The sequence below is a fragment of the Symphalangus syndactylus genome, chromosome 14 (genome assembly GCF_028878055.3).
Source record: "Symphalangus syndactylus isolate Jambi chromosome 14, NHGRI_mSymSyn1-v2.1_pri, whole genome shotgun sequence".
In the NCBI taxonomy this organism is placed as follows: domain Eukaryota; kingdom Metazoa; phylum Chordata; class Mammalia; order Primates; family Hylobatidae; genus Symphalangus; species Symphalangus syndactylus.
Window position 1 is genome coordinate 103,398,270 of NC_072436.2, and position 1,038,519 is coordinate 104,436,788.

A 1,038,519-nucleotide genomic window follows, 5' to 3' on the forward strand; every position below is an offset into this window, starting at 1 on the left:
GTGTAGCCTGCTTAGAACTGTACCCTAGGCCTGTAGTCCCCATGCAAACATAGCCTCTCATAGTATATCTCATAGTATACCATTTCCCGCTGCATTTGATTAGGCAAAGCTGAAATCTCTCAACCAAGATGTGACCTAAATTTCTTTATTTACAAGGAAATCACTGGTTAGAAAATTCCTTAGCCTTGGCAATTAGTCAGTCAAGTTCATTAGCACAGGTTGACATATTTCCAGGACTGGTGAAATTTTAATTGGGTAGCAAGGAGGGGAATACTCAAGCTTTAAGGAAATTCTCATTGAAAATGTTCTAAGCTTCCAGCTTCTCCTACATTTTCCTTAAATCTAACTTAGGGGGATAATCGAGACCATACACACATGAATTCAGCCTGGATGTGGCATTTTGGAGGAAAACCCCAGCTGAGTACACACGAATGTGTTTCAGCTTTGCCAGAAGAAAAATAGTTATGCATTATACATGGACTATACAGACATTTTTTGTAAGCCTTACTTTAAAATGTTCGAATTTTCAAACTTAAAATGTTCCATGTGTTTAGTATTTCTTGTTTCATTAGACTAGAGAGAAGTGGTTGAAAATTCAGTCTCAGCAAACATGTGGTATATTCCAAGAATGTTTCATATATTATGATTTCGTAGCTATAGAGTTTGTAAACATGGCTTTTACACTCATTACTGGTTGTAGTTAAAAGATCATTTATTCAATGAACATTTATTGAGTACCTACTGTATGCCAGGCCCTGTTCTAGGCACAGGAGATACAGCAGCAAATAAAGTTCATACATTTAAGGAAACAGGCCATAAATGAATTTGTAAATAAATATAATGCAAGTAGTGAAGCAATTGTTCTTCCTGTTTTATTTAGGGAAAGGGAATGTGGGAGGGGCTGCTATTTTAGAAAGAAAGCCTCTCCCTTTTAGTCTCATTTGAATAAAGATCTTAACTAGCCTTTTGCTAATTTGGGGAAGAATTGCCCCACGCAGACAGACTGGGCCAGGCTCTGTTGTCGGGAGCGCCTGGAACAGCCTGAAGGCCAATGTGGCTGGGGCAGAGTGAGAGGTGAGCAAAGTAGTAGGAAATGAGATCTTATGTGAAACCCCCATGTCATAGGGTTCTTGCACACCCAAAGTGGAATGACTGCTGAGTCCACAGTCTGGCTTCATTTTCCGGATGTTCAAGTGATGATAAGGAATTGCAAGGAAAGCCTGCTATCAAACAACAATCTCCTCATTAAGTTTCACATGAACACATACAAAAAAGGACATTCTCTGTTTTCCCTCTCAGGACCATTTACCTTTGCATTTCAATAGCTTCAAATGCTCTTCTTTACTCCTCTTCCTATCAAATTCCCCAGGTTTAATTTAAGCTCTGCCCCCTGTGAGAATCTTCTCTTAACTCCTCCAGCTGACACTGAGTCAATCTTCTTTGTGACTTCTTTGTGACTAGGGGGTCTTAACCTAGGACTTCCCTGGCATATGATTATTTACAATAACTTGTAATAGATTATTTACAGTAACTCTGAAACTGCATATGAAAAATTTTGTGTATCAATCAATATGCTTTTCCAAGGGTGCTCATAAATCCCATGAGATTTTCAAATGAGTTTGTAGCTTTGAAAGGTGGAGAACCACCAAGCACTCATGGACGGTGCTTCTCAAACATTAAATCTGCATGCAAACTATCCACATTTCATTAGACTGAAGATTCCAATTTGGTAGCCCTGGAGTGAAGCTTGGTGCTGCCGGTCCTGGGACCATACTTCGTAGCAAGAGACTAGAATGTGGTCAGCATTTGCTTGTGTACACTGGCAAGGCGCTCTCTGCACTTAGGTAGATCACAGGTTTCTGGACAGTAAGGGCACTGACAATACTACTTGGCTTTTCTCCCAAGTAGGGACTAATAGAAAAACAGCCCACTGTTGGGCCTGACAGGTGTTCTACAGATACCAGGCTTCTAAGGTTACCACCAAATGTTTAAGGCTAAACCTTTCCAAAATTCACAGCAGAATCTCAAAACCCCTAAAATCTTCCTGAAGCAAAGCTTTTTCCTCTCTTCCGGTAGTAGAGTCCCATAACATATTGAAACCTAAATCCATCAACTCTACAAGCTATCATAGTTAGTTAGCACAGGAAATGCACTCATTTGGAAGAATAATTCACTATATGAGGGACAGTTACTCACTGAAGACGTTCAATACAAAGAAATAACGTAAGGCACAGGGCGTGGTGGCTCATGCCTGTAATCCCAGCACTTTCCGAGGCTGAGGCAGAAGGATCACTTGAGGCCAGGAGTTTGAGATCCTGGGGAAAAAAAAAAAAAGGAAAGGAAGGGGGGAGGGAAGGGCAGGGGAGGGGTGGGGAGGGGAGGGGAGAGGAGGGGTGGGGAGGGGAGCCTAAAGGCACCAAGATAAATCAAACCACCAGGCCCTTGAATGAGCAGGTCCTGGATAACTGTTTAGAATCTAGTAGTGAAGTCTCATTTAAAAATGGCAGAGGGAGAGAAAGCCTCTGAAAGGCAAGGGATACTGTAGAAAAGTAAAAATAGGTTTTAGAATAAAACTGCCACTTCAGGCAACCTGCCACTCTATATTTGCACAAACTGTAAAAAGTTATTTATTTAGCCATGTGGAAATAAAGTGCTTTTAACAGCAGCTAACAATAGATCACGTGAAAAAAAATTGCATAGAAGACGTGTGTCAGGAATGTCTTCATGTGTTCAAAAGGAATTTTTCATGTGGTATTTTATATATATATATACACACATATTTGGACTTATAAAATACCACATGTAATGAAAACTATGCATAAATATTTATAAAAATACCTTTTTCTAAGTAGGCCAGGAACATTTAATATTTTTCAATAAATTAATATATAAAATATATACATTAGTGCCAAATGGAACATATATTTTGAAATATGACACCCAAGTAAAATGCTCAGGAATCTGGAGTAGAATCCAGGTATCTGCCAAAGGAAACTTTGGACGAGTTGTCTTTTGAAGAAGGGAAACAATGCTGGGTCTCTTATCTTCACGGACTGTTTTGCTTGTCAAACTTCTAACATCACTTCAGCCGAGTTTCGTATTTGACTTCCAACCTCATGGCCATTTGACCTGCCAACTATTATTTTTCTTTGAGGCTTTTAACACCCCACCCAAGTATTTTGCTTTCCAGATTGTGTGCGTTTCCTTTTCACTTCACCTTAAAGTCAGCCTGGGTTTACAACATCGGCTTAAGGTGCACCCTCTAAGGTTTCAGAGAGACCCAGGGCACCGCGATGATGACCTGAAGCTGATACCTCTCGGCAAGGCCAAGGTGCCGGGAGGTTCTCCGCGTTGTGCCAGGATTTCCATCCAACCCGAGAGTCTCAGGGCAGAGGCCAGGCCCCCAGCGTCCGACTCCCAGGGGTCCCAGCCCCCTCCCCTGGCTGACCTTGCGGGCTGGGACCTCCTAGCCGGAAAACACCGCCCTTTCCTGTCGCCTACTCCTTACCCAGGCCGACGACTCGCGGAGGAGGAAGAGACGGAGGCCGATTAAGAAAATTAGCATTCATTAACCCGGTTCACGCTCGGGCCCCGGCGGAGGGGAGGGGCGCGCCGGGCGGCGGCGCTGGCGGTGGCCGGGTGACCGGCGGGCGCAGGTGCCACCGCGGGCGGAATTTTACGCTCTCGGGACAGCAGCTGCGCCACTTGCGCCTCGTCGTGCGTCTGGGGCAGCCGCCACCGGCTTGCCCCAGCTTTAGGCAAATCCTTTTGAAAGACCCTGAGGGAGAAGAAACGCCTCCCTCTGGATGGGAGAACCTGTAGCGTCTGCTGTTCGTCGCGTGTCCAGTTGCTCAGCCGGGAGCTCCGGCACCTTCAGGGCGCTAAGTCCACTCTCCGGGTTTTGGCTGCAGCTCCAAGGGGCGCGAGCTGGAAACTGACAGAACGCGACCCTCCCCCTCCGCGCGCACCGGAGCCCGGGCTGCGAGGGACCTGGGGAGCTGCGGCCTGGCCGGGGCGGCGCACTCAGGTGGCCTCGCTTCCCTGCGGGTCACCGCCCGCCACGCCGGAACCTCGCACAGCTAGGTCGGCCTGTTGGGATCGGGAGAGGTGGGCGCACGAGCTTGAGTGCGGGAGTCCGGGGTGCGGGCGGAGTCCTATTGTCCCCGTGCACCCGGGCGGCAGCACCTCTGGGTCCCTCTTTAAACTGAGCGTCCGGCGACCTTTCTTTGTGCTTAGGGAGTCGAAAGCGGCATCTACTCCGAGAGAAGTCGCCTACTGGGGGGTGGCGCTGGAGAGGTAACAATGGGCGCCCATTGTCCTCCGAGGGTCCAACGGTGACCCCCCCCCGGCGCGCTCCTAGCCGCCGATTGGCCCCGGGCCAGGGCACAGGTACCGCGGCCAGGAGGGTCGGCCCTGCTGCCCGCGCCCTCCGCCCCGCCCCAGCCAGTCCCCGCGCCGCCGGCCCCGCCCCGCGCCGCCCCGCCCTCCGCAGGTTCAGTCCTCGCGTCCGGCTGCCTGGCGCTCAGTCGCGCGCACCTTCTCTCGCGGCCGAGGGGCCGCAGCGCGGGGCTAGCCCGGAGACCCGGCCACCGGCCTGGGGCGCCTTCACGCCGTCTCGGAGCGGATAATGCGGTGAGCAGGCAGACTCGGCTGGATCTGCGCACACCGACAGGGATTGCGTGCGCCCGCGGGAGGCTCGGGGCAGCGCTGGGATCCTCAGCAGCGGCGGGTGAGTCGGGGCAGCCCAGGGCTCCTTCCTCTCTACCTGTCTGTGAGTCTGTCCCGCCCGCGGCCGTGGCCGCTTCCGCCGTGCGCTGGTGTTAGGCTGGGAAACCAGCAGGGAGAGTCGGGATACCCAGGGCATCGCTTTCCCATCTAGTGTCCAACGGAACGAAGGGGACATAAAGCAAGCCAGGTGGGGGTCGGACGGCACGACCAGGACTCAGAGCTCCACCATTTGTGCCCACCACTTTTCAGGGTGGGGCCGCGCGGCCACATTGCACCCTCCGAGCTATTGACAGAGCCATTCTGGGCGCGTATAGCATTTTTCCATCTGAGAACAAGCCGCACTTGGCTACCGCGCCCCTCGCGTCATGGATTGGTACCAGGGCCGCACATGGGTGCATCGCACAGCTCTGCCGTGGCATCGCCTGCCCGGTGCCCTCCTCTTTCTTAATGGAGGACATTGCTAGTAGGGCGCCAACCTGCAGATCTGGATATTGATTTTTTTTGTTTTTTGACGTTGAACAGCTGAGACGTTTACAAGGTTTTTTGTTTTTTGTTTTCCTCCCTTTCTCCTTGAAACTAAGTGGCTTGACACAGACAAGTATCAGACATGTGAGGACGAATGGATCTGGCCATTTTTTCGTTATGAATTATTATACTGTATCCCCCTCTCGACTTTGGGAGCATGTGTTTCATCTTATAAATAGAAAGTAACATATTTTTTGGCAGGATCTCCTTTATACTGTGCAGTCTAGGAGAGGTCAGTTTAAAAATAAATATGCACTTGAATGTTACATTACCGAGAGCCAGGCTGTGGCTGGGACAAGCTGCGTGGACAGCAGCATCAAAGCCGGGAGCGCAGCTGTGTTGAAAGGAGTAAAAGCCCCAGAGTGCAGCCGAGGCTGACAGTCAAGTAATTACATTTTGTTTAAAAAAAAAAAAAAAGTGAGCGAATTAAAATGAGGAATTTCAGGAGGGTATTGCAACATGAATCTTTCCAGCCCTGGCGTATTTGGAGGAGTGGGCTGCTGCTGTGTGCTGAGGGTGTAGGGGGGCTCTAGGGAGGGAACTGATGAATGTGTTAGGGAGACAAAGATTCCATCCCCATCTCCCAGATCTTAGTTCTCACAATATCCAAGAGTTTCTTGGGAGTACTGCCTTTTAAAAAGAACAAAAATTAGGAGAGCAGCAGATGTCTGTATTTTAATAGCAAAGCCAGTTTTAGGGACTTCCTCTTAACATCACAGGGAGAAAAAAGACTCGGCAGGAACCAGCGATGCTGCCCCAGAGGTATCCCTAAGACAATTTAAAAGCCTCCTGTAATGTTCTAATTTACACAAGATCTTTCATCTTAAAACCAGGAAATGTACCTTCTCTTCTTTTCTGGACAGTTGCAGAAATCTATTCTTTCATACCCCCTGCAATTTGTGTGAGCTGTTATTGGTAGTTAATAAGCTACACAGGTATGTGTGTGATGCATACCCTTTTCAGAATAGATTTAGACACTCAGAAATAAGTTGGAGTAGTTGTGAAATATTTAGCATTTTCATGTGTGAAATAAATGATAAAGGCCCTTTATATAGTCAAGGAATGGTTGAAATTCTTCATAAAGTCTCCCAAAGAATGCGGGTTTCCCAGTGGGCCTCACCCATTTGAATAAAACAGCACCAACCTCTGGGCTCACAGATAAGAACTTTAGGGGAGAAATTTGGAACCGTTTCTGGATCCATGGCAGTTTCTGTTTTCCAATGGTATCATCTGCTAGAGATTTACATGATGAATTCTATGATTAGAACATGGTGCTGAGGCTGTGGCAGCAGCTACAGGCTTCAAATAAGATGAGCTCCTCTTTCCCTCAATCTGAGCAGTGAAATTGTTTCGCATATCTCTATGGAACAAGTAAAAGCAGCTAGAATAATAAGTATTGCACACTTTTTGCTTTTTATTGCACATTTAAGTGTGGTGCAAGATGAATACATACAAAGCTGTAACATTGATTGCAGAAGGGCTCACGTGAGTTCATTTGCCCTGTCTGCGCTTCAGCCTTTCCTTTAATGTAGCGTTTTGTTTTATGTCCAGCATGCTCACAAAAGCTATGCTTTTTCATGTATAAAGTTCCTGGTATTCAACAGTGTTGGGGATAAAATTGCTTTAACCTATATCACCCAAAGATTTTTTTTTTTTTTAGCCAGGCCATAGATTTTTCACAAATTCTTTGCCCATTAACTGTAACATTTATCCAGTGGGTGGAATATAATTCACAACCTAAAAACCTCCAAGAAGACTGCTCTGATCGTATTATTATTATTATTATTCAGATTCTTGCTTTCAGTCTGATTTTATCTAGGCCCAGTCTCATTTCTTACGAAGCAGAATCCTGTGAACCTGTTTTTCTTTTCATTGACTGAATGAGAAATCTATTTTTAAATGCAGTGTGTTTGCCAGAGAACAAGGATAGCCATTTGAAAATACTGGATTCAGCCAGCCACAAAATCTTGTGTGCCTCACCAAGCCATAGAAGACCAAGAATTTTCCTAATATATTGCATCGTTCATTACTTTGGATTTCAAAAGCACTTCCTAAGTGGAGCCTGTCCTATGTGTCAAGCACTCTTCTCAGCCTTTTGTCTTGATTATCTTACTTGTTTCTAGCAATCATCTTATGAAAGAACTGTTTGTATCCCCATTTTGCTGGTGTAGAGACTGAGGATAGACCAGTTATATAACTTACCCAAAGTTGTGCAATAAGCAAAACCTAAACATGCATGTGCAGTTTAACAACACAATATGTGCAGGCATGAGTGGCTAATCCTATGTGAAAGTCAGCAGCTCTTTGGGTTAAGGGGATGGGGAAAAAAAAAAAAAAAATGAACTTCTGAAGCCTCCAAGTCAGGCTGCCTGGGCACATGTCCTAGTTCTGGCACTTAACACCTGTGTGACTTTGGGCAAGTTACCTCACCTTTACCTCAGTTTATCCTTTGTAAAATGGAGATAATATTATTTCCCTGAGGATTAAAGGAGTTAAAAAAGATTATGTACTCAGAACAGTGCCTGGCCCAGAGTAGCCACAATAAAAGGTTGAGGTTTTCAATGTTGCTTTTGTTTTTTTCCTAGGTACTTAATAGTGGTTCTGTCATGTAATATTCATAACTATTCTTTGAGAGAGACAGTACAGTGGTCCCCACTTACCCGTGGTTTTCCTTTCCAGGGTTTCAGTTACCCACAGTCAACCATGGTCTGAAAATAGGTGAATATGGGACATTTTAAGAGAGAAAGAGACCATATTCATATAATTTTTATTACATTGTTATAATTGTTCTATTGTTAATCTCTTACTGTGCCTACTTTACAAATTAAACTTTATAACAGGTATGTATGTATAAAAAACAACATAGTATATATGGGGTTCACTACTGTCCAAGGCTCAGGCATCCACTGGGGGGTCTTGGAACATATCCTTTGAGGATAAGGCAGACTATTATATTGTTCTTCTTTTCCACATGAGAACACAGGCTCAGAAAGGTTTAGTAACGCGGCCAAGGTCACACAGCTAAATAGCAGAAGCAGGGTTTGAACTCAGGTCTTTTTGACTTTATACTAAATACCACACCCCCACCAACAGGGAGGAGGGGCAGAGAAGTTGTTAAATCTGATTTTTATTATGACTTTTGGCCTCTGGCAAGGAAATAATTTCATATCACCCTGTATCTCACAGTTGAAGATGACAGTAATTGCCAACCTTGAGGAACACTATGTAAATTATTTTATTATTAAAGATGATTCAATCCCACATATATGGCATGAAAGTAGATCTAGCATGAACACTGCTAGGGTTAACATAAGCAGTTTAATTTATGCCATAAACGAAGAGATTTACTAGGTGAAAATGTGGGACTCTATGGTGAGAAAGCAAGCCAAGCCACAGCCAGGGACAAGGACTTCTGGTGGTTGGGGATGAAGTGAAGCTCTAGTGTAGACCGTGTGCTCGCTTCAAAATTCTGGGGAGCCAGGGATTGCAGAGTCCAGTAACCACCTCTGGACAATCCCCTCCTTGAAGGCAGGAACCACACTACCTGGGCCTTCGGTCCCGGCACTCAGTGGGCGTTTTAGTCCATGTTTGTTGATGATGTTGCTGCAAGAACTCAGCAGAAGAGGAGCTACAGGTAAGGTGAACAGAAAGGCACTAGGCTCTGTCCATGGCAGAAGTCAAGCCCTGTTACAGTTCGGCATATGCCCTGGGCCCTGCTAGATAAGAAACACAGAACAAGGAAACCTTTGAAACCTAGTCCTTACTGCTTTCCCCGGAAAACCCACAGGGCCTGCCTTGGCCTCCACTGCTTTGATGCTCTGGGTTTGTGATTAGCTGTGGGGATCAGCTCCAGAGACTTCTCAGATGGAAACAGGGTTCTGGAAAGGACAGTCCGAAGTAACTCAGGTAGCCTCAAAGCCGGTGGTTACAGTCTTGGAGCTGTCCAATTCCATTTGAAATCTTCTGTCCCCACCCCTTAAAGGCTACAAAACAAAACAATACCCCACAAACCAGAATAAGTAGCCATGTAGTTCTAAAGCAACAGTCAGGTACGTTTCTTTCCTTAAAAAAAAAAAAAAAAAAAAAAGCCTTCGCCTTGATATACTTCAGTGCCAAGTTTCATCAGAGTCACGTGATGATGGACTGAATTTGACAATACCTCTGGTAGAAAAGTAGTTTTCAAATTTTAACCATACAGTTTTATAATACAAAGCATGATGCTGAGATTTAAAAGATTACTATTTCTAAATAGCCAAGTAAACTGTGTGAAAGCTGTTGAGTTCCAAACTAGTGTTTGCTTAGTCCTTACTGCTTGCCTAAGTCATGAATTAATAGAATTCTAGAATGCCAAATTTAAAACTTTTTAAAAAGGATTTTCAGTGGATTGGGTTTTATTTCCATATTGGATAAAGTTATTATTAGTCTTCTAGCCTTTGGCCCTTTGTTAAACCATGTTTCAGAGATCACACACCTGCAACTAGGTAACAGGGTACTGCCTAAAGTATACCTCAAGCCATGAATGGTATAAAAGTATTCTGTGAGACCCCAGTTTGATGAAGGTCCCTTTCTGCAGGACTTTTCAGAACATTTAAAAAGCCAGTGTATACAGTGAATCTCCACAGGGAGGTAGTGTCCAGAGTTTCTCAAATAGTTTTGCCCACTGAGCAGCTGCAGGACCAGCCTGGCAGGAAACACACTCTGGGAAACGCAGAACAGAAGCTACATAACCGCAGTATGTCCTATAGAGCTGAAGCAACCTAGGGACATTTTAGTTAGAGAACCACAGGCGTTACAGGAAGAGAGCCATGATGATGTACCAGGAGATCCTGGCAAACACTGATAAAACTAATGGAGAATTAAGTGAGGGCAATCAAAAGGGGTGTCTGTGTGTGTCTGTGTGTAGAAATAGAGATTTAAAAAAATACCAATTCTGGTCTTAGCTCTGACCCAAATTGTATAACCTTGACCTCTTGGGGTTTTCTTGTTCTCATCACTAAAACGTGGCATTTGGCGAGAGATGATCTCAGATAATCTCTGGCTCCAGAATCAGTGAGCCAGGATCAGTGACACCTATTAGCATAACTATCTTACTACTAATAATGTAAGACTCTGGGTTGAAAAACAGACCCGTACAGATCTCTGGCAGAGCAGCCTGAGCAAGCGTGGAAGGCAGGGAACTTCAAGTCAGGCCTGTATTTAGACAGCTTCCACATTTGGGAATCCGTCATGTTCTGGTGACAACCTGAAGGTCCTATTTGTAGACACATCATGCCAATGATAGATCGTTGTCATGAGTTTAGTTGAAAAAGAGCTTTTCTGTCCAAGTACATCATAATCATTTAGGCTACATACATTTTTTAAAACAAGCAGAGGCATTTTTGGTGAAATGTGGCTTTGCCATTCAGAATGTGTTTGACTTCTCAACCTTTTTATTTATTTTTTAAACTTTTGTTTTGCCAAGGGCCAGTTCAGACTTAAAACATTGATTTTAACACAGCGGGAGATGAGGCTCTAAGCCTTTGGCTGACCAGCTAGTCAGAAAACAAATCCTTAACCTTCTCTGGGCAGGCTCCATTCCATCACCTCTGAAAAAAATGGCAGAGTGGGAGGGTGGGGATGGGAAGGGAGGCCAGAGAAGTGTGCGGATGTTCTCCAGGCCCTCTCCTGGCCCTAAACTGTGATTCTGTTCCTCTTTTTTCTTGTATCAGAGGCATTTCTATAGTGTCTTGTATCTTCTCCTATTGTAACATTACATTTAAATTATCTTTATATATATATATATAAAGGGGAGTTTATTAAGGAGTGTTGACTCACATGATCATAAGGTGAAATCCAATAATAGGCCTAACTTTTAGGTTCAGGGCTACATGTGCAGGTTTGTTTTGTAGGTAAACTTATGTCACGGGTACAGATTATTTCATCACCCAGGTACTAAGCATAGTACCTGATCGTTATTCTTTCTGATCCTCTCCCTCCTCCCGCCCTTCCTCCTCAAGTAGGCCCCAGTGTCTGTTGTTTCCCTCTCTGTGTCCATTTGTTCTCATTTAGCTCCCACTTATAAGTGAGCACATGTGGTATTTGGTTTTCTGCTCCTGCATCAGTTTGCTAAGGATAATGGCCTCCAACTCCATCCATGTTCCTGATTGACACAAGTGGCTGCCTAATTAGACTACTGGCTCCTCAAGGGTAGGGACTGAATCTCATTTATCTTGTCATTCATCTTTGCTGCAATAGGACTTAATGACAAAGTGGGCAGTGTAGCCCTTGCTATACTATCTGATTATTTCTGTAGCATATCTCCTCAGTTGCTGTCAGGTCAGAAATCTTTGTCACTTACTTGTTGTATTAGTCAGGGTTCTCTAGAGGGACAAGACTAATAGGATAGATGTATATATAAAGGGGAGTTTATTAAGGAGTATTGACTCACATGATCATAAGGTGAAATCCCATAATAGGCCATCTGCAAGCTGAGGAGCAAGGAAGTTAGTCCAAGTCCCAAAACCTCAAAAGTAGGGAAGCCAATAGTGCAGCCTTCAGTCTGTGACCAAAGGCCTGAGAGCATTCTGGCAAACCACTGGTGTAAGTCCAGGTCCAAAAACTGAAGAACTTGGAGTCTGATGTGTGAGGGCAGGAAGCATCCAGCAGAGGAGAAAAATGAAGGCCAGAAGACTCGATGAAGGCCAGAAGACTCAGAAAGTCTAGTCCTTCCACGTTCCTCTGCCTGCTTTTTTTTTTTTTTTTTTTTTTTTTTTTTTTGAGACAGAGTCTTGCTCTGTCGCCCAGGCTGGAGTGCAGTGGCGCAATCTCGGCTCACTGCAAGCTCCGCCTCCCAGGTTCACACCACTCTCCTGCCTCAGCCTCCCGAGTAGCTGGGACTACAGGCGCCCTCCACAACGCCTGGCTAATTTTTTGTATTTTTAATAGAGATGGGGTTTCACCGCCTTAGCCAGGATGGTCTCGATCTCCTGACCTCGTGATCCACCTGCCTCGGCCTCCCAAAGTGCTGGGATTACAGGCGTGAGCCACCGCACCCGGCCTCCTCTGCCTGCTTTTATCCTAGCCACGCTGGCAGCTGATTAGATGGTGCCCACCCAAATTGAGGATGGGTCTGTGTCTCCCAATTCACCAACTCAAATGTTAATCTCCTTTGGCAACACCCTCACAGACACACCCAGGAACAATACTTTGCATCCTTCAATCAAGTTGACACTCAGTATTAACCATCACACTAGCTTATTTTTAAGTCCTGCTGTAGTAAAGTTACTCCTTCCCATGCTACAGAACATTCAAATGCAAGGGGAGTCACCCCAGTCATTTGGTTGTGGTGATAGAGATCATCTGAGGGCCCTGTGGAAATAGGTCAAGCCCCTGCTGGAACCTTCTCAAGATCTCAGCGGAGAGATTGGCAACCCCCACCAATGCTTTCTCATGCCCTGGGAGTGACTGAGGCAACTTGGCACCCACGTGTCCACTTAGAGCACAGAGTAAGGGTCCTTGTATGTCCTAGTGCTGCCTAGACCTCTCGCCAGCCATTAACGAATAAATAAACGTGAGCCATTTATTTATTTGTTATATTAGTGTCAGTCTCTCCACAGTGGAGTGCATCATTGCTGCAGCCTCAACTTCTAGAATAGTGCCTGGCACTTAGTAGTCCCTCCGTGGATGTTTGTTGTTGAATACATGAGGGACCAGCCAGGGGCTGGGGAGACACATGGAAGGTTTTTGTTTTTTTTTCTTTGAGACTGAGTTTGACTCACTGAGTTGCCCAGGCCGGAGTGCAGTGGCACAGTCTCGGCTTAACTGCAACCTCTGCCTCCTGGGTTCAAGAGAGTCTCCTGCCTCAGCCTCGTGAGTAGCTGGGATTACAGGCACCCGCCACTACACTGAGCTAATTTTTGTATCTTTAGTAGATACTGGGTTTCACCGTGTTGGCCAGACCGGTCACGAACTCCTGACCTCAGGTGATCCACCCGCCTCAGCCTCCCAAAGTGCTGGGATTACAGGTGTGAGCCACCGCGCCTGACTGTGAAAGGCTTTCTAAAGCCAGCTTCTCATGGGCTGAACTGGTGAGAGGCACATGGGTCACTCTGTGCATGTCGCAGCACCAACTGGAGCCTGTTTACTTGCTCTCAGATGGCTTCAGAATGAAACATCTTCCAAACGAGTGATTTTTGGCCTTCTATTAAGTTTAGTATAAGTTGATGCTGGTGATGGGGATTTGTTGTGTATTCCCTGTGGGCTCACCCTGCGATGGTGGTGCTTCACTTGCCAGCCTGGGGGAGTGAGCTTCAGAGAGAGGTCTCTCAGGGCGGTGCAGGGAGTGAAGCAGGGACTTCTTTCAAATTCCGTTCTTTTTTCAGAATGGGGAATTAGACTGTTGAACCCAGAACATTTGGGAGTTTTTCACACTATATTTAAAACAATCAGTTTAGGCAGCCAGATCCCAAGGTCTAAAAGGAGTAAGGTTGGAAGGAATCCCCACCATGAGCTTCCAGCTCATGTTCTTCCTTATGCAGCTCCAACTTTTTGGAGTAATTTATAATGAACATCACCCCTTCCATTGATTTGGGCTCATTGCCTGCCAGGTGCTTTGCCAAGCACTTTATGCTCGTTGTTACCCAAGAAGACTCCCACCGTTGCCGTTTGCACTTCACAGATGGGGAAACTGAAGCTCCCAAAGGGAGTCACTAGCATGGCTCAGGACCCTTAATTTAATACCAGGAAGGATGGGAAAGGGTGATGAAAATTGTATTCGCTGGTAAAAAGTATTTTGATTCTAAGGGTGGTCTTACTTTCATTGAAAACATTACTTTTTTTTTTTTTTGGAAACTTCCTAGAAGCTAGATGTTTCTGCAAATAGAATCACAGAGCACTACCATTCGACAGATGGAAGGGACCTTATCTCAGCCCCAGTCTCATTCTGACATGATAAAACCAAGGCCTTAAGTGTTTAAGTGACACAGAGCATGAGTCTTCCTCCTAGGCCCAGCTCTGTCAAACTTTTTTTTTTAAGCCAAGGAAAAGAAAATCTTAAGCCTGATATATAAGCAGATAAGAACATAATTTCTTTGGTTAAAAAGGAGAGAGATTGGCCCTACTTATCAAGTATTTGAGAAAACAACAATATGCCCTTTTGTTTTTTCTCTTCTCTTATACATCACCAATTCTGGTGGGGTCTGTCCAGAGACCCTCAGATGGCTATGACTTTTTCAGCCACCTCCTCGTGCTGTCAGCTCCCGGTAGCCTTGCCGTCCAGTTTATAAGCGCCAGCAGCCAGAGCCTGCACCGTTCTGCGCAAATGGGATTATATAATTAATTTTGACCCAAAAGCAGGACTTCTATTCATCATCATTCAGTTCATTCCTGTGGGCTTCATCCAGCCCCAGCTCTCGGTCCAGGTAATTCTGGACCCCAGTTAGCCATTGGCACATTGAGCCTCCCTCTACATCTCCTGTTTATCTTTAGATTTGATAAGCACATCTCCTGTGTCTTCCAAGTCACTTGCCCTATTAATAAGATCCCTTTAAGGCTTGGCTAAAATTGGCAGATTACAAGTAATCGACCCATCTAGCAACTGTGTCATGTATGTAAGCAAGTGAGGTGCCAGTGAACTTTTTATCAGTGCCTACTGGGCATGTATCTCCTAAGTGTTCAAAACCCAGACCTTTACTGAAGATACGTGTGATAGTAGTCACAAGTAATTGTCTCTTCTTTTTGGAAAATCAAATCATTTGCCTGTGTGTATATATATATATATATATACACACACACACTATATATATATACACACACTCACACACTATACACACACTAGATATAATATACATACATACATATACATACATACATACTACCCCCTATAGTTTTTCAAAAGGTTTTCATAAATGGTTTCATGATCAAAAGGAGACAAGTGATTTCAGGACCTTAGGCTCTTCCTTACTCATCAAGCCTGGAAATCTGGACTCCCATATGGTAGGAAGTCCCTTCCAATGATTACTGCTCCACTCTGACCTTCCGTTTCCCTTTGACAGGGTTAGTTGTGCCCACTCCCTAACCCTACACCCTCCAGATCCCATCATTTCCAGGTCTGCCACTTTGAGGTTCATTCCATTTACTTTTTTTTTTTTTTTTTTAAACCTTAAGGTAGAGGCAAAATAGAAGTTGAATAAATCAGAGAAGGTAATATTCCCCTTTGGTCTCACCTTCCTTTTTCCTTAGAAAGTAAAACCAAATGAACTTAAAATGAACTTTAAATTGAAGTAAAAGCATTTTCCTCTTAAAATCATCCATAAGATAAAGTAAGTAGGTCACCAGAGAATTTAGGAGAAAAAAAAATGTTAGATTGTTTGTATTTATTTATGTCTTAAGGTCAGGGGCTAATATAAGAGATCCCAAGTTGGTATTAAAACACCACTTTTATCTGACCTATATAGCAGTTGTTGTAATTTTCCCAACTCAGGGACGTTTTATTTGTTCCCAAGGCTGGTAGAGCCCCAACTGGAGATAAGTGATGCGTGTAGATGTGAATGAGAAGATAGCCCCAGCGCTATGTCCCATTGACAGGGGAATTAACTTCTGATCAAGCCGGTGGTAGGACTCCCTTCCAATTGTGGAGACTGTCCCCAGGATCAATAGGAACCATTTTAGCCTCATCTGCAACAATTTTATTAATGAGTGATACAGGCGAAATTTAAGGAGAAAATAGAAGTGTTTATTTTGGCAATGTGAATAGTTTCCCCTCCACCCGGTATTTCAGTAGATAGTCTGGTCTCATTTGGGGAAAAGATAATGCCTTGTGTTTACATAGCACTGTAGATTTTAACACTCAGCTCTGACACCTGTGGTTATTAAAAAGTTTGGGATGAGTATCTCCATTTTACATGAAGGTAACTGGTACCCAGTGTATCAGGGCTTCTGCGTCTTACAGGGCTGGCTCATAGTTTTGGTCCATCTCTTTCCCGGCTAAGGCCAGGAACAGCAGTGAGACAGCTGTTTGGTTGGCCCATACAGTCGGTGTTTCATTTGGTTTGGTTTGGCAAATGTTTTGATAGGTTTATTTTTCCTCACGTATCTGATCTGTGCCAGTCACACATTGATCTTCCAAACAAGCATTTTCTATAGACTGTCCATTATAGTTTCTTGAGGCTCCCTTGTACATTTTAGGCCAAATGAGCCAAGTTCTCCCTTAACACACCTCCTTTTGAAAAGAGAAAAGAGCAAGTTCATTGTCTCTCCAGGGCCTCATTCTTTAAGTTTGATTTAAGTAGAATCACTGAGTTTGAATTCAGAGGACTGTATTGTCAAATTTTCTTTGAGTCTTACCTAAGACACTATTTGCACATTGCATTCAGGGATAGGAGTCATATCTCTTTCAAACAGCATGTCCACAAATATTTGCCTTAAGATCTATATTTTTTATCTGTATATTTGCCAAAGATCTGTATGATCCTGTAGAATTACTCTGGCTTGCATTGATACACTGTTAAATTATTACCCTGCATGGATAGAGGAAGGTTAAAATGGCTTACAGATGGAAAAATGAAAGATAACCTTTGCCACAAGAAAAGAGGAGACAGCTTCTTGTTACATGTTTGTTTTCTTCTGTAAGAATCATAGATTCCATCTTGCATTTTCAATAGAGCAGGCAGGGTTGAAGAGGAAGAGGCACAGCAATGTCTTTCAAGCTTTCTCATTTGTTTATCCATTCAACATTTTTTTCAATACCTGCTATGAATAAGATCTCCGTTTTCTCTCCCAGATTATAGCCTGATTGGGGAAGAGTTAAATAAGTAGTGATAACAATCCAGTGTGATAGTTGCTAGGTTTGAGGTGTACACAGGATGCTATGGGAGCTTAGGATGCCATGGGGAACTGGAAGGAGATTCAGCTGCAAGTGTGGCAGGCCCCCCAGATTGCTGAAGTGGGCTTCACAAGCTATTTTATCTTATCTCCAAGCTGTAGCCTTAAAACCCTTGAAGGGTTTTAAAGCAGAGAATGATAAGGTTACATGAGGATTCTAGGTACCTCACTCTGGTGTAGATTGGAAGATAAGGTGGAGGGACCGGGGAGGCAGGGAGGTAGGTGAAAGGCAAATGTCCTTGTGCAGGAGAAAGATCATGGGGGCCAGGAGTAAGGCTGATGGAGCAGGGATGAAAGAGGAGAGACAGTCCAGACAGACTGATAGGACTACAGGACTTGATGTAGAGATGGAGGCGGGGAGAAGGGTTGGGATGATAGCCAGGTTTTGGAATTGAGTAACTTCTGCCATTTACCAAGAAAGCATAGTTTGGAAGGCAGATGCCTAAGGCAGGCAAGGGGAAGAAAGATGGCAAATCCCACCTGGGACAAGGTTTATGAGTATTATATGGGACAAGGGAAGCAAAGTAAAGAAGTCTGGAATATAAGGGAAGGGAAAGGCCAATCAATGCTTTTCAAACTCCCTGGGAAAGGCCACTGTCTTTTTGTTTCCATTTCCAATCCATTGTACAATACTACTGTGCACAAGGAATATGGAGCATGGGCCACACACAACCCCCATGCAAGCTCAACAGCATACAGCTCCCAAACTTGTCAATAGCCTGTTCAGTAAGAAAAAAATCTGTTCGTCACATGCTTGATGTTATGGCAATGTCAAAAAGATCTTGCTTTCAACTTCTGTTCTTATCTCATCATGGACTGTATGAACCCACTTTGAGTAGCACTGGTCTGGACTTAAGTAGATGCATGTGGGTTGAAGGTACTGACTTGGAAGTTATCCCTCGAGGTGGTATGTGATTGCTGGGGGAATTGTTGAGGAGCGGAGGATGGGCAGCAGCCATCCAACCCTATGAAAATGCCAACATTTAAGACAGGGGTTCAGACTTCTTCTGTAAGGGTAAGCTTTGGGCTTAATACTTAAAGTTAATACTTTGGGCTTTGAGAGCCACATACAGTCTCTCTCTGTCACAGGCTACTCAACTCTGACCTGATAGAGCAAAAGCATCTTTACTGGGATTTCTCAACTTCAGCACTACCGAGATTTGAGGCCAGATAATTCTTTGCTTTGGGGAGTTGTCCTGTGCACTGCAGGATGTTTAGCAGCATTCCTGGCGTCTACCCACTAGATGCCAGGTGCACACCACCCCCAGTCACGAAAATCAACAATATTCCCAGACATTGCCAAATATCACGTAGGGAACACATATCACCCTCAGTTGAGAACCCCACTGAGCTGTAGACAGTACATAAATGAATAGGCATAGGTGTGTTCTAATAAAACTTTATCTATAAAAACAGGCAGGGGGCCGGATTTGGCCCGCCTGTAGTTTGTAGACCCTTGACTTAAGGGATGGTCAGAAAGAAAACTAGAAGAGCTTATTCAGTAAGATTTGAGGGCCTTCTGTGTCCCTAGCTCAAGAGGAGGCTTTGTAAGTGATTCAGCATAAAAAGAAGGAGAGTTTTCTCAACAGTAACACTTGTTTATAGCCCTTTTGCTTACCTTATTCTTTTTGAGCTCACCAGCCACCTGGAAATATCAGGCATTAAAACCGCAAAACAGGAAAACAACAAATCACGTAATACAAGCCCTCCACAACCCCTAAGAAAACCCCCAAGCAAAGCAGTAGCAAGGCTGGATTACGTGAGGTGCATTCGAGTAGACTTCCTCCAGGAAGGAAGTGAGTCTGGAGCAGGTCTCAGAGGATGTTGTGAATAGAGGCTGATGGTAAGAAGGTGGGAGAGCTTTCCATGTAGGGAACACAAGGTTCTTAGTTTCAGGTTAGGAGGGAAATGAAGTGTCAGTTAGGAAGCTAGGGAGCTATTGTCCCCAGTGAAAGCCTGTGATTGTTCACTGTCCCATGCAATGGGCTTCCTCTGGAAAAAGAATGAACAGCACTTAACACGATTTTCTAAGAACAGGATGTTTGTTTTTCTCCTCGAGGATCAGGGGGTCTTTGTTACTTTACAATTCAAATCTTTTGACGTTTACCACAAAGTCAAATCCCTTTTGAGATTCTTTTTGACAATAGCAAAAATACTGAAAAGTCCTAGTGAGTTAGAGATGGAGGGACCAGTGTCTAGGACCCTTTCTACTCATTTTTGGCTTCTGACAAGGTCAGGTTAGCATCTCCACCTCTCATCAGTGTTGCGCTCTTGGTGTGTCATTTCCTCTTGGTGCTGTCAGACTTCAAGATACATAGTCTTCAGATTGGCAGTCCTTGAGTTATCAAATCGGCAGTGGCTACAGAATGCAGCTATGGCTGGAATCCTAGCTCCTCCACCTTTTGGGTGATTGACCGGAGACACAGGCTTCATCTAAGACTGCTTCCTAAGAGGTATGCTCTGAGCATTACATGCCTGCCTGGCCCACAGAAAGCACTCATGCTAGCTATTACTCTTCACAGGTGTAAATTCTTTAGAGAACAAAGCATTTCAGATTTGTCACTTTCCAGAGAGCATCTGTAGACTTGCTCTAGGATTGGGCCCCCGGGAGCAAGTCAGCCTGGCTCTCATGATGGAAAGTCTAGCAGGGGTTATGGATTTAACACTTGTGAATTTGAAGTTCACTGTGGGCCATGTGTTGTGGGAGGCAAAAGATGAATAAGCTCATGCTCACAGAAGAGCTTTCAGCCTAGTTAGAGGGAAATCATTCAACAAATATATTTGTACTAACACATATACAAATAATGCAAGGATGTTGGCAGTGGAAGTAGATTGAGAGTAGAATGACGACTACCAGATTCCACGTATAGCCAGTGCTGGTATCATACAGAAAAGCCATGTTTCAGCCCATCCAAGGAACATGGATTATTGTAGACAGCCCTAGCAGGGTGGCAGAATAGCATGGAAGTCCTGTATTTGTCCCTTCACCCCATCAGAGAACTTGAGAATGTGGCATAAAGGCAAATGGCTAGGAACTTTGCCCTCCAAGATAGTATGGGTCAAATGACCATAATCTGAATTTGTGGACAGTGTCAGCTTATTATTTGGGATCATTTGAAATTACCATTACCAGAACTGGAGTACTGCATAGAATAATTGCTGACTTACATATTAGTATTTTGTGAACAACTGAGAGCAAGTTCCTTGCTTTTGAGCAGAGATTAGAATGAATATCCTGGCTGAATATTGTTGAAAACTTCAGAGTCAAGTTCTCTTCCTGTATTGATATTGTCCTTGCAGCATCACAGACCAAGTCAGATCCATTAGTTATGGAAACACGTGAGCAGTTCACAGCAATGGCCTTATCAGAGATTCACATCCATGAAACTAGAGTGCCTGCCTGAGTGCTTCTGACCAGGCCTGGTGCCATGTTAAATGCGTCCTGATAAATGAACCAGGCATGAGAGGACTTGCCCTCCTCCTGCCTTGTTGTAAGTGCCAGAGATCTATGTCCACATTGAGTCTTCCCCAGTAACTCATTTTTATGGGAAAAAAGGCCCTAATGGCCTCTGTTCAAAAGCGCAGACTTGGTACTGTGTGGGGTGGACCTTCTGTTTTCCAATTTTGCTTCTAAAAGATCTTCCAAATTAGATCACATAAAAATGAGACGTGTACACAAATTAGCACTGAGTCTCACATATGGTATTTGTGGGTCTGTATATAATCAGGGTTGTAAAAGAACAATAAATTCAAGCTGTAGCTGAATCACAAATGAAAGCTCCTTTAAAATAATGGAAGGTGAGATGTATCAGACTTTGAATGGGTCTGTAAAATACCGCCTGCTCATTCTGGCTAAGTTCATTTGCATAACAGAGCTCAGCAGCTGGGGAGCCAGCTAATAGAGTTTCATAGTCTTGAAGCTTAGAGCTATGTCCTCAGTTTAGATGATATGGCGAGAGGGTAAGAATCTAAAAATAGAAAAGGCATCTTCTTATCTTCTCAAATGGGTGGAGTTAAACAGACTGAAAATATGAAAAGCATCCCCTTCGGGTTACTGGGTGCTTCTAGTTACACTGATTTCCGCCTTAGAAATTCAGCATTGAACTTAAATGAAAATCTAACACTATGGGGTTTTTTTCCCCTTCAATTTTCAAATTATTCGGAGAAGCACTCCTACAGAGGTTTGTAAAAGGATTGACATGAGCGCCCACATTGTAGTAATATTTTAGTGTTTCTGATCCCAAAGAAAGATTGGCTGGTCCTTTCTATATTAGTAAGAAGACTGCCGTGTTCAAACAGAAAGCCTCTTCAAGGGAAAGTCTGTGTGCGTTTTTCTATGGGAAAGTGACATGGGACCATAAGGAAATTGGCAGTGATCATGTTCCCATACAGGAAACTCAGAATAAATGGGAACGTGAACACCTCCCTTCACGCGCTATCAGGGAGGCGCAGGGTAACCGCCCTCCCCTCTGTGAGAGCCTCATCCCATGGCCATACTTGCTGTCGCCTCCCCACCCCAGCCCATTCCATCTTTTGAGAAACTTGAGTTGTTACTTGGAGGAGCCAGAATCTTTCCTTGTAGTTTCTGCTAGGTAGCTCTAGGGCCTCCCAGAACAAGTTAATTCCTTTTTCATTACAATTAAATGAATCCTTCAGATCCCTTAAGATTAGTTTTCTCTATGAGTTCTCTTTAAGCTGCTCTATTCCTTCAGCCTCTTCTCACATGTCCTGACCGAGCTCCTTCACTTCCTCCCATTTGCCTCCCTCTGAACATGCGGGGACATGTTCCAAGTAGCCTTTATCCCTTCTAAATGTGGAGCCCAGGATCGTGTTCTGGGTGCTTGGCACAGTGGAATTATTAATCTTCTGGTTGGCAGCAGAGAGACATAGCCCACAGATGGTTGGGGGTAGGGAGGTGGCGGAGGGTACTTGGCCGAGTCATCATCCTCCCCTAGGACTGTTGGTTCCAACATGTGGGAGGAGTCACTGGATACTCTGGCATGGGGCTCAGATGGTGCAGTAGTGCAGTGGTGCCGTGACTGGCCGCATCGTGCGACTGTGCTGAGGCAAAGCGAAAAGTGATCAGAAGCTGGAATGTCCTTGAAGCATATGACAGCCGAGCCAGAAAGGGGAAGTCGGATGCAGGCTCAGTTCCTGCAAGGAGGAGAAAAGAACAGAGCCGCAGGTCCCTGGGGACAGTAGCACCCGTCAACCCACCTGCCCGTTTTTATACACGTGTGTTTTAAATTAACACTGCAACCTGTTTTGCAGGATGCAAATGTTTTTTTTTTTTTACTTTTTCTCTCCACTAAGAATTAATCTAAAAACAATTAGTAGGCAAACCAAACATTCCTTTAAAATAAATGGAATTTTAAAAATATCCCAACCCCTTGGTTCTTTTCAGAGTCCTGTAAGTTGCCAATGCATCAACTCTAAGTAACTCAGGAGCTGATTTTTCTGTCTGCCATTTTTTAAAACCCCTTGATTTTCCCTTCGTCCTGTCTGCTGCCCTGTTTTGGTATTTTCAGCATCATTCTGTTTGCCAAAAAGATGGTAAGAAATGAAGCAAAGCACCACTTCAGTTTTTTTCTTAACCGATTTATTACTGCTGTGATGATTTCTATTATCACTGTCATTTACGCTTCAGTCAGTCACAAGAAACTAGAATTGTCTAGCCTAGTGCAACCCGGCTCTCTTCCTTCCTTATGAAAACCATGGCCATAGCTTCCTCTCAGGTCCTTTTGTGTATTGAAACTCTTGGATTTCTCTCACAACCTGTAAGGGAGCATGTCCGTTCTCAGCAGCACTGTGCCCACCGGTCTGCCTGCCACATGTTCTCTCTGACCTGCCACATGACTGACTGGCAAGCTGGACCCTTTTGTTGGCAAATCTTTTCTCTCTAGTGCCCCAGCAACTAGAGCATTTGTTTTCAAAGGAATCTAACTTCTGAGATGAATATGGTCTCCAGTGTCATCTACAAGGGGAAAGAGGAACAAACCATGATCCAAGAACTAGGAGAAAGTTTGTGGAACTAGGAAGAAACCAGGAATAATTGTGGAAAGTTCAAATTTCAGGGTCAAGGTTTTTGAGAAAGGGCTAACTATAAGAACCTTTGTCTGTCTTTTGAGATTTAGGTAAGATGGTGGGAGTAGAGAAATGCAAGAAAACTAGAGAGCCAGGCATGGTGAGGCTCATCTGTAAGCCTAGCTGCTCGGGAGGCTGATGCAGGAGGATCACTTGAGGCCAGGAGTTCAAGACCAGCCTGGGCAACATGGCAAGACCCCGTGTTCTAAAAAAAAAAAAAAAAAAAAAAAAAAAAAAAAAAAAAATTGTTTTTAATTAGCTGGGAATGGTGTTGTGCACCTGTAGTCTCAGCTACTCAGGATGCTGGGGCAGGAGGATGACTTGAGCCCAGGGGTTCGACGCTGCAGTGAGCTGTGATCATGCCACTGCACTCCAGCCTGGGTGACCACATGACTTGACCCTTGGTTGCAGGAAAGGGGTTCAAGGCGAGGAAAGGACAGACACGAGTGAGTGTGCCCAGCACCCTTGGATGGCTCAGTGCCCACAGGTTAATGCTGGTGTTAAGAGTTTTGACTGAGAAAGAAAGCTAAAATTCTCTCATCTGGGTTGTGGAACACCCAGGAGGGCCCGCTCCCTAGTTGTAGTCTGGTAATTCGCTTCCGGCCTGTAAGCCCTTCCTGTTTAGCTCCTTCTTTTCTCTTTTCCCAACATCCCTTCCTCCAAGCAGATCCTTCTTCCTTCTGGGCAGAACGCAAAGCCCTGGGGTTCCCCTGACTCACGCTGACTGTTCTGATGTGTTGGTCATCCATCAGCAGTCTCCTGGAACCCAGGTGTCTTTTTTTTTTTTTTTTTTTTTTTTGAGACAGAGTCTTGCTCTGTCGCCCAGGCTGGAGTGCAGTGGTGCAATCTCGGCTCACTGCAGGCCCCGCCTCCTGGGTTCATGCCATTCTCCTGCCTCAGCCTCCCGAGTAGCTGGGACTACAGGTGCCCGCCACCAGGCCCGGCTAATTTTTTGTATTTTTAGTAGAGACGGGGTTTCACCGTGTTAGCCAGGATGGTCTTGGTCTCCTGAGCTTGTGATCTGCCCGCCTCGGCCTCCCAAAGTGCTGGGATTACAGGCTTGAGCCACCGCGCCCGGCCCCAGGTGTATTCTTAAAATGATGAGGAGGGATAGGATTTCAAGTCATGGCATATAGGCCCATTCCATCATCAAAGGTTATCTATGTGTGTCACTAGTCACCCTTGTACAAGGAGCTGTCCTCACCGGCCCAGGCGATTCCACCTGCCTGCACTTCCCTCCTCGCTCATGCCCTGGCCGGCAGCTCCTCCTGCATCCTCTCCCACCTGTTGAATTTTCTCACTTTCCTTTCCGACTACAAATGTCTCTCTTCTGAGATCTCTTCCCTTTTACAAAGTACAGATCCATGCTGCCTCTTTGGTGAAGGCCTGATCGCAGAAGGAAAAAGTGATCTGTCCCATAGCCAAGGTCAGGGGAGACGTGGCTCAGGCCTTTTGTGAAGTCTTCATATATATACCCACACACTGCCATTGCAGATGCTGCCTTTGGACACATTTTCCTGATGTTTGTGTTACGATCAGTAACTCATAATATCAGGACCTAACAGCCATGTATAAAATCAGCTCTCCAAGAAAGCCTAATCTGAGCCCTGCATACACATTTATATATTTGTAATTAAAAAAAAATAGCCAGTTCATTAACATGATTTGAAAATCCAAAATCATAAAAGGATAGTGAAATTTCTTTGCCACCCTGTTCCCCTTCCATCTACTTCCCCTCTCTGTGGACAGTCACTATTATTACTTGTGTGTTTCCAGAAACACTTTATAGATAAGCCAGTACAAATATAAATACATGCATTTGCACCTTTTTTTTCCTTTGATGATGTACATCTTTGGGCTCTTCTCGGATGAGCATATGAAGCGCTTCTTCATCCTTTGTTAGAGCTGAATAGTATTCATTTGTATGGATGCGCTTAATTGAACCAGTCCTCCATAGGTGGACACTTAGGTCGTTTCCAACTCTTGACTATTATAAACTGTGCTGGTTTGAACAGCCTTGTTATTTCTATGTGAGTTGGGTAAATCCCTATAAGTGCAATCTGAGGTCAGAGGGCATATAATTTGCAGTTTTGATAGATATTGCCCCACTGCCTCTACTGAGTTTGGACCTGTTCGTACTTCAACTGTCAGTGTATGCAGGGCCTCTTTCCCATCCTCATCAGCCCAGAACATTGCCACACATTTGTGTTTTAAACAGGCTTTGGAATGCACCCCTTTCATAATTAGGGAGCAGACAGAATTCCCAGGGAGGGTGCTCATTAAATGTCGTGTCAAGACCTCAAAGCTCAGAACCCAGCCACGTGGCTTCGTGCTTGGTAGCCATGCAGCTTTGGCAGAGTGGCTGGACATCAGTTCCTCAGTAGTGATCCATTTGTAAAATGGGGATAGTCACAGTAACAGCCTCATGGCTTCCTCAGCTAGTCCATGTCAAGGGTTGGAACAATGCTCGGTACATAGAGAAGCCCTCAAATATTGACTTGTATCAAGTGCTGCTGGTACCCAGGAAATGCTCATACCCTCCCCAGGAGCAGCCACTTCTTGCTAGGGAAGAAGCCATCCCATTAGCTTTCTGCATAAGTAATTGGCAAACATTTTGAAAGAGCGGTGAGCCCAGGAAGCAGAAGGGGAAACTGATCAAGCTGCATAGACTTAGCCCAGAATGTTCAGAAAGGAGAGGAGGAAGTGGTCAGTTCAAGAAATTATGGGCATTGGATTATCAGCGTTGGATTGCCTCTCCTGGGACCAATCATGGTTGCCCCTGAGCTGGGGAGGAAAGAGAACAGATGCAATAGAGGGACTAGATCAGAGCTGCCAGATACTTTCCCAGCAGCACAAACGTCAACTTATCTAGAGTTGTAAAACTGACATTTTGCCCAAAATTCTTTAACTTTCAAAGTATTTGGGAGCTGTTAGGATTGGCACATAGTAGAAAATCAATTCAAATTATTTTTTTCTACAGTCCTAGAAGCCTGTGCCCCATTATACAGTAAACATAATGTAAATATTTGTAGAAAGAAAGCAAAATGCCTCTGAAGGTATCTTCTCTAGTATCTCCCACTCACCAGAATCTCACTACAGCTTAGGTAGCCTCCCCACCAACCCTTTTCTTACCTTTTTTTTGCTGCTTCCCTCCAACCTTTGCCTCCATGCCACCGACTTGAAGCCCCATGAAGCCCAACGTCAAGCAGGACGAGCAAGCCTCTGGTTGGAGGCCCCCGGTGCTAGTGCCTGTGGCTGGGCAAGGACTGACCAAAGGCTGGGGCTTGACCAGCATCTTGCTCCTTGGTGGGTGCCCAGCCAGGAAGCCTACAGACTGGGCCCTCCTCCCCGCACCCTCAGCAGCACGCATTTTCTCCCCCTTTGCTCTTCCTCCTCACTGTCCCAAATCCTTGTTTAATTCAAGGGTGTATGTGAATGATCCAGTCAGAGTGGCAGGGAACTGCTCTCCAGCTACATTTTCATGGGATTTTATTTTATTTTTTTTGAGACAGGGCCTTGCTAGGCTGTAGTGCAGTGGTACAATCATAGCTCTCCGCAGCCTTGAATTCCTGGGATCAACCAGTTCTTCCACCTCAGCCTCCCAAGTAGCTAAGACTACAGGTGTGTGCTACCATGCTCAGCTAACTTTTTAAGGAAGTGTTTGTAGAGATGAGGCCCCATTATGTTGCCCAGGCTGGTTTCAAACTCCTGGACTCGACTCAGGCAATCCTCCTGCTTCGGCCTCCTGAGTAGCTGGGACTACTGGCAGGCACCCCCATGCCCGGCTAATTTTTTTTTTCCATAGAGACGGGGTCTTGCTATGTTGCCAGGGTGACCTCAAACTCCAGGCCTTAAGTGATCGATTTTTTTTTTTTTTTCAATAATTGGAACACCCTGCCTTGGGACCTGGCCTTGCCTAACCCTGCCTCCATCAGCTGACCCCAGGCAGCCCTGGCATGCCTTTGAGTTGTGGTGGACACACTGTATCTTTCCATGGCAGCTGCCTTCCTGGCCATGTGTGCTGAGGACACCACTCCTGTAGGCAGCTGTTCCTCAGGCCACCCAGCTGCTCCTGCAGGCAGTCAGCCACACTGTGCCCAAAGGGCAGGAAGGCCACCTCTGAACAGCAGGGGGCCCTAGGCCAGGACTAGGCATTGTACACCCATACAGGAAGGAAGTTCTGATGTTTTAACAGGAAGAACATGGGCTTCAACCTTTGTTACCACAACAAGACCCAAATTAGAGCTAAAACTATGAGAACGAGTGTCAGGACCCACGATCATGTCATTGCTGGCAGCCCCATGGTCAGCCCACTCTGCGTGAGTACAAACCTCCTCGTACTTCCTCTGCCTCCTCCCCACACCCAAAGCCAGAGTGGGGCTGGCTCTCTCCAGTGCATTGTTCTCAGCCTTCTCAGGCCTGGGTTGCTGGCCAGCATGCTGACACGCTGAGCTAGCTGCTTCCCAAATTGAGTTAGCTGTTACTGAGCCAGTGGGTGGTAGAGCACAGTTCTTGTCACCTGCCACTGGTAAATGAATTTAAAACTCTTGCTGAAAGGAAAGAAATATGGGTCAGATGCAGACAGCCTCCAGCTGCTACAAAGCAAATGTGGCTCCCTTCAAAACACCAGCTAACCCACCCAGCCCTTCGAGTATTTATTTGCAGGCTCTGCAGCCAGCGGGAGGAGCTCCTGAGGGAAGAGGTCATGGCAGAGCCATTTGGGGAGTTCCTGCAGTGGGGAAGGGTTTAGCTTCTCTGTGTCAGCATCAGAGGTGGAGGATTATTTTCAAAAGATAAGAGCATCTCATTGGCAAAAGAGGACATTACATCCCCAATACCTTCTTGTAGCTCATCCCTCCTTATCTTACCATATAGTACATGCAGGGAGGATGTGTTGCTTTCTACACTGGTAACAAACGACCACAAACTTGAGGGCTTACAACATTTACCATCTCACAGGTTCTGTGGGTCAGGAATCTCGGCAGGGCTGAGTTCCAGCATCTCACTGAGTTGTGATTCAGTGTGGGTCAGGGTGGTGGTCTCATCAGAGGCTCAACTGGGGAAAAGATCTACTTCCAAGCTCCCCAACATTGTTGGCAGATTTCATTTCCATAGGCCCTTGCACATTGTAACTGCTCACCTCTCCACAGCCAGCAAAGGGAGTCAGGGAGTCTTCTCCCTTGTCAGCTCAGATGAAATCTCCTATGATGTAACCTAATCAGGGACCTATTGCCTTTGCCATGTTCCCTTGGTTAGAAGCCAGTCACAGGTTCTACTCACAAAGGCATTAACACCAGGAGGCAGATCATGGGGGCTCCCTTCGAATTCTGCCTACTGCAGGGAGGATATAGCCTTATCAGTAATGTTTCAGAAGTGTTCCCAAGTGAAGGCCCAGCCTATAATAGAGATTCACAATGTTTTCTCTTTGAAGTGAATCAGTTTTGTTCATTTCCTCTCATCTCACAATGCCTTCAGATCCTGACATCCTCAACAGCCCAATACTTTGCCACAACCTGATTCCAACTCTAGCTCTCTTGTTTATTGGCTATATGTTATTGAGAAAAGGTAACTTTCTGGGGGAAGGGCTTATCCTGAATCTCCGTTTTCTTATCTGTAAGAATGTATTCCACTAATATTTTGTAGGACAGTAGCATATAATAGTTATTGTCACTTATTAAATAATTCCAGCACCTTTCCTTTAGGACTATTCATTTTATTGCATTAACTTATGTACATATGGAACTCAACAATGAAATATTAGTCTTGCTAGTATGCACATCAAAGCAAAAGGAAAATGCATTTTAAAACAAATCCAGTTGTATTTAAGGAGCTGAAATCACTGATCCTATGCTTACAGCAATTCTTAGAGGAAAATGACTAAAACCATAGACATGTCCAGAAGATGTGTCCATGGCTATGCCTAAAAAGTACTGGTGTCCTAGATTTGGGGTTTTTAGGTGTTTCTCTTTCCTGTTTTCTCTAAGATGAAAATTTTTATCCACTTACTAGAAGGAAACAATAAGATAAGTTCAGCATTAATTGGAACTGGCCCCACCATTATTTACAGGCTCTTGTGAAAAGGGAGGCCCTAGGGCACCCAAAAGGGTCTTTAGATTATAACCTGCTTTGGTTTCTTCTGCAGGTTTCTCCTAGTTGTGGTCAAGACTGGATGATGTAACTGGCTCTCTAGGAAGCCTCACTTGGCCGTAACCTCAGGAAGGTTCTCTTTGACCCCATCTCATTTCGAAGCCACTTCTGAAGCCACTTGACAAAAATGATGTGACAGTTCCTATCAAAAAGGATTCAGAAACATATACCATCTGTGAAGAAAGTGGCCCTTTTTCCCACTTGCAAAATAGACATTCTCAAATTCCAAAATGCCAGCCAAGACCCCAATTTACCTGAAAGCAGCCAATAACAAGAAAGGAAAGAAATTTAAACTGAGGGACATTCTGTCTCCTGATATGATCAGTCCCCCGCTTGGAGACTTTCGCCACACCATCCACATTGGCAAAGAGGGCCAGCACGATGTCTTTGGAGATATTTCCTTTCTTCAAGGGAACTACGAGCTTTTACCTGGAAACCAGGAGAAAGCACACCTGGGCCAGTTCCCTGGGCATAATGAGTTCTTCCGGGCCAACAGCACCTCAGACTCTGTGTTCACAGAAACACCCTCCCCGGTGCTCAAAAATGCCATCTCCCTCCCGACCATTGGAGGATCCCAAGCTCTCATGTTGCCCTTATTGTCACCGGTGACATTTAATTCCAAACAGGAGTCCTTTGGGCCAGCAAAGCTGCCCAGGCTTAGCTGCGAGCCCGTCCTGGAGGAAAAAGCTCAGGAGAAAAGCAGTCTGTTGGAGAACGGGACAGTCCACCAGGGAGACACCTCATGGGGCTCGAGTGGTTCTGCATCTCAGTCCAGCCAAGGCAGGGACAGCCACTCCTCCAGCCTGTCCGAACAGTACCCCGACTGGCCAGCCGAGGACATGTTTGACCATCCCACCCCATGCGAGCTCATCAAGGGAAAGACTAAGTCAGAGGAGTCCCTCTCTGACCTTACAGGTTCCCTCCTCTCCCTGCAGCTTGATCTTGGGCCCTCACTTTTGGATGAGGTGCTGAATGTAATGGATAAAAATAAGTAACAAGATGCCAACTTTTTTCCTTTGGGGTGAAAGGTACAAAAACAAACTAACAGTTGAAGAGAAGGGCTTTCCGGAGCTGTATTTGCAGTTTTGTGATGGGTTTTCTAAAATAATATTCTTACAAAGTATTTTTTTACCTGTTATGCCCTGTTTGCAAAAACAATTTAGAAAAAAGCAACAAAGCAAAACCTAACTTGGCAAAAAGAGGAAGTGAGTCAGAGCCCATTTTCAGCAAGCATTGGTGATGTTCGGCTCACATATTGTTTGCAGACACACAAGAAATCTGGCTTGGCCAGGATTGGCACTAGCTATGAAGGGCTGAGCGAGTCACATTAAGGAACTTCACGGAACTTTATAGCACTCCGCCATTTTCTGAGCAAGAGGAAGTCAAAATTTATTTAACACCTAAGCCTTTTTGTAGACTCTTTTCTATATATTGCTTGGGCTCACCATAGCGAATTCTCCAGTGTTAAAACTTTTCTGTTTTCACATTTGAACTTTATGGGTTTTGGGGATTTTCTTGTAGTTCTTACATATCCCTATACATTATATCTATATTGCAGAATTTCAACTGTCAGCTACATGTTGGTAAGACACAGGCAAAGTATTACTGTAACTAAGTTATTTTTAAAGTTAAAATATATTTTTACGTGCCTTTGGCTTTTTATTGCAGAGTCTACATTTTATAGATTCTACATCAGATGTTGTCACTTGTTTCCATTGGGGTTCCATTGTAAGCTGTGTATGTGTGTGTTTGGAAAAGTGTATTCATACTTAGTTTTTTTTTTTCTTCATCTGTTATACTTTTAACAGCAACCAATAATGGATTGTAAAGTGTAAAGGCACAGGTTACTCATGATGCTTCTGCAGAGACTGTGGGCTACACCACATATGTTATTTGGAAATATAGGTATTTTAGTACAGTACATACTTGCATTACATAGGTACTTCAAACAACACAATAAAGAGTAAATGATAAAGTGAACTTGCTTGTTTATAGTAATAAACAAGACCATAAGAGAATAAGTGTAGCTAGAGAAATTGCTTCTCTGAAATGTACATGAGCCCTTAAGGTAAGAGATGATTTCCGTCTACTCTCATTTTGATTACTTCCTTATGGTTTGAGAGGCTAGAAACTGAGCCTCTCTACTTTAGGAAAGATGAACATGTGAGGTCAGATTTTTTTTTTTTTTTTAAGTCAACACTGATGCCACCCTCTCAGTGCTCATTTCTGAGCATCTTCCTGACTTGAACACCTTCTACAGCAAACTCCTGCAAGTCCAGTTTCATCCCTGTAAGGCAAATGTCTGTTCACACAGAAAGCGCCATATAGACAAGATTAAGGCAGCTAAAGTGAGGGCAGTAGGGAGCACTTACCCGACCCCAAGGTGCCAGAGATGCCCTGAGGATGGTGGTTAAGGAAACAGGAGCAGGAAATGTACACACAGATTCCTGTCCCTTTGCCAACCACTCCTTCCCCATCAAAGAAAAACACTTGCACACAGTAACTACCAGCTCCTTCTCTCAAACTTGTATTTCTCCTGGAAATATATCTCAGAAATGACCTCCTCTCCCAACCACTTCAACGATTCTTTCTTTGGGTTTGGGGTTCTTGCAATTCTATCATCTAAAATAACCTTTGGACTGCAGGTGAAATGCAGTTAGGACAACTAACCAAGTAGACGAAACAAGTTCCCCTAGACAGGGGTGTCCAATATTTTAGCCTCCCTGGACTGCATTGGAAGAATTTTCTTGGGCTACATGTAAAATACACTAACACTAACCATAGTTGATGAGCTTAAAAAATAAAAATAGAAAATTGCAACAACAAAAAAAAATCTCAGACTGTTTTAAGAAAGTTTAAAAATTTGTGTTGAGCTTCATACGGGCCACAGGTTGGACAAGCTTGCCATAGGGCATTGCGTGCTTTCCTTAACTTCTCACTTGTATTTCATTACCCATGACTCTCCAGTGTTTTTTCTGTTGGACCACACCCATCACAGTTCACAGTTCCAAATAGAAATTTCCCAGCCTATTCTAAATCTTGTTAGTGACGAAGAGTCTAATGTATCTCATTATTTGTAGCCAATTTTAGACTCTTTCAATACCTCCCCCCCATTTTAATTAGTATTGATCATATTCAGTCTTTCATTTTACTCTTCATCTATAGCATGACCTCAAGGTGAAGATGAAACTATTTCGTGAATGGTGGAGGAGTATGGCTGTGCATTAGCTCTGCTCCCTCTGGGGAAAGTACTGGGGAGAGAACAGCCCTGCCAGTATTGGGTTTGATAGAGTCTAAATATTAATCACACATCCTGCCTACAGTTAGCCATTTTAGTTTCTGGGAGTCCTTTCATGTACATTTTCTTCCATTAATTGAATTAGGTGTAATTGAGATGGCAATAAATATGCCCATATTAGAAAGAGGAAACAAAGCTACATCCAGCTTATGATTTTGTTGAGTCACTTCTCCCAAGGCAGCCTTTCCAATGCCTGGTCCCTTCGCTGGAGAGCAGGTGGACAGCTGGTGGTGGCTTTCTTTCCTGTAGAGAGGCACTTTAGACCCACACCTGCTGTGAGCTGAATTGATGTTCTCATCCTGTGAACCTTCTCCCACTTTAAGCTAATTTATCTTTACTTGTTTAAAGATAAGGAAACCCAAGATGTACTTTATTTGCAAATGGTGAGCCACCTGTGACCCAATAACCAGAAAAGAAACCATGCCATTTGTATAAGTAGAGACCCTTCTTGTTGAGGTAGGCAAGGCTCTTGTGAGCAATTTTTTTTCCCCTAGTGAGACCTAACAAAAGACAAGCTATATTATTTCTGCCTGAAATTATCTGCTTGAAAAGATCAAAATATCAGTATACTTAGCTCTTCACAAATATGAAGTCATTATCACATTTCACTGAGCCAGAAATCACTGTTAACAGCACACACAAAAGACTACACTGGTTGAACAGCAAAGAGAAACCCAGGTCTCCAGAATCACAGTTTAGTCCTTCTATATTACTGCAAGTGACCTGTTTTTTCTGAAGGCTCCCCACAAATGAAGTCCTGGAATGGAAAAAATCCATAAGTCCATAAGTTAACTTGATAAATATTTTAGAACAGACAAAAGAAAATACTCGGTGATGCAGTTCTAATCCTACTTCCAATATGGAACCTGGCAAGACTGAATCATTTTACTGTGAAATATATAAACACGATAGAATGAGCCAACATGATGGCTTCTCTCCAGTAAGAGTTTTTCTTTTGGAAATGAGGTTAACCTAGGCCCAAATCTAGCAATTCTCCTAAAATCCGATTTTAGAATTAGCCTGCCAGATTAATCTGAATGATTGACTTATTTTTTCTTAGGCAAGTCAAGCCAGCCACCCACTAGAAAGCCATATCCAGCAAAATGAGAGAAGCTTCCAGATGCCAAATGATAAGCTACCATCAACCCAGAGGGGAAGCCTTCTGGTTGGTTTTGACTGTATGAGATTCAGGAAGGCCAGAATACCCCAAATTATTCACATGACATTAACTTATTGGTACTGGCTAAGCAATACATGTATTTCCTAAAGGAGGAGATGGTCTTTTGGTAGATTTATGGACACACTTGTTTCATCTGACTGTAAATATATTGCATGCTTTATTCTGATGGTGCACTATTTCATCCAGCAAGCTTTTCATCTGAGAATGTTTAATGTTGACCTTATTCTTAGAGCAAGTAGATCTAAATATTTTTCAGCTGAGTTATTAGGGAGTCATTATTCTGTGGTACAATGCTGCAAAAAGCATCATGTGGAAGAACGGGAACTATGCTTACTTTATGAAGTGATGTATAACACAATGAAATCTGTTTTACAACTACTGTGCTGCATTTAATTATCTTCCATTTTTGCTGTTAAAAAAAAAAAAATCCGTTAATGATGTCACTTCCATTGGCTCCCGGGAGGTCAGTAATCCATCCTCTGAAGGTCAGCCAAATTTCCCTCATGGAAAGCAGATCGACACGGGTGATAGATAAAAACATCTGCCCAAAGCAAAGCCATCATGCGGAATAGAGTTAATATTCCAGAGACTCATCACGCAGACAGAGATGTCTGCCATACATCAAAATGAGCACAGCTGAGTCAGTGAAGTGGGTATTATGCTCACCATAAAGTGATTATTGGAGTATGTCACAAAGTATGCACGTGATTCATTGCCAAAAGGATCACTGCGGGAAAAAAGAGCTTTGAGTCCTGGGGAGGGAGAGATCTGGGGCAGTTTTGTGGAAGAGAAGGACCCAAAAGGTACCTTGAGGGTCTGCTGAGATCATTTTAGGAAGAGGGGGCATTCTTGGAAGGAAAAGAATATTATGAGCAAACCAAAGGATACACTCACATCCTAGTAGTGCTTCTATTCAAAACAGTCCAGAAACAGGGATTGGAGTAAAAAATGCCTACTTCTAGGTCTGCAAGATTGGGATCCACTCCTAAGACTCCAGTAGAAGAAGAAAAGAGTCTAGAATCAGACTGCTGAACAGGTGGTTCCCAGGATAGATATTTGTATAAAATTAGCCAGCATTTTGTGAAAGCTCATGCCCAGTCTATAGTGCCCATTCAGAGACCTGAAGGCCAGAGTAGGGACACCTCAATAGTGAGGCTGACGTGAGGTGCTCAGGGGAAGTCATTTAGGAAGGTGAAGGAAGTGAGATGGGCTAAGTGTCTCCTGAAACAACTCCAGATGAAGCAAGCTGGTATTACAGTCCGTGGGCTGAACACACTGGGCAGTTGTCCCACCAGCTATATCCCCAGGAACTTTTTGAGACAGAGTCTCACTGTCACCTAAGCTGGAGTGCAGTAGCGCAATCAGCTCACTGCAACCTCCGCCTCCTGGTTTCAACCGATTCTCCTACCTCAGCTTCCCAAGTAGCTGGGACTACAGGTGCTCACCACCATGCCTGGCTAATTTTTGTATTTAGTACAGGCGGGGTTTCACCATGTTGGCCAGGCTGGTCTCAAACTCCTGACCTCAAATGATCCACTCACCTTGGCCTCCCAAAGTGCTGGGATTACAGGCACGAGCCACTGTGCCCAGTCCCAGGAACTTTTTTTTTTTTTTGAGACGGAATCTTGCTCTGTCACCCAGGCTGGAGTGCAGTGGCACCATCTCGATTCACTGCAAGCTCCGCTTCCCAGGTTCACGCCATTCTCCTGCCTCAGCCTCCCTAGCAGCTGGGACTGCAGGTGCCCATCACCATGCCCAGCTAATTTTTTTTGTATTTTTAGTAGAGACAGGGTTTCACCCTGTTAGCCAGGATGGTCTTGATCTCCTAAACTCGTGATCCTCCCGCCTCAGAACTTCTTTTAATCCATCTTTTCCCAGGTTGGCTTACACTTTGAGTATCCCCAAGATTAAGGAAGAAAGCTCCCCAGGAAACAGAATCCAAATGTCATTGAAGAGTCTCCTGGGTCATTAGAACCCAAGAGAGCCAGGAGTTCTGGCTTACAAAGTAGGAAAAACAATTGAGTAGAAACAGCCCTGGAAGTTCTCTCAAACTCCTTGAAGTCCAGACTCATAAAACTGAGGCTCAGAGAGGAGCAGAAGCCCCAGATTTCTGAGGACCTGCCTCTTCCCAGAGGTGATGTCTGTACTGTCCACCCCTCAGGGAAACTCACACTCTCTCCCAGGGTGAGTCCTTACCCTACAAGGCACATCAGCAAGATGGTCATTATCAGCATAACACATGGACCCCAACGTTTGCACCACAAATACCCACACAAGTACAGATGGTTCCCAAGTTAGGATGGTTCCTAATTGAAAACACATTTTCTACTTACATTTTTTAACTTACAATGGGCTTATCAGGACGTAACCCCCATCATAAGTCAAGGATCATCTATAGTGAAAAGATTCTTTCATTAAATTTGGGTCTTGAAAATCCCAGCAAAGAAACCCTTTGAGGTACTGTGTCCATAGAAAATTCCCATCTTTAAGTCCCAGGAAATGTGCATTAAAACTCCAAAGAATGTCATCCTTATACCCACAGGCAGCATTGTTACAAGTGAAATAGGCAGAACTTGTGTGACCCTAGAAAAACAGTACTGCTCAAAACAATTTCTTCTACACTCAGCTGCCCCAGGGCTAGAAAAATCTACCCTTGGAGGTGGGTTCCTTTTTGGGTGAGGCTTTCTATTAGGCATGGAGTCCCCTTAGAATAATTCCAGGAGTAACAACATCTACAAGCCACCAACAATGAAAAGTGAACTCACTTTTTATCAGGTGCCCACTGTGGGAGCACAAGTCTCTAGCAACTGGCCTGGGACAAGGTAGCAAGAGAGACCAGGAAAAGCATGAAGAGTGAGTTCATGTAATGCATAATTTTGCCTGAGACCAAAGAAAAATGGGCAGTGATGAGCTTTTCTAAGAGATTTACCTGAGAGCAAATGTGGCCTTCACCAGAAGAGATAATGAAGGTTATTGTTGGCTGGTTTCCCTAGTGCCAGAAGAGTACTTGCAATTACACCTAATTTTGAATCAACCAAATTAGATGGTACAGGAGATTAATATAAAACTCTCCATAACTGACATGTTTCTATACACCCTACAGGCCAGAAGGCTTCAAGACAGTAATGCCTTCGATGCCAAATGCTCATGTTTCTAAGTCACTGTCTGGTCTTTCCTCTGCCTCATCCCCCACTCTTAACAATAGCATCTTAATGACATGATTGCATTGAGGAGATTATTATTTTCTCCTGACATCTCCTTTATAAGTTCTTTCTGCGCTCTAAGGTAAACCATTAGCAATGCCCCAGAAACAGATGAAACTTCAAAAGGCTTGAAACGACATTAAAAATTACATATTGAGTTTTTCAGAATAAGCAGTAATGTTCAGACACAACTTTGTACAGTAAGCAGGGGAATTGTTCAAAGTAGGAAAAGGAAATTGGTAATTATCTTCCAAACCTGACTCCCATTGCATGAAAATGAAATTGGGATGGGACTAGAAACAAGAAACAAAACACTTGTGGTACTCTGGAAGGTTTTTCACCATAAATGGCAAGAAGGGAGAACAGACAAACACAATCTTAGATTAGCAGCCAATAAAGTCCTCCCATCCTAGTACCAGATCATGGCTCCTATGACTAAATAAAGCACTGTTTGTGAAGCTTCAGTAATCGCCCTCTTTTTTAAAAAAAAATAATAAAGTGGTAGGTTCACCGTTGATTAAAATTGCTCATTTTCAATACATCTGGCACTCTGGACTTCATCAACATGTTGAATATTCATCAGGCACCTTAGGTAATTGACAGGAAAAATTGAAAAAGTGTGACGATAGCAAAATACAAGAAGCAGACCTGGTTGTATAAGACCAGGGAAAATGGGACCTTCTTACCAGAGCCCACACTCCTGGAGACTCTTCTAACCAGAAGTAAACAAAGTATTCAAAGTGAAATGGCTTCTGGGAGTGGGATGCCCACCCCTCTAACCAGCCATGAGATAAAAATGCATGGGAGAAACTTCTTCCAACCCCTGGATCATCTGAAACCTCACCTCCCCAGGGAGATTCCTTGGCTCCCTAGTCCCCAGCCCCTCCCCTCAGGCGAAGGTCACGTGGGAGGACAGAGCCAAGGGTCTAGATTATGGTATGAAGGGTGTAATCTTGTCTGAACACACCCAGCAAAAACATCTTTGTGTCTCCTGCCCTGGCAACAAGGGCTCTTCTTGTAGGTCAGCTGTTAAACATCAAATGATATATTATCATTTGTTAAAACATCAAATGATATATTATGAACAATGCTCCTGTGGCTAGTGGAATAATGGCCCCCAAGATAGGAGATTCTAATGTCTGGAACCTAAAAAATTCACCTTATTTGGTAAAAGGAACCTTACAGATATGATTAAGTTAAGGATCTTGAGATGGGGTATTATTCTGGATTATCTGGGTGGACCCTAAATGCAATCACGATTGTCCCTATAAGAGACGGGCAAAGGGAAATTTGACCAGAAGAGGAGTAGACAATGTGACCACAGAGGATGGATTGATGAATCCAGAAATCAAGGAATGCTGCCAGCCACCAAAAAGCGAAAAAGGCAAGGGACAGATTTCCCCCCAGAGCCTCTGGAGGGAGTACAGCCTTGCTGACAGCTTGATTTCGGCCTAGTGACACCGATTTCAGAATTCTGGCCTCTAGAACTGTGAGACAATAAATTTCTGTTGTTTTTAGCCACCAAGTTTTTAGTAATTTGCTAAAGCAATTGTAGGAAACTGATGCAATATCCAAGCACTGGAGAGAATACAGAAAAATGGAGAACGTTAAGGATAATGAGGTGGACTGAACTGTGTTCCCTTAAAATTCATATGTTGAAGCCCTAACCCTCAGTGTGACTGTATTTGGAGCTAAAGCCTTTGAAGAAGTAATTAAGGCTGAATGAGCTCATAAGGGTGGGACCCTAATTGGATAGGACTCACGTCCTTATAAAAAGAGGAAGAAACATTAGGGATGCATACACACAGATGAAAGGCCGTGGGAGGACACAGCAAGAAGGTGGCCATCTGCAAGCCAAAGAAAGAGGTCTCAGGAGAAACCAAACCTGCTGGCACCTTGACCTTGATCTCCAAAACTGTGAGAAAATTAGTTTCTGTTGTTTTAAGTCAGCCAGTTCATGGTACTGGCAACTGCAGCCCTAGCCAACTAATACAGAGGGTTAACAGGGAAGACCCCCTTGAAGAGTTAGGTTCTTTAAGGAGATAAGGCCAGGATGACCCCACTTCCCAGGACTTTAGTCTTCCCTTAAGGAGTTTACACTGATTTAGTGGTGCTCTGGCTGGTGACAAGGAAGAGGAGAACATTCCAGGCAAAGGATCAGCAGAAGGAAAGTCTAGCCCCGCATTAACATTACAAGAAAGCATCTCCCACTACGAGAGCACAAGAGAAAGCTGCTTTCATGTGGCACACGTTCAAGCAGGGTAACAGTGTCTAATCAGACACAGGTGTGTTGCCTGAGCCCAGAGGCTAAGTAGACTACCTTTAGGAGGGTCACTGTCACTCGCAATTGATCGCTGGGGGATAATTTTAATCAAGCATATGCATGGTGGGCAGACTTAGGGGAGATGGGGGGAAATAAATTATTTAAAACATGTTTTGAGGCTTGTTTCCAGCCCCAGACAGCATTTAATATGGGCAGAGGCCAGATTCAATCCCTGTCATCCAGATAACAACAAAAGAGAAGCAGAAAAGACTGTAGAGAGGATGCTTCGTTGTTGCTAGGGAGATTGTCTTCCAGGAGCTCTTTGCCTAAGAAGTGCTTCTTCCACACAGATGCCAGGCAAAGTTAAATAGCCTTTCCCAGTATGCAGAGGGCAAATTGAAGAAGAGGCCAGAGAGTTTGCTGAGACCCAACAGTGATGCGGGGTGCATTTAAATACCATTCAGGAAGCCAAGTGACAGACAGCCAATGTGCTGGAGGTGGGGCCCCATCAGGCAGTGCTTCCCACATCACGACAAAGAAAATTACGACATTGGGACAGCAACCATGGGGAAATGAAAGGACTGTTGTGGCTGGCCTGGGCCCCACCTACCTGCCACAGGTGCTGAAAGTACAATGCCTCAGTGTCCTCATAGCACATTTGACACCTAAGGTTTGTACTGTACTGTGGGAAGCCTCTCCTCAGAGTACATCATCTCACTGGCCCCTGGCTATTTACGGGACTACGCTGCAGCTCTCCTGAGGGCTCCGAGTCCTCTCTGAAGGCACAAATGGGTGAAGGAGTGGGGATACCAAATGTCGCACCATGTGAGACATGACTGCCCTGGTGGCAGTAGGGCTGGCAGTGACAGGGGCACAGCAAATCCTCCACCTCTAACAGGGGTGATGTGGTTTGGCTACATCCCCAGCCAAATCTCATCTTGAATTGTAGTTCCCATAATCCCCACGTGTCATGGGAGGGACCCAGCAGGAGGTAATTGAATCATGGGGGCAGTTACCCTCATGTTGTTCTCACGATAGTGAGTTCTCACAAGATTTCATGATTTTATATAAGGGGTTTTCCCCCTTTGCACTTTTCTCTCCTGCCGCCATGTGAAGGACATGTTTGCTTCCCCTTCTGCCAATGACCATAAGTTTCCTGAGGCCACCCGAGTCCTGCAGAACTGTGAGTCAATTAAACCTTTTTCCTTTATAAATTACCCAGTTTCGGGTATTGCTTCATAGCAGCATGAGAACAGACTTAACACAAGAGGTGAACAAACCCAGAGCAAGCCCAGAAAGGCCTGGGAGCCCCAGGAGCCAACTGGTGATTTAAGAAAGAGCAAAAGTATTCAATGTGACAGAGACAAGAGAAGGAGTAGAACTGAGACTCTGCCTCTGACTACATGACAACAGTCTTTACCAGTCTCACTGCCTGACCGGGCTTCTGCAGAGAATATGCTCAAGTCCCTACTTCTGAAAAACAAACCCAGCCCTGCCTCAAAAACGTGAGCCGCTTCCACAACCTCAAGAGGGGCGTTTACACCGATGTCTCCATTTGCCCACCTCACATTCACTGAGTCACTTTCCTCCAGATCTACTGCCACCGTTCACTGAAGCTGCGCTCAGCAGTCACCAATGAACCACTTTCCTAAAGTCACAGATGTTCCCCACCCTACACCTCCCTTTCTTCTCTGCAGCACTTGACTCTCCAGGGCACTGCTCCTCCTCTCACTCCCTTCTCTCTGGTTTTCCTTCTCTCCCCCCAACTACACCACTGTGAATCCTTCCCGGTTCTTCTTCTGCTACTGACGCCATTGCTGCCACGCACTCTAGGGTCACTCTTATTCTTCTGTTTGGTGATGTCTTGTTTCAGAGCTTCAACTGCCATCTATTTTCTGATGACTCCCACATCTCTGTCTCCTGCCCAGATACAACTCCTGGGCTTCAGACCTGAATATCCAGATGAGCCCTGGACATCTCTGCTTGTTTGGCCTGCCAGAACCCCAAATTTACCATATTTCAAATCAAGCTCACCACCAACAAAAATATGCTTCCATCCTCCTTCTCCTGTGCTTGTGAGTGACAATACCATCCAGCCAGCTTCTCAGGACAAAACCTGGGAAGTGACTCCTTTCTCCGTACACCCCTCTTCTTTTGCCTCTTAAATATTTCTCATGTCCAATCTCTTTTCTCCAATCCCACTGCCACTGACTTCATTCAGGTCCTCATTATACCTTGCTTCTATTATATACCAACAGCTTCCTAACTATTTCACTGTCTTTAGTATGACCCCTGCCAATGTTTTTCCTTTTTAATTTTGTGAGCGATGGGCTCTAAAAATATTTTTAGATGCTTTATTTTAAAAAGATTTTAAGCTTCTCTAACTGAACATCTAAACCCATAAAGTCCCAAATTAACAACCTTCAGAAACTCTCCTTTACCATACAAAGCCCAAACTCCTAAACAGGTATACAAGGCCCTCCATGAACTGTCTGTGCTAGTGGCACAACCTGGATGTAAAATCCAATGAATAAATGAAAGTCAAATACTCACTCTGCCCAACACCCTAATATGAATTAGGAATTCAATTCCACAAAGAAGGTGGAATTGAATCTATGCTGCTAAGGGTAAAGTGGGTTAGCTGTATTAGTCTGTTCTCACGCTGCTAATAAAGACATAACAGAGACTAGATAGTTTATTAAATATACAGGAAAGAGGTTTAACTGACTCACACTTCTGCAGGGCTGGGGAGGCCTCAGGAAACAGAATCATGGCAGAAATGGAAGCAAACACATCCTTCTTCACATGGTGGCAGCAAGAAGAAGTGCAGAGAGAAGGAGGGGGAAAGCCCCTTATAAAACCATCAGATCTTGTGAGAACTTACTATCATGAGAACAGCATGCAGGTAAACACCACCATGATTCGATTACCTCCCACTGGGTCCCTCCCATGACACAGAGAGATTATGGGAACTACAATTCAAGATAAGATTTGGGTAGGGACACAGCCAAACCATATCAGAGGAGGAAAGAAGATAAGCATCCTTGCTCCTGATTGGGGTACTTCATTCAGAAGTTCTTCCTTTAAAGTTCAACTTTCTTAGAACAGAGATCACGTCTCTCTTTTCCCTTCCTAGCAGCTGATAGGATAAGATTGGATGGAGGCCTCCTTATGGTTGGAAAGCAGCATCCTCTTTTTTCCCTCTGTTAGAAAACCAAGCAGGAACCAGGTAGAGTCCAGGAGAGAGCGTCCAAAGATGGATGTCATCTCAATTGCTTCCAAGTTCAGAGGAGGCAAAGGCTTCTTACATCTTGCCCACAGATTGACCCAGGTTCATGACCTGGAATAGGCACTTTTGTGAGGTGTCAAGGACAAAGCCCTAGCTGGTAATAAATAGCATGTTCTTATCCTGGAGTATTCCTCAGGAAATTACTGTGGTAGCAGGAAACGAGACAGGATTTGGGTTTTTAAGATCTTGCCTATCTTATCTTTGTAGATGTGACTAACCAGTAGGTCTTCAAACTGCCCCCAAGTAGACATTAACCTTTGGGTCACCCAACATTATACTGGCTTTCCTAAAAAAATCATGTTATGTAGCCCTAATAACCTAGAGCTCCATGGGGACTGATCTCAGTGCAGTTACAGTGAAAAAACAAACAAATCAAGATGTAGCAACAAAGAAGAATTAAAGCATTTAGAATATTTATATTCTTCTCTTAAAGAACTCCAAAGGAAATCCAACTCATAATCCATAGCTCTGCTAGAATTTTCCTGGGGGATATGGGGAAGAAAAGGAAGAGGGGCTATGAAGACTTATGCATTAATCTTTTTTATCTATTGTATTGCATAATAAATTTGTCTATGATCACAAAGAAGGTCTTTGCCTTAAGTCCTTATTCCCCCTCACAGTTATCGTAAGAGCCTCTGATTCCAATAGTGTCCACTCTTAAGTCACCACCCTGACTAAAGGTCCTTATGAGGTCTCCATAGCTAGGAGGCAAAGTCTTGAAAATGGCACTCAAGTCCCTTCACCTTCTGGCCTCAATCTACGCATCCCACCTTACTTATGCCACCAGCCACACACATTTAGCTTCTCCTTCATTTACCATTGCAGAACTCCCCAAATACCAGTCTTTTCAGCCTTTCTGTCTTTGCATGAACTCCTCTTTTCCTAACCCGTTAAAACCTCTGTCACCTTCTCTGTGAAGCCTGTGTTAGAATCAGTCGTTCTCTCCTCTTGGGCTGCACTGCACTTTGCAGAGGCCCTTCTATTCAGTGGGTCCACCACAGTGATACAATCAAGTCCATCCTCCTGGTGAGAGGGCACATTCCTCCAACCTGACTCCCAGCCCAGCACAGAAGCTGTTGTTGAATGAAGGATGAAAGAATGAATAAACAGATAAAAAGCAGAGACTAAAATTAATGCTTACCAAACATGAATTTTTTTTATTAGTCCACAAGAAATGGCTTATCAGTAGTCTTTACTGGGTACAAGAAACACCATAAATTCTGAAAAAGAGTTTTGAGAAAAGAACAAAGTACTATGCATTTTGCCAGTGTATTAAAATGATAGAGACTAATAGGACTGAAACATTTTTAAAAAATATATACTTATAAATATGTCTATGGATCTGGATTGTTTTTCCATATTTACAAGTTTTAGTTATTTACCTTAGAAAAGAAAATAGCCCTACAGAAAGTTATTATCGTTTGCTTCAATAAGATACAGCCATTACAGGCTTTTAAAATGTTGTTGGCTTAAAGGACGAGAACGTGATTAGGATCCTGCAAGCACTTAAGAGTTCTGAACAAGCCTAAACAAACATTTTTAATCAGTGTTAGTGCTTTAAGAAATTTTTAATCTGCCACTTAAGAGACACTAATGTACAAATTGGCAAAAAAGAAAATAAAAACCTGTCACCTTTCCCACAGATTATCTAAATGTGCTAAAGCAAATGCACTTCAGATACCCTGCCCTGCTGTGCATAAACACATAATAGGATAGGACGTCATCAGCAACTGAGCGTATATCCTAACTGGTGTCATCAGCTATTTCTAGGACAGCCAAATACTATCAGAGATAAAGAAATATAAATTATCTGTGAAAACAAAGAGGTACGACATATAAAAATTGGCTGTAGTGCCTCCTGATCCAAAACAAAAAATGGATCTTAGGCTACCCAAATATTTTTAAATGATATAAAATGTTATTTTAGGTCAATAGCTTTCTATAGTCAGAATGTGGACATATGGGGATGAATTATGCCTAGAACCCCCAGTTATCTCATCCAATGCTGCAGCTATCACAAAACACAGGACACTTGATCTATAGGCCAGTAAAGAATCAAGTTCTAACCACAGACACTCAAGAGCACACAACAAGGCATCTAAAAGAATTTTCACTTGTGCCATCCTGGGCATCTCGGTGTCCTTAGCATACCGTAACCTGATTATCCAGACAAGATTGAGAATGAAAGCAAGTAATCCTGGACTGACTCTCCTGTGTCAGATATGTAGCCCTCTATTTGGTGAGTATAGTTACTAAAGCCAAGGACAAATTTTGTGTAAACATGCTGCTTGTACATTAAAACAAAATGTTTATCAGTTGTGTGTATATGTGATATGTGTGTATGTATAGAGTGTGTGTGCGCATGCGTGTGTGTATTAGAGTGTGAGAATGTCTGAAAGGCTAAGACAGGCAGATGACCAAAGAGACAGAAAGGCAAAATTACCTGCTTGGAAAGAAGTTGAGGGCTACAAATATTACAAAGCATAAAGTGATTTTTGAAAAGAAGGAAAGAACACCCTAAATGAGAAAAAAAAAAAAAAAAAAAAAAAACATGGGAAAGCACCAATGTGAAGAAAGACAGGAGAAACTGCAAGTGAAAGCAAGAGTGACTTCATAGAAAAGAAAATGAGGTGATACCAAGCAGGGCATCTTTATGGTATGTGTCCCCGGAAAATATTTTCTGCCAAGTCCCTGTCTGTATAAAGAATTTGATTTAATGTTTTACAAAATTCGTAGGCCTGAGTCATGATTTACCAATGAAGATTTAGAATAATAGATAAAGAATAGGTATTTTTGTATTTTCTTATTGTTCAATCAGTGCAAGGGAAGATTTTTTTATAGTGTCTAGGCACCATCACTTTCTCTGCAGATGCCAGAATCCTCTTTGTGTTTTTTATTGTTAGATGTGCTAATTCCACATTTCTCGCTGGGAGAAAAGGGTAGCAATGCTGTTATTACAACACTGGCTCTTCAGCATTTGTTTGTATTGAAATAACAGATTTTCTAGCCTCTGGATTTCCTTAATATCATTTATTTAATGCTGGTTATATCATCAATCATGATGTTGTGTCATCCCTGCCGCCACCCATGAATCCTAGCTTCCAATGATGCTCTCAAGGGAGGGCGGTTACTGTGTTTTGGAGATGATGACCACAAAGTCAAGTCTTGCCCAGAATATGCAAGAAAATGTGAATGTTAATTCACTTTCTGAGAATGTTAAATTCACTGTTTGAAATTTTGTAGCATAAATACAGAAGAGCACATTTTCTGAGCACATATCTTCTCTTGAACTCCCTACGGTAATTCCTGCATTCCTAGAATGTGATTTCTTTTAATGTTGACAGCACTTTTGCCTTCCACACACTATCACCATGGGGGGAGGTGGGGGCAACCCATGGGTAGAAAAAGAAGAGTGGTCCTATTTGTGCAAGAAATGTCCACCTCTCCCCAACATGGCTTAAGCACAGAGGGTTCATGTCAACACATTGACACAGGCAACACATTGATTGGAGGGCCTCAAGCAGAAGGGTCTGCTAGCATTGTAGAGCAAGTGTCAAATGTTCTTTGGGGACAGACAATGCTCTGGAAGAATGCTCAGGGACGGGGTTTGACTTTCCTGGTGCTAGTGATGGGAGGGGTACAGAGGAGAGGGTAAGTGATACCACCTTCACTGCCTTGGGGTGCTATAGAATGGAAGCCGCTATTTATTCGGACATGGAGCGGTGAGACCTGACACATGGACCCCACATATGGCTCTACTCAAGGGCTGGCAGTGGGCCATAAGAACCTCAGAGCCCTGAACTTATGGGTTTTATGTAAGTGAGAGTCATCAAAATCAACATGTCTGCACTTGCCTGGTGACTCAGGAAAAACTGGGCTATTCAGGAGAGCAGTGGCTCATCAGGTCACCCACCCAGAATCAGGGCCAGGTCAATGACCCCAAAATAAACCCACAGATATGAGTCCTGGAGCTCCTTGGGGCATCAGGTCAGCCCCACATGAGGGTTTGGAAGTAGAGATCAGAGCAATCCAAAGGGCAGAAATGGGGACCAGGATACTTACTGGTCCCAGCTCAGGGCACCCTGCCCAGATGGCACTGCTACTCCAGCTGTTCCCAAAGGAACTTTGAGAATGTTGAAGGAGGCATTCCAAAGCATGGGAGGCCCTGAGATGCGGGCCTGGGACAGACAGCTGGGGTCCAAGGCCTGTACTGACGTGAAGGATGACCAGCCACATCTATTACCAATGGGAAGAGTTATGGAGGAATCCGAGGTACAGGGCAATTAAGCAAACTGTTCAATATGCAGTTACTAAATGGTAGAATCTGATTTGAACCCAAACAGTCTGACTCTAGGGCCTGTGCTCTGTGCTATAAATCTATCTAAAAAGATGATAGACTTTATAGTTAGACAGTTCAGGATTTGAATCACTACCATGACAATTACCATTCTGTGACCTTGGGGTAAAGCAGACATAAGAGTACCTACTCCACGGGATTGTTTTGCGGGGATCAACTAACTTCTTCTGTAAAGGGCCAGATGGCAAATTCTTCAGGCTCTGTAGTCCACACAGTCTCTGCCACTACAGCTCAATTCTGTAGCATAAAAGTAGCCATAGACAATGCATAATTGAATGAGTGTTGCTGTGTTCCAATAAAACTCTGTACGAAAACAGAAGGTGGGCCGAGTTTGGCCCACAGGCCTTAGTTTGCCAACTATTTGTTTTGAGAACTAATTCAGATCATGCCAATAAAGGTTCTATAATAGTTACCTGCACTTGGTAAACATTCAATACATATTAATGCTATTATTATACCAACAAAATGTCTATACTTTAAATTTGTTGGTTTAAGGTTCTGGTGTGCCTGCCATTTTTTAGTCTAATTATTTTATAGTTATATTGTACATACTTGAAGGAAAATGAGTGAATAAAGGTTTCATTACTCAAATCAAATTCTTCCTTATTACTGTTATTTTCAGAACCCTTTAGCATTATTTTCCACTGAAAACCATCTTTGTTTTTGAAATACGTGAGTCAAAGGAGCTAATGTCTTAGTTTAACTTTATGTTTTTAAAATAAAATGTTTCCATTCCTTCATATTTCTATTTCAGTAATATAATGAAATTTTATATGCTACAAATCAATTTTTTCAAATCTAAATAACATTTATGTAATGCATAATCAGCTTTATCATCACTTATTAGTGATTCCCAGAGTCATTTACAGATAATATTGTTTACTGGGAATCTATACAGCACCTTTCTTTCGTGAACAGCATTTCTTGTCTTTGGAAGATGATTTTTCCTCCATTTTATTCCTGTGGTTTAAAAGAGCTACTATCAGTGTCAACTGGTCCTGGGGCTGAGCACTGGGCCCAAGCTGTGAGCAATGAGGGTTGGTTGCTTCTGCTGGTCTTGTTTTCAGCTGTCAGGAGGATGTCGGTCAGACAGAATGGAATCAACAAGTACAGAAAAGCAGAGACCGGGGATGGGGAGACAAAGGCTTAGGATCATTGACTCCTCATCCAGATTATTCCTAAGGTCCAGCCACAACCCTATGCTCCCATGGTTTGGTTATGAGAGACAAGAATTCCTTTTCTGCCTAAGCAAGTTTCCTTTTCTGACTATGGCGTCACCCTTGAGTGATGTGAATCACCTCCACTTGGGTTATCCCAAGGGAAACTTCCTCATCTGCTTCTCACCAGATGTGTGGGTTTGGCATCACAGAAAGTAACTTCTGGAGAACAAAGCTCACTCGAGGGCAGAACTCAGCTCAATGTCTTATACTTCTTTCATCCAGAAGACCAGATGGAACCAACTGGTTCAAGAAGAAGATGACTTTAAATGACCAGGCATGGTTTTTGCAATTATCTTTTATAACTAATATAACTGGGAATATTGTATTCAATTAGAAAAAAAAAGGAATACTCTAAGTTGTTATAACTGAGCTAAGAGATATCATGGATCATCTCGTAGCATGTGGTCTACACTCAGGGTTTTGTAGTAAAACATAATTTTAGGGAAACCTAGTAAAAAAGAAGTCACAGAACTTTATGATTTTTTTTTAATTTGTAGTTCTCCCATGGTTTTCAGGGATTCATCACATGGTCATTTGGTAAGCAGATAAATATGACTACACATTTGGGACAATGGTTCTAGTTCTCCCTGTATCCCCTGAGCAGATCGCTGATTTTTAGAGATTAATTTACTATGTTTCCTTAAAGGTGAGAAGAATCCAAATGTATTTCTATCTGCTGTTAGGCAGCAGGTGTCAGGGAATTATCAAGACCTCTTGGGGCCAGAGATGTGGGTTCAATCTCTGCCTAGACTATTTAAGTAGGCTACTCAAAATGTTCTGAGCCTCAGTTTCCTTTTCTGTACATTGAGATGATGAGATTATCTGCTTCACAAGGATGAACAAGATAATATATGCAAAAGGAAGGATATAGAATATTCTTAACCACTTGGCTTTAAACAATCTTCTACAGTGAACAACTACCTTGATTTTCTAGCCATCCAAGGGCAACAATCATTCACATATTAGTATGAGTTCACCAACTTGTATGCTCCTTCTGGGATTAGCCCTCAGGAAATAAATGGACACTCTGACGAGGTGGGGGTTGGGATTATTTTTTGAGGTGGAGTACAGAAAAAGAGAGGAAGAATTTGATGGCATTCCAAAGGAAGATAAAATTGGACATTTAGAGAGTAGGAAACAGGCATCTATCAACAGCAAGAATGAGGGGGTTGTAGAGGAAAGAGCCCCGAATGAATATGGGAGAAAAAGTTGGAGTTCAAAGAACAGCTTCATAGTTTTCTCAGAATGAACTCTGGGGACTCTGCTCCTGGCACTCCAAAAAGCCCATTACACTCTCTATGCTTCCCTCATGACCCAAAGGCAGGCAAGAATTCCTGTCATAACCACCAATCATCAGTGCATCTATGGCAGGAAAAAGAACAGAGATTAGAGGGTCTTACCTGGCTGAGATCCGTCTCACCACAGCCACACCTGACCCAGAAAATTAGTAGGCCATGCTCAGGGCCAGAGCTGCGGTCTTCCAAGCTGCAGAACAGATGCAGTGGGCACAGGGTTTCCTGCAAAGCACCATTGTACCTCTCTGCCAGGAAGTGCCTTTGAAAGGCAAAGAAACAGACCAGACACCTAAGTTCATAACTAACAAGTGTCTAATCCTCGCAGTGGCTTGCTTGTACAGCTGGAGTGGGTGCGTGTGACATCTCCCCCACCCACATGCTTGCCAACCGTAATACTCAAGGAGAACTGTTTCATGAAGGACGCAGAAGGGAGCCAAATACCACCAGGGACTTTTTACAAAAACGATTTGAGCATGCCCTTCCTCTCGGGAGTGCTTGGTCCAGATACATTTATCTTGCTAATATTCCTCTGTCAGACTAAATTTCAGACGACAGAACTCTACTTTCCAGAATCTTCCACATTGTAACTGCCTATTAATTACCTCTGCTTTGTCAGCTGGCCTCACACACAGGGCCTAAATGTTTAGTCTGCAGTTTGTATAATCATTCTTCTGCCTCATAATTACTCTCCAGAATTACTGAGCTCTGAGGGCACCACCACAAAGTCTGTGCTTTTCATTTTCTCATAATGGCTCATTATCAGGTCTGCATCCATAACGCCTTGCTCAGGGTTTGAAATGAATCTTTATATAGTACTGGTCCTTTGGGCAAGCTCCCAGTTTTATAACTGCTTCTCAGGCCCCTCGGCCAGGAGCCAGGAGAGTGGGTTCTGGGAGTAGTAAAGGATCAGAGATGCCCTCTCTGTTTCTACTGTATACATGGAAGGAGCTTCCACACATCCTGAGGCAACAGGATGTCACCACTCCATTTTCCAAACAGACCCTGACCAAACTGGAGTAATGATGAGCTTGGAGAAGTCTGCACCATGGCCCTGCACACTCACCTACCAGGCCTCATCTTGTGCTGGATTTCAGGAAGGATGGGCCTGCCCATTGGGAATGGACTCCTGGCTTCAAGGGAAAAGCAGAGAGGGAAGCCTAAGATGACTCAGCGGGAAAGGGAGATGCAAAGATTTTCACCGTGTCAAAGCAGGTCTTTCATGGTGCATGGGGAAGCTCCTATCCTACCAATTAGGACCCTCTGGAGTCCAATGCAGTAGCTATTTCCAGCACAGTCTCCAATTATTCACCATCCCAAAACCTCACATCAGCCAGCCTGGCTTACTCATCTCACTCTCTTGGATCTTTCACCACCTCTGTGATTCCACTCATGCCTTCTGCCTGCCTAGAATGCTCCTTTCAATACTCAGATCTACCTCCTCCAGGGAGACTGTTTCCAGGAAGACTCAGAGAGGCAAATAATTTCTTGCCTCTCTGAAACAACTTCATACATTCCATGTATAAATTAACCATGCTCAGCTTTCTCCCTCCCTTCTACTGTTAAAGTATCGTTCAAAATTTTATGATTACTTGACTTTGCATTGTTGATATATTTTCTTCACAAATATAAGTTCCTTGAAGGCAAGGTTTGTCTTATTTTTCTCATCTCTCCCAGCATCAACAATACTCAAATAACATCTCTGATTTAGTTCATTTGCTCCATTATACTCTGAATTTACATGTTCGTTGCCCCTCTAGCAAAAACCAGAGTAAGAAACAGTGGATCTGTGATTCAGTCACTTTAGCAACATTTAGATGTTTAGTTCATTTATTAATCTGTACTATAATTTTAAGAGTCGCATTTGTTTTCTTACTCCTGTATTCTAACCACATGCCTACTACCAGAAGTATAAGAAAACTTTTTTTTTTTTCTTTTTCTGGCTAGATCAAGAGCCAACTTGCTCTTCACCCTGTGAAAAGGGGAATTAGTCATGGGTACTGAAAAAAGGAGAACATATTCAAAGTAAATATTGGTGCATGAGATTGCTTTTCACTCAGAATCTGAACACCCACAGGAGCCTGAATTTGCAAATATTTACTGTCACTTATGTTAAAAAATACTGACTTCCTAAGCTATATTGCTACCAAAATATTTCTTTCTCACATGCCTACCCAGAGTTTTGGCCTACAGCTGGCAACATATCCTCTGCCTTAGGTTAACCTCATAGGAAGGGTGAAGCTTTAAGTGTACTTATGTAGTGAGAGAGAGAGAAACTTGAAAAAATAAAAATGGCAACATAGCTAATGATAAAAGCAGTATTTCTAATAGTGTCTGAAGTCTACTATACGAGTTAAAAGTGAAACATCAGCCTAACTAATGCAAAAGCTTTATAGAGTCTGAGCAAGGATGACTAATCTCCAAAGCTGACAGTTTCACAGCTTACACAGGCTTCGTTCTGCTCAAGTGTGGGGAACACCCACCATCCCCACCATAGTCCAGGACATTATGGCGTTGTATAATCATTCTCAGAACTTCACAGGGAGGATTACGGCAAAACTGGAATTCTCACCGAGGACACACCACTCTGAGCCCAGTTATCCACTGTCCCTGCTTCCATCCCCCCACCCCTGTCTTCTGGCTCCTTGAGCCTGCATGAACAATGTTTATTTTCATGTTGAATCAACCTGGGTTCAGAACTTTGAACTCCATAAAGAAATCCACTAACAAAACCATAAGAAACAATATCTTCACTGAAGATGCTATGGAAGAGTGGGGAAGAGTGAGGTAGGTTACACTGCCTATCTCATGACCACTATTTATCCCGTCAAGTGCTTCTGGTCTCCCTGAAGTCACCTCCTAGGCCACTTGACCACTGTGAGTTATTCTCAGAGCCTAGCCTCTAGGTATTACCCAGTTCCAAAGCTGCTTCCACATTTTCAGGTATTTCTTACTAGCAATAGCCCCTCTCCTCAGTATCAATTTTCTGTCTTAGTTCATGTTCTGTTGCTATAACAAAATACCACAGACTGAGTAATTTATAAAGAAAAGACATTGATTTCTCACCTTCACATGGTGAGAGGGCAAGAGCATGCCAGCTCAGGTCTCTCTTCCTCTTCCTATTAAGCTACTAGTCCCATCATGGGAACTCCAACCCTGATGACCTTATCTAATCCTAATTACTTCCAAAAGGCCCTACCTCCAATCAACATATGAATTTGGAGATTAAGTTTCCAACACATGAAATCTGGGGACATTATCAAAACCATAGTATCTCCCCAGCTCCCCCTTACTGTGACCTAACTAAAACTTTTTACTTTCTGAAAAGCTAATTCTTCTTCCTTGTTCCAGTGGAATAAAAAGAGCCAAGACTTTCTAAGTAACAAGAGAAGCCCTTCTGGTTGGATTGGAGGCAGGGGCTCCTGAGATGACTAAGAGGATTCAGTCTTGCTCCCTGCCTCTCTACCTGGTCCTTCTATTTCTACCTCCCAGCCCAGCTTGAATCCTTGCAATAGCAGTTGGATATGGCCATATAATTTGTAGGGCTCAGTGTAAAGGGGAAATGTGGGGTGGGTCCCCTTGTCAAAAATTATGAGCAATTTCAAGACAGCAGCCACAGCACATTAAACCAAACATGGGGCCCTATTGAGCAAGGGGACCCTGTGGGACTAGATAGGTCATATGCTCATGAAGCTAGCCCTAATAGGAAAAGTCACAGGAATTGCAGCCATTTACATGAAATGTGTGCCATTTTTGACCAATTACTGTGCAGCAGTCACAGTTGTGCATTTCATAATTATGTAAGTGAAAATATGTAATCATTACATAAACACTGCCTTGTAATAATACAATGCAAGGTATTGTTTTTACTAACTATGGGGTTCATTTTGTTGAATGGCATATTGACTACAAAACCAAACCCTGTTCATATGCAGATAGCCTTCGGGGGACCTGTGGCAGTGCATCTACTCACAAATTTTAATTTGAAGAGGCTATGAATGATGTGACTCAAAAAGGAATTGCCTTAAAAAACCACACCAACCATGACCACCAGTAATGAATTCAGGAACTGAAAATAAATCTTCCATTTAATTCAGGGCAAATTAGCTAACTGAAATTATACTATGGGCCATATTAAAAGAGGTGGTTCTTCAAATTTTGGATTTTATAGACCAATAAAATCTCTAAGAAATTTAGAAAATGAACACGAAGTTGACACATTTTAATTTTGCCATGTAAAGACATCAAAAGCCATCAATTCATTTAAAAACGAACAATTATGTCAGAAAAGTAACATTTTGAAATATAGTTCTGTAAGTTAAATGAATTTAGTATTATGAACAACTCACATTGTCAGTGTTTAGGTGAAAACTCTTCCTCCATCAGCATGCTGGGTAGACTGACATTTATAAACTATAGGTCTAGGGGGCAGTAGCTACAGGAATGTTTATATAGAGGATTGAAGTATTATTTTGCTTTAACTTGGATGATTCCTTAAGACCCATGGCCAATTCTCTGCTTTGGAGATGCAACTCATTTGGATATTATCATCCAGATATCAGCTTCCCCTTTTCTTTGCTCCTCAGCTCCAATCCTGAGAGATTTGGTTAAACCTGGCCCAAACCCAAAATCTATGTCTTTGAACCCTGAGAAGGCCACATCGTGTTCTCTGAATAGCTGTGCCTTGGTTCCCTCTTTGTCTCCATGTTCCTATATTTACATGGAATGGATAATTTGAGTCCATTCATTGTTTCCATTTTTTAAAAAATCCATTCAGTTCAAGCACTTCAGGATTTAGCCAACGTCATTGAGATTTGCTGGGTGTGTGGTCTTCAGCCATCGTCTTCAATCCACCTCCATTCTCCCTTTCCTCATCCTTATTTCTTAGAACAATAGCTAAATGCTCTTCCTCTTATGGTACAGTTTTGCCCCTAAGCAGATGCCTTGAGTATTCAGCATCTACCACAGTGTGCCTTCCAAATTAACAGGATTTTCTCCCTGAAGGAATTCTGGTGGGTTTAATGATTTCCCCATTCATCACTTATCATTAAGCAATTCCACATACAGAAACTTTCCCTGATTCCTTTAGTTTTCAAAGGTATCCTGCTTCTCTGAATTCATGCAATGCTAAGGGTTTGCGCCTACATCACAGAATCCTTTTTCCTGTTTATTTTGCTAGTGTTTCATGTCTATTTGTCATGATCCTCGATTAGGTTGTAATGTGTATGAGGGTCAGGACAATAATTCTTACACCTCTAGTCATGCATTCATTGAGCAAGCCTTTGGATGTCCACTATGTACCAGGCACACTTAATACAGATGGCAGCCATCTCCTTGAGAAGCTTATAGCTTAGGAAAGAGCAGAAGCATATATATAAACAGATGAATTATAACACACTGTAGGAAATGCTATAAGAGTTGTGAACAAAATGCATGGGCACCTAGAAGAGGAAAAACTACCCAATAGAGCTGAAAAGAGCCTCTGAAAGATGCATAAGAGATCATAGGAGAGGGGTATTATGCACAAGCACAGAGATATGAGAAAGCAAATCGTGTAAGGACAAATTAAAAAGTTCAGTGTGACTAGGGCTTGGAGCTTCTTGAGCAGATGGAAAATAATTAAAGAGGTTGTCAGGCAGGCTATAAAAAAGCCTTCTGAATTTCTCCTAGCTCCTAGTCTATTGTTGTGCCTAATAAATAATAGCTTGTGCCTAAGAAATAGTATATCATGGTAGAGCACTGTACCATCTTCAGAGAACTTTTACACTTAAGATTTTTGGTCTTAACTCTATAAATAAATGATATCTCCTTCAAATTTACAGATAATAAAATTGAGGTTCAGAGAATTTTAGTGATGTGCTTCAAGTCACCCAGCTAAGTAATATCGGGTGAGACTCTAATCTAATCCAATTACCTCTTCTAATTCGAAATCCAAAACTCTTCACCACCCAGATCATGAGTGAGCAGGTCCATGACTATCATCATTACACAGCCTTATAGAGTGAGATGCTGTATTACTTAACGAAAAGAGAATGAGCTTTAGAGACATAATTTCCAAGTTCAACTCACTTACAACCTGTGTGACCTTTGGAAAGTGACAGAATCTGAGCCTCTGTTCTGTCACTATCAACATTACATGTCAAGGCTTCTTTATAGAACCATTGATGAGATCAAAGCATACAATCCCTCCACAAATTCACAATATGAATATTACAAACCTATTTTAAGTGACTATTTCACAGAGGAAACTTTAATTACATATTACCTTTCAAAAAAATAAATATACTTATTTTAAGTCTACCAAATATTTTAATTTTGGCCTAAGTAGTCTGGTGTGCCCTTAAAGCCACTCATTCTTTCTTATTTTTCCTGGAATGTCATTTACAGGCTCAGCTTTATTTCTAAAATGAATTATAAACCCATCTACATATGAATCATTTGCTGTCCTCATTTCACACCACAAGTTCTATTTTGGGGGGTGGAGTGGGAGAATGGGCAGCCATTACAAGCTCCTGTAAGAATTTGCTGTTTGCTCAGATAAAATGCCTCCTTCCTCCATGGCTTCCCTTTGAAAGAAACTGGTTGAGAAACACTTTTTTCCAGGATCTTTGTATCATTAAACCACTGCCACTAGGGTGATTAAGGGTGGCAGGGGTGGGGGGACACAGGGAAATACCATGCAAATGTCAGTCAGATCTGTCAACACCCACCCCAGCATTTCTGCAGGCCCTCCAAATCAGCCTTTTCTCCGAGTGTTGACTTCCAGAAAAATCATGCAATCAGCTTAAAATTAAAAATTACCTCAAAGACCAAAACAATGGTGGAGTAAACAGTGAAAATAAAATAGGGACCCCATGATGCACCAAAAATCCCATGATCAAACGTTATATTCCTCCAAAACCCCCTCCCCAAACAACTGAGCTCTTCAATTAGTGCCATCTAGCATGGAAAGGGCAAGAAAAAAAATACTCACAGCTTACAGCCGATATTTTCCACTGAGCCAGCCACCCTCCCTTTTTTTCTTCCCTGAAGTTAATAGTGAAAGCTCTGTTTGTTTCACAATGCATTAATTCTTGCTGCTTGCAAGAAATTATTTTTGGAGGTATCATATTTTAATATAAGTTTCCATGAATCTTTCCACATGATTCCCTTGCATTGAAGCACTGCCCTCCCAGCCAAGCTCACCCAACAATGCCCACACTTCATATACCCGTAGGCCTGGGACAGGCCAAACACTGTGCTCACCGCCTGGACCACAGCCCTCGGTGCTGTTGGGGAAGGAGAGAACGTTTGCAACTGATCTCAGGTGTCATGGTGGTTTTCAGCTGGCAAAAGCATCTGAACATAGTTGTATTTTTCATGCTCATGAAGGGATTTTCCAAAAATCTAAGCTATGTTTTGAAATCTGCATCATTATAGGGTATAGATCCTTCCTGTTCGTTCCTTCTCCAGCTCACTGCTTCCAAAACGGTTTGGAGCAGAACTTTTTGAAAACGCAGCCAGAGGAAAGACCAGCTCATTTTGCCAAAGATTAAAACAAGAGGCTGATTAAAAGAAAAGTTACACTATATTATTTCATGTTTTGATTAGCCTAATTATACCTAGTTTTGTTTACTGACTCTTCTCTATTCAAAATACCAGAATTAGAAAGGCTGGCTGCAAATACAAGAGAGTCAAGTCTTGAGGCAGGAAGGCCCCTAAACATGCTATCTACTTAGCATGAAAGTCATTGACTAGTACCTTTATTTTTTTCCTTATGAATTCCAAGGGCTATCATTACACGAAAAAAAAAATGTTTTTTCATTTTCTGTATACTTAGTCTGAGCTTCAGTTTCCTCTCCTATAACATGGGAATAAAACCAAGCTGACAGGTTGGGCTACTATGATGATTAAAATAATTTTGTAAAGCCTATAACACACTGACTAGCACATGGTAAGTGCTCAATAAATGAAAGATATCATTACTATTATTACTAATGAGATAGACTGTTCTATTGTGGCTTCCCCAATGAATGACACTTCCTGATATTTACCCCTGGTAAAGTTCTCTCCTGCGTTGAAGCTGGGCTTGATTATGTGACTTGATTTGGCTAATGAGACTTTAGCAAAAGAGGCTTAATATAAGCAATTGGAAAAGGGGTTTGTTTTCTTGGGTAAGCTCCCTCTTGGATCCCAGCTGCCATGTTGTGAGGAAGACTAGGCTGTTCTGCTGGAGAGAAGCCATGTGGAGATGCCCTGGAGGATGAGACACCACTCACAGAGGACACCTGGAGGAGAGCTCAGGTGCCCCAGCTAAGCTCCCACTTATGCAGTCAACACCACAGAGAGCACAGGAACAGCCCACGGAATTGTGAAAATCATTGTGATAACAAACACCTGGGAAGGGAAAACCCACCAACCCCTGCCACCGACACACACACAAACTTAGAAGTTACCTTCTACTCAACTGATGAAGACAGGCAGGCAATACTAAGTAAAAGCATGGACTTCGGAGTCACAACAGCCATGGGTTGACTCAATTACAAACTATATGACTGTGGGCAGATTCTCTCTAAGCCTCTGTTTTATCATCTATTCATGAAAATAGCAGCTACTTCATACGGTTACTGTGAGGAGTTTAATCAAGATAATCCATATAAATATTTAGTTCTGTGCTGGATGCATGGCTAGTGCTTAAGAAGTATAAGTGATATCATTGTTTTCATTAAGGTAGAAATAGAAGCATAGCAATGCTGTTCAAAATATTAGGATATCTCGTTAAAAACAAGTTGGCAGAGGCCACTGCCCAACTTTTCGACCTGAACGATGCGCTGAGCAGCTGAAGCCAATCATTGATATTCAGGTCATTTCTCCTATGGTAGCTAACTTAAACCATGATTGTGTACACTCCTTTCACAGGTGCTTTCGATTTAATCACTGGGGCCTTTATGCAACCACCTGTCCTTGTTTTTCTTTTCCATGGTGAAGAAGTAATGCTAAACTCCTGCAAACCTGATTTTAGCTCCAGAAATCCAACCCAGGAGAGAAAGGACATGAATTGCCCTTCAACGCACGTATTCCTCTGTTCTCACACTGCTGTAAAGAACTGCCCGAGACTGGGAAATTTTATAAAGGAAAGAGGTTCAATTGACTCACAGTTCAGTGTGGCTGGGGAGGCTTCAGGAAACTTACAATCATGGTAGAAAGCGAAGGGAAAGCAAGACGCCTTCTTCACAAGGTGGCAAGAAGGAGAGGTGCCTAGCAAAGGAGGAAGAGTCCCTTATAAAATCATCAGATCTCGTGAGAACTCACTCACCATCACTAGAACCGCATGGGGAAAACCACCCCCACGATTCAGTTACCTTCACCTGGTCTCTCCCTTGACACATGGGGTTTATGGGGATTACAATTCAAGATGAGATTTGGGTGGGGACACAAAGCCTAACCATATCAACCCATAATGAGAAAAGTTCATCAGAGCAAACACATCAAAACCCAAGTTGGGGGATACTTAATTTGCCATGTACCATTAGGGCAGTAGGCACAGTTTCAGCCCTAATCAAAGGCCAGGATTTTACTAAAATCCAAGCATTCCTGGAACCGCATAGTCAAAAGGAACGGGAATTAAGAGACTGTGTTAAGACAGAGGCCTCCAGCAAATGCAGTCAGTGCATATTAGAAGGCACCTGAAAGATACTACTTGTTTAAGAAATCAGGCTTAAGTAGAGGTAGTCATAAACCTCAAACATCTGTTCCATGGCTCATAATCTTGCACATCTTTAGGGAAAAGCCAGTGTTAGCACTGCTGGAGGCATAAGCCTGCTGATAAGGAATGACTGAATGTTTTTCAGGCAAATACACTATTCTCTGAGTGATTTGGAAACTTTTTGTAGGGAATTCGTAAAATGGGTTTTTCCAAAATCCTACAACAGGAAGGATTATTGAGTCGATATTCACAGCCCTTATTGTTTTGCTTGGAATGTTTAAATGCTTTAGAACTTACTCCCTCTGTGTAATTCTTGTCTATCACAATTGGGCCATTTGCTGAACCCTGTGGACTCCTGGCAGGCAGATCCTGTGTTTCTCTAAGGCAGCTCCTCCCTTCTCCCATCCTCTTGGTAGCTTCTGTCCTGCCCTGGCTCCTTCTGCCCAGCAGACCCTTTCTTATGTCTGCATGTCAGCTCACATGAACTTCCTGAAGTCCCAATCAATATCCCTGGGTACACAGATTGCCAAGGCAACCTCTGCTCAATTCAAAGTCACCCAGAATACTCTCAGTCTTTTTTTTTTTTTTTTTTTTTTGAGACGGAGTCTCGCTCTGTCACCCAGGCTGGAGTGCAGTGGCGCAATCTCGGCTCACTGCAAGCTCCGCCTCCTGGGTTCACGCCATTCTCTTGCCTCAGCCTCTCCGAGTAGCTGGGACTACAGGCACCCGCCACCACGCCCGGCTAATTTTTTTTGTATTTTTAGTAGAGACGGGGTTTCACCGTGGTCTCGATCTTCTGACCTCGTGATCCGCTTGCCTCGGCCTCCCAAAGTGCTGGGATTACAAGCAAGAGCCACCGCGCCCGGCCCAGAATACTCTCAGTCTAGCAAGTGAAAGGGGAAGATGTGGCTGGATTAGAACAAAAATAACAGAAAGGCTGGTACCACCAAGAAGTCAAAAATCCTACAAAAAAAAAAGGAAAAGATGATGTGGATGTTGTGACTGCAAAGAAGAAGGCAAGGCCTGAGAGGTGCAAGGGAAAAGTGGACAGCCAACAGCAAGGAACAGGAGCAGGAAAGAGAGAGGCTGTCACAAGCTGAGAGAGGGCAAGGCCCACATTTCCACCCACTTCCTCCTCCAAAACCCCGGCAGCATCTCACCAGCAAAACCTCTGCCAGCTCCACACTCTAGCAGCCAGCCACACCCAGGCCACCAACCCTTTGCCACTAGTTGCAAGAGGATGTTAGCTGAAGCCTCCTCTGATTTAAATGCCAGGCCACTGGCATGTGACTCCAAGATGTGTAACTCATAGTAGGACTGTCAACTGAGTCATTTAAAAGGTGACCCCCACTCAGGAGTACCTTCTGGAAATAGTATAGTGACCTCAGCTGAAAAGGCTAGAAGCTGTAGTTAGTGGGACCCAGCAAAAGAATCTCTTAAGGACCCATAGCCAGAGGAGACCAGCACCAGACCATCAAGCAAGAACTTTCCCTATCGCTTCTTGTTCCCCTGCCTCAGCCCTGGGTCATCCAAGACAACCTAGTAAGTAAAGGAGAATGGTAAATGTGCTCCATAGAAATACAGAAAGTAGGTATGCCTCCCCTCCCCGACTTCATACAAGTTTCTAGGAGAAAGCCAGCCTGCACGGAGGATAACAGGGCTTCTACTCTAAATGTTACTATTATATGGGCCTGGACATTTTTATTACAAATAAGATATATATTTTTTGTGGCTAGATGTAACTAGAGGACTTTTTCATTATTATCTAAGAATAACCAAAAAGAGGATGTCTTTGTGAGATTTCATCCAAAGGCAAGAGTCAGCAGAAAGGAGCCAAGATGGCATTTGCTGGAGCAGCGATGAGAAAAACATGACTTCATGATCATACCAGATTAAGCTCTACTTGTTCAATATATCAGTTAGATGTTCACTGGCCCAGGCACTCTCTCGTTAGCATCTCTCTGAATCAGATCTGGCCAGGGAGAGAGGACATGGAGAGGCTGCTCAAGCTGGAAGATCAAGTTGGTGAAGTTTGGTCACACAGACGTCTGTGACTGCTGGGGTACGGTGACCCTTTCCTTGTCTGCTCCACTTCTGTCCCTTCATTTCTCCAAGATCTCTTGCCTGCTGATGTCAACCAGCTCTTATGACCCTAAATATTGTTAACCACCCACAGGGCCTGAGATCAGATTGTCTTAAGATTTTTCAAACTAGAAGAGCCCTTTCTTCAGAAGAAATTGTTGGAATTTTAGAAGACCAATACAAAGCACTCCTGCCTTACTGGCCTATGTTCAGAACCAATAGAAAGAAGTGGAGATCAAAACATCAGTATTATTACTGGTAAAGCTACTAGAGACTGTGACTTAGATGTGAGGACCAAATGAGCATGCCAGCATTACATCCCCAAATTAAGTGTATCCACAGCAGCACTGGACAGCTGGAAGTCTCCCATGAAGGAGTCCTCTCAGGGAAAACTACAGTACAAAGGAATCAAAGAGACCAGAATACATGGCCTCTGAAGCAGGCTGTTCCCAAAGCTCGAGGGCAGAGGAGGAGACTGAGCCCACATTCTCAAGCATCGCTCTCAAGTTCCCCAATCAGGAAAGCCACTCCTCCTCTGGAGAGGAGGGAATGAGGGGTCAGAAATGTAAAAACTGCCAAGTTCCTCTTACAGGGAAACAAGAGGAATAGTGACTTAGTGTGTACTTGTTGCTGCCACATGTCTTACTATTAAGCAGGTCATTGCTGTACTTCTCTGGTTGGAGAGGAGGAGGAAAGCAATGGCGCATGTACTCTGTGCCCCTTACCCTATGGTGCATCCTTAGCCAGCTCAGGAGACTCACTCTAAGCATCTTTGGAAAACACTGTCTTGGGTCTCCTGGCAACAGCACTGTGCATGGACTCAGAACATGCTGCAGGTGTGACTCATTGATACTCTGGTAGATTTCATTTCCGTGGCTTGATCCAGCTCCCTGAGTGTCATGGGTGCCCACTGCTGCCTCCAGCCCAGAATCCTGCTGCCCCATCAACTCCTATCCACAGCCTAGCCCAGCATAATCAGTAGGCATCTTTGTGCCTAGGAGCTGCACCCTGCCTGTTACTCAGGCCTCCTTGGGGGAAACCAGTGAGGGAAAGGGTGAAGCAAGTCGGCTCCCCCTGCCTCAGCTTCATTCAGAAGCAAGATTCACCTGCCGAGCTCTAATCTCCCCCAGATCATAATTGAACTGTGGGACTTCTTTGGTATCTAAAACCAGTGAGTTGTGCCTTGCTTTGAACTGGCTCCACATATAGCAATTCATCTGCTTGCTTGGTCAGAAGAACAATTCCTAAGAGGCCAAAAATAAATGACAATGATGTTTACCGACTGGGGAGGAAGAATTGAAGGTAGAGCTGTATGCACTCCTATTCTTGGATATTTACTTCCAGGTCCCTTTAAACCAGTAATTTTTAACTTTGGGTCTGGGGATGGGGCAAGAGAAGGGTCATAAATTCTTCAGATAAACTAATGAAAGTTAGGGATGCTCTGTCTCCAAAAGTGCATACACACACACACACACACATGCACACACACAGTGTATATATATACGTGTATGTATATACATATATAATATTTAATATATATGTTACATATAAAGTATATATATGTGTGTGTGCATATATGTGTGTATATATACATATAAATTATATAAATTATAGACTCCCTTGAGGTATGTACATACAGACACACACACACACACACACACACACGCCAGAGTAAGAACCCCTGCTTTAAATCATGCAGAGTTTTAGAACTATATGGGGCATTAAGTACAGTTTGGTACAAAACAGGGATTTCAATTGAACTAAAAAAATATTTTTCTTTTCATAAATTGATATCCTCTACTCTTTTAAAGGTTTAAATAAAGATAATAAAGACAACAGAAACCGCATAAAAGATAGGGAGAATTAATTGTATCCGCAACAAGGTTGTTACTCTAAGTAGACTCATATTTGAGTCTGAGCTTCTGGGCAGCCAAGATAAACAGAGAAACATCAAGTAAAGCAACCAATTATTAAGAACTGTGTGTTAAGCTTTTAAAGAACATGGTCCTTCTCATTAAGGAGGAAAGAGCGATTTTTATTAAAATATTCAGAGGCTGAAGGCCAGGGCAAGGATACGTGATGGGCTGCGTGTTCCATGCTATAAATGGAGGTTAGGTTCTACAGGCGGCACTTAGTATTTGCGATACAGAAATACATAACATTGCTAATAGGGAAACACAACTAAGATTCAGGAAAAACATTACAAATGATCTCTGGGGAAAATCTGGTTTGTCAGATGGGGGGTTGCCATCACAAGTCATTGTTTCAATAGATTAATTGGGTATATCCAGGAAGAGTCCCAGTCCTCAAGGGAGCCTTCTGGAAGACAACTGAATGCTCTTGGTCAAGTTTTGTCTTGTTGAGGAGGATTTCTTAAGAGCACAAAGATATTACAGCTAAAATGCACTCTCAACTCTTTAGAAGAATCAATGCTGCTGGTTCTGGAGCCACATCTTGAGAATGAGCTGCCGGATTTACATTTCCCTCAGGACCTTAAAACATCCAGTTTCATTCCAGCTGATCTCTCACATTCTTCAAGGGAATCCCTGGGAATGTACTTTCAAGAAACAAGGCTCCGTCTGCTAACACTGGGATTCAGCTGTGCTGCTGAGAAGAGACTATTTCCTCGCCACCTTCTCTGAAAGCCACTGAAACACAGCTGGCCTGCTTTTTCCTATGACCTGATTTAGCCACCTCCACATTTCCACCAGGAGTAAACATGTCAGAAATTACAAATAGGAGACAAACCCTACAGACTGTGAAATTACCTACAGTTGTTCATAGTTTTCCCCATAAAAATAGTATCCTTCCAGAAATTTGCCTGCAGATAGGATAGTCTTTCTAGTAGAAATTCCTACCTGCGAGGGTTGCTGGTCCATTGGCATAACAGGACTTCAGGGTACCAGCCAGGAGATCACAAGATGCTTCTTCAAGTGTCTGCTGCAGTAAAAAATAACACCTACTGAATATCATCCAAGACGCACATCTCTTTAGAACAAGAGTACATCAACATGTTTATTTCACAAGCACTATGTAGTGTTTCCCATATACCAGGCCCTGTTCACATGTCACTCTTTTGCCCCTTTTAACAACCTTCTGTGGAGACAACCATTATTATCCCCATTTGGCAGAGGGAGACATTGAGGCCCAGAAAAGCTTAGTTGCCTATGTTACTCTGCAAGTAACAGAGGCAAGATTTGAACCCAGGCAGTCTAGTTCCAGGGACATGTTCTTATTCACTATCCTAGTGGTTATGTAACTTCAGCCTGTATCAGAATCCCCTGAAAGGCTTGGTAAAATGCAGAAACCGGGGCCCCATCCCTGGAGATTCTGGTTCAGTAGGTGTAGGGTCGGGGTCTGAGAATTTGCATTGCCAACAAGGTCCCAGGTGATGCAGATGCTGCTGGTTCTGGAACCACATTTTGAGAACTACTGCTTATGCTCCCTAAGTCATCAGTTGAACACCTCCTGAGCCTTTGCACACTCTACCTGCATTGTTCTTAGTGAATCCTGATCATCAGTAGTTCTTTGAATTTTCTCCAGGTGATGCTAACGTGTAGCTAGGATGAGAATCCCTGCTCTGCTTAAAGCCACTGGTTCTCAATATTGGCTGCACACTGGAATCATCTGGGGGATTTTCAGATCTGCTGCCTGGGGTCCTAGACTCAGATATTCTGTTTTAATTGGTATGGCCCTTAAAAGTCCCTGTACCTCATGTTTTAAAAGATTTTACAAGTGATTGTAATGTACAGCAACCATTTGAAGATCACTGCTCTCAACTCTTTTCACTTTTAGAAGCCACCAGTTTGCTGATGATCAATTTCCAGGATCCTCAGGGATCTTCAGTTATCCTCCCTAAAGCGTAATGACAAAGTTAGCCCAGGCCAGAAATTAGCTGCTGCTATGAGACCAGCTGACTTCTAGTAAATGTTTCTAATTAGGGCTACAGATTTTTTTAAAAACAAGTTAGTCTTCTCACTAAAGGGCCAAGTTATTCAGATAATAACTTGATTTTGGCAGAATGTTGAAATTCTCTGGCATTGCCTTCTCCCAAATTTGGAGTGGTTTGCTTTACAAGAGGATTCTCTATTTTATGAAGGAATTCCTGGCAAGTTTTCTTGAAAGGACACTTAAAAATAATATCTGATTTGCACTCGCTCATAAATTAAGGCTGGAGCCTTTAAAAGATTCTACAGCCCTTGACAGTGGCAGAATCATCTTTCAAGACATTGCTTTGCTCTCACTCTAAGGTCTGATCACTTCCCCTCTGAGTTCCTGTGTTAATTCCGCTGTCCATAAAGCTGAGGTGAGAGAGAACACTTTCAGACATCACTCAGCTGTTTGACCAGCTCTCTGTTACAAAAACAGACATGGACAACACTAAGAGAACAATTCAGGTGATAGTTTCTTTTGCTAGGGAAAACCTACTCCAAGTTATTCATTCATTAGCCTTCGCAAATGTTTCTTAATACAATAAAATGGATTTTACTCATCAGATTATGCTAGCAGAGTTCAATTCACTTGCATGATTTTTGAACTCACAGTGACGTATTTTCCTAGCACAAACCTGCAACAGATTACTTGGGAGAAAATTTAATAGATGGCAGCTTATCCTTTTTCCCCCTCAGCTTTATTGAGGTATAATTGGCAAAAAAATTACATATAGTTAACGTGTTCATCATGATGTTTTGATATATGTATATATTGTGAAATAATTACCACAATCAAACTAATTTGTCTATCACCGCATATAAAGTTACCTTTTCATTTTTTTAGTGAGAACACTTAAGATCTACTCTCTTAGAAAATTTCAAGTATACAATGCGCCACTAACTATAGCCACCATGCTGCACATCACATCTCCAGAACTTATTCATCCTGCAAAACTGAAACCCTGTACCCTTTGACTAGCATCTCCCTACCACCACCCCCAAAGCCCCTGTATTAGGTTCCAGTCCAAGATGAGGTCCGAGGGGAGTCGCTGGGGTGGCAGGTAGCTGAAAGAACACTCGAGAGACCACAGGTAGGTGAGACATGGCTTTATTCAGCAGCTCGCTGACACTGTTGGTGCTGCATTTATGCACCTCACAGACAACAGTGGCTCAGAGCCAGGTGATGAACCTTCCCATGTTATGGCTACATAGCTATGATTATATAATGCATGGGGTTGCATGTCTGCACTCCAATCCCACTGTGTCATGCTGTGCCAGATGTGCACCTCGGCCTATACTTGACTGCAATGCAGCCATTGTCCTTACACCCTGGGAACCACCATTCTACTCTCTGCTTTTCTTAGTTCAACTTTTAAAAATTCCACATATAAGTGAGATCATACAGCATTTGTCCTTCTGTGTCTGGCTTATTTCACTTAGCATAATATCCTACAGATTCATCCATGTTTTAGCAAATGGCAGGATTTCGTTCTTTTTAAAGGTTGAATATTCCATTTTATATATCTGTGTGTGTGTATATATATATATATGTATGTGTGTATATATACACATACACACCATATAAAGTATGAGATATATATATTTATATACATACACCATACTTTATCAATTTATCCATTGACATAGACATAGGTTGTTTCCATCTCTTGGCTTGTCTTTGAATGAGAAATGTCTAATAAAGGTCTTTTGCCCATTTTTAAAATCAAGTTATCTAGTTTTTTTTTTTTTTTTACTATTGAGTTGTTTGTGTTTCTTATATATTTTGAATATTAAGGCTTTACCAGATATGTGGTTTGCAAATGTTTTCTACCATTATATAGATCGATTGTCTCTTCACTCTGTTGATTGTTTCCTTTGCTGTGCAGAAGCCTTTTAGTTTGATGCAATCCCACTTGTCTATTTTTGCTTTTGTTGCCTGTGCATTTGGGGTCATATAAAAAAAATTATTGCCCAGACCAATGTCAAGAAGCTTTCGTCCTATATTTTCTTCTAGTAGTTTCATGGTTTCAGGTCTTATATTTAAGTCTTTAATCCACATTGATTTTAATCCATATTATTTTAGCTGTGGGCTTGTCATATGTGGCCTTTATTATGCTGAAGTACATTCCTTCTATACGTAATTTGTTGGGTTTTTATCATGCAAGAATGTTGAATTTTGTCAAATGCTTTTTCTGCATTTATTGAGATGATCATATTATTTTTATTCTTCATTCTGTTAATGTGTTATATTACATTGATTGATTTTTGTATGTTGGACCAACCTTGCATTCCAGGAATAAATCTCACTTGATCATGGTATGTATGCTTTCAATATGCTGCTGAATTTGGTTTGCTCATATTTTGTTGAGACTCTTTGAATCTTATGTTCATCAGGGATATCGGCCTGTAATTTTCTTCTCTTGTAGCATCCTTTTCTGTCTTTGGTATCAGAGTAATGCTGGCCTTGTAAAATGAGTTTGGAAGTGTTTCCTCCTCTTCAATTTTGTGAAGAGTTTGAGAAGGCTTAGTTTTAGTTCTTCTTTAAATGTTTGGTAGAATTCATCTGTGAAGCCATCTGGTCCTGTGCTTTCCTTTGTTGGGAGACTTTTTTAAAATTACTGATTCAATATCCTTGCTCATTATTGGCCTGTTCAGATTTTCTATTTCTTAATGATTCAGTCTTGATAAGTGATATGTTTTAAAATTTACTATTTAAGTTACCCAATTTGTTGGTGTATAATTGTTGCTAATAATTTCTTATGATCCTCTGTATATCTGTGGTATCAGTTGTAATATCTCTTTCACTTGTAATTTTACTTATTCATGTCTTCTCTCTTTTTTTCTTGGTTAGTATAACTAAAGGTTTTTCAATGTTTTTATCTTTTCAAAAAGCCAACTTATTTTTGTTTTTCTAGTCTCTACTTCATTTATTTATGCTCTAATCTTTACTTCTTTTCTTCTGTTAAATTTTAGCTTAGTTTGTTCTTTTGCTTTTTTCCAGTTTCTTGAGGTATAACATTAAAGTTGTTTATTTTAGATCTTTCTTTTTTCTTAAAATAGGTGTTTATCACTATAAACATTCCTTTTGGAACTGCTTTTGCTGAATCTCATAAGTTTTGCTGTGTTGTATTTCCAAGTTCATTTATCTCCAGTACTTTTTTTCTTTTAATTTCTTTTTCGACCCATTGGTTTTTCAGAAGGGTGTCACTCAAATTCCACATATTTGTGAATTTTACAATTTTCCTTCTGTTATTTATTTGTAGTTCCATATCACTGTATTCAGAAAAGATACTTGATATGATTTCTGTCTTCTCAAATTTGTTAAGACTTGTTTTGTGGCTCAGCATTCTCTTAGAGACTCTTAGAGATTGTCCCATGTATTCTTGAGAAGAATGTTGAATAGAATGTTCTGTGTATGTCTGTTAAGTTCTGCTGCTATCAAATAGAATGTTCTGTATGCTGCTGCTGCTGCTGTTAAACAGAATGTTCTGTATACATCCATTTGATCTATGGTGTTATTTAAGTTTACTCTTTCCTTGCCGATTTTCTGTCTGGATGATCTATCCATTGTTGAAAATGGAGTATTGAAATCCCTTACTATTATTACATTGCTGTCTATATCACCTTTCAGTTCGGTTAATGTTTACTTTATCTACTTACATGCTCTGATGTTGGGTGCATATACACTTACAATTGTTATAGTCTCTTGATAAGTTGACCCTGTGATCACTATATATTAAATAATAACCTTCTTTGTCTCTTGTGACAGTTATGATTTAAGTCTACTTTGACTGATGTAAGTACAGTCATCCCTGCTCTCTTTTGCATGAAATACCTTTTTCCATTCTTTCATTTTCAGCCTATGTGTGTTCTTAAAGCTAAAGTGAGTTTCTTGCAGGTAGCGTATTCTTGGATTTTTTTTAAAAAAAATCTACATAGCCACTCTATGTCTTTTGATTGGAGAATTCAATTTGTTTACATTTAAAATAATTATTGATAGACAAGACTTACTAATGCCATTTAGTTCATTATTTCTTTGTTTTCCTTCAATTATTTCTTCTCTTGCTTTCTTCCTTTTTGTTTTGATTATACTTTGTAGAGGTAAGCTTTAATTCCTTTTTCTCTGTCTTTTGTGTATATATTAGCGCCTGTGTGTTTGTGTGGGGTGGGGGTTACCATGCAGCTTACATAAAACATCTTATAGTTTTAACAGTCTATTTTAAGCTGATAATTTAAACTCCAAATGCATTCAAAAGCTCTACACTTTTACTTCTCCACCCCACCTATTTTATGTTAGGGATGTCAAAATTTCCATGTTTTTATATTGTGTATCTATTAACCTATTATAGCTATATAGTTAAAATTGTCCCTTGAACAACACAAATTTGAACTGCATAGGTCTACTTAAATGAGGATTTTTTTTCAACAAAAGTAACACTCAGTGTGCCTGCCTCTTCCACCTCTTTCTCCTCTCCCACGTCTAAGACACCAAGACCAACCTCTCTTCTTCCTCCTCCTCCTTAGGCTACTCAACATGAAGACAACAAGGATGAAAAGACATTTATGCTGATACACTTTTACTTAATGAATAGTAAATATAGTTTCCCTTTCTTATGATTTTCTTATTAATATTTTCTTTTTTCTAGCTTACTTTATCATAAGAATGCAGCATATAGTACACATAAAATATGTTACCAGTAAAGCTTTCAGTCAACAGTAGGCTATTAGTAGTTAAGTTTTGGGGAAGTCAAAAATTATATGCAAATTTTTGACAACATGGGGGAAGAGTTAGTGCCCTTAACCTCTGCATTCTCCAAAGGTCAACTGCATTTTTTAATATTGCCTTTATTGAATGAATACAACCTTTCTTTGTCCAGGATTTTTTATCTGCCAGGATTATTGATACCATGATTTGTGTATGATCAATCTCCCTTAGGAATGGGATTAATATGTAGTAGTATTAACATAAGTATGGACCAGCATCACCTGGGGGTTTATTGGCAATATAGAATGTGGGACCCACCCCAGAACTTCTGAGTCAGAGCCTGCATTTTAACAAGACTCCAGAATGCACCCATCTTCTGAATTTTTCCTTGCTTTTATGGATGGGAAAACAGACCAGGAAAGTTAAAGAACTCATCCAATATAGGAAAAGAGTATCTAGTAGAGGAAAAAGACAGAAACAGGCCTCCCTGTCTAAGACTTTCTATTCTATCAGACTATATTTCTGAACTGCTGTCTAAGCTTTTGTTTTATTTTGTTTGAACATAAGGAAGCACTTCCTCTTTACAGAGCAATTTCTTCAGACAATAGGTCAACTGCATTAATACTTTGTCTTCTAACTTTTATACTAGAAAAGTGATTTATGTGTCACCATTGCAATCTTACAGCATCCTAAATTTGACTATAAACTTACTTTCACCAGTGAGTAAACATATGAACACTTTTATACGTTTTTGTGTTACTAATTAGCATCCTTTTCTTTAAGCTTTAAGAACTCCTTTTAGCATTTCTTGTGAGGCAAGTGTAGTAGCAAAGCTGAGGAAGCCCAGCTTTTGTTTGCTTGGGAAAGTCTATCTCTCCTTCAGTTCTGAAGGATAGGATTTCCAGGTATAGTATTCTTGATTGGCAGGGTTTTTCTTTTTTTCTCCTTTAGCATTTTGAATATTTCATCCTACTCTGTCCTGGCCTGCAGGCTTTCTGCTGAGATATCTACTCATAGCCTTGTGGAGGTTCCCGTGAATGTTGCAACCTGCTTCTCTCTTGCTGCCTTCAAAATTCTAGCTTTGACTTTTGATAATTTTGTTATAATGTGATGTGTCTCATTATAATCTTCTTTGGGTTTTCCTGTTTGGGGATTTTTGAGCTTCATGAACCAAGATGTTCATATCCCTCTCAAAATTTGGGAAGTTTTCAGCCATTTTTTCTTTAAGTAAACTTTTGTCCCCTTTTTCTATCTCTCTTTCATAATGTATATATTAATTCATTTACTTGATGAAGTCCAATAAATCTAATCAGCTTCACTCTTTATTGTTATTTTTTCTCCTTTAACTGGAAATTTTTATCTAATCTGTCTGTGCTCACAGATTTTTTCTTCTGCTTAAGTCTGCTGCTGAAGCTCCTTATTGAATTTTTCATTTAATTATATTATTCAGTTCCAGAATTTCTGCTTGTATCTTTTTTATAATTTCTATCACTTTATTGAACTTCTAATTTTGTTCATGTATTTTTTCTGAGTTCACTGAGTTGTCTGTTTTCTCATGTAGTTTGCTGGGGTTCCTTAGAACAATTATTTTGAATCCTTCATCAGGCAATTTATAGATCTCCATTTCTTTGGGGTGGTTGCTGATATATTATTGTGTTCCTTTAGTGAAGTCATGTTTCCTTGATTTTTTGCATTCTTTGAAGTCTTTCACTACTATCTTCACATTTGAAAAAGTAGTTACCTCTTCCAGTCTTTACTGACTAACTTCAAAAGAGAAACACTTTCACTAGTCAGCTTAAATAGAGATTGTGGTGGTCTCTCAGAACTTTTCTATAGATGCATATGCTCCACTTCCCTTGTTCCCTCTTGAATGGGGTAGACAAGTGTCAAGATTATATTAATACATTGTCTTATTCTGTGGTGCTATAACAAACAAAATACCTGAGACTGTGTAATTTATAAGCAATAACAATTTATTTCTTATTATTTTGGAGCTGGGAGGTCCAAGATCAAGGCTCCAGAAGGACTGATGCCTGATGAGAGCTGTTCTCTGCTTCAAGATGGTATTTTCTTGCTGCATTCTCCATAGGAGAAGTCTCATGTGGCAGAAGGGATGGAAGGGCAAAAGAGAACTCCCATAAACCTTGACCTCTTTTCTGAGTGCTCATCCCACTCAAGTGAGAAGAGTCATCATGACTTAATCACCTCCCAAAGGTTAGACTTCTTAGTACTATTGCATTGAGGATGCAGCTTCAACATAAATTTTAAATTTTCATTCAAATTACAGCATATTCCTTCTCTTGATCTTGCAAAAGTCAGGCCAGGTGCAATGTAAGCCTCCTGTTTATCTTCCCTAGGAAGTGCCTTGAAAAATTCAAGATTAATCACTTCCCTCCGATCCCGAATCAAGTTAGTTATCTTCATGTTCTCATGCACAATCTGCAGAAGCTTGTAGATGCTATCCGTGGGGGTGCATTCAGGGTGCCAGCTACATGGGGGAAGGGCATGCAGAAGGTTGGAAGCACACATGGGCTAGTCAGGGGATCTGCAGGTTATACATCCTATGCAGTTTGTGGCTGGCCCTCTTGATGGAATTTGGGAGGTAGTTAATAGAAACCGTGGCTCTTTGCTGAATTCCATACCCAAGTTGCTGTGAGTTCTGCCCCTTTTCCCTGCTCCTAGCTACCCCCAGATTATTCAGCCATACTGATTCCCTCAGGGTTCTGAACTGGGTGAGGCAGAACTGGGTCTCTGCTACAGCATCCTACAGCTGAGGAAATTGGGCACTCACTGTTCTCATTTTCCCCTGTGGAAGAAATTGGGCTGAAGTGGTCTCTCTTGGCACTGAGCTGTGCCACAATGGAGGAGGGGTGACACGGGTAAAGTAAAACTGTTCTTACCTTCTTTAATGCATCTAGTCTTGTATTTATTTATTTATTTATAATTTTTTATTTTTTTGGTCCAAACAGGTGCTAGGATCTCTCTGCTGGACGTCTGCGCTCCCACAAAGGTTCTCTAGCCTGTGGGTGATTGGCAAAATTAGTGTTTCTGTGGGAGGGATGAAGGTTGACTATGCCTCCATTGACTATGCCCATTCTACCATCTTGCTGATGTCACCTGTAGCATTATTTCTTAGAAATGCCAAGATGCCCCCATACATTCAAAATTACAATGTGGCAACTGAAGCCTCAGTTTTGGTCATATCTGTGCACGATGTTAGTCTATAAAGCTTCTGCATTAAAAAAATTCTTCACTTGCCAACTATCTATCTATATCTATGTTCATATCTATATACTCTCTACACACTTTAGTTTCTTAATCCTGCTTTTTCAGCTTAGTATAGGATTGACAGATCTAGCAAACAGAATTAAGAATGCCCAGTTAAATTTGCATTTCATATAAATAATGAATAACTTTTATTATAAGTATGTCCCAAATGTTACATGTATTTTATCTGACAACCCTAGCCAAGAACCCTTTCTGAAGGCTAGAGTACTCATGCTTTATTTTGCCCTTCCTCAGCCAGATTTTCCTTCATATTACTGGTGTTTACATTAAGTTCCTATCCCTTTCTTTCCCTTTATTCATTCATCCAACTGGCTCATGGTATTTATGTTTGGGCTGGATCTTAGGGTTCTAGACTTAGAAAAGATATGAGACTCAGAGATCGAGAGCCTCAGAACTTGGAGTTGGGAGAGTTTATGGCTCATGCTGTGATAGCACTTCAAATAGGTAATAACTTTTGTAGGCTTGCCTGAGAATTCACCAATTGTTTAGAACACAGTTTCTCAAAGAAAGTAAATTTTGAGTTCCAAATTGAAATAGTAACCTAGTAGTAGAGATATAGGGGAGGGGAGAATTAGAGAAATATTTAGATGGTAAAATAGAATTTGGTGATTACTTGTATACAGACAATGAAGGAGGAATGAAAGATGGCACCCAGATTCCTAGTTTGGATAACTGGATTGATAATGAAATAATGAAGCACATATTAAGAAAATACAAAAAAAGAAAACAGCTCAAGTGTGTGTGTGTGTGTGTGTGTGTTTGAAGTAGAGAGCTACCAACGCAGCCAGAACTTGAAGGGCCAAGATTTTAAAAAGAAGAGAAGAATATTGAGGTGACCCAGACAATCAGTGATACTTTTCACCCAAGGCATTTGTCATTTCATAAGCATTGGTAGAGACATTGAGAAGATAAATAGCACTTTTCGGAATTTCAAAAGACTGGGGAGACAAATAATAGAACTTCAGAGCTCACCAGGATGGAAGATCCTGGATAAATCAATAAACCCAGGCTTTCAGAAATGACCTCTGAAGGACTTCACCTTAGGAATAAAGGTGAAACTAGAAATAGACTGGACCTTAGTCATGCCAAAACCTTGCTTCAAATCAGAATGGTGCCAAACTAGATTAAGTTGATCACTTCCTGTTCTAAACCCTCACTGGAGGAAGGAAACCTTATTGTGAGCCTCCACTTTCAACTTGTCCCTTTAATTTTATCATATATAATGTGTGGACTCAATCAACACTTATAAAACAAACCATAATATCAGACTAGTGTCTGAAAAAGCAGAGGGAAAAAGACAAAACTAATTCAGATATTAGAATTATCAGGCACAAACATCAAAACAACTGTGATTAATATGTTTAAATTGCCAAACATGTTTTTCCATTTTTTTCAAATCCCAGGTATATCTTGTTACCACAATATTAGGAGTAGTTTAAAAAATACACTGAGAAGGATGTAGAAAAAGAAATAAGTTACAAAGCAGGTAGAAATGTTCCTTGTCTTGATGGCAACATATGGTACCTTGATTATGTTGGTTTCACAGGAATACACGTTTGTCAAAACTCATCAAATTGCATTTTTTAAATGAGTAAAGTTTATTGGTTGTTTGTAAGTCTTACCTCAGTATAGCTTTAAATTCAATCTCAAACACTAAATTCAAAAAACTTTTTAATCAAATATTCATAAATGCTGATTCAAAATGAATGTAATCTTGAGACACACCTACCATGTCAAAGAAGGAAAATATGTCAGACAGTTTGGTGACATCAAAGGAATAAGATGTGCATTCTCTTCCTCTCTCTTTCCCTTTCTGTTTCTCTGTCTCTATCCACACAGCCAGAAGTATCATATCTTATTATTGCAGGTTTTCTATCTCACAGTTGATACTTCCCATAGTTAAGATACAATAAAGTTGACAGAAAACAAGCCATCTCAGGTTTCACTCCTCCTTAATAGGCACGGATTTTCAGTCCACATTTTTCCTGTTCTCTGTGGCTCTACTGGCTGCTGACTTTTACCTAGACACTTGACTGTCTTCTTTGTGCAGTTTCCATAAAATCCCTTAGTAGATGTTTTCAAGCCATTTGGGTCCCCAACCCCACCTTTTTCCTGCACCCAGTATCTGGTCCCACTTCTCTCCCTGATTCTGACTCCATTACCACCCTAACCATTTCCTCCCTCCCAATGTTTAGCTGTTCACTGCTTTCTTAGTACTCTCTAATGCTACAGTCTATGATACAGGAGAGCAGGAACTTTCAGAATAGTTGGCACATTGGTCAACGAATCTCAGATTACAAAATAAATTTTAAAATCCAAGTCATTGCTTCAAACATCTGTTAAGATTTCAAGGTTACATAGAAAAATAAGACTTTATTTCAAACATAAACTTTAAAGTTTTAGAATAAAAACAACCAAACTATTTCCCAGAACAGGAAGGATTGTTTTTCAAAAGTTGAAAAGCCTACCAGATTTTCAAAGCACAGTGATAATGCATTACCAACACCAATGCCCTCAGTCTAAAAAGATAATATTACCAACCAAAGCATCATCAGAACCAACTGAATTTTCCTCTTTTTAAATTATTTCACTCTCTTCTCTGTTATTCTTTTATTCTCTTGATTTTTTTTATTATAGTCTCTCAAATTCTCATCATATTTCTCCTTCCGACTCCCTCCCTTTTAACTGGTTATGATATGGAATTTACAACTAAATTATCTGTTGTATTTCTTGAATATAATTTTTGGCATATCCTGCCTTCACTTTAAGATTGCAGATTAAAACTGAGTCACAGTATTTCCCTTTCCAGTATCTAACAAAATGGAAGAGAGGGGAATTTTTAAAAATTATAAAACCTAAAAGCTAAAGGAGAAGTCACTAGCAGCCACAAAACAAGAAAAGGGGGGTTGCTTAATGCATAAACTCCAAAAACTGGCAAATAAGGAAAGATACTGAAGACTGTGAAATGAAACAGAGAGGGTGCACAGCCTTGCTTTTACTTGTGCCCAAACCCCCAGAAGTTGTACCTCTGAATTGATGAACTGAAACCTCAAAAGAAATTAACTGAGTCATTATCTTTTTCCTTTCCAAATGAGGAATTGGGAGAGAAGATACTGGTGGGGAAAAGAGAATGAAATAGGGACTGACTCTACAGAAAAGAAAGCTCCACAGCTATACAGTCTAAGGAGCCAAGGCTACATTTCCACAAGAAAGGAAAATATCCCTCAAGTAGGTCTTGACACAGGACCATCAACAAAGTTCCAGAAAATGAGCAGGGCTCAATTCTTTAACAAAGACTGGAAATAACCTAACCCAGCTGAGCTTTCTCCTTCTGTTGCTATTCTCTTGGTGTATAAAAGAATGGGTAGAACACAAGGATACTCAGGCACCAACCTATAGCTCTGAGGAGCAAACAAAATTGTCATATATAATGTTTTAAAATATCAAGAAATAACCCTCTGTACATCAGAGCAAATAGAATGCCTAGACAGAACCACCCAAACTTTAAAAAAAAAAGTAGTGATATGGCAGGCAATTATATAAGTTTTATGTGATAAGGAAGAAAGAGAGAAAAGGAAGGACAAAGAACTAAATAATAATAAAACATCAAGTACCCAAAGGAAAACTGCTTCACACTATAGAATAACTTACCAAGTACTTGATCTGCTAAAACAGACTCAGACTGGTTCCAAGATGGCTGAATAGGAACAGCTCTGGTCTGCAGCTCCCAGCATGATCGATGCAGAAGATGGGTGATTTCTGCATTTCCAACTGAGGTACCTGGTTCATTTCATTGAGACTGGTTGGACAGTGGGTACAGCCCACGGAGGGTGAGCTGAAGCAGTGTGGGGCGTTGCCTCACCGGGGAAGTGCAAGGGGTCAGGGGATTTCCCTTTTCTAGCCAAGGGAGGCTATGACAGACCATACGTGGAAAAATGGGACACTCTCACCCAAATACTGCACTTTTCCAAAGGTCTTAGCAACCAGCAGACAAAGAGATTCTCTCCTGTGCCTGGCTTGGCGGGTTCCATGCCCACGGAGCCTTGCCCACTGCTAGCACAGCAGTCTGAGATTGAACTGCAAGGTGGCAGCCTGGCTGGGGGAGGGGCGTACGCCATTGCTGAGGCTTGAGTAGGTAAGCAAAGCGACCAGGAAGCTCGAACTGGGCGGAGCCCACCACATCTCAGCAAGGCCTAATACCTCTATAGACTCCACCTCTGTGGTCATGGCATAGCTGAACAAAAGGCAGCAGACAACTTCTACAGACTTAAATGTCCCTGTCTGACAGCTCTGAAGACTGCAGTGGTTCTCCCAGGATGGTGTTTGAACTCTGAGAACGGACAAGCTGCCTCCTCAAGTGGGTCCCTGACTCCCACGTAGCCTAACTGGGAGACACCTCCCAGTAGGGGCCAAAAGATACCTCATATAGGCGGGTGCCCCTCTGGGACAAAGCTTCCAGAGGAAGGATCAGGCAGCAATATTTGCTGTTCTGCAATATTTGCTGTTCTGCAGCCTCCACTGGTGATACCCAGGTAAACAGGGTCTGGAGTGGACCTCCAGCAAATTCCAACAGGCCTTCAGCTAAGGGACCTGACTGTTAGAAGGAAAACTAACAAACAGAAAGGTATAGCATCAACATCAACAAAAAGGACATCCACGCCAAAACCTGATCTGTAGGTCACCAACATCAAAGACCAAAGGTAGAAAAAACCACAAAGATGGAGAGAAACCAGAGCAGAAAAGCTGAAAATTCTAAAACCTAGAGTGCCTCTTCTCCTCCAAAGGATCGCAGCTCCTTGCCAGCAATGGAACAAAGCTGGACGGAGAATGACTTTGACGAGCTCACCTAAGTAGGCTTCAGAAGGTCGGTAATAACAAACTTCTCTGAGCTAAAGGAGCACATTCAAACCCATCACAAGGAAGCTAAAAACCTGAAAAAAGGTTAGACAAACGGCTAACTAGAATAAACAGTGTAGAGAAGACCTTAAATGATGGAGCTGAAAACCATGGCACGAGAACTTTATGATTCATGCACAAGCTTCAAAAGCCGATTCGCTCAAGTGGAAGAAAGGGTATCTGTAATTGAAGATCAAATTAATGAAATAAAGTGAGAAGACAAGGTTAGAGGAAAAAGAGTAAAAAGAAATGAACAAAGCCTCCAAGAAATATGGGACTATGTGAAAAGACAAAATCTACATTTGACTGGTGTACCTGAAAGTGATGGGGAGAATGGAACCAAGTTGGAAAACACTCTTCAGGATATTAAACAGGAGAACTTCCCCAACCTAGCAAGGCAGGCCAACATTCAAATTCAAGAAATACAGAGAACACCACAAATATACTCCTTGAGAAGAGCAACCCCAAGACACATAATTGTCAGATTCACTAAGGTTGAAATGAAGGAAAAAATGTTAAGGGCAGCCAGAGAGAAAGGTCGGGTTACCCACAAAGGGAAGCCCATCAGACTAACAGCAGACCCCTGGCAGAAACCCTACAAGCCAAAAGAGAGTGGGGGCCAATATTCAACATTCTTAAAGAAAAGAATTTTCAACCCAGAATCTCATATCCAGCCAAATTAAGCTTCATAAGTGAAGGAGAAATAAGATCCTTTACAGAGAAGCAAATGCTGAGAGATTTTGTCACCACCAGGCCTGCCCTAAAAGAGCTCCTGAAGGAAGCTCTAAACATGGCAAGGAACAACTGGTACCAGCCACTGCAAAATCATGACAAATTGTAAAGACTATCGAGGGTATAAAGAAACTGCATCAATTAACAGGCAAAATAACCAGCAAACATCATAATGACAGGATCAAATTCACACATAACAATATTAACCTTAAATGTAAATGGGCTAAATGCCCCAATTAAAGACACAGACTGGCAAATTGGCTAAAGAGTCAAGACACATCAGTGTGCTATATTAAGGAGACCCATCTCACGTGCAGAGATGCACATAGGCTCAAAATGAAGGGATGGAGGAAGATCTACCAAGCAAATGGAAAGCAAAAAAAAGCAGGGGTTGCAACCCTAGTCTCTGATAAAACAGACTTTAAACCAACAAAGATCAAAAGAGACAAAGAAGGCAATTACATAATGGTAAAGGGATCAATTCAACAAGAAGAGCTAACTATCCTAAATATATATGTACCCAATACAGGAGCACCCAGATTCATAAAGCAAGTCCTTAGAGACCTACAAAGAGACTTAGACTCCCGCACAATAATATTGGGAGACTTCAACACCCCACTGTCAATATTAGACAGATCAACGAGGCAGAAGGTTAACAAGGATATCCAGGACTTGAACTCAGCTCTGCACCAAGCAGACTTAATAGATATCTACAGAACTCTCCACCCCAAATCAATAGAATATACATTCTTCTCAGTACTACATAACACTTATTCTAAAACTGACCACATAATTGGAAGTAAAACACTCCTCAGCAAATGTAAAGGAACAGAAATCACAACAAACTGTCTCTCAGACCACACTACAATCAAATTAGAACTCAGGATTAAGAAACTCACTGAAAACCGCACAACTACATGGAAACTGAACAACCTGCTCCTGAATGACTACTGGGTAAATAACGAAATGAAGGCAGAAATAGACGTTCTCTGAAACCAATGAGAACAAAAACACAACATACCAGAATCTGGGACACATTTAAAGCAGTGTGTAGAGGGAAATTTATACACTAAATGCCCCCAAGAGAAAGCAGGAAAGATCTAAAATTGACACCCTAACATCACAATTAAAAGAACTAGAGAAGCAAGAGCAAACAAATTCAAAAGCTACCAGAAGGCAAGAAATAACTAAGATCAGAGCAGAACTGAAGGAGATAGAGGCACAAAAAAAGCCTTCAAAAAATCAATGAATCCAGGAGCTGGTTTTTTGAAAACATTAACAAAATTAATAGACCACTAACAAGAATAATAAAGAAGAAAAGAGAGAAGAATCAAATAGATGCAATAAAAAATGATAAAAGGGGTATCACTACTGATCCCACAGAAATACAAACTACCATCAGAGAATACTATAAGCACCTCTATGCAAATAAACTAGAAAATCTAGAAGAAATGGATAAATTCCTGGACACATACACCCTCCCAAGACTAAACCAGGAAGAAGTTGAATCTCTGAATAGACCAATAGCAGGCTCTGAAATTGAGGCAATAATTATAGCCTACCAACCAAAAAAAGTCCAGGACCAGACGGATTCATAGCTGAATTCTACCAGAGGTACAAAGAAGAGCTGGTACCATTCCTTCTGAAATTATTCCAATCAATAGAAAAAGAAGGAATCCTCCCTAACTCATTTTATGAGGCCAGCATCATCCTGATACCAAAGCCTCACAGAGACACAACAAAAAAAAAGAGAATTTTAGACCAATATCCCTGATGAACATCAATGCGAAAATCCTCAATAAAATACTGGCAAACCAAATTCCACAGCAGATCAAAAAGCTTATCCACCACGATCAAGTCGGCTTCATCCCTGGGATGCAAGGCTGGTTCAACATACGCAAATCAATAAATGATCCATCACATAAACAGAACCAATGACAAAAACCACATGATTATCTCAATAGATGCAGAAAAGGCCTTCAACAAAATTCAACAGATCTTCATGCTAAAAAATTCTCAATAAACTAGGTATTGATGGAACGTTTCTCAAAATAATAAGAGCTATTTATGACAAACCCCCAGCCAATATTATACTGAACGGGCAAAAACTGGAAGTATTACCTTTGAAAACTGGCACAAGAAAAGGATGCCCTCTCTCACCACTCCTATTCAACAGTGTTGGAAGTGCTGGCCAGGGCAATCAGGCAAGAGAAAGAAATAAAGGGTATTCAATTAGGAAAAGAGGAAGTCAAATTGTCCCTGTTTGCAGATGACATGATTGTATATTTAAAAAACCCCATCATCTCAGCCCAAAATCTCCTTAAGCTGATAAGCAACTGCAGCAAAGTCTCCAGATATAAAATCAATGTGCAAAAATCACAAGCATTCTTATACACCAATAACAGACAAACAGAGAGCCAAATTATGAGTGAACTCTCATTCACAATTGCTACAAAGAGAATAAAATACCTAGGAATCCAACTTACAAGGGACATGAAGGACTTCTTCAAGGAGAACTACAAACCACTGCTCAATGAAATAAAAGAGGACACAAACAAATGAAAGAACATTCCATGCTCATGGGTAGGAAGAATCAATAGATTCAATGTCATCCCCATCAAGCTACCAATGACTTTCTTCACAGAATTGGAAAAAACTATTTTAAAGTTCATATAAAACCAAAAAAGAGCCTGCATTGCCAAGACAATCCTAAGCAAAAAGAACAAAGCTGGAGGCATCATGCTACCTGACTTCAAGCTATACTACAAGGCTACAGTAACCACAACAACATGGTACTGGTACCAAAACAGATATGTAGACCAATGGAACAGAACAGAGCCCTCAGAAATAACACCACACATCTACAGATGATCTTTGACAAAAACAAGAAATGGGGAAAGAGTTTCCTATTTAATAAATGGTGGTAGGAAAACTGGCTAGCCATATGTAGAAAGCTGAAACTGGATCCCTTCATTACACCTTGTACAAAAATTAATTCAAGATGGATTAAAGACTTAAATGTTAGACCTAAAACCATAAAAACCCTAGAAGAAAACCTAGGCAATACCATTCAGGACATAGGCATGGGCAAGGACTTCATGACTAAAACACCAAAAGCAATGGCAACAAAAGCCAAAATTGACAAATGGGATCTAATTAAACTAAAGAGCTTCTTCACAGCAAAAGAAACTACCATCAGATGAACCGGCAACCTACAGAATGGGAGAAAATTTTTGCAATCTACCCATCTGACAAAGGGCTAATATCCAGAATCTACAATGAACTCAAACAAATTTACAAGAAAAAAACAAACAACCCCATCAACAAGTGGGCGAAGGATATGAACAGACACTTCTCAAAAGAAGACATTTATGCAGCCAAAAGACACATGAAAAAATGCTTATAATCAGTGGTCATCAGAGAAATGCAAATCAAAACCACAATGAGATACCATTTCACACCAATTAGAATGGTGATCATTAAAAAATCAGGAAACAACAGATGCTGGAGAGGATGTGGAGAAATAGGAATGCTTTTACACTGTTGGTGGGAGTGTAAATTAGTTCAACCATTGTGGAGGACAGTGTGGCAATTCCTCAACATCTAGAACTAGAAATACCATTTGACCTAGCAATCCCATTACTGGGTATATACCCAAAGGATTATAAATCATGCTACTATAAAGACATGCACACATATGTTTATTTTGGCACTATTCACAATAGCAAAGACTTGGAACCAATCCAAATATCCATCAATGATAGACTGGATTAAGAAAATGTGGCACATATACACCATGGAATACTATGCAGCCATAAAAAAGGATAAGTTCATGTCTTTTGCAGGGACATAGATGAAGCTGGAAACCATCATTCTCGGCAAACTATCACAAAGACAGAAAACCAAACACCGCATGTTCTCACTCTTAGGTGGGAATTGAACAATGAGAACACTTGGACACAGGGTAGGGAACATCACACACTGGGACCTGTTGGGGGGTAGGGGGCTGGCAGAGGGATAGCATTAGGAGAAATACCTAATGTAAATAACAAGTTGACAGGTGCCACAAACCAACGTGGCACATATATACCTATGTATCAAACCTGCACATTTGATACCTATGTATCAAACCTATCCTATAACTCAAAGTATTTTTTAAAAAAGAATTAAAATATCAAAAGCAAACAAACAAAAAAAAAAACAAAGACTCAAAGGCCTGATGTTAACAACAACCTACCAAGATGTAAAAAGTGATTGCACACCCGAGGAAGCAATCAGGGTCCCAAACAACCTCATATAAAAGTAATTAATATTTTAGAAACAATATGAAACACAGTGGCTATTGCTGTAAATACAATTACTGACATAGCAGAAAGACTTGAACTAATCATGGTGAATAACATTTAAAAAAGAAATTAAAGCATTTAGGAATGATGTAATAGATATGGTAGAGAGAAAAATGTGATCTAAAACAAGGCTAATTGGTGCCCTCAAAGTAACAAACCCAACAAATAAACAGAAATAAAGGCAAACACATAGTGCAAGAGACCTTTCCTGAAGCAAAGAGTTAAAAATACCACTGAAGACCAGGCGTGGTGGCTCATGCCTGTAATCCCAGTACTTTGGGAGGCCGAGGCAGGCAAGTCACGAGGTCAAGAGATCGAGACCATCCTGGCCAACATGATGAAACCCCATCTCTACTAAAAATACAAAAATTAGCTGGGCGTGGTGGCGTGTGCCTGTAGTCCCAGCTACTCAGGAGGCTGCAGCAGGAGAATTGCTTGAACCCAGGAGGCGGAGGTTGCAGTGGACCAATATCGCGCCACTGCATTCCAGCCTGATGACAGAGCAAAATCAAAAAATAAATAAATTAAAAATAATGCCTGCATATGCAGCTGTTTTTTCCTGTAGTTTCCAGAAAAGTTTGATACAGAACACTCTACTCTGAGCATAGCCAAGTTACATTATTAAAATTCAAAGATAAAGAAATAATTCTTGAAGTAATAAGCCAGAAAAGAAAATCACGTACACTGGGAAAGAAATCAGGATTCCTCATGACAGTAAATGCCAAAGACAAAGGAGTAATGCTCACAATTTTCTGAAGCAAAGAAGGTATGATCCAAGAACATCGTACCCAGCTAGAATGCCATTTGACTAGAGGAGAACAATAGGCAGACTTTCTCAAACATGAGAGAATTTAGGAAATACAACATTCATAAGCGTCTCTTGGGGAAAAATATTAAAATATTAATCAAAATAAAGAGCGCAGAAATAAAATCATCCAAGTTTTAAAAAGCTGATAGGCATTAAATCCATTTATATATTGAGCTAAATACTGAACTATTCAAACTAAGAGAATTTGGGTTACAGAAAAATACATAAAAGTTACATTTTTAGACAATATAAAAATATTAACAAAATTTGGGAAGCAGTAGGAGAAAGTTTGAGAATCCTAAGATTGAAATGTATAGCTGAAGAATTATCATTGTTTTTTAAATTTCTTTTTTAATCTGAAAGAAAACTTTTAGGAAATAATAGATCTTGTCTATTCTTTTTTTTTGTTTTTCCTTTGAGACTGAGTCTTGCTCTGTCACCCAGGCTGGAGTGCAGTGACGTGATCTCGGCTCACAGCAACCTCTGCCTCCCAGATTCAAGCGATTCTCCTGCGTCAGCTTCCCAAGTAGCTGGGACTACAGGCTCGTGCCACCACCCCTGGTTAATTTTTTTGTATTTTTAGTAGAGACGGGGTTTTACCATGTTGGCCAGATTGGTCTCGATCTCCTGACCTCATGATCCACCTGCTTCAGCCTCCCAAAGTGCTGGGATTGCAGGCGTGAGCCACCGCACCGGGCCAATCTTGTCTATTCTAAGGAAATATTTATTTAGAGTTCAACAATCCTCTCAGTTTCTTCTTCTATTAAATTTAAGTAAAATTATACTTTTTGCATTAAAGTGTCTTCTGTAATAAGTCTCCATCTTAATAAAAGTATTTCTAATTAACCTGTGTGTGTGCATGTGTGTGTATTATATGTTAGAATGCTTTGTGTTGCTATAAAGGAATACCTTTATGTATATATACCTTTATATAAAGACACTGGGTAATTTTTAAAGAACAGAGGTTTATTTAGCTCAGGGTTCTACAAACTATACAAGAAGAATAGCATGAGCATCTGCTTCTAGTAAAGGCCTCAAGCTGCGTCCACTCATGGTGGAAGATGAAGGGGAACCATTGTAATTTTGCAGAGATGACATGGTGAGGGAGGAAGCAAGAGAGCATGGGGGGAGGAGCCAGGCTCTTTTTAACAACCAGCTTTTGTAGGAACTAACAGAGTGAGAACTCTCTCACTCTCTCCCAGGAAGGGCACTAATCTATTTATGAGGGATCTGCCCCCAAGACCCAAAGACCTCCCATTAAGCACCACCTCCAACACCAGGGACCAAATTTCAACTTGAGTTTCGGAGGAGTCAAACAGTATATATGCATAAAAAGATGGACTCTAAAATGATGTTCCTCTCATGATAACAGTGAATTTTTTCTGAGCAGTAGGATTCAGAGTGATTTTTTTGTCTTTTGAATTTGTTATAATAAGCACGTTTCTACAAAAATAATAGATTATTTTGCAGATATGGGGTCTTGCTATGTTGCCCAGGCTGGTCTAGAATCCCTGGCCTTCAAGCGATCCTCCTGCTTCAGCCTTCCAAAGCACTGGGATTACAGAAGTAAGCTACTGCACCCAGCCTAGTATCTTTTTTAAGCACAAGAATATATCAAGGTAAATATTTAATATTGGGAACTGAAAATATGGATGCTTGCTATTTTTGGTACATTTCTGTGTTGTTTACATTAAAAAATGCATTAATAAACTAGTTTCTAGTTTTCTTCTTTATTTTCTTGATTTTTCAGAGGGGGGTGTTCTTATTTGATATTTCCTCTATGGTTTTCTGGGTTTCAACAGAAAAATTGTTGCCCATTTCTAGTTTAGATAGGGATTCATTTAGGAGGGAAAAGAAGCAACATCTGAAAATTGCTGGTTAATAATCAGTCAACTATACGCTACTTAGTTTACATTAGCAAAAAGAAAACAATGGGTTCTGGAAAGCTGATACCTGGAAAAATATCATTTTATTAAGAACTAAATTGTAATTGGACACATAAAACAAAGAAATTCTTCCAGTGAACAGATAGACTACATAAGAAGCATTTCCCAGATACTTGGTTTCAATATAGGTTAATGGGATTCTGCACCATGAATCTAGTCCCTTTCCCTAAAAGGAAAATGTTTATTGGCACCAAAAATTTACTATGTTCTATGTAAGGAGAAGTACCAAGGCAGATGAAATTAAAGCACATGTTTCTAGTTGATATAATGTAAACTTATTTTTAAAAGCATTGCAAAAAGGAAAAAAAAAGGTGGGGGAATACTAGAAATATTCAAGGTGGGTTAAGCATACCCTCAAAATCAAAGAGAAACCCTCAAATTAAGGAGTTAAAAATTAAATACTTTGTAGCATTATATGTAGCAAGTATATGTAATTTTTCCAAAACCAACTCAGAGTAGCATAACTTCAGTTTATCGGTTCAAATCGTGAATTTATACACAGAACATGTGTTACGAACTTGGTCAGACTGAAAGCTCACATATGTGCTTTATACCATCCCTTCTGACCTTAGTATTTGGTTTTCCATCATTTTAGAATATTGCATTTGTTAGGGTTTTATATCTTGTTGGAACAATTTTAGAAGGCAGAGAGGGGAGGAGTTGGGTTTTGTGGTTAGGCCAGTCTATAACATTGTCAAAATCGTTGTTCTCTCTCAAAGTGTGATTTGCTGCCAAATGGAGCAACCAAGATGTCAACAGTATTTCACAACGTTAAAGCTTCTCTTCATGAATCTCTGGATCCTGACAACTTGTTTACTATATCCTCAGAGAAGCTCAGGAATGCAGCTTAGGGTCCAAGTGGTCATTGGGTTCTTTTCTGGGAGATGGGACACCATGTTCCTCTGCGCAGACAGGGTGTATTAAGTTTTCTTTCATGTACAATCCCGGCTATACCACACAGACAGCGAAGACAGAACAGGAGAAGTTCAGATGCCAAACAGTTACAGGGATTCTGCAGGAAGCAATTAAACTACCACAAAAATGTCCTTGGGCCTCTCCCTTACAGACCCATGCTGATCCCTGAGGTATTCTCTGCACAGCTTCCTAACAGTATTTCTAGCTGGCCCATCTTCTCATTAGATGACCATTACACTTCTTAGCTTCTCTCTCTCTCACTCCCTCTCTCTCTTTCTCTCTCTTTCTTCACTTCCAACACTGTAACCGAATCTATTCTAATGTTAATGCTTTCAACACCTCATTTTAGAAATGGGAACTGCTTTTGCTTTTAGTTTATTTCCATTAATTATTTTTTTAAAAAGAAATAAAAAGCCTTATGCAGAGAAAAATTTCATACCCATCTGAACAAATTTCACACTCAGATATTCATCAGAGAAAGCCATAAGGAGCCCTTCCTTTAACAAATAACCTGCATAATGAGATAATTTGCAGGAGAACCCAGTAATTTTGTTCCTAAATTCATCATATTATACATGCCCAAATATACAACATCTTTGGAAAAGTATCCTATGTTCTGTGTATATACCCATATGGTTGTTTAAGCATAAATAAGAAGTTACTGTTTCTTTCTAGGTGCATGAGGAATTATCAAGTGTTCCTAAGGCTTAGAAATCAAAGCAGAACCAAGGCCCAAAGCAGGGGATGGACAGTGAGGGGAGAGAAGAAGTTTTGGTTTAGAGTAAGAAAGCCTGTCACAGGTACTCAGCTCTGCCACTGTAATACAAAAGTAGCCATAACCAAAAAAATGAGCATGACTAATCATTACTCAATAAATCTATGGCCACTGAAATTTGAATTTCGTACAATCTGCATTTGTACATTTTATTGTATCCAACTACCTAAAAATCTAAAAGCCATTCTTAACTCGTGGGTGGTACAAAAACAGGAGGTGGTCTGGATTTGGCCTGTAGGTCACAGTTCACCAAACCCTCGTATAAAGGAAACTGCAGACCAAAAAGTAGGCAAGCCCTCCCCTCCTATCTTACACAGGTGTAGTGATTTCCGTCAGCAAGTTTTTTCTCATATCCTGTGCCTGTAATCCTCATCACAATGTGGGAGATACATATTAGTTTCATATAAGGAATGAGGAAGCTGAGGTTCAGAGAAGAATCAAATAATCTTTAATTCATTTAACAAATATTTGAATCCATTATAGTGGGGCTTGCATTAAGGCCTCAGGATATGGCAATGACTAAGGCACTGTTTCTAGTTTCTTTGAGCCAACTGGGGCAAACCAGTACAGGACAGGAATTATTAATGCAACACAACGTACAGGCTAAAGGGAAACATACAGGAAGCATTTAACTCAGTTTGGGGGATCAAAGAAAGCATTCTGGAGGGTGACATCCAGTTTGGATGAGAAAGAAATTGATAGGTGAAAAGAAGACAGGGAGGAAAAAGTCTGTTCCAGTTATAAGGAACAGCATGAGCAAAGATGTAGAGGTGAGAGAGATCATAACACATAGAGCAGCTTCACATTATTCAGAGAGTATGCATCCCAGCCTACGGTGTGTATGGTGGGGGCAGGGAAAGAGTAAAGAAAATGCCACTCAAGAAAGGTGAGCAAGGATGACCATATGTCATGCTAAAGAGGGAGGCTTTATCCTAGACATCACGCGGAGCCAACGAACAGGTGGATGCAAAGGAGTGACATGGATCAGATTCACATTTCAGAAAGATCACTCTGGATAGAGAGTGGACAACGGATTGGAGGGAAGCAAGTCCAACCTTCTCATGTCACAATAAAAAAAGTAACTCCCTTATAAATGACTTGCTCAGGCTCACTTAGCTGGTGAGTCACCAAACCAGTTCTGTGATCCCATATGTAGTTATTAATTATAACAACCTCTCTTATAACCGTAAGCATTTACACGGTACTATATTACTACTGTTATTGCTATTGTTATTTACACAAGGTTACAAAAACTAAATAATAATAGAACTAGAACTAGACTCTATGTTCTAGGCCTAAACTCACACTCAACACCTTTTTTCACTTTAACAGTAACTTTCAAGCTATGTCCCATAAAGTCTTTGGTGTCTGTGGAGATGCCTAAAGGAGAAACTGGAAAGACAGAGCTTCAGACTCTCCATCCTTACTTTTCTATCTTTTATATTTCTACGAAGCAAGAGCTCCACTACTTAAAAAAAAAAAAAAAGAAAGAAAACCATTGTAAGCCATGATATCCACCATGCAATCATTAAGAATGAAATCAGGTCAGACACTGTGACTCACACCTGTAATCCTAGCATTGTGGGAGACTGAGGCAGGAGGATCGCTCAAGGTCAGGAGTCTTTTACTAGTCTGGGCAACATAGCAAGACCCCCATCTCTACAAAAAAAATTTTTTTTAATTAGCCAGGTGTGGTAGCTACAGTCCTAGCTACTCAGGAGGCTGAGGTGGATGCCATCACTTGAGCCCAGGAGGTCATGGCGGTAATGAGCTATGATTGCACCACTCTACTCCAGCCTGGGTAACACAGCAAGATTCTGTCTCAACAAAACAAAACAAAACCCAAAGAATGAATCAGTGACAAACAAAGGATAGGACCATATACCCAAGGCCCTCGGTATCAGTGGTTCCCCATCTGCTGATTCAATCAACTGTTCATAGAAATATATGTGGGGAGGAAAGGACAATAAAAAATAACACAAATCAAAAACAATATACTACAACAACCATTTACATAGCATTTACATGGTATTAGGTATTATTAGTAATCTAGAGATGATTTTAAACATGTGGGAGGATATACGTAGTTTGTATGCAAATATTATGCCATTTTCTACCAGGGACTTGAGCATCCCAGGATTTTGGTATCCTCTGGAGCCTTGGAACAAATTCCCTGCATGACTGCACCTTGATCTTAAAAATAGGGGTAGAAAATAGCTTATGAGAAGTGAAGCAATGCGTTTGAAATAAATTTAGCAAGTCCTGTCTCCTTTTCTATTGACAGGCTTTCTGCCCTGCCCCCCCATCCCAGGAAGCTCGGGAAAGCTTAGTGAGACAGCAGGAAATCTAAAACACAGAATTTGTCCTCAGCAAAACTGAATAGTTTTCAACCTTCACAACACCCACTTTCACCACCTCTCACCATGGAAGCTTGGCCACCTTCCTTACTGAAATGAAGTAGACCTGACTGCATCAACTACATAATGTTTATTCCCTGAGTGTCTACAAGTGCTATTGTCCCAGATGTCGACCGTGGAATATCTCATCCCACTCTGGAATTTGCATCTGGAAAAGTTGAAATTCTGGGAGAGGCCAATTGTTAATCCACAAGTGGAATTTCATGTCCCTTTGTGTCTTTGACTTGTCAGTCTCTAATTTATTGCTCACATAAAGATAATTTCATTCTCTGGACTCAGAGAGGCAGAAAACAAGGAGGGGATATGAATGTGTTCGTCAAAGTAAATAAGCAGATGATTTTTGTGATAGGCTAAATTGAACTATCATAGCCTCATGATTTTGAAAAGCTCTTTCCAAAGCTGAATTTACCTGCAGAGTGGTGTTTAGAAACCCCCTTATGGTTTATAGTTCAATCATGCTCCTATCTCCCCCCTTCAAAGTAACATTCTGGATCTGCTGCCCCTGTGTAACCAATTCTCATACTTAAAGTATAAAACTAGGAAAGATTTTATCCTCCATTCTGAAAATTAATCTTTCACCTTAGGAAAAGATTTATACTTCTGAGTCATAGAAAAGCCAACACCCTCCAGCACTTAGAAGCAACCTCAGAAAAAGGAATGAAAACAGTGAATCAATTTCCCTTTCCACACAGATCTGAGAGATGAGATAGTTCTCGTGTCTGCCAAGGGGCTTCCGGCTCTGACAAGTTGAGTCAGCATGCTGCAAATTGTTCTAGATGATTTTTGGACCACATGTGATAGCTAGAAGAAACTAAACTGGGTCAGGCTAACTTTTGCAAGGTGCCTTAGGATTTTAAGAGCTAAAGGGAAACTATAACTCAGTTTTGTGGCTCTTGTGATCATCTACGATGTGAGGGTAAATGGTAGCAATGTGACCAGGCGTGCTGCCCTCTCTTGCCTTTTTTAAGTGTCGTTAATATTATAATGAGACTCATGGGTGTGGCATCCATGAGGAGGTGCTGCTCAGATCTCCCTTTAAGAGAGAATCTGCTCGACTGTAGTGATCATTTCAGTGTGTATATGCGTATCAAAATATGTTGTACACCTTAAACATAAACAATAAAATACATTTAAAAATATAAACAACTTTTAAAAAGAGAATCTTTAGTGAGAAGTGTAGTTATCTGCCAGCCTACAGCTGTCACAACTGTGGGATCCATTACAGCATTCATACCAGGGCCACGCCTCTCCAGAGCTGCTCCTAGCCAATGATTGAGCATGGGGAGAGGGGACAGAGGTAGGGTTCTGCTAGGGCTGGGCATACCTGCTCTACTGGGAAACTGTTGCTTTGGATGTCCCTATCAGCCTAGCCAAGACTTTCCCAGAGCTGCCCTGCAGGCTGAAACTCTACCTGCCTGATTCTTCTTCCTTCCTGCTCCCCCTTTACAGATGTGAGACTTGCATCATGGTCTGAGCCTTGTCCCACCTGTTCCTGCTCCCTCGCCCTTTATCCTTCATGGGCATCACCCCGTAGTCAGAGTTTTGCATTCCTGACTCCATCTTGGTGTCTGCTTCCTGAAGGAACTGAGCAGAGGCAGGTGGAAAGAGGCAGGTCTTTCTTCTCTCACCCCATCTCTAACCTCTCCTCCTCATGTTGCCTTAACTTTCCAGCCAGCCCACGCCTTCCCCCTTAAGCAGCAGCTGTGGCCTTCAGCAGTGTTTACCCTTGGCAGTCATGTGGTCCTTTTGCCATTTACTTTCCCAACAGAAACACCAACCCTAAGCAGATTGGAAACAGCACATGTGTCTTTATAAACTGAAAGTAAATATGAAAAGCCAAAGAGGTGCTGAGATACTAGGGCCAAGTCTGTTCCACCTGAAGATTTGAGGAGTGTGTGTGTGCTTGTGTGTGTGTGTGTGTGTGTGTGTGTGTTTATTATCACTTGGGGGAGGAGGTGGCAGATATCCCCAAATTAGAAATAATCTTCTCCTCATGATTTTGAGAAAGAATGAATACAAATGTATCATTCTACCTTTTCAATACCATTGCCTACCCCAAAGTTACCAGATCACTTAGCAAACAGTAGAATGAATTCACCTGTTTTCTTCTTTTTCCCTCTCTACTTTCATAAATCAGTAAGACAGTCAAAAGTTGGCAGGGAGGAAAGTCAGGGAGAATAAATATGAATGAATTGAATAAGCCACAAACTATTCAATCAATGTTTAATCAAGCAATTGTACAACTTAGAATGAACATTGTCCTGTTTTAATTTTTTCAACTAATCTATCCAAGTGATTGTGTCATTTTAATTGTGCAAATGAAAAAGACCTAGGAAATCAAGAAGACAGTGAGTAAAAAGGAACAGCTGGGTGTGACTGAGTTGCCTGCTTGGAGGCGAGCAGAAAGATGTAAAGTTTTTGAAAATTCCTTCCACCATCGGATTATAAGGTGAGGAAATTAATTTTTAAAATTAAAACACAGACCTAAATCCTGTCTACTGACACCTGCTAAGTGTATGGACTCTGTTCACTTTCACTTGAAATATAAAAGATGGGTTATCTCAGTTAAATTTTGTCTACCCCATAGGGATTTCATTCTCAGCATGCCAGAAACATTTAATCCTTTCTCTCTCTCTCTCTCTCTCTCTCTCTTCTCTTCTCTTTTTGCTTCTCTCTTCTCTCTCTCTCCTTCTCTTCTATAATTTTCCCAAAGCCTACAAGGACACCCTATGTGCAGCACTTTGTTGAATTAGAGTTTACACCATCGGCACTAACAAATACTTTAAGATTTCTTATCACCTTCGACCTTATCACTCCCAGCCCCTCACCAACAAAGGGGTGAAATTCATATTAAATTATCTGGGCTGAGTATCATGGCAAATGTGTACACCCTGCCTTCCCTGATTCCTTCCATCTGTGTATGCCCTAAACAGCTGACTGGGACAGTCTTTCATCTTTAATCTAATCAACTAACTTTCCCATGGGAAACAGCCAATGAAGCCCAAATCTACGTACCAAACTCTTTTTAGCCCAGGCAGCTCACCACGTCTGACATTCCAAAAAAAAAAAATCAGTAAAAGTGGCTGCTATGAGTCACAAAAGACAAACAGCATTCCTGAAAGAAAGGAACAATCTCTAGAAGAAACACATTAGTGCTTGCTTTGGGAACCCTATAGGTCTCTATAGATCGAATGGTATTTAGGCCTGAATTCTCTGCATCTCTAGGATACCTTCTATTTGCTGTTTAGTTTTCTGTAAACATAACTGTCTCCTCTCCATTTTTTAATTGTAACAAACTAGCATCTGAAATACTTCTAATAATTAGCATATTCCTTAATATTCTCTTTTCAATCATTGCTACCAACTTAAAGAGTGGTTAACTATAATTTGCTGTATACCACTGGCTTTCCATTTGGCAGGCCAAGACCTGCATATTACATCACAAGCTAGTACAAACACACACACACATGCACGCACACACACCAAAGCAAAAATACAGTGGCAGAAGAGACTAAGGAAAGGAGATATCAGAACTAAATGTAATGTGGGGCCCAGGATCAGATGTCCTGGAACAGAAAAGCACGTTAGTTACAACTACGGAACTCCCGATAAAGTATGAACTTTAGATAATCATAATATGTCAATATGAGTTCATTAAAGAGAAAAATGGACCACAGTGATGTAAGATGTTATCAGCAGGGTAAACTGGGAGTCGGGTATATAGAAACGCTCTCCACTATCTTTGTAACCTTTTTGTATATCTAAAAATCTTCTCTTTAAAAAGTTTCTTAGGACAACAACAGAAAGGTAGTAGCTGACATCACGAGGACTGCATTTGACAATCAGGCTTTCTTCACAAGCTCCATTTCCCCGCAACTGTAAAATGCTGATGGTGATGAGTCCCTTTTCCAAGCTCACAGATAGCGTAAAAAGCCGTGTGATGATGAAGATCACGCACTTGGTGATGTGCACAGAAGAGCAGCTGGGTAATGAAAGCATGGTGATTAAGCTGAGCCCTGCATCTCGCTGTTCTCTAACGGGGGTCCAGAGGGAGCCAATAAAGCTCTCTGTGAAATGTACTCAGAAATCTGAAATGTGTCCAAATCACAAGTTGCCAACTAACCTGCCCAAAATCTGACAGGAAATTCAAACCAGAACGTTTTCCTGTTTTAAGAGAGGTGCAGTTTTGCAGCTTCTTTTCTTTTCTCATTTTTCCCCCCTTAAGAACAACGATGAGTGGGTAATAAAACATTTGAATCAGATGGAAGGAATAAAACTCGGGATAAAATGGCACAAAACCAAACAAATCCCTGGAGCTGAAGAAAATCCTGGCTGTGATAGGAATTCAGGCCTTTCCAATATGCATCTGAATGAAGCAGACCTCAAAGCCACATGTATGGGTGTGAAACGTTATAAAATGAACGTGTAGGGATGTAAGTGTTCTTGAATGTAAGCTGATTAATTTTCCAAAACTCCGCCGAGCACAGTGTTTCAGGTCAACTGAAGCTTCAGTTGGTGCTGACTCAGGGCTCAAACCAAAAATAATACAGATGTGATGAAAACGCTCCCTTTTCTGTAATAGGTTTGCTCCTCCCTGAGGTCCATGACACTCTCTCTTTGGATTTTGTGAAAATATCCTGTCTAGCTCCCGGCTTTAGTGGAAGATGGTTACGATCCTTGAGGGTACTTTCGCCTGAGCCAAGGGAGCATGCTATGTGAATCCGATGCTTCTCAAACGTTTTTTTCAGAAGAGGAATTCTTATATGAAAGAATCTTACTTGGGCCCTCCAATATAGAATCAATTAAAATCACAGCTGCTCCAGATGATGACGAAGAGAGAGCAGTTATTTCATTTTATTGAATATATATAAATATATACAGACTCATTTTAAGTGCATAAAGTTTCATCACTTATAGAAACATGCTCAAAAATTGCCCCAATATTTAGTATTCAGCTGACTGGTACAAAGAAATACAATTTTATTATAAATTATAATAATATGATAATTTTACTTTATATTTGTATAATTGGTGGACATAATTCCTTGTCCCAGGGAACCCTCAGGGACCAAAGTGTTTTGAAACAGAGTTAAAGATGAGAGGAGGGAAAGCTCTAAGGTGAATAATACTAGACACGGCACAAGTTGCTCAGATGCCCATTCATCCACTTTCTTCCTTCCAGGAACAGAGGAATACCATATATTCCCATTGCCCTTGTGGACAAAATTAGGGAGATGCGATTGCATTCTGGCCAATGGTACGTGAGTAGAAATAATATGTCTCTCTTCCAGGCCTGGTCTCTAAGGTGTCTCATGCAATCCTCCCCACCCTCTCATCCTCTCTCTTTTATCTGCATGCTGGAAAGGACGGATTTCCAGTTGGCAGAATTAGAGTTACAAGGTGGAAGGAGAACAGATCACCGAGTTTCTATTTAAATGAGAGTGACCCAGGAAATCCTTGTTACCAGCATCACACTATGATGTGAGCAACAAATAAAAATTTCCTGGGTTGAGCCACTGAGATTTGAAGATCTGTTATCACAGCAAGACTCAGTCTGTTCTGATTAACACAGAAAACATGAACTTCTAAAATGTATTTAACCTCATTTAAGCATTTTAAAATTTTGTTTAGAGGACCAGTGTCAGCCTGAGTCTCACCAATGCTATAGATTCCTTTTTAAATTTATTACTAGAAAAAGGCTGTCCTTCCTGAAGAACTGGCATGCTTTATACAAGTAGATAAGAATTTTGTCACCTCTTATGCCACCATTTTTGCCCTGGATACCAGAAATCCTGGGACAAAAATAAATGTTTAATTACAATAATTGGTTTTGCCCTCTTGGCTAACATATGTGTTTCTGATTCATTTGCATGGGTTTGATTTTTTTCAGTCTTTGTTAACAGTTTTTCACTGTTTGAACCACTTGATCCATTTTGAAAAGGTGTAGTGTAAATGAGTAAGTCTTTCAAGAGAAATGACACTAGCAAACCAAATGAAACAAATGTCAGGAATTTTCTTCAAAGTAACATTTCACTTGCATGATGTTAAAGGTTTTCCATCGATGTGACTATTTAAATGGATGTCGCAGCACAATTAAATGGAGATGGTCGTGGAGGAATTCAGGCTTGAACTCTGATTGTGCTTCAGTTGATGGCAGGACACTTAGCCAGTATTACAACCACTTTCTTACATGGTCCAAATGTTTGAAGAGCATGAGCAATGAACAAATTTCTATTTTATAAAAATTAGAATCAGATATTTAAAAATAGACTTTAGTTTAAATATTTTTTCTATAAAATCCTAAATAATCCTCCATAATCATAAATGTGATGCTGAGACCAACAAGATTTCTCTTTGCAGCCATCACTGTTATCATTTAATATTTTGTAAGTTTCCACTGGACTATTAGTACAGTATTCTTCCTTTCTGGTGACCAAATGAATAAAAGCTGTTTTATAGAAGGCATTGCTTCCACTTGCCGAAGAGTGACGTCCACTAAAACCTCAACATCACAGGCATAAGAAAGGCAAAGGACAATGTGTGAAGACTTGGTTCACCTGCCTAGTGTGAACTAACTTCACATTATGAAAACAGTCACAAATGTAAAAACCAAATGGGAACACATTCCCTTCCTCCCTCCTGTCACGCCAAGGCTGAGTTTCGTTTTTAAATATCAACCAGGCAGATGAACAAAGGCATTTTAACGCCTCCAAATCACAGTTTTCTTTTCTGTAAAATTGAGGTAATAAAAATACAACATCAGTTGCCCACATGAAATTAGTTAAGAATCATAGACTTTCGGACGGACTTGGAATGGCTTTTAGCAACTATGTGGCTAGTCCATTTTCACATTGCTGATAAAGACCTACCAGAGACTGGAAAATTCACATACAAAAAAGAGGTTTATTGGACTTACAGTTCCACATGGCTGAGGAGGCCTCACAATCATGGTGGAAGGCAAGGAGGAGCAAGTCACATCTTATGTGGATGGCAGCAGGCAAAGAGAGAGAGAGCTTGTGCAGGGCAACTCCAATTTTTTTTAAACCATCAGATCTTGTGAAACTTATTCACTCTCATGAGGACAGCACAGGAAAGACCCACGTCCATGATTCAGTTATCTCCCACTGGGTCCCTCCCACAAACGTGGGAATTATGGGAGCTACAAGATAAGATTTGGGTGAGGACACAGAGCCAAACCATATTACATGGGGTTGCTAGGGAGGACAGGGATCCCATACTCCTTCTCCAATGATAACAGCTCCATATTTGTCTGTTCAATATATGGGATTATGCTTTCAATTTCACCTTAAAGGAAGGTTCTGACACCAAAACCTTTTAAAACTCCTTGAATGAATATAGTGGTCACAAAGACTTAGGTTCAAAATCCAGGCCTGCCACTTACAAGACTTGGACAAGTTAGTTAACCTGGTCTACTCTCACTTTCCTCCTTATAAGATGGGGTTGAATATAAACACTGGTCCCCATACATCAGAAGGCTAATGTAAGGAAGAGATGATCAAACAAGATGACAGATACGTCAGCACTATGTAAACATAAAGTGTCATAGAACAAAGTGCTATCTTAGCATTATTTATTGTATAATACCAGCAGTTTGAGTATGGCATTGGCACTGGAAATAGATGAAAAAATTAGGTGAAGACAGGCACAGGAAATTCCAGAGAGATGTCAGTCAGCATGTGTTCTGTCTGCATGGTGCCCCATGGAGATGAGCAATGCTGAGGCCCAGCTAAGTCCAGGCACAATGCTGCATCACCTCTGACCCAGCTCCCTGGCACAGGGGCTTAGCTGCGGGGAAGTGGGGAAGTGGGCACATGGGTTGCATGGTCTGAATGTTTATGTTGAAATCTAATTCCCAATGTGTTGGCATTAAAAGGTAGGCCTTTGGGAGGTGACTAGGTCATGAGGGTGGAGTCCTAATGAATGGGATTAGTGCCCTTATAAAGAGGACTGAGGAAGCTTTTCCCCTTTTGCCATGTGAGGACCCAGCAAGACGACTCCATCTATGAGGAATGGGCCCTCACCAGACACTGAACCTGCCATCACCTTAATCTTGGACATCCCAGCCTCCAGAAATGTGACAAATAAATTTCTGTTGTTTATAAATTACCCAGCCTGTGGTATTTTGTTGTAGCAGCCCAAACAGACTAAGACGTGGGTGAATTTAAATAGCTGCACCATTGTGAGCACATGAGGCAATTTTGACATGGGATAACTATTTTATAGTGGTGGTTATGGGGTCCTCCAGCCCAAGAGGGTGTATCTAAGTTCTTATCCTGGCAAGGAGTTAGGAGCAAGAAGAGTAACTCGGGTGGGAACACTGTGCCGTGGCAGCAGGTGGTCAAAGGCATCCCTCATGCTGCCTGGTTTCTACTGCAATAACAGGCCTCCAGCCATGGTGGCAGCAACAGTCACATGGTGGATATTTCTGAAATATGTGGTCCTCCAAACTGAGTCCTCTAGCCTCAAAGAGAAGTTCCTGGGTTCCCACTCCAATAAAAGCATGAGACTGGAGCAACCGCCTTGTGGCTGCATTAAGTGTTTAGGGTTCTTTTATAGGAGGAAGCACTCTGGTAATGAACAATGTTTGTGCAATAGTGGGACAGGACTCAGGGTCCTTTTAATTTAAATATTTAAAGAGATGTGACCTTATTATATTCAAGATGGTGAAGTACACAGCAAGTGCAAATATAAAGATATCTTCCTATTCCAAAAGGAGATATTTATAAAGATTTTTAACATAATCCTTCATGCTAACCAGCAAATAAAATTCAGTTGAGATGAATTAGGTCCACCTAACACTTATTTATTAATAATGTTAATATTATGTAATAGTAATAATATTAGGTACTAGGCTATTTGCTAGGTATATAAAGATGAATAATACATGTTTCCTGTTCTTGAGAAGCTGATGGTCTCTGGTCACCATCTGACTACTGGGAATGTTTACCACTGGTATCACCTGGCCAAAATACTTTGCCCAAGGCCTGTCACCAACTTATGAGGCAAGCCTCTGAATGAAATTGTTTTTAAAAGATTCAACAAGTGTTGTCATAATTGCAACATGATGCCAACAATGGTAAAAAATGGTACCAACATCACATCCTTGCTTGTTAACTAGGTACTTTGGTAAAACCAAAGGTTCTATTAGTCTTGCCTCACTTTCTCTTTCAACTAAAACAGCCTCAGTATTGGATAAGGGGGAAGCCACGGACATAAGACAGAGAGATTCTAGATCAAGGAGAGACATTTAAATTCTAAAGTCAAGCATCCTGGTCACTGGCTGGTACAGGTAGGATAGGTGACAGCTTTCTTACTTCCTTTCTTTTAGGTCAGGTGTTTACAACCTGGAGTACTGAGAACACTGAACTTCCTAGGGTCATATACAATATTGTATGGGGATGGGATATTTTATTGAGTCATTAATGTCTGCCTTATTTAGTTTTTGTCTGTAGATGAATAAAAGGGCACTTTTCCCTTCCTCCTTCTAGAGAGATAGCCATTCTTCACTTTTCAGTGCTCCTTGGACTCAGTTCTGCCCTGGAGACTACCTCTATCTATTTCTTTGCTGGGGGCAGAGGGCGGACATGGAATTGCCCTGGAAGAGGGAAGACAAAGGGAATATGGCTGGTTTGTAGGGGTGAGGTAGCTTCATGAAGCTACTACAGGGTGGTTCCTGAAAACAGATCTGGGGTAGAGACTGAGGCTAGAGGTGCTGTCCATGTAAGATCTGGTGGTGGGGCTCACACAGAGGACAGCAGACGTATTAAGTCCTCATCTAAGTTGAGTGTGTGCTTCCTGCTATGCACCTGGAGAGTCTGAATGCTAGTGCTGCAGTCTGAGGGCCTCAGCACAGATCCCTGAGCAGAACCACACATCATCAACAGTACCCCCAAGTGAAGAACAAAAACCCAAGAGTATGGAACAAAATCCTGCTGCCCTTCCCAGCATTTCTGGACCAGATTTCCTGTATGATCCCAAGTGAAGAGTGAGGAAGAATGAGAAAGGCCCTCCTTGGATTTCTCAACCACCTGGTGGGTGGAAGGCTGAGTCAGATATAATTTGCAAAAATCAAGGATGAGGCTTGTCTTATACTTCTAAGACTATAGAACAAATGCAAACCAATTATAAGCATGTGCACTTTTTTGTTGCTGTTTTTTGAGACAGGGTCTCACTGTGTTGCCCAGGCTGGAGTGGAGTGGCACAATCATAGCTCACTGCAGCCTTGAACTCCTGGGCTCAAGTGATCCTCCTGCCTCAGCCTCCCAAAGTGCTGGAATTACAGGCATGAGCCACTGTGCCTAGCAGTACTTATTTTTAAAAAAGAGGAAAACTGCTCAGACCTTTTATCAGATACTTAAATGTATCTATGACCTAAAAAGGGTTAAAAGCCTCCACTTCAGGAGATAGAGGGTGATTTTAGGTTGGGTTCCCTGAGATGTGGATTCGGGATTTGTAAGCAAGTGATTTATTAAGACTGCTTCTCAGGACTCCCATTCGACCCAGCAATCCCATTACTGAGTATATACCCAGAAGAATATAAAGCATTCCACCATAAAGACACATGCATGCAAATGTTCATTGCAGCACTCCTCACACTAGCAAAGACATGGAAGCAACATAAATGCCAATCAATGACAGACTGGATAAATAAAATGTGGTACATATACACTGTGGAATATTATGCAGCCACAAAAAAGAACAAGATCATGTCTTTTGTGGGAATATGGATGGAGCTGGAGCCTATCATCCTTAGCAAACTAACACAGAAACAGAAAACCAAATACTGCATGTTCTCACTTACAAGCAGGCGCTGAATGACAAGAACTTATGAACACAAAGAAGGAAACAACAGACACTGGAGTCTACCTGAGAGGGGAGGGTGGGAGGAGGAAGAGGAGCAGAAAATATAACTATTGGGTACTGAGCTTAATATCTGAGTGATGAAATAATACGTACAACAAACCCCTGTGACACCCGTTTATCTATGTAACAAACCTTCACATGTACCCCCAAACCTAAAATAAAAATTTAAGTCAGGGAGGACAGCAGGAAGGGGAGGAAGCCAAGCAAGGGTGTCGTTGCAGGCAAGTCCTACAGAGGGTAGTCTTTGTCTGATCCTGCAGGGGACCTTTGGAGTCTAAGTTATGCCTCCAATTTGTACCAGAGTCAAGAAAAGCAAGAGCACTGGGCTTTCATACCTACCTCACTTGTAGGCCATTCATCAAGGCCACAAGTGGGGTGGAGAGAATAAATGCCCAGGGGCTTTGGCTGGAGGGGCTCTCTGCACAGGCCCTGGCAACCTGAAAGCAATTCTCGAAAGAGCTTCAGAAGCCGTGAGTTAGAAGCAAATGCACAGCAAAGGGGTATATGAGTGTACATGAAAATGGTAAAGAAAAAAAGATCACCCGGGCACAGTGGCTTATGCCTCTAATCCCAACACTTTGGGAGGCCAAGATGGGTGGATCACGAGGTCAGGAGTTCGAGACCGACCTGACCAACATGGTGAAACTCCATCTCTACTAAAAATACAAAACTCATCCAGGAGTGGTGGTGCATGCCTGTAATCCCAGCTACTCAGGAGGCTGAGGCTGAGGCAGGAGAATCACTCGAACCCACGAGGCAGAGGTTGCAGTGAGCTGAGATGGCGCCACTGCACACCAGCCTAGGCAACAGAGGGAGACTCCACCTCAAAAAGAAAAAAGATCTTGGGAGGTCTGATTGGGAGCACCAATGTCATACACTGCTCCTTCTGAAAAGAGTTGTTCTTAAAAATGCAATTTCCATTGGGAGGCCAAGGCGGGTGGATCATGAGGTCAGGAGATCAAGACCATCCTGGCCAACATGGTGAAACCCTGTCTCTACTAAAAATACAAAAATTAGCTGGGTGTGGTGGCACATGCCTGTAATCCTAGCTACTTGGGAGGCTGAGGCAGGATAATCACTTGAACCCAGGATACAGAGTTTGCAGTGAGCCGAGATTACGCCACTGCACTCCAGCCTAGTAACAGAGTGAGACTCCGTCTCAAAAAAAAAAAAAAAAAAACGCAATTGCAATTGCAACTGGAGAGCCAAGGACTTGGCACCCCAAGCATAGCCATGACGACACTAAGGAAAGAGAAAATCTAGCAGACAGCAGGGCCTAGAAGAGGGAGACAAAGTGCGTTAGGAAGAGAGCCCAAATCCAGCACAAATATGTCTATTAGTCCAGTGGATCTGCTCCCAGTCTATCAGGAAAATGTCTCCTCACCAGACATCAGTTGTCCCTGTTTTGGGATGGAGTCTTGTTCTGTTGCTAGGCTGAAGTGCAATGGCGTGATCTCAGCTCACTGCACCCTCTGTCTCCCGGGTTCAAGCAATTCCCCTGCCTCGGCATCCAGAGTAGCTGGGACCACAGGCACGTGCCACCACATCCAGCTAATTTTTGTATTTTTTGTAGAGTCGGTATTTCACCATTTGTCCAGACTAGTCTCAAACTCCCAGGCCCAAATGACCCACTTGCACGTCACCTTCCCAAAGTGTTGGGATTGCAGGTGCGAGCCAATGCACCTAGACCTATTTATTCTTTATTCACATTCCTCCTGTGTAGCATTTTCCCCACTTGCTTTATCCCCTCACTCAGAGCTTTCCCATCACTCAGAGCTTCTCAGTGTCTATTTATTTCTTCATTCAAGTCCCAGCCTCTGGTTATTTTTTACTGGGCCTTGCCTCCCCCGTCTCCTCCTGCTCATAGCCCCTTCTCAAGCATCTCTCTCCTCCTGGGTCACCTCATCGGTATCTTTTTCTTCTATAATGTAGAGAAACATATTCCTTTTTGTTTCAGTCCTAGCCCAGTCAAGCTATGGTCAGTAGGTCTCATTTTCATAACCAAACATGCCCATATAAGGTGTGTTCTGAAGCAAAGGCAGTTCTCTTCCTGAGTCTGCAGTTAGTACTTCTTGTGACTTCTCCCCTCCCCATTACATACAGTATATATAAATATATATGTAATATGTACACACACATACTCATGCATATGGAAACTGAGGCCCAAAGAGATGGCAACTTGCCTGAGGCTGCTTAACTGGCTAGTGACAGAACCATGACAAGAACTTAAATTCTTAACTCCTTTTTCAGTGTTCATTGCCTCTGAACACACTGCCTTCTGAGCGTTCAAGCATTTTATATCAATGGTAATAAACAAAAAATAGTTTATTGGGAAAGGCAATTTAAGCTAAGTGCCAAATGCATTCCATAGATATATAATTTATTTTCTGAATCTATAGGGGGCTAAGGCACATAGTATAAATATGGGGAAACTGAAATTAGCATAAATCTTGAAATAAAGTTGCCTTTCCATTACATATAGTAACATGATTCGACAGGGCTCAGAGAGACTGTTTAGGGGGACTATTCATTTGAAAACCTTGTAGTATCAGTAAAAATACTTTCTGTGCTCAATATTTTCTTACTGATTTCATCACAAACATGAAATCATGAATCATAAAGCTGGAGGGTATTTCAGTTAGATAATCTGATTCACTTCTCCACCTTCAAACAGAATGGGGTATCCTTATCTCCATTTCCAGAGGAATTAGATAGTTGCCAGAAGTACTACTATTGGCTTAAGGGCAACTTAGAGTCCTGTTTCTCTACTGCTTCATTTTCCAGAAGCCACATCTAATGTGGCCATTTGCAAATTACAAACCACTTTTCACACATTTTACTTGTGATAATCCTCATAGCAACCTTATATGACAGGTCAATTATTACCTCATTTTTACAGGTCGGGAAACTAAAGCTCGGAGAGATTAAGTCACTTGCCTCAAATCACCCCACTAGTATGTAACGGTTAAAACTGAAATCCAAATCTTCCATCTCCAAATCCCATGCTCTTTCTTTGCAATTCTGTTCAGACTGTGAGTACTAGAGGAGGTGGTTTGTGTTGGCACACTGGTTTGGACATCACAGACAATAAGAAAACATGGCTGAACTGTCAGTCACTGCAAGACAGATCTTATTTTTATCTAATAGGAGGTCTTGGCTGGACAGCAACTGAGTCTTAAATACTTCCAGTGACTGGGTGGTAACTCCATGTCAGACTGTGTCCTAAGTGTCCAGGATAGATCAGTGACCAACACAGAAAGGTCTCTGGCCCCTGGAATTTACATTCTAGTGGATGAGACAGATGTGAAACAAATAACGAAATATAAAATATGTCAAGTGATGTTAAGTGCTATGGAAAAACTAAAACAGAATAAAGAGATGTGTGTGTGTGTGTGTGTGTGTGTGTGAGAGTGTGTAAGGAGAATAGGAATTACATTTTATATATAAGGTGTTTAGGAAATTTCATCAGATAAGGTCACATTTGAGAAGGTCCGTAAAATAAGTGAAGGAGCAAATTTCATGGAGATCTGGGAAAACATATTCTGCATAGAGAAAAATCACAAATGCAAAGACCCTAGAGTATGAGTTTAGTGAATCTGAGGAACAGGAAGAAGGCCAGTGTGTCTGGGAAGGTTTAGCCACCACGTACTTGCCTTCATTGAGCAAAAACATCCATAAGAGAAAAAAAAAAGTGCACGTCTTTGAAACATAAAAAATAACACAGGGTAAAATTGAGTGTTATAAAGAGGCATAAATCAAGTACTATGGGATTTCAGAGAAAGTAAAGGAGGCTTGGAATCACAGAGAACCAGCACTTAATTCTCTATTCCAAGGTTTTCCTGCTTGTCTGAACTGTAAAATATACCATTTTCAAACTATATCTTATGTGGATTGCCAATACGAAAACAAATGAAATCAGAATACTCTAGTGAAGTGCAGGGGTGGAGGAGGTTTAGCCTTCCCAACTCGGCCTTACTCTTTCTCATCACCAGCCACAGAAGAACCTTCGTGGAACCCTGGGGCCTAGGAAACAAAGTTTGCCAGTAACGGATCTAGTCAAACTAGCTCATTTTACAAAAGAGGAATCTGAAGCCGATAGTGGGACTCTTCTTCTGGCCTCTACTGGCGTGAGGTCTGCCTGGTCTTCTGGGCTGGCCTCTGCTGCTAATGACCATAGAACCTGCTTCAGCTTCCAGTCTGAAGTTCCCACCTCCTGTGTTGAACCTTGGCCTGACTGACTTGGAACTCCATTCTCTCTGCCTGTGGACCAATGCATTCACCTATGGGACCCATGAATTCATCATTTCTAGGGGCAGTTTGAGACCGTTGAAACAAAGAGGTCATTGCTCAGATTTGCATTGCAAATTGGATTTTGAGTCCAAAGTAAGACAATGGTCTTGAAAATTAGATTGGGAGAATACATCTCTTGAACACACAGAGATAATGACAATGAAACTGCTCTATGCTTATACCCTGAAAATGGCAAGCACATCCTTGACATCATCCTTCACATATGATGCACTTCTTTGCTTAAAATAGCCTCCTTTTTGATAAATTCTACTCATCTTTCCAGGAAGCTAAATTCTCTTTCCCTGTGATGCGTTCTCAGACTTTCCCAAGCAGAATCAATCAACCCTCCATTTGTGTTCCTGTAGCACTTTTTTTCATACATTTATTATAGCCCTCATCTTATTGCATTAGAAAAACGTGTTTACATATTTTTCTTCCACTGACGCTGAGCTTCTGTCGTGAATAAGAAATATGTCTCACTCATATTGATGCCTCAGCTGCTGCTAACACAATGTTCTGGTGTTTGATACATTTGCTGATTGACATTGCAATTCAGTACTGGCTGAGGTTTATGAGAAATGAGTGTCCTTCTCAACCACAGAATTTTTGAGAAGTTGCCAACCAGTGACAAACCATTATTAATTATTTGCTTGGCAACTTGATAAGTTATTGAAAAGTAAAATGACTGTGTGAATATCCTGTTGTTGATCATTGAAAGTTTCTGATGGACAGTCCCAGCACTCACCTTTGGTCTGTTTCAGTCACAAGCCTTCTTACACATTTTTCTGTTTGCTCGTCCATGCTGGATCTCTTCTGAGGCAGACACGTTGCTATGACCAACACAGCCAGCAATGACACATTCTCCCTCATGCCTGGCCACAGCCCCTGGTAACTGTCAGCCTTGCAGATATGACTGACAAGAGTAGAAAGCAAAATCTGTGGGAAAAAATACGAAATCAGGTTCCAGTTCTCACTCCCTCACTACGTAAAAATGATACCATGTTTAGTGAGTGTTGTGTGGTGAATCTCACATGATCCTGAGACAAAAGGGGCTTTACCAGGGGAGAACTGATTTTTCTGACAGATACATGATCCTGGGTAATGGTGCCATTCAGCACTGAAAGGCAAACTTAAGTTCCCTTTGCCAAATTCAAATTCACACTGCACATCGAAGCTGCAGGGAAGGGTCAGTCCTTTTCAACAACTGCAACGTAACTAAAGCCACTTAATTTGCAGGAGTTTATAAAAACTAGATTATCCCAGATCCATTTTCCTAAGTCAAGAACAAAACAACCTCAGTAGTAGAAAATGTCAGCTCTCACATGTCCACAGATCTTTGCCTCGTCATCTAAGACGTTTTAGATTTTGTGTTGAAATACAACTTCCCCTACCAACAGGTCTCCTGCCCAATCATTTTTAGCCCAACTTTATAGTTAACAGTTCAAAGTACAATATTCTTGCTTTCATGTATAAGCATTTATTTGATCACATGCGATTTACCACGTTTATTGTCAAACAATTGATCTTTTCTTCTTAAATTCCTCTAGGATTTCCAACTAGTTGATGTGGCTTTCACGTTTCTAACAGAAACAGCAAATAAGAACACAAGAGAGAAATGTTTGTATCTTGTTGAAATGTGGAGTATTCAGGGTTATCACTAAAAGGCATTTGAGACATGACCACACAGAAAAGAGAATCCAAGGAACTGTTTGGGAAGACAAATCACATTAAGGGTGTTTATTTGGATTTCTAAAATTTCCCTTTCTCTGGCTTTATTTACATTTCATTAATATGAAGTGATTCAACCTGAGTAACATTTTGTCCTACATAGCTTACTGATTTGACTTTTGCAAGCAGCCGGACACCAAGAGTGGTCCTAAACAAGTTCTTGGTTGATGCAAAGCTCCACACTTATTGAATCAGATAACTGTAAATGAAAATTGCCCTTTAAATGTAATCTCTCAAAATCACTAGAGTTCATTTCCCCTAGAGAAGCAGATAGCTTATGCACATTCCCTTAGGAAGGGGATCAAGTTTGTTACCTATAAAACTAAGAAGGCAGAACTGCTGTCAAGAGCAGGAGTTGAACTGTACAGTTTTAATTCCTAAACTGGACCCAATTCAATGGGCTTTGGTCTTGATCTTTTCCAATTTATGTTAATTAAGTCCTAATTAAGCAGAGTTCATTTTAAAGAAGTCAGACGCCAAGTCTTGTCTTCTCTACCTAGACTTTCAATATTGCAGAGCTTTTTCTTAATTAAGGTGAAGAATTCCTTTTGGCTTTCACAGCCAGAATTTTCCACTTGTTCCACTTAGAGTGCCAGTTGGCTTTCACGCTCTGCAACCATGTGCCTCTGGCACAGCTGGAAAATTTATGAACTTCTGTGGGATTAAAAAGGTGCTATATCCTTGGGAAACGTTCCTAATAACCTGAATTCCTATTTCTTCTCATCAGTGATCAATCTTTTCCAAGTAATAACTAACAAGTGAGCGGTAAAAGCAGGGAACAATGAGATGTCAGCAGCAATGTTCCCAGAGAGGTGTCCTCTCTCCCTAAGTCCAGAGCTTGAATCCAACAAAGACTGATATGGGCAGTCTTTAGCCAGAGCTCTGGCTCCTATTTTGGTACCCAGGGGCAACTTGCAGATAAAGGAGAGATGGATCCTAGGCTGCCCTTATGGCTGCGTAGGTTGTGTGAGGGCCCAGTAGGAATGGCATCCCTTAAAGATTGCTAGGCACTGGAGCTAGAAGCAGAAGACCCAGTTCTAGATCCTCTTCTCCCACTGTATAATTATGAGAACTTGAAACAGCTCTCAGAATACTTCTCCAAGCCTTGGTTGTCTCACCTGTAAATAGAGAGAATATGACTAGACCACTGCTTCTCAAACTAAATGTGTAATGAGGGAACACATTTTTCCTTTCTTCCCCCCACCCCAATCTATTGTAGACTGTTTTTTTGTGAAATACAATAAAAAAATGAATTACCAGAAGAATGATGTTTGGAAGGTGCAGCAATGTCAAATTTCTATAAGAATTCTAAATGCTTACCCATACTTTCTGTACGTATCTGGCCATAAAAAGGTAACAGTGTCTGGGCCAGCAGCAGTGCAAGGACCACACTTCGTGGAGCAATCAATGAGATGATATCTTAGGCACCTCCTGGCTCTCATAGTTTGCATTTCCCGTAGCCTGCCTGCCTCTCCACTAGATTTGCCCAGGCAGCCAAATGCTAATCTTGGTGACAAGACCAAAATTTTGCTTCCGGGGTGACTTAGTCTGTTAGAGCTTCTTTTACAACATACTGTAAATTGGGTTACCTATAAACAACAAATGTATTTCTCACAGTTCTGGAGGCTGAGAAGTCCAAGATCAGGATGCCAGAGAATTTGACATCTGATGAGGGACTTCTTCCTAGTTCACAGATGGCCGTCATCTCACTGTGTTCTCACATGGTGGAAGAAGTGAGGGGTCTCTAATTCCATTCAAGACGGCTTCACCTTCATGACCTAATCATCTCCAAGGGCTCCAAATACCATCATCTTAGGGGCGAGAATTTTAATCTGTAAATTTGGCGTTGGGGTGGTGACACAAATATTCGGTCTGTAGTATGAAGTTGTCAACAAAGATCAAAATAACCCCTTGAACAACTAATAGTATTTCTATATCTGTGTTTCTTTCCCTATCAACCTCCCTGAACCATGATCTAGAATCCCAGCTCCACTACTTGGTGTCAGGAGGCCAAAAGCAAGTTACTTAACTTCTCTGTGCCTCAGTTTTTTCATCTCTAAAATGAGAATAACATCTTCTTCATAGGGGTACTTTTGTTAAGTGTTTATTTCGATATAATTTCAAACTTAGAGCTAGATTAGTACAAAGAAATCCTATTTCCTCATTTTTATTCTTTAATTTTTTTTTGGAGACAGGGTCTCACTCTGTTGCCCAGGTTGGAGAGTAGTGATACAATCTCGGCTCACTGAAGCCTCAACATTTGGGGCTCAAGCAATCCTCCCACCTCAGCATCCAGAGTAGCTGGGACCAGAGGCACATGCCACCACATCCAGCTAATTTTTGTATTTTTTGTAGAGTTGGGCTTTCACCATTTGTCCAGACTAGTCTCAAACTTCCAGGCTCAAGTGACTCACCTGCGCATCACCTTCCCAAAGTGTTGGGATTGCAGGTGCAAGCCAATGCACCCAGCCCTATTTATTCTTTATTCACATTCCTCCTGTGTAGCATTTTCCCCACTTGCTTTATCCTTCTCTTTCTTTCCCTCTCTCTGTTTTTTAAATTTTTTTTTCTGAATGATTTGAGAGTAACTTGCATCCACCGTGCTTATAGAATTGTTTTGAGGATTAAAGGAATTAATACATGGAAAATACTCAAAATGGTACCTGGCTCACATAGTAAGCTCTCATAAAATAGTTCTTATGCTTGATTTTCAAAGGCCTTTCCAGACATGCAAAAGGAACCTCAAATTCTAGTGACTTGGGGACCATTCCATGTGAAACCTCCAACAAACTGGAGGTCCATCCCTATGGCTTTGCCCTTCTCAGAGATTTATAGCTGATTCACTTATTTTCCAACTTAAAAAATATTTTCCATGCCATATGTAGCTAGCCTTGAACACTGGTATTAAATGTATCTGCTCTAAATTACTATATGTTATTAAATCCAAAGAACTCTGGGATTTTTCTTCCTTTTTTTTGCAAAACAGCTGTACTACTGTTACCATGGTATTAAATTGATCAGTAATGACTAGGAGGCCAAATCCTCACTGTGTTCTTTGGGAAAATGATAGGAACTCTGATTTCTAAGAAATTCAAATATGACCTTAGAACAAAATTCCCCTAAGCAGCTCAAATGTCTCCTATCTCTGTTACCCAAAATGTCTCTGTCTCTGATTCAGAAATAAAATGCTGATTTACACAATGCCCCATCTAACCCTTGTGTTGGTTTAACTTTAAGCTGAACCAGAACTTTCGTCTCTCACATTCACCCTGGGTTCCTTTGCTTCCTCATTTCCTGCCTCATCCAGATCCTGCTGTGCTGAATTGAATTAAGTGTAGAAAAAGTACTGATTCAGCTTCATCTCCATGTGCCCAGATTCAGCTGCAGAAAAGGACAGAAACACTGTTTGGTCCACAGCAATTTTTAAAATCATTCCATGTGAGTCATATACCAAAAAGAAATCAAATCATGGAGGCATCTGGTGTCCAGAAAAGCCCACTTTTTTCTATGGCCAGAGTCTAGAAGGTCGGGTGACTCGCCCAGGGGACACATTGCTCTTCATAGAACATTGGAACAAGGCCCATATGCCTTCCAGGCCCTCTTGCTCAAAATTACCATGTGATCAAAACAAATCCTATCGTTGTCCCAGCAGGGTTCATTGGTCTTATGAATTTGGGGACAGACAGTGCCTGGGGGAGGAAAAGGAAGCAAAGTATATGCTTCTTCCATTCCAAGATGAATCACATATGTACAATTAGACCCAGTTTAGTTTCAGATTACCCTTTCCTGGAGGAAACTATGAATATGGGACCCCCACATATATTCACAGCCCACACTGAATGCTCTGTTCCCTAGAAAACCTATAATCTGTACTATACAACTTGATATTTGGTTAAGACATTTTTGCAGGACATGTGTATCTGGTTCCCAGGGCTAAGCCATCCAGTCCTAGAGAGCCAAGGTCATTGTGTTATACTTCTTTGTACCCTTCAGAGCAATCACACGGTGTGCGGCATACATAGTAGGTACAAAATGTATTTCTCTGGATTGGCTGATGTTTTGTTTTTAAAAAATGGGAAAATCGGCTAGGCATAGTGGCTCATGCCTATAATCCCAGCACTTTGGGAGGCCAAGGCGGGCAGATCACCTGAGGTCAAGAGTTTGAGACCAGCCTGGCCAACATGGTAAAAGCCATCACTACTAAAATTACAAAAATTGGCCGGGCATGGTGGCTTATGCCTGTAATCCTAGCTACTTGGGAGGCTGAGGCAGGAGAATTGCTTGAACCTGGGAGGTGGAAGTTGCAGTGAGCCAAGATTGTGCCACTGTACTCCAGCCTGTTTGAAAGAGCAAGACTCTGTCAAAGAAAAAAGAAAAGGAAAAATCAGTCATCCCACCCATCAAATCATTGTCTCCATCCCCACTGGCTAGTGGCAGATGTGCCTGCTCCTTGGCTGCAACATGGATATGCTTCCCTCCCAAAAAGAAACCAGTATCTCTGCTGCTGTCATAGACTCAGACACCTGCAGGGACAGTTCCCACTCACTGCATTCCACAAACCACTTGGTCTATACATTTTTCTACTATCACCATCTTCTTCCCAAAGAATTCAGATTTTTTACAGAGATGAGAAGACACACTGATACTCACCTGATTTATTTAAAAATCTGATGGATAGTTCCTTCAAAAGTTAAACATAGAGTTACCATTTATACTGCAATTTCTCTTCCAGGCATATACCCAAGAGAATGGAAAAACATATGCTCACACAAAAACTTGTGCATGAATAATTGTAGCACCATCACTCATAAGAGCCAAAAAGTAGAAACAAGCCCAATGTCCATCAGCTGATGAATGGATAAACAAAATGGGGTCTATCCATATGATGGAATATTATTTGGCCATAAAAAGGAATAAAATATTGATACATGTGACAACATGGATGAACCTCAAAAACGTTATTCTATGTCAATTAAGCCAAACACAAAATACCACATATTAGATAATTCCATTTACATGAAACTCCCGAATAGGCAAATCCATAGAGATAGAAAGTATATTCAGGTTGCCAGGGTCTGGGGGAAAATGATGGTTAATGAGTACAGGCTTTCCTTTTGGGGTGATGGAAAGGATATTCTGGAAAGAGAGTGATACTTGCACATATCTATGAAAATACTAAAAACCACTGAATTGTACATTTCAACAGATGAAGTTTATGGTATGTGAATTATATGCCAATTTTTAAAAATTGATTAAGGAATAAAATAGGACACAAAACTTAAAGAACATTAAAAACTACGTTGTGAATTAAAATGAATTCCAGGGCCAATGCTGGCCTGTTGATTTTAGTGTTGCCAGCTGGACTTGCCTTTCTTTCTCTTTGTTTCACTCACATTTGGAACTGCAAACATAGGCTTTTCTAAAATACATTGTGTGCCTTTGCGGCTCACATCCAATGCCCAAATCAGGTCCGTCACCCAGGCTATTGGGCCTCCTCTCAAGTGGGTTTTGATATGGCCCTAATTCTATAGACAGTGTGAGCCTCAGGGATCTGGCTTCCCCATTTCCACATTGTGAGTGGTGATCGTTTCTGTCAGAAATAATCATCTATCTTTCATTGTAGTGCAGATGATACCCAAATGTTACCCTCATCCATCAAACTGTCAGGTTAATTGTTTATAAAACATCCGGAGCTGGTTGTCACAGAACATCAGCAAACTCAGACCAAATAAAACAGAATGCTCTGGTTGGATACGGCCGCTGTGTGAAGAAGAGCCCTGATGACATTTATGGAAACAAAGATTCACAAACACCTTCCTTAATCCAATGACCATCAGAAACCTAGGGGTGGCGTTACTGTCCTGAGACACTGAGCAAAACTGCTCTCGAATAACTTAGTTTTTCTCTTCCTAGAATGTTTTTTGATCATTTGAAAACTACTTCCAGTCCTAAAAGACTGAAGACAGGTGAAGTTTATGTTATGTGAATTATATATCGATGTTGGCTTTAAATTCAGCTTTTAATTTGGCTTTGTTGGCTTTAAATTTCTGCCATGGTCCAGCATGATGATGGACAATGCAGTTTCCCTGCCTGCCTTGGCTACAATCATGACTCTCAGATAAATATAAAAAGAATACTCATTAAATATTTTATTTAATTTACTAATTAATAAGGTAAACAGTAAGATGTTAGGACTCATTTTTTAAAACAAATTTGAGAAGCTGGGTATCTATTTAAAAAAAAACAACTGGTCCATGTCTTACCAGGCAAGAAACTTTTCAGGGATGATTATTCCATGAGACAGAAATTTTTTGCATCTTCTTTTGGAAAAAATCCACAAGTTAATCTTGTCTGCATAGTTTTTAAATAGGCAACCCATGGAAAGGTAAACCTAGTACTTCACTGAAGAACACTCAGGACTCTCTTTTGGCTGTTTTGAAGTTTCTAGTAACTTCCTGAGAGGCCACTGCTGCCAGAACTAGGAACCAACTCAGGGAGGCTTGTGGGAACTAAGTCTTTATCATCTAGTGCTAAAAAATAAACAGAACCGTTTATCGATAAATACACACAACTATCCTCAAAGCAGTGGTGCAATGGCCACTATCTCCCTCCTTCCCACAGCCCTCGGACACTCTGTGGTCCAATTTCTTTACCTTAAATGTAACCCACTGTTGTTTAATGGGAAGAAGAAAGAGGAAAACAAACCTGCTAAGAAAGTAGACCAGACAAATCCAAGTCAAGAATTCCCACCCTACAAGTGTGCAGAATGAAAATACTCAAAGAGGTCTTCAATTTTTGGATGCCATGACTCCTTGAAACAGACAAATGCAATTTTGAGAGTAGTTTGAATGATTTTAGAACCTACCAGGAATATTTATCATAAGATATAAAAGGCATCAACGTTCATTTCCCCTCCTGCCACCTCCATTCCCTGCTCTCCACCAGAGCTCCTCAAAGCTCAGGAAAGCAAGGCAAACAACAAAATGAAACAACAACAACAAAATCAAGCTTATAAAAATTATATTATTTATGGTAGGTAAAACTAATGACACAGCATAGTTGGGGTTTCTTACAGAATCAGTGTGCATTGCACAAGACTATTTTAAATTATGTCCTGACATGGTGGCTCATACCTGTAATCCCAGCACTTTGGGAGGCCAAGGCGGCTGGATCACTTGAGATCAGGAGTTCGAGACCAGCCTGGCCAACATAGTGAAACCCCATCTCTACTAAAAATACAAAAATTAGCTGGTTGTGGTGGCGCATGCCTGTAATCCCAGGTACTCAGGAGGCTGAGGCAGGAGAATCACTTGAAGCCGGGAGGTGAAGGTTGCAGTGAGCTGAGATTGTACCACTGTACTCCAGCCTGGGTTACAAAGTGAGACTCTGTCTCAAAAAAATAAAAGACTTTTAAATTATAATGAAATTTTATAGCTGTTGAATTTCTATTTTATAAATATATCTATTCTCACATAAAATTGTTTCTCTATAACACCTACAGGTTATATGTATGATTGTTAGGTTTATTTGCTACTTAGTCCTTGATCAGAAACGCAACTCTCAAATATAATATAGTAGGCCCCCTTACCCACAGTTTCAGTTACCTGAGGTCAACTGTGGTCCAAAACTATTAAATGGAAAATTCCAGAAATAAATAATTCATAAATTTTAAATTGCATGCTGCTGTGAGTAGCTTGATGAAATCTCCAGCCATCCTGCTCCGTCCCACCAAGGATGTGAATCATCCCTTTGTTCAGGGGATCCGTGCTGTTTGCCTCCCCACCCATTAGTCACTTTGTAGCCATCTAAATTATCAGATCAACTGTCACTGTACTGCAGTGCTTGTCTTCAAGGAATCCTTATTTTACTCAATAATGGCCCCAAAGCACAAGAGTGATTATGGTAGCATATTGTTATAATTGTTCTATTTTATTAGTTTTTAATCTCTGTGCCTAATTTATAAATTAAACTTTATCATAGGTAGGTATGTATAGGAAAAAAACATAGCATATACAGGGTTGGGTACCATCCATGGTTTCAAGCATTCACAGGGGGTCTTGGAATGTATCCCCCAGAGATGAGGGGGGACTACTGTATTCGTCATGTAGTATTTTTGTGAGACTATTCTTTTTGTGTTTTAGCATGAGGTTATCAGGAACTTGTCACTCCCGCATGGGCTCAGTTACATGGGGGAAAAATAATCCCAGAATTTCACTGGCCTCAAACAACAAAGCTATATTGCTCATTCATGCTACATGATCACCTTGGGTTGGTAGGGACTCTACTTCCCTGGCCCTTACTGAGGGGTTCAAGCCAATGCAATAGCCACTATCACGAGCCTTTCTGGATATAACAGCAGAAAGAAAGAAAGTGTGACTCATAGCACACTCATGCATAAAGTTTTCACCCAGGACTGACACCTGACACTTTCTCTCACATTTCATTGGCCAAAGCAAGCCATGTGGCCATGCCTAATCTCAAAGAGGCAGGAAGTGCAATCCTGAAGAAGAGAGATAAAATTTGTAACTAACACTAGTGACCACCAAAACTTGTTTTGGAAAGTAGAGCCGCCTCCTGTTTTTAAACAAGTTTTATTCTTTTAGCTACATTAAATTAGCTACTAACCAGCCACATCTTTATGGTGTTAGAATTCTAAGTATGGATTTTGATCTGTTAGTTTAAACTTCCATTCATCTGAAACATCAACCAAATACAGATTTTTTGTGTGTGCCCCTCATTTTAGGCAAAATGCCATAAAAATTAATAAGACAAAATCCTACAAGCAGATCCCAGGTTGGGTAATTTGGTCTTGTGCCAGAAGGCACAGCTTTCTTTTCTGGAAAGGGCCCAGGTTTGGGATTGGCTATAGTTCCTCTTTCCATAAGGTCTGAATCTGTCAACCTCCACAGCACAGAGGATTCATTTGTCACACCTGGCATTCATCTGAGGAATGAATTAACACTGGTGTTTTAAGGAAATTTCATTTTAGCAAATTTTGGTTAGCAGGTGATTTTGTGGTTTCAACTTTATTTCCATATAATTAATTTCCAACAGCCAGCTTAGAGTTGCTGAATCCAGACTTCAAAGCATAAAATCCCCCTGACATGGCAGGGTTAGGTGCATGTGGAACAAAAGTAGACACTGCCAAGGATCTTAGGAGGTCAGAGGCCAGGTTCAAGGCCTTTGTGGAATGTGTACAGCGTCAGCTCGACAAAAGTCCAATAAGGAAAGTGGTTCAGAGTCCACTCTGGCAACAAAACTGAAAATAATCTCCTCTAATCAAAAGGTCTTGAAAGAAGGTTATGGGAGCACTTGCTGTCAAATAATACAAAAAGCAAAAGTAAGCCGGTCGTATAATTCTAAGATGTGGATAGAAGTAGAAAGCAAATACTTTCTACATAATAAAACTATGAACCAGATTAGGTTATTTCATTGCAGTTTCTGGATCTTTCAGTAATGTAATTGGCTCCTTCCTGTGTCAATTAGGATCCTGGCAGGAAAGAAACAGCACATTCAGCTGGGATTTTGAAGGACATTTTTAGTGGTGGGATCCTTCACAGAGGTGTGGGCAGGATTAAGGGAACCACAGTGGATGTTGAGGAACCCAAAAACTACCAGTGGCAAGAAGCCACTACTATCACTAGGCCTAAAGAGGCAGGGGACAGGAAATAATATTATCAGAGCTTGGTAAGAGCAGCCACCATAGAAGAAGAAAGCCCACCAGACTCTGTGACCATAGAGGAACATGGCTGCTCTTAAGACAGTGCCAGGGCAAGGGGGTGTGACAATAAGTGGCCATGTGACCTTCCTCCACTAGCCAAATCCAACTGCAAACCAAAGTGCAAGGGATCTTGGCAATAGAGTCCAATGAGGCCAGTCTCTTGGGGCACAGAGCAGAGGAGGACAGAGAATGCATTGGGCTGGCTTACCACCTCACCTAATTAAAAGATGCCATCTGTAACTGTGTAAATGTTTTCTCTTTTCTCCTCTATTTCGTGAGGCTAGTTATGTTCTGTTTACTTTTTCCTAAGTACTCCCCCTCAGAGATTTCAATTCTCTTTACTTTCATTGCTGAATCCAAATGAATTCAATAGTAAGATAAGCTTCTTTCTCTTTGTTCTCTAGGGATATTACAAATTTATTACGTATTTAGTAACTCATCCCATATACAGAAAAGAAGAGAGAGATCTTAATTTATTTTTATGGTTTTATTTTATTTTATATTTTAATTTTGTCTTGAGACAGGGTCTCGCTCTATCACCCAGACTGGAGTACAGTGGTGTGATCGCGGCTCACTGCAACATCAAACTCACAGACTCAAGAGATCCTCCCACCTCAGCCTCCTGAGTAGCTGGGACTACAAGCACAAGCCACCATGCCTGGCTAATTTTTTTTTATTTTTTGTAGAGGCAGGGATTCACCATGTTGCCGAAGCTGGTCTGGAACTCCTAGGCTGAAGCGACCCACCCATGTCAGCCTCCCAAAGTGCTGGTATTACAGGCTTAAGCCACTGTGCTCAGCTATGGCTTTATTTTTTAGAGCAGTTTTAGGTTTACAGCAAAACTGAGCAGAAAGTACAGAGAGTCCACATGTACTCCCTGCCCCCACACACGCACAGCCTATCAAAACCCTACACCAGAGTGGTACATTTATTACAACTGATAGACCTGCATCAATTATCACTCAAAGCCCATAATTTTCACTGGGGTTCACTCTTGGTATTGTACAGCTTGTGGGTTTTGAAAAATTTATAATTACTTGTATCCACCATTACAGCATCATACAGAGAAGTTTCACTGCTTTAAACATCCTCTGTGCACTCATTCATCCAGATTTTAATTTGTAAACATTATGTTAAAAATCCCAAGAGATTGTATCCTGAACTTTAAAGAATTCTGGTATGTTCCTGGTACATAAACAAAATAAAGAATAATACAGTAAATTATTGCCTAAAATTATTGGAAAATGGAATGATATAGTTAGGAATATTGCTATAGACAGCATAACTAATCTACCACTTTTCAAAGACTCAAAATATATTTGTAACCAGCATGTCAAACAACACAGTTAGCGATATATTAAAACACAACTTTACTTTAAATATATCCTCAGTGGGATTGATTTTCCTCAGTCCCTGAAAGAAAGCACTGGCTTTTCTGGTCATTTTAAGTCACAAAAGGCAAGCTCAATTCACAAGCAGAAATTGGCCAGCCCCAAATATTAATATCTAAACTGAAGTTAGAGCAAAATCTTCTTCCCTTCCTCATCTGGGAGCTGCTTTAAGCAGACCCCTTATAGAAGGGCCCAGGGGTGTGGTTGCCACCTACTCACTTCCTCTTTGTTTCTTCTCCTTTGCTGACCAGGGCCTCAGCCCCTCCGAGGGTGGTATGAGGGATGAAGGAAGGAAAAGAGGGCCAAGGGAAGTCTTCTTTGCGGATGGCTTTGCTCTTTTTGAGCCTGATACATGTTACAATCCATCATTTCTCTCATGGGTGCCTCTAAGAGCTCATCGGAGGCTCCTCTGCTTGGGCTTTCTTGACATGAGTGACACGTTCTGTCCCCCTCACTGCTGTTTCCCACTCTGTACTGGTTATTGAGTTGTCCACTCTACACAGACTCTTACTGTTAGAGCTTCCTCATTCCCCAGGGTGTCCTTTTAGATAGGAATTTGTATTCATTAGCTATGGCTGGATAACAAATTACCATACTATTAATACTTCAGGCTTAAAACAATCAGCCAGGCCCAGTGGCTCATCCCTGTAATCCCAACACTTTGGAAGGCCAAGGCAGGAGGATCTCTTGAGCCCAGGAGTTTGAGACCAGCCTGGGCAACAGATCAGGGTCTCATTTCTAGTATTATATTTTTAAAAAATTAAAATTAGCTGGGTGTGGTGGCACATGCCTATAGTCCCAGCTACTCAGTAGGCTGAGGTGTGAGGATCACCTGAGCCTGGGATTACAAGGCTGTAGTAAGTCATGATTGTGCCACTGCACTCCAGTTTGAGTGACAGAGCAAGACTATGTCTCAATCAATCAATCAATAAAATAAAACAATCCACACTTATTATCTCACAGTTTCTATAGGCCAAGAATCTAGGCCTGGCTTAGCTACGTCCTCCCCTTCAGGGTATGTTACAAAGCCGGGGCCACAGTCATCACGAGGCTGAGCTGAAAAGGAGCTGCTTCCCCGTTCACTCACATAGTTGATATCAGGATTCAGCTCCTCACAGACTACTGGACAGAGGGCCTTAGCTCCTCCTGGCTTTTGGCTGGAGGTCGCCCTCAGTTCTGTGCCAGGTAGGCCTCTCCAACATGGCAGCTTGCTTCACCAAAGCATGCGAGCTGAGAAGGGAATAGAGTGCCCAGCAAGATGGAAGTCAGTCTTTTGTAACCTAACTGTGAAAGAGACATCCCATCACTTTTGTCATATTCTTTTGGTTAGAAAGAAGCCACTAGGTCCAGCATACACTCCAAGGAAGGAGATTGCACAAGGGCATGCATACCAGAAGACAGAATCATGGTAGGCCATTTTTGAAAGCTGCCTATCACAGACTTAAAACAGTTTGGCCTCATCTCTCTCTACATATGGTCCACAGGAAACTTGTGTTTCCCGCCTACTGACAAACGCTGAGACAAAGTGACCACCTCCTTCTAGCTGCCACTGGCCTCCTTAGCTTTCCCAGCAACCAGTCCCTGACCCCTCCAACTGCAGTTCCCTGCAAGGGGGTATACAGAAAACTCGCCAAATGACCTCATGAAGCTCCCTCTCCTGCAACCTGACATTAGAAGACAGCCCCTCCACACCTCTCTTTTCCTGTAGGGAAGAGAGGTGGAAACTCACAGACAGCCATAATTCTCTCCCTAGAAAATCAGCTGATAATGTCCCCTCCTGTCTCCTCTTTCTTTACACTTTTACATTCTCAAAGGAAATTAAGCACTCAAGAGTTTCAAAGTTATGAAACTGTTCTTTGAGCATTCCTTTTGTAAAGTCTGTTTCACACCCATTTTGGTGTCTGATGTCTATCATATTGTTGCCTCACTTGAAATTGAGAGATGAAAAGACCCATTTAGCATTTTCTACACGTTTAAAATAATCTTTTGATTATCCAGAAGGCTGTCACTAATTTATAGTATTTATCATTTTGATCATCCATTTTCATTTTCCTGGGAAAAATTGCATAGGAACCCAGTTTATGAAGAAATCAGTTTCACAATAAAAAATCATAGCTGTGAATGAATCACATAAAATCTGCTAAAGTACACTAACATATCTTTCTGTCTAATGCATTGATATAATTTTTAAGCTTTGTTTTGAAATGAGAACATCACCTTTTCTTTTTCTGATTTTCTCATTAGGCAGATTCTATAACAAAATCTCCTTGTCGAGAAAGAAAGGGATAGTGTGGAGTGACATACATATACCAGATACAGTGGATTTTTGTCCAAGCTCATTTATACTAATGTCTGTAGTACACCCTTTGAAAGCACCTAATAAACCCATTTTATTTTCTAACTATTTTGGTTAGTTTCCAAGAATACAATTTCCTCTAACTTAAAATGCTCCATTATCAGTAGACTTGGATGTTTCATTCTGAAGTTCTAAGAGCCAGATTCTTATTGTGTGTAACTGAAGGAAGACATTCCTAGGAGGACATTATCCTGGTTCACAGAGTGACCGTATTTCATTTATTATTTCCAAGTCCTTTATCATCAATGTCATTAGGTTTGGCCAGAGACAAGGAGGTTAGAATTCCCCACCACCACCACGAGTATGAAACAAACTTAAAAAGATGAAATATTCATTCTCTGGTTGTGAGGCAATGAGTTCTTGAGATGGAATATCCCAAGAAGTAGGTGTAGAGCAGACATCATCTAATCCAAAACTTGCAACCTGCTAATAGAGAACTAGAACAAAATACCAAAATGAGAGGTGAAAAAATCAACATAAAAATTCCAAGAGACATAATCCCTAAAGCCTCAATAAGACAAAGAGGGCAGCAGAGAGATCATTTCTCCAGGCAAGGGCATCCCAGACGCTACTCAAAGTAAGAGGCACCTGAAACTGTGGAGAAGGATCTACAGAAGTTCATTCGTCTCTGAAGGCTTCTCTGATGGCCCAGAAAGACATAGGTGTCCTCCTGTTGAGGATCTCAACAGAACTTATACTGAATCCCCCTACACCACTTTTCACAGTCCAGTCAGGGGGAAAGCTTGTTCATGGGTCTTCCAATTTCTACTTTAAACAGCATCGCTTGAGGCCAAGGATGCTGTCTTTCCATCTGTATATCTACTACTTAACGCGTAGTGAATGTTCAACAACCACTTCTTAATGCGTATGAATGTTCAACAAGCATTTTTTGAATAAATAAGTGAATAAACAAATTGAAAATGAGATAGTGGATAGTCCAAACAGCAAAGATCAAAGAGAAACTAGGTGAGAGGAGAGAAGTTTTAGTCAGTGCCCTCAGGGAGCAAAAGCCCATGGGTCTTTGGTTTCTACCCAACCATGGCCACCAGCCTGGCATCTATTGCTGAAGTGTTTCTGCTCTAGCAACCTCAAAACTTAACTTTCTCCCCGCTGTCAAGATCTAGACTTCTGCACATTCATCCTCCTTTTGCACGTGTTCAGTTGCCTGTCTCTTAATCTCATCTCCTCTATTTCCTCTCACGTCTTCTTTCTCAGATCAACACTCAAATACTCTTTATTCCTGAAACCTGATGTCTGAATCCCCTCCAACTCCCACATTTAGAACACTGCAACAGCTTCTTTCTTTCCCTACCAATACTCCTGTTATTCAGGAGCTCTTCTGTCCCTAGAACAAATAATCACCTACAGATGATAGGGCAAATTATCTTAGATGAGAAAGTCTGTCTTGGATATATTAGAGAAAGTGTTTCCACTAAAAGCAACTATAGGATGTGAATTACATAGTTGAATTTTTAAATTTCCCATTGGTCTTAAAAATTTGGGGAGTCTCCAAAGAAGAGTAAGGAGGAGGGGAGGGTTAGGAGGAGGAGGGAATGAAGAGGAAGAAAAAGATTAAGGAGAAAGAAGAGATGGTAGAGGAGAAAGAAAAGGAGAAGAAACACTGCCTTGTTATGATAGGCAGCATAACTCCCTTCCCCAGAAAAAAACTCACAGAAAAAGAGCCTAATTGCTCAATTCATTGGCTACTTCTCAGTGTAACTTACTTGTTGCCCACCCCTTCCTGCAAGTCTCTTTCCTCAGCCTCCATGACACCTCTGGTTCTGACTGATTCTCAGTCATCTTTATGGTCCCCTCTTTCTAGCCACAGCCCTTATGTTTATTGGTCCTCAAGGTCCTCTTCTATGTGCTTTGCTATTCTCCCATCAACCCTTGGTTTCAGCCACCAGTGGGATGGTGCTGATGATTTCAGAGGCCATGTCTTCAGCTCAGATCTCTTCTTTGTGATTTATGTATCCAGCAGCCTTTTGGACATTTCAACCTTCATGTGCCACAAGCACTTGGAATAAAACATACCGAACTCATCACACCACTCCCAACTCTGTTTTTCTTGTGTAATTTATAACTGAGATTGGTACCACCAACAATCTTATTTCTCAAGTCAGAATCTGGCCTCATACCTCCCCCCATACACACATACTTACTTAATAAATTCCTGTTAATTTCACTGCCTACATTTCTCTTGAATCCTTCCAATTATTGCCTCCATTCCTTCTCCTAAGCTCCTGCAACATGGGTGCACCTACTCTTGAACTCTCCAATTCATTCTCATGTGGCAGCTGTGATCTTTCTAAAACCCAAATCTGATTGCATCCATGTCTTAATTAAAGGATTTTAATGTCTTTCCATTGTGCACTGTCAGGTTTCTCTAATGCCATCTCAAAGGATTTTATCATCTGATCCTTGCTTATCTGTAGCCCTTTATGTTTCCTGTGCTCCAACAGCTGCTTTTAGTTGCCCAAATTTACCATGTTTTTCTCATATGCCAGCCTATCCCATGCTTTCCCTGAGCCCAGCACAGAGAGGCCCTGAAAAAAAACTGTTGGATGAACAAATGTGTGAATATGAAAGAATCTACAATTGCTGGTGACTGATTTAAAACAAACTAACAAGCCAAAGAAACAAATAAAAAATCTCTGTAGCTCAATTTTTGCTTTTACCCAGGAATATATAAATTAATATCATACAAGAAAAGATAAACAGTGTCTTTTCTGCAGCAAGAGACTTTAATTCTTTTAGCATAATTTGATTTTGCCTTTTGAAAAAATTAAACTGCATTTATTATACAGAGGCTTTTATGGTTCCCTAAATATATGCCTGCTGGTCTCTCTGCAAATTGTATTTTCCAAATGTCTGTTCTTCCTAGAACTATTTGCTTATTAGAAGCCAGTTATTATTTTTCCAGGAATGGCAGCATAAAGCTCGAGTATTTGTTTGTAGTAGGGCAATCCTAGAGATTTTGGATTTGTTTATGTTTCCCCAGATTCTTGTTTCATCATAATGTAGCATTCTGATTTTGACCAAACCTCAGGGCTTTTGCCTGTGGTCCAATAAATGGGTGTGCACACACATTGTTCAAATAAGTAAAATATGCTGGTGGTGTCCAATCCGTCTCTTGGCTACTTCTTAAACTGCTAAGTGCCTGCAGAAGCTCATGACTATTTTATCACAGGAGCTAGTTTTCTCTGTTCAAAATGCAGTTACCTAACTTCGATATAACAACTGCCAAGAATAAAACTTCTTTTTTTCTTATGTTTAGGTTTAATTATACAATTCATTGGCAAAATAATCATATAGCAGTATTGGCAAAGTAATCATATAGCAGCACTGCAAATGAAACTGGCTTCAGAGGATTTAAGCAGAACAAGAATTTTTAAAAAGGATACAGGGCAGCTTAAGAATTGTCAGGAAGGCTGGACAACCACATAAACTCATGCCATTTCCCCAGGGGTCTGATATCCCTTTTGATTTATAATTTTTCTGTGAAGGAGTTTCAGAGGTTTTTCATTGCCCTTTCCTACCATAGTGGCTCTTACCATAGGTCAGGGAGCTGATGTGGAAATTCTGCCAGATGTTGACTACTCCTAATCCAGTTATACCCTAAAGAACTAGATTCTCCCCTTCTCCCCTCCCCTGTGCCTACTATGGGGTGCGCTTGACTAAAAATTCCATTTATTACAAGACCAAAGAAATCCTTACTCCTTGACTAAGGGAAATACAGCAGCATTCCAAGTCCCCAGGAATCATCCGTTAGGTCAGGGCCAGAACCATGGGGATCCTGAGATCCCTTTTGAGACCAAGAAGCCATTTCAAAGACAACATCTTTCACCTGTATCACCAGCCTCCAGAGAGCAATCATCAAGGAGAGGAAGAGTTACAGAACCAGGAGAAAACTCTAGGAAACTAGTGTCTTTTCACTGTCTTTAGCTCCAACCAGGCTACATTAGCTATCTCTGATTCCCCCACTGCAGTGCTTTTTAAAGGTGCTAGGATGGCCCTCAAAGCTTTGGTAAAGGGAGTGCCTTGCAGGCCACCTTGAGGGCCGTTAGTTGGGGAACAGCAAAACAGGTTGCTATGATAAACTCTTTACAACATTCCTATCTTTCTAGGTCTTTGGGCTCCTTCGTCTACATTAAATTTTAAAATATCTGTCATCTCAAATACAATTAGTGTGAGTCACCAACACAACTGGGCAGGTAGAAAACCAAATTTACTCATGAAGCACTGCTTCCTGTGGACTCTCCTAGTCTCAATATCTGTTCCATTGGTGTTCACTGTTTCATGCGAATGACTCTCACTGATTAAAGAAGATTGAGAAGCTTTTAAAGGAGATTGAGTGGCTCACAGCATTTCCAAGGTAGCTGGAGAAGCAAATTGAGAGGCCACACAACCTCAGAAGACTCAGATCATCAACTCAGGCCAAAAACGGGTGCTGCCTCTACTACCCACCCTAGGCACTTGCCCAGTGCTCCCGCTTCAGCGACGGCCACCCTAAGAACTCTGTCTGTGACAGCTAGTGCCACCCCTAGAGAGGATTCCCTGAAGAACCTGCTTGACTGAGGCACCAGTTTCCAATTTATAGTCTAGGATGGTGTAAACATATCTATGACTCAGCTTCAAAGGAGGCTGGGGAAGCAAGTATCTGCCACGGTTAGCTTCAGCGGTGGGAAAGCATCTCAATGTGCCACAAGATATCACAGATAGGAAATTCCCCAAACATAGGAATCCATTTCTGATGCTGAGCAGGCAAAATATGATATATGCCTATTGCAGAGTGTTTCCAGACTAAAGCTTCATCAAAACTTTTTGAGATGTCATGCCTACAACATTTGTGATTTGGTCACCCTAATTTCCTTTTCACTAGCTTGCTGATGAAATGGAAATTGAGGCAGCAGCAATATCATAATCCATCGAACTTAGCATGCCATCAATTGCAAGTCATGCCATTATTTTCTGTATCACTAAAGAAATGCTGCCAAGCGTCCTATGATTTGTTAAAAGAAGAACAAAACTCTCATGAAAATTTAAAGTAAGCACATCAAAGATTTTATTCAACTTGTTAATTATTGAGAGAACAAGCATAATGTTAAATGAGTCCAAATAGGATTTGAGAAGCTGGGTGTATATAGAGGTGATTTCCTAGGTTGTTGGGTTAAATTTGAAGAAAACAAAGCAAAAATCTGACTAATATCAGACAAAGCTATAGCCATATGATTGGGCTTACCCATTTCATGGGATAGAAATGATTTGCATTTCTACTGGACTAAATCTACAATCTAAACTCTACCTCTATAATGTTATAAAATAGCCAAGTAAATAGAAAATCAAACCTAGCACCGAACTAAAAATAAAACTTTCTTGTCTATTTCCAAGACAGAAATATTTGGGATAATATTTTGATAGCCTCAATGTTTTCATATTACTTAAAGCTCTTTTGGGCTTATTTAGAATAGACTTTTAGCATATGTCAGTCTTGTGCATGTATAAAACATACACTAAATAGAGAATTCTATAGATCTACATTCAAAGTCTTATAATTTATTTTTCAACTCAGAATCATTAAAGTTTATAATTTTTCTGTGTATTTCTGTTCTTCATGCTATCAAGAGCATTGGTGATGCAGCATTTCTTTTGAGCATTCCTCTCTTTTCTCTGGAATTTTCTTCCAAGAAGCTGACACCCATTCTGCAACTTTTGATGCTGGAACATCCTTGATTTTTTTTCAGGTGTCAACAGAAGATTACAAGGAAAGGCCAACACTCATATTCCTTTCTCAAATGGCCTTTAAATGTTTGGGGTTTTTTCGCACCTGTGGAGAGCTTATCATTTAAATGGCTAAGTTTATGAATGTGCAGGCAATGACAACCACACCATTACTGCTTTCTGGTTGGCAGAGACCATAAGACACCATCAACTGTGAAGAGACATTCCAATTTGAGAGCTGAGCTGCTATAGTGTAAAACATGTGTTAGAATTGATGAAATATAGATAGCTCTAGATAGATAGATCTAAATATATAGATAGGTTATGGTTTGACTTTGTATTATGTGAATGGATTTTTCTTACCTGTGCAGGTATCAAAATATAGTGCTAGATGAGGCAGAGATTGCTAAATATTCCCAAGATACGTTTTCCCCTTCTTCATTTTAATAAGGGAGCACTCCTCCCACTGGATTTTAGCAGGACAGTGGCTACCCAGCTAAATGTACATTTCACAGCATCCCTTGCATGAAGGGGTGGCCTTATAACTATATTTTGGCAAAAGGATAGAAGCAGAAATGATATGTGCAACTTCCACATCTCATTTTTCAAAGAAAGCTTTCACTCCCCACTTCTTTTTTTGCCATTTCCTGTGTGTGTGAGCTGGAATAGAGACTTGGTGCTCCACATGGGTGGTGAGGGGAGGATGCAATAGAAGAAATTATGTGACTGGATTAACCCATGGGGAAAAGCTTCCACTTACTTGCCTTATTGCACAGGACAGGAATATATTGTTTGAGTCAGCAGCCCAGCCCATACACTACATTAATACCTGAGGTCCTAGAGGGATGGTGGTTTTTCTACAATAGTTTGACTTATCTTCTTGACTCAAGGGAAGGGACTGGGTAATTTTAGACTGAGGCAGATCTGAGGATTTCTGGTGATTAGAAGTCCATACAACTTCACCGGCCAAGTCAGCTCAAACTTGAAGTCAACTCAACTTAACCCGAATAATCCTTAAGCCCACCAGCCGTTAGTGCTGGAGAAAGGTTTTGTTTTGTTGTGTTTTGTTTTGTTGTTTTGTTTTACATTTGTCCTCAATTTTACCATTCCAGTGGGCATATGCCATGTGATAGGAGCCCCAGGAAGGGCTTATGCTTACTAGTCCTCAATTTTCAGTTCTCATTCCAGAAGGGTGCTCTGGTCTCTTCACCAATCCCATTTACAGCTTAATCACAATACACTAACCCTCTCCTGTCCATTTAATCCCAACAAGTGGGCTCATGTGCTGCCTTTATTCCCTGCAGCTTAGCTTGGCCATTATGAGAAAGAGGGAATACATTATGGTTTTAAGAGAAGAAAAACAAGCCTTACTGGTCACAAGATTCCAAAACATATTATAAAATTAGGGGTCTTGGTGAAAAAATAGGTGGTGGATTGTGGAAAAGAATAGGGAGTCCAAAACAGACTCTTGAATTATGGAGACTTAGAATGATAAAGGTAAAATTCAAATTGGCCAATAAAGGATCTTGGGATATCCATTTCAAAAGAAGCTGACTTAAATTTCAATTTCCAATTGGATCCTAAAATAAATTTCAGTTGGACTTTAAGTTCTAATACTATAAAAAATTAAAAGTATGACAATTATTTTAAATAATATCATGGTAGAGGAAAGTTTCCAAATCCCCAAAGCCAAAAACATAAAAGATTGAAAGATTTGATGGTTCAGAAATTCAAAATTTTTATGACAAAATATACTGTGTGCAAATTTTAAGAGGTATCAGACTAAATATATATCTTTGATAAAGAGTTATATATATATTTTATGAAAATGCATTCCTACAAATCAATAAGAAATAAAAAATAGGGATCAAGCATGGTGGCTCATGCCTGTAATCCCAGCACTCTGGGAGATTGGGGTGGGCAGATTGCTTAAGCCCAGGAGTTTGAGACCAGCCTGGGAAAAATGGCAAAACTCTTTCTCTATAAAAAAAGGAAAAGGAACAGGAAAAGGAAGAAAGAAAGGAAGGAAGGAAGGAAGGAAGGAAGGAAGGAAGGAAGGAAAGAAGGAAGGAAGGGAGAAAGAGAGAGAGAAAGAAAGAAAGAAAGAAAGAAAGAAAGAAAGAAAGAAAGAAAGAAAGAGGGGGGAGGGAGAGCGAGAGGGAAGGAGGGAGAGAGGAGAGGAGAGGAGAGGAGAGGAGAGGAGAGGAGAGGAGAGGAGAAGAGAAGAGAGAAGAGAAGGCAAAGCAGGTATTACAAAGGAAGAAATACAAATAGCCAAAAGACATATGAAAAGACTCTCAATCTCACTGGTAAACAGGAGAATGAAAAATAAAATAATAATGACATATAACCTTTACTCATCAAATGGACAAAAGTTAAAAGATGTATGTTAATATGTTGTCTATACTAGAGTTTCTCACCCATGATTGGGTGAGAAACAAATGGGTTGCAGGTGCTGAGACATTTCTCCCTCCACTTTGGAGCAATGAGGAGGAGCCTGCGGCCCAGAGAGCTCCCAGACAGTTGCTTCCTACTGCAGAAACATCTTCTATTTATACCAGGGTGCTGTACAAATATCATTTATATGAATGTCACGTTGTGATAAAGTCTGGGTAGGGCTGGTCTAGGGTTTGGGAAAATGAGACAGTGCCACCTTCATGAAGGACAGTTTAGTAGATTTCTCAAATTTAAAATAGTCATGACTTTTGTATCAGAAGTTTCACTTTGGAGAATCTACATGGCAGAAGCATTTTTACTTGTATATATAGACAAAAAACAGGGGCGGAGCCAAGATGGCAGAATAGGAACAGCTCGAGTCTACAGCTCCCAGCATGAGCGACGCAGAAGACGGGTGATTTCTGCATTTCCATCTGAGGTACCGGGTTCATCTCACCAGGGAGTGCCAAACAGTGGGTGCAGGACCGTCGGTGCAGCGCACTATGCGCAAGCCGAAGCAGGGCAAGGCATTGCCTCACTCAGGAAGTGCAAGGGGTCAGGGAGTTCCCTTTCCTAGTCAAAGAAAGGGGTGACAGACGGCACCTGGAAAATTGGGTCACTCCCACTCTAATATTGCGCTTTTCCAACGGGCTTGGAAAAGGGCACACCAGGAGATTGTGTCCCACACATGGCTTGGAAGGTCCTACACCAACGGAGTCTTGCTGATTGCTAGCACAGCAGTCTGAGATCAAACTGCAAGGCGGCAGCGAGGCTGGGGGAGGGGTGCCCGCCATTGCCCAGGCTTGCTTAGGTAAACAAAGCAGCCAGGAAGCTCGAACTGGGTGGAGCCCACCACAGCTCAAGGAGGCCTGCCTGCCTCTGTAGGCTCCACCTCTGGGGGCAGGGCACAGACAAACAGTCAGCAGGAACCTCTGCAGACCTAAATGTCCCTGTCTGACAGCTTTGAAGAGAGTAGTGGTTCTCCCAGCACACAGCTGGAGATCTGAGAATGGGCAGACTGCCTCCTAAAGTGGGTCCCTGACCCTAAGCAGCCTAAATGGGAGGCACCCCCCAGTAGAGACAGACTGACGCCTCACTCAGCCGGGTACTCCTCTGAGACAAAACTTCCAGAGGAACTATCAGACAGCTGAATTTGTGGTTCACAAAAATCTGCTGTTCTGCAGCCACCGCTGCTGACACCCAGCCAAACAGGGTCTCGAGTGGACCTCTAGCAAACTCCAACAGACCTGCAGCTGAGGGTCCTGTCTGTTAGAAGGAAAACTAACAAACAGAAAGGACACCCACACTAAAAACCAATCTGTACATCACCATAATCAAAGACAAAAAGAAGAAAAAACTACAAAGATGGGGAGAAAACAGCCGAAAAACTGGAAACTCTGAAAAGCAGAGCACCTCTTCTCCTCCAAAGGAACACAGTTCCTCACCAGCAACAGAACAAAGCTGGACGGAGAATGACTTTGACAAGTTGAGAGAAGAAGGCTTCAGACGATCAAACTACTCCGAGCTACAGGAGAAAATTCAAACCAATGGCAAAGAAGTTAAAAACTTTGAAAAAAAATTAGACGAATGTATAACTAAAATAACCAATGCAGAGAAGTGCTTGAAGGAGCTGATGGAGCTGAAAGCCAAGTTTCGAGAACTACGTGAAGAATACAGAAGCCTCAGGAGCTGATGCGATCAACTGGAAGAAAGGATATCAGTGATGGAAGGTGAAATGAATGAAATGAAGTGAGAAGGGAAGTTTAGAGAAAAAAGAAAAAAACGAAACGAACAAAGCCTCCAAGAAATTTGGGACTATGTGAAAAGACCAAACCTACATCTGATTGGTGTACCTGAAAGTGACGGGGAGAATGGAACCAAGTTGGAAAACACTCTGCAGGATATTATCCAGGAGAACGTCCCCAATCTAGCAAGGCAGGCCAACATTCAGATTCAGGAAACACAGAGAACGCCACAAAGATACTCCTCGAGAAGAGCAACTCCAAGACACATAATTGTCAGATTCACCAAAGTTGAAATGAAGGAAAAAATGTTAAGGGCAGCCAGAGAGAAAGGTCGGGTTACTCACAAAGGGAAGCCCATCAGACTAACAGCTGATCTCTCAGCAGAAACTCTACAAGCCAGAAGAGAGTGGGGGCCAATATTCAACATTCTTAAAGAATTTTCAACCCAGAATTTCATATCCAGCCAAACTAAGCTTCATAAGTGAAGGAGAAATAAAATACTTTACAGACAAGCAAATGCTGAGAGATTTTGTCACCACCAGGCCTGCCCTAAAAGAGCTCCTGAAGGAAGCTCTAAACATGGAAAGGAACAACCGGTACCAGCCACTGCAAAAACATGCCAAATTGTAAAGACCATCAAGGCTAGGAAGAAACTGCATCAACTAACGAGCAAAATAACCAGCTAACATCATAATGACAGGATCAAATTCACACACAACAATATTAACTTTAAATGTAAATGGGCTAAATGCTCCAATTAAAAGACACAGACTGGCAAACTGGATAAGGAGTCAAGACCCATCAGTGTGCTGTATTCAGGAAACCCATCTCACGTGCAGAGACACACATAGGCTCAAAATAAAGGGATGGAGGAAGATCTACCATGCAAATGGAAAACAAAAAAAGGCAGGGGTTGCAATCCTAATCTCTGATAAAATAGACTTTAAACCAACAAAGATCAAAAGAGACAAAGAAGGCCATTACATAATGGTAAAGGGATCAATTCAACAAGAAGAGCTAACTATCCTTAATATATATGCACCGAATACAGGAGCACCCATATTTATAAAGCAAGTCCTGAGTGACCCACAAAGAGACTTGGACTCCCACACAATAATAATGGGAGATTTTAACACCCCACTGTCAACATTAGACAGAACAAAAGACAGAAAGTTAACAAGGATACCCAGGAATTTAACTCAGCTCTGCACCAAGCAGACCTAATAGACATCTACAGAACTCTCCACCCCAAATCAACAGAATATACATTTTTTTCAGCACCACACCACACCTATTCGAAAATTGACCATATAATTGGAAGTAAAGCACTCTTCAGCAAATGTAAAAGAACAGAAATTATAACAAACTGTCTCTCAGACCACAGGGCAATCAAACTAGAACTGAGGATTAAGACGCTCACTCAAAACCACTGAACTACATGGAAACTGAACAACCTGCTCCTGAATGACTACTGGGTACATAACGAAATGAAGGCAGAAATAAAGATGTTCCTTGAAACCAACGAGAACAAAGACACAACATACCAGAATCTCTGGGACACATTCAAAGCAGTGTGTAGAGGGAAATTTATAGCACTAAATGCTCAGAAGAGAAAGCAGGAAAGATCCAAAATTGACACCCTAACATCACAATCAAAAGAACTAGAAAAGCAAGAGCAAACACATTCAACAGCTAGCAGAAGGCAAGAAATAACTAAAATCAGAGCAGAACTGAAGGAAATAGAGACACAAAAAACCCTTCAAAAAATTAATGAATCCAGAAGCTGGTTTTTTGAAAAGATCAACAAAATTGATAGACCACTAGCAAGACTAATAAAGAAGAAAAGAGAGAAGAATCAAATAGATGCAATAAAAAATGATAAAGGGGATATCACCACCAATCCCACAGAAATACAATCTACCATCAGAGAATACTACAAACACCTCTATGCAAATAAACTAGAAAATCTAGAAGAAATGGATAAATTCCTGGACACATACACCTTCCCAAGACTAAACCAGGAAGAAATTGAATCTCTGAATAAACCAATAACAGGCTCTGAAATTGAGGCAATAATCAATAGCTTACCAACCAAAAAGAGTCCAGGACCTGATGGATTCACAGCTGAATTCTAACAGAGGTACAAGGAGGAACGGGTACCATTCCTTCTGAAACTATTCCAATCGATAGAAAAAGAGGGAATCCTCCCTAACACATTTTATGAGGCCAGCATCATCCTGATACCAAAGCCTGGCAGAGACACAACCAAAAAACAGAATTTCAGACCAATATCCTTGATGAATATTGATGCAAAAATCCTCAATAAAATACTGGCAAACCGAATCCAGCAGCACATCAAAAAGCTTATCCACCATGATCAAGTGGGCTTCATCCCTGGGATGCAAAACTGGTTTAACATACGCAAATCAATAAATGTAATCCAGCATATAAACAGAACCAAAGACAAAAACCACATGATTATCTCAATAGATGCAGAAAAGGCCTTTGACAAAATTCAACAATGCTTCATGCTAAAAACTCTCAATAAAGTAGGTATTGATGCAACGTATCTCAAAATAATAAGAGCTATCTATGACAAACCCACAGCCAATATCATACTAAATGGGCAAAAACTGGCAACATTCCCTTTGAAAACTGGCACAAGGCAGGGATGCCCTCTCTTACCACTCCTATTCAACATAGTGTTGGAAGTTCTGGCCAGGGCAATCAGGCAGGAGAAGGAAATAAAGGGTATTCAATTAGGAAAAGAGGAAGTCAAATTGTCCCTGTTTGCAGATGACATGATTGTATATCTAGAAAACCCCACTGTCTCAGCCCAAAATCTCCTTAAGCTGATAAGCAACTTCAGCAAAGTCTCAGGATACAAAATCAATGCACAAAAATCACAAGCATTCTTGTACACCAGTCACAGACAAACAGCCAAATCATGAGTGAACTCCCATTCACAATTGCTCCAAAGAGAATAAAATACCTAGGAATCCAACTTACAAGGGACATGAAGGACCTCTTCAAGGTGAACTACAAACCACTGCTCAATGAAATAAAAGAGGATACCAACAAATGGAAGAACATTCCATGCTCATGGGTAGGAAGAATCAATATCGTGAAAATGGCCATACTGCCCAAGGTAATTTATAGATTCAATGCCATCCCCATCAAGCTACCAACGACTTTCTTCACAGAATTGGAAAAAACTACTTTAAAGTTCATATGGAACCAAAAAAGAGCCCGCATCACCAAGTCAATCCTAAGCCAAAAGAACAAAGCTGGAGGCATCATGCTACCTGACTTCAAACTATACTACAAGGCTACAGTAACCAAAACAGCATGGTACTGGTACCAAAACAGAGACATAGATCAATGGAACAGAACAGAGCTTTCAGAAATAATGCCGCATATCTACAACTATCTGATCTTTGACAAACTGGACAAAAACAAGAAATGGGGAAAGGATTCCCTATTTAATAAATGGTGCTGGGAAAACTGGCTAGCCATTTCTAGAAAGCTGAAACTGGACCCCTTCCTTACACCTTATAAAAAAATTAATTCAAGATGGATTAAAGACTTACATGTTAGACCTAAAACCATAAAAACCCTAGAAGAAAACCTAGGCATTACCATTCAGGACATAGGCATGGGCAAGGACTTCATGTCTAAAACACCAAAAGCAATGGCAACAAAAGCCAAAATTGACAAATGGAATCTAATTAAACTAAAGAGCTTCTGCACAGCAAAAGAAACTACCATCAGAGTGAACAGGCAACCTACAAAATGGGAGAAAATCTTCATAACCTACTCATCTGACAAAGGGCTAATATCCAGAATCTTCAATGAACTCACACAAATCTACAAGAAAAAAACAAACAGCCCCATCAAAAAGTGGGTGAAGGATATGAACAGACACTTCTCAAAAGAAGACATTTATGCAGCCAAAAGACACATGAAAAGATGCTTATCGTCACTAGCCATCAGAGAAATGCAAATCAAAACCACAATGAGATACCATCTCACACCAGTTAGAATGGCCATCATTAAAAAGTCAGGAAACAACAGGTGCTAGAGACGATGTGGAGAAATAGGAACACTTTTACACTGTTGGTGGAACTGTAAAGTAGTTCAGTGTGGCGATTAGTTCAGTGTGGAAGTCAGTGTGGTGATTCCTCAGGGATCTAGAACTAGAAATACCATTTGACCCAGCCGTCCCATTACTGGGTATATACCCAAAGGATTATAAATCATGCTGCTATAAAGACACATGCACAAGTATGTTGATTGCAGCACTATTCACAATAGCAAAGACTTGGAACCAACCAAGATGTCCAACAACGATAGACTGGATTAAGAATATGTGGCACATATACACCACGGAATACTATGCAGCCATAAAAAATGATGAGTTCGTGTCCTTTGTAGGGACATGGATGAAACTGGAAACCATCATTCTCAGTAAACTATCGCAAGGACAAAAAAAAACAAACACTGCATGTTCTCACTCATAGGTGGGAATTGAACAATGAGAACACATGGACACAGGAAGGGGAACACCACACTCCAGGGACTGTTGTGGGGTGTGGGAAGTGGGGAGGGACAGCATTAGGAGATATACCTCATGCTAAATGACGAGTTAATGGGTGCAGCACACCAACATGGCACATGGATACATATGTAACAAACCTGCACATTGTGCACATGTACCCTAAAAGTTAAAATATAATAATAATAAAAAAAGGAAAAAAAAGAAAAAACATACGTATATACACAAGTACACACTCAAAATATGTATTCCTTATTAGCATAGTTTTTAATTGCAAAGCATTCAAAACAACCTAAGTGTTGACAAATAAAGCAATAATTAAACAAATTATATTATATGAATATCAAGGAATATTATGTTAGAAATAAAGGAAAGAAGAGAAGAAGATGCACTAAATGAATGTATATTATTATAATAAATTGGACAATATGTATAACATAATTCCATTTATTTTAAGACTATATATACATGTATTTTGTGTGCATGTGTAAATGTACGGACAAAGGTCTAGAAAGATAGACTCCAAAACTTTTTAAATGGTTATGTTAAACTTCTGGCCAAAATACCTCTGTAAGCTACATATGCTGCCCTCCCCTTAAAATAAATCCACACAGTGTTAATAGATAAATACTTTTAATGCACTAAAAAAACATGGCTACACTCAAAGACAGAATAAACATTCCTGTGGTGCAGGAAAGAGACAGAAATACAAAAAGGTGAGAAAGGCTTCCCAACAAGAAATGGTCAAAGCAGGCAAGAACTCAAGTCAGGCTATGGAAAGGAGAAGCAGTCAGTGAGAAACGAGAGTTGAGAAGGACTCCTCTGATAATGAAAACAGATCATTATAGAGCTGTAATTCGTGCTCTAACTCACCCAGCACACAGCTGCCGTCCAGGGTGGCTAAAGGAAACATGGACAGTCAGCCCACAGTGAATTGAGCTAAGATGCCCAATGGCTCACAAATAGGATCTGCAGGAGAACCTCAAGTCACCAGTGGGAGACCTTATTCACCACAGGGAACCCAGGTGGGTCATGTGGAAATAGGATACACACACACACACAGATCTGATTCAGGACGTTTGCTACTGAAATATAGAAATCAATTGGCCATTTATCTGACCAAATAATTTCACTTTTAGCTGTATGTCCTAGAGGAAATCTCGCATGTGTGTTCAGAGTCATGCAGATAAATATGTTCACTGTACCTTTGCTTATAACAGTTACAATGACAGTTACAAATAATCTAATTGTCCATCAATAGGGAACGCTTAAACAAAATTTGTAATATTAATACAATAGATTACTACATAGAAGTTAAAATGAATGAGGTTTTTTATATTAACAAAGATCTCAAAAGCATAGCAACGAGTAAAAATAAATTTGCAGAACAAAACACATAGCATATAACTTATATAAATAAATAATATGTACGGTTTGCTGGTTAATGCATAGTTAAAAAAACAAAAAGGATATATACCAACTTCATGACAGTAATTGCCTTCAGGAAGAGGTATATGATGTGGTTTGGGATGAACAAAGAGATTTCAACTTTCTCTATAATGTTATATTCCTTTTATTTTGAAAATTGGGAGAAAATGGGAAAATATGCTACATTTGGTCATTCTGAGTAGTAGTGGGTAATCGGTACACCAGGGCCTGCTATGTTACTTTCTGCATTGTTTAGTTCTTTCAAAGCTTTTTAGAAAAGTAAGTTAGTAAAGGAGGTAAGATTGGGAGTGTGTGTGAAGAAGGAGAATTTCAGCTTTTGCTCTGATATTTTTGTAATAGGATGTTGAATGGGATGTAACTGCTATTTTAAAATCCATAACTTAGGCCTAAAGCTGAGTAAGTACCAAGAAGTGCTAATGACCTTATTTTCTATGGAGAACAATCAACTTTGAAGGTCCAGATTCATCCTCTAGGGTATACAGAGAGGCAGACCAGCCCCACCTCAGTTTGCCCCTCCTTTCTACCCAGCAGATAATGAGAGAAGCTCGAGCAAGTGGCAGATGGCTTGGGGGAAGTGCTGAGGCTGTCCCCTCCCTTGTCCTTCAACCTTTATCACCCAGGCAATGTGATGGGGGTTTGGACTGGAAGAACCTGCCAAAACTGGAAACTGGCATCTCCGTCTGCTTGAGCACTGAACTTGGATATACTGAGCCCATCCCAAGTGTGGCAGAGGAGAATTAGAGGAGAGGCACAGGAGGACTCTGGCATTTTGTCCTTTCTCAGCTAAGCTCAGTTCTCTGTTGCTGCCCCACCAGCTCTTTTCCCTTGGATTATTTTCCTCTTGTTCCTGGTTACAAATCACAGCCAACTGGCTCCCAGGACCCTTTGCCCTGTTCAAAGACACAGGTCCTTTCCATTAACTAGTATTGGTGATATGGTTTGGCTGTGTCCCCACCCAAATCTCATCTTGAATTCCCATGTGTTGTGGGAGGACCCGGTGGGAGGTAATTGAATCATGGGGGCAAGTCTTTCCCATGCTATTCTCATGATAGTGAATAAGTCTCATGAGATCTGATGGTTTTAAAAAGAGGAGTTCCTCTGCACAAGCTCTCTTTTCTCTTGTCCGCTGCCATGTGAAACGTGTCTTTCACCTTCCACCACGACTGTGAGGCCTTCCCAGCCATGTGGAACCATAAGTCCAATAAATCTCCTTCTTTTGTAAATTGCCAGTCTCAGGTATGTCTTTATCAGCAGCGTGAAAATGGACTAATACAGTAAATTGGTACCAGTAGAGTGGGGCACTGCTGAAAAGATGCCCAAAAATGTGGGAGCGACTTTGGAACTGGGTAACAGGCAGAGATTGGAACAGTTTGGAGGGCTCAGAAGACAGGAAAATGTGGGAAAGTTTGGAACTTCCTAGAGACTCATTGGATAGCTTTGACAAAAATGCTGATAGTGATATGAACAATAAGGTTCAGGCTGAGGTGGCCTCAGATGGAGATGAGGAACTTATTGGGAACTGGAGCAAAAGTGACTATTGTTATGTTTTAGCAAAGAGACTGGTGGCATTTTGCTCTGCCCTAGAGATTTGTAGAATTTATGAACTTGAGAGAGATGATTTAGAGTATCTAGCGGAAGAAATTTCTAAGCAGCAAAAGCACTCAAGAGGTGACTTAAGTGCTGTTGAGGGCATTCAGTTTTAAAAGGGAAACAGAGCATAAAAGTTTGGAAATTTTGCAGCCTGACAATGCAATAGAAAAGAAAATCCCATTTTCTGAGGAGAAATTCAAGCCAGCTGCAGAAATTTGCATAAGTAACAAGGAGCTGAATGTTAATCACCAAGACAATGGAAAAAAGGCCTCCAAGGCATGTCGGAGACCTTTGTGGCAGCCCCTCCCATCACAGGCCTGCAGGTTTAGGAGGAAAATATGGTTTCATGGGCCAGGCCCAGGGTCCCTCTGTTTTGTGTAGCCTAGAGACTTGGTGCCCTGCATCCCAGCTGCCCCAGTTATGGCTAAAACGGCCCAAGGTACAACTTGGGCTGTTACTTCAGAGGGTGGAAGCCCCAAGCATTGGCAGCTTCCATGTGGTGTTGAGCCTGCAGGTACACAGAAGTCAAGAACTGAAGTTTGAGAACCTCCACCTAGATTTCAGAAGATGTATGGAAACACCTGGATGCCCAGGCAGAAGTTTGCTGCAGGGGCGAGGCCCTCATGGAGAACCTCTGCTAGGGCAGTACAGAAGGGAAATGTGGGGTTGGAGCCCCCATACAGAGTCCCTACTGGGGCACCACCTAGTGGAGCTGTGAGAAGAGGGACACTGTCCTCCAGACCCCAGAATGGTAGATCCACTGACAGCTTGTACCATGTGCCAGGAAAAGCCGCAGACACTCAATGCCAGCCCATGAAAGCAGCAGGGAGGGAGGCTGCACCCTGCAAAGCCACAGGAGTGGAGCTGCCCAAGACCATGGGAACCCACCTCTTGCATCAGCTTAACCTGGATGTGAGACAGAGTCAAAGGACATCATTTTGGGGCTTTAAGATTTGACTGTCCTGCTGGATTTCAGACTTGCATGGGGCCTGTGGCCCCTTTGTTTTGGCCAATGTTCCTATTTAGAATGGCTGTATTTATCCAATGCCCATACCCCCCATTGTATCTAGGAAGTAACTAACTTGCATTTGATTTTACAGGCTCATCGGTGGAAGGGACTTGCCTTGTCTCAGATGAGACTTTGAACTACGGACTTTTGAGTTAATACTAAAATGAGTTAAGAATCTGGGGGACTGTTGGGAAGGCATGATAGGTTTTAAAATGTGAGGATGTGAGATTTGGGAGAGGCCAGGGGTGGAATGTTATGGTTTGGCTGTGCCCCCACCCAAATCTCATCTTGAATTCCCACATGTTGTGGGAAGGAACCAATGGGAGGTAATTGAATCATGGAGGCAAGTCTTTCCCATGCTACTCTCATGATAGTGAATAAGTCTCAACAGATCTGATGGTTTTAAAAAGAGGAATTCCCACGAAGCTTGCAGTGAGCTGAGATCGTGTCACTGCACTCCAGCCTGGGCGACAGAGCAAGACTCTGTCTCAAAAAAAAAAAAAAAAAGAGGAGTTCCCCTACACAAGCTCTCTTTTCACTTGTCTGCTACCATGTGAGATGTGCCTTTCACATTCCACCATGATTGTGAGGCTGGCTCAGCCATGTGGAATTGTAAGTCCAATAAACCTCTTTCTTTTATAAATTTTCCAGTCGGGGGTATGTCTTTATAAGCAGCATGAAAATGGACTGATACAGTTGGAAAGTTACCAAATCTGCAGAATCTACAAAGTTTGGATTGGTGCAGTCCCTGGTCTGGAGAAGACCACTGGGAGTCCCCTTGTACTGCCTTTACTTCTTGTGGGTGAGAATGGGGTTTACTAATCTCAACACATCATTGATTGGCTCTCCATGGCCCAGCATGCCTCCACTAAGATTTATTTCCAATAAAGTAGTGCTTGTCTACTTCTTGTGTGGATATTGACAGTCTTTGGTGAATCAACCAAAGCCAATTTGGTCAACACTCTTAGATTTTTTTTTTTTACGGTAAATCACAGAAGCCACCAAAGAAGTCTGTGGTGGAGAGGGTTGGCTAGCTACCATCAACCTCACTAGTAGGTTATAATTAAATCAAGGCTCAGATCTAGTATGCCAGACAGAGATGGTCTACACAAGAATCCATAAACATAGCAGGCGCAAACTAATCAGATGACCTACTCTGCAACTTGGGAAGTGAAGCTATCCTTTAGGTTCTCCATCCCCGTGTGACACATTCCTGCAGGAAGGTGGCCACACACCCTAGGCAGGATTCTATTTCTTCTCGTCAGGATTATTCAAGCAGAAATCCTCTTAAACAAGTGGTTTTCAACTGGGGTGACTTTGCTCCCAGGGGATATTTGGCAATGTCTGGAAACATTTTTCATTGACATGGGGAGAAAAAGGCAGTATGCTACTGGTGTCTAGTGGGTAGAGGCCAGAAATGCTGTTAAACATCCTACAAGGCACAGGACAACGCCCTTGCAACAAACAATTATCTAGCCCAAAATGTCAGTAGTGCTGAGGTTGAGAAACCCTATCCAAAACCAATGGCTGGACACAGAAACAAGGAGCAAGCCTTTGGCACCATCTCAAAGGGGACAGGACAAACCTTGCCAGATTCTGAAACTCTGTTCATGGAAGGGTAGAGACAGTGTCTTTAAAGTATTTTAGCCACTCTACATATATTGAATACTTTTAATTTCACCAGTAAGCCCCCTTTTCCATCATTTGTTATGCTAATTAACAAGTCACCAGTTTCACCAATTAAAAAAAATTTTTGACATTAGTGTGCTAGTTAGTAAAGCTTCATTGTTGATTAAGTTATGGATAGCAGCAGGCATGGGATACATTTAGAAAGTAGGAAATACTTTAGCCAAAATGTCAGGCCCCTGCAGGGAGGTCTCAGAACATAAGACTAGAGAGGTAGAATAGAGTAAGAAAAGGAGGCCTTTAAATGTGCTCCTGGATCGCTTTTGCACGAATTCTCCATAGAGGCCATGAGCATGCAGTGAGCGTTAAGTATTAAGTGTGGTTAACCCTTCCCTTTGTGGCTCACTCGGATGGGTTTGAAATGCCAGCAGAAAGAGGCACATTTTGCCCCACGTCGTCATCCTAACTAGAATTAGACATATCTCACCTACTTTTTTAGAGCCGAATGATTCATTTCCTAAGTAGTTTATGTGATACTCTATTCTTTATTTGGCCAAATTCTACCTGAAGGCCTTCAAGAAAACATACATTTCTAAATCACTAAAAATTTTATGCATTCTTCTACAGAACAAGCATTGAGTTTTACATATCCTGTAAAGGAACTTGAGACAAAATGTATATTTCTGTATTTAGACATGTAGGTATTACATTACAAATATATAAATGTGAAATATATACATTTTAGCTTATTTTTCTAAGTTGATAATAAAGGGACCAAAGCTGGTTATTAAATAAAGTTATTTAATCAGGGTTGGAAAACCAGCATAGAAGAATGAAAGTTGGAACATATAAACAGTTTTTGAAAGTCAGACAAGAAATATGCTTCACATAAAAGTTGAAATTGATATTACTTAATCAGAAAAAATCAGAACTTTCTAGCACATAAACTTACTAATCACTTTGTAAATAAGGGCTATAAATCATATACAACCTAGGGAATAAAAGTGAAATCATTCTGTTATAATTCAAATATATATCAGTGGGGAAGATTTTTAAAAGCCTTATACTAAACATTATTGTTTTCTGTAAGAATGAGAATGGTATCACTTATTTAAAAAAAATTTTTTTAAGACAATGTATTCAAAAGCCAGACCAAATGAAGATTATAAAAACATTTTCAAAAGTTATAATTCATAAACACCATTGAGGATTTAGTGAGCTACAATTAAAGTGATTAAACAATTTAAAGAGTTTACTAATGAGGAATGCACCAAATGATTAAATACATTTTATGTGCTTCATAAACACCTGAGGCTATAAATTCTGATCATTCAATTATGATAATTATAATGACTGAACATAAGAGATGGTATATACAAAATGGAGACAAGGGTTCTCTGAGGAACACAGATATTATTTTTTAAGAATAATCATTTAACAAATAGGTGGTGCTTACTCTCAAAGCCTTTCACAAATATTGACTCATTCATTCTTGATAATCACTTGATTATATAAAACACTATTATTATTTCCTTTTTAAAGATAAGGAAATCAAGGTTAAGCAAATTGTCTAAGGTCACAGAATAAAGTTGTCACAAATCTCTGAGAAGCATTAAGTAGCTAAGAGTTCTAGAAAATGTCAAACTATGTTTAGATTAAGTAGAACATAATAGGTCTTCAATCTACTAGGGAATATATTTTAATGTAAACAGATTACATAAGAAGACAATTACTTCATTCACTTTGGCTTTATCTTTTCCATCAAGAATGATCTTCCATCTGACAGAGCGAACAAACATAATTAGTGGGGAACTGAAGACCTAGATGCAAGGTAAATTTGAAAGGAAGCACCTAATCATGCTAAATGGATTCAGTTCTCTACATCCAGGTTAATTCCATTTCAGTAGGCTTAAAATAACACTCAGGTGTGATTACGATAAGCCTGAGAAATCTGAAGAGTAAGACATCAAGAACAAAACCGAAGATGAGCAGACGTCCTGACTTTCAACAATAAGGAAAAAGAACTATTGCATCTTAGTAACTAACCTGGTAAATGTTAGTAAACAGGATCCATAAACAGAAGTTTATGAGCACTCGGAAAGGACACAGTGCCAGAAGTCAGCATGAGTTTCCAAAGAAAAAGACATGCCAAACTAACCCCATTCCTATTAGGATCAGGGAAATGGAGGCAGGTCTTATGCATCCATAATCCCTATCTATGTCACTTAGGACAGGAAATGTCTTGGAAAAGATAAGTGATGTATTCCGTGGCATGTCATGAGCAAACAGCAAGAGCATCTTCCCACCTGCACTTCTGATTGGAAAGCCAGATTTCTAAACTAGGTCATATTGCTTGAAAATTTCCTCCCACACTTGTAGCCCTCCAAATAGCCAAATTCAACACGATAGCCAATACAAGGAAAAATCAAGCTTGTGTGGGTGAGTAGGGGGAACAAGAGATAACAGGTGGTGTAGTCAGCACAAAGCAATATATTGTCTCCAAATAAACACAACCTCAGAATCTGGGGACCAATCGAGAGGGTGATAGCCTATAAAACTAAAGCTAGTAGAACCAACTTAAAAATAAAATGTCATCTGCTGAAGAACTTCATCCAAATAGAGTTTGCAAATGTGTTTTTTTTTTTTAAATCTAAAGAGAGGATCAAAACTGATTAAGAAGCCAAAATGTCTCACACATAATCAAGGTTACCTGCTGATATCACTAATGGAAAGAGAGAGGTAATCAAATTAAATTTATTATCATCTGATGGAGGAAATTATGAGTTAACAGAAGGGTGGCAAGCCACATGGTGTCGAGAGAAAACAGAGCCAGAGAATAAGGATTTGGCTGGGTTTATCCAACATGGTCCAAAATAGAGCGATATTGTCTCTGGCACTGATGATAATTTTTTGATAATATTTTGATGACTCTCCCTCTAGTCTTTTTTGTAAAGCATATTGCAAATACTTACATATTATCCTTTTGCTTAGCCTTACGATATAAGCATTTTCCCATATTATTAAAAACTGCTCACAGAAAGAATCATATTGGCATAATATTCCGTCATGTGGAGATGCTATAATTTATTCAACTATTGCCTAAGTTCTTAGTCGTTTGTAATTTTTTATGATTGCCAATATTCTGCAAAAAATGCAAAACATTTGCTCGCTTTGTATTATTTTCTCAGGATAATTTCTGGAAATCAAATTACAGGGCCAATGGATACTGACATTTTAAAGCTCCTGACAAATATTACCAAACTGCTTTCCTCTGCTCTCTCTCTCATCAGTACCATTAGTCTTCAAAATGATTAAATCTTTGATAATTTAGAAGGTAAAGTTATACCTCATTTTAATTCATATCACTTAATGAGGCTGAACATTTTTCCATGTTTATTTGCCATTTGATTTTTCTCTTTTGTGAATTGTGTGTTTATGCCTTCTGTCTAGTTAGTTTTAGCAATTTTTCTTATGAATTTAAATGATCTCTATTTGGTAAAGAAATTAAGCATTATTTGTCACACATATTGCCAATTATTTTTACCAGTTTTTCCTCTTAATTGCGTAAGCTGTTTATGTTTTATATTTCTACATAACAAAAACATTTTTCTTTTCCTATGTTATCTCTTCTATGACTTTTTAATTTAAAAGCTTTCCTAATCCTCACATTTAAAATATTCTATTTTAGTCTAGATTTGTTATAGTTTTTAAAGTAATAATGAATTCCCATAGGATATATTTTGAGACATGGCATGAAATGCAGATCTGAATCTTTTTTTCTACTTTCTTGTATTTTTAGCAATGTAGGTACATGCAAGTAGCATTTACAAATAAGTCCTCTTCTCCTTTATGATTTGTGATGTTTCCTTAAGAATATATTCAGTTCTTTTGCATAACAGACAAAAGGGAGCTAGCTATTCTTTCCTGTTCATCTTTCAATTTACTTTATACCAGCCTTATACTGTTCTAATTATTAGAGCATTTTAATAAAATATAAATAAATAGGGCTATAAACTCTCCATTTTCAAAAAGTTTGTTTATTGTCTCTAGTTTGTTATTCTAATTAACCTCTGAAGTAACTTTTCAGGTTCAAAACATCCAAATGGAATATTAATCATACTCTGCTTCATAAGAATTAGTATTGAAATACCAATAGCCAGGCATAGTATATATTGGAAGAAAAATAATTCTCAGTGTTCTTCCTGAAACCATCAAATTACCTTGGTTTTGAGGCTTTGTCCAATAAAAACTTTTGACTATGAACTAGTTTCCAGAATGCCTTGATGTTAGTAAAATGATGCTCTAAAAAAGTAGACCTAAGTGAGCGTACTTCCTGAAAAAAAATGTATTGCCTATTAAAAATAAATACATGTACATTCTAGCTAATCAAAATATTGTAAGTCTTTTTACCAAATAAGAAAAACAGCAAATATTGTTTTTTCTTAACTGAAAAGATAAAAAGCTGAGAATCGGCTGGGCATGGTGGGTCACACCTGTAATCCCAGCACTTTGGGAGTCCGAGGCAGGCAGATCACGAGGTCAAGAGATCCAGACCATCCTGGCCAACATGGTGAAACCTCGTCTCTACTAAAAATACAAAAATTAGCCGGACGTGGTGGCGTGCACCTGTAGTCCCAGCTACTCAGTAGGCTGAGGCAAGAGAATCCCTTGAACCCAGGAGGTGGAGGTTGCAGCAAGCCGAGATCATGCCACTGCACTCCAGCCTGGCGACAGAGAGAGACTCCATAATAAGCTGAGAATCAGAATCTTAATCAGTGTTGATCCCACCAACCTTCCAAACTGTAAGTATGGCCTAAAGTAGTTAACTATTCTGTGTTATTCTCTGCAGTAAAAGAACCAAAAGATCGAAAAAGATATTTAAAGTTCAACTCATGATTTACAATCCATCCTATCATTGAAACTCCTTGACAACATCCCTACCAAGTGGTATTTAGATAATGCTTAATATAATAATAGAAAGCCCACTACCTCCTGAGATTTTTCATTTTAGAAATCTCTGATTTTTAGAAATTCTTACATAGAACAAAATTAATGTCCTGTAACTTCCCAGGTGTATTAGTCTGTTCTCATACTGCTAATAAAGACATACCTGAGACTGGGTAATTTATAAATGAAAGAGGTTTAATTGACTCACAGTTCCACATGACTGGGGAGTCTCACAATCATGGCAGAAGGCAAATGAAGAGCAAAGTCATGTCTTACATGGTGGCCAGCAAGAGAGCATGTGCAGGGGAGCTGCCCTTTTATAAAACCATCAGTTATTGAGACAGTTATTCACTATCAGGAGAACAGCATGGGGAAAACCCACCCCCATGATGCAATTACCTCCCACCGAGTCCCTCCCATGACATCTGGGAATTATGGGAGCTATAATTAAAGATGAGATTTGGGTGGGGACACAGCCAAACCATATCACCAGAAAACAAATTCTAATCCTTATGCTACCTAAAAATGCATCATACATTTGAATCTTTTATTCTCCAGGCTAAGCATATTCAATACTCTACTAAATGTCTCCATCCATGATGAAGCTTCTAATCTTATCATTAGTTTATCTAGCAACCCTAACTAGTTTCTCTAATTTTATTGGGTTGGGGGATTAGACCTTTTTAATATTGCCTTTAAAACACAGCACCAGAACTGACAACAACAACCCAGTTGAATTGGAGAATCCCATTCACATAACCCAAGGACAATACGCTTTGAAATAAAACAGTTGAAAGTATGTTTAATTGGACTTATGGTTGTGTTGTGCTAAAACTGGAGACTGGAACTCATAACTGAAAACAAGACTCCGCCATTCTAGAGTTACCAAATATAAGCATCCAATACCCAGCCTCCCTCACCCCTTCTTCTCAAGGACTTCAGAGAGGCAGAGAGACACCAAAGAGGCTTTGGGGAATACAACCAAGTGGGCTAAGGAAGACTTAAAAGCTCAAGCAAAAGCTAGATTCCCCTCTCAAGAAACTGTGATTGTGGGGGCCCCAGCCATGATCGCCACAGAAAACCAGCTTTGGAACAAGTTCCACTTATAAAAAGCAAAACCATCAGAGAGAAGATGATATCCACATTATCCAGGGGAAAAGAAAAACAACATCTTCCCTTTTATTGTAGTCTTCCCTCTTCACATAAGAGCTGAGCTATTGTAGCCTAGAAGAGGGAGGCAGAGGAGGTGGCCCTGACAGAGATTGGGCCAATGCTGGAATGCCATGAGGAGGGAGTGAGCAGAGCATGCCCCATACCCAGACCAGCCCTAGGAGCCATGGCAAAGCCTGCACTGGGAGGAGGCAGCGAGGGGAGACTTTCACAGGACTGAGATTGGAGCTTTTACAAAAGATAACTGGAAAGTTACAGAATTTGCCTAAGATATCATCAAATGATGGGAAAAGAAATTCAGTGGAGCATGGATAAAGTCAGTGCTAGAACAAAATCATTTTGTATTTATACTCCACTTAGGGGCAATTTCTCAATCAACCAGTTATAAAGCCACATCTTGCTTTGCTTTGATATTTCAAGGTGAATATAGGAAAATACTAAGGCTGATTAGGACCAGTTCCAAGTGGCTCCACGATGATTGATTTTCCCCTGTACAATCCTTGAAATTAACTAGATATCTATTGTGTTCCAAGATACTTTTAAATGAGGCCCCAAACACCTACAATCTGAAACGGCATCTGTACAGCTCCTAGCACCAACTCTGCATAGTTGCTTTACTGCCAAAAATACTCCCCTTAAAGAACGTGAAGCAGAGTGGAGAAAACTCTTTATACTTCAGGACAACTTTGGGTTCTCCTAGTAGCAATTGTTTGATATCAAAAGTTCTGATTATTCAACTAATCTAAATACTAAATATTCCATGCTCCATCATGCTATCTTTTGTATAGCATACCATTCTACATTTTGAGTCCTTTGTCCCAACTGTTTTCTCTGCCTTCAGAGTCTGCCCTTGCATTCTGTACGGAGCTCTCTGAGTTGTCTTTCAAGACTATCAAATGGTACCATGATCCCCAATCTCTCTTCTGGCTAGTTGTTTCCACAGGCCTTTCCCAATACCTCTGTTAGCACTTAACCCACCATTGCATATCACTCTATCTGGTTCTTTTTATTTCTTTCTTTTTTTTTTTCTTTTTGGTGATTTTTATAAAGACCGAGTCTCACTCTGTCACTCAGGCTGGAGTGCAGTAGTGTAATCACAGTTCACTGCAGCCTTGACCTCCCAGGCTCAGCCAATCCTCCCACCTCAGCTTCCCAAGTAGCTGGGACTACAGGCAGATGCCCCTTTCTATATTTTGACTGTGAGCTCCACGAGGACAGAAGCTGTATTTTATCTCTTCTTCATAACACTACCATCTAACATGATTGAAGCACATAATTAGTGCTCAGTAATTTTTTAAATAAATGAATATATTCTCCTATTTATGGATAAAAACAACTAACAAACATGAGAAGGGAGAACAACTGAGTAAAGTAGCATGAATAACAATGATATGTGATTCTGTGAGTTGCTAGATCTGACCAGCTCTACTGGTTAGGACTTTTTGATTACAAGTCACAGAAATTCAATTCAAAATAGCTTAAGCGAAAAAAAATTATAAACAAATAAATGGAGGAAGTTATTACTGATTCACATACCAGGGGATGATGGGGGCAAATGTGGCCTAGGGAACACCAGAATTCATGGACTCAAGCCATCTTGTCAGGTCTCCTTCTCCATGTGTCTCTCATCTTGTTTTTCTCTGCTCAGCTTCATTGTCTGCTATGCAAACAGGCTTTCAAAGGACGCAATCACTTGCAGATTGAAAAGCCCATCCTTGCAGTTCAAGATGCAAGAAAAGGAGAATATTTTTCTCTTTCCTAGTGTTCTTTCTAAAATCCCACAGAAGGACTCGGCTTGGCCTGCTTAAATCACATCCCCATCCCTGGACCATTCACTGCAGATAGGAAGTTAGGACTAAAATAATTGGCCTAAATCCAAATCAGAAAGTTTTTAACTCATCATTTTGTACTTCCAGGAATCTTTTAATTCTTCTATTTTCTTCCTAAGGATATTTTAACCAGTTTATTGAGGAAAGTTGTACATAAAAATCTAAAAATGCAAAATAAAATCCATGAGTCAAACAACTCATGGTAACACTTGCTACTGTCTAAACATGGAAAAAATTTACATCTAAAATTTCTGGTTCTGGCAATACAGCATACTAGGGATCCTGACATACAAGGGTGCTAGATAATATATATTTTCTATAAAATAATTTTTTAAAGTTTATTCCAAACTGTTACACAAATCTGTAAGAATGAAAGGAAAATTCAATAAGATCAGGAACAACAGACCAGATAGACAATTGAGAATTCAAACTATGGGCCGTCTGTGTGCATGTGTGAATCCAGAGGAATTAGGTCTTGGCCTGTAGAAGGCGCTGAAAAAAAAAAACAGCCTTCAAACAGGGCAGGAAGAGGCGCCATAAGTAAGATTACTATACACAAAAAGTGAGACCCAGGAAGAAATATGCCTTCAGAGAAAGGTGGAACAAGGTGGAAAACCCCTTCATGCACAAGCAGACAATAAGGAATATTGCCTGGGACCTAGAGGTGGGAGGAGTTTTGTTTTGTTTTTTTAATCCCCTGTGAATACATGGCCACAAGCCAGCCTTCATATACATGTTAGATCTATACTATTTGCAATAATTCTGAAAATTAAAAATAGAGACATACAATTTAAGATGGACCATGCTTTAATGCCTAATTTAAAATGGACTCAGATTTAATGCCCATAGGTGCCTTGCAGAAGCAACAAAAATCCTTCCTAGGAGAATGTATGCCCAAATTCAGCCTCAAAAATTTCCCACTGATAGAATTACAGCCAATATGAGCTCACAATAAAAAATCACAAAACAGAAATAGAAGTAAAACACCATAAGTAAGAGTCAGAGAAAAATAAAACAGGATGAGATATGCAAATTCATTACTTCATTACCTAGTAGAATTATAATACAACATATAAATATGGTTTTAATATTTTAAAAAATAAAAGGGAATTAAAAATATAGTGAGAAAAAGCTTCGATACATATCCGTACACAGAAGGAATTTCCTGCTTTCTATCATATTTATCACTTCCTTAAAAATGTAATAAATCTGGCTAAACATTATATTGCTTCATAATAAATTAAGTAACATGAAACAGAATATTGATTTATCTTTTTCTTATAAGATAGAAACTAATTATAGTGACCTACAGCAGTTTAATCTTGACATGATATTTGTCATCTACATGATAAATATATAATTTATTGTTTGGTATATTTTATAAAATATGAAATACAATAAATTTATCACTATATTGCAATAAAAATGAAATATAACTTTTTCTAACATAAAGTAAGTCCAGATTGGTTAATTTATTTAACAAAGGGAACTAGTTTTGGCAATTAGGGCAAATGGAAGATGTGTTTCATAAATTGAATAAGCTAAATGTTTTCATTCTATATTTCTAAAACATGTGAGAAGTCAAAAGCATTTGAAAAAATACTATATTGGTAAAATTGTATTGAAATGAACACTATTTCTATTTTCCAACACTTTCTAAACATATTGGATTAAAAGAATGCCTTTAAGTTTAAGAGTACCAGATAAAATTAATAGTCATTTCATACTAGATGAAGACTTCAAGGATAAGGATGATTTTTTAATATTTTCCCAGAAACCAAAAAATGAATAATTCTACTGACTGCATAACACATCCCTTTGATAGGCAGGGTTGTTTTAAATTTTTTGCTTTCAACAAAATTAAACCTGAGTTATCAGCTACTAGATCATTAAAAACAATTTTTAATTTTATAGATACATGGGGATGTATCCTTATGTAATTTTGGTTATATAAGCCAGAAATAGTCAAAAGATTTGGATGATATTACAATAAGAAAACTCATATTAACACCTATCTGTTTATGAGAACAAGATTTCTTAGCACAGACATTCATAAAAATGAAAAATAGGTACAAAATTAATGCTAAACTCTCTGGCAGTAAGTCATTTTCATCTAATGAAAACACAAGCTAAAAAGAGTAAAAGCGCTACTCATCTCATTTACATATGCAATTCCAATAAAACTTTGCTTTTTCTTTAGTAGTTATCAGTATTTATGTTTATAATATTTTGATCAATTGTATACTAATAATACTTGTTATAACTGAATTCAGACCAAAATTTTAACATGGAGAGCTTTGAACTACAGAAAATAAAAGTAATCCTATGATTTCAATTTATATACATATTTTTCTGGCAGAGAACTATGATAGGGTTATGGGGAAAATGTTTTCAGTAAAAAATAGTTTTTAATAAGATAATATTTTCTGGGTGAAGTGAAGTGGAAAACTAAGTTAAAGAGAAAAAAGATACAATTACCAAAAGTTAAAAAGGCTTATTCATGTGTTTTTAACTGGAGATAATGAATATCAAATAATTGTGTTACTTAGATTCCATTGAATACATTTAAAAGAGAAGTGTAATCATTTGCTTTCAAATGTCAATATTTGTTATATATCATAATTATATTCTTTAATATGTTTTAAACTTATAGTACAATTTTTCTGATGTTAAATTTAAAATGTGTAAGGGAGGGTGTGTAGATTTTCAAAATTCTTTTGGTTTCAGAGTAAAAATGTAGGAGACTATGGCTTAAGGATTCAAGGCTAGTGCTTCTAAACCACTCCCTGATGAAGGACACTTCTCTTTTTTTCATTTGTTTTTGTTTTTTAGGGACCACTTCTTACATTTTCTCAACTTTTGTAGAGTAATAAGTGGTCCATATGCCCATGACTACTTTATAGTCACACCACGTGTCTCATTGTGCAAGTTCCACAACACACGAATTTGTCTAGACCTTGCTCAACAAAACACATATTTTGAGTTGGCATTAAAATATGTCCACAATTTTTTTGACACTCCTCTCTTCAAAAGGTGGAGACAAACTTCCTTCCCCTTGAGTGGTGACTGCACTTAGTTCCTTGCTTCTAACAAATGGAATATGACGGAAGCCACTGTGCATGACTTCTGAGGCTAGTGAGGCAGGAGAATGGCATGAACCCGGGAGGCGGAGTTTGCAGTGAGCTGAGATTGCGCCACTGCACTCCAGCCTGGGCGACAGAGCGAGACTTCGTCTCAGAAAAAAAAAAAGCACTGTAGCCTCTTTCTTGTCCTCTCTCTCTCTCTCGGATTACTCACTCTGGAAAAGTCAGCCATCATATTGTGAGAATACTCACGCACCTTAATGGAAGGGTCTATGTGGAAAAGCACTGAGGTCTCCCACCATCTGGCATCTGAATGAGTCACCTTGAAAGTGAACATCCCGTCTGCCCCAGCCCCTCACCTCAGCCTACCCTTCAGATGGCTGCAGCCCCAGCCAGCGACTTGACTGAAATCTCAGAAGAGATCCTTAGCCAGAAACAACCAACTAAGCAGATCCTGAATTCCTGAACTACAGAGATTGTGTGAAATCATAAGTTTATTGTTGTTTAAAGCCACTACGTTTCGGGATAATTTCTTTTGCATCAATAGATCCCTAATATAGCTATTAGCCATGTGCTTGGATGTTCTGACAATGCTCAATCACTACAAATATTTCTAAACTCTTCATTTCCGTTTCAGTACTTTGCCTTTTCAAATACCTGTAACAAACAGTCCGTGGTTTGGCCCAGACTTATGGATCATGCTTTGGACAGCAGTGCCCTTAACATCTTGCTGCCTCAAACACAGTTGGCTATTGCTTCCGAGGTACATCTTCCACTCATACTCCCCAAACAAATGGATTGATTTTCACCTTCTTTCTAAACAGTTGCCTTTGAGTTTGGCAGTAATCCCTGATCTAGGCAGTTGTGGCCAGGGTTACAAAGTCACGTGGCATGAAGCATGGAAAGGCTGTGTGGAAATCTAAGTGCCATCCAAGGAGGATGGAGCACATGGCAGCCACTTCAATTTTCATGGACTCTCTAATATATTCTTCAAAGGCCACATGGGTCTTACTTCTTCCTTGAAGTCCCCTAAATCATTTTAATCTGAGTCCAGTCATGGTTGGGCTTCATGACCCCTTCCCCCCACACACCTCCAGCCACTGCCCTGCATGCACTTCTGCTAAAGCTGAGCTGCTCTCCACCATACTAGTCACCAATACCAAACTGTAGACTGCCCAGTCTATTGTTCTGGACTGTGTTCAGCGCTCTCTTTCCCGTTACACTGTAAGCTCCCCATCGGTCTTTATCTCTATATTCCCAGTGCTTAAGTATAGTACCTGGCTGGAATTTACTATAGCATATGTTTGCTTTTTAAAATACAAATGCATTATTATAAATTGATTCTTTGGATTAAAAAATAATTCATTTTTTAAAGGAAAACTCTGAGAAAATGCTTTTGCCACATGAATTATCATACATACATACACACACATACACTAAACAAGCACCAATATATATACTTGACACGTCTGGATTTTGAAAGCAAAGCACACTAGCTGGAAGCTGTATGGTGTCGGAGTTAGAATAAGTGCTTTGGGGGCAGACCTGCCTAAATAAATGTAACCCTGTTACTTAATAGCTCTGTGATTCTATGCAAGATAATTAACATCTCTCTGCCTCGATGCCTTCATTATAAATGGAGATAGTAACAGAACCTAGCTCCAAGAATTAAATCAGTTAATGCATGCGTCCAGTGAATGTTGGCCATTATTAGGGGTTCTTCGATCACTTGCATGTAATGAATGTCTTTGCCTTCTTGCCTCTGTTTGTGTGTGTCAATTGCAGAGACTACAATTCCTGCGTCTTTGCATTTCCCTATTGTGCTAATCCAGCAGTCAGCTCAAAGTGGGATCCGTGGACTATTTGTCTCAGAATCATCTATGAGCCTTGTTTAACAAGCTCATTCTTTTTTTTTTTTTTTTTTTTTTTTTTTTGGAGACAGAGTCTCACTCTGTTGTCCAGGCTGGAGTGTAGTGGCACAATCTCAGCTCACTGCAACCACTGCCTCTCAGGTCAAGCAATTCTGCTGTCTCAGCCTCCCCAATAGCTGGGACTACAGGTGCACACCACCATGCCCGGCTAATTTTGATATATATATTTTTTAAAGTAGAGACACTGTTTCACCATATTGTTCAGGCTGGTCTCGAACTCCTGACCTCAGGTGATCCACCCACCTCGGCCTCCCAAAGTGCTGGGATTACCGGCATGAGCCACCATGCCCAGCCAACATGCTCATTTTTTAACCCTACTCTAGGCCTGAAACAAAATATCTGCATTTTGAAGCCCAGAAAGCTGCACTATAAATAAACACAGCCTGCCTCAGTTCGTTCAGGTTGCTGTAACAAAATACTTTAGGCAATTGAAAAATAATAGAAATGTATTGCTCATAGTTCTGAAGGCTGGCAAGTCCAAGATCAAGTTATCAGCAAATGTAATGTCTAGTGAAGCCCATTTCTCACAGATGGCAACTTATATGTGTCCTCACATGGCAGAAGGGGCAAGCAGGCCTCCTCAATCCTCTTTTATAAGGGTATTAATCCCATCCATGAGGGCAGAGCCCTCATGACCTAATCACCTCCTAAGACCCACCTTTTATTACCACTGCAATGGGGATTAGGTTTCAACATGAATTTTGGAGGGACACAAATATTCAATCCATACCACCACCCAAGGAATTACGATGTAGTCTATGAATTTTGAGGATACACTCCATAAAGATGTCCACGGGGGTGTATTCAGCAGCTCCACAGGTAAAGCAAAGGCAAAGATTGGAGGCTCCAAAGGCTTTACAAATCAGCCACAGCCATTCTCTGCAGATTTCTGCACATGCGTGTGTCACTATATAGCAAACGAGTGTCAGAAAGGTAAAGCTGCTGTGATGTAATTTTAATACAACATGGTGGCTATAATATTGCCTGTGAAGAGAAATAAAAACACATAGTCTATTCAGGGATGATTTTGTCCTACAGTCAGAGAAATATGAAGGCTCTACTGAAATAAAATGCTGAAACACTCAGCTTTGGTCATGTTGAATATTTACATGGTCATAACTTTAAGAAAAAAATTATATGGTCACATATTCCCCAGAGCAGGTTGGCCTTGTCAGATTCTTGTAGGTTGCCACTCTAGCACTATGGACTTTAGAAAGTGCAATCACATTGCTGTGCCACATCTGCAAGAAATTGAAAACAAATTGCAGCAGAATTTATCTTGCAAGGTAGCAGTTTCCAGCTGCACATCATTTGTTTTCTTTTGTTTAAAATAGTTCTAAATCGCATGCCAGCTACTGTAGGCTCCAGATTCTATTAATGAGGGATGGAAAACTACAGCAGCTGCTTGTCCTCTGAAAGCTTGTGCCAGGGAGCTTCTAAAACCCTGCCATGGGTCTCTGCAGTCTCATCAGAGGCTTCCAGCTAATGGGGTGGTTTTTCTAAGACAGTGTTTCTCGAGGTGTAATCCAAGAATGACTTGCTCAGAGATCACTTGGGAACCTTATTTAAAATGCAGTTTTCTAGCCCCAGCCCTGAACTCACTAAATCTGAATCTCCAGGGGTGGGTGCAAACATCTGCATTTTAAACACATTCTCTTTTTTTTAATTGCAATGTATTTATTACACTTTACAGATTAGTTAAGTGACATATACACACAAATACAATTTTAACTGTAAAATCACAACAAACTAGTTACATTTAAATCCTTGGCTCTGTAGAAGACAATTTAGAAATTTTCTAGTCCCCTAACATTACCTTCCTTAAATTATAAAAAAAAAAATCTGATAGTTTTAACTTCAAGTTAAAAGACAATTTAGAAATTTTCTAGTCCCCTAACATTACCTTCCTTAAATTATAAAAAAAAAATCTGATAGTTTTAACTTCAAGTTAAAGATGAAGGGGTGATATCACATTTCATCACTCAGAAATGGAAATTTTACCCGTCTATACAAAGCCATTGACACTTAAAGTACCATGACATGACTTTAAATGTGTAAAATATTTAATTAAAACCTTCAAGGATTTTAAGATTGTGGGTGTTTAACTTGGTTCTAATAACTAGAATGGGGAATGAAACTTGTTTTTTTCTCCTTCGGTCCAATTTTAAAATAGTCCTTTCTGTCCTTCTCATCACCATCTGATCTCTTCTAAAGGAGGATAATATAGGGCAGAGTCCTTAACGAAGCTTTTACTCATTTGGTAGTGAGGTTGGAATCCCATGCGGAACAATTTTCCAAAATCCAATAAAAGATGTCCCATTATCTTCAAATACACAGAGATGCTAGATTTCAGAAACACAAAACACAACATAAGTCTCTGAAACAAAATGCTTCGGTCTGGTTTTGAAAGAATGCCTATATGTTGTCAAAAAGCTTTTTCAAGGCAAATGATGCTGGCTTTCCAACTGACATAGCTAGTGTTTGAAATAAGCCTGTTTTCATGGTATTATACCAGACTCTGTAAATGCAATCCCTATAATTACCTAAAGTAGAGGTGCATAAAACACATAAAATAAGGACTCTGCAAAAATTTGACCAACTTTTATGGTGTCTCACTCTCAGTGTGTTTAAGTATGAATATATAAACATTGGAGGCAGGTCTTAGAACAAACCAGATAAAAATAAAATAATGACCAGGAAGGTTATAAACTGAGGTAATAACTCTGCAAACACTTCTAATGAAAAAATTCAAAATTAAGAGGTCACCTATTCTACTTGTTTTCCATTACCTGTGACAGGAGACACATGGAGTAAAAGCAGACCATTAAGGAGGTGGTTAACAACCCCTCAACCTAACCTACGCACACCATATAAAGCTAACCAAATAAACCAAACACAACCAGTCAGTGTAAAGACTTTCATTCAAAAGTAAACTTTGGGCTAAAGATATCAAGACTTTCTAGTTGTTAACCTGTAGTTGTATCCTTTCCTGAAAGTACAGGCCTTGCCATTACTTCTCTCATTACTAGAATAGTAGAAAACAAGCCTGGATATTGACCAAAGTTTATATTTTACATTTCAAACTTGAAAACTCAGAACTGCCCATTTCCAAGTTGATAGTGACGTGACATCTGGACAGGTTTTTAAAGTGACGGTTTTGAGGCATGATATTCACAAACACTGGTTTTCTGTTGAGAGTATATATACCCACACCAAATTATCCTGAAATGTCTCTTATTTTCTTCCTAGGAAAATTCTAGGCTTTTAAGTTTAAAAAAATAAACTCCTATGATGCAATTATTACTTTCTAGAGTTAAGCACATTCTTATGCACAGCAAGATTTGAGGACTTCCATAATCTAGAAACTACTCTAAAATGAATCATTTCCCCTAAAATCAAGTGGAATTTTCCTCAACCAGAAACCTCAGTCTGCCTTTCCTAATTTTCTCCCAGCAGTATTTTTTATTCAAAGTTGGTGACTCATGCCTGTAATCATGGGAGGCCAAGACAGGCGGATTGCTTGAGCCCAGCAGTTCAAGACCAGCCTGGGCAACATGGTGAAACCACGTCTCTACAAAAAATACAAAAATTAGCTGGGCTTGGTGGCACGTGCCTGTAATCCCAGCTAGTCAGGAGGCTGAGGTGGAAGGATCACCTGAGTTTGGAGGTGTCGAGGCTGCAGTGAGCAGTGCAATGATCATGCCACTACATTCGAGCCTGGAGACCCTATCTCGAAAAAAAAAAAAAAACAGAGTTGAATAAATTCTTGCCTGCTTAAGTATTCCCGTTACCAATTATGGTGAAACTCAGTTTAAAAGATTTTACTTTCACTAGTCAGTAAAGTCCAGATATAAAATATCTCACCACTTTTTGAATATGGCCCTTATAGGAGTCAGATCGTATCCCTGATTCATTGTGAGAGAGAATGCATCTCTCCCTAGAATATAAAAAGCTCCCAGAACAGGCTTGATGGGTAAATAAGAGTTACCATGGCATCCTGCTCCTCTGTGGACTCCCCTCGTTACAGATTTAGTTGTAAATATAATTCTTGGCTAAGTTCCTCATTCGTATGACTCTGTGATTTGTCAAGTGTGAACTAATATGAACCCTCCTTTCGTATATTTAACGTGTTGACACTGATCCTGACATTAGAATAAAATGGTACACCTCCCCCAACCAGTTCACCTGGCAGATAACAGGTCCTTGATAAATATGTGTGGAATGAATGACCAGCTGGATACCACTGCTCTGGTATCTCACCACATAAACATTGGAGGTAGTTCTTAGAACAAATCAGATAAAAATAAAATAATGACCAGGTCAACCATTAGAATATCAAAAGCTCCCAGAACAGGCGTGATGAGTAAATAAGAGTTACCATGGCATCCTGCTCCTCTGTGGCCTCCCAGAGGTTAATAAACCTCCCATGGTTAATAAACCTGCTGAGAATCTACTCGAATAAGTCTCATGGGCTCTCTCCTAACCCATAACAGATATGCCTTACCCAATTACTAAGTCATTCATTAATTTATAACTATTTATTGAGCACCTATTATGTGTCAGGCACTGTTCAAGCTGCTGGGGATGCAGAAATTAACACAAAATTTCTGTCCTAGTGGAAACTATTTCAGCGAAAGATGATAGACAATAAACAAATAAACAGATCAATGAGAGAAATAAAGATAGGGGTAACTATTATGAAGAAAATGAAATAGATGTGATAGAGAATGTATTGTTTAGGGTATGCCTGAATTTCAGTAACAGAGAGATTGAAAATATGGTGCTTAAAGAAGATAAAAGTGTATTTTTTTCTCCTAAAGGTGACCTGTCCAGGGGTGGAAGGTGCTGCATCTACAGGGGTCCCCAAGGACCAAGGTGCTATCCATCTCCCTGTTCATATCCCAGAGTGGTATACTCATCCAGTGCACTCATCTGGAGCAATTCACATGCACCATGTCTACATTCCAGCCAAGCAAGAAAGGATGACCAGGACACACGGTGCATCAATAAGAAGATGACTGTAAGTGTTGTGTTTTCATTCCTCTCACTTCCCATTGGCCCAAACTTAGTCACGTGACCACAACAATTACAAGGCCATCTGGGAAGTGTAGTATCTATTTGAGCAGTTGGGTATCTGGCTACAAATTGGAGCATTCTGTTATTTTAAGAACAAAGGAATAAAAGACACACACTGTGGTCTTCTGCCATAATTGTCCAGTTGTTCTCTGGACTAGAGGTGAAGATTTTTTAGCTGGGGGTTTTGTTAAACTAGTCAGAAAGACCTCTGAGGAGGGACAATTGATATGAGATGGAAAGACACAAAGGATGCAGTCATGGAATATATGTGAGAATTAGAACATCAGCAACCATGAGTAAAGATGACAGTGGATCTGTGTATGTTTCAAACTAAAGTTTTAATTGTTTTTTTAATTTTTAAATTTATTTTTATTTTCTTTTATTTCATTTTATTTATCTTTAGATGGAGGTCTTGCTATATTGCTCAGGCTGGTCTCAAGCTCCTGAACTCAAACAATCCTCCTGCTTCAGTCTCCCAAATAGCTGGGACTATAGGTGCTTTCCGCCACACCCAGCTTTTGGTTTTGTTTTTTAATCATTACAATATGTAATTATTTAAGACAATCTCAATAAAAGAGCACGTCATGAGATATACAGATAAAACATACATTTTATCTATATCTATTTTTAACTGGTAAGATTGTCAATTCTGTTTCCATACCATACCTGGATGCTTTTGATACATTGGACACATAGTCACAGGGAAAATTTATATAGATGATTGTTTGGTAGAAACGAAATTCTGGAAGCCTGATTTTTTTTCCATTCATTTTTCCAATTATCTCAGATTTCCCAGTGGAAAATCTTTGCAATCCCTCCCATAACCTAAGCTACCATGCAGCCCCATGGACAGGCTAACAGGGTGTAGAATGGAGAAATCTTGCTCTAAAGTAAACTGAGAGGAACTTCTAAGTTTTGGGCTCAGTTACTAGCCAGATGGATTGTATACAAAGCAAGAAGTGTTTTGACATTGATTATGAGGACAGAAAATGCCTCCTGGAAAGGCGGCTTGTCCTTGCCCCATTCTGGGCATTTGCCATGCACTTGATAGATTCAGGTCTAATTGAAACCATAAGAAACACCACCTGAGGCAGACCAATAGTCCATCTGGCCCACTGCTCCGGCTCAGACAGAAGCATCCGAGGACTCTGGGTGAGGAGGTCCATGCCTCATCGGATTTCAGCCACGAGAAGGTAGAAACATACCCTGAAGAGCCCTCACTTTCCTCTGCCAAAGTAAGGGATTGTGAGTGAGGCTGTGCTGCTGTTCCTCTCCCAAGTCTCTCGCTTCCTCTCAGGGGAGCTGCCATCTGCTTCCAAGTCCATGAGTGTTCATTTATTAAACAACAGACCTAGCTCCTGACAATGCTTGCAGGGAATGTATACCTCACAATACTGAGCCTCAGACACTGGGGACAAAAATGATCAGAAACACCATTTTCCCAGGTAATTTATCCACTTGGCAAACCCTGGGCTTGTGAAGACATGGCCTGCTTCTTCTTCAGTGAAATTAGATAATTGTTTCTGAAGAGTAAAGTTTTGTATTTTAGATCGTTGAGGTCATATCCCCTTCTTTCTACGGGCTCCCCAGGTAATGAGTTTCATTAAATACTTTCTTTGCTGTGAAATTTCCCTCACAACAGCACCCATCCCTTGGGCTAACCAAAAACTTTAAGGCACACTCTAACCACATGATTTTCAGAGAAAATCTTTATTTAAATTGTGTGTGTGTGTGTGTGTGTGTGTGTGTGTGTGTGTGTATAAATATAGCATGAGTATATGGCATATGAAAGCTGAAAAATCTCTGATGCTGTCCACATCTCCATCTTTCCACCTGTCCCCCACCTGGCTGGCATGGGCTGGAGGGGCAGGTAGTGTTCTGGTGGCAGCCTCCTGTGACCTAAATGGCCTTTGTTACATACCTCAGAGCTGCTTAACACCCCTGACATGTTCTTAGCTATGAGCTCAGCTCCCGGATTCTTCCAAAATCTGTAGCTCACACTTTTCTTACCTTTCAAATCCTCAAACTATGAAACCTGAAATATAAAGTGCATATAAAGGAGAAGGATGCAGACTGAAACCCTGAGTGCTTGGGAGCTTCCAGGAGTACTTTGCACTCACTAACTAGAGGATGTAAAAGTACCCATAGCCACAGCACACCAGTCGCACAAAGGCATAGAAGTGTTCTTTGATCTAAAAGGATCGGGGAAGCTCTGAGTCACCACGTGCTACCACTTCCCTAGCTGGACAATGCTTTGGAAAACAACTGGATGCATGATTGCATCTTAATTCTAACCCTCCTCCATTTGAAAAATGAGGATACTGGGCCCCAGAGGGATTTGGGGACTTGCCTCAGGTCACAGAGTCAGGGAAGGGCAAGCAGTAACTGGAAGCAGGAATCCAGTGTCCTTTTCATTCCACCAGTGTTTGTTGGAAAGAGTATATTTCTGCTTGTGAGGCAATCTTCAGTCTGCAGAGCCGCAGTGTAACGTTTTGGCATGGAGTAGCAGTGTCGTAATCTTCCTCTAACACTTCCCCAGTCCTAAAAACCATATAAGGAATTTGAATCTCTATCATGGTTCCCAATTAACTTTGACAAACTTGATGTCTTGCCAACCAGTAAACTACATCACACCCACTGATTCCAACAGGGCAAATCATTCTATCAAACACCAAGACTTAATATCTCAGCTAAAAACGACCATCTGTTCACACTTAATTACCATCTTCCCCAAACATATTTATTTGACAATCTTAAAGAAAACTCCAGTTGCAGAGAGGACCGAGGATTTGAAGGTTTTGCATTTCTGCCTAAGAGCTGTCAGTTAAACTTAAAATTATCTCAGACCTGGTTCAAGTACTACTGGAAATAGAAACACACATTTTTCAGATGGTTCCAAAAACGTTCTTGCACTTATTTTCTAAAAAGAAAACTTCAAGAACAAATCATGAAAAAAATAAACTAAAATGAGCCGCCTTGCTTTTTCTTTCCCTTTTCTTTCTTTCTAGCTTTCTTAAACATACTTGTTCTCGAAAGAAAAAAAAGGGAAGGAAAATACTCAGATGCCAGGTGTACCTTTATTAATTGGCTTAACATGCTAGTCAAGAAACCAGCTAGCTACACTAACCACCATCATCATCTCTCTGTGCCTCTCAAAGGAGACTGCTGGGTTTCAATCACTGTACATAAGCAGTTTTTTATTCTCGTGTCACCCCTGTAGAGATCTAATTTACATGTGATCACTTAAAGCCTCTTTTGAATGTTTTAAATAGTCAGAATCTCAATAGCTCTCAACTTTTCAGAAGGGGCTTTAGCTTTAATTGTATTGTACATCAGGTATTTTTACAAAGTTAAACAGACACTAACCTCAAGAAATTTATAGTAAAGAAAGGAATTCTTTGTCAAGCAAATAAAAAAAAAGCTGATAGCCAAAACATTCATAACCAAGACATTTTTTTTTTTGGCTTAACAATTAGCCACCCCACAAGGCAAAATATCCCTATCCCTAAATTTTGAACATATTCTATTTGGGGAGTTATTTTTTTGGAGTAAAGAAGAATGAGTTGGACCACCTCTGGCCATCTGTGTGTTTTTTCATTTTTGTAGCCTTTGCTTATTGAAATGCACTCTGGTATCTTGGACTGTCTTGGGGAAAAATAAGCAATTAAGAAGCTTTCCAGAGACCGACAGTTGTATAGGAATGACTTGCAAACAACATTTCATCACTCAGGGAATAAACATTATTGCTTATGGTGTACCAATTTCTCTGCTAATATCTGGGAATACAACTGTAAGCCGGATAAACAAGTTTGTTGTCTTCCTGGAGCTTCCAGTCTAGAGAGAGAGAGATACTAAGAATGCTGCTTAAATAACAACATACATAGAAGAAAAATGATCTGTCAAAAAAAAGTCTGGCTTTTTAAAAGTAATTTTCAAAAAACAGTAAATATACTGTTTCAATATTTTGAATACTGACCTTTAAAAAAATGAAGGAATTAGCATCTATTTCATTGCTACTATATGCAAAGGGCTTTCCATATATTTTTATCTAATTTTTACAAAGATCTTTGTAAGTAGATATCAAGAACACTGACGCTCAAAAGTTGAAGTGTCCAAAACGAAAACATGGTCTGTAAGGGATAAAGCCCAGTAATACCATCCACATTCATCTAATTCAAAAGTCCATGCATTTTCCCCCATGCCTCCTGATTTCCTTGACTAATTTTTGGCACCTTAGCTGAAAAGCTCACATTGCTTCAGACTTCTCTTTCAACAGTGTACAAGGAGGCACACAGGTTCTCTAGCTGATATATTTATCTCTGATTCAAATAATTATCTGCAAGTCCAAAAAATTCGTTTTAACCTTAAGTAAAATCTTCAGACAACCCCACCCCCCATCTCCAGTAGCAACACAGTCTGATGTTTCATAATTCCTCAAGCATGCTAGCACTGAATGAACTTCAACTTGCTTAGCAAATTTTCATTGCAGACCAAGTTTCTGTGCTAATCTGGAATTGATACCTTATAAGAATACAGCCCAAATTGGGAAGTTGAAGAATTTATGTATCTCAACATTCATTAGTCATAAAATAATGAACTAGCAACAAAAAGGTCTGCCTTCCTAAAGCATATTACAATCTGATTGCACAAGTCTTTTATTCAAACACCTATAAAGGGAAGTGGATGGTCCTACTGGAATCCTACTAGACATACAAATCAAAAATTTTATATTACATTTTGTAAAGAGTTTATTTCCCTTCAATATTTAAGGGAATCACCTGGTAACATTGGCCAATAAGCAACCCACATTTACCTACAGAATCATTTTTAAATATTTTACTTTTTTTAAAAAGTACACATTTTGCTTCCACTATGTAGCACCAAAGGCCTGCTCCAGAGCATCCCTCCCACTGAATAAACTAAAACCTCTCAAAAACAAAAATATAGAATGAAAGTAATGGGAAAGGTAGATTCAAGAATCTTTAACAAAATATTAGCACATTGAGTTCAACAATATACGGATAATACCTCTTAACTATGTAGAATTTATTCCAAGGAACTAATGTTGGTTTTAGCATTTGAACACCAATCAAACATAATTCACTCATTAACAGATTAAAGGAGAATATTCACATTATCATTTCAATAGATGGGTAAAAGGCATTTGACAAAATTCAGCACTCATTTGTGATTTTTTAAGAACTCTCAGCAAACTAAAAATATTAGGAAATTTTCTCAAACTGACAATAGTCATCCATGCAAAACCTACAGCTAACATCATACTTGACATTAGCACCCTAAGATTGGTAAAAATTCAAGGGGACCTACTTTCACTGCTTCTATTCAATGTTATACTGGGAGTCTAAACCCCTGTAATAATTTTTAAAAGAGGGAGAGGGAAGTAAAATGAAAAAGATGGGAAAGAAATAAAAAGAATAAAGATCAATAAGAAAGTAAAATAATATTTACAGGCAATAGAATTATTTATGTAGGAAATCTCAGGGAATCCACAAAATAATTACTAGAACTAATAAATAAGTTTAGTAAGATACACGGATGATATTTTTAAGCCACTGTATTCCAGTATATAAGCAGCAACAATTCAAAACTGAACTTTAAAAAAATTCCATTTACAATAGCAATAAAAAAATTGTTTTAAGCAAGTCAAATATGTCTACACCAAAAACTACGGAATACTGCTGAGAGAAAGTAAAGAAAACCTAAATAAAAGGGAAGATAGACCATATTCATAGATTTAAAGACTCAGTGTATTAGTCAGCGTTCTCCAGAGGACATATATAAGAGGAAATTTACCATGGGAATTGGCTCACTTAAGTATGGAGGCTGAGAATTCCCATGATATGCTGTCTACAAGCTGAAAACCCAGGAAAATCATTGGTGTAATTCAGTCTGAACCTGAAGGTCTGAGAACCAGAGGAAGGGTGATGGCCCTGGTATAAGTCCCAGAATCCAAAAGCCCAAGAACCCAAGCTTCAATATCCAAGGGCCAAAGAAAATGGGTATCCTAGCTCAAGGAGAGAGAGAATTCACCTTCCTCCACCTTTTGGTTCTATTCGCTCCCTCAATGGATTGCATGATGCCTACCAGTGTTGGTGGGGTGGATCTTCCATACTCAGTCTGCTGTTTCAAACACTAATCTCTTCCAGAAACACTATCACAGATACATCCAGAAATGATGTTGTTTACCAGCTATCTGGGCATCCCTTAAACCAATCAAGCTGACACATAAAAATAACTATCACATTCAATATCATTAAGATGATGATTTTCCCCAAAGTGATCTATACTTTCAATGCATTATCAATTTTTTAGAAATTGAAATGCTGATTCTAATACATATATATGTATGTATATGAAAACACACACACACGTGTGTGTGTGTGTGTGTGTGTGTGCGTGTGTGAAAACATGAAAGACCAAAGCACTCTGTGAAAAGAAGAACAAGGTTGGGACACTTACCTGATTTCAAAAAATATTTTGTAAAACTCCAGTAATAAAAACAATATAGGCTGGGTGCAGTGGCTTATGCCTGTAATCCCAGCGCTTTAGGAGGCCAAGGCAGGAAGATCACTTGAGGCCAAGAGTTTGACACCATCCTGGGCAACATAGCAAGACCCTGTCTCTACAGAAAAAGTTTTGCTTTAAATTAGCCAAGCAAGGTGGTACATGCCACCTTAAGTAGCTATTCCTAGCTACTCAGGAGACTAAAGCAGGAGGATAACTTGAGCCCAGGAGTTCAAGGTTACAACGAGCTATGATTGCACCACTGCACTCCAGCCTGGGTGACAGAGTGAGACCCTGTCTCTAAAAACAAATAAATAATAAATAAAATAATATAAAATAAAAGACATTATGATACTGGTGAAAAGACAGACATATACATTTATAGAATGGAAAATAAACCACATACGTATGGTTGATTTTTTTTTTTTTAAATACTAACGCAATTTGATGGGGAAAGGAAAGTATTTTCAACAAATGATGTTGGACACACTGTTCAGAAAAAAAAAATTAATATGGACCTTTCCCTCACGCCATCCACAAAAATTAACTCAAAATGATCATAGTCCTGAATCTGAAACATAAAACTCTAAAATTTTTTACAAAAAGCACAGGAGAATTACATCTTGGGGTAGGCAAACATTTCTTGGCTACAACACAAAAAGCATGAACCATAAAAGAAAAAAAATAACTGATCTTCGACTAAATTTTAAGTGTTTTACTATTTGAAAGACACCACTAAGAAAACAAAACAGCAAGCCACAGACCTGGGATAATATTTAGTAAATATATATCAGGCAAGTTCTTGCACATAGAATATATTTGAAAATTGCATCACTCAACAGTAAGAAAACAATCTAACTTTTAAAATAAGTAAAACATTTAAATACTATACCTAAAAGGACCTATATTTGGCTCAGAAGCATATGAAAAGAGCTCATATTGTTAGTCATCAGAAGTGCAAATTAAAACTACAATGAGACAATACTATCGACCTATTATTCCATATATATGATATATATTCTAGAATATCTTATAAATATACTTTAACATTCTAATATTAGAATATTCTAATATTCTAGAATATATCCTATAAATATATTTTAATATTCTATGTTAGACTATTCTAGAATATATATTCTAATATTAAAATATTCCAGTATTCTAGAATACATATCCTATATCTATTCTAATAATCTATATATTAGAATATTCTAGAATACATCAGATTATTCTTGAATGTATATTATATATTCTAATATTCTAGAAAATATATTCTTATATATTATATTATATAAGAATATATATATTCTAGATATAAGATAAATATATTCTTATATTTAGAATATAATCTAATATATTCTAGAATATTATTCTTATATTCTAGAATAATATATAATATTCTAGAATATATATAAAATATTCTAGAATATATTACAATATATTCTAATATATTCTAGATATGTGAGAATATATATTCTAGGATATATATATTCTAGAATATATATATCCTAGAATATATGTTCTAGAATATATATCCAAGAATATATATTCTAGAATATATTGTAATACATATAGAATATAGAATATGTCATAGAATATGGAATATATATTCTAGAATATTCCATATAGAATATTCTAGTGTATATATACTATATATACACTATATATACTATATATTCCATATATATATACTATATATATAGAATATATATAGATTCTATACATTCTATATAGTATATATATCTTATATATATATATTTTAAACTAGCACTACCAAGCATTGGTGAGGATGTGGACAATTGCTGCTGAGAATGTAAAGCACAACCATTTTGGAAAACTGGCAAGTTCTTTAAAATACAAAATATACAAAATTTATATAAAATATATCATAGGATATATATTCCTAGTTTTTTACCCAAGAGAAATGAAAGCATATATCCACACTAAGACTTACACACAAATGTTCATAGCAATTTTATTTGTAATCGCCAAAAACTGAAAACAGCTTCAATGTCCACTAACATAATTTGTGGTACATCCATATACTGCAAAACTACTCAGCAATAAAAAGGAACACATTACCAATATGCTCAGCAAATTAAGATTTCAGAGGAATCTCAGAATTATTATGCTGATTGAAAGAAGCATGGTCCCAAGGAGCATATACTGTATGATTCTATTTATATGAAATTCTTTAACAGTTGATCAAATGTTTTAATGTTCATTATGTAACTTACAGACAACTTTTAATGACAATGAAAAACTTTTTTTATTATTATTATACTTTAAGTTTTAGGGTACATGTGCACAACATGCAGATTTTTTACATATGTATACATGTGCCATGTTGGTGTGCTGCACCCATTAACTCGTCATTTAACATTAGGTATATCTCCTAATGCTATCCCTCCCCCCTTCCCCCCACCCCACAACAGGCCCTGGTGTGTGGTGTTCCCCTTCCTGTATCCATGTGTTCTCATTGTTCAATTCCCACTTATGAGTGAGAACATGCAGTGTTTGGTTTTTTGTCCTTGTGATAGTTTGCTGACAATGATGGTTTCCAGCTTCATCCATGTCCCTACAAAGGACATGAACTCATCATTTTTTATGGCTGCACAGTATTCCATGGTGTATATGTGCCACATTTTCTTAATCCAGTTTATCATTGTTGGACATTTGGGTTGGTTCCAAGTCTTTGCTATTGTGAATAGTGCCGCAATAAACATACGTGTGCATGTGTCTCTATAGCAGCATGATTTATAATCCTTTGGGTGTATACCCAGTAATGAGATGGCTGAGTCAAATGATATTTCTAGTTCTAGATCCCTGAGTAATTGCCACACTGACTTCCACAGTGGTTGAACTAGTTTACAGTCCCACCAACAGTGTAAAAGTGTTCCTATTTCTCCACATCCTCTCCAGCACCTGTTGTTTCCTGACTTTTGAATGATGGCCATTCTAATTGGTGTGAGATGGGATCTCATTGTGGATTTGATTTGCATTTCTCTGATGGCCAGTGATGATGAGCATTTTTTCATGTGTCTTTTGGCTGCATAAATGTCTTCTTTTGAGAAGTGTCTGTTCATATCCTTCACCCACATTTTGATGGGGCTGTTTTTTTTTTCTTGTAGATTTCTGTGAGTTCATTGTAGATTCTGGATATTAGCCCTTTGTCAGATGGGTAGATTGCAAAAATTTTCTCCCATTCTGTAGGTTGCCTGTTCACTCTGATGGTAGTGCAGAAGCTCTTTAGTTTAGTTAGATCCCATTTGTCAATTCTGGCTTTTATTGCCATTGCTTTTGGTGTTTTAGACATGAAGTCCTTGCCCATGCCTATGTCCTGAATGATATTGCCTAGGTATTTTTGTAGGGTTTTGATGGTTTTAGGTCAAACATTTTAGTCTTTAATCCATCTTGAATTAATTTTTGTATAAGGTGTAAGGAAGGGATCCAGTTTCAGCTTTCTACATATGGCTAGCCAGTTTTTCCAGCACCATTTATTAAATAGGGAATCCTTTCCCCATTTCTTGTTTTTGTCAGGTTTGTCAAAGATCAGATAGTTGTAGATGTGTGGTATTATTTCTGAGGGCTCTGTTCTGTTCCATTGGTCTATATCTCTGTTTTGGTACCAGTACCATGCTGTTTTGGTTACTGTAGCCTTGTAGTATAGTTTGAAGTCAGGTAGCATGATGCCTCCAGCTTTGTTCTTTTGGCTTAGGATTGACTTGGCAATGCGGGCTCTTTTTTGATTCCATATGAACTTTAAAGTAGTTTTTCCCAATTCTGTGAAGAAAGTCATTGGTAGCTTGATGGGGATGGTGTTGAATCTATAAATTACCTCGGGCAGTATGGCTATTTTCACAATATTGATTCTTCCTACCCATGAGCATGGAATGTTCTTCCATTTGTTTGTATCCTCTTTGATTTCATTGAGCAGTGGTTTGTAGTTCTCCTTGAAGAGGTCCTTCACATGCCTTGTAAGTTGGATTCCTAGGTGTTTTATTCTCTTTGAAGCAATTGTGAATGGTAGTTCACTCATGGTTTGGCTCTCTGTTTGTCTGTTATTGGTGTATAAGAATGCTTGTGATTTTTGCACATTGATTTTGTATTCTGAGACTTTGCTGAAGTTGTTTATCAGCTTAAGGAGATTTTGGGCTGAGACAGGGTTTTCTAGATATACAATCATGTCATCTGCAAACAGGGACAATTTGACTTCCTCTTTTCCTAACTGAATTCCCTTTATTTCCTTCTTCTGCCTGATTGCCCTGGCCAGAACTTCCAACACTATGTTGAATAGGAGTGGTGCAAGAGAGGGCATCCCTGTCTTTTGCCAGTTTTCAAAGGGAATGCTTCCAGTTTTTGCCCATTCAGTATGATATAGGCTGTGGGTTTGTCATAGATAGCTCTTATTATTTTGAGATACGTCCCATCAATACCTAATTTATTGAGAGTTTTTAGCATGAAGCGTTGTTGAATTTTGTCAAAGGCCCTTTCTGCATCTATTGAGATAATCATGTGATTTTTGTCTTTGGTTCTGTTTATATGTTGGATTACATTTATTGATTTGCGTATGTTGAACCAGCCTTGCATCCCAGGGATGAAGCCCACTTGATCATGGTGGATAAGCTTCTTTATGTGCTGCTGGATTCGGTTTGACAGTATTTTATTGAGGATTTTTGCATCAATGTTCATCAAGGATATTGGTCTAAAATTCTCTTTTTTTGTGTGTCTCTGCCAGGCTTTGGTATCAGAATGAGGCTGGCTTCATAAAATGAGTTAGGGAGGATTCCCTCTTTTTCTATCGATTGGAATAGTTTCAGAAGGAATGGTAGCAGCTCTTCCTTGTACCTCTGGTAGAATTCGGCTGTGAATCCATCAGGTCCTGGACTTTTTTTGGTTGGTAAGCTATTAATTATTGCCTCAATTTCAGAGCCTGTTATTGGTCTATTCAGAGATTCAACTTCTTCCTGCTTTAGTCTTCGGAGGGTGTATGTGTCAAGGAATTTATCCATTTCTTCTAGATTTTCTAGTTTATTTGCATAGAGGTGTTTGTAGTATTCTCTGATGGTAGTTTGTATTTCTGTGGGATCCGTGGTGATATCCCCTTTGTCATTTGTTATTGTATCTATTTGATTCTTCTCTCTTTTCTTCTTTATTAGTCTTGCTAGCAGTCTATCAATTTTATTGATCTTTTCAAAAAAGCAGCTCCTGGATTCATTGATTTTTTGAAGGGTTTTTTGTGTCTCTATTTCCTTCAGTTCTGCTCTGATCTTAGTTATTTCTTGCCTTCTGCTAGCTTTTGAATGTGTTTGCTCTTGCTTTTCTAGTTCTTTTAATTGTGATGTTAGGGTGTCAATTTTGGATCTTTCCTGCTTTCTCTTGTGGGCATTTAGTGCTATAAATTTCCCTCTACACACTGCTTTGAATGTGTCCCAGAGATTCTGGTATGTTGTGTCTTTGTTCTCATTGGTTTCAAAGAACAACTTTATTTCTGCCTTCATTTCATTATGTACCCAGTAGTCATTCAGGAGCAGGTTGTTCAGTTTCCATGTAGTTGAGCGGTTTTCAGTGAGTTTCTTAATCCTCAGTTCTAGTTTGATTGCACTGTGGTCTGAGAGACAGTTTGTTATAATTTCTGATCTTTTACATTTGCTGAGGAGTGCTTTACTTCCAACTATGTGGTCAGTTTTGGAATAGGTGTGGTGTGGTGCTGAAAAGAATGCATATTCTGTTGATTTGGGGTGGAGAGTTCTGTAGATGTCTATTAGGTCTGCTTGGTGCAGAGCTGAGTTCAATTCCTGGATATCCTTGTTAACTTTCTGTCTCACTGATCTGTCTAATGTTGACATTGGGGTGTTAAACTCTCCCATTATTATTGTGTGGGAGTCTAGGTCTCTTTGTAGGTCACTAAGGACTTGCTTTATGAATCTGGATGCTCCTGTGTTGGGTGCATATATATTTAGGATAGTTAGCTCTTCTTGTTGAATTGATCCCTTTACCATTATGTAATGGCCTTCTTTGTCTCTTTTGATCTTTGTTGGTTTCAAGTCTGTTTTATCAGAGACTAGGATTGCAACCCCTGCCTTTTTTTGTTTTCCATTTGCTTGGTAGATCTTCCTCCATCCCTTTATTTTGAGCCTATGTGTGTCTCTGCACGTGAGATACGTTTCCTGAATACAGCACACTGATGGGTCTTGACTCCTTATCCAATTTGCCAGTCTGTGCCTTTTAATTGGAGTATTTAGCCCATTTACATTTAAAGTTAGTATTGTTATGTGTGAATATGATCCTGTCATTATGATGTTAGCTGGTTATTTTGCTCGTTAGTTGATGCAGTTTCTTCCTAGCCTCAATGGTCTTCACAATTTGGCATGTTTTTGCAGTGGCTGGTACCGGTTGTTCCTTTCCATGTTTAGTGCTTCCTTCAGGAGCTCTTTTAGGGCAGGCCTGGTGGTAACAAAATCTCTCAGCATTTGCTTGTCTGTAAAGGATTTTATCTCTCCTTCACTTGTGAAGCTTAGTTTGGCTGGATATGAAATTCTGGGTTGAAAATTCTTTTCTTTAAGAATGTTGAATATTGGCCCCCACTCTCTTCTGGCTTGTAGAGTTTCTGCTGAGAGATCAGCTGTTAGTCTGATGGGCTTCCCTTTGTGAGTAACACGACCTTTCTCTCTGGCTGCCCTTAACATTTTTTCCTTCATTTCAACTTTGGTGAATCTGACAATTATGTGTCTTGGAGTTGCTCTTCTCGAGGAGTATCTTTGTGGCGTTCTCTGTGTTTCCTGAATCTGAATGTTGGCCTGCCTTGCTAGATTGGGGACGTTCTCCTGGATAATATCCTGCAGAGTGTTTTCCAACTCGGTTCCATTCTCCCCATCACTTTCAGGTACACCAATCAGACGTAGATTTGGTCTTTTCACATAGTCCCATACTTCTTGGAGGCTTTGTTCATTTCTTTTTATTCTTTTTTCTCTAAACTTCTCACTTCATTTCATTCATTTCGTCTTCCATCACTGATACCCTTTCTTCCAGTTGATCACATCAGCTACTGAGGCTTGTGCATTCGTCACGTAGTTCTCGTGCCATGGTTTTCAGCTCCATCAGGTCCTTTAAGGACTTCTCTGCATTGGTTTTCTACTTAGCCATTCATCTAATTTTTTTTCAAGGTTTTTAACTTGTTTGCCATTGGTTTGAACTTCCTCCTTTAGCTTGGAGTAGTTTGATCTTCTGAAGCCTTCTTCTCTCAACTCATCAAAGTCATTCTCCGTCCAGCTTTGTTCCATTGCTGGTGAGGAGCTGTGTTCCTTTGGAGGAGGAGAGGCGCTCTGATTTTTAGAGTTTCTGGTTTTTCTGCTCTGTTTTTTCCCCATCTTTGTGGTTTTATCTACCTTTGGTCTTTGACGATGGTGATGTACAGATGGGTTTTTGGTGTGGATGTCCTTTCTGTTTGTTAGTTTTCCTTCTAACAGTCAGGACCCTCAGCTGCAGGTCTGTTGTAGTTTCCTGGAGGTCCACTCCAGACCCTGTTTGCCTGGGTATCAGCAACAGTGGCTGCAGAACAGTGGATATTGGTGAACCGCAAATGCTGCTGCCCGATCGTTCCTCTGGAAGTTTTGTCTCAGAGGAGTACCCAGCCGTGTGAAGTGTCAGTCCACCCCTACTGGAGGGTGCCTCCCAGTTAGGCCACTTGGGGGTCAGGGACCCACCTGAGGAGGCAGTCTGCCCGTTCTCAGATTTCAAGCTGTCCGCTGTGAGAACACTACTCTCTTCAAAGCTGTCAGACAGGGACATTTAAGTCTGCAGAGGTTACTGCTGCCTTTTGTTTGTCTGTGCCCTACCCCCAGAGGTGGAGTCTACAGAGGCAGAGAGGCCTCCTTGAGCTGTGGTGGGCTCCACCCAGTTCGAGCTTCCCAGCTGCTTTGTTTACCTACTCAAGCCTAGGCAATGGTGGGTACCCCTCCCCCAGCCTCGCTGCCACCTTGCAGTTTGATCTCAGACTGCTGTGCTAGCAATGAGCAAGGCTCCGTGGGCGTAGGGACCCTCCGAGCCAGGTGCGGGATGTAATCTCCTGGTGTGCCATTTGTTAAGCCCGTTGGAAAAGCCCAGTATTAGGGTGGGAGTGACCCGATTTTCCAGGTGCCGTCTGTCACCCCTTTCTTTGACTAGGAAAGGGAATTCTCTGACCCCTTGTGCCTCCCGGTTGAGGTGATGCCTCACCCTGCTTCGGCTCATGCATGGTGCACTGCACCCACTGTCCTGCACCCACTGTCCGGCACTCCCCAGTGAGATGAACCCGGTACCTCAGTTGGAAATGCAGAAATCACCCATCTTCTGCGTTGCTCACACTGGGAGCTGTAGACTGGAGCTGTTCCTATTTGGCCATCTTGGCTCCACCCCCTGAAATTCTTAAAAATGTAAATGAACCTATAGTGACAGAAAGCAGATCAGTAGTTGCCTGTGAATCTTTGCAGAGGGAGGGGTAGATTTATAAAGGAGTTGGAAAAAAATTTTAGGAGAGAGAAATAATTGTTAACTTGATTATGGTGATGGTTTCATGGGTGTATACGTTTGTCAAAACCAATAAAATTATACTTCAAAACATTGTATTTCAATTATACCTCAATAAAACTGTTAAATAAATTAATATAATTTTTCTACTTGACCTAAATACATGGACTATGTATCTGACATAGCCCATGCTCCTGGGCCAAGTTCCCAAGTTTGACTACATGAGATTATGGTGTAATAAAATACTGTTTTGAAAATGTGGAAAGTATTCATTAACACAGAGAAATGATAGGTGATGATTAAGAATAAGATCTCAGAGTTAAACATATCCAAGTTTGTATCTCAGTTCTCTCTCTCACTTTCAAAGTGACCTCGCATGAAACTAATTTTTTTGCGTCTCAGTTTCCTCATCTGTAAAATGGAGATAATAGTACGACTTATTCCATTATGTTATTTTGGATATTCAATAAGAACACACGCCCAGTAGGTTCCTAATAAATTAAAACACTGCTGTAACACTCAAATGGTATCCCAAATATTCTAATTCTTTTAAAAAATTACTGCAAGTTTAAGGAAATTACCCAAGCAAGTCTGCATAGCTAGGTGGGGCATATTCAAGGGGCCAATCATTGATTATATCTTGTTCAAATTTGCTTAATTGTTGGGTGTGTTTTCATGGGTACTTTATTGCAATAAAACTATAACCAAGTTTTATCTTTTCCCATCCATATCCTCTTGTTCATAGTCATATCAAAATTCTTTTATGAGGTGATTAGATCTAAAATACTGGATATAGATGTTCCCCCAGGAAGTCTGTTAACTATTTCTGTTTATAAGTGGATTGAACTTGTTTATATCTTGTCCTTCAACTATGATAGTGACCTGGTCCAATTTGGAACTAACTCCATCTAGTACACAGTTGGAACTCAATAAATACTAATATCTTTATTTCTCTAATTCAAGATTTAGGTCTATTAACATAGCTGAAGTGCACATGATAAGATAGAAATCTCATAGGACTATTGGGTTCAGAGATAGATTCCATATTAGGCTAATGAGGGTTTCAATGAAATACAAGTGTAGCAAATCCATCCTTTTAATATTACAACTGCTTCTGATCCTAAGTTGATAACAGCATTCTATTTTTACTATTTCAAAGCAGAGTGGATGTTCACTTCATTGACCCATAAAGAGACAGGGATCTACATAAATAGGTGCCCACTACATGCCAGCCATTGTGCTATTAATAGAAACTTTCTATATCATTTCTATAAATTCTCATGATAAGCCACTTCTGTGTTACACATGAGATTATTGAGGCTTGACTTGCTCAAGGTTATACATGTAGTGTGGGCTAATGGAACCAGGATATGAAGCTATACAGGATTTTAAGTATATAACCTATGTTCTGTACATTGTGTCATATCACTTCTCAACATCTGTGAATTTAGAAAGGATGACTTTACAATTTATCTTCCAGCTGGAGATACTGCTAAGAGTACAAGTTGCAGAGAGCCCTTTAATAATTATGCCAGAGTTGGGCACAGTGGCTCACACCTGTAATCCCAGCATTTTTGGAGGCCAAGATGCAAGGATCACTTGAGCCCAGGAGTTTAAGACCAACCTCGGCAATATAGTGAGAACTGGTCTCTACAAAAAATTTTAAAGATTAGCCCAACATGGTGGCACGTGCCTGTAGTCCCAGCTGTTTGTGAGGCTGAGGTGTGAGGATTGCTTGAGCCTGGGAAATAGACACCCTGTCTCAAGAAATAATAATAACTATTATTATTATTAATATGCCAGAACAATAGGTATAAACTAGGACCTGCTGGGCAAACCAAAGTGAATAATCACAGATCTGAGTCATCAGCTGTTCAAGTAAAATATTTTGAAGCAAAGAGATATCAAGCAAGGAGGTGAGAATAGTTTGTCACATGCTGAACACTGGCCAAATAGGCTCTCTACAAAGGAAGACGTGACTCCCATTTTAGGGAAAATATTTCAGGGCCTGATCAAGTTCTTCACCACTCATCACATGGTCTGCAGACCAGCAGCAGTACCAGGGAGCTTGTTTAAGATGCAGGATTTTGAACCTACCTCAGAGCTACTGAATCAGAATCTGCATTTTAACAAGACACTCCAGTGATTCATACACATATGCTTTGGATTTGTGTCCCCTCCCAAATCTCAAGCCAAATTGTAATCCTCAATGTTGGAGAAGGGGCCTGGTGGGAGGCATTGGATCATGGGGGTAGACTTCCCCCTTGCTATTCTTGTGATAGTGAGTGAGTTCTCATGAGATCTGGTTGTTTAAAAATGTGTAGCACCTCCCCCATCTCTCTCTTCCTCCTTCTCTGGCTGTGTAAGACGTCCCTGCTTCCCCTTCACCTTCCACTATGATTGTAAGTTTCCTGAGGCCTCACCAGCCATGCTTCCTGTACAGTCTGCAGAACTGTGAGTCAACTAAATCTCTTGTCTTTATAAATTACCCAGTCCCAGGTAGTTCTTTATAGCAATGTGAGAATGGACTAATACACACATACACAGTAAAATTTGAGAACAACTTGTCTAAAGTTCTACAAACTTGCTTACCATCTGAGTAACTCGTACAGCTTTTTAAAAAATAGAGATTCCAAGGGCCCATTCGCCAGAGATCATGATTCTGTGGATTTTGGGTAGACCTAGGAATCTACATTTTAAACTAGCTCTCCAGGAAATCTTGGGGACAGCCAGGTTTGGGGCCAACTTATCTGGAGTGTCCACTGTGAGGGCACTCAACTTTTCATCAGGAACCAAACAGAGTGGTGAAGAGAAGGCAGCTTGAAATACTCTGAGATTCACTATCTTTACATTTTTATCAAGAAATTTATCCATTTTTACCCACAAAAATCCTCTAGGAGTTAGATTCCATAATCGAAATTTATGTTAGCCAGGGAATTTTCAATGAAATGAAGCAAAGCATAATTCTTACAAGGAAGGCCTTCCAGTTCCTGGAGCAAACCCACATAGCCATAAGTGTACCCAGACACAGACACAAACATCAAATGAGACCAAATACTGCTCTCCAAATACATTCACAGCACTGTGACCATATTGCTTGGTCTTTGTGAGTCCATCTGTCCCCTTCAACATCATCCCTGGGCCCAGAGAGTCATGTGAACTGTTTCTATGTCACTGCACACAACAGAAGCTAAGGCCTGAACAATAAGAGATGGCTTGTTATGTTATATCCGCTGTTCCACCTTTATTTATTTTTGGCAGTAAATTTGTTGTTAAGCATCTAGTGAATCTCTAGTGAAGCAATGTGGAGGCAGTAAGGTTCAACGACTAGGATGACACTAAAAACCTACATCTCAATCTGTGGTGAAAAAGATATAGCATCAGATTCATCAACAATGTAGTTCAGAATTGGACAAAAAGTCAAGATCATGAACTCAGAAGTTCACATTCAGGGGCCAGACACGGTGGCTCATGCCTGTAATCCCAGCATTTGGAAAGGCCAGGGCAGACAGATCACTTGAGGCCAGGAGATCGAGACCAGCCTGGCCAACATGGTGAAACCCTCTCTCCACTAACAAATACAAAAATTAGCCAAGCATGGGGGCATGCACCTGTAGTCCCAGCTACCCGGGAGGCTGAGGCACAAGATCCCTTGAACCTGGGAGACAGAGGTTGCAGTGAACTGAGATGGTGCCACTACACTCCAGCGTGGGCAACAGAGAGAGACTCTGTCTCAAAAAAAAATAAAATAAAATAAAAAAGAAAAAAGAAAAAGAAAAGAAGTTCACATTTAAACTCTGAAACAGGAACTGTCTTGAGAAGTAAAATAAGACAGAAGGCAAGAAGAGGGTGCTTATGACTTAGCCTTCTGAACCACGTCTAGCAGTAGTCCCCTGCAGCTACCAACCCAAAGTTGATCCTTTTAAAGGAATTCTGGAAATTGTAAATATCTCAGGTACAGCATTTCCAGACTTTATAGTCTCTGCCCTTTGACATAATATCTAATTACTTCTACTGCTTACTTTTTCAATACTTTATAATAAAAGAAAAGGACCGTAAACACCCTGGTAACCATAGTCTAGATTCAACAATTGTAACATTTTGCCTTATTTGCCCTATTATCTAAATTTTCATTGAGCCATTTTCAAGTGAGTTGCAGACATCATGACACACTACTAAATATTTTAACTCCTTTCTCCTAAGAATAAGCTCTCACATATAACCATAATACTACTAAAACACCAAAGAAAACTGATAAAAATAATTCTCAAATATCACATAATATCTAGTCCTTATTGAACTTCCCTGAATAGTCCCCAAAATGTTTTTACCCCAACATTTTATTGGGACAATTTTCAAAGAACAAGGTTGAAAGCATTTTACAGTGCACATTCATATACCCACCACCCAGACAATATCGTTTATTTTTTACTATGCTTGTTTTGCTACATGTCTTTACACCTTTTTTTTTTTTTTTTTTTTTGACAGAGTCTTACTCTGTCGCCCAGGGTGCAGTGCAGTGGTGCAACCTCGGCTCATTGCAACCTCCTGGGTTCCAGTGATTCTCATACCTCAGCCTCCTGAGTAGCTGGAACTATAAGCATGCACCACCTTGCCCAGCTAATTTTTGTATTTTTAGTAGAGCCAGGTTTTCACCATGTTGCTCAGGCTGGTCTCGAACTTTTGGCCTCAAGTGATCCACTCACCTTGGCCTCCCAAAGTGCTAGGATTACAGGCATAAGCCACTGTGCCTGGTCATTCCTTTACATCTATTCATATATATACTTTATTCATCAATCTGTCTTACTTTTTGGTATATCTCAAAGGAAAGTACAACAGTACAGTTGCCCTTAAATATTTTGTATGCAAATCATTAGAGTTCAATATTTCTTTACAATTTTTTCTTTTGATGGAAAATTTACATACAATGAGATGTACAAATTCTAAATTATACTTGTTAAGTTTTAACAAATGTATACATCTGTGTAACCCAAGTTCAAGTCAAGAAACAGAACATTACCAGGGAGTTATTTCATGACCCACCCCAGTCAATCCCCTCTGCCACTCCACATCTTCAAGAGGCAAGCACTATTCTGACTTTTTCACCATAAATTTCACCTATTCTAGAACCTCATATAAATAGAATTATACAATATATACCCTTTTGGTCTTGGCTTCTGCCACTCAAAATAATGCTTTTGAGAATCAGCCTATCATTATAGTTCATACCTATCATTGCTGAGAAGTATTCCATTTTAAGAAAATACCACAACTTGTTTTTCCATTCTCTTAATAATGGACACCTGGATTATTTCTAGGCTTTGGTTATTATGAATGAAACATTCATGAAAATTCCTGTACAAGTGTTTTTTGCCAATACAGTTGACCCTTGAACATCTTGGGGGTTAGAGGTGCCCAACCCTCCACGCAGTTGAAAATTTGCATATAACTTTTGACTCTCTAAAAACTTAACTACTGATAGCTTACTGTTGACTGGAAGCCTTACTGATAACATATACACTCTATTAACACATATTTTTTATGTCATATGTGTCATATACTATATTCTCACCATAAAGTAAGCTAGAGAAAAGAAAATGTTATTAAGAAAATTATAAGGAAGAAAAAATAGATTTACTATTAAGTGGAAGTGGATCATCACGAAGGCCTTCATCCTCATCGTCTTTACATTGAGTAGGCTGAGGAGAGGAGGAAGAGAAAGGGGCTGGTCTTGCTGTCTCAGAACTGACAGAGGTGAAAAAGGTAGAGAGGTAGAGGGAAGGCAGGAACACTTGGTGTAACTTTTATTGAAAAAAATCCACCTGTAAGTGGACCTGCGCAGTTTAAACTCATGTTGTTAAAGGGTCAACAGTATATATTTTCATTTCTTTTGGATAAATACCCAGAAGAGGAATTGCCGGGTCCTAGGGTAGGTATATATTTCATTTTATGAGAAACTTCCAGACCTTTTTCCAGAGTGAATATACCATTTACACTTTCACCAACAATGTATAAGCTTTCCAATTGCTGTGTTTCCTTTTTTTACTATTATTATTTCTGCTCTTATCTTTCTAAATTCCTTTCTTCTACTTTACTTTGGGTTTCCTTCACTCTTCCTAGCTTCTTAAAGTATATCCTCAGCTACTGATTTTAGGCTTTTTGTTTTTAATATAAGCATTTAAAGCTATAAATTTCCCTCTGAGCATTGCTTTAGCTGCTTCCTGCAAATTTTGATATATTGTATTTTTATTTGCTTTTAGTTTAAAATATTTTCTAATTTATTTTATGATTTATTTCACCCATAAATTATTTAGATGTGTTTAATCCAAACTGTTGACGGTTTCCTAGATACTTTATTGTTATTAATTTACAAGTAAATGCCATTATGATCAAAGAATACACTCTATATAATTTCAATCTTTTTTAAATTATTGAGGCTTGTTTTATGGTTCAACATGCGGTGTATCCTGATGAACATACCTTGTATACTTCAAAAGAATGTTTACTGATCAGTATTGAGGTATAATGTTTTATAAATATCAATTAGATCAAGATGCTTGATAGCCTTGTTTAGATTCCCTATACCTTTACTGATATTTTGCAGTGTTTTTTTAATTATTGAAAGAGAAGTGTTTGTTTGTTTGTTTTAGAGAAAAGATCTTGCTCTGTCACCCGGGATGGAGTGCAGTGCAGTGGTGCAACCATAGCTCACTGTAGCCTCAAACTCCTGGACTGAAGCAATCTTCCCTCAAGAGTGGGGTTTTAAACCTTCAACTATAATTTTAGAATTACCTACTTTTCCTTACTTATTTCAATTTTTTCTTCATGTATTTTGAAGTATAATTTTAGAATCACCCATTTTTCCCTTACTTATGTCAAATTTTACTTCATGTATTTTGAAGTTCCAGAATGTGTTTTGTAACTTTTTGTTTTCCAAAATGGATATAATCGAGTATTCTTACCCAAATGTTTAACCTGAACCTTATTCAAGCCTTTAGATCTACCTAATTTCCTACCCTTAAGAGGAACAAGTTAAACAACAGCATGCAGGAACAATCAGTCACATCCAGAATAAGAAATGCTCTATGAGATAATTGGCCTGATATTTTCAGAACATCAATGTCATAAAAAGGGAGAAATTAGGACTACTGCTCTACCTTACAAAACTTAGGAGATATGTCAAGTACATGTAAGCTCTCTTCTTTAGGCAGCTGATCATTTTTGCATATAGAACCAAGACTTGAAAGACAGTGATATAAATGTTTCACTTTGAATATTAGAGAATTCAATACTAGAGAGAAAATGTAACCAGATTATATAGTACTGAGTGTACAAAGAAGACAGGCTCATTGAAGGCAGGAAGATCAACCAGATCCTAGAAGGGATCCTTTAGCAATTTCCCTGCTAGAATCCCTTAAGCTAGACTACAGCATCAGAGTGTATTGGAACTTTGTGTAGTGGGCTGGAAGTAAAGAAAAGGAATTCTCACTGTACTCATCCATGCCATAATTCTGGCTTCATTGGAAGCCACCAACCATAGAAGAAAGCAAACTTGTTCACATTTGCTGCTCCTAGCTTGGTTTTGCTAATGTATGTTGTGATGTGCTGCCCCGATCCCCACTTCAGGAATGAAAAATTGCTTTCCACCTGCTGGGAAGATTGTAAGATGACAGCCCTCTGCAGAGGGCCTTCTCCAGGAACTGCCCCAGCTGAAGGCAGCCTGTATTCAATGACTGGATAAAGATCTTGTCCCTAACTCCAAGTTGGTACAACTCTAAAGGAGCCTCAGAGCTCCCCATGGGGTGGCTGAGCCTTTATTACATGGAAGCACAGCCAATCCCTCGCCTGCCATGTCCTCATTGTCCCATGCCTTCCACACTTGTTGATTCCAAGAATACTCTCTGGTACCCTTCCTGTGAGCTGATCGCCATCTCAGAATCAGCTTTCTGGAGAATCCAAGCCTGCAGAAAGATTATATACCAATTACTTTTGGAGAGCTCACAATGCTTTCATCATTATTTCTATAGCAACTGAATTTACTCTGATTTTGCAGTAGGGGAAATTGAGGCGCAAAATTTCTGTGACTTGCCTGAGATCATCTGAGATGTCAATATTGTGCAAAGGCAGTGTGCCAAGGCATTCTCAAGAACCATGTAAGTATGCTGCCAAGTTTTCATCTATGTATAAAGTTTATTTTTACTACAACAGAGTAAAACACATCCTTCCAGCAATGCGTGCCAGATGGAATGTGGGTTTGTGGGGTCGGGTACAGCACAGGGTATAACAAATTTAGAATGTGTTAAGAAGCACAGTACTTAAAGAAAGATAGTATGTTTACTAGAAATGTGATATGCTCGCCTCATGCGCATATAAGAGAATGTGGGCAGGACAGTAAATCTACTGAAACAGCAACACCATGCTGAAGGGAGACAGTGACTATTGCAATAACTGCGCATGGTTTAAGGAACACTGCAAAATATGATCTTACCATAGGAGTAGTTACATTGACGTTTTAGCTGCCCAGTGTGTTTGGGGGTTTGCTATCAAAATGTCGAGTACTCAAAGATCTGCACTGAATACAAAAAATGTTTGAAGAACCTGAGCTAGGGATTCGAATTTAGAAAATCTGGGCTCCCATGAATCCTATCTTTACCCAATTATGTTAAAACAGAGACTAAATATCACTTGTTATACCCCAAGTTGAAAAGCCTGTGCTGTTTTCTCATAAAATTAAGCATATTAGAATTTGAATCACGTTAAACATAGGATTGCTAATCAGAAGAGAAGATAAATGAAAGGGGAATGTTTACGTAAAATACAAAGCCAGCATGTTGATGTCCCTGGATCTGCTCAACATAAAGATGCACGCCCAGAGTGTGAATAAAAGCACGGCACCTCATTTTGACAGGGTCTACACTGGCTTTCTATTTTCTTTTCTCTTTAAGTTTGTGGCATATTCTCTGCCAACCACATTCCTCCAGCAGATCCTCTCAGCTCAGCAGCACAAAGCCTTCTTTGTGCCCCTGAGAGTGAAATATTGATAAGCCTGCAAGAGTCAGATGATAAAGGTTTCTGGTTTGTTTGGGCTTCAGTGAGATCCCATTTTCAAAATGTCCATGGCTAGGCCTCCAGAGTCAAATATGAACTGCTGTATTTTATAATTTAGGGGCAAATCTGAAACCGTTTTCTCACACACTCAAGCAGAAAGTCTGCTCTCCAGCATCAAGAAGGGTTGTGGTAATGATCCTGAATTCATCACATAACCACACAACCCCTTATTTCATGCAAGCTAGTGAAAAGCCACAAAACTCACTTTCAGGTCTTGCTTTTAAAAATATTTAAAACCAAAGGAACTATTTTAAGTCTGAAGCCAAAAGTTAAGGAGCATTTTAATTCTCTCACTTCTTATCGGCAGCACCTCCTGGTTATTCTTCTGCTAACAGGCTCATAATTTTCATTAACGAGGCTGGCAACTCTGACTTTGCCTGGAGGGGAATGTAACCCAGAGCAGCTGACAAGATCTTGAAATTCTCTGGTTTTTGTCACTTGCTATTAGAATCACAGCCTTTTCTAAATTTAGGATAGTGAGTCATATTAAACGGTGACCTGATTGCAAAGCCTCATCAAGTTTGTCTGGGGCTGCAATCAACAACACATCGGACTGTAAAGGTCAACAATGTTAACATTTCAGAGCCTCTTCCTGGTTCAACACTACAAAAGAAATTGGCATTGTCAAGTAGGCTTTATTCACAGGACAGTATACAGATGGGTGTTCATATGGATTTTTTAGCTTCCTTTTCCACTGCACACAGTATAGTTTATGGATTCATAGCATATACATATGTCAACTTGTGGCTCTCAAGGATTAATTTCACTTTATCCAATATGTTTCTAAACCTCTTAGGGAATTTGTGGTTTAGTGCAATGGGCTGACATAGCACTAATTTAATTCAGATTCTGTTTTCATACTGTCACAATTTTAACTATTGCAGCATTGTTTGTGGAAATTCAGATACGGTTAAAAAATGAAAGAAAAGTGACAAAGAAGACACTCTTTTGGTATCTTTGATTACAGCCTAGCCCTCACCCTTCATATCCAGCAGGTCATCAAGATCCAGAAGATCCTAGTTCAATCCAGCAGCTGCCATCTCCACCCCCTCTCACCGCTGTGACCTTAATCCAGATCTCTTAAGCGTTCCTCAGGGTTCTTACAGTACCTTGCTCCCTCCTCCCTTCTGCCAGAATCTCTCTGCCTTGCAATCATGATTCTTTCTAAACTGATCTCTTCATTTACTACCTTAAAAACCTTCCTCTAGGCATCCTTTGCCTATAAAAGAAAAAAAAAAAGCATGGCTTCATGGAAAGTGCAAAGAAGTTCGGGCTTCATAATGCTACTTGAATGAGTGAATTCACTGCAGTCTACAGCCTTGTCCTCAGATTCATAGGCTCAGAAATTTGATCAGTATCACAGCAGCGGACTCACATAATCTAAGCCTGCAAAAGTCATGTAAGAACCAAAATTGTCAGCATATTAATTTTCATGGAAAAGTACCTGCTAAACAAGTCCTAATCCTCATCTTGGCCTGAGCCTCATATTCCTTCTCCAGAAGAAGTTACATGAGTAACCCCTTTATAATAAGATTCTTTATGGCCACAGAATTAGCTCAAGGAGAGTTAGTTGTTTGGCCATTTGGGGCCTTGAGAATCATGGTTCGGGCTGTGATGAACAGGTACATGCAGCACATACAAAGAATGCTCTCTCATGACACTAATTCATTGGTCTTCTATTTTCTACAATCCAGGCTGACCAGTTCTCTTCTGTTGGCCAAAACAGTGGATCGAGTTCCCATGTTTTGCACAGAATCCACGTCACCTCCCTGAGATTGCATATACCTTGGAATTCTGGGAATTCCTAAGCTCTTCAGTAACAAACTCCCTGATGGGCCCAACTGGCTTTTGCTTTATTTTCTCAGTTAGCTGAACACATTCCATCTATGTCCTCCCAGTGAACATCTTTATTCCCCAGTTCTTTTCCTGCTGCCCTTTAAAACCTGGCCCCAAACTGCCTTATCCTCACTGTTCCCACACATACCATTCCCCTCAGCCACACCGAATTCTTCGCCTTTCTCCTTTCATGCTGGATAAGTAGACTCCTTATGTTGTAAGCCACAGAAACTAGCTCTGGCTAACTTCAGCAGAGAAGGGATTTACTGGGAGTAGATGGAGTAGCTTACAGCATTGGAGGCAAAACTGAAAAACCAGTTTTTCGAAAGGATAGAAACCAGGGCAGATCTGAGGACTTAACAGGAACAGCTGGACATCTCTTCAGAAAGACACCATGAGATGAATCTTGTCCTATCATTTTCTATCCTGCTTAAGGATAGGAATTCCACATCCCACACTTTATCTTAAGAAAAGCAAGGCACCTTTATGGACAGACACCCAAGACAATGCAGAATGAGAGATAAATACTTCTCAAAAAAAAAAAGTCAGGATCCTGGGACTAATATATCACAGCAAAGGATATGGGGAGCCAATTGATTGAAAATGCATAAACTGTGGAACCAAAGCATGAAGTGGGGCCTAAAGACCCAGAGTGCAGAAATGCTCAAGTGTACAAGGAATCTGAAGGCGAATCAAGTGCATGAGGAATTTGAAGGTCAAAAGAGAAAATGCCTAGAGAGGCAGCACACTGTAAAGAAAGAAGAAGGGAGAAATGAAAAGAGAGAAAAGAATGAACATTTTAGTGTATGAAAGTGATTTGTAGAAATCTTACATAGTAGTAAGAAAAGTATAAGAATGCATAATACATAAACACTTCATAACAAAAAAAATTGGAAGATTGAGTGGATTTAAAGGAGTCCTATACAAATTCAAAGAATTAATGTTTGCAGCTGTGTCTAAAGTCCCAGCTCTGCCTAAACAACTTCACAACACAAAATCCAGCCTGGCTATTCCACCAGACACTAGCTTTCCATGCTTCAGCAATGTAAGCCTGTTTTTATTTTCTCAAACACCAGCTCCCTCCTGCCTCAAGGACTTTGTAACTTTGCATGTATGGCTCCTACATGGTTCTTTCTGCTAACATCTTCTTCCCCTCCTGTATTAGTTAAGGTTCTCCAGAAAAATAGAATCAATGGGGGATATAGATACATCTATATCTCTCTGGCTCTATCTACCTATGGAGAGAGAGGGGAGGGAGGGATGAGGAAGAGAGAGAAAGAGAGAGATTTATTTTAAGAAAATTGTACGGGCTGGCAAGCTGCAATCCACAATGCAGGCTGGAAACACCAGCAAGAGTTGATATTCCAGTCTTGAGTCTGAAGCAAAGGCTGGAAACTCAAGCAGAATTTCTGTGCTGCAGTCTTGAGGCAAATTCAAGTTCCTTTCTCTTTAGGGGGTGAGGAGGGAACCTCAGTCTTTGTTCTCAAGGCCTTCACTTGATTGCATGGAGTTGACCCACATTATAGAGGTTAATCTGCTTTACTCAAAGTCTACTGATTTAAATATTTTTTGGCTTCTGGTTTTTTTCTGAGACAGTGTCTTGCTCTGTCGCCCAGGCTAGAGTACAGTGGCATGATCTCGGCTCACTGCAACCTCTGCCTCCCAGCTCCAAGCAATTCTCCTGCCTCAGCCTCCCAAATAGCTGGGATTACAGGCACCTGCCACCACATCTGGCTATTTTTTTTTTTTTTTTTTGTATTTTTAGTAGAGACGGTTTCACCATGTTGGCCAGACTAGTCTCAAACTCCTGACCTTGTGATTCGCCTGCCTCAGCCTCCCAAAGTGCTGGGATTACAGGTGTGAGCCCCTGCGCCCAGCCTACTGATTTAAATGTTAATCACATCTAAAAAAATGAAAAACCTACAACATCTAGACTGGTGTTTGACCAAACAACTGGGCACCATTGCCTACCAAGTTGACTCATAAAATTAACCATTACACCTCTTCTTCCTGTCTCCTTACCCACCCACATCTGCATTGGGCTTGATTAACACCACCTCCTTCATGTCTCACCTCAAACCTGAGTCCCCCAAGGAAGACAGGTAAATATATTCTAGCTCTGTTATTCCTTTTATTCCTAACCTCAAGCACAGTAAAATTAAGAAGGTCTATTTTGGGTATAAAGAACTTCCTCGCAGTGGTGAACAGACATCAGTGGGGTCAGCAGGCAGAGATTCTGTGACGGACTGAAGCGCTCAAGAAAACATCTTAAAACATGTGGAATGGAGAATGCTATTACCCTAGGAATCATCTAAATACATACAGCTTTTCACGGATAATGGATTTGTTAAGCATGCTTGGAATATTCTCCATCTTAAATATCTATGCATAATTGCAATATTCATAAATTACTATACATTAGCAGACTAAGCAGACATGCTGCAGTCAAATTAACTCATTAACCCTTTCCAGAACTCTGATCTTATAAGGTTGAGACCCAGGAAAACTGAATTGATATATCCATAAGCATAAATCAAAAAACATAATAAGGTTCCTTCCCAAACAAAATACCACCAACCTTCTTTTTCTTGTGATGATTTTATTTGATTACGCAAAAGACACTCTAGGACAAAGATAAAGAAGCAAATATGTACATATCATATGGTTAGAAGAATCTTTTATCCCTTTTAGTGTCTTCCACATATCCTCCCAGCCCATCCTTGACTTTCTTAAGGTAAGTTTTTACAATCTCTCCATTTTCTCCTGCTGTCTTTGTCCAACTTTCCCTCTCTGATTTTAGATAATAGGAAGGCAAGGTATCAAGAGTCAAGCAAGGCATAGACAATATATTGCTTATGCTATATTTAAATAGTACACCTGAAAATTTATTTTGGACACCATTATTAATAAATAAATGCTTAATATGCACTATAATAGTCATTTGAAAACAAAGGCACACTAGACACAGATGAGACAATGGACAAAATACATAAACAGACATGGACAGTAGAGTACTTTTTCTTGTGATGCCAAAGAAATAAAAGCCTGTCTCTATCTCTACAATCCCTCTTGGAGTTGGAGATAGGAGAAGACAACCAGCAATTAGATTGGGATTGCTAGAAATCCAAGACAATATATGAGACTATTCATTGTGTGCACAGATTGATTTCTAATCTCAAGGATGTCTTACGTCAGTGGAAATGGACATGACAACTTCTTGTAGGGGGTTCAGAGGAGAATGACCAGTCAAGTCAAAGGAAATTTTTAGATGCGGATGTCAGAAGAGAGCTACAGATGACAGTGTTGAGCTAGAAGGAAGAAGAGAATCAGACAAAGTGTGAGGCTGATACCAGGGCTGTCCTTACATACCTAGCTGCAGAGAAAACACATTGCTAGGATGACCAGAGAGGGAAGTATAAGAAATTCAGGTGTGGAGGGTCTTGATTTTCCGAGTGTTTAAATGAAATCTAATGAGCAGGAGCACACGAGCCTGGGTTGTAATGAAAATTGCTGTCAGGGAAGTCAACAGTGGAATAAATTAAAGATCCTTTACTCTGTCTCTTACTACTTTTTGACTCAGAAAAAGAAAAAAAAATAAAGGAAAAAAAAAGAGCTTTAGAAGTAGCCACTGACTTAGGACCATAATGAACCAGTTTTTTTAATGTGGGTTTTACCAGCATCTGTGGAGTACAGACTGCAGCTTGGAGAAGTGGGATGTGGTCTGGTGAAACAAATATTTACCAGTAAATTATCTGTGCTTATTTTCAAGGGTAATTACATATTTTATGCATGCTTTCAAGGGATTCAGATTATCCTCATTTGATACATGATGGTGATGAACTGTATCTAAAGATTTACCCAAGTGATTTCTAAAATCAAGAACATAAAGTGAACAGCTGTTTGAAAGAAATGCCCCATCGTGGAGAGGTTGCATGGCACCGTGGAATTGAACCCTTCTTCAAGAGCCTTTAGAACAATAAAGCATGATGGTCTAATGCAAACCAGAAATTCACAAGCACAGGCTTTCTGCAGTTGACACACACTCTGTTAACAGCTGGAAATCTAGCATTTCAAAAGTCAGAGTGGATAGTTCCAGTTGGAAAAGCCTCTGTTCTAAACAGCAAAAGAAGGTATGGGGAGCAGGGGAACCGTAAAATGACATTGCAAAGACAATTAAAGGAATTAGACAAGGCAGTATGAATAAAACAACAATTGATATTTAAGTTTCCCTTGCCCAAATTTGAAAACCAAATTTATTTCACTAAATGCTGGATTAGAAAGAGGAGCTATTAGCCAAGCACAGCTAGAGCTAAAATTTGAACTTAGTTTTCTAGGGTTCACTCCTAAAGAGATTGAAATGTCCAAAAAGAAAGACTTTTTTTTTTTTGGTAGAATCACCAGCTTAGATAGATTGCTTACTTTTTCAGGAGAAAAAATAAATTTCCTTTCCCAAACGGATGATAGAAACTGTCTCAAAAATCAGTATGTTGGTAAGAGCTATACTTTAGGTTCTTTGAGTATGTTTTCATGCAGAATATATGCATATTTAATTACAATGGCTAACACTGAATGCTTACTACATGGGAGGCACATGCTTTTTATGTATTTTCTAATTCTCCCAACTACCCAATGAGAGCAATGCTGTTATTGTCTCCAAAATGAGACACTGAAGCAACTTTGCCAAAGGTAACCACACAATGAGGCAGAGCTGGGATTTGAACACAGACAGTATCCCTAACCACTGCATTAGCTGTCTTTGGGAGAGGGTTTCAAAATAACTTCTATAAAATCCTAATAAGAATGCAATTCTCTAAGTTTAGAAATAGGAATTAGCTATACCAACTGGCAAGTAGAGTGTCAAAAAATATTTGACTAGTCATGCACTATGAATTTGATGTATTAAATAGTTACTGTAAAGAGTTGAAATAAGCAAAGTGTCAAGAAGACTCAATATGACTCAATTGTTAGATTGTTCATCTCTTGAATGAAGTAATTGCCTACTCATCCCAAAGTTTATGTTAAAATGATCTGATGATGCTTTAGGGCTGGCCTCATGTAGACCACATAAGGAAATGAGAGTACACTTGGCCACAGAGATGGTTGACTTGCCTTCCCTCCAGCTTTACTTCAATCTCCCCTAAAGTTTTTGGGTTCAGCCAGACAAAGAGGCTTTAACAGAAGGTAAGCCCAATGGTCGCTCTTTTTTTTAAGGGCTAAATGTTTGCCAATTTCAAAAGCTGTGAAGAAAATCAGATATTTATTAGTTAGAATCCTGTTTATATTTCTTTTACCAATTATTTAAATGAGCCCTATATTTTAAATGCACTAACATGCGTGAATTCTCACTTGTTAGTAGGTTCCTTGTCATAGTTGGTTCCTAAACTCAGGTAACATCTTCAAGTATCAGCTCACATAATCAAGTTACTAATTTTTCCTAAGCTGTCAAACTATTCTCACAACAAACAAAGCAGTTCTGGTGTGAAATTATCTGAGTTTATTGACTGCCCCATACTTTTTGAAATGAGTTTCTACATTAATGCAAAATAAAAACGTATGAGTAATAAATATTCAAAACAAAGGAGAGGGGATCCATATTAACTTGAGTGTATCAACTAGTATTTGGGGCCTTCAGTAGACAGGCACTCTGGCCAACCAAAAGAAATCTCATCTATTCCCAAGAAAATCTTCATCCTGTCAAAGAGAATCAGGCCTAGAGTGGAAAAAAAAATTTGTTCTTTAGGAAATAAATTCTTATTATTTTCTATGTGGGGAAAGAAGCCCATTTCTATATTTAGAACTCAGTGAAAAAGCACAGAAGTACAAAGCTTGTCAATCTATCAAAATGCCAAAACTCATCATTTTGGACATACAACACCGTGCACGTCACTTTGAGCTTCTTGGGCTTACACTGCCCAACAGGCTCCAGTTGATTTTGGTCCAGAGAATTAATAGTGGTGTAAATCTCAATATTCCCATAAATCAGCAGTAAATGAAATTACATTATTTCCTTGAAGCCAAGACTCTTTCTTTTTTCCAAGACTCTATGACAGCCTTAGAATAGAACCATAATTCATACTTAGATGTCTCCTTTCTAAGTGAACTCAATTTAAAATAATTATGTCTAGCCTACTTTAAGAAAACCCAATACATAAAAAGTTATTTACAAGAATAATTATTTTTTAAATGATAGTTTACAGCACAAGATAAGAACTTTCTCTAAATTGCATTTGTAAAATTCTACACTGGTAATACCAATAAGTTTGCCTGATCAGACAGTACATCCTTTCCTTCTCTCGGAAAATTAGAAATTTTATAATGTAACCAAAACCATTCTTAATATATGGCCGATCTCAAAGGAGAATTACAGAAATGAACAGTTACTCAAAACTAGAGTAGCAAGCATGTAAGCAGAGGTCTCAGTCACTCAGGGGGTATCCTGGTTGGGGCTGGAATTTCAACATCTTCCCAGGAACATAAGGCACTTTTTTGATCCCCTGAGAGGCTGAGAGGAAAGAAGCTAGAATTGAATTTCCTGCAAAACTAGGACTCCAGAAAGGTAACCTCTCACAGTTCAGGCAAGCAGTAGGAGATCTTGTAATCTATAAGGGCTCTGGAAAGGAAAGAAAGTTCATGTGAAAAAAAATAAAAATCTCAGACCTGTGACAGGTAAATGTAGGGGGTCAGATTTATACTACCAGTATGATAAATAATGAACTGAGAAATTAACATAAAAACAGGTCTTGCACTATTGAAACCCTGGGGCTTCTGGTAGAAATAAATGCAAAATACCCTAAAGAGAAATGTTCAAACCTCACAGGAGGCCCATGCAAAATGTCAAACTGAAGATGAGCTCACAATTGAAAATACAGCCAATGCTTAGAAATTACTTGCAACAAAACAAAACGAACAGACATGACAACAGGCTCAATTAGGAACTAGAAGTAGATTTAAAAAAAAGAAAGGGAAATCTAAAAGAGTCAAAATAACAGCATTAAACTGATTATAAAATGTAATAAAATTAACGACCAACAACTACAAGGTCAAAATATGCATTTAGAAATACACAAACATGCCTCTAAATCATTTGCAATTAATGGAGAAATAATAATGGAAATGTTTAATACCTGCAACTAAATAAGAATGAAAACATAACATAAAATGTGTGAGACGTAGTGTAAGTATGCTTTAAAACAAAATATATATACCTTTAAATGCATGTGTTGGGGGAAAAAAAGACAGAAAAGTAACAAGCCCAGGAACTCAAGAAGTGAGAAGAACAACAGTGTAAGTAAGTTTAGAGGAAATGTTAAATAGAAAGTAAGCTGGAAACAATGGCATACATCTGTAATCCCAGCTACTCAGGAGGCTAAGGGGGAGGATTGCTTGAGACCAGGAGTTCAGGACCAGCCTGGGCAATATAGTGAGACTTCCACTTCTAAAAAAAAAACTAAAATAAAATAAAAATAAATAAATAAATATAAAAGCAGAAGAGAAAACAAAGACAGAATTAATCAGTAAAACAAAAAACTGATTCTTTGGAGAAAAAACACACAAAGGAAATACACATCTCCGGAAAATTGATTAAGGAAAAAAGGAATATATAAACAATACTAGGAACAAAAAAGGGATATAACTATAGATAGAATGGGGATTTTTTAAAAAATTAGTATATTGTGTAAAACTTTATGTCAATAAAGGTGAAATTTAAATGAAAATTCTAGAAAAATATAAATTGCCAACACTGGCTAATGAAAAAATATAAAACCAGTAAAATCCTATATAAAGTTTCAAATTGATCAGTAAAGATCTAGCCACAAGAAAAATGCCCCAAAAGCTTTAAAGCACACTTTATCAAACCTTTAAATAGCAGATAATTCATATTTTATACATAGTTCAGAGTTACAAATAGAGTGAAAGTTTTTCACCTAGGAAAAGACAGACAACTGCACAATAATAGTACGGGACATCAATCCCCCACTGACAGCATTAGCCAGATCATTGAGGCATAAAACTAACAAAGAAATTCTAGACTTAAATTCAACATTCAACCAATTGAACCTAATAAACATCTACATAATACTCCAGCCAACAAGCACAGAATATATATTCTTCTCGTCTACACATGGAACATACTCTAAGATTGACCATATGTTTGGTCACAAAATTAAGTTTTAATAAATTCAGAAAAATCAAAATCATACCAAGCATATTCTCAGCCTACAGTGGAATAAAAACAGAAATCGATACCAAGAGGAACTCTCAAAACCACACAATGCCGTGGAAACTAATCAACTTGCTCCTGCATGACTTTTGGGTAAACAGCAAAATTAAGGCAGAAGTCAAAAAAATCTTTAAAACGAGTGAAAACAGAGATACAACAAACTAATGTCTCTGGGATGCAGCAAAAGCTGTGTCAAGGGGAAAGGTTATAGCGCTAAATGCTGGATCAACAAGATAGACATATCTCAAATTAACAATCTAACATTGCACCTAAAAAAATTAGAAAAACAAGGAACAAACTAATCCCAAACCTAGCAGAAGATGAGGAGAAAAAGGAACCCTCATACACTGTTGGTGGGAAGGTAAATTAGTACAAAAACTATAGAAAACAATTTGGAGGAGTTTCCTCAAAAAGCTAAAAATAGAGCTACCATACGATCCAGCAATCCCATTCCTAGGCACATACCCAAAAGAAAGGAAATCAGTGTATCAAGGAGATATCTGCACTCCCATGTTTATTGCAGCACTATTCAATAGCCAAGATTTGGAAGCAACCTAAGTATTAATCAACAGATGAATGAATAAAGAAAATGTAGTACATATACACAATGGAGTAGTATTTGGCCATAAAAAAAGAACAAGATCCTGTCATTTGCAATAACATGGATAGAACTGGAGGTCATGGTGTTAAGTGAAATAAGCCAGACATAGAAAGACAAACTTCACGTGTTCTCACTTACTTATGGGAGCTAAAAATTAAAACAATTGAACTCATGGAGATAGAGAATAGAAGGATGGTTACCAGAGGCTGGGAAGTGTAGTAGAGGCCTGAGGGAAACGTGGAGATGGTTAATGTGTACAAAAAAATAGAAAGAATGAACAAGACCTCATAAGGTGACTATAGTAAAAAAGATATTAATTATACATTTTTGAATAACTAAAATAGTATATTTGGATTGTTTGTACCACAAAGGATAAATACATGAGGTGATGGATAACCCCCCAAGAAAGAGTCACTTAAGTTTTTATTTAAGCCAGCAGAAGAAAATAAATAACTAAAATCAGAGAAGAACCAAGCGAAATTGAGATCCAAAGAACCAAACAGGATCAACAAAATGAAAAATTGATTCTTTGAAAGAATAAACAAGAGTGATGGATTGCTAGCCAGATTAAAAAGGAAAAAAAGAAAGGAGATCCAAATAAGCACAATTAGAAATGACAAAGGTGACATTACAGCCAATCCTACAAAAATACAAAAGATCCTCAAAGACTATTATGAACACTTCTATGCACACACACTAAAAAATATAGAGGAAATGGACAAATTCCTGAAATCACACAAACTCCCAAGATTGAATTATGGAGAAATTAAATCTTGAACAGACCAATAATGAGTTCTGAAATTGAATTATAATAATTTTTAAAAACTACCAATCAATAAAAAGCCCTTGACCAGATTGATTCACAGCCGAATTCTACCCTACAGGCAAGGAAGATCTAGTACCAATCCTGCTGAAACTATTCCCAAAACATAAAGAAGGGACTCCTTCCTAACTCATTCTTTGAAACTGGTATCATCCTCACACCAAAATCTGGCAAAAGAACAACAAATAAAGGAAACTACAGGCCGGTATCCCTGATGAACATAGATACAAAAATTCTCAACAAAATACCAGCAAACTGAATACAGTAGCACTTGAAAAAGTTAATTTACCATGATCAAGTGTGCTTCATTCCTGGGATGCAAGGTTGGTTCAACATACACGAATCAATAAATGTGATTCAACACATAAACATAATTAAAAACAAAAACCATACGATCAGCTCAATATACACAGAAAAAGCTTTTTGTTGAAATCCAACATCCTTTCGTGACAAACACCCTCAAGAAAGTAGGCATCAAAGGACATACCTTAAAATAATAAGAGCCATGTATAACAAACCCACAGACTATCATACTGAATGGGCAAAGCTGGAAGCATTCTCCTTAAGAATTGAAACAAGACAAGGATGGAAGTCCACTCTCACCACCCCTATTCAACATAGTACTGGAAGTCCGAGCCAGAGCAATCAGGCCAGAGAAAGAAATAAAAGGTATCTAAATAGGAAAAGAGGGAGTCAAATTATCTCTCTTCACTGATTATATGATTCTATGCCTAGGAAACCCTAAAGAGTCCAACAAAAGGCTCATAGACCTGATAAACAACTTTAGTAAAGTTTTAGGTTACAAAATCCATAAACAAAAATTAGCATTTCTTTTTACCAATGATACTCAAGCTGAGACCTAAATCAAAAACACAATCCCATTTACAATATCCCAAAAAGAATAAAATATCTAGGAATACATTCAACCGAGAAGGTGAAAGATCTCTACAAGGAGAGCTACAAAACATTGCTAAAAGAAACCAGAGATGACACAACCAAATGGAAAAGGATTTCATGCTCATAGATTGGAAGAATTAATATCATTAAAATGGCCATACTGTCCAAAGCAATCTACAGATTCAATGCTATTCATATCAAATTATGATATTCAATGCTATTTATATCAAGTGCTATTCATATCAAAATGTCATTTTTCACCAAATTAGAAAAAAAATTCTAAAATTCATGTAGAACCAAAAAAGAGTATGAATGGTCAAGCCAATCCTAAGCAAACAGAACAAAGCCGAGGTATCACATTACCTGACTTCAAACTATACTACAAGGCTACAGCAACCAAAAAAGCATAGTACTAGTATAAAAATAGACATGTAGACCACTGGAATGGAATAGAGAACCTAGACATACAGCTGCACACCTCCAACCAACTGATCTTTGACAAAGTCAACAAAATAAGCCACAGAGAAAGAACTCCCTATTCAATAAATGGTGCTGGGAAAACTGGCTAACCGAGAATGAAACTGGACCCCTACCTATCATCATATACAAAAAATTAACTTGAGATGGATTAAATATGAATGTATAACCTCAAATTATAAAAATTCTAGAAGAAAACCTAGGAAATACCCTTCTGGACATCAGCCTAAGCAAAGAATTTATGACTAAGCCCTCAAAAGCAATTGCAACAAAAATAAAAATTGACAAGTGGAACCTAATTAAACTAAAGAGCTTCTACACAGCAAAAGAAACTATCAACAGAATAAACAACCTACAAAATGCGGGAAAATATTCACAAACTGTGCATCTGACAAAGGACTAATACCCAGAACCTATAAGGACCTTAAAGAAATCAACTAATAACCCCATTAAAAAGTGGGCAAAGACGTGAACAAATATTTTTCAAAAGAACACATACATGTAGCTATCAAGCATATGAAAAATAGTTCAACATCACTGATCATTAGAGAATTGCAAATCAAAACCACAATGAGATACCATCTCACACCATTCAGAATGGCTATGATTAAAAAGTCAAAAAATAACAGATGCTACTGAGGTTGCAGAGAAAAAGGAACCCTTATACGCTGTTGGTGGGAGTGTAAAATTAGTTCAACCATTGTGGAAACCAGTGTAGTGATTCCTCAAAGACTTAAAAACAGAACTACCATGTGACCTAGCAATCCCATTACTGAGTATATACCCCAAAGAATATAAATCATTCTATCATAAAGACACATGCACATGTATGTTCTTTGCAGCACTATTCACAATAGCAAAGACATGGAATCAAGCTAAATGTCCGTCAATGGTAGACTGGATAAAGAAAATATGATACATATATACTTTGGAATACTATGCAGCCATAAAAAGGAGATAATGTCATTTGGAGGAACATGGATGGAGCTGGAAGCCATTACCCTTAGCAAACTAACAAAGATACAGAAAACCAAATACCACATGTTCTCGCTTATAAGTAGGAGCTAAATGATGAGAACACATGGACACATAAAGGGTAACAACAGACACTAGGGCCTACCAAAGATTGCAGGATGGGAAGAGGGAAAGGATCAGGAAAAATAACTAGTGGGTACTTGGTCTAATACTGGGTAATGAAATTATCAGTACAACAAACTCTCATGACACAAGTTTACCTATATAACAAACTTGCATGTGTGCTCCTGAACTTAAAACAGGAGTTTTAAACTTTAAAACAAAAGTTTATAGAAACTTGTAAAAAACAATATCTGTCCAAAGAAAGAGAAAATAAACCAGTAAAATAGAAGAGAATGCTCAGGGTAAAAAAAAAAAAAAAAAAAAAAATCACATGAATACAAGATGTCATCAGAAGTCAGTGGGAAAGAATGGACTGCATAATACACGTCACTGCAACTAAGGTTGTCCATATGCAAAAAAAAATAAAATGTACAACTGATCCCAACCTCACTACATGGACACACTAAAATCCTAAGTGTAAATATTAGAATTTTGAAAGAATGGGAAAAGAATATTTTTGTGATAATGGAGAAGTGAATTCTTTCCTAAAAGAGAAGCCAGGGGCACAAATCATAAAGGAAATGGTTGATTTGCATTTTTTATTATAATAGAATGTTATATTAAAATTAAAAATTATATAAGATGACACAAACTAAGTTAAAATGCAAACTACATACTTTGTATAAGCTATGTGTCACACATATAACTGAAAAAGGTATAGTACCCCTTATAAATATATTTTAAAATAAATAAAATTAACAATCAGTAAGAAAAATACAAAGAATACAATAATAAAATGGGCAAAGGATATGAACTGACAATTTACACAAGAGAAAACTGGAACACCTGAAAATTTCTCAGCCTCACTAGCTAAAATGAAGTTAATGTGAGATACCACTTCAGAAAAAGAAGATATCTAAAATACTAATTGTTGGGAGGCAGATAGGGGGAAATTGAAACTCTCATACGGCTACTACAAATACTTCAATGAGTAATTTGGCAATATCTAGCAAAACTGAAGAGGTACATCCCTGTGGCCCATAATTTTACTCCTAAATGCAAAGCCTATTCATTGCAACCTTGTATGAATAGAAAAAAAATTTTAAAAGCTCAAGCTTTTTTACTGGTGAAATAAATAATTACATATAATGAGATACTAGATAGTAGTTTAAATGAATATACTGCTTATTAATGGAGCAACACCGCTAAATCTCAAAATCAGTGTTGCATGAAAGACAATTGCAAAAAGATTTGGAACTATTCCATTTATGTAAGCACGTAAAACTTACAAAACAATGCTATATAATGTTTAGGGATACATACACATACAAAAATAGGGATGCGGCCGGGCGCGGTGGCTCACGCCTGTAAATCCCAGCACTTTGGGAGGCTGAAGCAGGTGGATCACTTGAGGTCAGGAGTTCGAGACCAGCCTGGCCAACATGGTGAAACCCTGTCTCTACTAAAAATACAAAAATTAGCCTGACGTGGTGGCGGGCACCTGTAATCCCAGCTACTCGGAGGCTGAGGCAGGAGACTTGCTTGATCCTGGGAGGTGGAGGTTGCAGTGAGCAGAGATCATGCCACTGCACTCCAGCCTGGGCAAAAGAGTGAAATTCCATCGCAAAAATGAATAAATAAATAAACACAAAAATATGAATGGTAAAGATACAACTTCAGAATAGTGGTTATATCTGTGAAAGAAGGAAAAAGGATGGGATAAGAAACCGTCAGCTGTATTGTAATATTTGATTTCTAAAAAAAGAAAAGGGAAGAATAAGGCAGATGTTACTTTTAAATATAGTGGTTGGTGCATGGGTACCTGTTAAATTATTCTCCATATTTTTCAGTTTTATAAGTTTTAAAAAATAATAAGCAAATCCCTTATCTATTCATTAACTCATTTTAATAGAACCTCCCCAATAAGATTTTATTAGTACATGTTAATTTTATAGGTGAGAAGACAGATTCCTTAAGGTTATATCCCTTAACAACATTTACAAAGCCATAAGGGGTGGAGCTGGAATTCCAGCTCAAGTCACTTGAATCAACATGCTTCTCCAAGAAATCCTGATCTTGCAAAATGATTATTCATAGAGTTCTATATAGATCAAGCTCCATTATTGCATTGAGTATTTATTTTAATTTACCTTAATTTGACTGCCAATCAACTTTTCAGGAGAACATTGAATTGTTTCATATATCAGTGCCTACCTGCATTCATGGAGGTGGAAGTCACTGTCTGGGTTCAGTTGGCATTACATTAGAGCATCTGGGACCCTGCACAGCTCAGTTCTAAAATCACCCTTTCTCTTTGCCCAATATTTCCAAAGACAAGAGCTCGGGGTAGAAGAAAGCCACCAACAAACTCCTATCTGTATGGCTTTAAGTCTTCTTGAGATTACTGAAAAAAATCTGTGACTTGGCAGTTACACTGACTGACAAGCTCAGTTTAAAAATATATGTTATAACAGTTAAGCAGCTGTTATTTCTCCTTCCTTTGCCAACTGATTATGTATAGCAAGTTTTGTCATTTTTCCATTATTCACGACTCTTGGGTTATCAGTCTTTTGAATAAACGATAACACACTTCATTGGAAGACAAACCATTTGAAGGTGGAGTTGGAAAATAAGTTATCTAGGGCAACTGAGAAGGGATTTTGTGCATCAGATGGTTTTAATTAAAGGAATGATATCAAATCTGCTTCTACTTACAGAGGCGAGACACCTCCCAGAGCTTGAGATTAAAACCTGTTAGTCTTTTCGACCAAAACTCTTCCTAGGTCTCTAGAAGTTTTCTTTTTTCCCATTAAATACTAGAGAATCTTTCATATATAATCATGGAAAGTCATGGGGAAAAAGGCTAATGCAGTGGTTTTCCCAGAGAGAGAGAGAATTTTCTTTTCTGTTTGTTTCTGATTTGTTTATCATGTTATTGCAAAATCATTAGTATCTAGAATTCCTTAGTATAGAAGACGTACTTATCTCCCATTTTGCCTATTTATTCTCCAGCAATAGCAGTCTCTCTGCACAGTTCTCCATTCCAACCCCTCTACTAGCAGGCAATGCGCTGAGCACCCTGCGATGTATGATCAAGATCCTCTCAATGTTCTAGAAGGATGTTGAGGACCCCATGTCATTTTTATAACTGTAAGGGCCTCCCACATTGACAATTTTTGTCTAAGAACCTTGACTTCGCCTATTACAGAGTCCCATGTGAATGCTTAACAAGTGTCCTACTTTCACTCAACAGATTGTGGGGTTTTCCTCAGTTCCTTTACAATAACATTTGAAAAAACATATTTCAACGTAAAATAATCTTTAATCAACCATTTTACTGCTACTTCACACTGCCTTTGATCCACAGCTGTAGTGACAGGAAGAGATTCATTTTAAAATTCAAATTTGAATATTGGCTGGCCTGCTCCTTACAAAAAGTACAATTCAGTCACATCTCTATTATCCCAGAAAAAGAGAAAAAAGCTCATAAAGATATAAGTTAAAAAGTAATGCTAAAACCTTTTTCTTAAGTCTAACCACCTAAGCAGTTACATGATATTCTAATAGTAAAATTGGCTTAAAATTGGCTTAATTAAAAGTTTATCTCTTTCTCATTTCCTTTTTTTTTTTTTTTTTGGTTTTTTTTTTTTTTTTTTTTTTTTGAGACAGAGTCTCGCTCTGTCACCCAGGCTGGAGTGCAGTGGCACAATCTCAGCTCACTGCAACCTCCGCCTCCCAGATTCAAGCGATTCTCCTGCCTCAGCCTCCTGAGTAGCTGGGATTATAGGCACATGCCACAAACACCCAGCTAATTTTTGTATTTTTAGTAGAGATGGGGTTTCACCATGTTGGCCAGGATGGTCTCAATCTCTTGACCTCATGATCCGCCCGCCTAAGTGCTGGGATTACAGGTGGGAGCCACCGTGCCCAGCCAAAATATAATCTCTAAAAAAGGTTTTCAGAAGCACACGACATAATGCGTTAGACTTTCAGGAAAAAAAAAAAAAAGTACACCCTTGCCCCACAGCTCCCTAAGTAGTGCTGTTTAGGCAAATCAGCCTTGACCTCCAAGCAGATTCTGGGTAAGTAGGGCTACGTCACCACGGGAACTTGAAAAATGGAGAGGAAACAGTCTTATTTTTTCTTTTTTTCTCAGAAATGACCACATGGCCCAACACATAGTCAGTTCACAATAAACGAGTATGGAACAGACAAGCAAACCTCCTCCCTGTAACCCATTGTTAATTCAGGTGGACTTCCTCTAAGATTCATCCATTTATTTATTCATTCATTCAACAAATATTTATGGAGCAACAACATAGGCGCTGGGGACTCAGCAGTAACAACAACAACAACCCTGCCCTCAGGGAACTTATATTTTAGTGGAGGGAGTCAGGAGATTAATAAAATAAATAAGGCTGGGTGCAATGGCTCCTGCCTATAATCCCAGCGCTGAGGCAGGCCAAGGCAGGGGGATCACCTTAGGTCAGGAGCTCAAAACCAACCTAGGCAACACAGCAAGACCCTTTCTCTACGAAAATTTTAAAAAATTAGCCAGGTATGGTGGTGCATTTCAGTAATCCCTGCTACTCAGGAGGCTAAGGTGGGAGAATCACCTGAGCCCAGTGATTTGAGGCTGCAGTGAGCTAGGATTGCACCACTGTACTCCACTGGGTAATGGAGTGAGACCCCTTCTCTAAAAAGATAAAAATTTAAAAATAAATAAGTAAAATGCATGATATGTTAGGTGCTAGTAAGTGCTATGGAAGGAAAATCAATCAAGGAAGGGGGATAGACAGTTTTGTGGAATGAGTTAGTCCAATCATAATATAGTAGTCAGGGAAGCCTTCACTGAGAAGCTCTGATATCAGAAGGGAGAAGATTTCAGGCAAAGGACAAAAAACACAAGGTCCCTGGGGAAGGGCAAGGAGGTCATATGGTTACAGCAGATTGAGGGAAGGAGAGAGAGAGACCAGCCATGAGCCCAGAGACATAATGAACTTACATAGTTCCTTACCAGGGTCTTACCCTAAGGCAACTGAGAAGCCACTGAGATTTTAGAGATTGAGACATGACATAGTGGGTGTGTTAACAGCATCACTCTGAGTACTGTATGAAGAATAGGCTATAGAGGACAAGGGCAAAAACAGAAAGACCAGTAAGGAGGTTACTGCAATAATTTAGGTGAGAGTGAATGGTGGCTTGGACCTCAGTGGTAGAAAGGGATGTGTTGAATGTGGTTGGATTCTGGATATATCTTAAAAGTAGAGTCAAAAATTTTTGCAGACAGGCTGGATATGGTGTGTATAAGAGAGTCCTCAAGAATGACTCCAAGTTGCTTGGCCTGAGCAACTGAAAAGATAAAGTGCCACCAACTGAGATGGAAAAGGCTAGAGAGTGGGCAGGTCTTTTAGAGAAGTTTGGGGGTCACATCAAGTCTGGAATGCCTACAAGACATCCAGGTGATGAGGTTGAGTAAGCAGTTGGAGTCCTGACTTCAATGAAGTCATCTGGGCTGGACAAACAAATTTGAAAGTCATTAAGCATATAGATGCTATTTAAATTTGGGAGAATAAACGATAGCCCAAAGAGAGTGAGTATAATAAGAGAAGAGGAGAGATGCATGCAGGACCAAATCCTGGGACCTCCAACATTAAAGGGTTAGGAAGAATAAAAGGAACCAGCAAAGACAAGAGCAGTCACTGAGGAGGAGGAAAACAGGAATGTGTGTATCCTGGAAGCCAAATGAATGAAGTGTCCTAACAAAGAGGAAGCCATTAACTCTACCAAATGCTTCAGATAAGTTAAAGGAGGACTGTCTTACCAGTGGGGCTAATGGAGTGTAATCACCATAAGGAGAGAAGTTTTGTCTTATTCATAGCTGTATCCCAAGTGCCTGGAACAGTGCCTGCTCATGGTAAACACTCGGTAAATATTTAATGAATTTTTAAAGTATGAACAGGGTATGACTCTTAAATCACAAGCTCAACTGTGCAAGAAATGGAAGAGCTCTTGCTTCCATAGACAATTTCATTTCTATTTTGAGCCTCATCCCAAAATGATGAGAGGAAACAACCTCAGTCATTTTCAGGCCTCTACCTCTATCCCAAAAGTTGTCTCAAGTCTGAAAGACTTTCGGGCATTTAAGCATTGGGGGTGGACACCCAATCCTTATCCTAACTGTCCACACAAGTGCTGGTGAGCTACATGGTTGGAGCTCTGCTGTTGCTGATCCATACCTAGGGCACAGGAGTTTTCTGAGAGGCTGCTCAGACCAGGCTTCAAGGCTATACGTGAGCAAGGCCAGATGGTGAAGGGGACTGTGGGAATCAGGTGCACTGGTGCCCCACTCATCTGAAGGGAACAGCAACTATTTACTCCCTGTGAGGGTTTCCACGCAGGAGTGTGGCTGGCAATACCGGATCTTCCAGATTTTTTCAAGAGAAGGTAGATATTTGGATTTGTATGTGAAATCTCTTAAGTTTCAAATGATGGAGATTTCAAGAAGAATAAGGAGGAGGAGGAGGAAGGAAGAAGAAGGACGAAGAGAAGGAGGAGGAAGGAGGAATAAGGAGAAGGAGAAGGAACAACAGCTAAGTAGTGTAAAAAACAAAGGCTGAGTGCCATTCCTGCCAGTGGCTGCCAGAGTCAGGCTCAAGCCTGAATGCTCCTACAGACAATGCTTTCTGGTCTCAGGAAGCAGTGCCTGTAGAAGCATTTGTTTTGCTCTGCCTGGAAGCAGGGTGCAATCTCCCAGGCAGCCCCTGTCTCCCTCCCCACTCTGGGGAACTCATTCCTAAAACTGGAAAGAAGTCCCACTCTCTCTCTCTTGCTGCTTCTATGCCTGAGAATTCTCTCCCATCTCTGGGCTTTCATCTTTTAAAAACAAAACCCAGAAAGACAGGCATTCTGCTACTGCCTGTGCACAATCATCCCTATCTTCTCCCCTTGTACCTTCCCTGAGGTCATGTGAACTACAGATCTGCCTAATAGGGGATCAGAAAACGGAGGGACAGGAAAGTACAGTGATAGGAAAGGGAAAAATACTAGGAGGCAAAAAACAGTTAAGCACTCAAAATATTATCCAGGCATGCATGAACCAGGAGAGTGTGCAAATCCCTTCTGGGAAAATAAAGCAGTTCGAGGAATGGTCCCTGCCCTCCAGAAACTTACAATTGAGATGACAATAAATACATATACTTAAGAAATTCAAGTACCATGTTAAGAATCAATTCTGGCTGGAGTTACTAAGAAAAGAAGTTATGGAAAGTTTAATTTAAACTCAGACTTGAAGAGTAAATAGATTTTTAAGTACAAATCATCACTCTTGGCAGGAGTATAAATTAGATTTCTAGAAGGCAATCTGCAACATTTACCAAAAGCCTTGAAAATGTGCATTCTGGCCGAACATGATGGTTCACACCTGTAATCTCAGCACTCTGGGAGGCCAAGGGGGCAGATTGCTTGAGCCCAGGAGTTGGTGACCAAACTAGGCAACATGGTGAAACCCCATCTCTACAAAAAATAAAAAAATAAAAAAAATTAGCCGGGCATTGTAGTCCCAGCTACTCAGGAGGCTGAGATGGGAGGATCACCTGAGCCTGGGAGGTTGAGGCTTCAGTGAGCCTTGATTGCACCGCTGCACTCCAGCATGGGTGATCAAGTGAGACCTTGTCTCAAAAAAAAGTGCATTCTGAATGCTCCAGTGATTTTATTTCTAGTAATTTATCTAAATGATGTATTCAATGACATATGAACAAAGATGTTCATGGCAGGACTATTTATAATAGAAAGAAGGAAAGAGAACAGCCTACATATCCATGAATAGAGGGACAGGTTAGAGAAATTATGATGTATCTATAAAGTAGAATATTATGTATTCAAATGAAAATGTAAGAATTCTAAATGAACAGTTAAGAATAAAGATATTGCCCTAGAAAAATGTCTACCAAAAAAATTTTAAGAAAATAATTTTGGCTGGGTGTGGTGGCTCATGCGTCTGTAAACCCAGCACTTTGGGAGGCCAGGGCAGGCAGATAACTTGAACCCAGAAGTTCGAGACCAGCTTGGGCAACAGGGTGAAACCCTGTTCTCTACAAAAAATACAAAAATTAGCCAGGCATGGTGGTGCACACCTGTGCTCCCACCTACTCAGGAGGCTGAAGTGGGAGGATCACCCGACCTGGGAGGTCGAGGCTGCTGTGAGCTTTGATCATGCCACAGCACTGCAGCCTGGGTGACAGAGACATTATCTCAAGAGAAAAAAGTAATTTTACAGCATGTGTCATTTCATTTTTTAAAAGTATGCATGTGTATATGTAGGCATGCTCTTGCATATTGAAAAGTCTGTAAGGATATGTACACCAAAATGCTACCTGTGGTTGTGGTAGATAATTCTCCTCTCCTGCCAAGCAGGTGTACTGCCCTGACCCAGTCATGCTGGGCTTGGCCGTGACTTGCTTTGTCAATGCAACATGCACAGGTGTGTCCTATGCTGACCCACACTAATGTTTTAAATGTGACGGGTGGTTTGGTTCAGCCTCTCCTCTTCCCTTCCTGTGAGTAGAGGAATGTCACAGAGCAGGGCCCTTCCTTTAGCCTGAGATCCAGAATGAGAAGTTATGAGGAGCAGATCCCAGGACCTGCAGCACATCCATAGCCAAGCCCTCTGGTAACGTGAAGGAATGATAAATGTTTGCTATTGCAAGTCACCATGATCGTGTGTCATTTTGTTACCAGAGCAAACTTGAGAAATACAGTGGCTACCACTAGGTAATTTTTTAAATTGAAATTATGGATGAATTTCACTTTTTATAGATTTTTCATACATTTCTATAGTCTAAAATTTTAACAATTGGTATAGATTAACTTTATTATTAGAAAGGGCAATAAGGATAGAAAAAAATCAGAAAAAAGTTTTTCTGATTACAAAAGTAAGGCATGATCATATAAAAAATATCAACAACACTAAAAAGTGTAAAAAAAAAAAAAAAAAACTAAAAGTAGCCCATAATCCTACTACCCAGGTATAACTTTTGTTTTGGAATATGAATTTCTAGGGTTCTTTTTTCTCTGTTTTTTTAATGGTTGAGCTAATACTGTCACAGGATTCTTGGGGTGTCACTTTGCCAGCTGGAAACCTCTGTGGCCAGTGGCAACTTTGAATAAATTTTTCTCTGGCCCACTGGGCTCTTTCTACCCACTCAGCCTGACAGGCTGTGCTCAGCTCAAGCTACCAGCCTTGATCCCATGCATGCCAAGAGTGAGCCAGGTGCAGAGCAGCAAGGGGTGTGTGAGCAAGCATGGGGTCCAGCCTCTGCACACAGCTGGCATGCCTGCTGCAATGTGGCAGGCAGCTCCAGGGGCCGGCACAGGCACCAGCTCCCGGCAAGGCTGCAGCTGGACCAGGTGTACTGCAAGCAGTTTCCATCGCTGGCACCAAGGAATGCAGTGGCACCTGGAAGCTTGGAGACACCAGGAACCACAGAGCCCCAAAGACGGAGTCACAGCCCTGGCTTGGGGAGCTCCTATATCTGAGCCCCTCGAAAGACCACAGTTCTGCTCTCCTTCTCTCTTCTCTGCTTCTTGTCACCTGCAACGTGGCAAGCAAGGGGCATGTTTCAGCCCTGTCTTTGTTATAGCTGTTTCAGCCCCACCATTCAGCAGGTCCTGAATTCTTGTCCTATGTCCAGGAAGAATGAGGTATGTGGACAAGTGGAGGGTGAGTAAGGTGAAGAGATTTATTGAGCGACAGAACAGCTCAGAGCAGACCTTCATTGGGTAGCTCCTCTCCACAGGCAGGGTATCCTGACAAGTGTTAAGCTCTCAGCAGAGACCCTGGAGTGGGTAGCTCCTCTCCACAGCTGATCATCCTATCATCTCTCTTCAGCTCTCAGCAGAGAAGAGACCCTGGGGTGGGTAGCTCCTCTCCACAGCTGGTTGTCTCATATCTCTCTTCAGCTCTCAGCAAAGAGGAGACCCTGAGGTGGGTAGCTCCTCTCTGCAGATGTTCGTCCAGTCATCTCTCTTTGAGTCTGGCTGAGTCCAAGGGATTTTATGGACCTCAGAGGGAAGGAAGTGTGTGCTGATTGTTCCATGGGCAGCCATGGGTGAGCCCAGAAAAAACACCACAGGTTCCCACTCCAGTCTGCGGGACCAGCAGCCTGGGCCCCAGGCTTCGGGCCCTCCCCAGCTTGAAGGTGGGGCTTCACCAGGGACCTGCCTCCTTCCACCCAAGAGTCTGTCTGCCTCTTGTCACTATTCATGGCACCCAGGCTGTTTGCGCCAAGGGGTGCCTACAGGCCAGTGCCAAGCTGCCCTCAGCCTCACCTTGGCCTCCCTCCCATGCTTATGGACACCCAAAGTCCTGAGGGGGCCAAGGTGGTAGGAGGCTGGTGTGTCAGTGCTGCCCCAAGCATGTGCATACCCAGCAAGGCTGCGACAGCACCTGGGCTCAGCCCCAACCTCTCTCCCAGACTGGAGTGGGTGCCAGGAATGGGGAGAAGCCAGGCAGTGGGAGCAGACACCTCCAAGCCTACAGGGGCAGGGAGTACAGAGATGCCCAGGTCACAACTGCAGCAAGGGAGGCTGCAGCTGCGCCCAGGAGGGCAGGACTCCTGCCTGCCGCAGGTTCCCACCAGCTCCGTGGTGCATGCAGCCCAGCTGTGCCTCCCCCGCTGCAGTCAGCATCTTGGCAACAGCTGCTCCAGGCAGGCCACTGCTGCCTTCAATACTGTATATAGAGTTTAGTATTTTTCCTCTCTTCTTGAAACATAAATAAAGTCATGAGCCACATAATGATGTTTTGGTCAGTGATGGACCACATATAGATGGCGATCCTATAAGATTATAATGGAGTCAGAAAATTCCTGTCACCTAGTGACATTGTAGCTGCCATAACATCCTAGTGCAACATATTACTCACACGTTTATGGTGATGCTGGTGTAAACAAACCTACTGCATATAAAAGCAAAGCACATACAATCATGTACAGTACATAATACTTAATAATGATAATAAACAACTATGTTACTAGCTTATGTATTTACTATACATTTTATCATTATTTTAGAGTGTACTCCTTCTACTTATTGAAAAAAACAGTTAACTGGAAAACAGTCTCAGGTGGGTCCTTCAGGAAGTACACCAGAAGAAGGCATTGTTATCTTAGAAGATGACAGCTCCATGCATGTTTTTGTCCCTAAAGGCCTTCTTAGTGGGACAAGATGTGGAGGTGGAAGATAGAGATATTGGTGATCCTGAACCTGTGTAGGACTAGGCTAACATATGTATTTCTGTCTTCATTTTTAACAAAAAAGTTTAAAAAGTAAAAAAATCAAAAATAAAACATTTTTAAAATAAGAAAAAGCTTACAGAGTGAAGATATAAAGGCTGGGAATAGTGGCTCACACCTGTAATCCCAACAATTTGGGGAGCCAAGGTGGGAAGATAAGTTGAGGCCAGAAGTTTGAGACCAGCCTGAGCAACATAACAACACCCTGTCTCTACAAAAAAAAAAAAATTTTAAATTAGTCAGGTGTGGTGGCATGCACCTGTAGTCCCAGCTACTCAAGAGGCTGAGATAGGAGGATTGCTTGAGTCCAGAAATTCAAGCTCAGCAGTGAGCTATGATCACACTACTGCACACTCCAGCCTGGACAACAAAGTGAGACCCTGTCTCTTAAAAAAAAAAAAAAAAAAAAAAAAAAAAAAAGAACAAGAATATAAAAAAAGAAAATAGTTTTGTATAACTATACAACGTGTTTCTGTTTTAAACTGTTATTACAAGAGTCAAGAGTTTAAAAATTTTTAAGTTTGTAAAGTTAAAAAGTTACAGTAAGCTAAGGTTAATTTATTATTAAAGAAAGAAAAATACTTAAATTTAGTGTAGCCTAAGTGTGCAGTACTTATAAAGTCTACAGTAGTGTACAGTAATATCCTAGGCCCTCACTTTCACTCACCACTCACTCACTGACTCACTCAGAGCAACCTCTAGTCCAGAAAGCTCCATTCATGGTAAGTGCAATATATGTATGCCATTTTTTTATTTTTTATATCTTATTTTTACTGTACCTTTTCTATGTTTAGATCCACAAATGCATACCATTGTGTTACCAACAGAATTGAGTACAGTAATATGCTGTACAGGTTTGTAGCCTAGGAGCAATAGGGAGTACTATAGGGTCGTGTACCTTTATAGTAGGCTGTAACATCTAGGTTTGTGTAAGTACACTGTATGATGTTCACACAACAATGAAATCACCTAATGATGCATTTCTCAGAGCATATCCCCTTCATTAAGTGATGTGTGAATGTACTTCCTATGCTAACAAACTTATTGTACACATCATTTTTAATGTCTAAGTTTTATAAGCTGCGCCACACTTAACTTTCCTTGGCAGAATATTTAGGTTGTTTGTGACTTTTGATTATATAAATAACTGCAATGACCATCTTTATACACTGAACTTTTTTCTATATTAAGAATTATTTCCCCAGGAATAGGAGAAATTTTAAGACCCACTACATATTGTCAAATTGTTTGATGGATAAACCTTGATCCAAAAAAAAAAAAAAAAAGAGTGTAAATAAAATTCAGGGCTGGGCCAGGCACAGCGGCTCATTCCTGTAATCCCAGCACTTTGGGAGGCTGAGCCAGGCAGATCACTCGAGACCTGGAGTTCGAGACCAAGCTGGCCAACATGGCGAAACCCCATCTCTACTAAAAATATGAAAATTAGCCAAGTAGGTGCCTGTAGTCCCAGCTACTCAGGAGGCTGAGGTACAAGAATCATTTTAAATCAAGAGGCAGAGTTTGCAGTGAGCCAAGATAGCACCTTTGCACTCCAGCTGGGGAGAAAGAGCAAGACCCTATCTCAAAACATAAATGAATAGAAATAAATAAATAAGTGAAGGGCCATACTCAGTTGGGCTGAAGTAGAACAAGTATGCTCACATCACTACACAGAACAAGACATTTCAACATGATAAGGCTGACAATGGGGAGCCATTGCAGGTCATTGCAAAAGGATTAACAGGATATTTGGGGAGATTTTTCAGCTAGTGCTAGACCCGCTGTGAACTGGAAGAAGCCAGAGGTTGGAGGCCAGAGACCAGCAAGAAAGTTGTTATAGTTATATTGTCTTTGGTATAAGACAATGAGGGTCTCGATTAAGATGAGGCAGCAGGAATAGTGCAAGGACATCTGAGGCACAGCAATATATGGTACATGACCAATTAGCAGTACTGGTACATACAAATTTATTATCAGCAGATTTATTAAGTAAGCTTCTCTACAACTTGGCTCTGGTACACAGGGAGTCTTTCGATTGGTTTATCATCTATCCATTCATTCCTTCAACAAAAAGGAGGACCAGAAATACACTTCTGCTTAACATTTGATCACCCCAAAAGCTAACTAGGAATATCTTCCAATTATCTCCAGCATAACCTGTTTGTTGTTTTAATGACTTAGAGTGAAACAGCGGTCTATAAACCCTGAAATCCCACCAAGTTACCACTATGTCAGAAAATCATCACATGGAAATAACACAATATGAGACCATTTACAAAATTGTCCAGAGTAAGCCTATCGTCTGCATGAATCTGAGATCAGCTTGCTTTTTTATAGGCATAATAGCCATTTGTACTGGAGATTTGAGAATTCTGGATTTGAAGGAACACAATGAAAGAAACTAGTCCTTGAACAGAAAGAGAGAGATTAAAATAATGTTATTGGATTGTTTTTCACTGAAACCTATACTACATGAAATTCTAATTTCATTCACATGCAATCATTATGCTGAAACACAAAAAAGAGAAGGGACAGTTGAAGAGTCACTAATGACAGCTCAGAGGACACTTCTGGGTTTCAAGGCTTAATGTATGACTAGAGGATGAAGACAAAGCCAACAGCATGTTTCCTGAAATGCACACTGAGTTCACAGATGTTACATAATCACTTTTAAATTGGTGAAATAATCTTTTCAAAATGCTTGTCTCCTCAAGTTTTAGAACTGCAATATGTCAGCCAAACATATACCAAGTGAAACCTCATTTCAAAGGATAAACATAAGTTCTTCTTGAGGTGTTTCATGACTGGGATATTGCACTCTTTCATTTGAAGCTTTGGAGAATATGGAATTGGCCTGAAGAAATGGCTTTCAAATTTATCTAATAAAAATGTCAAAGCACTGACAGCCAGAATACTCTCCATTTACCCATGTAAAAATAATGGGGGGAAAAGGCAAATTAAAAGCAATGAATATAAATCAAAGATAATCAGAATAGACCTTAGCTACAAAATGTTTCATCCCCCTGCCTGGAAGACCTGACCTCCACACAGAGTCCCAGAGATGATTCAATTAAAACATATTTATAAAAACAAAGAGTCCTTCTTTCCTCAAAAATGCATTCTGAAGTTTAAAGCTAGCCTCAGATTTCTTCTAAATCATTCCTAAACCTTGGTCAATGGAAAAAATCACTCCATAATTTTTAAGTTTAAAAATATCTTCCATTGCCTTAATTATTTATACATTTCATAGATTACCTCAAACTTCGTTCCCAAGAGGAAAGCTTGAATTCAATACAATAGGTAGACACTGCTGTGTCTAAGCTAAATTCACAAGAATCAGTAAATATTTCTACAGCTAGTTCAAAGTGTAAATATTTGGTTCTTGAAGAATCTCTATTATTGCCTGAAGACTAATCTTGTCTAATAAACTTCTTCAAATAAAGCAAAACTATGTTGGGAGAGAACTTTACTTGGTACACACCCCCTTCCAAATTTAAAAAAAAAAAAAAGCAGTAGTTTCTCTCCCCACCTGCCCAGTTATCGAAGCAGAGGGATGTATGGTTCAAAAGTTTAACAGGGTATTTTTATTCCCAGCCACACCAAAAAATAACATTCTTTAGTGCTGTTTCAGAAATTTAGAAGCACCATTCAAATACATCAAGTTATTTGCTAAAGAACATATTCTAAAGCCCTGGAATTGAACTTTAAAGTCCATCCTAAAACACAGACCAAAGATTGGGGGTTTTCCAAGCAAAATCAATGTATGATTTAAATCTCACTAAGATTAGTTCTTATATTTTAACAAGGAAAAAATATTTTTGGTATTTTTACATGGCCAAGAGCTTCCAGAAATAGCAGCTCTGGGTACCTGTCATCTGGTGAGTTTGCAGCAGCCTGATAGCAAACCTCCAGGGAAAAACATGCAAAAGTGAAAAGGGTTTCTAAAAGTAGGTGAAGGGTCAGCAATGTAAGTTCTAGCAAATACCTTGCTTTCTGGTCACACGTGCAGCTAAAAAATCAGGAGTTCAAGTTTGAATCCATTCATCCTAGATTCAGAATCTACCAGGACCCAATCCTAGAAACTTCTGACTTTCTTTCTAAATGGAAGGTGTGTTTTGACAGGAGAAAGAATAATCCATGCTTCCCACAAGGCAATGCACAGTGAGACAGCGACGGCTGGAGACCTCAGGACGGGTAGATGCCTCCCCATGGCAAAAACACTGGGCAGGGCCTCAGCCACCACCTGCACTTGGGTGCCTCTGCCTTCTCCTGACTGCTTCATTTCCTCCTTAACCACCCCTAAGGCTGTGTGTTTCTTTCATTATTACATCCCCTCCCTTACAAAACTTAGTCAAATTCAGCACTTCCCAGAACTTGGGATACACAGATGCTCACAGGTGCTCCTCCCCTAAATGGTTCCATGATCCAATACTTTTAGGAAACTCTGACTTAAGGCAGGTTTAAAATGTTTCCTTTGCTGAAGGATTTCTCCAAGCCATCAATATTCTAATGTGTGTTGAGAAAGGCTCATTTTCTAAATTCTTTGGATGTGGATCGCTTTTGTGGTGTCATACTTATTAATATCTCACTAAAGAGTTTTAGTGAGTGAAACCCTTTTTAAGTTCAGCAAGAGTCTAATTGGAGGCTACTTGACACAGATCCCAAACCTGGAATATTAAACAATACCTTTAATAAGGCCACACTTTTTGCCCTGCCTCCAATTCACCTTCTCATGGTCCTAAACTGTGGGGAGATGTCTATTGCCCCTTCCCTCCAATCTGATTCCCTATCATGCATGTTTGAACTAATAATCAGAAGCAGAGAAATGCTAAAAGCCTTAAAATTGATCCCAAGGTCCTTTGCACAGCCCCTTTGGCCATAAGACTTAGGGATCGGACTTACTGGCAAGCAGTGTTCTGAGTATGCCAAGAGTATCCCACACCTCCTTAGACAAATGTATAAGACACAAATAGCTGGAGTTGATGTACTAACGGAGATAATGGACATAATAGCATTCGCTGTAATAAAATATAAGGAATTATTATTTGCACATCATTAAGTCAGTCCCTTTTATATATCACCATGCACAACTAAGCACTTAATAAATACTTTTTAGTATTGTAATAATAAAACTGAGTAAACCCAATCCATGCAATTTCAGTTTGCAATTAAGTTTCTGAAACACAGAGATATGGAATGACATATGGCCCAAGTGGGGAGAGATGAGAGCAAAAGAACGGTATTGAAGTGAGTAATGAAGTAAATGAGGCTGTGACCCAGCAGGACTGGTTTGACAGGTTGAGATTTATCCCCACAGGACCCAGAGATGATATCATGGGAATCCATATAAGACCAGCAATGAGGTTATGTGGCTGACAATCCCCAAACCCATCTGAAAAGTATGGGTGTATATTATTGACCCAATGCTCCACATATGCAAAGACGGAATATTCTAGATAAGCCAGAAATGTGAACATTGATGGGAAAAGGGGGACAATGTAAGAGGAAAGAACAGGAATGAGGAGATAAAACAGCAGAGATAATCTCCAATTCAGTACCCACCAGAATTTCTGCTCTCTGAAAAGACAAAGGCATTTGCACTGAGTGTAGCTTCTGTGAATCTCATTGCATCATATAAAGGGTACCTCAGGCTCTACCGGCTCAAGAAGAGGCAACCAAGCATCATCAACCCCAAAGCACCAGCTGATTTTGCCAACTCCCACTCCATCTGTAGACCCCACTGAAAGGAAATAAGAACCTGGGACCCAGAAGACAAGAAGTGGCTCAGACTATCCCAAGGAAGAGAGCTTGGGAGGCAGGTGCTTAAGTCTTATTCTCACTCCCCACCCCAACTCCCCAACCAATTTTAATTCAAGGTAAAAATTAGGGTTAACATTTCCTAGATAAGTTAATAACCTTTTGTAAGATGCAATCTTCTAAGAGAGGCAATCAATAAAAAAAAAAAAGCAGGGGCCAAGGGACCAGATCTAGTCCTGCTGCTAATTGGCTCTGGGAATTTAAAGATATTTCTGCTCTCAGTCCTTCAATGATCACATCTGTAAGACAGGAGGAGCAAAAGATATCATGAAAGTGAAGGTGCCTTGAAAGTGTAATGCACCACGGCATGCGAAAGGCCTGTCCTAGATGAGCTATGCAGGGCCTTTCTAATGGGCCTTACTTTTGATTGGCTGCAGCCACCATCAAGTAACTTAATGGAACCCATTTTCCTCTTTGGTCCCCGAGAAATGCCAAAACCAACCTGGGTTTAATCAAGGGACCTACATTTCCCCAACATACTTAGCTCAGGAAGATTGTCCATGGGACCCCAATGCCTTCTCCTTTTCTCTGTGTATCCATTTGTATTTTCTCAGTTATGTTTTTACTTTCTATATGTGTCCAATTTTATTTTCAATGATTGACCTGGATTTTAGGTTTAATAGCCTAAATATCAAATTCTGTTAGTTCAGCTGTAGAGTTAAAATGCTTTTACTCTTTTGCCCTTAATTAATGGATACCATTCAACAATGAAGAGTTCTGTTTAATCTTTTTTTCTCTAATGAGATTTAAATTATTCTTTGTTTGCACATGGCCCAGGAGAGGTTTTTCTGGGGGGCTGGTTGAAGAAGTCATGCAAGTTGGCCTCCCTTAGCAGAAAAAGATTCACTGTGACTGTAAAATCAAGAGCTTCCCCACCTGGTAGTTATTTAGGAAGCTGATTTTTTAACTTAATCACAGGATTTTTACACTTATATTAAATTCCACTTTTGTTAGTTTTGACCTAGCAATTCATCCTGGACATCCGTTTTTAAATTAAGCTTTTATTGTGTGTTTTTTTTAATGATTTTTTAAAGCAAAGACTTAACAAAGTCAAAGGAAGACCCAGTCTTCTCCTTTCCCCAGACCCCACTGTGCCATGGTCAGAAAACAGAGTGTGTAATACTGAATGGCTATTTACTCCATACACAGTTTGGAAAAATGCATGGGAGCAATACCTCTCAAAGACCGCCAACATTGTGTATCCAGATACAATATTATCCTGCAAATAACCCAAAAAGCCAGCTATTGTTTTGACTTTAGGACACGCATGTCTCTAAGATGATGAAGACATCAAATAGAGTCCAAATCCCAAACACACACCTTGAGCTCTACTATAAAAATGTATCAGGTGAGCCAACTTGAAATTACTGGTAAATTCTTCAGCTGGCAATGTTCTTGGTCTCCATCAGGGACAAGCTGCATTGAAATAAGACCCTTGAAAGGGGTTACTCCAGACCCTTAGGGAGAGGAGCTTGTCAACTGCCAAGTAATTTCAAGAGAGAATTCAGTTGCTCTGGAAACAGGTTTTGACAATGGCTGTGTGTGCCAAAGGGTTGAGCAGGCAGAGGGCACTGGGTTCCCGCCCCTTGCATGATACTTGAGGCTTTGCTCTCCAAACAGATGACTTCATTCCCAAAACAATGCTTTTTTTTCTGAGAAGCTGCCAGTTCGTACACATTTTAAAATAAATTCTCTCATTGACATCGGAGTGGCAGAAACTGCAAACACTGCCTTTAAAAGCATGTGAGTTGGAAAAGGTAAGCCGGAAAAAGAAAAGAATTTCTCCCCAAAAAAGAATTTGTGGTAACTATGAAAACTAAACACCTAATCAGCAATCACTTTCTCAGCTACAGTATTGATTAAGGAGGTATATGGAGCTATGCACAGGTACTTTACCTCTGTCTGAATACAGTGTCTTGAGGAATGGGTTCTAGTAATGTCTAAGTCTTCTCTTCCCTTAGCTTCTCAGAAAACCACCTTAATTAAAGGAAGAAAAAAACCAACAGATAATCTGTCCTTACTCAAAGCCTCATTGTTTTGTTTTGTTTTTTAACATTCCATGTCCCCCATCTCCCAAGGGGTACCAGAGGGGAACAGAGATACAGACAAGGAGGACTCACTGAATGTCATTATTCTCCTTTCAGTGCAAACAGTGAGGCAGGAGAAGAGACACCTTCTCCCCAGTGATGCTCGGCCTGAGCGCACATGAGCCTGAGCCATGGCTGTAAACACACTTGGAAGACATAGAGAAAAGGAGAGTTTGCACAGGATAAATCTATTCCATTATTTATACCCACCCCCAAACCTTTGGATTTCTTTCTCTATACCAAGGGTCCTCAAACTTTTTCTGTAAATATCCAGAGACTGTATATTTTAGGCTTTGTGGACCATATAGGCTTTCTGTCTCCTTTCTCCTTCTCTTCTCCCTCCTCCTCCTTCTCTCCTCCTTCTTCTTTAAATTATGAAAACTGTTCCTAGCTCATAGACTTGACCCATGGGCCATAATTTGTTGACTCATACTCTACATTATGCCACAGAAGTTGTGACATCTCAGCCTCATAGAATGTAGGCCATCATTTAGCCCAAGTTTCAGTCAACTCATCACACTGTCAGGACCACCTCCAGCTAGTTATGCTGACACATTCAATCCAGAATCTCTGGTAAGTGCACCCATATCAATAAATTCAGGCTGACCTCATATTATATTCTATTCTCTTTGGTCTAATACACTTAGAATTTATTCTCACAATACTCCGTACTACTCAGATGTTTGCTGTTAACTAAATCATGCAATTCTCTGGGAGTCTATGCTATTTCTTTCCTGTGCCTGAGGATATCTGACTTGACATACAAGACCTGAGGCAATGAAGAATGGATCTTGATGGGGGTAGGAGAATAAGACACTCTCACAAGACAACAGCATAAGATGAAATTAAGAGTTTTCATCCAAGGAAGAGATAACCTCAGATATGGAAGAAGGAGCTTGTTCTACTAGCAAGGAAAGTTTAGGGCTGCTTGCAAAGTTCAAAATTTTTGGCTTTTTCTGAGTCCATTCAGAATGCCCTTATTTCAAATATCAAGGTCCCACTTCTTCCCAATCTGTTCTCTAACTTACACACACATAAGAATTTGGTGAGTCTGTGATTTCAGTTTACATTATAATTCTGCAATCCACACAAATTTGGAGTTCGGCTTTCAGTGATATTTGTTCCACAGCTACAGGAAATATAATGGTCTTTTATAGGGTAACCATAGAAGTTCTCTGCCTTTCTGACTGACACTTAAGCTGAGAATTTAAAACCCCAAACTTGTTCTTTTCTTTTTACTATTCCTCCAGTACAGACAAAAAAAAAGCCATCTCATGCCACAGTCCTTGTAGCCATTTTTACTACATAAGAGTCAGGTGCAGTAGTCATTTGGTGCCCCAAGAAACTTACTTTATCAGGAAATTTAACAGAAACTTTATCCTAGGTGACCATAGTTGATAATTTAATTATTATGCCACTGCATACCATGGACTAAGAGTATCCCATTTTTCCTTTGGAAAGGAGCTCAGGGTTGCATTCAAAACCAAGGTCATAACAGAATCAATATACAAATATCATCATGTATAGTCTGTCCAATAGGACTATTCTTATTAGAAAAATTCTATCCATTGAAAGAAGAAAGAAAGAAGGGAAGGAAAGAGGAAGAGAGAAGAGAGGAAGGGAAGGGAAGAAAGAATTATACCAAATATCTAAATTGAAAAGATTTAATACAGTAATCTCCCCTTATCCATGGGCATGTGTTCCAAGACCCCCAGTGGAGACATGAAATGGCAAATAGGACTGAACCCTGTGTATACTATGTTTTTTCCATCTAAAGCTGCTAAGTGACTAGGCAGGAAGGTAGCATCTCCAGTGTGGATATGCTGAACAAAGGGATGATTCCCGTCCCAGGCAGTCCAGAGTGGGACCCAGAGGGACAGCACACATTTCATCACACTACTGAGAATGGTACCCACTTTAAAATGTATGAGTTGTTTATTTCTGGAATTTCCATTTAATATTTTCAGACACAGCTGACCATGGATAACTGAAACCACAGAAAGCAAAACCATGGATAAGGGAGGACTACTGTATAAGAAATTGTTTTCACAGGTGTTAGAAAAATGAAAGAACAAAAGGAAAGCATTAAAATAACCCAGAGATAAGAATCTACAACCCTTAGGACTAGGTAAATAAAAGAGAAGTGGTTGGGATTATCAAAACCTAGAAGCTCAAAAGAGGGATATCCACTAACCTAGGGCTTAGCCCTCTGAGGAGATAGTACTGTACTTCCCAGCTGCTGATAGAATCTCAGAATCTCAGAGGACCCACCCCATGGAGCTGGGGCTCAGATCTCTGAGAAAGAATGAACGCCTGGCTCCCAACAATATCCCTGAGCGGGTAAGATGAAGCTGGTTCTGGCAATGCCAAAAGAAGGCAAAGAGAAGAGTAAACTTTCACTGACAAGACCAATGAGAAATAGGAAGGAAGCTCCTACCTTCCAGTCTTCTTCCAATGACAGAAATTAGCAGAACCCAATAGGAAGTCATCTGGCAAAACAGTCTGGGATATGTGATTGGCAGAGCTCTAAACCTAGCACCACAGAGCAGAGTATACAATTGTGGTGTTGGGGCTGAGAGTCAATAGGCAAGCTATCAGCACAGATAGTGGCATGTTTCTCAGTGTCTTTCTGTTTAAAATAGGCCTGGTGGCATCTACAATACCTTTAACATTCTATAACTACACTCTTAATACTTTATTTTTTTCTTAATTTTTAATTTCCATAGGTTATTGGGGAACAGTTGGTGTTTGGTTACATGACTATGTTCTTTAGTGGTGATTTGTGAGATTTTGGTGCACCCATCACCCAAGCAGTATACACTGAACCCTATTTGTAGTCTTTTATCCCTCACCCCCCTTCCCACACTTTCCCCCTGAGTCCCCAAAGTCCATAGTTGTGTCGTTCTTATGCCTTTGCATCCTCATAGCTTAGCTCCCACTTAAGTGAGAACATACGATGTTTGGTTTTCCATTCCTTAGTTACTTTACTTAGAATAATAGCCTCCAATCTCATCCAGGTTGCTGCAAATGTCATTAATTCATTCCTTTCTATGACGGAGTAGTAGTCCATCATATATATATATCACAGTTTCTTTATCCACTTGTTGATTGATGGGCATTTGGGTTGGTTCCACATTTTTGCAATTGCGAATTGTACTGCTATCTTAATACTTTAAAATTATTCTTGTCTGTCACACCCAAATCCAAGTCTCAGACAGGAGAACCATGCCTGAAAAATGAGAAGTCTGCTTCTTCACACAACGTCTGTGAATTACCACAATTTAACTTGAATTTTCTTATCTCAGTTCTCTTCATGGTTTTGGCAGATAAAGCTGAACACTGAAGTAGATTCAAGGCCAAGGTCATAACCAAATAAATCTATGAATATCATTATTTATAGTCTAATAGGACTATTCTTATTAGAAAGATTCTATCCATTGAAAGAAGAAAGAAAGAAAGAAGGGAAGGGAAGTGGATGACAGGAAGAGAAGGGGAGGGGAGGTAGGGGAGAGCAGGGCAGGGCAGAGCAGGGCAGGGCAGGGCAGGGCAGGGCAGGGCAGGGAAATGTGTTTCCTAAAGTATATGTTAAAAAGAGGATACAGATTAACATCACCAAAAAGCTGAAACAGAGCCATAGAGGAGCCAAGCTCAAGCATACTCTATAGAATAAGTCCTGGAGTAACCAAGAAGCACTACCTTCCATCTATAATGTAAAACAATAATAACAGTAGTAAAAATGTATTGAGCTAAGGCACTATGTACTAGGTATTATTTACACATACAAATTCATTGTATCTTCCTATCCTATGCAGTACAAATTAATATTATTCTTTTATTGCAGATGAGGGACTGAGAAACTAACCTGCATTAATTTCATCTATATATTAAAACAACATGTAAACTAGAAATATAATATATACAGCTATAGCATGTATATTTAGATAGGTAGATACATGATTGATGATGGATGGATAGATAGATAGATAGATAGATAGATAGATAGATAGATAGACAGACAGACAGACAGACAGACTGATTTAACTCTTCCTAGGCCCACCCATTTGAAGAACCCAATGCCTTAACAAACACAGTCGCATTGTACGATGGATGTTTGACACAGAAAGAGCCTTTGGCAGTTTCTTTGGTCTATTTCCAGTGAAAATAGAGAGCAATAAACTCATTCCAGATTCAGATTCCAGAACTTTCAGAGGCTGGAGATAGTGGTGACCTGTCTGTGAGGCCTCCATGTGTATCATTTCTCAGAAGCCAGCTAGCAGACCAGGCCACCTGCCAGAAAATGGTTAGCACATTTATGTCAGCTGGTTTGTCAGCCAGGTACCATGGCTTTTTCTAAGTCATGGCTTCCAAACCATGGGAACATAAAACCACAACGGCAGCCAAGATAGCAATAAGAACCCTTTCTTTGTATGCCGCACTAGTGGCTCTGCAAAAAAGTATGTGACATACTTTTGTGAAGTGTAACTGGCAGTTCAGAGCAGCAAATCCCTTCTGACCTGATGTGTCTCCTCTCCAGCTGTTTTGAATTCACTTTCTGTAGACAAAAGTAGAGTGAGTGAGAAAATGAAGGATACTTTGATATTTGTTAGGAGAGACTACAGCCAAGTTCTCTCCCAAATCATTTTGGAGCCCCGTCCAATGGTCAAAAGACACATCAAATTAACTCAACTCTAAGAGTCTAGTTCTCTTATTGGAAATTCTTAACTTCTCAGTATTGTACTAAAGGGAGTTTTTTTTCAGTTAACCAGTCATCAGATAAAATTATATATGCCTACAAAGAGTAATGAAAAAAGACTGTTCCACTTTGACTTAAAATGCGATTTTATAACTTCTAGTCACAGTATATGATACAGTAACCGGTACTAGACTTACTTGCCCACTATAAACTATTTTTTCAAAAGGAAAGGATTTATGAAACAACTCTTTTCAAACATAAGCTGCAGACTGCACAGAAATTGATCCCCAAAAGAAAAGAAACAAACAAGGTAAGCCCTAAAACTGTCCCAGCTTTCTACCCGGAGACTAGAGCATATAAAAGCACCCAGCCGGGCACGGAGGCTCATGCCTGCAATCCCAGCACTTTGGGAGGCAGAGGCAGGTGGGTCACCTGAGGTCAGGAGATCGAGACCAGCCTGGCTAATATGGCGAAACCCTGTCTCAACTAAAAATACAAAAATTAGCTGGGCATGGTGGCACGCACCTGTAGTTCCAGCTACTTGGGAGGCTGAGGCAGGAGAATTGCTTGAACCCAGGAGGCGGACGTTATGGTGAGCCGAAATTGTACCACTGCACTCCAGCCTGGGTGACAGAGCAAGACTCTGTCTCAAAAATAAATTAATTAATTAATGAAAAGAAAAGTGGAACCCACATAAATCTCATGGAGTTAAAGATACAATGTTGGAGTTAGAGGAGGCTTGGGCAGCTGGAATTTGCAAGGCAGAGTTCCAAAGGGAAGAAAATCACACAAAGAGCGAGCTTCAGAAAGCTGCATAGGTGGTCCCTTGAGTCTTCAGCAGCATACCCTTTTCTGCATATATGTGGTAAGACACCACGAAACCAGGAAAAAAAAAAAAAAAAAAAACTATGAGTGAAAGAACTAAGAAGGAGCTGTAAGCTGAACAATTCCCATAACTCATACGAGCCTGGGAGTCATCCAAGTTCTTACCAATTGTGGTGTAGAAATCTCAGAACAAGCAGGGCATTCAGAAAAGACCCCGGAAGTATTAGGGCTAGACTGAGGCTACTGCAGACCTGTGCTAAAAACAAACCTCAAAAGAATCAAGTTGGTCTAAAAGTAGCTAAACCGTCTGCCAAAATAAAATCCAAATATCTGTAAAAGAAGATTCCAAAGTCTACTCAACAAAGTGATATTTACAATGGCCAGTATCCTATCAAAAAAGAGTAACCCTGAAAAAAAGCAGTAAAATGGGACCTGTGGCCAGAAGGGAAAGATCAGTCAATAGAAACATACACAGAAATGACACAGATGACGATTCACAGACAAAGATTTTTAAAGTGATATTTACATATATTCAAAGATTTAAAAGAAATAGAGAAATTGAAGACATAAAAGAGAACCAAATGAAACTTATGGAGCTAAAAAGCATACCATCTGAAGTGAAAATTTTGTTGACTGAGATCAACAGCAGCGTATACACTGGAAAAGAGAGGATCAGTGAACTCAAAGACATAGGAATAGAAATATGAAATAATGGCTAAATTTTTCAAATTTTTATAAAAAGCATAAACCTCTAGACCCCAGAGTATTAATACAACTCACATAGTATAAACGCAAATAAAAACACATTATGGCACACCATATTAAAATTGCTGAAAACTAGAAACAGAGAGAGAAAAGGTAGCCAGAGGCAGGGGGAAACATATTTGTTACAAAAAAACAAAGATAAGAAAATCAATGGCTTCATATGAGAAACAAAGTCAGCCAAAAGACAATTGAATGATATGTTTTAAAGTACCAAAAGGGGACAAAAAGTAAACCTAGACTTTTATATCCATCAAATATATTGTTAAAAATAAAAACAAAATGGAGACATTTTCACATAAACAAAAGCTGGGATAACTTATGATCATCTAACCTGTACTACAATAAATGTAAAAGGAAGTTCTTCAAGCTGAAGGAAAATAACAGATGAAACCTCAGCTCTTCAACAGTAACAAAGAGCTCCAGAAATGGCAAGTACATGAGCAACAAATATAAAAGAATTTTTTTCATTTTAAGCTTATTTAAAACATAATTATGGCTTGAAACAAAAATTAGAACAATGTATTATGAAATTTATAATTTATGCATAAGTAAATGGTATGATAACAATAGCACAAAAAATGAGAGCAGAGAAATGGAATTGTATGTTAATATTCTTATATTATACATGAAATGGTAGTATGTTACTTGAAGGTAGACTATGATGACTTAAGATGCATATTTTAAACACTATAATAACCATGAATTAAAAAGTATAAAGATTAGCCAATATTAGAAATAAAATAAAATGCTAAAATACTCAATATAAAATAAATCAGGAAAAGAGAAAAACTGAGAAAATAAAGTATGTAATGAATAGAAAGTAAGTAGCAAGATGATAAACTTAAATTTAAGCATACTGATATTACATTAACCACAAACAGCCTAAGCACTATAATTTGAACAACAAAAATTGTCACAAAAAAAACACTCACGGAGATTATCACATTTTCAAAAAACAAGACCCATTATATACTGTCTAGGAGAAATGCACTTCAAACATTTTGAAACAGAGAAGATAACTGTTATAAAAGGATAGAAAAATATATACCATTTGGACACTAATCATAAAAAGTTGGAGAGTATATAAAGTTTGAACAAAGTACCTATCAAGATAAGAAAGATTAACAGACAGAAAGAGATATAGTTTCTTATTGATAAAAACGATAAATATTCATGAAGACATAACAATCCGAAATGTGTATTCATTCAATTACAGGACTTCAAGATACATGAAGAAAAACTGATAGAACAGAGAGGAAAAATAAACAAGCCAACAGGGAAATGAAGATTTCAACACTCCTCTACCAGTAACTGATAAAACAAGTATATTTTTAAAAAGTCAGTAAAGATATAGAAGACATGGAAAACTCAATCAACCAACATGACTTAATTGGTATTTTTAAAACACTACATGTAACATGGACAAATACACATTCTTTTCAAGTACAAATAAAACACTTACTGTGGTAGACCTATGCTGGATCATAAAAGAGGTAGAAATACATTTTTTAAATTGAAATTATGCATAGGATATTCTCTTATTACAATGGAAATAAATTAGAAATGGATAAGAAAAATATAACTGTAGGATCCTTACTTTTTTTAAATTAAGTAAAAACACTTTCAAATAGTCCATAAGCCATAAGCCAAAGAAGAAATTTCAAGAGAAACTTTTAAGTATTTTAAATGATGGAAATACCCAGTACATCAGAATGTATAGGATGCAACTCAAGCAGGTTTAAAGAGAAATCTGTACCTTTAAATGCTTACATGAGAAAGAATACATTTTAAAAATCAACAATCTAATATTCCTACTCAATAAGCTAAAAAAGAAGACCAAAAGTGAGCACTAAGTGAATACAAGGAAGGAAATAATAAAAGCAGAAGTCAATGAAATAGAAAACAGAAAAATAAAAGTCTCCTTCAGTCTCTCTCACTCTCACTCTGGCTCTTTTTCTCTTTTCTCCTCCCTCCCTGACAACATACCCAATCACTCACTCTGCGGGAATCTAGCTGTCACATTGAGAAAACAGGTTCACCGGTAAAGAAAGATCTGCTGCCAAACACAGTCATGCGACTTTTAGCAGGAAGTTTCCTAGAAGCAGAAACTTTCCACCAGACAAAGCTTCAGATAACTTCAATCCTAGCCAATGTCTTTACTGCGACCTCAAGATAGACACTCCATTGATAGACACTGCAAGAAGATAATACATCATGACCAAATGGGAGTTGCCTCAGGAATGCAAGTTGGTTTGCCATTAGAGAATAATTAATGCAATACACTATATCAATAGAATCAAGCAGAAAAACTCTATAACCATTCCAATAGATACATAAAAATCACTGGGAAATTCAAAAACTGGCATAATTATTTTTAAATCCCTCAGCAAACTGAGAGTAAAAGGGAATTTCCTCAACCCAATAAAAGGCATCTACCAAAAAAAAGAAAAATGTACAGCTAACATCACACTTCATGTCAGATTGAGTGTTTTCCCTCTAATATCAAGGCAAGGATGCATGCTCTTATCACTTCCATTCAAAGATGTATTGGAGGTCCTGACCAATGCAATAAGGCAAGGAAAAGATAATAAAAGGCAAACAGATTAGAAAGGAAGATGTAAAACTTCTTTTGTTCACAGATGACATGATTGTACATATTGAAAACCCTAAAGAATCCATAATAAAAACTATTACAACTAATAGATGAATACAGTAAGGTTGCAAGATACAGGATTAATATAAAAACCATTTTTACCTCTGTATACTAGCACAATGAATAATTTCAAAATGAAACTTAAAACAATGTTATTTACAACAGGATCAAAACATAAAATTAGCATATATCTAACAAAAACTGTGTAAGAGATAAATTTTTAAAATCCTAAATAAATGAAGAGGTATACTATGTTCATGAATCAAAAGATTCAACATTATAAATAGATAAATTTCCCTGAAGTGATCTATAGATTCAATGCAATTCTAATAAAAATCCCAGGAAGCTTTTTAAAAGAAATTGACAGGGTGTTTTTGAAATTTATGGTGATATAATGCAAAGAACCAAGATTGGTAGAAGCGATTTTAGAAAGGAATTTGAGACTTTCTATAAAGCTATAGAAATGGAGACAGTGTGATATTTACATAAGGATAGACATACAAATAAATGGAACACAATAGGCAGTCAAAAAATATAACTACACAATGGTCAATTGATTTTTAACAAGGATGCCAAGATAATTCAATAAGTAAAGGACAGTGTTTTCAACACAGTTCTTGAAAAACCGGATCCCATATTTTAACAAATAAACCTTGACCCTTACCTCACACTATAAACAAAAATTGATCATAGAAATTGAAGCTAAAACTATAAGACTTCTAGAAAAATATGCAGAAGAAAATCTTTGTGACTATGGGGTAGGAAAGATTTTTTTAGACATAACAGATAAAAAGAACAAACCATAAAATGAAAAAGTATAAATGAAACATTATCAAAATTAATGACTTCTAGTCCAAAAACATCATAAAAGAATAAACAGGCAATCCACAGACTGGGAAAAAAAATATTCACCATATACATATCTAACGAAGGTCTTGTACTGAGACTATTTAAAGAACTATAATCCAACAGGAAAAATACGTTTTAAAATGCTTAATGGGCAGAAGATTTGAACAGACAGTTTACAAAAGGAGATATATAAATGTCTAATAAATGAATGAAAATATGCTCAACATCCTGATCATCAGGAAAATGTATATTTAAACCACTACACACTGGATTATCTAAAATTGAAGACTGACATACCTAAGTACAGTGAGGATGTAAAGCTACAGAAACTTTCTTATGTTGTTGGTGAGAATGTAAAATGGAACAATCACTTTGGAAAACAGAATGATAATTTCTCATAAAGTTCAACATAAATTTCCCATATGGCCCAGCAATTCCACTCCTTAGTATTAATCCAGGAGAAATGAAAGGGTATGTCTACATAAGCATTTGTACATGAATATTCATACCACTTTATTCATAATAGCCAAAAACAATAAACAACCCAAATGTCTATCAACTGGAGAATGGATAAACAAATTACAGTATATTTATTCTATGGCATATGACTCAGAAATAATGTTGATTTACATTACATACAACATTACATACAACAAAATGAGTGAATCTCAAAACTATTATGCCGACAAAAGAGTATATGCTGTAAGATTCCGTGAAAATCTAGAACAGGTAAAACTGATCAATAGTAACAGAAAACAACCCAGAAATTGCCTGAGACCAAAGTCAGCAAGGGCTTACTCCATAGGAGCACAAGGGAATTTTGGGCGTGATGAAGTATTCTGTGTTTTGACTGGGGTGGTTGTCACACGAGTGTATACATTTATCAAAATTTATTAAACTGTATATTTAAGATATGTTCATTTTATTGAACGTAAAGTATACCACAATGTAACATTTTACAGTAAAAAAAAAATGATTTCACAGAAAGGTCAGTGCATATTTTACCATTCAAACCGGCATGCAACATTTTGAGATCACAGAACTTCCTGAAAGGACTATTTCCAGTTGGACTATCTTTACTGTGATTATTTTTTCTTGAATAGAGCTATTCCTATGACAAATTGTATCCCCTAAAGATGGCATATGCTATTCTACAATACTACCTTGATATTCCTCCCATCAAAAAGTAGGGTCTATATCCATTTTCCTTATTTCTGAGTACACTGACTTGCTTAGAACCAACAGAAGCCAACAGAATACTACATGATTTCCAAGGCTGTTAGGAAAGTTGATGCCTCCCCCTGGTTCACTGGTGCACTAGCACTGAAACCCTGATTTATCATTTAACAGTCTACCTTCCTGAAGCCACCATGTTGTGAGGAAGCCCAAATTGTCCCAAATGGAAAGATCACATGGAGATACCCTGAGACTACATGGAGACAGAGAGATGCCCAGCCAGATCCAAGCTCCTATAGGTTCCTGCAGGAGACACCCCCTTCCAGAACCACTCACCACAGCCCTTTACAAATTTCTAACCTACAAAAACTATGGGGTGATTTGATATGTAGTAAAAATAAATGGAACAACATCCCCAGCAACATCCTCAATAATACCATGCTTTATGCAGTGCTCAAAATCAGTGGAAGGAGGAGGTGAAGGAGGAGGAGTAGAACCACTCCGCTCCTTTCGGCACATTGCTTCTACACAGAAATCGACACACCTTCCTTTACTTCAAAGACTGACTAAATACATGCATTAAGTGACTCTCCGTTATCCTAGCAGAGTAGCATTAAATTATCCCCATTGAGACAGCTTGGCCTTTTCATGGGGTGGGAGGAGGTGGTGACAGATAAACTGTTAAACCCACAAGCATGATACCCTCCTCTTTTTCTGTATCCTGGACTCACTCTGAGGCTCCTGGAAAAAGAATTTTACCAAAAGTGTATGGGCAAACCTAAGCCAAAGGACACTTCAGAAACCCAGGCTTGTTTCTTTCTCAGTGAAGATTCATGATATACGTTATGTAAAACATGGCACCAGACCAGAGCTGGCCCAAACGAGGCTTTGAAAAATAATTCCTACTCAAAACACATCAATCTTGTTGTATCAGCATTTTGACATGACAAGATGAACTTCAGGGAGGCCTACCGACTGGCAGACGTAAGTCCCACCATGGCAGATAGTGGGCAAACTGCCTTTAACCCTGATCAAAATCCACCCATCCATGTCTGCTAGGTAGCAAGCATGAAATGATGAAATAAGTTGAAGCAAAGCAAAAATAGGGCCACAAAGAAGCATACACACTCACACACACACACACACGAACACGCGCATATGCACACAGACCTTTCTTACTCACTAGTCAGGGAAAGAGTGCAAATAGAAACTAAGTATGTGCATGTGTTTAGTTTAAAGTGGGAGTTTATTTTCCAGTTTCCATGGGAAATAATTGAGCTAATATTATCTTCCCAAAATAAATACCTTTATGCAAAACTCCCTCAAATTGATCCCAGGCCAAGATTCCTGCTGTAGCCTCCTTTTGCCCTCTCGCCTCCAAATTCTCACACTGTGGTCTAAAGCACAGAGGATTACTAACAGAGAGGCATGGCCTTGCTTCTTCCCCCAGCTCTTCTGAAAGTTGAATTGCAGAGTCTTTTGTATCCCTCTTGCCAGATCCTACTGCTTGAGATGGGAGATGAAATCTAATGGGAAACCAGAAATGTGAGGACCCCTGGAATCTGACTTTTTCAGTTCCTCTTGGCCATGGATACTTTATCCAGACCCTTACTGGGTCTTTGCTGGAATTATGTTAAGCCAAGAGGTCTGGAGTTTATTTTTGCTTGTATTTCTGTGGAGCCCTGTGAGTTTTTGTGTTGCCATGTTTTTAACAGTATTTGCCCATATATTGTCTGTTGGGTTCTGTTTACTTGCCTCAGTAAAGGGCTATTATTAATATCCTACTCATCAACAACTCTCTCCTTCATCAACACCACCAATGACCTTTTACTATCATCTGCCTAATCTGAAAAGAACCAGATACTTCAAATGTCAATGTAATTATCACTATGTATTTTTTATCAACAAAGTCTACATTTTCTAGGCAATATCCTTTTGGGAGATGCAGTAAGCTCCTGACATTTTGAGGGTGCAGGTCCAGAGAACTTCTCCAACCCCCAAATCTCAGACACAGGAATGTTTATACAGGCCTCTGGCTCTGAGACAAGAGGCCTGAATTTCCTTTGTATGTCATCACTCTAACCACATGTTGACCCAGATAAATGCGTATAAATGGAGAAAACATGAGCAACTATAGACTCATACACATTTATTAAATTATTGAAGATAAGTATGAAGGGAGACCTTGAGAGGAATCTGAGATTTCTGCTCTTAACAGGAATTAAGCTCATGCATATTAAAGATCAGTTGTTGAAATCATTAGGCTAATTACAGAAACATGACTAAGAATTTTTATCATTACAAAGTGCATATTCTGTTTTTGCTCAGTGTAGTCACTGGAGATGAATTCTAGACTTACTACAAATCTGGAAGCCCTTATGTGTCATTAGAACATAAATGTCATAACACCATACATATCACCCAATGGATACACTTGCAAAGACTGAAAGTCAAATTGCAGTTGAAAGTATTTCGGAAAGTATTCAGAAGGTGATAAGGAAAAATGGAACTCAACCAAAATGTCCAACAAAGGCAAAGCAATAAGAAAAGACTTGTTCATCTATTTCCTGAACTATAATGCAAATACTGAAATTATTAGCATGTAATCATTGCATTGTAGGTGCCACTGACCCAAGGGCCCTGGGTTTGTTAGGGGCCATTACCCCATTCATTTGGCTCAAGCCCTCATCCAGGAAATCATCCTGCTGGATAACTAGGCACACCCTGCTTGCAGGCATTGATTCTATGTATTCATCTATTCAGCAAGTGTCCGGCATGTTGGTACTGGAATGCTAATTTCATGACTGAGCTTAGTCAAGAAATAACATTCTTAATATGATAGCCACCATCTCCAATGATTTACTGACAATTGTTGGCTTAAAATCTCACCTCTACCACTGGTTGTGTGACTTTGGGAAAGACAATTAACCCGACTACTGTTTAGTTTCCTTATTTGCAAATAGAGATAACACCTCTCTTAAAAGTTATTATGAAGATAAAATAGCACTTTGGGAGGCTGAGGCAGGAGGATCACTTGAGCCCAGGAATTTGAGACCAGCCTGGGCAACATAGTGAGACCCCATCTCTACAAAAATAAAAATAAATCAGCTGGGCGTGGTGGCACGTGACTGTGGTTCCAGCTACTCAGGAGGCTGAGGTGGGAGGATTGCTTGAGACCATGAGGTCAGGACTGCAGTGAGCCTGAACATGCCACTGCACTCCAGTGGCAAGACTCTGTCTTTAAAAAATAATAATAAGATATGTAAAGTGTATGGCACAGAGGTAAGGCTCTATTGACAGGTATTATTGTTTGTCTTGTCACTTGAACATAAAGCCATTGTGTCTGCCTGCCATTCAACTATTCAGAAGCATACAAGATTAAAGGCTATTTGCAAGCATAAGAAACACACTGTTTCTCTTCCTTAGATATTTATAATTCATGGTGGAGATTATAAGATCTCCTTTTCCAATGCAGAATTTCAACTAAGACCTTTTATGTGCTTCACATCTCCTTAAACCAGGGTCCTGAGATGTGCCATGTGTCATGTCATTACAAATGGAGAAAGGAATATTTTTCAAAAACCAGTTACATACTAGCCACTGTTTAAGGCATATATATACTCTTTCACGTTGCTATACCCATTTTAAAAATGAAGAAACAGAGGCTTAAAATGCTTAAGTAACTTGCCCTGGATCCCAACAAAGTAAATGACAGACCAGGATTCATATTTGGGCCAGTTCAACTCCAAAGACCATGCGTTTTTCGTTATGTTCAGCTGCCAAGTATAGTTTCTTACCACAATCTCATGAACTATTGTTACAAGAAAATGAGACCGCTGTTTACTATCTGTTGTGGCCAGGTTTTAAATCGAGCCTGAGGATATAAAACTTATGACCTCTAAGTCTCAAATAAAAACCCACTTGAATTAAAACAAAACAATGGAAAATACCTTAGTAATAATATTTGAAAAATCTTCAGAATGTGAGATATCAATTAGCTTTGTTTAGTGGAATGTCCCTGCGCAGAGATGGATGGACTTTGTGGGTGTCAGAGCCGTCAGTGGAATTCGTGAGTCTAGCGCGGTATGTTCTCTCTTCCTGGTCATCAAGCCATAGTTCAAATTTCCCATAATTATCCCTTGCTATGGCTTGTAAACCTACATCCCAGCAAGATTACAAATTCTGACTAGGCTTAATTTTAAATGGAAGAACAAATTAGTTTCATTCTTTCAGTGTATGAGTCATGCAGGCAAAGAAAACTGTCCCTGGCAGTGTCTTTTCCAGTTCCACAATGCTCTGACAATGCACACTTCTCCAGAGAATCGCTACCCAAGGCTGAGCCCCAGAGGGTGTCACGTGTCAAGGGCTAGCTCTTAACCCATCCCCTGGTGCAGCACTTGGCATGGAGGAGCTGTTCAATAAATATTGTTCAATGAATAAATGAATGAAATCCTGTCTGCCTTAAAAAGCAAGAAAACAATATCATTCCTTCCTGATTTCCTTATAGCAAGTCTGGCCTTTCTTTCTACCTAAACCTTCTGCCTACCAATAGACCCCTCCCAACTCACAGGCCAAATGCAGTCTCAGGCTTTCATCTCTAAGGTCATGATACCTTCTATCCCACAGGTCTTGAGAGAATCAAATTGGATGAGGCTGTAGAAGTCTGGGAATCACAGCATATGCCCCACCCCCTTGGAAACGGGGCAGAGGGAGTGTGTCCAATTTTCATCCTTGGCAACATGTTGAAATTGCTTGAGGAGCTTTCAAAAACTAGAGACCCTGAGTCCCACTCCAGTTAAATCAAAATCTCTGGGGATAAGGTGAGCATTAATAGTATTTAAATGTCCCCCTGGTAATTTGAATGTGCAGCAAAGATTGAAGATCACAAGGCTGGAGGAAGCCAGGAAGGGTGCACATCAGCCCCACGCAGGCAGGAAGAAGCATTTGCTGTGCTCCTTGATTGGGAGGGTAAGAAGACAGGAAGCCCAACATGTAACAGCAGCTGCTGCTGTTGGGCAAAATGCCCTTCCCAGCCGTGTAAGTCTTGGCTGCCACCTTGGGTACCTCCATCACCTCCTTCCTACTTCTCTAAATGGTCCTGGAACAGGCTGCAATCTTACCCTGGATAGGGCAATGGGGACCTGCCCCAGGCACCCAATTCTTTTTAAACATAACTAGCTTCCAGGTCATTATCTCCTTAAAACTGAAGATTCCAAGTGACAAGATCTAAATGGGTATGGATGGACTGTGCATAAGACAAGGAGAGCACTGTAGAAAGGATTGCATGTCAGCAAGTCCTAAAGATAAGCTAGGAAAGGAAGAGTAGCCAGAGACCCAAAATGTCAGACCTGTTTATGTCTTCAATGTTAAGAGTGAGTCACAGATTCATCACATTGGGAGAAAATGCCTCTTAGATCTAATATGGTGAAGGAAATACACAAGCACACACACACACACGATTTATTGGCTGAAGCCCCAAGTAGATAGCCCAACTCTTATGCGTTGAGTGTTTGTGTTCCCCAAAAATTCCTATTTTGAAGTCCTAACCTCTCAGCATGGCTCTATTTGGACATGGGGCCTCCCTGGAAGTAAAGTTAAATAAGATCCAAAAGGTGGGGCCCTGGTCACATAGGATTAATGTCCCTATAAGAAGAGATACTAGAGAGCTTGCTCACTCACTCTCCTTCTCCACCATGTGAGGACACAGACAGAAGGTAGCCATCTGCAAGCCAGGAAGAGAACCCTTACCTGGAACCAGCTCCATATGACCTTGATCTGGGACTTTCGGCCTCCAGAACTGTAAAAAAATACATTTTTATTGTTTAAGTAACCCAGTCTGTGGTATTTTATTACAACAGTTCAAGCAGACTATGACACCAACCTTAGACAAATCACAACATCTTTGAGCCTGAGTTTCTTCATCAGTAAGAGAGAGATAAATCCTACCTGTTGATAAACATCAAATGAGATCACATATGTATTAAGTAGGCATTAAATCATTCATTAATCTCCACCTCTGTGCTCTCATACTTTAATCCCTCTGCTAGCTGAGCATTTACCACATTGTATTAGATTGAATTGTTTATATGTCTCTTCTGTCAGGTTTTAAATCCTTATGGCCAGGAGCCAAGTCTCATTCATCTTTGTAGCCGTATGTCAAAACACACAGTCACTGCTCAAGAAAGGTTTATTGAACAATCCCAAGGTGGCATTGGATATGCTTTCTCTGTGTCCCATAACATCTTCCTATATACTTTGATCACTTAGCATCAGGTATTAGAGTTATTAGCTCTTGTGTTTTTCCTACTGTCCTGTAAGCTCCCAGATGGTAGAGACTGCTTGTTATCATTACTATATCCCTAGCAACTAGTACAGTGCTCGGTACCTAGTAGGAACTTAGTGAACGTTGATGAAAAGAAGGGAAATTATTCCTTTCTTGAGGAATTTGCATTGTTGAATTTCATTGTTCAAAGCTGTCCTGTATTCAATTCATCATTTCCAATGGAACAAACTGAAGCTCTCCATTTTACCAAGTCTTTTTTCAAATGGCTTCTAAAAGGTCCTAGCTCTTTTATCCTATTATAGCTGGCAAAGTATCTGAATGCATCATTTTATTGTGCAAGTCAATATCATCCCCCAGAGAACCAAGACTGGTTATTTACGCCAACAGTAGTTGCTATGCAACCACTCTCCAAGCCTTGGTTGAAAGATCCAGAGCTGAGGCAGTGATTTTTCCCACCTGGAAAGGACTATAATTTCTAAGGGGGAAAACACACCATTATGCAGAGTCACTTAATCCTTTTACAAAAGAAAATTTGACCACATCAAAAAAGCATATTTTCTAGGTTTCCTAGACTATGCGTATATAGCCTTTCTATAAATAGACCTGTATATTTAGCCACTGGAACCCAAACACACATATACTACATATATACTTATAAATATGTAGATATGTTTATTAAAGAGTAAACACTCTTTTTATTCCAAAGATGTTCCAAGAGAATTAACCCATTTTATTTCTTTTAACAGAAGTAAACTTGTAAAATGAATTTCTATTTTCTCATGGCAAAAAACATTTTCTTCAGAAAATAGGGGGAAAATTTAAAGAAGAAAATAGAGAAGCCTGTGTCGAATAGCTTAGATCAAACCACTGTTAGCATTTGCTATGTAGCCTTCCAGATGTTTACATATAAGAATATTTACATATTTAAAGTACAAAAATGGGAACATATTATATCCAAAGTTTGGATACCTTGTTTAAAACTTAGCATGCCATGGATGTCTTTCCAAGTCAACCTATAGTCATATCATCTTAAAGTCTGCATTGCATGCCATTGCTTAAATATATCATAATGTATTTAATTATTTTCCTGTTGTGTCCATTTTTTCACCATTATAAATAATAAGCATCTTCATGTACACTTCTTTGAAAACTTATCTGTTTCAGTAAGATTAATTCATGCACCACGTCAAAGATTATGCACTTATTTGAAGGCTTGTAGAACATTTACAAGTAAATAATCTAATATTAAGCATTTGTTCCAAAAAGCTAGATTTTCGGTCAATACAGATTTAGTCAAATTTTGACATAATTTAAAATTTTTTTAAATAAGAATTTAGGCTGGGTGCGGTGGCTCAAGCCTGTAATCACAGCACTTTGGGAGGCCAAGGTGGGCGGATCACCTGAGGTTAGGAGTTCGAGACCAGCCTGGCCAACATGGCAAAACCCCGTCTCTACTAAAAAAAAAAAAAAAAAAAAATACAAAAATTAGCAGGGTGTGGTGGTGCGCATCTGTAGTCCCAGCTACACGGGAGGCTGAGGCAGAAGAATCGCTTGAACCCAGGAGGAGGAGGTTGTAGTGAGCAGGGATTGCACCATTGCACTCCAGACTGGGGGACAACAGTGAGACTCTGTTACCAAAAGAAAAAGAATCCAAGGTTTGTGAGGACACATTATAACAGAATAATTTGAAATTTCCCCTCTTGTTTTACCATATAATCACTCATTCTACACCCTGCTACCGTTTGCCACACAAACCAAGTTGTCTTTCTTGGCTCCCTGTACTTCCTGCCTTCACTCCTCATTGCTCCTCCCTCTTAGCCTTTCCTGTTATCAGCAACATTTTAAAATTGGCTACTGATGACTCTACCCAGGCTCACAGCTGAGCCTGAGGAATAGCTTCAGAATTTCCATGTGGGATCTGGGGTGGGTTCATGATTTATACCCATTATGAAAGCTGGATGTCCCCAAAACATTAAATTGGAAGTATATTGACAGCTGCCTTTCAAAAGACGGGTTAATTTCTGTTAAAACTTATTTATTCATTATGGAAAGCAGTTAAGATCAGTTTCCACCACTTGCAACCTCATCTTGTTCTTCAAAGTCAACATACACTCTTTTGCCATGGTAGTCGTCCTAAATATGCAACTTTGATCTTTTTTTTTGTTTTATTTTTGGAGACAGGGTCTTGTTCTGTTGCCCAAGCTGCAGTGCAGTGGTGTGTTCATGGATCCCTGCAGCCTCAAACTCCTGGGCACAATCAACTCTCTCTTGCTTCAACCTCCTGCGTAGTTGGGACTACAGGTGCGCCACCATACCCGGCTAAATTTTTTTGTATTTTGTAGAGATGGGCTCGATTTCAGATCCTGTTTAAAACATTAAGGCTTCCAACACATATAAAATCCAAGCTCCTAAGAATGACATTCAAGTTCCCTCCAATCTCACCCCAAACCAATCTCATTCCTGTACCAGGCTATCTGCCATTCTGTGAACACATATTTCTACTTCATACATTTGCCCATACTGCTCCTATTTCCCTGCCTTTTCCACTTTCCAGCACAGTTTTAACTTGCCCCAAAAGCTATCCATTCTTCAAAATTTCTTTCTTACGTCCCTTCCTTTTAGAAACCTTCTCCAATTCCTCCAAAGTAGAATCTCTTCAAGGAACCAGAATTAGGAAATACCCAAAATATCCAGGACCAGGTGGCAGAGGTCTGGGTCCACATTTGCTAATAGCATCTGAAAGTTCACTACTTTGGAAATAATAAGCAATAGTCTACTGCATTAAAGCCATTCTCAGCCAGGCATGGTGGTGTGCGCCTGTAGTCCCAGTTACTTGTGAGGCTAAGGCGGGAGGGTAGCTTGAGCCTAGGAGTTGGAGACCAGCCTGGGCAACATAACAAGGCACATCGCTTTGAAAAAAAAAAAAAAAGTCAAACAACAGAAACTAATAATGTCAACTGAAATGAAATTAAGCAAGAGAGAGGATATTAAGACTACAGTATTAGTTCTCAACCCCGTCCGTCTCCTGATAACCACCAACAGTGCCTGACCAAAAAAATAGGGGCAAAGTGTTAACCCCCAGGTGGTGCCAGAACCCTCACTTCCATGCACTTCCCAGATCCCCTCCCTATTCCTTCACTCCCTCTCAATCCTGAGAAGCTGAATATACAAAGGGACAATGGCTAGAATATATATATATAAATAAAACCATAGGCCGGCGCGGTGGCTCACGCCTGTAATCCCAGCACTTTGGGAGGCCGAGGCAGGTGGATCACGAGGTCAGGAGTTCAAGATCAGCCTGTCCAAGATGGTAAAACCTCACCTCTACTAAAAATACAAAAATTAGCCAGGCACGGTGGCAGGAGCCTGTAATCCCAGCTACTTGGGAGATTGAGGCAGGAGAATCCCTTGAACCAGGGTGGCAGAGGTTGCAGTGAGCCGAGATGGAGCCACTGCACTCCAGCCTGGGCAACAGAGTGAGACTCCGTCTCAAAAAGCAACCACAACAACAATAACAAAAATTGTAACCCATAACCTGCAGCAACCAGTGCAGGCAGCCAACCTACTCTTTGTAGTAACCAGTCCAGAAAGCCAGACAATAATCCCTATAGCAATTGATCCAAAAGGGCCAGGACTCGACACTTGATACTCACTGCTTCCCTCATTTTTGTTCCCACTTCCAATTTAGGACCAGCTGGAGAAAACCAAATAAGCACCTTTAAATAATCACATGGGATGCCCACTCCAATTAGCCCACCTGTAACTTCCCCACTAATAGCCTCATCAAGGTGTACTTAAGGTCTTCTCCTTGTTCTACTATGAAACTTTCCTGCTCCTCTGCCTGCCTTGGAGTCTCTGCCAAATATGAGTGGTGGTGACTGACTCCCTCGTGAGAGCGAGTTATGTGTAAGTAGCCTTTGCTTGTTCTAATTTGAGGGGTCTTCATTTATTTTCACAATCCTAACCTAAACCCTGGAGCTGAAAGGTGACTCAAAAAAGTGTTCTAATAAACACATTTAATGATTTTGATTCAACCTGTAGTGAGTGGATCATTGTGACCAAAAGTCAGTTTTTTTTCATTTGAAATGTTAAAGCACAGGAAGTTAGAGTGGCAACCCAGAGAGTCCTAGATTAGAAAAGCCTGGGCCCCCTAGCTGGAAAGCCAAGTCCCCTCTGGCTCTGCCATTAACTTGCTTTATAATTTCAGGCATAAGATCTTAACGTCTCTATGTTTTACTGTCTTATATATATATATAATGGAGATAAATCCTATGTTTGCTCACAGGCTTGGTATAAGAATAAGATAGAACTAGGCACCGTGGCTCACATGTATGACCTCAACACTGTGGGAGATCAAGGCAGGAGGATTACTTGAGCTGAGGATTTTGAGACTAGCCTGGGCAATATAGCAAGACCCTCATCTCTACAAAAAGTAAATAGCCAAGCACAGTGGCATGCACCTGTAGACCCAGCTACTAAGGAGGATTGCCTGAGCTTAGGAGTTTGAGGCTGCAGAGAGCTATGATCGTGTCACTGCCCTGTAGCCTGGGCAAGAGTGAAACCCTGTCAAAAAAAAAAAAAAGAGTAAGAGTACAATATTCGACTATGCTTTAAAATGGTTCCTAATTGTGATAATACAAGATGTTATCTCAGACACATGCAGCCTTTCTTCCAACACCCCTTGGTGCCTCAGACATGGAAGAGATCAAATAGGGATAAAGGAGGCAAAAAAAGATTGGCTCCAGGTACATTAGCCGGATGCAGTGAGCAAGCACGAGCTGCCCAGCCACTGGAGCTAGTTCCTGGTCATGTTATTCTATGCTTTCAAACTCCCACACACACTCCATCCTCCGCCAAAATACATAAACCTCTTTGAATTACACTCCTTCTCTTACAGGAGCAATTGACTACAGTTGGATGTGATACGCCTTTGTTTGTTTTAATTTATGGATAACCAGGAATGCTGCCCTGCCTCCTTTTTTCAAACACCCACCATTCCATCAGAGGTCCTCTTCTGGGGTCTTAGTTTTCTGGTAATTTTTTTTTTTTTTTTTTTTTTTTTTTTTTTACTAAGAATAGTTGTGGTTAGAGGCAGCTCCAAGCACAGCCCCCAGTCGTAAGGTTCATTAAGAACATTCTCCAACGTTCAGACTACAGCAGTAAATCACCAGCTCCAAGAAGGGGAGGTGGGGCGTGGATGGCAACTAGAGATCCTTCAGCTGGCGTCCAGGAAGGAAGGCTGCATCGCTCTCATTCCAGGATGACAGCCCTTATAAAGGTGAAAGGTTTGAGGAATATAAGAAGGAAAATACTGAGACCTATAAACACAGTTTTCATCTCTCAGCCAACACCTGTTATTTTGCAAACTTTGCAAGCAGTCTAAGGAAAGAACTAGCTCTGCTCAAAGATTTCTCAGAAAAGCATCTCAGCTTAGCATTTGTTTTTATTTTTATTTTATTTTTATTTATTTTTTTTTTTTGAGACGGAGTCTTGCTCTGTCGCCCAGGCTGGAGTGCAGTGGCGCGGCGCGATCTTGGCTCACTGCAAGCTCCGCCTCCTGGGTTCACGCCATTCTCCTGCCTCAGCCTCCCGCGTAGCTAGGACTACAGGCGCCCACCATCACGCCCGGCTAATTTTTTGTATTTTTAGTAGAGACGGGGTTTCACCATGTTAGCCAGGATGGTCTCGATCTCCTGACCTTGTGATCCGCCCGCCTCGGCCTCCCAAAGTGCTGGGATTACAGGCTTCAGCCACCGCGCCCGGCCTCGGCTTAGCATTTGTTACTTAAAATCCCCGAGAATGACTTCTGTCACACCCACCTCCCAATTAGAAGGTAACTTTTGACTGAAGTACCCCCAAGAAGGACAAGTTACAGGCTAACATCTCAACCCTAAATACAAAACAGAAGCACTTTTGTTTTTCCTGACTTCAGTATCAATAGAAGACTATACTTCCAGGACGGGCATTTTCCAAAGTTGTTAATATACATATACCCAAAATCAAAAGAATGAGAGTGTGTGAGTTTGGGGAAAGTTGATAGATTCTTTCTCTTGGTCAGAGTGCATGTTAGCATGCTAAAGTTTCTGAGAAGTCCTGCATTGAAGAAACAGGTTTATGTAAAATACAGCATTTTCCAAATTTGCTTTACCACAGAACCCTTTTTTTTGTTCCTAACGCCTATCAATATCCTGCAGAAAACATTGCCCCCAGAAAAGAAAAGCCTGCATTTGGCCATTTCGATTTTGTTTGGTTTGAAGATAAAGGCAAATTTGCCTCCAAAGAAAATCTTCTCAATGCATGATTCCTCGCTAGAGCGATGCCGACGTTTCTGTGAACCTCAGGCCCTGAATCAGGAACAAGTGTTGGTTACTCTCAATGACCCTCCTTATCCTCCACTCCCACCTTCTACCACCTCTCAGTTCTCTTCTGCCACATCTCCCCAGTGAAGATCAGCTGGTAGCTTCACAGAGCCCATTTGGCACAGAGTAAAACAATTTAAATGGACACCAGCCAAAGAAATCTGTGAAGCAGATGATAATGTCAAATATACATTCAGAGCATTTTTATGTGGTTCTTAAATGGAAAGAAAGATTTCTCTTCTTTCAATCCTTCCGTTCATAATTTTTAACAAATGGGCTTCTTGGAATATGCAAATTTAGGGATGGAAGGAAAAGATCCGTATATGGAACTCAAGTTTTAATTAAAGAGAGCATCCAAAAAAATAAAAGCTCCAGGTCATTTGCAAGACCCAGCTGAGGAATGATTTTCTGTCTATCCGTGGAAAACTATTCACAATGTATTGTTGCATGAAAAAGCAAGTTCCAAAACCATATACACACAGTGATTCATTTTGTAAATGCAATTGACTCAATGTTTGTTGAAATATAAATATGCATTAAAAGGAGACTCTAAGAATTTATATCAAATTGACAGTAATGATCTCTGAGTGAAAGTGTTTTCTGTTAAAATTTTAACTTTTCTCATATAAAATGATATTTTAATACAAAAAATAATATTTTGGAAATGTTCTAGTCTACCACTTGTGTTATCTGCAGAGAAATATCCAAGGATGGAGGAAGCACTTTTCCTCATGAAGAGGAAGGATCATGAGGCCAGACTGTGTGGACAGTGAGTAGCCAAGAGCAGGACAACGTCCTCCACAGCACTTAGCGCAGGCTTTTGCACACAGCAGGCATCAAGCACTTGCCATAAGACAAACTAAACTATAAGGTAACAGCCGCAAGTCGTGATTCTAAATACTGGGGACAACCAGTACGTTCCAAGTGAGATCAGCCAATAAGTATAGAGAGGTTACAAATAAAATCCCAGATCTAAATAGTCAATACAAAACCACCCCCAGCCCTGACATCCTCCTCCACCCATACCCACACACCTACTTATTAGCCAGAAGTCCAGTACCTTTTTGAATTTCCTTTTCCCAACCAGCTCGAATTTTCAGGGCTGTAACCCAAATGTCCACCAGTTGGTGGGTCTTTGGATCAATTCCCCTAGAAGTCATAAAGAAAAGTGGAGATTGTCACATATACAATATGGTCTCCACCTGCTTTCTGCTCCCTGCCCTGTTGACCATTTTTACTCCATCACCCACAGGCCATTAACCCCTCCAGGCCAAGTAGTCTCCTCTAAGCTGTGCAGCTTGGCTGCTCTCCGTCTCTAGCTAGTTGGACAACACCTGCTGCCTCTCATCAGAACTCTTGCAGAAGAGCCTGCCACAGCAGAGCTGCTGAACCCCTCTGGTTCTCTCCTCTGTGCACAGCCCCATTCCCCATAGAGTGGATAGAGTGGGCAGGCATTGCAGAGCTGGGAAGGGGGCCTGGTGGTTGTGCAAGGGGATTTGAGGACTAAAGGCCAGGTTGGGTTGTTAAGCACAGTCTCACGTCCTATCTGAACTCTAATATTTAGCCCCTGCTGCTCAGTTTGGCTCAACCTGCCAAAATTCTTCCTCACACAAAGAGATTTTTTTTTAAATAAATGTTTGGTCTCTGTCTTCATTCTGGCTTCCTTTAGACCCACCCACCACCACCCCCGCCCCGCAAGTACCTCAGAAAGTGCAGTACATATTAAAATTCCAAAAATGGACAGAGTTCTCTTGTTTTTCCCACAAGACTCTTGGGCTCCAAGCAAAGCAGAAAATGTGGTTAAGTCTCATTCCCTGATAGTTGAGATGCTAAGAAAAATTCAGTTGCAAAAAAAACCCAAAATAATCCGATTTTAAAATGAGGAAATGATCTGAATAGACAGTTCTCAAAGAAGACATACAAATACCCAACAGATATATATGAGCAAATGCTCAACATCACTAATCATAAGAGAAGGCAAATCAAAACCACAATGAGATGTCATCTCATTGCAGTTAAAATAGCTATTATGAAAAAGACAGAAAGTAACAAGTGCTGGCAAGGATGTAGAGAAAGGGAATGCTCGTACATGATTGGTGGGATTGTAAATTAGTACAGCCATTATGGAACACAGTACAAAGGTTCCTCGAGAAATTAAAAACAGATCTACCATATTTTCCAGCCATCCCACTGCCAGGTATCTATCCAAAAGAAAAGAGATCAAGATACGGAAGACATATCTGCCTTCTATGTTTATTGCAGCACTATTCACAACAGCTAAGAAACAAAACCAGCCTGTGTCCATCAGTGAATAAATGGATAAAGAAAACGTGGTATATGTATACAATTGAATATTATTCAGCCACCTAAAAAAGAATGAACTCCTGTCACTTGCAATAACATGGATAGAACTGAAGGTCATTATGTTAAGTGAAATAAGCCAGGCACAGAAAGACAAATATCAAGTGTTTTCACTCATATGTTAAAGCTAAAAAAAAGTTGATCTCATGGAGGTAGAGAGTAGAATGATAAATACCAGGGGCTGGGAAGGGTAGGAGAGAGGGTGAGATGAAAACAGGTTGGTTAATGGGTACAAAAATACAATTAAATAAAAGGAATACGTTCTAGAGCTCGATAGCACAATAGGGTGACTATTATTGTATATTTTGAAATAGCTAGAAGATTTGGAGTGTCCCTAGCACAAAGAAATAGTAAATGTTCGAGATGACAAATATCCTAATCACCCCGACTTGGTCATTACACATCGTATATATGTATCAAAATATCATATGTACCCCCATAAATATGTATAATTATTATGTATCAATTTATAATTTACTTCTGAAGAAAAAGTGCCTCCCCCAGCCCCTGCACTCTGCCAGCTTCCTAGGATAGAAAACTGATCAGCCTCAAACACAGAGACTCTTTAAGGAGGGCGTTGCTAATTCCAACCCAGTCTCAGCTCTGACTTGGCCATAACACCTGCCACATGTGTGACTGTGCGAAGAAAGATTTTTACTCGAAATCCCCATTCAGAGCTGGAAGAAGCCTTAGTCATCTCCTCTAACCTCCTCATGTTACAGATGAGGACAAACAGGCTCAGGATCACATCAGGCAGGTAACAGTCAAACTTAGGCTGGACTCTAAGCCTCCTGGCTTCTAATCAGTCCAGAGGAATACCAAGCCCCTAGTACAGGAAAACAACAATGGTTATAGCATAGTATACGTTATTAGAAACATTTAACCAACTCAGATTCAAGCTCTATACTAGTTTGTCATTTTCTTTTACAAAGTCAGTCTCTTCACCCTTGATATTATTCTGATTGTACAGATAAATAAATTGAGGCTCAGAAAAGTAACCTTCCCCAAATCATGCAGTTTGGACACAGTACAGCCAGAATTCCAACTGAAGCCGGTATGAACCCAAAGCCCGATTTTTTTTTTCACTACATTAAACTGATTTCATAAAAACCAAAGAAGAGTGGACAAAAGCTTCTCTAAGCATAAAGTGGCGATTTATCAAATGGATTTACAAAGAAAATAAAACTGCCTAGCTGTGTTGAATGGCCCTGAATTCTCACATTAAAAACAGGTTCCAAATCAATGTTCTGTTTCAAAGCATTTTTTAAAACTACTGTGATCTCGTTATTGATTACAAAAAGAATGACAGAGGAGAGCTACTATGAGGAAAAACAATATTATTATTCTAGTCAAGTAACTTTGGGCAGGAAATAGTTCAATGCCTATGTGTTGCCAGGGCATTGCAAACATCAAATAGTAACTCATTTAAAAACACATAAAATGCCTCTTTAATCAATGGATAATCTCCTTTAATTCCTGAAAATACCTAGAATGTAAGAAGGTACAAATTCATTAAAATTTTATAAATTTAGAGCAAAGAAAGATTGCCATATATTTGCAAAATTCTCTTGTACGTACATACTCATACTTTTCAATCTGCCAGATGTAGGCTAAAAAACTGGAAAAAAAAAAGCATAACACTTCCCAAGAGTTTTTGGCCAAGAAACACATAAGTAGATTTGGGGGTGTATATGTGTGTGTAGGGGTTGTATGTGTGTCATGCCATACATGAATGTATAAAGATTTTGTTCCCACTACACCAGTTGGTTAAAATAAATATGATTTATTGGAGTGGGTTCATGTCAATGTTGTTCTGAATGAAAACAAAACAAAATCAGCAAAACTACAAAACAGGAGGCACACCTTCTGTTCCAGAAAACAATTGAATCTTCATCTAGGGTTTCCCTCCAGCGTAGTTCATAGACTCAGTGAAATATTCACCTCAGCCAGAGAGATACAGAAAGGGACCATGTGGACTCCATCTATGTTCTGCTTGCTATCACAGTCTTTCCTTTTTCTTTCCTAGGAGCATTTTCTAAGTAAATTAGTGATAGATTTTAGATATAAACAGTTTATACAATACAGAAGTAAAAACCATTATCATTCAGAGATAATCACAATGAATACTTGGTTCTATATACTTTCTATTTTGAATATACTAAGTATAGTTTTGATTCTGTTTTATCACTTAATATATCTTGTATGTTTTCCTCACATTTAGATATATTTTTTGAAACATGATTTTTAATGGTAGCATAAAATATTATAACATATGTGCTCAATAATTTATTAAGTCACTTTTCTGTTTAATATTTAGATTATTTGCAATGTTTTGGCATTACAAATATGAAAGATGTATTAAATATATGGCACATACATTTTTGTCTGCATATGGGTTGATTTCCTTAATGTCAAAAAGTACTTATCAAAAGTAGAATTATTGAGTCAATTCCATTTTTAAATTTTTCTTTTTTTACTCAACTAATACTTTAAAAAAATTCAAACAACATAGAAAAATATAGAATAAAATGAAAAATCCCTCCTGCCTACCTAATCCTATTCTTAGTCCTGTCACTATTGCAGTCTTGAGTTCAGTTCATTCCATTACTTATTCTTTCCACTAGACTTTTTTTATTTTGACAATCATATTTTTTATTTTCAAAAACCCCTCTGTACTCTGAGTTACTTTTTTATAGCTGCCAATTCTTATTTTGTGAATAGAATAGATACTTTAAATGTTGTTGTTTATATCCAAAGACAGAAAATAAACTTCTTTTGTAACCTTTTTTGTTCTTGATATTTTCTTTCTGTGGTCCAGTGATCTGTTCACTCAGCTTGATCCTTCTCTTTCTAGCTATTGGTTTTCTACATGGCATCTGAGATTCTTAGAATTCCCACTTATCTCTATGAATGAAGACCTGGGAAGATTTATTCCCACTTATCTCTATGAATGAAGACCTGGGAAGCTTTAAGAATTCCCACTTATCTCTATGAATGAAGACCTGGGAAGCTTTATTTAGTTAGGTTTGCAGTTGCAAAGGTCTTTCCTCACCCCCACCCCAAATGGTGTGAACTGAGGGGGGCTGACAGTGTGCTCTCTAGAAGCTTCCACTTCCTAACCAGAAGCCCTGCTGAGGCAGCGGTTGACTCTCTAGTGTGCAAATCTTGGTGTCTTCACCTGGACACTCACCCACCCCTCACCTCTGTGACCTGTGGCTCAGTGTGAGAGGGTTTATGAACCTAACTGGCACCCGTTCAGTAACAATGACCCATCTATTGTCACATGACCCTTTCTGTTCTTTGTTCTCTTGAAATTTCTCAGAATCTGCTCCTATCTACCTAGTTGTTTTCTTTGTGTGTTTTTTCAACCCTTATCAAGTCAATCCCATTATTTTCCATCATCCAGGAAATTTCCTACCATTTCTGATATGTTGATGTTGCCCTTTCTTGTTTTCCATGAAAGTGGTGGGTCTAGTTTTGATAAATACATTTTCTTTTATTTCAACGGATTTAGAAGAAGGCCAGAGGTGGTCAAGTGTGCCTAAACCAACACACAGATCCAATGCACCACACCTTTTTTTCTCTTGTAAGAATGTTATTTTACATTTGATTTTTATTCCCTATCAAAACCATCATCATATTTAATAGTTATTGTCTCAGAAAGGTATTGGATACAAGAATCAGAAAGCACTGATCCAAACTGACTGGAACAGTAAAGCGAATGCATTTACCCATGTACATGAAAATTTCAGAGGTCATATAAGCCTCCGGGCTGGCTTGAATTAGCTGTTCAACATTGATACCACAAACTGCCGTCTGCAGTGTCTTCCTCATCTTAAGGATTTATCTTGTGTTTGGAAGATGGCTACCAAGGGTTTCTGTAACTACATATATCCTCCCTAATATCCAGCAGAAAGAGAGTGTCTTGTCAGGCAGGCTTTTTGCGATTTCAAGAAAATCTCTTTCCCAGAAACCCTTAGAAAATATCTCTCCACAGCTCATTGAACCAAAATGGGCCACATAAGTCAACCACTGTAGATAAAGGAAATAAATGTGCTAATTGGGCTTAAACCAAAATAATTACTGGATTTAAAGTTGGTTGTGGTCTTCTGCTCAAGAAACAGAAGTATATACGGGATGGGAGGCTTGGAAAGTGCAGAGGGGCAAATTCTAAACAGAAATCAGAGTCTACCACAAAAAAAGGGAGAAATAAGCTAAAACAGCAAATGGCCAGCACAGCCATGAAATAATATGAATGTCTACCAAAAAACAGCCATCTAGATGCTGTAGCTGCACATATGGATTACAGAGCTGAGAATCTGCTCTTCCCTAAGTGGTGGTTACACTTGCCCATTGCACAAAGTTTTTTACTTTTAAACCCTTTTCACAGTACATTACTAAGAGATCTCCCACCCCAAGAATTTTCAATAATCATTTTATGATTTTTATACTTTATGTTAAAGATTTTAAACTGAGATATTCACAATGAGTATTCTAAATTGCAAAGTCTTAGGGCACAATCCTCCACAAGACTGCCCTCATTTAAGACACCAGTGTCAAGTTGGGGGATCCCCATGGCCGCACTCATTTCAGACCAGCTGGCTACAATTTTGAGTAGCTCCACAGACTCCTTCAGGTTTAAATAATTCACTAGAATGACACACTGAATTCAGGAAGTGCAATGTTCATAGTTTTATTATAGCAAAAGGAGACAAACTAGAACCAGCCAGAGGAAGAGATGTGGAGGGATAAGTGTAGGAAGTTTCTGTCATCCTCAAAGATGTATTACTCTCCTGGCATCAAAGAGTTACAAAAACCAAAGAGTAATGCTGGCTGGGCATGGTGGCTCACACCTGCAATCCCAGCACTTTGGGAGGTTGAGGCAGGCAAATCACTTGAGCTCAGGAGTTTAAGAGCAGCCTGGGCAACATGATGAAATCCCTTCTCTACAAAAATAAAAAATTTAGCCAGGCATGGTGTTGCATGCCTGTAGTTGCAGCTATTTGGAAGGCTGAGGTGGAAGGATTGCTTGAACCCAGGAGGCAGCGCCAGTGAACAGAGATCATGCCACTGCACACTAGCCCAGGTGACAGAGTGAGACCTCATCTCAGAAAAAAAAGAAGAAGAAAAAGAATAATGCTAATCAAGGAATCTTACTCCACTTCTATGTCCAAAGTTTTTATTGAGGTTTCATTACATAAGCATGATTGGTGAACCATTGTCCATGTAACTCAATATCCAAACTCCTCCCTCCCTAGAAGGTGGACTGATATGGAGTTGGACTGATATCAGGTGGCTCAAAGACCCAACCCCCTCTAATCATGTGGTTGGTCTTTCTGGAGTGGCATGCTCCCATTTTGAGTCACCTCATTAACATAAATTACTAGTTGTGATCTGAGGGACCCACCATGAATAAAAACGATGCACCTGTCACTCAGGAAATTCCAGAGGTTTAGAGGTTACCTCCCAGGAACCAGGAACAAAGGCCAAATTATTTATTACACATATTTCATTTAGAACAGCTTATTACTGAAGTTGTATTAAATAGTTTTATTACCATATTTAATATTTTTAATCAAACATCCATCTGTTCACTATTTGACATTAAATACTTAATTTATTTTAACTTAACTACATAACATAAAATATGATTTCCCAACAAATCGATTTTTTTAATGCAATATATCATGTGTGAATTAGGGTCTAAGTATTTATGAAACTATTGACTAAATTTAACTGTGTGTTCCGGCATAAACACACACACACACACACATGCAATTGTGACTCAACATTTAAGATTCTTATATTTTATGTTTTTTAAAAATTAAAGAATTTATATTGATGATTTTATGTTTTGTTTTTAAAACACATAAAAAGAGAAGATTTTCAACTATTTGGAAACATTTCTCAGCAAATAATCCATTGCAGGGTTTTTAACTTTTATTCCAAATACACAGAAAGTCAATTGGTTATAATTGTCAACATTTTTTAATACTAGAGTTTTTAAATTCATGCTGAGGTTTCTATTATAATATTGGCAGAAATGGTGATTCATTAGTTTAATAGACTATTGCAACACAGTACTTTATAGTATTAATGGTAGTAAATGGAACTGAATTATTATTTAAAAGACTATTACAACGACTCATCTATTTACTCTTTTATAAATTAATTAAAATGCCACTTATACTTCTTGTCAATACCTTCTTTTTCTTGCTTTTAAGAAGCTCTTTTTAAAATTAGCCTTATTGAAGCATAATGAAAATATAATAAACTGCACCTTCTAAAATGTAAGATTGATGACTTTTGACAACACACGTGAAAACACCACTACAATCAAAATACTAAACATTTCCGTCACCTCCCAAAAGATTCTTTGTTTCCTCCACCTCAGACCCAGCCTCCACTAATGTACTTTTCATCACTATAGATTTGTTTGCATTTTCTAGAATTTGATATAGATGGAATCATGCAGTATGCACTCTTTTGTGTCTGGTTTCTTTCACTCAACATAGTGGTTTTTGAAATCCTTGCATGTTACTACATCTATCAGTGGTTCATTCATTTTAATTACTAATTTTTCACTATACTGATATATAATCATGTTTTATTTGTCAATTCAGCAAATATTGATGGACATTTGGGTTATTTGCAGCTTTGGGCTATCATAATTATACTAAAAACATTTGTGTACAAATATTTTTGTGGATGTAAGTTTTCAATCTTCTTCAGTAAATACCTAGAAGAGGTATTCTGGTTTGTAAATTAAGCACGTATTTAATTTTTAAAGAAACTACTACACTCTTCCAAAATAGAAACATTACATTTATATGTGCAAATCTTTTGCCCATTTTTATTTTTATTTTTATTTTTTTTGAGATGGAGTCTCGCTCTGTCGCCCAGGCTGGAATGCAGTGGTGCAATCTCGGCTCACTGCAAGCTCCACCTCCCGGGTTCACGCTATTCTCCTGCCTCAGCCTCTCCGAGTAGCTGGGACTACAGGCGCCCGCCACCACGCCCGGCAAATTTTTTTTTTGTATTTTTAGTAGAGACGGGGTTTCACCATGGTCTCGATCTTCTGACCTCGTGATCCACCTGCCTCGGCCTCCCAAAGTGCTGGGATTACAAGCGTGAGCCACCACGCCCGGCCTTTTGCCCATTTTTAAAACTGAGTTGTGTGTCTCATTAGTTATAAGAAGAATTCTGTATATTTTCTGAAATTGAGTCCTTTGTATGCATCAGATATATGCATTACAAATATTTTTCCCTATTCTGTGGCTTACCTTTTTATATTCTTAATGGTGTCTCTGGATAAGAAGTTTTAAATTTTAATAAAATTCAATTTATCTTTTTTTCTTTTGTGGTTTGTGCCTAATGTGTCATATCTAAGATGGCTACACAAAGCTACAAAATTTTCTCCCATGTTTTCTTTTAAAATTTTTATAATATTGGCTATTATATTTAAGTCTATAATTAATTTTGTGTTAATTTTCTGTACAGAGTAAGATATGGGCTGTTTCCTTATTTCATGTGAATATCTGGTTATTCTAGCACCATTTGTTGAAAATCAACTGAACACATGTATGTACATATATAATACATATGAAATTATTTCTGAACTCTATTCTCTCTTCTATTGATCTATATTGCTTGTATTGATCTGTATGCCTATCTTTTCACAAATATTACAGTCTTAATTACTCTAACTTTATGGTAAGTCATAAAGCCAAGTAATGTAAGTTCTTGAACTTGGTTCTTTTTAAAAATTTCTTGGCTATCTTAGGTCATTTGCATTCTGTGTAAATTTGAGACTAAGCTTTTCAATTTTTATTTTTTCTTTGAGACAATGTCTCGCTCTGTCACCCAGGCTGGAGTGCAGTGGCACAATCATGTTTCACTGCAACCTCAACCTCCTGGGCTCAAGGGATCCTCCCACCCCAGCCTCCTAACTGGGACTACAGATGCACATCACCTCACCCAGCCAAGTTTTGTATTTTTTGTAGCAATGGTGATATCATTTGGCTCTGTGTCCCCACACAAATCTCATCTCCCATAATTTCCACGTGTTGTGGGAGGGAACTGGTGGGAGACAATTGAATCATGGGGGCAGCTTCCCCCATAGTGTAGTGAATAAGTCTCATGAGATCTGATGGTTTTATAAGGGGTTTCCGCTTTTGCTTCTCTCTCATTCTTTCTTGCCACTGCCATGTAAGAAGTGCCTTTTGCCTTCTGCCATGATTGTGAGGCTTCCCCATCCACGTGGAACTGTAAGTCGATTAAACCTATTTTTCTTCCTGGACTCAGGTATGTCTTTATCAGCAGCATGAAAATTGACTAATACAGATGAGGTTTTGCCATGTTGCCCAGGCCAGTCTCATTATTAGACAGAATGTTATTCAGATTTCCTATTTCATCCTACATCAATTTTAGTTGGATTTTTCAAGAAAGTTGTCTATTTCATCAAAGTTATCTCATTTTTGGCATACATTTGTTCACAATATTATCTTACTATTATTTTAATTTCTGTAGGATCTGTAGTGATAAGCCTTCTTTTTTCCCAACATTGGTGATTTATGTCCTTTTTCATTTGTGTCTGTTTTAGTGATATTTTCTCTTGTCTTTGTGATTTCCTTCCTTCCAATTACTTTGTATTTACTTTGCTCTTCTTTTTCTAGTGTCTTGAGGTGGTACCTTACATCACTTTTCTTTGTTCTGTTCTAAATAGGCATTTAAAGCTACAAACTTCTCTCTAAGCATTTCTTCAGCTAAATCCCACAAATTTTGAAATATTTTTATCATCATTAAGTTAAAAATATAATTTATTTGTGTCTTCTCCTTTGGCCTATCAACATTTTAACGTACTTTTTAATTGCCAAATATTTGGGATTTATCTAAATATCAATGATGTTGTTTTCTAATGAATTTCATTGTGATCATAGAACGTAGTCTATACTATTAAAATCTTGTAAATATATTAAGGTTTATTTTCTGGCCCAAAATATGGTGTATATTGGTGAACATACCATATTCACTAAAACAAATGTGTATTACACAAAAAGATGTTCATTTTTCAGTGGTTGAATGAGCCATCCATAATTATTACTTATATCAAGACAGTTGATAATGTGTCCAAATCCTCTGTCTTACACTGATTTTTGGCTAGTTGTCCTCTCAAATCCTGAGAAACAGTGAATAAAAATCTTCCACTAAAATTCTGGAATTTTCTCCCTCTAATTCTGTCATCTTTGTTTCATATATTTTGAGGCTCTGTTTTAGGCCCATACACATTTATGTTTGTTTTGTCTTCTGACGAATTAATAATTTTTGTCATTCCTTTTTATCTCTGGCAATACTCTTTTTCTTGAAGTCTGTTTTATCTGATGTTAATTTAGCCTACTTCAGCCTTCATATGCTATTTTTTGACATAATTCGTTCCATCAATTTATTTTCAAGCTATCTATATCTCTACATTTCTCTCCTAGTCATATGTAGTTGGGTCTAGCAACTTTTACCCATTCTGACCATTCCTGCCTCTTAATTGATGTGTTTAGTCCATTAACATTGCAAATATGCACTCAGCTATTGAGTTACCCCAAAGAAAAAGAACTAAACCTTCCAGTGATGTTGGCTGAGGGATAAACTATGAGTCTTAGCACTAACAACAACCACAAAGACAAACACAGAGCATGTACACTTAGAAAATAAATAAAGGAGATTGCAGTTGACTTCACCAGAATGTTTGAAATCTTAGTAAACTCAAAATAAACCAGCTGTGAGCTTTCCAGAGGATAAAATTCACTTTGTGTTGCAACAGTTTTGACATATTGAACTCCGATGTCATGGTCATAGCCCTATCAGCGTGATGGGTTTACTAGGTTCAGGAACCCTTTCACTACTTAAATATTTTTGTTTTACAACTGATTGATTAAATTGGGGAAATAAATTCCTCATGAAAAATTTCTGAGCCAGAAATTCTAAAGAGACCAGTAAAAAGATCAAAAGCCATTTTTATTCCTGAACTAATGCTATATAGACCAATACATCAAGCAAAGTTCTCTTTTCCTGAAATCCTGTAAGTGAAAGTTGGAAATAAATTAATGGCTCACACTTTTAAAGCTTCTGTTTAAAATGTGAGGTGAATATTTTCTTTTTTTTGTTTGTTTGTTTTTTTTTGAGACAGGGTCTTGCTCTGTTGCCCAGGCTGGAGTGCAGTGATGCAATCACAGCTCACTACAGCCTCGATCTCCCAGGTATGACCAGTCCTCCCATATCAGCCTCCCAAATAGCTGGGACTACAGGTGTGCACAACCATGCCTGGCTAATTTTTGTGTGTGTGTATGTGTGTGTGTGTTTTTGTAGAGACAGTGTTTCGCCGTGTTGCCCAGGCTGGTCTCAAACTCCTAGGCTCAAATGATCCACCCACCTCAGCCTCCCAAAGTGCTGGGATAATTTTCTATTTAAAGATTCATCATAAAAGATAGCTAATTAGTTTAAACAAGAAATATCTAATTCATTTTCTTGTTAATATGCATTTTTCAAAATAAATTGCTAAGAAGTGAATGAATTTTTAAAGGATTTTTTGTGGATTTCTCAGAATCAGTAAAAAAATTCTACCCATAATGTGCTTCATTATGCTTCAGCAGCACATACACTAAAATTGGAATGATACAGCAATTAGCATGGCCCTTGCACAATGATGATGCACAATTTTGTGAAGTGTTCCATATAAAAAATATATAAAATTAAAATTTAAAAATATAAAATAAAAATTTAGAAAGACACATGTCTTTCCTGAACCCTCCAGATTCCTCTAGCCCACAATTCCCTTCCCTTTCATGGAGCTTTTATGTGGCTTTTTGTCTACTCCACTTGTTTTGATACTATGTGGATATTTGACTATGAATCTTGACCATTGATAATTTACTGTAAGAGATGGGCAGCAAATAAACTGATTAAATCTTCCATGACTCTCAGGAAAGAATATAGGTTAGCTCTCAAATGTTATCAAGTCTAAAAGTAATTTTTAAATGGTTATTGCATTTTGCCCAACATTACATTTGATAACAGCAGGAGTTTCCTGTATAGAGTTAATTTCTCAGCAGGTCTCCTTCCCAAGAGAAAGAGAGCTCTGATTCTTAATGGCCAATGCCAGTTACCCAGACAGAATACCTCCAGCAAACAAATATGAACTTTTCGAGGTGATGTAAAAGTAGTCAGAATCGTCAGGACAGGGGTTAGAGGCAGAAGGCATCGTGGCAGATGGAGGCAGGACTAGATTGCAGCTCCAACTCGGACAGACAGAGCAGCGTGTGGAGGCTCACGTCGTGAATTTTTGCTCCAGAATGACTGCAGGAATAAATCAGGAAACCCAAGAGGACCCACATACCATCTGAAGGAAGCAGATTGCACCTGCCGGACTTGGGAGACACCCCAAATACTGTGCTGATATCCACAGTTGAGAGACCCACAGATGGTTCACATCACAGGACTCTGTGCAGACAACCCCCAGTACCAGCCTAGAGCCTGGCAGACTTGCTGGGTGGCTAGATCCAGAAGAGAGAATAATCATTACAGCTTGGCTCTCAGGAAGCCGCATCCATAGGAAAAGGAGGAGAGTATTACATCAAGAGAACACCTTCTGCGGCAAAAGCATCTGAACAACAGCCTTCAGCCCTGGACCTTTCCTCTGATACAGCTACCCAAATGAGAGGGAACTAGAAAACTAACTCTGGTAATATAACTAAACAATGTTCTTTAGCACCCCCCAAAAATTCACACTAGCTTACCAAAAACTGATCCTAACCCAAGAAGAAATCCCCAATTTACCTGAAAAGGAATTCAGGAGAGTGGTTATTAAGCTAATCAGGGAGGCACCAGAGAAAGGTGAAGTCCAATGTAAGGAAATCAAAAAAATGATACAAGAAGTGAAGGGAGAAATATTCAATGAAATAAATAGCATAAATAAAAAACAATCAAAACTTCAGGAAACAATGGACACACAGAAATGCAAAATGATATGGTAAGTCTCAGCAATTGAATCAAACAAGTAGAAGAAACAAACTCAGAATTTGAAGACAAGGTCTTCAAATTAACCCAACCCAACAAAGACAAAGAAAAAAGAATAAGAAAAAATGAGCAAAGCCTCCAAGAAGTCTGGGATTATGTTAAATGACCAATCCTAAGAATAATCAGTGTTCCTGAGGAAGAAGACAATTCTAAAAGCTTGGAAAAATATTCGGGGGAACAATCAAGGAAAACTTCCCCAGCCTTGCTAGAGATCTAGACATCCAAATACAAGAAGCACAAAGAACACCTGGGAAATTCATCACAAAACGATCATTGCCTAGGCACATTGTCATCAGGTTATCTAAAGTTAATAGGTTCTAATTAGTTAATAAGGAAAGAATCTTAAGAGCTGTGAGACAAAAGCACCAGGTAACCTAAAAAGGAAAACCTACCATATTAACAGCGGATTTCTCAGCAGAAACCCTATAAGCTAGAAGGGATTGTGGCCCTATCTTCAGCCTCCTCACACAAAACAATTATCAGCAAAGAATTTTGTATCCAGCAAAACTAAGCTTCATATATGAAGGAAAGATAGTCTTTTTCCAAAAACAAGTGCTGAGAGAATTCACCACTACCAAGCCACCACTACAAGAACTGCTAAAAGGAGCTCTAAGTCTTGAAACAAATACTGGAAACACATCAAATCAGAACCTCTTTAAAGCATAAATCTCACAGGACCTACAAAACAAAAATACAATTTAAAAAACAAAAACAAAAAGTCAAGGTATACAGGCAACAAATAGCATGATGAATGGAATGGTACCTCACATCTCAATACTAACATTGAATATAAGTGACCTAAATGCTCCACTTAAAAGATACACAATTGCAGAATGGATAAGAATTCACCAGACAACTATCTGCTGCCTTCAAGGGACTTACCTAACGCATAAGGACTCACGTAAACTTAAGGTAATGGGATAGAAAAAGACATTTCATGCAAATGGACACCAAAAGCAAGTAGGAGTATCTATTCTTCTCAGACAAAACAAACTTTAAAGCAACAGCAGTAAAAAAGACAAAGAAAGACATTATGTAATGACAAAAGGCATGTCCAACAGGAAAATATCACAATCCTAAACATATATGTGCCTAACACTGGAGGTCCCAAATTTATAAAACAATTACTAATAGACCTAAGAAATGAGATAGACAGTAACACAATAATGGTGGGGGACTTCAATACTCCACTGACAGCACTAGACAGATCATCAAGGCAGAAAGTCAACAAAAAAACACTAGATTTAAACTATACCCTGCAACAAATGGACTTAAGAGATATATACAGAACATTCCATCCAACAACTGCAGAATACACATTCTATTCAACAGTTCATGGAACTTTCTCCAAGATTGACCATATGATAGGCCAGAAAACGAGCCTCAATAAATTTAAGAAAATTGAAATTATATCAAGCACTCTCTCAGACCATAGTGGAATAAAACTGGAAATCAATTCCAAAATGAACCTTTAAAACCATGCAAATACAATGGAAATTAAATAACCTGCTCCTGAACGAGCATTGGGTCAAAAATGAAATCAAGATGGAAATTAAACAAGTCTTCAAACTGAACGACAATAGTGACACAACCTATCAAAACCTCTGGAATATAGCAAAGGCAGTGCTAAGAGGAAAGTTCATAGCCCTAAATGCCTACACTAAAAAGTCTGAAAGAGCACAAACAGACAATCTAAGGTCACACGTCAAGGAACTAGAGAAAAAAGAACAAACCAAACCCAAACCCAGCAGAAGAAAGGAAATAACCAAGATCAGAGCAGAACTAAATGAAATTGAAAAAAAAAATACAAAAGATAAATGAAACAAAAAGCTGGTTCTTTGAAAAGATAAATAAAATTGATAGACCATTCGCAAGATTAACCAAGAAAATAATAGAGAAAATCAAATAAGCTCAATTAGAAATGAAACAGGAGCTATTACAACTGACACCACAGAAATACAAAAGATCATTCAAGGCTGCTGTGAATACCTTTACACGCATAAACTAGAACACCTAGAAGAGATGGATATATTCCTGGAAAGATATAATCCTCCGAGCTTAAATCAGGAAGAATTAGATACCCTGAACAGACCAATAAGAAGAAGTGAGATTGAAAGGGTAATTTAAAAATTACCAAAAAAAAAAAATCCAGGACCAGACAGATACACAGCAGAATTCTACCAGACATTCCAAGAAGAATTGGTACCAATACTATTGACACTATTCCACAAGATAGAGAAAGAGGGAACCCTCCCTAAATCATTCTATGAAGCCAGTATCACCCTAATACCAAAACCAGGGAAGGAAATAACCAAAAAAGAAAACTACAGACCAATATCCCTGATGAACATAAATGCTAAAATCCTTAAAATACTAGCTAGCCGAATCCAACAACATATCAAAAAGATAATCCACCATGATGAAATGAGTTTCAAACCAGGGATGCAGGGACATTTTAACATACACGAGTCAATAAATGTGATACACCACATAAACAGAATTAAAAACAAAAATCACATGATCATCTCAATAGATGCAGAAAAGAATTCATCCCTTTATGATTAAAACTCTCAGCAAAATCGGCCTACAAAGTACATATCTCAGCATAATAAAAGCTATTTATGAGAAACCCACAGCCAACATAATGGAGAACTGTTGAAAGCATTCCCTCTGAGAACTGGAACAAGACAAGGATGCCCACTCTCACCACTCCACTTCAGCGTACTACTGGAAGTCCTATCCAGAGCAATCAGACAAGAGAAGGAAACAAGGAGCAGCCAAATCAGTAAAGAGGAAGTCAAACCGTCGCTGTCTGCTGATGATATAATTGTTTACCCAGAAAACCCTAAAGACTCCTCCAGAAAGGTCCTAGAACTGATAAAAGAATTCAGCAAAGTTTCCAGATACAAAATTAATGTACACAAATTAGTAGCTTTTCTATACATCAACAGTGACCAAGCTGAGAATAAAATCAAAAACTCAACCCCTTTTACAATAGATGCAAAAAAAAAAAAATACTTATGAATATGCGTAATCAAGGAGGTAGAAGACCTCTACAAGAAAAACTGAAAAATACTACTGGAAGAAATTATAGATGACATAAACAAATGGAAACACATTCCATGCTCATGCATGGGCAGAATCAATATTGTGAAAATGACAATACTGCCAAAAGCAACCTACAAATTCAATGCAATTCCCATCAAAGTACCACCATCATTCTTCACAGAATTAGAAAAACCAATCCTAAAGTTCATGTGGAACTAAAAAAGAACCTGAATAGCCAAAGCAAGACTAAGCAAAAAGAACAAATCTGGAGGCATCACAGTACCTGATTTCAACCTATATATAAGGCCATAGTCACCAAAACAGCATGATACTTGTATAAAAATAGGCACATAGACCAATAGAACAGAATAGAGTACCCAGAAATAAACCTAAATACTCACAGCCAACTGATCTTTGACAAAGCAAACAAAAACATCAAATGGGGAAAGGACACCCTTTTCAACAAATGGTGCTGGGATAATTGGGTAGCCACATGTGGGAGAATGAAACTGGATCCTCATCTCTCACCTTATATAAAAATCAACTCAAGATGGATCAAGGGGGCCGGGCACAGTGGCTCACGCCTGTAATCCCAGCACTTTGGGAGGCCAAGGCAGGCCGATCACCTGAGGCCAGGAACTCAAGACCAGCCTGGCCAACATGGCAAAACCCTGTCTCTACTAAAAATTAAAAAAAAGTTAGCTGGGCATGGTAGTGGGAGCCTGTAATCCCAGCTAATCAGGAAGCTGAGGCAGGAGACTCACTTGAACCCAGGAGGTGAAGGCTGCAGTGAGCCGAGATCGCACCATTGCACTCCAGCCTTGGCAATAAGAGCAAAACTCCATCAAAAATAAATAAATAAATAAAAAGAAAAAAAAAGATGGATCAAGGACTTAAATCTAAGACTTGAAACTATAAAATTTCTGGAAGATAATAACATTGGAAAAACCCCTCTGGACATTGGATTACACAAGGATTTCATGACCAAGAACCCAAAAGCAAATGCAATAAAAACAAAGATAAATAGCTAAGACTTAATTAAACTAAAGAGTTTTGCATGGCAAAAGGAACAGTCAGCAGAGTAAACAGACAATCCAACTGGGAGAAAATCTTGACAATCTATACATCTGACAAAGGACTAATATCCAGAATCTACAACAAACTCAAACAAATCAGCAAGATAAAAACAAACAATCCCATCAAAAAGTGGGCTAAAGACATGAATAGACAATTCTCAAAAGAAGATATACAAATGGCCAACAAACATGAAAAAATGCTCATCACTAATGATCAGAGAAATGCAAATCAAAACCACAATAGGATACCTTACTCCTGCAAGAATGGCCATAATCAAAAAAATCAAAAACTATTAAATGTTGGAGTGGATGCAGTGAACAGGGAACCCTTCTACACTGCTGGTGGAAATTAAACTAGTACAACCACTATGGAAAACAGTGTGGAGATTCCTTAAAGAATTAAAAGTAGAACTACCATTTGATCCAGCAATCCCACTTCGTGGGATCTATCCAGAGGAAAAGAAGTCATTATACAAAAAAAGATACTTCCACACGCATGTTTATAGCAGCACAATTCGAGATTGCAAAAATGTGGAACCAACCCAAATGCCCATCAATCAACGAGTGGATAAAGAAACTGTGGTGTATATATGTGATGGAATACTATTCAGCCATAAAAAGGAATGAATTAATGGCATTTGCAGTGACCTAGATGAGACTGGAGACTATTAGTCTAAGTGAGGTAACTCAGGAGTGGAAAACCAAACATCGTATGTTCTCATTCATAAGTGGGAGCTAAGCTATGAGGATGCAAAGGCATAAGAATGACACGATGGACTTTGGGAACTCAGGGGGAAAAGGGGGGAAGAGGGTGAGAGATAAAAGACTACAAATAGGGTACAGTGTATACTGCTCGGGTGATGGGTGCACCAAAATCCCACAAATCACCACTAAACAACTTACTCATGTAACCAAACACCACCTGTTCCCAATAACCTATGGAAATAAAAAAAAATTTAAGTGGATTCTCTAATATTAAGAGAACCCTGACAAAGAGGGCAGGATTCATTTTCTTGTAGAGAGCCTCTGTTTGTTATAGAGATTGACAGTGATATAGCCCGAAGGACATGCTCCTTAATAAATTCAATGTTCTTTGCTCTAATTTCATGCTATTATAGGGACAAAAACGGAGTGATCTTTTTCCTCCCCATCATAAGGGTCACAGCTGATACCCCTATATGTAGCAAAGGACAGGTTAATATGAGAAGAGCATAATAAATTTGTTAATGTTAATAAACAAATTTAAAAAAAAAAAAAGCCAATGCGAGGGAAAGGCAGTCTCCTAGTAGATAGAAAACACCTGAAACTGGTGGTTAGCAGCTTCCCAAAATGATCTCAGGGGTTGGGCGAGTGGGCTACAGCATGCGCATTAAGAGGCAAAATGGCGGAGTTTAACAGTTATATGACCTTCCTCTAGGAATGCTGGACTGGTAAGGGAAGAATGCCTTAAGTGAGCACGCATACAACTCTGGTAAACACACTGCACACACTCCCCCCCTCCAAGCGCTAGTAGGCCACTGCACATGCAGACAGCCCACCCCAAGGGAAGAATCAGGGGAGAAGCAACGCAAGACCCCAGAAGTATGCCAATGTATAAAATCCCAAGTCAGAAGGTCAAACCGTGCACTTGATCACTCAAGTCACCCACTTGACCCCCTTCCAAGTGTACTTTACTTCCTTTCATTCCTGTTCTAAAGCTTTTTAATAAACTTTCACTCCTGCTCTAAAACTTGCCTCAGTCTTTCCTTCTGCCTTATGCCGCTGAGTCCAATTCTTTCTTCTGAGGAGGCAAGAATTGAGATTTCTGCAGGCCCATATGGATACGGATTCAATGCCGATAACACCACTGCTATCACCTTAGCCCCAGCCACCGTCATCTATCATCCTGGCTGTTGCAATAGCCTCTAATTGATCTCCTTACTTCTTACCTCTTCCCACTAGAGTCTTTTCTCAGTACAGCAGCAAGAATTATACTCTTAAAACGAAAGTCAGATCATGCCTTTCCCCTGACCAAACCTGTGGTTGCTCTCTTTCTCCTTCAGAGGAAAAGCTAAGGCCAATCTGGCCTTGCATCACCTCTGACCTCCTCTCCCTCCATTGCCCCCTCTCCCCTGCCCCACTCTGCCCCTAGGCACTGCCCTCCTGGATGTTTCTTGAACATGCTAAATATGCCTTGTCTCAAGGCCTTTGCACTTCACTCTTCTCTGCCAGGAGTGCTCTGAAAATCGTAACTTTTTCCCCGGTCCCAGCAGTCCTCTTCCTCTCTTGCCCTTCATTTTCTCCATCATTCTTATCATCTAACATACTACATATTTATTTATTTATTTATTTATTTATTTATTGTTTTTAAATTTATTTATTGTCTAACATACACAAATGCACACACATATGAAGGTAAGCTCCATGATGGTGAAACCAGCCCAATTGTCCCGTAGAACTAATATTTACAGTTTTTTGAATAAACATTGAAATTGACCCTCCCTGGTCTTAAAACCTGAAATTTATCATTTGTCTTACCTGAGTTCCTGCCTCAGGAAACTGACCCTCAGGCAAGGAACTAAAACTTATCAGATCACCACATCCAGATGAGGCACCAGACCCCTCATCTGTCATTTTTGCTTCCTTACCCCTCCCCAATTCCTGTTTTTCCCACCTTCCCTGCTATATAAACACCCCCAAGTTTAGTGGGTCAGGAAGACGGATTTGAGACTTTATCTCCCATTCTCTCCAGCTGGCATTCTGTGCAGCAAGCAACAGAACCGAGACCAAATCCCTGGCATTTCAGTAACAGGCCTTAAATGTTTGCTCATTGCTATTATCTCCCTTTACTAGAACTGTGCCTGACACATACTGGGTACATAATATTTGCTAAATGAGTGAACCAATGGATTATTCAAGATGAACGGCACACCCCAAATTGTAGGTGAGTAGTTGGGAGAAGTTGGCAACCACCTAAGTCTTCCAATATGCATATCCAGTGTACCTACATTGTCTTCTTGTGTTCACATCCACATGGCGGGCAGCTGAGTGCATTATCATAGATTGCCCATAGCCAATCTGCCCAGTCAGAGGTACCTGTGAACTCTGAAGGAGTTACTTTTATACTTTCAAAGTTTGTGAAGTACACTACTCCTTGAGTCACTATGGGTCTATGGTAATGCAAATGGACCTCTGCAAAAGGCACAGGAGATAAGCCAAGCCCAGCTCATCTGGGAATTCCATAGCTGGGTGAGCCAAGTCTTGTTGGTTCCCAAGGACCCAGCCTGATACCCTCATATCTGGCACATAGCAGGGTCTCTGGGGTCAGAGTCACTTGTTGAATCCATCAGTAATTGATAGATTCAATTTATCTATCCTCCCTAGCTTCAAAGTAAAGTTCATAAAGTAAAATTCATAATTCCTCGCTAGCTTCAAAGTAAAATCTATGTTTTCAAACCAATCTCCACATTTTTTTTAATTTATTTATTATTTTAGAGACAGAGTCTCACTCTGTCACCCAGGCTGGAATGCAGTGACACAATCCTAGCTCACTGCAACCTCAACCTCCTGAGCTGAAGCAATTCTCCCACTTCAGCCTCCTGAGTAGCTGGGACTATAGGCACATGCCATCACACCTGGCTAATGTTTGCTTTCTCCACATCTCACCAAGACAAGAGGCAGCCATGAATGTGGTGAAAGCTTTGCGTGATGCTGGGAGTGTGTGTGGGTTTGGTTTCACATGCAGCTTTGATTTCATCATCTGGGCCATCTTCACACAGCGTGTTAACACCAACGGGATGTTGGCTCAGACTGAAGACTCAGCAGCTGAGATTCATCATTACAATGTCTCCCAGAACAGCAGTCCCCAAACTTTTTGGCGTCAGGGACTGGTTTTGTGGAAGACAAAACCACGGACGGCAGCCTGGGGGTTGTGGGGTGGAAGGATGATTTCCGGATGAAACTGTTCCACCTCAGATCATCAAGCATTAGTTGGATTCTCATAAAGAGCACACACCCCAGATCCATCGCATGCACAGCTCACAATAGGGTTTCTGCTTCTGAGAATCAAATGCCGTGGCTGATCTGACTGGAGGCAGAGCTCAGGTAGTAATGCTGTTTAGCCCGGTTCCTAACAGGAAACTGATCAGTACCAGTCCGCAGCCCAAGGCTTGGGGACCCCTGTTCTAGAAGAGGCATTACCTCCAGCCTTGAGAGTTCTCTGGAGTCAGAGGTGATGTGGTCTGGATGGAATGTGTGTATTGAACAGAGTTTCAAATTTATTTATCATACAAAGTGGGGCTCTTTGTCTTCTCATATGCCGTGATTTAGAATAGGGATCGGGTCTGATTTATCTGTCCCTCCCCTGCGCCTGGTGTGGTGTCTAACACATGGCATTGCTCAGTAAATCTGTCGCACTACACTGACCTGCACGTAGCTCTCAGAAGGATTCTTGTTCCTCCTTTAAAATTAGGCAAAATAACCGTGTGCGTTTTCTTTGTGCTTACCATTTCTAAATTAGTTACAATAAACAGGGATTAATTTTTTACTAAAGGGAAAAAAAAAGAAAGTCATTGTCCCTGCCTTTCTCTGACTCAGGGCCTTCTCTGAAAGCACAGCTCCGCCTCTGTTTCTCTCCAGTCCAGCAAACAAATGTCATTGTACAAGTTTGCATAGAGCAAGGGGATGTGTGGTGTGGTAGAAACAGAGGCAAAAATATTTAAAATACAATTGCATGATATTTAGTCATCTTAACTAAGAGTTTTTAAAGTAGTACTTCCGAAGCAAGAAATTATTCAGAAAGCAACTCCCAAGGAATAAAGATGAATGGTTAAGTGCCAGCCTATGGCATTAGCCATGTTGATTCCAAATCCTGGCCCTGACACTTGTGAACTGTGTGACCCTGGACAAGTTACTCAACCTCCCTGAGTCTCAGCTTCTTCATCTCAGAAGTGGAGATAAAATTGGTGCTTGCTATAGTAGTTGTTATGAAGAGTAAATAAAATAATGCCCATAAACAGCTTATTTGGCACAATGCCTGATAGAGTAACTGCTTATTATGTGTGATGGTTATTAGTGTCATTATTGCTATTAACTGGACCTTCCCACACCTACCCCTTAGCCTTCTCCCTGGGTTTAGCTCCCATCTCATTTAAGGAGTATTATGGTCCTTCCCCATGCTGTGTTCAAGTTCTCATCTCTAAGTACACTGACAGTGTTGCACTCCCACATTCCTTGATCCAGAGGAAATCCTGACATGTTGCAATTTTTCCCCTTACTTTAAGGGTAGGTCCTACTCTCTCTTCAATGTATTCTGAAATTTCTCTTTTTCTTTCTACCCTTAATTCAACTAGAGGGTTAGCTTTAGGACTACAGCTCTTTGCTTAGCCTTCCCACAACATTCTCTCGCCTCTTTTAATTTTTTTAAATTAATAAATTTTATTACAGGGAGGCAGTTTTAGAAAACTTGAGCAGAAAGTACAGAGTTCCCATATATCTCCTGAGTCTGGCTTCCCAGTTTCTCCAATCTTTAACCTCTTAGATTAGTGTAGTGCATCTCTTATAACTGATGAGCCAATCTTGATGTATTAACTAAAGCCCATAGTTTACATTAGGGCTCAGTGTTTGTGTTGTTCTTTCTTGACTCATCTTTTTCTTGTCCATTCTTTCCATGGATCTCTCTACTTCCTGTACTAACCCCACTTTTATTGGATCGTCCTGCCTTGCTGCATCATTTGCCCAGAGCTATATCCAAGTCATTAGTGCCTTTGCATTATTCCTCCCTAGCTTCAACGTAAAATCTATGTTTTCAAACCAATCTCCACATTTTTAAAATTCATTTATTATTTTAGAGACAGAGTCTCACTCTGTCACCCAGGTTGAAATGCAGTGACACGATCCTAGCTCACTGCAACCTCAACCTCCTGAGCTCAGGCAATGCTCTCACTTCAGCCTCCTGAGTAGCTGGGACTACAGGCGCATGCCATCACGCCTGGCTAATGTTTGTGTTTATTTATTTTTTTATTTTTTTTTATTTATTTATTTTGTAAAGATGGGTTCTTACTACATTGCCCAGGCTGGTCTCAAACTTCTGGACTCAGGAGATCTTCCCACCTCAGCCTCTGAAAGTGCTGGGATTACAGGCATGATTGACCATGCCCAGCCTCCACATTTTTAAATCATTAAGTCCCCATATGTACATTTAACACAAGTCTTCCTGGCTGGACCAATACTGTCTTCCCTCTTAGAGTGAGTCTTCCCTCTGAAAACCCCCCTGGGATTCCAGCCTGGGGGGATTCCCCTGGGATTCGTCCCTCCTACATGTGCTTTTGCACACGTCTAGCAGAGGGAAGAATCCACGGGCAGAGCAAAATCCACTGCTTTTCTCAACCTTTCCCGAAAGGTGCTCTCTCTCAACACTCATTCGCTATCACTCCTGTCCTTGTCAGACCAAAGGAACAGAAAATACAATGAATATCAAGAGCCTGTGACCCCCACCTTCCTTCCTTCCCAGACCCTCCTTAAGTAGCTTAACAAATTAGTTAATGAGAGAACATCTGCAAAACCCACTAGGTTTGGAATGAAAGGCCCATCAAGGCAAGGTGTTAGTGGTGGTCCTGTCTTCAGAAGTTGACATTCCCATTCTTCTCAATGTCCCTGTCACCCATGCTATTAACACCCCAGGAGTCTATCCGCAGGCTCAGAGACGTCCTCCTAGCAATGACCCATTCCCTTGGCAACACCTTGACTCGGGTTTGTCACCAACTCCAACAAAACTAGAAATTCAGTACCTGCCAGAGTCATAATGTTAAGAAGCTGATATTTGGGGAATGCTTATTGCTTTATTAAAGACTTTCATGTCCAATTTACTGACTGTGAGTTTCAGGCCAATGGCACATTTAGGCCACATCAATATGAATCAATTTGACTGGATTCAGAATAGTATATGTGCAGATAATTCAATCAGATAACTGCATTTTTTATTAATATGACACTAGTGATAATTGTTTTTTACTCTTCAGTCAGTTGCTTTGACACATATAGTCATAGATTAAATTACCATTCTGTTTTTCTGCTTTATAAGAGCTGAGTTAGGAAAAGAAAAAAACTGTTTTGGCACAATTTTTTAAATGGTATTTTCAAATCACAGAGGGGATTTACCATTTCCTCACAAGCTAAAATGCCTTTAGGATGTGTGTTTAACTGCATTCTCACCCCATCGTGTGCTACACAGGACTTACAAGCCCCAGTGGAGAATCTGGGGCCAGTTTTATCATTAAATAAACTCTGGAATGCCCCAGGCAGGGTCGTTAACTTGTCTCCACTACAGACTATATGTCCAAATAGCCACCTCCCTTCTGTGGGTTCCCACAGGGCGCTGGGTGTGCTCCGTAGCCCGACCCCCTGACATAAGGGGACAATTGGGCCATTATATTTGGACCAACAGCAAGCAGCCAGCTCAGTTCAGCTCTGTACACAGCGATGAAAAAAAAGGGGAACCAAATATAGACCATTGGACAATTTATTTGTCTTAAGAGTGTTTAAGACACACAAGCAAACCCAAGCAGGCTATCAATGGTCAGCTTTGTGCAATAACCACGCAAATCTAAAGAGTATTCTATGTGGATATCATTTAAAAACCATATTGTGGGTCACACCATGTAGGTGGCCTTGGCAAGGGTCTCACTCTTTGTATCCATAACAACCCTGGAGACTAAGAACCCACCCCAACACCCTTATCCACATTGTGTTTTTAAAGATTTGTATCATTGTCTTACTCAAAATATCAGTTTGAAATCCCCATTTTTCCCCAAAAATAAAATATTAGAATGAATGAGACTCTCGAAACTTCCAAAAACTCTTCTTATCCAAATCTCTAATTTTTAGTAGAGGAAACGAGCATCAGCAAAGTTTCTACTCACCAGTTAAGCCAGCTTTATTAGAATTCTGTTAGGTTGGTGCAAAAGTAATTGCAGTCTTTGCCATTACTTTTAATCAACTATCAACTCACTGTCCAATATTTTTTTAGCCTAGGTTACAATAAGAAATCGGCAAAACCGTTGACTGCCACTGAAGCACATACCTGTGGGCTCACAAGCCCGTCAGAAAAAAGAAAAAGGAAGAAAGAAGGAAGGGAGAGAGGGAAAGACTTAAAGCCTGGTTTTCTCATTCATCATTTATAGCAGTGATCCCCAACCTTTTCAGCACCAGGGACTGGTTTTTTGGAAGACAATTTTTCCACAAAGGGAGGGTGGGTATGGTTTTGGGATGAAACTGTTCCATGTCAGATCATCAGGCATTGGATTCTCATAGGGAGCACACAATCTAGGTCCCTCGCATGCGCAGTTCACGATAAGGTTTCTGCTCCTATGAGAATCTAATGCCGCCACTGATCTGACAAGAAGTGGAGCTCAGGTGGTAATTGCTCACCTGCCACTCACCTCCTGCTGTGTGGCCCAGTTCCTAACAGGCCACAGATCAGTATCAGTTCATGGTCCAAGGGTTGGAGACCCCTGATTTATAGTATGTCCTTTGGATAGCAGTGCTGGGAAGTGTTCCCCTCCACCTCCCAGAACCACCCTCTCCACTCTATCAAATCACATTCTATTACATTCATTCATCCATAATTTCCAAGGATTTCAACTAGCTGGTCTGGTGCCTCACTCTCTTCTGGAGAGGTAAATGTGCCATCCCTCCATGTACTTCAGTACTGCATATTGCACAAAGGGACTCCTGGAGACAGTGTCTTAACCCACAGCAGGAGAAGGCCTCCACTACCATGACAAGCTTTGAAGTCCTGGATCATTGCAAGGGTGAAGTCTCCAAGAAAAGGAAGCTGCTGACGGTCAGAAGAATAGAGTGGGGTGTGAATAAGTATAAGGGTTGCATGAGTGACAACTGTGAGCCTCTCTTGAAGACAAGTGTCTGAGAGATAGAAATCTGGACTAGAGGGGAAAAAAAAAAAAAAAGCAAACCTATACATCCATACAAGCACAGGAAAAGATTGTAAGATCATTCAGCTTTGTGTTCCAACACTGTCATGGAGCTAAGCAAAGATGGAAGAAAGGACCTCAAAGCACCTCTCCCCTCCAGGAAGGGATGGCTGTCAACACCCCGTGTTGACAGAGCCAACCAGGGAGTTCCAAAGCCAGGAAGACTCAAAGAGGGTTGCAGAGTGTTTTTGTTCAAGCTGCTCCATCCACTTCAGCTTATTCTACCCAGCACCCAGAGATAGGCCATATCCAATCAGCCCATGATGTAAGCCAGGGTTAAGGTGGCCGCAGCCCACAAGGGCCCAGTGGTAGCAGAATCTGCCAACCAGCAACCTTCCACTGTTTCCTCTGTGCTGAGATCCCCTTATCCCTTTGACTCAGCCCCACCAATGAGCCCCCACCTTTCCTCTTTCTTTCTTGTAGCCTCTACCAGACGCTGCGCCTACAAGATAAAGAAGGGAAACGATCTTGACCAGGAGAAGGAACACCTAGTCTAAGCTTCTTCCTTAATCAGCTGAGAACCAGAACAAGTTCCTTAACTACTCTGACCTCTATCAAATGGCTCCTCGTCTGTCAAGTTGGGATAAAAACCAGGAAGCAGAATAGTTAACTGGTTAAGTGAGCAGCTCTGGGACCAGAGAACTTGAGTCTAAATGGCAGCTCAGCTGCTTCCTAGGTGGATAAACTTGGATAAGTTTCTCGACCTCCCTATGCTTCAATTTCCTCTTCTGCAAAATGAGGGTAACAGAACTCTTGTGTCCATGAATTGAGACAGTGTACAGGAGGGTTAAATGTGATAAGAGAACGTAAAGGCATTGGCACAGTGCCTGGTGTGAAGTGAAATCACAATAAATGTTAACCATTTGCACTGCCATCATCACTGTCCTCTACTAGAATGACAAAAGAGTGTTGACATCTCCCTGAAAGGAATCAGGCGCTACGCATATTATTATCCTTAACACATGGATGGCATCTGGTTTGTTAGTTCCTTCAGCCTATTTCAATAGGTGTGACTAACAGCAAGAGTAGATTTTTTTCACTTTGGAGAATTAATAGGATCTGAGAAACTGACATTTTCACCCTCAATTCTCAATGAATTTAGAACAAAAGAAACCTGCAAAGCTCAGATAAACGTGAAAGAAAAAAATCACCAAGCAATGCTCTAACTTCTTTGAATCTTGTGCATCTCCTAGTGGTGATCTTTCAGAATAACTCTGAAAGCCCATTCAGAATTACTGACTCAGTAAGGAAGAAACTGTGGAGAAGTTATTCAGACTTCCAGGGTAGTCTGGGCCCAACATACCAAGACATTTCACTATTAAAGGGACAGAGAGTAAGTCTCACTTATCTCCAAAGAAGCCTCAGGGAAATCGAGGGCCAGGGAACTCTTTTTTTTTTTTTTTTTTTTTTTTTTTGGCAGAGTCTCTTTATTGCCCAGGCTGGAATGCAATGGCACGATCTCAGCTCACTGCAGCCTCCACCTCCTGGGTTCAAGCAATTCTCATGCCTCAGCTTCCCAAGTAGCTGGGACTACAGGTGTGTACCACCATGCTGGCTATTTTTTGTATTTTTAGTAGAGGTAGGGTTTTGCCATGTTGGCCAGGCTGTTCTCAAATTCCTGGCCTCAAGTGATCCACCTACCTTGGCCTCCCAAAGTGCTGGGATTATACATGTGAGCCACCACACCCGGCCAAGAGCCAGCAAACTCTTACCTCCAGCCTTCTGAGTACAAGAGCCACAAGACACATGTTTTGTGTGGCCCCCCCAAAAAATTGCAAGAAAACATCATTAACTAGCAAATCTCTAGTTTTGCTAGTTTTCCCTTTTGCTGTCTCCTGCCCTAATCCACCCCATCTCCAGCCCCAAGACAAAGCAGCAGCCGACAGGGCTGTATCTACCCCACACCACCCCAAACCCGGGGACTCCTTGGCCTTTTAAGTGTGTCCCACAAGGTAGCAAAGCCTGCAGAATAAAATGAGGGCCACGTGAAGGACCTGGACTGTGGAATCAGCCAGACCCGTGGGTAATGCCAGACCCTGCCACTCCCTGACTGTGACCTTGGGAAAGTCGTTTCACATTTCTAAGCCTCAGGATCCTCCTCCAAAATGGAGATGCCATCCGCTTTGTAGGGCAGTTGTAAAGAATGCACAAGAATAGTCACAAAAGTGCCTAACCGTGCGTCAGGCACATAACAGGCCCTCAGCCTATATGTTCCATTCCCAGACCTCTTCCCAGGCTTGATCGGAGCCCTGTGAGACATTAACTCTGAAAGAGCTAAGAGACTAGCCTACAACATAGGGCTCCCTGCAAGTGGTATTTCCTAAGAGGGCACTGTCTCTAAACAAAGATCCATGTAGTGCCTTCCGGTCTCTATCCCGTCCACACTGCATAAAGATGTCCTTGGCAGTGTTAGCAATTTTGTTGGATAGCAACAATAGGTAAGTGATTATATAAATTACCATAAACTCACAAGATAGACTATTATGCAGCCATTGAAATGTTTATAAAGAACTTGCTATAACATGGAAAGTGTTTATGCTATAACAGAGTTCAAAAAGCAGAGGAAAAACCTGCACATACAGTATAATGACAACTTTGTTAACTATGCGAAGAGAGGAGCCTGGCAAGAAATACAAGACGCTATTAACTGTAGAATTCTCTAGGTGGTAATACTTGGATTAAATTTTTTCTATCTATTTTAAATTTTCAAAAATTTCTCTAATTGCCGTATATTAACTTCATAATCAAAAATAAGAAAATAAAATGTGTTGGGATTTTCAATTCCTTGCTGAATTAACAGGACCAATGATTTGAAGCAAGAGGGATTGGGCAGATCTAGTAAACCATAATGGCTATGTGTTTGTTTGTTTAATTTTAGATTCGGGGGTACCTGTGCCTGTTTATTACATGGGTATATTGCATCTGGTAGGGATTGGGCTTCTAATGTACCCATTACCCAAACAGCAAACTGTACCCAATAGGTAATTTTTCAACCCTTTTAATGGCTATTTGAGTGGAAAAAATTTATACCAACAACTTATTGGAGAATACGACATGCCTGAAAAGCAGAAGTATTCAAAAGTGATCCACTGGTAACTGTGCAAGGAATAAAACTTATCTTATTTCTCTACGATAATTTAATTTATAATTCAAATTACTTCCTAATTATGCCAGATGGTAGAAACTAGATCTTTGTCGATTCAGGGTCCCTTCACACCTTTTCTTTCAAATGTCATCTGAATTACAGGAAGCTTATGTAGTGACAACGCAGTGTTTGAAGGTAGAGGAGGGGTGCGGAGGCAGGGACAGGGGCAGGATCTGCTCTCAGCTGGCCTCACACAGCCCAGCTGGTGTCCCTGAGATACCCCATTCCCGTCCAGCAGGAGTCATTGATCCACAGACACTGTCAAAGCTGGTCCTCCAACCACAAGGTCAACTGTGCTTCGCAGCTCGCTCTCTCTCAGTTGGAACCAGAAAACCACAAGCTCTGTACCCAGTTGAACATAAGCCTAAAACTCTTTTTTTTTTCCTCCACTTACTGCCTTTATCCATGTTCTATCCCTTGATGACACCTTAGGCACATTCTTCAGCTTTTCCATCTCTTTGAGATATGAAAAAGTTTAATCTAGTTTAGTATAAAACATTAACCTTTATGTCCAATTCAAGAATTTTCCTTTGCCCCAGCGCAGGCCCAATCCCTGACCCAAAGGACCTATCCTAGAAGGGATCCCAAGGGCAGGAGTATCGTCCACTCCCTTTGCCTCCCTGCATCCCTGCTTTGCCTCTCCACAGTGCGGAAGGAGGACAGGTGGAGGTTTGTTTTGCTCAGTTCTCCCAGCTGCTTTGGCTGACTGTGCTTTCCTGGAAGCAAGGGTCTCCAAGCTGCCTCCCTTGGCAGGGCACAGGCTCCTACATGTGAGACATCCCCTTGCACAACCTCTCCTGGTCTCCCTGGGCTCCTGCCCCAGGCCCTGTCCCCCCTTTTTACTCCTAGGGCCCTCTGGCCTGCATCAGGCCCTCCTGAGTGGGTTATCCATAAGAAGGCACAAGCTCAAGCTCAGTGCCCACTTGGCCTGCAGGAAATTCAAGAATCATTGATCCAATATAGAGTAGGAATCCACGCTGCCCTACTATAGCTCATCTCTCTTCACTTCCAGTCTCTTCAATTCATTCTCCTCCAGTTCAAACAGGAGCCAAGTGAGGAACACTAATTTGCTACATAAGGGAACTACAACTGGGTGAGAAGGTATCAGCCCTACTTTCTCCTTGGCATCCCACCTCTAGAGTGGCTCTCCTACAATCGTGTGGCTCTCCTGCCCATAGCAGGGCCTCAAGCCCTCCTGTTTGACAATGAACATCAAATCTACATTAAAAATAAAATAAAATAAATGCCTTCCCTTAACCTTGCCCTCCCATCAGGCTACTATGACAATTCCTTTTACCACCACGTTTTTCAAAAACTTGTCTCTAGCTGACTCCTCTTCGTCACTACTTAGAGCTATGATTCCTTTAAATAGCTATTCCCAGGGGTGGGATTCACAAGATTTAACAAATGAAATGGCATCAACCAAACTGGAGCACCCACGAAACAAACCAGCAGCAGCCATGGAGAGCCAGTGTAGCAGTGCCAGGGGTTGGGGAGGCACAAGTGAACAGCCTCCCATACTCACCCACTCTACAAGGTTAAACAAAAACACTCAATTTAATACTAGCATGGTGGCTAGTATAAAATGTCTTTTCCCTAATGCCCCACTGGTATTTTTCCAGGTCTTCAAGTTCTTGACCTGACTTAGAATGTCTAAGGACAGGAATCCCCACACCATTCTTGGCTCCCACCCACGGCCCTGAAATCCAGGCTCACTGCTGCCTCCCTCCATCTCTTTCCTAAGAAACCTCAGACCACTCAGGAGCTGTGGATAGGTTGAATTGCAGCCTCCAAAAGGATTTGCTGAAGCTCTAACACCAAATGTCTCAGAATATGGCCTTATTTGGCAATAGGGTTGCTGCAGATGTAGTTAAGATAGGTCATAGTGGAATAGGGTGGGCCCCTAAACGAATATGACTGGTTCGTTATAAGAAGAGGAAATTTGGACAGAGACAAAAATGGCAGATGGCTACAGGGAGAAAGAGGGTTGGAGTGATGCTGCTATAAGCCAAGAACATCCGGGGCTACCAAAGCGGCAACAGGCAAGGAAGGATACCTCCCTCCGTGTTCAGAGGGTATGTGGCCCTGCCCACACTGTGATTTTGGAGTTCCAGCCTCCAGAACTGTGAGAGAAAAAATTCCTGTCATTTTAAGCCGCCCGGTTGGTGGTACTTTGTTACAGCAGCCCTAGGAAGCTAATACAACAGCCATCTTGAATTCTCTTACTCGCCTCAGCTCACTTGCAGAGCACTTCGAGATTTCAAAAGAAAGGTTGAACCTCACATCTTTTTCTTCCTTTCATGGCCAACTTCTCCTTCCCAATCCTATTATATTACCTTCTCTCTCTGCCGGGAGTTACCTCCAGTCTCCCCGGTGGCCTCTTCCCCACCTAAAAGCTACCTGAGAGAACTTCTCTCTTGTATTTTGAAAACCAAGATAGACTTAAAAATGAAAATCTATTTTTGAATTAGAAGATGATATATTTGGGAATTCTATGTGAACCTCTTAGGAACACCCTTTATCCCACATTGGGATACTTTATTTGAGGAAGCAAGTTTGAACCAGCCAAATGCTATAATTCTACCTTAGAAACTCAATGCTAACGCTTCTGAAGAGATTTAGTCTTTTCTGATTTCTACTCGTGTTCTGTTCAATATTTCCACCATACAATTTAGACATTTTCTGGACATAATTTTACAAAAAACAAAATTAAAAAATTTGAGTAGTAGAAGTTCACTTAAAAGCTATTACTGGCTAAAAATGGTAAATAAACTTCAGAAAACCTTATTACCTACAGTTAGCTTCTGCCTTTATTAAAAATATACTAGAACTGATCTTTTTTTATAATATACATACTTCTTATTCTAATAGCTTTTGGAGTGCAGATGGGTTTTGTTCACATGGTGAAATCTGAGATTTTAGTAAGCCTGTCATCCAAGTAGTGTACATTGTACCCAATACGTAGACTTTTTATGCCTCAACCCCCTCCTACCCTCCACCCAAGGTCCATTATACCACTCTGTATACCTTTGTGTACCCATAGCTTAGCTCCCACTTATAAGGGAGAATATATGGTAATTGGTTTTCCATTCCTGAGTTAATTCACTTAGAACAATGGCCTTCGACTCCATCCAAGTTGCTGTGAAAGACGTTATTTTATTCTTTTTTGTGGGTATTATTCCATGGTGTATATATACCATATTTTCTTTATCCATTCATCAATTGATGGGCACTTAGGCTGGTTCAATATCTTTGCAATTGTGAATTGTGCTGTTATCTTTTTGATAAAATGACTTCTTTTCCTTGGCATAGATACCCAGTAGTGGTCTTGCTGGATTGAATGGTAAATCTACTTTTAGTTTTTTGAGAAATCTTCATACTGCTTTCCATAGAAATTGTAGTAATTTACATCTACAACCATCTGATCTTTCACAAACCTGACAAAAACAAGAAATGGGGAAAGGATTCCCTATTTAATAAATGGTGCTGGGAAAACTGGCTAGCCATATGTAGAAAGCTGAAACTGGATACCTTCCTTACACCTTATACAAAAATTAATTCAAGATGGATTAAAGACATAAATGTTAGACCTAAAACCATAAAAACCCTAGAAGAAAACCTAGGCAATACCACTCAGGACATAGGCGTGGGCAAGGACTTCATGTCTAAAACACCAAAAGCAATGGCAACAAAAGCCAAAATTGACAAATGGGATCTAATTAAACTAAAGAGCTTCTGCACAGCAAAAGAAACTACCATCAGAGTGAACAGGCAACCTACAGAATGGGAAAAAATTTTTGCAATCTACTCATCCCACAAAGGGCTAATATCCAGAATCTACAATGAACTCACACAAATCTACAAGAAAAAACAAACAGCCCCATCAAAAAGTGGGTGAAGGATATGAACAGACACTTCTCAAAAGAAGACATTTATGCAGCCAAAAGTCACATGAAAATATGCTCATCGCCACTGGCCATCAGAGAAATGCAAATCAAAACCACAATGAGATACCATCTCACACCAGTTAGAATGGCAATCATTAAAAAGTCAGGAAATAACAGGTGCTGGAGAGGATGTGGAGAAATAGGAACACTTTTACACTGTTGGTGGGACTGTAAACTAGTTCAACTATTGTGGAAGTCAGCGTGGCGATTCCTCAGGGATCTAGAACTAGACATACCATTTGACCCAGCCATCCCATTACTGGGTATATACCCAAAGTGTTATAAATCATGCTGCTATAAAGACACATGCACACGTATGTTTATTGCAGCACTATTCAAAATAGCAAAGACTTGGAACCAACCCAGATGTCCAACAACGATAGACTGGATTAAGAAAATGTGGCACATATACACCATGGAATACTATGTAGCCATAAAAAATGATGAGTTCATGTCCTTTGTAGGGACATGGATGAAACTGGAAACCATCATTCTCAGTAAACTATTGCAAGGACAAAAAACCAAACACTGCATGTTCTCACTCATAGGTGGGAATTGAACAATGAGAACACATGGACACAGGAAGAGGAACATCACACACTGGGGCCTGCTGTGGGGTGGGCGGAGTGGGGAGGGATAGCATTAGGAGATATACCTAATGTTAAATGACGAATTGATGGGTGCAGCATACCAACATGGCACATGTATACATATGTAACTAACCTGCACGTTGTACACATGTACCCTAAAACTTAAAGTATAATAAAAAAAAAAATCTAATAGAGAAAAAAAAAAGAAATGGTAGTAATTTACATTCCTACTAGTAGTTTATAAGCATTCCCTTTCCACTACATCCATGCCAAGATCTATTGTAGAACTGATAATTTCTAAATCTGCAAATATAGCCTATATCAGTGATGTCCAAATTGTTTTAATTACTCTCCCAGCATAAAAAATTGTGTGCATATACTCACTGTATATGTATATTTATAGAATGCATACCTGTATACTGCCCATTAAAATGCACTAAGCTTAGAATTTTAAAGGATAAAATTGAATCTAAGTATAAACAATAGTTATTTTGTCTTTTACATAGACCTCTTGAGAAGCCCACTTTGGAGACCACTGGCTTACATACTAGTGAATCTAAAAAGTAAAGAGCAAAATCCTGAGTTACTTCAGCAGTTAATAAGGATGATTGGAGGTATTCAAGAAGAATCATAGAACTGAGCTATAGGGAATTCATTTCAGGCCCTATGACTCTTCTTTCATTTATTCAAAACTCTTTCTGCCACCACTGCTCATGTTAGCACATTAACAAAGTATAAAAATGGACAGAACAGAGATCTCACCAACAGATCAACAATAAATAGTTGCAGCCAATGATATACAGAAGAGAAAACCTCAAATTTCAGACTAGTATCAATCTTTACAAATAGAAATAGTAAAATAGCCATGCATTGAGAGGAAACATCATATAATTAAGACTCTGATGTGAGACCAGGTTGAGAGAAGAGGAGTGAGTCAAGAGTTTTGGGTCATTTTCGCCAGGCGCGGTGGCTCATGCCTGTAATCCCAGCACTTTGTGAGGCCAAGTCGGGCGGATCATGAGGTCAAGCGTTCGAGATCATCCTGGCCAATATGGTGAAACCCTGTCTCTACTAAAAATACAAAAATTAGCTGGGTGTGGTGGTGCACGCCTGTAGTCCCAGCTACTCAGAAGGCTGAGGCAGGAGAATCTCCTGAACCCAGGAGGCGGAGGTAGCAATGAGCTGGGATCTCAGCACTGTACTCCAGCCCAGCGACAGAGCCAAACTCCATCAAAAAAAAAAAAAAAAAAAAAAAAAAAAAAAAAAAAAAAAGAGTGTTGGGTCATTTATTAATAAAAAGACACAAACAGGGGGTTCATATGATTTAGAATATGCCATGCAAACCCTATGCCCATCTTTCTGGATTCGGTATGGGCCTTTTCCTGATGCCAGTAAGACCACTGATTAGGGACTTCCATGACTAGATATTATATCGTAGAGTTTTAAGTCTTTACTGTAGCTCCCACTTACTGAGTGCTTGATAAGTACCTTGCAGACATTATCTCACCCAACTTCCCAAGGTCATGTTTCCTCATCTATGAACAGTAATTACAATAACTGCCCCCACGGTATGGTTATTATGATCAAGTAACTCATCCAGGATCACACAGGAATTAGTTGCCAGAGACAGGATTCGGGGCCAGGGCAGTCAAACTTCCATGGGCTCACCACTCCTATACTAATGGTCAGGAATAAAAACCTCTTCATTACACTTGATCAGAGACACGACATCAACTTGCCTTTTCAACAATCCTTGTTACTCCACTGGATCTTCTTTCCTACTCAGCAAATCAGATAGAGGGGGAAAGCACCAATCAATGAGTTATCTGATTCTTGCTCTTTTTTTCCTTCATAGCCTCAGTTGTTAATTATTGGAGTTTGGGAGGACCCAATAAATCATAGTCCCTCCTCTGCCAGAGTTCGTTCTTTATTTATTTATTTATTTATTTACTTATTTGGTTTTTTCTTTTTCTTTTTCTTTTGAGACAGAGTCTTGCTCTGTCCCCCAGCCTGGAGTGCAGTGGCATGAGTCACCTCAGTTCACTGCAACCTTCACCCTTCCAGGTTCAAGTGATTCTTGTGTCTCCACCTCCTGAGTAGCTGGGATTACAGGTATGCACCACCATGCCTGGCTAATTTTTGTATTTTAGTAGAGTCGGGGTTTCACCGTGTTGCCAGACTGGTCTTGAACTCTGAGCTCAGGCAATCTGCCTGCCTTGGCCTCCCAAAATGCTAGGATTACAGGCATGAGCCACCGCACCAGACCTGAGTTCTTAATTTATTGAAAGAGACAAAGGAGTAAAGCAGATGGACAACAGATTAGCACCTCTATTGTTGATAAAGGTTATGTTGTATAGTGACAATTTTGTCCCCAAAAAGCTCTAAATAGGCTATGAGTTCATCAATTAAATGTATCCCAATGCCACCCTTCACCCAAGATTGAAAATTCACTCCCTCTTCTATTTGCCACTTCAAATTAGCCTCATCACATTGTCTAAACTATCAACAGTTCTGCAAAAAACAAACATCATAAAAACACTCTAATGACAGTATCTGATGCCCTATGTATAAATTTAAGCCACTCACTACAAAGTTCCTAGAGAGAAATTGAAACACTCAAATTAATCTCTTTACAAATTTAAGTCTTAAAAAGGGAAAATTCCAAAGGGATTTAAATCTAAAATCAAATTCACTTTCCCTTATGTATTAAAAATCCAAAGAAACCCTCCAAAACTCCTCTTTCTGGCAATAGAGCTGAATAAGCATTATGAAAACCTCTCCTACTAAAGGACACTTAATAACACTGAAAATAATATACAAAGTATTTCTGTAAATGCCCAGCAGTGGAGCTGGCAAGAGAGTAACGGAAATCCTTTATGGTCCAATGTTATTTAAGAAATAAAAATCCAGCAAGATAACTAAACATTGAAGCCAACAGCTACCCCCGGAGACGTACTGATCTCTGGTTGCCTAGACCCTGGGTTTCAATGAGCTGCAAGTAACAAAGCTTATATCCTGAGGAAGGTGAGATGCCAGATGAAAGACTCCTGATAGAGCCTGGACCCCCAAAAGATAATACCCTCAGAAAAAGAAAAAGCAATAACCCCATAAAGATAAACCATAAAGAAACTTGACTCCTTGTTATGGATCAAGAGGGAGAAAGTATATTTTCTGAGAATTAATATCCATAAATTGATCTCCAATTGGGTCTGGGACTGGATTTATAGCATATAAGCATATGGCCAAAAAAACCTTCAAGTTGAATATTTATTTTAAAGTAGTCCCAGATTGGTAGTGCCACTAGTCACGTCAAAGAACCAAATATAAGTTATCTCTGAAGGAATGCAATATAATCCAGTCCTGAGAGAATTTTCACAGATAAAAGTTCTCAGGGACATGAGCTCATACTTTAAAATCACAAAAATAAACACAAAAATGAAACCAAAAAACAAGCCAATATGACTGAGAGTTGACAGGAAAACAAACCATATTAAAAAATTGGGCTAGTCAGGGTGGCTCACCCCTGTAATTCCAGGCCAAAGTGAGTGGATTACTTGAGCTCTCAGAAGTTCAAGACCAGCCTGAGCAACATGATGAAACCCCATCTCTACAAAAAACACAAAATTTAGCTGGGCATGGTGGCACATACCTGTGGTCCCAGCTACTTGGGAGGCTGAGGCGGGAGGCTGAGGCAGGAGGATCATTTGAGCCCAGGAGGTCAAGGCTGCAGTGAGCCAAGATTGTATCATTGCACTCCGGCCTGGGTAACAAAGTGAAACCCTGTCTCAAAAAAAATTGAATAATATTCATCATTAATACAGGTATTGAGATTATCAGATATAAAACTAATTATGTTAAATCTGTTTAATGGAATTAACAAGTTTGAAATTATGACAATGTAAAAAAGTTCAAGCAGGCTTAAAAGTTTGTTAATATAATATTTTAAAATTAAAAATATAGTAATCCAAATTAGAAACTCATGATTAAACATAAACACATCAGATTAAACATAAAGAGAAGAGTCATGTGACATAAAATCTGAATAATTTATTCATAATAAATCACAGAAAGACCAAAAGATGTACAATATAAAAGGTTTAAAGATATGAAGGATGGCATAAGGAGGTGTAATCCAGTGCTTGTCAAATTTTAATGTGTACATTAATCTCCTGGAGAGCTTCTTAAAATGCAGATTCTCATTTAGTAGTCTGGAATGAGATCTGAGATTCTGCACTTTAAACAGACTTCCTGAGCAAGCCAATATTGCTAGTTCACAGACCACACTTGGTTAGCAAGTATGCAATATGTGTCAAATCAAAAATCCAGGAAAGGTCCAGGCGTGGTGGCTCACACCTGTAACCCCAGCACTTTAGGAGGCCGAGGTGGGCAGATCACCTGAGGTCAAGAGTTCTAGACCAGCCTGGTCAACATGGTGAAACTCCATCTCCATTAAAAATACAAAAAAATTAGCCGGGCATCGTGTCACACACTTGTGGTCCCAGCTGCTCGGGAGGCTGAGGCAGGAGAATTACTTGAACCTGGAAGGCAGAAGTTGCAGTTAGCTGAGATCAAACCACTGCACTCCAGCCTGGGCTGCACTCCAGCCTGGGCGACAGTGCAAGACTTCATAAAAAACAAACAAACAAAAATGGCTAGGGAAGAAGACAAAGGAAAATGGAGAAAAATACAAAATTAGAAAGAATATTAGCTGGAAATTTTTCAAAATTATGAGAAAACACAAATCTTTAGAATCAAAGATGCCAATGATTAGCAAACAAGATAAATTCATAAAAAATAAATTTATTAATATTTGAATTTATGAAAGACAAGGAAATTTATACCTAGGTACGCTGTAGTAAAATTACAGAAAGTCAAAGAAAAAGAGGAACTTAAAAAGAAATACATTACCAACAAAAGAATGACAAGTAGACAAGATTCTCAGTGGAATGTGTAACAATGGAAGCTGGAAGACAGCAGAACATATTTTCAAAGGGCTGAAGAAAACACCTGTCAACCTAGATATTTATATCCAGCAAAACCATATAAAAATATTTAAGACAATTGAGTTTTGTACCAACAAATCTAAAGGAATTTCTAAAGGATATACTTCCTTTAGGAAAAAAAGATTCCAGAAGTAGGGTCTGAGATCCAAGGAAAATTGTTGTGCAAAGAAATTGTTATACATGTGAGAAAAATCTAAATAAATGGACTTCATCAAAAGCTAAAACTAGCATCTAATTTATTGTGTTAAAAAATGAGGGAGAACTAAAATACCAGACTAAAAGTAATGTATAAGTAAAAATGTACATATTGAAAGTTCTTTTGGCAATTAGTAAAAATATTAGAAATAGAGTATATAAGTTCCTAACTAACATGGGAAGGCAGGGTGAAGAAATGAGAATAGTCAATCTAAAACAAGAAAGGGGCAAGGAGGAATGAATAGCAGACAAATAGAAGTCACAAAATAAGATGGTGGAAATAAACCCAAACACAGAAGTTACCACAATTAATAAAAATGGTCGCTACACCCCAGTTAAAAGACAAAGATCATCAAATTGGCTGCAAAAACAAAATCTCCTTATATGCCCTTTAATGGAAGCATACCTAAAGTATCAGAGCAAAAAGTTATTGAGAATAAAAGGATGAAAATGTACAAAGTAAAAGTTGATATAACTAAAAAGAGGAGATCAATTCACAGTATAGTGGGAAATTTTAACACACTTCTATCAGTAATTAAATGAAATACACATTTAAAATCAGTAGGGTCATAAAAAATTTAAAATACACAATAAGCAAGCTTGACATAATATAAAAAACTATGCCAGCAACAATCAAACTCATTCTTTTTAAACATTTGAGAACTATGTGCTATATAAAGCAAGCCTTGACAAATTGCAAAGTTTCAGCACATATTCTCTGACTTCAATGTATCAAAGTATAATTTTTTAAAAATTAAAAAACATGACTCATAAAAATATAGAATGAACATGTGCTGAAGAGGCAACTTGTAAAATGGTGAAGTTGGTTCAAAAAGTATTTGAGAAACAGGGTATTTGTAATCATTTTGAAAAAAGAATGTTACAATAAGATTGGTGGATTAACACTTTGGGAGGCCGAGGCAGGCGGATCACCTGAGGTCAGGAGTTCGAGACCAGCCTGGCCAACATAGTGAAACACTGTCTCTACTAAAAACACAAAAATTAGCCAGGCGTGGTGGCATGTGCCTGTAATCTCAGCAACTTGGGAGGCTGAGACAAGTGAATCGCTTGAACCCAGGAGGCAGAGTTTGCAGTGAGCCAAGATCGTGCCACTGCACTCCAGCCTGGGCAACAGAGTGAGACTGTCTCAAAAATAAAAAAATTAAAATAAAAAAAAGATTGCTGGATTAGACACAAAACCAGTTAGTGACCTATAGGGCAATAAAACCATAATTTTTAAAGTTTTCTTCCTTATAGATAAAAATCTACAAACTAACATGTAACTTCACAAAATCTGGGCTTTTGTTCAAGAGTGAATAGCAAGTGAGATAAAGGTGCACTAGTCTAAATAACTAGATAATCCTTGGCCAGTTAAACAATGCTCCAATCTGATATCATAAGAATATGTTACCATCCTTTTATCTTATTTGTAAGTTTCAGGTAATTTTTCTTAACATGTATTAGCTTTGTGTATGGGTTTTCTTCTAAGCAAGGGAAGTTACAATAGTGGGAGTAAAATTATAACCTTCAGTAAAAAAGAAAAAGCCCTCAGTTCCACTGTGGTATTGGCAGTGCTATATTTTAAGACATTTTCAAACAAGTGCCTTTTTCAAGGGTCACCTCTGCTGAGAAGTACAACCCCAGGCTTCTGTGATTCTCGGTTTGTGGAAGGTTTCACTGCCACCCAAGCCCCACCATTATTGCAACCTCAACCCCACTGACCCAAGCTCTGCTTATATCTGGAGCCAGCCCTGCTTTAATTAAAGAGTTGCCAATATTTTCATTCTTTTTAAAATGCATTTTTATATCTCCTGTGGCAGTCCACTTGGACAGACAAAATTATTTCCCTAGAAGCCAGTTATCATTTTTGTGAATGCACTGCTTAGAAAGTTGCCTAGGTTTTGAGGGCTATGCCCCAAACCTGTTTGTCCCATAAACCTATCATTTTAATGTGTAACTTGTATAGTATGCAAGGTTTTCAGACATATATATGCCACATTATAGCAGAAACTATTTTATTTCATAGGGTGCTTGAAATATCAGGAGGCGTTTTTCATACTGCAAGAGGCAAAAAATTGTAGTAGATAAGGGATATACCTAACAGATTGACAGATATTGCCAATCATATCCAATAATTTGTCTACCATTACAGAAAAGAAAACCACATTACTGGTAAGATTATGGCATGCAAGGACATGATTATGGCATGCAACGTATTCTTGTTTAGGAATACAACTTGAAATAGATTTTCAAACTTTTTATTCTGAGTTTATTCGAGTTTAGGTTTCAAATTGTGCAGAAACATCTCTCCAGATGGAGCTACTGCAAAGAAAAGAGACAGCAACCTTTTACTCATATTCATTTTAAACATTAATTTATACTACTATCTTATTCATAAATGCTTTAGTTGCCAAAAAATGAATCCTGATATTCACATGGCATTACCTGTTGCCATTAAATTGTAAATAGTATTGAATCCAGGATATTAAGCTCATGTTTTTAAAAACTGTTGTGTGTGAGGAAGTGCAATCAACTCATATTTAGTGATTGTTCCCTCAGAAGTGACCGTTGCCATGGGGCTATATGTTAACATGCTATTGTTGTCGTTAATATAAAAGTGAAAACAGACTTTTTTCTGAAAGAAAAAAAGTTTGTTAGATGAGTCTGACACTTATGACTGGCTTTGTCACTTGGGTTATATGGTAGGCATTTTCTAAAGGTTGAATGAATTCTGTGTGCAGTGCAAAGATTTTGACAAAAAAAAATTTAGAGCATTTTATGAAAATGTTATATTGGCAAAGGTGCATTGATATTAGCAATATTTGTATTTTCCCAACCACTTCTGAGTATATTCAATTAAACATGGTGAAAGCATAGTAAGTATAATTCATAGTCATTTGATAAGCCTTGGTAATGATGTTTTATTACTTCACAGAAATTTAGAAAGTGAATTATCTAATGACTGAATAAGCATCGTTTTGCAAGATATGTGGCTTCCAAGTTTTTGCTTTCAACAAAATTAAAAATATTAATTAAAAAGGATATAAGATACAAAATAATCTCAATAAATGAATAAAAGCATTTAATAAAATACAATATCCTTTCATGATTTAAATACATACTCAATAAACTAGGAATAGAAAGGAATTTTCTCAACCTGATAAAGGGTATCTGGGAAAAATCTACAGCTAATATGATACTTAAAAGCAAAAGACTGAATATTTACCCAATATTGAGAAAAAGACAACGAATGGTGTCTGCTCTCAAGACTTTTATTCAGCATTGTACTGGAGGTTCTAGTCCAGCCAATTAGTCAAGAAAAACAATAGAAAACATCCATATTGGAAAGGAATAAGTAAAACTATCTGTATCTTATTTGTAGAAAACCCTAAGGAATTCACTTAAAAAACTATTCAGGCCGGGAGCAGTGGCTCACGCCTGTAATCCCAGCACTTTGGGAGGCCGAGGCAGGCGGATCACGAGGTCAGGAGATCAAGACCATCCTGGCTAACACGGTGAAACCCCGTCTCTACTAAAAATATAAAAAATTAACCAGGCGTGGTGGCAGGCGCCTGTAGTCCCAGCTTCTCGGGAGGCTGAGGCAGGAGAATGGCGTGACCCCGGGAGGCAGAGCTTGCAGTGAGCCGAGATCGTACCACTGCACTCCAGCCTGGGTGACAGAGCGAGACTCCGTCTCAAAAAAAAAAAAAACAAAAAAACTATTCAAACTAGTAAACGAATTCGGCAATGTTGCAGGATATAAGATCAATTTACAAAAGTCAATTGCATACATAAACAATGAACAATCCAAAAATAAAATTTTAAAAACAATTTTATTTGAAATAGCATCAGAAAAATAAAATGCTTAGGAATAAATTTAACAACATTGAAAACCACCAGACATTGCTGAAAGAAATTAAGAAGGCTTAACAAATAGAAAGATATCCCACATTCATGGATTGGAAGATTTAATATTGAAAAGATGGACACAGTCCATAAATTGATGTACAGACTCAACATGCCCCCATCAATATCTCATCAGGCCTTTTTACAGAAATTGAGAAGCTGATCCTAAACTTTATATGGAAATCTAAGGGATCCAAAACAGCCAAAGAAATCTTGAAAAAAAAAGATAACTTATACTTCCTCATTTGAAATTTTATTAGAAAGCTATAATAACAAAGAGAGTGCAGTCTAGCATAGGGAGACATATAGGCAATGGATCAGAATTAAGAATCCGAAAACAAATCCTTACATCATGGTCAGTTTATTTTCAACAAGGGTTCCCAAACAATTCAACAGAGAAAAAACAGTCTTTTCAACAAATGGTACTGGACCAACTGATATCCACATGTAAAAGAATGAAGCTGGACCTTCTAACATCATACCACATATACAAATTAATTCCAAATGGATTAAAGACCACTTAATCCAGTTGTGTTTTAGTAAGAGCTAAAAACCATAAAACTCTTAGAAGAAAATATGGAAATAACCCTCATGACCTTGGGTTGGCAATAGATTCTTAGATATGACACTAAAATTCACAAGCAACAAAAGAAAAAATAGATAAATTGAACTTCATCAAAATTAAGAACTTTTCTGCTTCAAAAAATACCATCAAGAAGGTGAAAAGACAACTCATGAAATGGGGAAAAATGCTTGCAAGTCATGTATTAGTTATAGGTCTTGCACTCAGAATATGTAAAGATCTCTTGTTAACTCAATAATAAGAAGCCACATAATGCAATGAAAAAGTAGGCCAAAAAGCTGAATGGACATTTTTTCAAAGAAGTTATATATAAATGGTCAATAAGCATATGAAGATGCTCAACATCATTAGTCATTAGTAAATTGCCAATCAAAACCACAATGAGATTCTATTTCTCACCTATTAGGAGGCTATCACCAAAAAGACAGACACTAACAAGTGTTTGTAAGAATATGGAAAAATTGGAACTCTGATACCTTTCTGATGGGAATGTAAAATAGTACAGCTGCTTTGGAAAATAGTTTGGTCATTTCTCAAAAAATTATATAGAGTTATTATATTACCCAACGATGCTATTCCTAAATATATACCTAAGAGAACTGAAACAATAAACTCACATAAAAACTTGTACTTGAGGCAGGGCGTGATGACTCACACCTGTAATCCCAGTACTTTGGGAGGCCAAGGTGGGCGGATCATGAGGTCAAGAGATCAAGACCGTCCTGGCCAACATGGTGAAACCCCGTCTCTACTAAAAACACAAAAATTAGCTGGGTGTGTTGGTACGCACCTGTAGTCCCAGCTATTCAGAAGGCTGAGGCAGGAGAATTGCTTGAACTTGGGAGGCAGAGAGGTTGCAGTGAGCCAAGATCGCACCACTGCACTCCAGCCTGGTGACAGAGCGAGACTTCATCTCAAAAAAAAAAAAAAAAGCGTGTACTTGAATGTTCATAATAGCATTATTTGTAATAAACAAAAAGTAGAAACAATCCGAATGGCCATCGACGGGTAAAAGGATAAACAACATGTAGTGCAGATACCTCCCAATGTATCCACACAATGGAATATTATTTAGCAAAAAAGATAAAAACTACTGATGCATGCTACAACATGGATGAACCTCAAAAATATTATGCTAAGGAAAGAAGCCAGACATTAAAGATTACTTATTTTATGATCCCTTTTTTTTTTTTTTTTTTTGGGACGGAGTCTCACTCCGTCCCCAGGCTGGAGTGCAGTGGCGCGATCTCCACTCACTGCAAGCTCCGCCTCCCGAGTTCATGCCATTCTCCTGCCTCAGCCTTCCGAGTAGCTGGGACCACAGGCGCCTGCCACCATGCCAGGCTAATTTTTTGTATTTTTAGTAGAGACGGGGTTTCACCTTGTTAGCCAAGATGGTCTCGATCTCCTGACCTCGTGATCCACCCGCCTCAGCCTCCCAAACTGCTGGGATTACAGGCATGAGCCACCGCGCCTGGCTTTACGATTCCATTTATATGAACTGTCCAGAAATGAAACATCTATAGAGACAGAAAGCAGATCAGTGGCTGCCTGGGGCTAAGAGTAAATAATAATTGACCGCAAACAGGCAAGAGGAAGCCTCTGGTGTGAAGGAAGTGTTCCAAAACTGGATTGTGATAATGTTGCACAAGTCAATAAATATAATAGAAATTATCAAACTGTACACTTACAATGGGTGATTTTTATGGTATGCATGTATAATAAATAGACCTCAATAAAGCTGTTTTTAAGTAACTAGAAAAAAGACAGTTACCTAGGTTTAAAATAGCATTTTTTTCTATTAATTTTTTTAAATAACTATTGTTTTTGTCATTTCCTGAACACTTATTATGAGACAGGAGCTGGATATTACATTTTCACTGTTAGTGTCTTATTTATATTCACCTCAACCCTATGAAATGGCTATATTTATTCCCATTTTTCAGAGGAAGTTACTGAGCCTTAGAGCTTTGGCAACCTGGCCAGGATCAGAAAGATGGTAAGTAGCAGAGCTAGAGTTCAAACTCAGGCCTGTCTGACTTTAAAGCACCGGCCTATTCTGTAAGCCACACTGCTGCTCTGCTAAGGAGTGAAAAGGGTTTCAAAGAATCTTTTTTTAGCCAAAGAAAGAGTGGTTACTGAGGCCACAAAACTCTTTATTTCAAAGCATATCGCATGCTCTCTCAAAGCCAGTTCTAGATTATTTAAGACTTTTGTTGCTGACCTAAAATGGAAACTGGACAAGTGATTTAAAGACTCAGACCACCCAAGGTCTACCCAGCCTCTCCCAGCCTCTCATGATTTCTGGTTGGTTCAGCTAGTCGCAGAACAAATGAAATGAATACCTCTGTTTAGTGCACATACAAATCTCCCAAGATGACCATTTAAATGGAAATTCTAGGGTCTCATGCTGAGATATTCTGGTCCAATAGGCCTGGGACGGGGTCTCAGAATTGGCTTTTTTTTTTTTTAATTGAGAGGATCTCACTCTGTCACCCAGGCTGGAGTGCAGTAGTGCAATCACAGCTCACTGCAACCTCTGTCTCCCGGGCTCAAGCAATCCTTTCACTTCAGCCTCCCAAGTAGCTGGGACCACAGGCATGCGCCACCATGCCCAGCTAACTTTTTGTATTTTTGGTAGAGATGGGGTTTACCATGTTGTCCAGGCTGGTCTGGAACTCCTGAGCTCAGCAATCCTCCCGCCTTGGCCTCCCAAAGTGCTGGGATTACAGGGTTAAGCCACCGTGCCCTGCCAGAATCAGCATTTTTAACAAACATAGGAAAATTGTTAAAATCACAGGCTTCACTGATCAATGTACCCAGGTCTGAATACTGCCTTAAGCCATTGGCACCTTAGCATTTAGCAGCATCTCTGAGCCTTAATCCCCTTATCTAGAAAAGAGTGTTGATAATAACTGTCTTTTAAAATTGCTGTGAATTTTTTATTACTAGATGCTTTGAGAAAGCCCCAAGTACGCAGTAGCTTTTTTTACGTGTGTGTGTGTGTGCGCGCGCACGCGTGTGTGTGTGTGTGTGTGTGTTTCCTAGAGAACCTGAGAGGATGGAGTTTTGCCAGCAGTCCAGATTGACTGCTTTTTCTCAGAATCAGCTCAGCAGCAAACACTGCTGGGCTGGCTGGAAGAAATCAACCCAATACAAAAAGCAAAATAACCAGGCCCACAGCCCTCAGGCACTGCCCATTTGTATCCCTGGTAAGAGACTTTTAATATTTGGAGCTGAATCTTATTGACTCACAAATTTATTCTGTTCTTGGCCTTCAAAAAGGATTCTGAAAAAAAAAAATTAAGAGAAATCATGAGGCGAAGGTGACACCTACTGGCAGCACGAGGGCCCTGCAGAGACCTTCCTGTTGCTCAGCCGCCTGGCGGGGATTAATCCTTGAAGTACTCATCCCGCTGCCCTGACAGGCAAAATACTCTCAGTAAGGAAACAAGCAGAGACGTTGCAAAACTTTACAGGCAGAAAGTTTACATCAAGTGTTATTTATCAAAGTGAAATATTGGAAAGAATCTTTAGTGTTCGACAGTAGGAAACGGGTTAAATAAATTTTGGTACATCCATACAATGGAAGTACACAAGAACCATTAAAAGCTTGTTTTTAAGTCATTGTAATAACATGAAGAAATACTCATATTAAAATAAGGGCTAAAAGCAGGTTATAGAACAACACAAATAGGATAATAATTAAGTAAAATTGTTGGATGTATATGCTCGTAGAAAGAAATCTAGAATGAAATGTAGAAAGTGATCATCCATAAGATTAGTGTTTTCTTCTTTACACACGACAGGATTTTTCAATGCTTCCGCAATGGACATGTATAGGGAATATAAAGCAAAAGAATAAAAAATAAATTCTTAATAAAGAAAAAGAATTTCAATGACATTTTAAGACAGAACCAGAACCCCAAAACAGACACTGATAGAACAGTGGAGAATATCAGAGGTGAACAGTAAAGACTCAGATCTCAGGGACTATGATCAGAGAGGCCAATGAGAAACAGAGTCTGATCTATGTGATGACGTTAGCAGAATCAGATACGGCCACTTTGCAGGACAGTGGAACAAAAGAACAAAAATACAAGCCTGCGTCATTATCTAAGAGGCAGAAAGTTTTTTATTTTTCCTGGCCTAATCATCAGACTCTTACAACACCCTCTCTTTTCATCTCTAGAGAATTTTCATACATAAATGACTGATTAAAAGGTCTTCCCTGCTGGCTAAGTGCATACAACCATCTCTGTCTCTTCAATGAATGTCTGATTGATGTACCTCTTATTTCTTCCACAGTATCGGGCGAGGCCCTGGCTCTATCACACACCAATTCTGAAACCAAAGGGAAATCACTTGACTTCTCTGAGCTTCAATTTTCTCATTGATAAAAATAAAGATGACAATAGCCACCCAACTGACCTCCCACAGTTGCAATCTTTACATGAAATAATATACTTTGAAAGCAACCCCGTGGGAATCACATGCAGGGTCATAGTAGCCAGTATCCTTCACTGAGTGATTAGGTGCCAGCCACTTTACAAGGTGTTTTCTTACATATTATTTCATTTAATCTTCATAAAAAGCCTATGAATGAATATAATCTCCATTTTACACATGAGAAAGTTGAACTTACAACCTGATCAAAATTGAACAGGTTTTACATCGCAGAGCCAGGATTTGAATTCAGTTCTATCTCCAAAGGTAAGGCTCTTAAATAATATGCTGTAGTGCTCCACAGACTCTTAAGAGCTCAAAGGGACCCAACAAATCATTAGGCTGAGTCTCTGTAGTTAGATGGGGACACTAAGGCTCAGAAGGGGAACATGACTTGCTGTTACAACTAACAAGAAACCACAAGTGTCTCTTCACAAGACACTAAGATCCATGGCATTGTCTTCCAGCCAATGTGGTTCCTGGTCACTCAAACCTCAGGGAGTGGGCTGGGGTTTCTGTTCTCATTTAGCACCACTTCTCCATTGCTGGTAACCAGAAACTTTTGAATCCACCCTGTTATTCAATGGCCAAATTACATATTCTGAACTGCACTGGGTGAACCTTTGAATTTCTGGGGAAAGTGAACTTCCACATAATCAAGTTTTCGCCATCACCAAAGCCAATGGGAGGGAGCAGAGGGGTGGGAGGCAGAGAGCCCACAAGTTGGAGGAGTCCAAGGTCACCAGCCAAGCTAAGCCCTAGATATAGGGTGCCCCCCACATTTTATCATCTTAACTTGAACTCTTAAGAGTGAAAGGGGATGCTACTGATCATTACAGTCACCATCTCCATAAGGTGCTATTGTCAGAGGCACCATCTTGAAGGAGAAACTAGCAAGAAACAGAGGTACCAGAACCTAAGTCAAAGGTTATGAGACCAGAGGCAGAACGATGAAGCTCGGTTTGAGCATCCCTCAGGTTGTGGTCCTGAAACAGTCAGATGATTTGCTTTTCATCAGTACCAAGGTGTCACTTCTCTGGTGTTGTGCCTTAGCACAGGTAGTGATAGCAGTGACTATAGTATATGCCAGTATCACAAACAATTTAAAAGTCAGCATACCCACTGAGTATGCATGGACATAAGATTCACTACAAAAAAAAGTTCTCTATTTAGCTCCAGCTCTCTTCTCACTCCAGCTGCAATTCTATGAACAAAGCATTTCCCTCTAAAACCTTTCACTTTTCCTATCATTTTTTATGTCCGCATAAAAGAAGAAAAACAGAATCAAGTATCCATTCCCCTTTGCATCATGAAATATGATGTAGCCTCCCAATAACCAAGGCAAGGTAAAAGAGAATAATCTAGAGGTCATGCCTGTTCACGGGGTCTAACTAATAGGATGCCTGATTTTTCTTTTAATCAGATTGGCTTATTCTCAATGACCATGAAACAGACCCCAGTGGACATGTGGATTGACAATTTTCTGGCCCACAGTGTTATCTCCAGTTACAACCTAAAATCTATCTGGTCCTCAACCATAACTAGCCACAACTTAAACTCTGGTGCTCTGTGGATACTTGCCCACCTTTCATTTGCCCTCTCTTGTGAGACTATCCCTGATTCCATCGCTATTTATCCACTCATTTAACAAACTCACCATTGCCAGCCTCTGTTCAAATAAGCAAAACAAAAATCCCTGCCTTTGTGGCACTTATATTTCAATAGGGGAAGGCAAATAATAAAAAAACAAACATTTTTGGGGAACAGGGTCTCACTCTGACGCCCAGGCTGGAGTGCAGTGGCATGATCATAGCTTGCTGTAGCCTCGAACTCCTGGGCTCAAGAAATCCTCTCAGCTCAGCCTCCTGAGTAGCTGGGACTACAGGTACACACTACCACACCTGGCTTTTTTTTATTTTATTTTATTTTTAGTAGAGACAAGATCTCACTATGTTGCCCAGGCTGATCTTGAACTCCTAGGCTCAAGTGATCCTCCTACCTCAGCCTCCCAAAGTGCTGAGATGACAGGTGTAAGCCAACAAGCCCAGCCAAAAAGTAAACATATTAAATAGGTAAATTTTACCATGTTAGAGGGTGATACAGAAATAAGCAGAACAGAGTAAAATAGCTCAAGATTAAAACTTTAAACCGAGGGGAGGGATCAAGGAAGACATCATTGAAAAATTACACTTCAGCAAGGACTGGAATAATATTTTTTTAAAAAATAGCCATGGAGGTATGTGGGGAGAAAATATTCCAGGCAGAGAGAACAGCCTGTGCAAAGGTCCTGAGGTAGGATTAAGACTAACATGTTCAAGAAACAGCAAGTAGGCCACTGTGGCTAAGGAAGAGTGAGCAATGGAGGAGACTAGTCAAAGATGAAGTCAGAATGGTGTTCAAGGACAGATCACAGAGGACCAATCAGACCACTGTAAGGGCATTTATTCTGAATGAGATAAGGAATTATTGCAGGGCTTTGAGTAGAGGAGTGACATGATGGGACCTAATTCCTTAAAGAACCACTCTTCCTGCTGCATGAAGAATAGACTGAAGGGGGAAAGGGTAGAACCAGGAAGGCTTGATAAGAGGCTGTTAAAGTAATCAAGGCAAGAGATAATGGTGGCTTGGACCAGGACAGCAGCAATGGGGGTGGTAAAAGGTGATTGGATTCTGGATGTATTTGGAAGACAGACCTGGCCAGGCTATCTTCTGACTGGGTGCAGGATATGAAATAGAAGAGTCAAGAATGACTCCAAGGCCAGGCATGGCGGCTCACACCTATAATCCCAGGACTTTGGGAGGCCGAGGTAGGTGGATCACTTGAGGTCAGAAGTTCGAGACCAGCCTCGCCAACATGGCAAAACCCTGTCTCTACAAAACATACAAAAATTAGCCGGGCTTGGTGGCGCACCCCTGTAATCCCAACTACTAGGGAGGCTGAGACAGGAGAATTGCTTGAACCCAGGGAGCGGAGGTTGCAGTGAGCCACGATCACGCCACTGCACTCCAGCCTGAGCAACAGAGCGAGATTCTGTCTCAATAAAAAAGGATGACTCCCATGTTTTGGGCTACAGGAAGGTTGGAGCTACTATCATCCAACAATGTCTGAAGCAGACTTGTGGGGAGAACACCAGGAGTTCAGTGAGAACTTGCCGAATCTGACCTTCAAGTAGAACTGTTCAGTAGGCAGTTGTACATACAGGTCTAGAAAACATTTGAGACCTCCAGGAGTTGCCAATGTAACATATACATGGTATTTAAAGACTTGAAGCTGGGTGAGGTCAACAATGGACTGAGATGGAGAAATGAAGAGGAACAAGAACTGAGTCTTAGAGCCTTGCAACCTTGACAAGTCTGAAGATGAAGAGGAATCAGCAAGAGAGGCTGGAAAATAGCCACCAGGGTGTCGGAGGAAAATCTCATACAATTCTAATTTCAGTGGGCACACAGGCCAGAATATTCTATTCTCGAATCTTTTTTCTTTGGTTCCCTGAACCAATGTAAACAAATTCCGTACTTCTGAGTGCTTTTTTCTTTAAACCTGATGCCCAACCATTTCAAGCCCTCTCCCTGGGGTTCCTGTGTAGCTCTGGTAACAGCCAGAGCAGCAGCCATGACATCATGAAATGCTCAGATGGGCAGCCTGTTTCCTGCTCTGATACATCCCATGTCCAGAGGGAGAACTGTGGATCTAAACAGAACCCACAGATGGTGGCCTACCTAACACTATCAAAACACAGAAAGAATGAATGCTCAAACAAGCTCCCTGTCAGGGTGTTGTGCTGCTTTCAGGAGCCCAGCAGCATGTAGAAGATGATGTGCGGAACTCGAGGAAGAGGATAGATAGACTTGAGGGCCCAGAGCATCCTACAACTTGAGACATGTAGCCTGCTACCTCTATGAGAATCTTGCCCTATATCCTTGTAGACCATGTGCTGAAGTTGCCCTTAGGAGGAAGCAATGTCTAAGAATTAACTTCTGAGGTTCTGAGAACACAGAAATATCTTCAAAGCTTCATCTTTACAATTGGATTTACATACTGACTCATGTTTGAAATTCTGCCATTATCAGAGTTTAATCACTTGATTTTAAAATGTTTTTAATCAACTCTGCTGTTCCTTATTCTCAGCTCAAAATGGGAACATAGGGTTTGATAGAGAGGAACGAGGAGAAGAGAGAAGGCATGGGATGATGAGGAGGGAGAAAGTCCCTTCCACTTCTGCCTCACCTCCCAGGAAGGAAACTAGTCCATAACAGGGAGGCAGGAAATGTAACCTCCCACCTGGAGTTTCCCCTGTTGACAGATGGGGGAGGAAGTCATGGGGATGAGTCAGAAACTCTTTGAGGGAGGCTTTGCTTGAGAGCTGCCTATGCAAATTGTCTTGGGCTTCCTTTTCTGCTACAGAGGAAACAGACTAAACCTAAAGGCTTTGCTGGTACACAGAAGCCAAAAGGAGATCAAACGTGACTATTCCAAGGGCAGGTTTCTCACTCGATGCCTGAAGGAGGTTGAACACCCCCTCCTTCCGCTGCCTACTCCTTCTGGCCTTCTGCCCTCCACGCAATTCTCTGTCTCACCCACAAATCTTACCCAATGCAGAAAAGTACTCTATACTGTGGTTCTTCATTTCTCTTGATTTCATATGCATATCTCTCATCTCTCTTCCCTGGGACTTCCTCAAATGTCCTTCTTTTGAAGGAGAGAAATGAGAGGAGGCAAGAGGCATACCTAGGGAATTCCCTGGACTTCAAGTGAAACTTTTTGCAGTTCTTTTTCTAAGTCACCATTTCCCTGAGGGCAGCACTTTCAGAACCTACTGGCAACTGAAGTCTAGATCCCCATCCTGAAGCTCAGAGCCTCCCTTTGGCGGGCCTTGGGAAAGGAGGACAGGAACAGACAGCTTACACCCAGCATCTGGCTCCTGGCTGTGAGCTTGGATCTCTCCCTGCATCTGTTCCCTTGGTGCCTAATTCCAGCCCTGTGGGTAGATTTGGTCTTCAATAGCTGTCTGGTGCTTCAAGCTTTGTTTGTCTAGCTAGAAGCTTCGATTCTTGTTTCTTTTTTTACTTCGAATAACCAGGTACTCCATAACACTTGGAGTGTTCATCTGAAAACTCAAAATGAGTCACTCTGATTTGAAACAGAGATACAGGATTAGCATAATAGAGTGAAAAGGCATTAGACTGGGTGCAAATCCCAGAACCTGACTTCTGGCCCGATCTTCATTATTGTATAAACTTGAACAAGTTGCTGAAGCTCTCTGTATCTGAGTTTGCCCCATTTCCTCCAGGATGAAGCAGGGCAGGCCTTGAATGAGGACAGGGGCCCTGAGAGCTGGAGCTGGGAGGTGTAGATGCTCACGGCAGCCAGTAGAGCCAAGAGGCAGAGGGCAAACCAGGTTCTTAGAGAACACCAAAGGCCCAGACCAAGGATACCAAATCTCTCACCAAAATCAAGAGTAAAAGCCAAGAGATACACTTATATATTTTATATAGGGTGGTTGGAGAAAGCCTGTGATAAAGGGACATTTGAGGCAAGTCCTGAAGCCAGAGAAATAGAAGCTGGATCAGTTCTTGAATATTTGTTTAATCACCAAGTATGTATTAAATCTCTGACACACACAAATATCTCCAAGTTGCTGGGAATACAATGATGAAAAACATAGACATAGTCCTTGCCCTCATGAAACCTACAATTTGTTCATGAAGACAGGCTGCCCCCCACCCATAGTAAAACAATATTGTAATGACAAGTTGTGATAAGAATAAAGAAAGAAATGAGTAGAGTGCTGAGATAGAAATATACAGGGAAGGACCTATTTTGGAAAAGAGGATGTGAGGAAAGGCCTCTGTGAGAAGGCCAAGAAAGAGACAGCAATGTAAATAGGGACTAAAGGAGAATCCCATGTGGAGGATAAGGATGTGCAGAAGCCTCCCTATGGCAGGGGAGAGCTTAGTAAGTTCAAGGAACAAAAGAGGGCCATGGGGTTGCAGCCCAGAGAGGGAAGGAAAGAATGGTAGAATGTTGAGTTTCTGGGCCAGGCGTGGTGGCTCATGCCTATAATCCCAGCACTTTGGAAGGCCGAGGCAGGTGGTCACCTGAGGTTAGGAGTTTGAGACCAGCCTGGCCAACATAGTGAAAACCCTGTCTCTACTAAAAATACAAAAAAATTAGCCAGGCATGATGGTGGGCACCTGTAATCCCAGCTATTCAGGAGGCTGAGACAGGAGAATTGTTTGAACTCAGGTGGCAGAGGTTGAAGTGAGCCGAGACTGCACCACTGCACTCCAGCCTGGGCAACAGAGTGAGACTGTGTCTCAAAAAAAAAAAAAAAAGATTGTTGAGTTTCTGAGTGAGAAGGGCCTTGTAGACCATAGTAAGGAATTCATATTAATTCTCAGTGCAGTGAAAAACCATCACAGGGTTTTATGCAGCATAGCAATGAGACCTGATTAACGTGTTTAAAACATTTTTCTGACTGTTGCATGAAGTCTAGAATGAAGCAGGGTGGAATGCTGCAGGGAGTCCAATTGGGAGGCTGTTGCATATCACAGGTGAGAGAGGAGGAAGCAGAAGCAAGATCAAGAGCAGATTCAAAGCAAGAGATGTCAAAGGATTGCCACAGATGAGTGGGACTCACCAGGTGACTTACAAGTGAACCATCCTGGCTTCAGTGAATCATCCTGGCTTAAGGTCCAGGATTAGGAAAGACGAGTTTCCTCATCGTGAAGTTCATTCGACAAGTATTTAACATGCATCTACCATGTTCCAGGTACTAGGCTGGTCATTGAGGATACAGCAGTAAATGAAACAAAGTCCCTACTCTTCTTCTGGGCTCACATTCTAGAGAGAGAGATAATACACAAATAAGCAAACAGATAACAGTGCCCTAGAAATCAGAGCCTGAAACAAAAGCTCATGGCTAAGACTTTAAGAGAGAAGGTACAATTTAGGGGGAGCAAAAGTGAAGGAAAGTAGGAAGTGAGACAGGAAAGGAAGAATAGCAAATACAAGGGATATGTTACCAAGATGGCCAGCATTGCAACAAATACAGCTTGTTTCTCCATCTCCATCTCTTCCAGAGAGGTCAAACAAAATCACTGCATCTCAAAACAATCCATTGGAGGGAGGAAGGGTAAGCAATTAACCCTCGGTCTCTTCCTATCTCCTGCTTTCCATTGATTTGTCTACTGTGCAGAACATTAATTGTATGTATTTCTGGGTCGTGTCACTGGCCCCCAGGGCAGCTGCTGGGGAAGCCAGAGCTTCCCTGGGTTCAGTCGAGTCAGACCTCGGTATTGCAGCTGCTGCAGCTCCTACCAAAGATAAGTCTAACCCTCATGCCAGGGGGAAGAAGACGCAATCTGTGGCATTACGGGATGAAGTGATTGATGGTGGTGGCTTTACAGCGTAATTTGTCACTAAGACCTCTCCAGGTTGGAAAATGGGCAAGCCCAGGGGACAGGATGAAGGGGTCAGGGAAGGCCCCTCCAATGAAGTATTAGTTGAGCAAAGCCTCAGATGAAATGTGGGCACATCCCACGCAAATATCTCGGGGAAAGCATTCCAGGCAGAGGAGCAGCACATAGAAAGGCAATGATTCAGGACTGTGCTCAGCTTGTTTGGGAAAAGCCAGGAGGCCAATGTGGCCAGGAGAGGTGATGTAGGAAGAGAGCCATAAGAGGAGGGACCAGAAAGATGGAGGAGCCTGGTCACATGGGACCTTGTCAGCCATAGGAATGACACTGGATCTTATTTTGAGAGAAAGGAAAAGCCATTTCAGAGCTGTAATATGATCTGATTGCAAATTTTTTTTTGAGACAGAGTCTCGCTGTGTTGCCCAGGCTGGAGTGCAGTGGTGTGATCTCAGCTCACTGCAACCTCCACCTCCTGGGTTCAAGCAATTTTCCTGCCTCAGCCTCCCGAGTAGCTGGGATTACAGGTGGCATCACCATGCCCAGCTAATCTTTGTATTTTTAGTAGAGACAGGGTTTTGCCATGTTGGCCAGGCTGGTCTAGAACTCCTGACCTCAGGTGATCAGCCCACCTACGCATCCCAAAGTGCTGGGATTACAGGCATAAGCCACCACACCCGGCCCCTGATTCCAATTTAAAGGGATTGTTCTGGCCCCTGTGAGAGGAGACTGCAGAAGCAAGGTGGACGAGGGGGACCCAGGAAGAGATGATGGTGACTTGACCCAGAGTGGGAGCATTGCTCAAAAGGGACAGATTCAGGGTACAAAGGAGAACCTATAGAACTTGATAATGTCCAGAGCTGAGAAAGAAGAGTGAGTACCTGGGTTAAAAAGTGTCCATGTACTAATGTAGGAAGAAGAAGATTTGGGAGGATGCATGGAACTGTGAGTTCAGTTTTGCATTTCATCATATGACGTGTCTTTGGGACACCCCAGTGGAGAGATCTGGAGTTTGGGGAGAGATTGAGACTGGAGATACTAATTTGGAAGTTATCTGCACATAATCTTCGAACCATGGGGCTAGACGTGATCAGCTGGGAAGTGAGTATAGCTGGAGAAGAGGTCCAAGAACTAAGCCCCAGAATATTCTGATTTTTAAGAGTCAGAAAGACAAAAAAAGACACGGCAAGGGAAACAGAAGGAGAGACTAGTAAAGTAGGAGAACCAGGTGAAAGTGGTAACCTAGAACCCAAGGACTGAGTGATCCACCAAGTCATTGCCTCTGAGAACTGAGTAAAAAGAGACTGGAGATTAGATCGGAGCTCCAAGCTAAGCTCTGCAGAGCACCAGGTTACAGGGAGGTGCTGAAGAGTCCCCGGCTGCAGTGGGTCAGAGTGAGTATGCTGGGGGTTTGGATAAGGTTTCGCCAATAAAATTCTAGGCCACTCTCCTTGCTTCAACCAGATCTGCACTGCTTTTATCTTTGGGGTTTTCATGTGAGATATCCTTCAAAGAAAGGACTTTACAACTTAAAATACAAAAACTTTGAAAACTGTTGGAGTACATTCTACCACTGGGAAAGAGGCAAAAACGTGGACAGGGACCGTCCGTGCAGTGCAGACCCAAGGAAGATCTAAAGCTGAGGGTGAAAACCATAGAGTAAATCAAGATTGTCCAACCTACAGCCCACTGGCAGCGTGAGACCCAGGACGGCTTTGAATGTGGCCCAATACAAAACCATGAACTTTCTTAAAACATAATGGGCTGCCTGCAGTGGCTCACATCTGTAATCTCAGTACTTTGGGAGGCTGAGGTGGGCGGATCACCTGAGGTCAGGATTTTGAGACCAGCCTGGCCAATATGGTGAAATCCTGTCTCTACTAAAAATATAAAAATGGCTGACTCTCTTTTTGGACTCAGCCCGCCTGCACCCAGGTGAAATAAACAGCCTTGTTTCTCACACAAAGCCTGTTTGGTGCTCTCTTCACACGGACGCGCATGAAATTTGGTGCCGTGACTCATATCAGGGGACCTCCCTTGGGAGATCAATCCCCTGTCCTCCTGCTCTTTGTTCCGTGAGAAAGATCCACCTACAACCTCTGGTCCTCAGACCAACCAGCCCAAGGAACATCTCACCAATTTTAAATCCGGTAAGCAGCCTCTTTTTACTCTCTTCTCCAACCTCCCTCACTATCCCTCAACCTCTTTCTCCTTTCAATCTTGTAGCCACACTTCAATCTCTCCCTTCTTTTAATTTCAATTTCTTTCATTTTCTGGTAGAGACAAAGGAGACACATTTTATCTGTGGACCCAAAACTCTGGTGCTGGTCACGGACTCTGGAAGGCAGCTTTCCCTTGGTGTTTAATCATTGCAGGGACGCCTCTCTGATTATTCACCCACGTTCCATTGGTGTCTGATCTCCGCGGGGACGCCTGCCTTGATCATTCACCCATGTTCCCTTGGTGGCAAGACAATTGCGGGGACGCCTGCTTTGGCTGCTTACCCACGTTGCAGCCCAGGTCTGCTCCCCACCCCCTTTTCCGTGTCTCTACCCTTTTCTTTAAACTTGCCTCCTTCGCTATAGGCAACCTTCCACCCTCCATTCCTCCTCCTTCTCCCTTAGCCTGTGTTCTTAAGAACTTAAAACCTCTTCAACTCTCGCCTGACCTAAAATCTAAGCACCTTTTCTTCTGCAACACGGCTTAGCCCCAATACAAACTTGACAATGGCTCTAAATAGCCAGAAAACGGCACTTTTGATTTTTCCATCTTACAAGATCTAGATAATTCTTGTCATAAAATGGGCAAACGGTCTGAGGTGCCTGACGTCCAGGCATTCTTTTACATATCGATGCCTCCCTAGTCTCTGTTCCCAATGCAACTCGTCCTGAATCTTCCTTCTTTCCCTCCCGCCTGTCCCCTCAGTCCCAACCCCAAGCATCACTGAGTCTTTCTAATCTTCCTTTTCTACAGACCCATCTGACCTCTCCCCTCCTCGCCAGGCCGAGCTAGGTCCCAATTCTTCCTCAGCCTCTGCTCCTCCACCCTATAATCCTTTTATCACCTCCCCTCCTCATACTGGATCCGGCTTACAGTTTCGTTCTGCGACTAGCCCTCCCCCACCTGCCTAGCAATTTCCTCTTAAAAAGGTGGCTGGAATTAAAGGCATAGTCAAGGTTAATGCTCCTTTTTCTTTATCCGACCTCTCTCAAATCAGTTAGCGTTTAGACTCTTTTTCATCAAATATAAAAAACCCAGCCCAGTTCATGGCCCCTTTAGCAGCAACCCTGAGACGCTTTACAGCCCTAGACCCTAAAAGGTCAAAAGGCCATCTTATTCTCAATATACATTTTATTTTTTACCCAATCTGCTCCCGACATTAAATAAATCTCCAAAAATTAAATTCCGGCCCTCAAACCCCACAACAGGACTTAATTAACCTCACCTTCACGGTGTACAATAACAGAGTAAAGGCAGCCAAGTAGCAACATGTTTCTGAGTTGCAATTCCTTGCCTCCACTGTGAGACAAACCCCAGCCACATCTCCGGCACACAAGAACTTCCAAACACCTGACCGCAGCTGCAAGGGGTTCCTCCAGAACCTTCTCCCCCAAGAGCTTGCTACAAGTGCCGGAAATCTGGCCACTGGGCCAAGCAGTGCCCACAACCCAGGATTCCTCCTAAGCCGTGTTCCATCTGTGCAGGATCCCACGGAAAATCGGATTGTTCAACTCACCTGGCAGCCACTCCGAGAGCCCCTGGAACTCTGGCCCAAGGCTCTCTGACTGACTCCTTCTCAGATCTTCTCGGCTTAGCAGCTGAAGACTGACACTGCCCGATTGCCTCGGAAGCCTACAGGACCATCACAGATGTTCTGGGTAACTCTCACAGTGGAAGGTAAGTCCGTCCCCTTCTTAATCAATACAGAGGCAACCCACTTCACATCATATTCTTTTCAAAGGCCTGTTTTCCTTGCCTCCATAACTGTTGTAGGTACTGATGGCCAGGCTTCTAAACCTCTTAAAACTCCCCAACTCTGGTGCCAACTTACTCTTTTAAGCACTCCTTTTTAGTTATCTCCACCTGCCCAGTTCCCTTATTAGGCCGAGACACTTTAACTAAATTATCTGCTTCCCTGACTATTCCTGGGCTACATGCCGCCTTTTCCCCCAGTTCAAAGCCTCCTTCACATCCTCCCCTTGTATCTCCCCACCTTAGCTCACAAGTATCAGATACTTCTACTCCCTTCTTGGCGACCGATCATGCACCCCTTACCATCTCATTAAAACCTAATCACCGTTACCCCTCTTAACGCCAATATCCCATCCCACAGCATGATTTAAAAGGATTAAAGCCTGTTATCACTTGCCTGCTACAGCATGGCCTTTTAAAACCTATAAACTCCCCTTACAATTCCCCCATTTCACCTATCCTAAAACCAGACAAGGCTTACAGGTTAGTTCAGGATCTGCGCCTTATCAGCCAAATTGTTCTGCCTATCCACCCCATGGTGCCAAACCCATAAACTCTCCTATCCTCAATACCTCCCTCCACAATCCATTATTCTGTTCTAGATCTCAAACATGCTTTCTTTACTATTCCTTTGCACCCTTCATCCCAGCCTCTCTTCGCTTTCACTTGGACTGACCATGATACCCATCAGGCTCAGCAAATTACCTGGGCAGTACTGCCACAAAGCTTCACAGACAGTGCCCATTACTTCAGTCAAGCCCAAATTTCTTCCTCATCTGTTACCTATCGGCATAATTCTCGTAAAAACACACGTGCTCTCCCTGCCAATCGTGTCTGACTGATCCCTCAAACCCCAGCACCTTCTACAAAACAACAACTCCTTTCCTTCCTAGGCATGGTTGATACTTTCGACTTTAGATACCTGGTTTTGCCATCCTAACAAAACCATTATATAAACTCACAAAAAGAAACCTAGCTGACCCCACAGATCCTAAATCCTTTCCCCACTCCTCTTTCCATTCCTTGAAGACAGCTTTAAAGACTGCCCCCAACCTAGCTCTCCCTGACTCATCCCAACCCTTTTCATTACCCACAGCCAAAGTGCAGGGCTGTGCAGTCAGAATTCTTACACAAGGACCAGGATCGCGTCCTGTAGCCTTTTTGTCCAAACAACTTGACCTTACTGTTTTAGGCTGGCCATCATGTCTCCGTGCAGTGGCTGCCACCACCCTAATAGTTTTAGAGGCCCTCAAAATCACAAACTATGCTCAACTCACTCTCTACAGCTCTCATAACTTCCAAAATCTATTTTCTTCCTCACACCTGAGGCATATACGGTCTGCTTCCCAGCTCCTTCAGCTGTACTCACTCTTTGTTGAGTCTCCCACAATTACCATTGTTCCTGGCCCGGACTTCAAACCGGCCTCCCACATTATTCCGGATACCACACCTGACCCTCATGACTGCATCGCTCTGATCCACCTGACATTCACCCCATTTCCCCATATTTGCTTCTTCCCTGTTCCTCACCCTGATCACATTTAGTTTACTGATGACAGTTCCACCTTTCCTACACATGAAGCTCAAGGATTTGCCCCTGCCCAGGACTGGCAAATTGACTTTACTCACATGGCCGAGTCAGAAAACAAAAATACCTCTTAGTCCAGGTAGACACTTTCACTGGATAGGTAGAGGCCTTTCCTACAGAGTCTGAGAAGGCCACCAAGGTCATTTCTTCCCTTCTGTCAGACATAATTCCTCGGTTTAGCCTTCCCACCTCTATACAGTCTGATAACAGACCAGCCTTTACTAGTCAAATCACCCAAGGAGTTTCTCAGGCTCTTAGTATTCAGTAGAACTTTCATATCCCTTACCATCCTCAATCTTCAGGAAAGGTAGAACGGACTAATGGTCTTTAAAGACACACCTCACCAAGCTCAGCCTCCAACTTAAAAAAGATTAGACAGTACTTTTACCTCTTGCCCTTCTCAGAATTCAGGCTTGTCCTCGGAATGCTACAAGGTACAGCCCATTTGAGCTCCTGTATAGATGCTCCTTTTTATTAGGCCCCAGTCTCATCCCAGACATCAGACCAACTTAGACTGCACCCCAAAAAACTTGTCATCCCTACTATTTTCTGTCTAGTCATACTCCATACCATTCTCAATTACTCATACATGCCCTGCTCTTCTTTACACTGCCAGTTTACACTGTTTCTCCAAGCCATCACAGCTGATATTTGCTGGTGCTATCCCCAAACTGCCACTCTTAACTCTTAAAGTAAATAATCTTTGCTGGCAAGGCTATGCTGAATCTCCTTAAGCACTCTCTAATCAGATGTCCTAGGTCCTCCCAATTCCTAGTCCTTTAATATCTGTTTTTCTCCTTCTCTTATTCTATTTAGTTTTTCAATTCATACAAAACCGTATCCAGGCAATCACCAATAATTCTACATGACAAATGTTTCTTCTAACAACCCCACAATATCACCCCTTACCACAAAATCTTCCTTAATCTCTCCCACTCTAGGTTCCCACGCCACCCTAATCCCGTTCAAAGCAGCCCTGAGAAACGTCTCCCATTATCTCTCCATACTACCCCCAAAAATTTTCACCGTCCCAACACTTTACCACTATTTCATTTTATTTTTCTTATTAACATAAGAAGACAGGAATGTCAGGCCTCTGAGCCCAAGCTAAGCCATCATATCCCCTCTGACCTGCACGTACACATCCAGATGGCCGGTTCCTGCCTTAACTGATGATATTCCACCACAAAAGAAGTGAAAATGGCCTGTTCCTGCCTTAACTGATGACATTATCTTGTGAAATCCCTTCTGGCTCATTCTGGCTCAAAAGCTCCCCTACTGAGCACCTTGTGACCCCCACTCCTGCCCGCCAGAGAACAACCCCCCTTTGACTGTAATTTTCCTTTACCTACCCAAATCTTGTAAAACAGCCCCACCCCTGTCTCCCTTCGCTGACTCTCTTTTCGGACTCAGCCCACCTGTACCCAGGTGAAATAAGCAGCCTCGTTGCTCACACAAAGCCTCTTTGGTGGTCTCTTCACACAGACGCGCATGAAAGATTTGATGTATGCAGAGAATATGTATGCAGATTTTGGAGTTTCTACCTTCTGTGGACTTTCTCTTTTCCTGGATTCCCTTTTCAATTCCCAGGCATTGTTGAGAGTGGGGGGAAAACATGTAAATATGGATTGCAACTAGTATATTTCCTTTTTTTTCAATCATTTTATTCCCTCAAGTATCTGCCTGCTTGTCACTATCCTATGCTTTCAAATAACTATTTTATATGTATTGTTTGACATTTATAATTGTTAGTAGCAGAAATGTTAGTATAATAAAATCTGTGCCAACATTATTCAAGGCAAGATGTCCTTAGGAAAACTTTAAAAATAAATTCGTGAAATATAAAACTTAAGCAAAAATAAAATACATATATTCCACAAAAAAAAAATATATATATATATATGTAAATTAGCTGGGTGTTGTGGTGCACACCTGTAATCCCAGCTACTCAGGAGGCTGAGGCAAGAGAATCACCTGAACCAGGGAGGCAGAGTTTGCAGTGTGCTGAGATTGTGCCACTGCACTCCTGCCTGAGCAACAGGCAACAGAGGAAGACCACATCTAAAACACACACACACACAAACACACACATCATGGGACATTTTTGCAATACCTTTAAGTTCACCAGCTATCATTAGCATTAGTATTTTTAGGTGTGGCCCAAGACAACTCTTCATCTTCAATTGTGGCCCAGGGAAGCCAAAAGATTGGATTTCCCTGGAGTAGATGGTTTATAAGGCCTGTTTTAACCTCAGAGTGCTTGGATTCTACTCTCTCGGTCCCAGCCACTGAACAACTATCTCAGTTCAGACTCCACCCCACGGTGTGGTCTGATAATGACCTTGATGGGGACCAATGACCTGGCTGGTCCTCACACATCGGCCTGATAACATTTATCGGCCTCTGAGGAGTGGTGTAAGAAGCTTATATTTGATCAAAGTGCTGCCTTGAACTCTGACTTTGAAGAGAACTGCTGGACTGAAACACTCACGGTGAGTCAACAAACCCTTCCTTCCTTCTGCCGACCTCATCTTCATCCACTTCAAGGTCGGCCTGGCCTCAGGCCATGTCTGGACAAGGTCTTGTCCATGACTGCCAGCCTCTGGCAGCAGAGAAGCTTACTTGTCCTGGTCAATTCCTAAGTAACCTACATTTTTCTTGGTTTCCTACATACTGTAATCTCCCTGCCTTCTATCAAGGTGAAATGTTAACAAGTTTAAATATCCAACGATGCTCTTCCTCCCTTGGATGAAACTTTGTAAGCTCTATCAACTTGTTTATAGGCCTGGGGAAATACAATGATCCTGAAGAAAACCTGATTTTATGTGAAGCAACTTTGTTTTCCTTTGACAAAGTCCCATTTCCAACACCAGAATCCAACTGCAAGGAAATGAAGCATGAACAGCTGAATTTACATATCTTCTAATTCTGATTTTTTTATTTTTGTTTTTGAGACAAAGTTTTGTCCTATGGCCCAGGCTGGAGTGCAATGGTGTGATTATAGCTCACTGCAGCCTCGAACTCCTGGTCTCAAGTGATCCTCCCACCTCAGCCTCCCAAGTAGCTGGGACTACAGGCAAGTTACCATGCCTAGCTACTTTTTTTATTTTTGTAAAGATGGGATCTTGCTATGTTGCCCAGGCTGGTCTCCCACTCCTGGCCTAAACAATCCTCCCACCTTGGCTTCCCAAAGTGCTGGAATTATAGGCATAAGCCACATTCCCAGCCTAATTCATATTTTTAAGCAGGAAGCATAGTCTACCTTATAACTCCTATGCTCTTCTTCCAAAACCTTTACCCTGTAGTTTATGAACTGCGATGAAGGACCAAGTACATCTCCATTCTAACAGCACATTATAATGTCCACACAATATATAAATAAAAGAAAAGCAGGCCGGTCATGGTGGCTCATGCCTGTAATTCCAGCACTTTCAGAAGCCAAAGTGGGTGGATCACTTGAGGCCAGGATTTCAAGACCAGCCTGGCCAACATGGTGAAACCCGGTCTCTACTAAAAATATAAAAATTAGGCCGGGCGTGGTGGCTCACGCTTGTAATCCCAGCACTTTGGGAGGCCGAGGCGGGCGGATCACGAGGTCAGAAGATCGAGACCACAGTGAAACCCCATCTCTACTAAAAATACAAAAAATTAGCCGGGCGTGGTGGCGGGCGCCTGTAGTCCCAGCTACTCGGAGAGGCTGAGGCAGGAGAATGGCGTGAACCCGGGAGGCGGAGCTTGCAGTGAGCCAAGACTGCGCCACTGCACTCCAGCCTGGGCAACAGAGCAAGACTCTGTCTCAAAAAAAAATATATATATATATATAAAAATTAGCCAGGTGGTGGTGGCACATGCCTGTAATTCCAGCTACTTGGGATGCTGAGGCAGGAGAATCACTTGAACCTGGGAGGCAGAAGTTCCAGTGAGCTGAGATCGTGCCACTGCACTCCAGCCTGAGCAACAGAGCGAGACTCCATCTCAAAAAAAATAAAAAGAAAAAAAGAAAGGCAATGTGGTACCATGCCTTAGGATCATACATACATTACCCAACTCGCTTACCTACTGTAATGGACATTTGTTGCTCTTGCTTGTACAGCACTCTTTTTCTAGATCTTCCTTTGGAAAACCACCTCCTCCCTGCCTTCATTCCTGTGGTTTGGTGAAGCTGACACTTCTCCCAGCTATAGGGAGGGGCATGAGCCACAGGCCAAAGTCAATTAGTGCATTCCATCCATCAGCCCAGAGACTGAATCAGCAAAGGTCCCAGAGCCCCACTTGGGCCAATGGCAGTCAGGCCAAGGACTTTGTGGAACTGTTGCTCAGAGGACAGGTACTCTCCTTGCACTGAAACTGGAGTTATGGGGGTATGAACCTGGGGCTACTAACAGCCATCTTGCCCCAGAAGGAAGTACTTATCTAAGTTTAATGCCTACCCAGAAGAGGGCAGAGCAGATAGTTAAGAGACAAGGTTCTTGAGTCAACTGTGTCTGAAGTCAGAGACATGAAATAAATTTCGTTTTTTGCTCAGGTAAGTTTGTATTTTCTGTCACTTGCAAACCAAGGGAATCTTAAGTGATCCACCCTCTCTGGATCTTGATAGCTAAACCTTTAAAATGAGAATGTTGAAAACTATTCAGTGCTGTGGAGGCACCACACTGGCTTTTGGGGTGAGACAGTTCTCTAGTGTGCAAACAGTCCCAAACATTCATTTTTGCCCCTGACCACTAAATTCCAGAAGCACCCCTCAGTCTTCATGACAAACATTCACCACCCATTCCACTACATAAACATAGAAATGCATACCCACGCGCACACACACACACACACACACAACCACATATTTTCAAATGCCCCCATGCCCCCTAGGGGGTAGCTGAAAACCAGTAAGCCAGTGAAGTTGAAAATCTCTAAGGTCCCTTCTAATCTAGCTGAAATCAGCTACGTCATGTATCAGAAATTAAGTTCCCTAGAGTCTTAGCATCAACTGAGAATAATTTAAACTCTGTGTTCACTTATTTGTAAAATGAGGACACCAATACACAGCTCTATGGGTAAACCTATGAAAGGATGATCATAATCAGTTACTTGATATGGAATCATTCTAACATAACCTAAAACGGAGCTTTAACATTCTCGAGGAAAATATCCTAAGTGCTTTTGAATACCATTGTTGCTTATAAATTTCCTCATTAAATAAAGTTTTAAAACTGAAATTTTAAAGTTATCTTTTCCTAGCATTAATTTATCTATTTGTAAAGGATTAAAATCACTTATAAAGCTACTCACTGTAGCCAGCATTTTTCTAGACCTCTCAATAACATCTCCAGAAAGAGCAGTTGGCTTGGAGGAGGGGTTCATTTTTACAAAGAAATGGGGTTTCTCACTTCCCAAGTGTTACTGCAAGGATGACTACAGAACAACAGTGAAATTGATGGCTGGTAGTCAGCTATGCTCGTTTACTTCTCCACGCCAATCTCTTAGCTCGTGTAACTTACTACATGTCATTCTTTGTTAACCAAAACCACAAATGTTAAGTCCATGAGTGCCAAGGACCTCCTGTACCACACAGTGCTCAGTAAGTGTAAGAGAATAAAGTTTCCAGTGCTGTTTATAATTTATGAGTTTTTAAATCTATTTTCATATTACCTTTGTAACCTTTGTGAATTTGGGGTTTTTTTGTTTTGTTTTGTTTTGTTTGCTTTAAGCCATGCTGGTTTCCCTTCTTGGCAATTTTGTGCTCTTGATGTTAATTCTCAAACAAATGGTCTAAACTCTTCACTGGCAAATTCAGATATGTCAGGAGAGTGGGCGCTGTTCCATGCGTTGCCTTTGAAATATGAGCACAATAAGATGACGTCACACTGCGTGCGTACGCCAACCAAATTCCGGCTGAGGAATACAGCCATGACACAAGACAGTCCTTTCATCCCAGCTCTCTATAAAACTGTCGTAAATTATTGCTGCTGGATGTATTGCCAGGAGCCTGGGGCCAATGTTCATGTGTAGGAGCATTTGAGGGGTTTCCTATGCCACCCTACTGGCTCAACCAGCTAACAACCTTTTCTCTCCACCTCAGCCCCTTGGAACACAGCAGTAGCTTTACACAATGCTATCTGCCCCTTGCAACAAAGCAGTAATTTCACTATTTGAGGGATGGAAAAGATGTACCATAAAAGACACAGAAGCAATAGACAAAAGGGAAGTAAGGGGAGGCAGTTAAACCACTTCAAAACTACTTTTAGAATTTCAGGCTGCATAAAAAGTGGCCCTGAAACTGAGAGTGAAACCTCAATCTTTCGTTCATTCATCTTTGAAGCCAAAAGTTAGGGGGAGGCTGGCTGTGAAAGCACAGCCTCATGACTTAAGATGAATAGCAAATTTAAATAATTTCCCCCAAATTTTCTACTTTAGCTTTGCTTTAAATTACTGCAGCTGCCCTGAATAGTCTCCCTCATCTTCTCTTTATTTCTTCTATTCCCCCCTCCTACCTTCGTTCCTCAGATTCAGGTCTTGCACAGAAACTGAACCTTGATTTTCCGCAGAATATACTGTGACCAAGCCTCCTGCAGGGCTGTCTGTACATTAAAGAAATGGAAGCATCTTGAATCGTGTCCATCGTCCCTCCTTTACACAAAGTAATCACCTCCAGCTGGGCCAAGTTGATTGAGGAAACGTTCAGTTTTCACGTGATTTTGCTGCAGCACCATAATGAATGTATTTCTTTGATGGAAGAAAGAAACTTCATGAAATAAACTGCTTAAGGATTTGAAGTTGGAACTGAAAACATGGGCTGCTTTGTTCTTAATGACAACTGCTTTGCCATCTAAAACATTTCTCCATTTTGAAGGATCTGTCTTTTCTCTTCCAGCCACAACCCTCAAGCTACAATAACAGGCTCATGATTTTTTTTAGATGCCAAGGTTATGAATACTCTTTTATGAATATTTTCCTTTGAACTCATTTCTCTTGAAGAAGAAAAATAGCCCTACGTATTGCAGGGTTGACAATAACAGACAAAACGTACAAATTGTTCTCTTAGGGGCAGTAAAATGCTCCAAAATGCACATAGAAAAATTCCAAATGCAACCTGGTGTTTATGGAGCACTGCCTTTGAAGCTATAATTTTTAAAAAGTAATATTTCTGACTGGCATGAATTATACAGAGCATATTTCAGAGATTAATATCAGGTTAATGCCTTAAAATGTCTCCGTTTATGACATCATGGCTGCTTTTCCTTATCAGTGCAAACTCTTAGTGAGTAGAATTTGAGGATATGTCTTTTCAAGGAAGAAAACCTTCACTGAATTAAGCTGCTTATGGTTTTATTTTTTGTTTTATCCCATTTCAACATATCCACCAACCTCCTCTAAAAATAATTCAACTAATGTGAACTCAACAGATTATAGCAGATCTCTTATTAATTTCATTTTGCCTCCAAAGGAGCTTATCATTTAGGCTTATAATTATGTATGCAGTACGGTTGACTAATGTTTAGGTTCCTCATTAAAACTTCATTTCATTCTGTTTTAATATCATCAGTCTGTTAGACCATTTATTTCCTCACGTTAAAAAATATGTGTTTTCCCTGAACTCTTTTCATATGTTTTCTCTCATCCAAAAAATTAATCCAGAAAACTCAGCTCCCTTTAATCCTGCTTTGTGGCTTAGATACTTTAGCCCGGAACCACTCGTGTTGATTTGTATATACCCACACTTATGCAAAAATAGCCTTCACTACGGCAGAGTAATCATTCTGCATGGAAATTATGTGTCTCTGAAGCCTATGTTGTCAGGTGAATCGTGGCAGCAATGACCTAAGAATGCATCCCCAGTTTGAAATGACCTATAAAAATTTCAAGATACAACTATTGCTTTGCATTTGGCATCAGGAATATTCTGCATAGTTCTTTTCATGTAAATGGGCAATATTCTAGAGTGGTTCCCAAGTATAAGCTTTAGAGCTAGACTTCTTGGGTACAAATCCCACTATTACCACTTACTAGTTATGTAATATTGGCGAATACACTTAACTACCCTGAGCATCATAAAGTAAGCTTACTAATACCACCTACCTCACACAATTGTTGTGGGGATTAAGTTAGTAAAATATATAAAGCATATGTGACTCTGTCTGGCACAGAGTTAGCACTCAGTAAGTGTTAGCTCTTAATATCATTAATTCACAAACGCATAGCTTTCATTTACATGACTTTGGAAGGACATGCATGACTTTGGAAGGACATTTGGAAAATAAAAAAGAACCCTAGAAAAATCTAATTCTGTATAATTTACCAACATGAAATTATAGACAGGTAATGTTATATATAAATATATGTAAATGTAATATATATTTATATATGTTATATATAAATATATGTAAATGTAATATATATTTATATATGTTATATATAGCATAAAATATATCTAAGTATACATATATAATTCTGGCTATACTCTTCTATATAATTTACATAGTCAAATAGATGAAATTATTTTTATCATTTTCTTACCTGAAAACTATGTTTTAGCAAGTAAATTACTTTCCCAATGACTTTCATTGTCATTGGGCACATTAATTCACTGAGTATTTACTAAATGTCTGGTCTGAACAGGGAACACACAGAAGACAGTGGCCCCAGCTGACTTCATCTGTATGCCAGGAACGATTTCCTAATTATTTAATTGATCAAGTTTGTATTTCTAGATAATTGTTTCCTATAGCTAAAGACAACTTATGAATGCCTATGTATTTCCAGAAAAAAATGCTCTAACTAACTAACCAAACTGAATACCATATAATCCACCTACACAAAAATTGTCACAACTACTGCAGTACTACTGTGTTACCTTAAAATTGACTCTAGAGTTCACATTCAGCAGTCTTTTTCTGTCCTCACCTCAATCCAAAACCAAAACAGCAAATATATGCCTGGTAATCACATAGTTTAACAGGAAAAAAACAGACCAAAAAAATTGTAATATAGTTTGATTATACCTTTATAAGAAAAATCTGCATTTAAGAAATACGAGGAGGCTGGAAGCAGTGGCTCATGCCTGTAATCCCAGCACTTTGGGAGGCCAAGACAGGAACATTGCTTGAGCCCAGGAGTTCAAGACCACCTTGGGCAACATGGAGAAACCACATCCATATAAAAATACCAAAAAAATTAGCCAGGCAAAAAAATTAGCTAGGTAGTGCATGCCTGTAGTCCCAATCACTCGTGGGGTGGAGGTGAGAGGATCACTTGAGCCCAGGAGGTCAAGGCTGCAGTGAGCCATGATCATGCCACTGCACTCCAGCCTGGGCAACAGAGTGAGACCCTGTCTCAAAAAAAATAAAAATAAAAAGTGAGGAAAAACTAAAAAGCGAACTAATGGTGATTCTGTTAATATAATGGGATTATAGTTTTCTTCTTTTCTCCATTTTCCAAAATTTTTCTTATTGACTATTATTTTTACAATGAGAACGTTAAATTTGCCAAACCCTATAAAAATTGGACTATGCATTAAATTATATCATTATTCTTTTATATATAAAAAAGACATCACAACATAGCACTTAATTCTGATTTTAATTACCATAAAATTAACCCTACAAACATTTCTCAAATAAATCTGACAGCCTTCAAACTATGTTTGTTTTGTATTACATGTAATAGATTCCCACATATGAAAAAATCATAAAATGAAGGCTACATTTTCCAACCACTATTTAAGTACTGTTTAGAAGACTATCATTGAATAAATGAACCTGATTTTGCCTCATCGTGTTTATCTAAAAAAGTTTTTGAAATATATTTATTTTCCATTTTCTTTACACAGTCCCTCTTTTTCAATCTGTAAATAAAAATTAATGAGCAATTTAGGACACAATATCACAACACAATTATTCTATAATTGATCTGATAACCAAAGACACCTAAGAATAGGATGATCTATAGGACAGATGTTTCCACACAGCATTTGTCTGAAATCAGATTATTTTAAATGATGCCTTGACTTTTGAATTCAATTCTAGAACTAATTATCATAAACTAAATCCGAGTATTACAAATGAAGATATTCCAACACAAAGACTTGGAGGATTTTGTTTAGATTGTCAATGGTTGATTCATCCAAATTTTCTTCATTGTCATCCATGGTGTGCCAGACTTCAGGGAAAGGAGATGGTATCAGATGCAGAACTGGAACACCTATTAAGAAAGAACCAACTTGTAACAATGTGCATTACTCCAGTGAGTAAACTAGAAAGGGTCATTCTTCAAGCAGAGGGAGCTCTGTACCATATAAAGACAGCTAATAATTCATCATCATCTGTGTACTTTCTCATATCCCACTGTTGTACTCCAAAATCAGGCTGCGCACGCACACACACACACACACACACACATATTACCTCTTCTTAAAAATGGAATATGGTCATCCTGAATCACACCTCCATAACTGTAATTCTGGAAATACGGCCTCTCCAAAGAGTGATCCTTGAGCAAGCCCAATTCATGAAGTTCATGTTCTGTAGATGACAATTATACAGTAAATGAACAACTATTTTTATCTGATCAAGACTCATAATGTATCCTTATTTAAGGAGTTTGAAATCTTAGCACATGTGTCCGTAATTTGTAAAAGATTATGCAACAGCAAGCATGGCCACACCCATGACAATAAACATCTGGGTTGAACAGGGATGTGTACCTTTTGGAGCAGGAAGAGAGAAGAGTCAAATGTGGCTCTACACTTACAGGTGAGAACCTCCTTAGAGGTAGAAACTCAACAGAACAGTGGAGAGATAGAGAATGAAAAAAACAGAGGACAGGTAGGTGGAAGGGGGGAACACAGGTGCAGGTGTAGATGCTTATAGGTCCAAGATGCTGCATGAAGAATGCCTTAGATGAGATATGGGGCTTAAAAGGGGAATACTCAAACAGAGTAGAGATGAAGTATATCAAGTGGCCACTCTATGGGAAAGGGATACCTAGTGTGACTGACCTACGTCAGTGGTTCTCAAAGTGTGATGTCCGACCAGCAACATCAGCAACACCTAGGAACTTATCAGAAATGCAAATTATCTGGTCCCACCTCAGACTTACAGAAATTCTAGGGCTGGAGTCCAGCTATCTGTGTGGAAGAAGCCCTCTAGGTGATTGTGATGCACTTTAAAGTTTGAGAACCACTGGCCTACATAAGTCAGGTATTGTATGTTACAAGATGACAAGAGATTACATGAATATTATAAGACAACCAAATGAAACTTTCTAGGATAGCTAGGAACTAGCTAGGGTAAAACTAAACCAACTAGTAATCAATCATATGTAATATGATTCTAGGAACATTGAGAAAGCCCTAACTACCACCAAAAACAATATTCTTGTCTGTTTATTGATACTTATAATTCCTTTACCATGAGACACAACTTTTTCTTATACAACTAGAGATAGGGTTTGAAATGTAGATACCAATAGGAGGGGCACAATGGGTTAAAATTGAATGAAGGTGCAAGTTATTGGCATAAGTTCATTCTGGTACAGGACATAATAAAAGTGCACAAAATCCTTGAAAGAAAGCCAAACTCAGTTTCTCAAGGCTACCATCAAAGTAAGGAAAATATGCTGCAAGGAAGAAGCCCAAGAAGTTTATATTAATAACACCATTATAGTAATTCTTTCAAACTAGGAAATGAAATTTGTCAATGATGTGCATCTAAAGTTCAAGCAGAAGTTTCTCTAAGATTCTAGACAAATTCTTTACTCATGGCAAAAGTGTGAGTTATGATGGCAGTGTTTTTCCCACTGCTTAGAAGTAATACAAGTCTATCTTGCTCCAAGAAGTTTCTGTGGCTAATAAGGAATTTCTAGCATGAAATTCTTGCCTTCAAAGCAGCCCCCTGGCCTGGATTCTACAATAAAGATCAATCTCATTTTCATCTTTCCCTGATGCCTGAAGAGTTTGCTTTGTTTTGTTTTGTTTTGTTTTGGGTAGGGTGGTAGTACAAAGTTATTCTCCTTTTCTTTCTCCAAGCCCCAAGCTCCTCTCTTCAGCCATAGATACATACATTTCTTGGGCTGGCCTGGCCTGACCTGGTCTGGCCTAGTCAACTTCCATTTATTTGACTCTAAATCTTAAAGGATCTGGCTTTCTCTTCATCCTGATCTCTTGCTTCTTTGGAAAATTGGCAGAGATTGTACTAGATTTAAGGGAAAATAATATCTGGATAAGGTAGAAAATAGAAGATGGCAAAGACAGAGATGGAAAAGAAAAACTGAAGAATATCTTTTAGTATCATTATAAGGACATCATATTCAGTATTAGCCAACATGCTTTGTTGAGTAAACTTTCCTCTCGAAATGCATTCTACATGCTTCAAACAGGACTCTGGGAAAATATTTTCAAATATTTTCAAACCATTTTTAAGGATGTGCAAACATGAAATATAGTATTTTGTTTCCATTTCAAAATATAGTTTCATGCAGGAAAATAAACTGGGCTTACTACAAAGATGAATAATTAATCAATTAAGCAAGAAAAAAGCCAATAAAGTATATTACACTTTAAATCATACACATAAATTATAATTTTTTTTCTTTTTTGAGATGGAGCCTCACCCTGTCACCCAGGCCGGAGTGCAATGGCACCATCTTGGCTCACTGCAACCTCTGCTTCCCAGGTTCAAGTGATTCTCATGCCTCAGCCTATCAAGTAGCTGGGATTACAGGTGCCCGCCACCACACCCAGCTAATTTTTGTATTTATTTTGTATTTGTTTAGTGAAACTCCATCTCTACTAAACATGAAACCCCCGTTTCATGTTGGCCAGGCTGGTCTCGAACTCCTGACCCTAGCTGATCTGCCTGCCTTGGCCTCCCAAAGTGCTGGGATTACAGGCGTGAGCCACTGTGCCCGCCCAAATTATAAATTTTAAATTTTAAAATGTAGTATCTGTCAGTAGCAAGAAATTATGTTTTATTCATTAATAACAGTGGTGCTTACCAATTGCTTGAAGTCTTTCAAACCATCTGGCTGAGTTTGGAAAAAAATTGGGAAACATTGGGTTTGGAGCTCCAATCAAATCCAATAAGACCAATAAATCCTGAGGGAGAAAAAGTAACGTTTAATCACCATCACCAAAACGCATTTTATATTCATCAATAGGGAAATACGATCAGTCAAAATTAACTGCATTTCAGTAATTGAGAATAATATGGCAAGCTATATGAATGAACCAAAGATTTACTAACATTTTATGCTAATTATTTTGGGGAACTCTTTAAATCTTGCTTATGTAATGTGGAAAAATAGCAAAGTATTGATTATTTGTGTATGAAACTCCAAAAGGATATCACTAAGGATAAATTACAAAGAAGACATTTGGATGAATATTTTGTGAACTTTAAAAGTATACATTTATTTTCAGAAAGGAGTCCAAGCCTATCTGATCTTCTAATCCTCTCTGTTTAGCCATTTTATCCTTAATCTGTAATGATAAAACTCCTAAAGGAAGGCACTTGGATAGTAACTATTTACTGATCAAGTAGTATCTAAGAAAAATTCCTTGTACAGGAGCTATATAACATTGTGTCTCTGGATCTCCATTTCCTTGTGTATCAAATAAGAAGCTCAAACTAGCTGATCTCTAAAGTTTCCTTCTGGTTATAGCTCTCTATCGTCTCATCACGAGGACTCTCTGAAGACTACTCACTAGATTAAGACCTCCTGATTTATCTAAGTAAAATAATGTGTGGATAAATATTTAGCATACATCCTAACACATAGTAGATAAATATTTTCAGAGTCTGTGATCCTAAAGACATAGTATGAATAAATTCATAAATGAAAATTCAATATATTCATCGTAGGAAAAAATAGGCTTCTTTGAAATCACAACATATTCACAAGGTTGGATAATCTATTAAGGGTTTGTTTCTGGAAAAAAAATGATCTTCATTCAACAAATTTATTTATCGATCCAAATATATGAATCACTGTGGCTTCATATATTTGGACCGATAAATAAATAACTTTGTTCTACTACTGATCAACCAGGCCTCTCCTCTTGTGAATATGTTCTGAATGCTTTTTGGGCACTTGGGCACAAGTGAATGAATGAGATGCTGACCACATTCCCCGGCCCATTAGGAGCTGCCAATGGATAACAGGAGGGAGCAAATGCCAACAGGAGGTGTGTTAGGGTCATAGAGGACACAGAATGTGACCATTTGGACTTTTATAGGGTGAAGGTCAGTGATAGGGCAATGGATAGGAATGAGTGGGGGTGCTGGGAATAAGCTATCAGTTCACAGATGGGGTGAGCGTCAGGGAGGGATGAAGGCACTGGGGAGAGTGAAGTCTCAAGGGTAGCATGAGGTTCCAAGCCGGGGTTAGTGAAGACGTGGGGACAGAATGAAGATCGAATATGGGAAGAGAGTCAGAGTCAGGAGAAGATGCAGGAGTCGGGGGAGGGATTAGGGATGGAGTGTGGGCCCAGGAATGGGGATGAAAATGAGGCTGTGTGTTGCACCCATTACTTAGTAATAATAGTAGGGTTTTAAGGCAGCATTAAAATATCCCCACCCCCCATGTCAAAAATGCCACATCAAAACCAACACATCAAACTGTCATAGTCACACTGGAGTCACAGTAATACTTTGAAGCCACCAAGGAAATTCTTCACCCCCACCCCTCTTTTATTCCATTTCCCAAAGCCCCATGTTCTTCAGACTTATAAAGGCCTGAAAGAAGGGGTTTGCTCTCTCCACCTCCATACAGTACTGGGGGAATGTGCTCCCATTGGGCCCAACTGAATCTGATGTTCCTGTAATCCAATTTTTTACATGATTTTATCATTTTAATTAAGCTCAGTCAAACATGGCTTCTAACCAGCAATTTTTCTTTCTTTCTTACTTTTTTTTTTTTTTTTTTAACAGAGTCTCCCTCTGTCTCCCAGGCTGGAGTGCAATGGAGCAATCATAGCTCACTGCAGCCTCGAACTCCTGGGCTCAAACAATCCTCCTGCCTTAGCCTCTTGAGTAGCTAAGATTACAGGCATACACAACACCCAGCTAATTATTTTATTTGTTGTAGAGACGAAGTCCCCCTATTTTGCCCAGTCTGGTCTCGAACTCCTGGGCTCAAGTGATCCTCTCACCTCAACCTCCCAAAATGCTGGGATTACAGATATGAGCCACAGTGCCAGCTCAGAATCATTCTTTTTAGCTCTGGGATTCCTCAAAAACCCAATGCCTGCCAAGGAATGTTCTATCATAAACACTGTGCTCCAAGGATGCTGTGGCATTTTTAGGTCTTTACTTGGCTTTTGCAACCTTTTCCTTGGAGGCAGAGCCTACAGCTACAGTGCCATGGAAATTGCCCAGACTAACCATGCCATGCAGTTGGCTGGTGCCTCTCGCTCCAGGTGGGTGTGGGGTCGATGCCATCTTTGCAGCTAAGTGTCGAGACCCATAGAGAGAATCTTGAGGAGACCAGTGAAGAAAAGCCTCTTCCCCATCAAAGAAGATCAGCTGGAGTGACAAATCTGGCTTGGAGTCTGAAACAGTCTGGTAAAAACAACAATAAAAATATAGCAAAAAAATACAGTGATGATGAAAAATAGCATGATTTTCTATTAATTGGGCAAAAAGATAGATGCCATAAAGAAAGGAAGATACAAAAGCAAGTGAAACTATGGCAAAATTTATTCCACACCACTTCCTCTTCAAAAGTCATCACACCTCCCACAGTCTTCACCCATATAAACCACCTTCTTCCATTCCCTCTGAAAATAGAAGTCTTTTATATTTTTTCTTACTCCTCACAGAATTTTGAAACAATGAAAGTGCTGTGATGAATCGTGTGATACACCACCCACTTCCCCTACAGGAGGGTGTATTGCCTCAGCTGCTGGAAGAGCCGTCAGTCACTTTAGGAACTGCCTCAGCTGCACATCCTGGGAGTGTCCTACATCCAGTGCTGACCTACACGGGTACGGGGGGCTCTCTAAAGAGCCATCATATCTCCAGAGCTCCCCAGGGGTTGGCTGAGGCCGTTGTTGAACCTGCACTGCAGCTCGACTTCTCCCTCCATCCAACACCATTTCTTTCCCCTCCCTGATACCTGTGTTGATCCAAGGCCACTCCCTAATAAGTGACCTGAATGCTAAACTCCGTATCGGAGGGTGCTTCCTGGGGAATCCAACCTGAAACAACTGTAAATCTTTCTTGCTTCTCACCTTATTTAAGTCTTCAATTTTGTACTGAGTCTAGCTTCAAGAGTCTGCCCTAGGAATGCTACAGACACAAAGAATAATAATTACAGTGCTTCCCTTGAAATAGCCTATACTTTAGTTGGGTTGGCGTGAGATAAAACAAATACATGAGCATGGCAAAATGTGCCACCAGCCACAAACGTAACATAAAAGTCCTCTAGAAATTGGACAGAATGAGAAGCAAAATCCTGGGGGTGTCGAGGAAGGCTTTATGAAAAATACAGTATTTGAATGGAACCAAAAAGAGTGACTAGGATTCTAATTTATTTTACACTTTCCTCTGTCTGACAATAACCCCTGTCTTTCAGATTGGTCCTGGTACTCTAAACTCCAAAGTCCTTCAATCCCACTGGAACCCCTAATCTACTGAATGTTTCACCTTTTCACAGTCCTTCACCCCCATAATGTCCTCACTTCACTCTATATTTGGCTTAAATTCCAGTCAATCATGCCAATCACTTACTAGCATACACCCTCAACTCCCTTGCCCCTCTCTGCCTTGGTCAAACTTTCATGGCAAAAACATACTCTACCTACTTTGTGCCAGCACTCATGCAGCTAAACCTCACCAGAGAAAAAAATATATATAACCACACTGTCTGGCCTTGCTTAAAGTTCATGACCACAAACCTCACATTGGCCTTTCATGTTGACTGGCAAGTCATGCTGTATTTTCTTAGTTCAGTCACTCTGGCACTCTTCTAGGATTTCACATTCCTCCTCTCCCTGCCACCTCACCCATCTTCATTCCCAACCAATGACCTTGATTTCTTTCTGTCATGCTCATATCAGATGCCAGTCTCTCTGCTTATGCACAAAATCCTATCCTCTCTCATCTGCTCAAGGACATTGCTCTAGCAAATACCGTTTCTCTCCTACATCATCAATTTTTCTATCTCTGCTGGATAATTCCCATCGGCCAACAAACATGCTGTTGCTTTTCTCATCTTAAAATATTTGACCTCACTATCTCCACCATCTACTGCCCAATTTTGTAATCCCATTTATAGCAAAACCCCTTGAAGGAGTTGTCTATTCACACTGTCTCCTATCCCGCTTCTTAAACTTAGCCCAGTTGGGTTTTATCTCCACCGTGTACTGAAACTGCTCTTGTCAAGAATACCAATGACTCTACATGGCTACATCCAGTGGTCAACTCTCAGTCTTCATCTCTCTTGATTTATTGTCAGCATTCGACACGGTTAATCACTCCCTCCTGGCTACACTTGCTTCATTTGGTTCTTAAGATACCATATTCCTCCTATCTTAGCACTAATGGCTCCCTTCATCTCCCTTCCCTCTTAACACTAGAGACCCTCGGGGGCTTGCTCCATGGTTCTCTTCCCTTCTCTGTCCACACTCACTCACTCTCTTGATATCTCTTCTTGAGGCTTTAAATCATCTATGTGTGGGTATGTGTATATTGTCTTGTGTGTGTGTGTGTGTGTGTGCTGTGTTGTGTGTGTGTATTATTATATATATAGAATTTTTAATATAATTATTTAAAAATAATAATAATATTGTAGAGATGGAGCCTTAGTATGTTGCCCAGGCTGGTCTCTCTCTCTATATATATATTATATGTTATATTGTATTATATTATAATAATACACACACAACACAACACACACGTATGTATCAATTCCAAAAAATATATCTCCAGCCCTGACTTCACTACCGATCTCCAGACTACATATTCAGTTGCCAAATGAAGATCTCCACACAGACGTTAATAGACACCTCGAACAAAGTGTCAAAACTCAACTCCTGAGGTTCCCCCGGAAATCTGTATTGCCAACCAAATGGATGGCAAAACCACCCTTGCAGTTACTCAAACCAAAAACCAGTGGGCATCTGTCTCTTTCTGTCCTTTTCCATATACACAAACATCCCAATCCAGTTCGTCCTGCCTCTGCAAACCTATTTCCCACCATTCCTCACCACAGGCCTCTCTTTCATTTGCTTTGTTTTCTTTGAGCCTAATATGCTTCACCATTATGTGGTCAAGCATTCCAGACGCTATCACACCTTTATTTCTCGTGTGTCTGTCTGGTTTTGTTTTTTAAGAATCAGCCGTTCTGGAGCCCTCTGCTGCCTGCTCCAGCCTGGACCAACCACTAGGCCTGCTGCCCATCTGTTTGTTATCTTAGGGCTCCCCTCACCATCACCCTGCAGATTTCTGCCCCTCCTATATGGGACCCCCAGTGAGCTGAACTCCATGACTCCCTCTTCCTTGATTTCTTTCTTGATTTTTCTGGAGCACAGCTTTAAGCAACTTGTGGGGGGAAAAAACACAAAACATGGGAGTGAAACTTGTTGAGATTTACCTCTGAAAATGTCTTCATTCTATTTTCCTATTTAATTTGTCTGGGTCTGAAGATTCTGGGTTGCAAATTATTTTTATTTAAAATATTTAAGGCATAATTTCATTGTTTTCTAGCTCCCAAAGTTTCTACTGAGAAGTCCAGTGCCATTCTCATTCCCAATACTTTTTATATGACCTACTGGAATTGTTACAATTGTTCTCCAGAAGTCATAATCATCTCCTTTTTGTCATTCCTCTTTCTTAAAAAAGATATTTCTTCTACTTTAGCATCCAACTGTTTTATTGATTTATTTATTTTGAAAATAGAAATTTTAATTTCCAGAAGCTCCTTCTTATTGACCGATTGTTCTGTTATTGCAGCATTCTGGTTTTGTTTCATAGATATAATGTCTCCTCTTATCTCTGTAAGAATATTAGAAAAGTGTCCTTTAAGTCATTTTCTGCTCTATTTCCTCCAACTTCATTTTAAATTTGTATTATTTGTTTTGCTTTCTTTTTTTTTTTTTTACATTTTAAAAAAGTATTTATTTATTTAAGAGACAGGGTCTCACTCTGTTGCCCAGGCTGGAGTGCAGTGGCTCAATGATAGTGCACTGCAGCCTTGAACTCCTGGGCTCAAGCAATCCTCCTGCCTCAGCCTCCCAAGTAGCTAGGACTACAGGTGTGTACCACCATAACCAGCTAATTTTTTTTTTTTTTTTTTTTTTTTTTTTTTTTTTTTTTTTTTGGAGAGGGAGCCTCACTATGTTGCCCAGGCTGGTCTCAAACTCCTGGCCTCAAGCAATCCTCCCACCTCGGCCTCCCAAAGTACTGGGATTACAGACATGAGCCACTGCTCCAGGCCCTTTCTTTCATGCTGGAGTCTGTCCTCAAATGTCTGGTCATCCTTTGTGTTCATTCATGTTAAAGAATAAGATATTAAAATGCTGGTTGGAGACACAGATTGGTTGGCTTCACTGCAGGGCAATCTGGTGTCCAGCCAGTGTTTTCATTGAGGATTACTGAATGTCACCATCTGGGATTTTTCTGCAGGGTGGTTCACACTCTCTGAAGAAGAATCTTCCAGTTTCCTATCTGATGGCTTTCTGGTGCTGAAGATGGGAGAGAGACTATAGATCTCACTGTTCAGTGTGTAGGTTTTCACCTAATCTCCCCAATTTCCATGGGGTGCGTCACTGTCACCCTCCTCTATACTTGCTATTCTCAATTCCATAACCTCCCTGGTTCAACTTCTCTAGAAAAATATTTTCTCGTCTGTGGAAAAGGCACAAGGGGCACTCACCTACCTGCCTGGTGTGGGGTGGGAATCTCTACATCCACCTACTCCTTAGACAGACTTACAGACACTCTCCACTCTAACCCCTTCCTCACTTCTGCCTTCTTCAGCTTATCACATCTCCAATCCCTGAGCCTTTTTAGGATTCTATCAGGGAAACCACTGGCTTCTTCCATTTCTTCCCTCTCCAGGAGAGTGTGACTTCTCTCCACTCTGATATGTCATCTGCCATTTCTCCATCCAACTTCTGTCTTCATATTGTGGTTCCTATTCACAGATGTTCTCTAGTTTCTTCAAAAAATGGAGTTTCCCTGATTGTTTTAACGGTGATTTCAAAGGAGAAAAAAATTGTCTTTATCATCTGAAAACTAAGTTAATTTTGTACACTAATCATTTCATATTGCTCCTTAATTATACCATGAGGAAAGGACAGTTTAATTTGATTTGAATCCTCCATAACTCCTGGAGAGCATTAAGCAGAGGACAGGTTTGTACAATATAAATGCACTCAGGGTTTAATAAGCATTAAATAATTAAACAGATTTTCTCATTGGCAAAAATTGTAAGGTGCTTACTTCAGTAGAGACATTCTAAGCTTCCAGTTGTTTAAAGGGCCTTGAAAGTTCTAGCTTCAAATCAGACAACATAATCACAGAACAAGAGGGCAGAACGGGACCGGTTGGGAAAAGAGGCATTCTGCTCATGCCCAGGGCAGAGGCAAACGGAGATAGTTTTTATCTCTTGCAGGCTTGACAGTTCAAGTACCTCAGTGAAACTTCAACAGCTGGGTGACTCCAATGATCAGTACAATGATTTACTTTCATTCTGTTTGCCTAATATCCATTCATTTAGCCAGCAATAAACTGTTGTGGACATAGAAAAATATTTTCTTATCTGTGGACTTCATCCTGAGTCCCATGAGGCAACCTGCTCTTTTTGCTTCATTTCAGGAATGGCAGAAAAATAGCCATGGCCTTCGCTGCTAGTAACTCAGCCTAGTACCTTGGAGCTAGGAGAATCTGACTGGCCTGATGTATGAAGGTCTTCATGGTAACACTACAAATGCCTAATTACCAGCGTTCACATAGTCAGTGGGTTATCTACAGTCTTTCTCCATTCAAGGCTGTATCAGTTAGCTAACGTTGCAATAACAGAATAGAATAACACCCCATCAACACAGTGGCTTAAAATACCATTATGTATCTTCCTGGGATACATAACCTCTGTTGGTCAGCTAGGGAGCAGCTGATCTAGAATGGGTTTGGCTGGGGCAGCTCTGCTTCACTGTGCAGTCAGTGAGGTTGGTTCTGCTCCAGGTGTCTCATCCTTCTGCTGGGACTGGCAGGCTAGCAAGGGCATGCCATTCTCATGGTTATGGCAAAGACAGGGGAGAGCAAGCCCCATGACACAAGCACACTTCCGGCCTCTGCTTGTGTCACCTCTACTAACATCCCATTGGCTAAGGTAAGTCAAATAACCAAGTCCAGAGTGAAGAGATGAGGAAGTACAACTGGCTACAGTGGGAGGATGCAGCAAAGTTACCAGGAAAAGGATGTGGATGTGTAATGACAGTCCTATTACTTGAGAGAGGTGGGGCTATGAAGAGTTGGGAATAATCCAGTCTACTTATCCAGAGCTCTTTCAGGTCACTTCCCACCACTGTCTACCCAATCCATGACAGCTGAAGAACTTAACTTCTCAATACAAATGTAGTTAAAACATATAACTGGAAGAATAAATCTGATACTCTCAAAGTCTGCATTCAAAAACAGCCTCTTAAAAAAATCTGCCACCTCACCATTTATCTCTAACAGAAAGGATTACTATGAGAATGTATATGTTGATTAGAATTTTTTTAATGATGACTCCAATCCAATAACTCATTCAGACCTTTCTATTAATATTTCTGGTCACCAAAAGCAGATATGAGCTATATGGGAAAAAGCAAAGGAGTTCACTCAGAGAAAATACATCCGTTACACAGAACAATGTCTTCAAGTCATACTTCATTTTGTGTCCTTATACTAGAAGTGCAAATATGAAAAATTAAACTTTTGCATCAGCTTCTGAACACCTTCATCCAATTGCTGGGGAAGGAAACTAGTTAAAAGCAGGGCAAAGCATGGGACAAAGGGATTGTAGAAGGCTCAGAAAACAAAACAAACCAAAAAAAAGAAGTGAAAAGGAGACTGAGAGGGTATAAACAAGTCTTGCTTTCTTCAATTTCAGCATATCCAGCAAAAATAGAACCAAATATCTCTATTACTTCCATTACAAGATAAACCTTTTACTTCTTTACGCCCATTGTATCAAAGGCTGGACCCTTCATAAAGCTCTGAGCAGAGAACAAAGCATTTGTTGCCTGCGAACAAAGTTTTTTGTTTTTGCTTTGTTGTGTTTACTTGGTTATGAGTGATATCAGAACAAAATGTCTTCATCTAGTTTAGCACTTTTTTCCAATATACCCTTAAGAACACCAAGACTGAAATAACATCTGAGAGTCCCAGAAGTATTTTGAGTTGAGAGCATAACAAAAGCTCTGCTATGCTACATAAAATGGAGCTGAGATTCACAGATAATAACAATAATGCATTTCTGCTTCATGCTTTTCATCTTGATAGGTCTGAATTACCCGCTCTCCACTTCAGAACCACTTTGCTGCAACTCCCTCCTCCAACCCAAGAGCCAACATCTCTCAGATCAGAAGGTTGTGATGTTTCATGGCCATAGAAAGAAGAAGAAATAAACATAGTTCATTATAAAACACAATTCTCATACTATACCTGAAACAAACTTTCTCCTTCATTTTTCACAAAGAAATGTTGCATTTAATTTAATGTGCATTCAAGGCCGAGAAATCAGGTGCCAATTAATGAATGCATTGCCACGTATCTTAGGTTTATTGCCCATGGTTGATATTCCCAATCATGCAATCTTTCAATTAATATTCACAATAAAAATGTACCAAAAGTCTCCATTTGTAAATGGCCTTCTCATTCCTCCAAGGATTCTAGAATTCACTCTGAGTTACTGCTAATGTACTTTATCCTAGGAATCAACAAGCGGAAAACAGATACCTTTAAGGAAAGGAGTTTCTTGTCTAAGGCACGAACAAGTTCCAACATCATTGCACATGGCACGGCTGAATCAGTGGCTCCTACAAACACTCTGTTGTTCCAGTGGGAAAAATACTTGGAGTCATAGTGGCAGGCGAGGACCAAATGTCGTTTAGCAGTGGGATTGAGGATGCTGATGATATTTGAGAAAGACCGGTACCCATAGGGCGTCTGACTCAAGAAGGTGTCTATTTCCAAGACCCAGTCAGCCTGAAGCCTCTGAATTCGCTGCATGATGTGCTGATCAAAACAAAAATCAGAACTTTAGATCAAAACAAATAGCTTTCATTTGTTAACTGTGATTCTAAAACTTTAAATAGTGCCTTTCAAATTAAAATTGTAATACATGCTTATTGTATTAATAGCAATATTATTGCAATTAATAATTGCTTTGTATTGTTATTGTAATTAATAGCATTTGTCCTGTTTAAAGGAGAAGCTAATCCTCTTGCCTCTCCCTTAAACTTCCCCTTACTAATCAATCTCAACCAATTGTTAATATTAACCAGTGTTAATAGTTTGATGCAGATCTTTAGACATATCTTCTCCTTGCTTATGCAAACCTACAGTAGCATACAAACACATATATTTGGCAGAGGGGCATATGTTTTTGTAGGAAAAGAATCCTACTTTTTACATTACTCTCCCCTTGCTTTTCTCCTTTAACAATATATTATGGACATGTCTACAAGTCAGGAGACAGAGATGCAGTTCAGTAATAGTAAAGCACACTTTTAATATTTCTAGGAGGCTACAAAGGCATGTTTGAAAAATTAAGTAAACCAGCATCCTACAAGTCTCTATCTCTAAGCTCTTCAAGGACAAGAACTGCAAATGGTAGCTCTTCCTGTCCCAAGTGCATAACATGTGTCCAAGTCCAGCAAATGCTTTATATGTAATGAACACTAATAAAAGATACAAATGCTCACCTGCTAAGGATAATATAGAAAGCTCCCATAGCTAGGGGGTGGTTGGGGTTATTTCAGATCTCCGCTCACTGTAAGAATTAGTAAGCAACCCTGAACTATAATAACACATCAAGTAGCTTTCCCTCTGCACCCAAGGCAGGTTGAGACGCACTGCAAATGCTGGCAAATATAAAAGAGAATCTCTTTCCCCATCTCTGCTGGCCACCTTGAGCCTTATGAGGCAACACAGTGACTGACAGAAGAAAGCAACAGGTGGAGAAAGTAGCATCACTTCAGGAACTAGAAGTATTTTTTTAAAGAACATATTATAGATTTTGTGATGTGAGAATTTATAGGTGAGTTCACTGCTGATTCATTTGCCTTTTTCCATCCTTATTTTATCTTGGCTTCACTTTCCTATGTTCCTCGGTTTTTTGTTTGTTTGCTTGTTTTGTTGTTTTGTTGTTGTTGTTAACAGGGCTTCACTCAGTCACCCAGGCTCAAGTGCAATGGTGCAATCTCAGCTCACTGCAACCTCCGCCTCCTTGCTTCAAGCAATTCTCCTGCCTCAACATCCTGAGTAGCTGGAATAACAGACACATGCCACCATGCCTGACTAACTTTTGTTTTTTTTGTTCTTTTGGTTTTTTGTAGAGATGGAGTTTTGCCATATTGCCCAGGCTGGTTTCAAACTCCTGGGATCAAGTGATCCATCCACCTCGGCCTCCCAAAAAGCTGGCATTACAGGTGTGAACCACCATGCCCAGGCTGTTCCCGTTTTTTTTTTCAAATATCATATACATCATTGTAAATTGCCTTAAATTATTTTTATAGAAAGTCAAATGACAAACTAACATCAAAATAACTGACAATTTGTCCTTCAATTAACATCTAACCAAAAACCAACATTTCAGATCTAACAGTTCAGATCTAGACAGTTTAGATCTGGGATGGACCTTAAAATGATAAATGAATAACTGGAAATGAATGTGAGGGCTTTTATTTTTTTTTTTCCTCCCAAGAAATACAGGATTTTCTATCCTAGCCAAGTCCCATGTGGCCTGCGCTCACTAATGCGACATGACACGTAGGCAAGAGGCTCAAAACAACTGCGGCAGGAAGCTTCCAAGGAAAGGGGAATTTAAATAGTGGGAGGACACTGATCCTACAGTCAGTCCTGCAAAAGCCAACTAAACAAATGATTCCCCAGCTAGAGACTCCTTGCTTTTTATAGTGGGTGGACTTTGTCCTAAATAGCATTGTGTTTGCAGTACCTTAACTTTTCTATTGCAGATTTACATGCTGTCTTATCACATCATCAAAAGAAATGTTTATAACCTTATTTGAAATCAGCATTCATAACTCTCCACAATTTGTAGTACTGTGCTTTGCTCACAGTAGGCTATCAGTAAATATGCGTTCATTCTAACAGTAAATACGAATTGATTTAATGAGAATATATAAAACTATATGATACAAAGCATTAATAGTTTGAATAGAGAGAAATCACTATGCATCTAACATGAGTTTTTCTGCAGACTATGAAAATGAGTTATCCCTAGACTGTAAAAAAAAAAAAAAAAAAATCCATAAAATGGGTCATTTTTAAAAAAAAAAAAAAGCATATACTCCAGAACATCTGGTATCCAGATGATAAAATGCTCCATAAAATGGCTTCTTCAACACCAATTGCAGATTGCAAGCTTACAAAATGAATTGGAATTTTTAAAAATATATCTGTTAGCATTACTCAGAAGTCACACACAAACTTATTTCTCAACTTGTTACCAGGTCTTGATCATAATTTCTGATGACCTCGTTGACACTAAAATCCATAAGAGAATCAGCATATATCCTCAAAAGAGTTTTTCCTGAAGCAACCTTTTTTTTTTTTTTTTTTTTTGAGACGGAGTCTCACTCGGTCGCCAGGCTGTAGTGCAGTGGCACAATCTTGGCTCACTGCAACCTCCAACTCCCTGGTTCAAGCAATTCTCCTGCCTTAGCCTCCTGAGAATCTGGGATCACAGGCACACGCCACCATGCCCAGCTAATTTTTGTATTTTTGGTAGAGACAAAGTTTTACCATGTTGGCCAGGATGGTCTCTATCTCCTGACCTCGTGATCTGCCTGCCTCAGCCTCCCAAAGTGCTGGGATTACAGGCATGAGCCACTGCACCCAGCCCCGCAACTTTTTTGTTCAGTGTAAATATTCTTTGTTTATCTTAGCAGCTAAGATAAATCATTTTTATAAACCACCAAATTGGCTGCATAATCTAATTAGTTCACCAATATCCCTTGTTGTTTTGTTTTCGGCTTTCAGACTTAGTCTACAAGTCCCCACCAGAAGTCTCTAGGGGAACTCCCCAAACTACCACTACTATCATTCAAAAACCCCTAAGCAGGGAGTGCGTGGCTGTGGCAGGGACTCTAAAGCAGCTGCGCTTCCCCAATACCAAAGCAGCAAAGGGCTGGGCCCTCCAGGAGTGCCAAAACGCAATTTAGAATATAGATCACACTTCGGGTTGCTATACATCTATGTTTTAAAATGGAGAGGAGAGAAAAAGGGAGAGAGACAAAGAGTGAGAGAGATGGAGACAGGGATAAAGCAGAGATAGATGGAAACTGAGTAGAGAAAGAAAAAATACAAAGATGAAGACATGAGAGCGAGAGGCTATTACAAGATAGTCTACTTCCAAAGAGTGGTAGGGGGATTTATTCTAGCTTAACACTAGTGAATGATCCTGGGTTTCATTTAATTAAACGTAAATTCTATTTTCCAGGTTCTGAGAAACAATGACATCAGTAGACCAGAGTTGTTTGGAGGAAGCCGATTTTCCAGTATTTGCGCTAAGTCTGCAAACACATCGTCGTCAGGATACTGACTTCTGCCACCCGAAGACTCAGGTACCTCTTTCCTCTTGAGTGCACCCTATATGAGTCCCTCGGGCTCCTCCTCTTGGGGGGCTGGACTGACGGTGCATCTGGGATCTATGTACCTGATGACGTTCAGTTTCGGTGGCTCAGATGCACTGTGCACCTGTGGGGGATTTTACCCCCTGAAGTTTCTAGTTTGCCTCTTTTAGACAAAGGATATTGCTTGCCCATTTGTGAGACTTTATCATCCTAATTTTTAAATTTTTTTATTTCTATCTTATAAATCAACGAAATAGCCCCAAATGTATTATCTCCAAATTATTTATTTTACAAATAACTTATCTCCTCAAAACAAAAATATCTTAATAATCCAATAGGCAGCTTTGGGGTCATTGATCAGAGACCAGGAAAACGCATAATGTGGGACAGGGTTCCCCCAAAATATTCTCTTTCTGTAAAAGAGAATCCATAGTAATGCACGTCTTTACTGGTAACTACAAAAGTTAGTTCACAAACCAATTTTATATCAAGTTTACCCTTTTTTAAATATTTGAGGATCTTCTCTAGTTACAGCCTTGAAACTCTAAATTATAAAACATCTCATCTAGTGTTCAAAAAGGCCTCAGGAGAAAAAAATAAGGTTCAATCATTTTTGTTTCAATTCAGTTCTACATGAAAGGATCTAATCTTAGTCAAATTAAGGCCATTAGTGTAGTTCCCTCATAATTACTCTGTCATGTACCTCACTTTCGAAATTATAATTCCTTTGTCTTCCACAGCTTAGAAGATAGGTCTCTAAAAATTAATGGTAATTTTCTTCTCAAAAAATTCTAAAATGGAATCTAAGTGAAATATCTAACATAGCCATCAGCCAGCCCATGCACAGGCAGCCCAGCAGTAGTTCCCAACACATTCTAAAATACTGTCCATAAATTTCTCATCTGCCTCCACCCCCATATGATGGTGGAGAATGTTACTGAAACTTCAGTAACACTTTTAAATGAATATGTATCTTTTAAACCACAACAGTATCTATTTATATTATTTATCCTATATACTGTATTCTGTTGAAGCTAAAGATTAACTAGCAATGTTTATTGTGTTCATGGATTTCCAGAGCCTGCAGGCGAGGAACCTCAGACCTGAAGTATGCATATCATTTCTGGGTATATACAGAGCTCTGGGCAAATGGTATGGGAAAATAAAAAAGGTTGAGTTGAATGGGAAGAGTAAGCATCATAGACCTAGATTTTTTTCTAACAAGGAACTGAGGCTTTTGGAAAATGCCAATTAAGTGCCCTGGCCTTCTTTTAAGAAAATGCTTGAGAGATAAGGCCCAGGGAACATTATTAAAGTGAATGGTATGTGCCTCACTCTCCAACTTGGGCATGAGAAGATCGAGAGCTGGAGACATTTGAGTGCACGAAGCAGAGCTGATTCCTCCCAGCTCTCCAGTGATAGGATAGAGATCTCAAGCGGATTCTGGCCTCAACACTGGTACAAGTATAACCTTGAGCAAGTTAATTCATATACCTCAACCTCGAATCTTTTTAAATTCCTAACATTGAGATAATAATAGCATCCACACACTGTTCTGAAGGCTGAATGAGATGATCTATGCAAAGAACTCAGTAAAGTGCCTGACCCAGAAAAACTGCTCAGTGAAAGCCATCATTGCTATTATTCTTCGCTCTGCCTAAAGGTTAGACAGAACTAAGGTGCCTGCAGGGTGTCTACCGTCTAATTCCTTGGGAGAAGCCAGAGCTATTCAGATGGAAGCCAAGAGGCTAATGGGGAGACAGACATGGACATCTAGGCTAGCCTGACAGGCAGAGGCTGTACACTGGGCAGAAAGGAAGAGCTCAGCCAGACGCGGTGGCTCACGCCTGTAATCCCAGCACTTTGAGAGGCCGAGGCGGGCGGATCACGAGGTCAGGAGATAGAGACCATCCTGGCCAACGTGGCGAAACCCCGTCTCTACTAAAAATACAAAAATTAGCTGGGCATGGTGGCGTGCGCCTGCAGTCCCAGCTACTCGGGAGGCTGAGGCAGGAGAATAGCGTGAACCCAGGAGGTGGAGGTTGCAGGGAACCGAGATCGCGCCACTGCACTCCAGCCTTGGTGACAGAGGGAGACTCTGAAATCGAAAGGAAGAGCTCAAGAGCTGGGCACCTGCGCCTTGCAGTTCTCACTCTGGGCACAGCAGTGGGCGCCAAGGTCTTTTGCCTGAGGAGTTTCAGAAGACGATGGCAAGGGCCAGTCCCATTCCTTCCCAAGCGGCCCCTTAAAATGGGGCTAGTTTGAAAAAAACAGATATTCAGAGGTGAGGTTTCAGATTGCATAAGAAGACTGACATCAGGGAGGCAAAGAGACATTCAAGGTCTGGCCCAGCTTATTCTACCCTCCACAACAGCGGTAAAATCAATGGGTCTTGAAATCAGTTTAGTGGGTTATGACCAGCATTTTTTAAGAACCAATAAAATAGAACTGACCATATTGCAGTAAAATGCAATAAGAATATTTTTCATGGAAGTTTTGTTTCAGTTAAATATGCCAGTACGTTAGTGTGTATAAAATGTAAAATTCACTTTTTTTTTACTTTGTGTCAGAGTCAGAAGTTTGAGAAGCACTGCCCTGGAGAAATGTAGCTTATCACCAGCCTTAACTCTCCCTCCAGGGAGAATACAATTCCCCTAAGGCGAGTGATGGCCTGACAGTACAATAATACTCTTGACCTAGAACCTTTAAGCAAGGACTCCCTAAGCCTGTTGCTGTTCATTGTTTAGGATTCAAGAAAACTTAGTTGGGAGCCTCGGGGTGTGTTATTGAATGGTCAAGAGTGAAGGACTGTGTAATGTTGTACCCCAAATAGAGATTTCACACACAAACTATTGACATTAACGTGTACCACTTGGGCCGGGCACGGTGGCTCACGCTTGTAATCGCAGCACTTTGGGAGGCCAAGGCGGGCGGATCACGAGGTCAGGAGATCAAGACCACGGTGAAACCCCGTCTCTACTAAAAATACAAAAAATTAGCCGGGCGTGGTGGCAGGCGCCTGTAGTCCCAGCTACTCGGAGAGGCTGAGGCAGGAGAATGGCGTAAACCCGGGAGGCGGAGCTTGCAGTGAGCCGAGATTGCGCCACTGCACTCCAGCCTGCGCGACAGAGCGAGACTCTGTCTCAAAAAAAAAAAAAAAAAAAAAAAAAATGTACCACTTCATTCAGAACAGACATGTACTCTCAGTCATTTGATTTTTCTTGGTTGAGTATTTGGTGAATAAGGAGATGACAGATCTGAGTATTAGACACCTCAGAACTTCAGCCATAACATTATCCCTCATGGGAAAGCAAAGTATTCACACAAGCTTGAGGTTTGTGTCCCATGTTCTCACCTGACGAGCAGCATAGCTTCCAGGGGATCCCGGGTATCGCTCTATCAGCAATGGCTGTAAGTCATTTTGCCACATTTCAGAGATACTGGTGCCTTCTGCAATTTGCCGAAGAGCCGATGAATTCAAAATGGCTGGTTGGTGATAATTCTGAGGATTGAATGAAATCATTTAACTAGCTATGGTTTCATAATATGTTTAAGACTCTGACATGTTTGCAATTAATTGCTTAAAACTTCAAAATAAGGGAGAACTTTATGACAAATGAAGTAAATTAATCTACTCAACTTTAAAATTGGGCTGTTAGGGCCAGGCACAGTGGCTCAAGCCTGTAATCCCAGCACTTTGGGAGGCTGAGGCAAGAGGACTGCTTGAGCCCAGGATTTTGAGACCAGCCATGGCAACATAATGAGACCTTGTCTCTACAAAAAATGAAAAACTTGGGTGGGTGTGGTGACGCATTGGTGCATGCCCGTTGTTCTAGCTACTCAGGAAGGCTGAGGTGGGAGGATTGCTTCAGCCCAGGAGGTCGAGGTTGCAGTGAGCTGTGTTACTGAGCCCTCCAGCTGGGCAACAGAAGGAGACCCTGTCTCAATAAAAATTTTAAAAATAATTTTAAAACCCAACTGTTAGCCTAAGTAAATCTTACACAGTTTAGAGGAAGAGTAGTCAGGGAAGACTTTATAGATGAGCCACAAATTAAGGGGTCCTCGAATTTTAATAGGATTTTAATAGCAAGCCTAATTCAAAATTTTATAATGATTACATGTTGAAATGGTAATTTTTTGACATATTAGGTTAAATGAAGTATATTACTAAAATTAATTTTACTCCTTTTTCACTTTTTTAATGTAGCTACTAGAAAAATTAAAATTACATATGTTTCTTTCATAATCTTTTTTTTTTTTTTTTAAGTTAGGGTTTCTCTCTGTCACCCAGGCTGGAGTGCAGTGGTGCAATCTGGCTCACTGCAACCTCCACCTCCTGGGCTCAAGCAATCCTCCCACCTCAGTCCCCTGAGTAGCTGAGTCATTATTTCTTTTTTTATTATTATTATTTTAGATGGAGTTTCACTCTTGTTGCCCAGGCTGGAGTACAATGGCATGATCTTGGCTCACTGCAACCTCCGCCTCCTGGGTTCAAGCAATTCTCTTGTCTCAACCTCCCGAGTAGCTGGGATTACAGGTGCATGCCACCATGCCCAGCTAATTTTTGTATTTTTAGTAGAGGTGGGGTTTCATCATATTGGTCAGGCTGGTCTCGAACTCCCAACCTCAGTTGATCCACCTGCCTTGGCCTCTGGCCTCCCAAATTGCTGGGATTACAGGTGTGAGCCACCGCACCCAGCCCGAGTCATTATTTCTATTAGACAGTGCCAACTCAGATGATTGTTGCAATTCCTTTCAGCCTGAGCTTGGTGAGTCTATAGCCAACTAAATAGTAAACTTTTTAACTTCAATTAAAATCATTTTTAAATTCCATTAAAGTTCACATAACATTCAAATTTGTATTTTGGATGACTTCACACATACTGTATATTCTTTTGATACTGGTAATGATGAACCATTCACTCATTACATGTTTATCAGGCACCTAATAATGGAATGTGTTACTCCTCCTCAACAGGAAGAGAACAATTGATCAGATGACTTCTTCCCTAAGGGGAAGGATGAAGATGACATAAGAATATTGAATTATTTGGAAGGCAAAACAGAAATTAGGAGAGGCCTATTTTATAGTTCCTTTCAGGACCAGCGTTAGTTGGATACGCTTAAGTAGTAATGCAAGTATTTTCATTCCCTGTGATCCACTCCATGGGACTGGTGTGAAACTGGACTTCAGAGAATGTTTATTGCCTAATTATTTACAATCATCTACACTCTGAGATGGCTGTTTACTTTCCAGTACTTACCATGCAAAGAGCATGGGCTATAGTATCAGACAGACTCTCTCAACTCAGCCTCTCAACTCAGCACCCCACCACCTACTAGCTGTAACTCTTTCCAGGTTACTAAACCTCATTAAGGCTCAATTTCCTCATCTGTAAAACAGAGGTAATAATACCTGAATCCTAGAGTAACTAGAATTAAGTGAACTAACATATGTAAACAGCCATAGTAAGTATTCAATGTGTTAGTTATTATTTCCTTCTATCAAACACTAAAGAGCCATAGAATGAGTTTTAAAGTTGGAAAAGCCACTTAGAGATGCTCTAGTCTCCAACCCCCTTCATTTATATTAGTGGAAATTGAGATTCATAGAAACCAGTTGACTTCCTGAGGTTGAAGGAGAGTTATAGGTAAATCCACAAAAAGATCCCCCCTCTGTGGATTTCCAATCCCGTGCTAGTTTTACTCTGCCTCACTGTCTCATTTATGCACTTCCAGTTTATTCCTGAATATTGATGCTGTGCCTGAACATCAGAAGATTTGTCTTTGTTTATTGGTAGGACATTTTTAAATATATTTCCTTGATAAACTTGTCAGTGCGGGCTTTAAATCCCTTGGTACCTCCAGAATCTAAGTCCTCATGCCAGCTCCCAAACAGCAGGTGGAAAAGAAAGCTGAAGCTGAAAGACAAAGCAATAGAAATGTGCGAGGGGATAAGAAGAATATGGAGGCAAGAGGTCAGAAGACTTCCACGGTTAATTATTACTCAACCCGGCCAACAGAAGCCTGTCTGGTCTCCCCCCTCACCCTTGCTCACCATGCTTCGGTCACTCTGGCATTTGGCCAGGCCCCAAATGCTCTGAGGTTCTGCCCCCATGAGGCTTTGGCATCTGCGGTGCTTTCTGCCTTACAAGCTGTTTCCCTTCCTCTTCACCTGGCTAACTCCTGCTCACTTCAGCTTGCAGCTTGGAGGCCACTTCTTTGTGTGTTTGCTTGTTTAATGTCTGTCTTTCATACAAGACATCAGCTCCATAAGGGCTGGAACTCCCTCTCTCTCTGTTGTTTACCTCTCTCTCCCACACAGGCCACACAGGGCCTGGTTCATCTTGAGCATTTGATAAATATTGGGCAAATTAATCAAAAAAGCAATCAACAGATGAACTATCTTTCTAAAATTATCTTTGCTAAGACTCTATTTATATAATAAGAAAGTAACATGGGCATTTTTCTGCCATTGTAAATAACAAGTCTGTTGAATGCACAAACAAGCATAAAGATAGAAGAGACAGGTGGCTACCTGCTGCAATGGCCAGGAAGTGCTGTGGTTCAATGTTATTGGGCTTTGCTCTTTTTGAATTTCTGACATTCGATGTTTCTGATGATGAAGAGCTGGGTTGACCCAAGCAGTCACTATGACAACAAAAACTGTTGTGTCAAAAGCTGTTTACTCGTGGCTCCTTGTCTATTTACTGTCCAATACTCTATCCCAAAGCCCATCTGGTCACTGTGGATAGAAGCTTTCACTCCATGTCCAGAGTGAAATGAAATCACTTGTGTTTAAATAGCTGGTTTCTAGAGGCTTGAAAGAGCTCTTAAGATATTTAAGAAAAAACAGGAACAAAATAAATGCCCCCTCCCCCAAGCATCTCTAACTACAAGAGATACTGCAGATGAAACCTAATTGGCAAATAGCACCAAAAAATGCTTATTGGATAACTAAAGGGTAAATCCAGCAGACAGGCCAGGCCTATTGATGCTCATGGATCTAGAGACTTACATGTGTTTGCTCCTCAACCTCCTGGGCTCAACCATTTAATTAATATTCTTCAGTAAAGAGCCCTGACTCTCCTCGCCCCTCTGGGGGCAAAGATGCCCCTGTAAAATCGCAGAGCTATAAGCTTCCAGTAACTGAAGGACAGAGAAGAGGAAACAACCAACTACACTCAGTCAATTACTTAAGCCTTCTATTCATTAAAGCCCTGTGTGGAAAAGCATTTAACTTTCCCAACCTAAATAGCATGCATTCAATGTTTAAGGGGTCTTATTCTCAGAACTCAATAAATATACAAATTTAGGTGGAGATGAGATGAATGAGTAAGAGGAAAAAGCTGGAAAGAAAGAGTGAGCTCAGCAGGGGGAAAGTAACTCAGGCAAAAACAAAGTTAAGCCCAATGGTAAATGCAAACCCCAATTTATTGTAGGTTTATCTCAGTTAAAAGACACTTAGACAATTTTCTATTGGTGCAGGTGTTCTCAGAGGAATGAGGCTCTGTTACAGCCCCTGCCTTGTCTTTTCATCCAGACAGAAAGGACAATAAGTCTGCTCTGAGTGGCAAGAATCTTTCAGCCAAAAGTGTGAACCAGATATCCTGAAGCATCTCCTCTAGGCTAATCATGTGGTTTTAAAGAGGGTTTTAATTACATAATTGATAGAGTTGGCCCAGCTTGCAAAGGGTTTTGAGGTTCCAAAAGACTGAATTAAAGGGAGATCATTACAGAAATGCAGCCAATGCAAGTCCAGTTTCTATTCTATATGAGTGTCTCCCAGGCAATTCTCAGATTAACACCTCTGTCTGTCTGCAAAGTCATTTCAATCAGCAGTTATTGAACTCCTTCTGTGTGTGAGATGCCACTGATATTAAAAATTCAGTGGGGGAATAGTTAGGAACTGAACAAGACAACATCTGTCTTTTTTTAAATGCAAGCAGCCCTCTACTTAAAAGCAGAGCAGTGCAGGCTTTAACCACGACAGCTTAGGGTGAAATCTCAGCTCCCTCGCTTATTAGCTGTGACTAGGAAAGAGTCCACATCTGTAAAATGGATCTCATAGTACTTACCAACCAGACGGTAAGGCTCCAAAATGACATTTTGTCTTTCTCTCCCTACCAACACCCAGTCCCCGACTGACTTCCACGTCACTGCCTGAGAGTCTCAATCGTTGCTTCCATTAGAATGCAACAACAACAACAACACACACACACACACACACACACACACACGCAGAGAGAGAGAGAGAGAAATAGAAATAAAAACACCAAAATGGTTAATAGCCATTTTCTCTGAATAGTGGGATTATGGGTGACATTAGTTTTCTTTTTAGTGTATTTTTCTGTATTTTCCAAGTTTTCTAAAATGAGCACGTCAACTTTATAATTAGAAGACTTCAATAGAAGCCAGACTTTTTAGTTTATTGGAACTAATATTTTTTAAAGAACATATAAAGCCCTCAAAAGCCATCAGTCATTTGCACCTAAGGAGGAATGATTTAATGAGGTTCTGTTTAACAGCTGGTTGACAATGTTGTACTAAAGGAATGGGCCTGTACTAAAGGAATAAGACTGGTGACCAAAACACCTGGGGAAGGTTCAGAAGAAGTAACTCTGGAATATGGATCAACACCCAGGATAATGATGACCTTTAAGCTGCACGAGGGAGATCAAGGAAAGGAGAAAATAGGGGGTGTCAGAAGAGAAGGTACCAAAACCAAACTACCTGTTTTGGAATGCCATTTAGGGTCCACCCTGACCCAGAAAGAGAGAGTAAGCTCTTCATCTGGCCCTCCAACTTCCCTGCTAGCCCCACACTTTTGCACTACCTGGGCACTGTTCCGGGTACATCAGCCAGGACTCATCTACCATTAGAAAAGCATAGAAGAAGAAAGGAGAGATCAGGGCTTAAGCCAAACCCTAGCTCTTCAGTTCGCTGCGGTAATAGTTGTCAGGTTTCCTCAACCATAAATTGAGGATGAATGTACCTTCCTCATGGGGGTTGCTGTGAAGTTCAAGTGAGGTGGATATATATATATATATAAAACACACCCCATACCCAGATGCCAGTGTGTCTAAGTACACACGTGTGTGCCCACCTGGGAGTTTAACAATTTAGAATATTGTTACTATGGAAAAATTGTTTCCAGGTTTCAAATATATAATCAAATCATGGTCTCTGAATGCCACCATAAACTAGAGTTGATCTGCTTTTACATATTCAAAGCCACTGAAAGAGACACACCTTTATTTCAAAACGAAGGAAATGGATTTCAAAATCGATGCTTTCTTTACCACACCTCAGCTGTTAGCAGACCAGTGTACCAAAGACATACATCATATGATTAAAATAGTCGAACACCATAAAAAGTAGGAAGGCACATATTTTAGTGTGGGCCAATTCATCACCCAGGCTGCAAGACTTTGTGAAGGGTCTGCAGAATAAGGGGAGGAAGCTAGAAACTGGGAAATGTGATGGCTGATTGTCATTCGCTTTTAATGATTTGAAAACATTCAGTTTCTCAATGGAACGGTGATCAGAAACTTCTTAAAATAAATATAAAAGGGATTCATGCTTTAAAAGAGGTTTCTCAAAAGTTAAATTCTCATTGGTTTAAAATATTTTAAGAATCACAGCACCTTTTCCCACCCATAAATAGCCCCTGCCTACACACACCTACAAATGATCTTTTCAGAGTGGTTTGTTCAGTTTCCATCTCATTTATTCCCTTCCATTTAGATGTACCACAAAGACACATTTGGTGTGGCTCCATATTCTAGTTTGTGATGTTCTCTTCCCAATTTCTGACCGGAAAGGTATTCTCAGTGAAGTCAAAGAGAGGATTTTTTTGTGTGTCGTTCCACGTTCTTCTTCATGGGCCCCCATGGGAAGTTGTTTTCCTTATAATAAAGTTATTCTTATGTTACAGACTTCCCTCACTGCCACCAGGTTCCCTGTGGCCTGTGGTCTCCATGTGTAAGTGGGGCCTGCTGTGACCCCTGAGTGGTGATGACATTAGATCCGAAGAATTGAAATGGGCTATTCATATACGTATGCATGTAGCTGGGTAGGAGTGGGCATTCACCAGTGTGCCCTGTATTTCAAACATTTGAGTAAATACAGGCATACTCTAAGTGTGTAAAAGGTCTGCTCAATAACACTGCCAAAGTTTATAAGGCTTCACTTTGCTGCTTTTCTTAATATTCCTATAACATACTATTTTATGCTGACATCATTAATATTTGCACAATCCCTTAGCAATTTCATGATTTCAAAATTGTTACACAAGAAAAGGAAGTAATTGTGAACCCATATACTTCTTACAGAGAGAACTTGCAAATCACTTTTATCCTAAGTTCCTTATATGCGATTTCTACCTAAAACTAGATCCATTTTCTCTGAAAATAGCAGGTACCCTCTTTTAAGGGGGGGAAAAAAGGCTTTTAAAGTAAGCAGGTCTCCAGTAAAGGTCCTTCCTGCCGAGTTGCTCCTTTTAAAAATCTAAAACAAACAATACACATCCGTCCTGAGACTGTAGGGACACTTCAGAGCCCCAGCAGCATCCTTGCATGAAGCTGCGGGGGAGCTGTGGGCACACCCCCAGGCGCGCCCCGCACCCTGGCGGCCCCGGAGCGCCGGCTCCGTTGCCCTCGCGGGTCCCGAGTGGGCGGTGGCGCAGCGATGCGCCTTCGCCTCCCGGCTCAGCAGCCGCTGGCGAGACACATTTCCTGTGCCTATCAGCACCCCCATCAGACCGCAGCCTAGGGGAGGCCAGTGACATCACCCAGCCCCCCTGGCGTCTCCAGAACAGCCCCGGACCGGCCGAGGCACCCCGGCGAGTAGGCAGAGCCCCGACTCCTCCGGGCGCCGGGTGGGGCGCCGGTGCCTGGGCTGGGGACCGCGGCCCTGCCCCGCCTCCCGCTCTGCCTAGGTAGGGCTGACCGGGCCGGGGGACCCCGCACCGGACCAGAGCCGCTCAAGTACAACTACGCAGAAACAGCCCCTCACCTTCTCCTCTGGCCAGGCTGAGGCACTCGGACTGACCCCCCTGGATGCCCAGGGCAGGGCGGCCACCAGCAGCAGCAGGTGGAGGGTGTCCACGACGCGCCGGTGTCCTCCGCCTGCCATCTCTCCGATGCTGTCTGGGAGCGGGTTCCCCGGGCCGCTGGCGGTCACGAGCCCGGGAACGCGCGTCCTTCGCCTTCCCTCTTCTCCACCCTTGGGTCGACTGCGCCCGCCTTCCCATAGCCTCCGGGTCGCCTCCCGCCGCGTCGCGCAGGCTGCAGCCCTCCTACCCCGGACCTTCGCAAACGCCGGGGCTGGGCGGCCCTAGGTGACAGACACAAGCTTCTGAACCCAAGCTAACAAAGGCGGCCACTTCCTTCTCTTGGAGAAGGTGAAAGGAAGGAAGGAAGAGACATGGAAGAGCCTTTTTATGATCTCCAACGCCAAAACAGGGAATAGAAAAGGGAGGAAGGGTTCACCAGACCCTGGGGAGTTATGAAGTGTTTCCCACAGCTCCTAAAGAAGGGGTGGACAGGGAATCGATGTCTGCTGACCACTGCACCAGGCACCGTCCTTGGTAGGTGTTTGTCCAACCTTCCCGGATTTAATCCACTAATCCTATTTTACAGACGGGGAAACTGAGACACCCCCCCCCCACCCCCCATAGAAAGCCTGGACTGGAACCCACAAGCAAAAGTATGACAGTGCGTCTTTGCCTTTTCTCTTTTTTCTCACAAATAGTTGCCTTGCCTCACATCATACTCTCAAATTGAAAAGGATGGTCAAAGTAATTATCTGAAATAATGAGATCTAAAATATTCACAGCGGCTCTGAAGGAGTCATCTTCTCCAAGGCATGGCCCCAAAAGGAAAAGCCAAACACGATTCTTTTACTTTGTAACATCAAAGGTCATTGTTATCCAGATAATCCTAGGGCAGGAAAACATTTCAGTTTTGTCTGTAAGTTTCTGGTCCAAGTTGTCAGGACAGTGACTTTCACCAGCCTCTTTTGCTTCCACAGTGAGGATCAGGGCTTGGCCTGCTCTCAGTCATCTCCCAGTAACATCTAGTTCCCAGAAAAATCAGAACAATGACACTGAAGCAGAACCATTTCACAGAGAGCAAAGATTTGAAGGTAAGGAGGCTGCCAGAAGGCCTACCCACTCACTCTGTCTTCCCAGTCTTGGCTGTGAGTTTTTAAAGAGAGGGCTTGCCTGGAAATACAGTGTTCTGCCTCCTCTGGAACTGTAGGAGAAGACAGGATGTAAATAACTCCTTTCCTCGTGTACAAATTTGCTAACCCTATTCATGTCTGGGGGTTTTGAGTGACAATTTAAATCTCCAGGCTTAAATAAAATTAAATACACCTTTATTACACCCACAGACAGTTCTGATCATCAGACCCCTTCAGAACTTTCTATTGACTCCAGTTTCAGAATTAAACCACTGTCACATTCCCCAATACAGTTCCTCCCTTGCTGCCTGGGTCAACCTTGAAACAGCGCATTTCCTGAGTGGCTGGGAAATAAAGAGCCTTTTTTTTTTTAACCCTATTACTTTTATGTCTTTTCACAATATGGTTCCTATAAGAAAGAGAACGTGGAAATAGCAAACCTAAATGAAACAAAATGTGAGAGGTACTATCATGCTAAGTATAAGCAATTCAAAACAAGAAATATAGAAATAAGCTAAAATGTTAGCACATAATGTAATGATGATTTTCTGTTTCCTAAGGTTCTCCAGTTTTGGTTATATTTAAGTCAATAAGATGTTCTTACAGTTTGGTATCTACAGGAAGCAGACTCTGAGACAAGAGTTTAACATGCAGGATGTGTATTAGGGAGTGCCCTTGGGACAAACCCCTGTGGGAGGAAGAAGGGGAACAGGAGAGAACAGAGGGAGAAGTTAGCAGCAAAGCGGGCCCAACAACCTCACCCAACTCCATGGGAGTCCTGAAGCTGAAAAAGACGGTCAAAGTTGTTCCATACTGGGCCAAAATGGCTGGGGCCTTATCTCTGCGCCTCCGTGGAGTGATTTCCTGCAAGCGGCTTTCCAGCCAAAAGAGCTTGACTGCTAGAGGCTGTGGGCCAGCCGGCCTCCAACAGCTGGAGCAGGGTCCTTCCCTGGGGGCAGATCTGGGCAGCGCATCTCCTGTATCCACCACAAACGCATCCATGTATTTTATCTGGTACAAATCTAAAACATTCCACATAGCTAGTGAGACGGATTTCAATACATTGGTTTTTTTTATATGTGAGCTTTTCTGACAACTTTCCACGAATCTACAAATCCAACACCACTATGTATGTATCACTTCATTCCTTATGCATATCTTTTCTAGTGTCTTACACATTAAATATCCTTCTCCTTTCCTTCGCTCATTCTTTTCTTTCTTCCTTCATTTGGGAAACTTTTAGAAATCCCTTATATCTGCTATTTTTGCCCTACTTCAACTTTTGCTTTCTTCAAACTCTTCCTATGGAAGATAACTAATGACTTCTCCATTTTAATTAAAGTTTCAGACTCTGTTTTTCGTCATGGAAAAAATGTGTTGTATATATAGTGATAACACTGTTCTCAAGTGGAGAAATTTTTACTTCCATTATATTATAGATTCTATACTGTGATGTGAAGGAAATGAAAGACCCAATTGCCAAAACAGATCTTCTCCATGAAGCTGCCATGGCAGGATGTTCCTACACCCAGTCCCACCTTTAAAGTGATGCCATTAGACCAAAGTAGTAATGACCAGAAGGTTCTATTAAAACAATAGTTTTCAAAAGTGTGGTCCATGGATACTGGGGATTCCCCAAGACCCTCTTGGCTATCTCCAAAGTCAAATCAACTTTTATAATAATACCAAAACAAGATTCACCTTTTCTACTGTATAGACTTTGCACTGATGTTGCAAAAGCAATGATGGGTAAAAATGCTGGCACCTTAGCAACTATCAAGACAGGACACAAAACTGTACTATTGAGGAGGAAAATCTATACTTGTAGTCATTGTATTTTTCTTTTTTTTTTAAGGAGTTTCACTCTTATTTCCCAGGCTAGAGTGCCATGGTGCGATCTCGGCTCCCTACAGCCTCCGCCTCCCAAGTTCAAGCAATTCTCCTATCTCAGCCTCCTGAGTAAATGGGATTACAGGCATGCACCACCATACCCGGCTAATTTTTGTATTTTTAGTAGAGACAGGGTTTCACCATGTTGGTCAGGCTGGTCTCAAACTCCTGACCTCAGGTGATCTACCTGCCTCGGCCTCCCAAAGTGCTGGGATTACAGATGTAAGCCACTGTGCCCAGCCATCATTGTATTTTTCACTGCCATGCATAAAGAAAAAAAAAAAAAGAAGAAGAGAAAGATAAAAGAGCCAGTTTCACTTAAGAATGTCATTGATGAAGTAATAAAATTGTTGTTTTACTGCCTTCTGAAGCTCTCTCTCCATGAAGCTAGATTTTAAATCTAGCAGGACAGAGTACAGGAGGAGAGACAGCTCCTCAAGTCTGCCTTTTCATCTCATGGAGACCACCAGCTCTGTGTGGATTCCTCCTACCTGCACTGCATCCTGGAAACTCTCAAAGCGGTAAGCTGGAGAAAACATCAGGCTCATCTCATTTCATTTTCCCTTTTCTCACCACTTTCCTGTGATACCTCTTTTCCAATATTTGAACATCATTTTAAAAATTTTTATACACTTAGAGAGTACAAGAGCAGTTTTGGTACATGGATATACTGCACAGTGGGGAAGTCTGGGCTTTTAGTGTAAGCATCACCTGAAAACATAGTATACATTTACCCATCAGGTAATTTCTCATCCCTCCTACCCTCCTACCCTTCCAAGTCGCCAATGTCTATTATTCTGCTCTTCATGTCATTGTGTACACATTATTTAGCTTCCACTTACAAGTGAGAACATGTGCTATTTGAGCTATTTCACTAAAGATAATGGCCTCCAGTTCCACCCATGTTGCTACAAAAGAAAAAAATTTATTATTTTTAATTTCTGGGTAGTATTTCAGGGTGTGTGCGTGTGTGTGTGGCATTTTCTTTATCCAATCCATTGTGAATACCATTTTTAATATATTTTAGGTGGGATGACAAATCCAGTTCCATCTTAACTGGAAGCACAAATTGAGAGTATGCAGCTTTTTATACTCACGTGGGAAAATAGGAGGTAGAAATAAAACACTTCTGCCGCACACCAAAGGGCAATTGTCTCAAAGAAAAGCATTTGTACCATTGTTTGAGAAGTATAGTGGGCCTCAGTGGCCCACACCTGTAATCCCAACACTTTGGGAGGACAAAGCAGGTGGATCACTTGAGGTTAGGAGTTCGAGACCAGCCTGGCCAACAGGGTGAAACCCCCATCTCTACTAAAAATACAAAAATTAGCTGGGCGTGGTGGCGGGCACCTGTAGTCACAGCTACTCCAGAGACTGAGGAAGGAGAATCGCTTGAACCTGGGAGACAGAGTTTGCAGTAAGCAGAGATCACACCACTGCACTCCAGCCTGGGCGACAGACAGAGACAGTCTCAAAAAAAGAAAAAGAGAGAGAGAGAGAGAAGCATAGTGAACTTGCTACTTTTTTCATGAAATTCCAATTTAATTGAAAGAACAATGACTGATAAATTATGATTATTCAGACTTGGATATTTGGCAGACATTTGAAAATGAATAAAGTGCGCCTATGCCTTGAAGGAAAATAACTGACACTGTTTGTTGCCAGTGATAAAATTGGATCTTTCAAGTAAAAATTGGAATTTTGGATAACTTGTATCTGCTACCATAAGCTTGACAGTTTCCTGATATGTAACAACTTTTATGACAAAATTGGTGATTTTAACAAATGTGATTATTTATTATATATAATGAAATGCTCAATATTTGGAATATCTGCATAACTCAGTGAAGCAATATTTTCCAAATGCTCAATTCACCATGTTACAGAGTCACAAAGAAAAGTTCCATTCAAAGTATAAGAGACACCCAGTGGATTTTAATGTAATGGAATAAAAACATGTATTTAGAAGCAGATTTTAAGTTTTACCTTTTATGACACTAACATTTGTCATGTTTTGATTTAATAATGAAGAAGATTATCCACAGTTACCTGAAAAGGCTATTCAAATACTCTTCCTTTTTCCTACTACATGTCCGTGTGGGGTCAAATTTTATTCATGTACTTCAACCAAAATAATATATCACAACAGATGGAATGCATAAGCAAATATGGAAATCCGGTTGTCATCTAAAAAGTCAGAAATTAAAGAGACTTTTTTTAAATGCCAATCTTCTCACTAAACTCTTTTTACTTTAGAAAATATATTTTTTCATAAAACATGTTTCTTTAGATGCAATGGCTTTATTCTTTTAAAATAAATCCATAATTAAATATTTGTAAAATGCCTGTTCTAATTTTCAATACAATAAATATTGATAGACATGGTCCACATAAATGAAAGCTGTTTGTGGTCCTCAATTACTGTTACTAATGCGAGGAGTCCTGAGACCAAAACATTTGAGAATCACTATGTTAAAACCATTCTACTTGAGAGAGACAGATGATAATACATTAAACCAATGCTTACAACTGTAGCTACACATGGAAATTATCTAGAAAGCCTTTTTTAAAAAATGGTGCTGTCTGGCTTCCACCCCCAGAGATTCTGATATTATTAGCCTGGTGTGTGGTCTGGGCATCAGATTGCTTAAAAGCTCCCCAGGTGATTCTAACATGCAGCCGTGGCTGAGAATCATTGCATTAAGTCACACACTTTGAGAAATACATCAGCAAAAATCGTATAATCAGATTAACTATAACATTAATAGTCATGTTGCATTGTAGTTATTTCATAAGGCCCTGAGGATAACAGCAAAAAAGATTGGGAAAGTGGCCCAGCCTTAGACAAATTATGAAGTAGGCAGCTTAAATTAAAACCCCCCAACTTTCCCACAACTTTTTGGCCCCATGCAAGTCTAGTACTGAAGCACCCTGCCTTTTGTTCCTTTAATAGTCAGAGAATGTAAAGAGTCTTACATTATATTCTTGTTTGAATCTGTCCGCCACCTCTTTCGATAGCAGAGTGAAAAATTAAAGTATTTGCCTCTGCAGTCCAGAGTCAGATTTTTAGTGTTCCTTAGAAATCTCAGAAATCCAGATTTTCTGTAAATATTCCCAACTTCTTTCACCATATCAGAGGTCAGGTCAAGGTGGCAATAAAAGCTAGGAAAAAACACATTCCTCTTCTCTGGTTTTCTGGCCCTCTCGCTTCCCAGTCCTATTAAATAACATGCAGTGTCCTCTCAAAGAAGGAAAGAGAAACAGTCCCCATAAACCCTGATTCCTTTCACCAACACTAATTATGCCCCTCAAACAACATTCCTTTTATCCTTTAATAATTTATCATGCTTTTGATCAGTTTTTCTCTGAGAGCTCTGAAAACCAAAAGTGTTCAAGATCCAAAGAAATTAATCTCTAGTAAGAAATTTCAGTGCACTCCAGGAGATGAGAAGTAGAATCAAAGATGAGGAGAGTGAAGGTCACCTGGTGACCGTCAAGCCAGCCATCCAGAGGAAAAAACTCCTCGTCTGAGGAATTTAGAAGTAATTAGACTTCCCTGTTATCTAAAGCGGGCATCTGGTTCCAGGCTTCTTTCTCAAAAATTTATGAGTAACTAGAATTTCCATACATCTCCAGAATGTATGTATGTTGAAACTCATTATGCAACACTTGCTGACATCAAGGCACCAAAATGCCTACAAATTTAACCATTTATCATGACCTACGTGGCTAATAGGGTCCAAATTAACATTAAACTCCCGCTTTAAGGTTCATAAACACGCCTAAGGGAAAATCCACCACAATTCCTCCCTTGCTGAGGTGCCCTGCTGCATTCTTCTGCGGCTTTCTTTCTACCTAGTAAAACTTTCCTTTTCAAACCTATACTGTTGTCAGTAAATTCTCACCAATCTGCAAGTCGACCACCTTCTAATGCCGGGGCTCTGACACCTAGCCCACCAAAAGATAAAGACTCACACACAAAATTCATTCCTTACAGCTCACAGAATAGACAGCACTGATCTACACAGTACCTAAACTATGATGTGAAGTTACAAACAATTGATTGTTACAGGAAGTATCTATGCATATAATGTTTAAGTCTGTATATTTATAGAAGCATACAGGTTGACATTTTATTCAAAAAATTTCATCTATGTTTAATTTTTTGCATCTTGTGGGATCAAATAAGATAAAGCACCAATTTCATATATATATATATATATATATATAAATTTTTTTTTTTTTTTTTTTGCGAAACAGTTTCTTGCTCTGTCACCCAGGCTGGAGCATAGTGGCATGATCTTGGCTCAGTGCAACCTCCGCCTCCAGGGTTCAAGTGATTCTCACACCTTAGCCTCTTGAGCAGCTGGGACTACAGGTGTGCGTGCAACACCACACCAAGCTAATTTTTGTATTTTTAGTAGAGACAGGGTTTCACCATGTTAGCCAGGCTGATCTCGATCTTCTGACCTCAAGCAATCCACCCACCTTGGCCTCCCAAAGTGCTGAAATTACAGGTATGAGCCACTACACCCAGCCTTCTGCAACATATTAATGATAGAACATGAAAGGTAAAAGGCTGTTAGTTCAAGAATTTTTCATTCAGAGTTACTAAATTTTTATAGCATAAGTTAAAAATATGATCAGAGATGTTAAGTATGTCAATAATGTGTTTTTGAGACCTACTTCTATAAATAAGTATGATGAGAGATATTATTATTATCCTCATTGTTAATGATAAAAAAGTTAAGGTACAAGGTTAAGTCATCTATTCAAAGCCATGTAAAGCTGATTCAGTTGCAGGCTGTGTACTTTTACTCTACCCTACAGGCTTTTATAGTTTCAGAGGAGAAAATTAAAGTAGCTATTAAAATCTAACTTTCAATAAGCTGAGGAAAGCTTTTACTGAAGTTAAAATCAGATACCATTGAAAGTAATTTTTCTGTAGATTTTAAGCACAGTATTCATTTTTGTATTTTTGTCTCCTTTAATCATATATCTAATATCATATCTATTAGTAGAAGGGGGAAAGGGACATTTTTTTCAAAAAAATTAAATGCCAAATGTAAATTAATATAATCTAAAGTCAAGACGAAGGCACTCAGTTGTCTTTTGCTTTGGGGTCATTTGTGGATTTTCTACGGTGTTATATTCTACTTATCCATGTTTTAAAGATATGAAATTGTGATATCTTCCTACTGATCAGGCTACACAGACTGTTATCAGACAACTGAAAAAGCATCTTTTCTCTCAATCTTATAATGTTAATTGTGCTTGTTAATTCGTCTCTTCCTGGCTTTTCATAAAGAACAATCATTCTAAGAGTAATTTTCAAGTCATACCAAACAAACAACAAAAAAAAAAGTTTGCTTTTAAGACTCAGGTTAGGCCCATCAGTGTCAAGTAAGAGGAAGAAAGGCTCTAAAACCTCTTTCCACAGGGTCCAAAATAGAACATTAATTAAGCAAATAAAAATGACACAGATTCACAAAAAATAGCAACAGTTATTTTAAAAACAAGCTGGCTATGCCACACATAGCTATTAACAATAATAATAGTAGAAAGTTGCAACATAACACCATAACTCAAATTCGGCCCTAAAACCACATATGCTCCTATAAATATCTAATTTTTGCTTAAATTTAGATTGAATTTATGCTGTTTGTTTTATTTTTATATGTGAAAACATTCGCAAAGTATTTTGAATGTTTTAGTAATACTTAGTACAGATTGTGGTCATAAAAAATCCTTTCAACACTACGGTTCATATACATGCTATTGTTCAGATTATAATAAATTAGATGAACTAATCCATCTTCAATTTTAATGTTTGGGAAAGCATTTCAACAGAGCTCATGATTAGTAGCACCAGGCCAAGAGTATACCTAAATTTCCCTAAAAAAGAAGCTTAAATTACTCAGCACAGAATTTCAGTAAGACTAATCCCCTTCTGTTACTGCCCAAACCTTGATCTTTTATGGTTCTCCCTCAGTAAATCACATACCTATTATGCAGAACACTAAAGTTTGAATTTAGAGATCTGTGAGAAAGGAAAAGAGATTAATTGCCTCTTATAATATCTTTGTTTAGTCCTCCAAAAAATTTCCTTCTAACAATATTAGATCTGTATTACAATCAGGAAGAAGCACAGTAGTAATTTTAGAAAGGGGGCCAAAAGGAAATTTCATAAGCAAAAAGGAGGGGCCATAAGAGAACTGTACATCTTCATTCCACTGTAAGGCAAAATGGTCTTCTTTTTATTCTATTATTTGATTAGAGAAAATGACCATCAATCAGAGAAACAAACTAATGTCTCAGGCAGGAAATAAATGACATTCAAGACTAAGCCATAGGCAGGGCATGGTGGCTCACGCCTGTAATCCCAGCACATTGGGAGGCCGAGGCAGGCGAATCATTTGAGGTCAGGAGTTCAAGACCATCGTGGTTAAAACGGTGAGACCCCCGTCTCTACCAAAAATACAAAAATTAGCCGGGTGTAATGGCGCATGCCTATAATCCCAGCTACTCGGGAGGCTGAGGCGGGAGAATCGTTTGAACCTGGGAGACAGAGGCTGTAGTGAGCCAAGATCATGCCACTGCATTCTAGCCTGGGCTACAGAGTGAGACTCCGTCTCAAAAAAAAAAAAAAAAAAAAAAAGATTAAGCCATAGATAAAGAATGCAGTAACAATTATTATTCAGGATTTTTTTTTCTTTTTGAGATGGAGTTTTGCTCTTGTTGCCCAGGCTGGAGTACAATGGCACGATCTCAGCTCACCGCAACCTCCGCCTCCCAGGTTCAAGCGATTCTCCTGTCTCAGCCTCCCAAGTAGCTAGGATTACAGGCATGCGCCACCACACCCTGCTAATTTTGTATTTTTAGTGGAGACAGGGTTTCTCCATGTTAGTCAGGCTGGTCTCGAACTCCTGATCTCAGATGATCTGCTGTCTCGGCCTCCCAGAGTTCTGGGATTATAGGCGTGAGCCACTGTGCCCGGCCTATTCAGGATTTTTAGAGACTGAAAATATGAGGGAAACCTGGTAAAGTGGATAGACGATAGCCTAATTATAAAACTTCTCTGTGTGCTAGGATTACATGTTAATCTTTATTCAATTATGCAGATAGCTATAGAATACTATTATTTTATAGTACACACATGCATACATCTTTAGCATATCCTTTGCAGGTGTAAAAAAAATTATGATAATGTAATCCTTAAATGGCAGGCACCTGGTAGTATAGTAAGTTCTTGAAAAATATTATGTCTAAAAACACATACCTTACGATTATAAAACCTAGTGCCTGCCACAAATATGGAGAAATATTTGATTCATTACAGTATATAATGTACAGCCTAACCAGTAGGCTAACGACAAGCAGACAATGATCTTCCCTTGACCCTGATACCTCCTTTAATTATTACTCTCTTTCCCTTCACTTCCATTTTTTTAATGTAATCTACACCATTAGTTCCCAAATGCTAGTTCCATATTAATGCCTGTCCATGATTATGCTTGGTCAGTTCGTTGCAAAAGGAGAACATTATTTTAAATGTTGTTAATATGACAATTATATTTAATCAAAGTCTGATCTTTGATCTTACATTCTTCCTCCATATTTGGGAATAATCAGTTGTAGGTTCTCGGGTTTGTCTTTTATTGTCTTGCTCTCTTGTTTCATTGTGGTAAAATACATACAACATAAAATTTGCCATCTTAACATTAAATACATTCAGTTCATTAAACACATTTACATTTTTCTGCAACCATCACTACTATCCACCGCTAGAATTATTTTCATCTCGCAAAACTGAAACTGCACCCATTAAACAATAACTTTACATTCTCTCTTCCCCCAAGCCTCTAGCAACCACCATTCTTTCTGTCTCTGTGAATTTGACTATTCTAAGTACATACCTCACATAAGTGGAATTATACAGTATTTGTCTCTCTGAAACTGTCTTATTTCACTTAACATAATGTCTTGAAGGTTCACCCATGGTATAGCATGTCTCAGAATTTCCTTCCTTTTTAAGGCTGAGTAATATTCTGTTTTATGTGTATACCACATTTTGCTTATCCACCCATCCATTGATGGAAACTTGGGTTGCTTCCATCTTTTGGCTATTCTTAATAATGCTTCTATGGAGATTTGTGTATAAATATCTCTTCAAGACCCTGCTTTCAATTCTTTTAGATGTATATCCATAAGTAGAATTGCCAAATCATATGGTAACCCTACTTTGAATTTTTTGAGGAATCACCATAGCGGCTGCACCATTTCACATTCCCACAAACAGTGCCTAAGAGTTTCAATCTCCCTACATCTTTGCTAACACTTGTTGTTTTCTTTTTTTTCACAGTAGCTATCCTTATGAATGTGAGGAGATATCTCACTATGGTTTGGATTTGCATTTCCCTAATGATTAGTGATGCTGAAGTGTTGCTTTGCTTCAGTGTTCTTAATTGGTAAAACAAGAAGTTGGCAACTTGCTTAGTCTCCATTTTTTAACAAATTTATAGGTTATTGATATCTGAAAATCTGAAAATCACCAGTGTACTTTCTATGTCCTCTTCTCACCTAAAAATTACCCCATCAATTCACTGCAGTCTGGCTTTGGCCCTCAATCTTCTCCTGACTTCTCTCACCAGAATTAACAAACTAACTTGTAATTGCCAAGTAGAATGGACCTTCTTCAGTCTTTACATAATTAGTGGAAAGTGCAGAGTCTCTGGGGCCAAACCTAAAGTCCTGCTTCCTTCAGCAGAGTAGGATCTCGACAAATGTAATTCCTGCTCCTGGACTTCCCTAAGGGAAATTTCATCCCTTCCCATAGTTTCATTCTCTACCCTATGCAATGATTCCCAAACCTCTAACACTCAACCATGTCAGTGGAGCATTAATACTGTGCAAGGCACTCTGCAATGGATATATGGATAAATTAACTATGGCTTCGGCGCTCCAGAAGCATGTGGTTTAGTAAGATAAATAGTTGTGCAATACAGTGTCACAGGTGCTATGAAGGAACATGCCAGGAGCACAAAGAAAGGAATAATGATTCCCATATGACCTGGAGTGGACAGGGAAGGTCTTATAGAGGAGAAACTTGAAGTGAATGAATATTGGAAGTACTTACCAGGTAGCAGAGGGGAGACAATTATCGCCACATGTATCAATTCTTAAAATTAACAGAAGAGAATATTTGAGGTAGGAAACCTTAGAACATCATTTCAGTGGACCAGGTGAGGGCTAGTTAAGGCCTGAACTAAGAGACACTGGAAAAGAAGAAAAGAGATACCATACAAGAAACATAATGGTACGAAATTGATGGGACTTGGTCACCAATTAGATCTAGAGAACAAGGGAAAAGAGTTTAGGCTGACTTAGTAGGTTCTGTCTTGGATAAACAGATGGCGGTACCATGCACTAAGATTGGAAATATAGGAAGAGGAACAGGTTACAAGGAAAAGATGAGTTCAATTAGGGACACTTTGAATTTGTGGTCTTTCTGTGGGACATTCAGGTGCTTATAGAAAGATCAAGGATAGAGATGCAGATCTGTAAGACAGACATCGAAGCCCTATGTAGCAAATGCATTAGGTACCCTGCCAGTATCCCTCCATGCTCACCATTCCCATGCATGCCCTTTCAGGGGCTTCCAACAGCAAGCACCTGGGAGCCTTTGCCTGAGGGCTCCCGGCAGAGCCCACTGGGTGGGCCTGCCAACTCCGAGACTAATGGCGTTAACAGGGAGTGTCTGCTAATAGATTTCTTTTTGGAGGTGATGAAGATGTTCTGAAATTACATAGTGGAGATGTGGCACAACTTTGTGAATACACTAAAAACCCAGTCAATTCTACACTTTCAAAAGGTGAATTTTAGTGCTTACTTCGACAGCACATATATTAAAATTGGAATGATATAGAGAAGACTAGCCTGGCCCCTGTGCAAGGATGACATGATAATTCGTGAAGTGTTCCATATTAAAATTATACAAAATAAAATAATAAATAATAAAATAAATAAAAGGTGAATTTTATACTTTTTGATTTTTATCTCCATTTGTAACAATTGTGTGAGAAAAAAATACATATGCTATGGCTCAGCCCAACTGAAGTATTTGGTCCACAAATATGCCCAATGTCTTCACATCTGTGTGCCTTTGCTTGCTCTATTGCTTCCACCTAGAATTTCGAATTTCTCTTTTCTCCCACTCCTCTCCCCCATGTTTCCTAATCCTATTCTTTCTTCCAGGCCCAGCAAAAGTCCTCCTTTTCCGTGCATTCAGTCTTCCCCAGGTCAGGGATTTATCTTGTACTTCCCTGACATCTTCTAACCCTTTATTTTGTTTCCTGCTTTTTTTTTTTTTTAACTCTCTTCTCCATATTATAGATTTTCACATAGCTTAGCTAATAAATTTCAGATTCCTGAGAACAGGAGGTGTTTTACCTGTAGATCCTATCAAATGTCTTGTACATAGGAGCCTCTCAAAAATGTTTAGTGAATCGATACATCAAGGACTATAAAATCTCGAGGGGAGTCTAGGAAAAAAACCAAGCAACCTAATGAAAATCAATTCACCTTCAGCTAAATTAGCCATCGTCATTTAAAGAACATTAAAGGAAACAGTTTAAAATCTAGGGGAATATGGTCAGAATTCTTTCTGGAAATACTTAAGGTTTTGAAATTTGAGGTGTCATGATAAGAGTACAAATTATAGTAAAATGTTCAGGTCATTATATTCTGACTAACTATATTAAAAATAAACAAATATAAACCTATTTAGTGATTTTACCCCTACTATAGAATACTTCAAGCTGTTAGTACAGAAAATGTCATAGTGACAGCTTCTGGTCACTTGAGGACCTGTGCAGTAAGATCTTCCTTTGATGATGTAAAGAGGAACTCATTCTATGACCATAGAAGTTCCTGTTCCTTTCAGTTCTTTATTATCTTTCTAAATTTCCCTCCATAGAATCAAGCTTAGCAACTTTTCTTTCTCTATGCTGCCAAAGGACAGGAGGAGATACAGAAATGTGAAAAGCTCTAATTCTTTAGCATGAATAACAATATTAATAGTTAATCCTTATTGACCATTCTCTGTGTGCCAGGCTTTTTAAAAAGTGTTTTTCAGGTATTATCTCATTTAATCCTTATAATAATTCATGGAGGAAGAATTATTATCATCGTAGTTAACTGACGACAAAGAGACTGAAGCACATAGAGGCTAATTTGCCCCTGGTCACACAGCTTGTTAAATGGTGGAATCCTGGTGTATAACAAGGCAGATGATATTATGTGCATAATACATTACATTTATTTATTTATTTCTCACAACAGCACTGTGGGGTAATTATTCCCCCCTCATTTTACATGTAAGGGAATCAATTTTTATTGAGATTAAGTAGCTCAAAACTACTAAATGGCAGAGCCCAGATTGTACTCTGTCTTTGAAATCACATCCCAACCCTTTTCTTCTAACCGGTTCCTCTGGGCTGGTGCAGTTTCCACGCTCCAAGAAGGGAGTCCCAACTCCTGTTTTGGTCAGTCCTGGTAAGAGTTCTTTTGTTTGTTTGTTTGTTTGTTTGAGACAGGGTCTCCCTCTGTCGCCCAGGCTGGAGTGTAGAGACACGATCCCAGCTTCCTGCAACCTCTGCCTCCCTGATTCAAGCAGTTCTCCCGCCTCAGCCTCCTGAGTAGCTGGGATTACAGATGCGGGCCACCATGCCTGGCTAATTTTTGTATTTCTAGTAGAGACAGGGTTTCACCATGTTGGCCAGACTGGTCTTGAACTCTTAGGGTCAAGACCCCTGGGCTCAAGGGATTCGCCCACCTCAGTCTCCCAAAGTGCTGGGATTCCAGGTGTGAGTTGCCACGTCTGGCTGGATAATTAACTTTAATGCTGGCTTCCTATTCAGGTCAGTAGCATCTTTGTTCTCTTCCTCTGTTGGCTTTTTAAAAATGTTATAACCAATTTAGAGTATTTTAAGAGTTTGTTTGTTTTTGTTGTTGTTGTTGTTTGAGAGTCTTGCTCTGTCGCCCAGGCTGGAGTGCAGTGGCATAATCTTGGCTCACTGCAACCTCTGCCTCCCTGATTCAAGCGATTCTCCTATCTCAGCCTCCTGAGTAGCTGGGACTACAGGAGCGTGCTACCGCATCCAGCCAATGTTTTATTTTTTTTTTTATTTTTTTTTTTGAGACAGTGTCTCCCTCTTGTTGCCCAGGCTGGAGTGCAATGGCGCAATCTCTGCTCACTGCAACCTCCGCCTCCAGGGTTCAAGTGATTCTCCTGCCTCAGCCTTCTGAGTAGCTGGAATTACAGGCGCTCGCCACCACGCCCAGCTAGTTTTTTGTATTTTTAGTAGAGACAGGGTTTCGCCATGTTGACCAGGCTGGTCTCGAAATCCTGACCTCAGGTGATCCGCCCGCCTTGGCCTCCCAAAGTGCTGGGATTACAGGCGTGAGCCACTGCGCCCAGCCTGCATCTAACTAATTTTTGTATAAAACAGAACTTTAAAATTAATACTCAGTTGAATAAAATCTAGAATAAAAGCAATAATCCATAACTCAAGGGAATTTAATGTTAATTCCATTTTAAAATCGATGAGCACATTTATGTATTACCTACTTTTTCCTGGAGAAACTTATTTTGCAGTCACAAAGATAAACAGACATTATTGGAAGTAGTTAAGGTAATTGGTTTTTTACTGCAAATTATCTGAATATTCATTTTTGTTTTTGCAACAGGGTCTTGCTCTGTCACCTAGTGGCACAATCTTAGCTCATTGCAACCTCTGCCTCCCGGGTTCAAGCAATCCTTCTGATCCTCCCACCTCAGACTCCGGAGTAGCTGGGATTACAGGCACGTGCCACCACGTCCAGCTAATTTTTTTTTTTTTTTTTTTTTTGTATTTTTAGTAGAGACAGGGTTTGCCATGTTGGCCAGGCTGGTCTTGAACTCCTGACCTCAAGTGATCTGCCCACTTTGGCCTCCCAAAGTGCTGGAATTATAGGCATGAGCCACCACGCCTGGCCTGAATATACACTTTTAAGAACTGCATATGAAATCCTAGGTGAAACATATGCAGTAACCACTCCCTTTAGTTACCAGATTTTCCTAATCTTTTTAGTCAAGCCATCCTTATCACACCTCTCTTTGATTATATACTATGTTGTAAATATATATACAGATATATATTTACAGATACCACGCAAGAAACATGATGGTATGAAATTGATGGGACTTGATCACCAATTAGATCTGGAGAACAAGGGAAAGGAGTTTAGGCTCACCAAGTAGTTTGTGTCTTGAATGACTAAATAGATGGTGGCACTATGCACTAAGACTGGAAAGATAGGAAATATATATGCAGATATATGAACATAGTAATATAACCAAGTGTAAAATTATATAAAGCTAAATATAAGTGCAAATAAAGGAAAGAGAGGAGTTATATGGAATAGAGAAAGTTACATTAAAAACGAATGAATGCGCCTGGCCCAGAGCTGGTGTTCAATAAACAATAGATATTATTAATAACCTTTATACCCAAGCAGAAGAATTTGGACGTGGTAAGGTAGGTGATAAGGAATGATTGCAGAGTTTATCATGTGGTACTTTAGGACTACTAGACTAACTACTATCATCAAGACATATTGAAAAAATTCACTGATTTAATCAACGTTTATTGAGCACTGTGCTAAATGATGAATAAATTAAAAAAACGGCCAGGTGCAGTGGCTCATGCTTGTAATCCCAGCACTTTGGGAGACTGAGGCTGGTGGATTACTTGAGGACAGGAGTTGGAGACCAGCCTGGACAACACAGTGAAACCCTGTCTCTACTAATAAATTAAATAAATAAATAAATAAAAGATCTGGTCTTCTTCAAGTTCAGAAAAGGGAAGGGCAGATGGCGATCCCAGGAGGATCTGATAAACAATCCACAATAAAATGTGATGAGCCACATGAGAATTATCTCTCAAAGGCTATCAGAACACAGAACAATTATTGATAGCCTGCAAATCAGACAAGACAGTTCCAAGGATGTAACAGTTTGAGCTAGTCTAAGAGACCAGCTAAAAGTCTGTTGTGGTAATCCAGATGTGAGATACGGACTAGGATAATGGCAGTGGAAACTGAGAAAGGACACTTTGAGAACTATATCATCATGTATGTCTCTGCTGATAAAGAAATAGATCCTAAAGCATTTTCTCCCATAACTATTTTACTAACTCTATACTGATACCCAAATGCTTTATTGAATTTTTCAGCTGTGTTTCAAGGTCATGGAAAAAGACACAAACACAAAATAATTTTCCAGTGACTACATTCTATAAATTAAAACCAGCTGAAGTTTTAAAATGATGACAATTTCCTCTAGCTGGAAATTGTTATCAATTTCCCTAGTGAAAAAATTCACTGATTTAATCAATGTTTATTGAGCACTGTGCTAAATGATGAATAAAAATAAGGGCCAGGCGCAGTGGCTCATGCCTGTAATCCCAGCACTTTGGGAGACTGCAGCGGGCAGATCATTTTTTCCCCCTGCATTTAGGTTTCTAAATCAGATGTCTCTGTTATCTCAAGTCACAAGAGTGTTGACTTTCTTTGCTTGCATTAGGTAACATATTTGAATGGCTATGTTGTGTGTCATTAAGTACAAGGAGCCCAATAATGCGGGACAAGTTCTCCAACTGCAGCCATAGAAGAGCAATATTGTAAGCTCGTTTTCATAAAACACCACCAAGAAGAAAAATCCTTTCCATTTTGAGCATTCAGATTATCTTTTCTCTCAAGGATTAAAACATTTCACATGGTAATACACTTATTTATTAAATTCAGTCTTTATCTCTATAATGCTCTTAGAACAGGAATGGAACACCTTGAGGAAACTAGTTCATGTTAAGCAAAAAATTAGATACAAAGATAGTTCTTTGATCAAATGTGCTGAAAGATTTACCCAAAGTGGAGGAGACCGCTTTATTTTTAAAAAGAGAAGCAGAACACTGGAAATAAAATGAAATATATACATTATATATCTCTATTTTCACACATGCACACAAATACTTAAATCTCTGTATAACAGCAGTTTGAATCGTCTGGAAAAGTTACTTCTAGGAAGAGTAACTTCTGTCGCTTTAAGTACTACAGCAGAAAATGGAAGTTAATAGTGAGATAAGACTGGCTGTAAACTGCTCCAATGAGGTCCTGGGAATCTTGCTCAGAGGCAAAATTTGGGGCTGGACTAAAACGTCTGTTGGGAAGTGAAAGGAAGAAAAGGGCAAAGTTAAGCAAGAGAGTCCTTTAAAAAGAAGGCAAACTTGAGTCAATCTACTTTCAATTTTAAAGTAAAAGAATAGCTGAATAGGACTCTAATAACAAAGATATAGTAAGATTGAATTAGATACTGCTGGATGTAAGACATTTAGCAACTTCCAATTCCTGAGAATGTTCGGAAATCTTTTTAAATAGGTTTTAAATAAAGTAATCAAGGTTTTACACAATCTTACCTGCCTTATGTTTAATATAAATTATATTAATATTTTCATTTCTTAACTTTAAATCCAAGGACATCCATTAAGAGTGATGATTTTGTATCAAAAGTAGGGGCTAATTTATGTTTATTTTTCTTTCTATTCTTGAAAACTGCCCTCTTGGCTGGGCGTGGTGGCTCACGACTGTAATCCCAACAATTTGGGGGGCCGAGGCGGGCGGATCTCTTGAGGTCAGGAGACCAGCCTGGGTAACACAGCAAGAGACCTCATCTCTACAAAAACTAACTTAAAAGTTAGTGGGGCGTGGTGGCACACGCCTGTAGTCCCAGCTGCTTGGGAGGCTGAGGCAGGATAATCACTTGAGCTCAGCAGCTCCAGGCTGCAGTGAGCTATGATCGTGTCACTGCACTTCAGCCTGGATGACAGAGTAAAACCTTTTCTAGAAAGAAAGAAGAAAGAGAGAAAGGGAACAAGAAAGAAAAAGAGAGAAGAAAGAAAACTGCCCTCTTGATTGTAGTCCCTCTGATTGTTTCAATATATTTAAGTACTTTTGGGATAAAATGTTGACATAAGGAGAATCATGTGGCTTCTGTGACAATGGCTGTCAGCTTCTCAGGCCTTTCTCTCACATAAGACATCGAAAATTTAAGCACAGTGTATTTTCCCTCTAGATCCTTATGCTGCTGACTCCCACCCCCGCCCCACTCACCCGACACGGTCACACTTTGTCTTGGAGCAAAACAAATGTTAATATTGTGTTTCCAGACACGTGGAAGCCTAGGTTTGGTGATTCTGGACTGCACTCCACTTTGGTGGTAGGGTCACATTCGCGTTTAAAGGCCGACGGGGAGGAAACACCAAGCACCGGGAAAACCCCTGCAGTCACCAGAACGTCGGGTTCGGGACGTGCCGGTTTGGGCGCGGAGCTGCGGTACCGGCGGCCACCCCGGGGGCAGGCAGCAGGGAGGAGCATGCGGGAGGGCTGTGACATCTCAGGGTGGAAGCCGCTCTCTGCTCTGGACGCCTTACAAGTCCCCCGTTCCAACTGTCACCTCTAGCCCATTGTCGCCACCGCCTCCCTCAGAGTGCACGGCAGTAAAGGAAAAGACAGTACCGTCGGCAACAGCGGGATCAAGTACCTCGTGTAACTGATAGAAAGACACGCTCGCGTCTCCCGCGGCGCCCCGCCCCGTGCCCCCGCGCTTACGAAGACGCCCGGAACTCGAGGGTGCGGAACCAGCCCGACTGTACCCGGCGCTCCCGGCGCCCCTTCGCGGTGCAGAGACAACCCCAACCTCCCGCCGCGGCCACCTCCTGGCGGCCGCGGGCCGAGGAACTACAGCTCCCGGCAGGCCCCGCGTCGGCCGCGCGCCCCCGCCCCCCGCGCGCCCCGGCCCCCCGCCCTCCGGCCTCAGGACGGGACGGGGAGGGAGGGGCGCCGGCGGCGGGCGGGATCCTGCGGGGCGCGTGAAGCCTCACTGGCGCCTCGTCCGGGACCCAGACGCTGGCGGGCGCAGTTTCTCACGACGGGCCGAGCCTGCCACTGTAAGTAGTCGCCTCGGGGAGCGCTGAATAGACACCGAAAAAGTTCGCGCCGCCGCTTTGTTCTCCCGGCCCGTCGGGCTGAGGCGGCGGCGGCCCCTCCCCCATCCCCCAACCACCCCCAACTGCACGCGGCGGCGGCAGGACTCGGACCCCGCGCCCGGCTGGGCGGCGTCAGCCGCGCTGGGCGGGAAGTTGGGGGAGCGCTCGGGGGGAGGTGGGCGGCTGAGGGGGAGCAGGGGCGCCGCCGCAGCCACCAGAGGGGGCGAAGTTCCGGCGTCCGCGCGGAGGCCAACTTGGGTTCGCGCACAGCTGGCGACCACCGCGCCCGGCCCATCGGAGGCGATCCGTTCCCGGGTGTCCCAAACTAGTTCCCGAAGCCAGACCCGCGGCGCTCGCAGTGCCGAATTTTGGACGAGCTTTTTCGTTTCATTTCCTCACTTTGCGTTGTAGTCGTCTCAAAGGGGTGAGTAAATGGTGCTAGGAGAATGTAAGCCCCTCGCCCCAGTATCCCGACTGCGTTTGGATTTGCGCGTTGCAGCGTTGCTCCGAGTTGTTCCCTCCTGGGAGGTTTTCCTTAAGCTGAAACACTGAGGAGTACGACTGTTTCTTTGAGCAGTGAAAATGACCATATACTACTGTATTGCCGATTGGGTATTTTATTTCAGGTGAACGCAGTCAGAGGCATAGGCCTTGCCGTCTGCAGGCACACATATAATTCAAGCGACAAGTGTGTGCGCGACCTGCAGACTTTTCCACACACAGATTGATGGCATGGACGTAACTGTGTCTTCAACCACACCCATCCCCACAGGAAATAAGACTATCGGTGTCATCTTTGATTAGGAAGGATAAGTTACACCCTGAACTACTACTTGGTGCGGCACAGCTTTTATGAGACATCGCCACAAATGGAACAAGAACTTTTAAATGCCTTAATTTGTACCCTAGAAAATGTTATTTTATTCCTCTGAAACGTTTTTCTTTTTACCCTTCTACTTAATGTCGTGGTTCTTATATTTTTAGCGATTTTGATTTTCCTTAGCTTTGCTGCAGAAGGCGTCCATAAAGTTCCCCCGACTGAGATGTAGGCCAGTTTTTCCTTTATCAGCGAACCCTTGCTTCCTTCCCTGTTAGATTCCGAATTAAGATCAAGCATGGACATTCAGCCAAGAAGTTAGAAGATTTTCTAAAAGTAGAGTTTGAAACGTGTCACGCAGAAACCGTGGAAGGTTTTTCTTCAGTAGGTAGTAATACAGTTGTGGTGGGCCTGAACGCATGAGCTTGGAGTACTCCTTGACAAGCCAGGTTCCATCCTCGGTTCTATAATTTAGTATATGGCATTTCACATTTCAGGGTGACTCAGGTTCTGTAATTTAATATATAGCATTTCACATTTTAAGAATGTTGACTGATGTGTATCTTAAAACTAATTTTTTAAGCATCCTAGATAATGGTAAGTCTTTTAGAGAAAATTTTAAGCTTTCAGTTTCATCAGATAGCCACTTTAAAATAGAAATTTCTTTCTGTTAGTGGATTTAAACACTGCCACACACACAGAACTTCATAAATAAAACTTTCTGATATTACATTTTTTTAAATTACGAATTGAAAACACCACACACAGAAAAATACGAATAGGTGGTCATTTAAGTGCAGTTTTCTTAAGGGACATTTTGTTCTCATTTTTGAAAGACTCTAAAGTTGAAAATACTATAGTGGAGTTAATTGTTTGTTTTTAAAAGAAACTGCTTGTACAGAGCTTGATATGTAAGGAAATTATTTGCTAGTACAAGTTTTAATTTGATATAATGCTGCTTATAATTCACAGTCTTCTGTGATGATTGTACTTTGAGTCTCACTGATTATGTAATTCAAATCGAACTTGCTATATATATATGTATCTCTTTGAGTAGCCCTCTCAGGAAAAACTTGAGATAATGTGCTTATGAGATATTTTCATTTTAATATAGGAAAAAATTTTTTTCCACTTCTGTGGTTAGTTTATTGTGGCAGTATGTGAGAAATTGCTCATTGGCTGTTAACCAATCAGATTTCTTAGCTACTACTGGTGCAGAGATGAACATCTGTCAAGCTTAACATAGATTCATATTGCATTGCCAGACTGGCAGTCCATAATCTTATTACTGGATAAACTTTTCAGTTCCTGAGCAGAGCAGATATGGTGTGCTCTCTCAGTACTCTCTGACAGTGGAAGGACTGAGATTCAACTGTCACTGGTCCAGATGAGCAGAATTTTAGAGGAAACAATTTAGCAAATGCTGAGCTCTTAGGAAAAATATGTTAATCTAAAGTAATAGGTATTTTTGAAAATATATAAGTCACTGTTGGGATTGCTACAAAATATGATTTTTTAAAAAACCAACGACATAGATACTTGAGTTTTTAAATACAACATACAATATAAAAGCAAGAACAATTATTAAGCAAAGTCAAACCTGTGTCAAAACATGGACATGGACTTTAGGACGCTGGTCAGAATTGCATTGAAAAAGACCACATACTTTTACGTGGTAGAAGAATACTAATATTAATACATGTCAGGAGGCGTGGACACAACCCTCCACAGCATTAGCATTTCTGGTACACAAAACTAAGTTGAACCTGGAAAACTCTTTACTGGGAAGAATTCATGTTATAATAAATATTGTTATTCCAAATAGGAAAAGCATTTTATCTCTTCACTTTAGCCTTTACTGAGTATTGTACAAAAAGAATGATGGCTACACTAAATAATGAGCTTCTTTTTGAAGAATTTAATAACTAGATGCGTTTTGCCTTCCTGGAATCCTTTTGTCTGTCTCTTTGTTTCGTTGACTCTTCCTTATCCAGAGATCTCAGCTTAAATATTTCCTTAAAGGTACCTTTCCTGAGATTCCAGCTGGAATTGAGTCCCCTTAGTATACTCTGCCATATCACTTCTTGCAGTTTATAATTACCCAGCTGTTTGTATGAATGTTATGTCTGTGTCTCATATCACACTTTGAATTTCAGAGAGAGCAGTGGCCATGTCTGTTTTGGTCACTGCTGTATAACTCCAGTGTCTCTCCTAACAGTCTGGGAAATAATAGGTACTCAAGTATTTGTTAAATGGAGATACTGCTGTTAGAGCTTCTCCTAATTAGAGTGTTAAAAATGAGATAATGTGTGCATGGGGGAAGGGGAAGGAGAGGAAGAGGAAGTAGATAAACTTGTGATATTACCATGAGATAATCCTCAAGTAAGTCCTCTCACCTCCAGGGCCTTTGTTTCACCTTGTCTGTAACAATAGAACAGACTGGGTTCAAGATGCCGTTAGTATCCTATCTTTTGATTCCATTAACAATGATGATGGATTATGTAAGCTCATTTGAATGGGATATGTGACAGTTAGCTCCCCAAAAGAATATTTGACATGTTCCAAATAAACATATTAGAAATGCTTGCCAACTAGATGATATTATTTAGAGCCTCGTACCCCTGTTAGAAACAAGCATATATAATTGGTATATAGTTTGTAAATTAATAAGATGTACTATTCTTTCAGTTTTCTAGTTGAAGCGTAAAGACAAAATTAAGCAACATATCAAGGTTCATGTAAGTTACAGTTATTAGGTTTAATATTTAGTCTTAATATTTTGCACCCAACGTCTTGTTGCATCTTCCAGAATAAATCTGGGGTCCATAAACCAAACCAGGAGAGGGAAAATGGAATGAGTGGGCAGAAATCTGACAGCTACTAGGTTTCTTCTATTTGTGTTAATGCTGAGACTTTTAAAAATCATTTTTATATGTAGTGTTTATTATGAATAGTTGTAATTTGTTCTGATAAATTAGTTGTATTAAACACTGTTACTTGGCTAGTATTACTAGGTATAATAAAATGGTATTTAGTGGGAAGACATTCATCAAAGTAGAAGTAGTTAATTTGGGCCAGGTGCAGTGGCTCACACCTGTAATCCCAGCACTTTGGGAGGCCGAGATGGGCAGATCACTTGAGGTCAGGAGTTCGAGACCAGCCTGGCCAACATGATGAAACCCTGTTTCTACTAAAAATCCAAAAATGAGCCAGGTATGGTGATGTGCACCTGTAATCCCAGCTACTGGGGTGGCTGAGGCACGAGAATCGCTTGAACCCGGGAGGTGGAGGCTGCAATCAGTCAAGTTCACGCCACTGTACTCCAGCCTAGGCAACAGAGCAAGTCTCTGTCTCAAAAAAAAAAAAAAAAAAGTCGTTAACTTGCATACAGTTTTATTCATAGATATTTTACTACTTTATTGTGGTAGTTCAGCTTATAAAAACTACTTAAGTCAGATACGTTGTGGAGCTCATTACCTCATGAGACAACCTGTTCCATTGTTAGGTTGTTGGATATGGAATAAAGTAGTAGAAAGAACTTGGGCTTTGGAGTCAGGGAAACTAGTTTGAGTCTCATTTCTATTGCTTACCAGCCATAGTCACAGGCAAGCAACAACTTCTCTAAAATTCTGGTTTCTTTTCTGGAATATAGAGTTAAATCTCTGAAAGTTGTTGCAGGGATTTAATGAAGTATCATATCTCACTTTATGTGTTTAGCATAAAATAAAGGCTTAGTTGTTAATTCCTTCAACTAATTGCTATGAAAATTGCTAAAACTTGCTGAGCACTTACTGTTAGCCAGGTGTTGTTACAGATAGTTTATACCCCGTAGCTCAATCCTTGCAACCTGTGAGGTTAAGTAAGAAGTGCTGTCATCTTAATTTTTCGTCTACCCTCTGCAGTGATACTGAATAAAATCAATTCTATTAACACTTATTCGAGTATTTGAAAACCTCTTATTCTATTTGGTTTTGTTAAGCACATTTTTATCACATGACATTATTTTTACCTTCGCGTGCATGATTTTTTAAAAAAAAAAATCAGTATGGCTCTAAAAATGTTGACCATAGATATAAACATAATAGTGATATAGGCTGAGTAACAAAGAGTATACAGACGGATGCCGATGTGTTCTCAGTGACCTAGGGCATTAGCTTTGCATTAGGTCTTTTAGTCACCCATTATATTAGCAGTTTGAATTAATCTTTTGCGTTGATAAACACCTCTCATATAAACTGCTTACAAGTAAGCATTTCCCCATTTCTGTATTGCACATTTTGGGGAAACTAAATGCAAAGCTTTACACTTACCTTTAAGTTTCAGTTTAATTTTAGTTATTTCTCCTAGATTTCTTCAACCTGAGGATTTTATAAGCATATTCTTTATGCCTTTATTATCTAATAAATAGTGAAAAACAATATAAGGCTGAGGACAGTGTTTCAAGGCAGTTCCATAAAGACTTTCCTCGTCTAAGGTGACGTAGAGCAGCAAACTTAACTACACTAACATCCAACCCACACTCCAGTAACATACTTACAAAGATAGCATCGACAATCATCTTGGATACTATTTTTGTCAGAATAAACTATCTTTTTTTTCTGGCTTTGCTGATTTTGTGGTCTTGGGCAAGTACTTTAATCTCTAAACCTTTGTTTTCTCAACCATATAATGAGTTGCTGTGAGGATTAAATGAGGTAATATGTATAAAGTGCTTAGAACAGTATCTGACAGATAGTAAGAGCTTAATAAATGTAAGCTATTATTATTTTTTTCCAGTTAAGAAGCCTAATAATCATTATTTTCCAAGATGTAAATGTGGTTGACTTCTAGTGATCATTATATTCTTCTCTAGTTATTCACAAACCATTTGCTTCATTATTTTTTATATTTGTAATTTCTGAAATTTGCTTTCCTGCTTCTCCAGCCTCCAGAACTTGAAACTGCTCTACAAATCTCCAGGCCATGATTATATCTGTCTTTTTGAGCTCTTTTCCAAGATTACAGGAGTCAGCTTTGTGATTACATTTGTGAATTGCTTTAGTAGTATGGAATGGATTGCATCTGGACCCAGAGACTCAAACTCATGTAAAGTTGTTATAGTCTTAGTCATTTGTCTCAGGTTTCAGTTCTCAATGCCTTTCTGCAGTTTTAGTTTAAAACTGTGGAGAAGATAAGCAAAATACAAGTTGAGCAGTCTGTCTTTCTGTGTGATTTCTCAACCTTAGCAACATCCTCTGAGCAGTGATTCTTAGTTCCTTGTTCTCTTAGAGAAATAGTGTGTTCTTGTGGAGACAGCACTGGTAAGAAAGTACGAAACCTGGCTTCTGATTCCTGCTCCACCTATTAATAACCATGTGCTGCTGGGCAAGTTGCATTATTGCCTTGTGCTTCAATTTTCTTGCCTACAAAAATGATTTTTACCCTGTCAACTTTCAAAGAGTTATGAGGTAAAGTATGTGAAACATTTATAAACTATCAAGTGTTGTACATTATATAAGATGGAATAATAATCATTTACTTGAAAGTAGCTATAAAAGCTTTCATCTTCAGTTTTTTTTAAAGTCTCAGTTTTTTCCTGAGCTTTCCCATTCCTAATACTATAGTTGTGTGCTTTTGCCCTTCTGTCATGTTCGTCCTAATTTAACTCATTAACTGCTCTGCAGAGAGTTACTCTGCAGCCACACTGGATGCTTTACTCTTTCTCTTCATTGGAATTATTTATGGGTATATAGATGGAACTTAGAAGGAATCGTCAATTATGAGCTGTTTCACGCCTAAGCCATGTGGGGGGGTTGGGTCATACCTTTTTTTTTTTTTTTAACTTTTTGACCTGTGCTTTCCTAAAAATTATGATACATACTCATGCCTACTGTTCTCTTTCTTACTGTTAGAAATGCTTTGTGGTCTACAGCCACACCACCCCAAATGTGCCTGATCTTGTCTGATCTTGGAAGCTAAGCATTGTTGGGCCTAGTTAGGACCTGGATAGGAGAAATCCCTTATGGTGAGATCCCTTTCTCTTATGTTCCTGTGATAAGTATGTCAGCTTTCACACTTATTGATATTTAACTGTTCAGTATATCCCCTCCTGCTTCCTTAGCCTTCTGAAAGGAATGTTTCAACAAAGCAAGTCAAGAGTCATGTTTTGGCAGAATTAGTATTTTAATATTAAAAAAAGAATACTCTTACATTAGGAAAGTATTGTACATCTTTTGAGTGGTGGGGTATTGTATGTCTATGAAAATGTCAGTTTTACTGTTTTTTGTCCCTTCTGTTTTTGGTATAACTCAGTCATGTAATTGTAACATAAAAGTGTTTGGTCTTCATTCATTAAAAATGAAGTAGATTTAAAAAAATGTTTAATGTTTAAGTTTTAGGTATCAGTGTAGAGTGCCAAGGATATTTTTTGAGCCTGTCCCTGAAATTATACCTATAGTAAAAAAAAGTCTTTGCTAACTAGCCAAAAATTGCTACCCATTAAGATTTATTAGTGAATTATAAGCATATGACCAAAAATTGTCATTTTAAAAAGTTACGTTCTTATTTTTAAATTAATGTCAAATGAATATAAAGTATTAAAAACTTTTGAAAAATTTCCTTCCAGGCTGACTGTATGTCAGAAAGCATCAACTTTTCTCAGTGGACCCATTCATCTAATGAAATATGCCTGTGCTATTTTAAAAAGCTTTGTATTTCACCATGGTAAAGTTCATCCCCCCAGAATGAAAATGAGGACATTTGAGAAGGTGATTTAAGGTGTGGACATTTGAGAAGGTGTCCTATAAAATTAGTAAACCAAAGGAAAAGTACTGAATAGATTAATCCAAAACACTTACTGTTTTTTAAACGAAGAGGATTTCATCTTGACAGAAAAACAACTTTTATTCAATATGTATTTCCTGAAATTAAAGAGACAAGAACAGACCGAAAGGAAAATAGATTCGTAAATAAGCTACATCAACTGTATCCTGCTGAGGATAGCTCAGTGATGTTAAATCCTTTACAAATCCCTGGTTGTCTTCCTACAGACAAGACTGCTTTTTGATAGGACTGATACTAAGAGAAATAGGACCTTTTGGGCATTCAACTCCTTGATAAACCTTACAAGTATCAGCATGAATGGCTTAAAAGAAGAAATAAATAAGTTTTCAACTAAATCCAAAATTGCAGTCATTTTCTTTACTGCTGTTATTTTAAAAACCTCTTCATAATCATTGAAAAAGAATCGACAACTATTTTAAAAGATTAAAGAAAGGCAGATGTCTGCAAATAATTCCCCTCCATCAGCCCAGAAGTCTGTATTACCTGCAGCTATTCCTGCTGTGCTTCCAGCTGCTTCTCCGTGTTCAAGTCCTAAGACGGGACTTTCTGCCCGACTCTCTAATGGAAGCTTCAGTGCACCATCACTCACCAACTCCAGAGGCTCAGTGCATACAGTTTCATTTCTACTGCAAATTGGCCTCACACGGGAGAGTGTTACCATTGAAGCCCAGGAACTGTCTTTATCTGCTGTCAAGGATCTTGTGTGCTCCATTGTTTATCAAAAGGTACTGTACGTGCTATTATCAGTAGTAAATAATATTGTTACTGATGTTTTTCTATAAATTATACATGTACCAGTGAGTTAAGACATACTGATCCATCAGTAGTTTATTCTGTGAATTTTTGTAAGAGTTCTAATGGCCTCTGAGGCTAGAGACTGAAATTTCAGAGTCTAGCTAATCGGAACATATATCCCAGATTTAAAATACGTTTATTTGGCTGGGCACAGTGGCTCACGCCTGTAATCCCAGCACTTTGGGAGGCTGAGGCAGGCAGATCACCAGAGGTCAGGAGTTTGAGACCAGCCTGGCCAACATGTTGAAACCCCATCTCTACTAAAAATACAAAAATTAGCCGAACGTGGTGGCAGTCACCTGTAATCCCAGCTACTCATGAGGCTGAGACAAGAGAATCGTGGGGAGCAGGGCAGGTGGCGGAGGTTGCAGTGAGCTGAGATAGCGCTACTGCACTCCAGCCTGGCACGGCAACAGAGTGAGACTCAGTCTGAAAACATAAATAAAATACGTTTATTTTAGCTTTGAAGTATCACTCTTCTGTTTGTCTCTTACGAGCAGGAAAATCTGTATAGAGTCAAGGCAGCATAAGAAATCTCATTTGTTTTCAGAGAAAACAGGAGGTAGAGGGCACAAGGCCCCCTGGGACACAGTAGCTAGCGGCTGAGTCCGATCTCCATACCTTGTTATCTCTAGGTACCTTGTGTTCTGGCCTCTTTTTTTTTTTTTTTTTTTTTTATCCATTTCCTTCTCTTTAGATCTTGATTATTTTTCAGGACGTTGAGAATCTTCCTAAACTGCCATTTAATATAGGACCATGCTCTCTCTCTTTTAAAAAATAGGTAAATTAATTTTGAATATACGACAAAATATTTGAAAATTCAGGGTGGTTTTATGTTGTTTCTCATTCACCCTCCTTCCCTGTACCGTGCTATTTTCTTAAGGAACTTTAGCTAAATAATCTTTAATAATCCCGATTTGATGGATGAGGCTAGCATGTTTTCTGTGTTATCAAAACAGTTTATATGGGTTGTATGAGTTGTTTATATTTTATTTTTAGTAGATTTTAATGGATTTTCAAGCATGTTTCAGATTTGTTTAAACAAATTGTAAACTTTCTATTTGCAAAAATCATCTCTCTCTGGGAATTCAGGCTCTTCATCTTACTGTTTTTGTTGCAGTTCTTTATGCTTTGTATAGTTTATCATTCATTATCTTCTGATGTAAATAATTACCCATCCAAAAGATGTTATACAGTTTGTGAAAATGACCTATGCTGCCTTTGTTTTAACAATGACTTGTAAATGTGGCCTAAGTTATTCCTAAGTAAGAATAACTTTACTTCTGTAGACCTGTAGAACATTGTATCCTTCCGTAGCTTTGCTTTTAGTTTCCCTTCCGTTATCCTTTACAGAGTTTTTTCAAACACTTTTGCAACTAGATTGTAATTTTTTTATTTAAAGATAATTTTTAAACTTAAATACATATTTGTAACTTAAATATAATGTTCCCTTTTTATTTGAAACCATAAAAACTCATAACCAGTGTTTTGATGAGTCTCTATGATTTAGTTTTCAATCTTTGGAAATTTCATTTACTTATTTTTTGCACAGTTTTTTAATTGAGAAAAAATTGCGTATATTTATTAAGTACAATATGTTCTTTTGAAATATGTATATGTGGTGTAATGGCTAAATTGAGCTAATTGATTTACTTCTACAGAGGCTTACCAATTTTCTGCAGGATTATTCTGGAATCAATGTTACTTCGTTAATATAAATGTGAGGAGTGGGTCAGTGGGTGAAATTCTTTGAGAATCAGATTAAAAATCTTGATCTGTGAGCAATAGAGTGATGTCAAAGAAATAGGATATAGCTTAAAAAGGATAATTCAGTGTAAACTTTATACAAATATAAAATAGTTATTGATTGTGGATATAGCAGCATAAAATCGATATAGTAAACTGAATTTTACTGTAGTAAACTGAATTTTCCAATGACTCTTGCAGGAGAATCATTTTTCCTCAAGAGGAACTTTCCCCATTCTCTCGTGTCTTCTACTCTTGTTGAGTGCAGTTTTCTATAAATGTCAGTTGGGTCAATTGGTTGATAATGTTCAAATCTTCTATATCTTTATTGACTTCTTTCTACTTTCTCTTATCTTTTCTCGAGAAAGGACTATTGAAATCTCCCAACTACAATTGTAGATTTGTCTTTCTCCTTTCAGTTTTATCAGTTATTTTCTTTGATTTTTTGGCGCTCTCATTATTTGCAAACACGTTTGGGACTTCTACAACCTTTGATATATTGATCCCTTTTTCAATATAATTTTTCAAGATCTTGTTCTGAAGCTTACAGATGCTCCTTGGCTTACAGTGGCTTACAGTTATGTCCTGATAACCCCATGGCAAGTTGAAAATATTAAGTTGAAGGTGTGTTCTGATATATGATATTTTCAATCTGCTGTGAGTTTATCCTATTGTAAGTTGAGGAGCTCCCTGAACGCGTATCCCTTTTGCAGTATTGTAAAGTCGAAAACTTGTATGTCAAATCATCTTAAGTGAGGGACTGTCTTAAGTGAGGGACTAATACTTGGTGTTAATCATTCTTTTTATAAAAAATTAGTGTTTACATTGTGATATCTTTTCACATGCTTTACTTATGACCTCTCTGTTTTCCTATGTAAAGTAGGGTTTTTGTAGCTTGCATGTATTAATAGTTGGGTATGCTTTTTAGATTCACTCTGTCAACTTCTGCTTTTTAAGTGTTTAGACCATTTCTATTTAATACTGTTTTCCATATAGAAAACATGTGTTTAAATAGATTGTTTGGCTGTTTTCTATTTGTCCCTTCTGTTCTTAGGTCCTTTTCTGCCTTCTTTTGAATTGCATTATATAATTCCATAGTACCTCCACTGCTGGGTAATTATACTCTTTACAGTTTTTATTTTTTTCATCAATTCCTCTAATGCAGGGGTCAGCAATCTGTATCCATAAGCCAAATCTGGCCCACCACCTGTTGTCAATAGAGTTTTATTGGAACACAGGATGCTCAATCCTTCATATCTTGTCTGTGGCTGCTTTTGTTCTGCAGCAGCAGAGTTGAGTAGCTGTGACAGAGACCATATGGCCCACCAAGCCTAAAATACTACTGTTTGGCTTGTTGCAGAAAATGTTTGCAAATCCCTGCTCTAGTTTATATAATATGCATCTTACCAGAGTATCTTCAAACAATATCATACCATTTTATAATGTAATATATACCTTAGAACAGTATATTTCTGTTTTCTTCCTATTGTCATTTTTATATTTTATTTCTACATGCAGTCAATTCTTGTTATTCATAGTAGTTATATTCTGTAAAGTCACTGAGAACACCGAATTAGCTAATAGTGAACCACTGCTCCTAGTAGGACCTAGTGGAACCATTGTTCCTAGTGGGAGGATAGGTTCCTGCAAGCCTCTGGTCACAACATTTTTGTCAACCAATAAATACATAACCTTGTTTTATGTGTTTCTGTTTGAAGACACTTTATTTAATATATATAGTTGATTAATTAACATTGTACTCACAGCCAGCAGCGCTATTACTTATACCTGAATGTTATTGAACACGTGTATTTACTCCATAAAGGACATCGTAAACTTTTTGCACTTGAGAACACTAGACTGCTTCAGCACTGTGCTTGGGAGCCATTTTAAACAGAAGATTCACTAACAAAAGATGAAAAAAATGCAGAAAACATGGCACTAAATAGACTGTGAAAAGGACTCTTATTTACACTATAAGAGCTGGAACAAGAATGCAGAGCTATAACAAGACTTTCACTTGAAGTATGTAGTACGATGGAAAAGCTGTGTTTGCCTCTGAGCTGTGCCATGACAGCATTTGAAATAATACATTGTTTTAAATTTTTTTCACTCCCAGCCTACTGTTGGAAATAAGTTGATGGGGTGTGAACCAAGTTCCCTGTCAAATATTTCCATGATTCAGTAATTTTTGACGAAATAGTTGGTTATAGTCAAATGAACAAACTCATAACATATATTTTGACAAATGCAGGCTTTATTTCTATGTTTGTGTCTATTTTTTCCCAACAAAATCTTAACCAGTCTGCTTTTGAACAGCCCACAAGATTTTCTGATTACTCTTATCATTGAGCATTTCCTGGTTAGCTTTTTTAAAAATTATAGGCAAAAGTTCAAAGCTTGTCTTGTCATATTTATGGAAAAAAAAAAAAACGTAGTTTTAAAAAATCTTTTACCATAGGCCACATGTTACAAGGATCAGGATGTTTACAAACTCCATGCATGTGGTTGCAAGGTTGTATGCATTTTAAATGTGGACTTGATTTGTAACAGTGGTTTTCAACCCAGGCTGCACTAGAGAATAACTAGGAGGTTAAACAGGTCCTTCCTAGACCAATTAAATCAGGTCCTTTGGGAGTGGAGAGTCTGTTTAAGAGTTGTATCTATGATTCTAATGAGAGCCACAGTCTAGAACCTCTAGTCTAATGGAAATTTGATAAGCCTAAGGACCAGATAAGTAACAATCTGAAGATACATTTTTTTCAAATATTGAAATTGTATATTTTGTCCTATGAGTGCCATCTTATTTTCCACATACTGAAAATATACTTTAAAAAAATTCTTAAAATTAAAAATTTCAGAGAGGTCTGCAGCTGATTATAGGTTAATGTGATAATTGCAAATTCTAGATAGATTTTCAGTCTCCCTGGTGGCAGTTTGCAGAGAGCTAGTGTTATACAGTTATCCTACACCTGGGTGCCATTATCTGTTATGGCTTTGCTTCAGTTGAACAAATATTTATGGTGCGCTACTCTTCAGTCACAGTGCTAGATAACTGTGGAAGCTCCCAAGATGAAAACAAATTCCCTGCCCCTGTGATTTATGCTCTAGAAAAGAAGATGAGCAAATGTCAAATTGCCTTAATATAAGGTAGATGTAAGTCCTGAAATAAAGGTATAATATGATAAAATGACTCAGGAAGGAGAACTATCACCTTGTTGGAAATATAAAATCATGTTTTCAATCCTACTTTTTGCTTGCCATCAGCAACTGTAGTACTTCACCTGGAGAAATAAGCTTTTGCTGGTACAATGCCTTGCTACTACTTTGATAGCTTGTAGCATGGATAAAGCAAGATACCTTCAACATCCTCACTAGTCTGTGAGACAGCAGATACTAGTCTCTTTATGCACATATAGAGTCTCCTTTCTTTTGCATGGTCAGACAAAAAGAGTTTTGTGATTCTGCTTCCTAGTGTTGCTCTAAATTTTATTTGTGTTAGAATTAGTTATTCAGTTATTCAAGAAATTCGTGATAATCTCTGCCCTCTTCACTCTGCAGCAGTTAACTGGGCAGATGTGTGTAGTTGCTAGCAATGAGCAGGGGACAGAAATATGTGATTGCTTATGTGTAAGGTATTATTGCAAAATTACTTACAAAATAATGCTGATGAATCTCTGATCTCTGGTCCAGATTCCTTTCCTAAGCTTCAGACATGCCATGTTCTATCTTTTAACTAGCCTTGAACACCCTTTCATTGCCACATCCTCTGCTTAGACTTCCAGCAAGTTTTTTTCTGTATAGATGTTGGCATCTATACAGAAATAGATGTTGGCATCTATACAAAACACATTGTATTTTAACATTCATAATGCTCATTGTAATTGTCCCTTTTCTTGGCTGTATCCACTATAAAACTAAGCTTTATGATGCCAGATATCATGGCCACAGTAGGTGCTCAATGAATATTCTTTGGTTAAATAAATAAAGGAAGGAATTAATATGAAGCAGTATAGTGTTATAGTTAAAACCATGAGTTTTGGGGTTAAACTGGAGTTCATTTCTACCACTTATTAGTTGTGTAATCTTGATTCCTTATCTGAAAAATTAGGTTAAAAATAGCACTCATCTCTCATCATTGTGTGTGTATATTAAATGATATGTTTCTAAAATGCTTAGCCCAATACTTAGCAAATAGTAATCACACAGTATATGCTAGCTTATCAATATTATTATGTATTAATCTGATCTTAGTGGTTTCCAAACCCAAAACAAAACTTGAGCTATTACACTTCGAGGTCCCTCTCTGTTGAAGATTTATTAGAATTAGCCAGTGGTAATCTAGAAATGACTGAAAACTACTATCAATTAAGTTTATGTTAATTTTTTGATTTGTGCTTTATAGAATATATACATATGTCAAAATCCGTTTTCTCTGTAGAAGACAGCTGATTCCTTCCTTGATCTGAATGGGTACTCACAGTTTTCTATTAGCTTTACTAATTCTCCTTTTATTGGTACAGAAAATTAGAGGTTAATGGTATATCAATTCTGTGATTTATCTTCTGTTCTTGGGCTGCATGTGAAAACCTGTGACTTCTATATTAGAATATTTTGGTATAATATATTCCTCAGGGCATAGTGTGCTGCTTTTTTTTTTTTTTTTTTTTTTTTTTTTTGAGACGGAGTCTCGCTCTGTTGCCAGGCTGGAATGCAGTGGCGCGATCTCAGCTCACTGCAACTTCCGACTCACTGGATCAAGGGTTCTCCTGCGTCAGCCTCCCGAGTAGCTGGGATTGTAGGCACACACCACCACTCCCAGCTAATATTTGTATTTTTAGTAGAGACAGGGTTTCACCGTGTTGGCCAGGATGATCTTGATCTCCTGACCTCATGATCCGTCAGCCTTGGCCTCCCAAAGTGCTGGGATTACAGGTGTGATTGGCCACTGCGCTTGGCCAATATGCTTCTTTAGATTAATGGTGATTGCATATGTGACTTAAGAATCTTATAATTTTGAGGTCAACTGATTTAACTAGTCAGTTAATTACCATTGTTGAGCAGTGAGTAAGTAAGCATGCTTTTCTGTATTTCTGTACCCTTAGGCTGTTATTTGAGATATTCTTGCATTGTATACACATGCCCAAGAATTAAACTGCCGGAAAGAGCCTATAGAGTCAACTCTAAAGGGATAGGAGCAGTTAAGTGAAATTGTATAAGATTTTTTGATATCACAAGAGGTACAGGAAAACTAACCAAGAGTGCATAAATATCTCCATTAGAAAAAAATGATTAAAAATATTTAGCAACAATTATCTTAAGAAACGGGTAAGTCTAAATATAAATAAAATTAAAAATTTTTTAAATTTTTTTAAAGCCCTTGTAAAATGAATGTGTCTTCTTATGTTCCTGAAAAAGGAAGACTGATAGTGTGTAATTTTTACTTCTCCAATTAAATTTGTTTCCATTAGAGATTTTTATTGGTATTCTTTTTACTCTGACAATGTTAAAGTTTATCTGGAGGAAAAATAGTCAGGAGCATTAATTTAAAAATCTGAAAAATAGAGAAGAAAAACAAATCTACAATAACTGAAGTTATATACTATCTGAACAGAAATAGATAAGCACAAGGTACTTTTAGGTATGCCAAAGGAGTCATGAGAAATTAAAAGAAATTGTTTTTCAAAAAAAAAAAAACAGCTTAGAAAACTAGTTTTAAGCAGTTGAAGGAACATTAACGTAGACCTTCACTTAATACCTGACACTAGCTGGGCGTGTTGGCTTATGTCTGTGATCCTAGCACTTTGGGAAGCTGAGGTGGGTGGATCACCTGAGGTCAGGAGTTTGAGACCAGCCTGGCCAACATGGCAAAAGCCTGACTCTACGAAAAATAAAATTAGCCAGGTATGGTGGCAGGTGCCTGTAATCCCAGCTACTCGGGAGGCTGAGGCAGGAGAATCGCTTGAACTCCGGGTGGGGAGGGAGGTGGGTGGGGATGGGTGGTGGCAGAGGTTGCAGTGAGCTGAGATTGCGCACTTCACTGCAGCCTGGGGGAAAGAGCAAAACTCTGTCTCAAAAGAAAAATATGACACCAAGGTAAATTTCAGTGATTAAAGGTGAAATGTGGAAACTCAAAATTTATATATAATGGAATTGACTATCAAACCTCTGGACAGCAGGCAGCTCACTTTCAGATCAATAAAAGAAAACATGAAAAGATCAGTTTAGAGATTTTATTAAAAATTATTATGTATACACATGTAAAAGTAAAAGCAACAGGATTGGGAAAATTTTACGGCAAGTATTATATAGGTTAATGTCTTCTTTCTACATAGAGCTCATGTATTGGTAAGAAAAACTGATCTCAACACTTGGTCAAATGATATGAGAGTATGTTTTACAAAAAGATTAAATTAGTAAACAAGCATGCAGGAAGATGTTCAAAACAGTTTTAAAATATAGTTTAGGTATCGTGTTAAGTTGGGGGAAAATGAAATTGGCATTCCCAGTATAGGTGAGAGTATGGTAAAATTTCATAGAAATAGAGAACAATCAATGATTCAAGGCTTATAATTTAAAAACTAGATTAAATTCTAACAAGAATATCACAAAACATATACACTGCGGTTTTTGTCCCAAGAAAATATCTCTAACAGATCATTTACAGTTGAGCTTTGCTTAAAACTTGGATATGACCAAAAGCATTCACTCTTTGAATTTCATCCAGTTTCATTAGGGTGGAGTAGGGTGGAGTTTCTTTTATTGTTGTTGTTGTTGTTAGCATAAGCCAAAACTTAGCTTCCTTTTTTCAAAGCTTTGAAACGCTTCCAACATTTATGATACATTGATTGATGCTGTCTTATTCATCTTTTATCCTCAGAGATGTCTTACATTTAGTAGACATTTGGTAAAGAACACATACCTGCTCTTCTAAAAACATGATACTGGAAATACAGTTTTATTGATGAGATGATTTATAGTTATTAGAGTTGAAAAGAGAGAGAAATGAGCAGATAAGCATCAGTATTCTTTCCCATCTTGTTTCATGTATCCAGTGCATTAGTTGTGCCCAAGCTGATCCCACTAGTTTAGATTGTCAGATAATTAGTTTGTAGAGCTTGTTTTTCCTGGGATTGTGCAGAAGGCCAGGGGTTCTTCTAGAATGCTCTGAAACTTTGAAAGTTATTTATTTCCTGAACTTTTTCCTTATTCCTCATGAGAATGTGGATTAGGACTTTGGACTATTTTACTGGCAAATGTTATAGTCTCAGTATCTGATTTTAATATATAAGATCAAGTTAAATGTTTTCATCTGATGAGATTTTGACCCCCTGGGGACATTTGGCAATGTCTGGAGACGTTTTTGGATGTCACAACTGGAGCAAGGGGGCTTCCAGCATCTAGTAGATAGAGGGCAAGGAAGTTGCTATGATGCACATCGAGAGCTCCATATAACAAAGCATTATCTGGCCCAAAATGTTAATAATGCTGAGGTTGAAAACCCCTGGGTTAAACTGATGGAGTAATAGCATTTCTGAAGTTTGGAGAAATCTACAATGTGTCTCTTTTAGTACTGTTGTAGGGGCTTAGTAAAATAGGGAATATGACTGTCTCCTAGATTAAAATCTTACAAATGTGAATTGCAGCTTGAGGTCTTAAACAGGATTTCTAGTTTTGCCTGGGCGTTTTTGTTTTTGTTTTTTGAGACAGGATCTTGCTCTGTCACCCAGGTTGGGGTGCAATGGAATGATCACAGCTCACTGCAGCCTTGACCTCCTGGGCTCAATTGATCCTCCCACCTCACCCTCCCAAAGTAGCTGGACCACAGACTCTGGCCACCACACTCGGCTAATTTTTTTATTTTTTGTAGAGATGGGGTTTCACCAGGTTGCCCAGGCTGGTCTCGAACTCTCGGGCTCAAGCGATCCCTCCACCTTGGCTTCCCAGAGTGCTGGGATTACATGTGTGAGCCACCACACCTGACCCATTTTTGTTTAAGAGTGCACAGTTTTTATTGTGAGTATGGATATAGTTAATGTGAATTTTTAACCTATATATATAAAAAGTTCCTATATCTTCATATTGTTTTATAAAGCAAAATTAACAACAAACAAGATCTCTGCCTTCTAGAGGTTTATAAGCTGAAGGGAATGTGTTTTTACTGATTAAACCTGAAGAACTAATGGTACTGGGAATCAGGAGAATGCAGAAGGCAGACAAATCTGAGCAGCAGGTAGAACTGGAATTGAGCCATACAGAAATTTCCTGATCAGATTACAGCTGGGAGGCCACTTACGACTGATTACAAGGGAGAAAATTGATATTGAGGGAGTAGGCCAGAAGCTTTGCCCATCTTACAGTGATTGTTCATGCTTGGATTTTCAACCTTGAAATTACATTAACTCTGTTACTGGTGTAATTTTTTTTTTTTTTTTTTTTTTTTTTAAAGAATCCAAGGAAGAGATAACAGAGTATATTATGCCATAGCAGAGTTTTGGAATCAAGGACAGACACCTGGGTTGTAGTTGCTATTCTGCCACTGATGATAGGCCCTTTTCAAGTTACTTCTGACCCTCAGTTTTCTCAGGTGTGAAACTAGTATCATAAAGTCCACCTCTATAGAAGAAGAATGGTGGTTAAATGTAAAGCCCCAGGTAGTGTCTGGCACATACTTAGTGCTCAAAAGTAGTTAATACTCATGATTTCAAAATCTGTTTAGGTGTGGAAAGATCACTGGTCTTGTAGTGATCTTAAAGTCCCAAAGCCTTCATTAGGTAGCCTGCCAACATGCTTACATTGCTTTGCTTTTGCCTTTTGATTTTAGCATTTAACGTATAAAAAAACTATAAAAAATAGAGATAAAGTGTTTATCTTATTAAAGGGCCTGGACTACTTGTTTTAAGAGTTTTGAGGAAATTAAGAGTCTGTAGCAAGTGCTTTGCACAATTTCTGATGCATATTGACTGCACTCAATAGCGCTTCTCCACCTTTTTGCTTTCATATTGCTAAGAAGCTTAGAAGATAACACTATAATGCTCCTGCTACTGTGTTAATTTGTTGAATGAACATAGTAGATATAATTGGAGTGAGAAAGGAATTGGCAGACAGTAATTCATTTTAAGTTATAATGCTGTTTACAGAAATTGGAATTATTCTTACAAAAGCAGATTGTCTGCTTTTAGCTGATTTAAAACATTTGGTTTTAGTTTTGACGATTTATGTGACACTAGACCTGAAGGTTGTTTGCTTATGTAGCCTAATTGAGGAGTTATTTTGGTCTATTCTTTAACTGCATTGTCTCTATAGATACAGATTGGGTATAATTTTCAGGTTATGCCAAAGTAAACTGAAAACCCCAGCTCTATCTTTTGTTGTCAAAAAAAAACCCAATTGTCATTCTATGTTTTTTTTTCTATCTATTCTTTCTACTACAGCTGTGTTGCAGCAGCTTAATGACATCCTACTCTTTATTCTACCCCTACTTTTTTTGTCTAGGCAAAATCAATGTCAGGCAGCCATTACTAATCTGAAGGCTCAACCTGGAAGAAGAAATTTTTTTTAAATTCTACTATTCATCATAAGACCTTGGCTAGAATACAAGATCCTAGATCTTTAATTAGGAAAGTTTGAATTAAAGATAATCAGAACTAATAACAAAACGAGAAAAAATGAAAAAAGATTGCTTTGGTTGGTATCAGAAAGGCAGGTGTTAAATAAAGCAGCTCGTCTGGTATTTCTTTTTTTTTTTTTTTTTTTTTTTTTTTTTGAGACGGAGTTTTGCTTTCACCCAGGCTGGAGTGCAGTGGTGCAATTTTGGCTCGCTGTAACCTCCACCTCCCAGGTTCAAGTGATTCTCCTGCCCCAGCCTCCCAAGTAGCTGGGATTACAGGTGCCCGCCACCATGCCTAGCTAATTTTTTGTATCTTTACTAGAGATGGGGTTTCAGCATGTTGGACAGGCTGATCTCAAACTCCTGTCCTCAGGCGATCCATCTGCCTCAGCCTCCCAAAGTGCTGGGATTACAGGCATGAGCTACCGCGCGTGGCCTCTTATGATATTTCATATCCAAAAAATTCTGGGTTGAGGTTAGTGATGAAAGTTAATAAATTCAAGTCTATGTTGAGTAATTTTCTGATAGACTCAGCTATAGTCCTTCTGTCTGCATTTAGAAACAGATTGAGCTGCTTCTCTCCAATTACATATTTTCCTAAAATTGATGTTAATATTAGATTTGTTTCTGTGTAATTTATTAGTGCTAAATTAGTTGCTCAATAGTCAACACTTTTTTTTTTTTTTAATAAGTACCTGTTAAGTACAAAGTGCTTGGGGATTCAGGAGGAACATGAAAAGAGAATATCCTTTTCTTCATGGAGCTTATTTACTATGATCGAGTTTATGTTTAAAAAGACTTATGAAGATTTATTTGGCATCAAATTTTAAAATGACGTTGGTATTCAATGTCTCAAATGCATTTGAAAAAACTTGTGATGCTGATTTTTAAAATGACGTTGGTATTCAATGTCTGAAATGCATTTGAAGAAACTTGTGATGCTGAAAATATTCTATGTCTTGACCTGAGTGGTGGTTATGTGGGGTGTGTGTATGTTTATAAAACTATCCAGCTTCTAATTAAGATTAGTGCATTTATTATATATCAAGTACATTTTAAAAGTAAATGTATGTTAAACTTCAATCGTTTCCCATTGTATTTAGAATAAAACCTTCATTCTTCTTTTTAAAAAAGTACATACTGGCTGAGCATGGCAGCTCACACCTGTAATCTCAGTGATGTAGGATTTTTTCTTGACCTCTTCATCAGACTTGGGACAGGGTACCCTGTTTACTCAGTCCGCCACACTCAACCTCTTTTGGGAGGGAACATGTGAGCAAACGAGTGCAGGATCTGGCTAGCCGCCTTGAGCGATGGCAGGATCAGACTTCGTGCAAGCCCCACAGTGGCACTCAGGTGGGGGTGCCTGCAACCCCCCAGAGGCCCCAGAAGATATAATACTCTCTTAGGTCTGCCATCCGTGGACAGCAATGTGGGCCCCTTGCCTCATCGTGTGGGGTGGCTGCCCTCCGCCAGCAAGGGGAAAGGGCCTATGTGACAGCCTTTTTTTTGAGTACCGGCACTTGTCGGGTCTCCAGTGCTTGTCTGGCATCTAAGAACAATGAGGTCCCCAGACACTTGAAGGATGGTGAAGGTGGTAAGCGATGGGAAATGGCTCCCAGCGGAGTGGGACGTGGGAAAGGGGACAGGATAGGCAGGTAATCTTCCTCTGAGGTCCAGCGGCTCTTCCCGGTAGTCAGGCCATCCTCCGAAGTCCAGCTGTCCCTCCAATGTCAAGTCACCTCTCTCCAGTCAAGCTGCTTCTCTCTCTCTACTGGCTGAGTCTGGGGTCTTAATAGGCACAGGGCGGGGGTTGGGCCAGGGGGCAGGCCGTAGGTAGTTTTGGAAAAGGCAACATTCAATTGGTAAAAAGACATTCAGAAAGAACCAATCAGGAGAGAGCAGGCAAACAGGGATAGAAGTTCTCACTTTGGGCCACGGGTTTCAGGCTTTTCATCTTGAAGGTGGGGTTTCGCCAGGACCCACCCTTGTCTGCCTAGTATTTCTCTGCCTTCTGTCTCTATCATCAGTACTTTGGGAGGCTTGAGGCAGAATGATTGCTTGAGTTCAGGAGGTGGAGACCACCCTGGGCAATATGGTGAGACCGTGTCTAAAAAAAAAAATTTAAAAGTTCATAGTGATAAATTATTCATTCAGATAATGTTAAATTCAGAAGCCATTGTTAAAGTGCAAAAATTATGTTTGACCAAGTGAAATAACTTGGAAGCTTCCTACCTTGCCTGGCATTTTACTGACAGCATTTTAACGACATTAACTTGAAAGGGTTCACTGTAAATTACTTTCAAAATAAGTGTTGCTTAAAATAATTTTGTTTGCAACTATTGGAACCTTTTACTTAAAAATGTTAAGTTAATGCTGTAAAAAATAACGTCTAAAATGGTTACAGAAAGATAAGATTACTTTTTAAAATTATTGAAGTCATCTTTAATGCAAAAGCAAAGAATGAAGTGAGCTGAGTGCATGAGGGTGGAAATTTCATAACTGTGATATTCTGTTACATTCACATATGGACTGGGAAAATACTTCATTTTGCATAGTCAAGAGGGGTCATTGGCACAGTTTGTAGTAAGCAAATCCAGAAAAGCTGGGGGGATGGAGCAGTTGGAAAGAGGCCAAATTAAAGGCCCATTTTGCTTCTACCATGCTGTGTCTTTACCTATTTCTTTAATTTCCTCTTTGTTTTAATCAAGGATGAGGTAGGCCAGGTAAGGAATTATGGACTTGTCTAGTTTTCAAAGGTTGCCAACTTTTTCGACATTTCCCAGCCTCTTTATTCTCTTGACTCTTATTCCCTAAAGCAGGATTTCTCACCTTCAGCACTATTGACATTTTGGGTGGGATAATTCTTGTGGGGGCTGCCCTCTGTGTTCTACAGCGCTTTACCCACTGAATGCCACTAGCTGAAGTTGTGAAAACCAAAAATGTCTCAGGACATTGTCATATAGCTTCTGTGGGCAAAATCATCCCAGCTGAGGATCATTGCCCTAGAGGAATAAACTAAATAATAGCCATTGACAATTCCTGACAATTACTTAAACGTGTCATCACTTCTGCTGCTTTTCTGAACTTCTTCCCTCTCAGGAGAATAGAATGTTTAGAAGGGATATATATATACACCATTTTATTGGGCAAGAATTGTATTTTGAAGAATATAGAGACAACAGCATTAGTACAGGTTTCTGCCTCCGCCCCTTTTGACTCTGTGAGCATAGCAGAGTCACAAATGTAATTAAGGGCCAGGAAAGGTGACTCGTGCCTATAATCTCAGCACTTTGGGAGGCTGAGGCTGAAGGATTGCTTGAGCCCAGGAGTTTGAGATTGCAGTGAGCCATGATCAAGCCACTACATTGTGGGCAACAGAGGGAGACCCCCACTCAAAAAAAAAATGTAATCCAGAATTGGTTTTAATTAGTTTGCCAAAATATTTTCTCCTTTTCAAATTATACAACCGAAAGAAAAAAAGGCTCTTCTCCTTTGTTCTTTGTTCTCCTGAAGTCTGATTTAGAACAAGAAACTATTATCTTAAACGCTCTCTTAGGTTTCACTGCTGTCAAATCATTTTGAGAAATTCAACATATATACTTTCCAAAGTATTTTTGTTTACGGTTTTTTGATATGTTGTTCAGGACTTACTAAAGGTCTCCACATAATGAAAATCATTCTGAGGAGTAATTGGATTTGGAGTTTTAAAGATGATCAATCCATTAAAAATAAGGAAAAATATGAATCCCTAATTTACAGAAAAGAAAATACAGATTCACTTAAGCATATGAAAAATGTTCAACTTCCTGTAATAAAAGAAATGCAAATTAAAACTACAAAAATACCATTTTTCATCTAAAGTCAACAAGTTTGATAATACACTATAAAAACGTGCCAAAACAAGTACATAATATATTAACTTGCAGAAGTATAAATTGGTTTGACCTCCATAAAGAGCAATTTGGCCGTATCTACAAATTTCAAATAATGCGTTTTCTTTGAGCCAGCAAATCTCCTAGAAAGTTATCTCATATTCATACTCAAAAAGTGGGAAAAGATATGTACATAGGATTACTCATTGGGTATTGCTCATACTCATAAGAGATTGGAATAGCTAAGGTGTATTTAGCTTATCACGAGTTCTAATCTCTTTTATTTCTGTTTTTCTGGATAAAAGTTGTACATATTTATGAGGTACATGTGATATTTTGATACAAGCATACAATGCATAATGATCAAATGAGGGTAATTGGGATATCCATCACCTTAAATATTTATCATTTCTTTGTGTTAGGAACATTCCAATTCTACTCTTCTAGTTATTTTGAAATATACAATAAATTGTTAAGTCTACCTATCATGCTACCAAACACTGGATCTTATTTTTTCTATCTAACTGTAGTTTTGTAATCATTAACCAACCCTTTTATTCCCCCCACCCACTACCCTTCAGAGCCTCTGGTAGTCATCATTCTACTCTCTATCTCCACGAGGTCAATTTTTTTTAAATTTTTCACATACAAGTGAGAACATGTAATACTTGTCTTTCTGTGCCTGGCTTACTTCACCAACCAAAATGTTATTCTCCACTTCTATCCATGATGTTGCCAATTATAGGATTTCATTCTTTTTATGGCTGAATAATATTCCACCATATATGTGTATCACATTTTCTGTATCCATTTATCCATTGATGGACACTTAGGTTGATTCCCTGTTGTGGCTATTGTGAATTTTGCTGCAGTAACCATGGGATTGTGGATATCTTTTTGATATCTTGATTTCTTTTGGGTAGATACCCAGCAGCGAGATTGCTGGATCCTGTGGTAGTTTTATTTTTAGCAACCTCCGTGCTGTTTTTCATAGTGACTGTACTAATTTACATTCCCACCATTAGTGTATAAGCATTCCCCTTTCTTTGCATCCTCACCACCGTCTTTAAATTTTTGTCTTTTTGATAAAAGCCGTTTTGAGATGAGATGATATCTCATTGTGGTTTTGATTTGCATTTCTCTGATATTAGTGATGTTGAGTATCTTTTCATATACCAATCGGGCATTTGTATGTCTTCTTAGAGAAATGTATTATTTAGATCTTTTGCTTATTTTTTAATTGGATTTTCTTTTTTTGTTGTTGTTGAGTCATTTGAGCTCCTTATATATTCTGGTTATTAACCCCTTGTCAGTTGAATAGTTTGCAAGTATTTTCTCCCATTCTGTAGGTTGTTACTGCACTTGTTAATTATTTCCTTGCAGAAGCTTGTGTGTGTGTGCACGTGTGTGTGTGTGTGTGTGTGTGTGTGTATTTTAGTAGAGGTGGGGTTTCACCATGTTGACCAGGCTGGTCTCGAACTCCTGAGCTCTAGCAGTACACTGCCTTGGCCTCCCAGAGTGCTAGGATTACCAGTGTGAGTCACTGTGCCCGACTTTTTAGCTTGATGTGACCCCTTTTGTCCATTTTTGTTTTGGCTACCTTTGCTTTTCAGGTCTTACTCAAGGAATCTTTGCCCAGACCAATGTCCTGGAGTGTTTCCCCATTGTTTTATTCTAGAATATGAGGATGGTTCAGCATACACAAATCATTAAACATAATATGTCACGTCAACAGAATGAAGACCAAAACCCATATGGTCATCTCAATAGATGCCAAAAAAACATTCAATAAAATTCAACACAATGAAAACTTCGCGATAAAAACTGTCAACAAACTAGGTTTAGAAGGAACATACCTCAAAACAGTAAGGGCCATATATGACAAACATGCAGCTGGTATACTGAATGGGAAAAAACTGAAAGCCTTTCCTCTAAGATCTGAAACAAGACAAGGATGCCCACTTTCACAACTTTTATTCGACATAATACTGGAAGTCTTAACTAGAGCAATTAGACAAGAGAAAGAAATCGATGGTATCCAAATTGGAAAGGAAGATGTCAAATTATCCTTTTTTGTAGACGATATGATCTTATATTTAGAAAAACCGAAAGACTCTGCCAAAAAACCATTAGAACTGATAAATGAATTAAGTAAAGATGTAGGATACAAAATCAACATACAGAAATCAGTAGCATTTCTATATGCCAACAATGAACAATCTGGAATAGAAACCAAGAAAATTATCCCATTTACAACAGCTATAAATAAAATAAAATACCTAGGAATAAGCTTAACCAAAGAAGTGAAAGATCTCTACAATGAAAACTATAAAACATTGATGAAAAAAATTGAAAAGGACACTAAGTTCTTTGTGTATATATATATATAGTAACGTATTCTCATGATAATTTTATGAAGTAGGCAAGTAGGCACTATTTTACAGATGGAAAAACTGAGGTTAAGTAACTTGGTGAAGATTATGTACTTAGTGAGATGGATGATTATTTTAACAAAGGCAGTTTGGCATTAGTTTTATTCCTTACCGCGTATCCCGTCAGTAGGGACTGGTGAAAGAAAACTATACATCTGTTTAAAAAAAAAAAAAATAAGAACTTTGTTAATGGAATGATCTCTAAAATATATTGCTAAGTGAAAAAAAAAAAAGCAAGCTGCAGAACAGTGTTTAGAGTGTGCTGCCATTTGTGTAAAATGAAGGAAAGATATATGCATGTTTATTTGGTATGTAAAATATTTTCAGAAGGATTCTGAGAAAACTGGCAACACTGTTGACTACAGGACAGTTAACGAGGCAGCTAGGGCATAGATGTGCCGTCTACTCTTTTTTGCCTTTTTGAATTTTGAATAATTGCCTATTCAAAAATAAATAAAATTATATTTTAAAAGAGTATATATTATATCTGAAAGTATAAAGTAAATATCCATGAGTCTATATTGATATATATAAATGTTGTGAATAAATAAGTGGGGGAAAATAGATAAATCTCCCATTTGGAAGATTTTCAAATAATTTATGTAGATACTGCACCTTCAAGGAAAGGAAACAAACAAACCTTTCCACTTCTTAAGTGCTCTGCTCATAGTGACTTACTTCCAAAGAGTATGTATAGAAAAGGGTGGAGGGAGAGTAGTTTTGCAGTGAAGAAACCTGACAGACACCACCTCAACCAACATCAACGGTGATGTCATGTTGATAGTAGGTGCCCTTGGTAGAGTGCAGTGAGAATGGCACTTTACGTCTGTGGTCTGCCTCCCCAAAACCCATTACCCCAGTAATAATGAAAAGAACATCAGACAAATTCCAGTAGAAAGACATCCTACAATATACCTGACCAGTACTTCTCAAAACAGCCAAGATCGTTAAAATCCAGCAAAGTCTGAGAAACTAACACAGCCCAAAAGGGGCCTATGGGGACATAACAGTTAAAGGTGATATGGTATGGATGGGATTCTTAAACAGAAAAAGGGTATTAGGTAAAAACTAAGGAAATCTGAATAAAGTATGAGCCTTAGTTAATGTATGGATATTGGGTTACTAATTGTAACTAATGTACAATGTTAATAATAGGGGAAACTGGGTATGGGGTAGTATACAGGAACTCTGTACTATTGTCTACATTTTCTATAAATTTTAAACTATTTTTAAAAATAGATTATTTTTTAAAGAGTATATATAATACATACATTGAATAAGATTTTAAAAGTAAATTTAAAATTCAGGTATTCGCCGCCTGTTCCCCAGGAGCTTAACCATAAACCTGAAATGATAGCCTAAGCATCTTTTGTTTTAAGCTCTACAGGTGGTTCTGATGTGTGGCCAGAATTAAGACATTGTTTAGAGATCCACTACTGCGTGAAAACCTATTTTCTCAATTTTTCAAAATCAGGAACAGTAAATCCTTGTATATTGAATTCATTAACAGTTTGGTTTTTGTTTGTTCTGTATAATTCTTCATAATGAATATGTGCTCATTATGAATGAGTGGTGTATTTCTTTTTAGGTGTATATCTTTGATATACACATGTCTCAAGACTTCTCATGTTTTTAGTTCAGACTTTTGAGACAGAGTCTCGCTTTGTCACCCAGGCTGGAGTGCAGTGGTGCGATCTCAGCTCACTACAACCTCCGCCTCCCGGGTTCACGCCATTCTCCTGCCTCAGCCTCCCGAGTAGCTGGGACTACAGGCACCCGCCACCACGCCCGGCTAGTTTTTTGTATATTTTTTAGTAGAGACGGGGTTTCACCGTGTTAGGATAGTCTTGATCTCCTGACCTCGTGATCCGCCCGCCTCGGCCTCTTATGAACTCTAATTTGTCTGTCGTATAGATGAGTATGGTATGAAAACATGTTGAAATGACTTTATTCTTTATCATTACCAACAGCTTTCTAGCCTCTAATATACATATGTCTATTTTAAATATTTTGAAATATCTCACTGTAATTTCTTTACAAGCTTTTAAGTCTCTTAATACCAACTTCATGTTGATATTATTTTTCATTAGGCCATGTGTTTATTCAGAAGGTTATATTTATTTTTTCCAAGTCATACATTAATTATTTTAATGTTGTTTTCCTTCTCTTGGTGTGTTTATTATTTAGGTCTTCAGTTACCATTGTTCAGGACTTCTGGTTTGGTAAAAACAGTATTGATGAGCAATATGATTTACTGAAGATAGTTTCTGGAGAGAAATTTCTTTGTCTCTTTCCATTTACTTGCTATATATAGTTTCTGGAGAGAAAGTTCCTTGTCTCTTTCCATTTACTTGCTATAGTTTCTGGAGAGAAATTTCCTTGTCTTTTTCCATTTACTGGCTATATAATTCAGACTCTGATTCTTTTCTGACTGATAGTGTCACCCTTTCTTCAGGATCTTGCTCTCTGCTCTCGTCCTGTTCCTGTTCCTCTACACAATGCTGTCAGCATTATCTTTTTAAAATACAGATTTAATCGTGTTCCTGCCTTGCTCTGAAACCTTATGTCTCTTCTCCCGTTTAGGTATACATTAGTAATATAAACCACTGGTGTTTATGCATCACAGTGCTGAGACTTTTACAGCCATCAAGTAATTTAATTTTGATAAGAACTCGATAAAGCCAGCCTATAACTCCTATTATCCTCCATTTTATAAACAAGAAACTGATTTAGAGAAGTTAAGCAACTTTTCTAAGGTGCTATAGTTAGTAGGTGGCAAAGTTTGAACATAATAACAGGTTTCTCTGTTAGTATGGTGCCAGTGGGGTTCCCTGTGCTTTTCTGCCCTCTCTCTACTCAGCTTTCCCCCATCTCATTCTTTAGTCTCAAGGCTCCACTTACCTTCTTCCATTTACCTTGTAACTTCTCATTGATGACACTTACACTTTCAACCTGTGGAAACTCTGCTTCTCTTTTTTAGTTCTGCTCAAATATCATACTGAATCCCTCTACTCCACCGTCCCAGTTAACATTTTTTATTCCTCCTTGTTCTGTAATTTTTTTATTTTAATTTTGTTATTTGCCTTATATTGTATATATTTGTGTTTATTTCTGTCTTCCTACTAGATTGTAAGTTCCTGGAAGATAAGGACTACTCTGTCTTTACAAACTGTGGGGCCAGTATCTTGCACTTACCAGACACGCAAGAAGTATGCCTTTTTGAAATCAGTTTTATTTATACAAATAGTAGAGTGAGTGAGTTTGTTTGTTTGTGACGGAGTCTCACTCTGTCACCCAGGCTGGAGTGCAGTTGTGCGATCTTGGCTCACAGCAACCTCCGTCTCCCAGATTCAAGTGATTCTCTTGCCTCAGCCTCCCAAGTAGCTGGGACTACAGGCATGCACCACCACACCTGGCTAATTTTTGTATTTTTATTAGAGACAGGGTTTCACCATGTTGTCCAGGCTGGTCTCGAACTCCTGACCTCAAATGATCTGCCTGCCTTGGCCTTCCAAAGTGCCAGGATTACAGGCGTGAGCCACTGCATCTGGCCTTAGAGTTTTAATGAGGATGGAATATGGAGTCCTTTGTCCTTACAAATTTTTGTAACTAAGTTATGAAGATATTTTATTTTAACTTAATAATTTGATAAAATTTAGTAAAATTTTAATTTTAAAATTTGAAAATTTAATTTTTTGGTTCTGTATTTTTACTTGTAGCTTTTTAATTGAGAATTCTTACACTCTTAGATATATGTCAAAACATACTGTGAGGTTTTACAAATACTGTTGGTGACTCAAAAGGAGAATTAGTATTACAAAAATTCTAAATATTTCTGTATTTTCCCATTATTTACCCTGGTTAAAAAAACTATAAACTTGTAACTTTCTAATTAATCATTGTTTTTAATTTTTTTTAAATTTAACTTTAAAAAAAGATTTGAGAGGCCAATTGTGGTGGCTCATGCCTCTAATCCCAGCACTTTGGGAGGCCGAGGTGGGGGAATCACTTGAGTCTAGAAGTTCAACACCAGCCTGGGCAACACAGCGAGACCCCTGTCTCTACAGAACATAAAAAATTAGCTGGCAGTGGTGGCATGCACCTGTGGCCCCAACTACTTGGGAGGCTGAGGTGGGAGGATCACGAGCCTGGGAGTTTGAGGCTGCAGTGCTGAACTGTGATCACACCACTGTACTCATCCTGGGCAACAGAACAAGACCCTGTCTCAAAAAACAGTTTTGAGAACTCTTTAGAAATATATACAGGAGTTTTCTAATGAGAAAATTAAGGTCAGAAAATGAGATGAAGCTAGGTTAGTGTTTGCACCTAAAACACATTCCATAAGATCCAAGACTGATGGTAAAATTGGGCTACAAATTTGGCTGTGCTTTTTCCGTTTGGCAAAGTAAACAGGAAAACATGTTAACTTACGCAAGCAAATTGTTCATGTTATAAAATCAACTAGATGAAGTTATGTGGGTGGGTCTTCACAGAGAAGGGCTACAATATGAAATAGGTAAACGATATCATCAGCAACGTCTCTGTGACAAATGCATTTAGTTTAGTGAAACTGACTCATATCAGACCATTTGATGCAGGCAGGTGACATGGTGTCATTTATTAAAGGATATTCTATGAGGAGCCCAAATAAGTCAGTGAGCATTTATAATTCTGAGATCTACTGAAGAATTTTGAAATATCTAGAGCAGCGTGTCCCAAGGCGCTGGAACGACTGCTTATCTTTCAGGCTAAGAATAGAGTAGCAGTAAGTTTAAGATTGTATTCTCCATCAGTAACTGAATATAGAAATCCTGTATTTGTAAGAGACATGTATTTTAAAATCATCAATGATTATTTATTTGTAAATTTACTTTTCTATTTTTCTTGAACTTTAAAATTAACCAGGATGCTTGAGTATGTGGATCACCTTTTAGGTATCAATAGAGTTGTTAGCAAATAGTGTTAGGTTAAAACACTATGTTTTAAATTCTTTGATAACATTGAAACGTTTACTTATAAAAATAGAAAGCTGTGGTTATACTGATACAGGACTATTATCCCTCAGTTTCCAGAGTGTGGATTCTTTGGCATGTATGACAAAATTCTTCTCTTTCGCCATGACATGAACTCAGAAAACATTTTGCAGCTGATTACCTCAGCAGATGAAATACATGAAGGAGACCTAGTAGAAGTGGTTCTTTCAGGTAAGTAAGTGGCTTTTTAAATGTTACTGCCTTTTCCACTTCAAGAGCCTAGTTTTCTTTACTAAATGCTGCAATTCAATTATATTTGGTCTTTGTACTATTGTTACTTAATTTCTTTCATCTCTAATAATGGTCACCATATGATTTTTCCTTTCAGGAATGTTATATCACCGTTAAGAAAGAAAAATACCTGGCAACGGTGGCTCACACCTGTAAGCCCAGCACTTTGGGAGGCTGAGGCGGGAGGATTGCTTATCTCAGGAGTTTGAGACCAGCCTGAGCAGCATACCTCGTCTCTACTAAAAATTAAAAAAAAAAAAATTAGCCAGGCATGGTCACATGCAACTGTAGTCTTAGCTACTTGGGAGGATAAGGTGGGAGGATTGCCTGATCCTGGGAGGTTGAGGCTGCAGTGGGCCATGATCACACCACTGCACTTCTGCCTGGACAACAGAGCGAGACTCGTCTCTTAAAAAAAAAAAAAAAAGAAAGGCCCGGTACGGTGCCGGTGCGGTGGCTCACACCTGTAATCCCAGCACTGTGGGAGGCCGAGGTGGGCGGATCACGAGGTCAGGAGATCGAGACCATCCTGGCTAACAAGGTGAAACCCCGTCTGTACTAAAAATACAAAAAAAAATTGGCCAGGCGTGGTGGCGGGCGCCTAGTCCCAGCTACTTGGGAGGCTCAGGCAGGAGAATGGCATGAACTTGGGAGGTGGAGCTTGCAGTGAGCCAAGATCGCGCCACTGCACTCCAGCCTAGGCGACAGAGTGAGACTCTGTCTCAAAAAAAAAAAAAAAAAAAGGAAAAAATCAGGATAGGAAAATAAACTGAATTATATGAATGTTACTAAGCTTAGGAAATTATTTGGTCTGAAAGAAATATACTCTTCTCTGAGTTGAAGAAATAAAACAGGTGCACTGAAATTCTGTTTTTTCCCCTTCCCCCACCCCCATTTCTGTAAAGAGCATAAAAGAAGAAAATTGGGGTTTAGAAAAGAGAATCAGGAAAAAAAGAAGTAATGAAGATATGGAAGAGGAAATTACAATGCTGGTTATTTCTGTGGCTTTAAAATAAGAAATGCTCTTTCCCTTTTTGTCCCACTGGGCTTTTTTCTACCTTTCACTTTTTGACCTCACCCATTCTTGCCATACGTTGTTTTTTAATTCCCAGTGTTTGCCATCTCATCCAGCAGCAATGTGAGCAAGATAATAAGGAGTGAAAAGGAAGAATGAATGCCATAATAATGCACATAGGTCTGCAGTAATTTTTGTTTGGCAAGTAGGAGAACTGATGGAAGAAAGGAAGCAAGCTGGCCAGCCATGGGTCAGAACCCTGCTACCAAGTTCCCTTTTCTCAAATTCACCTTTGAGCCTTTTCTTGAGATCCTGTTTGTCCTTATTAGTCCCCACTCCTCTCATCTTATATTTCTGATTCTCTCATTCATCTCACTCCCTGCTACACTGATCATTCATCTTCTTTACAACAACCCCAAACCATCTCTGTGTTTCCCAATCCTTGCCTTCCTCTTCATTCCTGACGAGTTTCACTCCCTGTCTCATCTGGAAGTCCTGCTCACATCTCTTCCTTCTCTACTCTGGACCCCATCAGACTACTTGCAGGTTGAGGTGAGAGGAAGTTCCTTGGGTCTACCGTCCCGATGTTCACTAAGGGGAAAGGAGTTTCTTTCTCTTATCCACTAGGACTGCGGAGAACAAACAGACAAGTATATCCTGGGATCCTAAGTTAGGACTCTATCTTTTTCCACAGAAACGGTTCCGTAAATTGAAGTTAAGTTCCATAGTACTTTTTACTTTAGTGTTCTATTTCCCACTGTGTAAGTTAAGCATTTTTAATTGGTTAAAGTAGACCTAATGTCTATTTGTAATCTTGTCATTATGAGAAAATGCTGTTGGAGTTCCAAATAAGTAACCTACGACCCACTTCTGGAGCTCAAATGATTAGAAGTAAATGGACTTCCTAAACTAGAGTTTGAAATCACAATATTAAATAATTTACTTTTATGGTCCAGTGAAACTTTCAGAGAAAAAATGTTTCTGTGTACTTTGACATAAGCGAATGTGTGAGCATTCTTAATCTCATCGCAGTTACAAATACAAGGTATATTTTAATACTTTTCTTTTTTAAAGCTTTAGCCACAGTAGAAGATTTCCAGATTCGTCCACATACTCTCTATGTACATTCTTACAAAGCTCCTACTTTCTGTGATTACTGTGGTGAGATGCTCTGGGGATTGGTACGTCAGGGACTGAAATGTGAAGGTATGTGATCTAAAATTTTTGTGGTCATTTGAAATAAGATTCCATATTTGCATTTTTTATTATCAGTGAAAAAGCAAGATGATGAGCTGTTGACTAGGGTGGTAATGAGGATTTAGAATTGGAGAGATCAGGACTCTCATTCTATCTCTGCCACCTACTTCATATTCTTGGGCAAATTACTAAACCTCTTAAGATTAATTTCTCTGTAAAATACATTCTGCCCCACTGGTTTTGTAAAGAGTAAATGGTTAAATCAGGTAATGGGGTTAAATATTTAGTACAAAGTAATGGCTCCATAAATATTCATGTTGTTTTTTGTTTTTAAAAAGTTTTCTTGGCCAGGCGCAGTGGCTCACGCCTGTAATCCTAGCACTTTGGGATGCTGAGGTGGGTGGATCACCTGAGGTCAGAAGTTTGAGACCAGCCTGGCCAACATGACGAAACCCCGTCTCTATTAAAGATACAAAAACTTAGCCGGGCGTGGTGGCGGGTGACTGTAATCCCAGCTACTCGGGAGGCTGAGGCAGGAGTATCGCTTGAACTTGGGAGACGGAGGTTGCAGTGAGCCGAGATTGCACCATTGTGCTCCAGTCTGGGTGAAAGAGCGAAATTCCGTCTCAAAAAAAAAAAAAAAAGTTGTCTCTTACATACAACTAAATTGTCAGATTTGTTCTGAATTAGAATTGCTAAGAGTAGGACATAGGTGCACATTTCTGATGAAGAAACAGTCTTCTAAGGTGGAGGGTCAATAAACTTTTCCTGGAAAGGGACAGAGAGTAAATGTTTTGGACTTTGTTGGCCATATGGTCTCTGTCATGATTTAACTCTGCTATTACAGTATGAAACCAATCATAGACAATATGTAAACAAATAGATATGGTTGTGTTCCAATAAAACTTTATTTAGGAACATTGAAATTTGAGTTTCATAAAATTTTCATGTCACAGCAGGAATTTGGTACAGAGGCCATAGTTTGCTAACTAGTGCTTTAAGGCAGTGGTTCTCAAACTGTATCGTGCATCGTAAAACACACTTTGCTGGGCCTCATCCCCGTAGTTTCTAACTCAGTAGATCTGGGGTGGAGCCTTGTAATTTACATTTCTAACAAATTTCCAGGTGGTTGCCTTAGGGACCACACTTCAAGAACCACTGCTATAGCTGACTTATCCTTTTTACACATTTCCTTTTCTTCTCGAATTCATTAGCTACCACTTAGCCTGCCGTCAGGGTTCTTAATTAGGGTGGATATGGCTAACAGAAAATATGTTAAATAAAAGAAGCAGTGGTTTTTATGTATCACACTTAAATAGTAAAGTTTTTTTAAAATCTTATATTTTACCTTGTAAAATATGTTTAGGCTGTGGATTAAATTACCATAAACGATGTGCCTTCAAGATTCCAAATAACTGTAGTGGAGTAAGAAAGAGACGTCTGTCAAATGTATCTTTACCAGGACCCGGCCTCTCAGTTCCAAGACCCCTACAGCCTGAATATGTAGCCCTTCCCAGTGAAGAGGTACGTATTCTAAGGTAATAGACATTTTAGTAGTAGTTGTTCTCTATGTTTCTACAGGGTGTATGACATAACGCTAGAACATAATTTATATGCTAAAGAATGGTAATGTTCCTACACTTAAGAAACATAAAATGTAGTAATGGAGACAGGACTTACCGGTAGTAATGAATTGCATTTTGTACACCTTGGGATGGTATTATGGCTTGTACCACTGCTTTAGCCTTCTAGCCAGTATCCTGGCTCCTGGTCTCCATTTTTTTTTTTTTTTTTTAATTTTTATTTCTTTTTGAGATGGAGTCTTGCTCTGTCGCCCAGGCTGGAGTGCAGAGGCACGATCTCTGCTCACTGCAACCTCCGCCTCCCGGTTTCAAGCGATTCTCCTGCCTCAGCCTCCCAAGTAGCTGGGATTACAGATGCGTGCCACTACACTCAGCTAATTTTTGTATTTTTAGTAGAGACGGGGTTTCACCATGTTGGCCAGGCTGGTCTTGAATTCCTGACCTCGTGATCTGCCCGCCTCGGCCTCCCAAAGTTCTGGGATTACAGGCATGAGGCACTGCTATCTGCAGATCTGTATACAGATGAGACAGTTGAGACACAGAGCAGTTAAGTGACTTGTGTGAAGTCAGAGAGCAAATTAGTAAGAGATAGTGGAATTAAACCCAGATGTCATTATTAATCAGTGATGTTTTTTCGTAATACAGTGTACCTCTCAAGGGCAAAGGCAGTAGATCCAGGAAAAAAGAAATAACTCTCTTGTACATTTGATAGTATTTGAAATGACTTCCATCCGTAGGTTGTAATCTTATTTAGTTTTTTCTGTAACTTCTCTGATGTTCTGTAAATTAATGGCAAAATCAAGGCCTTGTCTTGGTACTGTGGTCATAATATTTTGCTAAGTTGAGACACCAGAGTAAAAGTTTTTGAAATCCTTTCACAAAAATTCCATCTTCTCTTATTACTTAGCCCTAGTGTGAGATTTTTAAAGGATAAAAAGAGTGCTGTGGCATAAAGGACTGAAAATGAGAGGTTGGTATAAACCTACAGAAGAGCCTGGAAAAGATTGGTAGGAAAAAGTTAGTGCATCTTATACACTGAACTGCACAGAGAACTTACCTAGGAATGAGGACAGTAGAATAGAGGTATGTCAAGAGCCCCACAAATGATGCTGTTATGCCACCTATGCCCAGTTGAGTATTACTAGATTAGGAAATAGCAGAAGGACAGAGCAAGTGGATAAGGTGTTAAATTTTTCATTAGTTTATATTTTATCTTGAACATGAAAGCTCCTTAGAGAAGTATAGGAAGTGCAGTTACATGTCTGAATTGGTTAGATTGTTCAGAGTATTTTTAAACAAGTAGAACTTGTAGCATGGAAGGGCTTTCAAGGTTTACTTTAGTCAGTTCAAGCATAGTCTCAAAAAGAAGAACTTTATTTTCCAATTGTTTGGGTTTTTCTACTGGGTGAACAAAAAGCAAAACTAAAGAAGGCATGAATTAAAAATTTTTGTAACCTGAGGGGTGAGTAGATTTTGTTAACTATGACCCTTTCTATATGAAGGGGATAATCAAACTAAATTATAGATCACCTAGTTCAATGTGGCTCATTCCATTCATTCAACACACATTCACCGATTATTGTATGCCAGGCCCTATTATATACTAGGGACACAAAATTGAATAAAACATAATCCAAGTAAGCACAAAATCCTAATACTCAACTACCATCTAGCTGTATTAACAGATTTTGCTGTACCTGCTTGCATCCTCACTGCCAGAACTGATGTCCTGAGATCTTTCAGATGCCTTCTATAACTAGTAATGTTTGTAACTCAGAGAAGTTGGGTAATTCAACATTAATATGTTCAACCAAGGGAAGGAAAAGAAGTCAGAAAAAAACAAGAGACAGGGAAGTGCAAGGGAGAAGTAAGAGGAGGAGAAAAAAGAAAAAAAAGGGAAGAAAAGGACAAAACAACTGGTTGGAGAAGAGCACTATAAAATGCCTCAGATTGATAGTGTAGGCAGGTATTTTTCTTTTTCTTTTTTCTTTTTTTTTGTCTTTTTTTTTGAGACGGAGTTTCGCTCTTGTTGCCCAGGCTGGAGTGAAATGGCATGATCTCGGCTTACCGCAACCTCCGCCTCCTGGGTTCAAACGATTCTCCTGCCTCAGCCTCCCGAGTAGCTGGGATTACAGGCATGCGCCACCACGCCTGGCTAATTTTGTATTTTTATTAGAGACGGGGTTTCTCCATGTTGGCCAGGCTGGTCTTGAACTCCCAACCTCAGGTGATCCGCCCACCTCGGCCTCCCAAAGTGTTGGGATTACAGGCGTGAGCCACCACTCCTGGCCGGAAGACCAGGCGGAAAACCAACTAGCTAGGTTCTGGAATAGTCTCCAAAATGGGTAAACAAAGTTTACTTCTTCTTAAAGCTGAATTACTGAAACTATTGTTTTAATTAGTTTTGTATCTGCCTTTGTTTATCATTATTAATTAGACTTAAAATGTATGTACATATTTTAGTATTAAGATAAATTTGAAAATCTAAAATGTGTTTCAACATATATTCAGATGTCACATTCAGTAATGCAAAATGAGCAGCAATAATACTTTCTTCATTTATTTGTTTTAAAGTTTGTGTGTTTGATTTGTAAAGTGCTGAAATGTACCTGGCAAATAATAATCAGTGAATATGTACCTGAGAATTAACATATCTTAGATTTTTTTTAAGCATAAATATTAGCAAAAAGAATCTGCATTTTTCTCATTCAAAGATTGGTAAATTAAACATTGCAAAGGAAACTGCTGAGAACAACATTTTTAGAGTTTTTTGGCTTTAGTGTTTGAAATAAATGATTCTTGTGGTTAAGCTCTGCTCCCACTGCTGTGTTTTTAATATTGACTTACACTTACGAAAATTACTTATGTTTTAGTCACATGTCCACCAGGAACCAAGTAAGAGAATTCCTTCTTGGAGTGGTCGCCCAATCTGGATGGAAAAGATGGTAATGTGCAGAGTGAAAGTTCCACACACATTTGCTGTTCACTCTTACACCCGTCCCACGATATGTCAGTACTGCAAGCGGTTACTGAAAGGCCTCTTTCGCCAAGGAATGCAGTGTAAAGGTAGGATTAGGTGTTTTCCCTAATTAAAATTTATGTCTGTTTTTGTTATTATATATAGGCTTCAAATATTTATATTTCAGAAGCATTAGCCAAAGAAATTATTTTAATAATTGTTAACTTATATAAAGGAAAGAGAAATATAAACAAAATATAAATGTGTGTAAACTATTACTACTATCTGCAGTGTGTGTTATTATGTGCCAGGCACTATAGTAAAACAGTAAACAAAACTTTACATGCTCAGTCTTCAAAGCAATTATGTGTGAATTATGCTTTTGTTAGTATACTAGTGGTAATAGGCGTTACTATTACTATTAACTACTAATAGTAATAGGAGTACTAGTAATAGGAGTTAGTAATAATAGGAGTCATTTTTCATTTTATAGACATAGATTAGGTAACTTGCTTAAGATCATGTAGCTAGTAAACAGAAAAACTAGAATGTGGATCTCTGAGGGTGGCTTCTTCACTTGTATGCTTATCACTTCCCAATACAGAATAGCTAGTAGGCAGCAAAGCTGATACTTGGGGTTTTATGTCTTTTTGATTCCAGAGCCAGACACTAAACAAAATAAAAATAACGCTTTCCTCTTTTCATTAAATATTTATTACACACACACATAAGCATACTGCAAGAGTTTTGGTTTATTTGTTTTGTTTTGTTTTTAAGTATGTAGTTAGGAGAATTTGTACAAAAACTGTCATTCCCGAGAATAATCACACTGAAATAGGTAGGATGTAATAAAAGCTACTGAAATTATGATAGGGACCCACCTGTATTTGGATACTAACCCAGCACACTATTACAGTATTCTCAAAACATCTCTTCATGAAACAAGTTTTTAATAGCATACTGGAATAATTATTTGCTTATAGTTATATAATGCTTTTATGCTTTTTAAAGATGATTTTATCTTTTTGTCTCATATCTTCTCAGCAATGCTGTACAGTAGAAACATTTCACAGTAGAGTGAAAACTAAAATAGAATGTAAATGTCTTAGATTATTAGTCATTGAGCCAGGATAGGATATAAGTAGTCTAACTATAATCTTGTATACTTTTTTCATGTAATTAGCAGTTCTTGGTATTGTACTTTTTATATAGTAGAAGTATTTGTGGAATTGAATTATCAAGTGATCTAAATAAAACATTAGGGTTGAGGGTTTTGTAACAAGAAATTCTTGCTTACAAGACAGAGTAAGATAATTGTATATAAGCTTAAGCATGTAAGAAAATAAAGCTTTTCTGAGCGGGGAGGGGTAGCATTAGGAGATATACCTAATGTTAAATGACAAGTTAATGGGTGCAGCACACCAACATGGCACATGTATACATATGTAACTAACCTGCACGTTGTGCACATGTACCCTAAAACTTAAAGTATAATTAAAAAAAAAAGAAAATAAAGCTTTTCTTGACAGTGTATGACAGCACACAAGAACATCAAATGGGGAATAGGTTATACATTTGTTGTCAGGTATTTGATAACTATTAGGCATTATAACATGATGAAATTTTATTTCAACAGCTTGCTTTGAGTATGAGTTACTACCTAAGTTAATACTTTAAAATATCAACCTAAAAATGTATTGGCAAGCAGCCACTGAGAAATGTTTTGGGAAGGAACATTAGTAACAGATGTACAAATTCTAGCCAACAAATAATCTTAATGAAGGTAGTTAATATTCCTGCTCTGCTGAGCAGAACAGAAACATTCTTAAACCATATGCACAAAAGTATAGTATTTTGTAGAGGAACTAAAATAAATACGAATGAATTTTTACATAAACCTGTTAATTCTGCTACTGGGTTATTCAACTTTTTAGGGTTTTGGAAGAAGAATCTTTTATGCTTATATTGGTTCAGAAAATGGTAGGTTTTATTTCAATATAGCTAAGCTATTTCGTTTATTAAAATAATTATAATTCAGTGATTTCCCTATTTTAATAGTATGAATTAAGATACTTAAAAAATAAAAATATTTTCATTTGTCAGTCTATGAAAGAAAAATGATTTTGTTAAGATAAAACCATTATACTGGATCATTTGAGAAAATACACAATTCCAAGAATTCATTAATCTGTTTGTCTTTATTTTCTACTTTGATGTGTAAAAACTTCAAGGTAGCTTAAAAGCATATGTAAAACATAAGAGAGCATAAGCAAATTAATAAAAACATGGGTAAGGACATAGAGAACTAAAACTGCCTGCCTGCCATTCAAACCTACATACTGTGGGTAGTCCACAAATTTGGCTCTGAATTTTTTTTTTTTTTTTTTTTTTTTTGAGACAGAGTCTTGCTCTGTCGCCCAGGCTGGAGTGCTGTGGTGCTGCCACACCCATCTTATTTTTGTATTTTTTTTGTAGAGACAGGGTTTTGCCATGTTGGCCAGGCTGGTGTCAAACTCCTGGCTTCAAGTGATCCACCTGCCTTGGCCTCCCAAAGTGCTGGAATACAGGCGTGAGCCGCTGCACCCGGCCTGAGTTTCAGAGGGAAAATGGAAACCTTGTCGTTTTCACAATTTGCAAAGTTCATGAGATAAAACACAAATCTATTGTTTAAGAGATAGTGCAAGATAATAATATTAATATCACATGAATTTTCCCTAGGGCCTGTCTTAACAAGGATAGTGTTTTAAATAATGTAAATTTTATTCTCTACCAAATTATACATTTCATGGGGCTTATGTCATACAATGATCTTTAGCCTGTGCTGTTGGCGTGATACCCAGGATTTTCTTGACTCACAAGGGTTACAAAAACATTCTAAAGTCAGGACTTAAAGTTATTTTTACCCAGTTATTACTCATAGATGCATTTCAAAGGTGGTATTAGACATAGTTAGACCAGTGGGTCTCAACTTTAGTATGACTTACAGAGCTTAGCCCTACCCTCCCACCCACTAAGAGTTGTTGATATAGTAGGTCTGGGATAGGGCGCAAGAATTCGCATTTCTAACAAGTTTCCTAATGAAGCTGATCTGGGACCACAGTTTCAGAACCACTGTGTTATACAGTAATTTTGGACAGATTGTACCTGACACTGATCTGCAATGCTATCAACTCTGAGGTTTGTTTTAGGCTGAAGAGAACCATTATGTACAAGTGGGAGGCCTTGTGCTAGAGAAACTCAGTCCTTCCTCACAGGGTAGTATGTGAAAGCCCTTACTAGGTTCCTCATAAATGTTTGTTGGATCTCAGTCTCTTTCCTACATATATATTAGGTCCTGATTCTTAGGAATTGAAAGTATGTATCTGACATATGTTGGATAGGAATTTAATCAGCTTGAGAAACTCTCATGGGAGATGTGGAAAGATGAATATGAGATAAGGGAAGGAAATATGGAGCTGCCAGTACATTTCCACGGTGTTGTACACATGGTATTAGTCTCATTATACAAATGAAGAAAATGATGGGGGGGTACAGAGGGGAGCTAAAATGACTTGTAGGTGGTTATTATTTTAATGTCATCATTGCTAATAATATTCTGTTTGTGAGTGATTTAAAGAAAGTCTAACCATATCTGATACTGCTTGACTTTTACATAAATTAATACACTGAATATTTTCATTTTAGATTGCAAATTCAACTGCCATAAACGCTGTGCATCAAAAGTACCAAGAGACTGCCTTGGAGAAGTTACTTTCAATGGAGGTAAAATTCTTTTTCTTAATTTTTGTGAAAGATCAGAAAAGGCCATGATTCTTCGGTGTATTATCTTTGGATAAGGTTCTGTTTTCCTAATTTATTTTGTTTCCTAAAGATTTTCTTCTGATTTAATAATCAAACAGAATACACAGACCACTGACAGTATACATTTATTAGTAATCATGCCTTCCCGTCTTTCCTCTGGCCACCTGTTACTTTGTAGTCTAATATAGCCAGTGGTACTCCGTATCCTCTTTCATTTTTAGACATAAAATAACTTGTTTTAAAACCCTGCTCTTGTCACTATTCTTTCATAGTTCTAATATGTACTAACTGCTTGCTATACTAGGCAGTGTTCTAGACTCTTTAAATATATTGACATTTCAACCTAAGAACAACCCTTTGAGGTAGGTACTAAGAGATGAGTAAGGCCGGGCGCGGTGGCTCACGCTTGTACTCCCAGCACTTTTGGGAGGCCAAGGCGGGCAGATCACGAGGTCAGGAGATTGAGACCACGGTGAAACCCTGTCTCTACTAAAAATACAAAAAAAAATTAGCCAGGTGTGGTAGCAGGCGCTTGTAGTCCCAGCTACTCGGAGAGGCTGAGGCAGGAGAATGGCGTGAACCCGGGAGGCAGAGCTTGCAGTGAGCCGAGATTGCGCCACTGCACTCCAACCTGGGCGACAGAGTGAGACTCTGTCTCCAAAAAAAAAAAAAAGATGAGTAAACTGAGGCACAAATACGTGAAATAACTTGCCCCAGAAATATAGCCAATAGGTGGCAGAGCTGGAAGTTAAACCCGTATGGTCTGGTTCCTTAGTCCCTAGTGATTAGAACACACCATACTGCCTCACTGTCCCTTTCTCTGTCAAATAATCGTTGTCCATTTTCTCTTTGGGGTCTTTTTTTTTCTTTTTAAGATAATACTAAGCAAGGCAGTTACCTTTTTTTGGAAGGAAGCAGTAAGGACTCTAACCTTTCAGCATAATTTTCCTTTAACAATTTACATGACTGGTAAAAATTTTATGTAAGTAGTTCTGTGAAAAGCAAAGCATAAAAAGAATGAAAATTCTCTTTGGGAGAGTTTAATTAACATTTTCTCTTGTAGCATGTTTTCTATGGTTGTTGGTTGTCTTAGTCTGTTTGTGCTGCTATAACAAAATACCATAGGCTGGGTAGCATATAAACAACAGAAGTTTATTTTTCATAGTTCTGGAGACTGGGAAGTCCAAGGCACTGGCAGATTCTGTGTCTGGTGAGGGGGATCCATTTCCTGGTTGATAGCACCTTGTAGTTGCATTCTCACATGGTGGAATGGGAGAAGGAACTGCTATGGGCATATTTTTATAAGGGCACCCATCCCAAAGACTCCACCTTCCAAAGACCCACCACCATCTAATACCCTTGCCTTGGGAGTTAAGATTTTTAAGGAGAACAAACATTCAGACCATAGCACTGATTAACACCCTGACAGAGCATGATTGGTTTTCTCTTTCAGTTAATCTGAATTAGTATAGTTTGTCTATGACTAAAGTCTTTTATAAATTTATACTTCATGTATTTGTGTTTTCGTGCTTTTCTACCTTTTAACAAATAGATACGAAACACAATTTATATTTATCTTAATGTGCATTTGATTACTAGTGAGATGTTCAAACTCAAACTAGTAATCAAAGAAATGCACCATTTTACGTTAGCAGTTTATGAGGATTCTGATTTCTCCACATCCCTACCACCACTTGTTACTGTATATCTTTTTGATTACAACCATCCTAGGTAGTGCAAAGTGATATCTCATTGTAGTTTTCATTTGCACTTCCCTGGTGGCTAATAATATTGAGCATCTTTTCATGTGTTCATTCGCCATTTTTATATATTGTTTGAAAAAAACACCTATTCAGATCCTTTGCCCATTTAAGTTACTTATCTGTTAATTTTTCATTGAGCTGTAAGAATTTTTAAATACCTTGGATACTAGTCCAAGATGTGGTATATGATTTGCATATATTTTCTCCCATTCTATGGGCTTTCATTTCACTTCGTAAAGTGTTGTTTGTAGCACAGAAGTTTTGTATTTTGATGAAATCCAATTTATTTATTTATTTATTTATTTATTTATGTTGTCACTTATCTTTTTGGTGTATTAAGAAAGCTTTGCCTAACCAAGGTCACAAAGATCTACTCTCATGCTTTCTCCTATGAGTTTTATAGTTTTAGCTCTTAGACTTTATGTGATCCACTTTGAGTTAATTTTTATATATGATTTATATCTTCATTCTTTTGCATGTAGATATACAGTTATCCTAGCACCATTTACTTAAAAGACTATTTTTTGCCTGTTGAATTTTCTTGACACTCTTGTCAAAAATCAGTTGACCATAATGGTGGTGGCTTATCTTCATTTATAGTATCTTTTGTCATGTGGAAATTTAAAATTCTAATGTAATCAAATTAATTAACTTTGTGCCTTATGATTTGTGTATTTTGTATCTTCTTTAAGAAATATTTTATCTTAGGCCCGGCGCGGTGGCTCACGCCTGTAATCCCAGCACTTTGGGAGGCCAGAGTGGGTGGATCCCTGAGGTCAGGAGTTCGAGACCAGCCTGGCCAACATGGCGAAACCCCATCTCTACTAAAGATACAAAAATTAGCTGGGCGTGGTGGTGGGCGCCTGTAATCCCAGCTACTCAGGAGGCTGAGGCTGGAGAATTGCTTGAACCCAGAGGTGGAGGTTGCAGTGAGCCAAGATCACACTCCAGCCTGGGTGACAAGAGTGAAACTCTATCTCAAAAAAAAAAAAAAAGAAATACTTAACTCATAAAGATATTTTCTTACATTTTAAGACCCTTAAGACTTTTTGCACATTTAATAGACTTCCTCTATTAATATAAAACTCTGAAATTCATTTAAAATTTTCCCAGAACCTTCCAGTCTGGGAACAGATACAGATATACCAATGGATATTGACAATAATGACATAAATAGTGATAGTAGTCGGGGCTTGGATGACACAGAAGAGCCATCACCCCCAGAAGATAAGATGTTCTTCCTGGATCCATCTGATCTCGATGTGGAAAGAGATGAAGAAACCATTAAAACAATCAGGTAACATATATACATATTACAAGCTACTTCCAGATGCAAGGTCAGTTCAGGATCTCATTAAGAAAAAGCCACGTCTCTTTAAGTGGGACCTTAAAAGTAATTTAAAACCTAAATAAATTGTGGCTAATTCTTTTACATACAATGTAGTATTTCTGAAATAAATTATATCACCCTTGCCATCCACTCAAGATGGGGAGGTATGAGAATCCTTGTTTTTTTGTTTGTTTTTTGTTTTTTGTTTTTTAAAGAAAAATGCTTTAAGTGTGGTCTAGATATAAAACCTAGTTGTGAAACAGCCACTGTAAGGTGTCAGTATTGAACTTTCAGTTAAAGTAACCCATTTTTCACACAGGCAGCTTTAACTAGTAGTAGAAACGGCAATAAAGAATATACTCATGGAGATGTTGCACAAGGATAATGGTGATGAAGTTGAGGGCAGTTTTCATATTGTCACAGTTAATCTGACTATTAGCATTTTGTAAAAATACTATTAGACTGTAAAACCATTCTAAGTATGCCACTATGTTCATAGAAATTCAGTTTTTGTAGCCTAAATGATATACTACCTTGTAGCAAAATGTCCCCATTTTGGCAGGTTTTGTTTTTCATTGGAAACAGAGTTACTTAAAGAAAATGAGTGATTTATTTCAATCTCAGATGGCTGAGTTGTCATTTATTCAGTTTGGCTTATCATTAAATAACAGTTATTACTGTCATTAGCATTATTAACAAAAACTTTGTTTACCCATTTTGGAGACTATTCCAGAACCTAGCTAGTTTTTTTTTTTTTTTTTTTTTTTTTTTTTTTTTTGAGACGGAGTCTTGCTCTGTCACCCAGGCTGGAGTGCAGTGGCACAATCTCCACTCACTGCAACCTCTGCCTCCTGGTTCAAGCGATTCTCCTGCCTCAGCCTCCCAAGTAGCTGGGACTACAGGCGTGCGTCACCACGCCCGGCTAATTTTTGTATTTTTAGTAGAGACGGAGTTTCACCGTGTTGGCCAGGATGGTCTCGATCTCTTGACCTTGTGATCTGCCCACCTCGGTTTCCCAAAGTGGTGGGATTACAGGCGTGAGCCACTGCGCCCGGTGAACCTAGCTAGTTTCTTAATCATGAGTACTTCATAGTTTAAAAAAGAAAGTATTTAACTGTTTGAGGCTCACATTTCAAAACAGTGTATTTTATACATCCCAAATTTTATTGAGCCATGTTTCAGTGCTACCTGATTTGACTCATTACATTTTCTTAATTAGTATCTGTAAATCATTTGCTTTTAAATACCTTCTAGTAGAAGTAGAAGGTATTCATGTTTGCTAACAACATGATTAACTGGATTTGACATTTGAGCCGTGTGAACTCGCGTTATATATACTTGCATTTTGCCTTGTTATGGATTTGCTAGTCCATCATGCCACCTAGGGCAGGAAAACTCTTCAACAGCAAGCCCAAATGAGACCCTCTCCTGGGCTCCAAATATTCCAGTTTGGGAGGGTACTTTCTATTCTGCTCATTGTTTTTTAATATTTTTTTTTTTGTGACCCACCAGAAAACATTCATGACAAGTAAATAGGATTTTAAGATATTAGCTTAAAATAGAATCATTTATATATCATCATAACAGGATTAATTTTTCTTAAGCCATTGTTTATTTTACTAAGATATTTTGAAAAATTTTAGCTCAGTTGTCTTTAAAAAGGCTTCATGTTCCTACAGTATTTATGTGATTTTTTAAAAATCTACACAAACTTACAAATTTTAAATATTTTTTAGTCCATCAACAAGCAATAATATTCCGCTAATGAGGGTTGTACAATCTATCAAGCACACAAAGAGGAAGAGCAGCACCATGGTGAAGGAAGGGTGGATGGTCCATTACACCAGCAGGGATAACCTGGTCAGTAATCAAATACATTTGAATATGTTAGTAAGATTTTGTTATGAGTTTCATTTTGTGCATTTTTTAAATCAAAATGATGAGATATATATTAAGACATTATATACACTGCAGCAATTTGTAAAAGATGCACTGGAATTATAGTTAAATTTGTAAGGAATTTTTAACAGGCAGAATATTTAATGTATTGTCTTTACAAGCTGGTAGAGCAGTCAGTATTCAAAAAGGATCTGGGATTGTTCCACAATAAAAAATAATTAACTCGAAACACAATGGAGCCACAAATAGAGATAGAAGGAACTAAGACTTCATCTAAAAAGTCATCTTATTACCAAAGATAGGAAGGAAGCATGTTTGGTTTTATGTAGACTTTAACTTAGTGTAAATATGTAAGGTTTTTTTTAGATCCAGCAAAGACGAGGAATGATGACCTTCTAGTAGAAAGACAATAGATTTGAAGAATCAGCGTAGTGTAATAACTAAGAACATAGACTTTGGAGCTAGACTGTCTAAGTCTCTCTAACTTACTATAAAACTGTATGAACTTGGGAAAGTTACTTAGTTTCTTTATGCTTTTGTTTCCTTGTGTAAAATTGGCATAATAAATCCAAATCAGTTAATATATGAGAAGATCTTGGAACAGTGTCTGGCATACAGGAACACTTAATAAATGTTAGTAGCTAGTATTTTACTTTTAAAGTTTGCTGAGTAGATTATTGAAACAAGCTTTCTAATAAACCTTTTAAGAATAAAAGGAAGTACCCAATACATTTAGCTGGCCTAAAGTTTTGTATGATGACATAACAGTATAGACTGCAGTGTGTATGTGTTTTATTTATAGTTCATATCCTTGCTAATGTAACTTGAAGTGGTGAGCCTACCTTTGCGAATTTAATGGTATATCACAGGTGCTTTTACATCAAATTAACGGGGAAAGATAGTTAATTCAGTAAATGGTGTTGGGACAACCATGTAGCCATTTTGAAAAAAATAAAGATATATATATATATAATATATAAATATATATATCTCATACATTATACATAATAAACCTAAATGTATCAAAGATTTGAATGTAAAGAAATCAAACAGAAGAAACTTTGGGAGAATTATTTTACAAACTCAATAAAGAATAAAAGATCAATAAATTCAATCTCATTAAAAAATTATATGTGGCAAAATCCAAAAGCAAAGACAAATGAGAAACTGGAAAAAATATTTTCAGCTCATTCTAAACAAGGGTTAATTCCATAAGATGTGAAGAATGCCAACAAATTGATAAGAAAAAGAACATAACACAATAGGAAAATGGACAAAGAATATGAACAGAGAGTTTCACAGGAAATACAAATGACGCTTAAGAACTTGATTTCATGTATAATAAATGGAATATCACTTTAACCTTTCACTGAAATACCAGTTTTTATTTTTCAATATAGCAAAGATCAAAAAGTTAATAACATACTGCATTAATGAGGATGTGAGTAACTAGGGACTCTCATGTTGCTGAAGAGACTGTAAATTGGGTCAAATCTTGTGTAGAATAATATAACACTATCAGGCAAAATTACATGTGCACATGTCTGTTGACCCAGCAAATCAACTTCTAGAAATATAGCCTATAGGTAAATTACATATTTTTATGTGTATGTGTGTTCGTATGTGTGTAATATATATGTATTCATGTGTGCATGTATAAAATTCTCTACAAGGATTCCCAGAAACCTGAGAACATGCTTTGCCTGGAGTAAGGGTGAGGAGTGGGGATGAGTGATGGTGGGAGTGACACTTTTCACCATACATCCTTTTTATATCTTGAGAATTTTGAACCTCATGAATCTTAAAGTTACTCAAAAATACAAATTTATGAATGTAAATGAAGGGAAAAGTTAGGTACAAGCACTTTGGAGGAATCATTTTTGAACCTCACAGTTTTCCAATCTTCATTTTATAGAGAAAGAGGCATTATTGGAGACTTGACAGCAAATGTCTAACATTATTTCAGAATGAATCTGGATCAAAGTATTATAAGGTAAGGATTTTACATTTTAAAAGATATAAGCATTAAGATAGTGTATGTTTTTTTCAGATAATACTCATTAACGGTTATATTTGAATATATATGACTCTAGCTAGTATGGTTTATAGAAGTCACTGTTAGGTCCCTTGTTGGAGCAACTATTTCCCATACCAAATTTCACTCCCCCACAGCAGCTCTCCTACCAGACTGTTGTTGTCGTGTATTTATTTATTTATGGCTTGCCTGTCAGGTTGCTGCTGCTTTCCTTCTGGATACTATGATTTAGATTAGACTGCTTAGAAAGTCCCATCATCATTGCCTGTCCAGAAGAGGTCAGTGAGGTATTTAGTATTTCTCCCACCTTCCACCTTACCTTGGGTTCCAATTCCCAATTGCTTGTTTTGGCTCTTAATCTCCTTTTTACAGTCTTCCTTGCTTGGCTTATTCCACGTTTTGCCACATCACAAACTGAGAGCAAGCAAGATTATAACCAAGCAGTTAGGTCAGTAAGAGAGAATGGGAAGTAATGGCTTGCTTTGAGCAGGTGTTTTTTTGTTTGATTGTTTTTAGTAAGTTTTTTTTTGCCTTAGGAAGTGGACTAAAAACATAATGATTGCTACAGTTTACTCCAGTGGACAGAACCAGAATGGGAGTGGCTTAAACAACCGACCAAGATTCTGCTTTTTCTGCCATTATTTCTGCTTCTTACTTGCTTTGGGGCTATATCTTGTAGACTACAGCCACTAGATAAGTAGTTGTGAAGTTGAATTAATAATGGTTGGAAGTTACAAGTGTTAGATATAGTGGCAGATTACTCTCCTATATCTTCTTCCTTGCATCCTAATGATCTGCTACTGGCTTTGTTATCATAGCCCATGCCCTGCCTCTGGCATTGCTGGACATTGCAGCTCATTCAAGACAGGCCATGTCATAAGACTCAACTGTGTGTTAAATGTTGCATACTTGTGTCCCTCTTAATGGCATTCATTGAAATGCATATCTCTGGCTCTTTAGTGTATTTAAAAATAAAAACAAAAGACGTATTCTTATTTTTCAATGCTTAATTTTTTACTTCAGGAAATTCCACTTTCAGAAATTCTCCGCATATCTTCACCACGAGATTTCACAAACATTTCACAAGGCAGCAATCCACACTGTTTTGAAATCATTACTGATACCATGGTATACTTCGTTGGTGAGAACAATGGGGACAGCTCTCATAATCCTGTTCTTGCTGCCACTGGAGTTGGACTTGATGTAGCACAGAGCTGGGAAAAAGCAATTCGCCAAGCCCTCATGCCTGTTACTCCTCAAGCAAGTGTTTGCACTTCTCCAGGGCAAGGGAAAGATCACAGTAAGCAATAAACTTCTTGATGGCTTTTTCTCCTCTTTAGTTCTTAAGCATTTTGTGGGTATGGGTGTGTTCCTTTGTTCCTTTTAATGTTCATCCTAAGCTTTGTCTTTAGTAACCAATACCATTAGTTAACTTTTATAAAATTATATTGGTTATAGTATATATACGTACATACAATGCCCAGTGCTAGGCCCCAGAGTCAGTTTTCCTACATGAAAATCCTGGCTATACCATCTGTTATATGATCAGGCAAGTATTTTACCTCACTGTAGTAGTAAGTACTTCATAGGGTTGTCAGTATTAAATGAAAGAGAACCTGTAAGATACAGAACAGTGCTTGGCATCCGTAAAGTGTCATTGGATTATGCCTGCTACTGGTATTAATATTTTGCTTTATAGTGGGATATAAACAGGCAATAAAGTATTATGGTTCACATCACACTCATGAACTCTGTGAAGTCAGAAATGCTGTATTAAAACATACAGAAATATTTAAAAATCATTGAAACATGTTTTGCACCAACAAAACTTACATAATTAAACCTAAATGGGATAAAGGTTCAAAAGTAAACAGTTAACAATCAAAAGGTCACTATAATGCCACTTCTCCCCCATTAACATTGTGTTGCTTATGGGGACACATAAGTCATTCATTTGAGAAGTATACTCAAATTGAAATAAGTATCAACAACTTTCCAAATGTAGTTTATTTTAGTTTAGCTGTATTATTTTGTACAACTGTTATGCTAGGCCCTGAGCTAAAATACAAAATAAATACAGAAATCATAAAAGCTCTTTAGGGAGAGATGGGATATATAAAGGTATTAGATGGTAGCATAAAGCAGTACAGTGCAAAAGTGAGGAATACATTACTTAAAAAACTCAGATACAGACAGAAGAGTACACAAGACTTCATAGAAGAACCTGATTTGAACCTCAGGTAGAAATACAGTAGGCAGATCTCAGTGGGAGTGGTGGAGGGGTAACATTATTTAGTTGAGACAAGTGTGATGAGGATCATGACGACTGTGTACATGTTTGGTGTTCAGTACTGATTTTGGGTTGGAATGGGTGTAGGTAGATGGATGTTTCACAGTGGTTCTTAAGTTTTGGAGGTTTTTAGACAGAACTCTATGTCATTCTAATTAAAACTAGGACTGTTTCCTCAGAAAACAATACAGGCACTTACACACTTTTTAAAAGATAAATGAGGTGATTTATTTCAGGCAATAAATGTATTAAAGTACCAAAAAACAACATAAAATTATAAAAATGCAAGCAATTTAGAAGTGTATAAAAACTCTTTGTCCCCCAACCCCACCTCTTCCACTCACCAAAAGTAATCATAGATTTTTGTTTTTAATTTAAGCACTGCTACCCTGCAATTCCCTTGACTCCACTTCCCCCCACTCCCCCCACGAAGAAACAGGGTCTCACTATGTCGCCCAGGTGAGAGTGCAGTGCACAAATCATAACTCGCTGCAACCTCAAACTCCAGGGCTCAGATCCTCCTGTCTCAGCCTCCTGAGTAGCTAGGACTACAGGTGCACACCACTATGCCTGGCTAATTTTAAAACTTTTTGTAGAGATAGGGTATCATGTAGCCCAGGTGGTCTCAAACTCCTGGGCTCAAGTGATCCTCCTGCCTCAGCCTCCTAATGCATTGGGATTACAGTGCAACTTCCCTTTTTAACTCAGTAATAATCATGACTAGCTTTCTGACTTTCTGATTCAGTATTTATAGCCCTATATCATCAATTAAATGTTGAGATAGTATTCTTTTGTATGGATGTATCATATTTTATCTAGTTTCCTGTTGATGGGTTGTATGTGTAGATTTTGTTAGTGTACATAATTGTATTAACTATGTGCTAAACTTTGTAAAGTTTGATATACCATAAGCATTCACGTCAGTAAAGATTAATATTATTGTCATATACTAAATTTTGCCTTTTTTATATTTTACAGAAGATTTGTCTACAAGTATCTCTGTATCTAATTGTCAGATTCAGGAGAATGTGGTAAGTAATCGTTATAGCTAACGTGTAAACTGGGTGATTAAGGAAAATAAAAGGTGAAAATCTGTATTAGAGAAATTGGTTCATCGCCCAAAGTACTAGGCCAGACTTTGCGGTTGATAACTTCCCTAAGGAGTTCTGCTTTATAGAGGAAACTAAGGCAGATTTTTAAAATTAAAAATAAAGCTAACTTTTTCACTAGAAAAAGTTACATTAGAATGTTACAAAGCGATAAGACTGGTTCAAAGAGAAGGCAGACATTACTTCTTGTGGGGTCAGCAGGGGAAGCTTCCTAAAGGAAGTGCAATTTGAGCTATCCCTGAAAGGATGGAATGGATTACTGACAGAAGTGCTGAAGGGATGAGGGTTGGGGAACAACCTTTCACGCAAGTACAGGGGCACCAGGATGAACAAACAGGGAAGCAGGAAATGGACTCTTAAGGAATTATGAATAAATTAAGTTTGGCTGGTGCATATAGGTATGTTTAGGGTTTCATAACAGGTCAGCAACTTTTTCCGTAAACTTTTTAGTAAATATCTTAGGCTTTGTAGACCAGCAGTCCCTAACCTTTTTGGCACCAGGGACTGGTTTTGTGGAAGAGTTTTTCCATGGAGGTGGGGGGTTGGGAGATGGTTTCGGAATGAACCATGTCAGATCATTAGATTCTCATAAGGAATGCACAACCTAGATCCCTCACATGCACAGTTCAGAGCAGGGTTTGCCCTCCTCAGAATCTAATGCCTCTGCTGATATGGCAGGAGGCAGAGCTTGGGCGGTAATGCTTGCTCACCTGCTGCTCACCTGCTGTGCAGCCCGGTTCCTAACAGGCCACAAACAGTTACTAGTCTGTGGCCTGGGTCTTGGGGACCCCTGTTGTAGACCATATACAACTATGCAGCTATGTGGTTGTGACAAGAAGGCAGCTATAGGCAATACATAAGTGAACGGGCATGGCTGTGTTCCAATAAAACTTTATTTATGGACCCTGAAATTGAATTTCATTTAATATTTACATGTCACAGAATATTATTTTGATTTGTCCAGTCATTTAAAGACCATTTTTAGATCAGGGGCCATACGAAGAGAGGCAGCAGGCTGGATTTTGCCCACAAGCTGGAGTTTGCTAACCCCTGGACTAGAGGGAAAACAGGCTAGAAAAGGAAGTCAGAAAATTGTTAAATTGTTATATATAATTTCTCAGATTAAAATCTCTCTTTTCTACTTGGGGCACTTAGCTGTTATAGTTCTCTAACATATAAATGTTGTTTAAGATTTCTAAGATTGCAATGAAGATTAGACTCTAGTAGTGTTATTGGAGATAGAAAATTTCAGAGATACAATCTATGAGTCTCTTGTCCTGTTGGGAGGTAGAATAGACACCATATTCTTGGGGAGAGAAGGAGGAATATCAAAAATCATGAGCGCTTAAATTTTGAATAATCCTATGGGAACTGAGGATATCTCCATCCATGTCATGAGGGAAAAGGGTTCAGAATTGGCTTTTGTTTAACAAATATATATACACATACATACATACACATACACTTTCCTAGCAGTTATTATATATACATTGGATGCCTCCTAATCTGATTAGAACCTAAATGTGGTTAAACAAAAAGTTGACTAAAGTTGGGAGGCTTATAAAAATGGTTCTTACAAACCTTAAAATTTTAATTACAACTTAACATATATACATGCATATTCACTGGCTTTTGTTGCAGGGCTGAGGCTTTGTCTTTGTAAGTGTGGGTCTGCTAAGTGAAGTTCCACTTTGTCTTTCTTTCATCAGTCACACCCGTAATGCAATTTTGACACTAAACATCCCAAATTAGTATATTAGTTCTGTTCTGATAGCAACAAATACTACAAAGAAGAAAAAAAAAGGGAAGGGGGCGAAGAGCAGTGAGGAAAGATAGAGGAATGGATTTGAGTTACAGACTTTCTCTCATACATATTCTTTTCTTCAGTCTCTCAAAGTTAGGCTAATCCCAGTAATATAAACTTTTGAGTTTTTCTTTCACAAATCAAAGAGAGCAAATCTCCTTAAAGGTAAAACAGGTAAAATTTCATTTTTAATTTTTTTTAGGTAAATTTACTTTTATAGATCACTACTTAATAAATACAAGATTTTTTTTTTCTTGAGATGGAGTCTCGCTCTTGTTGCCCAGGCTGGAATGCAGTGGCATAATCTTGGCTTACCACAACCTCTGCCTCCTGGGTTCAAGCGATTCTCCTGCCTCAGCCTCCCGAGTAGCTAGGATTACAGGCATGCACCATCTCACCTGGCTAATCTTGTATTTTTAGTAGAGACGGAGTTTCACCTTGTTGGTCAGGCTGGTCTCGAACACACAACCTCAGGTGATCCGCCTGCCTCAGCCTCCCAAAGTGCTGGGATTACAGGCGTGAACCACCACGCCAAGCCTAAATACAAGATTTTTAAAATGCAAAGCATTTTTTTCCTGAAAGTCTTACACAATACATTATACTTGCACATAAAATTTGGGCTTAACCTCTTACAGAACATAGAAAGCCTATGTTTTCATAAAATAGTTTGCACTTTATGGAAATTAGTTGCTTCTAACATAAACAAAAATGTACTTAAGTATTTGAATGAAGTCAGAGATGTTGATATTGTATTATAGAAATAAATAATCCTAACTGCTTACTTTATCCTACCAGGATATCAGTACTGTTTACCAGATCTTTGCAGATGAGGTGCTTGGTTCAGGCCAGTTTGGCATCGTTTATGGAGGTAAGCAACTACAGCCGTTTGCATATTGTACACATTATTTTAAAAACTGGAAAATGTAAAACATCTGCCAGCTGTTTTGTCATCTCATAGTTTTGTCCAGTGCCCTTTTTTTCAAAGGCTGACTTGTATCTTTCAGCTAAATCCTCCTCACTGTAATTTGAGTATTCTTCCCTTAATGTCATTGCAAACTTTAAAAATTAACAGAATCAGAAAATTTTACAGTACTTTTATCTCTTCTTGTAGCTCAAACATACAGATGTTTGTTGGAGGCAGGGGGGAGATGGTTTGAAGTTTATTTTGGGCTGAGTGGGCTTATTCATTGAAGTATATTCCCTACTAGTTTTCCAACACAAATGGCACCATTTGTCTACTGTTGGCATGATTGTTCTATCACGTCTTGAAAACCTGAACCTGAAATCCAACTTTGCGATTTAGGATATTGATGTCATTTAACCTTACTGTGCGTTAGCATCTTCAACTGTTTAATGGAGCTAATGAAACCTGACCTGTGTAGCTCATAGGGCTTAAATATTAATTAAACTTAATATATGTAAAGGTACTAAGAAAGAAATGTTAAACCCTTGTTATCCCTTGCTAAGACTTGGTATAGTAGTTTCCTAGTTGGCTGTTCTGCCTCCATTCTTACCTTCCTTTCATACAACTCTTGGAGTGAATCTTTCAGAAAATTCACATCTGATATTAGTATTACCTCACATAGAACCCTTAAGTGGTTCATGGTCATCTACAGATTCATAGCCAGTTTTCTAAGCAGAGGATTTCAAGGCTGCTGTGATTTATCCCTGCTTCTCTAGCCTCAGATCTAATTGCAGCTTCCTTTTTGCTTTCTATCTTTCAGTCCTATTTACATGCCTCCATACCCTTTGCCTCTCTGCTCCTTCTCCATCCCTTTGTCTCTCTAGTGAACATTTTTTCATACTTCAGGGCTCAACTAAAGAGCTTCCTCTGGAAATTTCTTGTCCCCATACGTATCTCTCCATCAAGTAAAAACGTTGTTCCCCTTTGGTACTCCTGCTGTCTAACATACTTCTATCACAATATCTATTACCCTTTGGGTTTACATTATTGTCTTCCCACTGAACTTTATTGGAGCGTTGGCTGTGAGATGTCTGGATCTTCTTTGTATGCTTAGCACCTAGTATTGTGACATAAAGCAGTCACCTAGAAAATGTGTTGACTCTGCATGCATATATAGTATCTATGGTTTGCAACTTCAGATTTGTCAGTTTTAAGAGTAGTTACATCTCTGGAGGACTTCCTGTCATCAAAGGAACAAAGAACTGTCTGAGGTACCTTTGGCTTCTTACCAAAAATGCACACATTTGTTCAGTCTTTTCAAGTAGACTTACGATTGTGCCATTGAGACAGATGAGTTAATCTAAAATAAATAGCTATGTAGAGAAGAGCAAGTCACATACATATTTGAAGAACAAATACCAAAAATACACCTGTCATTTTCACTGCTTAATCTGTAGCATCTAAAGGCATACCTAGTACATAATAGGTATAACTAGTTAATTTGAATGAATAAATGAGGGAATGACTGTTCATTATAATAAACTTGTACCTTTTTTAAATATCTAGATTCTAGAATATAGAGACAAATACAGATTTTTTATATCTAGATTCTAGAATATAGAGACACCCAGAGTGTGTGGGTACATGGTTAAATCACTCTGTGCTGACTCATTGAATCTAGAATAAAATTGATTCGTTCATACAGTATTTCCATCTTGACAGAGTCTCTGAAGGACTAGGTCAGGGTAATTAACTATCATTTATTTAACAAGGTAGATTACTTTTCAGCAACAAGTTCATTCAGATTTTCTCCTGTTTAGATAATGCAGCTGACTTTATTAGGGGCAAATATTATGTATGGAGGGAAAAACAATTTTTTCCTAAATTAAAGGTGAGTGAAGGAGTGTGGAGAAAGAATAAAAATGAGCCAAAAAGAAAATTCAAGAATGAATACATACAAATTTCAGTCTGTGGACAACTCCCTAATAAAGCTGTCAGTTTGCTTCATTCGTTCCTATTCTTTTTTTCTTAATAGGAAAACATAGAAAGACTGGGAGGGATGTGGCTATTAAAGTAATTGATAAGATGAGATTCCCCACAAAACAAGAAAGTCAACTCCGTAATGAAGTGGCTATTTTACAGGTAAAAATAAAAAATAAAAAAGTGGTTTATTAAAGAGCCTGGTAAGAATCTGAATTAACTGCTTCTCTTTTTTTTTTTTTAAGGCAAAATTAGATTATGGTAATATAGGCATTATAGGGACTGCCAATATCTTGATTTATGGTAGTAGTTTTAGAACACATTTTCGTGAGTAAAATCTTTTTTAAAAAAGTAAAATTTCATTCTTCATTCATTCCAGGAGCTCAAAATACTTCGGATACTTTGCCACATTTTGTTAGGAGGTTACTGTTTTACCCATCCAGTTTTCACGGGTGACATGCTTGACTGTCATAGCAATTACTGTGCAAATAAAGATTGCTTTAAAATTATGTATCTTTTAACAGCACTTATTTCATTAATTAAAAACTCTAATTTTGTAATGGCTTAGTCAATTGGGGCATATTTTAAAGATACATTGGCAATGATTTCAATTCCATAAATTCCTATGTGTTTTTCATCTAGCATTTTTACCCTTTGGGGGGGTCATCTAGAAGATTAAAATTTAGCTTGATCCTTGGATCATTTCTGAATATCATATAAATAATTTATAATATGCAAATGTCTGTTAGTTATATAGCTTTTGCATATTATTAAAGAAATCATGGTCGTATAATAGCTCATGCTGGCCAGGTGAGGTGGTGTGCACCTATAATCCCAGCACTTTGGGAGGCCAAGGCAGGTGGATCACCTGAGGTCAGGAGTTCGGGACCAGCCTGACTAACATGGTGAGACCCCATCTCTACTAAATACAAAAAAACTAGGCTGGGCACGGTGGCACATGCCCATAATCCCAGCTACTCAGGAGGCTGAGGCAGGAGAATCGCTTGAACCTGGGAGGTGGAGGTTGCAGTAAGCCAAGATTGTGCCATTGCACTCCAGCCTGGGCAACAACAGCGAAATTCCATCTCAAAAAAAAGCCGGGTGTGGTGGCACATGCCTGTAATCCGAGCTACTTGGGAGGCTGAGACAGGAGAATCACTTGTACCTGGGAGGCAAAGGTTGCAGTGAGCTGAGATTGTGCCATTGCACTCCAGCCTGGGCAACAAGAGGGAAACTCCGTCTCAACAACAACAAAAAAATGGTTAATGCTGTCAGAGCCCCATTTGCTTTGGGTGAAATTCAAGAAGACAGCCTCCTTCTGAACTTAAGTTTCCTTGAAGAAGGTAAGAAACTTAAATGATTCATTTTACATTTATTATGTTACTTGTTGCTAATAGTAACATTTGCCTCACTTTTTCAGAGGCATGATAATCAAAAAGCTTGTGGGCAAGTAGGTACCTGTGGTCATATCAAGGCTGTGTCCTCCTATAAAGCTACCTTTAAATAGAATATTAATAGCATTCATACTCTGTTGAATATGAAGAGTATGAATATGCTGTCAGGTATTTTTGCATATCTAATTTTGGAACCCTCATTGTCCAACTAGTAAGCAAAACAATAAAAATTAAGGATATATTCCTATGGATTGATTTCTTCTTGATCACAAACACAGCTCTGAGTAAGCACTGAAGTTTTTTTCCTCTTATCAGCTATGGATCGTAATAACTAAATTTAGGAATAACCAGGTAATGCACAGTGTGAAAAACTTCATTATTTTATCATTTTGGTTATTTTCATCAATACTGCCCAAACTGGGAATAGATTGTTGGATGTCTCTATGCTATTTTCATACTAAATTTAATACAAGACTATCTTTGTTGTAGATTCTCTTCAAATTGTTTATGTAAGATATTTATACTTTTATATTTGGCTTTCCTTGTGTCAGCATTTATACTTAAGTACTTTTTCTCAACATCACCCAGCAGGAAGGCAGATTCAGAGTTTGAATCTAAGTCTGTCTGCAAACCACATGTACTTTCTACTTTACATCACTGGACCCACCCACTCTGTGTGTGTGTGTGTGTGTGTGTGTGTGTGTGTGTGTGTGTGTAGTATAAAGATGAACTTTAGCTAACTTTGTATATGAATATTATATAGAATATTGATATTCTAGAATATTCTGTTAGTACAATCTGAATTCATGTAGGAAATACACTTCTTAAAAGGAAACTTTTTAAAAATCATATCTCATTTACTGAAATTAGTTTCTTAAGATTTAGTTATGTGAGCATCACAGCTAAACTTTTTCACATGGGTTGGAAGTATCCTACTACACTGTTACACGCACTCACGCTACCTTTTGGCTCTCCTCTTCCCCATCCAACTGTATCTCTTTCCTTTTCCATCTTTGCCCCGTGTCATTCTTATCCGTAGTCCTCCCTCATCACACAAACCTGAAAGGCTGTCTGAACTCCTGTAGTTCATCCTGGTGCTGATACCTTTACCTGCATCCCCAAAGGCATCCATAGCTTTTCTTTCCCATGCCCACATACTTAGAGAAAAGATGGGGTGAAGATTGAGCATATTATTATTAAGACTACAGCTTTGGCCTTTCCAGTGGCAAGGAGGAAAAATCACAAGATCATTGATTTAGAAGTGACCTTACAGTTTATCCAGGAGCATCCAACCTCTTGAGCTCTTGGTGACAGGCTTTATAATTCTGTTTAATAGAAATGAGCACATCCCACTTTTAGATACCTGTGATTATTCTTTATGAAACTGAATCAAAATCACTTGAAAGATTCCACTGCAGACAATATACACAACAAACTGAGTCTTTTTTTTTCCCCCAAAAATAGTCATGTTGACTTTCTTGCTATATCTCAAACATGCCAGACATGCTTCTGTCTCAAAAGGCTTTGCATTAGCTGTTTCCTCTGCCTGGAATGCTTTCTCCCTCAAATATCTGCATGTCATACTCCCTTGTCTCCTTCAAGACTTTGCCCAAATATCATTTCCTCAATGAAGCCTCCACATTCTATTCAGCATTAAACTCACCCTCCCACCCCTCCACTCCCCTACCTTAACTCTTTTTCTTTTCTCCATGGCACTTATTACCTTCATACTAGGTAATTTACTATTTTATTTCCCATTGTCTGTCTCACCTTGCTACAATTTATAAGCTCTATGAGACAAGGGATCTTTGTCAGTTTTGTTTAATAATGAATCCAGAATACCTACATAGTACTGGGTACATGGTAAATTCTTATTTAATATTTAATGAATAAATGTATTATGTGGGAAATTACAACACATTGTTAGATTGAAAAAAAGTTTGGAATGACTCCCTTAACTTTTTAAAGTAATGTGTACATTATATATGTCTATATACAGTTATACAGAAAAAGAGCCATGCCTACATAAACTGTCAACTGGCCACATCTAGGGAGGATGTTGTAAGAGCAGGAAAAAAATTGGGGAAGGGAGGTTCTTTTTGTTTCCTAGATTATGTGGTAATGTAAAATGTTTCTTTTGCTGTGTTGCCTGAAGAGGGTAGTAGAGTAGTGGGAGAAAAGGTGTGGTGTTCTCATAGGTAACTATGTAATTAGAAAACGTTATCAAAAACCTAGAGGGAAATTTCTGGTTTGAACATTGTGGTGTAAATTCAGCATTTTCCCGTTCTCATCTTGGAAGCTACCCCAAAGCTATAAGAAAAATGATTAACAGAAGTGAGCATACTTTAACAAAAATAGATGAGAATTCAAAACTATAAAATCATGTAGATTTCCAACAACAGTGAAGATGAAGCAGAGGTGCATGCCTCTGCAGGAAGAGACAACACAGAACTGTTTTTGCTGATTCTTTCTGAAATCTACAGCCCTTATGTCCTCCAAAGTTCCCTTCTCCAAACAAAAAGCCATTTGAGGGTCATGATCTGATAAGATTTAACTCAAGGGAAAACACATTAAATGAAATGAAAGAAGGCCACTTTAACAGTGGAAGAGTGAAAATCATACTACACCAAATAACACCATGAACATTTATAAAGAAAAACTAAAAAGAAGGAGAAACAGACACACATCAGTAGTCCATGAGAAATGGAGTAGACAAAAATAATTAAGAACGTACAAGGTCTAAACAGAGTAAGGTAGATCTAAGCAGATTATACTGAACTCTGTACCCTAAAAACAAAGAATGCCTCATTAATTCTAAAAAGCAGTAGTATAAACAGTATTCTTTGATCTCAATGCGTTAAAGCAGAAATAAATTACAAAATCAGAAAACAAGCTCCTACATGAAAACTTTAAAATATTAATTTTTGACTCAGAGCGAAATCAAAATTTCAGAATATTTAGAAAACCATGAAAATACCGTATATATATATATATATCAGCGCCTTTGTACTGTCTTTCAGAAAAAGCTTTATAACCTCAAATATTAAGCAAGAAAGAATGAAAATAAGTGAATTAAGAATCCAACTCAAGGAGTTGAAGAATGAACAATAAAATAAACCTAAAGAAAGCAGAAAGGAATAACAGATCAAAAATGAAAATTAATAAATACAGAAAAGAAATAATAAAGCCAAAAGCTGGTTCGCTGTGCAGGGGAAGGGAGGAGGTATGTAAAAATAAAATGGCCATCCTAAGCAAAGAAGAAAATACAAAATGATCTTACGGAGATAACCACAAATACGGGGGGTGGGGTGGGGGAAGGAATCTTATGACACTGCTCATCTCTATCAGATACATTTGGAAACTTGGAGAAAATGGGTAATTCTCAATGAAAGTATAACTTACTAAAACATACTCCAGCGGAAATAGAAAATGTAAACCAATAGAGGAAGTTGTTAAGGGAGGAGAATAATGTTACAGCATACTTCTATTTTTGTGTGTCCACGTGTTTTTAAAGGAGGGCGGGGGAAAAAAAGCATAGAGCCAGCCAACTATGGCGTAGCAAAACAGTCACATTTCTACCTCTGTTGATAAAAGTTATAATATTCTGAATCTTACACTGCTTATTGCCATTGTCACACCCCACCACTATGGCGTATTTAAATTTCATTTATCTACTATAAAATGTTGTCATTTTGTATTTTGCTACTTGGAAAATGATCTCATAAAATTGGTTTAAAATGATTAGCAAACAAGTCTATTTTGCATTTGTTATTCTTTCACTTTCTAAACATTTTTGAAAACAGCTATCGTCGTGATGCAGATATTGAGCTAAAATAACTGAAACAATCTGTGCCTCAGAGAGTTTATTAAACAATGGAGTAAAATACACACATTATTACAATACAGTGGAAACTACTGCAGTAGTCCCAAAGAGAGAGAATGTGGGCTAAAATTAAGGCTTCAAAAAACATCTTAGACATGGAACTCAGCCTCACGTAGGCCAAAAACATGTTAGTCCCCCTAGCATAATCAGCTAGCCATATTAAGGAAAAAAGCTAAAGAAAAATGTACAGGATGCTCCTCATTTTGCGACAGGGTCGTATCTCCATAAACCCATCTTAAGTTTGAAAATAACTAAGTAGATAAAAATACCTACTGAACACAACTTAGCCCCGCGTAGCCTACCTTAAGCACAGTCACTTACATTAGCCTACAGTTGGGCAAAATCATCTAACACAAAGCCTATTTTACACTAATGTGTTGAATATCTTACGTAATTTGTGAATACTCAAAAAAAAAATGGAACGGTTGTGCAGGTATTCGAAATACGGTTTTTAGTGAATGAATGCATACCACTTTTGTACCATTCTAAAGTTGAAAAATTGTAAGTTGAACCATTGTAAGTTGGGGAACGTCTGGGTGTTTTTTTTGTTTTTGAGATGGAGTTTCGCTCTTGCTGCCCAGGCTGGAGTGCAATGGCACGATCTCAGCTCACCGCAACCTCCGCCTCCCAGGTTCAAGTGATTATCCTGCCTCAGTCTCCCAAGTAGCTGGGATTACAGGCTTGCGCCACCACACCCGGCTAATTTTGTATTTTTAGTAGAGACTAGGTTTCTCCATGTTGGTCAGGCTGGTCTCGAACTCCCGACCTCAGGTGATCCACCTGCCTTGGCCTCCCAAAATGTTGGGATTACAGGCGTGAGCCATTGCGCCCGGCCTTTTTTTTAATTTGAGACAAAGTCTCGCTCTGTCTCCCAGGCTGGAGTGCAATGGCATGATCTCGGCTAACTGCAGCCTCCGCCTCCCAGGTTCAAGTGATTCTCCTGCCTCAGCCTCCCGAGTAGCTGGGATTACAGATACCTGTCACCACACCTGGTTAATTTTTTTATTTTTAGTAGAGACGAGATTTCACCATGTTTGCTATGCTGGTCTGGAACTCCTGACCTCAAATGATCCACCTGCCTCGGCTTCCAAAAGTGCTGGGATTACAGCCATGAGCCACCGCACCCAGCCTGTATTTTTATTAATAAGGAATAAAAATTGTTTAAGCACTTGGTTCATTCAGTAGAACATATTTAAGATTATATTGGAAGACTGAAACTAGATTATTGAAGATCTTAAAATGTAGACAAAGGAATTTAGATTTGTGTCCAGAAATAAAGAGCCACTGAAGGTGTTTGAGCAAGGCTGACTTCATGAATTTGTTTTTGAGGAAGGATTTTCTGTAGCAGAACACAAGATAAATTGCTTTTTTATAAGCATAAACAGTATGGCATTCATCTTTGTGTATCTCCAACCCTTGTAACCTAGTTGTGATCAAGAAACAGGATAATGCGGGTAGAGATGTTGAGCCTAAAAAGGAAATTAATCATTATAATATTATGAGAATCAAGACTTAGATAAATAACTGCCTTAGAAATAAAACTCTTCAGCAAATACCATCACAAATACAGCCCCCAAGAGTCAAAGGTTTCTGTGTAATTGACTAAAAATTTATGGGCAGTTGGTGCCTATTCAGGGAAAGCATGAAATTAGAGCAGTGTCAGATTTTTCAAGTGAGAAGGAAGAAAAGTAGTAGTAATGGACAAGAGTGATTATATAATCAAATTAGGAGAACATTCTATCCCCTCAGTGCGGCTACTTTCCAGTACACAACTTGGAGAATCAAAACCTAAGATCCTTTTCATTGATTGTAATTTTTATTTTGTTTGCTTTGTTTACTTCTCTAGGCTTTTTTCTTTCTGTGCCATTTCAGACAATCGTAGCACATCTAGATATTAGTAAAACTGTTTCTCTGCTTAAGTTGGTCATGTAAATATCTTGCAACCTCTCTTCAGAATTTGCACCATCCTGGGATTGTAAACCTGGAATGTATGTTTGAAACCCCAGAACGAGTCTTTGTAGTAATGGAAAAGCTGCATGGAGATATGTTGGAAATGATTCTATCCAGTGAGAAAAGTCGGCTTCCAGAACGAATTACTAAATTCATGGTCACACAGGTATTTTAACTCCTTTTTTTTTTTTTTTAACTTGCGATTAAAAACATTTTATTTTTTTAAGACAAGAGTCTTACTCTGTCACCTGGGCTGGAGTGCAGTGGTGCAATCTGGCTCACTGCAACCTCTGCCTCCTGGATTCAAGTGATTCTCATGCCTCAGCCTCCCAAGTATCTAGGATTGCAGATGTGTGCCACCACGCCTGGCTAATTTTTGTATTTTTAGTAGAGCCGGGGTTTCACCATGTTGGCCAGGCTGGTCTCGAACTCCTTGCCTCAAGTGATCCACCTGCCTAGGACTCCCAAAGTGCTGGGATTACAGGCATGAGCCACCATACCCAGCTAAAAACTAAAATAATTAAATAGCAGTGCTTTTACATGTTGGGTGATTGTGGGAATTGTTAACCTTAAGGAGCAGAATAACACACTTTTAGCTAAGTCTTGATGAACTATAGTGGAGTTTTCAAATTAAATCATTCAAGGAGTCACACTGAGGTTTACTTGTGATTTTCCAGACATTGAAAAGAAAATCTTTTTTTATAACAGATACTTGTTGCTTTGAGGAATCTGCATTTTAAGAATATTGTGCACTGTGATTTAAAGCCAGAAAATGTGCTGCTTGCATCAGCAGAGCCATTTCCTCAGGTGAGATATTCTCCAGAACCTTTTAAATGATTCTGGCAACATTTTCAAAGTACCCACATAATAAAAGGCAGTGTACTAAGTACTGTTGGTTAAAAATGCATACCATCTTACAAAAATAGTTTTTAGCCTGTAACTACCAGTGAGGATTAATAACCAAATGAATTCAGATGTTATTAGTTACACTGTTTATATTCAAGACTTTCTAGATTTAACCACATCTAAAAGAATAACTGCACATAGATTCTGCAATTCACCTCTCCCCAGGGGCTGGGAACGAAGTGAGCAAGTATCAACCTTGGTTGATGCCTGGTACTTAGGATAAATACCTCATAAATAAAACAAATGGGGTGTTACTGGAAATGGGAGATAGATTTTGGTTGAGGCAGGCAGGCACCTCCTTTTTCTATTTAGAGTATTGTATTCAAACAACCTATATAAGAATAACATTTCTCATCACCACACATACGATGGCATCGTGCTTCTGTGTCCTCGCTACATGTAGCACTCTCTGATTTTTCTTAATTCAGTTGAGTTTTTTTTTTTTTCAAGTGTTCATCTTGATCCACTAAGTTTATTTCATGACCTATGAGATGGATCATAACCCAAATTCTGAAACAACCATCCTGAGAAACAAGTGGTGGTGGTGGTACCCTGCAGCCATTTTCCGTAATTGGCAAAGATGATTCCTCCAATCAGCTCAAATATCTGTTGCCAAACTTGTTTATATACATTTGAAACATGTACATTTAGACAAATGGCAAGACTAAGGAAAACAGATAGCTGTTTTCACTTGGTAAATATAACTCAAATTGTCTTTTCAAATAAAAAGATATATTAAAAATCGTTCAGCTTTTAAAGTAGTTATCATATTCTTTTTATGTTTATGTAGTTAAAAGTGATTCCCTATCATTTTGAGGTCGAAAGGGTCACCTAATAGTTGGTGCAATGTTTTAAATAAACTGCTTCCATATATTATCTCATTTGATCTTCAAAATAGTAGACAAAAGATGCACACTCCTACAGGTAACATTAAAACTCCCACTTTCTGACCTCTACTTTAGTGATCCACAGTGTTCCAATGAGAAGCAAAGGGAAAATAATGTGATTTACTTGATACTCTTTTTATGCTCAAGTGTTAGCCATGGCTCCACTTCTTTAATCAGTTGCCAAACTTCCAAGTCATCTTTACCTTATCAAGATGTTAGCTGAAATCTGGCATTTAACAACAAAAAAAGAGTTTGTATTTCTTCAGGCTCAGTATTTGTACTCTTCAAAGACACAAATCGAGAAGCAGCCAGATTCAGTAATGATATTGAGCAAATATCATTCATAAAAACGTGTCAGAGTCCACCATCCCAGAAATAGCAGCATTTGATAACTTCACTTCTTTGTTTTCTAGGCACTGTTTGTACCACTGTTTTCTAGAGCTTAAATCTTTTTCCTCTCAATTTATATTCAATGCTTTTGCTAAAGGCATTTTTTAAGTCAGAGCATTTCGTCCAGAAAGTACCTGGCATTTGCTTGTTCAGCATGGATGTGGTCATTAATCCCCCAAATTTGATCCTCTAGAAAAATCCGGGCAGCAAGATAAAGTGTTCTGAGTTCTGCCAAGCTCATCAACTTCTAGAACTCTCTTTTGAGAGGACATGGTAGTGACTATGGCTCCCTTTACATATAACTTTTTTCAAATCTAAACATCTAACTAGAACTAATTTGTTCCACAGTGATAGAAAAGTGTTGCTGTTACTCACTAGGGCAGTCTCCAGCATTATTCCACTGGTGTCCACATGAAAAGTTACCTTTAAATACACCTCAGTTTTATTTACTTGCCAATTTATAACATCCTTAGGAAAAGAGATTCTAGGATTAAGCAAAACAAGGGATGTTTTTAAGTACTGTAAATTTTTTTTTTTTTTTTTTTTTGAGACAGAGTCTTCACTCTGTCGCCCAGGCTGGAGCGCAGCGGCGTAATCTCAACTCACTGCAAGCTCCGCCTCCTGGGTTCACGCCATTCTCCTGCCTCAGCCTCCCGAGTAGCTGGGACTACAGGCACCCGCCACCACGCCAGGCTAATTTCTTTGTATCTTCAGTAGAGACGGGGTTTCACCGCATTAGCCAGGATGGTCTCAATCTCCTGACCTCGTGATCTGCCCGCCTCAGCCTCCCAAAGTGCTGGGATTACAGGCATGAGCCACCACACCTGGCTAATACTGTAACTTATTTTTCCTTCAGCAAACATTGAGTACCTTTATGTGTCCAGGCACTGTGAGGCCACTAAGGATTCAAAAATGAAACAATTCCTGCTCACAGATGATGGAAGAGTGACCTTACAAGACAAATGGTAGAAAGCAGCACACTCCATTTCATAAGAAATCAGAACACTTATAACACCAGTCTGGTATTTGGTATTCTGGTATTTGGTATTCTGGAAGCTAGAACTTTTGAAATACGTACTAGGAAAGCTCTTCATACTGTGTCAGTCAGGATCACAGGGCTATAAATGTGTCTGCCTTTTGAGAAAAGGATATTTTACAATTTCCTTATCTGTGATTGTTTAATATTCATAATCAGTAGAGCTGGCAAGTATGTTGAAATGATACATACAGTGTTATATTTAGGGACAGGTAGTTACATATATAACACTATAATACAAAATTAACATCATCCTTCAATTTCCAGGTGAAGCTGTGTGACTTTGGATTTGCACGCATCATTGGTGAAAAGTCATTCAGGAGATCTGTGGTAGGAACTCCAGCATACTTAGCCCCTGAAGTCCTCCGGAGCAAAGGTTACAACCGTTCCCTAGATATGTGGTCAGTGGGAGTTATCATCTATGTGAGCCTCAGTGGCACATTTCCTTTTAATGAGGATGAAGATATAAATGACCAAATCCAAAATGCTGCATTTATGTACCCACCAAATCCATGGAGAGAAATTTCTGGTGAAGGTAAAAAAAAATAAGTTTTGGCTATGTGTTTGTTTTAAGCCTAAAAAATCTTTCTCATCCCAAATCAGTCTGTCTCTTGCAGCTTATCTTTTTAATAAATCTCCCATTCATCTTCCAAATTCAACTAGTTACCAGTTTTTTGAGCACTCTTCTTTTTACTTTTATCTGTCTTCTGTATAGTTCCCAGGCATAGCACTGACATAGGCCCCAGTGGCCTCATTGTCAAACCACTAAAATATCTTTTTAACTGTCTTACCTGTTAAACTCTTTTCTGGTCTTTCCCAGTCACTACTGCCAAATCTATCTTCAGGAAATATTACTTTCATTTATGGTGCTCCCAAACACTTCTCTTTAACCACCTTACAGGCATAGTTATCTGTGATATGGTCCATGCTTACCTTCTAGCCTCATCTCCCACTACTCCCTACACAAACCTAGTTGTTTACTCTTCTGAACTGTTTTCTGCAATTTGCTTAGGACTGTTTTTCCCTTGTCTACAATCCTTCCTATTAAAATTCGAGGACCCCTTAATTTGTGGCTCATCTATAAAGTTCCCTGACTACTCCTCCTCTACACTGTAAAATTTACTTAGGCTAAAAAACATTTGGGCTTTTTTATTATCTTTTTTTATTTTTATTGAGACAGGGTCTCCCTCTGTCACCCAGGCTGAAGTGTGCACAAACACAGCTCACTGCAGCCTCGACTTCCTGGGCTCAAGTGATCCTCCCACCTCAGCCTCCTGACTAGGTGGGATGACGGGTACACACCATGGGCCACCCACACCTGGCTAATTTTTAAATTTTTTGTAGAGATTGGGTCCCACTATGTTGCCCAGGCTGGTGTCAAACTCTTACACTCAATTGATCTTCCCAACTTGACCTCCCAAAGTGCTGGGATTACAGGCATGAGCCACTGCACCCAGCCCCATTTTTTTCTTAAGTATTCATTCTTTTCATAATTGACTTTTCTAATCTTCAGAACAAGACTGTGAGCTCCTTGAATGAATACCTAGCTCCGGTTCCTTATACCTAGAATGAACTTTATATTCACCAGACACACTGCAGTTTGTTTTCCTGTCTCCTGTGGACCTCTGCTGGGAAGCTGCATACATCTTTTTCCTGCCTAGTGAAGGCTTTTGAATTTGCAACTCCTGGTTCTGTACCCGTCAAGAATAAGTTGGCTGGCCCTCTTTAGTCTACTGATACTGATAGGAAGGACAAGTACACTACTTAAAACATTATTTAACTGCCCCATAGAAGTTAATAGAACCAGTGCTGGAGAATACCCCCATCTGGATTTAACCAACCCATGTAATAGGTAGATCTTTTTTGTTTTTCTGAAAGTACTAGGCTTAATCATAGGATTAACTAATATTCCATTAAACTGGGAAAAGTTTAAGAAACAACATGTGAAGACAGTAGCAGGTTTGCTTGGTAATGAAGAAAGCTAATTGAAGAAGCTCATAAGACATGTTTTTTGATGTTAACCAATGTTATCTCAGACCTCCTGAGGCAGTGTGTTCTGTAGACCTCTTCTATCAGAATCACTTTGCTAGTTTGGTAGTATAGAGACAAGAAATAGAACTAGGATGGTACAAGTCTTTCTATTTGGTTCGTGTCTGGGTCTAGCCTTTTGTTATCAGTATTTCAAATGTACCATTATATAGGGCTGTAGTTAGTATGTAGTTATTGGTTGCCTTGGTTTTGCAGTTGATCCATTCTCCAAATAAGTGAATAAAATATATATGCCAAGAACTCACCATGTACACTAAAACACCCTGAAACCTATTTGTTAAAAGTGTAAACTTTTGGTAGTTAAGTTACCACCTCAATCTGACCATATATAGAGGCAAGGCAGTGCTTTTCCAGACCAAGTCAGGGACTCTAGAGAGCAGCATTGGAGCGGGGTGGGGAGGATCAGAGAGTCTGTTTCATTCATCTTTAAATAATAATAGTTAATACTTAGCACTTAGGTGCTAAGCACTGTTCTAAGCCCTTAACATATGTCAGCAACTTCATGAGGAAACTAAGGCATAGTATAATTTAGTAACTGACCCAATATAACACAGCTAGTAGGTGGCAGAACCAGACTTCAGCCCAGGCAGTCAGGTTCCAGAGTGTACACTTTAACCTGTACTCTATACTGCCTTATAAAGGCAATGAAAATTTGACAGATACACTTAAATCAGTAAACATTTATGATTCATTTTACATGTTAGCTAAAAGTCCACGTCCTTGAGAAGCAAAAATTCCTCAACCCTGTATTTCTGTGGGTTGAACTGCCTTCTAGGCAGTCAGTTTGGGGTGCTCTATGCACCCAAATTCATATATCTTGTTTTGTCTTTTCCCTTAGCAATTGATCTGATAAACAATCTGCTTCAAGTGAAGATGAGAAAACGTTACAGTGTTGACAAATCTCTTAGTCATCCCTGGCTACAGGTAAAAAAAAATGTAATCTCTCTTTGGCAGTCCTCATTTGAGTAGTTCACTCTGATTTGTCCCACCTAATGAGACCACTCATTCTTGTCATCGGTAATGACAAGCAATTAAACTCCCATGAACTGAAAGCAATGACTTAGCCTTTCATAGACCTATGTGTTCATTTCACCTTTTTGTAAGATTAGTATGACATTAATTTATCAAATTTATTGTAAATGTCCACTGAAGGATTTATTTTTGCATTGAACACATTTTTTTAAAATGCCATTTAAAATGTTTGGCTTAATTCTCCCCAGGTTACTTTATAGATTTATCAAAAGATACCCTCCAAACTTCAGAGTAAGGAGGGAAGCTTTAGAACTATTTTAAAGGGAGTGAGAGGTAGAATTAGCTTTAAAACAAATGTAATCTCGTCTACCAGTTACTAAATTATCCTAATAAGCATCCAAGCACTTTCCCCCACTTTGAGTAAGGTTTAGGCCTCACGTTGTATAGAACAAAATGTTTTAGTGATTATTATTAGCCACCTAAGAAGCCTGAAGCGAATTTTTTTAAATTTCAGAAATTAGCTACTTTCATTCATTGGAGACTCTGAGTTTGAAAAATTTCTTTAAATTGCTCATTTAAAATATCACAAGTAGACTTATGAGTAGCGCCTGTCAATTAGTTGACTAGGGCACTAAACAAACAAACAAAAAAAAACACAAAACAAAAACCAGGTTGACAGTATTTTGTTTCTTTTATGTTTCATCATTACAATTTCATTTTCTCCTAGGACTATCAGACTTGGCTTGACCTTAGAGAATTTGAAACTCGCATTGGAGAACGTTACATTACACATGAAAGTGATGATGCTCGCTGGGAAATACATGCATACACACATAACCTTGTATACCCAAAGCACTTCATTATGGCTCCCAATCCAGATGATATGGAAGAAGATCCTTAATGACTGAGCTAACCTAAATAAGGAAGGATTTCATTTTATGGACTGATATTTTGCTGTGTAACTTGTTCTTTGTAGGTTGTCATCTGCAGTGATGCAAAGATATGAGGAAATATGATAAGGAATAAGTGACACCAGTACTGTAGTTCATAAGTAGGTACAGGCAGGAAACTGAGTAAGAAGAAGGCATAATGGAATCAAGGTGAAGCTTTTTATAAACTTTTTTAGCCTAAGCAATAACTGGTTTTGTATTTTTTCTTAATCCTTCACTTTAATACAATAGGCTCACTTAATTTGTCTTCCCTTTTCTGTATATATATATATATATATATAATTTTTTTTTTTTTTTTTTTTTTTTTTTTAAGGAAAAACAAGTCAAGCTAGCATCCAGTTAACTATATAGCTTGGCTAAATTATACAAGACTTACAAGATTGATTACTCGACAGGCTTATATTTAAGAGATAACTGTGAGGTTACCATTATGTGATGTTACTATAAGGACTTTTAACATTGGTTTAACCAACCATAGAGGCATTGAAGGGTTTTTCTTAGATGCCTAGAAAAAGAGCACTGGGCTGTTTTACCTTTTTTTTTTTAGGTCAATCAAGACTCCAAAATAGTGATTCCTAACCTTTTTGGAGTTGCTCTGCTTCTCTGAATATGTTCTATACAGCATAAGGATTGTCACCTTCTGTGTGTTGCAACAGCTTCTAAGATAATTAGGGACAAATGATGTTACAAAAGGAAGAGTACTGCTAGTCTAAGTGCTGAGTTGTATGTCTTTGCATAGCTCCACTCTGCTGCTAAATATGCATGTTCTGACTGACACCATCTTGATGCCAGTACTGGATTCCAGCATTCAGCAGGTGCAGATCTCAGCTTTACACAATTTATCTTTACCTAGGGTTCAGTCAGTCTGCTTTTTAGCAGGGCCAGTGCAGGGTCAGTTAATGCTACAGTTGACTGTATAGCAAACAGTATCCTTTTTTCTCCTTCCCCTAACCTATTGGGCTTTGCAGATATCTGGAGTGTTTTAAAATCAATTATTTTAAGCAGTTTGGGGGGATGGGTAGGAGTGGAGCATGAAACAGTTTATAAGGCTGGGGCTGTATTATCAGCACAGCAAATTAAAGAATGAAAGAAGTACTTCTTTTTACATTTCAGCTCCAGCAGCCAGCTATTTAAAAAATATTTTTAAATATCTTCCCCAAACAAAGTTTAAGATGTGGGACCATCTACTTTTAAGAAACAGTGGCTTATTTCTTCATTTCTCAGTAATCGTTGTAAACTTTTTTTTTTTTTCCTTCTCCACTCTAACAAGAGTAACAGAAGAAAACTTTTGCTGAGGTCTTGGACTCCACTACTTGTTAGTTACGTTGGCCTGGACAGATGGCAGGTCTGTCTGCAGTTCCTCAGTCTGTAAAATGAAGATTATCATTCTTGCCTCTCCCTTTGTCACAGTGTTGTCGTGAAGATCAGATATGTATGAATGTAGTCAAATAAACTAAAAACTAGGAAAGTGTTAACTATCATTGCCCACCGAATTTGAGGTAACAAAAAAAAAAAAGAATGTTCTGGTACATGAACAGACTGAGAAGGCCTTTCGAGATCCCTGAAGCTAGTCTCCTGTCTAGACTAAAAATATCTTGAAAGAATAGTAGCAAACAGTATGCAGTACTCCTATGTCCTAAGCTCTTTTATGTTTTAGTTTACTCTCACAGCAGCCATAGTGTTAAGTCATTGTGAGCTCCATCTTAAAGATAAGAAAACTGAGGCAAGGGGAGGTTAACCTACTGCCAAATTTCAAACAGTTAGTAGTATTTGAGACCAGTAGTATGGCTCTAATCTTACCCTTAGCCCTCCCAACCATTATGCTGTACTATCTACCCATAAATACCTCCAGGAAACATTCCCCTCTTGGTAATTTGTCCTTCCACAGAAGCTTCAAAGATTAAACCAAATTAATTTTCAAAAAAAAAAAAATTTTTTTTTGTAGAAATGTTATTTTCCTTGTGATAGAGGATGACTTCCCAGTTTCACCAAAGTCTGTTTATATCAACACACACAAAATGGAATACTTCTGAGTCGCTAGGCAATCAATCTACTGTGGTTTTACTACGTAAGGTGAAAATTAACTGGAATGATGTTTGCTATACTTACATAATCAAACTTTACAAGCCATGAAATTAATTGCACTCTTTGTATTTGTTGTTAAATGCCTAAGAAGTTTTCTAAAAATTTTGTAAAGGCACTGTCAGAGAATCTGGAGTTGAATAATTACTCTAGATACTGTATAACCTGCATAACTTTTTGTCTTTAAGTCGTGTTTGTATAAGAAGTAATTGCTAGAAACATTTGATAATGTACAAAGTAGTCTATGACTGTTCAGTACATTTTTAATATTTTTTTGGTTACATCCAGCTTTTTGTAAATATACTGGAAGCTTGATAATAAAACGTATTTCCTATCACCATACTTTTCCATGTGAAAACCTGAGCCTATTTCTAGTAGAAGTATCCAAAGAAAAGTTTTACCTGGTTGTGTTATTTTACCAGACCTTGGTAAAAGAACTATTTTGGAAACAGTATTTGTAAATGGAACTAATGCTATATTTAAAAACACTGATTTTTTTTAACCTGTCAAAAATAAAAAAAAAAGCTCATTTTATAATTTTATACTAAATTTGAGGTGATTATCTGGAGGTCTCATTTCTTGTAAAGTTTGAAGTATTGTAACTATAACTTTTTCAGAAACTACCACCAGATTATCCAACTGTTATACTACCAGAAGCCTTTAAAAAGTTAAAAACCTAATATCAAACTTTCTAGGTGTTAAGATATAAGGCATTGCCTGACTCTAGCCCCTTAATTATAAAAACTTTCTAACATATCTGAGAGGAGCCAACTATGGACGTTTTCATCTTTCAAAAATTCTCCCAACCAAGTCTTTGAAAAAAGAAAAACAAATACAGGAATATAGAATAAGAACAACTAGGAGTAGCCCGAGGCTGGGCAGCATCTGAAAAGCAAGGCCTCCGTCTTCCTTTACTTTAGTGCAGGGGTGTCTGATCTTTTAGGTCCTAGCCACATCGGAAGAACTGTCTTGCGCCACACATAAAATACACCAACACTAATGATAGCTAATGAGCTTGAAAAAAAAAATTGCAAAAAAAAGCTTACAAATTTGTGTTGGGCCACATTCAAAGGCTACATGACACGGCCATGTAGTGTGGATAGAATGCTACTCCTGTTAAGCAGAAGCAGCAATAAAAAGCAACAGTTCATCACTCTGCCAATGAACTTCTGATACAGTTAAGCCGTAAATTCAAGACATCAAGGGAAAGTATTCTTTCACTTTAATCTCCCTTGTAAATCTGTGTTGCTAATTAATAATTCTCTAACTCTGTGTTTCCAGTATTAACACACAGCTTCTAAAAACCAAAAAATGAAAACATAATACAGAACTAAAACTTGACATTTATCTGAAAATTATTCCTCCTAGGCAGTGTGTGTGTGTGTGTGTGTCTCTATCGCCCAGGCTAGAGTGCAACGGAGCAATCTCGCCTCACTGCAGCCTCCGCCTCCCGGGTTCAAGCGATTCTTCTGCCTCAGCCTCGTGAGTAGCTGGGATCACAGGCGCCCACCACCACACCAGGCTAATTTTTGTATTTTTAGTAGAGATGGGGTTTCACCCTGTTGGCCAGGCTGGTCTCCAACTCATATTTGAACTACATGTCAAGATTTACTGTTTCTTACCGCAACCTTTATAATTTAAAAAAAAATTCACAGATGTACAATGTAAAAAATTCAAATACCCAGCCACTCCCTGCCCCTCAGACTCGCTTCCAAATTGGGAAAATTGTGCATTCATTCCTTACTTTGTATGCAAGTACATATCACAGGAAACCAGTGTACACTAGTGTATTAGTTTCTATGAAATTACTTGTATTTATTTCGTTTTTCTCCTTCAACAAAAATGGAATCAACTACAAAAACTCTTGCATCCTACTTTTTTTCACTTACTAAATCTTAGAGTTTTCTATGTCAAAACATATTGCCCTAGCTCATTTAAAAAAGTAACACATTTTATCAGTTTTCTGTGAATAGCCATTTAGTCTATTTCCCATTTTTATTAAAACAATCAGTGCCCATGTTTACTTCTTTTTTTTTGAGAGGGAGTTTTGCTCTTGTTGCGCGGGCTGGAGTGCAGTGGCACGATCTCAGCACAACGCAACCTCCACCTCCCAGGTTCAAGTGATTCTCCTGTCTCAGCCTCCTGAGTAGCTGGGATTACATGCCCGGCTAGTTTTGTATTTTTAGTAGAGACGGGGTTTCTCCATTTTGGTCAGGCTGGTCGTTAACTGCTGACCTCAGGTGATATGCCCACCTCAGCCTCCCAAAGTGCTGGGATTATAGGCATGAGCCACTGCGCCTGGCCGCATGTTTAGTTTTTAAAATAAAATAGAAATATGGCAACTAGCTTTATAAGTTAAAGGAAACTCAGTTTCACAATAACTTATTAGCTTGAGCACACATTTGCACCAAAGCCAGTCACAACCCTAAAAGTTCTATAATTTTGGTTGTATTATATGTAACATGGACTGTTTGTTCTTGCTGTGAAAAGATAAAATACTTTGACTTTTGTTACCTGCAGTGTATGAAATATGTTTCCTTTATTTTGATTTCTTGGGCCGACTGAACGGTAAAATGTCCAAGCTGAAATATCACTGCCAAGCAAGTTCACTAAACCCAGCTACAAGGGATGCAAAGGGTTTTGACTGACGTGCATTCCTCCGATGTCTTCCACCTTGAAGTCTCTGATGAGGTAGCAAGGCAAAAAAGTTAAATCTCTCTCCCATCTTCTTTGGATTCATTAACATATCATATCCTTGAAGTAACTGCTGCCTCACTGAAGGCTCATTTGATTTATCTAAAAGAACCTGAAAAGAAAAAAATTCTTAGCAAAAATAACCAGAAAACAGGATTCCTAGTTAATGCAGCAATACTAATGACTCAAATATTCCAATAAAGCAGCGCTCAAAATGTGACTTCTGATTACCTGCCTGAGAATCATAGAGTACTTATTAAAAATGTAGGTTGGTGTGAAACAAACCTAAGGGTTTGCATTTTTAACAAATATCCCCAGGGGGTTTGATCTACAGTAAGGTTTGGGTGTCCTCAGAAGAACAGTTAGAAAATTCATACCCATAAACGCAGTTTTCTTAACAAACAAAAACACTATTTGGAAGTCTTAATGCTACCTCACATGGAGACGCATAAAACTTACCAGACTAGTTACTAAATCCGATACTACCTGAAAAGACTGGAATACCAAGGATTGGCTAACTACAAGGGCATTAAGGCCAGGTGAACATACTATTTAAAGTAATTTTTGAAATACTATGAAAGTACTTAATAACAGTGAAATAAAATAAACCTTACCTTTAGCCGGACATCAATACCCATATTTTTTAAAAATGTGTGTTGTTTTATTGGGCCCAGAGAGGCTACTTTTCCCTGTGCCATTCTTCGCAAATAACTGAAGTCCACATCAGCTGTTAGATCTGCTGTTCCTGGGGCAATTAAGACATCATGAAGCTTGTGGCCACAAAACCCCTTGAACATAAAGAAATCAGATTTTTGCCCTTTTATGGTTATTAAGATTAAAGAAATGCTATCAAAGTTATTTAATATTTACATTAATGCTTGAGGTGACAGAATAGAGCTCTCATTAATTCTCTAGGCAGGGAACACCTAGGCACTGTTTTACGAAGTATATGCATCAACCATGCATCACAATCACCTGAGATACACTACAAACTACTACACAGCCATAAAAAAAATGAAATCACATCCTTTTCAGCAACGTAGACATAGCTGGAGGCCATTATCCTAAGTGAATTAATGCAGGGACAAAACCAAATACCACATGTACATCTCAGTAAGAGCTAAACACTGGGTACACGTGAACATACGGGAACAAACACTGGTGACTACTAGAGGGGAGACAGGAGGAGGGGAACAAGGGCTGAAAATCTATCTACTAAGTACTATGCTTGCCACCTGGGTGACAGGCTCACTTGTACCCCAAACCTCAGAGTCAATGCAATATACCCATGTAACAAATAACAAATCTGCCTCATGTACCCCTTAAATCTAAAATAAAAGTTGAAATTACTTAAAAAAAAAAAAATCACCTGAGAATATATTACTGCCTCTAACAAGACCTGGTTCAGTCAGAATCCTGGAGGTGAGGCTAGAGAATGAGTATTTTCAACAAACTCTGCAGGTTATTTTTAGATAGAATAAAGTTAGAAATTAAGAACCACAGACCTAGAAAATGACTAAGAGCATTTAGTTAAATGTTTTTCAATTAAAGTATATTGAATAGAATTGATCATATTCAAAGATCATAAAGGATGTTTAGGAACTGTAAAAGAATGCATCTGGAAAGGAAAAATGTTGAAAATATGATAGAAAAAGCTAGAACGATTACAGTAGGTAGTTCAAATCTGCAAAGAAGTACCAAAATTTTTCTTGAGTGAAGGGGAGTACAGATAGGTTTAAGAATGTGAAGAAAATCTTTCCATTTGTATTATTAAGCTACTTATTTGGATTTATGTAAACGTAGGTTCTACAACTAAGGAAGAATGTATACAATTCAGATCCTGTTAGAGGGCTGGACAGTACACTCAGTGTTAGCAGTAACAACTAGGGTTAAGGGGAATTACAATAACATGAATTAATGTTAACTATAAAATAATGTAATACAACAATACCAGGCACTGTGGAAATCAAAGCTCTTCAATGGGCTTCAGATCTAACACTGAAATTCTGATAAATCATGTTACTGAATTATACATACTCTCAAGGTATCTGTCTTTGTTCCCTCATGACCATAATCGGCAACCAGTGCAGCACCTCCAGTTAATGCAATGCGTTGAGAAAGTTCCTCAATGATAACACCAGCATCAGGACACACTTCAACATGATCCCTTGTTTCGTCATGCTGGTAAAGGGATCATTGCAAGAGTCAAAATGCATCATTCAAAAGAATTACTTCCTTAGGGTTTTTCAGGTTTTTCCTCAATGAGCATTTCTTAGTTTTAATAAAAATAAATTCTTGAGTATGTTCTCTACATTCAACTTTTCACCTGACTCCCTTTTTATTATACAAAACTCCTTAGTTCTTTGATGCTATCCACTTGATTTACAAAGACATTTTAATCTCTTTTATAAAAAGGCAAATGCCCTCCCAATCCCCGCAGATGGCCTAGAGCATTATCATTTTATTTAATGTAAAATTACTTTTATATCACAAATCATATAAACACATTCCTCTAGGTTGAAAGCATGGGAAAGGGATTTTTTTGTCTGCCTAGAACAGTGCCAGGCACATAACAGTCAATGAAAATATTGTGCTGAAAGAACAAATGGTATAAATCCAATAACACAAAGCAGACCCTATTAGACAATTATATTATCATGCCCTCTGTTGTGCCAGAAAGTATCCCAATGATATGCCCTACATCAAGAAACGTTGGCTTGTAAACTAGTGCCAATGTATTGAAACCATTATTACCCCAAAATGTCCACTTTAAGGGGCCACAATAAGTGTGTACTAGCTTAAAAAGCGAAATCACACTAAGTATTAACACTTGTCAACCTGACTAGTATATACGAAATTTCACTACTTCCTGATCTGATTGAAAATGTGGTATTTCTTTCCCTTCATTATGAAAACATACATTAACTTTACTCCTTCCTAACACCTTATTATAGAAATGCAGTAATGACCTGCCCTGATGTCTGCCCATGGTAACAGGCATAGAGTCAGATGAAGTTAAATCTCAGCTCTTCCTATGCTTACTGGTAGACAAGTTACTTAAACTTTCTGAGTTGTTTTCTTCCTTATAGATATTGTAGGTTTGTTGTGAGGATTAAATATAATAAACCATTTAGCTAATAGTGCAATCAAATTACCGTGGCTTAACCATAAAAACCATGAAGTCAGCCTCATCAGGCATCAGTGCACATGCTGATCATGCTGACATTCTTACTATCTTAGGCTACTCTTCAAGATGACATGTATTACCATTCATCTCATTCAAGTGAAAGAGAATATTCGCTCCCTCCCTTCCTAAGGGAATACTAATTAGGTCAAGAACTAAATGAAATCCCAGGGCCAGGAGGTTAGTTCTTGGTAGTTCTATGAATTTGTCATTCAGGTAAACTTAGGTTGCTATAATATGAAAAAATAGGTGTTCACAAGTGTTCAGTCTGACATTTAAATTTATACTTAACAAAGAAAACTTAATTCATAAATTTAAGTTTAAAAGCTCTTGTGCTTTTAAAACTGATAATTTCTGAGTAGGAAGTTCTCAGTTAAGGTCCAGAAAGTAGAAATCATCTTCTGAGCTGGAAAAAAAGGACTAAAAAAAAAGAGGCAATCTGAAGCCTGGACGTTCCTGAGAAGTACAGGGATTTTTTGTACCTTTAAACAAGCCATGACAGACAGGCTCTTGCGATGATTCCTTGAGATCAACAGAAAGCAGTAGTAATTCTACCATTCTGGATGAATCAAATTGAGATCTGTGTGGAAGCATGGGATAAAAGCCATGCTGTAGCCCAAAGAAGGATAATAATAGAACCTACCTAATACAGTTGCTTTGAGAATTAAATGAGAAAACAGAGTAACACAAAGTACTCAACAAACGTCAGCTGTTATTGTTAATTTACTATAGTCTGTACTACATTGCTTTCACAGATGTAAACTCTTCCTGTGGACAATACCATTACCATTTGACATGAAACTGAGATAAGCAGTGAAAGTAAGAGACTTGGCTGAGTAAGCGGTTACTTACTTTCTCTTACTACATGACGTTAAGGTCACACACTTAAGAAATGACTTTAACCCATGCTCCTGCCTCTAGCTCCTGTGCACTTTCACTGTCAATAAAAAGCACCTCGTATGCTACTAGCAACTCTTCCTGTAAAGGAACTCTAAAACTCTAAAGTAGTAACTCAGAAAATAAGACTTTGAAGACTCTATGAGCGCTATAAAAGAAACTTAAAAAAGCATATTCTTACTTGTATGAAGGCTTCTGCTGGGGTGGCAGAAGGTGCCAAAACAAACCTCAGTTTATCAGAAACCTGTGGATCAATGTCAACAAATACTTCTCGCCATCCCTGTGGTGTTTTCTAAACACAAAATAACACATAAAAACAAATTTTTGCAAGTTTGTTCTCTACATTGCTTCTACCAAAAATAGCTTTTTCTCCTCTTACCATAAGTAACTAACATTTACAGAGCACTTACTATTTAAAATTACTTAAATTCACTACTTCATCGCCTTTGAACAATGAGTAGACCAATCGATGCAAAAGAAACAACAACAGAGATGATGCTGTGGAAGATAAAATGAGCAGCATGGAAAGTACACAAAAAACAGAAATAGACTCAGGAGGAATAGCCAGAAGCTTTATTAACAAATTACTACAGGATCATGAGAGCTGCTCTTCTCCTTACAAATTACCAGTACATATACATTATCACCAAATCTTAAATCTCCTCACAGAAAGAATGAAGAAAAGTTTTGTTTATTTTTTTGAGACAAGGTCTCGCTTTGCTGCCCAAGCTGGAGTGCAGTGGTGCAATCTCAGCTCCTTGCAACCTCCGCCTCCTGGGTTCAAGCGATTCTCATGCCTCAGCCTCCCTAGTAGCTGGGAAGTACAGGCACATGCCACCAAGCCCAGATAATTTTTGTATTTTTAGTAGACACAGGGTTTCATCATGTTGGCCAGGCTGGTATTGAACTCCTGATCTCAAGTGATTCACACACCTCGGCCTCCCAAAGTGCTGAGATTATATGTGTAAGCCACCATGCCTGGCCCAAAAAATTTTAATCTATAATTTTTTAAAATGTGCTAAGGTTGGCTGGGTGCAGTGGTGCACACCTGTAGTCCCAGCTCCTTGGGATGCTGAGGCAGGATGAACACTTGAGCCCTGGAGTTCAAGACCAGCCTGGGCAACATAGCAATACCCTATCTCTTTAAAAAAAAAAAAAAATTTTTTTGCTTAAGTAAATCCTTCATTGCACCATAGCCAGTTACCATCTTACCATTTTTCATTCCCTTACTTCTTCAAATCAGAAGAATTAAGAATTCTTAATAATTATCCCAGGAGAACTAACAATTCTCATTAATATTTCATTTTTTGCTTTTGAATTATGTGTACCAGAATTCCAAATAATAGTTAAAAATAATCTCAACAAGTAAAATTTGTATACTGAATAAACACCAAAAACATTGGCAACACAATGCCTTTTGTATTCAATTATAGACATGACTTTTTTCCCCCCTCAATACCTGAAATTTATGCACAGGAAGAACATCAAAAAATTCATGTGCAAGATAAAAGCTGTATCCTATTTAAAAAGAGGAAAACAAATAATGTTTCCACATTTTACAGGAATTAATTCTTTTGAACATTAACTGTAAAAAAGAAAATGCCTACTTCCTCCATAATCATCACTACCACAGAATTATCTACCTCTTCATGGAAAACTTACACTGCAGAACATATAAAAGAACAATTATTACTATTCTTATTTTACACATAAATGGGGTCAGAATATGGAAATACCTGAAACAGCAGTTAAATCTTTTATTCATCACAAGGCTTGAAAGAAATTAGAAGTCAGAGTTGTTAGCTGGAAGGGAATTTGATTTCATAAAATCGGGCTTCTCAGCCTGAGAAGGCTGAGGCAGGAATGGCTTGAGATCCCTTGCCCAAGATCGTACCCCCACTTTGGCTTTGAGTCAAGACTCAAACTAGTCAATACTAGTCAGTATTCCTGACTAGTACAGGGATTTTCCCGCACACCTTGCTTGTCTTTAGGCAAGTAAGGATTTTTTAAAAGACTCTATAACTGAACTAAACCCACCTACTAACACTGCTTCCATCAGCCCCGGCTGCCTCGGGCTGCTCCGTCATCGGTACGACCCTAGCTATAGGGAAATACTCCAAAGAACAATGGAGATTTACATTTTGTTTGGGATTTTACAAACCTCCATGAAATAAACTACTACTTAATGTCAGGCAACTTTATTTTCTATTACGATGCTCTTTTCTAGAGAAAAGTAGGCTACTCTCTATGGATAAGGGACTTGGCAGCAGTAACTCAATCTATTATATGGCTGTAAAAAGTTACAGTTCCATCAATACTGTGAGGGCTGTGATCAAAATTCTTTCATTAATCCACATAAAGGTAATTACCTTTTGGAACATCGTGCAGATCTCGGTACCAGGAAACTGGAATCCCAGACTTAGTGACACCTTTCATATATACTGGGGATCCAGCATTTCGCTCTAACGGGACCTTCTCTTCAGTCAGTGTCAATGCTTGAATCTCACTTAATTTTTGGCTTACCTCTACCAGATGTACTGAAATGTCACAATTTTTCAGCACAGATCCAAGTTGAGTGAACACCTAAATACCGAAAGAAGAAAAAAAAATACAATGTGTTAAGTAGGTTTTAAGTTTCCTAATCATTTACATCAATGATTTAGTCATGTCACAATAGAAGTAATATTTCAGAGAGATGTGTTCCTTACCCAAGCCACTCTCCAGCAGTCTATAAGAATCATAACCTACTAGTTATTAAGCATAATCTAAATAAGAAATGAACAATGCACAATTTGGTTTCCTAATGATAAATTATGATTAACAAATGAAAATAAAAGATTTGGCATCTGATAAAAACAATGATTCAGATTACGGAGTCTAAAAAAAGACCAAAGAAATAAAATGTAGATAGCCTTGATTTGATAATGTCTCTAGGTCTAGGAAATAATCTCATCTTTGACATGATGAGAACTCTAACCTCAAAGAACCAAATCTGAATGGTACTGAAAACCTGACTGCTTAACTCGGGGGTCTGCCACATTTTCAATCTATATTTAGCTACACATTTTTTCGCTGTTGTAAACATGCAAGGGAAAAAGGAAAATACTAATATTTTACTAATCTTTTAAGGCTAAAAATTCAATAGCAAAAGCATAAAGTGTATCAACATTCTCATTTGAATTTAATTTTTACTGGTGATCTGCCTCCAATTAATACTTTTGAGATATGAATATGCACATCCAGACTGATAATATGAACAAGATGATTTTTCCAAATTTAGTTTTGAGATCGAAATACAAATGGAAAAACTTCCCAGGAGAAATTCCTTCAGAAGGTAACATCAAAAATAAAACAGGTCTGACACTTCTCTGGCTATTTGCTTTACAACCCTTTAAATTCTTTGGCTTTTTCGGAGTTCTTATGACTCCGTCTGGAAAAGCATCCATCATACATTTTAAGGGCTCTGGAATTGACCTTTAAAGTACTTGAACAAGAAAATATGATTTGAGGTCCTTACTAAATATTTTATATTCAAATGACCTTGCTGAAAAACATAAAATAGAGCCCTGGAAATTTAAATTCGTGATTTTGTTTTCTTTCTTCACCCAAATAATCAAGATTCTTATTTGTCATATGTTTATATATTTTTTAAATCCTTCAATTTCTAATTTAAAGCAAAAACCATAAAGCATCAAGAAATTTAAATTTATATTATGTGTTGGTGTTTTTTGGGTTTTTTTTTTTGAGACAGGGTCTCACTTTGTCACTCAGAGGCATAATCACAGCTCACTGCAGCCTCAACCTCCTGGACTCAAGCAATCCTCCCACCTCAGCCCCCCGACTAGCTTCGACCACAGACCCATGCTACCACGCCTGGGTAATTTTTGTATTTTTTGTAGAGATGGAGTTTCACCATGTTGCCCAAGCTGATCTTGAACTTTGGGAGCCTTGGACTCCCAAAGTGCTGGGATTATAGGCATGGGCCACCGCGCCCAGCCATGTTTGTTTTTTACATTGAATTGCCAGGTACATATAAAATAAACTCAAAAAGACTAATGAGTTCCAAAATACTAAAAACTACAGAAGTTTAATAAATACTATTACTTATCAGGTACTATAAACAACTGTCCTCCTTTTTAGCGTTTTCATAAAATAGTACATAGACTGATGGAAAGAATGATACAAGAGAGAATATCTACCATCTGGTTAAAGAAATGGGACATGACCTTATCTCCAATGCCCCTGTGGACTCCCTCTACCCTTGGAAGTCGCCACCATTTTGAATCTTGAGTTAATAATACCCTGACTTTTCTTTATAAATGTTACTAAATATATTTTTATCACCAAATATATATTGTTTAATGTTGACTATTTTTTGGATTTTATATAAATACAATCATATGATATGAACTCTTTTGCAAACTGCTACTTTCACACATCTTGTTTCATGTTGAATACTGTTATATTCCACTGTGATTTCACGCATTCTTGCAGTACTTCATATTCCACTGTATGACTATACCACAATTAACTGATTCATTTACCCACCTGATAGGCATTTGTGTTGTTTGTTTTCCGCTATTTTATACAATGCTGCTATCTTCTTGTATGTGTCTCCTGGTACACATATACACAGTTTCTCTAGGGTGTATCACTAGCAGTAAAATTGCTGGGTCATACAATATAAGAAACTTTGATGTTAATAGATAATGGCCAATAGCTTCTCAAAGTTGTTGTACAAGGCTGGGTATGGTGGCTCATGCCTGTAATCCCAGCACTCTGGGAGGCCGAGGCAGGCGGACCACTTGAGGCCAAGAGTTCAAGATCAGCCTGGCCAGCATGGTAAAACCCCTTCTCTACTAAAAATAAAAAAATTAGCCGGGCATGGTGATCCATGCCTATTATCCCAGCTATTCAGGAGGCTGAGGCACAAGAATCGCTTGAACCTAGGAGGCAGAGGTTGCAGTGAGCCAAGATCGTACCACTGCACTCTAGCCTGAGAGACAAAGTGAGACTCTGTCTCAAAAAAAAAAAAAAAAAAAAAAACCAAAAGAAAAAAGGATGTACTAAATTATACTCTTACAAGCAGTATATGAGAGTTTCCATTGTTCCACATATCCACATCTTCACCAATACTTGCTGTTGACAGACTTTTAGCTTTTTTTCTAATCTGGCGAGGGTTACAGTAGTATCTCATTGTGATTTTAACTTTCATCTCCCTGACTACCAATAAGACTAATCTTTTTTTTTTTTTTGCTTTTTTAGCCGTTTGTATTTTCCTCTTTTATGAATGGACTTGTTCACATCTTTGGCCTGATTTTGTCTTCTTACTGACTTAAAGGAGTTATTTAAATAATTCTAGGGCAGCCAGAGAGAAAGGTCGGGTTACCCACAAAGGGAAGCCCATCAGACTAACAGCTGATCTCTCAGCAGAAACTCTACAAGCCAGAAGAGAGTGGGGGCCGATATTCAACATTCTTAAAGAAAAGAATTTTCAACCCAGAATTTCCTATCCCGCCAAACTAAGCTTCATAAGTGAAGGAGAAATAAAATACTTTACAGACAAGCAAACGCTGAGTGATTTTGTCACCACCAGGCCTGCCCTAAAAGAGCTCCTGAAGGAAGCACTAAACATGGAAAGGAACAACCAGTACCAGCCCCTGCAAAAACATGCCAAATTGTAAAGACCATTGAGGCTAGGAAGAAACTATAGCAACTAACGAGCAAAATAACCAACTAACATCATAATGACAGGATCAGATTCACACATAACAATATTAACGTTAAATGTAAATGGGCTAAATGCTCCAATCAAAAGACACAGACTGGCAAACTGGATAAGGAGTCAGGACCCATCAGTGTGCTGTATTCAGGAAACCCATCTCACGTGCAGAGACACACATAGACTCAAAATAAAGGGACGGAGGAAGATCTATCAAGCAACTGGAAAACAAAAAAAGGCAGGGGTTGCAATCCTAGTCTCTGATAAAATAGACTTTAAACCAACAAAGATCAAAAGAGACAAAGAAGGCCATTACATAATGGTAAAGGGATCAATTCAACAAGAAGAGCTAACTATCCCAAATATATATGCACCCAACACAGGAGCATCCAGATTCATAAAGCAAGTCCTGAGTGACCTACAAAGGGACTTAAACTCCCACACAATAATGGGAGATTTTAACACCCCACTGTCAGCATTAGACAGATCAACAAGACAGAAAGTTAACAAGGATATCCAGGAATTGAACTCAGCTCTACATAAAGTGGACCTAATAGACATCTACAGAACTCTCCACCCCAAATCAACAGAATATACTTTTTTTTCAGCACCACACCACACCTATTCCAAAACTGACCACATAGTTAGAAGTAAAGCTCTTCTCAGCAAATGTAAAAGAACAGAGATTATAACAAACTGTCTCTCAGACCACAGTGCAATCAAACTAGAACTCAGGATTAAGAAACTCAGTCAAAACCGCTCAACTACATGGAAACTGAACAACCTGCTCCTGAATGACTATTGGGTACATAATGAAATGAAGGCAGAAATAAAGATGTTCTTTGAAACCAACGAGAACAAAGACACAACATACCAGAATCTCTGGGACACGTTCAAAGCAGTGTGTAGAGGGAAATTTATAGCACTAAATGCCCACAAGAGAAAGCAGGAAAGATCCAAAATTGACACCCTAACATCACAATTAAAAGAACTAGAAAAGCAAGAGCAAACACATTCAAAAGCTAGCAGAAGGCTAGAAATAACTAAAATCAGAGCAGAACTGAAGGAAATAGAGACACAAAAAACCCTTCAAAAAATTAATGAATCCAGGAGCTGGTTTTTTGAAAAGATCAACAAAATTGATGGACCGCTAGCAAGACTAATAAAGAAGAAAAGAGAGAAGAACCAAATAGATGCAATAAAAAACGAAAAAGGGGATATCACCACCGATCCCACAGAAATACAATCTACCATCAGAGAATACTACAAACACGTCTATGCAAATAAACTAGAAAATCTAGAAGAAATGGATAAATTCCTCGACAAATACACCCTCCCAAGACTAAACCAGGAAGAAGTTGAATCTCTGAATAGACCAATAACAGGTTCTGAAATTGTGGCAATAATCAATAGCTTACCAACCAAAAAGAGTCCAGGACCTGATGGATTCACAGCTGAATTCTACCAGAGGTACAAGGAGGAACTGGTACCATTCCTTCTGAAACTATTCCAATCGATAGAAAAAGAGGGAATCCTCCCTAACACATTTTACGAAGCCAGCATCGTCCTGATACCAAAACCTGGCAGAGACATAACCAAAAAAGAGAATTTCAGACCAATATCCTTGATGAAAATTGATGCAAAAATCCTCAATAAAATACTGGCAAACCGAATCCAGCAGCACATCAAAAAGCTTATCCACCATGATCAAGTGGGCTTCATCCCTGGGATGCAAGGCTGGTTCAACATACGCAAATCAATAAATGTAATCCAGCATATAAACAGAACCAAAGACAAAAACCACATGATTATCTCAATAGATGCAGAAAAGGCCTTTGACAAAATTCAACAACCCTTCATGCTAAAAACTCTCAATAAATTAGGTATTGATGGGACGTATCTCAAAATAATAAGAGCTATCTACAACAAACCCACAGCCAATATCATACTGAATGGGCAAAAACTGGAAGCATTCCCTCTGAAAACTGGCACAAGACAGGGATGCCCTCTCTCACCACTCCTATTCAACATAGTGCTGGAAGTTCTGGCCAGAGCAATCAGGCAGGAGAAGGAAATAAAGGGTATTCAATTAGGAAAAGAGGAAGTCAAATTGTGCCTGTTTGCAGATGACATGATTGTATATCTAGAAAACCCCATTGTCTCAGCCCAAAATCTCCTTAAGCTGATTAGCAACTTCAGCAAAGTCTCAGGATACAAAATTAATGTACAAAAATCACAAGCATTCTTGTACACCAATAACAGACAAACAGAGAGCCAAATCATGAGTGAACTCCCATTCACAATTGCTTCAAAGAGAATAAAATACCTAGGAATCCAACTTACAAGGGATGTGAAGGACCTCTTCAAGGAGAACTACAAACCACTGCTCAGTGAAATAAAAGAGGATACAAACAAATGGAAGAACATTCCATGCTCATGGGTTGGAAGAATCAATATCGTGAAAATGGCCATACTGCCCAAGGTAATTTATAGATTCAATGCCATCCCCATCAAGCTACCAATGACTTTTTTCACAGAATTGGAAAAAACTACTTTCAAGTTCATATGGAACCAAAAAAGAGCCCGCATCGCCAAGTCAATCCTAAGCCAAAAGAACAAAGCTGGAGGCATCACACTACCTGACTTTAAACTATACTACAAGGCTACAGTAACCAAAACAGCATGGTACTGGTACCACAACAGAGACATAGATCAATGGAACAGAACAGAGCCCTCAGAAATGATGCCGCATAGCTACAACTATCTGATCTTTGACAAACCTGACAAAAACAAGAAATGGGGAAAGGATTCCCTATTTAATAAATGGTGCTGGGAAAACTGGCTAGCCATATGTAGAAAGCTGCAACTGGATCCCTTCCTTACACCTTATACAAAAATTAATTCAAGATGGATTAAAGACTTACATGTTAGACCTAAAACCATTAAAATCCTACAAGAAAACCTAGGCAATACCATTCAGGACATAGGCGTGGGCAAGGACTTCATGTCTAAAACACCAAAAGCAATGGCAACAAAAGCCAAAATCGACAAATGGGATCTCATTAAACTAAAGAGCTTCTGCACAGCAAAAGAAACTATCATCAGAGTGAACAGGCAACCTACGCAATGGGAGAAAATTTTTGCAACCTACTCATCTGACAAAGGGCTAATATCCAGAATCTACAATGAACTCAAACAAATTTACAAGAAAAAAACAAACAACCCCATCAAAAAGTGGGCAGAGGACATGAACAGACACTTCTCAAAAGAAGACATTTATGCAGCCAAAAAACACATGAAGAAATGCTCCTCATCACTGGCCATCAGAGAAATGCAAATCAAAACCACAATGAGATACCATCTCACACCAGTTAGAATGGCCATCATTAAAAAATCAGGAAACAACAGGTGCTGGAGAGGATGTGGAGAAATAGGAACACTTTTACACTGTTGGTGGGACTGTAAACTAGTTCAACCATTGTGGAAGTCAGTGTGGCGATTCCTCAGGGATCTAGAACTAGAAATACCATTTGACCCAGCCATCCCATTACTGGGTATATACCCAAAGGACTATAAATCATGCTGCTATAAAGACACATGCACACGTATGTTTATTGCGGCACTATTCACAATAGCAAAGAGTTGGAACCAACCCAAATGTCCAACAACGATAGACTGGATTAAGAAAATGTGGCACATATACACCATGGAATACTATGCAGCCATAAAAAATGATGAGTTCGTGTCCTTTGTAGGGACATGGATGAAACTGGAAAACATCATTCTCAGTAAACTATCACAAGGACAAAAAACCAAACACCGCATGTTCTCACTCATAGGTGGGAATTGAACAATGAGAACTCATGGACACAGGAAGGGGAACATCACGCTCCGGGGACTGTTGTGGGGTGGGGGGAGGGGGGTGGGACAGCATTAGGAGATACACCTAATGCTAAATGACGAGTTAATGGGTGCAGGAAATCAACATGGCACATGGATACATATGTTACAAACCTGCACATTGTGCACATGTACCCTAAAACCCTAAAGTATAATAAAAAAAAATAAATAAAAAAAAATAATTCTAACTACTAGTTCTCTGTTGGTTACGTGTTACAAATAACTTCTCCCACTCTGTGGCTTGTCTAATCACTCTTAATGGGGTCTTTGAAGAACAAAAAGCTGCTAGTTTATTTGTGGAGCAAGAAGTTTTTAATTTTTTTTTTTTTTTTTTTTTTTTGAGACAGAGTCTTGCTCTGTCGCCCGGGCTGGAGTGCAGTGGCGCAATCTCGGCTCACTGCAAGCTCCGCCTCCCGGGTTCACGCCATTCTCCTGCCTCAGCCTCCGAGTAGCTGGGACTACAGGCGCCCGCCACCGCGCCCGGCTAATTTTTTGTATTTTTTAGTAGAGACGGGGTTTCACCGTGGTCTCGATCTCCTGACCTCGTGATCCACCCGCCTCGGCCTCCCAAAGTGCTGGGATTACAAGCGTGAGCCACTGCGCCCGGCCGAAGTTTTTAATTTTAATGTAAGAAATGAAATTATTAATCTTTTGCTTTATGCCTTCTGCTTTTTTTTTTAATATAAAAAGAGACGAGGTCTTGCTTTGTTGGCCAGGTTGGTCTTGAACTCTTGGCCTCAAGCAATCCTCCCACCTTGGCCTCCCAAAGTGCTAGAATTACAGGCATGAGCCACTTTGCCCAGCCTAAACTTTTTTTTTTTTTTTTTTGAGATGGAGTCTCGCTCTGTCACCAGGCTGGAATGCAATGGCGCAATCTCAGCTCACTGCAACCTCTGCCTCCTGGGTTCAAGCGATTCTCCTGCCTCAGCCTCCTGAGTAGCGGGATTACAGATGTGCGCCACCATGCCCGGCTAATTTTTGTATTTTTACTAGAGGCGGGGTTTCACTATGTTGGTCAGGCTGGTCTCAAACTCCTGACCTCGTGATCCGCCCACCCTGGCCTCTCAAAGTGATAGGATTGAGCCACCACGCCTGGCCTAAACTTTTTATAAAATTAAAAAGTTTCCTTCCTGAGAAAACAAATACACTCTCCCATATGTCTTCTAAATGTTTCCTATTTTTAGCTTTCATATTCTCCCCCGCTTCCATTTTTTAAGCTTACAGACAACAGTAAGTAATGACTGATTACATTATTCTGACATTATATTTTAGCTGAGAAATATGAAATTAAGGAACTGAAAACCAATGAAATCAACATGGTTTGCACACTCAGAAGTACTAAAATTCACTTACATGAGACTAAAAGACATTCTTTTATTACCTACCCTCAAAATATCTCCCACGAGGGTTCCCCTACCTGGGCCCAGTTCCACCAGCTGGAAAGCTGTGCTTTTTCCAGTGGCCATCCATTCACTAATGAACCAAATCCCTAGTAGCTGTGAAAAGGGAAAAAAAAAACACATATTAAAGTATTATAAAGTATAAAAGTATACCACAATATAAAATTCCACATAAATATGCACTACATGCCAAAAAGCATAATGTGTATAGCCATATGTATGTTATTTAATACATATGTACATGTACACATAGGAACTTCCTGGGACTATATCATAACATACACCATTTAGGAAGATTAATAGGAAAAAATAAGGCAGCCTCTGCTATAAAAGGTCCCATGACATAGATAAGAGGATATCACTAGCAGAAAGGTATTAGTATTTGAAAACAAATAAACAGATGAAATGTGATTATGCCATTTCTTCATATTTCTATGATTTCAACAATTACATGACTCTTATAATAACTAATGTTTTTCAATACCCACATTCTGCTTCCTCTTATACACTATTTCCTATTTCTAAATTCATAGAAGGTACTTAGTGGAAATGAACTAGAATTCTGTTTATTAAAGGAAGACTTGGCTGGGCGTGGTGGCTCACGCCTGTAATCCCAGCACTTTGGGAGGCTGAGACGGGTGGACCACCTGAGGTCGGGAGTTCAAGACCAGCCTGACCAACATGGAGAAACTCTGTCTCTACTAAAAATACAAAATTAGCCAGGAGTGGTGGCACATGCCTGTAATCGCAGCTACTCGGGAGGCTGAGGCAGGAGAATCAATTGAACCCGGGAAGCGGAGGTTGCGGTGAGCCAAGATTGCGCCACTGCACTCCAGCCTGGGCAATAAGAGCAAAACCCTGGCTCAAAAAATAGATAAGTAAAAGAAGACTCTTACTGTAACTATGGCTAAAATCATGACTGGGAGCTTTAGAGCTTATCTTAATTCCACTAATTCTTCAACGCTCTTTATCTTTTCTCTCTTCCTTCCTGGGCACTCTACCACACTACTTCTTTTGTCTCTCTTCCTTCTTCCATTCTTTTTTTGTTTTGTTTTGTTTTTTAGACGGAGTCTCGCTCTGTCCCCCAGGCTGGAGTGCAGTGGCTCGATCTCGGCTCACTGCAAGCTCCGCCTCCCGAGTTCACACCATGCTCCTGCCTCAGCCTCCCAAGTAGCTGGGACTACAGGTGCCCGCCACCAGGCCCGGCTAATTTTTTGTATTTTTTTTTTTTAGTACAGACTGGGTTTCACCGTGTTAGCCAGGATGGTCTTGATCTCCTGACCTCGTACTCCGGCCGCCTCGGCCTCCCAAAGTGCTGGGATTACAGGCGTGAGCCACTGCGCCCAGCCCCTTCTTCCATTCTCTTATTTCATCTGATTCTCCTTTTTCTGTCCTCTTTATGACCCCCTCCTTTCCTTCTCTTTGTCTTTGTCCCTCTTATCTCTCCATTTCCCTTCCTACAGTGGAGTATAAACTTTTCAAATATTCTCTCTACCATTTTACTCCCCTCCACTGCCTCTCTATTCCCTCAGTACATAAACTACTATAAAGTTAAAACTTTTGATGAATCACAAAAAAAGCTGTAGAACACTACTACAGAATAATACAATTTGATCTGCTCTCAAATGTTTATATTAGCTTCATTCATACTTTACATTGGATATTACCTCCCCAAAGATTTGACTTATTTCAGGTGAAGTAATGAAATCTCCTTTTTCACCTAGCATGTCACGGCACACATAATAACCCTGAGTAAAAAGAGAAAATGAAGAAACAAAATTAATTTTCAAATAAGCCTTTTTAAAATACCCCTCCAAAATCTTAAATAATGTAAAAATGAAATAATTATTTAGTAAGAAAGTTCTCTCCTCTAAATAAGCAAGGGGAGCCAGGCGCAGTGGCTCATGCCTGTAATCCCAGCACTTTGGGAGGCCGAGACGGGCGGATCACGAGGTCAGGAGATTCAGACCATCCTGGCTAACATGGTGAAACCCCGTCTCTACTAAAAACAATACAAAAAAATTAGCCAGGCGTGGTGGAGGGTGCCTGTAGTCCCAGCTACTTGGGAGGCTGAGGCAGGAGAATGGTGTGAACCCGGGAGGCAGAGCTTGCAGTGAGCCGAGATAGCGCCACTGCACTCCACCCTGGGTGACAGAGTGAGACTCCGTCTCAAAAAATAACGTAACGTAACGTAACATAAATAAAATAAAATAAAATAAGCAAGGGAAACATGGTATCTTTACCCAAATTTTACAAAGTAACAGTCATTTTACAAAACTGGTAGAAAAACAATTACAACTTGACCGTAAAGGCAGAAGTCATGTAACATCCATCTCTGCACGCCAGACCCTTCTTCCCCTCCCAGCTCCCGCACCCAACACAGCAAGACCCTGCCTACTCCTCCAGCCTCCTCTCCAAATTCTAACACTTTCTGTCTCACATATGGGCCCTGCCTGCTGGTGATGTTCTGTTTCTTGATCTGGGTGCTGGTTACATGGGAGCATTTGCTTTGTGAAAATTCATTGAGCTGTAAACTTGTGATTTATGAACTTTTCTATATGAATATTCTATCTCCGGAAAAAGGCTTCTTTGTTTTCTTTCTTATTGGCCTTGCTTGTCCAGACATCCATGCCACTGCAAATCCTCACCCTTCTCCCTTTTCAACCCTCCCTGGCAGTCTTATACTCATCGTCAGAATCTGCTCAAATGCCACCTAGCTGACCTCCTCCAGCCCTCCAACCTAAGGCCAAATCTAGTGCCACCTTTTCTGAGCTTATTTGTCTATGTTCTTCACCACAAAGTATAGTTGTTTGCAGAAGATTATGCCTTATTTATCTTCATATCCCAAGTTTTAGCACGATGCCTAACCTTCAAGAAACACTCAAGAATTGTGTTAAAAATTTCTTATGCTTCTCAAGCTCCTATTCTACCACCTTAGTACAGGTGACATGGGCCCCAGTCTCACTCCGGAATTAAAGAATGTTCTAAAATACAACTTCCTCAGCTTCCCATCCCCACCTGGCCTCTAACCTAATCTGGGGACTCCAAGAATGAAATGCCTTCCCCTTCTCCTCTTATCCAAACCTAATCCCTCCGCCTGTGCTCTGGACTGCCATTCCTCATACAACTCCCCTGGGTCCTTTTAGCCGTCCCCCTCTCTCTTCCAGCTTCAACTTTCCCCCTTCAGCATTCAAAATAAATCAAGTCACTCTCATTTTTAAAAACATTTTTTCAATCCACACCACATCTCTCCTTCTAGGCTTTCTAGTTCCATTCATAAGGAAACATTATAGGGGTATTTACACTTTTTTGTGTTATGAACCACTGTGGTAGTCCAGTGACGCCTATAGACCCCTTCACAGAGTGTTTTTAAATGCACAGAACCACAAAGAAATAACTGAAAAATGTGTATCAAATGTTTTAAAAAATGTGATATATACACTTCTTTACTAGTGTATTAAAAAAATACAATCAGGCCAGGCACAGTGGCTCATACCTGTAATCCCAGCACTTTGGGAGGCTGAGACAGGCGGATCATATGAGGCCAGGAGTTTAAGACCAGCCTGGCCAACAAGGCAAAACCCTATCTCCATTGAAAATACAAAAAACCTAGCCAGGCATGGAAGCATACACCTGTAATCCCAGCTACTCGGGAGGCTGAGGCACAAGAATCCTTTGAACCTGGGAGGTGGAGGTTGCAGTGAGCCAAGATTGCACTACTGCACTCCAGCCTGGGTGACAGAATGAGACTCTGTCTCAAAAAGCAAACAAACAAAAAAGCCCATAATCAAGCCAAAGACCCAATAATTAACAACATTTTGAAGTAAGGATGAGCACGATGAAATTCTGAGATGCATGTGATCACTGTAGTGTGATAAGGAAATACCAGTGATTTCCACAGATGACAAAGTCACAAGTATTGCTGATGCTACTGGTTGCTGCGTATGTTCATAATTGAAGAAATGCTAAATTTCAGTGGAAAGTTAGTGAAAATAAAGGTATAATATTTTTTCCATCCAGCTTCATGAAACCCCTGATTTCTATTAAAGGGTCCCTAGGTTAAGAACCTCTAAATTATTTAGAGGTACCCCTACTCTCAATGCTGGGAAAACTTCCTCTCTCAGTATGTTTTCCCTGGTTCCTTGGCTTTAAATATGACCTATATGCTGATGACGAGCAAATGTATATATGCCTGCCCAGTCTTTCTTCTGAACACCAGGCTCTTTTTTATTTTTTTTTTTTTGAGACAGAGTCTCACTCTGTTGCCCAGGCTGGAGTGCAATGACGAAATCTCGGCTCACTGCAACCTCTGCGTCCCGGGTTCAAGCAATTCTCCTGCCTCCTGACTAGCTGTGATTACAGGCACAAGCCACCATGCCCGGCTAATTTTTGTATTTTTAGTAGAGACGGGGTTTCACCATGTTGGTCAGGCTGGTCTCAAACTCCTGACCTCGTGATCCACCCACCTTGGCCTCCCAAAGTGCTAGGATTACAGGCGTGAGCCACCACGTCCAGCCCTGAACGCCAGACTCTTATAGCGAATTGCCTACTTTCTATCTCCACCTGCATGTCACTGCTAACAAAATATGTATAAAATGCAGCTCCTGGTGTAGGCCCTCTCCCCAGTACTCCTCCAAACCTGGTCCTGTCTGTCTTAATCTCAATAAAAGCTACCATCATCACCCAACTGCTCAAGCTAAAACTACGAATCAGCCTTGATTCCTCCGTTCCAACACTCAATCCATCGGCAAATCTGTCAGTCCTTTTCTAAACCACCCTCTTCTATTTCTAGCACCCACCACACTAGTCTAAGCCACCTATCTTGCAGCCCTGCCCACCGGCATTGAAAGAAAGATACCGGCCTTGGGTAAACCTCGACACTTGAGTCACACCACCATATCCAACAGCAATGGCCAAACCAACCCCAGAATTCCACAGAGGTCATATTTCAACCCAGCAAAAGATGAAATATTCTAAAATAAAGGACTATACGCTTTCACCAAATGGCTCTGTAGAACAGACAAGGAAATGTGGGTCAGAAAGCGGTGATTGTGCCTAATCCTTGAACAGTGAAGACCCAGACTGCATTCTCAACTGCACATGTGAGAAAACCCACGTCTCCAATGCCAGCTGAAGCCATTCCAACACAGACGACTTTCCAGGCAGTAATTCCTATTTCCAGTTGCCTGTTGGAGATTTCCACCTAAGAGTCCCACACACTTCAAATTCATATACCAGCCTGAACTCTCCACCCTTCCTCCTCCTGCATTCCTTCTCCCAGAGCAATGAATCCACACCACCTACCATCAGACAAGTAGGAAAGTCATCCTTCCCGCATCATAAATCCAATCAGCTACACTCTGTCTCCTAAACACCCTTGGACCGTGTCCTCTCCTCTTTATTGGCACTGCCTCTAACGTGAGCCAGCCCTGACCAACTGACAAATTATCTGTCCCCAGGTCCTCAGAAATGGCTCTTCCCCTGGGAGGCACCCCCACTGCCTGGGCTGAGGACCTTCGGGCTTCTCCCTCCTGGCTTGCACCTCGCAAATCGGCTTGAGAGGGCCTAGTCCTCGGGCTACCCCACCCATACCTTGGCTGGATTAGTCAACACCTCCTTCATGTACTCGGCCACAGTGATGGGACCAGTAGACTTTATTTTGTAAATAAGATGTCGCAGCATCGGCGTCACCGGGTTTTCTGCAGGCTCATTCCCGGAGCTGAAGTATTTCCCTCTCCAAATAGAAGGAATGGCTGCGAAAAATACGAATTAAACAGACCCCATAATAAATCTGAACATTCACGAGCGCAAGCCGCCTGAGCGTTTTCAAAACGGCTTCGTGAACCCTTAACCTCGCCCCACCGCAGACCGCAGGCTACTGTGCTTAGCACGCCCGCGGGGCGCAGAGACAGCACCCACTTGCCCACGACTACGCAGCCCTATTGCGTTTGTACCGGACCCGTTTCCATCCCAGGGCACCTTCAAGGTGGAAGTGAGCCCCCGAGCCCTTGATCCCCCGGTACCCTCAACTGAAGAGCTGAGGAAGGCGCCCCACGCGGTTTCCACGGCAACCGGGCTTCGAGGGGACTGAAGCTTACCTGCGCGCCCCACGGCACACAACGGCCCCAAACCTGACCTCACCAGTACACTCATGCTGAACTTCGCAAGCTGGCTCGCTCCGCTAGGAGCTGGGGCTTAGGCCATTTCCGGGAGAAGACACGCCCCGACAGGAATTACGCCACGAGCAGAGCGGAAATAGGCTGAGTTTCACGCGCGTATGCTCTGCCAGCCATGGCGGCAGCCAAGGAGCTTTTGGAGTTCCATGCCAAGCGGCCTTGGCGTCCGGAGGAGGCAGTAGAAGATCCGGACGAGGATGATACTAGTGAAGCCAAGAATGGGTTCTCCCTGGAGGAAGTGTTACGGCTCGGAGGCACCAAGGTAACGGCAGCGGGCTCAGGGGAAAGGGATCAGGCGTGGAGAGTCCCGAATGTGGCTAAGCTGACTGCCCCGCGGCTTCCGCGCTGCGTGGAGCGCGGGCGTCCAGGACCGAGATCCCAGCCTCTGAAGCATGTGTTCGGTGCGCTTCCCACGCTGGTTTCCACTGCTGTTTACAAAAGAAAAGTTTCGAATTGAACGTTGTATTCTCTGGCCTTTCTTACGATGTAGGCGATCCTCTGATTTTATTGACGTGGTATAACGATCACATCATCAGATCGGAGAGTGGCTTTCCTTGGTCCTGACCTTGTGGTATGAGTGTTTTGAACACCAGTGGTATTGGAATTTTCATTTCTGTTCTCATAGAGTACATGCACGTGTCACCGTATGCCCCAGAAGTCCTCTTTTTTGGCGCATCCTAATTAAGGGAGAGAAACAGGAAACAAACTTTTAAATACGTAGTACAGCAGACGCGGGGTAGTGCTATAAAAGAAAATAAAACAAGGAAGGACAATAGGGAGTGGGAGCGCGTTAGTATTAAATGAGGTGATCGACAAACACATCACGGAAATATTTGAGAAGAATCCTAAAGGAGAGGAAGGAGTGAGCTGCCATTCCAGTCAGTTGGAACAGCAAATGCAAAGACAGGCAGAAGAGTGCCTAACCTATTCCATGAGCAGCCAAAATGCCAGTGTAGCAGAGGCAGAGTGAGTTAAGGGGAGAATAGTAAGAAACGAGGGCCGAGGGGTAAGAGGGCAGGCTTTTGCTCTGCGTTTGATGCAAAACCACTGGAAGATTTTAAGCAGATAAGGAACAGAAATTAACTTTCTTTTTAATATTCTTTTGTTTGGAGACTGGACTTTCAGTGTAGAGGAGTTGGTTAGAGATAGGCAGATTCACAGTTTGCTCTGTGCTTGTGTATATTTAACTTTTGAATAGGTAATATATACACATGATACACGTGATACAAACTTTAAAAGATACATAGTGAAAAGTCAAGTTGTTTCCACTTTTATCTCAGCCATAACAATTGCCCTGATAGGAAGCAGTTATTTTTACAACTGTATTTTATATCTTTCAGGGATACTATATACCTTTTCAAGCATATACATACTCATTTATGTGTATGAAATACGGGTGTATTATTTTTTACATAAATGGTACCATATATATATATACACCTATCTCTATATTTTGCTTTCTTTTCTGTCTTAGAAATCCTTCTGTATCAGTGCATAAAGTTCTGTGTCATTGATATGGCTGCATAAATCATTTTGTCTGAGGTTGGAGGATCACTTCAGCCTGGGAGGTTGAGGCTGCAGTTCAGCCGTGGTCATGCCACTGTACTCCAGCCTGGACAACAGAGCGAGACCATGTCTCAATCAATTAGTTAATTTTTAGAAATAAAGCTGCTGGGTCAACAGATGTGTGCCTTGTATTCAATAGTTGTGATTGGAGTTGACAAATTGTCCTCCATGGAGGTTGTGTCAGTTTACACTCACATCGACCATGTATGAAAGTGCCGTTTCCCCCACCCCTTCCCCAGCATCACCTGTCATTGTATCTTGCTCGTCTTGCAGTGTATCTTTGCTCATCTGATAAATTAAAAGATGGATGTATCATTGTGGTTTGAATGTGGATTTCTCCAAATCTCAGTGAGGTTGAACATCTTTTCATATTCTTAAAGAACCCTTTTTTTCTATGAACTGTTCATATCCTTTGCACGTTTTTCTTTTGGGTTGTCACTTACTGATGTGTAGAAACTTATAATAAGATACGAATTGCTTGTATTTTTTCTTCCAATTTATAATTTGTATTTTTTTCCTACATCAAAAGGATAGGAATTACTTGTATTTTTTTACTTTGATAGGAATTGCTTGTATTTTTTTTCCAATTTATAATTTGTATTTTTTTCTATATCAAAATAAAAAGTGTATGTGCGTGTGTGTGTGTGTGTGTGTGTGTGTAAAAGAAAGAGAAGGATAAATTTACTTATCCTTTCCTTTGTGGACCCTGAGTTTTATGTCAAATTTGAAAAGATTTTTCCAGTTCTGAAATTATTTTTAAAATTATGTTGTGTTTCCTGTTATTTTATGGTTTTATTCTTCACATCTGTAATGTATTTTTAACTTATGTTTTTAATGCAGCAAGATTACCTTATGCTGGCTACTTTGGATGAGAATGAGGAAGTGATAGATGGAGGCAAAAAAGGAGCAATTGATGACCTTCATCAAGGTGAATTGGAAGCATTTATTCAAAATCTTAATTTGGCGAAGTATACAAAAGCTTGCTTAATTGAAGAAGATGAACCAGCTGAAAAAGAAAATTCCAGTAAAAAAGAAGTAAAAATACCTAAAATAAATAATAAAAACGCAGCAGAAAGTCAAAGGACATCAGTTAATAAGGTGAAAAATAAGAATAGGCCAGAACCACATTCTGATGAGAATGGCAGTACCACACCAAAAGTAAAGAAAGATAAACAGAACACCTTTGAATTTTTTGAGAGACAGACTTTGTTACTTAAGCCTGGAGGCAAATGGTATGATCTGGAGTATAGCAATGAATATTCTTTGAAACCCCAGCCTCAGGATGTTGTATCTAAGTACAAAACCCTTGCTCAGAAGCTGTATGAGCATGAAATCAACTTATTCAAAAGTAAGACGAATAGTCAAAAGGGAGCCTCTTCTACCTGGATGAAGGCAATTGTGTCATCGGGGACACTAGGTGACAGGATGGCAGCCATGATTCTTCTTATTCAGGATGATGCCGTTCACACACTTCAGTTTGTAGAAACTCTTGTGAACCTTGTTAAAAAGAAGGGCAGCAAACAGCAGTGCCTTATGGCCTTGGATACTTTCAAAGAATTGCTTATCACAGACCTTTTGCCAGACAATCGGAAGCTGAGGATTTTCAGCCAGCATCCTTTTGACAAACTGGAACAGTTGTCCAGTGGCAACAAGGACTCAAGAGATAGAAGACTGATAGTATGGTATTTTGAACACCAGCTGAAACACTTAGTGGCTGAATTTGTGCAGGTCTTAGAAACTTTGAGTCATGATACATTAGTAACCACTAAAACTCGAGCCCTTACCGTGGCTCATGAGCTGCTTTGTAACAAGCCTGAGGAAGAAAAGGCTCTTCTTGTGCAAGTGGTAAATAAACTGGGAGATCCTCAGAACAGAATTGCCACAAAAGCATCCCATCTGTTAGAGACATTACTTTGTAAACATCCCAATATGAAAGGAGTTGTGTCTGGTGAAGTAGAAAGGCTACTCTTCCGCTCAAATATCAGCTCCAAAGCTCAATATTACTCAATTTGCTTTTTAAATCAAATGGCTCTGTCCCATGAAGAAAGTGAACTGGCTAACAAATTAATAACTGTTTACTTTTGCTTTTTTCGGACTTGTGTCAAAAAAAAAGATATTGAATCAAAAATGCTTAGTGCCCTTTTAACAGGTGTGAATAGGGCATACCCTTATTCCCAGACTGGTGATGACAAAGTGAGAGAGCAGATTGACACACTGTTTAAAGTGTTGCATATTGTGAATTTTAATACCAGTGTGCAGGCTTTAATGTTGCTTTTCCAAGTAATGAATTCTCAGCAGACAATATCGGATCGATATTACACAGCATTATACAGGTAAGAACATACCCTTCCAATATGAGACATGAAATAATAACTTGATGTAGTACAGCACAAGCAGTGCCCTCTGTGGGGCAAGAGAAAGAGTTAGAAAATTTGGTTTTAGGCCCCCTCAGCAGCTTGCTACCCGCCACCTTCAAGTAAGTCACTTAATCTTTGTTTCCCTGATGGGCACAAATGATATTAGATGCTTCGAATACATTTTTCATTTTGAGAAGTTGTAAAATACAGAAAAATACCCAAAAGAATCATTCATATCTACCACCTAGTATTTCAGAATTAACATTTTGCTATATTTGTTTTAAATCTTTTGGGATATTAAAGAAATAAAATTGCAGATATAATTGCAGTTTCGGTCTTCCCATTCTCCTCAGTCCTATATCTTTTCCCTGCTGTCTTTCACACAGTTGAATGCATTCACGCAGTAACTCATTCAACAAGTATTTTCTGAGTGCCTGCAGTATGGTGCCATGCTCTAGGTGCACAGGAGGCATAGCGAACAGAAATCCCACCCCTGGAGGCGCTCACATTCATACTGGGGGAGGTGGCAGAGAGGGGAGCTGTGGTAAACAAAGTATGTTAAGTAGAGAGTTTTGGGGGGTGCAGGGTGCAGGGTTTTTTTTGTTGTTTTTTCATGGAGATTAAGATTTTCTTTACTGAATTTTGCAACTCACCCATTGAGGCATCATATTTTCAGCAATGTGTAAACAGTTTGGAGCTGTTTAAGAGACAGTCGAACATAGCAACTGTGTTCAAGAAATTAATATATTTCCTTCTGATTCATTTTTATATTTTTACATAGATATATCTTGTGAGAAAATGTAGAGTGGTGGTTAGTATCTTAGGCTTAAGCCACGCCACCTGGGTTTGAGTCCCTGCCATTAGTTTTCTGTGTAATTTTGGGCAAATTACTTGATCCCCACTAAAAACCTATTGGTAGACATAATTCATCCCATGTTATCATCCCTAAGTGGATTTGTCTGTAGGATGGAGAGAAAAGCACCTATCTCATATGATTATTATGAAGATTTTGAAACTTGCACAAGGTTCTACAGCTTTTAAGTGACAGAACTGGGGCTTTAATGAAGGTTGGGAGGTTATGTGTTTTAACCCATGTAATCTTTCTATGTATATTAAGTGCTTAACAGTGCCTAACACATAGTGCTATGTGAAATGTTGGCTGCTAGCCTTATTACTGATACTCATCCATGTTTCTTTAGTTTAATCCTCTTAACAGCTCTCCAATCTGTGAGGTACAATAATTTATGCAAGGTCACACAGATATTAAGAGACCAAGTTAGGTGGCAAGTCCAGGTCCACTTGCTGTAGAGTTCATGACATTTCATAGCACTGATTGCTCTGGTCCACTAAAAAGACTCTCGGAAGCCTTTCCACAACTCTTTGAAGTAACATACTTAACATTGTTAATTTGAAAAGAGTTCCAAGGCTGAAGATGTAGAGGTTTCAGGATCTTGAGTTTTGTTTTTGTTTGTGTTTTTGTTAGTTTGTTTGTTTGTTTTGAAGGGGGGTGGTTTGATTATTTTGAACTTTTGATGGTCATAGGAATTTTTAATTTTTAGAAAGTGTTTGGAATCTATTAGAAAACATTTTTCTGTCTCTATTTAACATCATAGTCTAACATCCTGAGGAAGGGTAAATTTTTAAGTTTTTGAAATTACTATTTGCCAAAAGCTCTCACAGGTGAAGTTTCTTAACAGGCCTTTAGGCCTTCTTAAAGTGTTTGTTTGCTCTTGGTTTTATTAAGAATCCTTCACATTAAGAAAACCCCTAGTTAATTGAGGGATAAAAGAAATGACATGATTTGGTTTTCAAAAACATTTATCAAAACATTAGGAAAATATTTCATGAAATGATAGAGACATGTCTCTAAATTCTTCTCAGATGTTTCTGTTGATGTGAGATGGAATTTATGCCTAAAAATAAATTGCAAAATGGATGGAAATGTTGGAAAATTTAAATGTAAAGAGAGAAAATTGAATAATCCAGAATATCCCAGAATATTACCAAAAGGGTGATATTTCCCAGAGTATTCAGAGGAATAGGAAAGTGCTTCACAAGCTTAAGTATTTTTCATTTCTAGTATTAGTAGGAAAAAATTAATGGAAATGCTTAACACAAAGGAAGTAATGATACCAGGTGTTAATATAGCTAATCTGGAGGATTGTGTTAATTCTGGGTGTCCTAATATCTGCAGGTCTAGACCGGTTGGGGACATGTGTAGGATTCAGCACCTAGGATAGGGAATTTTTAAAGTATCATGAGATCAGAGTAGAGCAGCCTACAGAAGACAGACATTAGGGAGAGACAAGCACATAACAGCTAAATAGGTTCAAGTATTTGGAAAACTGTCATGTAAAAGTATTAACTGCCAGGCACTGGGGTTACAACAGTGAATAACACAGGCATAATCCCTATTTCATTGGACCTTGGGAAAGGCAGGAAAACCAAGTTTGTGAAACTATGAAGAACACAAACGTGGGACTGAGAGACTAATAGAAGAACCAATTTTGGATACTGTGGACATGCAGAGAGTTGGAGAGAAGCACTCTGGGCTGTGAAAATAGCGTGTATGACATTGGACTAGAGTTTCTCTGAAGTCCTTAGAATTTAATTTTCTGCTGTTCATCTATGGTCTTCACTAAAATCATAAAGAGGCAGCCTCTGGTCTCCCTGCTAGTAGGTAGTTATACAAGGACAAAAACCCAAATCTTCTAATGTTCTGCTTTCATGGGTCAGTTTTCACTATCTGGTTTTAGATTAGCTTTTCTGGTGGGGTTCTATAAATACTGTTAGGGCTGTGCCCTGTTGATATAGAAAACAGAAAAACACTTGGAAAAGAGAAGAAAACCACACACTCAAAAATGCTTATTCCTATGGCTGTTGTTGTTGGTTTTTCCTGGTGCCATCATCATCCTTTTCTGGTCATTGACTTCCATCTTACCTCTTAGGGCAGGGTCTCTTGTTCTAAAATAAGCAGCAAAGTTATCCCTGACTAAGATGAAGTTAGTAGCTATTTCTAATATCTGACCATTGGTTGTGGAGATGGTTTTATACATAAATATTTGACTTTGGTTTTGTTTTGCAGGAAGATGTTGGATCCAGGGTTGATGACGTGTTCCAAGCAAGCTATGTTTCTTAACCTTGTCTACAAGTCTCTGAAAGCTGACATTGTGTTGCGCCGGGTGAAGGCTTTTGTGAAGAGGTTACTTCAAGTTACTTGTCAACAGATGCCACCATTTATATGTGGAGCTTTATATCTTGTGTCTGAGATCCTTAAAGCAAAACCAGGTTTAAGAAGCCAACTAGATGATCATCCGGTATATTTTACAACTGCTTTTTAAATTGAGTGGGTGCTGAAATATATTGGTTGTTTTTGTTTTGTTTTTCTTTGCTTCAAATGACAGTAACCTAGTTCTCTGGAGCATATGAGTGTGAGTTCTGGAATAGGACAAACCTAGATTTTAGTACCAGCTGTACAGTTTACTAGGTGGGCATGTTGCTCAACTCTTCTACTTGCAATAAACTGTACTATACTAGAAGCTACCATTATATGTGATTTGGAAGACTATAAAACTTAGTAGACCTCTTAAGTCTTCTTCCTTAACAATGAAATGGAAATAATAATAGTACCTACCTCATAGGGTTACCTACAAGTCAGAAATTTACTTGAGGGCTAATTGTTTTCAAGTATTAGAGTCCCTAAGGCTCAGGGGTTCTTAGCTCAAAACTTAACTGTGTTATGTTCAGAAATAAGGATGTGGTCTCCTCTCTTGTTTAAATACCATTGATAGCCATCATTTTACTTTATTAGAACTTTCACGTTTCACCAGAGTTGCAATAAGTAAAACTACATCACATAATGGAGCACAGACTTTATTGCAACTTCCAGTTGATTTATGTAGATTTATGAAACTATGCTTTTGTTAGGAGTCTGATGAAGAAAATTTTGTTGATGCAAATGATGATGAAGACATGGAAAAATTCACTGATGCAGACAAAGAAACAGAGATAGTGAAAAAACTTGAGACAGAGGGAACAGTTCCTGAAACTGATATAGAAACCAAAAAACCGGAGGTTGCTTCCTGGGTGCACTTTGATAATTTGAAAGGTGAGTTTTTTTCATCTTTATTCTCTTGAATTTTTAAACCAGGGCGTTTGTTTCTCTTTGATTTTCATAGAAACTAGCATTCTACCATTTTATTTACTTATTTGTTTATTTATTTATTTAGATAGAGTCTCACTCTGTTGCCCAGGCTGGAATGCAGAGGCGTGATCTCTGCTCACTGCAACCTCTGCCTCCCAGGTTCAAGTGATTCTCCTGCCTCAGCCTCCCAAGTAGCTGGGATTACAGGCATGTGCCATCACACCTGGCTAATTTTTGTATTTTTAGTAGAGGTGGAGTTTCACCATGTTGGCCAGGCTGGTCTCAAACTCCTGACCTCAGGTGATCTGCCTGCCTCAGCCTCCCAAAGTGCTGGGATTACAGGCGTGAGCCACTGTACCTGGCCCACAGTTTCTTAAAGTAATGTTTTAGGGATAGAAAACTTTCGGTTCAAGATAGAAACTTTAAGTGATTTTCTATACACACACCAAACTAAATTAAAAGTCTATTAATAGAATGTTAGAGTAAAAAAAAATCTTAGAAATGCAGCCTCTTCATTTGAGGCTGTGAAGAAAACACCAGCCTTGAGGTTCGAGAAATGTGGTGCCAGACCCATTTCTTCAACTTGCTTTGGGACTCACAGTCAAATTAATTCACCTACAAATTTCAGTTTGTGAAGTACAAAAGAGAAGTCTGATAGCCGCCAGAAAAGTTTGAGAAGAATCCATCAGTTCCCCTGAAGACTAAACTGAGAATAATCCTTTAGAAGGATGAAGAGCGTGTGTGTTGGAAGGTAGTTAGTTCCTAGTTTGTTCTGAAAATCTTTGTTTAAAATTTTTTTAATCCTGAGTTTCTAAAAACATGAAGATAATGTCAGACCTGTTCCAAGTGAGAATTATTTCTGGGCATACTTTCATAACAAATATTTGAAGCAGTCTAAAGCTCCAAAAGACTTTAGACCTAGTTCATCTTCAGATTATTTCCATCTTAATGTTTCCAACCTCTTTGACCCCAAAATGGGCACCTTTTGTTGCCATTTAGAAAAGGGAGAAGTTTGGGGTTTTTTGGTTTGGTTTTTGTTTTTTTGAGACAGGGTCTCACTATGTCACCCAGGCCAGGCTGGAGTACAGTGGGCCATTATGGCTCACTGCAGCCTCAAACTCCTGTGAACTCAAGCGATCCTCACACCTCAGCCTCCCAGGTAGCCAGGACTACAGGCTCATGCCACCAGGTCTGGCTAGTTGTATTTTTTGTAGAGACGAAATCCCACTCTGTTGCGCAGGCTGGTCTCGAACTCTTGGACTCAAGCAGCCTTTCCACCTTGGCCTCCCAAAGTGCTGGGATTATAGGCATGAGCCATTGTGCCCAGCCAAGGGAGAAGTTTTGAAGAAGTTTTGAAGGGAGCTTTTACTTACTTACTTTTGAGTCAGGGTCGTGCTGTGTCACGAAGGCTGGATCACAATGGCATGATCTTGGTTCACTGCAACTCCCGTCTCCTGGGCTCAAGTTATCCTCCCACCTCAGTCTCCCGAATAGCTGGGACTACAGGCACACACCACCACACCTGGCTAGTTTTTTTGTTGTATTTTTTGTAAGAGATGGGGTTTCACCATTTTGCCCAGGCTGGTCTCGAACTCCTGGACTCAAATGATCCACTGGCCTCAGCCTCCCTAAGTGCTGTGATTACAGGTATGAGCCACTGCACCTGGCCTTAAAGAAAGCTTTTGGTGTTTGGGATAAATATGTTCCCGCTTTATTCAAGAGCAGATGCTAGCTCAAGTACCAAGACAAATTCTTGAGGGAGCTCAGAGTTTTTAATCTAGGTTGCTTGGCCAAGTAAGAATGTTGGAGATATCTGTTGAGAATATTAATGGTGGTGCTTTTAATGACCCCTTGGGCTAGGAAGAAAGCATTTGAGAAATCGTATTTTTTTTTTTGTTATTCCTAGGTGGGAAACAGTTAAATAAATACGATCCATTCAGTAGAAACCCTCTGTTCTGTGGAGCTGAAAATACAAGTCTTTGGGAACTCAAAAAGGTAAAATAATTTCAAATTGTCTTTTATTCATATATGATATGTATATATATATATATTTTTTTTTTTTTTTTTTTTTTTTTTGAGACAGAGTCTTCCTCTGTCACCAGGCTGGAGTGCAGTGGCATGATCTTGGCTCACTGTAACCTCCGCCTCCCAGGTTCAAGCCGTTCTCCTGGCTCAGCCTCCCAAGTAGCTGGGATTACAGGCGCCCACCACCACGCCCAGCTAATTTTTGTATTTTTAGTAGAGACAGGGTTTCACCATGTTGGCCAGGACGGTCTTGATCTCCTGACCTTGTGCTCTGCCCGCCTCGGCCTCCCAAAGTGCTGGGATTACAGGCGTGAGCCACTGTGCCCGGCCTATGCTATATATTTTTGCCCTTGAGGATGTAATGCCTTGAAGTTTTTGTTTTTTTATGATAATTATAAGCATTAATAAACATTAAAAGTCCACATTTGGGGGAAGATACTATGTGAAGTGTTCATTTTGTAGAAAATCTTAAGTGTGCATGTAAAATAAGGATGTTATTATACATGGGTTATAACTGTTGCTTTTTGTAGGTAGATTATTGCATATAGAGTTGAGAAAATGGATGAATTTTGCTTTATTCATTAGATATCTCTGAAAAGTTTTGTAATAAAATTTTTTGCAAATAAAGTTACTTTTCTGAATTTGTAAGAGGAATTCATATTTCTAATAACCTTTCTGTGACTTTTTGTGTAAAGCCAGTAAGTATCTTATGCAGCTATTCTCAAAGTGCGACCAGACCCTTAAGAGTTCCTGATACCTTTTTAGTGAGTCGGCCAGGTCACAGCTCTTTTCATAGTAATACCAGTACATTATTTGTTTTCATCACTGTGTTGACGGTGGCACTGATACCATAAAAGAAATGATAGGTAAAACTGCTGCAGCTTATCCTGAATAAAGACAGCACCAAGCTGCATCAGAAGCCATTATATTCATCACTGCCACATATGTGCAGTTAAAAAAAAAAAGCCAGTATAACTTAAGAATGATGACACAGGGAGAATTATTGATTTTAGTATCTTGACCTTAAAGTAACATGTCTTTTTAGTATTTCGTGTGCATACATAGCAAGTATGCGTAACATACCTCTGCTGCCTCCCTATAGCGTGAAGGTTGTCATGTGTCTCAAGGACAAGTGCTTACCAGTTGTTGCAAGCTCATCTAGCTGCTCTTTCATGAAAGACTGACTGACAAACTAGTTATTCAGGTTTACGTATTTGGGAGATATTTTCTTGAAAATGAATGAAACAAAAAAGCTGGCAGTATTTGTTGTCAGCAATAAAATTCAAAAATAAAGCTTTCGAGCAAAGATTAAAGTTTTAAAAATCTTGTAACCACCACCTTGAGCTTGACAGTTTCTCAATTTGTAAAACTTTACTGATGAAATCAGTGGTTCTAACAATGTGATTTTTGTGGTAAAATATAACGAAATGTGCCAATGTTTGGAAGGACCGCATATGGTATTTTTCCAATGACCAATGCACAATGTTACAAATTCTTTTTTTTTTTTTTTTTTTTTTTTGAGACGAGAAGGTTCTGTCGCCCATACTGGAATGCAGTGGCGTGATCTCGGCTCATTGCAGCCACTACCTCCTGAGTAGCTGGGATTACAGGAGCATGCCACCATGCCCAGCTAATTTTTTTATTTTTAGCACAGACAGTGTTTTGCCATGTTGTCCAGGCTGGTCTCGAACTCCTGACTTCAGGTGGTCCACCTACCTCAGCCTCCCAAAGTGCTGGGATTACAGGCGTGAGCCACTGTGCCACCTGAATGTTACAAATTCTTGAGTGAATAAACGATTGATTCAAAGTAAACCAAATAATTTTAAGTAGCAAGTACCAAAAGCCAATTGAATATGGGTTTCAGATTCCATACTACAACTATCTTTGGTTTTGGTATAGTACTAAAGAAGAAAATTCACAGCTATGTGAAAGACTATTTTCTACACGTGTGAGGCCAGATTGTATATTTCAACATGGAATACAGAAGCAGATGAAATAATCCACTCTCTTCTGCTAAGCCAGACATTAAAGAGATTTGCAAAACTGTAAAATAATACCACTCGCTATATATTTCGTCCTGAAGCATAATTATTTTTCTTTTTTTTTTTTTTTTTTGAGACAGAGTCTCGCTCTGGCTCCCAGGCTGGAGTGTGGTGGCGCGATCTCAGCTCACTGCAAGCTCCGCCTCCCAGGTTCACACCATCCTCCTGCCTCAGCCTCCCTAGTAGCTGGGACTACAGGCGCACACCACCACGCCCGGCTGATTTTGTGTATTTTTAGTAGAGGCAGGGTTTCACCGTGTTAGCCAGGATGGTCTCGATCTCCTGACCTCATGATCTGCCCGCCTTGGCCTCCCAAAATGCTGGGATTACAGGCGTGAGCCACCGTGCCTGGCCGCATAATTATTTTTCATAAATATGCTACTTATTAGTATGTAGTAGCTTTATTGTTTTTTGTTTGTTTGTTTGTTTTGAGATGGAGTCTTGCTCTGTCGCCCAGGCCAGAGTGCAGTGGCACCATCTCAGCTCACTCCAAGTTCCGCCTCCCAGGTTCACGCCATTCTCCTGCCTCAGCCTCCCAAGTAGCTGGGACTACAGGCGCCCGCCACCACACCCAGCTAATTTTTTGTATTTTTAGTGGAGACAGGGTTTCACCGTGTTAGCCAGGATGGTCTTGATCTCCTGACCTTGTGATCCGCCCGCCTCGGCCTCCCAAAGTCCTGGGATTACAGGCATGAGCCACCGCGCCCGGCCACTTTATTGTTATTTTTAATGGACCTATAAGTATTTACAATTTTTCTGTTTATTTTTATAACATAGGTGTCTGTAGATATAAACCTGTTAAATAGAAACTGATGAAATTTTTGGTTTTTAAATGTAGGAAATGGTCCTGAGACCAAAATGTTTTGAGAATCACTTTTTTAATGTATTGGCTTACATTTCAAATTTTTGCATTTTCTTTTTTGTTGTTGTTGAAATAGAGTCTCACTCTGTCACCCAGGCTGGAGTGCAGTGGCGCCATCTCAGCTCACTGCAGCCTCGACCTCCTGGGCCCAGGCAATCCTCCCACTTTAGCCTCCTGAGTAGTTGGGAGTACAGGCGCACACGCACCATCACGCCCTAACGATTTTTGTACTTTTTGTAGACATGGGTTTCGCCATATTGCCCAGCCCAGTCTCAACTTCTGGGCTCAAGCAATCTGACTGCCTGAGCCTCCCAAAGTGCTGGAATTACAGGTGTGAGCCACCACACCCAGCCCAGTTTTCTTAAATAAGCTATAAATATACTAAGAGTCGACCTTAGAAATATTGATATTATTCACATTTTTCTTTTTAGTTATCTGTGCATTTTCATCCCTCCGTGGCCCTTTTTGCAAAGACCATCCTTCAGGTGAGTCTAAAATAAATCCAAAGATGAGAAATAAGAAAAAAAAGTATCATTTTAGATAATCAATAATTGATGATACACTGTTTTCTCTAACAGAGAGAATCTTGTACATTTTACTGCTCGTATAAAGGAGCAGTGACTTGTTTCATACAGAGTAGCAGATAACTTCTCCCACTCTGAGATGGGTAGAAGCAATAAGACATTGAAAGCCACAGCGGTTATTTATTTATTACCTTCTAGCTCCTCTCCTGGAGAAAGACTGCCTCACTTTCCCATTTGCTGTGTTTGCCACTTCAGGGTTTGGTTCCTGATTAATGGTTAGATGGCCTACATTATTAATATTAGTCTATCCATCAAATCAACATTACATCCTAGAATGTGTATGTATATGTATCTGTGTGTTTAATTTTTTAAGTATAATGTACATGAGAGAGATATTTGAAGAGTCATTTATTGCATATTTGTATCTTCAATACAGTGTAATAGAAATTATCTTTTTCTTCTTTTTTCTTACCTGGATGAAACAGATATAATTTGAATTAAGTTTTTAAATCCCCCCTCCACTTTTCAGGGAAACTATATTCAGTATTCAGGGGACCCACTGCAGGATTTCACTCTAATGAGATTTTTGGATCGATTTGTATACCGAAATCCAAAGCCCCATAAAGGCAAAGGTATGCTTCTATTTAGTGAATTATTTCGCTTTCATTTTTAATACATAATAAACAATATGAGCTAATAACTAGGTTTTGCATTATACTGTCATAATTTTACATTTCAGAAAACACAGATAGTGTTGTGATGCAGCCGAAAAGAAAACATTTTATTAAGGATATTCGTCATCTTCCTGGTAAGTATAAAGCTTAGACAGTTGAAACTGAAAACACAATATAAGACAAAGATGCGTAAATTGTGTTATTCTTTGTTCTAATTTATCAGAATAAAACCTGAGCATCAAAGACATTATCCATCTTTTTTTCCAAGAATAGGTATTCTTAAATCTACTGTATCTGACTGGGCCTTTTGTTGTTGTTGTTGTTGTTAACTTTATTACAGCAAATTTGAAACATATCCAAAGTAGACAAAATAGTATGATGAACCCCCCCATTACCATCACCCAGCTTTGACAGTTATCACCATTTTATCATCCATAGCTTCATCAACAACCCCTATGTATATAACTATTATTGCTTACAATTCAGACCATCTTAAAGATCTCTAATATTAGCTTAGCAGCACAAAAACCCACAGCTGGTTTTGTCACAGAGCATCATTTTAAACTTAATAACCTACTTCTATATTTGCTAGCCATCTTCGGAATCTGAGTCTGTTGTTCTATTCAAAGCAGACATTTCTTTGCATACCAGATCTCATCTTCCTTTTGTTCAGAGACTAGGATTACGTTAGACCTTATAGATCATTTAATTTCCAGTGACTTACTTCACAGAGGTCCAGAGACATAAAAGGACTTACCCACAGTTAGTAAGTTAGAATTAAAAGCCAAATCTCCTTTTACTCAGGATGAGTCAGCTATTTTTATTCTGAAGAGGTAAAACTAATTTCTTGTAGTTCGTTATTTCTTAGTTTTCCTCAGTATAAAGGAAAACTCTGTTTGCTTCCTGTTTATTCCCAGAATGGCAAGCATTAATGGCAAGCTTGTCATTTTTTGAGCTGAAAATGACAAGTTTAAAGTGATTATTTATTAAAATAACTCTTTGAATTTTTTGTTTCTCTTGAAAGTTGGGTCCTGGATGCAATTGAACAACAGTAAGAGAACCCTGTTATTTCACTGTAACCGCACTGACAGCTATGTACTGCCTACTTTATGCTGTAGCCAGTGAAGTTTCAAACATTGGGTCTTCTCCAGACTTTTTCAGAGATTGTCCCTTGCACTCCAGGGTCCCTTCTGTCTACCTTCCTCACAATTCTGTGATTTTTAGAATTACAGATTATGCTGTATTTTGTCTTAAGAGCTTGAGTAACATAAAGGGGATTGCTATATTGTTAAAATGTTTAAATTTATTTTTGTAGTGAACAGTAAGGAGTTCCTTGCAAAAGAAGAAAGCCAAATACCAGTGGATGAAGTGTTTTTCCACAGGTACTATACCTAATATAGTTTCATTTGGGGAAACTGCTAAAATTTAAATTTTTAGATTTCATAAAATGCTTTATTTTATGAAATAATCTACTAGTTCAATAATCTACTACTATGTGTTAATAGACCATGGAACATTAGTGGGAGAAGTGGCCTTAGTTTTAAATGCTTCATTTTATGAAATCTAATCAGCATATTTTGAAAAGATGAAAGGATATGTCTATGTTTGTTAAGAAAATTTACGAATCAGTCATTTTGCTAATCTTAATATATCTTAGTAAAACTAAAGTAAATTTGGGAGTTTTGTTAATTTAGCATATAAATTTTGTTTTATGCTTCTGACTTTTTGGAATTTAGCCTTTAATTTCCTTTTATAATAATTTTCTTTATAGGCTTAAAATCTACCTTTAATATAGATTTTAATATAATACTTTAAAATCTAAGTTTAATATAGTGATAACTCATGGGTAATTTATCCAGACCATGGCCCTTAGAATGGATTCAGAAAAATTCAGTGCACTGCTATAGAAATAAGTCCTAAACCAACTAGTATCATAACCTAATGCCTTATGATAGTAAAGTACCTCTTATCTCATCTGGTTGAGTGGTTAATTAGGTTTGATTTGGCTTGTTTTTTAAAATCATTTAGAATGAATAATTTTGAGGGTTTGATTACATCTGTAAATGGCTAAGTTTTGCTGTATTCTAATATAAGAATAGGGCTGATAAAATATTATCTTTGAAATGTATTACACTTAAAAGATTCCAGCTACTTTTTATTGAGTTAAACTGTTTTCTATATATTAGATACAAATTTCAGTCATTTATTTCCAATTGAGTATACTTAAGATTTTACAGTTGTGGTTTGCCACTGGTCATAGGTGCTTTGATTATAGTAAGATTAGACCTTTAATAAAATTGTCAAATATATAACATGAATATTATAGGTATTATAAAAAAGTTGCTGTTAAAGAGAAACAAAAACGGGATGCAGATGAAGAAAGTATAGAAGACGTGGATGATGAAGAATTTGAAGAGCTGATGGGTAATTTGTTTTGTTGACTCTTTGTAAAATAATCTACTACTATGTGTTAATAGACCATGGAACATTAGTGGGAGAAGTGGCCTTAGTTTTAAAAAATCATTTAGCTAAGAATATCATGCAAATCACAGTGGAAGATTAAGAAATATTTGGGGCCAGGCACTGTGGCTCACACCTGTAATCCCAGCACTTTGGCAGGCCGAGGCAGGAAGATCGTTTGAGGTCAGGAGTTCGAGACCAGCCTGGCCAATATGGTAAACCCTGTCTCTACTAAAAACCCAAAAAAATGAGCTGGGCATCGTGGCATGCACCTGTAGTCCCAGCTACGCGAGAAGCAGAGGCACGAGACTCGCTTGAATCCAGGAGTCAGAGGTTGCAGTGAGCCAAGATTACGCCACTGCACTCTAGCCTGGGTGACAGAGTGAAACCCTGTCTCAAAAAAAAAAACAAAGAAATATTTTTATGATATATGGTAATTCACCCACATTTGCACCAGAAAAATACATGATTTGTGCTTTGGATAGTCCATATAAGAAAACCTTTATATTTGCTTAAGTCTATTCATTGTCACAGCCAAATCTCATGTGAAATAGAAATCCTTTTTACTATTCATAATCTATTATAGTATATCAGTACTAATTGATAGCAATAGTCTACTGTTTGATCTTTTTTATCTTTAATCCACAGAGCTAGAGAAATTTTGATTGAAACTTAATAGACTTAAACAAAAAACATGGTAAATTGGAAAGACTTACACTGATTTCACGTTACATATTTTTTTGTTGTTGTTTTTTGGGGTTTTTGTTTGTTTGTTTTGAGACAGGCTCTCTCTGTCTCCCAGGCTGGAGTGCAGTGGCACAGTCACAACTCACTGCAGCCCTGCAGCCTAGACCTTCTGGGCTCAGGCAATTTTCCTGCCTCAGCCCCACCAGTAGCTGGGACTACAGGTACATGCCATGATGCGTGGCTAGTTTGTTTTTGTTTTTTTGTTTGTTTGTTTGTTTGTTTTTCTAATAGAGATAGAGTCTTGCCATGTTGCCCAGGCTGATGATCACTCCACCTCAGCCTCCCAAAGTGCTGGAATTACAAGCATGAGATGTTACATATCGTATCACACCTATTAAAAATTAGCACTTAAGTAGTTCTAATAGAGTAAAAAGGAGCTAAATATCATTTTATTTGATATTGATCCTCATTCCATAAAAGAACTGTAGAAAGAGCCGAAATTAACTGGATCCTTCTTTAGTTTTGGGATTTAACTAAGATCAGTATTTCACAGGTTTGTATACATTACTAAGACACACTAGCAACAGTAACATTTATATTGTTTTGGTGTTCACTTGTCATAAACAGCAGAATCATGACTGTTAGAATAATTGATTCAGATACAAGATGTATGTCAAGCTTGTCACTCTTTGTTGTATCTCACAATTTCTATATTCTCTGGCAGACACATTTGAAGATGATAACTGTTTCAGCTCTGGAAAGGATGATATGGATTTTGCTGGGTAACATACTTCTATCTTCTCCTCCCTATTCTAGCATTTCTCAAATTGTTGTCCCTCAGAACAGTAGACCACAGAACTATATGATAAAGGGGAAATGTATTCAAGTAAGTTTGGGAAGTGGATACAGTACCTTCATCTTTGACCTTTATAAAGCACATTATTATTTACTCTGAGCAGTCTGCAAAGCTTTCTCCTTCTAAGTCATTTAATAGCCTACTGCCCTAGTAGTCAACAAAACACTACTTTAGAAAATACTGCCTCCTCTTGTATTACAAGTTGTGTTTTTTTCCAGCAATGTGAAAAAGAGAACAAAAGGAGCTAAGGATAACACATTAGATGAAGATTCAGAAGGTAGTGATGATGAACTTGGTAACCTGGATGATGATGAAGTTTCTTTAGGAAGTATGGATGATGAAGAATTTGCTGAAGTTGATGAAGATGGAGGAACATTCATGGATGTGTTAGATGATGAAAGTGAGAGCATTCCAGGCAAGCATTTTTTAAAATAAGACATAAACTGTATCTTCCTCACTTTCTTAGCCTTAAGTTTGTTTTTCTGCTAAAGGTTTTTAATATAGCCCTGTGTTTAAATTAATACTCATGTCAGCCAGAAACTTAAAAGGACCTTTTCCCTTCTTGTTTGGAGCTGAAGGGTTTTTATTGTGTGTTACGTGTGTTTTCTTTTAAGCAGCTTTTTGAGTTTTGGACTTTTACTTTAACCAGCAACTAGCTTCTCTGTACAATACATGTTGAGCTGAATGCTGCCATTTTTTAATAGTAATTAGCAGTTTATAAAAGTTAATCAGTATTCATCATAGCCCAGCATAGATGAAGGTGAATATTTTATCTTGTTGTAAATTAGCAAGGAACACCCAGAATTGTCTCTAGACTGTTGTCTGACCTTTCTGTCCTTCCACATACCTCCAGCATGCACATGCCTGCCCAACATTCTTCTACTTATTCTGAACCACAGGAGAAGTTTCTTGTTTTAAGGGGTTTTATATTATTTGGTCTTATTAATGAAGCTATTTAAAAAATTTTGTACTTGCACAAAATATTAGAACTGTGCCAATTCTTAGAGTCTTGCTCTCAGTCTGTCCTCAAGCCTATGCTAGTGGAATTACAAAACCCACATGGAATAGCAGTATAGTGCCTTACCATCAGAATAAAGATTTTAGCATATCTTGGAGTAATATTTTCCAGTCCTATTGTTTTTCAATTGCTTAATAGCAAATTTTTTCGTGTACCAGAGCTTGAAATCCACTCCAAAGTCAGTACTAAGAGAAGCAAGAGAAAAGGTACAGATGATTTTGACTTTGCTGGCTCATTTCAAGGTAAGAAAATGCATTTAATATCTTTTAAAAGCAGTGTCCATGTGAAGGGTGTCATTATCATTTTGGGAAATGAACTCTCCTAAATTTAGTTAATAAAATTCAGGGGTGGTGGGGGTTCTTTTTAAGAAAGATGTTAAGTGGAAATTATTTTCCACATTTTGAATTGTTTCTCGCATTCAAATATCTCTAGATCATCTTTTCATTCACTTTTTTAAAATTTGTTATCATTATTTCAATTGTTTTTGGGGAACAGGTAGGGTGTTTGGTTACCTGGGTAAGTTCTTTAGTAGTGATTTCTGAGATTTTGGTGCACTCATCACTCAAGCAGTACACTGCACCCAATGTGTACTCTTATCCTCCACTGCCTCCCACTCTTCCCCCCAAGTCCCCGGAGTCCATTATATCATTCTTAAGCCTTTGCATCCTCATTGCTTAGCTCCCATTTATAACTGAGAATATAGAATGTTTGGTTTTCCATTCCTGAATTACTTCACTTAGAATAATGGTCTCCAGTTCTATTCAGGTTGCTGCAAATGCCATTATTTCTCTCCTTTTTATGGATGAGTAGCATTCCATGGTATATGTATACCATATTTTCTTTATCTACTCATTAGTTGATGGGCATTTAGGTTGGTTCCATATTTTTGCAGTTGCAGATTGTGCTACTATAAATGTGTGTAAGTGTCTTTTTTATATAATAACTTATTTTCCTCTGGGTAGTACCCAGTGGCGGGATTGCGAGATCAAATGATAGTTCTACTTTCAGTTCCTTAAGGACTCTCCATACTGTTTACCATAGTGGTTGTACTAGTTTACATTCCCACCAGCAGTGTAGAAATGTTCCGTTATTACCACATCCATGCCAACATCTGAAATTTTTTTTATTTTTAAATTACGGCCATTCTTGCAGGAGTAAGGTGGTATTGCACTGTGGCTTTGATTTGCATTTCCCTGATAATTAGGGATGTTGAGCATTTCTTCATGTTTCTTGACCATTTGTATATCTTTTGAGAATTGTCTGTTCATATCTTTAGCCCACTTTTTGATGGGATTGTTTTATTCTTGCTGACTTTTTTGAGTTCCTTATAGATTCTGGACATTAGTCCTTTCTCGGATGCATAGTTTACGAAGATTGTGTCCCACTCTGTGGGTTGTCTGTTTACTCTGCTGATTATTTATTTTGCTATGCAGAAGCTTTTTAGCTTAATTAAGTCCCATCTGTTTTTGTTGCATTTGCATTTAGGTTCTTGGTCTTGAACTCTGCTTAAGCCAATGTCTAGAAGAGTTTTTCCAATATTATCTTCTAGAATTTTTATAGTTTCAGGTCTTAGCTTTAGGTCTTCAATCCCTCTTGAGTTTTCTGCATAAGGTGAGAAATGAGGATCCAGTTTAATTCTCCTACATGTGGCTTGCCAGTTATCCCAGCACCATTGGTTCAATAGGGTGTCCTTTCCCCACTTTGTTTTTGTTTACTTTGTCGAAGATCAGATGGTTCAAAGTATTTGACTTTATTTCTGGGTTCTCTGTTCTGTTCCATTGGTCTACATGCCTGTTTTTGTACAAGTACCATGCTATTTTGGTAACAATAGCCTAGTAGTATAGTTTGAAGTTGGGTAATGAGATGCCTTCAGATTTGTTCTTTTTGTTTAGTCTTGCTTGGCTATGCAGGCTCTTATTTTGTTTCATATGAATTTCAGGATTGTTTTTTCCTAGTTCTGTGAAGAACGATGATGGCATTTTGATGGGAATTACATTAAATTTATAGATTGCTTTTGGCAGTATGGTCATTTTCACAATACTGATTCTACCCATCCATGAATATGGGATGTGTTTCCATTTGTGTGTGTCTGTGGTTTCTTTCAGCGGTGTTTTGTAGTTTTCCTTTTAGAGATCTTTCACCTCCTTGATTAGGTATATTCCTAAGTATTATTATTATTATTATTATTATTATTATTATTATTATTATTATTTTGGCAGGTGTTGTAAGGGGGGTTGAGTAATTGATTTGATTCTCAGCTTGGTTGCTGTTGGTGTATAGCAGTGCTACTGGTTTGCATACATTGATTTTGTATCCTGAAACTTTGCTGAATTTATTTATCAGATCTAGGATCTTTTTGGATGAGTCTTTAGGGTTTTCTAGGTATACTATCATATCATCGGTGAATAGCGACAGTTTGACTTCCTCTTTACTGATATGAATGCCCTTTATTTCTTTCTCTTGTCCAGTTGCACTGGCTAGGATTTCCCGTACTATGTTGAATAGAAGTGGTGAAAGTGGGCATCCTTGTCTTGTTCCAGTTCTCAGGGGGAATGCTTTCAACTTTTCCCTGTTAAGTATAATGTTGGCTATGGGTTTATCACAGATGGCTTTCATTATTTTTAAGGTACGTCCCTTCCATGCCAATTTTGCTGAGGGTTTTAATCATAAAGGATGCTTGATTTTGTCAAATGCTTTTTCTGCATCTATTGAGATGATCATATGATTTTTAATTGTTTATGTGGTGTATCATATTTATGGACTTGGTGTATGTTAAACCAGCCCTAGATCCCTGGCAAGAAACCCACTTGATCATGGTGTATTATCTTTTTGATATGCTGTTGGAGTCGGTTAGCTAGTATTTTGTTGAGGGTTTTTTGCATCTGTGTTCATCAGGAATGTTGGTCTGTAGTTTTCTTTTGTTATGTCATTTCCTGATTTTGGAATTAGGGTGATCTTGGCTTCATTGAATGACTTAGGGAGGATTCCCTCTTTCCCTATCTTTTGGAATAGTTTCAGTAGGATTGGTACCAGTTCTTTGAATGTCTGATAGAATTCAGCTGTGAATCCATCTGGTCCTGGACTTTGTTTTGTTGGCAATTTTTTTATTACTGTTTCAGTCGTGCTACTTGTTATTGGTCCGTTCAGAGTTTCTATTTCTTTCTGGTTTAATCTAGAAGGGTTGTATATTTCCAGGAATTTATCCATTTTTCTCCAGGTTTTCTAGTTTTTGTGCATAAAGGTGTTCATAGTAGCCTTGAATGATCTTTTGTATTTCTGTGGTATCGGTTGTAGTATCTCCCATTTCATCTCTAATTGAGCTTATTCGGATCTTCTCTCTTCTTTTTTTGGTTAATCTTGCTAATAGTCTACCAATTTTCTTTATTTTTCCACAGAACCAGCTTTTTGTTTCATTTATCTTTTGTAGTGTTTCAGTTTTATTTAGTTCTGCTCTGATCTTTGTTATTTCTTTTCTTCTGCTGGGTTTGAGTTTGATGTGTTCTTGTTTCTCTAGTTCCTTGAGGCGTGAGCTTAGATTGTTTATGCTCTTTCAGACTTTTTGATGTAGACATTTAATGCTGTGAACTTACTAAATGTAGTGCCACTTTTGTTGTATCACATAGGTTTTGATGGGTTGTGTCACTATTGTTCAGTTCAAAAAATACTTTAATATCCATCTTGATTTCATTGTTGACACAAAGATCATTCAAGAGCAGATTATTAAATTTCCATGTATTTGTATATAGTTTTGAGGGTTCCTTTTGGAGTTAATTTCATTTTCTTAAGTTTATTGAGACTTGTTTTGTGGCCTACCATATGGTCTATCCTTGAGAATGCTCCGTGTGCTGATGAAAATAATGTATATTCTGCAGTTTTTGGGTAGAATGTTCCATAAGTATCTGTTAAGTCCATTTGTTCTACGGTATAGTTTAAGTCTATTGTTTCTTTGTTGACTTTCTGTCTTGATGACCCTGTCTAGGGCTGTCAGCGGAGTATTGAAGTCACCCACTATTATTGTGTTGCCATCTATCTAATTTCTTAGGTCTAGTAGTAATGGTTTTATAAATTAGGGAGCTCTGGTGGTAGGTGCATATATATTTTGGATTATGATATTTCTTGTTGGACTAATCGTTTTACTAGTATGTAATGTCCCTCTTTTTTTTTTAACGGTTGTTGCTTTAAAGTCTGTTTTGTCTGATATAAGAATAGCTACTCCTGCTTGCTTTTGGTTTCCATTTGCATGGAGTATCTTTTCCCACCCCTTTACCTTAAGTTTATGTGAGTCCTTATGTGTTAGGTGAGTCTCCTGAACACAGCAGATTCTTGGTTGGTGGTCCAATCTGACATTCTGTATCTTTTAAGAGGAGCATTTAGGCCATTTACATCCAACGTTAGTATTTGAGATGTGAGGTACTGTTCCATTCATCATGCTAGTTGTTGCTTGAATACTTTGATTTTGTTGTTTTTTAATTGTGTTATTTTATAGGCCCTGTGAGATTTAGGTTTTCAGAAGGCTCTATTTTGGTGTACTTCAAGGTTTTGTTTCAAGATTTAGAACTCCTAGGCTGAGTGTAGTGGCTCACGCCTGTAATCCCAGCACTTTGGGAGGCCCAGGCGGGCATCACCTGAAGTCAGGAGTTCAAGACCAGCCTGGCCAACATGGCAAAACCCCATCTCTACAAAAAATACAAAAATTAGCCGGGCATGTTGGTAAGCCCCTATAATCCCAGCTACTCAGGAGGCTGAGGTACAAAAATCACTTGAACCCATTAGGCAGAGGTCGCAGTGAGCCAAGATCGTACCACTGCATTCCAGCCTGGGCGACAGAGCAAGATTCTATCTCAAAAAAAGAAAAAACAAAGATTTAGAACTCCTTTCAGCATTTCTTATAGTGCTGGCTTGGTAGTGGCAGAATTCTCAGCATAGATCTCTCTCCTTCATTTATGAAGCTTAGTTTTGTTGGATACCTTTTAAGGAGACTAAACACATCGCCACACGCTGTTCTGTCCATCCATGTGGGAGCTGGACGTTAGTCCTGTCCCCTTATCCGCCATTTTCCTCCTCAGCACAACAGATCAACATGTTTGCCTCTTCTCTGTTTTGTTCTCTCCAGGGCCCCAGCAGATTGGATGGTGCCCACTCACATTTGAATGCATATCTTCCTTACCTAGTCCAGAGATTCACATGCTAATCTCTGCTCATTCATTTTTAAACCATTCAATTATAAAAGCCTTGGAGTTTTCAGACACCTGTTAGCTTTTTCTTTTCTCAACCATTATTTGCCATTTGACCCTTGCAGTAATCCATGCTCCTTTATTATGATATGAACTCTTCTTTCTGCTAATTGTTTTTTAACATTTTTAAAAGTATTATCTTACAAGATTATGCTTCACAGTGTAACACAAGGTGCTAATAAAAGAAAAAAGTGCTGTATCAGGTGACAGTCTTAAGATTTTTGATAAAAATGTAGAAAGCACTATACATACTTTGCCTCCAGTGCCTCTCTGGCTTCTGCTTACTGCTAAATACTGATGACTAAAAATAGATCTGCAAAGTTAAATAATAATAATGTTTTAAAAAGTTTCGTGCGCGTCCGTATGAAGAGACCACCAAACAGGCTTTGTGTGAGCAACAAGGCTATTTCACCTGGGTGCAGGCGGGCTGAGTCTGAAAAGAGTCAGCTAAGGGAGATAGGGGTGGGGCCGTTTTATAGGATTTGGGTAGGTAAAGGAAAATTACAGTCAAAGGGGGTTATTCTTTGCCTGGCAGGAGTGGGGGTCACAAGGTGCTCAGTAGGGGAGCTTTTGAGCCAGGATGAGCCAGGAGAAGGAATTTCACAAGATAATGTCATCAGTTAAGGCAGGAACAGGCCATTTTCACTTCTTTTGTGGTGGAATGTCATCAGTTAAGGCAGGAACCTGCCATCTGGATGTGTATGTGCAGGTCACAGGGGGATATGATGGCTTAGCTTGGGCTCAGAGGCCTGACAAAAAGTTTCATTTACATATTGGTAGTAGTCTTTCAGAGCCTCATGCCTGCAAAATTTTATCAGCTCTTTCAAATACTGCTGTCAATTTCTTAGTCCCCTAATAACTAGATGATTTAACTGATACATATTTAAATTATAACATGTTATCTTCCAGATTTTGTCTTCCCTTGAGTATCTTAAGATCATGTTTTAATATTAGCATAAGATGAGATATGGGCAGTTTTTCTCAAGACCATCCCACAGAAAAGAAGTGCTGCTTTACTTCAAGTTCTACTGAGCCTTTTATTAAAAGATGCTGGTAAAAGGAATTTGAGGAGATGAAAAAAAATGTTTAATGTTAAAAAAGATGCTCCCTCAGCTTGTTTCAAATAGTAAAGTACTGTTTCAGAAGACATTAGCCTGAAAGGATTTCAAATCTCAATTGATAATAGTTTTGGATGCAAATTAAAGAATACCCAACAGAATTGATTGAAACAAAAAGAGGCAAGGAATTTTAAACAGATTTATTAATTCAGATTTATTAATTTACTAATTGATCACCCTACATTTACAGGTGTTAAGAGTAGATAGCCTTAAGAATAAACATACCTTACAGAAACTTTAATCAGCCTGGGCAACACAATGAGACCCCATCTCTACAAAAAATCAAAAATATGGCTGGGCGCAGTGGCTCACGCCTGTAATCCCAGCACTTTGGGAGGCCAAGGTGGGTAGATCACAAGGTCAAGAGATCAAGACCATCCTGGCCAACGTGATGACACCCCATCTCTACTAAAAATACAAAAATTAGCTTGGCGTGGTGGCACGCACTTGTAGGCCCAGCTACTTGGGAGGCTGAGGCAGGAGAATCGCTTGAACCCAGCAGCAGAGGTTACAGTGAGCTGAGATTGTGCCCCTGTACTCCAGCCTGGCAACAAAGCGAGACTCTGTCCAAAAAAAAAAAAAAATCAAAAATTAGCCAGGCATGGTGTTACATACTTGAGGCTTAAGGTTGGGGGTGGGGGCGGGATAAAAGAAACTTTAAGAAACCAGTACAGTACAGAAGTGCCTACTCATTGAGGTCACAGATACATCACTACAGGATGAATAAAACCAAAAAAAACCTTCCTAATGCATGCAAATGTGTATTACACAGCTGTTAAGTAACATATATAGCACCTTAATAAAAATCAAGATGAAATGTTTTAGAAACTATTTTATCAAAAGTGGCTCTGATACAAAGACTTGTACATGATTGTTCATAGCAGCACTATTAATGCCAAAAAGTGGACACAACCTAAATGTCCATTAACTGATAAGCAAAATGTATATCCATACAATGGAATATTATGTAGCCCACAATATGGCATGGAGTACAACAACATGGATGAGCCTCAAAAACGTTATGCTAAATGAAAAAAGTCAGATATAGGAAACCACATGTCATATGATCCCATTTATATGAAATAGCCAGAAAAGGCAAGTCATAGAAACAAGATAGATTGGAGATGGGTTGGAGGACTACAAATGGCACCAGGCATCTTTTGAAGTTGATGGAAATGTTGTAAAATCGGACTGTGTTTGTGGTTGAACAAGTCTGTAAATTTACTAAAATGCGTTAATACACTTAAAACAGCTGAACGTTATGATCGGTATTTAGTAAAGCTCTTTTTAAAACATGGCTCTACTACTGCCAGAGACATTGATATCAAAGATGCAGAGTTTGAATAATTGTTTCAGGAAAAGAGACTTTTCAGGAAAAGTTTATATATTCAGTACTACAGGTAAGTTTTTTTTTAAAGGAGAACTTCTTTCGGTGTTATAAACAGAACTTCATTTATAGCATAATAAACATACTTTCAGTCAATTTCTTTACAATCTAAAGACCCCTGAACTAAATTTTATGTTTTGTCTTAAGTATTTCAAAACCCATCCATGTCAAACTGATAATTTTACTATTGCTTGATACTATGTTATTTCCTTTATGGGTAAACCTCGATCAGTGACCAAATCTGAAAAGCAAGAAGACACTCTTGTCATCTGAACAGTTCTATTAGGATGTTGTTAGCTTTTTGAAAATATTATATACTAACTCTTAAATTATATTTAAATGCCAGCTACCCAATGGTGCTAGAAGATTATTGCAATTGTTTTTACCCAAGTATAATTTTTAAAATAAAATCATGTTGCATTGCATTTTTCTAAAATCATTAGATTTATAATTGAATAATGTAGACTTAAAATTTTTTTTAGGGCCAAGAAAAAAGAAAAGAAACTTAAATGATTCCAGCCTATTTGTATCTGCTGAAGAGGTAAGGCTAACATACTGTTTTAAGAAGCTAGCTATTCTACATTATTTTTAGTTTTCTAATAAATTTATCTTTTTTGTTTAAGTTTGGCCATCTATTGGATGAAAATATGGGATCCAAGTTTGATAACATTGGCATGAATGCCATGGCTAACAAAGATAATGCAAGTAAGTAACTTAAATTTTTTTATTGATGTTCTACAAATAGCTTTGGCTTAGAACTTCAGAAGATAGGAAATTTTTTTTTATTTTATTTATTCATTTATTTATTTTTTTTGAGACAGCGTCTCACTCCCTCGCCCAGGTTGGAATGCAGTGGCATGATCTTGGCTCACTGCAACCTCCATCTCCCAGGTTCAAGCAATTCTCCTGCCTTAGCCTCCCAGGTAGCTGGGATTACAGGCATGCACCACCACGCCCAGCTAATTTTTGTATTTTTAGTAGAGAGGGGGTTTCACCATGTCGGCCAGGCTGGTCTTGAACTCCTGACCTCAGGTGACCCGCCTGCCTTGGCCTCCCAAAGTGCTGAGATTACTGGCGTGAGCCACCATGCCTGGCTGATAGGAATATTTTTGAAAGACCTTTTCATGGTACTTTACAACCTGGAAGGAATGGCTTTTTCTTCTCTCAGGAAAACATGTAAGATTAACCAGTATTTAGACTACAGCAAAAAAAAAAAAAAAACCTTGCAGACTACAAAAATTACTTTTTTTTAGGGAAGTGGGCCATTTTTATACAGCATGAGTTTGCTAAGTAACTTTACCTGTTTATAGACATTTTAACTATTTCTGATATTGATTGTTACTGGTTTTTATTTCACCAGTAAAAGTGCTTGGGGAGAGAAAATCTTTAGAGCATTTGTTTCTTTTCCTTCCTTAGTTATTTCTTTTTGAAACATTAATCTTTGACAATAAATATGATAAGAAAAGCAACAAACAAGCAGTGGGTTTGTATAGTGTGTGGGAAACCGCAGGCCAAGGCAGGTTAGAAGTTCCTGTGACTCCGCAGCATGTTCTGTGGGACCACCAAGAGTCTACAGTGTGGTAGTACACTCCTTTTCTTCTTCTCCCAAAGGTCTCAAACAGCTTAGATGGGAGGCTGAACGTGATGACTGGCTACACAACAGAGATGCAAAAAGTATCATCAAGAAAAAGAAACATTTTAAAAAGAAGAGGATTAAAACCACTCAAAAAACTAAAAAGCAAAGGAAATGAGTTATTAATGTAAATTATAGATTAAAATTCTACTTACATCTAATTTTTGCTGTTCAACCATGTTTTTTGATCTAGCTCTCTGATTCCATACATTCCAGACTTCTCAGTGGATTTGTAATAAACTATAAATAAAAATAGCTCTCATTTATAAAGTCATGTGGAAACATTGTTAAAATTAAATGTATTGAAAAAAACAACTTCTTTTTTCCATATTGCTACATAACAAAATGAAAAAGAGGACAGTAGGATTACAGACTTCACATATAAGTCCTGGCGTCTCTGATGATTGTAATGAGCACTATTTCGTCTAACTACATGATGTCATCTTGTTCAGTCTTTATCTACTTGACAGAGAGAGACAGCTCCAAGAAGTTAGCAAACCTGAGATGATACTGATCTTTTAAAACCAAAGGTTTAAACTGTGGTTTGATTCTATCACCTCATATATGAATGATTCCAGAGTTTACATTCTTAACCACTAGAATTCAGAATCCAGCCCATTACCTAATTCTCCTCTCACTAGAATAGATGAGAATTTATTCTAGTCTCAGAAGAACTAAAATAGATGTGAATAGTATTGTTAGAAATTCCTTGTAAAGAAATTACTACATAATTTATAGGTTACCTGAAGAAGTTGTTTTATACTTATTTTTACTTAAGGAAAAACATACCTTCCAAGATGAAGGGATGTTTCTTGCTCATTGTTTGCCTGAAATCTGATGGAAAAAAGGATGTCTTGAAATTAGATATGAACAGAAATTCATTATATTAACACAGCCACAATTTAATGCTAGCTTTAGGGTCCATATGATGGGAACCATATAGATTAGAAATTTGTTTTAAGGTCTTTCTGGTAATCCAGGAACGATCTCCTTTTGTTTTTTTGAGTCAGGATCTCTCCCTGTTGCCCAGGCTGCAGTACAGTGGCACAATCACAGTCCACCACTGCCTAGACCCCCCTGGGCTGGGCTCAAGGGAGCCTCCTGCCTCAACCTCCCGCATAGCTGGGACTACAGGAGCACACCACCATGCCCAGCCTTTTTTTTTTTTTTCTTAAGATACAGGGTCTTGCTATGTTCAGCCCAGACTGGGCTCAAGCAGTCCTTCCACCTTGGCCTCCCAAAGTGCTGGAATTACAAGTGCGAGCCATCACACCCAGCCATGACCACTTTTTAAAATTGATCCCAAGCTTTAATTTGCTTTTAAATACTGTTGGGATGTTTTTTTAATACCCTTCCTTAGAGCTGAAAAGGGATTTTGTGAGTATCCAGTAGCATCTTGATACAGCGTTCCAACAAAGTACGCTGAAAACTGTGGCAAGTCAAAGATGGCTATCACACCAGGTCTATTCCCTGTTTTAGGGAAAAATCACTTCCTAATTTAAAAAGTTGAGGGCTCTAATATAAAATTTCCCCAAGAAAAATGTTAAAGCACTTTCAGCCATAGCATGTGAAAGTCTTTTAGTGCCCACTGTTGATGACCAGGAAGGATACTATAGCCTGAGAAAACTGGTTACTCAGAAAACAGCAATACCAGTTACTTAGTCTACCAAACAATGAAGTGTAATGGGCAGGCTAAGTTTCCTCCATCTGTGCTCCCAAACTAAGCCAGACCAAGGACACTTGCTCTACCCTCCCCAATAGTAAAACCCATGGAGGTATGAAATTTTTTCCTTGGCCCACAAACAAAATTTTTAAGGGAGAAGTGAGAGTCATCTAGTCCACAATAATGAATACTTTGATTCCTGTTCTGCCCATAAAAATGTCTAATATCTTGAATCTGAAGAACAAATTTCTCCAAAAACGCCATTGCCATTTAACACATAAAATGGATTAGCAAAACTATACCCCTTTAGAAAGCATTAACTTCTGAATTATGATTACCTTGGCTTGCGTGCATCTTGCTAAACAAAAAATATGCTCCAAAAACGCCTACAAGTTCGGCTACCAAAACTCCTTTAAAGATCTTCTTTGCTAGTGGTTCCAAAGTATGGGCCATCCTAAATTTAACAATAACAGATATGTGTAAACCTGAATGAACATATTTAAACTACTATTATCATTTCTCTAATAACTCAAATTCATTCCCACAGTTTGAATGGCTTCTCTGTATGGGAGCAAGACCAATACTATGGTATACTTTTTTGGTTTAGACATCCTACATACCTAGTTTTCAAACTCCATGCCTGAGGGGCATGATGAACCAAAGACAAAACTGGATAAAGCACAGGAAAGAGGTAAAATGCAAGAAAGCATTGTAAAAAGAACAATTTACAGAATTAACATTTTTTAATTGTGCAGGAAAACAGAATGGGGAAGATAAGTTAATTTTTTAGCTGCACTGGGAATTAAGAAATAATCTAAATGGACACAATATGTAAACAGCCCTTTGTAAAGTGCCCTACAAAAGTAAGATCTTTCTCAAGTGGTTCTACACTTTCTAAAGGGCTGGAGTTCATTTATTAATACAACATATACTATTATATATACTATATATGTATATTATAGATAGTATATATATCCTATATACTGATACATACTAATAATACAACATATACTAAACTATTAATACAACATATACTAAACTATTAATACAACATATAGTAAACTGTGCCATAGCTCAGGCATTTGGAGTGCAGTGGTACAATCTCAGCTCACTGGGCTCAAACAATCCTCCCACCTCAGCCTCCCGAGCAGCTGGGACCACTGGCATGCCTGGCTATTTTTTTGTATTTTTTGTATTTTTAGTAGACACAGGTTCTCACCATGTTGCCCAGATTGGTCTCGAACCCATGAGCTCAAGCAATCCGCCCACCTCAGCCTCCCAAAGTGCTGGGATGACAGGCATGAGCCAGTAATCTGCCCTTTCGCAGACCCGCAGTAATTTTTATACAAATGGGGGCAGGGGTTGGAAACTGATTGAGTGATGAACCAATTAAATGGCAAAACTACAGACCCGTTAGATCTTGATTGTCTTCCTTTAAAAGCTAATCAGCAAAAAGCGTTTGTGTCATTATTCTTTTTCAAATTAAAGTAAAAGATAACAAGCTAAGAAAATAGAAGACTTACTGAAGAAATTAATGTAAACCCAAGTTTTTAGTCAGCCTCCTTATAACCTCAAAGTCCAGAAGAGGAGAACCACTTGTTTTTCAGATTTTTCTATTGTCCTATGCGTGCTCTTTTGTCCTCAATCCCAGCTCGCTGCTGTCAGGTGTTTACTCCATTCACTTCCGACCCCTTTTCAATGCCTGAGGGTGGGTGTAATCAAATAACCTTCCTTTTGTAGGATTATTCTGCTAATATCTTACCAGGTGGCCCTCCCCACCACCCCCAAATTCCCTCATTTTGATAATGTGATCATCCTGAGGACCAAATGATTAAAACTGTACTATTCTTATTTAAAAGAAATGAAGCAAAGAAATTTACAAAGTAATTCATATACAACCAAGAGGCAGTTGGACGGTGGGAAGGGACAGTTGTTTTGCTCCATTCACTACAATGCTGTACATGACTGACAGAAAATAAGTCATGCTCAGTACAGATGCCTCTCTTGGGGTTATTTTTATTTTTATTTTTTTTATTTTTGGAGACACGGTCTCGCTCTGTCGCCCAGGCTGGAGTGCAGTGGCACGATCTCGGCTCACTGCAACCTCCGCCTGCCGGGTTCAAGCAATTCTCTTGCCTCGGCCTCCCCTACTGGGAGGCCCAGCTACTGCTGGGAGCTAGGACTCCCGCCACCAGGCCCAGCAAATTTTTTGTATTTTAGTAGAGACGGATTTCACCCTGTTGCCCAGGGTGGTCTCCAACTCCTGAGCTCAGGCAATCCGCAGGCCTCGGCCTCCCAAAGAGCTAGGATTACAGGCGAGGGCCACCACGCCTGGCCTATTTTTATTTTTTTGAGACTGAGTCTTGCTGTCTCCCAGGCAGGAGTGCAGCGGTGCGATCTTTGCTCACTGCAACCTCCGTCTCCCAGGTTCAAGTGATTCTCCTGTCTCAGCCTCCCAAGTAGGTGGGATTATAGGCGTGTGCCACCACGTCTGGCTAATTTTTTGTATGTTTAGTAGAGACGAGGTTTCACCATGTTGGCCAGGCTAACTTCCGACCTCAAGTGATCCTCCCGCCTTGGCCTCCCAAAGTGCTGATATTACAGGCGTGTGCCGCCACACCCGGCCTCTTGAGGTTATTTTTAATGTTCAAGGGATGGACAAAGACCACCTGCAGCCAGTTCCATTATTCAAGGAATCGAAGTAAAATTTTGTTTTAAGAGAGGGTGATGCTAAGAAATAAAGTCCATCTGTAGGTCAGGGTTAAAAGAAAATAAAATAAAGTGCGAATAATACTGTACGGCTGCCTCGGTGTATAGTGGTGAGCATAGCTGCCTCCAAATAACACCGTACAACAAAGTATTTACCTTTCTAAAAATACATATACGTTTTGCACTCCGAAGCTCTCGGCTTCAGGAGGCTGATAAAACTTCAAGTCCCTTTGCTACAGACCACCAGGGACACACCTGTCCACCCACAAAGAAGTGAGGTTTACTAGCTGCGGCAAGAGAAACACAGCAGACCAGCGCCTGCCTTCTCAGCACAGGGACAGGTATCATTTCGGGAAGTTTAGGTGAAGTTTAACACGAAGCCGCCTCTGACAGATTCGGCGCAGGGCTGTATGTCATGCAGTTAACATCGCACGGGGCTGAGAAGCTGACTCGGGGACACAAGCTCAAGCCAAATGTGCAATGCTGGGTCGGAAGCCCCTTATCCCAGGCTGCGCTCCAGGGAATCGGGGCTGCTTCCCTGGGAGGGGCGGCCTCCCAGTTCAGCGTCTGCAGGCTACGCGGTTTCAAGCAGCAACGTCTCTCCCAGTCTAGCTGTGCAGAGGACGACTTCTCAGCAGAGGCCGAAAGCTGGCCGCCTCCGCTCCCCCGGCCCCCGCCGCGGTTCCCACCCAGCTCCCGCTTCCCCCGGTTCCCTGGTGCCCTCGGCTGCCCTCAGCGCTCCCCTAGCCCGCGGAACGCTCGGCCCGGGCCTGCAGGCAACACGCGCGGGCACGCACGGAGCACGGCCCGGCAGCCAGGCCACGGTCGCCCAGCGACCCGGAAACACTCGCCTCCAGTGACTTAAGGCAGTGACACCTGACTGTCCTCCACATGCCCCCAGAACTATGACGAGGCCCCACGCAGAAGCCCGCCCCACTCTCGTCGCACTAGGGACCCCGAAATCCGACCGCCCATGGGAAGCCACTCGCCGAAGTCTCACCTGAGGTGCGTTCAAGGGGGACTGCGCATGCGCAAAGGTTGGCGACGCTCCACCCCTTCCGTTGTCGGCTCCGCCCCCACATTGGTAGTTACAATTAATTGTACTCTGACCGCGACCCGAACCTGACTGCCCGCTATGTGCATTATTTTACGGAATATTCGCAATAACACGTGCAACAGGTGCTGAGTGTATCTCATTTTACGGAGAAAGCAAGAGGCTTACACTGCCCACAATCGCACCATTAGTAAAATCAGAATTCACATTTGAACCCAGGACACTGACTACGTGTAACCTGTTCTGGGTCGTTTTTCTAACACCCTGAAACTTAAAGTGTGATAGTCTCAGAGGACTACCAACATAAGCATCACCTGAAAACTTGTTAGAAATGAAGAACTAGGCCGGGCGCAGTGGCTTACGCCTATAATCCCAGCACTTTGGGAGGCCTAGTTGGGAGGATCACGAGATCAGGAGACCGAGACCATCCTGGCTAACACAGTGAAACCCCATCTCTACTAAAAATACATTTAAAAAAAAAAAATTGCTGGGCGTAGTGGCATGCGCCTGTAATCCCAGCTACTCGGGAGGCTGAGGCAGGAGAATCGCTTGAACCCAGGAGGCGGAGGTTGCAGTGAGCTGAGATCACGCCACTGCACTCCAGCCTGGGCGACAGAGTGAGACTCTGTCTCGAAAAAAAAAAAAAAAATGCAGAACTACTGAATCTGAAACTGCATTTTAGCCAGATCCCTAAATAATTCGTTTGCAAAGTAATACTTGAGAAGGGGCAAAGGGGACAAGGAAACAGAGAAGAGAAAAAAAATATAAAAGTATATTGAAGTACCGTGTACAAGACAAAGCCTGGAACATCCAAAACAGACACAGATCTACCTTCATCAAAGTTCTAGTCTAGTTAGTGGTATTTACCACAAATAACTGATGAAAAGTACACAATGATAAGGGCCTTGCTTCGAATCCGAGGAATCTGTAAATGTTTTAGAGAAGGGGTGATAGCTGGAGCTAACACTGTCCGTGCCAAGTAAAGGAAGTGCCTCTGCAAGGTGCTCTGTGATTGCCCCAGTTTTCCTATCTAACACCCACCCCACCCCTAGTCCAGCCCATGTGGTTCATCTGTGTAACTAAAGCATCATAAATTGTGAAAAATGTGAATGCGTAAACTATATTGATTTAAAGCATGTCATTGTTAGTTAAGATCACTCAGATCTACGCAGATCCAGAACTCTAACCTCTTCCACTATATCGACCTCTCTAGTATCCTCTTAAAGTCTGGGCTTTGTACATTCTCTTGATCTCCTCTATCTGCTCTATAGAAACTGTGTCTGGCTTGAACCTCGGTTCTATTTAATAATATATATTTGACTGTCTCTCAAACTTTTTTCACAAGCTCCCTTTCTGCATTATGTTGCTTTTTATTTTGTCTGTTACTGTTTTCACTGTCATTAACTATTTTTCTCAAAACTTTCAGAACTCTACCCCTATACCACTGAAGTTCCCTTTTCCCCTCCAATTGACACATTCACCATCTTTTTTCTTTTTCTTCTTTTCCTAATCATCAGCCTCCTCATCTTCTTCTTTCTTTCTTCCTCTTCTTCTTCCTCTTCTTCTCCTCCTCCTCCTCCTCTTCTTCTTCTGCTTCTGCTTCTTCTTCTTCTTCTTCTTCCTTCTTCTTCTTCTTCTTCCTTCTTCTTCTTCTTTTCTTTCTTCCTCTTTCTTCACCTTGCTCTGTCACCCAGGCTGGAGTGCAGTGGCACAATCATAGCTCACTGCAGTCTTAAACTCCCAGGCTCAAGTAATCCTACCCTGGCCCCCCCAGCCTCCCAAGTAGCTGGGACTACAGACATTCACCACCACACCTGGCTAATTAAAAAAAAAATTTTTTTTGTAGAGACAGGGTCTCCCTGTGTTGCCCAGGCTAGTCTCCAACTCCTGGGCTCAAGTGATCCTCCCACTTTGGCCTCCCAAGTGTTAGAAATACAGCTGTGAGCCTCTGTGCCTGCCCTTCTTCTTTTTAAAAAAAAAAGAATAGTCAAGTACAGTAGTGAGAAGGGGGAAGGAGTAAGTACATCCATAATCTTTAAAGATTCATCCACGATAGATATTTTCTTATGAAAAGCACCCACCATGACTTCCACGAAACACTTTGTTAAATATCATTTAAGATACTATGCCTTGAGCTTTCAGGCCTATCTTTGTCCACTTGGGCTGCTATAACCAAATGCCATAAACTGATGGGTTATAATCAACAGAAATTTGTTTCTCATGATTCTAAAGACTGGGAAGTCCAAAATCAAGGTGCCACAAGATTCAACATCTGGTAAAGACCAGCTTTCTGGTTTCTGAGATGGTGCCTTCTCACTGTGTCCTTACACGGGGCAAGGGGCAAGGGCCTCTCTGGGGCCTCTTTTAAATCCTTGGCCAGGCGTGGTGGCTCACACCTGTAATCCCAACACTTTGGGAGGCCAAGGTAGTTGGCTCACCTGAGGTCAGGAGTTCAAGACCAGCCCAGACAAAATGGTGAAACTCCATCTCTACTAAAAACACAAAAATTAGCTGGGCATGGTGGCACACACCGGTAGTCTCAGCTACCCAGGAGGCTGAGGCAGGAGAATTGCTTGAACTCAGTAGGCAGAAGTTGCAGCCTGGACTACATAGTGAGACTCCATCTCAAAATAAATAAATAAATAAATGAAAGGGCACTAATACCATTCTTGAGGGCAGAGCCCTCATGACCTAATCACTTCCCAAAGGCCCTGCCTCCTAATACCATCACTTTGGGGATTTCAACATATGAATTTAGGAAGAACAAAAACTTTCAGACCATATAGCAAGGCTCCACTACATTGGTTTGAAATACCAGCATATCAGTGTTAAAAGTACCAGGATGACAAAGCTAGATGAAAAAGCCATTGGGGCTGGGTGCAGTGGCTCACACCTGTAATCCCAGCACTTTGGGAGGCCAAGGCGGGCAGATCACCTGAGGTCAGGAGTTCGAGACCAGCCTGGCCAACAAGGAGAAACCCCATCTCTACTAAAAATACAAAAATTACCTTGGTGAGGTGGAGCACACCTGTAATCCCAGCTATTCGGAAGGCTAAGGCAGGAGAATTGCTTGAACCCAGGAGGCAGAGGTTACAGTGAGCCAAGATCGTGCCACTGCACTCCAGCCTGGACGACAGTGAGACTCTGTCTCAAAAAAGGAAGGAAAGAAGAAGGAAGGAAGGAAGGAAGGAAGGAAGGAAGGAAGGAAGGAAGGAAGGAAGACAGAAAGAAGAAAAGGTCATTGGAATGGTTCAGACTGAAAAAAAGAAAAGAGGGGAAAAAAAGCTTAAAGAAATGATAAAAAGCTTTACCAACTTGGGCCTGGCAGAATGGCTCCTGCAAAGAACAGTGGCAAGAAGAAAATGGACCATTCTGCCATCAACGAGGTGATGACCCGAGAATACACCAACATTCACAAGCACATCCACAGAGTGGGCTTCAAGAAGCATGTCCCTCAGGCACTCAAAGAGATCCGGAAATTAGGCCGGGTGCGGTGGCTCACGCTTGTAATCCCAGCACTTTGGGAGGCCGAGGCGGGCGGATCACGAGGTCAGGAGATCGAGACCACGGTGAAACCCCGTCTCTACTAAAAATACAAAAAAAATTAGCCGGGCGTGGTGGCGGGCGCCTGTAGTCCCAGCTACTCGGAGAGGCTGAGGCAGGAGAATGGCGTGAACCCGGGAGGCGGAGCTTGCAGTGAGCCGAGATCGCGCCACTGCACTCCAGCCTGGGCGACAGAGCGAGACTCTGTCTCAAAAAAAAAAAAAAAAAAAAAAAAAAAAAAGAAATACAACAGACTTCTCATCAGAAACTATGCAAGATAGAAGGCAATAGACTAATATCTTTGAAAGACTGAAAGAAAATCTCTATCCACCTAGAATTTGATATCAGGCAAAAACATCTCTCAGAAAAGAAGATAAATACTTTTTCTGGCCAGGTGCAGTGGCTTACACCTGTAATCCCAGAACTTTGGGAGGCCGAGGAGGGTGGATCACAAGGTCAGGAGATCGAGACCATCCTGGCTAACACAGTGAAACCCCATCTCTACTGCAAATACAAAAAAAAATTTAGCCAGGTGTTGTGGCGGGTGCCTGTAGTCCCAGCTACTCGGGAGGCTGAGGCAGGAGAATGGTGTGAACCCGGGAAGCAGAGCTTGCAGTGAGCCGAGATCATGCCACTGCACTCCAGCCTGGGCAACAGAGCGAGACTCCATCTCAAAAAAAAAAAAAAAAAAGAAGATAAATACTTTTTCTGTCAAATAAAGCCTGAAAAAAATAATTTCCAACAGATATGTACTATAGAAATATTAGAAGTTCTTTAGACAGAAGGAAAATGATGCCAGATGGAAATTTGGGTCTACACAGAGGAATGAAGAGCACCAAAAATGGTGAATGTGTGGGTATATATAAAATATATTTCCCCATGGTCAGGTGTGGTGGCTCATGCCTGTAATCCCAACACTCTGGGAGGCCAAGGCAGGTGGATCACCTGAGATCAGGAGTTTGAGACCAGCCTGACTAACATGGTGAAATCCTGTCTCTACTAAAAATACAAAAATTAGCCAGGTGTGGTGGTGGGCACCTGTAATCCCAGCTACTCAGGAGGCTGAGCCAAGAGAATCACTTGAGCCCAGGAGGCGGAGTGTGCAGTGGGCTGAGATTGCTGCGCCAGTGCACTTCACACTCCAGCCTGGGTAACAGAGTGAGACTCTATCTAAAAAATCTGTCTTTAAACTCTCTTTAAAAGATAATTATCTACCTATTCAAAGCAAAAGTAACAACAATGTATTTTGGGGCTTATATATAGAAGTAAATCTATGAAAACAATGAGACGAAGGATGAGAGAAGAAACAGAAGTTTACTCTTGTACATTTTGGAAAGAAATTTGGTAAAGTCATTTGTGCATATACTTCATAATCCAGCAATTACATTCCTGGGCGTATATCTAAGAGAAACTCTTCCTTATTTGTATAAGGCAACATGAAGGAAAATCTTCATTGCAGCATCGTTTGTAAATAGTGAGAAATTTAAAAACAAAACTAAGAACGGATAAGAAAATTTTGAAATATTAATAGAAATAAATATTCAGTAGTTAAATGAATTAGAGCTATGTATATTAAGTAAATATCTTTTTAAATTTTAATTGTATTTATTATTATTATTTTTGATCACCAGGCTGACCATGGTAAAGTAAACAACTCTTAAAATACATAAGAATTACTTAATAGATATGAGGTTTCTTTCTGGGGTGACGAAATGTTTTGAAACTAGACAGTGGTGATGGTTGCACAATATTGTGAATGTACTAAGTCTCCCTGAATCATATGCTTTAAAAGGGTTAGGCTGGGTGTGGTGGCTCACGCCTGTAATCCCAGCACTTTGGGAGGCTGAGGTGAGCGGATCACCTGAGGTCAGGAGTTCGAGACCAGCCTGCCCAATATGGTGAAACCCTGTCTCTACTAAAAATACGAAAAATTAGCCAGGTGTGGTGGTGGGCACCTGTATTCCCAGCTACTCGGGAGGCTGAGGCAGGAGAATCGCTTGAACTCAGGAAGTGGAGGTTGCAGTGAGCCGAGATCATGCCACTGCACTCCAACCTGGGTGACAAGAGCGAAACTCTGTCTCAAAAAGAAAAAAAAAAGGTTAAAATGGTGAATTTTATGTTATGTGTATTTTACTGCTTTCAGAAAAAAAAGAATATAAAAAGCAAGTTTAAAACATAGAAAGATTTTATTTTTAAAAATGAATGCATACAGAGGTAATACACTTTAAGTCATGAATGTGAATAAACTTAAATGAGTGATTACCTCTGCTGAGAAGAAGAAGAGGAATAGCATCAGGAAGAGGAACACTGGGGCCTTCATCTGTCTCCCAATATTCATTCAACAAGGATTTGTTAAGCAGCATTTGACATAGTGGATTACGCTTTCCTCCCAGAAAAAAATTTTTTTCACTTGGCTTGTAGGATTCCACACCTCTTGGTTTCCCTATTAGCTGCTGCCTCTCAGTGTCCTTGCTAGTTCCACTCCTCCTCCATGGCCGGTCATTATTCTAGAACAAGGATCAGCAAACATTTTTTGTGAAGGGTCAGATAGTAAATATTTTCAGTTTTACTGGTCATGCAGTTTCTGTCACAATGACTCAACACAATTCATCTTAGTGTCAAAGCAGCCATAGACAATATATAAATGAATGAATGTGGTTGTGCACTAGTAAAGCATTATTTACAAAAACAGGCAGCAGCCCAGTTTTGGCCCAGATCTATTCTAGACAATGAAATAATTAGCGAATAAAACAGTCAAAAATCCCTGTCCATGTGACCTTACATGTCAGAGGAAGGAGACAACAAAGACAACAAATCAATAAGTTGTATTATATAATAGAAGGCTTAAGTGCCATGGACGGGAAATAGAATAGAATGAGGGGGATAGGGAGTGACAACAGGGCGACAGTAATGATTGGAACTTAAATAGTGTAGTCAGGGGGCTTCATGAGCAAGTGACATTTCAACAAGATCTGTGAGTTTTGCAAATATCTGAAGGACGAAGTTCCAGGCAAAAGGAAGAGCAAGTATAAAGGCACTGAGACAGTAGTACACCTGGCATTGTTGAAAAACCACAAGGAGGACAATGGAACTAGAGGAGAATGAAAGAGGGGCAGAGAAACAAGATATGAGGTTAAAGTGGCAACCAGGGTGCAAGAAATACAGTGTCTTGTAAGCCCTTGATGACTCTGGGCTTGATTTTTTCTTCTTTCTCTTTCTTTCTTCCTTCCTTTCTCTCTCTCTCTTTCTTTCTTTCTTTCTTTCTTTCTTTCTTTCTTTCTTTCTTTCTTTCTTTCTTTCTTTTCCTTCCTTCCTTCCTTCCTTCCTTCCTTCCTTCCTTCCTTCCTTTCTTTCTTCCCCCTCTCTCTCTTTCTTTCTTTCTTTTTTTTTGAGACAGTCTCGCTCTGTTGCCCAGGCTGGAGTGCAGTGGCACAATCTTGGCTCATTGCAACCTCCGACTCCCTGGTTCAAGTGATTCTCCTGCCTCAGCCTCCCAAGTAGCTGGGATTACAGGCACATGCCACCACGTCCAGCTAATTTTTGTATTTTTAGTAGAGACGGGGTTTCACCATGTTGGCCAGGATGGTCTCAATCTCCTGACCTCATGATCCGCCCGCCTCGGCCTCCCAAAGTGCTGGGATTACAAGCGTGAGCCACCGCGCTCAGCCTCAACTTTCAACTTTCTTCATGTCATCTTTAGACTCATTGCCATGTCTATTTCTTGCTTTCTGTTGCTCTTTTGTTGTGTAAAGCATCTTCCCTCCATCAGATCTTGTCCATATCCTCTTGGGGCACATTGGCATCTGATGCTAGTTCTAGGAGTGAAGGCACAGGTAGAGATAGGGTATTTGGAGAATCAGCACCTCCTTGCAGGGTGACTGTTTCATGCTCTTCAATGTAGGCTGTACCAGCCTTATCAGACAATGGTGGGAAGCCTGTGGAGACACAGCAGAATTTAGGAGGGCAGTGGCACTTGGATTCATTCAAATCCACCCAGATTCCCAGGGCTTCATTCTTTCACAATCAATGCCATCAGTGTTCACAGAAGAGACCTGATGAGGCTGCAAATGAAAATTTATGTTGTAATTCTAGGCTGGGCGTGGTGGATCATGCCTGTAATCCCAGCACTTTGGAAGGCCGAGGCAGGGGAATCACTTGAGGTTAGGAGCTCCAAACCAGGCTGGCCAATGTGGTGAAACCCCTTCTCTACTAAAAATACAAAAATTAGCTGGGTGTGGTGGCACACGCCTGTAATCCCAGCTACTTGGGAGGCTGAGGCAAGGAAATTGCTTGAGCCGGGGAGGCAGAGGTTGTAGTGAGTCAAGATTGTGCCACTGCACTCCAGCCTGGGCGACACAGCGAGACTGTCTCGAAACAATTACATTGTAATTCTGGTACCTGCAGCACCAAGCTTTGCAGCTGAGAGCCCAGACAGTAGGGAATTGGGCTCCTCAGGGAGCCCAATAAGCTCACACTCTGCCCATTCCAAGAGGTTCACCCATATCATATCATTCCCCTAGACCTCATCTCCAACCCTCTGATATCATTCCTTCCGAATCTTTCCCCAGTAGAGAAGGCAGATTTTTACATCACCCCTGAGGCTACCTGAAATAGGGTTTTCTGGTGCAGTCATAAAAGCTTGTGTCCTCTGATCATGCTTAAGCTTGTCATTTTTCATTCTTTAAGCTCTCTTGGGCAGTTCAGGGGCTCAAAAAGTCGGAAAAACTTGTCCTTGCTACTGCCATTGCTGCTGCCACAACCACCCCACACCCACAAAGCTGACAAATGGACACCCAGCACTGTCAGAGTTTTCTTGTCACCTGGAAATGCCACAAAAAGATGGTTCTGCCTCATGTCTACCTTCTAAACCTCCCGCCAGTGCTTTACATAATGGGGGACTTAAGCTATGCCCAGGACCTCAGCTACAAGGAAAGTATAGATTTTAGTTGTTGATACCCTGCAATGCGGGGTTGTTGGGGGATGGAGAAGGGAGGCTGGAGTGGATGCCTGCCTAGGCATAATTTTTTTTTTTTTTTTTGAGATGGAGTCCCACTCTGTCACGCAGGCTGGAGTGTAGTGGCACGATCTCAGCTCACTACAATCTCTGCCTCCCAGGTTCAAGCAATTCTCCCTGCCTCAGCCTCTGGAGTAGCTGGGATTACAGGTGCCTGCCACCACGCCCAGCTAATTTTTGTGTTTTTTAGTAGAGATGGGGTTTTGCCATGTTGGCCAGGCTGGTCCTGAACTCCTGACCTCAGGTGATCCGCGTGCCTCGGCCTCCCAAATTTCTGGGATTACAGGCATGAGCCACCGCGACGGCCTAGGCATAATATTTAATGTATATTTGAGGTCTGTCTTGGGACCACCTTCTTCTCTTATCCCAGCTAAGATATTGAGAGTACAGACTCCTGGTTATAATTCTAACTCCGCTGCTTACTACTTGTGTTAATCTAAATTCTCTGTGCCTCAATACTCATTAGTCACTGTGCCAATGACTCTGGAACTCTGTGTGACTCTGGGAGTGTGTCACAGTCCATCAGGTGAGTAGAATTTCTATAAATCGAGGACCACTGGTGTTGGACTACCGTAGGAAGCTCCCTGGGGTACTGTAGGGAGCAGGTGGCTCTATTTAGCAGCAGGACTGGCCCACAGGTGCTTTTACAGCGGCTGGCAAGTGTCTGCTCATGAATGAATGGAAGGGTGGGAGCGGAGTAAAGGAGATTACGCCCCCAGGCCTCTCACCCCCAGGCTTGTAAAGGTGAGGGGGCAGCGGTGTGGCAAGAGGGGAGGAGTGTTTTGGTGTTTCAAGCCCCGACTTGAACTGAGTCCTGGCTTTGCCACTTACGAGCGGCAGGACCCCTGGGTGAGTTCATTTCCTCGGTTTCCTCTATTGTAGAATGGAGCTGCTAAGACCCATCTTCCCAACCCCAGCCCAAATGTTTGTGTTGAGAGTAAGTGGAACCCTTGATTCCAGAACCTAGTGCGGCCAGCGCCACCTGCCCCAGGAGCCCCGGGGGCGGGGGATGGGGATGCGGGGTCCTGGCCGCGCAGGGGCTGCACGTGGGTGCCAAGCCCGCCCGCCGGTGCCGCCCGCCGGTGCCTCTCGCGCGCACTCTAGATCCAGCGCCAATTTACCCCAATCCCGTAGCAGACGAGGGCTTGTGCGAGAGGGGGCCGGGCGGCTGCAGGGAAGGCGGAGTCCAAGGGGAAAACGAAACTGAGAGCCAGCTCTCCCGAAGCCGCGGGTCTCCGGCCGGCGGCGGCGGCGGCTGCGGCAGCGCAGGTGAGCAGGGTAGGGGGCAGCCGAGGGAGCGCGGGGAGCGGGGGCCGGGGGGCCACGTGAGAGGGGCTGCAGGCCCAGCCGGGGCGGGACTCGCCGATCCTGCGTCCCCAGCTCAGGACGCGGACGCTGATCCGAAGCCCCTGGCCCCGGCTGGGTCAGCACTGGGAGAGCAGGCCCAGGCCCGCAGCCCGGGTGTGGGGCCCTCCCCAAATCCAGGGAAAGGATCGTGGAGCGGGGTAGGGACTGAAAGCCATTTCCTTCCCGCGAAGAATTTTTATCAGTGCAAGTAACAAATATTTCCCAGGCAGCAGTTGTGGGGCGGGGTCTAGTGGAAGACGAATAGGCCTAGTGGCTTGACACATGGAAAATACGGAGGCCTGAAATACTCATAGACTGGCTGAACAATCTTTGGCTAAAAATCTCTTACATGGAGAGTTGCAGTAGTTTCCCAATTGCCTGGACGCAGTTCCTGTTCCCACTCCGTCTCCTCACCCTCGAACCTCCACCCCCTACCTCTTCTCCACACCTCAGCAACTGGAATGTTCCTTTAAGTAAGAACCAGACTCTCCCCTGCTCAGACCTTCCCCGTAGCTTTCCTGTCTCATCAGAATCCTATAAAAGGCTCACAGGCAAGGCCCCTTGCACCCCCTACTCCGGCCACGCTGGCTTCCTTGCTGTTCCTGGTGCACAGCCAAGCATCCTCCAGCCTCTAGGCCTTTGCACTGCCAGTTTCTTCTTTCTGGAAAGCTTCTTCCCCAGATAACTGCATGGGGAAATCCCTCCCTTATCCTGCACTGCTTCCCGTGCCAGCTTATCAGAGCAGCCTTCCTCAAACAACCTGTCTATACAAGAAACCCCACTCTGCCCTTGCTGTTCCCCCTTCCACTACTTCGGTTTTCAACATAGTAGTTATCACCTGGTGACATTTTCTTTCTTTTCTTTTCTGTTTTTTTTTTTTTTTTTGAGACAGATTCTCACTCTGTCGCCAGGCTGGAATGCAGTGGCGCGATCTGGGCTCACTGCAACCTCTGCCTCCCAGGTTCAAGTCATTCTCCTGTCTCAGCCTCCCAAGTAGCTGGGACTACAGGCGCCCGCCACCACAGCCAACTAATTTTTTTATTTTTAGTAGAGACAGGGTTTCACCATGTTGGCCAGGCTGTAGTCTGCTGGAAGGGAAGTGGAGGCATAGCCAAAATAATTTCTGGGCATTAGTAAGATGGACAAATATTATTTTTTAGTGATTATGATGGAGGTTTCTTCCAGATGAGTGAATAAGATGTAGAATCTGCTCCCCAAAGAGCTCACTAATTAGTTTAAAAAGCAGTCAGGGCTGTGATGAAGGTTGGGCAAGGTGGAGTGGCAAGCCCATACTAGCTGACCCTCCAGCATCAAAGAAGGCTGTGTTGATCCTGATAGATGAGTGGATATTGGTGGGTACAGAGAGAATGCAGATATTGCACTGTAAATGCAGAGAAAAGCAGGTGACAAGTCCTGGATGGGGTATCTGGAGATATTTTGGTACTCACTCATTCATTATTGAGCCTGGTCCCTTACCTGTAGTAATTCATGCTCTATTTTGGAAAATAGTTAAATAAGCAATTTTAATAAAGGGGATGATCACTGTGGAAGAGCCTGTGAAGGAGTGTCTAGGATTTTGAGCTGAAATCTGTAGGAAGTAGAAATTGACCAGGCCAAGGCAGCAGAAGGAGTAGAGTCAAGGGCATTTTGGGAGGGAGCAGGTTGGACAGAGGCAGTTGGGAGTTCAGAAGAGAGTCCATGGTGGAGGCGTGCTTTTGAGAACCATCATTGTGTCTGTGGAATTTAAAGCCACAAACCTGGAGGTGATCACCAGGGGAGTGAGTCCAAGTAGAAAAGAGCAAGTCTAAGGACCAGGCCCAGTGATGCTAGAATATTTAGAAAAGGGGAAGCTAGAACCATAGAAAAGGTTAAAAAAAAAAAAAAAAAAAATAGAAGAAAGGAAGTTGAAGATTAACCAGGAAAGAAGACAGAAAAGGAGTAGCTTGTCAGAACAGAAGAAAACCAGGCCTAGGTGCCATGGCTCATGCCTGTAATCGCAGCACTTTGGGAGGCCAAGGTGGGCGGATCACTTGAGGTCAGGAGTTCGAGACCAGCCCGGCCAACATGGGGAAACCCCGTCTCTACTAAAAATATAAAAAATTAGCCGGGCATGGTGGTGTGCGCCTGTAATCCCAGCTACTTGGAATGCTGAGGCAGGAGAATTGCTTGAACCCGGGAGGCAGAGGTTGCAGTGAGCCGAGATGCCACCATCACACTCCAGCCTGGGCAACAAGAGCGAAACTCTGTCTCAAAAGAAGAAAACTAGGAGAGTGGGTGTCTTAAAAGTCCAAGCTAAGACGGGGAGAGGAGGGAGAAGAGGATGCGCAACCACATCAAATGCTGGTTGTAGGTCAAGCAGAAAAGGACTAAGAACTGACTACTGGATTTAGTGATAGGGAAGTCATTGGTAACCTCAACGAAAACAATTTCAGTGGCTTGTGGAGACTGCATGATTGAATTGATGTTTTTTTGTTTGTTTTGTTTTTGGTTTTTTTTTGAGACGGAGTTTTGCTCTTGTTGCCCAGGCTGGAGTGCAATGGCACAATCTCAGCTCACCGCAACCTCCACCTCCTGGGTTGAAGCGATTCTCCTGCCTCAGCATCCCGAGTAGCTGGGACTACAGGCATGTGCCACCACCCTGGCTAATTTTGTATTTTTAGTAGAGATGGGGATTCTCCATGTTGATCAGGCTGATCTTGAAGTCCCGACCTCAGGTGATCCACCCGCCTTGGCCTCCCAAAGTGCTGGGATTACAGGCATGAGCCACTGCACCTGGCCACTGAATTGATGTTTTAAAAAGATCATGATGTGGCTGTATTAAAAAAGAAAACAGATAATAACAAGTGATGGTGAGGATGTGGAGAAATTAGAACTCTCGTGCATTGCTGGTGGAAATGTAACATGGGTGTAACCACTGTGGAAAACAATTTGGTGATTCATCACAAAGTTAAACAGAATTATCATGTGATTCAATTCCACTTATAGGTGTATACCACAAATATTCAGAAGTAGGGACTTAAACAGATATATGTATACCAGTGTTCACAGCATCATGATTCAAGATGGCCAAAAGGTTGAAATAACCAGTGTCTATTCATAAATGAATGCATAAACAAAATGTATATATATACAACGGAATATTATTCAGCCTTAAAAAGGAAAGAAATTCTGACATATACTACAACATAGATGAACCTTGAAGACATTATGCTAAGTGAAATAACCAGACACAAAAGGACAAACACTGTTTGATTCCACTTATATGAGATACCTAGAACAGGCAAATTTATAGAGACAGAGAAGAGATTAGAAAATATAAAAAATTAACCAGGCATGGCGCCTGCACCTATGGTCCCAGCTACTTGGGAGGCTGAGGTGGGAGGATCACTTGAGCCCAGAGTTCAAGGCTGCAGTAAGCTGTGATCACACCACTGCACTCCAGCCTGGGCAACAGAGCGAGACCCTGTCTCAAAAAAAAAAAAAAAAAAAGGGGGTTAACAGAGACTGAAAGGACTGGGAAATGGGGAGTTACTGTTTAATGGGTACACACTTTCTATTTGGAAAGATTAAGAGTTCTGGATGTGGATGTGGTGGCGGCTATACAACATTGTGAATGTACTTAAAGGCAGGGAATTAATACATTGAAAAATAATACATTTTATGTTATGTGTATTTTATCACAATTTTAAAACATAAAAAAAATCACAATGGTTGCAGGGTAGAGAAGGAATTGAAGTAGCTGTCGGAACTGGTTCTGAGATTCTCACAGCAATCCAGGAATGAGGTGGTGGTGGCTTGAACTAGGATGGTAAGTGTAGACATCTTTGAGAAGTAGAAAGATTTTGGTGACAGGACTTAGTTATAGATTAGAAGGCAGGGAGAGGAAATGTCAAAGATGCCTCCCAGATTGATGGCTTTCAGACTTGGATAGATGGTGGAGTCATTTCCTGTGAAAGGAAACTTCAAACCAGCTTGGGAGAAGATCATAAATGCAGTACAGGATATTTTGAGTTTAAAGTTCGTTCAAGATGTTCAGAGGAGAATTTGGATAGAGAGATCTGAAACTCAGAGCGGTTCATAAGGAATATGTAAACTTTAGAGGTAATGGCATATAGATGATCATTGAAATCATGGACATGAAAGAAATCACCTTAAGGAGGAAGTATAGAGTGAAGAGAAGAGGATTGTTGGACCATGCTAGCATTTAGAGCCTACAAAGATTAAGGTGTGTTAAAAAGAGTGGCCTGGTCAGGCGTGGTGGCCCACACCTGTAATTCCAGCACTTTGGGAGGCTGAGGCTGGTGGATCACTGGAGCTCAGGAGTTGGAGACCAGCCTGGCCAACACAGGGAAACCTCAAAAATACAAAAATTAGCCGGGCGTGGTGGTGAGCACCTGTAGTCCCATAGTCCCAGCTACTTGAGAGGCTGCGGCAGGAAAATTGCTTGAACCTGGGAGGCAGATGTTGCAGTGAGCTGAGATCATGTTACTGCACTCCAGCCTGGGCAACAGAATGAGGCCCTGTCTCAAAAACCAAAAACAGAAAGAGTGGCCCTCGAAGAAAGAGGATCAAAAGAGCTTTCCAAGAAGAATTAAGAGGTTTACAGGATCTGATTTCTGTCTTTATAGATTTACCTATTCTGGGAGTTTCATGTAAGTGGGAATCATACAATATGTGTGAAATTTTATGTCTGGATTTTTCATTTTGCATAATGTTTTTGAGGTTTATCCATGTTTTTTTTTTTTTTTTGAGATGGACTCTTTGCTCTGTCGCCCAGGCTGGAATGCAGTGGCGTGATCTCAGCTCACTGCAAGCTCCGCCTCCCGGGTTCAAGCCATTCTCCTGCCTCAGCCTCGCGAGTAGCTGGGACTACAGGCCCCTGCCACCGCGCCCGGCTAATTTTTTGTATTTTTAGTAGAGACAGGGTTTCACCGTGGTTTTGATCTCCTGACCTCGTGATCCGCCCGCCTCAGCCTCCCAAAGTGTTGGGATTACAGGCATGAGCCATGGCGCCTGGCCTATCCATGTTGTAGCATGTATCAGTACTTTATTTCTTTTGTGACTGAATAATATTCCACTGTGTAGATATATTTCACATTTTGTTCACCATTTATCCATTGATGGACACTTGGTTTGTTTCTACCTTTTGGCTATTGTTAACAGTACTGCTATGTACATTCCTGCCTAAGTCTTTGTTTGAAAACTTGTTTTCCAATTCTTTGAAATACCTAGGAATGGAATTGCTAGGTTTTATGATAATTCAAAGTTTACCTTCTAGAGGAACCCCAGCAACCGTATTGTTTTACATTTCTATCAGCAGTGTTTGAGGGGTCCAGTTTCTCCATGTCCTCACCAACACTGATTTTTTATTATTATTTCCTGATTATTATTATTATTGCCATACTAGTGGGTGTGAAATCGTATTTAGTTGTGGTTGTGAATTGCATTTCTTTAATGACTCGTGATGTTGAGTATCTTTTCATGTGCTTATTGGCCATTTACATGTTTTCTTTGGAGAGATGTCTGTTCAAGCCCCTTTGCCTATTTTTTTAATTGGGTGGTTTGTCTTTTTGTTGTTGAGCTGTAAGAATTCTTTATATATCTGGTTACTAAACTCTCATCAGATATATGATTTGTAAATATTCTATTCTGTAGATTGTCATTTTATTTTCTTCATAGTGTCCTTTGATACACAAAAGTTTTTAATTTTGATGAAGCCCAATTTAGCTCTGTTTTTTTTTTTGTTGTTGCTTGTGCTCTTGCTGTCACATCTAAGATTTTATCACCAAATCCAAAGTCATGAAGATCTACCCCGTATTTTCTTCTAAGAGTTATAGTTTTGGCTTGTACATTTATATTTTATATCTTCTAAATTTTGTTTATAATTTAAATCATTGCTATAGACTTGGTCCAGTGACACCTATAAACAGAGGTCTTAATTTACTCAGTGGTTAAATTGTCCTAAAATTGATTTCTGCAAAATTCAGAGAGGAGATTTTTGGGATTTCATAGAGAAATCTATGTCTATACAGTTAAATCCTTCATGATTTCATACACTTCACTTTTTTTTAAGTATTAAAACTTTTTGCCTGCCTGCCTGCCTGCCTGCCTTCCTTCCTTCCTTCCTTCCTCTCTCTCTCTCTCTCTCTCTTTCTTTCTTTCTTTCTTTCTCTTTCCCTCTCTGGCCCAGGCTACAATCTACTCCGCTTGCTCCTGCCCGGGCCGCGGACTGCCTGGGACTGCCGGCGCGCGCGACCGCTGCCTGCCTTTTCTCCTTTCGCTGCAGGCACGCGTTCGCCATCTTGGCCACGCTGGTCGCCAGCTCCTGACGCCGAGTGCTCTGCCCGCCTCAGCCTCCCGAGGTACTGGGACTACAGACGGAGTCTCGCTCACCCGGTGCTCGGTGTTGCCCGGGCTGGAGTGCGGTGGCGTGGTCTGGCCTCGCGGCAGCCTCTGCCCCCCAGCCGCCTGCCTTGGCCTACCAGGGTGCTGGGATTGCAGCCCCTGCCCGGCCGCCGCCCCATCTGGGAGGTGGGGAGCGCCTCTGCCCGGCCGCCCCGTCTGGGAAGTGAGGAGCGCCTCTGCCCAGCCGCCCCGTCTGGGAAGTGAGGAGCGCCTCGGCCCGGCCACCCACCGTCTGGGAAGTGAGGAGCGCCTCGGCCCGGCCACCCACCGTCTGGGAAGTGAGGAGCGCCTCTGCCCCGCCACCCACCGTCTGGGAAGTGAGGAGCGCCTCTGCCCGGCCACCCACCGTCTGGGAAGTGAGGAGCGCCTCTGCCCGGCCACCCACCGTCTGGGAAGTGAGGAGCGCCTCTGCCCGGCCACCCATCGTCTGGGAAGTGAGGAGCGCCTCTGCCCGGCCACCCCGTCCGGGAAGAAGTGAGGAGCGCCTCTGCCTGGCCGCCCCGTCTGGGAAGTGAGGAGCGCCTCTGCCCGGCCGCCCCGTCCGGGAAGAAATGAGGAGCGCCTCTGCCCGGGCGCCCCGTCCGGGAAGAAGTGAGGAGCGCCTCTGCCCGGCCGCCCCATCCGGGAAGAAGTGAGGAGCGCCTCTGCCCGGCCGCCCCATCTGGGAGGTGAGGAGCGCCTCTGCCCGGCCGCCCCATCCGGGAAGAAGTGAGGAGCGCCTCTGCCCGGCCACCCACCGTCTGGGAAGTGAGGAGCGCCTCTGCCCGGCCACCCACCGTCTGGGAAGTGAGGAGCGCCTCTGCCCGGCCGCCCCGTCTGTGAAGTGAGGAGCGCCTCTGCCCGGCCGCCCCGTCTGGGAAGTGAGGAGCGCCTCTGCCCGGCCACCCATCGTCTGGGAAGTGAGCAGCGCCTCTGCCCGGCCGCCCCGTCCGGGAAGAAGTGAGGAGCGCCTCTGCCCGGCCGCCCCGTCCGGGAAGAAGTGAGGAGCGCCTCTGCCTGGCCGCCCCGTCCGGGAAGAAGTGAGGAGCGCCTCTGCCCGGCCGCCCCGTCGGGAAGAAGTGAGGAGCGCCTATGCCCGGCCGCCTCGTCTGGGAAGAAGTGAGGAGCTCCTCTGCCCGGCCGCCCCGTCTGGGAGGTGAGGAGCGCCTCTGCCCGGCCACCCATCGTCTGGGAGGTGAGGAGCGCCTCTGCCCGGCCACCCATCGTCTGGAAAGTGAGGAGCGCCTCTGCCCGGCTGCCCCATCTGGGAAGTGAGGAGTGCCTCTGCCCGGCCACCCATCGTCTGGGAAGTGAGGAGCGCCTCTGCCCGGCCGCCCCGTCTGGGAAGTGAGGAGCGCCTCTGCCCAGCCACCCCGTCCGGGAAGAAGTGAGGAGCGCCTCTGCCCGGCCACCCATCGTCTGGGAAGTGAGCAGCGCCTCTGCCCAGCCACCTATCGTCTGGGAAGAAGTGAGGAGCGTCTCTGCCTGGCCGCCCCGTCTGGGAAGTGAGGAGCCCCTCTGCCCAGCCGCCCCGTGTCTGGGTAGAAGTGAGGAGCTCCTCTGCCTGGCCGCTCCGTCTGGGAGGTCTACCACGGAGGCCAGAAGCAATGTGGGGGCTGGACGTGGTGGCTCACGCCTGTGGTCCCGGCACTCTGGGGGGCGAGGCGGGTTGATCACTTCGGGCTAGGAGTTCAAGACCAGTCTGGCCAACTTGGCGAAACATGAAGAATACAACAGACAAACCAACCAACCAACTCAGTGACAACAAAACAGGTCTACCCTGGAGTCATACTCTAATTTTTTCTATTTTCCTCCCTTTCTGATCCTTTATCCCACTTTCTTTTTCTTCCTCTTCCTTCTCCCTCTTCTTTATCAAATAGAGGTTTGAGTTATTATCACTGATCCATATAAAGTCCCTCTCTCATTTATTTTAACTCCCACCCCCCATTTCTATTCCCCGACTTCCCATGTGCAACCTTCCTAATATGTTTGATATGCGTCTTTTTGTTTGTATGTATTTTTAGAAAATGTTTATTGTTTTTGTATGCAAAAAAAATTAAAAAAAAAATTAAATTAAAAAAATGATGCTGGCAAAAAAAAAAAAATATGTAGAAACAAACACTAAAAAAAAAAAAAAAAAAAAAAAAACTTTTTTATTTGAAGAATAAGTGGGGAGAAGAGAAATATATTTCAGCACTTAGATATGTAGATTATTTCCAAAATAGTTTAGCACTCAACTAGTCAGTTCTGTGTAAATCAGTTTTCCCTGAAGCACGCATTGTTCCCAGCGGTGCTCATTTTGCATGGTACTGTGGGACCATAAAAATGGCCATGCAAAGCAATGGGGAAAATGATGATTGTGCCATGGCCTTTAAAATTCTGCTAAAATATTAAAAACTCTTAAGGTCATTTATAAATGTAGAAAAAATGCAAAAAAGTTTAAAAATATTTAGTATACTGTAATTTAAAACATTAGAAATAGAATTAAAGTGTTTTATTTCATTGTGAAAACTAAGTAGTTTGAATAGGGATTGCCTTTTTTTCTGCCAAGTAACTTATGATACTGATTAAGCATCTTTTCTATTCATAGCAAACTGTCATACTCCTTTTAAGTTTAGGTCAGCTTCCAGCCTTTTATTGCTTGTGCTTTCAATGTTGTGAAGTATTTCTGTATTCACATTAAATATTCTTTAGTGTGAAGTTTTTTTTTTTTTTTTTTTTTTTTTACCTTCACTTCCTCTGGGACATATTTATCTTTATTGCAATCACTTTTCTTATTTGTGTTGGTAAGTTTGCCTTCACTAAGCTCCTATGAATGCACAGCAGCAAGAACAACATTCCCATGATCAGTGACTTCTTCTACAAATCCATTTATGTTTGATTCAAATTTCACTTCCAGTTTATCATTTTTCATTGCTTTGCTGGACTTTCATCTTTGTCGGCCAGTTCTTTCGATTGTTCACTTCTATAAAATGTCAAGTGGAGGACAAAGAGCGTAACTACGTGCTCTGCTGTGAGTGAACTGAATAACAGATGCACAGGCACCAGCCACTGGAAGAATTTGAAAGAAGTAACACGACTGGTCACTGATCATGAAGCATATCTGTTATTTACATCGTGATTTGTAGACTGAAGAACTAGCAGAAAAGTTTGTACTTCCTGTAATTATCAGAGTTATACTGTGCTAACTAAAATTTTAACCTAGGTTTAAACAACACCAGTTTCCTTTCCTTCCTGGTAAGGAAACTGGTATTTAAACTAAATCTAGGTCACTGAAATTTGTGCCCATGGGAACCATGCAAATTGAGTACCTGCCTATACCCTACATGTTTATATTGGTCCAGACAGGCTTAATGCTGACTACTGAGAAACAGGCTATCTGAATTTATATCAAATAGTGAATCTTAAAGCACCCAAGATGAAAAATTCGTGCACATTGAGGTGGTTTTAAAATCTTTGTCATTTGACAATCAAGCTTAAAATGTATCTTAGAGTAACAGAATTTTAGAAATAAAGACCTTTAAAGGTCCCATAGTTTGATACCACAGATTATCCAGCATGTTTATAATGAATTATTTCTCCTCTTTCAATTTCAGTTTGCTCATAAAGCCACTTGCGGTCACAGTGGCATTCAGCTCCACACTTGGTAGAACCACAGGCAGGGCAAGCATAGAAACATCCTAAGCAATCTTCATTGAGGCATCAAGGTCCATCCCACTAAAAATCAGGAGACCCTGGCTATCATAGACCTTAGTCTTTGCTGGTATCACTTGTCTGTCTGAACCAGCGGTTGCATTTTTTTAAGCCTTCTTTTTTCTCTTTTACCAGTTTCTGGAGCAAATTCAGTTTGCCTTCCTGGATTTGTAAATTGTAATGACCTCAAAACTTTAGCAGTTCTTCCATCTGACTCAGGTTTCCTTCTCTGGCGGTCTTCAGAATCAACATCCACACTTCCGTGATTATCTGTGTGCATTTTGGACAAAGCTTCTAACCAGGTACAAGCTGTCTTCTGAATTTTGCACTCAGAAAAGTGGCATCATCTAAGTCAATTACATGCAAATTTTGGGGGGCTGGTTTTTTGTGTATGTTAAATGGGTCACAACACGACTTCTGTAAATCCTCAAATCTGTCAATATAAATTTTTACATGATGAAAGCAAATTGTGTTGTTCCTAGAAAGTGTCATTCCAGTTCTAAGTTGAAGCAAAAGCATATCATTTGATGACAATTCTTGTAAAGTCTTAAAGTTTGTGTGACAAGTATAGTAGGTTTTATGGCACTCATTTGTAGTATGAAGCTGGACTCCAACTATCGATCCATCATTCTTGATTCTAGCATATTTTCCTTGTTTTATTTTGTCTAGAGATCTAGGTCATGGGCTGATCACCCTTAGCTTGAGCTCTCCTCCACCTGGCTTCGGGCAGGATCCGCGTCCACACAGGCAGGCACACTCGCCTGCCCGTTCATTTCCCAGCCTGTCCCCATGCTAGCACTCGACTTCACTTATTATATATACTCTGAACCTTTTTCTTCTCAACATAAAACATTCTATAATCCTGCAGCCTTTTTACTTTTTTAAACAGGTAGGCAAACATGTAGTTGATACTCAGTGAAAGCACAGAGCAGAGTTAAAGAGAAGGGCCGCCTTTCACTGACCAGTTGAGTTTTTCTTCTTTCCTTTATTTTTTAAAACAATTTCGAAATTGAGATGGGGTTTCACCATGTTGTCCAGGCTGGTCTCGAACTCCTGAGCTCAGGTGATCCGCCCGCCTTGGCTGGGATCATAGGCGTGAGCCACCACACCTGGCCAAGTTGAGTTTTTAAAGTAGAAAATTTTGGAGAAATTAACTTTATTGTGCAGTGAATGAGAAAGTAAGAACGGTTTTGAAAGAAAGTCTCTGCATTTATGTGGGACTGAGATGAGTCCTATAAAGGGGAGTCTCCCCAACCCTTCTGTCTCCTAAAGTGCATTGGGAAACTCAGATTAAATATGTTCTGTGAGCATCACGCATTCAAATGTCTCTTCCATTATAGGATACGGGAAGAAGAAATGGCTGGTGATCTTTCAGCAGGTTTCTTCATGGAGGAACTTAATACATACCGTCAGAAGCAGGGAGTAGTACTTAGATATCAAGAACTGCCTAATTCAGGACCTCCACATGATAGGAGGTAAGTTGCTATAAAAAATGATATGGCAGCCATAAAAAATGATGAGTTCATGTCCTTTGTAGGGACATGGATGAAGCTGGAAACCATCATTCTCAGCAAACTATCCCAAGGACAAGAAACCAAACACCGCATGTTCTCACTCATAGGTGGGAATTGAACAATGAGAACACATGGACACAGGAAGGGGAACATCACACACCGGGGCCTGTTGTGGGGTGGGGAGAGGGGGGAGGGACAGCATTAGGAGATATACCTAATGTTAAATGATGAGTTAGTGGGTGCAGCACACCAACATGGCACATGGATACATATGTAACAAACCTGCACATTGTGCACATGTAACCTAAAACTTCAAGTATAATAATAATAAAATTAAAAAAAAAAGAAAAAAAATGATATGACCTTATAAATGTAAGCTGGGGGAATGGCAACTCTGGCACAACTTTGAGGTCAACACTTTTGTTTTGTGAGAGTGCTCTTGGCATAAAGTGGTAACCACTGTGGAGCCACAGATGATTCCAGAGAGAAAAGAGGGTAGAAACCTTTCCATGCTTCAACGAGACATGCTGTTTTACTGTTTGAGGCGACTGCTTAAATTCTATATTGAATGTAGGTTCAAACCCTCAAAGGTAGTCATAGGAGGTAGTGATGACTAGAGCACTTGTTTTTAGATAGTGCATGAGTTGTATAATAGTTTATGAATATTCTCTTTGTAATCAGGTTTACATTTCGAGTTATAATAGATGAAAGAGAATTTCCAGAAGCTGAAGGTAGATCAAAGAAGGAAGCAAAAAATGCTGCAGCCAAATTAGCTGTTGAGATACTTAATAAGGAAAAGAAGGTGAGTGATTGCCATTTTTTCCTAGTAAATGGGAACTTGCAAATACATTTTCTATTTCTCTCTGTGAGAAAATACTTTCATACAGAGTAAAGCCATTCACACGTTCCCTTACATTCAAGAGTTTGGTTCAGTCATTCACCCCATCTTCATTTCTGTGAAACCCTGAGTGAGAGCCACACCTAGGACACTGTGGGCAAAGCTGGATAATAGTTATTTAGAGTGTCAGCAGCAGTTAAATACTCTAAAGTCGAACAAATATGGAAAGGTGAGAAGTGTTCAGTGGGAAATGAGCTGACAAGTTCTGGGAGGAGTCCCTTCCACCTAATTGAGGAAGTACAGTAAAAAAGGAAAAAGAGATGAAAGTGATTGTAGGGAGAATAATGTACAGTGGTCACTCACTGTCTGTGGGGAATTGGTACCAGGACTCCCTGTGGATGCCAAAATTCACTGATGCTCAAGTCCTCTATATAAAATGGCATAGTATTTGCATATAACCTATTTACATCTTCCCATATACAGTTATGCATTGCTTAACAAGGAGAATACATTGTGAGAAATGCACCTTTGGGCAATTTCCTCACTGGGCAAACATCATAGAGGTACTTACACAATCCTAAATGGTATAACCAGTACACACCTAGGCTGTGTAGTATAGCCTATTGCTCCTAGACTACAAACCTCTACAGCATATTATTGTACTGAATACTGTAGCCAATTGTAACACAATGGTTAGTATTCATGTGTCTAAACATATCTAAACATAGAAAAAGTACAGTAAAAATACAGTATAAAAGACAAAAGGCCGGGCACGGTGGCTCACACCTGTAATCCTAGCACTTTGGGAGGCTGAGGCAGGTGGATCACCTGAGGTCAGGAGTTGAAAACCAGCCTGGCCAACATGGTGAAACCCTGTCTCTACTAAAAATACAAAAATTTAGCGAGGCATGGTGGCGGACATCTGTAATCCCAGCTACTTGGGAGGCTGAGGCAGGAGAATTGCTTGAACCCAGGAGACGGAGGTTGCAGTGAGCTGAGGTCGTGCCACTGCACTCCAGCCTGGGGACCCTGTCTCAAAAAAAAAAGAAAAAGAAGACAAGAAAAAGTACACCCATATAGGGCACATACCATGCATAAATAGAGCTTGCAGGACTGGAAGTTGCCCTGAGTGAGTCAGCGAGTGGGTGGTGAGTGAATGAATGCCTAGGGCATTATTGTGTACCACTGTAGACTTTATAAACACTGTATACATAAGCTACATTCATTTTATTAAAAATTTTTTTCTTCAATAATAAATTAACCTTAGCTTACTATAACTCTTTTACTTTATAAACTTATTTTTAACATTTTCACTCTTTCCTAATAATACTTAGCTTAAAATACAAACGCGGCCAGGCACGGTAGCTCATGCCTGTAATCCCAGCACTTTGGAAGGCCAAGGCAGGCAGATCACCTGAGGTCAGGAGTTTGAGACCAGCCTGGCCAACACAGTGAAACCCTGTCTCTACTAAAAATACAAAAATTAGCCGGGCGTGGTGGTGGGCGCCTGTAATCCCGGCTACTTGGGAGGCTGAGGCAGGAGAATTGCTTGAACTCAGGAGGCAGAGGTTGCAGTGAGCCGAGATCGTGCCACTACATTCCAGCCTGGGCGACAAGGCGAGACTCCGTCTCAAAAAAATAATAATAATTAAAAAAAAAAACCCACAAAACCACAAACACATAGTATGGCTGTACAAAAATATTTTGTTTCTTTACATGTTTATTCTATAAGCTTTTTTCTATTTTTAAAATTTTAAACTTTTTTTTTTTAACTTTTGAACTTTGTTGTAAAAAATTAAATCATGGTTGGGCACAGTGGTTCATGCCTGGGATGTCGAGGAGCCATGATTGTGCCACTGTACTCCAGCCTGGGTGACAGAGTGAGACCCTGTCTCAAAGCAAAGCAAAACAAAAAAAAGGCTGGGCGTGGTGGTTCATACCTGTAATCCCAGCACTTTGGTAGGTCAAGGTAGGTGGATCACTTGAATTTGGGAGTTTGAGATTAGCCTAGGCAACATGGTGAAACCCTGTCTGTACTAAAAATAGAAAACATTAGCTGGGCTTGGTGGCGTGTTCCTGTAGTTCCAGCTACTCAGGAGGCTGAGCAGGAGGATCACGTGCCTGAGAGGTCAGGGCTGCAGTGAGCTGTGATCTTCTGACTGCACTCCAGCCTGGGCAACAGAGCAAGACCCTGTCTCACAAAAAAAAAAAAAAGGAAAGAAAAAAATTACAACACAAACACACATGTCAGCCTAGGCCTACACAGCGTCAGGATCATCCACATCACCGTCTTCCACCTCCACATTTTGTCCCTCTGAAAAGTGTTCAGGAGCAGTAACATACATGGAGGTGTCATCTCCTGTTGTAGCAATTCCTTCTTTTGGATTACCTACCGAAGGACCTGCCTGAGGCTGTTTTACAGTTTACTTTTTTTTAAGTAGAAGGAGTACCTTCTAAAATAATGATAAAAAAAGTATAGTAAATATATAAACCAGTAACAGTTACTTATCATTATCCGGTATTATGTACTGTACATAATTGTATGTGCCAAACTTTTTTATAAGACTGTAGAACAGTAGATTTGTTTACAGCAGTGTCACCACAAATATGTGAGTAATGCATTGTGCTGTAAACCAGGAGTTGGAGATTAGCCTGGGCAATATGGTGAAATGCTGTCTGTACTAAAAATACAAAAAATTAGCCATTACAGTGGCTATGACCTCACTAGATGACAGTAATTTTTTAGCTCCATTATAATCTTATGGGACCACCGTCATATATGCATTCCATTGTTGACCAAAATGTCATTATGCAGTACATAATTATCCTTTAGATCATCTCTAGATTACTTATAATATCTCTAATACAATGTAAATGCTATGTAAATAGTTTTTGTTGTTGTTTTTTGAGACAGGGTCGTACTCTGTCACCCAGGCTGGAGTGCAGTGGCATGATCAAGGCTCACTGCCGCCTCAGTCTCCCCAGGCTCAGGTGATCCTCCCACCTGAGCATCCCGACTGGCTGGGACTACAGGCGTGAGCCACCACACCTGGCCAATTTTTGTATTTTTTGTAGAGATGGAGTCTCACTATGTTGCCCAGGCTGGTCTTGAACTCCTGGGCTCAAGCAATCTGCCCACCTCAGCCTCCCAAAGTGCTAGGATTGCAGGCATGAGCCACCACACCCAGCTATAAGTAGTTGTTATGCTGTATTGTTTAGGGAATAGTGACAAGAAAAAAAATCTGAATATATTTAGTATAGATGCAACCATCATTTTTTTCCAAATATTTTTGATCCGTGATTGGTTGAATCCAGGGATTTGAAACCCGTGGATATAGACAGCCAAGTGTTTACAGAGAGCAGATAATGGAGAACCAATATACATGTGACTGGTATCCCTGAAAATAAGAACAGAGGAAATAGTACAGAAGAAAATGATCTGAAAAGATTTCAGCAGAAAATGTTTATGAAATAAAGAGAGACTTGACTGCAGATTAAAACAACTTAATAGGTACAGGAAAATTTAGAACTACCCAGACCAACATTGATTCTTTTTTTTTTTTTTGAGACAGAGTCTTGCTCTGTTGTCCAGACTGGAGTGCAGTGGCACAATCTCGGCTCACTGCAACCTCCACCTCCCGTGTTGAAGCAATTCTCTGCCTCAGCCTCCTGAGTAGCTGAGATTACAGGCACCCACCACCATGGCCAGCTAATTTTTTGGTATTTTTAGTAGAGACAGGGTTTCACTGTGTTAGCCAGGCTGGTGTTTAACTCCTGACCTCGTGATCCACCCGCCTCGGTCTCCCAAAGTGCTGGGATTACAGGCGTGAGCCACTGCACCTGGCCCCAACATTGATTCTTATGAAGGTACTGTGCTCCAGAGATGAGGAAAGAATTTTATAAGCATCTAGAGAGAAGAAGAAAACTATGTAAAATGTAAAAATTTTTAAAGTTTCATGCTGTGCACAGCAACATTATAAACCAGGAGATAGTGTAGCAATGCTTATAAAATGAGACATGAAGTCATTTACATTTAAGACAACAGAGGGCCATTCTCAGATTTGGAACATTTTGGGAAAATTTAGGTTTCAAGATTCTTTCTTGAAAAATCTACTTAAAGATACCATTCTAACCAATTTTTTTTTAAATCAAGCAAAATTACAAATTATAATTATTAATGAGGTAGAAAATTGAGTCAAGAAGTTAGAAAAAAAAACCAGAATGTTTTACCCCCAAAAAGCAGAAGAAAGAAAATAACAATGGTTGAAATTACTATAAAAGAAATAAAAAATAAAAAAAACAAAGATCAATAAAACCAAAAGCTAGTTTTTTGACAAGATTAATAAAATAGCAAAACTCAGCCGGGTGTGGTGGCTCACACCTCTAATCCTAGCATTTTGGAAGGCTGAGGTGGGCAGATAACTTGAGCTTAGGAGTTCCAGAACAGCCTGGGCAGTATGGCCAAACCCTGTCTCTACAAAAAATACAAAAAAATTACCCGGGCGTGGTGGTGTGTGCCTGTAGTTCCAGGTACTTGTGAGGCTGAGACAGGAAGATGGTTTGAACCCAGGAGGTCAAGGCTGCAGGGAGCTAAGGTTGCACCACTGCACTCTAGCCTAGGTGACAAAGTGACACCCTGTCTCAAAAAAATTAAAAAAATAAAATACCAAAACTTTGGACAAGATTTTTGTCGGACTAAGAAAAAAAGGTAGAGATAACAATAGTAGAAATGATGCTGTTATATTCATCTTTTTCATTAAGTTGTGATCCAGTATACAGCTTTACTGTAATATCTCTTGCCTTGTTTTTTGAGATTAGAAAGGATATAACAAGCTAGAAAGTGTTATAATACTTTTCAAGGACGAACAAGAAAAAGTGACTTCTTTCCTATTGTTAAAATCTATCTTCGTAGATTTTTTTCTGGTAGAGGGAGATAGATAGTCACACTTTCGCTCAAGGTAATATAATAGGAAAATATATAACATCCAAGTTGTCTTTCAAATTGCTCATTTAGTAATTTTATTAGAAGAATGATTTTTAAAAGGTTAAATCTTTGTTGTCATTTATATTAAACAGGAATTTTTTTCTTTGTAGGGAGTTAGTCCTTTAGTATTGACAACAACCAGTTCTTCAGAAGGATTATCCATTGGGAATTACATGGGCCTTATCAATAGATTTGCCCAGAAGAAAAGACTAACTGTAAATTATGAACAGTGTGGATGGGGGGTGCATGGGCCAAAAGGGTAAGACATAATTTGGCTTTTCTTTCTGGTACATTGTATCTAAGCAATAAAGTTGGTTTATTTTCATGTCTAATTTTCCAGAAATATGTGTCCTTTTAAGCATTCTATATGCAAGGTTTTACATGATTGATAAGTAATTGGATTTATAATTTGTAATTAAAATGCTTGATTGCTGAAGCCATGGAACCCATTTACCATAATTGATCAAATTAGAGTAATCCTTTATTTCGGAGAAGTAGCTGGATGGTTTAGTCTGTGGAACACCCAAGAGGGTACAGGGTGCCACTGCTCAAAGAATGCAGAAATCTTTTCATCATTGAGGACATGATGGTGGTAACTGTCTGAAAACCTCTCTGCCACATGTATAGAATCACTCTTCACCCTTGTCAGATCAGGGAGCTCTTTGTCCAGGTATTTGTCCTTCAAATTTGATTAAATGAACAAATACCATATATCAGAAGGAATGAGTTTTAGCCCTAGACTATGAGGAGACCGGGATTTGAGGGATCTGATGAGACAGATGGATGAACTAGAGTTTCAAAGTTACTGAGAACATGACCAGTGAGCTAAGATGTGTGGAAATGAGGATAAAGAATGGATTGGAACTGAAAAAAGCAGAAATCAAATGAGTATGAGGTGATTGTTTTTCAACTACAACCAACCAGTTAAAGAGAAAGAAGAAAAAAAAAATATCTACATGGCAAATGGTTCAAATCATCACTTTAGGATACAGTTCTATGAATTGACTCAGCTATTTACAGTCATGGCTTTTGAGCCAAAACCAGGCAGAGAAAAATGTGATAGTATTCATTGGAATGAAATAGTCAAAAGTGAATCTGTGAGTCAATCTCAATAATTAAGAGATGATTTTATTTTCTGTAGCTCACTTTTTTGGTTTCTTTAAATTGTGCTAACATTAGAAAGAAAGAAGAAATCTATTTGCGGGGGGGGCAGTGTCTGAAAAAAATAGGAGCTATAGAAATGATCCAGTCACTCAATCCAGCTATTTAATTCAGGGTCTAGCAGGGAAGACTCACCCTGTTTGGATGTGTTTCTCTCAATGGCTTCCAACAGAAACATAAAGGAAAAGGAGTTCAAATACTGGAATCATTTTGCAGTAATAGATAGTAACTCTGTGATATAAATTGCCATGTCCATTGTTTTATCCCTTAAAAATAGTTCTTACATAATTGTCCAAGTATCCTTGCCTAACCACAAATGTCCTTACATCTAATAGGAGGAGAGTGTGGACTTTAGTATAGGGAATCTGCACTGTGGGGATTTTCTCAAATTTTTGTGCACATGAGCAGATGGCAGACAATGTTGAAGTTAGAGCAGAATCCATGCTTTGCTCTTCCCCTACACTGTAACCTCATAGCTTCTCCTATGGAAGCCTACTTTCTCTGCTGGCTTTTTCCTTCCCATTTGAGCACCTCTGAAAAAATTCACTGGATCTCTTTCTTTCTTTGCTACCTCCATATCTTTTGACCTTTGGGGAATTAAAAAAAAAAAATCACCACTTAGTGCCTTTGTGCCAGATCTTTCAGCAAAGCAACAAAAAATTAGAAATTGCCTGGAAAATGCAAGCTCAGATGTCAGCTGATCCTGGGTATTCAGAGAAATTGGTCAGGCATGTTACTGAGGGTTTAAATTATGCAAGATATGAACTATAAATCTATCTAATAAATTGGTGTTATCTTAAGATCTCTGTTAATACGTTATTTTTTTGAATATAAGTTGGATTTGCTATATTTTTCATGTTTGGATAAGTACCTTCTATGATTTCTCCTAGATTTCATTATAAATGCAAAATGGGACAGAAAGAATATAGTATTGCTACAGGTTCTACTAAACAGGAAGCAAAACAATTGGCCGCTAAACTTGCATATGTTCAGATATTATCAGAAGACACCTCAGTGGTATGTATTGCCTTTGGATTAAATTTTTATGTTTTAAAATTCCCTCTGAAGTTGACTTGAGGTTAGACTATGTTTACATTATGCCAAGACAGCCAGTGATTTTGCAAAATTATTCCTCCATTCTGTGTCGTACTGATGAGCCATGCACCATGGGGCCATGAGGCCTCAGAGGGATAAAATTTCTGGTGGCAACTCAGGGTGGTTTTTAAACTCCAGACCAGGCTGGGTGTGGTGGCTCACACCTGTAATCCCAGCACTTTGGGAGGCCAAGGCAGGTGGATCTCCTGAGCTCAGGAGTTTTGTTTTTTTTTTTTTTGAGATGGAGTCTCGCTCTGTTGCCCAGGCTAGAGTGCAGTGGCACGATCTCGGCTCACTACAACCTCCACCTCCCATGTTCAAGCAATTCTCCTGCCTCAGCCTCCTGAGTAGCTGGGACTACAAGCGCCTACTACCGGGCCCGGCTAATTTTTTATTTTTGGTAGAGACGGGGTTTCAGACGGGGTTTCACTATGTTGGCCAGGCTGGTCTCGAACTCCTGACCTTGTGATCCACCCGCCTCAGCCTCTTAAAGTGCTGGGATTACAGGCTTGAGCCACCGTGCCTGGCCGAGCTCAGGAGTCTGAGACCACCTGGCATCGGCAACACAGCAAAACCATGTCGTTACAAAAAAAAAAAAAAATTAGACGGGTGTGGTGGCATGTACCTGTAGTCCTAGCTACTCGGGAGGCTGAGGCGGGAGGATTGCCTGAGCCTGGGAGATGGAGGTTGCAGTGAGCCAAGATCGTGCCACTGCACTTCAACCTAGACAACAGAGCCAGATCCTGTCTCAAAAGAAACAAACAAACAAAATATCTGCCCTGTGATCCAGAAAAGTGAAATAAAAAATAAAATAAAATCCAGACCAAACATCCAAAAAAATGTTATTAATCTTGTAATTGTTTATGGTTGTGGATTTGGTAAATGTGTTGAAGTAAATGTGATAGTACACAGAAACTGAGCCTCTGTAGAGAAATAATTAGTTGCATTTAAGCCTACTAAGGGATCCTTTTTCTTTCAGAAATCTGACTCCATGTCCTCTGATTCTTTTGCTGCTACTTGTGACTCCCAAAGCAGCTCTTTAGTGACCAGCACACTGTAAGTGTAGACAAACAATTGAGATATTTAACATATTCGTATTTCTGTCTGAAAGACAGATTTTTATGTTTAGGAGAATTTAGGGAAAGAAATAAGTGATAAAAACAGAATTAATGAACTAATAGTTACACCCTTTTCTTCTAGTGCTTCTGCATCATCATCTGAAGGTGACTTCTCAGCAGATACATCAGAGATAAATTCTAACAGTGACAGTTTAAACAATTCTTCGTTGCTTATGGTATCGTATTAGTCTCAAAGCTTCCTACTTAATCTTATTTTTCTGTGCGTTTCCTCATTTAAAAATAACTTCCAGTATTCCACCATAATTTTTATATTTTTTATCTTATGCACTCTTACTAAATGATAATATTCAGTAGACTTTTTTTTTTTTTTTTTTTTTTTTTTTTGAGATGGAGTCTCCCTCTGTCGCCCAGGCTGGAGTGCAGTGGCGAGGTCTTGGCTAATTGCCACCTCCGCCTCCTGGTTCAAGCGATTCTCCTGCCTTAGCCTCCCGAGTAGCTGGGATTACATGCGTGTGTACCACACCCAGCTAATTTTTGTACTTTTAGTAGAGATGGGGTTTCACCATGTTGGTCAGGCTGGTCTCGAACTCCTGACCTCGTGTTCTGCCCACCTCGGACTCCCCAAGTGCTGGGATTACAGGCATGAGCCACCGTGCCCAGCTCAGCAGCTTTTTGACTCTTTTTAAAATTAAGTTCCATTCCTCACCCTTCCACACGTCACTTCTGTCTTTCCTCACTCACCCTTATATTTTAATATATTCCTATGATTTTGCTTTTCTCTCCTACCAATGGGATAATATTTAAAGATTCACTAATATAGTTTGTTTATGTTTTTAAAAATTAGAATTAAACTCAACATTAAAAGTAAACTTGAAATCAGATAATTTTTTAGGCTGGTGCAGTGGCACATGCCTGTACTCTGCAGCACTTGAGAGGCCAAGGTAGGAGGATCGCTTTAGCCCAGGAGTTTGAGAACAGCCTAGGCAATGTAGTGAGACCCCCATCTCAAAAACAAACAAATAAACAAACAAAAACCAGATAATCTTTTTGTGCACATAAGCAGGCAATGTTGAACTTAGAGCAAAATCCATGTTTTTGGTGATGTGTTACAAGAGTATTCTGTTATAAAGAACTACAAATCAATAAGAAAATGGCAAGCAGCTCAGTAGAAAAATGTACAAAGTGTATAAACATATTCAGAGAAGAGATACCCAAATTTGCAACAAATATTAAAAGCTGCTTTACTAGGAATCAGGAAAGTGTAAATCAAAACAATTAGATACTATTTTAAACTCATTAGATTGGCAAAAAGTTAAGTCTTACAATACTAAGTGTTTATACAGGGCTTGATGAGAATACAGACATTGATGGACTAAGAAATTGGTCAGAGAGCCATCTAGAAATACAGGAGGAAGGAAAACAAGAGAAAGGAAGATGACTGAAACTATTTCTTATTTTCTTTTGTTATAGAATGGTCTCAGAAATAATCAAAGGAAGGCAAAAAGGTGAGTATCATTATGCATTGAACATATTTTGATCTGAAGTTTTATTTCAGACTCATTTATTGTTTTTAATACTTGTAGAGTATTGTATACCCTTATTTGAGCAGAGTTTCAGAAGCAGAAAGCTTGAAATCTATAAACAAATAATTTTAGGTGTGTCGAGAAATCTTTGAATATATGCACATGCTACACTGTAAACATAAAGCCCTATGGGGGTATCACTAGAGTAATTAGGTTAAGGGCATTATTTTGTACAAGACTGGCAAGAAATTGCGCTGTTTTCACTGTAGAAGTGTTTTCAAGGGAAGTGTATTATTTTACAGGCAAGTAAGATTAAAATAGCATAAAAACTTGGATTAAAAAAAGGTCAAATGCTATGTCAATTAACTGAAGAGAAAGGCAAAGATGTAAATATAGTCAGAAATGAGAGTAAGATGGCAGTAGGAGCCATTATGAGCCACCAGTATATTCTGAACAGTAGATAGATGTATTGAAGAAACATGATTCTTGATGTGGATGCTTGGATGGAGAGAAGAGAGTTCTGCACATGAGGTGCCCTCAGCCACGATTGCTGTGGCAGTCAGGAGGGATGAGGAGAATGTGTGAGAAAGACTGTAAAGGAAGAGTGGACATGACTTGAGGGAATAGGTTCCCCGTAGCTGAGTGAAAGCATGAAGAAGAGGTAAAGGAGAAAGGATTTGAAGATTGCTTCACTTTGAACAGGATGCAGTCAAGAAGCATGGCACTAATGGTGTTGAGGAAGTTGAGGAGTTAAGGGCTTAGAGAGAAGACAGCAGTTTGGATATGTTTAGTTTTAGGTGGTATTTAAACTTCCATTTGCAGGTGGCTTATCATCAGTAAGGAATAACAGCTAGGATGAGGGTGTAAGGAGATGTACTTCCTGAGGTTTTGAGTCTGGAGGAGGAAGAGGAAAGGTTAGTGACACATCAACAATGAGTGCTCTAAGGTGGAAAAAGGAACCAGAGGAGGGATGAAAAAGTGTTAGAGGCCAGAGGAGAACTGTAAGTATATAGTTTTATAAAGAAAAAAGTTGGCTGGGTGCCGTGGCTTGTGCCTGTAATCCCCAGCACTTTGGGAGGCCAAGGTGGGAGGATGGCTTGGGTCCAGGAGTTCGAGACCAGACTGGGTAACGTGGAGAGACCCTGTCTCTACTAACAATAAAAAGAATTAGCCAGGTATGGTGGCACATGCCTGTAATCCCAGCTACCTGGGAGGCTGAGGTGGGAGGATCTCCTCTGAGCCCAGAATTTCAAAGTTGTAGTGAGCTATGATTACACCACTGCACTCCAGGCTGGGAGATGGGGTGAGACCTTGCCTCTGAAGAAAAAGAAAGAAAAAGGTTAACATTAACACTAAATAAGTTATATTTGATTTCAATTTTATTTGAGTTTTACATTCAACTCTGAATTTTTAGATCTTTGGCACCTACATTTGACCCTCCTGACATGAAAGGAACAAAGTATACTATGGACAAGAGGTAAGATTTTAAGTGCTGAAGAAAGAAGGGGTAACGCTGTCGGCGGATGTTTTTGGGTAGTTGTCTGTGAAATGGCCATGATCCTGTCAGTTAAAAATCTTTGAATAAGGTTAACTAGGCAGGGTAAGAACAATAGTCTTAGGCGTATCATTAGAAGGGGGCCCAGGAATGGGATGACCCATATTATGATTTTGTTCCCAAACCAAGAATCTATTTGGTTGTTTTGATACTCCATTAGATTTTTAGCCCTTTCTTTAAGTTTTTCGTCAACGTCTCTTACTAGGCCCAATTGGTTGAGATAAAAGCAACATTCCTCACCCAATGAGAGGCAGAGGTCCCCTTTTTCAGCCATTATTAGATCTAGTCCCCATCTGTTTTGGAGGACTACTCCAGCCGAGGAGTCTAGTTTGTCTTGGACTCTTATAATGCTTCAGGCTATATCTTATAAAGAACCCTGTAATTCTGTGGAAAGAGCTTTAAAGTATGTTAAGGAAGTGGCCAGTCTGCCTGCTCCCAATCCAAGTCTGGAGGTTATATCCAAGGCAGCCGTTAAAGGAATGACGTGGATGGCCCTCCTCTTCCTAACATATTGGATGGATGGAACGGGCAAAGGTTGGCTAGGAGGAATTAGTCCAATGGAGGGAGAAAGATAAACTAGGGTACAGGTTCCAGTCCAGTTGGTGGGGAGACAAAGATATGTGTTGGTGCCACTCACACAAAAAATAAGCCTTTGTCATAAATACAGGTGGACATACAGAAAGAAAACAAGTGAATTAAAGATGGGGTGTTTTTTCTTTCCTATGGTTCATTACTCCAGGTGGTCAAGGAGGAGGTCAAGGAGACACCCACTATAGTAGCGATATAGGAAGAGTTATTTTTTACACATTTAATGCGATTTGATGTTGCACCATTGATGTTGAGCGCTAGGGACGGCAGAAATTAGGCCAGAGGCATTGGTTGAGGGAGAGGCTGTAAAACGAATGGGTTGCAGAAATGCTCCATTCACTTCAGGTGATACTTGGTAGTCAACTCGGTTAGTTTGATGGTCAGCAGAGTGTTTAACAATGATAATGCGGTTGCATTGGTTAGGTGTTAAGGATCTTACACGGAAATTTCCCTCAGAGGCTGAAAAGCAAAGTGAGGTTTGTTGTAAAAGTGGGGTGTGTTTAATTATGGGCCCTTCAATGGGAGGGTCTTGTGGCTTAAGGCGTTGTAGGGCGTTGTAATAGGTTTGAAATAATTTGTTGGCCTGATTGACCCTGGAAGTGGGATAATTGCCAACCAGAGTGTCAGCTCTTTCAGAAAAGGAAGCTCCTTTTTGGAGTTTATAGATTAGGGTTATGTTTTCTGTTAAAAGGTCACGAAGGGATGTAGGAAGGGATGTATAAGCTGAAGAAGACAGCGATAAACACATCCAGCATTCTGGAGCAAAGGAAGAGTTAGCTTACAGCAAGAGAGATTGTGTAAGGTTTATAGAACGTTCTAGCTTGATAGCAGTGAGGAGTGGTTGTATTGGTGAGGTTGATGTGATTAGAGAATTTAGATAGAAAGAAACAACAAAAGGAGGAAAAAGTTTGGGTAGGAATAAAGTCCTGGAAAGTTCCCTGAAGCCATAAATCCTGTGGAATAGTAAGGAGCTGATCAGGATGTATAATGAGAGTTTCATAAGGATACTACTGAAGGTCTGTAACAAGGCTAGTTAGGAAGCAATGAAAGTTTGGGAGAGAAAGAGACATAGCTGCTTAGGTGAATTTCTCTTCCTTTTCCTCTGGAATTCATGTGAGATGAAGGGAAGTGGATCCTGTGGAGACACAAGAGAGGCTGAAGGTGATTTAGATTTGATTGTTTGGGTGTGTAGTGAAGGGAAGTCTGTTTTCTTGAGAGAAGTATAATAAAACCAGTTGGGGAGTCCCTGGAGCTTTGCTGCTGTGGGTGTAGTAAGGATGATCTGGTAAGGCCCCTTCCATTTCGGTATGGGGAGGGAACTGGGGGTAGGGCTGGGACATTTTACCAGAACCCAGTTTCCTGACTATAGGAAGGGATTAAAGGAGCTGGCGACAGGTTGTGGCAGGTATTTGTCAGCATATTCCCAAATGAAATGGTGGATGGTATGCAGAAGAGGAGAAATGAGAGGGGTTGTTAGAAGTGGGGCTTGACCCTGAGGTGGAACAAAAGGAGCGTGAGTTCAAATACTCATGCTCAAAACTCCCATACATGAGTTCAAAGGGGCTGAGCATTAAAAGTTTACGTGGGAGTGCCTGAATTTTTAGGAAGGCCAAAGCTAAAAGTGTAACCCAGTCTTTATGTGTTTGGAGTGAGTACCTGGTGCGGGTATGTTTTAGAATGCCATTCATTTTTTCAACCTTTCCTGAGATTGGGGTTGATAGGGCATGTGTAGCTTCCACGTGATTCGTAGGGCTTGTGCAAGTGTTTGAGTAATTTGAGAAATGAATTCAGGACCATTATCAGATTGAAAAGAAGGAGGCACCCTAAACCTGGGGATGATTTTTGTTATTAATTTGGAGGTGACAGTCGAAGTTCATTTGTTGGTTGTCAGAAAAGCCTCAACCCATGCCGAAAAGGTATCAACCAGAACCAAAAGAAATCGAACCTTTTTTACTGGGGACATATGGGTAAAATCAATTTCCCAGTCTTGTCTTGGAAGGTGTCCCCTGGCTTGATGGGTTGGAAAAGAAGGGAGTCTAGTGTTGGAGTGGAGTGAAACTTTCTGGCAAATAGAGCATTGATGGAAAATGGCTTTCAACTGTTCCTTTATATCTGGGGTTATGTGTATGTGGGAACTTAAGAAATGTTGTAGAGGGGAATGGCTAGTGTGCAAGAGGTTGTGGATATCCCATAACAAAGTTGTTTTTTGTTTGTTTGTTTGTTTTTTGAGACAGATTCTTGCTCTGTCACCCAGGCTGGAGTGCAGTGGCATGATCTCAGCTCACTGCAATCTCTGCCTTCGGGGTTCAAGCGATTCTCCTGCCTCAGCCTCCTGAGTAGCTGGGATTACAGGCACGCACCACCATGGCTGGCTAATTTTGTGTTTTTAGTAGAGACAGGGTTTCACCATGTTGGTCAGGCTGGTCTCAAACTCCTGACCTCGTGATCCGCCTGCCTTGGCCTCCCAAAGTGTTGGGATTACAGGCGTGAGCGCTTGGCCAAGAGTTGTTTTTTCAGGGTCAGGTAGGACTAATTTGTTTTGTATGACAGTATGGGAGTTTGAATTGTGCCCCCGCTGTGATTAGTTGTTGTATTTGGTGTTTGGGATAAAAGGGGATATGTTGTGTGAGGGGAAATAGATATTAGAAAATTGGATGATTGGTTGAGGTGTGTTTTGCCCAATAGTCAGCCTCACGGTTCCCTAAAGAAATCTGGCTTTTATCTGATTGATGTCCTTTGCAATGGATAACTGCAACCTTTTCTGGAAGTAGAGCTGCCTTTAGTAGATGATGGATTAGTTTTCCATTAATGATAGGAGTTCCCTTAGCTGTGAGATAGCCCCACTTGCTCCAAATTTGGGCATGGGAATGGTTGATGTTATAGGCATATTTAGAATCGGTGGTATATATTAACTTGTGTGTTTTTTGCTAGGGTTAATGCTCTTATTAAGGCAACTAATTCTGCTTGTTGGGAGGATGTGCCCAAAGGCAAGGGGGCAGCCTCTACAACTCTTCTAGGTGGAAGAGAGTGGGTATCATCACGATATCTCTCAGTGACAGCATATCCTGCTTGGAGGGGAGGGTTTTTTGATGTGCTGCCATCTATAAATCAATCTGGGGCTCCCTTTATGTGAGGGGAAGTAAGGTGGTAAAACATGGTGAGAGAACTTTCAGTTAGATCAGAGCATGAGTGTTGGTCAGGGTCCAAAATCAGTGTTGAAGATAAAAGAATAGCAGGATTAGGAGTGAGCATCTGTGAAGAGAGATGGAGTGTTGAAGGAGGGTTGAATGTAGGGCTTGCATGCGAGAGGATGAGATGGAGGTGAGCACCTTATGGCTGAGCATATCTTATAGACTGTGAGAAGAAAATACCTGAAGAGATTTGTAGAATGCGAGTTTGTGCCTCAGGGATGATTAAAGAGGCTGTGGCCAAAATTTTTAAGCAAAGGGGCCAGGTTTTGTAAATGGGGTCTAGTTGTTTTGAAGAATATGCCACTGGTTGGAGGGAATCTCCCATGGATTGGGCTAATAGTCCAAGGGCCTGATTATGAGAACTGTGTAAATATAGATGAAAAGGTCTTAGGGGGTTTGGAAGGCCTAAAGTGGGGGCCTGTAATAAGGCACATTTTAGGTGACAGAAAGCATGATACAGGTCTGGGGTGGGAGTGAGTGGTCGATCAAGATTTCCTCTTGTGTGTTCATAAAGAGGTTTAGTGATAGTGGCAAAATTTGCTATCTATAATCGGAAATAACCCACTAATTTGAGGAAAGAAAATAAGTCCCTTTTTGTCTTAGGAAATGGGATTTGTTGAATGCCTTGCTTTCATGCTAGCGGCATTTCCCCGGTATTTGGAGTTATGAGTAATCCTAGCTATGAAACATTTGGAGAGGTTAATTGGGCCTTCCTTTTGGATACCTGGTACCCACATTCAGCCAAAAAATTTAAAAGCCTGGCTGTGTGTTGAATACAATGTTCTAGAGAGGGGCTGCAAAGAAGTAAATTGTCCACATACTGAAGCAAAACACTGGGTTGTAGAAGTAGTTTGGAAAGATCCAATCAAAGTGCCTGACCAAAATAGTGAGGGCTGTCCCTAAACCCCTGGGGGAGGACAGTCCAGGTGAGTTGTTGGGAGTAGCCTGTGTCAGCGTCAGTCCAAGTGAAAGCAAAAAGGTTTTGAGAGGAGGAATGTAGAGGGATAGTATAAAAGGCATCTTTGAGGTCTAATGCAGAGAAATAGCTAGTATTGGGAAGAATTTGCAATATGAGGATATAGGGGTTTGGGACAACAGGACAAACAGAACAGTAGTAGAGCTGATTTGTTGCAAATCCTGAACCAGTCTATAGGAGCCATCTGGTTTTGTAATTGGGAGAATAGGAGTATTGTGGGGAGAATGGGTGGGGATTAAAATATTGGCAGCCAGGCCAGGTGCGGTGCCTCACGCCTGTAATCCCAGCACTTTGGGAGGCCAAGGTGGGTGGATCACCTGAGGTCAGGAGTTCAAGACCAGTCTGGCCAACGTGGTGAAACCCCATCTCTACCAAAAATACAAAAATTAGTTGGGCTTGGTGGCACACACCTGTAGTCCCAGCTACTCAAGAGGCTGAGGCAGGATAATTACTTGAACCTGGGAGGCAGAGGTTGCAGCGAGCCAAGATTGTGCCATTGAACTCCAGCCTGGGTGACGAGCAAGACTCCATCTCAAAAAAATAAAATAAAATAAAATAATAAAATAAAATATTGGCAGCCAAAAGTTGGGAGATGATGGACTTGAGTCCCCCATAATCCATTAGGGGATATTGTGGGACCACTATTTGGCATTTAGGATCCTTCAGTGAAATTTGAATTGGAGAATGGTGGGTAGCTAACATGGGGGAGTCAGTGTTCCATACTATGGGATTTACAGGGCTGAGGAATTTGGGATTTAAGTCTGTTTGATATGGAATGTCTGAGGAAGCGTTCTGTTCTTGAGATGATAATAAATAGGGGTAGCTTTGGTGTGGGGTTGATAAATGAATGATTCCTCCCAGTTTGTGTAGGATGTCCCTTCCTAGTAAAGGAGTGGGGGAATGAGGAATGACCAAGAAAGAGTGAGTGAGGGTGACTCCCTGAAATGAACAATATAGAGGCAGTGTTTTGTATGGGGTTTCTTGTATGCCCTTCATGCCATCAACAGAAATGAATGAACATTCTAATGGGCCTTGATATTCAGTTAGTGCCAATAGACTTGCCCCAGTATCCAAAAGAAAGGAAATAATCTTACCAGATACCATCCCAATTACCCTGGGTTTTGTGGACTCACTAGATGTGGGGACGAAGGATCCCGCCTACCCTCAGTCTTCCTTGTCAGCACCAGCAGTGAAGAGATTTCCTCCTGTGATGTTTGGGGGGCTTCATTATGAGCGGTACCCGAATGGGGAAGGTGTCCCTGTTGAGGGCATTCCATCGTCCAGTGTCCCCAAAGACTGCAAGTTGGGCATGGTTTGGTGGGAGGCCAGGAGATAGGACAAGCCTTTTCCCAGTGTCCAGCGTTGCCTCATTGAAAACAGACTCCTGGAGAGGTGGGGGAGTTTCCCTTTGGGTTATTAGGAGGCTTTCGTGTAACTGACTTTTGGACAGCAGAGGCAAGCATCTGGTATTTTAAATGGAGATGTTTGTCCTCTTGAATTTTTTGTTCCTCATCTCTGTTGTTAAAGACATGGAAGGTCGCATTTAGGAGCTCCCACCAAGATGTCTGGGGGCCCTCCTTTAATTTTTGTAAGTTTTTCTGGATATCTGGGGTGGATTGGGAAATAAATTGGAGGTAGAGAAAAGTTTGACCTTCTCTAGATTCTGGGTCCAAATTGGTATATTTTAGCATAGCTTCAGTGAGGTGTGGTAAGAAAAGGGCAGGGTTTTCCTGGTGCTCTTGTGTAATTTCTCTGAGGTTTTCATAATTAACTGCCTTATGGGCATTTTTGTCCATGCCCGTGAGGAGACAGGTAATCGTGTGGTCTCTTCACCTGATGCCATTGTCTCCCTGTTGGCAAGTCCAATCTGGGCCTCTATGGGGGACTGCATCATTGGCCACTGGATTTTGTATAGGGGCTTGATTATGGAGTTCATCTGTGTGTGTTTCAGCTGAATGCCAGATGCACTCTTTTTCGTCAGGGGTGAGGGTGGAGGTTAGAATTATATAAATGTCATGCCAAGTTAAGTTAAAGGATTGGATTATGTGCAGGAATTCCCTGTGACAGAGAGATTTTCAGAGAAATATCCTAGACAATGTTTGATCTGTGACAAATCAGACATGGAGAAAAGGACATGAACATGAGCAATGCCTTCAACCCCAGTCCCTTCCCAGAGAGGGAGAATGGCAGAGGTGGTTTGACTGGCTGGGTAATGGGTGGAGAAGGAGGAGGGGTGGGATTTGGCACTAAAGGCTTGGGGGCAGGAGGGGCCAAAGAGATGGAGAGTTTGGATGGGCGAGAAATGGATGCAGGGGTTGAGAGTATGGAGGGGGTTCAACTGCAGGTCAAAAAGGGTTTCAGGAGAAGAGGTTTCAGAGGAAGGAGAGACCCAGGGAGGTTTTCATTAATTAGAAGGATTTCATGAAGGGTGCAAGTTTGACATAAGGAGGGTCGGGATTTAAGGTAGAAGAAAGCCTGAATATAGGGAACCTCTTGCTGTTTGCTGTTCCTCGTTATAAAGTTGTCAAGGTCCCTGAGAATTTGAAAGTCAAAGGTGTCGTTTTCAGGCCATCGGCTGTCATTATCTAATTTGTATTGGGGCCAGGCCGTGTTGCAATAAAAAATTAAACACTTTGGCTTTAGGCTCCCCCATAAGCCAAGTTTGGTGAGGTTGTGAAGGAGACAGTCCAGTGGGGAGGACATAGGAATGTGAGATTGTTTGGCACCCATGTGGACTGATAAGAGGAGGCTGAGAGTGTCTGTTTTTGTTCTAGACATCCCCAGACGAAAGACAGAGACCTGGAATCCTCTTTATAAAGAGGACAGTTAAGCTGAGAAGAAACTGGGTGTCCCCAAGATTTCTTCCAACTTAGTCCCACTGGTCCTCCAAGGACCAGGACAGCAGACCTCACTTTCCTGGGTACTGCAAGAAAGCCAGGGAAGGCAAATCTTACCAGTTGGCTGGATTAGTGTCTGACGTTGGATGTTCTGGTTGGAATCAGCAAAGGGCCTCCTGGACTGGAGCCGCGCGAGGAAGAGAGAGAGAGAAGAGGGAAGAAGAGTGGATAAGGATTAGAGAGCAAAATACCCATTGCAGGCAGTCAGAGGTGGACTCCTGAGACCTGAGGGTTTTGAGAACCCCCTGGGGAGTAGCCCCAGCCTAAGCCTTGCAGTCCCCTTCAGATTAGTTATCCTCCTCATGCAAATTGCTTGAAAAGTGAAGAGAGAGAAAAGATGTGGCAGGTGGCCAGAGACCCTCAGGATCCAGGAGTTAGCTTGGGACGAACTGCCACCGCCCACTGCTTCCTGGGTTGCAAGAGAACCTCTACCCCCAACACCCATCCCGGGTTTTGGCACCAATTGTAAGGGTTGAAGAAATAAGAAGGAAACATGAAAAGCGGCTGACAGTCAAAGACAGGTTTATTTTGAAGAATAAACCTGAGAGGGGCTTCTGGCCAATTTTGGTCAGGAACATTCTCTCTTACAGACTTAGGGTACTTAAGGATTTAGGAAGGGAGAACTTATCACAGGTTCAGAATGTTTCTGAGTGGAGGAGAGTTTTATTGTGAGTTAGAATGTCTCTGGTCAGAGGGGCGGTTATCTCGGGGTTGGTATGTCTCTGGTCGTAGAGGATTTATCAGGTTTGGAAGGTTTCTGGTCAGAGGTGTCATTTGTGGTTTATGGTCATGCTGGCATTAGCCATTAGGCTGATGTTTTTGGGGCTGGATTTAGGCAGTTTTTAATCAAGGGGAACTTAAAATAGTGGTGCTTGTCCAAGATGGCAATGCTCCTGTTCTGTCAAAGATGGAACTGTGAAATAGAATTTGTTTAAAGATGTGTTGTTCATTCAACAGAAGTTTCTTGAGGGCCCATTATAAGGCTAAATTATACTTCCACCCAAACAGTTTAGTTGATGTTGCACTATCCGGCACACAATTGATGGTGTCTCTTGGAGAAGTAATATTTAGACAGATGTAAATGGAATATGGTAATTGTAGATCTTTGTGATGCTTATATGGATTTCTCTGACATCTATACAAGTTATTAATATTGAAAACAAGTACTCCTGTAAATCAGTGATTAAAAAAATACTTCTGCAGGAATTAGAATTGATCCACTTGAATCTGTTTTCTACTTTCTAGCTCCATACCAGATTTCACTTGAAAAAAAAGTCTACTCTGCTGTAGACAATATGTTTGGATTTAAAATGAAATGTCTGAAACAGTGGAGGCCTGTTTGCATTGGGAGGGCGGGGCATTGAATATAAAAGTTTAAAAAACAATACAGAATCAAAAGTTTATTAAGCACCCAATATAGAATTGGCACTATGCTGGGCATCAGGTTTATGGTAGGAACAAACAAAATAGTCACTGTTGTCATGGAGTTTCGTGGGGGATGACCGACTTTAAATAAACAATTACACGAGCAGGCCAAGCACAGTGGCTCATGCCTGTTATCCCAGCACTTTGGGAGGCTGAGGCGGATGGATCACTTGAGGTCAGGAGTTCGAGACCAGCCTGGCCAACATGGTGAAACCCCATCTGTACTAAAAATACAAAAATTAGCAGGTGTTGTGGCATGCACCTGTAGTCTCAGCTACTTTGGAGGCTGAGGCAGGAGAATCACTTGAACCCGGAGGGCGGAGGTTGCAGTGAGCGGAGATCGCACCACTGTATTCCAGCCTGGGTGACAGAATGACACTCTGTCTCAAAAAAAAAAAAAAAAATCTGCAGGAACAAACTATGGTCAGAGCTGTGAAAGGAAAGCAATGGCGTGGAGAGAAATGGAAGCAGGGGTGAGGCGAGGTTTCTCTGGGGTCACAGTTGTGGGGAGGCCTGATGGATGAGTGGGCATAGAGCAGTGGGTGCTAGGTGGAAAGAAGGCCATATGAGAAGGTGAAGGTGGAAAAGGTGATGTGAAAGTTCGAGAACAGACAGAAGAGTGTGTGCTTTGAGTGCAATGAGGAGGGGCACAGTGCCATGAGATGAGGGTGCTGAGGGAGGCAGGGGCCTCCTCATTTGGCACCTTATAGGCCATTTAAGGGCTTTTTGTTTTTGTCGAATGCAAAGATTGGCTATTGGAGGGTTTCGGCAACAAAGAGACATGGCCAGACTCAGTTTTCATCCCTCTGGTTGCTGCGTGGATCATAGATTGGAGTGGGGGAAGAGAGGAAGTGGGGATCCAGTTAACGAGGTACTGCTATGGCCTAATGGAAGCATGGACTGGGGTGAAGATGTCGGAGGCAGAGGAAAGTGGGCAGATACCAGCAATGTGTTTTGGAGGTAGAATTGACAGGTCTTAATGATGGAACACGAAGCTTGAGGGAGAAGAGAAAACCAAGTAGAAACCTAGGCAGGCTTAGAGCGTATGCCCATTTCTCTTATAACAGCTTGGTGATAGTAGCTGTGGAGCACAATATAGCAATTCCTTTGAACATTTTGTATTTGTGGTAGGATTTTTATCATGGCTTTTTTTTTTTTTTTTTCTGTTTTTTTGAGATGGAGTTTCATTCTTGTTGCCCAGGCTGGAGTGCATTGGTGTGATCTTGGCTCACTGCAACCTCTGCCTCCCAGGTTCAAGCAATTCTCCTGCCTCAGCCTCCCGAGTAGCTGGGATTACAGGCACTTGCCACCACACCTGGCTAATTTTTGTATTTTTAGTAGAGACGGGGTTTCACCATGTTGGCCAGGCTGGTCTTGAACTCCTGACTTCAGGTGATCCACCTGCCTTGGCCTCCCAAAGTGCTGGGATTACAGGCATGAGGCATGGCACCTGGACTTATCATGGCTTTTGAAAAGCCAGGAGTTGACTGTGACTGCCAGGGGTGATATGTTATGTTGGACTCGCCCTGGGAGGAGTGAGAGGACTACTCTTCGTGAGTCAAGAGTTTCTGCCAAGTGGATCTTTCTTATTTAGAAGGAGAGAATCATATTTGTTATATTGTCCATTTCACAAGTGACATTAAAGGGAAAGGAGTGGGGAGGCGGGGGGTGGGGGGTGGGGGTTGAACATGAAATGTCAAAATAACAGTGGTTTTTATCTTTAAGGTTTGGCATGGATTTTAAAGAAATAGAATTAATTGGCTCGGGTGGATTTGGCCAAGTTTTCAAAGCAGAACACAGAATTGACAGAAAGACTTACGTTATTAAACGTGTTAAATATAATAGCGAGTAAGTAGTAAATGTTTACATTTTTTTGAATGTCAAGGTACGCTGAATCTGCACTATTCTTTTTTATGCTTCTCTCTTCTTTATTAGGATATCATTTATTTCTTTCTGGTCCTCATTAAACCTTTCATTCTACCAAGAGGAGTTTGGCTTACTCTGAGATGATCTCACTTTACTGTGGTTATTTCAATAAAAATGGATATACCATTGATCATCCTTTTGGTGCTATCTTCAGAACTGAAGCTATAGAGTCATTTGCTTTAAAGTGGCATGCAACTTCATGAACCGCTCCGTATTTTAAAAACCGTGGCACCAGACAGAACCTGTCATTACCCACAAAAAAGGTGATCTTTGAGATGTCCTAGTCTTACCTCATTATTTTATAGATGAGGAGACTAAGATCCAGAGATGTGAAGTGATTTTGTCTAAGATAAAAGCTAGATGGTAATTGTTCTCTGGTTGTCTGTTATTGTATAAGGCACTGCTCCAAAATGCAGTGCTTAAAAACAGCAATTTATTGTTATCTCTAATGGTTCCATGGGTTGATTGTGCTCATCTGGACAATTCTCACTTGGGGTCTCAGAGGAATTTGCAGTCAGTAGTCATCTGAAACCTTGACTACAGCCTATCTTAGGCTGGGTATCCAAGCTGGCTAGCAGTTGACACTGGCTGGGGGCTGGAAGTTCAGCTGGGACTGTGAATCAGAATGCCTCCATGTGGCCTCCCTATGGGGATTGGGCTTCTTACAACTTAGTGGCTGGGTTTCAAGAAGGATCGTCCCCAGAACAAGTCATCCAAGAGACCAGGAGTGAGTGGCAAGGCTTCTTTTGACCTAGTCTGAGGAGTTCCAGAACGTCACTACCATCAAGTTATATTGGTTAAACAAGTCACTGAAGCCAGCTTAGATTCAAGGGGAGGCCAAATAGGCTCTACCTCGTAATTTAAGGAGTGGAAGTGTGTATGAGAAGATAAAGAATTGATCAAGATTATCTTTGGACATGATCTCCTATGTAATAAGGTTGGGATTTACAACTCATCCCCTGGAATGACAATTCAATGTGTTCCCACTGTAACCCGCTGCTTCCAACGTTTGTTTTCTGTATTATCGGCCCTCTCACTCCCACTGGATAGCAGAACTCCTTCAGGAAGGAAAACAAATAGAAAGGAAGTCTTAAATCACATGATCACCAGTTCACCAATCTTGCTTGTTGCACTCTGGCAGTTGTTACTATGTGTAGCTTGGCCAGACCGACCTGATCCCTCAAAGACTAGCAAAGGAGATGGGAAAGGGATCTGGGCTAAGAAAAATGATATGTGCAAAGGAAAGGTAGGTGTGGAGTGCTGGATGTTCTTAGCCCAGTTAAACAAACCTACTTGTTGTCTCATGGATGATGCCTTGCATTTGAAATAGGGTCATTCCTACCCTGTTCATTGTTTTATTTAACAAGAATGAAGGACAGCTGTACTGTTACTCAATTTTAAAAAATAGCAATAATATCCCAGCTACTTGGGAGGCTGAGGCAGGAGGATTGCTTGAGGCCAGGAGTTTGAGACCAGCCCGAGCCACATAGTGAGACCCAGTGTCAAAAAAAAAAAAGAAAAAAAAAATGAGGGCCAGGCGTGGTGGCTCACACCTGTAATCCCAGCACTTTGGGAGGCCGAGGTGGGCAGATTACTTGAGGTCAGGAGTGTGAGACCAGCCTGGCCAACGTGGTGAAAACGTGTCTCTACAAAAATGCAAAAATTAGCCGAGCGTGGTGGCGCACACCTGTAATCCCAGCTGCTTGGGAGGCTGAGGCAGGAGAATTGCTTGAACCTGGGAGGTGCAGGTTGCAGTGAGCCAAGATCGCACAACTGCACTCCAGCCTGGGTGACAAAGTGAGACTCCATCTAAAAAAAAAAAAAAAGATAATTATGTTGATGATGGTCCAGTATCTTGGCCATTTCTAGTAGTTTATACATTGGTACAACATATACATATATATTTTTGAGACAGAGTCTCATTCTGTTGCCCAGGCTGGAGTGTAGTGGTGCATTCTCAGCTCACTGCAACCTCCACCTCCCAGGTTCAAGCAATTCTCTGCCTCAGCCTCCCAAGTAGCTGGGATTACAGGTGCCTACCACCATGCCCAGCTAATTTTTGTATTTTTCGTGGAGACGGGGTTTCACCATATTGGCCAGGCTGGTCTTGAACTCCTGACCTCATGATCTACCAGCCTCGGCCTCCCAGAGTGTTGGGATTACAGGCGAGAGCCACCGTGCCCAGCCTGATACAACGTATTTTAAAATATCTTTGGAAATATTAATCTGGAGCCATAAAATTGTTCGTACACTTTGGCTCAAGGATTTCCTGTTTGGGAACCTGTTCTAAGAATATTATTTAGGGACTGGGTGTGGTGGCTCACGCCTGTAATCCCAGCATTTTGGGAGGCTGTGGCAGGCGGATCACCTGAGGTCAGGAGTTCAAGACCAGCCTGACCAACATGGAGAAACCCCATCTCTACTAAAAATACAAAATTAGCCGGGTGTGATGGTGCATGCCTGTAATCTCAGCTTCTCGAGAGGCTGAGGCAGGAGAATTGCTTGAACCCGGGAGGCGGAGCTTGTGGTGAGCCCAGATCATGCCATTGCACTCCAGCCTGGGCAACAAAAGTGAAACTCCGTCTCAAAAAATGAAAAAAAATAATAATAAAAAGAATACTATTTAGGGAGGCTGAGGTGAGTGGATCACTTCAGCCCAGGAGTTTGAGACTAGCCTGAGGCAACATGGCAAAACTCCATCTCTACAAAAAATACAGTAATTAGGCCGGTGTGGTAGCCACGCCTGTAGTCTCAGCTACCTCAGAACCTAGGTGGGAGGACCATCTGAGCCCAGTAGGTGGAGGCTGCAGTGAGCCATGATCACACCACTGCACTATAGCCTGGGTGACGGAGTGAGACCCTATCTCCAAAAAAAAGAAAAAGAATGTTATTCAAATTATGGATTATATCCAAGAAGATATAAATCATAGTGTCATTCATCAACAGTGAAAAATTAGAACAAACAGAATATCCAGCAGTAAAGAAATGAATATATATATTTTGTTCTGTCTCCTGATCAATGGCTATTTTGCAGCCATTAAAAGTAACTGGCTGGGCTGGGCGTGGTGGGTCACGCCTGTAATCCCTGCACTTTGGGAGGCCAAGGCAGGCAGATCACGAGGTCAAGAGATCGAGGCCATCTGGCCAACATGGTGAAACTCTGTCTCTACTAAAAATACAAAAACTAGCTGGGCATGGTGGCACATGCCTGTAGTCCCAGCTACTTGGGGGGCTGAGGCAGGAGAATCGCTTGAACCCGGGAGGTGGAGGTTGCAGTGAGCCAAGGTCGCGCCATTGCACTCCAGCCTGGGCGACAAAGCAAGACTCTTCTCAAAAACAATGACTGGCTGGGTGCAGTGGCTCAGGCCTGTAATCCCACCACTTTGAGAGGCCAAGGCTGGTGGATCACTTGAGGTCAGGAGTGCGAGACCAACCTGGGCAACATGGCGAAACCCTGTCTCTATAAAAAATATAAAAACTAGCCAAGTGTGATGGTGTGTGCCTGTGATCCTAGCTACTAGGGAGGCTGAGGTGGGAGGATCGCTTGAGCCCTAGGGGTGGAGGTTGCAGTGAGCCAAGATTGCCACTGCACTCCAGCCTGGGTGACAGAGTGAGACCCTGTCTCAAAAAAAAAAAAAAAAAAAAAAGAAAGAAAGAATCTAAAATAACAGATTATTTTAGGATTGTCAAAGTGTCAGTAATTTTTTTTTATTTTTCCAAATTTTATGTCGTATAGTTTAGAACTTTATGCATTAAAAAATAAAATTGTAAAATGATTATCCTTCCTCATCTTTGAAATCTCCAAGTTATTTACTGCACTTAGCATGGAATTGTCTTAGGTCTTGACAACACATTCCTATAAAGCCTCCCACCATCTCACCTTCTCTGCATAAGTTATCCTCTTTGTATATATTTGCCACACATTGAAAATCCTGAATTAGGTACTTCACACTGCCTGGGTTACCTAGCCTTGCTGCCTAAATGTGGTTTGCTTGTAAAATCCAAAGATTTTAACACAAGTCTAAGCAAAACATAATGTATGATTTAGCTATGAAAAATTGCATCGGCTAGGTCCAGTGTCTCATGCTTGCAATCCCAGCACTTTGGGAGGCTGAGGCAGGTGGATTGCTAGATCCCAGGAGTTTGAGACCAGCATGGGCAGCATGGCAAAACCCCATCTCTACAGAAAATAGAAAAAATTAGACGGATGTGATGGTGTGCTCCTGTGGTCCCAGCTACTCAGGAGACTGAGGTGGGAGGATTGAGGCTAGAAGGTTGAGGCTGCAATGAGCCAAGATCGTACCACTGCACTCCAACCTGGGTGACAGAGCAAGACTTTGTCTCAATAAAATAAATAAATTAATTAATTAAAATGACATCACTGGCATTTCAAGAGTACTACAGATGATTTTTAAATTGTCTGATGTTTGGCATTAAGTCGCTGCCTTTTATTTATTTTTTTTTTGAGACAGAATCTTGCTCTGTTGCCCAGGCTGGAGTGCAGTGGTGCAATCTTGGCTAACTGCAACCTCTGCCTCCTTGATTCAAGTGATTCTCCTGCCTCAGCCTCCCAAGTAGCTGGGATTACAGACGTGTGCCACTGTGCCCAGCTAATTTTTTTGTATTTTTAGTAGAGATGGGGTTTCGCCATGTTGGTCAGGCTGGTCTTGAACTCCTGACCTCGTGATCTGCCCACCTTCGCCTCCCAAAGTACTGGGATTGCAGGCATGAGCCACCGCGCCCGGCCGCTGCCTTTTATTTTATCTTGAGAGTGAGAACTGCTATTTTTTTTTCAGTATGTTCACTTTTTCCTTTTGAATGTCCTGGCTTCCATTCTAAAACTATGTGAGAACCACAGCAATGGTTTACTAAGGGAATGTAGACAGTCGTCTATTACATGAGGTGTTTTGTGGTTGTTATGAGGGATGTACACTGACACTGCCATGTTCCCTGTTCCTTTTAACTAGGAAGGTGGAGCGTGAAGTAAAAGCATTGGCAAAACTTGATCATGTAAATATTGTTAAGTACAATGGCTGTTGGGATGGATTTGATTATGATCCTGAGACCAGTTCTTATGATCCTGAGAGCGATGATTATGATCCTGAGAACAGCAAAAATAGTTCAAGGTAACTAAAAATAAATTCTCATAGCCATAATAGGATGGAAGGAAATTGTTATTTACTATGTGTGGGCCACTGGATAAGGCCATTAATCATCACGATTAATAATCACAATTCCCTCTGAGAGACACTGTTATCTCTCTGTTCCGAAGGTAAGGAGAAAGTGAAAATCTCTTCCTTGTCCTCCTCTTGCTGCAAACTTGCTCTCACAACCCTCTGTTACATCCTCAGCTGTCTTCAAAATCTCAGGTTCAGCTTTCCTGACTCCATTGTTTAATGGAGAGCCTTGTTCACGTGCTGGCTTCAGTGCAGGCTGTAAGTGAGGTCTTGTGAAGAGAGTTTTAACATATAGATGCTGCATCTGGGGGCTGCCTCCTCAGCTACCAACACTTTTGTGTCCCTCTCTTAGGCTGTGATTGGTGTGGTGCAGTCAAAGGGTCTCTTTGGAATGTAACTATACCACTTATGCTGGGATGGTGGACAGTGAAAATATTTTTAAGACCACAAGCTGAGATGGGGGCACCCTCATGTTTTATGTCAGTTAAGCCACTGCCAAACAACTGGAGATCCTAAAGAGCTGGCATCTGTCTTTGAAAGTCACCCAACCTATTATGGGGATAGTCTTCTCACTAAAATCCTGAGGCCAATGGGGACCCATTCATTCATTTTCTCCTGCCCCACCTCCATCTCCATGTCGTGTAAGTGAGAACTTTATCATCAGTTCAGGAGTTATTGACCATCAGCATACAGGACTTCAGCTTTCAGCAAATTCTTGGCTACCTCTTCCTGCTTTTAAGCCGACATATATACAAAGAATATAAATGAATATTGAGGCTAACTTAATTCAGAAAAAAAATAAAACATGGTTAGCAAAAAAAAAAAAAAAAACCCTCCAATTTATGTATCTTAGAAATTTGTTGGCACTTCTCCTAGAGTACCTTTCCTATTGTTTTAGGTTTGCTTTCCCTTTACTCTCTCCTATTAGACTATTATCCCCATGATGGCAAGGATAGTGTCTAACTCATTTTCTCATCTCTAGGTGCCTTTCATGCTTAGTAGATCAATGGTGAATTAAAAGGTTTCAAAATTACTTCATATAATAATGAAATTTAGTTTTGTGCAACTCTATTGTATTCATGTTCCTATTTCTTTTTTTTTTTTTTGAAACGGAGTCTCGCTCCGTCACCCGGGCTGCAGTGCAGTGGCGCAATCTCGGCGCACTGCAAGCTCTGCCTCCCGGGTTCACGCCATTCTCCTGCCTCAGCCTCTCCGAGTAGCTGGGACTACAGGCGCCCGCTACCACGCCCGGCTAATTTTTTGTATTTTTTAGTAGAAACGGGGTTTCACCGTGGTCTCGATCTCCTGACCTCGTGATCCTCCCGCCTCGGCCTCCCAAAGTGCTGGGATTACAAGCGTGAGCCACCGCGCCCGGGCCCTATTTCTATCTATTAGCAAAGGTGATTGCAGATCTTCAGCAATAAAGAATGGGTGGCTCTTTTTTTTTCTTCTTCTTTTTTTTTTTTTTTTTTTTTGAGACAGAGTCTCGCTGTGTCGTACAGGCTGGAGTGCAATGGTGCAATCTTGGCTCACCGCAAACTCTGCCTCCTGGGTTCACGCCATTCTCCTGCCTCAGCCTTCTGAGTAGCTGGGACTACAAGTGCCTGCCACCATGCCCGGCTAATTTTTTGTATTTTTAGTAGAGACGGGGTTTCACCGTGTTAGCCAGGATGGTCTTGATCTCCTGACCTCGTGATCCACCCGCCTAGGCCTCCCAAAGTGCTGGGATTACAGGCGTGAGCCACCGTGCCCGGCCTCTTCTTTTTTTTTTTTTTTTTTTTTTGAGACAGAGTGTTACTCTATCGCTCATGCGGGAGCACAATGGCGTGATCTCAGCTCACTGCAACCTCTGCCTTCTGGGTCTGGGTTCAAATGATTCTCATGCCTCATCCTCCCGAGTAGCTGGGACTACAGGTGCCGCACCACCACACCCAGCTAATTTTTGTGTTTTTAGTAGAGATGGGGTTTCGCCATGCTGCCCAGGCTGGTCTCAAACTCCTGAGCTCAAGCAATCCGCCAGTCTCGGCCTCCCAAGGTGCTAGGATTATAGGCATGAGCCACCATGCCCAGCCCAGCTCATATTTTATAAATTAGCTAAACAAATAAAGCTCTGGACATCTGAGAACTTATGATTGAAATAAAAAATGGCCTTTTATATTTTGATTCAAATTTATTATATTTAGATTTCTATTTTGTGACATGTTTTGGGGTTCTTTTTTTTTTTTTTTTTTTTTGAGACGGAGTCTCGCTCTGTCACCCAAGCTGGAGTGCAGTGGCGCGATCTCGGCTCACTGCAAGCTCCGCCTCCCGGGTTCACGCCATTGTCCTGCCCCAGCCTCTCCCGAGTAGCTGGGACTACAGGCGCCCGCCACCATGCCCAGCTAATTTTTTGTATTTTTAGTAGAGACGGGGTTTCACCGTGGTCTCAATCTCCTGACCTCGTGATCCACCCACCTCGGCCTCCCAAAGTGGTTTTGGGGTTCTTAAGAAGATAAGGTATAAGCTTTTAAAAAGTTATTAAAAACTTTAAAAAGTTATTAAAAAATTTTTATGTATTTATATTTATTGTTACTTTTAACATACTGTGAATTTTATACCCAGGTCAAAGACTAAGTGCCTTTTCATCCAAATGGAATTCTGTGATAAAGGGACATTGGAGCAATGGATTGACAATAGAAGAGGCAAGAAACTAGACAAAGTTTTGGCTTTGGAATTCTTTGAACAAATAACAAAAGGGGTGGATTATATACATTCAAAAAAATTAATTCATAGAGATCTTAAGGTAAGTGGAAAATGTACTTTATTAATTGATATATATAATATAGTAATTTTAAAATATATCTTCTCAGCTGGGCACAGTGGCTCACGCCTGTAATCTCAACACTTTAGGAGGCTGAGGCAGGCAGATCATCTGAGGTCATGAGTTTGAAACCAGCCTGGCCAACATGGTGAAACCCTGTCTCTACTAAAAATACAAAAGTTAGCTGGGCATGGTGAAGTGCACCTGTAATCCCAGCTACTCAGGAGGCTGAGGCAGGAGAATCGTTTGAACCTGGGAGGTGGAGGTTGCAGTGAGCCGAGATTGTGCCACTGCAGTCCAGCCTAGGTGAAGAGTGAGACTTGTCTCAAAAAAAAAAAAAATTTATATGTGTATATATATATATATATATATATATATATATTTATATATTATATATATATTTATATGTATTTATATATATTACATATATTTATATGTATTTATATATGTATTTATATATATTTATATGTATTTATATATATATTTATATATATATTTATATATATTTATATATTTATATATATTTATATATTTATATATTTATATATATTTATATATTTATATATTTATATATATTTATATATATTTATATATTTATATGTATTTTTATATATTTATATATTATATATATATTTTATATATATTTATATTATTATATATATTTTATATATATTTATATATTTATATATTTATATATTTATATATATTTATATATTTATATATATTTATATATATTTATATATTTATATATATTTATATATATTTATATATATTTATATATTTATATATATTTATATATATTTATATATTTATATATATTTATATATTTATATATATTTATATATTTTATATATATTTATATATTTTTATATATTTATATATTTTATATATATTTATATATATTTTTATATATTTATATATTTTATATATATTTATATATATTTTTATATATTTATATATTTTATATATATTTATATATATTTTTATATATTTTATATATTTTATATATATTTATATATATTTTATATATATTTATATATATTTTATATATATTTATATATATTTGTATATTTATATATATTTTATATATATTTATATATATTTATATATTTATATATATTTTATATATATTTATATATATTTTTATATATTTATATATATATAAAATAAGATAGATATTTTTTTCTCTAGTTTTAGAATAGTGGTTGATTGATAGTTATGAGAAAATGATATCTGAACATATCCATGCAAATAATTACTGTGACTGGCACAGCCAAATGGCTGCTCTGCCCCTGTTCCTCCTGCCTCCTCTAAGTGACTCAGGCTTATTTGAGAGGCAGAGGGGACTCTGTTGAGTGTGGCTTTAGGAATATGGTTCCCTAATCTCTCAGTCATTACTCTCGAGGGCTGTCACAGCTACTGGGTCCAGAGTCTAATATTGTCTTGGTTAAGCATTTCAACCCCATGATTGGAAAATTGCGGTAATCCCAGACTGGGAAAGTGTATCATCCCTTAGTATTTTCATTTTCCTCTGGCTTTTATGGTCTGGACAAGGAGTTTCCCTATTTTTACTTCTCATTAAAATGACAGAAGGTGAGAGACAGAACAGCCCTTCACAGCCTTTCCTCCATTCCCTATTCCCTGTGACTTGCCTAAGCCTGTCACAAGCTGGCCATCCTGAATCCTGTCCCTGGACCTTTGCTCATGTTCTTCTCTCTCATGGGACACTCTTCTGCCTGTCCCCTTTGGTTGTAATTCCTTTACTGAGCCTTTCCTGATCACTCTGGAACTGCCTTTTTCTGTTCTAGGCAGAAGTACCTTATTTATGTGGCTGTCTGCTTACACCACCCTCTAAAACAGCGAGGAATAAGGAATGAAACAAAAAAATTCCCTGAGAGAAATAAGTTCCCATATACACAGTTGTTTATTGGGCTCAGATAGGAATGAGTAGCCCTTAAAAGGTATTGCTTCCGTGCTGCCCAGGGGCTGGATGTCTGATGCATTGGTGTTCTGAGTCTGTCTGGTTCCAATATGTCTCTTCTACAATATCGGAAGTTGTTCTTTGAAGTTGGAACATTGTCAGAACTATTTCAAAAGGATAAATGTAGAGTTGGTTATGCTTTCACTTTGGGATAAATCATACATATAGTTAAATAACAAATAAGCACAATTATTTCTATATAAAATAATTTGCAAATAAATGCAGAAGTGTAGGCATTAAGTTCTCAGTCCTCAGAATGAATTAGCAAAATTCTGACTGGTGCCTACCCACTTACCTGCCAACTATGCCCCGCACTGTGTGTACCCTGTGTCATGGACTGATCTTTTCTTGTGTCTATTTGCAGAGAATTTTTGCTCTGGCTGCAGTTGCTCAAGGGTCAGACTTTATTATTATTCTTAAATTTTTAATTTTTTTTTTTTTTTTTTGAGACAAGGTCTTGCTCTTTTGCCCAGGCTAGAGTGCAGTGGCACAATCACGGCTCATTACAGCCTTGACCTCCTGGGCTCAAGCAGTCCTCCCACCTCAGCCTCCTGAGTAGCTGGGACCACAGGTGTGCACCACCACACCTGGCAATTTTTTTGCTTTTTTTGTAGAGTCAGGGTCTCACCATGTTTCCGAGGCTGGTCTCAAACTTTTAGACTCAAAGCGATCCTCCTGCCTCAGGCTCCCAAAGTGCTGGCATTCCAGGTGTGCTCCACTGCACCCAGCCTCAAGCTTTGTACTGAGACTTCTTTCATCTTCTATAACTTTTCAGGCTCTGACTACTACAGTTGTTGATTTCTCTCTTCTAAGAAAAGATACAATGAAGGTGTACAATTTTTGGGTTATGTTTTGCAAAATAGCAGCTGTAGGTGGTTTTGCCAGAGAATGGTCTTTACCCAATACAGCCCCTCTTACAAAAGTCTCCAAGTGTTTACCACTTTCTGTTGGAATCTTAGGAACTAGACTGAAGATGCTGGGAAGGGACATAGGGGTTTCTGGAGTGAGGGCTTCTTGTCCAAGCCTGCTTCTCTCTAAAATGTTCAGTCTCCTAAAGCCCAGGCTCTGGTCGTCCTCAGCCTGAGCATCAGCCCTGTTCCTGTGCCTTCTATGTGAAGTTTGCACCCTTTTTTATGATCTACAACCCTATATTTTGTCTAGTCATATTATAACTGATTAGACAAAATGTGGCATTATTGTTTTATTTCTTTTATTTTTTACAAGGTCTCGCTGTGTTGCCCAGGCTGGAGTGCAGTTGTATGATCTCAGCTCACTGCAGCCTCAACCTCCTAGGCTCAAGCAATCCTCCCACCTCGGCCCCCCACATAGCTGGGACTACAGGCGCAGGCTACCAAGGCGGGTTAATTTTTGACATTTTGTAGAGACAGGATTTTGCCATGTTGCTCCGGCTGGTCTCGAACTCCTGAGCTCCAGTGATCTGCCGACCTTGGCTTCCCAAAGTGTTGGGATTACAGGCATGAGCCACCATACCCAGCCTCTTTTTCTTTTCCTTTTTTCTTTGTTGTTGTGTGGTTTTTTTTTGTTGTTTTTTTTTTTTTTTTTTTAGACAGAGTCTCCTCTGTTGCCCAGGCTGGAGTGCAGTGGAGTGATCTTGGCTCACTGCAACCTCTGTCTCCTGGGTTCACGCAATTCTCCTGCCTTAGCTTCCCGAGTAGCTGGGATTACAGGCACCTGCCACGATGCCCAGATAATTTTTTGTATTTTTAGTAGAGACAGGGTTTCACCACGTTGGCAAGGTTGGCCTTGGACTGCTGGGGCCACGCTGTCTGCGCGCTTCAGCCTCCCAAAGTGCTGGGATTACAGGTGTGACTCATCACGCCCTGCCCACTTTTTCTTTTTAATGAACTATAAAAAGTGATCTGATATTTTTACTAGATAGCGTCATCCAGCTTAGATATTTACATGGCTTCATAAATTCAATTTTCTGTTTCTTAGAGTCAGGTGATAGCCTTATGTGGGACAAGCAGTTTCACTTGCAACCCCAACATATTTCTACATTGCAACTTCAACATAGCATAGGAATATTTTGTCTCCACATCCACGCCACATCTGTCTACAGCTTTCCATCTGTATTATTGATGTTAGCCTCCAATCTGACTGTTATTGAATTCTAATCCAACTGCTAATTGCTGCATGAGCCATCATCTCAAGCTGGCTTCTCGGAAGCTCCTCCTTCAGCCTTCCCAGGGCTTATGCTCTCTTCCCTCTCATAAGTGTATTATCCCACAGAGTCTGTGTGTATAGCCTAAGATTGTATTAAAAGTCCAGCCTTTTCAAAAATAGCAAAATATTAATTTTCTCATCAACTACCTTCCTGTTTTTATGGTCTTTAGAATATTGGTCAGTATAGCTGGGCGTCGTGGCCTGTGGTCCCAGCTACTTGGGAGGCTGAGGTGGGAGGATCGCTTGAGCTGAGGAAGTCAAGGCTACAGTGAGCCATGATCATGCCACTGAAATCCATCCTGGACAACAAAATGAGACCCTGTCTCAAAAACAAACAAAAATAATATTGGTCAATACCTCCTATGGGCTGGGCATGGTGGCTCATGCCTGTAATCTCAGCATTTTGGGAGGCCGAGGTGAGCGGATCGCTTGAGGCCAGGAGTTTGAGACCAATCTGGCCAACATGGTGAAAACCTGTCTCTACTAAAAATACAGAAAAATTAGCCAAGCGTTGTGGCACATGCCTGTAATCCCAGCTCCTCGGGAGGCTGAGGCAGGAGAATTGCTTGAACCCAGGAAGCAGAGGTTGTGGTGAGCCGAGATCATGCCACTACACTCCAGTCTGGGCGACAGAGCGAGACTCTGTCTTACAAAACAAAACAAAACACCTCCTATAAAGCCGTTGGAGTCAGAATGACCACTTCTATTCTGTTCTTCCTTAAAAAAAAAAAAAAAAAAAATCTGCTTAAAGAATTGCATGGATAATAATATTTCAGAGCTAGTTACTAGCTTCCAGTTAACTTGGTATGCTTTCACAGTGGAAGGGATATGTTTGTTAAGAAGTTGTCAGAGGCTTGGAGAAAAGACCCCCAAGAGAAATTCTGTACAGGCTAATCTGCAGTATTGTTGGGAATGGACCCATTCCGAGAATCTCAAAATTGGAAGGGATCTTAAGGATGTCTACTTCAGTCCCTATCAGATCATGGACTCATATTTGCAACATTTCCTCAAGTGGTTGTTCAGCCCTATCTTGGGATGGGGAACTGTCTAACTCCCATTCTTTGGACAACACTATTAGGATATTAGGATATTTTAAAGCTAATCTTTAGGTCATTTCCACCCTATAGTCCTGGATGTTTTCCCTTGGACCATGCAGAATGAATCCACCTTGCACATGACAGCTTTTCAGATATTCGAGGGCTGCTGTGCCCAGAGCCACCTCTGGTGTCAGCTAAGAAATCCTTACTTCTGGCCGGGCGTGGTGGCTCATACCTGTAATCCCAGCACTTTGGGAGGCCGAAGCAGGTGGATCATGAGGTCAGGAGATCGAGACCATCCTGGCTAACATGGTGAAACCCTGTCTCTACTAAAAATACAAAAAAAAAAAAAAAATAGCTGGGCATGGTGGTGGGTGCCTGTAGTCCCAGCTACTCGGGAGGCTGAGGCAGGAGAATGGCGTGAACCCAGGAGGCGGAGCTTGCAGTGAGCCAAGATAGCACCACTGCACTCTAGCTTGGGCGACAGAGCGAGACTCCGGCCCCCCCCCAAAAAAAATAAATCCTTACTTCTTTCAGATGTCATTTTAAAGACCAGTGATATTAAATTCCCTGATTTTGGCTACTTGTGCAAGGGTAAAGGTCTTATAAATAATATAAAAATAGCCTTTTCTGTATATAATTAAGACATGTGGTAATAATATGTGAAGTTGGTACATGTAAGTTAAATTTTTTTTTTCATAGCCAAGTAATATATTCTTAGTAGATACAAAACAAATAAAGATTGGAGACTTTGGACTTGTAACATCTCTGAAAACTGATGGAAAGCGATCAAGGAATACAGGAACTTTGCGATACATGAGCCCAGAACAGGTAAGGTCTCTTTCCTGTCTCTCTATATTTTACTTCTTTTATTTTTAAAATTATAAAAAGAGTAGACACTTCTTATATAATTAAAACTGTACAGAAGTATATACTGAAAATTTTCCTTACTATTCTTTTCTACCCCTATTCTTCTTATCAGTTTATTCTTTATCCTTTTAGATAATTTTCTGAGTTATAAAAACATACAAACACAAATATACATCCAGAAATTTTTTTTACGTAAACATATATGTGCATACATTTTTTCAAGGACTTATTTTGTTATTTTGTGACTATATAGCATAATTTCTCCATATTAGTTCAAATAGATCTGCCACATTCTTTTTTTAACAACTGTATTATATTTCAAAATATAGAGATACCATAATTTAACTATTTTTTAAAATTTGGTCTTTTTTTTGTTGTTCTTATTTTGTTTTAGAGACAAGGTCTTGCTCCGTCACCCAGGCTGGAGTGCAGTGGTATGATCATTGCTCACGGCAGTCTCAAAATCTTGGGCTCAAGCAATCTTCGCACCTCAGCCTCCTGAGTAGCTAGGACTCTAGAGGCATATACCACTGTGCCCAGCTAATTATTTTTATTTTTATTATTTATTTCTTTATTTACTTATTTATTGTAGAGACAAGGTCTCACTATGTTTCCCAGGTTGTATTTAACTATTTTCTTTTTTTTTTTTTTTTTTTTTTTGAGACGGAGTCTCGCTCTGTCACCCAGGCTGGAGTGCAGTGGCACGATCTCGGCTCACTGCAACCTCCGCCTCCCGGGTTCACGCCATTCTCCTGCCTCAGCCTCTCCGAGTAGCTGGGACTACAGGCGCCCGCCACCACGCCCGGCTAATTTTTTGTATTTTTAGTAGAGACGGGGTTTCACCGTGGTCTCGATCTCCTGACCTCGTGATCCGCCCGCCTTGGCCTCCCAAAGTGCTGGGATTACAAGCGTGAGCCACCGCGCCCGGCCACTATTTTCTTATTGAAGGGTATTTCTTTAGGTTGTTTACAACTTCATACACTTATAGACATTCCTCCTTATTTTGGGTCCCAAGAACAGATAATTCTATGATAATCTGTGATAGATTTCTTGAGGTAAAGTGATTGAATAGATTGACAAGTGCATTTCAAACTTAATTGCTGTTTAATTGTCATTCTAAAAAAAGTGATTCTAATAATACCCTCCCCTCAAAATGTATGAGAATACTGCATCATCATACTCTCCGGTGGTCAGTTTTGGGTACTGTGTTGGATTAGGAGTGTCTTGCTATTTTAGTTTGTATTTTCCAGATTTTTAGTTAGGTATGCCCTCTTTTCATATATTTACTTATACATTTTCTGCAAATTCTCTACTCATATCCTTTCCCAATATCTCATAATTGAGTTCTCATTTTCTCATGTATCTGTAAGGAATCTTGATATATATTGGGTGTTGATTCCGTATCTGTTAACTATATTATAGAATTTTTCTCCTTGATTGTTACTTCTTTGTTTATAATGCCATTTGTGGTACTGCAGCTTTTTTTTTTTTTTTTGAGATGGAGTTTTGCTCTTGTCACCAAGGCTGGAGTGCAGTGGCATGATCTCAGCTCACTGCAACCTCTGCCTCCTGGATTCAAGCAATTCTGCTGCCTCAGTCTCCCAAGTAGCTGGGATTACAGGCGCCCGCCACCATGCCCAGCTAAGTTTTGTATTTTTAGTAAAGACAGGTTTCACCATGCTGGCCAGGCTGGTCTCCAACTCCTGACCTCAGGTAATCCACCCACCTTGGCCTCCCAAAGTGCTGGGATTACAGATGTGAGCCACCAAACCCAGCACTGCAGCTTTTAAATTGTCATATTTATCAATACGGCTGCTAGGTTTCTCATTTTTATTTTGGAGGCTTCTACTGCAAGATTGTGAAAATACATTTTTTGGTTTTACTAACATAAAAATTAACTCAATTTGAATTAACTCTCGTATATGTATGAGAAAGGAATATAACTTGATTATCCCCACGTGGATATGCAGTTGCTTCATCACTACGTGTTAAGCAGTTCATTATTTAAATGCTATTTTAAGGAAAATTCATAGAGACAGAAAGTGGAACAGAGGTTATGTGGAAGAAGGGAGGAATGGGAACCTCTTGTTTAATGGGTATAGCTTCTGTTTGGGGTGATGAAAAGTTCTGGAAATAGATAGTGGTGATGGTTATACAGCATTGTGAAGGTAGTTAATGCCACTGAATTGTAGGCATAAAAATGGTTAAAAGGGTAAATTTTATGTTATGTCTGTTTTTCCACAATAAAATATTATTTTATCATATATAAAATTCCCACACATTCATAGATGTGTTTCTGGACTTTGTTCTGTTTCATTAATTTATTTTATATTTCTCTCTTTAATATTATGCTATTTAGATTATTGTAGCATTATAAACTAGGCTGTAGTATTTGAACAGCAGGACCTGCCACATTATTCTTCAATTTAAAAATGCTCTTAGCTGTTCACATTTACAATTCCAAATGAACTCTAGAATCACCTTGTCATTTTCCGTAACTGGTTTTGAGGTTTTGATAGCAATTGCATCAAATCTGAGGATTCAGGTGAGGAACATTGATATCTTCATATATTTGAGACTTCTCCAAAATTGGTATTTTCTCTCACTTATTCGAGTCCTCCATCAGTCAGCTTTTGTCAGACTATGCTGTGGTAACAAATGACCCCGGTTTCTTAGTGGTGCAAAAAATACCAAGGGTCTATTTCTTGCTCACATGACAAGTTGGCAGCAGTCTGTCTGGCTGCAGTTTTGCTCTGCGTGTCTCCTTCATTCCAAGACCCAGACTGAAGGAAAAATGCTATCTGAGTCACTGCCGTCCTCAAGGCAGAAAGCAATGGCAGAACCTTGTGATGGCTTTTACATGTTCTGCTCAGCGGTGGCATACATCACTAAACATCATTGCCCAGAGCAAAATGCATGGCCCAGCTCAAGGCAATGAGGGTGGGGAAGAGTAATCCTCTCACTAGGAGGCCAGCGCAGCATTGGGGGCAATCATACAACCTACCTCAAAGCCACTTTTATACTCTTCAAAATATATGTATATATATTTTTTGATTTATTATGCTATGTGTGTATATATATATATATATATATATATATATATTTTTTTTTTTTTTTTTTTTTTTTTTTGAAACAGGGTCTTGCTTTTCACCCAGGCTGGAGTGCAGTGGCACAATCATAGCTCACCACTGCGCAGCCACAACCTCCCTGGCTCAGGTGATCCTTCTGCCTCAGCCCCCTCAGTAGCTGAGACTACAGGCGCAAACCACCAACACCTGGCTAATTTTTTTTTTGTATTTTTTGTAGAGACTGGGTTTCACCGTGTTGCCCAGGCTGATCTCGAACTCCTGGGCTTAAGTGATCCACCTGCCTTGACCTCCCAAAGTGCTAGGATTACAGGAATGAGCCACGGTGCCTGGCCATATTGTTTATATTTTTGAAGCTTTGTCCAGAATCTGTATTGCATTTTGCTATTAAAATGAGATTCCACGCTTGAACCCGGGAGGTGGAGGTTGCAGTGAGCCGAGATCGCGCCATTGCACTGCAGCCTGGGCAACAAGAATGAGACTCCATCTGAAAAAAAAAAAGAAAGAGAAGAAATTCCATATCTCTAATTTGTTATTAGTGTAGCTGTTAATTTAAAAAATATATATCTTTATTTTTAATTGTGGAATAATATACAAACATAAAATTTACCCCCTTCACCATTTTTAAGTGTATAGTTTAGTGGCGTTAAATGTGTTCACATTGTTGTGCTTTCATCACCACCATACATCCACAGATTACTTTTCATTTTGCAAAACTGAAACTTTACATGTGTTAAAGAACTCCTATTCTCCCCTCCTTACAGCCCAATCAACTACCATTCTACTTTCTGTCTGTATATTTGACTATTCTAGATACCTCATATAAGTGGAATCATACAGTATTTACCCTTTTGTTACTGGCTTATTTTACTCAGCATAATATCCTCAAGATTTATCCATGTTGTAACATGTCAGAATTTCTTTTTAAGGCTAATTAATTCCATTGTATGTATACACCACATTTTGTTTGTCCATTTAGCCATCAATGGACACTTAGGTTGCTTCCACCTTTTGACCGTGGTGAATAATGCTGCTGATGAACATGGGTGTACAGCTGTTGATTTTTAAATATTTGTCTTATATATAGTCTTATTATTTGAATGTGATTTTTTGGGGGGTTGATTGCTTTTATTTTTCACCTTTTGGGTTGTTTATCCTATTTTAATTTCTGATTTGTAAATGCCCATTAAAGATTATTTTGCTGACGATACAGCTTTCAAAATACTATTTTGTCATCCAAGAATAAATATACTGAGCTATCTGATGGTTTGAGAGTCTAGAATGGAGAAGGCACGCACTTTTTCCTTTTGGGGAGCCAGTTGGCATAAAAAATATAGAACACAATAGGCCAATGGCTCTCTTTAACCTCCCACTCACTGCATTCAATATCTCCTGCATCCTGTATTGCTGCCCTCCCACTATTTGGTTAAAAACATTCATCATTGTACTTTACTTTCTATTATGGGTGTGTGTGTTTTTTTCCATTTAAAAACCTTGTGTTGGCTGGATGCAGTGGCTCACGCCTGTAATCCCAACACTTTGGGAGGCTGAGGTGGGCAGATCACCTCAGGTCAGGAGCTCGAGACCAGCCTAGCCAACATATTGAAACTCCATCTCCACTAAAAAATAAATACAAATATACAAAAATGAGCCAGTCATGGTGGCATGTGCCTGGAGTCCCAGCTACTCTGGAGGCTGAGGCAGGAGAATTGCTTGAACCTGAGAGGCAGGGGCTGCTGTGAGCTGAGACCACGCCACTGCATTCCAGCCTGGGTGACAGCGAGACTCCATCTCCGAAAAAAAAAAAAAAAAAAAAGCAACATTTTGTTGAGGAACAATTTATACACCATAAAATGCACAGATCTTAAGTGTATATTTTTTCATTTTGACAAATGCATATACCTCTGTAACCTATAAGCCTATAAAGATATAGACATTTTGCTCCTTCAAGCTCCTTTCCAGTCAGTGCCTCCTCCCCACTGATCAGAAGCAACCAGCTCTCTGAGTTCTAACACCATAGCTTAGTTCTTCCCGTTTTTGACCTTCATATGAATGGAATCATACAGTAGGTACTCTTTTGTATTTAATTTCTTCATTCAAAATAATATCTTCTGGAAAAACTTTGTTGCTCATACCAGCAGAGAATTCCTTTTTATTGCTGAGTCGTAGTCCATTGTATGAATATGCCACAATATGTTTATCCATTCTTCTGTTGTGGTCCTTTGAGTTGTTTCTAGTTATGGAATATTGTGAATAAATACGCTATGAATAGTTGCAATGCAAGCCGCCTACTGGGTGCTATTTTAACTGCTTTACCTGCTGCATCTCACTTACCCTCACAATCAAACTCTGTGGTTGATACTGTTGTTATCCTCTTTTTATAACTGAGATTATTCCCATGTCGATCGTTAATTTACACAGAGGATTCAGCTATTCGGCAGTACAGATTTGAACCTAGGCAGTGAGACTCTACAGATCTTGCTAATAAATAGACATTGTTTTGTGATGTAACATGTTTTGGTCAAATAACTTTTTTGGGCTTTAGAAGGCTGGATATTTATGTAAGGAGCATAAGAAAGGTAAATCTATTTTGGTCTCTTTAGATTTCTTTGCAAGACTATGGAAAGGAAGTGGACCTCTACGCTTTGGGGCTAATTCTTGCTGAACTTCTTCATGTATGTGACACTGCTTATGAAACAGCAAAGGTAAAATGATCTCAAAGAAAGAAACAAGAAAAATTATTGACTACCACCTTCAGAGTGCTGCTGCAGACAGTTCTTGTCCTCACGTGGGGATGGGCTTGAGCATATTAGTATCTGACTGCAAATGAAATATGAATTTTCTGCCTTCCAAGGTTTGGCAGAGACAAAACACTTTCTTAAAGACCAAAAATTTTGATCTTCCCTGGAAGGTAGTATATCTCATAAGACTCGTAAGACTTGTCAGTCAGTAACATTTTATTGATTGACTGCTTTGTGTAAGACACTGTGCTAAGTGCTATAAGGGTTGCAAAAATAAACAAGCCTTGGCCGGGCTCGGTGGCTCACGCCTGTAATCCCAGGTTTGAGAGGCCAAGGCGGACCGATCACTTGAATCAGGTGTTCGAGACCAGCCTGGTCAACATGGTGAAATCCCATCTCTACTAAAAATACAAAAATTAGCTGGGTGTGATGGCACACACCTGTAATCCCAACTGCTCACGGGGCTGAGGCAGGAGAATCGCTTGAACCTGGGAGGCGGAGGTTGCAGTGAGACAAGATTACACCACTGCACTCCAGCCTGGGTGACAGAGTGACACTCCATCTCTAAATAAATAAATAAATAAATAAATAAATAAATAAATAAAGCCTTGTTCTCAAGGAGCTTATTTTCTAAAAGGGAAGATAATATAAGAGAATGCCATAAGCATTTTAGGAGAAGACATGAAGTCTGTGGAAGCAGCCGGGAGGGAGATCTTTCTAGCTGTAGGGACGTAGGTTTCATGGAGACATCTAAGCCGGGCTCTGAAGAATCTGTTGGCTTCTAATAGTCCAAAACAGAAAAGGTGATTCTAGCATGGAGGCAGGAATGTACAGAGTGTATTTGAGGACAGCAGGCAGTGTAAGTTGTACTGGAGTATATAAGTTACAAGGAAGTAGTGGTTGGTGAGGCTAGAAAGATAGGTTGGGCTAACTTGAGGAAAAAATGTGGACCTTCTTGCTTAGGCAGTGGGGAGTCACTAAAGGCAGTAGGCAACTGGATATCCTACTCTGTTTTTTTTTTTTGAGATTGAGTTTCACTTTTATTGCCCAGGCTGTAGTGCAATGGCGTGATCTCGGCTCACTGTAACTTCTGCCTCCCAGGTTCAAGCAATTCTCCTGCCTCAGCCTCCCAAGTAACTGCGACTACAGGCGTGCACCACCATGCCTGGTTAATTTTTTTGTATTTAGTAGAGATGGGGTTTCACCGTGTTGGTCAGGCTGGTCTCGAACTCCTGACCTCAGGTGATCCACCCGCCTCGGCCTCCCAAAGTGTTGGGATTACAGGTGTGAGCCACTGCACCCGGCTGGATATCCTACTCTTAAGCTCAGGAAAGGGAACTTTCCTGGAGTCAATAACCTTATACTCTGTAAAACAGTTAGAAATACCTATCACTTAGGGTTCCAAAACGCATGAAGGGAGATTGTGAAGATGATGCACTTAACACTTCATGTCGTAATGCAAGGGTGGTTATTAGATTGGGGGTAGGGTAGGAGAGAGGGAATCCTGCTTGCTTCTTGGATAAAGAGACTTTCCCAAAAATCTGGAAATATCCTACATTCCAGGTGTTCCTCAGCCTTTAGCTCTGTTTTTCCTCCCAAGTAAATAATTTCCTAATATACACGTACCATTTTTTTTTTTTTCAGTTTTTCACAGACCTACGGGATGGCATCATCTCAGATGTATTTGATAAAAAAGAAGTAAGCACTTCAAAATTATCAGAATTTTATTTATTTCAGTGTTTTATTTCTTACTATTGACTCTCACTGTCATTGCAGAAAACTCTTCTGCAGAAATTACTCTCAAAGAAACCTGAGGACCGACCTAACACATCTGAAATACTAAGCACCTTGACTGTGTGGAAGAAAAGCCCAGAGAAAAATGAACGACACACACGTTAGAGCCCTTCTGAAAAAGTATCCTGCTTCTGATATGCAGTTTTCCTTAAATTATCTAAAATCTGCTAGGGAATATCAATAGATATTTACCTTTTATTTTAATGTTTCCTTTAATTTTTTACTATTTTTACTAATCTTTCTGCAGAAACAGAAAGGTTTTCTTCTTTTTGCTTCAAAAACATTCTTACATTTTACTTTTTCCTGGCTCATCTCTTTATTTATTTATTTTTAAGACAGAGTCTTGCTCTGTTGCCCAGGCTGGAGTGCAATGACGCAATCTTGGCTCACTGCAACTTCTGCCTCTTGGGTTCAAGTGATTCTCCTGCCTCAGCCTTCCGAGTAGCTGGATTACAGGCATGTGCCACCCACCCAACTAATTTTTGTATTTTTAGGAGAGACAGGGTTTCACCATGTTGGCCAGGCTGGTCTCAAACTCCTGACCTCAAGTAATCCGCCTGCCTCGGCCTCCCAAAGTGCTGGGATTATAGGGATGAGCCACCGTGCCCAGCCTCATCTCTTTGTTCTAAAGATGGAAAAACCGCCCCCAAATTTTCTTTTTCTACTACTAATGAATCAATCAATTCATACCTATTTATTAAATTTCTACTGCTTTTAGGCCAAAAAAATATAAGATTGTTCTCTGCCTCACATAGCTTACAAGCCAGTTGGAGAAATATGATACTCATAAAAAAAAAAAAAGTGATGTACAACCACTTGGGAAAACAATTTGGTATTATCTAGTAAAGTTGAATCCATGTATACCCACAAAGCCATCAATTCTATTCCTACATACATGCTTACAAGAATGTCCATAAAACCCTGTTTATAATAGCCAAAAGAACAGGGAACAACCATAATGCCCATCAAAAGAAGAATGGATTAAAAAAATTACATTCACACACAGGAGTACTATATAGTATTGAAAACAATTGAATTACAGCTAAATGTAATAACGTAACACAATACAACTCTCGGGAACATAATGTTAAGTGAACAAAGCAGGTTTTCAGAAAATATATGCAGAATAATTCCATTTATATAAAGTTCCAGAGCATGCAAAACTAAATCATTTTGTATAAGAAACCCAACAAATGTGATGAGACAACAATGGGAAGGAAGGGAATGAGAAATAGTAAATTCTGGATGGTGGTTATCTTTGAGGGAGGGGAATGATGTGATTGGGGAAATGGACTTTCAAAGGTAATGGTAACTTCCTTAAGCTGGATGGTAGGTCCACTAGTGTTTGCTGCATAGTTACACATTTTATCTTAAATACATTTTGTATCTATTGTAACAACTGTTTTAAAGAGAACTGTGCTGTAAGGCAGTAGCTAAAAACAGAAAATAGTCCATCGGGAAGGGTGAGATGGCTTTCTGCTGAGCACAGGGCTAGAAGTGACAGCCCAGTGGGCCTTCCAAGTATATGCCAGGGTGTTAGATGAGTAGAGAGGAGACCACCCAGGAAGTCTGGACAAGGGGCCTGGCATGAGCTCTGGAGAAGATATATTTGAGGAACATTGGGTATGTTAGTTTGTTGTCCTGAATTACTGTAGAGAATCTGAAAGATAATTTAAATTGCATCTTAGAAGAAGAGCCTGAGGGTTAATTTCAACTTAGGGCAATTGTTTTAGTTTGTTTCTTATTGGTTTAAATGGATGCTTGAGGCTGGATAATTTATAAGGAAAAGAGATTTATATGACTTACAGTTCTGCAGGCTGTACAAGAAACATGGCACCAGCATCTGCTTCTGCTCCGGCTGCTTCCACTCATGGTGAAAGGTGAAGGGGAGCCAGATGTGCAGAGATCATATGGTAAGAGACAAAGCAAGAGAGCGAGGGAGAAGGTGCCAGGCTCTTTTTTAACAACCAGCTCTTTAGGGAACTGATAGATTGAGAATTCCTGGCTTCCCCTCCCCAGCACACCCCACCCCCAGGGACGGTATTAATCTATTCTAAACACCTCCCATCAGGCCCCACCTCCAACACTGGGATCAAATTTCAACATGAGATTTTGGGGGACAAACATCCAAACTATAGCAGCAACCAACTACCATTTTAAAACTGCCATGTGATTTTAGGATTTTAAAAAGGGGCCAAATTTAGGTTAAGCAAAAAGTGAAAATACAGTAAGAGAAAATACTTTTATAAAGGCTTTAAAAAGTGTTCATAAAAAGCAGTTCATACATTTTTCACATAATGTTCATCAATAGATGCTAAAACTATTGGATGAAAAGCTGTTGTGGAATAGGATCTTCACAAGGATTTAAATATAATCCTACAGAAGATATATCAATTATACAGGGGAAAATGTACCTTTACAAGGGTCACCACAATAACCAAGTGGTTCAATTTAGCATCACCCAAGGTGGAACACCCTAACGTTATGCCCCTCCTGATGTGACTTAAGAATTTTACCTATTTAGTTTTCTTGCACAAAGTGTTAAACTGGAATTTAATCATGAGGGAATTATTAGACAAATCCTGAATGTAGTCATTCTATAAGACGATTGACTTGGGCTTCTCAAAAAGTCAGTGTCATGAAAAAAAAAAAAAAAGAGAGAGAGACTTGTAAGACATAATGACCAAATGCAGTGTTTGAATCTTTATTGTATCCTGGATATTTAAAAAGACAAAAGCTGGACGCAGTAGCTCATGCCTGTTATCCCAGCATTTTGGGAGGTCAAAATGGGAGGATGGCTTGAGCATAGGATTTCGAGACTAGCCTGGGCAACACAGTGAGTTCTCATCTCTACAAAAAATCAGAAAATTAGCTGGGCATGGTAGTATGCATCTGTGGTCCCAGCTACTTGGGAGGGTGAGGTGGGAGGATCACTTGAGCCTAGGAGGTCAAGGCTGCAGTGAGCCATGATCATGTCACTGCATTCCAGCCTGGGTGACAGAGTGAGATCCTATCTGAATAATAATAATAAAAAAAGAAAACAACAACCCAGCAAACAGCTATAAATATATCTTTGGGACAATTGAGAACATTCGAATATAGACTACATATTAGATAACAATGCCAAATAACTGTTTTCTCAGGTGTGATAATAGTATATGTAGAAAATGTTTTCTTGTTTTGCTTTGTTTTGTTTTTGTTTGTTTGTTTTGAAACAGAGTCTCACTCTGTTGCCCAGGCTGGAGTGCAGTGGCATGATCTCGGCTCCCTGCAACCTCTGCCTCCTGGGTTCAAGTGCTTCTCCTGCCTCTGCTTCCTGAGTAGCTGGGATTACAGGTGTCTGCCACCACTCCAGGTTAATTTTTTCTATTTTTAGTAGAGATGAAATTTCACCATGTTGACCCAGCTGGTTTTGAACTCCTGACCTCAGGTAATTCACTTGCCTTGGCCTCCTAAAGTGCTGAGATTACAGGCATGAGTCACCGCGCCTGGCCAAAAATGTTTATTTTTAGGCAATGCATGCACAAATATTTAGAGGCCAAGTGCGTCATGATGTCTGCAACTTTCAATGTTCAGCAAAAATCAACATGGAGAGAGAAAGAGGGCACACGTGGCAAAATATTAGCCATTGAACAATTGGTAAATCTAAACGACAGCACACAGGTGTTTGTTGTATTATTCTTTGAACTTTTCTGTAGATTTGGAAATGTTCTGCATAGAGAGAAATCTTTTTTTAAAAAAACAATATCTGGTTTTGATTAATGAGGCTGTATTCAAAAGAAACACTAAATGATGTGGCCATTTAGTGAGAATGTGGCCTTATCTTTACCTGACCTCATTTTAATATTCCTACTCTGGCTGGGCATGGTGGCTCACGCCTGTAATCCCAGCACTCTGGGAGGCTGAGACGGGTGGATCACCTGAGGTCAGGAGTTCGAGACCAGCCTGGCCAACATGGTGAAACCCCATCTGTACTAAAAATACAAAAATTAGCTGGGTGTGGTGGCAGGCGCCTATAATCCCAGCTACTCAGGAGGCCGCAGCAGGAGAATCACTTGAACCCAGGAGCTGGAGGTTGCAGTGAGCCGAGATCATGCCATTGCACTCCAGCCTGGGTGACAAGAGCAAAACTCAGTCTCAAAAAAAAAAAAGAAAAAAAAAGATATATATATTCCTACTCTTATGAAATGAATATAGCATTTCTTAGCAACTTCTATTTATTTGTGAGTATATATTTTCTTGGCCTCAAAATTAAAGTAAAAAGTATCCTCTTACTCAGAGGAGGACAGGGGCAAGAGCCTGGGACCTTATTTGCTAATTAAAATGCACACATACACACACACACACACACACACACACACACACACACAGAAATTTTGAGAGCCATTTTAATATAACTGCCTCCCTAGAAACATACCTTTTAGGGAATTTTTATCACTAAACCACATATTATTTAAATATGTACGTGTTTAACATAAAGACATACATAAAATTCACATGCATACTTAACACTTATGTTAAATATATTCAATGTATATACATATGTACACAATATATGCATATATACATGTGGGTATGTGGTATGTGTGCATGTGTGTGTATGGCCAGCTACATAATTTGTGGGACTAAGGGCAAAATGAAACTGTAGGGCCCTCGTTCAAAAATTAGGTGTGGGGTGCTTCTAAGCACAGTCTTGTGCAACTGCACAGGTTGCATGTCCATGAAGCCATCCTGTGTGTGTGCATATATGTGTATGAATATATATTTTATATAATATATATGCATGTATGTATCTGAGAAGAAATGTTTAAAAGACTACATACAAGCTTTTCCAGGTCTCTACTATCTGTTAACTAACTAGAGACATAACTCACAACATCCAGTCCCCACAGAGTGTTCACCATAATTTGAGATTCTTGGCATGTTAACTTTTCATTATGGAATATTGAATAATTTCAATATTATTCATACTTAAATTTTTTTTATGTTCAAACATTCACAAAAATAGAATAATGAAACTCTACCCATCACCCAGCTTCAACAAATATCAATACTTTACCATTCTTAATACATCTAACCCCTTACTTTTTGTTTGTTTCTTTTGGTGAAGTATTTAATTGTAGTTTTTTTTTTAAGAGACAGGATCTCACTCTGTCACCCAGGCCAGAGTACAGTGGTATGATCACAGCTCCTTGTAACCTCGAACTCCTAGGCTCAAGTGATCCTCCTGCCTCAGCCGCTTGAGTAGCTGGGACTACATGCATACACCAACACACCCAACTAATTTTTAAATTTTTTGTAGAAATATGGTCTTGCTATGTTTCCCAGGCTGGTCTCAAACTCCTGGCCTTGAGCGATTCCCCTGCCTTGGTCTTCCAAACTGCTGGGATTACAGTGTCCGGCCCTACTGGAATATTTTAAAGTAAATCTCAGGTGTTACATCACTGCACTTGTAAGTACTTTAAAATGTATCTCTAGCAGATAAAGTCTTTTTAACAAAACCACAGCATCATTGTCACACTCAAAAAATTCCCAAGATTTCCTTAATTATCATATAATAGTCTGTATTGTTTCTATCTCAAAAATACAGTTTTCTTGGTTGTTGAAATCTAGATCCAACATTGCATTTGGTTGATGTGTCTCCTTTACTCTGTAACATTTACTCCTGCGTTTTAGTTCTTTTTGGCTTTTATTTGTCCTGTGGAATTTCCTCCATTCAGGATTTGACTGAGGGTATCCCCAGAGTGTCCAGTTAGACCTAGACGCTGGATTTGATCCTGGTTCATTTATTTTCCCCCAAGAATATTCCATAGGTGATGCTATACACTTTCTCTTGCATCATTTCAGGAGGAACATGACATCTGATTGTTCCACTTTCAGTGATTTTAATATTGATCAGTGGGTTCTGGTGGTACCACCTACTCCAAAGTTTCTCATCAATCTTTCACCTGATGGTTTTAGCAGCTATTGATGATTGTTGCCTGGATCCATTATTTCATTTCAGGGGTTGTAAAATAGTGATTTTCTGGTTCTATCAAACCTCTTGCATTTATCATCTATGATTCTTCTTTAAGGAACTTTCTCTAAATCTGAATGGGAAAGATGGGATAAATATTTATCAAATTTTAGAGTGAGTTAGTGCCCTAGCAACCTCCAAAGTTGACAAATGAGTATTTCTTTAAAGCAAGGTATGGCCCAACCAATACTTTGAAACCAGCATGTTTAGAATAGAGCAGGAAGAAACTATATTTGAAAGGTCAGAAAGTGGAAAGATTAAGAGGGCCTGAACAATATGAGGACAGAACCAAGAGGAGTTGGCAACTAATTGGATGTGGGGATTAAGGAAAGGTAAGCATCAAAGATTAGCTCCAAGTTTGTTAGGAAGTGAGTAGCAGGATTCTGATGCCATTAAAGTAAATACAGGTCTCAGTCAGATGAACCCCAAGAGCCACATGTATTTGAGGGGTACTTTGTCTCACACTTTTACCTGTTACATGGTTTTCAGTAATTTAGAATTTAAGCCAGTAGTGGGGCTACTGTACATCTATCAACAAGGTGCGGTAGAGCATGTTTGGGAGGGAAGACGTTGAATCCCATTTGGTGACAGTGAGCTTGAGGTGCTGCCAGAACACTGCACTGAAGATAGGAGACTGTAGGAAATGCAAAATAGGAAAGGTCTCCACTTAAATGTTAACTCTTTCTCTCTAAACAGCCATCCAGGCCTCAATGTCTGCAGTTCTTGATCTGTGATTATGACTTATCCAAATCTTACATTTCTTAAAAATAGTCATAGATGAAGGGATCACAGTTGATAGATGTATGGTGACATCATTGGCTTAAATTCTAAATAACTAGAAACTGTATAATAGGCAAAACTGTGAGGCAAATAAAATGCTTCTCAAATATGTGTGACTCTTATGGGGTTAATTTGATTTGGACCTGTATTAATTTCTTATGGCTGCTATAACTAACAAATTACCACAAACTTGGTGGTTTAAAACAACACACATTTATTCTCTTTCTGTTCTGGAGGCCAGAAGTCTAAAATGAGATTCACTGGGCTGCAGTTCACTGGGCAAGGCCATGGTCCTCTGGAGGCTTCCATGATGCATCCCATATTCAGTGTTTCCTGAGTAAGCCCCACCCATGCAGGTCTGCAGTTTTACCTTAACAGGCTTTTGCACTCAGTGGCTCTCTCCTGTGGTTTCTATCTGAAATTCTCTTCAATTTTTTTTTAATAACAGCTTTATTGAGATATAATTCACATGCCATACAATTCACCTCTACAATATACAATTCAGTAGTGTTTACTACATTCAGAGTTGTGCAACCATCATTTTTCTCACCCCCAAAGAAACCCTATACCCATTAGTATTCACTCTGTTTTCTCACTCCAGGTAACCACTAATCTGCTCTCCATCTCCATAGATTCGCCCAAGCTAGACATTTCATATAAATAGAATCATACATGTGGTCTTCTTCACTGAGTATAATGTTTTCAAGGTGCATCCTACCTGTGGCATGAATCAGCATCTCATTCCTTTTTATTGCCAAATAATATTCTATCATAGGGATATGTCACATTTTATGTATCCATTCATCAGCTGATGGACATTTGGGTTGTTTCTATTTTTTGGCTACTATGAATAATGCTACTATGAACTTTTGTGTACAAATCTTATGTGGACATGTTTTCATTTCTCTTGGATGTATATTCCTAGGAAAATGGCTGGATTATACGGTAACTCTCCTCATAACTTTGCATATCAAAATTATATCCATCTTTCAGAACCCAAATTCAGTGTTATTTCCAAAGTGTTCCAACATCTCCCATTCAAAGCGAATCATCTTCTCCCTAGTACTCCCATTGTTTAGTACCTAATTGTTCTTACCAGTTTGTCTTAGAGCTCAGTCATTCCTACACAGCACTTTTCTTCATTATACTGCTAATTTCATTATACTGTAAGAGTGGGGACAAGCTGTTCCTCTTGTATACCACAAAGCAGTGAGTGCGCTGCTGTGAAGAAAGCAGGAACTCAAAGTTAAGGATTTTGAATGCTTAAGCCTATAAAATGTGTCTAATAAATAATAATGTTCATTTTCAAATTTCAACAATTAAACGTTTAACAAATAACACTTGAAATAAATGTTTGTTAGAAAAACCAATTTGGTATGTTAAAGTATTTATTTTGAATTTCAGAAACTATAGTATTCTGGATTTTTAATTAAGAAAATTAGTCATTTTAGAATTTCTAGATAGGACTTTGAAAATAAACATAGCACAATATACACAAAAGTAAATGACAACATGACATTAAATTTTACATTGTTTTGCAGTTTTTCAAATTTCCTATGAATGTTCTACAACAAATTTTAAAATTCTTTTCAATGTTTTGCTTCCCTTGGTGTTCATTATTGCCTATTTATAAAGTCATAAAAGGCCTAAAAATAAGTTTTTCCTCATATTGAAAGTCTGATTTTTTTTTTCCCTTAAGATGGAGGTCTCTCACTATGTTGCCCAGGCTGGTTTCAAACTCCTGGGCTCAAAGGATTCCCCACCTGAGCCCCCTGGGTAGCTGGGATCAAAGACATGCACCATTGCACCCGGCTGAAAGCCTGTATTTTTATCCTTTGATGGACAACAGAGGGATATCTCCCACTCTCTAAGCTGGTCTAGTTCTAGTCCTAGGCCTGTAAATGTAGACCACAATCCTGGTGAAGTCATGGGTTCCATCAGTGTTATTCTGGTATTCTCAGCATAATTGTCATGAACATATTTAAAATATTTTAGGCCACTGAGCAGGTGTGGGTTGTCCTCATAGTAAGAGGAGAAAGGGAAGCCGATTCCTGTCTAACTCCATTCCATCTGAAATTATCCATTTGGCTTTGGGATTTGACTGAATTTTGGTATGTTGGCTGAAATGACACCAAAGTATTGACTGTAATTGCAAGGGTAAAATGTACTCCTCTGTTTTATTAATAGCTACATATATATATATATATATATTTTTTTTTTTTTTTTTTTTTGAGACAGGGTCTTGCTCTGTCACCTAGGCTGGAGTGCAGCAGCATGATCTCAGCTCACTACAATATCTGCCTCCCAGGTTCAAGCAATTCTCACGCCTCAGCCTTCTGAATAGCTGGGATTACAGGTGAGTGCCACCATGCCCAGCTAATTTTTGTATTTTTAGTAGAGACGGGGTTTCACCATGTTGGCCAGGTTGGTCTTGAACTCCTGGCTTCAAGTGATCTGCCCGCCTTGGCCTCCTAAAGTGCTGGGATTACAGGAATGAGCCACTGCGCTCAGCCAATTTTATAATTTTTTTAAAACAAAAAAGTAAATATTAAACAATAGCATCCAACCATATAAACTTAAATATTTATATATATATATACACACATATTTACATTCATAAAAATAATGATTAGTTTTCTGGATGAAGAACTGAGGCCCAGAAGTTAACTAGATTAGTGGCTCAAGCTAGGCTGCAATTTAGAATCAAGGGCAGTGATGCCCAAGTCACAGTGACTAATGGCATCAGAATCTCTTGGGATGGGACCCTTTTATTATTATTTTGTAAAGCTCCCCAAGTTAAACTTGAAAAGTGAATTAGGTCATATGAGGTCAGAGATTAATACAGGTTGTACTACTGATTATCTTACCCTAGCAAGTGTAGGTTAGTTTTTACGATCTTCTTATGTATGCTGTTTCTAATAAAAGGGGTTGTTCTCTTGCTCAATCTAACTAAAAGGTGAGCTATAAAATCACACAGGTGATCACAACTCTATCCAAAGAATGGTGGTGCTCCATACTTAACCTCAGCGCTGGTTCTTATCCTCAGGTGCTTATCACTCATTCTTGGGACTTCAAAATAAATATATAAGTATCCAGGAACCACCTTAGCCTAGATAAATCAAAATCAATCACTAAGAGAGACACCTGAGCATATGAACTTTTAAAAAGGTTCATGATTTTGATGCCTCACCCTGGATGGAGCTTTCTCCTAGTATGCCACACGGTATGTCCTTAGCTGTATTCAGTAAAATTACAGGGAAGCAGATTTCAGTTTAAGAGAAAACAACGAAAACAATTTAGAGCTACCCAGTAATGGAATGGTTTTAAAGCAGTGAGCTCTCTGTGGCTGGAAGAATAAAAGCAAAGATTGAACTATCACTTGCTGGGAATGCTATCAAGGGATTTCCAAATTCAGTAAGTACTTGGATCACACAATATTTGAGTTTCCTCACAATTCTTAAGTTTCTCTAGCCAAAACTTCCAACAGATCACATATAATGGATATAGACATTGTCATGAAAACTCATGATTTTACCAGAAATTGTCAGTTATTTTGTCTGTAAAATGGATTAGAATTTAGTAGTACTGGTCGAACATTGCCTCTGACATCAGCCTTATTGAGGGGAATACTTTTCCCCTCCTCTTCATGCTTGGATGGAGGGAAGGGAAATTCTCCTTGCTCCTTCAAAGCAAGAAGTGTAGGAAAAAGCTCTCTGAACCCTCATTCATTCCTTCCCAACAGAGAACTGTCTAATCCCATGGGTGATACAAGAAGGAACTGAGCGTGCGTGGTCTAGCCGCTGGTGGTTTCCCTGACCTTGAAAGCTAACTGGTCTCAGAATGCAAAGATGGGCTCTGCCCCAACAAGGCAGAGACCCGCTGTTCTCTCCAACCAGGGAGAAATATTACAGTGTCTGATTGGAGAAAAAGTCAACCTTCTTCTCTATATCAGTTTATTCACTGATAAAGTGGATGTTTTTCTCTTCCTCTGACTCCCATTTCTTATTTCTCAATTTGTTCCAAAGTGAAGAGGGGAATAAGAAGTTACCTGTTGGTGTCCTTAAACCCCTCACGTATCATAATACAGCAATAAATTGTAACTGTCCATCTCTGTGATACTTGTGTCCTGAAATGCCATTGCATTATTTTTTTCAAGTCAATGAACACTCATATTCTAAAGTACAAAAAGAACAAAACATTACATAAAGTCCCTCCTTCTTTACTGGCATAAAAAATTTGGGATTTCCAACTGCTGAAATGTCTATCCCTAGGAAATAATAACATTTTTCAAGTTTCCACTTTATTGGGAATAATCTTAGTCATGATCTGCAGAAGTTGGTCCTGGACAATTTGAAGATATGTCTTCTTTATCTGTAAGTTATGTGAGGGAAATGAAAGATTAATACAACTTCTACAGTAAACTATTTTAGAAAATTATTTCAACATAACATGCATTTTTTGATCTGATGTTTTCTACTTATTCTGCTAAACAAACCAGAAAAGATAAAAACAACAATAACCAAAAATGCTTCACTCTCAAGTACAAAGTTCTTAAATACAAGTTAGCAAAGGTAGCTTGGGCAAAGGTGTTAGAAGGAGAAACACTTGGCTCTGTAAGACACCTGGTAAGTAAACTATTTCTATCCTTACAATGGAAAAAAAAAAGAGAAAGGAATGGATTTCAACAAATCTGACTTTTTGGTTTAGGGGCAATATTCTATCTAACTATATAAAAATTAGCTCTAAAATTTAATATAAATTCTTTCAAATATCTGTAGCCAAGGAAAGAATCTTTAAAAATAAAGCACAAAACATTCATCATCCTTAGGTTATTCTAAAATTGTTTCTTTTGAAACAAAACACTGAAAAATTCCCTTCCACACATTCAGTTTCTGAAAAGTTAAATGCAATTTTAATAAAGCCTCAATTATTTCTATATCCACTATTTAAGACATTGGTCCCACATTACCATTTGAATGGAATAAGAAATTTCCATTGTCAGTGGGAAATGACTTTAACTAAAAATTGGAGAGCATTCATCTATTTTTAAAAAGTATAAAGTATTTTCTTACCTTCATAGGCTGTTCCACACCAAATACAATATAGATGTTCTTCTCTTAAATAACTAGTCAATATTTGTAATTTTTCCAGTACCTAGATATAGGATACAAGCACATTATTAATACTTTACATTGAACAGAACTTTGGTTTTCTGGCTCTTAGATCATGCTGAATTAGCTCAAGGCTGCAAATATTCTGCTATACTCTGGAATAGTTATTAGGAATGTCAAGGGCAGAACTGATATATTCGAATGTGTTCCAGTTCATTAGCCACCCTGAGATTTTCACAAGTCTACCAGACACAATAGAGACTGCTTGTTAACATTGAGAAAATAGTTTTCGGATGGCCTTATTATAATTGGCATCCTTTAAAGGCTTTTTCTACTTTCAAGGCATTTACCTCCCCCAAATAAGGTGAAGGTGAATATTGCCTCCTTTTGCCATAAAAGTTCTCATCAATGGTCTCCCAATTAAGTGGAATATAGGTTTTCCAAATTGTGAATGTTTCCCACAAAATTATTATACTCAAGTAACCATAGGAGTGTATTTTCCTTTATTGAATAATCTCCATTTCCTGGTTTTTTTTTTTTTGAGACAGGGTCTTGTTCTGTCACCTAGGCTGGAGTGCAGTGGTGTGATCTCGGCTCGCTGCAACCTCTGCCTCCCCGGCTCAAGTGATCCTCCTGCCTCAGCCTCCTGAGTAGCTGGGATTATTGGGTGCCCCACACCTGGCTAATTTTTGTATTTTTAGTAGAGACTAAAATACACCACCATGTTGGCCAGGCTGGTCTTGAACTCCTGACCTCAAGTGATCCACCAGTTTTGGTCTCCCAAAGTGTTTGGATTATAGGCGTGAGCCACTGTGCCTGGCCTCCATTTCCTTTTGATTGTGTTTTTTTTTGTTGTTTATGAGTAGGAGAAAAAAGTACACATTAGAATGACTTGTAGAAGTTTCGAAGGAAATAAGGTATAAATTAAAATAATTTACATTTGTTGCTAATTCATCATTCAAACTGAAGCTGAGATGAGAGGACAAATGGAAGCTAAAGGGAAAAATTATATGTAAGTTTTGATTTGGGGTTAATAAAATAATCCTGCAATGCAGTACCTCTCAACCATTTTTTCCTTTCGGGGACATTTAGTAATGTCTGGAGAGGGTTTTGGTTGTCATAAGCAAAAGTGCAACTGGTATCTGGTGGGCAGAGGCCAGAGATGCTGCTAAACATCTTGGAATGCACAAGACAACTCCCCACAACAACGGATTACCACAACTCAAAGTGTTAATGTTGCCAAGGCTGAGACACCCTATGAAGGAAATGGTGCAAAGCATACACTTAAATCTTCACTCTTATATTCATCTTCATCCTGTTCTTTTTCTTCTTCATCTTCTTCAGTCTCCTCTTCAAGCCTCAACCAGTACCATGCTTCCCTGGGAACCTGAATATTCTGAAAATGCAGAAGTATTCTCAATTAAACATACTAAACATAAGAGCATGACAAATATGTTCATGTCAACATGAATTCATTCTTTCCATACATATTCACCGAGTGTGGCTTTACGAGTAAAAACACTGGCCGGGTGTGGTGGCTCACGCCTATAATCCCAGCACTTTGGGAGGCAGAGGTGGGTGGATCACGAGGTCAAGAGATCAAGATCAACCTGGCCAACATGGTGAAACCCCATCTTTACTAAAAATACAAAAATTAGCTGAGCATGGTAGTGCGTGCCTGTTGTCCCAGCTACTCAGGAGGCTGAGGCAGGAGGATCGCTTGAACCCAGGAGGTGGAGGTTGCAGTGAGCCAAAATCACGCCACTGTTCTAGGCTGGCAACAGAGACTCCATCTCAAAAAAAAAAAAAAACAAAAAAAGTAAAAGTAAAAACATTGTACCATGATCTATGGGGATGCAAAGTCCAATTCTTTAGAATTGTCCAGTTGTCTCTAAGTTCCTCCTGTCAGTCTAGCAGGAAAGATAGGCTATGGGTACAAAATAATACATACATGCTACAAAATCATAAGTGCCATAAAATATACTCAAAGTAAAGTAATATGTTAGAACAAGAAAGTGAGAGATTCCTTCCAGTAATCTATATATAAGGGAAATTTTACAAACCTTTTTGAGACTTCAAATGAAGTCGTTTTATTTTTATAGTACTTGAACCACTAAGATAAAAGCAAAGATGGAATTTATTTACTTATTATTATTTTCTTTTTTTGTAGAGATGGGGACTTGCTATGTTGTCCAGGCTGGTCACAAACTCCTGGACTCAAGCAATCCTACAGCCTCGTCCTCTCAAAGTACTGAGATTACAGACATGAGCCACCATGCCCAGCCAGAGACAGAATTTTTAAAAAACCATTCAAATTTGAACTAGATAGCATTCCACCTTTATTTTATTTTATTTTTGAGACAAGGTCTCACTCTGTCACCCAGGCTGGAGTGCAGTGGCATGAACATAGCTAAATGCAACCTCAACCTTCTGGGCTCAAGTGATTCTCCCACTTTAGCCTCCCGAGTAGATGGGACTACAGGTGTGTGCCACCACATGCAGCTAATTTTAAAATGTTTTGTAGAGATGGAGTCTTGAAATGTTATCCAGGCTGGTCTGGAACTCCTAGGCCGAAATAATCATCCTGCCTTTGCCTCCCAAAGTGCTAGGATTACAGGATTGAGCCATCATGCCTGGCCCACCCTGATTTTAATAGTTAGACACATATTAGATACTGAATAGGAACTGAAAATAGGCTATTCTTATTAATCAAATACTATAAAGAACAGAATTTGTGCACATAATAGTCGTAATTGATATTCAAATAAAGAGTACAATTAAATGTAAAATTTTATTTAACCCTTTTTGTTTTACTATAGTTACCGTAAAACTATAAAACCATAGTTACTATAAAACCCAGGGTTTTATAGTAATCCAGACAACTCAGGTTACTATAGTAAATAAGCCATTTTTGTATCAATTATCACAGATCAGAAATGCACATTACATGAAAGCTTTAATGAGTAGATAAACCAGGCTTGGAGTTCTTAGTTTTTTATATATATATATAAATAAATATATAATATGTATAAAAATATATTATATATTATATAAAATATATAATACATATTATATTTATATTATATATAATATATAAATATATTATATATTATAAAAATATATTTATATTATATATAATATATAAATATATTATATATTATAAAAATATATTTATATTATATATAATATATATATTATATATAATATAAATATAATAAATATTATATTAATAAATATATATTATATATACATATATATTATATATAATAAATATTGTATATACATATATAATATATAATATATAATAAATAAATATTGTATATACATATATATTATATATAATAAATAAATATATATATATATATATATATGTAAATATATGGGAAATCACAGTAGGTGCCGAAACACTTTACTGAACTGAAAGCTGATAAAAGGCTTACTTTCTGGGCATCCAATTGTTGACAGGCTCGCTGGCTTCTTCTGAGATCTCCTTCTAGCTTCATTTCATCTTGCTTATTTTTAAGTCGCATTCTAATTGAAAGAAAACATTGTAAACTAAAGGTCTACATTCTCTTTAACCATTTTATATGCCCAAGTACCAGAGAACATACCACAATAAAGAGGAAATAAATCCAAAACCAGCTCAAAAATAGTTTTACCGAAACTGTTCTGCAGCTTTTTCTTCAGCTTGGTTTTTCATGTGAATCTTTTTTCTGTAGCTTTCCAATTTTTCCTCTGCTTTCCTTTTTAATGATGCCTCGTGACCAATGCCACTTTTCCCTATTCAAACAGAAAATTCTGATGAGAAACATACTGACTTTGTGCTTCAAAACAAGACAATTTAACTATGTACAAATTAAATGCAATTCTCATTTGAGTACTATCACTCACAAATCATTTCAGTATACTAATAGTAGAAAACACTAGGGTTTTTTTTAAAGCCCAAAACATAATCCGGTTTTTACAAAGATTATTAATCTCATCTTATAAGATAGTAATACTATAAACAATTTTTCAAATCAGAAAAACAGTATTAGCTGTTACAGTTTTATTTAAATATGATGAATAAAATATATCTTTTTCTCTTGAATTCATCCAAGTATTAAGCAAAACATTTGGTAGATAAATCTGTCTCAGAACACTTTTATTTTATTTTATTTTATTTTTATAGAGACAGGCTGGTATGTAGTGGCACAATCATGGCTCACTGTAACCTTGAACTTGTGGACTCCAGGAATCGTCCCATCTCAGCCTCCTGAGTAGCTAGGACTACAGGTGCGTGACACTATACCCAGCTAATTTTTAAAATTTTTTGCAGAGATGAGGTCTTGCTATGTTGCCCAGGCTGGTCTCAAACTCCTGGCTGCTTTTTTTCTTTGAGATGGAATTTCACTCTTGTTGCCCAGGCTGGAGTGCAATGGCGCAATCTCAGCTCAGTGCAATCTCTGCCTCCTGGGTTCAAGCGATTCTCCTGCCTCGGCCTCCCGAGTAGCTGGGATTACAGGCCATGTGCCACCACGCCCGGCTAATTCTGTATTTTTAGTAGAGATGGAGTTTCTCCATGTTTGTCAGGCTGGTCTTGAACTCCCGACCTCAGGTGATCTGCCCGCCTTGGCTACCCAAAGTGCTGGGATTACAGGCGTGAGCCACTGCGCCCAGCCAACTCTTGGCTTTAAGTATTCCTTCTGCATTGGCCTCCCAGAGCAAAACAGTTTTAAGACATTTCAATGGACAAAAACGGTATTGCACATTCAATGGTTATAATGATTTGTTCTTCCCACATTTGTGTGGTTTAAATTTTATTTTATACTCACTAAAACTTATTTCTTTGCTGGTTCAAGAGGTTTAGAAATTTAACAAAATTTTACTGAACTGTAACAGTATTATCATTAAAAAAAAAGTATTTATTGAGCAAATATATGTGGTAGACCTAAGCTAAGTTATTATTACTGGCAAATATGCTCCAAAATAATTACATACCTGTTTTGATATTGAGAGGAATTGGTTCAACAATACCACCCCCTGAAAGAGAATGAAATACGAACAACTTCAGAAAATTTTCCTCAAACTACAGGACAGTATAAGTATGCAACTTTATAATGCTCTATGCATATGCCCTCCTGTTTCAGTGATATTCAAAACTGAAATCTGAACATCAGTATTCTATATATAATCAATTACCTCCCTTGTCTTCAAATACCTACTCATCAAAAAGGCTGATTCACAGCCTCCTATGCCACCTGAAGGTGGAGTTTTAAGAAGGAACAACACTGATATTATTGGTGCAAGACAGTGACAGCCTTAAGTGAAAGCAAAGCAATTACGATAAAGGAAAGAAAAACTGTTTACAGAGGTTACTATAAATATATAGCATCTCTATCTTAATAAGAAGTTTCACTTCCTAAAAAGAGAGGTGAGAATTGAGCCTCTCCAACTCGACGGTCACTCAGATGGCTGCCACAGGTACAGAGCAGGCAGGGCAAAGTCTTGCCATCATCCTCAGTGTTGTTTCAATGTATTTAGCCATTGCACTTCTTAACCCATCACTTATCACCATTCTTTGCTTCTTCTGTTGTAAGCCACATCCATCTCGGTTGTTAGTGCCTTCAAGGCTAAGCTGGGCTGATAAGCAGCTCTTGATGGCACATGTGGTATCTAAAATGGATGTGGGAATGATGAAAGTTCTCCATAAGGCTTGTTAATACATAATAGACTAAAAAGCCTAAGTTGTTATAATTTCTGGGTAGATAAAGATTAAAGCATCAGCTTTGGTCCTCATCCATAAGTCACAATTAGGTGGTAAGGAATACCTGTCTATTTCCACATGTGACTTACCACTCTTGCCAAGTGCCTGACCACTTTTATAGCCCATCTTTTGGAGCAAGGCAAACCCTTTGTTTTCACAGCCTAGTGCATTCTTCAACCCAATGTCACGTCTTTCTTGTTCTTCTTCTTTTAAACTCTTCTGCCTGTTTTTCAAATTGGCTTCCTGTTGCTTTTCTTCTTTTCGACGGGCTTCTCGGATTTGCCTTAGCATTGGCAATCCTGGTCTGATATCTTCTCTGAATAAGGGAAAAGTTTGTTTTAGATGAGTCCATAAAGTTTTCTTTTCTTTTTTCTTTTTTATTTTTTGAGACGGAGTTTTGCTCTTGTTGCCCAGGCTGGAGTGCAATGGCATGATCTCGGCTCACTGCAACCTCCACCTCCTGTGTTCAACCGATTCTCCTGCCTCAGCCTCCTGAATAACTGAGATTACAGGCGCCCACTACCATGCCCGGCTATTTTTTGTATTTTAGTAGAGACGGGGTTTTGCCATGTTGGCCAGGCTGGTCTTGAACTCCTGACCCCAGGTGATCCGCCTGCCTCGGCCTCTCAAAGTGCTGGGATTACAGGCGTGAGCCTCTACGCCTGGCCAAGTTTTCTCATAACTCTGTCACTTACTCACCTGACAACAGTTAATATGTCGGCGCTACCTCTATGATCAACTTTGTTATTATGATATTAGAACATAATCAGTGACCTCCAAGAATGGCTGTTTTAGTAGAAATGATGAAGGACGGTGCCAGATCGTAGGAAAATAAGGAAAGCACAAAGTTGAAGAAATCAGATACAGTAAGTTTAGACTTACTACGTTTCTAGGATGTTGGCAATAATAAAGAACAAAGTTGTATAGTAGCTAGAAAAGACAATATGATGTAATAAAGGAAAAGGAGTAAATTTCCTTGGAAGAAGGCAATAAAAAGGATCAAGGGCAAAAGTAAAATGGTTAGCATTAAAAGGAGGAAGTAGATTCTAGTATCTTTCTATGGAGACATAGGAGGTATTTCCATAAAGCAAGAAAACTGACTTTCCAACTGCACATTTAAAATCAATGTCAGGCTGGGCACGGTGGCTCATGCCTGTAATCCTAGCACTCTGGGAGGCCAAAGCCGGATTGCCTGAGCCCAGGAGTTGGAGACCAGCCTTGGCAACATAGTGAGACCTTGTCTCTACAAATAATAAAAAAGAAGAGTTAGCCGGGCATGATGGTGCAGGGCTGCAGTCCCAACTACTTGGGAGGCCGAGATGGGAGGATCTCCTGAGCCTGGAGAGTTTGAGTCTGCAGTGAGCTATGATTGTGCCACTGCACTCCAGCCTGGCTAACAGAATGAGACCCTGTCTCAGAAAAATAAAATAAAATGAAATGAAATGAAATGAAAATAAAATAAAATAAAATCAATGTCATTGCTTAATCTACACATCTTATACGTATCATTGCATTGGGTGTGCACATTTACTTACTGGACATTAATGAAGGAATCAGACATATAGTCCTCTTCTTCTGCCATGTTCAACTTCATATGGCTGTAGTATCTACAAATAAAGTAATAATTACTTTTTTTTTTTTAGTTTATCAGAATGGAAATAAACCTTTCTGTATCTGCAGCCATGAGCTGTCTCTAGAGCTCTACTATATATTCAAGTGCCCTTTGGACATCTTTATCTGTGGACATTTCAAACTCAACAATCTAAACAACTCATTTCTTTCCCCTTTCCCCAGCCTTCTACATCCCCTGTATTTCCATGTTAATGTCGTCATTATCTTCTTCTTCCTGACCTCTTATGAAGCTCTGTCATCTTCCTCCATAAAACTCCTCACAGACGTTTTTTCTACAGTTGTGACCACTGCTTTAGTTCAGGCACTTTTTTTGTCTCACCTGAACTATTACAACAGCTTCTATATCAGCGTCTTAGTTGGTCTCCTCTTCCAATCCATCCTCTGCACCCCATCCAGAGGTTTTTTTGTTTATTTGCTTGTTTGTTTTTAAATACAAGTCAGGTCAGGTTACTAGCCTGTTTCAAATCCTTCATTAAACCTGACTCTGTAGGCAGTGGGGGACCAGGAACTTTTGCAAAGCATGAGATGTTGTCCTTCATAATCTGACACAACTGTCCCTAAGGATTCATTATGCAAGCCCCATGGCTCCTCACTGCCCTCTGAACACAGCACAGACATTTCTTCCCTGTAGGCCAAGGCTATCCTCCCTTTAGAAACCTCTCCTGACCACTCCAGGCCTTTCTTTCTCTACAGCACTTTATGTCCAAGCTGCTCATTTGGAACTTGATATAGTTAACAACTCACTTATGTGGAAATATTTTGAGGGACAGTTTCTATCCAAAATAGTTAAAATCATATAATTATTGGCCCTTAAAGGGTTAAAGTAATTATCTACAAAAGTACTTCTCAAACTTTATTGTGTATACAAATTGCACTGAGATCTTCTTAAAATGCAGAATCTGATTCTGGGGCTGGAACCTGAGCTTCTGCATTTCTAACAGGTTCACAGGCAATGTCAGTGTTGCTAGTTCAGTTGCTTAAGACAAAAGTGTAGTCACTTGTTGTGGTGCATATGTACTGTTTTTTCCTGCCTACCATCTTTTCCTTTGGGAACCCAACCCTCTGCCCTTCATGTGGTTCTAGTGGATGGTGGCAATGTCAGTATCCCATATTTCCTTGGGCACAAAGATGGTGAATTATAGTACTCTATGTCCAGCACCAGGGGACGAGATGACCCAGCCAGGGAAATAACCATCTCTTTCCTTACATTATATGAATATACGGGTTGTGGGGGAAAGAAGGTCTTTTATGGGTGTTTCTGAACTGGAAGAATGTGAAGCTGGGCTGTGGATGGCCATCTTCTTGGCCACATGAAGGGATCTTGTCTGAAGAATGAAGCCAGATAGAGAAAATGAGCCTAGTTTCCAAGGCTGTGGATTCTTTGATGCTGCAACTTAGCATTCTACCCCATTACATAGACTAATACATTTCTGCATTACTTAAGCTTGCTGAAGTAGGGGTTCTGTCATCTGCAACCAAGTGTCTAGACAATTACATTGGATGAAAAAAGGATTACTATACTAATTTTTAATGGTTTTCTTGTTTTTTTTGAGACAGAATCTCGCTGTATCGCCCAGGCTGGAGTGCAGTGGTGTGATCTCAGCTCACTGCAACCTCCACCTGCTGAATTCAAGCAATTCTCGTGCCTCAGACTCCCGAGTAGCTGGGATTACAGGCATCCACCACCACACCCAGCTAATTTTTGTGTTTTTAATAGAGACAGGGTTTCACCATGTTGGCCAGGCTGGTCTCAAACTCCTGGCCTCAAGTGATCCACCTGCCTCACTTGGTCTCCCAAAGTGCTGGGATTACAGGCATGAGCCACCACACCTGGCCTGGTTTTTTATATTTTTAACGTATATCTTCTCAACTAGATAATGTATATCTTGTGTTAAACACAAAGACAAGTCCCCTATATCCTCCCTACCTACCACTGCATCCCAAACATAAATGCTTAATAATTGTTTAGCAACAATGAGGATAAAAAGGGTCTTTAATATTTGTAATTTTATAACTTTTTCCAATGTCAACATGTCATTTTAAACACTTTTTAAATAAGTACAGAAAACACATAAAACAAACGTACGACTTAATACATTTTTGTGAGTCAAACATTCTTGTAACCATGCGGTACCCTCCAAAATGGCTCTCAATCATTCTTGCTGTGTGGTTTTCTGCATCCTTAGTGTAGTCTCCTTCCACAGTGAACAGGATTAACCTATGTAACCAATAGGATTTTGTGGAAATGATGGAGTTGATTTTTTGGTCATAACTGCAGCTCTTAGGTCATTCTAACTTTGAAGTTAGATGACTCACTTGAAGGAAGTCAGCTGTCACATAATAAGGATACTCAAGAAGCTCTATGGAGAAAGTCACACGATTGGAACCAAGTCCTCCTATTAAAAGTCACACGATTGGAACCGAGTCCTCCTATTAAAAGTCACACGATTGGAACCCAGTCCTCCTATTAAAAGCCAGCACAAAGTTATGAGCCACAGGAGTGAGCTACCTTGGAAATGGATCCTCTTGCTCCAGTCAGGCCTTCAAATGATTCAGCCTGGGCTGGCATCTTCACTGCAACTTCTTAAGAAAGTCCATGCTAAACTAAGCTAAGCTGCTAACAAATTCCTGACCCATAGAAACTGTGAGATAACAAATGATTACAGTTATCTTAAGCTGCTACATTTGGGGATAATTTGTTATGTAGCAAAAGTTATCAGGAAGTAGAACCTTATCAGGCACCTGGGAGCCCTCTTTGTCCCCTATCCAGTTGCAACTCTCTTTTGGTTCTAAGAATAGTCACTATTCTGTTTTTTATGGCAATCATTTCCTTCATTTTCTTGATAGTTTTGTCATCCACGTGTGCATCTTTAAACATTACAGTTTAGTTTACCTATTTTTATTATAAGTTAAAAACGTGCACTATTATATACAACATTTATGGTAATTCACCCACTTCCTCTAAACCTCAGATTCTTCATTTGTAATAACAGCATTTTTACACATAATGGTTTAACACTTACCCAGTATATCACACATTTTGATCACATTTAACCACCACTAACAACTCTACAAGGTAGGAATAGTTTTTCCTGCTGGAGAAATAAAGGTTCAGTATGGCTAAATGACCATTTCAAAACCACAAAGAATCTGGGTCATAGTGCCTTGCAAATAGGATTTCATTGTTTTTAAGAGACCTACTTAACTTTAAAGTGTCAGGCACATATGAATGGGGTTACAGGTTGCTTTTAAAGCTCTCTTTCTATTGGTAAAATATACTTTAGCATTATCCATTTCCATCAAAGATAAGCATAAACTTCACAAGGCGATACCCTGGCACAGATGATGGAGGCTTGTACCAGAGTGATAGCAATGGAAGTGGTCGCATTTGGGGTACACTTGAAGGTAGAGCTTACAGGATTTGTTGATGTTGTAGGTGGTATGTAAAGAACGATGTCAAGATAACGCTAAGTTTTTGGCCTGAATACATGGAAGAATGGAGTTAACGTTTTTTGAGAGTGGGAAGACTGTAGGAGTAGGTTTGTTTTTGTTTTTTTAGGGGGCGTAGTCGGGAAACAGACATATTGAGAGTCCCATTACACATCCAAGTGGAGAGATGGACCTACAGTATAAATGTGACAAGAAACGTCCCACTCTCAACACTACGCTCAGGAACCACTGATCCCTTCCCTCCCGCGTTCCTCCTGGCTGCAAGCGTCCCACAGACGCAACCACCCACAGATGGAAAAGTGGCTGACGGTGTGATACGGTAGTCATGGCCAGCGCACTCTGCCTTTTATCATTCTACCTGCTGTCCCCTTACCTGACAGCTCTCTACTCGCCCCGGTTCGGCGCCGCGGAGCGCGCGCTGCGCATGCGCCCACCGACCAGCGTCGGACTTCCGGGCCTTGGCTCCCACCAGTTTCCGAGTGCAGACTCTATTGGAAACTTGCGGTGGGTGGGGAAATAGGAGGACGCGGTGACTGCGCTTGCGCAAGACCAGCCCTCCGCGCAAGCGCTCTTCCCTTGTTTCCTGCGGGCAGGATTGCGAGAGGTGGGGCATCCGGGTCTCTTGGTGGCTGCCTCTACTCCCGGAGCTCAGCTGATCAGCCCTTCCAGACTAGGAGGTGAGGTCGCCGAAGCATGCACGTTGACATGCACGGACTCCTGTGCCACGTACATTTTCAGACGGGTGGGGAGGACATTTGGGTTCGTAATGAACATTGTCCCTTTTCTGGCTCCGTGCTCAGTTCCGAGCCGCCGCCTCGTGCTGTTGACAACCTGCGGAACCCCACGGAGGCTTGCGACGGCCTCTTGTGTTTCCCCGGGTCCGCCGCTTGCGGTTCTTGGAGTAGCCAGGTGAAGCCAGACCCCGAGCGCGCGAGGCTTCTCGGGTGCATTCTGGACCGCCCGGTGTTGTCACTGACGCTTCGGCCGCCGGGACCTGGCCGCCCCACCCATCCCGGTAGGAAGAGTCTTGGAGACCTGCAGTTCGGGATGTCTGTGCTGAATGTATTGACCTCAGTCCCCCTGGCCAGGTGCAGCGTGGGAGGGTAAAGGTGCGATGTACCGAGCAGTGGACGAGAAAAAGAGGAGGATGGTTGTCAAGCCCGGCTGGGGTGTTTGATCTTAGTGCTTCAGTTTTCTCATTTATAGAACGGGTAGATGACATATGTGTTGCGGGACATATTTCTTCTGGAATAATGCCTTTTTTTGGCAATAATTTATTTTAATTTTCCTTTCACTCCATGATTCATTCTTCCTTAGCAAGTAGTTTTCTTCTGTTTTTGTATTTTTGTCCTTTAAAAGTATGTTCTCAGGTTTTGCCTCAAAGAACTTGAGTTTTTCCCCAAATGAAATGAGTAGTCATACTTTTCTTAGTGGGTATATTCCATTAAGCTTGACTTTTAACATTAAAAAATACTTACAAGTATTTTTTACTCTGTTAAATTTAAGGTGTGAATTTAAAACTTCAGTAATGGAGTTAGCCCACAGTTTATTGCTAAATGAAGAAGCTTTGGCTCAAATCACCGAAGCAAAAAGACCAGTTTTTATCTTTGAATGGTTGCGATTTCTTGATAAAGTCTTGGTTGCCGCCAACAAGGTATGATATTGCTCTTTTTTCCCAGTTGCATTAACGTAAAGATATTATGTGGTCATGATTCTTAAGAAAACACATGTTATGTTTTGGAAGGTTTGTGGGTCACTTATGGAACTTGAGAATATTACACGAATGGGAATTCAGTGGCAAAACTCAAACCTCGTTTAAGTCCAGCTCATTGCCTACCTTCTTTATGTCTCTACCTGGGCAGCTCATTGTAACTGGAGAAAAACATGGCTGTGTCACTTTAAATTTATTATCACCGGTTGCAAGTGATCTCTCTATGCTGCCTAACAATCCCAGTACCTTCACTTATCTCTTTGAGGAGTCAATAATAGGCTTTTTTTTTTTTTATCTTTGTTTTTTCTTCCTGCATAGCCTTGATCTGCTGAGAGCAGCTCGGTTGGGGAGACCCTAACCCAGCGGTGCTAGAGGAACTAAAGACACACACAGAAATATTGAGGTGTAAAGTGGGAAATCAGGGGTCTCACAGCCTTCAGAGCTGAGAGCCCGGAACAGAGATTTACTCACGTATTTATTAACAGCAAGCCAGTCATTAGCATTGTTTCTACAGATACTCGATTAGCTAAAAGTATCCCTTATGGGAAACGAAGGGGTGTGCGGAAGCAAAGTGGTGGGTCTGGCTAGTTATGTGCAGCAGAAACATGCCCTTAAGGCACATGCTATTGTTTGTGGTTTAAGAACGCCTTTAAGCGGTTTTCGGACCAGGTGTTCCTTGCCCTCATTCGGATTTTGTTATGGCCATCATGAACATGTCACAGTGCTGCAGAGATTTTATTTATGGCCAGTTTGGGGGCCAATTCCCAACATTGATTCAACTTACTTTTTAGTGTCTGTGTATTTCATATTCTGTCTTTAAAAGTAGATATGGCCCGACGTGGTGGCTCATGCCTGTAATCCCAGCACTTTGGGAAGCCGAGGTGGGTGGATCACCTGAGGTCAGGAGTTCCAGACTAGCACCTTTCCCTGTTGGGAACAGTTGGTTTCCAAATACTGTGTTGATTCTTTCTCCTGTTTTCTTTACCCTTTGGATTTGTGCTTTGTTGCTATTGTTCCTGTTGTTGTTGCTACCCTTTAGTATGGTTTTATGGAGTTTCTATAGAAACAGTTAATGCATGACCTAATGTAAATGACGAGTTAATGGGTGCAGCACACCAACATGGCACATGTATACATATGTAACAAGCCTGCACATTGTGCACATGTACCCTAGAATTTAAAGTATATTAAAAAAAAACAGTTAACGCATGGATTCACTTGTAATCGTCAACTAGACGTTTCTGTTTTCTCTTAAATCCTCTACAACTGGGGATTTACTTCCACTCCACTGAAACAGCACTTGTCCAGCCATTAGTGATGACAGATTGCCCAGAACAGTGGTCAGTATTCTGTCTTATTTGATCCATCTCCATCTTTTCACCTTGAAACACTTAAAACATCTTTTGTTGTGAAATTGATAAATACAGGAGTATATAAGACATGAAGCATAATATGAATATCTGTACACCCTCCACCCAAATTAAACAATAAGATTATTATCATTGCTTTGCACAGTTTGTGTGAAGTTTTCTTCCTGTTCGTGGCTTCCCAAGACACTGTTAGGTTTTGGTTCCTCTCCCACTTCACTAACTACTACTACTTGTTCCTTTTTAACTTTTCCTCAGTTCAGGGCATTTTTTTTAAATCTCTACATATTCCTTCAGTGATATCATCTAATTGTGTGATTTTTACTATCATCTATAAAATAATGATTCCCAGGATAATGTTTACTCCACCTCTTTCTTATCTAAGTGGCATCTCAGAGTTAACATACCCAAACCAAATTCTTGATTTCTCCTCCCAAACCTGCCCTTTCCCCCATGTTCTCTATCTCAGGAAATGACCGTTTCATCCTTCTAGTTGCTCAGGGGGAAAACCATAGAGTCATTTTTGACTTCCCTCTTTTTCTCAAATTTCACGTCATATTCACCAGCAAATCCTATGGTTTCATCCACAAACAAATCCAGAGTTTATTTATCATCTCCATGGTTACTGCAATCATCTCTCATCTGGATTATTGCATCTGCTTCCTATTTGCTCATGATGCTTTCCATTTATGGACCTTATAGAGTATTCTTAGAAGTCAGAGTGAGCCTGTTAAAACATTTAGATCATCCTTCTCTGCTTCAAACTTTTACTCAGAGTAACATACAAAGTTCTCTTACTGAGAGTAACATACAGAGTTCTATAGTGGGGTACAAGAGACTACCTCATTTGGTCCCTTTTATCCTTCTGACTTCATCTCTTACTACTTTCTCTTACTCCACTCCAGCCAAACTGGCCTTCTTGCTGTCTTTAAGGATGCTAAGAATGCTCCAACCTCAAGGCCTTTATACGTGTTCCTTCAGCCTGGAATGTTCTTCCCCTGGGTATCTGCATGGCTCACCCCTTCACTTCTTTTCAGAGAGAACCTTTTCTAATTAATCCACATAAAACAGTAATCACCCATACTATTCATTTGTTTGTTTGGTAAACTCTATCCCTCCCCACTAGAATGTAAACTTCATGAGGGCAAGGAGTTGTTTGTCTATTTTGTTCACTGTTGCACCCTAGTACATGGCATACATTAAGTACATAATAAATATTGTTTGAATAAATGGATGAATTCTAGGTATTGATTATGGGTAGAGCTGGGTATTTTTTTTTCCTGTTGCCTAGGGCTCTTCAGTTTCTTTTGGTTTCATTTGCTGACCTGTAACTTTATGAACTACTGACTTCGCTTTTACATAGGAAACCTATTTGGGTTCTGAGACATCCATACACCCAATATTTTGCATCCTTTGGCTGTTGGTTTCTTAGTAAGCTGGTTTCATAACTTTTTGAATCAGAGTCTTCACTTTTATTGGAGCTAACCTTTTGGCTTTGGAGGAGAATGAAGAATATTTAATGTAGGAAAGAATGGCTCATTTCTTACTGAACTTTTCCTTAACTTGAAAATTCTCACGGTTTATGTTTAATACAATATAGATTTTTAATTATTAGAGTGCCTTAAGTGTTAAGTATTTTTTATTTTGATTAAAAGTTAACAAAAATTTTTTAATGATGTTCTTTTAAAATTTTTTTCATAACAGACCGATGTAAAGGAAAAACAGAAAAAACTTGTTGAACAATTAACTGGATTAATAAGTAGTTCACCTGGACCACCTACACGAAAATTATTAGCTAAAAATCTTGCAGCCCTTTATAGCATTGGGGATACTTTTACAGTTTTTCAGACACTTGATAAATGCAATGACATTATCAGAAATAAAGATGACACTGCGGCCTACTTACCAACAAAATTGTAAGTACTTACTTTAACAGAGGCCCTTGAAGTTTTTTATTTTTTCTTTCAAGGAAACTTAGTAGGAGACTATGGACCATAAAAACCCCCAGGGGGGTGGAACCTGCGACATGCTGCTAAGGATGAGAGCTCTAAGTGGATCGAGTTGTGATGGGAAGATAATGAGTTAAATTTTAGGCATGCTGATTCTGGAATACAAATGGGAATATCCAAATGACAGTGTATGATAGGTAGTTGGAAATTCTAGTTGGGATTTTAGAGATGTGTTGGGAATGTAGTTTTGGTGAGTAGGCTGAATCCTCTGATATGAGTAAAGTTACCTAGGAGGAGGAGTATATTTGAGAAGAGGAGATGGCTAGGGATACAACTCTAGAACGTCAACATTCAAGGGACCATGGTTAGTGTAGTAGCTTACAGAGGAAATGGAGAGATTATTCAAAACCTGGATTCTAATTTTTAGGTCTACTTTTAGGTAGTTACCTGGTATCACTAGGTAACCACCTAGATATATTGTGATTAGATTTTTATGTTTTGTTTAGGATAGATGTAGACCTCAAAAGTTTTAGAGGAGATTAGGCAGTACTGGTACTTTCTAGTTTGTTTTGAAATTTGAAGCTGTGTTAATACTTTGATGATTTAGTTCACTGCCACTTAGCAAATACACACATAATTTTATAGTTCTGGTTAAGTAGAATTGATTATACATTCATATGTGTTTCCAGTGGATCCATGGGTCCTATTTAGGAAATCTCTAATGTATGCTGGCATGTGATGCCAGTCATTTTAAATTTATTATCAGCCTACAGGGTGTCAAAAAGCATGAAATTTGGAGTTGAAGAGGTGAAAGTTGATTCCCTGATTCTACTGTTTATTATGTGTTTGATTGTGGGCTAAATTTAGTTAACCTGTCTTATCTGTAAATTACTCAGATCACATAGCTTTTATTTATTTTTATTTGTTGGAGCAGGAGTGGCTCGCCTCATGGTAGACCACCTGCCCACTTCCAAGATCCAACTACACATAGCTATTAGATGGTGGGTTCTAGGATTTAGGCACAGGTCTGCCAGACTCCAAAGCATCCGCTCTTAACCACCATATCCTACTATTGCCTTTAAGCTAAACCCACAGCTATTCACTTACTATTGACCTAAGTGACACTGGGGTCATTTCTTGCTCCTGAAGAAGTGTGTTGCTATTACTTTATTCTTCCAAGTGTTCTGTTAATGTAATTTAGATTAAATTTTACAGGTTTACAAATAGTATAGTATTATTTGTAAATTAAGAGGCAGACACTATGAGCAGTGCAAATGTATGAAATATATTCTGTTTCTGGAGTTTACATTTCCACTGGCAGGACAAGATAGAGACATATAAAATGGCCAAGTTACAGCACAGTAAATGATATAATTTTGTCAAAATGAGTGATTGACATTAAGTGTTATATATAATGAAAGAAGAGAGGGATTGTTGAGGATTGACATAATTTGGAAAGTCTTCATAGAAGCAAAGCTTAGGGGCCGGGCGCTGTGGCTCATGCCTGTAATCCCAACACTTTGGGAGGCCGAGGCAGGCGGATCACCTGAGGTCAGGAGTTCGAGATCAGCCTGGCTAACGTGGTGAAACCCCATCTCTACTGAATATACAAAATGAGCTGGGAATGGTGGCACGCACTTGTAATCCCAGCTACTGAGGAAGCTGAGGCAGGAGAATGGCTTGAACCCAGGAGGCAGAGGTTGCAGTGAGCTGGGACCACGGCACTGCACTCCAGCGTGGGCGACAGAGTGAGACATTGTCTCCTCCCCCCCAAAAAAAAAAGAAAAGCTTGGATTTCTTCCCAAAGAATGGGTATGATTTATTATGTACATATATGGATTCTTTTGTATTCCTAACAAGAATACAATTTAACTATAGTATTTAACAAGAATACAGTGTAAATATAGTATATAGTATTTGTTGCAGTTATGAAGGATAAACAAATTGTTTTTGATAGTTGAAATTAAGGATTATAGCCAAAAGTGTCCTAGACAAATGCAAATTTATTTCTGAAAATGAGAAAAGTGTAATTGTATCATTTACCTGAACAATGACCAGTGAAATTGTCACTTCTTACAGGGCTGCGGTGGCTTGTGTTGGAGCATTTTATGAAAAAATGGGAAGAATGTTGGGCAGCGCATTTCCAGAAACAGTAAATAATCTATTGAAATCTCTGAAAAGTGCAGAGGTAAGTTTTACAACCAATGTTATTTGAATATTTGCTTGTGGCAAGAGTTAGATGTCAGCTAAAATATGTTTGTTTCTTTTTCTGTCACTGTGGTATTCATATTGCTTAGCAAGGAGGTAATTTCAAATTATTACTTGTCCCTTCTTTTAACATATATCAGGGGGAAGGGAAAGAATGCTTTTCTTTGACAAGGAATAGGTTTACCTGTTATTTTTTATTTAGTCCTTTGGTACTTTTGGATTGGCTTTTTTTTTTTCTTTTTTTTTGGTGCCATAGCTAATGTGTTAATTTCCTGGTTGCTGTAATAAATTACCTTAGACTGGGTGGCTTAAAACAACAATGTATTGTCTCACAGTTCTGGAAGCTGGAGGTCTGTGATAAAGTGTCAGCAAGGCCGTGTTTCCACTGAAGGATCTAGGGAAGAATGCTTCCTTTCCTTCTTACCTTCTAGTGGTTGCTGGAAATCTTTGATCTTCCTTGGCTTGTAGATGCATCTCTCCCATCTCTACCTCCTTTGTCACATCACCTTTTTCCTGTCCCTTTGTGTTTTGTGTCTAAATTATTTTCCTGTTCAGTGATACCAGTCATTGGATTAGAATTGGATACCTCTTTTGGGAACTATTTGTCTATTCATTCATTAAAAAAGAATTGAGGACATATTATTTGTCAGGCATTAAACATACAAAGATGGTCCTGACCTCAAAGAACTTACAGTTTAGTGGAAGAGATCTAAGTGTGAATAAGCATTATGATACACTGTGATGAGTATACTATTAGAAATAACAATAAGCGCTATGAGAATATGGATATAAGAGTTTGAGTTAGTCACAAGAAGATTAAGGTTTGCTGTATTTCTGACATTTTTTTTAAATGTGTTGGATGTTTTCTGCTTCCTCTTTTGAATCGTTTATATATTATTTCTTAACTTTTTTACTTAATATTTTACATTCTGAAATATTTTATGTATTGAGATATGATATTGAAGCTTTTGAATCTGTCTTCATGTTTTCATTATATTGTATGTACTTCAGTAAGTCATAGAAATATTGGAATATATTTACTTAAAACCTAATTTTTTAGAAAGATACTATTTAATTGACTATTCTTACTTGCCAGGTACTTTTTAGAATACTTAATTTTATTGTACTTTTCATTATTTACTGTTTATAATTTGGAGGTAAGACCATTAGACCCAAAGAACTTTTGTCTTGGTATGTTCTTGTTTAAATATGGAATTTATTTTACAAAATAGTTTTGTTTTGTATACATGTCTAGTCTCAAGGGCGAAGTGAAATCTTAATGAGTCTACAGAAAGTTCTAAGTGGACTGGGTGGTGCAGCAGCTTCCTCTCATCGTGATATTTATAAGAATGCCAGGTCTCTCTTGACTGATAGGTCAATGGCTGTTCGATGTGCAGTGGCCAAGGTTAGTACTCAACCAATTTAGAATACTGCTCTTTATCCTTCTTGCTCTTAAACAATTATTTTTTTCTTTTAAAATTTTAAATTATGTTTTGTGTTCCAATGGATTAGTTTCATTTTCTAGAATTATATATAATAGTATCACATCATGAGATGTACTTTTGTGTATGTGTATTCTGGCTTCTTTCACTTAGTATAATTATTTTGAAATTCATTTATGTTGTTATATGTATCCATAGTTCATTCCTTTTTATTGCTGAGTAGCATTTCATTGTATGGATATGTCACATTGATTTGTTCACTCACCTGTTATAAACATTTGAGTTACTTCCAGTTTTGATTATTACAAAAAAAGCTGCTGTGAACATCTGTATATAAGTTTTTGCATGAACATATGCTTTCATTTCACTTCAACAAATACCTAGGGATGGAATAGCTGATTGATAGGGCAGATTTAGTTTAACGTTCAGAAAACTACAAAACTTTTCCAAAGTACTTGTGCCATTCTACATTTCTACTAGCAGTATATGAGAATTTCACCTCCTCCGTATCATCACCATTGTTTGTTACTGACAGTCTTTTTAATTTAAGCCATTCTAATGGATACATATCTCATTGTATCTCATATCTCAATGGTATCTCATTGTGGCTTTAATTTGCATTTCCCTAATGACTAATGGTAAGCATATTTTCAGGTGCATATTTGCCATCCATATCTTCTTTGAAGAAGGATGTGCTCAATCTTTTGTCCATTGTTTTCTTGGGTTGTTTTATAATTATTGACTTTTGAGAGTGTTTTATAGGTTTATTACATATTCCTTTATCAGATATGTGATTTACAAATATTTTTCCCAGTGGGTGGCCTGTCTCTTTATTCTCTAAACAGTGCCTTGTAAGGAAAAGACATTTTGAATTTCATCCAATATATCAATTTTTCTTATATGGATTGTGCTTTTGGTGTTGTATTTAAGGAAACATTTCATAAACCAGGGTTTGTCCTATGTTTCCTTCTAGAAGTTTTATAGTTTTATACTTAGATATATGATCCATTTTGAGTTAATTTTTGTATGTGGTGCAAGGTTTGAATCAAAATTTTTTGGTTTTTTTTTCAATATGGGTATCCACTTCTTCCAGTACCATTTCGAAAAGCCTTTTCTTCACTAAACTCCATTTGCACCCTTTGTTGAAAATCAGTTGTGTGTATATGTGTAGATATAATTTTGGACTCTCTATTCTGTTTCATTGATCCATTTGCTATCTTGATGCCAACAACACTTTTCTTCATTACAGTACCTTTGTAATAAGTCTTGATATCAGGCGCTGTTAGCCCTCCAACTTTGTTCTTTTTCAAAATTGTTTTGCCTGTCTAGGTTTGTCAATGTCTACAAAAATCCCATGCTGGGATTTTGATTCAGGTTGCATTGAATTTGGAGAGAATTGCCATCCTAACAATATTAGGTCTTCCATCCTATGGACATGATAGATCTCTCCATTTATTTTGGTCTTTGATTTCTCTTAGCAACATCTTGTAGTGTTAAATGTGCAGATATTGACAGAATACAAATAAGACTTGGGAAATATGACTAAAATCATGAATTCTATCAATGTCAACATCCAGGCTGGGCGTGGTTGCTCATGCCTGTAATCCCAGCACTTTGGGAGGCCGAGACGGGTGGATCACCTGAGGTCAGGAGTTCGAGACCAGCCTGGCCAACATAGCGAAACCCCATCTCTACTAAAAATATAAAAATTAGCCAGGCATCATGGCGCGTGCCTGTCATATCATTTATCAGCATCTATTGAGATAATGATTTGATTTTTCTTTTTTAGTTTGCTAATGTGGTGAATAACATTGATTAGTTTTAGAATTTTAACCAATATTGCATTCCTAGGATAAATCTCACTTGGTCATGATATATTATCATTAAATATATTATTGTATTAGAGTTGCTAGAAGTTTGTTTAGAAATGTGTATCTGTGTTCATGAGGGATATGGGTATGTAGTTTCTTTTTCATGTAGTGTCTTTGTCAGGTTTCAGCATCAAGGTGATACTGACATTATAGGATTAGTTGGAAAGTTCCCTTCAATTTTCTGGAAGAGTTTGTATAGAATTAGTATTATTTCTTACCTGAACATTTTGTTGAATTCACTGGTGTAGCCATCTCCTAGAGTTTTTTTGAGGGAAAGATTTTGAAGTACAGAATCAAATTTTAACATAGATATTGGGCTATTCAGGTTATCTGTTTCTTCTTCAGTGAATTGTCTGTTTCCTCTAAGTTGTCAATTTTATTGGCATAAAGGTTGTTCACATATTCTCTTTAACTTTTTAAAACATGTTAAATCTGTAGTGATTTGACCTCTCTCATTTCTAATTTTGGTAATTTGTATTTTTACTGTTTTTTTTTTTTTCCTGATCAGCCTGACTAGAGATTTATCAAATTTATTAGTCTTCTTAAAGAAGCAGATTTGATTTCATTTCTACTCTTTTTTAGTTTCCTAGTCATTAATTTCCTTTATTATTTCCTTTTTCTGCTTACTTTGTGTTGAATTTGCTCTCCTTCATCTAGTTTTTTAAGGATGAAGCTGAGGTTATTGATTTGAGACTCTTCTTCTTTTCTAATGTGGTGGTTTAGTGTTACATGTTTCTCCCTAACTAGAAGCTCTCTCAAGGCAGTAGGCTGGGACAATTGTAGGGTTCATCTTGTTTTTTCCTCATCTCTTAAGGATACCTTAAGATGCATCACTGCCTGATGTCCAGTGTCTTGAAAACTGTTGTTTCATTTATTTTGTCGAGTTTTTTGGTTATCTCAAGAGAGGTGGTGACTCTGGTTCTTGCTATTCCATTTCTGGAAGCAGATGTTGTAGGATGTTATTTACTTTTTTGTTTTTAATTCCAGTGTCTACTAGAACTACAGAATGAAGCTGTATTTATGTGGACTGCTGAACTAGAAAATATAGCCACTCTCTGCTTTAAGGCTTTGGAAAACTCAAATTATGGGGTACGAGTGGCAGTATCTAAACTTTTAGGAACAGTCATGGCCACAGCATTAATGCCAAAACAGGCAACAGGTATTGTTGTTTGCCCTTGATTTAGACCATAACAGACCTAATTAGTTATTACATATAGGCAACTCACTGTAATGGATTTAAATTTTTAAGTATCTTTGTCTACTTTTTCATAAAATGAAAGAACCTGGCCGGGCGCAGTGGCTCACGCCTGTAATTCCAGCACTTTTGAGAGACCGAGATGGGTGGATCATGAGGTCAGGAGTTCAAGACTAGCCTGACCAAGATGCTGAAACCCCATCTTTACTAAAAATACAAAAATTAGCCAGGCATGGTGGCACGCGCCTGTAATCCCAGCTACTCGGGAGGCGGAGGCAGGAGAATCCCATGAACCCGGGCGGCAGAGGTTGCAGTGAGCCAAGATCGCGCCACTGTACTCAGCCTGGGCGACAGAGCAAGACTGCATCTCAAAAAATAAAAAAAAACAAAACAAAAAAAAAAGCACAAATGGCATTTTCCTTGATATAGTCCCATTTTTTGTGATGATAATGTATAGGATATCTAGTAATTATGCTGGACATATAAGCACATAAGATTTATGAAATGATTTTGGATAATGTATGAGGTACTGGAATCTGGCACTTTATTTGCTGTTTATTTTCAGTCTCTGATGAGTAGATCCCAATTTGTACCACAGTATTAATTTTTAATTTTTCTTGATTATCATTATAAACAGAATCAGAGGCAGCATTGAGTTTTCAGATTACTCTTGCTTTGCTTCACAGTTCCATAGAGCTATCTCAGGGGTGCCTGTGAGCAGATGCTGAGTGAACCCTGCCCTGGTCTTGTCCCCACTTCTACCCCACCTCTGTATCATAGAAAGAGAACCAGATGTTTTAGGTTCAAGTTCTGTCTCTTGTATTTATTAACTGTGAAACTCTATTTCACTTCTTTGAGCTTTGAGTTCTTCATCTTTAATGATAATTATTTCAGTAGATGATGATGATGATGATGATGATGATGATGATGTAATGTTTTAAAGTGCTAACTATGTGCCAGGCACTGAATTAAGTGTATTACAAAATTTAATCCTCATAAAAGCCTTATGAATTATATGTACTGTTTTTACTGTTTTATAGATGAGGAAATTGAGACTTAGAGAGATTCTGTAACTAATTTTCTAAAAACTGTTCTGTGTTGGAAATGAAATTAAAATCCCAGGCAGCCAGATACCAAAGCTTGCATTCTTAGCCATGAGCTTTGTATCTCCTCTCTACAGAATTTTCTTGAGGATTGCATTTGCTACTATATGTAGAAGGACTTCCTAAAATATGAAACTCTGTACCAGGGATGCCGATTCAGTTGCATTCCCAGTAACATTTTAATCTATTGGTAACTACGGTATAGAAAGCACTGTGATGAGAAAAGTTTTTTGTGTCCACCTCAGGCGGGAATGAGAACTGATATCAGTTAGTAGTAGCTGCTTGTGGGTATGCTTTGTCCTTATTGTGTTACACACAGTATTATCATTATTATTAGACTATTTTGCATAGATTTATTGAATTGCTTTTATTTCTAGCTCTTTCCATTTTCTGAGCATTTTTTCTTTTAGAATTGAATTCAGGTTTACAACTACATTGAAAATTTTAAGAAAAAAATTATAAGGAAACTAAACCATTTCCCCACAGTAGTAAAGTATCCTTAAAAATAATTACTTGAATTATTAAGCTAGAGTGCCTCAGAAATATATTTGCTTATACTTTTATTTTTCTTCTTGAAAGTAATGCGTCAGAATGTGAAGCGAGCAACATTTGATGAAGTCTTAGAACTCATGGCCACAGGATTTCTGCGTGGAGGGTCAGGTTTCTTAAAGAGCGGTGGAGAAATGTTAAAAGTTGGAGGGTCTGTTAATCGTGAAGTGAGAGTTGGAGTTACGCAGGTTTGTAACACATATGTATAAAAGAATTTTGTCCAGGCACGGTGGCTCATGCCTGTAATCCCAGCACTTTGGGAGGCCGAGGTGGGCGGATTGCCTGAGGTCAGGAGTTTGAGACCAGCCTGACTAACATGGTGAAACCCCATCTCTACTAAAAACATCAAAAAATTAGCCAAGTGTGGTGGCGCACGCCTGTAGTCCCAGCTTCTCAGGAGGCTGAGGCAGGAGAATCGCTTCAACCAAGGAGGTGGAGGTTGCAGTTAGCCAAGATTGCGCCACTGCACTCCAGCCTGGGTGACAGAGCAAGAGTCCATCTCAAAAAAAAAGAAAAAAGATTTTGTTCATATCACTTGTGGAACTTCTTGGAAAACTGTTACGAAGTAACAGCTCACAGAGACATTTTTAATATTGTCTGGTTTCTTTCTAAATGTTTCTTTTACCAAATGAATGAATTACATTCAGATTCCAAATTACATGCTTATATGGAAATTCAGTAGATATTTAATAATATATAAATAAGCCTATGTCTATTATATTTGTGTAAATATCTTTAAAGTTCCTACATTTTGCTTAACAGAAAATCAGATATAAAATAACTCAGTTTTCACTGAAACGGTATTCAGGTAGCTTAAGCATTTAGATTTTAATATTCTCCAACAACCCTGTAGCTGAAAATATTGGTTAATGCTTTGATTGGATTTTCTATTAGTGTTTAATCACCAATGTAATTATAAGATTATATCTGACTTGGAATTATAATTTCAGAATAACACGGAATAAGGTTATGGTTAATGATCTAATAATTAACACCTAATAAGATGAAATGGTGATCATAGTCAAAATCATTATTTCAGTCAAAATCATAACTGTACCTTGATCCTGAAACAAGTATAAAATATAAGTAAACAATTTTTTAACTCACAGAAAAAGTTGTATGTAAGGGTTTTATAGCTATAAGTCAGTGTTTATTTAGGATGTTAAGGTTTTCTTGTTTCTGTAACCTGTTACCTTCCCGATCACTGGGGTAAATTCAGCCTCCCTTCCCTCTCACTGCTGTCCCTTTGTGTTCTTCATGAAGTTGTTATCTTAAGAACTGTTTTTTAGTCAAAGATACTTCACTAATAATTCGTATTCCAGAAGTAGTAAAAAGACCTCAAGTTTAAATTTTCTCTGTTTTAGCCTCAAATACAATTCATTCTGCATGCTGGTATCAGTTATTTTAGTACTTGCTTTATCTTTGATTTCTGTTCAGTTATGTAAGTGTATCTGAAGTCGTACCTTCCACTATTTACAGGCGTATGTTGTTTTTGTGACAACATTGGGTGGTCAGTGGTTGGAGCGCAGCTTTGCCACGTTCCTGTCCCATGTACTTGATCTGGTTTCCCATCCTCGGGCAACACAAACACATGTGGAGGCTGTGTACTCCAGACGATGTGTTTCCTTTATCCTAAGAGCTACTGTGGGCAGTTTGCTAGGTGAAAAAGCCCAGATTGCAGCTGCCAAAGAAATCTGCCAAGCTATTGGAAAACAAATGAAAGCCGTAGGTAAGAATCGATATCATTATGTGTGTTGATTACCTTAGTCATTTAGTTCTTTATTATTATTCTTAATAAATATCCATAGGACTGATTATCTTTCTGTGTGTTTTCATAGTGATTTTTATTGAGTACTCTTATTTGATATTAAAATCACATAATTACAGTGAAATAGAGTTTTTAAAGATTTGGGTGGTATGTTGGTAAGATTGTGTTTTCTGTTTTATTTCTAGTACCTATACGGATTTTATAACTTTTCTGGCATGCAGCAGCACATTGGTTGCTGTCTTCAGGGAATAATCTATTGTCCTCTTTCTGCTTTTAGAGCCTGTTGTTTTATAAACATATATTTTTATTGTTTCTTTTCCTCCCCTCGTAGGCTTAATATGAAAACTTAGGAAAAATTACAGATGGTTATTAGCCCACTATAAGATGTACTGTGAAACCTCCGTTATACATAATTACAAGAAATTCTTTTCTAAAAAGTATCAATTTTATAAATTTTTCAATTTAACAGATAGTTATTGAGTGTCTTAGATTTGCAGAGCAGTAATTCAGGGTTTAAATAATGAATGAGATAAAATTTCTCCCTTCGTGGAGCTTTTAGTACAGTTATAAACTAAATATAAAAGCAATACTAAAAGCAAGGCAAAATATAAATTCTAAAAGTTTAGTTTTTTCGCTATTATTCACTATTTCACTATACCAACTTTAATAAGGGAAATTATATTGACTAATAGAGGTCTTTTGAAATAAGGATTTAATGAATATCAATAATTTTTTTAGAGATATATGTATTAAATGTTTTATAAAATTAGTAAAAAAACATATAAATAGTTGTAGTTTTTGTTGTTTATAATGGCTTACTTAGTAAACTAGTTTTATTTTTTATTTTATATTATTTTATTTGAGACAGAGTCTAGCTCTGCTGTCCGGGCTGGAGTGCAGTGGTGCGATCTTGGCTCACTACAACCTCTACCTCCCGGGTTCAAATTATTCTCCTGCCTCACCCTCCTGAGTAGCTGTTATTACAGGCGTGTGCCAGCACACACCCTGCTAATTTTTGTATTTTTAGTAGAAACAGGGTTTCACCACATTGGCCAGGCTGGTCTCGAACTTCTGACCTCAAGTGATCCACCTGCCTTGCCTCCCAGAGTGCTGGGATTACAGGTATGAGCCACCACGCCCAGCCAGTAAACTAGTTTTAAATGTATAGAGCTAACTGAAAATTATGAATTGTGAATTAAAGAGTGTTTAAATTAATGAGATATCGTCCCTTAAATATGCTAAAATAATCATCTGTCTTAGATTCACAACTTAAAGAATAATTTGCACATTGATTCATTGAGGAAATGTTTAGTGCCAGAAACACTGCACCAAATGGTGGGAATAAAATAGCAAGCCAGATGCATACAGCACCTGTCCTCAGGGAGCTTAAAGTTTAGCAATCAAAATATGCATTTCCAAGTCCAGAAATACCTAAAAACAAAAGAGTTATTTGGCCAGACATGGTGGCTCATGCCTGTAATCCCAGCACTTTGGGAGGCCAAGATGGGTGGATCACTTGAGGCCAGGAGTTCTTCGAAAACAGCCTGCCCAACATGGCAAAACCCTGTCTCTCCTAAAAAATACAAAAATTAGTCGAGCATGGTGGTGTGCACCTGTAGTCCCAGCTACTCAGGAGGCTGAGTTGGGAGGATTGCTTGAACCCGGGAGGCAGAGGTTGTAGTCAGCTGAGATGGCACTACTGCACTCCAGCTTGGGCAACAGAGCAAGACTCTGTCTCAAAAAAAAAAAAAAAAAAATTTAATTACAGCCCTCAATTTATTAATCTATTATATCCTATTCTGTATTATGTATTTTATAGTCTATTAATTCATAATGAATGCAAAAAAGAAAGTTTTACTATCATTTAAAGGTTCTTAATGTTAAGGTCATAAATTCATTATTTGATTTTTTTTTAAATCCTGAAAGAATTAAATACAATGATACATATTGGGGATTTGTGGGCCAGAATGTATTCTCAATTAGTAATTTGGCAAGGGATCTCTGATTGTCTCTTGTCAAACACGTTTCAATTCTAGTGGAAGCTAAAAGGTTGGGGTAGCAGGCAGCAAGGCTAATTAATGGGAACTTTCAGAAACATTCCAGTAAGAGGTTCTTAAGGCATTTTCCTTATAGATCCATTTTCTGGTCAGTAATTTAACAGATACCTCCAATATATTGGAACACTTAAAGTAGCAATGGTAATAAAGTAATAATAGCTGCTAACATTTATTGAATGTGTATTATGGGCAGCATTGTGTTAAATTCTTTATATGCACTGACTTTTTAATCACCACAGTACCATTTGAAATAGGCATGTAAGCCCATTAACAGATAAGGAAATTGGGACAGAAAAGTTGAACATCTTGCTCAATGTCACATAACTAATATAACTAGTGGAATTGGGATTTGAACCTGAGTCTTGTTTCTGCAGTATCTGTGCTTTTATACACTGGATTGCTGCTGCTTGCTAAAATTAGGTTGTATTCCTGGAAGCAAAGATGTATCTCAGTATATATTTTAGCATTATTATAAAGCTATTAAACAATGTTTTTAAGTCACTTCAGTGTTTAATTCTACAAGTTTTCCACTGAGAAATAACTGCATAGTTTTTAACACTCAGACATCAGCTGGTATGGCTAAAATCATAAATTGTATAGACCAAAAAAATCATACCACAATTCATTTCTCCTATGTCAAAGACATGATTTTGTGTTTCCAGAAGCAGTAGTGAATGACACAAGTGGAGAAAACAAATCTGGCGCAGCAGACATTGCAGCCAGCCAGCATGTGATGGTCTGTGCCCTCCAGGAACTCGGGAGCCTGGTGCAGAGCTTGAATGCCACTGCATCCCCTCTTATTCAAGAAGCATCTATAGGTATGACATTCAGTTACTTGCTAGCATGTTTTTTCACTTTTTTCAGTTGTAAGTGTGATTGATATTTAATTCCTGATTAGTTGCTTATCATCATCATTAGCACTTCAGATCATCAGGTTTTACTTAAATTAATATTCATTGTGATAGGCTGGGCGCGGTGGCTCATACGTGTAATCCTAGCACTTTGGGAGGCCCTGGTGGGTGGATCACTTGAGGTCGGGAGTTCGAGACCATCCTGGTCATCATGGTGAAAGTCTGTCTCTACTAAAAATACAGATATTAGCCAGGCATGGTGACATGTGCCTGTAATCTACTTGGGAGGCTGAGGCAGGAGAATTGCTTGAGCCCAGGAGGCATAGGTTGCAGTGAGCCAAAATCATGTCACTGCACTCCAGCCTGGGGGGCAAAGTGAGTCTCAAAAAAAAAAGAAAAAAAGAAAAAAAAAGATTCCTTGTAAAGAATATTGAATTAAATGGTTAAATAAAGTTTTGGAACAGAAATCAAAAGCAATTGTGGTAGTTTTTTTATAAAAATTGACTAAAATTTGTTGAAGACTTTTATTAAATTTTACATCAACATTGAATATAATTGTACTATGTTCTTCATAGAAAATGTTCCTTTGAAGTACTCTACTGTATGTAGTTTTAGGCAAAGTTGTGGATCTATATGTGTGAAATCTTGGTGATTGTCATTTCAGTTATTGTTTTTTAGATAGTCTTTGAGTTTCTGAAATCATTTGACTTCATCAAAGAGTAATATTTTGAGTATTTCTTTTTTAGGGCTTTTGGAGATTGTGACTTCAGTGCTTCTTCATCCAAGCATGGCTGCCCGACTTGCTGCTGCATGGTGTTTGCGCTGTGTGGCTGTGGCATTACCTTTCCAGCTGACACCATTTCTAGACAGGTGTGCAGAACGGCTCAACAACTTGAAGACCTCACCAGAAGCTGTCAGTGGATATAGTTTTGCAATGGCTGCTTTGTTAGGTGGAGTACATCAGTGTCCTTTGGGCATTCCTCATGCCAAAGGAAAGGTATGATGGAGATCCTAGACTTGGGAATGCTGTCACGTGGGCTTTGGTCTTTATAGGAACACTGCTGTGTTTAATGTTGAACAGGATGGTCAAATAACAGTTGTACTATGTTAACATAAAACATAGTGTTCTTACTATGGGGTTAACAGACCCTAATTACAATTTGATATTTAATTCTGATGTAAGGATAATAGATTTTGTCTAAGTGTACTAACATGTTATAATTTATTTTAGAGGGAAAGAGAAAAAAAACAGCCTAGGCAACATAGTGAGACCCCATCATTACAAAAAATAAAAGAAGTTAGCCAAGCTTCGTGGTCCTAGCTACTGGGGAGGATGGGTTGGAAGGATCACTTGAGCCCAGGAGTTTGAGGTTACAGTGAGCTATGAATATGCCACTGTCCTCCAGCCTAGGTGACAGACCAAGACCTACCCTGTCTCAAAAAAAAAAAAACCCAACCTTATAGTAATTATAATATAGTAATTATTATAATATAGTAATTATTTGAAAGTCAGAGCTTTTCTTTCCGCTTTTAGAAATAAAAGTTCACATTGCTATATATTCAAAGATGTCAGGAGAATATGCTATTGTAATATTTAGCATTTTGATAATGTTTAGTAAAAATTGAGTGATTTTAATAAATCATGGCCAGGCATGGTGGCTTATGCCTATAATCCCAGCACTTTGAGAGGCCGAGGCAGGTGGATCATTTGAGATCAGGAGTTTGACACCAGCCTGGTTGACATGGTAAAACCTTGTCTCTACTAAAAATACAGAAAAATTAGCCGGGCATTGTGGCCCATGCCTGTAATCCCAGCTACTTGGGAGGCTGAGGCAGGAGAATCACTTGAACCCAGGAGGTGGAGGTTGCAGGGAGCTGAGATTGCACCACTGCACTCCAGCCTGGGTAACAGAGAAAGACTCTGTCTCAAAAAATAAAATAAAAAAAAATATGAGTAGCTTTTTTTTTTCTCCTTTCTTTCTATTGTATACTACTATCATGGTTTTCTTCTCAGTAATCTTAGGTGTTTATATAAATATTATTTGAAACTTTACATAGGTAGATTGGGGCTAGAGTTTTAAATTTTGATTTTTTTTCTGGGACATTAAGCCCACGTCCATTCATAGGAATTGCATAGCTACCGATGAAATCCAGACTTCTCTCTCACTTTGTCATATAGTTGCTTCCTCATTCTCATCTTCCTCAGATTTTCCGTCTTCCCCACACTTCCCATCTTCCTTCCACCACTTTCATATTTTACATTTGCCCAGAGACCCTTAGGGACTACCCAGTACTCAGAGAGTAAAATATAATCTCCTTTGTCTGGTAAACTATCTGGTAAATTATCTTATAATTTGACTTCATTCCATCTGTTCATTCTAATTTCCTGTTGCTCTAATTAGACTAGTTATCTTCCTTCTCTGGCCTTTTTCAGCTTCGAAGCCTTTGCTCTGCTAACCTCTTGGAGTTTCATCTCCCCTCTTATTCAGCTGCACCAAATTTAAGTATACTAGCCATTCTGTGTGGATGTTAATACAGCAAAGTACTGAGAACAGTGCTAGCCCGTGTGACCACTAAATAAATGCTGTCATTATTGGCACTGTTATTCCACATTCAAAGATTTGTTGAACTCCTATTATGCATCTACCATTGAGCTAACCTTGCTTGGGCATGGTGGCTCAGACCTGTAATCCCAATGCCTAGGGAGGCCGAGGCTGGAGGATAACTTTAGGTCAGAAGTTTGAGACCAACCTGGGAAACATAGCGAGACCCTGTCACACAAAAAATAAAAAATGAAATTTTTAAAATTAGCCAAGTATGTTGGCATGCTTGTAGTCCTTCCGACTCAGGAGGCTGAGGTAGGAAGATCCCTTGAGCCCAGGAATTCCAGGTTACAAGCTATGATTGTGCCACTGCACCCCAGCCTGGGTGACAGAGTGAGACCCTGTCTCTAAAAAACAGACAAATAAATAAGCTAATCTTTTGGAGCTTACAGTCTTAGAAGACAGATCTGTTGCATGATGAAATGACAAAGTAGTAGCATAGATGCTATATTAACTTACTTTATCCTTGCAAGGCTGAGATAGGCATTCCTATTATTTCTGTTTTACTAGTGATGGAACTAAGCTGTCCTAGATGAGAATGCGAGTAAATGGCAGAGATGGCATTTGGCCCTAGAGCTTGTCCTTAACTACTACGCTGTTCTGGGTCTCTTCAGAGTCATCAGTGCAATCAAGACTGACCAGGTCTTGATGTTGCCTCTTTCAAAACATGCTAATAACACGAAAGGACAACTTCTTTTTTTTTTTTTTTTTTGGAGACTGAGTCTCGTTCTGTCACCCAGGCTGGAGTTCAGTAGTGTGATCTCTGCTCACTGCAACCTCCGCCTCCCCAGTTCAAGCAATTCTCCTGCCTCAGCCTCCCAAAGAGCTGGGACTATAGGTGCCCGCCACCATGCCTGGCTAATTTTTTTGTATTTTTTAGTAGAGACAGGGTTTCACCATGTTGCCCAGGCTGGTTTTGAACTCCTGAGCTCAGGCAATCTGCCCGCCTCATCCTCCCAAAGTGCTAGGATTACAGGTGTGAGCCACCGCATCCGGCCAACAACTTCTTTTAAGTAAAGTATGCTAGTTATCTGTTTCCTTATTTAATTTAACTTGTTTGAATTAAAATCCAATTCTAAACTTTTCTTGCAGATGGTAGTTAGTATTGCTGAAGATCTTTTACGAACTGCTGCCCAAAATAGCAGGCTATCTTTACAGCGCACCCAAGCTGGCTGGCTTTTACTTGGAGCACTTATGACTTTAGGTATAATTATATTTGAGTAGGATTTTTGTCACGCTATAACCGTCAGTAGCCTGTAAAGCAAATTTAATTTAAAAATGTTGAGCTTCACATTCTAGATTTTCATTGAAGTTGTAAAAGTGGTGTAAAGACGTTTTCCTCATCATTTGCTAGTAGATTTCTCTTTTTGGTAATTATTGCTTAAGTACATTTAATGAGAAAGTTGTTAGCAAAGTTTCACCTTTACCATCAGAATAACCTTTGTCTACCTGATGAGTTTAGTGTTTAAAAGAGATGAAAATATGAGGGAAAATTCCATCCCCTAAGTGAAAACCAGCAGTGTGATTTTAGTAGAGTGGTAAAGTCACATTTAATTGGTATTGTTAGTGCTGCTTTTCTGGGGTAACCCTTAATGTGTTTCACTCTTAAGTAGTGTGACAAATCTGCAGTGTAGGCAAAATTTAACATTGTACATAGTACAAAAATACCTATTATTGTGATGGGGTATGTTCACATTTTAGTTCGTATGTTTAGCTGCTGCTGTAAAAAGTGTGTGCATATGTGTACTACAAAGTTATGATACAGATCTAAGCATCTATCTATTGGAAATTATACTTTGACCTACTTTTCTTTTCTGAAGATAACAAAAAGTTGCAACTCATTTCCAGAAGTTTATGTTAAGTATGTTAAGTGGTATGTTAAATGAATTTTTTAGCAATGTGAATATAGATTCCTAGGTCTGAATATATTGCTTCTCCATGAAACTAAATTAACCACATAAATTGCCCCCAAAACTGAGGAATATGTATCTGTATGTGTGTGGGAGTGGGTATATCTGTTTATATACATATGTATATGAAAAAGACCTCATAGAATGTGTCTCAGATATATTTTATTGATAATATACAATCTACCATTCTCAATACAGTTGGGTCATCCTTTAAAAATTGCTTTTTGTGTATTTTATGTTTGGATTCTAAAAATATTGACAGTTTAAGGTGAATTTTATTATGCTTTGATCTATATTTTAATCAGTGAATAAAGGTTGAAAATAATGTAATTTTAGAGATAAAAATAGAGTGAAATAACAGATATTGTTAAACATCAGTATTTTACTCTATTTTCATCTCTAAAATTACATAAAGTTTGTGTTGGGCTCATTTTCCTTGACACTTGTTTGTAAGGTATGTTACATATACATGGTTTTGTATTCTCATTTTCTTGGCTAGGACCATCTGTCGTTCGTTACCATCTGCCCAAGATGTTGTTATTGTGGCGAAATGTTTTCCCACGTTCCTTAAAGGAATTGGAAGCTGAGAAGGCCCGAGGCGATTCTTTTACCTGGCAGGTAACTTTGGAAGGTCGTGCTGGAGCTCTATGTGGTAAGAACTGAAAGGATTGTGCTTCACAATATTATGATATTACTAAAATATTTGTAAAGTAAAAGAAAAATCACTACTTTATAGTTTTTTATTTTACTAGGTAATGATAAATTCATAGGCTTTTAGATTTAAATAGAAACTTTATAAATGATCCACTTCAGTTTGCTAATTTTGTAATAAAAATGAAACCCAGACTCTGAAAAAGTGTTTAGACCTGGTAGTTAGACAGGAACTAGAACCCAGGCCTCTTATTCCCACTTGTTGCTATCTTACCTGTCAAAGAAGCACTGAGTCACCATGTAAAAAAAAAAAAATACCCAACAGCTATTTAAAGAAAAAGAAACTCAGGATTACCAAAGTTATTGCATTTGCAGTTAGTCTTTTCATAATGGAGAAACAGCTGTTTTTTCACATCCTTATCAAATCTCTAAACCTTCATATATTTTTCAGATATCAACATTACAAAAATAACGGATACAGTTGTTTTTGTCTGGGAGTTAACAGCTTACAGGAAACGCTCAGGTTTTGTTCCATTTGAGAACTAGAATGACATTGGATGTCCCAGTTTTTTTTTTGGTTTATCTCAGGGTGAAAACTACTTCTTTTTCCAAACTGGGAGAGAGATACATGTTTAACCACAAGGGCAGCCAGGCAAGAGGGCACGTTTACTCTCACACATCTAAGAGGTGTTTTAGTCTTGGCTCTATTGCTAAGGGGCCAATAAAAATTTTTTTTCTCACTGGACCATTTTTGTTTATATACATATATATTTACACAAATATATGTAAAAATTCAAAATGCAAAAATATATATAGTGGCTGGGTGCTGTGGCTCATGCCTGTAATCCCAGCACTTTGGGAGGCCAAAGTGGGTGGATCACTCTCAGGAGTTCTAGACCAGCCTGACCAATATGGTGAAACCCTGTCTCTACTAAAGATACAAAAGTTAGCCAGGCGTCCTGGCGCTTGCCTGTAGTCCCAGCTACTCAGGAGACTGAGACAGGAGAATTGCTTGACTCTGGGACGTGGACGTTGCAGTGAGCCGAGATCCCGCCACTGCACTCCAGCCTGGTTGACGGAGCGAGACTCTGTCTCAAAAAAAAAAAAAAAAAAACAAAAAAAAATACACACACACATATACATACACATATATACACATATATATCTGTGAAAGTTGCAAAAATATATGTAATATATGTAAAAAATTCATGTAAATTTTAAGGCATTGTTTATACACATAAATGTATATGTTTATAAACAATGCCTTAAAATTTCTTTCTTTGTAGTCATCTGAATTCCTATGAGATCATAGTCCTCTGAATTTCCACCCACAGAAATCTTTCTAACCAGTACCTTCTCTTCCTCCATTTTTCTATCCACCTTTTTTCTAGCCTTTTCCACGATTTTTCTTTGTAGTTGTTGCAAGTTTTTCTTTTGGTTTGACCTGATTTCAGAACCTTATATGTTATAATAATTAAGTATTACAACTGCCTTTATATTTATACAATTTTGTAAATTAATTCATGTTCACAAAAGCTACTCCAAATCTGTCCTTTTAAACATGTAATCTAGCCATGAGGAGCTTTGTTGCACATTGTCCTGAGCTACTAACTGAAGATGTGATTCGAAAATTGATGACCCCTATTGAATGTGCCATGACTATGATGTCACAGTAAGTAAGCAATTAAGACAAGTTCACATCCTATTTTATATATTAATAATATACTTCTCAGCCATATTTTGTGCTTTCTTCTAGAATCATCTAGGAAACATAAAACTTTATTTTTGTAATATAACTTTAAAAATTACAGTGATGGTGTGGATTGAAATACAGTTGTATCTTAAAGTGTTTTTGTTACAGTGAAGATCACAACATAAGCTAAAATGAAAGTGTATACTTATCAATGTACTTTGGCAGTACATTGATACATTGCTAAGAGAAATTTATAAGTAATACTTATTCTAGTAAGCCATTACCAACTATGTTTTTGATATTTTAGCATTCCATCTGTAATGAAAGCCCATGGAGCTCATCTGAAAGCTAGTGCTGCAATGGTCCGTTTAAGACTTTATGATATCTTGGCTTTGTTACCTCCAAAAACTTATGAAGGTAAATTAAAAATTTGTGGTGTCTGATAAAAATTTTTCTTTACAGTTCTTCACCGTATTATAGAGTCTGAGCAAGGCTCTTCCACTGACTTACTGTGCAAAGGAAGGCCACCATTTTATTTTTCTTCATGTAAAGTAGCTGACACTTGTTGACTACTTACTGTGTTCTGGGTCTCGTTTTTGGCCTTTTGTATTAGCTTCTTTGACTCTATTGCAACTTATGAGGCCTTTAGCCCTATTTTATAGATGAAGAATCTCAGATTGAGAGACTTAAAGAAACTTAACTTACCCAAGACTTAGAGCTAGTTAAGTGGCAGAGCTTGGATTCAAATCTAGCTGGCTTATCTTCAAAGTGTGCACTTTTAATTAATACACTGAAATGCTTCCTATATATTGTAATATAGCCAATAATTCAAGGATCTGGAGGGAGAAATCAAATATTATGTAAAATATTAATAGTAAAATAAACCATTGATTTCTTTCCAGTGTAATCATGCCCAAGAATTTTGGTGTGCTGTGATAATCATATCACATTTAATATATTTAAAATAAAGTATCTTTGTTTGTGTGTGTGTTTGAGACAGGGTTTTGCTGTGTTTCAGAGGTTTGTCTCAATCTCTTGGGCTCAAGCAATCCTCCTGCCTCAGCCTGCTGAGTAGCTGGGACTATAAGCATGCTATGGCACCCGCCTCTCTTTCCTCTATTTGAGTTTTTTGGTTATTTTAAATAATTTGGGCTAAAAGACACAATACATGAAAGGAAGTACCATTATTGTATATTAAAACCAGCATTTAAATATAGATTTTTTTAAAGAAGAGAACAGAGACTTAATTACTTTATTCCTGTTGAACATGTTGCAGCTCTTTGTGGGCAATGATTATAATTTTCACAAAAATTATTCTTTTTAATCTGATCTGAAGTTCTGTTTTTTAGGATCTTTTAACGCACTTCTTAGAGAACTGGTAGCGGAATTCACTTTGACTGACAACTCAGCCAACACAACTACTTCCCTCCTCAGATCCCTCTGCCATTATGATGATAGTGTTCTTCTTGGTTCTTGGCTTCAGGAAACTGATCATAAATCAATTGAAGACCAGGTAATAAACCATAGACGGAAATGAAATACTAACTTAATCTGAAACAATGGTCCTATTACACATTGTCACTTAAAAAGAAAACAGTGTATAGAAAGGTTTAATCCCCATTTAGTGTTCTTAGACACTTAAAGATGGCATCCTGGTGGTAGATAGTGAAAAAAGTTAAACAGGAAGAGTGAGAATTTGGCAAATTGTCTTTATTTAATATTCTGTGTATTTAGATACCTTGTGGTGGCTGTGATAAAGATCAGTTTTAACTGGCTTTTTGGTTATTGGTATTTTGTTTTGTTTTAGTTTGTTTTGTTTTGTGACAGGTTGGAGAGGAATGAGTTAGTAGGTTGAAGATTTAGAACTTTTGCCCACTGAATACATTATTTCTTATGTACTGTTTAAAAAGAGTGATTAAAGCCCCATTTAAAATAATTGTTTGTGGGATTAAGATCTTGTGTATATTGTTCACACGATAAGGTGGGTGGTGTAAACATGTTTTCGAATGAATAAAGCTTTTCTTAAAATTTGTATAAGGTGTTACTGATGATTTTTTAATGACCAAATTACATTTTGGTCTGTTTTCAAATGTTCGGATCCAATCATTCTTTTTTTGTTGCCTTTTATCCTTTCTCCTCTGCTGTAATCCTCATTCCCAATGTTTAATAAGTAGATTTCCTAAAGTAGATTTTGAATAATTTTTATTTCACTCTTTTGCAGCTCCAGCCAAACAGTGCCTCTGGAAGTGGGGCTCTGGAGCATGATCCATCCTCTATTTATTTACGGATACCTGCTGGAGAAGCAGTACCTGGTCCCCTCCCTCTCGGAGTCTCAGTCATTGATGCTTCTGTGGCCCTTTTTGGTGTAGTGTTTCCTCATGTTTCTTATAAACACCGGTTAGTATGAAGTCAATCAGGTAATTTTTGTTAAATATATATTAAACAAAGAGTAGATTTTCTCGTCCCAGTTAACTCTGCAATAAAGTGAGTTATTATAATACTTCAACAGTACTCTTACAGATTTACTAATGTGACGCACACATGATAAAAAAAATTGCATGCAAATTGCACATAATTTGAGACTTTATGTAAGATTTGACCCTGTGTACTAGCATCTGATATCCGTTGTATTGTGGACTGTATTTTATAACAAAATTTTCATTATATATGCTAGAATGACAACTGTTGGCAAAAAAAATGCATTATAATAGTTCGTTTGATAGTTCATACATAGGTTTTGACTATATCTTTAATTAAGGACGTCAGTTTGCTAAACCTGTTGACTTTGTTGTTGAAGAAGTAAATGGATGAAAATTCCACTCCCTAATAATGTTTGTGAGATGGTTCAAGTCTAGAACTTGGAAACTAACATAATTGGTTCTTTTTCTAATAGAAGCATTTTGGTTTGGTATATTCTATATCCACAGACACTATTCCTAGCTTTAGTAGGCAGTTTGTATACTGTGATTTTCCCAAAAGGAAAACAGAAATGAATTAATACAAGACCATCAGAGATAACTTAAAAGCTTTACAAAATTCAAATGCCTTAAAAATATTGTTGGGTCTGGTGTGGTGGCTTACGTCTGCAATCCCAGCACTTTGGGAGGCTGAGGCAAGAGAATTGCTTGAGGCCAGGAGTTTGAGACCAGCCTGGGAAACATAGTGAGACACTCATCTCTACAAAAATTACAAAATAAAAAATGTCTTTAATATGTAGGTTGCTTGATTAATTGCTTTTTAATTTGAGGAGAAAAAAGATATCTTTAAATATGTAGGTTACTTGATTAATTGCTTTTTAATTTGAGGAGAAAAAAGTTTAAATATGAAACTTTACTCAAATATCTTTAAGAACATTCGGTTGCCACATAAATGTTAAATGATGTTAAAGGTGGAAGAATCTTATAAAGCATCTATTTCAACATTTTGGTTTTAAATCTTAAGGAAATCCATGTCTAAGAGTTTGGTTTACCCAAGGTTATACAACTAGTTATGAAAGCTATAACTGAAATCCAGGATTATTTTAATTCTATATGATCACTTTTATAGAATAAGATGAAGTATAAATAAATTCTATTAAAAATATAAACATATAATAACATAAATATCCAACAGTAGGAGGATAAGTGAATAAATAATAGAAAGTCCATTTTTGTAAAGACAGTGTTTTGATAGAAGATGCTCATGATACAATGTTAAATTAAAAAGATAAAAAGCAAGAAGTGATCCTACTTTGGTTTTTAACCAGCAGGCTGTGCAACTTAATATATTTACTGCTGTTCTTAGTGCACGAAAGGTACTTACTTTTAAAAGTTTCTTAAAGTACATTAAAATGTGCATGTATACACGTACATCTGAATCTGTATCTTCGTATGAGTTTTGAAGAATGCTTTGACCTGAGACCTGAGACCTGTAGACTAGTATAAATTGATCTTTAAATCCTTACAGCGACCTCAGGGAGATTTTATTACCAACTTGAGGTCATAATTGTCTTATTACTAAATCCAACTTCCTTGGATTCCTTTGTTTCACATCATTTCTTTTTAGAAGAATGCTTTCTCACTCTCTTTTTATCAAAATCTTCTGAAATGGGCCGGGCGTTGTGGCTCACACCTGTAATCCCAGCACTTCGGGAGGCAAAGGTGGGTAGATCACCTGAGGTCAGGAGTTTGAGACCAGCCTGGCCAACATGGTAAAATCCTTCTCTACTAAAAATACAAAATTAGCTGAGTGTAGTGGCGAACACCTGTAGTTCCAGCTACTCGGGAGGCTGAGGCAGGAGAATCATTTGAACCCAGGAGGCAGAGATTGCAGGGAGGTGAGATGTGCACCATTGCGCTCCAGCCTGGGCAATAAGAGTGAAACTCAGTCTCAAAAAAAAAAAAAAAAAAAAAAAAAAAAAAAATGCTGAGCACAGTGGCTCATGCCTGTAATCCCAGCACTTTGGGAGGCCGAGGTGGGCGGATCACCTGAGGTCAGGAGTTCGAGACCAGCCTGACCAACGTGGAGAAACCTGGTCTCTACTAAAAATACAAAATTAGCCAGGTGTGGTGGTGCATGCTACTCGGGAGGCTGAGGCAGGAGAATCACTTGAACCTGGGAGGTGGAGATTGTGGTGAGCCGAGATCATGCTATTGCACTCCAGCCTGGGCAACAAGAGCGAAACTCCATCTCAAAAAAAAAAAGAGAGAAAAATCATCTAAGATGGCCATGGATTTTTTTTTTTCTAAACTGATTCTTTTTTATTAATATAAAAATTCACTTCTGGTTTTTTACATTTAAAAAAATTAGCCAAAGCTAAATCTTTTTTGAACTTTCCCAAAAGCTTCTGAGGCTAGGACATGAGGTACTATTCTAAGAGTATTTTTAAAAAAGGAAAAAGAATTATACTACATTTAAAATCTTCTAACTTAAAAATCTTCCACAGAGATACATAATTAATGATTGTTATCTGTACAAGAAACCTTGAGCATCCACTAGATGCCAGGCGCTTTGTTGGACAGTGCTGTTAATGTTGAAGACCACTGCAATTATGACCTTATTTTGTTAATTGAAACTCTTTTCTTCTTCCATTTAATAACCTCATGTCCATATAATAATTTAGGAGAAGGAGATCTGGTTTGGACTAGCTGTGGGAATGAAATAGAAAAGAGATAGCATGGGGAATTATTTGCTAAACAATTAACTTGTACTCTTCTTACCTGTTTTTGAGCCATATTGGAATAAAATTTGTCACAATGTGATTTTTTTCTTATTGTTATAGATTACAAATGTTGGATCACTTTGCCGAATGTGTTAAACAAGCTAAAGGTGTCCGCCAGCAGGCTGTGCAGCTTAATATATTTACTGCTGTTCTTAGTGCACTAAAGGTATTTACTTTTAATACATACTATTCTGAAATAAGCTTTTAATTAATGCATTTAATAAGCCAGACATAGCAAGATTATTATCATGTTTATACGTATATCACTTGGTAACTATGCCTTTATGTTAGCTTAGTTAAGTTATTTGAAACTTTATGTTAGACTCAGTGTAGTTAAATAAATGTTTTATATTTTAGTGTTGTTAAAGGTTATGTTTCAATTTGAACTTCAGATTTTACAAGTGCCGATAAATTCTTTCAGAATTTTCTTTTTTTTATGGCTTGGAAGCTACTGGTTTCTGTTTTTTTTTTTTTTTTTTTTTCTTTTTATTATACTTTAGGTTTTAGGGTACATGTACACAATGTGCAGGTTTGTTACATATGTATCCATGAATTTTCAAAGATGTTTGATGAATGAAATCTGATATTCTACTGAGGGTTAACTAAATAGAGCTGAAGCTTGATCTGTGGTTTAGGCCACAAATCATGTGAAGCAGTGTTACATAGTTGAAAAAATATTGCATTTAGAGATTGTGTTCTCATTAAGCTACTCTAGGTTTGTGTCCAGAGTAATTTCTTTAAACTTTTTAAACCTTTTTTGAGTTGTAGTTTCTACAGGTATGAAGTAGAATACAGTAGTCCCTTCCTTATCCGCAGTTTTGCTTTCTGCAGTTTCAATTACCAATGGTCAACTGTGGTTTGAAAATATTAAATGGAAATTTCCCGAAATAATTTATAAGTTTTCAATTGTGCACCATTCTGAGTAGCATGATAAAATCTTGTACTGTCCTGTTCCATCTTGCCCTGTCCTGCCTAGGACGAGAATCATCTCTTTGTCCAGTGATTCTACACTTTCTACCCTACCTGTCTGTTAGTCACTTGGTCACCATCTGTCTCAGTTATCAGATGGGCTGCTGTGGTGTGGCAGCACCTATGTTCAGATAACCCTTATTTTACTTCATACTGGCCCCAAAGTGCAAAAGTAGTGATTCTGGCAATTTGGATATGCCAAAGGGAAGCTGTAAAGTGCTTCCTTTAAGTAAAGAAGAGAAAGTTCTCAACTTAAGAAGGAAGGAAATAATATCATATGCTAAAGTTGCTGAGATCTATAGGAAGAACAAATCTTCTGTCTGAAATTGTGAAGAAGGAAAGAGGAATTTGTGTTAGTTTTGCTGTCCCGTCGCAAATTACAAAAATTATGGCCATGGTGTGTGATGAGTGCCTAGTTAAAATTGAAAAGGCATTAAGTTTGTGAGTAGAAGACGTGAACAGAAACAAGTTCCCACTGACAACAATCAGGTTCCTAATCCCATGGTTCAGACATCCAAGGTGGGCCTTGGAATGTGTGCCCTGTGGAAAAGAGGGGACCACTGTACAAATATTTTGCCTATCTCACAGGGTTCATGCATCATACTAGGCACTCTATCACAACGTGTTTGAATACTTTTTATATTATTCAGTGCTAAGCTTAAAGTATTGTTTTAAAATAAAATTGTAGCAAATATGTGTTTGCATGAACATGTCTTAAGTTATGCTTAAGACATGCTTATTAATCAATGCCTACATCCCTTTTCTCTGATGTTTACAAAACCTTTAGTCATGTTTTGTAAACATCAGGGAAACAGGATATATATAGGCATTGATTATAGAAATAAAGGTTTGGGGCCAGGCGTGGTGGCTTATGCCTGTAATCCCAGCACTTTGGGAGGCTGAGGCGGGGGGATCACCTGAGGTCAGGAGTTTGAGACCAGCCTGGCCAACATGATGAAACTCCATCTCTACTAAAAATGCAAAAATTAGCCGGGCATGGTGTCAGGCACCTGTAATCCCAGCTACTAGGGAGGCTGAGGCAGGAGAATCACTTGAACCTGGGAGGCAGAGGTTGTAATGAGCCGAGATCATGCCATTGCACTCCAGCCTGGGGGACAGAGCATGACTCTGTCTCAGAAAAAAAAAAAAAGAGAGAGAAAAAAGAAGAAGAAATACAGGTTTGGACCATTTATATAACCATTAGTATATACTCTATGAAGAGACCATCAACTAATTTGGACCTGTGAGTTTTTTAAAAAAGGAATGGGGTGGTCATGGTCTCCTTCAGTGGTTGGGAGAATAGTGAACCAACTGTAATATTGCTGTACAGGTTACACTTTTCTTCATAGATATGCTAATGCCTCTGTTGTAGTTAACATTTTCCCCACGCAATGTGACATAAATTTTTGGTCTCAAATAAATTAAGTTCCAGGATGGTAAGTACAGCTAGAACAAAGAGAGTGACATTTAATATGATGAACAAACTACTTCAACATTCAGTTACTAATTATTTTTACCTTTTTTTTTTTTTTCTGAGATGGAGTTTCGCCCTGTTGCCAGGCTGGAGTGCAGTGGCACGATCTCGGCTCACTGCAACTTCCGCCTCCCAGGTTCAAGCAATTCTCCTGCCTCAGCCTCCCGAGTAGCTGGGATTACAGGCATGCGCCATCATGCCCAGCTAATTTTTGTATTTTTAGCAGAGACGGGGTTTCACCGTGTTGGCCAGGATGGTCTCAATCTCCTGACCTCATGATCCACCCACCTCAGCTTCCCAAAGTGCTGGGAGTACAGGCGTGAGCCACTGCACCCGGCCACCTCATTTGTTTATTTATTTATTTTTTTTGGAGACGGAGTCTCACTCTGTCGCCAGGCTGGAGTGCAGTGGTGTGATGTCGGCTCACTACAGTCTCATCTCTGCCTCCCGGGTTCAAGTGATTCTCCTGCGTAAGTCTGCTGAGTAGCTGGGATTACAGGCATGTGCAACCACACCCAGCTAATTTTTTTTGTATTTTTAGTAGAGATGGGGTTTTACCATGTTGGCCAGGATGGTCTTGATCTCCTGACCTCGTGATCTCCCCACCTTGGCCTCCCAAAGTGCTGGGATTACAGGTGTAGGCCACTGCACCCGGCCTCATTTTGTTTTTAGATGTATGTTGATTATACTGTTTAAGTCATATAATTGTCTTCTGTGAAATTTTTATATAAACTATTCAAATTTTTATATAAACTTTCATACTCATCAAGAGTATGAAATACTCTTCCAAATATCCTGTTTCCAAATATTTGCCATTGATTCTGAAATCATTTTTTTGTTAAAAGATTTCTTAAAAGATAGAATCAATCCATTTAATGGTTTGTGCTCTGTTTCATAACAGGTGAAATAGGAGAATGTTTCCTTAGAGTGATAAATTTCAATCAGTTAAATAATGGTTGATTTAGTAATACAGTGTCCTTAATATATGGAAGTAACTTTTAAGTACTAGTCTTTGAATAGAGACACTCCCTGCAAGTGTCTCTTAGGGCCAGTCAGACTGGCTATGTTAAAGATCATGTTCTGAAATCGTATTTAGGAAAGTAATTACCGTGAATTGAACAGTTAAAGATTCTAGACATTAGTATATACATGTGAAAACTGGCTGAAGAAAATACCTTATGAAGATGTATGTATATTTTAGAAAGATTGCAGCATGTATTTTTCCTTTATTTAATATGAATCCGAGGCCAGGTGCTCCTGTAATCTCAGCACGTTAGGAGGCTCAGGCAGGAGGATTGCTTTAGCTCAGGAGTTTGAGACCAGCCTGGGCAACATAGTAAGACCCTGTCTCTACAAAAACTTTTTAAAAATTAGCCCAGCAGGGTGGCATGTGCCTGTAGTCCCAGCTACTCAGGAGGCTGAGGTGGGAGGATTGCTTGAGCTCAGAAGGTCGAGGCTGTAGTGAGCAGTGATTGTGCCACTGCACTCCAGCCTGGGCAAGGGAGCAAGACCTTGCCTTAAAAAAAAAAAAAATCATGAATTATGAATTGCTGTCTTTTTTTTTTTTTTTTTTTTTTAATGTAGGGCTTGGCTGAAAACAAAAGTACTTTAGGACCTGAGGAAGTTCGTAAATCTGCTCTGACACTGGTTATGGGTCCTCTGGACAACCCAAACCCCATCTTACGTTGTGCGGCGGGGGAAGCTCTTGGAAGAATGGCTCAGGTGGTTGGAGAAGCAACTTTTATTGCTAGAATGGCCCAATATAGCTTTGACAAGTAAGTGGGTTTCTTTACTAACAAGTTTCATATGTAGGCAGAGATGTCTTTTAAATAATAATTAACTGGAGTGTGTGTTTTCCACATGGTATACAGCATGTGATAATATTTTGTGGGTTTTTTGTAATGATCTCAATTTTTAATTTAGCAGTTGATTCAGCTCTAGAATCTGGGAAAGTTGTAATATGTTAGATACTTTCTGCGTGGAGAGGGCTTCTAATCCGGCTCTTGAATGTTACTTAATGAAATCAAGAAAAATGTTAATAAGAACTTCTCTCAGTTATGTATATTCACTGAAGAGGTGCTCTGAAGTCATTTTCTCTCCTCCCTGCCTTTCCTTGTCCCTCTTTATTCTTTCTGTTAATTATCCACTTTTTGGAATAAGCCATTCTTTTTCTAACCGCTACCAAGTTTATCTCTTAAATTATGACTGAAACAGAATAGTTAAGCATCAGGTTTTAAGGATTTACTTATATATTAATTATAAAGAGTGATCTCAGAGACCCAAATAAGTATCATTAAGATGATGAATTGCAGTTATTAGTGACTATCAACTTGTTAATCAAGTGCATAAGTAGAGAAATTAAAAATCAAGGGTTGTCAAGAACTGACACTTGTGTTATGTAAATTATATCATTCTTAGCTATCATATATATGTATATATATTGAGTATTAAATATAACAAACTATGTCATGATCATTAACAAAAGAGAAAGAGTATGAAGCAGTGGCTATGAAGTAGTAGTACTGAAGAAAATGTATTTTCTGAATTATTGCCTATCTGTAAATAGCTTTCCTTGTCTTGACTTGTAAATGGCAATTTGTTTGGTTATTCGATAATGCCCTAATCCACTAAGAATAATATGAGCAGGCAAAAGCCAGTTAAAATATAACCAGACACTTAATCTTCTGCAGAATGATTGCTGCTATTTTCTAGCAATAGATTAGTTTTCCTCTTTACAAATATTTGTCATTGATTATGAAATAGCTTTTTGTTAAAGATTTATTAAAAGATAGAAACAATCTTAGTTATCCATTTAATGGTTTGTGCTCTGTTCATAACAGGTGAAGTAGGAGTATGTTTCTTTAGAAAGCTCTTGAAGGGTAATTTTTTTTTTTTAATTACAAGGAGTTTTAGTTTATGTGTCCTTGGCCGGGCGCGTTGTCTTTTGCCTGTAATCCCAGCACTTTGGGAGCCTGAGGTGGGTGGATCACTTGAGCCCAAGAATTCTGAATCAGCCTGGGCAACATGGTGAAACCTTGTCTCTACAAAACATACAGAAATTAGCTGGGCATGGTTGCATGTACCTATAGTCCCATCTACTTTGGAGGCTGAGATGGGAGGATCGCTTGAGCCTGGGAGGTGGAGGTTGCAGTGAGCCAAGATCATGCCATTACTCTCCAGCTTGGGTGACAGAGCGAGACTGTCTCAAAAAAAAAAAAAAAAAAAATTATGTGTCTTCAATATCTGTAGGATACTGTATTTATTTTGTACTTTGATGAAACACAAAGACATTTCATTTATTTATACCTGTCCCATTTAGTTGTTTGCAAGTATTATCAGTGCTTGCCTTCATTATCTTTTTCAAATCCTTATGATCTGAAATAATTATTACGAAGATTTTGTTACCCATTTTTTCACATTTTATTTAAAACTGGGATTTTTCTTAAATTCTATATGAAATGTCATAATATTTGGCAGCATTCTAATTCTTTTATACTGCTATGTAAAGTAATGGTACGTTTTTTAAAACGATGGTGTCTTAGATTTGGCAGAATCTGGCTGTATTTTGGAAAAACTTCAGTCTTTCACAGCCTCATTATATTAGACTGTTTTCATCAGCATCATCTCTTGCTGATGTAATATCTGACTGTGAAACGCTAAAATCACCTATAGCTACAGGTCCGTCTTGTATATTTGCACATTGAAATCTTATACTAACTTAGCATTAAGACAGAAATTCACAGAAATTAAGACAGGAATCATTCTGTAAACCATTCTAGGTTAATAGGGAGTACCTTCAATTGCTTAAGACTCAGTTCAGATAAAAATAAAAATCTTTGATAGTTGAATTTATTTCCATTCAATTGAAAGTCACTTTGAGACCTCTGAGAAATGTATATTCTTATATCTAAGATTATTTACTGTGAAGAGATGATTATCACTGTGAACATTGATTCTGCTTTAGGTTCACTAACCTGTTACTTTTTGAGAAATAATAACACAAAGGTAACCTTCTAATCTGTGTAATGTTTTAGAATTCACAGATTGCATTTATTCTTAACTTCTTTATTCCTCAAAACAACTGCTCTTTAGGAATAATAATAATTTCACTTAGATAGAGAAATGGAGGCTTAGAGAGGTAAAGATTACTTATCCAAGGATATAATATGTTAGAAATAATGTTACAGATAGACCTAGTTCACTTCATTCATTGCTACATTTCTTTTTTTTTTTTTTTTTTTTTGATATGGGATCCTGCTGTGTTGCCCAGGCTGGTCTCAAACTCCTCGGCTAAAGCAGCCCTCTCACCTCAGCCTCTTGAGTAGTTGGGATTACAGGAGAGAGACACCACACCCAGCTTCTTTTTTTTTTTTTTTTGAGATGGAGTCTGGTTCTGTTGCAGAGGCACGATCTTGGCTCACTGCAACCTCCACCTCCCAGGTTCAAGTGATTCTCCTTCCTTAGCCTCCCGTGTAGCTGGGATTACAGGTGCAGGCCACCATGCCCAGCTAATTTTTGTATTTTTAGTAGAGACAACGTTTCACCATGTTGGCCAGGCTAGTCTCGAACTCCTGACCTTAGGTGATCCACCCGCCTCAGCCTCCCAAAGTGCTGGGATTACAACCGTGAGCCACTGCACCCAGTCTGCCACATTTCTTAACATCTGTTCTGTGACAGCACTTAGAATTTTCTTTAGTTTGCAATAGGCAGACTGGCCAACTAGAGTCTTGGGGATGATTATTCATCTCTCAATTTTTTTTTTTTTTTTTTTGAGACAGAGTTTCCCTGTTGCTGCCCAGGCTGGAGTGCAGTGGCGCAGTCTTAGCTCACTGCAGCCTCCACGTGCTGGGTTCAAGTGATTCTTGTGCCTCAGCCTCCCGAGTAGCTGGGATTACAGACTCCCGCCACCACGCCCAGCTAATTTTTGTATTTTTAGTAGAGGTGGAGTTTTGCCATGTTGGCCAGGCTGGTCTCAAACTCCTGACTTCAAATGATCCACCCAGGTTGGCCTCCCAAAATTCTGCGATTACAGGCATAAGCCAGTGCACCTGGCCCATCTCTTGACTTTTAATGAGGTTGCCAGAAGTCTGGTTGTGGATAGCTTATTAAGAGTTTTAATAAAGTTTTGAAAATACAACCAAAATTGCTTTTTAGGCTGCTTTGTTAATTTAGGTGCTTTGTTCCTAGTAGTATTTTGTTCTGTTTTCTAATAGTAATTGACTGTATTGGTGCATGATTATGAGTCATAGTATTTTATGGCTTAAAAAAGTATTCCTTCATAGCTTCTTTTATTTGATCCTTTCCATTGTCCAAAATGAAGTTTACATGTTAGCTTCATTTCAAATCTCTACATTACTAGTTAAATATGAACAAAATGATGAAATCTTATTCTTTCAGATAAACATTAAAAGAATGTACAGGACTTTAACTGCCATTAGTGGTGGAGTAACAGGGACTATTTACCCTTGTGTCTTAAACTGCTAGAAAAACAGATAAAATAAATGAAACAACAGTTTCGAGACATTGGACAACAGCCAGCATAGGACAGTGATTCCTAGGAATGGGAAAGAAACAAAGGGAACACTAAAGATGCTCCAGATTACTGCTTTAAGAAAGTTTCCAGGCTTAAGTACAGAAATAGGAAACCCAAACTTGAGGAGAGAGCATTTGCAATTTGGGGAGGCTAGAATGCATAGGGTGGAATAACAGAGAGGAGAGAGCTGCACAGGGAGAGAGCTATGAACAGAAGGGTCATCTAAAGTCTTTGGCTGAATACTGATATGTGCAGAATACAAGGAAACTACCCAAGACCAGGGAAAGAACCACCAAAAGGGAACAGGTGAAACAATCTTCAGAACTCACAGGGCTGAGAATATTTTGTGTTCCCACTATTCAGAATAGAAAGACCTCCTGAGGTGAAGCCCTCAGAACGATATTGCTTCAGTAATGGGAGCAACATCCCTGACCCACCCTAAAAAAGCTTAAAAGCAAGCCTTGAGAAAATGAAGCTGATTCTTAGTAGTAGCTGAACTGTGTCCCAGAACAAAACTCAGCAATATTTAAAGGAATACAATAAATGGAGCAACTCAACATCATACAATTCACAATATCCTGTATTCAATTAAAAATTACTAGACACATAAAGAAGCAGAAAGATAAGACCTGTTACTTGGAGAAAACATCAATCAATAGAAACGGCCCAGAAATGAAAAAAATGATGAAATTAGCAAATAAGAATATTAAAAGAGCTGTTATAAATATGTTTTACATTTTCAAGGAAGTACAGGAAAACCTGAGCATGATATGAGAAAAGGAATTTGTAAAAACAGCCCAAAGGAAACTTCTAGAAATGTAAAATGTGTGTATGAAATGAAAAAATGCACTGGATAGTATTTACAGAAGATTAGACAATGAGGTAGGAAAAACAGGTCAGTCAGCTGTATTTGCTATTGACATCTTACACCAGCTTAGAATTAAGACCGAAATTCACAGAAATTGAGAAAAGAATCATTCCAGTGATGTTGAAGACATAGAAACTATCAAAAATGAGGCATAGAGAGCAAAAGGACTGGAATTAAAAATGAACAGAGTCTCAGTGACTTCTGGGACCAATATATGTAACATGCATATAATTGAAATCTCAGGAAAGGGTAGGTTAGGAACTCTCATACATTGCCAGTAGAAATGCAAAATGTTACAGACACTTTGGAAGATAGTTTGATGGTTTCTTATAAACGTAAATATACGCTTCTCTTTTGCCTACCAGTTCCACTTGTAGGTAGAGAGAAATGAAATGTATGAGAAATGGAATGTAAGAGAAATGAAAATGTATGTGCATACAAACACTTGTACTCAAACTTTTATAGTAGCTTTCTTTATGAGAGCCAAAAACTGGAAAGTATCCACAATTATCGATGGTTGAATAGATAGTGATGTATTCATAAATGGAATATTGCTCAGCTATATAAAAAGAGCAAACTACTTTTACAATAAAGGGTGGATGAATCTTAAAAGCATTGTTCTATGTGAAAGAATCCAGACCCCAAAGAGTAGGTACTGTCTGATTTCATTTGTGTGAAACTATATAAAAGGTAAAACTATAGTGATAGAAGACAGATCAATGGTTGCCAGGATGTTGGAGGAAGGAATATGACAACAATGGGACCTAAAGCAACTTTCTGCGGTGATGAAAATGTCCTATATCTTGTGTTGTCAATATGGCAGCCACTACCCACATATGATTATTGAGCAGTTGAAATGTATCTTGCCCAAATTGATACACGCTTTAAGTGTGTAATACATATTGGATTTTGAAGACTTAGTTCAAAAAAAGAATGTAAAATATCTCGATAATTTGGTATATTTATTACATCTTGATATTTTAATATTTTGGATATATTGAGTTAAATATAATGTATTGAAATTGATTTCAAGGCAGGAGGATCACTTGAGGCCAGGCGTTTGAGACCAGCCTGGACACTAAAACCTTCATTTCTATTTAAAAAATAATAATTTCACCTGTTTCCTTTTTGTCTTCTGGAGTGTGGCGACTAGAATATTTTAAGTTACATATATGGCTTCTATTAGGGACTTCAAAAAGTTCTTGGAATAATAGAATGAAAAGATACAAATAAAAAATATAAACTTTTTTTCTCAACATAAGCTCCATCAGGTTCAAGACACTTTTGTAAGTGATGATGCCAGCCATTTAGTTCATCCCTAAACTGAGAATCCTGGGAATTTAACCATGTCAATGAAGTCTTTTTTGCATTATTAACTGAAGAAAAATGAGCACCCTTTAAATATTTTTTTTAAGATTAGGAAACAACAACAACAAAAAAAAATCATAAGAAGCCAAATCAGGACCGTAGAGTGATTGTCTAATAACTTTCCATTGAAACTCTTGCAGAATTGCCCTTGGAGAAGAACTCTCTAGTGAAGCTTTCCCAGTCATTTTTCTGCTAAAGCTTTGGCTAACTTTCTCAAAATACTTTTATAATGAGCAGATGCTGTTGTTCTTTGGCCCTCCAGAAAGTCAAGCAGCAAAATGTATTAAGCATTCCAAAAAACTGTTGCCATGACCTTTGCTCTTAACTAGTCCACTTTTGCTTTGACTGAGCCACTTTTACCTCTTGGTATCTATTGATTTGATTGTGCTTTGTGTCAGGTTCATACTGTTAAAGCCATGTTCCATCTCCTGTTACAGTTCTTTAAAGAAATGCTTCAGGGTCTTGATCTCACTTGTTTAAAATTACCATTGAAAGCTCTGCCTTGTCTGCAGCTGATTTAGGTAGAACAGTTTTGGCACACATCAAGTGGAAAGTTTGCTCAGCTCTAACTTTTCAGTCAGAATTATGTAAGCTGAACCAGTTGAGATATATATGTTGTTGGCGATTATTTCTGCTGTTAATCATCAATACTCTTCAGTTAGGGCACAGATAAGATGCATTATTTTCTCTCAGATTGATGGGTATCGTCTTCAGCTGTGGACTTCATTTCTCTTCAACATTATCTCATCCCTTCTTTTTTTTTTTGAGACAGAGTATCACTCTGTCGCCCAGGCTGGAGTGCAGTGGCGTGATCTTGGCTCACTACAGCCTCTGCCTCTCTGGTTCAAGTGATTCTCCTGCCTCAGCCTCCAGAGTAGCTGGGATTACAGGAACGTGCCACCACACCCAGCTGATTTTTATATTTTTTCTTTCCTTCTTTTTTTTTTTTTTCTTTTTTGAGACGGAGTCTTGCTCTTGTCGCCCAGGCTGGAGTACAATGGCATGATCTCGGCTCGCTGCAACCTCCACCTCCCAGGTTCAAGCGATTCTCCTGCCTCAGCCTCCCAAGTAGCTGGGATTACAGGCGCCCACCACCATGCCCGGCTAATGTTTGTATTTTTAGTAGAGACAAGGTTTCACCATGTTGGCCAGGCTGGTCTCGAACTGCTGACCTCACGATCCGCCCCTCTTGGCCTCCCAAAGTGCTGGGATTACAGGCGTGAGCCACTGTGCCTGGCCTGATTTTTGTGTTTTTAGTAGAGACGGGGTTTCAATTTCACCATTTTGGCCAGGCTGGTCATGAACTCTTGACCTCGAGTGATCCACCTGCCTTGGCCTCCCAAAGTGCTGGGATTACAGGCATGAGCCACTGTGCCCGGCCTGCCTCATCTCTTCTTAAAATGAGCTATTCATTTGTAAACTGCTGATATCTTTGAGGGCATTGTCCCCACAAACTTTCATAAAGCATCGGTGATTTCACCATTCTTCCACCCAAGCTTCACCATAAATTTGATGTTTGTTCTTACTTCATCTTTAGCAGAATTTATGTTGCTCTGATAGGGGCACTTTTCAAATTGATGTTCTTATCCTTCTTAGTGCCTAAAACTAGGTTCTGTTCAGATATGTTACAACAAGTTAGTACGAGTTTATTTTGGTACCCCAAAATGTTGAAATCCATGTATAGTTCTTGCATAATGTGTAGTTTCCATAAACTTTTTGAAGACCCCTCATATTCATCTTGGACATCTCTGTTCTAATGATTATGTGGTGTTTACATACTGTATACTTATCAAAACTCATTAAATTGTATATTTTAGTATACATTTAAAATTTAATTGTATACCTAAAGTTGGTGAATATTGTATATGAGTCTCAATAAAGCTTATTTTTTAAAGTAATGTTCATCTCTTTTTATGTATTTGAATTCATTTAAAATATATTTCACAAAGAAAAAAGATTGGCCTTTTTTAAAGAGGTTCAAATCATAATTATAGGGTATTTCTTAAGTGTAAAATATTTTATGTAATACTGTGAAAACAAATACCTTTTTACTATTTTTAAAACCAAACATAAAAGTTATTTTGTGTTTTAAAAATATAAAAATATTTCAAATAAGTCTTGGCTTTTCAAGGAATAATTAATATTAAAAGTGAGTTGTCAAATTTTCTCTAAAATTAGAATAGGCTTTATTCAGTCAAATGTATGTTTTTAACCTATTATTATTATTATTATTATTATTATTATTATTGAGACAGGGTCCTGCTCTGTCACCCAGGCTGGAGTGCAGTGGCGTGATCACAGCTCACTGCAGCCTCAACCTGTCAGGCTCAAGCAGTCCTCTCACTTCAGCCTCCCTACTAGCTGGGCCTACAGGCATGCGCTGCCATGGCTGACTAAGTTTTTAATTTTTTTTAGAAATGGGATTTTGCCATGTTAGCCAGACTGGTCTCGAACTCCTGGGCTCAAGTGATCCACCGGCCTCAGCCTCCCAAATGCTGGGATTACAGGCATGAGCCATCACACCCAGCCGTAGTTATTTTAAATTGAAGTTCTAACTCCTGTTAGGGAGTGGAGAAAGAAGTAATTGATTGTAATCTTTTCTTATTTCCCCAATAAATCCCTGTTTTTGTGTGAATTATAAGGTTGTTGTTTTTATAGGGAAATAGCAAAATTAGTTCTTGAAGCATAAGCTTTTTTTCAGGTTGAAATCGGCTCGAGATGTTGTATCTAGGACTGGTCATTCATTGGCTCTTGGTTGTTTGCATCGTTATGTTGGTGGAATAGGCTCAGGACAACATCTGAAGACCAGTGTCAGCATTTTATTGGCTCTAGCACAAGATGGGACATCCCCTGAAGTCCAGGTATAGTATTATTGATTTTTTTATTACAAAAGTTTAGAAAATTTTTTGGAAAATTATTTGCTCTATGAAATAAAAATGACCGTGGTAAGTTGTTAGGATAAACATATTAGGGTTTCTTTTGTAATAGTACATAGCAAGATTTTGTTTATCAGCCTAGTCTTAAAGTCTGTCTTACTTTGAGAATTTCACCCATTCATGTACATTTCTTCAAACATATTTTCTTTTTATTGTGTATTATTCTGTGTACTTTTTTCCTCCTTTTTTTTTTTTTTTTTTTTTTTTGCATTTCTTTAGATTTGTTAGCTTGATCAAGTTTTTTTTTTTTAAATAACTGTTCCTCTCTCTCTTCCTGTAATACCCCAACCTAGGTCCTGGGTCATTGGCTGAATCTTCATGTGGACCCTTTGAATATTTTGTTTTTGTTGTTTCTTTTTAGACATTATTATACATAAGTAAATATAACTACAGTGAAGATGAAGAATGTGTGTGAAAATATCCTACAATCTGGATTTGCTACTTCACATTGATAAGCCTAAAAATATTAAGAGTATACCCATGTAACAATTCAGTATACTCAATTCAGTACATTCGAATTCTTCCTTACAACTAAAATGAAATTATATTTTATTCTAGACTTGGTCTCTTCATTCACTTGCTTTGATAGTGGATTCTAGTGGTCCGATGTATCGTGGCTATGTGGAACCAACATTATCTCTAGTTCTTACCTTGCTGTTGACGGTTCCACCTTCACATACAGAAGTTCATCAGTGTTTGGGTCGGTGCTTGGGTGCTATAATAACTACTGTTGGCCCTGAACTACAAGGTAAGTAAATCATCTCAAATTAAGGAACCTGGATAGATAATCACTATCTTTAAATTTCCTGAATATCACATCACCATCACATTACTTGAAGAAATTTTGTAATAACAATTACTATGTACTGAATACTTGGATTTACTGAAAGCCTGGCACTCAGCTTTTTACATGTGGCATTTTATTTAATCCCTACGAGAAACCTATGACATGACAATGTTTGTTGAAGTTTTGAGCGGAGAAAACATTTTAAATGAAATTTTACTTGGAGTCCCATGAAAACAAAGTTAAAAATGGAGTCCCTTGGCCTAGAGTGCTATCCACATATCTTCACGGACTTTTGCTTCACTTTTTTTGAACTCTAAGGATTAGGAACATAGCTTGAAAAACCACTGTCATAAGGTAAATATTATCTAAATTTTGTTTTCTTTTTGTTAGAGGAAAAAGATATTAGCTAATTTTCTCTGAGGAAGTAAACTGGGAGAAGATAAGTAACTTGCCTAGAGTTAGTCAACTTATGAGTGGCACATTTATGATCCTAAAGCTTATGTTTGTGCCACTTAATTCCACTGAGCTAATTCTAGTAATGGTTAAACTCCGAAGTCAGCAAATTATTGTAAAGATATCCTGAATATATAAACCACTTTCAGAGTTTTCCTTTTTCTCCTTTGTCATTTATTATATATATTTTCAGAAGGTTGAGCTTTTAACATACATTATTTAATTCGGATAACAACCCAGAGACTGATATTATCTCTATTTTATAGATCAAATATTGAAGCTGAGGAGGTTAAGAACTTTTACAAAGTTTTGGAAACTAGTGAGTGGTTGGAGTAAGAAGTGAAGCCCAGGTCAATTTCCGGTGCTTGCATTCTTTTTTTTTTTATTTTGAATGTATTGCCCAGGCTGGAGTGCAGTGGTATGGTCTCAGCTCACTGCAACCTCTGCTTCCTGAGTTCAAGCGAGTCTCCTGCCTCAGCCTCCTGAGTAGCTGGGATTACAGGTGCCTGCCACTACACCCAGCTAATTTCTTGTATTTTTAGTAGAGACGGGGTTTCACCATGTTGGCCAGGCAGGTCTCGAACTCCTGACCTCATGATCCACACCCGCCTCGGCCTCCCAAAGTGCTGGGATTACAGGCGTGAGCCACTGCACCCGGCCTTTTTTTTTTTCCTTTTTAAGAGATGGGGTCTCGCTATGTTGCCGAGGCTGGTCTCAAACTGCTGGCCTCAAGCAATCCTCCCACTCCATCTCGGCCTTGCAAAGTGCTGGAATTACAGGCACGAGCCTCCATGCCCAGCCCGTTACTGGCATTCTTAATCTCTATGCTATGTTGCCTCCATTTTGACAGATATTTTTAAAAAGAGAGGAAAAAGAAAAAGACTTAAAGAAAATGCTAGAAATTGAAAAATATGTGATTTTTTTTTTTTTTTCCCCAGGGAGACAGAGTCTTGCCCTGTCGCCCAGGTTGGAGTGCAGTGGCGTGATCTCGGCTCGCTACAACCTCGGCCTCCTGGGTTCAAGCAATTCTGCCTCAGCTAACTTGTATTTTCAGTAGAGACAGGGGCTCCACTATGTTGGCCAGGCTGGTCTCGAACTCCTGATCTCAAGTGATTCATCCGCCTAGGCCTCCCAAAATGCTGGTATTATAGGGAAAAATAGGTGATTTAAATAAGCTGCTTTCTTAGACCCATTGTCCTCTTTGGGAAAGTGAGGATAGTTCTTCCTGTGAATGTCACAGGGATATGAAGAGGATAAATATGTGCCTTTTATTAAGCATAGGTGTTTATCAAGTATTTTCTAAAGTGATAATGATAAGGCAATGCGTATAAAACTAGAATGTATCTCTTACGTGATTTTTATGATTTCCTTGTTTACATTTAAAGATCAGCATATAGGCCGGGTGCGGTGGCTCATGCCTGTAATCCCAGCACTTTGGGGGGCCAAGGCGGGTGGATCATTTGAGGTCAGAACTTTGAGACCAGCCTGGCCAACATGGTGAAAACTCATCTCTACTAAAAGTACAAAAATCAGCTGGGCGTGGTGGCACATGCTTGTAATCCCAGCTACTTCAGAGGCTGAGGCAGGAGAATTGTTTGAACCCGGGAGGTGGAGGTTGCAGTGAGCCAAGATCGCGCCACTGCCCTCTAGCCTGGGCGACAGAGTGAGACTCCACCTCAAAAACAACAACAACAAAAAACCTGAATAATAATTGGATAGAATGGTTATTTAGAGGACAATTGTTTACTAGGAATATTTTTGGTGGTACTAATAAAATAATTGTATTTTATATTTTCTTTCATTTTGCACCAGGGAATGGAGCAACAACTTCTACAATTCGTTCCTCTTGTTTGGTGGGTTGTGCAATAACACAGGACCATTCAGATTCTCTTGTTCAGGCAGCTGCCATATCTTGCCTTCAGCAGCTTCACATGTTTGCACCACGACATGTCAATCTATCTAGCCTTGTTCCTAGCCTTTGTGTAAGTATAGCGCTATTTCATTCATTGATTTTTAAGTTGTATTTCATTTTACATTTAAAAAAATTTTTATGGGTACATACTAGGTATATATATTTAATGGGGTACTTGGGGTATTTTGATGCAAGCCTACAGTGTATAATAATCACATCAGAGTGAATGTGGTATCCATCACCTCAAGCATTTATTATTTATTTGTATTATAAGTAATCCATAGTTATTTTAAAATGTACAATTAAAATTATTATTGACTATAATCACCCTTTTATGATATCAAATACTAGATCTTTTGTTTGTTTTTTGAACTTCAGTTGTCATTTTATGACGATTCATTTTATTCACTGATTTTCTCTCTTACCTTGTAAGAAATATCTTGATGAACTGTTTATTTCCTCGCTAAGAATATATCACATTTGGGCCAGGTGCTGTGGCTCACACCTGTAATCCCAGCACTTTGGGAGGCTGAGGTGGGCAGATCACGAGGTCAGGAGATCAAGACTAGCCTGGCCAATATGGTGAAACTCCGTCTATACTAAAAATACAAAATTAGCCGGGTGTGGTGGCATGCACCTGTAGTCCCAGCTATTCGGGAGGCTAAGGCAGGAGAATTGCATGAACCCAGGAGGCGGAGGTTGCAGTGAGCCGAGATCACATGACTGCACTCCAGCCTGGGTGACAGAGCAAGACTCCATCTCCAAAATATATATATATATATATATATATATATATCACATTTTTAGTTTTTCCTACTTGGAATTTTATTTCCTAAAGCTTGATTGATACTTCTGAGTATCTGTTGCTATCATTATAATTGTTAATTTATTCATTCATCAAATACTTACTGATAGCCTGTTATATGTCAGGAACCTTGCAACCTACTGGAGATACATTTGTGGGTGAGACAAGATCAAGCCTCTGTCATAGTAAAGTTTATAGTTTACAAAGGAAAATGGAAAAATATTATTTATAAATAAGTGCTATAAAAGCCTGGAAGAGAGCCTGTAACAAGAGGCCTATCATAATCCTGACATTCAGAAAAGATTTTCATTAAAAAATGGTGTTTAAGGTCAGACGCAGTGGCTCATGCCTGTAATACCAGCACTTTGGGAGGCCAAGGCGGGTGGATCACCTGAGGTCAGGAGTTCGAGACCAGCCTGGGCAACGTGGTCAAACCTCGTCTCTACTAAAAATACAAAAATTGGTCTGGGGTGGTGGCAGGCGCCTATAATCTCAGCTACTCGGGAGGCTGAAGCAGGAGAACCACTTGAACCCAGGAGGTGGAGGTTATAGTGAGCCAAGATTGCGCCACTGCACTCCAACCTGGGCAAGAAAAGCGAAACTCTGTCTCAAAAAAAAAAAAGATATTTAAGGTGTGATTTGCAGAATACATAGCAATTAGTTTACAAAGGGCATGATATTGAAGTAGACAGCATTTACTTTTAGACAGGAAGAAAAATATGTGCAAGGCCCTAAACTGGGAAGGGCTGTCATACATTTAAAGAGCCAATTAGTTAGTGTGGTTAAGGCTGAGAGAGAAGACGGAGACGTGGGACCTAGAGGAAATGATGAGACTGGACAACTAACCAGGTGACATATCACGCAGACTTTCTACATACATAAAACCTTTGGACTTTATTCTACAAGCAGTGGGAAACCATTAGAAGGTGTTCTCTGCAGGGGAGTGACATAATCAGATTTGCACTTTTTACATTTTGTTCTTGCTGGATGATAGAGAGTGGACTCTACAGGGTAAGAATTATGGTATTCTCGGAAGAAGATGATAGTGATTTGCTCTAAGTAGTAAGAGAATGGGGAGAAATCAATGGATTTGAATAATATTTAGGATCAAGGATTTGTTCATTAATTGGCTCTTAGTGGGGCATAGTTGGAGAAGAGGGTTAGAAGGATGTGGCCTACGTTTTTGACTTGAGTATAGTAATGTAATTCCCTGAGATTGGCAACATTGGAGGAGGAGGGTTGGGAAGAGTGGATATCATTAATTCAGTTTTAGACACGTGGATAGTTAGTTATATGGGCCTGGAGCTCAGAAAAGAGAGGTCTGGTTAAAGAGGTAAATTTGAGAGGCATACAGATTTATATGGAAAACAGAGACATAGGAGTAGATGAGATCACCAAGGAGAGAGTCCTGATTGAGGAACCCAACTTAAAAATTTTAGAAAAGAGGAAACGAGTCAGCCAGAAATATGTAGAAGCAGTTAAGAGAGATTAAAGAAGAAACAGAGGTTGTGTTGTTCACAGAAGCTAAATGGAGTAGAAGAGTGGTGTGTTTGGAAAAATTGACAAGCTGATTCTAAACTTAATAGGGAAATGCAAAGTGCTTGTAAAGATCAATGAAGTTGGAAGATTTACTATACTTACTATCAAGATTTACCATAAGCTCCAGTAAGAAAGACAGGGTAATATTGCAAGGATACACAAGTAGACAAATGGAACACAATGGAGTGTCCAGAATTGGATTCACACATACACAGTCATATAACTTAGGACTGTGGCACATGGTACCACTACAGTTCAGTGTGGATAGGATTATCTTTTCAATAAATACAGGGATTAAAGATACCATTGATTGTACTTTACAATTCTAATATCACAGATGTTAAAATGAAAAGGGAAAGTACACCTGAGAATAACTGCAGTGGAGTTTTTGAAAACACTTCGTGAAGTGTTTTGTTTCTTTCACTTAGGCTTTGCCAGTCACCATTTGTTGAATGTATTTTCTTAGCTACAATTCTCTGTAATTGTTACCAAATTAAAATGTTGTGATGTTCTCCACGTATGTTTTATCATTTGATTCTTACAGCAGTTGTGTAAGATGGGTGGGTTGGATATTGTCCCCACTGTAAAAATAAAAAGGCAGAAACTTCAAGAGACTAAGTGACTTGTTCTTCCCATTTGATATGACCATGCTTGAGCTTTCTAATTAATTATGGAGTTTTTGAAAGTTCCAAAATGTCTTTATTTTCAGGAAGAGGAATGAATAAAATACTTTGTTGGCTGGGTGCGGTGGCTTACACCTGTAATCCTACTGCTTTGGGAGCAAGGCAGATCACTTGAGTGCAGGAGTTTGACACCAGCCTGGGCAATATAATGAGACCTTGTCTCTATAAAAAAAACAAAAAATGAGGCGAGAGGATCGCTTGAGCCTGAGAGGTTGAGGCTGCAGTAAGCTATGATTGTGCCACTGCACACCAGCCTGGGCAATGTCTTAAAAACAAACAGCCGGACGCGGTGGCTCACGCCTGTAATCCCAGCACTTTGGGAGGCCGAGGCAGGCAGATCACGAGTTCAGGAGATCGAGACCATCCTGACTAACACAGTGAAACCCCATCTCTACTAAAAATACAAAAAATTAGCCGGCTGTGGTGGCGGGCGCCTGTAGTTCCAGCTACTTGGGAGGCTGAGGCAGGAGAATGACGTGAACCCGAGAGTGGAGCTTGCAGTGAGCCGAGATCGTGCCACTGCACTCCAGCCTGGGTAACAGAGTGAGACTCCATCTCAAAAAAAAAAAAAACAACAACAAATAACCAAACTATTTTGTTGATAAAAATCTGTCAGATTTATTTCTCCTCAGTTATAGTTTATTTTATTAATGCTTGGTATAAATTTCATAGGCTATGAATTTTATGCAAGTATATCTTGAGTTATAAATGCTATATTAATAGCCTAAAAATATACTATCTGGCATTATGAAGGGAAGGTGTATTCCATACATGTGTTCTTCTCCATCCCCATCATTTGTGTCTGGGATTCTTTCTAAAAGATTACTTCCTTGCTTAAAAAGCAGCACATGGAACATAATTTAATATTTCCTTCGTGAGTCAGATTTGTACTAATAATTATAATAGCTTACATTTATTGAGCAGTTACCATGTGCCAGCCAGGATTGTAAGCATTTTACTTATTTACACCATATTCCTGTGAAGAGTTAATATTCCCACCTTACATGTGGGCAAATCAAGGCACAGAGGGGCTAAGTAACTTGTGTAAGGTGTCACAGGAATAAGTGACAGAGCCAGGATTCAAACCCAGTCTGGCAGCTGTGCCTGAGTTCTTAACTTTTATGCCATGTTGCATCTTACACTTTTATGTTTTAGAGTGTACTATATTCAGGGACCTTTCAGACAAAAAAAAGTCTGTGGCAAAAGGCCCCATTTTGCAATTTTTTCAGGTGATTATGTTTGCTTGATTTGTTTTTTTCACTTTAATAAATAACCTCCTTTGCTTTCAAATATTATGGTGTGCTCTGCCCCCTAACTTTTCATTCACTACATTTGATCTCTATATACTTAAAAAATTTAGATGACAAAGTTGAGTAGGACCATGTGTAAATGTAAAATAAGATGTGCAGAAGGTCCTTCTGGATTTTTCATTTAAGTATATTGCGTGAGCTTTAGAGCACAGATCTTGGGACAGTTATTTTGGCTACTAACATATTTTTTGTATATTTTATTAGTAGTAGTATTTTGTCAGAATGTCATCATTTGACTATATTTTAAACAACTGAGGTTGTTAAATGAAGAGCATCTTCAGAAGTAAGACGTTAATATATATTCATTAGGGCCAGGCACAGTGGCTCATGCCTGTAATGCCAGCACTTTGGGAGGCCGAGGTGGGCGGATCATGAGGTCAGGAGTTCGAAACCAGCTGGCCAATGTGGTGAAAACCCGACTCTACTAAAAATACAAAAATTAGCCCCGTGTAGTGGCAGACACCTGTAATCCCAGCTACTTGGCAGGCTGAGGCAAGAGAATCGCTTGAAACCAGAAGGTGGAGGTTACAGTGAGATCATGCCACTGTACTCCAGCCTGGGCAACAAGAACAAAACTCTGTCTCAAAATATATATATATATAATATACACATTATATATTATATAATATATATATTTTATATATATATATATTCATTAGGCAAATAAGATTAAAGAATTACAGCTTTTTAAAGAGAAATTGCCTAACATTGTTATGATTTACAGGTTCACTTATGTAGTTCCCATTTGTTACTTCGACGAGCAGCTGTGGCATGTCTTCGGCAACTTGCACAAAGAGAAGCAGCGGAAGTATGTGAATATGCCATGAGCCTGGCAAAAAATGCAGGGGACAAAGAGAGCAGTAGTGCCAGTAAGTTATATTATTGGTCAATATTATTTTATGTTTAAATACTTTCACATTTCAAATAAGTACTATTATCAAACAACATTTTTGTGTTGAAATGTGGCCAGATGTCTTATTCTTTGAAATAAAACCGTTACCACTTTTAAAATTCCAATTTGGTTTTCTTGATAATTTTGCATTTTTGCTTTTTAAAAATGTTTGCAAGTTGGGCACAGTGTTGTGTACCTGTAGTCCTAGCTACTCAAGAGGCTGAGGTGGGAGGATCACTTGAGCCCAAGGGTTCAAGGTTACAGTGAGCTATGGTCATGCCCCTGTGCTCCAATCTGGGTGGTTGAGTAAGACCATGTCTCCTAAAGTAAGGAAGTAAGTAAATAAATAAGTAAAAAGGTGGGTGTGAACAACTGGATTTAGAAAAAAATTATTTGCAGCTTAAAAAAACTGAACAATATTTAGTATCAGAATATTTCTGCCATTTCTTGAGGATGTTTTAGGGGCACTTGAAGGTTTCCAGTTCTGGATGGTAGTTAGCCTCTTGTGATGTAATTTTTCCTCTAAGAAGGTAAGACCAAAGTAGCCAATAAAACTATGAAATGTCAGTAGATGTTTGGTAGCAGAAGGTTGATCTTTGCTTCCTTTAGTTCTTTCTGCTTTTCTGGAGGGTTTTAGGTATAGCTTAAATTCCTAGCTGGTCTTCTGATACCTAAGTGTAGGTGGTTTGGAAACTTTTTAAGAGTTTAATTGACAGAGATATTTCCCCTATTATGAGGGAATATTTTTACTTATAACAGTTTTCTAATGCCTAGAAGCTGCTTGGATACAAAGAAGCAAGATACAAGAATAACTTCAATTTTAGCATAGCATAAGAACTTTATTAACAGACATACAGTATTGTAGAATATTTAAGAAGTTTATTATAAAAATCTAACAGTAGACATTACTGTTTTTTGGAGAGAAAACATCACCAAAAGTAGTTACAGAACTCTTCTGAATACATATAAATTTTCAGAACTTCTACATGTCAGTTGCCATAAACAAAATTGAGACTACTTGGAAGGCTGAGACAGATCACTTGAGCCCAGGAGTTCAAGTCCAACCTGGGCAACATAGTGAGATCCTGTCTCTTTAAAAAAAAAAAAGAAAAGAAAAGAAAAGAAAAACAGAAAGACAGCTAAGATAGGGAAAAATATTTACAAAATATATTTTTATTAACTAATTTTATTTACTAACGTCTGTATTTAATAAAATATAAAAGTGTTTAAAGCTTTTACAAATGAGTATATTTGGAGTCCCCAGGATCACCCCTGGGTTTGATGATTTCCTGGGTGGACTCAGTGTATAGGCATTTTCCTGGCTGTGTTTATTATGACAAAAGGAAGAAAAGGTGTGTAGCATGAAGTTAGAGGAAACCAGGCACAAGCTTCCCAGAACCCTGTCCCCATGTAGTCATAGAGATTGCAACCCAGCAATGGATTATGACAGCATGCGTGTAATGTATTTTCGCAGAGAAGCTTATTAAAGACTTAATGCCCAATGTTTTTATTGGGGGCTGATCCCATAGGCATTGCCTGCCTGGCACATACCAAAAGTTCGGACTCAGAAGGAAAGCAGATGTTCAGCAGAAGCTACAGTTGAGGTACAGCGAGCCACTTTTATCAGGGAATTAATGGTGGGAAACCTCTAGAAACCCAATTCCCAGATGCTAGCCAAGGGCTAACCTTGCAATTAAGTCTTACTAAGGTAGTCTCAGGCCTGCAATGTTAATTCGTTTTTGCACCTTGTAAAAACCACTAGAGCACATTTTATAAAGAAGAAATAATAAATATCTTTAACTCCCAGTGATTTAACAATTACAAGTTACTATAATCATAAAATAGCATTTTTCTTCTATAAAACTGATCAAGATTAAAAACAATAATTATAACCAGTGTTGGGAAAAGTAGGAATAGATATTTCTTGTACTACAGTTAGAAATGTAGAGTCATGCACATTTTCTGGAGGGTTTTTTGGCACTATGTCCTTGAAGTTTTCAAAATGTGCTTACCCTTTGACCTAGAAATTCCCTCTTAAGGAATTTGTCCTCTAATCAATTAATTTTCTTTTAGGGAATTTGTCCTCAGTGATTAATCAATTAATTTTCCCTTAATTTATTGGTTTGCTGCATAGCCGTTAACATTCATACTATAGAAGTATAATTACTGAAATGGGAAAATATTCACTATCTACTGCTAAGTGAAAAAAAAGTCTCTGTGCCTCATCTCTTCCTAATGTTCTCTTTTCTTGGAACCCTTTCGTTTAACTTTTTCTATTGTTTTAGAATTTCACTCACTATGGCTATTTTCTTCAAACCTCGCCTTATTCTGTATTTGGGGTGACACAACAAAAAGTTACCTTTCAACTCCATTCCTCTATCTTACTCCCTTCAGGGTTCAGTGGGCTCTAGACTTCAGAGGGCATAATAATATTCATTCTTAAAGCCACCAGTTATATACTACTGCTGTTTACAAGAATGCAAAGATTTTCCGATGAAGCAAGAAATTTAACCACAATTTCATGACAACATTACTTTTTGGTTGTTGTTACTCTTTGGATTTTCCCAATTTTTATTTATTTGTTTGTTTTTTTTTTTTTGAGACAGAGTCTCTGTTACCCAGGCTGGAGTGCAGTGGCATGATCTCGGCTCACCGCAACCTCCGCCTCCCAGGTTCAAGCGATTCTCCTGCCTCAGCCTCCCCAGTGGCTCGAATTACAGGCACCTGCCACTGCACCTGGCTAATTTTTGTATTTTTAGTGGAGGCAGGATTTCACCATCTTGGCCAGGCTGGTCTTGAACTCCTGACCTTGTGAACCTCCCGCCTCGGCCTCCCAACGTGTTGGGATTACAGGCGTGAGCCACCGTGCCTGATGGAGTTTCACTCTTGTGGTCCAGGCTGGAGTGCAATGGCACAATCTTGGCTCACTGCAACATCCGCCTCCTGGGTTCAAGCGATTCTCCTGCCTCAGCCTTCTGAGTAGCTGGGATTACAGACACCCGCCACCATGCCCAGCTAATTTTTGTATTTTTAGTAGAGACGGGGTTTCGCCATGTTGGCCAGGCTGGTCTCGAACTCCTGATCTCAGGTGATCCACCCACCTCAGCCTCCCAAAGTGCTGGGATTACAGGCGTGAGCCACTGCGCCCAGCCTTGGATTTTCCCAATTTTTAAATGAACTCTTAGGATACAATGCACTTAGGGTTTGTGTTCTGGCTTTATAAAAATTTTAAAATCTGAACTATGAGACTGAATAAGTTTCAATTTATTCTTCTAACAAATACAAGTTTTTTAGTTTGTTAAATATATTTAGCAGTGTATCTCTGTCCCACACTAGAATCAAATATTTATTGAGCATTCCCTGAGATTTGTTTACAATATCTCAGAATAATCAGTTTTACAGTTCAAGGTTTTACTCTAATTGCCATATTAAATTATAATCCCAAAGATATGTAAACTAGAGGCCATAGTTAAATTGTATATAGCTAGCTGGTTTTGTGGCTGTTGTGAATTTGTATGTAAGACTTGGTCTTTATCATTATTGTTACCTATAGCGTACGCCAAAATCCCATATAAATTCATTTGTAAAAATTACCTTTCAGATGTCAATCCTTTTGCACCTGGAGTTAGTTCTCGAAGTGATATCCATTGCCGGCACCAAGGTGTAAATATAACAGAAACTGGTCTTGAGGGACTTCTTTTTGGAATGCTAGACCGGGAGACAGATAGAAAATTATGTTCTGATATTCATGACACTTTGGGACATATGCTTTCTTCGCTGGCAGTAGAAAAACTTTCTCATTGGCTAATGCTTTGTAAAGATGTCCTGGCAGCTTCTAGTGGTAAGTATTTAATGTGCATTCTTAAAATAATGGAAATTGTTTTACTTCTGATATATACATATAGATATATGTATAAAGATATATACATGTAAATTTGAGCTTATATTTAAAAGTAATAACTTTTGATCTACAAATCCCTGTCAAAATGTTGAAAGTTAAATTATGTTATAAACAAATGAGCTTTTTTATATTGTTGGGAAAATGTAGTTCAAAATTTTTTGGAAGTTCAAACTAAATTTTCATGTATAAAAATCCCAAGTTACTCTAGAGTATGACATAGTATGTAAAACTATTGAAATATGTAAATGTAGTTTACATATTTATGTTATCTTTTCGTTGGCTTTTGATTGTTTAAAAAAAAATTCTGCTGGTTTTACTGTTTTCCAGCAAGTAAGAATTTAGTCTTTTTTTAAAATTAAAGAATTTTTAATATTAATAACTTTTTAAAGGATCATTTTTGCTTATATGAGGTTGTTATAATATTCCTTATTCTTGTTACAGATATGAGTACTGCAACTCTCTTAAGTAGTGGAAAAGATGAAGAAGCTGAAAAGAAAGATGAGATGGATGATGATACCATGTTTACCACGTTAGGTGAAGAAGATAAATCAAAGCCCTTTGTGGCCCCTCGCTGGGCCACTCGAGTATTTGCTGCTGATTGCCTGTGTCGAATCATCAATTTGTGTGAGAATGCAGACCAGGCTCACTTTGATCTTGCCTTGGCACGTTCTGCTAAACTTCGAAACCCTACAAGTAAATTTAAAATCAGTACTTCTTTTCCCCAAAGCATTTTTACAGCTTGAGATATTTTACTGCTACGAGATATTTTACTGCGATGGATATAGCGTGCTTTAGAATATGCCATTTATTTATTGTGAGTTCTCTTGCCTTTCATCTTAGTTTTCTGTCCCCTCTGCATACTATTCATCTTCTGATTCCTATTGGGAAGATAAGTTGAAGAAGGTGGTCCACAAGATAGATTGATCTGTGCGTCTGTCTATTTAATCATTTGCCCAAAAGATAACGATGGCAGTTACTTAGGTTTTCTCAGTACATTGTCCTGGATTTTGGCATTTCAGCGGAAAGGAAATGGTAAAATTTTAAGGCATATAAATAAAGTGAGCTTTGCCGTCCCCAGCCATGGAGAGTATCAGAATTCATGAATGCCCTGGTAGATTTCAAACTCTCAAATTTCAGAAGTGCTATTAGGTATTTTTGAAAAGGTGAAAACTGTTTATTATGGAAACAATTTTTATCTCATTATTTTTTATCTTTTGTAAACTTTTTATACCATGTATCCCCTGAATCTGATACTATAGGGAATTTACAAAGAGACCATCAGACCCAGTACCTTCATTTCATAGTTGAAGAGACCCAGAGAAATTGAGAGGTAATAGAGTAACAGATTCCTTATCCTATAGTTTGCTGTCTCTTCATCACCAGGTCATTTTTTAAATATCTGAAGACAAATTGTATGTGTTAACAGTATTGACATCTGTGAATTGAAAATGCCTTTTGGGTTATTTCATTGTGTATAAGAAGCAGCAGAGCTCACATACATATTTTTAAAACAGACAGGCTGGGTGCGGTGGCTCATGCCTATAATTACATCCCAGCACTTTGGGAGGCTGAGGTGGGTGGATCACTTGAGGTCAGGAGTTTGAAACCAGCCTGGCCAACATACTGAAACCCCGTCTCTACTAAAAATTCAAAAAATTAGTGAGCATCCTGGCACATGCCTGTAGTCCCAGCTACTTGGGAGGCTGAGTCAGGAGAATCGCTTGAACCCGGGAGGCGGAGGTAGCAGTGAGCCGAGATCACGCCACCGTACTCCAGCCTGAGCGACAGAGCAAGACTGTCTCAAAAACATACAAAGTGTAAAACAGTAGTACAACATGTATAAAATGAGACTGTGAATATAGGGTATCAGCAAAGCACAATGCATCATGAACACAGTGTTTTTGTTCATGTCATTATTCAGCAAATATTTACTGCATCCTGTTTTTTGGTATACAGTAGGGATACGTAGAAGAAAAAAACATAGTCCATACCCTGGAAGAACTTATAGCCTAGAAGACAGAAAGACAGACTTCTCAGTCTAATTGTTATGGCGTGTCCCAATAGTAGTATGTTAAAGTACTTTGAGGACATTAAAAAACATAGTATTCATTTCCTATAAAGCCAGGGAAGATGTCACAGAAGAGGTTATTTTGAAGATTAGTTTTAAAGGCAGAGAAAGGGTTAGAAGAGACTGGTGGCATTAGTTTTCCATTGCTGCTATAACAAATGCCCACAAACTTGGTTTAAAATCACACAAGTTTATCATCTTACAATTCTGTAGGTCAGAAGTCCAACAAGAGTCTCGCTGGGCTAACATCAAGGCATGGGCAGGGCTGTGTTCCTTTCTGGAGGCTCTAGGGGGCATCCCTTTCCTTTTCTTTCCAGCTTGTATATGCTGCCTGCACTCCTTGGCTCATGGCTCCCTTTCTGTCTCTTCAAAGCCAGCAGCGTTAAATCTCTCTGATGCTTCTTCAGTAGTCACATGTCTCTGACTGCAGCCAGGAAAGGTGCTCTGCTTTTAAGGACTCATGTGATTAGATTGGGTCTGCCTTGATAATTTAGGCCAGTCTCCATGTTTTAGACTCTATAACCTTAATCACATCTGCAAAGTCCCTTTCGCCCTGCAAGGTAACATATTCACAGGTTCTAGGGATAAGGGGTAGAGATTTGGGGGCACCAATATTCTTTTTTTTTTGAGTCAGAGTCTGGCTCTGTCCCCCAGGCTGGAGTGCAGTGGCACCATCTCAGCTCACTGCAAGCTCTGCCTCCCGGGTTCACGCCATTCTCCTGCCTCAGCCTCCCAAGTAGCTGAGACTACAGGCACCCGCCACCAGGCCCTGCTAATTTTTTTGTATTTTTAGTACAGACAGGGTTTCACTATGTTGGCCAGGATGGTCTCGAACTCCTGACTTTGTGATCCGCCCACCTCAGCCTCCTAAAGTGCTAGGATTACAGGCTTGAGCCACCACGCCCGGCCGGGGCACCAATATTCTGTCTACCACACTGGTTTATTAGAAGCGGAGGGGTTCAACATGAAAAAGCTGATTGCCAAAAAATAAATAAAATAAAAAGAATCAGAGGAAGTAAGAGAATTTGTAAAGCCATGGAATCATAAGTGTGCATACTACATTTAGGGAGTAGTGAAAATCCTTAGGTTGGCTTTTCTTTCTTTATAGTTCTTAACTGTTGTTTTTCTTCCTCATTGTATCTTGTCCTTTTTACCTTAGTGCTCAGAGATCCTCACAGGTTTTTTCTTTATAGGTTGATGTTTTGCTTTTTTCTGCCTTCATTAATAATCTTAAGTCTGCTTTAATTTTTTTAATTTTCCTGTAATTTGTCTATGTTTCTCCGACCTCCATTGTATCATATCCTTTTTACTCTCGAAGGTTTTCTGTTTTTATAGCGTAGCAGCCATGGTTCTTTTCATCCTATTGAGGATGCCACATGATTTTTTTTTTTAATTTTATTCTGGTTTTTTTAGAAAATTGTTTCCAGAGATTAGCCATTTCTCTGAATCTTCAAAATTGTTCTTTTCCCTGGTTGCATTTTTCTTTAATAAACTTAATTGTTTATATATTCTTGAAAGAGAAGAGTACTCTCCATATTTGGAATTTTCTCTCAGTTTGGGGGTGGATTGCCCGTGTTCTCTGTTGTTCATGTATTTCCCATCTGTAGTTGGATGGTAAGCTGTTGTAACAGCTCCCACCTAGATTCCAGTGTCTGGCATATTTTGCTCTGGATCCTTTCTAACAGGATGCTTTCTAACATCACCGCCTGCCATTCTGATTCTGAACAGTCATGGCAGAGTATATGAAAAAGTATAGACCCAATAAATGCGCTATTCACGCTCTCCTCTATCATCTTCATCTCTTCATCTTCCTATCTCCTGTGCTTTAGTTGTAGGGAATTACTACTCCCCGAATATAATAAACCCCCAAATTATCTTTCCACTTTGAAGTTTTTCCTCAGTCCCCTTCTCATTCCACCTTTTCAAGTGTTCATTTCCTAGGATTTAGAAAAAAGATGGAGGTCTTGCCTTACCTTGAGGAAGGGTAGACATACAGATGGGCAGAGAAGCAGCAGCACTCTGGTTGTTGGGGAAAGTGGCGCTCTCGTTCCAGAAACAGTTGCCTAGATTTTGGTTTGGTAGATTGATATAGTCCTAGACTTTGTAAATTAGGTGATAGAGTGCAGGAGGAATAATAGGTCTTTTTATTTACTTTTAGGTTGGCATAATATAAGTAGACCCATTTTAATCTACTTCCTACTGCCTTGAGAATTTTCTCCCGAATTTTGGCAATAGTTTATTATACCTCATTCTTGTTTGTTTCTCAATTTTTTGTTGTAGTAAAATACATATAATAATTGCTGTCTTAACTTTTTTAGCTTATCAGATGGGCGAAATTTTTTAATTGACTTAAAAATATATATATCATGTACAACAAGATGTTTTGAAGTATGTATATATTGTAGAATAGTTAAATCTAGCAAATTAACAAATGCATTACCTCACCTAGTTATCATTTTTGTGTGAGACCACTTAACATCTACCATCTTTGCATTTTTCAAGAATACAGTGTATTGTCATTAACTATAGTCACCGTGCTATAGAGTAGATCTCTTACACTTATTCCTTCTATTTAACTGTAATTCCATATACTTTGACCAACATATCCCCATCTTACTCTTAACCATCCAACCTCTGGTAACCACCATTCTACTCTCTACTTCTGTTAGATTAACTTTTTTAGATTTCACATATGAGTGAGATCATGTGGTATTTTTCTGTGCCTGATGTATTTCACTTAACCTAATGCCTCCAAGTTTGTCCATGTTGTCTCAATTAATAGGACTTTATTCTTTTATATGGCTGAATAGTATTCCATTGTGTATTTATACCACATTTTCTTTATCAATTGATAGACACTTAGACTGGTTCCATATCTTGGTTATTGTGAATAGTCCTGGAGTAAACATGAGAGTGCAGATATCTCTTCAACATGCTTAGTTCAAAACCTTGTTTTTACTGGTGGTGTGTTTTTGCTTCCTATAGGTGAGAAAGCACTGCAGGCTTCTAGCCAAATGTTTTGCCTTCTCTGCTTGCCTCCCACCCACAAAGCAACAGATATTCTTTTTATTTTTATTTTATTTATTTATTTTTTTCTGAGACAGAGTCTCGCTCTGTTGCCCAAGGTAGAGTGCAGTGGTGTGATCTCGGCTCACTGCAGCCTCAGCCTCCTGGGTTCAAGCAATTCTCCTGCCTCAGCCTCCCGAGCAGCTGGGATTACAGGCACCCATCACCATGCCCAGCTAATTTTTGTATTTTTAGTAGAGATAAGGTTTCACCATGTTGGCCAGGCTGGTCTCAAACTCCTGGCCTCAACTGATCTGCCTGCCTTGGCCTCCCAAAGTTCTGGGATTGCAAACATGAGTTGGTGCACCTGGCCAGATATTCTTTTTAAACTCAAGATTCTAAAATTAGTTTTTTTGGTAGGCACATGAGAAAATTTGAAGGTACACATCTTGTAACTTTGATGACAACAATAACAACAAAAACTTGTTTAAATAGGAACTGTTTGGGGATCAGGCTGAGCCACAGAATTGTCACTGCTTCAAAAAGACTTTGTGGGTTTTGAAGCCTCCTGAAGAGCTTTATAGACCTTGAGCTTAATAATTTCTTCAGATAATTTGTGTTGCTATGTCTTTTAAGTTCACTGATCTTTAGTATTTAATCTCTATTAATTTTATCCAGTGTAGTTTTCATTTCAGATATTTTACTTTATATCTCTAAATTCCCCTTTGTGATTTTTTCTACCTTTGATTTCTCCCTTCATTATTTTTGTGCTTTTCTTTTCCTTCTTTGAACATAGGAAACATATTGATAACAGCTATGTAAAGTTCCCTGTCTAATTGTCTTATCTTTTTCGTTTCTAGACATGTTTCTATTCACTGATTTTTTTTTCTCTTTCTCTCTTTGTTGTGAGACATTTCCCTACTTCTTTGCATTCTTGGTAATTTTTTATTAGATGTCAGACATTGTAAATTTTATGATATTAGTGCTGGATTTTGGTGTATTCCAAAATAATTTCGGACTTTGTCCTGGGATGTAGTTAAATTACTTGGTATCATTTTAATTATTTTGAGATTTGCTTTTAAACTTTGTTCATACAGATCCAGGACAACTTTTGCTGTAGGGCTAAAAGGAAAAACATTTCCCTTTTCTACATCTTATTCTTATAAAAGTCTTTTCCTTCTTATTTTGTAGATTTAAGTTTCCTGACAAGAGTTTTTCTAAAGTAGAGATTGGCAGACTACAGCCTACAGTCCAAATCCAACCTACAGCCTTTTTTGTAAATAAAGTTTTATTGGAGCACAGCACACTCATTTCTATACATATTGTCTGCGGCTGCTTTTGCACCGTAACAGTGGAGTTGAGTAGTTGCAATGGAGATAATATAGCCTGAGGCCAGGCATGATGGCTCAAGCCTGTTATCCCAGCACTTTGGGAGGCCGAGGTGGGTGAATCATAAGGTCAGGAGTTTGAGACCAGCCTGGTCAACATGGTGAAACCCTGTCTCTACTAAAAATACAACAATTAGCTGGACGTGGTGGTGGGCGCCTGTAATCCCAGCTACTCGGGAGGCTGAGGCAGGAGAATCGCTTGAACCCGTTGGGGGCAGAGTTTGCAGTGAGCCAAGATCACACCACTGCACTCCAGCCTGGGCAACGGAGCAATACTCCATCTCAAAAAAAAAAAAAAAAAAAAAAAAAAAAAGATAAAAAGAGATAATATAGCCTACAAAGTGTGAACCAAAAAGTGACTGAAGCAGATACCAATTGGTAGAGGTTTATTAGCCAAGGTTGAGGACTCACCTGGGAAAAAACACAGGTAACAGGATCATCTGTGACCTGTGTTTTTTCTAAAGGGGGTTTTGGGAACTTCCTTATTTAAAGAAGAAGAACAGCAGGAAGGGAAAAAAAAAAAAGGGAAGGGAGGGTAAGCAGTGAGTCAGATGGTTATTATATTCCTATGAGGCTCTGATTAGCCTCAGTAAATCTTTTTTTTTTTTTTTTTGAGACAGGGTCTCACTTTGTCACACAGGCTGGAGTGCAGTTGCGTGATCTTGGCTCACTGCAGCCTTGACCTCCCAGGTTCAAAGGATCCTCCTACCTCAGCCCCATGAGTAGCTGGGACTACAGGTCCACGCCACCACGCCCAGCTAATTTTTGTATGTTTTGTAGAGATGGAGTTCACCATGTTCCCCAGACTGGTTTCGAACTCTTGAGCTCAAGCTATCCACCCACCTCAGCCTCCCAAAGTGCTAGGTTTACAGGCTGAGCCACCTCGCCCTGCCAAGCCTCAGTAAATCTACATTTTACATGGGAAAAGGGGGAGTACAGGAAAAATTCAGTTATGCATTGGCCTCAGCATAAAGAGAGGGATGATTTCTCATCTTGTCGTTGTCTTACACCTGTGAAAATAAGCTGGTAATTGACATTGTCAGGGTGAGATTCAACAAAACTTGGTTTTAGGGCTAGTTCTTAGCGGGGGGGAGGGTATGTATTGTGAAAGATTCCTCGTGAGCAATTTGTGAGAGGAGGCCATTTGGGAAGATTTTTGGCCTTCTATCATTGTGGGAACCTGGCTTAAAATGAGGCCAGTTGTGAAATTACAGCTACCTGGGAACAAAAGGAAGGCAGTATTGCAAGACTCTGTTCCCAAGCTTCAGTTTCTCTTTGGCATAGTGAGTTTGGGGTCCCAAGATTCTATTTTCTTTCATAAAGCCAAAAATATTAACTATCTAGTTCTTTACCAAAAAAGTCTGCCAAGCCTTTGTTCTTAAAGAATTAGAAACTCATTTTGGGAAAGTTAAGTTAAAAGTATTTTGCATCACATATCATTGTACGTCCTATAACATTATCAACATTACTGTATTGTATATCACTATTCTTGAAAGATTGATATGGAAGTTGTCTTGAAAGAATATAATATCTTTGCTATTTTCAAAGTTGTGAAATATGTGGATTGTGTTTTTTATCAAAAGTTTATTTCATTTCATAGTTTTATGTTATTACACTTATTTTTGGAAAAGTTTTCATTTTTGCATTCTATTTTTATTTTTAGATGACCTCTTGGTACTTCATCTCTCTGACCTCATTCGCATGGCATTCATGGCTGCAACTGATCATAGCAACCAGCTGCGAATGGCTGGGCTCCAGGCGCTTGAAGACATTATCAAGAAGTTTGCGTCTGTGCCTGAGCCAGAATTTCCAGGTCATGTGATACTGGAGCAGTATCAGGCTAATGTGAGATTTTCTATTTATTTAAGAACTTAAAATTGATCTTTTGAAAGACAACTGAAGAAGTGCAGACTTCCCGGAGGACTGCATTTGGAACTGCAGTCTATTTATTTATGTAGAATGCGTCTCTTTATCTCCATTGTCTGTTACCTAGTTTTAGTCACCCCACAAATGAAATAAGTGTCAAACTGTTGTCACTATTTTTAAGTTGTGATAACATATTAGTGATAAAACTAGAATAGAAATTCCAGCTCAGCTTTCCAGTCTTGTATTTAGATATTTAGCCCTGCCCTTTAAGAGATAAAAGGAGCCTTCAAAAGAGTGTTGTGGATTTGCCGCCGTTATTTTTATATGGCAAATCTTTATAAGCATTTTTAGAAATAGATAGCAGTTGCCCCTTCTATAATGAAGGATAAATTAACTCAATAACAACAGTTAAAGGTATTACTGAGGCCGGGCACGGTGGCTCACGCCTGTAATCCCAGCACTTTGGGAGGCTGAAGCAGGCGGATCACGAGGTCAGGAGATTGAGACCATCCTGGCTAACATGGTGAAACCCCGTCTCTACTAAAAATACAAAAAATTAGCTGGACGTGGTGGCACACGCCTGTAGTCCCAGCTACTCGGGAGGCTGAGGCAGGAGAGTTGCTTGAACCCTGGAGGCGGAGGTTGCAGTGAGCCGAGAGCACACCACTGCACTCCAGCCTGGGTGACAGAGCAAGACTCCGTCTCAAAAAAAAAAAAAAAAAAGTATTACTGAAAGAATTAGATACTGTGTCGCCTAGGCTGGAGTGCAGTGGCACAATCTCGGCTCACTGCAAGCTCTGCCTCCCAGGTTCATGCCATTCTCCTGCCTCAGCCTCCTGAGTAGCTGGGACTACAGGCACCCACCACCACGCCCGGCTAATTTTTTTGTATTTTTAGTAGAGACGAGGTTTCACCATGTTAGCCAGGATAGTCTCGATCTCCTGACCTCGTGACCCACCCACCTCGGCTTCCCAAAGTGCTGGGATTACAGGCGTGAGGCACTGTGCCCGACTGATTTTGTTTTTTTTTTATTTCATTCAAAAGAGGGATCTAGTTGCTCCTGAGATTTGTACCTGTACTTATGTTATTCAAATGAGGCACAGTAAACTAATCCTAGCAGTGGGGGATTATATGAAGGATAAAAAAATTTTGTTAACAAGGATATAACAGATTTTTTTTTTCTGTGATTATGGCAAAATCTTCGCTCCAGTGCACCATACCTCATCTAAAAGTTGTACTCAAAGATATAAAAAATTTAAAATGTGAATAATGTATAATCTGTTGTTTTTACATGTTAAGTATAAGTGTAGAAGTTAGAGCTTCTAGCCCAACTGGCTATAGAAAACCTGTATACAATTGTTTACTCCCAAATACTCAACCTATTGGAATGATGGGGTTTTTTTAAACTTTTTATTTAGAAATGATCTTGCCAGCTGGGGGCGGTGGCTCATGCCTGTAATCCCAGCACTTTGGGAGGTCAAGGTGGGCAGATCGCCTGAGGTTGGGAACTGGAGACCATCCTGGCTGGCATGGTGAAACCCCATCTCTACTAAAAATAAAAAAATTAGTTGGGCGTGGTGGCTGGCTCCTATAATCCCAGCTACTCAGGAAGCTGAGGCAGGAGAATTGCTTGAACAAGGGAGGCAGAGGCTGCAGCACAGTGAGACTCCATCTCAAAAAAAAAAGAAAGAAATGCTATTGCTGGGGGCGGTGGCTCATGCCTGTAATCCTAGCACTTTGGGAGGCCAAGGCAGATGGATCACCTGAGGTCAAGAGTTTGAGACCAGCCTAGCCAACAGGGCAAAACCTTGTGTCTACTAAAAATACAAAAATTAGCTGGGCCTGTAATCCCAGCTACTTGGGAGGCTGAGGAAGGAGAATCGCTTGAACCTGGCAGATGGAGGTTGCAGTGAGCTGAGATCGTGCCATTTCACTCCAGCTTGCAGGACAGGAGAGCAAGACTCTATCTCAAAAAAAAAAAAAAAAAGAATGGTATCAAATTTACAGAAAATCTGCAAGAATAATACAAAAAAACTATCTTACACCCCATATTCATATTTGTCAATTGTTAATTTTGCCTCATTTACTTTAACAATGATTCTCTCTCTCTTTCTTCCCCCAACACACAGATTTTTTCCTAAACCATTTAAAAATAAATTATTTAAATCATGTGCTTTTACAAAACCTTGAGCATTTTAGACTGTATTTTCATAGGACAAGAACATTGTCTTATGTGACTACGGAATAGGTAACCTCAAGAAATTTAACAATGATATATACTTTTACACAATCTATCATATTCCAGCTGTGTCAGTCAACCCAGTAACCTATTTCATATAGTATTCTTTCTCTTCCAATACAGAATCCAATACTAGCTCACATATTGTGATCAATTACCATCTGTCTTTAGTCATAGAGAGGGAGTCTCGATTCATTTCCGAACTACTATTGATATACCTGACCAACTGGATGTCTGTGGTAAGAGAAGAATATCTCAACATAGGAGCTGACTACATCTTATTCCTGTATTCAACTTACACTTGTTATATCTAATATAGCTAAGAATCTATGACTGATGTTGGCTTATTTAAAACAAAAGCTCATATTCCTGTACTTATTAATAACAAAAATGCATAAATTAATATTTTTGAGCAGCTTTTTAAAGCATCTCCTTTTGAGGTGAAATGACCTCTAGGGTCGTTGAGTGACCTTGAATCTTTAGTACTACTCAGTTATTTAAATAAATTGATCCAGATATGAGATTCACTCATAAGGTAAATACTGTTAGAAGTAGGTTTAGAAAATTATAGACAGAAAAAAATCTTAACAGCAATTTTTGGTATGTCTGATAACATGTGACTTTGTCAGAAAATCCTGTTTACTATGAAACAAAAACGAGAAGAAAAACAAGATTATTGCCTACTTGATAAAAGATTCATATAGATTTGATAATGATAACCTCCTGGAAAGCAAAAGAAAAAAGATATGATTGAGTTTATTATAAGTGAAAAGAGATAAGGGAGAGGTTATAAAAAGGAAAGGAACATAGAAGTGTTTTTGTGTGTTTTCATCTCCAAACACACAAGAGGCTTTATGTTTACTACTTACCTTTAAAAATAAAATGCTTTGGGCAGGGCATGGTGGCTCACACCTGTAATCCCAGCACTTTGGGAGGCCGAGGTGGGTGGATCATTTGAGGTCAGGTGTTCAAGACCAGCCAGGCCAACATGGTGAAACCCTGTCTCTACTAAAAACACAAAAATTAGCCTGGCAGTAGTGGTGCACGCCTATAATCCCAGCTACTTGGGAGGTTGAGGCAGGAGAATCGCTTGAGCCTGAGAGGCAGAGGTTGCAATGAGCCGAGATCGCACCACTGCACTCCAGCCTGGGTGACAGTAAGACCCTGTCTCAAAAAATAAAAAAAAATAAATAAAATGCTTTATTTATCTTTCTAGGTGGGAGCTGCTCTAAGACCAGCCTTTTCACAGGATACACCATCAGATATAATAGCGAAAGCTTGCCAGGTAAGAAGAAAAATGGGACTTTGTATAGTTATCTTCTATACATTCATAGATATCTTAGAATTTAACTTGTGTGAAAGAAAAGAGAAAAATTTGGGAGACCAACATGGGAGGATTGCTTTAATTCAGGAGTTTGAGATCAGCCCGGGCAACATGGGGAAATCCCATCTCTACAAAAAATACAAAAATTAGCTGGGCATGGCAACATACACCTGTAGTCCAGGCTACTCGGGAGGCTGAGGTTGGTGGATATCTTGAGCCTAGGAGGTCAAGGCTGCAATGACCCAAGATTGCGCCACTGTACTCCAGCCTGGGCAATGGAGCGAGACCCTGTCTCAAAAAAAAGAGAGGAAAAACAAAATAATATTTTTATCTTGGAAATACAACAATGGCAGTTTTCCTTTTTATTCTGTATGAAATGATGAAATAATAATTAGGTAATAAACATTATGGTCAAAACATTGTTTTTGACCACACATTATGAAAACTTTTGCTAGTTTGTGGGTATTAAATCATCCTAAAGAGAATTTCACAATACAGACATTTCATTGGAAAATTAATCCTAGGGAATTATTCTCATCTTATTGTATCTGCAGAGACTCACAAAACCACCAAAAAACGTACATTTTCCTTTTTTTTGGAGACTGAGTCGCGCTCTGTCGCCCAGGCTGGAGTGCAGTGGCGTGCGATCTCTGCTCACTGTAACCTCCACCTCCCGGGTTCAAGCAGTTCTCCTGCCTCAACCTCCTGCGTAGCTGGGATTACAGGCGCCCACCACCATGCCCAGCTAATTTTTGTGTTTTTAATAGAGACAGTGTTTCACCATGTTGGTCAGGCTGGTCTCAAACTCCTGATCTCGTGATCCACCCGCCTTGGCCTCCCAAAGTGCTGGTATTACAGTCATGTGCCACCACACCTGGCCCCAAAAAACGCATATTTTCTTATGCCTTTAATCAGTTTCTCTTTTTCATATGCTTCAGTTTGAAAAATGATTCATGTATTAAACTCTAATCTTTTAGGAAATCAGTTCGTCTGCTTACCTAAAGACAGAAGATAAGCAACTCTCTTCTTCCTAGTTTTCTGGAGTACAGTGCTGTGGTCCATCATTTTGGCTTAGAATCCATGGCCAAGCTTCATGTGGCCTCTATGCAGAGAAGATTCAGCAATAATAGGTTTAAAATTCTGACTTTATCCTCTCTGTAGCTGAATGTGAGTTTGCCCCTTCCTTCCATTTTTGAAATTGATATCTCTGACGCCTGCTGCCTTAATGGCAGTCTTCAGAGAAATTAACTCTTTCCACGGACAGGAGACCAGAGAGAGAAGAAACGTTGTTGATAAGAGATAGGTCTCTGGATCGTGATGCAAACCTTCGACTAGGTAATTTGGTTTGGGATGCTGCCACACAAATATCAAAAAATTACTGTCCATATGTAAATTAAGTGTATCATGATGACGTTTCAGAGCACAGCATTTAAGCAGACAAAATCTCGTACAATGCTCCTGATCATTAGAAAAGCAAAGGCTATTAGAATTTTATCTTGTATATGAGTACTGAATTTGCCTTAAACTTATTTCTTTTGTGGCCCTAGCTGCATTTTTTTTTATAAGAAGTTTCTTTTTTTCTAGTGGCAGGCTTAAATTTGTGACCTCCTTTCCTTCTGTTGCTGGTAGGAAACCTGGTTTCCTAACAGGTAAAGCAGTAGGTTACAAGTTCTTTCCTTTAAGGAAAGTAAGGAGTTGGCTTACATGATATCCCAGCCTGTTTGTTAGAACAAATGCCATGTTAAGAAACTTTAAAATCAGAGTAACTCTTAGATATTATAGGAAGGACCCTCAGATGTCACACCGCTGGATACAGTAATCAGTGGATCAATCAAAAATCATTTAAAGTAGGGTCAGATCATGAACATAATGCATACTTAAATATTTCATTTCAGCATAAAATTTCAAATGTACATTCATTCACCAATCTTTTGATGTAGGGCAAAGTCTTTTCTCTGAATATTATTTTACTAATTCAGTGCTACTTTGTCATTCTTCATAAACAAAATCCATAATGCATTATCTGTGATTCTAGTTTCAGATTCTTTTTTTTTTTTTTGAGACGGAATTTTGCTCTTGTTGCGCAGGCTGGAGTACAGTGGCATGATCTTGGCTCACTGCACCCTGCACCTCCCAGGTTCAAGCGATTCTCCTGCCTCAGCCTCCTGAGTAGCTGGGATTACAGGTGTATGCCACCATGCCCAGCTAATTTTTTGAATTTTTAGTAGAGACGGGGTTGCATCATGTTGGCCAGGCTGGTCTCGAGCTCATGGCCTCAGGTGATCCACCCACCTCAGCCTCCCAAAGTGCTGGGATCACAGGTGTGAGCCACTGCACCTGTCTCTTTTTTTGAGACACAGTCTCCCTCTGTTGCCCAGGCTGTAGTGCAGTGGCATGATCTCAGCTCACTGCAACCTGCGCCTCCCAGGTTCAAGCAATTCTCCTGCTTCAGCCTTCCAAGTATCTGGGATTACAGGTGTGTGCCACCACGCCCAGCTAATTTTTGTATTTTTAATAGAGACGGGGTTTCACCGTGTTGGCCAGGCTGATCTTGAACTCCTGACCTCAGGTGATCCACCCACCTTGGCCTCCCAAAGTGCTGGGATTACAGGCACGAGCCACCGTGCCTGGCCTAGTTTCTGATTCTTTAATGTGAAGAAAGTACTTAGGTTTTTACAAAGAAAGCTTAGTGCCAAATTCCTAATCTTTATCATTTTCCCCAATTTTTTAGTTATATTTCTACCAAATTTCACAGAAATATTTATCAAATCTTTCCCATATTTTCTTTAGTTTCCTTGGAAGTAACAGCTCTTTCTTTTCATATTCATATTTAATTTCTTTTCACTTTAAATTTAATTATTTTTCAGCAGTTTTGACTGGCATTTTAAATTTTGCCATCAGCATGTCTTTAATTGGTAACAATCAGTTAAAAATGTCCTTATTAATTTTATTAAAATTAGTTTTGAATCTTTGAGAATAAAATTTGACATAAATACTTATTCTCCACTTTTAAAATATTTTCAATATAGGAACTCAAGTCCATTAGCCATGATTTGAAATCCAAATGCTGTGAAAACCAAAAGCTTTTTTTATCATTTATTTGGCAGCAAAACCTGAGCTGACTTGTACTCACTTGGCTCTGATGTGAAGCTAAGTGAGAATGTAGCATTGGTTAATCTTTCTTATTGTGATTTGTAATACATTTTGTTGCAGATACATCTGTGTGTTAATTATGGGGTGCTGCCACACATCTTGCTAGGTGTATTCCTTAATGAGGTTCAGGTACCTTATTACCTTTTACCCAAAAGTTGTGAACTCTGAAAAAAATCTTGGTCCAAGGATTTCAGATAAGAAAGTAAGGACATGTGGCCGGGTGTGGTGGCTCACGCCTGTAATCTCAGCACTTTGGGAGGCTGAGGCAGGCAGATTACAAGGTCAGGAGATCGAAACCATCCTGGCTAACATGGTGAAACCCCGTCTCTACTAAAAACACAAAAATTAGCAGGGCGTGGTGGTAGGCGCCTGTAGTCCCAGCTACTCGTGAGGCTGAGGCAGGAGAATGGCACGAACCGGGGAGGTGGAGGTTGCAGTGAGCTGAGATCACGCAACTGCACTCCAACCTGGGCGACAGAGTGAGACTCTGTCTCAAAAAAAAAAAAAAAAAAAAAGAAAGTAAGGACATGTAATTATTGTTGATAAAAGTGACACTCTGAGACCACCTCTTCCTTCTTGAAACTCTTCCCTTGGCTCCATTGTCACTGCACTTGCCTGGTTTTTCTTTTGTTTTTCTGGCATTTTCTTTTCAATTTCTTTCTTTATTCTTATTCTACTTGTGCCTTAATTGTAACTATATTCCATCTAGTCTGGCTTTAAGGCTTTATTTTTTTTTTAAACTTGTCCTTGAAAAAAATGTAATAATACTTTAGTTATCACCTTTGTGTGGGGATTTCTAGGGTTATGTAATTACCCTTGAACTTGCTCCTGAAATCCAGATCCAAGTTTTTAATTGCCTGCTGAATATCTTTCCAGAGGTCTCTTAGTGGCACTTTGAACTCAGCATGTAAATATGTTCAGAATTAAAATCACGCTCTCTCACTTCTCATCTCCACTTAGTTTCCTTTGTTGCCCTATTATACCCGTAAAGCAGTAGTATCACCTTCCTTCCATTCAAGTCAGAAGCTTCAACAATCAGCATTTGGAAATTTTTGATTCCTTCCTCTTTTTGTATCTCCCTTCACCCACCCCCTAAAATAGCTAATTGGTTTCCATATCCTGGGATTTCTAACTACAAGTCTGTCTCAGATGCCTTTCCTTTTTTATTCCATTCCCAGTTTGATCCGTATCATCTCTGTTCTATGGTATTGTAAAAGACACTTAACATATTACTTACTATCTATATACATTTTTTCTTGTACATAAGTACTGGAACAGTTTTCCTAAAGCACAATTCTAATAATGTGATCCCCCTGTCCAGAGGCCATGGAAACTCACAATTGCTTACAGAATGAAGTCTGAATGCATTTTCCATGGAATGTAAATTTAACCTTAATCTAATCCCAATTAACTTTCCTAATCACATCTCTTCCTCATGTAACTCTCCTATGTCTGTATACACAAACCTCCTTGACACCTAAACATTCCCATTTCTCATGCTAGAATTAATCTCTCCCTTGTCTGTTTTTAAGTGTCCCGTATTATAGTCATAGAACATTCCCATGTGTTCATTCAATCTGTGTTTTCTTACTTGAGGGTAGGGACTAGATTTTTTTTTCCTATTCCTTTTTTTTTTTTTTCTTTCTTTTGAGACGAAGTCTCGCTCTGTTGCCAAGCTGGAGTGCAGTGGCGCAATCTCAGCTCACCGCAAGCTCTGGCTCCCTGGTTCTAGCGATTCTCCTGCCTCAGCCTCCCGAGCAGCTGGGATTACAGACACGCGCCACCATGCCCACTCCAGCTAATTTTTGTATTTTTAATAGAGACGGGGTTTCACCATGTTGGCCAGGATGGTCTCAATCTCCTGACCTCGTGATCCGCCTGCCTTGGTCTCCCAAAGTGCTAGGATTACAGGCGTAAGCCACTGCGCCCAGCCTCTTTTTTTTTTTTTTTTTTTTTTTTTTAGTCACCTTTATAGCAGCAAGCATAACCCTTTTCCTGTGGTAAGCAGAAATTTTGTTGAATTGAAGAATTATTCAAGCCTGAACTGCTTTGGGTGGAAAATTATTTCTGGTAACATTTTTGTTAAAGTACACAGTGGAAGCATGTTAAGTAAATACTATTTTGTTTTCTACATAGGAGTACAATAAACTGTATGTTTACCATTGATATAAAAAATAATATTGGCCGGGCGCGGTGGCTCACGCCTGTAATACCAGCACTTTGAGAGGCTGAGGCAGGCAGATCATGAGGTCAGGAGATTAAGACCATCCTGGCTAACACAGTGAAACCCCGTCTCTACTAAAAATATAAAAATTAGCTGGGCGTGGGCATGGTGGCGCATGTCTGTAATCCCAGCTGCTCGGGAGGCTGAGGCAGGAGAATTGCTTGAACCCAGGAGGCGGAGCTTGCAGTGAGCCGAGATCACGCCACTCTATTCTAGCCTGGGTGACAGAGCAAAACTCTGTCTCAAAATAATAATAATAATAATAATAACAATATTATCAAAGCATAGCATTGGGTAGTTTATTTTGTTCTGTTCTTTGGTTTTGTGTTTTATCTTCTAGGAAAAAAGTCATTTATTCCATTTTCTTATACAGTGTTAATTTTTTTTACACAAAACTTTTTGAATTCTCTTTGTCTAGGTATGTAGTACATGGATTGGAAGTGGAGTTGTCAGTGATCTCAATGATCTCCGTCGAGTACACAATCTTCTTGTTTCTTCTCTGGACAAAGTTCAGGCTGGAAAAGGATCTTCCAGCCAGCTGTACCGAGAGAGTGCCACAACCATGGAAAAACTGGCTGTTCTCAAAGCTTGGGCAGAGGTAATGACTAAACCACAACCTATTGTTTTTGACCCATTTCTTCATCCATGAGAAAATGTTCCTCTACTCTTGTTGGTAAAAAAAAATTTTGTTTTTTAAAAACTAACCCTTGATGTGGAATACTTTTGGAAAATATGTTCATCAGTTTACTGAAAACCTCTATATTGAGGAAGGGCTCTCCTACATAATATGAGGAAATTAGGTAGGAAAAACTAAAAAATATAAATAATAGAAAATATTTTATGCCAAAAATCTTTTATTTGATTAAATTTCAGGAGACTTGCCACCTTGATATTGAGGCCATAGGAGTTTTGTTTGTGTTTTTTAAAGGTAGGGTCTTGCTTTGTTGCCCAGCCTGGACTTGAACTCCTGGGCCCAAACAGTCCTCCTGCCACAGCCTTCCGCAGTCCCAGGCACGAACCACAGTGCCCAGCTTGTTTTGTTTTTTAATAGCTAGTTTTACCTTTTTCATTTTCACAGTCACTTTAAAAAATATCTAATTACATTGTTTTAAATTCATTTTTCTAAATTCCTTCTGCCAGTTACTGTTGAATTCTTATCATCTGCCCTCTAGTATTGAAGTAACTAATTCCTTCCTTTACCAGCTCAGTATCTCACTTCCCTATTTTCGTGGTATTCAGCAACAGGTAACTGAAACCACAGTAAGGGAAACCACGTTTAAGGGAAGACTATTGGAGTTATAATTATTTTAAGCTTTTCCACTAATCTAAGACTAAACTTTTCTCATTCCCTTACTTCCCACCCTCTGATTCATTCAACAAAGTGTTATTTAGCTTCAGCTCTGTCAGGTTAGCAATTGAGAATACGGGGGTGAGATATATTACATTTGCTGAGCAACACAAACTGGTAAACAAGTAGATGAACCAAAGGGTAAGGAGCATTATCATAGGAGAAATACAAAGTGTTTTGAAACACATAGCAGAGGCACTTAACAATAGACTGGAGGCTCAGAAGTAGCCTTTTTGGAGAAAGTGATGTTTACATTGAAACATGGAGGATAGGAGGAGGTATCAGTTAGGCATGAGAGTGAGGAGGAGACTGTGTGAAGCTCAGTGCTGTCTACTCTTCCTCTTTGTATCTTCAGCACCTTCCTCTGTACGTCCTCTAAAACTGTGCACATAGGCCAGGTACAGTGGCTCACGCCTGTAATGCCAGCACTTTGGGAGGCTGAGGCAAGTGGATCACCTGAGGTCAGGAGTTCGAGACCAGCCTGGCCAACATGGTGAAACCCTGTCTCTGCTAAAAATACAAAATTAGCCTCGCATGGTGGCGCATGCCTGTAATCCCAGCTACTTGGGAGGTTGAGGCAGGAGAATCGCTTGAACCCGGGAGGCAGAGTTTGCAGTGAGCCAAGATCATGCCATTGCACTCCAGCCTGGGCAACAAGAGCGAGACTCTGTCTCAAAAAAAAAAAAGTTAATTAATTAATTAAAAAACTTGCACATTTGTGCACATTATTCTCAGGAATATTTAAGGATATGCACAAGGGTTCTGCTACAAGGGTATTTGTTATGGTGTTACTATTCACAAAAAAGTGGAAATAACCTAAATGTATTTCTTGATCTTGAAAGATGATGATATTAAGTGACTAGAAAATTGGGGTGGAAATTATACACACATGCACACACACATTATTACATAAAAAACTGTGAGCATGTTTATATAACTGTCTAGACTGTTAACAGCATTGTATCTGAGTAGTAGGATTATGTGTGGTTTTAATTTTCTTCATTTTGCTTATGCTTCTGATTTTCCTCCTTTTTTGTGTAATATCTATAGGAAAAATAAGCCTAAAAATTTATTTTAAAATAGGTCTGAAAGATATATTCTCATATATTACAGGTAGCAATATAAAATATAGAACCTTTTTAGAAAGCATTTGGCAATGTCTATTCTGAGTCATAAAAATATTTGTAAACACTGACCCAGTAATTCCATTTCTGGGCCTGTATTCTAGTGAAAAATATCCAAAATATGGAAAAGAGGTAAGTTTACAAACATGTTTACTTGCAACACTACTTATGATGTGAAGAAATGAATATCTTTTGTCTTTGAAAGCTGTATTTCATCTTTCTAAGATTCCAATGCTAAGTAAAGAATTAGAAGTAAATATAAAATTTCAACTGTAGGAAAACTGGTAGATACATTATGGGTCATCCACTGTGAGTCATTAAAATAATGGTTATGAAAACTGATATTCACATGGGAAAACGCTATGACATGTTTATCAGTAAAACTAAATACAGAATCTCTGTACAGCAAAATTATAACTTACAAAGATAGAATATGAAAACCCAGAAATTGAGGTTATGAGTCATTTTTAACTATTTTCCCAACTTTTTATAGCATAATTATTAAAATATAAGTCGAGGAAAAATACATACATAGACCTTAAAGTCTTACAGTGACACCCTTGCTTCCCCATTGCCTGCAGACTAAAAACTTCAGCTACTTCCAGCTTATAACCTGTGCTCCGTCTATATGAGAAACTTGCACTTTACTTAGATTACCATGCAGTTTCCTATTTTTGTGCTCTTTCTCTGGCTGTTCCCTCTGCCTGTAAGCTCCCTTTCCATCTTTGCCTATGAGTCAGTCAACTTTTGTCCTTAAAAACTGTCTCACCTTTCTCACACTCCCAAGGCTAAGATTCGTTTATCTGTGATGTTCCCTGAGATTCATTCACTCATTGCATAAACTGCCAAGTGTTCATTAGGTACCAGACACTGTCTACGCACTGGGTAGAGTGTACTAGAAGATACAGCATTAAAAAGATTATCTTTGTAGAAGATAAATAATTAAAACCAAATCTTTAAAAGTTTCTTCTCTTAAGCACCTTTTCACTTCCCTCTTATTATAATATTAGCTTGTGAATTCAATGGAAAGCAAAAACTATGTATTATTATTATTATTTTTTTTGCTTCCAGTCCTAGAACGACAACAAATTCAAGGCAAAAGGTGCCTACCTAGTAAGGATTTGATGAATGAATGGCTGGATATACTTAAGAGTGCTTATTGTGACATTTTCTTAAAAATGTTAGTGGCCAGGCACTTAGGGAGGCTGAGAAAGATGGATCACCTGAGGTCAGGAGTTTGAAACCAGCCTGGCCAACATGGTGAAACACTGTCTCTACTAAAAATACAAAAATTAGTCAGGTGTGCTGGTGTGTGCCTGTAATCCCAGCTACCCTGGACCCTGAGACAGGAGAATCACTTGAACCCGGGAGGTGGAGATTGCAGTAAGCTGCGATCGCACCACTGCACTCCAGCCTGGGTTACAGATCGAGACTCCATCTCAAAAGTAAAAAAAAGTGTAATAACAAAGTTAGGGGGGAAACAAGTGTGTAATCACTAGAAGATATGACTATAATATATTCATAACTTGAGATCCAAAGTCCCTATTTTAGAATTTAGTCAATTGCTGTATATTTTCTCTGTGCTGTAAGTCTGCTTGGTGTAGGAATAGGGGTAAGACACAGTGCTTCTCATCAAGAAGCTAGCAGTGTACCTATACAGATACCGTACTTAGGCTTTCTCGTTAGGTACAATGGACGTAACACTGTGGAGGGAAGACAGTTTTCTCAAGATTTTTATCTAGTGTAATTCTTTTCTTGCTTGCTGTCATTCCTTTGTTTTTTGTTTTCTCATTAATACGTTATTCAGCTTTGTATGTGCCAGTAGCCAAAGCCTAAATGTATTACAAAAACAAAGGAAAATAAATATGATTCAACAAAGAAGAATCTTTGCAATTATATTTTAGGAAAGTTGCTTTTATGTCTTTTTGGCTCACAAACTAGAGAGAAAGGATATAGATAATGTGTGTGACTAGCAGATTATATTAGCCAGGCTATCTGTTGTAAATGCTAGATTGCAAAATATCATTTAAGGTCTGTGTAAGAAGGAGTTTAGAAGGATATTTATGGAAATCCTTTCTGATGTCTCTTTTTGACTCTCAGCTGCTTACTTTGAATGGCTGGTTGTCTAATAAGTCTAGGAAGGTGGAGGCAGAAACAGAGTTGTACCCTGTGGCAAAAAAAAAGTGGGGTGGGGGGTGCTTTGTAAAGTAGAATGAGGGAAGCCAGAAGTAACTCTGAGAAGCCTACTCAAGGAACATGCCATCAGAGGAATAGTCAGAAGTCAGATCAGTTTTTTTAGAAAAATGTCTCCAAAGCAAATGGAATTATTCTTTTGTGTTTATCAGGAAATCATGGAGTTGTATATACTTTTTTTTTTTCTTTTTTTGAGACAGGATGTCAAATCTGGTGCCCAAGCTGGAATGCAGTGGCACGATCATAGCTCACTGGAACCTTGAACTCCTGGGCTCAAGCAATCCTTCTGCCTCAGCCTCCCAAGTAGCTGGGACTACAGGCACGTGCCACCATGCCTGGCTAGTATTTTTGTTATTTTTTGTAGAGATGGGGTCTTGCTATATTACCCAGGCTGGTCTTAACTTCTGGCTTCAAGTGATTCTCAGCCTCTCAAAGTGCTGGGATTATAGGCATGAGCCACTGCACCCTATCAAAGTATATACTTTCTTTTTGTTTTGAAATGGAGTCTCTTTTTGTCACCAGGCTGGAGTGCAGTGGTGCGATCTCGGCTCACTGCAACCTCCGCCTCCCTGGTTCAAGCGATTCCCCTGCCTCAGCCTCTGGAGTAGCTAGGACTACAGGCGCCCGCCACCACGCCCGGCTAATTTTTGTATTTTTCGTAGAGACAGGGTTTCACTATGTTGGCCAGGACGGTCTCGATCTCTTGACCTCGTGATCTGCCTGCCTCCGCCTCCCAAAGTCCTGGGATTACAGGCGTGAGCCACCGCACCCGGCCGAAGTGTATACTTTCTAATATCTATACCCAGTTATCTTTGAAGATTTAACTGTATTTTTATAATAACTTAAAATATCTTTTTTTAATCTTATGCCTTACTATTTTGTCCTCTTAAATATCACATTAGGTATATGTGGTTGCTATGAATATTAAAAAGGAAGCAGAGTCAAAACCAAAAAGAGCAATTAAAAATACTGACGATGATGATGACGACTACGGTACCATCGATGAACTGCCACCAGATAGTTTAATAACACTGGTACAACCTGAACTACCAACACTCAGTCGCCTGTGGTTAGCAGCATTAAAAGATTATGCACTCTTGACTTTACCAGCTGAATTTTCTAGTCAGCTTCCTCCAGATGGTGAGTATTACATCCTGAGTTTTACTTTTATGGAGTTCAAAGTAGTAGTTAAACAAAATAGAGATGGTATAGACTAGCAACAACAGTTACCATAGTAACAGTTTAAATTTCTGTGGCTTAAGTTTGATGTTGTCTCAGAGTGTGTACTCTATATTGAATGTGTAGATAGAAGATACAGCATAGAGCTTTTTTGTTGGCTGAAGCAAACATATTAGCAAGCACTGTTACAATAATAGCTGTATGAGCTAGGGTATTCTAAATAGCTATGGATAACAAATCATGATGCATAATCATAGATGTATATTGCTGTACTGTTCAATGTGTGTATTTTCATATTCTATTTCAGATTCGTAGTGTGCCAATAAATTATGTTCCTAAAGTGCTTTGCAAATTGTACTTTAGTTTTCTTATCAAAATCAGTATAGAAATCATCAACATTTTTTTCTGTTTAGAAAGTGTGTTATTAGTTCCTACTCGAAGAACCCATTCTCCTTCCTATATATTAACAATAAGAATAATGGAGTTCCCTCTGCCCTCTTTTTTCCTTCCTTAATCCATCATAACGGCAAAGAGTGATGAGGAAGTCCTCAGTGTTAGTAGTGGAAACAACAGGAGGTGGAGAGGAATAGCAGAAGAAGAAAGAAACAGAGTTCCCTGGTTATGATAGAAAGATAAGATGATAGGGTTTTAGGAGCCACTGGCAACAATGAAGAGGTAAATTCTGTGACAACAGGGTAAGAATACTTAGTGACAGCAGTAGCAGAGGAAAGGCTGGAAAACTAGCATCAGTGAGGAAGAGAAAGTTATTCCAGTTCATCAGCTACAGAAAAGGGGTTACTTTTGGTGGCTTTATAAAGAGGAGAAGCCCTTTGGCTAGATTTCTCTTTTGTATGTAACAGGTATTTTTGTTAGTGGTTCACAAATGAGCGAACATGTATAATAGTAATGTTTTGGCCGGGCGCGGTGGCACGCACCTGTAATCCCAGCACTTTGGGAGGCTGAGGCGGGTGGATCGAGAGTTGGAGACCAGCCTGGCCAGCATGGTGAAACCCCATCGATACTAAAAATACAAAAAATTAGCTGGGTGTTGTGGCACACGCCTGTAGTCCCAGCTTCTGAGGAGGCTGAGGCAGGAGAATTGCTTGAACCCAGCAGGAGGAGGTTGCAGTGAGCCAAGATCGCACCATTGCACTCCAGCCTGGGTGACAGAGCGAGACTTCATCTGGAAAAAAAAAAAAAAAAAGTAATGTTTTTAATTGATTTGATTGCTTTACAGGTGGAGCATTTTATACCCCTGAAACTATTGATACAGCTAGACTTCACTATCGGAATTCCTGGGCCCCAATTCTCCATGCGGTGGCACTTTGGTTAAATAGCATAGGATTTACGTGCTCAGAGTCTACAGAAGCAGCAGCAATATCTGGTTTACAAAAGCGTTCTACATCTGTCAATTTAAACCAGGCATCAGGAGCAGTGGGTAGTGCTAAATCTTTGCCAGAAATTAATAAAGACAGAATGCATCTGATTTTAGGTAGGTCTGTTATATTAATGTATTTCAAGATTATCACTTCTGAAAATTTGTGTCTTTCATTTTAAAGCTATGGAAAGATTTTGTACAGTATAGCACAGTTCACAGAAGGAAAAGTGAAAGGATTTTTCACCTCACCTTATAAATTGTTAATTGAATTTTTAACCTAGAAATTAAATTATTAAAAACTACTGAAACTACTTAACTGTCATGCTCATTCACAGAGCAATATCGAATAATTTTCAGTAAAAAAACTTAATATGTTTTATATTCAACAACAGGTTTTCTTTTTACTTGGCACTTAACCAATTATCCCATTAAGAAAAAAATGTTTAAGCAGATTTCAGTGAATCCTAATGTAAAATTGCTTTATAAATGCTTTTTTGTTTCTTGTTTTTTGTTTTTTGTTTGAGACAGAGTTTCACTCTTGTTGCCCAGGCTGGAGTGCAGTGGCACGATCTCGGCCCATGACAACCTCCGCCTCCTGGGTTCAAGCGATTCTCCTGCCTCAGCCTCCCAAGTAGCTGGGATTATGGGCATGCGCCACCACACCCGGGTAATTTTGTATTTTTAGTAGAGGTGGAGTTTCTCCATGTTGGTCAGGCTGGTCTTGAACTCCTGACCTCAGGTGATCCACCCACCTGGGCTTCCCAAAGTGCTGAGATTATAGGTGTGAGCCACTGCGCCCAGCTATAGATGCTTTTTTAACATTTAAGAATTTATACATTGTAATGAAGCTTTTAGTGATCTTATGTTTTCTGGGAGTGAAAAGGAACACAATAAGGTGTAATTATGGGATTCATCAGTAGATCTGGTAAGTGAAAATGTGAAAAACTTCCAAAACAATGACTTTACCCTTATGTAAATTAAAAGCAGTTGTTTTCTGTGATACCCATTGTGTCTCTGTAACTTGCCATTTAAAAACTTTGTATGCATGAAAAATTATTTGGCTACCATTTAATGAAAAGCAATTTTATAATGTTTGTAAATTTATTTTCTTAATGTATTATTTTAAAAGTCTTAGAAATAAAAACTTAATATCTTCATAATCAACCTAATGGCATGGGAATTCCTTCTTTCACACATAGCTAATTTGAATATTAACCTAATTGCAAAACTACAACCTTATGTTGAGTTTGGCTGCTTAACTTGGAAACCATTTTGAACTCTACTTTAAGGTATTAATAAATACACGTTAAGGTAATCTGTAAAAACATAAATAGAGAAGAAATATGGGATCAAACAACATAAAGTGTTTTATAAGTGAAAAAACATGTTTTTATTTTGTGCATTTCAGGTGTGAGTATACAGTTTCTTTGTTCTCCTAGACCTGAGGAGCCCATTGAACACGTTACAGCATGCTTGCAGGCCTTACATACCTTGCTAGACTCCCCTTATGCTCGAGTCCATATTGCAGAAGATCAGGTACAGTGTATTGCTGTGATAGATACTTGTGTGGTTTTTTTTTTTTTGAGTATTGCTTTACAATGGAAGAAAGGATGGATTTTTTTTCTGCATTGGATCCTATTTTAACATGATATGAGTACACTGCCTCCCTGTATTTATTCACTCAGTTACTTTTACTCTGTGCCTGGTCTGCCCCAAACATGGTTTGAGGTTATAGATAGTGAAAGCAGTTTCACTATGCCTGAATTAGGAGATAAGTACAGTGTGGTAAGTGCTATTTTAGTGCATGTAAAGCTGCAATTAGAATAGAGAGGAGGAGCCCAATGTTGTGATAGGAAAGCAAAGGATGGTTTCTCAGAGTAGGCAATGGTTGAATCAAATCTTCAAGAGGAATTAGTGAGGCAACACAAGCGGAGTGGGTTTTCCTCTCAGAAAGAATAGCAAATACAAGCACTAGGAGGCATGAGAGAACACGGCAAGTTCAAGGGCATAGCCATTTACTGTGGCTGATATGAATGGAACATCAGGTTGTTAGATGAGGCTGGACAACAAGGTGAAGACCAAATCATGAAGGTTTCTTGATGACATGTTAAAGAGTTTGAACCCTATCCTGAAAGTGGTAGGGAATCATTAAAAATGTTCAAGTAGAGGAATGATGTAACTAACTTTATATTTCAGAAGGATCATTCTGTCAACCCGTAGAGGTAGGTTGGTTTGTAAGAGATGGGAAGGGAGACAGGGAGGCCAGTTATGAGGCTTTTTTCATAATTCCAGAGAAATGAGAACACTAGTGTAGGAAGGCTGAATAAAGGAAGAAGAAAGAGGACCACGATTGGAAGCTTGAGGATAAATAACATTTAAAAATTGAGAAGAAGGAAATAAATCAACAGTGGAAACTACTAGAGAAGTTGGAGGAGAACCAAAAGAGAACAGAGTTATCAAAGACAAGGGAGGAGTTTCAAGAAGGGTAGACAGAGTCTCAAAAGAAAGAATCGAGTAAATAAGCACAGAAATGAGTCTAGGGGAGGCTATTGCTGACCTCCTGCAGAGGATTGTTTGAGGTGACTAGTAGCCAGATAGTAGAAGATCGAGGCGTGAATAAGAGAGTAAAGGAAGTGGAAACATCTAGGCTGGGAAAGGAAGGAGCAAGATACATAGAGGAGGACATAGGGTAGATAAAAGGATCTGAAGGCTTTGGGAATAGTGCAGGGGGGACATGAGATAAGAAAGACTTGAGCATTGTCGTTATACTTAGAAGAGTAGCCTAACTAGAGAGAGAAGTTGAAAATATACGAGATATGATCAGAGTCCTTGAAGAATCCCTAGGAAGTCAAATAGGATAGGATAGGAGCACATAAGGAAAGATTAACCTCAGATTAAGCCTCACATAAGAGGCTGAACACATGATCTTAAGGAAAGAGGTAAAGGTGGCTTTGGTTGCAATTAAGTCTTTTCCCCCTCTTTGAAATTTCAGTTAGGTTCATTGGATGGATTTGGTGTGGAAGATTGTGAGTAAGAAGCTTAAAGTGGGTGACGAAAGTTTGTAGTAGTTGCCAAAGTGAATAGAAGAGGAACTCACCAGAGATTTCTATAATCCGTGGTAGGCGGAGGTGGTAGAAATTCTTGGATATTCAGCTCAGGTTAGAAATTATAAATTTTAGCAGCATTGGACTCTACAATACTGTTTAGCCCAATTATTTCCTTCCAATAGCAGAATGATCATCTTTGAATATAAAGTGCACTTAAATATGTAAATAATAAATTGTTTGTTGCTTGAAAATACATCGGGGTAAAATGTGACCATTTCTCAAGATTTTTACAATGTTCTTATTTGTTACGTAGTCCTATATTTTAATTTTAGCTACCTGATTTGTTTTTTAACATAGGTATTTTCTCAGATTTTAACAATATAAATTTATCCTTTGAGATTGAAATTAATTAACTGTATTTGTATTTATTTGTATTAGCTGATAGGTGTTGAGTTGCTGAGTGTTTTGCACCGCCTCCTATTGACCTGGAATCCATCATCTGTCCAGCTGTTGGTTACTGGAGTTGTACAACAGATAGTAAGAGCTGCTCAGGATTATTTGCAAGAAAAAAGAAACACTCTAAGTAAGCACTAGAAATTACACTAACTTGAAGTAAATCTTATTTTATACTCTAATTTTTAAAATATTAATGCCAGGACATATTTCTGTAGTTCTTACTTTATTTTTTAGAGACAGGGTCTCATTCTGTCACCCAAGCTGGAGTGCAATGATGTGATTATAGTTCAGTGTAGTCTCTAATTCCTGGGCTCAAGATCCTCCTGCCTTAGCCTTCTGAGTAGCTGAGATTATAGGCATACTCCACCAAGCCCAGGTAATTTTTTTTTTTTTTTTTTTTTTTTTTTGCGGGCGGGACAGTCTTACTCTCAAGAGCCCAGGCTGGAGTGCAGTGGTGCAATCTCGGCTTACTGCAGCCTCAAACTCCCAGGATCAGGTGATCTTCCCACCTCAGCTTCCAGAGTACCTGGATTTACAGACACACTCCACAATGCCCAGCTAATTTTTTGTATTTTTGGTGGAGACAGGGTTTTGCCATGTTAGGCTGGTCTCGAACCCCTGAGCCCAAGTGATCCGTCCATCTCAGCATCCCAAAGTGCTGAGATTACACGTTTGAGCCACGGCACCTGGCCAGAAGTTATTAATTAAAAAAAAATTAATCATACATTTAGAAGATTTGAAATTGATTTTATTTTCATTAGAAAGGACCGAATGAAATTGCTGAGTCGACTATTTTTCACCTTTTGTCAATTTCATCTGGTTCAACCTAACATATGTGTTACTCCTATTACAAAATATATACCCAATAAAAATACCTGATAAAGATTTTCCAAGTGAAAAATGAACTGTCTGTTACCTTTAAGGACAGATCAATGCACAGAATTCTAGGAAGGCAGAGAATTATACAGAGAAAGACATGTGACATTATTTGACATTTGCTTCTAAATTCTTTTGAAGGAATTTCCTAAATATACTTGTGTTGTTTTACATACTTTTTTTTGGCTGGAAATTTCACCAAATTATCTTTTACCTCAGATGAAGATGATATGGAAAAAGAGGCCTGTACTGTATTGGGAGAAGGAGGTGACAGCGGTGGTCTCATTCCTGGAAAATCTCTTGTGTTTGCAACTATGGAGCTGCTGATGTTCATTTTAGTACGGCATATGCCACATCTCAGTACCAAGGTGTCAGACTCTCCAAGTCACATAGCCACTAAAACTCGACTGTCAGAAGAAAGTGCTCGTTTGGTGGCAGCCACAGTTACCATACTCTCTGATTTACCATCCCTTTGTTCACCTGCTGGTATGGTATTGATCAGTATTTGGAAATGCATTATATTACAGTAGACAAAGATGAGCTTGCCTTTGATTTTAAGCACTGTTATAACTCAGTTTCCTCTTAAATCTCAAGTGAAAAATAAGAAGCTGGTCTTTTTTTTAAGGTTTTGTCTACCTTTAGGAGCCTATGAAGATTAAAGATTCAAGAAGTCAAAAACCTAAGGTGCTCTTTTCAGATGTGTTTCAAATAAGACATGGAACTACAGGTTGAGGAAAGACAGCGTCAGCAGATAGACTTAAAGTGGAATAACTAAACTCTATTTTCCAGTCTGGTTGCCATTCTTGAGTAACACTGAAAAACTCAAGGCCAGGTGCGGTGGCTCACGCCTATAATCCCAGCACTTTGGGAGGCTGAGGCAGGTGGATCACCTGAGCTCAGGAGTTCGTGACCAGCCTGACCAACATGGTGAAACGCCATCTCTACTAAAAATGCAAAAATATAGCTGGGCGTGGTGGCACATGCCTGTAATCCCAGCTACTCAGGAAACTGAGGCAGGAGAATTGCTTGAACCCAGGAGGCAGAGGCTGCAGTGAGCCGAGATCGTGCCCTTGCACTCCAGCCTCAGCGACAGAGCAAGACTCTCAAACAAAAAAAGAAAGAAAGAAAAAGAAAAACTGAAAAAGAATGTCAGAGGAGACTTTTTTTTTTTTAAGCTCATCAGCTGTTGTTAGTGTATTTTATGTGTGGCCCAAGACAATTCTTCTTCCAGTGAGGCTCAGGGAAGCCAAAAGATTAGACATTCCTGGTCTAGAAGGTAAAAATGGTATCAGATAAAGAGATAAATTTCAGCTCAAAACACAGAAGACCTTTCTACCTCTTAGAGTTACCCTGCATATGTGAAAATAATGAATTCTCCATCTTTGGAGTTTTGCAAGCAGAGGCTACGATGGCTGCAGGTCAGAGTGGTGAAGGGAGTTTTTCCTTTTGTGGGAGGTTGAATTTTCATGACCTAGAATTTTCAGTTACAAATTCTAGGATTATTTCATTTCTTCTTTCCTTGCCCCAATAGTCCTTTTACTTTCCTGGCCTGATTAGGCTGACTTTAGTACACCGAGGATTGATTACATGTCTTACAATTACTATAAAACTCATCAAGTTACTCAGATGCTTCTCACAGTATCTGGTATGTTTTTTTTCCTGTTTTTCTGTCTTCCTTTTTCATTTTCATTACACAGGGCATGAAATATTAAATAGGTGAAGTATTAGAAGTAATAAAACAAGGCTAGCTGGAAAAAGAAAGAAAATACCAATTCTGTCTTTGAAATAATATGACACTTTCTTATTTTCTTTTTCAAACATTGAATTATAGTAGCAGTAATACAGTAAATTTTGTATAAAAACAAGGAGAAAAACAATATTAAACCACAATCAAATGCAAAAAATACAAGCAATGGAAACAACTATAATATGGGAACTGAATAGTTATGAGGTAATCTGATTTGTTTTTCTTTCAGGATGTATGACAATCCTGCCCACAATTCTGTTCTTAATTGCAAGAATATTGAAAGACACAGCAATAAAGTCTGCAGATAATCAAGTTCCTCCACCAGTCAGTGCAGCTCTTCAAGGGATTAAAAGTATTGTGACACTTTCAATGGCCAAAACTGAGGCTGGCGTTCAAAAACAATGGACAGCTCTGATTCGTAGCACGCTTGCATGCATCCTGGAATATTCTCAACCAGGTAACCTATCAGTTTTAAACGTTTTAGTCAGTTAGGATATGTGTTCCCTAAGTAATGAATTAGTTGAATAAGCTTATCAGAAAACTGCTGTATAACAATGAATCAACTCAGAGAGGTATGTTAGTCACATCTTTCAGATGTGAACTTTAATACTCTTTTCTGGATTGTTGACTCTAAATGCCCTTGTGTTAATACTTATAAACATGTTGGGGCCAGGCGTGGTGGCCCACGCCTGTAATCCCAGCATTTTGGGAGGCCGAGGTGGGCAGATACCTGAGGTCAGGAGTTTGCGACCAGGCTGATTAACACGGTGAAACCCCGTCTGTACTAAAAATACAGAATTAGCTGGGCATGGTGGCACGTGCCTGTAATCGCAGCTACTTGGGAGGCTGAGGCAGGAGAATCGCTTGAACCTGGGAGGTGTAGGTTGCAGTGAGCCAAGATCACACCACTGCACTCCAGGCTGGGCAAAAAACAGAGTTTTTTGAAACTCTGTCTCAAAAAAATATATATATATATAAATATACTGGGAGGTTTTTTGTTTTTTGGGGTTTTTGTTTGTTTGTTTTGTTTTTTTTGAGACAAAGTCTCGCTTTGTCACCCAGGCTGTAGTGCACTGGCGTGATCTCAGCTCACTGCAACCTCCGCCTCCCGGGTTCAAGTGATTCTCCTGCCTCAGCCTCCCGAGTAGCTGGCATTACAGACGCCCACCAACACACCCGGTTAATTTTTGTATTTTTAATAAAAACATGGTTTCACCATGTTGGTCAGGCTGGTCTCAAACTCCTGATCTCATGATCTGCCCGCCTTGGCCTCCCAAAGTTGCTGGGATTACAGATGTGAGCTACCGCACCCGGCCGGGAGGTTTTAAATATATACATATATATCTCTCTCCAGAATTTTTTTTTTTTTGAGACAGGGTCTCACTGTGTCGCCCAGTCTGGAGTTCAATGGCACGATCTCGCTCACTGCAACCTTCACCTCCCAGATGCAAGTGATTCTCATGCCTCAGCCTCCCAAGTAGCTGAGACTACAGGCATGCGCCACCAGCCCTGGCTAACTTGTGTATTTTTTGGTAGAGATGGAGTTTCACCATGTTGGCCAGGCTAATCTCGAACTCCTGACCTCAAGTGATCTGCCTGCCTCAGCCTCACAAAGTGCTGGGATTACAGGCATGAGCCACCGTGCCCAGCCTCTCTCCAGAATTACATGTGTTAATATATTTATGTTTTCTTCAAGTTGTTGTTTTACAATAAAAGTAATAAAATAGGAGAGAAAATTGAAGTACCTGTCACTACTCCATTGTACCCCCAGATGGAACTACATGTTGATATTATGTTTTTTCGGGTGTTTTTGTTATTTTGTTTTTTGAGACAGAGTCTCGCTCTGTTGCTGAGGCTGGAGTGCAGTGGCTCAATCTTGGCTCACCATAACCTCCGCCTCCCAGGTCCCAGTTCAAGCAATTCTCCTGCCTCAGCCTCCCGAGTAGCTGGGATTACAGGCACGCACCACCACGCCCAGCTAATTTTTGTATTTTTAGTAGAGACGGGGTTTCACCATGTTGGCCAGCCTGGTCTTGAACTCCTGACCTTGTGATCCTCCTGCCTGGCCTCCCAAAGTGCTGGGATTACGGGTGTGACCACCACACTCGGCCTGATTATGTTTTTTCTTAGAAATATCTATCTATATAAATAAGTATGTTTTCTATATGAGTATGTGTCAGTTATATTAAATATATATTTATATATGTGTTATATAGAGAGTAAGATAACTATGAGCAATATATAGTATTTCTGTTTTAAAATTTACATAAATAATGTCATCTCATTCTGTGACTCAACAATAACTTTTTTTACATCTATTAATGTGAATATATAAAACTCTCATTCATTCAACTCCTATATAGTTTGTCATGTTTTCATCAATTATTATTCATTTCCCTGTCAATGATATTTTTGTTGTTTCTAACTTATCCCAGTTACAAAGATTGCTGCAGTTAAGATCCTTACAAATTTCTCATGCATGTGTGCTGTGAGAGATTTTCTAGGATGTACACCTAGAAGTAGAATCGATGGTACATTTCAATGTCATCAGACATTGCCAAATTGACCTCCAACATAGCTACATGAATTTATGCTCTCACCAGCAAAGCATGATAATCTGTATTTTCCCACATTCTCACCAGTATTTGATATTGTTAGACTTTTTAATTTTGATATACTGTCTTACGGTTTTAATTTGCATTCCTCATTTTCTTAGTAAGCATTAACATTTTTCATGTCTATGTTTAATTTTTGGTGAAATGCTTACATTTTTGTGTTTTTCTTCTGATTGACTTTTTATTTCAAGGTTTATTTCTTTTGTAAAGAAAATATAAAATAACTGAAAACAAAGAATAGTAAAGAAAGATTTGTCATCTCACCTATTAAAACATTTCCACATTATCTAAAACTGCGGAGTAGGCCCAAGAATCAGTGGAACAGAACAGATTGCTTTGAAACAGACATTCATCCACGTGAGAATGTAATATATGATAAAATATAATATATGATAAAAGCACATTCATTACACTTCAATATGAAGCGTAATGAATTTATCAGTTAGCTGTTTGAGAAATAAATTTCATTTAGGCTCTCATATCATTAATCAAAACAAATACCAGATAAAATAATAACATAAAGTGTTTTAAACAGGAAAACAAAGAAAATATAGGTGAATGTTTTATGTTAGAATGGCAGAGGACTAACTGTAAGTCAAGGAAAGATGTCGCAGAGGGCAATTTTACTGTTTTGGTCTATATAGAAATTAGATGGGGTGTGGTGGCTGACGCCTATAATCCCAGCCCTTTGGGAGGCTGAGACAGGTAGATCACTTGAGCAGAGGAGTTTGTGACCATTCTGGGCAATATAGTGAGACCCTGTCTCTACAAAATAAAAAATAAATATTTAGCAGGCATGGTGGCACACACATGTGGTCCCAGCTATTTGGGAGGCTGAGGCAGAAGGATCACTTGAGTTCGAGAAATCAAGCCTGCAGTGAGCCATGATGGTGCCACTGCACTCTGGTCTGGGTGAGAGAGTGAGACCCTATCTCAAAAGAAACAAACAAACAAAAAAATTAACTTCTACCCATCAAAACACCTTACATTAAATGGTAGATGAAAAAAAGACAGCTGAAAAACTGACAATAATATTTATGTCTGTGTTGATAATATACAAAGAGTTCTTAGAAAAAATTCACTTACTAACCAATAGGTGAAAGAAGAAGGAGGCCGAACGCAGTGGCTTACGCCTGAATCCCAGCACTTTAGGAGGTCAAGGCGGGTTGATCACTTGAGGTCAGGAGTTCGAGACCAGCCTCAATGGTGAAACCCTGTTTCTACTAAAAATACAAAAATTAGGCCAGGCACGGTGGCTCACGCCTGTAATCCCAGCACTTTGGGAGGCTGAGGCGGGTGGATCACCTGAGGTCAGGAGTTCAAGACCAGCCTGACCAACATGGAGAAACCCTGTCTCTACTAAAAATACAAAATTAGCTGGGCGTGGTGGTACATGCCTGTAATCCCAGCTACTTGGGAGGCTGAGGCAGGAGAATCTCTTGAATCCAGGGATGCAGAGGTTGCGGTGAGCTGAAATCATGCCATTGCACCCCAACCTGGGCAACAAGAGCAAAACTCTGTCTCAAAAAAAAAAAAAAAAAAAAAAAAAAAAAACAAAAATTAGCCAGGCATGGTGGCAGGCACCTGTAATTCCAGCTACTTGGGAGGCCAAGGTGGGAGGATTGCTTGAACTCAGGAGGCAGAGGTTGCAGTGAGCTGAGATCGCGCCACTGCCCTCAAGCTTGGGCAAGATTCCATTTCAAAAGAAAAAAAGAAAGAAAAGAACACACATTTGTATCAAAGAAAATAGAAATGGCCACCAAGCATACATAAAAAAAAACCAGGGCCGAGCGCATTGGCTTGCACCTGTAATCCCAGCACTTTGAGAGGCCAAGGCAGGCAAATCACGAGGTCATGAGTTCAAGACCGGCCTGGCCAACATGGTGAAATCCCTCTCTACTAAAAACAGAAAAAATTAGCTGGGCATGGTAGCAGGTGCCTATAATCCCAGCTACTCAGGAGGCTGAGGCAGAAGAATCACTTGAACCTGGGAGGTGGAGGTTGTAATGAGCTGAGATCGTGCCACTGCACTCCAGCCTGGCGACAGAGCGAGACTCCCTCTCAAAAAAAAAAAAGAATCCATAATTTAGCTGAGCATAGTGACGTGTGCCTGTGGTCCCAGCTACTCAGAAAGCTGAGGTGGGAGGATCACTTGAGCCCAGGAGGCAGAGGCTGCAGTGAGCCCAGATCACACCACTGCACTTCAGCCTGGGCAAAAAAGCAAGACCCTGTCTCCAAAAAATGGAAGCATACTCTTTAGCCTTACTGATCAAAAAATTATGTTCAAGGTTATTTATCACCTATTATATCTATCTTACAACAATGAAAATGTGTGATAACTATATCTGGCAATGGGAAGAATTATAAAGTACATGATAGTATATTCATTTGGATAATATATCCAATATATCTATTAAGTATCATGTTTATAACCAACTATATAAATTAACCCAGACCCGAAGAAATTAAACCAAAACATAGTAATTTAATTTAAACTATTACTGGGTGGTAGAGTTACAAGTTTTACTTTCTCTCCTATACTCTTTTTCTGTTTTAAACAATGAATACATTTAAGTGAATATGTGACTTCTAAAAAATTGTAAGGGATAACTTTAGTTTTATTAATGTTATTAAAATTATTTTAGCTTTATCAAGAGCTGGTATTTTGTTTCTTAAGGTAGATTTTAACAAACTGAAGAAACATTAAAAGCCATATTTATATATGCATATGTGTGTATAGATAAGAATAACAAGGGCTGGCCATGGTAGCTCACACCTGTAATCCCAAAGGAGGCCAAAATGGGCAGATCACGAGGTCAGGAGTTCAAGACCAGCCTGGCCAATATGGTGAAACCCCGTCTCTACTAGAAATAACAAAATTTAGCAGGGTGTGGTGACATGTGCCTGTAATCCCAGCTACTCAGGAGGCTGAGGCAGGAGAATCGCTTGAACCTAGGAGGCAGAGGTTGCAGTGAGCTGAGATCACGCCACTGCATCCCAGCCTGGCCGACAGAGCAAGACTCCATCTCAGAAAAAAAAAAAAAAAAAAAACCACCCAAGGAATAACAAAAAGAAGAAATAGTTAAGAATTTGTGGCTGGGCGCAGTGGCTCACGCATGTAATCCCAGCACTTTGGGAGGCCGAGGTGGGCAGATCATGAGGTCAGGAGATCAACACCATCCTGGCCAACACGGTGAAACCCCGTCTCTATTAAAAATACAAAAAATTAGCCAGGCATGGTGGCAGGCACCTGTAGTCCCAGCTACTCGGGAGGCTGAGGCAGGAGCATGGCGTGAACCCAGGAGGTGGAGCTTGAAGTGAGCTGAGATCGCACCACTGCACTCCAGCCTGGATGACAGAGCGACACTCTGTCTCAAAAAATAAATAAGAATTTGTTTTAAAATAATTAATTTTTGTTGAGGGGGTCTAGAGTCAATATTTTTGAAATTGTTCGTTAAGGGAAAGTTTTGATATGTTATCAAGCTAGTTCATTCATATGAGGTGAATTTAAAGGTCTGATAATAGAATGAACTTGCCTGAGATATTCTGTCTGGAACTGAATTCATAGGAGACACAGTCAGTTATGAAGTAGGGATCAAAGCCACAGGCATATTTGTATATTTGTATATCGAGGCAAGCAGATCCCTTGCTTAACAAGCAAAGTTTTATAATAGAGTATTTCCATTATGGAAATCCTATTTCCTGTTATAAAATCTGGCATCTTTTACTTTAAAAAATATATGTATGCATGTGAACATGTACAAACATGTACAAAAATCTTCTTGGATCTAATGAATCACTCTTGATTGCTGCAACATTGTTTTTCGTTTTTAGACCCTTTGACTTTGAAATAAATTTCAAACTTTAAAAAACGTTGCAAGAATAACAGAAGGAACTCCAGCATACCCTTCTAGATTCACCAGTTGTCAACATTTTGCCACACATGGTTTATTACTTTCTCTGTAATCCACATATCATTATTGTTAATATTATTATTAATTTTGCTGAACCATCTGAGGATATGAAGTCATCATGACTCTGTTCCTACATACTTCATGGATATCCTAAGAACAGGGACATTCCCTTCCATAACCACAGAAGAATTACCAAATTTGGCACTACTTGTCCTAATAATAACTGTCATAGAGCCCTTTTCTTTTTTTTTAGTCATTATATTGCCTTAGTCTCCTTTAATCTGGGGCAATTCCTCAGCCTTTGTCTTTCATAACAATGTTGTTGAAGAATACAGGCTGTCTATTATGTAGAATGTTTCTCAGTTTAGAATTGTCTAAGTTTTTTTTTCCTCTCAGGTTAGATTCAATGTATGCATTTTGGCAGGAATACTGCATAAGTAATGTTATGTCTTAGTACATCATATAACTAAGACATATTGCTTTGTAATGTTGCTTTGTCCCATTATTGGGAATCTTAACTTTAATAACTTCGTTAAGAAATTGTCTGTCGCGTTTCCCCACTATGAAGTTGCCATTTTTCCATTTTATAATTAATAGGTAACCTATGGGGAAATACTTTGAGACTTTCTCATTTGTCTGTTCCCATCACTTTCTTTCTTTTTTTTTTTTTTTTTTTTTTAAACAGAGTCTCACTCTGTTGCCCAGGCTGGAGTGCAATGGTGCGATTTTGGCTCACCGCAACCTCCACCTCCACCTCCTGTGTTCAAGCAGTTCTCCCGCCTCAGCCTCCCAAGTAGCTGGGACTACAGGTGCCCGCCACCGTTCCCGGCTAGTTTTTGTATTTTTAGTAGAGATGGGGTTTTGCCATGTTGGCCAGGCTGGCTTCGAACTCCTGACCTCAGGTGATCTCACCTCGGCCTCCCAAAGTGCTGGGATTGATTACAGGCATGAGCCACCGCGCCCGGCCCATAATTTTTTTTTAATTCAGCGGGTCCCTTACTGTTACTTCAGTGTGGCCCCATTATTTCTTGAGCACTTCCATACTTTCTAGCCCCAAGATGTAGCAGACTGAGTATTTTCCCCCTCACTGTTCTAGAATCAGTCCCTTCTCTAAAAGCCTTGATTCCCTTCAGTAGAAAATCATATTTAGATACCCCATCTTCTTAAAATCACAATTTAAAAATAAAATGGGGCCAGACACCTTGGTTTAAACCTATAGTCCCAGCACTTTGGGAGGCCAAGGTGGGAGCATTGCTTTAGGCCAGAAGTTCGAGACTTTCCTGGGCAATATGGTAAGACGCTGTCTCTATAAAAAAATTTTAAATTCAGCCAGACATGGTGGTGCACGCCTGTAGTCCCACCTCCTCGGGCGGCTGAGGTGGGATGGTTGCTTGAGCCCAGGAGTTCAAGGCTGCAGTGAGTTATGATCAAGGCACTGCACTCCAGCTCTTTCTGGGGGGGGAAAAAAAGTTAATTTTTTAAAAATGAAAATAAAATAATTTTTGACAAAAAATTGCTTGCAGCATTGCCAACTCTGAGTAAGAGATTATATTCTATGTAGAATAAATTTCCTATGATGGGGTTTTCAGGGTTTTTTTGTTTTAGGTTTTTTGTTTGTTTTTGAGGCAGGATCTCACTCTGTCACCCAGGCTGGAGTACGGTGGCATGAATGCAGCTCACTGCCACCTTAACCTCTAGTGCTAAAGTGATCCTCCTGCCTCAGCCTCCCAGGTAGCTGGGACTGCAGGCATGCACCACCATGCCTGGCTAATTTTTTTGTTTTTTGTAGAGACAGGGTCTCACCATATTGCTCAGGCTAGTCTTGAATTCCTGAGCTCAAGCAGTCCTCCCAATTCAGTTTCCCAAAGTGCTGGGATTACAGGAATGAGCTACCTAGTCTGGGTGGGTTCTCAAGTTTTTAACATTTGTGACTCAGGTTATTATAAATTGATTAAATCCTTCAAATTTTACATTTCTTTTGTTTGTTTTTTTGTTTGTTTGTTTTGAGACTGAGTCTCACTCTGTCACCCAGGCTGGAGTGCAGCGGTGCAATCTTGGCTCACTGCAACCTCTGCCTCCCGGGTCCAAGCGATTCTGTAGCCTCAGCCTCCCAAATAGCTGGGATTACAGGCGTGCGCCACCATGCCCAGCTAATTTTTGTATTTTTAGTAGAAATGAGGTTTCACTATGTTGTCCAGTCTGTTCTAGAAATCCCAAAGTGCTGGAATTACAGGCGTGAGCCACCACGCCCAGCCGACATCTCTTTTTTTAAACTTTATTTCTTTACATTAAGTTAATGGACTTTTTCTAGACTATTGTTCTTAACCCTTTATTCCATATTACAAAAAGCTGGTACCCTTATTATGAGATAATGTTAGCATGTCAAATGTATATGTTCATAATCCTACTAAAGTACTGATTTTCACTGGGTATTTACAGTTGCCAAAATAGCTCAAATTTACACAAAAGGTAGGGATCAGTTTTATTGAAGAAATGATAATCACAAAATGTTTGGAACTCGTATTTTATATGTTCAGAAATATTGTTCTTTAGAATAAATGTTCATATTTCTAGTATTTCTAATTACGTACTATATTTCTGTTCAAGTTGTATCTATTCCTGAATAAATGTAATGGCAAGAAATTCCTTAAAATTCTTTAGAACACTGTCTTCAGGAAATTGTCTAAATTTTTTTTTTTTTTTTTTTTTTTTGAGACGGAGTTTCGCTTTTGTTGCCCAGGCTGGAGTGCAATGACACAATCTTGGCTCACTGCAACCTCCACCTCCCTGGTTCAAGTGATTCTCCTGCCTCAGCCTCCCAAGTAGCTGGGATTACAGGCATGCACCACCATGCCTGGCTAATTTTGTGGTCAGGCTGGTCTCGAACTCCCAACCTCAGGTGGTCCGCCTGCCTCGGCCTTCCAAAGTGCTGGGATTACAGGCATTAGCCACTGCACCCAACCGGTTTTTTAAATGATTGTATGGAATTTACAGGTTTTCATATTTACTAAATTGAAAGGAGATACCACTTAAAAATGTACTCTGGATTTTAAAATTACTTAGAATATGTTATAATCATTTAGCATTAAATATGACTGCATACATTTAACTTTATACATTGAACTTCTTATAGTTGTCCGTGGACTGTATTAGATTGAGGCAAGTACTACTATAAATGTTGGGAGGAGAGAGAGATGATTGTTCAAGATTAAAATTTTGGCCAGGCACAGTGGCTGACACCTGTAATCCCAGCACTTTGGGAGGCCAAGGCAGGAGGATCACTTGAGCTCAGGAGTTCAAGACCAGCCTGGACAACATAGCAAGACAACGTCTCTCTCTACAAAAATAAAAAAATAAAATTCCAAAATGTTTTAGAAACAGCACATTTCTTTCATTTTTCATTTTCAGAAGACTCTGTACCTACACCTGATGAAGTAAGCATGCTAACAGCAATTGCACTCTTCCTGTGGTCTGCTAGTAATGAAATAATAGGAGTCCAGTCATTACAGAATGGCTGCATGAACAGATTTAAAAATGCATTAAATTCATGCGACCCATGGGTAAGTTACACTTTACGCAGACATAGATAAAAACATTTCCCTTTATCAGGAAAATGTCAGATTGATTCATTAAAATATGTGATACATAATGAAAAGCTAAGTATTTGCACTATGGCTTTTAAATGGAAAAACTGAAACAAATCACTGGGTTTAAGCACTAGAACACATGTGTATGTTTATTCACATATGTAGAAATTCTTCAATATCTGAAATATTTGATTAACCCCGGGGCATACTGGTAGAGACAAGAGTCTATGATTATGTTTTCCAGTGTTTATTTAAATGATGCTAAGGACATTAAAGGAGAAGTTTATATTATTAGACGTTTTAATGAACCTACTAGAAACTGTAGTTTGTCTAGAAAGTAAGATTTTTTATTTTACAATGTCAGAGTCTAAACTTGTGATTCTCAAGCCTGCTACACGTCAGAAATTTTAAAAAGCAGAAACATTCTTGAAGGCCAGGCGTGGTGGCTCACGCCTGTAATCCCAGCACTTTGGGAGGCCAAGGCAGGCAGAGCAGGAGGTCAGGAGTTCGAGACCAGCCTGTAGTGAAACCCCATCTCTACTAAAAATACAAAAAGAATAGCCAGGTGTGGTGGCAGGTGCCTGTAATCCCAGCTACTTGGGAGGCTGAGGCAGGAGAATCACTTGAACCCAGGAGGTGGAGTGAGTTGAGATTGTGCCATTGCATTCCAGCCCGGGCAACAGTGTGAGACTCCGCCTCAAAAAAAAAAAAAAAAAAAAAAAAGAAACATTCTTGAACTCCACTACTGTCTTCCTGAGTCTCCAGATAGGTGGCTCCAGGATCTGTATATTTAAAATGTTCTTCAGGTTTTTCTTGTGTCTAGCCAGATTTAGCCACTTGTGTTCTACCAAAGCACTGAAATAGTTTTCTTCCACTCTGTCCCATATATTGGTGGGTCTTCCCTCCCTCTCTTCCTTCTTTCCTTAAAAAACTTCAGTTTTTTAAAAAAGTGTTAATCTGAAGCCTTTCTAATATAAAGTGGAGCCAGTAAGACTTTATTTTCTAGGTCTGGAAACCTTACATTGTTAACAGTCATTTCCAGGGAATCAAATGGTTTTGAGATATCTAAGCAATGTATTTTTATAGCTTTGTTTCAGATCATTCAAATATTAACCTTCCTTACTAAATATATTTGGTTAAAATGGGAGGGACAATTGTACATTAAAGGAAGAATTAAAAACAGAAGTGGGAATAACTGATTTCTAACTTATTTCACAGTATAAAAATACGGAAATTGGCCTGGCATGGTGGCTCACACCTGTAATCCCAGCACTTTAGGAGGCCAAAGCGGGCAGATCACAAGGTCAGGAGATTGAGACCATCCTGGCCAACATGGTGAAACCCCGTCTCTACTAAAAATACAAAAATTAGCTGGGTGTGGTGGTGCGCACCTGTAATCCCAGCTACTTGGGAGGCTGAGGCAGGAGAATCGCTTGAACCCGGAAGGCAGAGATTGCAGTGAGCCAAAATGGTGCCACTGCACTCTAGCCTGGCAACAGAGCGAGACTCCATCTCAAAAAAAAAAAAAAGAATTGTATAAGCATGGTGATTTGGTCATTAAAATATATGAACATTTTTGACTAATTTTTGTCAGAAAATTCTATTCTCCATTTCTGTAAGTAGAAAATGTAATTTCCATTTTCATCCTGCAGTATCACTTATTTTCAGTACATAGTAAGATGCAATGTGATTGTAGAGCGAATAAGAACTATACACATGTTAATTGATAATATGTTCTTCTTATATAGGTTCAAGCCAAATGTTACCAGCTTCTCCTCTCAGTCTTCCAACATTCCAATCGTGCCCTTTCAACTCCTTATATTCATTCATTAGCTCCAATAGTGGTTGAAAAACTAAAAGCTGTTGAAAGAAACAGACCAGCCAGTAACATAGAGCTTTTAGCGGTTCAAGAAGGAATAAAAGTTCTTGAAACATTGGTTGCTCTTGGTGAAGAACAAAACAGTAAGTATATTATAAAAAGCTACTAGTTCAAAATGAAGATCTGTATTGTATATAAATCTTATTTGATATTAGAAGCAGGCCTGCTGGGCACGGTGGCTTACACTTTAGGAGTCCCAGCACTCTGGGAGGCCAAGGTGGGTGGATCACGAGGTCAAAAGATCGAGATCATCCTGGCCAACATAGTGAAACCCCATCTCTACTAATAATACAAAAATTATCTGGGCGTGGTGGCGCACGCCTGCTGTCCCAGCTACTCGGGAGGCTGAAGCAGGAGAATCACTTGAACCCGGGAGCTGGAGATTGCAGTGAGCCGAGATTGCACCAGTGCACTCCAGCCTGGCAACAGAGTGAGACTCCATCTCAAAAAAAAAGAAAAGAAAAAAAACAGTCCTTTGCTTATGTTACATAATGTAGTGAGTTGATTTTTTTGTTTGTTTGTTTTTGAGCAGGAAGTTAAAATGAATTGCCAATGGCATTTCAACACAGTGATTTTTTTTTATTTTCTAGGAATGTATGCATCCCTTAAGATCTAGGAAAAATACAGATGTTTAATAGGGTTTTTTTTTTCTTATTTTTTTTTTAGACAGTCTCGCTCTGTCACCCAGGCTGGCATGCAATGGCACCATCTTGGCTCACTGCAACCTCTGCCTCCTGCGCTGAAACAATCCTCCCACCTCGGCCTCCCGAGTAGCTGGGACTACAGGCACGTGCCACCATGCCTGGCTGATTTTTGTATTTTTAGTAGAGATAGGATTTTGCCATGTTGCCCAGGTTGGTCTCTGACTCCTCGTGGACTCAAGCGATCCACCCGCCTTGGCCTTTCAAAGTGCTAGGATTACAGGTGTGAGCTACCGTGCCCATTTCATAGGGTTTTAAAATAATACATTCTAATCTTCATAATAGAGGTATAAAAGCTTTATAACAAATATAACCAGTTAAGTATTAATACCAAACATAATTATTAAAATATCTCAAAACTTATTTAGAATTTTTTTTAATTTAATGAAAAACTACTGCATACATCCATTTAACCAGAGACTTATGCAGTTTAATATATTTTCTTTATTCCCTTAATACTTAAGCTTTGATTTTATCACAGTATTTGTCCTTCAAAATATGATCTTTAATTGTAGAGAGACTGTACTTTTTAAACTAGTATCTTATGATTGAACATTAAGCTGTTTTTAATTTTTCAAGATCACAAATGAAGCTTTTTTTTTTTGAAACAAAGTCTTGCCCAGGCTGGAGTACAGTGGCACGATCTTGGCTCACCGCAACCTCCGCCTCTGAAGTTCAAGTGATTCTCCTGCGTCAGCCTCCTGAGTAGCTGGGATTACAGGCATGCGCCACAATGCCTGGCTCATTTTTGTATTTTGAGTAGAGATGGGGTTTCACCACGTTGGCCAAGCTGGTCTTGAACTCCTCACCTCAAGTAATCCACCTGCCTCAGCCTCCCAAAGTGCTGGGATTACAAGCGTGAGCCACTGCACCTGGCCGAGATGAGCATCTTTATTCCTAAATTATTTCTGTCAGATTCCTAAGAGTGAAATTACTGGAGAGAAGGGAATGCACATTTTAAGACTTTTAATTGGCCAGGTGCAGTGGCTCATGCCTGTAATCCCAACACTTTGGGAGGGCAAGGCGAGCAGATCACTTGAGATCAGGAGTTTAAGACTAGCTTGGCAAACATGGTGGAACCCCATCTCTACTAAAAATAGAAAAAATTAGCTGCGCGCGGTGGCTCCTGCCTGTAATCTCAGCACTTTGGGAGGCCAAGGCAGGAGGATCACCTGCGATCAAGAGTTCGAGACCAACCTGACCAATATGATGAAACCCTGTCTGTACTAAAAGTACAAAAATTAGCCAGGCCTGTTGGTATGCGCCTGTAATCCCAGCTACTCGGGAGGCTGGACGGGAGAATTGCTTGAACCTGGGAGATGGAGGTTGCAGTGAGCTGAGATCGCCCCACTGGGCTCCAGCCTGGGTGACAGAGCGAGACTCCACCTCAAGAAAAAGAAAAAAAGACTTTTAATCTATATTGTCAAATTGCTCTCCACCTACAAACTGTACCTGTTTTTTCTTTTCTGTTAAAAATTTTTTCTTCTTCTCTTAAAAACATTTCACAGAAAATTGGAAAAGTAGTAGAGATTTTTGAAAAGCGATTTCAGTAGCTCCTCTATAAAATAATAATCCAGAACTATGCCAGTAGAAGAAAAGAATGCAGAGGAGAAAGTGGAAGAAAGGTTTATCTGATTTGATGATTAACTGGTTATAGAAGGCAAAAGAAAAGAAGCAAATATTACTATGCTGCATGAAAACATCAAAATTGGGAAAGTCAGAAAAGGCAGTGTTTGGAGAAGTTGATAAATTTAGTTGAAATTAGTAACAATATAGGTTAATTTAGGCAAAAATTTTATGACTGACATGGCCTATGTTTGGCAAATCAAAATAACTTCATTTGTGTTTTTATTTTACTAATTGTAAATTCCATAAAGATAAGGACTGAATCTTACTCACTTTGTAATCCCAGCACTAAGTTTTATTGCGTTCTAGTATTTAAAATATTTTTGAATTGACTCTTGGGATCAATTCCTGTACAGGCACCCTAATTTGGAATTAAATTTAGTATGAGGGCTGGGCGCGGTGGCTCACGCCTGTAATCCCAGCAGTTTGGGAGGCCGAGGTGGGCAGATCACGAGGTCAGGAGATCGAGACCATCCTGGCTAACACGGTGAAACCCCGTCTCTATTAAAAATACAAAAAATTAGCTGGGCGAGGTGGCGGGCGCCTGTAGTCCCAGCTACGCAGGAGGCTGAGGCAGGAGAATGGCGTGAACCCCAGGGGGCGGAGCCTGCAGTGAGCCGAGATGGCGCCATTGCACTCCAGCCTGGGTGAAAGAGCGAGACTCCTTCTCAAAAAAAAAAAAAAAAAAAAAAAAAATTAGCATGAGGACAGATAGGGAAGGGAACTTTTTTTTAAATTCTGTATTGTTTGATTTTTTTGACAGTAAAAATATGTATATCATTTGTATAATTAAATATAGTTTAATAGCTAGTTAGGCTTTAGCAATGTCCTTTAAATAAATAACCCTTTTTCAGTTTAAGATATAAAACAACCAAAGCATTGTAATTTCAACTATCAACTAGACCAATTTGTAGCATTATTAGTGAGGTATAGCAATGATCAGCACCATCGGTCAGGTGTGGTGGCTCACGCTTGTCATCCCAGCACTTTGGGAGACCAAGGCGGGTGGATCACGAGTTCAGGAGTTCAAGACCAGCCTGGCCAATATGGTGAAACCCCATCTAAAAAAAATAAATAAATAATAATAATAATAATAAAAAGCCGGGTGTGGTGGTGCACGCCTGTAGTCCTAGCTACGCAGGAGGCTGAGGCAGGAGAATCGCTTGAACCCAGGAGGCAGAGGTTGCAGTGAGCCGAGATCACGCCACTGCACTCCAGCCTGGGCAACAGAGTGAGACTCTGTCTCAAAAAAAAAAAAAAAAAAAAAAAGGACCATCGTGATTTCTTCATTTTTTTAATGGACTGCTTCACTACTCAGATAACAGATGTTTTGTACTCTAACAAGACTTTTAAGAGGTAAAATAAGCAGTTTGCCTGTTTTTACAATTAAAACTGAATCTAAGACTAAATGCCATGCAAAAACTAAAGGCAAACAAGTCTCATTAGTGAAATAAGATGACATTCATTAGGAGGATACCATCAAATAAATGAATGAATGTAAATCATATTAATTTGATGGCAACATTTTTATACTTCACTTCATATTTTATATAGTTACATGATTCCAAGAGGGTAAATTTTCAGCTTTTGAATTTAAGTCATTCAACTTTTTTCATCCCATTTACAGATGTTAATTTTGTTGTCAACTTTACAGTATCCGGTATAAGAATGGGCAGTATATGTTTTTTCACCCTGCACGACCAAGGTTATAAGCTAAAAATATTAGAATTATATTTGACTCCTTGTTCATCATCTTTATTGAATCTGTTATTCAAATCTTGTCCTATCTCTTTCTGAAATTTCTCTAGGTTTCAAGAGAAACTTGCACCTTATTCTTATATCTAATCACCTCCTAAACAGATAACTATAATAGTTTTCCTAGCTGATATTCCCCATCAAATTTACCTAAAGTAATTTTATCTCTCCTTTGCTTAAGAATTTGGAAAAGTTTACTCTTTCCTTACAGCATCAAGTCTGAACATCTTTGCTTGCTTTTCAAAATATTTTTTCTGCTCCCCAACGTGTACCTAACCTGACCAGACCAGTTTCCTTTCTGTGCTCCTTTTAATCGCTTACATTGTTCATATTATTTTCACTTTCCTCAGTTGTTTTTTCTCTTCTTTTCTTCTTATACAAATCTATTAAACCTACATTAGATCTTTTCTTTGAGAAATATTGCCTAATTACTTAGCTCACTCTGATCTTACCCTTCATAGAATCTATTTGGTATTTGTAACCAACCAAATAAAATCCCAAAGTATTCCTCAGCTTCATGATTCTCTTGGTGAATTCTATACTGAAATGCTACCCACATTTTTTAGCACTTAGTACTCTAATTGTTCTGTGTGCTGTCTACTGTTTTCATTGAGATAATAAAAGAATCCAGGTAGAAACGAATTACATAACATTTCCTATAATGCTTAGCATATTTCTTTTTTTTTTTTGAGACAGAGTTTCACTCTTGTTGCCCAGGCTGGAGTGCAGTGGCTTGATCTTGGCTCACTGCAACCTCCGCCTCCCGAGTTCAAGTGATTCTCCTGCTTCAGCCTCAGGAGTAGCTGGGATTACAGGCGCCCGTCACCATGTCCAGCTAATTTGTTGTATTTTTAGTAGAGATAGGGTTTCACCATGTTGGCCAGGCTGGTCTCGAACTCCTGGCCTCAGGTGATCCACCCGCCTCAGCCTCCCAAAGTGCTGGAATTACAGGCATGTGCCACCACACCCAGCTAATATTTTTGGGTTTTTTTGTTTTGTTTTGTTTTGTTTTTTGAGACAGAGTTTCGCTCTTATTACCCAGGCTGGAGTGCAGTGGCACGATCTCGGCTCACCACAACCTCCACCTTCCGGATTCAAGGGATTCTCCTGCCTCATCCTCCCTAGTAGCTGGGATTATAGGCATGTGCCACCACGCCCAGCTAATTTTTTTTTTTTTTTTTTTTTTTTTGTATTTTTAGTAGAGATAGGGTTTCTCCATGTTGGTCAGGCTAGTCTCAAACTCCTGACCTCAGGTGATCGATCCGTCCGCCTTGGCCTCCCAAAGTGCTGGGATTACAGGCATGAGCCACCGTGCCTAATCAAATTTTTTGTATATTTAGTAGAGACAGGGTTTCGCCCTGTTGGCCAGACTGGTCTCAAACTCCTGACCAGGGGATCCGCCCACCTTGGCCTCCCAAAGTGCTAGGATTACAGGCATGAGCCCACCGCGCCCACCCCTGTAATACTATTAACATTCTACATGAGGGAAATTGAACTAAATCTAGAAGATTGGAAGATTTACCAGGGACTTTAAAAATAAGCTTTTTACCTCTTTTCTGAAAACTTAATATGGAAACAAATCCAATTAATTGGAAACTTCTGGGTAGTTACCAAGAGAAAGAGTGTGTATGTTTATTCATTCAAAGGATAGTTACTGGATGCCTATGTACCAAGTACTGTTCTAGGCATTGAGAATTTAGCATGAAATAAAACAGGCAAAGGTCCCTGATCTTATGGAGCTTACATTTCTTGTAGGAAAACACAGACAATAAACACTTCTTGTCCCCTATACGTGTGTGTGTGTGTATATATATATATATATATCTGTGTCTATTATATGTAGACATGTATCTTTGTACAATTTTATATAGTGATGATGGATATATCAATTTTAGATGTAGATATAACATCTATAGTTAGATGCAGGAATTGATAGGAGCTATGAAGAAAAAAATACAGCAGGGAAAGAAAATAGGGAGTAAGGTCCAGGGTGGGACTGGGATTCTGGAAAGGCTTCACTGATTATTATCACTGTCCTTGCTGACATCAGTGAGTGTCACACATTCTCTACCAGATGCTTCCTGCTGCCTTACAATTGCATCAGTTGTCATTCTACAAAAATTAACAGTAATTAAGGGGGAGAAAGCGTAATTCTCAATGTGGTTATGAGATGTTATACACACACACAATTACATATAAAGGTTAATTGTTAAAAAAAAATCACCTTTAATGAAACTTATATCCCAGGATGGAGTTGTTAATAAGTAAAGACTAACAAAAGGAGATGAAGCCTCCAAATGAATATTTTTTTAAGAACTTGGAATTTATATCAGTCAGACATAGGTTCTTGTTTTTTTAACCCTAAGCTTATGTATTCCCTTAGTTTTGAGGAATTTCCCCTCACTGTGAGTTTTGGGGGATGATGAAATAGGAAAAAAGTTGTATTGTATTTCTACTTAAAGAGGAAAGAAACAACTAGTGTTAGTTAAATAATGGTAAATAGATGCTTTTCAGGTTTCTGTTCCTCACTCCAATCTCCTGATTCTAGAATGCCCGTAAAAATTTTATAATCTTACTCTCAAGATACCTTCTACCAGGTGGCAATTGTAAAGTGTTTTATTACTTTTTAAACTTTGGCCCATTTTTTTTAAGTAAAACAAATTAATATAAATGTAAAATATACAATATTAACAAATCTGGTTTCCAGCTTGGACATTTAGTAAATATTTAATATTAATTATGAGTTATTGAGGTCTAAAGTAGGCTGTGCATGTGTACTTATATTTTATTATGTTCAGTCTTCCATGGCAATTGCCTAGTTTTTAAAGTTTATTATAATCCTTATGTTTGTGATCTTTTTTCATACTTTATTATTTACAGGAGTCCAGCTACTTGCTCTTTTAGTTCCTACTTTGATATCTTACCTGCTGGATGAAAATTCTTTTGCCTCAGCAAGTTCAGCTTCCAAAGATCTTCATGAGTTTGCACTCCAGAATTTAATGCATATTGGACCTCTGTATCCACATGCTTTCAAGACGGTAATGGGGGCTGCTCCTGAGTTGAAAGTGCGTCTAGAAACGGCTGTTCGAGCAAGCCAAGCGAGCAAAGCTAAAGCGGCTGCCAGACAACCAGCCCCTGCCATACATTCTGCACCAACAATTAAGCTAAAAACAAGTTTTTTTTAATTTGTACTTTGATTTATTTGTATTTATATTGTCAACTAGCACCTAATTAGTGATGGCCACTGTATCATTCCAGGCTACCTATGGGTTCTGTTTTATTTGTATATTGGTATTATAGTGCTTCCAGGTAGGTTAAGTGAAATAATGCTCACACCACTTATTGATTTTTTTTTTTTTTTTTTTTTTGAGACGGGGTCTCGCTCTGTCACCCAGGCTGGAGTGCAGTGGCGCGATCTCCGCTCACTGCAAACTCCGCCTCCCGGGTTCACGCCATTCTCCTGCCTCAGCCTCCCAAGTAGCTGGGACTACAGGTGCCTGCCACCACGCCCGGCTAATTTTTTGTATTTTTAGTAGAGACGGGGTTTCAGCGTGTTAGCCAGGATGGTCTTGATCTCCTGACCTCGTGATCCGCCCGCCTCGGCCTCCCAAAGTGCTGGGATTACAGGCGTGAGCTACCGCGCCCGGCCTCACTTACTGATTTTTAAGGAGTGATTTTTTTTATCATGTGGTGAATATGTTTTCATTTTCCTCCTAATAATATTTCTCTTTTGTTAACTTACTTATTTTTCAAACACTGAGCCATAGTCTTAAATTTAAATGCTAAAAACAATTGTATCATGTAGTCGGGCAGCCTATTGATACTGTCAGGGAAAAAAAATGGGTCGGAACTCAGCATCTGTCATGAAAAAAATCAACTGAAAAACAAGCAGATTTTAAATTTTGAAGTAATTAAAATAATGGAAAGTGTCTGTTTGGTGTATATACTATGAGTAAAATCACAGCATTTTCTAAGCATTTCCCAAAATGTCCTTATCTTTCTGATGGATCTTTTAGCTTTCATATCAAATTACTAAATTATGCTATGTATATTTTAGTTGTTAACAGAATTAAAATTCTTATTTAAAGGTTCACTAAAATGTTTAAATGTTATATAATCTGCTTTTTTTAATAGCTAAAATTTGGCTTCAGTTATGTTTTGTAATTACAGAACCTCAAGTGCTGGCTATGATGGTTAGTTTCCTTCATCAAATATTTATTGAATGTCTACTGTTTATAAGGCATCAAGCTAAGTGCTGCAGGGGATACAAAAATGAATTAGGCATAATTACAGTGATGCCATTCTCTCATGTAGTGGGCATTTTACCGTACGAAATAGATAATTCACAAAATGAATATTTGCCACAGCATTTAGCAAATTTTAAACGCCAAGTTTTACCACACAGTGTAACAGACTGAACAAGTATTATCAAAAGCAAGTCACTTTCTGAACATTTTATCTTCTTTTCTCTTTTCCTTTCTTTTCCTTTTTCTTTTAGAGACAGTCTTGCACTGTTGCCCAGACTGGAGTGCAGTCATAGCTCACTACACTTGAACTCTACTCAGCCTTTTAGATACCTGAGATAGGTACTTTGTCTTGCCTGTTTTCTCACTGACTTTTGGGTGTTTTTTCTTTTCTTTCTTTCTTTTTTTTAGATTGAGTCTTGCTCTGTCGCGCCCAGGCTAGAGTGCAGTGGCGCGATCTCGGCTCACTGCAACCTCCGCCTCCTGGGTTCAAGCAATTCTCCTGCCTCAGCCTCCTGAGTAGCTGACATTACAGGCACCTGCCACCACACCCAGCTAATTTTTTGTATTTTTAGTAGAGATGGGGCTTCATGTTGGTCAGGCTGGTCTCAAACCCCTGACCTCAGGTGATCTGCCTGCCTCTCCCTCCCAAAGTGCTGGGATTACAGGGATGAGCCACCGTGCCCAGCTTCTTTTCCTTTTTTTTTTTTGTTTTGAAGCAGGGTCTCACTGTTGCCCAGGCTGGAGTGCAGTGGCACATGACCACGGCTCACAGCAGCCTCAATCTCCCAGGCTTGAATGATCCTCCCACCTTAGCCTGCCAAAGTGCTGAGATTACAGGCCTGAGCCACCACACTTGGCCCTGGTTGTTTTTTCATTTCAGGTTTGCATTGCCACAATTATTCTCCTTGGTTTTTGCTTTTGTTTTTGCTAACAACTTCATGGAGACCCAGTTCACATACCATACAACTCAATTCAGTTTGGGCATGGTGGCTCACACCTGTAATCCCAACACTTTGGGAGGCTGAGGCCAGGAGTTTGAGAGCAGCCTGGGCAACACAGCAAGACCTCATCTCTACGTTAAACAAAAAGAAAGCCAGACGCGGTGGTGCACTCCTGTAGTGCCAGCTACTCAGGAGGCTGAGACAGGAGAATTGCTTGAGCCCAGGAGTTTGAGGCTGCAATAAATTGTGATCATGCCACTGTATCCCAGCAAAGTGTACAGTTCAGTGGTTTTTAGTGGTGCCACCATCACCACAATCAATTATGAACATTACCCCAAAAAGAAACCTTGTGTCCTTTAGCTATCCTCCTACCATCTCCCCATTTCCCCCCAACTTAGGCTACCACTAATCTACTTTCTGTCTCTGGATTTTCCTCTCATGGACGTTTTATATAAATTGAACCACTTAATATGTGGTTTTTTGTGACTGGCTTCTTACTGTAATGTTTTCTGTTTGCTTGTTTTTGAGATGGGATCTTGCCCTGTTGCCCAGGCTGGAGTGCAGTGGTGCAATCTCAGCTCACTGCAGCCTCTACCTCCTGGGCTCAAGCAATCCTCCCACCTCAGGCTCCTGAGTAGCTGGAATTACAGGCGCACACCACCATGCCTTGCTAGTTTTTCATATTTTTGTTAGAGGCAGGGTTTCACCCTGTTGCCCAGGCTGGTCTCAAACTCCTGAGCTCAAGTGATCCATCTGCCTCAGCCTTCCAAAGTTCTGGTATTACAGGCATGAGCCACCAACCCACTGTAATGTTTGTTTGTTTGTTTGTTTTTGAGATGGAGCCTCACTCTGTCACCCAGGCTGGAGTGCAGTGGCACAATCTTGGCTCACTGCAAGCTCCGCCTCCCGGGTTCCAGCGATTCTCCTATCTCAGCCTCCCCAGTAGCTGGGATTACAAGTGCACGCCACCATGCCTGGCTAATTTTTTGTTTCACCGTGTTGGCCAGGCTGGTCTCGAACTCCTGAGCTCAGGCAATCCGCCTTCCTCGGCCTCCCAAAATGCTGGGATTACAGGCGTGAGTCACCACACCCGGCCCACTGTAATTTTTTTTTTTTAAGTCGGAGTCTGGCTCTGTGGCCCAGGCTGGAGTGCAGTGGCACAATCTTGGCTCACTGCAAGCTCCGCCTCCCGGGTTCATGCCATTCTCCTGCCTCAGCCTCTCCGAGTAGCTGGGACTACAGGCGCCCGCCACCACGCCCGGCTAATTTTTTTGTATTTTTAGTACAGACGGGGTTTCACAGTGGTCTCGATCTCCTGACCTCATGATCTGCCCGCCTCTGCCTCCCAAAGTGCTGGGATTACAAGCGTGAGCCACTGCACCCGGCCTGTAATGTTTTTTAAGGTTCATCCATGTCGTAGCATGAATCTGCACTTTATTCCTTTTTATGGCTGCATAATATTCCATTGTATATATACCACATTTTGTGAATCTGTTCATCAGTTGAAGGACATTTGGATTTTTCCATCTTTTTCTTGCCTGTTAGGAATAATGATGCTATGAGCAATTATGTACAAGTTTTGGGGTGGACATATGTTTTAATATCACTTGAGTATATACCTAGGAGTGAACTTGCTCGTTCAAATAAGTCTTTTTCCTTTTTTTTTCTTAAATATGGCCTTTCTGACTCATGTTTAACTTTCTAAGGAACCACCAGACTGTTTCTAATCTCATTTTTTTGCACACATGCATGTACACACATAACCCCTTTTCCCTCATCTATTTATAAAGTATGTTTATTTCTGCCTTGGCTATTTTTTGCTGTTCTTGGCTTCTCCCATCATTTCCCACTTTAGGGTAGACTGCATCATGCATTAGCAATGATCCTCTCCCTCCCTGTCTCCCTCTCTGTCTCAATACATCTTTATGCTTTCTCTAGACCCTTCTGTTTTTGTTTTTTGGTTTTTTTTGAGGCAGAGTTTCACTCTTGTTGCCCAGGCTGGAGTGCAATGGCACGATCTCGGCTCACCTCAACCTCCGCCTTCTGGGTTCAAGTGATTCTCCTGCCTCAGCATCCCAAGTAACTGGGATTACAGGCATGCACCACTGTGACTGGCTAATTTTGTCTTTTTAGTAGAGACAGGGTTTCTCCATGTTGGTCAAGCTGATCTTGAACTCCTGAACTCAGGTGATCCACCCGCCTCGGCCTCCCAAAGTGCTGGGATTACAGGCGTGAGCCACCGTGCCTGGCCTTCTCTAGACCCTTCTAAGTCACTGACAACTTCTAGTTTTCTGTGATCATATCTGTAAAGGGAAGATCTGTTTGAAGATTATTTTTTTTATTTTTTTTTTTTTTGAGACGGAGTCTCGCTCTGTCTCCCAGGCTGGAGTGCAGTGGCACCATCTCGGCTCACTGCAAGCTCTGCCTCCCGGGTTCACGCCATTCTCCTGCCTCAGCCTCTCCGAGTAGCTGGGACTACAGGCGCCCGCCACCACGCCCGGCTAATTTTTTTTGTATTTTTGGTAGAGACGGGGTTTCACCGTGGTTTCGATCTCCTGACCTCGTGATCCGCCCGCCTCGGCCTCCCAAAGTGCTGGGATTACAAGCGTGAGCCACCGCGCCCGGCCTGTTTGAAGATTATTAATTTGTTTTGCTGCCCAACCCATGAGCTTTTTCTCAACCTAAATAATCTTATTTATTTGATTATGAACATCCAGCATCATGAAGCTAAAAGAAGCAACATTATAGCCAGTAATTCTTTCTGAAGCATAATCTGAGCAGTTTTCATAGTTCAAGACAAAGTATCCGATTTGCTAAGTTCTCACTAATCAATATACATTTGAATTATTACTATTTTTTGAGACAGGGTCTTGCCCTGTCACAAGGGCTAGATTGCAGTGTTGTCATCGTAGTTCACTAGAGCCACAAACTCCTGGACTGCAGCGATCCTCCCTCCTCAGCTTCCCAAAGTGGTGGGATTACAGGCATGAGCCACTGCGCCCAGCCTGAATTCTTTTTTTTTTTGAGACGGAGTCTCACTCTGTCGCCCAGGCTGGAGTGCAGTGGCTTGATCTCAGCTCACTGCAACCTCCGTCTCTTGGGTTCAAGCTACTCTCCTGCTTCAGCCTCCCAAGTAGCTGGGATTACAGGCGCCCGCCACAATGCCCTAATAATTTTTGTATTTTTAGTAGAGATGGGGTTTCGCCATGTTGGCCAGGCTGACCTTGAACTTCCGACCTCAGGTGATCTGCCCACCTCGGCCTCCCAACGTGCTGAGATGACAGGCATGAGCCACCGGGCGCCTAGGCCTAAGTTTTTTTGTTTTTTTTTTTTCCGAGACAGAGTCTCGCTCTGTCGCCCAGGCTGGAGTGCATTGGCGCGGATCTCGGCTGACTGCAAGCTCTGCCTCCCAGGTTCATGCCATTCTCCTGCCTCAGCCTCCTGAGTAGCTGGGACTACAGGCGCCCGCCACCACGCCCAGCTAATTTTTTGTATTTTTAGTAGAGACAGGGTTTCACCGTGTTAGCCAGAACGATCTCGATCTCCTGACCTCGTGAGCCGTCCACCTCAGCCTCCCAAGGTGCTGGGATTACAGGCGTGAGCCACTGCGCCCAGACGAGGCCTGATTTCTTAATTAGAGAAAACTCAGCCCTGATGAGGCAAGTATCCCTGTTCTAAATAGGTTCTGTCATCAACTAGGAATAGAAGTTTAGACAACCTGACTCTTTGGGGCTTCAGTTTTCTCATCTATAAAATGAGAAAATTTAGTAAATATCCTCTCTGATCTTTTACACATTAAAAAGAAAAGTACAGATAGCTGAATATTTGTCCTGCTTATTTTTATCAAGAGAATTTTTGGCCAGTCCTTTAGTATTGGTACATAACATTATTTAGTCTGACAAGTAGTCTTTACATGTGTGTAGAACTACTATCACAGTATGACAGTGTAAAATACAGTAAACAAGGCTGGGCATGGTGGCTGATGCCTGTAATCCCAGCTCTTCGGAAGGCTGAGATAGGAGGATTGCTTGAGGCCAGGACTTCGAGCCCATCCTGTATAACATAGCGAGAGCTTGGGAGACTGACACAGGAGACACACTTGAGCCCAGGAGTTCAAGTTTACAGTGAGCTATCATCACGCTACTGCACTCCAGTCTGGGTGACAGAAAGGGACCCTGACTCAAAACAACAGCAACAACAAAAAACAACCCACTAAACATAATCCAGATATAGAAGTTAAAATAGTACAGGTTGGTACTGTCAGAATGACCATTTATGTTGTGTTCGAAGCACTGTTAGACACTTCATACCCATTATTTATTTTCATTTAAACAATGCCGAATGATGGATATAATTATCCCAATATTGAAGACATTTATTTATATGAATTATTATCCCTACATTTTCTTTTTTTCCTCCAGTTTATTTTTGATATTAGAATTCTTAAATCTCAGTTGGAATTTTCAGGTTGATGTCAGACATGGCTAGAGTAGAACTATAAATAAATTTCTTGCCTCAATGCTTTCCACTAGATGGATTATTTTTAAAACCTGATTTAATAATTACAAACTCATTTCCAGTTCTCTCATATCTAAAACCTTATGAAAGTATTATCTATGGGCTTCACAGAATTTTATTAAGAATTTCACATCTTAATCATTTTTTAATTTATTATTTATTTATTATTATTTTTTGAAACAGGGTCTCCCTCCATTGCCCAGCCTGGAGTGCAGTGGCATGATCACAGCTCACTGAGCCTCAGCTTCCTGGGCTCATGTTATCCTCACACTTCAGCTTCCCAAAGTGTTGGGATTACAGACGTGAGCCACAGCGCCCAGCCTGCCTCAGCCTCACAAGTAGCTGGGGCTACAGGCACATGCTACCATGCCTAGCTAAATTTTTTTTTTTTTTGTAGAGACAGGGTTTCACGTGTTGCCTAGGCGGGTCTTGAACTCCTGAACTCAAAACGATCCGTTTGCTTCGGCCTTCCAAAGTGCTGGGATTATAGGCGTCAGACTCGGACCCCGGTCCCTTAATCATAATTTAGAAAAATTATACTGAGCTAAGTTTTGTTTTGTTTTTTTGAGACAGTCTTGCCCTGTCGCTCAGGCTGGAGTGCAGTGGCACAATGTCGGCTCACCGCAACCTCCGCCTCCCGAGTAGCTGGAACTACAGGCGCATGCCTCCACGCCCAACTAATCTTTGTATTTTTAGTAGAGACGGGGTTTTGCCATGTTGGCTGGGCTGGTCTCGAACTCCTGGTCTCAAGTAATCCGCCCACTTCAGCCTCCCAAGGGCTGCAATTACAGGCGTGAGCCACCACCAGTAGGAATCATTTTTTGATGGTTACTTAATAATGGATGTACCATTATTGACTTAGTCAGTATGCTAATCTTAGGTAATTTACTTCCAGTTTATGTATGTATATATAAACTGGAAACTATATTTCCATATTTCCAGTATATATATATATTTATTTTTATATATATATATATAGACACACACACACACACACACACATATGTATATACAAAGCGTGTCTATATATATATATATATAAAGTGTGGGCTGGGCGTGGTAGCTCACTCTTGTAATCCCAGCACTTTGGGAGGCCGAGGTGGGCGGATCATGAGGTCAGGAGATCGAGACCATCCTGGTAACACGGTGAAACCCCATCTCTGCTAAAAGTACAAAAAAAAAAAATTAGCCAGGTGTGGTGGTGGGCGCCTGTAGTCCTAGCTACTCAGGAGGCTGAGGCAGGAGAATGGCATGAACCTGGGAGGCGGAGCTTGAAGTGAGCCAAGATAGCACCACTGCACTCCAGCCTGGGCGACAGAGCAAGACTCCATCTCAAATAATAATAATAATTATTATTAATTATAATAACTATGTTGCATTTGTGTTTTAAAAAATAGAACTTTGTGGCCAGGCACAGTGGCTCACGCCTGTAATCCCATCATTTTGGGAGGCCAAGACGGGTGGATCACCTGAGGTCGGGAGTTCGAGACCAGCCTGACCAACATGGAGAAACCCCATCTCTACTAAAAATACAAAATTAGCCGGGTATGGTGGCGCATGCCAGTAGTCCCAGCTACTTGGGAGGCTGAGGCAAGAGGATCACTTGAACCCAAGAGACAGAGGTTGCAGTGAGCTACGATTATGCCACCTGACTCCAGCCTGGGTGACAGAGCGAAACTCCTTCTCCAAAAAAAAAAAAAAAAAAAGTAATCACTATTATTATTTTTTTTTTTTTTTGAGACGGAGTCTCGCTCTGTCACCCAGGCTGGAGTGCAGTGGCGCAATCTCGGCTCACTGCAAGCTCCGCCTCCCGGGTTCACGCCATTCTCCTGCCTCAGCCTCTCCGAGTAGCTGGGACTACAGGCGCCTGCCACCACGCCCGACTAATTTTTTGTATTTTTAGTAGACGGGGTTTCACCGTGGTCTCGATCTCCTGACCTCGTGATCTGCCGGCCTCGGCCTCCCAAAGTGCTGGGATTACAAGCGTGAGCCACCGCCCCTGGCCACTATTACTTTTATGTTGCTCTTTATGTGCTCGCCATGTTGGAGTTCTTTCAACATATCAAATATACCGTGTACTTTTCTTCCTCAGGGTATTTCAATTTTGCCCAAAATGCTCCCCATCCCACCCTCATCTTCTAGCTTATTTATACTCTTCCTTTTTTAACATTTTAATCTGGCTACATTCTTATAAAGAAAAGTTGCAGCATTAATTTGGTTATTGCCATATACTAAAAACCATGTTATTTAAATTATCTTTTTCCCCTACAATGAATTTTTATGTATTGGCTCCTTAAGCTTGAATACAATCAGTTTGTCAGGAATAATGTTACGTATTAGAGTTCACGTGAAAGTGTATATAAGCTGGTTCCAACCACTCCCACTCTTGTTACTTCATGTCCTGCAGCTGAGGGGAAATCTGGGAAAGAAGATAACATAGATAATGATAGAATTTTCCATTACAGAGAACAACTGCAAGTACTATAATTAACACATATTGAACAACAGTAGTGTATTGAGGGCCTGGAAAGTAGAGGGAGAGAGATATAGTACAAGCGAAATAGGTTAAATCCTGTTATAGAAAATCTAAGGAAAACAGTGTGTTCAAAATGAAACAAAATGTATTGGATTTCTTCAACTTCATTCATTTCTCGTTTTTTTTGCACAGTGCCCAGATTTCGTTCCACCTCCCCCTCGCCCATCATATTTGTAAAAAATATTGTACCACATTTGAATTTTTTCGAGGATCATCTTAATTTATGTCTAAGCACTACCAGGTGGGAGCTTGGGAAGGCAGTACTGTTTTGAGCAATTCAAGCCTAAATGAAAATTGAGTGTCGTCTGGTGAGAAAGTGGCTATACCTGGAAATGAGTGCATCTCAGCTGCAGAGTTGACAGGAATAGCAAGCTCATAAAAAATGTTCTTTTTCTATACAACACACATACACACACAGTTATTTTTATGTAATGAAGTAGACGTTAATTGTTTGAAATTCAGTTTCTGGCTTAGAAATGAGGACACCTTAGTTACTAAAAGAAAACAATCTGTTGAATAGAGCCTACATTCATTGGAAATTTTAAAAGAGAAAAGGAGTAGGGAAGCAAGGCATAGGATTGATGGGGAGAAAGGAAAAGAATGTGTTCAAAAACCAGTTTACCTTTGCTTAGAGAAATAGAATCTGAAGTTGATCACCATTAATATTCCAAGGGAAGTCTTGCTACAGATTCAGAGCTGTATTATCATTTCAATCTCCCCTGTGTTAGATATTTAGATTTGTCAAAGTAATCCTGATTTTAGATTTGAAGTATCTATTTCTCTAAATATCAGTCACTACAAAATTAACTTTAATTTTAAATTTTTATTTCGTTAAACTTATTAAATTTAATGAAATAAAACATCAATTTAGAAATTAAAATTAGGCAACTCCCTAACTTCAATCATACTCTTCCAAAAGAAAATAATAGTAACAATGACAACAACCGATATGAGCAATTTCCTCATCCTATCACAAGACTGGTATAGATGTAATTCTTGGACTCCAAGAAAAATTTTAGATGCTACAATTCCTTCATTCCTAACTTATTACTGGCTGTTTCCCCAACCCAGCCATTACCAGACTTCAAATTTAGGGAGTAAGTTTGGCTGGAATCTGAGAAAGGTAGAAACAGAGACTGGCCCCCTGAAGCAGGGCAGGCAAAAAGGAGAGGTGGGAGAGATTAGGGAGTGAGCAGGTGGTAGAAGAGGTGGATAAACAATGGGTTATTGCATATTTCTATTCCCTGAAGTTCTCTTAATCCTTGGGGAGGCCTTTCTCCTGTCAATCAAGCAGTTCTTTTTTTTTTTTTTTTTTTCCTGGCCATAACTGTAAAAGAGCCATCAAGTTCAACTTAAAGACCTTTCTTTGAGCAGTTAAAGAGTCAGAGCTCCAAATAACTGGTCATTTTGGACAGTTTTAGAAAAATACGCTGGGCACAGTGGCTCACACCTGTAATCCCAGCACTTTGGGAGGCTGAGGTGGGCAGATCACTTGAGCTCAGAAGTTCAAGACTGGCTTGGCCAACATGGCAAAACCCTGTCTCTATGAAAAATACAAAAATTAGCCAGGCATGGTGGTGCCCGCCCCTGTAGTCCCACCTACTTGAGAGGCTAAGGCAGGAGAATCACCTAAATCCATTAAGCAGAGGTTGCAGTGAGCTGATGGCGCCAGTGCACTCCAGCCTGGGCGACAGAGCAAGACCCCGTCTCAAATACAAGCAAACAAACAGAAAACATTACAGTAAGAAACCAGTCACAAAAAAACACATATTAAGTGATTGAATTTATGTGAAATATTTGTCCGTCTAAAAAAAAAAGAACCATTCATTTTAATGACAAACTTCATTTATTTATTCATTTATTTATTTATTTATTTATTATTTTTTTTTTTTTGAGACGGAGTCTCGCTCTGTCGCCCAGGCTGGAGTGCAGTGGCGTAGTCTCGGCTCACTGCAAGCTCCGCCACCCAGGTTCACGCCATTCTCCTGCCTCAGCCTCTCCGAGTAGCTGGGACTACAGGCGCCCGCCACCACGCCCGGCTAATTTTTTGTATTTTTAGTAGAGACGGGGTTTCACTGTGGTCTCGATCTCCTGACCTCGTGATCCGCCCGCCTCGACCTCCCAAAGTGCTGGGATTACAAGCGTGAGCCACCGCGCCCGGCCCATTCATTCATTTATTGAGAAGGACTCTTGCCTTGTCACCAGGCTGGAGTGCAGTTGTGAGATCTCGGCTCACTGTAACCTTGGCTCCCAGGTTCAAGCGATTCTCCTGCCTCAGCCTCCCAAGTAGCTGGGATTATAGGCACGCACCACCATGCCAAGCTAATTTCTATATTTTTAGTAGAGAACAGGGTTTCACGATGTTGGCGAGGCTGGTCTCGAACTCCTGACCTCAAGTAATCAGACTGCCTCTGCCCCACAAAGTGCTGGGATTACAGGCCTGAGCCACTGCACTTGGCCTGACACATTTTTCAAAAGAGCAGGTGAATTGTCATTTTATAGATCTATAATCCTCATCCCACAAAGCATACACATATAAACTGAAAAACAGTAAACACTCGACAGGGCACGGTGGCTCATGCCTGTAATCCGGGCACTTTGGGAGGCCGAGGCGGGCAGATCATGAGGACAGGAGATCGAGACCATCCTAGCCAACATGGTGAAACCCTGTTTCTACTAAAATACAAAAAATTAGCCAGGCGTGGTGGTGTGTGCCTGTAGTCCCAGCTACTGGGGAGGCTGAGGCAGGGGAATCGCTTGAACCTGGGAGGTGGAGATCGCAGTGAACCGAGATCACACCACTGCACTCCAGCCTGGGTGATAGAGCGAGACTCTGTCAAAAAAAAAAAAAAAGCCGAGCGCGCAGTGGCTCACGTCTGTAATTCCAGCACTTTGGGAGGCCAAGGTGGGCAGATCATGAGGTCAAGAGATTGAGACCATCCTGGTCAACATGGTGAAACTCTGTCTCTACTAAAAATACGAAAAATTAGCTGGGCGTGGTAGCGTGTGCCTGTAATCCCAGCTACTCGGGAGGTAGAGGCAGGAGAATCACTTGAACCCGGGAGGTGGAGGTTGGAGTGAGCCAAGATCGTGCCACCACACTCCAGCCTGGCAACAGAGCGAGACTCTGTCTCAAAAAAAAAAAAAAAAAAAAAAACTCCCAGTATCTAAAGAACCTTTCAACATTTCACAATTTTCACTGTAAACTCATTATAGTGATATATAAAATCAGTATTTTGACAATTGTTCTGTGTACTGGGAAAGGAATCCTTATTTTCTGTCATTTTGGCTTTATTATAAAATGATCACAACACGTGGAGATCTGAGGCTTAATGATTAGGCATAGACGTTAGTTTTTTTTTTTGGGCGGGGGGAGTTGTTTTTGTTTTCATGGGTTTTTTTGTTTTTGTTTTTGTTTTTGTTTTTGGAGACGGAGTTTTGCTGTTGTTGCCCAGGCTGCAGTGCAATGGCGCGATCTTGGCTCACTGCAACCTCCGCCTCCTGGTTTCAAGCGATTCACTTGCTTCAGCCTCTAGAGTAGCTGGGACTACAAGCACGCACCACCATGCCTGGCTAATTTTTTTTGTATTTTTGGTAGAGATGGGGTTTTACCATGTTGGCCAGGCTGGTCTCAAACTCCTGACCTCAGGTGATCCACCCACCTCTGCCTCCCAAAGTGCTGGGATTATAGGCGTGAGCCACCGCCGTCCGGCCTGTTTTTTTTTTGAGACGGAGTCTCCCTCTACTGCTCAATCTGGAGGGCAGTGGCACAATCTTAGCTCACTGCAACCTCCTCCTCCCGGGTTCAAGTGATTCTCCTGCCTCAGCTTCTCGAGTAGCTGGGATTACAGGCACCTGCCACTACACCCAGCTAATTTTTTGAATTTTTAGTAGAGACGGGGTTTCCCACGTTGGCCAGGCTGGTCTCGAACTCCTGACCTCGTGATTTGCCCACCTTGGCCTCCCAAAGTGCTGGGATTACAGGCGTGAGCCACCGCACCTGGCCCTGTTTTTGTTTTTTAAAGATTATTTTAACTCTACTAATTTAAAGTTTTGAATAGGGGATGAGAAAGGAGAGAACAATTATTGAGCCCCTAGAATTTACAAGGGACTGTTTCTTTTACATATATTGTTTCAGTTACTCTTGTGAACTCTATTGCAATAATAGCTATCACTATTCCGTAATATACCATATAGTAGGCACTATGAGAGGGGATTTACTTTTTTTCTCTCATTTAACTTCACAGCAACTTTATTAGGTGACTATTATTCCCATATTAAAAAATGAGAGAATTGAGCTGGGATTACAGGCACAAGCTGCCACGCCCAGCTAATTTTTTTTGTATTTTAGTAGAGACGGGGTTTCTCAGTGTTGCCCAGGCTGGTCTTGAACTCCTGAGCTCAGGCAATCCACCCGCCTCGGCCTTCCAAAGTGCTAGGATTACAGGCATGAGCCACCGTGCCAGGCCCAATAAGTGAAAATTGTGGGATTCATAGTCCTATAGTTTTAAGGCAACTTAGGGCACCAGAACTCTTAGGGAAGGCCTTCTTTTAAAAAAAAAATTTTTTTTGAATCAGAGTCTCACTGTATTGCCTAGGCTGGAGTGCAGTGTCATGATCTTGGCTCACTGCAACGTCTGCCTCCTGGGTTCACGCGATTATTGTACCTCAGCCTCCCAAGTAGCTGGGACTACAGGCATGTGCCACCACGCCTGGCTAATTTTTGTATTCTTAGTAGAGACGGGTTTTGCCATGTTGTCCGGGCTGGTCTCCAACTGTTACCGGTGGGGGGTGTCCAGGTTGTTGAAATCTTGAACAAAGAATTGGAAAAAACGCACAAAGCAAGGAAAGAATGAAGCAACAAAAACAGAGATTTGTTGAAAATGAAAGTAGGCTCCACAGGGCGGGGGCAGGCCCAAGCATAGGGGCTCAAGAGTCCCGTTACAGAATTTTCTGGGGTTTGAATACCCTCTAGAGGTTTCCACTGGTTACTTGGTGTACGCCTTATGTAAATGAAGAGGATGAAGTAAAGTTACAACGTCATTTAGTTGGTGTACGCCCTATGTAAATGGAGAGGACATTTCCTGTTATAGCTGAAGTATTTCCATTTGATTCAGTTCTAGGAAGTCAGCATGAATCTACTTTATGTTCTCTGCCTCCAGACTCTATTCTCCTGCCTCCTGCCCACAACTCCCAGGCTCCAGTGATCTACCCGCCTCGGCCTCCCAAAGTGCTGGGATTACAGGCGTGAGCCATGGCGCCCGGCCAAAATGTAAATGAGTCCTCGTAAAGCAAAAAAAAGTATTGTGAGTAATAAAGTTGAACTATGAATTAAAATAGTTTTTGTATATGTGTGGTAGTCCAGATTATCTATAAATTTAATTACATTTTGTGTCTGCTATGAATTGACTTAAAGGAATTGTTGGATATGTCCTGTCACTCAAGGCCTCATTGTTGACAAGTCTCAATTTTTTTGGAATTTAGTCCTTCAGCTGTAAATGGGAAGACTCGGCTGTATCTCAAAGGACACTGACAGCCAAAATAAGTTATGGCACAGGGAATTTGGCCAGGCCTGGATCAATCTTTGATGATAATAAAGAATGAATTCATAAAGCAGAAACATTAATTAACCAAGAGAAGAGAGTTCTCCATCTTTATTTGCAACCAGAGCAGACACAATGTGTTTCCTGTCCTTTCTGCAAGTAGCCATGGGAAAGGGGGGAGGGGAAAGAGGACAGGGACAGGATGTCTTTCCCTGACATGTCACTCAGCAGCCTAGATCTTTACATTTTTTCATGGCCATCAAGTCTGATAACCCACAAGTATGTCCTACAAAACGTAAGAATTCCAGATAACTTGTTAGGGTGACAAAATAAGTGCTTAATTTCATTTGCATTTGTTAAATTGTTTTCAGGGGCCTTCCTTTTTGCCACTGTTGTAGTGTGAATTTATAGTGACGTATTGTCAGACTTCGGAGAAGGCAAATATTTACAGGGAGTAACTTAAAAGGAAAGGACTTTGGTGTACCTTTGGTAGGCGGATGCTGTTGCCAGTTGGCAGGTGAATCGTGAAAGAAACTGGGAACAGGACAAGTGAAAACGGAGGGGCCAGGATATCTAAGACTGCGCTATAGAGCAGAAAGAGAACTTGCTTTTTCAAGGTGGTGTAGCTTTTAAATTAAGGCTTTGTGATATTTGATCATATGCCAATCTTTGATGACAGAAACGATGTCATTTATGTTAATATTCCCAGCGCAGGAGAAAACCGATAATCTAAATATTTGTTCAATTAAGTAGAGTAAATATCAGCGGGAATAAGATAGGAAAAATGAGACCCAAGTAACAGAACATCTGTTATTGGATGCTAAAACTTTTACAGGATTTACTGCAGGTGGACTGCAAAGGGAAAGAAACTTCAACGGAGCAGTTTTTCAGATGGGCTGTCAACAAACCACAATTTGGAAACAGCAGCAGAAAGCTGCGGCATTGTCTTAGAAAGGTGATCGGCGTTCCTTAGAAATGAAAACTGGTCAGGTAACAGGTTTGAGCCCCTCGAGTCAAAAGAGAAAGGCAGGAGCGACAGCGACCCGCAGATTGGCAGAATGGAGGAGCGTCTAGGGTGAGAGAAACTCCGAAGACGGAGCCGAAGCCAGAGCACGCAGGGCAGCTGGCGGGAGAACCCCCGTCCCGCGGCCGCACCGGGTAGCTCGCTTTGAGCCTGTTTTTTCACAGAACGGCCAGGAAGCCTTAAAAGATGTGAAGCTCGGCTGATATCTTGGCGTGATAACTTCCGCGTGTGTGTGTGTGTGTGTGAATGCAACAGGGAGCGCCGCCCGCGAACTTCCGCGTGCGAGGAAAGCTGGAGAGCCGCCCGCCCGCGCTCAGCCGGCGCCAGAGGAAACCCGCGCTCCCCGCCCAGCCGGCCCCTCCGCGGCGAGCCGGGGCGGGGCGGGCCCGAGGCCACGCCCAAGCTGAGGCGCAGCCCTACAGGCCGCCCGGGCCGCGCTCGCCCGCGTCCCGCCCCGCGACTACATTTCCCGGCAAGCCCCGGGCCGCCAGCGCGCCGCAGTTGACCCATTTCCCGGCCCGTCACGGGCTCGGCCGGCCCCCGCGCCCAGGCGGCTGCTCCCTGCTGACTGGGGTGTGGGCGGGAGCGGCGGAGGGAGGAGGAGGCGCTGCTTGCCGCCGCTGTTGCCTCCGCTGCTGGGCGCCGGGGCAGCTCCCCAGGTACTTGCGGCCGCCATGGACGAGCAGGCGGGTCCCGGCGTCTTCTTCAGCAACAACCACCCAGGCGCCGGCGGTGCCAAGGGGCTCGGGCCTCTGGCGGAGGCTGCCGCGGCCGGCGACGGGGCGGCCGCGGCGGGGGCGGCCCGAGCCCAGTACAGTCTCCCGGGGATCCTGCACTTCCTGCAGCACGAGTGGGCCCGCTTCGAGGTGGAGAGAGCCCAGTGGGAGGTGGAGCGGGCGGAGCTGCAGGTAAAGACCCTCCCGGCCTGGCCGTCTTCATCCCGCCTCTTTGCTCCCTTCCGCCCCGCCCCGGACCCTTCTCCCCCTCCCCCAGCCTTCTCGCGTCCCCTCCCCCTTTGCTGCCGCCCATCCCACCCGGAGCCCCGTCCCCTTCTCTTCGCCTTTTGGCTTTCGCTGACCCCACCTCGACCCTGTTCTCACTCCCGCTCCTGGTGCGTTGTTTACCCTCCCCACGCCTGTCTGTCCGCCCCATCCCACTCTTAACTCCCAGGCTCATTTCAACTCTCTGGCCATCCTGCATCTCAGAGCTGCCCTCTCGGTTTACTAATTGGGCTGGCAGTAGTTTTGAGAGACGCGGAGCAAATCGTCCGCTGCCCTGGTGTGCCCCATCCTAGGTCTAGAGACAGTCTCCGCAGAACGTGCCGGCTTTGGCCCCTCTCTTCAAGGAAGGTGATCAAGAAAACAACAGAAGTTGTGTCAGTGAGGCCTTGACTCGAAGCGAGAAGTTGACGTTGGGCAAAAGTGTTATTCGTGTATCAGCTCCATTTTTTATATATGGAACTGTCTCTTCTCTACTTTCTTCCGACCCCCCGGCCCCCTCCCACGTTTCTTTTAGGTATTTCTAATTAATGCATTTTGAATGAAGGACCTAGATGATCGCAGTCAGAGAGAATGGTTAAGAGATGGTTCCTGTTCTCAGAATCTGAAACTTCCCAAGGGTTAATTTTATGTTCAGTGTTTTGGGAGATTTTCTTGTACTTTAAAAGGAACTAAAGGGGCATTGAAGTTAGTTACATTGCCTTGCATAATCTGCAAGATAAAGTATATCCAGGGAGGAGATAACTGTGGGCTCTGAAAAGAATGAAAGTGAGGCTGATACTTGACAGGCCATTCAGAATTGGTGAGTAAGTTTTCAGTGGTTGTTCTTAAAACTTCCAGGGCATACACACCAATTTCAAAAGGAACTTAAAGAACTGTGAATAGTTGTGCCTTACTGTTTTACGGACTAAGCCTGTATACTTATGAAATTTGAGTATAGTTTTAGTTGGCGAAACACTTGAGTTTAAAATGCTACCCAGTGTGTCACTTTTTTTGGTAACATGTATTTTCTTTGGCGCTTAAGAAAAAAAAGAGGAGAAATCTGTTAAATAGAATCATGTCCTGGAACAAGCTCTGTGGTTTAGTGGAAGTGGCTATGGAAAGAGCGAACACACAGGGCTATAGTAGACAAGGTTATAGTAAGGGCTGTGTTTGTTGCTAGCTCTGTGACCTTGAGGAAATCCTTTAACCTCTCTGGGTTTCAGTTTTATCATTTATTTATTCAGCACCTGTGTATTGAGTGCCAGCTATGTGTCTAGGCCCTGTGATTAAAGAAAACCGACCAAGCTTCTGCCTTCATGGAGTTTATATTTTAGTGGAGAGGCAGACAGTCCAGCAAATGCGCCTATAGAATATAATGGCTTATAGTGGCAACTGCTGTGAGGAAGAAATAAGTCAGAGTTCAGGAATAGCCTGTGATAGGGGCAGCTATTTTAGATGGGGTGGTCAGGGGAGGCCTCTGAGAGATGACAAATGAGCAGTTGAATGAAGTTAGGGAGTGACCAATAGTTTCTATGATTCCTTGTAAGTCTGTAGTTATATGTTTATATTATTTGGCAACTTTTTCATCCCTACTGTTATGTTGCCCTAGTATTTAGTCGATCTAGTCTATCTGATATTTGCAAGTCTTCTTTGACCTTGTCTATATAGTTTCCAACAAATTTGAATACTTGTAGATTGATCTTTATTAGCAGTGCATTCTGTAAAAGGTGTGGATTTCAGGATGCAAGGAAATGTTAAAGGCCAAGTTTAACTTTAATTTTGTGCAGTTGTGGGGAATGATTTTTGTATTAGTTACTTAGAATTTAATTTCTTTTCCAGTTTTGGGAATGTAGATAAGTCACACTAATTTGGTAAAAAAACAAAACAAAACACCAGAAAACAATGCTTACCTTTCTACCTGTAGAAGTTGGGGAATTCCAACCCATCCTCCCCCCGTTCACTCCCTCTCCTTGTTTAAACTTTTCAATTTACTGGTAACTGTAGTTGATCTTCAATTTTTATGCACACATCTACAAACACCCCTCCCTGGGTTGTTTGTGGCAAATGTTTATTAACTTCAGGTAGCTTTCCCATAGGTGCTTATCATATTAAAGAGACTACTTTTTTTTTTCCTTTTATTGGAGAGAGGGTCTTGCTCTCTTGCCCAGGCTGGTGTGCAGTGGTGCAGTCTTGGCTCACTGCAGCCTCCGCCTCCCAGGTTTAAGCAATCCTTCTGCCTCAGCCTCCCAAGTAGCTGGGATTACAGGCATGCACCACCATGCCCGGCTAATTTTTGTATTTTTGGTAGAGACGGGATTTCACAATGTTGGCCAGGTTGGTCTTGAACTACTGACCTCAGTGATCTGCCCGCCTCAGCCTCCCAAAGTGCTGGTATTACAGGCGTGAGCCACTGTGCCCGGCCAAGGACACTACTTTTTTGACAATATCTTTTGTTTTGTGTTCAAATTAAAGTTTCCACAGAGAAACTTTAAAAATGTGTCATTTTCCTAACAGAATGAGTATGATATATTTTGGGGGGAAGAGTTTGCAGTAACCTCTGGTCTTTGTCCCCCCTTATTAATGTAATTGGAAAAAAAATTATTTCTTTACATTACCATCATTATATTTGAACCTTCTTTATTTTTCTTTTGCTACTGGAATTTTCTTAGAAACACAATAGGAAGTAAAATAGTTGAATGCATTGTGATGAAATACGGATCAGTTGGTGTCCTCCTTTTAATTTTTAAATCTCTTCCTAAGCCATTAACACCAGAGTCAACACAAATACCTTTAAGATTAAGTCAAATTTGCCTCTTCAAGGACCTGTCAGTCCTGCTCTTTCAGGTTGCCAGGGAAGAGTTGTGAAAGGCAATCCAAGCTCTCATCTGCCTGGCCTGCCTTTACCGCTTCCTCCCTCCTTCAGATCTTGGGAGTAAGGAAACAGCCACATTATAGCAAAAACCTATTTATTTGTCATTTATTTTACTCTTGCCCATCTTATTTGATAAATTCTCTTTTTATTTTTGGTAATGCTCCCCTCCTCACATCCAGTTGAAATTAGGCAGTAGTTCATGGGGGGAAAAAAAGAATGATTAAGATTATTAGTGAGCTTTACATTTGTGAAAGGAATTGGAGAAGGAATACTATTTGAGAAAAATTTCTGGATGTGAGGCGTTGTGACCTCAAAGAAACATGCAGTCTAGTTATTAGTATGATATAACTTATAGAAGAATCAGAGTGTTTATCATTTGGGAAGAAGACAAATTTCTTTAGAATAGTGAAGGAGAGGCCGGGCACGGTGGCTCACACCTGTAATCCCAGCACTTTGGGAGGCCGAGGCAGGCAGATCATGAGGTCAAGAGATAGAGACCGTCCTGGCCAACATGGTGAAACCTTGTCTCTACTAAAAATACAAAAATTAGCTGAGCGTGGTGGTGTGTGGGGGAGGCTGAGGCAGGAGAATCGCTTGAACCTGGGAGGCGAAGGTTGCAGTGAGCTGAGATTGCGCCACTGCACTCTAGCCTGGCGACAGAGTGAGACTCTATCTTAAGAAAAAAAAAGAATAGTGAAGGAGAGAAGAGCTAGCAGTGAATGGGGAGAGTAGCAGGAGGAAAGAACTTTATGAGGTCATAAGAACCTAAGGCTCAGTATTTGAAAATTACTGACTTATGAGAAAGCAGGCATGTAAATAAAAAATAAAATATTGGCCCTAGATTTTCATATGTATGTGGTGTGTGGTGTAGGTGAAGCCCTGATGTTTACCTGGAAGTGTTAGAGTTGTATGAAAAAGGTGGCAAGATCGAGTAGCTTAGGGCATGTGGTGTGGAGGCTGTATGCTGGAGTTTTGGCATGAATAATTTGTATTTTCTGGGTTTTGGTATTAATAATTTGTATTTTCACTGTCAAGCATCTACTTCATGCCAGGCCTTGTTCTAGACACCGGAGATACAACAGCAAAAATACAGATCTTGCCCTTATGAAGCTTAAATTGTTGAGGCAGACAGACAGTGATAAATAAATACATAGAATGTCGGGAAGGAAAATAAGAGGATTTGAGAGGGTGGAATGGGGAAGAAAGGATTCACTGATAAGATGCCATTCGAGCTAAGACCTGAAAAGGTGATCTCTAAGGTGAGGAAAGAGCTTTCTGCACAGAAGGAACAGCTGGGGGAAGGGAGCACGCTTGGTATTTTTAAGGAATATCAAGGAGGTAAAAGTGGCTAGAGTAGAGGAAGAGAATGGAAGAAGTCATGTCAAACAGGTACTAATGGAAGAAGTCATGTCAGACAGGGTCTTGCCCATGGTAAGGACTTTGGCCTTATACCTCAGCAAGATGAGCAGCCGTCGGAATGTTTTAAGCAAAGGAGTGACACCATCTTTAAAAGGGACCCCTTGTAAGGATTCAGAACAGACTTGGAGGGAAAACAAGTAGAAGCAGCAGGGGCACTAGTTAGGAGGCTACTTTAATAAATCCAGGCAGAAGGTGAACTAAGGTGGTAGTGATAAGATATGTGAATATGTATTTTGATACATATTCAAAATAGAGGATTCTGAATACATTTTTGAAGGTAGAGCCAACAAGATGTGCTAAAGGATAGAATGTGGGGTTTGAGAAAAAGGGGAGTCAAAGATGACTTAACAGTATTTAGAGGGCCAGGTGCAGTGGCTCAAAACCTGTAATCGCAGTACTTTCGGAGGCTGAGGCAGGAGGATCACTTGAGTCTAGGAGTTCAAGACCAGCCTGGGCAACATGGCAAAACCCCATCTCCAGAAAAAAAAATTTTTTTTAATTAGCTGGGTGTGATGGTGTTCACCTGTAGTCCCAGCTATTTGGGAGGCTGAGGTGGGAGGATTGCTTGGGCCTGGGAGCTTGAAGCTGCGGTGAGTCACGATCACTCCACTGCACTCCAGCCTGGGCGACAGAAGGAGACCCTGTCTCAGAAAAAAAAAAAAAAAAAGTGCAGCCTGGGCAACATGGTGAAGCCCCATCTCTACCAAAAATTCACAAAGTTAGCTGGGTGCATTGGCATGCGTCTGTGGTCCCAGCTACTCGTGAGGCTGAGGTGGGAGGATTGGTTGAGCCCTGGAGATCAAGGCTGCAGTGCGTTATGATCGCGCCTCTGCACTCTAGCCTGGGTGCCAGAGTGAGGCCCTGTCTCAGAACAAATCAATCAAACAAACAAACAAAAATATATGGATATAGAGAGAATGAGCAGCCTCATAGGACAGCTGAGAAGATTTACTGAGCTTTTTAATGGAAAACATAAATACTTAAAATGAGTTTGTCTTTGTTATTGTGACTGTTATTTATAATTATCACAAAAGGCAATATGGCAGAGACCTGGGTTTAAAATTCTTGCTTTAAAACTTACTATTGTATTTTACGCCTAAAATACATATTTACCATAATTCTGATCTCTCAGAGCCTTAGTTTCCTCATGTGTAAGATAAGGATAATAAATTACCTTGTGAGAATTAAGATAATTTAAAGTACTTAGCAGAGGCATGGTACATAACATAAAGTAAGTGCTTAATAAATAAATGGTTGCAGATACATGATGCTGAACTTTTGCTCTCGGTTATCTCCTCATCCCCAGAGAAAAGCATAATCTTCAGTCATGAACTTTTCTGAGGCTGGAGCATACAAGTGCCATCCTGAGGCCATGCAGTGTAATATTCTGGGTCTGACCCAGGCACTAAGAGATATTTAATGGGAGTGAATGGTTGCCTTCAGTGTCAGCCTCAGAACATTGAGGATATACTTCAAGTGTATTTGCTTTCCTTAATAACCCACTAGGTATCTGTTACCTTGGAATTCATATAAACTTTTCTGAATGTGTTTATCTTAACTTTGCATTACATCATGGGTAACAAATTGTGTAAATTTACTAACCACATTATGAAATGAATCCTACATTTTATTTGGCTCTTTAAACCACTTCCTTTACATTTGGAGCAGGTGAACTCCATTGTGATATGGTAGAATTTTGTCAGCAGGTTCATTTTTCATTCTACTCATATTCTTGATAATTTCATAATCTTTATATTTTAGAAAGGTTATAGAGGCTTTAATCTTTTAAAACGTATCCTATTATTTGTCTCTTCAGTTCAGTGTTTCTCAACCTTAGCTATAATCTTAGAATAATCAGAGGGAATGAATACCAATTCCCTGGACTCTACCCCAGATCAATTAAATCAGAATCTTAGGAATGAGGACCCCTAGCATTAGTATTTTTTGAGCTCCCCAGTATACAGCAAGGATTGAGAACCACTGCTTTGTTTTTTCTGTTTTTACATTATCTATAAAAGTTTGGTGATTTCAACACTTTTATTAGTATTCCATATATGGATGGCTTTTTATAGAATTTGGGATATAATTTCTTTTTCCATTGTTCTTTCTGATGATAGCATTTTATTTTTAGGCAGTAGAATATTATAATTTGAATCACCTCCTTCTGACTGAGATGTAATGACAGAGTAATCTTTGAGCTGGAATGAACTTTGGAAATAATCAGCTCAGTTAGGTAAAGTGAGGTTCAGAGAGAGGCTGAATGACCAAGAATGAAATAGGTTTTGTACAAGCTGTCACTTACATCTCCAGATATCTTTACAGTTTTATTTTTTCATATTTTTGGTCTAGGGGCCAGGCTAATCATCTGTATCATTCCAATTTGAGTATATGTACTGCTACAGCCAGCACTCTTTACAGTTTTCTTTAAAGCCCTTTCAGATACACTGTATCATTTAAACTGTACAACCTTCTGAGGTAAGCAGAGCCACACTGATGTTTATTTATTTTTTTTTTTTAGATAACAGACATAAAGATTTTACTGTGTTTTACTGCTTTCTAGCTTATTTTATTGGTTGCATTTAAGATTTTCTCTGTCTTTGGTGTTCTGTAGTTTCATTATGATGTGTCACAGCATAGATTTCTTTTTGTTTTTTTGAGATGGAGTCTAGCTGTCTCGCCCAGGCTGGAGTGCAGTGGCACTATCTCGGCTCACTGCAACCTCCGCCTCCTGGGTTCAAGCGATTCTCCTGCCTCAGCCTCCCAAGTAGCGGGGACTACAGGCACCCGCCACCACGCCCGGCTAATTTTTTGTATTTTTAGTAGAGATGGGGTTTCACTGTGTCAGCTAGGATGGTCTCAGTCTGACCTTGTGATCTGCCCGCCTCAGCCTCCCGAGTGTTGGGATTACAGGCGTGAGCCACCATGCCCAGCCTATATTTCTTTTTATTTTGTTTGGGACTTCATTAGACTCCTTGAATTTGTGGATTGGCTTCTCATTAGTTATGCAGATTTCTCAGTTGCTATCTTGTTAGGTTTGTCCTCGATTGCATTTTCCTTTCTTCTCCTTTTGGGTTTTTGATGACATGATCTTAGGGCTTCTCCATTATCTGCTCTGTATTTTCCATCTTTTTATCTCTCCGTGCTTTATTCTCAATAATTTATTCTGACTTATTTTCCAGTCTGTGAATGACTTACCTTCTAGTCCATTAATTTTCTCTTCAGTTGAGTCTGCTTTGTTAAAACCATCCACTGAATTTTTAGTTTTGGTTATTATTGAAGTTCATTTTGGTTTCTTTTCAAATCTGCTTGGTCATTTCTTAAAAAAATAGTGTTATCTTCTCTGCAGGTATTTTCAGTGTCATCTTTAATTCTTTAAACGTAGTAAGTAGTTATTTTTTAGTTAGTGTCTTTGAACTTCCTTTATCTGAGGTCTTAGAGGTACCTCTGTGTGGTCTGTTGTCTCTTCTGGTTCTTCCTCATGACGACGTGTTCCCTTGTATCCTTAGTTTATCTTTGTGTGCTGCCTGCTGTCCTTGAAAAACTGAGACTAGACAGTCACAGTGGCTCATGCCTGTAATACGAGCACTTTGGGAGGCTGAGGTGGGCGGATCACCTGAGGTCCGGAGTTCAAGACCAGCTTGGCCAACATGGTGAAACCCCGTCTCTACTAAAAATATAAAAATTAGCTGGGTGTGTTGGCGCATGCCTGTAATCCCAGTTTCTCAGGAGGCTGAGGCAGGAGAATCACTTGAACCCAGGAGGCAGAGCTTGCAGTGAGCCGAGATCATGCCACTGTACTCCAGCCTGGGCAACAGAGCAAGACTCTGTCTCAAAAAAAAAAAAAAAAAAAAAAAAAAAAATAATTAGCCCGGTGTCGTGGTGGGCGCCTGTAATCCCACCTACTCGGGGGGCTGAGGCAGGAGAATCACCTGAACCTGGGAGGCAGAGGTTGCAGTGAGCCGAGATTGCACCACTGCAATCCAGCGTGGGCGACAGAGACTCCATCTCAAAAGAAAAAAAAAAAGATAAAAAGAAGAACTATGAGACTAATCCAAGCTCTCCAATAAAGGTATCTTCTTCAGAAAGGGTTTTTTTTTTTTTTTTACATTTGCTTCTGGTAGATGTCTAGAGTTATTACCAGTCTAGGATCACTTTATTTTTAATTTTTTTTTTTTTTGAGATGGTCTTACTGTCACCCAGGCTGGAGTGCAGTGGTGTGATCTTGGCTCACCGCAACTTCTGCCTTCCAGGTTCAAGCGATTCTCGTGCCTCAGCCTCCGGAGTGGCTGGGACTATAGGTGTGCACCACCACGCCTGGCTAATTTTTGTATTTTTAGTAGAGACGGGGTTTTGCCATGTTGGCCAGGCTTGTCTTGAACCCCTGGCCTCAAGTGATCTGCCCGCCTTGGCCTCCCAAAATGCTGGGATTACAGACGTGAGCCACTGCCCGGCCCAGAATCACTTTAAAGTAAATGCATTACTTAAGATGTTTGGGCCACCCAGCTGATGTGAATTTTGGTTGTGAATACATTTGAGGGCCAATACACTTCTGTTTTATCTTTGCTTTGAAGACATAAGCCCTTTAGGGACCTAGCTAAATGTGAGGTATATCACCTATTAGACTGTCCACTCTGGAGGGGTGGGGTGTTTGATTTTTGCTCCTTGAGTCCTGCAAGGCTGTTCTGATTGGTCAATATCCTAAGGGCAAAAATGGCTTTTTGTTCCCTTACCTCACTGGGTTCCCATTTTCCCTTTTATTTTGGCCAGATAATTCCTTGCTATTTTTGTGTTGCTTTTAAGAAAATTGCGAAAATATTTTGTCCAGAATTTTCGGCTGCGTTCAGTAGAAGCATTCCTGTGGGGCACCATAACTGAAAACTGAATTCTCTTATTTTACTTTCGAAATCTGACAAATAAGAATGGCCCTACTAATTTTTTGGGGAGAAATAATGTTGACAGCACTTCTTTATCAAGAGATGTGCCTATTTAGTCCTGAACTTTATTTCTAAATCTACTTTTCTTTGAATGGTAAAGGGAGACCTACAGTTTTTCTCCAAAATCTTGATAACTGAAGCAGAGTTTAAAACAAACAAAACCCTTTGCTATGCAGTCATTGAAAGGTGTTTGAAAGTTCAGATAATCTGGATAGAGTCCCCTTTGCCAGCTTGCTATCTCCGTGATGTCAGCTATACTTTTGATTTGCTAATGTGTGTAGCATCCAGGTTTCAGTTCTGGGCCATTAGAAATAAAATTGTCCTTGGATCTCTGGAGTTTCTTGCCTCGGTGGCCAATCTGACAAAACAATCTGTTGACCATCATAATTGGACACTGGAAAGTATGGGCGTCAGAGTCAGACATCTCTATCACTTTCAGTTTACAATTTTTCTAGGCCTCATTTTTGAAAATGTGGGTGATAATATCCCTACTAAGCAGGATCGCTATAGGGTTTAAAAAAGATAAAGTATGCAAAATATGTGATATATGATGAGTGTCCAGTAAGTGGTTTGCTTTTTTGTTGGTTGAGATTTCTATGGACAGAAGGCATTAGATTTATTATTTATATAAGTCCTATTGTAGAAGCCAAGAACCAGTTTCAGTGACCTGTTTATCATAGTAGCTACTTACATTCTCTTTGTCCTGTGTACAGGTTGGGCATCCCTAATCCAAAAACCCCAAATTCAAAATGCTTCAAAATCTAAAACTTTTTGAGTGCTGACATGATGTCACAAGTGGAAAAATCCATATCTGACCTCGTGTGGCAGGTTGCAGTGAAAAAGCAGGTGCACAACAGAGTTTATTTAGTATCCCATAGGGAAAAATAAAATTACCTTTAAACTGTGTGTGTAGGGTATATATGAAACATAAATGAATTTTGTGTTTAGACTTGGGTCTCATCCCCAAGACATCTCATTAGGTATATGCAAATATTCCAAAATCTGAAATCTAAAACACTTCTGGTCCCAAGCATTTCATATAAGCGGTACTCAATCTGTAGTGGTTTGAGGACAATGAGTTGTGTGTTGGAGGTAGGGGACAGGCTAGAGATGGCAGAAATAAGTGGTGATAGCTTGTAGACATTAAGGACTGGATGTAGTAAATCGAGGCAGATTTGGAGTTCAGGAGAGAAGCTTGAGGCAAGAGAGAAATTGAGGAAGGGGTTAGAAGGGGAGAAGAGACAGAAGAAGGGAGGGAGGGGGTGGAAAGAGCAGAGGCAGAGGAGAAACTGCTCACGTTAACCTGTTCTTAACTCTACAAGGATGTCTTATCTGTGTTTTTCATTTCGGCACTTTTAATTGTAGAATTCTAGGGCTGACAGGGATACACGCGCATGCATATGCACAAATGCACACATGTGCACTGCTCTCCTCCCTCTCAATTTTCTTTCTTCATTAGACTAAGAATATTTTACCTCAGAGGGACCTTAGAATTTAAGTAATCTCATCCCCCGTTTCATCAATTAGGGCTAGAGAAAGGAAGTGACTTTTCTCAGGTCACTCTATGAATTGGTTTAGTCTTAGTTTAGAACCCAGGAGTCCTAGTACCCAGGCCAGGGCGTTGCTCTCTATGCCATATCCCCACCTTTTTTTGGTCCCTCACTCTGTGTAGCTGCTTCTGACCTGAAGGAGCCAAGTGAATTTTATGATTTAGATGATTAAGTACGGTTTGAATAGCTGTCATAATTTAAATCTTATCACGGATTATTTGAAGTTTTTCTTCAAGTAGAATAATTTAGTGAAACAGTGTAGTAAGAGGTTCAGGGAAGTCTTTAACAATTTGTGTTTCTCAGAAGTGTTTAACAATGTAGTTCTTGGACTGGGCACGGTGGCTTATGCCTTTAATCCTAGCACTTTGGGAGGCTGAGGCAGACGAACTGCCTGAAGTCAGGAGTTTGAGACCAGCCCAGCTAACATGGTGAAACCCCGTTTCTACTAAAAATACAAAAAATTAGATGGGCGTTGTGGCGCACGCCTGCAATCCCAGTTATTCGGGAGGCTGAGGCAGGGAGAATCACTTGAACCCAGGAGGCAGAGGTTGCAATGAGCCAAGATCACGCCGTTTCACTCCACTCCAGCTTGGGCAACAAGAGTGAAACTCTGTCTAAAAAAAAAAAAGTAGTTCTCTCATTTCCTTAAATAATTTTATTTTTGTGTAGGGAATACTGAAATAAAATCCGTATTTCATCTTAAAAAAAATCTGCAAATTTGGAGCTCTTTTTTTTTTTCTGTTTGAGACAGGGTCTTACTCTGTCGCCCAGGCTGGAGTGCAATGGTGCAATCTCAACTCACTGCAACCTCTGCCTACTGGGTTCAAGCAATTCTCCTGCCTCAGCCTCCCAAGTAGCTGGGATTACAGGCACCTAATTAATTTTTTGTATTTTTAGTAGAGACAGGGTTTCGCCATGTTGGCCAGGCTGGTCTTGAACTCCTGGCCTCAAGTGATCCATCTGCTTCAGCCTCCCACAGTGCTGGGATTACAGGTGTGAGCCACCATGCCCGGCCAAATTTGGAGCTTTTTTAGCTTGCTCTGAGGGTAGCTTAACTAAGTTCTGTATATATATTTTAATATAGCTTGTTTATTGATCACATATCAAATATTGTGATCTTTAATATAGCAAAGATCCAGCACTTTTATTTGATTTTAGGTTATTTTTAATTTTTATGTTATTTGGTTAACCTAAAAATTTGATTTTTAGTTTATTTTTAATTTTTATTTTAAAGAGACTGGGTTTCTCTTGCTGTGCTGCCCAGGCTGGAGTGCAGTGACTATTCATAGGCATAATCATAGTTCACTGCAGCCTCACACTCCTGGGCTCAGTTGATCCTCCTGCATCAGCCTCCAGAGTAGCTGGGATTACAGTCTTGACCCACTACATCTGGTTATTAATCTATTTTTAGGCTGTTTTACATATGCTGTGTTAGAACAGAATAATATGTTAACTGTGTATTTGCTCTTATGCAGAAAGTTATTTGACAAAATAAGATCACTTTCTTGGTAGACTTAATGCTGTTTTTTTGTTAAAAGTAAAGTACCTTGGCCGGGCACGGTGGCTCACGTCTCTAATCTCAGCACTTTGGGAGCCCGAGGTGGGTGAATCATGAGGTCAGGAGATCGAGACCATCCTGGCTAACACGGTGAAACCCCATCTCTACTAAAAATACAAAAAATTAGCTGGGTGTGGTGGCGGGTGCCTGTAGTCCCAGGTACTTGGGAGACTGAGGCAGGAGAATGGTGTGAACCCGGGAGGCAGAGCTTGCAGTGAGCTGAGATTGTGCCACTGGACTCCAGCGTGGGTGACAGAGCAAGACTGCGTTTCCAAAAAAAAAAAAAAAAAGAGACCTTATCTGAATAAGATAATGGAATATTAGACTATTAGAAAACATTGATATGTAAGAAGGAAAATTTGTTATAGAATTGACTGGAAGCAGTATAGCAGAAGACAAAAGCAGTAGGTATTTTGTTTTGTAGATGAGATGGAGAGAAAAATAAGGGAGTAGGAACCCTGGAATTAAGGTGAGCTGGGGAAGTATTGAATAAGGTTGGGTGAAATAGGTATTTTGGGTGTGGCAGATATGCATCACTCACCAGAAAGATTCAAGGAAAGGGCCAGGGGGAATGTTTCATTACTGAACACACAGGTTTCATTAGCATTCATTTGAATGTGAGAGAAATCAGATCCAATACCAGTATATCTAGTTAGGAGAAATAAACACCATGTCAAATTCCACAACGGTGATGCCAGTTTCACCTGATGGAAAATTACAGCCTAGTCTGGGATTTGCTCCTTTTTTGTTTATACTTCCTAAATGAGAAGGTTAACCAGTGAACAAAAGAGCTTAAATTATAGGCACAACCAGAACCTGCTCCCTGAGGAATGTGGATTGGTGTAAAGCTGAAAGGAGGGAACAGGAAAGAGCCTGTGATCTGGGTCAGCGCACTTGCTGAACTTGAAAAGTAGTCAGCCAGGGGAGAAGGTATCCATGGCCCTAGTAATTCAACCCAGTACTTTATGTGTTGTTTCTTCCTTCTGTTCTTCTTTATCTGCCAACATTACTAATAGTTTCATTTATTGAGTTTCATTATTGTACCTGTGTGCCAGGTACAATGCTAAGTGCTTTATATCTACAGTCTATTTTAATCCTTGTAAAACTATATTTGGTAGATATTAATCATTCCCAAATGCACAGGTGAGAAATTTGGGAAGAAAGGTTAAATAATTTGCTGTAGAAAAAGGCTGAATGATGGGCCTGGGCATGGTAAGTAGAAGGAAATATTTTGACTTTTTTTTTTTTTCTCTCATGTTTCAGGGTCACTGTGCAGGGCTGAAATGTTTTCCTCTCCCTTGTTTGTCTAGTGAATTTCTAATCATCTTTCAAGATTCCATTAATTCTGGGAAACCTGTCTGACTTCCAGGCACAAGGAAGCTTCGTGCTTCCCTAACAGCTTGTATTATAAAGCAGAAGCATTGTTATCCAGCACCATCCAGACTGGTGGTTGATCAGTTAATCCGAAAAGATGTTAAAATGGTATCTCAAACAATTTGTTTTAGGTTAATAGTATATAGATGTATATAGTCCTTTCCCAGTGTAAGACAGGCCTACCCACCCTTCACATTTTTGTTTCTTAGAATTAGAATGCTAATTCGAGTTTTGTATTGTCATTCTTGAATAAACCACAATTGTGTGTGTGTGTGTGTGTGTGTGTGTATGTGCGCGCGCGCATGTGTATTTTCGGGATGAAATTGTTCCGCCTCCCATCATCAGGTGTTAGATTCTTAGGAGTGCCGCACAACCTAGATCCTTCGCATGGGCAGTTCACAGTAGGATCCGTGCTCCTATGAGAATCAATGTTGCCTCTGATCTGACAGGAAGTGGAGCTCAGGAGGTAATGCTGGCTTGCCTGCTGCTCACCTCCTGCTGTGCCACCCAGTTCCTAACAGGCCATGGACCCATATCGGTCAGTGGCTCAGGGGTTGAGAACCCCTGTCCTATCTCATACTTGGTATAGTTGTTTCCTCAGTAGACTCTGAGTCACCCAAGGGCGTTTTTATTTCTCTAAGGTCAGTAGAGTGACTGGCACATAGTAGCTGCCTAACAAGTGGTTCTTAAATGAATGAATCATATATTAGGTTACACTGTTACTCAATATGTATTAACATGTGTCTATATATGTATATCTTGTCTGTCAGCTAAATCGTGTCCTTAAGGGCAGGACCTGTGTTTCAGACATCTTTGATATTTACCACGTTTGTCATAAATTTAGTGAATGTACAGTGTATTTTGGTTTTAGGGGAGCAGTGTATCTGTCCCTTTTGCTGCTTGCTAGTTCTGCCTTACAACTTCCACTGGAAAGAGCTTTTTAGTGCAAATAGTATCTGCATTTTATCGTATAAAGCATTGCCTAGGCCATACCAAATCATTTTGACAGAGGTCATTTCAGGGATGCCACAGGCTTCATAATTGCTACTTGATGCTAGTTGTAGCAAATTGCACTTGCGTTTTGGTAGTTGTGAGTATAGTGTTGTCTCCTTCCACCCCCCCTTGTGTGTTAATCACTGACTGCCAGGAAATGTCTTTGGCATAACATCCTAAAAAGTTTTTGTTATCAGTAGGGCCCTGTAACATTTTTTTCCCTTTTCTAAAGCTTATGCCTTCAAATTTTTTACAAGTGTCTTATTCCTTCTAAATTGAGAACTAATTGAATATTTTTTCTTGTAGATAGATCTTATTTTAAATATCTAGTTATCATTACTTTGCTTTCTCCTTTTCTGATTTTGTTTATATGTTACATTACCAATATCTTATGATATTTAAACTTTTTTGAACTCTGCTTTTTAAAATAAATAATATAAATGCCTCAATTATCTGGAACTTAGACTGAAACACTGTGATCTTATCTCTGAGCCTGCTTCCCCTCAAAAAATTTAGATTTAGCTTTTCAGATGCTTATAGCTAGCCAAGTAAGTGAGAATAAACACAAAAAGGCTAAAATATGCAAGTTCCAGAGTTGCCAAAGCTTCATGTAAAATGTGTCATCGTGGAATTTTAAAAATTCTACGCTTTTTCATCAAGATTTTTGGTTGGGGCATTAGACACTTCCTGAAATCTGGCATTCTCCTAGGCACTGGGGATACCATGGAGAAGAGGCAGATATGGTCTCAGCTCACATGGAGCATATAATCAAGCAGTAATTCTTAATCTTGAACAGACTTGAGTCTATTATGCCAATGGTCATCTCCACTTTGCCATGCCATTTTAGTTTTCCCTAATTAAAAACCACGCCTGTAATCTTAGCACTTTGGGAGGCCAATGCGGGCGGATCACCTGAGATCAGGAGTTCGAGACCAGCCTGGCCAACATGGTGAAACCTCATCTCTACTAAAAATACAAGCATTAGCTGGGCGTGATGGCGCGTGCCTGTAATCCCAGCTACTCAGGAGGCTGAGGCAGGAGAATCACTTGAACTTGAGAGACAGAGGTTGCAGTGAGCCGAGATCAAGCCACTGCACTCCAGTCTGGGTGATAGAGTGAGACTCAGTTTAAAAAAAAAATAAAAACCAAACCAACCAACAGTAACAACAAAAGAAACCCCTTTCTCAGCTCCGTTATCTATTAGTATTGCCATCCTGTCCCTCATTCTTCATTTCACTCTGAATTTCTCTGAACGACCACATTTACTACCTTCAGTTTTTTTTACTAGTCTCATCGCTGTCTCTCTGTTCCTTTGTTGTCTTTCTCTTTTTCTGTTTTTGGTTACTCATTTCTCAGTCTCTTGTGATCTTGCTTCTGATCCTCTATTCAGATAATTGATTACCAAATTATATATTTTTTTCAGCAGTTACTCTTTGACTGAAGTCCTCCCACTCTATCTAATTCCTTTTCTTTGGATGATTTACAAAATTATCTAACTAGTCTTGATACTTTTTTGCAGTTAAAATTTTACATGTCCAGTTTTTGCTAATGTCTTCACCTGGATGACCTACTGTAACTTGAAACTCGATCATCCTTTCTAAAATCCTTTTCCCAAACCCAGTTGACCCTTTTCGTCAGATCTAGCCCCCAGTTTACCCTTTCTAGAAACCTAGCCTCAGCTTTCACTCAACCTTTCACTTTCTTATAGTCACTCTTCTAGCCATGCATTAGTTTTGTAAAATACGTAGTTTAAAATCCATTTTTAATCATTTAATTACTAGTACTACTTCTTCCCTGGTTACCTCATCACCTCATATCTGGGTGACTAAAGTAGAAGTCTTCCCTAATACTTCACTTCTGGTTTCTCCCTTGGCCAAAGTAGTTTGCATAATATTGCCTCCCAGACTTCTAAAAATTGATTTGTTCAACACATTCTTTTTATTTTTTATTTTTGCCTGTTACAGGTTTTAAATCTCTACGTGATTAGACTGTTTATATTTCCTACATATTAGAGGACAGTCATGAATTACTTAACAGCAGGGATGTGTTCTGAGAAATACATAACGAGATAACTTCACTGTTGTGTGAACATGTAGAGTGTACTTACACAACCCTAGATGGTATAGTCTGCTACATACCTAGGCTATATGGCATAGCCTATTACCCCTAGGCTGCAAACCTGTATAGCATGTTACTATATGGAATACTGTAGGCAGATGTTACACAATGACAAATATTTGTGTATCTAAACATATCCAAGCCATAAATGTAGAGAAGGTACAGTCAAATTATGGTATAACCTTATGGTTATGGTTATGGGACCACCATCATGTATATATGGTTAATCATTGACTGAAATGTTATTATTCAACACATGACTGTACTCTTTCTAAACCAAAATAGCGTTATCTTGCTTTGTACATAAATCATACCTGCTTTTTTTGTCATTGCTCAAAAGATTTATTCTGGACTGTCCTTCTACCACCTTGTAGATTTGTATATTCTTTATTCAAATTTAGCTCAAGTCCCATTTCCAACACTAAGATTTTTGGATACCCTCAGCTTTTAGTGATGTTTCTTTTTTAGTACTTGTTTTATCATTTGGCAATTAGGGTGTGCTACCTTATACTGTTTTTTACTTGCTTCTTATAAATCTGTTCAGTCAATTTAACAAATATTTATTGAGCGTCTACTACATGCAAGTAACTGTTCTAGGAATTGGGGATATAGCAGTCAACAGCACAATCTGTCATCTCTTTAGCAACTTCCTCTGTACCTTTAAAAACAATTATCGCCAACACCTATCACAGTATGTGTTGTTAATGATGTTAAAATTGTGTCCAAATTAACAGACGGCCAAATTTAACATTGAAGTCCAAATTTCTTGGCTAATAATGCAAGTAAAAAAAAATAGATGACACCTTTTGGCTGATCAGAATACACTGATAACTGGCTGGATGCGGTGGATCACGCCTGTAATCCCAGCACTTTGAGAGGCCGAGGTGGGTGGATCACCTGAGGTCAGGAGTTGGAGACCAGCCTGGCCAACATGGTGAAACCCGTCTCTACTAAAATAGAAAAATTAGCTGGGTGTGGTGGCACATGCCTGTAATCCCAGCTACTCAGGTGGCTGAGGCAGGAGAATTGCTTGAATCCAGGAGGCGGAGGTTGCAGTGAGCCCAGATCACATCACTTTACTCCAGCCTGGGCGACAGAGTGAGACTCTGTCACCAAAAAAAAAAAAAAAAAGAGTACACTGATAACTATAGAGGAGAGGATGATCATTCTATAGGATGAAAGGAAATGTTTTGGAAGATGGTTATTTTGTTTTTGATTTAATAATTAACTTTAAAAAAATTAGCCAAAGTAATACTGCCTTGGAAGATGTTACTTTAACTGCATACCCTTAGTGTCCCATGAAAAGGAGACAAGCAGAATGCAAATAAATAGAAATATTTTAAAAAAATACTTATTGTCTTGGGATCAATACTTACCTCAGTTTTCCACATGTCATCTTTAGTTCCATATCATCACAGAATGTTAAACTCTTTAATTTGTAGTTGATGGAACTGAGTTTGCTCAGAAAAGTAACTTTAATAAGATTGCATATATTTGTGAGAGAACCAGGAGTAGGAATTTCCCAACTCCCACTTAGTGCTTTCTCTGTCAAAGGACATAGAATTTTTGTAGAACACAGTTCTACACTGAATTTTGTAAAACACAGTTCAGTGATTTTTATATATCTATATTATATATAAATAATATATATATAATATATAAATAATATATAAAATATATATTATATATAAATAATATATAAAATATATATAATATATAAATAATATATGAAATATATATTATATATATAAATAATATATATTATATATAAATATATGTTCCCGAGTTATCAAGAAAAATTAAGTTATATTCACTGGCTTTTTTTTTGTAATAAAGGTAGGAATTTGTAGGTTCTTAAGATTTAATATACTTAGTGGTTAAATGAATGAATTTATCTTGAATATTTTTACATATATCTAGCATTTTATAGTATTTACTTTGTGATGTCTTTTGTTTTCAGACTGTTTGAATAAAAACTTTGACATTCGATTTAATTTTGTATATTTTTAGCAGGAAGTGAATATTGTGATAGTTGAAATTCAGGTAGTTATTAGCAAAAGTTTGTTTTACTAAAACTTGTCCTTCCTAGTTAAGGAATTTATTTATATTGACTTTTAAAAAAATGTTTTTGTGGCCGGGCATGGTGGCTCATGCCTGTAATCCCAGCACTTTGGGAGGCGGAGGCAGGCGGATCATGAATTCAGGAGATGGAGACCATCCTGGCTAACATGGTGAAACCCTGTCTCTACTAAAAATACAAAAAAATTAGCCAGACGTGGTAGCACGTGCCTGTAGTCCCAGCCACTCGGGAGGCTGAGGCAGGAGAATCACTTGAACTTGGGAGGTGGAGGTTGCAGTGAGCTGAAATCATACCACTGCACTCCAGCCTAGGTGACAGAGCTAGAATCCATCTCAAAAAAAAAAAAAGTTTTTGTAAGTTTGGTATAATGTGAATTAGGGAAAGATTTGGAACATGAATCATTGACTAGACACTATCAACTTTTTTACAAAAAGAAACAGTTTTAGTTCTTATTTGGAATTGAGTTAAATTTAGGTTTTTAGAAACTCTAAATTTTACATTAGAAGAAATGATTTATTTAAAATAAGAATACATGTATATGCAAAAACACAGGATATACAGAAACATATAAAGTAGAAGGTACCCCAGCCTTTCTCCATTCCTTTTTACAAACCTACTAGAGATAAATTCTATTAACAATTTAGTGTATATCACATTTTGTGTATACACACACACATACACACACACGTGGGATTTTTACTGAGCTTGTGTTTACCTTGGTAATAATTGGGATGTTTACATTTCATGTCTTCTCAAACAAGATTTTTCTTAATTCCTTAAGTAGAGACATCCTATACTTAAGTATATACCTGGGAATAAAGTAAATAATTTACAGGTTTTATTACTAGTTTGAGTGGGATCTTTTTTCCATTTTATCTCTAACTGGTTATTTCCAACACATGGGAAAGCTCTGCTGCTGTATGCAAAGTCATTTGGTCACCCTGCAGAAATACTTTATTCTTTATCTCTTTTTTTTTTCTTTCTCATATTTGGATGTTTTAGGTAGAAAAAAATCAACTGGAAATATTTCCGGTATTTATGCCTCTCTTTTTCTAGTATTTTCCAGTATTTATACCTCTCTTTTTCTAGTATTTGGCTGTTAACTCTAGAGCTTTGTATCATGACGGTCATGCTACAGGGTTTTTCCTTAAAAAAAAAAAAAAGTTTATTTTAAAGTTACATGAAAACTGTATAACTGTTAAGTGTAGTATTTATCATTGTTTTCTAAGAATTACTATGTGGCATGTTAAAAATGTTTCTAGTTTTCTAAGAGATGTTAAAACTAATAGATGTTGAATTTTGTGAATTGATTTTTTGCATCTAAGATAGTATGTTGTTTTTTCTCATTTAACTAACTAATGAAATAAAGTTGGTCCTGCAGTATTTCTCTTTTGATATACTGCTGTATTTGCTTTGTTAATATTTTATTTAGGATTTTTACTTCTGCATTCTTTTTTTTTTTTTGAGACCGAGTCTTGCACTGTCACTCGGGCTGGAGTGCAGTGGCGCTATCTCGGCTCACTGCAACCCTGCCTCTGGGTTCAAGTGATTCTCTTGCCTCAGCCTCCTGAGTAGCTGGGATTACAGGCGCATGCCACCACACCCAGCTAATTTTTTGTATTTTTAGTTGAGACAGAGTTTCACTATGTTAGCCAGGCTGGTCTCAAACTCCTGATCTCATGATCCGCCTGCCGCAGCCTCCCAAAGTGCTGGGATTACAGGCGTGAGCCACCATGCCCGGCCTCTGCATTCTTAAATATAAAGTCATTATGTATTTTTGATAATGTTATTTTGAACTCAGGTACAGAGAATTAAGTTCTCCTAGTTAGACATCGCTTGGTCTGCACATGGTCCCTCTGTTGTTTAATTTACTTATCCATTTTTATCTCCATTCCTCTCATGTTTATTTCCCTTTTTTTAAAAAAAAGTATAAAATATTGTTGTTTTTCCTACACGTTTTTTATTTATAAAAATCAAATTGTGCCATTTTTCTCTCATAAAAGATCCAGCTGTGATGTTTTTTATATATTAAACCCATTACTTTGAACTGTTTGATCATTTCTTTGACATATTACTAAATATTGGAATTGCTGGTTTGTCGGCTATATATACACTTGGTTTGACTAAGTACTGCACATTGCTTTCCAGAATGACTGCTCTGGTCTACGTTCCCATTTGCAGTATGTGATCCCATATTGCTGCTAACACTTGGCATTATCTAGCATTCTACTTCTTGCTACTCTGATAAATTTAAAGTTATATCTCCTACTTACATTAATTTGCATTTCTCTGATTACGACTGAATTTAAGCATCTCTTCCGTAGTGTGTTAGCCTTTTGGGTTTCCTCCTCTCTGAACTGCTTGCTTCTATCCTTTGTATTCCATCTAAGAAGCATGGAATGTCTTTCCGTCCATTTATTGAAATCCTCTGCTATGTATATTTACAAGTAGGAACAGTTTTCTTTTTTTGTTCTATAATTTATTTTTGGCAATTTTTCAGGTTAGTGTTAACAGTTTTAACAGAAAACAATGATAATTTTATTAAAGATAAATCTATACTTGTAAGTTAAATGGAGTCATTGAGATTTGTGTTTCTACTAGGAACATTACTTAAAATAACAGACATTGGCTTATGTAATGGATTTAATTTTTAAAGGATATATTTTCTCTATCTTATTCTCTTACACATTATTTTGTTTGTGTGCACAAAAACTTCAATTGTTTATATGAGATTACCAAATATCCTGAAAACTCTTGGAACTGCAGCCATATATTTCCTCCTACCTATGAGGAGTGCCCACCTTGATGGTAAAATCAACAGTGTATGAACTTAGATATCAATCTTTCCTTCTTTATAACGTTTTTTCATTAGATCTGCATTGCTTTTGTGTATTAAGACAAAAACAACTTAATAAAAATTTAACTCTAGCATCTATATTTTCAACTGTCTATTAGTGTGTATATATATGTTTTAAGTATGAGTTTTTTTGTTTTTTTTTTGAGATAGCGTTTCGTTCTTGTTGCCCAGGTTGGAGTGCAATGGCGTGATCTTGGCTCACTGAAACCTCTGCTTCCTGAGTTCAAGCAATTCTCCTGCCCCAGCCTCCCAAGTAGCTGGGATTACAGGCGCCCGCCACCACGCCCAGCTGATTTTTTTTTGTATTTTTAGTGGAGACGGGGTTTCACCATATTGGCCAGGCTGGTCTCGAACTCCTGACCTCAGGTGATCCACCCATCTCTGCCTCCCAAAGTGCTAGGATTACAGGTGTGAGCCACTGTGCTCGGCCAAGTTTGTTTTAGTTTAACTGTTTTGGTTTTTTTTGAGACAGAGTCTCATTCTGTCGCCCATGCTGGAGTGCAGTGGCATGATCTCGGCTCACTACAGCCTCTGCCTCCCAGGTTCAAGTGATTCTCGTGCCTCAGCCTCCCCAGTAGCTGGAACTACAAGCGTGTGCCACCACGCCCGGCTAATTTTTTGTATTTTTAGTAGAGACGGGGTTTCACCATGTTAGCCAGGATGGTCTTGATCTCCTGACCTCGTGATCTACCCGCCTCGGCCTCCCAAAGTGCTGGGATTACAGGTGTGAGCCACTGTGCCTGGCCTATTTTAACTGTTTTATGTCTTCTGTTTTTGTGTGACAATGAACTGAGTTAATTAAATATAATGCTTAGAACAATATAACATAATAAGAGCTTCGTAAAAGTTGTATTAATCTTATATATTTTTATATATGTATAGTTGTAGTCCCTGTACTTATTTTTAATAATTGTATAACCAAAATAGATGTTTTTGTTTATCTTTCTGTCTCTTCGTACAAGAAAGTTGAGAAGGGAATTCAGCAGTCGTTCACACTGATTACCTCTGGGGAGTGGGATGAGGATAGAGAGGTGGATCTCTCAGTTTTTTGCTTTATATGTTTATGTAAAATTTGTTTTTTTTTTCCTTCTATGTTACATTTTTACTAACAAGAATTTTAAAAATCAGTCAAAATATAGTTTACTGAACTCTCTTTTTGAGCATTTGGGTGGTTTTTTGGTAGGGCAGTAATATATGGCAGAATAGTATTATTAATAATAATCATCAAAGAAGCATACATTAAAGCAATATATATTTCTATTAATTAAAAAAATAAATGGCAGGGCATGGTGGCTCACACCTGTAATCCCAGCACTTTGGGAGGCCAAGGCGGGCAGATCACTTGAGGTCAGGAGTTCGACACCACCCTGGCCAACATGGTGAAACTCTTGTCTTTACCAAAAACTCAAAAATCAGCCGGGTGTGGTGGCGCATGCCTGTAATCCCAGCTACTCAGAAGGCTGAGTTGTGAGAATTGCTTGAATCCAGGAGAAGGAGGTTGCAGTGAGCTGAGATCACACCACTGCACTCCAGCCTGGGCAGCAGAGCAAGACTCCATCTCAAAAAAAAAAAAAAATTGATGCTAACACCCAGTACTGGGAGAGATAGATATGTTAGAACTTTACCTTCATACCTTGTTCATGGTATTGTTAATTGGTCAGTATCTATTAAGAGATATGAAATAGTTATATTTGACCTGTCGATCCCACTTATGGTAGTCTATCCCTGGGAAATCTTTTAAAAAAGCATAAAAATTCTATATGCATCAAGAACACCATTGGCAAATGATTTTGTAATAGGGAAAAATTACAAACAAACTAAATATCCAATTATAGTGGAATGAATATCAGGAATGCTTTTGGCTGCTGGTAAACCCTTTTAACAGTGACTTAACAAGTAGAGGTGATATTTTTCTCATTTTTACATGAGAAAAATATGGGTAGTCAAGGACTGGTGCAGTGGCTTAGCAATGACATAAAGAAACTAGGTTTTTTCGTTCTCATCTGCCATCCTTCATTGCCGTTGTCCTTTTTGATACGTTATGATTATAAGATTGCTATAGCTACAGACATTAAGACCACAGTGAAAAGCAACAAAAAGGTCTGTTTGGGTTATTTTTGGAGTAAGTCTCCTTTATCAGTGAGTGATAAGCTTTCCCAGAAGTGCCTTTTCCCCATTCCCAGCAGACATACATGTGTCACTCATTGGTCACATAGCTGTGTTTGGCCACAGTAGAATCTACGAAAGCAGGCCCTTGGTGTTCCAGATTCTGTAGTGGGAAGCTACAAGTTAGAAGGGGCTTGGGAATATGTATTTCGAATAGCCGGCCTGCAACATCTACCACAATGATTAAGTAAGTTATGGTAAATCAACTTGAAGACTTGTAATACAACCAATAAAAATGATAGTATAAAAATAATAGAGAGGGCTGGGCACGGTGGCTAGCACCTGTAGTTCCAGCACTTTGGGAGGCCGAGGTTGGGGGATCACCTGAGGTCAGGAGTTCGAGACCAGCCTGGCCAACATGGTGAAACCTGTCTCTACTAAAAATACAAAAAAAAAAAAAAAAAATTAGCTGGGTGGGGTGGCAGGCGCCTGTAATCCCAACTACTTGGGAGGCTGAGGCAGGAGAATTACCTGAACCCAGGAGGCAGAAGTTGCAGTGAGCCGAGATCATGCCATCGCACTCCAGCCTGGGTGACAAGAACTAGACTCCATCTCAAAAAAAAAAAAAATGTTTACATGAGAAAAAAAGTTATAAAATTTTGCACCATGATTCTGTTCATGTTGAGAAATGCATTGAAAGGCAAATTCAGAGGAAATAATTCAGATGATAAAAATAGAAGCTAAAATAGAGCATGTCATTTAACAGCTTTGAACATTACTTTTTTATGGGGTGGAGAGTGATGTGAAGAAAGGGGCTGCTGGTGTTCTTGGGTTGTATTTTCCAAGGCAAAATGACCAGATCATAGAGTCTGCACATAGCTTTATAGTCCCCTTTTGCAGAAGAGATTGAACTAATTTGCATTGCCACCAACAATATATAAATCTTTATATGTAATTCATCTAGTATCTGTAATTCAACTGCCTGTGAACATTGGGTTTTATCATTTTAATTTACTTTCTTTGTTTTGTTTTGTTTTGAGACAGGGTCTCACCTCTGTTGCTCAGGTTGGAGAGCAATGGCAGGATCAACTGGTCACTGCAGCCTCAGCCTCCCTGCGTTCAAGTCATCCTCCCACCTCAGCCTCCCTAAGTAGCTGGGACTACAGGCATGTGCCACCATATTCGGCTAATTTTTGTATTTTTTGTAGATAGGAGGTTTTGCCATGTTGTCCAGGCAGATCTCAAACTCTTGATCTCCAGTAATCTACCTGCCTTGGCCTCCCAAAGTGCTGGGATTACAGACGTGGGCCATTGTGCCCAGCCTAATTTACTTTTTTTTTTTTGAGACAGAGTCTTGCTCAGTTGCCCAGGCTGGAGTGCAGTGGCGCAATCTTGGCTCACTGCAAGCTCCGCCTCCCGGGTTCACGCCATTTCCTGCCTCAGCCTTCCGAATAGCTGGGACTACAGGCGCCTGCCACCATGCCTGGCTAATTTTTTTTTATTTTATTTTTAGTAGAGATGGCGTTTCACCATGTTAGCCAGGATGGTCTTGATCTCCTGACCTCGTGATCCACCCGCCTCGGCCTCCCAAAGTGCTGGGATTACAGGCGTGAGCCACTGCATCCAGCCCCTGATGTACTTTTTTTAAGACAAAAACGTTTTCAGATTTACAGAAAAGTTTCAAGAGGAATACAGGAAACTTTTTACTCAGCTTCACCAACTATTAATATTTTCAACTGTGATAATTTGTATTTTTTATTACTAATTAGACTGCAGTTTTCCGTGTGATGATTCAGCTCTATATATTCTCATGGTTCTTCATCAGCCTCCTGCCATTTGTTTCTGAGTAGAATCTGGCTATTTTGTTTATTAATATTGACTAATATTCACCTTTTGAGAAGGTAACCTTTTTAAAATTATTTCTTTTATATTTCTTCTATTACTTTTCCTTTGAAGTACATCTTATATAAAATGCCTCATTTGAATATGTTTACTACATATATCTTAACTCTGATTATAATGTTCATTTCTTCAGTAATCAGAAAGCGTTATACTATTTCTACAAGAATGTAAAAAGTACTTTAAAAAATTAAACTATCAGTATTTTATGTAGATTATAAGTTCAGTGAAAAATTGGACTATGTCTATGGTGGGAATATGACCTAAATGCTTAAACAAAGTTTTGGTACATGGTAGGTACTCAGTATAAATGAATAGATTTTATTACAGTATATTGGTTAGAATATGAATGGATTCAAGTTCTTTTCAGAATCATTCCTTTTTGTCCTAAATACTGTATCATGATCTTTCCCTAGTATATTACTTCTGATTTAATATACTTTTAGTTGTTACACTATTTTGAATCACTTTTTAAAACCTGTTTTATTTACTTTTATTCTGTTCAGCAAATGCTTACAGAATAGTGATTTTGTGTCAGAAACTATTTCCACTATTAGGTGGCAAAATGAACTTTAAAAAGACTAGATGCTGGCTGGGTATGGTGGTTCATGCCTGTAATCCTAGCACTTTGGGAGCCTGAGGTGGGAGGATTGCTTGAGCTCAGGAGTTTGGGACCAGTCTGGGCAGCATACTGAGACCCTGTCACTGCCAGAAAAAAAATAGGAATAATAAGGAAAGAATAGATGTTGAATTTTGTTGAATGCCTTTTTTGAATCTATTTTTGATTCCTACCTCTTGTTACTGCTGTGAAGAATTAAGATATATAATGCAAATAAGGTAGGTATATGAAAGTGCTTTGTAAGCCACAGTGGGAAAGCTAGATATTATCATCACTTCTAATTAATGTATCTGAGATAAGGTATGGTGTATGATATATTAGGTAATTGGTCTCTAAAAGCAACGGGAGATCCCTGAGTGGTTTCGGAAAAATAATGTCAGTACAGTGTATCCCATGCAATAGTTTGATTAAAACAAAAAACAGGCCGGGTGCGGTGGCTCACACCTGTAATCCCTGCACTTTGGGAGGCTGAGGCGGGCGGATCACGAGGTCAGGAGATCGAGACCATCCTGGCCAACATGGTGAAACCCCGTCTATACTAAAAATACAAAAAAAAAAAATTAGCTGAGCGTAGGGGCACATGCCTGTAATTCCAGCTACTCAGGAGGCTAAGGCAGGAGAATCACTTGAACCAACAAGTTGGAGGTTGCAGGGAGCCGAGCTCACACACTGCACTCCAGCCTGGCGATAGAGCGAGACTCAGTCTCAAAAAACAAACAAACAAATAAAAAAAAAAAACAACTTGACACACTTAGAAAATGAAGGTTTGTGCTATTGGTTTTCTTTTATTTTAGAAAAATAAAGCATTGTTTAAATATTTCTTACAAGTACAAATATAATTTAAATTTAATAAATGTTCTAAGATATCTGTAATTAAATTTCATTCAGCAGACATATGTTATGTCTAATAGAGAACTTGCTAAGTAGGATATAAAGGATGATTACATGAAAAATCACAAAATTGTCAGAGTCTTAAAAGGCAGTGATAGGACAATAGTTAAAAGATATCAAATATTTATTCTTAAACATTAGACAGGATATTAATAGTTTTAATAACCTTGAAGTTTGACAACACTATAAAAACATTACAGACCACTTTTATTTATGAAAATACATGCAAATAGCAAACACCAGTTGGGCTTAAGGCTGTTACCTTACCAGTAAGTGACAAAGGTGGAATTCAAACCAGGTTTGAGCTATACCAGTACTAACCTTGAAAAGATTTCCTTACATTCAGCTTTCCTTAATTTCTTAAACTCTTTTTTTTAAATTGAGACAGAATCTTGCTCTATTGCCCAGGCTGGAGTGCAGTGACATGATCGTGGCTCACTGCAACCTCTGCCTCCCAGATGCAAGCAATTCTTGTGCCTCAGCCTCCCAAGTAGCTGTGATTACAGGTGTGCATCACCACACCTGGCTAATTTTTGTGCTTTTAGTAGAGGCGGTGTTTTGCCATGTCAGCCAGGCTGATCTTGAACTCCTGACCTCAGGTGATCTGCCCGCCTCGGCCTCCCAAAATGCTGATATTACTAGTGTGAGCCACCATGCCTGGTCAATTTCTTAAACTTTTGATTATACTAAATATGTTCCTTCTGCATGATAACACTATTTTTCCTTTTATAAAATTAATCTCTTAAAATACTTTAAAATTAAAAGTACACTTTTCAGATTCTTTAAAATACTCATTGCCATGTTCATGGCCTTTAGATGTGTGATCATAGCCTATTTGCTTTTCATTGACTTAGTTTCATATTTCTTTGCCTTTTTCCCGCTACTTTTCTTTATAGAACTATTTACTAGTAATGAAATCATTTTAAAGAATACACTTTTTCTTCCTCCTGCTAACTGTTAAGAGAATGTTTTATAATCACCCTGGTCATAGCCTGTAAGTTTATTTTCTAAACTATCTTTTCAGGATACATATTTATTAACTTGCTTTCAAATGAATATGGCCATGTCTATGCAGCAAGTTTCTTTTCTTTCTTCTTTCCTTCTTCTCTTTTTTTTCTTTTCTTTCTTCTTTAAGACAAGATTTCGCTCTGTAGCCCAGGTTGAAGTGCAGTTGTACAAACATGACTCACTGTAGCCTCAACCTCTCTGGCCGAAGTGATCCTCCCACTTCAGCCTCCCAACCAAGTAGCTGGGACTACAGGTGTGCACCACCATGCTCCGCTAAGTTATTTAGTTTTTTGTAGGCATGGATTCTCAGTGTGTTGCCCAGGCTAGTCTTGAACTCCTGGGCTCAAGCCATCTTCTTGCTTTGACCTCCCAAAGTGATAAGATTACAGGCTTGAGCCATTATGCCTGACCTCTTTTTCTTTTTCTTTTTTTTCTTTTTTGAGACAGTCTTGCTCTTGTTGCCCAGGGTGGAGTGCAGTGGCATGATCTTGGCTCACTGCAACCTCCACCTCCCGGGTTCATGCGATTCTCCTGCCTTAGCCTCCCTAGTAGCTGGGATTATAGGCATGTGCCACCACGCCGAGCTAATTTTGTGTTTTTTAGTAGAGACAGAGTTTCTCTATGTTGGTCAGGCTGGTCTCGAACTCCCAACCTCAGGTGATCTGCCCGCCTTGGCCTCCCAAAGTGCTGGGATTACAGGCATGAGCCACTGTTCCCAGCCCTCTTTTTTTTTTTTAACTGAGCTTATTTATCTCTTCCCCAGCTTGAGTCTGGGTCCTACTGTCTTGGTCAGAGTATTTTACTATATTGACCCGGACAATTCTGCCATCATGAACCATATTCCAAACCTAAATATGTAAGAACATAGAAAGATTATTTTAGAAGGAGAATTTTAACACACACTTTTTTCTGAAAATTTAGCAACAGAATGAAAGGTGAGTTGTGATAGTTGATGTATCAACAAATAGAAGAAAGCCTGTAATCTGTTTCGGAATGCTATTTCTGGGGCTGGTAACATCAAAAATACTCAAATTAAATGTTAACTTGCTGACTTATAAGATTTTCTCTAATTTAGAAGTTGGAGAACATATATACTCCTATTACCACTTTCCATCTTTCTCAAATATAGTTTTTATAGTTTTCTGTTGGCCTCATCATATTGAAAGATTATTAATCACTTACATATATGTAGTTTTCTGTTAAGTCCTGTTCAATATATTACAAAATTTTGATCTATGTATGTAATATCAATTAATAAGATGGTGTTAGTTAAATCAGATTACGTGTGCATTCACTTAGTCATTGTTAATACTCCACAGAATATAAATTGTATTCCATGAGCATGAATTTCTCTCTTAATTCCACATAATTGTCTTAAAATTATGCACCATTTATCGTTAGAGTGAAAGATTATGTGTCATTTATTGTAGTGGTAGAAGAAAATAAAACCAAAACAGAATCCATTCCAAAAGCTTAGGTTTTTTTTTTTCTTTTTTCTTTTGAGACAGAGTCTCCCTCTGTCACCCAGGCTGGAGTGCAGTGGCGTGATCTCTGCTCACTGCGAGCTCTGCCTCCCAGGTTCACGCCATTCTTCTGGCTCAGCCTCCCTAGTAGCTGGGACTACAGGCGCCCACCACCATACCCGGCTAATTTTTTGTATTTTTAGTAGAGACGGGGTTTCACCGTGTTAGCCAGGATGGTCTCGATCTCCTGACCTTGTGATCCGCCCGCCTCGGCCTCCCAAAGTGCTGGGATTACAGGCATGAGCCACCACGCCCAGCCGAAAAGCTTAGGTTTTTATTGTTACTAGAGTAATTACATCTTCATATACTAAGGACAGCACACTATTACTGTCCAAGAATGGTGTCTCGGACAACTGGTTGCTTACACTCTTTTCAGAGATGAAATAGGAACATAAGCAAGCAGGAAGATTTTTGTGTAAATATGAAGCAAGAAAGGCTTAAATGTCTTTATTCAGGGGATTAGGCATCATAAGTTTTTTTCAGAGAAATTGTTTTCATGATATTTCCTATCTGTTTTTGTCACTTTGCTTTTGTCTAAGTACGTAATATTTATAATATTTATGAATTCATTATTTACACGTTAATACCAACATTTTTGATTTATTTTGTTTTATTAATACGAGCTCTAATTCACATTTCATAGCCACCTTTGTATAGGCAAAAGAACTGAGAATTAAAAAAATTTTCAAAGGTTAAGGAAAAACAAATTTTCTAGTTTATGGTAATTATTGTTTATACTTTGTACGTTCTTGCCTGTTTTTTTCCATTTACTGTGATTGAACTTTTATCTTTTAAATAACATTGAATAACCACAGTATTACAAGGCACTTTGGGATGGAACAGTTGAGTCTATTTTTATTTAGCTGTTATCCTCGGCAGATTTATAATCTAGTAGAATGCAAAAATCCCCTTTTTGTGTGTCCTCAATACAAGTGGGAAGCACTTAGTAGGCACTTAATTATTTTATGTTGAGTGCGTGAATGAAGCCTTCTGCCTTTAGAGGGCTTATCTGGTTTGGGATGAGATAAATTATGAGCATTTTGAAAATTAAAAGAGAACAAGACAATGATTATGTCATAGTCCTAATTAAATGAGATTAATTATAGAAGGTGTTTGATAGAGTACGTGATACATATTAAGTGTGCCAAAGTCCTTATTTTCTTGCGTTTTTGCTGAACGTTAATATAAGTCATAAAGTGTTAAAATAATATGTACATGCAGAGGTTTTTTTGTTTTGTTTTTAAGTAGAAAATAAGAAATGCTCTTGGAATTCAGAGAAGGGATTACTGTGGTGTGTGTAGGCTCAGACTGAGACATTGGTAGAATCCGAAAATGAAAGGGCATTTGGAGAGGTAGGAGAGAGAAGAGCATAAGCCAAGGCATGGAGCTGGGAAAGTTCAGGTAGTATCTGAAGACTAATTGTCTACTTATTTTTTTTTAAATATAAAATTATGAGTTTCGTTCCTTCCTTTGCCCACCATCCTCCCCTCTGTTGCCCAGGCTAGAGTGCAGTGGTGTAGTCTCAGTTCATTGCAACCTCTGCCTCCCAAGTTCAAGCGATTCTTGTGCCTCAGCCTTCGGAGTAGCTGGGGCTACAGTTTTGAGCCACCATACCTGGCTAATTTTTGTATTTTTAGTAGAGACGGGGTTTCACCATGTTGCCCATGGCTGGACTCAAACTCCTGAGTTCAAGCGATCCATCCATCTAGGCTTCTCAAAGTGCTGGGATTACAGGCGTGAGCCACCACACCCAGCCTAATTGTCTACTTTGATTGGAGCATAGGATGTGTGAGTAGGAATGTGGAAGACAAAGCTAGATAGAGGGGATGGGAACAGATTGTCGTTAGCCTTGTTCCAAGAGTTTGGGCTTTATGTAGTTCCTTAAGATTTATGGATTCATAATTTATACATAAAGACTGAATGTTTTAAATATGAGAAGTGTTGCCTATTGAAGAATACTTCTTTAGAGATTATACACCTATCAACAGATAATCATGTTGGTTTAAAACATGTTAAAAACTCTTTTGGAGCTAACCATAAACAAAATCGTACATTATAGAAGACTTATCATTTGCAAGTAATACTTTCTGAGACCTCTGTAAATCCTCAGATTTTAAGATTGAGACATATTTTTGTGGAATTCTTTATCTAAATTATATTTCCATTGAGAGTAATCTGTTCTGTTGCTTACATGTACGCATATTCTACAAGTTAATATCCTTTTCAACTTTAATGAAGGTTTTATTTCACTTGAATCCTTTTTGCTCGGGTTGGAGCATTTGCTGAATTAGTTCAGTGATTTTTGGTGGGGGAGGTATAGAACATTTCTGTTCTTTTTCTGGTTAAGAGCTGCCATTTTCTTAGTCCTTACATTTTTCTTTCAGAGGGCATTTTACATCAACAGATTTAGGTTTTTTTTCTTTTCTCTTTTTTCTTTTGAGACGGAGTCTCCCTCTGTCACCCAGGCTGGAGTGCAGCGGCGTGATCTCTGCTCACTGCGAGCTCTGCCTCCCAGGTTCACGCCATTCTTCTGGCTCAGCCTCCCGAGTAGCTGGGACTACAGGCGCCCGCCACCATACCCGGCTAATTTTTTTGTATTTTTAGTAGAGACGGGGTTTCGCTGTTAGCCAGGATGATCTCAATCTCCTGACCTCGTGATCCGCCCGCCTCAGCCTCCCAAAGTGCAGGGATTACAAGGTTGAGCCACCGTGCCCAGCCTAGTTTTTTTTCTTAAACTGTTTAGAGTCATTGCCTTTTAACTTTAATACAAATGCTTGGCTGGGCATGGCGGCACACACCTGTGGGCCCAGCTGCTCAAGAGGCTGAAGCAGGAGAATCGCCTGAGCCCAGGAGGTTAAGACTACAGTGAGCTGTGATTGTGCCATTGCATTCCAACCCTGTCTCAAAAAAACTTCCAAAAACAAATGCTTGGTGTCAGGCTAGACTCATGCATTTAGCCCCTAGATTGGGCCTCTAGCTTCTCCATTGCCTTAACAAAGTATCTTCTGAGTAGCTCTCAAAACAGTGGTAACCATGAATGTTAAATCTATGAATGTCATACTGTCTCATACCATAAATCTGCAGAATTCCTCCCTTGATTGATATCTCTTTTCTTCTGCATATGTGTATATGTACATATACAGTTATCTTTCGATGTCTGTAGGGGATTGGTTCCAGGAACTCCCCCATCCAATACAAAAAACTGGATGCTCAAGTTCCAATTTTCTTATATAAGGTGGTATAGTATTAGCATACAAACTATGCACACCCTCCCATATACTTTAAATCATCTCTAGATTATTTATAATACTTAATGTAAATGCTGTGAAAATAGTTGTTATACTATATTTTTTAAATTTTGTATTTATAGTTTATTGAATGTTTTTGATAGATAGTTGAATCTGCAAATGTAGAATTCATGGATATGAAGGGCTAACTGCATATATATATGTATGTGTGTGTGTGTAAGTTTAAAAAAAAAACGGAATTTCTAGCCCTTTGAGCAAACATAAGGAACATTTATAAAGAGTTGAAAGATAGGAAGATGTGCTGAGGGAATTTAACTGACTGATTCGAATTCTGAGGGAGCCTTTGGGATCTCAAGAAACCTACTGATGTACATTTATTTATAAGCTGCCATAAGGTGGTAATGTGGGTGTAATTAATTTAATGCTTTAAGTGAGAATTTGGGCAGTTGAGGGTTTTCTGTATACGAAAATCTATGTTTGTAATCTTACATTTAGGGATGGAGAGATTGCTTTTGAAAGAATATACCAGTATCTCCTATAGCATTTCAGAGGTAAAATGTTATCTAGAAGGATCACTTGAGCCCGGGAGTTCAAGGCTGTAGTGAACTATGATCATGCCACTGCACTCCTAACCTGGCAGCAAAGAGAGACCCTCATCTCTAACAAAACAAAATGAAATTTATCTTTATTTTCAATATAATCATAAGTTCACATCTTATCTTTTTTTGAAATGTAATAATAAATAAATAAAATGGTACAGTAATTTTATTTATTAGGAAAATTTCAGGAGACTCACTAGTTTGTTAAAATGTAAAACTAGGCCGGGTGCGGTGGCTCACGCCTGTAATCCCAGCACTTTGAGAGGCCGAGGCAGGCAGATCACCCGAGGTCAGGAGTTTGAGACCAGCCTGACCAACATGGTGAAACCCTGTCTCTACTAAAAATACAAAAATTAGCCAGACACAGTGGTGGGTGCCTGTAATCCCAGCTACTCTGGAGGCTGACATAGGAGAATTGCTTGAATCCGGGAGGGGGAGGTTGCAGTGAGCCGAGATCATGCCACTGTACTCCAGCCTGGGCAACAGAGCGAGACTGTCTTAAAAAAAAAAAGTAAAACTAGCTGTAGAATAAATACCAGATTAGAATACAGTTTTTATGCTTGGTGCGGTGGCTTATGCATGTAGTTCCAGCACTTTGGGAGGCCAAGGTGAGAGGATTGCTTGAGGCTAGGAGTTCGAGACCAGCCTGGCAACATAGCAAGACCCTGTCTCTACCAAAAAGATTAAAATTAGCTGCATGTGGTGATGTGTGCCTATAGTCCCAGCAACTTGGGAGGCTGAGGCGGGAGAATTGCATGAGTTCAGGATTTCGAGGCTGCGGTGAGCTATGATTGCACTCCAGCCTGGGCAACAGAGTGAGACCCTGTCTCAAATAAATAAACAAATAAATGAATAAGCAAGCAAGCAATTTTTAAGTTGAACATCAGTTCTCTACTTGACTCCAGAGTTAAATAGGCATCCAGTTGCTTTTTGTGTTTATTTTTATATTCACTGCTTTTGCCTGCGACTGTGTTTCTGGTTCTAAGTAAATATAACATATGCTACTGGTACACATACGTCTTAGGCAACATATGTTTCATTCACTGGATTGTTAGCTCTGTTTTGTTTTGTTACTACTTTAGTCCCAGTGCCAATAACTGTGCCAGGCACAAAGTAGGTGTTTAGTTAATATTGTTAAATGAACAAATACAAATATTTGATTTTATCACTTGAATCCTCATTTATTAGTACTGCACTATCTTTTCTTAGCTGTTTTTGTGAACATATGTGTGCTGGTCTTGTACCCTAACTAGATTGGAAGTACATTGTGGGTAGAAACTTGGTTTTATTTGTTTCACCTGTATTCTCCTTTACAGCAGTTTAGAACTGATGGGAAGTACGTATTTCCCAAACATGTGATTGAACTGAAATATATTGGTAGATTTTATTTTATCAGGAGACTTCCAAAAGTATAGTCATAAATAAGGAATTTGGAAGAGAATCAAAAAGCTAGTATATACTCGTCTGTCAGCTTGAAGGCCTGTATAAGACTACATACTTCTGTGGAGTAAAAAGGGTAGGGTTCTGGGGCTGGACGCGGTAGCTCACACCTGTAATCCCAACACTTTAGGAAAAAAAAAAGAGGTAGGGTTCTGGGACTATTCTTTGCTGCTGCTGCTTTTTTTTTTTTTTTTTGAGGCAGTTTTGTTCTGTCTTTCAGGCTAGAGTGCAGTGGCATGATCTCGACTCACCACAACCTCCACCTCTCGGGTTCAAGCAGTTCTCCTGCCTGAGCCTCCTGAGTAGCTGAGATTACAGGCGCTTGCCACCACACCTGGCTAATTTTTTTATATTTTTAGTAGAGATGGGGGTTTTACCATGTTGGCCAGGCTGGTTAAGAACTCCTGACCTCAAGTGATTCGCCCGTCTCGGCCTCCAAAAGTGCTAGGATTACAGGCATGAGCCACTGCGCCCGGCCTCTGGGACTGTTCTTTTCCTTGTTCCTTAACAGACTATTTTCTGCTTTTTGTTTTGTTTTGTTTTGTTTTGCTTTGTTTTTTGTTTTTGGCCTTCTAACTGTGTTACAAATGGTTTAAGTCAGTGGTTCTCCAAGGGTGGTCCCAGATCAGCAGCATTATCACCTTGGTACTTACTAGAAATGAAAATTCTTGGGCCCCACTCCAGATCTACTGAATGAGCAACTCTGAGGGTAGAACCTAAAAAATTGTGTTTTAACAAGTCATCTGGGTGATTCTGATGGTAAAGTTTGATGTCACCAAATGATAATGACACTTTTTTTTTTTTTTTGAGACGGAGTCTTGCTCTGTTGCCCAGTCTGGAGTGCAGTGGCATGATCTTGGCTCACTGCAACTTCCACCTCCCAGGTTCAAGCAATTCTCCTGCCTCAGCCTCCTGAGTAGCTGGGACTACAGGCATATGCCAACATGCCTGGCTAATTTTTGTATTTTTAGTAGAGATGGGGTTTCATCATACTGGTCAGGCTGGTCTCGAACTCCTGACCTCAGGTGATCCACCTTCCTTGGTCTCCCAAAGTGCTGGGATTACAGGCATGAACCACCGCGCCTAGCCTGATAATGACCCTGTCTTTAAGAGAGAGGGCTAGAGGCAGGGATTATGTGCCAGAGAAAACTAGCAGCCTAGATTTAAGAGGATAATAGAATCCAAAGCTTTTCAGAGGGAATAGCTATAGTTTATAGAAGGCATTAAGACATAAAGCAGATTAATGAAACTTCATTGTACACTGTAACCATATAATTGACTTTTATATATTTCCTCTTTTACTTTGTGTTCAAATCAAAAGATGAGAACCTTAAATTAATCAAGCTTTGTGATATTTTATTTTAGATTTTTGTAAAAGTGAATGCTCTTTATATTCTATAGCAAGTAACTGAAAAGCTACTGAAAAGTGTCCAACCCAAGAATTTTGTGTATTTTTCATTTTGAATATACTTCTCAGTGATTTCAATTTTGAATCCTAGCCTTTTTAAATTTTAGAATACAGTGTAGTTTAAAATGGCTTCAATAAGGCCGGGCGTGGTGGCTTGCACCTGTAATCCCAGCGCTTAGGGAGGCCAAGGTGGGTGGATCACGAGGTCAGGAGTTTGAGAACAGCCTGACGAACATGGTAAAACCCTGTCTCTACTAAAAATACAAAAATTAGCTGGGTGTGGTGGTGCGCACCTGTAATCCCAGCTACTCAGGAGGCTGAGGTAGGAGAATTACTTCAACCCCAGGAGGCTGAAGTTGCAGTGAGCCAAAATCGCACCACTGCACTCCAGCCTGGGTGACAGAGCGAGACTCTGTCTCAAAAGAAAAAAAAAAGGTGGGAGGGCTTTAATAAATTAAGTGGTACATTTTAATTGTTTATTAGATATTACGTATGCAGATAAACCTGTTTAAATATAGAAGATTTATATTCCTATTTACATATATCCTTTTGACAAATCAGAATTGAAAATAATATAAAAATAAATTTTCTTTTTGTCATGCAGACTTAAATAGTAAGATATCTTCCTTCTATTATTTTTATCTTTTTTGTTTATAATGGTTAGGAAATGAATATCTAATTTTCTATACCGTGAAAAATACGTATAAAGTACCATGGAAGTTCAACATTCATTTTCCTTGAAGATAATTCCAAGGTTTTTTCTCCAGAAATATATGCTGTTATCATTAGGTTTAGTTGTATGATAAATGGCAGTATGATGATTTGTAATTTTTTAAACATATTTTATTCGTAACACTTTTTTTTTTTTTTTGAGACGGAGTCTCACTCTGTTGCCCGGTCTGGAGTGCAGTGGCATGGTCTCGGCTCACTGCAACCTCCGCCTGCGGGGTTCAAGCAATTCTCTGCCTCAGCCTCCTAAGTAGCTGGGATTACAGGCACCTGCCACCACGCCCGGCTAATTTTTTTTTGTATTTTTAGTAGAGATGGGGTTTCACCATCTTGGCCAGGCTGGTCTTGAACTCCTGACCTTGTGATCCACCCGCCTCGGCCTCCCAAAGTGCTGGGATTACAGGCGTGAGCCATCGTGCGCTGCCTTTTTTTTTTTTTTTTTTTTTTTTTGAGATGGAGTCTCATCATGTCGCCCAGGCTAGAGTACAGTGGTGCGATCTCTGCACACTGCAACCTCCGCCTCCTGGGTTTGAGTGATTCTTCTGTCTCAGCCTTCCGAGTAGCCGGGAATACAGGTGCCTGCCACCATGCCTGGCTAATTTTTGTATGTTTAGTGGAGACAGGGTTTCACCACGTTGGCCAGGCTGGTCTCGAACTCCTGACCTCAAGTGATCCCCCCTGCCTTGGCCTCCCAAAGTTCTGGATTACAGGTGTGAGCCACTGTGTCCGACCTATTTTCCTCTTTTCTTTTTACCTTTTTTCCTTCCCTTTTTTTCTTCCTTTCGCTGTTTTCGTCTTTTGTGTCTCTCACCCTCGCCCTTCCTGAGTTCAGTTCAAAGAGCAATATACTGCCATATCTGGAGAATTTTTAGCTGGAATTTAATCTTTATTTTAAAAGAGTAAGAATTTATACCAATTATTATGTTTTCGACTGAGGTTGTTTTACAGAAGGAATTCGTTTTTATGTAGGATTGTGTTTTAAGACTTTTTGTTTTTGTTTTTTGTTTTTGTTTTGAAACGTCTAAGTTTCATAGAGAAAAAAAGGTAAAAGATTGATATTATTCTAATAGTCTTTTACTCTTTTCTCAAAGGTCTTAGTTCAGGTCCTAATTTTCTTTCAATTATACTCATTTATTTAACCAGTCTCCTTTAGGTGGTCATTTGGGTTGTATACATATTCTTGTCTGTGTTTTATCAGTCATGTATTATATAATTTCACATATGTGCAAATATATATTTGAAGGATAACATTCTAAAATTGCTGAGTTAAAGGGTATATGCATTTACAAACTTGACAGATATTACCAGTTGTCCTCTATAAAGTGAAACTGGTTTATATCACCACAGCTAACATATAAATGTCTGTTTTCTACTATATTATTAAATTACTGAACTTTATCCATCTGATGGAAAAGGAAAAATCTGATTGTACTTTATTTTTTATATTTTTAATTTTTTTATGAGATGTCTTGGTATGTTGGCCACGATGGTCTCAAACTCCAGCCTCAAGCAATCCTCTCACCTCAGTCTCCCAAAGTTCTGGGATTATAGGCATTAGCTACCATGCCTGGCCCTGATTACCACCGCCCCCCCCCACCACCACCCTCCCCCTTTTTTTTTTGAGACAGGGTCTCACTCTGTCACCCATGTTAGAGTGTGGTGGTGTGATCACTGCTCACTGCAGCCTTGGCCTCCTGGGCTGAGGTGATTCTCCTGCCTCAGCTTCCCAAGTAGCTGGGACCACAGACACATGCCACCATGCCTGGCTGATTTTTAAAATTATTTGTAGGGACGTGGTCTGGCTATGTTGCACAGGCTAGGCTCAAACTCCTGAGCTCAAGTTATCCTCCCGCCTCGGCCTCCCAAAGTGCTGTAATTACAGGGCTGAGCCACTGTGCCCAGCCTCTGATTATACTTTTAATTGTAATTTCTCTTATGCTTGAAGTTCAACATATACAGTAAAGACTTTACGGTATTGTAGGCTGAAGTTTCAGAATCATCCAGGACCGATGATGTTAGCAGAAGTGCAAAACTAGCCAAGGAGTATCGAGAGGACAAAATTGATAATTGATATTGTTATTACCTTCAAAGTTTGATTGCATTGATTAGCTTATTATTTTTATTAAAGTCATTTTAAAGAGCATATAAAGTTCTATGCCAAAGCATGTTTGACCTGACAAGTTGGGCTGTCATTTCCTTTTGACAAGACTTTCATTTTTATCGGCTTTAAATGCATGTGTCATTACTATTCTGGTTAGGTAACATAATTATCCCACTGCATAATATGTAATTTCAAAAGTCTTATGGATATTTGATGCCTTTTCCTCTGAAAACAATTCAATTGTTTTCAGACCACTTTTATTTCAGTAAGATAAATGTAATCCTTCCTAATTGTAATGTAAAATTTAAGAGCACATTGAAATGAAAACAAAAGCTTAACACTACCTACATTTTGAAAGTTATAAGGGACTAGATAAGTTGGATTTTATGTTTCTTGTGGTACCGAATAGAAACAAAGCTCATTCAAACTAAGTTTGAATGAGAATTAAGTTTAATGGCTGACTTGCTAAACCTGAGTTGCACAATCCTCACAATTCCTTAGGGATGTGGCAAGGTCATCCTTAAATGTAAAGTTCTTGCTCACTTAATGGAAAGTACTGTAGATACATAAATAACATTGTTACCTGTCTTAGTGGGTCAGTATAATAGACGGGGGTGGTGGTACATATGAGAATAGTGAAATTTATAGCTAGTTTTGAGGCCCTTATGACTTTTAAGAGGTATTATGAGTCACTTTAACAAGTTAGTGTTTGTGACATAGTTTCAATTTCTTATGTGAAAGATAGTATTTCAATTGTAAATGTTCTTTTAATATTCTGGAGAGCTACTCTTTCCTAGCCCCTCTGTTTTACTGACTTTAAAAGTTGTTTACAGTTTGTTTCATGTTCAAATGTAGGGTTTTAGTAATTCCTTGGGGTGGGTGGCAGGAATGGGCAGAAGGCCATTGTCTCTAATTTCCCTTTTCCCAACTTTCACTTTCTTTTTTCTATGGATTACATGTCAAGGTGGGTGAGAAAAATGGTGGAGACTGAGAAAAGGGAGCAATTCATTGTTTGTAGGGGAGGTCCAAAATAAAGTCACTTAAGGAATCTGTCATAAAATTTAAATATGTGATGAAGCTTGTGCAAGGGGATTATAAGAACAGATTTTACTTTAACCCTTCCTGCTTTATTTTTTTATTTTTTATTTTTTGAGACGGAGTCTCGCTCTGTCACCCAGGCTGGAGTGCAGTGGCGCAATCTCGGCTCACTGCAAGCTCCGCCTCCTGGGTTCACGCCATTCTCCTGCCTCAGCCTCTCCGAGTAGCTGGGACTACAGGCGCCCGCCACCACGCCCGGCTAATTTTTTTGTATTTTTTAGTAGAGACGGGGTTTCACCGTGGTCTCGATCTCCTGACCTCGTGATCCATCCGCCTCGGCCTCCCAAAGTGCTGGGATTACAAGCGTGAGCCACCGCGCCCGGCCCCCTTCCTGCTTTATAAAAAGATCTTGTTGATGGCAAAAAGACAAACACCTTAGCAAACTGTACTGTACACCTTGCATTTGTTTGCATTAATATTAGTTGTTTTATTTTATTTTTTGATATGTAGTCTCACTCTGTTACCCAGGATGGAGTGCAGTGGCGTGATCTCGGCTCACTTGCAACCCCTGCCTCCTGGGTTCAAGCAATTCTCCTGCCTCAGCCTCCCGAGTAGCTGGGATTACAGGTGCCACCAGGCCCGGCTAATGTTTGTATTTTTAATAGAGACAGGGTTTCACCATGTTGGCCAGGCTGGTCTTGAACTCTTGACCTCAAGTGATCCACCCGCCTCAGCCTCCCAAAGTGCTGGGATTACAGGTGTGAGCCACTGCACCCGGCAATATTAGTTGTTTTATATTGTAGACTCTTAAATGATGTGGACTATGTGTTGTAAAATCCCTACCCTGAAGTAAAATGCATTTAGATGTCCCCCCCCCCCGCCCTTTTTAACTTAAATCCTTTATCCCCTTTGCAGTCAGTGAATTTTTATATTTGTACGCGTTTTGTGAGAAATGTGTAAAGGAAATATTTTTGCATCTAATTGTTCTAACTTCCAAAGGTTCTTTACTGAGTTAAAAAAAACTTTTTTTAGTTGATGGGTGCAGGAAATCAACATGGCACATAGATACATATGTAACAAACCTGCACATTGTGCACATGTACCCTAAAACCCTAAAGTATAAAAAAAAAAAAAAAAAAGTCTTCTCCAGAATGTGAAGTTTTTGATGGGCTTTTCTGTGAATAAAGATTTATATATTGCTTTACAAAAAAAAAAAAAAAAAAAACTTTTTTTTTTTTTGGTCTAAACTGAATTTTGTCTGTCTTTCCCCTACTCAGGCCCAGATTGCCTTCCTACAGGGAGAAAGGAAGGGCCAAGAAAATTTGAAGAAGGATCTTGTGAGGAGGATCAAAATGTTGGAGTATGCTCTTAAACAGGAAAGGTAATTCAGTAAAATAAAAAGTGGTGCTCTTTTTTGTTTGTTTGTTTTGAGACGGAGTTTCGTTCTTGTTGCCCAGGCTGGGGTGCAATGGTGTGATCTTGGCTCACCGCAACCTCCGCCTCCCGGTTTCAAGCAATTCTCCTGCCTCAGCCTCTCCGGTAGCTGGGATTATAGGCATGCGCCACCAGACCCAGCTAATTTTGTATTTTTAGTAGAGACGGGGGTTTCTCCATGTTGGTCAGGCTGGTCTCGAACTCCTGACCTCAGGTGATCTGCCCACCTTGGCCTCCTAAAGTGCTGGGATTACAGGTGTGAGCCACTGGGCCTGGCCAAAATGGTGGTCTCTTAAATGTTGGAATAATTTTTTCATCATTACTAAAATAAATTTAAATGTTAATACTGCTTGAGTTCAGGTGTATCTGTAGTAAACATTTGTATGAATGGTTGTAATATGTTAATTTTATTATGAATAGTTTAATAATGATCAAAAAACTGATTTATATGATTTCTTAAAAATTAGCAACATTTTTTTCCTACTCTGCCTGTTTTGAAGAAGCAGATGTGCTCCCTGAACTGTTAATACCCATTCATTTTAAAGTTGAAATAGTTTTTAATTTTTAAGGGAAATTTCTATAATGTTTACTCCTTTTCCTGTCATTTAATATTATTCAATTTAATGTATTTTATTTAGAAAAAAATTGTTCCAGCAGACTATGTTAAGATTCTATATAGACTTTTTTTTTTTTGAAACAGAGTCTCGCTCTGTTGCCCATGCTGGAGTGCGGTGGTGCAATCTCGGCTCACTGCAAGCTCCACCTCCCGGGTTCACGCCATTCTCCTGCCTCAGCCTCCCGAGTAGCTGGGACTACAGGTGCCTGCCACCACGCCTGGCTAATTTTTTGTATTTTTAGTAGAGATGGGGTTTCACCGTGTTAGCCAGGATGGTCTCGATCTCCTGACCTCGTGATCCCCCCATCTCGGCCTCCCAAAGTGCTGGGATTACAGGCGTGAGCCACTGCGCCCAGCCTATAGACTTTTTTTGTGTATTTTGTTCCTTTGCTGTCTGTCGTTACAATCTCTCCAGAAGCTTATCTTACGTTTCTATTTTGCTACTGTCTAAGATACTCTAGTAACTAAATTTGGGTCACAAGTAAAGGAAAATAGGTCATGAGTGAGATTTTTGGAAGTTATATGAGTTATTTATTTGCTTTAATGAATGGGCCTTGGATTTTTTTGTCGACAATCTGAGTTCATTTTTTTTAGATAACTGAGTACTTACAGGTGATATTGGAATTATCTGTTTTGCTACTTTTTTGCTTTGTTTTTAATGATGCTCGTTTTGTTTTTCTCTTTTTGAAGTTGGTGAATGGGATATTTGCAATAAAATAGCATTTAGATGCAATTAGATAAATAGATGATATTTATGAATAATGAGAAACATAAAATTTTATTAGAACTTGTGTTCATCATCATGTAGAATCTTTAAATGGCATAAGGGATTGAAAATAGGTTGACCTCTTAGTGAAAAATACATGTTTCTTTTCATACTTTGGGAAAGTTGATGAAAAGCTGTATTAGGGACATGGAAAGAAAAAACATTTTTAAAAGTACATAATTTGGGATTAGTGAGATTTTTTTTTTTTTTTTTTTTTTTTTTTGAGGTGGAGTCGTCCTGCTTTGTTGCCTAGGCTGGAGTGCAGTGGTGTGATCTCGGCTCACTGCAACCTCCGCCTCCTGGGCTCAAGCAATTCTCCTGTCTCAGCCTCCTGAGTTGCTGGGACTACAGGCGCATGCCACCATGCCCAGCTAATTTTTTTGCATTTTTAGTAGAGACAGGGTTTCACCATATTGGTCAGACTGGTCTCGAACTGCTGACCTCAGATAATCCACCGCCTCAGCCTCCCAAAGTGCTGGGATTACAGGCCTGAGCCAATGTACCTGGCCGAGTATTTGAGATTTTTATTTTTTTTTGAGACGGAGTTTTGCTCTGTTGCCAGGCTGGAGTGCAGTGGCACGATCTTGGCTCACTGCAACCTCCACCTCCTGGGTTCAAGCAATTCTCCTGCCTCAGCCTCCCGAGTAGCTGGGATTACATGCGCTCGCCACCATGCCCAGCTAATTTTTGTATTTTCGGTAGAGATGGGGTTTCACCGTGTTGGCTGGGGTGGTCTCGATCTCTTAACTTCGTGATCCGCCTGCCTCAGCCTCCCAAAATGCTGGGTGGCGTGAGCCACCACGCGTGGCCTGGAGTGGTTATTTTCATCTGGAAGATGAAAGTAGAAGGGAGTGCAGAGTAAGAGGAGGTGAGGCTTGAATAGCATCGAATAAGAAGGTGGTTGTCAGACAGACAAGGTGCAGGAAGTAGAGAGAACATGTTTGACATGGAACAAAGCAGTTTTGGTGTGTTCAGAAATTTGTAATCTTTGTGTGTGGAGAGTCGGATGTTGGTTGTGATCCTCCTCTCAGTTGATGACCGATAATGGTAGAGGGGGCAAGAGTCAGATCACAGAGAGCCTAACCAAGGAGTTCAAACTTTTATCTTACATGTAACAGGGAATGTGGGAGATTTAAAATTTTTTTTTTTTTAAACAGGGTCTTGCTTTGTTGCCCAGGCTGTAGTGCAGTGGCACAGTCATGGTTCACTGCGGTGTCAACCTTCTGGGCACAAGTGATCCTCCCACTTCAGCCTCCCGAGTGGCTGGGAATACAGATATACTCCAGTCCACGCAGATAAATTTTTAATTTTTTAGAGAGACAGGGTCCCTCGCCCTGTTGCCAGGGCTGGTCTGGAACTCCTGGGCTCAAGCAGTCCTCCTGCTGTAGCCTCTCAAAGTGCCGTGATTATAAGTGTGAGTCACCACGCCCAGCCAAAAAAATTTTATCTAAAATGATCTCAAACTAATAGAATCTTGTATACCCTGTAGCCAGATTCACCAATTGAAAACGTTTTGCTGTATTTGCTTTATTGTGTTTGCTCTCTCTATAGGTACCATTTTTTCCCCTAAATCATTTGCTAGTTTGTCCCTGACTACCTCTGTGTATATTTCCTAAGAGCAAGGACATTTCCTTATATGATTATAGTACATTACCAAATTAAAGAAATGTAACATTGATATTCTATTATCTGATATAGTCTATATTCAGATGTTCTAAAAATGATCTTTATAGCATTTTTTTTTCCTGGTCCAGGATCCAATCTGGAAATATATACTGCATTTAGTTGTTAAGCACTTGAAAGTTTTAAGCAAGATAGAGTATGAAATACATTTTAGAAAGATCTGACCTCAATGTGGGGGTGGACTGGAAACATCTGTAAGAAAGATTGTAATAGTCTAAGATGAGAAATGATAACACAGTAGCTGCTGAAATAGACACATCAACTATAAAAAATTTTAAGTAGAGTCCATGAAATCTGAAGCTTATATAAAAATTTGGAGATGGGACAGTGGGTGAGAAAGATAATTTGAGAACGACTCCCAGGTTCCTGGCTTGAAGGACTATCCGAATTCTGAGAGACTTTTAGAAGGTATCAAATGAATTAAAAAGAAGAATTAAAGAGCAGATATGTGAGGGGGACGCATGATGAGAAATATATGCTTGGGAATCATCAGTATTATTGTGAGTGAAGTGAAAGGAGTAGTTGATAGAACAAGTATTGTGGAAACAGAAGAGAACTAGAAGGAGTGACAGGAAGTAGAAATATTTGAAGAGAAGGCAGAGGAAGAAGAGCTAACAAAGAAATAGAGAAGGAAGGAGGAGAGAGTAGTATTTTGGAAGTAAGTTAAAGGAGGGAGTTCAATAACTGAAGATGCTAAATAGACTCCAATAAGTTGTACACTGAAAATAGTCTTTGGAGTTACCAGTTGGAAGCTTATTGGTACCCTTACTAAAGCAGCCTCAGTAAGGCCGCAGGAACATGAGCAAGATCACAGAAGATCGAGGGCTGAGAAGGATAAAGTGGGGAGAGATGGAGTTGCTTATTATTGTTATTTTTTTTCTTTGAGACAGAGTCTTGCTCTGTCACCAGGCTAGAGTGCAGTGGCGTGATCTTGGCTCACTGCAACCTCCGCCTCCTGGGTTCAAGCCATATCTCCTGCCTCAGTCTCCTGAGTAGCTGGGACTACAGGCATGTGCCACCACACTGGGCTAATTTTTGTATTTTTAGTAGAGATGGGGTGTCACCATCTTGGCCAGGATGGTCTCGATCCCTTGACCTTGTGATCCGCCTGCCTTGGCCTCCCAAAGTGTTGGGATCACAGACGTGAGCCACCGTGCCTGGCAGAGTTGCTTATTTTTTTAAGAAATTTGACTCTGAAGGACAGTAGAGATAAGGAACTGGCTGAATCCAGGGAAGATTTTTTTCTTCTCTTTCTTAACTAAATGGGATTGCTCCTGGAAAAGAGTCTGCTTTTGTGTCTTTTTTTTTTTTTTTTTTTTTTTGAGACGGAGTTTTGCTCTTGTTGCCCAGGCTGGAGTGCAATGGCACGATCTTGGCTCACTGCAACCTCCACCTCCCGAGTTCAAGCGATTCTCCTGCCTCAGCCTCCCCAGTAGCTGGGATTACAGGCATGCACCACCACACCCAGCTAATTTTGTATTTTTGGTAGAGACGGTGTTTCTCCATGTTGGTCAGACTGGTTTCGAACTCCCAACCCCAGGTGATCCGCCCACCTCGGCCTCCCAAAGTGTTGGGATTACAGGCGTGAGCCACCGCGCCCAGCCTGGTTTTGTATCTTTTGAAGTATATGGAATGATTTGGGATTATTCTTGATGTTATGGCACTATTTGTATAATCTAGGAAATTTTTAAAAAGCATTTATTTGTGGCTTGAATATTAAATTGAATTTTAAAAAAATTTATTGAGGAAAATTTGAAATATACTCATAGAGAAACTAATGTCTTTTATATACAGCCCCAAGTTTTAACAGTTAATGTTTTGTCAGTCTTTTTCACCTTGATCTATTTTAATGCAATTCCAGATACCTTGTCATTTCACCTGTAAATGCCTAAGTAAAAATCATGATTTTACATGATTTTCTTTGCATGATTTTTGCAGATTTTCTAAGTAGTCCCACTTTAGGATCCAAAAATAAAACCGAATTATTAATGTTACAGAAGAATTACTTACCTAGCAGTGGATTTATCAAAGCATTCCTTAATGTGTGATAAAATTTAATATAAACTTTCAAGATTACATAGTGTATAATCTGAGGTTGACAGGAACATCTATGCTGAGGAACCTCAAATACTATATAAATACAATTCTGAAAAATTTCTACTATTTTTAAAATTTCTCTCTATTCACTGCTACTTTTATCTACCCTACTGTCGTAACTTAACTGTCCTCCTTGCTTCTAGTATTTCCATATTTTAATTCATCTTCCATATCCATAGAATTCATTTTCTAAAACACAAATATGATAATTCTGTTATATCCCTGTTTAAAAATATCTAGCTAATTTCAGGTTCTTAGTAAAGTTCTTCACAACCAGGCCCTTTCTGTCCATTCTCTGTCTCCATTCCTTCCATACCTTTTGGGTGTAATTATTCTGTTTGCTGTTTTTTGACACACTGTGTTTTTTTTTTTTTTTCTTCCACTTAAGATGTCCCTTCTGACAGAAATGCCCTCTCCATCAATCCATTTTCTGATTGGAAAACTCCCACTGGTATTTTGAGATTTAGCTAAAATCTCACGTGTTACCTTCTTTTTGGTAGCTTTCTTTGACACCAGTTTTGACCGAATTAGATAATCCCTTATCTGCATTCTTGTAATACTTGCTACTAGCCCTTATAGCTCTTACACAGTATGCTGTATTTACATTCCTGTCTCTTACGCATACCCTCACCTTCCACCCTTACCTAACTACAAGCTGTAGTTTGTCCCAGCAACCAGCACAGTGCCTGTAAATCATAGGAATTCAGTAATAGTTCATTGAAATTAATCAAATTATTTTTAGCATCCACATTTAAGATACAATTGAGATGCTGTTACACTCCTAGCATAATATGTATAATAATAGGCTTTGAAACAAAGCTAAAATTACTCTTCTTTAGTGTATTAAACAATTTTTATGCTATTTTTATCCAATAAAGGTCATTTATGTAGGGCCTACCTGTGTATATCAAACATGGAGTTGCTAGATGTAAGATCTGCTTTTTTATCTTATAGGCAGAATTAGACAGCAAAAGAATAGCAAACAAGAAAGATTGGTTAACACAGTGAGCTGAGTGTTAAAACAGTGGAAAACGGTATGAATGAGAAGGTATTTTCACATATTGACTTACAAAAGGAATGCTATTAAGCACAAGGAGGGTTCTGTGAGAAAAATATATTTTAGTGAATTCAGTAGGGAGACCTTGATTTAAGGAACCATAGCTTGTGATAAACACAACAGTTCTTTACATACAGTTCTTTGCCTTTGTCTAAGTTTTAAAATAAAATGTTCATAATGTGTCACAATTTTTGTTACATTTATTTTTGTAAAATATTTTCTGTTCCCTTTTTGTAGGTTCTGTTGTAGTTTTTCCTGAGACCACTAGAATGCACTATAATGCAGTATTTTGTGTTTGAAAATGTTTTTCTTTTATATATATAAAATATAAACTCCATAACATTTTATTGCTACTATTATTTTAAAAGCTTTAATATAATCTGTCTTCAGACTAGTTACATTCAGTTGCTATTTTGACTTCTAGCAGGTATTACTACTTTGTCTTATGGTAAATGAAGTGTGTTTCTGGAAAAATAAGAGATTGACAGTTACATTTAGAACCTTGTTTACTTTCTGGTAACTGCAAGTTAAATTAATGTCTGTAAACCTTACCTTCTGATGATCAATAGTATTACAAATACATTGAACTAGATTGGCAAACATTTAGTCCAGTGATAAAATGTTTGTGGTTAAGAGACACATTGAGAATAGATGTTCTAAATAATTTGGACCAAACATATTTACTAAAAATTAAGTATATATATAGTTAATTAACCAAATAACAGCAAAAATAGTCTCCCTTCTGCCTCAGTTAATTGATTGCCTTTCCCAAGGAAATCTTATCAACTGATAGCTTACGTATTATGTATCCTTCCAGAAAGATTCATATGCATAGGCTAATGAAATAGATATGTATCTTTTAAAAAATGTATGGAAACATATATAGTATTTTGTACCTTTTACTTTTTGCTTAAGAGATCAGTTCATTGGCATATGAATTTATTTTTTTCCTTCTTAATGTGTAAATGTTACTATAAAACATTTCATACATATGTATAAGATATAAAGACTGTTATAAAAAATACTCATGTACCCATCACCTACCTTAAGAAATAGGACATCAACTGCCTATAATTTTCATAGGTTTTCTTAGAATTCCTCTCTATCTAAAACTTTTTTTCTGTTGTGACTGCAAAATTATTATTATTGCAAAATAAGAAAGATTTCAGTATTTTACACATTTGAGCAAATAATTTTTCATTTCCTTTCTACTTTTCTTTTTCTCTTTTTTTTTTTTTTTTGAAACAGGGTCTCACTATGTCACTCAGGCTGGAGTGCAGTGGCATGATCTTGGCTCACTCACTGCAACCTCTGCAGCCGGGTTTAAGTGATTCTGCCACCTTAGCCTCCCGAGTAACTGGGATTACAGGTGCACCACCATGCCTGGCTAATTTTTGTATTTTTTTTATAGAGACAGGGTTTCACCATGTTAGCCAGGCTGATCTCAAACTCCTGACCTCTGGTGATCCATCTGCCTCAGCCTTCCAAAGTGTTGGGATTATAGGCATGAGCCCCCGTGCCCAGCCACTACTTTTCTTAAATTCTGAAAAAAACTAATGGTAAATGCTCTATTAGGTTTTTATAAAGAAAAAAAAAAAAACTTTCAAATTTGGATGTGTTACACTTTTCTTCCTTTATTACTTTATTATTTTGGTTTCTCAAATTATTGTTGTTTATATTAATATCCCAGTCTTAACACATTGAATATTTATTATAAATGGCCTCAATATTTTAGGGAGCCATCAAGTAAAAATATGCAAATAGATTAAGCAGATATGGCTATTTTTAGTCACCCTTTTAAAAATTTCTACATTATCTGGGTTATTTTTGTAGTCTCATGGTTAAATCCGAGATAGTTAAATCAGATGGTTAAATCCTATTAACCAGAATTATAACATTCTGTCAACTTTGAAAAGAAGATAAGACAGTCTTCCCACTCACAGTTCTTTTTGAGTAAAAGACAAGGGATATCTTGACTAGTTTAAGAAAATTCCTTTCTACTGGAATATCTTATTCAATATTGATGATTTGGGCTGAGGTTTTCCCCCTTGGATTGTGCAGTATAATGCATATTTGGCAAATCATGATTATCTGACAAGGCATATAATATTGTAGATGACTTTTCTTTTTAAAAAGCTCAATTTTTTGAGAAAAGTCTTCTACAAATTTATTTCACATTCCAAACCTTTTTTTTTTTTTTTTAACTGTTTTTGATAGTAAAATTTAGCTTTGGCAATCATCAGGAAAATTTGAATACTACAGAAACTAGGATGTTATATGGTTCATTTTGTTATTACAGAAAGAAGAGTTATGATTCCCAGAGTTATTCCTTTATTTTGTTATAAGGATACTTGATGGTCTAACAACAACAGCAACAACGAAAAAGGCAAGCACTTTTGTATTATAACTTTGACACCATGGAGAGCTATGAGCCTTTGAAAGTTCTAGGAGTGTTCAGCCAGGACTACTGAATTCTTGTGACTACTACTATTGTGTATGTTAAAGTTAATTTAAATATATTTTAAGATGGTCTGTATTTTCTCATTTCTTTGTTAGAGCCAAATACCACAAGTTGAAATACGGGACAGAATTGAATCAGGGAGATATGAAGCCTCCAAGCTATGATTCTGGTAAGCTAATTTTAAAGGAAGTTTAAGTGTTAAAAAGAAGTTAATGTCTAGTATCTTCTAGCAACATTTACAACTGTAAGTTACTTTCTAATTATTTGTATATTAGTTATTTTTTCTGACCTGCTTGTCTTTTGGCACCATTTAGTGTCATTTAGATCATTTTCCACCACCTTCCTTCCTTTTCCCTCTTCCCCTTTCTTTTAGTTCCCCATTTTCTGCTTATGTTCTACACTTACTGGAAGGATCAGAGTTCATGGGGTAACATGCACCAGCATAACCTTGTCTTGCTGGGTCTGCCCAGAGTTAATGGGAACTTTCAGATGTGCAGTACAAAGTACATCATGCTCTTGAAATCCTGAGAAAGATTAGGAAATACGGAGGTAAGAGATTTCTTCTTAAAGCATGGAGGAATTCCTCATCCCAAAAACATAATTCTTCGGTTTCAGGTGGAAAACTGTTTTGGTCTTTCTTGTCCACAGGAGTTTCTGTAACTAGAACATGTTTTAACAGCTGAACCATTTATTATATTTTTGAATTATTTCTTCTTTTTCTTTTTCTTCTTCATACCATCAAACAATATAAAATATTACTTGTAAATAATCAGATATTAAGAAATATAGATATAATTCACTTATTAGTAGGTATTAGGGAAGAATGACAAAAAGTAATCAAAAGTTATCAACCATGTTTCAGGTAGGTACGTTTTTGGCGTAATTTCAGGTTAAATTTCCCAATCAGATATCTGAAGACACTAATGTTCATTTATATCATTTACTGAAATACGTACCTTGTGCTAGAGGCTTTATATATATATGTATATATTCACTTTACATTTTTTTTTTTTTTTTTTTTTTTTTTTTTTTTTTTGTGAGACAGAGTCTCGTTCTGTCACCCAGCCTGGAGGGCAGTGGCACGATCTCGGTTCACTGCAAGCTCTGCCTCCTGGGTTCACGCCATTCTCCTGCCCCAGCCTCCTGAGTAGCTGGGATTACTGGCACCCACCACCAGGCCCGGCTAATTTTTTGTATTTTTAATAGAGACGGGGTTTCACCGTGTTAGCCAGGATGGTCTCGATCTCCTGACCTTGTGATCCGCCCACCTTGGCCTCCCGAAGTGCTGGGATTACAGGCATGAGCCACCACGCCTGGCCGCATATTCACTTTAAATTTTAAAGTAGTTATTTGGTAAAGTATCTTCGGTAAAGATGATATTTATTTGGATTTTACATATGTGAAATTTAAACTCAGAGAAATGGAAAAACTTGCCCAACATCACACAGATATTAAGTAATGATAGAATATGGAGCTGAACCCAGGTCTGTCTGACTCCAAAATTCATATTCTTTCCATTTTATCATGTTGCTTCTGTATTTGACAATGTATGAAAGAACTTCCCAAAATGACTTATAAATGTACTGCCAATTTTATAGTTAATTCAATGTAGTAGTGTATTAATGCATTTCCTCAGCTGAATATTAAATGCTTGAGATCTAGAGCAATGCCAGTTGATCACTGGTGTGTTTTTTTTCCTTTGTTTTTTAATATTCTGTCTTTTACTTGAGTGTCTGTTCTTGTGACCTGAGATGTGCTTAAATTTCAAAATAAATTTTTAAAAAATCTAGGCTGTTTGTTAAAAACTGTTCTAAAACTATATTAACTGACTCAAAGGAGTGATTTTAATTAGTATTGTATTAAAAGGTTTTCATTTCTTAAGTTTTGGATATCAATTTAGGAGAATAGAAGCCTAGATGCAATATATTTTTTAAATGTTTGTAAGTAAACATGGCTGGCTGCAGTGGCTAATGCCTGTAATCCCACTTTGGGAGGGCAAGGTGGGAGGATTGCTTAAGGCTAGGAGTTTGAGACCAGTCTGGGCAACGTAGCAAGACCCTGTCTCTACCAAAAAATTAAAAAATTAGCGGGGATGGTGGCACATGCCTGTAGTCCTAGCTACTGGGGAGGCTGAGGTGAAAGGATCACTTGAGCTCAGGAGTTTGAGGTTAGGTTATAGTGTGCTAAGATTGTGCCACTGCACTCTAGCCTGAGTGACAGAGTGAGATCCTGTCTCTTAAAAAAAATTATAAAGTTTATAAGTAAACAGCGCAGCTCAGTAGAAAGGGCTTGTGCTTTCAGAGCAGACAGATGTAAGTTTGACTCTGCCCCAAAGTTTTAAATTTCCGTGATCCTACTTAATTTCTCTATGGTTACTCCATTCCTGATCTGTAAACTAGGAAATACTCTGGGAATACTTCCTAACTCAAATGTTTATTTTCTTAGTATACAATACCTAGTTATTCTCAGTATATAATACTTAGTACCTAGTATCATTTCATCTATCTTTCCAACCATCCATTCATCTTGTAAATATTATATATATAATGTTTTTCAGACCTAGTACCAAATCCAGTGAGTAAGACAATAATGCCCTGTTGGATTTTTATACAGACAGTTAAAGAAGTGATTACAATAACATATGACATGTATAATGGAGAAATAATAAGTGTTATTGAGTACAGTAGCACAAACCTAGTCAAGTGGTCAAGAAAGGCTCCTTGGAGGAAGTGATGTTTAATTTTGACATCTGAAGGACAAGTAGGAATTAGCCAGGGCAAATAAACTGACTAAATATCTGTTGAATGGGAGGTGGGAGAAAGGCAGAGTATTAGCAGCAGAGCTTCTGAGGTAAGACTATGGCACATTTGAGAAATGGGATACCTGGATAGTAGTGGGAGAGAGGGAAGGAATGTTTCCAGATGTAGATAGAGAGTTAGCTGGGGGGTAAAATAGTTACGAGGGCCTTGTGAAACATGTGAAGTAGTTCACGCTTAGGAATATTCTAAGCACTTGAAGGATCTTAATTAGGGGTTTATGATGAGATTTACTCTTGGATTACGTGGGCTGTAGTGTGGAAGATGGATTAGAGAGGAGCAACGTTGGAGATGGGGCGACTGGTTAGAGGATGTTGCAGAAACCTGGGCAAATGAGTAAGGTTTCCTTGACAAGGGTGTGTTCAGGAAATATTTAGGAAGTAAAATATGCAGGAACTAGTTCTTTTTATATATACATAAATTTGATTTTATGCTGATCTTCTCTGTATTATTCTAATTTTAGTATATGTGCTGCCAAGGCAAGTACAGGAACTACTTCTTGATTGGATGTAGGGGGTGAAAAAAGGATGAGTCAGAAGTGACTCCCACATTTGTAATTTAAACTAGACCAGAAGTAGATTTGGAAAATGGTGGGTTCACTTTTGGATTTATTTCTTAGATAATCAAGTGAAGATGGCTAGTAGACAGTTGACTATATGGGTCTTGAGCTCAAGCCAGAAGTATGGATGTGTTAGAGACATAAATTTGAGAGGCATCAACATATGGTACTGGTGGCACTCACGGCCATTGGAGTTGAAACACTCACCCAGGAGCTGTATGTGAGGTAAGATTACATAAAATGGAGCCCTGAGGAATGACATTTAAAAGACCCGTAGAAGAATGGAAACATGAAAAAGAGTCTGATACAGAGTACATTAACTGTAGGAAGAAAACCAGGAGACCAAGGAAACCAAGAGAAGAGACGGCTTCCAGAAGGAAGGACCGTTCAACACTACTGCTTAATTCCCAGAGGGCTGAAGAATATCTGTAGGACTTTGTGACACATGGGACACTGGGAACTTTAGGAGAGAGGTGAGGGCAGAAACAAAGTGGGTATAGTTAGCTTTCAGGAAGCTTAGGTTGTGAAGGTGAAGGAGAGAGATTAGAGGGCAGTAGCTGGAAGGACACATGGGGTCAAGGAAAGTATGTGTGCGTGTGTGCACACTCGCACACACGTGTGATGTGTGTCTTAGAGGAGTAACCAATAAAAGAGAAAGAGTAGAGATACTCAAAATAGGAAGATAATATGAAGAAGGTGATAGGGATTGGATTCTGAGCATAGCTGGAGAATGGCAGGAGGAGCATGTCTTTTATCATTACCAAGAGAGAATGTAGGAAGTTAGGTTAACAGGTTTATAGATTTGGATTTCTGTTTGGCGGTGGGTATTTGAGGGAATGTCCACAAGTGATAGATAGCTTTATGTATGAGACAGGATTATCTGCTGAGAGTGGGTCAGATGTTTAAGAAAAGTAGAGAAGGTTTAAAATGCTAATGGTAAACAGGAAGACTAACTTTCTAGGGAATAGTAGGATCGAGAAAAGCTAAGGGTTCAGTTGAGGTGTGTGATCATGAGTGTATGTAGAGGCACTGGGCTGCACATTTGGTAGCCTGGGTGAAGTCAAAGAGAATGCAGATAGTTAATAGTTGAATTCACGGAGAGACAAAGGGACAAAAAATTTGGCAAAGGAATGATTGAAGTGATGAGCCGTGAACTAAAACTACAGAAGGAAGGAAGTAAAGACACAAGGAGGCTGGCTAATGGGTAAATTAAAAGTAAGGGGGTAGATTCTGGTCTAGAGCAGGTCAGCAAACTTTTTCTGTAAAGGGCCGGATAGTAAATATTTTCGGTTTTGCAGGCTGTTTGTTGCAGCTACTCAATTTTGCCACTGTAACATGCAAGCGTTCATAGACAGTACATAAATGAATGGATGTGTCTGTACCATAAAAACAGGTGGTAGGCTGGATTTGACATGCAGGCAGTAGTGTGCTGGCCCCTGGCTAGAGGTCCCAGCTAAATTAAAGAACTAGCGAATTTAGGGAAAAAAGAAAGAAAAAAGAACTAATGAATTGGGAGTAATTGAGCCTGACGGGTCTGCTCAGAGATCAGTTTGCATCTATCATAGTTCTTCATGATGACAAGACCTAAGATATGACAGCTAGAGAGGGTGGTGGCTGTGGAGAGGCAGAAGTGGATCTCCTACATGCATATTGATTTCACTCAAGATGATGTAGAAGTTTGGTGGCAGACACATGTGAGCCAGATTTGGAGGGTTATCTTGGGATTTATAGATGACAGTGATAAGGACTAGGAGGTAGCAGAAAGGGTATATTCAAATAGCATAACCATTAAAGAAGCAGGGATTATTTTTCCATTATTTGTTCTTTTATCTATTTACCATATTTTCCTAAAACTGATAATCTAGACATTTTCTGAAACATTTTTCACAAAAATTTACTTTTCTTTTCTAATTTTTTTTTGTCCCACTATCAGACCTTCATATTTCTACTTTAGGAGAATATTGTCTCAAGCTATGTTAAAATGTATTTATTTTTGATATTTCAGGCTCTCCTATTTAATATTAGAAGCCAGGTAGTTATTTAAAGTTGAATATATCCAGTGTGATAAATTCTGTCTTTTAATTGAGAAATTTAGACCATTTGCACTGATGATTCTTGATATGGTTAGGATAATGCTACCACCTTTGTAATTTGTATTGTTCAATATGTTCTTGTTTCTTTTCCTTCTTTTTCAGCCTTCTTTTGAATTATCAAATATTTTTTATGATTCAATTTTATCTCTTTTGCTGACTTATTAGCAGTAATTCTTATTTTAGTAATTGCTTTAGGGCTTACAAGGCACATCGTTAACTTATTACAGTCTGTCTTCAAGTGATAATATACCACTTCATGGATAGTACAATAAGCTTATAATAGTGTACTTCCGTTTCTCCTCTTCCCAGTCTTTGTGCTATTGTTGTCATGTATTTTACTTCTATGTATGTGATAAACCACAGACTCCATTGTTATTTTTTTCCCAGCAGTCTTTTGTCTTTTAAAGATATTTAAATAATAATATGAAAAAAAATTCCCAATACTCATTATTCCTTTGTGTAGATCTGTGTTTCCATATTATTTTCCTTAAACCTTAAAGTCTTCCGCTCAATGTATCTTGTAATATGGAATGCTAGTAATGAATTTTTGCAGCTTTTGTATGTCTGAAAAAGTCTTTTTTTTATTTTCTTATTTTTATTTTATTTTATTATTTTATTTATTTATTTTTTTTTGGAGACGAAGTCTTGCTCTTGTCCCCCAGGCTGGAGTGTGATGGCATGATCTCAGCTCACTGCAACCTCCGCCTCCCAGGTTCAAGCGATTCTCCTGCCTCGGCCCCCCGAGTAGCTGGGATTACAGGTGCCTGCCGCCACGCCTGGATAATTTTTGTATTTTTAGTAGAAATGGGGTTTTACCGTGTTGGCCAGGCTGGTCTAGAACTCCTGACCTCAGGTGATCTGCCCACCTTGGCCTCCCAAAGTGCTGAGATTACAGGTGTGAGTCACTGCGCCCGGCCTGAAAAAGTCTTATTTTGCTCATGGGCGTTATTTCTGATGAGATATCTCCTGTTGCCCTTATTTTTGTTCCTCTGTGTATAATGTGACCTTTTTCTCTGGCAGCTTTTAAGATTTTCTCTTTATCATTGGTTCTAAATGATTTTATTACGATATGCCCTGGTGTAGTTAGCCCTCCCTACATATTTCTTAGGCTTGGGATTTATTGAGTTTCTTGGATCTATGGGTTTATAGTTTTCATGGAATTTGGCACTTTTCAGCCATTATTTCTTCAGATACTGTTTTTGTTCCTCCCTGTGCTATGATCTGGAAACTCTCTCTAGGTGGTGTCTGGGATAATCACGAGGCTTACCTGTTTGCTTCCCCCTTCTCTCAGGTATTACTGTCCTTTTTTACGTGATGTCCAGTGTTTTGAAAACCATTGTTTCATCTGCTTTGTTTTATAGTTGGTTCAGCAGGATGGTAAATCTGGTGTCTGTTACTCTAATTTGACTGGAAATAGCAGTCAAATACTTACGATATTACCGAGAAATTCAACTATTATCTATATTAAAATCCTCACTTTTATATAATGTCACTTTTTGAACTTGACAAGGCAAGAATGAATGTGATAGTTGATGACTACTTACTAACCATGGAAAGAACTGCGAGCTTAGCCTGAATAAGGAAATATAAGAGCTATTTGACTTTGGGTTTCTTTTTTTAACCTGAATTTTTTTTTTTTTTTTTTTTTTTTTTTTTTTTTTTTTTTTTTGAGATGAAGTCTCTAGCTCTGTTGCCCAGGCTGCAGTGCAGTGGTGCAATCTCGATTCACTGCAACCTTCGCCTCCTGGGTTCAAATGATTCTCCTGCCTCAGCCTCCCTAGTAGCTGGGATTACAGGCATGCGCCACCTTGCCCAGCTATTTTTTTTTGGGGGGTGGTCGGGGGTGGGGATAGAGGCTTGCTCTGTCGCCCAGGCTGGAGTGTAGTGATGTGATCTTGGCTCACTGCAACCTCTGCTTCCCAGGTTCATGTGATTCTCCTGCCTCAGCCTCCTGAGTAGTTGGGATTACAGGCATGAGCCACCACGCCCGGCCTCCAACTAACTTTTGTATTTTTAGTAGAGATGAAGTTTCACCATATTGGCCAGGCTGGTCTCAAACTCCTGGATTTGAGTGATCCACCCACCTCGGCCTCCCAAAGTGCTGGTATTACAGGCATGAGCCACTGCGGCCCAGCCATAACCTCAAATGTTACTTAGAGGGTCAGATTTTATCTCAGTGTAAGAATACACTTTTTTTTTTAAGAGGATAGGGTACATTCTTATTTGATTCTTATTAAGATATAATTTACATATCATAAAAGTCACCCTTTTTAGTATTTTCACGAATCTCTCCCTCCCTACGCTAATCCCCTGGCAACCAGTAGTCTGTTTTCCATTTCTATAGTTTTGTCTTTTCTAGAAAGTCATATGAATTCCAGAATCTTACAGATTGTAGCCTTTTGATTCTGGCTTATTCACTTAGAATAATACATTTGAGATTTATGTATGTTTGTGTCAGTAATTCATTCCTTGTTCTTCTTGAGTAGTATTCCATTGATTTGCTGTATCACATTTTTGTAATATCACTGGCTGCCAAAATAGGCAGAAGTAGTTGAGTATATTTGAGAATGGCATAGAAAGGGTTTAGCCCTATTCTGATGGGAGATTTAATGACCTCAGAACTTCATTTAACATCTGAAGTCTTGAAATGGCAATGTAAATGTTTTTACTTGGCAAGTACAGGTTACTCACTTGACTTAAGAAGGGGATATATTGAGACATACTATGTTACCTGCACAGATCCTGAATTTGTGGTCAGTGGAAACAAGATTATTTGTTTTCCCTTAGTTTGGGGACAGCGTTTTTGCTCCCTTCTTTTTTTATTTTTTATTTTATTTTTTAATTTATTTTCTCTTTGAAGTTATCACAAAGTAATTAGCTTCTTTTTGGAGTTAATTTAATTCCCCTTATTTTCTACCTGCCTTTCCAGTCTTCTTCTGTTTCTTTGGTATATCACAGAACTAAGCCTAGTTATTTTCGAGTTCTTTTAGAAGAAAAACAAACTTGGAAGATTTAATTCTTATTTTTATTCATGTATTTCTCTAATTTTCTTATTGTAGTGATAGCATGTGAAGGAGAATGCTGGGGCTCTGGAGTGAAACAGAAATTCAACACTTACAGTTGTGTTTCTAACTAAAAAACCTGAAAATTACCTTCCAAAACTCAGCTTTCTTATCTTTAAAATGAGGCTAAGTACCTATCTTTGAGGTTGTAAGGAATAAAAGAGATAATGTATGTGTTTTTAACACAGTATGTAGTAAATACTTAATTTCTTTCTTTCTTTTTTTTTTTTTTTGAGAGGGAGTCTTGCTCTGTCACCCACGCTGGAGTGCAGTGGCATCATCTCGGCTCACTGCAACCTCCGCCTCCCAGGTGCAAGCGATTCTCCTGCCTCAGCCTCCTGAGTAGCTGGGAAACAGGCATGTGCCACCACACCTGGCTAAGTTTTTGTATTTTTAGTAGAGACAGGATTTCACTGCATTAGCCAGGCTGGTGTCTGTCTCCTGACCTCGTGATCCGCCCACCTTGGCCTCCCAAAGTGCTGGGATTACAGGTGTGAGCCACTGTGCCTGGCCCATAAATACTTAATTTCAAATGTCACCAAATAAATTTTTCCGGTCCCTTTTGTATCTCCACTTGAATAAGATCCTATAAAGATCAGCAGTTTTTTAGAGTTTGATCAAGGGCTGAGGAAAGTATGCACTTTTTTTGTACTGTTAATGTAGAACCGTAGTGTAGCTTGGAGATTGTGCAGTCCAGACTTACCATAGGGAAAGCTCTTTTTATTTTACCACCTTCTAAAAAGGATTCTGCTTTTACCTAATGATGAATTTAAGCTTTAAAATGTTTAGGAGGTTTTCATTCAAAGAATGTCATTAAAAGAATACTTGAGGTTTTTTTTTTTTTGAGATGGAGTCTTGCTCTGTCGCCCACGCTGGAGTGCAATGGCACAATCATCTCGGCTCCCTGCAACCTCTGCTTCTTGGGTTCAAGGGATTGTCCTGCCTCAGCCTCCCGAGTAGTTGGGATTACAGACACCCACCACCACTAATTTTTGTATGTTTAGTAGAGATGAGGTTTTTGCTGTGTTGGTCAGGCTGGTTTCAAACTCCTGACCTCAGGTGATCCACCCGCCTCGGCCTCCCAAGGTGCTGGGATTACAGGTGTGAGCCACCACGCCTGGCCTACCTGAAGTTTTTAAATGTGATAGCTAATGAAGGAAACAGGTTTGGATTGAGGTTGTTATATATCTGCTCTTTACCAAATTGGCTTTTCTACCATCATTCCTCAGTATTTTGTTCTAGTTCTTTTTTTAAAAAAAGTTATTTATTTGTTATTTATTTATTCATTCATTCATTCATTCATTTTTTTGAGACAGAGCCTCCCTGTGTTGCCCAGGCTGGAGTACAGTGGCACGATCACAGCTCACTGCAGCCTCGTCTTCCCAGGCTTAGGTGATTCTCCCACCTAAGCCTCCCTAGTAGCTGGGACCACAGCTGCATGCCACTATGCCCAGATAATTTTTTTTTATAGAGACAGGGTTTACTCCATGTTGCCCAGGCTGGTCTCAAACTCCTTGGTTCTAGAGACCCACCTGCCTTGCCCTCCCAAATTGCTGGGATTATAGGTGTGAGCCACCATGCCCAGTTATTATTTATTTTTTAATTTCTGTGGGTACATAGTAGGTGTATATATTTATGGAGTACATGAGATGTTTTGATAGAAGCATGCAATGTGTACTAGTCACATCATGGAGAATGGGGTATCCATCCCCTCAAGCATTTATCCTTTGTGTTACAAATAATCCAGTTATACCCTTAGTTATTTTTAAATGTTCAATTATTATTATTATTGACTTGTTCTAGTTCTGATGTGCTACTTTATAATACTTTTATTTGACTCTCATTGTGTGACTTGATTGGATAAGTCTTTGTTCTGGAGAAAAATTCTCAGTCTAGTTAAAGATAGGGAAAATGTATTTATTTTAGTTCTGCTACTCTTAGGGAAATCCAGTAGCAATAATTTATATTAGAGTTTTGTTATAGAAATTACAGTTAAAAAACAGAACTTGCATTAGCCTAACACATACCTTACAGTTGCAGTTTTAAATATTCTTAATCTTATAAATGTTTATTGGACGTTGTTAATGAATTAAGATGCCCTCTAATACATAAAACAAGTCAGTTTTATTATGACTTAATGTTTTCTAGATGAAGGTAATGAAACAGAAGTGCAGCCACAACAAAACAGCCAGTTAATGTGGAAACAAGGTCGACAACTACTCAGACAGTAAGTGTCCCATGGTCAAACTTATAAATGGCTGAAAACAAAAAACAGTTTTATGAAGTTATTTTTACTGTGTATTTTCAAGTCAGATGACTATTTTATCTCTCATATGGATGCTTAATTGAATTACTGTTCCTTTTTCATATTAAATACTTTTTCTGTGTGGTAGAACTTACATAGTTAAAAGAATTTTATAACTTTAAAGTTATTCTTTTCATTGCGTATTTTATGTATGAATATGTAACATTTTAATATATGTGCAGTTGGCCAGGCGCAGTAGCTCACGCCTGTAATCCCAGCACTTTGGGAGGTCAAGGTGGATGGATCACTTGAAGTCAGGAGTTTGAGACCAGCCTCACCAACATGGTGAAACCCCATCTCTACTAAAAATACAAAATTGGCCGGGCGTGATGGCACATGCCTGTAATCCCAGCTACTTGGGAGGGTGAGGCAGGAGAATTGCTTGAACCGGGGAGGTGGAGTTTGCAGTGAGCCGAGATCGTGCCTTTGCACTCCAGCCTGGGCAACAAGAGCGAAACTTCATCTCAAAAAAAAAAAAAAAAGTGCAATTGGTGTTTACATGCAATTTTGTTATGTTTTAAAACTTTTAAATAATTGGAGAACTTTTTGAATTCTCCAAATTTGCAAATATTGCCTAACATATATTTCATTCATTCATTCATTCATTCATTCATTCATTTGAGATGGAGTCTCACTCTGTCGCCCAGGCTGGAGTCCAGTGGCACAATCTTGGCTTACAGCAACTGCTGCATCCTGGGCTCAAGTGATTCTCTTGCCTCAGCCTCCCGGGTAGCTGGGACTACAGGTGTGTGCCTCTATGCCTGTCTAATTTTTTTGTATTTTTGTAGAGATGGGGTTTTGCCATGTTCGCCAGGCTGGTCTCGAACTCCTGACTTCGAGTGATCTCCCCACCTCGGCCTCCCAAAGTGCTGGGATTACAGGTGTGAGCCACCACACCCGGTCAACTTTCTTCCATAAAATATTAATATGTATTTGAGACAATAAAGAGTAAACAAAGATGGGTTGAGGTTCTGATATCAAGAGGTAGACTAGACTCACCAGCTCAGTGCCTGGTTCTTGAATACCGCCTTTGAAACTCATATTCAGATTTGTGCCTCAGTAAAATGAAATTTACTACCTGGTTTTTTGGAGGTTGATTATAAGTTGTTTAAACCCAAGGTTTCCAAAGTGGATGTATAGCAGCTATTACTTTTGACTACGGAAAGAGAATCTTAAAATGTCTTTGCATATGTATTTTTTAATCTAGATAGTTACAAGAAAATGAGATATTTTCTGATATTTAATAAGTGAATTTTTACTAATGCCCTCACTTTGATCTTAAATATGACTTATACATCTTCCTTTTTAAAACAGATGTGTTCTTAGAATGTTAATCTTTTTTTAAACAAAAAAATGGTTTCATAATGAGCTATCCAAGAGATATTTTCAAAAACTTCAAAGGACCCATAATCTACTCTTCTGAGTAAAGGTGTCATTTTATCAATGAATGAGGAAGTAACTGTTGAGTAAAACCAGCTTATCTATGGCAAGAGCAGTTTTGAAACAGGTATTTGTAATGTGATTTTGTTGCCAAAGTGAGGTATGTCTCAAATATTATTTGTTAAAAATGGAAAAATATAACATCTTTGAAGCAGTTTTCAAGAACTTTAAATTTAGGAAAGTTGGGAATTTATTATCCAAATTTTAATCGAGACCTTTCTATAAATATTGGATGGGATTGAAAAACGAGCATCTTGATTTGGTAAGATACACTTACTCCCTTTGATCACATATATTTCTGAGATAACTCTTTCAGCTGTAATAACTAAGACCAAATCTTGTTAATAAACTGAACTTAAACTGGTTATCTCGTCAACCTTTGTTTTCTTCTTTCATCCAGTATACTCGGTGCCTGCTTATAAGTAAATGTCTGATGTTTGTCTGTCATGTTTATTAATGGCATTTACCTTTTTCATGGTCCTGTCACTGCCACTTTTGGTCTGTTTTGGTCAACTTTGGTGTTAATAGGTATTGAGTCCTTTGTATATGCCAGGTACAATATTAGGTGTGTCTGTTTTAGGGGATAGAAAACTGAGGTTCAGGAGAATTAAAGTTATGCAAGTAAGTGGCAGAAACAGGACGCAGATCTAGCTCTCCATACAAAGCCTTTGCTCTTTTTTTGTGTTGCTGCCCTTCAGTAATGTACACAAACATGTGTACACACACCTCCTACATTCTACAATTTAATTGCGGTCTATTTTTATTTTAAAGTTGTCTCAGGATAGAAGCTTCAATTCTGTAGAAGTGACTCGAGAAATACTACCTTCTTGTGTGTGATGAAGGAGACGATATATGCTAGGAACATTCTGTCTAGATCACAAACGGTTGATCCATGACAAATTTTAAAAAACTACTGGAATAACTATTATAAAATACTGATTTGGTAGAGTCTGGGAGTGAGCTAGCTCCAATCCAGCCTAAAAGAAAGAATGTGCTATTAGATATATTAAAGACCAGCTGCTTCTTATGGTAAATGTAATGAATGGTGTATTGTATAGTTCTCTCATTTTTCTCAGTGACCGTAGAGGCTGGTACTGCAAGAGACAGCTCCATCTGCAGCTGGAAGATTATTTATTAACAAGTCTTACTAGCATAGTACTGTACTGTTAAGTCTTATGCAGGCGGTGAGTTTAAATAAATACTTTTATTTCCATATTAAATTATAGAATACTGATTCCAGTATGACTGAACTCTAAGGATTCTTTTCACACAGGTATCTACAGGAGGTGGGTTATACAGATACTATTCTAGATGTGAAATCTAAACGAGTGCGAGCTTTGTTGGGCTTTTCAAGTGATGTCACGGACAGGGAAGATGACAAAAATCAGGACTCAGTTGTAAATGGCACAGAGGCTGAAGTTAAAGAGACAGCAATGATTGGGTAAGTATTTTGTCTGGGAAGTGTTTTAGCTATTATTAGTTCTTATTAAATATTTTTGGTTTTATGGACACTACTTGTACTTTTAGGTAGTGACATAGTACTACTTGTACTTTTAGGTAGTGACATAGAAATAGTTTAATTATAACTTATTAAAATTCTAAAATTTTAATTGGTTAGAGGGTAACAAGGATTAGAGTTATTTATGACTATTTTAATTCAAGAATATTATTTGTGATATTTATTTAATACAGATTTTAGTGTATTTGTTTAATAGATTTTAGTATATTGACTTAATCACTGAATAAAACTTCAGAAAAGATTTTATCTAGAAATTCAGTACAAATCTGTAAGAATGACGGTTCATGATTGGTGATCCAGAAATCGTAAAAATACCTCAAATTCTTTAGAAGTAACACTGGTTTTTAACCACTTTTGTTTATCTAATAATGTTGTAATTTATCTTTCTTTTGATATAAAATATCCATTTTAAGTAGCTATTTTGAAGTGACAGCGTGTGAACAATTCAGTAGCTATTTGAAATATTTTGTTTTCCATTTTGGATTATGTATCATACAATTATATATAATTCTACTTAAAATAAGCATAAACAGTTCAATAAAGAGATTCTTATTTATTGGGAAAAAAATTTCTGTGATTGTTAATTGAATAAAAAGCCATAAATTCTGTGAATGTTTAAATATGACTTTTATTTTGACACTTGTTTAGGAAGGAAGAATGGTTTTAATTGAACTCTATAAATTTTCTAGCAAGAAGATAGTTCCTGCTATTTGGAATATAAATTAAAATTATGAGATTAGGTAAAGGTTCACTGTAGGACTTTTATAAACAAAGTTCCTTGGAGCCTTAAAATGTATTCATTAATAATTAAGAATACATTTCCAACTTTGTAGGCTGCGTTAAAAAATACATTAACTTGTATTTGTAAATGTAAGGCATGGTATTTCTCTGTATAGATACAGACTGTATGGACATTATCTTTAGTTCTGTTTTTACGTTCTGGGTTTAATGTAAGTCATCAAGTTAACTTAGATAGTATAAATGGTTTTTTTTTTTTTTTGAGACGGAGTCTCGCTGTGTCACCCAGGCTGGAGTGCAGTGGTGCGATCTCAGCTTACTGCAAACTCTGCCTCCTGGGTTTACGCCATTCTCCTGCCTCAGCCTCCCGAGTAGCTGAGACTACAGGCGCATGCCACCACACCCAGCCAATTTTTTGTATTTTTAGTAGAGATGGGGTTTCACCATGTTGGCTAGGATGGTCTCGATCTCTTGACCTCGTGATCCACCTGCCTCGGCCTCCCAAAGTACTGGGATTACAGGCATGAGCCACCATGCCTGGCCGATAGTATAAATGTTTTTAAGAACTATAATGCATACTTTAATAACCTTCAGTAAAGATTTTCAGGGAAGACCACTCTTGTGTGTTTTGGCCTTGATTTGTCTTTTAAGAATGACAAAGATACTGTTGCTAATCTGTCCGATTTCAGTAGGGATAAAGAGTTAGGGGACGGTGATACCAAACACAAAGCTGTAAGCAGATTTGAAATTTAAGATAGATTTCTTTTGAGAATTTTGTCCATGGTAGTTTCTACTTTTTTTTTTTTTTTTTTTTTTTTTTTTTTTTTTTTTCAGGAAAATGCTCTCTGTCTAAAATATTACCTAATGAACTGGAGATAAATCTTTCTGTTGTGGCCATTGGAATCTTTACTAAATTTATTTATTTATTTATTTATTTATTTAGAGACAGAGTCTCACTCTGTCACCTGGGCTGGAGTGCAGTGGCACGATCTCAGCTCACTGCAACCTCTGCCTCCCGGGTTCAAGTGATTCTCCTGCCTAAGCCTCCCGAGTAGCTGAGACTACAGGCGCCACTACACCCAGCTAATTTTTGTATTTTTGGTAGAGATGGGGTTTCACCATGTTGGTTGGCCAGGATGGTCTCGATCTCTTGACCTCGTGATCCACCTGCCTCAACCTCTCAAAGTGCTGGGATTACAGGTGTGAGCCACCGCGCCCAGCCAATCTTTACTAAATTTATTTTGAGGGAGCTAAATTCAAGTCATATATTTGAAAAGTCAACTATTTCTAAGAGATTAATGGCTTAGTAATCAACAGGGTCAAGTCTATAGCAATGTTAATTTGACTAGTGTATTGCTGTTAGTAACTTTATGTACACATTTTCTCTTTTACTTTAGCTGTTAAACAGAAATACAAGATTGCATCAGAGAAAAATGACATACTTGTTATTTTCTTAGTTGTGTAAACTTATGTAAGAGGTCAAAGGGAGAGTTGCAGAGAGAATAAGAGTAGAGAAAAACAGCGGTAGAGATAATAAAAATATTTTTAAAATGAAATACATTAAGGTTGGTGTAAGGATTAAAATAAAAATAAATCAGGAATGGGAGTTTTTTACGTTAGATTACCACTAATCTAAATAGATATGAATGGCTCACGCCTATAATCCCAGCACTTTGGGAGACTGAGGCTGAGGCGGGCGAATCACTTGGGCTCAGGAATTAGAGATCAGCTTGGGCAACATAGTGGAACCCCATCTCTACTGAAAATACAAAAATTAGCAGGGCGTGATGGCTCACTCCTGTAATCCCAGCTGCTTGGGAGGCTGAAACTGGAGAATTGCATGAACTTGGGAGGCAGAGATTGGAGTGAGTTAGATCATGCTACTGCACTCTACCGTGGGTGACAGAGCCCAGAGACTTTGTCTCCAGGTAGATAGGTAGGTAGGTAGGTAAGTAGATAGATAGATAGGATTACAAAGTACTTAAAGAGTATCCACTTCCTGTATTTTAAATTTGTGGGAGTGTAATTGATAAGAATCAATGTAGATAATGTGATTTGGGATTTATAGTTACCATATAAACAAGTTAATGCAACGTATCATGGGTTACTTCTTATGTCGAAGTTAAAAAGATTAACTAAGCAGGATATACATGTTTTACACCAGAAAATCTGAGTTAACAGATTCTGCCTCCGTGCTGGATAATTTCAAATTCCTTGAAAGTGCAGCTGCAGATTTCAGTGATGAAGATGAAGATGATGACGTTGATGGAAGAGAGAAAAGCATCATTGATACTTCAACAGTGAGTTAGATAACTCATACGATATAAATATTTTAGGGACTATAATACATACCATATAATGCATAAAATAATCCATGTTCTTTAATCTTAACCCCTAGCTTTTTCTTTTTCATGAATTTGGAGACATTTATGAGAGTTTATAATACTGATTTCAAGTTGAGAATATTTTTAATATAGTAGCTTTCTCTTGAAATTCCTCACTGTTTGACTTTTTGTTCATTGAACAAGACAACTTTTCTATGGGGCAGATGAATATAGTAAATATTGTGTGTTATAACAATGCAGGGTTATTGGTTGTTACAAGAGAATAGAATTGACAGACACATCATGGTGCCTGATGGCAACTAGCGTCAGCTCTAATATATGCAGTTTTTGTCTCTCTTGTCAGGATTGTTTTGGTAGGCAAACTTTCAGAACTCTTCCATTAGATTTCTTCAAAATTGTTTAGGATTCTTCTCAACTTTTGTGATGTTTATAAGCTTATTGACTTTCCCATGGCAGTTTCTTGGAATGAGAGATGTCTCGAAGTAGCCGCTTCTTTCTCTTCCCTTCTACATTTTCTTCTCTTCCCTCTTTCCCCCTTTTCCTCTCTCTTCGCTTTTCTCCCCTCTTCCCCTTCTCCCTTCTCTCTCTTCTTCCTTCTTCTTCCTACTCCTTTTCCTTCTTTTTAAAGTAAGATATGAGTACATGTTTCGCTTTGTCTAGGAAAATGTTTGCATTTTCTCTTTCACATTAATTTATGAATAGAGAGGAGGAAAGTAAAGTAATACAAAGCAGATTGGACGTCTAACTAAAAGACTTGGGTTTAAGCTCCAGTTCTGCCACTATTTGTGTTTCTTAATGCTTCAGGCTTAGTTTTTTCATTTGTAAAATGAGGATTGTTATAAATAGCCATCTTAACCATGGAGGATTTTGTGAGGAACAAAGAGACACTATGTGCGAAAATGATCTATTTAACTATAAAGTGCTTTCTAAGTGTAACCTCTGTGTGTATTATCCCTTCTGCTTCTTGAGCTCCATCAGAGACTCAAATTATTACTGCCAGATTATTGTTTTCCATCACCACTATTCACTAGTACTCTACTGGTAAAGCCCTGCCGTGGAAATTATTTGAAATTCAAGTAGTAACTTCCAATTTTTCTTATCCAAACAAGTAGTAATAGCATGTGTCTTAATTTACCATAGTAAAAGGAAAAGCCTAAATTTCTATGACACTTTTTCTATGTCCTGATCATCTGGAAATTGTGTAGTCCCTTGTGATTCCTGTGGGATGCTGGCATTGAGATATTATTTTTCCATCAAAATACTTTATTCATAGCTCAGTATTAAATTATGCCTTGAATCATGATGCTATATATTTCTGTTAGTAATATCAATTTATTTAAAATATTTATAAACTAATTATTAAAACTATTACATATGATCTTACTAGAAATTCCTAACCCATAGACTGTTGTCTTTTTAAGTAAACAACATGATAAATATACTGTCTTCTAATTAGTGCAGATCATAGCAGTTCTGTGCTGTGTGCAGTGGCTTGTGCCTGTAACCCCAGCTACTCAGGAGGCTGAAGTGGGAGGATCACTTGAGGCCAGGAGTTTGGGACCAGCCTAGGCAACATAGCAAGACCCCATATCTAAAAAGAAAAATTTTTTTTTAGTTAGCCATGTGTGATGGCACACACCTGTAGTTCCAACTGCATGGGAGGCTGAGGAAGGAGGATCGCTTGAGCCCAGGAATTTGATGTTGCAGTGAGCCATGATCATGCCACTGCATTCAAAAATTTTTTTAGTTTTGGCTGGGTACGGTGGCTCACACCTGTAATCCCAGCACTTTGGGAGGCCGAGACGGATGGATCACTAGGTCAGGAGATCGAGACCATCCTGGCTAATACGGTGAAACCCCGTCTCTACTGAAAATCCAAAAAAAATTAGCTGGGCGTGGTGGTGAGTGCCTGTAGTCCCAGCTACTCGGGAGGCTGAGGTAGGAGAATGGCGTGAATGAACTCAGGAGGCAGAGCTTGCAGTGAGCCGAGATCGCGCCACTGCACTCCAGCCTGGGTGACAGAGCGAGACTCTGTCTCAAAAAAAAAAAAACAAAAAAAACTTTTTTTTGTTTTTTTTTTTTAGTTTTTTTGGAAAAAAATATTTCTAAGCAAATCACTGGTTTTAACAGTTTTGCTTATTTTTTACATTATATTACATTAATTTTCAGAGCTACACTCAAATAGCTATATGCCGAAAAGGACTTTAACAACCTAATTCTGTGTAGCAGTGAATAAGCATGACTTATTGCATTCTATAGGGAAAGCTGAAAGTTACCCTATTAAAATGTCAAGTAGAACAAGTTTTTAAAATGTTATTTTATTTTATTTTATTTTTTATTTTTTATTTTTTTGAGACGGAGTTTCACTCTTGTTGCCCAGGCTGGAGTGCAATGGTGCAATCTCAGCTGATCGCAACCTCTGCCTCCCGGGTTCAAGCAATTCTCCTGTCTCAGCCTCCCGAGTAGCTGGGATTACAAGCATGCACCACCACACCCGGCTAATGTTGTATTTTTAGTAGAGACGGGGTTTCTCCATGTTGGTCAGGCTAGTCTTGAACTCCTGACCTTAGGCAATCCACCTGCCTTGGCCTCCCAAAGTGCAGGGATTACAGGTGTGAGTCACTGCACTTGGCCCTTATTTTTCTTTGCCATCATTATCAGTATTCTCGTTATCACCAGTTAATAACAACCCTGAGATTATACATGCATGTAAAAAGTGATCAGTTTCAAACTGTGTGAAGCCTAACTTCTGCAGCAGCATTTAGTCTCCACATTCAGGAACTTTAGGAGGAAAAAGAATGGAACTAAGAGCTATTAACTATTTTTTTAGCCACAGTATAAAGAATCCCATGTCCCTTTGTGTCATGGCCCTCCTAATGGTTTTTGAAGTGACAGTTTATTCATTTTTCTAATCTACTTAGGCATCCTATGCAACCCATAACTTCTTTGGTTTTCTCTTAATTTCTTAAATTGATTTATAAGCTCATTGAAGGCAGAAGTGGAGTGGAACCTTCTATGTCAGGAAGAAAAGTAATACATGCTTATTATTACAAACTCTACCCCTTCCTATTCTAATCCTGTTCTCCAGTGGTAAACACAATTCATTTTTCTTCTGTACCTAAACATTAGAAGCAGAGGACTTTTGGTTTATTTATTTAAAGTGGGATACTTAGTAAATAGTAATCTGCAATGACAGTAATAAATGTCATTTACTTTTATTCTTTGTAAGGTTATACTGAGGCAATGAGACTAGAAACAAGTTTTTCCCCCCAAGAGTTCCTTTTATTACTTAATACCATATTTAATGTTGAAAATACATTCATTCTTGCAATTTGAGATTCCACATGCTTCTTATGGATTTTGCCTGCTCTTTTTGTCAGGCAGTGAGCACAGGGACTCTGTCTGTAAGATGTTGGTGATGGTCCGTCTGAATTACAGCTGTCAACTCATCAGAGTCTAGAAAATGGAGGGATTAAGCCTCTAGGGTAAAAGAAGGTAGATTAGGCAATATAGTTATATGTGGAACTCTGAGAATTGGGGTGTCCTGTTGGCATAACTCTTCAGATACACCTTTTTTTTTTTTTTGAGATGGAGTCTCGTACTGTCACCCAGGTTGGAGCGCAGTGGCGCGATATTGGCTCACTGCAAGTTCCACCTCCTGGGTTCACGCCATTCTCCTGCCTCAGCCACCTGAGTAGCTGGGACTACAGGTGCCCATCACCACGCCTGGCTAATTTTTTTTGTTTTTTTTTTTTGTATTTTTAGTAGAGACGGGGTTTTCACCATGTTAGGCAGGATGGTCTCCACCTCCTGACCTCGTGATCCGCCCATCTCGGCCTCCCAAAGTGCTGGGATTACAGGCGTGAGCCACCGTGCATGGCCCAGATATACCTTTCTACCTTAGTCTGGCTACCTAGGGAAAATTAGAACAGATTATTAGAATATGGTTTGTATTTATAAAAGAATACACATTCAGCACGAGTTTTCTGTTCCCAGTCTGCCACACTGATCTTGCTTTTTTTGTTTGTCTAATAGATTTGCTAGATGTTAGATTGGGAGGTGCTGTAAGCATAGAAGTATTTCTTGATTTTAGGAAAATATCCCAAATAGTTAAACAAATTATTCTAGCATCATTAAATAATCCTTTGATTTCTCCTATCCAATTGTGTTTTTTTTTTGTTTTTTTTTTTTTTTTTTGAGATGGAGTCTCGCTCTGTCGCCCAGGCTGGAGTGCAGCGGCGTGATCTTGGCTCACTGCAAGCTCCACCTCCCAGTTTCATGCCATTCTCCTGCCTCAGCCTCCCAAGTAGCTGGGACTACAGGTGCCCAGCACCACGCCTGGCTAATTTTTTGTATTTTTAATAGAGACGGGGTTTCACCGTGTTAGCCAGGATGGTCTCGATCCCCTGACCTCGTGAGCCACCCACCTCGGCCTCCCAAAGTGCTGGGATTACAGGCGTGAGCCACCGCGCCCATCCACTCCTATACAGTTTTTATATGTACCAGGACAGTTAAGGCTAGATAGGATTTATCTATGATGCATGCCATCTTTGTTCTGTTGGTAGTGGCTTCTTGGAGTGCTATGCTGAGAAGGATTTCTGAGGCTGTATCTTGTCTTTGAAGAAGAATGCTGTGATTGATGAATGATACCAATTAACAGCATGGGAACAGGGCCATACAAGTCACGTGTTTGTCATCTCTTGGGGTCTACTTCTCAACTCTCTAGTCTATGCTATTGGTCTGTTTGTAAAACTTTTATAATTTTAAGCCACTCATAAAGCCCAGCTATAACATTTGATCATATCATGTTATTTCTGTTTTGCATGAAGTGAAGAAGCTGAAGTCTAGAGAAACTGAGATATTGAAATTTTATTCAAAGAAAATGCAAACCTAGCATCCTAATTTCTTTAGGCCCATGTTGGTAAAGGTGACTGAGATGGAGACAGTTCATAAAGAGCTTAGGCATGCAGATCCCAAAAATTGTCTCTGCTTGTATTCAGCTTAAGTTTTAGCCCTTCAATTGGATTTGTGATTACAAAGTTATTTCTTTTTTTTTTTTTTTTTTTTTTGAGACGGAGTCTCGCTCTGTTGCCCAGGCTGGAGTGCAGTGGGGCAATCTCGGCTCACTGCAAGCTCTGCCTCCCAGGTTCACACCATTCTCCTGCTTCAGCCTCTCCGAGTAGCTGGGACTACAGGCGCCCGCCACCATGCCCGGCTAATTTTTTGTATTTGTAGTAGAGACGGGGTATCACCGTGGTCTCGATCTCCTGACCTCGTGATCTGCCCACCTCAGCCTCCCAAAGTGCTGGGATTACAAGAGTGAGCCACCGTGCCCGGCGATTCCAGAGTTATTTCTAAATATAGAAAAATGAACCATAACAGCCTTTACCAATTTGTTGTTAAATCTAAGTTAGATGCACTCTGAAAGATCAACATTTTTGGGAAAAAATTAAATACATGGAGAGCTACTAGAGAAAACTGATGCAAGGTTAGGACAGTAGAAGTAATTATGGGAACCTTGTAAATCATCTATCTGTCGTTTCAGTACATGTCTTACATTTCAGTATGTGGTTCCGTTACTTTACTTAAAACAAACAAGCCATAATACCGTTGAGCAAAGTTTAAATTACTGCTTTAAAATTTATAATGTACATCTTTTTTAAAACTGTGATTTTCACTGAGGTGGTACAGTTATTTAACGCAACAAAGGTACACTTTCTAAAGAAAATAATTGAATTTTCTTATTCAGTGGTAAAGGGAAACTATCTCCTTTATTTAATTTAGCATGTTTTTTCATTAGATTGTTAGGAAAAAAGCATTGCCTGACAGCGGTGAAGATCGAGATACAAAAGAAGCTCTAAAGGAGTTTGACTTCTTGGTTACATCAGAGGAAGGAGACAATGAATCTAGAAGTGCAGGCGATGGAACAGACTGGGGTAAGGAAGCATACTGGATCCAACCAGAGATGTTAAGTAAATAAAAGAAATTAATATTTTACCAGGAGGGCAACATCTTAACTATAATGTTGAAATATTGAGCATTCTGTGAACTTATTACTACTATCCCCCTTTATCCAGGGTAAATGTGTATGTATGTTTAAGGAACATTGTATAACTACCTCATTTAAAAAGAAAAAAAAAAACAGCAATACAGTATGAAAAGAATTTGAATTACTATATAGAATATTCTCTGTTTTCTGTTTAGACAGTAGAACTTGCAAATCTAGATTTTCGTGGAAATCGATTATGAGACTTTAGTTAGAGGATTTTTGGAGATCTCGTTGCTGACATCTTACATGCAAAAAGAAGTATGAGTTAAAAAATTGTAGTCAGTCATTCATCGTAGTTTAAGATTTGACAGTTCGTAAAAGGCATAGAATTTTTCTTCTCAAAATGTTCTAAAAAATCAAATATTTTAAACATCTAATAAGAGTTAAAAGAAGTATTTTGGAGAAACTCCGTCTCAAAAAGAAAAGAAAAGGTCGTTTAATTTTTCCTGTAAAAATGTTGTGCATAAATTGTTAAAAGTACTCTTGGGTTTTTTTTTTGCTATTGAAAGCAGTGCCATATTGAAATTACATTTTTAATTGTCTGTAACATATATAAAGAAATCTTACATAGAGTTGTATATTGACTTTTTATACAGGCATTAAGGCTTATAGCCAGGACTGAGTTGCAGCAGCAGGATCTGCCATGTTTATGCTTTATTACTGGCACCTGAAAGTTTTCATTGTTTTTCTTTCTAGCTCAGCAGTCTATTTACTTTTTTTTTTTTTTTTTTATACCGAGTCTCGCTCTGTCACCCAGGCTGGAGTGCAGTGGCGTGATCCTGGCTCACTGCAACTTCCACCTCCCAGGTTCAAGCAATTCTCATGCCTCAGCCTCCTGAGTAGCTGGGACTACAGGTGTGCGCCACCAGGCCCTGCTAATTTTTTGTATTTTTAGTAGTGACAGGGTTTCACCATGTTGGCCAGGCTGGTCTCGAATTCCTGACATCAGGTAATCTGCCCGCCTCGGCCTTCCAAGATGCTGGGATTACAAGCATGAGCCACTGCTCCCAGCCTTGTATTTACTTTTTTGAAGTTAGGTTTTTTTTTTTTTTTTTTTTTTTTTTGAGACGGAGTCTTGCTCTGTCGCCCAGGCTGGAGTGCAGTGGCGCAGTCTCGGCTCACTGCAAGCTCCGCCTCCCGGGTTCACGCCATTCTCCTGCCTCAGCCTCTCCAAGTAGCTGGGACTACAGGCGCCCGCCACCACGCCCGGCTTATTTTTTTTTTTGTATTTTTAGTAGAGACGGGGTTTTACCGTGGTCTCGATCTCCTGACCTCGTGATCCGCCCGCCTCGGCCTCCCAAAGTGCTGGGATTACAAGCGTGAGCCACCGCGCCCGGCCGAAGTTAGGTTTTATATTATGCTCTTCCCAGAAGAGGGTAGGGATCTGTTGGTTTGGGTCCAGACTTTCAGATGTTCGAACTTGAATTCTCCATATGAATTTTAAAATCATTTCTTCATGTTGTGTGAATAACTGAAGATTAGATTTTAGTTTCATATATATGTAAATAATTTGCAGCTAATTGTTATCTTTTCAATATTGAGTGTTCTTCTCAGTAAAAAGATATATGTTCCAAATTATACAGATTACCCTATTTATAAATAGTATTTTTTTGTTTTTTGTTTTTTTCTTTTTCAACTTTCAGTTTTGGGAGTACATTTGCAGGTTTGTTACTTGGGTATATTGCTTGATGATGTAGTTCAGGGTATAAGTGATACTGTCACCCATGTACTGAGCATAGTACCGTTACTTATCAGTTGGTTTTTCAGCCCTTACTGCCCTCCCTGCCTCCTGCCTTTAGTAGTCCCCGGTGTCTTTGTTGCCGTCTTTATGTCCGTAAGTACCTACTATTTAGCTCCCAGTTATAAGTGAGAACATGTAGTATTTGGTTTTCTGTTTCTATGTTAATTTATTTAGGATAAATACAGATTCTAATATACCTTCAAGAACTAGAACACAGGCTATAAAACTGGAACACAGGTATTAATTCTGTCTAAATGTTACTTAGTGTGTTTTGCTTAAAATGAAGAACTTTTTTTACATTTTTAGTTACACACATTAGAAATACTAATTAAATCCCCATTTTTTGGGTATATTTCTTCTCTGAAGGAAAAATAAAAGTTCTAAAGCCAAAATGAAAAAAAGTAAGATACCTTTTCCTTCTGTCATTCATTTAAAAATTTTGTTGAACTTTTTTCTCCTTCATGATTGCTTGGTCATTATATGTAGTGACTGATAAGAAAACTCTCCTAGATAAGTTCAAGGAAAAGGTTTCCTAATGTTTTTAACAACAAAAATAGATTTTTTGTAACCTTTTTTTCATCTGAAACATTTTACAATAAAACTGATTTGTGCTTACCTCAAGGAAATGTTCTTCCTCTGTAAATATTGAACAATCCCAGTAGCAGAAGGTCTAGAAGAGATATTATGTTATGTTGCTAATTTTTCTGCCTTGCGTTCAAAGTAGACTTCAATGCCCCCCCTTACTTATCAGAAACCATTATAATAAGGGCATTTGTTGAATCTTTTTTTTTTTTTTGAGAGTCTTCAACCCCCACTTACTTATCAGAAACCATTATAATAAGGGCATTTGTTGAATCTTTTTTTTTTTTTTTGAGAGTCTTCAACCCCCACTTACTTATCAGAAACCATTTTAATAAGGGCATTTGTTGAATCTCTTTTTTTTTTTTTTTGACAGAGTCTCACTCTGTCGCCCAGGCTAGAGTGCACTGGTGCAATCTTGGCTCACTACAATCTCCGCCTTCTGGATTCAATCAGTTCCCCTGCCTCAGCCTCCGGAGTAGCTGGGATTACAGGCGCCTGCCACCACGCCCGGCAATTTTTTGTATTTTAGTAGAGACAGGGTTTCACCATGTTGGTCAGGCTGGTCTCGAACTCCTGACCTCAAATGATCTGCCTGCCTTGGTCTCCCAAAGCGCTGGGATTACAGGTATGAGTCACCAGGCCCGGCCCATCTGTTGAATCTTTTAATGACTCTTCTTGTTGAGGTGTTAAGTAAGTTACTTAAGTAAGGCTGTCTGTCTATCCCTGATGTGAAATTCAAAATCTGAAATGCTCCAAATTCTGAAACTTTTTGAGCACTGACATGATATTTAAAGAAAATATGCATTGGAGCATTTTGGATTTTGGATTTTTGGATTGGGGGGTGCTGAACCAGTATAATACAAATATTCCAAAATCCAAAATAATTTGAAATCCGAAATACTTCTAGTCCCAAGCATTTCGGGTAAGGGATAGTCACCTGTAGTGTATTATTTTGCATTTATGTTGGAGCTTCCTATGAGAGAAAGAAACTGATTATACTTCTAAGTCCAGCTGACTTCTTCTTGCCCTTAGTATTCAGTTGAAAATTACTTTCTAGAATGATTGGTAGGTTGATTTGCCCAAGAATCATTAAAAAATAGTTTTCTGGGCTGGGCGCAGTGGCTCACACCTGTAATCCCAGCACTTTAGGAGGCCGAGGCGAGTGGATCACCTGAGGTCAGGAGTTCGAGACTAGCCTGGCCAACCTGGTGAAACCCCATCTCTACTAAAAATACAAAAATTAGCTGGGCATTGGGGCGGGTGCCTGAAATCCCAGCTACTCAGGAGGCTGAGGCAGGAGAATCACTTGAACCTGGGAGGCAGAGGTTGCAGTGAGCCGAGATAGCGCCATTGCACTCCAGCCTGGGCGACAGAGCGAGACTCTGTCTCAAAAAAAAAAAAAAAAGTTTTCTGGTGCAGTGATAATATTGACAATAGTAACTTTATAACCATAGCACACAATAAATTTTTCATATGCCTTTACTTTTGCTTAAACCATGTAAATTTGCCATTACCTTCAGGGACCCTGTCATGGTACCAATGGTACTTCTTTTCCTTTTTTTTTGTAGTAAATAAAAGATACTTATTTAGTCATTGAAGAATACAATGGCTACCGAGTGACTGGCTTTTCTTTCAAGAAAACAAGTCTGGAAACCAAGGGGAAGTTAAAGTGAAACAGGCCTTTATTCTGCCTTATTCCCTACTGAGCTTGTGTATCAAGTTACTCATATTTTAGGCAAGTCCACCAACATAGCTGCATCTACTGTGCCACACTGAGGTCTTTCTCTGAGGAATCAGACATCTGCATAGATATAGTTGGTAATTTTAATTGTGAATCATATTGCAAGGGTACCAGAGATTGGTTTTTCTCTGAGGACAGCTGCACTCTTCCTTGTGTGACTTCCTTTACTTTAACGTATGAGTCATAGCTCAGTGTATTATATGATACATGTGTGTACATTTTACCTAGCCTGTTATATGAGTCACATGCATGACTGTTCTCACAACTGAGTTGTCTCCTTCTTTAGTAGTGTGCTGGATAGTTCTCTTAGTGAGCATGAGTAAATGGAATCTTTCAGTTCCCTGGAGGTTTCTTTACCAGTAGTTTGACCTGTATGTTTTAGGATTTTATAATTCAGATACAAAGGGTTCACTTTTAACAAATTAACAAAATTAGATTGCAGATCTTGTCTAGTTGAGTGAACATTTAAACCATTTTAAGGGTTCTCTCCAACTCTCTTCTACTCTACCCACCCCTCCCACCCCCCAAAAAAAGAGGAATATGCTTAGGTTGAGAATCTGGTTAGATTCTGGCAAGCAAAAAGATTTTACCATACATCTTCCATGATTGCTATTGTTTTTATGAGTCTAGTAAGATTATAAGCCTACATTTTAACTTCAAAAACCTGAAGACATTCTGGGGACCCAAAAGCCATCTAGTTTAATTTATTATTATAAGACCTAATTGATGAAAATTAACATTTTTAATTGTTATGTCTGTCTGGGAAAATAATGTTTCTCCTATTGATAGATTATAGTTAAGTATATAAAAATGTTGTTTAAAGTGATTTTTAATAGTATTATATTCAGAGGCCCAGGAAACAGTTTTCTAAACTGGATTGAAACTCAAATTGTTAAAAACAGATTTCTGTTTATTATGATTCACTTTGGTTTACTCGGATCATTCATTCAACAAATATTGACCAAGTGCCTTCTATTTGCTGGGTTTTCTAGGTGAAGATCCTTATTCTTCTGGTGCTTACATTCAAGTAAGAGGATATAGTATGTCAGAAGGTGATAAATGCTATGGAAAGTAGAAAAAGTACAGAGTAAGGGAGATAGAGCTGGGGTCAGTGTGGGGTAGAAAAGGCAGGTTACAATTCAAAATAGAGTGGTTAGCTGGGTGCAGTGGCTCATGCCTGTAATCCCAGCACTTTGGGAAGCTGAGGTGGGAAGACTGCTTGAGCCTAGGAGTTTGAGACCAGCCTGGGCAACATAGTGAGACCTCATCTCTACAAAAAGTTTTTTAAAAATTAGCCGGACGTGGTGATACACACCTGTTGTCCCAGCCACTTGCGGGGCAGAGGTGAGAGGATTGCTTGAGCCCAGGAGGTCAAGGCTGCAGTGAGTTGAGATTGTGACAGTGCGCCCCAGCTGGTTTGATAGAATGAGATTCTGCCTCAAAAATAAATGGATAAATAAGTAAATACACACACACACATATGTATATATAAATAAAAAACCCATAAAATATAGTGGCCATGATAAGCCCCATTGAGAAGGTAACAACTGAGTAAAAGACGTGATGAGGGAATTGGCCATCTGGGGAAGAAGTGTTCAGGAAGAAGAAAGCCAGCACAAATGCCCTAAGGTAGCAGCATCCCTGGCATGCCTGAGAAATTTAAGGGAGCCAGAGTGGCTAGAGCAGAGTGATTCTAGGGAGAATGTAGTAAGAAATGACCAGATCATGTTGGGCCATGTAGACCAGTGGTGAGATGGGGAGCCATGGGAGGGATTTGAGCAAGAAGGGTGACATGATCTTTTATTTTTAAACCATCTCTGGCTGCTACATTGAGAATAGACTACACAGGGAAACCAGTGTTGATAATAGACTTGGGGAAGGGGGAACAATTATTGCAGTAATCCTAGCAAGAGATCATAGTGGTCAGAGTAGTAGTAGATGTGTTGAGAAGCCAGGTTCTGAATATTTGTGAAGATAGAGAAAATAGTTTTCTCTGATATATTTAATGTGGAGTGGGAAAGAATGGGTTTTGCTCTGAGCAAGTGCATGTATGGAATTGTCATCAAATAAGGTGGGGAACCCTTTGGATGGAACAGATTGGATGGGGAGAGAGGTTGGGTGTTTGGTTTTGTATGTTTGCTTGGAGGTATCTGTTAGACTTCCTAATGGAAATGTAGAATGAACAGTTGGATATATCAGTCTTGAGTTCAAGCTAGCATTCTGAGTTAACATTTACATAGCATTATATAATATTTACATTGTTTTATAGTAAATATAAATACATAGCATAGTCTTTAAATTTTCTTCTTGAAATAGTGACAATTGATTATTGATTGTCTTTACTACTAGAAGCTCAGTTTCCTGTTTTAAGAATTTATAAACTAACATCATTTAAGTTGTAAATTTTAAATGAAGGTTGATTAATAAGTTTTAACAAATGCTGTGTATTAATCCTGTAAAATAAAAATTGTCACTTATCAATGAACACATGGCAAAAATATAAAATTCTTTAAAAGATCATTGGAGTTTATTTTGTACAATCCCTAAATAATAATTTTCTCTCATCACATAAATTAATACAAAGTGTCTTTTTGTGTTAGCCCTAGTGGAATTCTGAAAACGAGAAGTTCTGTTTTTTGTTGTTGTTTTTTTTTGAGACAGAGTTTTGCTCTTGTTGCCCAGGCGGGAGTGCAATGGCACAATTTTGGCTCATTGCAACCTCCGCCTCCCGGGTTTAGGCGAGTCTCCTGCCTCAGCTTCCCAAGTAGCTGGGATTACAGGCATGAGGTACCATGCCTGGCTAATTTTGTTTTTTTTTTTTTTTTTTTTTTTACTAGAAATGGGGTTTCACTATGTTGGTCAGGTTGGTCTCGAACTCCTGACCTCATGTGATCCACCTGCCTCGGCCTCCTAAAGTGCTGGAATTACAGGTGTGAGCCACCCCACCTGGCCAAGAAGTTCTTGATTGTAAAGTGGCCTTAATTTACTAAAATTCACTAAAATCTTCCAGGTGTGTGTATGTGTGTGTGTTTGTGTGTGTGTGTGTGTGTGTGTGTGTTTGTGTGTGTGTGTGTGTCTTTCAAGAGAAACTGATTCTAGGAAATTGCACTGATCATTTCTTCTTAGTGATTATATTTTTTTGTGTGACATATGTATATAATGAATAAACTGACTTTTTTTTTAAGTTAGTGATACTATAAAGAAAATGGTTGTTATGTCATTCAGACATACTGACTCAGAGTGTTCAATATTTTATTGAAAAAGGCTGTTTCATTTGTTTCACTCTGTTTAGAAAAGGAAGACCAATGTCTCATGCCTGAAGCCTGGAATGTGGACCAGGGAGTAATTACCAAACTCAAGGAACAATACAAAAAGGAGAGAAAGGGGAAAAAGGGGGTGAAGAGTAAGTGGAAAACATTGTATCTGTAAATCATAAATCTTGCGTCTTTACATCCCCCAGTTTTTTTTTTCAATGTTTTCCTAAAACTACTTACTCTTTTTCATTTCTGCTCCTGACCTCTTTCCTTTTCACCTGCTCTCAGGGGTTGAAATTAAATGATTAGTTATTTAATTATGAACTTAAAAGAAAACAACCCACGTGTACTTATGGAATCATGTATACTATATCCCAATAATAAATCCAGAGCCTCATGAGTGTTGGGCTATGTATTCAAACACAGTGATAATTTGGTTTTTAAAAGTACTTATGCTTAATTATAACAATGTTTTTCTTTTTCAGTGACAATTTATAACTCATTCAGTGTGACCCTCTGGCAGTCCACCAGAATTATTGCTTATAGACATTGGTGGCAGAAAGAAAGTTAATTTCTACCCCTGAATATTCTATGTGTTCATAACATGCAATTCATTTGCTTATACCACTATATGCTATACAGGGCACAGAGTCAAATATATAACTTCTAAAAATATTTATTTTCTATTTAAACGTTTTTGGCCAATTTTATTTATAACATTATTACCAATGACTTTTTTTCCTTTTTAATATGTGCCACATCAAAAACAAAATCCAAAAGGAAATTTCTAGCCCTGTGAATCATATATGTTTAATTATTTCATTATGCAAATTGTTTAGCAATGGATCTAGTTAAGAATGTAAAATGGAAATTTAAAACCTTGCAAACCATTCCTGAAAACAGTCTTAAATCATCTTCTTAGGGGAACAAGGCTAAATTACCTCCTTGTGTTTCTACCCTCATTGACAATATGGGCCTCCCTTTTATGGTAATAGGAATTTGATTATTTGAGATACTAAGGTAGTATAAAGTGAGATTAAAATCTAACTTAGCGAGAAATGTATTTTAAAGTTGCGAAAGACTGGAAAGGTATGCTTTTTCTTTTTCTCTCTCTGTAGTGATGCTAAAGCTTATTAAAGACCAGTCATTCCTGTTAGGACATTCTTTTAAACTTTATTACTTAAAAGCATTTAAACCTTTATTTAAAATATTTTAGAATTTACAGGCATTTAGCTTGATTTGATAAAAAGTCGGTGTCTGTTATTGATGTTAAACCATTACATAATGAGAGATGATGTTGTTTAATGCTATCTCAATATAGATTAAATCAGAATGAGAAAGATTAATATTAAAACATAAGCACATTTCATACCTTTTAGCCAAATATACTTACTGATAGACAATTTAATCTTAACAAGCATAGGGAGATGATTTGTCATGGCTTTTGAGAGTCATGACAAAAAACCAGTTAAACTGAAATTTTGAGGAAAGTTTGAATGTCGGCTGGGCGCGGTGGCTCACGCTTGTAATCCCAGCACTTTGGGAGGCCGAGGCAGGCGGATCACGAGGTCAGGAGATCAAGACCACGGTGAAACCCCGTCTCTACTAAAAATAAAAAAAAATTAGCCAGGCATGGTGGCGGGCGCCTGTAGTCCCAGCTACTCGGAGAGGCTGAGGCAGGAGAATGGCGTGAACCCGGGAAGCGGAGCTTGCAGTGAGCCGAGATTGCCCCACTGCACTCCAGCCTAGGTGAAAAAGAGAGACTCCGTCTCAAAAAAAAAAAAAAGAATGTCATATGTGAGAAATAATTTCCAGATTAACTTAGTGTTGATATATTTCTTTAGGTCATTATGCTACAAAAATGAATGTCTTGAAATTTAAAAGATCCTTTAGTTGGAAAGGTAACAGGACTTACGCACAATCCATCTACTTTTCCATTGATTAGTCAGTTCTTGTCAAATATAAAGGCATTGCTGTAGTTGGAATTTAGCACTTAACTGAAACTGCACCATTTGACTGGAACAATATTCCTACTAATAGAAGCAGTTGGATTTCTTAAATCCGGGGATTACAGTGTGTTCAGACATCTAGCACATGGTTTTTTTAGTATGGTGAAGAAAAATGACACTGTAAGGGAGAAATTTTAACATCTTTCATTGAAGAGAGAGGGACTACACATTTCAGCACATTTTGTTTAATGTCTTCAGTTCATGTTATCTTGATAAAATAGCAGTCTAGGAACAAGTAAAGACTTAGGATAAAAATAGAACTGAAGCCATGCTTTGAATTGATATATAAAGCATTAACTTATAAACCACCATAAAGTTTTTTTTTTTTAACTGAACTAGTACTCACTGGAAAAGTTTGAGTCTTTTTCAGTGTGGCCTAGTAGAGATATTTCCGGTCAAATCATGTACTCCAATCATACCATCTTGAAATACATTTCTAGGCATTAGTTAAAATTGCTTAAAAATAGTTGTATTCTTTGCTGGTATAGGAACAAACCATAACAGACTTTGGGTAAGATTTTCCCATTCTTAATTAAACTTATAACAGGAAAAACTACTGAAGATCTGTTTCAGCCTCTATCCTATATAAAACAGTCAAAACAGGGATGTGGGAGAATGAAGAATCAAAGTTTAGGTAAGTAATCGGTAGGGCATGAGACTTCACCTCGGGTACCATAGCTTCAGGATGTAAGGCAATTAATGCAACTTAATTTAAACAAACAGGGTTGTTATTGTTTAATTCAGTGCACAGTAGGCTCACAATCTGTATCTGGCTGCATTTAGAGCAATATTCAGTGGTTAAAGAATGTTATTTTTCATGGTCTAACTGGACACGAGCATTCTTTTTTATGTAAATAGTGATATCCCGTTTGCTTAATTTAAAAAGTATAATTCAAGAAATAAACTTTTACAATAATTTGAAAACTTGAAAATAATTCTTACTAATCTAGTAGAATATTTTTAAAGGTAAATATTTACGGATGGAAAATAAGGCTTATAATACCATTTTGATGCAGTTGGATAATTCTCTTTTCTCTTTTTTGTCTCCTCCCACCCCACCTTTTTTTGGCTAGGGCCCAATAGGTCAAAACTACAAGATATGCTTGCTAATTTGAGAGATGTTGATGAACTTCCTTCATTGCAGCCATCTGTGGGTTCACCTTCCAGACCCAGCAGCTCCAGGCTTCCTGAACATGAAATTAATAGGGCAGATGAAGGTAAGTATTTAAGATACTCTGGAGCACAAAATTCACTTGGATGTGTATCTTTAAATTCATTCATTAGAAAGGCCTCTCCTATCAGAGAGAATTTTATTCTGCAGATGTTTGATCTGCATAGTTTTCCCCAAATGCAAGCTTTCTTACATTCAAGGGAGTTTGATTCCAACTTCAATCTTCAAGACTTGAGAAGGTGCATACACTTAAGAACCAACCCTAAATTCTGGTTTAAAATATCTGCTGGCCCCACTGATGCCCATGGCCCTATATATACCATTCCAACATTGGGAAAATTAACAGTCTACAAATTGGTAGTAAATGTTTACTTTGAAATATTTAAGCAATTTATTAATGATAATTGAAAAAGGGGATAAAGTCACCTAAAAGTCTAGTCACATATTCTGCTATTTTAACTTGTTCCCTTTCAGTCTTGGTTCACATGTATATACTTTTTTTTTTGTTTTTTGAAATGGAGTCTTGCTCTGTCACCCAGGCTGGAGTGCAGTGGCACGACCTTGGCTCACTACAATCTCCACCTCCCAGGTTCAAGTGATTCTCTTGCCTTAGCCTCCTGAGTAGCTGGGATTACAGGCACCTGCCACCAAGCCTAGCTAATTTTTTTGTATTTTTAGTAGAGACGGGGTTTTGCCATGTTGGCCAAGCTGGCCTCGAATTCCTGACCTCAAGTGATCTGCCCACCTTGGGCTCCCAAAGTGCTGGGATTACAGGCATGAGCCACCATGCCTGGCCTCACATGTATATACTTTTTATACAGGTATAGAATATACCTATATAAAAATATGCATTATTCTACATCATGTATAATAATTCTATTTTGTGTTCTTAAAATCATACAAATGATTTTCATAATCACAATTTTAAGATTGTATATTATAGACTTGATATGAAACTTTTCCTTTTGAATATTTAAGCTATTTTTAGTCTTTTGCAGTGTAATCTTATGGTATATAAATACAGTTCTTTCTTTTAGACACAAAGTCTGATTTATCTATTTATAAATATGTAAAATGCTTGTATGTGGAAATTGATTTTAAAGTACATATTTAAGCTGAGCCTGGTGGTTCCTTGGGAGGCTGAGGTGGGAGGATCACTTGAGTCCAGGAGGTTTGTTTTGTTTTTTGTTTGTTTTTGGAGACAGGCTGTCACTCTGTCACTCAGGTTAGAGTGCAGTGGCATAATCACAGCTCACCACAGCCTTGACCTCTCAGGCTCAGGTGATACTTCCACCTCAGCCTCCTGAGTAGCTAGGACTATAGGCACATGCCACCATGCCCAGATAATTTTTGGTATGCTTTTTGTAGAGACATGGTTTTGCCATGTTGTTCAGGCTGATCTCAAACTCCTGGGCTCAAGTGATCCAACTGCGTCGACCTCCCAAAGTGCTGGGATTACAGGCGTGAGCCACTGCGCCCAGCCCCAGTTCAGGAGTTGGAGACTGTAGTGCGTGATGATTGAGTCAGTGAATAGCTACTGCACTCCAGCCTGGATGACATAGTGAGACCCTGTCTCTTAAAACAATCAAATATTTATATTAGGTGAAAATTCAGCATGACATAAAAGTAATTATGATTAATGTATATTTTAAAATACTTATTTAAAAAAATCAATCCTGAATTTAAATAATATATTTGCACTCTCTTCAAATTATTATTTATTGATCAACACAGCCTGAGAAAAAGCCACAGCATAATCATATGTTTTTTTCTTTTTTTTAATAAATTACATTTTAGAGAGACATAAACTGATATGATTTAGATGTATACAGATTTTCATGATTGGAATACTTTTTCAGTGAAATTTTTGACCAGTACATGGTTAATCATTTGTTAGAGTCAATTATAGCATACTTGGAATTTATTACCCATACAAAGAATCAACACATCACACTCTAGGTGTGAAATTTATTTGATGTCTTTTGAATTACAGATGTGAGGTCATGGTCCTCAGTAGGTATGTTGATCACTGGGAGATGCATTCTGTTGACATTATAGGTATGAGACTTCTAATCAGTTGCATTTATCCCAAGATCAGGTCTAGATAAGGAAAAAAGTTAGTTTTTCTCTTATTCTTGTAATTCAAAAAGTTTATCAGATTTCATCTGGGGTCATACTTGAATTATGCAGAATTCTAATAATAGAGGCAGGATATATACTATTTACTAAATGACAGATGTACAAAAGCATTATGTAAGCCACAGAAGATGTCCTTGATAAAAAACATAGTGAGGAACTTTAAAACTCAAGCACTGAATGTTTGTTTAACTTACTATATGCAGCAGTGGTCATAAGCCTTCCCCCTCAGTGCAGGTTTTTCGGAAATAGAAAAAACATTTAAGAGATAGATTGTATATTTAATTGTCTATAACTGATACTTCTTGGTCTTCAGTCCGCTTTCAGAAAGAACATTCATACGCTGTGCGTGCTTTATAATTTCGTTAGTTTATTTTTATTTTAATAATTCAGAAGGCAGGGCCGAGTGCAGTTTAGTTGCTCACGCCTGTAATCCCAGCACTTCGGAAGGCTGAGGTGGGCAGATCACTTGAGGCCAGAAATTCAAGACCAGCCTGGCCAACATGGCAAAACCCTGTCTCAAATAAAAATACAAAAATTAGCTGGACATGGTGGCGTGTGCCTGTAGTCCCAGCTACTTGGGAGGCTGAGGCAGGAGAATCACTTGAACCCAGGAGGCGGAGGTTGCAGTGAGCTGACATCACACCACTGCACTCCAGTCTGGGTGACAGAGTGAGATTCTGTCTTAAAAAAAAAAAAAAAAATCAGAAGGCAGTGTCACACTTAAAAGGCACAAGGTTTTGTTTTGTTTTGTTTTTTGGTAAAAGCTGATTAGGGCTAGGAAAGTTTAGTTGCCAGATGGAAATGTGACCTATAGTCTTAAGTTCTAAGGCTCCTTAGGAACAATCAGGTAACAGTGATGCTTATTACTGCTCTCCCTCTTCAGTCCTGGAGTGTCCTGGCTGTCCACTGGTATGTAAGGAAGGAGTTGTTATCTTCTTGTTTTCAGGTTTTACTTGGCCATTTGTAGAGCAGTAGTTAGAATTAGCTTACATAATGTATATGGTCTATCCTAGGAATCTTAGTCTTTTACACCTGAACAAAGTTATCTGGAAATGTTAGAAATGAGAACAAATCAAACAAAAAACACCTGGCTGAAGGCCTCCCATCATAGTCTCACATGAGTCATTCAGTTGATATTTTTGACCTGAAAATTGCTGTTCTAACTTAAACAATTCCTATTCTTCATTAGTAAATGTTTAGAGTTGTTTGAACTTCTCGGATTTGATATATGGTATTCTGGGTAAAACCTGTGTTTATTTTTGCTACTGTATTGTATGGTGGTTTGATAATGTCTTAATTTATGCTCTGTTTTGTTCTGATGAGGATTTTAAGAGTTTGTCACTACTGTTTTTAAAAGCAAGTAACTATTTTAAAATTTTTTTTTAAAGACATGATCTTGCTCTGTCGCCTAGGTTGGAGTGCAGTGGTGCAGTCATAGCTCACTGTACCCTCAAACTCCTGGGCTCAAGAGATCCTCCTGCCTCAAGCCTTCCAAGTAGCTAGGACTAGAGGCATGCACCACCGTGCTTGGTTAATTGTTAAAAAAAATTTTGTAGAGGCCAGGCATGATGGCTTACGCCTGTAATCGCAACACTTTGGGAGGCCAAGGCGGGCGGATCGCTTGAGGTCAGGAGTTTGAGACCAGCCTGGCCAACGTGGCAAAACCCCATCTCAACTAAAAATACAAAAATTAGCCACGCATGGTGGCAGGTGCCTGTAATCTCAGCTACTTGGGAGGCTGAGACAGGAGAATTTGCTGAACCTGGGAGGTGTACGTTGCAGTGAGTTGAGATCATACCACTGCACTCCAGCCTGGGTGACAGAGTGACACCCCTGTCTCAGATTTTTTTTTTTTTTAAGAGATAGGGGTCTCGCCCTGTCGCCCAGGCTGGTCTCAGACGCCTGGCCCCAAAGGGTCCTCTCACCTTGGTATCCCAAAACACTAAGATTACAGGCATGAGCCTCCGAGCCCGGCCAATTCTTTCATTTATTCAATGAGTATTTATTATTAGACATGATTGAATATAAAACTGAAAAATGTCTTGTACATGCACTAGTCAATACAGTTGACTTGTTTCTTTTAAGAAAATTAATTTACCCCTTTAGCAGCTAGGGTTTGAACTACTAAATTCATCTCATTGACTCACAAATGTTTGTCATATGTAACCACCTCTAGGAAACTACTCAAAGACCATCTCTGACGTTTGTCAGAACAATTTGCATTTATAAAGAGTGACATTTTGTTATTGACCAAATTAAAATCATTATTTTAATTTGACATTTTGCTTTTAACTGATTTTTCTATGATGGTTGTTGAAGGAATTGGATTGTTATGTTCTAAATGTTACAAATAGGATATTTCAGGTTATTCACAAAGTAAAACTGACATCTTTGAAGCACAGTTCACAGCTAATGAAAGTGTTCCAGTGGACATTTAAAAAAATTTTCTCACCGGGTGCAGTGGCTCACGCCTGTATCCCCAGCACTTTGGGAGGCCAAGGCAGGTGGATCACCTCAGATCAGAATTTCAGATCAGCCTGGTCAACATGGGGAAACCCCGTCTCTACTAAAAATACAAAAATTAGCCAGGCATGGTGGCAGGTGCCTGTTATCCCAGCTACTTGGGAGGCTGAGGTAGGAGAACTGCTTGAACCCAGGAGGCGGAGGTTGCAGTAAGCTGAGATCAAGCCATTGCACTCCAGCCTGGGCCACAGAGCATGACTCCATCTAAAAAACAAAAAAACAAATAAAAAATTTTCTTTACTGGGTGCAGTGGCTCACACCTGTAATCCCAGCACTTTGGGAGGCCAGAGCAGGTGGATCACTTGAGGTCAGGAGTTCACGACCAGCCCGGCCAACATGGTGAAACCCCGTCTCTACTAAAAATACAAAAATTAGCCAGGTGTGGTGGCACGCACCTGTAATCCCAGCTACTCGGGAGGCTGAGGCAGGAGAATTTCTTGAACCCAGGAGGTGGAGGTTGCAGTGAGCCAAGATGTCACCACTGCACTCCAGCCTGGGTGACAGAGCGAGACTCTGTCTCAGAAAAAAAACATTAAAAAAAAAAGAAAAAATATAATCTGAAGTAAACATTTTTAGATGAACTATAATATACCTACAGAAAAGTGCTGATATCATAAGGGTACAGCTCAGTGAATTGTCATCAAGATAAAATTATTACCCTTCCATGTCACCACCCCTTAGATCAACAAGTAGAACATTACCAGGGCCCTGGAAGTCCTGTTGTTGCTTCCTTTCTTTAATCAGTACCCCTCTCCTGCCCGGCATAGGTAATCCTGACTTGTAACACCATATATTGATTTTGTCCCATAAATAGGCACATTTTAGAGTTTGACCCATTTTCATTTGAAATTCTAGGTTATAAAATTAATGAATTATATTTTGAATGAGACCAGTACTTATTACATATATTTAGTAATTAATAGAAATTGTTTAGGTAATTAACATGAAATACCAAATGAGAAAAACTTACTTTCCTATAGTCATTATTTTTCTATATAGTGAAAAGGAAAGGACAGTGGATTCTTAGATTTGTTTCATGTTTTACTTTTCTAATTAGTTGATGCCTTTACCTGTGGTTAAGATATGGAAAAAGCAATAAATTATTAGGATTTTCTGCTCACTGAATTTTATTGTGTTTAAAAGCATTTAAAAACAATTAAGTGTATATGTGCACTTACAAGAAATTTGATGCAAGCAAATGAGACTAAATGTTGGCTCCTTAGAGATTTTTTAATGTTTCCTTTGTCTTCCCTCTTCAGTGGAAGCATTGACATTTCCTCCTTCTTCTGGAAAGTCATTCATCATGGGAGCAGATGAAGCCCTTGAAAGTGAACTGGGACTTGGAGAACTAGCAGGCCTTACGGTGGCCAATGAAGCAGACTCACTAACTTACGATGTAAGTAGTAGTTTTGTTTTTGATGTGTTTACTTGGTTTTTAAAAATAAAAACTTGGGCTGGGTGTGGTGGCTCACGCCTGTAATCCAGCACTTTGGGAGGCCGAGGCGGGCAGATCACTTGAGGTCAGGAGTTCAAAACCAGCCTGGCCAATGTGGAGAAATGCTGTCTCTACAGACAATACAAAAAAGTAGCCAGGCATGGCGGCAGGTGCCTATAATCCCAGCTACTTGGGAGGCTAAAGCAGGAGAATTGCTTGAGCCCAGGAGGCAGAGGTTGCAGTGAGCCAAGATTGCACCACTGCACTCCAGCCTGTGCAACAGAGTGAGATTCCATCTCAAAAAAGTAAAATAAAATAAAAAGTTGATTTTATAGAAAATGAAGGCAATGGTGAAACTTCTTTACAAGTATAGAACTTGGTTCAGTTTTCATTGCAAACTTTGAAAGATACATAAAGAAAAACTAACATTTTTCCATAACCTAGAGATTAAAATTTTGGGCTTTACCTAAATCCATAATTTAGTATGATTTGTTTATTGCTTTTTGATAGGGGAAATAATTCGTTTTTCCATTACCAAATTTGGATTTTGTTTTCTTTTTTAGGGCACCAGCAATTAGTTGTAATTAATGCCTACCTAAACAATATTTGCCTTGCTTCTTTAGTACACTAGTCAATATCCTGTTGCGAAGAGATTTTAATTATTAGTAGGCATGGATGTATACAGTGTGCTTTCCAGATGTTAAGGCTGACCCATCAGAGATTTGGACCAAAATTGAAATCTTTGTACCTTTGGGCATACATTTACTTAATTCCAAACATAATTGTTTTATAAATGTGTTTATAGGGCTGGGTGCGGTGGCTCATGCCTGTAATCCCAGTACTTTGGGAGGCCAAGGCAGGTGGATCACGAGGTCAGGAGATCGGGACCATCTTGGCTCACACGGTGAAACCCTGTCTCTATTAAAAATACAAAAAATTAGCCGGGCGTGGTGGCGGGCGCCTGTAGTCCCAGCTACTCAGGAGGCTGAGGCAGGAGAATGGCGTGAACCTGGGAGGCGGAGCTTGCAGTGAGCCGAGATTTCGCCACTGTACTCCAGCCTGGGCGACAGAGCAAGACTCTGCCTCAAAAAAAAAAAAAAAATTGTGTTTATAATTGCTCATCACAATAAACAATTTATTAGAAAAATAGTTGCTTATGTCATAGGTGAAGTATTTATAACCTGTCTTATTTCATTAAATTCCTCTCACTTTGATAGTTTATGATCTCTGTTGGAAAACACAATGTATCTCTTGCAGCACATGCACCATACAGGGGATGTAGGATAGATGCCTAAGCAAACCATAGGTATGGTAAAGAAGCACTCCAAAGAGTAATTCTTACCACCCACTCCTCTTCATACAGATAAAAAAACTCCCAACCTCTTTGCTAAGCCCATTAGTAAGTCTTTTGGGTTCTACCTCCAAAAACAGTTGAAATCCATATACTACTTTTCACTTTCTATCCTGGTCCATTGTTTTCTTAGCCAGAGCTACTACAATAACCATCTAATCTAAATGGGCTCCTTGCAATCCATTCTCCACAAATATGATACAGATTTACAAAAAAAAAATTTTTTTTTTTAAGGCAGGGTCTCACTCGGTCACCCAGGCTGGAGTGTAGTGGCTTGATCTCAGCTCACTGCACCCTCCGCCCCGCCCCCGAGCTCAAATGATCCTCCCATCTCAGCCTCCCAATTAGCTGGGACCATAGGCACGCACCATCACACCCAGGTACTTTCTTTTATTTTTGGTAGAGACAGGCTTTCGCCATATTGCTCAGGCAGGTCTCAAACTCCTAAGCTCAAGCAGTTCACCTGCCTCAGCCTCCCCCAAAATGCTGGGATTACAGGTGTGAACCACCATGCCTGACCTGATAAAGATTTAAAAAAAATCATTTCTAAGCCAGGCGCGGTAGCTCACGCCTGTAATCCTAGCACTTTGGGAGGCCGAGGCAGGCGGATCACGATCAGGAGATCGAGACCATCCTGGCTAACACAGTGAAACCCTGTCTCTACTAAAAATACAAAAAAATTAGCCGGGCGTTGTGGCAGGCGCCTGTAGTCCCACCTACTCAGGAGGCTGAGGCAGGAGAATGCGGTGAACCCAGGAGGCAGAGTTTGCAGTGAGCCGAGATCATGCCACCGCACTCCAGACTGGGTGACAGAGCGAGACTCCCTCTCAAAAAAGAAAAAATCATTTATATTTCCAATCGTGCCTGGCTGGGGTAGATTATTTTTTATTCAACCTTCCACCTTTCTGCTACTTGGAATTTCTACACTCTTTTGCTACTCTTCAGTGGGTACCCTAGAGAGTATCACATACATCTTTATCAAAATTTTCTATGCAAAGACCTTATAATGCTTTTAATGGTTAATTCCCACCCTTATGTGTCATTCTTGTTACACATTTCTGAATATGTTCATCTTCTAAAAGGAAATTATTGTTTTGTACACTCTATTTTCAGTTAGGATTATTTATTTTACATTATCCTTTACACATTTTGCTTTTTAAAATTCTTTTCTGCATGTCTGACTGTCCATCTGGGATCACTTTCTTTTCACCTGAGAACATTTAGTATTTCTCTTTAGTGAAGGTCTGTTGGTATCCAGTTCTCTCTGTGTCTTGTTTTCTGAAATATCTTTGTTTAGCCTGAGTGGGTGAACTGTTATTGCATATTGAATTCTAGTTGGCAGAGGTGTTGTTTTTTTGTTTTTTTACTCTAAACATAGTATTTTACTGTCTTTGTTTTTATGTTTTCTGCTAAGGTCAACTATCATTTCTGTTGTTGGTCGTTTAATGTTAGTCTGATTTTTTTCACTAATATTATCTGTGTCTTTTTTTTTTAGCCAAGGTTTGTTTTCCTTTTTATTTAAGTTTCTTGAAGTTCTTAAATCTTTATGGCTTGATATATTTTCATCACTTTTGTAAAGTTCTCAGCCATTTCTCTTCGAGTACCACTCTTGCACCTCTCTCTCTCTTTCTCTTCTCTTTTTGGAACATAGTTACATGTGTGTTATACCTTCTTCCTCTTCTTCCTGTGACCTCTGTCTCCTATTCCCATTCTTTATTTTTTTTTATGATTCGTCTTTCAGTTCACTAATTGTCTCTTCAGTAATCTTTAGTCAGTAGTTAAGCCCATCTATTGAGGTCTTACAGTTTTTGCTTTTTATTTATTTTTTTTTTTGAGACACAATTTTGCTCTGTTGCCCAGGCTGTAGTGCAGTGGTGCGATCTCAGCTGACTGCAAGCTCCGCCTCCTGGGTTCATGCCCTTCTCCTGCCTCAGGCTTCCGTGTAGCTGGGACTGCAGGTGCCCGCCACCACGCCCAGCTAATTTTTTTGTTGTTGTTGTATTTTTAGTAGAGATGGGGTTTTCACCGTGTTAGCCAGGATGGTCTTGATCTCCTGACCTTGTGATCCGCCCGCCTCGGCCTCCCAAAGTGCTGGGATTATAGGTGTGAGCCACAGCATCTGGCTGGTTTTTGCTTCTTGAATTTTTTTTCTTTTTTGACGTGGAGTCTTGCTTTGTTGCCAGGCTGGAGTGCAGTGGCGTAATCTCGGCTCACGGCAACCTCCGCCTCCCGGGTTCAAGCAATTCTGCCTCAGCCTCCCAGCTAGCTGAGATTACAGGCACATGCCACCACGCCCAGCTAATTTTTGTATTCTTATTAGAGACAGGGTTTCACCATGTTGGTCAGGATGGTCTTGATCTCCTGACCTCATCATCCACCCACCTCATCCTCCCAGAGTTCTGGGATTACAGGTTTGAGCCACTGCACCTGGCCGAATTCTTTTTTTTAGATTGTTTACAGATTTCTTCCAAAATTTTCAATCTTGTCTTTTATCTCCTTGAACATAATCAACATGATTATTATTATTAATTTTTTTGAGACAGAATCTTACTCTCTTACCCAAGCTGGTGTGCAATGGCATAATCTTGACTCACTGCAACTTCTGCCTTCTGGACTCAGGCTCTCCTCCCATCTCAGCCTCTTGAGTAGCTGGAACTACAGATGTTCACCAGTATGCCCAGCTAAAGCATGATTATTTTAAAGTTGAATTGGAAAGTCTGTAGTTCTGTTACTGTTATGTGTTGTTTCTGCTTATTTTCAGTTATATTGTCTTACATCCTTATGTACATGATTATTTTTATTTTCAAGAAACTGTTATTTGAAAAGTTGTCTGTAGAAATAACTTCAGACGAAAAGCTATAATTTAAATTGCTTTTCTCAGATGTATGCAGCCACTACCTCTGGGATCTGGGATCACTTTATTCCATTTTAAATTTTTACAGTCCCTGCAAGCTTGGCTTTTTCTAGTTTGCCCTTATGTGTAGGATGCCACCCTTTGAAATCATAACCCAAAGCGAAGTGACTTACTGAGCCCCACTGTTGTGGCAGGTTCATCAATTTGTATCCCTATGAGAGCTCAAATCTGTCAGAAAAACTGCTCGGCTTCTCAGCCATCCCCTCTGGAATCAGTAAACAGCGTCTGGGGAAAACAGCCCAAATACTGGGCTCACATTTTAGGCCTCTGTTCTCTGGATTTTGGCCTGGTTTTTCTTCAGTATTTTATTCTCTGTTTTTTATGTTTAATTCTGCTTTTCTACTTGTCCTTAGTGCAGAGGTGGTCCAAATTACCTGATTTGTCATGGCTAGAAGCAGAAGTTCCCATTAGATACTTTTGTTCTCTCTATTCTATCCCCACAGAGTTTATCCAGTATGTAATGGAACTTAGTCCTCTCTCCAGATAAAGCTCATTCTTTTTTCATAGCTTTTAATTGTTAGAAAACTTGGTGTTAGGTCTGTCACTCGGTTTCCAAAAGTAGTTCCTGGTTTCATAATAATACCAGTAACCTATGGCTATGTAACAAATTATGCCAAAACTTAGCAGCTTAAAACAAAAAACATTTATTATCTTCATAGTTTCTGTGGGTCAGGAATACAGAAGCAGTTTAGCCAGGTGATTCTGTCTTAGAGTCTCCAATGTAGTTGCAATCAAGGTGTTGGCCAGAGCTGCAGTATCACCTGAAGACTTGACTTGTGGGGTGGATCTGCTTTCAAGCTCTTCCTGTGGTTGTTGAGAGGCCTTGGTTCTTTGCTGGCTATTGGGGGAGACTTTAGTTCCTCACCACATAGGTCTCTCCATGGGCTTTTCAGCATGGCAGCTAGCTTCCCCCAATGTGAGTGCATGTGAAAAGAGAGAGAGCAAGAACACCCAAGATGGAAGATGTTACAACTTGTTTTCACTTCTGCTATATTCTATTGGTGACAGAGACCAACCCCATAATGGGGGAGGGAACTATATAAGGTTTACCTATAAGGAAGTGGGGCCGATTGGGGCCATCTTAGTGGCTGCCTGCCACATTAAGACGTTCAGAAGGAATTTGATTGCTCTTTCACGTGAAAGCCTTTCAGGTGCTTAAAAAGAGCAGACATGATTCAGCTCAGCTTTTCTTCCAGAATAACCAGCCCCAGTAGTTACAGTAGTTCCTTGAATGATATATTTTATGTTCTCTTATTATCCTAATTTGACATGTTCTATGCATTTTTTTTTCTGCAGATGTTTTATTGAGGGTAACTTCTAAATTCAGACTGCTTGGGTTTGAATCCAGGCCCCTCCACTTACTGGCAGGGTTCTTTGGGCAAGTCACTTAACTTCTCTTTTCCTGATGTGTCTAGCCTGTAAAGTAGAGATACTGTTAATTCCTTCTTCATAGATTTATTTTGAGGATTAAGTGAGTTAATGCACATAAAGTATTTTCAATAATGGTCAAAATAATGAATAATGCCCAAAATAACAGCTGTTGTTAGTATTGCTGTATTTTTGTCATTTGTAAATAAGTAGTATTTCTCCAGTCTTTAAGCAATACAGTCATACATTGCTTAATGATAGGGATACATTCTGAGAAATGGGTTCATTAGGTGATTTCATTGTTGTGCAAACATCATAGAGTGTACTTACAAGCCTAAATGGCATAGGCTTTATAAATCTATACAGCATGTTACTGTACTGTAGGCAACTGTAACACAATGGTAAGTATCTAAACATGTCTAAACATAGAAAAGGTGTGGTAAAAATACAGTGTAAAAGATTTTAAAATGGTACACCTGTGTAGGACACATATCACGAATGGAGCTTGCAGGACTGAAAGTTGCTCTGAATGAGTCAGTGAGTGAGTGATGAGTGAATGTGAAGGTCTAGGACATTACTGCACACTACCATTGACTTTGTAAACACTGTACACCTAAGCTGTGCTAAATTGTATGTAAAAAATTTTCTTCAGTAATAAATTAGACTTTGCTTACTATAATTTTTTACTTTATAAACTGAATTTTTAAAAACATTTTGACACAGCTTAAAACACAAACACATTGTATAGCTGTAGAAAAATATTCTCTTCCTTTATATCCTTATTCTATATGTTTTTTCCTATTTTTAAAATTTTTAATGTTTATTTTACTTTTTAACTTTTTTGTTAGGAATGAATACACATACATGCATATTAACCTAGGCCTATACAGGGTCAGGATCATCAGTATCACTCTCTTCTACCTCCACATCTTGTCCCACTAGAAGGTCTTCGGGGCAGTCACAGTCATGGAGCTGTCATCTTTTGTGATAACAGGGCCTTCTAACCTGTCTAAAGCTGTTTTACAGTTAACTTTTAAAAAATAAGTAGAAGGAATATACTGTAGAGTAAAAATTATAATAAATACATAAACCAGTAACAGCAGTTTATTATCATTATCCAGTATTGTGTTCTGTACATAATTATACATGCTAGACTTTAATACCACTGGCAGCACAAATAGGTTTGTTTATACTAGCATCACCACAAACATGTGAGTAATGTGTTGTGCTACAACATTAAAACAGCTATGATGTTACTATAGGAATTTTTCAGCTCCATTATAATTTTATGGGGCCAGCATCATATATGTGGTCCATCGTTGACCAAAATGTAGTTATGTGGCACATGATTGTACTTTTGCTACCCTTATTTCAACTTAGTCTGATTGCTAGCCTTGGAGTGTGAAGAATTCATACCCTGTGGTGCTAGTGTAAAATCAAATATAATCTACCTCTTTAGCTTTTCTGTTATATAATTGGAATGAAAAAAATAGTGCTTTTTTTTTTTCTTCATTTTTGAGATTGAGTTACCGTGGAGGGAAAGAACATGTGTGTGTTTTACCAGTAGAACGCATTCTTTGTGTTACCTCTTCCATTTTTAACATTTTATGTTTTCAGTTTATAAACTTTGCCTCCAGTTTGATGAAGAAAATTTAGCTATTAGAAAGTATTTAAAATCTCAAAAGTATGATATTTTAAAATGTTGGCAGGTTTAAAGATAACTTAGTTTTTCAACTCTTACCCAAAATTATGCTTGTATACTATAATTTGTATTGAATTACTTGGTCTTATTTATCCTAGTAAGATCTATTTTATATAATTTGATTCACTTTTTATATTGAATTATGTTGTTTTTGTAATACACCTTTCATATTTCTTCAAAGAAAACTAGTGTTGGGTTATTGCTAATTTTGCTTCGTGGTTTGGTTATTTACGTATAAAAATCATATTGTTTTAAAAATTGCAAAGTGATCATTTATTGACAAATCAGCAAGAATTAATGTTGAAATGCAAGTTTTTTCCCCTATCCTTAGCTAAGTGTGTAGATATCTTTGTTTTGTTTCTTTAATAGATAGCAAACAATAAAGATGCATTGAGGAAGACATGGAACCCTAAGTTTACATTGAGAAGTCACTTTGATGGCATCCGAGCCCTTGCTTTCCATCCCATTGAGCCTGTTTTGATAACAGCATCAGAGGATCACACATTAAAAATGTGGAATTTACAGAAAACAGCCCCAGCCAAAAAGTGAGAATATTCTACTTTAACATTATTTGAATATTTTAAGTAACATTTTCAGCAGAAAACTACATATTTTATTATTTCTATTAAATTTCCCAAACATTTCTTCTAGTTCTTTCTTCTATGTCATGTAATTTATTGTGTTTTTCCATTTATACAACCTAATGCTAGGTTAGAAAACTGATGCTTAGGAAGATATGGTATTATCTGTTGGTTTCACCAGGGTTTGTGAATACTGATTACAGTCTTTATACATAACAGTATTTTTAAATGGCTGCCATATTTGGGGAGCCCCTTATCTATACTGAAGGTTTGGACTGTTCTTATAAACAGGTATATGCATCTTTAAAATAACCAAATCTCCACTTCCACCTTGCCCCATTGTTTACTAGATTTAGATTTATGGGATGGAGCAGAGAAAAGCCTCACTGTGATGGGTGGAGGGTCTTGGTCTTGTCTTTTGGCCTTGAGACTTTAGGTACTTTCCATACCCACCAACATGTCTAGACTCAGAGGCTAACTTAACTGCTAGTGCTCGCCTTGGCCCTTTAGTTCCTGTCTAAGCATGGATAGACATGAATTAGTGTAAACCCTTTAAAAGTCACATAGCTAAACCTGATTCTACTTGCTTGGGTCCTTATCGGAGCTCCACTCCTTTGGGTGACATGTCAAAAAAAAAAAAAAGAACCAGCATCTGCCAGCAAAGACCCTTTTGCGGTGTTAGGCACTATGTTATTATAAGAGTCATCACTGAACATCAAATAGAGGAGGTTACAAGAATTTTACTACCAATGGAGGAAATCTGTTGCCTGGCTTAAGAGAGATCAATGTCATTCATGCTGTGTCATACATAGGGTAGATGAAATACTTGATTATCAGTCTGCTTCAGATAGCTCAACCAGATATTGCTAAAACCAGATGGACTTTCACATAGATTAGGTATTTTTAGAAGAGAAAAATAGTTTACTGATTATACATTGTAAGATAACATGTCTGTGCATAACTGCAATACAATGTAGAAAACAGTAAGTACGTGACTTTAAATCCAGTTTCCATCAAAGTCATAGCCAGTATTAGGGTATAGTGTACCTATAATAATGGTGTTCTGAGTAATGAATAAACCGAAATTTGGACAGTCTCTTCAGTATGAAGGATAGACATATTATCCTTATTGGAAAGGCAAGGAAATAAAAGTACCATTTGCTGATATCCCACTATGTGCATGATTGTGTCCTGGGGTGTCTTTTAAATTGTAGAATCCCATTTAATCCTGTGATTATTTGGTGTTATTCTCATTTTTCTGTTTTGTTTTAAATGGAGTAATCTGAAGTTCTGAAAGATTAAATAATTTGCTTAAAGTTAGCCAATTAGTGACAGAACTGGAAATTGAGTTCAGAAATTTATCTCTTCAAAGCTCATGTTGTTTCTCTTGAATGAAGCTGTCTTTCCCTTTAGTCAAATAGATTATGACAGGGCTAAAAATACTGTAACATGATGTTATTACTAAACAAGAATCGTGTTTCTTGATGCCATGAAACTATAATTGGTTTTAAGTAAGCTTTCTTATGTATCATGTAGTTGAGAATGGTATATTCCCATAATGTTTGTATTTTTAAAGGCAGTTTTATGACATATGTTTAATTGTACTGTTTACTGAAACTTAGAATGGTAAAGTCATCTCTCTCTGATTTAGGAGCACTTCTCTTGATGTAGAACCTATCTATACATTCAGAGCCCATAAGTAAGTATATGCTTTTTCTTTATTTAACTGATATCTTTGTAAAATAGTCTGGTTAGGATATTTTATTTTCTTTCACTTACTAGGTATTCTTTGTATTTAGGAGTGTTTTTTTAATTTAAAAGAATTTGGCAGATAATATAATGCTAAAACCAAGTTCATCATTGCCAAATAGGGATTTGTGCTTAAATTAGATTTTATTTACATGATGTTTAAGTGAGGTACATATTTATATCTTTAAACTAGAGCCAACTAGGTTTAAATATTAGAAATTCCAACTTTTTTTCCTCATATAATCTGGATTAAAATATTCAAGTGCCTGCTTTGGTAGTAGATACCCTACAATTGGAAAGATACAGAGATTAGCAAGGCCTCAGTACAGGCTGACACAGATTCACGAAGGGTTCCATATTTTTCTTTATCTTTTCTTTTTTTTTTTTTTTTGAGACGGGGTCTCGCCCTGTTGCCCAGGCTGGAGTGCAGTGGCATGATCCAGTGGAGACAAGGTTTTACACTGTTGGCCAGGGTGGTCTTGAACTCCTGGGCTTGAACTCTTGACCTCAAGTGATCCACCCACCTCAGCCTCCCAAAGTGCTAGGATTACAGGTGCCTGGCCGAAGGGTTTCATGTTTTTCTAAACATGGAAACAAAAGAATATTACCAGCCACCACAAAAACACAATTAGTTACATAGACCATTGACACTTTATAGCAACTACACAATCAAGTATGTGTAATAACCAGCTAACAACATGATGACAGGATCAGATGGGCGCATATCAGTGTTAACCTTGAATGTAAAAGGGCTAAATGCCCCAATTAAAAGGCATACAGTGGAAAGTTGCATAAAGAAGCAAGACCCAACTGTATTCTATCTTTAAGCGACCCACCTTACATGCAGTAACACCCATAGGCTCAAAGCAAAGGGATGAAGAACAATCAACCAAGCAGATGGAAAACAGAAAAAAGCAGGAGTTGCTACTCTAATTTCAGACAAAACAGACTTTAAACCAACAAAGATCAGTAAAGACAAAGAAGGGCATTACATGACAGTAAAGGATTCAATTCAAGAAAAGTCTTAACTATCTTAAATACATATGCACCCAACATAGGAGCACCCAGATTCATAAATTCTTAGAGACTGTCAAAAAGATTTATATAACTATACAATAATAGTGGGAGACTTTAACATCCCACTTATGTATTAGATCATCAAGGCAGAAAACTAAAATATTTGGGAGCTGAACTTGATACTTGACCAAATGGACCTAACATATATCTACAGAACTCTCCACTGCAAAACAACAGAATATACATTCTTCTCATTTGTACATGGCACATATTCTAAAATCAACCACACTCCTGACCATTAAACACTTCTCGGCAAATTTAGAAAAACTGAAATCATACCAACCACACTCTCAGACCAAACACAATAAAAATAGAAGTCAGTGGCTGGGTGCAGGGGCTCATGCTTGTAATCCCAGCACTTTGAGAAGCTGAGGCAGGCAGATTGCATGAGCTCAGAATTTCTGGACCAGCCTGGGCAACATGGCAGAACCCCACCTCTACAAAAAATACAAAAATCAGTCACTATCAGTGACGTGTTCCTGTAGTTTCAGCTCCTTAGGGGGCTGAGGTGGGAGGATAAATTGAGCCCGGGAGGTGGAGTTTGCAGTGAGCTGAGGTCATGCCATTGCACACCAGCCTGGGCAACAGAGCGAGCGATACCCTGTCTCAAATAAATAAATAATAGAAATCAATACCAAGATCGCTGAAAACCATACAATTACCTGGAAATTAACCAGCTCCTGAATGACTTATTGGTAAATAATGAAATTAAGGCAAAAATCAAGAAATCCTTTGAAACTAATGAAACCAAAGCTACAACATACCAGAATCTCTGGGAAATTCTGTGTTGAGAGGGAAATTTATGGTGCTAAACACCCACATCAAAAAATTAGAAAGATCTCGGCCAGTGCAGTGGCTCACACCTGTAATTGCAGCACTTTGGGAGTTGAGGCGGGCGGATCACAAGGTCAGGAGTTTGAGACCAGCCTGGCAAACGTGGTGAAACCCCATCTCTACTAAAAATATAAAAATTAGCTGAGTGCAGTGGCGTGCACCTGTAATCCCAGCTGCTCAGGAGGCTGAGGCAGGAGAATTGCTTGAACCCAGGAGGCAGAGGTTGCAGTGAGCCGATATGTCGCCTCTGCACTCCAACCTGGGCGACAGAGTGAGATTCTATCTCAAAAAATAGTTGGATCTCAAATTAACAACTTAACGTCACACACAAGAGAAAACCAACCCCAAAGCTAGCAGAAGACAAGAAATAACCAAACTCAGAGCTGAACTGAATGAAATTGAGACACAAAAAAACCATATAAAAAATCACTGAAACCAGAAGTTGGTTCTTTGAAAGAATAAGATAGGTAGACCACTAGCTAAACTAATAAAGGAAAAAAGAGAAGATCCAAATAAACACAACCAGAAATGATAAATGTAATATTGCCACCAACCCCACAGAAATACAAAAACCAACCAGAAACTATTATGAACACCTCTATGCACACAAACTAGAAAACGTAGAAGAAATGGATAAATTCCTGGAAACAACATCCCAAGACTAAACCAGGAAGAAATTCTAACTGTGAACAGACCAATAATGAGTTCTGAAATTGAATCAGTAATAAAAAGCTTACCAACAAGAAAAAGCCCAGGTTGAGATGGATTCACAACTGAATTCTACCTAGCGCATAAAGAAGAGCTGGTGCCATTTCTACTAAAACTATTCCAGAAAATTGAGGAGGAGGGGCCAGGTGCAGTGGCTCATGCCTGTAATCCCAGCACTTTGGGAGGCCAAGGTGGGTGGATCACCTGAGATCAGGAGTTTGAGACCAGCCTGGCCAACATGGTGAAACCCCATCTCGGCTGGGCGTGGTGGCAGGTGCTGTAATCCCAGCGACTTAGGAGGCTGAGGCAGGAGAATCACTTGAAACTGGGAGGCAGAGGTTGCAGTAAGCCGAGATTGCACCCATTGCATTCCAGCCTGGGCGACAAGAGTGATGGAGCTCCATCTCAAAAAAAAAAAAAAAAGAGGGACTTTTCCCTAACTCATTCTATGAGGCCAGCATCATCGTGATACCAAAACCTGGCAGAGATACAACAAAAAGGAAAACTTCAGGCCAATATCCTTGATGAACATAGAAGCAAAAATCTTCAACCAAATACTAGCAGAGCAAATCCAACAGCACATCAAAAAGCTAATCCACCACAATCAAGCAGGCTTCATCCCTGGGTTGCAAGGTTAGTTCAGTATACACAAATCAATAAATGTGGTTCATCACATGAACAGAACCGAAAACAAAAATCACATGATCATCTCAATAGATGCAGAAAAGGCTTTCGATAAAATTCAGCATCACTTCATTTTAAAAACCCTGAACAAACTAGGCATTGAAGGAACATACCCCAAAATATTAAAAGCCATCTATGACAAGCTCACAGCCGACATCACACTGAACTGCAAAATCTGGAAGCATTTCTCTTGAGAACTGGAACAAGACAAGGATGCCTACTCTCACCACTCCTATTCAATATAATACTGGAAGTCCTAGCCAGAGTAGTCAGGCAAGAAAAAGAAAAGGCATTCAAATAGGAAGAAAGGCAGTCAAACTGTCTTTGTTTGCAGACAATATAATTTTATACCTAAAAAATGCTATAGTCTCTGCCCAAAAGCTCCCAGATCTGATAAAACAACTACAGCAAATTTCTGGATATAAAATCCATGTATGAAAATCAGTACCATTTCTATACACCAATAATGCCCAAGCTGAGTACCAAATCAAGAATGCAGTCTCATTTACAGTAGCCACAAAAAAGATAAAATAACTAGGAATATAGCTAACCATGGAGGTGAAAGATCTCTACAATGAGAATTACAAAACACTGCTCAAAGAAAATCAGAGATGACACAAAGAAATGGAAAAACATTCTATGCTCATGGATAGAAAGAATCTATTGTTAAAATGGCCATACTGCCCAAAGCAATTTACAAATTCAATGCTATTCCTATCAAACTACCAGTGACATTCTCACAGAATTAGAAAAAATGTTGAAAATTCATATGGAAACCCAAAGAGCCAAGGCAATCCTAAGCAAAAAGAACAAAGCTGGAGGCATCACATTACCTGACTTCAAACTATACTACAGGGCTATAGTAACCAAAACAGCATGGTACTGGTACAAAAACAGAAGGATGGACCAATGAAACAGAATAGAGAGCCCAGAAATAAAGCTGCACACCTACAACCGTCTAATCTTCAACAAAGTTGACAAAAACAAGCAATGGGGAAAGGACTCCCTATTCAATAAATGATGCTGGGATAAATGGCTAGCCATATGCAGAAGATTGAAACTGGACCCCTTCCTTATACCATATATAAAAATCAATTCAAGACAGATTTAAGACTTAAATGCAAAACCTAAAACTAAAAAAAGTTGAAGGAAAACCTAGGGAATACCATTCTAGACATAGGCCCTGGCAAAGATTTCATGATGAAGACACCAAAAGCAATTGCAACAATGACAAAAAAAAAAAAAATGACAAATGGGACCTAGTTTAACTGAAGAGCTTCTGCATACATTAGAAACTATCAACAGAGTAAATAGACAACCCAGAGAATGAGAGAAAATATTTGCGAACTATGAATCTGACAAAGGACCAATATCCAGAACCTATAAGGAACCTAAACAAATTAACAAGCTAAAAACAGGCCGGGCGCGGTGGCTCACGCTTGTAATCCCAGCACTTTGGGAGGCCGAGGTGGGCAGATCACAAGGTCAGGAGATCGAGACCACGGTGAAGCCCCGTCTCTACTAAAAATACAAAAAATCAGCCAGGCGTGGTGGTAGGCGCCTGTAGTCCCAGCTACTCAGGAGGCTGAGGCAGGAGAATGGCGTGAACCCGGGAGGCGGAGCTTGCAGTGAGCCAAGATTGTGCCACTGCACTCCAGCCTGGGTGATGGAGCGAGACTCCGTCTCAAAAAAAATAAAAAAATAAAAACAACCCCATTAAAAAGTGGGCAAAGGACGTGAACAGATAGTTTCCAAAAGAAGACATACATGCAGCCAACAGACATGAAAAAATGCTCATCATCACTTATTACAGAAATGCAAATCAAAAATTAACAAGCAAAAAACAACCCCATTAAAAAGTGGGCAAAGAACATGAACAGATAGTTTCCAGAAGAAGACATACATGTGGCCAACAGACAGGAAAAAATGCTCAACATCACTTATTACAGAAATGCAAATCAAGACCACAATGAGATGCCATGTCACACCAGTCAGAATGGCTGTTATCAAAAGGTCAAAAGATAACAGATGCTGGCAAGGCTGTGGAGAAAAGGGAACACTTAAATGCTGCTGGTAGGAGTGTAAATTAGTTCAGCCACTGTGGAAAGCAGTTTGGTGATTTCTCAGAGAAGTTTGAACTACTAGTCAACCTAGCATTATTAGGTATATACCCAAAGGAATATAAATCATTCTGCTATAAAGAGACATGCATGTGTGTTAATCATAGCACATAGTAGCAAAGACATGGAATCATCCTAAATGCCCATCAGCAGTAAACTGGATAAAGAAAATGTGGTACATATACACCGTGGAATACGATGCACCCATAAAAAAATGAGATTCTGTCCTTTGCAGGAAAATCATGGAACTGAAGACCATCAGCTTAAGCAAACTAATGCAGGAACAGAAAACCAAATACTGCATGTTCTCACTTGTAAGTGAGAACTAAACATTGAGTATACATGGACACAAGAAAGGAACAATAGACACTAGGGCCAACTTGACTGTGGAGGGTGGGAGGAGGGTGAGGATTGAAAAACTACCCATTGTGTACTATGCTTTTTTCCTGAGTGAGGGAATAATAGGTACAGCAAACCGCCAAGGCATGCAATTTATCTATAGAACCAACCTGCACATGTACCCTTGAAACTAAAAGTTAAAAAAGTTTTGTGAGAAGTGTGTGTGTGTGTGTGTGTGTGTATGTGATGATACATTGCATTTTTTTTTCTGTTTCTGTTTAAGAAATGTGCCTTTTCTCTTGATTTAGCACAGATTGGCATACTTTTTATATAAAGAGTCACATAATAAATATCCGACTTAGGCTGTTAGGCTTTTTGAAATATTTTAGGATTTGCTAGTCATATAATTTCTGTTGCATATTCTTGTTTTTTGTTTTGTTTTGTTTTATAACCCTTTAAAAATGTAAAGCCGTTCTTAGCTTGAGGACTGTACAGAAACAGACCAGTGGTTGGATTTGACCTGCAGACCATAATTTACCACCCTCTTAAACCAGAGGAAGAAAAATGAACAGTGCTTTGATAGTACCTGTGTTTTCATTTTTTATAAAAAGCAGAAAAATAGAAAGCCATTTGGGTAATTAAACATTCTTATTTTTAACAAGTCATATTATCAGGTTGGTTTTTGAGAATAGCAGTTGATTTATTTTTTTTAATCTCCCAGAGGTCCAGTGCTTTGTGTGGTAATGAGCAGCAATGGTGAGCAGTGTTACAGTGGTGGTACTGATGGACTGATCCAGGGCTGGAATACCACTAATCCCAACATCGACCCCTATGATTCTTATGGTAGGTGATTTCCCAAAGATCTGAAGGAATAAAATTGGTTTTTTAAACACATTTTTTCATAGAATATAAAAGGAAGAGATAAAGAGATTTTTGAAAATAAATAGGTAAAGAGAACCACATCTTTATTTGGTTAAGAAGGACTTCTGTATTTAGGAATTAACTTGATATACAATGCTAAAAGAAGAAAAGAAAAAAACATTCTTGAAAATACAGTTCCCACTTCTCCAAAGTCTTATTGATTGGAAATACAGGCTTGATTGATGGTTGTTTTCTTATTTTAGGCGTCTGTAGAGTTCTTGATACATTATTACTAATCTGTAATAGTATTTCATCACTGTTCTTGTCAAACAACTTTTAAGGAAAATGAATGTTGGTGCTATTCCTTTGGTCAATTATTGGAGGGCTGTAGAAGCTAATAATTTTTAAAGTCCATGACACCAAAATATATAAAGGGCCTCAAAAGTTAAGAAGTGCCCTTTAGTTTTGGGAACAGTACCATACATCATAAATCATATTATAATCTATCAATGGATATGACCATAGATTCATTTGTAAAAACTATTTAGGAATTGGCTATTTTGGTTTTCTGTTAACTTCTAGAGTAGTTTGAAGTATCACATTTGTCATAAAAGCATTTTAATTTCATCATCATTTTAGATTAATTTTACCACCAAATCAGAGTAAGGATAAGAAATTCAATAAACAAAATTTTTTCCCAGCATGCATTTAATGAGCATTAATATTTTGTGAAAGGTAACCCCACTCTTCCCTAATTCTCTTATAAGTTATCTGTTCCATGTCTTTCCTTACTTCCTGTACCTCTCTGCCAGAGGATCAGCTGTCCCTCTTTCTGTCCTAGGCTAGTCCTTCCCATTTTGACTGTATTCATTTTAGTTTCTTTTGTGACTGTACTCGAATCTCTTTCTGTCTCTTTGCGACTGCATTCTAATCTCTTGCTCTTCTGCTCTCGTTTTCTTGCATCTTAATTAAGCCCTACTCTCCTTGCTCTCTTTCCATCCCCTCAGCAAATAAGTAAATTCGGGTATCTTCCATTCTGGGCAAGGAGAAGCCTTTTCTTGACCTTGTTTCCGTCTCTGCCTTCTGTTTAGTCCCTCTCTTTTCCTCATCATCTGTTTCTTTGATGGTATTGTCTAGAAAACACAATTACCAGTTACTAATTTCATGTTTTTTCTCTGTGCTTCATCCGTCTACATTCTGGCTTCTGGCTACAGCACTTACATATAACAAGATTGTCAGTAACTAATTGCCTGATCCAAGAATATTTTACAGTCTTTTATTTTACTGGATGTATTGGCTGTATCTGAGATTGTTAACAACTCCATCCTTTTTGAAATCTGTCCATTCTATTGGCTTTTTGACACTTTCTGACAATTTCTGTTCCCTGTCCTTCATAAACTGCTTTTGTTTTTCTTGCCTTAAATATTGACATAAAGACCCAGACCCTAACTTTTTGCAGTGTACAAACATTCCTTGAGAGACTGAATCTACATCTGTGCTTTTACATATAGTTGACTCATAAATCTTTAAGCTTCAGATTGACTACAGGAATTTCAGGATGACTGTTTCATTGTCTGTAATTCCTAGCATTTTCTGTGTTTCTTCTCCCGTATATTCTTTTTTAGTTGGTGGCACTATGAGCATCACCCAGACTAGAAACCTAAGAATTACTTCAGATTCCCTGTTCTGTCACACTGTCCCCGCTTACTAATTACCTAGTTTTTTGATAATGACTCCCTAAATATTTCTTGAATTTACTTTTTCTGCTCTGGCCCTCTCACTGCTTCCCGTGGCCTTAGGTTTTTGTCACTTTTTGTCTGCTGAAACAATCCCTTGCCTTTGTCTTGATTCTATCCAGTCTGTCTTCTGTACTACGACCAAGCTTACCTTATTAAATACATACTTGATCCTGCTGCCCCTGGAGACAGATTCCTTGTTGCTTTCAGGATAATTTCCAAGTTCCTTAATACGTAGTAGAAATCACACCGTAAACTAGATGCCCTCATCCCATCTACTTCCTATTTCAAAGTCCACACTCCAGTAATACTGAATTGCTTATACATTTCCTTGCATATCATGCTGTTTCTTTTTTCATGTGGTTTTGTAGGTGCTGCCTCCTTGTCAAGCATGTTCTCCCCCTCTTCTTCAACTGGCTAACGTCTGTAAATTCTAGGTTTCACTCTCCAAGTTTTCACTCATTCCAGTTACTCTCTGTGCTAACTGATGTCTGTCACAATTATTGTACTTTCAGCATTGTCTATTGAGGACTGGGATAGAATTGGGTCTTAATCATATATTTGGCTCCATCATTGAGCATAGCACCTGACACACAGTGTGTCTTCAATATTTTATGGTATGTGTGACACAGGATATAAGACATAATACCATTGACATTTCCAGACTTAACATTTGTGAGTCATCTTGAAAGTACCACTTCATAGAATCATTGTGAAGATTAATAAAGTTTCCAATTTGACTTTTATCATGAGACTGTGCTTAACCTCCCCACTTCCCTCCCTCTTCCCCTGCATACACTATCACCACATCTCAGTTACTGCTGTTTGAGAATTTGGGGATTCCTGTAGATGTCACTTCCTGTCCATTATGAATGCCGTATTTTCAGGAAAAACTGCCATCCATCATATAGTAAGATAAGTGGACAGAAGGAAGTATAGCCAAAGTGCTAAGGGACTTCAGAGAGGGAGAGGACTTCTCTGTTCACTTCCTTGGGGAGTATGAGTTGTGGTTTCTCCAAAGATTAATTAAATTCAAATGATTTTGTATTAACATGCTTTAAAAATATTTAGACAAATGGAAGGACAAAAGGAAGGGGGAGGAAATAGTCAGTTTTTTTAAGGGGAAAAATACGTGCTTTTAACTTTTAATTGAAAATTTTTAAACTTTACATTTGTATATTTCCAAACCTGTTTTGATTTTCTGTAGCCTGTCAGAAGAATAATAGAAACCAAGAATCGTATTTTATACTGTTATCAGGTGCTATTGTTTATATATTTTACTTTCTCTGAAATCTAAGTACCTTTGTGATTTTTTTTTTCCTCCTGATTTTGCATTTTTACTGTTTTGTATAGATCCTTCTGTTTTACGAGGCCCTCTGCTAGGCCACACGGATGCAGTCTGGGGTTTGGCTTATAGTGCAGCACATCAGCGTTTGTTGTCCTGTTCAGCAGATGGCACTCTGCGTTTGTGGAATACAACTGAGGTTGCTCCAGCACTAAGTGTATTTAATGATACTAAAGGTACATACTTTAAAAAATCATTTTGCTGAATCCTCTATAAAACAGTTTATTCTGAAAATAAGCAAGCAGATAAATGATTCTCTGAACTCTTTAAATTTAATTTGAAAGTTTTTGAAGCAACAAAAGTGTATTTGTTTGAATTTCCAACCTATATATAATTTTGTTTTGTTTTGTTTTGTTTTGTTTTTGTTTTTGTTTGTTTTTTTTGAGACGGAGTATCACTCTGTTGCCCAGGCTGGAGTGCAGTGGCGCAATCTCGGCTCACTGCAACCTCCATCTCCCAGGTTCAAGCGATTCTCCTGCCTCAGCCTCCAGCACGCACCACCACGCTCAGCTAATTTTTGTAGTTTTTTAGTTGAGACAGGGTTTCGCTATGTTGGCCAGGCTGGTCTGGAACTCCTGACCTCAAGTGATTCACATGCCTCAGGCTCCCGAAGTGCTGGGATTACAGGCGTGAGCCACTGCACCCGGCCTATAATTTTTAAAAGCATAGTTTTTGGTGAAAGAACACACAGATTTTAGATTTTAAAAAATTAAGATATAATTTATATGTAGTGAAAAACAGATATTAAGGATACATTTCAGTGAGTCTGATAGATGAGTACACCCATGTAACTTATACATCAATCAAGACATAGAGTCCAGGTGTGGTGGCTCACACCTGTAATCCTAGCACTTCGGGAGGCTGAGGCAGGAGGATCACGAGAGGCCAGGAATTTGGGACCAGCTGGGCAACATAGCGAGGCCCTGTCTCTACATTTTCTTTAAAAAAAAAAAAAAAAGACTATATTTGCCCATTCTCGTACCACTATAAAGAAATACCTGAGACTGGGTAATTTGTTTAAAAAAAAAAAAAAAAGGTTTAATTGGCTGACGGTTCTGTACAGGAAGCATAGCAGCTTTTGTTTGGCTTCTGGGGAGGCCTCAAGCAATTTACAATCATGGCAGAAGGCAAAGGGACAGGAGGCATGTTTTACATGGCCGGAGCAGGAGGAAGAAGGGGGTGGGACATACTTTTAAACAACCAAATCTTGTGAGAACTCTATCACGAGAATAGCACCAAAGGGGAAAATCCGCCCACGATCCAGTTACCTCCCGCCAGGCCGTATCTCCAACATTGGGGATTACAGTTTGACATGTGACTTGAGTGGGGACACAGATCCAAACCATATGAAAGATAGAACATTTCCTTTATCTCCCCAAAGTTCCTTCGTGTCTTTCCAAGTCAATCCCCACCTCTCCTTATTCCCAACCAGACGTACCCACTGTTGTGATTTCTTTTATCATAGATTAATCTACTCAAACGTCATGTAAATGGAATAGTACAGTATGTGTTCTTTGTATCTTGCTTTTATTCTTCATTATAATGTTTTTGAAATTCATTTGTGTTATATCAATTATTTCTTTCATTTTTATTTGATAGTATTTTATTAAGCCATAATTTGTCTATTCATTTATATCTTGATGGATATTTGGGTTGTCTCTAGTTTTTTGCTATTTTGAACAAGGCTGCTATGAACATTCATATATTTTCATTATAGGTGTGTAGAGACTTAGAATTGCTGGACTTTCAGGTGGATGTTTATTTTACTTTATGTGAAATTACTAAAAATTTTTCAAAAAAATTTTGTGGTTGTACCATTTTACACCTTTGACAGCAGTGTATGAGCATTCCAGTTGCTCTGCATCCTTACAAACATATGGTATTGTTAGTCTATTTAGCCATTCTGGTGGATGTGTAGTAGTATTTCATCATAGTTTATTTGCATTTCTTTGATGGCTGACTTTGATGAGCATTTCTTTTGTTTGCATATTGGTTATTTGTATATCTTCTGCACTCTACACATTTTTGAACTGTTAGCTTGCTGTAGTTAAATTTTGAGCCAAATGAAAAAAATCAGATTATTATATTCACTTTATATGTTTCCTTCTATTTTTATGTTTATAAATAAGCTGTAAGTTTTCATGTATTCTAGATGGTAAATAAAAATACCTTCTTTATTCTTGAGCTATTATAACTTCTCTCCAGGCTTTGATGAGTTGTCTTCATATGGTATTTGCATGACTCTAACAATAAATAGTAATTTTAAATTTTACTTTTTAATTTCTCTATTTTTGATGAGCTAACATTCCCAATAAGAGATGGGTTTTTTAAAATGAAGAATTCCCACTATGTCTCTCTAAGCTCGAGGTTGGGCGGAAGCAGCAAAATTTGTAATTCATACGTTTTCCATTTGCTTTCTGAATAAAGGCTTGCATTCCATGAATATATCAGTTGAGTAACAGGTAGAAGATCTGCTAAGCAGGTAAGGGAAATAAATAGACTAGGGCTAAAAGTTACAAAGAAATAATCTCCAATGAATAGTTATGAGCTAATTCTTATTCTGATGGTAAGCCTTGTTTACTTCTTAAGGAAACCATGCCATTATTTGTTTTGCTATATTTTAAGCACATTGTCAAGTAGATGGTTTAATTGCCATTCTATTTCAATATGTTCTCTTTCAGAATTGGGAATCCCTGCCTCTGTGGATCTAGTGAGCAGTGACCCGAGCCATATGGTAGCATCATTCAGCAAGGGATATACAAGCATCTTTAACATGGAAACACAACAACGCATTCTCACTTTAGAATCCAATGTAGATACAAGTATGCTACCAATTTTAAATAGTCTGTGTTTATTTTTTTAACTTAATCAAAATTATGGCTACTAGAGTTAGCTGTGAAAAATATTTGTCATTATAAAGCTTTCTGTCTCTTAAATCTCAGAACACAGTTACTTAGAAGGTTGTAATTATTTACCTTTTAAGAATTTGGGTTAAGTTTATGTACATTTATAACTATACTGTTTGAAATAGCATTTGAGCTATTATGGGTCAAGTTTTATTTTATACCAAATGATTAATTTTCAATTCTGTTTGAAGAAAGCCATATTTATTCTGAATAGGAAATAAAATCTATTTTTCATTTCTTGTAATTTCATATTTTAAATCAACTTAATTTTATATTAATAGTATGATTTGGTACAGCTCAATACAGATCATGTTGTGGCACTCAGAATTCCAAACCTGAAGCTTCTCATTGGATGCAGGAAGTCAGGAAATAAATGCTTTTTCAGGTTATGAAGAAGATATTACAGACTCTTTTTTGGTTTTTGGCTTTCTTAACCATTGCTTTCTGTCATTAGCCATAATCCAGACAATAACAGTTTAGGTTGTAGTTGATGAAGAATACCACATACATATACTGTTGTTTTAATCTGAGAACTAGCTTTAAAAGTGATTACATGTTGTGTGTGTGCACATGCTTGTGTGAACATGTACATGCATATGTGTACATATGTTCTTGTGGTGTTCTCACTCTCTCTCTCTCTCTCTCTCAAGAAGTTTCTTTATTCCATTGTGGTTTTCATTATTTTCCCCTCCTAACCTGTTGTTCATTGTTTTCTGCTGATATGCTGAGACTTGTTTGGGGAAGTAAGCATGAATAGAACTTTGAGCTACTTGGATGTAAACGAGAGAGACAGGAAAATAAAAACTCAGATGATAGAATTGGAAAAGGAGAATTTTTTTCAGCAAGAAATTACAGGTTTTAGACTCTCAATAAATTTAAAATCATATTTAAATATATGACCCAAAGCTACAGTAGCAAAATAAAAAACTAATATGAAATTAGAAAGGATGAGAACATTTTTGTAATTAACCTTCAGAGATTATATGGCCAATTCGTGAACATCCTGAGTGGAAATAATGCTTTTTAATGACTGCAGGTTAATAAGATGTCAAGTCTGGTAGATAAGATGGATAAAGAGAACTAGGCGAGTGAGTCCACATTTTCCCCCAAGAGATGTGACCCTAAATTAATAGGACTTTTTACCTGACACTGGAAACATTTTGAGAAAACTTCCAAGAATATTTTTAACAAAGGCAACATTACTGGAATAAATGATCATTGTTTTGAGTTGTAATATGTCCTGACATTTTCTAAACTATGTTTTTTACTTTTAAAGTTGTATAAAGCAAACTTAGTCTCTTACTATGTTTTACTGTGAACTACCCCTTGTTATTTATAATTGATTGTGTTGTTCTGTTTTGGAATTTAGCATTTTTTTAAAAAAAATGAAAGGACCAAACAAGCTTCAAGGTGAAAGTGAGTTTTATATAGAGTTTAAAGTGATGAAGGATGTTTGTTAGAATAGGAATAAATTACCCTTCTTCTCATTGATGTCAATGGTGATTTGACTGTGGTAAAGTCAGAGGTAGTTGAAGCAGATACATCACAAGCCAGGTATGAGTAGTATTCTTTGCATTCTGCCTACTTCTCTTATTTATCATCAAGTGGAGAAGCTTCCTTAAAAGTATTACCAAATAAGAACTTTCTTTTGCCTGTTTCCATGATTTGATTTCAATCATATTTATTTTCTAGCTCTCAAAGCAATTGAGGCTATTCTCTAAAACATCTCTCTCAGAATATATGGGATACTTCACTTAAAGTATTTCTTTTTTTGTTGTTACTGTTTTTCTCTTGCTGGACTTTACAACGGGTATTGCTCAATGGAGTATTATCTATGGAGGAAATAATGCTTAGTCTGAATTTTGTAAATAAACATCCTTTGTTTAGGATCTAAATCAGGTGTAACTGACTAAGAACTTATTCCACATGGTCAAGTGAGTTTTTGTTTTATATATATATTTTTTTGAGACGGAGTCTCACTCTGTTGCCCAGGCTGGAGTGCAATGGTGCGATCTCAGCTCACTGCAACCTCCACCTCCTGAGCTCAAGCGATTCTCCTGCCTCAGCCTCCCGAGTAGCTGGGACCACAGGCGTGTGTCACCATATCTAGTTCATTTTTGTATTTTTCGTAGAGACAGAGTTTCACCATATTGGCCAGGCTGGTCTCGAACTCCTGACCTCAAGTGATCCACCTGCCTTGGCATCCTAAAGTGCTGCGATTACAGGCGTGAGCCACCATGCCCAGCCACATTTTATATTTAAATAACAGGCTGGGTAATTACCTGCCACTAGCACTGGGAAAAGACTGTCTTCAGTTTTTAAGATGTTATATTTCTAGGAGCCACATGAAAATCCTGCAAGATTAGACTATTTTTAGCTGTATTTTCTGTTATGTGAATATAAACTTGTAATACCTATTCTAGGGTTCAAAAAATTTTTTAAACTCTATTTTGAAATAATTTTAAACTTGCAGAAAAGGTACAAAAATAGTATGAGAAGTCCTGGCTACCCTTCACACATATTTAGCAGTTTTTAACGTTTTGTCACATTTGCTTTTTCACTCTATATGTGTGTATAAGTTTTAATTCTGAACCATATGAGAGACGTCATGCTGCTATTCTCCTAGATCCTTTAGCGTGTAATTCTAAGAACAAGGACATTCTCTGATGTAGTGTATTACAATGATCAAAATCAGGAAACTTAACATTGACACAATACTATTATCTGAGTTACTATTTATATTCAAATTTTGAGAGTTGTTCCAGTAATATATTTTACAAGGACATCCCTTCCTCTCCTTGGACCATAATTTAATTTTTAAAACTTTGACATACCTTCAATTAGTGTTTTCTTTATGTCAGTTTTTCTTTTCTCTTAAAAAAAGCTTAACAGAAATCACTGAGGTTTTAAATTACTGATTTCTTTTTAATAAAAGCCTTTCAGAAAGAATGTGTGATCATTTAGGAACCAATTTTGACAGTTGTGTGATCTGCATGAACCGTCAGGTTGGGAGAGAGTCAGAAGTTCGAATAGGTACTGATTTTGTCACCTGATTGTGGAGGAGTCACAACTTTTTCTGAACCTTGATGTGTTCACTGTAATACAGGCTTAATGATATGTGCTTGCCTATCTCGTTGTGTATATAATTGAAGTTTCTTTGGCACTTACTAACACAAAAAATACAGTTAGGATGCTGACTTTCAGGATTCCAAACCTGGTTCTGTCAAATGATGACCATTTCTATTATGATGAGGAAGAGTGAAAAAGGGATTTAAGGATTAAGAAGCCCTCTTTGTCATATATATCTTTAGATGATAACGATGTGATACAGAACTTTGTATGCAAAAAGAGCTGAGATTTAAATTTGAGAATTACCTCCATGTAAGTGATGATAGAACTTACTTAAAGTAGCAAAATCTCACAGAACATTGTAGAATGAACAGTGTTAGTGGCTGTAGACTAAGCCTTAGATGGCACCCACATGTAGCAGGAAATTGTAATTTATAAATATTTCCAGATTTATCAGGCAATTCTCTTTCCTAACATTGAAATTTTGAAAACAATCACAGAATAAATGAACTAAAGACTAATAATGAAAGTCACATTATTACTTTTTCTTTTTTCTTTTCTTTTTTTGAGATAGAGTCTCACTCTGACACCTAGGCTGGAATGCAGTGGCACGATCTCGGCTCACTGCAACTTCCACCTCCTGGGTTCAAGTGATTTTCCTGCCTCAGCCTCCTGAGTAGCTGGGACTACAGGCAGGCACCACCACACTTGGCTAATTTTTGTATTTTTAATAGAGACAGGGTTTCACCATGTTGACCAGGATGGTCTTGATCTCCTGACCTCGTGATCCACCCGCCTTGGCCTCCCAACGTGCTGGGATTACAGGCGTGAGCCACTGTGGCCGGCCTACTTTTTCAGTCTCTTAGGTTGATAATTCAGTTCTCCTTTGTGTGAAAAATATCTTTGACTACATTGTGTTGCTTTTTAATTTTTTCTTTTTAGCAGCCAACTCTTCCTGCCAAATAAATAGAGTCATCAGTCATCCTACTCTTCCGATCAGCATCACTGCTCATGAAGACAGGCACATCAAATTCTATGATAACAATACAGGTAAGAATTTATTAAGAATTGATTTTTATTAAAGCAAAAAAAAAAAAAAAAATCCCTACCACAGGTAGGCTAATTTTGGTGTCTGTTGGTGGTTTCGTAGTCAGGGAATAGGCACTGAAACCCAAATACTCTCCCGGCTCAGTTTCTCTTCACTCTATCCAAATCTGCTAAGACTAGTCTTTATTATACAATACAGAATCATTTTGGTTTATTTAATAGTGAGCAGATGCTGTATGTAGGCTTTAGAGCCAAGGTTATCACTAGGGACACCAGGAAAAGTTCACTCAAATACCAGTAAAAATGATCTTGCTGTGATCTATTGTAGTATTATATATTGGGGAAAAGTAGAAACACTGGAAATAGAGGCATATGGTCATTATATTTTGTTTAAAATTGTTCAATTATTGAATAGCATTATTCAATATTCAATTATTCCGTTATCAAGTAGCCTTTTTTAATGTTGCAGATGGAAAACCTCCAGGTCATTGTATTCGTTTTTCCATGGACTAATCTTTTCTGTGTTATAAAACTGACTAGTTGGTCCTCATTGATTTGAATTGTGCATGGAGATTTGCCCAAGTTTTATTTTATTACGTTTCCCCAGTATAAAGGAAATTTAGGAAGCGTTGTGCTGGGAGGAAAGCACCCTATATTAGCTGCCATATTTACCTAAGTGTCTGCCTTGTTAATATGTTGACTTTTGCTGACTGTTTAGCTGCTGGTGATGAATCATTTAATATTTAAAATTTTTTTGTGTATGTTGTATCCACCAAAATTGTGGCCATGTTTTCTTTCTGTCCCTTTTTCCTTGCCTCATTGTTTTCTCTCTGTGAATTTGAATTCTGTGTTTCCACAACTCATAATTTGCCAGTAGCTAAAGAATGCAAAGTAGGTGATTAATAATGTCTACATTCTAATTAACAAACATAGCCTAAGGGATGTGTGTAGAAATTACTGACTTCCATATTGTGGCTTAAAAGACAAAAGTGTAATCTAAGATTTGAGCTTTTTTGGTTTTCCGTATCATTGCCATGATTAGAGGCAAGAGGGAGGCATGTTGTTGTAGTTGATGGAAAAAGCTATTAATACAGTAAGCACACAGAGAGGGATGACTGGAGAAACCAGCATGACATGGTAACTGGCGTATATTGAAGATGAGCAAAGGCATTAATAAGGAGTAACAATCTCTTTTTCCAAAGGCAAACTGATCCACTCGATGGTAGCCCACCTAGAAGCTGTTACAAGTTTAGCAGTTGATCCTAATGGCCTTTACTTGATGTCTGGCAGTAAGTACCTCAAGTATGGATTATTTATTTGTCCTTACCATTTTCATGTTAATGTAATTTTTCCTTTTAATTTTATTTTGGATATAGGTCATGACTGTTCAATACGTTTATGGAATCTAGAAAGTAAGACGTGTATCCAAGAATTCACAGCTCATCGAAAAAAGTTTGAAGAATCGATTCATGATGTAGCTTTCCACCCATCCAAATGCTATATAGCCAGTGCTGGAGCTGACGCACTGGCTAAAGTCTTTGTATGACGCAATGCATCATCTTCACCTTCTAGCTGTTTGTAAGTAATCAACTGCACAAAAGAGATACAGAAGATGAGGGCAAGCATCTCATCCTGCCCTTTTGTTCTGCTGAAGGAGCACAGAGAACATTTGTTGAAGTATAGTTTTGCAATTCATATACTGTTTTCTAAAACTAAGGTTTGTTCAGGTTGCTGCAAGCTCAGCTGAATCTGTGAGCCTGAGGTCTGTTTCAAATTTCCCCCCAGTAGGCGCCTTTATTTCTGAGGTTGTTCTAATTCGCTAGGCAGGCCTGAGCGAATACAAGTTTAGCTTGCCCCTGTTGAGTAAGTAGGATATGCTACAATGGATAATTTAAAAGCTTGATAGCTGGGACTGAATAGAAGAAAACGGGAAACTTAGACCAAGTTCTCCCCTGAGAAATCTTGTTAAACACATTAAGTAGTCAAAATAGTAATCTTTATCATATCTGCCATATTAACCCCTTTGTATATAATGACCAGGCAGTGTTAAACTGAGTTTTTAATTTGGCTCTCCTTTCAGCTGTTCACATAAAGCACCTGGCAAAGCATTTTACCTGTTAGGGGGAGAAAAATGCAATAATATGTTAAATATATTATTATTCAGAAATGCTAAACAAATAGTTTGCAAGCAGATTTCTATATTGTATTACAGTTTTGAAAATAGATTTGGTATCATTCTAAAGTTTAGCTATCAAGCACTCACCATTGTGAAGAATAGTTGATCGATTCTGCTTTTACTAACAGATTTAACTTACTCGGGTTTGAAATTCTGTTTATTTTTAAGGGTTAACAGGGCATATCTCTTTAATAATTTCTATTTTAAAATTCACTTTATTCATGTGACATTTATATTACCAGAGTGATTATTTCATACCAATGAAATCCTACTTTTCAGTGACTGAAAAGATAGAATTTATTTGCTAATAATCGTTTATCAACACCCACCTAATCATGCTTCAGATGGTCTGTGCTCTTTCTTCTTTGTCACGTTCAAGTTATCTGACATCTACCAAGAACAGTTCATAATTATTAAGAGTCCAAAGAGTATGGTTAACTTCACGCAGCTGCTTTTGCAGAAGTACTAATAAAAACAAATATTTTGTACCCTAGAAGTCCTCTATTAATCTCTGTAAGAATCTCCTGGAAACCTGGATGAAAGAGTTTAATGCCAAATATTGGCTAAAAAGTTCTTTCTCTCTCCCTATTCCTCCCCCATTGTTTAATTGAGATATACATGTTTTAATGGGTAGTGTATCAGTATTGTTTCTGGGGAAATCCACACCTTAAAAGGCCAGGCTTTCCCAGCCCAACTTACCTGTGACCCACCTACATGTGGTCAGCTTTTGGGATTCTGAGGACCCCACTATCTAGACCTAGCCCCTGTCATACAGACCTTATTTCTATAGCAGTTATGTCTCTCTTACTCTTCTTTGTCCCAAATGACAGAGACCAATCTAGAAATTGGAAATAAATTGTTAACGTCCAACTTGCCACCAAAAAATATATAAATAGGCTCTTAGATTTTAAAAATATTAAATCTATAAATATTTTAACCAATTAAAACAATTTCTACATATTCCATTCCCCACATTTTCCATTGTCATAACAATGATGCTTCTCATGATATGTACATCTACTCCTTGAAAAAGTATTCTGATGGTGATGTGGCTAATGATTGACAATATTTCTGTAAAATTTATCTTGTTTGCCTCTAGAATTCTGCATTATACAGGCAAATTTTCTTTAAAGCTAAAGACCTGTGCTAAATTTGCCCGATTTTCATACAGATATGCTGTAGTAACACAGCTACCTTTTCATTTCATCTTCGTGCTTTGGTTAACAAGCAGGCTCAAGAGACTCCTTGGTGTAATTAAATGAATTGACCTAAACATGAGCTATCAGGTGAATACTTAATATTTCCATGCAGATACAGAATTACATATTGTGTTCAGTAAATTTCTTCTGGTTCTTCACAGTGAAGAAAGAATGTTTCTAACCTAACATTTGTAGAAGGATACTGGAAAATTCCTTCCAGGAAGGAAGGAAGGAAGATGCCATTACTTAGTGTATTTATGATAGATGACCACAAAGCTATTGTTCTACCAGTTATTGTTTTAATTACCTTCGAAGATCTTCAGTACCTGCTTTATTAATGTCGCTGAAATTCTAAAAACCAAGACATTCTTCCCCTGTTCATTTTATGCTTCATGGTTGAAATTTTTCTGTCAGTGAGTGGAAAATAACCATGAGATACATAGACTGTAGTGCAAATGAAACTGTTGAAATTTCCTTAGAAAGCCAGTGCTGTGGCGGCCGGGCGCGGTGGCTCACGCTTGTAATCCCAGCACTTTGGGAGGCCGAGGCGGGCGGATCACGAGGTCAGGAGATCGAGACCACGGTGAAACGCCATCTCTACTAAAAAATACAAAAAATTAGCCGGGCGCGGTGGCGGGTGCCTGTAGTCCCAGCTACTCGGAGGCTGAGGCAGGAGAATGGCGTGAACCCGGGAGGCGGAGCTTGCAGTGAGCCGAGATTGCGCCACTGCACTCCAGCCCGGGCGACAGAGCGAGACTCTGTCTCAAAAAAAAAAAAAAAAAAAAAAAAAAAGAAAGCCAGTGCTGTGGCACTGGAGACTACAGAGAGAGTCTTCTCTACCAGCACTGCATGATCTCAGCCTAGAAATGAGCCAAAGCTGTCTTCCAACCAGAGTAGCATATACATGTGTCTGGCTTTTCCCCTAGCCTGTTGAACATTCAATGAAAATTCACAGAATGAACAAATTCAATGTTTAAACAGCCATTGAAATGCTTTCATAGAGCTTCATTTGTAAATATTTTGTTTGAAATGTATTGGAATAGTATGAAAATTAGCAGGAGGTTTGGATCCCTGCCTTATTTTCATATGCTATGGATACATCTCTGGGAGCTTGCAGCACCCTTCTCAAAACTCAACTGTCATATGGAGCTCATTTGCTACTCAAACCATAGACAGATTATTTAACAAAAGTGATATAATGACCTTCAGTATTTTTCTATTGAACAAGTTTAACAACTTTTGCCATTAAACAAATAGTTATGCAAAGTATTTCGCTTTTATAATGATTTTAGTTATGACTAAAAGGGGGGAAATTGAGCTGCATCACTGATGATGAACTTTGTGAGACATTTTTTTTTTAATCTGACTTTCATTCCTTCAGTATTCTTGCTATAAATTTCTTTTGGAGATAATGATGAAGATTTATTTGAAAATGTCTAAAATGTATGTATATTTTATAAATATATATTATATATATTGTAAGAATATATATAATATATAAACTATATATATATATATATAAAAAACCATAGGTGCATTTTACTGTTTTGTATTTTCATTTTTGGAGGTAGTATACACAGCAGATAATGATGAGTATGATGAGTGTTGTGCTGTTTGCTTTTGCAGTATAATATATAGTTCTAAATGTTTAAATTACTGTATATACAATATTCATTATAGGCTAGCATGCTTGTTTTAAAGACTGTCGTTCTAGTGTATTAAAATCTGAATGTAAGAAAACCTGGCTATTCAAATGTGAATTGAAAAATATTTTATTCTCAGTACTGAACTATTTCCATTGAACATTCAGGCTTTTTAACAAAAACAAATATCATCAAGAAGGCAATAGCTAGAAAATGAGAGGTGCCTTTAAAAAAGAAAATGCAGCCTTACAGTGAGGATGAAGATTGAGTTTGGGGAGGGGGTGGGAGGGGGGGCACAGAGAGAGAGAGTTAGTGTGTGTGTGTGCGCATGCATGCGTGTGTGTGTGTGTGTGTGTGTGTGTGTATTTACCAATCTGTGAAGGTCCTGATTTGTGACCATCAATGTCTTTTTAATGTATCTGCTCAACTTCTAGGACTTCAGGGGACATTTCATGCGCTTTGTGCTCTTCTGAGCACCATATATACTTTCCAAGAATTTTGAATGTGAATTCCTAGAAATTTCGGTAGAGAAAACAATAGCTATTCTTTAATTATAGTCAAGTTCAGGTAGAAGGAGAAATTATTTGTTCACCATAATTATGGGATCTCATTAGTGTTGGCTAAGTAAATGTAATTTTTCAAAGGCTCACTTTTTAATACTTCATATATTTCCCTCTTACAAAACAGCATGTCATGAAGTTCTTATGTGGTAAAGATTCAACTAGTAAATATTTTTAGGTTAAATACCTGAACTAGTTAAAATTCCACCTAAGAATAGTCTTAAAATACTTAAATGGCATCTCTCATATCTACCTCTTTGTCATTGCTGCCATTTTAACTGAAGCAAATCTTTATGACATCTGAAATGATGGTTGGATGCAATTAAAAAAAATCTATGTTGGTGCTTTTCTCAGGCTTTGTCATTTAAGTTATATTGTATTAAGATGTCACAAATCAGATTGAAAGGCTTAGAATTAATTTTGTTTTTCTTTGAAAGAATTGCTTAAAATTAACCATCAATGTTTTTAGTGAGTGGAGATAATGAATCTTTGGTTGGTGTATGTCTGTGTGATATTTTCAACCAATAGCCAAATAATTATTGAACTTACATGAAAAAGAGTTCTAAGTATAATTTTATTCAGGTTACTTTATTCTTTGAAAGTGACTACAAGACTATTAAGTACATAATCATTCATTTTATTTACTCAGAAGTTGCTTCTCCATTACTGTTAACTTGTTTAGTAATTTATATAATTGCAGTACTTTAAGTGTTGGACACTGGGATTCAGGTTGTACAAAGTAGTAGCTGACAAAAAATATGTATATTTTTGTGAAATGTATCAAACCCTAAAGTTCATTTTAGAGAAAGGCCCAGAAAACGTATCTGTGTTTAAAAACAAAGGACAAGTCATTCGTCAATAATTTGAATCGTTTTTACTTTTGCCACTACAAATTTTTAGTTGGCAATATCCATCATCCAACTGGATCTTCATGTCAGTGTAAGGGATGCCAGGCTGACAAAGTATTTAACAGATCCTTTCAGTTTTTGTTTTGTTTTGTTTTTTTAATTCTAAAAAAAACCAAATGTTAGGCCAAACAGATCCCTAGATCCCAGTCATTGATTCTGGCAGTATTCCTAAAGTGGTGCTTAGGGGGTCAGAATTTTCTGGATCTTTGCTAATCCAAGCTTTAGATTTAATTTAACCAGGACCACATGCTTGTCATCTCTCTGATGCAAATTTTCAAAATCATTTTAATTTAGATTCTAATGTCTGCCTGGGTTTTTAACAGGCTGTGAACCAGTGAGTGCCTTGTTAATGCAGAATGATTTTTTCCCCCCTGGGTGGGTGTTAGTTAGCTCCTCTCTGAAAATGTCTCAGAGAATGGTATTTTAATTGACTTGTAGAGAGCTGCTAAATTTGTTATTATCAACAATCAGAAAGTCTTTGGTCTACTACACATCTCCCTCCCTGCTATCTCTTCATTGTTTGGCTGAAGTTTGCCTCTTGTGAGAAAACAATACAACTCCCCTTCTCCACACACTTTTTTTCCAGCCCAGATTAATAGGTATCCCCTACCCTCATCCCAACTTTATGATCTAATACCTGTTTTTAGGAGGAACCACTTCTATTTAATATTGAAATCTGCTGGTTACTGTATGTTTTCTCAAGTTCAGTTGACTAGAGCTGACCACAGGGTGTCATCAATTCAGGTTCCTAAAGAACCCTTTCTCTCCACACCCAGTCCTCCAGCTGGTGAGCCCTGGGCCAGATTGTTTGATCTTCAGGTATTTTACATTTTAGTTACATCAATTAATGTAAATTAATCCAAATGCTAATTTTTGTGGTGCAAGAAGTTTCTTATGTAAATTCAGGGTATGGATAAGCTAATTAAGATATCCTTCTTTGGTGGCTCTAAGTGTATTATTTGTTTTTAAATAAAGTGTACAAATATAGATAACGTGCTGTAGGTGTCTCATGAATTGGAATATTTGTCAGATTTGGGATCTAGCTGTCGCTTTACAGTGAATCAGTTAAATTAACATAGTCTGATTTGGGGCTTTTGGGGGAGGAGTTTTAGAGGGGTGCAGAGAAAAGGATATTAGACAAAGTATATGTGAGTCCAAAATTAATGAACCAGTCTTAATTACTGATTGTGAGGAAGGAGGAGAAGTTTATAGAGAATTTGGGCCTCTGAAAAGCCAAATTAAAATACCTTCTAGGATTGGGTCAGTGATACTTTCAGAGACATATGTTTAATGAATAGGTTTTATGTTTTTCAGATGTTCAGTTTAAATGGCTTTTAAAATTTATACACATATATAAATACAATGTTTTTATTTTTTCTTTGGCTACTTAACAGACACACACAAACCTTCCACACCCCCTGCCCCTTCAAATCAACATTATTTTTCAAGGCCTTTGGCCTGCCCAGAACTCACAGTCTCTTTTTTCCAATCTAGATCCACAATACAATATGAAATTTAAAAGGCATCTCTTCTGGTATCCTTGAAACTATCCACCATTGTTTGGTGTTCTGTATGCTGGTATACTAATGAGTATTGTATCCTTTGGTATGTACACACATTTTCAGTAGTGTTGGAAACACCTCTTCTATCTTTTTAATGAGAACTGAGACATGATTAGCTTGAGTAATTTTGGAGTAATCTATCTCAGGAGGTCATTAAGACTCCAAAAATTATTCATGAACCCCCTGGGGTCAGCCTAAGATTGCCAGGTAGTATTCTGACCTCTGGTTTCCCAAGATAACTGATGTTTTGCAGGGTCCCAGCATTGTCCTGGCACATAAAATATTCCCAGAACACCTGGGGAGTCAAGCATACCTTTTAACCTAAACATTATAATCATGGAGCATCCCTCTGCCTGTTACTTCTCAGGATGACCAGAACACTCCAGTTCTCTAAGGAAGCACTGACATACGGCTCTGCAACTCTGAAAATTAGAGTCCGTTTTCTGAAACACAAATTTTAACTCAGTAAGTTTTGTATACCAAACAATTCAAAATCCACCAAACATAAAATGACTCACTTCTATCACTCAAACCCTACAAAACCTAACCCATTCCTTTTTCCTAATTGATATTTCACTAAAGGTAATGGTGATTTCAGTTAGATTGGAAGTCATTATTTGGGTGAGCAAAGTCTGCAATAACCTACTGATAGGAAGGAGCTGTTTCATAGAAAAGTATCTTGTCCTTGGTAATTTAGCCATTCACCTTACATGAAGACTGGTCCAGATGCCAGCTCCACATTGACTTTTTCTGTGTACCTCTAGATAATTAACCCAGTGATGTGAAGGAGAGCCCACAGTAAAACATCTGTTAAACAGCACTTGGAGTACTATAGTATTATTAATTTATGTGCTGTAATTTCTTGACCGTCATAAGATCTAGTGTATGTACCAGGTTCCCAATTTATTGCCTCAAACAAAAGATTTTTAAAAATTCTAATAACATCATCAAATTAATGGTAATGGTAGGGAAACCCATCATCCACAATTAAGTATGCCCAAACTGAAAACTTTAAGAAAAAAAGCACATGGAAAGCAACATCTTACATTAATCGTGAGTTGTAGAAATAAACAGCTTGTGGTTTGTATATGTGCTGAAATGTTAAAGTATACTGGCATCCAACTACTTCCCTTTGGAAATGGGACCAAGACAGTAATTTTTCATGCATAAACAAAATTAACTTAGAGCAAAAGTAATTTTATCAGAAACAGTATATTTTGGGTGCTGGATAACTTGGGTGGGAGTGTGGGGAAAGAAGTACCTTACCAAAAAGGAGAAGCAACTGGCCCTGTGGCCTGAGCCACATTGTCTTCCATTTCAACTTCAGTGGGCTGGCAAGATAACCACTTCTGACCTCAAAGAATGAATGGTTCCAATTCTGGCTTGTCATTGTTATCTAAATTAAACATTTTTAGGAAATATATCAAAAGTATCCTAGAGCCCCCTGGCAAAGTGTCAGAGGGAATAGTTTTCATTATATTTTAAGAAGCTGTGAAAACATAAGCCCAAGTATTTTGTGTCATCTGCATATGTCAGGATGAAGACCAGGCATGTAAGAAATATCCTAAAGTAGCCAAGTGATAATCTCATGAAAAAATATGAGAATCGTTTTTACAGAGTGAGTTCTCTTCGGAATGGTTTTGACTATGCTTTTAAAAACATTTTTTAAATCTACTTAGATCTTTTTCTATAGCCCACATATTTCAGAATATCCTCTTGATAGAATAATATCACTCAGTATGATTTTTAGAAAAAGAAAAACTCAGTGGTCTCATATCTTTTGACAGTTGTTTGTGAATAATACACTCCCCCACAACCTTTCCAGTACTCAACTGCTGTGTAAGAATGCTTTCTTATGTGGTAAATGTCTCAGTATTTTGCTGCCTGGTATTTGTTCAGTTTCCTTGTCTATATCAGGGTCAGAATGAATCAGGCTTTCTCCCAACTCTGAAACATTCAGACTTTCTTTTTGGTCAGCCTTTTAACAAGCAAGACAAATAAACTCCTTTTGTCAGAATCGATTTGATTAAAAAAAAAAAAAAAAGACTATGCTCCTTACTTCTCATTGCTGTAGAATACTTAGGAATACACATCTACTAATTACAATGAAAAAATAAGAGAATCTTTAGAAACATCATTGCTTTCTGGAGGTAGAAATTTTGAACTTGAAGGTTGTAGTTCCAGGCAATTTTGTGCCCCTGAGGTGTCCAATTGATAATATAGCTTGCCTCTGCTAATAAATACACAAAAGTTTTATTTCGTGTGATTTTCAGAAATTATCTTTGGAATACAAAAATTAATAAGGAATACGTGATGTTTATCTCCTGCATTTCAAAATCTTCTGGATTTTTTTTGAGGCATGAGGAGCAGGTAGTGAGATTTTTTTTCCGAATATCTTGATTCTCTCCCTTAACCCAGATTTTGCATATTATGCATTGCTCCTTTGTCACCTACAAAAATAAAGGTTAATGATTATTTGTTTGCTTCTGTCTATATAAGCTCCCTAAGGCACAGACCATGTTTGTTTTTCTTATGTTCGTCTTAGCACTGTGCCTGGTGCCTTGCCGTATAAAAGGTACCCTATAAATACTTGTTGGCTGCATAATCAGAGAACCCATTTCAAAATCTAAATTATCCAAATCATCAAAGACCAAAACAAAAAAAAAATCTCTGACAGTTGATGCTCAAATGCATTTGGTTCTGTGGAGCTTATCCTGAGATTGAGGTCTGCACCTTGACTGGGGAGGAATTTGGACTTTACCTCACAGGTGGCAACAAAATGCCTGAGTAGCAACCTCTTTATACTGCACAGTTCCAGTCCTGCCTTCATGAAAACTGAACAGAGCATGTTGGGGACAGGGAGGTGTCCCTAAACCATGTTGATGACCTCCCATCTATCCCCGCACCCCCATATCTCCTCTGCTCATCCCCTATTCCCCACTGGCCTCTGATCAGTTGAAAGGGAGCTTTTCTAGCCTGGAACCTGAGCCTGCCTTGATTATCCTGGCCTCAGAACAGGTCCACTTCCACACTCTTTCCTTGCAACCTACAGATGGCCCTACTGACTGCTTTTGTCCAGGAGAAAAAGGAACGAACCTCCCAGTGGAATCTTGTCAGGAAAGGCATCCCTCTGGGGAGCTTTCTTTGGAGAGGAAAACTCTGGGACAAAGTTCCTCAGGATGCTCTCAGGCTGGTTTTTGTCTTGAAGATTTTATAGTAATTATACCAATGTTTATTAACTCTCCTAGGAACATCTCTGTCTTTGGTTTTCTGACAGCACTCCAGCAGGGCCCAGGGCTTTAGCTGAACAGTGCAATTGTTTTAGGAATAAAATAGTCAACAAGTTAGAGACCAACTATTTATATTTAATATTCAAATGAATTTAAATCATTAAAAGAATCATCAGGAAATTACGAAATACTCAATGAATAATCTCAACATTAAACATATGCCATGTAAGAACTATCTGTCATTAAAATTACTAAAAACATGATTCCTTTAAGATCAGTTCAACACGGAAGAAAGAGCAGGAATTTGGCCTGGACATAGGACATTTATTGTCTGTTAGATTTTAGACAAGCCAACTCTTCTAAATTGGCTTCTCATCTATGAAATGGGGATAATAGATCTGCCTAATTAGGTTGATTTGAGATAACGGATGTAAAACACCTAATAAAATAAGCATCCAGCAAATAACTATTGTTCACTCTCTGAATACAGACTTCTGGTCATGTAGTTCTGTCACACTCCTGATAGCTTCTAGAACATCAGGGTTTTAGGAGAAATAGGTTAAAATGAACATCAAGAGTAGCAGAAGACTACTTTCCTTAATATTTGAGTGCCAGCTATATGCCAGACAGTTCTAGCTGCTGGCAGTCAGCAGTAAACAAAAACTTCACCTGATGCAGCACATTCCAGGTGGGGGAACAAGTGAAATATATGGAATATTAGTGATAAGTGCAGAGGAAAAAAAAAATAGAGCACAGAAGGGGGATGATTTGATGTTTTTCAGGTTAAGAAAGTGACACAAATGAATTTAAACGCAAAAAATTAACAATAAATGCATAATGGCAAAACTAATCATACCCCTTCATTCCTTCCTCCCTGATATATATCTTTCTAATTATTCATACAAATGTGTATACCCAATTATTACATATGGGGTTTTATTCTACATATTACACTGCACTTGCTTTTTCTAATATGTGTATCATGAGCACCTTACAAATGCATAAAGGTCTCTCAAATTTCTCAGTACACACATACAGTCTAACATTAATGAGAAGATATTTTGGTGGGAAGTTTGCTTTAAATAAATGGGATCATGTACGTTCTCTGCATCTCACGTTTCTCATTTAACAATATATGATGAGAATTTCTCTATCATAGCTCTTATTTCCTTTTTATTATTACAATAAACATTCCTGTGTGTATGTTTGTCACCATGATGGTTTTACGTCTGTGGAATAGATTACCTGGAGTAGGATTGCTGAATTGACGAATATGTATATTTAAATTTTTAAATAAATATTGACAGATTGTTTCCAAAAGTGGCCAGAACAGTTTGTATTTCCATCAGTAAATGTATAAAAACACTTTTCTCTTAATACTCATGGCAATAACTATTTTAACATTAAAAAATACATAGAAAAAAGAAAAAAATCCTGGTGGATGTAGTGATTTTTCAGTGTTATTTTAATTTCCATTTTCTTGACTACTGTAAATGTAGACATCTTTTCAAATGTTTTGGTCATCTGGATTGCACTCATAACTGAATTATCTATTCAAAGTTCTGTAGGTTAGAACTCCAAGGAAACTCAACTGGGCTCTCTGTTCAAGGCCCAACAAGGCTAAAATGAAAGTGTCTTCCAGGGTGGGTACTTAACTAAAGCTCTGAGGAGGAATTCACTTCCAGCCTCATTAAAGTCAGAGGATGGAGGTCCCTGTCTCCTAGCTGACTATCAAATCTGATCTTTAGAGTTTGCTCCGTGGTCCTTGCACGTGGTCCCTTCCATCTTCAAAGCTTGCCAGGGTGCATCAAATTCTTTTTATACTTTGACTCTACTTCTACCAGCCAGAGAAAACTCTGCTTTTAAAGGGCTCTTGTCACTAGTTTAAGCACACCCATTTATGTTAAGGTCAACTGATTAGTAGCTTTAATTACATCTGCTACGTCCCTCTGCCCTGCAATGTAGCATCACCCATGGAAGTAACATGAGGGGCAGAGTTCATGGGGGCCATCTTAGAATTCTGCCTTCCACAAATATTCATAGTTTTACCTTTATATACATTTTTAAATTTTTAATCTTATTTTTGGTCCATATGTTTCTACCGTTTGTCTTTTTAGTTAACTAGTTTGTAAAGGCATTTTGTATATTGTACAATATATATGTTCAGATTTTCTTCTCTTGGATGCAAACATTTTTTTCCAACACTTGTAAGTTGTCTATTGACCACATTCATAAGTGCTTTTTCCAAATAAAACTTTGCCATTTGAATTTCACTTGAGTGAATTGCATATTTGCATTTAAAATGTTTATTTTGTCATTCATTTTCATTAAAATTTTGCCCGTGTTTCCACTGTGTTTTTTGAAATTTGCAGGTGCTCTGTTTATACTACATGTAAACCCTTTTTCTTACTATTTGCCAGTGTTTTTCTCCAAAACTATATTATTTTTGTTGACCATGTTTATAATACCTTTTCTCATTTAAAACTTTATATTAGGGCTGGGCAGGGTGGCTCACACCTGTAATTTCAGCACTTTGGGAGGCTGAGGCAGGAGTATCACTTGAGCCCAGGAGTTTGAGACCGGCCTGGGCAACATAGTGAGACCTCGTCTCTACATAGAATTTTTAAAATACCAGCTAAGCTTGGTGGCACACGCCCATAATCCCAGTTACCCCGCGGAAGCTGAGGTAGGAGAATCGCTTGAGCCCAGCAGGTGGAGTCAAGATCGCTCCACTGCACTCTAGCCTGGGCGACAGTGAGACCATGTCCCAAAAAAACAAAAAAACCTGAAAAACTTTTTACTAGTAGGTCTTCAAGTATACTTAATATATAAAATATAGGCATTTGTGACTATAAACTTTTGGAAGTATTCTGTATTGATTAAGAAGGTTTCCATTCCTGGGTGGCATGTATAGGCCACTAGAATGGCTTCTACATTTTTTGTTTTTTGGTTTTGGTTTTCTACATTTATGTCTTTACTCCATTTGTATTTGTGTGTGTGTGTAGAATGCAAACAGTCAAACTAAATTTTCTTCCAAGTGGGTTGCCAGTGTAGCACTCTATTAAAATAAACAAACTACCTTTCCCAATGAATTGAAACACCAGCATTGTCATATATTAAATTTATATATTTAATGAGGTTTATTTCTCAATATGCCATGCTGTTTCACTTACAATTCTCCTTTCATATGACAATATCATATGGATTCAGTTACTGGTGGCCTTATAATATGGTCAGGAGAGCTTTTCCCCTTCCCAAGCCCTTGCCCACTGTTCTTTTTACTGCCTTTGTTGGCTATCCTCAGCATTTGAAGTTTGTGATAATTTAATCCAATTGAATCCAATTAGGAGTTAAAATTACATTAAATTTACATATTAATTTGGGGAAGTTTGACCCACGATACTGTCTTCCCATCTAAGAACATCATACCATTTTCTGTTTGGATCTTATTTATATCTTTAGTAAGATTTGAGAGTTTAAGTTATTTGCCTTTAAAAATTTTAAGTATGTTCTTATTTTGGTCACTATTGTGACCATTTTCATTTGTAAGAGCTTCTTACAAATAAAGAGAGGGGCCACGTGCATGGCTCATGCCTGTAATCCCAGCACTTTGGGAGGCTGAGGTGGGAGGATTGCTTGAGCCCAGGAGTTCCAGACCAGCCTGGGCAAAATAGCAAAACCCCGTCTCTTGAAAAATAATAATAATAATTAATAAAATACATTTTAAAATACACAGAGAAAATCTGTTTTTGTATGCTTATATACAACAAACATTGTGTATGCTTACTAAATCTCATGAATTCTAGCAGTTTTTCACTAGAGTCTCGAGATTTTTAGAAATACAATTGGGACATTCACAAAAATAATTTGATCTTGTCTTTTTCAATGTTTGACAGATTCTTTTCTGAAATTTTTGTTGTCTAGAAACTCCAATATGGTGTTGAGTCGTAATGGTAAAAGTAGGCCTCCCTGTTATTAACTTTGGTGGAAATGGTTTTGGTATTTGGTTATTTAGAGTATTTTACTTGTTATTTGGTAATCTCTATTTTATTTAAATAGGTTCTTTCCTGTTTTGCCAGGAGATCTTATTTTAAGAATGGCTGCTGAATTTCATCAAGTGCCTTCCTAGCATCTTTTGATGTGATCATGAGTTAATCTTCTTTAAGCTGTTGACTAACTGGATTGTGTGTATGAAGTTGACATTAAAACATGCTTGCCTCCTTGAAATAAAGCCTATTTGGTCATAATATGTTGTTTTCATATAAGTCCTTGTTTCAGTTGCTGATCTTTTATTTGGAGCTTTAGCATGCATATTCATAGATTAGTCTTACCATTTTATTTAAGGGTCTCTACTTTCAACTCTTCTTTATTCCTTCATTTTAAGTGTGTTTGCTATAAACTGCCTATTTCTAGGTCTTCCAGGAAAGAAACTGGCTGGTAGTTTCTTTCAGTGGATGTATTGGGTGTTCACTGATTTTGTTTTATTATGTTCATTATTTTACTTCATTGTTTCTTTTCGTTTTTGCTGGATTGATCAAGTCATTATTCACTTCCTGTCTTTCTCATGTTAATGTGGGATTTCTACTGTGCATTTCTCTTTCAAAATTATCTTCATTCGTAATCAGATATCTTCCTGCTACTCTATGAAAAAACAGAATCACTCTAATCTTCACTAACCCCCTACCAACCTGAAAAAAAAAATGTGATTTTTAGAATACCTTCACTTCCTGTGCCTCTCCAAAATAAGTGATGCTTAAAGATGCTGTTACTTTCCCTTTCTCCATTCTTTGTCTGTGTCTTTGGTTTTGCTGTTATAATTTAATTTCTATACTTTGACTACTTAAATTTCCATTTCAGGTTCTTATATCAATAATGTTAGTATTTTCCTCACATATTTCCATAGTCTGTCATTATTTTGATAGAGAACCAGTCATATCAGTGTTTCTTAAGCATTTTGGCATTTTAAGTGGGACAATTCTTTGTTATGTAGAACTACCTCTCATGCATTTCGTGTCACGTAGAACTGCCTCCCTTCCCCTCCCAACCTCTCACCTTGCCAGATGAGGACACAGCAAGAAGGGAGCTATCTGTAAGCCAGAAAGAGCCTCACCAGAACTCAACCATGGTGGCGCCTTGATCTTGGACTTCTAGCGTTCAGACTGAGAAATAAAATTTATTTAAGTCACCCAGTCTATCATATTTTGTTATGGAAGCCCAAGCTGACTGTATACAGATGACAAAGGAAATCTTCCCAGAGGCCCTCCAGCAGACTTCCCACATATCTCATTGGCCAGAACATTGGCCTCCTCTACATTTAAGGGATGTTGAGAAAAAGTATCTCACTTTTTTGCCTCTATAGGAAATAACAAATACCAGCCAACAAATTCTGTCTGCCACAACTCTCTTTAGTCTTTCATTTCTATTTTGCAATTTCCCTGTTAAAATAATTAACTGGGAGCCATTAGGCTGAGACACCTCCAGCACCTTGGGTTCTTATGTAAGCACAATGTAAACAGTAAAATGAAACTTAACCAATCAGAAACTGCCAACTAACCTCTAATTAGGGACTATCCACTTTAACCAAACAGTTATTTTCTTCATCTTGCTTCCTTGAATACTGTATTAGTCACGATTCTTTTAGAGGGACAGAACTAGTAAGATATATATATGTGTGTGTGTATATATGTGTATATATATTATATATATATTTTATATATGTATATATATGGGAATTTATTAAGTATTAACTCACATGTTCACAAGGTCTCACAATAGGCCATCTGCCAGCTCAGGAGCAAGGAAAGCCAGTCCAAGTTCCAAAACTTGGAGTCCGATATTTGAGGGCAGGAAGCATTCAGCATGGTTGAAAGATGTAGGCTGAGAGGCTAGGCCCATTTTGTCACTTCACGTTTTTCTGCCTGCTTTATATTCGCTGGTGGCTGATTAGATGGTGCCCACCTGATTAAGGGTGGGGCTGCCTTCTCCTGCCCACTGACTCAAATGTTAATCTCCTTTGGCAACACCCTCTCAGACACACCCAGGATCAATATTGCATCCTTAATCCAATCAAGTAGACACTCAATATTAACCATCACAAACACCTTATACCTTTTTACCTCCTCAGTGGAGTGCTGAACTGCTTGCAATCCGGTGCTGCCTGATTTTTGAATTGCTGAATGCTCAAATAAAAAATTTTGACGCACCTAAGTTTATCTTTTAATATCTCCCCCACCTTGATTATAAAAAGTAATAAATGTAGTTTGTAGACCAAGTCCTAATATCCTGACTGTTGAAAACAGTGCTTCACCTACAGAATGGAAGAAAAATTTTGCAATCTGTCCATCTGACGAAGGTCTAGTATCTAGAATCTACAATCAACTTAAACAAATTTACAAGAAAAAAAAACCCCATCAAAAAGTGGGCAAAGGATATGAACAGACACTTCTCAAAAGAAGACATTTATGCAGCCAACAAACATAAAAAAAGATCATCACTGGTCATTAGAGAAAAGCAAATCAAAACCACAATGAGATACCATCTTGCTCCAGTCAGAATGGCGATTATTAAAAAGTCAGGAAACAATAGATGCTGGAAAGGATATGGAGAAATAGGAACGCTTTACACTGTTGGTGGGAGTGTAAACTGGTTCAATCATTGTGGAAGACAGTGTGGCAATTCCTCAAGGATCTAGAACCAGAAAGAAATACAGTTTGACCCAGCAATCCCGTTACTGGATATATACCCAAAGGATTATAAGTCATTCTACTATAAAGACACATGCACACATAGGTTTATTGCAGCACTATTTACAATAGCAAGGACTTGGAACCAACCCAAATGCCCATCAATGATAGATTAAAGAAAAAGTAGCACATATACACCATGGAATATTATGCAGCCATAAAAAAGAATGAGCTCATGTCCTTTGCATGGACATGGATGAAGCTGGAAGCCATCATTCTCAGCAAACTAACGTGGGACAGAAAACCAAACACTGCATGTTCTCACTCATAAGTGGGAGTTGAACAATGAGAACACATGGACACAGGGAGGGGTACAACGCATGCTGGGGCCTGTTGGGGTTGGGGGAAGGGGAAGGATAGCATTAGGACAAATACCTAATTCATGCAGGGCTTAAAACCTAGATGACAGGTTGATGGGTGCGGCAAACCACCAAGGCTCATGTATACCTATACCTATGTAACAAACCTGCACATTGTGCACATGTATCTTGGAACTTAAAGTGAAATTTAAAAAATATATATGGTGTATATATATACCATGGAACACTACTCGCCATAAAAAGGAATGAAATAACGGCATTGCCAGGAGGCTGGATGGAATTAGAGATCATTTTCTAAGTGAAGTAACTCATTTCACTTAGAATGGAAAACCAAACATCGTACGTTCTCGCTCATAAGTGGGAGCTAAGCTATGAGGACACAAAGGCATAAGAATGATACAATGGACTTTTGGGGACTTTGGTGACTCAGCAGAAAGGGTGGGAGGGGAGTGAGGGATAAAAGACTACACATTGGGTACAGCGTATACTGCTCTGGTGATGGGTGAACCAAAATCTCAGAAATCACCACTAAAGAACTTGTTCATGTAACCAAACACCACCTGTTCCCCAAAAATCTATTGAAATAAAAAAAATTTAAGGAAAAAATAATAATAAAATAAAAAACAGTGGCTCAAGTCACCTTCCAAATGCGACATCTGCTTCCTTCATGGTATATCACAATCATTCTAATCTTGTCAATTTTCGGCTTGGAATTCACTCACTACTATTTGAAGAATGATCAAACATCAAGCTCTGGTTAATAGACTTCCTGTTATGCAAATTCTGAAGAACTCTACCTTCCTACTTATAGCCCTGAGTAGTCCCTAAGGTTGTGTTTAAATTTTACTTCAGATGATTCTTCCTGTAATCTTTCTCCTCCAAGTGGATTATCTTTCACACCTTAGAAGAGGATGGGTCACCTTCCTGAAGATGTTGAAAATACTTAAGAAATGTCATGGCCGTGCGCAGCGGCTGACGCATGTAATCCCAGCACTTTGGGAGGCCAAGGCGGGCGGATCACTTGAGGTCAGGAGCTCGAGACCAGCCTGACCAACATGGCAAAACCCCGTCTCTACTAAAAATACAAAAATTAGCTGGGCTTTGTGCCATATGCCTGTAATCCAGCTATACGGGAGGCTAAGGGAGGAGAATCGCTTGAACACAGGAGGCAGAGGTTGCCGTGAGCCGAGATCGCACCATTGCACTCCAGCCTGGGCAACAAGAGCAAAACTCCATCTCAAAAAAAAAAAAAAAGTCATAAAAATAAGCTTCTTTGGGCTAACCAATATAAAAACTCCCACATCTTATATGAAAAGTGGAATTCTTTTGCTCTTAAAGACCAAATTCTGTTTCTGAGCAATATGCAGTAGCAAGGACTAGAATGATCTTCCTCTCTTAAACAATTTTTCATAAAAGAGAGAAAACAGAACAATAGAAGCAGGTTTCAGGCACTGAAAAACAGGTAGCACAAGACAATAGCCCCCGTGAGAGAGGAAACTAATTTCCCAGTCTACTGCTCAGAGAGAGTGTTCATGACTCAGTGCGGGAGGGGACAACCCAGGCAGACTATAGAGGTTTCTGTGAGTTGAGAATACAGAGTTGGGAGTTTGCAAAGGCCAAAATAACTAGTGTTTGCAGGGAAGAATACCACAAGAGAGTTCTGGAGATCTGAACTGGACTCTCCCCTGTCTTCAGCTGAGTACTGATAAGTACAGGATGTGAGGAACCTATCAGAGGCTGGGGAAAGAGTTACCCAAAAGGTGCAGGAAGAACAGTCTCCTTATGTTGCATAGGGCTGAGAATAGTTAATGTTTCCACCAGCTGCAGAGGAAAATCTCATATAACATGAGGCATAATGGTTAAAAATTTCCCAAATATCACAAAAACTATAAATTTACAGATCCAAGATATTCAGTGAACCCCAAACAAAAGAAAAAAAGGAAGAAAGAAAAAATTACATAAAAACACATCATAATAATCAAATTGCTTGAAGCTAGTGAATAAGAGAAAAATTTAAAAACAAAGGAAAAGAAACATGTACAGAAGAAAAAAGATACAAATCATGTCAGGCTTCTCCTCAGAAGCAATGCAAACCAGAAGACAGTGGAGGCACATCTTTAAAGTACTGAATAGAAAAAACAAAACTATCAACTTAAAATTCTATACCCAGTAAAAATATCCTGTGGAAACAAGGGCAAAATAAAGAGCTTTTCAGAAATACAAGAACTGAAAATATTCATCACTATAGATATTTTAAAGGAAGTCCTTCAGGCAGAAGAAAAGTTATACCAGATAGAAATCTGGATCTCCATAAAGAGATGAAGAGCTGTGGGAATGGTAAATATTTGGATAAATAAAAATTAATTTTTCTTACTCTTAAAATCACTTTAAAGGATAATTGACTCTTTAAGGCAAAACTAATAAAAATGTATAGAAGTTTACAAAATGTAGAAATAAAATATATGACAACAACATAAAGGCTGGACAGAGGAGAAATGGGAAGTATACTGTTGTGAAGATCTTATACTACATGTAGACTATAACAAGTTATAGATGTTACTCTTTTTTTTTTTTTTTTCTTTGAGATGGAGTCTCGCTCTGTTGCCCAGGATGGAGTGCAGTGGCGCCATCTTGGCTCACTGCAAGCTCCGCCTCCGGGTTCACACCGTTCTCCCGCCTCAGCCTCCCTAGTACCTGGGACTGCAGGCCCTCGCCATCACACCTGGCTAAATTTTTTTTTGTATTATTAGTAGAGACGGGGTTTCACTGTGTTAGCCAGGATGGTTTCAATTTCCTGACCTCATGATCCACCCACCTTGGCCTCCCAAAGTGCTGGGATTACAGGCGTGAGTCACCGTGCCCGGCCACAAGTTATAGATGTATATGCTTAAACATGAGTAACCATGTTATTATTTTTATTATTTTTTTAATTTTTTTTGAGATGAAGTCTCACTCTGTTGTCCAGACTAGAGTGCAGTAGCACAATCTAGGGTCACTGCAACCTCTGCCTCCCAGGTTCAAGCGATTCTCATGCCTCAGCCTCCCAAGTGGTTGGAATTACAGGCACATGCCAACATGCCCAGCTAATTTTTGTATTTTTAGTAGAGATGGGGTTTCACCATGTTGGCAAGGCTAGTCTCGAACTCCTGACCTTGTGATCCACCCACTTTGGCCTCCCAAAGTGGTGGGATTACAGGTATGAGCCACCGCTCCTGGCCACCTATACTTTTTTAAAGTGGTTGCTTATTGGCTGGGCTGCTAAAAATACACAAATTAGCCAGGCATGGTGGTGCACACCTGTAATCCTAGCTACTCAGGAGGCTGAGGCAGGATAATCGCTTGAACCTGGGAGTTGGAGGTTCCAGTGAGTCGAGATTGCACCACTGCACTACAGCCTGGGCGACAGGGCAAGACTCTGTCTCAAAAAATAAAAAATAAAGCTTCAGTGGCTGTATTAATATCACACAAAATAAATTTTAGAGAAAAGAATACTACCAAGGATAAAAATATTTATTTCAAAATAGAGGTCAATTCATCAAGAGAACATAACAATCCCAAAATTTTATGTGTCTAATAACAGAGACTTCAAATTCATGTAGCAAAAACTGACAGAATTGAAGAGAGAAATAAACTCATAATTACAGCTGGCGACTTCAACATCCCTCTCTCAATAATTTATAGAATAAGTAGACAGGAAATCAGTCAGGATGTAGAAAACTTGAATCAACACTACCAACCGACTTGACCTAATTGATATATATAGACTACTCCATGCAACAACAGCAGAATACACATTTCTCCCCAGTGCCAAGAACAATTACTGCGATAGATCATATTTTAGTCTATAAAAAAGCCTTAATAATTTAAAAACCATTTAAATTATAAAAGGTATGTTCTCTGACCACAGTGAAACTAAATTAGAAGTCAATAAAAGAAAGTTATCTGGAAAATTCCCAAATATTTAAAGCTAACCTACTTCTAAACAAACTAAGGGTCAAATAAAAATCAAAAGAGAAATTTAAAAGTATTTTGAACTGAACAAAAACGAAAGCACAACATGCCAAAATTTGCAAGATGCAGCTAAAGCAATGCTTAAGAGAAATTTCTAACTCTAAACTCCCGTATGACTCTAAATTCTAAACTTCTCTCAATTCAATGACCTCAGTTTCCACCTTAAGAAATTATAAAAAGAAAGGTAAAAATAAAATAAACACAAAGTAAACAGGACAAAGAGAATGATAAAGAACAGAAGTCACTAAATTATAAAATAGGAAAACAAAAGAACAAATCAATGGAAATATAAGCTGTTTTTTTTTGAGAAGATAAATAAAATTTATAGACGTATAGCCAGACCTATCAGGAGCAAAATCAGAAAATACACAAATCAATGAATCAGGAATGAGAAAGGGAACATCATTACATATTTTAGAGACATTAAAAAGTTTATAGAAAATCTTATAAACAACTTAATGCCAATAAATTCAACTTAGATGAAATGGAAACATCCTTAAAAGACAAAGCTCACTAAAGAAGAAATAGATAATCTGAATAGCCCTATAGCTATTAAAGAAATAGAACTGTTTGTTTAAAACCTTCCTGTGAAGAAAACTCCAGACCCAGATAGTTCATTGAGGAATTCTACCAAAGAATGACTAGTAGTAATTCTATACAAACTCCTCTTTAAAATTGAAGGGGGAACATTCCCCAACTTATTCTATGCGGCCCACCTTTATTACCATCTTACCAAAACAAGAAAAAGTCATTGCAAGACAACCATAGGTCAATATCCCTCATGAACGTAGATATAAAAATGTTTAACAAAATTTAGCAAATCAAATCAAACAATATATAAAAAGGATAATACAGCATGACTAAGTGGAGTTTATCCTTGTAAGGGTGTTTCAACATTTGAAAATCAATGTTATTCACCACATCAACAGACTGCAGTAGAAAAACTGCATGCTTATCTTAACAGATACAGAAGAGGATAGTATAATCTAGACACAGAGTATGAGTATTTTCATGAATATATGTGGTTCAGATAAAAGTGAGAGTGAATGTCCCATACTCAGGCTGCTAGGTGCTAGGAATGTGGAGAAATACAAGTTATTGTCAGCTTGACCTCAGTCACCACCTCCCATTTCTGTAAATGGAACTTATCAATAAGTTATTCCTGGTATTTGTTATAGGCTCTCTCCTTTCTGATACATCAGATTGTGTAGCAGTCACTTGTCTGATTTTTAAGAAGGCTTTCTACTGCTTAGAGACACGCTCTTGAAGTCTGTTCTGCAGGCTCTCCAGACGAGCTCCTGTCAGAATAGGTCAAGCAGTGGACTTATAATGCTGCATTTCACCCAGGAAAATTTTTAAAAGAAGTCTGGTTAATGAGAAATGCCTAATTCCTACAAGCTGATGGTGTTGTTTCCAAAAACAAGTAACATCTAATGTGGTTCTTCAGTGAGAAAAGAGTACAAGATTTCTTGCCTCTTCCAAGAAAGTTACTCTAATCAAGTCATTTGAGAAGTTTCTATAAATACTGTTTTGAAAGTTCTAAAACAGTATTTCTTTAATTAATTCTGTATTCCTGACTTCACATTTTAGACATCCTTCTTTCATTTTCACTCTGTTATTCTGAATTTATAAATTTGAGCTGTCTTCTTAACTTCACCTGATTTTGTTCCATGACTTTTAGCTCATTAGTGTCAGGTGTTTTCTTCTATGAGGAGCAAACCTTAAAAAATTGGTGTTACTTTTGCTTCAAAATGTCAGTGTACGATTTTGTTGTATTTACTTAAATAATTTTTCAGAGACAGACTTGGTTTGGAACCTGACATTTAACAGATGTGTTTCTGAATCCAAGATAAACTTTAAAAAAACAAAAACAAACAAAAACAGAGGTGTGGCCCTGGGACAAGTTATTTAACTTCTCTAAGTCTCAGCTTTATCCTTTATGAAATCATGCCTGGAATTCTGCTATTAATTATATATTTAAAACAAAAAAAATCAGTATATCAAAGAGATATCTGCACTCCTATGTTTATTGCAGCACTGTGTACGGTGGCCAAGATATGGAATCAAACTAAGTGTCCATCAACAAATGAATGGATAAAGAAAATGTGGTACATATATGCAATGGAGTACTATTCAGCCATAGAAAAGAATGAAATCTTGTCATTTGCGGCAACGTGGATGAGCTTGAAGGACAGTATAGTAAATGAAATAAGCCAGGCACCGAAAGGTAAATACTGCATGTTCTCATTCATATGTGGAAGCTAAAAAAAGTTAATCTCAAAAAAGCAGAGCATAGAATAGCGGTCACTAGAGGAAAAGAAGGAGCAGGGGCAATAGGGAACAGCCAGAGATTGGCTACTGGATACAAAAGTATGCTAGATATAGGGGTTTTTGTTTGTTTGTTTTCGTTTTTTTGAGACAGAGTCTCGCTCCGTCGCCCAGGCTGGAGTGCAGTGGCGCAATCTCGGCTCACTGCAAGCTCCGCCTCCCGGGTTCACGCCATTCTCCTGCCTCAGCCTCCCGAGTAGCTGGGACTACAGGCACCCACCACCACGCCAGGCTAATGTTTTTTGTATTTTTAGTAGAGATGGGGTTTCACCGTGTTAGCTAGGATGGTCTCGATCTCCTGACCTCGTGATCCACCCGCCTTGGCCTCCCAAAGTGCTGGGATTACGGACATGAACCACTCCCAGCCAGCTATAGGTTTATTATAATTAACGATAGTTTATTACATATTTTCAAATAGCTAGAAGGGTGGATTTTGAATGTTCTCAACATAAAGAAATGATAAACATTTGAGAAGATGATTTGATCATTATGCATTATACACACGTACTGAAACATCACACTATACCTCATAAATGTGTATAATTATTATGTGTCAATTAAAAAAATAATAAAATGGTGCCAGAAGTGTCACTGTGGGAGTTAATTGGGATAACAGATGCAAAGGCAGCCAAGATGGTGCCAGGCACAGAAAACCTCCTTAGGAAGAAACCCACTCAATTCCCTTTCTCCCATCCCAACCCTCTGCAAACCTCAGGCAGTTGTTAACAGTGTCCAGCCTGAAGTGAGAAACTTTACTCTGAAGAATTCTCGACTTGGTAACCAAATGCAACACATTACAAAGACCTCTTGGTTTAGAACCATACATAACCTGAATGTTTCCAGGTGACTTATTTAGAAACCTCCTTAGAAAAGAATCAAACTAAAGGAAACCTAATTTTCTCCATTCCTAATTTTTTCCAGTAAATAAAGAGATCTGTTCAAGAGAATTTATAGGCAATGCCACATTCAGGAAGAAAAGCAAAGAAAGCTCCCTTTTAATTCTCCAAATGTGCTTCTTTAAGATGCTGTTTGCTCCTTTAACCTTAAAGATGAGTAAATCAGCCCGGGCTTGGTGGCTCACACCTGTAATTCCAGCACTTTGGGAGGCTAAGGCAGGCGGATCACGAGGTCAGGAGATCGAGACCATTCTGGCTATCACAGTGAACCCTCATCTCAATTAAAAAATACAAAATATTAGCCAGGTGTGGTGGCACGCACCTGTAGTCCCAGCCACTCAGGAGGCTGAGGCAGGAGAATCGCTTGAACCCGGGAGGCGGAGGTTGAAGTGAGCCAAGATCATGCCCCTGCATTCCAGCCTGCGTGGCAGAGTGAGACGCTGTCTCAAAAAAAAAAAAAAAAAAAAAAAAAAAATGAGTAAATCAGCCAGGTATGGTGGCTCATGCCTGTAATCCCAGCACTTTGGGAGGCTGAGGTGGGAGGATCACTTGAGCCCAGTAGTTCAAGACCAGCTTAGGCAACAAAGTGAGACCATGTCTCTACAAAAAAGTTAAAAAAAAAAAAAGCTTGGCATGATGGCACATGACTGTTGTCCCACCCAGCCACTTGCTAGGCTGAGGTGGGAGGATCACCTGAGCCCAGGAGGTCAAGGCTGCAGTGAGCCATGATTGTGCCATTGCACTCCAGCCGGGGCAACAGAGCGAGACCCTGTCTCAAAAAAAAAAAAGTTGGGTAAATGCCAACTATGAGAATGGACCCTGCCCTATTAGTCTCCCATGACAGACATGGATAATTGATTTTAGCATGTCTTTCTTTAATAGAACCTTAAAGATTCAGAATCTTTCTTCTTATGGTTCTTCAGGCAATCATGATATATCGACCCGCCAAGGCAAAACCTGCATATTATCCCAGCCCATGGGCTTTTAGGGAACGATCCCGAGTGTGGTGAAGGCAGTGTAATTGCAAACATTCATGGATCTGAAGGAAGAATTCTTCATCCTGCTCTTTGCTTCTTAGTGAGAAACAGTTCCCCAGTCACTGGCAGATGATCTGCAGCTGGGATAGGATTCAGCATTGTGATGGATGTGCAGGGGGAGGGGTGTTCAGAAGCCTCCTGGGAGACAATGTGGTATGGAGGGCATCTTCCTAGGGCATCTCAGGAAACAGCTGCTGTCAAGCAGCCCCTAATAAACAGTGATTACTGCTGCAGTGGGCTTGCCACGCTGCCACAGGTTTGGCAGGTAAAGACACGATAGACCCAAATGGATTCAGACAGTGTATCACTTATGTAGTCAGCAAAAGCAAGATCAGCATGATGCTAGCTCCCTCGTCCCACAGGACAGCACTAAAACAAGGAGCCAGGTGATGGACGTCATGTGTGGTGGGGTACCAATTCTAGAGGGCAATGAATGATTTTTTTTTTTTTTTTTTGAGACAGGGTCTTGCTCTGTGACTCAGGCTGGAGTGCAGTGGCGTGATCAATTAACACATTGTAAAGCCTGCAGCTGGGGTGGGTGCGGTGGCTCACGCCTGTAATCCTAGCACTTGGGAAGGCCGAGGTGGGCCGACTGCCTGAGCTCAGGAGTTCAAGACCAGCCTGGGCAACACAGTGAAACCATGTCTCTACTAAAATACAAAAAATCAGCGGGGCATGGCGGCATGTGCCTGTACTCCCAGCTACTCAGGAGGCTGAGGCAGGAGAATTGCTGAACTCCGGGAGGCAGAGGTTGCAGTGAGCCGAGATCGCGCCACTGCACTCTAGCCTCTAGCCTGGGCAACAGAGCAAGACTCAGTCTCAAAAAAAAAAAAAAAAAAAAAAAAAAAAAAAAAAAAAAAAGCCTGCTGCTGTACTCTAAAGAGGAGCGAGGTATAAAGTCCTGGCCTTCACTGAAACCAGGAAAGCTAAAAAGAAAGTGCTTTGGAGAAACCTCCTACAAGATAGAGAGAAAGATGGATGACAGTGGCCTTGGGACAGCTCCCCACAAACTACATGTCTCGCCATGTTCCTGGGATGATATCACAGTATTCCAACAAGACTCAGGTCACACTGCAGTGGAGCCTGGTCCACGTGGCCTACGTGGAGGCATGCAAGGTTGCCAGGGTACCAGGCCACAGCCATTTCCCTAGAGCTGCCACCCGACTGTGCTCTGTGGAAGGAACTGGATATGGGAAAGCTTTTTACCGTGGAGTCTGGATTGGATGGTGCCTGATAGTCCTGCACTGGCTTGCACCCAAGGAAACTCTCCTGAGATAGAACTACAGTTTGGTCAAGAAAAATTTCTCAGATCAACTTGTTTCTAAAATGCTTAGTTTTTTTTTTTTTTTTTGAGACGGAGTCTTGCTCTGTCCCCCAGGCTGGAGTGCAATGGCGCGATCTCGGCTCACTGCAAGCTCCGCCCCCTGGGTTCACGCCATTCTCCTGCCTCAGCCTCCCGAGTAGCTGGGACTACAGGCGCCCGCCACAACGCCCGGCTAAGTTTTTGTATATTTTAGTAGAGACGAGGTTTCACCGTGTTAGCCAGGATGGTCTCGATCTCCTGACCTCGTGATCCACCCGCCTCGGCCTCCCAAAGTGCTGGGATTACAGGCTTGAGCCACCGTGCCTGGCCAAAGTGCTTAGTTTTTAAAAATATTCAGAGTCCCTTGAAATTCAAAGCAATTCATTAATGAAATGACTTTTTTAAAAAATTAAAAGTGACGTTTCCACATTAAGGACTCCTGCTCTTTCTTTTCACCCTTCAGCTACCCAGAGCATGCACAGTCTCTGCCCCTTGTTCTGTATGAAACCATTTTCAGAGCCTGGAGTAACTCTTGAGCTGGTGAGCAACCCTTATGTAATGATCAGGGAAATAAGACAACGGACACGGAGGGCAAAAGGCAACTGACAACCTCTAAGTAACTTTCCAGTCTGCCACTGGAATCCCATGGACCTGGGATTCCATGTTGTAGGGTGAAAAACAGAGTGAAAATATAGGCACAAAATGTGTGAAGCTGAAAAGATGGTTCTCTATTATGTGACTGGAAAGATGGAAGCTGGGGGAAGAGGGAAACAGGGCTGAGAGCAACGTGGCTGATGCAACCAGGGAGGAAAAAGCAGACAGGGCAAAGTGGCTATTCTGTACTGAAGACAGCACTGAATCTGGAGTCAGGAGACCTAGGTTCATGGCCCAGCTCTCCGTCCTACCTGCCCTGTGACCTCGGGCAACTCCTTAATCTCTTTGTGTCTCACTGTTCTCATTGGAAAATTGAATAGTAATTGAGGCTGTAATGAATTACGAAAATATGTTTGGCACATGGCTGACTTCTCATTATGTTTGATTGTCTTTCAAGACCAGTCTGTCCCAAAAGAAGTATGGAAGAAGGATGGTTTTGAAATACGTATTTATTCAACAACATGAATTTTGTGTGTATTCAATGACAAAGTGTATACAGTTGCTAGTTCAGTTCATGGCACATTGGGACTTCATAACTGAGATCAATGATTGGTTTTACTATTGTCACCAAAATTTCCCTAGGCCTTTCAGCCTGTCTGTCCATGAAAACGAAGTTACATGGACAATAACTACTCAGTGATGTTGGCTTGTCTTCACTGGCATACTGTGGGACCAAGTATTTAGGGGGTCCTCTGAGGGATGCCCCTAATCTGCTCATGAACAAGCCTGCAGGCCCCTCTGGGACAGTCTTGGCTGCTGTCCGTGTGGGCAAATCCCTGCTGAGGCTGGCACAACTCCACTAGTATTTTGCTTCCAGAGATCTTTGTTGACTGTCCAGGATTAGAAAGTCTCCAGGATGAAAGGTTGATTTTCTGCCTTAGGAGAATGCCCCCTATCTGAAGGTAGAACAGGCATGTGGGTGTTCCAGGCCTTGCATTTTGGTCATAGGGCTGGAAAGGTCCCCTGCAGTTTCCACACTGCAGTTGTCATCCAGTTCAATGAGGGTGTTTTCTTAGAAGAAAACAAATTACACTGACTCTTTGCCCTTTGGAAAGCTCCGTCTGCTCATTTGTTTTGCTTGGTGTGTATCTTAGACAGTCATTACTAAGTTTGCAACCTTTCGATTTGTCCCTGTTCCCTCTTTGGCTTTAAAATGCTGCACAACCCTCCTATTGAGGTTGGAAAGAAACTCCCTTTCACTATGATTTCAAGGAGAACTTGTAGAGTTACTAACGTCATTAAAAAAAAATCATTATCACGGTATCAGGGTACAGGTTTAAAAATGCCTTGGGGATGTCAGACCAACAACAATTCAATTGGTCTTGGGTCTTGTTTTGGCGTTTGCACAGTTTCTATGGCTTACGAACCCTCCCAGTTTCTGTGCCCTGGACAGTCATGTATGAGCTCTTTATTGAGAACCCAGATTCCAGTTTACCGTTAACCTGAATACACCCTGCTCACCTCAACCAAGTGTGAGGCTAGAGTTGTCACAGAAAGGGGCTATTCAGTGGGGATTGTATTTTTTATAGCAGGATCTCAGCTGCCAAGCTGGATAATTTGCTTACTTGGGCAGCTTATTGCCCGCAGGACATGTTTTTGTAAGAGAAATGGCAGGGATAAAGTTCAGCTCAGTATTTTTCAATTAAAGGACATTAAACAAAAAGCAAAGACTTCCTTGAAACTGTGGTCTTTGAAACTTATTGGTTTTCCATGTGGATGGTTATTTATATAGGACATTTCTCCTCAGTTAAGCCTTTATACTAGAAACAGAAGTGGATCCCAGAAGCATCACATCTGCCGCCCTGACAGTCTGAATAGCTCTTCAGCAGTTAATGGTGTATAACAAGTAACATCTTGTAGTCATTGCAGGCAAGAAAAGTGAAAAGGAGTCTTAGAGAGGCGGTCATTGGCTTTCTATGGTAAAGCTAAGCAAAACAAAGGAAGACTATAGAGCTGGAAGACCATCACTCAGCCTGCATTTGGCTTTCCAGACTAGGAAATTTGAGGACATGCATTTGTTGGTGTTCAAAGCGACTTGATGCTTCAAGGAACTTCAAAACATTGTAGGCGATCAGATAGAAGAATGTGGGTGCTCACCTCCTTTCAGCCACGTCAGCTTGGATTGCTGGGTGGCCCTGCTGAAGGGCCTGCATCGTGGGCTCAGCCCCTAAGGGGAGGGAAGTTTCACTCTATTCCTTCTCTCCAAAGTTGTTCACTTACTTCCAGATGAAGACCATTCTGGAGGAGGGTGGAGTGAGAGGGTTCCTGGCTCTGCTGTCCTGCTCTTGTCCCTCATCCTGTTCCCGAGGCTTTGCTGTCTTCCTGATCCTGGAGTTCATGAGTTATTCCAGTTATCTTCAAACAATTGCCTTTTTGCCTGAGCTACTACAAATTGAGTTTGTGTTCCTTGCAGCCCAGAGAACCTTAACCACCACAGCCTTAGGTGGCCTGGCTCCTGAGTCTCTAACTTCATTTCCTGGCCTCTTGCCTTAAGTTCCATACTGTCATTCTCTCCAGGCCCGACACTGTTTCATACCTCCTTGCCTTTGCTTCTATCATTCGCTCTGCTGGACCACCTTTTCCACTTTTCTTTGCCTGGTAGAAACGGACTCTTCCCAGAAAATCCAGCCCAGGAAGCTTTCCCAAGCTTGCTTGTCACCTATCACATTAGTCACCTGTCACCAGTCACATTATCTGTTTATTTGTGTCTCTCTCATACTAGCCTACAAGTTCTTCTGGTAGGAGCAAGTCTTATTCCTCTTCATATCTCAGTGCCCACCTCAATGCCTGGCATATAATAGCTAAAACATGTTTGTTGAATGAAACTCAGAAAAATAAACAAACAAAAAAAAGGGTTTGTATTTCTGGCTGGGCACGGTGGCTCACACATGTAATCCTAGCACTTTGGGAGGCTGAGGTGGGTGGATCACTTGAGGTCAGGAGTTTGAGACTAGCCTGGCCAACCCCAGCTCTACTAATAATACAAAACAAAATTAGCTGGGTATGGTGGTGTACGCCTGTAACCCTAGCTACTTGGGAGGCTGAGGCATGAGAATCACTTGAACCCGGGAGGCAGAGGTTGCAGTGAGCTGAGATGGTGCCATTGCACTCCAGCCTGGGTGACAGAGTGAAACTGTGCATTAAAAAAAAAAAAAAAAAAAAAAAAAAAGAGTTTGCCTTTCTGCAGGAGAAATGAGAAAAGAAGGTAAGGAACAGAGTTACCCCATGGGTAGATACCAAAGAAGATTCTGGTCCTAGAAAAACCATGATTGTAGCATATAATAAGTAGGAGGGCACTGGGAAGTGTGGTGTAGTCTGGATGGAATGAGAGCCTCTCTTTCTCTTGCCATCATATTCTGTTTCTTTCTTGCTGAAATGTCTGCCTCACATTCTACCAGTACCAATGTATCTGTGGCTGGCGCCATCAGGTGACTTAGGGTCGAAGTTTTCATTTTCTGGATCCCATCTCCTTAATGATGTGTATAGGTTGTGTCTCCTCATGAGAAGGGACCAAGTTTCTGGAGAATAGGTGGGTCAGTGTTCTGTATCCAGAGAGCCTAAGTCTATTTGGAGCCAGGGAAGGCCCCAAAAAGGAAGTAACATTTGGAATGAGACTTGAAGAATGAGTCAGATTTTATCAAGCTAATAGGGGAGCCCAAAGTCTTCAATCATCTACAGAGACTGTTGACTTCAGCTGCAAATCACCCACTTTAAATGAGGGCAGGATGGCTGTCCAGAGAATCAGGATGAGTAATGGGAGAAAGTGGAGTTTGCATTGAATATTTAACAGACTCTGTTCACATTGTACATTTCATAGACCTTGGGAGTACATTTTGTGGAATTATATGTATATTTAAAATTGAGACACTTAATAGAGAACTCCCTATGCAGCCACTTGGGTTATTTTTTGGGCCACTGTTATAAGGAGGCAAGTGGCTGCTGAGTAGATGGAGCCTGGAGTCGGGTTGCCTGAGCTTCCTTTTCGGATCTGCCTCATATCAGTGATAAGACCTTGGGCAAGTTACTGATGTCTCCATGCCTCAGTTGCGGGATGTGTACAGTGAGAATAAGAAGAGCATCTCTGCTATGGTTTGAATGCGTCGCCCAAAGTTTATGTGTTGGAAACTTAATTCCCAATGCAGCTGTGTTGAGAGGTAGGATCTTTGAGAGGTGATTAGATCAGGAGGGCACTGCCCTCATAAACAGATTAATGACGTCACAGGAGCGGGTTTGTTATGGCAGGAGTAGATTCCTGATAAAAGGATGAATTCAGCCTCCTTTCTCTCTCCTGCTCTCTCTCACCATCCTAGTCTTAGGTATTCTGTTATAGCAGCATAAAATGGACTAAGACAATCTTTCTCAGCAAATCATAGGGATAAGTGAGCTAATATATATGAATTCCTTAGAACAGGGCCCAGCATATGACAAACACTCACTGTCAGGCATTATCCCAACTTTATTTCTCATGAGATTGTTTGCAATTGCCAGTCATGCACTTTGTGTATAATCCCATGATAGCAATTGTGTGATTTTAATTATTCATATGTGTGTGGTTTCTTACTGGACTGTGAATTCCTCAAAGGCATTACTTGCATAAATGTCTCTTTTCAAGGTAATTGAATTCGTGCTTTCAAGCATATTTCCTACTTACCACATTTATATATTGCTAATCTAAGGGAAGATCTTCTCTTAGGATTTTGACAGGAAAACATTATTGTTTGGAAATTCATTTTCTTTTTTTTTTTTTTTTTTTTTTTTTTGAGACGGAGTCTCGCTCTGTCGCCCAGGCTGGAGTGCAGTGGCGCAATCTCGGCTCACTGCAAGCTCCGCCTCCCGGGTTCACGCCATTCTCCTGCCTCAGCCTTTCCGAGTAGCTGGGACTACATGGAAATTCATTTTCTAAGCTGGAACATCCTTGGACACAGAAGCATTATCTTGTTGATAAACCCATGCTGGCCCCTTGAGACTGCTGCTGGGAGGCTTTTGCTTTATGGAGGTTTTGTCCTGTTCAAAAGGTTTAAAGAGCCCAGAGAAACCAGAAACTTCTGAACACTGTCGGTTTGGCCAGAAAGTTTTTTAGCAGAGCCTTGTTGCAAAACTTTGAGCCTCAGCAAAGAAAAGTCTGCCAAAGGGGCTTAACTCCTGAGAAGTGGGAAAATTAAGTCAAGTGAAGTTTAGACGTTATATGCACAGAGAAACTGGCCTGATGGCCCTTGTGTGCTTGTGTTGGTTGAGTTTGAGGGGAAAGGGCGTGGAAGAGATTTTTCTATTGAGATGGAGTTGCCTTAGGAGACTGGCTCCACAGTCTGCAGGACCCAGAGAGCTTTGCAAAGGCCAGACGAGAGCCCAGGAGTGTGCAGAGCCAAGTTGGGTGGGGATGGGGATGGGGATGGGGTGGGGGTCTCTGACCCCGACAAAAGTGGTCACATGAGCCAACAGATCAGCAGACAGATCCAAATTCCGGTTCTGTCCCTCCATATCTGCACAACCTTCTTGTGGCCTGGGTTTCCTCTTTTGCAATTTGAGGGATTGACATAGATTGTCTCTAAGGCTCTGTTTCTAGTGTTAAGATCTTAGCCCTGCCTCAGCAACATTAGGCACAGTTTAGTTTGCGGGAGGTGACAGTCATTTCCAAGCCTCTCACTCATCCAACATCCCCAGAAATTTTATCCCCAAACTGCTCTGTGCAAACTCTGATTTGACCTACCCCACTCCCTACCCAGCCTTCCAGCCTTCCCCTTGGGAATCAGGGAGCTCCTCTCTTGTGTCAGCAAGCTCCCAGAAGCCTCAGCCCCTTCACCTTCCTGGCCTGCTTATCTGAAACCAGGCTGTCTCTTGCAAACTCTCAAGTGGAGGCTGTTTTTTATCTCTCACCCGATGTATTTCAGGTCTGGAATGGGGGATAGGTCTGCCCTTCGCTCCACTGCCCCTTCCTCACTGTCCCCTTCCTAGTCCTCCTTCAAAGTCCCAGCTCCCTTGAAGGTCTCGCCTCAGATTGTATTCAGCCCCTCAAACCCATCACGGCTGCCTTCTACCAATCTCTGAGTCACTTCCTCTCATTTGCAGAAGGTGCCAGAGCCTGGCTATATTCTCTCCATCCCGACTCCTGTCATTGTCTTTGGTGACTTGAACATCCATACCGACAATTCTGATGACACCATAGCCTTTGAGTGTCTTACTCCCTATGACCCTTCCTCCCCGCCCCCACAGCATACACTCAATATTTGTTGACAATGCGTGGACAATGGGCTCATTGGAAGAGGTGCCAGTTATCCTCATATTTATAATGCCTATAACTAGGGTGACCATATCATTTATTTTCCTAACTGGGACAGGTTTGTGAGTGAAAGAGGACACCAAAATAATTAAAATTATATTACTTTTGGAAATATTTACTTATTGATGACAAATTGGTTTTTATATTAAGACCCCTATAAAATAACTAAATTCAAAAACCATTTGCCAAAATAAAATATTTCTTTAAAAAATCCAAATAACTTATATGTGGACATGGAAGCAATGTTGAAAAACTCCTTTATGGGGTTTATCTTCACATGCAAAGATGTAGGCGGAATAATCATTCCTAGTCCTTTAAGTTTTTAAATTAGCTTTTTTTTTTTTTTTTGAGACAGAGTCTCAAACTCACTCTGTCACCCAGGCTGGAGTGCAGTGGCACCATCTCGGCTCATGCAACCTCCACCTCCCAGATTCAAGCGATTCTCTTGCCTCAGCCTCTCAAGCAGCTGGGACTACATACATGCACCACCATGCCCAGCTAATTTTGTATTTTGAGTAGAGACGGGGTTTCACTATGTTGGTCAGGCTGCTCTTGAACTCCTGATCTCATGTGATCCACCCGTCTTGGCCTCCCAAAGTGCTGGGATTACAGGCATGAGCCACCATGCCCGGCCTAAATTAGCTTCTTAGATGAGTCTGGCATGAATAGAGTGTCACCAGTATCTTTCTGAAGAATTTCCTTAAAAAAAAAAACACAGATTTATATTTTGAAGTTTTTGGACAAAACTGTAATTGCATTCAAAGTAAATTTTATGGCAAATAAATCTGAAATTGTTGACACCTTTAATTGATTCTTCTCTGTAGACCACAATATTTTCAATTGACAATATACTCTCTCTTCAGCTATTAAGAAATTTGGTAAGCTCAGTGTAAATTCTGCTAACTGAATGATATCCTCGATTCTAATTTTTTATGTAAATATTTTGTCCCAAATATTGACACAATTACTGTTTCTGCTCCCATTCAGAGTAGTATTCTTCACAACATATTTTTATAAAACATAACCTACCAACTAAGTCATCTCTATTTATAATTCTTTTGGACATTTCCCAATTACACATATATTTCACATGCTGATAAGTGAGTCTTTGGAGAAGCTGGAAGTAAAAAGCGAAGTGCAACCAAACTCATCCCAGCCACATGATGCTCTAGGAGCAGCTTATTATTTTAATGCAGCTAGCAATAATATTTGGTTAACAAATGAAAAATCCAAGAGAAATGCTTAACTGGATGGACCCAGGGCAGCAGGTACAAATGGGGCCTCTTTGAGGAAATGTAACACGAACTCCTCAGGGGTAGCTCAGTGCTTCTAGATCATGGCAGCAGATACAAATCCCCAGAGAGCTCTTAAAACATGCTAATGTTCAAGCTCCAATCCCAGGGACTCAGATTTCACTGGTACTGTGGTGGAGCCTGGGAACCAGCACTGCAGTCTCCTAAGTGATTCTAATGCACAGCCTACTGCACCACTTTTGGTTTTGGAGACAGAGTCTCACTCTGTCGCCCAGGCTGGAGTGCAGTGGCACAATCTCGGCTCACTGCAACCTTCACTTACTGGATTCAAGCGATTCTCGTGTCTCAGCCTCTCGAGTAGCTGGGACTACACGTTCATGCCACCATGCCCAGCTAATTTTTGTATTTTTAGTAGAGACGGGGTTTCACCATGTTGGCCAGGCTGTTCTTGAACTCCTGACCTCAGGTGATCCACCTGCTTCAGCCTCCCAAAGTGCTGGGATTACAAGCATGAGCCCCCGCGCCTGGCCTACTGCCCCACTTTTAAGCAAGATCAGCTTGGTCCTCCAGAGCCGGCTGCTCCTAAAGCATCATGTGGCAAGTATTCATTGACTCAGACAATAGCGAGGAGGCACATCAGGAGAAGCAACACCACTGTACATTGTCTCTGAACCTCTGCAGTTGTGTTGTCACCTTAGGCCAGGCATGAGCCCAGAGAAGGTGCTCTGAGAACTGAGGAAAGCAAATGGTGGCCCTGCCACGAACCCTGTGTACACAAGACACAGTCAGAAATATTGCATGTCATCCTTCTAAACATTTAATTCAGCAATTCCTACATTGTCATGACAAAAATGAAACTTGCTGAGGGTTACAGAGTTCTAATGAGAAATAACAACTTAAAAATCTCACAAAAGCTCTATATAAGCCTGTCATAAGGGCTGCACTGTATTCTGAACATTTATTTTGAAAACAATTGTCAAAATGTAAAATCTCCAGCACCCTCAACATGATGTAGCCTTTTGGCTCATTCTATACGTTTGTGATCACCTTTGTAACTCCAAGTTTTGGAGTATGAAAAAGCACGATGGCAAAGAATAACAACAAGACATCTGTTTCTCCACGCCCTGCCCAAGCCTTGATGCACCGTGCGTGCCCCATCAAACGCTGGGGTTGTCCAACATGTCAGTCAGTAAAGCAACAGTTGCTGGTGCTCTGCCTGCTCTGAATTCAGTTCCGAGGCTGTGAGTTGAACTCTGTACAAATGTTCTGGATGATCCTGGGGACATACTGGTAGAGGTTGTCAAACTCGTCCACAAAGAAGGAGTGGTCCCTGGCGGGGTGAGTGGCAATGACTTCTAGCTCCTCCTGGGCAGCCCAGGCAACGCCGATCGCATAGGTGATCACTCCTGTGGGGACAAAGGTTAGAAGAACAAGTGTCCCCAAGTAAACGTGTTGCTAAAGAATCTCTCCTTTCTTGTGGCCCTGTTGGCACAGCCAAATCCAAAATCAGAAATGTGCCCAAATAAAACAAAACCAGAAATACCCTACAGGCCTCTAGGTTTCCAGAATTAAGACTAAGTATGGCCATTCATTCATTCACTAATAAATGCCTTTGAGCATACACTCTGTGCCAACAGCAACAACATTTATATAATTGTTATCTCAGGAGTTTATAGTATTTTAGGAAAAAATGAACAAAATGGAGTAAATAACATGGTAAGAATTTCATGTTCGGGTATAGAAGAGGGGAAGATATTTTGGGACAAGTGAAACTTTTGGGGCCATGCAGATCACAACACATGACACATGCCTGCTCTACCAGTGTGAAGAGCCAAACAAAATCTCAGAGAGCCTTGAATGCCATCAAAAGCTGGTTCAAGATCTTTTAATCTAAAACAGTGGAATGGAGTCACTTTAGGCTTGAGGGTGACTTTACAAACCATTGAATCTAGCCTCATTTCCAGTTCAGGAACCCTTGCCGAAGGTGCCAGAGAGATGGCCCCCAGCATCTGTTCCAACATTGTGATGAAGAAAGGCTTCCAAGATAAAGAAGGGGGTGTCCAACACTGTTGGTTGCTACAGGGCAGTCATGTAAGATGAACATGCAAAAGTGCTCAATGGGTTTTTTGTTTGTTTGTTTGAGACAGAATCTCACTCTGTCACCAAGACTGGAGTGCAATGGCGTGATCTCTACTCACTGCAACCTCCGCTTCCTGGGTTCAAGAGATTTTTGTGCCTCAGCCTCCTGAGTAGCTAGGATTACGGCATGTGCCACTACGCCTGGCTGATTTTTGTATTTTTAGTAGAGACAGGGTTTCACCATGTTGGCCAGGCTGGTCTCGAACTCCTGACCTCGAGTGATCCTCCTGCCTCGGCCTCCCAAAGTGCTGGGATTACAGGCATGAGCCACCTCTCCTGGCCTCACTGGATTTTTAAAAAAGCAAAAACAGGCTGGGTGCCTGTTAATTAGCCAGGGGTGGTGGCACATGCCTGTAGTCCCAGCTACTCGGGAGGCTGAGACAGGAGAATCACTTGAACCTCAGAGGCAGAAGATTGCAGTGAGCCGAGATGGCACTGCTGCACTCCAGCCTGGGTGACAGAGCGAGACTCCATCTCAAAAAAAAAAAAAAAGAAGAAGAAAAAACAAAACCAAGACACTGGTAGTTTGGTGAGAACAGTTTCAGGGGAGAAGATGCCAAAGAAACCAAATGAACTACTGTGAGTTGAGAGTGAAAAAGAAGTGAGCATGTGGGGTCAGCACACACAGCTCCTTTCCTGAAGTTTGGCTGTGAAAGGGAGTCAGTAGGTGGTAACTGGAGCAGAACATGGAGTCACAGAGAATGTTTTATTTATAGGGAGGGAGGAACTTGAGCATGTCTAGGTGCAAAGTGGAAGGAGTATAATAAGACTGAAGGTGTTGGATTGCAGTGGGGAGAAGATGACCCAGGGAGGAGAGGACAGGATTCAGAGACAAGGCATCCATTCTTAGTGGGAAAACTGTGAGACTGCCTGGGGTGGTGGGTCTTGATTTGGGTTGTGGGCAGCTGGTCAGCAGGTGCTAGACCTTACTCTACAATAGCCTGTTCTCACGCCACCTTCAGGCTGGTCTGAGTAGGGTGAGTAAAATGGCCATGAAACAGAGGGCAGAGCCTGGTTGTGGCCTTCCTGCCCTGGCACCTCCCCCCGAGTCCCCCACAGTGTTGTCACTATTTCTAGCATCTTCTGGATGCCTGGGAGAGCCGTGCATACCTCACATGGCTCTGACCTAAGCTGCTTTTTGATTGTGGTCCATTAAATTGCATTTAAGCTGCCAGTCCCCTTTCTCCCTCCTCCAGTTTCTTTTCTCGGAATGGAAGGAGCCAGCTTTGGGCTTTAAAGTGCTGCCAGGTGTCAGTGAGAGCAGCTTTGCTGCAGAGCTGGGTTTAGACAGTCTAAGCCCTCCTTCCTGCTCAAAGATGGAGAGGTTGCCCTTAAAAAACTACACGAACAGTATTAGAAATTTAGCTCTCCGGGCTGGGCATGGTGGCTCACACCTGTAATCCCAGCACTTTGGGAGGCTGAGGCGGGTGGATCACCTGAGGTCAGGAGTTCAAGACCAGCCTAGCCAACATGGTGAAACCCCATCTCCATTAAAAATACAAAAAAAATTAGTTGGGTGTGGTGGCGGGTTCCTGTAATCCCAGCTAGGGAGGCTGAGGCAGTAGAATCTCTTGAACCCAGGAGGCAGAGGTTGCAATGAGCCAAGATTGTGCCATTGCACTCCAGCCTGGGCAACCAGAGCGAAACTCCGTCTCAAAAAAAAAAAGAAAGAAAGAAAGAAAGAAAGAAAGAAAGAAAGAAAGAAAGAAAAGGAAGAAAGAAAAGAAAAGAAATTTAGTTTTCCAGATCTCAAGTCCACTCTTGTTGTAGAGAATCTCCTAGTGGCAATTCTAACAGATGGTCACCCAGCCTTGACTTGGATACTCCCAGGAACACAATGCTCATTACATTTGCAGACAAATCTCGGTGTTAGGCTGAGTCAGAATCTGCCTCCAGGTAATTTGCATCTTTTGGTCCTAGTTCATTAAAGCTGCCCTGAGAGCACCTCAGCCATTTCCCTCAGTCTTCATTTTTCCTGACGAGTAGGCCAAGGATACCCTCTGGTTGAGGCCCAAAAGACGTACATCTAGAAAAATAAGTGATGATGTAGCTGAGCACAAACTGGGGACAGATGTTTGGAGAAAGCAGGAGAGCCTTGGGTTTGCAGTCAAAGCTGGCCCATCTGGCTCTGCCCATTCAATCTGGGAGTTTGGGCCAGTTGCTTCTGAGCCTTAATCCATCTTCACTTTGCTGATATGAGCCTGGTGGACCTCGTGATTGTTGGCATGCAGGCCATCAGCCATCCCACCGTTATGAGGGTGCCCTACAGGCTCCATAAAGGGTAAGTCACCGGGAAGACTCTGTCTGAACCCCATCTCCGGTTACTTTGGATTCTAGAAACCAGCATTGTTGATTCATTAAGGCTTGTTTTAGGAAGAAATGAAAGTAGCTTTCAACCATTCAGAAAATCCTGCAAAATAACTGAAGTTAAATGTAGGCACAGAAGCCAAGTGCAGTGGCTCATGCCTGTGATCCCAGCACTTTGGGAGGCTGAGGTAGGTGGATAGCTACACGTCAGGAGTTCAAGAAAAGCCTGGCCAACGTGGTGAAACCCCGTCTCTACTAAAAATACAAAAATCAGCTGGGCGTGGTGGTGTGTGCCTGTAATGCCAGCTACTCAGGAAGGTGAGCCAGGAGAATCGCTTGAACCTGGGAGGCAGAGGTTGCAGTGAGTAGAGATCGTGCTACTGCACTCCAGTCTGGGTGACAGAGTGAGACACTGCCTCAGAAAAAAAAAAAAAAAAAACTTTAGGCACGGAAGGAGAAATAACAACCACAGCACTGAGTGAGTTGTGTACTTATATTTGTCTACAGGGCATTGGTGTTCATTGACTACTCGGTTTACTTTTATTATTAGTAGTATTATTATTATCACTTGGGGTTTTCTCCAGGCTGTTTATACTCTTGATAACTTATGACACTTTTTGGAACAGTGATTATACATAAATTCTGCAATAAAGGCATAAATGTGGCTGATTTTCCAAACATTTACAGACATATTTTGCTCATTTTTCATATTTTAAAACTTTGTTGCCCTCTTAGAAATTTTTATGTGGACATAGCTCGTTGAACATTTTATTTTTTTGAGACGGAGTTTTGCTTTTGTTGCCCAGGCTGGAGTGCAATGGCGTGATCTCGGCTCACCAGCAAACTCCACCTCTGGGGTTCAAGCAATTCTCCTGCCTCAGCCTCCTGAGTAGCTGGGATTACAGGGATGTGCCTCCTTGCCTGGCCAATTTTGTATTTTTAGTAGAGACGGGGTTTCTCCATGTTGATCAGGCTGATCTCGAACTCCCAACCTCAGGTGATCCACCCGCCTCAGCCTCCCAAAGTGCTGGGATTACAGGCGTGAGCCACTGTGCATGGCCTTTTTTTTTTTTTTTTTTTTTTGGAGACAGGATCTCACTCTGTTGCCCAGGCTGGAGTGTGGTAGTGCAATCATAGATCACTGCAGCCTCCAACTCCAGGGCTCAAGTAATCCTCCCACCTCAGCCTGCCAAGTAGCTGGGATAATAGGCGTGCACCACTACGCCTGGTCTCTTTAAATATTTTGAATTGAAATTCCTTTCAGGTTTCCCTGAAACCCCCCGAATCTGGTTAACAGTTGCTTACAGAAATAGTACTTGTCTTTAAAAACATTATTTTTCCTTAAAAGGTACTAATACATGGCTAGGCACGGTGACTCACGACTGTAATTCTGGCACTTTGGGAGGCCATGGCAGGAGGATCACCTGTCAGGAGTTTGAGACCATCATGACCAACATGGCGAAATCCCATCTCTACTAAAAATACAAAAATTAGCTGGGTGCGGTGGCACATGCCTGTAATCCCAGCTACTTGGGAGGCTGGGGCAGGAGAATTGCTTCAACCCGGGAGGCAGAGGTTGCAGTGATTGCAGATGGCACCATTGCACTACAGCCTGGACGACTGAGAGAGATTCTGTCTCAAAATAAATAAATAAATGAAAATTACTAACACAATTTGGTGGTCTAAGTACCAGTACAATTTGACATATTCAATAGAGATGAAGGTTTGGGGTTTTTTTTTTTTTTTTTTTTTTTGGTGTGTGTGTGTGTGTAGCTTAACTTTAGTACTTTGTAGACATAGCTTTGTAATCACTACCTAGATCAAAAAGTAGAACTTTGGCAGGCACCCCAGAAGCTCTTCCATATGCCCATCTCAGCCACTGCCCTCTCTTCTCCACATTTTATCCTGACTTTTATATTATTTCCTTCCTTGTGTTTCTTTATGGCTTAGTCACCCAATATTCATCTCTAGATGTTAGGGTTTAAACTTGCCCATATAAAACTTGGGTTTTTAAAGCCTCTTATATCTCTTCATGTACTGGGGCCTTTGGAAGGTCACAAACCATTGTCATGTATAAGGTTTTTTTGGCCCTAAAGAACTAATTTTTGCCCCCATGTGGGCGATATTGCCCTCATCCCCCCATTATACATGCCATAATATAAAGAAAAGAAAGGAATGGGGGAAGGCCTATAAGTTAAGGTTTGGTGTTTTTAATAGAGGTAAAGTGATGAGTCAAATTCCCTTTTAATGTATCATGCTCTTGTGGGAAATGCCTCAGGATGCAGAATGCAAAGGAAAGGGTTAATGCGCCCAGTCATCCACAGGCCATGGGTTTGTAATGACACTTAGGAGACCACCTTGCTGCCCCATCCTTGTTCCTTCTCCCTACTCAGAGGGGCTTGCAGTGTTTCTACCCCTAACGCCCTCCCTGTGGCTTTGAACATTTTTATTAAGTCGTAGAAAAAAACAACGCATAAAAAGACAATACCTTCCTTGTCCCACTGGCCCACCAAGCCCCAGAAAGCAGCCTCAGCACCAGGCTGCTTGGCAAGCCCAGCTTACCCTTCAGATGGGCAGCCATGGCTGGGATCCGGACGTCGTCGTAGGACCTCCCGTCGGTGATGAGGATCATTAACTTCCTCTTGTTGGGCTTGGACTTCTTGAAGAGCTGCTCCAGGGCGAAGTTGATGGCAGCCCCTGTGCTTGTGCCACCACTCCAGTAGCCCACCCTCTTGATGGCGCTGAGGATGTCGGGCTTGCTGCTGTACTTGTCGAACCCAAACTCCAGCCGCTGTTCGTAGGTGTACTGCACGGCCCCGATGCGCGTGTCCGTGTCGGAAATCTCAAACTCTTTGGTGAGGTTGGTCACAAACTGGAGAACGGTGCGGAAGTTGCCCGTCCCCACACTGCTGGAGCCGTCGATGACGAAGCCAATGTCAGCCGAGTTCAAGCAGGTCTTGCTGCAGGCCAGGCGGTCGGTGTCGCAGACCCGCTTCACCAGGGGCTGCAGGGTCTTGTGGAGGCCAAACCAGCTCTGCACGTGGAACGAGTAGAAGCCGTTTGTTCTGCACACAGCCTAGAAGACAGAGGGGAGGGACCCACGCCAGGTCAGGGTCAAATCCTCCAGTGTCACCATTAGGCTTGATCCCTGGGGCAGGCGAAGAAGCAAGCAGGTCCTTGTTTTCTGCACTAGCCCTCCTACCGTGTTTTTCCACCTCGGTTCACCCAGCGGCCACTCACTGAGGCGAAGCCCCCGGGTTATCGCTGGACTCAGTCCTACTCCCTCAGCTGGGTCGCTGCCTGCGTTAGTGGAAAGCTATCCGCTAAGCAAATTCATAGTGAGATATTAAATCTCTGGTGTCAGCTTCACATTTATGCTTCTCCAGGCTCCTCCTTTGTACTGGCAGCCAGCCATAAGATTGGCATTTGTGGGCACCATGGCATGAGAGGACTAAAGAAAGCTTTTATTCCAGTTGGGAAAAGAGATGACATACACAGGAAATCGCTATGGAAATGTCTCCAGAGCAGCCCTGTTCTAGGCGGGAAGGGATCCCACAGTTGCTGAATGAGCACATGTTAGGGGTCCCATCAGATGCTCTTGGAATGATTCTCTCATTAAATCCCCACCCTCACCTTACAAGGTGGAATCATAACCCCCTGCCACAAAGGAACAAACCAAGCTATGAGGGGACTTCCCTGAGTCCCTGAGACTGGAACACAAATCTATCCACCTTCAGAACCAGACAACTCCGCCTCCAGGCAAATGAATATTTATTTACCAGTGCCTAAGCTTATTCTAGAAAAAAATAAGGCAGCTGCAAATACACCTTGAGCAAACTGATCGTTGTGCTCCTGGAAGTGGCTGGTATAATCTTCCCAAGGCGTGGTGTTTCTTCCTTGCCCCTGCCTCTGGGTCACAGAAAAAGTCAGACCAGACAACTACCCTTGTATAATTAAAAGATTATTTTAGAACAAGAGATGGCTTCAAACTTTCCTGGAAAATATTTTTCAAAAATTGATTTGTAAAAACCTAAATGGGGTTCACAAAACTTTCCATGGAGCTGATGACATGTGAGGTAAGTGCTGAGCTTGAGCTGAATTCTGGCCAACAGATGGAGGGAGGGATTTCCACCAGGCAGTGAAGTCACAGCAGGAGACAGTGGTGGTGCTGGGTGTGGATGGGAGACCAGCTGACCGGAACACAGGGCTGTGGGGGGTCATAATAGATGGGCCGGGAGAGTAGGTTGGGACTGCACTCCAGAAGTCCTTGAGAGCAATGGGTAGCAATGAAGGATTTGGAGCAAGGACCCCACAGGACTGAGGGAACCCATCAGAAATGTGCGTTGGGCTTCATTGTGAAATCTAAACTAAACTGGGGAGCACCAGGAGGGAGAAGGACCAGATGCAGGGTACCAGCTTGAACTGGGGAGGGGGAGTCAGGCGAGGGAAAGAGGAGGGAGAGAGATCTGTGATGTGGGAGCTGATGAGGAGTTCTGGGGTGACACTGCCCTCTGGGATGGGTGTGTGGTCATTCATGTGAAGTCCAGAGGAGGAAACGGTTTGGTGGGAAAGATGATGAACGTGGCTTGTTACAGGTGGGATTTAAGGTTCTGATAGGACATCAGGTGGAGAAAAGTCAGTCAGCTGAAAATGATGGCTACAGAGCTCAAGAGGTGAAGGTAGGGCCGGGCGCAGTGGCCCACGCCTGTAATCCCAGCACTTTGGGAGGCCGAGGCGGGCGGATCAAGAGGTCAGGAGATCGAGACCATCCTGGCTAACATGGTGAAACCCCATCTCTACTAAAAATACAAAAAAAAAAAAAAAAAATTAGTTGGGCATAGTGGTGTGTGCCTGTAGTCCCAGCTACTTGGGAGGCTGAGGCAGGAGAATTGCTTGAAGCTGGAGACAGAGGTTGCAGTGAGCTGAGATCGTGCCACTGCATTCCAGCCTGGGTGACAGAGTAAGACTCCGTCTGAAAAAAAAAAAAAAAAAAAAAAAAAGAGATGAAGGTGGAAGCTGTGACCCTGGGAGGGATCCTGCTGGGAGAGGGCCTCTTAAAGAGGAGGGTGTAGACCCGGGGAGGTCAACATTGAGGGTAGAAAAAAGGCAAAAGGCAATGAAATAAGAGCCATACAGCATCCTGGAAGTCCAGGGAGAAGGGCATTTCAAGGAGCAGGAAGTGGCCATCAGTTTGAGGTGGTGCAGGAGGTTGAGCTCTGCTGGCTGTGAACACATAGAATATTAAAGCTGGAAGGTCCTCAAAGACAAACCTGTCCAAGGCTTGCTTTCTATTTTAAAGCTGGAGCCTTTTCTTTGGAGGAAGGTTTATGTGGTGTTCCACTGTACAAAGGGAACAGCTTTGGTGGAGTGAGTGAGGGAGGCCTTGCTCCACATCTCCTGCTGGGCAGCTCCACAGAACCCAGGAGGAGCACCTGAAAACGCAATCTCACTGCTGTGGTTCAGTGCCTCCTTTCTCTGGTTTATCAGGTTGATGAATCGGCAATGTGTGTATACAGGAGAAAGCGCGCGCGCGTGTGTGTGTGTGTGTGTGTGTGTGAGAGAGAGAGAGAGAGAGAGTATGTTTGCTTGCATGCATGTGTGAAGGCTCCTTGGGCTGCCTGGGTGAGACCCCCCTGAGGCTGTGGAAGGAGCAAGGGAGAACCTAGCTGAGAATTCGAGGACACTGCTCCTCCACAGCTGCTAGTGGGTGTGGGGTTTTGTTTTGAGAGGGTAATTGCAGGTTCTGGATTGACCAGTCAGTCCCTGCCTGGAGGCCTTACTGCCTAGAAATGAGCTTCATGCACATTTAAAGGCATGGGAAAACCACTGCGACGGCGTTACAATTTTTCAGAGTGCAGAAAGTCCTGTTGTTGGGTAGGTCTCCGGGCAGTCATCTACCTTGTTTGCAAAGTTGGGCTCCACCACATACTGCTTCTCATTTTCAGCAGCACCTTCGATGGTGATGAAGAAAATGTTGATTCCTGACTCTCTCGCAAGTCTTGAAGCCTCCTCCACTTTGTCCGTGGGCCAGCCATCCACCATCACCACCACCACGTTGGGAGCGCCGCTTCTGTTTCCATTGGCTTTGGAAAAGAAGTTCTTGGTCACAAAGGAGATGGCCCGGCCTGGAAGAAAAAGAAAATTCATGCTTGGAGTGATCATGCTGGTTATAAATACAGGAAGCGATCACAGCAGCACAAAGAGGTCCAGAAAAACACACTCATTCCCTCCCTAGTTTTTTCTCCTTTGAGACAGGGTCTTGTTCTGTTGCCCAGGCTGGAATGCAGTGGTGCGATCTCAGCTCACTACAGCCTCAACCTCCTGAGTTTAATCAACCCTCCCACCTCAGCCTCCTGAGTAGATAGGACTACAGGCGTGTGCCACTGTACCTGGTTAATTTTGTATTTTTTTTGTAGAGATGAGGTTTTGCCATGCTGCCTAGGCTGGTCTCAAACTCATGAGCTCAAGTGATCCACCCACCTCAGTCTCCCAAAGTGCTGAGATTACAGGTGTGAGCCACTGCACCCAGCCTGTTTCTTTTTTAAAATCACTTCAACTATTTTCATGTGTACAATTCAGTGGCATTAAGCACATTCACAATGTGCAGCCATTACCACTGTCCATTTTGGTTTCATTTCAAGCCTTCAACTTCTAATTGTCTCTGCTTTGAAGAAAGTTTTAGGGACAGCAAGCAGGTGAGAAAGACTTTCTTTTTTTTTTTTTTTTCCTGAGACAGAGTCTTACTCTGTTGCCAGGCTGGAGTGCAGTGGCACAATCTCGACTCACAGCAACCTCCACCTCCCAGGTTCAAGTGATTCTCCTGCCTCAGCCTCCCAAGTAGCTGGGACTACAGGCACACACCACCACACCCAGCTAATTTTTGTATTTTTAGTAGAGATGGGGTTTCACCATGTTGGCCAGGATGATCTCGATCTCTTGATCTTGTGATCCACCCGCCTCGGCCTCCCAAAGTGCTGGGATTACAGGTTTGAACGACCGTGCCCGGCCAAAGACTTTCAGGAGAACAAAAGTGCCCCTTTTCTGCTGGACCCATACTAAGCCCCTAAGCCAGCCTCATGTTGTTTCCAAGAGTGTAGGGTGGGACGAGTTGACCTGGAGTGACAGTAGCCTCTTCTTGGCCCCCTGCAGCCTGGGGTGAGCCTGAGGCTCTTGATGGCTGTACAGAGTTGTGCTCTGGGGTCAGCAGTGTTTTTCCTCCAGGTCCAGGCCAAGGGCACAGGTCTGGTTGGGCAGGGAAGAGATGCACCCACTAGGAACTGACAGACTGTGTTCTAGCCCTGGCTGTGCTACCTGCTAGCTGTGTGGCCCTAAGTAGGTCACCCTATGTCTCTGGGCCTAGATTTCCATGACAGCAATCTACTTCAGCTGAGTGCAGCAGCCATGAGGTGCTACAAAGCCTCCTGCCATGACTTTTCCAAGTGCATATTTCACACTGAGAAGGGCTTCAGGAAATTTTCAGAGTCAACTAGACAACGACCAATTGTCTCAGTTTGCCAGGACTTTCCCAGTTTTAGTACTGAAAGCCCCAGGTTCTTCTGGGAAAACTGGGATGACCGTTCACCCTAGAGTCAGCATGGCTGTATAGAGTAGGCAGAGCTCTTAACCTGGGCTCTGTGAACCCCAAGGCACTTGAAATTATACACAGTATTTAGTGTATGTAAGTATCTGTCTGGATAGAAGGGCCAGAGCTTTCATGGAATTCTCAAGGGAGTCCTCAATCTCCATAAAAGTTAAGAAGCACCTTCTTTAGACTTTAGGATTAGTAGTATTATACTCAATGCATTTCTGATTTTGGCCAGCATCCTGTCTCCACTAGCTGGTATTATCTTACTTGTCAAATGACAACATCAAATGGTTACATATACAGATGCTGCAGAAATGTCTTGGAAAACCCATGTGAACTGGCTGCACAGAACCCAGTTGCTAAGGGAAAACCTTGGCTGCTAAGAATTGCTTTTATAGCCAATGGACAATTTTTCCCAAGGCACAAAGCACCTGGAAGTCCTCTCTGGCCTAATATTAGGCACCTATAGGCAGAGCACAAGATGCCATGAGAAGATCCCCCCAACCCCACCTAACCTTATATCCGGAGGCCACGGTGTAAAGTGCTCAACACACATTCCATCCACCTTCCAGTGGGTCTTGAAAATAGAGGCTAGAAATCAGAAAACTACATTTGCCAGACTCCCTTGCAGCTAGGGCTTTAGCTTTGTTTTAGTTCCATGAATTGATGCACTTACATGAGATTTAGAAGATAAAAGTGAGGCAGAGGCTGTACTTTTGTTTATATTTCTGCTGACAAATCTCTTTAGTATCTGACTTCTCTGGGATACTGTCCGCAGAGGTGCTTGGGTTTGGTTGCTAGCTTCAGTGGTTTGGGGTGGCAGGGTGTGGAGATCCATGTTGTGGGTGTGAATGGCGCAGGGAGGGCGTGGTTCTGGAGCTGGCAGCTCTAGAAGAAGCTTCCTGATCTCCTGATCATGCTGGCTTCCTGGATAAAGCAGGTTTCTGAAGAGGTTGCCATGGCAGAATTCAGAAGGTGATTTCCTAATCTTGGAAGAAGGAGCAGCTCCCTTGCAGATCCTACTTCTGCAGGAAGCCTTCAGACATCATCTCTTAAAGCTCAGCCTACAGTCTGCTTCTTCAGTTCTTACAGTGATTCTCCAAACTACTTAAGAGCCTGCAGTAAATTCCTTTCTGTTGGAATCAGTTGAATGGATTCTGTTCTCAGAACCCAAACTCTGGACAATACAGAGGCAGAGTCAGAACATGTCAACTGAAAAAGGTATGCTGATTGGATTAAGACCCATCGCTAATCTCGTCAAGGAACGAGAGTGCCTTCTGATGTTTGTCTCCACTGGGATTTTACTAATGTAAGCATTAAGTTATAAACAAATCAGAAATCAACTCTGTCATGTGTGTGATGAAGGTAATACTGCTTTGGGGGCATGGAGAGTGACTTGGCTAGTGTTTATTTAGCATTGTTCAAAGGTGAAAAGCTCTGTATGTGGTAGATACTAATGTTCTGGTCACTATAGAGACATACACTGAAGTGGGAAGGGAAATCATTAATCAGATTTACTGTAACTCTGAGGATGCTCCCTCAAATACAGCTCAATTCCCTGCATGTATTCTAAGCCAAGCAACTGTGGCTCATGTCTCCATTTCTTTGGATTTTGATGACAGGAACACTTTCTCTGAGAGGTGGACAATCAGTCTCCCTCCAGCTCCCCCAAAGCCAATCTTTCACTTACAAATGAATACACTGGCATGGGCTCTTTGACAGTCTTTGAGCTCGGTTAGTGTGAAACTGTTTCCTAATGGCCAATCACCTCTGGATAAACATAAAATGGAATTTCTGGACATGCCCCACTGAGGACTAGACTTTGGATTTCTGATGAGCCCCCAAAGGCTCAGGTACCACAGAAGACCTAGCTTGAAACAGAGAACATGTTTCTCTTTGCACAGTCATCACTACAACGGTAGTTGATTGGAACAAGATTCTCAAGGGGCACTGAGGGGCTTCCTTAACTGGTCACAAAATTTAATGAAACAAGTGATGACTTGTAGGCCAACAAAAAAATAGTCAGGACAGCAGACTTGCTTGCCCTGAAGAATGCTACCCCTTCCTGGAAACCAAGCATGCTGGGACTGTGCAGTGTGTGTGTGTTAAAGATTCTTGCCCTCTGAAGCCATGATAACTCTAGAAAAGATACAGATGTTGCAGGAGTAATTTCTTTTTCTTTTTGTTTTTGAGATGGAGTCTCGCTCTGCCACCCAGGCTGGAGTGCAGTGGCGCCATCTTGGCTCACTGCAACCTCTGCCTCTTCAAGTGATTCTCCCACCTCAGCCTCCCGAGTAGCTGGGATTATAGGCACCTGCCCCTACACCCAGCTAATTTTTGTATTTTTAGTAGAAAGAGGGTTTCACCATGCTCGCCAGGCTGATCCTGAACTCCTGACCTCAAGTAATCTGCTAGCTTCAGCCTCCCAAAGTGCTGGGATAACAGGTGTGAACCACCACGCCTGACCAGAAGTTATTTCTTGAAGGATTATTTTTTTTTTCCTTTTATATACAATGGTTAGAAGACAATCACGTAGAAAGAGAACGATGGTAGCAAGATAGTATAATTTGAATCCGGATCACATACCTACATTAGAAAGTCCTCCTCTCTGGGTAATTTTCTCTATGGCTGTCTTCAGATCTCGAGAATTCATGTGTGTCTTGAGGTTAAAGTGAGTAGCAGGGTTGTCTCTGAAGAGTCAGAACAAGAAATACAAATTAGCTGGAAAGTTAATACCTTTGGAGAAGGGCAGAGATCATGGTTGATTCTTTTATATACAAATAGAAGCTGCTTCAAAGCCTTCTGCTATGGCTTGTAAAATGTCCCATTGTGGACTGGTGTGTGTAGAGAAAAGGAGGCTATTTCAAGGCTCAGAAGGCGTGTGTTGACTGTGCCATTTCCTGGCTGTGTGATCTTGAGGAGACAACTTCTCTGGGCTTCAGATTCCTCATGTAGATGAAAACATCGTTATAACACCCATATTGCTAATGAACGGGACTGTTGTCAAGTGGGATTTTGCAAATGTCAGGATCCCATCTGTGGAGTGCTCAGCGTTCTCAGCCTACCCCAGACCCCCCTCTCCAGAAAGAGAATCTCAGCTGTCAGCCACTCCCTGGGTTACCCTTAACACTGGAATTGCACGTGAATAGTGGTACCAAGGAGACCTCTCTCTGTTTCTCATCCTGCAACCGGGTGACACTACTCAAACTCATCTAGAAGGTCAACATCTATTTTGCTGAAGACTGAAAAAGATTAACTGGGGATTAGTTGGAGTGAATTCAGTGGAAAAACACAATGAGAATCCCTGTCTAGAAATGAATCCCCATGAAGCGGCTGAGTGGAGGGTGTGGAGGCGTGCAGGAGGGCGGGTGTGTGTGCATCGCACCCAAGATGAGGTGTGAGATCATATCTCACAAAGCGCTGACACTCAGCCACAGGCAGTGCTGACTTCGTGGGCGTGAGACCTGCGCAGTCACACAGGGCTCCATGCTGCACAAGAGCCTCAGTCAGAAAGGCCCATGCTGGGCATAGTGCTCTGCTGCTGCCGTCTTGAAATTCTTCATCATTTTTGAACAAGCTGCCCCGCACATTACGTAGTCAGTCCAGGCTAGAGGTTACTGTTTTCTTTTTTCTTTCTTTTTTTAACATGGAGTCTCACTCCGTCACCCAGGCTGGAGTGCATTGGCGCGATCTCAGCTCACTGTAACCTCTGCCTCCCAGGTTCAAGCAATTCTCCTGCCTCAGCCTCCCCAGTAGCTGGGACTACAGGCACCCGCCACCGTGCCTGGCTAATTTTTGTAGTTTTAGTAGAGACAGGGTTTCACCATCTTGGCCAGGCTGGTCTTGAACTCCTGACCTCGTGATCCACCCGCCTCGGCCTCCCAAAGTGCTGGAATTAGAGGCATGAGCCACCGGGCCCAGTCATTTTTTTTTTTTTTTGAGACGGAGCCTCACTGTGTCTCCCAGGCTGTAGTGCACTGGCACAATCTTGGCTCACTGCAACCTCCACCTCCCGGGTTCAAGTGATTCTCCTGCCTCAGTCTCCCAAGTAGCTGGGACTACTGGTGCGTGTCACCACACCCAGCTAATTTTTGTATTTTTAGTAGAGACGGGGTTTTGCCATGTTGGCCAGGCTGGTCTCCAACTCCTGACCTCAGGTGATTTGCCTGCCTCGGCCTCCCAAAGTGCTGGAATTACAGGCATGAGCCACTGTGCCTGGCCATAGAGGCTACTAAGTTTTCAAGAAGGAGAAGACTTTTTTTTTTTTCTTTTTTCAGAGACAGGGTTTTGTTCTGTTGCTCAGCCTGGAGTGCAGTGGCCTCATCTTGGCTCGCTGCAGCCTCAACTTCCTGGGCTCAAGCAATCCTCCCACCTCAGCCTCCCAAGTAGGTGAGACCACAGGTGCACGCCACCACACCCAGCAAATTTTTTCATTTTTTGTAAAGACAAGGTCTTGCTATGTTGCCCCTGGCTGGTCTTAAATGTGTGGACTCAAGCAGCTTATTGTCCTGTTTTGGCCTCCCAAAGTGCCAAGATTACAGATGTGAGCCACCATGCCTGGCCAAGAAAACTTTTTAAAGTAGCCTTTCTACAAACACCGAAGTGGATCCAGGAAAAAGCAGTTGTGGGCAGTTTCAGGTGGGAACCTCAAGGATGCTGACCATGGGTGGATTCTTAGTGAGTCCTTGGGGACCGGGACAAGTGGTGCAGTCACGAGGAAACCAGTCACCAGGACCTGGGAGAGAGGAGAAAGTCTCTGCCTCACCACTTCCTTTCCTCCATCCCTGTTCTCCAAACTGCTCTCTATCTCAAAATGATCTATGTTATCCCCAGAGGGTGGCTTATCTACAAGGCAAGGAATGAAAAACAGAAAGAGTGGACACCTTCTGGGAAGACAGGAAATTTAAAACAAGTTTAACCAAAGTGGGGCACTGGGGAAAAACCCAAATAGATGAAATTTCACCAGAAGAAAACCAAGTTCTATGGTTGGGACTAAACAGAAACAAACAACAACAGAGCAATCAGCAGAATGGGGAGATGTGGGTGTTGAGCTGGCCGTGACCTTCCTATCAACCTACAGTGTGAAGTGGCTTGATCTGAGGCTAAAGTCGCAAATTCAGGGAGGAGGAGTCACACAGAGGAGGAGCACTGTGGCTTTCACTCTGTATTCTTCCCCTTGGGTTCTAGGGCTTATGGGTTCATTTTTTAAAAATTTTATTTATTTATTTTTTTCGAGATGGATTCTTGCTCTGTTGCCCAGGCTGGAGTGCAGTGGCTCGATCTTGGTTCATTGCAACCTCTGCCTCCCGGGTATAAGCAATTCTCCTGCCTCAGCCTCTGGAGTAGCTGGGATTACAGGCACCTTCCACCATGCCTGGCTAATTTTTTTTGTATTTTTAATAGAGACAGGATTTCACTATGTTGGCCAGGCTGGTCTCAAACTCCTGACCTCATGATCCATCTGCCTTGGCCTCCCAAAGTACTGGGATTACAGGCATGAGCCACTGCACCTGGCTGGGTTTATATTTTTACAAAGCAATTTCAGTAAATGCTATGTACACTTTTACTTATACAGCCCATCAGCCCCCATCCCTCAGGTCCTGGCCATTCCTCTGTATACATTTGCTTTTATTCCCTACCCTGTATGTCTACTACAACACCAGGAGTCCCAGCCCCCATGCTTCTGGCTGCCCCTAAGAAATCCTGTGTTGGTCTCTGCAGTGTTAGTTGTGTGGCCATCTGCTAGAGGACCCTTCAGTCCTCAGTTCTGCCTGCAAAATTCCCCTGCTTGGAAATCATCAGAAGTTCCCATTGCTAAACTTGATATTTTGGCTTTCAAAGCATGCATAATTTAATTTCCAACTATCATGTTAAGGCTGTTCTCTTTCTTATTCTCTCTTTCCCTCTCTTTTTTAGGATATTCCGTGTTCTAGCCAAAATGAACTGTTCACCCTTTCCCACTTTTCTAGCTTTGTGCATTTGCTCACTTCTTCCCTCATCTGGAAAGCCCCAATCATGCCCACCCTCCAAGCTCAGCGACCCATCTCCTTTACCCCCAGCCCCAGCTGACAATCTCTCTGCTTGACTCAGCTTTCTCTAACCAACACCTTGCATAATATGTGGCGCCTACAGGGACTCAATTAACAGCATTAACATTTCTTTGTTCTATTTCTGTGCATCTCTAAACCTCTAAACTTTGGTGTTCCCTAGGGAGCTGGCCCCGTCATGCATCTCTTCTTGGCTTATGCACATCCCTGGGAGATTTCATCAACTCCCAGGACTCAGAGACCATTCATGTGCCAAAAGCTGCCTGTGCACTGGTTGATCCCCTTTCTTGAACCTCACATACACATAAAATGGCTTCCATACAGCTTCCTCTGGAAGGCACCTCAGGTTAGATATTTCCAAACCTGAAGTCTTTTATCTTCCAAGTCTGATCCACCCAACCACCCATCTCCCCATCTGCCTTCCTCTCTGACTCACTCAGTCATCCAGCAGTGTGTGTTCCTGACACTCTCCTCATCAAATACCACGTCCTGTCAGACCTACCTCTAAATATCTCTCATATTTCTCCCATCCTTTCCGTCTCCAGGTTTGGGCTTTCATCTCTTTCCTGAATATTGCCAGAATTTCCTACCTGGTCCTAACCAGGGCAGCTTCTGCAGTGGATGTTTTATCCAGTTGGCTCTAAGTGTTTCACAGAAGCAGATTAACTAAGCAGTTATAATGCCTCTTCCAAGAGGTCTAATTGTGTACAGTATTTGTCATTTTGTGATCTTCATCTCAAGAGGGCCCCCAAACTGTATAAGCTGCAGAGTCCTTAAAATCTGGCTCTTCCCCTAGTGACCAAGGGTTATGAACATTTTCAGAGCCAAAAAAAATTGGTTGAAACAAAAAAACATACTGGCTACAAAATGAAAAATTGCAAAATTGACACTGACAATAAATATGTAATTGTCCATCAAACATGTTATTTGTACATTTTTACATTAGTTATAATGTAAAACATTAATAGTAAAATTTTTAATTTATAAAAACTGAATTACATTTGAAAATGATTTGTGGGCTAGATTTTCTCACTTTGCACAATTTCCTGAGGGTGTCTAGTGACTGTCGAGAAATAGTAGCCAATCATAAATTAAACATTGCTCATCGACAAATAATTTAAAAAGCAAAAATACAAAGGTTCCTTTCAAAAGTTTTTACAGGCCAGGCATGGTGGCTCACGCCTGTAATCCTAGCACTTTGAGAGGCCAAGACAGGAGGATCCCTTGAGCCCAGGAGTTGGAGACCAGCCTGGGCAAACAAACACAAACAAACAAACAACAACAAAAAAAACTAAAAAAAAAAGTTTTTACAGAAAAAAGTGTTTAATGTTGAACCTCTTAGTCATTTTCATGATATTCTTAATATTGATCATTAAGGTGCTGTCTTGATGTTGATCACTTTATAGAGCAATTGTCGATTCCCTGTCTCTTTCCCATACCACATACACAGCTGAGTCTTGTTAGTCTTGGCAGTTATGTTCTATAAAGTTGCAGTTGCCATGAGCACTGAATTAGCAAGTACTGAGCCATTCCTTCCAATGGAAATACGAGGTTTGGTTCCTGTGAGCCTCTGGTCACAACATTTTCATCAACAGAACAATATATAACCTTGTTTTACATGTGTTTTTCTTTGAAGACATTGAATTTAATATATGCTTCTTACAAATAATTATATGTGGTATATCTTTATAATAAGATATTAGCTGAGAAGGGTTTACCATTTTCCTGAATTTGGATAACATGACCATAAATTTCTTTGGCTTTTAGCCTTACAACTATGCTGTCCACTATGGTTTTTTTTTTTAATCAGTCATCATCTCATGAATTCATAAGTTTAGCCTCTTTTCTATAGCTTCATCACACCCTTTAGATGTTATTTCAGTACTTTCTGGAGTGGGCTCATATACAGACTAGCAAATTTCCTCTTCTTTTTCTGATGTACCAAATTATTGATTCATTAACATTGAGCTCACAGCCAATAGCATTGTCACTCATGTCTGAACAAAGCTAATTGAACACACTTGTTTTCTCTGCAAGCCACAACCCAGCTTCATGCACTTAAGAAAGCTAGATAGCATTTCAGCACTACATTTGGAGTCCATTTTAAATAGCAAAATCACCAAAGACAAGCACAAAAATGTAAAAAATGTGGCACTAAAAAAAGACTGCAAAAAGGACACTTGAAGAGAGTTGAAACAAGAAGGCAGAGTGGACCGGGCGCCTGTAATCCCAGCACTTTGGGAGGCCAAGGCAGGCAGATCACCTGAGGTCAGGAGTTCGAGACCAGCTTGATCAATATGATGAAACCCAGTCTCTACTAAAAATACAAAAAAATTAGCCGGGCATGGTGGCACGCGCCTATAATCCCAGCTACTCGGGAGGCTGAGACAGGAGAATCGCTTGAACCCGGGAGGCAGAGGTTGCAGTGAGCTGAGGTCACGCCAGGGCAACAAGATCCAGCCTGGGCAACAAGATCCAGCCTGGGCAACAAGTACGAAACTCTGTCTAAAATAATAAATAAAATAAAATAAAATAATAATAAAATAAAATATAAATAAAATAAAATAAAGGCAGAGTGTTGTCTTGTTTGACCTTAGCTGGGAACATGTGCACCAGGTGACTCCATTTTTTTTCTCCACCTCCATACATGTCCAAAAAATGACTGCAAAAGTTTCGGAATTACAAATTTGAGGTTACAAACAAGTTTAAACTTCAAGGAGTAGGCGAATTTGCAAATACAGAATCCAGAGATCATGAGGATCGACTAGTAACCTACTTGAGAACAGGCACTTTCTCCTAGCTTCCAATCCCTAGTGCTTAGCATCCAGGAGGTACTAAATAGTTAATTGTGAAATAAACAAATGGAAGAAAGGAAGCTCAAACGTCCTCTCCTCTCTCGGTTCATCCCCAGTGGAGGTGAACACTCTACTTCTGAGCTCCACACTGACCACCCCTTGCTTCTGTTACATCTCAGATGATGAATCCATCTTCAGAGGCATACAGATGAGCTACTCATATAATGAATGAATAGCTGCTTCTAATTTTTTTAACGGTATTTCTTTTAAAAATATTGCCTCCCTGGATGGATTGTGAGGTCCTAAAGAACAGAACCTCTACCACATTTATTTATTTAAATAGATTGAAAGGTTGGATCAGAGGACCTCTGAAACCCTTCCTGATTGCTAAAATTATAATTAGGGGCAAAGGCATGGAGCTCATCCACCAAGGGAATTAAAGGCAAATGTAATCAAAGCACTTAGATGAATTTTTCATCAGATCCTCCACAAATGACCAATGGCGCAGTACATGGCAAACACTTAATAAATATTTGTTAAATTCTACTCTAATCATAATGATGAATAATAAATCATTAATCTGCAGTCCATGGCAGGTCCCAGGACCAGAGTATATGTGTCCTTTTCCGAGATACATAGGCTGATGGCCTGATTAACTCTAGCCTGGTTACTCTTCAGACTTGGAGACTATTTTAAAAGTTCAAAGAGGTATGCCACTAAATTTTTACGCAAGCAATCTTTTAATTTGTAACTTTATTACAGGTTCTTATTAAATGCGAACACAAAATTTTTTTTCTAGGGAATATCAAAGATTTCCTTTGAAAATAAGAGAAGAAAACATAGAGGTTGATAGCTCAAAAGGAAAATTTGATTGTTCTGTGTTTGGAGGAAGACCTAGGTTTAATGAAGAGGAATGACAGGGAGCCAGAAGTTGGCCGTGCCTAAAAAGGAGGAATTTGTGTAATAGTAAATGGCTACGCTGCAAGGGTTTAAGAAGCACACACCTGTCAGAAATGGGCACAGGTGTTTGATTCCTAGGAAGGCTTGAGGGCTAGGGACAGGGAAATTGGACGGATCATCAGTGTTTCCAGACCTACCTGATGATAAAACTCACCTAAGGCACTTATTAAACTATATAGGTTACCAGTCCTCTCCTTGAAAGAAAAATCCGTGGGGCTGGGAGATCCAGGTGATTCTTATTCTCAGGAAAGTTTGTAAAGCTCCGGATTCTAGAAGGCTTCTGAGGCCCTTTCAGTCCTAAAGTACCTATTCTGTTTAAGCCCCTGGGTCTACTGTTTTACCCCATGACACTCTGAGTCACACAGAATGAGCCTCTCAAATGGATTTTTGTGCCAGTAGAGAAATATTAACTAATCATAATTCCCTCCAACAAGAACTTTTCTAAACTATTTTCTCAAACAAGCCATCAACTTAAGGTTACAATCAAATAACATAGCTATTTAGCCTTTTAATTGTTTTACCAGCTAATATGTGATGCTTTATGGACTTAGTCAATGAGATGGACCATGCCTATAAGATCAGGAGGATGTTTCAGGTCACACGCCAGTGGCTGCAGACTTGTCCCTTGAGGGTATTACCTGGCTCAGATGGAAAATCATTCTGCCCCCATCCCTTCAGACAGCTATGAGCTCTGCTAGAGCAGCTATGACCAGCCCAGGGTGCAGTGGCCTGGGCCAATCTGTTGAGGGACTTTGCACAACTAGCCCTCGATGAATGGGAACTGGTCTTTTCCACATTTCCCAGCATCAGAGAAGGAGGAGCAGGGTCTTATAATCAAATTTCATTTTTAAGTGAGTGGGTTTTTTTTTTCTGCAATTACTATGAGAATTCCTCTCATCTACCAAAAAGGGTAGAAAATTGAGCTGCATGGACCTCTTCCTGCTGGAGTAAATGTGAATCACGTGCAATATGCTGATCTGAGAGCCACTCCTGAACAAACTGGCTCACCAGCTGCTAATCTGCAACCACATCACAGGGCTCAGTGAGTGCTGGGGAAGTGGGGCATCTTGGCAACAGAGCTTCCCAAGCTCAGATGTGCATCTGATGACCTGGGGATCTTGTTAAAATGTAGAGTCTGACTCTGTAGAACCCGAGTGAGGTCTGAGGTTCTGCATTTCTAACAGCCTCCCAGATGATACTGTGGCTCACACTTTGAGTAGCAATGTCTTAGAGGATGCTTTAGTAATAATAATAATAATAAAAATCAGCAATGGGGCTTCCAGTGATAAGAGGAAGGGAGGAAAATAAGAAGTCTAGAGAAGGGAAATGAAAGGCAGAGAAAGGGAGGAGGGTGGAGCTCCCCCAGCCCTCTGGACTGGCCACTGTGGGGGTCAGGGGGCACTGGGGGACTGGGCTTCACTGGAGGACAGCACAGGCCCATGAGAATATTCCAGTCTTCACTCTGGTTGCACCACAGAATCAGCTGGGGAACTCTAAAAAATAATGATACCTGGGCTCCACACTCAGAAAATCGGATTTAACTTATGTGAAGTTTGGTCTGGGCATCTGGAGTTTTAGGAGCTCCCAGGTGGTTCTATTGGGCATCAGGGTGGTCATCTGCTTCTCTGGGGGGAGACTGATCTCAGGGACCCCAGATAAACCCAGTGGATGTGTGAGGAGAGCTGAAAGGGGAGGGGTGGAAGTCAAGCGCTGTTGTTTGTATGTACCTCCAGGAGCCCCGCATGATAGGGAAGAAAAAGCATAGGAGGAAGAAGAAAAACCTCAGAATCTTATGATTCTTGGGCAAATTGTATTCACAGTTCACTTGGCCTTGAGACTCTGTGTTCCTGAGGAGTGTGGCTTGTGGGCCTCACCTGCCTGTCTCTCAGAGAGGAGAGAAGTGGCATGGTGGGGACTTTGTGAGGGGCACTAGGCCCTGGAAAATCGGGCCAGGCAGGTGACGGGGAGCTGTTCTGAGATCTTGAGAATTACAGATTAAAATACCAATCTCTGAGCCTCACCTCCTTGCCAGATTCTGGTTTAATAGGTCTGAGGCGGGACCCAGGCATCAGCATTTAAAAAAGCTCCCCAGATAATGCCAACGTGAAGTCAAGGCCCAGACAGCCCCTTCCTGCTCTGAAGTCTGAGGGTGGGTGCTGTGATTCACATCTGCCAGCCCCCATCCCAGCTGCATTTCATGCCCCAGCCCCTCCCACTCCCGTTTTTTTGGCTGCAGACTCAGAGAATGAGACAGAGTGCTCCTCGATGCCAGTTGTATTCGCTTCCTATTGCTGTTGTAACAAATGATCATAAACTTGGTGGCTTAAACAACACACACTTAGTTGAGAGTTCCGGAGGTCCCAAGTCCGACGTGGGTCTCCACGGCTGAAACCAAGGTGTGGGCAGAGCTGTGCCCTCTCTAGAGGCTCCAGGGAGAATCCGTTTCCTGGTGTTTCCCAGCTTCTAGAGGATGCCTGCACTTCTTGCTCATGGCCCTCCCCTCCATCTTCGAAGCCAGCAATGTCACATCCCTCTGACTATGCTTCCATCGTCACACCTCCCTTTGACTCACAATAGCTGAGAAAGGTTCTCCACTTCGAAGGACTCGTGTGGCTACACTGCAACATCCCTATAGTCCAGGAGAACCCCCCCCATCTCAGAGTTGTTAACTTTAATCACATCTGCAAAGTCCCTTCTGCTGTGTGAGGTAAAATATTCATGGGTTCCAGGGATTTGGACATTGACAACTTCGGGGTCATTATTTTGCCTAACATACCGGACACGGCATTTTGCTTCTTCCCCTCAACTCTGACTGTCCTGCACTTGGTGGCTCAGCTGACCTATGGAAGCTGCTCTGGCCAGCTGAATGCATGACCATGAGTCTTCAGTCCAGGGGCTGAGGTTGGGTGGGCTGAGAAGTGAGAAGACTAAGGAGATGCGGCCGATTCAGAGCCACTCACTAAACCACAGGACAGCTATTATAGACTCATGAGCAAGGGAAAGTCTATTTGATTTTCAAATGAAGAAAAAGCCAACAGTTCCCTTCATCCCACAACTGTTTCCAATTTTGATATCCTAGGGTTGATTACAAAGAACGTGTGCAATTATGTTCCATTTATACTGAGACGGGGGCCTGAAATGAAAGTGTAGTGAAGGTCTGGAGGACATTTAGCACCTGTGGGTCTGGGATGCAGCTCAAATGCAAGGTGTTTGGCCACGTTACTAGAGTTCACCTAATGGCTTGCCCTGGCTATTCTTTCATTGACTCTTTCCGTGTTCCTGTTGGTATTAGGTGCAATTATAAGCCTTTCGGTTGTATAATTTGAACTTAGTATTCATGTGCAAGACAGGGGCTTGATCCTTGGCCTTTTGTCCACACACAATGTCTCAGTCTTTAGGAGGTGAAAAGTAGCAATTTCAGACTCTTTCCTCGCAGATGAGCGAAATCTCTGCTTTCAAGACAATTTTGTTTGACATTTTATGGATTAACCCAAGACTAATATTTGTCCTCTGCCCCGGTCATGCATTTAGCTGTGTGTTCTTGGGAAAATCAGTCAACCTCTCTGACTCTGTATCAAAAGCTGCCTCTATTCCTGGAGGCGTGTGATGAGTGTGGTAGGAATGCAGTGGTTGCTGACAGGTTAATGTGATTGTGGGTTATGGGCCCTGCAGGTGGAGAACATGGGAGAGGGTGCTTGCCCAGTTCCACGGTGGTTGAGACTTCTGTTGGGCCCAGACCAGAGGTAGGAACTCAGCCAGTGCAAAGTGAAGTTATGGAGGAGCAGAAACCAAGAGCCTGGCAGAGGATGCTGGTCAGGTGAGAGAAGATCAGAATGGACAGGCAGAGAAGCGTAGAGATGCAGGCAGAGGAGGGGAAGGGGATGGCCAATGACTCATCAGTCCTGTGAACACTTTCCTTTCCATGAATCTCCCTTCACCTTGGCTACCTGGAGTGGTTTTCTGTTCCTTGTACCCAAAATGTCTTTGAGTAGGAGATTGAGGAGTCAAGATGTGTTGCATTTTGTAAATGAGACCCTTTTTATAGGTCTTATATTTTTCTTTACCTTTTTCCCAGTTAATATTTAGTATGAGTCTTTTAACTTCTAAATTTGTCTTTCAAGTTCTAAATTTAAAAGTCTAAACTCTGACTCAGCTCTCCTAAGGAAAACCCAAGGAAAGAATCTTCCAGGAAGCTGTGTGGACCAGGGGCAGTGGTAACGGAGGGGAGAAGGAAGGGAAGGAGCAGTTCTGAGTTCTCGAGTCCTCCTCCCTTGGCCAGGTCCTTCTCAGCTTGAGTCCCTCTTTCCAGTGCTAGTTCTTGATGAGGCGGTCATTTCTGGTAGGGCCTCTTTCCTCGCTACAACACAAAGAGGTAGAATCAGGTGCTCTCAAGGCCTCAGGCTGTGATTCCAAGAGCACAGGGATGATTTTAAGGGGGAGCAAAGAGGGCGTTAGAATCTGGTGAGAACCCCATTCACCAGGATGCCCCACTCCCTTCCTCTGTATGCACTCATGCATACAGCGGGGGTTGAAGGGGACCACCCAGGAGAGGAAGCTGGGCAAGTGAAACAAACAGCAGTTTCTGCTGAATAAATGTGTCTCCCCCTCAGCCTCTCACTCCCTTCTCAGGCCGCCCTCTCATTTGTTTTGTTTCCCACGTTCCATAGATGGATGTATCACCTCTGTGCAACACATCAATTCATCATTGATGACCCCACCTCCTTGGGACCCTGAGACTGAAAGAAAGGGAAAGGCAGTTATCTGGTCTGTTAGTCCCACATTCATTTACTGGATGTCTTCTGAATACAGAGCTGGTCACTGAATTACAGGATGCCAGGGCTGGCAGAGCCCTAATAAATCACCTGGTCTGACCCTCGTGCTATGCAGATGGCAGCACTTACAAGGAGAGGTTAAGTGACTGGCTTAAGGTCACACAGAAGAGCTAAGGCCCAAATTCAGATCGCCTGTCAGTGGTTCATTGCGCTTTCCACTCCACCCTGTTGCCAGGGGAGGGCGAAGATGATGGATTAGCTTATGTGAGCATAAAACAGTGGAAAACACACACATTTCCCTAAGTGCTCCAAATTAATAAGAACCCCGGGAAAAAGGCAGACACAAGGGATTTTTTTAGATAGTAAAGTTGAAAAGCATGGGGGTAAACTCTCGCTTGTGAATGGCGATCACATTAGGAATATGTGGGGAAAATGTTTTGGGGGAAAGCATCTTTATTTTTCTTCCTTCCCTGCAACATTTGTTCTCTAATCCATGCTCTCATCAGCAACACTATTCTAATGCCATTTTTCTTTTCCTTGACATATTTATCACCTTATTTTCGTATTATACTATAAACCTGGATATATACAAGCTTTTAAAGCAGCTATTTTTAATGCAAGATAACACACCAAGCATTGAGCCCCCCAGTAAAATTGACTAAGGACATTTGGCATTAAAACGCTTACGTTTCCTCTCTAGTAAAACCTGTCATCCATTGGCTATCTGTAAAAAGTAACACAGGAATGAAAATGGGTTGGCATTTTGAAAGCAAAAAATACCCCTTAAAACTGCACTTTTCTTATTTCAACTCAAAAACTTCAAGATAGATCACCTGAGCTTGAGAGGTGACATTTGCAGCAATGGGTTATTTTTATCTAATTGAGTGTGACTACATACAAGTGCCAGTTAACTCATCTATTAATTTTTCCTGACAGGAATAGAAGGTAGTATCAAATGTGTTATCAGAATTAAATTCTAAAAACACAAATGTTGTAGGTTCTTATGAAAATAAAGCATTTTATTTATTTCTCTTGACAACTTAAAAATAAATATTCATCTCTTTGATAGAACAACTTTGGTTAAAATGAAACCTCTGAAGGCGCTGGAGACCCCGTGGGTGTTGTCAGGTATGGATAGTTTTTCTTTTCAGGAGGGTGAGTAAGCTGTGACCGCAGCTTCTGAGCAACAGGCACCAAAGGTTATGATGGTTTCCACTTCCATCACACCTTCCACACCCACTGGTCCTTTGTAGAAGGCATGATACCCATCCTGCTCTCACTGATTCTTGGTCAAAAGGCTACCTATTTAAGATGTGTGTATAAATTTAAGATTATGCACGCTTGTTCTTTTGATTGTTTATCATCAATATCTGTATACCTGTTTCAGTGAGAAACCTATTCATATCTGAAATAAGAGTGATTTATTATGCCAAATAAAAGATTGAGACTGGATGTCAACATGAGCCCTCCATTTCTACCCTAAGTAAAATAATAGAGCAGTTTGGGGAAAGTCATCTAGGTGCTCAGCTGACTGATGGTGGCCATCTCTCTTCCCACCCATTCTTCCCCATTGCCTGGTGAGTTTTTCCAGTGCCAGTGCAGGGGCCTAAGGTTATTTGGAGAAAAGAGAAGATACAACCTAAAGCGCCATGTTCTCTAGGCGTCTAACCTATAGGTGGATAGGTTGTAGCACAGGGTGGAGTCCCTCAAACAAATGCTCTAATAGTCAGGGTTGAAAGCAGATGCAACCTTCTTGATCTACAGATGAGGAAACTGACAGAGAGGTGAAGGCCTAGCCCAAGGCCACACAGCTGGTAATTGGCTAAGTTAACACTCACACCCATCTCTCCTATTTTCCAGATAAATAAATATTCTTGAGTGCAAATGCCATCTACTTACAAGTGTTTTTTAATCTGTCCTTTCCTTCAGGAAGTCTCAGATTTCTTAAAGGCATCTGGATTGCTTCAGTTTTTTTTCATTTACATTTGCATTAGGGAAGAGAACAAATCTATGCTCAAGGACACGTTGGTAATATTTGTGGCATAAAATTAAGCACATGGCATGACTTCCTTTCTGGATTCAGAACATTAACTACACTTACCCATACTGGACAACACCCATCAGTGGACCCCCAGGGCCAATGTCAAGAGCTTGGGCAACTTCAGCCAGGAGCTGCTTCTGGATTCGGAATCGCCGTTTGCCAATGCTGGTGCTCCCATCAATTAAAAACGACAAGTCAATTTTGCAGTCTGCGGAATGGAAAAAGACTGTATTATTCTCATGATCTCTCACTGTGTTTACCTGGGCATCCTCTTGTTCCTCTTCCTCCATCAGAGCCCCCTGAGAAATGAAAAGAAAGGGAAAAAAAGGTAGTAAGATGCAGGGTATATTTATTTACATCCCACAGGGGTTTCCATGAGCACCAGGGTCTTGGACACTTGGGCTAGTCCTTATTTCCATAACTGTTTAAAACTCTATGTATCTGCCACAATTACGGGTTTCAGAAGCAGCGACGTCCTAGCCAAGCTTGGGAAGGCTGTCAATGGTTTCCTAGGCTAAGATCTTGTAAGTGCAGACTCCCCGTTGTGAGAATTCATCAAGACTGAGTCTCAAGAGCATGTGGCTTTTTGCTCTCATCCTAACTTTTTAGAAACAAGTGTTGGATTTTTATAAGGTGTGAGAGATCTGCAAGGCCAGCAGTGAGGGAGGGCAGGAATTATAGAATAAGAAATTGATATCAATCTTCTCCTTCATTTCCCTGGGCGAGGGAACCAAAGAAATTACCCACATATATGTATAGGATGTCAGCCCTTGTTCATGGCTATCATAGATTTTTTCCCTTTCTTTCTTTTAGTTGTGATGAAGACTAGAATAGTTATTCTGGCTTAGGATCTCTGGATCTCTGTGGATATATGAAGGTTATAAGAGAGGTAAAGGGATGGATGGGCTGCAAGCTCTTCTCACCCTTTCAAACATCAAAAGGAACTAGTGAAAAGTCACATAGGCTAATGGAAATTAGTGTTTCCTTTGCTGTACACAGGAATGATATCATCTTAGTATGATAAAACTGACTATTCAATGCTGATCAGAGGTTCTTATTGGGAGCTACAGATCCCTTTGATTAGTAAAAAGTGAAAAATAAATTATTTAACAGTCACAATTTAGAAGACAAAAATGTTTCAAAACAGAGCTCCATATAGGAAAAAAACAAACAAACAAAAAAAAAGAGAGAGTAAAGTTGGAAATTTCTAGGTTGGTGTATCCAAGAGGATACTGAGGCACTGCCTGTTGTGGGTGGGGAGCAGTGGCCAGACAGGCCTGCACCTCTCTAAGCTGCACACAACCACCCATGTTCTGTATGGTGCATTGTTGCCATAGAGCTGGAGTCTTCTCATTCTTCAGGAGGAGAAGCTCTGTAGGTGGAGAGGGTTGTTGCTGGTTTTAAAAAATCATTTTAAAGATGAAAGCAATAAATGAACATGAGTTGACAAAGTTTTGAGCAGAAGAATTGATGAGAAATATTTATTGCTGAGTGCTACTGCAGAACTGTGATTAGGAGAAAAGTTATACCTGAGAATGTGTTTTATTATCTTGCAGTGTTGCATGGCAATCAAAACCAGAGAAGTAGGAGACGACAGGGACCCGTCTGGGACTGGCTGACTTTGCTCCATCTAGAATCAGGGCACCTGTTTGTACCTTGGCTCAGTAGCAAACCTCAGAAGAAAAGCTTTTGCCTCCTGTCTGCCTGGGCATTCAGTGCCTACCAATTCATCCTTTTCAACTGGCTTCCTTTGTCCTTTGCTGTCCCCAAACTGCCTATACCAAAGCATGATCTTGAGATGAAGAATGAAAGAGGCAAATAAAGTCCAGAAGCAGACTTTTAAAATGCCACTAAAACCTGGGGTAAAGGAAAGGAGAAGCAGCGTGTGATTCCCATATGCAGCTTATCATGTTGTTGGTTCCCAAGCAAGGCCAATTCATTTTTTTTCTGGCGGGGCTTGCAGTGTGAATTGTTGCCAGCAGGTGGCAGTGGAGTTCTTTAGGGCTTGCCGCCTACTAGCACCTACAGTTTGCTAGACTCTCAGGCTCCACCCAAACCTATAGAGTCAGATGTGCATTTTAACAAGATCCCCAGGTGATTCCTGTGCACAGTAAAGTTGGAGAAGTAATCCTGAGGTGGAGTTTCCCTTCCAGATGTCAGCAGATTAGTTCAATATGCCTTTTGGAATAAAGTATTTTTGGGAACAAGTGTTAATTAGAGTAAGGGCCAAAGGGGATTTTCTTTTTACATGAATAAAGTACATGGATATTGTAGCATCTATTTTGATTCCTCACAGGCAGTTTTTTTCTCCTTATTTCTTACATCTTGAATTGTTTTCAGGATTAACGTATTCATCTTATAGTTAGGTCTTAAGAAAGTGAGCTGTTTCTCTATTTGCTTAATTCTCTTTACTCACTAGCCTGATGGCTGATACCACGGTTACCTTTGCTCCTCTTTTAAATGACAATGGTTCCAGCTCAGGGCATGTTTTGACTGAGACCCATGGCTTTCTTATATGGAGGTGAAAACATTCTGATCTGAAGATGCCAACATCAATGCTAACAGGTAGAATTGGGTTATGGAATGTTCAGTGTGAGCAATTTATTATGGCTACAGAAGAGGTCAGAGGTTGAAAGTCAAGGAAGAGAAAGTAAGATATAGTATCTATGGGAATCACTCTACCAATGTATTTAATTGCTTTAGTTTCCTTCAACATGGTACCATTTTATAGATTAATGCTTTGTGTTGTCCAATACATCAGGCCAGTGTTTCTTAACTCTGGACACATATCACAGTCATGTATATATCAGGGTTGCTAATGCAGCTTCAACAAATGAAGACTCCTGGGATTCACTCTGGACAGTGCTTCTCAAGGGTAAGTGTGCAAAGGAATCAATCACTATAGAACCAGCAGGTCTGTGTTTCTAACAAGCTCCCTGGTGATGCTGATGCTGATTCTGCTGGTCTCCAGACCACACTTTGGGTAGCAAGGTCTAGGGAGAACCTGATACAGTAGGTATGAGGCAGGAAGGTGGGCATCTTTAATAATGTCTTTAGGTGATTCTCATATGCAGCAAGGTTGAGCCTCACTGTCCATTGGTGGCTGACTAGTAGTGACTTTCTAGAGGAATTTGCAGGTGCTTTCTTTCCATACCTTGCAGGCTACTACTATGTCTTTCTCATTTTCCTTGTTTTTCTCTGGTTCTTCCTTTCTGATATCCTCAGGCGGTTTCTCCTCCACTTAGTGTTGTTCTCCAGGCTTAAGTCTTCTGTATCTTCTTACTTTACTCTGTCTCCCTAAGTCACATTTTCTGTTCTCATAGCCTCGGTTTCAAACCATAGCTCATCGTCTTACAACTCTAAATTTCTGATTGGGCTGTTCCTTCTGAATGTCAGACCTGGGTAGTCTTCTCTCCACCAGATCAAATGTCTCGAAGAAAATGATAGACATAAACCTGCTTCATCCCCAGTGCTCTTCACTGTAGTACCATTTACCTAGTCGCTCAACTCATCTTTAACTTCTCCCTCTCTCGAACCTCCACCTTCAATCTTATAGATTCTCCCTTCTCTGTATCTCTTGAATATGCCCATTTATCTTCGTTTCCACTTCCAACTCTGAGTTCTGGCCACCATCATTTGCACTAGACCATTGCCCCTGCCAACCTGCCCATCTCCTCCTTTTATCCTTCCTTGTCTTTCCATTCCATTCCATTCTTCACCCTGTTGCCATAGCGATGTTAAAACATTTTGATCCTCTCCCCCTCATGCACATAGACAGTTTATAGCCTTCAAAAGCTTCCCTTTCCCCTTAGAACAAGGTGTCAGAAGAGGGGAAATAAATAGATCCACGGTAGGAGAGAGGCAGGTTTGAGTGGGAGTGAGTGGGAAGAGAGGAGAGAGCAGTTCAGATGTCAAAGACACCGTGGGTTTCTAGTTGTCAATTAACTTACTTGGATCTCCCAGGGATACTGGCTCCAAAGACTGTGTGCTCAATTCCTCTTTTGGAACAAGTCCTGGAAAGAGCAGTAAAACTTTTGGTGACTTACAAGGACAGGAAGTAGCCGGCCTTACCCCATGGGAGGGGACATAATGTATATTCACACCCAGCTTGGGGGCTTGGCTTAAAGCTAACTGTGCTTTTCTTTACATTACCCCCATCCTGAGAAAAATAATAAATTAATATTTACTTACAGCCTATCAAAAACATAGTACTCTGCTGGGGGATTTGAAATCAGGAGACTTGAGTTCTGTTCTTGTTAATTTATTCTTTATTCTGAGCCTTAGTTTTGTTATCTGAAAGCGTTAAGCACTTGGCCATTGTAAATTATGTCTCTGTAAAATTCTGAAAATCTTGAGCCACAGAATGTGTCTTGTTCGAATAAACCTCCACCGTGCCAAGATCATGCAGGTCCTCAGTCAACATTTGGTGATTGAGACAATGAACGAAGATGAGTAAGGCACAAGGAGGACAATCTAATGAGGATTGGATGTGGACTGGAGGAAGACAGTTTATTTAAAAGTAACTCAAATAAGGCCGGGCGCGGTGGCTCACGCTTGTAATCCCAGCACTTTGGGAGGCCGAGGCTGGGCAGATCACGAGGTCAGGAGATCGAGACTACGGTGAAACCCCGTCTCTACTAAAACTACAAAAAAAAAAAAATTAGCCGGGCGTGGTGGCGGGCGCCTGTAGTCCCAGCTACTCGGAGAGGCTGAGGCAGGAGAATGGCGTGAACCCGGGAGGCGGAGCTTGCAGTGAGCCAAGATTGCGCCACTGCACTCCAGCCTGGGCTACGGAGCGAGACTCCGTCTCAAAAAAAAAAAAAAAAAAGTAACTCAGATAAGAGGGCTTGGCTTAAAATGCAACTCCTCACTCCCAGGTGTTTGAGACTAGAAGTAGAGATGCAAAAAGGTTTCATGCTCTCAGAAGCTGTGTGTGTGAGTTGCATTTCAGCCTTGGGGAAGGGGGTGTCTTTAGAGCCATTTACATAGGAGCCAAGTTCATAAATATACCATTTAAAGAAATAAAGACAATAAAAGCGAATCCTTTTACGCTTGTTAACACAAATGGGCTTCCCAGGCAGAGCACGCTTACAGCACCGGAAGTGAGTTTCCCCGTTTTTAGAATGCCCGGAAGTTCCGGGATTCCCCGGAGTGGAGGAAGGTGCGGGGGTTTTTGCTCGCGCTTGGCTGCAGTGCGCTTTCTACTGGCTTGTTATTTTTTCCAGTTTGCAGAGCACATGATTTCATCCTTCCGTTAAAGGTCAGCTAGCTCATCCCATTTCCTCACATCATTTTAAACATTCACTTTGGGTGTCTAACAGCATTTCTCAGCCAGGAGCCTGTCGTGGAAACGCCCCAAGACTGCGCTGGAGGAAGGGGAGAAGTAAGTCCAGAGGCGGAGTCCTCTCCTTCACCTCCTTCTTCCCCCTACCAGTACCATCTTCCCTCCCATGAAGAGCTGGAAGGTCTTGTTTGTTGGAGTTTCAAATATTTAATGTAGTAGGCAGCAAACAACACCCATTCTTGTGAAGGGAAAACCTGAAAGCCATTTTGCAAAGGAGGAAATGGAGTTGGAGGAAGTTAAAGTGTGCTGCCAGATGGAGTGAGGGTCCAAACCCATTTCGAGGGTGGGAAACTAGCCCCCTTCTGGCTTTTTGTCTTCACGTTTCCTCTCTCCCTTTTGTTATCCAATATTGCTCCTTACCCCAGGCCTCCCTAGGGAGGGAGTTTCAATGTGCCGTTTGTAGGACCCTTAAATCAGAGGCGGGAGCCATTAGAAATCCTAGGCTAGCGGAGGCGCGGCCGCTCTGCCAGTTGGATTATTAGACTTAGTTCTGCTATCCTGTGCATCTTGATCCACGCGTGGCTGAGAGGTTGGGCTGTATAATTACCTTCATCTAAAAGGACCGATCCAGGTTTCCATGAGTCCATCTCTCCTGATTTTCAAAATTGAAAAGAAACAAACTTGTTACTTAAACCAAACCAGCAGAAACTCTTGAGCGAATTGCCGGGATGATAAGGTTTCCCAATTGTGTCCGAAAGTTCAATAAAGGAACAGAGGGCCAGAATTTTGGATGAAGCAACCTGAAATCTGCATGATTTTTTAAAATCTGAAGCTCTTGAAGTCAAAGGCATAAAATCTTTACCAGTTTCTTTTTCATTATGCACCAGGAATCTTGGAATAATGGGAATCCTCGGATTCAAAAGGAACTAAAAGTTCATCCACTCCAAACCACCTCCCAACCTGTTTTTGCGACATCCCTGGCCCTTGAGTGGCTGGCTAGTGCTTGAATACCTCCAGAGACAGGGGATTCATTACATATTCAACCAAAGTAGTAGATTCCTTCTTGCACTATTGAGACTGAATCTTTTGCCCTAAATCCTTTCCCATCTATCCACACATCCACACTTATTAAGCACTCACTATATGCCTAATATCGTTCTAGGTACATTTCTCCCACCTGTTTGAATTCCCTTCCTTGGAACTACACTGAACAAATATGACCCCTTCAGGTAACAGGCAATCCGCTTATTTCCTGAGATTCTGCTTCTCACTGTGTGACTCAAGCAGAATAAAGGAAAGTAGCACCTGGACCTATATGCAGTAAGATGTTTAATGGCCTTCACCACAAACTGGTGCTAATGAAGTAGAAGGGGTGGAGGGGAGGGGGAGAGTCTTACCCAGTAATCTATGATTTTTTTGGAAAATCATGGCTGAGAAGGGCTCAGGGGCAGCACAGATGTGTCAGGAAGCCTTATAACACAGAAATGGCTGTTTCCCTTTCTTTCTGCCTCTCTCCCTCCTTTCCTCTCTTTTCCATGTCTCCCCTCCCTCCCTCCATCCCACCCTCCCTCCTTCTCTATTTTAGCTCAGAAAGTTGAGAGCATGATCAACTATTTTATTTCTTAAAGGCTATCAGCTTTTCTGCCAGCTGAAATTACTAACACACTGAAAAAAAGGTGATATTTTTCTTTATGTGATGAAGATGCCAGACAGTTTTGAAAGGCAATCTGTTATTGCACATTCTGGTTTAATGGTGAGACCCGAGTTTAATCTAGTTCAGTCATTAAGCAGGTGTGTGACCTTGAGCTAGTCACATACCCTTTGTGAGCCTTAATTTCTTTGTAAGTAATATAAGCAGATTGGGCAAGATAGTCTCCACATTCAAAATATTTATGACATGCTTAAACATTCTGATCAAGAACATTCTGCTTCTTTAGCCTTATTACTTTATCGCCACCTACTGGTGAAAATATGCACTGTACCCTTTTCCTTAAAAAATGTGCTGCTGGCTTCCCTCACTTTTTGCCCAAGGCTTGCTTCCTTTCTTTTCTTCTGATGCATTCTTGAATGTCAGGAAGATTAGGATGCTGGGTGCTCTATTACTTTATCAGGAGATAAACAGTCCCCCAACATCAGGGATTTCCAAGCCTTTTGCTGCTGTCCTAGAAGTCTGTCCTTATATTCATGCCACTTTCAGTTTGTTTGGGACAAGTTTGAACCAAATTACATTCATCCAAAAGCCAAAGGCTGAAAGATATTTGGACAGCTGAGACTTGGTGTTTTTTGGACTCAGTAGTAATGAGAAGTAAATTTATGAGAACATTTGTATTCTGGTGTCAAGGAGGAACAGGGTGGTATCAAGAAAAAAGACGTCAGAAGCCCATCCTGGGTCAACCAAAGACCAACTGGGAGCCTGGGGGGCTCACTTACCTTCTTTCCGGGTTTGCCTCCAGTTTTTTCCAGTGTAGGGTTGTCATAAAGACTTTCCCTACACTGTCACATGGAGGAGACTCGAAGGAGGTAAATGTGTATAAAGTCACTCTGAAAAGGGTCACTCTTAGAAAACCAGGGAATTATTTTTGTGTTTTTGTGACAATTCTTGCTTGGTCATCTCGTAGATACAGTCAGGTCTAAAAGAAGTGTTGGTTCTAATACTGTATGTTCTCACTTACAAGTGGGAGCTGAATGATCAGAACACATGGTGGGGAACAGCACGTGCTGGGGCCTGTTGGAGGGTTGGGAGGTGGGAGGAGGGAGAGCATCAGGAAGAATAGCTAATGGATGCTGGGTTTAATACCTAGGTGATGGGATGATCTGTATAGCAAACCACCATGGCACACATTTACTTACATAACAAATCTGCACCTTTGGCACATGTACCCCTGAACTTAGAATACAAGTTGGAAATTAAAAAAAAAAAAAGGTGTATTATTCTGAATGATTTCTGGGGTAAAAATGTAGAAGCCACTGGTGTTTATGGAGAGCTTGCTTAGTGTCAGGCACTGACTGAGCACTTTCTACGTATTAAGTCACAACCATCCAGTGAGTTAGGTGCAGCTATGATCCCATTTTACAGGTGAGGAAACTCATGCACAGGGAGCGGCAGAACAGAGCTTTAAGCCCAGGCGGGCAGGCTCCAAAGCCTACCCTTAATCACCATCTGTTTATCACACATGAGGAGGAGTCATCATCGCTTCAGCATCTCAGGGTACTTGGTTAGGGCACTGAAGAGCTGGGCCTGGCCCAGCCACCTGCAACTCATGCTAATGTAGTCAAGTCTTCAAAAGGGCCCAGAACCATCCCTGCTCCTAAGACTGTGGTGTGATCTTGGTGCTGGTTCCAGCTCCTTCTGTTCCATCTAGAAGTTACCAACAGGGGACCCAAGCAGGAGCTGCAAACATGGCCCTTCGGGCTCTCAAATTTTATAAGACAGAAGCCCAAGGGTCCCTTCAGCTCCCTCGTTTCTTCCCAGTGACTCCCCTGGGGTGTAGTTTTTAGGAGGAAGTGGCTCTGAAAGGCAGCAGGGATCTGGTCCAGCAGAATTTCTAGGCTTCCCTTCGCTTCGCCTGGCTTCATGTCCCAAGGGCTGCACTTTCCCTGGAGAGCTGCTTCTTGCTGTACTGAAGTGGGGAGCACTAAGAGGGTAGGGTGTTGCAGCTGTGCCCAGGGTGTCGCCATGCTGGTAGCACATCACACAAGGACTCTCAGAGAAGGCTGAGGACAGTCTGGGGTCCTGGGCGTAAGCCATCATGCTAACAAAGCGTCAACAGTCCCAGGTTTATAAATGTGCTACCATCTAAGCTCTGTGTGGGGTATTTTTTGGGAAACCTGGCAGCCTTTTCTCTTGGAAACATTAACTCCATGGTTAGGTTTCCAGACCAGTGAAGCTTCTTTGACTCAAACACAGCTCATGGTACCAAGAAGCCAACCAGCATAAAGATGGTTCTGAGGAAAAGCCACTGGGTTTTAACTTGAATTATCGGGAGCCTACCACCCCTGCCTCCTCCATACACCAGGAGTAGCCTGCCCCAACTCCCAGAACTGTGGTAGGAGGGGTAAGGGCTGGCAGTCGGGGACGCAGTGTGTAGGAGGCAGTGGTGTTGCTGGTGACTCTGGAGTAGGAGAGTGTGGGGCCTGTGAAGGCAAAAGCCCCAGCAGCATAATTCTAGAATTTGAAAATAATTGATTCGTGTTTGTAGCTCTAATGCACAGCACAGTATCTGACATATGGTATGCTCAGTACATTTTTAAAAAATTAAATAACAGATCCCCTCCATATGAGAGCTTCAGCTTAAATGGGGGGTACATGAATTTATATCTGTGGCTGAAGGCATAGTGGGAGAGGGTGGCAGGAATCACTCATGGGTGACAACTGGTGTCCTGTAGGAAGGAGGATGACAGCATCATCAGGTCCACCTGTAGCTGCTTGTGTCTGGGTTGATCTAAACACAAAGGAGGTATTTAGTGCGGATCGCAGAATTTGGTTGCCCCGTGTGATATATTTTTACCAGTAAAGGGAATGGAGACAGGTGGCACGTTTATCCATTTTTCAGATGACACAAAGATTACAAGGATGTTAACACATTAAATGACAGAACTAATACTCAGGAAGATTGCAGCAGACTAAACGAAGGAAGGATTTAATCGAGATATGTGATTTTCCAGTGTGGGCTTCAAAAACTCGGTTGTATCAAGACGGGATTGAGGTGACCTGCTTCTACAGAGATATGTGATAAAAAATCCTGGCGACTTTAGGTATTGCAAGCTCAGTAGGAGATGAGCCAGTGGTGAGACAAGGCTTACCTCAAATGGAAGTTGGGATGTTTTAGCGGGAGCAGAGTATTGAGGACTAGAGAGGCAATTGCCTGGCACACTACCCTGGCAGCACTGTGTTCTGCTCGGGGTGCCCTGGTGTATGAATTATTAATAGTCTATAGCATAGTTAGAGGGTGTACTGCCAAGTCATGGAAAGACCTATTGGAGGGATTAAAGGAATATCCTGGAAAAGATGAGATATAAAAAAAGACATGAAGTGTAGCTTCATGTATTTGAAAGGCTCTCTAATTTAAGGCACTCTCAAAGGTTCTCAGCCTTTTTATGCCCTCAAAAATTGTCAAAGACCCCAAAGAACTTTAGTTTGTATGAGTTATATCTATTAATTTTTATCATTTAGAAATTACAACTATGCATTTTCTCATTTGAAACAGAATACTAACTGGCAATTTATTTAACTATTAATTTACTTTATTTTTACTTATTTTATTTTATTATTTAATTTTAACTTTAATTTTTATTTTTTTGAGACAGAGTCTCGCTCTGTCTCCCAGGCTGGAGTGCAGTGGCGCGATCTCGGCTCACTGCAAGCTCCGCCTTCCAGGCTCACGCCATTCTCCTGCCTCAGCCTCCCAAGTAGCTGGAACTACAGGCGCCCACCACCACGCCCAGCTAATTTTTTGTATTTTTAGTAGAGACGGGGTTTCACCGTGTTAGCCAGGAAGGTCTCCATCTCCTGACCTCGTGATCCGCCTGCCTCGGCCTCCCAAAGTGCTGGGATTACAAACCTGAGCCACTGGGCCCTGCCATTTTATTTTTTTTGAGACGGAGTCTCACTCTGTGACCTAGGTGGGAATGCAGTGGTGCCATCTCAACTTACTGCACCCTCTGCCTCCCAGGTTTAAGTGATTCTCCTGCCTCAGCCTCCAGAGTAACTGGGATTACAGGCACACACAACCGGCTCATTTTTGTATTTTTAGTAGAGATGGGGTCTCACCATGTGGGCCAAACTGGTCTCGAACTCTTGACCTCAAATGATCCACCCACCTTGGCCTCCCAAAGTGCTGGGATTACAGGCATGAACCACCGCACCTGGCTAACTATTAATTTACTTCAAAGTGACAATAGAATTATTATATTTTAACGTAAGTGTTAATTTTTACTGAAAAATAACTGTTTTCTAAAACCAAGGGTTCCGTGAGAAGAGTGGCAAATGTCTCCAATGTCTATCATAATGAAGATAGCTGGAGTCTGTTGTCAGCTCCTGCAGTCAGTTGTGATATGTTGTTTTTGTTGAAATATGTGGAGAAAATCTGTCCTCACAACAACATGTAGTCAGAGAAGGGAAGATGTCACAGAATCTCTGAAAGCAGGGTCTTTGGACCACACTTTGAGAACCACTGGTTTAGACAAATTAGTAATGAGGAGCTGAAGTTCTGAATAGTTACGTCTAAGAGTGCCACCCACCAAATGAAGGGGCTGGGAATTCTCTACCACTTGAAGTTATTCGATACAGGGTAAAGGCCTCTGTCTGGCACACCATAAGTGATTCATTTTTAGGTGAGAAGTTAGACCAGATGTACTTTATACACTTCTTTCCAATTCCATAATCTGACGATTTTATGGCTGAGGAACTGGGCAGCTTGCCTTGTATACATGACTGCATCTGAGATGAGAGTTGGTCGAAGGATATCTAAGAACTCCAGATGTTCTTACCTGCCTTTACTCAGGGTGTGCAAATGGCTTCCTCCCCCTGTAGGAGCCATAGTGGAGCTTCATAGCTAGTCTAGGTCTGAGCCCCTAGAGGGTGTTGGGGGAGTCCTTTAAGTCAGGAAGACTCTGAGAGTTCATGGGAGACTCTGAGGCACTCAGAGCAAAGTTGCAGGGATGATTGTGAGAAGAGAAGCAGCAGAAATTGGGTAGGATTTGAAGGTAAAGGAACATCTGTGTGGGTCGAGACAGACTGGCATTATTGGGAGCATAAAGGAGAATGGAGAAGAAACAGAGAATCCCAGAGCTATAGAATTGGAGGATGGTAAACTCAGAAAAAGGGAATGAGGCCAAATACATTCAGCAGAATACAGCCTTGAAACAAACCCAACATTGTCAGGCAGTAAAAAATCGAAGATGCAAATCAGGTAATGTGCCTCCTTGCCAACGATCCCCCATGCCATATCCGAACCACGTGCTGTATCTGGGTATTTGTGCTTTAACCTGGAGGCCTGTCTGAGGATGGGCCTGGTAGGTGCAGAGAGGTAAAGAGGCTGCTTAGTGGGGGAACCTCTTGAGGAGACATAAAGTAATCACAGCCCTTGGATGTCTTCGTTGACAAAGATTTTCTCTTTGATGCACTGAGAACAGATCGATCAAAGAGACATTTTCTCGAGGTTAAAATATCTTAGCATGCTCCCAAACTCTGGTGACCTGAAGTTGAGCTGCAGAGGCCAAGAACAAGTGTGTGGGGAGGTCCTTATATTTGCAAAGTGCCACAGAGCAAATTCCCAGGGAGCAGAGATGGTAAGCAGTGGGCAGCTTACCCAGGCTGACATCCACTCCAACAGGTTTCTGGAAGGCAGCTCCTGAAGGATCTTGCCTTTGGATACCTGAGGGGATTACACAGGGTCAGCTGATTTACACACAACCAACAGGCTGCTTTCTTTCCTTATTTTGCCCCCTGGTGAAAATTACCTTAGTTCAGATTTTCCTTGGAAGTCGGCCGAGCTCTGTGTGCCTGGCTGTACTTTTGGGGGTTGCAGAGGAGGTGAAAATCTTGGCCAAGGGGACAGGAGGAAACAGTGCCCCACAGCTTGGCCTCCTGAAGAGTCCCACGAGTCTGTAGAGGCCTAAGATGGTTTGGAGTCCTTGCCCTGGCCAGTGTTCTCATTCTCAAGCCTTTTTGTCCAGGACAACAGCATGTGCACTGGCAAAGGTGCAATTGTGAAGCTCATAGAAACTGCTCGCCCTGACCGGAGGAGCCCGTGGGGTCCCTGTTCCTATCCAGTAGCAAGCAAAACAGAAGCTACAGTTTCCAAGAACATGCGGAGAGTGGATGAGTATCCCCCAGCAGGGGGGAGACCTGAACACCCCCTGACTGTGGGTCTTGGCTTCTGATCCTAGTGCCCTGTGGCTTCAGAGGGAATGGTATTCTTCCATCAAGTCTATCAGCTCATAAACCGGGCCATGAGTAGAGTTTGTGGAAACCATCAAACCCTGCTAGATTTTCCTTTCTAATCTCTGCAGGCCTTAACAGTGCTGCAGAGAAGAGAATTTGCTGGATTACTAGTTCTTCGGCCAAACCATACAGAAATGAAGACAGCCAGGGGCATTTCAGAATTCACAGGTGAACTCCCAGGAAGAGAGAATGTATTTCTGTCCCCCGTGGCATAGAATTACTCAGGCAAAAAAGAGGAAAAAAAGGCTCTTTCCTGGGAGATGATACAAATTTCCCTTCGTGTTTTACCGTAGTTCCTCAAAAATAAGCCCCAGAGTGTCCCTTTTCAGGTCTGTAAGAGCCGGGTTACTGAATCCTGAGACATTCCTATCACAACCTCTACAGACTCGCTTCAAGGGAACGGAGAGTGGGTCAGGGCTTTGCTTACTTAACTACTTCTTTACATGTTTTATTACAAGTTGGGCCCTTGAGCGGTATCTTCTGTTGGCCTAAGTAGTTTAATAGTCCTTGTCCAAATCTAAATTAAATGGCGAAGATGTGGAGAGGAACCCCATGTAAACAAGCTTAACTTTCATCAGTGGCTGGAAGGGGAGTTTAAGGTCTTACCTGGATCAGCTCCAGGCCTGTTTTGGCTGCTTGTGTAGGTGGTAGTGGACCAGAGATCTGTAAGGACATTTGACTGGTCAGAGCATGAATTTTATTTTAATTAATTAATTTATTTATTTATTTTTGAGTCAGAGTCTCGCTGTATGCCCAGAGCTGGAGTGCAGTGGCACAATCTCAGCTCACTGCAACCTCCGGGTTCAAGCGATTCTCCCACCTCAGCCTCCCGAGTAGCTGGGATTACAGATGCGTACAACTAGGCTTGACTAATTTTTTATATTTTTAGTAGAGATGGGGTTTCACATGTTGGCCAGGCTGGTCTTGAACTCCTGACCTCAAGTGATCTGCCTGCCTCAGCCTCCCAAGGCATGAGCCACCGCATCCGGCCAATAAATTTTAACTGAACTGTTCTCATTCTTTCCATGATCCAACCTAGCAAGACATTACCAAGGTCGGAAACAAGGTGAAGCTCTATATTTGGGCAGTCTGTACCTGCCTTGGAAGAGGAATTCAAATGGAAAAAAAAAAAAGTATTTAACTTAAAACACCAATTAAAAACTACAGGTAATAATAACCTTCATATTTCACAACTATCAAAGTATCTTTTAGTCAAATGCCATATTTCTTTACACTTCATTATTCTTACAATAATTCTCTACTGTGCCACTCATGGGGAGGTTGAAGTAATCCTTCAGTAGAAATGTCACTTAACATTCAGCAATTTGCTTAAGCTGCATTCACATGGTATTGATGCAAATAGCATTAGCTTTTCGTCATTTTTAGAGGTACACAATGGGTTATCCTTAATTACTCTGTGAGCGAAGGAAACACACTTCAACATTCATTATTTATTGAGCAATTTCTCTAAAGCAAGGTTTTAAAAGGGAGAAGGGAGATAAAGCATTCTGTTAAGAGAAATGCAAAGCCTTTGGAAGGGGAAGAGAGGCACATAAAACCCAGCTGAGGGAAATAACCAAATGTCATGGAGGGGAAGAGCAAGAGGGCATGGAAAAAAATATCAATTTGTCTTAGAACTGAATCTATCCAAAATCAGCTTTTGACTCTTTTTGTCTGTGTTCCAATCATTTGACACAATTTCAAAGTAGGTTTCTTTGTTTGTTTGTTTATTTTTTGTTTTCAGTCAGGCTCTCACTCTGTCCCCCAGGCTGGGATACAGTGGTGTGATCATAGCTCACTGCAGCCTTGAACTCCTGGGCTCAAGTGATCCTCCTGCCTTGGCCTCCCAAAGTGTTGGAATTAGGGAGGCATGAGCCACCACGCCCAGCCTCAAAGCAGCTTTATTTCCTGTTTAATTATACAGATAACATAGGCTTACTGTAAAAATAAGATGATATACTATGCATGGTAAGCAATCACCTTTTATCCTCTAGCCAGCAGTTACTGGTATACACTTCTGGCATACAGACTTGTATCGCTTTTTCTGTGGGATGTTTATGCTGTCAGGTACAGCACACGTTGCAAAAATGAGATTGGTTCCCATGCTGTTTTGTAGCCTCCTTCTTTGACTGAATGATCTGCCCCAGGCCAATTCTCTTGTGGCACTAAGCGCACATATTTCTCAACATTTTACTACCTGTATAGTAACTTCTTTAACCATTCTTCTAGTGATAAACAATTAAATTATCTCCTTTAAAAAATTATGAACAGCATCCGTGTTCATGCTTCTTCTCACCCCGGGTTGATAATTACCTTAGGTTATATTCCCGGAAGTGTGAATTCTGGGTCATTTCTCCACACTCTCATCCAAACTGTGTATTATTGATTTCCAATGAGAGTTGCTGAGAAATGATATTTTGTTGTTTAATTTGTAATTGCTTGATTCCTGGTGAAGCTGAACATCTTTTTTTTTCTTTTTCTTTTTCTTTTTTTTTTTGGGGGGGGACAAAGTCTCACTCTATTACCCAGGCTGGAGTGCAGTGGCACGACCTTGGCTCACTGCAACTTCTGCTGCCCGGGTTCAAGCGGTTCTCCTGGCTCAGCCTCCTGAGTAGCTGGTATTACAGGTGCACACCACCGTGTCTGGCTAATTTTTGTATTTTTAGTAGAGATGGGGTTTCACCATCTTGGCCAGACTGGTCTCGAACTCCTGACCTTGTGATCTGCCCGCCTTGGCCTCCCAAAGTGCTGAGATTACAGGCGTGAGCCACCGGGCCCAGCAAAGCCAAACATCTTTATAACAATGTTTTTTATTGGCCATTTGTAGTTCTTCTACTGTGGCTTGCCTAGTTATGACCTTTCCCCATCTTCCTTTTGGAATATTTGTCTTTTTCTTACTATTTATAAGACTGGATTTTAAGAAAAGCCTTCTCCAGATACCTTAAGGAAGATAAGCGTTCACTGGTGAGATAAGGGTTGGTAAGGGAAACTGTATGTGGAAGGAATGAGCAGTGATAGATGCTGGCCTCTCTTCCTGCCTCCAATTTCACTTTCTCCCGCTTAGCGGCCCTTGATCAGAAGGTGGAGCCCAGGGTAGAAAGGTGAAGGATCTCAGTCATCGCTATTCCCTGCCACTAGGCGGTGCTCTTCTCCCCTCCCTGCTCTACCCTTGGTTGTGGACAAGTTCACTTGGTTGTGGACAAGTTCAATGCTAGCTCAGCTGAGGCAACCATGGCATGTCTTGAAATGAACCTGATTAAGAAAACAAAGGAAGGCACAGCCACTCCACCTCCTTAGCCTGTGGTAGATTCACCCAGACCTATAGCTGAACCTGGAGGGATTTTCCGTCTTTTCCAGAACTCTTTCCTAAGCATGTCTATAGATCTGGCTCTCCCGGCTTCCCCCTCTGTCCCTGGGGATGCCATTGTCCTTGGCCTTTCCCATGAAGAACAGCCTCCTTCCTGCACCTGTAAGAAGTCTCTAGGCCGAGTGCCGTGGCTCACGCTTGTAATCCCAGCACTTTGGGAGGCCAAGGCAGGAGGATCACGAGGTCAGGAGATCGAGACCACAGTGAAACCCCGTCTCTACTAAAAATACAAAAAAATAGCCGGGCATGGTGGCGGGCGCCTGTAGTCCCAGCTACTCCGAGAGGCTGAGGCAGGAGAATGGCGTGAACCCGGGAGGCGGAGCTTGCAGTGAGCCGAGATCGCGCCACTGCACTCCAGCCTGGGCGACAGAGCGAGACTCCATCTCAAAAAAAAAAAAAAAAAAAAAAACAGAAGTCTCTATTGCTATGGCATTCGGCTTCCTTACCCCCAGCCTTGACTCACTCCCTTCTGTCTTGCTGGTGTGTACATTCGTGGGTCAGCTAAGGGGCCATGATGCGGCCTTGGTGTTCAGACCCAACTTCCACCTGCATCAGCTCCTCTGCATGGGCTGGAAGAACCCCTGTCTCTTCCTGCTATGTACTTTCCGCTCTCCCTTGAGCCCTCTCCAAGTTCCCATGTCTTGTCTCAGAGGCAGATCTTGATCCCATTGTGGAGTACAAATGACTCACAGACCCCAAACGCAGGTAGCTCCTGTTTTGGCTACATACTGTTCAGGTGCCCTAAGCTGAAGCGACTTGCTGCAGGGATCTTGATGGGATGTGTTCATCGATGTAGCCCAGATTTAGAACAGTGCCTGACACATAGTGGGCATTCAATAAAACATTTGTTGAATGAATAAGTGAATTAGGTTTTGCTTGAACACCCTGTCCACAACCAGTTCTAGAACCTTTTGCCTACAGCCACATATATAAGAGGAAAAATCTTTAATAAGTGCAATAACAGCAGCTCACTTGTCTATCACAGTATAAGGAGATTTGCTTTCCAATTTTTGGCCCATTTGAAGGAAAAACATGACTTATCTAAATATTATTTAATATAGTTGAGCTGAAATATCACAGCAAATATCTATAGCCTTAAGATAGCATTCATGAAAGTCAATTGGCTGCCTAGTGCTGGGGAGGAGAGGTTAGAGGAAATGAAGAGTAACTGTTTATGAGCACGGGATTTCTTTTGGGGGATGAAAATGTTCTAGAATTGATTGTGGTGATGGTCACACAACCCTATGAATATATGAAAAACCATTGAATTGTACTTTAAATGAGTGAATTGTATGGTTTCTGGAAAGTATCTCATGAATACTTTTATTTTAAGAAGACATAAGCAATTAAATATTAATTTTCACTTCTTTTTAGGCCTTCAGAAACTCCTTTGAGTAGGCAATACAACTTTTAAAAAGCTCTCCCCCCTCCCCCAGTTTGGTTCCTATCCCAGCAATTGTGGTGCATGCTGCATGGATTGCTTGCTCCAAGCATTTGTCTAGCAGTATGTGGATCACCATGGAAGTGGGCGCTGGATGAGGATGAAGAAGGAACAGTGATGGGCCGGGAGGCTGTTGTCCAAAGCTCCTGTTCCCAAGCCAGGAATAATGAAGCTTTGCCAGGTTAGGAGCCACTACTTCAAGTTTCTTAGGTTTTCCACAAGCAGAGCCCAACTTGCAACAGATTTCCAAGCTCCCAGCATAGCCAAATAAATATGCCACATGTTTAATTATATGTGTTATATAAGAATTTAAAGTCCTCTAAGGAGAAAACAGGAGCAAACAACTAACTCAGATACTCAAAAATCTTTGAAAGAATCAAGGCGTCTGAAGTCAAGAACCTGAAATTTTAGAAAGGAGAACTTCTGGCTACAGAACCCCTGTTAACCCTTGCCATCCAGCATCCTTCCTGTTTCTCTTTTGCTGTCAAGTATTGTGCACCTGTGTTAATATTATCCTGAGTTAAACAGGAACAGAATGGTGGAGGAGTGTTTGATGTATTTCAGAACACCAAAAATTCTTTTTGCGGTATTCTTATTTTGGGACTTTATATCGTAGCTTCTTCAATGAGTCATCCATAAAATAGCATAATAATAATTCTTATTTCAAAAAGTTATTGGGAAGATTAAATAAGATAATACATGCAGTACGCCTGGTACATGGAATATATGTACTACATGCATTCTGTTATTTATTATTAATTCAAGAATAAGTCAGCTGTGCTGAGCACCGTTTAATTTTGCCATACCAATTGTGCCAAGATGTGCTCTGCCTGGCCCTGGGGTGTTCATTTTTGGCAGGGATGCTCCCGTGCAAGGAAGAGGAGAGCCAGGCTGCTGGAGTTTGAATTCCAGCCCTGCCACTTCTCAGCTGCTATGTAGGCTGGAACCAGTTTCCTCACTGCCTTACTCCTTGGTTTCCTCATCAATACAATGGATTATTGAAATTGGAAGTCATAAATCTACTTCATAGGGTTGTTATGGAGGATTCAATAGGCTAATAATTGTAAGGTGTTCAGAAGATGGGCTAGCACATTCAAAGTGCTGGTTTGCATTTTTATTTATTTATTTATTGAAACAGAGTCTCTTTCTGTCACCCAGGGTGGAGTGCAGTGGTGCGATCTCGGCTCACTGGAACCTCCATCTCCCAGGTTCAAGTGACTCTCCAGCCTCAGCCTCCCAAGTAGCTGGGACTATAGGCACGTGCCACCACATCTGGCAAATATTTGCATTTTTAGTACAGATGGGGTTTCACCATGTTGGCCAGGCTGGTCTTGAACTCTAGGCCTCAAGTGATCTGCTTGCCTCAGCCTCCCAAAGTGCTGAGATTACAGTCGTGAGCCACCGCGCCTGACCTGATTTGCATTTTTAAAATAAAAAGATGGATAGGTAGGTAGCTGGCCTCTGCTATGGGAGTGGGGAGGGGGAAGGGTCATGCTATGTGGCAGTAGTGACTGGAAGCTGGAGGTGAGCCTGAAAAGAACAAGTCCCATGCACTTCCTCCTGGAAGGAAAAAGTGGCACTAGGTGGGAAATATTCAGAAAACATTGCTAGGACAATAGTGGAACTCCAGCTGCAGAAGTTTTCGCCCCCTTGCTAGAAAAGTTCTAGAAGTGAGATAGATACTTATTAACTTAGGATGGTGTAGATATAAGTCTGTGCAGAAACGAGATCAGATGATCAGATGGGCTCTTTAGGCCCTATTTGATGTAGTAGGAGATGAAGTCCATAAACTGGACCTTGATAAAACCTTCAACATGATTTGAGCAATGGGTAAAAGTAGTAAGACAAAAAGCCATCAGAAAAGGAACAAAAATGTTAGCTATCTGACTTGTCCTAAAGGGATTCTTTTGGTTTTGTTTGCTTTTAATATTTGAAGACTTCCAAGTCTGTACCGTTCGTCACTTAAAAACCAATAACAACAACAATAAACCCCAACAATGTTTACATAGAAATCTACCATCCCTTCAGCTGAGCTTTTGGAGAAATAAGGATTTTGCAATGGGGAAGTATTCTATCTTCAGAAGTACGGTGACAGCAGTCCTATTTTTGAATCTACATCCTCCCTTGAATCTAGGAGGAGGACACAGTCACATACCCCTGGCCCAGTTCTCCAGTGCTCCCCATTCACCCAGCCCAATAGATGCTCAGACAGAGCTGTTATTCTAAAAGCCCAATTTCCCATTTCCTTAGCACAAAGCAACACATGGTCTACCTACTGACCCATCTCCTGGCTCCTGTGGCCCACAGGCTCTGGTCTGGGGATGCTGGTAGTAGAAGCAGCAGAAGGGAATGGCCTTGGCAACATGGTGGTGGGGGTGGCCACAGCTACAGTGACAGCCAGAAGCTGCATCAAAGTGACCGGCTGTGCAGTTGTCTCTGGAATGGGTGGCCTCTGATAGGCTTTTGTGGTCTCACCTGTAAGAAAATGGAATTATACCAGGGCCCACAAAATAACCTGTATGCTCTTATAGAACTAGAAATAAAATAAATGTTGATTGAACACTAGCTATGAGCACAGAGCTGTGCTAGCCATGGTGAAGGGTGAAACCCAGGTAACAGCCACATTCTTGCCTGAAAGAATGTATGCTCTCAGAGCAATCACTCAATCAACCAAAGATTCAATAGCAATAAAATAAATGACAGGTCAAAACTATAGCAACATAGAACATAGACAAGGCAGAACATGATTAATTAATTGCTGAATTAATTTGCCTGGCACCACTAGCAATGGTTTATGTACATATTTTTTTGTTTTTGTTTTTGCTGATTTGATTCGCATTGGCCTTGGAATAGAAGATAGAAGGTACATTTGGGGCTTTCACTATGACTTATTCTCAGAGAATGCATTTCAGATGTTCTAGTTTAGATTGGTTCATGACTGGTCAACTCCTCTGGGCCCCAGTTTCCTCATCTGTAAAATGGGGTAATAGAACTAACTGGATGGTAAGGATCATCCAGATTCTACATTTTTTTTTTCTTTTTTGAGACAGGATCTTGCTCTGTCACCCAGGCTGGAGTGCACTGGCACAGTTATAGCTCGCTGCAGCCTCGAACTTCTGGGGTACAGTGATCCTCCCACCTAACCTCCCAAGTAGCTGGGACTACAGGTGCAAGACACCATACCTGCCTAATTTTTAAATTTTTTTTGTAGAGAAAGTATCTTCCTGTGTTGCCTAGGCTGGTCTTGAACCCCTGGCCTCAAACAATTCTTCCATCTCAGCTTCCCAAAGCTCTGGGATTACAGGTGCAAGCCACTGTGCTCGGCCTAGATACTGCTTCTAAATGGTGCTCTTCATCCATATGTGATGATTTAGATCACTTCTCTCCTTTTAAACACCGCTGTAGTTGGCTCCCTATAAAGCAAGTCTCAGTTTGTTAGTGCTCTGAGAATATCTCTGAAGGTTTAGAGCAAGGGGACAAGTGGCTACCCGCTGGACATTGGAGTTTGTCTTGAGAACTGTGGGTTCTCAGGGAGACACACAATGGCGCCCAAAGTGAACAGCTCCTCAGTCCTGGGAAGGAACAACCCACTGTTGCTTGTGCCTGCTGGGCCCCATTGGGGCATGCCAGCTTCTGTCCCTGTGCACCTGTATCAGCTGCTAGGGCTGCTGTAACAAACTACCACAAACTGGGTGGCTTAAAATGACAGAAATGTATTCTCTCACGGTTCTGGAGGCCAGAAGTCAGACATCAGCATCACTGGGTCAAACTCAAGGTGTCAGCAACACTGAGCTTTCTCAGGAGGCTGTAGGGTAGACTCTGTGTCTTGCCTCTTCTGGTTTCTGCTGACTGCTGGCATTCCTTGGCTTGTGGCCATGCCCCTTTAGTTTTCAAGGCCAGCATCCTCAGTTGTTTCTCTGCCCCGTCATCATATGACCTCTGATATGGCTTGGCTCTGTGTCCCCACCCAAATCTCATCTCAAATTGTAATCCCCATAATCCCCACCTGTCAAGGGAGGGACGAGATGGGAGGTGATTGGATCATGGGGGCGGTGTCCCTCATGCTGTTTTCATGATAGTGAGTGAGTTCTCACAAGCTCTGATGGTTTTATAAGGCAGTTTTTCCTCTCTCTCTCTCTCTCACCTGCTGCCATGTAAGACATGCCTGCTTCCCCTTCTGCCATGATTGTACATTTCCTGAGGCTTCCCCAGCCATGTGGAACTGTGAGTCAACTAAACCGCCTTTGTTTGTAAATTACCCAATCTTGGGTAGTGTCTTTATGGCAGTGTGAGAACGAACTAATACAACCTCCTCCTCTATGGATGTGAAATAATCTCCCTCTGCCTTCCTTTTACAAAGATGCCAGTGATTGCATTTAGAGTCCACCTGGGGAATCCGGAATACCTGCCCCCTCACGATCTCAGGATCCTTAATTTAATCACATTGGCAAAGCCTCCTCACATTTTTTCCGTATAAGGAAACATTCAATGGTTCCAGAGATTAGGACATGGATATCTTTTCGAGGTTGTTTTTCAGCCTACCACAGCATCCTAGCTCTGGCCTTAACTCTGCTTGGGGTTGATACATTTTTGTTACACAGCACAGCAGACCAAGGAGATAACATCTGAAATAAGAAGGTGCTTCTGTCTTGGTGGGAACCATCCACCTTCCCCTTTGACATTGTACAACATCCGGGAATATAGTGCCAGAATCAGTCCTGGACAAGTGATGCAGACAAATGTGTGGTGGGGTGTTTAGACCCACCGCCAACACCAGCACCTGCTCATTTCCCCACCCTGACTCTGTCGTCTTCTGCAGGAATCACAGCACTGACTTAAGACAGCAGGTCAGCAAACCGTATTCCTGGAATCGGGTTGGAATTCAGCCATTCGGTCTGCTCTTGCAGGCATTAGCTGGTCAAGGTAGGAAGCCGATCTTTCAATTGCCTTGTTTCTTGCTAAGTTGGTCACCTTTAAATCTGCCCGTAGCGTGTGCCAGACAAATCACTAAAGAGCTTGGAGCAGCCTCCTTCAAGCCATCCTCAGGCAAAACTGAATCTGCCTGATTTATGACATTTCCATTATATTAAAGAGTTTGAGCTTTCATAACAAGTACTAGGGAAGTTTCTAATTTCTTGAAAGTACTTCTCTGTCTTACCCTCTGGTAAATGCTACCATGCATTATTGCCTCTTTAGGGAGATGCAGACCCAGGTTTGACCTACTTCATCTAGGGAAAAGCCATTTAACAAATCCACTTGTATATTTTATGAAATAGGATGTAATTAATAATTTGGAAAGAAACATACATAAATTGACAATCTGTTTTACTTGTAAATTATTCATGAAACTGCAATGTACTAAAAATAAAACTTCTACTTGCAAATAATGAACACTTTTTGCCACCTAAAACTTATTATATATTGAAAATCTGAATTATCTTTTTGTCACACCATTGGCTGATCCCAAGGCTGCTGACCATCTCAGTCTGCCTTTGCTAAAATTGATTTGCTAGAGAAAGGCTCAAGATCCTGAGTGCAGTCTTCGTATCACTTGCTTATAATGCAGATGCTTTCAAGTGTATCATAAATTCAACTAACAGCCATGGGCTTCCACGGGCTTCCATGGGCTGTTGTTTTTGCCTGCTCTCCTTCATGGATTAGAACTGTCTTTAAGAGGGAAGATACACGCCTGTAATCCCAGCACTTTGGGGGGCCGAGACGGGTGGATTACCTGAGGTCAGGAGTTTGAGACCAACCTGACCAACATGGAGAAACCCCATCCCTACTAAAAATACAAAATTAGGCGGAGGTAGTGGCACATGCCTGTAATCCTAGTTACTCCAGAGGCTGAAGCAGGAGAATGGCTTGAACCCGGGAGGCGGAGGTTGTGGAGAGCCGAGATCATGCCATTGCACTCCAGCCTGGGCAACAAGAGCAAAACTCCCACTTTGGGAGGCTGAGGCTGGCGGATCATGAGGTCAGGAGATGGAGACCACGATGAAACCCTGTCTCTACTAAAAATACAAATATTAGCCGGGTGTGGTGGTGGGCGCCTGTAGTCCCAGCTACTCGGGAGGCTGAGGCAGGAGAATTGCTTGAACCTGGGAGGTGGAGGTTGCAGTGAGCTGAGATCGCGCCACTGCACTCCATCCTGGCAACAGAGTGAAACTCCGTCTCAGAAAAAAAAAAAAAAAAAGAAAATCTAGAATGATGGTTTAGAGAGGGGTTTCTGTTTGATGCAGGGTAATTTATTTAACTTCTCTGTGCTGCATTTTCCTCAGCCAGAGCAATAGTATAGGCCGATGGTGGTCTACCGTGATTAAACGCAATGATCAGGTAAAATTCTTGGAATGATGCCTGGCATACAGCAAATGCTCAATAAATGCTAAGTTCTACTACTATTCTTAAACCATGTTCACCTTAAGTACATGAATAGAACCTGAACTATCAGGCTCATAATGTGTTAGCTAGCCTATCAAGTTTCTGGAAGCAATGCAAAATCCCATTATAAAGTGACTCACAGTTTCTCTTTGTGTGGGAAATCAAAAGACCTCTGGAGACACAATAATGCATAGTACAGTTCTTGATTTAACACAGAAACCTGGAAAAAGGTATTTTCTTGGCCTGAGGTCTACCGACACCCCCTTTTGTGGTTCACTTGGAAGCTGAGTTGGCACAACCTTGTAGACAGTGTTTTTTTGGCCTGGGTTATTTGGATGAGCAGCTTGCTGTTATCACATAAACCACCTCGTTCTCTTTGCTTCTCTTCATTTCATACCTAAGTAGATACAGCCTTTTTCCTTTTAGCTGCCAGGAAACATTTCCGGACAGAATGTCATGTCATTTTCTAAAGTAACAATACAATAAAACTCAAGGCAACAGTCAATCTGAATGAAAATGACACAAATATAGAGACACAATCTCAGAATTGCAAAAACAAAAAATAAAGCTTTCACTCTTCAGCCCCAGCCATCTGATCTCATTGATTTCTGTGCCCATGTTCCTGGCATCTGTTAAAATATTGCCAGAGCCAGTGGAGCTTGACCGGTTAAGATGTTAATTTCTCCACTATCTCCCAAAACACATCGCATGTTTATGGACTCAGAAGGTTTAGATTCAATCACACGTGAGCACTTGCCTGCTTGGGCAACTGGGCTTTTGGATGATGAGTACGTAAGAGCTGATGGGTAGGTTACACCCTTTTTGGGTTTACTCTCTGCAAAAAAAGAAAAAAAAAACGAGATTTATTTCTAGAGCTAGAGGTTTTAGATGGTTCTGTACTAAGTTGACTCCCTCCTTTCAATTTATCTCTCTTCAGTTCAATAAAATCAGTCTCCCTCACGCTGAATTGTTGATTACAACGAGAATGTCAAGTGGCATTTTGTTTTCCTGTACAGCTTGTGTTTTATTACTATTAGAATGGAAGCAACAAAATCTCCATGATTCACAGTTGCTTAACATCAGCAATCCTTCTTTCACAAGATGTGACATGGAAGTGAAGGTTTTCATCTGTGTGGCTTCGAATGTTTAATTATATCAATAGGTGAACGGGAAAGCCTTCCACATGCTGTCCTTTGAGATGATGGAGTGCTCCGGTCATAGGCTCACTTTCACAGACCCTGTGGGATTCATTTGAATTTCATAGCAGTAGAAAAACCTAAAAGTAGGTAAATATAGGTCAACCTTGAAAATAACCATGTATTGCTCACCCGGGAGGAGACACGGTAGCTAGCAGGCAAGGAGGAGGAATGGTAATGTCTATTAGGGAAAAAAAAAAGCATAAAAAAATTGCCAAAGTCTTCTTCTGACCATAAAGGAATGCCTGAAATTCCACCATATGGTCTTTGTCCCACAAGTAAAGTGAGAATGCCCCTGGAATATAGTAAGCCCCCTGAAGATAAGTCATTTGTCTGACTTGGTAACTGTTGAATTTTCAGAGCTCAAAGCAATTTTTTCCTGGCATAAAGTAGTTGCTCAAGAAATATGTATTCAGTGGGGGAATATCTTAAAGCTTAGATCTCTGTTAAAATTAAAATACCTTGGTAGGGGTACTACCTATTAGCCAATATTACATCTAGTAATGAAAGCATTTCTTCTCCCATCTGGAGGGAATACTTTTACAGGATGTGAAGATGGTAAGCAGTGTTGCACAGAGAACCTAGGTGGGTGGAGGAGGATCTAGGGCACTATCTTGCCAACCATCCTGCTGGCACAGGGATCGTAGGGTCATGAAGCAGAAAGAATAGCAGGGTCTAGGGAAGAACCTAGGATTAGGAGTAAGACAATCTACGTTTCTGTTTCTATTTTACCTTTAATTAACTGCCCCAACCTTTGAGGCTCTTGTGTTTTCATTCAGAAAACAGGAATAATGACATAGCCCTACTTACTACACAAAGTTGTACACATATAATGGAAAAAATGTTAAAATGTTTTGGAACTATATATCTCCATAGATATGCAAAAATGTATTCTGGTGTTACCTATAAATGCCACGTGTTTGGGCTTACTTGCATTACTTTACCTCATTAAAATCACCTGGGGAACAGGATTGGCATTTCCAAGTACTCCACCAATGTCGAGGCCTGCTCCAAATGACAATGATTGAGGTTCTTTTAGGCCCAGGGAGGGCCCCATGGCTGTGGGCCACACTTTATCTGCAGAAAGCGAGGAAGAGACATCTTCTCTCTCTATTTATTGATCTAAAACCTGATTTTTTTTTTCTGTTTCTATTCAGAAGGAAAAGGAGCATGAGCTCAGTTCCCTGAAATGTGGATCAAAGAATAAATGGGAAGTATTAGGGGGTCCCTCACTGACATTTCATATTCCTGGACTGTGTAAAGATCATGCGGGCCGTAAACGTACACCTCCTCTTTCGCTCCCCCTCTTAGCTCACCAAAGTGAATTAGTTAAGGAGCTCAGGGGCATATGAAAAATAGAAATAAAAACCTAGAGAAAGATCATGGTGGCCGGGCGCGGTGGCTCATGCTTGTAATCCCAGCACTTTGGGAGGCCGAGGCGGGCGGATCACGAGGTCAGGAGATCGAGACCATCCTGGCTAACACGGTGAAACACCATCTCTACTAAAAATACAAAAAAATAGCCGGGCGTGACTGCAGGCACCTGTAGTCCCAGCTACTTGGGAGGCTGAGGCAGGAGAATGGCGTGAACCTGGGAGGCGGAGCTTGCAGTGAGCCAAGATAGCGCCACTGTACTCCGGCCTGGGCGAAAGAGCGAGACTCCTTCTCAAAAAAAAAAAAAAAAAAAAAAAAAAGAGAAAGATCATGGTGGCACCTGAGCCTTCAGAAGAGGATTCGGACACGATACAGTTAAACTTGCTGGCCATGAACCTCTGAATAATGGGAAGCATTCCTTGGCTGCCGGTCAGTTATCAATCCTTGTGCTGCAGTGAGCTCCTAACTCATCCATTCAAGAGAGGCTTCCAAGCCATTGCAGAAGCACAAATGTTTATTATCATTGGCAAAAAGTATTTTCGGGTAAATGTCACTAGGTCGAATGAGGGGAGATGGAAGTCGAGATTTATAGGGAATAGTATCAGCAGATTGATTTTCACTTAAAAAGACCAAAACATCTCTACTGCCATAGAATTAATTTTTCTTTTAAACCTCTGTTGAGATTCTTGGATTGCAGACTGAGCACTTAAGGCTGAAATGCGCTTATTCAGCCAGGATCTACTTGGTGAACACCTATGCAGAGATTATATTTCTATCTCAACATATTTGTATTCTAGACATTAGCATTTTTATATGGCTCCTGTTGTGAATTTTTTGTTACAAGGCAAAAACCCCACAGTACTGCGGTTGATACCCTTCCACTATCTGACAAAGAAACCAGTCTAATTTGAACTGTGGGCGTGTAGAATTTGGCAGGCAAAAGGAAACACGGATTGCTCAAGTTGAGAAGAATAGTAAAAGGTCTGTTTGTTGTCCTGGTAACGACTCTAATCAGTGGAGGACAGTAGGGGCTTGAGGCATGGGGTACCTAGCAGTGCTAGAAAACCACCCAGATTGGAAGACATACTGTTTTATGAAACATTTCTCTCTTCCCTGTTCAGCTAGTTTTCTGTAAGTGGCTCCTTCTCAGGACAGTCCCAAGGCGCCAATTTTGTTGGGAGGCCAGGAAGTTGGCTACAATCTAGTTTAAAATCCCATGGAACCTCCTTAGAGAAAATGGGAGATTCAGGTCTAGAGTAGGGTAAGTATAAGGTGAGTATAGAACACTGTTAGGCCGGGCGTGGTGGCTCACGCCTGTAATCCCAGCACTTTGGGAGGCTGAGGCAGGCGGATCACCTGAGGTCAGGAGTTCGAGACCAGCCTGACAAACACAGAGAAACCCCGTCTCTACTAAAAATACAAAAATTAGCCAGGCATGGTGGCACATGCCTGTAATCCCAGCTATTCGGGAAGCTGAGGCAGGAAAATCGCTTGAACCCGGGAGGCGGAGGTTGCGGTGAGCTGAGATCGCGTCGTTACACTCCAACCTGGGCAACAAGATTGAAATTCCGTCTCAAAAACAAAACAAAACAAAACAAAACAAAACAAAACAAAACAAAACAAAAACACTGTGTTGTACTCAAGTACTACCGTGAACATGTCAAAAGCTTGAAGGGCTCCCACTGGGCAATCTCAGAAAATACGAGCACCAAAAAGAAAAATGAAGATAATAGATGATAACATTATACTATATTTTTAAAAACAATCTATGAATCCATAGTCCACTTAAAAATAATAGGCGCAGAGAGGGAAAGCAACTTTTCTTTATATAAGAACACTAGCTAACAAATGTGGAAGGAATGACAGAATTAGAAAAAATTATAATTTTGCAATTACTAATGTAATACTTGCTACAGTGAGGATCAGCAATGGACGTTAAAATCATTGGGTGAAATTTGTTGGGGAACAAGCTACTCGAGCATGTTAAAGCATCACCCTACAGATGCTTATTAATTACGAGGTATCTTTGCCACAGAGAGATATGGTAAAATATCCAATGAATCAAACTTAGCATCACCAACAATGGAACAGATTGCCATTATATGCCTCTTGATATGGCCACCGTGTATGACACAATGGATTTGCTGTGACAATACCTATCTATCCACTTACCAGAAATCTCAAGGAATAAGGTTCTAGACATGAGGCACATTTGGCATAACTAAAGGACTGGTTTAAAAACCCAAGCTATTAAATGTAATTAATGTAATTAAAAATCTGATTGGACTTACAGATAACTGCAGTGTAATTAAAACAAGCATGTGGGGCCTTCTAATATTTTCATATATGAGTTTGTGGTGATTTATCATGTAATTCTAATTTATTGTATCACGATTCTAATTATCAGAAAAACGAATGCTTCAGATTTTTATGAAATGAGGCGGGCCATAAACAAAAACCAACAGCACAATGAAAAGAGCACATTTCATCTTGTGGTAGGTTTAGCAGCGTTTCTCCACTGTGTGGTCATACCTAAGACGATAAAGGATTCTCTCCATCGTGGTAGGGATAACGATTGGACACCGTTGGAATAACTCCCTTTGTAACCAGACTGTCCAGCAACCTTCCGAACAAGTATTTTCCCTCCTGAATTATCAAGCACACCACTGTGAAGAGAAAAAATAATTTTTGAGGAAAGAACAGAAATATTTTTTGACGTGATCAACAGACTAGAAAACCAGTCGCCATCTTTATTTAGACATAGGAAAGCAGCGAGGTTAAGCAAAGTTTACCTTGACCTGAAGCCTAGCCCACAAGAATGGTGCCTCTACCACCAGGCCCAGCATCTGAGCTCCCAGGTTCAATGTCCTTCTCTTTCTTCTTACAGGAGCTGATTGTTCTGTCAGTCAGGGATTTCTTTTTGCCACCATACCTCAAATTTCTTTTCCTTGGTTTTCTCATTCCCACTAGCTCTTTTAAGTAAAGCCTCTTTCTTGACGGTTTCCAATTTGGTTTTGTGATGGCACAGAATGAATTTAGTTATTCCAAAGGGTGATATAAAATGATGAAAAGTAAACACTCCTTTTATTTTGGGTCAGGGAGGAAAGGTGTGCAGCTAAGTTAAACTCATTAAAAAAGCATCCCCCAAAGACTGAAAATTGTTTCTTTAAATTTCTAGGATTTTGCCAGGTTTTAGATCCTGAGGGGACGGTGACTGACATATGAATGTCTTTCCTTTGATGTTAGGCAGGGTCTCCATCTGGTTGCTAAATTGCACTTTTACGTTGTCATTTCTTGCCCCAGAGCCGAACATGCATGGGTCCTTTGGGTATCCTTAATTTATGGCACCGGGAGATTGAGATTTCTCCCCATCAACACATTTCCTTCCCTCCAGGAGTGAAAGTTGCCATTTCCTGCCCTCCCACCTTCCTGATGAGTCAACAACGTTCAACCCTCAACCTCCCAATGGCATAGAAGGAAAGAAAGTGGTAATACTACTCAACATGTAAAGCACTTAATTGCTTTAAAACTGTTCTCATACGTGGTGTCCCACTGGGTTCTCCCAGCAAACCTGAGTTGTGGAGTGGAGGGAATGCTGTTATTGCCATTCATTCCGTAGAAACAGGCTGTGTGAGGTTGCATGACTCACCTGGGATTTTCTAACTAGTAAATTGCAAGAGGGATTTAAACCCAGGTTGAACTCGCCTTAAGTCCTCAGTTTGTCCCTCTTGCTTCCATCTACCTCTCAAGAGTTCAAAAGCACAGGCATCTCCCGAAGCCAACTCCTCCTCACTCGCTCTCGTCTCTCGGGGCTCTCTGTGATTGAGTTCCCTCACATCTCCCGATGGCAGGCAGGCTGGTTTCAGCCATTCCCACTCCCATGGCTCTGACAATGCTGCTGTTTCACCCCCAGAAGACCTGGTTGCCTCTGCCTGACCAGGCCTGTGCTGCTGTCAAAGGGCAGTGAGTTTCCAATTTCTCCTTCCCCACAGAGATTCTGACATGACTTTGCTACCTCCTTCCCTCCTTAGAATCTTGTTCTCACAACTTAAACTTTGATTTTGTTCCGTCTTGTACTATTTCCTGAAAATTTCTGGAGTTTATTTTGTCTCCCAATGAAATGGAAATATTTCTCATGGAAAGGACAGCATTTTATGTTTCCACATAAGAAGGTGCCACGGACACCTGCTTTTGAGAGCCAATTTTTTTCTTCTTCAACTTTTATTTGAAGTTCAGGGTACATGTGCCAGATGTGCAGGTTTGTTACATAAGTGAATACATGCTATGGTGTTTTTGCTGCATAGATCATCCCATCACCTGGGTATTCGGCACAGCATCTATTAGTTATTCTTCCTGATGCTCTCCCTCCCCCGCCCCCAACTCTGACAGGCCCCAGTGTATGTTGCTCCCCAACTCATGTGTCCATGTGTTCTCATCAGCAGCCCTCACGTATAGTGAGAACATGCAGTGTTTGGTTTTCTGTCCCTGTGTTAGTATGCTGAGGATAATGCTTTCCAATTTAATCCATGTCCCTGCAAAGGACATGATCTCATTCCTTTTATGGCTGCATAGTATTCCATGGTGTATATGTACCATATTTTCTTTATCCAGTCTATTACTGATGGGTATTTAGGTTGATTCCATGTTTTTGCTATTGTGAATAGTGCTGCAATGAACATATGTATGCATGTATCTTTATAATAGAATGATTTGTATTCCTTTGGGTATGTACCCAGTAATGGGATTGCTGGTTCAAATGGTATTTCTGTTTCTATGTCTTTGAAGAATTGCCACACTGTTTTCCACAATGGTTGAACTAATTCACACTCTGTGAGAGCCAATTGTTATGCTTTCAGGATTGGGGTGAGCTGGTTGACTTGACATTGGTAGCTTGGAATAAACAATGGTGAAAGTATTTGTACAGTGGAAATTGGCAAGTCAAGCCCATCTCCTCCCTGCATTAGAGAGCTTGTTGTTAAATGGCTCACGCTTGTAATCCTAGCACTTTGGGAGGCCGAGGCGGGTGGATCACGAGGTCAGGAGATTGAGACCACGGTGAAACCCCATCTCTACTAAAAATACAAAAAATTAGCCGGGCGTGGTGGTGGGCACCTGTAGTCCCAGCTACTCGGAGAGGCTGAGGCAGGAGAATGATGTGAACCTGGGAGGCGGAGCTTGCAGTGAGCCAAGATTGCACCACTGCACTCCAGCCTGGGCAACAGAGCGAGACTCCATCTCAAAAAAAAAAAAAACATTTACCAGCATACCGCTGACTCAGACTGAAAATTCTAATTATTAAATACATTTTAAAAAACGACCCAATGCTGTCTTTACTTATAATTATGGGAAAAACGGAAATAACTCTTACCGTTTTCTTTTCCCTCAGATAAACTATTCTGTCTTAGATTTACATCCCATTATACCATGAACGTGCACATAACAGTACCTCAGTGAGGGAAGCCCCACACCTACCACCTCCCTCACCTCAGGGGCTGAGCATCCTTCAGGCTGTTTTTAGAGAATGGGGAGGGGATTCTCAAGCTGGACTGGGCTGATGAGGGTTATTTAAGACTGACAACTCGGATTTGGGGACAAGTAGAGATGCAGAACTATTGTGTTCTCATGAGATTTTCCTGTTGGGTCAGAGAGTGAAGCCTCATCTTGGAAGTGGCTGTATCCAGGGCAGATCCCAGGGAAGTCAGTGGTCCTTACACTTCAGGAGGCATCCACAAGGCAAAGAAGCAGGATGCACAGGAGGCTTGACCAATGTAGGAGACACTGGAGGAGGAGGGAGAGAGTCTGAAAAAAGCTGTGGTTCCACTTAGGAGGCAGATGGGGGCTCAGAGCCATGGTAATTTGGAGAATTTATGTAAATACCGCCTCATCATTTGTATCACTCAGATGGAGGCACTTCATAGATATTCTCTGGAAAAGCAAACCCAGTTCCACTTCCTTGCATTCCTCAGGTACCCTGCATGGTGCTTAGCATGGCCCTGATGTTCACCTCCCCCCGATTCCAGTGCCAGGGGACTGGGACAACTGAAGGTCAGTACCTTGGCTCAGAGAGAACGGGTAGTTCACCGCTAGGGCCTGGTGTGGAATGGCTGCTCTTCTGAGGGTGGGCACTGGTCAGAGGTCAGCGTGAAGAGTGTCCTGCATGGAGATGGTCTTTTCATTGCACCTTCTCAGAGAAATCTCTCCTCTCCCCTGCACTTGGCCATGCTTTAAACATAGGAGTTAGTTTAGGATAAGCCTGAGCCAACATATGATGCCTCAAATATGTTCATTATCCCTTTGGTTTGAAGGAATTAAGGGAATTTCTTGTACTAAGACCTCTGATCATGATATAGAATATGAACATTAAACCCTTTAATGCAAATTAATCTGAGTTTCTAAACCAAAGTATACTGTCTCCAGTCTCCCACTTCTGACTGTTGGGACTCTGGCAGGACAATGGTTCTAGATCCCCAATATACTTTCTGCTCATGTTCTCTATATTTTAAATCCTGCCTTCTGAAAACAGATTTGCACTGTTTGTGAAAAACAAAATGGATAGCTTCCAAAATTCCTATCTGTTTCCTCTTAAGACTTTTATTTATCTTCCCTATGAGTAGTGGTACTTCTTTCCAAACAGATTTTCCACTTTATCAGTCACTGGTCTGGGAAGTCACAGTGGCACTCAGTTGCTCAAGCAGCAAATCTTGTTTTTTGCAAAACAAGCAAATCAAGCTCTTCTTTTCTGCCCCTGTCCCCTCATTTATATTTTTCCCACCAAGTTCCTACACTCTAACCCAAATGCTGGAATTATAGACCCTTGGTCCTGTCAATGCCCTTCTTATTTTCTCCACAGGGCACATCCTTCCACCATAAAGCATTTCCCAACTTTCGCTACTGTAAAGTCTACACCTTGCTTGAGTCCTCACTTTGTACACTAAGCAGTGCTGGGACTCCCCAGTTCTTATGTAAATATATCACCTGGGCTCCGGGCTGGAAGTAAGGGGGCATGAGTTTTAATCCTCATTGTGGATCTAACTAGGAATTTATTTATTTATTTCAGACAGGGTCTCACTCTGTCTCACCCAGGCTGGAGTGCAGTGGCGAGATCTCAGCTCACTGAAATCTCCGCCTTCCAAGCTTAAGCGATTCTTGTGCCTCAGCCTCCTGAGTAGCTGGGATTATAGGTGCCCACCACCACACCCAGCTGATTTTCATATTTTTAGTAGAGACGGGGTTTCACCATGTTGGCCAGGCTGGTCTTGAACTCCTGACCTCAGGTGATCCACCCGCGGCCTCCCAAAGTGTTGGGATTACAGGCGTGAGCCACCACACCCAGCTAAATTTTTTTGTATTTAGTAGAGATGGGGTTTTGCCTTGTTGGCCAGGCTGGTCTTGAACTCCTGACCTCAGGTGATCTGCCCACCTTGGCATCCCAAAGTGCCGGGATTACAGGCATGAGCCACTACACCCAGCCTTAACTAGGAATTTAATTAGCTTTTTGATACCTCAGTTTCTTATATAACAAATGAGGATGCTAACAACAACCTCATAAGGGTGAGAGGCTGCTAGAAGGAGAGAATCACAGTGCAAAAGATTACATGTTATTTTTTTTTCTTCTTTTTTTTTGAGACAGAGTCTTGTTCTGTCACCCAGGCTGAAGTGCAATAGCATGATCTTGGCTCACCGCAACCTCCGCCCCCCAGGTTCAAGCGATTCTCCTGCCTCAGCCTCCCGAGTAGCTGGGATTACATGTGTGCACCACCATGCCCAGCTAATTTTTATATTTTTAGTAGAGACGGGATTTCACCATGTTGGACTCGAATTCCTGACCTTGTGATCTGCCCATCTCGTCCTCCCAAAGTGCTGGGATTACAGGCGTGAGCCACCGCACCTAGTGATTACATGTTATTTTAATGTCATCTTTGGTGAGGTCAAATTTACTCTTGTGGCTCTATACTCCCTCGCAAATGTGGAAGTGCAAGAGAGACCCAGCAAGTGCCAGAGGAAGCAAGAACGAATCATCTAGGATCAAAATTGAAAAAATACAGGCAACCTTAAGACAGGCTCACCCTTTGCAGCAGATGTCACTTTCTACACAGACACTGGAGTGTGTACAAAGACATGGACTGGAGAGGGCTGTTGGTGCTGTGGGCTGGAAGTATGTGTGGGAGGCATCCATGGGTGTGCAAACACGTGTGTGTAGATTTGTATAACTTTTCCCTTTTAGTATGAAATTGATTTCAGGGTGAAAGCAAAACATTTCTATTTCATAGTCTGAAGTTATGAAATAGCATTCAGTGATTTTTATTCCATAGTCTGGAGTTATGGAACAGCTTTTGGTGTCGTTTTTCTTTAATGTTTTACTACTTATCCTTAATAGAGCTTTTGTAATCCCATTCCCGTAGAAAAACCAGTTCGCTCCTCGCCCCTCTGCAGTAATGGGGAAAAGATTACTATAGCCAATGAAATCTACTAGTAATTCTTAAACTTCATTTTATGCATAGTTTTTGTCTTACTGCTCCCTCAAATTTCAGAGAGTCTACTAACTAGACACCTTGAAATAGAATGAATTTTATATATTTTCTCTCCCTTGCGGAGGTACAACTGAACAATCAACCCACTTATGTGCAAAAAAGGAAAAGGAAAAAGATAACAGAAGTCTGAATAATTCAGAAACTTTATCCAGCATCCAGTAGCCAAGTGTTGACTCCTGAGTCACATCTCAAAGCTGTCCTGGGCAGCAGCAGTTAGGAGTACAGGTGCTGAAGTCAGCTGGACTTGGGTTTGAGTCCCCACTATGATACTTTTTAATAGTATGGCTTTAGAAAAGTGATTCAACCTACCTTCATCTTTAAGATGTGCATAAGAGTAGTAGAAACTGCATAGAGGAATTATTGCCAGGATTAAATAAGATAAAGAAGGTGAAGTGCTTGGCACATACATGCTAGTCTTAATTCCAAAGATATTAAGTAAGCATGCATTTATCTACGTTTTGACTATAAACGTAAGCAAGAGCGGTACGAGGATTCTGTTATGGTATCTTCATTTAGGTAGTGACTTAGTTCAAAGCATGCCATGCCTTCTGTCTTCCTTCCTGGATCCCAGACCAACAGCTGACCAAGTGGTATTACCTGTCATCCTTCTCCACTTTCCCCAACCCCATTTTTGTCCAACCCATCACCATAGCTGTGATATTTCTTCCTCCAAACTTTTGGGCTTTCCTTGGTTACATCTCCATAATTTCCTTGCTCAGCACATACAGGTAGAAAAAATGAGTTTATATCATCAAGAACTTTGGATTCCTGGTCATGAACATGAAAGAGTAAAATTCTCTTCCTCTCCCCATCAAAGTGTAAAGAGAAGTCAGTTGTCCTTTTTTATGGAGTGCTATGATGAAAGATGCAGGACCATGCATGACTTCCAAGTCATCCCTCCACAGTAAGGTCGATGGAGAAAACACAGGATGCTCAGTTAAGTTTGTACGTTTTCCAGGGAGGGTGACAAGATGATTGACTACACAGCTGGGAAGTGCTTCTCTCACAGAAAAACCAAATATCAAGTAAACCATCACACTTTGAACAGATGTTTTGAGAGAAAACAGTGAAAGTCAATAGAGAGGCAATGCAGACCCAGAGGTGAAAAAAGGAAGAAGCCAGCAACCTTGCACGAAGTTGCTGAGTGCCAGGACCAGCTCTCAGTCCTGAACAGGACCTGATGAAGGTGCTAGTGAAGAAACTAGGGCAAGGAAGCTCAACGAGATTCAGAAGAAAGTTGAAACGCAATCCAAGGAAGCCAATAAAATGATCCAAGACTTGAAAGACCACACAGCCATTTTAAGAAAGAACCGAACTGAACTTCTGGGATTGAAAAATTTATTACAGAAATTTCACAATACATTTGGAAACATTAACAACAGAGTAGGTCAAGCTGAGGAAAGAATTTCCAAGCTTGAAGACCAGTTCTTTGAACCAATGCAGTCAGACAAAAATAAAGAAAAAAGAATTTAAGAAATGAAGAAAACCTCTGAGAAATACGGACTTATGTAAGGTGACGAACCAAAGGAGGCTATGACTCATTGGCCTTCCTGAGAGAGAAGGAGAGAGTGTAAGCAACTTAGAAAAGATATTTGAGGATATATAGTTCGTGAAAATTCCCCCAGTCTCACTGGAGAGGTCAACATACAAATTCAAGAAATTCAGCAAATCTCTGTGAGTGAGATACTATACAAGATGACCACTCTCAAGATAGATACTCATCTGATTCTCCAAGGTCAAAGTGAAAGAAAAAAGTCTTAAAGGTAATCAAAGGGTCAGATCACCTACAAAGGGAGCCCCATCAGGCTAACAGTGGACTTCTCAGCAGAAAGTTTACAAGCCAGAAGAGATTGGGAGCCTATTCTTAGCATCCTTAAAGAAAAGAAATTCCAACAAAAAATTTCATATTCTGCCAAACTAAGCTTTATAAGCAAAGGAGAAATAAAACACTTTTCAGATAAGCAAATGCTAAGGGAATTCATTGCCACTAGATGAGCCTTACAGGACGTCCTTAAGGGAGTTCTGAACATGGAAATGAAAGAACGATATCTGCTACCACAAAAACACACTTAAGTTCATAGCCCAGAGACCCTATAAAGCAACTACACAACCAAGTCTACAAAACAACCAGCTGACAACATTATGACCAGGTCGAAACCTCATATATCAATAGTAACCTTGAATGTAAATGGTCTAATGCCCCACTTAAAAGGCATAGTGTGGCAAGTTGGATTAAGAAACAAGACTCAGCCATTTACTGTCTTCAAGAGACCATCTCACATGTAATAACACCCATAGGCTCAAAGTAAAGGGATGAAGAAAGATCTACAGAGGTCACTATTCTTATATCAGATTTTAAACCAACAACAGTAAACAGACAAAGAAGGGTATTACATAATGATAAAGAGTTCAATTCAACAAGAAAACTATCCTAAATATATACACACCCAATATTGGAGGACCCAGATTCATAAAACAAGTACTTCTAGTCCCATGGAAAGACTTAGACAGCCACACAATAATAGTAGGGGACTTCAACACCCCACTGACAGTGTTAGATCCTTGAGACAGAAAACTGACAAAGAAATTCTGGACTTAAACTCAACACTTGATCAGTTGGCTCTAATAGACATCTATAGAATACTCCACCCAACAACCACAGATATACATTCTTCTCATCTGCACAGGGAACATACTCTATGATTTACCACATGTTTAGCTATAAAGCAAGCCTCAATAAATTTAAAAAATTTGAAATCATACCAATCATACTCTTGGAACACAGTGCAATAAAAATAAAAATCAATAGCAAGAAGATCTCTCAAAGCCACACAATTATACGGAAATTAAACAACCTACTCCTGAATGACTTTTGGGTAAACAATGAAATTAATGTAGAAATAAAAAACTATTGAAAGTAATGAAAATAGAGACACAACATACCAAAATCTCTGGGATGCAGTGAAAGGGTTTTGAGTGGAAATTTTATAGTGCAAAATGGCTATATCAAGAAGTTCTAAATATCTCATATTAACAATCTAATATCTCACATTAGAGGAAATAGAAAAATAAGAACACACTAACATAAAAGCCAATGGGAGAAAAGAAATAACTAAAATTAGAGCAGAATTGAATGAAATTGAATTGTGAAAATCCATATAAAACAGCAGTGAAACCAAAAGTTTGGTTTTTGAAAGGATAAACAAGATTGATAGACCACTAGCTAGATTAACAAAGGAAAAAAGAAAGAAGACCCAAAAATGCACAGTCTGAAATGACAAAGATGACATTACAACCAATCCCACAAAAATACAAAAGATCTTCAGAAACTATTATGAAGACTTCTATGCACACAAACCAGAAAATCTACAGGAAATGCATAAAGTCCTGTAAACACACAACCTCCCAAGATTGAACTAGAAAGAAAATCCTAAACAGACCACTAACAAGTTCCGAAATTGAATTAATAATAAAAAACCTACTAACCAAAAAAAAGCCCTGGACCAGATAGATTCACAGCCAAACTCTACCAGAAGTACAAAGAGCTGGTACCAATACTACTGAAACTATTCCAAAATATCAAGGAGTAAGGAATCCTCCCTAACTCATTTTAAGAAGCCAACATAATCCGAATACCAAAACCTAGTTGAGACATGTGAAAAAAATAAAACTACAGACCAATATCTCTGATGAATATAGATGCAAAAATCCTCAACAGAATACTAGCAAACCAAATCCAGCAGCACATCAAAAAGCTAATTCACCACAATCAAGTAGGCTTTATTCCTAGGATGCAAGGTTGGTTCAACATATGCAAATCAATAAAAATGATTTACCATATAAACAGAATTAAAAACAAAAACCATATGATCATCTCAATAGACACAGAAAAATCTTTTGATAAGATCCAATATCCTTTCATGATAAAAACTCTCAACTGACTAGATATTATAGGAACATAACCTCAAAATAATGAGCTATCTATGACAAATCCACAGCCAACATCACACTGAATGGGCAAAAGCTGGAAGCATTCTCTTTGAGAACTGGAACAAGACAAGATGTTCACTCTCACCACTCCTATTTCACATAATACTAGAAGTCCTAGCCAAAGCAACCAGGCAAGAGAAATACACAAAAGGAATTTAAATAGGAAAAGAAGAAGTCAAGCTATCTCTCTTCACTGACGATATGACTCTATACCTAGAAAACCCTAAAGACTCCACCAAAAGGCTCCTTGAGCTGATAAATGATTTCAGTAAAGTTTCAGAATACAAAACTGATGTATAAAAATCAGTAGCATTTCTATATATAACATTCAAGCTGAGAGCCCTATCAGAACACAATCCCATTTACAGTAGCCACAAGAAGAAGAAAATGCTTAGGAATACATCTAACTGAGGAGGCGAAAGATCTCTACAAGGAGAATTGTAAAATGCTCCCGGAAGAAGCCAGAGATGGCATGAACAAATGGAAAAATATTCCATGCTCATGGAGTGGAAGAATCAATATTGTTAAAATGACCATACTGCCCAAAGCAATGTACAGATTCAACATTATTTTTATCAAACCGCCAATGAAATTTTTCACAGAATTAGAAAAAACTATTCTAAAATTCATGGAACCAAAAAAAAGCCTGAAGAGCCAAAAAAATTCTAAGCAAAAAGAAAAAAGCTGGAGGTATCACATTATCAGACAATACTACAAGGCTACAGCAACCAAAACAACATGGTGTCAGTACAAAAACCAGACACGTAGACAATGGAAAAGAATAGAAAACTCAGGAATAAAGCCATACACCTGCAACTGTCTGATTGTCCACCAAGTTGACACAAATAAGCAATAGGGAAAGGATTCCCTATTCAATAAATGGTGCTGAGGATAACTGGCTATCCATATGCAAAAGAATGAAACTGGATCCCTCCCTATCAACATATACAAAAATTAACTCAAGATGGATTAAAGACTTACATGTAAGACTTCACACTATAGAAATCCTAGAAGAAAACCTAGGAAATCCCCTTCTCGACATTGGTCTTGGCAAATAATTTATGTCTAAGTCCTCAAAAGCAATTGTAACAAAAACAAAAATTGATGAGTGGGATCTAATTAAACTAAAGAGCTCTGCACAGCAAAAGAAGTTATCAGTGGAGTAAACAGAAAACCTATAGAAAGAGAGAAAATATTTGCAAACTATGCATCCAACGAAGGTCTAATATCCAGAATCTATAAGGGACTTAAACAATCAAACAATCAAAAAAACAACCACATTAAAAAGTGGGCAAAGGACGCGAACAGACATTTCTCAAAAGAAAACATACAAGCAGCCAAAAAACATACGAAAAAATACTCATCATCACCAATCATCAGAGAAATGCAAATCAAAACCACAATGAGATACCATCTTACACCAGTCAGAATGGCTTTTGTTAAAAAGCCAAAAAGTAATAGATGTTGGTGGGCTGCAGAGAAAAGGGAATGCTTATACATTGTTGGTGGGAATGTAAATTAGTTCAGCCAATGTGGAGAGCAGTTTGGAGATTTCTCAAAGAACTAATGAACAACCATTTGACCCAGCAATCCCATTGCTGACTATATATACCCATTGCTGGGTATATACCGAAAGGAAAATAAATCCTTCTACCAAAAAGACATATGCACCGGTATGTTCGCTGCAGCACTATTCACAATAGCAAAGACATGGAAGCAACTGAGGTGCCTGTCAGTGGTGGATTGGATAAAGAAAATGTGGTACATATATACCATGGAATACTATGCAGCCATAAAAAAGAACAAATTTTGTCCTTTGCAGCAACATGAATGCATCTGGAGGCCATTATCCTAAGTGAACTAATGCAGAGACAGAACACCAAATATTGCATGTTCTCACTTATAAGCGGGAGCTAAGTATGGAGTACTCATGGATGCAAAGATGGAAACAACAGACACTGGGGAATACAAGAAGCGGGAGGGAGGGAGGCGAAGCCTGAAAAGCTACCTATTTAGTACTATGCTCACTTCCTGGGTGATGGGTTCATTTGTACTCCAAACCCCAGCATCATGTAATACGCCTTTGTAACAAACATGCACATGTACTCCTGGAATCTAAAATAAGAGTTGAAAAAAAAAAAAAAAAGAAGAGCAATGTCTCAGTGACCTGTGGGATAATTTGAAGTAGTGTAACATAAAGTTTCAGAAGGAGAGGCTGGGGCAAGGGCAAAGAATATTTGGAGACAATTGCTTAAAATCCCCAAATTTGATGAACTATTTAAGCTCTATGACTGTCAATCAGGATAACAAAGAAAACTCCACAAGAGCACATTATAACCACATCTTCGAGAACAAATGATAAAGAGAAAACCTTAAAAGTAACCAAAGGAAAATGACGCATTATGCATAGAGGAACAAAGATAAAAAATGAATACAGACTTGTCATCTGAAACTATGCAAGGAGAAAATGAAGCATAATAAAGTGCTGAATGAAAGAAGAAAAAAACAACTGTTGGCTAGATTTCTATATCCAGTAAAAGTACTTTTTAAAAGAAGATTAAATAAAGATTTTGAGCTAAAAAAATTTGTATATTTTTGCTTGCTAAATATGGCAACCTTGCATGGGTGCTCCCTGCCAACACCTGATTCCTAGTTAGTTATTAAGTAGCTCAGAACCACTCACCTGTGTACGGCAGCGCCGCACACACTGGAGTAGGATGCGTACACGTCAGTGCCATAAACATGGTATTTGGGGTCTTGGCATCCTGCCGGACATTTCACAATGAACTCAGGATTGATGATCTTTCCGGCTTTGACATCACAGTTGATCTGAGGCACGGCTGGGAATACAAAATGAGGTCAAAATTACACCTTGTGCTATTAGTTTATCAATGGGGTGACTCTGTTAGGTCTTAACTATTGACTTAATCTCTAAAAGCCAGAGCCTGGGCTGACTCTATATCCCCTCCCTATAATGAAAGCAAAGATGTAATTAGGACATTTCCCAGACCAAAAGAACCACAGTGACCATTCATTGCCTTTAACCTGCTGAGAACAAAAGCAAAAGGCTGATTCCTGTGCTTATTGAAATAACCAATTAACAAAGCAGAGATCTCTGAGAAAAGACCACCCACCTCCAGTGGCCAGAAATGTTATCTTGAGTCAATGGCAGGAGAGTACTGGTCTTTCAGATGCTCTGTAGCTAACCCAGAAAAAAACTCTCATCCAACCTTACAAAAGGGAGGAAAAGTATTCCAGGAAGGGCATACGGTGGGAGCACTGGAGTTAGGAATGACCTGGACAAGGCTGGCTTCCTGGGCGGGGACTCCATTATGGGGCCTGGTGGGAGGATGGTAGATTGGTAGGGATGGAGCCAATTAAGGCTTACATGCTAGTGTTCTATGTAGGATGTGGGAGGCAATGAAAGACTTTGGGACAGGGAAGACAGGTCAAAAACATGATATTTTGTCTTGGTCCTAGAGGATACTCTAGGCTTAGATCTGAAGTCATAATGGGAGAGATCTTTTCTTATCTGCCTGAACACTTGATGGAAAGCTGGGAACTCTCTGGCTGAGCATCCAGGGGAAGCTCATTCATTCTTTCCTCCCTCTGTTTTGGCTTTGCTATTGCTACTGCCAGCCTCGCACTATCCGGTAGGCAAGTCTGCTGAAGCTGAAAGGTTGCCTGGGGATGAGGTGGAGTAGATGCTCTATTGACTGTATCCAAGAAGGGGTAGGACTGCATTTTCCCTGCAAAGATTTTTCCTCAATAACTCTTGAAGGAAAAGGTCCAAGGTCCCCTAGAGGACACTTTACTGGTGCCTTTTGATCTGGGAATATATTCAGTTCTGGCCCCCATTCTTCAGAAGGAACTTTAAAACATGAGCACAGTCCAGAGAGGCAGCAGGCTTGGGAATGGTCTGGAAACTACCAAATGAAAGGGACGGTTTGTAGAAATGGGTCATTTGGGCATGAAGAAGCAAGAATTGGAGGCAATGATAGTTATCTTCACAAGTAGGATTGTTGTGTCCTGTGATGCCAGAGGGTGAGCTAGAACTTAAAGAACAGACTTTCTATAGAGGCAAATTTTGCCAAGAAGAACTTTCTAGGAACTGAAATTGTCCATGAAGGAATGAGCTGCCTCAGGAAGCAGTGAGTGGGGTGTTGGTAGAAGTATGCAAGTGGAGACTGAACAGTTATAGAGAGGATTTCTACATTGGGTGAGAAGTAGAATAAAACCCCTCCCAACGCTAAGAGTCTGTAATTCACAGACTCTTGGATCCAGGAGCTCTGCCAGGCCACCCACCCTCTAACTGGGTTCCTGAGTTGGTCTCAGAGTTGCTAATGGCTTCCAGCTGTATCCAAAAAGCATATTCTTTTTTTAACCCTTCTGTACCTGAATGAGGAGAATTGCATTTCATTCAGGCTGGAGAGAGAACTGAAGTTTTCTGCTCTTTTCTTAAATACCCATCCCAGACAATCTTTGCTACTCAGGGCTGGGCCAACAGGGAACTTCTCCTGGGAACCAAGGGGTTGAGTTTGATCACAGGCTTAAGCAATCTGTGGTTTACATTAAGAAGTAGAGCACTGTGCTTCAAACAGTTTTGTGGTTTCATTCTCCCCATCAAAGGTTGCCTCCTCACCGGCTATTTTCTTTTTACCTTTCATTCTTTTAAACTCTGATACTCAAGGCTGCATTTACTATTTTGAGTCTCAGAGTATTTTTTAAAGGCAAATTTTGGGAAGAAGATGCCAGTGTGGTCTCTCTTCAAATTAGTGAATTGTTTGATTCCTGGATGTAACTGTGTGTTCAACTCTCCTCTTTTCCCCAGATCACTTCCTCACTCCCAAATGCATCTCCTCCCTTAGAGGTAAAGAAAATGAAAGATTTCTTCTTTGTTCTTAATTTTTTGAAATAGGAGGTGACAAGCTGTGTGCATTGAGATTAAATTTTGATGTGACTCTGGCACTGTGAGATTTTGAATCTCCTGTCAGACCAACTAAATATTTTGGGGTTGCATAAACGAGTCTCTATCTGGAAGCTTATTTCATGAGTATTAGACAATGATCAAACATGTTGAAAGACTTCAGGGTGCACATATTACATGCAGTAGGATTTTCCATGAAATAATTGGTTTAAAAGACAAGGGAAAATATCACATTTTACTTCCTGCTAATCAATTTTCCCTCCTTTCTTTAAGGGGGCATTTGTTTTTTGTTTGCTTGTTTGTCTTTTTTTTTCCCTTAGAAATCTCAGGGAAGTACCTTAAATAAGATCTGCTTTATTTGCACCTAACCAGAGTAGCAAAATTGGTAGATTCACTCACTAGTTTGTCCCACAGGGGGAAAAAATGAAATCAGGCACATGTGTTCATCACTTTGAAAAAACAGGGAGCAATGGCAAAGTGTGGCTAAAGGTAAAAAATTTGTTAAATTTGCACAGAAAATTAAGCTGGAGAGAGTGAACTAGTTAAATTTTGCAGACTGATTGCCAAAATTATTAAAAAGTGTAATGTCTGTGTTCAGCCAGGAAAAAGCAGGCATTTGCATCTTTTTGGCAGCTCTTCTTTAAGTATATGGAAACTATGGTTTGTTTCTCTACAGTATTTTCTCAGTTATTTGTGAGGTAGTCTGTTTTCTTGTAACAGTCAAAGAATCTTCCACCTCTCCACTTAAGGCCCAGATGAAACGAATGTTGGCCTTTCCTCTGAATGTCTTTGAACTATTCAGTGCTTGCAGCTTAGGTTTTCCTTTCTTCCTCTTTCTTTGGTTGTTAAGGTTTATTCGTATCTCCCTTCCCCCTTCTCTGAGTTTGATCCTAAAAGTGCAGAAAATCAGATTTCCTTAAGAAGATAAGTTAAAATTAAGGCAGCTCAAGAAGTATCATTTTTAGGTCTAAAGGGAGCAGGAAGACATTTGGCAAATGCCAAAACAGTCAGAGGGGAATGCTGTGTCCCCACAGCTAACCTCAGGTGAAAAATTATTTGTAAGTTCTAAAAAGAGCTTATTCTGGAACAGTTGAAGAAAGCAAGACAAAAGCCTCTTCTATTTCTTCCTGACTGGACAGTTGCTAGCGTCCGTGAGGGAAAGTCCACACCAAAGTCACAGAGAGCCGTGGGGAGCCCAGACCTCTTCAGTGGAACCTTTGCACAGAAACCAGTTGCTTGGCCACCTGCTCTGCTTCTCCCTTCGTGCCCCCACCTACCCACTCTCTCATATGATTCCTTGAGATAATCTTGCCTTCTCATAGACACTCTCACTTTCGTATCAGAAATCACATTAGAGCATCTCAGTATCTGCCAAGGGTTCCTTCCCGAAGGCCCTTGGAACTAGCCACAGGGAAAGGAGAACCACTTGCAAACCAGATCAAATTGTAGGATTACCTTTAGGTCACTGAGGTTCATGTGTCTGCTGTAGTGATCTCACAAGGGTTCCTGGGCAGAAGGTCTCATCTCAGAACAGAAAACTGGTACTATTTGAGTCAATTTTTAGTACAAAATTGGAATCTGAGAGGAAGAACTGCAAATATTTCTGCTGTTGGTTGGGTCTCCTGCCTAGGCTAATAACAGTGATTATTAGATGATGTCACATACAATAAGCTGATTATGTAGTAGGCCAAATCAAACTGTAGATTCCTTATTTTGCCACTCATCTTTTCGGTGATCCCAGGCAAGCCACATTGCTTCTGGAGAACAAGTTTCCTTATCAACAAGCAATCATCGTAAGCTTGCCTCATGCCTGTTAATAAGGAAGAAGTATTATTTTTATTTTTTTAATGAAGAAGAAGAATTATAACATAAAAAAGCACTTATGCATAAAAACTTTTAATATTAAACTTAATTTTGTTGGACTGTGATATTCAGCTAGAGTAAAATACTGTTTTTAAGAGAATTATGCAAAAAGTCCTTAGTTTAATGAAATAAAAATATCATTAATTTGAAGATGAATGCATTGTTCTCCTTGATCCTGACATCTAGGTCATTTTAATTCTTCCTTTGTAGCACCTTCTTTTGCAAAGCATTCTTATCCGTTTTTCTTAAACAGTCTTTGATCACGTTGAATCTTTGCTCAAAAACCACCACTAGGTTTTTGCTGCCATTAGGAAAAATTCCAAAATCCTTAAGGCCTTTCCACAATTTCTTCCATGGAACGTCTGGGCTTGCAAATACTTGCCAATAAAGTCTTTACTTTCTAAATGCATGTTGTCTTGCACACTTAGCTTGAATCATTTCTCACCTCTGAAACCCTTTTTCCTTTCATCTGTTTGAATGTTACTATCTTTTAGGTCCCGGTTCCAGTTAACATCTTCATTCATCTACTAGAATATAAAATTCATGAGGGCAGGGACTTTTGTCTGTTTTGTTCACTGCTGTTCAAGAGAATGTCTGCTGAATGAATAAATGAATGGATGGAGTGATTGGATGACAGAGGGTAACTGGCCTGTGGCAACACAGTTTTGGGGCAGCTGCAGAAGTTTGTGTCTCTAAAAATACATATTTTAGTTTACAAAGGACCCTAATACAGATTCTTTCACTTGGTCCTTACAAAACCCTAAAAGGCATTAGTCCTCATTTTTCAGAGAGGCAAGTTAATTTGTTCAATCAACAATTGAACAATTGTTCAGATATCAAGTGGCAGAACTAAGACCTGAACTCAGGCCTATAAACCCAAAGCTTTGCCAGCTCCACCTGGTTGCCACTTCCCTGACTGAAGGGAAGAAGTTAAACTGCAGCTTCTCTAGTCTAGTCTTACAGGCTTTTCTGAACTTGAAGATTGCTGACAACCACTAGTGGGTGAATGCAGTATATATCTTAAAAATAGGTTGTGTGTATGCGTGTGTGTGTGTGTTTATGTGAATACATGCATGCATCTGTGCATTTACCCCAAATACCTGCAAAGTAACTCTTCTAGCGTAATTTTCCATTGTATTGTTTTCCCGTTATTTCTGAGAATTGCCAGGGTAGAGTCTACTCAACTGAAAATCTGTAACACAGAGAGTCTCTGCCTTCTTTCTCACCCATATATCAGAAGAAGGGCTAGAAAGGTAATCCTCTTTCTTTTTCATGGTCTGAGAAAGGGCCCACATACCAATCTGTGTAGAGAACCAACCAGTGTTGGCGCCAGGTGTCTAAGAAGCAAGAAACACTGGGGATTACTTACAAGTTGCTACACATAAACCTACCCAAGAAGCTGTGTGCATGCTATACCAAATCTTACAACCACGGAGTTGTATTTCTCTTCATCAGTGTCCAATGCATTAAGTAACTAAGTCCCAGAACAATGACCTCTTCATGCCCAAGGCAGTAGGTTCAGGAATCATCTACTCTTTCAAGGTTGATTGCAAAAATCTTTCCATGCCTTACAAGGTATTAAGATTAATTCACTGGAGAGAACTATGTGAATTACATGTACATTTCACCCCAAATTAAGTCTATTTCAACAGACTCCAATGTGAATGGAAATATTTCAGAATGTAGCTCTACTACCTGTGGAGAATATCTTGTTTATCTTACTGATTGTTGTCTTCATCATGCAAATTTCCTGCTTAGAAAACTCTCAGGAGTCCCCACCCTCTAGTGAATGACAAAGAAAAAAGCTTCTCAGATTGGCGTCGCCTGGTGGGTCCTAATCCACCTTCCAGCTGCATTTCCGTGACTCCTCAACACTTAAACCCAACCATGCCATTCACTGCTTCCTGACCTCATCCTCCACCTGTTTCCCATGGTATCTGGGCTTAGTCCACCTAGAAAGCCCTTTCCCAACCTCTGCCTGTAAAAATTCACTTATTTTTCAGGTCTTATCTTGAACGTTCTTTCATAAGACCAGTAGGAGTCCTATTGTAGACTCCTTGTTTGTTATTCTCCTATAGAATTTACCACATTTTGCTTTATTTTATAGTGGCTTTTGTTGTTATTGTTCATTTGTCCATACATCCAACAATTACCTAATGAGCACTAATTGGGTCTTCATGGTACTTTTGGTCTTGCTGGGAAGATAGACTGTATAAAAAAAGCTCTTAGAGTAATACATGGTAAATACAGACAGCCCCTGATTTACAATGGTTTGACTTAAGATTTTTCAACTTTATGAAAGGTTTTTCAGGGTATTAAATGCATTCGTGACTTACTATGGGCTTATCAGAACACAACCCCATTGTAAGTCAAGGAGCATCAGTACTTGACAGAGAAAGTGCAGTGCATACAGGAGGCATCTAACCTACTTCTGAGTGTGTGTTGGGGATAGTGGTTGGGTCCAGCAAGGCTTTCCTTTACATACTTTTGTTTTGCCTTATACAAGATTGATGCTTACTGAGGATACAGACTTTGCAGGATGGGCAACCAGTAACAACGTTGCATGGAATCATCAATGGCTCCCATCTGCATAATGTGATCTCACCTGACACCACTTTGGACTAAGGCCATTGCTTCTGGGGCTCTTCTGCAGCTTCATTATGTGTGAAAAGCCATTGATGAGATTTTACAACTTAAACGCTTTTCTCCCTCTGGCACAGACACTTTGCCAAGCAGGAATTGTTCTAGAGTCTGGTGGACATAATTTATGTGAAAATATATGATGTGTTTATTACAGTATGGACTGAAAGTCTCCTAAGTTAAAGAGTAGGCCTTTTTTGAATGTGTAACCTACACATAAATGAAATTAATCCTTAAAACGTATAAGGTATTATGACTGCCTTAGGAGAAGTCTCTTATGAACACACCTAAGCCCTTCAATCTTTATTTGCAGCCTTAAACAATCAAGAAAAATGCAGCCACATTTTGGTAATATGTTAGAAACTGCTTGAGTAGGTTTATGCTGACTAAACCTACCACTAAGGTGCCTCTGGCTAAGGTTAGATCTATGGCTCTAAGACTTATCAGGAAAATGAGAGCCTTGAAAATGTCACCTCTAAAAATAAAGTGATAAAACTCTCATTACTGCAGTAAGGTAAACTTTACCTTGGATTAAACAGTCCATTAATTTATTAAGTCATTAACTATGTTTCTTCCCATTGCATTTTCTCCCTCTTACTATTCTAAGAAGGTACACAGGCTCATGTTTTCCCACCTCTGGTTCTCAAGGTTGCAGGAGAGAGGGCAGTGTGTCGCAAAGACAACACTCTCTCCAGGCTTTGAAAAGTAGACTCTCCAAATTCCCCTTGTTTCAGGGGATTGGGCTTGTTCAGCCCAAAGAGTGATGGAGACACAGTGATCTTCTAAGACTGGGAAGGTGGGAGTGGCCAAATAGGTTCTAGTAAAGGAAATGTCCCTTGCCCTAGTAGCTGCTTTGAGGAGCACCCACCTCAGGGCAGCATCTGGTGTGATGCACCTTAGGATGGAGATTTAGGTACAGGGCTTCCCCACCTCTGCCAACATCCCATCATCCAGGAAACAGTGGGGTTGCCCACCTTCCAGAGATAACATGGACTTGGACACTGAGTAGCTGAGGGGACCACCCCGAATCTTCTAGACTGCACAAGCTCTCTCTGCTGGAGCAGAGAGGGAAGAAGCCTTTGTAATTAAGGAATTTGAATTCCACCCCCTACCCCAGCAATTGGCAGTTTGGAGTCAGACTTAATTTGATTTAGAAAATAATGTGATAAGCCAAATATGGTGGGATAAAATTGCATCCAATACAACTGAGCACATAAAAGCAAAATATTAGCTTGGAATGAATGGACCTATGGGTTTGTGGAGCAGAACTGTGAGAATCCATCCAATTGCTTTTGTGTATCTTTGTTTTTCTTCTTTGTAAGACCCCCATGCCAGATTACCAGATTATTTTCTTTTTTCTTTTTTTATTTTTCTTTTCTTTTTTTTTTTTTTTTTTTTGAGACAGAGTCTTGCTCTGTTGCCCAGGCTGGAGAGCAGTGGTGCAGTCTTCCCTCACTGCAACCTCTGCCTCCCAGGTTCAAGCAATTCTGCCTCAGCCTCCCAAGTAGCTGGGATTACAGGAGCCTGCCACCATGCCCAGCTAATTTTTATATTTTTAGTAGGTACGGGGTTTCACCATGTTGGCCAGGCTGGTGTCGAACTCCTGACCTCAGGCGATCCGCCCGCCTTGGCCTCCCAAAGTGCTGGGATTATAGGCGTGAGCCACCGCGCCCAGCCTGCCAGATTATTTTCAACATGCTCTTAAGTATTACCTTCTTGGTCCAAAGGGCCCCCCACCAGTGGTGCTAAGTAATATCCATGAGGGGCACTGGAGGCCATGGATAGACGAAAGAAATGCAAAGAAGGAAAAAGGGGTGAGAAGACAAAGAAGTGAAAAAGAAGGGAAAGTGGAGAGGAGAGAAAGAGAACTACCAAAATCAGTGGGAACCCTATGAGTAGGCAGAATAGATGTACTGGAATGGCAGGCATTTTCAAGCCAAGTCCAAGGAAGACAGTTATGCTCTTCTCCTCCTCCCATTTTTCCCATACGTTTTCTACTTTACTTTCTAATTGGTCAGCCTTTGATTATGCAACACCCTTATCTGCTACCAGGCAACAGACACCTCATTCTTTAGTCCCACTCAGCTTGAGAGGAGGCCACTGGGGCAACATCAGGGGTTGAACCTAACCCAGAACTGAGTTTCAAATCCGGCCCTGCCAACTAGTGTCACTGTGCCTCAGGCACTAGATCCTCAAGAGTCTAGGAGAGTGCCCCCTGTCTAGGAGGGGTCAGGAAATTAATCACTGATCAACACTACCAAACTACCTTCTCCTTGTTATTTGACTTAAGACTTCTGGGTTGTTCGCCGGGCGCGGTGGCTCACGCTTGTAATCCCAGCACTTTGGGAGGCAGAGGCGGGCGGATCACGAGGTCAGGAGATCGAGACCACGGTGAAACCCCGTCTCTACTAAAAATACAAAAAAATTAGCCGGGCGTGGTGGCGGGCGCCTGTAGTCCCAGCTACTCAGAGAGGCTGAGGCAGGAGAATGGCGTGAACCCAGCAGTTGGAGCTTGCAGTGAGCCGAGATCGCGCCACTGCACTCCAGCCTGGGCGACAGAGCGAGACTCCGCCTCAAAAAAAAAAAAAAAAAAAAAAAAAAAAAAAAAAAAAAGACTTCTGGGTTGTAAAGATTGTGAATCTTGAAAAAACAGTGGTGAAAATTTAGGGCTTCTAAAAGAGAGGTTAGAGGGCACTAAAAGGAACCTACCTAAATGATTTCACATTCATGTTTGCAAGAAGCCCTTGTCTGGATCCTCCCTCTAGCCTACTGGTTATCACATTTTACAAGTCCTCAGAATCACCTGGAGAGCTGCTTAAAGCACAGATTGCTGGGCCCACCCCTGTAGTTTTTGACTCAGGATGTCTGGGCTGGGTGAGACAAAAGGTCCCGGATGATGCTGATGCTGCCGGTCCAGGAGCCACACACTGAGAACCACTGACCTAGTCCAATCTCACATTAAAGCTGAAGTGATTTGTTTAAAGCCCTGCTTTTATCATTTCACTTTCTGTTTAAAACTCTTCAATAGCATCCTGTAAGATATATTTTGAGGTATCGACGCTAACGGTTAGATGATCAAGCTTTTTTTATTATGAAGAGCGCCACTGCCCCCCACCACCCTGTCCTCTTAGGATGTTTTCTTAAAGACGTAAGACATAAGACGCCAGCCTTTTGATTTTACAATGCGAGGGCTCCGGCCTTCCGTAAGGATCTGTAAGCCCTTACCTCCAGAATGGCCAGAGAAATTGTAATTGCCTGTCTTCCAACTCACTATATAAAATTGTGTGAAATTCTGTCCAGACTTTGTACACACTTTCATGCTATCTGTATATGCACGTAAATCTGTAATGCTTACTCACAAGTTGTGTTCTCTCTCTTCTCTCTTCATATCTTCAAATATTGCTACAAAGGAGTTGTTGTTAATGTTGGCAGGATTGTTTCATTTCCCTAACACAACCTTCCTTAACACTTTACTATTCTCTGAGGACCATGCTCCTTTTATAGGGGTGGACCCCTGCCAGCCTTGCCTGATGCAATTAGATTCTCTCTCCCAGGAATTTGGGATCAGGACTGAGAAACATGGTCTGGAGAGAGAGAGAGAGAGTCAGTGAGAGAGAGAAAGAGAGAGATGCACAGAGAGAAGAAGCAGGGGTGCCGGTTTCTGAGGCCTTTCCATCTGCAGTCCAACCGGAGGGAGTTACAGCTGTATTTCCTGCCTTGGGTTCTGTGAGCTACCCCATGACCTGCCCAAATCCCCCTTTTTGCTTAAGCAGATTGGCCTTGGAGTTCTGCTAATTGCAACCAAAATAACCTACGTGAAGATACTCCCCATTGCCCTCTCGATGAAGTCCAGATCCCCTGAACATGGCAGTAAAGCTCTTCACCATCTGGTGTCTCTTTGCTTTTCATCTTTTTCCTCAACACATTCACCTACTATTCTCTATTTCTGTATGTTGAACTACTTTTTAGCTTTTTCTACCCTTCAGGCTTTGGGCATGATGTGTTCTTTCTGCTTATTACACTCTTTTCTCCTCCTCTTTGCCTGGCCAATCCCTATTTGGCCTTCAGAATCAGTGTGTGTCATTTCCTCCAGGAAGCCCTCCCAGATACACAACTTCTTTTCCTAACTCTCTGCGTACCTCTAGCTCCTCTTGTCCTAACACTTATATGGATACTATCATTGCCTGTTGAGTTGTCTTTCTTCCACCTTAGATTGTGAGCTCTGTGAGGGCATAGATGGAGTCTGGATTGCTGTTGTTTCTGGGTGTCTAACACAGTGCCTGGTACTTGGCCAGGACCCAATAAATACTTATCAAATGAATGAATAATGTGCCTTCTTTGCCATCAGTCACCTCCCCCAGCAGCAAACTGACAGTGTTGAATAGAAAAAAAAAGAAAGAAAATGACTTTGGCCTCAAGCTATAGACTATGATTTGGAAATACTCTGGAGATCAAGAATCAGATATCTCCATGGTTTGGGAATATCCAATTACCTTCATTGTATCTTTTTTTCCCTATTTAATAATTGTGCCAGAGTTTCTAATTAGAGAAAAGACCTCATGCATTTATTGATTCCAATGTGCTGCATCACTAGGGAGATTTTGAGAATAAGGCTAGAATTTAGTATATCAGAAATTCAATCCATTTGAGATCTCTCAAAGAGGTTTGCCCTTGGGTCATTTAGCACAGACTTTCATAGTCACTGCAAACTGTTGTCATGGTAATCATGGAACCTTTCATGATTTTTGTATATGAGTTAATGAAGATACTGGAAACAGCCCAAAGGAATTCATACTTGGGCGTGCATTTGTCTCCATATTAACCTAATCATTGTTTTGAATACACATCTGCCCCAGGGCTGGTCCTCTTGGCTCTTGGTCCTGACAGAAATAAATAAACAACTGATTCCTTTTTAGTATTTCAGCCTTGGAGGCTGTGGATGTTTGCCCTTTTGGTCTCATTTCAACAGGAAATTTCACATGGAAGGTTTAAAAGAGCAGAAGAAAAAAGGAGGCTGTGTGAAGCAAATCTTTCTTTTATTTCAAATGATTAATGTGGCCGATTTCAAGGTACCTAAATTTAATGCCTATAAAGAAAGTTTCAGCTGTGGAGAGCACAGAACATTGACTATAATCTAAAGCCTTTTTTATGGTTCTTTATAAACACACTTTAATTTAAGCTTCCATCAAGCCTACAAATTTGGATACAGATATCCCAGTGTGCTTACAATATCTGAGTGTGAGTTTTCCATCTGTGTCTTCTTTTGTGAGTTATTTCCCAATATCCATTCTTCTCTTTTTTTCCTAGTAGTAATATCCCTTACTTTTAGCGAGGGACATGGATGTTTAAAATCAAGACACGGCCGGGCATGGTGGCTCACGCCTGAAATCCCAGCGCTTTGGGAGGCTGAGGCAGGTGGACCACGAGGTCAAGAGATCGAGACCATCCTGGCCAACATGGTGAAACCCCATCTCTACTAAAAATACAAAAAATTAGCTGGGCGTGGTGGCGGGTGCCTGTAGTCCCAGCTACCCAGGAGGTTGAGGCAGAAGAATCACTTGAACCTGGGAGGTGGAGGTTGCAGTGAGCCGAGATTGCGCCACTGCACTCCACACTGGTGAAAGAGTGAGACTCCGTCTCAAAAAAAAAAAAAAAAAAAAAAAAATCAAGACATTTCCCACTCTCTAATTAAAGACCTCATGCATTTATTGATTCCAATGTGCTGCATCACTAGGGAGTGATGGCCAATAGTACTTAAAGAGAGGAGTTATACTGAACTTTCTGGATGTAGCTTTAAAGAAGCTATTGAGAGCGGTAGGAGGCAGCCAAATGCCTAGGCAGATAGGGGTGGGTCCCTGGTGAAACCCCACCTCCAAGCCAAAGACAGTTTAAAGCCTGAAAGCCAAGCTACAAGTTAAATCCTCAGACTGGATTGAGAACCTGTCTTCCTGTTTGGTGCGCTTTCCTCTGATGGATCCCCACCCTTCACCTATTTTACATATACCTACCCTTTTCCTAATTGGTTTTCTACACTGTCATGCCCACCTTTCAGTGGTGTCTTTGCTGTAATCTTTTTTGCATACTCACAAACCAATCAGCACATAATCCCCATTCTGAGTCCGTAGAAGTCCTCAGACTCAGCCACATTAGGGACTTTCACGCCTTTGGGTAGGGGAACCACCCCTCACGTCCCCCCTCTGCTGAGAGCTGTTCCCTCACTCAATAAAATTCGTCTCGGCCCTCCTCACCCTTCAATGTCCAGCTTATCCTCATTCTTCTTGGGCATGGTACAAGAGCTCAGGAACTGCTGACCATGAGTATAAGCTATAACACATGTGAGCTGGGGCATGCCAGTGTGGCTGAGCAAGGCCCAGGTGAGGCATCACCAGCTGGGGTTCCCTGGCTTGCAAAATGACTGAGAAGAAAAATCCTGCATCACTATTATGTGCCCTTCTTCATCCCTTCCTACTGACTGGAATGTGGACATGATGGATGGAGCTGGGGCAGCCATTTTGGGCAATGAATTGGGAGCCACATTGAAAATGGCAGAATTAGAAGATAGAAGTCTAGGTCCCTGGAGATTGTGGAACTTCCATAAAAGCCAAGACCAGGAGAGAGAAAGAAACTGCAGTCTTAAGTAAGCATCTATTATTCCAGATTTTCTTTTTTCTTTTTTTTTTTTTTTCACACAGTCTCGTTCTGTGGCCCAGGCTGGAGTTCAGTGGTATGATCTGGGCTCACTGCAACCTGCATCTCCCAGGTTCAAGTGATTCTCGTGCCTCAGCCTCCCTAATGGCTGGGATTATAGGCATGCGCCATCAGGCCTGGCTAGTTTTTGAATTTTTAATAGAGACACCATGTTGGCCAGGCTGGTCTGGAACTCCTGACTTCAAGTGATCCACCCGCCTCAGCCTCTCAAAGTGCTGGGATTACAGGCGTGAGCCACCGTCCCTGGCCTTATTCCAGATTTTGTGTCATCCAATCTTAACTGATACACCACTCAAAAGTGAAATTTATTTTTTCTCCTTCCATTGATTGGGTGTGAAATTGCATGGGCTTTTTTGTGAGATTTGCCTTCTGATCCCAGGGTCTGTTGGAAGGTGGGTAGGTTTGCTAGACCTTTGCATTAGCCAAAATAAGTTTTCTGGTATGGGGAATTGAGACAGCATTTCAATGTCAGGGCTAAGCTTATTCTGCTTAGCCACAGAGACATACTGTTTCCTGGTCTTTGTATGTGCATTTGGAGTTTTTCTAGTGTAGGGGAACTACATATCCTTTACCCTAAAGTCAGGGCTCCTGTCTCAAAGACTTTTTGGAATGTGGTAGGGGATAAGACTTATCACGAATTAGTCTGAGTGGAAATTAATTAACATAGAGATAAAAACCAAACCAAAACAAAAATTATCTAAAACAAGTATAATAACCCTCCATGTGGGAAAAACAAGCGTGATGCCAGCAAGGAATTGTGATTTTACTTACTGAACTTGGGCCTTTTAATCTTCTTTGCTGTTTCTTTGTTTGAATGTACTCCAGTCACCAGCAAAACTACATAAGGAAAATTTTAAAAAATTTAATCAATATTATTTTACCTAAATGCTTTCTCTTTTGACTCATATTTACTTTGATCATGCACAAAGTATTCTCATGGGCAGAACTAATTTTCTCTCTTACAGTCATGCATCACTTAATGATGGGGCTACGCTCTGAGACGCGTGTCGATAGGCGATTTCATCATTGTGCCAATATTGTAGAGTGTCCTTACACAAACCTAGATGGTCTACTACACACCTAGGCTGTATGGTATGGTCTATTGCCTCTTAGGTCAAAAACCTGTACAGCATGTTACTGTACTGAATACTGTAAACAATTGTTAACAACTGATAAATATTTATGTATCGAAATATGTCTAAACATAAAAAAGGTACAGTAAAAATACAGCATAAAAGATAAAAAGTGGTACACCTGTAGAGGGCACTTAGCATGAATGGAGCTTGCAGTACTGGAAGTTGCTCTGGGTGAGTCAGTGAGTGAGGGGTGAGTGAGTGTGAAGGCCTAGGATATTACTGTACAAAGCTGTAGATTTTATAACCACTGTATATATCATCTACACGAAATTTATAAAAAATATTTTTTCTTTAATATAATATTAATCTTAGCTTACTGTATCTTTTTCACCTTATAAACTTTTTAATTTTTTAACTTTTTGACTCTTTTGTAATAACGCTTAGATGTACAAAAATATTGTCTTTCCTTATATCCTTATTCCATAAGCTTTTTTCTATTTTTGAGATTTTTAATTTTACTTTTAAAATCTTTTGGTTAAATGTTATGACTACCTTTTTTTAAGTAAGTAAAAGGAGTATACTCTAAAATAATGATAAAAATACAGGATAGAAAATACAGGCTGGACGCAGAGGTTCACGCCTGTAATCCCAGCACTTTGGGAGGCAGGGGTGGGTGGATCACCTGAGGTCAGGAGTTTGAGACGAGTGTGGCCAACATGGCAAAACCCTGTCTCTACTAAAAATACAAAAATATTAGCTGGGAGTGGTGGCACACGCCTGTAATTCCAGCTACTTGGGAGGCTGAGGCAGGAGAATCGCTTGAACCCAGGAGGCAGAGATTGCAGTGAGCCGAGATCACGCCACTGCACCCCAGCCTGGGCGACAGAGTGAGACTTCATCTCAAATGAAAGAAAACACATACGCCAGCAACATAGTTGTTACTTGTTATCAAGTAATCATTATCAAATATTATGTACTGTACATAACGGTATGTGCTATACTTTTATTTGGCAGCTGGCGGCTCAGTAGGTTTGTTTACACAAGCATCACCACACACACATGAATAATGTGTTATACTACATCAATGGCTACAATGTCACTAGGCAATAGGAATTTTTCATCTCCATTATAATCTTATAGGCGGCTGTTGACTGAGACATTGTTATGAAGTGCATGACTGTATTAAGATTGGAGAAATGAGATGTCTAGTTTGTATACTTTTCTCAGCCCCTGCTGAAAGGTCCCTTTAAAGACACCTCTTGGATACTTGTCCTTTGTTTTGCTGTGTTTAAATTTGACCACACCAACCTGACAAATCTCCATTTTCCACAGGAAGGAATGTGGGTCTGGAGAAGTCCACTAATTTGTCTCGTCCCATGAATTAATGATGGAGGTGGGAGGAGCACCCTGGCCCTTCCTGTACTCTGCCCTCCCTTCCACAGCAGGTTTCCAGATGGTCAATTTCCAAATAGCCAGAGAACTGCATGTGCATGTGTGTGCATCTATGTGTGTGCACACTATGTGTGTGTGCACCTACTGTGTGCACCCATGTGTGTGTGCATATGAGTGTGCCTGAGGGAAGGCTGAATGCAGGGAACATATAAAGAGCCTCAGAAGAGAGGCTGTCTGGGAAAGAAAGGCACAGAGAGGGCTAGGGAGAAGAAGGAGACTCATCACAATGTCTGAGAAGTGACCTGAGTATTCCCTCCTAGTCCCCTGGCAGCCCTAGTTCTGTGTCCCATCGAGGCAACTGCAGATAGTTGAGCTTCCTCCTTAGAAACAGGAGCAGAACCTCCCACAGCATTTGGACACCACTCTCCTTCAAGTATATCAATAGGTGAAGAAGGGAGAATTCTGTATCCTTTCTAATTTAAAGTCTGGTTCCTTTTCAAGCACATAAGATGAAATAGAGCTTTCTCGGCCCTTGTGATGAGTCTCTCCTTCTTCTCCCCACCCCCTTTCTCCTTGCCTTTCTTTCCCAGACAGCCTCTCTTCTGAGGCTTTTTTGTTTTTTGTTTTTTTTTTTTTTTTGAGACAGAGTCCTACTCTGTTGCCCATGCTGGTGTGCAGTAGTGCAATTTTGGCTCACTGCAACCTCCGCCTCCCGGGTTCAAGTGATTCTCCTACCTCAGCCTCCTGAGTAGCTGGGATTACAGGCGCCCGTCACCAAGCCCGGCTAATTTTTGTATTTTTAGTAGAGATGGGGTTTCGCCACGCTGGCCAGGCTAGTCTCGAACTCCTGACCTCAGGTGATCCACCCGCCTCGGCATGAGCCATTGCGCCCGGCCTGAGGCTTTTTATATATTCTCTCCATTCATTAAAAAGTGAATGTTGGCTGTTTTCATTATTGAAAAAAATACATGTTCTTTGTAGAAAAACGTAAACAACACAAATGTGGATGAATACAAAAGTATAATATTTTCTAGTCTTTTTTTGTATATATACAGGTATTCACATGAATACCTTTAAACAAACATTTGATCATACTCATGTTGTTTACAATGTCTAATAACTTATTTCTATTTAATGATCTATATCAACATTTTTTCATGTCATTAAATGCTTTTTCTACAGTAATTTTAATTGCCTTCAAAGTATTGCACTATATGGATGTATCATAACTTAACCAAACTTTGATTTAATATAAATAGTGTAATCTTTGCATAGATCCATTATTTCCTTAAAAGAAATTTCCAAATAGAATTTCTTGTCTGAAATGTATGCTCACTTAAAATTTTGATACATGTTGTGAAAATTTCTGATACCATTTTTTTTTTTTTTTTTTTTTGAGACAGAGTCTTGCTCTGTCACCCAGGCTGGAGTGTAGTGGTGCAATCTCGACTCACTGCAACCTCTGCCTCTTGTTCAAGCGATTCTCCTGACCCATCTTCCTGAATAGCTGGGATTATAGGAGGACAGCACCACACCTGGCTAATTTTTGTATATTTAGCAGAGATGGGGTTTCACCATGTTGGCCAGGCTGGTCTTGAACTCCTGACCTCAGGTGATCCTCCTGCCTTGGCCTCTCAAAGTGCTGGAATTACAGGTGTGAGCCACTGCGCCCTGCAGGTGTGTTTGTTTTTAACTGAACACAGATCCTCAATTTAGGTATAAATGGACTTAGGAGTTCTTGGATTGGCAATTATTTTTGAACAAAAACGTGGCAATGCCACCAAGTGTTTAAAAAAACTTTTTATTTATCTTATGATTATCCAGCTACTATGGTCTCAATGTTTGTTTACCCACCCCCTCAGCCCCCAACTAGAATTCCTACATTGACATCCTAACCCCCAGTGTGATGATATTAGAAAGTGGAGCTTTTGGGAGGTCACAGGTCTTGACAGTGAACCCTCATGATGGGATAAGTGCCCTTATAAAAGGGACCCCAGAGAGCTAGTTTGCCTCTTCTGTCATGTGAGGACACAGCAGAAAGATGCCTCTCTAGGAACCAGGAAGCCGACCCTGACCAGACTCTGAATCCATCAGCACCCTGATCTTGGACTTCCCAGCCTCCACACCAGTTAGAAATAAACTTCTGTTTTTCTAAGCCACTCAGTCTGTAGCAGTTTTTTGTAGTAGATTGCATGAACTAAGACACTAGCTAACCTGTTCCAATGATATGGCCATTGAATTATCTCCAATTTTGACTACTAGCACTAGTTGAGGCCTGAGTAATTGACATACCATGTCCTAGGAGAACAGAAACATGAAAGAGAACTGAGTGAGAACCAGAAGTCTAGCCAGGAAGAATGAAGGCAGACATTTTTTAGGTGTATTTACTTCTGGGGTTTGAGTGGGTGTGAGCGTCCCGGAGGTCTAATTTTTATAGTAGCCTCTTGTCAATTAACTGTGCAAAGACCATATTTTCACTTAATGCTCAAAAATAAATATCTATAATCCTATAATATTTTTAAAACAAGCACTAAATACATACATAGAAAAAAAATTGAGCAAGGAGAGGGAGTAAGTGAAATAATAAATTTGGGTATCAATTTTTGTGGAAAACCAAAAACTGTTCTTGGCCTCTCTGCCTGAGGCAAGTGGCTTATAAGTCCTGGTATCATTAGGACTGTAAATATTTTAGTAAGACCACCCCATCATTTGCTTTTGGTTGCCCAAGACCTTTTAGGCTGAAAACATGCATGGCTGGGTTCAGTTGAACAGCAGTAATTAATAAAGTCATTATCTTCGATGGCACACACAGACTCTCCCCTCAGCTTCTGTGCTTATAATTAAAGCTCCTCAGAAACCACTCTTCCAGGGGAGGGCTGGTCAGTAGGGTCTGCAAATGTGCTTGTGCCCTGGAGCAAGTCTTCACTCCTCCCCAGCAATCCCCCTCTTGCTACATTGGAAATGGTAAATTGCATGTTGAAGTTGGGGAAGAGAAAAATCAGTCTTATGTTCGTTTTCCTAGGACGCCTAGCAGAGCACCAGAATGGATGGCTGATGCCCACTTCAAAGTGCAAAGCCGCAGACAGGTCTGAGAGCCAGTCCCTGTGTGAGAGTAGTTAATTATCTGGCAATGGAGGCTGTGCATGTCAAGAAAACTTGAAGAGAGTTAAGTCTGGAACCCCAGATTCCAAGGCAATCATGCAGCAATGCTTCTCAGCAATGCTTTTCAGTCCTTAAAAATCCAGTGTTCTCTGGCCAACATAGTGAAACCCTGTCTCTACTAAAAATACAAAAATTAGTGAGGCATGGTGGCTGGCGCCTGTAATCCCAGCTACTCGGGAGGCTGGAGTAGGAGAATCACTTGAAACCAGAAGGTGAAGGTTGCAATGAGCTGAGATCGTGCCACTGCACCCCAGTCTGGGCAACAAGAGTGAAACTCTGTGCAAAAAAAAAAAAAAAAAAAAAAAGATCCAGTGTTTCAGTTTTGAATAACATAAATAATCCCTCCCCTCCCCTCCCCTCCTTTCCCCTCCCCTCCCCTCCTTTCCCCTCCCCTCCCCTCCCCTCCCCTCCCCTCCCCTCTCCTCTCCTCTCCTTTCCTTTCCTTTTCTTTCTTTTCTTTTCCTTTCCAGTCTTGCCCAGGCTAGAATGCAGTGGTGTGATCACAGCCTACTGCTACCTTGAACTCCTGGGCTCAAGGGATCCTCCTGCCTCGGCCTCCCAAATAGTTGGGCTTACAGACATGTGTGCCACCGTGCCCGGCTACTTTTTTATTTTTTATAGAGACAGAGCCTCGCTATGTTGCCCAGGCTGTCTTTTCTTTCTTTAGTAGTGCTTGAAATGTTAAAGCATATTAAATACTAAAATTTCTCTTTCAGAAAAAAAATTTCTCTCACTTCACTCTCTCCCTCTCTGATGTGACAATCAGGACAGTTAAAATATTGATTTTTAAAATTTATTGTATAATGCATAGAGAAAATATAAATGAATAAGCTTGAAACTATGTTTAATCTTACTAGTGTTAAAAATGCAAGCTAAAGCAAAATGAGGGGGTGTTTTCCCATATCATGCTAGTAAATATGGAACATAAAATTATATTTAATCCTGGCAGGGATTTGAGATTAGGGCTTTCCTGAACACTGTTGGTGAAGTATAAGCAGGCAGGGCCATTCTGGAAAGCAATTTCAAGAGCCTTAAAAACTTATATTCTTTGACCTAGAAAACAAACTCCTAGGAATATATCCCAAGTTATAATCAGAGGTATAGACAAAGATTCATGTAAAAAAATGCTCATTAGAGCATTATTTCTAATGGATCTGGAACTAATAAAATGTTGAAAACGTGCCAACAATGGGAAATCCTAGGCATTTATTACAAATGGTGTGTAGTAGAATATTAAATTACCTGTGAAGTGTTCAGCTCTAACCTTAAGAATGACTCTGACAAGGTTAAAATATATGCAGATAAATAACTGGAACAAATATACTAAAATGTTAATGGAGGAATTATTATTTCCATTTTATGTTTTCTGTATTTTCCCCTTTTACATTTGTATTTAATATAAAATATATATTTTATATAGACATAATTTATATAATTAGAATCTTATATAAATGAGAAATAACTGATATAATTACAAAAAACAATTATTTTTTAGTCTGGTCATATTGAAATCATATAGATTTATAATAATGAAAATTGCTTTCTAAAATTATTGGCATGATTAATCTGTGCGCATGTTTTCCAGTTTTCCTGTCAGTAATGAATTATAATCAGAATCCACATTATGTTCAAGAAAAGACATGAAATACCAGAACATCTGATCAATGATAAAATCAGTGGGTACTTACTGAATATTTGTATACCTAGAACTTTTATAGACATGCCTCATTCTAGCCCATAAACTTCCTGTTAGATCTTTTTGGAGACCCTCTATTTGGTAACATAGGTAGTATCCACAATGCCTTCTTGAAAACCGATTTATAAAGCAGATCATTTAAACATAGTTCAGGTTTCCCTGATGCTTTAATTTAGGATTATATACTCAATGAAACATTTAGCATCAAATAAGTCAGAACTTCATAGCAAAGCCATGACAGCTTATTCTCTGCAATCATGTAAATCATAAAATTATGCTTCAAATCATAAGATATTTAAAGCTAGGAGGAGCTTTGGAGGTCATCCTTTATTTTATAGAAAGGAAACCGGAGCCAGTTTTAACCCCGTGGCTAATGCTGCAGTCATTTGGGGGAAGAAGTTGGAACCAGAAATGCGAGTTTGCCGGCTACAATGTTGGCCTCTTTCCTCCACTTGCTCCCTGTCAGTGCACACGTGGATTATAAACAATATTCCAATGACAATAAGCAGTATAAAACTCTGCTCTATCATGCATTGAAACATATCTAAAGCAAGCATGCTACCTCTTAAATATATTAACTAAACACATTAAACACTTAATTAACATTAATTTAGAGAGCTTTTGAGGGATCCTTGGATGGCTCCAATACCTTAAAAATCCAGCATCCTTAAGGACAATTATTTGTTTAGCAATATTTATTGAGTGCCTATGATATGTGGTGAGCACTAGAGATCCAACACTGAGCATGACACAGCTCCCGCCTTCAGTGAGTTAACAGATAGATTTTGGAGAGCCAGAAAAATGACAAGGCCAATATCTTGCTGCTATGGTGAGAATAAACACAGGACACCAAGGAAGTGCATAGGAAGATGGCCCAACCTAAAGGGGGTGGAGGGAAGCTTCCTGGAGGATAGCATGTTTTGTGGGAGGGGGTGTGGGGATGTCAGTGAGAGGAAGAGCATTCCAGGAAAGGGAACGGCATGTTCAAAGGCTTGTAGGTGAGAAATGATGCATTCCCCAGGGAAATCAGAAGTTCAGTGCCAGAGTAGGGGCTACGGTGAGTGACAAGAGCAGGGGAGGAGAGCAAGAGCCTTATCAGGAAGGCCCCACAAGCAAGGCACTTGAAGAAACTTGCGCTGCATCCTGAAGGCAAAGGGAAAACACTGAGTTTGCATGGAGAGCAACAGAGTGGAGGTCAGATGTGGGCTTTAAGAGATTAATAGGGTTGTGGTAGAAAATGAGGTAAAGGCATAAGGATTTGGGGCAGGGAGGCCATCACAGCACCCAGAGGAGGGGTAGGGGGACTTAAGCAAATGGCCCTGAGGTGGAGACACGTGAGCAGAGGAGAGAGCTGGCAGGGAGGCAGACACGTGAGGACCTAGAGAGGGGACTATGTGAACGCAAGCCTCCTTGTTTTTCATTAATAGAGTGATTTATTATTCTCCCCAGCTTCATTAAGGTATAATCGACAAATAAAAATCGTCTATATTTATGATGTCTTGATATATGTGTACATTGTGAAATGATTCAATCAAGCTAATTAACATAGCCATCACCTCACATACTTAACAATTTTTATGTGTGTGGTGAGTGCATTTTAACTATACTGTCTTAGCAAATTTCAAGTAAACAATGCAGTTTTATAAGCTGTAGTCACTGTGCTGTACATTAGATCACCAGAACATATTCATCTTATAACTGAAAGTTTGAACCTTTTTTTTTTTTTTTGAGATGGAGTCTCACTGTCATTGCCCGGGCTGGAGTGTAATGGCGCAATCTCAGCTCGCTGCAAGCTCTGCCTCCTGGGTTTCAGCAATTCTCCTGCCTCAGCCTCCCAAGTAGCTTAGATTACAGGCGCCCGCTACCATACTTGGCTAATTTTTGTATTTTTAGTAGAGACGGGGATTTCGCCATGTTGGCCAGGCTGGTCTCGAACTCCTGACCTCAGGTGATCCACCCACCTCGGCCTCCCAAAGTGCTGGGATTGCAGGCATGAGGCACCACGTCTGGCCTGAAAGTTTGTACCCTTTGACCAGCATCTCCCTATTTCCCTGGCTCCCCAGCCCCTGGAAACCATTGTTCTACTTTCTGCTTCCATCAGTTTGGCTTTTGTAGATTTGATACAGTATGTAAATGAAATCATACGGTATTTGTCTTTCTGTGCCTGGTTTATTTCACTTAGTATAACATCCTTCGGTACATTTACATTGTAAACGATAGGATTTCTTTTTTTTAAGGCAGAATAATATTCCATTGTGTATGTACAGTGTGAGCTAAGGGCCCAATTACATTCTTCTGCATATGGATATATTATTTTCCCAATAACATTTACTGAAGAGATTGTTCTTTCCCCATTGTGCGTTCTTGTCACCTTTGTTAAAAATCAGTTAACCATAAATGTGTGGGTTTATTTCTGGACTCTTTATTTTGTTCCATGGGTTTATATGTCTGGTTTTATGCCAGTACCATGCTGTTTTGATTACTATAGATTCGTAGTGTATTTGGTGGGTATTTGATGCCTCCACCTTTGTTCTTTTTGCTCAGGATTGCTTTGGCCTTTTGGAATCTTTTCTGTTTCCATATGAATTTAGAATTTTTTTTCCAAATTTCTGTGAAAAATGCCATCAGAATTTCAATAGGGATTACACTGAGAATTGCATTGAAGAATCTGTAGCTTGCTTTGGATAGTATAGGCATTTTAACAATATTAATTCTTCCAATCCATGAACATGGAATATCTTTCCATTTATGTACATCTTCTTTAATTTTCTGCATCTTTTTGTGTGTGTGTGTCAGTCAGGGCCTCACTCTGTCACCCACGCTGGAGTGCAGTGGCATGCTCGTGGCTCACTGTAGCCTCAATCTCCCTGAGCTCAGGTGATCTTCCCACCTCAGACTCCCCAGTAGCTAGGACTACAGTTACATGCCACCACACCTGGATAATTTTTAAAATTTTTTTGTAGATACAGGTTTTCTCCATGCTTTGCAAGCCAGTCTCAAACTCCTGGGCTCAAGTGATCTGCCCACTTCAGCCACGCAAGGTGCTGGGATTACAGGTGTGAGCCACTGTGCCTGGCCTCATCAATGTTTTATAATTTTCAATGCACAGATCTTTCACTTCTATGGTTAAATTTATTCCTAAGTAGTTTTTTTTGATACTGTCGTAAATGAGATTGTTTCTTTGATTTCTTTTTCAGATAGTTCATTGTTAGTGATAGAGGTGCTACAGATTTTTGTACGTTGATTTTGTGTTCTATAACTTTACTGAATTCATTTATTAGTTCTAACAGGCTTTTGGTGGAGTCTTTAGGGCTTTCTGTATATAATATCATATTATCTGCAGAGGAAATTTTATTTCTTTTTCAGTTTGAATGTCTTTATTTCCTTTCCCTGCCTAATTGCTCTGGGTAGGACTTCCAGTACTATGTTGAACAGAAGTAGCAAAGGTGGGCATCCTTGTCTCATTTCTGATCTTAGAGGAAAAGCTTTTAGCTTCTCACTATTGATTACGATATTAGCTGTGGCCCTGTCATACATGGCCTTTATTGTGTTGAGGTACAGGGGTCTCCTTTTTCTACTTTGGTTTCTTGCTATCTGAATAAGCAAGTCAGAAGGGCAAGGGCAGGCTGAGAAAGGCAGGGGACGAAAGACAGCCAGATCTTCCTTTCTTGGTTCTGTGATGCTGGGAACTTGCAGAAGGTGAAATGGCCTCAGAGTTTGTTTGTTTGTTTTATTTGTTTGACTAAAGCCTATTCCTAACCTCTTGTCCCACCCTCAACCCATTCTTGTGTTAGAAACCTACCAGCTTGTATGTTAGAATGAAAAGAGAGGTAGTCTCCCAAAGGGGCAAGGTGGAAATGAAGGACCTTGTGCTTTCAAGTTGTAGTTCCCCAGTGTGCTAGCCCATTTTTTTGTTTGCTAAAGCAAGCCAGGCATATAGAGCAATTGTAGAGGCAGTGCTGGGATGGTTGACCCCTGGAACTTGCCCAGTCTCTGAGGACAATAGCAATGGTTGGGGGAGGGCTCCTGGTCCAGGTACCTAGAAGTTCCTCAGGGCTTCTCATGGCCATCTGACAGGAGCCAAGGAATAGTGCCACTGGCTCCTGAGAGTGCCTGCTATCCTTGAGGACCTATCCAAAGTGAAGAGAGGGCATTGTGTGTGGCCTTTTCTTTGGCTCCAGGAGAAAGTAGCTTACCTGAGAGACAAGTAGCTTGGACAGAGCTGCCCCTAGGTCTCTGGCAGCCGTGTTACATAGGGTTGGGTGATTAATAGCTCAAACATATAATCTGCAGGAAGCTCTGAGAAGATGAGTGACTTGACAAAATTGGCAAGTTGATGGTGGAGTCAGGACTAGAACCCATATCCTCCTTTTGACTCCTGGTCCAATATTCCTTCCACCATGCCTGGAGCCCCCTTGCCTTCCCAGCTGTATTACTTTCTTCTCTTCCAGTCCCCAGTTCTGCCAGGTACACACCCTCTGAACAGACCTTAAGTACTCTCATTATATTATGGGTTGAATTAAGTACCCCCAAATTTATATGTTGAAGTCCTAAGCCCCCGTATCTTAGAATGTGACCTTATTTGGAAATAGGCTCATTGCAGATATAATGTTAAGTTAGGATGAGGTCATAGTGGAGTAGGGTGTGCCTCTAATCCAATATGACTGATGTCATTATAAAAAGGGAAATTGTGCAGACAGACACAACTACAGAGAGAATACCATGTGAAGATGAAGGCAGTGATCAGGGTGATAGATGTACAGGCCAAAAAACATCAAAGATTGCCAACAAACAGCCAGAAGCTAGGAGAGAGACATGGAACAGATTCCTCCCTTGCAGCCCTCTGAAAGAACCAACCCTCTTGAAACTGATGTTGGACTTCTAGTCTCCAGAAGGTGGAGAGAATGGGTTTTTGGTGTCCTAATCCACCCAGATTGTGGTGTTTTGTTACAGCAGCCCTGGTAAACTAACAGGCTGTCTGAAAGGCTTCTGTGCTCCTTCCTGGCAGTAGTTTCACAATGCTCCACAGGGTTACTCTACCTGACAAGGCCATGGCACAGTGGGGCCAAGCTTAATGGAAGACTACCCTTGGGCTTGGCCCTGAACCCCTCAGCACTTCATTTGAGCGCTTCTAGTTGACCTACTGCTCTTCAAGGGCCTATCCAAGATTGCATACTCTGGTGATAATGGGTTTTTTTTAAAAAAATAATCTATGGGCCGGGTGCAGTGGCTCATGCCTGTAATCCCAGCACTTTGGGAGGCCGAGGCGCGTGGATCACAAGGTCAGGAGATCGAGACCATCCTGGCTAACATGGTGAAACCCCGTCTCTACTAAACATACACACACACGCGCGCGCGCGCACACACACACACACACACACACACACACACACACACACACACACAGATTAGCCGGGCGTGGTGGCGGGAGCCTGTAGTCCCAGGCTGAGGCAGGAGAATGGCATGAACCCGGGAGGCAGAGCTTGCAGTGAGCCGAGATTGCGCCACTGCTCTCCAGCCTGGGCAAGAGAGTGATTCTGTCTCAAAAAAAAAAAAAAAAAATCATCTCTGGCCGGACGTGGTGGCTCACGCCTGTAATCCCTGCACTTTGGGAGGCTGAGGCGGGCGGATCACGAGGTCAGGAGTTTGAGACCAGCCTGGCCAGCATGGTGAAACCCAGTTTCTACTAAAAATACAAAAATTAACCTGGCATGGTGGCATGCGCCTGTAATCTCAGCTACTTGGGAGGCTGAGGCGGGAGAATGGCTTGACCCTGGGAGGCAGAGGTTGCAGTGAGCCGAGATCACTCCACTGCACTCCAGCCTGGGCGAGAGAGTGATTCTGTCTCAAAAAAAAGAAAAGAATCATCTCTAAAATCCTGAGTTGCCAATGCTATAGGTAGAGCCATGTCAGCGGTAAGAATTTTTGTTTGTTTTTTTGTGAAATTAAGAAATAAGAAGATCCTTAAATTTAGAATCGGCAAATATGCTGTATCTGAAATACTTGCTAATTGCTGAGGAATACACAAGATATGTGTGTGTATGTGTGTGTGCAATAGGTAATATACCAAGACATATGTGTAATACATATACGGTATTTGCTTTACATAAAAACTTATACATATGCATCCTGAATTTGATCTTTGCTTAACATTCTTACTTAAAACATCTCTTTAAAATGTTTCTTATAAAACGATACACTGTATTGTTTATATGCTCTGTCTTGGTTTAAAACTTTTCTTGGCTGGATTCTTTGGATCTTAGGAAAATGTTAAAACGGTATCCAGATACACACATAAAAGTACTTACCAAGGAACATTTCAATAACAGATGCCTTCATAGTGAGAACAACAGTCCTCATAAATATCAGTATGACACCCTGGAGAGAAAGAAACAATAACATCATCATATTTCAGCCAGGGGTTCTGATTTCGATGCACAGAGTGTGTGGGGATGGGCTGCATCATTTTGCATTGCCCTCTGGAGTCCTACGATTCCAGGCTATAGATTTCCATAAGCAGCACATAGAGATGTCAGTGGCTGACCTTGCTGGTGCCCAGATATGCTATTCTCAGTTAGAAAGCCTATTCTGGCCACCAGCCTCCAATTCTTCAAATATTTGATGTTTACTTAGAACTGAAGAGGAAATAACTCTACAATTTTGAGAATATGTCCAAGAAGTCTTCTAATTAGGATGAAAGCCACATTTATGGCATTCAGAAAACATATTTAGATTACAATTATTAATACTTCACTATTCATTCAATAAATATTTATTAAACTCCTATTATATGGCTACATTTTGTTAGAAAGTGCTAAAAATTGAATTAAAAAACAATTCTCACCCTTGAAAGACTTACAGTTTAATACAGGTGGGAAAACATAAGTGGACACAAATAATCATGTTAAATTGCATAAGAGAAGGTTAAGGCCTCATAAGAGAGTGTAAGGGGAAATTTATAGAGCAATGGTTCTCAAACTTTGCTGCATATTATTTAATAGTATCACCTGGGAGTTTAAAAAAATCCTGATGCCCAGGCTGTACCCCAGACCAATTGAATAAGACTGTCTTGGGTTGGGGTCTAGTTAATTAAGTTTTTAACAACTTCTTGAGTAATTCCAACACGCATCCAAGTTTGAGAAACAGTGGTTTTGAGTCGGGCTTCTTAAATCTTTTTTTTTTTTTTTTTTAGATGTAGTCTCTCTCTGTCACCCAGGCTGGAGTGCAGTGGTGTGATCTTGGCTCACTGCAACCTCTGTCTCCCGAGTTTAAGCAATTCTGTGCCTCAGCCTCCCAAGTAGCTGGGATTACAGGCATGTGCCACCATGCCTGGCTGATTTTTGTATCTTTAGTAGAGACTGGATTTCACCATCTTGGCCATGTGGTCTTGAACTCCTGACCTTGTGATTCACCTGCCTCGGACTCCCAAAGTGCTGGAATTACCAGTGTAAGCCCCCGAGCCCAGCTGGCTTCTTAAATCTTAATGTGTATACTCATCACCTGGGGCTCTTGTTAAAGTGCAGGTTCTAATCCAGTAGGTGTGGGGTAGTGCTAGAGATTCCCCAAGAGCCAGAAATTTTAGGAGAGAGACTATGGCAGCCATGGGAATAAGAGAAAGCCTCATAGAGATGGTAGCAACCGAGTCAACTTTGAAGAATGATCAGACTTTGAACATGCAGAAATAGGAGAGAAGTGGCTCCAAGTGGGGGAACAGTGCCAACACAGACCCAGACGTTGGAGAGTGCAATAGATATGAACATGCTGATGATCTATAAGGGAGTTTCTCATTTTTCTGTTAAGGCTATGAGGACACTGTCAAAGGTTTACTGATACTACTATTAATTGAGTATATTCTGTGCATTCTGTATTGTTTTGAATCCACACCATACGTCACCATGGTAGGTTTTATGATCCTCATTGAACAGATGAGGAAACTAAGACTTAGAGAAGGTAAATGTCATAACCGTGGTCCAAGGTGGTGAATAGGATTAGAATGGAGGTAAAAGTGGGTGGAGGAATCTGCCCTGGGCACAGGCAATAAGGGAGAAGTTTGTAGAGAATGAAAAGACTTAAAGTTGGTCTGCTTTTTATTATCCTTATGAGCTAGCAATTTTAAACAATGTCAGTGGTAGTAAAACACTCCTCCCCTCTGGGCACATGGCTTCCACTCTACCCCCCCTCCCTCCAGTGCCACGGCTGTGTGGCCCAAAGGTGACATTCATAACTCTACCCTCTGCTGTGTTCAGTGGTGTACTGGTTAAAAAAAACAAGAGATAAAAGCCCTGATTTGCAGAGGTTGTCAATTTCTGTGGTAGCAAATCCTCCTACCATGGCTGATTTTGAAGCCACCAAAGTGACATCACTGAATGGAGATCTAGAAAGAGATAATCACAATCTAGTACTAGCTAGGCCCAGTATAAGCTTATATCCAATATTTGATACACCACTATGCGTATTTATTAATAAAAAGCAATTATTAGATTATGGGTTGAGATAGTATACAAGTACTCAATGCAATTAAAGTTGTTTAGTATATGAAAGCTTTATTACAAGCAATTAAATTAAGCAGGAAGAGTAACCCCAAACAGAACTGATCACTTTGTTAATTTCCAACAACAACTGCAATGTGTTAAATTTCCCAGTTAAGGTAGTTAGCCACTGCTTACGTCTTTAGCTTCAAAATAAAAACAAAATCACATATACAATCTGTTTGGCAACTTGATGTTTAAGTAGCCAGATTATATTTTGGAAATAGTGTGATAACAGGTACTTTTTTTGTTTTTTATTAACTCGAGAAACTCCAGAACAATTTATGTATCTTCAAGCCTGAGTGTTTAACTTTCCCATTGGATAAATGCAGTATGCCAAGTTGTCCTATTGGACCCACCTATGCAGCCCCATTAATTGGCTGTTACCACTCAACATTGCAGATTTCATCTGAGTTATCCTTAACTTCTCTTTCTCGTACACCCCACATGCTCTCCACCAGCCAATCCTGTTGGCGCTACATTCAAAGTCTATCCAGAAACTGACCATTTCTCAGCATCTCAGCATTACCAATGCCATCTGTGGCAGGCTCTGCCCTGTCCCACCTAGATTATTGCAATTAGCCTCATAACTAGGCGGTTCCCTTCTTCCTTTGTCCTCTGCAGTCCGCAGAGCAGCCAGCATGATCCTATTCAAAGTAAATCGGTTCATGGCATTTCTCGGTTGACACTCTACAGTGGCTCCCTGTCTTACTCAGAAGAAAAGCCGAAGTCTTTAAAAGTGGCTCAAGACCCTGCTTGATGTGGCCTCCGTCAACCCTTCTGTTCTCATTTCTCACTATTCTCCTGCTCAATTAGTAATCTTCAGCCACACCGGCCTCTTGGCTGTTTCAGGAACACGTCTTACCTCAGGGTCTCTGCACTTGTTGCACTACGTTTTCCTCTGGCTGGATGCCATTCCCCCGGATAAGCACATGACTTGCTGCCTCATTTCTTTCAAATCTTTGCTTAAATGTTATCTGTCATGAGACATTCCCTAGTTATCCAATTTAAAATCACAATCCCCCTCCCACCTCACCCACCACCAACGAATATACCCTATCCCTTTCCTACTGTCTTTTTCTCGACTGACTTATCACTTCTGACATACTTTATACTTTACTTATTTTATTCTTTTATGGTGTTCCCCACTATAATGCAAGCTCCAAAAGGGCAGGAATTTTTATTTGACTTTTCGAGTTCTCAGTAAATATGTGTTGAATCAGTGTGTGAATAATGAGGGCTCCGCATTTTCCCTAGGAAATTTAAAGAGGAAACAAAACAAAGGGAAGACAATCTTATGAATACATTAGAAACTACTGAATTATTCACTTTATTTGATTGATTGATTGATTGATTGATTGAGACGGAGTCTCACTCTGTCACCCAGGCTGGAGTGCAATGGTGCAATCTCAGCTTGCTGCAACCTCCACCTCCCAGGTTCAAGCAATTCTCTGCTTCAGCCTCCCGAGTAGCTGGGATTACAGGCACCTGCCACCATACCTGGCTAATCTTTGTATTTTTAGTATAGACGGGGTTTCACCATGTTGACCAGGTCGGTCTGGAACTCCTGACCTCATGATCTACCCGCCTCAGCCTCCCAAAGTCGGGGATTACAGGTGTGAGCCACCACCCCCGGCCAAATTCTACACTTTAAATTGATATTTTATGGTATGTGAATTATATGTCAATAAAAACTAATAAAGCAGTATTGATACTATTGTTAATCAACAAACAAAACCAAAGGGAAGGCAGAGAGCAGAGAGAAGTGCTCTCAGATCTGTCCTACAACTCTAGAGTCACGATGGACATGACCTTTAGAAGCTGGAATGAATGGATAAAAACCAACCGGATTCCGGGAGATGCTCTAATCCCTGAGATCTCACCCAAGTGTTGGCTTATCAATAATGGAACCTGACCAGAATCACTCTAGTGTCTTAGAATACTTGAAGCTTCTTTCTCACCACTGCAATTTCTATGCTTGCTTGGTCTGTTTACTCAAGCACTTAAAATGTAAATGCGCCTTTTGAAATGTGTGAAAAAAAAATCAAACCCTCTCTCAGCCATTGCCAAGGCTGAGCATGAGGACTGCCACCAGCACCATTAAGCAGTTTCTGCAGGCAGTCCAACGTCACAGAGCTGTGGGGCACATAGTAATGCTGGAGCCCTAATTCCTCATGTGCTCACCCAGGTTCTAACAAAAACTGAACAATAGGGGCTTCCAAAAGAATGTGTTACTGATTCACTAATTTATGGATTGTGCCATGAGATATGACATAAAGAATCCCAAATATGTAGTTCTGGTGAGGCAAATGAAGCCTGGTTGTGAAAAAAGAGTATACATTAGTGTAAGTGGTTTAGCACAACAAATTTCATTAGATCTCTCTTTCTGCCCACAGTTAGAAGAGAGCAAGTTGGTAATAAATAATAACATCGCTTTATATTTATATAGTTTTTCACAGAGTTTTAAATAAAGTGACTTTGTGTGCATTTCTAGAGTTGTCTATTTTGTTCACTGTTCAGTTTCTAGAACCTGGAATAGTGTTTGGTAGTGGGCACAACAATACACGTTTGCTGGGAAAATGAGTAAATATAAACTTGTTCTTCACAGTAAACTTGTGCAGGATGTGGAGTATGCACAATTCTCATTTTAAAGATAAGGAAACTGAGGTCTGCAGTGGGTAAGTGGCTTATTCAAGGTCACATACCCAAAGTCAAGCCTGGGTTTCATGGCTCCTGATCCTGTACCCTTCTTTCTACTCCTTGTGTCTAAGACAATCTGCAGGTTGCATCTTGTTAAGATTGAAAAAGCAAAATGGACTTTTCTTAAATCTCTGCATCAAAATGCTTGAGATTTACAGATAAGGGGCAAATTGCTCATCAGTTAAAGATGTATGAGAAGAATGCACTTTGTCAGATGTGGAGGAAGTGTAAAAAGGCAAAGAAAGAGAAAAGTAATTTAAGCAGGGAAAATAAAGACCACAGTGAGAAGAAGACACTTGGTAATGTTCAGCTCTGGTGACCAGGAAGTGTAAAAATTAAAGCAAGTCCATTGGGAATTGAATGTGGCAATGCATGCAAAAGCAACTTGGAGAAAGAATGACTAAAATTAAAAAGACTCATACTACTAAGTGTTGGTGAGAATGTGGAGGACTGGAATAATTGCTAACAGGAATGTAAAATGGTACAACTAATTTGGAAAACAGTTTGGTAGTATCTCGAAAAGTTAAGAAGCTAAATATATTCCCACCATACGTTGCAGCCATTTCACTCCCAGGCATTTTCCCAAGAGGAATGAAAGTATATGTCCATACAATGACTTCTGCATGTATATTTTTAACAGCTTTGTTTCTCATAGCTCCAAACTGGGAACAATGCAAAATCTATCAACAGATAAGTGGAAAAACACATTGTGGCTTATCTATACAATGGAATACTACTTAGCAGTAAAAAGGAATGAATTATTGATACATAATATAAATGAATCTCAAAATAATTATGTTAAGTGAAAGCAGTCAGACAGAAAAGTACATTCTGTTCAATTTTACATTCATATCATTACATTACATCTAGAAACTGTACTCTATAGTAACAAAGAGCACATCAGTGATATCCAGGAGCCTGGAGAGTGGGAGTGGAGAGTCCTGGAGACATAAAGGCCGAAGTAAAAGATGACAAATGAACACATGAAAAATTTGGGGATGAATATGTTCATTATCTTGCAGTGGTGATGGTTTCACAGTATTCATATGCCAAAACTTATCAGACTCTATACTTTAAATATATATATTCTTCATGCCTAGAGAGTGGGAGGAGTGTTCACTAGAACTCAATAACAGTGGTTGTGTCAGGGAAAGAGAACTGGGTAAGTGGTGATCAGAGATGGGAAGGAGTCTTACCATTTTGTCCTATTTAAATCTTTACCCTGTGCATATATGTTAATAAATCCAACATTAGTAAAATATAAAAATGAAATAATGAAAAAACTCTTGAAATTGAAAGGGACACTTAAGAAGTATTGTTGTTATCATTGTCACTTCTACCACCAAATTTAGCAGCGATTCAATTAACATAAACCAGATAGAGTCTGCAGAGCTTCATTATATGTGGTCTGTTAGGAAGATTTAACATATACAGACAATGTTAATCTCAAATGGGAGGCTGCAGCAATCTCCTAACTCACTCTTGCTCCTTGCTCCAGATCACTCTTTCTTTCAGTTGGAAAGGATCAGCTTCCTAAAGCACAGGTCTGATTGTGCATTCACCTGTTCAGAATTCTTCTTCATAGTCCACTCATTCTCTACAGAATAAAGCTCAAATTCCTTAGTGAGGCATTACAAACTCTTCATGAAATGGCCTGCCTTCCCTTTCAACACCATCTCACTGCAATTCTCCTGAGTAATCCTCTCTTTTGACCCCAGCACACCTGGGCTTTTGGTCTTTTCTCCACACTCTGCATGTCAGTACCTTGGCTCACATTCACATTATTGTTCTATCTGGACTACTTTACCAACCCTCACCACAAGCCCATCCATCTTTCAAGCTTCAGCTCCTGGGCCACCTCTTCTATATAAATCACCCTGATTTCCTAAAACCAAAATTCATCTTCTTTCATGCATCCATTAATCATTCAAAAATAAAAGTATACGTACTATGTGCCAGGCAGAGAGAAACAAGATGCAGGTCTTGGCATCAAGTTGCTTTGAGTCTTCCTGCGGGAGACTGGCATGCATGCATCATAACTAACATTTGCTGAGCATATACTAAGTGTCAGTAATATATTAACTCATTTAATCTTCACAACAAGCCGATGAGGTAGAGACTATTTCTTGCCTTCATTTTAGAGGTAAGGAATTGGAAGCATGCAGAGGTTACGGACTTTCCAAGGCTAGGAAGAAGAGGAGCTGGATTCAAACCAGATGCTCTAAGTCCAGAATCTCTGCATTTCCCCCATTGCCATAGCTGTTTCATAGTACGTCCATTTACTCCATCTTCATTCTAACTTAATTGACCTGAGTTGACATCGATATTGTTTTATTTATTTATTTTTGAGACGGAGTTTCGCTCTGTCACTCAGGCTGGAGTGCAGTGGTGTGATCTGGGCTCACTGCAGCCTCCACCTCCTGGGTTCAAGCAATTCTCCTGCCTCAACCTCCCAAGTAGCTGGGATTACAGGCATCCACCACCACACCTGGCTAATTTTTGCATTTTTAGTACAGATGAGGTTTCACCATGTTGGTCACGCTCGTCTCGAACTTCTGACTTCAGGTGATCTGCCTGCCTCGGCCTCCCAAAGTGCTGGGATTACAGGTGTGAGTCATTGCGCCTGGCCCAATATTGTTTTAAAGGTTTCCAAGTGACTCTACTGTGCAGACAGCATTGGGAACCTCTGCTACTAGGGGTGCAGTGATGGCAAAAGGGTGGATGGGCACATATGCCTGAAACATGGGGACTGGGAGGGGCTCGAATTTATTTAATTAGCAGGTTGGAAAACAATGAATGAGTGAACAGGAAAGGACAGGACCCAGAGACAGAGGAGCTTCAGAACTGGGAGTTGTTCAGCCAGGCTGGGAGAGGAATCAGACTGTCAGAGAGGGATGAAAGGCCATGTCAGCCTTGAATGTCATGCCTAAAGAATGTGGAACTGATCCTTTAGGCAACAGGGAGACATGGAGGGCTTAAAAATTACTTTTGCATTCATCATTTTTAATAAGCCCCCTAGGGGCTTACTTGAGCCACTCGCTTGGAAAAAAATCAGCCCTAGTAGACATGTAGAATTTATGTAATGTTGGTGTTTGTCTGATCTACAATGCTACATGGGGGAGCACCGAACCATACTCTTTGTCCATGAGGTAGAAAGAGCCAGTGTCCATCTGGAAACATTTACTAGTTATAAGAGGCTTGTGCTGTGTTTCCAAAATGCCAAAAATCCCTTGAGGACAGACATCTCTGAATGGGGAGAGGCCACATCTGCAGCCTTGCTTTCTTCATCTCTGCCTGACCGTAAAGCCTCCTCCGCTTGTCAGTGGATGTGGGTTGATCTGGTGAAGATGGGAAAAGGAAGCTGGCACTAGGTGGGAGGTGGGGAGGTCCTTTAAATGTGGTGCTGGCCTCTATCTGTACATAAACCTTCGTACAGATGTATTCCTCTGGCCGAGGTCTGAAACACGGCATTTCCTGTTGCCACAAAACCAGGGACCACCTTAGGGTCATCATTACCATCCCCCAGGATTCTGTGAAAGAGAGAGAGAGTGCCAGAGGGGACAGTAGTTTTTCTTTCTTTCCTGATTTTTCTTCTCTTCCCAATTCTTCTTTACTTCCTTTTTTTTTTTTTTTCTAAAGAAATTCCAGCAGAAAATGGGAGCCAAATAGGTAAGGAAGGCAGGGGAAATTTTGCCTTTTCTCAATATGTTGGTTCCTAAGAATGCTCAAGGCTATTGAAGATGTGTTCTGAGTCAGGCCACATGGACTGGATGGACACTGTTGGTGGCCTAGGCAGAGCATTGTTTTCCCCTTCCTTCTTCCTAATAGAATCCCAATTTGGTAAACAAAATTAGTGCAGCCCAGACACTGAGAGGAAGCGGGTCCATCCACAGCTCCCGGGTGGATCCCAATTCGAGGCCTAAGGCAAGGATGGTTAGACATCCCCGCTTGCTGCCAATTGCTCCAGGCTTGGGCCCATCAGCACCAGGCCCTTGCCAGGTGATCATACTAGTTACTACTCCAGGTGGGCTGTGTCGTGGGTTGTAACAGACAGAATGGAAGGACTTGAAGCCTATGTTTTTTGGGGAGAGGATGACTCTCTTGTTGGAAATGAACAAGGGGGCAGGTTGTTGGGGGTCTGCTGGCTGCCATCTTGTGACCATGAGAAAAGTCCTGCCAAGGAAAATGGTAACTCAAGCGGAGAGAGGAGGGCAGCCAGGCAAATCACAGATAAATGAGTCAGAGCTATGATTTGTCTTGTGCCTGGGGGCTGGGCCTGCCCCTGGACTGTGTGTTATGTGAGATAATACATTTCCCTTTCACTTGGCTGGCAGCTGAAAAATTATTCCTAACTGCTACCTAACTCGCAGTGGCCGTCCATACAGTGGTTTTAACTAGAGAAGGCTATAATAATAGGGGTTTATACCAGAGTCTGCAGAGAGTTTTCTCACTAAACCGTTTTCTCATTTGAACCACCGAAGAGCCCCTTGGGGAGGTGAAATGGGCATTATAATTCCTATAATTCAGAGCAGGGAAGTGACTTGGCCAAAGTCACACAGCCCAGATCTCCAACTTAATATTGTGCTCTTTCTACCCTGCCAACTCCTTACACAGTTGTCACTGTAAGTTTCAAATGATTCCATGATTTGTTCTATAATACTATAATAAAATAAAAATGCCACTCTTCATGTGCATAGTACTTTTCACTTTTCAAAGCCTGGTTACATCTACAACTGAAGCAGCTCAATTATTATTGTCAGATGCAGAGATGACAGTCACTGAAATGTAAATGACTCAGCTGGTCAAAAGCTTGTGATCTAGCAAAAAAAGATAACTGAAGCCAATCGAGGTCTCCCTCAGGACTTTGGAATCGGGAATCTTCAGCTTCAGAAGCTGTGAGCACCAAGTTGCACATCACGTGGGGCCCTGAATAATGTGTATAAGAGGATGGTGAGAGAGATGGAGAGAATAAGTTTGTGGCCTGGGAGGAGCAGGGGCAGAAGATCCCTTCATTTCTCGCCACTTTCCAGGTCCCATTTCCAGTCTGAAGAAGGTCCAGCTGGACTCTGTCTCCTGTGCGTGATATTGATGTTTTTGGGCCTTCGACTTGAGGCAGTTTAAGCTGGTTTCTGTTTCCTGCAGCTTTGATTAAAACCCTTTTCATATTTATTGTTCTAATTATGTCCTGTTCCCCTGAAATGATTAGTAGTAAAATGAAAACATCAAAATGAACAGGACACATGTGCTTGTCTTTTGGTAGCATCAAAGCAGAAGGTCCCTAGAGAGGCTACCCCAACCCTGAAGCCAAGCTCTAGGAAGAAGTGTGGCAAGAAATCCTGTGAGCTGTCACAGCCACTGAGAAGGTCTGGGGTGCTCAGGAAATAAAAAGTGGAAGTGGGTGACCTTGAAACCATGCTGTCAGAATGTTGCTGTAGAGTTTCCTCATATATTTATGACAGTAGTTCACAACCAGAGGTGATTTGGTCCTGCAGGAGACATATAATAGTGTTTGGAGACTTTTTGGGTTGTCACAACTTTGACAAGAGAGGGGGATGCTGCTGGCACCTAGTGGGTGGAGGCCAGAGTAGAGATACTGCTGACCATCCTGCAATGCCCAGGACAGCCTCCACAACAAAGAAGTGCTCAGCCCCACAGGCCAATAGCGCCAGGGCTGAGAAACTGATTTATGAGAATGTTTATTTCTCGATGTATTTATGAGAAAGTTATGCTTACTGACATTCCAATCTAGGAACTTCCCATAAATATTCTATGTACTTTTGTGATCACTAGAATGTGTATCCCCTTCTCCAGGATCACCTTTCACCACCAATAGTCAGAGAAAATCCTGCAGCAAAGATGTTTCCTCACGGGCAGTTGGGTGGGGTTTAAGACCTCATCCATGTACACAGCTGATGTATGCCTGTGCCATTAGGTTCATTGATCCATGTGGCATGTTTCCACATGTCAGAAAAACAAAAAGGGAAAGCTTTTTTTGGTCGTGTGTTTCAGACCGTTATTTTGTACTGTGTTAGGAACCTGACATATGGTAATGCTTACCACATCCACAAAGGCTTCCACCAATGGTGATTTCTAGAGAGACTGCAAACAGTAATTACATTTCTGAAGTGGTAGTTTAGATCTTATATTGCCAGTGGGAAAAAATACTAGTTTGCAGTCATGCCCCAAATGAGCTCTAAAGAACCCCTTGCAAGAGTTATTTATCCTGTGTGATGGAAAGGGGCACGAAGATCAGTAAATCTAAAGGAAAGATGCTAGGACCTCAAAAAGACGAGGTGGGCCATGATTGCTCCGCTTAATTACCCTGGAAACCGTGAGTGGTTTAAAGATTCTCATGAAGCTTTGGAAGATGAGTTTCTCTCATCACAAACTTCTTTGCCTAATGTGTTTGACACTGTGGATTAGCCTTGCCTCCTCCCAGTTCTTCCCTTTGGGCTTTGAGGTTTGTAGTTGCCAAGGGGCCGTCTACTGTGAATTTGGAGCTGGGTGTTTGGTTCTGCTCAGCTGTGATCCCTAGAGCCTGGACTAGCCTGAACACTCTGTGCTTTTTGGTCTGCCTTCAATTCTGAAGCACAGCAAAACATTCTCAGGTCCGGCAAAACTTTCCAGCTGAGATGGGAAGGAAGATGAGGGTGCGTCTGCAAGATCCACACCCTCCCCTCTGCTTCTCGGTAGAGAATGGGCTCCTCTCAGATGACAGGGTTCTGAGAGGCAGACATGGGGCTGCCTCTCAGAAGCACATTCTTGAATCCCAGCAATCAGAGACCTGGGTAAAATGGAGGGTGTGGAGGATGGTGTCTGTGGCTCAGGAATTGTGGGCTGTGGAGGATTAAGCCTCAGGAATTTCCAGGGTCTAGTAGAAACAGAGTCATTTAGAAGCAGGAGACCTAGCTCTCCAAAGGCAGCCACCAAATGTCCTACTTCAGAGGCCTTCCTGGGAACAATCCCAGCTCTGAAGGAGCCCTCAGACTCTCCTGCAGGGCCCCCTGACTATTTTGGCCTGGATATATAGCGGCCTGTTAAATGAGACGGGATTGATCCCTTTGCTTTTCTTCCTGGGAAGTTTTAGAAGGTAGAGTTCATGCCCATAGTAATAACTGTCATTTGCTAAATGTTTACTATATGCTGCACATGGTACACAGGTGATTTTACTTAATTGTCATGGTGATACTATTGGGTAAGGACTATTGTTCCCATTCATCAGAGCAGGAAATTCAGACTTAAAGAACTTTAATAAACTGCCCAAGCTGGCGGGGAGTGGTGGTGGCTCATGCCTGTAATCCGAGCACTTTGGGAGGCCTAGGTGGGTGGATCACCTGAGGCCAGGAGTTTGAGACCAGCCTAGCCAACATGGGGAAACCTCAGCTCTATTAAAAATACAAAAATTAGCCGGGCATGGTGGCATGCACCTGTAATCCCAGCTACTCCTGAGGCTGAGGCAGGAGAATCAATCAAACCCGGGAGGCAGAAGTTGTAGTGAGCCGAGATCGTGCCACGGCACTCCAGCCTGGCAACAGAGTGAGACTCCAAAAACAAACAAACAAACACACAAATAAACAAACAAACAAAAAAACCTGCCCAAGCTTATAGAATAAATATGTAGCAGAACCAGAATTCTATCCCAAACCTCAAACACTTAACTCCATTTAACATCTAATTTTACCACTGTACAAGATGATTTTATCTTTCTTTTCATCTTGATGCCAATATCTCAGGCTTTTTGAGATACTTGGCTGACAATCGTTAAAACACACACTGTAAAGTACATACCTTGTATAATAAAGTGGTCTTAGTTACAAGGTTAAGCGATTTTTCAAGAGTCATATTTGAGCCTGAACTCACTCATAACTCTGTCTCACACACAAATGTTATTTAGGGTAAAATGATGCATCAGGCCTATTTTTAAGTGTAACCAGGCATAACACACCCATCTAAGTAAACATTCGCGTGTATTGTAATTGACTGTGTAATGGGATGTTAAAATAAGATGATCCTTTTGTCTTAGTTTCGGTTGAGGCCTCAAGACAATAGGTGCCAACCACTTCCATGTTCCAAAGTGGTCTCTTTGAAGCTCCTCTCACTATTGCCTGAAGTGGGCTGGGCGGGGGGGGGGGGTGGGGGGTAGGGGGCGGGGAATGGGGGGTGGGCGAGCCACCTGCTCCTCTTTTGCATCTAGGTAGGGGGAAGAGGAGGGAAAATGCCTACAACTTGTCTTTAAGAAATCTTTGCTGTCTTATCTCTGACTCCCTCTCTCAGCTTCTACAACCTCTTGCATGGAGAGGTCATCAGCCAGAGATCTTGGTTCTCAATCAGCTCCTTTGAAAAGCCAGCTTGGATGCCCAGTAACCCAATTTGAAGTGGCTGAGTAGTTGTGTCTCTGGGGCTGATGTCTGCCTCTGTGGACTTGGTGTCTGTCCCATGATTAAGTCCTCTACAGGAGAGGGGAAGAGCTTGTGGCAATCAGGACTCTCTGTGTGACAGAGTCAGCCTGGGGTTGTTTTCGCTCTGGTCTGAGTCAGGTGCATGGAGGGCTGAGGAGCCTAAGCAGAAAGCAGCCAGACAGAGCTTACCAGTTGCCCAAGGGCTGAGGGAGGAACTGTAAACCCCCAGCCAGAATGGATTTATTTCATAACGTCTAGGGAACTACAGGTGAGGAATCCCCAACGCAGTAGGGGAGGGTATCTTCACAGCACCCGTAGACATGCCCTATGGGAACAAGAAGCAGCTGTAAACCCCTGTGAAGCTCAGGGAACCTGGATGCTGGCTCACAACAGTACCAACTAGTGAGGCCTGTCCCTGCCTCTCACCTTTCCTCCCTGTACCCACTTCAACTCTGGACATGAAGAGACTACCATTGGTGGCCAAGGAGAAGAGAGGTAAAGGTACAAGGCAGAGAAAGAAAATTCAGTCATGCCCCCTTTCCACTGCAGAACGCGAGCCTGGATGTGGAGGATGAGACTTTAAGCTTGAATATCATCTTTACGTTTTTAAGGATCACCTAGTATTACGTACATGTTAATGACTGAATTAAGATTGTTTGGGAGTGGAATATGAACAAGGTCTTTTTTTAAAAAAAAAAATCCTCTGAGCATGGCCTGACAGATTTCATCCAGAGCAGAGGCAAGAACTGCCCCCTAGTGTGTGAGTGAGCAGTAGGCAGTGTCTGGGGGAAATTAAGGCATGTGAGGATGGCACACTCTGTGTCTGCTTGTCCAAAGCACACTCTTGGGCTTCCCTTTCCTGCTCCTTCAGCTTGCTGCAGACACACTGGCCTCCCAAGCATAGTTCCACTCAGGGCTGTTGCATTTGCTTTTCCCTCTGCCTGGAATGCTCTTCCCTGAGGGACCCACATAGGTTGCCTCCTGGCTTCCTTCATCTCTCTGTTTAACATTCACCAAATCATGCAATGCAAATCATCACCCTGACAGCTCTCTGCATCTTACTTTGCTACTTATATTTTTCACAGTCCATTATCACCACCAGGCCTCTTACTGTATTTGTTTATTATGCGCCCCCAGATTGGGAAAATGGAAATGATTTTGTTCACTCTTCTTCCCAAGCACATGGGATTGGGAATAGCACATGGAGGTGGCCCAATAAATATTTGCTCCTGCTGTTGTTGAATGTTATCTCTCTTCCCCCAAATTCTTTTTGCCTTTTGCAGTGCAGATTTACTCACTATGTTGTATAAACATGGCCGGCCGGTCTGGGCAAGTTAACTTGCACCTTTATGTCCAAAGCATGTTTTCTCTGTCTGGAACAAAAAGAAGCCTGGTGGAGGGAATTCACATAGCATTAAGATGCCAGCGACCTGATCCCTTGGAAACTAGATGTAAGGTTCCCCCGAGGGCATAGGTATATGTTTTTTCTTTTTGAATACGAGAAGAAAGAATGTAGAAACAGAATGCCTTCTCACTATAGCCTGAAGGGAAGTTTTTATGAATTTTACCACACGTCCACACAGAAGTTTAGCCTTTCTCAAACTGAAGGAAAGAATTTGAGAAATGTTTACTAGAGTCTCGTCAATGTAGAGACCCTTATCAGGGAAAGTGATTTGCTGAAGTAGTTTGAGTCATAAGGAAGCATGATTCTTTCTGCGACAAGCTGCTGAGTTAACCTTCCAGTGAAGATAAAGGAAAGGTTTTGGAGACTGGCTACACAGAGGGTTTCATGATGGAGTCTCCTCAGCGTTCCCTTCGCTCGCACCGCCTAACTCCCCGAGTCAGCTTTTCCCCACCCACCCAAAAAGGAGATTATCCAAGAATGACAGAAATAAAAGCCCTCTTCTCCTGACAAAACTTCCCCTGTGAGTTCCTTGCTTCCACGCCTCTTCATTATTATTACTACAGTGTCTCTACCTGCAAGGAGGTACATTTATTTATTTATTTATTTATTCATTCATTCATTTATTTTTTTTTTTTTTTTGAGACGGAGTCTCGCCCTGTCACCCAGGCTGGAGTGCAGTGGCGCAATCTCGGCTCACTGCAAGCTCCGCCTCCCGGGTTCACGCCATTCTCCTGCCTCAGCCTCTCCGAGTAGCTGGGACTACAGGCGCCCGCCACCACGCCCGGCTAATTTTTTGTATTTTTAGTAGAGACGGGGTTTCACCGTGGTCTCGATCTCCTGACCTCGTGATCCGCCCGCCTCGGCCTCCCAAAGTGCTGGGATTATTTTTTGAGACGGAGTCTCGCTCTGTCACCCAGGCGCGATCTCGGCTCACTGCAAGCTCCGCCTCCCGGGTTCACGCCATTCTCCTGCCTCAGCCTCTCCCAGTAGCTGGGACTACAGGCGCCCGCCACCACGCCCGGCTAATTTTTTGTATTTTTAGTAGAGACGGGATTTCACCGTGGTTTCGATCTCCTGACCTCGTGATCCGCCCGCCTCGGCCTCCCAAAGTGCTGGGATTACAAGCGTAAGCCACCGCGGCCCATTTATTTTTTTTAAAGAAATTTCACTTGGCTCGATAATTATGTTTTCAGGGACGGCAAAGACTAATTTGGTGCTGTCACAGAAAAACCAGGACCATGTGTAATTGTTGCCTGGCAGGTTAAGAGTATGACTTTGGAAGTAGACCTCTTGGATTTGAAGCTGAGCTCCATCCCTTACTAGCTGTGTGGCTTCGGACAACTTACTCAACTTATCAGTGCCTTCGTTTTTTTCATCTGTATAATGGTGAGGGTAAGAGCCCACCTCATGTGTTTGCTGTTAGGGTTAAATGAATTAATATATGAAAAGGGCTTGAACAGTGGGTGGCACATAAGAATAGCTCTGTGTAAGCAGTTATTATTATTATTATTATTATTTAATTGAGATAGGGTCTTGCTCTGTTGCCCAGGCTGTAGTGCATGATCATAGCTCATTGCAACCTCGAATGCCTGGGCTCAAGTTATCTTCCTGCCTCAGCCTCTTTAGTAGCTGGGACTACAGGTAAGCACAGCCATGCCTGGCTAATTTTTAATTTTTTAGTAGGGACATGATCTCACTATATTGCCTGGGCTGGCCTCAAACTCCTGGCCTCAAGCAATTCTCCTGCCTCAGCCACCCAAAGTGTTGGGTTCACAGGTATGAGCCACCACACCTGGCCTGTTATTATTGTTGTTGTTGGGGTGATGGTTAATCATTATGACACCACCACCACCACCACTGCCACCATCATCATCATCACCACCACCATCTTGCAAAATGCTATGTGTGTTTGAGGGCCAGGAATTTCACTGTCTTCTGCAAACCACAGGGAGATACATTTTAAGACAGTGAGAGGGAGACCTTTTGAAGTTTCTCAGATTACAACCATCACAGAAGTTGCCTCTCTTATTTATTGATTGACTAGCTCAGATCCTCTGGATAAAGAGATGGCAACAAGTTTTTAATGATTATATTAATATCACATAATTCCATGAATCTATTTGCTAAACGTGTTCAATTAGTTAATGTGTAAAAGTTTGAAGATTATTACAAATGATTTGTTTCACAGCTGATCTGATTTCTTTATTATAGTCACACACAATTAAAAAAAAATTTACTAACATTTGGGTGCTGACAGGGTGCCAGGCACTGATCAAACCTCTTTGCCACAGCTCTGTGGGGTAGGCAGTAATAATAAACCCCTTTTGTAGATGAGAAAAGAGGCCAAGAGACCTTAAGTAACTTGCCAACATTAACAGGTTGAAAAAGTAACAGAGCTTCCTGCCTAACACCCACAGGACCCATAGCACAGGAAGGGCCATTTTTGCCTTGACCTGACATGTAAGGCTTTAAATTAAGGCATTTGACATTCTTTCCACATGGGGTTATACTGACAGTCACAGAAATACAGCAGAAAACTGAAAAAAAGTCTTTCATACAACTTGGACCCACAGTCTCCAGTACACTATGTATATGTGTGTGCATATATATATAAAATCTCCTCTAATCATCTTGTGAAGAATATGGAGACATCTATATAGATGTGTGTGTGTGTATATATATATATATATATAAAATCTCCTCTAATTGTCTTATGAAGAATATAATTATGTTAAATTTCATTTTTGTATACATATAAGTCTCTGGTTAGGTAAACATGCATATTTAAAATATACCGTAAGTTTCATAGCACTATTTCGATACTTCTTCATTTAGCAATGTACAGAGAGTCTCAACAATGAAATTTTCCTGGCCACGTTTTGACATTGGAGAGGTCCCTGTGCATAGAACCATAGGATTGAGAGGCAAGCTTAGAGACTATCTTGTGTAACTTCTTCATTTCGTATGTGATGAAATAGAGATGGAGACATTGAGTAACCTCTCCAAGGCACCACGGCTAAATGCCCTTCTACTGACAGACCCATGTGTCCTTCTTGTCCCCACTGCTGCTGATACTTGGCTCACACCTTCAAGTGTTAGCAAGGAGAGGGGAAGTTGCACATGTGGACACAGCATCATGGGAACGTGTTGGGGGCCATGAAGTTTTTATTATATAAATGCTTTCTAAAGTAATCTTTTTTTTTTAGTATGTGGGAAATAAAAGATTACATTTCTTTTCTTTTCTTTTTTTTTTTTTGAGACTGAGTCTCACTTTGTTGCCTAGGCTGGAGTGCAGTGGTGTGATCTCAGCTCGCTGCAACCTCCACCTCTCAGGTTCAAGTGATTCTCCTGCCTCAGCCTCCCGAGTAGCTGGGATTATAGATGCCTGCCACCATGCCTGGCTAATTTTTGTATTTTTAGTAGAGATGGGGTTTCACCATGTTGGCCAGGCTGGTCTCGAACTCCTGACTTCAGGTGATCTACCCACCTCGGCCTCCCAAAGTGCTGGGATTACAGGTGTGAGCCACTGCGCCAGGCCAAGATTACATTGCTATAGAAGTTTTGACATTTCAAAACTACTTTGGAGCTGAGAATCACTATTGACCCTTGTGTCCACCCTGGGAGGGAGAGTGTACAGGCATTGCTATTTCTGTTTTTCAAAGAGGGAAACAAAAGTCAAGAAATGTTATATACATTTTCCAAGGTAATAGGTAGAGGCAGAGCTGTTACTATAATTTAGGACCCCTGGCTTGGCACATGCCTTGAACCATAGTGCTTTCCTGTATTCAATGTGTCTTATAGGAATCACAGCTGAGAACAGCACAACCATTTTTGTTCTCATGATGCTATTCATAAACCATTCTCAAACCTCATGTATTTTCTCTGAAAGAAACTATTCTTCGTGTGATCAGTAACTTGGTGGAAAAGACAGATCTTCTTAACAATATTCATGAAGTAAACACTTTTAGGGTAGATGTTAAGCATTTCCAATTTTCCTAAGGTATTTTTTTTTTTTTTTTTAGTGGTGAGGCATAAGATATATTTAAATGAAGCTTAGCCTGGGAAACCAGCATATTGCAATAAAAAATGCAAGTCCTTGCAATCTTGTAATTCTTTGTCTAAAGCTTTTTATACAAAAGAGGGTATTTTAATTCAATAAATAAAAGATGGGCACTTCCAGCTCTCCTACCAGCGCTAGCTACCACTTGCAGCTAACACATCCAGAGAGAAAATACACAAACAAACAGTGTTTGATCCTGCTTTGCTGCAGGGTGTTTTCATCTTTCAAGAGACCAAGGGAAAAACAACCTCAGAACTTTACCATCAAAACTTCCAAATTTATTGCAACACAACGTAATGGCAAAATACTATTTTCTTAGCACACGCAATTTTGAGCAACCACCATGGCCAAGAATGCTTGGTTTTATTTTTACAACAAGTCCTAAGAAAATTTTTAATTCCACTCTTGATTTAGGAATGGCAAAGATGCTGTGGGTTGTTCGGAGCAAACTATCATGTCTAATTATTCAGTCTTATCCTCTTTCTTTAACCTGTGCTTGAGGCGTTTATTTCATGTTTATACTAGTTGGACACAAATCATACTTAAAAGAGATTTCAAATCCTGTCTTCCTGTGAAAAGCTGAGCTACAATGGCAGACTTAACAATGCCAGTCCCTTCTTGGGCTTATCAGTAACAGAAGCATTCAGCCTAAGAAAACACTTTAAGTGTAAACAAGACACGGAATTGCACATCCAGCCACATTCCACTGAAATCTGTCTGAATAGAGAGAAGTAGAGATCCACGCGAAATAGTTTCTCTTTTAAGTTAGCACCAATGTGCCCATTTCTCATACTGCTATTCACAATCTTTATAAGCAATTTGCTATATTGCTATTACATTCCACATATTCCAAGCAAAGTTTTTAAAAAAGCAAGATAATAGAGACTTAAATTACTTTAAAATTCTACACAAATGTCATACTTTTCAACTTATTTGTAACCATAATTAAATTGGTTTAAAGAAACAGTAAAAATCTTGTTATAATATTAACATCAATGCAGTTTATTTATAATTGATAAATATATATGTATATTACTAGTTGTTTACAAGGATGCCAAGTACCATCCATTTTCATCTCAACTCCCTTGAAACTGAAATTTGTACAGGCTGCTTACTCGGTCAAGGTTTGTATTGTAGTTTCTTAAAGACAAATACATTTCAATAATAATGAATGGGAAGTAACTATATACACAGCTTAGAAATTCATCAGACATACCTTGTTTGAAGAAGGCAATTTTTTTTTCAAAAATTTTTCACCATACAGAATGAATATTCTTTTTCCCTTAGGCTTTTCTGCATCACAAATCCCATCCAAATTATTCTAAGGAAGAAACAGGGAGAGGTCCAAGAACCTTTTCTCTTCTCAGAGGAGCTAATCAAACAGTCCCATCAACCTCTCAGTACTTTGAAAAACACATTTTTACACCCCCCCCCACACACATACACACACACACATGCTCACACATACTGCTTCTCACACTGGTTTTAGTGCTGAATTAGGCGGTCCTCTTTCAAATTTCCACTCCCACTGCTTTTTTTTTTTTTTTTTTTTTGGTAAGGATTTCTAAATATTCTTTTGTAGCCCAAAGCACAGACTTTTAGTAAGCAAATTCTACAATTTGACATTCTAAAAAGTAGAGGAGGACCACTTAGATAAAAATGGAAAGTAAAAGATATGTTTTAAAAATTACTTCAGCAGGGGCAATTCAATTTTTTCTTTCTTTTTCAAAAGCTAGTGAACAGCTGGACTGAACTGCACGAAGAAGGAAAACTGTGCAAACACTCTCAAACTTATTCTACTGGACTCCCACTTTTGAATTGAAAATACGTACTTTTTCCTACATATTAATTTTTTTTTTGTTTTGTTTTGCTTCAGTCCTTTTTGCGTTTTGGCAAGTTTTATGAAATGACTCAATTATATGCTGGTAGTTACAGGACACAAGCTAATCATAGTGGGAAGCAAAACCTGACTCATGTTTCAAAAAAAATACTGATGAATAATCTCACATGAAATCTGCCAGTTTTAGTTATTTATATATTAGTGTCATCAGTGAAATCTAAGAGATTCAGATTCAAAATGTGTATTAACGTATCACAGCATTAAAAAAAAATCAGACCAAAAAAAAGTACATCTGGCAGATCTTGAGATTCCAATGTCCTCAGTGTGGCAGAGCATCTGTTTTCAAGCACAGGAGAAGGTAGCAAAGAGTCATTCCTCCTCCTGCTGGGGAGTGTGCACTCACGCAGCTAGGGAGGAGAATCTTCTTCCATTCGAGAAGCCTCCTGTCCTCATCTGTTGGCCCTGGAACTGCTCCTTATTTAAGATCATCGTTTGACAGATCTTGTGCTCTAATGCCAAGTTATACATGGGATGATTGCTGGCACGTCTTCATTGGCTATATAAAATGTGGCCAAGAAGATAGGCTCTCACGGTAAGAAGTCTGTGTTGATTAGGAGGAACTTTGGCCCAGCTCTCTGGTCTAAAGCTCTCAAATGTGACTATGTGAATCTGGGTGGGATTCATCTGCTCAATGCCATTGTGCAGAGATGCATAAGCTTTTTAATGCTGTAAAACATGGTAGCTGAAATTAAATGCCACTTTTTCAGAGGTGAATTAATGAAAAGCCTGATGAAATTCAAAGCTTTTTGATGTATAAAACTTGATAAATGGAATGATTCCATCAATAGGTGAAGTGTAACAAGCTATCTAGATGGATAGTGTGTAATTTCTGCACAGGTCTCTGTTTAGTAAATACATCACTGTACACTGATCAGGAATTTCGCTCCAATAAAGGAACATGAAGACTAAAAAATGGGAGATAATGATTTGAATGTTATTTAATCATTTTTACCCTTACTTCTTGTGGTTCCGCAATGAAATTATTTCTCAATCCTCTTTATTCCTCCACTAAATTCTGAGCCCAAGTTCTTTGGTGGTAAGGATGATAATGCTGTAACACTGAGGAGCCCCTGTCCCACCATTTGAATTAGGGCAGGTTCAGATGAAATGGCAGCCTAAGCATAATTCATAATCACATTATTACTAATACTGCTACTAGTAATGCTGCCGGACTCAGTGGCTCAAGCCTGTAATCCCAGCACTTTGGGAGGCCGAGGCAGGCAGATCGCCTAAGGTCAGGAGTTCAAGACCAGCCTGGCCAACATGGTGAAACCCCGTCTCTACTAAAAATACAAAAATTAGCCAGGCGTGTGATGGCGGGTGCCTGTAATCCCAGCTACTCGGGAGGCTAAGGGAGGATAATCGCTTGAACCTGGGAGGTGGAGGTTGCAGTGAGCCGAGATCGCGCCACTGCACTCCAGCCTGGTTGACAGAGCAAGACTCGGTCTCAAAAAAAAAAAATAATAATAATAATAATAATGCTAGCTGCTGTTTATCAAATACTTACTTTTACTAAGGACAGCAACCCTGTACATATATCATTACACTTAATATTTAGAAGAATGTAGAAGGATTAGTAGTATAATCTCCATTCTATAGATAAGAGAACTGAGGCCCAAAGAGATTAAGCAACTTTCCCAGGGTCATGCAGCCAGCAAGGCAAGATATTGGATTCAAATCCAAGGCTTCTTGACTCCAAAGCTTAGGAGTTAGCTTAAGACTTAGAGCTTCTTTTCTTTTACTATAATAGTTTAATTTGTTTTCTTATGGTAAATAAGGCAAAATCAAACATAAATGTATTGAAAAGCATATGAAGAGATGCTCACTTGCAGTGATGAAGAATTTTGGAAATAGATAGTAGTGATGGTTGCACAATACTATGAATGTAATTACTGCTGCTGTATTGTACACTTAAAAACGGAAAAAATGGCAAATTTTGTTACATTTTTTACCACAGTTAAAAATGGTAAAAAAGGAGCCATTCTCTTTTTAAAAAACAATGAAATATCATTTTGTTTTCATCATCTTCACAAAAATTAGAAATCTGAACAAAGATCATAGCAGACGTGTCATGACCACGATGAGCTGCTACTGGTGAAGACAAATGTGGCTATTCTAGAGGAAAATCCAGAAGTACTTGGTTGAATTACCTGTGTACCCCAGGATCCATCCACCTCTTTCTGGGGGTATATTCGTCAGTGAGCTTCTCATACAGGGCCACTAGAAGTCCATTGCCAGAGAATTCGTGAGTTAAGTATGGGAGAAGCACACCATGAAGTACTGTTCAGAAGCTGGAAGCAAAAGCCTAGAGCCCTCGTATGTGCTGTCCCAGAAGTATTCTCTCGGATATCTGCATGGCTCCCCATGCTCACCTTCTTAAAATCTAGGCTCAAATGTCACCTCTTGAGTGAGCCCTTTCCTGGCTGTCCCGTTTAAAATGGCACCCACATCCCAAGCCTTTCCTTTTCCTCTTCCCTGTTTTATTCTTCTCTCTAGTACTTATTGTCCTTTAATAATATTTACGACTTGATTTTTTTTGTTTTTTTTTTTTTTTGAGACGGAGTCTCACTCTGTCGCCCAGACTGGAGTGCAGTGGGCAATCTCGGCTGACTGCAAGCTCCGCCTCCCGGGTTCACGCCATTCTCCTGCCTCAGCCTCCGGAGTAGCTGGGACCACAGGCGCCCGCCACCACGCCCAGCTAATTTTTTGTGTTTTTAGTAGAGACGGGGTTTCACCGTGTTAGCCAGGATGGTCTCGATCTCCCGACCTCGTGATCCGCCCGCCTCGGACTCCCAAAGTGTTGGGATTACAGGCGTGAGCCACCGCGCCCGGCCCTACTACTTGATTTTTAAATCGAGCGTCCCCCTTTAGAAAATAGGATCCAGGAAGATAGGAGTTTTTATCTGCTTTGATCAGTGATGCATTCCTAGCCGTTGAAGCCAACACATAATAGGGCATACAATAAGTATTAACTAAAAAATGATTGAAAATACATTAGAATGGCTGCCTATGGGAAAATAGGATGGGAATGGAGAATTGGGATAAAATGGAATAAAAACATTAAGGCAAAAGTCCTGGGGCCTTGCATGGACCACCAGTGATGGTGCCTGGAGTGGAATCAACCCTCCATCCCAGACGTCTGGCAGCAACAAAAACACTTACAACAAAATCAATCAAGGTGGTGGCCTTGGGGAAATCTTTTATCTTTTTAAAGTAAAACAAGATCACAACTTCCTGGTCAGTGGCCTTGAGCTTGCTACTTGGCATAAACTGAACTATGTTATTTCAAGTTGAGAACAAGAATTGTGATGTTCAGTTTTTCCTGCTATTACTACTTAAAATTCTGTTTTACTTATAAATCACCTATGGTTGCTTGAATGCATCAGTTCTTTCTTAAATAACTGTTTATCACCACATAAACTTAGTATCCCAGTCTTGTATTGTATCCAGTACAAAAACTCAAATCTCTTTTAGAACACTCGCTATTAAAAGTTTTTATTATTGTCATAAACATTGAACTTGATGACTCTTTAATATACTGCCTCATTTTTTTCTTCACTCCAGAGACAGAATGTGGAGAAATCAATGCATTCTTCTTATCACAAATCCATTCTTTTATGTGACTTTTAAAAATTCAGTGTGGCAATTTAAGAGTCTAAGTAATGAGATAGTCTTTTCAGACACTCCTGATACTTTTACGGTGTGCAGGTATAAAACACGAGAGTTACACCTTTCATAACACAAGCTCACTTAAATGTCTAAGGCAACATCATCTTTGATGCTGCATCAATATTTCATAGAAATGTGATTTGCCTTGAACGCTTCTACAACAGTTTTGAGACTGTTTTCTCCCTGTACTTTGGCAGATGTTTACTGCAAGCATCCATCAGTTGTTATTTCAGTTTCCTGGACACTGCTGAATATGACTGCTAAGTATACATGTTTTGTGTAGTTTCAATGTGAATGGGAAATTTGCCAGTGTAATTTGTTTTTGTTAAATGTACACTATCACCATCAAAAGAGATTTTGCTGAGCAATGTAACAAAAGCCTCCAAAACCAGAATGAAGAGTTTCTTAAGAATATGTCAGGGAGAAAAACATGATTATTAGATAGGAGTCGTTGATTACTAGGTAAAAGGTAGGCTCTGAGACCAGCAAATGATGAACCTGTAGAATTCATTTTCTTTAGGCTATTTTTTACAAAAGGATGTCAGAAAGATCACTACTCCCAAAATGCTTCCCTGAAAGAAATGAGCTGGAACCACTGTATCAAGTATTAGACAATACCTACAATATTCTAGGCCAAACTAACAAAAAATGAATGTGGGTAAGTCACTGTGATTGTAAGAATATAAAAGAGATTAAAAGACCTAAAGGATGATACTGGGAGCTGGAAGCTATCCTGTAGATCTTACACTACAGAGCATTGCTGGTCTGGCAGATTAGAAAAATACAAAAGTGCCTTATACAAAAACGAGGGCTCAAAATGGTGGGCAGGAGATTATAGGCCTTATATCTCCCTATTATGCCAAATAAGCACATGAAGGCTAAAATAAAAGATTGGTTCACAGAACACTGGTCAGCTGGGCTCTGCTGATGTAAGCTGTTCTGTGCTGTGGGACTCTGCTTCCCATTATATGTCTATGGGTTGGCTGGGGAACCTCTGCTCTACATGTGTTTATTTTGTTGTCCATGCTGCTGGGACAGCAGCTATACAGGAGAAGATCTCATGACAATGGCAAAGTCGCAAGGGGGCAGTGGAAAATATGTGAGGTTTCATAAGGCCTAGTCTTAGAATTGGCACACTATTATTTCTGGTCCATTCCACTGGCCAAAGTAAGTTCCATGACCAAGCCCAAAGTCAAGGGGTGGGGAACTAGGCTGCCCATAAAGAAGCTATGATGAGTGTGAATGAAGAGGGAATGAAGAATTAGGACCAATAATTCAACTTACCCCACCATCTCTCTCCTTTCAACCTCTCTGTATCCTTATATTTTAGTTGTATATCTTGTAAATAATATTCAACAGGGTTTATAAAAAAAATTGTTTGTCAATCTCTGCATTTTATTGGGTAAATTTAATCTATTTATTTTTATTATGATTGCTGATACAGTTGGTTGCATTTATGTACCTTATTTGTATTTTTTATTTACTCTCTTTATCTTTGTTTATTTTCTTCTTCTGCTTTCTGCTAGATTAATGAAGTTTTCTATGTTTCCTCCTCTCCCTACCTGCAATGCTGTTTTTGGAATCTACAGATTGTATTTCTAAACTTTTAGCATCTACCTTTTAAATTTTAATCTATATGTGCAACTATAATTTTTTGAAGTTTAAAGTTATTATTTTTACTCCTCTCTTAAACTTGAAAAGAATCTTAGGCCACTTTAACTAGGTTCTCTGCATCTTGTCCTTTTGTTAATAATTTTAGTGTTACCTTTTTAAAACACAAAATTAGATGGTTATTGCTAGTATTCTTTTTTAAAAGAGTTTTCACAGTTAATATATTGGCATATTTTATCAGTGTGCATTTTTGCCATTGTGTCTTTTTTCCCATGCCTTCCTTATAAATTTAGATTGCCTCCTTATTGAAAACATTCAAGAAAATGAGAAATGATGGGTACTTTAACATAATAAAGTATATATGCCTTAGTCCTAAAATCCATCATCTTACTTAATGGGAAAACTCTAGAGGCATTTCCACTACTAACATCAGGAATCAACAAGGATAATCACTCTATCTACTACTCTTCAACATTGTGTTAAAAATATTAGCCAGTGCAACTTGACAAGAAAAATCCATTAAAGGAAAAAGAATTAGTAAAGAAGGAATAACACTATCTCTATTTACAGATATGTAAATGTGTGTGTGTGTGTGTCTATCTCTTAGTTCTGCTTATAAAAAAGGCCTAGAATCAATGAAACCTCACTACCAATGAGCACACACGGTATTAAGAGCTTGGTTTCTAATATTCTGTGATAAATAGAATCAGAGCTTCTTGAAAAATAGCTGATTCTAGAACTGGGGATGGGAAATTACAAGCGTGCCTGGAACATTTTGGAGCCAAAAAGCAGGAAAGTGCTCAAAAGATAACGGTAATGCCAAAAGGAAACAGGAGCTAACTTGAAGTAGCTCTCAGCCAAATCTGGGACAATTTGAACAAAGTAAATAATGATATCAATGAATTACAACACAGTAAGATAATATTTTATGGGTCTATGCTGACATAAATAATAAATAAATAAATAGGGAGAAGGAATAACTCTTCATTACAAAAGAATTCCAATTAAATAAATATTAGTTGGAATAAAGAATAATGAAAGAAATAATAATAGTAGAAGAGAGAATAATAGAAATAGAAAATTATTATTTGGAAAACAACAAAGTAGTGGGTAAAAAGATGATACGAAACAGGACATTTATGTAGTCTCAAAGTATCTCCCCTAAAAGATATTTGTTAACTAAATAGGGAGAAATCGTGTCTTTACAGTGGAGAAACCTGGAGAAACCAAGTGATCACAATTGACATCGTGAGTAATTAGACAAATTGACATCATGTGCCTCCTTAGATGATGCACGGAGAAGAATACAACATCATTTCTGTGGTGTTCTTGCCAAAAATACATAACCGACTTTAATTATGAGGAAACACCCGACAGACACAAATAGAGAAACAGTCTCTACATTAACTGGCTAGTACTTCTCAAGAACGTCCAAGTCATGAAAGACAAAGACCAGTGGATTATTACAGATTAGAGAAGACTAAGGAGATATGACAATTAGATGCAACATGTGATCTTAGATTTGACCTTGAACCAGAAAAAGGACATTAATGGGAAATAGATGAAATTTAAATGAGGTCTGTAGACCAGATAATGGTCATGTATCAGTGCTAATTTTCTGTTTTGATAATTGCATTGTAGTTACATGAAATATTAATATTTGGGAAGCAGACGAAGAGTGTACAGAGATTCTTTGTATTAATTTTACAACAGTTTTGGTAAATTTGAAATTATTTCAATATAAAAAGACAAATTTTTAAAACCAAAAAAGATGGTGTCATGAATGGAAAATTTGATTAGAAATAAGAAACATGTTTTATTAAATATGATATTAGATCTGTGTCATGGCTGTATTCATGGCTTTTGGCTCTTCAGCCTCCAACAAGTCACTTGAACACTCAGTTTCTTCATTTGTAAAATGAAAAAATTAATTTGCCTTTTGATTTGGAGTATCAAATTAGATAATCTTGATAAAAGGCTTCCCATGGCTTCTTTATGGATTTAGATTGCTTCCTTATTGAAAACATTCAAGAAAATAAGAAATGATGGGTACTTTAACATAATAAAGTATATATGCCTTAGTCCTAAAATCCGTCATCTTACTTAATGGGAAAACTCTAGAGGCATTTCCACTAACATCGGGAATTCAACAAGGATAATCACTCTATCTGCTACCATTCAACATTGTGTTATAAGTATTAGCCAATGCTAATATTAGCCAATGCAATCTTGATAAAGATTAGCCCATGCAATCTTGATAAAATACCCTATGATCCATAAATAGCTATGCAAAATATCATTAATAATAATTATTATATAACTCATTCTAGAGATTAGAGTATTCAGGAACCAGACTTTTTTGTTTTTTTTTTTTTTAGAGACAGGGGTCTCACTATGTTGCTCAAGATGGTCTTGAACTCCCGGCTGCAAGTGATCCTCCCACCAGAATCTCCCAAAGTGCTGGGATTACAGGCATGAGCCACGATTCCTGGCCAAGATCTTTTTCTCAGTAGTTATAGCTGCTGTGGAAGAGAAGCACATAGCAAATTTTAAAGTTTCTCATGACATCCAACTACTCTGGCTGATAAATCTAAGTGAATGAGAAGCAAACAGAAGCCAAGTCTTGATGGAGAGCAACACAGTGTGATGTATCCGGAGGTAAACCAAATTCCCTGCCTCATGCATAAATGAAGGGCTCATAGTGCCTTTTAAATGACAGAGAAAAAGGGACTGGGTCTCTTTACAGAAAGTCTCCCAAGAATGCCTGCACAAAGCCTGGGTCACATAGATCGACATGTTTGTCATAATATTTTTGTTTTAAAGTAGAAAGAAATGGCATTTCTTTCTCACCATTTGGAAAGGTGAGTATAGGTGACATAGGCATCTGGACAGAGGTGGCCAGAGTGGCGGGAATGATACCATGGGCGGCTGGCTCTATGGGTTCCCACCAGCAGTACAATGCCCAGAACTTCTGTTTGGAAGGGCAAAGTCTGAGAGGAGACGTGACTGAAATTGCATAAAAGCCATGGAAGAAATCACAAAGGAAAAGATTAGTAGATTTAATGACATTAGCATTAAAACTATAACATGGTTTTAAAAAAACAGTGGACACATACACTATGAAAGAGTTATAAAGCAAACGATCAAATGGGAGCACATATTTGTAATAAGCATTACAAATTGTTAATATTTTTAAACTATAAAAATATTTAAAATCAGTAAGAAAACTTCAAAAGCATCACCAAATAGAAAAATATAGGCCAGTGATATGAACAATACACACACACACACACACACTCTCACACACTTTAAGTGGGCCACAAACGTGGAAAAAATCACTTAACCTATGTGGACACTCAGGAAGTATAAATTAAGATGACATTAAAGCATTTATTTTCAGCTTATTGATTTGACACAGATTTTTTTAAAAAATTCAATACTAGTAAGGGCAAAGATCAACATTCTCATGTATTACTCATAACAAGCAGTAAAAATTGCCACAATCTTTTCAGAAAATAATTTGGCAAGCTGTACCATGAGATGAAAAACAGTTTGACCCAATAATTCCCCTTCTAGGAAGGTATCCTAAATTGAAAATCAGAGATGTATTACGCTGTGTCTAGGCACAATACAAATAGAAAGCATAGTTGATACACCGCATCCCCGAGCTGCAGTTTGCCCAGCCAAGAGGGACTCTAAGCCGGGAACCCCAGCTTGGCTCTTACCTGGGGTAGGAGTGTGGGAGGGGCTTTTCCAGCACCTTGGTCACAGAGCACCTTGTTGGTTGAGAATGACCTATTGTCTTTTCTGTTGTATCCTCTAAGGTGCCAGGTTGTGCCCCAGAACCCCAGTTGTCATTGGCAGAGTGGAAAGCGTCTGGAACTCCTAATAGATGGGACAGGAGTGCAAATTCTACTACATGTTACTTGAGTAATTTCGTCTTTCTGTGTCTCCGGCTTCAGAAAATGATGATAATCACAATAACTATGATATTAATCATGTTTACTGAGCATTTACTGTATGCCAGGTACAGTTCTAAACATCTGCATCTATGAATTCATTTAATTCTCAAGCAACTCTAATGAGTAGTAGTCATTTTGGAAATGAGAAAATGTAGACAGAGAGATAAAGTGACAAGGCCAGCAACACACAGCTAGGAAAATGAAGTCAGGATTTGAATGCAAGTGGCCTGTCCCCTGGCTACGCTGCCTCAGCCCCAGGTTTCTGAGAGGATCAGGACAGATAAAATATGCAAAAGACGTGTTTTGAAATCATGAAGCAGGACTTGCCTGTAAGCCCTGTTTATTGCTTGCAAGGTAATAATAAATGACGTAAGCTGGAGCATGTGCTTTGGCAGTGTTTGCTTTTGCTCCATAACTTCACACTTAAAAATCAGATAAAGAAATCCTGACTAGATATAAAAATGACTATTGAAAAATCTCCCTTCCTTTGTTTTTTTTTTCAAGCCACAAGCTAGTTGAGAACGGACACCTTGCTGAGAAAACTAGGTAACTGAATGGCTTGGGTGATTTTATTTTTCCTATTTTCCAAGTGCTAATTTTAATGTAGACCTGAGAGTCAATTTTTTTTTTTTTTTGGCAAAAGGAGGTTTTCTGTGGCCTGATGTGTCTAGATCTTTTTCCTTCCGCTTTGCTTATAGGCTGAAGAAGCTTAATTTAATCTGCTAGTAAGGAAAATGTTTTGCTTTCATGTGTTTTGTGATATATTAATGTATAAAAAGATTAATTAGCATAAAAGATTAATTACAAAGCACTTGAACTAAATGAACTCTAATTATGATGAAAGCCAAACATAACCACTTCATTAGTGGGATAGTGAAAATGAAACCTGCACAGTGAATAGAGAGTGAAGTTCCCAGCTACGTGACAGGTGAACAAAGGCAGGAATACACTCCATTTCATGAAAGCCCAGAAACCTGTGGTCAGCGTCCAGCTAGGAGTCTGGTCACAGTGCAATGGCAATCTTACGCAGTCCAGGATGGGCCTACTTGAATACCAAATGCCCTGATTTAGCAAAATTGTGTTTAGAGATGCTCCCAAGTATGTATTTTAAAACACTGAGCTCGGGAGTTGACTGGACTTGGTGGGTTTTGGGGTATTTATTTACCTCTTTGCTTTCTAACAGCTTCATTTCAGCCCTTTTCAAGGCCACCTCTTCTTCTGTCTGCAGTGACTTTCCCTAGTGGTCTAGCCCCAGTCCTCTTCTCTCTCCATGTGCCCTCCTTAGTTTGTTTTATTCACTTCCATTGCTTTGAGAACTAAGTATATGTTAAATTCTTTCTAATCCTTATTTCTGGACCCTCTTGTAAGTTCCCCTAGCTATTGTTGATCACCATCTTCATACCTCTGTTATGGACTTATGTTTATAATACCTCTGTTATGGACTTAGGTTTACGATACCTCTGTTATGGACTTTATGTTTGTGTCCCCTCGAAATTCGCATGTTGAAGCCCTAACTCCCACTGTGATGGTATTTTTAGATGGGCCTTTGGGAGATAATTAGGTTTAGATGAGGTCATGAGGATAGAGCCCCATGATGGGATTAGTGTCCTCATAAGATGAAAGAGAGAGACACCAGAGTTCTTTCTCCAATCCTTCCCCTCCATGAACTCCTGTTTATGGCCACACAGTGAGAAGGCAGCCATCTGCAAGCCAGGAAGGGGACCCTCACCAGGAACTGAATATGCAGGCACCTTAATCTTGGACTTCCCAGCCTCCAGAATCATGAGAAATAAATTCCTGTGCTTTAAGCCACTCAGTCTATGGTGTTTTGTTACTGCAGACCAAGCTGACTAATACAATTTTGCAGGCACTTCAAACAAAATGTCCAGAAAGGAGCTATCATCCTTCTGAATTCCCTGACCTGATCTGTGGCAGCCCCAGCCACACAGATCTGCAGGTCAGAATCAGAGTATTTTTACCTCTCTTGTTCTGGTCTCATTGTTTCTTTTCTTTTTTTCTTATAAATTTTTTAAATTGAGATACAATTCACATTCATAACATTTCATCTTTTTGAAGTGTACAGTTCAATGGTTTTTAGTATTTTCACAGAGTTGTGCATCTATAACAATCATCAATTCTAGAATATTTTCATGACCCCAGAAGGAGGCTCCATATCCCTTAGCCATTCTTTCAGTTCCTCTGGCTGTCAGGGCTAAGCAACCACTAATCAACTTTCTGTGTCTATAGATTTGCTAATTCTAGACATTTCACACAAAAGGCATCATACAATATTTGGTCTTTTGTAATTTGGTTCTTTCATTTAGCATAACATTTTTGAGGTTCATCCTCAAATGTTGTAACATGCACCAGTAGTTTATTTCTTTTTATGGCTAAAAAATATGCCATCATCGGGCCCGGCACGGTGGCTCATGCCTGTAATCCCAGCACTTTGGGAGGCCGAGGCGGGTGGATCACAACGTCACAAGATTGAGACCAGCCTGACCAACATGGTGAAACCCTGTCTCTACTAAAAATAGAAAAATTAGCTGGGCGTGGTGGCACGTGCCTGTAATCCCAGCTACTTGGGAGGCTGAGGCAGGAGAATTGCTTGAACCTGGGAAGTGGAGATTGCAGTGAGCCAAGATCGTGCCACTGCACTCCAGCCTGGTGACGGAGCGAAAAAAAAAAAAAAAAAAAAATGCCATCATCATCATTTCTTGCCTGGATAATTGTATAAATTCCTGACTTGTTTCTTTGCCCCCAGTCTTATCCCCTCCAATCCATGCCCCCCACTGTTTCCAGAGGAATCTGTAAGCATAAATCTGAGTATGTCCTGCTTAAAATCTCCCAGTGGCTTTCCACTGTTTGCAGAAGGAGGTCCAAACTCCTGGGCAGGCTGTACCACTCCTAGGATGCCTTCACTGGCCTGCCCAACCTCTTTTCCCACACCATTCTTCTATACTCATGGCGTGGCTAGGGATATCATCTCCTCTGTTCTTTCTGTGTTAACAACTTCCTGTCTTTGCAGGTGTACCTCCTTTCTCCAGACTCAGCCCAGCACACTCCTCTTCATCCTTCTGTACTTATCTGTCATCTTCTCTTTGAGTTTCCATAGGACAATTCTATTATGGTATGTGTCACTTGCTATAATGATTTATGAATATCTGTGAACTTGAGTGCAGGAGCTAAGTTTTGCTCCTCTCTCTATCCCCAGGGCATGGTGTAGGGCCTGGAAAACAGCCAAAACTTACTAAATGTTTATTGAGTAAACAAATGATTAGAGGTAGAAAGAAGCATAATATTTTAAACATTCGTGTTAATAGGTCACCAAATAATTGATAATTTGAAAATTTCTGTCTGAGCACATGTTTAATAACTGGGGCTGCTAAATATCAGACTGTTCTGGGATAAAAAGAAGCAAAGCTGCCATTAACAAGAACAGATATTTTATTGCCTAGGAATGGCTTAATTTACTTATCAAGAATTCACCAGATAACTGCTGACCACTCTATTTCACTTTGACACTAATAGCTCAAGGATCTCAGTAAATAACTGGTTTGTAGAAAGAATCTGCTTTTGAATTTCAATGTGCAAGGTGCCTTTAAACCATACTCAATGAATTTTGATCACATAATTTTTTTAGTAACTGAAGCCATGATCAATAGATGTAGGTATCAAAGGGCTCTGTTGCCACACACTAAGTTTAAGAAGCCAAAGTAGAATTCCTGTTTCTTAGGAAGTAGGCAGTTGATGCTCACTGAATTGATCAATGAATATGCTATTTCTGATACTGAAGTTAATTCCATGGTTTGTGTTTGATATTTTGGGGAATGTAATAAAAGATCTCAGTTCTGTAGTGTTCATGCTCTCTTTAATTTATAGCAACAATATGAGAAGTTGCTTTTGGAATCCTGAATTGGTGATGGGATTGTAAAAATTAATTGATTTGACAAACAGGTTCACAAGGTATGTGATATCAAAGGCAGATCATAGACTATGTGCTGAAGCACTAAGACGCGTTAAGTGAAGTAGTAGTCTTAAACCATCAAGAGTTAGTGAAAATCAACATAAGCAAACTACCCAAATATCTTTTCTTCTTTCCCCTGTGCCTTTCTCCTTCTATTTCTGGAAAATTACTTGAACTAGCCCTCTGAATCTTAGAATACAAATTCTGATTAGTAAAACACTATAAATTTCTTTCAATTGCTCCCCAGAGCAAATCAGTTCTCCCAAATGTTTTCTTGGGTGAACCTGTGAAAGCTGAAGGCTCATAGGTATCAAGAAAGAGAATACATTTCTATAAGGAATTTCGTTTTCACTGTCCAAGCCAAGGGGCAAACCATCATCCATATTACCAAGACAATTATTGCCTCACCATATAGCATTAGGCCGTCTCAAAATCCTAGTTCTCTGGCACATGAAAAATAGCAATGACACTCAAAGTCTGAAAAATCTAATCTTCCACGTACAAAATACCAAGAAAAGAATTATGAATGAGTACCACTACACACATATTAAAATGGCTAAAATCTAAAGCACCAACAACACCAAGTGCTGGTGAGGATATGGAGCAACAGAAACTCTCATTTATCGCTCTTGGAAATGCAAAATGGCATAGTCACCTTAGAAGACAGTGTGGCAATTTACAAAACTACATATGCTTTTATCATAAGATACAGCAATTATACTCATTGGTATTTACCCAAATGAGTTGAAAGCTTATATCCACTCAAAAACCTGCCACTGATGTTTGTAGCAGTTTTATTCATAATTGCCAAGACTTGAAAGCCACCAAGATGTCCTTCAGTAGGTGAATAAATAAATAACTGTGATACATCCCGAAAATGAAATATTATTCAGAGCTAAAATGAGATGAGCTATCAAGCTATGAGAAGACATGAAGGAAATTTAAATGTATATTACTAAGAGAAAGAAGCAAATCTGAAAAGTCTTCATATTATATGATTTCAACTATATAGCATTCTGGAAAAGGCAAAATTATAGAGACAGTAAAAAGATCAGTGGTTGCCAGGAATTAGGGAGGAGGGAGAGATTAATTGTCTGGGCACAGAGGATTTTTAGGACACTGAAACTATTCTGTATGATGCTATAATTGTGGATATGTTGTCATTATGCATTCGTCAAATCCCATAGAATGTGAAACACCAAGAATGAACTCTAGTGTAAACTACGGACTTTGAATGATAATGACGTGTCAATGTAGATTCATCAGTTGTAAGAAATGTACCACCCTGGCATAGAATCCTGGAGTAAGAGAGGCTGCTGTGAGTTGGGGGTAGGGCATGGGAGAGGGTATATAGGAACACTGTACTTTTCACTCAATTTTGTTCTGAACCTAAAACTGCTCAAATAATAAAGTGTATTTAAAGAATAAAGTACTCTTTGGAGTCACTGGAGAGTTACCAAAAGATGACAGACAGTGGAGGTCATACGACCCTTGAAAGAAAGCTGCACTGCATGTGAGCTGTATTTATTTGGCTTTTGTCCTGAAAGTGCTCTCCAGTATGTGCAACCCTTGGAAGATAGAACTCAAGCTGGGAGAGGCTGCATTATAGAATTGAAAAGTCAGGGGTTAGAGTTTGGGGATGTCAGAGCAGCTGGATATCGAGTAAGGAAATGCTATATAACAGAGTCACAGAGGGTGGGGGAACCTCAAATCTACATGTAAACGCCTCTCAAATGTTTGGCAGATGTTCAACCATGACTGCGTGCAATGAGATTCCAATAAGCCCCAGAGAAAATAATCAGCTGAAAGACCGAAAAGCTGACTGAAATTTCTGCAGCTGCTTACTGCTAGGAAGACAGAATTGAGAGTTAATGTCCTCTCAAATTAGAAGGGCTTGGTAAAGATCTCAGGCTGCCCATTGAATCCACAGAAGGGACTTGCCTTAGGAGTAAATACTACATCCCAGGATTAAGAAAACCACCATAAGATTAATGGCAAAGCCTATAAGATGACCCTAACCAAACTTAAACCAAGTCTTTAAGAGACAGGTAATTGGTGTGGTGGCTCATGCCTGTAATCCCAGCACTTTGGGAGGCCGAGGCGGGTGGATCATGAGGTCAGGAGATCGAGACCATCCTGGCTAACACGGTGAAACCCCATCTCTACTAAAAAATACAAAAAAATTTAGCCAGGCATGGTGGTGTGCACCTGTAATCCCAGCTACTGAGGAGGCTGAGGCAGGAGAATGGTGTGAACCCAGGAGGTGGAGCTTGCAATGAGGCAAGATTGTGCCACTGCACTCCAGCCTGGGCAACAGAGCAAGACTCCATCTCAAAAAAAAAAAAAAAAAGACAGGTAATTAATTCATCAATAATTTTACGTTAAAACAAAATGTAATGTTCAGAGGAAAATAATAGAATGTAGAATTTCTAAAATGCATCATACACATTGTTCTGCATACAATTTTTAAAAAATGCCATACATTGGATGTCACAGGAAAATGTAATCTATAGACAACAAGAAGAAAACAGCCAATAGCAACAGATCAAAAGGCAAGCCAGATCTTGGAATTAACAGACAAGTCCTATAAAGTACCTATGATAAATACAGTAAAGAATTTAGAGAAGCATAGAGATATAATGGCAGACAAGGTAAAAACGGCAAAATTGAAAGAAAGAAAAACAATGGAAATCCTAGAACTGAAAAGTACAATATCTGAAATAACAAATTTATTAGATGGGATTAACACAGATTGGACACAACAGGAAAGTAAACATTAATACATCAATAAAAATTATTGAAACTGAAGCCAAGAGGGAATAGACTAAGAAAAAAATGAACAGAGCTTCAATAACCTGTGGGATGGAATCAAGTGGTGCAGCATACATATAAGTGGGGCCCCAAAAGTAGAAGAGAGAAAATAAGGCAGAAAAAATATTTGAAGAAAAACTGGCCAAAGTATTCCAATTTTTACATTAACAAAAAAACCCAACAAAACAAAAATTCCCAAACCACAGAATCAGGAGGCTAAGCAAACCCCAAGCAAAATAGAAATAAAGAAAAACACATTTGGGAACAGAATATCAAATTGCTGAAACTCCATCCAGAGGAAAAAAGAAACATTATTTACAGGAAAACAATGATAAAAATTATCCCTCATTTTCAACAATAGAAGCCAAGAAACAATGGGATGACATTGTTAAAGTGCTGATAGAAAAGAAAAGTCCACCTAGAATTTAAATTCAATGAAAATATCACTTAAATACTAAGGTGAAATAAGAATTTTCAGATAAATACAAATGGAGAAAATTTGTCACTAGTATAAAAGTAATGTGTGGCCGGGCACGGTGGCTCACGCTTGTAATCCCAGCAATTTGGGAGGCCGAGGCGGGCAGATCACGAGGTCAGGAGATCAAAACCACGGTGAAACACTGTCTCTACTAAAAATACAAAAAAAAAAATTAGCCCGGCGTGGTGGCAGGCGCCTGTAGTCCCAGCTACTCGGAGAGGCTGAGGCAGGAGAATGGCGTGAACCCGGGAGGCAGAGCTTGCAGTGAGCCGAGATTGCGCCACTGCATTCCAGCCTGGGCGACAGAGCGAGACTCCGTCTCAAAAAAAAAAAAAAAAAAAAAAGAAATGTGTAAGAGTTCTTTAGATGGAAGGAATAAGTTCCAGTGTTCAATAGCATGGTTGGGTGACTACAGTTATTAACAATTTGTTGTATATTTCAAAATAACTAGAAGATTTGAAATGTTCCCACCACAAATAAATGATAAATGTTTGAGGTGATAGATATCCTATGACTGGACATTCCTATCCAGCCACTGGCTCAAATTTTTACTCCCTTTACAAACAAACTTCTTGAAAGTTGTCCAAATTTGCAGTCTCTACTTTCTCATTCTCTTTTCCACCTCTCCTAATGGGGCTTCAGGTTTCATCATGCCTCTGTTCCTGCAGAAGTCACCATGCCCTCCAAAAGCCCAGATGTAATGGTCACTTCTCTGTCGACCTCATGCTTGGCCTTTCAGCTCCTTCGATGTGCCTGCCCACTTCCTTATATTTGTAACACTCTTCTTGTGGAAACGCTGGTGGCACCCTCTCTGGTTTTGTCCCACCTCACTGGTTACTCCTTCTCCACCTCCTTTGCTGGAATTTCCTTTTTAGCTTTTCCTCTATTTGTTGATGCCCCCAGCAGAGCTCAGTCCTGGGCCCCTTTCTTATCTGTTTTACTCTCCTCCTGGTATCAATGATTCCTACTGTTTTCTTTTCACCTACTTGCCAATAACCTCTGTTCTGCATGTGAGGATCTCTAGCCCCAGACACAGGCTTCCGATCCTAGTGTCAGGGTGGTGGGGTGTGGTCTCTTCTCCTGTTCCGCAACACTATTTATCCTACCTATTTAACAAATTAGGATCTGTCTCTAGACAATACGTTAGAAACCCAGTTTTTGTTTTTGTTTTTTTTAATAAAACATTATTTCAAAAGACTGTTACTCATTATTAAAGGATATTTCTTATGGTAAATTATTTTATGATTTCAACATGGGAAAGGTCATTTCCTACCACACATAGCCAAATGCATTGCCTTTGTTTCAGTTTCAAGCTTCCTTGGCTCTAAATTTAAAAGTGAACTCAAGTCGACCAGAGTGCAAATTCTCTGTGTGTGGCCTGCCCTCCCTCTTCCCCTAATTTTGTAGTTGGAAACACCTTCCCCTTTGGGCAAAGTGAAGCAAAAATGTAAACCATTTCTATACTATCTTGAACAAATGTACATTTCCTGTCATTGTACTTTGTGGTTAAGAGTGAGCTCTTGAGAGAAAACGGGGAAAAAATAGAAAAACATCAAAGCACATGAAGAAAACCATAAAAATAGAAAAGAGGGCTATGTGAGAACTTACTGGGGGTGGGGGAAAAAGTAAATGGATCTATTTCATTCTCCTGCCAGCAAAATTTTTAGCATCTCTCAGAATAGTTGGTAAGAATAAAAAATGGGCTTTCTCTGTTAAGCTTCCCAGTCTCTGCAGAATTGAGGTTGGTGTTTACTCTCCATCTCTTTGGACAACTGGTCTCCGTTAAGCTTCCCAGTCTCTGCAGAATTGAGGTTGGTGTTTACCCTCCATCTCTTTGGACAACTGGTTCAGCCTGTAACTGAGCCTCCTTGTCTAGAGGTGATGTGTGACTTATTTCCTCAGCAGTTTGCGTTCACTCACCACAATACAATTGCCACTTTGTCTTCCCCTGGGGTGCACTCCTAAGGCTGAAGGATGCTCTCCCCTCCCCATCACCAGTCTACTCAAATGCTTGGTTAATACTCTGGAAATTCCTACAGGAGTGTCCATACACAGCAACTACAAACAAATTTGAGAACAGCTCTCATTAAAAATCACCATGCGATTGCTAGAAGGTGCAGGAAGGGAAAGTGGGGAATAGTAGTGCAGTGGAAATTAATGTTGAGGAGGAGGAGGAAGATTGACGTAGATTTTTAAGAACTCTGATTTTTATGCCTTTTTGCAGAAAATTTCTCCATTATGCCTATTTCCCAATTGCAGAGGTGGGTTTGTGGGTGAAGAAGTGTGTGTTTAAAGTAAGATTATATGTGTTTTATTGTCTCTGAAACAACCGGTCCCATCAGTTGAAATTTATCATTCAAGCTTTGTATTTTACAGCCACAATCTGTGAGAAGTTATAACTGTTGAGTATATACAAAGGTTTACGAATACATCACATAAAGATAAAATCTTCCTTCTTACTGCTCCCAAAGACTTTTTGCAAAGGAGCAGGCTGTTAAAGAAAGAGGTTGTTAAACAATGCAAGTCTTAGGGGCCCTAGTAAATTCCTCTGCAAAGCAAATAGTGCAAAGCTGTTTACAATCAGAAAATAATGAATAAAGATTGAAGATGGATAAATAAAAGCTGAAGTAAACAGCAGTTTAAAAAATGAAGAGGGGGAACATTAGGGTGCATCTGAACTTTTTATAAGCTCTGATCATTTCAGGAAAAATGTCAAACTGCTATTTAGTCAATGAGAGATTTGGATATGCATAGGAATGGTAATTAATGAAACACAGAGTCTTACAGGAAGGGTAAATTGGAGTTCGGATCTCTTTTTTTCCCTCTCTCTCTTTTTACAAATTTATTGAGATAATTTACATACCATAAAGTTCACTAAAGCGTACAATTCAGTGTTCTTTAGTATATTTCCAGGGTTGTGCAACCATTACCATAATCTAATTTTAGAACAATTTTTATCATTCCCAAAGAAACTCCAGTGCTAATTAATATTTCCTTCCCATTATTTCCTCCTCCTAGCCCCTGGCAACCACTACTCTACTTTCTCTCTCCATAGATTTGCCTATTCTAGCATTTCATACAAATAGAATCATACAATATGTGGTCTGTTATGACTGGATTCTTTCACTAGGCGTAGTGTTTACAACATTTATTTATGTTGTAGTGCTATCAGTACTTCATTTCATTGATGTTCAAATAGTATTCTGTTGAATGGATATACCACATTTCTTTATCCTGTCATCAGCTGATGGACATTTGGGTTGTTTCTACTTTGGGGCTATTATGAATAATACTATTATAAACATTATGTACAGGTTTTTGTGTGAACATGTGTTTTCATTTCTCCTGGGTAGATACCCAGGGGTAAAATTACTAGGTTGTATGGTAACTATGTTTAACATTGTGAGAAATTGCCAAATTGTTTTCCAAAGTGACTGCACAATTTTATATTTCCACCTGCAATGTGTGAGAGTTCCAATTTCCCTACATCCTCACCAACGTTTTTTATTGTTTGTCTTTTTAAAAAAAATTTAGCCTTCCTAGTGAGTGTGAAATGGTGTTTCATTGTGGCTTTGAATGGCGTTTCCCTAGTGACTAATGAAGTTGAACATCTTTTTATGTTTTTATCAGCCATTTTCTCTGTCTCTCTTGCCACCATAGATTCATTTATTATTCTTTAATCTTCCATCCTTTCTTCTCTCTGGAAATCTAGCACAAAACCTAGATAGGTAGGAACTGCATCGAGAGGCCATTTTTCTGTGCTGCAGCTGTGTCCCAATAAAACTCAAGGACAAGTTTATTAATATTGATTCTGAACCATTAAAATTACTAATTTTGGCTACATTCAAGCCAGAAGATTTTTATTAAGTGCTTTGTTCAAACTAGAGGAATATTGTGGATTTACTTACCATTAGGCTTAAAATCTAGTACGGAATACAAGTTAAGTCCATCAATAAGTATAAAATAAGGAAGAAATAGGTAAATATCATAAGAAAGGTATTACAGAGTGCTATTTATGGCTGAAGTGAAAACCTTGAACATGTGCATACCATTTGGCCTAGCAATCCATTATGAAAAATCTATTCTAAGGAAATAATTACACATTTCCATGAAAGTTTAGATACATGGATGTTTACCTGAGCAATATTTCTATTTGTAAAAAAATCAAACAGTTCAATAGGTAGGTAAATAAATTATAATCTTTGCCCAAGTACTATTTCTAATTGTGAAAAATCAAACAGTTCAATTGGTACATAAAAGATTATGATAGATCCATATAATAGTTATACATTTATTTAAAATGCTGCACAAATATGTTTATTGTATAATATGCAGAAAGTATGGGAAATCTACTGTGGCCAGGAAAGAAAAAACGTCGGGATGGGAATAAAACCATAGAGGTAAACAGGTGAGCTGGTATTGCAGCTGGCTTGGGGAGAAGGGGTTGGGGAGGGACTATTAGTTTCAGTAATCTAGGGATTTAGGTTTCAGCATTCACACAGGGCCAGGAGAGAAGACTTAGGGTCTACCAAAGGTAACTGATTCCCCAGCATACAGCCAGAGTCATTACAGGGCTACAACCTCAGGAAAAGGATAGATTAGAAAAAGTTTCTCTTAACAGCAGAGGTGCCATGAAACTCTGAATGTCTTGGGTTAGTCTCTGAGTAGAAAAAAGAAATCTATTTTGAGAATTTGTAATCAAACACCTATAACTCATGTAGGGTTGGGGCTCAAATTATGCTACCTGAGTTCAAGAAGACCTCAAAGTAGGAAATTAACAAAAAATTATCTCCCAGCCAAAGGCCCCAGGGCACTTGTCAGAAGAAGATTGCTCAGGTCACCAACTGATCAAGTTTCCTGAAGATGAGCACATGATCCACAATTCAAGGTCAGTTTCTTCTACTTCATATATTTTTTTTCTACAAGATTCTTCATTTTTCAAAAGTCTGAAAAGAAGGTCCACATTCATTCTTATCATTTTCATCTTTAAATGTTGCTTCTTATTTCTTTCTGGCAGCCTGGAAATCCTGCCTTAGTTAAAGTATAAAATCGTGACAAGTATATGTCAGTGAGGATTATTTCTGAGTGGAACTAAATGGGCTCTCTTAATGTGCTGAATAACAACATGCCAAAATGATCCTTCAGATCAGCAAACAGTTAAGCAAATTTTTTTTCTGCTTATGTTTCTTTATTGTTGGCATTTTGTGATTTATCTAGTATCCCGTTTTCTGTAGTCATACACTCTCCTATTTTTTTAAATCACCTTCTTTAAACCATTGTCATCTATTTGACTAATTTCAGAGCACTTTGCCTTTGTAATGCCAGCCAGTGAGTCTGTGATCCTTTGCTTTGCAGCATCCACTGCTCCATCTCTGCTTTCAGTTTCTCTTTAGTGTTTACAAACGTATAATTTGTCCGGTATCATAGTGCATCTTGCTTTAACCATCGTTACTTATTCTTTAAAATGAGTTAGTGCCATTTTATTTATAACTTTTTTCTTTTTCTTGGCTTTTACTATCTGTAAGTATCATTTGTAACTTGTAAAAAAAGTATTATTATTATTGTTATGATGAGACTACCACTACTCTTGAAATCTTTTGCTCTAGGTTTCTGCTGACTTGTGCTACTTCAATGATGGATGGTGTAACATATTTTAACAGAAACTCAATTTTTTTGATGCTTTGTTCATTGATTTAGAAACTCATCTGGCTGGATAGTCCTGTTTTTCCTCTTTCATATGATTTTACTTTTAAGTTTTAGTTTAAGTTCGGAGGTGGTGTCCTCCACAAAGTAGTCCTATAGATTGCAACAAGAGGACAAGCAGACAAAACCATGTCTTGTGAAAAAGTGTTTAAGGTTCTGGAGATGATTCACCTAAAAAAGAGAAGACTCAGGAATATTGGGGCAATGAGGGAGTGGGGGAATAAACAAGGAAGGCTTTCTAGCCTTAATATGCAGAGGAAACTGTTAATTAGAACCATGCAACAACCTGATAGATGACATTGCAGATGAGGTGTTTTTTGTCAGTAGGATTTGAAATATCTGGCACAATCTTTAAGCATGGACTCAAGATTTTGCTCCATTTTAGACTTGTAGAATGTGCATTACATAATAGGAAGAAAAAATATGCATATGAATGATGATATACACAGTTCTCTTAAAATTTAATTGTTTCAATCATGAGATGAAGCTTGAAAATAAGGTGTCATTATATTTTATAACTATTTTCCTCCCACATCTTTAGAAGAAGAGATTTTTCTGTGATATTGCCCATGTTCTTTTTATAGTTTTTAATGTACTTACCTTTGGGGCACCATACGTGGAAAAATAAGGCAGTACTTTTGACAAGTAGCTTTTATTTTCTCTTTACTCTCTGGAATAGTCATTAAAGTAACAAGTTAGGAAATACTAAAAGCATTTTGTTTCTAAGAAATATAAATTCTTCTATAAGTATATTTACATACTCATGGATATGATTGGTTCTTTGTTTTTGTTAACACCTAAAGGAATTTAGTTATAGTTTCTAAACTAGAGAAAGTCTATGTTATAAAGAAAACAAAACAGAAGAAAAAATAGCAAAGCCTGGATTAGCTATCAATTGTCCCACAGTTCCACAATGGGGCACTATTGAGTTTTGCAAGTTGCCCTTTAGAGAAAGGGAACCTTGATACAAATGACCACCTAAAAGGCACTAAGTTGATTTCTCATAAATTAATTATGTAATACGTAGTTTTCTTTAAATGGAAATAACAATTCCTCACTAAAAAGCTGAGTATATATTTGTATAATCTTACTTCAAATATATCACAATCTTCTGTTAAATGGTATTAATTGGGCCTGAATACTTTGGAGACATGAACAAGCCTATGCTTTCTCTATAGAAATGTAAAAATATGCTAGTAAGATGCTAGATTAGAAATTCTCTTCTAGGCTTTGGATTTGTGAATATGGAAAGAATTATTTGAGTATTTAGATTATTTTTAGTCATCTGAAGTCCCATTAATTTGTAGTCCTTTCAAATATACCACTTTGCACTAATATTGGGTTGAGAAGATGTCATATATAAATAACCAGCTAATTTGATGACGATAGCAAACTGGTTGTTCAGCACTGTGTAGGCAGATCAGATGAATTATTTATTGGCTCTATTTTCTTTTGAAGTTGTTCTTTGTCATCATTAATGGATGTATAAATGTACAGTATTTAGGTATGCATTTTTCTTACTAATGTTTTTTATTCCTGTTGGATGAAAGAGCTTTTGTATAAGAGAGCAATTTTGAGAAGAAAGGGAGAAGAAAATGAATGTGTTATGTAAAACATGGTTTTATTTTTCTGTCTTGCTTCACAGAAGGGAGATGTATCCTCTGGTGACATCTTGCTCTATCCGTTTTTGCCTGTTATCAGAATTACCCACCTGGTGAGGAGCATATTGGAGAAATACATGGTACATTTAGGTGGGAGGAGTGAACAAATGAGAATCCACTATACTGAGAGACAGTGTAAACATTTCATAAATTCTGCACCCCTGATATTAAAAAAAGCATAATTATTAAGGCCTGAATAGCATCTTCCATGACACATAGTACACATGATGAGTAAGAAGGCAAAGTCACAATGTGACCCAACCGATATCCACGAGATCTTCAATGAGTCAATGCAATAGGCAAATTTCAGAAGTGGAAATAACAGAATCCACTCTGGTTAGTTTAAGCATGACATGGATTTGTTAGAGGACATTGGGAATCTCACAGAATCTCTGAAGAGAATGTAATTTACCTGGCATGCATTTGGTGAGAAGAAACTCAAATCACATTTGCTGTGTTCTACTTTCTGCTTATTGAAATTCTGTCCTCATTTTGGGTGCAAATCAAGTCTCACTTCCTCCCGGAAACCTCTTCTGGCTCTCCCAGTCCTGACTCATCTTACAGAAGTGTGGTATTTAGAGACGTAAGAGGCTTCAGAGACATTCAATCCAACTTTGATCCCAGTGGGACCTGGAGCATCCCAGGAAGAATGTCATTCAGCTTCTGCCTACCTTCACTAGAGAAGGACAAAGCTTTGCCTGCCAGCCAGAGGAACCTCCTCAAATGGTAAGTACTTAAAGGTCTTTTCCCAATGGTCTGGAAAAATAATATGTCATTTTTATGTTGTTCCAGATATGCCAGTCTCTGAGTGCCATCATGGCTATAGTAGCACTCACCATCCATCTCCCCTCTGGAATGTCCTGAGAGACAGGACATTTCCTTAGTCCTTAGTCATCACAACCCCAGCACAGTGCCTGGCAATTAATTAATAGCCATTGAAGAAATACTGGTTGCTACATTGATAGTTCTGGGGGCTGGAATGGCTTGTGCTTTCAGCCTCTGCAACATTGTTCTGTTACAAATCTCATTTGAGCACAATGGAACTCTTTCTTAAAGAATATCGCATGCATATACCAACTAGAGCTCATTTAATGAGTAGAAAGAAAGCCAGAGTTACTTCTTTCAGGGATTTAAAAAACTGAATTGCTAGCACTTTTAAAGGATTAAGGCCAGTGTTTAATCATCCAAACTAGATTTTTTTTTTCTGGAATTAATATCAAGCTCATCTGTCTGTTGTTTCTGTACCATGTTTTGTTCCTTTCTTTGAAGTTCAGGCCTGCATGTCTGTCTGCGGCCTGAGACATTCCTCCCATTGTCTATGATCTTGTAACTCTTACCTGAAGTGGCTTTGATATGACATTGACAGGTTTCTTCTGCACTCTGGTCATTTGAGCCTGAGATCAACTCATTTGGCCTATTACCTCTTCCTTGCCTGTTGAAGGCCATGCGTTCCATTTTGAAAATGATTCCACTTACTGAAGAACAAGGGACAACAAAGTAGCCTGAAAGTCTTGGCTTCTCCCAGTCATCAAAGAGTTCTGTGTGGAGTCACACTGAGTTCTTTATATTTTTGTTTCTCCCCCTTTCATCCTCTTCCCTTTCTTTCCTCTCCTTCTGTCCTTTAGCCATTTTGGAATTACGGGGGAACTTATGGTCAGGTTTCAGTTGTTAGATGCAGGCATTACTTTGAAGCCACGTGCTCTTTGAGAATATCTAAGCATGAAATCTTCCCCCTGTTTTCTCAAATTTATTTGAAACTCTGTTAGGCTTGCTATTTAGTTTTTTTTCTGACCATAAAAATTAAATTGGTTTATTAGCAAATATTTAGAAAACACAGAAGAGTACTGAGAATAAAATAAAACAATTTATGTTTCCCTCAGAGGGTTCTGTTTTGCATTTTGGGGGGTGAGTGTGTGTGTGTGTGTTTACATTATAACAAGTCCCAAAATATGCTTTGCACCTCTCCTTGTATGTGTGAACTTTTGTCTTTGAGGGTCACAGAATATGAGACAACATAAAAAGTCCCATTTAACATTTCCGATTTATTGTAAATATGTATAATCTATACATCATATAGTGGGATGACATTTTGAGGTATTAATTGATTTTTTTCTTCCCACACTTCCTCTTACCCCCATAATCTCCCCTCAGATGGGTCAGGAGACAGGAGGCTTCCTTTGCCTCAAGGGAAGCTGTCATGGTGGAACCAGATGACAAAGCCTGCATACTCTAATTTTCAATTTCAAAAACTATAACCCCGGAGTGAGACTGATGGATCAGGAAAAAAATGTAGTCAACTCATTTCTTTCCATTACCTTTGTCCCTTTCTATCACAAATATGTGGAAATACGACAAAAGTTTTATTAGGACCTATGACAAAAGAAAACTCCCAATTACAACAACTATAACAAAAATTATCAAAAAATAGGCCGGGCGTGGTGGTTCATGCCTGTAGTCACAGCACTTTGGGAGGCTGAGGCAGGCTGATCACCTGAGGCCAGGAGTTCGAGACCAGCCTAGTGTGGCCAACATGGTGAAACCCCATCTCTACTAAAAATAAAAATAAAAAAAATTAGCTGGGCATGGTGGTGCATGCCTGTGATCCTAGCTACTTGGGAGGCTGAGGCAGGAGAATCCTTTGAACCCGGGAGGCAGAGGTTGCAGTGAGCCGAGATCACGCCACTGCACTCCAGCCTGGGTGACAGCGTGAGACTCCACCAAAAAAAAAAAAAAAGGAAACCCCCCCAAATTATCAAGGAATAAACTTCAAAAGAAATGTACAGTCTAACGTACAAAAATTAGTATAAAAATGAGTTTACAGAGGGTCATAAAGAAAGACAAGAAGGCAGAAATAAATGTAGAGAGAGATATGTGTCTTTTGGGTGACAGGAAGACTTACTACTACCAAGATGCTAATTATCCCTAAATTAACTTGTAAAGTTCAGGCACTCTCAATCAAAATCTCATCAGGATTACTCGTGGAACTTGACAATATCATCCGAAAGATCAAATGGAAGAATAAACATGCAGGAATATTGAGGAAATTCGGAGTTGAGGGGTATGAGAAAACTTGCTTGACGATAAATCAAAACTATTATGAAGCTATACAAAACTGGTGCAGGAATAAAAGTCCAGATCAATGGAACGGAATAGATATCTGAAATAAATTCTAAGGTATATGAAAGTTTTGTTTCCCCAGATTTACTGCAATAATTTCTCAATTTTAAAAAATCATAGTCTCCTTTCTCTTTTATTAATCCCTTTCTAGCCTTTCTCCCCAAGACATCCAGAGTCATTGCCTAAAAACATAATAGGGTTATATATAAACCTTTGGCTTAAAAGCTTTCAATGGTTTTCCTCGCACTTGGAATTAAATCCATATTCCTACACTGAGTGGCCAGACCTGCTTCTCCCGCTAACCTCACTCACAGAATGCCTCTCCACGCTCAGCATGTCTCGGCCACGCTGGCCAGTTTCCTTCCTCCACAGAGCCAAGTTCTTTCCCCCTACAGAGCGTTTGCATGAGCTGCTCCTTCCACGTGGAGCGCTTTTCCCCGACTCTTTCCCAGGCTGGCTCAATCCTATTATTTGAGCTCTAGCTCCCATTCAATGGAACTTCCTTCAAGCAGTCTGTAATAGGAAAGGGCCCCACATCTACATTTCATTATTTTCTCTCTGCGGTCATTTGTTTCCTTCACAACACTTTGCAAGTTGCGATACTTATCCGTTTGCTTATTATGGTCTCCTCCTCAGTACTCTATATTCCACCATGGCTGGGACCATTCTCTGCTCATCATTGTCCCTCTGGCATCCAGCACAGAACATGCCACAGCAGTAACTCAGTCAGTGTTTGTGGAGTGAAAGAAGGAATGCATACATACGTGGATAATAAAGTTAGCTCTTTGAATCAGTGGGCAGAAGCTAGGTTATTGAAGAAATGATGTTTGGGCAACAGGGTAGCTCTTTGGAACAACAAAACCCACGAATTCCTTATCTTCTTGCACAAAAATGAATTTATGGTTAATCAAAGTATCAAAGTTTTAGTTTAAAATTTTGAAAACATAACATTTGTGTCTCCACCATCTTCATTGAGGTATAGTTGACAATACAAATTATATATATTTAAGTGTACAATGTGATTATCTGATATAGGTGTACGTTGTGTGATGATTACCAGAATTCAATTAACTGACACATCTATCACCACACAGTTACTATTTGTATGTGTGTGTATGTGTGTGTGTGTGTGGCGGGGGTGGGTGTGTGTGGTGATAAGGACACTTAGGATCTACTCTGTTAGCAAATTTCAAGTAGACAATACAATAAAATAAACTATAATCACCATGCTTTATATTACATCGCCAGTACTTATTCACCTTATAAGTGAAAGTTTGTACATTTGACCAATATCTCCCCATTTTTTTCCATCTCTAAGCCCCTGGCAACCACAATTCTACTCTCTGCTTCTGTGAGTTCAACTTTTTTAGTTTGTACATATAACTGAGAACATAAAGTTTTGTCTTGGTCTGTCTTATTTCACTTAACATAATGTCCTCCAGGTTCATCCATGTTGTTGCAAATGGCAGAATTTTCTTCTTTTTATGATTGAATAATATTCGTGTGTGTGCGTGTGTGTGTACATACCACATTTTCTTTATCTATTCATTTGTCAGTGGTCACTTATGTTGTTTCCGTATCTTGGCTATTGTAAATAATGCTACAATGAACATGATAGTGCAGATATCTCTTAAACATACTGATTTGCGCCGGGTGCAGTGGCTCATGCCCATAAGCCCAGCACTTTGGGAGGTTGAGGCAGGAGGATCACTTGAGGCCAGGAGTTTGAGACCAGTCTGAGCAACATACTGAGATCCTGTCTTTACAATTTTTTTTTTAGTTAGCTAGGCCTGGTGGCATATACCTGCCAGCTACTCGGGAAGGTGAGGTGGGAAGATCACTTGAGCTCAGGAGTTCCAGGCTACAGTGAGCTGTGATCGCACCACTGCACTCCAGCCTTGGCGACAGAGCAAGGCCCTCCTCTTAAATAGATGCGTATTTCATTTCCTTTGTGTATGTACCCGGAAGTGAGATTGCTGGATCATACTGTAGTTTAGGTTTTAATTTTTTGAGGAATCTTCATACTGTTTTCCATGACTGCATCAATTTACATGCCCATCAACAGTTTGCAAAGCCTCCCTTTTCTCCACACCCTCACCAACACTTGTTATCTCTTGTCTTTTTGATAATAGCCACCCTAACAGGTGTGAGGTAATATCTCCTTGTGAAAACCTTAACATTTTCTAAAGAAAACATAACAATATTTTTACGTATCTTGGGAGCTAATACATGTGTATAATTCTTTGTGGGTTAAAAACAAAACAAAACAAAACAAAATATGATAGAGCCCATAAGTGGCCTAAAAGCTTAAAAAATTTACTGTCTGGCCCTTTAAGGAAAAGTTTGGTGATAACTAAGAAATGTCTTGTATCTTTTGTTAAAATTTAAAATCACCCTATCTTATGTTTAAACAACTTTTTGGCATTGATGTATATAAACCTAATATCATAAGCATATCATTGTCTTGACTTTCAGTGTAAGTTGATGTCACTGTGAGCTAACGTGTATAATTCTTTGTGGGTTAAAACAAAACAAAACAAATATGATAGAGCCCATATGTGACCTAAAAGCTTAAAAGAGTTACTTTCTGGCCCTTTAAGAAAAAGTTTGGTGATAACTAAGAAATGTCTCGTATCTTTCGTTAAAAATTTAAAATCACTCTATCTTATGTTAAAAAAAATTTTGGCGTTGATGTACATAAACCTAATGCCTTAAGCAATATTATTGTCTTGACTTTCAGTGTAAGTTGATGTCGCAGAGACCACACCAAAGGCAATGGTTTAAATGAAACAGGAGCTAATTTTGCTCTTGCAAAAAATTACCAAGCTAAACTTTTCAAGACTGATAGGGTGACTGCAACCTCAATCTGCATCTTCCATCTCCCAGCCAATGGGAAGATGGAGGGCAAAGGGAAACACAGGCAATTTCACCTTATCCAGAAGTTAGTCTCATGGACATGGTGTGCATCTTTTTTGTTCACATTCTGCTTACTGGAATATGGCCATGTCTAGCTGCATGGGAGACTGGGAATGTTGTCCTTAGATGGACAGCCTTCTACCAAGCTTGAATTAAGAAGCTCCATTATTAAAAGCCAGGGAGAATGATTACTGATGGACATCTTGGAGTTCCTGCCACAAAAAGTAACTTGGCCCCAATGCCACTGTGCTTATTCTTCTCTTCTCACTCATATTTTGCCTTAGATTAGTTTTAAAATTAATTTTATTTAGATTTTCCCTTTTTGAAACTCAAGATTCAAAGTTCACAGAGAGGTTTATGCTTTTCTTGCCAGTATCATTTCCCTGTCTTTGCAAAAGTTTATTCATTCTATCCCAGGTTAGCAAACCCATTGCCCTTGTAATAGGGACTGATTCAGAAAGCCAAACTATGTATTTCAACACCATCTCTGTTCCAGGCATTCATTTTTAAAACCCTTTCTCTTTCCCAAAATCATGTTCATCAGCCTAATTTGCAGAGCAGCAGTCAGCAAACTTTTCCTTAAAGGGCCAGACAGTAAATCTTTTAAGCTTTTAGGCCACATATGGGCTCTATCACATTTTGTTTTGTTTTGTTTTGTTTTTAACCCTCTAAAATGTAAAAATTATTGTTAGCTTTCAGGCTGTGCAAAAATAGACTGCTGAGCTGGATGTGGTGCACATGCCATAGTCTGCTAACTCTTGTTGCAGAGCAATGTATGTCTGTGTGTTTCTCTTGAACAGTGGGGAAGTGGAAGTTACAGTATTCCAGCACCAGATGGTATATATTCAGGAACTATAGGGAACATCTTGCTACATCTGAACAATGACTACAGCTCTGTAACTCCAATACAGCTATGTTTGCTGCTGCACACTGAGTCTGATGGCCAACAATTATAACATAGTCAGACCCTAAAGCTTTATGCTCTCTATATATCATGTTGCCAGGATGAAAGTTGAAGTTTGAGGTTCAAGGCTGAAAGATGAAAGTTGAAACTTTTTTCAATGTTGTAAACATCAATCTGTTTCTACGTAACTTTGTTGATACTGTAATAGCTCAGACAATATATAGCTTAGAAATGACTTTCAGATTCCCGACTTTAAAATTCATAGAGATTGCAAAATCTATAAATATTCACTATCATTCACTATATAATTAATCAGCAAGTATTTATTGAATGTCTACCATATGCCGGGCACTGTACTAGATGGGGGGAATACAACAGTTAACAAAACAAAGTCCTTACTCTCCAGTAGGGGGAGCTCACATTATAGAGGAGAAACATGGCAAATAAACAAATAAGCATATCCATTTAGATCATAGCCGGTGTTGACAAGTGCTATGATGAAAAACAAAGCAAGGCAAATAAATAGATATTGTTTGAAGCGACTATTTTAGAGTGGTAAGAAGGTCTTTAAAATGAAGAGAGAGTTGAGCTCAGTCAAGAATGCAATGCAGGAGCAAGCCATACAGTTATCTAGGGGCTATCAAGGGAACAGAGGAGGGTCAGGGGAGGCGCAGGGAGCAGGGTAAAGGCCTTCAGTGAGGTGTGTTTAGTATCAGGAAAGGGCCAGCTGACTGGAGTGGAGAGAGGCTAATAAAACCGGAGAACATAGGAGCTTTTAATTCTTTATAAGGTCTTTGGATTTTATTTTGCGGGAGACGGGAAGCCTTCGAAAGATTTTGAGCAATGAAGGGTTATGATCGAATTGAGGTTTTAAGGGAGCTGTTGTCGTTGCTGTGCAGAAAATACAGTAAGGGCAAGAGGAGAATCAGGTGCACTAGGTGGGAGGTTATTGTAATTGTGCAGGTGAGAGATAACAGTGGTTGGGCTAGGCAGTGGTGGGAAATGTAACTATTTTCATGTGGTTTAGCACACAAGAAAAAATTTGTCTTTAATTGTATATATTTTCTAATCCCAGAGGAATCCAGTACCACCTAATTGTCTATCCCAGAATAGGCCAAAGCCTCTTACAATGGAAAACACAGGCTAATTAAACTAGGATTTACTATATGGTTTACTTTTATATCTCAAAATCTAGACATAGCCATGTTATAATTGCTAATAAAGGGCCATGGCTATAAATCAGGATGACTTCATGAGGCAGTGTTTGCTTTTAATATTGAAGAATTGACAGAACTCTATTTAGAACCGAGTTATGTACAATACTAATCTTTCAGGGATGGCTTGATTTTCAGTCCTCTATTTCCATCATTGGGTTGCTTTGTTGCAATAGGAATGAACACAAGCAAATGTAACTCTATGCCTAACAATGCAAGGCAACAACTGCATACAAACAAAGCTAAGCTCAAAGTGCATGCTCAGTTAATTGTTGTGAATGACAACTGAGTGATAAAGTTTAGCATCTAAAAATTAACACATTCAAATGCTGAGGACACCATAGAAAATTAGATGTCTATGAGTACCCTCCAAGTTAACTTACTTTTCTAATTTACTTCAGGGTGTGGCTTAGGTAAAGGGTAAATAAAGTTTATTTTGTCTCCATTCTTCCATTTCTCTGCCATTTTTTTAATTCTCCAATTTAAAAGTTTCATTTAAAAAGCAAACCTTAAGGTTGAAAATGCAAACTTGGGAGGGCAGAAAGATCACACACAAGGCTGTCACTTCACACTTGGAGGGTTGCACACTGGCCGGGCAGAGCTGCTCCTCACTTCCCGGACAGTGGGCGGCCGGGCAGAGGCACTCCTCACTTCCCAGGTGGCGCAGTGGCTAGGCAGAGATGCTCCTCACTTCCCAGATGGTGGGGCGGCCGGGCATAGGTCTCTGCCATTTTTTAAAGTTCACTTCAGTACTAAGTTTGGAATTTTTTTTCCCTCTCCAACATTCCCCAAACTCACTTACTAGTGGATTTTTTTTTTTTTTTTTTTTAGTTATTTGTTTCTCTTAAAAAAACAAAGAGGAGGGTATTTTATCAAGGCAAAATAGGTTCTCTTGCTAAGACTAATCTTTCATCTTTTACTTTTTTGATAGTTATGTAAAAGAAAATGTACAGATTCAAATACACTATGCAGCTTAATGAGGTTTTATTTATGTATATACTCATGCAACTACTATCCTCATCAAGATATAACATATTTACAGCATTCCAAATAATTCTTTCTGCTCTGTACTAGTCAATACCCCACCAATGGGAATCATATTGAGCTCTACCTCTATAGTTTTGCCTGTTTTTGAACTTTACAAATGGAATCATATTGTATGTATTGTTGGCCCTTTGTATCCATGGGTTACACATCTATGGATTCAGTCAACCATGGGCTAAAAATATTTGAAAAAAAATTGCATCGGTACTGAACATGTACAGACTTTTTCCCTGTCATTATTCACTAAAAAAGACAGTCTAATAACTATTTACATAGCGTTTATATTGTATTAAGTATTATAAGTAATCTAGAGATGATTTAAAGTGTACTGAGATGGTGTGCATATGTAAACACTATGCCATTTCATATGAGGGACTTGAGCATCCTCAGATTTTAGTATCGGGGCAGTCCTGGAACCAATCACTAATCATGCACAGGTACCAAGGGATCATTGTATTCTTTTGTATCTGGCTTCTTTTACTCAAAAAAAAGATTTTTTTTTTTTGAAACAAGGTCTCACTCTGTCACTCAGGCTGGAGTGCAGCGGCGCAATCACGGCTAACTGCAGCCGCGACCACCCAGGCTCAGGTGCTCCTCCCACCTCAGGCTCCCAAGCATCTGAAACTAGAAGCATGTGTCACCACGCCCAGCTAATTTTTGTGTGTATTTTTTGTAGAGACAAGTTTTCGTACTCCTGGGCTTAAGCGATCTACCCACCTTGGCCTCCCAAAGTGCTGGGATTACAGGTGCGTGCCACTGCATCTGGCCTGGCCTACTCAATGTTATGTATATAAAATTCATCCAAGTTGTCACATATAGCAGAAGTTCTTTTTTTTTTTCTTCACTGCTGTTTGGTACTACATTATATAAATATACTTCAATTTATTTATCTGTTGTAATGTCTCTGGACTTTGGTAGTCTTCAGTTTTGGGCTATTGTGAGTAAAGCTCTGTGAACATTCTTATACATGTCTTTAGGTGGACATAAGTACTCATTTATGTTGAACATATACCTAAAGGTTGAATTGTGGCATGAGAGGTTCTGTGTATATTGACTAATTTTTGCATAAAACAAAGAATAAATTAGTGCCAGAAAGACAATAGTGTTAGATGATTGATTTGATTTGATAACATTTAATTAAATTACTTGAAATTGTTTGCTTGGTTATTATTTCGGTCTTTATAAAAGACAGTGAAAAAATATACCTCACTTATTAAGATGGCCACTGTTTAAAAAAAACACAGAAAATAACAAGTGTTGGCAAGGATATAGGAAAATTGGAACCCTATGCATTGCTTGTGCAAATATAAAATGGTGCAGCAGCTATGGAAAATAGTATGAAGTTTCCTCAAAAATTCCAAATAGAATTATCACATGATCTAGCAATCCCACTTCTGGGTATATATCCAAAAGAATTGAAAACAGTATCTCGAAGATTTATTTGCATACTCATGTTCATTGCAGTGTTATTAACAATAGCCAGGAGGTGGAAGCCACCTAAATGTCCATCGACAGATGAATGGATAAATGAAATGTGGTCTATACCTACAATGGAATATTATTCAGCTTTAAAAAAGGAACAAATCCTGCCATGTGCTACAGCATAGGTGAACCTTGAGGATGTTTTGCTAAGTGACATAAGCCAGTCACAAAAAGACAAATGCTGCATGATTCCATTTATATGAGAAATCTAAAGTAGTCAAACTCTTAGAAACAGAAAGTAGAATAGTGGTTACCAGGGGTTAGGGGGAGGGGAAAAAGAAAAGTTACTGTTTAATGAGTATAGAATTTCAGATATGCAATACGAAAATTTCTGGAGATTCTTTGCACAACAATGTGCACCATGCAGTACACTTAAAAATGGTTAAGATGGTTTAAAAAAGATATTTTAAAAACAACAACAACAACTCCCCATAGCTTTGATTGAAAAATATTCCTGTCTTATTTTAGGTAAACAAGTCTTAAAGAAATGAGATGCAGACTGGTGTCTACTCGATGTACATGTTTCAGAAGCTTTTGTGGAATATCAGTGTACTTGCTCATGAAGGCTTCTCTATTCCCTTGTTACCACATGAATGATTTGGGGGAAAATAAGATCCTTGAAGTTGAGTATTCTTATATAATTAATTGAAGAAAAGGGTACTGGAAACCATAACCACAGGAAGAATGTACAAGACAGTTATTTTCTAGCTCTTTCTGATTAAATAAAGCTATTTTTGTACTTCTGATCTTTGCATGAAACAAAAAAAACCCTGAAGTCATGGTGACTCATAAATAACCTTGATGAAGCATTCAGTCCATGACCTAGCAGGTTGCAGATTGTCAATAGATGTGATTGAGTGCAAAGACCTCTTGACAACAGCTGTGCTGGTGCTAAAGGCCGTCTCCTACAGAACAAATGTTACCTCTCAGAGGAACAACTGCCTGAAAATCCTGGTGTGGGCACCAGAACTTGATGAGCAAAGCTGAGGCTTTAGCAAGACATCATACCTTTCCCAAAATGGTCATGAATTTAGTTAAGCTGGAGAGCTCTGTAGACATGTGATTCTGTTGATGAATGGCAGGCTTTCCAGCCAAGAATATTATTGGCTCTTAGTTGTCCTAAATTCAGCTTTCTGACTTGACCTTACTTGAAAATAGAATGGGTCAGTCATATGCTCACAGTCGCCATTTATTGTTATGGAATTTGTGAATTAGTTCTTACCTCTGTCGAGGCATACTTTTGGGTTTGTCCTAGGCAGTCTTTGACCTTGGGCCATATGCTGTCTGCCCTACCCTTGCCATAGGCCCCAGGATCTAATTTCAGAATAAAAGTTGGAAAGCTGCCTCCATCCTGCAACTTCCTAAATAGGCCCAGATAATAATACTGTAATAGCTAAACTAAGAAGTATTATTTTTCTCATTAGTCTCTAGTTTTCAATAAAGCAGATACTCTAAGTTGTAATACTATACATTTTCCATGGGACTAAATACAATTATTTAGATTTACAATTATTTAAAAATAGAATATAAATAATTTTTTCCCTGAATCTAATCTTTTCTTCTTTTTTCCCCTCCCTCCCTCCCTCTCTCCCTTTCTCTCCTCCCCTCCTCCCCATTGCATCTCTATACCAGCTGAGCTAATTTGAAATAGAAGCCATGAATTTGGACTGTGGAGTTAGACAACACCAGTGCAGCTCTCACTAGCTGTGTAACTTTGGGAAACTCTTACTCCCTCAATGTATCTGTTTCTCCTCTTATAAGATAAAGATGATAACATTACATCTCTTAGAGTTGCTATGATGATCACATGAGATGCTTTGTGCCTGGCTATAGTAAACACTTGACAAATGTTAGCTAATCTATATTATTAACATGTTGTCATAATCACATGAGCGACATCAAGAACATTGACTTGGAGTAAGAAAGAAAAGCTCATACGAGCAACCAAATTGCCACAGATGATGGCTACAGGGGTTTAAAAACTTTGCAAATTAAAGACACAGGAAAAAAAGTGAGAAGTAGGAAAAATATATTTTTAGTCAATGAAACAAGTATAAAAATGTGTTAAATGAATAAAAACTAGTTCCGGTCATACACCACAACAAGGAAATTTTCCTATGAGTAGCATTTATATTGGTGAAACTGGCTTAGGAGATGACCTTTCTTTGAATTGTACAGGACATCAGAAAAAATTTTAAGCTTAAAGATCACCTGATCCAACTCAGTCATTTTACAGGTGAAGAGATAGGTTTCAGGAGATTAAGCAACTTTCCTAAGGTTACACGTCTGGTGGCAGAGCTCAATCAGAACAGTAGATCTGATTGGAGCCCAGGAGGTCATTCTACAGGAGCACGCAGCTTTTGAAATGTGACAAGATCAAAAAGCCCAGAGAACTTTCATGCTGGAATGAGAACAATTTTGCATTCACATCAGAGGTCATTTTTCATACCTGGAATTCAAAGCATCTGAAAACAGATATCATTATTCCTGTTGTACAAATGGAAAAATCTGGACGAATATAAGCTCTAAGCTCACTGGCTTTGTTGTCCAACTTCAGGCTCCATAAATACACTCATCGTGCCCATGCAAGCTGGTATGTCAACCTGCTTGCAGGTGCCTGCTCTGATTCTGGCACACTTCATAGGTTGCTTTCCATTGCCTACTTCTGTATTTCTTGGTCATTGTCAGTTCCTTGCCAAATACAGATCTTACAAAGGACAAGTATTCTTTTTTCTTTCATAGTATATGCTGGGCACCATTCAAGAAGTTCAGGATTCACTTCATTCAAGATGTGAACTTCTTGAACAGTGCCCAGCATATACATGACTATCAGTGAGTATTTCTTGAATGAATGAACAAAAAATTAGCACTCTGCATTTCTTTATCTATCCACTCAGATTGGCAGATGAATTTGAGGCCATGTGTCTAGGCTCTGGTTTTGAGGCCATGTGTCTAGGCTCTGGTTTTGAGACCTCTACTATATGATGGCCAGTTTTATGCTCTGTGACTTTGGGCAAAACTAATCTGACCTTGAACCACACCCTGAATTCCAGAGCACAATCTGCTGAGCACAGGACTGACAGGAAGGGGAATAAGACAGGGTATATCCCAGAGAATTGGACACAGAGGTATAAAATGGAATTCTTCATACCCTGCACATTGTGAGGACTCTGTTGAGCTTCACTAGTGAAGTCAATGAAGTAGCCTCCCTGGGAGAAGGAATAGAACCAAACACCCATATGCATAAATACAGCGAATCCAAATAGGGCCTCCCTCCAGTGGGCCCATTCAACCAGCATTACCAAGGCTAACTCATCCTTCAGACAGGGTGTATGGGGCTTCTTTTAGCCTCAAGTTGCACTTGATGTTCATTTGATGCATACTTTACCACTATACAGATAGTCTCTAATTTATAATGGTTCAACTTTACAATAGTATGGAAGTGATACACATTCAATAATCATATTTCATATCACCATTCTACTTTTTCCTTTCAGCATGCTATTTAATAAGTGACATAAGAAACACAACATTTCATTATAAAATAGGCTTTGTGTTAGATGATTTTGCCCAGCCATAAGCTAATGTAAGTTTTCTGAGCATTAGAGGTGAGCTAGGCTAAGCTATGATGTTCAGTAGGTTAGGTATATTAAAGGCATTTTTGACTTACAATGTTTTCTGCTTATGGGTTTACTAAGACATAACTCCACCGTAAGTCAAGGAGCATCTGTATACAGATTGCTTACTTGCTCTTGTCACAAAGAGTGCGATAGCAAAATAGCTTTAGGCTTTTGCTTTGTTTCCTTAAGCAAAACAGCTTCAGTTTCCCTGGTGAAGCAGTTCCCTAGTCCACACCCTATGTGAGTGATCAAAAAAATTCTCCGCAAAGGCTGTCTTCTGCAAAACTACAGACCTTCTGACTCCCAAATGTCGTCTATAGCATTTTATAGATAACATGACCCTGAGGGTTCACACCCACTCAACTCATACGGTCATCCTCCAAGATGGCACATTTGGGTCATGAGACCCACCACTTCTGAGATTTCACACTACTTTGGCAGTCAAGCCAAAGACATGCTAAATGTGATCTTCTCCTCTAATGTATGCCGCAGGGAGATCATCAAGCTATATAGTGTGTCCTGGGTGTTGGCAAATACATTGCTCATGAGGAAAGCTCCTCAGAATGGGTATCGTGTTTTCGTTTTTCACCCAGCAAGAGCAACTTCATCATCATTAACTACAGCTGAAATTGGCTTATCAAGACCTAGAAGCTGACCATCTACTAACTAAGAAAACCTCATTGATCACACAGCTGACTGATGGTAACATACACCTTCTGGAGATAAGGATAGACAGGACATTCAATGATCTTCAGCATGGACAAGTACTTTCATGCCGTGCAGATGTTTTCAATGCTTCTTTTGAATGCCTCTGCTCTAATCCTAGTAGCTCCTATCTTTATGGATCATGTGGTCAATAGTGAGATATGGAATTTTAAAGGAAAGATTATGATAGGTAAGTTGAAAGGAGAAAACAACAGCATCTGCGACACAAGCTAGTTGTGAACATACCTGACCAGGTTTTCTGTTGGCCAGACTCTACTTGTGGCTACACAGGTAACCTGCAACACCTGATAGGCAGACCCCTCAAACCCCTTCTTGTCAAACCCTTGAAAATAAAGACCTTAATTTATGATGCATAGAAAATATCATTATAAGAGTGGAAGAAGCCGTCTCCTGTAAGCAATCCTGGGCCCTATACACCATTACAGACATTTGGAATTGACGGGGATGGTTACTATAGCACCTATTGATTGAAGAAAACTATCTTGTGGCTTTAGAGTGTTGGAACAATATTTGCAAGGGACACAGTCATTATCAGGAAGGGAAGTAGATGGAGCTTTTGTGGCTTTGGTGGGGTTTCATCCAGCTCTATACCTGTTTCCCTGGTGAACCATTCTGCCTTACATTTGTTTCTGCACTTGCTGGGAAGGCAAAGTGTGTGGGTTATTGACGGGTCTTTAATAGACAAAGAAGACCAACATGATGCTTCCTTCTTCTGCCTGGCTCCCACTAAAGTGCCAAAAATTTAGATAATTCCCTATGTCACCAGGCTATAGGCTTCTGACAGGAAATCTCAAGAAATGTTTTGCAAATAGCTTTCCTCAGAGGAAACATCAGCTGAGTCAGGAGCATTGTTCCACTAGTGGACCAGAGGGTTGACGGACTTAATTAGGGTGAATAGTTGAAGCGGGACCAAGATGGTTTTTTCCTTGGGGACCAATGTACTCTGTTAAAAGACAAAAAAAAGAAATGCTTATGCAATGACTTTCTTCCTAAAAATTCAGAACACTTCAAAAATTCCCATTAATTGTATTCTCACCACAACTCTGAAGGTTAGTTCACTTATGATGCCAATGTTTTTAGGGCAGTTACATGTACACACATAACTTCTCTTACAGCAACCCATAGTCATTAGAAACACTGAAAAGTTATTGAGTACCATCACAAAATATTTTCTTTTCTTTTTCTTTCTTTCTTTTTTTTTTTTTTTGAGATGGAGTCTCGCTTTGTCACCCTGGCTGGAGTGGAGTACAGTGGTGCGATCTTGGCTCACTGCAACCTCTGCCTCCTGGGTCAAGTGATTCTCCTGCCTCAGCCTCCTGAGTAGTTGGGGGACTACAGCCGCCCGCCACCATGGCCGGCTAATTTTTTTTTATATTTTTAGTAGAGACGGGGTTTCACCATGTTGGCCAGGCTGTACTCGAACTCCTGACCTCAGATGATCCACCCACCTTGGCATCGCAAAGTGCTGGGATTACAGGTGTGAGTCACCATGCGTGGCCACCAGATATTTTCAAGGGCTGCAAACTGTGCTTGGAGAGGAGACTATTTAGAGATACATTGTGGACGTAAAAAATGAACAGCCCACTGTGTCCTCCTACAACTTACATTTTTTTCAATTTCAGCCTTTGAGCACTGGATCTTTCCACTTGCTTTGTCTTGTGTGGATAGATTTGATTTTAAAATCTCTTATTATATGAGTTTGCATCTTTCCATCATTTCTATTTTATGAAAGTAGATGCTATATTATTTCATACATAGATATTTATAACTGCCATATATTCATTGTGAATTGGAGTCTTAAACATTATAAAGAAGCATTACCCAGTAGAGCTTTCTGGGATAATGGAAGTTTTCTCTGCACCACTTAATTTAATTAAATAAAATTTAAAATGTAGTTTATCACATTAACCACGTTTCTAATGTTCAGGAGTCACAGGTGACTAGTGGCTACTGAGTTGAAAAGTACAGTTATACAGTATCCTCTTTGTTTTGCTTAATGCTTTTTGGCTTGAATTCTACTTTGTCTGACATCAAAGCCTTGATCCTTGCTTTATTTTTGCTTACTTTTGACTGGCACAACTTTGCCTAACCTTTTATTTCTAACCTTTCTGGATCACTCTGTTTTAGGCAAGTCTTTTGTATAAAGCATAATGTTGAAATCTGTTTTAATCTTCAGTTAGTTTAAGTGTATCTACATTTATTGATTTAAACTCTGATCTCATTTCTTTCATTATTAATACATACTATAAATACTGGTAATTTTCTCTCTCCTTAGAAAATGTCCAGTGGTTTTATACTATGAGCAAAACAAAATTGACTTGTGTCTTCTTTCTTCTCTCATCTCTCCCTGACTTTCCAACTTTAGTCAATAATATTATCTTTCATGGTGTTTATCTTTGTACTCTTACACTTCTACAATTCAGTTTGTCAGCATTAAATGATATCCTCTGACTCTGTCCTTCTGCTTATGATGCAACTTATGTTCTTATTCTACTTACTCCATTCTCCAGCCTCTTTTTCCTCCAACGTTTTATTATGAAGATTTCCAAACCTACAGCAAAGTTGAAATAATTTACAGTGAACACCTATTTACCCACCACTATCATTAACATGTTACTATCCCGCACTTGCTTTAGGTATAGTTATCCATATATCCATCCTTCTATCCATATGTTAATCTATCTCATTTTTTGTGTATTTCAAAGTAAATTTCTAACATTAGTACACTTTTACCCTCAAATTTCAGGATGCATATCATTAACTAGAGTTTATTATTTATTTAAAGTATTTTAATATAAAATTTACATACTGTAAAGTACCCAAACTTTAAGTATACCTTTGCTGGTTTGGAAGAATGGATATGCCTGTGTAACCCAAACGTCTAAGATACAGCATTATCAGAAAGTACTCTCATGGCCCTTGCTATTTAATTCCCATTTCCCTAGAGGTAAGCTTCTGATTTTTTCTACCATAAATTTTTACCTGCTTTAGAAATTCATAGAAATCAAATCAAACATTGTATCATCTTTTTTGTGTAAGGCTGCTTTTACTCAGCATAACTTAAAAATTATTTTTTTTTAAGAGACAGGCCCTTGCTGTGTTGTTCAGGCTGGAATGTAATGGCGTGATCATTGCTCACTGCAGCCTTGAACTCCTGTGTTCAAGTGATCCTCCTGCTTCAGCTTTCCAAGGAGCTAGGATTGCAGGTGCACAGCAACGTGCCTGGCTACGTTTTTTTTCAAAATTTTTTGTAGGGATGGGATCTTGCTATGTTGCCCGAGTTGGCATTGAACTCCTGGCCTCAAGCCATCTTCCTGCCTCAGCCTCCCAAAGCATGGGGATTACAGACCAGCGCCCAGCCTGGCATAGTGTTGAGATTCATCTATGCAGTTGCTTGCATCAGTAATTTAGTCCTATTTATTAAAGATAAAAATGTATGGCGGTTAGATTATTTCCAACTTGGGGCTATTATGAATAAAGCTCCTATGAACACTCTTATACAAGCAGTTTTGTGAACTATTTTTTTTATTTTTATTTGGTCAATACCTAGCAATAGTATTCCTGGGTCATAGCACATATGCTTAGCTTATAAGAAATTTTGAGACCATTTCCCAAACTGGTTGTACCATCTCATATCCACACCAACAATGTATAAGAGTGCTGGTTTTTCCATATCCTTGCCAATATTTGGAGTTGTCAACCTTTTTACATTTTAGTCATTCTGGTAGATGTTTAGTAGTACCTTATTGTGATTTAAACTTTTATTTCCCTAATGATTAATGATGTTGAACACTTTTCATTTGCTTGTTGGTTATTTATATATCTTATTTTATGAAGTATGTATTAGATTTTTTTCCCATTTTAAAATTAGGTTGTTAATTTTATTATTGAGTTTTTAGTTTATTTGTTGATTTGTTCTAATACGCTAGCTACCAGCAATTTGCCAGATATATACATTGCAAATATTTTCTTCTAGTCTGTGGCTTGCTTATTCATTTTTATAACAGTATCTTTTGATAAGCAGACATTTTAAATTTGATGTTTAATTAATCACTTAAAATATTTTTATTATTGCTTCCAGTGACCTAAGGAGCTTTTGCCAACCTCCAAGTCACTAAGACATATTATTATGTTCCCTTCTAAATGGTTTATTGCTTTAACTTTTACATTTTGGTCTGTGATCCATTTTCTCCCCTTTTTCTCCATATTTTGTAAGATGTGTTAGTTCTACAACAGCAGAGCATAAAATAGCACTTGCATAACATTTTCCCACCCTTATCTCCAAATTCATTTTAGTCCTACATCTAAATATGTTTGTGCTTACCACTGGTTCCTTGCTAGTACTTCCCCAGTCATCTTTTGGTTGGGTGAAGCTGGTTCTCTAGTAAGCACCTCTGGAAAGGTGTGTTGGTACAAGATTCTCTAATGTCTTGCAGATTCAACACTGTTTTTCTTAGCTTCAATACTAGAGGGAAAGTGGGATTGATAAAACATCCTTTTACACACTTTTTTTTGCTTTGATGAATGTATTATTTGTTATCTTCCATTGTTTATTGTTTAAATATTCATTATCTTCCATTGTGTATTATCTTTCCAACGACATTTCAATTATAGAGACACCGGAAGAGTAATCTACTTATTTCAGACTATTTTCTGAAAATAAACATATAACCATTTCACCTTAACATTATCTTCAGGTTCATGCAAAGGGATGCTTTATGGATTTCCTTGGTATTAGGGTTAGAAAATAATTCTAAGTAAAATTGGGTTTCTGTGAGCTTTGAATTTGTGTGCACCAGTGAAAGCACATCCTAAATGTAAGGTACTATATAAATATATGCAATAATGATAATACCACTATTCACTATCTTTATAATGAGAAGATTATATCTAAGAAGGCAGAAGGAGTTTTCCCTAAAACAAGGCTAACATTCTAGGTCTAGAAATACCAGGAATAACGTACCAAGTTGATATGCCAAAGTTTAGATAACTTAAAATTTCTCATAACAACTTGGGACCCAGATGTGAATTAAGTTCCAATTAATGACTTAGGAAATCTTTGAGTTATCCTGGTCCTCTTAAATGGATTTGTAGTATGTAGCCTGCCATTGTATGAATGTGCCTTTACTGAGTTAATGAATCGTCTGCTGATGGATGGATAGTCAAGTTTGTTCCCAGTGTTTTTTTTTGTTTTTTTTGTTTTTTTTTTTCCTGACACAAGGTTTCCTTCTATCACCCAGGCTGAAGAGCGGTGGCATGATCGCTTCTGCTCACTGCAGCCTCAACTTTCTGGGCTCAGGCGATTCTCACATCTCAGCCTCATGAGTTGCTGGAACTACATGCGTGCGCCACCACAGTTGCCTTTTTTTTGTTTTTGTATTTTTAGTAGAGGTGGGATTTTGCAGTGTTACCCAGGCTGGTCTCAAATTCCTGTTCTCAAGCGATCTGCCTGCCTCAGCCTCCCAAAGTGCTGGGATAACAGGGTGAGCCACCGCACCCAGCCTCTTCCCAGTTTTTTGATGCTATAAACTACAGGATAATAACACTGTTATACATACATTTATCTAGTATGAGAACTTATTCTATATATTTTTAGAAGTAAAATTTTGAGAGGAAAAGGAATGATCATTTTAAATTTTGATACATAATACTAAATTATACTTATGGGTTGTTATAAACCTCAGGACTTATCTTGGCTTGGAAGACGACCAATAACTGAAGGTATTAAGGTCACATTAAAGTTAATATATATTATTAAGTCACTATCTTTGTTATGAAAAAGTTAATAGAACTGATGAGAGAATTCAAGGTATTGAATGACTGTTGTACAATATGCAGAGGTCATGAAATGGAATGAATACTCCTCACTTTTTTTTATAAGATGGAGATAAATTCCTTGTAGGACTATTTTGATGATTTAATGAGATAATAGTTGTAAAACTCCTCGACTAGTACCTGGCACACAGTAGGTGCTCTGTAAACTATTACCATTTTGCTATATTTTTGTAAAGAGAAGTTGTTATCATAATAGAGCCCTCTTTTAGCTTTCATGATCACATTTTATCTAACTCCCGTTGGCTTCTGCTTTCAAGTATGAGACCACTGGTAATTAGACTTTAACATTTAAAAATACTAGTATTATTTAGTGTGAGCAAGAGAAAGTTGTGGAGTCTTTAAACATGAGTGATCAGATTTTATGCTCCAAGGAATGGACAGCTAGGGGTTACTAGTCAAGGCAAGAACTTGGGGCCAGGAGTGTCTGCCATAGGCCAAGGGTCGGTGCCTGAAGGGTGAGAGTTACCAGCACAAGCTCAGTTGTCAGGAAGTGAAAGCAGGCCAAGAGTCAACAAGCAAGATGACTCACAGGTAACAGGACACCCAAGTGTCAGGAGTCATAAGAAGCCAGGAGCCTGGCTCCACAACCCCAGAAAGGCTCCACTCCAGAGGAGGTTCAGGCCGAGGCACTGTCTGAAGTTTTGAAGCTCAAGGTAGCCAGCCAGGGGCCCAGGGGGACTGAAGCACATCTCCATGCCAAGTAGACTTGGCTGATCGCTGTTTCTGGGCATTTACAGGTTTGTGTGGGTCAGAAGCCAACTACAGAAGAGCTTGTCTGGGTTCCCCAGGTACAAGCAGGTGAATGGGGGAGCAGAAAGTTGGGTCAAATTTAGAAGAAAGAAGCAATAAACTTTCTGTGATAGTTGCAGCACACGGTGATGAAATCCTCCTGCGGAAAAGTGTTAGAAAATCTATATACATTTGCATTATCAAGCCTCACATCTGCTGTCATCTCTTGGAAAGTGGAATGTTGCTGTATTCATTCCCTTGGTTTTCTAAAAGAATGATCTAAATTTCTGACAGATTTGCTAAGATTTAAACAATTGTGGCACTAAATCTCCGCTGCATGTTCTGTCTGTGTCTTGTTATCACTTCTGTTTTTTCCTGGACAACACTGGGGGTGATGGTAGAGGAAGACACTGCTAAGTGCTGCTATGAGGAAGATGGGGACAGGAACATGAGAACTACTGTAGGAGTGTTGCTCTTATACTTGGAATCATGAGATATCTATGGATGTATGAATAACTGTCTTAGCCAGGCACAGTGGCTCACGCCTGTAATCCCCAGAACTTTGGGAGGCCGAGGCAGGCGGATCACCTGAGGTCAAGAGTTTGAGACCAGACTAGCCAACATGGAAAAACACTGTCTCTACTAAAAAATACAAAAAAATTAGCTGGGCATGGTGGCAGGTGCCTGTAATCCCAGCTACTTGGGAGGCTGAGACATGAGAATCACTTGAATCTGGCAAGCAGAGGCTGCAGTGAGCTGAGATCGCACCACTGCACTCCAGCCTGGGCAGCAAAGTAAGACTCTGTCAATAAAACAAAAACAAAAACAAAAACAAAAACAACAACAACAATAAAAAAGCAGACAATACCCAAAAAACTGTCTTAGGCTCTACTAGGGTTTGAATATGGTTTGTTTGGTCCTACCAAGTCTCATGTTGAAATTTGATTCCCAGTGTTGGAGGTAGGGCCTGGTAGGAGGTGTTTGGGTCCTTATAAATGGCTTGGTGCCATTCTTACCAGAGTGAGTGAGTTCTCACTCTCAGTTCCTGCATGACCTGGTTGTTGAAAAGAGCCTGGCACCTCCCTCGCCTCTCTCTCTTGCTCTCTTCCCATGTGATCTCTGCACATGCCAGCTTTCTTTCTTCTTTCACCATAAGTGGAAGCAGCCTGAAGCCCTCACTTGAAGTGGATGCTGGAGCCATGCTTCTTGTACAGTCTACACAACAGTGAGACAAATAAACCTCTTATTTATAAATTACCCAGCCTCAGGTATTCCTTTAAAGCTTAGGGTCATTAGGCTTAGAGTCTAAAGGATGAAGACAGGCCCATTCCCTAGAATTCTAACAATGCCCGAGGCTATACTTTAAAATACTTTATTGGGAATGTCATCCCACGAAGCAGGAGGGAAGCAAAGGAGAAAGGAGAGCATATATTTAAAAAAGTGGGTTATTAAGCTGACCGTGGCTTGGTGAACAAGTGTAGTTGATTGCCCGGCCTCACAGGATGTCTTCAGAGAGATAGTATGAAACTATTACAGCTCCCTCCTGGGGGTGTAAGGCAAAAGAATTAGCCTCTGGCTTCTATTTCCAATTGATTAAAGTTAGCTTCACATGGCATTACTCCTCCACACTTCCAGGTTGCGCCACCTGGTCTCACCATCAGCTGTTGGGGAGGCTAAATCCATGACAGCAACTGTGGCATCTGCAGCATAAGCCACCGTCCTCAGGGCAAGCCAGAGAATAGGCCTGAGACAGTGGCCTTCCAACATCCCTGCCTGCAACTTGCAGCCTCAAAGGCCCTGTTAGATGGGTACCCAATGGGTTCTGCAGCACCATTTAGCTGAAAACCCCAGCTTCTCATGTCCCAGTATCTCATGCCCCAGCAGCAAAAGGGCAGTCCAGGTCAGATGCCAGCTAGTTATGCCCACAGGTGTCATGAGGGACCACAGCATTGCCTGATGTCATAGCCATAGGAACACGCAAGCCACTGTGCTGTTCAGCCAGAATGCAAAGCCCCGTACAATGATATTTACATGTCAGCAAAAGGGAAGTCCAGGTCAGATGCTGGCTGGTTATATCCACAGGTGTCACGAGGGACCACAGCTTTGCCTGATGCCATGCAGCCATAGGAATGCGCAAGCCACTGTACTGTTCAGCCAGAATGCAAAGCCCAGTACAATGCCATTTACGTGTTCCTGATTATACAATAATAACTAACACCATTGAGCATTTACTGCACAAAGCACTTTGCATATAGTCTTATGTATTGATCTCATTTAATATACAGTCATATGTTGCTTAATGATGGAGATATGTTCTGAAAAATGCATCATAAGGCAATTTCATTGAGTATACTTACCCAAACCTAGATGGTATGGCCTACTACACACCTAGGCCACATGGTATACCCTATCGTTCCTGAGCTAAAAACTTGTACAGCATGTTACTGTATTGAATACTCCAGGCAATTGTAACACAATGGTAAATACTTGTATATCTAAACATAGAAAAGGTATAGTGAAAATACAGTATAAAAGATTAAAAAATGGCACACCTGTATAGGGCACTTACCATGAATGGAGCTTGCAGGACTGGAAGTTGCTCTGGGTGAGTCCAGGAGTGAGTGGTGAGTGAGTGTGAGGGCGTAGGACATTACTATACACTACTATAGATTTTATAAACACTATACACTTTGGCTATCCTAAATTTACAAAAAAAAGCACTTTTTCCTTAACAGTAAATTTACTTTATAAACTTTTAATTTTTTTTTTTTTTTTTTTACCTTTTGGCTCTTTTGTAATAACACTTTGCTTAAAACACAATATGTTGTATGACTGCAAAAATAGTTTCTTTATCTACTTATTCTATAAGCTTTTTCTACTTAAAGATTTTTACTTTCGTTTACTTTAAAAACTTCTTTTGCTGAAAACTAAGACACAAACACACACATTAGCCTAGGCCTACACAGGATCAGGGTCATCAATATCACTTTCTTCCACCTCCACATCTTTTCCTACTGGAAAGTCTTCAAGGGCAATAGCATTCATGGAGTTGTCATCTCCTATGATATCAGTGCCTTTTGTTGGAATATTTCTTGAAGGACCACCATGAGCTCATTACTCTATGACATTATGCTAGTTACCACGTCACTAGGCAATAGGAGTTTTCCAGTTCCATTATACTCTTATGGGACCACTGTCATATATTCCATTCCTTGTTGACTGAAATGTTATGTGGTGCATGACTGTATATTGTTTTATATTCTATGTTTTCATGTAATTTTTTATGGTGAAGTGTTCTTTATCTCATTTAAATTTTTCAAAAGCATTTCTTACTGCCAAGGACATATTCCATACTGTGGATGCATAGTAATTTCTTTCACTTTCTCATATTTTTGTACACATGGGTTGTTGGTAATTGTTTGCTCTCATAAATTATTCAATGTGTGTAAGTCGGATTTGTCTAATCTATGTTATTAAAACAAACAACCCTCAAATCTCCATGCTTTAAAATAACAGATTTATTTTTCACTCATGTATTGAATTAGCAAGAAACATTTGCACATCACAGTCACATTGGGACCGAGACCAACAGAACAGTCGCCATCTCAAATGTTAGACACTGTTCCAGAGGTAAAAGATAGCTCTGGAGAGATTCACACTGGCAATTAAATGCATCCTAGAAATGACACATGCCCCTTCTGAACTCATTCGTCAGATCTAGTTGCAAGGCCCCACCAAACCACAAGGGGGCCAGGAGAGAACGAGAACCAGAAAAGGCCAACATTATTTAAGGAGTATGACATCATTATAAATGTCTGTGCAAAATCTTCTTGTTTTGCTACTTGTTTACCTAAACATTTTTATAGAAAAATCATTATAATAATATAAACATTTATATTTTATGTATGCATTGCTGGAGTTTTATATTTTGGCTCTTAGACTCATATTTACCCTTTTATACTCTCCTGTCAATGGGAGGCTGGGAGCCTGCAAAACTACATTTCCCAGACCACTTTTCTGCTGGATTTCAGTTAAGCAGAGCCAGTGGAGGAAAATTAGAAGCGAGGAGGAAGGGAGAAGCCATGCTTTTCCTGTTTCTGGCTTCATGAGCAGCCATGGGAGACAACTGCAAATGATTACAGACTCCAGCAGCAACAAGGTCAGAAACATCAACAAGATTATGGTCTCCTGGCCTCCTTCTGTTCGGGGCCAATACTGGAGCTTGTGGGCTCTGTGTAATATCGCCTTCTTCCTTTCACTTCTCCAGCCCAAGGGGTAGAGTTAGCTTCCTGCAATCAATTACCTCTAGGTAATAGTATCATCTTCCCACTTTGGTTTCTCCAGCCCTTCTTTTTTTTTTTTGTTTTGAGACAGAGTCTTGCTCTATCGCTCAGGCTTGGGTGCAGTGGCGCGATCTCGGCTCACTGCAAACTCCTCCTCCCGGGTTCACGCCAGTTTCCTGCCTCAGCCTCCCGAGTAGCTGGGACTACAGACGCCCGCCACTGCGCCCGGCTAATTTTTTTTGTATTTTTAGTGGAGACGGGGTTTCACCGTGTTAGCCAGGATGGTCTTGATCTCCTGACCTCGTGATCCACCCGCCTCAGCCTCCGAAAGTGCTGAGATTACAGGTGTGAGCCACCGCGCCCGGCCTGGTTCCTCCAGCCCTGCTAACAATTTTCTAACCAATATGACTTCTTGCTTCCTCCTCCCTTCTAATTACTCTCCCAGTATACTGCTTAACTGGAGCCCAGCAGGAAAGTGGTCTGAGAAATGCAGTTTGCAGGCTCCCGAGCCCCTGTATATAGAAAGGCAGTATTAAAGGGTGTGAGTTTCAGAGCCAAAATATAAAACTCCAGCATAGGCATCAGTATAATCAATCCCATATTAAGCCGGCTTTGTCTAAAATGCCTGATTAGACAGCAACTGATATAGTATATATATTGCCAAATTGCCCCCTAAAAAGTTTGTGTTAATTTATACCAAGTCTCAAAGGATTTGAAGGTACCTCTTCCCTTTAACTTTAAAACCACCTTTGCAAAGATTATGACAGTGAGACAAATCTAACATGCCTGACTCCATCTTGCTTGTAGACTCACAGGCTGGCTATCTTCACTCATTCCTAGGAGTAGGCCAAGGTAATCATTGGAAGAATTTAGTTTATAGTTTTACTTTTGAAAAGAAGTTTTGTGGGTACATAATAGATGTATATATTTATGGGGTACATGAGATATTTTGATACAGGCATACAATGTGTAATAATCACATCAGGGTAAATGGGTTATCCAACACCTTAAGCACTTATCTTTTCTGGGTTACAAACAGTCCAATTATACCGTTTTATTTAAAGTTGTACAGTAAATTATTGTTGACTATAGTCACTCTGCTGTGCTATCAAATACTCGATCTTGTTTATTCTAACTATATTTTTGTACCCATTAACCATCCCTGCTTTGCCTGCCCCCCTGCCATCACTACCCTTCCCAGACTTTGGTAACCATCCTTCTATTCTCCATCTCCATAAGTTCAATTACTGTAATTTTTTTTCAGCTCCCACAAAAGTGAAAGCATGCAAAGTTTTTCTTTCTGTGCCTGGCTTATTTTAATTAACATAATTAACATAACAACTTACAGTTCCATCCATGTTGTTGCACATGACAGGATCTCATTCTTTTTTATGGCTGAATAATACTTCATTGTGTATACGTACCACATTTTCTTTATCCATTTGTCTGTTGATTTGTCCAACTGGGTTGCTTCCAAATCTCGGCTACTCTGAATAGTGCTGCAGTAAACATAGGAATGCAGATATCTCTTTGATATACTGATTTCCTTTCTTTTGGTTATATACCTAGCAGTGAGATTGCTGGATCATAGCTCTATTTTTAGTTTTTTTTTTTTTTTTTTTTTTTTTTCTTGAGACGGAGTCTCGCTCTGTCGCCCAGGCTGGAGTGCAGTGGCGCAATCTCGGCTCACTGCAAGCTCCGCCTCCCGGGTTCACGCCATTCTCCCGCCTCAGCCTCTCCGAGTAGCTGGGACTACAGGCGCCCGCCACCACGCCCGGCTAATTTTTTTGTATTTTTTAGTAGAGACGAGGTTTCACTGCGGTCTCAATCTCCTGACCTCGTGATCCGCCCGCCTCGGCCTCCCAAAGTGCTGGGATTACAAGCGTGAGCCACCGCGCCCGGCCTATTTTTAGTTTTTTGAGGAACCTCCAAACTGTTCTCTGTAGTGGCTGTACTAATTTACATTCCCACCAAGAGTGTATGAGGGTTCCCTTTTCTCCACATCCTCTTCAGCCTTCATTATTGCCTGAGTTTTGGGTATCAGCCATTTTAACTGGGGTGAGATGATATCTCATTGTAGTTTTGATTTGCAGTTCTCTGATAATCAGTGATGTTGAACACCTTTTTATATAGCTAATTGCCATTTGTATGTCTTCTTTTGAGAAATGTCTATTTAGATTTCTTGCCCAACTTTTAATCATGTTACTAGATTATTTTTTCCTATTGAGTTGTTTGAGCTCCTTATATATTCTGGTTATTAATCCTTTGTCAGATGGGTAGTTTGCAAATATTTTCTCCCATTCTGTGGGTTGTCTCTTCATTTTTTTGATTGTTTCCTTTGCTGTGCAGAAAATTTTTAACTTGATGTGATCATGTTTGTCCATTTTTGCTTTGGTTGTCTGTGCTTGTGGAGTATTATTCAAGAAACCTTTGCCGAGTCCAATGTCCTGAAGAGTTTTCCCAATGTTTTCTCGTAGTAGTTTCATAGTTTGAGGTCTTAGATTTAATTCTTTAATCCATTTTGATATGATTTATGTATATGGCAATAGATAAGGGTCTAGTTTCATTCTTCTGCATGTGGATATCCAGTTTTCCCAGCAGCATATATTGGAGAGACTGTCCTTTCTCCAGTGTATGTTCTTGGCACCTTTGTTGAAAATGAGTTGACTGTAGATTTATGGATTTATCTCTAGGTTCTTTATTCTTTTCTATTGGTCTATGTGTCTATTTTTATGCCAGTACCATGCTGTTTTGGTTACTGTAGCTCTGTAGTATAATTTGAAGTCAGGTAATATGATTCCTCCAGTTTTGTTCTTTTAGCTCAGGATAGCTTTGTCTAGTCTGGGTCTTTTATGGTTTCATATACATTTTAGGATTGTTTTTTCTATTTCTGTGAAGAATTTCATTGTTTTTTGATAGGGATTGCATTGAATCTATAGATTGCTTTGGGTGGTATGGACACTTTAACAACATTGATTCATCCAATCTACGAACATGGAATATCTTTCCATTTTTTGGTGTCCTCTTCAATTTCTTGCATCAGTGTTTTATAGTTTTCATTGTAGTGATCTTTCACTTCTTTGGTTAATTCCTACGTATTATATTTTATTTGTAGTTATTGCAAATGGGATTACTTTCTTGATTTCTTTTTCAGATTGTTTGCTGTTGGCATATAGAAATGCTACTATTGATTTTTGTATGTTGATTTTGTATGCTGCAGCTTTGCTGAATTTGTTAATCAGTTCTAACAGTTTTTTTTGGTGGAGTCTTCAGGATTTTTTTCAGATATAAGATCATATCATCTGCAAACAAGGATAATTTGACTTCTTCCATTCCAATTTGGATGCCCTTTATTTCTTTCTCTTGTGTGATTGCTCTAGCTAGGACTTCTAGTACTACGCTGAATAAGTGTTGAAAGTGGGCATCCTTGTCGTGTTCCTGATCTTTGAGGAAAGGCTTTTAAGTTTTTCCCCATTCAATATGACACCAGCTGTGGGTCTGTTGTATATATATATGACTTTTATTATGTTGAGGTATGTTCCTTCTATGCCCAGATTTTTGAGTGTGTTTTTTTTTTTGTTGTTGTTGTTGTTATGGAGGGATGTTGAATTTTATTAAATGATTTTTCAACATCAGTTGAGATAATTATATGATTTTTGTCCTTCATTCTGTTGATATGACCACACCAATTGACTTGCATATATTCAAACATCTTTGCATCCTTGGGATAAATCTCACTTGGTCATGATGAATGATCTTTTTTAATGTGTTGTTGAATTCGATTTGCTAGTATTTTGTTGAGGATTTTTGCATCAATGTTCATCACAGATATTGGCCTGTAGTTTTCTTCCTTTTTTTTTTTTTTTTTTGTTTGCTTGTTATGTTTTTGTCTGGTCTTGGTATCAGGGTAATATTGGCCTCGTGGAATGAGTGTGGAAGTATTCCCTTCTCTTATATTTTTTGGAATAGTTTGAGTAGGATTGGTATTAGTTCTTCTTTAAATGTTTGGTAAAATATAACAGTGAAGCCATTGAGTTCCAGGCTTTTCTTTGCTGGAAGACTTTTCATGATGGTTTCTATCTCTTTTCTTGTATTGGTCTTTTCAGGTTTTGGATTTCTTCATGGTTCAATCTTGGTAGGTTGTATGTGTCTAGGAGTTGATCCATTTCTTCTAGGTTTTCCAATTTATTAGCATATAGTTGCTCATAGTAATCTTTCACGATCCTTTGAATTTCTGCAGTATCAGTTGTCTACTTTTTCATCTCTGACTTTATTTATTTGGGTCTTCTCTCTTTTCTTCTTAGTCAATTGGGCTAAAGATTTGTCAGTTGTTTTTTTTTTAACCAATGTTTCATTTCATTGATCTTTTGCATTTTTTTAAGTTTCAATTTTATTTATTTCTGCTCTGATCTTTATTATTTCATTTTTCTATTATTTTTGAGTTAAGTTTGCTCTTTTTTTGCCCTAGTTCTTTAAGATGCATTGTTAGGTTGTTTATTTAAAGTTTTTCTTCTCTTTTTCATGTAGGCACTTACAGCTATAAAATGTCCTCTTATTACTATTGCTTTTGCCATATCCAGTAGGTTTTGGTATGTTGTGTTTCCATTGTCATTTCTTTATTTCCTTCTTAATTTCTTCATTGACCCATTGGTTGTTCAGAAGCATATTGATTAATTTCCATGTGTTTGTATAGTTTCTAAGATTTCTCTTGTTATTGATTTCTAGTTTTATTTCATTGTAGTCAGAGAAGATAGTTGGCGTTATTTCAATTTTTTTTAATTTTTAAAGACTTGTTTGTGACCTAACGTATGGTCTACCTTTGGGAATGATCCATGTGCTGAGGAAAAGAATGTATATTCTGCAGCCATTGGGTGAAATATTCTGTAAATATCTATTGGGTCCATTTGGTCTATAGTACAGATTAAGTCTGACATTTCTTTGTTGATTTTTCTGTCTGGATGATATGTCCAATGCTGAAAGTGGACTGTTGAAGTCTCCAGCTATTATTGTATTGGGATGTATCTCTCTTTTCAGCTCTAATAATATTTGCTATATATATATATATATATATATATATGTATATTTCTGCTTCCAGTTTGGGGTGCATATATATTTACAATTGTAATATCCTCTTGCTGAATAATATATTGACCTTTTTGTCTCTTCTTATAGTTTTTGTTTTGAAATCTATTTTGTCTGATACAAGTATAGCTACTCCTGCTCTTTTTTGGTTTCTATGGGCATGAATTATCTTTTCCATCCCTTTATTTTCAGTCTATGTGTATCCTTATAGGCGAAGTGTGTTTCTTGTAGGTAAGACATCATTGGGTCATGTGTTTTGTTTTGTTTTAGCCATTTAGCCACTCTATGTCTTCTGATTAGAGAATTTACTCCATTTACATTCAATGTTATCATTGATAAGTTATAATATTTTATGTGTGTGTGTGTGTGTGTGTGTGTGCATGCGTGTGTGTGTGTTTTTCTGGTTGTTTTGTGGTCTTCTCTTCCTCCTTTTTATTTTTATTTTTTGAAATAGAGTCTCGCTCTGGCGCCCAGGCTAGAGTGCAGTGGCATGATCTCGGCTCACTGCAACCTCCACCTCCTGGGTTCAAGTGATTTTCCCACCTCAGACTCCCAAGTAGCTGGAATTACAGGCATGTGTCACCACACCTGGCTAAATTTTGTATTTTCAGAGTAGAGATGGGGGTTTCACCATGTTGGCCAGGCTGGTCTAAACTCCTGACCTCAAGTGATCCACCTTGGCTTCCCAAAGTGCTGGGATCACAGGCATGACCCACTGTACCCAGCCCTCTCCTACCTCTTTTCTTCCTTCCTGTCATTCTCTAGTGAAGATAATTTTTCTCTGGTTGTATAATTTAACTTCTTGCTTTTTATTTTAAATGTATCCATTGCATGTTTTTTGATTTGAGGTTGCCATGAAGCTTGCAAATACTATGTTATGAACTATTATTTTAAGCTGATAACAACACTGTTTGCATAAGCAAACAAGCAAAAAGAAAACTGATAAAAACTCTACACCTTAACTTTGTCCCCCCACTTTTTAACTTTTTGTTGTTTCTATTTATATCTTATTGTACTACCTATGTCTTGAAAAGTTGTTGTAATTATTCTTATTCTTATTCTGATTTTGAGACAGGCTCACTCCATTGCCCAGGCTGGAGTGCACTGGCACAATCTACTCACTGCAGCCTCAACCTCTCAGGCCCCAGTGATCCTTCCATCTCAGCTTCCCAAGTAGCTAGGACCACAGCTGCCCACCACCCTCCTGGTTATTATTATTATTATTATTGCTTGTAGAGATTGGGCCTCCCTATGTTGCACAGGGTGGTCTCGGACTCCTGGGTTCAAGATCCTCCTGCCTTGGACTCCCAAAGTGCTGGGATTACAGGCATAAGCCACTGCATGTAGCCTTGTAGTTATTATTTTTGTTAGGTTCATTGTTTAGTCTTTCTACTTAAAAGTAGTTTACACATGACAGCTATAGTGTTATAGTACTCCGTGTTTTCCTGTGTAGTTACTACTAGCAGTGAATATTGTACTTTCAAAATGATTTCTTATTGCTCCTTAACATCCTTTTCTTTCTGATTAATGTACTCCCTTTAGCATTTCTTGTAGGACAGATCTGGTGTCAATGAAATCCCTCAGCATTTATTTGTCTGGGAAAGTCTTTATTTCTCCTTTATGTTTGAAGGATGTTTTTGCAGGATATACTACTCCAGGGGTAAAAGACTTTTTTCTTTCAGTACTTCAAATATGTCATGCCACTCTCTCCTGGTCTGTAAGGTTTTTATTGAAAAGTCTGCTGTCCGACATATCAGAGCTCTGTTGTATGTTACTTGTTTCTTTTGTGCTTTCAGGATCCTTTCTTTATCCTTGATGCTTGGGAGTTTATTACATGCCTTGAGGTAGTCGTCTTTGGGTTAAATCTGCTGGGTGTTCTCTAACCTTCTTGTAGTTGAGTATTGATATCTTTCTCTAGGTTTTGGAAGCTCTCTGTTATTATCCTTTTAAATACCTTTTATTGTTTTTAACTTATTTTTAAGTTCAGGGATACACGTGCAGGTTTTTTACATAGGTAAACTTGTGTCATGGGGGTTTGTTGTACAGATTATTTCATCACCCAGGTATTTGGGATAGTGCCCCTAAGTTATTTTTCTTGATCCTCTCCCTCCTCCCACCCTCCAATAGGCCCCAATGTGTTCTGTTCCCCTCTATGTGCCCATGTGTTCTCATCATGTAGCTCTCACTTATAAGTGAGAGCCTGTGGTATTTGGTTTTCTGTTTCTGCATTAGTTTGCTAAGGATAATGACCTCCAGCTCCATCCATGTTCCCACAACATGATATCATTCTTTTTTATGGCTGGATGGTATTCTATGGTGTATATGCACCAATTTTCTTTATCCAGTCTATCATTGATGAGCATTTAAGTTGATTCCATGTCTTGCTGTTGTGAATAGTGCCGCATGAATAAATTTTCTACCCCTATCTCTTTCTCTACCTCTTCTTTAAGGCTAAAACTCTTAGATTTGCCCTTTTGAGGCTATTTCCTAGATCTTGTAAACATGCTTCAATCTTTCTTATTTTTTCTTTTGTCTTCTAGGACTGTGTATTTTCAAATAGCCTGTCTTCAAGCTCACTAATTCTTCTGCTTGTTCAATTCTGCTGTTAGTATAGTCTGATGCATTCTCCAGTATGTCAACTGCAGTTTTGAAATCCAGAATATCTGCTTGATTCTTTTTAATTATTTCAGTCTCTTTATTACATTTATATGGTAGATTCCTTCTCTATGTTATCTCAGATTTTGTTGAGCTTCCTCAAAACAGCTATTCTTAATGTGATGTCTGAAAGGTCACATATCTCTATCTCTTTAGGATTGGTTACTGGTGTTTTATTTAGTTCATTTCATGAGGTCATATTTTCCCAGATGTTCCTGATGCTTGCAGATGTTTGTCATTTTCTGGGCATTGAAGAGTTAGGTATTTATTGTAGTCTTTGCAGTCTAGGCTTGTTTGTACCCATGTGTCTTTGGAACGCTTTCCAGGTATTTGAAGATATCTACATCTTTAGTCGCTGCAGCTGTATCTACATTAGGTGGCACCCCAAACCCACTAACGCTGTGGTTCTTGCACACTTATAGAAGTAGGTCCTTGGTGGTCTTGGGTAAGATCCAGGAGAATTTCCCTGGAGTACCAGGCAGAGGCTCTTCTTCTGTTCCTTTACTTTTTTCCAGACATATGGAGTCTCTCTCTGTTATGAGCTGCCTGGATCTCGAGGAGGGGTGACACAAGCACCCTGACCACTACCAAATGGACTGTACTGGGTCAGACCAGAAGCCAGCACAGCACTGGGTCTCACCCAAGGCCCACGGTGACCACTGCCTAGTTACCACCTATGTTCACTCATGGCCCAAGGAATCTACAATCAGCAGGTGGCAAATCCAACCAGGCTTGTGTCCTTCCCTTTAGGGCAGCAAGTTCCCCCAGGCCCCAGGCAGGTTTGGTGATGCTGCCCAGGAGCCAGGGCATGGAGTTAGGAACCTCAGAAACCTACCTGGTACTCTATTCCACTGTGGGTGAGCTGGCACCCAACCTGCAAAACAAAGTCCTTCCCACTCTTCCCTCCCCTTTCCTCAAGCAGAGAAAAGGTTATGTGTCTGGCCACCATCACCCCAGGCCTGGGGTGACTGCTGTCTGGCCACCACCAGTATTCACTCAAGGCTCAAGGGCTCTTCAGTCAGCTTGTGGTGAATGCTGCCAGTCCTGATTCTCTCCCTTCAGGGCAGTGAGCTCCCCTTCTGGCCCAGCGCATGTCCAATAATGCCATCCAGGAACCAAGGCCTGGAATCAGGGACCCCAGGGACTGCTTGTTGCTCCACCCCACTGTGACCCAGCTGGTACGCAAGCTGCAAGACAAAGTCCCTTTACTCTTCCTTCTCCTTTCCTTAAGCAGAAGGGGTCTTTCCCCATAGTCACCACAGCTGGTAATGTGCTGGGTCACATCTTAAGCCAACATGGCTTGGAGTCTCACCCAAGTCCTGCAGCAAGTACTACCACTGTGGAGATTATTTAGGGCCTAATGGAGCTTTCATCAAGAGGTGATGAAGTCTTCCAAGACTGGATCCTTCCTTTCAAGGTAGCAGGTTCTCTCCTGGCCCAGGCTGTGTTTGGAAATGTCATCCAGGTGCTAGGCCCTGGAATGGGGGCCTCAGGCCTCTGCCTGGTGCCCTATAATCTTTTTATAAGTCTCTGTAATCCCTTACTGCTCAGGAGTTATTTGGCCAGAGGTCACAAGATTTGTGGCTTCCCCAGTTGCTTCTATAGATAACATTACTATTGTAGAAACTAAGAGTGGTCTTTTGAAAGATGTTTCAGACTGACTCCACCTGGACTCATGACTCAACTGGTCCGGTGGTCCCCTCACACAGGGGCAGACTCAGTACATGAGGACAGTTTTCCACCCCCCTATGACTACATCCCCAACCAGTCAGCAGCACCCATTCTCTAATTCCCTGCCTGCCAAACTATCCTTTAGAAACCCTAACCTCCAAGCCTTTTGGGAGACCAATTTGAGTGATAACTCCAGTTCTCCTGCGTGGCCAGCCTTATGTTAAACTCTTTCTTTACTGCAATACCACTGTCTCAGTGAACTGGTTTTGTCTGTGCAGCAGGCAAAAAGAACCTGCTGGGTGATTACAAATTTGAGGACTCATCTGGGATTCACCCATCCAGGTGCCTGCCTGCAGTTCATCAGGCTCCCACTGGTACAACACACTTGCATGTGAGCTCTAGTGGCTGCTATTTCTCTTGAACTGTGGGCCCTCTATGGTGTTGTCCCTGTCAATGAGGCACTGTTGTCCCATAGTGCCACATTGGCAATGGGGCACTATTACCCATTGCAATGGAGAAAATCCATTGCAATGGAGAAGTCATTCCTGTAAGTCATCTTTAACCTGGTTTGATGAGTCTTCTAGGTGCAACAAACATTCTCTTCCTTCTCTTGATCTGTTGGTCTCTCTGAAGGCACTGTAGTCCCATTACAGGGACTATTAGGCTCTCCCTAAATTGCAGGAAGAGGTTTGGTTTGGGGAGATTTATCCCCACTTGGATGGAGAATAGGGGGCTGGTTTGGAAGAATACTCTTCTGATTTGGAATCTCATCTGCAATCTTGGTTTTGAAGGCCTTCTGTTTGTCTGTTTACTTCACCGTGTGTGTTTGCATATGTTGAGAGGACCCCTGAAAGAATTGCTGATGGAAGTCCAGCAGGCCTAATTTAGTGACCCTTTTTATTTGTCTGGGCACATTCGGGGAGCCCTGAAGGAAACTCAATAGCTCTAACTCAGGGTGACTGTCCACTCTTCCATCTTACCCAGAGACTGCTCACTAGTCAGAGGTCATCTCAGCCCACTTAGAGTGGATCAAAGATGACAAGGACCAATAAGGGCACATTTGAGCCTTACCAGGTTGGTGCCTAGGTGCTTGAGCAGGTGACTAGTATCTGTCTTTTCTTGGTGTATGTTGTTCTGGCCAGAATGAGAAATGTTAATTTAGTTCCCCCATGCAGCTCGTTGAGCTGCATCTTGAAAAATTGAGTGGCTTTTGCCTATGGTTTCATGAGATGAAAAACGATGATTTTCTTTTGTAATTCGGCTTGGCCCCCACAGCTATGGCAGAGCAAGCAGAATCATGAAAATTCACTCTGCTCTTCCAGACGCTGCAGAGAAAGAAAACCCAGAAAGCTGGCAAGCTGGCAAAAGGATAAGAATTTCTTACCAGCCAGGCTTCTGGCCTCTCTCTGTGTACAAACTGGTTGAGTGAATGGTAAAAATTGCTCTTCATTTCCTCTTCAAAGTTTTTGTTAATGGGTAAAAAGATTTGTGAGATTAGTCTTAGACTGTCGTAAATCTGGTGTACTTTGTGCTATGAGTTTGTCTTTCTACATTGTTCTGTCATAAAGAGAGATACCATAGGATAGAATGCAGGCCTTGGTTCCATATAAGCCCACAAATCATTCTACCAAAAAGACAAATGCACTCCCATGTTCATTGCAGCACTGTTCACAATAGCAAAGCTGGCACTGCAGACTGGCCAGTTACAAACTTGGCTGTGGGTCCCTGAAACAAAAACTGAACAAAGTTTCCCTTCGTCTTGTTTTATGTCCTTGAGAGCTTGAGTTTGTGATCATGTGGGGATATTCTCTCTTGGTCTGTGCCACCTGAAGGGTGGGAATTTTGGGGTTTATATGAGGCAGCTGGTCTGAAAGGACTGGGGTCTGAAAGGACTGGGAGTCTGAGAACTGCCAGCACACTCTTTGTCCTGAATGTGTCCAGCCCTTGGGTAAGTTTTGTCTTAAAAGGTCCCGTTCCTATGGGGCTTTTGTCATCTTTTGCTATCTTACACCCATTTCTGATAATGAATTCTTAGGGATCATGGAGATGCCTCCTCTACTTCCTCTCTAAAAATACTTCTTGCTTATATGGTAAAAACCTGGAAAATTACCATCTGGGCCTTAAAAAGGGTTTTGGCCAGAGGCATCACATTACCCATACATTGTAGTATTCAAACTATACCATAAGACTACAGTAACCAAAACAGCATGGTACTGGTACAAAAACAGACACAGAGACCAATGGAACAGGATAGAGAACCTCGAAACAAAATCACACACTTACAGCCATCTGATCCTCAATAAAGTAGGCAAAAATAAGCAATGGAGAAAGGACTCCCTATTCAGTAAATGGTGCTGGGATAGCTGGCTAGCCATATGCAGAAGAATGAAACTGGACCCTTACATTTTATCATATACAAAAATTAATTCAAGATGGATTAAGAACTTAAATGTAAGACCTCAAACTGTAAGAATGCTAAAAGAAAACCTAGGAAATGCCATTGGGACATTGGCTTTGGGAAGGAATTTATAACTCAGTCCTTAAAAGCAATTGACACAAAAACGAAAATTGACAAGTTTTCAATTTAGAGCTTAATTAAAGAGCTTCTGCACAGCAAAAGAAACAATCAACAGAGTAAACAGACAATTTACAGAATGGGAGAAAATGTTTGCAAACTATGTATTCAACAAAAGTCTAATATCCAGAATCTATGAGGAATTTAAACAATTCAACAAGCAAAAACCAAATAACTCCATTAAAAAGTGGGCAAAAGACATGAATAGACCCCTCTCAAAAGAAGACATACAAACAGTCAACAAACATACGAAAAAATGCTTGTCATAGTGAATCATCAAAGAAATGCAAATCAAAACCACAAAGAGATACCATCTTATACCAGTCAGAATGGCTATTACTAAAAAAAAAACCACAAAGAGATACCATCTTATACCAGTCAGAATGGCTATTACTAAAAAGTCAAAAAACAACAGATGCCGGAGAGGCTGTAGAGAAAAGGGAATGCAAATTAGTACCTGGGTGATGAGATCATCATTCATACCCCATTCATTCCCCAGGAGGAACTATGGAAAGCAGTCTGGAGACTTCTCAAAGAATTTAAAACAGAACTACCATTTGACCCAGCAATCCTATTACTGGGCATATACCCAAAAGAAAACAAAAAGACACATATAGTCACATGGTAGACATGTGTCTACCAAAATGACACATGTACTCACATGTTCATCACAACACTATTCACAACAGCAAAGACATGGAAGCAACCTAGGTGCCCATCAATGGTGGACTGGATAAAGAATATGTGGTACATATATACTATGAAATACTACATAGTCAGAAAAAAGAATGAAATTATGTCCTTTGCAGCAACATGGATGCAGCTGGAAGCCATTATCCTAAGCAAATTAATGCAGGAACAGAAAACCGAATACCACACGTTCTCACTGACAAGTTGGAGCTAAGCATTGGGTATTTGTGGACATAAAGATGGCAACAATAGAACTTGGAACCTACTAGAGAGGGGAGGGAAGGAAGGGAGAAAGGTTGAAAAAACTATGGGGCACAATGCTCAGTACTTGGGTGATGGGATCATTCATACCTCAAACATCACATAATATACCCAAGTAACAAATCTGCACATGTACCCCCTGAATCTAAAATAAAAGTTGAAAAATAAACAAAAAAATAATTAAGTGAATGAATTTTAAAAAGGCTTTTGGATTGAGCCACGATTGGACCTAAGTACACCATTAAAAGAAAAAGGATTTTAGAGACCTTTTTAAAATCAACAATTGAAAAAAAAGGTTACATTTTTAAAAAGGTTAAATTAAAAGAAGGACACATGAGAATGTCATGGCTGGCCTTAGAAAGTTCTCTTGAGCAGTTAAAATCCTTTGCAAGCTCAAAAATGACTGTCCTAGATTCCTCTGGAAAGTGAAAGAGTTTTCCCATGCTGTAGCTCAGGAGCTAAGGCTTTGACCTTTCATGATGCCCACCTGGGTTCAACACTTGCTTAGGGAATGAGTCCTTTCTCGTTTGATAGTTGTGGAACTTTTGCCATTTATTGATTCTTTTGCCCTCCATAGACAGCTTTGGATTCTTGTTTTGAATTTTCTTTTATCTGAGCTACTTTTGGGATGATTCTAGATCTTGTAAAAACTGCTTGCTATCTCTTTGGAGATGACTTGTGCCTGTGTGGTTAAGTTATAACCTTAGTTAAGGGTTAATGGTTTCACTTGGGAGAATATCGTTGGGAAATAAGGCTTAAAAACCACAGGTGTTGGCTGTTTATCCCAGCTAGAGTCTGGTAATAAGTGATTTAAAAGTATTTCCTTAAAAGAGCTCTATGGTTAAATGTCAGCCTCATTAAAAGCTGATATCCAGCTGGACGAGGTGGCTCACACCTGTAATCCCAGCACTTTGGGAGGCTGAGGTGGGTGGATCACCTGAGGTTAGGAGTTTGAGACCATCCTGGCCACTGTGGCAAAACCCTGTCTCCACTGAAAATACAAAAATTAGCCGGGCATGGTGGCATGCTCCTGTAATCCCAGCTACTCAGGAGGCTGAGGCAGAATTGCTTGAACCCGGGAGGCAGAGGTTGCAGTGAGCCCAGATCACACCACTGCACTCCAGCTAGAGTGACAGAGCAAGACTCTGTCTCAAAACAAAACAAAAACAAAAACAAGCTTGGATATCACAAGCTCTACATATATTTTTAAAGCCTTTATGCTTTTTCTCTTCTTAGATTTTGTTTTCTGGAAAAAGTTTTTTCTTCTCCGTCAACTGAATTCTGTTTTTCCAGGTACTTCTGTCTGTCCCTCCTTCCTCTTGCCACACTCGATGCCCACATGACAGGACCTAATGTATTTTTAGCAGCCTGGGACTCCTTGGGAAAAACAGAGCAGACACCACAGACGCACTTGTGGGCGAAACCTCTTTACCTCATGGAACCCAAGGATTGTAAGTGGACAGATCCCTCTCAAAATCCAAGGCTCTGCTCTCTTTTCATTGTGTTACATGACCCTTGTGACGTTTGGGGGCATCAGAAATTACTTGGCATTATGACAGAATTTTTAGTCTTGGTATATAACAGCTAGATGGGAGATAGACTTTTAGGGATGGCTGATGGCAGTTGCTTACAGTGAGTGGCTATCACTATAGGGTGATGCTCCTTTGTGCATTTAGGAAAGAAAAGCATGCTCTTGGGCACACAAAAGGTAAGAAATGGGGGATGGGCTGATTACAGAGTGGGCTCTTAGACACTGGGTTGCCCAGAAGCCATAGGGAAATGCCCTTACTGTGAGATATAGTGTGTAAGCATTGCACTGCCTCATCCCTTAGCACCTTCCTCTTTTTTGGGACTGTCAGAAATACACAACCGGTGCCACGAAGAAATGACAGCACAGAGACAAAAGATCTCTCAGCAAGGCCATCTTTACTTTCTGCAGAAAGGGTGCTCAATCACAGATGGAACAATGGCGAAAGCACACTTGAACAAAGGAAAAGCAGACATATTTATCTGCCACGCATTTGGGTCATCCTTGTTGCTATGTCCTGCATCCATCGGCTGGAGCAGGACCTCACAATGTTAAACTGATACCCAATTTGCTAATAACCTGAAACATTCCTAAATAGGTAAGTGCAAGGAAGAACAAAGAAATTGCTTACAAAAGGTTTAAGGAAGCAATAACATTTCAAAATAAGGAAGGGACATAGGCTGTGAGCTGGAATGTGTCTGTGAGCATGTCCAACAGTTACATAGAATAGGGCTTAACAAAGAGTTATTGGCACAAAGCAAGGAGACTTGAAGAAAGCTAGTCTTTAAAGAAACTGTTACTTCTAACACTTACAATTTATTCTTTAACAAGAAGGGGAAGTTTGAAGAGGAAACTTTTTACTTTCTACAGGGACTCAGAATTTGGT

At 39.8% G+C, this 1,038,519-nt stretch overlaps 11 protein-coding genes, 2 long non-coding RNA genes, 2 other non-coding genes and 2 pseudogenes across 71 annotated transcripts; 10 read left to right on the forward strand and 7 right to left on the reverse strand.

Annotated features, from left to right (window-relative positions):
- The first annotated feature begins 2,850 nt into the window (after positions 1-2,850).
- Positions 2,851-32,176, forward strand: CDC42EP3 (CDC42 effector protein 3). Of its 4 annotated transcripts, XM_063618140.1 has the most exons (3): positions 3,525-4,083; positions 4,237-4,729; positions 29,339-32,176. In XM_063618140.1, exon 3 carries the CDS (start codon positions 29,574-29,576, stop codon positions 30,336-30,338), a length of 765 nt encoding a protein of 254 aa, XP_063474210.1. In that variant the 5' UTR covers positions 3,525-4,083; positions 4,237-4,729; positions 29,339-29,573; the 3' UTR covers positions 30,339-32,176. The 4 variants fall into 4 exon arrangements, with proteins under 4 accessions (XP_055097913.1, XP_063474210.1, XP_055097915.1 ...); XM_055241938.2 differs by having other exon boundaries at positions 2,851-4,729; XM_055241940.2 differs by lacking the exon at positions 4,237-4,729 and having other exon boundaries at positions 3,525-4,107.
- Positions 32,177-105,946: 73,770 nt separating this feature from the next.
- Positions 105,947-215,636, reverse strand: LOC134732514 (uncharacterized). The gene is made up of 3 exons (XR_010115774.1): positions 215,590-215,636; positions 179,181-179,241; positions 105,947-106,082 (listed from the first exon to the last, which is right to left on the reverse strand). It is a non-coding gene; the product is annotated as an uncharacterized lncRNA (long non-coding RNA).
- A 36,729-nt stretch (positions 215,637-252,365) lies between these two features.
- LOC129463283 (U6 spliceosomal RNA) lies at positions 252,366-252,475 on the forward strand. Its single transcript, XR_008651085.1, has one exon. It is a non-coding gene; the product is annotated as a U6 spliceosomal RNA (small nuclear RNA).
- A 58,770-nt stretch (positions 252,476-311,245) lies between these two features.
- Positions 311,246-359,413, reverse strand: QPCT (glutaminyl-peptide cyclotransferase). Of its 4 annotated transcripts, XM_055243682.2 has the most exons (9): positions 359,269-359,398; positions 335,027-335,139; positions 334,351-334,409; positions 331,844-331,990; positions 324,629-324,907; positions 317,066-317,242; positions 314,679-314,778; positions 312,089-312,205; positions 311,246-311,885 (listed from the first exon to the last, which is right to left on the reverse strand). In XM_055243682.2, the coding sequence occupies exons 4-9, from the start codon at positions 331,916-331,918 to the stop codon at positions 311,740-311,742; spliced, it is 894 nt and encodes a 297-aa protein (XP_055099657.1). In that variant the 5' UTR covers positions 331,919-331,990; positions 334,351-334,409; positions 335,027-335,139; positions 359,269-359,398; the 3' UTR covers positions 311,246-311,739. The 4 variants fall into 4 exon arrangements, with proteins under 4 accessions (XP_055099657.1, XP_063474234.1, XP_055099656.1 ...); XM_063618164.1 differs by lacking the exons at positions 334,351-334,409; positions 335,027-335,139 and adding an exon at positions 339,505-339,825 and having other exon boundaries at positions 359,269-359,397; XM_055243681.2 differs by lacking the exons at positions 334,351-334,409; positions 335,027-335,139 and adding an exon at positions 339,505-339,825 and having other exon boundaries at positions 359,201-359,397.
- LOC129463254 (U6 spliceosomal RNA) lies at positions 352,446-352,552 on the forward strand. Its single transcript, XR_008651063.1, has one exon. It is a non-coding gene; the product is annotated as a U6 spliceosomal RNA (small nuclear RNA).
- Positions 359,414-359,476: 63 nt separating the features above from the next.
- On the forward strand, positions 359,477-431,277 carry PRKD3 (protein kinase D3). 7 transcript variants are annotated; one of them, XM_055243665.2, is made up of 20 exons: positions 359,501-359,606; positions 366,354-366,466; positions 367,067-368,009; positions 390,808-390,946; positions 393,096-393,227; positions 394,585-394,742; positions 397,675-397,867; positions 401,445-401,522; positions 404,438-404,621; positions 406,391-406,514; positions 408,469-408,546; positions 409,612-409,888; positions 411,857-411,909; positions 414,587-414,659; positions 416,731-416,837; positions 423,907-424,068; positions 424,611-424,709; positions 427,389-427,656; positions 430,009-430,094; positions 430,870-431,277. In XM_055243665.2, the coding sequence occupies exons 3-20, from the start codon at positions 367,722-367,724 to the stop codon at positions 431,041-431,043; spliced, it is 2,673 nt and encodes an 890-aa protein (XP_055099640.1). In that variant the 5' UTR covers positions 359,501-359,606; positions 366,354-366,466; positions 367,067-367,721; the 3' UTR covers positions 431,044-431,277. The 7 variants fall into 7 exon arrangements, with proteins under 7 accessions (XP_055099641.1, XP_055099645.1, XP_055099640.1 ...); XM_063618141.1 differs by having other exon boundaries at positions 411,860-411,909; XM_055243664.2 differs by lacking the exon at positions 359,501-359,606 and adding an exon at positions 359,936-360,069.
- Positions 431,278-434,964: 3,687 nt separating this feature from the next.
- NDUFAF7 (NADH:ubiquinone oxidoreductase complex assembly factor 7) lies at positions 434,965-457,197 on the reverse strand. 9 transcript variants are annotated; one of them, XM_055243671.2, is made up of 10 exons: positions 457,070-457,197; positions 456,564-456,724; positions 452,639-452,719; positions 450,957-451,067; positions 442,319-442,532; positions 441,409-441,467; positions 440,131-440,241; positions 437,906-438,049; positions 436,483-436,656; positions 434,965-435,980 (listed from the first exon to the last, which is right to left on the reverse strand). In XM_055243671.2, exons 1-10 carry the CDS (start codon positions 457,122-457,124, stop codon positions 435,765-435,767), a joined length of 1,326 nt encoding a protein of 441 aa, XP_055099646.1. In that variant the 5' UTR covers positions 457,125-457,197; the 3' UTR covers positions 434,965-435,764. The 9 variants fall into 9 exon arrangements, with proteins under 9 accessions (XP_055099646.1, XP_055099648.1, XP_055099653.1 ...); XM_055243673.2 differs by having other exon boundaries at positions 434,965-435,857; positions 457,070-457,194; XM_055243675.2 differs by lacking the exon at positions 457,070-457,197 and adding an exon at positions 456,995-457,059 and having other exon boundaries at positions 435,680-435,980.
- Positions 457,173-486,004, forward strand: CEBPZ (CCAAT enhancer binding protein zeta). The gene is made up of 16 exons (XM_055243663.2): positions 457,173-457,409; positions 459,554-461,046; positions 464,156-464,387; positions 464,998-465,178; positions 467,121-467,209; positions 470,575-470,628; positions 471,197-471,299; positions 471,407-471,475; positions 472,657-472,723; positions 473,668-473,765; positions 475,213-475,270; positions 475,563-475,759; positions 476,521-476,604; positions 484,584-484,642; positions 484,725-484,806; positions 485,713-486,004. Exons 1-16 carry the CDS (start codon positions 457,263-457,265, stop codon positions 485,850-485,852), a joined length of 3,153 nt encoding a protein of 1,050 aa, XP_055099638.1. The 5' UTR covers positions 457,173-457,262; the 3' UTR covers positions 485,853-486,004.
- On the reverse strand, positions 482,840-491,155 carry CEBPZOS (CEBPZ opposite strand). Of its 3 annotated transcripts, XM_063618167.1 has the most exons (6): positions 490,362-490,769; positions 488,921-489,099; positions 487,736-487,851; positions 486,524-486,568; positions 485,890-485,974; positions 482,840-485,753 (listed from the first exon to the last, which is right to left on the reverse strand). In XM_063618167.1, the coding sequence occupies exons 3-5, from the start codon at positions 487,848-487,850 to the stop codon at positions 485,892-485,894; spliced, it is 243 nt and encodes an 80-aa protein (XP_063474237.1). In that variant the 5' UTR covers position 487,851; positions 488,921-489,099; positions 490,362-490,769; the 3' UTR covers positions 482,840-485,753; positions 485,890-485,891. The 3 variants fall into 3 exon arrangements, with proteins under 3 accessions (XP_063474237.1, XP_055099659.1, XP_055099658.1); XM_055243684.1 differs by lacking the exons at positions 488,921-489,099; positions 490,362-490,769 and adding an exon at positions 491,107-491,155; XM_055243683.2 differs by having other exon boundaries at positions 488,921-490,769.
- A 9,449-nt stretch (positions 491,156-500,604) lies between these two features.
- Positions 500,605-565,729, forward strand: EIF2AK2 (eukaryotic translation initiation factor 2 alpha kinase 2). 9 transcript variants are annotated; one of them, XM_055240701.2, is made up of 17 exons: positions 500,605-500,986; positions 511,361-511,443; positions 512,482-512,616; positions 513,337-513,457; positions 518,588-518,736; positions 520,529-520,655; positions 521,713-521,789; positions 521,934-522,027; positions 523,283-523,317; positions 524,750-524,812; positions 535,693-535,815; positions 540,861-541,019; positions 543,672-543,852; positions 549,775-549,903; positions 555,632-555,733; positions 557,414-557,467; positions 557,546-565,729. In XM_055240701.2, the coding sequence occupies exons 3-17, from the start codon at positions 512,498-512,500 to the stop codon at positions 557,666-557,668; spliced, it is 1,656 nt and encodes a 551-aa protein (XP_055096676.1). In that variant the 5' UTR covers positions 500,605-500,986; positions 511,361-511,443; positions 512,482-512,497; the 3' UTR covers positions 557,669-565,729. The 9 variants fall into 9 exon arrangements, 8 of the variants coding, with proteins under 8 accessions (XP_055096676.1, XP_055096677.1, XP_063474222.1 ...); XM_063618152.1 differs by having other exon boundaries at positions 500,760-500,986; positions 511,277-511,443; XM_063618154.1 differs by having other exon boundaries at positions 500,775-500,986; positions 557,561-565,729.
- Positions 510,998-511,932, reverse strand: LOC129463041 (ARL14 effector protein-like; annotated as a pseudogene).
- Positions 565,730-566,591: 862 nt separating the features above from the next.
- On the forward strand, positions 566,592-568,475 carry LOC134732513 (uncharacterized). Its single transcript, XR_010115773.1, has 2 exons — positions 566,592-566,715; positions 568,102-568,475. It is a non-coding gene; the product is annotated as an uncharacterized lncRNA (long non-coding RNA).
- Positions 568,476-568,562: 87 nt separating this feature from the next.
- On the reverse strand, positions 568,563-580,791 carry GPATCH11 (G-patch domain containing 11). Of its 7 annotated transcripts, none has more exons than XM_055240711.2 (9): positions 580,672-580,791; positions 576,752-576,823; positions 575,306-575,532; positions 574,451-574,492; positions 573,130-573,250; positions 572,911-573,001; positions 570,753-570,866; positions 569,432-569,513; positions 568,563-568,730 (listed from the first exon to the last, which is right to left on the reverse strand). In XM_055240711.2, the coding sequence occupies exons 2-9, from the start codon at positions 576,808-576,810 to the stop codon at positions 568,675-568,677; spliced, it is 792 nt and encodes a 263-aa protein (XP_055096686.1). In that variant the 5' UTR covers positions 576,811-576,823; positions 580,672-580,791; the 3' UTR covers positions 568,563-568,674. The 7 variants fall into 7 exon arrangements, with proteins under 7 accessions (XP_055096686.1, XP_055096687.1, XP_055096689.1 ...); XM_055240712.2 differs by having other exon boundaries at positions 575,309-575,532; positions 580,672-580,760; XM_055240714.2 differs by having other exon boundaries at positions 570,753-570,857; positions 580,672-580,760.
- Positions 580,792-580,863: 72 nt separating this feature from the next.
- HEATR5B (HEAT repeat containing 5B) lies at positions 580,864-689,548 on the forward strand. Of its 6 annotated transcripts, XM_055240682.2 has the most exons (37): positions 580,895-580,975; positions 581,805-581,952; positions 585,081-585,292; positions 587,405-587,513; positions 588,789-588,938; positions 591,834-592,005; positions 593,724-593,881; positions 595,173-595,422; positions 598,181-598,336; positions 599,116-599,366; positions 602,065-602,176; positions 603,382-603,534; positions 605,106-605,205; positions 605,534-605,643; positions 606,576-606,739; positions 607,448-607,623; positions 610,487-610,592; positions 614,454-614,644; positions 623,340-623,499; positions 624,133-624,322; positions 626,627-626,796; positions 631,788-631,932; positions 635,557-635,796; positions 636,298-636,549; positions 643,982-644,163; positions 647,640-647,708; positions 653,543-653,722; positions 658,692-658,929; positions 660,206-660,460; positions 661,755-661,882; positions 663,832-663,976; positions 664,945-665,211; positions 666,702-666,929; positions 676,410-676,561; positions 678,337-678,550; positions 682,603-682,704; positions 685,430-685,510. In XM_055240682.2, the coding sequence occupies exons 2-36, from the start codon at positions 581,827-581,829 to the stop codon at positions 682,656-682,658; spliced, it is 5,967 nt and encodes a 1,988-aa protein (XP_055096657.1). In that variant the 5' UTR covers positions 580,895-580,975; positions 581,805-581,826; the 3' UTR covers positions 682,659-682,704; positions 685,430-685,510. The 6 variants fall into 6 exon arrangements, with proteins under 6 accessions (XP_055096652.1, XP_055096654.1, XP_055096657.1 ...); XM_055240677.2 differs by lacking the exon at positions 682,603-682,704 and having other exon boundaries at positions 580,864-580,975; positions 685,430-689,548; XM_055240679.2 differs by lacking the exon at positions 682,603-682,704 and having other exon boundaries at positions 580,864-580,975; positions 676,413-676,561; positions 685,430-689,548.
- A 12,280-nt stretch (positions 689,549-701,828) lies between these two features.
- On the forward strand, positions 701,829-834,255 carry STRN (striatin). 8 transcript variants are annotated; one of them, XM_063618143.1, is made up of 19 exons: positions 701,887-702,266; positions 743,980-744,083; positions 752,912-752,985; positions 763,495-763,573; positions 766,365-766,532; positions 769,513-769,648; positions 775,494-775,629; positions 783,099-783,209; positions 785,617-785,703; positions 786,143-786,286; positions 792,162-792,298; positions 800,042-800,217; positions 801,905-801,952; positions 808,486-808,607; positions 811,715-811,882; positions 814,388-814,528; positions 818,627-818,731; positions 819,931-820,017; positions 820,105-834,255. In XM_063618143.1, exons 1-19 carry the CDS (start codon positions 702,033-702,035, stop codon positions 820,272-820,274), a joined length of 2,427 nt encoding a protein of 808 aa, XP_063474213.1. In that variant the 5' UTR covers positions 701,887-702,032; the 3' UTR covers positions 820,275-834,255. The 8 variants fall into 8 exon arrangements, with proteins under 8 accessions (XP_055096667.1, XP_063474213.1, XP_055096666.1 ...); XM_055240691.2 differs by having other exon boundaries at positions 701,888-702,266; positions 818,624-818,731; XM_055240692.2 differs by lacking the exon at positions 785,617-785,703 and having other exon boundaries at positions 701,829-702,266; positions 818,624-818,731.
- Positions 802,269-802,365, forward strand: LOC129463287 (uncharacterized; annotated as a pseudogene).
- Positions 834,256-855,625: 21,370 nt separating the features above from the next.
- VIT (vitrin) lies at positions 855,626-973,020 on the reverse strand. 9 transcript variants are annotated; one of them, XM_055240696.2, is made up of 16 exons: positions 972,756-973,020; positions 952,756-952,825; positions 939,893-939,958; positions 925,667-925,823; positions 912,995-913,128; positions 908,650-908,727; positions 903,792-903,986; positions 897,310-897,366; positions 896,069-896,134; positions 889,366-889,410; positions 887,425-887,487; positions 883,535-883,682; positions 869,446-869,549; positions 865,173-865,399; positions 861,837-862,350; positions 855,626-856,234 (listed from the first exon to the last, which is right to left on the reverse strand). In XM_055240696.2, the coding sequence occupies exons 2-16, from the start codon at positions 952,805-952,807 to the stop codon at positions 856,056-856,058; spliced, it is 2,085 nt and encodes a 694-aa protein (XP_055096671.1). In that variant the 5' UTR covers positions 952,808-952,825; positions 972,756-973,020; the 3' UTR covers positions 855,626-856,055. The 9 variants fall into 9 exon arrangements, with proteins under 9 accessions (XP_055096671.1, XP_063474219.1, XP_063474218.1 ...); XM_063618149.1 differs by lacking the exon at positions 903,792-903,986 and having other exon boundaries at positions 855,626-856,231; XM_063618148.1 differs by lacking the exon at positions 903,792-903,986.
- Positions 973,021-1,038,519: the final 65,499 nt, after the last annotated feature.

What these genes read in the sequence shown, in the direction of transcription:
- PRKD3 (XM_055243666.2), top strand. Translation starts at nt 367,722, where the DNA reads ATGTCTGCAAATAATTCCCCTCCATCAGCCCAGAAGTCTGTATTACCT. An exon ending in AGTAGAAGTGGTTCTTTCAG is followed by an intron (nt 390,947 to 393,095) that starts GTAAGTAAGTGG and finishes TCTTTTTTAAAG; the next exon opens with CTTTAGCCACAGTAGAAGAT. An exon ending in GAAACCATTAAAACAATCAG is followed by an intron (nt 404,622 to 406,390) that starts GTAACATATATA and finishes AATATTTTTTAG; the next exon opens with TCCATCAACAAGCAATAATA.
- CEBPZ (XM_055243663.2), top strand. Translation starts at nt 457,263, where the DNA reads ATGGCGGCAGCCAAGGAGCTTTTGGAGTTCCATGCCAAGCGGCCTTGG. An exon ending in GGATATTCGTCATCTTCCTG is followed by an intron (nt 471,476 to 472,656) that starts GTAAGTATAAAG and finishes TTATTTTTGTAG; the next exon opens with TGAACAGTAAGGAGTTCCTT. An exon ending in TGAAAGTGAGAGCATTCCAG is followed by an intron (nt 475,760 to 476,520) that starts GCAAGCATTTTT and finishes TTCGTGTACCAG; the next exon opens with AGCTTGAAATCCACTCCAAA.
- CDC42EP3 (XM_055241938.2), top strand. Translation starts at nt 29,574, where the DNA reads ATGCCAGCCAAGACCCCAATTTACCTGAAAGCAGCCAATAACAAGAAA.
- CEBPZOS (XM_055243684.1), bottom strand. Translation starts at nt 487,850, where the DNA reads ATGGCCCATACTTTGGAACCACTAGCAAAGAAGATCTTTAAAGGAGTT. An exon ending in CAAGATGCACGCAAGCCAAG is followed by an intron (nt 486,569 to 487,735) that starts GTAATCATAATT and finishes TTTTTCCATCAG; the next exon opens with ATTTCAGGCAAACAATGAGC. An exon ending in ACATCCCTTCATCTTGGAAG is followed by an intron (nt 485,975 to 486,523) that starts GTATGTTTTTCC and finishes TTTTATTTATAG; the next exon opens with TTTATTACAAATCCACTGAG.
- NDUFAF7 (XM_055243671.2), bottom strand. Translation starts at nt 457,124, where the DNA reads ATGAGTGTACTGGTGAGGTCAGGTTTGGGGCCGTTGTGTGCCGTGGGG. An exon ending in TCGTGGGAGATATTTTGAGG is followed by an intron (nt 442,533 to 450,956) that starts GTAGGTAATAAA and finishes TTCGGTATTTAG; the next exon opens with GTGTTCACTCAACTTGGATC. An exon ending in TTCCTGTGCATAAATTTCAG is followed by an intron (nt 440,242 to 441,408) that starts GTATTGAGGGGG and finishes TTTTGTGTTTAG; the next exon opens with AAAACACCACAGGGATGGCG.
- EIF2AK2 (XM_055240701.2), top strand. Translation starts at nt 512,498, where the DNA reads ATGGCTGGTGATCTTTCAGCAGGTTTCTTCATGGAGGAACTTAATACA. An exon ending in TAATTCATAGAGATCTTAAG is followed by an intron (nt 543,853 to 549,774) that starts GTAAGTGGAAAA and finishes TTTTTTTCATAG; the next exon opens with CCAAGTAATATATTCTTAGT. An exon ending in GATACATGAGCCCAGAACAG is followed by an intron (nt 549,904 to 555,631) that starts GTAAGGTCTCTT and finishes TGGTCTCTTTAG; the next exon opens with ATTTCTTTGCAAGACTATGG.
- QPCT (XM_063618164.1), bottom strand. Translation starts at nt 339,624, where the DNA reads ATGGCAGGCGGAGGACACCGGCGCGTCGTGGACACCCTCCACCTGCTG. An exon ending in CAGCCTGGCCAGAGGAGAAG is followed by an intron (nt 331,991 to 339,504) that starts GTGAGGGGCTGT and finishes TTCAATCCTCAG; the next exon opens with AATTATCACCAACCAGCCAT. An exon ending in TGAAAGACTTCAAGCAATTG is followed by an intron (nt 312,206 to 314,678) that starts GTAAGCACCACT and finishes TGTCATCTACAG; the next exon opens with AACATGAACTTCATGAATTG.
- VIT (XM_055240696.2), bottom strand. Translation starts at nt 952,807, where the DNA reads ATGAGGACTGTTGTTCTCACTATGAAGGCATCTGTTATTGAAATGTTC. An exon ending in TGTTATTGAAATGTTCCTTG is followed by an intron (nt 939,959 to 952,755) that starts GTAAGTACTTTT and finishes TTCCTTATGTAG; the next exon opens with TTTTGCTGGTGACTGGAGTA. An exon ending in CAGGCCTGGAGCTGATCCAG is followed by an intron (nt 896,135 to 897,309) that starts GTAAGACCTTAA and finishes TAATCCCCTCAG; the next exon opens with GTATCCAAAGGCAAGATCCT.
- STRN (XM_055240691.2), top strand. Translation starts at nt 702,033, where the DNA reads ATGGACGAGCAGGCGGGTCCCGGCGTCTTCTTCAGCAACAACCACCCA. An exon ending in AGAATCCAATGTAGATACAA is followed by an intron (nt 814,529 to 818,623) that starts GTATGCTACCAA and finishes TTTTCTTTTTAG; the next exon opens with CAGCCAACTCTTCCTGCCAA. An exon ending in CCTTTACTTGATGTCTGGCA is followed by an intron (nt 820,018 to 820,104) that starts GTAAGTACCTCA and finishes TTTTGGATATAG; the next exon opens with GTCATGACTGTTCAATACGT.
- GPATCH11 (XM_055240710.2), bottom strand. Translation starts at nt 576,810, where the DNA reads ATGAAGTTGAACATGGCAGAAGAAGAGGACTATATGTCTGATTCCTTC. An exon ending in TCAGGCACTTGGCAAGAGTG is followed by an intron (nt 574,493 to 575,305) that starts GTAAGTCACATG and finishes ATTCTCTTTCAG; the next exon opens with GGGGTGGTATTGTTGAACCA. An exon ending in GTGTGGAACAGCCTATGAAG is followed by an intron (nt 568,731 to 569,431) that starts GTAAGAAAATAC and finishes CATAACTTACAG; the next exon opens with ATAAAGAAGACATATCTTCA.
- HEATR5B (XM_055240677.2), top strand. Translation starts at nt 581,827, where the DNA reads ATGGAGTTAGCCCACAGTTTATTGCTAAATGAAGAAGCTTTGGCTCAA. An exon ending in GCCTACTTACCAACAAAATT is followed by an intron (nt 585,293 to 587,404) that starts GTAAGTACTTAC and finishes CACTTCTTACAG; the next exon opens with GGCTGCGGTGGCTTGTGTTG. An exon ending in AATGCCAAAACAGGCAACAG is followed by an intron (nt 592,006 to 593,723) that starts GTATTGTTGTTT and finishes TCTTCTTGAAAG; the next exon opens with TAATGCGTCAGAATGTGAAG.